This window comes from Aspergillus ambiguus (assembly GCF_047715705.1).
Source record: "Aspergillus ambiguus strain CBS 117.58 unplaced genomic scaffold BDV59scaffold_5, whole genome shotgun sequence".
Taxonomy (NCBI): Eukaryota; Fungi; Ascomycota; class Eurotiomycetes; order Eurotiales; family Aspergillaceae; genus Aspergillus; species Aspergillus ambiguus.
In genome coordinates, this window is record NW_027395518.1 from 1 (window position 1) to 992,034 (window position 992,034).

At 53.1% G+C, this 992,034-nt stretch overlaps 380 protein-coding genes and 4 non-coding genes across 384 annotated transcripts; 185 read left to right on the plus strand and 199 right to left on the minus strand.

Annotated features, from left to right (window-relative positions):
* The first annotated feature begins 1,281 nt into the window (after window positions 1–1,281).
* BDV59DRAFT_171731 (fanconi-associated nuclease 1) lies at window positions 1,282–3,967 on the plus strand. The gene is made up of 3 exons (XM_073688600.1): window positions 1,282–1,846; window positions 1,893–3,345; window positions 3,400–3,967. Exons 1-3 carry the CDS (start codon window positions 1,407–1,409, stop codon window positions 3,907–3,909), a joined length of 2,403 nt encoding a protein of 800 aa, XP_073550720.1. The 5' UTR covers window positions 1,282–1,406; the 3' UTR covers window positions 3,910–3,967.
* Window positions 3,968–5,032, minus strand: BDV59DRAFT_171734 (40S ribosomal protein uS15). Its single transcript, XM_073688601.1, has 4 exons — window positions 4,829–5,032; window positions 4,684–4,754; window positions 4,594–4,626; window positions 3,968–4,326 (listed from the first exon to the last, which is right to left on the minus strand). The coding sequence occupies exons 1-4, from the start codon at window positions 4,957–4,959 to the stop codon at window positions 4,106–4,108; spliced, it is 456 nt and encodes a 151-aa protein (XP_073550721.1). The 5' UTR covers window positions 4,960–5,032; the 3' UTR covers window positions 3,968–4,105.
* A 4,215-nt stretch (window positions 5,033–9,247) lies between these two features.
* gprM lies at window positions 9,248–11,817 on the plus strand. The gene is made up of 4 exons (XM_073688602.1): window positions 9,248–9,737; window positions 9,787–9,941; window positions 9,994–10,132; window positions 10,182–11,817. The coding sequence occupies exons 1-4, from the start codon at window positions 9,566–9,568 to the stop codon at window positions 11,225–11,227; spliced, it is 1,512 nt and encodes a 503-aa protein (XP_073550722.1). The 5' UTR covers window positions 9,248–9,565; the 3' UTR covers window positions 11,228–11,817.
* An 858-nt stretch (window positions 11,818–12,675) lies between these two features.
* On the minus strand, window positions 12,676–13,007 carry BDV59DRAFT_199186 (uncharacterized protein; the record flags this gene model as incomplete). The annotated part of the gene is made up of 2 exons (XM_073693315.1): window positions 12,676–12,842; window positions 12,893–13,007. The coding sequence occupies 2 exons, from the start codon at window positions 13,005–13,007 to the stop codon at window positions 12,676–12,678; spliced, it is 282 nt and encodes a 93-aa protein (XP_073550723.1).
* Window positions 13,008–17,250: 4,243 nt separating this feature from the next.
* On the plus strand, window positions 17,251–19,002 carry BDV59DRAFT_191255 (sugar transporter family protein; the record flags this gene model as incomplete). Its single annotated transcript, XM_073691869.1, has 4 exons — window positions 17,251–17,331; window positions 17,385–17,558; window positions 17,613–17,805; window positions 17,885–19,002. 4 exons carry the CDS (start codon window positions 17,251–17,253, stop codon window positions 19,000–19,002), a joined length of 1,566 nt encoding a protein of 521 aa, XP_073550724.1.
* A 2,076-nt stretch (window positions 19,003–21,078) lies between these two features.
* On the minus strand, window positions 21,079–25,099 carry BDV59DRAFT_171743 (Ran GTPase-binding protein LOS1). The gene is made up of 5 exons (XM_073688603.1): window positions 24,837–25,099; window positions 23,093–24,665; window positions 22,021–23,040; window positions 21,520–21,974; window positions 21,079–21,464 (listed from the first exon to the last, which is right to left on the minus strand). The coding sequence occupies exons 1-5, from the start codon at window positions 24,846–24,848 to the stop codon at window positions 21,438–21,440; spliced, it is 3,087 nt and encodes a 1,028-aa protein (XP_073550725.1). The 5' UTR covers window positions 24,849–25,099; the 3' UTR covers window positions 21,079–21,437.
* A 111-nt stretch (window positions 25,100–25,210) lies between these two features.
* On the minus strand, window positions 25,211–27,314 carry BDV59DRAFT_125120 (xylulokinase). Its single transcript, XM_073686881.1, has 2 exons — window positions 26,577–27,314; window positions 25,211–26,509 (listed from the first exon to the last, which is right to left on the minus strand). Exons 1-2 carry the CDS (start codon window positions 27,084–27,086, stop codon window positions 25,298–25,300), a joined length of 1,722 nt encoding a protein of 573 aa, XP_073550726.1. The 5' UTR covers window positions 27,087–27,314; the 3' UTR covers window positions 25,211–25,297.
* Window positions 27,315–27,465: 151 nt separating this feature from the next.
* BDV59DRAFT_171745 (cation diffusion facilitator family transporter) lies at window positions 27,466–29,589 on the minus strand. The gene is made up of 2 exons (XM_073688604.1): window positions 28,424–29,589; window positions 27,466–28,358 (listed from the first exon to the last, which is right to left on the minus strand). Exons 1-2 carry the CDS (start codon window positions 29,259–29,261, stop codon window positions 27,751–27,753), a joined length of 1,446 nt encoding a protein of 481 aa, XP_073550727.1. The 5' UTR covers window positions 29,262–29,589; the 3' UTR covers window positions 27,466–27,750.
* A 239-nt stretch (window positions 29,590–29,828) lies between these two features.
* BDV59DRAFT_210681 (cytochrome P450) lies at window positions 29,829–31,557 on the plus strand (the record flags this gene model as incomplete). The annotated part of the gene is made up of 1 exon (XM_073695652.1): window positions 29,829–31,557. The coding sequence occupies exon 1, from the start codon at window positions 30,034–30,036 to the stop codon at window positions 31,555–31,557; it is 1,524 nt and encodes a 507-aa protein (XP_073550728.1). The 5' UTR covers window positions 29,829–30,033.
* Window positions 31,558–31,986: 429 nt separating this feature from the next.
* On the minus strand, window positions 31,987–32,057 carry BDV59DRAFT_t55. The gene has a single exon. It is a non-coding gene; the product is annotated as a tRNA-His (tRNA).
* A 214-nt stretch (window positions 32,058–32,271) lies between these two features.
* On the minus strand, window positions 32,272–33,613 carry BDV59DRAFT_171751 (transaldolase family protein). The gene is made up of 6 exons (XM_073688605.1): window positions 33,507–33,613; window positions 33,261–33,439; window positions 33,100–33,208; window positions 32,818–33,049; window positions 32,428–32,758; window positions 32,272–32,377 (listed from the first exon to the last, which is right to left on the minus strand). Exons 1-6 carry the CDS (start codon window positions 33,577–33,579, stop codon window positions 32,309–32,311), a joined length of 993 nt encoding a protein of 330 aa, XP_073550729.1. The 5' UTR covers window positions 33,580–33,613; the 3' UTR covers window positions 32,272–32,308.
* Window positions 33,614–34,324: 711 nt separating this feature from the next.
* BDV59DRAFT_171754 (succinate dehydrogenase cytochrome b560 subunit) lies at window positions 34,325–35,450 on the plus strand. Its single transcript, XM_073688606.1, has 3 exons — window positions 34,325–34,448; window positions 34,511–34,601; window positions 34,790–35,450. The coding sequence occupies exons 1-3, from the start codon at window positions 34,409–34,411 to the stop codon at window positions 35,223–35,225; spliced, it is 567 nt and encodes a 188-aa protein (XP_073550730.1). The 5' UTR covers window positions 34,325–34,408; the 3' UTR covers window positions 35,226–35,450.
* BDV59DRAFT_171757 (uncharacterized protein) lies at window positions 35,436–36,711 on the plus strand. Its single transcript, XM_073688607.1, has 3 exons — window positions 35,436–35,743; window positions 35,798–36,446; window positions 36,495–36,711. Exons 2-3 carry the CDS (start codon window positions 36,071–36,073, stop codon window positions 36,569–36,571), a joined length of 453 nt encoding a protein of 150 aa, XP_073550731.1. The 5' UTR covers window positions 35,436–35,743; window positions 35,798–36,070; the 3' UTR covers window positions 36,572–36,711.
* A 1,112-nt stretch (window positions 36,712–37,823) lies between these two features.
* On the plus strand, window positions 37,824–39,023 carry BDV59DRAFT_125200 (mitochondrial 54S ribosomal protein mL57). Its single transcript, XM_073686883.1, has 3 exons — window positions 37,824–38,325; window positions 38,401–38,630; window positions 38,705–39,023. The coding sequence occupies exons 1-3, from the start codon at window positions 37,917–37,919 to the stop codon at window positions 38,858–38,860; spliced, it is 795 nt and encodes a 264-aa protein (XP_073550732.1). The 5' UTR covers window positions 37,824–37,916; the 3' UTR covers window positions 38,861–39,023.
* A 479-nt stretch (window positions 39,024–39,502) lies between these two features.
* On the plus strand, window positions 39,503–41,038 carry BDV59DRAFT_199195 (Zn(II)2Cys6 transcription factor; the record flags this gene model as incomplete). Its single annotated transcript, XM_073693316.1, has 2 exons — window positions 39,503–40,269; window positions 40,333–41,038. The coding sequence occupies 2 exons, from the start codon at window positions 39,503–39,505 to the stop codon at window positions 41,036–41,038; spliced, it is 1,473 nt and encodes a 490-aa protein (XP_073550733.1).
* A 1,444-nt stretch (window positions 41,039–42,482) lies between these two features.
* BDV59DRAFT_191265 (major facilitator superfamily domain-containing protein) lies at window positions 42,483–43,907 on the minus strand (the record flags this gene model as incomplete). Its single annotated transcript, XM_073691870.1, has 1 exon — window positions 42,483–43,907. The coding sequence occupies one exon, from the start codon at window positions 43,905–43,907 to the stop codon at window positions 42,483–42,485; it is 1,425 nt and encodes a 474-aa protein (XP_073550734.1).
* Window positions 43,908–45,017: 1,110 nt separating this feature from the next.
* BDV59DRAFT_t54 lies at window positions 45,018–45,106 on the minus strand. Its single transcript has one exon. It is a non-coding gene; the product is annotated as a tRNA-Val (tRNA).
* A 66-nt stretch (window positions 45,107–45,172) lies between these two features.
* BDV59DRAFT_t53 lies at window positions 45,173–45,260 on the minus strand. The gene has a single exon. It is a non-coding gene; the product is annotated as a tRNA-Val (tRNA).
* Window positions 45,261–45,928: 668 nt separating this feature from the next.
* Window positions 45,929–47,958, plus strand: BDV59DRAFT_125310 (AP-1 complex subunit mu). Its single transcript, XM_073686884.1, has 5 exons — window positions 45,929–46,093; window positions 46,148–46,276; window positions 46,417–46,646; window positions 46,715–47,636; window positions 47,686–47,958. Exons 1-5 carry the CDS (start codon window positions 46,055–46,057, stop codon window positions 47,764–47,766), a joined length of 1,401 nt encoding a protein of 466 aa, XP_073550735.1. The 5' UTR covers window positions 45,929–46,054; the 3' UTR covers window positions 47,767–47,958.
* A 261-nt stretch (window positions 47,959–48,219) lies between these two features.
* On the minus strand, window positions 48,220–49,305 carry BDV59DRAFT_191267 (Rag GTPase GTR1; the record flags this gene model as incomplete). Its single annotated transcript, XM_073691871.1, has 2 exons — window positions 48,220–49,039; window positions 49,112–49,305. 2 exons carry the CDS (start codon window positions 49,303–49,305, stop codon window positions 48,220–48,222), a joined length of 1,014 nt encoding a protein of 337 aa, XP_073550736.1.
* Window positions 49,306–52,335: 3,030 nt separating this feature from the next.
* BDV59DRAFT_199199 (uncharacterized protein) lies at window positions 52,336–53,031 on the plus strand (the record flags this gene model as incomplete). Its single annotated transcript, XM_073693317.1, has 1 exon — window positions 52,336–53,031. The coding sequence occupies one exon, from the start codon at window positions 52,336–52,338 to the stop codon at window positions 53,029–53,031; it is 696 nt and encodes a 231-aa protein (XP_073550737.1).
* A 3,411-nt stretch (window positions 53,032–56,442) lies between these two features.
* On the minus strand, window positions 56,443–58,560 carry BDV59DRAFT_171775 (URC4/urg3 family protein). Its single transcript, XM_073688609.1, has 4 exons — window positions 58,126–58,560; window positions 57,576–58,065; window positions 56,923–57,515; window positions 56,443–56,868 (listed from the first exon to the last, which is right to left on the minus strand). Exons 1-4 carry the CDS (start codon window positions 58,462–58,464, stop codon window positions 56,785–56,787), a joined length of 1,506 nt encoding a protein of 501 aa, XP_073550738.1. The 5' UTR covers window positions 58,465–58,560; the 3' UTR covers window positions 56,443–56,784.
* A 1,507-nt stretch (window positions 58,561–60,067) lies between these two features.
* Window positions 60,068–63,160, plus strand: BDV59DRAFT_171777 (UBA/TS-N domain protein). The gene is made up of 3 exons (XM_073688610.1): window positions 60,068–60,276; window positions 60,331–62,944; window positions 62,991–63,160. The coding sequence occupies exons 2-3, from the start codon at window positions 60,365–60,367 to the stop codon at window positions 63,090–63,092; spliced, it is 2,682 nt and encodes an 893-aa protein (XP_073550739.1). The 5' UTR covers window positions 60,068–60,276; window positions 60,331–60,364; the 3' UTR covers window positions 63,093–63,160.
* On the minus strand, window positions 63,095–64,625 carry trm61 (tRNA 1-methyladenosine methyltransferase subunit GCD14). The gene has a single exon (XM_073695653.1). The coding sequence runs from the start codon at window positions 64,600–64,602 to the stop codon at window positions 63,202–63,204; it is 1,401 nt and encodes a 466-aa protein (XP_073550740.1). The 5' UTR covers window positions 64,603–64,625; the 3' UTR covers window positions 63,095–63,201.
* Window positions 64,626–65,143: 518 nt separating this feature from the next.
* Window positions 65,144–66,395, plus strand: BDV59DRAFT_171780 (NAD(P)H-dependent flavin oxidoreductase). The gene is made up of 4 exons (XM_073688611.1): window positions 65,144–65,220; window positions 65,266–65,348; window positions 65,399–66,127; window positions 66,185–66,395. The coding sequence occupies exons 1-4, from the start codon at window positions 65,178–65,180 to the stop codon at window positions 66,317–66,319; spliced, it is 990 nt and encodes a 329-aa protein (XP_073550741.1). The 5' UTR covers window positions 65,144–65,177; the 3' UTR covers window positions 66,320–66,395.
* A 624-nt stretch (window positions 66,396–67,019) lies between these two features.
* On the plus strand, window positions 67,020–67,904 carry BDV59DRAFT_199205 (uncharacterized protein; the record flags this gene model as incomplete). Its single annotated transcript, XM_073693318.1, has 1 exon — window positions 67,020–67,904. One exon carries the CDS (start codon window positions 67,020–67,022, stop codon window positions 67,902–67,904), a length of 885 nt encoding a protein of 294 aa, XP_073550742.1.
* A 483-nt stretch (window positions 67,905–68,387) lies between these two features.
* Window positions 68,388–68,968, minus strand: BDV59DRAFT_191272 (hydrophobin family protein; the record flags this gene model as incomplete). The annotated part of the gene is made up of 2 exons (XM_073691872.1): window positions 68,388–68,512; window positions 68,563–68,968. The coding sequence occupies 2 exons, from the start codon at window positions 68,966–68,968 to the stop codon at window positions 68,388–68,390; spliced, it is 531 nt and encodes a 176-aa protein (XP_073550743.1).
* Window positions 68,969–72,647: 3,679 nt separating this feature from the next.
* Window positions 72,648–74,570, minus strand: BDV59DRAFT_210689 (cytochrome P450; the record flags this gene model as incomplete). Its single annotated transcript, XM_073695654.1, has 4 exons — window positions 73,975–74,570; window positions 73,393–73,913; window positions 73,042–73,330; window positions 72,648–72,965 (listed from the first exon to the last, which is right to left on the minus strand). Exons 1-4 carry the CDS (start codon window positions 74,365–74,367, stop codon window positions 72,648–72,650), a joined length of 1,521 nt encoding a protein of 506 aa, XP_073550744.1. The 5' UTR covers window positions 74,368–74,570.
* On the minus strand, window positions 74,571–77,652 carry BDV59DRAFT_125402 (transcription factor domain-containing protein). Its single transcript, XM_073686886.1, has 5 exons — window positions 76,883–77,652; window positions 76,773–76,827; window positions 75,659–76,724; window positions 75,207–75,606; window positions 74,571–75,151 (listed from the first exon to the last, which is right to left on the minus strand). Exons 1-5 carry the CDS (start codon window positions 76,989–76,991, stop codon window positions 74,775–74,777), a joined length of 2,007 nt encoding a protein of 668 aa, XP_073550745.1. The 5' UTR covers window positions 76,992–77,652; the 3' UTR covers window positions 74,571–74,774.
* A 1-nt stretch (window position 77,653) lies between these two features.
* On the plus strand, window positions 77,654–78,871 carry BDV59DRAFT_125426 (uncharacterized protein). Its single transcript, XM_073686887.1, has 3 exons — window positions 77,654–77,876; window positions 77,935–78,420; window positions 78,475–78,871. Exons 1-3 carry the CDS (start codon window positions 77,765–77,767, stop codon window positions 78,795–78,797), a joined length of 921 nt encoding a protein of 306 aa, XP_073550746.1. The 5' UTR covers window positions 77,654–77,764; the 3' UTR covers window positions 78,798–78,871.
* Window positions 78,872–78,922: 51 nt separating this feature from the next.
* On the plus strand, window positions 78,923–80,201 carry BDV59DRAFT_171783 (WW domain-containing protein). The gene has a single exon (XM_073688612.1). The coding sequence runs from the start codon at window positions 79,058–79,060 to the stop codon at window positions 79,913–79,915; it is 858 nt and encodes a 285-aa protein (XP_073550747.1). The 5' UTR covers window positions 78,923–79,057; the 3' UTR covers window positions 79,916–80,201.
* Window positions 80,202–80,228: 27 nt separating this feature from the next.
* Window positions 80,229–81,399, plus strand: BDV59DRAFT_171784 (ankyrin repeat domain-containing protein). The gene is made up of 3 exons (XM_073688613.1): window positions 80,229–80,263; window positions 80,543–80,833; window positions 80,889–81,399. The coding sequence occupies exons 2-3, from the start codon at window positions 80,611–80,613 to the stop codon at window positions 81,305–81,307; spliced, it is 642 nt and encodes a 213-aa protein (XP_073550748.1). The 5' UTR covers window positions 80,229–80,263; window positions 80,543–80,610; the 3' UTR covers window positions 81,308–81,399.
* BDV59DRAFT_125440 (putative ceramide glucosyltransferase) lies at window positions 81,264–83,518 on the minus strand. The gene is made up of 2 exons (XM_073686888.1): window positions 83,123–83,518; window positions 81,264–83,058 (listed from the first exon to the last, which is right to left on the minus strand). The coding sequence occupies exons 1-2, from the start codon at window positions 83,269–83,271 to the stop codon at window positions 81,492–81,494; spliced, it is 1,716 nt and encodes a 571-aa protein (XP_073550749.1). The 5' UTR covers window positions 83,272–83,518; the 3' UTR covers window positions 81,264–81,491.
* A 96-nt stretch (window positions 83,519–83,614) lies between these two features.
* On the minus strand, window positions 83,615–86,721 carry BDV59DRAFT_191280 (H3 histone acetyltransferase RTT109; the record flags this gene model as incomplete). Its single annotated transcript, XM_073691873.1, has 7 exons — window positions 83,615–84,081; window positions 84,223–85,249; window positions 85,682–86,015; window positions 86,064–86,188; window positions 86,235–86,296; window positions 86,344–86,379; window positions 86,559–86,721. 7 exons carry the CDS (start codon window positions 86,719–86,721, stop codon window positions 83,615–83,617), a joined length of 2,214 nt encoding a protein of 737 aa, XP_073550750.1.
* Window positions 86,722–87,009: 288 nt separating this feature from the next.
* Window positions 87,010–90,455, minus strand: BDV59DRAFT_171791 (Hid1 family protein). The gene is made up of 8 exons (XM_073688614.1): window positions 90,188–90,455; window positions 89,504–90,122; window positions 89,358–89,455; window positions 89,059–89,301; window positions 88,652–89,005; window positions 88,357–88,600; window positions 87,789–88,300; window positions 87,010–87,733 (listed from the first exon to the last, which is right to left on the minus strand). The coding sequence occupies exons 1-8, from the start codon at window positions 90,281–90,283 to the stop codon at window positions 87,221–87,223; spliced, it is 2,679 nt and encodes an 892-aa protein (XP_073550751.1). The 5' UTR covers window positions 90,284–90,455; the 3' UTR covers window positions 87,010–87,220.
* A 144-nt stretch (window positions 90,456–90,599) lies between these two features.
* Window positions 90,600–91,883, minus strand: BDV59DRAFT_171793 (nuclear pore complex component-domain-containing protein). Its single transcript, XM_073688615.1, has 3 exons — window positions 91,711–91,883; window positions 91,348–91,645; window positions 90,600–91,282 (listed from the first exon to the last, which is right to left on the minus strand). Exons 2-3 carry the CDS (start codon window positions 91,566–91,568, stop codon window positions 90,709–90,711), a joined length of 795 nt encoding a protein of 264 aa, XP_073550752.1. The 5' UTR covers window positions 91,569–91,645; window positions 91,711–91,883; the 3' UTR covers window positions 90,600–90,708.
* A 322-nt stretch (window positions 91,884–92,205) lies between these two features.
* Window positions 92,206–94,050, plus strand: BDV59DRAFT_191282 (uncharacterized protein; the record flags this gene model as incomplete). Its single annotated transcript, XM_073691874.1, has 4 exons — window positions 92,206–92,746; window positions 92,802–93,190; window positions 93,239–93,904; window positions 93,958–94,050. The coding sequence occupies 4 exons, from the start codon at window positions 92,206–92,208 to the stop codon at window positions 94,048–94,050; spliced, it is 1,689 nt and encodes a 562-aa protein (XP_073550753.1).
* A 133-nt stretch (window positions 94,051–94,183) lies between these two features.
* On the minus strand, window positions 94,184–95,588 carry BDV59DRAFT_125496 (uncharacterized protein). The gene is made up of 2 exons (XM_073686889.1): window positions 95,357–95,588; window positions 94,184–95,292 (listed from the first exon to the last, which is right to left on the minus strand). The coding sequence occupies exons 1-2, from the start codon at window positions 95,454–95,456 to the stop codon at window positions 94,310–94,312; spliced, it is 1,083 nt and encodes a 360-aa protein (XP_073550754.1). The 5' UTR covers window positions 95,457–95,588; the 3' UTR covers window positions 94,184–94,309.
* A 121-nt stretch (window positions 95,589–95,709) lies between these two features.
* BDV59DRAFT_171795 (mitochondrial 54S ribosomal protein bL19m) lies at window positions 95,710–96,739 on the plus strand. Its single transcript, XM_073688616.1, has 3 exons — window positions 95,710–95,954; window positions 96,039–96,420; window positions 96,513–96,739. Exons 1-3 carry the CDS (start codon window positions 95,765–95,767, stop codon window positions 96,616–96,618), a joined length of 678 nt encoding a protein of 225 aa, XP_073550755.1. The 5' UTR covers window positions 95,710–95,764; the 3' UTR covers window positions 96,619–96,739.
* On the plus strand, window positions 96,740–97,201 carry BDV59DRAFT_171797 (uncharacterized protein). Its single transcript, XM_073688617.1, has one exon. It carries the CDS (start codon window positions 96,876–96,878, stop codon window positions 97,149–97,151), a length of 276 nt encoding a protein of 91 aa, XP_073550756.1. The 5' UTR covers window positions 96,740–96,875; the 3' UTR covers window positions 97,152–97,201.
* A 236-nt stretch (window positions 97,202–97,437) lies between these two features.
* BDV59DRAFT_199218 (putative ABC transporter) lies at window positions 97,438–102,379 on the plus strand (the record flags this gene model as incomplete). Its single annotated transcript, XM_073693319.1, has 3 exons — window positions 97,438–97,565; window positions 97,623–98,109; window positions 98,159–102,379. 3 exons carry the CDS (start codon window positions 97,438–97,440, stop codon window positions 102,377–102,379), a joined length of 4,836 nt encoding a protein of 1,611 aa, XP_073550757.1.
* A 334-nt stretch (window positions 102,380–102,713) lies between these two features.
* Window positions 102,714–104,778, minus strand: BDV59DRAFT_210697 (putative MFS allantoate transporter; the record flags this gene model as incomplete). Its single annotated transcript, XM_073695655.1, has 10 exons — window positions 102,714–102,732; window positions 102,781–102,966; window positions 103,030–103,123; window positions 103,178–103,507; window positions 103,566–103,783; window positions 103,842–104,108; window positions 104,161–104,191; window positions 104,248–104,293; window positions 104,345–104,446; window positions 104,503–104,778. 10 exons carry the CDS (start codon window positions 104,776–104,778, stop codon window positions 102,714–102,716), a joined length of 1,569 nt encoding a protein of 522 aa, XP_073550758.1.
* An 865-nt stretch (window positions 104,779–105,643) lies between these two features.
* On the minus strand, window positions 105,644–110,181 carry BDV59DRAFT_191286 (putative ABC transporter; the record flags this gene model as incomplete). Its single annotated transcript, XM_073691875.1, has 3 exons — window positions 105,644–105,673; window positions 105,736–109,760; window positions 109,815–110,181. 3 exons carry the CDS (start codon window positions 110,179–110,181, stop codon window positions 105,644–105,646), a joined length of 4,422 nt encoding a protein of 1,473 aa, XP_073550759.1.
* Window positions 110,182–112,433: 2,252 nt separating this feature from the next.
* On the minus strand, window positions 112,434–113,336 carry BDV59DRAFT_126151 (uncharacterized protein). The gene is made up of 2 exons (XM_073686891.1): window positions 112,586–113,336; window positions 112,434–112,453 (listed from the first exon to the last, which is right to left on the minus strand). The coding sequence occupies exon 1, from the start codon at window positions 113,137–113,139 to the stop codon at window positions 112,654–112,656; it is 486 nt and encodes a 161-aa protein (XP_073550760.1). The 5' UTR covers window positions 113,140–113,336; the 3' UTR covers window positions 112,434–112,453; window positions 112,586–112,653.
* A 497-nt stretch (window positions 113,337–113,833) lies between these two features.
* On the plus strand, window positions 113,834–115,114 carry BDV59DRAFT_199221 (aromatic alcohol reductase; the record flags this gene model as incomplete). Its single annotated transcript, XM_073693320.1, has 4 exons — window positions 113,834–113,920; window positions 113,986–114,270; window positions 114,339–114,665; window positions 114,734–115,114. The coding sequence occupies 4 exons, from the start codon at window positions 113,834–113,836 to the stop codon at window positions 115,112–115,114; spliced, it is 1,080 nt and encodes a 359-aa protein (XP_073550761.1).
* Window positions 115,115–115,510: 396 nt separating this feature from the next.
* Window positions 115,511–117,686, plus strand: BDV59DRAFT_125551 (putative amino acid permease). The gene is made up of 5 exons (XM_073686890.1): window positions 115,511–115,646; window positions 115,703–115,753; window positions 115,799–115,805; window positions 115,854–116,014; window positions 116,063–117,686. The coding sequence occupies exons 2-5, from the start codon at window positions 115,725–115,727 to the stop codon at window positions 117,378–117,380; spliced, it is 1,515 nt and encodes a 504-aa protein (XP_073550762.1). The 5' UTR covers window positions 115,511–115,646; window positions 115,703–115,724; the 3' UTR covers window positions 117,381–117,686.
* A 399-nt stretch (window positions 117,687–118,085) lies between these two features.
* On the plus strand, window positions 118,086–121,002 carry BDV59DRAFT_199223 (RNA dependent RNA polymerase; the record flags this gene model as incomplete). Its single annotated transcript, XM_073693321.1, has 2 exons — window positions 118,086–118,774; window positions 118,842–121,002. 2 exons carry the CDS (start codon window positions 118,086–118,088, stop codon window positions 121,000–121,002), a joined length of 2,850 nt encoding a protein of 949 aa, XP_073550763.1.
* A 611-nt stretch (window positions 121,003–121,613) lies between these two features.
* BDV59DRAFT_171820 (putative clock controled protein (Ccg-8)) lies at window positions 121,614–123,746 on the plus strand. The gene is made up of 2 exons (XM_073688618.1): window positions 121,614–122,101; window positions 122,171–123,746. Exons 1-2 carry the CDS (start codon window positions 121,777–121,779, stop codon window positions 123,373–123,375), a joined length of 1,530 nt encoding a protein of 509 aa, XP_073550764.1. The 5' UTR covers window positions 121,614–121,776; the 3' UTR covers window positions 123,376–123,746.
* BDV59DRAFT_199225 (uncharacterized protein) lies at window positions 123,725–124,564 on the minus strand (the record flags this gene model as incomplete). The annotated part of the gene is made up of 2 exons (XM_073693322.1): window positions 123,725–124,486; window positions 124,535–124,564. The coding sequence occupies 2 exons, from the start codon at window positions 124,562–124,564 to the stop codon at window positions 123,725–123,727; spliced, it is 792 nt and encodes a 263-aa protein (XP_073550765.1).
* Window positions 124,565–125,130: 566 nt separating this feature from the next.
* BDV59DRAFT_171823 (putative carbonyl reductase) lies at window positions 125,131–126,816 on the minus strand. Its single transcript, XM_073688619.1, has 3 exons — window positions 126,229–126,816; window positions 125,792–126,175; window positions 125,131–125,696 (listed from the first exon to the last, which is right to left on the minus strand). The coding sequence occupies exons 1-3, from the start codon at window positions 126,479–126,481 to the stop codon at window positions 125,449–125,451; spliced, it is 885 nt and encodes a 294-aa protein (XP_073550766.1). The 5' UTR covers window positions 126,482–126,816; the 3' UTR covers window positions 125,131–125,448.
* Window positions 126,817–128,453: 1,637 nt separating this feature from the next.
* BDV59DRAFT_199228 (uncharacterized protein) lies at window positions 128,454–128,780 on the plus strand (the record flags this gene model as incomplete). Its single annotated transcript, XM_073693323.1, has 3 exons — window positions 128,454–128,588; window positions 128,650–128,670; window positions 128,751–128,780. 3 exons carry the CDS (start codon window positions 128,454–128,456, stop codon window positions 128,778–128,780), a joined length of 186 nt encoding a protein of 61 aa, XP_073550767.1.
* A 2,258-nt stretch (window positions 128,781–131,038) lies between these two features.
* BDV59DRAFT_171824 (uncharacterized protein) lies at window positions 131,039–132,029 on the plus strand. The gene has a single exon (XM_073688620.1). The coding sequence runs from the start codon at window positions 131,360–131,362 to the stop codon at window positions 131,666–131,668; it is 309 nt and encodes a 102-aa protein (XP_073550768.1). The 5' UTR covers window positions 131,039–131,359; the 3' UTR covers window positions 131,669–132,029.
* BDV59DRAFT_199229 (uncharacterized protein) lies at window positions 131,697–134,306 on the plus strand (the record flags this gene model as incomplete). Its single annotated transcript, XM_073693324.1, has 1 exon — window positions 131,697–134,306. The coding sequence occupies one exon, from the start codon at window positions 131,697–131,699 to the stop codon at window positions 134,304–134,306; it is 2,610 nt and encodes an 869-aa protein (XP_073550769.1).
* A 154-nt stretch (window positions 134,307–134,460) lies between these two features.
* Window positions 134,461–135,688, minus strand: BDV59DRAFT_126255 (Voldacs domain-containing protein). The gene is made up of 2 exons (XM_073686893.1): window positions 135,328–135,688; window positions 134,461–135,244 (listed from the first exon to the last, which is right to left on the minus strand). Exons 1-2 carry the CDS (start codon window positions 135,609–135,611, stop codon window positions 134,623–134,625), a joined length of 906 nt encoding a protein of 301 aa, XP_073550770.1. The 5' UTR covers window positions 135,612–135,688; the 3' UTR covers window positions 134,461–134,622.
* Window positions 135,689–135,782: 94 nt separating this feature from the next.
* BDV59DRAFT_126264 (uncharacterized protein) lies at window positions 135,783–136,680 on the minus strand. The gene is made up of 2 exons (XM_073686894.1): window positions 136,614–136,680; window positions 135,783–136,565 (listed from the first exon to the last, which is right to left on the minus strand). The coding sequence occupies exons 1-2, from the start codon at window positions 136,627–136,629 to the stop codon at window positions 136,051–136,053; spliced, it is 531 nt and encodes a 176-aa protein (XP_073550771.1). The 5' UTR covers window positions 136,630–136,680; the 3' UTR covers window positions 135,783–136,050.
* Window positions 136,681–136,777: 97 nt separating this feature from the next.
* On the plus strand, window positions 136,778–139,148 carry BDV59DRAFT_171829 (serine/threonine-protein phosphatase 2B catalytic subunit). Its single transcript, XM_073688621.1, has 5 exons — window positions 136,778–137,187; window positions 137,241–137,572; window positions 137,619–137,876; window positions 137,928–138,832; window positions 138,883–139,148. Exons 1-5 carry the CDS (start codon window positions 137,070–137,072, stop codon window positions 138,944–138,946), a joined length of 1,677 nt encoding a protein of 558 aa, XP_073550772.1. The 5' UTR covers window positions 136,778–137,069; the 3' UTR covers window positions 138,947–139,148.
* Window positions 139,149–139,283: 135 nt separating this feature from the next.
* BDV59DRAFT_171831 (uncharacterized protein) lies at window positions 139,284–141,261 on the plus strand. Its single transcript, XM_073688623.1, has 3 exons — window positions 139,284–139,651; window positions 139,708–139,843; window positions 139,900–141,261. Exons 1-3 carry the CDS (start codon window positions 139,303–139,305, stop codon window positions 141,239–141,241), a joined length of 1,827 nt encoding a protein of 608 aa, XP_073550773.1. The 5' UTR covers window positions 139,284–139,302; the 3' UTR covers window positions 141,242–141,261.
* A 19-nt stretch (window positions 141,262–141,280) lies between these two features.
* Window positions 141,281–142,261, minus strand: BDV59DRAFT_171832 (Alpha/Beta hydrolase protein). Its single transcript, XM_073688624.1, has one exon. It carries the CDS (start codon window positions 142,072–142,074, stop codon window positions 141,307–141,309), a length of 768 nt encoding a protein of 255 aa, XP_073550774.1. The 5' UTR covers window positions 142,075–142,261; the 3' UTR covers window positions 141,281–141,306.
* Window positions 142,262–143,526: 1,265 nt separating this feature from the next.
* BDV59DRAFT_199235 (DUF3759 domain-containing protein) lies at window positions 143,527–144,103 on the plus strand (the record flags this gene model as incomplete). Its single annotated transcript, XM_073693325.1, has 3 exons — window positions 143,527–143,542; window positions 143,677–143,808; window positions 143,871–144,103. The coding sequence occupies 3 exons, from the start codon at window positions 143,527–143,529 to the stop codon at window positions 144,101–144,103; spliced, it is 381 nt and encodes a 126-aa protein (XP_073550775.1).
* An 872-nt stretch (window positions 144,104–144,975) lies between these two features.
* On the plus strand, window positions 144,976–148,241 carry BDV59DRAFT_191297 (EXS family-domain-containing protein; the record flags this gene model as incomplete). The annotated part of the gene is made up of 7 exons (XM_073691877.1): window positions 144,976–144,989; window positions 145,062–145,116; window positions 145,172–146,659; window positions 146,824–146,844; window positions 146,902–147,075; window positions 147,123–147,212; window positions 147,261–148,241. The coding sequence occupies 7 exons, from the start codon at window positions 144,976–144,978 to the stop codon at window positions 148,239–148,241; spliced, it is 2,823 nt and encodes a 940-aa protein (XP_073550776.1).
* Window positions 148,242–148,484: 243 nt separating this feature from the next.
* Window positions 148,485–149,713, plus strand: BDV59DRAFT_171837 (Bax inhibitor-1 family protein). Its single transcript, XM_073688625.1, has one exon. It carries the CDS (start codon window positions 148,563–148,565, stop codon window positions 149,376–149,378), a length of 816 nt encoding a protein of 271 aa, XP_073550777.1. The 5' UTR covers window positions 148,485–148,562; the 3' UTR covers window positions 149,379–149,713.
* A 68-nt stretch (window positions 149,714–149,781) lies between these two features.
* On the minus strand, window positions 149,782–151,993 carry BDV59DRAFT_210712 (uncharacterized protein; the record flags this gene model as incomplete). Its single annotated transcript, XM_073695656.1, has 3 exons — window positions 149,782–151,244; window positions 151,304–151,391; window positions 151,446–151,993. 3 exons carry the CDS (start codon window positions 151,991–151,993, stop codon window positions 150,459–150,461), a joined length of 1,422 nt encoding a protein of 473 aa, XP_073550778.1. The 3' UTR covers window positions 149,782–150,458.
* Window positions 151,994–153,135: 1,142 nt separating this feature from the next.
* Window positions 153,136–154,164, minus strand: BDV59DRAFT_199239 (Carboxylesterase; the record flags this gene model as incomplete). The annotated part of the gene is made up of 1 exon (XM_073693326.1): window positions 153,136–154,164. One exon carries the CDS (start codon window positions 154,162–154,164, stop codon window positions 153,136–153,138), a length of 1,029 nt encoding a protein of 342 aa, XP_073550779.1.
* Window positions 154,165–155,093: 929 nt separating this feature from the next.
* On the minus strand, window positions 155,094–156,193 carry BDV59DRAFT_210716 (prenyltransferase-like protein). Its single transcript, XM_073695657.1, has one exon. It carries the CDS (start codon window positions 156,171–156,173, stop codon window positions 155,259–155,261), a length of 915 nt encoding a protein of 304 aa, XP_073550780.1. The 5' UTR covers window positions 156,174–156,193; the 3' UTR covers window positions 155,094–155,258.
* Window positions 156,194–158,981: 2,788 nt separating this feature from the next.
* On the minus strand, window positions 158,982–162,340 carry BDV59DRAFT_191301 (transmembrane amino acid transporter protein-domain-containing protein; the record flags this gene model as incomplete). The annotated part of the gene is made up of 8 exons (XM_073691878.1): window positions 158,982–159,770; window positions 159,821–160,049; window positions 160,118–160,472; window positions 160,548–160,630; window positions 160,730–160,810; window positions 161,280–161,935; window positions 161,985–162,229; window positions 162,289–162,340. The coding sequence occupies 8 exons, from the start codon at window positions 162,338–162,340 to the stop codon at window positions 158,982–158,984; spliced, it is 2,490 nt and encodes an 829-aa protein (XP_073550781.1).
* An 832-nt stretch (window positions 162,341–163,172) lies between these two features.
* On the plus strand, window positions 163,173–163,417 carry BDV59DRAFT_171847 (uncharacterized protein). Its single transcript, XM_073688626.1, has one exon. The coding sequence runs from the start codon at window positions 163,206–163,208 to the stop codon at window positions 163,377–163,379; it is 174 nt and encodes a 57-aa protein (XP_073550782.1). The 5' UTR covers window positions 163,173–163,205; the 3' UTR covers window positions 163,380–163,417.
* Window positions 163,418–163,450: 33 nt separating this feature from the next.
* BDV59DRAFT_191302 (uncharacterized protein) lies at window positions 163,451–168,177 on the plus strand (the record flags this gene model as incomplete). The annotated part of the gene is made up of 5 exons (XM_073691879.1): window positions 163,451–163,711; window positions 163,765–164,895; window positions 165,232–165,773; window positions 165,842–168,083; window positions 168,136–168,177. 5 exons carry the CDS (start codon window positions 163,451–163,453, stop codon window positions 168,175–168,177), a joined length of 4,218 nt encoding a protein of 1,405 aa, XP_073550783.1.
* Window positions 168,178–169,865: 1,688 nt separating this feature from the next.
* On the plus strand, window positions 169,866–172,066 carry BDV59DRAFT_210720 (putative phenol 2-monooxygenase; the record flags this gene model as incomplete). The annotated part of the gene is made up of 6 exons (XM_073695658.1): window positions 169,866–169,897; window positions 169,948–170,161; window positions 170,222–170,691; window positions 170,752–170,786; window positions 170,837–171,066; window positions 171,131–172,066. 6 exons carry the CDS (start codon window positions 169,866–169,868, stop codon window positions 172,064–172,066), a joined length of 1,917 nt encoding a protein of 638 aa, XP_073550784.1.
* Window positions 172,067–172,460: 394 nt separating this feature from the next.
* BDV59DRAFT_191304 (glycosyl hydrolase) lies at window positions 172,461–174,224 on the plus strand (the record flags this gene model as incomplete). Its single annotated transcript, XM_073691880.1, has 2 exons — window positions 172,461–174,057; window positions 174,109–174,224. The coding sequence occupies 2 exons, from the start codon at window positions 172,461–172,463 to the stop codon at window positions 174,222–174,224; spliced, it is 1,713 nt and encodes a 570-aa protein (XP_073550785.1).
* Window positions 174,225–174,501: 277 nt separating this feature from the next.
* Window positions 174,502–176,499, minus strand: BDV59DRAFT_171852 (SEC14 family lipid-binding protein). The gene is made up of 3 exons (XM_073688627.1): window positions 176,016–176,499; window positions 175,429–175,951; window positions 174,502–175,367 (listed from the first exon to the last, which is right to left on the minus strand). Exons 1-3 carry the CDS (start codon window positions 176,273–176,275, stop codon window positions 174,864–174,866), a joined length of 1,287 nt encoding a protein of 428 aa, XP_073550786.1. The 5' UTR covers window positions 176,276–176,499; the 3' UTR covers window positions 174,502–174,863.
* Window positions 176,500–176,659: 160 nt separating this feature from the next.
* Window positions 176,660–179,802, minus strand: BDV59DRAFT_171853 (putative transcription factor (Snd1/p100)). The gene is made up of 2 exons (XM_073688628.1): window positions 179,505–179,802; window positions 176,660–179,290 (listed from the first exon to the last, which is right to left on the minus strand). Exons 1-2 carry the CDS (start codon window positions 179,640–179,642, stop codon window positions 176,774–176,776), a joined length of 2,655 nt encoding a protein of 884 aa, XP_073550787.1. The 5' UTR covers window positions 179,643–179,802; the 3' UTR covers window positions 176,660–176,773.
* Window positions 179,803–179,807: 5 nt separating this feature from the next.
* On the minus strand, window positions 179,808–181,222 carry sod1 (superoxide dismutase SOD1). The gene is made up of 5 exons (XM_073688629.1): window positions 181,119–181,222; window positions 180,545–180,724; window positions 180,342–180,493; window positions 180,190–180,286; window positions 179,808–180,133 (listed from the first exon to the last, which is right to left on the minus strand). The coding sequence occupies exons 1-5, from the start codon at window positions 181,129–181,131 to the stop codon at window positions 180,111–180,113; spliced, it is 465 nt and encodes a 154-aa protein (XP_073550788.1). The 5' UTR covers window positions 181,132–181,222; the 3' UTR covers window positions 179,808–180,110.
* A 208-nt stretch (window positions 181,223–181,430) lies between these two features.
* Window positions 181,431–183,294, minus strand: BDV59DRAFT_171858 (sedoheptulose-7-phosphate:D-glyceraldehyde-3-phosphate transaldolase TAL1). The gene is made up of 6 exons (XM_073688630.1): window positions 183,063–183,294; window positions 182,989–183,007; window positions 182,908–182,919; window positions 182,724–182,842; window positions 182,499–182,663; window positions 181,431–182,443 (listed from the first exon to the last, which is right to left on the minus strand). Exons 1-6 carry the CDS (start codon window positions 183,099–183,101, stop codon window positions 181,823–181,825), a joined length of 975 nt encoding a protein of 324 aa, XP_073550789.1. The 5' UTR covers window positions 183,102–183,294; the 3' UTR covers window positions 181,431–181,822.
* Window positions 183,160–184,066, minus strand: BDV59DRAFT_126484 (uncharacterized protein). Its single transcript, XM_073686897.1, has 2 exons — window positions 184,063–184,066; window positions 183,160–184,001 (listed from the first exon to the last, which is right to left on the minus strand). Exon 2 carries the CDS (start codon window positions 183,791–183,793, stop codon window positions 183,332–183,334), a length of 462 nt encoding a protein of 153 aa, XP_073550790.1. The 5' UTR covers window positions 183,794–184,001; window positions 184,063–184,066; the 3' UTR covers window positions 183,160–183,331.
* On the minus strand, window positions 183,883–192,055 carry BDV59DRAFT_126373 (Beige/BEACH domain protein). Its single transcript, XM_073686895.1, has 8 exons — window positions 189,391–192,055; window positions 188,968–189,326; window positions 185,130–188,919; window positions 184,911–185,065; window positions 184,554–184,859; window positions 184,282–184,494; window positions 184,063–184,227; window positions 183,883–184,001 (listed from the first exon to the last, which is right to left on the minus strand). The coding sequence occupies exons 1-8, from the start codon at window positions 191,939–191,941 to the stop codon at window positions 183,972–183,974; spliced, it is 7,569 nt and encodes a 2,522-aa protein (XP_073550791.1). The 5' UTR covers window positions 191,942–192,055; the 3' UTR covers window positions 183,883–183,971.
* A 1,008-nt stretch (window positions 192,056–193,063) lies between these two features.
* Window positions 193,064–195,138, plus strand: BDV59DRAFT_171862 (S8 family peptidase). The gene is made up of 3 exons (XM_073688631.1): window positions 193,064–193,605; window positions 193,679–194,614; window positions 194,677–195,138. The coding sequence occupies exons 1-3, from the start codon at window positions 193,237–193,239 to the stop codon at window positions 194,851–194,853; spliced, it is 1,482 nt and encodes a 493-aa protein (XP_073550792.1). The 5' UTR covers window positions 193,064–193,236; the 3' UTR covers window positions 194,854–195,138.
* Window positions 195,139–195,255: 117 nt separating this feature from the next.
* Window positions 195,256–196,758, minus strand: BDV59DRAFT_171864 (putative ubiquitin conjugating enzyme (UbcC)). Its single transcript, XM_073688632.1, has 3 exons — window positions 196,454–196,758; window positions 196,220–196,346; window positions 195,256–196,149 (listed from the first exon to the last, which is right to left on the minus strand). Exons 1-3 carry the CDS (start codon window positions 196,517–196,519, stop codon window positions 195,662–195,664), a joined length of 681 nt encoding a protein of 226 aa, XP_073550793.1. The 5' UTR covers window positions 196,520–196,758; the 3' UTR covers window positions 195,256–195,661.
* A 1,392-nt stretch (window positions 196,759–198,150) lies between these two features.
* BDV59DRAFT_126519 (putative ABC bile acid transporter) lies at window positions 198,151–203,518 on the plus strand. The gene is made up of 2 exons (XM_073686899.1): window positions 198,151–198,302; window positions 198,359–203,518. Exons 1-2 carry the CDS (start codon window positions 198,238–198,240, stop codon window positions 203,286–203,288), a joined length of 4,995 nt encoding a protein of 1,664 aa, XP_073550794.1. The 5' UTR covers window positions 198,151–198,237; the 3' UTR covers window positions 203,289–203,518.
* A 584-nt stretch (window positions 203,519–204,102) lies between these two features.
* Window positions 204,103–205,163, plus strand: BDV59DRAFT_126521 (uncharacterized protein). Its single transcript, XM_073686900.1, has one exon. It carries the CDS (start codon window positions 204,268–204,270, stop codon window positions 205,006–205,008), a length of 741 nt encoding a protein of 246 aa, XP_073550795.1. The 5' UTR covers window positions 204,103–204,267; the 3' UTR covers window positions 205,009–205,163.
* A 401-nt stretch (window positions 205,164–205,564) lies between these two features.
* Window positions 205,565–208,425, minus strand: BDV59DRAFT_171870 (C2H2 type zinc finger domain protein; the record flags this gene model as incomplete). Its single annotated transcript, XM_073688633.1, has 5 exons — window positions 208,186–208,425; window positions 207,693–208,109; window positions 207,351–207,638; window positions 206,284–207,298; window positions 205,565–206,230 (listed from the first exon to the last, which is right to left on the minus strand). Coding segments are annotated over exons 1-5 (2,489 nt in total), but the record flags the coding sequence as incomplete, so codon positions are not given.
* Window positions 208,426–208,977: 552 nt separating this feature from the next.
* Window positions 208,978–209,599, plus strand: BDV59DRAFT_171871 (SDR family NAD(P)-dependent oxidoreductase). The gene is made up of 2 exons (XM_073688634.1): window positions 208,978–209,194; window positions 209,256–209,599. The coding sequence occupies exons 1-2, from the start codon at window positions 209,086–209,088 to the stop codon at window positions 209,549–209,551; spliced, it is 405 nt and encodes a 134-aa protein (XP_073550797.1). The 5' UTR covers window positions 208,978–209,085; the 3' UTR covers window positions 209,552–209,599.
* A 966-nt stretch (window positions 209,600–210,565) lies between these two features.
* BDV59DRAFT_t52 lies at window positions 210,566–210,637 on the minus strand. The gene has a single exon. It is a non-coding gene; the product is annotated as a tRNA-Arg (tRNA).
* Window positions 210,638–211,364: 727 nt separating this feature from the next.
* On the plus strand, window positions 211,365–212,901 carry BDV59DRAFT_191311 (putative neutral amino acid permease; the record flags this gene model as incomplete). Its single annotated transcript, XM_073691881.1, has 3 exons — window positions 211,365–211,557; window positions 211,614–212,043; window positions 212,106–212,901. 3 exons carry the CDS (start codon window positions 211,365–211,367, stop codon window positions 212,899–212,901), a joined length of 1,419 nt encoding a protein of 472 aa, XP_073550798.1.
* Window positions 212,902–213,114: 213 nt separating this feature from the next.
* On the minus strand, window positions 213,115–213,793 carry BDV59DRAFT_126573 (uncharacterized protein). Its single transcript, XM_073686902.1, has one exon. The coding sequence runs from the start codon at window positions 213,597–213,599 to the stop codon at window positions 213,216–213,218; it is 384 nt and encodes a 127-aa protein (XP_073550799.1). The 5' UTR covers window positions 213,600–213,793; the 3' UTR covers window positions 213,115–213,215.
* Window positions 213,756–215,703, minus strand: mpkC (mitogen-activated protein kinase mpkC). The gene is made up of 9 exons (XM_073686901.1): window positions 215,553–215,703; window positions 215,451–215,498; window positions 215,259–215,388; window positions 215,164–215,207; window positions 215,012–215,111; window positions 214,608–214,964; window positions 214,476–214,554; window positions 214,236–214,419; window positions 213,756–214,182 (listed from the first exon to the last, which is right to left on the minus strand). The coding sequence occupies exons 1-9, from the start codon at window positions 215,603–215,605 to the stop codon at window positions 214,062–214,064; spliced, it is 1,116 nt and encodes a 371-aa protein (XP_073550800.1). The 5' UTR covers window positions 215,606–215,703; the 3' UTR covers window positions 213,756–214,061.
* Window positions 215,704–215,999: 296 nt separating this feature from the next.
* Window positions 216,000–216,711, minus strand: BDV59DRAFT_171881 (uncharacterized protein). The gene is made up of 2 exons (XM_073688635.1): window positions 216,315–216,711; window positions 216,000–216,246 (listed from the first exon to the last, which is right to left on the minus strand). The coding sequence occupies exon 1, from the start codon at window positions 216,630–216,632 to the stop codon at window positions 216,408–216,410; it is 225 nt and encodes a 74-aa protein (XP_073550801.1). The 5' UTR covers window positions 216,633–216,711; the 3' UTR covers window positions 216,000–216,246; window positions 216,315–216,407.
* A 42-nt stretch (window positions 216,712–216,753) lies between these two features.
* On the minus strand, window positions 216,754–219,605 carry BDV59DRAFT_191313 (P-loop containing nucleoside triphosphate hydrolase protein; the record flags this gene model as incomplete). Its single annotated transcript, XM_073691882.1, has 4 exons — window positions 216,754–216,901; window positions 217,027–218,733; window positions 218,802–219,160; window positions 219,213–219,605. 4 exons carry the CDS (start codon window positions 219,603–219,605, stop codon window positions 216,754–216,756), a joined length of 2,607 nt encoding a protein of 868 aa, XP_073550802.1.
* A 1,384-nt stretch (window positions 219,606–220,989) lies between these two features.
* On the plus strand, window positions 220,990–223,406 carry BDV59DRAFT_210737 (trichothecene efflux pump; the record flags this gene model as incomplete). Its single annotated transcript, XM_073695659.1, has 7 exons — window positions 220,990–221,166; window positions 221,225–221,370; window positions 221,424–221,565; window positions 221,626–221,781; window positions 221,829–222,580; window positions 222,645–222,949; window positions 223,008–223,406. The coding sequence occupies 7 exons, from the start codon at window positions 220,990–220,992 to the stop codon at window positions 223,103–223,105; spliced, it is 1,776 nt and encodes a 591-aa protein (XP_073550803.1). The 3' UTR covers window positions 223,106–223,406.
* Window positions 223,407–224,309: 903 nt separating this feature from the next.
* BDV59DRAFT_171885 (uncharacterized protein) lies at window positions 224,310–225,798 on the minus strand. Its single transcript, XM_073688636.1, has one exon. The coding sequence runs from the start codon at window positions 225,586–225,588 to the stop codon at window positions 224,542–224,544; it is 1,047 nt and encodes a 348-aa protein (XP_073550804.1). The 5' UTR covers window positions 225,589–225,798; the 3' UTR covers window positions 224,310–224,541.
* Window positions 225,799–225,929: 131 nt separating this feature from the next.
* On the plus strand, window positions 225,930–227,076 carry BDV59DRAFT_171886 (PRP38 family protein). The gene has a single exon (XM_073688637.1). It carries the CDS (start codon window positions 225,965–225,967, stop codon window positions 226,709–226,711), a length of 747 nt encoding a protein of 248 aa, XP_073550805.1. The 5' UTR covers window positions 225,930–225,964; the 3' UTR covers window positions 226,712–227,076.
* A 44-nt stretch (window positions 227,077–227,120) lies between these two features.
* BDV59DRAFT_191317 (heme-dependent oxidative N-demethylase family protein) lies at window positions 227,121–228,677 on the minus strand (the record flags this gene model as incomplete). The annotated part of the gene is made up of 3 exons (XM_073691883.1): window positions 227,121–227,601; window positions 227,659–228,124; window positions 228,203–228,677. The coding sequence occupies 3 exons, from the start codon at window positions 228,675–228,677 to the stop codon at window positions 227,121–227,123; spliced, it is 1,422 nt and encodes a 473-aa protein (XP_073550806.1).
* Window positions 228,678–230,171: 1,494 nt separating this feature from the next.
* Window positions 230,172–231,446, minus strand: BDV59DRAFT_126600 (uncharacterized protein). Its single transcript, XM_073686903.1, has 4 exons — window positions 231,222–231,446; window positions 230,896–231,173; window positions 230,329–230,841; window positions 230,172–230,272 (listed from the first exon to the last, which is right to left on the minus strand). The coding sequence occupies exons 1-4, from the start codon at window positions 231,331–231,333 to the stop codon at window positions 230,255–230,257; spliced, it is 921 nt and encodes a 306-aa protein (XP_073550807.1). The 5' UTR covers window positions 231,334–231,446; the 3' UTR covers window positions 230,172–230,254.
* A 3,391-nt stretch (window positions 231,447–234,837) lies between these two features.
* On the minus strand, window positions 234,838–237,650 carry BDV59DRAFT_171898 (uncharacterized protein). The gene is made up of 4 exons (XM_073688638.1): window positions 236,267–237,650; window positions 236,140–236,212; window positions 235,512–236,082; window positions 234,838–235,460 (listed from the first exon to the last, which is right to left on the minus strand). Exons 1-4 carry the CDS (start codon window positions 237,174–237,176, stop codon window positions 235,239–235,241), a joined length of 1,776 nt encoding a protein of 591 aa, XP_073550808.1. The 5' UTR covers window positions 237,177–237,650; the 3' UTR covers window positions 234,838–235,238.
* Window positions 237,651–238,004: 354 nt separating this feature from the next.
* On the plus strand, window positions 238,005–238,526 carry BDV59DRAFT_199268 (uncharacterized protein; the record flags this gene model as incomplete). Its single annotated transcript, XM_073693327.1, has 1 exon — window positions 238,005–238,526. The coding sequence occupies one exon, from the start codon at window positions 238,005–238,007 to the stop codon at window positions 238,524–238,526; it is 522 nt and encodes a 173-aa protein (XP_073550809.1).
* BDV59DRAFT_126862 (DNA-directed DNA polymerase eta) lies at window positions 238,527–241,072 on the minus strand. The gene is made up of 2 exons (XM_073686907.1): window positions 240,952–241,072; window positions 238,527–240,828 (listed from the first exon to the last, which is right to left on the minus strand). Exon 2 carries the CDS (start codon window positions 240,647–240,649, stop codon window positions 238,655–238,657), a length of 1,995 nt encoding a protein of 664 aa, XP_073550810.1. The 5' UTR covers window positions 240,650–240,828; window positions 240,952–241,072; the 3' UTR covers window positions 238,527–238,654.
* Window positions 241,073–242,253: 1,181 nt separating this feature from the next.
* Window positions 242,254–243,294, plus strand: BDV59DRAFT_126800 (uncharacterized protein). The gene is made up of 2 exons (XM_073686906.1): window positions 242,254–242,318; window positions 242,373–243,294. The coding sequence occupies exon 2, from the start codon at window positions 242,543–242,545 to the stop codon at window positions 243,077–243,079; it is 537 nt and encodes a 178-aa protein (XP_073550811.1). The 5' UTR covers window positions 242,254–242,318; window positions 242,373–242,542; the 3' UTR covers window positions 243,080–243,294.
* A 758-nt stretch (window positions 243,295–244,052) lies between these two features.
* Window positions 244,053–245,608, plus strand: BDV59DRAFT_126878 (putative transcription factor RfeG). The gene is made up of 4 exons (XM_073686908.1): window positions 244,053–244,508; window positions 244,606–244,650; window positions 244,740–244,821; window positions 244,873–245,608. The coding sequence occupies exons 1-4, from the start codon at window positions 244,374–244,376 to the stop codon at window positions 245,403–245,405; spliced, it is 795 nt and encodes a 264-aa protein (XP_073550812.1). The 5' UTR covers window positions 244,053–244,373; the 3' UTR covers window positions 245,406–245,608.
* Window positions 245,609–246,410: 802 nt separating this feature from the next.
* On the plus strand, window positions 246,411–248,747 carry BDV59DRAFT_191319 (putative mitochondria protein Fmp29; the record flags this gene model as incomplete). The annotated part of the gene is made up of 8 exons (XM_073691884.1): window positions 246,411–246,475; window positions 247,001–247,090; window positions 247,141–247,420; window positions 247,466–247,739; window positions 247,825–247,835; window positions 247,885–247,961; window positions 248,019–248,302; window positions 248,377–248,747. The coding sequence occupies 8 exons, from the start codon at window positions 246,411–246,413 to the stop codon at window positions 248,745–248,747; spliced, it is 1,452 nt and encodes a 483-aa protein (XP_073550813.1).
* A 536-nt stretch (window positions 248,748–249,283) lies between these two features.
* Window positions 249,284–250,087, minus strand: BDV59DRAFT_171917 (NADH:ubiquinone oxidoreductase subunit NDUFA3). The gene is made up of 2 exons (XM_073688640.1): window positions 249,716–250,087; window positions 249,284–249,630 (listed from the first exon to the last, which is right to left on the minus strand). The coding sequence occupies exons 1-2, from the start codon at window positions 249,897–249,899 to the stop codon at window positions 249,584–249,586; spliced, it is 231 nt and encodes a 76-aa protein (XP_073550814.1). The 5' UTR covers window positions 249,900–250,087; the 3' UTR covers window positions 249,284–249,583.
* A 78-nt stretch (window positions 250,088–250,165) lies between these two features.
* BDV59DRAFT_171918 (dolichyl-diphosphooligosaccharide-protein glycotransferase) lies at window positions 250,166–251,920 on the plus strand. Its single transcript, XM_073688641.1, has 4 exons — window positions 250,166–250,461; window positions 250,509–250,619; window positions 250,684–251,390; window positions 251,449–251,920. Exons 1-4 carry the CDS (start codon window positions 250,320–250,322, stop codon window positions 251,875–251,877), a joined length of 1,389 nt encoding a protein of 462 aa, XP_073550815.1. The 5' UTR covers window positions 250,166–250,319; the 3' UTR covers window positions 251,878–251,920.
* Window positions 251,921–251,933: 13 nt separating this feature from the next.
* BDV59DRAFT_127177 (PET191 family protein) lies at window positions 251,934–252,685 on the minus strand. Its single transcript, XM_073686913.1, has 3 exons — window positions 252,606–252,685; window positions 252,343–252,484; window positions 251,934–252,279 (listed from the first exon to the last, which is right to left on the minus strand). The coding sequence occupies exons 1-3, from the start codon at window positions 252,628–252,630 to the stop codon at window positions 252,096–252,098; spliced, it is 351 nt and encodes a 116-aa protein (XP_073550816.1). The 5' UTR covers window positions 252,631–252,685; the 3' UTR covers window positions 251,934–252,095.
* Window positions 252,686–252,794: 109 nt separating this feature from the next.
* Window positions 252,795–254,446, plus strand: BDV59DRAFT_127019 (sterol esterase). The gene is made up of 2 exons (XM_073686911.1): window positions 252,795–253,028; window positions 253,086–254,446. The coding sequence occupies exons 1-2, from the start codon at window positions 252,914–252,916 to the stop codon at window positions 254,369–254,371; spliced, it is 1,401 nt and encodes a 466-aa protein (XP_073550817.1). The 5' UTR covers window positions 252,795–252,913; the 3' UTR covers window positions 254,372–254,446.
* Window positions 254,447–255,413: 967 nt separating this feature from the next.
* Window positions 255,414–256,739, plus strand: BDV59DRAFT_127011 (putative RAS small monomeric GTPase (Rsr1)). The gene is made up of 8 exons (XM_073686909.1): window positions 255,414–255,563; window positions 255,633–255,664; window positions 255,739–255,765; window positions 255,830–255,909; window positions 255,964–255,986; window positions 256,042–256,070; window positions 256,126–256,135; window positions 256,193–256,739. Exons 1-8 carry the CDS (start codon window positions 255,553–255,555, stop codon window positions 256,608–256,610), a joined length of 630 nt encoding a protein of 209 aa, XP_073550818.1. The 5' UTR covers window positions 255,414–255,552; the 3' UTR covers window positions 256,611–256,739.
* A 181-nt stretch (window positions 256,740–256,920) lies between these two features.
* On the minus strand, window positions 256,921–259,079 carry BDV59DRAFT_127171 (putative 3-methylcrotonyl-CoA carboxylase, beta subunit (MccB)). Its single transcript, XM_073686912.1, has 2 exons — window positions 257,472–259,079; window positions 256,921–257,414 (listed from the first exon to the last, which is right to left on the minus strand). The coding sequence occupies exons 1-2, from the start codon at window positions 258,914–258,916 to the stop codon at window positions 257,123–257,125; spliced, it is 1,737 nt and encodes a 578-aa protein (XP_073550819.1). The 5' UTR covers window positions 258,917–259,079; the 3' UTR covers window positions 256,921–257,122.
* Window position 259,080: 1 nt separating this feature from the next.
* On the plus strand, window positions 259,081–260,959 carry BDV59DRAFT_127014 (isovaleryl-CoA dehydrogenase). Its single transcript, XM_073686910.1, has 6 exons — window positions 259,081–259,430; window positions 259,495–259,582; window positions 259,631–259,725; window positions 259,786–260,021; window positions 260,073–260,350; window positions 260,400–260,959. Exons 1-6 carry the CDS (start codon window positions 259,244–259,246, stop codon window positions 260,806–260,808), a joined length of 1,293 nt encoding a protein of 430 aa, XP_073550820.1. The 5' UTR covers window positions 259,081–259,243; the 3' UTR covers window positions 260,809–260,959.
* Window positions 260,960–261,926: 967 nt separating this feature from the next.
* BDV59DRAFT_199278 (uncharacterized protein) lies at window positions 261,927–263,013 on the minus strand (the record flags this gene model as incomplete). The annotated part of the gene is made up of 2 exons (XM_073693328.1): window positions 261,927–262,883; window positions 262,939–263,013. 2 exons carry the CDS (start codon window positions 263,011–263,013, stop codon window positions 261,927–261,929), a joined length of 1,032 nt encoding a protein of 343 aa, XP_073550821.1.
* A 3,650-nt stretch (window positions 263,014–266,663) lies between these two features.
* On the plus strand, window positions 266,664–267,930 carry BDV59DRAFT_171950 (uncharacterized protein). The gene is made up of 3 exons (XM_073688642.1): window positions 266,664–266,772; window positions 266,826–267,669; window positions 267,732–267,930. The coding sequence occupies exons 2-3, from the start codon at window positions 267,390–267,392 to the stop codon at window positions 267,791–267,793; spliced, it is 342 nt and encodes a 113-aa protein (XP_073550822.1). The 5' UTR covers window positions 266,664–266,772; window positions 266,826–267,389; the 3' UTR covers window positions 267,794–267,930.
* Window positions 267,931–269,827: 1,897 nt separating this feature from the next.
* BDV59DRAFT_171955 (FAD-dependent oxidoreductase) lies at window positions 269,828–271,463 on the minus strand. Its single transcript, XM_073688643.1, has 4 exons — window positions 271,105–271,463; window positions 270,792–271,057; window positions 270,372–270,742; window positions 269,828–270,309 (listed from the first exon to the last, which is right to left on the minus strand). Exons 1-4 carry the CDS (start codon window positions 271,431–271,433, stop codon window positions 269,869–269,871), a joined length of 1,407 nt encoding a protein of 468 aa, XP_073550823.1. The 5' UTR covers window positions 271,434–271,463; the 3' UTR covers window positions 269,828–269,868.
* Window positions 271,464–272,348: 885 nt separating this feature from the next.
* Window positions 272,349–274,103, plus strand: BDV59DRAFT_210748 (Zn(II)2Cys6 transcription factor; the record flags this gene model as incomplete). The annotated part of the gene is made up of 2 exons (XM_073695660.1): window positions 272,349–272,422; window positions 272,481–274,103. 2 exons carry the CDS (start codon window positions 272,349–272,351, stop codon window positions 274,093–274,095), a joined length of 1,689 nt encoding a protein of 562 aa, XP_073550824.1. The 3' UTR covers window positions 274,096–274,103.
* Window positions 274,104–274,438: 335 nt separating this feature from the next.
* Window positions 274,439–276,218, minus strand: BDV59DRAFT_191327 (cytochrome P450; the record flags this gene model as incomplete). The annotated part of the gene is made up of 5 exons (XM_073691886.1): window positions 274,439–275,067; window positions 275,122–275,365; window positions 275,422–275,909; window positions 275,972–276,122; window positions 276,171–276,218. The coding sequence occupies 5 exons, from the start codon at window positions 276,216–276,218 to the stop codon at window positions 274,439–274,441; spliced, it is 1,560 nt and encodes a 519-aa protein (XP_073550825.1).
* A 1,739-nt stretch (window positions 276,219–277,957) lies between these two features.
* Window positions 277,958–279,459, plus strand: BDV59DRAFT_191328 (toxin biosynthesis protein; the record flags this gene model as incomplete). The annotated part of the gene is made up of 4 exons (XM_073691887.1): window positions 277,958–278,149; window positions 278,219–278,357; window positions 278,413–278,521; window positions 278,577–279,459. The coding sequence occupies 4 exons, from the start codon at window positions 277,958–277,960 to the stop codon at window positions 279,457–279,459; spliced, it is 1,323 nt and encodes a 440-aa protein (XP_073550826.1).
* A 688-nt stretch (window positions 279,460–280,147) lies between these two features.
* On the plus strand, window positions 280,148–281,821 carry BDV59DRAFT_191329 (MFS transporter; the record flags this gene model as incomplete). The annotated part of the gene is made up of 1 exon (XM_073691888.1): window positions 280,148–281,821. One exon carries the CDS (start codon window positions 280,148–280,150, stop codon window positions 281,819–281,821), a length of 1,674 nt encoding a protein of 557 aa, XP_073550827.1.
* A 1,091-nt stretch (window positions 281,822–282,912) lies between these two features.
* BDV59DRAFT_171962 (acetyl/propionyl/methylcrotonyl-CoA carboxylase subunit alpha) lies at window positions 282,913–286,073 on the plus strand. The gene is made up of 4 exons (XM_073688644.1): window positions 282,913–283,183; window positions 283,263–283,461; window positions 283,520–283,617; window positions 283,671–286,073. Exons 1-4 carry the CDS (start codon window positions 283,029–283,031, stop codon window positions 285,346–285,348), a joined length of 2,130 nt encoding a protein of 709 aa, XP_073550828.1. The 5' UTR covers window positions 282,913–283,028; the 3' UTR covers window positions 285,349–286,073.
* Window positions 285,454–286,324, minus strand: BDV59DRAFT_127358 (uncharacterized protein). The gene has a single exon (XM_073686915.1). The coding sequence runs from the start codon at window positions 286,092–286,094 to the stop codon at window positions 285,558–285,560; it is 537 nt and encodes a 178-aa protein (XP_073550829.1). The 5' UTR covers window positions 286,095–286,324; the 3' UTR covers window positions 285,454–285,557.
* On the plus strand, window positions 286,325–287,807 carry BDV59DRAFT_127359 (putative D-arabinitol dehydrogenase ArbD). Its single transcript, XM_073686916.1, has 3 exons — window positions 286,325–286,998; window positions 287,054–287,123; window positions 287,193–287,807. The coding sequence occupies exons 1-3, from the start codon at window positions 286,554–286,556 to the stop codon at window positions 287,797–287,799; spliced, it is 1,122 nt and encodes a 373-aa protein (XP_073550830.1). The 5' UTR covers window positions 286,325–286,553; the 3' UTR covers window positions 287,800–287,807.
* Window positions 287,808–288,445: 638 nt separating this feature from the next.
* BDV59DRAFT_127347 (GATA-like domain-containing protein) lies at window positions 288,446–290,367 on the plus strand. Its single transcript, XM_073686914.1, has 4 exons — window positions 288,446–288,809; window positions 288,858–289,042; window positions 289,091–289,550; window positions 289,600–290,367. Exons 1-4 carry the CDS (start codon window positions 288,704–288,706, stop codon window positions 290,307–290,309), a joined length of 1,461 nt encoding a protein of 486 aa, XP_073550831.1. The 5' UTR covers window positions 288,446–288,703; the 3' UTR covers window positions 290,310–290,367.
* BDV59DRAFT_171965 (uncharacterized protein) lies at window positions 290,035–291,250 on the minus strand. The gene has a single exon (XM_073688645.1). The coding sequence runs from the start codon at window positions 291,121–291,123 to the stop codon at window positions 290,425–290,427; it is 699 nt and encodes a 232-aa protein (XP_073550832.1). The 5' UTR covers window positions 291,124–291,250; the 3' UTR covers window positions 290,035–290,424.
* Window positions 291,251–291,467: 217 nt separating this feature from the next.
* Window positions 291,468–291,952, minus strand: BDV59DRAFT_171967 (uncharacterized protein). Its single transcript, XM_073688646.1, has one exon. The coding sequence runs from the start codon at window positions 291,822–291,824 to the stop codon at window positions 291,606–291,608; it is 219 nt and encodes a 72-aa protein (XP_073550833.1). The 5' UTR covers window positions 291,825–291,952; the 3' UTR covers window positions 291,468–291,605.
* Window positions 291,739–293,945, minus strand: BDV59DRAFT_127419 (uncharacterized protein). Its single transcript, XM_073686917.1, has 3 exons — window positions 293,744–293,945; window positions 292,859–293,620; window positions 291,739–292,804 (listed from the first exon to the last, which is right to left on the minus strand). Exons 1-3 carry the CDS (start codon window positions 293,757–293,759, stop codon window positions 291,858–291,860), a joined length of 1,725 nt encoding a protein of 574 aa, XP_073550834.1. The 5' UTR covers window positions 293,760–293,945; the 3' UTR covers window positions 291,739–291,857.
* A 1,479-nt stretch (window positions 293,946–295,424) lies between these two features.
* On the minus strand, window positions 295,425–295,945 carry BDV59DRAFT_127447 (uncharacterized protein). Its single transcript, XM_073686918.1, has one exon. It carries the CDS (start codon window positions 295,790–295,792, stop codon window positions 295,520–295,522), a length of 273 nt encoding a protein of 90 aa, XP_073550835.1. The 5' UTR covers window positions 295,793–295,945; the 3' UTR covers window positions 295,425–295,519.
* BDV59DRAFT_171976 (putative transcriptional regulator (Cti6)) lies at window positions 295,444–298,860 on the plus strand. Its single transcript, XM_073688647.1, has 4 exons — window positions 295,444–296,709; window positions 296,909–297,187; window positions 297,264–297,517; window positions 297,572–298,860. The coding sequence occupies exons 1-4, from the start codon at window positions 296,099–296,101 to the stop codon at window positions 298,276–298,278; spliced, it is 1,851 nt and encodes a 616-aa protein (XP_073550836.1). The 5' UTR covers window positions 295,444–296,098; the 3' UTR covers window positions 298,279–298,860.
* Window positions 298,861–299,165: 305 nt separating this feature from the next.
* On the minus strand, window positions 299,166–302,340 carry hexA (putative Woronin body protein HexA; the record flags this gene model as incomplete). Its single annotated transcript, XM_073693329.1, has 3 exons — window positions 299,166–300,210; window positions 300,586–300,947; window positions 302,227–302,340. The coding sequence occupies 3 exons, from the start codon at window positions 302,338–302,340 to the stop codon at window positions 299,166–299,168; spliced, it is 1,521 nt and encodes a 506-aa protein (XP_073550837.1).
* A 192-nt stretch (window positions 302,341–302,532) lies between these two features.
* BDV59DRAFT_127459 (ribokinase) lies at window positions 302,533–304,080 on the plus strand. The gene has a single exon (XM_073686919.1). It carries the CDS (start codon window positions 302,971–302,973, stop codon window positions 304,057–304,059), a length of 1,089 nt encoding a protein of 362 aa, XP_073550838.1. The 5' UTR covers window positions 302,533–302,970; the 3' UTR covers window positions 304,060–304,080.
* A 21-nt stretch (window positions 304,081–304,101) lies between these two features.
* Window positions 304,102–305,958, minus strand: BDV59DRAFT_191336 (uncharacterized protein; the record flags this gene model as incomplete). Its single annotated transcript, XM_073691889.1, has 4 exons — window positions 304,102–304,892; window positions 304,953–305,631; window positions 305,692–305,825; window positions 305,880–305,958. 4 exons carry the CDS (start codon window positions 305,956–305,958, stop codon window positions 304,102–304,104), a joined length of 1,683 nt encoding a protein of 560 aa, XP_073550839.1.
* Window positions 305,959–307,047: 1,089 nt separating this feature from the next.
* On the minus strand, window positions 307,048–309,079 carry BDV59DRAFT_210757 (sugar porter family MFS transporter; the record flags this gene model as incomplete). Its single annotated transcript, XM_073695661.1, has 5 exons — window positions 308,858–309,079; window positions 307,925–308,790; window positions 307,756–307,871; window positions 307,551–307,695; window positions 307,048–307,487 (listed from the first exon to the last, which is right to left on the minus strand). Exons 1-5 carry the CDS (start codon window positions 308,959–308,961, stop codon window positions 307,048–307,050), a joined length of 1,671 nt encoding a protein of 556 aa, XP_073550840.1. The 5' UTR covers window positions 308,962–309,079.
* A 249-nt stretch (window positions 309,080–309,328) lies between these two features.
* BDV59DRAFT_171982 (Inosine/uridine-preferring nucleoside hydrolase domain-containing protein) lies at window positions 309,329–311,177 on the plus strand. The gene is made up of 4 exons (XM_073688648.1): window positions 309,329–309,899; window positions 309,953–310,461; window positions 310,519–310,765; window positions 310,841–311,177. Exons 1-4 carry the CDS (start codon window positions 309,710–309,712, stop codon window positions 311,023–311,025), a joined length of 1,131 nt encoding a protein of 376 aa, XP_073550841.1. The 5' UTR covers window positions 309,329–309,709; the 3' UTR covers window positions 311,026–311,177.
* Window positions 311,178–311,242: 65 nt separating this feature from the next.
* Window positions 311,243–312,859, minus strand: BDV59DRAFT_191339 (putative C6 transcription factor; the record flags this gene model as incomplete). The annotated part of the gene is made up of 2 exons (XM_073691890.1): window positions 311,243–312,630; window positions 312,799–312,859. The coding sequence occupies 2 exons, from the start codon at window positions 312,857–312,859 to the stop codon at window positions 311,243–311,245; spliced, it is 1,449 nt and encodes a 482-aa protein (XP_073550842.1).
* A 415-nt stretch (window positions 312,860–313,274) lies between these two features.
* On the plus strand, window positions 313,275–314,159 carry BDV59DRAFT_127559 (interferon alpha-inducible IFI6/IFI27 family protein). Its single transcript, XM_073686921.1, has 2 exons — window positions 313,275–313,945; window positions 314,006–314,159. The coding sequence occupies exon 1, from the start codon at window positions 313,448–313,450 to the stop codon at window positions 313,940–313,942; it is 495 nt and encodes a 164-aa protein (XP_073550843.1). The 5' UTR covers window positions 313,275–313,447; the 3' UTR covers window positions 313,943–313,945; window positions 314,006–314,159.
* A 157-nt stretch (window positions 314,160–314,316) lies between these two features.
* BDV59DRAFT_199296 (uncharacterized protein) lies at window positions 314,317–318,266 on the minus strand (the record flags this gene model as incomplete). The annotated part of the gene is made up of 2 exons (XM_073693330.1): window positions 314,317–318,150; window positions 318,231–318,266. 2 exons carry the CDS (start codon window positions 318,264–318,266, stop codon window positions 314,317–314,319), a joined length of 3,870 nt encoding a protein of 1,289 aa, XP_073550844.1.
* Window positions 318,267–318,567: 301 nt separating this feature from the next.
* BDV59DRAFT_210761 (alpha/beta fold hydrolase) lies at window positions 318,568–319,909 on the plus strand (the record flags this gene model as incomplete). Its single annotated transcript, XM_073695662.1, has 2 exons — window positions 318,568–319,782; window positions 319,854–319,909. Exons 1-2 carry the CDS (start codon window positions 318,606–318,608, stop codon window positions 319,907–319,909), a joined length of 1,233 nt encoding a protein of 410 aa, XP_073550845.1. The 5' UTR covers window positions 318,568–318,605.
* BDV59DRAFT_171987 (copper acquisition factor BIM1-like domain-containing protein) lies at window positions 319,832–320,977 on the minus strand. Its single transcript, XM_073688649.1, has 3 exons — window positions 320,607–320,977; window positions 320,237–320,550; window positions 319,832–320,182 (listed from the first exon to the last, which is right to left on the minus strand). The coding sequence occupies exons 1-3, from the start codon at window positions 320,818–320,820 to the stop codon at window positions 319,973–319,975; spliced, it is 738 nt and encodes a 245-aa protein (XP_073550846.1). The 5' UTR covers window positions 320,821–320,977; the 3' UTR covers window positions 319,832–319,972.
* Window positions 320,978–321,761: 784 nt separating this feature from the next.
* On the minus strand, window positions 321,762–322,601 carry BDV59DRAFT_171989 (uncharacterized protein). Its single transcript, XM_073688650.1, has one exon. It carries the CDS (start codon window positions 322,394–322,396, stop codon window positions 321,776–321,778), a length of 621 nt encoding a protein of 206 aa, XP_073550847.1. The 5' UTR covers window positions 322,397–322,601; the 3' UTR covers window positions 321,762–321,775.
* A 419-nt stretch (window positions 322,602–323,020) lies between these two features.
* BDV59DRAFT_199300 (SRR1 family protein) lies at window positions 323,021–323,880 on the plus strand (the record flags this gene model as incomplete). The annotated part of the gene is made up of 2 exons (XM_073693331.1): window positions 323,021–323,435; window positions 323,513–323,880. The coding sequence occupies 2 exons, from the start codon at window positions 323,021–323,023 to the stop codon at window positions 323,878–323,880; spliced, it is 783 nt and encodes a 260-aa protein (XP_073550848.1).
* A 420-nt stretch (window positions 323,881–324,300) lies between these two features.
* Window positions 324,301–326,235, minus strand: bgt3 (putative cell wall glucanase; the record flags this gene model as incomplete). Its single annotated transcript, XM_073693332.1, has 2 exons — window positions 324,301–324,445; window positions 324,494–326,235. The coding sequence occupies 2 exons, from the start codon at window positions 326,233–326,235 to the stop codon at window positions 324,301–324,303; spliced, it is 1,887 nt and encodes a 628-aa protein (XP_073550849.1).
* BDV59DRAFT_171994 (uncharacterized protein) lies at window positions 325,868–326,725 on the minus strand. Its single transcript, XM_073688651.1, has one exon. The coding sequence runs from the start codon at window positions 326,704–326,706 to the stop codon at window positions 326,437–326,439; it is 270 nt and encodes an 89-aa protein (XP_073550850.1). The 5' UTR covers window positions 326,707–326,725; the 3' UTR covers window positions 325,868–326,436.
* A 267-nt stretch (window positions 326,726–326,992) lies between these two features.
* Window positions 326,993–330,469, minus strand: BDV59DRAFT_171995 (uncharacterized protein). Its single transcript, XM_073688652.1, has 3 exons — window positions 329,122–330,469; window positions 328,020–328,760; window positions 326,993–327,794 (listed from the first exon to the last, which is right to left on the minus strand). Exons 1-3 carry the CDS (start codon window positions 330,155–330,157, stop codon window positions 327,610–327,612), a joined length of 1,962 nt encoding a protein of 653 aa, XP_073550851.1. The 5' UTR covers window positions 330,158–330,469; the 3' UTR covers window positions 326,993–327,609.
* Window positions 330,470–339,575: 9,106 nt separating this feature from the next.
* Window positions 339,576–341,640, minus strand: BDV59DRAFT_127698 (uncharacterized protein). The gene has a single exon (XM_073686922.1). It carries the CDS (start codon window positions 341,496–341,498, stop codon window positions 339,738–339,740), a length of 1,761 nt encoding a protein of 586 aa, XP_073550852.1. The 5' UTR covers window positions 341,499–341,640; the 3' UTR covers window positions 339,576–339,737.
* A 1,320-nt stretch (window positions 341,641–342,960) lies between these two features.
* On the plus strand, window positions 342,961–343,787 carry BDV59DRAFT_128035 (uncharacterized protein). Its single transcript, XM_073686924.1, has one exon. It carries the CDS (start codon window positions 343,197–343,199, stop codon window positions 343,635–343,637), a length of 441 nt encoding a protein of 146 aa, XP_073550853.1. The 5' UTR covers window positions 342,961–343,196; the 3' UTR covers window positions 343,638–343,787.
* Window positions 343,788–344,300: 513 nt separating this feature from the next.
* Window positions 344,301–346,148, minus strand: BDV59DRAFT_128043 (DHHC family palmitoyltransferase). The gene is made up of 4 exons (XM_073686925.1): window positions 345,840–346,148; window positions 345,249–345,777; window positions 345,065–345,188; window positions 344,301–345,014 (listed from the first exon to the last, which is right to left on the minus strand). The coding sequence occupies exons 1-4, from the start codon at window positions 345,946–345,948 to the stop codon at window positions 344,406–344,408; spliced, it is 1,371 nt and encodes a 456-aa protein (XP_073550854.1). The 5' UTR covers window positions 345,949–346,148; the 3' UTR covers window positions 344,301–344,405.
* A 1,454-nt stretch (window positions 346,149–347,602) lies between these two features.
* On the plus strand, window positions 347,603–347,908 carry BDV59DRAFT_199305 (uncharacterized protein; the record flags this gene model as incomplete). The annotated part of the gene is made up of 1 exon (XM_073693333.1): window positions 347,603–347,908. The coding sequence occupies one exon, from the start codon at window positions 347,603–347,605 to the stop codon at window positions 347,906–347,908; it is 306 nt and encodes a 101-aa protein (XP_073550855.1).
* Window positions 347,909–350,240: 2,332 nt separating this feature from the next.
* BDV59DRAFT_172063 (uncharacterized protein) lies at window positions 350,241–355,035 on the minus strand. The gene is made up of 6 exons (XM_073688654.1): window positions 354,148–355,035; window positions 352,251–354,098; window positions 351,389–352,140; window positions 351,097–351,337; window positions 350,335–350,876; window positions 350,241–350,286 (listed from the first exon to the last, which is right to left on the minus strand). The coding sequence occupies exons 1-5, from the start codon at window positions 354,788–354,790 to the stop codon at window positions 350,677–350,679; spliced, it is 3,684 nt and encodes a 1,227-aa protein (XP_073550856.1). The 5' UTR covers window positions 354,791–355,035; the 3' UTR covers window positions 350,241–350,286; window positions 350,335–350,676.
* Window positions 355,036–363,615: 8,580 nt separating this feature from the next.
* Window positions 363,616–364,769, minus strand: BDV59DRAFT_128089 (uncharacterized protein). Its single transcript, XM_073686926.1, has 2 exons — window positions 364,332–364,769; window positions 363,616–364,258 (listed from the first exon to the last, which is right to left on the minus strand). The coding sequence occupies exons 1-2, from the start codon at window positions 364,621–364,623 to the stop codon at window positions 363,723–363,725; spliced, it is 828 nt and encodes a 275-aa protein (XP_073550857.1). The 5' UTR covers window positions 364,624–364,769; the 3' UTR covers window positions 363,616–363,722.
* Window positions 364,770–366,859: 2,090 nt separating this feature from the next.
* Window positions 366,860–368,394, minus strand: BDV59DRAFT_128097 (Rieske [2Fe-2S] domain protein). Its single transcript, XM_073686927.1, has one exon. The coding sequence runs from the start codon at window positions 368,332–368,334 to the stop codon at window positions 366,970–366,972; it is 1,365 nt and encodes a 454-aa protein (XP_073550858.1). The 5' UTR covers window positions 368,335–368,394; the 3' UTR covers window positions 366,860–366,969.
* Window positions 368,395–368,496: 102 nt separating this feature from the next.
* On the plus strand, window positions 368,497–370,774 carry BDV59DRAFT_172070 (FKBP-type peptidyl-prolyl cis-trans isomerase). The gene is made up of 4 exons (XM_073688655.1): window positions 368,497–368,759; window positions 368,814–369,245; window positions 369,311–369,953; window positions 370,020–370,774. The coding sequence occupies exons 1-4, from the start codon at window positions 368,670–368,672 to the stop codon at window positions 370,223–370,225; spliced, it is 1,371 nt and encodes a 456-aa protein (XP_073550859.1). The 5' UTR covers window positions 368,497–368,669; the 3' UTR covers window positions 370,226–370,774.
* On the plus strand, window positions 370,730–373,603 carry BDV59DRAFT_199310 (serine/threonine-protein kinase; the record flags this gene model as incomplete). Its single annotated transcript, XM_073693335.1, has 4 exons — window positions 370,730–370,856; window positions 370,914–372,712; window positions 372,770–372,832; window positions 372,890–373,603. The coding sequence occupies 4 exons, from the start codon at window positions 370,730–370,732 to the stop codon at window positions 373,601–373,603; spliced, it is 2,703 nt and encodes a 900-aa protein (XP_073550860.1).
* Window positions 373,604–373,893: 290 nt separating this feature from the next.
* Window positions 373,894–374,678, minus strand: BDV59DRAFT_172073 (uncharacterized protein). Its single transcript, XM_073688656.1, has 2 exons — window positions 374,656–374,678; window positions 373,894–374,348 (listed from the first exon to the last, which is right to left on the minus strand). Exon 2 carries the CDS (start codon window positions 374,209–374,211, stop codon window positions 373,975–373,977), a length of 237 nt encoding a protein of 78 aa, XP_073550861.1. The 5' UTR covers window positions 374,212–374,348; window positions 374,656–374,678; the 3' UTR covers window positions 373,894–373,974.
* BDV59DRAFT_172075 (DUF3591 domain-containing protein) lies at window positions 373,894–378,336 on the minus strand. The gene is made up of 4 exons (XM_073688657.1): window positions 375,039–378,336; window positions 374,929–374,985; window positions 374,657–374,851; window positions 373,894–374,348 (listed from the first exon to the last, which is right to left on the minus strand). The coding sequence occupies exons 1-4, from the start codon at window positions 378,059–378,061 to the stop codon at window positions 374,261–374,263; spliced, it is 3,363 nt and encodes a 1,120-aa protein (XP_073550862.1). The 5' UTR covers window positions 378,062–378,336; the 3' UTR covers window positions 373,894–374,260.
* Window positions 378,337–378,450: 114 nt separating this feature from the next.
* Window positions 378,451–379,509, minus strand: BDV59DRAFT_172076 (RNA methyltransferase). The gene is made up of 4 exons (XM_073688658.1): window positions 379,346–379,509; window positions 379,197–379,295; window positions 378,849–379,141; window positions 378,451–378,770 (listed from the first exon to the last, which is right to left on the minus strand). The coding sequence occupies exons 1-4, from the start codon at window positions 379,429–379,431 to the stop codon at window positions 378,526–378,528; spliced, it is 723 nt and encodes a 240-aa protein (XP_073550863.1). The 5' UTR covers window positions 379,432–379,509; the 3' UTR covers window positions 378,451–378,525.
* A 138-nt stretch (window positions 379,510–379,647) lies between these two features.
* BDV59DRAFT_172077 (putative Golgi reassembly stacking protein) lies at window positions 379,648–380,984 on the plus strand. The gene is made up of 3 exons (XM_073688659.1): window positions 379,648–379,872; window positions 379,934–380,017; window positions 380,078–380,984. Exons 1-3 carry the CDS (start codon window positions 379,699–379,701, stop codon window positions 380,870–380,872), a joined length of 1,053 nt encoding a protein of 350 aa, XP_073550864.1. The 5' UTR covers window positions 379,648–379,698; the 3' UTR covers window positions 380,873–380,984.
* Window positions 380,985–381,003: 19 nt separating this feature from the next.
* BDV59DRAFT_172079 (MICOS complex subunit MIC26/MIC27) lies at window positions 381,004–382,103 on the minus strand. Its single transcript, XM_073688660.1, has 3 exons — window positions 382,014–382,103; window positions 381,867–381,959; window positions 381,004–381,787 (listed from the first exon to the last, which is right to left on the minus strand). The coding sequence occupies exons 1-3, from the start codon at window positions 382,038–382,040 to the stop codon at window positions 381,167–381,169; spliced, it is 741 nt and encodes a 246-aa protein (XP_073550865.1). The 5' UTR covers window positions 382,041–382,103; the 3' UTR covers window positions 381,004–381,166.
* A 134-nt stretch (window positions 382,104–382,237) lies between these two features.
* BDV59DRAFT_172081 (mitochondrial intermediate peptidase) lies at window positions 382,238–384,882 on the plus strand. Its single transcript, XM_073688661.1, has one exon. It carries the CDS (start codon window positions 382,276–382,278, stop codon window positions 384,679–384,681), a length of 2,406 nt encoding a protein of 801 aa, XP_073550866.1. The 5' UTR covers window positions 382,238–382,275; the 3' UTR covers window positions 384,682–384,882.
* On the minus strand, window positions 384,883–385,172 carry BDV59DRAFT_172082 (uncharacterized protein). Its single transcript, XM_073688662.1, has 2 exons — window positions 385,004–385,172; window positions 384,883–384,938 (listed from the first exon to the last, which is right to left on the minus strand). The coding sequence occupies exons 1-2, from the start codon at window positions 385,136–385,138 to the stop codon at window positions 384,897–384,899; spliced, it is 177 nt and encodes a 58-aa protein (XP_073550867.1). The 5' UTR covers window positions 385,139–385,172; the 3' UTR covers window positions 384,883–384,896.
* Window positions 385,173–385,247: 75 nt separating this feature from the next.
* Window positions 385,248–386,120, plus strand: BDV59DRAFT_199316 (uncharacterized protein; the record flags this gene model as incomplete). The annotated part of the gene is made up of 1 exon (XM_073693336.1): window positions 385,248–386,120. One exon carries the CDS (start codon window positions 385,248–385,250, stop codon window positions 386,118–386,120), a length of 873 nt encoding a protein of 290 aa, XP_073550868.1.
* A 421-nt stretch (window positions 386,121–386,541) lies between these two features.
* Window positions 386,542–390,298, minus strand: BDV59DRAFT_199317 (M protein repeat protein; the record flags this gene model as incomplete). The annotated part of the gene is made up of 3 exons (XM_073693337.1): window positions 386,542–386,662; window positions 386,719–386,789; window positions 386,903–390,298. The coding sequence occupies 3 exons, from the start codon at window positions 390,296–390,298 to the stop codon at window positions 386,542–386,544; spliced, it is 3,588 nt and encodes a 1,195-aa protein (XP_073550869.1).
* A 720-nt stretch (window positions 390,299–391,018) lies between these two features.
* BDV59DRAFT_172095 (alpha/beta hydrolase) lies at window positions 391,019–393,100 on the plus strand. Its single transcript, XM_073688663.1, has one exon. The coding sequence runs from the start codon at window positions 391,323–391,325 to the stop codon at window positions 393,033–393,035; it is 1,713 nt and encodes a 570-aa protein (XP_073550870.1). The 5' UTR covers window positions 391,019–391,322; the 3' UTR covers window positions 393,036–393,100.
* On the minus strand, window positions 393,084–394,793 carry BDV59DRAFT_210772 (uncharacterized protein; the record flags this gene model as incomplete). The annotated part of the gene is made up of 1 exon (XM_073695663.1): window positions 393,084–394,793. One exon carries the CDS (start codon window positions 394,791–394,793, stop codon window positions 393,084–393,086), a length of 1,710 nt encoding a protein of 569 aa, XP_073550871.1.
* Window positions 394,794–395,290: 497 nt separating this feature from the next.
* BDV59DRAFT_191355 (uncharacterized protein) lies at window positions 395,291–397,035 on the plus strand (the record flags this gene model as incomplete). The annotated part of the gene is made up of 4 exons (XM_073691891.1): window positions 395,291–395,660; window positions 395,790–395,920; window positions 396,138–396,361; window positions 396,417–397,035. 4 exons carry the CDS (start codon window positions 395,291–395,293, stop codon window positions 397,033–397,035), a joined length of 1,344 nt encoding a protein of 447 aa, XP_073550872.1.
* Window positions 397,036–397,928: 893 nt separating this feature from the next.
* On the plus strand, window positions 397,929–398,547 carry BDV59DRAFT_199320 (DUF4863 family protein; the record flags this gene model as incomplete). Its single annotated transcript, XM_073693338.1, has 2 exons — window positions 397,929–398,020; window positions 398,079–398,547. 2 exons carry the CDS (start codon window positions 397,929–397,931, stop codon window positions 398,545–398,547), a joined length of 561 nt encoding a protein of 186 aa, XP_073550873.1.
* Window positions 398,548–398,679: 132 nt separating this feature from the next.
* BDV59DRAFT_128217 (uncharacterized protein) lies at window positions 398,680–401,009 on the minus strand. Its single transcript, XM_073686928.1, has 2 exons — window positions 399,026–401,009; window positions 398,680–398,966 (listed from the first exon to the last, which is right to left on the minus strand). The coding sequence occupies exons 1-2, from the start codon at window positions 400,875–400,877 to the stop codon at window positions 398,782–398,784; spliced, it is 2,037 nt and encodes a 678-aa protein (XP_073550874.1). The 5' UTR covers window positions 400,878–401,009; the 3' UTR covers window positions 398,680–398,781.
* A 92-nt stretch (window positions 401,010–401,101) lies between these two features.
* Window positions 401,102–402,816, plus strand: BDV59DRAFT_128238 (Phosphotyrosyl phosphate activator protein-domain-containing protein). Its single transcript, XM_073686929.1, has 3 exons — window positions 401,102–401,833; window positions 401,891–402,242; window positions 402,296–402,816. Exons 1-3 carry the CDS (start codon window positions 401,208–401,210, stop codon window positions 402,689–402,691), a joined length of 1,374 nt encoding a protein of 457 aa, XP_073550875.1. The 5' UTR covers window positions 401,102–401,207; the 3' UTR covers window positions 402,692–402,816.
* Window positions 402,817–404,420: 1,604 nt separating this feature from the next.
* On the minus strand, window positions 404,421–405,644 carry BDV59DRAFT_199323 (Saf4/Yju2 family protein; the record flags this gene model as incomplete). The annotated part of the gene is made up of 3 exons (XM_073693339.1): window positions 404,421–405,510; window positions 405,572–405,581; window positions 405,632–405,644. The coding sequence occupies 3 exons, from the start codon at window positions 405,642–405,644 to the stop codon at window positions 404,421–404,423; spliced, it is 1,113 nt and encodes a 370-aa protein (XP_073550876.1).
* Window positions 405,645–406,086: 442 nt separating this feature from the next.
* BDV59DRAFT_172099 (beta-glucosidase) lies at window positions 406,087–409,534 on the minus strand. The gene is made up of 3 exons (XM_073688664.1): window positions 408,106–409,534; window positions 407,792–408,043; window positions 406,087–407,740 (listed from the first exon to the last, which is right to left on the minus strand). Exons 1-3 carry the CDS (start codon window positions 408,871–408,873, stop codon window positions 406,157–406,159), a joined length of 2,604 nt encoding a protein of 867 aa, XP_073550877.1. The 5' UTR covers window positions 408,874–409,534; the 3' UTR covers window positions 406,087–406,156.
* Window positions 409,535–409,789: 255 nt separating this feature from the next.
* Window positions 409,790–410,972, minus strand: BDV59DRAFT_199325 (uncharacterized protein; the record flags this gene model as incomplete). Its single annotated transcript, XM_073693340.1, has 4 exons — window positions 409,790–410,169; window positions 410,238–410,273; window positions 410,348–410,785; window positions 410,849–410,972. 4 exons carry the CDS (start codon window positions 410,970–410,972, stop codon window positions 409,790–409,792), a joined length of 978 nt encoding a protein of 325 aa, XP_073550878.1.
* A 423-nt stretch (window positions 410,973–411,395) lies between these two features.
* On the minus strand, window positions 411,396–414,373 carry BDV59DRAFT_191359 (6-phosphogluconate dehydrogenase, decarboxylating; the record flags this gene model as incomplete). The annotated part of the gene is made up of 4 exons (XM_073691892.1): window positions 411,396–411,793; window positions 411,850–412,359; window position 412,785; window positions 412,865–414,373. 4 exons carry the CDS (start codon window positions 414,371–414,373, stop codon window positions 411,396–411,398), a joined length of 2,418 nt encoding a protein of 805 aa, XP_073550879.1.
* A 267-nt stretch (window positions 414,374–414,640) lies between these two features.
* BDV59DRAFT_128278 (sugar phosphate isomerase/epimerase family protein) lies at window positions 414,641–415,889 on the plus strand. Its single transcript, XM_073686931.1, has 2 exons — window positions 414,641–415,183; window positions 415,233–415,889. The coding sequence occupies exons 1-2, from the start codon at window positions 414,794–414,796 to the stop codon at window positions 415,881–415,883; spliced, it is 1,041 nt and encodes a 346-aa protein (XP_073550880.1). The 5' UTR covers window positions 414,641–414,793; the 3' UTR covers window positions 415,884–415,889.
* A 278-nt stretch (window positions 415,890–416,167) lies between these two features.
* Window positions 416,168–417,027, minus strand: BDV59DRAFT_128273 (2OG-Fe(II) oxygenase family oxidoreductase). Its single transcript, XM_073686930.1, has one exon. The coding sequence runs from the start codon at window positions 416,975–416,977 to the stop codon at window positions 416,285–416,287; it is 693 nt and encodes a 230-aa protein (XP_073550881.1). The 5' UTR covers window positions 416,978–417,027; the 3' UTR covers window positions 416,168–416,284.
* Window positions 417,028–419,134: 2,107 nt separating this feature from the next.
* BDV59DRAFT_199330 (Dabb family protein) lies at window positions 419,135–419,598 on the plus strand (the record flags this gene model as incomplete). Its single annotated transcript, XM_073693341.1, has 3 exons — window positions 419,135–419,153; window positions 419,208–419,436; window positions 419,493–419,598. The coding sequence occupies 3 exons, from the start codon at window positions 419,135–419,137 to the stop codon at window positions 419,596–419,598; spliced, it is 354 nt and encodes a 117-aa protein (XP_073550882.1).
* Window positions 419,599–419,751: 153 nt separating this feature from the next.
* Window positions 419,752–422,147, plus strand: BDV59DRAFT_128292 (putative Zn(II)2Cys6 transcription factor). Its single transcript, XM_073686932.1, has 4 exons — window positions 419,752–419,869; window positions 419,922–420,007; window positions 420,062–421,085; window positions 421,134–422,147. The coding sequence occupies exons 1-4, from the start codon at window positions 419,804–419,806 to the stop codon at window positions 422,064–422,066; spliced, it is 2,109 nt and encodes a 702-aa protein (XP_073550883.1). The 5' UTR covers window positions 419,752–419,803; the 3' UTR covers window positions 422,067–422,147.
* Window positions 422,148–422,228: 81 nt separating this feature from the next.
* On the plus strand, window positions 422,229–423,293 carry BDV59DRAFT_199332 (Ldh family oxidoreductase; the record flags this gene model as incomplete). Its single annotated transcript, XM_073693342.1, has 1 exon — window positions 422,229–423,293. The coding sequence occupies one exon, from the start codon at window positions 422,229–422,231 to the stop codon at window positions 423,291–423,293; it is 1,065 nt and encodes a 354-aa protein (XP_073550884.1).
* Window positions 423,294–423,691: 398 nt separating this feature from the next.
* On the minus strand, window positions 423,692–425,457 carry prnC (delta-1-pyrroline-5-carboxylate dehydrogenase prnC; the record flags this gene model as incomplete). The annotated part of the gene is made up of 2 exons (XM_073693343.1): window positions 423,692–425,281; window positions 425,344–425,457. 2 exons carry the CDS (start codon window positions 425,455–425,457, stop codon window positions 423,692–423,694), a joined length of 1,704 nt encoding a protein of 567 aa, XP_073550885.1.
* Window positions 425,458–426,115: 658 nt separating this feature from the next.
* On the plus strand, window positions 426,116–428,966 carry BDV59DRAFT_191364 (FAD-linked oxidoreductase-like protein; the record flags this gene model as incomplete). The annotated part of the gene is made up of 2 exons (XM_073691893.1): window positions 426,116–427,501; window positions 427,854–428,966. 2 exons carry the CDS (start codon window positions 426,116–426,118, stop codon window positions 428,964–428,966), a joined length of 2,499 nt encoding a protein of 832 aa, XP_073550886.1.
* An 86-nt stretch (window positions 428,967–429,052) lies between these two features.
* Window positions 429,053–431,023, minus strand: BDV59DRAFT_199336 (alpha/beta hydrolase; the record flags this gene model as incomplete). The annotated part of the gene is made up of 1 exon (XM_073693344.1): window positions 429,053–431,023. One exon carries the CDS (start codon window positions 431,021–431,023, stop codon window positions 429,053–429,055), a length of 1,971 nt encoding a protein of 656 aa, XP_073550887.1.
* A 622-nt stretch (window positions 431,024–431,645) lies between these two features.
* On the plus strand, window positions 431,646–434,757 carry BDV59DRAFT_128314 (Zn(II)2Cys6 transcription factor). Its single transcript, XM_073686933.1, has 7 exons — window positions 431,646–432,023; window positions 432,082–432,216; window positions 432,265–432,533; window positions 432,594–432,679; window positions 432,725–433,359; window positions 433,408–433,578; window positions 433,626–434,757. Exons 1-7 carry the CDS (start codon window positions 431,926–431,928, stop codon window positions 434,635–434,637), a joined length of 2,406 nt encoding a protein of 801 aa, XP_073550888.1. The 5' UTR covers window positions 431,646–431,925; the 3' UTR covers window positions 434,638–434,757.
* On the minus strand, window positions 434,753–436,255 carry BDV59DRAFT_128317 (BUD22 family protein). Its single transcript, XM_073686934.1, has 2 exons — window positions 435,980–436,255; window positions 434,753–435,908 (listed from the first exon to the last, which is right to left on the minus strand). Exons 1-2 carry the CDS (start codon window positions 436,208–436,210, stop codon window positions 434,877–434,879), a joined length of 1,263 nt encoding a protein of 420 aa, XP_073550889.1. The 5' UTR covers window positions 436,211–436,255; the 3' UTR covers window positions 434,753–434,876.
* A 47-nt stretch (window positions 436,256–436,302) lies between these two features.
* On the minus strand, window positions 436,303–437,493 carry BDV59DRAFT_172120 (complex I 30 kDa subunit family protein). The gene is made up of 3 exons (XM_073688666.1): window positions 437,263–437,493; window positions 436,533–437,182; window positions 436,303–436,481 (listed from the first exon to the last, which is right to left on the minus strand). Exons 1-3 carry the CDS (start codon window positions 437,417–437,419, stop codon window positions 436,431–436,433), a joined length of 858 nt encoding a protein of 285 aa, XP_073550890.1. The 5' UTR covers window positions 437,420–437,493; the 3' UTR covers window positions 436,303–436,430.
* Window positions 437,494–437,665: 172 nt separating this feature from the next.
* Window positions 437,666–443,881, plus strand: BDV59DRAFT_172126 (CCR4-NOT core ubiquitin-protein ligase subunit MOT2). The gene is made up of 7 exons (XM_073688667.1): window positions 437,666–437,954; window positions 438,018–438,084; window positions 438,170–438,285; window positions 438,367–438,735; window positions 438,788–440,289; window positions 440,476–440,571; window positions 441,529–443,881. The coding sequence occupies exons 1-7, from the start codon at window positions 437,902–437,904 to the stop codon at window positions 443,742–443,744; spliced, it is 4,419 nt and encodes a 1,472-aa protein (XP_073550891.1). The 5' UTR covers window positions 437,666–437,901; the 3' UTR covers window positions 443,745–443,881.
* A 178-nt stretch (window positions 443,882–444,059) lies between these two features.
* BDV59DRAFT_210779 (thiamine pyrophosphate-binding protein) lies at window positions 444,060–446,171 on the plus strand (the record flags this gene model as incomplete). The annotated part of the gene is made up of 4 exons (XM_073695664.1): window positions 444,060–444,469; window positions 444,519–444,751; window positions 444,810–444,940; window positions 445,071–446,171. Exons 1-4 carry the CDS (start codon window positions 444,162–444,164, stop codon window positions 446,169–446,171), a joined length of 1,773 nt encoding a protein of 590 aa, XP_073550892.1. The 5' UTR covers window positions 444,060–444,161.
* A 73-nt stretch (window positions 446,172–446,244) lies between these two features.
* BDV59DRAFT_210781 (2,3-butanediol dehydrogenase) lies at window positions 446,245–447,468 on the minus strand (the record flags this gene model as incomplete). The annotated part of the gene is made up of 4 exons (XM_073695665.1): window positions 446,245–446,375; window positions 446,425–446,530; window positions 446,582–447,279; window positions 447,330–447,468. 4 exons carry the CDS (start codon window positions 447,466–447,468, stop codon window positions 446,245–446,247), a joined length of 1,074 nt encoding a protein of 357 aa, XP_073550893.1.
* A 3,070-nt stretch (window positions 447,469–450,538) lies between these two features.
* On the minus strand, window positions 450,539–452,214 carry BDV59DRAFT_172130 (thiamine pyrophosphate-dependent dehydrogenase E1 component subunit alpha). Its single transcript, XM_073688668.1, has 5 exons — window positions 452,072–452,214; window positions 451,832–452,019; window positions 451,722–451,783; window positions 451,459–451,668; window positions 450,539–451,407 (listed from the first exon to the last, which is right to left on the minus strand). The coding sequence occupies exons 1-5, from the start codon at window positions 452,173–452,175 to the stop codon at window positions 450,640–450,642; spliced, it is 1,332 nt and encodes a 443-aa protein (XP_073550894.1). The 5' UTR covers window positions 452,176–452,214; the 3' UTR covers window positions 450,539–450,639.
* Window positions 452,215–452,912: 698 nt separating this feature from the next.
* On the plus strand, window positions 452,913–456,011 carry BDV59DRAFT_210782 (beta-mannosidase mndA; the record flags this gene model as incomplete). Its single annotated transcript, XM_073695666.1, has 4 exons — window positions 452,913–453,191; window positions 453,306–453,386; window positions 453,432–453,658; window positions 453,712–456,011. The coding sequence occupies exons 1-4, from the start codon at window positions 453,001–453,003 to the stop codon at window positions 456,009–456,011; spliced, it is 2,799 nt and encodes a 932-aa protein (XP_073550895.1). The 5' UTR covers window positions 452,913–453,000.
* A 76-nt stretch (window positions 456,012–456,087) lies between these two features.
* On the minus strand, window positions 456,088–458,265 carry BDV59DRAFT_172131 (sodium:neurotransmitter symporter family protein; the record flags this gene model as incomplete). Its single annotated transcript, XM_073688669.1, has 2 exons — window positions 456,507–458,265; window positions 456,088–456,452 (listed from the first exon to the last, which is right to left on the minus strand). Coding segments are annotated over exons 1-2 (1,942 nt in total), but the record flags the coding sequence as incomplete, so codon positions are not given.
* Window positions 458,266–458,782: 517 nt separating this feature from the next.
* Window positions 458,783–460,635, minus strand: BDV59DRAFT_210784 (cytochrome P450; the record flags this gene model as incomplete). Its single annotated transcript, XM_073695667.1, has 5 exons — window positions 458,783–459,063; window positions 459,134–459,300; window positions 459,355–459,669; window positions 459,722–460,507; window positions 460,588–460,635. 5 exons carry the CDS (start codon window positions 460,633–460,635, stop codon window positions 458,877–458,879), a joined length of 1,503 nt encoding a protein of 500 aa, XP_073550897.1. The 3' UTR covers window positions 458,783–458,876.
* Window positions 460,636–461,722: 1,087 nt separating this feature from the next.
* BDV59DRAFT_210786 (MFS transporter) lies at window positions 461,723–463,238 on the plus strand (the record flags this gene model as incomplete). Its single annotated transcript, XM_073695668.1, has 4 exons — window positions 461,723–461,787; window positions 461,843–462,236; window positions 462,287–462,349; window positions 462,405–463,238. The coding sequence occupies 4 exons, from the start codon at window positions 461,723–461,725 to the stop codon at window positions 463,236–463,238; spliced, it is 1,356 nt and encodes a 451-aa protein (XP_073550898.1).
* An 8,428-nt stretch (window positions 463,239–471,666) lies between these two features.
* On the plus strand, window positions 471,667–472,135 carry BDV59DRAFT_172135 (uncharacterized protein). The gene has a single exon (XM_073688670.1). The coding sequence runs from the start codon at window positions 471,757–471,759 to the stop codon at window positions 472,048–472,050; it is 294 nt and encodes a 97-aa protein (XP_073550899.1). The 5' UTR covers window positions 471,667–471,756; the 3' UTR covers window positions 472,051–472,135.
* BDV59DRAFT_128400 (Zn(II)2Cys6 transcription factor) lies at window positions 472,136–473,960 on the minus strand. Its single transcript, XM_073686936.1, has 2 exons — window positions 473,667–473,960; window positions 472,136–473,609 (listed from the first exon to the last, which is right to left on the minus strand). The coding sequence occupies exons 1-2, from the start codon at window positions 473,766–473,768 to the stop codon at window positions 472,446–472,448; spliced, it is 1,266 nt and encodes a 421-aa protein (XP_073550900.1). The 5' UTR covers window positions 473,769–473,960; the 3' UTR covers window positions 472,136–472,445.
* Window positions 473,961–474,098: 138 nt separating this feature from the next.
* BDV59DRAFT_199349 (class I SAM-dependent methyltransferase) lies at window positions 474,099–475,101 on the plus strand (the record flags this gene model as incomplete). The annotated part of the gene is made up of 2 exons (XM_073693345.1): window positions 474,099–474,285; window positions 474,347–475,101. 2 exons carry the CDS (start codon window positions 474,099–474,101, stop codon window positions 475,099–475,101), a joined length of 942 nt encoding a protein of 313 aa, XP_073550901.1.
* A 232-nt stretch (window positions 475,102–475,333) lies between these two features.
* On the plus strand, window positions 475,334–477,108 carry BDV59DRAFT_128403 (uncharacterized protein). The gene is made up of 2 exons (XM_073686937.1): window positions 475,334–476,033; window positions 476,090–477,108. Exons 1-2 carry the CDS (start codon window positions 475,566–475,568, stop codon window positions 476,966–476,968), a joined length of 1,347 nt encoding a protein of 448 aa, XP_073550902.1. The 5' UTR covers window positions 475,334–475,565; the 3' UTR covers window positions 476,969–477,108.
* A 572-nt stretch (window positions 477,109–477,680) lies between these two features.
* On the minus strand, window positions 477,681–478,959 carry BDV59DRAFT_128407 (nicotinamide/nicotinic acid mononucleotide adenylyltransferase). The gene is made up of 3 exons (XM_073686938.1): window positions 478,561–478,959; window positions 478,227–478,500; window positions 477,681–478,164 (listed from the first exon to the last, which is right to left on the minus strand). The coding sequence occupies exons 1-3, from the start codon at window positions 478,866–478,868 to the stop codon at window positions 477,883–477,885; spliced, it is 864 nt and encodes a 287-aa protein (XP_073550903.1). The 5' UTR covers window positions 478,869–478,959; the 3' UTR covers window positions 477,681–477,882.
* Window positions 478,960–479,221: 262 nt separating this feature from the next.
* Window positions 479,222–480,762, minus strand: BDV59DRAFT_210787 (putative xylosidase/glycosyl hydrolase; the record flags this gene model as incomplete). Its single annotated transcript, XM_073695669.1, has 2 exons — window positions 479,222–480,365; window positions 480,497–480,762. The coding sequence occupies 2 exons, from the start codon at window positions 480,760–480,762 to the stop codon at window positions 479,222–479,224; spliced, it is 1,410 nt and encodes a 469-aa protein (XP_073550904.1).
* Window positions 480,763–481,703: 941 nt separating this feature from the next.
* BDV59DRAFT_172140 (alpha/beta hydrolase family esterase) lies at window positions 481,704–483,185 on the plus strand. Its single transcript, XM_073688671.1, has one exon. It carries the CDS (start codon window positions 482,030–482,032, stop codon window positions 482,852–482,854), a length of 825 nt encoding a protein of 274 aa, XP_073550905.1. The 5' UTR covers window positions 481,704–482,029; the 3' UTR covers window positions 482,855–483,185.
* Window positions 483,186–484,038: 853 nt separating this feature from the next.
* BDV59DRAFT_172143 (HECT-type E3 ubiquitin transferase UFD4) lies at window positions 484,039–490,952 on the plus strand. Its single transcript, XM_073688672.1, has 8 exons — window positions 484,039–484,492; window positions 484,841–485,113; window positions 485,172–485,269; window positions 485,346–490,064; window positions 490,116–490,265; window positions 490,316–490,775; window positions 490,836–490,849; window positions 490,908–490,952. Exons 1-6 carry the CDS (start codon window positions 484,398–484,400, stop codon window positions 490,510–490,512), a joined length of 5,532 nt encoding a protein of 1,843 aa, XP_073550906.1. The 5' UTR covers window positions 484,039–484,397; the 3' UTR covers window positions 490,513–490,775; window positions 490,836–490,849; window positions 490,908–490,952.
* On the minus strand, window positions 490,877–491,726 carry BDV59DRAFT_199356 (PaaI family thioesterase; the record flags this gene model as incomplete). Its single annotated transcript, XM_073693346.1, has 2 exons — window positions 490,877–490,903; window positions 490,959–491,726. The coding sequence occupies 2 exons, from the start codon at window positions 491,724–491,726 to the stop codon at window positions 490,877–490,879; spliced, it is 795 nt and encodes a 264-aa protein (XP_073550907.1).
* An 824-nt stretch (window positions 491,727–492,550) lies between these two features.
* On the plus strand, window positions 492,551–493,341 carry BDV59DRAFT_199357 (uncharacterized protein; the record flags this gene model as incomplete). The annotated part of the gene is made up of 2 exons (XM_073693347.1): window positions 492,551–493,143; window positions 493,236–493,341. The coding sequence occupies 2 exons, from the start codon at window positions 492,551–492,553 to the stop codon at window positions 493,339–493,341; spliced, it is 699 nt and encodes a 232-aa protein (XP_073550908.1).
* A 146-nt stretch (window positions 493,342–493,487) lies between these two features.
* mak5 (ATP-dependent RNA helicase MAK5) lies at window positions 493,488–496,251 on the minus strand. Its single transcript, XM_073688673.1, has 3 exons — window positions 495,880–496,251; window positions 494,618–495,823; window positions 493,488–494,565 (listed from the first exon to the last, which is right to left on the minus strand). Exons 1-3 carry the CDS (start codon window positions 496,129–496,131, stop codon window positions 493,711–493,713), a joined length of 2,313 nt encoding a protein of 770 aa, XP_073550909.1. The 5' UTR covers window positions 496,132–496,251; the 3' UTR covers window positions 493,488–493,710.
* Window positions 496,251–497,816, plus strand: BDV59DRAFT_172149 (tRNA methyltransferase TRM7). Its single transcript, XM_073688674.1, has one exon. The coding sequence runs from the start codon at window positions 496,365–496,367 to the stop codon at window positions 497,661–497,663; it is 1,299 nt and encodes a 432-aa protein (XP_073550910.1). The 5' UTR covers window positions 496,251–496,364; the 3' UTR covers window positions 497,664–497,816.
* Window positions 497,817–499,196: 1,380 nt separating this feature from the next.
* Window positions 499,197–502,542, minus strand: BDV59DRAFT_172150 (sulfite reductase subunit alpha). Its single transcript, XM_073688675.1, has one exon. The coding sequence runs from the start codon at window positions 502,476–502,478 to the stop codon at window positions 499,356–499,358; it is 3,123 nt and encodes a 1,040-aa protein (XP_073550911.1). The 5' UTR covers window positions 502,479–502,542; the 3' UTR covers window positions 499,197–499,355.
* A 215-nt stretch (window positions 502,543–502,757) lies between these two features.
* On the plus strand, window positions 502,758–503,801 carry BDV59DRAFT_128515 (uncharacterized protein). Its single transcript, XM_073686939.1, has 2 exons — window positions 502,758–502,928; window positions 503,021–503,801. Exons 1-2 carry the CDS (start codon window positions 502,890–502,892, stop codon window positions 503,687–503,689), a joined length of 708 nt encoding a protein of 235 aa, XP_073550912.1. The 5' UTR covers window positions 502,758–502,889; the 3' UTR covers window positions 503,690–503,801.
* Window positions 503,802–503,913: 112 nt separating this feature from the next.
* Window positions 503,914–504,378, minus strand: BDV59DRAFT_199362 (uncharacterized protein; the record flags this gene model as incomplete). Its single annotated transcript, XM_073693348.1, has 1 exon — window positions 503,914–504,378. One exon carries the CDS (start codon window positions 504,376–504,378, stop codon window positions 503,914–503,916), a length of 465 nt encoding a protein of 154 aa, XP_073550913.1.
* A 5,094-nt stretch (window positions 504,379–509,472) lies between these two features.
* On the minus strand, window positions 509,473–510,440 carry pre9 (proteasome core particle subunit alpha 3; the record flags this gene model as incomplete). The annotated part of the gene is made up of 4 exons (XM_073691894.1): window positions 509,473–509,612; window positions 509,675–510,093; window positions 510,166–510,350; window positions 510,417–510,440. 4 exons carry the CDS (start codon window positions 510,438–510,440, stop codon window positions 509,473–509,475), a joined length of 768 nt encoding a protein of 255 aa, XP_073550914.1.
* A 208-nt stretch (window positions 510,441–510,648) lies between these two features.
* Window positions 510,649–512,603, plus strand: BDV59DRAFT_128688 (FF domain protein). Its single transcript, XM_073686942.1, has 2 exons — window positions 510,649–510,853; window positions 510,907–512,603. The coding sequence occupies exons 1-2, from the start codon at window positions 510,784–510,786 to the stop codon at window positions 512,523–512,525; spliced, it is 1,689 nt and encodes a 562-aa protein (XP_073550915.1). The 5' UTR covers window positions 510,649–510,783; the 3' UTR covers window positions 512,526–512,603.
* Window positions 512,604–512,931: 328 nt separating this feature from the next.
* BDV59DRAFT_172176 (uncharacterized protein) lies at window positions 512,932–514,131 on the minus strand (the record flags this gene model as incomplete). Its single annotated transcript, XM_073688676.1, has 1 exon — window positions 512,932–514,131. A coding segment is annotated over exon 1 (758 nt), but the record flags the coding sequence as incomplete, so codon positions are not given.
* A 156-nt stretch (window positions 514,132–514,287) lies between these two features.
* Window positions 514,288–517,840, plus strand: BDV59DRAFT_172177 (putative PHD finger domain protein). Its single transcript, XM_073688677.1, has 3 exons — window positions 514,288–514,784; window positions 514,910–515,571; window positions 515,632–517,840. Exons 1-3 carry the CDS (start codon window positions 514,778–514,780, stop codon window positions 517,555–517,557), a joined length of 2,595 nt encoding a protein of 864 aa, XP_073550917.1. The 5' UTR covers window positions 514,288–514,777; the 3' UTR covers window positions 517,558–517,840.
* Window positions 517,841–517,908: 68 nt separating this feature from the next.
* Window positions 517,909–519,060, minus strand: BDV59DRAFT_172178 (LUC7 domain-containing protein). Its single transcript, XM_073688678.1, has 3 exons — window positions 518,957–519,060; window positions 518,554–518,885; window positions 517,909–518,478 (listed from the first exon to the last, which is right to left on the minus strand). Exons 1-3 carry the CDS (start codon window positions 518,997–518,999, stop codon window positions 518,026–518,028), a joined length of 828 nt encoding a protein of 275 aa, XP_073550918.1. The 5' UTR covers window positions 519,000–519,060; the 3' UTR covers window positions 517,909–518,025.
* On the plus strand, window positions 518,995–522,025 carry gpi16 (GPI-anchor transamidase subunit GPI16). The gene is made up of 5 exons (XM_073688679.1): window positions 518,995–519,024; window positions 519,136–519,780; window positions 519,847–520,241; window positions 520,299–521,517; window positions 521,569–522,025. The coding sequence occupies exons 2-4, from the start codon at window positions 519,428–519,430 to the stop codon at window positions 521,327–521,329; spliced, it is 1,779 nt and encodes a 592-aa protein (XP_073550919.1). The 5' UTR covers window positions 518,995–519,024; window positions 519,136–519,427; the 3' UTR covers window positions 521,330–521,517; window positions 521,569–522,025.
* On the minus strand, window positions 521,510–521,993 carry BDV59DRAFT_199369 (uncharacterized protein; the record flags this gene model as incomplete). The annotated part of the gene is made up of 3 exons (XM_073693349.1): window positions 521,510–521,519; window positions 521,571–521,773; window positions 521,832–521,993. 3 exons carry the CDS (start codon window positions 521,991–521,993, stop codon window positions 521,510–521,512), a joined length of 375 nt encoding a protein of 124 aa, XP_073550920.1.
* Window positions 522,026–522,217: 192 nt separating the features above from the next.
* BDV59DRAFT_128705 (uncharacterized protein) lies at window positions 522,218–523,885 on the minus strand. The gene is made up of 2 exons (XM_073686943.1): window positions 523,255–523,885; window positions 522,218–523,201 (listed from the first exon to the last, which is right to left on the minus strand). Exons 1-2 carry the CDS (start codon window positions 523,711–523,713, stop codon window positions 522,545–522,547), a joined length of 1,116 nt encoding a protein of 371 aa, XP_073550921.1. The 5' UTR covers window positions 523,714–523,885; the 3' UTR covers window positions 522,218–522,544.
* A 1,427-nt stretch (window positions 523,886–525,312) lies between these two features.
* Window positions 525,313–526,549, plus strand: BDV59DRAFT_191388 (putative oxidoreductase, 2OG-Fe(II) oxygenase family; the record flags this gene model as incomplete). The annotated part of the gene is made up of 3 exons (XM_073691895.1): window positions 525,313–525,394; window positions 525,441–525,542; window positions 525,624–526,549. The coding sequence occupies 3 exons, from the start codon at window positions 525,313–525,315 to the stop codon at window positions 526,547–526,549; spliced, it is 1,110 nt and encodes a 369-aa protein (XP_073550922.1).
* Window positions 526,550–526,554: 5 nt separating this feature from the next.
* faeB-2 (putative feruloyl esterase) lies at window positions 526,555–528,369 on the minus strand. The gene is made up of 2 exons (XM_073688680.1): window positions 527,985–528,369; window positions 526,555–527,926 (listed from the first exon to the last, which is right to left on the minus strand). The coding sequence occupies exons 1-2, from the start codon at window positions 528,322–528,324 to the stop codon at window positions 526,686–526,688; spliced, it is 1,581 nt and encodes a 526-aa protein (XP_073550923.1). The 5' UTR covers window positions 528,325–528,369; the 3' UTR covers window positions 526,555–526,685.
* A 1,359-nt stretch (window positions 528,370–529,728) lies between these two features.
* BDV59DRAFT_172184 (uncharacterized protein) lies at window positions 529,729–530,233 on the plus strand. Its single transcript, XM_073688681.1, has 3 exons — window positions 529,729–530,026; window positions 530,074–530,130; window positions 530,178–530,233. Exon 1 carries the CDS (start codon window positions 529,737–529,739, stop codon window positions 529,953–529,955), a length of 219 nt encoding a protein of 72 aa, XP_073550924.1. The 5' UTR covers window positions 529,729–529,736; the 3' UTR covers window positions 529,956–530,026; window positions 530,074–530,130; window positions 530,178–530,233.
* A 1,676-nt stretch (window positions 530,234–531,909) lies between these two features.
* Window positions 531,910–532,794, plus strand: BDV59DRAFT_199373 (mitochondrial 54S ribosomal protein uL6m; the record flags this gene model as incomplete). The annotated part of the gene is made up of 3 exons (XM_073693350.1): window positions 531,910–532,183; window positions 532,247–532,360; window positions 532,421–532,794. The coding sequence occupies 3 exons, from the start codon at window positions 531,910–531,912 to the stop codon at window positions 532,792–532,794; spliced, it is 762 nt and encodes a 253-aa protein (XP_073550925.1).
* On the minus strand, window positions 532,673–534,321 carry BDV59DRAFT_128763 (3'(2'),5'-bisphosphate nucleotidase). The gene has a single exon (XM_073686944.1). It carries the CDS (start codon window positions 534,209–534,211, stop codon window positions 532,964–532,966), a length of 1,248 nt encoding a protein of 415 aa, XP_073550926.1. The 5' UTR covers window positions 534,212–534,321; the 3' UTR covers window positions 532,673–532,963.
* A 186-nt stretch (window positions 534,322–534,507) lies between these two features.
* On the plus strand, window positions 534,508–536,675 carry BDV59DRAFT_172189 (LSB5 family protein). The gene is made up of 5 exons (XM_073688682.1): window positions 534,508–534,638; window positions 534,866–534,934; window positions 535,038–535,189; window positions 535,255–536,280; window positions 536,330–536,675. Exons 2-5 carry the CDS (start codon window positions 534,920–534,922, stop codon window positions 536,340–536,342), a joined length of 1,206 nt encoding a protein of 401 aa, XP_073550927.1. The 5' UTR covers window positions 534,508–534,638; window positions 534,866–534,919; the 3' UTR covers window positions 536,343–536,675.
* A 253-nt stretch (window positions 536,676–536,928) lies between these two features.
* Window positions 536,929–537,236, minus strand: BDV59DRAFT_199376 (uncharacterized protein; the record flags this gene model as incomplete). The annotated part of the gene is made up of 3 exons (XM_073693351.1): window positions 536,929–536,952; window positions 537,024–537,044; window positions 537,102–537,236. 3 exons carry the CDS (start codon window positions 537,234–537,236, stop codon window positions 536,929–536,931), a joined length of 180 nt encoding a protein of 59 aa, XP_073550928.1.
* Window positions 537,237–538,961: 1,725 nt separating this feature from the next.
* BDV59DRAFT_191391 (MFS general substrate transporter) lies at window positions 538,962–543,280 on the minus strand (the record flags this gene model as incomplete). The annotated part of the gene is made up of 4 exons (XM_073691896.1): window positions 538,962–540,706; window positions 541,541–541,544; window positions 541,666–543,050; window positions 543,100–543,280. The coding sequence occupies 4 exons, from the start codon at window positions 543,278–543,280 to the stop codon at window positions 538,962–538,964; spliced, it is 3,315 nt and encodes a 1,104-aa protein (XP_073550929.1).
* A 998-nt stretch (window positions 543,281–544,278) lies between these two features.
* BDV59DRAFT_199379 (uncharacterized protein) lies at window positions 544,279–545,039 on the plus strand (the record flags this gene model as incomplete). The annotated part of the gene is made up of 4 exons (XM_073693352.1): window positions 544,279–544,291; window positions 544,350–544,541; window positions 544,609–544,971; window positions 545,023–545,039. 4 exons carry the CDS (start codon window positions 544,279–544,281, stop codon window positions 545,037–545,039), a joined length of 585 nt encoding a protein of 194 aa, XP_073550930.1.
* A 141-nt stretch (window positions 545,040–545,180) lies between these two features.
* On the minus strand, window positions 545,181–546,700 carry BDV59DRAFT_128806 (DUF2011 domain-containing protein). Its single transcript, XM_073686945.1, has 3 exons — window positions 546,469–546,700; window positions 545,806–546,385; window positions 545,181–545,744 (listed from the first exon to the last, which is right to left on the minus strand). The coding sequence occupies exons 1-3, from the start codon at window positions 546,492–546,494 to the stop codon at window positions 545,382–545,384; spliced, it is 969 nt and encodes a 322-aa protein (XP_073550931.1). The 5' UTR covers window positions 546,495–546,700; the 3' UTR covers window positions 545,181–545,381.
* Window positions 546,701–547,006: 306 nt separating this feature from the next.
* BDV59DRAFT_199381 (oxidoreductase, short-chain dehydrogenase/reductase family) lies at window positions 547,007–547,876 on the minus strand (the record flags this gene model as incomplete). The annotated part of the gene is made up of 3 exons (XM_073693353.1): window positions 547,007–547,030; window positions 547,089–547,248; window positions 547,308–547,876. 3 exons carry the CDS (start codon window positions 547,874–547,876, stop codon window positions 547,007–547,009), a joined length of 753 nt encoding a protein of 250 aa, XP_073550932.1.
* Window positions 547,877–550,386: 2,510 nt separating this feature from the next.
* BDV59DRAFT_199382 (LAMTOR1/MEH1 family protein) lies at window positions 550,387–551,075 on the plus strand (the record flags this gene model as incomplete). Its single annotated transcript, XM_073693354.1, has 3 exons — window positions 550,387–550,437; window positions 550,519–550,670; window positions 550,763–551,075. The coding sequence occupies 3 exons, from the start codon at window positions 550,387–550,389 to the stop codon at window positions 551,073–551,075; spliced, it is 516 nt and encodes a 171-aa protein (XP_073550933.1).
* Window positions 551,076–551,920: 845 nt separating this feature from the next.
* Window positions 551,921–552,997, minus strand: BDV59DRAFT_191393 (E2 ubiquitin-conjugating protein UBC8; the record flags this gene model as incomplete). Its single annotated transcript, XM_073691897.1, has 6 exons — window positions 551,921–552,057; window positions 552,116–552,297; window positions 552,353–552,467; window positions 552,519–552,581; window positions 552,673–552,713; window positions 552,948–552,997. The coding sequence occupies 6 exons, from the start codon at window positions 552,995–552,997 to the stop codon at window positions 551,921–551,923; spliced, it is 588 nt and encodes a 195-aa protein (XP_073550934.1).
* An 882-nt stretch (window positions 552,998–553,879) lies between these two features.
* Window positions 553,880–554,511, plus strand: BDV59DRAFT_199384 (ubiquitin-like protein ATG12; the record flags this gene model as incomplete). The annotated part of the gene is made up of 3 exons (XM_073693355.1): window positions 553,880–554,150; window positions 554,202–554,401; window positions 554,452–554,511. The coding sequence occupies 3 exons, from the start codon at window positions 553,880–553,882 to the stop codon at window positions 554,509–554,511; spliced, it is 531 nt and encodes a 176-aa protein (XP_073550935.1).
* Window positions 554,512–554,812: 301 nt separating this feature from the next.
* Window positions 554,813–555,750, minus strand: BDV59DRAFT_199385 (3-methyl-2-oxobutanoate hydroxymethyltransferase ECM31; the record flags this gene model as incomplete). The annotated part of the gene is made up of 2 exons (XM_073693356.1): window positions 554,813–555,430; window positions 555,523–555,750. The coding sequence occupies 2 exons, from the start codon at window positions 555,748–555,750 to the stop codon at window positions 554,813–554,815; spliced, it is 846 nt and encodes a 281-aa protein (XP_073550936.1).
* Window positions 555,751–557,301: 1,551 nt separating this feature from the next.
* On the minus strand, window positions 557,302–559,449 carry BDV59DRAFT_199386 (protein serine/threonine kinase activating protein nimO; the record flags this gene model as incomplete). Its single annotated transcript, XM_073693357.1, has 3 exons — window positions 557,302–557,421; window positions 557,472–558,845; window positions 558,982–559,449. The coding sequence occupies 3 exons, from the start codon at window positions 559,447–559,449 to the stop codon at window positions 557,302–557,304; spliced, it is 1,962 nt and encodes a 653-aa protein (XP_073550937.1).
* A 562-nt stretch (window positions 559,450–560,011) lies between these two features.
* BDV59DRAFT_199387 (uncharacterized protein) lies at window positions 560,012–561,502 on the plus strand (the record flags this gene model as incomplete). Its single annotated transcript, XM_073693358.1, has 2 exons — window positions 560,012–560,032; window positions 560,759–561,502. 2 exons carry the CDS (start codon window positions 560,012–560,014, stop codon window positions 561,500–561,502), a joined length of 765 nt encoding a protein of 254 aa, XP_073550938.1.
* Window positions 561,503–562,251: 749 nt separating this feature from the next.
* BDV59DRAFT_172224 (aminopeptidase P family protein) lies at window positions 562,252–564,414 on the minus strand. The gene is made up of 9 exons (XM_073688683.1): window positions 564,151–564,414; window positions 563,919–564,083; window positions 563,818–563,850; window positions 563,248–563,768; window positions 563,157–563,200; window positions 563,071–563,104; window positions 562,764–562,985; window positions 562,457–562,702; window positions 562,252–562,401 (listed from the first exon to the last, which is right to left on the minus strand). The coding sequence occupies exons 1-9, from the start codon at window positions 564,350–564,352 to the stop codon at window positions 562,372–562,374; spliced, it is 1,497 nt and encodes a 498-aa protein (XP_073550939.1). The 5' UTR covers window positions 564,353–564,414; the 3' UTR covers window positions 562,252–562,371.
* A 171-nt stretch (window positions 564,415–564,585) lies between these two features.
* BDV59DRAFT_172230 (pyridoxamine 5'-phosphate oxidase family protein) lies at window positions 564,586–565,890 on the plus strand. The gene is made up of 2 exons (XM_073688684.1): window positions 564,586–564,850; window positions 564,900–565,890. The coding sequence occupies exons 1-2, from the start codon at window positions 564,787–564,789 to the stop codon at window positions 565,634–565,636; spliced, it is 801 nt and encodes a 266-aa protein (XP_073550940.1). The 5' UTR covers window positions 564,586–564,786; the 3' UTR covers window positions 565,637–565,890.
* Window positions 565,891–566,016: 126 nt separating this feature from the next.
* BDV59DRAFT_129548 (SIR2 family NAD-dependent protein deacylase) lies at window positions 566,017–567,276 on the plus strand. The gene is made up of 2 exons (XM_073686946.1): window positions 566,017–566,496; window positions 566,573–567,276. Exons 1-2 carry the CDS (start codon window positions 566,166–566,168, stop codon window positions 567,202–567,204), a joined length of 963 nt encoding a protein of 320 aa, XP_073550941.1. The 5' UTR covers window positions 566,017–566,165; the 3' UTR covers window positions 567,205–567,276.
* Window positions 567,277–568,141: 865 nt separating this feature from the next.
* On the plus strand, window positions 568,142–569,237 carry BDV59DRAFT_129576 (SDR family oxidoreductase). The gene is made up of 3 exons (XM_073686947.1): window positions 568,142–568,545; window positions 568,592–568,747; window positions 568,795–569,237. The coding sequence occupies exons 1-3, from the start codon at window positions 568,471–568,473 to the stop codon at window positions 569,176–569,178; spliced, it is 615 nt and encodes a 204-aa protein (XP_073550942.1). The 5' UTR covers window positions 568,142–568,470; the 3' UTR covers window positions 569,179–569,237.
* Window positions 569,238–570,640: 1,403 nt separating this feature from the next.
* On the plus strand, window positions 570,641–572,574 carry BDV59DRAFT_199391 (sugar porter family MFS transporter; the record flags this gene model as incomplete). The annotated part of the gene is made up of 7 exons (XM_073693359.1): window positions 570,641–570,703; window positions 570,755–570,806; window positions 570,861–571,116; window positions 571,179–571,669; window positions 571,731–572,118; window positions 572,185–572,315; window positions 572,375–572,574. 7 exons carry the CDS (start codon window positions 570,641–570,643, stop codon window positions 572,572–572,574), a joined length of 1,581 nt encoding a protein of 526 aa, XP_073550943.1.
* A 3,139-nt stretch (window positions 572,575–575,713) lies between these two features.
* Window positions 575,714–578,197, plus strand: BDV59DRAFT_129647 (serine/threonine-protein kinase). Its single transcript, XM_073686948.1, has 8 exons — window positions 575,714–575,993; window positions 576,053–576,175; window positions 576,248–576,359; window positions 576,423–576,627; window positions 576,700–576,855; window positions 576,912–577,366; window positions 577,423–577,452; window positions 577,509–578,197. The coding sequence occupies exons 1-8, from the start codon at window positions 575,951–575,953 to the stop codon at window positions 578,068–578,070; spliced, it is 1,686 nt and encodes a 561-aa protein (XP_073550944.1). The 5' UTR covers window positions 575,714–575,950; the 3' UTR covers window positions 578,071–578,197.
* An 886-nt stretch (window positions 578,198–579,083) lies between these two features.
* exg2 (putative exo-beta-1,3-glucanase) lies at window positions 579,084–582,269 on the plus strand. The gene is made up of 3 exons (XM_073688685.1): window positions 579,084–580,607; window positions 580,662–581,674; window positions 581,731–582,269. Exons 1-3 carry the CDS (start codon window positions 579,516–579,518, stop codon window positions 582,143–582,145), a joined length of 2,520 nt encoding a protein of 839 aa, XP_073550945.1. The 5' UTR covers window positions 579,084–579,515; the 3' UTR covers window positions 582,146–582,269.
* A 95-nt stretch (window positions 582,270–582,364) lies between these two features.
* Window positions 582,365–583,160, minus strand: BDV59DRAFT_129672 (uncharacterized protein). The gene is made up of 2 exons (XM_073686949.1): window positions 582,857–583,160; window positions 582,365–582,806 (listed from the first exon to the last, which is right to left on the minus strand). The coding sequence occupies exons 1-2, from the start codon at window positions 583,050–583,052 to the stop codon at window positions 582,520–582,522; spliced, it is 483 nt and encodes a 160-aa protein (XP_073550946.1). The 5' UTR covers window positions 583,053–583,160; the 3' UTR covers window positions 582,365–582,519.
* Window positions 583,161–583,670: 510 nt separating this feature from the next.
* BDV59DRAFT_172250 (uncharacterized protein) lies at window positions 583,671–583,977 on the plus strand. Its single transcript, XM_073688686.1, has one exon. It carries the CDS (start codon window positions 583,698–583,700, stop codon window positions 583,965–583,967), a length of 270 nt encoding a protein of 89 aa, XP_073550947.1. The 5' UTR covers window positions 583,671–583,697; the 3' UTR covers window positions 583,968–583,977.
* Window positions 583,978–584,025: 48 nt separating this feature from the next.
* Window positions 584,026–588,374, plus strand: BDV59DRAFT_210793 (uncharacterized protein; the record flags this gene model as incomplete). Its single annotated transcript, XM_073695670.1, has 8 exons — window positions 584,026–584,077; window positions 584,111–584,200; window positions 584,237–584,339; window positions 584,496–584,631; window positions 584,758–585,791; window positions 585,851–586,568; window positions 586,620–586,670; window positions 586,719–588,374. 8 exons carry the CDS (start codon window positions 584,026–584,028, stop codon window positions 588,240–588,242), a joined length of 3,708 nt encoding a protein of 1,235 aa, XP_073550948.1. The 3' UTR covers window positions 588,243–588,374.
* Window positions 588,375–588,447: 73 nt separating this feature from the next.
* Window positions 588,448–589,131, minus strand: BDV59DRAFT_172258 (bL33 family ribosomal protein). The gene is made up of 2 exons (XM_073688687.1): window positions 589,071–589,131; window positions 588,448–588,967 (listed from the first exon to the last, which is right to left on the minus strand). The coding sequence occupies exons 1-2, from the start codon at window positions 589,081–589,083 to the stop codon at window positions 588,798–588,800; spliced, it is 183 nt and encodes a 60-aa protein (XP_073550949.1). The 5' UTR covers window positions 589,084–589,131; the 3' UTR covers window positions 588,448–588,797.
* Window positions 589,132–591,025: 1,894 nt separating this feature from the next.
* On the minus strand, window positions 591,026–591,816 carry BDV59DRAFT_199396 (uncharacterized protein; the record flags this gene model as incomplete). Its single annotated transcript, XM_073693360.1, has 2 exons — window positions 591,026–591,170; window positions 591,239–591,816. The coding sequence occupies 2 exons, from the start codon at window positions 591,814–591,816 to the stop codon at window positions 591,026–591,028; spliced, it is 723 nt and encodes a 240-aa protein (XP_073550950.1).
* Window positions 591,817–592,389: 573 nt separating this feature from the next.
* Window positions 592,390–593,798, minus strand: BDV59DRAFT_172260 (uncharacterized protein). Its single transcript, XM_073688688.1, has one exon. The coding sequence runs from the start codon at window positions 593,591–593,593 to the stop codon at window positions 592,985–592,987; it is 609 nt and encodes a 202-aa protein (XP_073550951.1). The 5' UTR covers window positions 593,594–593,798; the 3' UTR covers window positions 592,390–592,984.
* Window positions 593,799–595,014: 1,216 nt separating this feature from the next.
* On the plus strand, window positions 595,015–595,466 carry BDV59DRAFT_129705 (uncharacterized protein). The gene has a single exon (XM_073686950.1). The coding sequence runs from the start codon at window positions 595,111–595,113 to the stop codon at window positions 595,387–595,389; it is 279 nt and encodes a 92-aa protein (XP_073550952.1). The 5' UTR covers window positions 595,015–595,110; the 3' UTR covers window positions 595,390–595,466.
* A 2,053-nt stretch (window positions 595,467–597,519) lies between these two features.
* Window positions 597,520–599,045, plus strand: BDV59DRAFT_172266 (putative zinc metallopeptidase). The gene is made up of 2 exons (XM_073688689.1): window positions 597,520–597,641; window positions 597,705–599,045. Exons 1-2 carry the CDS (start codon window positions 597,629–597,631, stop codon window positions 598,961–598,963), a joined length of 1,272 nt encoding a protein of 423 aa, XP_073550953.1. The 5' UTR covers window positions 597,520–597,628; the 3' UTR covers window positions 598,964–599,045.
* Window position 599,046: 1 nt separating this feature from the next.
* Window positions 599,047–600,423, minus strand: BDV59DRAFT_172267 (NAD(P)-dependent alcohol dehydrogenase). Its single transcript, XM_073688690.1, has one exon. The coding sequence runs from the start codon at window positions 600,208–600,210 to the stop codon at window positions 599,161–599,163; it is 1,050 nt and encodes a 349-aa protein (XP_073550954.1). The 5' UTR covers window positions 600,211–600,423; the 3' UTR covers window positions 599,047–599,160.
* Window positions 600,424–600,683: 260 nt separating this feature from the next.
* BDV59DRAFT_172270 (lipase/esterase family protein) lies at window positions 600,684–604,268 on the plus strand. Its single transcript, XM_073688691.1, has 4 exons — window positions 600,684–601,107; window positions 601,200–601,680; window positions 601,793–601,934; window positions 601,982–604,268. Exons 1-4 carry the CDS (start codon window positions 601,039–601,041, stop codon window positions 604,011–604,013), a joined length of 2,724 nt encoding a protein of 907 aa, XP_073550955.1. The 5' UTR covers window positions 600,684–601,038; the 3' UTR covers window positions 604,014–604,268.
* BDV59DRAFT_172272 (Mrp/NBP35 family ATP-binding protein) lies at window positions 604,268–605,457 on the minus strand. The gene is made up of 3 exons (XM_073688692.1): window positions 605,380–605,457; window positions 605,073–605,328; window positions 604,268–604,986 (listed from the first exon to the last, which is right to left on the minus strand). Exons 1-3 carry the CDS (start codon window positions 605,434–605,436, stop codon window positions 604,328–604,330), a joined length of 972 nt encoding a protein of 323 aa, XP_073550956.1. The 5' UTR covers window positions 605,437–605,457; the 3' UTR covers window positions 604,268–604,327.
* A 187-nt stretch (window positions 605,458–605,644) lies between these two features.
* On the plus strand, window positions 605,645–607,628 carry BDV59DRAFT_129764 (AATF family protein). Its single transcript, XM_073686952.1, has 3 exons — window positions 605,645–605,741; window positions 605,796–605,898; window positions 605,950–607,628. The coding sequence occupies exons 1-3, from the start codon at window positions 605,687–605,689 to the stop codon at window positions 607,466–607,468; spliced, it is 1,677 nt and encodes a 558-aa protein (XP_073550957.1). The 5' UTR covers window positions 605,645–605,686; the 3' UTR covers window positions 607,469–607,628.
* Window positions 607,629–607,744: 116 nt separating this feature from the next.
* On the minus strand, window positions 607,745–608,113 carry BDV59DRAFT_199403 (uncharacterized protein; the record flags this gene model as incomplete). The annotated part of the gene is made up of 2 exons (XM_073693361.1): window positions 607,745–608,001; window positions 608,041–608,113. The coding sequence occupies 2 exons, from the start codon at window positions 608,111–608,113 to the stop codon at window positions 607,745–607,747; spliced, it is 330 nt and encodes a 109-aa protein (XP_073550958.1).
* A 1,935-nt stretch (window positions 608,114–610,048) lies between these two features.
* Window positions 610,049–611,353, minus strand: BDV59DRAFT_172279 (uncharacterized protein). Its single transcript, XM_073688693.1, has one exon. The coding sequence runs from the start codon at window positions 611,017–611,019 to the stop codon at window positions 610,174–610,176; it is 846 nt and encodes a 281-aa protein (XP_073550959.1). The 5' UTR covers window positions 611,020–611,353; the 3' UTR covers window positions 610,049–610,173.
* Window positions 611,354–612,915: 1,562 nt separating this feature from the next.
* Window positions 612,916–614,673, minus strand: BDV59DRAFT_172284 (NAD(P)H-dependent flavin oxidoreductase). Its single transcript, XM_073688694.1, has 11 exons — window positions 614,492–614,673; window positions 614,413–614,436; window positions 614,312–614,355; window positions 614,220–614,260; window positions 614,117–614,150; window positions 613,838–614,064; window positions 613,771–613,779; window positions 613,695–613,714; window positions 613,518–613,641; window positions 613,330–613,468; window positions 612,916–613,282 (listed from the first exon to the last, which is right to left on the minus strand). The coding sequence occupies exons 1-11, from the start codon at window positions 614,550–614,552 to the stop codon at window positions 613,016–613,018; spliced, it is 990 nt and encodes a 329-aa protein (XP_073550960.1). The 5' UTR covers window positions 614,553–614,673; the 3' UTR covers window positions 612,916–613,015.
* Window positions 614,674–615,946: 1,273 nt separating this feature from the next.
* On the plus strand, window positions 615,947–617,083 carry BDV59DRAFT_129816 (uncharacterized protein). Its single transcript, XM_073686953.1, has 2 exons — window positions 615,947–616,407; window positions 616,464–617,083. The coding sequence occupies exons 1-2, from the start codon at window positions 616,029–616,031 to the stop codon at window positions 616,868–616,870; spliced, it is 786 nt and encodes a 261-aa protein (XP_073550961.1). The 5' UTR covers window positions 615,947–616,028; the 3' UTR covers window positions 616,871–617,083.
* A 3,079-nt stretch (window positions 617,084–620,162) lies between these two features.
* On the minus strand, window positions 620,163–622,558 carry BDV59DRAFT_129828 (uncharacterized protein). Its single transcript, XM_073686954.1, has 9 exons — window positions 622,318–622,558; window positions 622,237–622,250; window positions 622,167–622,181; window positions 621,962–622,117; window positions 621,519–621,907; window positions 621,196–621,457; window positions 620,715–621,140; window positions 620,391–620,664; window positions 620,163–620,270 (listed from the first exon to the last, which is right to left on the minus strand). The coding sequence occupies exons 1-8, from the start codon at window positions 622,359–622,361 to the stop codon at window positions 620,507–620,509; spliced, it is 1,464 nt and encodes a 487-aa protein (XP_073550962.1). The 5' UTR covers window positions 622,362–622,558; the 3' UTR covers window positions 620,163–620,270; window positions 620,391–620,506.
* A 453-nt stretch (window positions 622,559–623,011) lies between these two features.
* BDV59DRAFT_210797 (putative NAD binding Rossmann fold oxidoreductase) lies at window positions 623,012–624,142 on the plus strand (the record flags this gene model as incomplete). The annotated part of the gene is made up of 2 exons (XM_073695671.1): window positions 623,012–623,338; window positions 623,402–624,142. The coding sequence occupies 2 exons, from the start codon at window positions 623,012–623,014 to the stop codon at window positions 624,140–624,142; spliced, it is 1,068 nt and encodes a 355-aa protein (XP_073550963.1).
* A 91-nt stretch (window positions 624,143–624,233) lies between these two features.
* Window positions 624,234–625,963, minus strand: BDV59DRAFT_210798 (putative salicylate hydroxylase; the record flags this gene model as incomplete). The annotated part of the gene is made up of 7 exons (XM_073695672.1): window positions 624,234–624,592; window positions 624,651–624,790; window positions 624,847–625,002; window positions 625,062–625,218; window positions 625,270–625,624; window positions 625,686–625,883; window positions 625,937–625,963. The coding sequence occupies 7 exons, from the start codon at window positions 625,961–625,963 to the stop codon at window positions 624,234–624,236; spliced, it is 1,392 nt and encodes a 463-aa protein (XP_073550964.1).
* Window positions 625,964–626,693: 730 nt separating this feature from the next.
* BDV59DRAFT_199409 (RmlC-like cupin domain-containing protein) lies at window positions 626,694–627,395 on the plus strand (the record flags this gene model as incomplete). The annotated part of the gene is made up of 2 exons (XM_073693362.1): window positions 626,694–627,036; window positions 627,091–627,395. The coding sequence occupies 2 exons, from the start codon at window positions 626,694–626,696 to the stop codon at window positions 627,393–627,395; spliced, it is 648 nt and encodes a 215-aa protein (XP_073550965.1).
* A 209-nt stretch (window positions 627,396–627,604) lies between these two features.
* Window positions 627,605–630,368, plus strand: BDV59DRAFT_210801 (transcription factor domain-containing protein). The gene is made up of 9 exons (XM_073695673.1): window positions 627,605–627,788; window positions 627,847–627,947; window positions 628,010–628,245; window positions 628,293–628,796; window positions 628,855–629,047; window positions 629,101–629,250; window positions 629,299–629,786; window positions 629,843–630,052; window positions 630,115–630,368. Exons 1-9 carry the CDS (start codon window positions 627,681–627,683, stop codon window positions 630,315–630,317), a joined length of 2,193 nt encoding a protein of 730 aa, XP_073550966.1. The 5' UTR covers window positions 627,605–627,680; the 3' UTR covers window positions 630,318–630,368.
* A 227-nt stretch (window positions 630,369–630,595) lies between these two features.
* Window positions 630,596–632,237, plus strand: BDV59DRAFT_210803 (fumarylacetoacetate hydrolase family protein; the record flags this gene model as incomplete). The annotated part of the gene is made up of 4 exons (XM_073695674.1): window positions 630,596–630,869; window positions 630,929–631,065; window positions 631,121–631,490; window positions 631,545–632,237. The coding sequence occupies 4 exons, from the start codon at window positions 630,596–630,598 to the stop codon at window positions 631,649–631,651; spliced, it is 888 nt and encodes a 295-aa protein (XP_073550967.1). The 3' UTR covers window positions 631,652–632,237.
* Window positions 632,238–632,363: 126 nt separating this feature from the next.
* On the plus strand, window positions 632,364–637,467 carry BDV59DRAFT_191412 (uncharacterized protein; the record flags this gene model as incomplete). Its single annotated transcript, XM_073691898.1, has 6 exons — window positions 632,364–632,796; window positions 632,850–634,551; window positions 634,748–634,757; window positions 635,231–635,381; window positions 635,453–635,564; window positions 635,649–637,467. 6 exons carry the CDS (start codon window positions 632,364–632,366, stop codon window positions 637,465–637,467), a joined length of 4,227 nt encoding a protein of 1,408 aa, XP_073550968.1.
* Window positions 637,468–638,207: 740 nt separating this feature from the next.
* yap1 (putative bZIP transcription factor AP-1/Yap1) lies at window positions 638,208–641,492 on the minus strand. Its single transcript, XM_073688695.1, has 3 exons — window positions 640,263–641,492; window positions 639,024–640,204; window positions 638,208–638,970 (listed from the first exon to the last, which is right to left on the minus strand). The coding sequence occupies exons 1-3, from the start codon at window positions 640,740–640,742 to the stop codon at window positions 638,817–638,819; spliced, it is 1,815 nt and encodes a 604-aa protein (XP_073550969.1). The 5' UTR covers window positions 640,743–641,492; the 3' UTR covers window positions 638,208–638,816.
* Window positions 641,493–641,556: 64 nt separating this feature from the next.
* BDV59DRAFT_172295 (tudor domain-containing protein) lies at window positions 641,557–643,429 on the plus strand. Its single transcript, XM_073688696.1, has 4 exons — window positions 641,557–641,851; window positions 641,918–642,656; window positions 642,707–643,195; window positions 643,275–643,429. Exons 1-3 carry the CDS (start codon window positions 641,801–641,803, stop codon window positions 642,793–642,795), a joined length of 879 nt encoding a protein of 292 aa, XP_073550970.1. The 5' UTR covers window positions 641,557–641,800; the 3' UTR covers window positions 642,796–643,195; window positions 643,275–643,429.
* On the plus strand, window positions 643,276–644,328 carry BDV59DRAFT_199416 (oxidoreductase, short chain dehydrogenase/reductase family; the record flags this gene model as incomplete). The annotated part of the gene is made up of 4 exons (XM_073693363.1): window positions 643,276–643,429; window positions 643,481–643,844; window positions 643,898–644,259; window positions 644,309–644,328. The coding sequence occupies 4 exons, from the start codon at window positions 643,276–643,278 to the stop codon at window positions 644,326–644,328; spliced, it is 900 nt and encodes a 299-aa protein (XP_073550971.1).
* A 68-nt stretch (window positions 644,329–644,396) lies between these two features.
* BDV59DRAFT_199417 (putative 3-hydroxyacyl-CoA dehydrogenase) lies at window positions 644,397–646,253 on the minus strand (the record flags this gene model as incomplete). The annotated part of the gene is made up of 1 exon (XM_073693364.1): window positions 644,397–646,253. The coding sequence occupies one exon, from the start codon at window positions 646,251–646,253 to the stop codon at window positions 644,397–644,399; it is 1,857 nt and encodes a 618-aa protein (XP_073550972.1).
* A 517-nt stretch (window positions 646,254–646,770) lies between these two features.
* On the minus strand, window positions 646,771–648,614 carry BDV59DRAFT_129996 (putative cytochrome b5 reductase). The gene is made up of 3 exons (XM_073686956.1): window positions 648,260–648,614; window positions 648,045–648,205; window positions 646,771–647,999 (listed from the first exon to the last, which is right to left on the minus strand). Exons 1-3 carry the CDS (start codon window positions 648,333–648,335, stop codon window positions 646,803–646,805), a joined length of 1,434 nt encoding a protein of 477 aa, XP_073550973.1. The 5' UTR covers window positions 648,336–648,614; the 3' UTR covers window positions 646,771–646,802.
* Window positions 648,615–648,655: 41 nt separating this feature from the next.
* Window positions 648,656–650,375, plus strand: BDV59DRAFT_130027 (cytochrome P450). Its single transcript, XM_073686957.1, has one exon. The coding sequence runs from the start codon at window positions 648,676–648,678 to the stop codon at window positions 650,338–650,340; it is 1,665 nt and encodes a 554-aa protein (XP_073550974.1). The 5' UTR covers window positions 648,656–648,675; the 3' UTR covers window positions 650,341–650,375.
* On the minus strand, window positions 650,376–652,575 carry BDV59DRAFT_210807 (Zn(II)2Cys6 transcription factor; the record flags this gene model as incomplete). Its single annotated transcript, XM_073695675.1, has 6 exons — window positions 650,376–651,126; window positions 651,177–651,267; window positions 651,326–651,460; window positions 651,519–651,748; window positions 651,804–652,313; window positions 652,364–652,575. 6 exons carry the CDS (start codon window positions 652,573–652,575, stop codon window positions 650,412–650,414), a joined length of 1,893 nt encoding a protein of 630 aa, XP_073550975.1. The 3' UTR covers window positions 650,376–650,411.
* A 266-nt stretch (window positions 652,576–652,841) lies between these two features.
* On the minus strand, window positions 652,842–655,339 carry BDV59DRAFT_172311 (putative C6 transcription factor). Its single transcript, XM_073688697.1, has 2 exons — window positions 654,748–655,339; window positions 652,842–654,693 (listed from the first exon to the last, which is right to left on the minus strand). The coding sequence occupies exons 1-2, from the start codon at window positions 655,329–655,331 to the stop codon at window positions 653,145–653,147; spliced, it is 2,133 nt and encodes a 710-aa protein (XP_073550976.1). The 5' UTR covers window positions 655,332–655,339; the 3' UTR covers window positions 652,842–653,144.
* A 3,713-nt stretch (window positions 655,340–659,052) lies between these two features.
* On the minus strand, window positions 659,053–660,117 carry BDV59DRAFT_130124 (uncharacterized protein). The gene is made up of 3 exons (XM_073686960.1): window positions 660,097–660,117; window positions 659,144–659,979; window positions 659,053–659,061 (listed from the first exon to the last, which is right to left on the minus strand). Exon 2 carries the CDS (start codon window positions 659,712–659,714, stop codon window positions 659,265–659,267), a length of 450 nt encoding a protein of 149 aa, XP_073550977.1. The 5' UTR covers window positions 659,715–659,979; window positions 660,097–660,117; the 3' UTR covers window positions 659,053–659,061; window positions 659,144–659,264.
* A 250-nt stretch (window positions 660,118–660,367) lies between these two features.
* On the minus strand, window positions 660,368–663,122 carry BDV59DRAFT_130045 (sodium/calcium transporter). The gene is made up of 12 exons (XM_073686958.1): window positions 662,879–663,122; window positions 662,263–662,811; window positions 662,152–662,215; window positions 662,055–662,102; window positions 661,963–662,004; window positions 661,671–661,918; window positions 661,591–661,623; window positions 661,225–661,532; window positions 660,936–661,169; window positions 660,826–660,879; window positions 660,680–660,768; window positions 660,368–660,618 (listed from the first exon to the last, which is right to left on the minus strand). Exons 1-12 carry the CDS (start codon window positions 662,880–662,882, stop codon window positions 660,585–660,587), a joined length of 1,707 nt encoding a protein of 568 aa, XP_073550978.1. The 5' UTR covers window positions 662,883–663,122; the 3' UTR covers window positions 660,368–660,584.
* On the minus strand, window positions 663,119–664,040 carry BDV59DRAFT_130053 (uncharacterized protein). The gene has a single exon (XM_073686959.1). The coding sequence runs from the start codon at window positions 663,885–663,887 to the stop codon at window positions 663,363–663,365; it is 525 nt and encodes a 174-aa protein (XP_073550979.1). The 5' UTR covers window positions 663,888–664,040; the 3' UTR covers window positions 663,119–663,362.
* Window positions 664,041–664,458: 418 nt separating this feature from the next.
* On the plus strand, window positions 664,459–667,031 carry BDV59DRAFT_130161 (glycoside hydrolase family 72 protein). Its single transcript, XM_073686961.1, has 3 exons — window positions 664,459–665,006; window positions 665,061–665,086; window positions 665,152–667,031. The coding sequence occupies exons 1-3, from the start codon at window positions 664,891–664,893 to the stop codon at window positions 666,603–666,605; spliced, it is 1,596 nt and encodes a 531-aa protein (XP_073550980.1). The 5' UTR covers window positions 664,459–664,890; the 3' UTR covers window positions 666,606–667,031.
* A 233-nt stretch (window positions 667,032–667,264) lies between these two features.
* BDV59DRAFT_199425 (putative MFS transporter) lies at window positions 667,265–668,920 on the plus strand (the record flags this gene model as incomplete). Its single annotated transcript, XM_073693365.1, has 4 exons — window positions 667,265–667,786; window positions 667,844–668,137; window positions 668,206–668,602; window positions 668,673–668,920. The coding sequence occupies 4 exons, from the start codon at window positions 667,265–667,267 to the stop codon at window positions 668,918–668,920; spliced, it is 1,461 nt and encodes a 486-aa protein (XP_073550981.1).
* On the minus strand, window positions 668,669–671,664 carry BDV59DRAFT_130542 (transcription factor domain-containing protein). The gene is made up of 4 exons (XM_073686963.1): window positions 671,303–671,664; window positions 671,119–671,247; window positions 670,369–671,029; window positions 668,669–670,312 (listed from the first exon to the last, which is right to left on the minus strand). The coding sequence occupies exons 1-4, from the start codon at window positions 671,368–671,370 to the stop codon at window positions 669,020–669,022; spliced, it is 2,151 nt and encodes a 716-aa protein (XP_073550982.1). The 5' UTR covers window positions 671,371–671,664; the 3' UTR covers window positions 668,669–669,019.
* A 3,746-nt stretch (window positions 671,665–675,410) lies between these two features.
* BDV59DRAFT_172327 (putative C6 transcription factor) lies at window positions 675,411–678,878 on the plus strand. Its single transcript, XM_073688698.1, has 5 exons — window positions 675,411–676,280; window positions 676,342–676,453; window positions 676,562–677,262; window positions 677,312–678,702; window positions 678,783–678,878. The coding sequence occupies exons 1-4, from the start codon at window positions 675,622–675,624 to the stop codon at window positions 678,393–678,395; spliced, it is 2,556 nt and encodes an 851-aa protein (XP_073550983.1). The 5' UTR covers window positions 675,411–675,621; the 3' UTR covers window positions 678,396–678,702; window positions 678,783–678,878.
* A 2,510-nt stretch (window positions 678,879–681,388) lies between these two features.
* Window positions 681,389–687,033, plus strand: iml1 (GTPase-activating protein IML1). The gene has a single exon (XM_073688699.1). The coding sequence runs from the start codon at window positions 681,473–681,475 to the stop codon at window positions 686,978–686,980; it is 5,508 nt and encodes a 1,835-aa protein (XP_073550984.1). The 5' UTR covers window positions 681,389–681,472; the 3' UTR covers window positions 686,981–687,033.
* Window positions 687,034–687,519: 486 nt separating this feature from the next.
* BDV59DRAFT_210817 (putative sugar hydrolase) lies at window positions 687,520–690,184 on the plus strand. Its single transcript, XM_073695676.1, has 6 exons — window positions 687,520–687,633; window positions 687,686–687,800; window positions 687,853–687,916; window positions 687,974–688,623; window positions 688,687–688,964; window positions 689,018–690,184. Exons 1-6 carry the CDS (start codon window positions 687,601–687,603, stop codon window positions 690,152–690,154), a joined length of 2,277 nt encoding a protein of 758 aa, XP_073550985.1. The 5' UTR covers window positions 687,520–687,600; the 3' UTR covers window positions 690,155–690,184.
* Window positions 690,185–691,267: 1,083 nt separating this feature from the next.
* BDV59DRAFT_172336 (uncharacterized protein) lies at window positions 691,268–695,499 on the minus strand. Its single transcript, XM_073688700.1, has one exon. It carries the CDS (start codon window positions 695,122–695,124, stop codon window positions 691,510–691,512), a length of 3,615 nt encoding a protein of 1,204 aa, XP_073550986.1. The 5' UTR covers window positions 695,125–695,499; the 3' UTR covers window positions 691,268–691,509.
* Window positions 695,500–695,700: 201 nt separating this feature from the next.
* On the minus strand, window positions 695,701–700,285 carry BDV59DRAFT_210840 (uridine kinase family-domain-containing protein; the record flags this gene model as incomplete). The annotated part of the gene is made up of 10 exons (XM_073695677.1): window positions 699,894–700,285; window positions 699,676–699,803; window positions 699,455–699,599; window positions 699,356–699,398; window positions 699,182–699,295; window positions 699,091–699,132; window positions 698,806–699,037; window positions 698,416–698,731; window positions 698,110–698,113; window positions 695,701–697,793 (listed from the first exon to the last, which is right to left on the minus strand). Exons 1-10 carry the CDS (start codon window positions 700,068–700,070, stop codon window positions 695,701–695,703), a joined length of 3,294 nt encoding a protein of 1,097 aa, XP_073550987.1. The 5' UTR covers window positions 700,071–700,285.
* A 136-nt stretch (window positions 700,286–700,421) lies between these two features.
* On the plus strand, window positions 700,422–701,977 carry BDV59DRAFT_130729 (uncharacterized protein). Its single transcript, XM_073686965.1, has 4 exons — window positions 700,422–700,554; window positions 700,610–700,689; window positions 700,876–701,071; window positions 701,280–701,977. The coding sequence occupies exons 1-4, from the start codon at window positions 700,537–700,539 to the stop codon at window positions 701,784–701,786; spliced, it is 801 nt and encodes a 266-aa protein (XP_073550988.1). The 5' UTR covers window positions 700,422–700,536; the 3' UTR covers window positions 701,787–701,977.
* A 220-nt stretch (window positions 701,978–702,197) lies between these two features.
* BDV59DRAFT_199433 (putative NADH-ubiquinone oxidoreductase 64 kDa subunit) lies at window positions 702,198–704,480 on the minus strand (the record flags this gene model as incomplete). Its single annotated transcript, XM_073693366.1, has 5 exons — window positions 702,198–702,214; window positions 702,276–703,007; window positions 703,063–703,213; window positions 703,265–703,605; window positions 703,664–704,480. The coding sequence occupies 5 exons, from the start codon at window positions 704,478–704,480 to the stop codon at window positions 702,198–702,200; spliced, it is 2,058 nt and encodes a 685-aa protein (XP_073550989.1).
* Window positions 704,481–704,920: 440 nt separating this feature from the next.
* Window positions 704,921–710,848, minus strand: BDV59DRAFT_172350 (putative sister chromatid cohesion protein Mis4). Its single transcript, XM_073688701.1, has 5 exons — window positions 710,518–710,848; window positions 710,267–710,453; window positions 710,081–710,214; window positions 708,050–710,024; window positions 704,921–708,002 (listed from the first exon to the last, which is right to left on the minus strand). Exons 1-5 carry the CDS (start codon window positions 710,684–710,686, stop codon window positions 705,188–705,190), a joined length of 5,280 nt encoding a protein of 1,759 aa, XP_073550990.1. The 5' UTR covers window positions 710,687–710,848; the 3' UTR covers window positions 704,921–705,187.
* A 129-nt stretch (window positions 710,849–710,977) lies between these two features.
* BDV59DRAFT_172353 (deoxyhypusine monooxygenase) lies at window positions 710,978–712,873 on the minus strand. The gene is made up of 4 exons (XM_073688702.1): window positions 712,283–712,873; window positions 711,524–712,206; window positions 711,237–711,468; window positions 710,978–711,184 (listed from the first exon to the last, which is right to left on the minus strand). Exons 1-2 carry the CDS (start codon window positions 712,769–712,771, stop codon window positions 711,676–711,678), a joined length of 1,020 nt encoding a protein of 339 aa, XP_073550991.1. The 5' UTR covers window positions 712,772–712,873; the 3' UTR covers window positions 710,978–711,184; window positions 711,237–711,468; window positions 711,524–711,675.
* BDV59DRAFT_199435 (DNA-directed RNA polymerase I core subunit RPA12) lies at window positions 711,070–711,542 on the plus strand (the record flags this gene model as incomplete). The annotated part of the gene is made up of 3 exons (XM_073693367.1): window positions 711,070–711,184; window positions 711,237–711,468; window positions 711,524–711,542. 3 exons carry the CDS (start codon window positions 711,070–711,072, stop codon window positions 711,540–711,542), a joined length of 366 nt encoding a protein of 121 aa, XP_073550992.1.
* Window positions 712,874–713,639: 766 nt separating the features above from the next.
* BDV59DRAFT_172354 (ETC complex I subunit) lies at window positions 713,640–714,551 on the minus strand. Its single transcript, XM_073688703.1, has 3 exons — window positions 714,269–714,551; window positions 714,106–714,216; window positions 713,640–714,047 (listed from the first exon to the last, which is right to left on the minus strand). The coding sequence occupies exons 1-3, from the start codon at window positions 714,505–714,507 to the stop codon at window positions 713,738–713,740; spliced, it is 660 nt and encodes a 219-aa protein (XP_073550993.1). The 5' UTR covers window positions 714,508–714,551; the 3' UTR covers window positions 713,640–713,737.
* Window positions 714,552–714,689: 138 nt separating this feature from the next.
* On the plus strand, window positions 714,690–715,554 carry BDV59DRAFT_172358 (F1F0 ATP synthase subunit f). Its single transcript, XM_073688704.1, has 6 exons — window positions 714,690–714,740; window positions 714,821–714,878; window positions 714,954–714,968; window positions 715,112–715,262; window positions 715,329–715,394; window positions 715,445–715,554. Exons 2-6 carry the CDS (start codon window positions 714,831–714,833, stop codon window positions 715,468–715,470), a joined length of 306 nt encoding a protein of 101 aa, XP_073550994.1. The 5' UTR covers window positions 714,690–714,740; window positions 714,821–714,830; the 3' UTR covers window positions 715,471–715,554.
* A 766-nt stretch (window positions 715,555–716,320) lies between these two features.
* Window positions 716,321–720,469, plus strand: BDV59DRAFT_191434 (uncharacterized protein; the record flags this gene model as incomplete). The annotated part of the gene is made up of 5 exons (XM_073691899.1): window positions 716,321–716,617; window positions 716,671–716,926; window positions 717,041–717,145; window positions 717,198–720,161; window positions 720,198–720,469. 5 exons carry the CDS (start codon window positions 716,321–716,323, stop codon window positions 720,467–720,469), a joined length of 3,894 nt encoding a protein of 1,297 aa, XP_073550995.1.
* A 52-nt stretch (window positions 720,470–720,521) lies between these two features.
* BDV59DRAFT_172361 (uncharacterized protein) lies at window positions 720,522–721,279 on the plus strand. Its single transcript, XM_073688706.1, has one exon. It carries the CDS (start codon window positions 720,746–720,748, stop codon window positions 721,241–721,243), a length of 498 nt encoding a protein of 165 aa, XP_073550996.1. The 5' UTR covers window positions 720,522–720,745; the 3' UTR covers window positions 721,244–721,279.
* Window positions 721,280–721,326: 47 nt separating this feature from the next.
* On the minus strand, window positions 721,327–723,552 carry BDV59DRAFT_172364 (NuA4 histone acetyltransferase complex catalytic subunit ESA1). The gene is made up of 6 exons (XM_073688707.1): window positions 723,380–723,552; window positions 723,263–723,290; window positions 723,110–723,174; window positions 723,009–723,043; window positions 721,793–722,931; window positions 721,327–721,729 (listed from the first exon to the last, which is right to left on the minus strand). Exons 1-6 carry the CDS (start codon window positions 723,460–723,462, stop codon window positions 721,571–721,573), a joined length of 1,509 nt encoding a protein of 502 aa, XP_073550997.1. The 5' UTR covers window positions 723,463–723,552; the 3' UTR covers window positions 721,327–721,570.
* Window positions 723,553–723,702: 150 nt separating this feature from the next.
* On the minus strand, window positions 723,703–726,503 carry cef1 (putative cell division control protein (Cdc5)). The gene is made up of 4 exons (XM_073688708.1): window positions 726,339–726,503; window positions 726,251–726,284; window positions 725,810–726,153; window positions 723,703–725,746 (listed from the first exon to the last, which is right to left on the minus strand). Exons 1-4 carry the CDS (start codon window positions 726,362–726,364, stop codon window positions 723,772–723,774), a joined length of 2,379 nt encoding a protein of 792 aa, XP_073550998.1. The 5' UTR covers window positions 726,365–726,503; the 3' UTR covers window positions 723,703–723,771.
* Window positions 726,504–726,718: 215 nt separating this feature from the next.
* BDV59DRAFT_191437 (Nop53-domain-containing protein) lies at window positions 726,719–729,445 on the plus strand (the record flags this gene model as incomplete). The annotated part of the gene is made up of 6 exons (XM_073691900.1): window positions 726,719–726,852; window positions 726,919–727,860; window positions 727,917–728,132; window positions 728,170–728,204; window positions 728,425–728,776; window positions 728,842–729,445. The coding sequence occupies 6 exons, from the start codon at window positions 726,719–726,721 to the stop codon at window positions 729,443–729,445; spliced, it is 2,283 nt and encodes a 760-aa protein (XP_073550999.1).
* A 292-nt stretch (window positions 729,446–729,737) lies between these two features.
* On the plus strand, window positions 729,738–730,819 carry BDV59DRAFT_172371 (ribonuclease H2 subunit C). Its single transcript, XM_073688709.1, has 4 exons — window positions 729,738–729,972; window positions 730,025–730,102; window positions 730,154–730,353; window positions 730,404–730,819. Exons 1-4 carry the CDS (start codon window positions 729,840–729,842, stop codon window positions 730,443–730,445), a joined length of 453 nt encoding a protein of 150 aa, XP_073551000.1. The 5' UTR covers window positions 729,738–729,839; the 3' UTR covers window positions 730,446–730,819.
* A 1,918-nt stretch (window positions 730,820–732,737) lies between these two features.
* BDV59DRAFT_130878 (putative mRNA decapping hydrolase) lies at window positions 732,738–733,963 on the plus strand. The gene is made up of 3 exons (XM_073686966.1): window positions 732,738–732,860; window positions 732,956–733,612; window positions 733,687–733,963. Exons 1-3 carry the CDS (start codon window positions 732,782–732,784, stop codon window positions 733,920–733,922), a joined length of 972 nt encoding a protein of 323 aa, XP_073551001.1. The 5' UTR covers window positions 732,738–732,781; the 3' UTR covers window positions 733,923–733,963.
* Window positions 733,964–734,077: 114 nt separating this feature from the next.
* On the plus strand, window positions 734,078–735,077 carry BDV59DRAFT_130881 (ubiquitin carboxyl-terminal hydrolase). The gene is made up of 2 exons (XM_073686967.1): window positions 734,078–734,195; window positions 734,255–735,077. The coding sequence occupies exons 1-2, from the start codon at window positions 734,144–734,146 to the stop codon at window positions 734,953–734,955; spliced, it is 753 nt and encodes a 250-aa protein (XP_073551002.1). The 5' UTR covers window positions 734,078–734,143; the 3' UTR covers window positions 734,956–735,077.
* A 338-nt stretch (window positions 735,078–735,415) lies between these two features.
* On the minus strand, window positions 735,416–736,699 carry BDV59DRAFT_199447 (MT-A70 family; the record flags this gene model as incomplete). Its single annotated transcript, XM_073693368.1, has 1 exon — window positions 735,416–736,699. One exon carries the CDS (start codon window positions 736,697–736,699, stop codon window positions 735,416–735,418), a length of 1,284 nt encoding a protein of 427 aa, XP_073551003.1.
* A 451-nt stretch (window positions 736,700–737,150) lies between these two features.
* Window positions 737,151–741,021, minus strand: BDV59DRAFT_130901 (putative RNA binding protein Jsn1). The gene is made up of 3 exons (XM_073686968.1): window positions 740,677–741,021; window positions 737,304–740,616; window positions 737,151–737,250 (listed from the first exon to the last, which is right to left on the minus strand). Exons 1-3 carry the CDS (start codon window positions 740,916–740,918, stop codon window positions 737,245–737,247), a joined length of 3,561 nt encoding a protein of 1,186 aa, XP_073551004.1. The 5' UTR covers window positions 740,919–741,021; the 3' UTR covers window positions 737,151–737,244.
* Window positions 741,022–742,668: 1,647 nt separating this feature from the next.
* BDV59DRAFT_199449 (putative signal transducer) lies at window positions 742,669–745,081 on the plus strand (the record flags this gene model as incomplete). Its single annotated transcript, XM_073693369.1, has 2 exons — window positions 742,669–744,559; window positions 744,615–745,081. 2 exons carry the CDS (start codon window positions 742,669–742,671, stop codon window positions 745,079–745,081), a joined length of 2,358 nt encoding a protein of 785 aa, XP_073551005.1.
* A 173-nt stretch (window positions 745,082–745,254) lies between these two features.
* BDV59DRAFT_130916 (uncharacterized protein) lies at window positions 745,255–747,357 on the plus strand. The gene is made up of 3 exons (XM_073686969.1): window positions 745,255–745,671; window positions 745,734–746,059; window positions 746,127–747,357. The coding sequence occupies exons 1-3, from the start codon at window positions 745,428–745,430 to the stop codon at window positions 746,880–746,882; spliced, it is 1,326 nt and encodes a 441-aa protein (XP_073551006.1). The 5' UTR covers window positions 745,255–745,427; the 3' UTR covers window positions 746,883–747,357.
* Window positions 747,358–748,499: 1,142 nt separating this feature from the next.
* On the plus strand, window positions 748,500–750,652 carry BDV59DRAFT_172383 (uncharacterized protein). Its single transcript, XM_073688710.1, has 4 exons — window positions 748,500–748,871; window positions 748,949–749,412; window positions 749,518–749,577; window positions 749,705–750,652. The coding sequence occupies exons 2-4, from the start codon at window positions 749,207–749,209 to the stop codon at window positions 750,417–750,419; spliced, it is 981 nt and encodes a 326-aa protein (XP_073551007.1). The 5' UTR covers window positions 748,500–748,871; window positions 748,949–749,206; the 3' UTR covers window positions 750,420–750,652.
* A 316-nt stretch (window positions 750,653–750,968) lies between these two features.
* Window positions 750,969–751,306, minus strand: BDV59DRAFT_199452 (uncharacterized protein; the record flags this gene model as incomplete). Its single annotated transcript, XM_073693370.1, has 2 exons — window positions 750,969–751,076; window positions 751,145–751,306. The coding sequence occupies 2 exons, from the start codon at window positions 751,304–751,306 to the stop codon at window positions 750,969–750,971; spliced, it is 270 nt and encodes an 89-aa protein (XP_073551008.1).
* A 1,139-nt stretch (window positions 751,307–752,445) lies between these two features.
* On the minus strand, window positions 752,446–753,437 carry BDV59DRAFT_131495 (uncharacterized protein). The gene is made up of 3 exons (XM_073686971.1): window positions 753,079–753,437; window positions 752,954–753,015; window positions 752,446–752,881 (listed from the first exon to the last, which is right to left on the minus strand). Exons 1-3 carry the CDS (start codon window positions 753,179–753,181, stop codon window positions 752,573–752,575), a joined length of 474 nt encoding a protein of 157 aa, XP_073551009.1. The 5' UTR covers window positions 753,182–753,437; the 3' UTR covers window positions 752,446–752,572.
* A 1,207-nt stretch (window positions 753,438–754,644) lies between these two features.
* Window positions 754,645–755,558, minus strand: BDV59DRAFT_131175 (uncharacterized protein). The gene is made up of 3 exons (XM_073686970.1): window positions 755,398–755,558; window positions 754,765–755,110; window positions 754,645–754,664 (listed from the first exon to the last, which is right to left on the minus strand). Exons 1-2 carry the CDS (start codon window positions 755,450–755,452, stop codon window positions 754,890–754,892), a joined length of 276 nt encoding a protein of 91 aa, XP_073551010.1. The 5' UTR covers window positions 755,453–755,558; the 3' UTR covers window positions 754,645–754,664; window positions 754,765–754,889.
* Window positions 755,559–758,994: 3,436 nt separating this feature from the next.
* Window positions 758,995–761,089, minus strand: BDV59DRAFT_172439 (asparagine--tRNA ligase DED81). The gene is made up of 2 exons (XM_073688711.1): window positions 759,252–761,089; window positions 758,995–759,191 (listed from the first exon to the last, which is right to left on the minus strand). The coding sequence occupies exons 1-2, from the start codon at window positions 760,847–760,849 to the stop codon at window positions 759,065–759,067; spliced, it is 1,725 nt and encodes a 574-aa protein (XP_073551011.1). The 5' UTR covers window positions 760,850–761,089; the 3' UTR covers window positions 758,995–759,064.
* A 1,110-nt stretch (window positions 761,090–762,199) lies between these two features.
* Window positions 762,200–765,193, plus strand: BDV59DRAFT_131665 (putative differentiation regulator (Nrd1)). Its single transcript, XM_073686974.1, has 2 exons — window positions 762,200–762,397; window positions 762,527–765,193. Exon 2 carries the CDS (start codon window positions 762,563–762,565, stop codon window positions 765,065–765,067), a length of 2,505 nt encoding a protein of 834 aa, XP_073551012.1. The 5' UTR covers window positions 762,200–762,397; window positions 762,527–762,562; the 3' UTR covers window positions 765,068–765,193.
* A 562-nt stretch (window positions 765,194–765,755) lies between these two features.
* BDV59DRAFT_131673 (Iwr1 domain-containing protein) lies at window positions 765,756–767,244 on the plus strand. The gene is made up of 2 exons (XM_073686975.1): window positions 765,756–765,862; window positions 765,920–767,244. Exons 1-2 carry the CDS (start codon window positions 765,796–765,798, stop codon window positions 767,149–767,151), a joined length of 1,299 nt encoding a protein of 432 aa, XP_073551013.1. The 5' UTR covers window positions 765,756–765,795; the 3' UTR covers window positions 767,152–767,244.
* Window positions 767,245–768,207: 963 nt separating this feature from the next.
* BDV59DRAFT_199456 (uncharacterized protein) lies at window positions 768,208–768,966 on the minus strand (the record flags this gene model as incomplete). Its single annotated transcript, XM_073693371.1, has 1 exon — window positions 768,208–768,966. One exon carries the CDS (start codon window positions 768,964–768,966, stop codon window positions 768,208–768,210), a length of 759 nt encoding a protein of 252 aa, XP_073551014.1.
* A 3,227-nt stretch (window positions 768,967–772,193) lies between these two features.
* Window positions 772,194–772,575, minus strand: BDV59DRAFT_131725 (uncharacterized protein). The gene has a single exon (XM_073686976.1). The coding sequence runs from the start codon at window positions 772,442–772,444 to the stop codon at window positions 772,241–772,243; it is 204 nt and encodes a 67-aa protein (XP_073551015.1). The 5' UTR covers window positions 772,445–772,575; the 3' UTR covers window positions 772,194–772,240.
* A 2,578-nt stretch (window positions 772,576–775,153) lies between these two features.
* BDV59DRAFT_131800 (uncharacterized protein) lies at window positions 775,154–775,885 on the minus strand. The gene is made up of 2 exons (XM_073686977.1): window positions 775,637–775,885; window positions 775,154–775,532 (listed from the first exon to the last, which is right to left on the minus strand). The coding sequence occupies exons 1-2, from the start codon at window positions 775,776–775,778 to the stop codon at window positions 775,234–775,236; spliced, it is 441 nt and encodes a 146-aa protein (XP_073551016.1). The 5' UTR covers window positions 775,779–775,885; the 3' UTR covers window positions 775,154–775,233.
* Window positions 775,886–776,081: 196 nt separating this feature from the next.
* Window positions 776,082–777,555, plus strand: BDV59DRAFT_172456 (uncharacterized protein). The gene is made up of 2 exons (XM_073688712.1): window positions 776,082–776,204; window positions 776,296–777,555. Exon 2 carries the CDS (start codon window positions 776,508–776,510, stop codon window positions 776,964–776,966), a length of 459 nt encoding a protein of 152 aa, XP_073551017.1. The 5' UTR covers window positions 776,082–776,204; window positions 776,296–776,507; the 3' UTR covers window positions 776,967–777,555.
* A 136-nt stretch (window positions 777,556–777,691) lies between these two features.
* On the minus strand, window positions 777,692–779,649 carry BDV59DRAFT_172460 (uncharacterized protein). Its single transcript, XM_073688713.1, has 6 exons — window positions 779,425–779,649; window positions 778,978–779,374; window positions 778,657–778,926; window positions 778,195–778,601; window positions 778,026–778,138; window positions 777,692–777,974 (listed from the first exon to the last, which is right to left on the minus strand). Exons 1-6 carry the CDS (start codon window positions 779,536–779,538, stop codon window positions 777,941–777,943), a joined length of 1,335 nt encoding a protein of 444 aa, XP_073551018.1. The 5' UTR covers window positions 779,539–779,649; the 3' UTR covers window positions 777,692–777,940.
* Window positions 779,650–779,652: 3 nt separating this feature from the next.
* BDV59DRAFT_172463 (glycosyltransferase family 69 protein) lies at window positions 779,653–781,634 on the minus strand. The gene has a single exon (XM_073688714.1). It carries the CDS (start codon window positions 781,350–781,352, stop codon window positions 779,784–779,786), a length of 1,569 nt encoding a protein of 522 aa, XP_073551019.1. The 5' UTR covers window positions 781,353–781,634; the 3' UTR covers window positions 779,653–779,783.
* On the plus strand, window positions 781,572–783,193 carry BDV59DRAFT_172464 (uncharacterized protein). The gene has a single exon (XM_073688715.1). The coding sequence runs from the start codon at window positions 781,954–781,956 to the stop codon at window positions 782,539–782,541; it is 588 nt and encodes a 195-aa protein (XP_073551020.1). The 5' UTR covers window positions 781,572–781,953; the 3' UTR covers window positions 782,542–783,193.
* A 739-nt stretch (window positions 783,194–783,932) lies between these two features.
* mirC (siderochrome-iron transporter MirC) lies at window positions 783,933–786,451 on the plus strand. Its single transcript, XM_073686978.1, has 4 exons — window positions 783,933–784,359; window positions 784,413–784,543; window positions 784,595–785,329; window positions 785,384–786,451. Exons 1-4 carry the CDS (start codon window positions 784,145–784,147, stop codon window positions 786,157–786,159), a joined length of 1,857 nt encoding a protein of 618 aa, XP_073551021.1. The 5' UTR covers window positions 783,933–784,144; the 3' UTR covers window positions 786,160–786,451.
* Window positions 786,452–786,535: 84 nt separating this feature from the next.
* cdc42 (Rho family GTPase CDC42) lies at window positions 786,536–788,116 on the plus strand. Its single transcript, XM_073686979.1, has 4 exons — window positions 786,536–786,925; window positions 787,099–787,218; window positions 787,298–787,676; window positions 787,725–788,116. Exons 1-4 carry the CDS (start codon window positions 786,906–786,908, stop codon window positions 787,782–787,784), a joined length of 579 nt encoding a protein of 192 aa, XP_073551022.1. The 5' UTR covers window positions 786,536–786,905; the 3' UTR covers window positions 787,785–788,116.
* Window positions 788,117–788,421: 305 nt separating this feature from the next.
* Window positions 788,422–789,714, minus strand: BDV59DRAFT_199462 (agmatinase; the record flags this gene model as incomplete). The annotated part of the gene is made up of 2 exons (XM_073693372.1): window positions 788,422–789,537; window positions 789,595–789,714. The coding sequence occupies 2 exons, from the start codon at window positions 789,712–789,714 to the stop codon at window positions 788,422–788,424; spliced, it is 1,236 nt and encodes a 411-aa protein (XP_073551023.1).
* A 219-nt stretch (window positions 789,715–789,933) lies between these two features.
* Window positions 789,934–791,814, plus strand: BDV59DRAFT_172471 (putative beta-ketoacyl synthase (Cem1)). The gene is made up of 8 exons (XM_073688716.1): window positions 789,934–790,049; window positions 790,205–790,371; window positions 790,428–790,535; window positions 790,585–790,656; window positions 790,706–790,792; window positions 790,846–791,112; window positions 791,178–791,546; window positions 791,600–791,814. Exons 1-8 carry the CDS (start codon window positions 789,998–790,000, stop codon window positions 791,765–791,767), a joined length of 1,290 nt encoding a protein of 429 aa, XP_073551024.1. The 5' UTR covers window positions 789,934–789,997; the 3' UTR covers window positions 791,768–791,814.
* A 279-nt stretch (window positions 791,815–792,093) lies between these two features.
* On the plus strand, window positions 792,094–795,195 carry BDV59DRAFT_191448 (mRNA guanylyltransferase; the record flags this gene model as incomplete). Its single annotated transcript, XM_073691901.1, has 6 exons — window positions 792,094–792,121; window positions 792,178–792,291; window positions 792,368–793,036; window positions 793,113–793,511; window positions 793,703–793,707; window positions 793,987–795,195. 6 exons carry the CDS (start codon window positions 792,094–792,096, stop codon window positions 795,193–795,195), a joined length of 2,424 nt encoding a protein of 807 aa, XP_073551025.1.
* Window positions 795,196–795,472: 277 nt separating this feature from the next.
* BDV59DRAFT_191450 (dolichyl-diphosphooligosaccharide--protein glycotransferase subunit OST1) lies at window positions 795,473–797,080 on the minus strand (the record flags this gene model as incomplete). Its single annotated transcript, XM_073691902.1, has 3 exons — window positions 795,473–795,598; window positions 795,652–796,681; window positions 796,758–797,080. The coding sequence occupies 3 exons, from the start codon at window positions 797,078–797,080 to the stop codon at window positions 795,473–795,475; spliced, it is 1,479 nt and encodes a 492-aa protein (XP_073551026.1).
* A 315-nt stretch (window positions 797,081–797,395) lies between these two features.
* On the plus strand, window positions 797,396–800,074 carry BDV59DRAFT_199467 (pseudouridine-5'-phosphate glycosidase/carbohydrate kinase family protein; the record flags this gene model as incomplete). The annotated part of the gene is made up of 7 exons (XM_073693373.1): window positions 797,396–797,579; window positions 797,628–797,836; window positions 797,885–797,984; window positions 798,032–798,073; window positions 798,122–798,352; window positions 798,402–798,702; window positions 798,760–800,074. 7 exons carry the CDS (start codon window positions 797,396–797,398, stop codon window positions 800,072–800,074), a joined length of 2,382 nt encoding a protein of 793 aa, XP_073551027.1.
* Window positions 799,944–801,696, minus strand: BDV59DRAFT_172487 (dienelactone hydrolase). The gene is made up of 2 exons (XM_073688717.1): window positions 800,667–801,696; window positions 799,944–800,588 (listed from the first exon to the last, which is right to left on the minus strand). Exons 1-2 carry the CDS (start codon window positions 801,646–801,648, stop codon window positions 800,176–800,178), a joined length of 1,395 nt encoding a protein of 464 aa, XP_073551028.1. The 5' UTR covers window positions 801,649–801,696; the 3' UTR covers window positions 799,944–800,175.
* Window positions 801,697–801,922: 226 nt separating this feature from the next.
* Window positions 801,923–802,863, minus strand: fmn1 (riboflavin kinase). The gene is made up of 3 exons (XM_073688718.1): window positions 802,706–802,863; window positions 802,374–802,565; window positions 801,923–802,304 (listed from the first exon to the last, which is right to left on the minus strand). The coding sequence occupies exons 1-3, from the start codon at window positions 802,820–802,822 to the stop codon at window positions 802,005–802,007; spliced, it is 609 nt and encodes a 202-aa protein (XP_073551029.1). The 5' UTR covers window positions 802,823–802,863; the 3' UTR covers window positions 801,923–802,004.
* A 433-nt stretch (window positions 802,864–803,296) lies between these two features.
* BDV59DRAFT_132032 (Zn(II)2Cys6 transcription factor domain-containing protein) lies at window positions 803,297–805,635 on the minus strand. Its single transcript, XM_073686980.1, has 3 exons — window positions 805,292–805,635; window positions 803,402–805,209; window positions 803,297–803,341 (listed from the first exon to the last, which is right to left on the minus strand). The coding sequence occupies exons 1-3, from the start codon at window positions 805,533–805,535 to the stop codon at window positions 803,324–803,326; spliced, it is 2,070 nt and encodes a 689-aa protein (XP_073551030.1). The 5' UTR covers window positions 805,536–805,635; the 3' UTR covers window positions 803,297–803,323.
* Window positions 805,636–806,445: 810 nt separating this feature from the next.
* BDV59DRAFT_172497 (MFS transporter) lies at window positions 806,446–809,736 on the minus strand. Its single transcript, XM_073688719.1, has 10 exons — window positions 809,498–809,736; window positions 808,961–809,437; window positions 808,783–808,892; window positions 808,446–808,725; window positions 808,269–808,388; window positions 807,797–808,206; window positions 807,585–807,696; window positions 807,390–807,523; window positions 807,265–807,337; window positions 806,446–807,110 (listed from the first exon to the last, which is right to left on the minus strand). Exons 2-10 carry the CDS (start codon window positions 809,359–809,361, stop codon window positions 807,050–807,052), a joined length of 1,701 nt encoding a protein of 566 aa, XP_073551031.1. The 5' UTR covers window positions 809,362–809,437; window positions 809,498–809,736; the 3' UTR covers window positions 806,446–807,049.
* A 14-nt stretch (window positions 809,737–809,750) lies between these two features.
* Window positions 809,751–812,264, minus strand: BDV59DRAFT_132091 (kleisin alpha). The gene is made up of 2 exons (XM_073686981.1): window positions 811,642–812,264; window positions 809,751–811,585 (listed from the first exon to the last, which is right to left on the minus strand). The coding sequence occupies exons 1-2, from the start codon at window positions 811,903–811,905 to the stop codon at window positions 810,047–810,049; spliced, it is 1,803 nt and encodes a 600-aa protein (XP_073551032.1). The 5' UTR covers window positions 811,906–812,264; the 3' UTR covers window positions 809,751–810,046.
* A 287-nt stretch (window positions 812,265–812,551) lies between these two features.
* Window positions 812,552–816,416, plus strand: pmr1 (Ca(2+)/Mn(2+)-transporting P-type ATPase PMR1). The gene is made up of 3 exons (XM_073688720.1): window positions 812,552–812,941; window positions 813,016–815,506; window positions 815,561–816,416. The coding sequence occupies exons 1-3, from the start codon at window positions 812,840–812,842 to the stop codon at window positions 816,136–816,138; spliced, it is 3,171 nt and encodes a 1,056-aa protein (XP_073551033.1). The 5' UTR covers window positions 812,552–812,839; the 3' UTR covers window positions 816,139–816,416.
* Window positions 816,417–817,682: 1,266 nt separating this feature from the next.
* Window positions 817,683–819,947, plus strand: BDV59DRAFT_132105 (ammonium transporter). Its single transcript, XM_073686983.1, has 3 exons — window positions 817,683–818,128; window positions 818,188–818,519; window positions 818,568–819,947. The coding sequence occupies exons 1-3, from the start codon at window positions 818,020–818,022 to the stop codon at window positions 819,804–819,806; spliced, it is 1,680 nt and encodes a 559-aa protein (XP_073551034.1). The 5' UTR covers window positions 817,683–818,019; the 3' UTR covers window positions 819,807–819,947.
* Window positions 819,948–822,618, minus strand: BDV59DRAFT_132099 (Golgi transport complex subunit COG4). Its single transcript, XM_073686982.1, has one exon. The coding sequence runs from the start codon at window positions 822,602–822,604 to the stop codon at window positions 820,088–820,090; it is 2,517 nt and encodes an 838-aa protein (XP_073551035.1). The 5' UTR covers window positions 822,605–822,618; the 3' UTR covers window positions 819,948–820,087.
* A 64-nt stretch (window positions 822,619–822,682) lies between these two features.
* BDV59DRAFT_172514 (SIR2 family NAD-dependent protein deacylase) lies at window positions 822,683–824,544 on the plus strand. The gene is made up of 2 exons (XM_073688721.1): window positions 822,683–823,154; window positions 823,218–824,544. The coding sequence occupies exons 1-2, from the start codon at window positions 823,032–823,034 to the stop codon at window positions 824,208–824,210; spliced, it is 1,116 nt and encodes a 371-aa protein (XP_073551036.1). The 5' UTR covers window positions 822,683–823,031; the 3' UTR covers window positions 824,211–824,544.
* BDV59DRAFT_132164 (putative hexokinase Kxk) lies at window positions 824,485–826,497 on the plus strand. The gene is made up of 5 exons (XM_073686985.1): window positions 824,485–824,797; window positions 824,887–825,009; window positions 825,067–825,092; window positions 825,144–825,551; window positions 825,602–826,497. The coding sequence occupies exons 1-5, from the start codon at window positions 824,758–824,760 to the stop codon at window positions 826,475–826,477; spliced, it is 1,473 nt and encodes a 490-aa protein (XP_073551037.1). The 5' UTR covers window positions 824,485–824,757; the 3' UTR covers window positions 826,478–826,497.
* Window positions 826,498–827,276: 779 nt separating this feature from the next.
* On the plus strand, window positions 827,277–827,839 carry BDV59DRAFT_199478 (uncharacterized protein; the record flags this gene model as incomplete). The annotated part of the gene is made up of 5 exons (XM_073693374.1): window positions 827,277–827,513; window positions 827,567–827,596; window positions 827,677–827,691; window positions 827,751–827,756; window positions 827,816–827,839. 5 exons carry the CDS (start codon window positions 827,277–827,279, stop codon window positions 827,837–827,839), a joined length of 312 nt encoding a protein of 103 aa, XP_073551038.1.
* On the minus strand, window positions 827,597–830,103 carry BDV59DRAFT_210860 (WD40 repeat domain-containing protein). The gene is made up of 4 exons (XM_073695678.1): window positions 829,677–830,103; window positions 829,105–829,602; window positions 828,187–829,036; window positions 827,597–828,125 (listed from the first exon to the last, which is right to left on the minus strand). Exons 1-4 carry the CDS (start codon window positions 829,995–829,997, stop codon window positions 827,974–827,976), a joined length of 1,821 nt encoding a protein of 606 aa, XP_073551039.1. The 5' UTR covers window positions 829,998–830,103; the 3' UTR covers window positions 827,597–827,973.
* A 270-nt stretch (window positions 830,104–830,373) lies between these two features.
* Window positions 830,374–832,116, minus strand: BDV59DRAFT_172521 (STIMATE family protein). The gene is made up of 2 exons (XM_073688722.1): window positions 831,306–832,116; window positions 830,374–831,246 (listed from the first exon to the last, which is right to left on the minus strand). The coding sequence occupies exons 1-2, from the start codon at window positions 831,756–831,758 to the stop codon at window positions 830,608–830,610; spliced, it is 1,092 nt and encodes a 363-aa protein (XP_073551040.1). The 5' UTR covers window positions 831,759–832,116; the 3' UTR covers window positions 830,374–830,607.
* Window positions 832,117–832,442: 326 nt separating this feature from the next.
* On the minus strand, window positions 832,443–833,149 carry BDV59DRAFT_132229 (50S ribosomal protein L30e-like protein). The gene is made up of 3 exons (XM_073686986.1): window positions 833,041–833,149; window positions 832,771–832,978; window positions 832,443–832,707 (listed from the first exon to the last, which is right to left on the minus strand). Exons 1-3 carry the CDS (start codon window positions 833,060–833,062, stop codon window positions 832,557–832,559), a joined length of 381 nt encoding a protein of 126 aa, XP_073551041.1. The 5' UTR covers window positions 833,063–833,149; the 3' UTR covers window positions 832,443–832,556.
* Window positions 833,150–833,977: 828 nt separating this feature from the next.
* BDV59DRAFT_132238 (putative pre-mRNA branch site protein p14) lies at window positions 833,978–834,966 on the minus strand. The gene is made up of 5 exons (XM_073686987.1): window positions 834,817–834,966; window positions 834,654–834,677; window positions 834,457–834,513; window positions 834,268–834,395; window positions 833,978–834,193 (listed from the first exon to the last, which is right to left on the minus strand). Exons 1-5 carry the CDS (start codon window positions 834,846–834,848, stop codon window positions 834,093–834,095), a joined length of 342 nt encoding a protein of 113 aa, XP_073551042.1. The 5' UTR covers window positions 834,849–834,966; the 3' UTR covers window positions 833,978–834,092.
* A 242-nt stretch (window positions 834,967–835,208) lies between these two features.
* jhd1 ([Histone H3]-lysine-36 demethylase) lies at window positions 835,209–840,658 on the plus strand. The gene is made up of 2 exons (XM_073688723.1): window positions 835,209–839,115; window positions 839,168–840,658. The coding sequence occupies exons 1-2, from the start codon at window positions 835,780–835,782 to the stop codon at window positions 840,011–840,013; spliced, it is 4,182 nt and encodes a 1,393-aa protein (XP_073551043.1). The 5' UTR covers window positions 835,209–835,779; the 3' UTR covers window positions 840,014–840,658.
* A 504-nt stretch (window positions 840,659–841,162) lies between these two features.
* BDV59DRAFT_191466 (uncharacterized protein) lies at window positions 841,163–843,099 on the minus strand (the record flags this gene model as incomplete). The annotated part of the gene is made up of 2 exons (XM_073691903.1): window positions 841,163–841,609; window positions 841,672–843,099. 2 exons carry the CDS (start codon window positions 843,097–843,099, stop codon window positions 841,163–841,165), a joined length of 1,875 nt encoding a protein of 624 aa, XP_073551044.1.
* A 361-nt stretch (window positions 843,100–843,460) lies between these two features.
* Window positions 843,461–844,541, plus strand: BDV59DRAFT_132314 (TFIIIC subunit 6 family protein). Its single transcript, XM_073686988.1, has one exon. The coding sequence runs from the start codon at window positions 843,521–843,523 to the stop codon at window positions 844,433–844,435; it is 915 nt and encodes a 304-aa protein (XP_073551045.1). The 5' UTR covers window positions 843,461–843,520; the 3' UTR covers window positions 844,436–844,541.
* Window positions 844,542–844,922: 381 nt separating this feature from the next.
* On the minus strand, window positions 844,923–846,054 carry BDV59DRAFT_172533 (uncharacterized protein). Its single transcript, XM_073688724.1, has 2 exons — window positions 845,630–846,054; window positions 844,923–845,468 (listed from the first exon to the last, which is right to left on the minus strand). Exon 2 carries the CDS (start codon window positions 845,350–845,352, stop codon window positions 845,116–845,118), a length of 237 nt encoding a protein of 78 aa, XP_073551046.1. The 5' UTR covers window positions 845,353–845,468; window positions 845,630–846,054; the 3' UTR covers window positions 844,923–845,115.
* Window positions 846,055–849,580: 3,526 nt separating this feature from the next.
* BDV59DRAFT_172538 (glutamate dehydrogenase (NAD(+))) lies at window positions 849,581–853,850 on the plus strand. The gene is made up of 4 exons (XM_073688725.1): window positions 849,581–850,358; window positions 850,415–853,248; window positions 853,297–853,397; window positions 853,450–853,850. Exons 1-4 carry the CDS (start codon window positions 850,043–850,045, stop codon window positions 853,481–853,483), a joined length of 3,285 nt encoding a protein of 1,094 aa, XP_073551047.1. The 5' UTR covers window positions 849,581–850,042; the 3' UTR covers window positions 853,484–853,850.
* A 27-nt stretch (window positions 853,851–853,877) lies between these two features.
* BDV59DRAFT_199487 (sulfotransferase family protein) lies at window positions 853,878–854,711 on the minus strand (the record flags this gene model as incomplete). The annotated part of the gene is made up of 1 exon (XM_073693375.1): window positions 853,878–854,711. The coding sequence occupies one exon, from the start codon at window positions 854,709–854,711 to the stop codon at window positions 853,878–853,880; it is 834 nt and encodes a 277-aa protein (XP_073551048.1).
* Window positions 854,712–855,659: 948 nt separating this feature from the next.
* BDV59DRAFT_199488 (uncharacterized protein) lies at window positions 855,660–856,207 on the minus strand (the record flags this gene model as incomplete). The annotated part of the gene is made up of 4 exons (XM_073693376.1): window positions 855,660–855,785; window positions 855,835–855,909; window positions 855,969–855,998; window positions 856,061–856,207. 4 exons carry the CDS (start codon window positions 856,205–856,207, stop codon window positions 855,660–855,662), a joined length of 378 nt encoding a protein of 125 aa, XP_073551049.1.
* Window positions 856,208–857,996: 1,789 nt separating this feature from the next.
* BDV59DRAFT_172545 (putative mitochondrial respiratory complex I chaperone (Cia84)) lies at window positions 857,997–860,667 on the minus strand. The gene is made up of 2 exons (XM_073688726.1): window positions 858,359–860,667; window positions 857,997–858,304 (listed from the first exon to the last, which is right to left on the minus strand). Exons 1-2 carry the CDS (start codon window positions 860,566–860,568, stop codon window positions 858,136–858,138), a joined length of 2,379 nt encoding a protein of 792 aa, XP_073551050.1. The 5' UTR covers window positions 860,569–860,667; the 3' UTR covers window positions 857,997–858,135.
* A 96-nt stretch (window positions 860,668–860,763) lies between these two features.
* On the plus strand, window positions 860,764–861,806 carry BDV59DRAFT_132366 (mitochondrial 37S ribosomal protein bS18m). The gene is made up of 3 exons (XM_073686989.1): window positions 860,764–860,971; window positions 861,073–861,308; window positions 861,372–861,806. The coding sequence occupies exons 1-3, from the start codon at window positions 860,818–860,820 to the stop codon at window positions 861,579–861,581; spliced, it is 600 nt and encodes a 199-aa protein (XP_073551051.1). The 5' UTR covers window positions 860,764–860,817; the 3' UTR covers window positions 861,582–861,806.
* Window positions 861,807–862,010: 204 nt separating this feature from the next.
* Window positions 862,011–869,530, plus strand: BDV59DRAFT_191469 (WD40 repeat-like protein; the record flags this gene model as incomplete). The annotated part of the gene is made up of 11 exons (XM_073691904.1): window positions 862,011–862,026; window positions 862,056–862,165; window positions 862,236–863,942; window positions 864,343–865,701; window positions 865,752–866,148; window positions 866,205–867,278; window positions 867,341–867,502; window positions 868,041–868,286; window positions 868,354–868,628; window positions 868,689–868,797; window positions 868,866–869,530. 11 exons carry the CDS (start codon window positions 862,011–862,013, stop codon window positions 869,528–869,530), a joined length of 6,120 nt encoding a protein of 2,039 aa, XP_073551052.1.
* A 266-nt stretch (window positions 869,531–869,796) lies between these two features.
* BDV59DRAFT_172556 (U4/U6-U5 snRNP complex subunit PRP6) lies at window positions 869,797–873,452 on the minus strand. The gene is made up of 3 exons (XM_073688727.1): window positions 873,012–873,452; window positions 870,646–872,926; window positions 869,797–870,577 (listed from the first exon to the last, which is right to left on the minus strand). Exons 1-3 carry the CDS (start codon window positions 873,389–873,391, stop codon window positions 870,434–870,436), a joined length of 2,805 nt encoding a protein of 934 aa, XP_073551053.1. The 5' UTR covers window positions 873,392–873,452; the 3' UTR covers window positions 869,797–870,433.
* A 214-nt stretch (window positions 873,453–873,666) lies between these two features.
* On the plus strand, window positions 873,667–874,996 carry BDV59DRAFT_199495 (dimethyladenosine transferase; the record flags this gene model as incomplete). The annotated part of the gene is made up of 4 exons (XM_073693377.1): window positions 873,667–873,816; window positions 873,875–873,910; window positions 873,976–874,197; window positions 874,262–874,996. The coding sequence occupies 4 exons, from the start codon at window positions 873,667–873,669 to the stop codon at window positions 874,994–874,996; spliced, it is 1,143 nt and encodes a 380-aa protein (XP_073551054.1).
* Window positions 874,997–875,038: 42 nt separating this feature from the next.
* Window positions 875,039–877,441, minus strand: BDV59DRAFT_132433 (GTPase-activating protein GYP1). Its single transcript, XM_073686991.1, has 8 exons — window positions 877,300–877,441; window positions 877,219–877,234; window positions 877,130–877,139; window positions 876,924–877,040; window positions 876,371–876,852; window positions 875,442–876,319; window positions 875,299–875,391; window positions 875,039–875,242 (listed from the first exon to the last, which is right to left on the minus strand). The coding sequence occupies exons 1-8, from the start codon at window positions 877,324–877,326 to the stop codon at window positions 875,081–875,083; spliced, it is 1,785 nt and encodes a 594-aa protein (XP_073551055.1). The 5' UTR covers window positions 877,327–877,441; the 3' UTR covers window positions 875,039–875,080.
* A 1,500-nt stretch (window positions 877,442–878,941) lies between these two features.
* On the plus strand, window positions 878,942–881,175 carry BDV59DRAFT_132439 (heterogeneous nuclear ribonucleoprotein HRP1). The gene is made up of 4 exons (XM_073686992.1): window positions 878,942–879,553; window positions 879,616–879,779; window positions 879,832–880,834; window positions 880,903–881,175. The coding sequence occupies exons 1-4, from the start codon at window positions 879,517–879,519 to the stop codon at window positions 881,034–881,036; spliced, it is 1,338 nt and encodes a 445-aa protein (XP_073551056.1). The 5' UTR covers window positions 878,942–879,516; the 3' UTR covers window positions 881,037–881,175.
* Window positions 881,176–881,695: 520 nt separating this feature from the next.
* Window positions 881,696–884,224, minus strand: BDV59DRAFT_132419 (transient receptor potential ion channel family protein). Its single transcript, XM_073686990.1, has 2 exons — window positions 883,832–884,224; window positions 881,696–883,767 (listed from the first exon to the last, which is right to left on the minus strand). The coding sequence occupies exons 1-2, from the start codon at window positions 884,139–884,141 to the stop codon at window positions 881,834–881,836; spliced, it is 2,244 nt and encodes a 747-aa protein (XP_073551057.1). The 5' UTR covers window positions 884,142–884,224; the 3' UTR covers window positions 881,696–881,833.
* A 3,362-nt stretch (window positions 884,225–887,586) lies between these two features.
* BDV59DRAFT_172565 (uncharacterized protein) lies at window positions 887,587–888,469 on the plus strand. The gene is made up of 3 exons (XM_073688728.1): window positions 887,587–887,914; window positions 887,984–888,109; window positions 888,165–888,469. Exons 1-3 carry the CDS (start codon window positions 887,693–887,695, stop codon window positions 888,306–888,308), a joined length of 492 nt encoding a protein of 163 aa, XP_073551058.1. The 5' UTR covers window positions 887,587–887,692; the 3' UTR covers window positions 888,309–888,469.
* A 404-nt stretch (window positions 888,470–888,873) lies between these two features.
* On the minus strand, window positions 888,874–889,941 carry BDV59DRAFT_172567 (uncharacterized protein). Its single transcript, XM_073688729.1, has one exon. The coding sequence runs from the start codon at window positions 889,358–889,360 to the stop codon at window positions 889,178–889,180; it is 183 nt and encodes a 60-aa protein (XP_073551059.1). The 5' UTR covers window positions 889,361–889,941; the 3' UTR covers window positions 888,874–889,177.
* Window positions 889,942–890,501: 560 nt separating this feature from the next.
* On the plus strand, window positions 890,502–891,244 carry BDV59DRAFT_132505 (uncharacterized protein). The gene is made up of 2 exons (XM_073686993.1): window positions 890,502–890,797; window positions 890,885–891,244. Exons 1-2 carry the CDS (start codon window positions 890,635–890,637, stop codon window positions 891,211–891,213), a joined length of 492 nt encoding a protein of 163 aa, XP_073551060.1. The 5' UTR covers window positions 890,502–890,634; the 3' UTR covers window positions 891,214–891,244.
* An 863-nt stretch (window positions 891,245–892,107) lies between these two features.
* On the minus strand, window positions 892,108–893,856 carry BDV59DRAFT_172572 (bZIP transcription factor). The gene is made up of 3 exons (XM_073688730.1): window positions 893,264–893,856; window positions 892,628–893,202; window positions 892,108–892,548 (listed from the first exon to the last, which is right to left on the minus strand). The coding sequence occupies exons 1-3, from the start codon at window positions 893,430–893,432 to the stop codon at window positions 892,426–892,428; spliced, it is 867 nt and encodes a 288-aa protein (XP_073551061.1). The 5' UTR covers window positions 893,433–893,856; the 3' UTR covers window positions 892,108–892,425.
* Window positions 893,857–894,809: 953 nt separating this feature from the next.
* BDV59DRAFT_172575 (uncharacterized protein) lies at window positions 894,810–895,680 on the minus strand. Its single transcript, XM_073688731.1, has 2 exons — window positions 895,225–895,680; window positions 894,810–895,080 (listed from the first exon to the last, which is right to left on the minus strand). Exon 1 carries the CDS (start codon window positions 895,505–895,507, stop codon window positions 895,304–895,306), a length of 204 nt encoding a protein of 67 aa, XP_073551062.1. The 5' UTR covers window positions 895,508–895,680; the 3' UTR covers window positions 894,810–895,080; window positions 895,225–895,303.
* Window positions 895,681–899,633: 3,953 nt separating this feature from the next.
* Window positions 899,634–901,298, minus strand: BDV59DRAFT_132533 (branched-chain amino acid aminotransferase, cytosolic). Its single transcript, XM_073686995.1, has 4 exons — window positions 900,985–901,298; window positions 900,622–900,919; window positions 899,861–900,559; window positions 899,634–899,807 (listed from the first exon to the last, which is right to left on the minus strand). The coding sequence occupies exons 1-4, from the start codon at window positions 901,214–901,216 to the stop codon at window positions 899,795–899,797; spliced, it is 1,242 nt and encodes a 413-aa protein (XP_073551063.1). The 5' UTR covers window positions 901,217–901,298; the 3' UTR covers window positions 899,634–899,794.
* A 59-nt stretch (window positions 901,299–901,357) lies between these two features.
* BDV59DRAFT_172583 (putative protein kinase Scy1) lies at window positions 901,358–905,121 on the plus strand. Its single transcript, XM_073688732.1, has 3 exons — window positions 901,358–901,637; window positions 901,713–903,545; window positions 903,603–905,121. Exons 2-3 carry the CDS (start codon window positions 902,108–902,110, stop codon window positions 904,862–904,864), a joined length of 2,700 nt encoding a protein of 899 aa, XP_073551064.1. The 5' UTR covers window positions 901,358–901,637; window positions 901,713–902,107; the 3' UTR covers window positions 904,865–905,121.
* A 4,175-nt stretch (window positions 905,122–909,296) lies between these two features.
* BDV59DRAFT_210862 (dipeptidyl peptidase 3) lies at window positions 909,297–914,535 on the plus strand (the record flags this gene model as incomplete). Its single annotated transcript, XM_073695679.1, has 9 exons — window positions 909,297–909,424; window positions 909,489–910,368; window positions 910,424–911,426; window positions 912,818–913,396; window positions 913,470–913,506; window positions 913,554–913,689; window positions 913,745–914,097; window positions 914,149–914,413; window positions 914,469–914,535. The coding sequence occupies 9 exons, from the start codon at window positions 909,297–909,299 to the stop codon at window positions 914,487–914,489; spliced, it is 3,402 nt and encodes a 1,133-aa protein (XP_073551065.1). The 3' UTR covers window positions 914,490–914,535.
* Window positions 914,536–914,985: 450 nt separating this feature from the next.
* Window positions 914,986–917,633, plus strand: BDV59DRAFT_172591 (putative RSC complex subunit Sfh1). The gene is made up of 4 exons (XM_073688733.1): window positions 914,986–915,620; window positions 915,682–916,854; window positions 916,919–917,003; window positions 917,063–917,633. Exons 1-4 carry the CDS (start codon window positions 915,277–915,279, stop codon window positions 917,159–917,161), a joined length of 1,701 nt encoding a protein of 566 aa, XP_073551066.1. The 5' UTR covers window positions 914,986–915,276; the 3' UTR covers window positions 917,162–917,633.
* A 296-nt stretch (window positions 917,634–917,929) lies between these two features.
* On the minus strand, window positions 917,930–918,586 carry BDV59DRAFT_199505 (uncharacterized protein; the record flags this gene model as incomplete). Its single annotated transcript, XM_073693378.1, has 1 exon — window positions 917,930–918,586. The coding sequence occupies one exon, from the start codon at window positions 918,584–918,586 to the stop codon at window positions 917,930–917,932; it is 657 nt and encodes a 218-aa protein (XP_073551067.1).
* Window positions 918,587–918,751: 165 nt separating this feature from the next.
* Window positions 918,752–920,894, minus strand: pex20. Its single transcript, XM_073688734.1, has 4 exons — window positions 920,598–920,894; window positions 919,733–920,539; window positions 919,533–919,626; window positions 918,752–919,452 (listed from the first exon to the last, which is right to left on the minus strand). The coding sequence occupies exons 1-4, from the start codon at window positions 920,709–920,711 to the stop codon at window positions 919,325–919,327; spliced, it is 1,143 nt and encodes a 380-aa protein (XP_073551068.1). The 5' UTR covers window positions 920,712–920,894; the 3' UTR covers window positions 918,752–919,324.
* Window positions 920,895–921,058: 164 nt separating this feature from the next.
* On the plus strand, window positions 921,059–922,632 carry sec13 (GTPase-activating protein SEC13). Its single transcript, XM_073688735.1, has 6 exons — window positions 921,059–921,211; window positions 921,273–921,317; window positions 921,389–921,504; window positions 921,568–921,598; window positions 921,689–922,098; window positions 922,156–922,632. Exons 1-6 carry the CDS (start codon window positions 921,209–921,211, stop codon window positions 922,478–922,480), a joined length of 930 nt encoding a protein of 309 aa, XP_073551069.1. The 5' UTR covers window positions 921,059–921,208; the 3' UTR covers window positions 922,481–922,632.
* Window positions 922,633–925,090: 2,458 nt separating this feature from the next.
* BDV59DRAFT_132716 (NAD(P)-binding protein) lies at window positions 925,091–926,376 on the plus strand. The gene is made up of 3 exons (XM_073686998.1): window positions 925,091–925,348; window positions 925,411–925,872; window positions 925,941–926,376. The coding sequence occupies exons 1-3, from the start codon at window positions 925,306–925,308 to the stop codon at window positions 926,300–926,302; spliced, it is 867 nt and encodes a 288-aa protein (XP_073551070.1). The 5' UTR covers window positions 925,091–925,305; the 3' UTR covers window positions 926,303–926,376.
* Window positions 926,377–926,450: 74 nt separating this feature from the next.
* BDV59DRAFT_199509 (putative MFS myo-inositol transporter) lies at window positions 926,451–928,320 on the minus strand (the record flags this gene model as incomplete). The annotated part of the gene is made up of 4 exons (XM_073693379.1): window positions 926,451–927,099; window positions 927,148–927,648; window positions 927,709–928,005; window positions 928,079–928,320. The coding sequence occupies 4 exons, from the start codon at window positions 928,318–928,320 to the stop codon at window positions 926,451–926,453; spliced, it is 1,689 nt and encodes a 562-aa protein (XP_073551071.1).
* A 134-nt stretch (window positions 928,321–928,454) lies between these two features.
* BDV59DRAFT_172600 (putative AAA family ATPase GCN20) lies at window positions 928,455–931,350 on the minus strand. Its single transcript, XM_073688736.1, has 8 exons — window positions 931,124–931,350; window positions 930,336–931,061; window positions 930,198–930,278; window positions 929,841–930,144; window positions 929,613–929,786; window positions 929,479–929,565; window positions 928,954–929,422; window positions 928,455–928,898 (listed from the first exon to the last, which is right to left on the minus strand). The coding sequence occupies exons 1-8, from the start codon at window positions 931,184–931,186 to the stop codon at window positions 928,547–928,549; spliced, it is 2,256 nt and encodes a 751-aa protein (XP_073551072.1). The 5' UTR covers window positions 931,187–931,350; the 3' UTR covers window positions 928,455–928,546.
* Window positions 931,351–932,272: 922 nt separating this feature from the next.
* BDV59DRAFT_172603 (uncharacterized protein) lies at window positions 932,273–932,713 on the plus strand. Its single transcript, XM_073688737.1, has one exon. It carries the CDS (start codon window positions 932,542–932,544, stop codon window positions 932,707–932,709), a length of 168 nt encoding a protein of 55 aa, XP_073551073.1. The 5' UTR covers window positions 932,273–932,541; the 3' UTR covers window positions 932,710–932,713.
* Window positions 932,714–934,765: 2,052 nt separating this feature from the next.
* On the plus strand, window positions 934,766–938,333 carry BDV59DRAFT_132748 (uncharacterized protein). Its single transcript, XM_073686999.1, has 2 exons — window positions 934,766–934,937; window positions 935,108–938,333. Exons 1-2 carry the CDS (start codon window positions 934,920–934,922, stop codon window positions 938,180–938,182), a joined length of 3,093 nt encoding a protein of 1,030 aa, XP_073551074.1. The 5' UTR covers window positions 934,766–934,919; the 3' UTR covers window positions 938,183–938,333.
* Window positions 938,334–938,790: 457 nt separating this feature from the next.
* Window positions 938,791–941,110, minus strand: BDV59DRAFT_132753 (MFS transporter). Its single transcript, XM_073687000.1, has 4 exons — window positions 940,422–941,110; window positions 939,249–940,367; window positions 939,110–939,188; window positions 938,791–939,045 (listed from the first exon to the last, which is right to left on the minus strand). Exons 1-4 carry the CDS (start codon window positions 940,832–940,834, stop codon window positions 938,875–938,877), a joined length of 1,782 nt encoding a protein of 593 aa, XP_073551075.1. The 5' UTR covers window positions 940,835–941,110; the 3' UTR covers window positions 938,791–938,874.
* A 1,423-nt stretch (window positions 941,111–942,533) lies between these two features.
* BDV59DRAFT_132768 (uncharacterized protein) lies at window positions 942,534–945,431 on the plus strand. The gene is made up of 2 exons (XM_073687001.1): window positions 942,534–944,588; window positions 944,648–945,431. Exons 1-2 carry the CDS (start codon window positions 942,736–942,738, stop codon window positions 944,889–944,891), a joined length of 2,097 nt encoding a protein of 698 aa, XP_073551076.1. The 5' UTR covers window positions 942,534–942,735; the 3' UTR covers window positions 944,892–945,431.
* Window positions 945,432–946,732: 1,301 nt separating this feature from the next.
* BDV59DRAFT_132789 (uncharacterized protein) lies at window positions 946,733–948,286 on the plus strand. Its single transcript, XM_073687002.1, has 2 exons — window positions 946,733–946,822; window positions 946,880–948,286. Exons 1-2 carry the CDS (start codon window positions 946,813–946,815, stop codon window positions 948,115–948,117), a joined length of 1,248 nt encoding a protein of 415 aa, XP_073551077.1. The 5' UTR covers window positions 946,733–946,812; the 3' UTR covers window positions 948,118–948,286.
* A 1,107-nt stretch (window positions 948,287–949,393) lies between these two features.
* On the plus strand, window positions 949,394–953,431 carry phoC (putative cyclin dependent kinase inhibitor Pho81). The gene is made up of 10 exons (XM_073687004.1): window positions 949,394–949,641; window positions 949,731–949,815; window positions 949,875–949,997; window positions 950,053–950,103; window positions 950,155–950,295; window positions 950,354–950,401; window positions 950,455–950,472; window positions 950,525–952,772; window positions 952,830–952,999; window positions 953,054–953,431. Coding segments are annotated over exons 1-10 (3,102 nt in total). The 5' UTR covers window positions 949,394–949,639; the 3' UTR covers window positions 953,270–953,431.
* A 161-nt stretch (window positions 953,432–953,592) lies between these two features.
* On the minus strand, window positions 953,593–954,378 carry BDV59DRAFT_199515 (uncharacterized protein; the record flags this gene model as incomplete). The annotated part of the gene is made up of 2 exons (XM_073693380.1): window positions 953,593–953,744; window positions 953,799–954,378. 2 exons carry the CDS (start codon window positions 954,376–954,378, stop codon window positions 953,593–953,595), a joined length of 732 nt encoding a protein of 243 aa, XP_073551079.1.
* Window positions 954,379–954,752: 374 nt separating this feature from the next.
* BDV59DRAFT_199516 (mitochondrial 54S ribosomal protein uL3m) lies at window positions 954,753–955,725 on the plus strand (the record flags this gene model as incomplete). Its single annotated transcript, XM_073693381.1, has 2 exons — window positions 954,753–955,545; window positions 955,628–955,725. The coding sequence occupies 2 exons, from the start codon at window positions 954,753–954,755 to the stop codon at window positions 955,723–955,725; spliced, it is 891 nt and encodes a 296-aa protein (XP_073551080.1).
* On the minus strand, window positions 955,525–956,722 carry BDV59DRAFT_172615 (cytochrome c oxidase assembly factor 1 family protein). Its single transcript, XM_073688738.1, has 2 exons — window positions 956,136–956,722; window positions 955,525–956,054 (listed from the first exon to the last, which is right to left on the minus strand). Exons 1-2 carry the CDS (start codon window positions 956,595–956,597, stop codon window positions 955,962–955,964), a joined length of 555 nt encoding a protein of 184 aa, XP_073551081.1. The 5' UTR covers window positions 956,598–956,722; the 3' UTR covers window positions 955,525–955,961.
* A 134-nt stretch (window positions 956,723–956,856) lies between these two features.
* Window positions 956,857–957,599, plus strand: BDV59DRAFT_199518 (uncharacterized protein; the record flags this gene model as incomplete). The annotated part of the gene is made up of 4 exons (XM_073693382.1): window positions 956,857–956,944; window positions 956,995–957,056; window positions 957,109–957,430; window positions 957,505–957,599. 4 exons carry the CDS (start codon window positions 956,857–956,859, stop codon window positions 957,597–957,599), a joined length of 567 nt encoding a protein of 188 aa, XP_073551082.1.
* Window positions 957,600–957,814: 215 nt separating this feature from the next.
* BDV59DRAFT_191487 (putative JmjC domain protein) lies at window positions 957,815–960,175 on the minus strand (the record flags this gene model as incomplete). Its single annotated transcript, XM_073691905.1, has 2 exons — window positions 957,815–959,850; window positions 959,908–960,175. 2 exons carry the CDS (start codon window positions 960,173–960,175, stop codon window positions 957,815–957,817), a joined length of 2,304 nt encoding a protein of 767 aa, XP_073551083.1.
* An 875-nt stretch (window positions 960,176–961,050) lies between these two features.
* On the plus strand, window positions 961,051–963,191 carry BDV59DRAFT_191488 (putative para-hydroxybenzoate-polyprenyltransferase Coq2; the record flags this gene model as incomplete). Its single annotated transcript, XM_073691906.1, has 4 exons — window positions 961,051–962,209; window positions 962,416–962,420; window positions 962,678–962,957; window positions 963,040–963,191. The coding sequence occupies 4 exons, from the start codon at window positions 961,051–961,053 to the stop codon at window positions 963,189–963,191; spliced, it is 1,596 nt and encodes a 531-aa protein (XP_073551084.1).
* Window positions 963,192–963,419: 228 nt separating this feature from the next.
* Window positions 963,420–965,245, minus strand: BDV59DRAFT_132872 (ethanolamine-phosphate cytidylyltransferase). The gene is made up of 4 exons (XM_073687005.1): window positions 964,950–965,245; window positions 964,772–964,889; window positions 963,929–964,703; window positions 963,420–963,872 (listed from the first exon to the last, which is right to left on the minus strand). The coding sequence occupies exons 1-4, from the start codon at window positions 965,071–965,073 to the stop codon at window positions 963,558–963,560; spliced, it is 1,332 nt and encodes a 443-aa protein (XP_073551085.1). The 5' UTR covers window positions 965,074–965,245; the 3' UTR covers window positions 963,420–963,557.
* A 434-nt stretch (window positions 965,246–965,679) lies between these two features.
* Window positions 965,680–966,953, plus strand: BDV59DRAFT_172625 (uncharacterized protein). The gene is made up of 2 exons (XM_073688739.1): window positions 965,680–965,986; window positions 966,047–966,953. The coding sequence occupies exons 1-2, from the start codon at window positions 965,781–965,783 to the stop codon at window positions 966,795–966,797; spliced, it is 957 nt and encodes a 318-aa protein (XP_073551086.1). The 5' UTR covers window positions 965,680–965,780; the 3' UTR covers window positions 966,798–966,953.
* Window positions 966,954–966,966: 13 nt separating this feature from the next.
* Window positions 966,967–968,315, minus strand: BDV59DRAFT_172626 (putative mitochondrial protein sorting (Msf1)). Its single transcript, XM_073688740.1, has 2 exons — window positions 967,850–968,315; window positions 966,967–967,787 (listed from the first exon to the last, which is right to left on the minus strand). Exons 1-2 carry the CDS (start codon window positions 968,000–968,002, stop codon window positions 967,374–967,376), a joined length of 567 nt encoding a protein of 188 aa, XP_073551087.1. The 5' UTR covers window positions 968,003–968,315; the 3' UTR covers window positions 966,967–967,373.
* A 634-nt stretch (window positions 968,316–968,949) lies between these two features.
* BDV59DRAFT_172628 (thioredoxin peroxidase DOT5) lies at window positions 968,950–970,058 on the plus strand. The gene is made up of 2 exons (XM_073688741.1): window positions 968,950–969,403; window positions 969,500–970,058. The coding sequence occupies exons 1-2, from the start codon at window positions 969,118–969,120 to the stop codon at window positions 969,889–969,891; spliced, it is 678 nt and encodes a 225-aa protein (XP_073551088.1). The 5' UTR covers window positions 968,950–969,117; the 3' UTR covers window positions 969,892–970,058.
* A 113-nt stretch (window positions 970,059–970,171) lies between these two features.
* On the plus strand, window positions 970,172–971,124 carry BDV59DRAFT_172631 (putative NADH-ubiquinone oxidoreductase 21 kDa subunit). The gene is made up of 3 exons (XM_073688742.1): window positions 970,172–970,389; window positions 970,473–970,969; window positions 971,025–971,124. The coding sequence occupies exons 1-3, from the start codon at window positions 970,330–970,332 to the stop codon at window positions 971,047–971,049; spliced, it is 582 nt and encodes a 193-aa protein (XP_073551089.1). The 5' UTR covers window positions 970,172–970,329; the 3' UTR covers window positions 971,050–971,124.
* A 293-nt stretch (window positions 971,125–971,417) lies between these two features.
* BDV59DRAFT_172632 (DUF1761 domain-containing protein) lies at window positions 971,418–972,561 on the minus strand. Its single transcript, XM_073688743.1, has 3 exons — window positions 972,149–972,561; window positions 971,780–972,084; window positions 971,418–971,731 (listed from the first exon to the last, which is right to left on the minus strand). The coding sequence occupies exons 1-3, from the start codon at window positions 972,162–972,164 to the stop codon at window positions 971,597–971,599; spliced, it is 456 nt and encodes a 151-aa protein (XP_073551090.1). The 5' UTR covers window positions 972,165–972,561; the 3' UTR covers window positions 971,418–971,596.
* Window positions 972,562–973,217: 656 nt separating this feature from the next.
* On the plus strand, window positions 973,218–974,386 carry BDV59DRAFT_172635 (putative methyltransferase-domain-containing protein). Its single transcript, XM_073688744.1, has 2 exons — window positions 973,218–973,738; window positions 973,824–974,386. The coding sequence occupies exons 1-2, from the start codon at window positions 973,479–973,481 to the stop codon at window positions 974,344–974,346; spliced, it is 783 nt and encodes a 260-aa protein (XP_073551091.1). The 5' UTR covers window positions 973,218–973,478; the 3' UTR covers window positions 974,347–974,386.
* On the minus strand, window positions 974,387–976,677 carry BDV59DRAFT_172636 (rRNA-processing protein MPP10). Its single transcript, XM_073688745.1, has one exon. It carries the CDS (start codon window positions 976,552–976,554, stop codon window positions 974,434–974,436), a length of 2,121 nt encoding a protein of 706 aa, XP_073551092.1. The 5' UTR covers window positions 976,555–976,677; the 3' UTR covers window positions 974,387–974,433.
* A 560-nt stretch (window positions 976,678–977,237) lies between these two features.
* BDV59DRAFT_172637 (NuoB/complex I 20 kDa subunit family protein) lies at window positions 977,238–978,467 on the minus strand. Its single transcript, XM_073688746.1, has 3 exons — window positions 978,056–978,467; window positions 977,637–977,992; window positions 977,238–977,563 (listed from the first exon to the last, which is right to left on the minus strand). Exons 1-3 carry the CDS (start codon window positions 978,331–978,333, stop codon window positions 977,469–977,471), a joined length of 729 nt encoding a protein of 242 aa, XP_073551093.1. The 5' UTR covers window positions 978,334–978,467; the 3' UTR covers window positions 977,238–977,468.
* A 471-nt stretch (window positions 978,468–978,938) lies between these two features.
* Window positions 978,939–979,772, plus strand: BDV59DRAFT_132935 (uncharacterized protein). Its single transcript, XM_073687006.1, has 3 exons — window positions 978,939–979,066; window positions 979,122–979,418; window positions 979,513–979,772. The coding sequence occupies exons 1-3, from the start codon at window positions 979,022–979,024 to the stop codon at window positions 979,699–979,701; spliced, it is 531 nt and encodes a 176-aa protein (XP_073551094.1). The 5' UTR covers window positions 978,939–979,021; the 3' UTR covers window positions 979,702–979,772.
* Window positions 979,773–979,872: 100 nt separating this feature from the next.
* Window positions 979,873–981,510, minus strand: BDV59DRAFT_132939 (ACP S-malonyltransferase). Its single transcript, XM_073687007.1, has 2 exons — window positions 981,205–981,510; window positions 979,873–981,149 (listed from the first exon to the last, which is right to left on the minus strand). The coding sequence occupies exons 1-2, from the start codon at window positions 981,353–981,355 to the stop codon at window positions 980,101–980,103; spliced, it is 1,200 nt and encodes a 399-aa protein (XP_073551095.1). The 5' UTR covers window positions 981,356–981,510; the 3' UTR covers window positions 979,873–980,100.
* Window positions 981,511–981,620: 110 nt separating this feature from the next.
* On the plus strand, window positions 981,621–986,162 carry BDV59DRAFT_132981 (putative nuclear pore complex subunit Nup133). The gene is made up of 4 exons (XM_073687008.1): window positions 981,621–982,132; window positions 982,191–982,260; window positions 982,309–985,605; window positions 985,660–986,162. The coding sequence occupies exons 1-4, from the start codon at window positions 981,821–981,823 to the stop codon at window positions 985,986–985,988; spliced, it is 4,008 nt and encodes a 1,335-aa protein (XP_073551096.1). The 5' UTR covers window positions 981,621–981,820; the 3' UTR covers window positions 985,989–986,162.
* BDV59DRAFT_133016 (uncharacterized protein) lies at window positions 986,132–986,885 on the minus strand. Its single transcript, XM_073687009.1, has 3 exons — window positions 986,780–986,885; window positions 986,579–986,720; window positions 986,132–986,521 (listed from the first exon to the last, which is right to left on the minus strand). Coding segments are annotated over exons 1-3 (390 nt in total). The 5' UTR covers window positions 986,781–986,885; the 3' UTR covers window positions 986,132–986,274.
* Window positions 986,886–987,696: 811 nt separating this feature from the next.
* BDV59DRAFT_133034 (porphobilinogen synthase HEM2) lies at window positions 987,697–989,399 on the plus strand. The gene is made up of 3 exons (XM_073687010.1): window positions 987,697–987,726; window positions 987,803–988,179; window positions 988,252–989,399. Exons 2-3 carry the CDS (start codon window positions 987,961–987,963, stop codon window positions 989,155–989,157), a joined length of 1,125 nt encoding a protein of 374 aa, XP_073551098.1. The 5' UTR covers window positions 987,697–987,726; window positions 987,803–987,960; the 3' UTR covers window positions 989,158–989,399.
* A 241-nt stretch (window positions 989,400–989,640) lies between these two features.
* Window positions 989,641–991,787, minus strand: BDV59DRAFT_199534 (uncharacterized protein; the record flags this gene model as incomplete). The annotated part of the gene is made up of 2 exons (XM_073693383.1): window positions 989,641–990,866; window positions 990,938–991,787. 2 exons carry the CDS (start codon window positions 991,785–991,787, stop codon window positions 989,641–989,643), a joined length of 2,076 nt encoding a protein of 691 aa, XP_073551099.1.
* Window positions 991,788–992,034: the final 247 nt, after the last annotated feature.

A 992,034-nucleotide genomic window follows, 5' to 3' on the forward strand; every position in this document is an offset into this window, starting at 1 on the left:
GGGGCGAGGAACTAAGTAGTGGTGGAGGAGATGGAGTTGTATAGATCTGAAGCTCTGGAGTAGGACTTTTAGCCCTCCGTAAAGGCCCCATAACCTCTTCAGGATTGAACGGATACAGGCCTCGCTTTCTAAAGGCATCCCGGATTATACGTGGCTTAAAGGCTTTATCACGTATACCAGGGATCTCCTTTAAAAAGATAGCTTTATCGTCGGTTTCCACACCAAGTCTAGCGAGATAGTTATTGCGATCCCGGTAGTAGTGTTTATACACCTGGAATGGCTGGCCATCAAGCAGTTGAATGAGATGTGTTGTATGAGGAAGAAAACAGTATAGAATGATGTAGTTCTGACCGCAGAACTGAAGAAATTCGTACGTTAGATAGGATCCATGACCATCAAAAAGCAGTAATCGAGGCTCATTTTTCCGCGTTAAACGACCTCTAGTATGGCGATCAAAATGATGAATCCAGTCAAGACCAATTAGATCAGTAGAATAGCCTTTAGGTGACAAGGCTATACGGTATTCGCCAGGAATATCTGAATCGTACCATCGCTCCATATGGACAGCGCCTTTAAAGATAAAATAAGGCGGTAGAATAGAGCCGTCTACAGCAATACATTCTATCGCAGAGACTAGCTCTCCTATCTCTTTTAATAGCCTGCCTCTTAAAGCCTGATTAGGCCTCCTTGTGACCACTTTTTGGGCTTTACCTTGACCTAGTTAGAGACCAGTTTCATCAAAATTATAGATATTCCGGGGTGGAATCTGCGAGATAAATGGCTCTAAAACGTCGTACCAATGCTGAATTAGACCAAGATCCTCTGCATTTAAACAGTTTTTCTCCTTTGGTTTCTGATTTATAAACTGGAACTCGTTTGGTAGGCGTTTAATAAAACGATAGACCCATACGTTGCCAACTATACGCGTCTCGTTTTCCACATTCCGCTGAAGAATCTAATTTGCAGCACGCTCAATCATTACAGGAGTAGGCGAAGAATATAGAGAATCTAACTGATCAATCCAACGAATTAGTGCTCCTTCCTATGCCTTATCAAGCGCTTTGGTTGGAGTAGGATGTGAAGATCGAGTTGCTCGTCCTTGAAGCCGTGCCCACAGTCACTGGTAAGGAACGTCAATTTGACGCGACAACGCTGAGATATTTGGATTTTTAACGCGTTTGGCTATTTTGCAGGCTTCAGAGATGCGGATCTCAATGTCAGAATAAGAATTCATGATTGTGGTGGTGTTTAGGAGGTCAAAATAGCTTCAAATTTATCGTTGGGATGAAAATTATCGTTGGGATGAAGCAGACCAACACCCGAAGGGGGGTGGGGCTGCTGACCTAAAGAGACGGCTATATCTCACCCCACCGCGTGTATATCACTTACCTACCTACGTGCCCACTATGTCCTTGCTGGACTATTGGGACACACAGCGGCCCATCGCAAAGCGCAGGAAAACAACCTCTGATACAGACACGCCGGATGCATCAGAGCTGGTGGTGTCGGATTCGCCCAGCACAGTACAGAATGAGGTCCTCCCGTCAGACGCGGGACCACCCAACAGCCAGACAGAGCTGGAGACCTCCCTTCCAGAGATCCTCACCGATAAGCAGGCCATTGACGAGTATGAGAATTTACGTGTATCCGAGACAGAGGAGTCCGCGCCCGGATTGCATGACCGCCTGCGCGATGGAAGGTGGCGAAAGGGAAAAAGTTCCATCTATGTAGACGCGTTCAACCTCGCGCTGGAGACGGTGCTGGAGGAGGAAGCGCATCTTTTCAGCGAGGCAGAGATGGAGGTCTTCCGGCAATGGAGGGGTCTATCTTACGAGTCGCAGTACCTGTAAGCCCTTGTTTACCCTGTTTCTGGCCCGCGCTGACCGACATAGATACGTACGGCTGTTCCTCCGCAAGACGTCTGCGTGGCACCGCATCCCGCGGCTGGGTTACTATTCCGACATCTCTGATATGTACTCCGTAGTCAAAGATCTCCAGTGCACCCGGAGCCTGCCTCCGCCCCCAGGGCCTTCCGACGAGGACCCGACGGGCCTGGAATCGCCCGAAGAGCTCGTTCTTGGGAACAGCTTTAAGTTCGCGGACAACACCGAGGACATCACCACATTAGAGGAAGCTTCTTCTCTTCTGCTACTCGAGGAACTGAAATCGCTTGCGAAAGAGGCCAAGGTCCAGGGTAAAAGCAAGAAAGAGCTTCTCGTCGCTTTACGTCGGACCAGTCAGTCGCAGACAGGTCTAGACTGGAAAACTTCCACAACCGGTGCTGCTCAACCAACGAACCGAGATGGTCACTTTGTACAGAAAATCCTTGACTATACAGGCGATTGTATCCGCCTCGCGGCTGGACCGCGGGCACTCTTTGAGCGCGTCCATCTAGTTTTCTACCGATCCACCGAATGGACCGAGAAATCCCTCACCACCATCATCCTGGCGAAAATCTCGCGTCGGAATTTTCCCGAGTATGTTGTCTGCCGCTCCACATCGATCTTCCCATCAAGGCAGTTCCTCGTAGAGTTTGAGTCCGCGCTGCGGGCTCAGTTTCAGATTGACAGCCTCCTCGAGTTTAACGGGACGCCCACGACAGAGCTTCTCCAGCAGGTTCGAGACATCGCCGATAAGGTGTATCCACGGTGGAAGGCGCTTCTCGAACAGGAACAGACGAAGGAAGAAACGGTTTATGAATATGGCGAAGGCGCCTACCTGCGTCGCTTTTCCCCCGCATGGGTTTATACAAGGATCATCCACAAAGGTCTCCAGCCGCTGGGTCGGTTCAAGGAACACAAGAAAGAGCACTGTATTCTTTCGGCGTTGCTGGCCCAGCGGTTGTTTCACGCGGCTCGACGGGGGGCTTGGTATCAACGAAAAGCCTTGTTGGAGGAACACTACATGTGGGCGCTGACGCCATTTGAAGGACGCAACGAGGAAAACCAGAAGAAACGCTGGAAGCGTATAGCGCTGCGGACCTGCGAGGAGGGCTTGGAGGATCCCTACTGCCACCTCACCTATCATTACGACCTTCAGAAACGGATCACGAAAATCGAAAAAGCGCTCAAGGTAGTGAAACGGGAGCAGCATGATTTCGGGCATGTCATGCTTGTCAAGCCCGTAGAACGGACAGTCGAGGGTATCCGGATTGAGCGGGAGGATACACCCCGCCGCAATGGATCTACCCAGGATGATTATCTGGCCAAGCAAGGACGTCCGACGGTATGGGTGGACGAAAGAGAGGGCGGAGGCGAGTGTAGAGTTGAGAGCATGTGTCTCAGCTGGTACCGAGACCAAGGGTGGAAGGGCTATCACTCAGAAGGGGGCATCGTTCGAACTTTGGTAGGTCGTTCCGGGTTTCTTCATTGTGAGACCATCGCTGACCGGAGCGTATAGTTTGGATACCTGTTCTATGACATTCTTTTCACATATGTACCAAACGTCTTTCAGACACCGTTCCAAACATGCCCATTGGATCTCCACACTGACGCCTTCTACCCTTCCCGCGCCTCAGAGATCAACCACCGTCTCGTTGAGATTACGAATGGTGAAGCGGAGCGCCTCATCCGCGCCGTACATGCCCAGGAGTCCTCGAAGCAAACATGCGCCATTGGGATCGACTGGTCCTTTGAACTCGAGGATTTGGTCGAAATCGCCCAGTGCTTCCGTGGTGAGGCCCTGGCAACGATCTGTAAAGTTCTGACACAGGAGTACCAGCAGCGCGGTAGTGGTATTCCGGATCTCTTTCTGTGGCGGCTCGACACTAAAGAAGTCATGTTCGCTGAGGTCAAGTCAGAGAATGACCGACTCAGTGATACGCAGCGGTTGTGGATCCACGTTCTCGTTGGGGCTGGGGTGCGAGTTGAGCTCTGCAATGCCGTTGCGAAAGAGGTTAGGAAAGAGTAGTTGTATATATTGTAGATACTATACACCTAGACGCATATACCCAATCTACAATGCATGAAGAAGCGCATGATTCTTGTCATAAATTTTTTTATTGACTATCGCGGCTAAATACTACAAACCCATTTCAGGGATTGCAATATACACATTAACCGACGGACATCAAGCCAAACCAAAACCGTCAAGACATAGGAGCAGTTTAGGCGACCATGGTGCTGGCGGTGGCGGACTCGTACTTCCAGGTGGGGGGAAGGACACCGACGGACTTGTAGTAGCGGGACAGACGGTGGACACGAGACTCGATGAGGATGAGGCGGAACTTGCTGTCCTTGTCCTTGCGGTTACGCTCGAGGTGCTTGCGGACGGCAACAGCCTTCTTGATGAGGTGGTACAGATCCTCAGGAAGCTCGGGGGCGAGGCCTGAATACGAAACATCACTCTGTCAGCCATTTGTTTGACCAAGCAGAGGCATAGCGGGCTTGTCTCCAATGCGGTGCGCATATGGAGAAGATTTGTATTTCTACGAAATCCATGTGCCCTGGTATAAGAGATTCGGGGTTCCGGAAGGTCGGAGAGGAACGTTCCTGCGCATCTCCAGCCGGTCGACTTGCAGGATCGGCCCTTCTTATCGTCCGTTTCCATCTTCCCTCATCTTGTTGGGGGTGTTCGGGGGAAGGGGGATCGTACCGTTGGACTTCAGGATACGGAGGATCTTGTTACCTATTGCCAATTGTTAGCGCTTTGTCGTGCGTACATGCAGACTGGGGATTGACATACCGGTGACAGTGCGGACCTGGGCAACACCGTGGCTGTCACGGAGGACAACACCGATCTGAGAGGGGGTAGCACTGTTCCGAAATCATCAGCATTCCATCCTCTTGTTCGACGCGCACCGGCGATAAATTTTCAACGACCGACATACCCCTTTCTGGCGAGCTTGCAGATCTGGTCAACAACCTGTTCGGGGGTGGTTTTCACCCAGGGAGCAGGAGTGCGAGAGTAGGGGATGGCAGAGGAGGCGATACCCTTGCCCTTGGAGTGAAGACGACCCATTTTGAAAGATTGAGGTGGTTGTTGGACGGGGAAGTTGTCGACGGTGGTTGAGCTGCGCGGAATGAAAGAGAAGTAACGGCCTCGAAGATAAGAAGTTTTTTTTTGGTGATGGTTCGGCTGTGGTGTGGGTCACGTGTGGTCACGTGGTGTTCTTCGCTTAACTTTAAGGTCTTTCTTCTCTTCCTTCTTTTTCTTTCGCCGAGTTATTCTTTTCCCTCAACCACCATCTCTGGAGGCAACAAGATGAGCTGATGTCGCTCACGGTGTTTGTCAATGGGTTCGCAATCTACTACGGTTTACTGACAGATTTGTCACTGCCACTAAGGCACATCCAGGTTAGTATTGATCCCCTTCTAGCCTCTCTGCTTCAATGATGAAACATCACCTTTTATTTTATTTTCTGGTACCTCTTATGTCAGAAGTTGGCCCTCGTGGTCTTCTTCGATGATCTAAATGGACTTCTGATCGCCTTTTCTCGCTATGTTTTTCACCGGAGACATTGCGACGCAGTAGCTGACTCTGATCCTATTCTAGGTTTAGTCTCGCGATCAATGACAGATTCGTACGCTCTGGTAGCCAATACAAGTCCATTTACAATGCTCGCTGGATTCCTGGACGATAAACGCAGACGTGTAGGATGTAGGATGACCGTTGGGGTATGCACGGCTGGACGATCCATGCTAGCACCAAATCTGAGACGTCTTGCGCATGGGAGATCCCGCCAAAGCGTCATATACGTCTGAAGTCTATCGAGGCGTACGGCGTAAATCCATGGTACGAAGGCAGACTCATCGGCCTCGAATTCAGATATCCGCTGCGATCTGTAGTATCTATTCAACATCTATCACACCGCTAGTAACCTCACGGTGCTCCCGACAGATGAACCCGGCCAAAGCCGTCTACCCCCGTACATGTAGCAGGAAACCGGCTGGGTCCGCGCCTGTATCACCACCAACAATGGAAGGTCTTCCTACATCAGGCTTTCCACTGCGGCCGATGGTCTGCATCTTGCGCCATAGTTCCCGTTCAGTTCACAATCCCATCGCTGCGGGTATGTCTGGGTTGGATGCAGCTGTCGTGTCCGTGAGCTGCGGGTTCTTCATGGTGGGCGGATGCCTACTTCCGGCTGCAGCAAACTCATTCGCGGAATGAGGACATCTCCCGGGCAGACCCAGACGGTCGTACAGTCATCGGGGATTCGGGTTCCTAGTGAGCACAAAAGATGGTGGCGGACCTGGCCGGGTCAAAATAGACCAGTTGTATTTCGGGGGTCGTCCGGGGAAGACCATAGCTTCTCCATTCGATGGGAGAGAAAAGGAAAATGGAAAGCTCCTATGGCAATGTCACAAGCCACGGCTGAGCTGCAAGACTCCTCACGGCCGATACGAGTGCACGGAATATGTATACGATCGTCCTGAGCTCTCATCCTGTCCAGGATATCTGCACAACGTTGATGGAGACGATAGATTGGACCGTGACGCACACGCGGTACAAAAGTACATTCCCCATCAGAGATGGTGATTTGGTCCTTAAGTCGGTCAGATCTATCGCGGCAGAGATGTGCAAGGGTCGTCCTTTGCCGCCATTGAACAGCCGTTGTGATCAATCGAGGTGGTGATGGGCCTATGATCGCCAACGGCTGGAGGGCTGACAGCCATGATCACCCTCAGCCCTGACAAGTGGCTTTCATTGGGCGACAGAGGAAGGAAATGGCCAACTCTCGCGCCTATCACTTTCTTGATGTATGGTACAGTTGGATGCTTGATACTTTTCAGCTCACCACGATAGCCGTGAAGCTCTGTTCTCCGCACACTAGCGACCGTCAATCCTCGTGCAATCAGTCCATCCGAGCCCAAAGGACGGACCCATTTAATCTATCTATCCGAGCAGGAGAGACAGACAGCTTTGTCGATCGCAAAGAGCAATTCCGACCGATCAAATCGCGGTACTTGATCCAGTCAGACGCAGGGCCCATTTATATGACATCTAGACCAGAGAGCAATCCCAGCAAGCCAAGATTTCTAGTCGAGCGCAGGAGTGATAACTCGTGCATGAGACCGTTATTCAGCACGAGCGCCCGTCAAGCAACCAGTGTAGTTTAGATTCCATGTTGGCATTTGCGTCCCCGATTCCCCGATGCTGGCTGAGCTGGGACTCCACCTCGTCCTGTCCACGCACTCCCATGGCGATTCATCTTCAGAATCTCCGTACTCCGGATCCCATCCTCCAGCGAACGGAACATCAGCTCGCTTAGACCCTGGTAAGGGGCCTGGGCCTGATGGCAAATGCCAATGGCTGACACCCTGTGTCATCACAACCAGATACGGAGGGCGCGGTCCGTCTTCTTGGTGCCGTGCCACGGGACGGCACCCCCATTAGGCGAGTTTTTAAGCCAGCACTCCCTTGGTTCATGATCGATCGGCACTGAACCTACCGTCCCCGGGGGTGAATTGAGGTTGTACCGACCCTGGGGCCGACTAATCGGATGCTGATCCTCAGGAAATGGGAGATGGCAATAATATCTGTCATACCGTGAGGCCATCCCGTCAGTGTGTAGGGGGTGTGACGGAACGTCTCCGTTCATCCATCCCGGCAACGTGGCTGGAGACATGCAGGCATTTTCTTGAGTCAGGGCCCAGAAAATTTGACAGAATAATAAACATCTATCTCAGGAATAGTGCAGAGAAATCTCTCCCTAGAAAATTCTACGGGCTATAGTTCAAACTCTGTGTTTAGGCTATTTTTGAGGCATTGGCTGCTCCCAACATACTCCGTATGGGGAAGAAGGACAATTAGGTTCGGATATTCACCGGACCAGGCCCAGGAGAAACTCAATTGCCACCTACCGAATTTGAGGCAGAGCGGACAAGCGGAATTCGTCTGAAGTCGTTCCCCTGGTGGGATCAATCCATGGCGTCCATCCCAAACAGGCGTCCTCCGCGCCATATATAGAAAGGCCCCACGTGCTGCTGACATGAAACGCGCAGCGTGTTCCTCTTTACGGAGTAGAAGTATCTATTTTTGCATATTGAAAGAGCATGAGATGATTTGGAATCGCATCAAGGAGCCACTCCAGAAAGCGAATTATCTGATCGTCGCGATTGACACAACAAGCCTTGTGGACTTGTCAGGATGCCAATCAATACTGGATCGCGAAAGAGCTCGACAGTCTCCGAGGTTCCTGGGCGGATGGGTCTCCGGTGCCCAACAACCAGCAATGGTGGATGTCGATCGATATCTGCCGTGGTGGTAACTAGATGTGGAAACACGACAGTAGCCCTAAGCGGGTCTCAGAGCCGCATCACCACCACGATGGGCGCAGAATCATCCGCTATCGTAGGAGTCCGCGGTGGTCAATGCCACCATCGTTCGCCGAAATGGGAGGAGGATCCTCGATGTTCGTGGACGGATCGATCTGGAATCCGAGATGGTCAACTACGATAGTCCCCGAGGTGATACACCCGATTTTGTCCGTCACACAATGCCAATGTCTTCATGTATGGAACGTTCAACGGAAATTCGAAATTCCCTTGTCAGAACAATCCAACAGCAACAAGGGAATTATGGCCAGCCTGCAGCACACCGTCAAACTCAAACCCCTCCTTACCAACGAGCGGATGATACCTGGAAGCATCCGCCCCGCCGGAGGGGGGCCTTGTTAGTGCCTGGGATGGGTGCTGATCGGGGTTTAGTGCCATACAGCGTACTGCGAATCCCGGTCCATCTAGCGGCGGATTGATGCAGCAGTGGCAGTCACTTTCACCATCTGGGTATCTTCTCCGGAAGCCTTATGCCGGCAAGATGTTTACTATGCCATGCCGCGGGGGCTAGTCAGTATCTGGCTAGAGATGTAGAACGTTGGAACAGTCATTTCGCTCTCGCGATTCCAGCTCCAATGAGGGATGCTTCCAAGAGCCCAAGGGCATTGGCAAAGCGACGGCCATGGATAAGGTGGACGAAAGGGGAGATTTGAGAGTAAGCGAACGGTAAGGTATACCATACGATGGGGCAGTCGGCACTTCTCCTGCCAATGGCCTTGCCGTCCGGCAGTAATGATACGGTTCAGCAACGCCTGGAACCCCCCGCTTTGCATACCCCTTTCGGTATAGGAGCACACTGAGAGGTCTATCACCATCACCATCGCCATCGCCAGACGCAGCACAATTCGTCGGCTCCACCTCTCTCACTGCATCGTGTGCCCCTGGTGCCAAGCTTGGCCTCGAGTTCCAATCAGCAACATGCGACGTGAACGGACCTTCACCCAGTCAGTCCACTGGGTCGATTTTCCCCATCGATTGGGACGATTCCCATGGGTGTCATCGCGTCGCCATGTATATCTGACATCCCTCCCCCCCTGGGTTTCTCCTCTCGTCCCTTTTCCCCTCCCCCTTCCTTCGTTTGGCACTCTATGAGTAGACTTCGGCGTTTTTCTTGATTAATCGCTCTGATTGCGCGGTGGTGAGCCTCGGAGCGGGGTGTCACTCGGCGACATTCTTTCTTTTCTACATTCTTGTTGCCGGTTGGGCCATCATCAACTACACCATTTCTATACCGCAACCACCCTGTCGCATTGCAAGTTAAGGAGTCTCAAGGCTTGAATCGCAACATGGCGAATGCCTCGTTACACGGACTTTGTCCGGAGCCTTTCTATCAGGAGTCTCTCTTTCCGTCATCGGGGGGTTTCATTGAGGGCCGGTATTGCGAAACTATTCCCATGGAACATGGCCATCTATCATGCTGTCTACCTTGTCCTCTGGCGGAATGGACTTATGACGATAGTGAGTCTTTACACACCCATCTCCCAGGATCCTCATTCACATCGCGCAGAATTGCTTTCGCAGACCAAAGTCGCCAGCTGGCTCGGTGTCGCCGTCCTTCCTCTCTGTATCTTCCTTCTTGTATCATATGCTGTTCTTCCCGTAAAATACACGCATCGGCATTATCTCAGTATATGCTTTACTCTGGGAATCTGCTTTATGGAGGTGAGAAAAGACTTCTCGCGCCGCCGGACGCCTTCTCGCTGACGTTCTCCAGGTCGCTTTCATCATTCCGCTAGGGATCAAACCGGAACAGTGCCACAATGCGATCACGCCCAATGACATGTACACTGACGTTTCGTGCGCCTTTACAGGTGCCTTGCTTCTCTTTGGAGGCTGGGTGGTGGTCGTGTGGAGTATGTGCATTCCCGATAGAATCCCGAGTCACCGTACTGACCAGGACAGGTTTCATCCGCACCGTCGCCTTCCACCTACAAGTGTGCTGGGAAGTCATAATTGGGAAGAAATTCATGTGGGGGGCCTTTGTGTGCGGCTGGGGCATTCCCATTCTCTGCTTGACTTTGATGCTCATCTACACGGGCGTCTCGTATCGCTTCGGCACCGTTTGTCACATCAATATCAAGCACAGCACCCAAGACTACTGGGCGCCCATTATGGCGTTCGCCGCTGCAGCGCTTGTCCTCCAGCTTGCCACCATAGGATACTGCATACATGTCTATATCCGATCTCTGTTCGACAGCAGCGATTCGACTACAAACAGCTCGGGACTGCCCTCCTACACTTCCAGCGTTCGCACCATGACCGCCCGTCAGGCATACCGACGAATCCGCCGGGTTCTGCAACTGCAATGGCGTGGCATTGGCCTGGTACTGATCATCATCGCCAATGTGATCTTCTTCGCCGTCGTCTTCATCGACATGAACAACGAGCTAGAGCTCACCCCCGCAAACATGAAGAAAGCAATCCCCTGGCTAGCTTGTCTCATTGAAGCGAAGGGCGACAAGAACCTCTGTCTCGACAAGGCCGACGCCATTCGACCGAACAAGGCCACGCTCCTGGCGGTGCTGATCCTCCTCTCGCTTGTTGGTTTCTGGAACTTCATCCTCTTCGCACGCCCGTCCATGTTCGCCGGGTGGATCGACCTCTTCAAGAACGGCTTCGGCGGCCGCGGCAACAACATCCGACGACACGAGTTTGTCTCTGCCGACGCGCGCAATCGTCTACCTGACACGCGCACATACGAAATGCTCACCAGTTCGGGCATCTCGAAGACGCCTGAACCGGTCGTGCGATCGCCCAGTCCAGCGCGCACAGCGGGTACCCTCAGCCCCGTGGGAGGGCGGCACTACGGCCGGGAAGCACGGTACGTGCGCCCGTCGATGAGTTTCTCGGGGCCACGACCGCCCGGTTCGTCGCAGGGCCAGGGGCGGGAGTGGGATCCCCAGGCCACCTTTGCGCGGGGACAGTCCCCAGAGTACCACTACCGGTAACCTCTTTTAAAAAAAAAAAAAGACTTAAAAAGTGTTGTATATCTATGAAGCATGATTGTATACCCTGTGTTTTGCGTTCCTTATCATTGTTTCTTACTATAATCTCCTCACCATGCAAACCGCATGACGAATTGTACGAGTGATAAATACTACCTACCTATCTACCCATTTTGCTTACACATTTCGGTTTTTTTTTTTCTTTCCCACCATTTCATTGTCTTCTCACATCTATTCGTCTGTTTTAGCCATGGGAAGGATGATGTGGACCCACGGTACGCATTGGGGCGGAAGTGCACCCCGCATTCGTGGGCGTATGGAGTATGGGGCCAAATTCTGAGGTTGCATGGAGTTCCAGGGGCTAGACGGGTCAGCCAGGGGCAGGATATAGTTACAGGTGTTATCGGCAGATCAAGCACGAAGAGCCTTCGGTAGTTCAACCGCGGTTTCAACATGTGTTCGTGACAGGACATAGAGGCATGCCTAGGCCAGGTTCGTTGATGCGAATTGATTTAATGCAGGTGGAGCTCGAACGGCATTGGTCAAGTACGGGAGCACTGAAGAAAATACAACTAGAAAATCAATAATGCTGATCAGAAGGCTCGAACTAGTAAGACTAGAGAGGGAGCACATGTGAATCCCTCGGCCCCTCTCCAGCCCAGACAACACGTCAACCTAGCCCTAACTAATGCTAAAATAGTTTACCGTTGGAGTCATTGTTCCATTCTAATCGTTCGATAGTCGGCGATCATCTACGGAATGAGCCTTCCACAAGCGATTATCAAAAACTATGTAGTTAGTACGGAGGACCTGACTGCGGAGACAGTACGAAGAATGGATTGCAGCATCCTTACGGAGCTAGTGCTTACAGCCTACCTAATAGTTCCTGTCGCTTTTTGGGTTGTATGTCGATGAGTTTATTGCACTAGGATCCTTCCACGCCCGACGAACCCGATATTTGCCCGCAAACCCGGGGGATCTGCGCGTGGTTTTCGTGCCAGGGATATAGACCCGTTCGATTCGTATCCTTGTTTATTGGCTTCAGACTACGATGTTAGTTTGGTACATGGGAGGGGCAGATCCTTCTCGTTTTTGTGTCGTTGAATGACGGTTGCGTTGACAAATGATAGGATACATGAGATACTTTCATGATGGTTCTCGCATATCTAGAATTCCAAGTGCCTTATGATCGTAGAGTCAGAAATTCTGACGTACATACATATTGTGGCGTGACCAAGAATAGGGAAGGGGGTCATGAAACCAGCGTCAAGTTCATCCTACATCTGTGGGGGTGAAACAATGAAACAGTATGTGGTATGACCAAATGTTCTATGTGTGATCCGTAAACTCATACACAGGACCAACCACGATGCCATAAGAGCATCAATTGGTACATGTACTTCCTAGTCTACCTAGGTAGGATTCGACCATTCAGTGGCTGCATAGCCAATTTAGCAACCATGACTCCCCTCCTCTCCCGAGCTCTTGCAACCAGACTTGCACACTTTAGGGTGGCCGACAATTCCGGGGTTCTTGCAATGAAAGAGAACATTGTTGATGTCCTCCTTCGCGAGGTCTGTTCCTTTCAGGACATCCTTAAGGTCATCTTCCGTGAAACCTAATTTCATTAGCATAGGTTCCTCAAGGCCGTCATGTGAATAACTATACCTTTCGACTTCGTAAGGTCGCTAGCGCAATAGTCAAAACTGGGCGTACACGTTTTCTTTGCCAAGCCAGATGAAGCTAGGGCAAAGACAGCGAGGAGAATGGTTGAAGGTTTCATTTTGGGGATCTGATCTTCCGGTGGTATGAGTAGCCAAGAGTACTGCAGGAAGTAGGGAATGCAATGATGGCGAAGGATGCGAGATCTTTAAATCCGCTTTGCAGGCCGAGGTATTTGTCTGGCATTTGCGTCGATTCATGCAACAAACAGTTTACATTCCAGAGCTGGAATGACGGGGTTAATCCCTCAGGAACTCCTGTGCTATGTGACAGTGTAGTTGGCGTCGTCATTGGTATGGTGATCTTCATCCCTGTTCTTGTGAGTCTTCATATTCAACCTCATATGAAACCGATGTGAATTTCTGAATTTGGGATTATTTATATGGTATCTAATGCGGAGTTCTCGAAATGTATAGCTTCATGAAGTTTGAGTTGGTATTCGGTGTGATTTGCTTGCTCCTCTCTTCTCGTCGTTAACCAAACGACTTTACCCGCATTCCTTGACCTACTTGTGCCACACCGGTGACGTATGTACACCGATACTAATTGTCTGGACTCTTTCCATAGATAGGGCAGTTACTATGGGATACAAGCTCCACAGACCCAGACACGAGTCGAGTATGCTGAAGCCAATATTGCCCTTCATGCATCTAAACTATGCTAGTACGAGCTTTCCCTCTTCAACACACAAATGATCCGGTTATATTGTATACTGGGTTGATGTATCCTTTCTGTATATTTATTCTTTCTGGTGTGGTTCAAGTAAATGAGTTCGCAATTCCAATCGTCCACACTCAAGCAGCTGGGTCAATTCGAACACTCCTGACGCTCATAGAACATATCAAAAATTGGCAGGTCTTCCCTCGCGATTCGCAAAGGAAGGCTCTTCTTTATATTAGTAACGAAGAGCAACTGGACAAGTTCCACATTTCTAGTTAGGGATGCGAAATATGGAGCCTCTCCAGTATTTGGATCGGCTTCATCCTCCAAAAGATATCGGGCCATCTGTTTATGTCCTTGCAAACAGGCAAGCCGTAGAGTGTCTCCATGGTTTTACATCAGCCCCACGGCCCAGGAGACATCTAGCTAAACCCAGAAGTTCTCGCTCAGACGCATAACATAGCGGAGACTCGGCTACCGGAACACTCGCATTGCGCCGTTCGCGGGCGTTTCGATCGAGGCTTAGACGTTGTGGGTCGAGAAATCGGTCGCAGTTCACTTTCACAGTGAAATGCGATAGTCGCTGATTCATTCTGGTATTCTTCCCATGGATCCGTCACTGACACGGCAACTGCAAGTCCTCCACAGTATCGTACCACCTCTTGTGGACCTGGCATGTGGTCTTCTGGTCTGGAGCGGGTTTTTGACTGCATTCTCACTGCTACAATGTCAATGACCTCGTTGATGGTCAAAGGTCGACTCGAGAACATCAAAGTGTGGAGGATTCATATGGTTTTCGCTTTTTTTATTCCTGAGGGAGGCCACGCAATATATGATCATACTTTTCGTTCAGAGTCGCCGGCAATGTGTCGAGTGAGGCCTCACACGACATTGAATAATCCAAGCATCTTGCTAGAGGGTCCAGTGGACAAGCCACCCATCGAAACCTAGTGTTAATTTAGCATGTGCATCTCTAGGCACGGGAATGTGGGAATTTGGGAGTCAGTCATACATCCCATCTGCTCTCTTTACGAGGCTTTTTTGATCTCACCCTGCACATCCGGCCGCGATTTCCATATCCGAAGCCCTTCATCTGCTCTCACTCGTGTATGTAGGTTTCGATATCATCCTCGTTGTCAAGAGGGATGATAGGTGACTCGAGGCCCCAACTATTTATCTCTGACTGTATATCATCTTCTAGCCTACTTGTACCAAGGTGTATATTACTCCCTTGGCCCTCCAAAAGAGTCTGTAGCTATGGAATCGATTCATACCTTGTGTTATATTCCTTAAGTGCATCCAATGTTACCCATACCTCCCCTATCTGTTCGACCATCTTCGTGAGGCTTTCACAGAGGGTTTTACTATGTGGCTAGCAGTTACCGTTCCAATATGAGCTGAATACAGAGTCCAGGATTTTTCGGCAAGTCTCTTGCTTCCTATAGAGCTGCTTCGTAATAGAACGAATCATCCCATCGAATGTCTGCTTTCGGAAGTCATTGAAGTCGAAATAGAAGTAGATAATGCGGGAAGTATCGTGGGTTTTGCTAAGCTCGTCAATGAGAGTAGACGCAAGTATGGTTTTACCGCATCCAGGGATCCCACAGAGCCATATGAACGAATTTTGTTTGGCCCTTTAAATTTCAGAATTTGTGTGGAATGCAAGAACCACCGACCCGTTTCAGGATGTCTCTGACCCAAGGCATTGACGTGGTTAATCGAAGGATCCTGAGGTTGGAGCCAGAGCCTTATCTTGTCCTGCATGCGCCCAAAGCTCAAATCTTGAACTGCAGCTGCTGCGGCCTTGGTACGTTCACCTATATCGTCGATTTCATTTGCCACTTTACTATTGTTAGCACGCCTGGCGGATGGCTGGTGTTCCAGGATAGACATACTTCAGGACACTATATCAGACTACCAAACTTAAGAGTTATGGTATAGGTGTATCAGGCCTTATTTTTACCGTAGCGTTGCTCTACCGTATAATGTTTTTGATGCTGCCGCGAGTATGGTAGTTGTCCCCAACGCCCCTTCCTCGCGACACGATCCAGGATTCGCTAAGCGAAGCACGATGTCCAACTCCCTCGCTCCCTCGCTCTCTCCTCTCTCCCATCATCGTTCCCACCATCCATTGACCCCGCCATCATCAAGCCTTGCTACGGCATCATGGAGCCTTTCAATAGCTCCGATCCGATTTCTAAATCGGACATCATACCCCTAGCTCGCCCAAACCGCGAAAAGATCGCTGAGGCACATTACAAGAGGCTGGTTAAACGTCAAGAGGAGGTCTGAAAGCAAAGCACACACGATCTACGCAACCTGTCTGTGGCGGACGGAGCCCCCCGTCAATATTCTACGCTATACATGGAGAGGTTATGGGATACTTTTCTGTCGCTACTACTTGAACGAACTCTCCAGTAAAATTGCCTTCGCTGTCGTAAAAGGGTGTTCACGTTGTGACATGGCATACTTGAATACTAATTGTAATATAGGCATGGGCAATTTATTGGTATAGATAACCGAGGTTCAATTATAATATAATGAGATAAGAAAGCGTGCGAAACGGCTAGCTCACCTTGTATAATGTGATTGTAATCAAAGAACCTACAGTATTTACTTTCCGCCAACTTTTTCTGAGGTAGTTCCTCAGTTCCAACATTGAGACATAATTCCGTTCACCCAACCTGGCGACGGACAGCTCCTACGTACTATTAGACTTAGTATCCAGAACGAATTGCCCAATCATATCATCATTTTCACTGAGTCACTCTATGCTCAGTTACATACTCCTTACATAGTGTGGCTGTCCACTGATGCGTATGGCAGCTCGTAACTATACCCAGTGTTGGGACTAGAACCGTCCTCGGCATAATAAACACAACGAACGAAGTATGCCTTTGGCCTTCCAGCGAAAGTGAATGCGCTCGCTTGCTTTTAGACCTATATTAATATTGTTTCTGCATCGGTATATGTATGCATCTCTCACGCGCTTTACTGGAAATTAAGCATGTCAGTATCTACACCCCACGCTATCCCAAGCTTTGGCCGCCATGTGCTCCAGCCACGAGGCCAAAGTCTCCGGGATTCAAACTCAAACTAGCACAAGCACCAAGCAATTAACGAGGCAGCAGCTTCCCGTCTCCGTCATGTTATTCTTTAAGTCGTGCGGGGCTGCGGCCAATAGAGGCCCGGATGTCTCTTCCCATATTTCCCCGTGATCGCCGATTAGGGGTCCTTCGCATTTCATTCCATGCTTGCATGTCTACGGAGTACTAGTATCCTAAATGGGCTGGTATAATAGGAGACTCTTTCTGCAATGTCAAATCAGACATCTGCTTTCGAGGGAATCTTCCACTACAGGCAGGGATCTACTAAACCGGTACTTCATCCGCACCATAAGACGGCACATACGATACCAAGAAAAAACTACGTTGGACTCTAAGTGCTTAGAATTATCCCCAGATCTTGGCACGGGGGTCGTTACTTCTGGGCTTGTTGTTTAGTGGTCTCCCCGCACCGTGAGCATAACCGCGGGAGAAGGGCATATATAAGGGTTGTTCCTGTCTCCGCGCCAGATACAATTTCTCATGTCCCTTGTTGTTTCTTAATATAAGTGAGCAAACTCTGACAAAATGAGAAACCACATGGCCTTGGGGTGGTTCTACTCCCCCCGTCAGATAGGCCGGTATATCATCACTCGTGTTACAAGTCTGAAGCCCCCTAGGGTATGTTTTGCAATTTATCTGTCGTCTTATGTGATGCTAAGTGTGATTGGAAGAATAAAATTCGAAATCCTGTTGCGGTCCTAAGAGAACTCTCAGCCCATCAATGGCTCATGTTTGTGGCAGGTTTCTTGGGTTGGACATGGGATTCGTTCGATTTTTTTACGGTATCTATGACTGTTACCGAAATTGCTGCCGAATTCGATGAGTCTGTGACCAATATCACCTGGGTATATTAGGAGTCCGTATCCCCTTCCTGATTAAGTAGCTCATATGAGGCCCAGGGTATCACTATCACGCTCATGCTCCGATCTGTTGGCGCACTGGTCTCTGGTTTATTCGCTGACCAGTATGGGCGCAAATGGCCTATGATTGTCTGCCTTGGATTATTCATTGTTTTAGAACTGGCCTCCGGGTTTTGCAATACTTTGCCTCAATTCCTAGGCGTTCGTGCTTTATATGGTATTGCGATGGGAGGTAAGTTTTCCACGTTGTAGTATATCTGCTCCATACAATTGAGAGACAGATACTAATGAAGGCATTTATTTCTGTCCAGGTCTGTTTGGTCCTGCAGCCGCCACAGCTCTCGAAGACCTTCCACATGACGCCCGCGGTCTTCTATCCGGCTGCTTCGAGATGGGCTATGCGGTTGGCTATCTCCTGGCCGCAGCCTTCTATCGGGCCCTCGTCCCAACCACCCCCCACGGCTGGCGCAGTCTATTCTGGTTTGGTGCGGCACCTCCGGTACTTCTTATTGCTTTTCGGTGGTGGCTCCCTGAAACAAACTACTTCCGTGTGATGCTTGCTGAGCGCCAGGCAAGAGCCCGGGACGATCCCTCGTCCACTTCGACACCTAGCGGCTTTGCGACGTTCAAAACCTGGCTCCGCGAATGTGGCTCCGCTCTGAAAGAGAATTGGTTCCTATTCATCTACCTTATTGTCCTTATGACTGGATTCAATTCTTGCTCGCACGGCTCGCAGGATCTCTACCCGACATTCCTGAAAGACCAGGTCGGCCTCAACGCTTCAGATACCACAATTGTAACAGTGGTGGGCCAGATAGGGGCCTTCATAGGTGCCAACTTTTTTGGCTATATCTCAACTTTCTTCGGCAGGAGGCTCACCATGATGGTGACTTGCTTGATTGGAGGTGCTCTCGTCCCAGCATATATCTTCCCTAGGGATCTGCGGCTTATCGCTACTGTATTCTGGCAACAATTCTGCGTTGGTGGAGTCTGGGGTCCCATACCGATCCATCTCATGGAAGTCAACCCTCCTGTTATGAGGGCTTTGCTAGTGGGCTTGACCTATCAACTGGGAAATCTGGGTAGCTCGGCTTCAGCAACTATCGAGAGTATCATCGGCGAACGGTTTCCGTTACCGCCTAGTGCAGACGGAAAGAAAAGATACGATTATGGTAAGGTGATCGGTATATTCCTGGGCAGCGTGTGGGCGTTCATTCTGTTTTTCCTGTTCTGGGGCCCCGAGATGTCAGCTGAGGAGAGAGCTGCGGAGGCCGAAGAGGCAGCCCGGTTGGAGGCCTTGAGGTTGCAGGGGGCTGATATGGGGGATATCGGCAAGGAAAAGGTCCTGAAGGAGGACGTGGCGGCTACGAGAGTTGATTATCCTGAGGCTGAGGATGTAGAGAAGGCAAGCGCAAAGCATTTTGGTTGAGTGGCAGTAGTGGATCGGGGAGTAGGGCAGATCAGCTAGCGGGTACCAAGAATGAGAGTATTCGAGACAGTGGGCATCCTATCTTTCTAGGCTTCTAGAATACCAATTCCAGTGCTTTATCCGAACTTATGGTTCTTAAAATATTTAAAAGTTGCCTGGACGGGAGCCACGACGCTATAGCAAAACTCCCTCCTGAAAGAGCTAAATATGAATTTTTCGTTACTCGCGTCCAGGAAACTCGAATCTCAAACATCGCTTCACAGCAAAGCCATATTTATTGGAGCCGTTTATTGAGCTGAGATATTAGGTATCTGATGAGCTGCGGTGGAGTCGTGTGGTCTCCATACGTACATGGCACTCATGCTCCGTGACCGTGACCGTGGCTGGCTGGCTGAAGGATCTTCGCGATCACAACAGCAGTGGGAGATTGTTGCTTGAGTTGCGTCATGTTCCTCTCCCATTACATTTTGAGGGGTCAATTGCTTTTAGTCGGCAATGATCAGTCGAGCGTAACTTTTCAATTGTCGATATGAAAGCTTTGGATACAACCCAATACAGTAGATGAGAAAGAGCTTAGAGAGGTTTTCGCATATAATGTTGAATCTCTAGCTAATCTATGGTTTTCTACGGCAAGACCGTAGTAAAGTAGCGAAATACGTCTCCGGTAGTTGTGATCGACGAAAGCAGATCCGTGCCTATATCAATAAGTCGTAATCATCGACTACTGCAGCTCCGTCACTGATGGCATTTCCTTGACTCTCTTTTCGGAGTTCCTCGAACATTTCATTGAATCCTAGCTCGAGGAGGAAGGTAAACTCCTGTCTCGGATCCCTTTGTAATTTATGAGGGCCTTTAGGGACTGCGAATTTGTGATTCCGTATCTTGCATTCTGTTTTGGTTTCGTCCATAAAATACAGATAGTATGCATGGTGTCGAGTTTGAATGCGGCGTGGCTGGTATTCTCCAGGAAAAGATCGAACCCCTTCCTCTTCCCAAGTCTCTGTTAACAATTCTCATTTGCTTAGATACAAAACACCCCATGTTATAGCCGTTACTATGCAAAGGCGTTGACTCAATGACAGCTTGAATCGGTCCAGAATTGAACATAGGGAGGCTATTTCAGGAGATGGTATGAGAGGCCTGTGTGTAGATGAGAAAAATAGCTTTTACTCGTCATATTTGTTGTCTGTGGTGGGTATGTATCCCTCAAATGGATAGTAGTGCTTTTTCGACTGAATGGCCTGGCAAATATCCATTATGCAGATGTTACACCACTTCTGCACGGCACCTGGTTTGCCTTATTTCTCAGCTTTCAAAACAGTATTCCATAATACTCTCATCCAGAAAAGTAAAATGAATCCAGGTTCCTCACTTTTTATGCCTTGGATGTGACACTTGTTTGGACGTAAGGTTTTTGCGGCTGATTTTGGCATTTGTCTTCGGGCCATCGACGAAACTAGCACGACCGGTTGAGGATAGGGCATTACTTCCCTACTTGGATGACATCTTTTCCGCAATAGCTCGCATATTGGCGGTATGCCAGTAAATGTGGCGAGTTGAGCCACTGCTGTGGGCAGATTTCGGCAGATAGGACAAGGCAACCTTGAACAGGTCGTCTTCCCGCATAGTATCACTGCAATGCCACATAATATCGATCGTAGCTTGGAGATGAACTGCACAATTACACTTCCACCTGCGTTCTAATGTTTGGTGAAGAAAGGAGATTTGCTCCCTTGTCTTGTTGCAGAATTCCGGATTGAAGCTCTTGTGTATGGGTTGCCGCAGTAGATGAGCCCTGGAACGAAGGTTCAGGTCTTTCGAAGTAGTATTTGAGGGCTTGCTTAATTCAACTCTCTCATTCTCTTGGCCAACTGACTGGGTAGGGTACAAATACTGTTCGAAGCAGGATGATACTGGGATTTGATCAGCCCAGATATACAAAATATAAGCCACACCTTAGCGTCAACCATATAAGTTTTACCACTAAACCAAAAAACCACGGCTTAGTGACTAGGACAATGGTCAGAAACAATCATATATGGCCATAGCTCTGATGCATTTACCGAGCGAACATCGTTCTCAAGTGCCTGCATTCTTTCTATATCAGACCTACTACCTAAATCATCACATCACCTGCGCCTCGATCAAGATCTCTTTTCATATCTGGGAACAAAGCGGAGTGAAATGCGTCTTCGCTTTTCGTAAGGCAATCAATCAATGCGAACGCCTGATCATGCAAATGCCTCACAAACTATATACTTTTTTTTCCATCTTTTTTCTTGTGGCTCTTTATTTTCTTTCCTTCATCAGTGCAGGATGAGATGGGATCACATGAGAACGTCAGTCAGTCATTAATCAAACCGTGGGGGAATCTAAGTGAAAACAGCGAGAATGATCGAGGAACACAGGGGAACTAGGGGAGAAGGAATTATGAATCATGCGCTCAATCGCTGGATAAAGGACTGTCCTCTCTGTTAGCAGACGGTCAACCGAAGACACCAGACAACGAAAACGTACCGGGAAGAATTGCCGGAACCCTCTCAGATCCAGCCGGCTTAAAGCACCCACGAACTCTTCCACCAGCTCTGCGCCCATGCCCATGCTGGGCAATTCCCGGTCCCGCAGATACTCGATATACTCCATCCCGGTCTTGCCGTAGATCGTGCGCTGCAGCCCACCCGCTTCCGCGAGCACCTGCTTGGCCTGCGCGTCCTTCGAGTTGAAAGTAGGGGTAGCCGGGAGCGCCCAGCACAGCGGCGACATGCGCGTGATCATGAACTGTCCAAAGCCAGGAAGCGCCACTTGTTGAGTTGTCGTCCCGTTGGTGGCATCAGGAGTGACGTCTGGGCCGCCCCAGGAGCTGCCCATCTTCGAAAGAAGGGAGAAGGCCATCTTTGCCGTTGTGAAGTCCTCCACGTCCTTGGCAAAGTGTTCAATAGTAGTGATCACCGTGTCGAACATCGGTTGGTTTCCTGGGTGTGTTAGTTTGGCTCATAGAAGGGACTGTGACAGACATACTCTCACTGATAATCACCGCTCCCAAGTCATTGTTCAGCACCGCAAGCAGGAAGTTGATGTACTCCCGCTTCAGCTCTGCCAGGTGGATTTCGTCATCCGTACCAGACGTTGGGTCGGCGATACCGGAGAACACCCGCTGCAGGAAAGGGGTCAAGAGGGCATCAAGAATGCCGTAGATCTCGCCCTTGAAGCCGAAGATGACTTGATCCAACAGGCGGAGGAAGAGGGCCATTTCGTCCCGAGACGAAGTCTGGGTCATCAGGCCATCGATCCACCGGGGCAGCTGAGGGAGAATGCGAGATCCCAAGACACCGATGAGTCTCGAGAAGGCAAACCGAGCTGCTGTTCTAACGCCGAATGACGCCTTCAGGGACTCTAGGGCGACAAGGGTAGCTTCGGACGCTTGCAGAAAGACCTCGGACACTTCAGCCGCAGGAAGGGAAGCAGGGGAATTAGTTCCCGGCACCCAGTCGGAGAATCCCTTGGCCAAAGTGCCCAGGGCCATGATATCGTGATGGATCTGCTGCAGAGCGCGCTCGTCGTTGGCCTTCGCCGGTGCAAGGTTCTTCTCCATGTCACCGAAGACGGGGCTCAAAACGGACTGAGCGTACAAGGCCTGCTTGTCGGTGGGCACAGTGGGCGTCGAGCTAATGATGCCAACGGCCTCGAAGAGGTAGAGCTGGCTGGTAAAGACAGCATCAACGGATCCTTCATGGTCGTCCGAGTCATCGCCGTCCGAACCCTCAGACGCCAGCTCCGCGTGAATCACCAACAAATCGCCCAAGGCACCCACGACATTCTCTGCGACATTGCCGATGTGTGCACGGAGCTGCTTCACAAGACGCTGGAACAGGTACCACGATCTTGTCTTCACCTTCTTGATCGGGTGGTGGATCAGTTGAAGGAAGCTCTCAAGAACGCCGGGGATGAGATGGGTGTGGTTGAGGAAGAACGAGCTGTAGCGCACACAGATCTCCATATATCCCAACTGCGTTGCCGGGTGCGTAAACGACCTGATATCTTCACGGTGTTAGGCTTTGGCTAAGAATGCTTTCTGATGTAAGGTACCTACCGGACTCGACCAGGCGCATCATCATCTCGACCAGGCGCTCTGCAGCGGCATTGTTAGGGCTACCCTTGGTGTAAAGACTACCCGCCTTGACAGCAATATCTCCAAATAGGAACATCTCGTGCAAAGCAAGGTCCAAATCACGCCAATCGAGCTGAGCACCAGACTGGCGGAGGTTCTCAAACGTCGTTCCGACGACTTCGGAAACGGCATCGATGTAGAGGGGTTCATTGACAGCAGCGATAGTCTGCTGGAGCACTCCCAGTCGCTTACGGAGCTCCTGGAACTCGGCCTCATCGGCTTGGTCATCCTCATCACCCCAAGAAGACGTCTCATCGTAGCGCATCTTAGCAATGATCGCCTTCAGGACAGGGAGAAGGGTGGAGGAGTGCTGGGCGGCGAGTGCAGGGTTCGACTTGGCGATCTTACGCAGGTACTGTAGTAGATCACTGACACAGGGGATGACGGTTGAACAGACTTCGTCGTATTCATCGGAGAAGTATCTCAGGATGTGGGGGAGGAAGACCTGCAACAGGCCACCGGCCTTCTCTTTGCTCTCGGAGGTGGTGGACTCGTTCTCGAGGGCGCGGACAATATCGCAGACGGTGATGTTTACCAGCTTGGCGACGGTCTCGGCCAGATCGGTGTCGTACTTGAAGGTGAAGCGATTCTCATAGAGCGGGGGACTGTTGGAGAGTTGGGTAACGATAGTGTCGAGGTTCAAGAAGATGATCATATCCACCTTGTCCTCGGGCTTCATTTTCTTACCGACAATCTCAGTGAAGACGTCCACAGCCGCATCACGGACCTTGTCCTCGCCGGCGCGGAGGTCCGCCTTTTGCGCGCGGGCCAGCTGCTGAAACAGAAGGTCCAGCATGGTCTGGTTGACGACGAGTCCGATGTCAATCCAACTCACCCAGCTGCCCACCGCCTTCAGGGCCATCTCGACGATGAGGTCGTTTCCATCCCGCCAATCGGAGAGGATCTCCTGCCACGAGCTCGTGATCTTCTGCATATCCCTCATGCGGATCAGGTCCTTAAGCGAGTTCGCCTTGTCTTGTTCGGCGCGGGAGCGGGACACGAGGACGTCTCCGATTTCGTCGTGGATGGAGTTGATCACGCGGAGGTAGAAGACGATGCCGGGAGCGTTGTCGCGGCAAGAGCTCGAGGGGTTCTTGTAGGTGAGACTGAGGATATCATCAAAGAAGGAGTCCCAGCCATTTCCATACAGCGCGGAGAAGAGGAAAGTGATGGTCTGGGCGATCTTGTTCTGGATGCTGGGCGAGTCGGGGGCACCGGACTCCTGGGCGTACACCTGACGGAGATAGGTCATCAAGCCATCGCGGACATATCCCAAGGCCTGGGGGTCGATGAGACCAGCCTGAGCGGCACTATTGACAATCTCCAATGCCACATGACGCACGACTTCGGAGTGTTGGGGGGTCTTGGTGAAGAGAGCGAGGCAGATATGCCATCCCGAGGGATCGGAGCGGAGTTGATTGACGTAGTCGAAGGCCTGGGCCTTGAGGGCTTGGTCTGAGGAAGGATTCGAGGCGATCTGAATAGCATTCACGACCTGGGTGGGAACGAGACCGGGTTAGGAACGGCGTGGATTGGGAGAATGGGATTGTCCTGATGCAGCGGAGGGGCACGAGGGGAATGGTGGGGTGTTTTTTTTTTTATTTCTTTTTCTTGCAGTTTGTCCTGGGACCGTGGCGACGAAGTAGAACAGGCAATGGAGACTTACCTGATCTTCCATCTTCGACCAGCCAGACTGCCTTCGGAGTCAGACGGACTCAGAAAGCAAGCAGTCGTGGTGAGGGGTTTGGGGAGGGTCGATCGAGTTGACGGGGATAAAAATCAAAGGCGGCGGAGACTCCTGGGTATCATGACGAGACGAGGACCCGCTCGGGTAATAAAAGGTGAGTGGGCCACAGACTCGATTGGGACAACCGAGAAGAATGAGACGCGCGGAGAGGAGAGGAAGGCGATGAACTTGGAGTAGCCGAGCTGAAGGCGAGAGAGAAGAAGTTGAAGTTGAAGTCGAAGAAGACGAAAAGAGTTTGATGTTGTGTGTGGCCGAAAAGGGAAAGGCCTGACGTGCCGAATTTCTGCCGCGAGATTCAGGCACCACTTATACTTCCGATATCCAGTCTATTATTCTATCGTACTAAAGAGCTATCGTTCCATCATTACATATCGTCACGCTTATCTCCTCTCCTGCCGCAGCACCTGCTGCTCCATCTTCTCGAAGCCTTCGACCGCCTTTCCATACTGCTCAAACACTCCCGCCTGGTACCCATCCGCGATCTTTTCGATGAAGTCCTCCTCCTTCCACCGCTGGCCGATCAGATCCTCAAAGGTCTGGCCGTTGGAGCGCTCCAATGCCCAGACCGCCTTGTACGCCGCACCCAGTGCACACGCATTATCGCCAATTTCCAGCTTGTACACGCCCTCGCTCCCGCCGAGAATCTCGCCGGCGATCTTGGCGATGGCCTTGTTCTTCGAACCACCGCCGACGAGATACACGCGGCGCGGCTGGGCGGGCATACCGTCACCGGGACTCGTCGTCAGACCGCGCGAGCGCAGTCGCAGCGACAGCATCTGACTCTCGACGATGGCGCGCGCCTCATCCAGCGGCTTGTCCCAGCTGCCGTCCGTCTCATGCAGCGATCCGTCCGCCAGGCGGTAGTCGAAGCGCCACTGGCCGGCCCGCAGATTCGGCACGATCTCCGGTCGCGGGAAGAACAGGCCCATCTTCATCGGGTCGGACTCGGTCTTCTGGCCCATCGGCGGGGTCTGGAGAGCGGTGCGATCGAAGTTCGCCCACACGTCGTCAGAAGCCCCAAGCTTGTCGTTGACAGCGTCGCGAATCTGCTCGCGGGCCAGTCCGCCATTCTTGTAGCACAGCATGAACATATACAGGCCCGCGGTGGTGGGGTGGTTGAAGAAATGGGTGGCGGGGTCGGGCTTGTAACTCGGGGTGGACATGAGGAAGGTGGTGGAAGTGCCGAGCGAGACCATGGCGTCGGAGGGTCGCAAGGGCAAGGCGAGGATAGTGGCAGGGTTGTCGCCGGTGGCCGGGATGATGGTGCAGTCGGGATTGAAGCCGTAACGGTCGACGTAGTAGCGGTGGATGGAGCCAAGGTTGAGGCCACCATCCTCGTAGACGGGGCCCAGCTTACGCTTGAGGTCATCCACGCCGAACGAGCCGGCGCATAGCTGCAGGAGCTTCTCATCGTACGCTCCCTGCTTGATGTTCCACAAGTTCATGCCGCAGACGTCGGAAATATCAAAGGGAGCGACGTGGCCCAGGAAGAGCGACGCCAGGAACGAGGAGACCAGCGAGATGCGCTGGGTGTGCTGATACACATCGGGGTACTTCCGCTGGAAGCGCAGGATCTGGGGACCGGTGAAACGCTGGATCGGGGTCAGTTGAGTGTCGTATGCGAAGTAGGAAGGAGAAAGTAGGAAGGAGAACACATACGTGGTGCGCCTTACTCCCCGTGGCCTGCGCCAATGCCTCCTGACTCCCGAGATAGGAATCGAACTCGTCACATTCTTGCTGGGTGCTGGAATCCTGCCAATTGGGGCTGTAAGGGTGCGAGAAGGCGTCACTGAGTTGGTCCTCCAGAGACTTGGAGGGATCCAGGTTCTGGAGTAACGCCTCAGCGCGGTCGCCCCAGTAGACACTTCCATGCTGCTGTCCAGCACCACTGATGCCCTTCACGCGGGCGAAATCGAGACCCTGCTGGCGCAGACCGTCGAGGACGGAGTCGAGGGCCTGTAGCCACATGGCGACGGGCGCGTAGACTTCATGTTCGGCTTCATTGGTGAGGACACCCTTCTTGATGGGAAAGCCGCGAGAGTCGGCGTCGAAGTCAAACTTGGAGATATAGACGACCTTGAGGTCAGAATTGACGACCAGGCCCTTGAGCTGCTGGGTGGAGAGGTCGAAACCAATGTAGAGGGGGTTTTGGTCGGGACCGACTGCCATTGCAGAGAATTGATGACTGAAAGGGATCAACGAGAGACGAGATTGAAGAGAGAATGAAGGAGGAAGATGGAGGCGTGGGTGGCGGAGAGGCGGAGTATATATGGGGAAGAGCTACACCGATGGGCCTGCCTGACGGATCAGGCCAGCATTCTCCCGGAGTAGGAAATGCATCGAACAGACCTCAATTACCCGAACGGGCCAGAGGCAAAAGGCAAAAGGCAAAAAGCGACGACGTTGACCGGCCAGTGATGTCAATTGACGCGATGAATCCCCATAAAAAAAAATTATGGGCGGATCCCCACCGGGATATTACCGGTTAAATCATTTATCCAGAAGTAGTACATAGTCCTCTGCGTACGGAGGATGCTGATAGTCATCATGATGATAGAGGATAATGATAATGATAGTAATATAGAGTATAGATTCATACGAGGTCTAGATCCCTGTCTTCTTGGCCCTGGCCACATGATCACCACTTCATCTACTTCGACGCCTCGTCTTCCTCTCTTCATTTCCGCCAATTGTTCTCTCCAAGAAAACCTTCCTCCCCTCCTTCGCTTCAAATCCCGGCTTTTTGCACATAGGGTATCACATGATCTGCAGAATAACAAACACGTCGAGTGGCGGAAAGCACAAACATGCATACGACATGATGACTGGACTCTCAACGCCTCTTGCGTGTCGTATTAGTATCTTCATCCCCGTTCTCCGTCTCCGGCTCGGGGTTCGCGCGCGACGTCACCTCCGGGGGGATGAACTCCTCCGAAAAGGTCAACTCCTCGTGCTCCAACGGGATAAATCGCACCTTCACCCGCTTCACCCCACGAACCTTGCCCCCAATGGCCGCCCGGACCGTCTCCTCGATCTCGCGGGAGCGACGGACGGACCAGGCCCCCGGTACCGCCAGCTCCAGGTCCATGAGGTAGTTCTGTCCCGACTTCATCCCCTGGATGTCGCGGATATGGATGGAGCCGCCGTCCGACAGCGCCGCGATCGCCTTCGCCGCCGCCTTCTCGACCGATTCCTTGATCTCGTCGTCCACCGTGGTGTCCGCCAGTTCCAGCAGCGACGTTGCCGTGTTGCCCCAGCCCGCCTTGATCACCATCAACGAGATGAGTAGTCCACCCACGGGATCCAGCCAGGAGGCGTCGCGGAAGAGGTACGTCCCACCGATGGTAAACAACGCGACAATACTGGTGAGCGAGTCGATGCGGTGGTGGACGGCGTTGGAAGCCAGGACGGAGGACTTGCGCTCGTTGGCTACTTTCATCGCTGCACGGGCCTGTTAGCATTCCATACTGACCATATGGGATGGCACGAAGGATTGGGTCACTCACTGGCATGGTACAGCCATTCCTTCACGACAATCGATCCAGCCGCAAGCCAGGCGGCGTGGATGCTAGGGCCGAGGATCTCCACTCCATGACTATGGGAATGGCCGTGTCCCAACGCAGCCACGTGGGATAGCGTGTCGGCAGCCTCGGGGTAGAACTGATCCAACAGGACTTGGCCGGAATTGAGACCCATGAAGACCCCTCCGCACAGTAAGAGACTGCTCACCCCCAGCGCCCCGATACTCTCGATCTTCCCGTATCCGTTGGGGAAGCGTTCGGTCGGGGGTTTCAAAGACCAGGCCACGGTGCCCAGGGTGAGGAAGTCGGACACGAGATCGGTGAGAGCGTGGTAGGCGTCCGCAATCAAGGCCTGGGAATGAAAGACGTAGCCTCCGATAAACTTGCCAATGGCCATGGCGAGATTGGCGACCAGGCCAATCCGCGTAATGCGAACCCCGGCATCGTCTTTGTTGGTCGAGGTGAGGTAGACGTTTCCGTGGTGGTGGTGATGGTGACCGGGACCGTGGCCGTGACTGTGGCCAGCGTGTCCTCTAGATTGCGTGGTCATTTGCGGTACAGTCGTTTTACAATGAGTGTTGGTAACAGGGATGACGGCGGTAGTGGCAGTGATGGTTAGGAGAGACGGGGGGAGGGCGGTGGAACGGGCATTGGCAGACCGAGAGGTGGAGGACAGAGGATTCTTATAACGGAGGGAGGGGAGTGAGGCGGAAGTGCGCAGGACACGCAGAGGAGGACGCGACAGCCGGAGAAAGACTCTCGAGGGTGAAGACGACGGTGGTGATGGACGGACCCTGCACCGCAGGGGCTGCGTCAGCGGCATCAGGCCGAGTACGTAAGGCTGTCTCTCTCGCTAGTTTCGTGGTCAAAGAAAGGACACAGTGTTCTTCTCGGGCATCCAACCCATGACTTGTCTGTGTGACGGGATGGAAGCGAGTTCTCTCAATTGTCGAGCATGGTAGAGAGAAACCATCCATCTCAGTCGGCAGTCAGAGTCCCGACATGCGCTGACCGTCTTCTTTCGGCTGCGGACGGATTTGCGGATTTCGCCCCGATGTTGATCCACCGATGCCTACCTATGACGCGGTGGTGATTACGACGGAGTGTTAATTCGGTGGATTTGATTGCTAGTTGACGCCGTAGAATTCGCCTGTCCCCTTTAAGTTTTAATTCTCTATCGACCTAAGGTAAATAGGTTGAGACCGCCTTGGGTAGCTGGTGTCATCAGCTACGGAGCCATTCCGCAGATTGATAATCTTATCACACATAGAAATGCTTCTACTGCGAATCCCACCTCAGTGCCCTAATTCACCAAGCAAGAATATCTCCGATCAAAGCTCTATTAGTATGGAACTTGTCGTGACTAGCCGGAATTACCGTCACATCTATAGATGCTCCATGATGCCTCCCGCTTAAAAACTACGCACACGGTATATACCTGGAATTCTCCAATATCGCCCTGAGACACTATAAATGCTTCAAACTATCCACTATCTCAGCCTTGATACTTCCTTATCAATCAATCCACAGTTTGACCTGACCACCCCATTCAAGACTGGCCGTCACCCATCCAACTTACCCCACTCGCCCTCCCGATGGTGTTCAACCATCCAGTTCCCCTCGCCCTTCTCGTCCTTGTTGTCGTCTTCCTTCCTCTTAGCATTCTCTTCAAGTCCCTACCTCGCAAGCAATACCTCCCTCTTCCTCCCGGTCCACCCCACATCCCAGTCCTAGGTAATCTTCATCAGCAGTCCTGGTCCCAGCCCTGGAAGACCTACCAAGAATGGCATCAACAGTATGGCCCCATCGTCTACTTCAAGATCGGTCCCTATCAGACAATCTCCTTGGGTAATCATCATGTCGCAAAGGACCTGCTGGAGAAGCGAGGTGCCATCTACAGCTCCCGCCCCAAGTCCCTCTGGAGCGAATGCATGACCAAAGGTCTGCAGCCCGTCTTCCAGTCCTATGCCTCCTCGTCCTGGAAACTGATTCAGAAACTGCAGGTTCCTCTCTTGACTAACACGGCCATCCGCGCCTATCTCCCTCTGCTTGACCTCGAGACCAGAAAACTCCTAATTGATCTCTTACTGCCTCAGTTCGTCTCTGTCCCCGCCACCCGCTTTGCGTTTAGTATGGCTTCCAATCTCTTAACCGGTGAGCGAGTCCCTTCGGGCATTGAGGCCTCGATCCATGACTTCAGACACGTCATTGATGGTTTCTTCAGGGACATTCATTGGACCTACTTCCTATTGGATCTCGTCCCCGGCATGAAGTACATGCCCAGCTGGATGATCAAGTTCAAGCAAGTGAGTCATGCGTTCTACAGCAGCACCACAAAGATTTTCGACGAGACCTTCGGCCGTGCCGTCAACAGCACGAGATGGACCTTCACCCGTGCTTTCATGTACCACCGTGAATCTCTCAAGGTCACCTGGGAGCAGATCTGTTTTGCCCTGGGAGAGCTGTGGACAGCCATGTCGGTAACTACCCCCGCCACGCTGCTGGTGTTCACTCGTTTGAGCATCCTGAACCCCGAGAAATTCCAGAAGCTCCAGCAGGAAATCGACTCAATCGTAGGCCCAGACCGACTCCCCTCTCCGGAAGATGTAGACCGCGTAGTTTACCTCAAGGCCTTTGTAATGGAGGTGCTGCGTCTGGACACCCTCATCCCTCTCGGCTTTCTACGGTCCGTCGGCAAGGACAACGAATACATGGGCTATCGCATCCCCGCGAACATCATCATCGTCCCTAACACATGGTGTCTCGACCACGACGAGTCGATCTACCAGCAACCGTACAAGTTCCTCCCCGAGCGGTGGCTGGATGACCCTAACCTCCCTCTAGGTGCCTTTGGTTTCGGCCGTCGCAAGTGTCCCGGCCGTCATCTAGCGCTTCGATCGTTGCATTTGGCGATCGCCCGTATAGCCTGGGCATTCGATGTTTATTGGCCTGAGGACCCGGTGCCGACTACTCCTAAATATCGGGGCTTTATCTTGGTCCCCCGTGATTTTCTCGGTGTCTTCCGCCCTCGTAGTCTACGGCATAAGCAGGTCATTAATGAGGAATGGGATAACGGCATGCATCTCGCTGATGCCTTCACCGGTCTTGATTTACCCTGATAGGACGTGAAAGGGTGTGGTCAGTGTGGTAGATTCTAGATTGTGACTGAAGATTTTCCTTTCGTTGTTGGTGTATCTTACAATAAATCCACTCATACTGCATCGTTGATATTCGTAGTTGTGGACCTAATAGTGATCCAGAGTATGTCGTCTGAGCACACTCGGTTTACTCCTCACTCTCAGCCCCCCAGTCAATTGCTGTGTAGGCATGTAGAAAATATGTACCGTCAGTTAAAAATATATCTTTACATAGATCAAAATTACAAACTAAAGCTGCACTTATGACAGGACACAATAATAACTTACCTAACAGTAGTTAGAACCGTTTGTATTAAAAAAGAAAAATAATTTTTTTAAAGAAAAGAAAGAAAGAAAGGAATTTCCGGAAGGAGAACTCAGAAACCGGCGTAACAAAAGCAAAAAGCAACTTGGCGCTGGCCGGAATCGAACCGGCGCTGGCACGGCCACAACGTGACGTCCTACCACTAGACCACAGCACCTGTTGTTGTGATAATCGGTCAGTTATAGAATATAGGAGACAATAGTCTGGACTCTGCCCACCAGTGCTATTGGTGCCTGCTGCCTCTGGAGGTCAGAGAAAACTGCCATCGGCTTTTTGATGATTTACCAATTAAGAATTCCCCAGTCCACATTCGGCCTCTACTGATAGGTTGTGTTCGCTTTATGTGGTCTGGGAGGGATACGAATAATGACTGCTAAGACATTCCTCGCTTGCATATTACTCATTCAACTAATTGGTAGTACTCGACTTGACAAGCTGGATCAGTTTGTCCTGCATATCACAGAATATATTAACCGCCTGTATCGACATTAGTATTGATGATCCGTTCCACAAGATAAACGACGCACCTGAGTCAATTTCTCCTCGCTTGCCCCGTGCATATCCCTGGAAAATGAGAGCCTATATGCGGACTCATCATTCACATATGATAAGGGCTCAGAAGGGAGCGCTGGCGGAACGTCTAGATCAAACAATGATCGCATCTCCGGCGCCGAATCCGGTTGCGAGAGCTGTTCCAGTAATCCTGGGGCGATTGTGATATGGTGCACACCAGCGAGGGCAAAGATCTCACTTGTGGATGTCAAACTCGCTGGGAGTACCTGCGTCCTTGCTCTCGCTGATTCGTAGTATTTCTGGATAAGGACACAGAGGGGGAGGAGCTTGTTCGGGTCAGAGAAGCTGTCTTGGTCAGTCATTCTGGCCCTGTTGCATCCTAGAATTATCAGGAGAGGTCATACCCGGGTTCGAAATGTACTTTGAGCTGATTCACATATGGTGCAATGTATGCACAGCCGACTTCAGCGGCCAGGACTGCTTGGGCAAGAGAGAAGAGCGTGGTGGCAAGGGTATGAATGCCGGCTTGTTCAAGCGCACGACAGGCCATCATGCCCTCCCAGGTGCTTGGGATTTTGATGCAGATGCGGGATTGGTCAAAACCAGGATGTAAATGTTGGAAGAGCTGGACAATTCCTGGTTGTATGTGAGAATGAACGCATCATGAGTAGCAGGATCTCTCTTACTTAAGGCGTTGACAACGGTCTGCTCTGTAGAATAAGAATAGTAGGGATTTGTTTGTATGTGGACGTGACCGGATATATGTGGTGCGATTTTGAGGGCCAGTTTCACCGTCTTAAGGGGGTCGTTAGTGTATATAAACTTCAGCATGGGCAGCTACAAATACCGCGATCTCAACAGCCAACTCTGCTTCAGTGATAGAAGTGAATCGTCCCGAAGTCAGGAGTTTCCTAGCCTCAGAGACGGAGGCTGAGAGGATTCCTGTATTCTCTGGTTTTGAGAGCTCGCCGTACGCAATGGCCTGGTTGGAAGTACAGTCATGGAAAGGACCCATGTTCTTAACGACTGAGGTAGAGTCAGCCAGAAAACCACACCAGGGACGTTCTATGATGATGTCTACGATTGACAGTACCTTGTTCGTTCAGCGTATCGCAGTCCACGATCGTCCTGGCGCGGAGAAGATCCAAACCCGATTGAGAAGCCATGTTTAGAGTCTGGATATTCGCTCGATGGGGTACGCGGGCAGTGTAGGTTGATGCAGAAGAGATCAGATCAGATAAGCTGAACCCCTCATCTTCCCATTCGGCCTGATACGTTCCGAACCAGACATACGGAACATCCCACTCCGAGTGTGCTGTGCCATACGCCGTTCGCTGAATAGTCATCTAGGTAGACCGACAGCTCTCGGCCCGATGCTCAAGTTGGTCAAGTTGGGAATGATGTCGGTAGACTGCATTGGGGCCATCCACTACAGAAATTGACACCCCAAGAGGTACCAACATCTCGAGACCACTCTACAAGGCTCGAACAGATATACAAGAGAATATACGATATGTAACCCTGATATGAAACCCTTCCCTTTCATGGACAGAAAGAAATGGGCGATTAACGACGGGCGAACTCCTTCTCGGGGGTCTCATAAAAACCTCGGCGGTCGCGACAGAATGCCGAAACCAGTGAGGTGAAGCTAAGCACGTCGACATCATAAGAAGTTGGTGGAGGACGTGAGCGCGAGTCCCTGGAGAGAAAGAGAAGGAAGAGAAGAAGCGGGAAAAAACAGAAGAAAAGGGCCGGAAAGGGAAGCGGCGGTGGAATGGAAGATGAATCTTCCGGCTGGTAATTGGCTCGCGCTGATTGGCCAGTACGCCTTCTGGACGGCCAGATCCCGTGACCAGACCCTCACCCGAGGTTGTCCGTCCCGTGATTCCGAAGCGTTACGAGGCTTCGGGAGTTGAGTGGACTTTCGATCCTCTGAATATCTTCATTGTCGACCCTCTCCTCTCTACCCTTCCTCCTCCCGTCAACACAGTCATCATGATCTCCCAGAAGGTTGCCCAGCAGTCGCTGCGACGGCGTACGTCTCTCACTCCATGTCCGTCCGGTTGGCTTCATGCATCACCCGCTAATCTCCTGCAGTCGCCGTCCAGCAGCCCTATGCCATGCGGTGGTCGATGATGAACGCCGCCTCCCCCGCCGCCATTGCTCTCGGTCGTAACGTTCAGCGGAGGTTAGTGAATTCCCAGGCATCCGTATTTGGTGGTCTTTGCGACAGCCTCCCTTCAGACGCAACTTGCGACAGCAATTGCTACGTCATGGAGAGTCTTCAACAAGAATCTACAAAGCACTACGACAGCCAAACGATTCCTCCATGTTCCATCTCCAGAGCTTCCTATACTAACGTGGGATTCCTTCTAGACAAGCCGCGACCTCCGCCAACACCGAAGATCCCACCAAGATCCTTGCGAAGCAGCGTCTCAACCGCCCCGTCTCTCCCCACTTGACCATCTACCGTCCCCAGATCACCTGGTACGCCTCGGCGTTCAACCGTATCACCGGTGTTGCCCTCTCCGGTGGCATGTACCTCTTCGCTACTGCCTACCTTGCTGCTCCTCTGTTCGGCTGGCACCTCGAGTCCGCCTCCCTGGCCGCTGCTTTCGCTACTCTCCCCATCGCCGCTAAGGTCCTCCTCAAGGGAACCGTCGCTTTCCCCTTTGCTTTCCACTGCCTGAACGGCGTCCGTCATTTGGTCTGGGATATGGGCCGTGGAATCACCAACCAGCAGGTCATCAAGTCCGGCTGGACCGTTGTGGGTCTGAGTACTCTCAGCGCTATTGTCCTTGCTCTTCTGTAATTTTCCTGTGTCATACCTTTTGAATTTTGTGGTTTAAAAACGGATTACTGTTGAATATATTTATATCCTAGACTCCTGCGTGGCTCTGAAATTGTCCTGGCTCTAAGAGGCCGTCGATCACGGTCTACTTGTAGAATTGGTTGCACGGGGTAGGAGAGGATGGGGTCCTGGAGCCCTATCGCAAAGTATACAGTACGTTATTCACTATCCATACTACTATTAACCAGGCACCCTCCGCCTCGTCTTTCTCGGGAGTAAAGATTCAGTGTGTTAACTCTGGCGGGTGACTTCATGCATGAAATAGAAAATAGATATCTGAAAGTTCTAGGAAATATGAAACTGATGTTATACAGTCTGTCCACCGACTCTTTCCATCACATTCCTTGCGAACATTCTATAATTGCCTATAATCTAACCCTGGGATGTCATCCATTCTTTCACAGCTCCCATCAGATATACACATTTTCTGTCGGTCATTGATGTCGTGTACAGGAGACCTTCGAATTGTCCTGAATAAACTGTATACCAGTCAATAGGTATCCGCCTCATCAGATGTGGGATTGGAGCTTTACGTGTCCGATCAAGCTTCCATGGGCCAGGAACCAGTCTAGGCAGGACTCGGAGGAGGATTGGGAGGGAATGGTCCCGGCGAGGGAGGATCTTGGACGGAGGAATCGCTTGAAGGGGCCTCGCCTTTTCCAAAACTTCCCGAGAACGGACAGTACGCGATGCTGATGTTCATTTGGCTAGAAGTCCACGACATATTTTCCAAGGTATCAGAAAAAGGCCCGGTATTTAGTTGACCAGGCGTGGGTGAAGACGTTGCTGGGCGTGGATGACAACAAATGTTGATAGAGGGATGGAGGTTTTGTTGGAATAGGAGCCTTTTGTCTGTCGTCACCAAATTGAGGAGCAAGAAACACTGCTATCAAACGGACGGACAACGTCGCTCTTTAATAGACCCCATCCCTCCAGCATGGCACAACTCCTTGACACGCTTTGGTCCACCATGTCGCACATCGTCGCACATTGCCGTCGCGGTTAACGTCCATCACGGAAAGCATCCGCGTGGATACGGCTTTTCCGGCCCTCCAGTAGCGAGTCCCAGGATCTGCGTCAACGACATTAAGAAGCTCTCGGACTGTTCTGCAACGGTCCGACCGACGGATGGTAGGGTCTATCGCATGTCGGACAGCGGGACGTGCGGCCCATCACGGCAACCTGTGGCAGTCACTGCAGGTTTGTTGGGAGCCCAGATGAGTAACTCACTGTTTTATTTAGGGTACCTAGTAGTGATGAACGGACAGATCTCGATAGGCTCTAACGCCCTTGCATTTTCTGGGTAAATGGATTCTTCAGCCGGCCAGCTATTCGAGATGATCGACCCCATCGTCGGTGACACCCGCGGACTTTAGAAGGCAGAAGCTCCGGTTTCTTGCAGCAAACTTAATCGACAAAGTTTGACCGTCGAATCGGATGGCCCGGGGGGGGGGGGGGGGGGGGGGGGGGGGGGGGGGGGTCGAAGCCGTGGGTGTTTTTCTTGCTAGGGGAAGTGCTAGGCCCGAACCACCTGTGTATACCGTCTTTTGCGGCCCAACGGAATGGAGCAGGCCAAGGTCCGTGCAACGCCATTGAAGCAAACGGCGAAGGGCCAGAATCCCCAAAACGGCGGACAAGGATGCTCTTCCACTGGCCCCAGACGGGAAAGTCATGCCTCGAATCATCGGCCAATTGCGCCATCCCGTTTCTGCATTTATCCATGAGGATATTCTATACAAGAACCTGCTTGGAACGGTGGAGGTCCTTCCGACATACCCTGGTAACAGGTCGACTGCTTCTAGAACATGCGGTCTACAACAGCAAACATACGAGATGGAGAGGTGTGGACGGCCTCGCACATTCAACTCTTTTGGGTGAAGGCGATAGCTATTCAACAAATATCGACACGTGGATTGCTGCATAGACATCGTCACACAGGATCCTGAGAAGAATACCCTACCTCTCCGAATGAGCTTCCACAATCGAAGATTCCCGGGACTCTGTCTGCAAAACAAAACATGCCCACGGACATGCACTAGCACACCGGCTTTTTGATACTCAAATAACTGCCGACAAGCGAATAGGGCGTCGAGGTCCAGAGGCTAGATGTCTGATCGATTTTAGCGACATGGGAGCTGTTTTCTAACATGAGAAGCCCTTGCTTTGGTTGGCACTCTTCATAAAGGACGGAACGGAGATGGTTTCTCCCAACTTTTTGTTCCTCTTCTTCAGGAACTCGCATTCCCCGAAGCCCCAGAGAAAGAGTGCGGATGTACAAGGAAGTAATCTCCCGGCCGGGGAATCCCTTGGCTCTGCTTCATCTACTTCACCTGGTTCACTGACTTGTGTCACCAGGCCGGATAGTGAGTGGATAAACGCTTACCGCCAGTTTCATCGACACAAACACCGTAGACCGTGGGCTTCCACCGGCAAGCAGTCATTAGGGTCGTTCTGCTGAGGATGATGGGTATGTGGTCACAATAAATGGGACTGAAGTAGAAGCAATCGCAATCCTGAGGCATCAACTGGCATGATTAGTCAAACCACCCGATACGGCCTAGCGCAAATTGCGGAAATTCTTCGCCAGTCCGAACAGCCAAAAGAACCGACGAGAACGAACTCCCGAACCTCCAACGACCCTCGCACACAACAATGGCCTCAATGCTGTCGACTCGGACGCTCCGGAGTACCATCTCCTGCTCTGCCTGCCGCTCCTTCGCCGCTCCCTCCGCAGTGGTGTCCTCGTCCCCCGCCCTGTTGCTTCCCCGACGAGCCCTGTCAACATCCACCGAACAGACGCAGACCCCGGCCGACTACGCAGACAAGCCGCGATGGTCGTACACTCCGCCGCGCGCGAAGGCGCCCTTCAGTCTCCGATTCAACTCCAAGAGACGCGAGTACCCCGTTAACTCGGACCCGAAGGTCCTCGATCAATTCTTCATTCGCATGCTCGGTAACGACGGCGACAAGGTGCTGTCGGATGAAATCAAATGGCTGGCTGTGACGCACAAGAGTTTCGACCAGGGTCGGAGAGGATTTAATGACCGCCTGGCGCTTCTAGGTATGTACTTTCCCGCGCAACTGGATTGAGGCGGGCAGCCTGGGCTGCGGAAACTAATCCGACTGGGAATATCAGGTAAAAGAATCGTTCAGCTTCAAGCCTCGCTGGCCTTGGTGCAGAGCCCCGGAGGCGATGCCCCCCGCAGTTCCGATGCCTTTGGCCGCCAACCCTTCGTCCACCCGGCACTTGACGGCTTGCCCAACCTATCGGCGAACACGAAGGATTTGCTTACGAGCAAGACGAAACTGGCGGAGTTAGCGCAGAAATATGAGCTCCAGAAGGTGTTGCGATGGAGTCCTCGGAAGGTGAGAATGCTGCGGTTTTCTTTCTCGTCTCCCCCTCTCGTTCGTGGCCGCTAACCTATGGATCTACACTATAGCCCCAGAATCTTGCCAGCTCGGGATTTGAACTTGTCCTTGCTCACACCATGTACGCTGTCATTGGGGCCGTTTCTTTGGAGAAGGGGGGACTCGTTGCGAACCAGGTGGCTCGGGAGCGGATATTGGCTCCGTTGGGATTTAAGATCACGGCCTGATTGCGTGCATTGTCTTTGCGTGTGTGGATTCTGGGGCGTTCCATATTTCTTCTCTTCCGTTCTTGCATGTTCTCCGTATTCTATATATTTTTATATATGTATTTTTACCTGGCGGTCTAGAATTTTGTGTGATATCCTGGAGGGGATACCCAGTGAGAACAAGAGATTTCTCCAGTTTTTTTTTTTTTCCCCGTAGAATTTGATAGACCATGCATAGATGATCCTTAGCCGGCACTGGGCAACCTCCGGCATATCTAAAGGTACCTAGTGAGCATTCATGTGGCCACATGGCGTGGACCATTCCTTTTATAGAAAAGCCGACGCTATCTGCTTCTCCGTAAAGCTTGGCTGATCAACGTCTCCTCCCAGATACCGGGGGGTTCGCCTCTCCTTGCGTAAACCCGAACGGAATGTGGGCTCGAGGGACGATTCCAGGCCAATGAACAAGAATTTACTTTCTCGAAAACTAATTCATGCCTCCATCTAGAGATTATGACCCGACAAACAACAGGAAGCCAAGCCACAGGTCCGTCGGATATTCGCCAACTACGCTTCCAGTCTTCGAAGCAATCTTCCAAGTATGAAACCACTACTGTTTCTCCCCCGCGGTCTCTCGGCTCAAGTCATGACCTCCGGACAACAATGCCCGAGAAGAAAGCATGTCATACTTGTCGCCGTCGGCGTGTCAAGTGCGACCGCGGAGTGCCGCATTGCAATCGATGTCGAGGGGCCGGCCTCGAGTGCCTGGGGTACGGCAAGCTCATTCTGTGGAATCAGGGCGTGGCGAGCCGAGGGAAGATGATGGGAAAGACCTTCGAGCTGCCGAAAGCCGACAGCCTGTCCTCTCCTCGCCCGGGCTCTCCCCATTGCTCCGAGGGGCGGACGGTCTCTGCCACGCCGGCGTCGCCTATGGTCGACCCCCTGTTCCAGGACTTCAGTCCGACAATCCGGCGCTATCTGACCCATTTCGGACGGACTTTCAGCACAGATCTGGTCATCTATGATGTACCGGATCAGAATCCGGTCCGCCAGCTGCTTCGGTACGCGCGGGACCACCCCGTCCTGCGTCATATCATCGTGGCGACTTCGGCCCATCATCTATACAATCTCTCCGCGCCGGAGGACGCCAGTCGGAATTCCATCCACAACGACGCCTTGATGTCCAAGAACACGGCGATTCGGCTCCTCAACGACGAGCTAGCACACCTGGACCGCTTTGACGCGAACATCACGCTCGCGGCGGTGATGCTTTTCATTTACCTGGATTTCCTCGAACTAGGTGAACGCACATGGCGGGTCCATCTGGAGGGCGCAAAGTCTTTGATTCGTTATGTGAAGGGCAAGAACCGGGCAGGAGGCTGCGTGGAGGATCTTTCTGTCCACCGCTGGTTAGTCTCGGAGATCTTCATGTAAGTCGGCGCAATCCCTCCCAGCTGGTGGGCCGTCGGGGTTACTTACTTGGTTCCATATAGTCTGGACATCATCGGGTCAACGCTCGGGTTTGCGTGGTCACTTGAACCTTCTATTTACGGATTGGAGGAGCACGAAGGCATCGAATCGATCCTGACAATGGCAGAAGTCAACAACTTCGTCTCCTGCCCCGCGCAACTTCTGAAACAGCTGCTGGCGCTCATGCAATCGTCGCAGAGCTCATCACAGCCACACGATCCGGCGAGGGACCACCAGGCTGCGGCAGTCTTGTGCCAGGTGCAGGAGTTCAACCCGTTCGGCTGGGCTTTCTCAATCCAGTCTCTCTCACCCTGTAAGGATTTCAACCAGCGGGTGCAGATCGCCTCCGCATACAAGGCGGCCATCTGTCTGTATGTGTCACGGCTGCTCCCGCCGGGACATCCGAGTAACTATACCCGGGACGATAGACAGGACCTCGTATCCGGGGTGATTGGACATCTCTCACAGCTTCGTCCCGACAATGGCCTGTTCAAGTCCACCATGTGGCCCTGCTTTATTGCCGGCGCGGAAGCGGATTGCCCAGACCAGCGCTCCTGGGTGAGGACACATATGGGGACGATTTACAAGGTCTTCCCGTACCGGTCGTACAAGAGTACCATGGAGACGCTGGAACTCATGTGGCGGCAGGACAAACAGGGTGTTTCAGGTAGTCCTGAGAACTGGCTTCACAAGCTGAGGAGATTGAATGTCGATCTCTGGGTCGCTTAGAGGTCGTATATGAGCCATTTTAGCATGAGATAGCGCTGGGCCGTGTCTGTGCGTTGCAGAGCATCCGGCTGCATTTCATCGAGGCAGACCCAAGGATGGTAGAAGAAAGAAAGCTCTCAACCGTGTGGGTTGCGTGGAACGGGCCGTCATTCCTCGCCGTGAGGCATGCGCGCAGCAAATAGAGACTACCCCCTGGGGATGTGTGTGCGCTTTCGATTGCCCTGGGGGGCAACAACATTGAGAAGCTGATAACGACCTCAACGCCGTCCTCGTCAAGGGGTCTAGTAAGGGAGAGTGCATCGGACAGATCAGTGTGAGCCAGCTCCTCGACAACTGGATATTTTTCGAATTTTGGAGCCTTCAGGATGGGGTCGCTTGTTGCAGGACTGCTGGTAAGTACCAGCGTGGTAACCTGAACTAAGTCCACAATGAGCCCGAAAGGCTCGGACAGACTTCTCGAGGCCTGTCGAAGGACCACGGACCCGGACAAAACGGCACTGAATGCCTCTCTGCCGGGGCTGGAGCAGTATCTAGTTGATATATTGGCAATTCGGAGGGTGAGAGGGTCCATGTTCGTTAGCTGGGTCTTGGGTGGGTTGTCTGGTGTGGTCTTATGGGAGAGACTGGACAAGGTCGGGCTGTTTAAGTAAATGAGTAAATACAATAGAGAGCAAAATACCACGAGACGGGTGGTGCATGTATTCGACGTGAGCAATAACGACTTATACCCTTTTCTCTGCGTCCCTCTCGGGCTTTGATGGGGCTTGAATTACTCCGTAGGTACGGTAGTTATCGACCTTCCTGATTAGGAAGCCAAGAATCAGCAGGACGCAGTCGAGTATCAAATCACGTAATTCGACTGACACGAATCTAGGACTCTAGGTACCGACGGCCTTGGACAACAGCATTTGAACACGTAAGGCGAGGCTCAAATTCACCCACAGGAGCAAAATCCCTATTGGGATGTGTCGGGGTTATTCATTTAGAGCGGGTATGTCTCTATTCGTTTGCCGGTGTCAGCATCCGAGAAGTACCTGTAAGACACGAGTACGCCAACACAGGGTGATACTGTAATAGTTGCTTGCCCTGGTCAACTTCTACTAGAACTGGGATACAATTCATTGGTGTATTTTATTTCATGATTGGCATAAGCTTGTTGGAAGTCCCACGAATCATACTGACCAAGGCACCCCTGTTGGTCGGCAACCCTGGACACCTGCGAGCATGCAGGTGATATGCGATTAGACTTCAGGGGTAAAGAAGGCAACCAGGCATGGTTTGATTTATCTAGTAGAATATGCATACTCAGTGACCGCTCGCACTTACTAAATCATCAATTTATAAGCTGTGTCCCAGAATTTAGGGTTCCGTAGCGTTGCTCCCTTATGTAGACTCTTTGCGTAATCATGCATTTCTGCGCAATAAAACCGACCCAAGCATAGATTTAATCGTGTGCTTTGATCCCCTGGGTATTGGGAACTTCTGTAGACTGACTGTCCACTCCCTCGCTCTCAGTCTCCGCAGACTCGTCATTGTCGATTTCATCCTGTTCAATTCTATAAACCTTGACACCATTTATAACCCCCACTCTAAACACAATAAACGCAGAAGGAATAATACAGGCAGCGAAGAATGACAGGTTGACGGCCACCGCTCCGGACAGTGGGAATCGAGATTGCTCAATCGAGTTGATCCCGTAGGATATGGCCTGCCCGGCACTCTCGACGCCGCGAACAACGGCGCTGAGACGGACGATGTCGCCGCTGGTGCGATTGACCGTCCCGATGAGCCAGTAGAGATAATCGTACATGAGGTTAAACCCGACGAGCATGAGGATATACACGCAAACGCCGCGGCCGAATCCTGGATCCGCCCAATCAAGCACAGGAGGCTCACTCCGAGCCTCGTACTCTTTATTGACCACCATGGCGTAGATGTACAGGCATAGTTCAAAGGCATAGATAAAGACGAAGGACACAATCGCCCGCGTGTTGAGGGTGGGCTTGCGCCAGTCGAGAAAGAACCCGAGCGCAAAGTTCGAGATGATTACCCCAGTACTGGCAACGAGCGATGCCAGCGCTCGGGAGCGGACGGTGAAATACGTTGCGTTGTACGTCGAAAAGAAGGCCTCCGAGAAGACACTCTGGAAGATCATCGGTAGTAAGAGGAGGATCTCTCTCCGACAAACAAGCTGCCACATGGCGTACAGCTCAGTCTTTAGCCCTTTCGGTAGGTTTACCTTGACGGTAGTCCGGTCTGATCGCTGGACCTTTTCTGGCGGTGACAGAAGGGCGGCGATAAACGGGCCTAGGGCCTGGATTGAGATGAACACTAGGTAAGTCTGTACGCTAATGTGTCCATGCTCTCTGTTTCCAGCATTGACACCAAGCGTGACAGCACCTCCGATCATCTGTCCAACAATTCTGCTAGCCAGCCAGTACGCGATATATTTTCCTCTGCGAGATTTTTCTGGGTAGGAAAGCACGATTGCCCCCTCGGTAAGCCAGAAAATCCCGGACGAGACGCCGTTGATAACGCACGCCAGCATGATGTACCAGGTATTGTTGTCCTTGATATTACAGTAGACACTTGAAGCATAGATAGGAAATCCAACCATGCCCAGGACAAATGCCCATTTCAGACCGATATTCGCAATAAGGACGCTGCCAAAAATGCAAACCAGCACCTGCAAACAGAAGATCACTGAATTAGCGGCGTTGACATAATGAGGATCTGCTGCGCCTGCACCGCCCAGCCCGTTCATTGCTGCCCATAGACCCGGCGCAATGAACGCACATGCGGAGACGATTGAGATGTTGAACAGGGTGGTGTGATACCAGTCCCTTCTGGTGGCTTCAGGTGTATCCATATTGGCTGGATAGGCTCGTTCCAAGGATGTCACTCTGAGTGACTTGCTCGATGCTTAGTTTCTGAAGGTCCACTCGAAAGTTTCTCCAGTTTGTTTCTCCCCAAGCAACGCGGGAATCGTCCATATATGAGACGATGTCGAGAAAAAGCTTCCCCACGGGGTTCAACCGTGGGGTATAAGATTGACATGGAGAATGCCTGAACAGGAATAACAGCATTCCTCGAAACCGGCCGTGTCAATCCCATAGGGTGAGCAGCAGGTCATCGGATCTAACTCTGGACGTACACATTTGTCGGGTATAGTGGCTGTTCCAAGTTGGTCCCTTTCTCCAAAGACTGTATCAAGTGCTAGGATGTTCTATAAGGCTTTTCTACAATGTCTAGTCATGAAAGTCTCTATAAAATAAGGAACTAACTATAATATAGGTGTATTAATACAAAGGGGGCTCGTACCCTAGATGAGGCGGCAATACGAACAAGGCCGGCTCTAAAGCCGAACCCTGAAACCCCGCAATTTCTTTCCCCGCAAAGACAGAATGATCCAACATTCCTCTCTGATCTATGTGACTGGTGCAGGATTGCTTGGCCTATGTAATAACTTAGATCTTGGTCAGATTAGTTTGCGCGAGTAAATCAGATAGACACCAGGGCTGATGCAACATGGTAAACCAAAGTGACTGGACCGTGGATCTTATCAATGACGATAATAAGGATTGAACCACTGATCACTAGACAACTTTAGTTCCCATCATCAAGATAGTATCATCTGACTTGTGCATTACATAAAGTCGTCAACGCTCAAGGCTAGTTTATATCTATGAACTCTGCCCAGTCTTGAATTCTCATTTGATTGAAATGTTTTAGCTGTAAGTGTTCTTTACAGATTATATAGTGTATAATATATTAAGCTAGGATAGGACCGAGCGAAGCTCTTTATATCTAAGTGTGCTGTTGTGGTTAATGACGGCCTATCAGCGTCCCTGGCCACTTGGACTGTGTAGGATTATTTCGTCGTTTAACAGCCAGCATCCCACACCAGCTGAATGCGAGTTGAAAACATGCTATCTTAAAAATAAGATAGATACAGCCCTATGGAGGGTAAAAATAATTATAGTCGCGCCCGGGATCGAACCGGGAACCTTCTGAGGATCTTTTAGATTCATTGTGAATCAGACGTCATGACCATTAGACCACGCAACTTGATTGGCTGAAATATTTGTGATTTCTGAAGATATTTCAGTAGCCAAGTTGGCTTGACAACAAAAATAGTCGCGCCCGGGATCGAACCGGGAACCTTCTGAGGATCTTTTAGATTCATGTGAATCAGACGTCATGACCATTAGACCACGCAACTTTAGATGAAGTGTTTTCTTATATTTTAAGTACATAAGCAAAAAAGAGGTATCTACCTTGTTATACAGTCCCGTGACCATGGAGGCGTCCGTATGGGAATGCAGTACAGTTTCTTTCATCTGAATTATGAATGATATACGTCCACGTCTGTTCAGTGATCTGGACAGATACACGTTCGAGCTTTTATCCCTACACATGTATGCAGACTACGATGATTGGAAATTGCGAGACTCAGGGATGCGCCTCATTCTCAGGCTTAATTGCTGCATAAGAACATAGTGAAAGTGATGTACGGTTCCTCTGACACCGCCCGAGCAACAGTGTACAATGCCCGGCCAGCTCTTATGGAACCCTCTTAACGATGCCTAGTCTGCGCCCCTCTTTATCGCAAATCAGTAATTCAAACAACTGGACTCCAGCGGACAGAAAGTCCGATAGACCCAGCAACCACGAGGAATGGTTTATACTGCATTGCACTGTCTGTTGGGAGCGGAAATAAAAGAAATTCTGAAGAGGGAAAAGAAAAGAGAAGAGAGAGAAAGCGAGAGGGACGAAATTAAATAAGAAATTGACGGGTGCTGCGCTAGCCGGATCTGGCATGGCCGCGTTTCGGGTGTTGCAGCCTCAGGCCAGCGCGAGCTCGAGTAGGAAAGTTGGCCAGAGCCTCTCCTGACGACATTCCATATACAATCCACGACTCTATCAACTGTCCAGCCTCATCTCCCCCTTTCCCTCCCCTCTCTCCTTCCTCTCTCCTCCCCTTTTCCTCTTCCTTCTTTCGGTCCTCCCCTGATCATGGCTTCGGCCGTGTTCTTCCTCGATTTGAAGGGCAAGGTGCGTCTGTCGGTGGCTAGCGCATGCATCCCTTGGTACTCACAGTTTCTCTAGACCCTCCTGGCCCGAAACTACCGCGGAGATATCCCTATGTCCGCTGTTGAGAAATTCCCTATCCTTCTCAGCGATGCCGAAGAAGAGAGCTCCGCTGTCCCTCCTTGTTTCTCCCACGAAGGAATCAACGTATGTTCCCCCACCGCGTTCCCCGCAACCCTGATTTTTCCCCTATCTCACTAGCACCCGACCCTGTCTGGAGACCACAATGGCGATTGGAATGCGTAAAATGGGAAAACATCGATTAATGTGTACTCCTTCTGCCATAGTACCTCTACATCCGTCACAGTAACCTCTACATCCTCGCCCTGACGAAAAAGAACACCAATGCCACCGAAATCCTCCTTTTCCTCCATAAGATCGTCGAGGTCTTCACCGAATATTTCAAGGTGCTTGAGGAAGAGAGTATCCGTGACAACTTCGTGATCATCTACGAATTGCTCGACGAAATGATGGACTTTGGATACCCGCAAACAACAGAAAGCAAGATCCTGCAGGAGTACGACCTCCCTCGTTCTACATTCAGGCGCCCACTTCCACAGTGCTAACACGCTTATCTCCCGTTAGATACATTACGCAGGAATCACACAAACTCGAAATCCAAGCCCGACCCCCCATCGCCGTCACCAACGCTGTCTCGTGGCGAAGCGAGGGAATCCGCTATCGCAAGAACGAAGTCTTCCTGGATGTGGTCGAATCTCTGAATCTCCTTGTCTCGGCATCTGGAAATGTCCTGCGCTCGGAGATTCTTGGTGCGATCAAGATGAAGTGCTACCTGAGCGGAATGCCCGAGCTGCGACTCGGCCTGAACGACAAGGTTATGTTTGAGACGACGGGCCGCGCCACGCGCGGAAAGGCCGTCGAGATGGAGGATGTCAAATTCCATCAATGCGTGCGCCTTTCGCGCTTTGAAAACGACCGCACCATCAGCTTTATACCCCCGGACGGCGAGTTCGAGCTTATGAGCTACCGTCTCAACACACAGGTGAAGCCTCTAATTTGGGTCGAGTGTCTGGTGGAATCCCATTCCGGTTCCCGGATAGAGTACATGTTGAAGGTATGTCTCTTCTACCATCTCTGCTTATCGTCCGTGAATGTGGTGGTTAACAACCAACAGGCCAAGGCACAATTCAAACGTCGCAGTACCGCCAACAACGTGGAGATCCTTGTTCCCGTGCCAGAAGATGCAGACTCCCCGCGATTTCGGACTAACATTGGAACCGTCCACTACGCACCGGAGAAGTCGGCCATCATCTGGAAGATCAAGCAGTTCGGCGGTGGCAAGGAGTTCCTCATGCGCGCCGAGCTCGGTCTCCCCTCCGTCAAGGGTGACGACGAGCACGGTGGTGGTATGACTGGCGGATTTGGTGGCAGTATGGGCGGCGCCGGCCAAGGAAAGGCCAAGCGGCCAATTAATGTCAAATTCGAGATCCCCTACTTCACCACAAGTGGTATTCAGGTCAGGTATTTGAAGATCACTGAACCCAAAGTACGTGTTAGCCCACCCCAACTCGTAACGAGTATGCTAACGTCGACAGCTTCAATACCCCTCACTTCCATGGGTTCGATACATCACTCAATCAGGTGACATTGCCGTCCGCATGCCAGATGTACAATGACGTAAAGCGGTTTATAGTTCAATAGATTTCGATGGTCTCGCTGATTTTCCGTCATCTGCATGGGCTCATATCGCCTGGCTTCGTTCGTATATATATTTAATTCAAGATGAGAGATTCCAAATGAGTAATGTTGAGCTCCACGCTACGATGGAGAATCCGGCGGGGCAGGCTATATGCAAGAACAGTATATGCATTCATATCTACCGCTATGTTTGGGTTGCATTCCTATTGTGCTTCGTTTCAAGGCTGAAATTCCGAGTATAATGACAGCTGACATAGGCAATGCTAGGGTATCTCACAAATAAGGATGGGTAGAGCGGGAAAGAAGTCGCATTTTTAGACCGGAACGCCGTCATCGCACGCATATCCATAGACAGACACATACAGGTAGCCAACTGGGCTCGATGGATCAAGGCCAGGTCTTCCGCAAAAGCAAAAGGGACCAGGCCCCGATCAGAAACGTGAACCACTGTTCGCCGTCTCGCCATCCGGACTGTCCAAGGCGGGGAGTGGGAACCCGTCGCCGTACCCCGTCGCCGCGGCTTTGGCGAAGCCCTCCCGCGCCAGCATGGTGTTTAATACGGCGCAGTTGTACGCGGCCTCGCCGGGCGGCACGACGAGAAAGATATACGTGTTATCGGTGAAGCGGCCGAGGAAGACGTTGAACTGTGGAGTCTTGGTGTGCATGACGACGAACCCGGCGGACGCCGGGGTGGTGTGGGTGTTGCGGGCGGCGCAGTGCTTGAAGGCCTTCATGATGTTGGACAGGCGCTCGTGCCGGTCGTAGATGGGGTTCATGTCACCGATCTCGGACGCGACCGAGGTGACGGTCAGGAAGGTGGAGCGCTCGAAGAGGATGACCTCTTCCGCGTCGATGCGTTTGGCAAAGGCCTGCAGGAAGCGTTCGATGATGGTCAGATTGGGGATCAGACGATGCACGATGCCGGCCCAGGCCTTGTACAGCGACTGGTCCCAAATGCTGCTGCCGAAGGTGTCGATGGCGAATTGGTCGGACCGGCTGCGGATCAACGCGGAGCGTTCCTCGTAGATGCGTTGGCGGTGCTCGGCCTGGATGAGGTCCAGCTTGTGGACGAGACAGAAGACATACGCGTTGGGACTGTACTCCTTCAGGGCGCCGATGATGGCGTTGTACGTGTCCAGGTCGCGCTCGACTTCGCGGGACTCGATGTCGAAGACGTAGATCAGGACGGCGACATCGGAGAAGATGTTGCCTCGTTGCGAGGCGAGGTAGGTCTCCATGAAGGCATCTTGTCTGCGGATAGGCGTCCCAGTCAGCGCTGTTGTATCCCCTTCGTCTGGTGCTCGAGAGGAAAGGATGGCTCACCCTCCACAGTCCCACAGGTTCAACGTCAGGTTCCCCATGAACTTGACATGGCTGTGCTCCACATCAATGGTCGCACCCAGTCGGCGGACATCTTTGGCGACGTAGTTGCTGAAGATGATCGAGCGCATGGAAGACTTCCCCGAGCCACTCTTCCCCATCAAGAGGACCTTTCTCTTCTTCTTCCGGACGTCCATGGTGATCGATGTGTTTGTTACGTGGGTTGGTGGCAGCCGGGACAAACGTACCCCGCAAATGCGGGCATTCAGAGGATTAAAGGCGAACAGCGATACAGCAAGGAGGTCACCATCGGTAGTGGACCCTTGCTCCCATTGATGACGGATCTCTGCAAGTAGAGCGGAGAAGCAGCCAGAGTCGTGAGCAATGAGGGAGTTTGGATTGAGTTGCAGAGACATCTGGAGCACCAGCCTCGTCATTCCGTCAGGGTCAACGATCTTCCGGGTCACGTGGACATTCCGATATCAGTTGTATATTGGAGTATTCCTCTTACAATCCTCAGACTCTAGAAGCAGCAAATAATCTGGACTAGGTTGTTAGTGTATTGCTGACAGTTGGAAAATACTGACAATGCATTGTCCTGTGCAAGGCATCTGGAAGGTATGTGAGTCATCTCGGATATGCCACTGGAGGGTACAAGATCAATAATAGTGATTAAGCAAAAGCCTTGTTCTTCTTCAAGACAGTTCTTCTTATGGTGTTGTGTTTTTAATAAACAGTACTGCAGAGTCAATTTCTCCTCGACCCGATGAGAGGTAGTCGTGAAGCCGTATCTGGGTTAATCGATGATAGATCCATACCCATATTGTAGGTTTCAGTCCGCCGTACGGAATAGGACTCTCAACATGCGAAAGAACTTGTCAATCGTAACAAATTAAGCGTTCCAAGCTAGATATGATCTATGTACAAGAGACCTGTGAATACGAGATCGTACGTGGAACGGCTGGCGTTTATCCGCTGATCCTGCGCTCTCTTGGATCGTCATGCTCATCCTAAGAGCCATCCATTACGAATCATGATCTTCAAGGATTACGATCCTGCACGGCTCATCACCGGAAATCCTCCGTTCTAGCCGTCGGAAAACCTTTTACTGCACCCTCAGTAGGGTGCATGCCCTCCTGCGTACGGAGTACTGTGTACATGTAAACAGCGCCTGGCTGGTGGAGCTCTTCATCAGCTGAGACTAATCACACACGTCTTTGCCACTGACGTTTGGATATCCGACCTCCTGTTATTCTGCGATCTGAGAAAGACCGCGAGAACGGATACTTTAATACGAGACCGTGCAAAGAGAGAGGACAGAATATGCATCCACTATCATATATTTGCGCCTCGTGGATCTCCCACGGTCTGGCACAATGTCCGGTATATTGATCCCGTGGCCACTGTTTTCCATAATACGCTACCCTTACCTCAATAGTATTGGCGAACTGGGACACTGAGAAGAGATTTTCTTCGTTCTCGATCTATCGACACTAGTAGTGCCTTTGGGCTTCCTATGCCCTACGAATGACCGATTAGATCCATCGATCCATCGGAGCACGAAAATCTTACAAAATCAGTCGATTCCCTGGATCCCAAAGTCAAATATGAAGCCCAAGACACTAGGGTAACTTAGACTGTCGGTATTTCCAGAAAAGAGGCGTCGTGAAGTGCCGAAGTACCCTGAGCCAGGATCCACAGCTAATTTAATTAGAGTTCTCAGGCAATGCTGATCTTTCAGATCGATCTAGTAGATCCGCAGCCCCGGAGGATCCAGGCGGAGGATATTAACCAGGTGACTAATTCATTTGTCATACTCCGTAGTGAAGGAAAAATAGAGTGATGAAGGATAACGGGGAGTTGTGAAAGGTGGAGCTTAGTCCGTTGAGCGCAAGACGGAGTACGCCTTACCCAGTAAATAAAAGAAGCGCCCTCACGCCATATTCTCCTTAAGATTTGCAAATCATAATTCGCGCAAAACAGCCTCGGAAAGGATTCCCTATGGGCAGTCAGGATATCTCCTCCGTGAGGTGGACCAAGGGTAAGATCACGATCGGCAGGAGAAATATTGGGTGAACTCATAGCTAGGATCCCGTTCCATAGTTGATAATTGGCCTCAAAAGCTGCACTAGTATATGATTAAGTGCAAATTTAAAGTTTTGCCAAAGTATTAGAGCAGGCTTCTCTATCGACCATCCAGCTGGACTCTATCCAAGTGAACCTATCCCGGTAGTTGAGAAGATGAGGTCGGGTGGGACCGAAGGATCAACTCACGCTAGTGTTCGGACATTGCCCCGTCCCTGAAGAAGTCCACGTTACTGGCTGTGATGCCCCGGAAAAAGAGTATATGGGTATTACTGCGGAGACAGCGACAAGACAGGGAAGGCAAGCTTGACGATCTTACTATGGGTTTTTGAGAGAAACTATAACTAGTGGGATAGGGGACTCAGGAAGCATCCGCTAGCTGATTTTATTCTGTAAACACATTCGGAAAGGAACTAGAATCCAAGAATCCCAGCGGAAATAGCGGACATGGTACTCCGTACGCCGTAGAAGAACCAGAAGAATCGAAAGCAACTTCCACTCCACGTGTCTCGGTGGGGACCTTAGCACGCAAGAGCGGAAAACATAGGGCCCTGACAGTAAGACATGACTGTACAGAGTAAGATTGAAGGGACGATCTTTTTGTATTAATGTCATAGAGGTCATTGGCGTTGGGTCTGGTGGAGATCTCGTTGCCTGCTGCATCAACGGCTGTTCTCGTTGCTTTCCTTGACTTCCAGCGTGCTTTACCGGCGTACATCCCGGATGAGTCCATTGTCAATTCTCCGGATGACGTGAAGGTGTGCACTCCCGGAAGCAACGGCATGTCCATGTGCTCCAGTCCAGCCCCTACGTTCACTCATCATCTTGTCTTATGATATGGATCAAACCCGTAGTGGTCGACCCCCACCATGTATGGGGCTACTATTGCTATACGACCCATATCTAGCTCCTGTACCTGCGGTGTGAAACTTTCCATACATACGAAATAGGGTCTGATAGGGTCCAATCCCCTGTAACCTGCCTGAAGGATGGTTGCCCCGTCCGGAGATGTATAAAAGCCTTCTCTCGGCCACCCAGATTGCTGCTCTTTTCCTCATCATCAGTCATTCATTCTCTCCCAGACTCTTTCTCACCATCAGTCATTCTTTCGGAGTCATCCAATCTCTTCACACGATTTCAAAATGAAGTTCTCTTACGCCCTTGCCGCTCTGGCTTCCACTGCCGTTGCCGCCCCTCTCAACCTGCCCGTTGTGAACAACCTTCCTGTCCTCTCCAACCTGGATGAGCTCCTCGGCAGCAAGCTCCCTGTTGTCTCCAACCTTGGTGACCTCAACGGTGTCCTCGGTGGTCTTCTGGGCAACCTTGGAGGTGACAGCAAGCTGCCTCTGGGTGACGTGCTCTCCGGTCTGACCGGTATCCTTGGTAACCTGGGCGGCAACCTGCCCACCGGCACCTCTAGCATTGTGCCCACCCCCTCTGCCGCCGCTGCCCCTACTCCTGCTGTCGGCGGTAGCTCTGGCAAGCTCCTCCAGGACCTCGCTCCTAAGGTCAACGACGTCCTCACCGTCACTGGCCCTAACGCCAAGACCCTTCTCCTCAAGCTTTCTCCTGAGGTCGCTTCTCTTGTTTCCGGCCTCGGCCTTCCCCAGCTTGGTGTTCCTCTCGGTGGTGTCGTTGCCTCTGCCTCTTCCGTCGGTGACCTCGTGACTTCTCTTGGCCCTCAGGTTGATGGCCTCGTCACCGTTGTTGCCCAGGGTGTTGGTGCTCTTGCCATCAAGCTCTCCCCTGAGGTTGCTGGTCTCGTCTCCGGCCTCGGTCTTCCTGGCGTTGGTACCTCCGTTGGTACCATCCTTGCCACCGTTGGCAACAGCCTGTAAATGTAAGTCTCTTTCCATCAGGTCCATACAGAAACGATGCTAACAGTCTCCAGATATTCTTACGACTGATACCTTCTAAGTTGTTCCGGCTCGATGGACAAGATGCTGTATTACGATGGCGCTCATGGAGTCATTGGAAGGAAATCGAGATGGGACCAACTTTTGTAATTAGAGTCTAGAGCTTCTACTTCACATGTTGGCATTGCCTGTCTACATAATACCAATCCTACGTTTACCTCAGCTAAGTGCATATGTAAATTTAAGAACCTGTTTGCAACAGAACCATCCTAGTTTCGAAGTCAACCTGGCAATTGTGAGAAAATCTGCCCACTGTTGCTGCGGCAATCCTAGATAAATTTGATCTATGTGGGTTCCTTACGGTCGACGAAGATGGTCGGGCTCTAGAATCAGACGTGAGAATCCCTACAGCATCCTTAGATTACCAGACAAATTCTTTTGAAGAGTCCGGCTAGGAACCCAAAAAGACAGACCAGATATCCCAACCGGAATCTCACAAGGAGCTGGTTGAAGAGCCGACAGTGTCGTCCATCGCCCGAATAGCGATCAACAAGGATCCTATCAGAAAGTATCTAGACGTTCATCATAGAAACGGCTTCGACTATGATCAAACATCAACTATCCGAGTCTGATAATAATCAAAACGGGTACAAGTTTCGGAATAACCGTACCCGCATGAACCCTATCCAATATACTTCCAAAGGCTATTTAACACCACGGCTCCGATACCTCCACATTAGCCAAGCCCATAGAACAGGACGATTTACTACATCGATCACACTCGTCATCCCCCGACTTCTTAGTCCGTTTATCGCAACCGATAGAGGACCAGAGGCGTGCTATCCAAGCGTCCCTGCGGGATATATCTATCTTACTGGTACCTAAGGCATCAATTATACGAGTTGAAAAGGCCCACCCAATGGCTTGCAGACTCACTTACGCAAATAGACCGAAATACTGCTACACGTCCCTACTACGGCCCAGCTAACCGTACCGATCCGAAAGACCACGTCGCCCCCCCACAAAGATGATTCCTGGAAGTCAAGCGCTGAATAGGGACAAATGCAACTACAAAAGGTATATCATAGAGAAAGCCCCTTGGAGTATACCAGACTTCCGTATCAGACAGACACTTGCAAATGTACATGGACTCTTTAACCTGTCTGCGTACTACGCTGAGAAAGCCCGCCAACTGCTCATTGACATTTAGAATTGGTTTTTCAACGTACTAAATCGTCGCCTCGATCGTACACTCGCGGGTTCCAATGCTTGAAATAGCGACGATGAAGATAGCGAGCTCGAAGAGGGTGGAATCGTCGAGTCTCCGGAGGCCGAGGGAGACGACATTATCGAGACCGCTTCGGGTGTTGGGAATGTCTTCAGTGACCTGGGTAGTTTCACTCCAATTAACCAGCAGTCCTAGGGGAAGATTGGCAGTAAGGAAGGTGAAAATGCTGAGGCTGATCAGTGTTAGTTCATTTGGTTTCTTTTGTTCTCATGTATTCAATTTCTCAGTGGTGGCTGCTTTGGTGGTGTACTGCTTTTGATGTTTTACTGGCTCTACGCCTTTTCCTAGTCTTTTCTACATTTCCTCAACTTCATGGGATTCAGGCGTTTGGATATTAGATTCCTGCTTCATTTTGTGAAACGCCTGCATAGCTAGTCGCTCATTAGACGGGCTCCAAACGGTTAATAGAATCTTGTAATAGGAAAGACGGTCTGGAAATCGTTGATATCCTAAAAACGGAAAAGCAGGATACTGAGGGAATTGACGAAAGGACATTTCATCACCGTTCCTACTACACGCAGTGAACTCCCAGAGGTAATTGGCTTTGCAGGTACCAGGCTCCAGCGCTTACTTGGGAATGATCGAGTTGGGCTTACATGCATAAAGTACGTGGCCCTGCCCCGGCACGTTATGGAGAATTTGGAGTACAACGACTGAGGACCACTATGTTCTGCGCTCCTTCGTGCTCTCTACGCGGCGCTCCCTCTAAGTGCCACCTAAGCTGAGGAGACGGACATGTTCTTTAGGTTATCTTCGGGGTGTTATTACTCGTGTTTCAATGAAAAGAAAAACACTAACACTTTGAGACCTGAATGGCATACGAGTACATCGTTGAGCATTACACAAAGAGTGACAGGGTAATAATTCCCGAATCTCAGGCGTTCGACCACTTGGGTATATGTTCTGTGTGCCTAGCTTTTGCCAATCCAGTTCTCCCCCGTCGATCAAGGTACGGTGAATGTTTTTGGTAATCGGATAAGACGTGGCTGTCATTTTCTCCTGGGGCCCTTTCGCAGCACTCGATATTCCACGGTGGATTCTCTCTCTCAGGAAACTCGTGGTTATTGCAGTTGTTTTTCAACATTTCCTTGATGCCCCCAAGCTGTCGCCTGGCAAAGGCTGGAACCACATGCCAGGGGCAGGACAGCCAAGTTCGGATTTGTTGAATTTTGGTGCTGAACGCAGCACACAAGGCAAATGTTCTGGTATATCAGCTACGCCTTACCACCTGGCGGCGAAATACTGACAAATATTTCGGCCCCCCTTCACAGCTGATCCAATGTCACGATAGATCCATGATATACGATGTCACGTACACACTTACTGGATAATTCAGATACGACTAACTCGAGGGCGATTGCGGATCGCATGTAAAATAGCCCGGATTTTCAGTAATGGATCCAGCTCTTGATGGTCTGAACGATTCAGCTGATCTCCGTCAATGTACATCCTAGTCTTCTGTCCTGCTGTGTGCGTGAGAGGTGAGAGACCTTAAGGTGTGGATACATACAGCCCCCAACGTTTTATGACAATCACCAGCTCGATCATAAAGGTGAGCCCTATATCTGCTTCTAGGCATTCCATCATCCACTGGAGGGCAAGAAATGGTCATTCTTTAAACAGATTGTACATGATGTAGAAGCCGGTCTGAAAGAGGATCGTGCTAGGGAAATGGTTCTTTTGTCTATGCGTGTCAGAAGCTCAAAAGGTTGTGACCACTGCGTACCTCGGGCTCGATTCGAGCTCCTTTGACCCCGCGTCAAGCCTCACCTATTTTTGGGCTAGTAGACATGCGACTTTCCGAATCGACCACGCCAAATTTGAACATATCTGGTAGGTGGTACAGAGGGGGTTGTTGGGTTGGGCACTACGGGGACTGCTCTCTTGATGGATGCAAAGTACTTGGTTCCTATTCTTCGTTCAACACTCCGGAGGCTTCTAGGGAGATAACACGCTTTACAATTCCGAATCACCGTTGGCAAAGTGGAGGATGCTCACTCGAACCTATTGGTACTCGCCCACTAGGACAGCCGGTCGAGTCGAGCATAAGGCAGGACATGTATTGAGGTACAAGTATTATATTAAGTGGTATCATCGTCTTCGTACTTTTGATTCCATTAATCGAGAGAAAGCTCCAAACCAACCACCAAGCATCAATACTTTTAGCCCCGATCCGCGAACAGTAAATAAAGAGTATACAAGAATAAAACGGATCATTCATCACATCACTCCATAGACAGCGTGGAAGACAGCTCTACATCAAACTAAAAGGTATATCTTTCCAAAAAACGTGTAGCCGACGCGAATAGAAAGAAAAGACATGGTTATAAAACGTAATGTCTGGTCATGAGAAGTCGTAAGGACTGCGTCGCTGGTGTGCATTGCGGACCAGGACCAGTCAGGTATCCAAAAACGAAACAAAGAGGAAGGTATGTGCGAGGAAGACATTAGAAGACGGTGCCATCGGATCGTATCATAATGGGAGGTTCTTTTGTATTGGGCCGGGACACCTCGGCAATTTCACGGCCACCCTGGGAATATTTTAGCGACGCCCGACGATTTGATGAATAACAATGGGGAATTACCTTCCATGAGCCCGCTTCCAGCATCTGTGCGAGCGTCAGCTCCTCCTCACCCCGCAGGCCCAGCTGGGAATTGACCTCATCCAGCAGGTCATCCAGGAAGCCCACGGTGACGGCGCGCCATTCCACGACGACATCGTCATCAGCCGAGAAGAGGGGCACCACCTCCATGTTCGGTTGGCCTTTGATCTGGGCGTTCTCCTTGTACGCGGCAATACCACGCTGGAGGTCGTCATCCTTGAGTGTTAGCAGTCCCATGTCGATAAGGAGACCGCCGTTCCGGTACTCGGGCAGACCCGTCAGCAATTCGCTCCCGGCGAAGTGGATCTTCATCAGTCGCGACATGGGCACCATTATCGAATAGCACAACCACTGGGTGAGCTTGTGGAACGGCACGATGGACTCCCACGGCTGCGCGGGGGGCGATTGCGGCATGTCAGAACAGGGCCAAGCGTCGCCAATGGAGAGCCCGTCGATTTGGGTCCGGGAAGGGGGCCAGATGGTGGACAGGCCGTCCATGAGGACGGTCCAGAGCGTGGTGATGGGGACGATGGGAACGGAGGAAGCGAGGGTGGAGGGATGCGACAGGAGGTAGTCTTTTTCAGGTATCACGTTAGCCGACATAGTTCGTTCTGGACCGTTGAATGGAGACCTACCGAGCAAGTTTCCAGGGCGCGCGTCCACGCCGAAGAAATCCTGGTTGTTGAGGGCCTCGGAAAGGCGCATGAGCAGTCCCGCACGGCCTTCAATGCCGGCCAGCTGATTGGTTTCGGAATGCTGCATACCCTTGGCCAGCACGTCGACGGTGATCTTCTTGAGACCGGCACCATCCACCTGACAGGGCTCGGTCGGGTCACTGCTGAAAAGACCGGTCTTGAACATCTCCAGTGTGGCGACGGCCAGACCCTCACTGCGCGAGAAGACCTTTCCGGATTCCTTGGATTTATAAGACCATGTGGTGCCGGCACCGGCGTCGAGGAGGACGGAAATGACGAAGAGATCGATCAGGCGACGGGTGCGTTCTTGCGCATCGATGGTGCTGGGCCAGGACTGCAGGAGTTGGTTGATGCGGGGACGACCGCCGATATCGAAGTGTTGCCAGCGACCATGCGGCGGGATGGATTCATAGTCGGGGGCATAGTCCCGCTAAGGAGGAACGAGGGTCAGCGCATTCGGGGATGCGATCATTGGACGAGATGAGCTCACCTTGACCATGGAGACAATGTAGGAGGCGGTAGCGGGGAACTTGGACAGGTCGACCTCGAAATGATTGAGCTGGTTACGTTTGGCCTTCTCGTAGACGAGGGTGCAGCGATCGCGAATGGCGTGGATACTGCGGAGGTAGGCGGCGGGATCCAAAGCGGGATCGGGAGGTTTTGCGATGGAGATCTCGGGGATGGAGGCCGGTAGGCCGGTACCTTTGTAACCGGGAGACTTCAAGGAGGCACTAGAGGTGCGAGCACTGTTGGCGGAGGCGAAAGAGTCCTGTTCATCGCGGTCACTCTGGATGGAGTTTTTGGAGTCTTTGCGCTTGAAGAGGCCCATTGTGGGTGGAGAAGACAGGGGGAGACCAGGAGAAGGAAGAGGGAGAAGAGGAGAGGAGTAGAAGAGATTGAGGGAGAGGAAGAGAGAGGAGGGATGAAGAAGCGAAGAAGAGAAGAGGAAGAAGAAGAGAAGAAGAGGAGAAGGAGTTTAGCCCGATTGAGTTGATGATGATCAGCGCCGAGTCTGAAGGCCCGTGACTGGTCGCCGCCCTTTTGGGAAGTTTCCAACTTCTCCCAGACCACCGCCTGATCCGCTCAGGAATGACTGGCTGGACTACTCTATACGACGTGTCTCAGGTCTTCTTCGCACCTGCAGGATGGACATGTATTCTGCATGCAGGTCTATCAACAGTGCAGAGCCGTCAACGCCCAGAATGCACGGACAAGAAGGAGAACCGCGCTTTCGTCTCCAAAACAACGGATCCAGTCGACCCAGAGAGAGCCATGATCCGGTTCCAAGATTTCAGAGATAGTACTCCGTACTCTACCACTCTTACGGCGTCATTCCTTGCCATGAGAGGAAGCTTTCTGTGAAAAAGGCAATCCCAACCTAGGTTACCTGGGTCAAATTCTGCCGTCATCCAGTATCCAACATCCATCCCATACCTAGAAATTAGCCGACGACAACCCCTCTTCAAAACGGCCTTCCACCGGCCGGTGCCACACTGCTGGGTCGTCCTTCTCCCCCTAGTCTCAGGGGCCGTCTCTCACTGGTACGTCGTCGTGAGTTGTCCTGTGCTTTCCCCTACCGCGCGGCTCGCTTTCCCCGAAGCTCCGCCCGCCCCTCTCGGCAGACGCTCCGTGCCCTTTCATCGATGGAACTTCACCGGGACCCATTTGGAAATTGGGTTGGGGGTCTCTGATTGATCCGTCCGGAGGTCCATCGAGAGATTCCAGGGATGGTTCGTGGAAATGCCTGAAAGGCACAACAAGACCGTGGGAAATCTCCGATGTTTCCTCGAGATTCCCGCACGACGGAGAGAAACCCTGTCGGAACCCTGTCATTAACACATGTCATCCACTGCTGCCCCTGTCCCTTGCGACTAGTGCGGACGGGAGAATGATTCCTATGACATTATCCTTTCGGGGGTTGACCTCCTGATTGGCGCAAGATGCTGGTCGTCTGCAAAACGCGTCGACTCTCATCCAGAGGGCGGTCCGGAGCGGACCTTTGGCTTTCGGCCCTGAGCCCAGGATGATAATTTACGAGTGCCGTTCCTTACCTACTCCGTAAAATGTATATCGGTCCAGACTGCCCTAAGCGAAGCCACCATCCTGCCAGGTCTCGAATCCACCCGAGGGCGAAGAGAGTCAATGAAGCTACAGGGCTAAACGTTTTAGCAGAGTTTGCTGCCAGGCAATCTAACTTTGAGGTCCACTAAAAGCACTCTGTTAGTCAGAGTATCTGGATTCTTCGTCCATCTGGGTGATTTCATCTTCCGTCCATTGAAGAGGCTGTAAGGGGAAATTGGAGCCGGATTACTCAGCCGACAGTCACCTGATGACACGTGAGTCCTCTAATTTCACGTGATATGAACTCATGTGCGCCGCGCACCGCCGCGCACCGCCACATGCCACATGACGGGAGCGGCGTCAACAGCCAACAGGGGAAGTTCACCTTCTACTCTTCATCTACTCTTCTCTCTCTTGTGCTTCTTCAGCCTTCAATCCTGTGCGTCCTTAGAGTTCTTTCAGTAACCATGTTCCTTCTTTGATCTTGACGCCCTGTTTCCTCCAATTCCTGCATTCCCTGCATGCTCCTCGTCTCCCACTACCCCACAACGTTCAACGCATGCCCCGGTGGCCGTTAATGGTGAGACCACTTCATGACATTCCCAATCCGTCTCATCCTAACTGCTGCTCCCAGACACTCTTCTTCTATCACTCTCGTTACAATCGCAATGGACGACCTCAGCGGTCTGAGTTGGTCCTCCAACTCCGCCAATGAGCCCCGGAAACCCCCGCCCATGAGCTCCGGCCTCCTCTATCCTACCGTGACGCGCGCTGAAACCTCCGGTCGATCTACGCCTCTTTCTGGCTCGTCCGGTGTTTCTAATCCTCCCTCGAAATCTGCCACCCCAGACAAGGACAGCTTCGCCAACCTCGTCTCCTTCGGTTCCAGCAATTCCAACAAGAACCTCTCGCTACTGGAACAGCAGAAGCGCCTCCAGGAAGAGCGAGCCCGGAAGGAGGCGGAGAATCGATCCCGATATGAGACGCAGTATGGTGGACAAAACTCCCAGTTCTGGGATAGCCTGGAGAAAGGCGGGCCCTCCAGCGGCGCTTCCCGGAATGCGCACCCCCCCAATGACGAGGATGATATTCTGGCTGCTTTTAGCGCCTCGGCCCCGGTAGACGCCTCAACTCATTTCCCAGTCCCCAGTCCTTCTCCGTCGCCGCAAATCGAGATCACAGCATCGCAGACAGCGTCCAATGGCAATGCCTCCGCACCGCAAGACCCTATGACATTCCCCGACGACGATGATCCGTTCGGGTTGAACCAGTTGAAGCCGAAACAGCCGCCTTCCCCGCAGCCTGCGCAGCCTGATGACGATGACTTCCTCGGCTTACTGGGTAAGCCTGTCTCAGAGATCCCGCGCCCGGAACCCCCGACGCGATCACCGATACCCTCCGAACCTGAACGCCGTGCTCCGCCACCGAAACCGTCCAACGGAATTGATCGGGCCGTTGCTGAGCTCGTGGATATGGGATTCCCGGCGGATAAGGCTGCCCAAGCGTTGAAGATGACTACAACGGGCACTGACGTCCAGGCGGCGGTCGGGTTGCTCCTCACGCAGGCGCATGAAGAATCCCGACAGAAGTCCCGCAGCCGGCCATCCACCGAGGATCGCTATTCTAGCCCGTCCGCCCGCAGTCGGGATCGAAATGGCACCCTGGACGCTGACGCTCCTTCGTGGATGAAAGAAACCTCGAGGAGCCGTAGCAATAATCGTTCCCCGGCATCGGCAGAAAAGGATCCGTCCCAAGTGGCAGCGGCTTTCGGCAACAATCTGCTAAAAACGGCAAACTCTCTATGGAAGACCGGAAGTAAGAAGATGCAGCAGGTTGTCCATGACTTCAATGCGGACCAGGACCCGAGCCAACCGCGCTGGCTAAAGGAAGCCGCTCTGCGCGAGCAAGCTGCCAAGGGTCGCAGTGAGACCTCCGGCGATGTCCACGAACAAGCAGCATCTTTCACCAACGAAGCTCTCCTTCTTGAACCAGGCGCAGACCCCCGTCCGTCTCACAGACCTGCGCGGCCCCATGATACTCTCCCTCCTCGGCCAAGCAGCAATAACAGCCTCCGCAACCAGCCCTCGCCTGTTGACCCCCGTATGCAGACGCCCGCATTCATGCGGCAACAGCCGCCCAGCCAGAGGGACCCCAGGTCCCGCTTGGCCAGGGGCGCAGCAGAGGAGCAATCGGCGCAAGCATATGTGAGCCCAGCACGGAGGAAACGACCCACACCGACACCGACACCTGCGCCGGCGCAGAACGTTGATCTCTTCGAGACCCCCGCACCTGCCGCCGCCGAAGGGCGTGCGAAGAAGCCCTCTCCGCCGCCCGCTCAACCCCCACGATCAGCTCCCGCGTCGAAACCTTTGCCGTCGCGGCCCAAGGCTCCTCCACGAGTGGTACCGCAGATATCACCTCAGGATCTGGCATCGACCCATCGCCATCGCGAAAAGGCCGCTGAGGCCTACAAACGAGGCGATTATGGCGCCGCCCACGAGGGCTTCACGTCGGCCCTCAACATGCTCCCCGACAAGCATCCCATTACGATCATTATTCGCAGCAACCGCGCGATGACAGCTCTGAAGATTGGTGAACCAAAAGTGGCCATCAGCGATGCTGACACCCTGCTGGATTTGATTGGGCCCTCCAAGGGTGACGGCGAGACTATTGACCTTGGCAACGGCGAGCCGAGTAAACCCATGAAAGATTTCTTCGGCAAGGGATTGATGCGCAAGGCCGAGGCTCTCGAACAATTAGAACGTTGGGCGGAGGCTGCACAGGCGTGGAAACTGGCCGTCGAGAATGGTCACGGTGGCAGCACAAGTATCCAAGGTAGGGATCGATGCGAGAAGGCCGCAGGGATCAGCAAGCCGACTCCCAAGCCGTCAACACCTGCTCGACGGCCACCCGCACCAGCACCGAAGAAGGCGTCCGCTCTGTCAGACCTACAGGGCCACTCCTCCGCGCCTGCAGATTCGTCTGAAGCCGTCACGCGGCTCCGCGCCGCCAACCAGGCTGCCGAGCGCGCTGATGAGGAAAAGTTTGCGCTCACGGAGAGCGTCGATGCACGGCTGGCGGCGTGGAAAGGCGGGAAACAAGATAACCTGCGGGCGTTGCTTGCCAGTTTGGATACAGTCCTGTGGCCGGAAGCCGGGTGGAAGAAGATCAACATGTCGGAGCTGATCCTGCCCAACAAAGTCAAGGTGCAGTACATGAAGGGGATTGCAAAAGTGCACCCGGACAAGGTATGTCACTCGATCCTACCGGTAAGACGCCTGCTGACTTGAGAAGATCTCGACTACAGCCACAACGGAACAGCGGATGATTGCCGGCGCGGTGTTTGGCGCATTGAACGACGCATGGGACAAGTTCAAGAAGGAGAATAATCTATGATGCATAGCTCGTGTTTTCCACATACTACATTAGATCACCATATACCATACATATTATTACAATTCGGAACATTTCTCGCCGTATGTCTGTCTCATAATCGTAATCAGATTCAGGCCCCCTGGCCCTCCCGGTCTTCTTCCTCGCGACGCTCCTTTTCCTCGCGCTTGCGCTGCTTCCTGTTCTTCGGGGTCGGCAGCTCGGCCACACGGTTAGACGGCCACTTCTCGCGACACCGGCGCTCGTCCTCCTCGGTCCACTCACGCGGTAGCACCGCAAACACCAGATACGACGTGTGCGTCTTCAAGTCCATCTCGGAGCGGTGCAGCAGCCGACCCTGCTCATACGACGGCAGAGCAGCCTCGCTCGACTTCACCCTGGCGATGGCCTCTTCCTCCTCCACCGTCGGCGCGACCGGGCCCTCCCCAGCATCCTGCATCTTCATATTCTCGCGGAAGCGCTTCGTGCGCTCTTCCAGCACGCGCATCCTCCCGACGGCATCGTCCACCGTCCGCGGGAACACCACGGCGCCCCGCACGCCCTCATACTCGAGACCGAGACGCTCCCGGCGCACATCCAGACGGCGATGGTCCACCTCGACCATCTCGATGCCCAACCAGCCCATCTGGCGCAGCGTGCTGATGGTGCGCTGCGCCTGCTCCAGACATGGCGAGAATGTGCAGATGTACACGGGCGCCGTCGGGTCCAGCGGCGAGGTCTCGCCGCCCCGCACGAGATGCTTCAGCGCCAGCCACGGCGCCGGCAGATCCAAAAACACGGCGTTGGCGCGCGGCGACGTTGCCGCTTCGCCATCGCCCAGCCCAAACCCGTCCTCGTACACGTCCCGGTGCGTCACCTCCACCAGCCCGGCCAGCCCGTGTGCCTGCACCTCCTCAGCGATGCGGGCCGCCCGCTGCGCGTGGAACTCGAAGCTGCACACCTTGCCCAGACGGCGCCGCTTGCCTGCCGCGCCGTTGCCGGTAGCGGCGTCCGTCGGGTAGCCGTTGAAGACGGCGCGCGCGGCGGCGTGGGTGAAGGAGCCGCTGCCGGCGCCCGCCTCGATGAGCGTGGACCCCGGGCGCGCGCGCAGCCGGTGCAGGATGTAGCTGTAGTCCGGGGTGTAGACGACCTGGGTGCGGTGAGGGAGGGAGGCGGTCCAGAGCTCCGGGGTGGGATAGAGCAGGTGGAGGAAGCCAGAGGCGGCGGTGACGGGGGTGGTGGCGGTCTCATCGGGAGTGTCGGCGGCGGGGGCTTTGCGCTTGCTGTTGGTGCGTCCGCGCGAGCCGGTGTCAACCTTGGAGGCGGCAATCTGGGACCCCCATGGCTGGTGGAGGAGCGTGCTGTGTGGGAAGGAGCCGAAACGGGTGTTGGTGACTTTGCCTTCGCGGTAGCCGGTTTGCGTTGGGTCGGTGGATTCGAGGATGGCGGGGATGGTCTGGTCGCGACGGAGATGGAGGAGGGCGAGGGTGTCAAGCTCGGGGTGGGAGCCGGGATGGAGGAAGGGAGAGGGCATGGTGGCGGTGGTGGTTGAGAAGATGAAGTTGACGAAGTAAATTTGTATAGAAATTTTGGAAGTGAAAGTTGGGCGCTAGCCGTTTTGGGAGTGCTGCCTTGGCAGTCAGGCAGAAACATACCGTTAACGGGGGAATAGCATAGATTGGGATACTTTGGAAATTGTATAGCAAGATGGAGGCAGATGTATAGAGTGTGTATCGGATTGTCTAATGCTGGCTAGAAGTGTCTCCGTGTAGGTGGTTGTATACTGCTGCGACAATCACATGCATCACCTGATCTGTATAGATGCATCAGACGTATAGGTTTGATGGAGCATGACACCCACAAGATCGCGCAAGATCATCATATCCAGCTCCTCACATCAATCACGGAATATCTTGCTATATCTCCCCGACCTTCATGACCTGATCAATAATCATCTCGATCATCCCGAGCCTCGCCCGGCGTGAACCTCGGCAACTCCAACTCCCCCACAGCAGAGGTCCGCGGTAAGCTGCTGCTGCTTATATACATCCTTCTCCTCATTCTCCTCCGTCTCCTGCACTTCTACATCTGTCACGAACATCACCGATCATGCCTTTCAACACTGCCTTGACGAGAAAGCTGGGCATCTCCGGTATGTCTACCCTCTTCTTCGCCGTCCTCTGCTGACTCGCTCCAGTCCCTGTCGTTCAGGGAGGAATGCAATGGGTTGGATACGCCGAGCTGGCCTCCGCTGTGAGCAACGCCGGTGGACTCGGAATCGTACGTGAGACCTTCCAAGCATTCTTCGTCCCTCCGGCTAATAGACCAAGCTCACGGCCCTCACCCAACCCTCCCCTGAAGACCTGCGCAAAGAAATTCGCCGGTGCCGCAAGATGACGAGCAAGCCCTTCGGCGTGAACCTGACCCTCCTTCCGGCCATGGTCCCCCCCGACTACGGCGCATACGCCCAGGTCATCATCGATGAGGGCATCAAGATCGTGGAGACCGCCGGGAACAACCCGGGTCCTGTGATCAACCAGCTCAAGAAGGCCGGCACCATCATCCTGCACAAGTGCACCACCATCCGCCACGCCAAATCCGCCGCCAAGCTGGGCGTCGACTTCCTCTCTATCGACGGCTTCGAGTGCGCCGGTCACGTCGGCGAGCACGATATCACCAACTTCATCCTGCTCAGCCGCGCCCGCCAGGAACTCAAGATCCCCTTCATCGCCTCCGGTGGCTTCGCCGACGGCCAGGGTCTGGCCGCCGCTCTCGCCCTCGGCGCCGAGGGTATCAACATGGGTACCCGTTTCATGTGCACCGTCGAGGCCCCCATCCACACCAAGGTCAAGGAGGCCATCGTCAACGCCGAGGAGACCGATACCGCTCTTGTGCTGCGCCGCTGGAAGAACACCTCGCGTCTGTTCGCCAACGCTGTCACCAAGGAGGCTCTCAAGGTCGAAAAGGAGAGCACCACCGGCGAGTTTGCCGAGGTCGCCCCCTTCGTCAGCGGTAAGCGTGGCCGCGAGGTGTTCATCAACGGTGACATCAACTATGGTGTACGTTCCCTTCCTCTTCTTTCGTTCTTGTCGTCGACGTCATGTTAATTGGACTAGGTCTGGACCGCCGGTCAGGTTATCGGCTTGATCCACGATATCCCCACCTGCGCGCAGCTGCTCACGCGCATCGAGAAGGAGGCCATCCAGGCCACTGAGCGGTCTCGGTCGCTGTACACGCAGAGCAAGCTGTGAGATAGACGGTCGTTCATCTGTGTTCCGCTGCGTAGAATTGATTCTGTTCGGCTCCCGATGTTGATACACGTAAGGTAGAGTCGTTTCCTGAGCAATGGGAGTCGCATTCGCATGGCTGCCTTAGCGGGTACTAGTGTGGTTCCTTGCGGATGCAAGGGCAGTCACTCCATATAGACTAGCAGCAATCCGAGTGGACAATAGAGCGCATGCGTCGAAATCCCACGGACGCTTCCACGTTTGGGCGTGCCCGTGGGGCGGAGTGATATGTATAGTGCTGACCCGAGGACCTGTATAACCTCATCCGAACCAGATCCCACATCCCCGAACTCGAACACCCCAAGACTCTACAGTTCAGCACACAGTCGTCCTTAGCTTAATCACCGCTGTAACCAAGCCCTTCCAGCACCAACCGTAACCTTGAAACGTACCTTGCAGACCCCTTACATACCTGCAGAAGCCGTGAAGCCTCACCACACACCCACACAGCCATATACACATCCACCATCGCAACCACACAAAATACACTCATTTCCACCAGTCGCCGCTCCACCTGTGCCCTGACAATCTCCATCCAACATGGGGCGGACTATCGAATTCGCGCAGCGTAATCAAACCGCCAAATAAACCGAGCTTGCAGCTCACAACGCATATAAACAAGCCCCCGCACACTTTCCAGCAGCAGAACGTGCCATTCCACATCATGGAATGCGTCAAGAATCTCTTCGGCGGATGCATCCAGGCCCGCAAACGACGTAAGCCCCAGCCCAAATACCACGATGAATGGCCGCCGACGCACGCGCCCTGCACACATCACCACAGCCCCGCGGCGTCGTCGCCACAGTCCACCTCCACAGAGCTAGAGGTGCTCCCCACAGAGCCGAAGCGCGTCACCAAGACCTCATCCATCCGCATTGTCGAATCCGAGCATGACGAGGAGAATACCGACGGGCCCGAACGAAGGCTACGCCTGAGCCGGTTCTCCGATGACTCGACGGCCGTCGGAGACGACAGCTTCCACTCGCTCAGTGAGGACCTAGACGCCGGCGTGTACCCAACGCATACACGGTCGAGTCACGCGCTGACGGCCGAGATGCGGCCACGCATAATCGAGGATATCCCTGAAGAGGACGAGGATGGCAACGTGGGCGACCAAGACGCACCGCAGGACGGACAGATGCGCGACGCAGCGATGGCCGAAGGCGAAGACGAGGAAGTCACTCAGAAAACACGCGAGAAGACAGCGCGCCGCAAATCTCTGGTCGAAGTGTTCCATATGCTGCAGTCTGCCGGCACAGCGTCGAAACTCTCTAACATCAAGCTGCCCGGCCCCGTCATCCCGGGAAAGTCACCCCTGCGCACCCGTCCCGCGAGCACATCCCTTCCCTCCCTGGCATCGTCCGTAAGCACAGCAGCTACTCCTGAGGACACGGACAGTGACGATGAGGTGAAGAAGCAGCGCCGGGTGGGCGCCATCGTCTTCCCTGCGGCAATGCGGCTGCGAGGAAGTGACAACAGGCGGAAGAAACGGCCGGAAACAATGACCGACGATCTGACGACAGGTAAGGAGAAGACTCTTTTTCGCTAGGAATGGTGTTCTGGGTACCGGGGTGGTGTTTCTTTGGTGCACTTGGTCTATTTCTAGCGGGGTTTGGCGTGTGATTAAGACGGCCTGGGGATAATTTCACACCACTATACTGCCCCTTTCCTTTTCATATACCAGTATATATTTCTGAGACATATGCATTCCTAATAACAATACCAGTGCTTGAACCCTACAGAACTTTTCTGAGCCAAAGTCATTGTTGAAGTGTACGGACCATGCGAGCAGTACGAACGAATTCTAATGCATTAAAGATATATGCTCAGCACAACGCCTAGGCATCGCACCACGCAGAACACAAATCAAATAACAGTCTTCTCTCTCCGAGGTGCCACGCCACAAAGTAGTAATGTTACATGGAAAACAGACAGGAACATATTGTGTTTCGCAGAAAACAGGACACTTTCTTTCCCACCAATTCTGGACGTCTTCGCACCTTGACAATCGCCAACAAGCCCACCACAGCACTTAGATGAGAGAGGTGAGAGCAATGCAGGGCAGGTTGAGGCCGATGAGACTGCCGTCGGAGCTGGAGCCGCTGTCCTGGCAGCAAGCAGCCTTGGCGTCGCAGTGCTTGTTGATGAGGTCGCCGACTGCAATCGGTTAGATCTTGCTTTGATTCCGCTTTTATTTGGAAACTTACTGATGGGGATGACATCGAGCTTGCCGCACTGCTCGAGAAGGCCGAGACCCTCGGATCCAGAGCCCTTGCCACCGAGGACACCGCTGATGGCGTTGGCGAGAGGGCCGTCGGGGATATCAGTGGAGTCACCAGCGGCGACCTCCTTGTTACAGCAGGACAGCTGCATGTTGTCACCGCACTTCTTGCTGGCCTGCTGGACAGTCATGTCGTCGGGAGCAGCATACTTGGCCTGGCTGTTGCCCTGGTTGCCGAGACCGTTTCCAGCACCGTTGCCAGCGGCACCGTTGGCGTTGGCATAGCCATCACCGTGAGGGGAGGCACCATCAACGCTGTCACCGCCAGGAACGATCTGGGGCATAGCAACGGCCGAAGCGGCGAGGGCAAGGACGGGCAGAGTGAACTTCATTGTGACTGTGGGTTTGGGTATGAACGAGAGTAGACTCGGAGTATGTATATAAAGTCTGCTTGGAGAAGACTGTACTTGGAATGAGAGACCAGTGAAGGAGAGTCGATTGGGATGATGATGAGAAACCAACCGGGGCATGATCAAGCCCTCCTTATATAGACGTCGGTGGAGGCACGTCTCTGTGCCCTGGGGCTGCGTTTTGCTGGTTACCGAAAGCATGAGCCATTGTCGGGCTCCGCTGGAATGCTATGCGCAAGGACTCATCATCCCGGGGCCTTTTCCTTGGGACTCCTGGATATCACACTGAGGCTAGAAGCCTCCTTTGGCCGGCCGTGGTATGGATCTGCCGTCGGGAAAATGCTGACTGCCTCAGAGTTGACCAAACACACTTTCACAGGCATACCATGCCTCGTCCCTAGGTCATGCCCACCCTGTCGCAAGAACATTTCCTGTTCCATTCAGCCCTTCCCCCTTCCGGGCATGCCCTTCTCTTCTGCGGTGGATCTCCCCATGTAGCTTTGTCGAGAGATTTTGCACCTCCTTGATTCGCCGCTCCAATTTGGTGGACAGCACGGTGTTTTTCCTCTAACCGACTTCATCAGCATCTTTTACACACGCTCTGGGTAGGACACTCTCTACAAAATCTGTCTGCATTCACGGTTTGCGCAGCGTCATGCGGTAGCCCTTGATTCTTCCGAGATTCTTCACGCGGTATGCAGGTGTCAACACGGGATGCATTTCTCTGCATGGGACAACCCTTTCAGGGTTGCATCTGTCGAACATACTTTGATCTACAGAGATTCCTGAACTCCTGTTCGTTCCTCTGCGCCCCCTCCACATCTAAGGTTCATCCCCCATCCATGTGTCCAAGGGATACCAAACAGCGGAACAAGGGGCAGGGGCACCCTCTCCTCGCCTTTTTCCGAAAACAGGGTCACTCAGCGCAGCATAACGGGTTGCCCACTACATTCAGGACTGTTTGGTCTTCCAAACAAAGTTCTTTTTAGCTAAACAGGGCAGGGTACATCGCTGATCACTCCTTTCCGTTTTCGCCTGCTTGGGGTCAAAGCTTGACTACAGATTTGCCCTTATGGTCTCAAGGTTAAGCGCGTATGCGCCGTTACTTGGCATGTATAATTGGTTCCTGAATTGGAGGGTTTATTCAAGTATCCCGGTGGCGAGTAGAGCATTAGGTTTGTATCTGGTTGTTACGCCAACTTGTATGGCAAAACACAGCTGGTCTGCCTTTCAACTTGGAGCTATGTAGGTCCCGTGACATGAGATAATCCCCTGTTTCGTACTGTAGACTATTCAGCCTGTCCTCTGGATGGGTCGTGTGGAGGGTTGTATTCATGTAGTTTCCTATGGCAATCATATTAGCAATGCTACCTAGTACACTTCAGCCGGTGGATGATTATTTATGGGGTTTAGATTATATATGTTATTAGATCCATGGTAGAATAGTTGCTCGTTATTTCTTAGCTGTGGCAATTTTGACATCAAGGTTGTGTACACATGCAAATATATATTCACCAACATCCACAACACCTGGTCCTCCCCTCTGACAATAGACTCTGATCCTACACGCTGTTTCCTTCCCACCTGCCTATATAGAATTAAGTATATGCATTTCTGCACTACAGTTTCTCATACATTAGGAAAAATTAGACTACTCGGTGTGGCGGTCCACAACCGTCATTGGCGTCGATACCCTAACTTTCAGCTAACACCGGAAAAGGTACATCGTACGCCTCTTACGCACTACCCTACTGCTACAATAATCCATCACGCATTTACTCTTAACACTCCAGAGTGTTACATTTCCCAAACTACGGGACTTCCTGCTTCGGAAGTCAAAAGAAAACTTGTACGACTTTTGATAATGGCATGTAGAACAACTGGATAATTCTGTGCATAGCATAAGACTGAATACAGCAAGCTAAGTAATCAACGTTCCTGAATATTTTACTCCGCGGATCTTGGCGGCCCTGCTCCCATGGAAGGAGAGGTGTGTTTTGTCTCACATCCCTTCAACGGCATGGTATACAGGACCAAATTCTCCTTAGAAGCATACCGCGCATGATGGGCTTTTTTTTTTCTTCTCATATATCACAATTTCACGCACTTATTCGCTCCTTTTACAGGGATGAGGGGGGTTAATTTCCCGTCCGGTGAAGAGTCACTAAGATTGGCATACCTATCCGGTTCAGTTGTTTGTTTTAGCTTCTACATATCTACATGCCTGCACGCGTTGGAAGGGAATGAGGGGACTATGAGAAACCGATAGTAGCAGGAATGCCAGGTAGTCTTCCATGATAGATACTTGAGCGCTTGCTGGGATCCCACATGAATGCGCTGTATGGGTTTGTTTTGTTCCATGGTCGGTTTCGCTTGGGCCTGCAGACTCAGGGTTCTGCTGATGCCCGCCTTGAGACGGAAATTTGGTATCTATGCAGGAGTTAGGATTTTTCTAGGGGTTGGTTGATTGTTGTGTCTAGGTGTGATCAGATACGGAGGCATAATCAAACAAATACTGCGTAGAAAGATGCTGGGAATCACTGCAGGTAGTGGCTAGATAGACATGCGTCTCGGTCTGTAAGGAAGAACCTGTAAGTCACGACAAGCTGTCCCACGCAAACACAAATAATATAATATATTATACTCAGTAGATAGTTTTAGTAGTTTATATCCGTGCTACTCATGTATTGTCAGCACGCAGGCACCTGTAGGAGGCACCTGTAGGTTAGACCGAGAAATTTCCACTATGGGTTTAGACTAGAAGGCCGTATAATATTCGATCGTACACGATGCGTGCTATTACATTCGCACCCGCATCCATAGCATTTCCAGGTAGAAATCATATTTCCTCTGTCATGGTGCAACTAAGTGTCGAAATACTCTATTATATATCTTAGGAACTATATATCCGCCCTGCAGCAATACTAATCAGACTAAGTACCAATAATCTGAGGTTAACACCTACATAGAGCCAATTTTTAGATGTTTTTATCCAGTACTATCGTTTGATATCTATGTAACACATAATGGGAGTGCAGATTTTACATAATACTGATACTCTATATGTTGGTTCGACCAGAACTTGTTACCTTTGAAGAATGGTGGGAGATGGCACAACTTATAGAATAGCTTACTTCGAAGGCAATACAAACTGTTCTTTATTAATACTAGTATTTAAGAGAAGTTATATATGAAAATGAGCGGATTGTCTTGTCTCAAATGTCTTCCGTAGTGCTGTCTAAGAGATGCACGGGCCTGACTCTCAAACTACCAGTAATCAATCAATCAAGTGACTACCAACTATTTAGTAGTTTTTGTCTCGACTAAGTAACTTTTTGTTTCCCTCTGAGTGACAAACAGTGCCGTTGTTAACAGACCACAAGCGCCACTAATCGCCGGCTGCCTTGCGTACCCTTCGCCTCCTCTTCGCAACAGCCTCCAGGCTTTCCAAACATTTGTCTAGCAACACACCTTATTTCGAAAAATAACCAATCGTAAGCCTAGAGAGACAGGAAAAATATAGTCCTGGAGTCTGTCACACACTCGGGGCGTGCTTAAAGACCGGGTCGTGTTGTTCAGAAGCTAGGCCATAGAACATACACTACAATATGGCGGCTTTCGTGCGATGAACAACAGCTTTCGTTCGAATATCTTTGAGACTCTATTTCCGCAGCGACACCCTGCATAGAAAAGTACCCTCCATCTCTCCGATCCCCGAGCTCTTTAACCGCACCTTTTTCTCCGTAGATACCGGCTCCAGCTCAAACACACCCAGCAATGTCGTGACCGTCTTCAGGACATTGGTCATGCCCATGTTCCGGCCAATGCACATGCGATGTCCGATACTAAATGGGATGAGAAACCGCGCCTTGCTTTCCTCGGTCATCCGCAGCCACCGATCAGGAATAAAGTCCTCATGATCAGGACCCCAAATATCCGGGTTGTGATGAAGGACATAATTGGAGATGCAAATGTCGGTCTTTTCGTATCAAAAGTCAAGTTGTTAGTTTGCCATTGCTTTTCCCTCATGTGAAGCCGGGGACGCGTGGACTTACACCGTGCGGAATGTGAAACCTCCCTATTTGAAGCCCTGCAGGGCTATGAACGCGTCGCCACAGGGGCATCGTGAACACGGGGTTCATGCGGAAGTTCTCACGGACGGAAGCCATCGTATACGGCAAGGACGCTTCCAAGCCTTGGACCTGGTACGCGATTTTATCATCCGGTATTGGACCCAGCACGTTAAGAATTTCCTCCCGTACTGCATCCTTGATCGGTTTGTTGTGAAGGATGTGCCAGAGCAGCAGCGTGAGTGTGCCGGATGTTGAGTGCGAGCCTGCGACGCTGATATATGATCCAGTCGTTAGCGAATGCCCCATAGGCGTCTTACATGATAGATTCCTTACAGCATAGCAAACGCCTCCGAATTAATCTCTTGCTCTGTTAAGCTGGCACCCGTCTCCGGGTCCTTGGCCTCGACCAGGCACTGGAGCAAGTCTCGCCGCTCGGCCGGATGCGCAATCTTGTACTTGACGCAGTCGGCGCAAATTTTCTTCAGATTGTTTCTGCTATGGACTAGCCGTCGCATCCAGGGAACGGGCGACCATCGCGCCAGGGTCTTCAGGAGATTCTGGCAGGGAAGCTCTCCTATCACACAGGACAGGAGAAGGTGGTCGTTGATGGCGGGGATCTGCTCCGCTTCACCAGTGAGTTGGGCCCCAAATGAACGACTGAACGCTAGGTCTCCGAGGATATCTAGCACATACAGGGAGATGGTCTCCTTAAGATCGAAGACCTCACCTGTCTCTGCGTACCCGCGGAGTTTCTGGATCAAGATCCCCATTTGACCGTCAATCAGTGGCTGGAGCTTCTCGATCGATGCTTGGGAAAAGCCGTGCGACAGCTGTCTGCGGCGGAGGGCGTGGATCTGTCTGGTCAGGATGGAGTTCCTTGGATCGGAGGAGTGCGGGAGCACCTATGCTGCTTACATTCTCGTCCCTTCCGCCGAAGAGATTCGGATTGAAGGCCGTGAAGGCGTCATAGAACTCTGTCTTGCCCATCATGCGGCCACCCTTGTAGATCGGACTGATGGCATCGCCGCTCCAAATGTGGAGGTGATTAGGCCCGACACGCACCACCGGTCCATATTGCATGTGCAACTGCACCAGACGTTCATGTATAATGCCCTTATAGACCCAATATGCCTTCCAGACATTTGTTAATGATGCCTTTATTGGCCCTGGGTACTTGGCAAGGGGGTGCATGCATCGCATGTAAACCACATAGACAAGGACGAGACCCGAGCAGATAACCGCTACCACTGAACCCGGAGTAGATAATGGTACACGGACAAGATACGTTTCGACGAAGCCGTCTTGCATGTTGGAATCTGATTTCGAGCTGAAGTGGGGTGTCGTGGATAGAGTCCCCAGGTTCTATTTTATAGGCGTGCGGAGGATTGCGGTATTCACCCACTTGCACAGCCGATCGGCTTGTTCGGACAGCACGAGCGCTTCATATTGTATAACCTGCAAGCATAAACCAATAAGGCACCGGGAATCTGCAACGTCCGGCAGTATGACGATGATCACTTGTCCGAGTCTAGGAGGTTGTGGAGAGAGCTGCGGCTTTCACCCTCCCGTGTTCACTCTCCGCGGGATTCCCCCACAGAGATACCCGGGGTAAAGCCAAACCCCCGACTTGTGCAGGAAGCGCCTCAAGGGTTAGGTAGCTGTTCTAAGTAAATCCAGTGTGAATATAGTATCTAAGCAGTGTGTCTTGATGATAATCAAATATTCGCTAGATCTAGAAGCTCCACCGCCGTGATCAAATTTGCAACTTGGTCCATGTTGGTCTGATCAAATGTTGCCATTCCGTCAGGTGCATTCTGTGCTAGAACAGGGAGCTGCTTCGTCAGCTCATCCCACTTCTCCTGTGATGTATTGGCGCATTCTAAATGGATCTGCGCCAGTGCTGCGAAATCATCCGCATGCCCGATGAAGCCGTCCTCTTTCCATAGCGGCAAAGAAGGATCTGATGGGCCTAGATGTTGGAGGCTCTGCTGCCAGGCCGTTATCCATCGGTTCAAGGCTTTACTCAACAACGTCTTGGCGTATGGAAGCGGCGTATATGACATCTTTTGGTGGAATATAAGACCGTGGATCCCTGAGGAATCTTAGTAGCGACCTAGCGAAGAAACGAGTGCCTGGTGCTAGCTCACCTGTAGCGATGGTGAAGAGACCGAGCTTGCTCGCATTACTAAGGTAGGCAACTATATCGGTATCCGGAGCGTCGGTGCAGAGTTGACGCACGCAGTCGCTGAGTAGCGTTGGAGATTGTGTCATCCCGGGGTATGACCGGAATAAGGAGATGAACTCTTCAGACGAAGATGCTTGGAACCATTCTTCAGGACAGGGTATATCGATCGTCATCTCCTGTAGTACCATCCGTGGGACAGAATTATGAAAAATAACAAAGGCAGAATCGAGCAAAAATGCAAAGTTAAAAGTCCTGATCATCTCCTCTTTACGGACGTATGTACGCCAGCTGCTGTGCGCAAATCCCTCCTCAAAGTTTACTTTGCCATGTGTCCCTCGAGATAGCCCTAGAGATCGGATAGCCTGGGTATCATTAGCATACGACCGTTTTCACTTGTTAAGTGGTGCAGCATACCGCGACGAAAGTAGTAAAACGGGAGCGTTGAATTCGTCGTTTCGCGGCATCGTTCCCTTCCCATTTTTGCAGAATACACATGAAGTAAGTGGCTTGCAAGATTCTGACTTCCACGTGGTTGGTCCCACGCTCTCGCGCGCTTCCAATCTCATCCGAAAAGCTAGGATGCGAAAAAAGGACACTTTCGGCCGTGTCCAGAAGTGACTGGGCGGCCTCTCTGTCCGATGCGGAAAAGGACGTACAAGCACCAATGAGACTCATCGTCATCAAAAGTAGGGACGGGCAGCTTTGAAGCTCGAACGTCGCACGATGAATGATCGGACAATGTGGGTACCATCTATCCCAGAACAGATCCAAGTAGCGAAGAGTATTTTGGGGAGTAAAGAATTCAACAGCCCTAGGAGTTAGATCGCTGTCTTGCTTGTTTAGACGAGACAGAAATAAATTGAGCACTTCATTCAGCCCCTCAGATAAAGAAGCGTTGAGTTGGGAGTTATCTGAAATGCCGAATATCTCAGATTCAAGTCCATCCAAAAGATAGCTCCATTGATTAGCTGCTAGAATTTCGTCTGCAGATTGACCAGACATGGGAGGAATGTCCGAATTCTTCCCATCGGGGAAGTCGGACATAAAGGCCCGCTTATAGTTGTATGCTTGATTGATGCCTTTCGCACGTGTAAAATTGCGCAGGTAATCCAAACGATCGTGGCTCGGAAACCTTCTGGCAATAGACTCTGTTAACTGCGCGGATTCTTGACCATGATCACGTTCTAAAAGACCGTTAGTCGGGAAAGACGCCACTTCCTTCCCTTTTGGATACAATTCCTTCGTGTCCCCACGCATGGATGGAGGGCTCTTAGAAAATGCATAGCCCACTCGATGATAAGTGCATTCTGAGCCTCGTGTCTGGCATTCAGAACAAGGTTTACCTAGATCACAAGCACGTTTGCGTTCTGCGCAGCAGTCACAAGATTGTTTTCTTTTTCCAGACAAGCTGCGTTGCGGAACCGCATTTCCAGACGCTAGACGAGCCGTACATGTTTTCCAGTGCCGTCGTAGGGCATCGCTAGAGGCATAAGCATACTGGACTACCATGTTCGTCAGCATTACTCACCTGCGTTTGAATTGGGAGTTGCAAAACGAACATACATGTGGTCTGGTGTCGACATCTGTTTTGGTTTGAAGAGTTAGATATAGATAAGATCTGAGCAATACTTGGCGTACGGGTAGAGAGATGTCGTCGGAGATGCTCCACTCGACGAAAGACCTGCTGGCATGCGGTACACTTGAATTCAACTGGAGGTTTTGCGCGACTGAAACTCCGGTCCATCATGCAAGATTCGTAGACATTATTCGTTGGGAAGCGTTGTCGGTGTCGTGAGAGTGAGAATAACTCGCATCCTAACTAGTAACTGGATAGGTTTCGGGTGTAGTGAGGAGCGGCAATTAGACGCGGGTAGCGCAATCCTGACTGAGGAGGGCAGATCAGGACAGAAGCACTCCCAAGGGCCAAGCTGTTCATTTAGAGATATCAACACAGAGTCTCTCCAGAAGTATATGAGAAGTTTAGCTCATCTTTTGCCAGACATAGTGAGTTGACATTGGAGGCATAGCATCATTCCGTCGCCAGACAAATACCGATTGTGAACCCGTTGAGAACGAAGATCACCCCACATAGGGAGTGTGGGGTTGATTTCTAGAGTTTCTCATCCATCGATTTATTGCTATTTGTTCAAACAGCTCCTAAGCATGCTGGGAGACTGTTCTGTTGTCGAAGCAGACTCAGGAGAAACATTGGACACATGGAAGTGGCAATAATGTCTTGTTCTTTCATATGGCTGCATACTAGCACAATGAGGTCAACTCTCCCTAGTCCGGAGAACCCCCGGGCATCACAACCTCCCCGTTTGATATTCATTGGAAGACGAGAACAACGCGGGGTCTGTCAGAAGAGATGGCCGAATGGGGTAACAATATGTGTACCCCAAGCATACCTTTGGACTGGGACGTAAAATAAATAGCCCCAGAACTCTAGTCTGATCCTGAGTTTCGCATTCCCGCATCATCAGAGAACTCCGGTCGACAGGTCACCACAAAATTTTCACAATGACGCACGTACAAGCCCATCCTTCTCTTCTTAATACTTTGCAAGACAAAGTAGTCGTCCTTACAGGCGGGTCCACCGGCATCGGGCGCTGCGCCGTTGAGCAATTCCATCGTCCGTCAAACCGTTGCCCCTGCAATATTTCCAGGCCCTAACCGACAGGAAAACACAGAGCATGGAGCTAAAGTTGTCTTCGGCGATGTGGCGCTCGACGCAGGTCGTGAGCTCGCATCTCAGCTTGGATCGGGTGTACGGTTTCTGCGCTGCGACTCCTCATCGTATGCAGACCAACTGGCGCTTTTCCACGAGGCGGAACAAGTCTTCGGCGGGGTTGATGTCGTGGTAGCGAATTCGGGGATCGCAAACCATAGAGATATTTTCGACCCTTCGTGCGATATCAACGTGGAGCCGTCCATGAAAGAGATCGACGTCAACTTGAAGGGAGCGTTGTATACCACCCGGATAGGCCTGCACTATCTCCGACAACGGGGTGGTGGCGATGTGGTGCTTGTGAGCAGCATCTCTGGATTCAAAGAGTGCATCGGATTGGGAACGTACACGGCGAGTAAGCATGGTGTGGTTGGCGTTGTGAGAGGATTACACCTGCAATCGATTCCTGAGAATATCAGGATCAATGTCATTTGTCCCTGGATGACCAGTGAGCATTTCTAACCCGTTAATGGTCGTCCATATCTGACACTGGGATCTTTAGAAACTCGCATGGTGATGGGAATAGAGAAAGGCTGGTATGAACGACAGCTTCCGACCAACGACCCGAGTGATGTTGCAGAAACGATTCTCCTCTGCGCAACAGCCAACCGTGGCCAGAATGGCGAAACACACGAGGGTGCAGTGCTTCCCTTCGCTGGCAAGATCCTGTATGTGTCTGGTGGAAAGAGTTATGAGATTGAGGACAAGATCCAGCAACTTGAGCCGGTCTGGTTGGGAGAGGAGAATAGCCGGGTTCTGCAGGCGGGTCAGGAATATCTGGCATCAGCTGGGACGAGCTGGGACGCAACCAAGGGATCTTCCTGAATGTGATTCCCGCCAGCGACAGGAAGATGCTGGTCCATCGATGGATGCTTTGTATACGAATCATGTGTAGCGACTATTCCCTTTTGGGATGCGGAGAGGCTAGTCCCAACGCGGCTAGCTCCAGCACCGTCCGTTCTGGTATCGATAGAGAAATTCATTTACTTCGCTCTTCCTCCTTCTTTCACATCTGCAACTAACTCCGAACGCCAAAAGCTTTACACGACCAGGAATCACAACCAGCGCTGTTTCTATACTAGAAGATGTCTACAGCTCCTCCCATAGACGCCCCCGACAGCCCTTCCACAGCTCCCGCCCCGGACGAACGCGAGGGATCCCGCCCCCCCGTGAAGACCGAAGGACCTGGTGAAGACGACCGGCAAGCAAACAAAGAAGAGGAGGAAAACGCACCCACTCCCGGCGATGTGCGGGTCGGCAGAGCCGGCGCCCACGACGAGGGCTCGGAAGAAGGGGAGGCGGACGAATCCGCAGCACCACCGCTCCCCGACGAAGTCCCTCCCCCGCTGCCGAACGAGGCGCCTCCCGGCGAGGACGACGGCTGGGAGCCCGTTTGGGATCCAAATGCTCAGGCGTACTATTTCTACAACCGCTTCACGGGGGTCTCGCAGTGGGAGAATCCGCGCGTGCCAGACGCGCCGGTGGCGGCGGGTGATAGTGCTCCGGGCGTAGAGGCGGAGGCGGAAGCGGCAGATGCGCCATCACAGAAGGCTTCGCCTTCCGTTGGAGGCTACAATCCGGCTATCCATGGTGACTACGATCCCACGGCGCCGTACGCTCAGCAGTACGAGCAGACGCCCGTGGAGGGCGGGCCTGCCGGGGTAGACCCGACTGGGGCGTACACGGCGGTGGGCGCGTTCAACCGGTTCACAGGGCGGTGGCAGTCGGGTTCACAGAACCCGGAATACCACGACGATGCGCATAAGTCGTATCGGCAGATGAATGCGTATTTCGATGTGGATGCGGCTGCCAACAGCCACGACGGCCGGAGTCTGCGGGCGGAGCGCAGTGCCAAAAAGCTTAGTCGGAAGGAGGTGAAGATGTTCAAGGAGAAGCGGCGAGAGAAGAAGGAGGAGAAACGACGGGCTTGGTTGCGGGATTGAGGGTCATGTGTTCCTGATTGACTGCACTGATCGACTCTCCGCTTTCTTTTCTTTTTGTTTTTCGTGATACCTCTTGAGTTACATATGAACAGGGAAGGGGCGTTTTGTAATTGCTTACGGGATGCATATGATAGAGCGGGTTTGAAGACTATTTGAATATACCTGTTGCCTCTGAAGCATGAAGCTATTCGGCGATATACATCCAGGCCTGACTAATATGTGAACGGCTGTTGATTGGATCCACCGGGTCACCTGACCGCTGCGGCATCAAAGTTTCTCGGCCAACCATCGTCGTCGCTGCATCCAGATCAATCACGGAACACCGCGCCCTCGGTTGCTGAAAAATATGTAAGTCTGTTCTTGTTGTCTGTGTGAGGATTATTGGGGTGCACCGCTTCATGGAGTGTCATCAGCTGTAGGTGGGGTGGATGTCCATCTGGATATCACATGAGGGGGCAAGAGAAAAGACGAACGAAATGAGAAATCAAGTATTGGGAGACTGTCAAAGTATCTCTCATACTGATATTGTCTTTTTCAGTTGCTTGAACCTACCAAAAGCCCCTGTAGACTCATCTGGCTACATGATATCGCATACGCTCTGGTATGGACGGAAACTGACTTTCTCAGATACTATACCCCAACCTCAACATCAAAACCATATATCATTGCAAATAAGACCAAGAAAGGACCAAAACATGTCTTTCCCTATCCAACTCACCGCGGATGCGGTTGACGACTTGATCTATGACGCCCGTGCTGGCGACCTGGACGCCCTCAAATCCGACCTGGCGAGTCTAAGCACCCAGCACAGCTGCACGGAGGCCTGGATCGTGGCCTCCGCCATCGATGCAGAACCCGAGGCCGAGGGTGGCACGGGCTCGTGTCTTCTGCATTTTCCAGCGGCCAATGGAAACCTAGGTATGCTGTTCGCCTCGTTACCGCAAAAACCCAAGTCAGGACTAACGGATGTCAGAAATTGTCTCTCATCTTCTCTCCATCTTGAAGGATGCTTCTGCCAAACTTTCCCAGGACCAGATCACGGCCGTAGTGAACCACCGGAACCATTCCGGAAACACACCGCTGCACTGGGCGGCGCTGAACACGCATCTGGAGTGCGTTAAGGCGCTTGTCGAGGCAGGGGCCGATATCTCGATCAAGAATGATGCCGGCCTCGATGCAGTGTTCTTGGCTGAGCGCGCGGACTGGTCCGCGGAGGAGGTGAAGGAAGGACAGGAAGAGGCCGAGGCCGAAGCCGAGGCATCTACGGAGGGCCCTGTGCCCATGACAAAGGGCCGTCAGGTGGTGGAGTGGTTGCTGGGGTCGGAAAAGGGTGGTGAGCTGGAGAGTGGTGTGAGCGAGAACCCGGAGGGCGAGTCGGCCGGTGGAAAATGATTAACCGGGGGTTTTGGCTTATGATTTATGGGTTTCATGGTTTATACTAATAGAGGCTGTGATGTGTTCTATGTCTATATTTTGCATGATGGTATCTAGACAAAAGTTTCTCGCTTCTTGTATGTTCTGAAATGCAATGCGTACGGCGTACGGTGTATGTACCTTTATGTGCTCATTAAATGTATCAGTCCCGGCGGACCTTGTTCCGATCCTCTTGTCTGCTTCCGCTCGCAATATGAGATAGCCCTCTCGAGTAAGAGCCCTCCGACTGGATCGCCTTGTCGCAGTCGATCTCCCGCACTTTCATATTGAGTCCAACGCGGAACCGCCGATCTCGCCAGGTAACCGTGACGCCTCCGTAGAAGGCCCACGCCCAGATGGGAAACGCAAGCATTTCCCGTCCTAGCCACGCCACAAACCACTGCCAGAACGTGCGACAGGTGGTCGAGCTCCGACGCGGGGGCTGCGCAAACACCGGAGTGTTCTCATCCAGCTCGACCGTCTTCGCCGAATGTAGCTTGATATACAGCGTCCAGTCGACCAAGATCCAGGTCACCATGCTCAAAATGAAGAAGGCAAAGAAAGCTAACCACGACGTCATGTGGTCTGCGACTCCGCATCCTCTTCCCTGGAGATACTGCGCCAGCGACGTGGTGAAGCCATATGCCCCATACAGTGAACACACGATGGATTCCGTGCCGGGTTCGACCAGCGTTGCCAGGAGTACGGTAAACTTGCGGACCCGCAGCCACCGCACCCGGCGCGCCGTGTACGCCTGTACGCTCATGTTCGCAACGGGCTGGAACGCCAGGTCCCCGAAGACCATGGCGTGCTTGCCCAGCCGTTCACCGAGCTCTTTCTCCTCGCGGACCTGGTTCTTCCACAGGAGATCGCCGATGAGATGATCCTCGCATATGTTGTCGGAGAAGTAGTCGATTCCAGGGTTGTAGCGATGGGGATTCTGCGGCGACGGGGTGGTGAGATAATCGAGATGAGAGCGGCGGAACATATTAGATTTGCCGACGATGCACGGGGCGATCAGCACCGTGTTGATGGCCGTGTACATCTTCGCGTGCGAGGACGACAAGAACAGCTCCTCTAGACGGCCTCCGCCCGTCGCCAGCGGGCTCTCGTGCTGCTCTTTGATCAGCTCGGCGGCCTCGTCTCGCGCGGCTGTCGCGTCCGCGGTCGAGCTTGTGTACGCGTCCAGCAGAGCCTCCCGTTCCTCCTTCAGACTGGCGGCCCCCGTCACGTCCACGGCGACCGGGAGGTGGTGGACAAACTTGTATTTCCTGCCTGAGCTATCACCCAAACCGCACAGCCTGTCTACCATGCGTCCGCAGACCCCCTTTCCGATCCAGACATTGCAGTCCATGATCCAGATGATGTCGCCTTGTGCTTCGCGGTAGGCGCGGCTCATGTTCCGGATTTTAGGATTGGGTCCCATGTGTTTTGCGAATTCGTTGCTACGCCGGAGCAAGGGGTCGTCCTCCTCGATGTAGAGACGAGCATTGGCATGGGGAAAGTCGGAGAGGAGCTTCTGCAGGGTCGGATATCCGGGGTCGTTGCGGGAGGCCACGCAGAAATGGACAGTGAGTTTATCGTGGGGATAATCCTGGAAGAAGGTCGATGCGAGACAGTCGTAGAGATTCGGCTCCAAGCCTTTGACTGGACGAATCACGGTGACATGAGGAGGGTCCGAGGATGAGGACGAAATTGATTTGCGAGGTCTTTGCAGGAAATACCGCCATCTGGACAAGGACGGCGGGTTAATTGAGCTGAACGCGCCGCGACAGTCAACAGGGCGTCACGTACATCTGGAAATATCCCACAATACACACAGCCACGACGGTGGTATACCAGATCAAGCAGATCCAACCCACCACGACAGACCACTGGAATCCGCCATGGCTAGTGGCCGGTCCAAGATCGAGGAGATTCGAACGCGCCTGGAGCTCTAGCATAGGCGGTCACGGCGGGGGACAAACGGACGAACAAGGACAGAGACGAGGCCCGAGGACATTCTATGGCGGAGAGAAAGCGAAGCCTCATATATTTTGTGATTTCCAGGCCGACCAGTTTTTCTGGGCCGCCACGCAACGGAGGGAGAGAGAAGCCGTGGTTGAGTCCATTCGGATGGGACGGATTAATGTTAGTGGAGGAAGTGGAGGAGCCGCACAGCCACGGGACCACATGCTTGCTACCATGTATAGAATCGGACGAGTATATGGAAAAAAACTCCAAATAGATGCGTCGCTAATGCAAAAATCCTTAACTCCTGTATACATACCATACCACCCATGCTCGTCATGTCTTTTTCTTCTTCCGAATCAGATTCGCCTGGAGAACATTAACCCCCGATTGCTCAGCCGACGAAGCCTCCGGCTCTACTGTCTGTGCGTCTGTCCCAGGGTGGCTCCCTGCCCCTTTGTCGCCCTCACCAGACCCTTTCTTCCTCTTCCGAATGAGCCCACTGTCCATGAGGTTCGTGGTCGTCCCCGGTTGATGTGCAGACTCGGGGCTAGCGTTGCTTCCTACCACCTGTTGACCGACCCAGAGCTGGTCAGCCAGCGAGGCAATCTTCTCAGCCCATGCCTTGGTACTGGACGTAGCTGATTCCTGGTTGTCGAAATCCTGTTCGAGGAGGAAATTAATGGCTGTTTTGTAGTCTTCCCCGCTGAGAACCGCATGGCCGCGGCCGGCGTCAGGCCAGAAGAAAGCTTTGGAATCTGTAGCTTTTTGGGACGCGGAAGGGGCTTCTGAAGGGACACCCTCTGGTCGGTGTGTTAGAGTAGATGCATGATTGGATTCGGTGGTCGTATCCGGGTTAACACCACCTACGACAGCGGGAGGCTCTGTTTTTTCGGACACGGAAACTGGAGGCTTCTCCGCTACCACTTCTTTCACTACCTGACCTGGGACGGGCCTGGAGCTCGTCATCTGTACCGAGTTCACCAATCCCGGAGGGTTGATAACAAGCCACAAGAACCCAACCAGCCGACCTGCCGAGCACTCTTGCCGGAAGGACATCATTTCCCAGAACTGCTCCAAAGACTTCACGCTGCGCCACTGGCCCGCGTTCTCGGTCGAGACACCCGACTCTGTCTGCTCGGGAAGCTCATCGTCTAGGTCGATCAGAAAACGAGTCTTAGGGTCGTCGGGGAAGCGGGGGATCAAGCAACGCGGCGGCGCGTTCGGATTGTCGCACAGCTGACGGACAGGATAGCTATTCAGCCACCGCGGACGCTCTTTATTATCCGATTTCGCGGTAACCGGGAAGAAGCCGCGCGTCTCGAACTGGTCGCACCCCGGCACGATGAGAAACGCGGTGGCGGAACTCTTCGCGGACTCAGCTGCCTGGTCGGCAGCGCCCTTCTCCTGCGAACCCGACTCCGGCTCGTACTCCCGGAGAATGGGATCGAGCGTGCGACACCACCATTTGATCAGGCCGCGGTCGTCCAGAACATGTTTGTCCGGGTTCTCGATACTCCCCGGGAAGAGATACTGGTTCTGGGCGCGCGCAAAGAGCGACACGACAAGGCGGACTCCCGGCCGCTGGCGCGTTTGCACGAGATACGAGAGGAATGCGCTGGAGATGCGGCGCAGGAGAGAGGCCCTCGGGGGCAGCTTCAGTAGATGCAGGTAGCCGGTGGAGTCGGCCTTGGAGACAAAGATCGTCGTCAGGTGCGTGGTGCTGTACACCGGCACTTCCATGCCAAAAACGATGATTTCGGATCCATTGGGCTCGTCGGGCGCCACTGACACGGAGAGGAAGTGGTCCTCGCAGAAGGTGGACTCGGCCTGCTCGCCCGGCGGAGCTGCGAAGAGCGCTCCGCATGGAGTCGGAGCTGACGAGACATGGCGAATGGTAACCTTGGCCTCGGTGGGGAGCACCCGGGCCAGGAGATCTCCCAGGTCGACGTCTGCCTTCGACATTGCGATCTCTCTGGTGATTGGGATAGTAAGTCCAAGTGAGATAGGAATTGAAAGTGTCGTGAACGGTTTCGCCTTCCTGGGACGCGACCTATTTCGGTAGTCACGTGATAATAACGAATATAGTGACAGTCATCGATGGCTATATCTAAGGCGATGGAATTGATGTTCTATTTCTAGTCTCGACTGTAATTGCACATAGTTCTGCGAACAGACCAGTTCTTAGAAGTAGCCCGCCACCGCCTCGAGATCGTCAGCATTCAACAGTTTCACTCCTTCTCGAAGCAGAGTCCTCCAGACAGCATTTCGGGTTCTGATCGGGTAGAACGGTGTCTCCCAGTATCTTGCCCCAATGCCCCTCTCTTTTGCAGTTTTTATCTGGGCACGAAGGGCGCCCAATTGCTGGTCAGTTAGGACCGCGTCCTCTTCGCCCAAAGTCACTGCGCCAATGGCGCTTGAGAAGCTCGTAGACGCAATAGGAGAGATGAGCGACGTGATCCCAGAATTCTCAGAGTCATCTAGAGTATCCAGATGGGCGTCAAAGAAGTAGTCCCGGTCCGCGACCGACGCAACCATGTCAAGCGGCGTGTTCCCGGTTCCGATCACAGTCACCGCTCCGTAGTTGACTGTTCGGTTGTCTTTCACAGTAGTGAGATAGCCCTGCTCGCGGAGCGGCTGCAGAGCAGAAATGACAGCTTCAAATGTCTCTCGTCCGGAAGTCTTCGCGTCGATGAAGAAGTACAGCGTTTGAGAAGGGTCAGTGTCAAACACCCCGCTGGCCAAGGTCAGTACAGAAGAGATGTAGGGTGCGCATGTACCCTACTTTTTTGTAGGTGTTGTGACGAAAGGCGTCTGCGGGTTCTGGCGCTTGAGAACATCCAGCATGGGGTTGATATAGAGAGACTCCAGCGTGCGCTCTTCCGTTAGGGACGACTCATCATGCCCGACCTATTACAATGAGCGCAGGCTATGGGAAATTATTCGTATCACCCACGTATAGAGTCCCATCATATAGCCAGACGTCGGCTTCTGTCGAAATGCAACCTTTGGAGAGACCTTTCGGTAATCAGCAACGTCCATGGGGGCCTAGACGCATGCCATACCGGTATAAAAGGGGATGTCTCGCCAGTAATCACTATCTTTCGGTCAGCAGACTATTTTCTACCTAAATAATGAATCAAGTGCATTGAGCTAGGTGAGTTACTTGTGAGAATGCACTGGTATCTAACAGGGTCAGTTCACTGTAATAGGAAGAATTGCATTCCGAAGATGACATTGCATTGCACCATGCCAAAATATTGTGCGAGGAGTGAGTAACTCACTGGCATGATTCCCCGGGTGAAATCTGTGGGGTATTGGTACTCGTCACCCCGGTGCGTGTTCTTCAAAACGCTCTGCAGCTCGGATGACATTCCGACGGTCAACCCCGGCAAAACCAGGGATGCGGCGGATGCCAGCATAAGGAGCGATTGTACGCTCATGATAATCGGAGCAATGACCTGAGGAGCTGGTATTTAATCAACGGGATATATGTAAGAGAGCACTTGACGTGAAGGTGTGAAAACGCGCAGAGTGAAACAGTCTGTAGTGGTGATGTTTCCATGCCGAGAAATGAAGTTCACCCAATAATCGCCTCACGTGGTAAGCATACACACCTGACACTTCAACCAAGATAAACATAATGCATAATTATTCTTCTCAGTTGTTATCTATCAATACATTCTTGATGCTTTCCAGGATGCAGCTATGTAGAATTCAGCTACTTCTACCTCGATAATCGATACTATGATATATACAGTCGAAGCGACCCTACGCGGCCAAATCAAATACATGAACATAATTGTAAACCTAGATAACGATCGACCTATTGAGGGGTATCAAGCCTGGGCCTTCAGCTAATTGAAGAGAAAAATAGTAAACACATAGCTAGTACGACCGCAACCGTAGGGGTGCAAACGACCCTGGGACGACAGACAGACGCTAGACCTCCCGGATAGACGCTGGACGAGAATTGCCTTGGGAATCTTGCGTACTGGTCCGTCGCAGACTCAAATTCCCAATCCGCTGCACAAGATTGCTCCCCACCGCATCCACAGCTCCCTTGGGCGCAAGTAACGTTGGCCCTTGAGCTGCAGCTTCTTGCACCTTGAACAACTTGACCACAGTTCCATTCCAGACCCCAACTGTGCCAGGAGTTGCTCCAGAAGCAGACCCTACAACCATCTCACTCGAAAAAATAAATCCCCAAAGCAAGGACTCATACCATCCCATCGAAAGAGCCGACCACTCGAAGGAGTGCACTCGGGGAGGAGACGGGTCGGAGATTATGTTCTGTATCGACGGATCTTCAGTGAAGGTCGGAAGGTTGGCAATCAGAGTGCGCGCTTCGGGGGAAGAAGCGCTCTGGAAGGCGGATTCAGGAACATGAGGGATTATAGCCGAAATGATTGTAAGGGTGGTATGTAACGGCAGCTCTGGAAGCCATGATTCAAGCTAGGCACCTGATTAGTAAACTATCAACTCCACTGAAATCGATCCAGGAACTCACCCAGGCAACAGTCGGCGTGAAACCAGTGGGAGACGTCAAAAGAGCGGCAGACATGCTGCTTTGGCTGGTCATACTGTTCTGCCTCGAGAACGAAGGTTGGCCAGCAGGCATCTTGCCTCGCGCTTTCTCAGACATTCCTCGTAACTGAAGGGGAACGCTCTCATCGACGGTAGATGATATGGAGGGCCTTCGCGAGCTCTGAACGGATTGAGACGCTTGTGATGGTGCTTTCGGCTCCTCCCTTTCCTCGTCAGAATCGTCGCCGCCAATGGAAAACGGACTGTTCTCTTCCGGAATGCGTCCCAGCGGCGAACGCGCCCCAGAGGAAACGTGGGAGTCTTCTTCGGATGGCGAGAGGATAGGGCTGGAGGTAAGCTCCTGAGAGCTACCATCAGCCTTTCGCCTTTCGTTCTGACGCTCGATTTCCTGCTGTCCGCTCTCGAGGGTAAACTCCCGGACCGCTTCGAAGCGCTTGTGATACTTTAAGATCGCGTATACAAGGAACGGATTTTCTGTTCATCGTTAGCAACGGAATCGTAGGCAATGTGGCCACGTATTGCTAACGTACTTGTGAACTGATGTTCCAGGATAGAGTTAATAGTGTCAAGCACAGAGGCAAGTAGTAAATGGTTAGACTCGTTGGCCAGGAGGAAACTGGGCGCCGACATGGACGAGAACAGCTGTAGAATCTTTGAACAGGCAGCCGGGGAGAGATGGTCGACATAGGCTGCTATATTGTTGATTATGGCTAGCAGAGCCGGGTATACAGCGGTGAGTTTGCCTTTGCTTGAAGCGATCAATGTATGGATGGACTAACGATGCAAGTCAGCGAAGCGGCAATATGAGCTAGGCCGACAACTTACTATGATGAGATAATCTGCATAGGAACCCTTGAAACCGGGAATGCGTATTGTCTGCGGTAAAGTCTCCTGTGCTTCAAATTTCATGTTCAGGCTCTTTCCGAAGTTGGCCTCCACGCTCATGGTCTGCAAGATAAAGATGCACATCCTCACGAGGCCGTGCTTAGACGGGTCGGACTTGTATTCGATGGCGTAGAAGATGCAGAGAATAACAAAGTCATGGGAGCGGTTCGAGTCAATGATAAATGACCGGAATCGTTTGTTGCATTGCAATGCTTCCCAATAGAGGATGAGCATCTCGGGGGCCCATTTGACTGTCTTTTGGCTTCCCGGAAGATATGAATTCGTCGCTTGCATCTGATAGTAAAGCTTAGCATTCGTACTACGAGAGAATAGACAAGAGAGCATACCGGCTGATTCAAGATTCTCGTCATACCGTCAACCAGGAACTGAAAGTCTTGCGGGCGATGTAGTCGACCGAAGTAATGGCGGTAGTAGTTCTTTGGTGGGCTTCCTCGACCGTCTTCCGGGACGGGGTAGAGAAGGAGGACGAGGAGAAACTGTAGGCAGTAGATGACCAATATTTGCTTGGGATCTTTCCACACAACGTGATCGTATGGAACCCTCCAAGAAGCCGGATTGTATTTCACAGCCTGTGGGACGAGGTAAGTATCACTAGACCCCGGAAACTTCATTCTCGAAAACATACGGTGTTTAGTAAAGAGCACAGCAAGGTTAGAACGGCTTGCTTGTCTGGACATGTCGCAATGTACGTGATAGCCTTGACGCCTTGCACGGGCAACAGACCTGATCATGTCAGCAGCGTCGGATCAATTCACACATTACCGGACTTACTCAACGGCGTATACATCGCCCTTCCCGTCAAAGTCAGCAACAGCCGAAGAATCTCACAACGGTTGTTCTCCAGCTCCTTATTCGAACCCATGGATGTGTTGCAGCCAACACCACTCTGCCATATAGAGTAGGAGACCTTGCTCTTCGCGGTCGAAAGCTGGGGAATGGTAAAGTCGGTGAAGAAGAGCAGGTCGAGCAATGTATCAATCAATTCCTCTGCTAAAGGCTTCACATCTTCGTAGTCGCTGGCTCGGGGGGAGGCGCGGTCCCGGCCATCCGGCTGGGCTTCATCGAACAAGACCTCCGCGGCGACCTGCGCTTCTCTTGTCTTTCGCTTCCGACGAGTCCAAAAGAATTTCTCCTCCCATTCGTCCAGGTGTTCGGCTTCGTACACGAAAGGGAGGACGCGGGTGAGAATGCGGATGCAGTTGAGCGCATCTCGGTCGGGGGCCAATTCGGGATCGGGAAAGGATGGATGATTCTTCAAGACGGTCAGGCGAGATGTGACCGAGAGTAATAAGGTTTCGAAATTCGATAATGCATGATCGCGAGTTCGCCGTATATCCGCGGGGGTGAACAAGCTGAAGACATCTTCTGTTGTCTCGGGGAGCTCCCAGAACTAATCCATATCAGTCAGCCAGGTTCCATCAGTCGCACGGCAGATATCGAAAGGGGGCGACGAACTCTCGTCCAGTAAGGGTCATCTGCAGGAATGTCCTTCTCCTCTGAAAGACGGAATATTCCTTGCTTGAAGACCAACTTTGACTCGGAAGCTCCCATCGTGAGGCCACTGACGGTGCGGACGGGACACCCAGTCTCATGCAAGTTAGAAGGTGATTCAAGCAAAGCCCCCGAGGGAGTAATCCGGCCGTTCCAGGAGGGTTGTAGGAGTACGGGAGGAGGAGATGCGGTGGAGTGGGAGAACTTGTGGTATGTTGGCGTTTCTTGGGGGGCCTGCTTGAACGATAGCGGGAACTGACTGGGCCCGCGGAGAGTCGGGGGTGCGAACCAGAACCCGGGGACTTGGCGGCACACGGAGAAATCAAGAACTACAGGGTTTCATAGGGATTTTGTGGATACTTTAGACTCATACGAAGTACTGATTTGCAAAAAAACCGGCTAAAACCACAGATAACAGAAAAGACACCATTTATAAATCGTCTCATGGCCAATGCAACCGAACACCATGAATAAAAAGAAAAATCTCAGAGACTACCATTGCTCGCCGAAAGCCGTCGACTTCGTTCGTATAACCACTTGTTGCTCAGACCTAGGCTGACACGCTTTCCTCCCATGGGGGACGGAGTGGCAGGTCCCATACTCGACTCTCCAAAGGAGGAGCTCCGACCAAGTGGGGATGATGACCCAAAGCTGGGTCTCCGACCAGTGTCTCTTCCTCCGTTGGCAACAGCTTTGTGAAACAACGGGCTACTCGAAGGGGAGAAGGGCCCGCCTGACGATAACCGGTGTCCGGACGCGCTGGCGCTTCTCGACAGAGGGGAACCGGTGTGGCTAGCGCTCGCAGTGCGAGACGCAGAGAGCCGATACTTCGGTGGGGTGACATATGTTGTTCCCGGTGTGACCGGAGGGGTGACAGAGGGATCCAGCCCAAGAAGTGAACGTTGTGTAGGCGTTAGAGGGATATCCGAGAGATCGTCTTTGGGTCGGAAGAGAGGATACAGCGCAATAGCGATGTTCATAACGAAGATGAGTTGTAGAATGAGGAGGGTCAAGTCGGGGTAGGTCGCAATCTTGCTGCTGCTCTGAAGTCGAAGGGAACTGGTAAAGTAGAGCCCGCTAGTTAGAATTGCATTTTCCTCAGACGGCTCCTGCGCGACACTCACTATGACTTGAGGGAGTTTCCAAAAACCCAAGTAGCAAACAAGGCACCGCCATTCCACACCAGTTTTCTAATATTACGGTCGCCAAACGTCCCCGCATTTTGTCGCCGAACGATTTCATCCATCTGAGGATGACGCCACTTCCCCGGAGTTCGAGATTCATCGGGTTTGGAGGCGGGCGCAGAAGCTGCCTTAGGGGTCGAAGGAAGTGATTGGGAAGCCATTTAAGAGGACAACGACGAGGGAAAAAAAAAAAAACCGCAGGACAATGCAGATCAAGGAACCAATTCGATAATTGACGCTGTCGAGAAGTCAGACGATGATCGAGCTTCGGATACCCATCGGGGTGGTGGGAGGTGGACTTACCTAGCTGGACAAGAGAGAACTCTGAGACTTACCTTGAAAGAGTCGAGAAGCTGTTGGGAAGCTGGCCGAAGTCACCGGGACATATAGACGAGAGGATGCACGTTGGTCTACAACAGACTCCCAGACGAAACCATGTCTAGTGGGAGGAGTTGATTGTTTTGGTCGGTGCGCCGGCGAGGGTGTTCACAGCAACCACCACGAGACCGCGGCTGTTGGCGCTTGTTGGCGCGAAGTTTTCCCGCTTAGGCGGAAGCTTTCCCAATGGGGGTTCGGTTCGGTGGGGAAGGCGCGGCCCCCTCACGTCACTCATCCCCGACTGCAAGTTGGTTGTTGTCGTTTGCCCACCACGGTGTATATATTCCGATCGGATCGGTCACCACGAGATCGATCCCTGAGATATCTCTCTTTATCATTTGTTGATTTATTTGCTTCCTTTCTAGATATATGATCAGAAAATAGCTGGGAATCACCGTCAAAACACAGCGGGTACTCACCATGGCTTCCGAATCGTCGGTATTGGCGCAAATCGACGCCATGATCGCTGATGTTCTGGCCGACTGGGATATATATACGACTCTTATTGCGGGTGCCCTCGTTGCATTTGTCATATTCTCTTTCGTCACTTCCAAAGATCCCGATATTCACCCCTTCTTGTTGGCTCGCCAATCCACTGCCTTTCCCGTCCGTCAGCCGGGAGAAACGGCCGCATATCGCAGTCTTGAGACCCCTCACGGATTTCCGCTCCGTTCTGGATTGAATGTGAAGGATGCTGGTGCTCCCAAATGGACTAGCGGCCGGAGAGGTGATCTACGTGATATCTGGAAAGCTGCGGTGCGCGGTCCAATCGGGGAGGACGGTCAGTCTTCGGGTCCAGCTGGCAAGATCTACACAGTTCTTGGTAGAAAGGCTATCGAGCACTCGTTGGACCAAGTTACCCAAGAAATTAATGTTATCGGACATCATCTGCAAGATGCGAAGGCCAAGACTGTCGCAGTCTGCCTGACGGACTCGGTTGAGCATTTGGCGTCTATCTTCGGTAGGGCTCGGTTGATTTCCCCCTGCACTATTTTCTTCTAACATACTCGGTGTAGCTGGTGCTTTCTACGGCTTCCGGACCATTATCGTCCCCCACAATCTGGAGCCGAAGGTGCTGTCATCCCTCCTGTCCAATGCCCAGGCCGATACCCTGATCGCCGAGGCCGGTGCCCTCGACCTGTCTTTTGTGGCCAAGAACAACAAACAACTCTCCCAGGTTGTCTGGGTGGCTAAGCTTGGAAGTCGTCACATGGACTGGAATGACGTGCCCGAGGATGTCCACGGAAGTCTGAGAGTGTCCGTCTGGCACGAGTTGGTTGATGAAAAGAAGGACCTTGCCGGACTAGACGTACCTAGTTGGGACCCGGCCTCGAAGACGCCATCTGTGAGCACCGTATGGTTGTCTGCAACCGGCGAGGGTGAACTGGTCGAGTACCAACCGGAGGTATATGACCTTCCTTGCGACTACGATTTAAGCTAACCATTAGAGCAGAACTTAGTTTCAGGCATTGCAGGCTTGATGTATTCCCTTCCTCGGAACCAACGATTTGGCCCCCGTGATCTGGTCCTATCGATTGATTCCCTTTCTCGGTCATACCCGCTGTGTCAGGTCATGGCCGCGCTTTACTCTAGCGCGTCCGTCGCTTTAAATTCTGTTGCAGGAGAAGGCGTTGATTTTGCACTGGCTACCGTCGGAGTGTCTCCAACCGTTATCGTCTCCTCTTCTAGCACTATGGCCAACTACCATGACAAGTTCATGGCACCTCACTCCGGACTTCTTTCGTCTCTCGCTCGTTGGGTCCATGCCAGGAAATTGGACGCTGGATGCATGCCTTCTCACGGTCTTTGGAGTCAGATCGCCAGTATCGGTCCAACTGCTGAGTTGTCCCTTGATAAACTCCGCCTGCTATGCATCTCACACCGTGTCGATGCTGACCGGGAGGCCTGTCTGACTTCTGAGCAGCTGACAGACCTGAGAATCTTTACTGGAGCTCGAGTAGTCTACGCCTTGACTGGTCCTGGTGTCGCTGGTGCTATCTCACAAACCAACGTATTTGACTATCGGCGCACCAATGGACAGAGCCACTTTGGCGCTCCCTTGAGCAGCGTCGAGCTTGTCTTGACAGATGTGTCCGATGCCAATGAATTGGAAGGAAAGGTATGTCAGGTACCGTATCTTTTGTCTCGATTAGCGTCTAACGAATCATGCAGATCACAGTGTCCGGCCCGTCTGTTATCTCGGGCAAGACAACCGTCCCAGTGCGGGCTCGCATCACCGATGACAGCACGCTTGCATTGTGTTAGGCCGTAATAAAACATGTTCGAGCGTTGTTAGCATTTGTTTCGGGTATCATCCTTGTATTTATCCTAGAGATGGAACGCCTGCATTTTGCCGGCACTAGCGCTAGGATTGCTTCATTGGATATCTTGGTTGATCTTATACGGTCATGCAGCTATCGAATGAAGATAGTGTTCATTCTTCAGAACGCGAATAAGATACAGCTTCAAGAATTCTAAATGGTAATATACAATTCATAGACAAGAGGGGCAACTAGTCAACAGTTTAACCCTGATGGAAAAGCTGGCTTTGCTCCAAGCCCAATGTTGGCTTTTCCTGCGCCTTTGCCGGCGCGGCCTTCTTCTGGTTTGCGATTAACATGCCCAGTTCGTTGACGCGGGTCTTCAAGCCTGGCGCAATCGACTTGTCGTTAGAGATTCCATTCACTTGCAGGGCAAGTCTCATGCCATTGTAGATAGGCACGTTCTCCTGCAACATGCGGTCGATGCTGGCCCACTCCTTGGCCTCGCGGTCAAAAGTGCCCAGCTCCCAGCTGCCGAGCAGGCGGCGAGCGAAGAGGCTGACCTCCCCAGTCTCGTCCTTCCCTGCAAACACATTAAGCGCACGCGCGGCACTGAGCTCAAGCAATGTACCGATGACAAACGGCTTCCGCTTGGGGTCTTGTCCCACATTATGTTCGACGTGTTCGGGGGTCTCCATGAGGGTGACAGCCTGCTGGCCGAGGGACAGCGCCTTGGAGACGGCTGGGTCCTGGAAGTCCTCCCGCTGCGCCTTGCGGTGGAGTTCAAAAAAGTAACGCTGCACAATATCGACGTCGTTCAGTCGCAGACCCGTCCGCTCGGCTTGCTTCGCGCACTCGAGGACCACGCCCAGAGCGTCTGACTGGCCAGCCCGCCGTATCAGCCACTGCCACCGGTCCGACTTGAGGATGCGATGCGACATGCGCAGCCCCGTAAGAAACGGGATGAGGTTCTGCCAGTCTTTTGTCGTCTTCATGAGGGCGATTAGATCCACGGCTTCTTTCTTCGTCGGTCTCGATTGCGGGTCCATGGGGCGGAGGAGGAACGGCTCATCCTCGCCGATGGTCACACTGACGGGCTCTTCGTCCAGTCGGTCGGCGTACTTTTGTCGGAACATCAGCTTTCGTTGCGGCGTACTCAGTCCGAACGGTATGAAGAGTTCTTCGCGGAAACGGTTGAGGGCCTGGTCCAGCTCGGAGGAGGAGGTCGGGGAGAAGCTTGGGATGGCTGTGCGGCGTCAGTCAACTGGTCAATAAAACCCAAAACACAGCTTTTGACAGTATAGACGTACCATTTTTCGAATAGCTGCGCTTCTGTGTGAGAGAACCAATGGATTGAAGGGTATAGGAGCCCTGGCGGCGGAAGAGCCTGCCGACGGCGTTCTGCGCCATTCTCGCGGGAGAGAAAGTAGAGGGCGGGAAGGGAGATGAAGGACAATGAGGACAAAGATGGAGAGAATGACAATGGAGGCGATTTCTCCTGATCCCCGTTCCGAGCACGCCAGGGTACAGACTATCGCCGGGTTGATGAAGCGCGAAAGCAGAAAAGTTGCGGATGCTGGAAACTCGTCCCGATTGGGTTAGTCCGGAGATTCTGCCGGTCCGAATCTCTCTCCGCCAAATTTCCCAAGTTTGTTACCACCCGTTCAGCCTTCGATTGTCTCCAGGTGCACGCTCGCGATCCTTCCCTCCCGCCCCCTATGGCGACCGTCTCTCCGATAATGCGGCAGCTGGGCTGCTTCAGGTCGCTGATGAAGCCCCAGCCCTGGATGCAACCTCACCGCTCCATCTCAACCTCATACACCCCGAAGCCAGAGCCCGCACCTCTTCCGTCCAAATTGCCGCAGTCGTTCCTGTCGCAACTGCCGTCGCGGTTGCAGCCGAGCCAGGGTATGTTCGAATGCGTCTGATAACGTCTTGTGTTCTTGGATTGTGGAAGGTTTGGGATAGATGGTCTGACATAATGCTGTGCAGGTCGCAAGAAGCTCAAAGTCTACCCTCCGCCACCTACAGTCCGTTCTAAGTGCAAAGACCCCGTGGGAGCTGTGACGGAATCTCAATTAGCGACTCTCGACCCCACCGGCGAACGTAAGGCGCTATTCGACTACCGACGAAACCCTCGCAGTGTCAAGGTTGGCGATATCCTGCGCGTGACCTTCAAGAACGGAGATCCATTCTCCGGCGTATGTCTAAGCATCCGGCTGCGTGGTGTTGATACGGCATTCCTGATGCGAAACGAGCTCACGCGAGTCGGTGTTGAGATGTGGGTGAAGGTTTTCAGTCCTAACGTTGAGAGCGTGGAGATCGTGCAGAGAACGGAGAAGAGGAAGAGAAGAGCCAGATTGTATTACATGAGGTGCGTATCGACGTCTTCTCGGGGGTGTCCAACTCCTATCGACTGGTCATTGTGTACAAACACGGAACTAATGTTGCTCCTCCGCCGTTCAGGAAGCCCAAGCACGACATGGGTAGCGTTGAGAACATCGTGTCCAACTACCTCCGACAGAAGTCTGCGCTCACTGGTCAGAGCAGACCAGGACAGAAGAGACGGTAAACCGGCATTGGTGCAACGGCATTTGATATTTATCTTGGGCGAATGTATTATTATCATAACATGTATATGCGACTTGACGTCTATTTATTCTCTGTATCCCCGAATAGAAACCGACTGGGTCATTTTCGTGACATCAACCATTGTCTTTGTTCCCATGCCTACCAACTTGTACCCCCTTCACCCTGGCACTTCTCTTGACAGGGCACTTCTCTGCTTGGAAGGATACCGACTGATATCGAGGTCCAAGCTACAAGCACATGGCCAGGATGTGCAGACCGGGGCCCGAACCTCCGAACCTCGCCTCGCATCCTGGTCTGTTGTGCTTTAATTTATGTTGGTATGCGCCAACAACCCGAGCAGTCAATATGACGCGTTGGCCGATGGCTTCCCTTCGATCCACGAGTGATTGTTTGCGCTCATCAGCCTTCGAGAAACGAAGCGGGGGCGTTTCGAAGCGATGGTGTCTAGGCGCCAATCCCGTTATTCTTGGTCTGCCTCGGTCAGCCGAAAATCCTTATGCGATGAGGCAGTGATTGGCCGCTTGTTGATTACTTGTCACGCTAAATCAATTGATTCCTTGGAGGAATGAACTGAACCCGCCCAGGAGGCCGGCTACTTATTCTATCTACGCCCTTCTGGGCACGATGATGCCGTCTGCCACACTCTCTGTATTTGCATCCGTACGCATTGGAGACGCATTAGCTCTACCCTGATGCCTTACCGCACCAAAGGTTGACCCACGGTTTTGTCTGTCGTGGCTCTCTGGGCTGAGATCAAGCCTCCTGTATCGCCCACCAAGCGGGTCAGGTACCGACAGCGATGACAATGCTTTTCCTGAGACAAGTGTGGACATTAACTGTCAAGAACCTCTTACTGGTTCTGGTGCGACCATTTGCCACAACGTTCCTAAGGGCTCTTCTTCTGCCAGTGGTGTTTGTGGCATTCATGTGAGCTTCTTTTCAGCGTAAAGTCTCTTCAGTGATGAGGTATTAATATAAATACAGCTCTTATGCGCGGAATCTGTTCATTGAGCCTGCAACATACGGAATAGGCGATGCAACTCCTCTGCGATCGTTCTCAGATGCACTGGGCCTGATGCATGGCACAAGAGAGAATGTTGTCTTCGTCCATAATGGAATGGTTGGCGGCGCTATCGAACAAGTGATAAACCAGGTGGCTGAACCGGTCAGGGCTAGCCAGAAACAGGTCCACGTATTGTCATCAGAGAGCGAACTACGAGATATGTGCCGGTCAACCCTCCTTGGAGTATCATCTTGCATAGCTGGTGCCGTCTTTCATTCTTCGCCGATGGAGGGGCCGTACGGGCTATGGAACTATTCGATACGGACAGACTTGGCGTTGGCATCGGGAATACATGTCGACAGGGATGACAACACACAGGAAGTCTATCTCCTTCCTTTCCAGCATTCGATAGACTGGGCAATAGCGAGAACTAATGCGTCGTTTGACGACCCCTACCTTCCTACCGAGGTATGCGTGTCAGATCCTGAAAAATGTTGAAGATGCTAACGCCATATAGATCCTGGAGTACCCATTCACATCCCTGACTCAGGAAGGCCGCCAGGACCAAATTAGGACCCGTTACATGGGGGCCATCATCGACATCATTGCTGTTGCCATCTTCATTGGAATGGTGGGAGTGACTTATCATCTAACCGGCCTCATTGCAATGGAACGGGAGCTGGGTATGAGCCAGCTCATCGATTGTATGATGCCAAATACTTCTCAGTGGCAGTCTCAAGCAGCTCGTTTTATATCTGCCCATTTGGCCTTGGATATTGTCTACGGCGTAGGGTGGATTATATCTGGCGCCATCCTGAAATACGGGGTGTACAGTAAAACATCCGCAGGGATAACTGTCGTCTATCATATCCTAGCAGGGCTCGCGCTTTCATCCTTCTCCATATTTGGGGCTTCGTTCTTCAAAAAGGCACAGCTGAGTGGGATTTCGGTAGTGATTGCTTGTCTGCTTCTGGGCGTCATCGCGCAAATGGCACCCGCAACCTCTAATGGCGCTGTTGTCATTCTTGGGCTTCTGTTCCCGTCGATGAATTACGTTTATTTCTCCATATTCATGGCACGATGGGAGAGGCAGAACCTACCGGCAGATTTAACAAAGGCAGCACCTAGCAATCCATGGAGTCTCCCTGGAATTATCTTGTGGATCCTGCTTATCGTTCAAATTATTGCGTACCCTATCCTTGCCGCTCTTGTCGAGCGCTTTCTCTACGGCACGAGATCAAGGAGTCGACAAACTTCGAACTCGGATTCTGCCACTGCACTCAGCATAAAGCAGTTTACTAAGTTGTACCGGCCTGGATGGTTCTACAGAAATGTGGCTGCACGGCTTGGAAGTAACCGACGGAGCGTCCTGGCGGTTGATAAGCTCACCATGGATGTCACTAAAGGCCAGATAGTGGTCCTTCTTGGTGCGAATGGATCAGGCAAGTCAACGACTTTGGATGCCATCGCCGGATTGACAAAGATATCATCTGGGGAAATCAACATCAGCTACGGTGAGAGAGATGGAAAGTTTGGTCTGTGCCCTCAGAAAAATGTCCTTTGGCCTACACTCACGGTCAAGGAACATGTAAAAATCTTCAATAGGCTCAAATGCACGGGGAGTACCGACACCAATGACGAAATTACGAAGCTGCTTTATGACTGTGACTTGATTAAAAAGTTCAATGCGCCTTCAAGAACTCTTTCTGGGGGGCAGAAACGCAAAGTTCAACTAGCGATGATGTTTACTGGGGGGTCATCGGTCTGCTGTGTTGATGAAGTCTCCTCTGGCCTTGATCCCATCTCGCGCAGAAAGATATGGGATATTCTTTTGGCCGAACGTGGTTCCAGGACTATCCTTCTCACAACTCATTTCTTGGATGAAGCTGACCTCCTTGCGGATCATATTGCCATTTTATCCAAGGGTGTCCTCAAAGCCCAGGGCTCTAGCGTCGCACTGAAGCATCGACTTGGCTCAGGATACCGTATCCATGTTCTGAATATCCCTGGCTCGGAAACAAAGCTCAGCTCCCGGCTTGATGGTGTTCCATGCGAAGTGCATTTTGATGAAACGGTATATACTGTTCAAGATTCTTCTGAAGCTGCACATTTTGTCTCCCTTCTTGACCGAGAGGGAGTAACTGAATACCGCATCAGTGGACCAACAATCGAGGATGTCTTTCTCAAAGTGGCTGAAGAAATAGAATTCAACGCATCCCAAGACAGTGCAATGGAAGATCGAATCAGGACACCGCCGAAGGAAGTCAAAGAATCGGACGAGAGTGGAGACAACAACTCAGTACAGCTCCTGACTGGTAAACGGATTGGCTTTGCTCTCCAGGCATGGTACCTATTCCGCAAGAGGATGACCATCTTACGGCGCAACCCACTTCCGTACGTTGCGGCCTTCATAATTCCTGTTATTGCTGCTGGACTTGTCACTCTCTTCTTGCAGGATATCACTAAGGCCGGCTGCTCTAACGAGAGTACATCCAAGACACCCAAATCGGATTTCCTCGATGCTTTGGATGATTTCCAAATTGTACTTGGCCCGTCAGAAATGATCCCCCCTTCTGCACTCGAGAGTTTTGCGAACGCTATAGTTGGTCAAAGTCATTCCAACGACAGCAGCTCTGTCAACATTGATAGCCAGTTTCATACAGTGGACAGCCTGTCGCAGTTCGACCAATACATACAAACCAATTTCGCCAATGTTACCCCCGGTGGCTTCTATATTGGAGATTCATCTTCTCCCACCAAATTAGCCTGGATAGGCGACAATGGAGACTTCCCCTTTTCAGCCGTCATACAAAACGCGCTTAATCGCGTTCTGATTGGTATGCCGATTACCATGCAATTCGCGTACTTTGACATCCCGATGCAACCAGATGCGGGCAAGTCTCTCCAGCTCATTGTTTACTTCGGCTTGGCTATGTCAATATACCCTGCGATGTTCGCTTTATACCCCACGGTTGAGCGGCTTCGAAATGTCCGCGCCTTGCATTTTAGCAATGGCGTACGGGGCATATCGCTCTGGCTGGCGTACCTGGGATTCGATTTCTGCATTGTTGTAGCTACCAGTGTCCTCGCCATTGTCATATTCAGAGCCGTGTCCGATATATGGTACCATGCAGAGTATCTTTTCGTGGTGTTTTTCACATACGGGCTGTGCGCAACCTTGCTATCCTACCTAGTCTCCTTATTCTCCAAGTCCCAGCTTGCGGCCTTTGCATTCGCAGCCGGTGGCCAATGCGTGTTATTCCTCATTTACTTCATTGCATACATGTGTGTATTGACCTACGCGCCAACCGACAAGATGGACGCTTATGTCAATATCACGCATTTCACCATCGGGATAATTGCACCTTCCGGCAACCTCCTTCGCGCTCTTTTCGCCTCTTTGAATGTGTTTTCTATTCTATGTCGCGGCAGAGACATCGCCTCATATCCTGGCGAAATAACACTCTATGGAGGTCCGATTGTCTATCTCGTCGTCCAGTCCTTTGTATTATTTGGGCTTATTCTCTGGTTTGATGGCGGTCCAGTTTTCACTTTCTTACGCAGGAAGTCCAAACCATCCGATATGGAGAAGTACCCCATCGATAGAGACATCGCTACGGAAATTGCCCGTGCAACTAATTCGGCCGATGGACTTCGTGCAATCCATCTCACCAAAATGTTCAAGAAATTCACAGCGGTTGAAGACGTCACATTTTGTGTTGGAAAAGGCGAAGTCTTTGCCCTTCTGGGTCCCAACGGCGCGGGAAAAACAACTACTATCTCGTTGATCCGCGGTGATATTCAACCTTCGCAGAATGGAGGCGACATCTTTGTCGACGGCATATCTGTGTTGAAGCATCGTGCTTTAGCAAGGTCCCGCCTCGGCGTTTGCCCACAATTTGATGCAATGGACCAAATGACCGTGATCGAGCATCTTACCTTCTATGCTCGTATCCGGGGTGTCCCTGATGTGCCTCACAATGTCAACGAGGTCATGCGTGCCGTGGGGCTCATCCCATTCAAACATCGCATGGCCGCCAAGCTCTCCGGTGGTAACAAGCGCAAGCTTTCTCTCGGAATTGCCCTGATGGGTAACCCAACTGTCTTGCTTCTCGACGAGCCATCCTCTGGCATGGATGCAGCGTCCAAGCGAGTTATGTGGAGGACCCTTGCGGCCGTCGTGTCAGGCCGCTCTATCGTTCTCACAACCCATTCAATGGAAGAAGCCGACGCCCTCGCACACCGCGCAGGTATTATGGCCAAACGGATGCTTGCCCTCGGTACCACCGACTTTCTCCGTGCGAAGTATGGGAATGTGTATCATGTCCATCTGGTCCATGCACAGGCACCTCATACCAGCGAGACAGATATGGAGCGTATTCGCGGTTGGGTCGGAGAAACCTTCCCCAGTGCTATCATCGAGCAGAAGACATATCATGGCCAACTGCGGTTCAACGTACCCGCTGGGTTTTCGACTCCCGCGAGCGATGACTGGTCATCAACCACCGACGATAACGAAATCAAGACACAAACTGCCGTTGAATATGCGAATTCCCTGTCTCCGAGGAGGGCGCGTAACACTGCTGCAATTGGAAGCGTGAGCAGGCTATTCTCGAAATTAGAGCAGGATAAACACACCCTGGGCGTGCAGTATTATTCTGTCAGCCAGACGACCTTAGATCAGGTGTTCCTCACTATTGTTGGACAGCATAATATTGAGGAGGAAAATTCCGGATAGGTGTCTTTCGAGGGGATTGCTGTAAATCTCTAGACTACCTTACAACATACACTAGTTAGTTATAACGCGTTTGAAAAATCAAATCCCATTCAAGATTCCCTGGTCTTGTCTGAGCGCCACGAGCAACACCCCATACACAATGGACGCACTGACATCTGGTGCATGCCTTAAGACGGACAGATTTACTCAGTTTCGCGGAACAGCCTATCCAGCACTTCGCAAATTCCTTCGTTTTGCTCATAAGTAATTACATTATGCGAAAAAGCCGAATCCGAGTCAGCTTATGTTGCAGGAAATAGGGAACACGCTTAACATTACGAGTTAGTACTTGTCGTTAATAGATATACCGGAAACTGTCCCGTGGTCAGCGATGATCACTTAAAGCAAGTAGCAGAACATACTTCAGATTCTCCCTGTCGGTCAAGTCCAGGAAAGCTGTCGCTCCTAGGTCTCTTCCCTCGAGCCCACCTTCCATCTGGGACTGGATGCGGTCCCGTTTCTTGTTCTCCCACCGGAGCAGCAAGCCAAGGGCAATGATGAGCACGACTTCAATTAAGTGCGAGACGATCATAGACCAGATACCGAGGCTGTACGTTGGTCTTTATTTTGTTAGGCAGAGCTAGATAAAACCCGAATACGTAAGAACTCACTTTTGGTCGTCCTTGTAGAAGAAAGGGCCTGCAATATTCCCGGTGCAATACCCGAGGAACAAGACGGCGTTTGTAACGACCTTTTTTGTGTGTCCTACAGACTTCAGTTTCGAGCCCCAATAAAAGTATCAAAGTGAGAGCAACGTACCGGCCGTATTGGCTACCTGCATGCTCAGGATTAAGACGAAAGCCGCGTTATACGGTCCAGTAAGATAGTAGCAGATCAAACGCCCGACCTTCTGATCTAGCGGAACGAATCGCAGACCAAACGCCCCAGCTATATTAGGAACGAGGAAGATCAAGATAAAGATGCACCGTCTGTTCTGGAACCGGTCATTGAGGTACACGCAAATCAGAATAGATATGGCGATCAAGACTCCGTAGGGGATCTGCATCAAGGTAGTGACCAGCGTCGAGAACCCGAAGCCCTGGATGATGATCGTTCCAAAGTTGGAGATGCCTCCGTTCGGAATATTGCCTATACATTGTCGCGATCAGCCTCGATCTCGTTCCTGCCGCATCCACGCGCAACTTACAGACAATGCCAAGCACGAAGAAAAAGTACATCTTGTAGTCACAGAAAGCCTCCAGAATCTGCGCCGGCTTCAGGTGCTTGTTCTCCACACCGGTTTGGTTCTCACGGAGTCTCTCAACCGCAATACGGCGCTCTCTCTTCGTCAAGCCAGGCGCCGTGACGGGCGAATCTGGAAGGAAGATAAACATGACAATACCCCAGGCGGAGCAGAGGGCGCCACTGCGGCCGCATTAATAACTCAACAGATGCATCTGTACTATGCCTGACAGCTACTCACATCACAATAAATTCGTACTTCCACGAAGGAAGGGCACCTCTGATGTGACCGATTCCGTATCCCAACAGACCGCCAAGGGCAATCCCAAACCCATTCGCTGTATACCACAGCCCCATACGCACCGGCTGCTCTCGCCGAGTATACCACATACTGGTGATGAGCATGAAAGACGGGTCTGCGCAAGCCTCTGCGGCTCCACCCAACGCGCGGAGAACAGCAAGAGTAGCGAAATTATGACAGGCAGCTTGGATCATGAGGAAGACGCCCCTTATATCGGATTAGTTGGTCACTCCATGACACGTTGTTAATAGTTACACACCACATGAAAATATTAGCCCCCAGATATTTCCCTGTTACTAATTAGATTATATTCTGGCATGATAGATAGAATCGAGGGGCAAAGCACCAATTGGAAAGCGCTGCATCATGAAATTGGTCGGAAACGCCCATGCCTGACATCCGTTAGTATAAACCTAGACACAAGAGCACTGTCGAGAGCTTACGAGAAAACCAAAGTAGAAGATGCTACTCAGCCAACTGTACTGCGTTCCATGAAGCTCGAGGTCCTCCACGATGCCAAAAATAGCCGCATAACTGAGCGTTGTCTGCGAAGAGGTCAGCCCACACCAGCAACATCTATCCACGTAAGAGCAATCCTCACCTTATCGATGTAAAAGAACGCATAGCAAACGGCCAAATACGGGAGAATCATGAAATCAATCTTCCAGAGGATGCGTCGCGCCTCGGCGGGGTCCACCTCCTCATGAAGCTCGTCCGGGTCATTGAAGAGCGCCATGGCGGTATCGCCATCCTTTGACTTTGCAGCCTTCCATGCCGGATCGATGGTGTTGTTCTCCGTATGCGACGCCGTAGGTGCCTCGGTGACATCGTCATCTTTAGAGGCGCCAAAAGCCCCCAATCGAGCGCCAAGCCCCATAATCGTTGACTGACTGTGTCGTTTCCTCGTCGGCTCGCGGGGGAAGTACTCTCCTGGATTTTGAACGGCGATCCTGGCCCGAGGAGAGCGTGTTGTCCTCTTATAAAGAACACACAAGGGACTTACTAGTACGGATCAGGTGATGGACACGAAGGGCCAGCCACTGCGGTGATGAAGGCACGGTCCAGAAGCACGCTCTCCTCTTGAAGGAATCCGCAGGAGAGCATTCAATCGCACGCATGCCCGGCCAGCTAGTATGATACGGGAGCAGCGTAGAGATCCACCAACCCCACGCGCAAAGAGGAGCATCAGACGGTTGGCCCACCACCCCCGGACTGTGGGCGCTTGGTCTGGAGAAACTGCGGAGAAAAACCTTCGCGGCGTGGGGGTGGCCAAGGTCATGGCTGCACAAGCTCTTCTGAAGCCTCGAGTCGGACTTATACCGGATGACTCCCTGCGAGAGGACTATCACAGTTGGTCTGGTCGAACCTTGTCCAGTTTCACGGGGGCGTATTGGCCAACGGCAAGACATGTCATCGGAAGAAGACCGAGTAGGGTGCCACGGTGTTTGTCGTCTGCATACCTCGGATGTCCATGTAGAGAATGCGGGGAAAGCAGACCAGACGGGACAACCGGTGCCGATCTATACGATCTGCTCCACGGCTGGAGCACTCTTGGAAATATGGCTTATAGCTGTGAAATCCATGTTCGAATTATTACTAGCATTAAACATGACATCATAAACAGGAGGCGCATTCTACATCTTCGACTTTTGATCCTGCCATCTATACGCCCAGCACTACGCTCCTCTTTACCGACCGCATCAGGTCACGTACTAATAAACAGGCCACTGATCGTCCACCTTCTATCGTCTATTGAAGACCAGGTAGCGGGCCTATCCCATCAATAATTAGCATCTTACTGACCAACGCCATACCCACCCAAGAGATAACTTACCGCCAGCAGAATAATGATCAGATTCGACCCGATAAAGGCACAGTAGATGCCCAGGTCCCGCCACCGGTTATCAAACTTCATCTCGAATGACCGATAGAACTCATCACCGACTTTGTACGCACAGTACTCACACGCCTGCGTGGCATTGTCGAGGAGATAGCCTATGCCCCCGTTCTCGAAATACGGCTGCATGTATTCGCCGCAAGTCTGGTTAGCCGGGGCGTCAAAGCGGTTGTACTCGCTCGGGCGACAGGTGACTGGCAGATCGTGGAGTTCCGTCGTCACCATTCCGCTGACAATGCGCGTGAAAGGGTCCAGCTGGTAAAGCCATGCCCGCCAGAAGCCTGGGATCTGCGGCTTTGGGACCATGACGCCGCAAAACAAGGAGAACAGAATGGAGATTGGCGGGTTGATCTGAGACGCGATGTAGCTGCTTGGCGTCAGCGCCTGGATAAGCTGTCCCAAAGTCACGGCGAAGATCTCAGTGATCATGACCATGAAAAACTGGTATCCGGCTCTAGGCGTGGCCATCTGGAATCCTGGGATATAGTACAGTGGAAGGAAGAATATCACGGCGCAAAGGATACAGTACGGGACCTCAGCTAGTACCATTGTCATCGCGAACGCGAACTCCTTATACGTCTTTGACGTGGACTCCCGATAAAATACCCGTCGAGACATCTCATACCGAGGCTCCACCTGTTGGATGATGATAATCGGAATAACGGTGACGTTAAAGATCACGAAAACGCGGTACTGTAGTGAGGCTCGAGAATCGTCTAACTGCCAAAACGCGAGACCAGTAATGAAGGCAATGGCAAAATGCGTGAAGCACCGCGTGAACCCGTATCTCCGAGAACGCCAAAAAACAGTGTTGGTCCGCTTGAAGACCGTCTTGACCTGATGCCACAAAGGCGTGGCGTATTCCTTCTGGACTGTTTGCTGTGAACTTGTCTCCCGGACCGCCTGGACTCGACCAGATTTCAACTCGACAATCTCCTTCTTGACTTGCTCCAGTTCTGGAGACGAGCTCCAGATCTCGCCCCAGTCACGATCGCCAATCTGTCGAGTCTGGCCAGCACCGATGGCGTCGAGCATCCACTCTGCTGGGTTAGCGTCTGGGGGGCAATCGGCACCGTTGCGACGGAAGTAGTCCAGCAAGACACTAGAATCAGGCCCAATGTCCCCAAAGTAGACACATTCTCCGCCCCTCTGAAGAAGGAGTAGACGATCGAAGTTTTCAAACAGAGCGGAGTTCGGCTGGTGAATAGTGCAAAGGATAGCCTGACCGGCAGCTGCCAGTTTTCGTAAGAACCGCACAATGTTGAAAGCAGACTGACTGTCAAGACCGGAGGTTGGCTCATCCAGGAAGAGCAGAAGTTCAGGCTTTGCGGCCAGTTCAACACCAATCGTTACGCGCTTGCGTTCTTCGACTGACAGGCCCGTGTCTTGATCACCGATGATGGCATCTGAGAGGTTCTCGAGTTCAAGGAGCGAGATGATCTCCTCCACGTACGCATATTTCTCCTTCTGAGGAGTCTCATAAGGCTGACGAAGATCTGCAGAGAACCGCAGAGCTTCTCGAACGGTTTGCATCTCCTCATGGACATCCAACTGTTCGGCATACGACGTGCCACGCTGAAAGGCCATACCGGGAGGGGCCCCATCTACCAGGATGTCGCCAGTGACCACGCCAATATTCTTCCTCTTTGCAAGGACATCCAGCAGTGTCGTTTTACCTGCACCAGAAGCACCCATTAGGGCCGTCAATTTCCCAGGTTGTACGTAACCATAAACCGACTTGAGAAGTCGACGAGTCCCCGATGGTACAGGTACGTCATAGCAAACATCTTCCCAGGTGAGAACGGATCGTGACGAGATGTTGATATCCGATCCCGGTGTGTCTTCCTTCTTCAATCGTCGAGCTTCAAGTTTCCCCATAAGATTCTCGTTCAGTTTTTTCCGCTCCGCATTCTCCTTCTGGTAGAAGGTCACCGTCTTTCCTCCGGCGTCAAACCGGATCAGCTCACCGAACAAGATGTTCAGCCCTAGTAGCCCGACGATAAGCCCGACCATAATCCCAAAGTTTCTCCAGAGATCCCCAGTATAGTAACTAAACGTGGTGGCTAGGTAATTAACACCCGGAACAATGGCTGATCCAGGTTCGCCTCCTGCGAGGGTACACGCCTGATGCGCAATGTCTTGATAACCCGGACCACTGGGAACCAGGGATTCCTGAGTGCAGGTCAGCTGCAAATTTCGGAATTCGTTGACCATCAAGCTGGAGAAGCCGAGTCCAAATGGGTTGACATAATAGATCCATCGCAGCCAAACCTGTCCATCTGCCCACTGGACAAGGTATCCCGATGTTATGACGAACAGAGTGATAAGCACAGCGACAAAGTTCATAGCGTGGTCAAATCCGGGACACAGACAGCCGACTGTGCGGAAGAACACGGTCATGTCGAGATAGCACAGGAAGAGGAACAGGACATAGAGGAAGAAGGCTCCAGGGTCCAAAACCAGACCACACATGAAATACACAATAGCGGCAAACACCACGATCCGCGCTATGGCAAATGTGGCATCAACCAATAATTGGGCAACAAATAGTGCGCTAGGGCGATAGAAGGTAAATGAACGATGCTTATTGACGATCGATCTTCCCATCATGGTTGACGCGAGTTCTGCGAATGCTTGGAATCCGTTAAATAGAACACTAACAAACAAGAGACCGCCTCGAGTAAAAGCTCCCGCGGAAGTCTCAGGCGATTTGAGCCACACAGTTCCTAGGATAATGGCAATGCCAGTAGAGGTGACCCAAGAGACTGTCAGAGCAAACTTGTCCTGCCACTGGATCAAGAACCGGCGCTGCATCAACGCCCATACCTGCAGGTAGAAAGGGACCGAATAGACCGATGTCTTAGGTGTAAATTTTCGTTTCGCCTCCCGGTTCGCGATTTCGAACTCATCGTGAATGTGCTTTTCATCTTGGATTTTCTCGCGGTACTCCTGCATTTCCCGCGTCAGTCTCTCATTGTAGACAGACTTCTCGTACGCTTCAACAAGCGCCTCGGTGGTCGATGGAACATCGTTAGCACTTCTGCCGTCTTTAAAGTCCCTCTCAAACGGATCGGTGCAACCGGTCAGATAATCGGGGGTGGTCTGTCGAGGCTTTTCTTTGAACCCGAGATCCTCGAAGTAGGCCCTTGCTTCCGATGTGGGTCCAAAGAACACCTGACGACCTCCATCGATGACTAGAACTTTGTCAAACTGTTTGTAAATATTTTCGGAAGCTTGGTATAGTGAAACAAATGTCGTCGTCTTGTAGATGTTGGTCATGATTCGCAGGGATTTGGCAAAGTCGAGGGCCGTTGAAGCGTCCAGTCCACGGGTACTGTTATCCCAGGCGAGGACGGTGGCAGATGTAATCATCATCTCCGCGATACTGACACGTCGCTTTTCGCCACCAGAGACACCCCTGATAAATTGATTCCCGACAACAGTGTTGGCGGTGTGCTCAATATTGAACATCTTGAGTAGAAGGTTGATCACACGCTCTTTGAATTCCGATTTAGAGACACCATGGGGCCGCTTTCCGGGTGTCTTGGTGTCTAGGGCAAAGCCCAGTGTCTGCTTGACGGTGAGAGTAGGCTCGTGAATGTCATCTTCTTGGTTATACACGGCCTCCCCGCGATATCGTTTCGCAAAGGTTTTCGCATCAAACGGACCGTAGAGGACCTCACCGTCCACGCCAGTGTAGCCAAACCGTTGATTGGTGATGGCCTTGAGGAACGTGGTGCAGCCGGAGCCCGGACGGCCGAGGACAAGCACCATCTCACCGGGCCGGAGAACGCCTTTGAATCCCTTGAGGATTTCAGTCTCCTTGCCCTTTCTTCCGTAACCAGCCCATTCCATGAGAAGACCAGGAACGTTGAGAAAGTCGATAATGGCATCCGGGAACGTTTTGATGTAAGTGCGGACACCACCCATACCGCGAACCGTAAGACCATCCCAATATACACCTAGATAGCTTATTTAGAATACATCATAGAAGAATGGAAGTTGAAGGGGCTTACCGATCTGCTTATTCCTTATCCCAGCGTCTCTTTCCGCTGCCCGGTTACCGCGGAGCGCCGCCTCGAGATCCCACGGCTCTTCAGAGTCAGTAGACGTACCGGAATTCTCCAGGTCAGCCGACTTTGATGCCCGCGACGCATGCTTGGATAATCGTTGAGCTTGCTGCGAGATGCTGGAGAACTGACGATTTAGCTCCTCGAAGTCGTGTTCGGCCTTTTCCACATCTACGCCGGTTTCATGGGACGTCACTCCCTGAGGGTTAGCACCTCGTAGCAATTCCCGGCCCCGCTCGTAGTTGTCTATGGTGAAGGAGGTGTCCGCGTCGGAGCTGCTGGGAGAATCGGGGGTAGGTAGCTTGTCATCCATGACTGCGGAATAACTACCGCTAGTGGTACGACCTCGTTCGTCTGTTGTTGGGCCGAGGCAAGAGGGTAGTAACACCAGATATTGCTAAGATGAAATGCAGACGGTCGAGAGCAAACCACAGTCTTGTCTGTGTCACGGTCAGCTAGGACATGGTCCAACACGGCAAGGCACAAGAAGAAGAGAGGAAGAAATTCAAGTTTAGGGCTTGACATGGTCGAGACGGGGTCAGCAAAAAACATTTAAGGCTCGGCGATCGGGGAGGGGAACCTTTTCCCGGTTAGCCCAAGAATCTAGACGACGCGATCTCCAGTCGAATCATCCCTGTTCCGGTAGTATGTTAGTGAGGGACAAGGAAACTATTTAGCAAGGGCCAGATCCCAGCAAAGCCTCTCGCGGTGGTGGACAACGGCGAGAGAAAGCCATTGGCGGAAATGGTTCTTTATTGACATGATACATCATAGATCCCAAGTGATAACGGCTCCGTTCATAGGATAGAAAAGCAAGGAGCCAGGACATTTATTCTCAGCCGGGTCGGGCACCCAATTTGGTTAAAAAAAGAGCAGACAGGTCGGAAGGACACGGTGTGATTCGCCTCTCATCGCTCCAGAGCCTTTGTAAGTCGCATCTGACATTCTAGCTCCCTTCGAAATGGTGTATCGGGTAACAGAGAAGATGTCAGCCACCGGTGGTTCGGTTGGATCCGCCCATATGAGCGGCCGGTTGTCGAATAGAATCACGAGGAGAGACGCCAAGGGCTAGTAGGATGAAAGATGGCGATATTTCAGCAATCAACCCGTCGGTTAGCCTCGTTGCGACTAGCACCACTGCGGAAAGGCTCGACCGACATCCCTGCACGGGTTTAAATCCGCTTCCGCTTAGAAATCAAGATCGTGTTGAGGGATTCTTCCAGGGGTGGTAGGGGGTAAAGTGTGTTTTCTGAAAAGATGTTAAGTTGAGTGAGTCTGGAGATAGTTGAGATGATATTCCCCGCAATGGCAAGCATATGGGGTTCCGTGGGCCCATATTACTCTATCTCGGGGGACCCATTAGATCTCATGCCGTTTATGTCTTCGTCGTCAACTTAAAGGAGACATGGAAATAGTCTCGACGGACTTTCTTGCAGTCTGATTTGGAGATGACATGTCGCATCTACATCCACTCTACTCCGGTCTCTGCGTGAAATGATTGCATGGATAGAATACTGTTCACGCGGCTGAATAAGGTCGCTGCTGATGCTAGATGTGATTGCGATGGTTCAATGCAGCAGTTCTTTCACGGTTGGATCAAGGATGTCTCCTGGAAATTCTCTACCCGAAGAGTATAGTCGTGGTGAAGTTGCCTACTGGTCAAGTTGAGACGGTCGCAGACGTATATACCGCGTAACGACATCATACGGTGGACTTGCCGGGCTGTCTATGGAGCTGAGTGTACGGGGTGTACTGTTCCCCTGCGACGATGTTGTACGACAGCAGACTTCGTGCACAGCTTGCATGAGAATGTACAGAAAACGCTGACACCACGTGGCGGTGTTGTAATACAACCGACACCCCTCGGTCCGGACATTATCACTGGCAGATGTCGGGTGTCGTGCTCACAGATTGAATTAGAGAATGAGGTTGGGAGTCAGTCGGTGATCGGATCCGAAATCACGTGATTGATTTCGTTCTTGGGAGGTTCCCACCAGAGCATCAACAAGGGGATTGCTCTGGAAAGAACTGAATGGAGATTGTACGGAGTTAATGCATGCATCTTACAGGCCAATGATTGAACATCTGCTTCAGAAATGGTGAGTGTACAAGAGGACATGAGGATCGGTCCTACCCCGAAAAAGGGCATCATGCGTTCCTGGTTTACCCGAGGGATGAAACCAGACCGACTGGGAATGAGCATCTATCGGCCGTCGCGTGCATCGGGTGTGGCAACGCAGTTGGACGCCATTGGTGGTGCAAACCCCGTGGGTCTGCAGATCAGATTCCAAAATGAGGGGGCCAAAAGGGTACTGCGTACATTACTTTCTCACATGTGAGGCGAGGCGCGAGAACGCATTCTTGGTCTGCTGTATCGCCCAATTCGGAGAACCTGCCTTTCGGAAGGATCTCCTCCGCCGTTTCGGTTGGAGAATCACAATATGCCTGGTGTTTTTCTCCCCATTCCCGCGCGGCATTCTCGCTTCCACAGGGTTTAAACAGAAGGCTTAGTTCAAAGTAAGAGGGGTATGGTCGTGCGTTACTGAGGGCAAGGTTTCTTGGGTCCAAGATGATCATTGGTCTCGCTTGGATCAGTCATGATCTTAGGTTATCTAGAGACTCGGATCGATAGCTCAGTGGTCGGTGAAGGATGCCAGGAACAACAAGACTTGACTTGGTCGTTGATGATTCCAAGGCCCTGAGCCAGGAAAACCTACCGGAAAAGTTGGACATGTTTCATCATTCCCAAAATTGGGATGCCACCCGATGACAGCAGAATGCTTACCTAACGGGTGCGGGTGCGGGTGCGGGTACGGGTGATGATGTCAAGGTTTCGGAACCGGTCGACCGTAGGCGAGGGAGTGTGGAAGTGAAGAATTGATCGTTCGTGTCGGGTGATTAACATCATAGAGGGTAATGTATGAACGGAGTTTCCGCCGGTGTCTACCCCGTACGGCGTATCCTCAATCACTTGCCTTGCAATGGCAGGATGATTAAAGGCACCAATGCACCGCAACCATGGACCAGTCGGGCCACACACTATCGAGGGAGACTCCATCCGACTCCATTCTCGAGGCACGCTCAACCAATGACGCCGAAGCCCTTGCAGTGTTGAAGGCGCCGATGGCGTCACTGCAAGCGACAAGGCCCCTACGCCATGCCGTACAAGGCGACCTGGGCTCTTCACACCCGCCACGCCGATCAGAAGATCTGTGACGTGGGGGGAAAAGGAAAGTGATGGACGATGCAGGTATGCAGTAAGAGGAGTCATTGGCGATGTTATTGGATTGGTTCTGGGGGGAGATGCTGGGTACCGAAGGAGGGTGTCATTTGAGGGAAGATCGCTGCAGGTGTAGTGTGGAGGGAGGCGGAATGACTCGTGATGTTCCCGCCGACAATGAGTGATTGTATCATGATCATGAGCGCCGTTTGTATGTTGTAGCTGTGGAAGTTTGGTGGTGATTGTGATTGTTGTACTGTTGACTGTGCAGCGGGAAGCAGTGGCAGAATGACGTAAGGCGTCCCAAGAGGGAAACGCATCGATTTCCCGAATCGACCGGCCCGTCAAGAGTTTCTTCACAAATCCGATAGAGGAAGAGAAGAAGACGACGACGACAACGACAACGATGAGGATCTCAAGAATCTCAATGAATCACCCCTCACCCTCACAATCTCCCAACTGACCCCGGAGACCGCCCATCCTCGATCCACCACCTGACCCACCATGCCTGTGTGAGAAGTGGGTAGGGCAAAAGTTCGCCATCCTTGGGTGGGACGACCACTACGCCGTATATAACGTCGACGCTGCCCCGGACGTCACCGATCTTCCCTCTGTCCCCATACCTCTTCTCTCTCTTCTTCCTTCTCTCTCTCCCTCTTCCAATCTCACCTATTTCCCCCCCTCTTACTTTCATCCTACCTCCCTCTTCCCTTCTCCTTTCCGAACTACTTCCGGCCCTTCCATCATGTCCAAGACCAAGGTTCTGCTGGTCGGAGCGGGTGGTGAGACTGGTGGTTCCATCGCAAACGGACTCCTCGAGAATCCACTCTTCGTATGATCTCCCCTCCTCCTCCCATCACTGACCGAGATCATCCAACTAACCGCATGCCTTCACAGGAGGTCCACGCTCTCGTCCGGTTGCGGTCCGTCCAAAAACCCTCCATTGTCGCTTTGCAGGAACGAGGCGTCCAAATCATCCGATGCGATCTGAAAGCCCCCGAGGAGACTCTCGCCGAGGCTTTGACTGGAATTGATATTGTCATCAGCTGTGTGGGACCGGCGGAGCAACAGGACCAAATCCCTCTCGCCAAAGCCGCCAAACGGGCGGGTGTTCAACGATTCGTGCCGTGTGCTTTCATTACGATCGCACCCCCTGGAGGCATCATGTGGCTGAGAGATGAGGTATGATTTTGCCTGAAAGAGGAAGAAGAGATCGAGGGGCCGTCGCTAACAACCATCCCAACGTTCAGAAGGAAACCGTTTACAACCACATCAAGCAACTGCGACTTCCCTACACCATCATCGACGTCGGTTGGTGGTATCAGCTCTCCTACCCCCGTCTGGAATCGGGACGAGCCGACTACGCTATGACCTCGGCCAACAACGAAATCGTCGGTGACGGCAACACACCAATGGCTCTGACCGACCTCCGAGACATCGGCCGCTACGTGGCCCGCATCGTTCTCGATGACCGCACCCTGAACAAGATGGTGTTCGCCTACAACACCGTGGTGACCCAGAACCAGATCTACGACCTGTTGGAGGAAATCAGTGAGGAGAAAATTGCCCGGAACTATGTACGTTCAACGCATCACTTGGCCCCGGCGTCGCATTGGCTAATCATCTCCTTTTCCGTACGGTGCAGATCCCAGAGGAAACCGTTTATACCCGAGTCCTTGCAGCAAGGCAGTCCAGTGAAACCTACCCCTTCGATCCCGTGAAGTTTATTCCGCGCTACCTGGCCGAGTACCAATTGTCATGGGGCATCCGTGGCGATAACAATCCCGAGTACGCCAAATACCTGGGTTACATCAGCTCCAAGGACTTGTACCCCGATTTCGAGCCCATCGATTTCCGAACCTACCTCGAGTCTGTGGTCAAGGGCACCGCCAAGGGTGTCTACACCGATCGCATGGTCTCCCGAGCATACCAGCGGACTTTCCCTCGGTCCGACTCCAGCGACTCCCTGTACACTCGGATATTCCCCCGAACGGAATCGAGCGACTCTCTATACATGTCGCGGTGAGGCAGCTTTCTGACATCTCCATTTCTTTATGAGCTTTCTTGTGTGGGATATATACTAGACGTTGGCGTTCCGTGTGCGTTTGTTTTTGGCTTATTCGAGGGGATGGGCCCTGATAGAAAGGCGATCGAACCAAAGCTGCCACCATTCTGTCTTCTACCTCTTCTCTGCTCTTCTCCATGGAAGATTATACCCATCGTTGTTTCATGCAATTCGAATTCCGTCGATGACTCCACCGTAGTCCCTCGAAAGGCAACCGCCATGAGGTGGCCTTCACTGGCAGCGCTTTCCTAAGGTTCCCTCTAGTAGAGCACCGAATATGCCTTCTGCTCTCCATCCCGAAGTCTCCGACCTGCATCATCGACGCTTTAGACCGTCCACGCAACAGATATGTCGCAGGTCCACCACAGTGCTGATTCGTCTCCACTTCCTACGGCCCAGAATTCACCTACAGCAGCATCCAGTACCTCCTGTCCGAGTGAAAACCTTCTTGGCTCTTATGGGGTCATAAACAGCCACAAGCTTGCCTTGATCGGTCGGTCGTCTGGCTCTTCATCCATATCCAATGACCCTAACCTTCATAGCAATTAGAGGAGCCATCAGCACCGGTCTGATGATTGGGGCTGGCAATGCCCTGGCCAAGTAAGTCTTTTCCTTTTTTCTATATGCATTACTGATGAGTGCCAGAGCTGGAGTAAGAGCCGCAGTTCCAGGCACAGAGCTAGGAAATTGACATCTCCAGCCAGCATCCATCCTGATCACGTACACTGTTGTCGGTATCTTGGTATACCAGGTCTTATGTGCCCTTGGAGAAGTAGCCTCATCCCTCCCAGAACCGTGTTGCGCGGCAGGTCACGCTACTCGGTATTATGATCCCGCGCTGGGCTTCACGTTGGGATGGATGTAAGTCTTCCGCTTCAACCCTCTAATGGTATACTGATGTGGCCTCAGATACTGGCTCAAATATCTCGTAGTAGTTCCCAGTCAACTAACGGCGGGCACTCTGGTGATCGCATACTGGCTGGAAGCCAGTCCAGCCACGACAATGATTTTGATGACCGTCTTCCTCCTCGTGATTACTGCGGCCAACTACTGGGCCAGTCGTTTTCTCGGTGGTTATGAATTCTTTCTCTCCACCTTCAAGATCCTAGTGGTCCTAGGGCTCATCATCTTATCCCTGGTCCTCGCCCTCGGAGGAGGTCCCGACCGTGACGTGAAAGGCTTCAAGTATTGGATTGATCCCGGTGCCTTTGCCGGCGATACCACAGCTTTTGGCCGTCTCCGTGCTATCTGCAGAACGATCCCCTCCGCCATGTTCGCCTACCTGGGGAGCGAACTCATTGGCATTAACATCCTGCACACCAGGAACCCCCGCAGGGCTGCCGTCCACGCAATAAAGCTAACATTCTACCGAATCCTAGCTTTCAATATCGCCGCGGTCACACTGCTGGGAATGCTCGTCCCTTTTGACACGATCTCCATCGATATCCCCGGTAACGACCCCAATCGCGTCCCTGCATCAGCATTCGTCCTCGCAATCCAAATAGCCAAGCTACCCGTACTCCCGCATCTACTGAACGCCTGCCTCCTTCTGTTCGTGATATCCTCGGCCAATTTTGCCCTCTGCATGGCGTCGCGAACCCTCTACCGACTCGCCTTGGAAAAGAACGCGCCCTCATTCCTCTCCACTACAGACAAGAGGGGCGTCCCAACCCACGCGCTGGGTCTTTGCGCAGTCCTCGCATCCTGGGGATATCTCAGCGTGTCCAGCGACTCCAAAGTACTATTCGACTATTTTGTTAACCTGGTGACCATGTTCGGCTTGCTAACGTGGATGTCAATCCTCATCATCCACGTCGCCTTTGTGCGCGCACGCCGCGTTCAAAAGATTCCAGATAGGGCCGTTGTCTTCCGCTCGCCCTTCGGCCCCTTCGGCTCGTGGGTCGCGCTGGCGTTCTGCGTCATCATCGCCGTCGTTCGCACATTCGACATCGTCGATCAGGATGGCTACCCGGGCCGCTTCAACCATTGGGCCTTTATCACCTCGTACCTGGGCATCCCGCTCTACCTGGCCATCATCCTTGGGTACAAGGTTGCGACTCGGTGCAAGCACATCCGCCCGGATGAGGTCGATCTGCAGAATCTGAAGGGGGGAGACGAGCGCTCGCGGGACAGAGAGGAAGAGCACCCAACACTTCGTACTGAGCAGGCAAAGACTTGGAGGAGCCGGATTCGGGCATGGTTATCAGCAGATGATGCGAAGTGCTGACCTCTCGTAAAGGAATGTGTCCAACACTTCTTATACAAAGGGCATGATACTCGAATTACCAACTGGGATAGTGAATGCACCTAGAAGCTCATGTGCGTTGCAGCCTGTTGCAAGTTTTCATCAAGCTGGTCGAAGGTTGACTCGAATGAATGGAATTTTAGTTTCGTGCGCTAGTCTGAGCGATATGCAATATCCCCATGGATGAGCATGACGGCCCAACTCATCCCTGCAGATCGAGGCCTAAGAGTTCGTGGCCGTCTACTTCGATAGCTGGAGCTGTATATCATCTGAAACATAAGTAACTTGCGCTATCCGGTCAGCGGGCCACAACAGCGGCATAATCAGAAACGCTACTGCCACCAAAAATACAATAACAGTAACATATTTACCGCTCCCCCTGATAAAGGGAAAGAAAAGAAGAAAGGGAAAAAAAGGTGCTAAGCAGTTGGCGCTGTTTGCTAGGTGATAGGACGAAGACGTGCAGTAGTAGGGCGCTTGCATCTGGTTGCCACGGCTCTAAATAAAATAAATATCCATGTTGTTGTTTCTCTCCTCCTGGCGTCCATCCTCCCCCACCAGATGATATCGCAGTGAATACCAAGTAAACTACATCATACACATCTACCTACATTCATATGCCCGCATATCATCCAGGACAGCCATCTCCGACCAACTGCGCGCCGCCCCAGCAGGGGGTCAAATAACATGACCTCCCCCCGCACTCCTTCGGCTAGGAACGGGAAGGAATTCGAGCTCTTCGTCGACAGTCTAAATGACCAATTCTCCCTGGACATCCCCAACCCAGGGATCTTCTCGCCGTCGGTGGTAAGTCGCACGGGGAAGTCGCCATGGTGGGGTATCTATCATAGCCTGCGGCCGCTGTTCTATAGGAAGAACGTCGATCTAGGGAGGATCATTAACGACTTCGAGGAATGGGTGCTGTCACGGGCGACTGCGCCGTCCAGTGCTGCCCCTGTCCCTGCTTCTGCCAGCCGCGTGGGTAGCCCTCGAAGAGCTGCCCTCCTGGATGAAGCCGGCCATGCGGTGTCTGTGGCCGAGAAGGACGAACGGCTGCGCTATTTGAGAAAGCTACTGGAGGACGAGTTGTACATCTCCAACGTCTCTGTCAGCATGGCAATGAATGCCGGTGACATCACCTTCTTTGATCCGTCGGCGCCTTCTCGGCCCCTAAAGCGGCCGTACGCGGATGAGGAGGAGGACGATGGCTTCCATACTGCACCTACGTCGCCGGTGAAGGAACCCTGCGCGGAGGCGCCTCCTTCGCCGGCTAAACGATCAAATAGAGGCTCTGGGCCACTTGGCAGGACACCGACGCTGTGTGCAGATCAAGCATGTGCAGGACCCGTGAAAGCGCCGTCCAAATTCGTCGAGAGGTTGACAGCCCCCAGAACCGTTCCGCGCTATAATGTTGTAACGCCTGCGTCAAATAATGCCTTGCAGGCTCTTCCAGCGCCTATCCCTAGGGCTGTCCAAAACATTCGCCACGGTTCGCTTGAAACCGCACCAGATATTACGCCTAAAAGATGAGCCCAACCGGCCCGTGATGAACGACGGTTGCGCTCTGATGTCGAGTGCATTAGCCAAACTAATCTGTGATGATTTGGGAATCACGGGAAGTATTCCTAGTGCCTTCCAAGGAAGGATTGCAGGGGCAAAGGGACTCTGGATGGTTGACAAGCATGATTCAGAGGTTTCCGAGAAAGAGGTATGGCTCCAGATCTCCGATTCGCAGCTGAAGATCAAACCGCATCCCGCCGATTGGGAGAGACTTGACGATCCGGAGAAACTTACCTTCGAAGTGGTCAAGTGGTCCAAGCCTCTCCATCCTGTGAGATTGAATATTCAGCTCCTTGCTATCCTGGAGCACGGAGGGAAAGTCAAAGAACGGATTGCCGAGCTCACTAGATCCGGAATCCGGTCCATAGTGGAGGACTTTGCTGAGGTCCTCGATCAAGACTGCCCTGTTCTGTGCCGTAATCTTATCCAGAAAATAAGGCCACCAGGAGAGGTTCCGTACAAAGCCAGGCGGATGGAAGAGTGGATGGCTGACAATGAGGAGTGCGTAATCCGATTGACTGAAGCAGGTTTCAAACCCCGAAGTTTTAGGCATTTGCGTGGTCGCCTTGGCAAATGCCTTTCTCAATTATTGGATCGATACGAGGGTGAATTGCACATTGAGGTTCCGTTGTCTGCATACGCTTTCTGTATTGCTGATCCATACGGAGTGTTGAAACCAGATGAAGTTCATTTCGGGTTCTCCAGCAATTGGTGCGATCCGCAGGGTCAGTTCGAGGACAATCTACTAGATGGAAAGGATGTCCTTGTAGCTCGCGTGCCCGCGCATGTTCCCTCGGACATTCAACGGGTTCGCGCGGTCTGGAAATCCAAGCTCCGCCATTTCAAGGATGTGATTGTTTTCCCCACTACGGGCGATGTGCCTCTGGCGCATAAGCTCTCGGGCGGTGACTATGACGGCGATACTCCATGGATCTGCTGGGATCAAGAGATTGTGCAGAATTTCAGGAACTCTAGCCTGGCACCGGAATATCCACCGGAGCATTTCGGTCTTACGAATCACTCGGTGCCCATGCGCGATATCCAATCGGTGGACGAATTCTTGCAAAGCTCGTTTACGTTCAATTTGACCCTTTCGAGTCTGGGAAAGTGCACGGTGGAGCACGAAAATCTGGTCTATGACGAATCACTCGGCTCACCCAAGGCCATGGAGTTTGCTAGTCTGTTAAGTCATCTCGTGGATGCTCGAAAGGCCGGCCTCAACCTGTCTGAGGAGACGTGGAAAGGGTATCGCAGGAGGATCAGTCCCCGGGAGCGGAAACCACCTGCTTATAAGGACCCTAAACGAATACCCAAGGAAAGTAACATTGTGGACTATTTAATGTTTGAGGTGGTGGCGAAGGAGAAACATGCCCTTCTCACCGAGCTGGAGAGGAGATTTCCCACCTTCCAACAAAGCAGTAGGCACGATGAAGATCTATGTCAGCCGTGGATCGAGGCACAGGAGGAAGCCAACCGTGATAAGCATGTGGGTGGGAAGCTCCAAGGTATGCTGGAAGATGTCGCACATGCCGTCCACGAGATCTACGCCGAATGGTGCCGCCAATGCTTTGAAGGACACTCCAAAGAGGGCTCGACTCTCTCCCCTGCGGACCTGAAAGCGGTCCTGGAGACCGCTGAGCGAGCCAGAGCGATCCCACCACCGACGGGAGATCATCCGTTGATCCATGTGTGGCGACTGCGGCCAGCGATCTGGTTAGAGCTACTGGCATCCTATACGTACCAGAAGTACCCATTTGCCACGTTCACCATGCATGCTTATGGTGAGGAGCTGTGTCAAATCAAAGCCGGGACAATGCCGTCCCGAATGGTGAGTCACGACATCCTGGCGTGTTACCGGATGAATCCGAAAATTGTGGCCCGGCTGATGGCAAGGGAGGGCGTCGCGGAGGAAACCCCGGGAAGTGAAGGAGAAGGCGAGGAGTACGAAGGACAGGAAGCGATCGAAGCGATAATGCTGGACGGATCGCAGGAGATGGTTGAAAGAGGAGAGGATCTCGCTCCGAGTGATGAGTGGAGCAGATGACACATGTTGATAGCTCAAGGAGGAAGTTGTTGAAGATGCAGGTTGGCCGTTCATAGTTGGATGGCCGAAAGGGAAGGCGGTGACGCGGCATCAACACGTGCGTCACATGTCAGGCGGCCTGATTAAGTTTAGCGCACCATGGAACGCACTAACCCAAAGCGGATCTCGTGATGGATTTCATCATCGTTTTATACCCAGAGATGGAAGATGAGGGTGTGGCAGAATTCAAGAAATCAAGAATTCAGGACAGATACTGCGTAGTAATCTGGTAATAACCCATAATACTAGCAACTTTTCGGGTGACTCCAGGGCAAATAGGGCAGATTCATCGGATCCTCATCCGGGAGATGAAGGCTGTGAAGTTACCGAAGACATGTGAAGAACCTCGTCTGATCAATAACAATCCTCCTGGGAGATTGGATGCATTCAGGCTATTTCGATTACATCAAATTAGACGAAGTGATTCGTCCCCGGAGGAGATTCGCGTTGAACTAGGTACGGGGTCGTTCCATCCAGCATCCCAAATGGGAACGACTTTCACGTGCAACCATCTCCATCGTCTTTTCCCTCCCACGCTTTTCCTTCTCTCCCTCCTCCTCCTCCTCCCTCTCCCTCCTTTCATTTGCCCATCCCTCCTGATCGTCGGTCCTCAGATCAGTCCTCCTCCACTCTAGTCTCCCTTTAACAGTTTCCTCTTTCTGAATTAGGTTGTTGGACTAGTCGCCCTCCCTCTCATTCTTGTCCACTCGGCATTCGTCGTTCGGGCAGAAAGCCATGGACCCTCGTCCAGGCGCCGTCTCTGCTGCCCCAACGTCTGCCTCGTTCCCTCAGCATGATCTCTCTGACCGAGACGCCACTCCGACGGCGTCAACCTCCACCTCCAATCCGCCCATCTCCGCCTCCACTACTTCAGCAACCCTTTCCGCTGCGCCCTCTCCCTCGCATCTCCCTCCCGGTTATCCCTCCGGCCAGCATGTTTCCGCCTCTATGATGGAGGTAGATGGTAATTCCACCGCTGAGGATCGATCACGTCGAGCAACCAGTGTTCTCTCTATGGACGACATTGAGGCCGCCCAGGCTTTGGAGGGCCTGCGTTCCGGTATGCTCCTCGTCACCCTCTCCCTCTTCAGACCGCCGTAGACTAATGAAAGGTGCTTTTCTCGCTCAGAATACGGACACTCCCCTCGCAACTCCTCCCAACGAACCTCCACTTCGACGAATCCCGCCGACGCCAAACCTCAACCAGAACCCCTCCTCTCCCTTCTAACCTCTACCCACCCCCTCATTTCGTCCGCCATCCAGGGCTCCGTCTCCGCCTACACCACCTCCAAATCATATTCCCCGCGCTTCAAGTCCGGCGCCGAGTTCATCGAACGGAACATTGGCTCCCCCGTGGCCAACACCGTTGGCACCGTTGGACGCAAGACCGGCGTGGAAAGCGGAATTCGATGGGCCCTGCAGAGGCGCGCCTCCAATTCCGACCCGAAGCGTTCGAAACGACGGAAAGTCAGCGGGCAGACGAGTCCGGTCAACACGGACCTCGAGAAAGGCGTCGACGAACCGGAGATGCCTCATCGAGCCCGCAGCACCTCCGACCTGTCCATGACGGAGCCCTTGCCGCCCTACGACGAGTACAAATCCCCCAAGTACGAAGAAATTGGCCGCGATGGGTCCTCCCGTGCGAACGCCGGCTGGCAGAGTCGACTGGTGATCTCCACATCCGGGCTAGGTGTTGCGATGAGCGACGAATCGCTCCGTAGCTTGCAGTACTGCCTGACCTGGCTGCGATGGGCCAATGGACGTCTGGGAAAGGCAATTGTCGCCCTGCAGCGGGCTCTGCAGGAGTGGGACCATGCGAAGCAGCAGAATAGCGAGGAAGCCGGCACCAACGGCCAGGATACCTCGTTGCTGTTCCAGCGCATCCAGGCCGTCAAGGAGGACGTCCTCTCCACCCTGAAACAGGTGGTGGACGTAGTCTCCAAGTACGCGGGCGGTGCGCTTCCCGACAACGCACGCAACCTGGTCCGCCGACATCTGACCTCCCTCCCGCACCGCTTCCAGGTGGCTTCGACCTCGAATCCGCCGCCCGACTCCCCCGCGGCGTCGTCGGACGCCACAATCGGGGCGCATCGCATCCTGGTGCTGGCGCGCGAGGGCTTGGACATGATGGCGCAGGTCAGCGGCGTCGTCAACGACACCCTCGTCAGTGCGGAACACTGGTGTGAGCGGCTGGGCCGGAAGCGACCCGAAAAGCGCAACCCCAGTGACAGCCAGCAGCCGGAGGCGCCCAACGAGCCCTACCCGACCGACATCAAGGAACCGATCCGAGAACCATCCCAAGATGTTGCCATGACTGGTACCGAAAAGGTCTGAGGGGCGTCGGCGGGGGGTACATGAGTGCGATGCTCAGCAGGTCCTGAGATGGCTGTCTGTTTGGAGTCGAGTTTGGTCTACCCACGTTGATTGTGTCGTTGCGGGACAGATGATGCGCCATTCGTTGAACATTTTCTTGTGCTTACATTTACTGTTTTGTCATTTCATAGCCTTTTGACTACTTGATATCCGCATTGTTTCACCTAGGGAATGAGGCGGCGTTGGTTGTGTTTTGTGTGGATTGCACGGAAACTTTCAAATTAGCTAACTCTCCGATGTTGTCTATATCCTTGCTTTACCCTGCTCCTAGTCGACCCTCCAATCATCTGTCCATTGTCAGTGATACCGCTCATAATGAAAAGTTCTCCTCGTAACATTCTTGTCTCGGTCCGTCATTTGCTGTCGCTGGCTTAGTGCGCTCCTTTTCCCAGGCCGCCGCCCTCCAGACATCCCGTCTGCGCTGTCGCCGGCGCCGGTCCACCAGACGCGACCATTTCGCCCTCATCCGGACGACCTTCTCCCGCCGCACACGCCACCCGCGTCTCCACAGAGGCATCTGGTACAGACTGAAGAGGCCGGCGTCGTAGGGCCATCCCCACCGGCGGGGACGCAGATGGGTGTCGGACGAGGAGGACGAAGAAGAAGTACCATCCCCCGAGCCACGGCGCATCTTCCACTTCCACTCGCGGAAGGCGTGCAGCTCGTACGTGTTCCTACACAGGGTTAGCATGCCGCGTCGATGCAGATAGTGCAGGTGGATGTGGTAGTCGACACGGTAGCGGGCGACGTGCACATCGTTCTTGGGGTCGTGGGCCTGGTACGCCGAGATGAGGGCGTGGTAGAGGCTGCGTTGGGAGGGGCACATGGTGGATTGGTAGGAGGGTGTCTGGGGAGTAGGAGAAGCAGCAGGAGAGCTTGGGGGGAGAACGGTGCGCGGCGAGACAGGCTCGTCCTCGGAAGGGATGGGATATTCGGGATTATTGGAGACGGTGAAGGGCGGGTCGTTGCGAGGGTGGTATAGCCCCGTTCGCAGGTGTTTCTGGAAGGTGAAGCGCGTGAGGTCAGTCAGGATGCAGCTGGTGCAGCTGAGGGCTTCCTCGATGGCGTCCTTCTGGATGTTGTCAGCTTCGTCTTCAGAGTGAGAGGGCTGTATACGCACCAGGTCTTGGGTTGGGCTGGGGACAGCCATGATGGGCGTGTTTTGGGTGTGGTGGTCTTCATGTTGCTGTTGTAGAGTCTTTTATACATCTTGAAGCCTTTGTCTGCCCCTATGACAATGGATTGAGGAGACGTCCTTGACCACCACAAAGCACAATGTTCGCTTCTTTATGCGTCGTTGTATCTGGCTTGACCACGAATCCATGTCTGTCAGTCCCTCCTGACCATGTCGCCGACAATTCTCGTCTCTCTGATCCCGACAATCGCCTTTCTCTTCTCGGCGTCTCTGCTGTTGTATCTCTACCGGGAGAAGTTTCGCTGTCTCTGCACAGCTTCCTACACAGCGCTCTCTTCCGATGAAGACACCGAGTCCGCTCCATCGTACGTCCAACTCCGCTCTACGCAGGACAGTTTGTATCTCCATGATATGCATCTGACTCGGATAGAACCCCCACGCCAAACCCCGACTCCACATCAGCCGGGGAGCAAAACGCCCATCGATCCTGGACCGACGCACTAGTCGACCGCGCCGTGCGTCAGGTCTGGACAGGTTTCGACCTAGACGTCCTCTTCGACCAGCCTTCTCCCATCCCTGCCCGGACTGCTGTTCATGGCGATCCCGACGACACGAACGGGCGGTGTGGAAACGCTAGTCGTCTGGACATCCGGGGGAATCCGCATGAGGGGTCTCAATGACAGGTCACAATCCCATTGTCGGGCCGCAGGCCAAGGGATCCCTCCTTATTTCGTCGTTCGTTATCTGATGTGTCCTCGGGGTGGAGGAAACTACGGTGAGGAAAGATTGAAGGAGCACGATTCGTTCATTCGTCTATCGGGTGCATGTCTGTAGAGGACCATCCCGTATCCGCCTGTATCAACGAAAACCAGCACGAAACCAAAAAAAAAAGACAATTTTCAAGGAGCGCAGTATCCGCCGTCCACCACCAAGTCCGCCCCTGTCGTGTAACTGGACGCATCCGAGGCGAGATAGAGATACGCGCCCTTGAGCTCCTCGGCGCAACCCTCGCGACCCATAGGTATCTTGTCCCGCCAGATGTTCTTGGTCGCCTCGGGCACAAAGTTGGAGATCTCCGTGGCAATATAGCCGGGGGAAACGGTGTTGGCGCGGGCAAACCGCACCCACTCCACTGCGAGGGATTTACCTATCGGTCGATCGTTAGCGGGCGGGTCCAAGCCCCTCGTACGGCGTATGGAGATAGTATGGGGAGACGCAATGCAGGGGGAGAGAATCACGCACAGAGATGGATGACGCCCGACTTGGCCGCGTTGTAGGCAGCCTGCATCTGGGGGAAGTTGACGATATGACCGCTCATGGAGGCGGTGGCCACGAAGCTGCCGTAGGTGAAGTTGGCGAGCGGCTGGCCGTTGAGATCGGTTCCCTGCTCCTTTTGTCGACGCCAGTGGGCGGCGGCTGCCTGCGCGCAGTAGAAGGTGCCGTTCAGGTCGATGTCCACCACGTTGGAGTAGTGCGCGAGGGGGCCGTCCACCATGGGGCCCTCGGTCCAGGGAACGCCGGCGTTGGCAATGAAGACGTCTAGCCGGCCATTGAAGTCCTTGACGGCCTGGTCGACGGCTTTCTGGACGGATTCGGCGCTGGTGATATTGACCTGGTATGCCTTGGCTGGGGAGTTGTTAATACGTCACATTGGGACGTGTCGAAACGTGGGGACTCACTCTGAACGCCATACTTGGAGGCAATCTCGGCCGCCCGCTCGGTACACTTCGCGTTGGAGTTATACCACATGGCCACGTTGGCTCCGGCCTCTGCGAGTCCATTGGCGACGGCCAAACCGATACCGGCGCCGGCGCCGGTGACAATGGCGGTCTTGCCCTTGAGGGAGAACATCCCCATCAGACTGGGATGGGGCGGCGGGGTAGTGTTTCCATGGACGAAGTGTCCACTCTCGTTGACGGGGTTGGCGGCCATTGTTTTGGTAGGGATAAGAGGGCTATTACTAAAAGCAATGGCGATAAGATGATGGGGATAGGGGACGAAAAAGTCGAAAGTCAAGAGGGGATTGCAGGCAGGTAGCTGTCTTATATATCGACAGAGTTAGTCAATCTGATGTTGGCCAGACCCACCAGGCACCACCACTGACGGGATCGAAAGGTACATGGCGGGGTTTATCCATGGTCCGGCATACTTCCATGTCTGAGCAATTCAGCGTTCGTGGAGGGAGGAGAAATCACGCTATGGGCCAGTGCTGCCGCCGCCGCGGATCATGATGTAAGAAACTTGGTAGTCTCATATATGGAACAGGATAGAATAATATCTATAATATATATTACTGAACTTATCAGCCTCTCGGCGTTTGAGGGCTGAACTATAATTGCCTCGGCGTCTTCAGATACCTTTGAGCTATTTGGGGACACTGATGGTAAACACACACCTAGTATGGACACTTGAGTCATTCTACAAATATGTAGTTGCGAGCAAGTTTACAGGCCCGTTGGGCCCATCATTGTATAGTGCTACTGTGAAGCGATTTTTCTACTTGGTTATATATTCTTTCGATATTCTACAAGGCGACCAATATATGGAGAGCTAATCACTTAAGAATAGGAGAGTTAACCAAATAAAAATGAAGAGTATCTACCAAGATAGCTAATCTTGGGCAATTGCGTTCCCTTCGTTTGAGCTGGGGTTGTCCCGTCACTGGTAGCCGCAGATCATCATAACTGGGGCATACTCAGGTGAGCCAATGATTCCGAAGAAACATATAGACCGAGATATGCCTCCGCCTAGTTGGAAAGGAGAGAATCGAGGGCCTTTGATCTGCTGTCAAACCTGGAAGGGTCGTAGCCTAAGTATTCGAGCCCTACGCGCAGTGAAACGGCGACGATCATGTAGATCGTGATTGTACGGCTCTATCATGACAATTCAGATGGCAAATCGACCTGCGCTTAACTACACGCCAGGGGACCACTACTGACTCTAATGACCTTCATAGGAGGCCACTCACATGCTGAGGTCTCCATGCAACCAAGGAATATATTCAACCCCAAAATAGAAAAAGCTGTTCTTTCTGGGTGTGCTTTGTATTCAGGGTTGTACTACCCATACATGCTTGGAGCAGCAAGGGAAGAAGTTCGGGATTTCCACATTAAGCCCCCTCGATAGAGTAAGTAATTGATTGACGTTGAGCGGGCATCCATCCTCCGCATTTGTCTCAGAAGATGCTATCCACGTGTTGAATTGTCTCCCAACGTCACCAGCCGACCAAGACATAAGAGTACAGCGGTAACTCTGGACATTCCAATACCTAGATTATTTGCGAACTATCGGCTATAGGATAGGAATACTACCATAAGAAGGATTTTCAGCTGTCTAGAAAACCATAGGCATTATTTTTTACTGGCTCCTTGCAGTGTTGTCCAACCCTTTTCTCCACTCCCCACTAGATACAAAGCGGGTGGCCCCGTTCGTTTTCTGTAGCCAGGCGTCATTTCTTCCTAGCCCCTTGTTCAAGTTGAATAAGCGAGCGCGAAGCATGCTACCACCCTATGGGCATAGATTTTCTGAATTTCCAGCAAAGAGAACAGATTTTATACCAGCGAAAATATCATATAATGCAGATAGCATGACGATACTCCTATAATCGGGATATGTGGAAGCTCTATCAAGCCCCAATAGAATGTGGCAACCCGTCTTCGCTACGGGGGTGGAGTAGGACAGAGCGGAGAATTAAGTATCGAAAAATAGGAAAAAAGAATGTTGATCATTATCGTTGTCTCACTTGGTCTTCTAATCAAGTGCTGACCGTAGAATCTCGGTCAGCTTTAGGAGTTGACTTGGAATGTATAAATAGAGCTCAGAGTCTCCAGAGTCAGTTCACGGTCAGATCGAATATCAAACCCATCTCTTATCATTCCTCATAAACCCATTCCCAAAACTCAAAATGCGTATTTTCAACATCATCGCTACTACCCTCCTTGCCCTCGCACCCGCTGCCATGGCCCAACAAAACCCCCAAAACTGTCTTGATAAGTGCTATGTCTATAGCCGGGACGCCAAGTGCCCTACTGACCACCCGGTAAGTGTCTAGCTCAGTCATCTCAGGAGCGAACATATTAACTGATATGATGATTGGATAGGCTGTTGGTCGCATCGGACCTGTATGTTTTGCGTCTCCTCTCTATGCCCCCAAGACCGGGCTTCGGATAAGGCAATTTACTAACATAAATGATTTCTCTAGGGCTGCTTCAAGTGCTGCGAGTCTGTCTAAACAAGGTCCAAGCTTCGCACACGATGACCCATTATTAGTATGCAAAGGTCTAGCCAGACTCAAGCATTGTCCGTTCCTTTGGTTGATGTTGTTGAGGAGGATAACTTGATCATATAAATAGTTGCCACTTAGCTAGCTATTTCAACCATGATTATGTATCTCCTCAGCACTACTTCAGATCACTATATGTATTCATATAGTGCTAAAAAGCTATCTGCTTTATTACTTCAAGTGCTTCTAGGACTATAATTCTTCCGCTAGATATGCTTCACTAGGGGATCTGTTTATAGTGTTTTCTTTGTTAATGCTACCTTCACTGTTCACAACATGCCATACTTTTCATATCTTCTTGTTCACTCATCAGCCCTGGTGAACTTCACTTTATTTCTTCTATCCTTATCAACCCATTCTCCCCATTCTATCTTTTCTTCTTCTTCTTCTTCTTCTTCTTCTTCTCTCTACGTGACATTGTGAACGTGGCCAAGCCTGTCCCAAAGAAACTGGAGATGATCTCCGAAGGAGTCGAACGTAGCCCAACGGAGGACTTGCAAGTTGCTTGTCATTCATGATATCTCAGCAAGCCAAACCTCATCGTCCCAAGAAGGTTTCGATAAAGTGCTGTAAGCAGGGTCACGGAGCTTTCTCTTCGTGCCGCGTAGTTCTAGATTTACGGGGCCATGCCCATAGGCAACGTGCGTGTGGCAATTGCTTATGGAATGGATATGGCCAATCTTGCGCACTTCGAGTCGAATTCGAAAGGAACGGGGGAGAAGCCTTTTCAGATGGCCTCTGCCGGTATATTCCTTGTCATCCGAGGAACGTGCTCCAGGAAATCATACTCCAATGGGAGTACCTATGACCGGATGGTCTTATTCTCTCGTGACGCATGACGCATCCCAATGGCAAATGCAGTCTGGTGGTAAGGCATAGTTGGTGATTATCGCCAAGATAGATGAAGACAAGCGACAGCTCTTCAGAGAGGAAGGGTTTACACTTACCCACTATTATTGAACTGCTAGGTACGGAGGCGAGATATTTAAAGAGATCCATGGCGTCGAAAGCATTGCGGATGGGACACATCTTCGTTGCCCCATCCGTACGACGTTACCAGATCCAATAGCGCTATCTTTATGGTGTTGGTCCGACATCTACATGCAAGGAGGATGTGAGAGGAGTACCACGCATCCGTGTTTATTACACGCGGGACTTCCGAGTATCTTCTTGCCGATTTCGTTCGTATGGTCGATGGCCACAACCTTTAGAGCCAAATGGATAAAGAACGATCAATCTGGAAGAATGCGCGAACTATTACTAAATGAGCCTGGGGCTCCCGGAAGGTCGTGAGCGAAGATGCGGAAGAACTGATGGAGCATTTTGATCAGCAGAAGGTAGATCACCTGTTGTAGGGCAGCAGCAGTTCCACTTATGCCAGAAATCTGGTCAACATTGCAAAAGGATTGGAAGGACAGCAAATAAGGACAAAACTGCTCAGGTCTTTAGCATGTGCTTCCAACACCAACGAACCTGCAAAGCCTATCCACCAAAGTCACCGATCTGGCTTCGAAGGACGCTGAACGATGTTTCCAGATTTCGATGCGCCGAGGACCCTAACTCAATGGATGGCTTGCAGGATACATCATTCGTGACGAGGATGGGCACAGCGCTCAAGAGAGTCACAGACATTATTCTGCCACTAGATAAAAACTTCGATCGTGATTAACTACTACCAAGTCTTGAGCGCGAGACACGGCCCATCCGCAGCGAAAGCGTGGTGTGATAAAAAGAAGGTCGAGTTCACCATGAAAACTCCTGGGATGCGTAGTACCTTGAAGGCAACTAACTTTGCTTTCGATGAGAGGCAGTTGTTTTGCTGTATACCTGGGGACTTCGCAGGAAAAATGGAGGACTGGTTTATTTCAAGAGGCACAGTTGAGAAGCATAGTTAACTGTTATGCTACCTGTAGGATGGGTGGGACGGTATAGTCCAACCTATGCGCTTCGGTGTTCGATAAGGGTATTGACTTAGACAGCTTAGCATGAAAAATTGTCCTTCTTTGGTCTTATATATATCTGTCTTGCAAGGAAAAGCGCCTCTTCGCTCTGATGCAGCCAAGCAGGTATAAGTATCCAGTCAGGGGGAGGGAGTGGTAGAGAATGCCAGGCGTTGTACATTAAGGGAAAGGATCGGTCACGGGTCACCCCAACCCTAATTCTCCCGCCAGACGATCCTCTCTGGATGGCATCAACCCCAACAATCCCCTCCATCTGCTGTCATCTGACGCTTCCAATGACCGCCATGGCATCATCCCTTCTGCTCTTGATGTCTTTCATGGCCATCTCCATCGGTCATCATCCAGTTTTTTAGTGACCCACAAGGGGAGGACATCATGAAGATCCCGAGCATGGGCGGCACCTAGCATCACCAGCATCACAACAGTCAGCTCGAACTCCAAGGCTTTGGGACCAGTCTCCCACCAATTCAAATCTCAGAGGAGTGACTCCTCCATAATTTCCATCCCAGACCATCATTCGCTCCCAAAGGAGATTATCACTCTGGCATTCCTCGCGTAATCACCGCAATGTGCACCCACATTCCAGCGCTGCCTCAAACGTCCATTCTCATAACAACAATCTTTCGCCCTTCTTTTCCAAATGGCGTCCCTCCTCTCTCCTCATTCCTTGCTCTTGTCTCCCTTATCGTGTCTCTCACAGGGTATCACAAACGTTGGTTGAGGTTGTGTACGTTCTTGGAGGAGGTTATATCCTTCCCTCGACGTGAGCTGTCAACGGTTCTCACAACCACACCGACTCGAAAGGCCGTAAACAACGCTTCTTTGCATGGGTACAACGCGTCGACCCTCAACTGCATCCGGGTCGAAAGGGGGTAAAGGACCTAATCGACTGTCTGTCTGAACAATGGTGGCCCTCAGCACCGTCGTTGCCGTTGCAGTGGTTTCTGCGGTGGTCGTCATCGTGGGGACCGTCGTCGGCACTGTCATCTATGTGAAGAAGCGTCAGGACCGACTCTCGCTGGCTGTCGCCACCGCCGGGCAGGGCAGCTATGCCCATGGGCTTCAGAACTTCCCCACGGGCACAATCACCTCGCTCACGCGCGAAGAAGGCTCCCGTCTACGACAGCACGGCCAACTCCCCTATGGCCGAAATCCGGGCGAATGGGGCTTGTTGACCTCCCACGAGACGCTCCCCTCCCCCATCGAACCAGAGCCATTTTCGGAGAAACGCGCTCTCCGGCGTTCGTTTTCGTGGTCTCGGTCGAAACGACAGCCAAAGCGCCTGCTCCGAGGCAACTCCCTTACTCCCTTGACCGAATCGAACAAGGAGCTTCTCGCACCCTACGCCGCGGTACGCGGTCCCAAGGATGAGGTGTCTCTCTCAGCCGTCGAGGGGGCGCTGGAGTTGCCTACGGAGACCACCCCGCGACATACGCCGGAGCGAGACGACGACAGACCGGGCCCTACGATAGACACTACCCTCCGTCCCATCTCTGCCGACAGCCAAATGCATCACAAGCGAGAACGCTCCGGCAGTCTTTTCCCCGTCTTCGAGGATAGTCCTGAAGGATACGGCTCCCGGCCTCGTGGAGGGAGTATCACCATGCAGACGCCCGGTGCGGCGCCAGAGCAGCCCGCTCCGCCCCCTCCTGTGGCCTATCCTCCGAACCGGTTCCGTCTGTCCAAGAATGACTCTGCGAGGTTCTCCACGCTAAGTCTGGAGACTGCGGATAGCTCCATCCTCGACGACAGCAGACGCACTTCCGCAGGCATCGAGAGTGACTTCGCCTCACCGGCATTGCCGCCTTGTCCCACGTTCACCCCATACAGCGCCAACGACGTGGGCCGCATCGAATACGACGGACGAAGCTTTGCGCCTACCGCACCAGCATTCCCTGCGCCGTTCACGTTCCCTCCATCCCCGTCCAGGGACTCGCAGCAACGACCGGACGGGGATCGTGCGGGCTCCCCGCGTCGCAGCCAGACGGCACGCAGTCCGTCGCACTCAATCGAACGAGCCAGCCCGCCACGACGCAGCGAATCGTTCTCCGCAAGCAACTCCCCACGGTACAACAGGTCCAGCGCACAATACTCGCCTCCTATTCATGTTGCCCCGTTGAACGTGCCCAGTCGCAACTCGAGCCTACTGCGACAGCTCAACCAAACACAGCGGCACTCCGTGCACTCCAACCACCGCCGAGACAGTAGCAACGGGGACCCCTTCTACTCCGGTGGTACGTTCGTCCACCCGCAGGCCTCTGCCCGGCGGTCCAACGGTTTCTTCGTGCCGGATGGCTTGCCGAAGGCGCCGCTGCCTTCGGCGCTCAAGAACGGCAGTGGTCCGCGCAAGGGTCACAGACGCCAAAACTGTGTCCGCATCTCCATCCACCCACCCATCACCTTCGGAGGGCCATCCTTCTCGCCGATGGTCGAGGAGCCTGAAGAGCTGGAGGAGTTCGCCACTACTAACCGGGGCACGTTGGTACGCCGGTCTGACCTGACGCCCGTTTCGCCCCTCAACTCCAGCGCCTCGTCCTTATCCATGGGCCGCAACAGCTACCAGGAGTTCAGCCAGCACCGCCGCTCCAACTACAGCTCCAACCTTCCCCCGTACACCCAGCACCACCGAAGCTCGGTGGCCCCCTCACGGCCGGCATCATCCTACCAAGATCCCTCGGCACGACGACGTCGCCATCGCCGCACCAAGTCCGCCGACGCCATGTCCACAACCAACGGCCCCAACAGGCACCACCGTAGCAGCATGAACACGCGTCCACCCAGCACCACGATTAAATCCCTCCCGGATCTCCTGACCAACATTCCCCCGGTCCCCGGGGCCGAGCCCAACCTGTCCAGCACGCCGTCCCCGGAAAAGAAACCGCCCATCTGGATGGCACCGCCCCCGCCGCTGCCCAACAACCCCTTCGCAGGCTCACCAACCACCTACGAGAACTCCAGTCCAGGCAGTCCGCGTCGCTCGGCCGTTAAGGGCCCGCGCAGTCAACCAGGCAAGCCCGCCGCCGCCGCCGCCCGAAGCAGCGTGCGTTCGCTGCCCCCCGACGACAGCGTCAAGGCATCATCGGCGCCGACGGACGGCGCCTGGGGCGCGGTTGCCCGCCCGCATAGCATGGTCCGGGCCTCGACATGCATGTCCACGGACTCTCTGCACCGCGCGAAGTCAGTTGGCGCCCCGGTTCTGCGTCCATCGGAGCAGCTCTCGGGGCAGCAGTCAGAGCAACAGCAGCAGCCGGCCGACCAGCGCGGCTCCCAGAACCAGCAGATCGTGCCTATCTGGGAAGACCCCAAGCTGGAGCGTCATCCTACGACAAAGTCGACGGTCTCGGTTGTATCGCAGGCGGACGGCCCCGCCGAGCTGCAGGGGGATATGCAGCAGAACCGGGCCCAGGCGCGGAAGTCGCGACAGTTTGCGACGCCGAAGAAGGCCATCGGGCTGGGGATTGGGGCCGTCACGCCGGGGAGTTTGTATGATATGGATGGGTTTTTGAAGGAGTAGGGGGTGTCCTGTCTGCTCTGTGAGTAGGTGTGTATGATGTACGAGCCGGGTGTTGTTATCCATTCGTTTCAGAGTCTAATCTCTTTTCTCGACTGTTTTCTATACGGACTCTTCTTTTGTCTTCCCCTACTCTCTCTCCTTCTTTTCTTTTGTCAGTTGTTTTCTCCAGCGCATGGCTTCCGTTGCATACAGGCTATAGCTTGATATCCATGACCAATCGTAATCCGGAGTGAAATGAAGTGAATCGAATGAATCATTGCATCCTCGTAAGACATAACCAGCCAGGCCCTCTATTCCAAAGACACTGACGGAGCACTTAATCCGTCCGCCGCCACTTGGCCTCCTCATCCTCCGGCGCATCGTCCGTCTCCCCTTCGCGAGCCCGCACCGTACCCGCCCCAGGCCCAAGGGGCAAACTCGGCTCCTCGCCGCCACCAATCCAGTTACCCTCCTCGTCAAAGAACTCGTGCATATTCTCCGCCGTGATCCACCCGGAGCTGCCGTCCACCGGCGGCGGGAGGGCCCCGTCGGCGCCGGTCGCGACCACCCCAGCCGGGAGGAGGGCGTCGTCACCGCCATCATTTTCCTCGTCGTCTTCGTCCATCGGGTCCGGGTGCAGGTTCGCGCAGGCCGACACGGCGGCGTAGAGCTTCTGCGTCGGGGTTTCTTTGTCGGCGTCGGCGTCGGCGTCAGCATCAGTGTCGGTCTCGGTCTCGGCGACGGGAGTGGTTGGTGCCGGCACAACAGTCAGCGTCATGCAGGTTTCCTCGTCGTCGGCGGCGGTGGGCGCGGACGGCGTCGCGATCTGCATGTAGAGACCCTGGAGTTCGGCGTCCGGGTTGTCGGGGAGGCGGAGTCGCTGGATGGCATGCAAGGAGATGGAGGGGTAGGGAATGGAGACGCCGGTGCTGAGGGCCGGGTTGTACAGGAGAAATTTACTGTCTCTGCTGGTTAGATGGGAGTTGCTGGAGGTGATAGAGGTGTGTTGCTGCTGTTGTGCAGGGGTGTGCTGGGGACTCACTCGGACGTCACCCACACGTCGACGCCGTCCACTACCAGCTCTGTCGGGGCCTCGTCGTCATCGCCGGACCCATTGACGGCGCGGGAGGGCGCGGACGAATCGGACGGACGAAGAGCGCTCAGCGGCGACGCGGTCAGGTCGGATTCGAGGACGGAGAGCTTGCACTGCTTGCTGTGGTAGTGGAGCACGGCGGGGCCGTCGTGGAAGGATGTGGGCGTGCGCGACTGATGGTCGGCGAGAAGGACGAAAGCGGAGGTTTCGGGGGCGGTATGGAGGGGTTCCATGGTGGATAAGGTGGTTGTAGGTGGATAGTTGGAGGGGAGTTGGAGAGAAGTTGGTGGTGGTGATGCGGTGTCGAGGGATTTTCTTCGGGGCTGCGGCGAAGCTCTCCCGATGCCGGACGATTACATGGAATGTAGTAAAGATATCAATGCTTACTGCGCATAGGATTTATATGGCTCTTAAAAGCTTGGACGGGCTTTATTGTATTGAGCTGGGCTCTGCTATTTCTAGTCTTCGGCGTGATTGTCTACATTTGACCGACGGTGGTGGTACTAGAGCTGGATATGCAGCTCTCACTGCGCCATGAGGGACCTCATTGGACCTGACGTATCTTTCATGGTCATGCGACGCGAACCCCCATACCAAGGGGATCGTCCGTGTTTGCGACTGCTGTTGCGACTGTCTACACAGCCTCCGGGACACACTAACCAACGCGATCGCTCATTTCACATCAAGGCCACCGAACGCTCGATCCAGCTCCTCCCCCTCGTCGTGTGGTTTCATCGACGGTAAACTGGACGCTCCGGGGTCGACAGCGGAACTGTCCAGGAGACTGGTCGGTTCGTTGGACGCGGCCGTGGTGGCTCGACTCGGCTGCAGGAGCTTCTCGTCTCGGTCTAACCATCCCGGCGCAACCCGGCGCTTCTCGGCGAGATCTCTCTGGGCGATGGACTCCTCCCAGTCCTGGATGGCTTTGAGGGAGTCATTGCGGGCTTTGGTGAGATGGTCCTCGAGAGACCGGCACGAGGCGAGGATCTCCTCTGGGGAGGCGGCGTGCTCGCCACTGGCGGAGATAACGTAGCGAGCTTTCACGCTGGGGTTACTGGGATCGACGGTGACCGACTGGGGTAAGCTGGTTGGAACGGATTTGTAGGTGTAGGGCAGAGTAACGGAGGTGGGGAGGTTGATGAAGGGGGAGACGGTTAGAGGGACTTGGGCGAGGAGGGGATGGGGACCTGGAGAGTTAGAGAGGCAACTTGGCTGCAACTTTGGGGGAGACGTACGATAAGATTCATACATGGTGTAGTTGTAGAAAAGAGAGAGGAGAGAGGGAGAGTGAGAGGGAAGTAGTTAGTTAACTTGTTAACTTATAGAGGATGCTGATCTAATCGACCTCGTTGTTATTGGGCGTGTTTTCAGCCGCATCGCATCGTCTGCCTCAACCAGAATCGCTTTGTTCGCCCACTACGAATTGCCCCGCGAGAATTCCCTCGACGACGATCTCAGGACCTCGAATTATACCCGGAAGCCCCCAATATCCCAATATATCCCCGATAAGGCTACCGTCAAGGGGCTCTACTCGCTCGTCTCCCGCGTGAAACCCCACCAACAACCCGGGCATCTTTCTTCCTTCTCCTCTTCTTCCTCCCACCAACTCCCCTCCCTCTCCCTCCCCCATTCTCCTCTCTTCTCCCCATCCACTGGGCTCCTGATACGCCCCTCGTCTCCTTCTGCCCACGATGGATCGGACAATAGCCCTGGCTGTGACCGATAAGAAGCCGGTCCCGGAGATCGACTTCACGTTACATACCATGGAGGATGGCTCCCAGGTGTCCACGATGGAACGAGTGATCAAGGGTACGTTCCGTCAGCTCTCCCATGGAGCTCACTCTAACACTATCGCTCTCTAGAGGTGCAAGCGCCGGCGTTAAACACCCCGTCGGATGATCAGTTCTGGTCCCCTGAAGACCCTACCAAGCCCAATCTCCAGTTTCTCAAAAACCACTTCTACCGCGAAGGTCGTCTGACCGAAGACCAAGCTCTATGGATCATACACGCCGGTACCGAGATCCTCAAGTCCGAACCCAACCTCCTGGAGATGGATGCTCCTATCACCGTCTGCGGTGATGTACATGGCCAGTATTATGATTTGATGAAGCTCTTCGAGGTCGGGGGTGACCCCGCCGAGACTCGGTATCTGTTTCTGGGCGACTACGTGGATCGCGGTTATTTCAGCATTGAGGTACGTCGTCGACTGAAGGGACATTCACGGATTCTGACCCTCCCAGTGTGTTCTCTACCTCTGGTCCCTGAAGATCTGGTACCCCAACACCCTCTGGTTGCTGCGGGGCAACCACGAGTGCCGACACCTGACGGACTACTTCACCTTCAAGCTGGAGTGCAAGCACAAGTACAGCGAGCGCATCTACGAGGCTTGCATCGAGTCGTTTTGCGCGTTGCCGCTGGCCGCGGTGATGAACAAGCAGTTCTTGTGTATCCACGGTGGTCTGAGTCCGGAATTGCACACCCTGGAGGATATCAAGGCGGTGGGTGTCGAACGGCCGCTTGGATGTGCGTGATTGCTGACCCCAGACTAGATCGATCGCTTTCGTGAACCCCCCACCCACGGTCTCATGTGCGACATTCTCTGGGCCGATCCGTTGGAGGAGTTCGGGCAGGAGAAAACCGGTGACTACTTCGTCCACAACAGCGTGCGTGGATGCTCGTACTTCTTTTCGTATCCGGCGGCCTGCGCCTTTCTCGAGAAGAACAACCTACTCTCCATCATCCGTGCCCACGAGGCCCAGGACGCGGGATACCGCATGTATCGCAAGACGCGAACGACCGGTTTCCCCAGTGTGATGACCATCTTCAGTGCGCCGAACTATCTTGACGTGTACAACAACAAGGCCGCCGTGCTGAAATACGAAAACAACGTCATGAATATCCGACAGTTCAATTGCACCCCGCACCCGTACTGGCTGCCGAACTTTATGGACGTCTTCACCTGGTCACTGCCCTTCGTCGGTGAGAAGATCACCGATATGCTCATTTCCATCCTCAACACCTGCTCCAAGGAGGAGCTGGATGATGACGTGCCCAGCTCCGTGTCCCCCACCGGACCCTCACCCACGACCCCCGCGGACATGGAGAGCACTGAATTCAAGCGCCGCGCCATCAAGAACAAGATTCTGGCCATTGGACGCATCTCTCGGGTGTTCCAGGTCCTGCGTGAAGAGTCGGAACGCGTCACAGAACTCAAGACTGCCGCTGGAGGTCGTCTTCCTGCGGGTACGCTTATGCTCGGCGCGGAGGGCATCAAGCAGGCCATCACGAACTTCGAGGATGCGCGCAAGGTCGACCTGCAGAACGAACGTCTACCTCCCAGCCAGGAGGAGGTCTACCGACGGAGCGAAGAGGAGAGACAGGTGGCTCTGGAACGTGCCCACCGGGAGGCTGAAAATGACACGGGCTTGGCTACAGTGGCTCGACGCATTAGCATGTAAGTTATATCCTCAGAGATCGAGGTGGGCGTTGTGCTAACGACAACAGGTCGGCGGGCTCTGGTAGGTCTCGCGGACAGCGGGACGCGGCCCGTAGAAGTCGGGAGGCATAGACAATCCAACAATTTCAGAATCCCGCGCGAACGAGCCAACTCGGACGAGTCCATGGGGTTGGCCCGGGAAGAGCGCTATTACTGTATTGAATAATGGAGATGCAATCCGGGAGGCTTATTGTAATTCCTGCACAGGAAGCGAGACGTCCGTGACGTCTTGCTCTCTACATGAATTGATGAATCGATACACCATGATTACGGCGTTGTGTAGTCCTTATACCTGCAGCCATATAGAACTTCGTAGTCCACGGTGATGTGCTTTGTTGACCGCCTGCCGAATCAATCCACGGCCGCCCTTCACCTCCAAAACGTCCCGAACATCCTGACCGTCTACACCTCCTTAGCCATCCTCATCCATGCCTCCCAAACTACGCGGCGGCTCGCTCTCCAGGAGCCTGTCGCGTGCTCGGGACAGCAGCGGTGCAGTGTTCTATTGTCCGTCTTGCGCAATCTGGCGACGAACCCTCACCACGCGTCAGAGCCGCATCCCCTCGGACGGAACCCGTCTTTCGTCCTGGACATCCAATCGCTCCCTTGCGACCTCATCTGTGGTCCATGGATCACGCCATGTGCCGCCTCGTTTGCGGGAACTGTACGATGCCTTGAGCCAGGTGAAGGATGTGGCGACGGAGCAGGTCAATCTCAGCCGACTGCAACTTGCCCTGCGGGGGTTGGAGTCGGAGACTCCTCTCATCCGTGTTGCGGGTACGACTCATTCCCCTTACGTTTCCGACATGTCTAATTGGAATAATATTGTCTAGTCCTCGGACTCAACGACGCCACGGCTGCCCGCAGACTCGTGCACCTACTTCTCGCTGATCCATTAACGCCCCGCGAGCCCTGGGAAGATGCACTCGAAGCCTACGACGCGGATACCTCTCGTGGACTGCTGATCCGGTACAGCCCGCGATTCTCCCAGGCCCAAAAGCCATGACTAACGGCTCCCCACGCAGATACGGCGAGACCTCCGAGTCCGTTCCAAACGACCTCCTCCCGACCATCTCCGTCCCCTCCCAGATCCTCAAGCACGGCAACCTGGAGATCCTCGTGTCCAGCCTGGGCGCCGAGTCCGCCCAGTCCACCTCCACATTCACAGCCGAGACCTTTCTCGTGCCGACAGTAACCATCCAGACCTCCTACACGGGCCGCCACAATGTCGTCCGTTACCCCGTGCACAAGACGATCGTCTGCGGCCGCGGCGTGGACGACCTCCTCACGTACAGTCGTCTCCTGGCGCGGACGGACCTGCGCAATGAGACGGAGTCGGTCTACGGCGCGATCGAGTTGGGCCAGGCTGCGTCAGAGCCGCACTTGCGCAGTGACCGCGTCGCTTTTGTCGACGTCGCCCGCGCCGAGGACGCCCTAGCCAAGTTCCGCGAGTCCGTGCAGAACGCGTCGTTGTACGAGCGCGGCTGGAACAGCAGCGGCGTGCAGCCCATCGTGGACTGGGTGATGTCGCTACGCGCGAGTGATGGCGTTCTGGATCCATCGCTGCGGAGCCTGGTCGCTTCGCTGATCGACGCGGCCGAGATGGGTGTTGTTGCTGAAGAGGCGAGGAAGTCGCAGGAGCGACGAGAGGCGTCTGTGCCGGACCGCGTCCGAGATTCGCTGGATCGCATGGCGGGCGAGTGGGCGGAGAGAGGCCACACGGAGCTGCGCGGTGCGCTTGAAGAAGGTTTTGCGAGTAAGCGGTGGCGGGGCCTTGCGTGGTGGAAGCTGTTCTGGCGGGTGGATGATGTCGGCATGATCACGTCGGAGATCCTGGAGAGGAAGTATCTCCGCCGGGCGGAGAAGGAGGTTGTCTGGACGGCGGGCCGGTTCCAGCAGGCCGGCTTGCTGGAAGACGTTACAGAGACGGCAGAGAAGCCTGCTGAATCGGCCCCCTGGCCGACACAGATCTCCACCAGCCGCACCCGGCTCCTTCAGACGACGGTGCCCTCTCTACAGGCTCTGGCCCAGCGCCTCGTCCTCTTCAGCATGTCGACGACGACGCTGACCTCCGCCCTGTCGGCGTTAACCTACGTCTCTATCCCGTCTGCCTCCCTGTACGAGACGTGCTCCGTTGCCGCAGTCGGCTTGATCTACTCGCTGCGCCGCCAACAGCGGAAGTGGGAGACAGCGCGCAACTTCTGGGAAGATGAGGTGCGCGAAGACGGCCGCATGGCGCTGCTGGAGACCGAGTCGTACCTGCGCAAGGTGGCGCGAGAGGGCGGCCGCCACGACACGGAGGATCCGGACGCTGAGGCGCGACAGACGGTCCAGCGCGCGAGACAGGCGCTGCAGGATGTGAAATAGCTTATTTACATAGACGCATGTACATTATTTCCTTTTTACCTTTTTCTTTCTTTCAGTCCTCCAACCTAGGTAATCTCTACACTTCCCTCAGGCACCCCCTGCCAGCTGCGCAGCCTGCGCGCAAAGAACTGCATGACGGGGAACATCTCGTCGCGATTCTGCGGCATGCCGTCGCCGCGCCGCGCATACCGATGCAGCTCGACAAACTCAAACACCTCCTTGGTGCGACGCACTGCGCCGTCCCCGACAGCGCGCGACTCCCGCCCCGCAACCAACAACACAGGCGAGCGGTTCTTCGCGCCCACCGTACTCCCCGAGAGCGGGTAGGGCGCCCCGATCGAGACCACCCCAGCCAATGCGCCGCCGTCAGACGTAGAATGCGGGGAGCGGCCCAGCTCCCTTGCAGCTACTAACGCAGCCATGCCGCCCTGCCCGGAGCCCAGGACGAGGATGTCGCGTAGGGCGTAGCCGCATTTCCGCACGAGGACGCCATGCACAACGTCGTCGACGAGCACGCGCGTGGCGCGCGCGAACCCGGCGTCCATGTCTAGACCGCCTGTCGTCGAGTCGAAGCTGACGTCGTCGCCCCAGTGGAAGCCTGGGAGATCGAAGGGTAGCGGCGTTGGGGCCTGAAGCGTGAGGATGGTGGTCTCAGGGAGGTTGAGGGCGCGGGCGAGGGAGGTGAAGCTGGCGCTGGTGTCGCCCAGGCCGTGGAGGAGGAGGAGCAGGTTGCGGGGGGTTCGCGATGTTTGTTGCGGGGGGGTTGGGGCCGGGGTGATGGAGAGGGTGAGGGAGGAGGGAAAATCGGAGACCGTGGGGAGTTTGGTCGGCATGTTGGGTGTGTGTTACGGCATCGGGTATCCGTAGGAGCGAGTGTTGTGGATTTGAAGCTTTTCATGAAGTTGGAGATTTGCATGATGCCGGCGACGGTGGATTAGGTAATCTATGGGTATTGTCAGTACGCAGGGTATTGGTGCCTTAGATACCAGGCTGCCAGTATCTGAGGCATGAATGACATAATCGGCAGAATACGGTTGCCTACACAAGGGATGAGGGGTTTATTTCTAATATTAATGGAATATCACTCTAGAATGTCGCTGGTGGAGCCCCAAACAAATCAGAAACCTCCACCTGAACCAAAATTTGGCCCGATGCCGGATTCATATTGGGTAAACAGAATGAGACCAGTCCCTCTTGTACCAGATCTCGTCTATCTGGTCAGGGGATCAGTGTTTCGAGTGACTGCAGTCGGACCTATGCAGTACAATCCAGTGTTGAGGGAAATACTGCGTACGTTATCTCCTCGGACACCCATCTCTGTGTAGATCGCCGTAGGGCGTAGGGCAGAGGACAAGCCTTGACAAGAGAAGCTTGGCGAGCGCTGGCCTCGGTTGCGTCGGCCTGTTGTGCCACCACGACTCACGCTGAATGGCTGAGCCACGCTGGACCAGTAAGGCTGAGGAACACAGACCCATCTACTATTTGCGGACCCGGCCGATCAGCATATGGAGGCATCGGACTTACGACACGTAGGGTGTCCGATGGTCCTGCAGCGGACTGCGCACGGCGTACGGCCGTACGTCCATGTAGTCAATCCCTTGAAGTTTGAAGTATGACAGTGCCATACGTGTAGCTGAAGGATCTGGAGGCATTTGCCCCCGAGGGGAGTGCGTCAACCAGCCCTGTCAAGGATGACGGCTGAGGGAACTCCTATCTGGCAACTCCGGCTGAAGTCTGTCCTCGTGCATCATCAACATCCTTCGGCTCCAGCTATCCCCGAGTCAATCTCGGTTGGGTCGTGGCGGTGAAACGCGTACCCCCTCCAAAGCTAATTCCCGTGGATGCTCCTTCAGCCATGGCTGAATTGGAGACCGGCGGGGAGTTGGAGGACCTCATAGGTGATCAGCCCATGCGCCGTGTTTCACACGATGCCCTCTACGGATAACGTGGCGGTAGTCCTCTTCAGCCACGGGATGGGATCTCCCAGCCGGCCCACCCCTGGAGGTGGATAGGTCCATCTTGACCGCCATGGACCTGGTCCAGGGAGAATTGGACGAGGGGAGACGGTGGGGCAAGGGACGGTGGTGCTGGGGGTTGGAGGGGCTCAGTAGGTGAAGAGGGGATGAGAGACGTTGAGGATGGGCCAGAGGGGATGTAGCAGAGCGGCTATAATAAGCCGGTCGTGTCCCCTGAGTTGCATTGTCTTTCTCCTCACTCAACACATACTTACTATCTCTCTCTCTTGTTTTTCCCATATTACCTCTTCACATCACATATCATCAACCATGGCTTGGGGCTGGGGTATGTATTCCCTTTGTGCATATACTGCCCAAGTCCCGCATTATGCGGGATGAAGGGATCCCCTGTCTTCTACTTGCTGCGTCAGCTGCAGCCAAGGTGCAGAAGCGAACCCGAGTGGCTGACAATTCCGGCAGGCGAATCTGAGAACGCTCACCGTGAGGTCTACGGTCAGGAGAAGCACGAGAGCAGCCTCTCCCACGAGCTGATCGCCGGTGCTGCTTCCTTTGCGGGCATGAAGGCCTGGGAGGACCACCAGCGCAAGGAGGGTACGTATCTGGATTGGATCAACGACCAAGGAACGGGCACTGACCATGGTTTACCACGACAGGCAAGCCCGTCAGCCACGCGTTCGCCAAGGAAGCCCTTGCTGGCATTGTCGGCGCTGAGGTGGACAAGCTCGCCGAGACCAAGGGTCTGGACGAGGTTGACAAGATCCGCGCTCACGAGCACGCCAAGAAGAACGCACACCAGATGTACGAGGAGCACTATGTCGGTCGCCATGGTGCTGAGGAGTATGACCCCAACCGGTATGAGCGCCACGAGAGCTTCAGCCGCTGGTAGAGGTCAGTTTCAGATAAGACGGTGTATGGATGATACGGGCATGACTGTACTGGAAACGATATGCAATGAAATCCTGATTGATTGATTGAACGATTGTTTGATGTGGGATGGACAGGACTGTCCTTCCGGATATAGACATGGCGGATGTGATATCTCTTATGGGGGTGAGAGGGCATACGAGCTGCAGCCCGGATCAAAATAAACAACCCGAGGGGTGACCTCATTGCATGGGGACGGTAGGGCTATCGGAGGATTCTGCATGGTATCTGAAGTAGGGGGCCAGTAATGCACAGAGGAGGATTCCGAGCCGGCCTTGTAAGGAAATCTCCGGATTATCGCTGCAGCTCAGACGGTATGTTGCGTACATTGAACGGCATAATATATGATCGAAATAGTACGAGATCTATACCTATCTGTATCGATATCTATAGCTATATCTATATCTATATACATACCTGTATTGATATGTATACTATACGGAAATGATGCCATGGCAAATCATGATGCGGCAAATTCCTCCGCGCAGCCAACCAGTGAGCTCCTCCCGCGCCGCACGTGCATCCCGCAGCCTCGTTTGGCTGGACACTCAATTTCTCCTTCGGGAATGTGAATTCTTCCTCTGCTTCTTCGTCCTCATAAATCCGCCGAGTCTTCTTTCTTTCTCCCCTGCAGCTTCATGCAGGGCCAGCGGGGTTTGCTGACACCGCCCGTTATTCACCTCCATTGTATCTCCGATATACTCGTGACTCCGCAAGTCTACCCACGTTTTATCTATACCTCTTCCCCTCATGTCCTCGTTCCATTCCGCGTGGCCGCCACTGTGATCTCTCCTTCCCTCTGATCATGCCGGCTTACCTTCCCGCCGCTGCAGGATGAAATTCGCCAAGTGAGTCGTCTCCGATCAGTTCTTCTGCCGTCGCACGTGCTCCATACTGACCACGTCCTCCTCGCTCCACAGGGAATTGGAACACGACCTGGTTCCAGAATGGCGTGCAAAATACCTGGACTACAAGGTATTCTACCGCTCCTCTCTCCCCTTATCGGGGCCACATCGCTTACCTTTCGCAGCAAGGGAAGAAAAAACTCAAGGCCATTTCCCGGGCTCTTCAGAAATCCGCCCGAAGTCCAAGCCATATCTCTCTTCGCCGAGACCAGTCGTTTGGTCCTCCCCAGGTGTCTCCCTCGTCCTCACAACCGCTGGACAAACGTCTTGAAGCCACCGACCCGGCCTACAATGCATCCACTCCCGTCAGAAGCCGTACCGTGACCTCGCCTTCTCCGGGGCCCCGTAACGAACGCCAACCCTTACGAGTACCTGGTTCCCGCTTCTCTGCGAGTGACATTGGAACTTACGGGAGCATCGTCGCAACTCCCCCCGGTCAGCCCGCCTCCTCGGATGTCGCATCTCTCCAGCTCCCCGATCCTGCCCTCGACCCAAAGCAACCGAATCTCTCCCCTAGTCCCGATGCTCAACAGGCCCATGTCCCGCGAACCCCCTCCCCGGTCATGTCCCGACATGACAGCACGCGAACTGTGCCTCCGGGTACCCCATACCGGAGTCCCCCTTCTAAACACTTGGACCCCGACCAAAAATCCAAGCGGAACACCATCTCAGGGTCGTCAAATAGGAGGGCCTCGTTGCTAAAGCGAGTCTTCTCCTATGCAGACGGCGATTCACCGGAGAAGCGGGAGCAAGCCCAGCCGCGGTCCGAATTCGAGCGTCGACAGGACGAATTCTTCTCCTTTCTAGAAAACGAACTCACCAAGATCGAGTCCTTTTACCAGATGAAGGAAGAAGAGGCCACCGAGCGGTTGAAAATCCTGCGGCAACAACTACACATCATGCGTGACCAGCGAATTCAGGAAGTTCTGAGCCGCAAGAAGCCTCGTCCGCAGGACGGCAACATGCCACATGCTGAAGGCTTTGGCGGTCTTGCCGGAGCGCGTCTGAAGGAGACCTTTCTCGGTCGGCGGATTGGAAAGAACTCGCGGGCATTGACGCAGCTGGGAACACCCAACCCTTTGCAGGGAGACGACGCCAACGATATCGTGAATCGAAGGGACTTCAGCCGTCGACCGGACGAACCCATAAACTCGGACGTACCTTATCGCTCGGCTAAGAAGAAACTGAAGCATGCGCTACAGGAATTCTACCGAGGGCTGGAACTCCTCAAGGCCTATGCCTATCTGAATCGGACAGCATTCCGGAAAATTAACAAGAAGTACGATAAGGTGGTCAATGCTCGTCCTCCCATGCGGTTTATGTCGGACAAGGTCAACAAGGCCTGGTTCGTGCAAAGTGAAGTGACTGAGAACCTGATGTCGGCCGCGGAGGACTTGTATGCCCGGTATTTCGAGCGGGGGAATCGCAAGATTGCCATCTCGAAATTGCGCAATACCATTCACAAGTCCGGAGACTACTCTCAGAACACCTTTCGTGCCGGTCTCTTGCTGATGGCAGGCGCCCTTTTTGCCATTCAGGCATTAGTTTATGCTGCCCAGCATTTACATAGTTCGGACGGGACTGTTCGTCTCCATACTAGCTATTTACTTCAGGTCGGTCATCTCTCATTTTTCTTAGATTGCTTCGACTAACTAACACCTCAGATCTACGGTGGATATTTCTTGGTTGTATTCCATTTCCTTCTATTTTGCTTGGATTGTCTCGTTTGGGCGAAGACCAAGATAAACTATGTTTTTATTTTTGAATATGACACTAGACATGCCTTGGATGGTCGTCAGTTGACCGAGGTGAGTGCTCATTTGGCTTGCAGTTGTGCTCATTCTAACTCGAGCAGTTCCCTTGTTTTTTCTTGTTCATATTGGGTCTCTTCATGTGGCTTAACTTTTTGTCGGTCAACGCCATGTATGTTTACTGGCCCGTTGTCCTGGTGGGTTTGACTGTGATCATCTTGTTTCTTCCGGCTCGTGTTTTGTTCCACCGCAGCCGAAAGTGGTGGGCATATTCCAACGTTCGTGGACCTCCCATGTTATTGCAGGCACATACTCACATAACCAGTGGCGCCTCCTGCTGGCGGGACTATATCCTGTTGAATTTCGAGATTTCTTCCTCGGGGATATGTACTGTTCCCAGACGTACACGATGGGCGTAAGTCAAATCACCAAGGATGCGGATTCTCTAACTGACTCCGTCCAGAACATCGCGCTGTTCTTCTGTCTTTATTCCAAGCACTGGACGAATACCACCCAGTGTACCTCATCCCATTCGCGGCTTTTGGGATTTTTCACCACGCTCCCATCCATTTGGCGCGCGCTGCAGTGCGTTCGACGATATGTCGACACGAGGAATATTTTCCCTCATCTCTTGAACTTTGGCAAATACTTGTTCGGCGTACTGTACTACGCCACACTCAGCATGTACCGCATCGACCGAGTAACACGGTTTCAGGCCCCTTTCATCACCTTCGCCTTGTTAAACGCCGTGTATACCTCCGTTTGGGATCTGGCCATGGATTGGAGTTTGGGAAACCCCTATGCTAAACATCCACTTCTGCGTGATGCACTGGCCTTCCGAAAGGTCTGGGTCTACTACGCAGCGATGGTCGTCGATGTCATCGTGCGTTTCAACTGGATCTTTTATGCTATATTCGCCCATGACATGCAGCATTCAGCCGTGCTGAGCTTCGTGGTTTCCTTCTCCGAGATCTGTCGACGAGGAGTATGGACAATATTTCGTGTCGAGAACGAGCACTGCACGAACGTGCTTCTCTTCCGTGCGTCGAGAGATGTCCCTCTACCCTATGCCATCTCCGTGCCCCATACGGAACCTGAATATCCTGTTGCCGACGTACAACTCCAAGACCAGCAGGCCCCCGCTCCGCAGGCCACCGCAGTCGACATTGAACAAGGCACGCCCTCCACTCCGGGAGCATCCCTTCGGGCCCGCGGCCTGTCTCGTGTCGGAAACATCATGGCCACTGCGCATGCGCAGGACTTCCAGCGCAAGAAGCGTCCGGACCAGATCAGCGGATCTGTGGCTCCTATGCCGACAGACACCCCGGATGATTCAAGTGACGACGACGACGATGCTGGTGTCCCGAGGGGATACAGCAGCGATATGAATCATGTCATTGATGAAGAACTCCCGTATAGAGACTCGCATAGCATTTCTGATTAATTTTGATGGCATTTCTGGCTATATATTCCTTACAATTTTGCTATGTGGTATATAATGGACTAATCTAGAATATATGACTATATACTTCGTGACATGAGTGCCGGAATTAGAAATCAAGCGTAGGAATATAGTTCATGACCAAACGGGAACCAGCCCCACACGTGACTCCGCCGACGTCACGTTCCCCGGAGCCTTTTGAAGCCGCCGCCGCCGATCATCTCATCTCGTATCATCATCCCCTGACTGTGACTCTTCATCCTCCATCGTCGCCCATCCGCTACGACCCCTTCAGTTATCCTACCTTTGCCTCTTCAGTGCAAGATGGCTGCAAACACCAGATATCAGCCCGCGCCGCAGCGGGACTCTCTTGAGGAGCCCGGATACACCCAGCCCCCACCATCCTACCAAGCAACCGCCGAGTCCTCGCAGCAGCCTCGCAGCGAGGATGACAACGTCCCAGATGACTTCAAGTTCGGCGGCACCGTCGCAGAGGGCACTCTCCCTATCCGCATGCAGTTCATCCGAAAGGTCTACGCCATCCTCACAGCCCAACTCCTCCTCACAACGATCATGAGCTCGATCTCCTTCTTCAGCGAAAACTACCGCCACTGGATCCAGGGTAACTTCTGGTTGATGATGGTGTCTGTGTTTGGCGCGCTTGGGTTTATGCTCGTGACGTACTGGAAGCGCAAGAGCTACCCGGCCAACCTGCTCTTCTTGTCCGCATTCACCCTGTTAGAGGCGTACTCCATCAGCGTGGTGGTCTCTTTCTACGACGCCCGGATAGTCGTCCAGGCCCTTATCCTCACCCTCGGCATGTTCGTCGCCCTCACCCTCTTCGCCTGTCAGACCAAGTACGATTTCACCAACTGGTTGCCGTATCTGTTCGGCGCCCTGTGGTTCTTGATCCTGTTTGGCTTCGTCGCCGCCTTCGTTCCCCGAAACAGCACCGTCGAGCTCATCTACGGCGCCGTGGCCGCTTTGATCTTCTCCGGGTATATTCTCGTCGACACCCAGATGATTATGCGTCACTACCACGTCGAGGAGGAAATCGCGGCGTCGATCTCGCTTTACCTCGATATTCTGAATTTGTTCTTGGCCATTTTGCGCATTCTCAACAACCAGAACAACAACTAAAACAGCTTGTTCTGGGATGTCTGGGGAAAGCATGCGAAGGAAACAAGAAGATGCTTGAGTTCTAATTTAACGAGGTCTTATGACCCCCTCTACACTGTTCATGTCCTGCATTATCTAGTATGCCTAAAGATATGCCGTTGTCTTGTGGGGATTTTCTTTGCCTTTTTCTCCTGCTTGATGATTCCGAATTCAGATATTTTACTCTGTTCCTAGCATGTTGATACAATAAACAGTTTGAGTAGAAAAGTAGCGCTTTTCTGTGTTGGAGACCAGCTGCCTGAGTTAACTAGTATGAGATCATTTGGATGACCAATAAAGTGCATCAGAGGTTATGCATTCTGTAACTGTCATAAGTTTTGGCACCGCGCTAGAGGACCAGTTTCCTATGGCAATAACAACAACATTAAAACACCCGACCTTTACACCTCATAGATGCTAATCCTTCAACATCTCAACCACTTAATCTTAGAGCTATTTCCACCGCTACTTGCTGTATCTTGATAATATTAGAGCGTTTTCACACGCTATTTTCACGGAACCCCTCCTCTTCTGAGCCTCCAGCTACGATGCCTCGCGGTAGCTATCATTCGACGGAACTACGCGTTCAAGGCCTTACTTTATAGGCTGCTGGCCTCGAGACGAAGAGGATCGCGGAATTTCTAGATCTCAGCCTTCGCGCTGCAGATAATATCGTGAAGAATGGCAAGGAACGTGTTCATCGACCAGACGAGAGCCCTCGCATGGAGCGTGAATTTGTTGAAGATGGCAAACATTCAGGGCGACCTGCAGAGAACGGCGGAGCTATATAGAACTCTACAATTTCGTCAGTCACTGCAGATCGCGCGGGAGATGAGGAATCATCGGAGATCCTTGTACATACAAGCGATCACGAACAGTACAATAAGTGTTGCAATTACTACGCATATCAAGTGACCTGCTGACACTGAATAAGAATAAGGTACACAGACACTAAGCAATACTTGAGACAATACTTCGAGCGATTGACAAAATCAAAACATAAACAATGCAGCGGTACACGTCACTGATACCACAGTGTCTCGGGCTATTTCTACCGGTCAATCACTCCCCTGATGTTCTTTTCATTCCTAGGAGACGACCGTCGGCAAAGCCCCGGCTGAGGGATTTGATTAGCCGGGTCGAAGTCACACGTTCCTGTTTAGAGCTGGATTGTTCCTGTCGCATCTCGCGCTCTGCGGCCACCCATTGCGGGTGCATACTGCTGAGCTGCCAGATAGGAGTGTACAAGATCTTCTCGTTGCCATGTATCGAAGACATACGAGGGAATATGATCAGAAAGTTGTGTTGCTGGGCTTCGCTGCTGGATAAATTCTCCAGCGAGTCCATGTTAGGAAACTCAAAAGCAGCCCATTCGTCATTCTCAGGTTGCTCAAAGTCTGATTCGTACTTTTTCCTGGCATGCTGGATTGGGTTCCAGATATCCACGGCCTTATGGACAACGTTTTCAAGACTCCGGCATAATTGATCGTTCTGCTCGTCCGAGAGCAATGGGGAGAAGTATGCTGACACGTTTTGCACAATTTGCCGAATTCTCCTTTCGCAGCTCTTGCTCTGGGACTCAGAGTCAAGTGAAAACAAGATGGACCGGCAGAATGCCTCTTTTTCGCTATCGACTGCTGCCAGATTCCCCAGGGACTCCCGGATCTGACAGTCTTCACGTAAGACGTAAGTAGGCTGGAAGATATATTTGTCGATCTCCCTCGACAGTACGGCCAGAGCCAGTGCGAGGCGCGTGCATTTTGCAGCTGGCGAGTTTGAGCGCGGGATGGGGATGCGGTGCTGGATGACAAGCTCGCTATTCCTAATTTCTTCCCACGCTGAATTGTCCTGCGGTGGATATTAGAACTGGTGCAGTCATTTGCCTCTAGGGAATAAGTTGGACTCACCCGAAGCACTTCACTATCAAGATCGACCTTCATTTGGCGGTAGATCTCTTCACTGGCATATTCCCAGAGGAATGTATACCCGTCAATTCTAGCTGCTGTAAGAATATGGGCGATTTGGCTGCTTTGGTAAAACATCACTTACAGACGATCTTCTTCAATTTCGGAAAACCCAGTAGCAAAGCCTTCCAATTGTTGTAATCGCTTCCTGGTGTCTCCTAACAAGCCATTCATGGTTGAAATCTCTGCTTGTAGCTTTTCGATCAGACACGTTGCTGCAGCATGTTCTTTTTTCATCGCAGATATGGTGTTTTCCAGTTTGTTGATTTCAGACCTCTTGCCAGTGATGTCTCCTTGCAGGCTTTTGATATCTCTCTGAGCCTTGGCCACTTTTTCCGTCTCGTTGGTGTATTTGGTTTGTAAACTTCCGGCATGAGATGTGAGTTTTCTTGTCTCCTCCGCTTTCTCATAGAGGGCTTCGTTTTTTTCTGATATGGCCTTCTCAAGGGATTGAACTTGCTGTTTAGTGTACTTGTGCGCGCTAGTTTCCCTTGTTATTGTCTCTACCAATTTCTCGACATGTATCTGTCGCCTCTTCTCCTTTTCCAGCAGTTCTTTTTCCAAATCTGTTATTCGCTCCTTTATGGCTTCAGTTATCTCATAGCCAGGTTGGGAAAGTGTATCTGGGAGCATTTCCAAACCGTAATTATTGTAATCCCTACGGTCTTGCTCCGCTGGAGATGACGAAGATTGGATTGCAGGGACCATGGTAGGCAGAGTAAAGAACCAAAAAGAGGATTTAGTTAAGTCGGAGAGCAGGAAGATAGATTGCTAGAATAGACTGGAACATGGCGTACAACAATTGGGAATAAACGGCCTCATATATATCTTGCGGCCCTCACAAGTCTCCGACATTGACTCCTTCTTTTCCCTCTTCTCAGCCTTGTGAATTTGTATGCCCTCGCGCGTAAAGCGCCATTATCCTCTGTCCATTGCTCTATCGATAACGAGACCATGAGTTGGAATGGCATTATTGGCTACCCACCGTCCAATTCATGCCTCACGAGTCTTCGGCTCGACTGAAAAAACGTCGTTGAAAGTCGCAGATCCCTTCTCATTCCCTGACTCGAGAACCGAGACAATTCAGAGCTGCGAGCGATATTCCTCCATCAGGGATATTCTTTGGTACCGAAATAGAGGATTCAACGGAACGCGAGTTATGTGTGACGACTGCAATGAGTTGCATGAGGCTGGCGACGTGGCTCTGCTTTTCCAGCTTGCCTCGTTCCATTGAATGTCCAATGGCCAGAATGCTCTTTTGTATTGGCTTACAACCCCGCACGGGGAAGGGGAAAATGCACCTCGCTGCGACAACGCAGCCTCTGGTTATCTCAACGGCCCAACCAGGAGCGACAGCCTCATTACATTTAGTACCAGGCCAGACTGCAAGTCATGCATACGCCGCACACACCCGGTAATGAACATGTTCGCCCAAATATGTGTGGACGGAAGATGAACATGACATGCGTACTTTCGGCATGATTGACCGCAGACTCTGCCCGCGGCGAGGAGGGTTGAGCAGGTTTTCGTATGCCCTCTGTTCTAGAATCACAGTTGAGCATGGTCCAGAAAAATCTCGGTGTCCAGCTACATTCCTTGCGGTTCTCTATTTCGGTCCCATGGACAGGAAAGAGTCCCGCTAGGTACATTTAAGAGTATCAAGCAAGCCCAAAATAAATCTAGAATAACGATAATCTCGTCAATAAGTAATGATACATGTGAAAAGGTCTCGAGTCCGCAGGTAAGGGCCGGCAGAGGGACATATATCAATAAAATCACGCCCTCAGTGGCCCTAGGTAGGGATAATACAGTCGATCGTATAGCCGCATCTGCTCCATCTTCGCACAGACGTCCCAATGGACCCAACCACGCTTGACAACAGGCTTACTATCCCAATGAAAGACATTATGAGTGGCATCATTTCCTCGGCGTGGGTATACGACACCGTCTTCACCTATAACTTTGCCGTGCCGAACAAAGTCTGCGTACAAGTCAATAGTGGAGCGCACCTTCTCCCAGTATCCGACATCATTCAAGCCCTGTACAGAGTCATTATTATACCTCGCAGAGCCAAAAATTAATGGGAGCTCGGAGCCATGGCAAATTCGATCCGTTCCCGTGCCGCAGATGCGTCCAGGAATGAATTGGGGAACGTTCATTTCCCAAGTGATCTCCCATGTATCTCTGACGTGGCTCTGGATCCCCGCGGCGTAGATTTCGCTGTTGCAGCGGTACCAGTAATTGGTAGTGAAGCCAATAAACTGGTTGTCGATGTTAGTGAGATTCTCCAGGGATCTGTTGAAACCCAGGATAGGCGTATTGAGGACTTCTTGGGTTCGGTTCTCTCCCAGCAGGAAAGTTGTGAGGTACGCCTCCGAGGTTGAGAAGTTCGTAGGCGTACACTCGAAGGTCGAGTTCTCTTGGAGAAACAACCCATAGTCCTCGCGGTTGTAAGATATAACTGTTGGGACTTGGTTGAAGTGGTCAGAATTAAGGGCCGTGTCCCAATCTTCAGTCAAGAGATCACCATCGACGAAGGGGTGGAGAGGTTCGAGCGATGAGACTTTGCCTCGAGGGAATATCTCCTGGGCTTTCGCAAAAAGGCTGTCTTGGTATTTAACCATTTGCTTCTCTGTAAGGTTGAATTTGACACATTCGTAGTCAGGACAACCAGAGACGTTCAGAAACAGTGCCGAAAGTGCCTTCATAACGTGAGGTCGCTGCCATCCGGAAAGGGTGTTCCCGGATTTAACCATGGCGTGTCTGAAAAGACCGCTAGATGCAGAGCGCTGAATGTGCGACATGACAGAGCTACCGCCTGCAGAGTGCACAATGCGACACTCAATGTGACTCGAGCACTGCGCGCGGCAGGGCAGTCGATGAGACTAGAGCCTCGCCTGGTCATTATAAGTGCTTTAGGTATTGGCGAGAGCTATTAAGTATCACCTTATTTCGTCCGTTTCTTCATAAACTACAGTAATGTGAGCAAGACTTATGATTGTCACAACGCGGTTAGCAATGAGATTGAGACCAGCTATGGAGATAAAATCTCATGGACGCTTGCAATGGATGTAGGGCTTACCGGAGATGGTGTTACGCCTGCAGGGAGTTTCGAAAGCAATGAGACTGAGGCAGGCAGGCTCATTACACGTAGAGGATGTGCAAGATGGATGCTCGACGTGGCATCAGGAGAGATGGGTGAACGGTTCAGCAAAAGGTTCAGCAAAAAGAGACTCATTTTTGTCCAACTGATCAGGATTCGACTATATTGGTATAAGAACTATAATCTAAAAAGGCGAAGTCCTCTTGCTGCTATATTATCACACAACATTACATTCTGAGTAATCCTAAAATATCCCTATCCTAAAGAGACAACAGTCTTTTGCTTTTTTATCTTAAAATAATTTGGAAGCGGGCCATTGAATTTGCATGACAATCCAAGGAAGCCTAATCTACTAATCTCATAGGGAAATCCTACGTCAAGCCCAAGGTGTTATATGTGCTGAATCGGTTAGATATCCAACGGAGCTAGCGGACGCTAGTCCGCAGTGGATCATACTTGAATGACTGCAGCAGGCTGGATCCGCTCTCAATTCGCCATTTGCTGCGGTTTATGCTTCAGTAGCTGGTTTTCTCAAGTTTCTCAGTCGCTGCACGATCGGCAGGCATGCAAGTGCACGTTTTCCAGCAGAACGCGGAGCAGTTTATGGATATAGCAGTCTTTTCCCTACTGCTTCTTACTCTTTGCATCGTTGGAAGTCCTAGCACCTCAAAAACGAAGACCGCTGCCATCGAGTAGTTTCAAGCGGTCGAATCATCAACTACTACTAGGTGGCTGTATGATCATGCGCTGAATAACGAGGAGGCCGCCGAATCATGGATATTAACTGGCACGAGTCTATGAACTCATTGCGCTGTTCCATTGTCTCATCAACGGTACTAGCCCTCCACAGTAGCTCCTCTCTGCCTTGACATATCTGGCACCATGTTTGCCAAATGACCAAGCAACTGCGTTCATCTCTTCTTCATCATATGATGGTGACTGAGCAAAAAAAACCTTCAATTTCTCATCCATCGCTGGGTAAGTGCCTGGCGCCAACTTCAGAGCATATATTCCCACTCTTTTTATCTCACCCGTGATATAATCCATGGTCACAGCAAAGGTGAATCCCGTAGGATTTAGAAGTTGCCGCATCCCTTCTACCTCCTCACGCTCCAGAAGGTAGGCCGGATCGGCCAGACGTACTAAGCTTCTTGCTCGCTCCAGCGTCAACGCGCCGTGAGCGCGAAAGTAGATATTGACTGTGTTTGAGGTAAAATCGGCAGCGACGTGTCGGATGACATTTAGGCTAAGGTTATAGAAGGTCGTTGCGTGATTGCGCATAGACTTCGGCACATGGGGTGCGCCCAATATGTCGCCCAGAGGGCGCATATCCCCAAGATAAACCCATATTTTTGTCAAGCCTCGCTCAGCATCAAAATCGCAGGACTGTTGCGCGACTCCCGGGTATAAGGAACTCCAGGAGACTATCAGCTGAGACAAAGGCTGATTTGGCTGTAATAGTTTTCCTTTAACAGCGCAAGATACAGCGTCAATAGATACACGCTCGTAAAATCGATAATTGAGAGCATCTCCGGGGAGATCGGTGATTCTCCACAACACAGCCCCTCGAGCGAAACTGGCTTGGAACGTCTGCAGGACTTTCATGGTCTCCCCCTGTGAATATGGAGCACCGATTGCGCGGCATGTTTCCTCGATATCAACCAAGAACCGCTCCGGATCGAAAACAGCTCGCCGTACTTGTTGTATCATCGCCACGTCTGCACCACAACGGGGGCTATAAATATTCGAGGAGAAAGTATCCCGAATTGCACAGGGTGGTGCTTATCGCATCCCCTTTAAGTAGTGGAAGTCATCACATATTCGCTCAAGCAGTCGGTTATTATTGCCAACTACTGTGACGGCTAAACCTTGCTGTGTCCAGCCATGTATTGCACGGCTTGCAGATGACACATGGCAATAAGAGCTTGGACTAATGAGAGTAACACTGGAAATGTCATCAACACTAACTATTGAGGGGAAAGTCATGGGTCTACTCGGGCTATAAAGCCTACCATTTCATGGCTCTAGACTACCCAGTAGCATGACGATCCTGAAATTTTCAAAAGGAATCCGTCATCATGCCGACCAAACCAGCAAACGTTTATATTCTAGGATCAGAAATCGTTAAAGAAAAACCTAGGTATGACCTCGATACATTCGCGCAGTCAACCTGTGCCCTCATAGCCTAACAAACCCTAGGCTTAATGATGGTCAAGCATATTTTAACATACTGACCGATGGGCAACTACTTCCGTCATGTCTTTCGATTAGGAAGAGTGAGCCACTTCGCATTGCAGACGTGGCTACAGGAACTGGGTAGGCGATCGCTTGTGGATAGTCAGTCCTGAAATAGTGTAGTCTAACATATTCCCACAGACAATGGTTGCTTGATGTGTATCAGCAACTGCCAAAACACCAGTCCTCTCGTTTAATGGGCTTCGATGTATCCCCGGTGCTCTTTCCACCGTCTCAAGTTCTTCCTCCCCAGTTGACGCTTCACGAACATGACATACGGCGCGAATTTAGCGCTGAATTTATCGGCACCTTTGACGTCGTGCATGCAAAGTTTTTGAAGTATGCTTTCATCAAGACAGAGTGGGATCTCATCCTACAAAACATGATAGCTCTTCTTAGTATGTCATGGATCCCATGTTTTGGGAATAGTCACTTACTATCTGATATCAATAGAGCCAGGAGGCTACCTCCTTTGGGAGGATTCAGACTACAGCTTATACAGCTCTATTCCATCGTCGTTGGCGTTCACTGAGATGGTGAACTTTGATATCGACTTCGCACTGAAGTGTGGACGGGACATCAGGTGAGGCACTCCCCTTCATAATAACTAAGTATAAGGGCTACCGAGATTGGATTGATCTAAGCATAATAGGCACACCGAAACCGTCTTTGACCTATTTTTGGCAGCCGGGCTCGTCCATTGTGAGAAATCCACACTGCTTTCAACAGATAAATCAGAACTGAAGGCTCTGGCAAATGACCTTATGATACGACTCTTCTCGACCTCGTTGCAAGGAATAGTTCTACAAGGTGGTGTGAACGGATGCCGCACTACACAGGATGTGAAAACAATAATCGGTAGAGTTCAAGATGAGATCGACAACCAAGGTCTTCAGATTGTGCACGGAATAAGGCGGATCTGGGGCCAGAGGCCGATCGACAGTACTCGGAAGGACTACTAGCTTAGGTTGCTTTGATGCTGCTGGCCATCCTAGAAATTGTCACTATCATTTCCGTCAGTTGAGAGGACAGAGCAACATAGACATCATGGAGAACCAAGTTTTGAAGGCTGGGATCATATCCCTATTCAGAACAAGCAGTCAATCCCTTATTTATGGAATGATATGTCCTCGATAGATCTCCACGCAGTCCTTGCTTGACACCTCAGATGGCGCCATAGGCGATATCCCCATATGCTGGAATAGAATAGTTGCCATAGCAGCTCTCGTCAAAATTGGCCTTTAGAATGTTCTCCTTCAGGACACTGACAGATGTCTACAGTTCCCACCACCCATCACCTCGATCACCACTCCTTCTGACTCATTACGAGGGGAGCAATTCTTTTATTCATCAATATCTGGATGTAGGCCGTTTCCTATCCCGGTTTATAGGCTAACACATAAGTATTATATAGCTGTTTCGTGCGCACTAGCTAAGGTTAATATACTGCTTATCCTAGCCGAAGAGCTATTACATCTAGTAGCTCCGATAAGTATCTCTGAAATTATATCCTCTATCTAACGAAGCTCGAAGATCCATTCAGCTGGTTCTCTATTAAATATAATATATGCACTGAAGACGTTGTGCAAATGATTAGTAACTTGAACGCATTATATAGCCATCCGAACTAAGACTAGTTTAGTGTGCATACCGCTGTTCAAAACTATAACGACCCAAAGCTGTTACATACTCTTTTCCTAGTTCGTATAACTACCTACTAAGAAATGAGATCTTCTAATTGGTTCCGTTCTGCAGAAGCTCGGATATACAGTTCTATTGAACCATAATGAACAAGGGCATTGAAAGCAATGTAGCGGAATGCAAATGGAGTCAATAGAATTTGACCAACATGACTACAATATAGCAAGCCCACAGTATACACGATTGATTATCGAACGTGGATGGCCTGAACAGAACCGGGCGTGCACATCAAAGCCTATGCACCCAAGATGGATGAATCGTAACTTTAAATTCAAGTCGGTATAGTCACATATATATGCAAAGAAACATAACGAGTTTGGAGGGAATGGCTGTATCGCAGTCAAGCAAGAACCTATTAAAAAGCAAGCCATACAGATCCCCAACGCCTGTGCAATGGTATAATAAGGAAAGGTAACTGAAAGCCATCGTCGAGGCCGTGCTCTGCCCCCGTCTAATCAGGGGGAATGGAAAGGTAAGACGAATCAGTGAGCGACAATGTATGAAAGAGTCGAAATAGACCCTATATCTCACATGTCTAGTGTACGGCTGATCATGTGATGTAGATCTAGGGAAGAAGGATGTCTAATGGGATGCGATGAAAAGCGAATTCGTGACCAAACAGACGATCATAACGACAAATCCGTAGATCGAAAGAGCCAGGCTAAGTTTCCGCAGAAGGCCGCGGCGCCAGTGACGACTACTGCGCCGAAGGATCCCGCTTTCCGTCAAGGGCCGGGCCTGGGAAGTTTCGTTATCATCCTCGTCATCACTATCATCTCCGAGCATATCTTCGGCCACTTCATCATCTTCTTTCATGAGGCGCTGATGAGTGGGCGAATCCGGAGAGGAAATTTTGTAGTAGAAAAGGCCGGGGAGGATGAAACTGATGCTGGTACTTCCGGTGCTGCCGACATAGGCCAGAACTGCCTCCAGTGACGACACGGTCATGGCAACAATGTAGCTCAGCACAAGAATAGTTGTGGTGATTACGGAGAAACGGAGATCGCTCATCTCTGGAGCACGGCTGCCTCTCGGTCCTAGAAGAGGGTGTCGGTGGGGTGAATTATCGCTTCCGGAGGGAGATGGTCTGGGTCTCCAGCGCAGGACAGCATCCACGGAGGCGCGACAAGGATGGCACTGCAGAGGGTAGGAGAACATGACCAGGATAACGATCGCAGCGCGTCCAATCGTCGCCCAGAGCCCGGGAGGGTACATTCCCACGATGTTTCCGCCGACACTGTTACCGAAGGAAAGGTAGCCAGTGATGGCGACAAGGATGTAGGTAGCCGCAGCACTTCCGATACTGGAAAAGACAACGGCTGTCGTTCGGAAATGGCTGTTGTTTTCGATCTCATTCAAGATAGAAAACATCTATTTTACGAGTTAATGCCAGCCTGCAGGGAGGGGGAAGGAAGACGCACGTTCTGATGACAAGTAAAAGCAAAGACAATAACTGGAAGACTGCTGAGGGTAGGAACAGGACCTGCCCAGTGGATGACACGGATAGGGCCTCGATCGGCCATAGTATCGCCCTCCACGAAATGGTAAACCACTAGGACCACCAGGTATGCCATGGATATTAGCGCCGCGATACTCGTATACTTCAGGGAGTCCAAGCGACGGAGATAGGACAAGGGAATGACAATCAACCTGAGAAATAAATCGGCGTTAGTGCGGGCCAACATCAAATCCTTGTAGAGCGATAGCTGATAACTCACATGAACGCCGTCACCCAGAAATGCCTATCGACCAAGAAATCGTAGGCGGGCGAGCCACCCACGAAACCCTGCACCACCCCCGGCATCAAGTCTCCGATAATAATAAGATAGCTAACACCGACACCAAAACACTTGATCGCGATCGCGGCATCGAAGACGACGGCGGCATTAGGGTAGGTTAATTGCGAAAGAGCGAAGAAGGAGGCTGTACCGCGATCGAGGTATTGCGCGCAGAGAGACTGAAGATAAAGACCGAAACCTGCTGTCGTTCCAGACCATAGAATCACTAAGACTCCGAGGACGATCCCCATGTGTGAAATGGCCAAAGGCATGGCAAGGACTCCAGCGCCGATAACTAATGTAAGACAGTGGTGTCAGATAGGCGTCCAGAGAAAGGGAAATGGACACATCAACGACAGCAAGAACGTACTTGTATTCACCAAATTAATCACACAACTAACCCAACTGGCCTGGCCATGAAAGCCAGACTCTCGTTTCCCTCTCAATCCACGCCTGAAGCGGTCATCCGAAGTCAGCCAGAGCGTTACATTCGCGACAGCAGTATGTTGGCTCCGTAGAAAGCGTATGAGCCTTAGGAAAAGCAGGAATTACCTTCGCGACGCATTTTGGATCCCACCAGCGGGTCCGACCCCAATAGAGGCCTCATCGTCCAGCATTGTGCGAGGTTGTACGCTGGCCGGCGCAGTGGATCGATAGATAAGGACGTGGCCACACGACCTTCTAGACGGGAAAAAAAGGCGATGCTTTCAATCCGCAGTCGACGAGACAGTGACCAGCATAATAGCCACTCGGGCCAGCGAGATAGCCGGAGTAGGATAGCTGGGGAGAAAGCCGACGGCGAGGGAGGGAGGTGGGAGGAAAGGAAGAAGTTGATAAGGAAGATGGAGGAGAAGCAGAAGAGGAGGCGGAAATGGCGATAAATCGATGGCCGATGATGCCAGCCTCAGGCAGGAAGGGTTCGCCGGCCCTAGTCCGCTTCGGGTAACCCGACGAACGCCTGATGAAGTATGAGTTGGTCCATGTTGACTAACGACCAACTCCGCACTCTCCATCGTCCACATTGTCTCAGGGATCTTCATTCTCTTCATTCTGCTCATACGTTCATTATATCTGGCTCTATATTATCCATCTCGCCTCTCACAGCTTGGGCGCACCCCATCCCCTCTTCGACAGCAGATCAAACACCTCATCCTCCAGGACATTCATGTCCGACACCGTGTTGCCAGCCCGGTCCGACGGTCCTGGGTCGTTAAACGGACTGACTGAACGCACCGTCTTGGATACCTCCAGAACAGTCCCACCGCTGACCAGGAACTGCGGCCCCTTACCGGACTTGTCGCCAATGATTTCACTGACAGAGTCCTGCTGAATCAAGGCCAACATCACCTCGGCAACTTCTTCGGGTGTCACCCATGCATCCGCCTTGTCATCGACAATCTTGATTTTCTCGGGGTGTTCTGTCCACAGGGGCGTCTTGATCACGCCCGGTGCGACGGCAGTGACTCGGATGCCGAATTTGTTGTCGAGCTTAGCCATGGATCGGACCAGGCCGTTAATCCCGTGCTTCGTCGCCACATAGATAGGAGCCGCCAGAGCAGGGTTCTGTCCGGCGATACTGGAGATATGAATGATGTGTTTGCGACGTTGGGGGGCTCCACGGCTGCGGAAGTGAGAAAGTGCCAGCTGTGTAGTGCGGATCGGATGAGTCAGGTTGATATCCAGCAAGGCGTACCGGCCGCCATGCTGCGCGTCCCGGCTCTCGGGAGTACCAGGGGGACGCCAGAAATTGGTCCAATGCTGGTCCAAGTCAGAACAAAGAACAGTCAGTGAAATGGCTTGAACATACCGGTTCGTAAATACCGGCTCCTGGACACACAATATCAATCTCTCCGAATTCCTGTTCGGCCACCTCGAACATTTGCTCTAGCTGCTTCCAGTCGGTCACATCCGTCCTCTGGAAAACAGCACGAGGGCTCGATGCACCAGAGTGTTTATCAACGACCACTTGAGCCTCCGGACGCAGAGCTAGGTCTGCGATCAGAACGTTGCAACCGTTTTCCAGGAGCAGTTTGGCAAAGGCCAGGTTAATGCCTAAACCCGAAATATTTAGCTAACTTATACTGGCTGCCGCCTGATTAGTGCCGACGCACCTGATCCCGCTCCGGTCACGATAGCAGACCTTCCTTGGACAGAAAACGACATGGTTGTTGGTGGGGGCGTGTGAATTGATGCGGGAAGGGAGCTCTTCTCTCTCCCAGACACAGGATTCACGGTGGTTGAAATAGGACCGGGTTGCCCGGGGAGGACAATAGGTTCTCGGGTCACATTACTGCGCCATCAGTGGTTGGAATATCCGTATCGGGAAGTGATGAGGGGATTCGTGGGGCGGCATTGGACCGAGAAGAAGTGGTCCCTCTCGGACAGAATCCCGGGTTCTACAGTACTACGCTCAAGGAGCCTTCAGCCAGCAGTGTTACAGTCTCCCATAATGAGACCCCTCCTTAGTCTGGAAAAGCGACACCAAATTTCAGAATCTCCGCCAGTCCCAGGCTGTCTCTGTTTCCAGTTGCCCGAAGGATCGTGCATGGCGGTGGCGCATACCCCGTACGCCGTACAACGGGTCAATCCTAGCGGGGTAGACCAAGACAGTAATATCCCGAGAGGATCATTGGCAGCCGATGATATTCCGGAATCAGTCCCACTTTTGAACCCAGAGTAATGAGAATTATGCAATCCATTATGGACGAAGTACTCCATACTGGCCAGACGGGTCCATCAACTGGTTCGATGAGCTGCATCAAGTTTGATACCACATGAGAGCCTTTACCGCCCAACACCGCATGCGGGGTGACAAGGAACAGCAAATCATCGTGGGTCTACGCTACGATGATTGGTGAATAAGATCTAGCTGGAATTACGAAATGAGTTTGAAGTGTTATTGGTTGTAGATCGAATCCATACTGTTTGTATGATACGGAGTACTTATACCCCATACACCATAGTCGCAGCTTTTCCAAAATATATCACTGTCCGGCTTTCCGCAAAAGATCCAACAACCTACCGCAGAATGGTCATCGATCAAATGCCGCGTGGCCACCCGAATTTGCCTGACTTTTCTCGCCATGACTTCATGTGGCGGATGATTTCCATTTTAGGATGTCGTGCCGCATTCCGTTTTGGGGATCCCGCCGTGTCTCCGCATATCTATGGCACCCGGCTACGACGATCGCAGCGCATTTAAAGCCTGGAAAGGCCTTGTTTCTGCAGACGACAGTTGCTATAACCTTAAAACGAACTCACACACGATACGAAATGTCGATGTCGAGGTTTCTACCAAAGTCAGCCGTCCGGGCTGCTTCTACTGCTACCCAAACGACGAAAGCTGCAGGTGACATCTCAAGCGTTTTTCCTAGCTTGAGGCCTGACTACAAGCCAGAGCCTTTGCCGCCTCGCTTTAAGGATCTGAAACTGCAGTACTTCGAGAAAAATGAAAAGGCTCTGACGGACAGCTGGAACCGATTGCTTCCCAGTATGGAAGAGGAAGTTGAGAAGATCAAGACGAAAGGAAGTGAAGTAAGTTGCGCAAGCTCTCTTTGTGTATGATAATCAAGCCTAATAACTCGTAGATCATCCCATCTGTGGAATATTCCGATGTTGTTGCCGGCACTGTGCCCGACAAAGTTCTGGCGGAAGTACGCCATCGCGGATCCGTGGTGATCAGAAATGTGCTGCCTCGCAAAGAGGCCAGAGGGTACAAGGACCGCATTGAGGAGTACGTCGCAGCAAACCAGGAACGTGTGAAGGCGTTCCCTCCTGATGCACCTTCGGTTTATGAGCTCTACTGGACCCCGTCTCAGGCAGAAGCCCGGGCTCATCCCAATATGCTTGGTACCCAGCGCTTCCTGCAACGTCTGTGGCACTCCTCTGATCCTCGCACGGCAATTTCCACCCGCAACCCTCTTACTTATGGTGATCGTCTCCGCATCAGACAGCCTGGGGATGCAAAGTTCACTCTTGGCCCTCATATTGACGGTGGCTCTCTGGAGCGTTGGGAAGATCCCGAGTACTCCCGTGTGTATTCCAAGATTTTCGAGGGCAAGTGGGAGCAGTACGATCCTTGGGATGCGAAGCACCGTCTCACCGCCAATATGGATCTGTATAACGGTGCCGGTGCATGCTCCATGTTGAGATTCTTCCAGGGCTGGCTGTCGATGTCGCATACCGCCCCCGGCGAAGGTTCTCTGCACGTCTGTCCGATGCTGATTCATAGCACGGCCTACACCATCCTCCGCCCATTCTTCGATCCCAAGACTTCCAAACCCCTTCTGGACAACACATTCCCCGGAGCTGTCCCCGGTACGTGTCAAGAGTACAACCCTGTGACGCACCCTCACATGGACCTCGAAACCACCATGGTGTCGGTCCCTGAGGTTGAGCCTGGTGACTACGTCGCATGGCACTGCGACTCGCTCCACTCGGTGGACAAGGAGCATCATGGAAAGGGGGACTCTAGTGTGCTCTATATCCCCGCCACCCCATTGTGCGAGATGAATGTCGACTACTTGATGAAGCAGCGCAAGGCGGCCCTGGAGTATTCCCCACCGTGGGATTTCCCCGGTGCAGGTGGCCCCGGTGAATCTGGCTTCAAGGGCGCGCTGGACTGGAACTCAATCAACGCCGATGGACAACGCGCCATGGGCATGGGCAGCAAGCTTTGGGAAACCACCCCGGATATGAGCGAGGGTGAGAAGCGGGTTGTCGAGGCTGCCAACAAGACGTGCTTTGGTCAGGCTTGAGTGCATTTTTTGAGGGTTGACTTTGGCGATTGATTGTAAATTAGCTAAAACTGCATTGGGTGATTGCAAGCATATAATGACACACTTCTACCAGAAGTTCTCTGTGTTTTATGTAGTTGTAGATGTAGGAGAGTGTAGCTAGGCTTATGCGGAGGAATGTTGTGCCAAGTACTCATCACCGCCCGCAGCAACTACACTAAACCACCACCTCCGATCAACATCATCCACCTTCTCTCTCCTCCCCCTCTGCGCCTCCATGCCCGACCCTCGAACCGGTTCCTAAAAATGCGGCTACAGGCGACGCTTCTTCTGCTCGCCTCGTGCGTTCCCTCGGCTTTTGCCATCTACCCCGATGAGATCGGTCACGTCGATTTCCATCATGCCCTTGTCGGAGTCCCCTCGTCCCACTCCAGCTTCTTCCTTCGCCCATCCTCCTCGTCTCCAGCGTCCTTGCTCTACACCTTATCGGATAAATCCCTGCTTGGCGCCATCAATCCCCGAGATGGCTCCGTGGTTTGGCGACAGAACGTCTCCCGTTCTTCGGTCGACCAGACTCGCGGCCACCACGGCCTCCTCCGCGCATCCGACGAAACAAATGCTGTCGTCAGCGCCCTGGGTGACTACGTTTCTTCGTGGAGCGCGCTTGATGGCAAATTGATCTGGGAAAACTGGTTTCCGGACGGGTCGGTGGTCGACCTCGAGCTTCTGGAGCTCGAAGATGCCGCTACCCCGGCTTCGGCGGCTAAGGATGCCATTGCGCTGTTCGGAGGGCAAACTGGCGTTGTGCGCCGGCTGGACGGAGATTCTGGCGACGTGAAGTGGGAGCACAAGGATGATAGGTATGGGTTCTTCTCCGATGTCGACTCGATGGAACGTGTTCCCGTGGCTAATGAATGGGTACTTCTAGCAACGACCTCCCGTTCCAAGTATCCTCCTCTGCGACTGATGTCTTCTACATTTCGCTGCAACCCGCTCTGCTAAAGGGTCACAAGATTAAAGTCACGTCCTTAGACCCCGTCACCGGCCGACAGAATCAGCAATTGACGCTCAACTCTGAGAGCGACGTGTCCGGCCCCGAGTCTGTCCTTTTCGTCGGTGCCAATACCGCTGCCCCAGTCATCGTCTGGGCCGATAAACCAAACAAGATACTGAAGATCAATCTGATTGGGTGGAAACAAATCTTGACTGCCAATATTCTCAACCCCGGCACCGAAGAGATCCGCTCAATTACCGTTCACACCGCGAAAAAGCTCCACTCGTTGCCTCATATATTGGTTCATTATGAGACAGCATCCGGCTCCTGGGCTGAAGTGTACCATATCGACCTGAAGACAGGGACTGTCAAGAAGGCTTATGATCTGCCTTTTATCCAGGGCTGGTCTATCTTCGCGACTAGTACCAAGGACGCAAACGTGTATTTCACACGTATCACCGAATCCGAGATGACCGTTGTCTCATCTGCCTCGCATGGCATTCTTGGGAGATGGCCTCTCGTGTCGCCTCCGACGGAACGCGGTGTTCATGCTGTTTCCGAGGTCGTCACGAAGGGCGACTCCGTTGCTGTTCGATCGGCAGCTGTTCTGTCGTCGGGTGATTGGCAACTGATCCGCAATGGCCAGACTGAGTGGACCAGATATGAAGCCCTTTCCGATTCTTTGGCTGCGAGCTGGGTGGAAGATGACCACCAGGAAGATTTGGCGCATCAACTTGAGGTTGAAGGTCACGAGAGCCTTTTGAAAGCATACGTACATCGTGTCAAACGTCACATCAACGACCTCCAACATTTCTCCGAATGGCTCCGAAGCCTCCCAAAGCGCATCGCCACCAGTTTTCTGACCGATGAGGTCTCCAACCTTGACGGATTTGGTGTCTCCAGACCTGTTATTGTGGCCACCGCCAATGGACGGGTGTATGCACTGAATACGGGAAACCACGGCACTGTTGTCTGGAGTGTGAAGGCTGCTGAAACTGACTCATGGAACGTGAAGGCAATTATCCCCCAGCCTGGCACTGCGACGGTGTACGCCGACGACGGCAGTTCGGTCACCCTGAACACCACTTCGGGAGCAATCATTGAGCGCAGCCCAGCCACTACACAAATTCGTTCCATTGCAGTTCTCAACGATGGAGCTCCTACTACGGTTGGCATCAAGCCTAATGGGGCCCCTGTCGAGCCAGTCGACCGTCCTGGGATCTTCGTCACCATCAGTGACGACGGCCGTGTGCTCGGATGGAGCACCAAGGACTCCAAGAACCCAATGTGGGAGTTCCTCCCTGCTCCGGGCCAGAAGATCATTCAGGCGACGGCCCGACCCTCCCACGACCCCGTTGCATCCATCGGCAAGGTGCTCGGCAACCGCTCAGTGCTGTACAAATACCTGAACCCCAACCTCGCCCTGATCACCGCTGTTGGCGACAAGTCCGCCAGCTTCTATCTTATCGACGCTGTCTCGGGCAAGGTCCTCCATGAGAGCACACAGGCGAACGTCGACACAACACAGCCTATCGCATCCACCATCTCAGAAAATTGGTTCGCCTATTCTTTCTTCGGCGACACCATCGATCCCTCAGACGCAAAGGGCTATCAACTGGTAATCTCGGAGCTGTACGAGTCTCCCCTCCCTAACGACCGCGGCCCCCTCGACTCCGCATCCAATTACTCAAGCATCGACCCGTTGCCTCTCCCGCACGTTATCTCGCAATCCTTCATCATCCCTGAACCCATCTCCACTATGGCGGTCACCCAGACTCGCCAGGGAATCACCACTCGGCAGCTCCTCTGCACACTGCCGTCCTCGAACTCCCTCATTGGCATCCCCCGCCCCGTCCTGGACCCTCGCCGCCCGGTCGGCCGCGACGCGTCCGCTACTGAGGCCGAAGAGGGCCTCTTCAAGTACAACCCGTACCTCGAGTTCGACGGCAAGTGGTACCTCTCGCACGCGCGGGACGTTACAGGACTCCACACCGTGCTATCCGCGCCGACCCTGCTCGAGAGTACGAGTTTGGTTTTCGCGTTTGGCGTGGACATTTTCGCCACACGTGCTACTCCCAGCCAGGCTTTTGATATCCTCGGCAAGGGATTCTCCAAGTTGCAGCTGTTGCTCACGATTGTGGCGTTGGCAGTGGGTGTGGCTATCTTGTCGCCGATGGTACGTATTCCCCGTCTTTACCTTCGTTATGTAGCTACTAACCCAAACACAGGCCAAGAAAAAACGAGTCAACCAGTTGTGGAAGGCAACGTGAACGATTTAGGCGAAGTAATAATAGAAGAGAGATCTGGCTGTTGTATATCTATGTCTATTAGTTTAATTGGCTTCTTTCTAGGCATGCATTGCGTGAGACAAGGTTCATCGGATTCAAATTTCTCTGGCGTAGCGCTTCTAACTAATTTCTTAGTGATAATGTCAGAGGCTCAGAGCGTCCCACATATTGGCTCAAATTCATGCCCCAGTCCGACATGTTCAAATCCGACAGATTCAAGACTGCACTTAGGTTATACTCTAGTCCGAGGTGGCTCACTGCCTGACCTTCCATTTGTGTGGTCTTTGTTATTCAGAGCAATCCTGTTGGCTACAGCTACAGCCTTAGCTCCGTCTACGGGTTCCGATATTCCTACAATCTGGGTCTATAGATTATCAACATGAGCATCAGGGCCAGAAGTACAGATCACCCCAGCCTGGAAAGCCGACCGCAGACGTCTTTCACTATTTATGGAATGATCCCAAACCCCTTTTGTGTTTAAGCATATCATTCTTCCTGCCGACAATATACAGAACGCCATTTTGAGCCCTTCAGACAAGGTCCAGCTTACGAACCATCTTTCAAGCTCCTCCTCAGTAAAGGTGTTCGTCGTATGCCCAGAACTAAGATATTTGTCCACTAGCATGTGTGGAGACACCTAGAACGCACATCTCATGCTGTGAGGCGCTTCTGGTCTAATCAATGATAATAGGCGCCAAGGACTTCGTTGAGGTGAGGGTAAACTGGAGGAGAACAACAACGTGTGTGGTGAAAGTCAAGTACAAGTTCATAATATACATGTGAATAGGTATATATCCAACGTAGTTGGTTATCTATACAGACTGTAGGCTTCGACAGTCCGCAGCCCATATAGGAGAGGATACAAAATGTCGAGTTCTCTATGCACGGTGTTCAGTATCTTAACGAAGCTACTTCCCTGAATATTATTATTGACCTGCTAATTAATTCTATTTAACTACTCCCACCTCTCTATACCTAGTTAATAGCTTCGCACAGCCCCCTGTAACGACGATGTAACTGAATGCTAGCAAACAAAATCGTTCGTAGAACAGAGTTATCTGGTGTATCGAGTAATACCAAATCGATCCAGCGCCACAAACCACTGAGTATCCAATTCTGTTGGCCTCTATCTACAAGAATCAGTCGCGGTGCATGAAGAGAACCCCAAACCTCGTACAAGGCGTCGTCAGTGGCAGCAAAAAGAAATTTACCTAGTTCGAGTAGAATTTCGCCGAGGGCGTTCATCTTTGGATCAGCCTATTTCAGCCGTCCTTTTGGTCGCTAGACGTCTGTAACAAAGGATGGGAGTGATTAGCTGCATGTGCAGTCTGACATTGCATGATATCGTGTTGGTTTTGCCTACAACATTCACCAGAGCAAGTGGTAAGGCGGGGTTTGTGACGTTGGACAACATTCGTCCTACCCATCGTCTTCCGTCAATTGGTGGTCAGTACGAAGATTTAGATTTGAACGGAGGGATCTCTCGTACAACCGGTTGGAATCATGGCAAATAATCAGCAGCTTAGGAGACTATTATCAGGGTTACCGCTGTCAAAGCGAAGGTATATATAAAGACCCCTCGATGGAATATCCAAAGAGATCCCCGAAGAGATCGGCATACAGGTCCCTGAAATCAAAGAGATAGATCGATTCAAACAGTTGGCCGCAAAATGTCCCAGCAGCTCGAGTCCCATGTCGACGTGTATGATGTATTTATTTGGCTTTTTGACACATTTGCTAATTGTTTGACAGGCTCATTATCGGCGCAGGCCCAGCAGGGCTTGCGGCCGCGTACTGGATGGCTCAGTATGGAATCAAAGCTCGAATTATTGACAAGCGCGGGACAAAGGTCTTTTGGGGCCATGCAGATGGGCTTCGACCTAGTACACTTGAATTGTTTGACAGTATGGGGTTCCAGCACAGGATCGACGAAGAAGGAATCAACATCATGGAAATGGTATTCTGGGTAGGTGTTTCTGGTACCTAGAGCCCTGCGACCGTGGATTACAAGGCTGAGACGCCACAGGGCCCTGATGAAAGTGGGAAATTGAAACTTCAAGGGCGAGAATATGCTCGTACCATCTCAGCTTCGCCATTTCGTCATACCACTCTGGCGCAGGGACGTATTGAACGATGTCTTTTGGATGCTATCAGAGGGTCCTCTGGTATGGAAGTAGAGAGAGGTGTCATTCCCGAGCTATTTGAGTACGACGAGAGTTGCGAAAATGAACCCCAGGCTTTCCCCATTACTGTCAAACTCAGAACCCTTAGCGATGAAGAGGCTGACGCCTCCTTACCCTATGGGGGTTCGAAGGCCCCTCTGCGATGCAATCTACCACAGGACGAATGGAGTGATCTAGATCTAAACCCTAACAGACAGGCTGGAAGCGTCGAATATGTCAAGGCTAAATACCTGATCGGGTGCGATGGAGCTCACAGCTGGACAAGAAAAACACTTGGTATCTCGGTAGAAGAGGACGACACTGAGAACGTCTGGTAAGATCCCTTTCCTGCGTATCTCCATATTAGAAACACTGCGACTCACCCCTCTTTTAGGGGGGTAATAGATGTTGTTCCAATAACCAACTTCCGTGAGTTACCCACTGGAATTTGGTAAATCATTTGACTGAATCAAAATTAGCGGATTATCGCTGTGGAGGTACTGTGTCAAGCGAATTGGGTACCGTCTTAGTTGTTCCGCGTGAAAGGCAACTTGTGCGGTATTACATCCCACTCGAAGATATCAACAAGACAGGTGAAGCTTTTGACAGATCATCAATCACGTTGGCCATGCTCAAGCAGAAGTTGCAACGAATCTTAAGTCCTTATGAATTTGATTTTCAAATCTGTGAGTGGTGGACAATATACCGAGTAAGCTACAAGAACTAGACCGACGTTCTTTGATGAGACACAAGCTAATCTTGACAACGTCAAGGTGCGGCAGGGCATTGCATCTAAAAATGCTAAGGGTCGGGTTTTCCTGGCCGGGGACGCCGTCCATACTCACTCACCGAAGATGGGCTTGGGAATGAACATGAGCATACAAGATAGCTTTAATCTCGGGTGGAAGGTAGCTCTTGTCGCCAAAGGGCTGGCTCATCCCTCAATTCTTGATACCTACGAGACAGAACGCCGCCCATTAGCCGAGATGCTTATTGACTTCGACCGGAATTGGTATCCATTATTCCAAAAGCGGAAAACAAATGGGACTTCTGGTCCTAGTGATTACTTGGAGAAAGTGAGGGAAGTCCATGACAGGTTTAAGCTCTTCGTTGATGGCCAGGTTTCGTTATATGGACCCAGTTTACTGGTGGACAAGTGCATTAAAGGCTGCCCCGCGAAACACTTGACGCCGGGAGAAAGACTGCCACCTGCAAGAATTCGAAACCAAGCAAGTGGAAACCCTTCGTGGACAACACATATGATTCCAAGCGATGGACGATTCCGAATTCTGTTACTTGCGGGGGATATCCAAAAAGCAGAGCAAAACGACCGTGTTGTGGTGTTTTCCAAAGCTATAACAGCACTTTTGCGCCGGTTTACAGCAGATGGAGAACGATTAGATTCAATTATCGAAGTCAAGACCATTCACACTTCCCCGTGGGAAAACATAACAATATTCAACTTCCTGGAGATCTTGCGTCCACTTGACGAGGTCAGGGGATGGGACAGCGAGAAAATCTGGTGTGATGGTGAATGCCCCTGGGATAGTTCCTGTGGTGGTACAGCTTACGATCTTTGGGGCGTCGAGAGGGAGAAGGGTGCGCTCGTCGTGATGCGGCCCGACCAGCATGTTGGCTATATTGGGGAATTGGAGGACGTTCATGACGGGCTAACGCGGTATTTCGAGGGATTTCTTCGCAACTGTTGAGCGAAACTAAATTTAGGAGCATTATTTGGAGACTTTTTTTTTTTTTTTGAAATCGAATATTGTGGTCTCTTCCATTAAAGGAAGTATATTACTGCTTTCTTCCGTAATCTGGGAATCTGGGATACACCAGAGCGCAAGGCATATCTCCAAGGCCCACCGTTCCTCCACGACCTCAAGTGTTTTAATCCCGTCTAGATTCGTCCAAGACGGTTAAATGTGGTTGAATATAGCCTACACCAGAATTTCCACCAATGGTTGCCCCACGCTAGAGCTATAAAACACAGGATGGACCCTACGCTCCGCGTGTTCGAAGTGAGTGGGGAATATATACTACTAGAAGAATTGCTCCAACATGAAAACTTGGCAGGCATTCTCACTTGTAATCGCATTTGCAATGTGTTCATCCGCAAGAAGTGTACTGTCGACATCCACAAACTCGACATATACAAATCCCATCCTTCCCGGGTGGCACTCAGACCCGAGTTGTACGTTCGTCCCCGAAGAAGACAACACATTCTTCTGTACGGTATCCTCCTTCCTCAGCTTCCCTGGAATTCCGATCTACGCTAGTAAAGACCTCCTCCATTGGAAACTAGTCAGCAATGCTGTGACTCGCCCCGAGCAAGTGCCCGAAATAGCAAACAGTACCTCCCAAACCCAGCAAGACGGCCTCTGGGCGTCGACACTGCGATACCGCCAGGGGAGGTTCTACCTTCTCACTTCGTATGTCTCGATGTATCCCACCTTCCAGACAAACGGACTGCTTTTCACCACCACGGACATCTACTCCGACGATGCGTGGAGCGATCCAGTGCGGTTTCAAATCGGGGACATAGACCCGGATATCTTCTGGGACGATGACGGGACGGCGTACGTCTCGTACGCTGGGATCTCGCAGCAGACAATCAATCTGGAGACGGGTGCCACCGGCCCGGCAACTAAGATCTGGACAGGGACCGGGGGCGCGACGCCCGAGGGGCCCCATATCTACAAGAAGGACGGCTGGTACTATCTATGTATCGGTGAGGGAGGCACCGAGCTCGGTCATCGTCAGACCATCGCCCGGTCCAGGAACGTCTCTGGCCCCTATGACGGGTACGGCGGCAACCCGATTCTGACGAATCTCAACACGACGGAATATTTCCAGACCGTCGGCCATGCGGACCTCTTCCAGGACGCCGATGGCAACTGGTGGGGAACGGCGTTGGCGACTCGCTCTGGCCCCGCCTGGAGGGTGTACCCCATGGGGAGGGAGACTGTTCTCTTCCCTGTAACGTGGAACGAGGGGGAGTGGCCGATCCTGGAGCCGGTACGGGGACGCATGTCAGGATGGAGACTGCCACAGCCTCGCGACAGGATGATCCCCGGGAATGGAGGGTACGTTGACGCCTCGGATAATATCGACTTCGCTCCGGGGACGTCCATTCCTCGACACTTTCTCTTCTGGAGACTCCCTAAGACAGATGCTTTCGCCGTATCGCCGGTTGAGCGCCCGTATTCACTGCGTTTGTTGCCTTCCCAGCACAATCTGACCGGACCGGTGGTCCCTGGGGTAGGCGTCGAGCAAACAGCAATCACACTTGTTACACGTCGTCAGAGCCATACATATTTTACTTACAGTGTAGATGTGTCGTTCGCCCCGACGAAGGAAGGGGAGGAGACCGGCGTGACGATCTTTCTCACGCAGTATCAGCATATCGACCTGGGGGTCGTGCTGCTTCCGTCCGCTGGGAAACTAGTTCCACATTTGCGTTTTCAGATGACGTTACTAGATGATCTGAATACACCGGCAACACAGAATGTGACAGTCCCAGAGAGCGTCGTCAAGGCCTTGCCGTTATCGTCGAAGGAAGTCCGCGCTCGACTACAGATTCAAGCAGTTGATGACGCGCATTATATCCTGTCTGCTGCGCTCCCGGATTTGGACAAATTCAAATTCAGTCAGCACGTGGACGCTGTACTGGTTAGTGGGGGAACGGGGAGGTTTACTGGTAAGTGGACGTTCGTCAGGATGGAGAAATCTCCGGGCTGACAGTCTGTAGGGACTCTGCTTGGAGCATATGCCACGAGTAACGGCGGTACTGGCTCGACTCCGGCGTATATTAGTCGATGGAGATATGAAGGACAAGGTCAGAAAATCTCGGAAAACTCGTCTTAGCACGAATATATGGGGGGTAGTCGGATGATTAGAGAATCTGGATTGTCGCTAAGAAGCTAGAGCAGTGAGGGAAGATATATAAAGTAGGTTCAAGTTTTCAACTTGGTCGAAACATTGGGAGATATCCGACTGTAGACATCAGGACCACAATCCAGGCATACGAATGTTGTTATTCTTGGTTGGCACAAGATTTAGACCTAGGTATTAACAACAGGGTTTAAAGTCACGTTCGAAATATATCATAGCAGGTTGAATAAGTCTGCTAAATAGTGATATTCAGTGATATTCCAAGGTTAACTTAAACTACAACATAGGTATTGAATTGCATAAGCCAGGTTATTTATAAAATTAGTAAACCCGATAAAATAAAAATGTCAATGCAGAATTGCAATTAGTAGTATATCACCTACATGGCATGTAAGTTCGAAGTCAAGGTAAATGCAACAAGTCTAACGCAAAAGGACAAATCTGCAAGATGAGCGCAGGCAAAGAAAACGGGAGGGGAGAAAGGGAATAAGATCTGCCATTCCAACTATGGGCAATGGACCATGCGATGCGATCTAGTCTTAAGCAAACCAGGACGCCCTCGACAAACCAAAAGACAGGAGCTCAACAACCAACCTGCAAATGCAATATTATCTATGCAGACACCGTCTGCTGCTGCTCTGGCGCAGCGTCGCCGTTCGCGATCTTCTCTTCGGCGACCTTCTCGCTCTCGGCGGGGATGGTCCCCTCCGAGGACGAGGCTGTTTCCGCGGCGGGAGCGGCGGCAGAAGCGGGAGCAGGTACAGGGATGGACGTCTTCCTGCTTTCGCCGTTGACCTTGCCGATGATATCGATCTTATCGCCCTTGAACAGCACCGGGCCCTTGGTGAAGCCCGGACGGGTCTCGCCCTCCGCAGGCGCAGTCTCCAAACCGCCGACGAGCTGGCGCGCCTCATCGTCCAGGTTTGGCATGTCGCCCCATTGCCAGTCGAGGTCACCGCCGTACTGCTTGGGGATACTGGACGGGTCCATGAATGAGGTGAGGGTGGGCTTCACCTCGGCGGCAGAGAGGATGAAGATCTTGGACGTGGTGACCGGGTCGAACCAGCGCTTGATCCATCCCCACACCGTGGGGAAGAAGGCCGGGGCGCCGATAATCTTCATCGGTTAGTGAGCCATACAGTGCGAACTTGCAGGGAAAGAGGGTCGAGGAACATACGAAGATCCGATCCAGCGTCTCCGGGTAGTGCGCGGTAGCCAGCACGCTAGCGTCTTGCATGTGGCCTTTCAGGTTCCAGAACTGCTTCAGGCCGACGCCGCTGACATCGACGATGTTGGTAGAGGTGACGATAGGGGTCTCGGGGTTGGGCCGGGACAGACGGGAGCACAGGGGCATGACGAAGTTGAGGAGGTTCTCGTAGAGGGCGAACAGGCGGAGCAGACGCTGCGGGACCTTGGACGACTGGTGGGTTTCAGCGGTGGCGGCCGAATCGGTCATGGTGGAGTTGTACGCCGCCATGTTTTTGCTGTTCAGAGTCTTGATCTCGAACACGTAGACGGGGATGCCGCGGCGGTCTCGGCGGCCGGTCCATTGGGGGTACATCCGCCTGGCGGCCTCGTAGGACTCCACCTCGATATTCTCATACAGCTCCTCGATGGCGTTCTCCTTGCGCCAGTCCTCGGTGTCTTTAAACTGGCCCCATGCGCCGTCGATATCGAACTTGCGCGCGCGCAGGAAACGCCTGTACCACTCCCATCAGCCTCTGCCGGAAAGCAAGTGTCAGGGGGGGTAAAAAGTAAACATACAGCATTGTCGCATCATCATGAGACGGCTTCTGGCCCTCGCTCTCGGGATTGTAGTACCCATTCTCCGCGCAGAGCTTCTTAAACTCCTCCAGTTTCTTCTCCTGCTCCTCGGTGAGGTGGTTCAGGTGACCGGCCAGCCACGCAGTACCGGCGGCCTGGGAAGCGGACGCGACTGGGTCGTTCTTCGGGTCAGATTCAGCGACGGATTTGGCGTCACTTTCCGGCTGAGTAGGCTGAGGCTCTGACCGCCAGAAAGGCATGATGGATATGCGTGTTGGACTTTCTTGTCTGGTCTTTAAAGTTGAGAAAGAACGTGGGTTGCCGAAGCCGAAGTGTGGGGGATGAAGTTAGTCGTCGACGATCTCACTCCCGATGTGCGCTAGCTGTAGGGAGGGAACCGGGGGGAGTAAGATAGCCGAAGATCTATACTGGAGAGACAAAAAAAAAAAAGCGAAGGGAGCGAAACGAGGGGATAGGAACGAGGGAACGGAAATGAAGTTGAAACTGGATCGTAATCTCGATGAACCAGAACTCCGATTGTCTTATGTCATGCGGCACAATTTTTATGCTGGACTGCCGATCGAAATTTCCATCGGCTGACTCACCCGATCCCCATAACTATACATTCACAATCAATCAATCAATATTTATGCAATCTCGCTGTTTGTCTCATTACCACCCGTTGGGAATCAATAATGAAATAGAATAAACAAATATCTGTACAAACAAATTCCAATTTCTTTTCACTCCTATCCGATTCAATCCTCAGTCAGATCGCCGTATTCCCACATTCCCCGTCGCTCCTGCTTGGCCTCATCCTCCAGGCCACGCAGATGTGACAAGGTCTCAGACGCGGACCGCTCCCAGGCCTTCAGCTTGCGGGGCACCATTGCGAGTCCCTCGCGGATGATCTCGGCGTTGATGCTGTGATCCAGGTTCTTCGACTCTGACGGATCCAGGAGGGTGATGTGCATGGTGCCTTCGGGGGACACGTAGTCCACGTTGGCCACCAGCTCGCGGCCGTAGGTCTGCTCCTCGACGAATGCGACGGCATCCTGCAGGTAGTCCGGCGATACCGGGAACTGAATTAAAGACAGGACAGCATCGGTCGCCTGGGGGCGCAGCTTCTGCGTCGAGAACTGGGGTTGGGTCAAGGGCCGCAGGCGAGACCAGGGCAGAACTTCCGAGTTACCAAAGTCGATGTACGTCACCTCCGCCTGGCTGTTGTCGCGATCGTTGCGACGCACCTTGGCACGGTACCAGTCATTGTCCTCAGTGAACTTGGCGGCGACAAATTCTCCCACCTTAGGAGGACCTGGCAGGGGGGTGTCGTTGGCCTTGTTGAGGTGGAACGAGCGGAAGGCATTCATCAGCTCTGTCAGCGCAGAGGTGCCTGTACCGATCTGTTGGAACTTCACGCGACCCGTGCTGGGGTCCACGTAGGTGACCATCACATCGCGATAGTCCTTGCCCCGCTGAGCAGCTTCGCTTTCCGCACCGTTGTTTCCGTTGACAGCCTCGCTCTCCTCCTCCTGGACCTCCTTGCTGGGGTCCCAATCGTGCCAGAGTCCCTTGCGCGCTTCCTTGGCTCTCTGTTCGGCGGCGAAGTATTCCGTGGCGTGTCCCGACTGCTCAGCCGAGTAGGCATGGACTGTAGCCAAACCTTCCTCAAGGAGGACCTTGGTGAAATTCTCCTTGTTCACATAGAGCGTACCGATGAAACCGCCAACCTTGTCGATGGTCTCGACATCGATCTCGACATCACGCTGCATGCAGCGCCGGTTGGCGAGATCGTGGGCCTCCTGACCGAAAGGCTCGGACGCCTCGCCGGGGTTACGGGCAGAGCGCGGAGCACGGATACCAGACAAGACGAGGGTCAACTTTGCGTTCTCACGGGGCACGAGAACGGTGAAGCGAGAACCCGACTTGACAAAGTCCACTATGGCAGGGACGCGTTTCTGACGCTGAAGAATGGAGACCTCCATCTTGGCCTTCTGCACACTCTCAGAGTAATCCTGGTACTGCTTCTGCTTCGGTGGCTTGGGAGACCACATTCCCTTGCCGTCCTTCTGGGCGTCGGCCTCAGCGATCAGCAAACTGTCGTAGTCAGGAGAGCGGTCGTCGTCGTCCTGGCGGTGACGGATCACGGAGGCATAGCCGGCCTCCACCAAAGCAAGGGCAATGTTAGTGTTCCCGGACATGACTGTCGCAACATCTCTCTCCTCGTAACCCTCTGTGGCGGGCTTCTTCCCGTTGACGATGACCTTGACGTGCTTTCCAATGAGTCTCTTGCGGACAAACTCTCTGGCATCAGCAGCAAACGGAGCCTGCTTGGGGTCGGAAGGCTTGGGCTGACGAACGCTGCTCAGACTGATCTTCTTTTCCTGGCCGGCCTTGTTGCGCAAGAACAGCGTATCCGCATTCAGTACACGGCTGACGGTGTAGTCTTCGACGGCCCCGCCTGCAGGACCCTTGGGAGCTACCAGCCCCGTAAAGATGCCCTTCCGGGCATCTTTAGCAGCCTTCTCCGCGCGGCGGAAGGTCACCATGTTGGCGCCCAAAAGGGGAGTGTGGAGGTCGTGGCAACGGGCCAGACCGGCTTCGAGAAGGAACTTAGCAACATTGCCGTTGGGGTGAAGGACCGTGGCGATCAGCTGGCCCTGTGGCGTGACACCAAGCAGAGAGACTTGAACCTTGCGTTGCAGAATGCGGGATTCAACGAATTGCTGCGCCTCGTCGCCGTATGGCTCTGCAGGCTGTTCCTTGCCGTCGGCGTTCACCCGTTTGCTGGCAGGGGCTCGCACACCCGCAAGCGCGGCGACGACCTGGAGATGCTCGTGGGGCGTCAGCAGCAAACGCAGGACCAAACGGTCGCCGTTCAACACCCGCTCGACGATACCCTCGAGGTCCTTCGATTGATACTCATCTACCAGGGCCTTGGCGTCGGACAGCTCGTAGGTGGTCTCCGTCCGACCCTTCTCGGTTCCAGCCCAGACGCCTTTGCCCTCCGTTCTGGCATGGTCCTCCAACGCGCGGAGTCGTTCGAGATATGCGGCGGTCTCTTCGGATTCGTCGGCGCGCTTGCCAGCTTCCTCACGGACACGGGTCCAGCCCTCCTGGACGCTGATATCGGGCAATTGGACGTCGAAGGTAGGGAGCTTGATCGTACCGTAGTCACGTTTGGCGCCAGTGGGGATGGTGTAGAGGATGTTGAAGTTCACGACCTTTCCTACCAGGAGTTCACGGAGGAATTCGCGGGATTGGAAGGAGTAGGGCTGGGGAGGGTTAGTCAGGAGACGAACACAGAATAGAAGGATGGATTCAATTGGGGCACAGTTGAACAGGGGGTCATCGTAGACAAAAGGAGGGGTAAAGGTGAGGTATGAGTGACATAATTCGCAGGGGAATGGAGCTCTCGATAGAGGCCACCTATCCCGAGTGGGCGTCACATGTTGAAAGGGAAGAAGGCACAGGAAGGGGAAAACAGACCTCTTCCTCCTCCCGACGGAGACGGGGAGCAGAGACATAGGCCAGACTGAGGATGCGTTCCTGGGCTGGATTGGAGATGTGCGACAGGACGACAGTGTCGCCGGACAGGACAGATTTCACACGAGCTTCCAGAGGCATGCTGGGAAGCGGTCCAAGAAAAGGGGAGAGGGACAAACGATGGACGAATGGAGTGAACACCCAGTGCGAAGGGGATTGATGGAGAGAGGGTCCGGAACAAACAGGGAGAGTCAAACGGAAGAGCGAGCAGAGAGAAAGAGAGAGAGACTGGAGGTGAATGAGATGGAGAAGTTGGAATGTTCGATGGCGGCAGAAGAAACGTGGTACAACTCGGGCTGGTGTGGGGGAGCCAATCAGAGACGCATATTTCTCACCGCTCAGAGCTCCCCTTCACCACTACAGAACCAAACAGAACCAAACCCAACCGGTGTGTATCATCAACATGTTCATCATTCTTATACATTATCTAGATCAGAATCCACAGACAATTTTAGGGTACGGCTAGTCTTCCGCGAACTTTTCAAACCATTATGGCCCTGACCTAGCAATTTCCCTCCCGAAGCGGGATACAGGTATTAAAGAATGACCTTAAGCGGCAATACCGATGACACCTGGACATAATCAGTTCCACTCCGATGCATCTACTTAAAAAAACAACAGCACTTACCGCAGGCAGGGCGGGCACCAGCGTTGCCGGTCTTCTTGGACTCCTCGTTGCCACCACGGCCGAGGTCATCAGTACCGGCGTGGACGACGAGAGTGCGCTAGCGATTGTCAGCGGACTTTGCAGCTAAACAAAACAGATACAGCAGAACTTACGCCCAGGACGCTCTCGGCACCAATCAGCTTGACAAGCTTGTCCTGCTTGGAGCCAACGGCGTTGCCCTCAGCGTCGGTCTTGAAGTTACCGAGGTCACCGACGTGGCGCACTTCATCGTCGGGGGCACCGTGGGTCTTGGAGAAGGGGTTGACTGTACAGTCAGGGTGAGAAAGAATTCATTCGGCACCGATGGAGAGCTTACAGTGAGGGCCGGCGGAGGTGCAGCCGTTGGTGTTGTCACCGAACTGGTGAACGTGGAAACCACGCTCAGCGTTGGGGTCGTTGCCGGTGATGTTCCAGGAGACGGTGGTGAGAGCGTTGGCATCGGCCTGCTCGAAGGTGACAGTGCCGGTGACCTTGGAGTCACCACGGACGACAGCGACTGCGGGAATGGTCAGAACACGTCATGGAAGATCGATCGCGGAGAAGATTTCCAGAAGCTTGACGGCTGGAATAAGGTTCTGAAGGTGATAAGGTGATGGGACCACGACGAACCCAACCACCACCGCCACCAAGCTCAAAGAGGCAAAACCACAACAGCCCACGATGAGAGCTTTCCCCAGGGTTCTCGATCGGAGGGAGCTTCTCCAGTTGCAGGCTGGCACGGAACAGCGGTGATAGGTCAGACGCCCAGGGGGTGGGAGAGGGGTTGAATCACAAGGTGCTCAAATGTGCTCACTCAAGGTCCTCCGGCCACGGTCGATCGTGGACCCCTGGGGAGCAGAGCCAATAACACGAGAGGAAGGATATCAGATCTAGAGAGATGTCCTACTTACCAGCCTTGACCATTTTGAATGTAGATGAGGAGTTCTGGGGAAGAATAGGAAGATGGATTGACAGAGAGGAGATGAGGCAGAGGAGAGATTATGACGAAGGAGGGGGAAGAGGAGAGAACCCGAGAATATATTGGCGTTAGACGAGAGAACGAGGGGTTGTTACGCTGCCATACCATTGTTACCGCCTCCGGGGCTGGGGGAGAGACGACAGAAGTGTCATGACGGCGTATGCATCCCCCACTCTGGCGGGGCAGCCGGAATGACGTTTGTCGGGTGTTGGGCGTCGTGCTCCGGCGATTCCTACGCAATCATTACCAGAACTATTCCAGGCCGTCCGTTTTGAGTCTATCTGTCTGGACTCCTTAAAAGCACGTACAACATACACTGCACCTCGATGATAGACCTGAGATTAGGGAAATGCCATCGAAACTCCAAGCTCCAAGCTCCACCTCGGTTAGGAGCTCCCGAGCACAGTCCCGATGAAGTCATCCAATTCCCGTGATAGACTCCGATCTATCCCACCCTACCTACACCCTACCTATGTATGACAAATTACATGAACGGTCGTGCAAATTCAATCATGATTCGTATCTACCTAACCGATTTTTCATATCGCCAATCTTACATAGGAAAAGAACTAGAGGGAATTTTCATCATGAACCAAACGAATCAACCAAACACAACGGTGAGTCCCAGTCTCCCGTCTATGCCTGGATCTTCTGCTTGAGCAGGTCCTTGAGGGTGACCGCGTCAGCGGCGAACTTGGAGATACCCTCCCGGAGCTTCTCCACGGCCATGGCCTCCTCGTTGAAGTCAAAGCGGAACAGAGCCTCGTCATTGATGTAGCTGCGCTTGGCGATATCCTGAGAAGCGGCGGCCGAAGCATCGAGCTTCTTGGGCACAGCAGCGGTCGAGTTGTACAGGTCCTCGAGGAGGTTGGGGGAGATGGTCAGGTAGTCGCAGCCGGCCAGCTCGGTGATCTCGCCAGTGTTACGGAACGAGGCACCCATGACGATGGTCTTGTAGCCGTACTTCTTGTAGTAGTTGAAGATGGCCTGCACGGACTTGACACCGGGGTCCTCCTGGGCGGTGTAGTCGCGCTTGTGGGCGGCCTTGTACCAGTCCAGGATACGGCCGACGAAGGGCGAGATGAGGTAGGCACCGGCTTCAGCGGCGGCGATGGCCTGGACGCTCGAGAACATGAGGGTCAGGTTGCAGTTGACACCGTGCTTAGACTGGAGGACCTGGGCGGCCTTGATACCCTCCCAGGTGGAGGCGATCTTGATGAGGATGCGGTCCTTGGAGATACCGATCTCCTCGTAGAGCTATGATGGGGTCTGTTAGCCACATCCCGAATGGGAATCTCGTTTGCCACCATACCTTGATGATGTGAAGGGCCTTGTCGATGGAGGCCTGGGTGTCGAAAGAGAAGCGAGCATCCACCTCGGTGGAGACCTTTCCGGGGATGATCTTCAGGATCTCCTTGCCGAACTCAACAAGGAGACGGTCCAGGGTGGCATCGACCTGCTCATCGACAGTCTTGCCCTGTTGTCCGACAGTTGTCAATCATCACACTCCAAGTTTCCCGCGGGTAAGGGGACGTACGTTCTGCTTGCCGTAGGCGACGGCGGCATCGATGAGGGCGGCGTACTCGGGCTTCTTGGAAGCGGCCAGGATCAGGGAGGGGTTTGTGGTGGCATCCTGAGGCTTGTACTTGCCGATAGCTGGGATATGTTAGCGTCTGCTATTTTTTCGTGATACCTGCAAGGGAGGGGCGGGGCACACATACTGGCAAAGTCACCTTGACACGATCGACGGTCAGCCAGACGGGTCGTCTACAATGATTGCACGGTGGCAAACGTGGACTTACCAGAGTCACAGACGACAACCTAGAGCAAGTCAGTAAGGGTATCTTGGGATAAGTCTTGGGAACACGGGACTTACGGTGCCAGAGGCCTTGAGCTGCTCGAGAGAGGAAGACATGATGGATGATATGAGGGTATGAGAAGGGGAGGTTAGATCAAGGTAGGATATAGATAGACAGAAAGATGGATGATAGAAGGAAGAGAGAAGAATTGACGTCGGGGATGGAAAGGTAATTAAAAGGAGACGACGTGGCGATCGAAGCCGGAAGAAGCATTGAAGAGGAGGAATGAGGGGAGGTCGAGGTGGGATGGTGGGGCGAATGACGCTATGTCTTCTTCGGCGGCCTCTCAACCAGCAGCTACCTTAGTATCCTCCCGATAGTATTTCCCATACACCGTACGTCCATATACTCCTGCAGGCATCTTTCTATCTCCTTTCAGCTCGATTCCTGTATCTGCTATCTCTTCTCGTCCCTCGATCTTCTTCTCTCCCCCTTCCCCTGTTGTCTTCAGCTCCCTCTCGTTCCGTGGTTCCCCCGGTCCAGTGTGCTCCGGCAACCCCGAATCCACTTTTACCTGCATCGGACTAATCAGATCCGTATAATAACCGGTGTTTCTTCTTGTTCTCTCACCGGGCAACTCGCCTAGGATGCTGGACCTCGTAGCGAGGTACAAAATAGTATCAGACAATGCATAAACAAACACACCCTCAAGCCTACCTCTACGCCGACGATTGGGTCTATGGATAAAACCTATTTCTATATTCATGAACACGAGTCCCGCTAGACATTCCCTTTTTATCCTGCCCATACTCCCCAGGACATCAAATCAGGCAGGTTCGATCAAACCCCTCCGTCCCACCGGACTTGGTCCCCTTCCGATTTAGGACATCCTAACCGCCACGCTTTCCTCTCACGTCCTCTACTCCATACTATACTGCGGAGTACTCCATCGCTTTGGAAAGTAAGGCGTCCTCCGAAATCCATCATCATCGGCGCTGCACACAACTCCATTCGTACTACAGAACCCGTCAGCCTCGTCGCAAAAGCATTCCTCTCCCCAAAGCAAAAAATACTCACCACTCGGCCCGCTTCATCCCCCGTGTACACCACATGCGGAAGTGCCAGAATACAACTGATACCCGCGGAGATGTTTGCCCCGTTGTCCCGGCTATTGTCGATGTGATGGAGTTGGCGAATCAACTCCAGCTCAAACCGGCCGTGGCGTATGATCTTGCTCCAAATCTAGATATTCGTAAGCCTCATGATCAGTCCGTTCTGAGAACTCCGCGCACTCACGTTGACGACACCTCTCCGGTGGCCGGTGAAGAGCAGTTCACGCTCCTGCCACTCATTGTTCACCCCCTCGTAGAACACACACGAGATGATCTGATCGTCCGCAGAGTCGCACACGGCCTGGTCTAACAGGAGCGCTCCGTTCAGTGTAAACAGGCTGATGCGGTTGCCTCGGCAAACCATGACCTCGCCCGTCACATCGTTGATTCGAGCACACTAGACACATCAGTACAGAACGCGAAAAATTGTAAGGATCAAACATGGCTGTGGCTTACATCCACTGGTCCTTGTGACGAGAGTTCGCGGACGAAACATTGCCGGTTGAGATCCCACAGCAGGATCTGGCCATCCGTCGATGCCGATAGAAGAGCACTGAAAGACCGTGACACTGCCAATACGCTCACGGGAGATCGATGACCGAACAGGGATCCGGCCGGCTGTAAATCCACCGACTTGCTGGTGGAAGTAAAGAGCCATGTAGACACCGTACAGTCGGTCCCGGAAGTCACCAACGTCCGGGAATCGGCGAAAATTGCGCCTGATAATTGACCAATATGCAGATGCTCATAGTGACCCAAAAGCTGGGGGAGTAAGTACTTTGTCTCATCAAATCGGGGGCATACTAGCCGTACCTTTCGGTTATCCGCCGAGTAGAACCGGACGCTCCCATCAAAGAATCCCCATTCCATATACTTGTCGTATGTCGGTGGAATGTTCAGTCTGAGCGGGGCGGCACATAACAGGCGATCGTGCCTCATCGACAACGAAGTGACTTGTTCACCAATATCTACCATTATATTAGCTCAGATGCACATCTGAAGGCCGGTGTGAAAATGCAAGGTGCTCCTTACCCAGGAGCGAGAGAGGGAGCTGAGTGAGCGACTCAGCGAGTCGATCCAATCTCGGTACCCTGTACCGTATATCTTCCCTCTGCGGGTGAGGCCGGTTGAAGATCTGATGCGGCGTCTGTCCAAAGTTGTGTATAATACCGATCGTAGCTAAACGTTCCACGGGGTCATCGATGGTATCGACATCCTTGGCGCCTTGGTATGAGAGATGATGGAAGACATTAACTGCCTCAACAGCCGCCTCGCCTTTCTGCTTGCAACCAAACACAAGGTCAATCCAGTGGTGTAGATTCTGCGTCACGTACGGGCTTTCTAAGGCTTCGCGATGTTTGGCGATGAATACCTTCGGATCACCCTTGGCCCACGGTGGAAGCTCAACCGAATCAATTGCGGTAGTCATATTCTGAAGGAACCCAAAATCATATCGATTCGAGTTAACCAGGAACTCCGGCAGATAGAAGAATTCGGGAATCAATTCTCTGACATCCGACATGTTTCCGCGCGAGGCCGACTCCCATGCCTTTGCGATAGAATAGAAGAGACGATCTGCATGGTCAAAGGTGCCTCCCTGCAAAAGTAGATACGACTTGACGAACGGCTGGAGTCGGATCAGATAGGAGCTGACGATCATGGCAGATGAGTAGTGAGTGCCGTAGTGGAATGGAGGGGAGTCACCCGCTCCCATCTCTGCAAAGGCATTGTATCGTTCTCGAAGCTCGGCTTCCCGCTCGGGTGTCTGACAACCCATAGGTCGTGATAAGTCACGGAACGTTTTCGGGTTAGTCAGGTCCAATTCATCACTCGTGTAATCGGCAAGGACCCATGGAAAGACCGGATATTGCGTCAGATCATTGAATGTCCTACCTGCCAGCGTGTTTATCAACATCAGATAATGGAAATTGGAGATTTCGCCTTTGACCCATTTTCGTGTCGCAGGATGGGCTGGGGAATGTCCGAAGACACTGGCAAACTTGGATCCTAAGGACTGGGGAGCGTCTTCCGGACTACGTAGTGTCTCGAATCGCCAGACATCTTCGGGCCGCGAATGGCCGACACTCCCAGTGACCTGTGGTGCCTTGTTTGCAAGCTGACTCGACAAGTTGTCCCGGGCTCGCGAGGATATCAACGTTAGCAGATAGCTTGTCCCGTCGGTGAAGAAGATCTCCAGTGCCACGTCTCGGAACAAGAATCGCCTCTTAGAGACACTGATCAAGTCAGCCCACTTCCAACTCCTAGTCTCGTGCTCCTGTGTCCTGCGTTCATTGGACTCTCTGCCAGTAATCATGCGTACATATGGGTCTCGTTCCTCGGGGGGCGCTTGCCAAACATTGACAATTTCCCCGTCCGATCTCTGGAAGAAGTTATCCAGGATGTAGATGTTGTCTTTCCCAAGAATTAGGAGACCCTCCGTTGCCTCTAACCCAATGATCCGGGACATGTTGCATACACTGTCAACCTGGTCACCACGGTGCAGACTCCGCATGACCTTTCTGTTTTTGTCCTCGTAGTCTTCAAAGTCTACTTTGGGATCATCAATCATCTCGAAGCTCTCCTCAAGCATACTGCGACTGTCTGGGCGGATCTCCTGTGCATTGTCGGGAATGTCAGCGTTTGGCGCAGTAGGTGTCAGGCCAACAGGGTCACCCGCAGATGACGATGAAGCAAGTTGCGTATCGATCTTCATTGCCGGGGGTTCCGACGCTTTTCTTTTGGGCTGGTAGTCCTGTCGTTCACCGGAATCATCTGGAACGATGCGCAAACGCATGCGACTTCGGCCTTCAGTCTGGTCGAGAACCCATTTTTTCTCTTTGTTTTCCGCCAAAATACCACCGGAGCGACGGAGGTCCATGGTCAAATGGGACAGCGCTGTCCACATGAACGCGGAATTATCCTGTTGGTCTTGAAGGGCTCTTTGGAGCTTCAGAAACTCAGAGGCGGATATATTCGACACCCAGTGATGCCAAGTGGCTTCGTGTTTGCGCAACACTTCTTCGCCTAGTTCTTCGGTCTGTCTCCATTGCTTCAGCCTTTCCTTCCGCTTGGTGATCCGACTCCGAGAGTTAGTTTCAATATTCGTGTTTTCCTCTTGCACGAAACTCTCCCAGGTCTTGGACAGAATGCCGAAAAACAGGATATTCAGGTCCTCCGATTGCTGGTCCACCCATTGCAGGAATGCCTCATCTTCCATACTGACAAGGCTTTCAAACCCTCCCTGGAGGCGCTGCTGCAAGGGAACAGTAGCTTTCCCTAGAATTGAAGACATCTCAACAGGCTTCTGCACTAGAAGAACCCGGAAAAGGCTGGCGGCCGCAAGGCGGATATTTCCATCTTTGTCGATTAATTTCGTGTAGAGGAGGTAGCATAATAGTTGAAGGTAGTCGGGCTGAGCTTCATCGGGATTGAGGAGAACCACCTGCCAATAAGACAGACGACTCAAGAAAGCAATCGCCTCGCTGTCTTCGACTTCGGATAGTTGGAGCAGGACCATACGGAACACAACAGACCGAATTGTGGCAACCGTTTGACTGCAAAGCCTTATGCTCTTGAGACGCGATACCTCGGGCCTCTGAAGATATTCCAGGATGGTTCCGGTAAATTCGAGGCTCGCAGTAGCGCCATCAACGAACCAGCCTTCATACACAGCTTCTGCTAGGTGGGTGGTAAACCGCCCGAGGTTTGTGAGTACCCGCGGCTCTGACAGAAGTTCGATCTTTGAGAAGAGAACTTCTTTCAGTACGGAGAGCAGACTTCTAAGCACCCATGAATTAAAGTATGCCTGTTGTTCTGGGAAGCTCGGTGGCGTCCTTAGATAGATTCCCAGACCAGAGAAATCTTTCCGTTCGAGCAGCTGTTCGGAAAACACCAGGAGAACCAAATTCAAGATACTCGTGATGAGTGGATACTGGGTAGACCCAGGGTTTTCAATCTCGTTCGGATTGAACGCGTGGCGTATGCGCGCAGTGGATGGAGAATTACTGCCCCCGTCAGAGGAAACCAAGATGAATGAGGACCTTCGGCCAAGGGAATCCCCTCGGTCATCTTGAGGCCCCGGTTGTTCCACCATGGTGGTTCTTAGCTCTGTTGGTTTGCTTGACCGTGGGCGGATGACCAGGTGCTGATCATCAAACTCAAGGCCACGACGTGACTGGGAGTTGATTTCAATTTCAGTGCCAACGGAATCAGAGCCAACCACCACAGGAAACACTACTGTAAGCAACCCTTGTACGTAATCTGGGCGCATTGCAAATTCGCGGAAGCTCTGAGATTTCACTTGAGCTCTGGCCAAGAAATCAATAACGGCAGACAGGAGTGACACTCCTTCAGAAGCCGAGTTGACGGGCACTTGTGAAGACATGGAAGACTTCGGGAGCTGGTGTAAGTGGTCGCGAAGCGCATCGGGATTTTGGTTGTCGACATCCAATGATTCGTCCGACAACACTGCTTTCTTCAACGCACTCTGCAGCATCCCAGTGAGCACTGGGAGCATTTCGGGGTACAGAACTTCCACGTTGCCATCAGAACAAAAGAGATCCAAAAGACTCATCTCATCAAATCGCCTATCAAGGATCATCTTTGCAATATCGGTGCCAAAGAATATGGAAAAACAGATTGGCCACAACGCAGGCACATTCCACCACCTCTTGAGGTAATGTCGCATGATTGTGTAGCCCCCGGACTTGTCGCCGAGCTTCTTGCTGTAGCTGCTTCCATGAGTGAAAATCAAGCGAGACAGGATCTTGGTTGCGAGAGTAACAACCTCAGGTTCATCTTCGCACATGAGGTATAGAAGCCACTTTGATAGGTCAGCGCTGATATCACCAACTGTGAGCTTGGGACCAACCTTGTTTGTCACAGCTTTTGCAAATTTCTTGATAGGCCCGAGGTCATGAGGATTACAAAGCAATGAGCAGTACATTCGAAGCATCTCCGTGGCCAGAATGGTGCTGGACACGAACTTCTTACCCGTATAACTTTGTTGGTTGAGCATGCTTGTATTGAATCGGAGACTCTTCTTTTTTTGTAGTCTGCTGGGCTCTTTTGGCTTGTGAATGGCGTAAGTAATGAAAAGGGCCAACGATCGAAGTAAGTCCGCTGACATGCTGCTCTCCATTATTGACTTGAATGCGTTTGTGAAGAGTCGTAGCGCTTCTAGCGTAAAGTCTTCTACCTTGAGGGCCTCGAGCAGCTTCTTGTTCACACCTGTCGATGGTCAGCGAGGGACAAACTCCACACATAAGCTAAGGGGTAGCCAGAGAGATCATACGCATTCGAGCAAGACGCTTTCCATTGAATCGTCGATAATTGCTTTCACTGGCAAAGGTACAGAACTGGGAATAATATAGATCGATGAGAGGTTGATCTCCCGATCTCCATATCTCCAGATCCACGAGCAATACGCGATAGGCCAAGGGGTTCGTGATAATTGACCGGTTGGGCTGTTCAAAGTCATAGCCAACAAACCCTAGAGTTAATCGAAGAATGTCAAGAGCCAAGGCAGACCGCTCTTCATGGCTAGAGCAAACGCCCGACGTTTTCGAAGCCGCGATTGAGGAGCCAGACGGGAACCCGAGCTTTTCGCGCAATAAAGCAGCAAGGATCCCGTAGCCATTTTCTTTCTCCATTGCCTCGCTGTTTCGCCAGCTATCTTGAACGGCCTCGTAGAGCGCAACTACCGCAAGTCGCGTGGCCTCGGCTGTTGTGGATGCGTGGATCAAACTCAGGTGCACCGCTGCACAACCCCCAATCCTCCAGCTCACATCATCCAAAGAATGCGGTACCGCGACCACAGGGTCACCGGTAAGCACTCCGATGCCGTGGGCCTGTGTCAAGGCATCATTGATTGCGGGAGTGGCTCCGTTAACTGCAACCGCATTGCCTCCAGCCTTTGTCAACTGATGTAAGTTTCTAGCGGCTTGTTTGGAAAGGCACTTGATGAGCCGAGACTCATCGATATTGTTACTATCGTCATCATCTAGAACCGCCAGAGGAGACACATTAATCAATATAGAGCCTTCGCGGATTAAGAGACTAGCTTTCCGACGAACAGCGGTGACGATATCGGACTGTTCTTCTTTACCAGGGTGCAAGTGCTCATTACGTAGGTTCAAGGACGCAGATGCTTTGTAGGTCTGAAAAGAGCCTAAACAATCTTGGAAGTTACCATAGTATCGAGGTCCAAGATTATAGAATACCGAAATCATATCGTCACTCAGAGCATCTTCCAGCAAAAGTGCGTTTGCCAATGACCATCGGGACATGGACACGCCTTTCCCAAGTTTCATGGCCAAATCTTGGGGGGTGCCGAAAAAGGCCTGCACTCGTGGTGCGCGGTTCGGTGTGGTTGCAACAGGTACGCAAGGATATTCAATCCTGGTCTGTTCCACAAATTCGCCATCTATAAATAACGACGCACGTGCATATGAGGGTGGCTTTGGCTTTTTGTGAACCACGCAGATGTGATACCACCGATTGGGCTCAAAGGCTATAGACTTGAATCGAACACTGGGGCGAGGACCACGTATTGACGACTGCAAAATGAAATTGCGAGTATCTTTTTCAAGGTACGCTAAGAGAAAGCAAGTCTGACTGGAGTCGAAGGCGCCGAAAATCGTTGTGTGCGTGGTGGGATCGAATTTATCAAATCGCGCCCATACAGCGAGAGTGTATCCAGCAGTGGTAGTAGGTGGGAATGGACGACCCATAGTCGAGAATTCAAGCGAGCAGAAGCCGTGCGTTGACAAGTCAAACTGTATCGACGGAGGTTCCTTGGACCGCTTCAGAACACTGACAAGGAAATGCAAAATCTTTGGTGAATCATGCGCCTTCCGATAAAGAGTCACAGCATCATCTAGATGACTGATGCCGTGGGCACAGAGAAGCTGTGCCAATTCCTGATAGAACAATCTCTCCGGCTCGGAACGATCCTCGGCAAACAGGATGGGTAGGATGAGTGAGAGAACACCTGTACCATGCAAGGTAGTAACATTCCGCTGGGACTGTGAAGCGAGCTGGCAGAGGCATGCTGGAAGAGCTAGCCTTTGTATTCTATGATCAGCCGTGGAGGACGAGGATTGCATCAACCATGCCCGCACGAACGGTCCCAAAAGTTCCGGTACCTCGACGGTTTCGGACGTTCCTATACACCGATCTACTTCCGCTTTAACATCATCGGAAGACACGTCCTGTATAGACTCATACTTCGTACTTAAGATGGTGAATATATTCGCGATCGTCTCCTGGCATAGGGCTGCAGCCAGCATGCCCCCATAAAATAGTTCCGTGTCGGCCTGGATGGCATCGACTTTCTTGGCCAGAATCGAGAAAGCTTCTTCCAGCGCGGATTCACCTCCCCCTATGACCCGACTGGCAAAGTGCCGCTTGTTCCCAAAGTGATCCTTCAATCCCTCAGCCAGAACCGCCAGTGTATCTTTGTGGAGTGCCAGCAGATATCTCCGTTCGTCCCTTGATGAATCGTGCGGTTCATAGGTATCGGCTATCTTCCGCAGTAAAGCCAGCAGTATATGAAAGCCATTGAGGTGACGGAAGGCTTCCTTGGCCTCTCTCGGGGGGTCATTGTCAATGAATGTGTGACGAAGACGGAGCAAACATTCTGTGGCCGTGAGGGCGGTCTGGGAGTTGAGGGTGTCCTCTTCGCAGATGAATTTCAAATCATCAACAACTGGGGATAATTCCGTGGTCGACCATTGGGATGACGACGATGGGGAGGCGGGCAGGACAGAGGTGGCCCGGTTCATTGCGGCGCTGAAGTTTAACCCCGAATCCCTATCTGATGGCCAGGGACCACCAGACACCATGAGCCAGCTCTTAGCGTGATTGCGAAGGCGGTCTGCATTGGTCTGCGTGAAGTGCGATTAGCTGCGGACCTCAGGGCTCAACCACGCACGGCCGGGCATGGGAGGGGGAGGGCGGACGTGAGGGGAGAGACGGATTGTCGGTAGGTCCGAAGATCAGCGATTGTCTGAAGGTACGGATATGTTTGGATGGGAACGGGTGTGATCGAGGGGTGTTGAGCTCCACCGGGGGTTAGAATGAGAGGTTGGAGCGGGGAGGTTGATCCAATGCGCTCTGAAGGGTCGAGCTGAGGGACAGCAGGACTTGAAGCTGACCGACCAACGTCACTTGAGGCTGTGCGGGAAAGCGGGGACGGTCGGAGCGGATGACTGTCCGGGTGGTATCAGGTGACCCGGCGATCACTCATTGGGCCGAACGGAGGAGGGTGTATCGATAAGCCTTATCTGCCCTGTATTTTTGTACTGACATTACTTACCGGGTACCGTCATCACGTAATCGAGGCGTCAGCCGAACAGGTCCTCATGCGGGCACGCGACTCTGCCTGTCCAGGGTGCCTGATAGTTGCCCTGTGGCGGGTTACATGGAATCCAGGTACGGGGAGGAAGCGTCAGTCGTACCTAGGTACCTCAGCTACAGCATCGGTTGGTGTCTACCTCGGATGCTTGGTAAGGACCTAAGGACCATCTGGGCAATGATTTTGGGGGTTGACACACCTACTTTCGGAATCCAAGCGTCCTATCTTTCATGCTAGTTGAATGCATCGGTCTCCACCGGATTTGCCTCTGATAGTCTGGTATTTCGGGGCTACTGTCATAACCGTACTGCCTCCAGCCCTCTTGAACACTACCTAGGAGGGACTCAGCTCCTAGACAGAAAATAGCTAGATATCTATTCTCGATCTTGACCACTTTGTCCATTGCCATGGTGATCCATACCTCACCGCTGATACCCCAGGCTGCGCTAATCTCGATAGATCGACGGCCGTCCGTCCGCGTAACCGCCCGTATCAGGTATCGCCCCATACTGGGTCCGGTAGGTCACCTGCCGTACCGTACCGTATCCCGGTTGCATCATCCTCCACCTCTGTCTGCCCTTGCTGTTGCTCCTACTACTACTCCGTACCTCCTCCATCTCCTCATCCTCCTCTTCTTCAACTCCCCATCATCCCCTTCCATCCTTATCTCCCCCCATCTTTTGTCGTCTTCTTTCTCATCTTCTCATCCATCCTGTTCCTCCTCTTCAAGCTCCTCCCTCTGTCGGCTGTCGATTTCCCCTGTTTCGCCCCTACTTGCCCATCATGAAGGGCTTCCTCGGCCTGACCCTCTTGCCGCTGCTGACGGCTGCCAACCCCATCGGCGTTGGCTCCATTCACAACGAAGCTGCTCCTATTCTCTCTGCTGCGAACGCTAAAGAGGTTCCGGACTCCTATATTGTCGTTTTCAAGAAGCATGTCAACGATGACGCCGCCGCTGCTCATCACACGTGGGTGCAGGACATCCACGACTCTCAGTTCTCTCGCACAGAGCTGAAGAAGCGGTCGCTCTGGGATCTGGGTGATGAACTGTATCTCGGCCTCAAGAGTACCTTCAATATCGCTGGCTCGTTGATGGGTTACTCCGGTCACTTCCACGAAGACGTGATTGAGCAGGTCCGCAGACATCCTGACGTAAGTCATCTCGCCTCGCCACCAACCCCCCTCCCTACATGCTTGAACCCCAGTAACTCACCTCGTATCATAGGTCGAATACATTGAGAAGGACTCCGAAGTCCACACCATGGAAGAGGTTACTGAGAAGAACGCCCCCTGGGGTCTGGCTCGTATCTCCCACCGTGACAGCCTCTCCTTCGGCACCTTCAACAAGTACCTGTATGCCTCTGAGGGTGGTGAGGGTGTCGATGCCTACACTATTGACACCGGTATCAATGTCGACCACGTGGACTTTGAGGGTCGTGCCACCTGGGGCAAGACCATCCCTCAGAACGATGAGGATGCCGATGGCAATGGCCACGGTACTCACTGCTCCGGAACCATCGCTGGCAAGAAGTATGGTGTCGCTAAGAAGGCCAACCTCTTCGCCGTCAAGGTCCTCCGCTCCAGCGGCTCTGGCACCATGTCTGATGTCGTCCAGGGTGTTGAGTGGGCCGTCCAGTCCCACCTCAAGAGGGCCAAGGATGCGAAGGATGGCAAGATCAAGGGCTTCAAGGGCAGCGTTGCCAACATGAGTCTTGGCGGTGGCAAGTCTAAGACCCTCGAAGATGCTGTCAATGCGGGCGTTGAAGCCGGTCTTCACTTCGCTGTTGCGGCTGGAAATGATAACGCCGATGCGTGCGATTATTCTCCCGCCGCTGCCGAGAATGCCGTGACTGTTGGTGCCTCTACTCTGGCCGATGAGCGTGCTTACTTCTCCAACTATGGCAAGTGCACGGACATCTTTGCCCCTGGTCTCAACATCCAGTCTACTTGGATCGGCAGCAAGCACGCCGTCAACACCATCTCCGGAACTTCGATGGCGTCTCCTCACATTGCTGGCTTGTTGGCCTACTTCGTTTCTCTTCAGCCTTCGCCGGATTCGGCCTTCGCTGTCGCTGAGCTTACTCCTGCCAAGCTGAAGAAGAACATCATCTCCATTGCCACCGAGGGTGCTCTGTCTGACATCCCCTCCGATACTCCTAACGTAAGTTATCACATGCTTCTTCTTTCCAAATCGAAGTCGCGTATGCTAACGGATCATCCTAGCTTCTTGCCTGGAACGGTGGTGGCTCTGGCAACTACAGTGAGATCATCGCCGACGGTGGCTACAAGGCCGGCTCCATCAAGAACCGCTTCGACGGCATCGTCGATAAGGCCGAGAAGCTTCTTTCGGAGGAGCTCGGCGCTATCTACAGTGAGATTCAGGATGCTGTCGTTGTATAGATCAGGATTATCGTCACAGCACAGCTCGGGATTTGAGAGGATGGACATCGGCGCTGGTTTGATTTGCTTTTATTGATGCTTTGCACGTGCCAATCAATGCATTGACTGCATTGCATGTATCTTGTTAGTGCTTTCCTTGGTTTATTCATATCGTAGTATACATCCTCAACGACTGGTTGACTAGAAGCTCCTTTTGGTTGGTATCAGAATGGCAATATGATGCAATATAACTAGACACTTTGGTAAGATGAAACTACTGGGTAGCGGGCGTCATGATACGGTGAGAATGGGTCAAGTGAGCAATCACAAGGCTGCAGCCCCACCATGACTGTTTGACAAAGTCGCAGCCAGGGACTGTAGCGCATCATTTCTCTTTTAATCACATCATATGTACGGTGTAAAGGGGCACAAGACCCCTGGATACATTACCGTCAAGTCACAAATACCTCAACGCGTACTGTCAGATTCCACTCTCTAAAGCAGTCTCTCATTGGACTAGTAATGCTGCAACTTGTTCATACTAGGTACAGTATAGATCCATGTTCGTACGCAGTATTTACCAGATAACCAGTCCAAAGAGATAACGACGATACGGATAAAATGATCAAGAAGAATGCCAGAAATGCCATATGACTGCGGGTAGATCCTATGCATGAGTATGAAGAAAACTCAGCCGCCTTCCACCCCATGCGCCTGCGCTATGTATGCCATGTATGTAGACCGCTGAGCTCCTATGCGCCAAAAATCGTGATAAAGAAAAAAAAAATCCGTAAATCTCTCGTTGAAGAAGCACAAAAGCGGACCGGGATCAGGCCCGCTCGTCGTCATCTTCCTCCTCATCGCTGGCGCTCTCCTGGTCGTCGACGTCCAGATCCTCGTCAGAGTCGCTCCCACCAAACACATCGTCATCGATGTCGCTCTCGGCCCAGAAGTCGGAGTCGTCCTTTTCGACGGGCTTGACGGGCGTGGCGGTAGTCTGGTGGGTGGGCATGACGAAGTCCTCGGGGATGTCACGCTTCGACTCCTCGACGTTGTTCCGCACGATGGCCTTGTACCGGTCGGGTTCCTTGCGCAGCATCACGCCGGCGTCGACGTTGGCCGGGGACGACACCTCGGCGTCGTCGAGGAGGGACAGGATGGAGATGAGCACGGACTCGACGCGCTGGGCGGGCGACCACCGCTCCGAGGCGAGCTCACCGGACATCTCATCTTCGCCGGGAGCGTGCAGGATCGAAATGCAGAGCTTGCCGTCTTGGTAGATGTTGGGGTGGTAGAGGGGACGCAGGAACCGAAACTCTGCGGGTCGGGTCGGTTCGTTAGCCGGCGTGCCCTAAGGTTGTTCGGCACCTTGGTCGGTCGAACTTACCGGGTGGCGAGTAGGGGTAGTTCTTGGGGAATTTCATCGACGCTTTGAAGTAGCCGCCATAGTAGAGGGAGTCGGGGTTGAGGACTATCAGGCCGATGGTCCAATTGAAGATGTCTTCCTCGTTGAGCTGGTAGGGGGGAAGAGGATGTTAGCGGCGGGAGAATCGGGTGGGCTTTTTTTTTTTTTCGGATCTTTGGGTTTGACAGTAGATCGTCGGTAGGAAGCAGTTCGTACCTCGATGTTCACCCACGGCTCTTTGGCGAGGGTCTTATATTCGTTCATCAAAATCCTTTCGGCCATGGTGACCGATCGACAGATGGGAGAGAGATCGGGTACAGGTACCTCGCGAAGGGGCGTCCGGAGAGGGGAAGTCGACCAGGCTCAGCCTGCAGATACTGCGAGGGGGAAGGAGATGTGTTGGAGGAGTGAGGGGTAGAGAGGAACAGAAGTTGGTGAAGTCGATGTTCTCTGTCTGTCTTGGGCGATTGGATTCCGCCTTGGGGCCAGACTAGTGGCAATCCATAGCGGAAGGTTCCGGGGTGGCGCTTTGTATCCCAAACTGATCCATCACGGACCGCTGGGTTAAAGTTTTCCTCTGCCTACGTAGTACTACCCAAGTACTCATGCTTTTCATACTGAGAGCTTCTATCTGATTCCCTTCCCTCTCGGGGACAACGTGTAGGCGCTCCGTATCCCTGTCTAGGAGTACTCCATATATATCCACCCAACTTGGCGACGATCTGAATAGTTTCGCCCACTTGGAGACGCACCGGTGGGGACATTGCAAGTATCCAAGTGGGGATCTGCTTTCCAACGTCCTGATGACTTCTTATCGCGGAGAGCTCGCTTCAACGGTACTGTCGCATCCAGTTGATAACCCGTCTGACGCCTCCGACCGACATATTGAGTCAGAGCGCAAAGCACATCGCATGGTCACTAAAGCTGGGGCCGTGCTCGATACCTTGGCAAACATAATATCATAATAGACCTAACTATCGCCATCCGATCGTGACTAACCATGACTATCGCGGGATCCCTGCCCTGGGAATCGGTGTGACTGGGCTGCATGTTCGTCTGGTGACTCGGATATTTTTTTTTTCTTGTAGATGATTTCCTGCATCGGCACTCATTTCCTGAGCCGGTATGATGGATTCAGCCACACCAAATCGTCGGGCTGGAAACGGTATATCGATGGAGTCTCGCCGTGTGATAGACCCCATATTTCGTAGGTGTTGGATCGGAGGGGATTTATCCCTGATATAGGGATTGACTCCCGACCACCATAACTGTGTGGAGCAGTCAGACATGCATCTCCAGCGTGGAGGTCATGCAGCCATCTGATAAATGAAACCGATTCCTCACGTCCGTGTTGAAGGAATGCCAGCAATATCTCCTCATGTAACGTTTTCCCCTCGAACGACAGGGCGATCGCCAATGATGTGCTGTACTCACCTGAAAGACCGTCGAGCAAACATTTCGATCCTGATACCCTGATAATTAGTTCGGATATACCTCCGTAGGGCGTACGCCGTAAAACTGAAAGCTACGAAAGTTCATGTTCTGGAACGAGGCGGTGGGCGAACGGGCGGAGTCCCAAAAAGGGAACAAGGTAATCGGTAGTCGATGCAATCCTGCTCCGAGTCCCACTTCTTCTCCATCTTCTTCTCTTCTCTTCTTCCTCTCTCTCTCTCTCTCTCTCCCTCTCCTCTTCATGAACTCTTATTCACCATCCCTCCTGACTCCCTATCCGTTCTATCATTCCTGGCTCCCTTCTTTCCGCTATTCCCCATCCCCCGCCTCTTCCGTTCGCTCCCTCCGCTGTGCAATGGCAGGCTCGTCATAAACTCTCTCCTGCGCTGGACGACTTCCGGTAACGTCAAAGCAAATCTGTTGCTCTGGCCGCCCTCGCATTCGCCCTTATTTCGCCTCATTCAAAGCTTCCGGGCCATCAGAGAACGACGAATGCTTCCGCAGAGCTCTCAATCCAGCCGTTCTTATCTCAACTCCGTTTATCAGAAATGATACCGGAGTGCCATGGCCCGCTTTGGGCGATCGATGATGTCTCCCCGTGCTTCCAGCGCAAGTATGGATTTCCGCATTTCTTTCACAGCAGCCTCCACTGATATCGTTCAATTCTAGCTACCTTCAAACTATTTTCCCACTTACAGCATGTGCGCTCTCGTTGCTCTGGATCATCGCCCGGCTCGTCCACCGGTTTACCGTAGCGCGAAAACACTCCTCCTACCAGATTCTCGTCAACACCCCATCCGAAGATGACTCCAGAAATGCTATTTTCGTTGAGGAAGAACAGGGACAGGAAACCGACCCAATGCTGCTCAAGGCCACCCAAACCGAATCGCTCCGCTTCGAGATTGACCGTCCCCGAGGTGAAATTGTGACCGTGGAGTTGGAGGCCCTCGCACTCTCCGCTCAAGTCGGTATCTTCATCGCGATCCTCGTAACAAATGGCTGGGGTCACCGGGGAACGCTCCCCGCAGTAGCACGACTGATATCGTGGAGCTATATCCTCTTCCTGACCCTGATTCGACTGGTTCTTTCCATCCGAGGCTTGCATTCCTCGCCGAGACTCTGGGACCACACTGCCACTTTGTACGGCCTACAGTGGCTCTTCACTATCTTTGTGTTCAGGTCTGCCGTCATCCATCCGGTATCGAGGCGCGCCATGATCTTCAGTGCAACCGAATTTGCTCTGTCGTCGCTCCTTCTACTCATTGCTTTTACCACCCGGAGAGGCAACAAAGCAGTCTTGGTCCCACACGAGGATGGCCTGCAGCCTGCGAAGTACCCCACTGCCAGTATCCTCTCACTCCTCAGCTTTTCCTGGCTGGACCCGCTTATTCTCAAAGGCTATAGACAGCCGCTGGAGCTTGAGGATGTCTGGAATGTGACCTCATCGCAGAAGGCCGCCGCAGTTCTGGAAGACTTCCGTCGCCGACAGTACAAAGGTGGACTTATGTGGAGACTCGGACGCTACTTCTTACCTACGATCTTGCTGCAAGGCGCCTGGACCATATTCTCCAACCTCTTCACCTATCTCCCTACCATCCTTCTCTGGGCAATCCTGCAATATGTCGAAGACCCGAGATCCACTACTTCTAACGCCGCTTGGCTGTATGCTACGTTGCTTTTCTGCTCCGGAGCCATCCAGGGTGTTGCCGATGGACAAGCTCTTTGGATCGGTCGCAAAATGGGCGTGAAGCTTCGGGCTATTATCATCGGTGAAATCTACGCCAAGGCTCTGCGACGTAAGGCTGGTGCGGCGGTTGATTCTACCGCGAAGAAAGCAGATGGGGCGCCCGATTCTAAGAAAAAGAAATTATTCTCCTTTGGCCGCAAGAAAAGACACCAGAAACCGTCACCCGACCCAGAGTCTGCTCAGAATACCGCCAAGCCGGAGGAAGATCATGATCAGTTGGCAAACATTGGGACCATCATCAACCTCATGGCTATTGATTCTTTCAAAGTCAGCGAGGTCGGCGCTTACCTCCATTTCCTGTGGGCCAGTGTTCCGGTCCAGATAATCATCGCTGTCACCCTGCTCTACCGCTTGCTCGGATTCAGTTCTTTTGCGGGTATCGTCATCATGGTCCTCATGCTTCCGGTGAATCTTTTAATCGCCAAGCAATTCACCAGGGTCCAAAAGCAGATCCTCAAGGGAACGGATGCTCGAATCCACGCGACGAACGAAATCCTCCAGAACATCCGGATTATCAAGTACTTCGCCTGGGAACATCGCTTCCAAGATATCGTGAACGAAAAGCGGAAGGCTGAGCTGAAGGCCTTGCGCTTCCGCTACATCATCTGGTCCACCGCGGCGACAGTCTGGTACGGCACGCCAATCTTCATCACGTTCGCTTCCTTCTTCTTGTATACGGCAGTCGAAAAGAAGAAGTTGACCCCGTCGATTGCGTTCCCGGCCTTGTCGATGTTTTCGCTCCTTCGAGTTCCTTTGGACCAGCTGGCCGATATGGTCGCCCACGTTCAAGAATCGAAAGTTTCTCTGGACCGAGTGGACAAGTATTTGAATGAGGAAGAGACCGAAAAGTACAGCCAGTTGGATCCGGGCGATACCGATGGACAGCCACCCAGAATCGCTCTGGAGAAGGCAACCCTCGCCTGGGGAAGCCCCAAAGCCCGCTACCAGGATGATGTCACCAAGAACAATACTGACGCCTTCCGTCTTATCGACGTCGATGTTTCATTCCACATCGGGGCACTGAACATTATTACCGGAGCAACTGGTTCGGGAAAGACGTCGCTTTTGATGGCTCTCTTGGGTGAAATGAAGCTTCTAGAAGGGCGAGTTCATCTGCCTGGTGGTACAGTGAGCAGGACGGACCTTCCCGTAGACCCCCAGACGGGGCTTATAGAAAGCGTGGCGTACTGTGCCCAAGAGGCATGGCTTGTCAATGATACTGTCAAGGAAAACATCGTCTTTGCCTCTCCCTTTGATCAGCGTCGGTATGATGCTGTCATCAAAGCGTGTGCCCTGGAGCGAGACCTAGAAATTCTCGATGCAGGCGATCAGACACTTGTTGGAGAGAAGGGCATCAGTCTTTCTGGTGGGCAGAAGCAGCGCATTTCTTTGGCTCGTGCCATTTACAGCAGAGCCCGCCACCTCCTCCTGGACGATTGCTTGAGTGCTGTCGATTCTCACACCGCGAAACACATCTTCCGCGAGGCCCTCACAGGTCCCTTCATGATGAATCGGACCTGTATTTTGGTAACCCACAATATCGCTTTGACCGTTCCTCAGGCAAAGCATGTTGTCATTCTTGAGAACGGCAAGGTTGCTGCACAAGGCCATCCGACTGACACAGCTGTTACTGGTGTCCTTGGTGAGGAGCTGGTCAGGTCGGGACAAGTATCCCGCGCCAGCTCCCAGAGGCCGTCTCGCATGCCCTCTGACTTCGATGGCAGCACTCCCGAGCCAGAGGAGACACCAGAGAGTAATGGCGCGGCCAATGGTCCGACCTCGAAGGGAAAGAAAGAAGAGGAACGCACCAAACTGGTGGAGTCCAAGGCCGTCGGCAGTATTAAATGGTCGACTGTTATCATGTACCTCAAGTCCATGGGATCTTGGTACTACTGGATTGGTGCTCTACTCGTCTTCTGTCTGCAGCAATTGGGCTCTGTGTCGACCAATATCTGGATCAGACAGTGGGCAAACTCTTATCAGACCGAGAACGTCCACGCCAACGATGTTGGCAATTATGCTGCTATGACCAGCTTGAAATATCCCTCCTTCAATGCTGGCAGTGTTCCGCGTACCTCCCCTGTTGGCACTCCCCACTTGCATACTCAAGTGGGCGCCACAGCGGACGGCGACGTAAACGTGTCCTACTACCTCGGTGTTTATGCTCTTTTGGGTATCGCCTACATCCTGATATCTTTGACAAGGGAAGGTTTCCTTTTCTGGGGATCCCTGCACGCGTCGTTAAACATCCACAAACGTCTGCTGAATGCAGTGATGCATGCGAAGTTCCGATTCTTTGACTCTACGCCGCTCGGTCAACTCATGAATAGGTTCTCCAAGGACGTTGAAGCCGTCGATCAAGAGGTCGCCCCCGTGGCGATTGGCATGCTCCACTGCCTCGCATCTGTGGTGATGATTGTGGTACTAATCTCCGTGATCACCCCTGGGTTTTTGATTGCCGGTATCTTCATCACAATGGTGTACTTCGGCTTGGGTGCGGTGTACCTCAATTCTTCGCGTGACCTGAAGCGTCTAGAATCCGTGCAACGGAGTCCTCTGTACCAACAGTTTGGAGAGACTTTGAACGGCATCGTCACTATTCGAGCATATGGTGACGGGCCCAGGTTTATCGTGGACAACCACCGTCGCATCAACGACTATAATCGTCCGCACATCTATCTCTGGGCTAGTAATCGATGGTTAGCATTCCGGGTCGATGTCACGGGTGCCTTGGTCTCTTTCTTCACTGCTGTTTTTGTTCTCACCAACATCGGCCGAATCGATGCCGGTGCAGCCGGACTGTCACTGACCTACGCCGTCACGTTTACTGAGAATGTGTTGTGGTTAGTTCGCCTGTATTCGGAGGTCCAACAAAACATGAACTGTGTGGAACGCGTGAAGGAATATCTTGAAGTCGAGCAGGAAGCGGACGCGGTTATCCCTGGCTCCCGCCCCCCGGCGGATTGGCCGAGCGGCGGCACCGTAGAGTTCAATGACTATACCACGCGGTATAGGCCTGATCTCGACCCCGTTCTCCGCAACGTGTCTTTCTCGGTTCAGCCAGGTGAGAAGGTCGGCATTGTTGGCCGGACTGGTGCTGGAAAAAGTTCGCTCGCGCTCGCTCTCTTCCGAGGTTTGGAGGCAGAGAAGGGCCGCATCATTATTGACGGCGTGGATATCGGCTCTATTGGACTGCGTGACTTGCGAGAGGCCATCACGATAGTGCCCCAGGACCCCACGCTCTTCACGGGAACCATTCGAAGCAATCTTGACCCGTTCAATCTGTTCAGTGATCAGGAGATCTTCATGGCCCTCCGCCGAGTTCACTTGATCGGTTCGGAGGCCTCTGGTGCGGCGACCCCCATGACAAGCAGTACTTTCTCTGTTGCGGAGTCGGGGCCTACGCCCGATGGCGGGACTGTTTTGGATAACAAGAACATCTTCCTTAATTTGGATACGCCCATCTCTGAATCTGGATCCAATCTGTCGCAGGGACAGCGCCAACTCCTGTGTCTTGCACGCGCTCTCCTCAAGAACCCGAAGGTCCTGCTGATGGATGAAGCTACAGCCTCTATCGACTACAACACAGACGGCAAGATCCAGGAAACGCTTCGGGAGCTTCGCGAAAGCACGATCATCACCATTGCCCACCGCCTGCAAACCATTATCGACTATGACAAGGTGTTGGTGTTGGATCATGGCCGAGTGATTGAGTTCGACCACCCCTGGACGCTCATAAAACGCGAAGGCGGATTCTTCCAGAGTATGTGCGAGAACAGTGGGAACATGGACGCGCTTCTGGAGGGAGCCAAGAAGGCCTGGGAGCAGAAGCGTCTTGTGGATGACTCGTAAGATCTATACATACGATTGTGATTATATTTGTTATTAATCTATGGCCTTCTCTGTTACACTTTTCTTTTCTCTGCGTGTGGTGGAAAAAGTTGATTTCCTGTCGGCAGGCGCTGGAAGGCTTTTTGTTTGATTCTCTGCAGATACTGATAATACTACTAGTAGAATAAGATATCATGTGATGACCGGCAGGGCTTGCTGACTCACCCGCCAAGCTTCCTGCCGAGATCCGCCCATCTATTTTTATTTTCCTTCTCGATCTCATTTAAACTCCATGACATGACGATCATCCCCGTCCTCCCGCTCGGGCGAACTGGTGCGGGCCCTGGACAATCCCTCCCCTAGTACGAATCATGAACTGCTCAAGGCTCTGCCGTGGATGATGACTCGACCCTTATCCGCTCTACTCCTGCTCCATCCGGGCCGATCCAGCCTACGAATGGGAGCTATCATCATCGTCGCTTCATGATATCACCGTGGCCACCGGGCCCCCCAATCTATCGGCGTCATCCGCTTCATCTACCGACAAAGCCGTGCAAGTCCCCCCGGCTGTGGGTGGTGTCCTCATCCATGCGAAAAAGTTCATTGTGCAAAGTTTAATTCCCCGATCGGTGCCGGGGGTCGCCTTCTCAATAGGGTTTGTGAGCTCCATGTCATGATGCAAAGCAGTTGACGATAAGCTTTCCGCGCCTCTGATCTTGCAGACGAACCTGATTTCTCATGCCCTCCATCTTGGACACCCTTACACACCGTCCTCGATTTCATCATACGGTTGCACTAGTCCGGCGACCGTTCGTGCAATCTAGATCTGCGAGCTGCCTTGCCTGTCGGGTGCCCTGGGAAGCTATAAGAGTTGGCATCCGGATGCCGGCGACAATTTCTACTTTTCTCCCGAATCTACACTCAAATCTCTCCCCGCCGACCACCCTGTCAAAGCTACAGCCACAACTAGACCTTACTTTCACGTAATCACCTCCCCACCATGCGCATCTTCTCCGCCCTGAGCAGCTTCCTCCTCGTCGGCGCCGCCGCCGCGCAGAGCTGTTCGCCTAGCTCCAGTGACGTCCAAGTCGTCCAGTTCGGCTGGGCCCTCCAGTACCTCCTGGAGCGCTACTACTCGTCGCAGCCGCTGAACTCGACGTTCTTCACCAGCGCCCAGAACAGCAGCTCGGCCAACTACTTCACCAACTTCCAGGGCATCCAGCGGCAGAACCGGCTGGGCGTGCGCGCCGTGCAGCAGCTCGGCTCCCAGGTGCCCGGCTTCAGCGCGCCGCGCTGCAACTTCACCTTCCCCGAGGCCAAGGACGGCCAGACCTGGGTGGCCAACGCCCAGAAGCTCGAGCAGAGCGTCTTCGGCGCCTACATCGGCCTCGCCGCCTACACCCAGTCCCCCCAGGTGTCCTTCCTGATGGCCCGTCTCGCCGCCCAGCACTCCGGCCATGCCTACTACATCCTCAGCAACACCCAGGAGCCCGTCTTCCCCTCCAACAGCTCCTCCCTCGTGCCCGCCTACTCGCCAGACTTCGTCCTCCAGTCCGGTAACCAGCCCGGCAAGCTCGGCGACTTCCTCAACGGCTGCGTCTCCGCCCCGTCCCCGCCCTGCGGCCAGAAGCTCACCTTCGGCCCCCTCATCGCCTCCACCGGCGGCGGCGCCAACGCCTCCTCCAGCTCCGCGTCGCCTTCGGGCTCCGCCACTGCCTTCGCCAAGCGTCTCTTCTACTAAGCCGGGCCGTGCTGTGCTGTTCTGGTCTGACGCGCGTTGCGACGGTGCCTGTCAAGGTTGAGAGGACGTTGCGCTCCGTTCACTCGCAACGTGCGCGAACTCTGCTCGATAAAGGCGTTCTTTTTTTTTGGCTTTTTTTTTTTTACGCCCCTTCATGATGTGCAAAGATTGGCTCCTATAATCATTTAATCATGGCCGATTTACCCTAATAGTATAATTTGACTTGTACAAGTGTTATATCATGAATGTGAATCGGCCTCTACCAAGCCCAGTCGGGTGTACTCCTCTGTATGCCCTGCAGGGCGGATCCTCCCGGAGAACCCTGCAGGAACATGCAGGGACATCGTACGCCGTAGTGACACATAGACTTTTGGGATCTGCATGAAGGGGGGATGAAAAACTCAGCTCGGAAAACTTTGTTCCCAACGGCCATCCGCAGGTTCCGCTGGTTGCCTCCTTGTTGGGGTCGACTGGTTCATCTGGGAGTGTAGCATCCTCGACTATGGGGGCATTCACGTGGCAGGATGTTCATTCGTAGGATTAATGCATAAATATACTGCGAGTGTATGTACATCTACTCTAACTAGATCGGATTAACTCCAGGTATCGTTCCAAACTCTCTCCCATGACGTTTATGAACGGCCACTGCGTGTTCTTCTTGAATAGCCGGGCCCAGAGCTTGATCACGGCCACTCCAAGGCTTTCCGGATCTAGTCCGGAGGGACTTTCTCCCTCCTCCACGTCCATTGAGGAATATGCTTCCTCGACGATGCAGCGAGTCCAGTGCAAGATTCTGCTCTCGTTGTCACTGAGGGCTTGGTTATTTCCAGCCTCCGCAACTGACAGCAGCCATTTGCTCAGGAGTACGGCGCATTCCAGGCTTGCGATCGAATGACGCACACTCCAGAAGAACGCTTGGCTGCGCGCCACATGATCGATGCCCAGCCGGACGGGAATGCTCAGTGCGTGCGCTGAATAAATCAGCGCCGGGGTTAGCCGGTGACTCCTCCCCGGTCGGGGCGACTTCAGCAATGAACTGGCAGTACGATAAGGATCGCGTGTCTCCAGCTGACGGTATGGGCCCAGGTTCAGGGATAGGCGCACATAGGCGAGGCCTAGGAGCGAACTGGAAGTGAATGGGATCGGGCCGTTCTCATTATGAGGATCAAGACTGGACTCGGGAGCCTGTTGCCATACAGAAGTCCATGAACGAAGCGCCCTCCTTTCGCGTATGTTAGTACGCATGGTAACGATCAGATCTGGGCCATAACTTACTCGAGCTTGTTTAGCTCCTCCGTCGGAAGAGACAGCGACTGATCCCCATTTGGTATAGTTAGTTCACTCACTAAATGAATACGCTGGAGAAGGCCATGCAGGAGAATGTAATTCCCTAACGGTGCCGGGATTGGGTCAAGCGGGAGTGTGGTTCGAGAAGGCTGGAGCAGAAGCCTTAAAGCATCCTGGAAAAACAGCTGCTGAGAGCCAACCTCTCTCTGGGCGCTCTCCCACTCACTCGCCGTCGTTGCCTTCCATTCCTTTGTTGAACACGGGAGACGTAGATGAACCTCGCTGCTGCGAAGTACAGGATACACGTTGTATGCTATGCTGTGGACATGAACAAAGCAAAATGAGATGAACCTCGTTCGCCTTATGGATTCCTCTTCCGCCCATTCATGCCACTGCAAGGGAGTGTGTCTTGAGGCGACAGTGATGTTCTCGTTCAAGCCAAAGTCGCGCAAACATCGCACCAGAAGACTCTGTAGTCCAAAGGCCTCCTGGACTAGCTCTGCCCCCTCCCAGGTAGCATATCCCATCAACACTAGCAGGGTCCGGACATTTTCTATTTGCCGCCATGCGTTCATCCCTATGGCGTTCTCTGTTGGTGAAAGAGCGGCTGTCTGACTATCCATCGGTATCTGGATGATAGAATTATACGCCGTGATGGGAGGATATGTCTCCTTCGAGAGACGGTGAAGCACGATCGCTTTCGCCGCGTGAAATAGTCTTACAGCATTGCGATGCTCGAAGCGATACTGCGCCCCTATGGTCATGAAGGCCAGGATAAGCTCCGGTGCGCGCTCGTTGATCCGTAATGTTGGAACATGGATGAAAGGTAGGTGAGGATGGAACCCATCAAAGAATGAGGTCAGATACCTCGTTAAAGTGTGTCGAGAAGGTAGAGCAAAATCGGGGATGAGATGGCGGAATTCTTCCAGGGAAGACGCAAGCCGAAGACGTTGTTCTTCGCTGACTTTCAGCGGCGACGACTTCTTGGATATCTGAGGGGGTTCTAAAACAATATATCAGATGCGAAGTGACCAATATGCATAGCCATTGCATACCATAGTCAGAAACTGTTCCTAGGCTTTGATCGCCTGGAGGGACCGAGGGTAGCCACGATCGAAAGGGCGAGTCTGCACGAGAACCTTCCGGTTGGGACCGACGAGCTTGTCCTTGCTGCTCCCGACTATTTCTCCCAGACTCGGCCATATCGGCGGGGACCGCACTCTGAACCTGCGGAACCTCTCCCACGGCAGGAACCCATTCGGAGGGCAGACCAATGGAATCCAAAAAATGCGTGAACTCTTGGAAATGATTCAGTTCCTCGGACAGATATGGTACAGGTTGGGCTGGAGGGGATTAGCTGCAGGATTCCGTGTGGTGCAGAAGATCTAGGGCTGTACCTGGCGCTTGCGCATCCCGAAAATTACCGGGGAGGAGGAGCTGTGCGGCCTGAAGTATATCGGCATCATGCGTGACAGCTGGGTGGAGATTGGCGCTGTTATCCCCCGCGTTGAGTAGCGGTTGGGTCTGCTCAAGATAGGGAGCTGATTGCGTCCCCGTCCATTGATCCATGCCCGGCTGTACTGGTAGGGGAATTTCCGGCCGAGGCGCAGGCGGAACATTGTATCGTCGTTGAGGCGTGGACGCTGGATCTGACGTCCGTCGTGCCGCCGCCTGTTCGGCACCATCGCGGTCTGGCTGAGAATTCGGCGAGATCAAGCCATTATTCTCATGAGTGATACGGGTATGTCGTTTTAGCAGATCGCGCCGTGTAAAAGCAGCTCCGCAGAAGCAAATGTAGGGCTTCTCTTTGGTGTCTACAGACGATCAGTACTTGAACGCAACCATGATGTGCGCATGCGCATGAAGAACGCATTAAACCGAAAGACTCACGAGTACGGACATGGCGCTCCAAATGCTCGGTCCTCCGAAAGCTCCGACCACAATGTTCACAGACCCGAGCCTTTCCTCCAACGCCCGAGCCACGACTGCTCCGGGAAGGGTGTGACGATTGGGACAGCATCAAGGCATTTGGGGAAGGCCAACAGATGGAATAGTCGCAGCGACTGCACGGCAGTTTGGGACGCGGTCCACCTGGGGGGGTTGTGAGTTGGAGAAGCGAAGGTGTGGTGGATGCGGCGAAGAGCGGAGAAGAGAAAGAGGGGAAGGAGGAGAGAAAGCCGAAATGACCCCAACGCCACTTTGGGAATTCCCCACTGCCCCGATAAGGATAAGCTCCCAATCGGGTATAAGGCCATATCCTCCCAACTACTACTACTAGTACTACTTACTTACTTACTGTCTAGTATCTACAGTATCTCTCCCTTCTTTAACTTCACCATGACCCGTACGTATTCCTTTCCCGGCGTCGCTCTCGTTACCGGTGCTGGTGGCTCCGGTAGGTATGCCTCCCTTGTCTGTCCATACCCCTACTAAATACCTCCAGGCATCGGAGCCGCAGTCGCAAAAGCATTCGCCGCCGCTGGCTGCGAGAAAATAGCCATCACCGATATCAATCAGTCCTCGCTGGAGGGAACCAAGAGATCCATCCTGGAATCACACCCCGCCATCCGTCTGGTCGTCGAAGCCGGCAATATCGCGGATGAACGATTTGTTGAATCGCTTATGGACCATGTAGTCAACGATTTAGGACGCCTGGACTACGCCGTCAACTGTGCCGGAGTGCTCGGAGATGGTGTCCGATCCACCGAGACAACAACAGAGGCATTCGATCGGATAAATAACATCAACTATCGTGGATGTTGGCTATGTTCCAGGGCAGAGCTAAAGCACATGCTCCACCAAGACCCGTTACCCAGTCATGATCCAAACCGCTCGCCCCAGCGAGGCGCAATTGTCAATATAGCTAGTCAGCTAGGAATTGTTGGACGTCCTGCCGCCCGTACGTTTACCTCTTGAAACTCCCTTGCCATTGTAAAAAGACCTTCTAATCCCATCCATAGCTTCATATTGTGGTTCTAAAGCAGCAGTCATAGCTTTGACGCGGTCCGATGCCATAGATTACTCTGAAGATGGAATCAGAGTCAACTGCGTCTGTCCCGGGGTGATTGAAACACCTATGACGACATACAATGAAGAGGTTCGTGAAAGGTTACGGCCCGCCATCGACATTGCTCCAATGCGCAGAATGGGCAAGCCCGAGGAAGTGGCAGATACAGTGCTCTTTCTCTGTTCTACATTTGCATCTTTTGTACAGGGACACGCACTTGTGGTGGATGGAGGGTATATCATAAATTAAGAAACTGTCTGCAACATAACGACTCACGATGTTTAAATTGATATGGACACCAGGCCTTTTAGCATTTGCGCACTTACAATTATGTCTAATCGAATCCATGATGCACAAGAGGGTCATGAGAGAACTTTTTTACGAGATTCGGTTCGATCGTCTCTTTTCGCTTCATCCAACATCATTTACACATGACGCACTGTCAGGACTATACAGGCACCCTGTCACGAAAACCTGACACACAATGTGCATGGTCCATATAGAGCTCAATACCAGTATCCTCCAATTGATCGATCTCTATCTAATCTAATGATCTACGCCTTCTCCATCTTGCTGTCTGTTCTCCAACTGCCAAGACTAAGACCTTATCCATGGTGTTGGAGTAGACATGCGCAAACTCCACTCTGGAGACAATCGCATGATGGTCAATTAAATGGCATGGTTGGGTATATCTTACTGATATGAGCCTTTTTTTATATGGATTTATCTTTGTGGTTGGAGCGCCCGAGACTAGGACAACTCGGTGTTAATTCCGGGAATGGAGCAGACAGATTAATACAACATCCATTGCCCCTATAGTTCTTATTATGGTTATAGACATGCCATGTAGTAACTCGGAAGATGATGGAGACCACATTCCCTGAGCTAACTAAATATGGGATTCTGCTATGCGACAAATAATGGGTATCAAAGGTCTATCTCGAAATTGCAGCTACCACAATGTAAGTTTCTGTCCCAGATGCAGTTACATCAGTGACATACCCCGGTGCACATCGAAAATGTGCCTAATATCTGTGGTAAGTGAGTCCCATGTGCGTACATTATAGGGACGGTTTACATGAAAAGGATTATATCTAGCCCAATGGCCGATTGATAATCAACTATGGCAAGGAAGTCGATTTTGGAGCGCCTGATGAATCGCAGTCAAAAACTTTGTCTCAATAGGTCGACCTCCGCCGTTCTACCTAGCAACCATGCCCTATGCTTCGTATGCCTCGTAGGAGGAACGAGGAGGGCAAAAAATGACCTACGCAGGATTCGAACCTGCAATCTTCTGATCCGTAGTCAGACGCCTTACCATTGGGCCAGCAGGCCTGTTGTTGAAAGGTTGGGTCTCATTTTGCTAAATTTTCCTAGACTAAAAAATTCTGACCCACCGGCAACCGCGGATGACACTATTTCACCGAAACAGGATAGATTTGCATCAAGTACTTCGTACCCAGGTGAGGAATTGCGATATACGTCATTCAATGTGCATTGTAGTACCTGAATTGTGGGATATCTGTGATGGTTGAAGCAGGATGGTGGATGTCTACTTTGTGATATACTCCGTCTCGCGGTATATATATCCGCCCACTGCACATCAATGACGTCTTCGGGGAACCAGAAAAGCAAAACAGAACTACACGAACCACGGGAAGTTTAAGCATAGATAACCGTGCCAGAATATATAAGCCCTTCTACCACACTAGTGTGGGAATCAATTACCCCAAGTCTCCAACATAACGACAACAGCCCGTTTACTCCAACTTGCGGACCCTCCGATATGCATGATCTGTAACGACAAACTCAGTGTCAGCTTATCAGTGTGATCGACTCGAGGTGGATCTTTCCCAAGACCGTTATCAGACTTCTTTATCGCCCTATGGAAGTCCCTTTGGTCCCGTACATGCCGAAGTACGCAGTAGATCAGGGATACGCAAGGGATGGGCGTGCATAAAGAATAAAAAGGTTAATAAAGGCGATCACCCCAGCGTCTCGTGCGGGGGATCTTAGCCGCGAGGATTATTCCCTGTTCCCCTAAAATTGGGACGTCTTCAGTATGGCGTCGTATCCCAACGAGGCCAAAGACCTCAAAATCGCCAAGAGTGGCCCTCCCAGTGAGGACATCGGCATCGCACAATCGCAGGAGCTGAAAGCAGGCGATGACCGCTACGAGGTCTTCAAGAAATGCGATGGCCAGGTCGACTTTCGCACCGTGAGCTGGATCCGGGCATCAGCAATCTTCTTAAAGAGTTCGTTGCCCCATCCGACCGCTAATCCTGTAGACGTACCTTCTCACGACGGATAGTGCTGTTCGCTACCGGCATCCTCTCCATTCCATCAGTCATGTACGACCTGGGTGCTTTCCCAGGCGCCATAAACCTCATCGGCTGGAGCGCCATCAATGCGTACGGAGCCATCATCCTGGGGAACTTCCGCAATCGTCACCCCCAATGTCATTCCGTAGCGGACATGGCGCAGGTCGTCGGGGGATACATCTTCAAGGAGATCGTGGGACTCATGTTCATAGTCACCTACGTGATCACCGCGGCGTCCGGCGTCATTGGCGTATCCGCCGCATTCAATGCGCTGTCATTACACGCCATGTGCACCGTGTACTGGTCAGTCATCTCGACCGTCATTATCGCCCTGTTCGCCAGCGTCCGCAAATTCTCGCACATCGGCTGGTTAACCTGGGTGGGCTTCATCAGCGTCTTTGCAGCCGTCTTCATCATCGTGTACGTCCGCGCCTACACCCGCAATCTCTCGCCTTAATAGACACACGCTAACCTATGCCCAGCGTCGGAGTAACCGTCCGGGATCGACCCGCGGCGGCGCCTCAAACTGGCGACTTCGACTTCGGCTACCGAGTAATCGGGAACCCAACCTTCGCCGCAGGTATCACAGCCGTAGCCACCATCTTCGTCTCCAGCTCGGCCACATCCGCCTTCCTCCCCGTGATCTCGGAGATGCGCAACCCCAGGGACTACCCGAAGGCCGTGTACACGAGCATGGGGTTCGTGGCGGCTTCCTACCTCGCCTTCAGCCTGGTGATCTACCGCTGGTGCGGGAAATGGATTGCGTCGCCGGCCCTGGGGAGCGCAGGGGAAACGGTCAAGCGAGTGTCGTATGGCATTGCGTTGCCGGGGTTAATCATCAGCGGATCGCTGTACGTGCATGTCGCGGCGAAGTATCTCTTCGTGCGCATCCTGCGCAATTCAAAGCACCTGCAGGCCAACACGCTCGTCCACTGGGGCACGTGGCTGACATGCACCGTTGGGCTGTCGGCGATTTCGTTCGTGCTGGCCTCCGCTATCCCTATCTTCACCTATGTGTTGGCGCTTGTGGGCAGTCTTTGCTTTGCGCCGCTGGCGATTAGTCTCCCCGGGCTGCTGTGGGTGTTCAGCCACGGAGAGTACCGCCGGGCGGGCCTCTACCGGGCGGTTGTGTATGGCCTTCATGTTTTGTTGATCCTGTTGGGTCTTTTCATGATGGTTGGGGGTACATACGGTGTGATTGTGCAGATACTGAATGCGTATAAAAGCGGCAAGATCGACAAGGTGTTCTCTTGTGCTGATAATAGTGGCTCTGTCTGATTTGCCCGGTATATGGACTGGAGGTTATTATGGGCATATGGATTCTAATATCAGCAATAAAGAACGCCCGCCGGATCTGATAAATAACTGTCGCTTATTGCAGGACAAATAATGCATATACATGCTTTAATAGAGGTAGAATTTGCGGTGAGTATATGTTTGAACGCTATACTCCAAATTTGAGGATTTTCGGTCACCCGAGGTCGCCACCCATGATGCTAGACCATGGACGATGGAGTATATTCCTCACCACTAATCGTCTCAGCCACGACACCCTACGCAGGACCGAAGAGCGTATTCAATTCCAGGAAAGCCTAGCACTTCACCAAGAAACTGCGAATATCCTCCTCTCCCTTGGCCTTCACGGGAGTGCAAGTCGACGCAGCCTGTGCCCCGACCGTTCTTACCGTGTCGTTCTGTGCGCAGTGATCATCACCGAAGAAATGCACCTTGCAATTGGGATCTGTGATATTGTTGGGAATGTATGCCAAAGCTCCACCGTTGTAAATTGCGTCCTGACAGGTGGTACTGTTGGATCCCGAAAATAGGCTGACTTCTCCCGTGCAGTGGCTGTTTTGGTACAGCGAGAATTCCCAGGAAGCGTCAGGGTCGTGGTCTTGCTTTTGATAGGAGGAGCGAGCGTTGGCCACGCTGGTGAAAACGGCGATGATAGCCATGATATCCGGGACGGCTCGCATGTTTGCAGTCTCACGTACGGGGCTATGCGCGGGGTTCGGAGAACGATCACAATGAGACTATTACTGCGTTAGTACCAACTTTGTCCGCCGCAATATCTCACTAGAAACTCCCCACTATGGCCGTAGAGGGTGATGTGGTACCTGGCTTATCGGGCGGCGTAGCTGTTTCTCGAAATGCGACAGAACGGTAAAGCCGAACGACCTGTTGACGCGACAAAGTACGGAGAGAGGATGGGGAAGGAGATGAAATGACGTGGAAGCAAGCTCCTTGACACAAGTTTGTTTATTATTCGTGTTACTGAGCGGCAAGGGGTGTCATTAGACCTCAACATACAAGACATGATACCTACTCGCTGATTTGAGACGCTCACTGATTTCGGCATCCATGGCTGCAACCACAGTCCTCTCATCTAAGCGATCTTTGATCGTCACGTATATCGTAAGTGGCAGTCGCTGACCGTATCATGACATATCCGCGAATTGGTTCTGGTCCAGAAACTCCAGGACATTGGAAAAATCCTCCTGCACCATAGAATCCGACGGGTTGGCGTCCGTACTGTGAAAGTCCAAGACCTCGGAGTACCTACGGGGAATCACTCGTCAGCGTGTGGAAGTAGGAGGGGAGGAAAGGTATACATCATGAGTTTCCAAGTCTCCTTGGGAAGGTCGGCGTCGTTGAACGACCAGTCGAACTTTTCCTCCGCCACCGGTTCGTCGGCCGGGTCATGATATGGGAGAAGATAAGGATGTTGTAGAGAGTCGGCAGCGGAGATTCTTTTGGATTGGTCGAACAGTAGCATTCTTTCAAGAAGGTCCACAGCTGTCATCGAGTCAGCATATCTTGGCCCCGTCGAACTCCATGCAGAACATCCTCACCATCAGCCTCCCCTTCCGTGAATAGATTCCTGAGTTGTCGTGGCTCCTTATGCGGCAGCGATTCAACAATATGACGAGTCTGCGGGTCCTGTTAGGCACAGTGATTGGGAGCATGGAAGGTGTGGCACCCACATTCTTGCTAGTTATCTTCTCAATCACCTCCTCCGGCGGATTACCAATCATGTCAGTGATGAGATAAAATTGATTGATGTGATCCTTCCCAGGAAACAACGGTGCACCGCGTAGCATCTCAGCGAGGATGCACCCTGCACTCCAGATATCGACTTCGACGCCGTATCTCTGCCACGTCAACATAATCTCCGGGGCGCGATAGTATCTGGTCGACACGTATCCCGTCATTCGTGGCTCCTGTACGCGTGCGAGGCCGAAATCGCAGATCTTCAGGTCGCAGTTCTCGTTGATTAGTAGGTTGCTTGGCTTGAGATCCCGGTGGATGACTCCCGCGGAGTGGATGTATTTCAATCCCCGCTACGCAGATTAGAACAGCACGATATGAGGTGTGAGAGGTTGCGCACCATGAGCTGATACATAAAAAACTGGGCGAATTTGTTATCCAACGGTTTCGACCGCAGGAGACGACCGAGGTCCGTGCCTAACAGCTCGGTAACCAGGTATCTGGCAGTATCTGTTAGGGGGGTTGTTTCCTCCTTCCAGGAACTGGTCATACATGTCTTCCAGCGGAGAGATAAAGATGTCGCATAGTCCAATGAGCTACGGAAGGTTAGTAGCGAAGAAGACAGACACCAGGGACGAAACTCGCACATTCTCATGCCGAAGCTTTTTCAACAGCTTGACTTCTCGATAGGTACGTTTGGCGATGGACGATGATGCAAAGGGGCTCATCATCTTCTTGATAGCCACCGGCTGCTGGGTTATTTGATCGTATGCCGAGCTGAATGAGCGCGGACGGTCAGCTCGCGTCCCCCCAGGACAAACGGGGCGAGGAATGCATACCAAACAAGCCCGAAGGCCCCCAGACCAACAGGCCGTACGTTTGCATACCTGGACCAACGTTATCTCCTGGCGGGGACGGGCGTTGCTGAGAAGGACCAATACCTGATGGTCGTCTCGAACTTGGTGCCTAGAATATCGGAACGGACGAATTCCATGATGTCCAGAGGGCTAAAACGAGGAGAGTTTTACGAAAAAGATGGAAGACCGAGGGGAATGGAGTCAGAAGCGGCGCGGCGTATTTTGTGGCTTGTAAGGGGTCGGACAGTCTGATAGGCGGGATGGGGACGACAGGACGGATACGTAAGCGAGTAGTCTCCTTCACCAGCAAGCTGGTAGAGCACAGCGAGGCGAGTCAGTTGGTCTTGGAATGGGAGGAGGAAATCTGTGCCACGTTGGAAAAGATTGTAGATGTACGGGGGTGTGCGGCGTACCATAGATCCGCAATGCGACGCTCCCATTGGCGGGACGGGATCCCAGTGGTCGACCACCGAATCGGCCAGGAAAACAAGGCACAGATGGCTCCTATGGCTCAGGTATCCACTGCCCATCGCCAATTTTTTCCCGGCGAACGAGGCTTTCAAATCCCGCTCGGAAAAGTCTTCATCTGCTTCCTCGTTGGTTCGTCTCTTCCCACGAATCATACCCTAATCGCCCTTCTATGAAACGATCGACTGGATCCCCATACGATCCCCCCAGATGCCATGCTTCTCGCTTCCTAACGGCGAGGACTGCCCGGAGTCTTTCTCCAGCGTGCCTAAAGGGATTTGGTTTGCCAGAATCTTCCCCAGCTGCCGAGGTAAGTAGGAGATCCACTGATCCGTCAGCTTGGGCTCGTGCCAGAACCCTAACCTCGCTTGATGAAAGGGATCGGAGAAATCACTGCCATTAAAACATATAGATTGACCTAGAATCGTCTAATCTGACAAGTTCAGCCCTTTCAAAAGCCGTCTCCTGGATTCAGTAAAGTAACAATCTCTCAATTTCCACCGATTCGATCGCTTCCTCCCCGCCCGGGGAACAGGTGCAGCGGCACGCGTGGTGTTCTGAACATGGTCTGGGGCATACGTGGCCACAGGGCATCTGGCCATTGCAGTTTCGGTCGCACTTGACTAGGTTATGCGAGAAACGGTGACAGCGAAGAGGGCATTGGTGCCCACAGTTCAGGGTTTGGTCGCATGGCATGTTGCAGCCGCCGTTCGTGTACGCCCAATCCGAGGGTTCTTTGCCAGTATCAGCTAGGAAAGTCCCAGGCACGAGAGAAAAAGGAGACAACGAACCTTTTTGGAAGATAATAGTCCCATGATTACTGCATGTAACCGGCATTCGAGGCGCCAGCCGTTGAGATGAACCGTCCGCCATGATACCAAGAACCTCTCGCCATAAGGGATTCGCAGAGGTCAACGTTCTGTCGTTCCCAAAGATGAAGAAGCCACTCCGTGCACGGGATAGTGCTACGCAAACTCGATTCTCAACCGTGAGAAAGCCGATGCTATTGTTGCCGCTTCTGACTAGCGAAAGGATAATGATCTCGTTCTCTTCGCCTTGGTAGGAGTCAACGGTAGCCACTTTCATATACTCCCCCTGGAGATAAGAATTGCTCCGCAACATCTTCAGAAGCTTTTTTCTCTGGCCATTGTAGAATGTTAAGATCGTGATGTCCTGGACAGGGACACCACTGAGCACGAGATGGACATAGAAACCGACAATCATCTCGGCCTCCATCTCGTTTACCTTGGATGAAAGACTGTCACTGCTCTCTGGCCAGTCATGAGTAAAGAAATAGGACCGCACACTGCCCATACCAGGGATATCAGGCCGTTGATGCACAGATTCGTGGTCCTGGAGTTTTCCATAGATGGGATCTAAGAGTCGGCGGATCTCAGGAGCCATTCGTCTTTGCTTTCGCAGGGTAACATACTCAAGCCCATTGTTGACGAGGCGCTCAAACATTGACACGGCAAGGAAAAACGGCTCACCACCCAACTCCTCAACCGAACAGTGTCCTTTCAACTGTTGATGATCTCCCACCAAGATCATGTGTTGCACCGACTCGAGGCAAGAGACGGCAATGGGCGCTTCGATAACCTCTGCGGCTTCTTCAATAAGAACTATCTTTGGTTTGAGGCTTGCAATCAAGCCCCGGTACTTGCTGAGACCCGTCGCTGTCACTCCGATGACCTTTGCAGTCTGTAGGAAAATGCTATCTCTTTCCCATTTTCCAATCTGTATGTCTTTTGAGTTTCTTGTGTACTCAGCGACAAGCGGACGGAGATGGCTCAGAACCTTTTCTTTTGCCAGCATGCAGAGCACACCATAAACTGCACCACGCTCTTTGACCGGGATCCTCCACATGTCGGAATACTTGCGGTAATCGATAGCTCCCTTATCAGGCCTTCTCAGTCCTCGGAAACCTTCGCCGATATGGAGGTAGTCGCCTCTCAGAATATCGTAGTCATCTTCGTCCACACCGTGTTCGGCGTCTAGCTCTTTCAACTGCTCATACTCGAGGTCGACCTCATCTTCAGCAAACCCGAAATTGTCTGCAGCGTACTTGACCTTGAATCTCACCAACTGGTCTCCAAGCCAGGCAGAGATAGGATCGGCATCCTCACGATCACTGGGACGGATCCAGTCCTTGGCTCCTTTGGTCAGGGAATCGAATTGGGACTGGGTTAGTAACCCGTATTCGAAGAACAAAGAAGAAGGGAGAGGGGCTTCAATATATTCCAAATCGAAAGGCTTGAGGAGCCTTAAGATGCCTTGTTGGAGAGATCTTTGCTTCCCCCTTGCTGACCCTAGAATGCTGCCATGGAGGGAGACCGTAGGCTGCGTCTTCTTCACATTGAATAATGTGTGCTTTTTTACATCCAAGTCGCTACTCCGCGATCCCAATCTGATATAGTTTTGTTCGAAACGGGAGATATGAACCAAAAGCTGATCAAGCGCGTGATTAGTCTGCGAGGAAACGATAATAGGAGGGTCATCGGGCTTCATATTGGAGATAAGGACTTTCAGAGCCACGACTGAGACGAAGGTCTTTCCGGTCCCTGGGGGACCTTGGACAATGGCAAGTCGTTTTGTCAGTATCTGACGCAACGCTTCCCATTGAGTGTCGTCCAGATCACCTGTCGGGGCGCCTGGCCACCCGTTTAAAACATCCACTTTCCCTTCTCTCTGGGTCTCGTCAATAGCCGATTGTAACTTCACAATTGGGTTTTGCTGAACGTAAGCTGGTGGTTCGATATTTGGCTGGAGGAAGCAAATGTTTTCCGCCAGGGGAAAACTACTTAATTGGTCAGCCTTACGTTGGTGGAGCTAGAAACAGATCCAACTGTTATACACAACACTTACGTTTCTCGTCTCATCTTCTGGAGCGCTGTCATTGTGTGTCTTGACGCTTCATAATAGCCGGTTCTAGCCTCAACCATGATCCACTCCTTATGGGGATCGAAATCGACGTCCTCCGGCTGTGCAAAGTAGATGTCTATCTGGGGAGGTTGCAGCTGAACTTGTTCGAGTGGTCTAGCGGCCACTATGGCGATGACACATTCAGCTTGGAAAGCATCGTCGGCGGGAGATAGAGCAACGATAGTCCCACTGATCAGCCGCTTGGTGTACTCCCAGATGATGCGTTTTCGCGACCTCTGAGTGGAGAACTGGACACGGAACCCCAGTCCCTGTTGAGCAAAAGTGAGCCCTACGATATGGACCTTACAGATCTGATTAGTAGATTGTGACAATGAGAAGGGAGAGAAAAGAAACCTTGTCGTAGATAGAGACACTTTTCGAATCAGTCATGGTTGGGTTTGCTCTCACATATGCCACTGCATCCCGTAGAGGCGCGACGGAGTCCTCTCTCAGAAGATCATAGTGTGCTTGAAGGTAAGTCTCCCTGGATCCCCAAGGGCCTTTGATTTGGTTCGGCACAAGATCGATGACTGTATCGTCAGTTTCTGTACCAAGAATCTCTTCATGTGATGGTATCTCTGGCCTGAGAGACCATGGCTCTGCCTCTTCGAGGCTAGGCTGATTGTAATAATATCGAATGTCCTTGTTCGCCAGAGCAACTGGGTGGATTTTCATGGTAGGTCTCTTCTGGCGCATTTGAGAGGCCCCAGTATGGAACCAACCGCCTGGATTGAGGTGTTCGGACATGACTTCACTCTTAGAGAGATACAGCAGCTTCTGGCGATGATTTATGGAGGATGGTGGAGTCATAAGGATATTCCGATTCTGGGGATACGCAAGTCCAAGAACTGGTGGGGAGAAGAGAAGACAAGAGAGAAGATTTGGGTAGTGAGGATGGAAATAAAGGAAAAGACGGCGTTTGCAGGGAAAGAACTGAGGTAGAAGCAAAGAATGGAAACGGCAGGTTGAGAAATCTAAGTATCGCATCAGACAGGAAGGTGTTTAAACATGTGTTCCGCCAGTAACACTCTTCCCTCAGTGAATGTTGATGCATCGCTCGATGTGTTTGTATTTCACAATCCAACTCGAGGCCAATGTAACTTCACAAGCTTCTTACCTGCTATACAGTGAATGTGTTCATCGTACAATCTCGAGGTACCAAGCTGCTCCATCTACCAGTGATCCGACTGTGTCCATTGGTTATCATTTACACCATCGTGTATGCCTCGTTCGGTTGTCGCCGCTTGAGAGGGGATAGACAGAAGGTGTGGCTGTCAAAGGGAGGCCTATACCTATCTACTCCGGAGGATTCGCCGATAAAACAAGAGAAAATCCTGTTAAATATATTGTGTAAATTATACACAGGCTACCATCTTTTATTAGGGAAAGAGTGATAAACTATTATGATGGACGATATGTCATGTACTAGAGAGTTGCACCATCTTGCCTTATACTAATCAAGTTAACTCGACATGTCCTGTTTCAAACTAAACCAGTCTATTTCTTAGCTTCCATGAGAATTTTGAAGAATTTCTGATTTTGAAATAAATCAGTCATGATTAAATTCATTTAGCTCTTAAGTCTATCATACGGGATGATAATACAGGAGGCCGTTAGGACTCCCACAGCTGGTCACTAGTTTCGTTTAATTTTTTTGAGACCAGCGATCATCTTATAAGCATAACGGTCTTGGGACATCTCGCTTTGAGCTCTGAGTTGCATATGTAAACGGCCCCCGTCCACCGACGGCCCGAGGTGTACTTATGTCCATAATGTCCCGTTAGTTGGATATGTCCTGTCTCTCTACGGCGTAGATTCTACCCTCTTCCGGACTGGCAGGAAGGGCGCTAATGAATAGTCTCTAACGCCCACGTCGATCTCAATTTCATAAATACACAACAGCAGAACGATTAAGAATCTAGATGTTTTTCTCCACCCCAGACCCTATCTACGGGGAACCGGGGGGAAGGGGGGCGGGCCCAAGTCACAGTCCATGAGCTTGGCTGGAGTTTCTTAATCGTGAAGGATCATCATCGCTTACCAAGGAGGTCTGTCAGAGGATTAAATACCATGATCGATCCCCCGGCGCAATTCCAAACGTCTTTCGTAAAGCAACGTTGAAAGCGCAGCCATGTCCATAACGGAGAGGCTAACAGCAGAAAAGGACTCAAGCCGTTTAGACGCCATTGAGAAGTCTGAATCTGAGCGGTCACTCGAGAAAAATGATACTGTCTCCCAAGAAGCGACGTACATTCCCCAGAGCGACGAGGAGTACCATGTGACTTTCAAGACGTGGATCGTCGTCTGGGTAAGAAGCATCCAAGTCCTGACTACTGTTGCTTTAATTGGGCCTGATGAAACCACAGATTCTAGCCTGGTCGTATGGCATATCCTTTTGGATCGTTCCAACCTTCAGCGGTACAATGGCCGTCATTGCCACAGAACTCGGGGATGTCAACATGCAGGCGTGGTATGTGCCCGTCTACACTATGTGTGTCACAATGGCTTTCATGTAGGTATCTCTCCGGTTCCACATAGGGAATATGTCCTAATTGCCGTTCCTAGGGTTTGTGGTGCCAACTCGGACCTCTTCGGCCGTCGATGGTTCATTATTGGGGGAAATGTGCTGGAGTTCATCGGTTTCATTACTGCTGGCACGGCTACTAATAATACCTCACTCATCGTTGGCTGCGCCTTCATCGGTTTTGTAAGTGTGGATTCTGCTAGATCTTATGGGTTATGGACGCTAACACTGAATTGATCACAGGGGGGTGGAAATGCCCAATTGGCAGCCTTTGCTGTCCCCGAACTACTTCCCAGCAAGTGGCGCCACTGGGCTATTGTACTAGCAGACGTTGGGGTCCTATTCGCCGTTGTCGTCAGTCCTATCGCAGGCCGTTTTGCGATCCAACAAAAAGAAGCCGTATGTCCCGAGGCTCATGATTGTCCTTTCCATGAAGTGGCTAACAGCCAGATCAGTGGCGCTGGCTATTCTATGCTCCAGCAATCGCGGTCGTTCTCTCTGCCATCGGTCTAGGACTCTATTACTACCCTCCCAAGCACCCACGCGGTCTACCCACGAAGCAAGCTTTCCGTGAACTTGACTACGTTGGCTGTATTCTCTTTATCCTAGCCACGACCCTTATCCTTGTGGGTATTGTCTATACCACTACTATGACGTCCTCAAATCCACGCGTCATCGGTACCCTCTGCTCAGGATTTGGCTGCCTCGTTTTGTTTGCCTTATGGGAGACCTTTGCACCGCTTAAGCAACCGCTAACGCCCACGCGTATCTTCACACGCGATAATGGTCGTGAGCTAACGGCACCCTTTATCGCTGGATTCGTAGTGACTATGTTCTACTTTTCTCTGAACATCGTATACCCGACTATGATTAACGTTTTCTTTCTCAAAGATCCTAACGACTACCACCGCGCCGCTATTCTCACCCTACCTCAGAATCTAGGCCTTCTTCTCGGTGCTTTACTCTTGTCCTTTTTCGGCTCTAAAATCGGTCATTGGCGTTGGACTCTCACAGGCTCCGTGACTATCATGGTCGTATTCGGGGCGCTGCTGGCCCTTGCTACGCCAGATCGATTTGGCCTGGTGATGGCCTTTATCTTTCTATCTGAAGTTGGGTTCGGTTGGGCACAGTATCTTACCGTCGCATACATCCAATTCGGCACTGAGCAGACGGAACTGGGTGTCTCCGGAGGCCTAGCGTAAGCTGCACAATTCACCTAACTATTTGGCCCTTTTACGTCTCCGCATGCTGACCTACTGCAGAGGCGTTGCTCGCTTCGCCGGTGGTTCAATTGCCACCTCCATCTACACCACAATTCTTACCAACGTGCAGGGTAGTGCGGCAGTCAGACTCGTCCCGCCAGCTGCCGTCGCTGCGGGTCTACCAAAATCCTCCGTTGAAGCTCTTATGGCTGCCCTTCCTGTAGGAGCATCTGCCCTGGAAAAAGTCCCGCGGATCACGAACGACATTATCGTCGCTGCCAGTGCGGCCTTCCAGCAGAGCTACGTTATTGGTTTGCGCACCACCTGCCTGTCATCGTTATCTTTCGGTGTTGTTGGCATTATTGGTGAGCACAGCTTCCTAGTAGCAAAAGATCAAATCTGTGTAAGCTAACTAGCCTGCAGCGTGCCTGTTCTGCCAGGACATCGGGCGAAAGATGAATGACAAGATTGAGGTCTTCTTAGAAAATGACGAGCATGCGGACAAGAACAAGTTCCACTAGGCGCGTGCTCCAATTAATCAGACTGACTTCAGTAAGATGGGTTAATGTATGGACGGGATCTTACGAGACGGCGAGAGCATTGACCGATTTCTATTACTTGGTGCCTTCCCAAGATTCCGAGTGTGGGTTAGGTTCTGCTGGTCAGGCATACATAAAGGGTTGGGATGGAAGTAGGTAAAAAAAAAAGACACAGTCACATAGCTAATATATCACATAACCAGATGGATCGTCATTTAATATCGGGTCATAAATGTCGAAACTGAAGAGTTCAATAAATAGCACGTGTCAGGGTGCTTGCGGCCAACCCTAATCAAAAAAGGATTATATAAATTCCTGTCATATAGTTAATGCATGTGCCTATTGTAACACTCTGGGTTCGTTCCAATTTTAGTTAAGGAACGCAGGGTTCAGGGTTAAACAATGGCCCTGCAAACGTACCTATTCTTCCACAGGTATGGACTGCCAAAGCATGGCTACATACTTTTGTCGATCACCTTGTCTTACGCAGGAAGGATGGTCACTGGAAATGAATCTGCAAAAATGTGCTTAGTGGTGAAATAAGGATGATCAAGGAGAGAAGCTCGCAGTGTTCCTGGAATATACCTTCCCCTCCTGGCCTGCAAGAGGTATGATTCTCGAAGAAGAATACCTTGCTTTGTTTGCCAATAAGTCGATCATTGTTATAGCAATGTTTCACCGTAGCAATTCTCATTTGATCTGCATGGTTAAACAAGCCCTTTGGGGCGGTGGCTAGTTGGCTATCAAATACCTCTATTTCTCCCAGGTTTTGATCACTTGCCTCAATTTGAACCTTCAAGCAGAGACATTATGATGCGATCGTATCTTTTGATTTCATTCCTTGCTATTCTCTGCCACCCAGTTTACGGCGTGGTGTTTAAAGATAAACCAAGCAACATGGTGACTCACTTTATTTACTCCATAATGTTGAGGATCCAACAATTGTGAGATTTGGCGACGCGGCCAACTCTGAGAGTCAGGGCTGGAAATTTGACACTGAGGGCTTGGAGGATGATGAAGCTGTCATCACGCCTCCAGACTCCCATAAGACCCTCATATGGGAGGAGGGCTATAAGGACGGAACGAAACCACCCTATCGCGTCACCAGAGTCGATGAACTACTGGGAAGGCCGGACTCAATATGAAAAACTATTCTTGGCGGCGCCTCTTGATGCAATTGTACTTTCCGTGTCTCACATCGTTGATATATTTCTCAGCTGCCAAGACGATATTCAATTGACTAGGATGACCAGGGAGGAACATAATTTATAGAGGGTAATCATAAGTTCCTCCATGTTCTGTGACATGGTATAACAGAAGTAAAGCAGTAAACAGCCCCCCGCAAACAGCGCCATCAAACACCAGTAGAAACAAAATACCTAGGATGCCAGTTCAAACCAAACTAAGACCAAAGGCCGCTACAAGTCGTCATCATGCGTCACATCATCCAGGTCAAGGCCCTCGCACACATCGTACTGCTGGGCTCTCCAGGAGCCAAACAAAGGGTTCCTATCCCACCGGACGTGGCCATCATCGTCGTGCTCAAAATATACATACCCCGGCTCCTCATTGGACGTATATCCAGCTCCGCCAGACGAGCGAATCCCCCACGGACCGGTAACGAGGTCACCGAACCCCGGGAGAGTCACATTAGGCACGTGGCCGCGGGCTTCGATCTGGCCATGTTCCACATTGTTGACAGTGACCAGGTAGACCGGCGGGAGGTCTGAATCTCGATCGGGCCGCAGCGGCATAGGAATCCATGCCTCGTTGTTGAAAGACTCCGGTCTGTTTTTATCGTGTCTCCCGGGGAGCGGACGGGAGAGGAGCATGGCGTCCAGCTTCCCCGAATCCAGCAGCAGCCCGGGGGTGCGGACATACAGCACGCTGTCGTACTGCATGAACTGGATCTGCCCAAGACGGAGGAGCTTCGTATCGGTGGGCGTGTAGCCGGCGGATGTGGCCGCCGTCATGTCGATCGGCAGCAACCAGATGCTATACTTTAGGCTTGCGGCGCGGAGGTACGAGAGCGCTGTCGCAACGGGTTTCGAGAGCTTTTTTGGCGGCATCAAGTCCCATTCCTGCGGGTACATGAAGAGGCGGTCGTGGACGGCGGTGCCGTTGACGGCGAGCTGCTTGAAGAAGAGGATCGCCGAGCAGATGTCGGACGGGTCTGGCGTGGAGAGAAGCTGGAGGTATGCGTAGTTTCCCTCTGCCGAGACCTTAGGGGACTGCGTATCGGGGACTATATCGGATAGCAGACTTTGATCTCTTTTCTGGTATGACGATCGTGAAGATCCGAGCCCTGCAATGGGGTCGTGGGGTGGAGGTCGCAATGCATGCTGGATGTTTCGGACGGATTGTTGTTGGAGGACGTATCCTGATAGGAAGAGGACAATGGTGAATAGACAGACCACCCCTGTGGATGCGATAACAGAGACAGTGGAAGACGTGAGGAGGACCATGGCTCGGTCAGTGGAAGCTTTTCATCGGTATGTGGATGTGTATATAGTGCATGGTCCCTTGGCGTTGGGACGACAGAAACAGGCCACCACTCAATGCAGTGAGTTCTCTAACCAAACCGGCTGTCCACCAAGTAATATCGTGTTGATGAGCTGCTTCCACAGAAAACTAAACAGCAACTAACTGGAGAGCCTGGCACGAGATGATGTTTCAGCTGGGTTGGTTGACTGGGTTGGTTGACTGCGGGCGGTTGTCGGTGCGACTATCGATAAGGAAGTCTTGGCAGAACTCCCGCTTCATTTTGCTTTCTCGACCGCCCACAATTTCATCATCCGCTCCCTCCTCCACCACCACTTCTCCCACACCCTCCCCGACACCATGTCCTCCCATCGCGCCGACGCGAGCACGCTCCTCGACAACCGGGGCTATTCGGGTCCTCTAGTCCGCGGGGTCAACCCCGCCACTCTCTTCGAAAAGGCCGTTCGCGATCGCATCACAGATTCCTACTATTGGAAGGAACAATGCTTCGGATTGAACGCCGCGACGTTATGTGATCGAGCTGCTGAACTGACCTCGCTTGGAGGAACCTACGGGGTGGCCGAGAAGCCCACCCCGTTCCTGTGTCTCGCGTTCAAGCTCCTCCAGCTCAACCCGGAGCGGGACATCATCCTCGAATACCTCAATTTCACCGATCCCGGGAGCGACGAAGAAGGAGAGCAGACGGCGGAGGAGCAGGCTCAGAATGGCGTTGTCAAGCAGCGGGGTGACTTCAAGTACCTACGAGCGCTGGCGGCATTCTACGTTCGGCTGACCTTCGATGCGGTCGACGTGTACAAGACCCTGGAGCCGCTCCTCCTCGACTACCGGAAACTGAAGCGACGGGTCCGCGACTCCGTGGTGCTGACCTATATGGATCAGTTTGTCGATGACCTTCTCACGAAGGACCGTGTCTGCGGTACGAGTTTGTGGAAATTGCCCCCGCGGCAACAACTGGAGGATCTGGATCTGCTGGACGAGCGCGTGAGCCCGTTAGCAGAGGAGCTGGAAGAAATGGATAACGAGAGTGAGGGGAACGACGACGATCGAGCCAGCGAGGCTCGCTCAAGGAGTGCGGGTGAAGACTGAGCGCCCTGCGGCTGTCCTTGACCGTCTTTGGACAACTCACGGGTTTCCATCTGGCCGATTCCGCCAACGCGATCTGGGTCCAGATTCCATACAGCTGGTGCGGGCCATCCGCTTATCACCCCAGATCGGCACGTCGCTGTTATCGGTGCTATTCATCTTTGGAATGGACATTCCCGTCGCATCTCTTCCGACGATATCGTGCCGTCGCCACTTCCAATGCACGAGGTGCCGAGCGGGTCAACACCAACACTCAAATGACCATACTGTCATACTCCCGCCGCGGGGAACCCTTGCAAATAAATGAACATGTGGGATTATATACTATGTACATATCGATTGACATCATGAATGAGCACTACCAAGCCAATATACCCAAATAGCCTCCCGAATTCGTCCCGCCCCGACACCGTTAGAACCCCTGTTGCCGGTGCCATTTCTCCTCCCAGTTCGGATACCACGGCGAATCGTCCAAGGTGGCAACCTCCCAGCCGCGGGGCGCCAGCCCGCAGTCTTCCTGCTCCGCGGCCCATTTCTCCAGGTTCGGCAGAACGACATGCTCCACATGCCAGGTACTCTTGTACTCCATCAAGTTCTTCTTGCCCTCCTTCAGGACCTTTGCCAGCAACGCCGGGATGCACGGTTCGTCGCGGAACTCCGCCACGGGGGTGAAGAGCGCCTTGAAATTGAAGACGATGCCGGCGGAGAGCGGCAGCCGGCGAAGCGTCTGCCAGTCCACCCGCAGGTGGCAGTCGTCCAGCGTAAGCGCGGGGTCCTGCGAGAGCCGGAGCGCCTCATGGGGGTCGCCCTTGGGCATGTACAGGGGTTGCCCGACTTCGAGACCCCATGATCCGCGCTGGATGGGGCGGTCGCACGGCATCTTGGTGAAGAACCTACATGCAGTGAGTGGATGACTGTCTATAGACACATACAATCGGACGGGGACGAACCGGTCCATGGAGAACTGCATCTTCTCTTTGTAATCCGGGATGGGGGCGTGGATCTCGTGGAGCTGGAGGCCGATCTTCGTGCCGACGTTCCATCCCAGCGCGGAACAGATCACCCCCGCGCGGAGGAAGTAGAAGCCGGTTTTCTCATCGCGCATCATGATTGCAAAGTCCTCCGGCACGTTGTCCATGAGGATCTCGAGGGGTCTCTTGGACCGGACATCCTGCTCCGTTCCGAGGATCCGGTTGTGCAAGATGCGATTGTCCGTCAGGGAGAAGTAGTGCGGATAGCGTGCGCAAAGGAACTGCAGGACTATCTCCATGAGTTCCTTGCAGGCTAGCTCGGACCCGGGGAGGCTGGCAAGCACCGCACTCCCGTGCTGCGTATAGAGCGCCTTCCGCTGAGCGATGCGGTCCTTGTAGTTGTTCTCGAGCTCGATCCACCAGTCTGTCTCCAGCTTGGTCAGGGCTGCAGGACAGGTTGACGGTTAGTTTCCTCGAACTGGCATGATGATAATGATGATGGTGATGGCTCGCCGGGACCTACACATTGTCTGGTGATAGGACCATCTGAAGGGACGATACGGCCTCGGCAGCGCCTTCTCAATGTCGAATTCACGATACGCCCCAGGGAGCGGCACTCCGCTGAGCTCTGCATAGTCCGGGAAGTCGCCTAGATTTTTGATCTCTGCGACGGAGAACCCCGTTGGGGTGTATGTCTCGTCCGGACAAGTCCTGTAATCGGTTGTCATCGGGATGATATGCTCGCAGATATCGCGAGCGGTGATCTCGCTGCATGGCGCTTTTTGCAGGGTCGCAAGGGCCTGACGACGCTGCGGTGGTAGCGCATCCGCGTACTCGGCGTGTTTCTGACCCGGCGACACCGAATGCGGTGGCGTCACGCTGGCCGATGTCCTGCGACTACGGGAGGATATCTTTTGTAGAAGGGGTTCGGCGCATACGATGAAGAGGCCAGTCAGTCCGGCCGCGAGAAGGCCGACCAGCCAGGGATTAAACAACATATTCGACTCCATCTTAGACTAATCCATGTGATGGCGTTCATGGGCGGGGGGTCGTGTCTAGGAGACTCCGCCGGGGGACAGGCTTGAATATGTAGCCCTCAAGAGGACGATCCCCAGAACGGATACAAGACAGTCTCGCATTTGATGTCTTAACCCCGTTAAGATGGCTGACGGATTACCTAGGTCGATTCGAAAGCTTTTACTCAGTTCGGTGCAGATATGCAGGTGACGCCCAAGATAAGCGGTTCCCCGCATCTCCCATGTGTGTGGTATGGGCTTGATAAACCTTGGTTACCAGCCCTCTCAGCTTTGTACCGCAGGATTCTAGAGGTGGGCTGCGCCGAACATCTCCAGCTGGAGTAACGGGCCTATCACGGGGAGTCTGATGGCCGCTGTTGATATCGGCACGGGAGCTGATGTGACAGGCAGCTCTCTACCTGTGATGGAACCCGATCTCTACGACTCGGGATGCTAGGCTTATCAGAGTGTCCGTTGGATCTCGGAGCACTCACTGCCATCATCAGGTAACGACATGCAAATTCAGAGAGGAATAACCGAGCCAAAGATGAGTACTCGACCTTGGTATGGGGTTGGATTGACCGAACGGGCAAAACGAGGCAAAACAGATTACCGAAAAAGGGAAAATTATCCCTATAGGTACCTACGTTAAATACCGCCGTTCCCCATGTCTCCGGATCCATTTATCAGTGATCCAAGCTCTGGGCTTTAGCGAAATTTCCCATCCTCATTCACTAGGCTACCTCACAGCATGAGGTCGGCCATATCGAAATGTGAGAACCTTAGGAGTCGCCTTGAACTACACCCTCCATGTGAGTGCTGATGGAAGATTTCCCGAGTTCTACTTGCAAAGCGGATGTCTTTCAGGCACTTCACCGGAGATGGCATCAGATGCAGCCTGTAGGCGCGGCTATAACAAAGCCGAAGAGTAATTTCTGCCTAGAACGCTTTTAAGCTCATCGTACAGGAATAGACGGGTAAATCCTTCCTCCCCACGCCTCATTGGCATAAGCATTTGCTCATGCAGGAACCAGTGGATCTGATTACAAAGTATTATTTTTGTTCCTGCCACTAAGTTCACCATTATAAGATTAGATACTGTAGTTTCCCTGTGACAACACCCGTCGTCGATCCGTCCATGCTTTTCAATGCATCATGAGCCTCCATCAAGACAAACCAGACAAATGCAATCAAACAAGTTAATCGGCACATTAATCACATCCATATGTACTTGAGCTGCAGTACAGCCGCCTAGACGCCGGCGGACACAATTACGACGGGTAATAGCTGTCAGCAAGTGACTAGCAGGCTCTTGGTCCACGTCGCGTGGTGTCGTAGACGGCTCAGCGCCCCGCCATCCACTGCAGTTGATGTAGATCGTTGCGTGGATCATGTCGCAAGACTTTCTAGGCAATTCTCGTCCCTCGAAGCGCAAGGCGAAGAAAAAGAAATAGTATGTGACAAATGGAAATGGGTATCATAAGACCGCTAGAATCGCCAAACGCGCAAATCAAGAAGACATAGGAGATTTGAGACGAAAAGAGACGAGATGCGTGGACTTAGTCCGGGTTTGTAAGCTAGGTTGGATGTTAGTATGGGTAGAAGACCTGATCGACAGAAGACCGTGACTCACCCGTAGGACTGGTCTGGAGTAGTCTTCATTATCCTGGAGCGATACTTCGCTATTACGACGGCCATTAGGAAACAGCACGGTGTCCGTCTTCATGCGGTTATCAGTGAAGGTGGGGAGACGCCCCGGGGAGGTTGACGATCCTGCGGATAAGGTGTGGCTATGGTTGTCGGAGAAACCCCTCATAAAACTCATCTGAGAGCTCTTGCTGTTCCGCCCGTCGACTAGGATGTTTTGGACGCTTGGGTCGGGACTCGGAGACCGCTGTCGTCGTCTTGCAAGAATGACAAGGAAGATCACAGCTGCGATTGCTGCACAACCACCCAAGGAACCGACGACCACACCCGCAATGGCTCCTCCGCTTAGATTCGAGCCGTCATCACTGCTGGATGGTCCTGATGTCGATGTTGACGTGGGCTGAGAGTTTGGAACGGTGATGGTTTTCACCACGCCGCCCTGCGTTTCGACGGCCGTTTTACCCGTCGTTGTTGCATCCCCGGTAGGGCTGTCGGACTTCTAGAAAAAATCAGTGAGCCATACACAATGCCACCCTGGGGGTTGTGGAATTACCGATGAGGTCGAAGTGCTCGAGGAGCTGGGGGCAGTCGCAGTACCCGAAGGATTGTGACCGTCCATTGCAATATAGCCATAAAGGGCGTCAGAGGTGCTGCCGCAACTGTCGTCGGGATAGCCCGGGCATTCTTCGTCGCATTTGGAGACGTCGACGTTTGTGGCTTTGTTTGGGGCAATGTTGGAACACCAGCACTCGTTTCCCTGGACGATTCCAAAGGCGTAGTCACTGGAGCATTGGGTGGTGCAGAGACCGTTGGACTGGTAGATACTGCTGTCTAGGGTGGCTGTTAGCGCAATTGGGGTCGAAGGGGGGTGCGACATACTGCCAGCGTTGGAGGAGCCGGTATTCACGGACGAACAGTACTCCAGGGTTGAGACGACGGAGGTCGGGTAGGCCAGCAAGGCGAGAAAGGAGAAAACGAGGTCGAATTTCATGGTGACGACTGGGTTTATCGGGGTGTGACGGGTCGACAGAGAGGGGTGTGGATGAGACGATCGAGACGATCGAAGACGATCACACTGACCAAGGAAGATCCCGCGAATCCAGCGAGCACTACTAGTATCGACAGCCCATACAGTCGAGCCCAGGGTCCGGTCGGAAGTGGACAGGCTAGGGGAGGGTTAAGTGCACGAAGACGACCGCGAAGAGGGCAAGAAGCTCATGGGTGGGAAGATCGATACAGATGGGAAGCCCAGAAGAAACGGTCGAAGATCCGTCTGGACTGGAGTTAGTCGAATGCTGATGTCGATCAATGATGGACGGATGAGGAGGGCGAAGGATGGAAGAATGAGGTCTCACATACCAGGCGAGTGGCCAATTCGGACGAAGAAAATACCAGAGGGATAGGATTCCAGACTGGTACCAGCGATTCAAGACGATTCAGGACGAACCGGTCATTGGGATGGGAGAAGATTAGGTTAGGATGGCATCATCTGTTGGGGCTGGGGAGGCAGGGAGAGAAAGGTAAGGTGGTGGTGGTGGTGGTGGTGGGAAGGAGGAGCTGGAGGAGCTGGAGAGAGTTGAGATGGAGATTGAAGTTGAAGCTCCAGAGAAGAGAGAAGGGACAAGAGGGAGAGAGGGAGATATTGTATGATTGGGAAAGTGCGGGTGTGAGTCCCGACGACGTTCCACCCGCAGCCAGTAGCCGTTCTAGAAGTGAACACTGGCTACTGGAGTCCTGTAGGAGAGAGAGTCTCTAGGGAATCGTTACTAGTCGAGTTCTCGAATACGCTACAGGAAGAGCAAAACAAACGAAAACTGGTTACCGGCATACCCGAGTGGAGATGTTATTTACGGCCGACGGATGATAATAATGTACTCTACCTGAGGGAGCTATTTACGTCCACGGGTGTAGTAGGTCCCTAGGTACGACGAGTAGATACACCGACCTGAAGACCCTCAATATCTACACAGGTGCGGCAATAGTAGGAAGTGAATTCATACAATAGTCTTATTCTCCAATTCTTCCACAGTCCAGACCGCGTCACTCTGTCTAACACACCATCCGCACTTACGTATCCTTCCACCTCCCAAATGCCACTGCGCCCTCCCACGCCAATCACCGCCTGCCGCCCACCAAGAACGATCGACCCCTTCAGCCACTCGATACCCGAGCATTTCAGCGTTTTGAAACACTCCCACCAGTGCAGATCCTGCCCCCTTGATTGGTCTTGGCTAAGCCGCCCAGAGTACGCAGTAGTAAGTAATAACACTTTTTCATCCATCCTCTCTCAATTCCCGCACCTCTGTTGAGAGCACTCGCCACCGCACAGGACAGTCAGTGTCCTCTCCGTCCAGACTCTCGGTGGAGCTCACACCGGACGCCGTGTCTCCCGTCCGGTCTAGACGGTTATACCGGCCCTCCAGCGGTCGACCTATGTATGAGGTTGATTGTAATCACCGTCCGGGCTGATTCTTTTCGTCTGGTGTTGAGAATGGCCATTCTCAGAATGGTCGATGCATATCGTACCATCCACTCCCCACGGCGTACCCACGGAACAAGAATGTTTCCATCTTACCTCGTCGTACCTCCCATAACGTACACGGGTGGATCGGTGGTTTCAGCCCGGCTATCCCGTTGATTAGTCCAAGGATAAGGTACTCACCGGATCCACGGACAACGAAAAATCTAATCCCGTCAACGACAAATCACGCTCGTCGTTCGGGCATCCCCCGTCCTCGGGGTTATCTCGATGTCTATCGTACTGCGTACAAGCGTGCTGAAAGCAGCACTAGCATCGTGCTACCCATGTCACCTCTAGCATGTCGCACCGAGTACATCATCCTGACGTGAGCTCCATCGAGCGATCTCCACCCTGCTGATACCGAGGACGACAGCTTATTGATAATAATATCCGTAGATAGACGGTGAGAGGATCCCGTCCGATACAGATACATTACTGCGCTCTGTAGGACTCGTTTCCGATTAACGGAATAAGGAAAGGAGATCGACGATATCAGAGAGGAACCATGGGAGAGCCCTCTCGGGCATGGAAACACAATAAACCTTTCCATCCTCCCCTATCGATCCCACGCACACGACGTGCCAAACATTGGCCAGCCCCTTGCCCAGCCAACATGTTACCATCCCGCGAAGGGCCGAAGAATGCCTGCGATCAGCCAAGCAAGAGGTTTAGCAGCATACCAGACGGTCGCATTTGACTTTTGCCTGTATCTGGTCACTCATTCTCGGCACATGCCCATAGTACAAACAACGCCCCACCTGCCGGTGCCATACTCTGCATCCTCGATAACTTGGATAGGCAGAGAGACCATCAAAGCGAGAGACTAAGGCTGTAGTGATTACCGTTGCGAGTCACCCACGCCCGGCCCATAGGACCCGGTGAGGTTTCCCACCAATAGAGCGGCCTGGAAGGCCCCCCCGGCGCAGCCCCCGCTGGGAACTAAAAAGAACGGAGACTGGTGACGACAACGACATGTAAGACACGGGCTTGGTGTACGACGTGGACAGGCCAATTGACCCAAGAAGCAAAACCCCGCATTGTCGGTTGGTTCTTGAGACTCTCATGTCGGTCGGCCGGACAGTCGCTTCGACAATCGCATTGTTTTTTTTTTATTCGGTGCAGAGTATCAGGTAAAAGTTACTTTGGGTGCTGAACCAACCAACAGGCTCGTCTACATGTCCAATTGAGGCCGATCGGTACGTGGAAAGTCTCCGCAATCGTCCAGCCTCTGTTGAATACGAGGTCGAGAAAGGGATTGTGTGTTTCTTTGAGAGGGTTCACTGCGAGTCATTGCGGAATGCTGTGGCTGGCCAGGTGGCTTGCTCGAATACAGTAGGCTCTATCGCGATAGAGTGGAATTGAGGTGCTTCGATTACTCGCGTTTATCGTCAATTGACTGCCGAAGAACCGGATTAGACGATCTGGCATATTTCGGCACCGATCCCAGACTCAATGATGAGGTCATGACAGATTGGATCAACGTCGGCTTCTTGGAAGAAACGCGACCATCCACCTTACTATCGGACATCACTGACGAGCTACGGTTCATTGCTATGGTCGACAAAGTAAACATATTTGTAGATAACTTATGGTAACGACCTCGCAACAATCTCGCCCATCGAATCGGGATTCAACTGGCGGCTCCATAGCAGATTGCATCCACTATTAATATGCATCGCGCACATCCACGGGTGAATAATACGGCGTAGGACCGGGAATTGTACTTCTTGGTAAATCCACATCCTAACAAGTGGTCGCCTCGGAGATACAATTTCCCCCTTCCACAGGAGCTGTGGCTAAGCCCAGTAGAAAGTAAGGTACGAGAATCAGTCTGAGGCGAATGCCGACAGCCCCTTGCGCTGTGTCATTATTTTATCTCGTTCCTTACGCCGTAACCACCAAAAACATATCCTTGTAACGACCTCCCGGGCGTCGCTCTATAAAGTCTCGATTTCATGCGAGGAAAAAGAAATGGTGACGGTAGATATAAATAGCTATGGCAATCTATTTCCCGTGTGGGTGACCCATTGTTGTGGGAACTCAATTTGCAAATCCGCGTTTGTGGCGCACTTCAGCTGATTGATGACGCTGTAATTTTTCACTGTTACACTATTTAAACTGTTCCTATATTTGGTGCCGTTTATTTGCAGGTGGTGAAGGGGACAAAATAAGATACTCCTCTGAGGTAGATGGCTTGACGGAGACATGCGCCTCGAACTCTACCTATGTCTGTCCACTCACCTGGAGGTAACGTTTGACAAAGTATGTACCTGACCAATATCTATATCGTAGCATGTGCAATATCAATGTCCCAATTTCCAAAGAATCTCAAATACGACCTCGACAAACCAAGCTATGAGTCCGTAGAGATCGCCTTACCATCTTTCAGCCCGACGTCTCCCACGACTGTCTTCTCTGATCTCCCGGTCCTTGAGCTTTCTTCCATCCCGGTGTCGACGACGGGAAGAAGGTGATGCCTCATCTTCTAGTGCCATAGGAGACGACACCGAGGCTCTCCTGCGATCCAGTTCTTGGATCCGTCGGCGACGTGCAAGACGTATATCCTCCGACAGTTCAACCAACGCCGAAACATCCTCCTATGCGAATTGTCAGTCGTAAAATTCCTAGAGACGGAACATGCCACGCACATATTGGAGATACGAGAAAATGAAATAAGAAGTCACCGTCTCCTCGTATTCATATCCTGCCCTCTCGATCGCCTCCTTCACGACGAGATCTTTGGTGATTTCTGTCCACAGCCGATCCCTTTTCTCTTTGAGCCCGACATATCGGCGTGCTATTCGGGCTCGGCCATAGTCCGTATCATTATCCGAGTGCCTCTCATCGCTCGTGGTGAACTTAGTCTTCCGTTCGCGCGCGCGTGAGTGAGGGACTTCCTGACTGGTACTGCTATCCCTGGTGGAAGCTCGAGACTTCGGTGCCGAATTCACAATCGCCCAATGATCTGCTGCTCCTTTTACAGGAATATCCTCAAGGATCTCCTGCTCTCGCGGGGTGCGCTGGTCATCGTGCTGGAGTTCTCGGGCTATTTTCTCCAATTCGGGCTCAGGAGATCCTGCCCTCGAGCCGGGTACATAGATTCTCTCTTTCATCCGTCGGTTGGAAGCCTCAGGTGACGGGCCAGATGCTAGAGACGGTATATCGGTGGCATCCCGGGGTTTGTCCAGAACTTCTCTTTTACGACTTTCCCTCTCTTTCCTATATGCCTGTCAGAACACACTCTAGCAGAGCACAATGGCGCAGGGGTAATCCCACCGAAGTTGTAGCCTTGGGCCCTCGAAACTAACCTCAGGACTAGGGGCGCGAGGCCGCCGTGAGGCTGGGAAAGCTGACAATACATAAAATCAGCACCAGCTTACTGTGTTCGAATAGGTAGTCCTACCTTCCGGAACACGGAGATGCTGTGAAGCCCGACTCCGCGACGTTGGGGACACTGGATCGTCCGAGACCTCCGCAGAGTCTTCTGATTCAGGAGACGATAGCCCCTGTCGGTCTCCTAATTCGAAACTGGCCTTGTCTCTCTCAGGTGGTCGTCTCGACCTCCGAAAGATCGGTTCTGGCGTATGAATACTGTCAATGTCTCTATAATCTTCTGGCCCGAACCCGACTCTTTCCCTACCCAGCGCCCTTCTAGATGGTGAAGGCCCTGCTCCACGGCCGTCGTCATCTTCGAGGTCTGCATGATATCCCGGCATTGGACGCCGTCGAGGAATTGGAGGATACCGCAGGTCACTTCGAGCCCGTCTGTGCCCGTCGGGCGTCAACTCGTCGCCCCCAGAGTATACATCCTCTAGCTCGGGTTTTGGTCTTCGTTCCCGCTTGCGACGCGGTATAAGCCGATCGTAATCGTCGCGATGAGGATACACATCTCTGTCCGCCTCGTGATCTGTAAGTCCCCCATCTGAATCCTGTGGAGGAACCAAGTCCTCCTCCGGGACCATCACCCGCGGAGGACGTCTCCTGTGGCGTCTGCGGTCATAGTCTCTGGGACTCTCGAATTCGCTTAATGCTTCTTCAAGCGGAACATCGATGCCATCCGCTTCACTCTGCCCGGCTAATTCATCATCGGCGTCGTCTCGACTATACTCAGGTCGGGCGAGATCCCGAACACGGAGACGTTGCATCCGTTCCAACGGCGGCGGTATTGAATGCCGACGAGCATAGCCATGATCCTTTTCATAATAGCGATCACTGTCATGGTTGCGTCTGCGTCGATGGCGATATGAATCCCGCTCCATGTCGTACATGTCATCGTCGACGGCGTAATCACGCGCGCGAGCTCCTCGGGCCATATTACGCGTGTATCTCGAGGACTTGAGCGTGGAGACTAACACCACTGTTCGCGTATACTGTATCTTCCTATTTACGGTGTTGCAGGCAGAATTTACAGCGTCGTCGTTGACCCAGTTGTCTTATAAGCACTGCGGGGTCGCTTTCAGCCGGAGCAAAGGTGGTACAACTGTCGAAAGATTCGGCGAAATCAAGCGAAAGGGTATTGGAGGCCGATAGTCCTGTGAATATCTTGGATGATTTGGCCAACTGTAGGCATGACTGGGGACAGCCTGCGCTGGGGCAAAGGGGAGGTCGGAATGCGCCTTGCTCGTGTAGAGCGAAAAAAAACAACGAACTAACCCCGCGGCTGTGTTGGCTGATGTCACGCCGCATGTTGGGCCCTAAGTCTGGCTATGACATCTCCCTGTTTACTCTACAGTGGTATTCGCTCGAATTAGATGAGTTTATGCTTGGTTGTTTTTTTTTTTTTTTTTTGCTTGGTATGCAATGTGGGTTTTAGACATCATCGCAATTGCGGTGGTCAAAATCAACGTATGGGCATGGTCAGCTAGATATATATCACTTATCACATATCAAGTAATAGAATTAAGAAAGTAAAGAAAATAAAGCAAAACAAAACGATGCTTCTTCCATATGAACTGACAATCATACTAGCCAATGTGCCTGTTTGGGTTTCTCTCAACAGTCCTTACGCATAGGATGATGGATATGGCCACCTACCTATTTTCAAGGCAATTGAAAGGTCAGATATCAGTACATTTATTCACGTTTCTATGTTAAACTTGAATGCATACAGCTCCAATGGTCATATTCCCGACGTAACTGGCATGACTTCCGTCGAACCTCTGGTACTCTACCTGGCATTACACCGATACATCAATGGTGCTGACGCGGAGGCCCCATTCCCCGGGACCTTCAAGAACTTCATATATACGAACACCGACTCTTCCCAGGACCTGATCAGCAAGTCTGAGATCTACCTCTCGATAGTGAAGCCCGCTGAGGCGGATGGCAATGCCTTCAACATCGTGGACAGTTCTGATCCAGGGTCCTGGTCCCGTAAGTGGCCCATCCTGGCTGTGTACTTCGGGCTCAAGGATACAGACTCAGTGGAGGATGCATGGAGCGGTCTGGATGGATTGTTGGAAGAGTACAAAAAAATGTGGGGGAAGTATGGCCTCAATTTCCGTGCCATCTCCCCGGAAGCATGGATCTTCGTAAAGGAGGGCTTCACTCTTCTCGATCGTAATCGAGAGATGGGCCTGGATAAGATTCGCAATGTTGGGTTCAAAGAGGAACTGCCGGTTGGACAGGGTCATTGCAAGATTTTCGATCGCTTGTGGAGGTGAAGTTCATCCCATCGCAGGATGTGGTCGCATAATTGGACCCTACGCTGCTATGGACATGGAAGTCATCAAAGATAGAAGCCGATAGTATGAAGTAGCATCAAGTTATACTACCATCCAAACGGCAATCTTTATCCAAAAGGGAGCCGAGTTTGCCCTTTCTCTGGCTTAGCGCGGTTACCACGGCCCGATTTGCCCCGTGTACTAGAAGACCCTATGTTCTTGGACTGGCTCTCTACCTGACGAGAGCTTCTGGCAGCTTGCCTCTCCTGGATTTCCAGATCTTTTGCAAAGTGCCAGTCATTGTGTTCGTCTTTGTCGTACTCTGGGATTGACTTTCCACATTGATCACAGAAATAAGAACCCAACGGTTGAGTCTCCGAAAGAGGCTGTTCAGGCAGTTGTTCAGGGTCTGCGCTCTGGTCAATAACTTCTGCATTCGGCTCCACTCTTGTAACATCGTCAACCGGAGATTTCGTAAAGAACCGACGGATTCCATCATCGTTAATCTTTGGCCGCTTCTCGCAGGGCTGTTGCCTCTCCAGAGACATATCAGCTTCCAGATTCCGCTTAGTTCCAGGAATCTTGGCTTGCTCTCCTCGCAGCAAAAACGAGTCGATTGCTCGGTTTTTCCCGACCCCATCTTCAAATCCCCCAACACTCAGAGATAGATTTGCGCACGGCCAAGCAAGGCCATCGCCGACCACCTGGCGGAGTAACGTCCTTCCGAGCTCAAAAAGCATCGTCTCATCGATAGGCATTGAACCTGGAATAGGGCTTTGGCGGGAACGAACCTGCGCGTTCTGTCGGTGATGCAGGGCTATTGTTCTTGGACGGCGTCTATTCTCAAGTACGCCGTCTTCAACAAGTCGCCCATAGATATCAGCAGCAAAAATGTGCAGCCACTTCTCCGCCTGTTCGGACGAATTGATGCTCGGTCGAAATGACTTTGCTGAGAGCATAGATTTGATTTGTGTCCGGGGGTTAACCTCGCTCCTATCCTCCCCACGAATGATCCCATATAGCCAAAGGGCAGTGTCATCGTCCAGCTTGGCCCGAAATTGCTCAAGAGGCACTTTAAGGAGATCTGCCACTTGTTCGGTACCAAAAAGAGCAGTGACCTGATCGCCCAGCTTTCCCCCGAGCATCCTGATCTTGGTGAACTTGAACGCGCCGAGGAAATTCTGAACCGCACGGTTACGCACAATGGTCTGTTTGTTCGGTTTGTTGGTTGAGCTTCCCAGCTTCGCCATCATCTTGTTTTTCGCGACTCCCGCCGAACAGGTATACTGGAGCTTATCCCAAACAGCAGCCCGGAGTGACCGTACCACCTCGGACCCTATAAGCATGGCGACATCATCCCAATCCGGGTCATCCACCTCCGCCTCCGTCTTGTCCAGATCCACCAGACAGTCTTCGGCAGCCCACTCCAGAGCAGTGGTTGGCGGACGAGGCAGCGCCGCGAGCTTATCGTCGTCCTGCGCCGCGACACGCAACTCCGGGTACCGCTGGAGCAAGACCCCGTACACCAGCGGCGACAGATCAATGAAGACCTCATCGATGCTGGCCTTTTCCAGCCCGGCCTGCTCGACCTGGAACTGCGAGCCGACCCCGCGCCCATCGTCCTCCGCCACATCCGCATGCCACCTCGCCAGCTCCTCCTTCATCACCTGTAGAATCTTCCGCGACTCCGCCCGGTACGGGTCCAGACACACCTTATCGGAGCCGATATTCCGGAAGGCGTCCTCGCGATAGGCCCACTTGCCCCCCTCGCCTTCGCGGAAGGTGGCAACGTGCTGCAGCACGATCTCGGGACAGAGCTTCTTGGCCTCGGCCGCGGATATCATGCGCGTGATCCCGAACGCACGCGCCGGATAGTTGATCGCAATGAGGGAATCCCACTGTCGCACGGCGAGCGGCTGCTCCGGCGGCGTGCGCAGGCGCACCATCTCGCACTGCGCGTAGAAGGCATCGAGGTCGATATGGGCAATCACACGGAGCGGGGAGGCTGTGGACCCCGTGCGGAGGAGTTGGAATTGCCGGTTGGTGTAGCGGGAATGGTGTTGCCTCAGAGAATTACCGGGGGAGGAGGACGCGGCGAACGTTTCTGGGGACGAGCTCGGCATGTTGAGGCTGTCGGTGATATCGTCATGGCTGGTTTAAAACGTTGCGGCTGCCTGACACTGCTTCCCTTCTAGTCTTCGATTGCATGTGTTTGGGTTGCGTCATATCTTTCCTGCACTGCCATGAAGATGGGACGATGTGATGTTTGGGGGGAGGTTAACGTCACGTGACATACGGCATTCTGCGGGTGCCGGTATGGGTTAGCGTGTTCTGCTATGGCACCTCCTATTCGTTCCCGAGGTCTAAACACCTTGGCCGATACTCTCGCAGGTGACATATGGGCGAACAATACAAGTATACCTACCAGGTATGTGGGAAGCTGTCTAGCACTGGGCATCCAATGGGCCATACAGAACACAGGCTGCTTACTCTATGGAATGTAGTGGAACTTCTGTGATGGTGCACATTAGAGGGAAGATAAGATGATGATTGAATCTGAGCCGTAGGAAATTCACTCCAGTAACTAATTTGAAGCGTCGCTCCCAACTTGGGGTGTTGTTCAACTCACCTTGTTGTGGCCTCCAACATTCAACTGGATAGCGAAGCAAGCCACGTTAAACCCCACCAAGAACTACGCATTCCAAGATCCTGAATTGTCCAGATGACGGTCATCAGTTAGTTTCCCGGCCGCAGCTGCATAGGTCAAGGAGACGTTGCCTCCCGTTGCCTTCGCTCGAAACACGCGTCCTCGCAGGCCTCGTAGCATAGACTATGAAGCTTCAAGTTAGAGAGAAAGTCGCTCATAACAAACTGTCTGTAGGTTTGCGACTTCTCCTCATTTTGCCCATGGGGTGGTCCCACGTGTCCGCTATCTCTGCTTCAGCAGCCGTTGCAGCGAGTAACAACTTCGAATATATTGCAACACTGTCACGAGAACCACCCGGTGCGCTTGTGTCAGGTTGTGACAGGAGAATAATTGCGGCCCATAATTGCGAGGGCGAAGCGGTGCTTAGCTGCAGTGAAGTCTTGTTTGACACACGGCGTCATCATGCAATGACCGTAAGGGGTGGTTTGATTCTCGACGGTACGCCGTATGCTTACCAGGGATGGATGACCCGCACAATTCGTTCTCTTTCAGACCATGCGAGCACGAGTCACGCACGTTACTGTGCCATCCAGACTGCCAAATGTTTTGAATATATCAGGTAGAACGGTCAAGAGGCATCCTGGAAATGGCGCTTTGTTCGGACGAATGTAGTACACAAACATGGGCAATGCTGGGTTTGCGAGATGCAGTTTGAGTGCAGGGAGTCGACGACTCTGTGGAGCAAGACGGGAAGACGTCCGAGGAGCGGAACATTGCGTGAATTAGATGAATTAGAAGGGTTAACAATTTACTGTTATGGTGCTCAGCAGGGACGGGTATGTTAGATGCAGCTGCTAAGGGAGACGGTGCAGCGCCATCGAAGACACCTGTACAACTTTCATTCGAGTAGTCGATGGGGTCTCCGCCGGACGCGCCAAAAGGCCGGGGAGCTTGACCGCTCTTCGGACACTGGAAAGGAAAGGAAAGGACAGGAAATGCCCATGTTTGAGCTCGTAAGGAATGAGATCTGACAGCGAGACAAGGTGTTCGAGGAATGGTGGGATGATTGGGTGGTAAAGCAGTCATGCCTCGAGGGCATCTGAAACCCCACAAAGAGAATCCAGAGAACACGGTTTGGTGGGTGCATGTCCATTGAATGAATGATCGCCAGCCATACATATACATGCAGAGGTACATACTACGGGCGTATATCAGGACAACCATGGTTCGGACCACCAGGATAAGCTCCAGTCAGAGTCGGCGGTTCGGGACCGGGCGGACTGGAGCTCTGGAACCCAAAGATCATTGGAGTAGATAGAGCAGGTGATTTAGATTCTTCAGGGCGAAAGGGAAAAATCTTGATGGGAGGATGGAGGAGCCGACGAGAAGGAGGGTGCGAGCAAGAGTGTGTGGTGTCTGCCCAAATCGCCACGTAAGGTCGGGTATTCCTGCCCAACCTGCATCGTTCCCCCTCCGAGGATGCCCCGCAGTCTCCTTCAGGTACCAAACAACCACCACCACCTCCTTCTGCCAACGTACTTTGTCAACATTTGTTCCCTGCAAAGGGAGGGGTCGAGGCTGCAGATGCACAAGTCTACGCTGCATTCTTGTTGATTCGGTTTCATTCTTATCGATCGAGGTCCCAACATCACCATCGGGAGTGATTGGGTCAGGAAACTCATCGTCGTATTCTCCCCCATTTCGAGATACAAACACCATTCAACATCGAAGGTGTCCTGTCCTACGGATGACATGGTCACCTGCTGAGTCATTGCATTCAATGACATTTTTTTTTTACAGTCATGAAGAACCTTCTCGGGATAAGGCAGAAAGGCCATCAGCGTCAAGAGCTGGGTACAGTAGATCCATCCGCCACCAACTCCCCTCCCCCACCCATAGGATCTAGAAGACTGGAACTCAGACTGAAGTGTCGGAGTCCATCTCCGTCTAGAGACCTGCTAGGTGATTAGTACTGTAGCACTTTGGGTACCGAGAAGGAGCCGTTGAATCCACCACGTTGCATGTATACGTACGGCTATGTTGGTAGCTACACCTTGGATTTGATAAGCTTCCACGCTGGCCAGGAGAAATCTCCCAGAGTGTACTCCCAGAAGACTCCATCCTGCTTGGATGCGGCAACAGACAGCGACTAAACTGAGCTGGGAGGTGCATGCACCTGCTGGAGGTGCCTTTGGGGTCTAATCGCCGGCCTGGTGGAGTCGTCGACTGGTCGTGGCACCAGACAACAACTGCAGCCCAAAAGACCGGCCCAACCGCCCAACTGTCCACCGTCAATCAATCATGAGAATTCTTATTACTAGGGGTTATTATTGATTTATTTATTTCTTCCTTTTTTTTTTTCTCGCCCGTAATATCCTCCAGCCGTCCAGCGTTCTTCCCCCACCTTTATCTTCCCGCTCTCCTCGCCGGTCCTTATTTTTCCCCTACCTTTTCCCTTCTCTTCCTTTCCTCCTCCTCTTCCTCTCTTCTTCCCCTTCTCTCTTCCTGATTCAACGCTTCCTCTGGCATTCTCGCCAGCCTCCAAAGGAACAAACATCAACGTACGGGAATACAGGAACCTATCGACCCAGAGAGACCTCAACTCGGATCATCTGCAGACCCCCTCCTCCCCCGACATCTTCAAATCTTTTGTCGCCTTCTTCTCCCTCACCATCTCTATCTCTCTCGTTACCTCCTGTTGACCGGCATCGGGGCCTTCTGCTCTTGTCATCCTCCGATTTCCTGGTCCGTCACGTTGGATCCCTTCTGGATAACCTGTCCGTGTGGTGAGGAGCTCTAAAGTCGAAGCCTTCACAACTTCCCGGACAAGAACCTGCCTCTCCAGGATTTCGGATCTCCTTAATTGTCCACACTGGTGATAGCCAAGAGAGAATCCATTTTCAGCCCCACTGTTGGAATCGCCTTTCTTTTCCGCACCGGGTGCCGTGACTCAGTAAGCAGAAAAAGGTCGACCTTTTGCCGTCATCATCCTCATCCTGGATTTCTCCCCTCTGGATACAGTTTAATTTGACTGTACTTCTGTTGTTTCTACCCATCCGCTCTCCCAAAGAGTTCCACCGGGCTTGATCTTCCCCATATCTGGACCCTCGGCTACCCATACCTTGACCGGACTTTCCCTGGAGCCCACTTGGACCCGTTGGTGATACATACCTTAATACCGGACTTCTTGCCCTGGAAAAATGACTGGATATGCACGCCCGGAGCGGCAGAATGAATATTTTATTCCCGGTGATGGGATCAGCCGGGAAGTCATCCAAGCAGACATATGCCGTTACCTTGGAAATGATGCACTCGTAAGACCCGGAAACCATAATGTCCGTATCCCGATTTTTCTTAAAAAACCAGACAATGTCCAGCAATCTACTAGACAGGTCTTGCTGCGAGACGGTGTAACTGACTCTTAGCGAACAGGGCCGGCAGGGTTTCTTCATCCGGGCTTACCGCAACCTTACTACTGTAGGTTCTTGTTGACTGCTCTTCTCCTTACCTTTAGCGGACCTTCCGTCGATCTAGGAATGCGACGCTAACCTTCTAATGCGCTACAGGAAATGATTGCTGATCTCAAGGCCGACTCTGCTAGATGGGAACAAGATGTTTTACATCGGGCTAATCAGGGTTATCCACGAGGTAGCTACGTTCATGACTACTCAATGTCTCATGCACCTAACAGGCCGCCAGCCAGTTATGCTTCTTCCTCAATTCATGAAGGACGGCAACAAGGAGGCCCATCTCCCCCACAGATCTATTCGGCCCCTCCATCTCAGACATACGGGATAGATCCTTACGCACAGCCATACCCACAGACTCAAAGTCCCCCGTATCCAAACCCATCATCTTCTTACCCTCCTCCCAACCCTTCCAACCACTCGCCGTTTGCCGGCCAGAACCCCTACCCTGCCTCCCAGCAGATTCCCTACACCACCACAAGCCAGCCTCCCGTGTCGGCAGATATGCACCCCACCTATACATACACCTCTGCCGCTGGTGCCTATGGTTATGATGGAAGAAACACTGCCCCTAGATACGCTGGTGGCTATGAGCATGATCCCGATTATGCGCCGGTAACTACCGGGATGGCTTACCCTTCTACCACAGCCCCAGAACCGCGGATAGGATCAATGGAGGCAAGATATACCCCGGAGTCAGCGTACTCGGACCGGAGATCACAGCCAGCAAGGGAACGCGGCGATGTTCCGCGCCGGCCCCGGTAAAGGGGAGAATCGAAACCAAGAACAGGGCGAAAAAGAAATGCCGAAAAATGAGAAAAGCCTACTATCCATTCCCTTCCTGCATAGTGCCTGCAAGCTGATGAGCACATGCACCTCGGACATGCTCCCTCGAAAACCTGGATCCTGCTGCGTTCTACCACTTCTGCATTTATCACCCACGTCTACTCTAAACCCACGGGATTCCAGCGTCTCCACAAGCCCAAGGATACCCGGACTAAGACCTGGTCATGCCACAGATTTCACCCTGGGTTATGCCTCTGGAATCCTCGACCTGTAATGGTGCCGTCAAGCCCCATGCTTCCATGGATAAGACGTTACTTAGACTTAATGATGTTGAGGGGCTGACAATCTTGGCGCTTGTGTGATGGACTCTGCAAGGGTGGCTGCTTAGCTTTCTCTGTTTCTCTGTTCTTGTTGTAATACCGAGTCCTGGTTTTTGTTCCATTTGACCTCGTCTTCTTGCTCTGCCGGAAAAATTTGCCGTTTCGAACTTCTTCTTTTGTTGGTGTACTGGCTGCGGTATTCTGCTTCCGTTGCATTTGCCCGTTTCTCCAAGAGGTATTTTGGATCATTTCTCACAGTTTGCGGAGTCTGATGGGAGCATCCAACTGAGTTGGGAGCTGTCAGCTAGGAGCCTTGACGATACACAGTGATGCTGTTCATGACCTACATGTAGATATGAGCATATATGGCGTTGTATTTGGTTACTTCGACCCTGCGGGGTGCGGGTTGTTCTATTAATTGAATATCTTGATGTCTATCCCGCTCTTTAGTAATCACCCTACCTATCTCCAGTTACTATGCTGCATGTACATTCTAAACCAAGTTTTTCGTCAGCCAGAGCTTTTTACGGTCGAATCATATCACGATATGATCGACATAGACAAATCCCTGGTGCTGTTAGGCGTGACGATAGACTTGTTACCGTGGCACGGACTTTGAAAGAGCCCCCAGCTTCAGTGGTCTTCACACCGACTGTCATAATTGATGACAAGCCGTAAAGAGCCTAATCAGGCCTTCGAGCCCATTTATCATCCGGTCTTCCACACAAGGTAATCATAGAAACATCACCCACTTTCCATATCTTACCGGTGCTCGATATCCATTTCCCCTAAATCGGCTGTCCAGGTTCGTCAGTAAGAGGACGAGTTGGACCGGAACGACTTGTACCGATTTGGATAACACCATTTTGCCCCAGAAGGATATTGGAGCACGTTAACAATTGATGTTCAAAGCCCCTTTCCAGTAAATGTGATAGTCCATCAAGTACCTCTCTGAGTTAGTTAACCCTTCACCAGTAACTCAAACCGCTACTACTGGGCGATTCAGAAAATCACGGCTGGATATCTGGCGGTTCAATGACAAGGCAGACTCGATCTCGTTCCCGGCCGTCCAGTAGCTCCGCCTTCAGCTGTCAACTTGCAAGTGAACCCACCCCCGTCAACATCTTCGTGCGCTCAATGTTTTGCCTCTCTTGTTATTTTTGAACAATGGTGACGTTTCCTCAGAGACTCACCATTGTTAGAAGCGTATCACACATTCCCTGTTTCCGTAACCCATGGGTCTGTTCTGAGCAGCCTGCTATGTCTTTCATCCCGTCGTCACTTATCCACCAGCCCACCAGCACCCCACGAGGAATTCTTTCGAAATACATCACGACGATGGATGTAAGTTAAGCCTATGATGGCTCCGGTCTCAGTTACTGAATGTCAGCTAGATTCAACGAGACCGACCGTTTAAACGAACGATTCGTCAAGTTTCGACCAACAGAGCTCCAACGGATCGCCGGCGAAGCAGTACAACAAGACTATTGCCCTGATATTTCTAAGCTTCCAGAGGGAGGCTTCAACAAAGTCTTCGTTCTGCGAGCAAGGAATGGCCGTGAGGTGATTGGACGAATTCCCACTCCCATTGCCGGGCCTCCCCATTACACAACCGCCAGTGAGGTGGCGACGATGGACTTTTTGAGAGCTGTTCTCAACCTGCCAGTACCGAAGGTCTTGACATACTCAGCAACATCGGATAATCCTGTCGGAGCAGAGTATATTTTGATAGAGCGGGTGGAGGGGGAGAGTCTTTCCTCACGGTGGTTGTCTCTCTCAACCGACGAGGTAAAAGACGTCATGACACAAATCGCAGATATGGAGAGGAAAATTTTTGACTTCCATTTTCCTGCGTATGGAAGTTTATACTACAAGAAGGACCCTGACGGGGAAACCCAGATACCAACCGTAGAGAATTTTGTTATCGGCCCTGTGTCTGCCCGGCAGTTTTGGCATGGCGAACGAAGCAAAACGGAGATTGACCGTGGGCCGTGTAGGTTTTCCCCCTTCTCCCTTCCCATTTCGCTCTCGGTTGTCAGAAAAAGAGCCGACATGAACTGGGCTGACCATTGCCATAGGGCTTTCACCGGTGGAGTGATATACCGCCGCAGCTCGCCGAGAGATGGCTGTCATTTCAGCATCACGCCAAAGCTCAGCCTCGCCAGACATTCCTCCTACCAATTGACCATGACATTCATCCCTCCGAGCACAGCTCGTTACTTTCGCGATTCCTACAGTTGGCGCCTCATCTAATCCGGCCGGGTTCTTCCAGCGCTCCGACACTAAGAGACCCCGATCTGAGTCTGGGTAACGTTTTATTGGTACCTGGATCCACCAAAATTGTCAGTATCATTGATTGGCAGGACGCCGTGATATTCCCGCGCTTCATGCAAGCAGGTTATCCCGCGTTTTGTGAGCACGACTCCTCCCGGCCTCAAAGTCTGCAGACTCCATCTCTCCCTGATCATTTCGACGAGATGGATATCGACGACCAGAGACAATCCAAAGCCATTTTTCGCTTAGAAGAGGCCAACCTCTACTACACAGCTGCGACAGGTGTACACAATGACCAACACATGGATGTTTTGAAACTTCCTCATCTTGGAATGCTGCAGTATCTCCTTCGCCAGACAGGGTACCCTGGAACGCAGACGTAATTAACTTACGTGCTGCGTTAGTAGGCATCACGACTCCGTCGGTATGGAGCAAAATCTCCTCGGCAGCTTGTCCAGTTGTGTTCAGCGATGAAGAGCGAGAGGCTGCTATTGCGGAATCGCAGGAATGGAACGAGTCGGAACAGCTATTGTCCCAGGTTAGGGAACCCCTCAATATCGACCTGGAAGGCGGGACCGAGCCGGACAACTTTGAGAGGGCAGTGGAGGGTAATCGCCAGTTTCGAATGGAAATGGTTAGGCAAGCAGAGGCGGGCCAACAGGAGCTCTGTTGGCGTAATTGGCCTTATAAGGATAAAGAGGACAATAGCATGCCTCCTCAGGGATGACGGTGCGCTGTAACATCAGCTTCAATGCATTCTAGTGGTCATCTGAATATGCGAAGTGGTCCTAAAAGTGTGCCTTTTGGCTGTGGATCGTATTGCCTTCGTACCCGTATGCCTGCTTGATCTGAGTAGCTTTGTCTGTAGATGCGACGGCGTTAGTACAGCAGTTATCAGAGGGCCTGAGAATGAGATCAATGCTCGCTGGATATGGGCTTTTTATTAAGGCTTTGCCTTCCCTCGACGCATACTTCCATGGTACGCTGATAACAAAGCTGGAAGGACCCCGACAACTTCCGGGGCCTTTTATCTTCATGGTCAATGACTGCCGTGGGTGACAGTGCTGACCAGGCGGCGAACGACCCGCGGTAACGGCAGGAAAGACTGGATTGAGGGGCCCGCCGGATGCTTCTGTATCGTTCTGTTGCCAGTTTTTGCCGCCTCACTTGTCACTGCATGGTTGTCCGAGTGGTTGACGGGACATTCACAATCAGTGGTTCAGTGACGCATATTAGCAGTCGTTCTATAGATTCTCGCGTTGTCAGAAGATATGAAAGTTCACAATGCGTTATCTCCACTCTAGCCTTTATACAATACATTGTAGCATTCGCACCTTTGCCCTAAGGGCTTGCCACACCACCAGGGTATAGAAACACCTAGCTGGAAGAGACTGCGCCCACAGGGTTCGATCCTGCTCGCTCCATTCCTTCCAAATAGCGGATGACGCATCTGCCCGAAGAAAAAGGCGGGACTTTCCATTGTCTCAATCACTCCCAGCTAAATACACAAGACGAAATCAAATCTCAAAACGAAGCGGCGCCTTCCGATGTTCCACGGCGAGTTTACTCGTCATCGTAGCCTTGCGGAGTTACCCGGGGACCCGAGGGGACTGCCACCGAGGCTGTTAGTCCAGATCTTTGGCCAAGGAGGTCTGTACTCTCCGTCTAGGATAGCGCAACATTAGGGAGCCTTACTCGGATATGTCAAGGGAATGGGTTCGGGGTCGACGTCGCCGAGGGCCCGTCGGAGCGGAGGCAGAGACACCAGGGAGATAGGGCCCATGGAGCCAATGATGATGGAGTAGAAGATAGCGGGTTTCTCGTGGGAGGCCCAGCGCAGATAGCGCAGAGGCGTCGACCAGAACTGAGGAGTAGCCATTATGCGGGAGATTCACAGAAACTTTTCGCGGGAGATCCGATCGGAGGGGAGACCGGGAGGGGATCGAACGAGTCAATTGGACTATCCGGAAAGAATTCGACTGGGAAATTGACCGACTGGAGGGATCTGTAGACCGAGCGACAGACCGAGGGGGGTTCGCGATGGGGTGGAGGGAGTTCGGGATATGGAGAGGGGAGGAGGAGTCGAGGTTCAAGTGACGTTCCAACTCAAGGCGGCGAGCCGTTCTTGGCATTCGGTCCAAACACGTCGCCCGTTTATAGTCTCTCCAACAACACCCGGAAATCAACAACTCCTCATTCTTGTCTCTCTTTCAGTTCTCGGTGGGATTGGGCCATTGATTGACTTCCGCTGATTTTCCGCTCCGCTGTGCGGATTTCTGATACACACACACGAAGAACCATGCGGTGGTTGCTTTCCTTCTTGCTGTTCGGCTTCCTCGCCGCCGTACATGCGCTGAGTAGTTCAGGAACTCGTCTGTTGGTCGTTCTGGAGGACGGCTCGGAGAAGGACGAGTACTCGACTTTCTGGGGCGACTTGCAAGGTAGTTTCTCTGAGGAAGCTGATGAACATCATGCTGACGGTCCCCAGCGCGTGGCTATACTCTTGAGTTTCAGTCGCCGAAGAGTGACCAGCTCTCGCTGTTCGAGCTCGGAGAGCGAGCTTACGATCATCTCCTGATTCTTCCCCCTCGTTCGAAAGGTGTGCTTTGTTCCCGATGCGACATCATGTCTCCCGCTGTGCGTCAATTGACCGCAGACAACAGGTTTGGGACAGGCTCTCAGCCCCAAGAATATCATCGACTTCATCAACAAAGACGGCAATGTCATCCTCGCCCTCACTGGAAAATCCACGACCCCCAGCGCGATCAGCTCCCTTCTTCTCGAGCTCGACTTCCACCTTTCCTCGGACCGCTCTTCTGTCGCCATCGACCATTTCAACTACGATACCATCTCCGCGGCGGAGAAGCACGACGTTCTGCTCCTCCAACAACCCGGTCAGTTGAAGAAAGGTCTCAAGTCTTTCTTCAGCGGCGACGGCGTCCTGGCCTTCCCCAGAACCGAGCCTCACACCCTCGGCTATGACAGCCCCCTTCTCGCGCCCATCCTGCGTGCCCCCGAAACTGCATACAGCTATAACCCGAAGGAGGATGCCGGTTCCGTGGAGGAGGCTGCCGCGACTGGCTCCCAGCTGGCGCTGGTCTCCGCCATGCAGGCTCGGAACTCCGCCCGCTTTGTGCTCCTGGGTTCCGTGGAGAGCCTTCAGGACAAGTGGTTCTCCGCCAAGGTCAAGGCTCCCGATGGAAAGCAGACCACCACCGCCAATCGCGAGTTCGCCCAGCAGCTCACGTCGTGGGCTTTCAAGGAGACCGGAGTCCTCAAAGTCGGCAAGATCGAGCATCACCTGGCTCCCACGCCGGAGGCCCCTGATGTCGAGTTGAACCCTACGATCTACCGGATCAAGAACGAAACCGTATGTGGTACCTGTCGGTGGGGCTGATCGAACCCCAAAGCTAACGCTGGTCGCGCAGGTTTTCAGCATTGAGGTCTCAGAATACAGCCACGATCGGTTCATTCCGTTCGAGGTCCCCGCCGACGACGCTCTGCAGCTGGAGTTCACCATGCTCTCGCCGTTCCACCGGCTTGACCTGCAGCCTACCGGCCGCACCGAGAACAGTACCATCTACAGCGCCCAGTTCACGACGCCCGATCAACACGGCATCTTCTCCTTCCGGGTGAACTACAAGCGCCCCTTCCTCACCAACATCGAGGAGAAGCACGAGGTGACGGTCCGTCATTACGCCCACAACGAGTACCCGCGCAGCTGGAAGATCACCGGCGGATGGGTGTGGATCGCCGGTCTGTGGTCGGTGATCGGTGGCTTCCTCGCGTTCGTCATCATGTGGCTCTACTCGGCGCCCGCCCCGACGGCTGCAGCGACCAGCAAGAAGACGCAGTAAATAATGTATTTTCGATGATTCTGGAATGAAAATTATCTTTCGCAACTCGTGATGGTGGCCAGCACTGTAGCAATTGCATGTATTGAATAGCGATCAGCTCTATATGTACAACCGTAATGACCAGAAACCTCGAACAACTCCGACCCATGCCCAGAGGAGACAGACGAAACTCCAGCCTTGATGGCATCGCACCCCGACACCACCGGGTATATCTTCGCTTATAACCCCCGAGTCTTCTCCGGGTCCATCTTCACCTCGTCGCCGCTGATCTCCTTGACAGATTCGAAGGCAGGCTTTCCGGCGTAGAGTTGTTGCGGCTTGCTGTTCTTTCCGTCGAGTTCCTTGGTCATCTGCAGCGGTTGGTTGCCACGGAATCGTTTGCGCATATCGATCATTCCGCGTCTAGATGGGGGCGAGGTTAGATGACCTGTCTCGTGCGCATACATGGATGTGAGGTCGACTTACTTGCACTCGCTGAACCCTTTGCGGAGCTGCTGGCATCTCATGGGCAGCTCGTCTACGAGCGGCTCACTCAGACACTCCCGGGGCGTATGGCGCTGGACCATGATACAGTCGGATTCCTGGAGACATTGCGCCAGCGCATCTCCTGCAATGGTTGAGAAGGTTAGATCTCATCTATTTGGCCATCACCTCGCGAGAGGGTTGCCGGACGCTTCCGGTTCGGAACGGAGTTGGGCCTTGGTGGTGTTTCGAAGTCGAGCACTCACTGATATCATTGCACGAGCTGGGCATTTTGAATCCAGACGAGAACAGACTTGCTTCTTCGTCGCTGGCTGACGGAAAAGCGATCTGGTTCCTGCGGCAAAAATTAGGCTTCGAGAGTTCCCCGGATTAGATAAGCGTCAATCACATGAAGACGCTGGACGCATGACGTCTGAGGAATAGCTCGCCTACTGCTAAGGATTTAGGGCCTCTGGCTCTGCAATCATGACTGCCCGCTTGTCATCACTCCATCCCATTCATTCTCGCCCTCTATAGATCATTGGAGCGGCTGCAATTGCAGCGGAGTTTTATCATGGTGCGTGTGCCGGTCATCGGGAGACTCTTCTGGTTCGAGTACTTGGCTCTCTTCGCCTCGTTGATCCTGGTGCTGCTGGAGTGGGTGATCCATATCATCACCTTTTGTCTACGTGAGTCGACTTTCTTTGCCCCGGTTGACCGTGCAGGGAGGAACTGACTCGAGCCAGCCGAGACGATCATCAGGTTCTGCTACGACCGGTCGAAAACGCTGTTCAACCTTTTCACCTCGCCCGAGAACGCAGGCAAACGGAGCCCGGAGGAGCAGTTCGCGTCGTCGGTTGCACAGGCATCCGACTTTGTCGATATCTGCGCACTGTTTGGTTACGAGCCCGAAGAGCACATCGTGCAGACGGGCGATGGCTATCTACTGGGGCTCCATCGGCTAGCGTACCGCAAAGGGGAGGAGGGGACCCGGGTGAACCAGGGGAAAGGAGGCAGGCAAAAGAAGGTGGTCTACCTTCACCATGGGCTCCTGATGTGCAGCGAGGTGTGGGTGTGTCTGACGGAAGAGCAGCGGTGTCTCCCCTTTCGGTTGGTGGAACGAGGCTACGATGTGTGGCTAGGGAACAACCGCGGGAACAAGTACTCCAAGAAGTCGGTGCGTCACTCGCCGTCGTCCAATGAGTTCTGGGATTTTTCGATCGATCAGTTCGCCTTCCACGACATCCCGGACAGCATCAACTACATCCTGGAGGTGACGGGCCAGCCTTCCCTGTCGTACGTCGGGTTTTCGCAGGGGACGGCGCAGGCGTTCGCGACGCTCTCCATCCACCCGGTGCTGAACCAGAAGGTCGACGTCTTCGTGGCGCTGGCACCGGCGATGGCGCCGACGGGGCTGCCGAACCATTTTGTCGACTCGCTCATGAAGGCGTCGCCGAACTTCCTGTTCCTCCTGTTCGGACGACGCAGCATCCTGAGCTCGACCACGATGTGGCAGACGGTACTTTATCCGCCCATCTTTGTGCGCATCATCGACGACTCGCTCTCGCTCCTGTTCAACTGGAAGTGCGGCAACATCAGCCGCTGGCAGAAGCTGGCGGGCTACCTGCATCTCTTCTCGTTCACCAGCACCAAGTCAGTGGTGCACTGGTTTCAGATCATCCGCCACAAGAACTTTCAGTTCTATGACGACGAGGTGCACGCGCCGTTCAGCGTGGTGGCCAGCGAGCGGTTCTACAAGCCGGTCAAGTACCCGACGAAGAACATCAAGACGCCGATTGTGCTGCTGTACGGTGGCAGCGACAGTCTGGTCGACATCAACGTCATGCTGAAGGAGCTGCCGCGCGGGACCGTGGCCAAGAAGATCCCCAAGTATGAACATCTGGACTTTCTGTGGGCGAGCGACGTGGATCGGCTGGTGTTCGGCCATGTGTTTGATGCGCTTGAACGGTACGGGTCTGGAGACGCGACGGCGGCCAAGACGATGGTCAACCACGACGCAGTAGATGGTTGAACGCGGTCGATGCCCCGATTATAGTTGTTTGTTAATCTTACATCGTTGTGAATATGACTGGTTGGTGGAACGACATATAGTTCATCATGCACGGCCCAAGCAGGTACAGCGCTCCTCCAGGTGTAGATCCTCGGCATTACGATCTCTTGTCATCTCGCTATTCGTCCACCTTGCCCTGTAGGAGTCGTCACCGTCACATGGGGACGACTGGCCGGACGGACCAGGAGCAGACGATAACTCGACGGGACGGTTCCGAAACCAACCAAACCGGATGGTCTTCGACCCAAGCTGATTGCCCCGGGCGATCTGTAACGGCCAGAGGAGAATCTGGACCCGGAGCAGTTGATGTATCCAAAAGAGGATTGCATGACAGGCGAAAAGAGTTGGTAGACGGTGGATGTCCTGGCTGTCATCCGACCGGCACCAACTCTATCTATCAATCTGACAGCCAAGGGGGAATCTAATGAAGGAGGACGGAGAGTTGGAGGATGTTTCAGACTAACCATCATTACCCATGGAACCCGAGGCGGGGGCAAAAAGCTATATATGGACGAGTCGGACGGAGTAAATAGGATCTATACTATAAAAGCGAGTCGACGGAATTGAGTTCCTCTAAGGGCTGGAGTTGGCCGGCGGATCCAGACTAAGCTGAAGGCCGCACAACAATTCTCTTCACACCGCCGGGGGGTTAGAAGGCTCCAATAGCTTCACCTCCTTAGTCAGTCCACTTCCTCGACCTCACTTCCAATCTCTCCTCTTCTCTCTCCTCTTCCTCTCTTCCTCTCCCCCTCTCTCCCCAATATCTCCACCCTCGCGGCAATTGGCATCGTGACCGATGTAACGAACGCATCGCTCTGAACCCCTGCGCAACCTTCCCCGCCGCTTTCCTCCCGCAAACCCCATTGATTGCTCCGTGCGAATCCAACGAACGACCCTTACGCCCTGTACCTAGGGACTAGTACCGCAAGTATACCACGCCCGGTACCTTTCCTCTGCTCTGCGACAATCGTTTGGGCTCCCATTGGACCGGCGTTACCTCGGTCGAACTCATCTTCGCACCCGAGCCCCAGAGATCAGGAGATTGGTGATACCACCGCCCCTCCGCCCACAGAACACCTGAATCGCTGTCGCAACTGCGATCGCGACTGAGTCCCTGAAGAAGGCTGGAATCTGAAGCTCCAATGCGACCGCAGTAAGTCCTCTCGATCTCGATCCTCCATGCAGTCCGCTTGGACGGTAACTGACGACACTTGACCCCCAGACGAGAGTACCATATCGTCGTTTTAGGCGCCGGTAGGCATTCCTTTCCATGCGAATAGCTCCATCCAGCTTGTCCCGCTGACGTCGACTTCTTTGCCCGCCATTAGGTGGAGTGGGCAAGAGCTGTCTGACCGGTACGCCCTCCCGTCGCCATCACCCTTGGACCCCTCCCCCCTGTCAGTCACTTACACCCGACAGCTCAATTCGTGCAAAATGTCTGGATCGAGAGCTATGACCCGACCATCGAAGACTCGTACCGGAAACAAATCGAGGTGGATGTAAGTCAAGGAATCTGGTTCTCCGTTTGTGAAGCCCCCCGCTGACAACGCCAGGGCCGACAATGCATCCTAGAAATGTGTGTAGATCGTGACGTCTTCCGGTGACTGTCCACGCTGACTTGTCCTTCCCAGCCTTGATACTGCGGGAACAGAACAATTCAGTAAGTCTGCCCATCCTCGAGTCCCTTCTGTGCATGTTCGTTGACACCATTCTAGCCGCCATGAGGTACCCCTCCCGGCCATACTCCATACCACGAACCCCTAACACTGACGTCCCCCCCAGAGAACTATACATGAAACAGGGCCAAGGTTTCCTCCTCGTCTTCTCCATCACCAGCATGTCCTCGTTGAACGAGCTGTCCGAGCTGCGGGAGCAGATCATCCGCATCAAAGACGATGAGAAGGTCCCCATCGTCATTGTGGGGAACAAATCGGACCTCGAGGAGGACCGTGCTGTGCCCCGTGCTCGCGCCTTCGCCCTCTCCCAGACCTGGGGAAGCGCCCCGTACTATGAGACCTCGGCTCGTCGACGAGCCAACGTGAACGAGGTCTTCATCGATCTCTGTCGCCAGATCATCCGAAAGGACACGCAGGGTAGCGGAAAGGTCCCGGAGACCCAGACGCGCAAATGGGAAGGCCTCGATAGAAAGAAAGAGAAGCGGCGGCAAAACCGACGAAAGTCGCCGTGTGTGATCCTATAGCGCTTATGAATCCCGAATCGAGAAGAACAAACGACGAACAACGAACGAACGAACGAATGAAAGAAATATACCGACCACTCCTCTGGAACAGTACCCGATGTCGTCTGATTACACCTAGCTTCTCATTATGCCCCCTTCCGGCCTACAAACCCTTTATATAGCCTTCTGGATGGGCTGGTTCTCGGACTCTGGATAGGATCGGTTCTCCCCTGTGCACATACCCATCATCAACTAGATTAATCTCGCATCCGTCATACGATGTCAATGTCAGCATGCCTCAACGATAGATATACGTCGACTGATAACCACCCTTGTTTTTGGCTTAGTCCTGATTGTGATACGTTGGACCATATGTTATGTCATGGAACGGAAAAGTGTTATGTTATTCTTCGCTCTCCTTGTAGATGTCTCCTCGATGACTATGCCTGTAGGCTGAACATGGCTATCTCCTACCCATTTATACCCACCAAACGGGCTGCGGACTTTTTTTTTTAATCAAACACACCCAATGCTCACATCCGGAATACTCCAAATCGAGTCTGCACATCCTCTACCTTCCCACCCAATGCAGCCGCCAAACTCAGCCCGAGAACCCGTCTCGTCTGCGAAGGCGGGATGACCCCGTCATCCCACAAGCGAGCCGATGAGAAGACTGCCTCCGACTCGCGATCAATGCGAGCCTTCAGCTCCGGGTCGGCGGTGCGGCCCACGGCCTCCATCACGGCAGAGAGCTGTTCCGAGCCCATGACGCCGATTTTGGCATTGGGCCACATGAACAGCAGACGGGGGGAATACGCACGGCCACTGGGCCAGGGAGGTTAGCTCTGACGGTTTCAAGCGAGGGGCCCGTTCGTGACTTACCACATGCCATAGTTCCCGGCACCGGCGCTCGACCCAAACACGACGGTGAACTTGGGCACATCGGCACAGGCGACGGCTGTGACCAGCTTGGCGCCGTTCTTCGCGATGCCCCCCTTTTCGGCGTCGGCGCCGACCATGAACCCGGAGATGTTCTGCAGGAAGATGAGGGGGATGTTGCGCTGGGCGCACAGCTCGATGAAGTGCGCGCCCTTCAGCGACGACTCGGAGAAGAGAATGCCGTTGTTGGCGACGATGCCGACCTGGTGGCCGAAGATGCGCGCGAACCCGGTCACCAGCGTGCTGCCATAGTCGCGCTTGAACTCGGCGAACTCGCTGCCGTCGACGATGCGTGCGATCACCTCGTGCGCGGGGATCTGCCGCCGGAGGTTCGTCCCCACGATGCCGTTCAGCTCGGCTGGGTCGTAGAGCGGCTCGGCGATGGCGGAGGCGGAGGCGGCGAGGGCCCGCGGCTCGCTGGTCGATCGGGGGTAGTTGAGGTTGGCGACGGAGCGGCGCGCGAGCACGATGGCGTGGGCGTCGTCCACGGCCAGGTAGTCGGTCACGCCGGAGATGGAGCTGTGCAGGTGGCCGCCGCCCAGGGCCTCGGCGGAGACCTCCTCACCGGTGGCGGCCTTGACGAGCGGCGGACCGGCGAGGAAGATGGTGCCCTGGTTCTCGACGATGATGGACTCGTCACTCATGGCGGGCACATAGGCGCCGCCGGCGGTGCAGGGCCCCATGACGACGGAGATCTGCGGGATGCCGAGGGCGCTCATGCGGGCCTGGTTGAAGAAGATGCGGCCGAAGTGGTCGCGGTCCGGGAAGACGTCCGCCTGGTGGGGGAGGTTGGCGCCGCCCGAGTCGACGAGGTAGAGACAGGGGAGCCGGTTCTCCTGCGCGATCGCCTGCGCCCGGAGGTGCTTCTTCACCGTGATGGGGTAGTACGTGCCGCCCTTGACCGTGCTGTCGTTCGCCACGATCATGCACGTCACGCCTTCCACCGTCCCGATCCCTGTGATGATCCCGCCGGCGGGAACGTCCTCCCCGGGGTAGACGTCGTGGCCGGCGAGCGGGGACAGCTCGAGGAACGACGTGCCCGGGTCGATCAGCGCGGTGACGCGGTCGCGCGGGAGCATCTTCCCGCGAGCGAGGTGCTTGTCTTTGGCCTTTTGAGGGCCACCCTGCGCGATGGTCGTGTGTAGAGTGGTCATGCGGTCCACCAGTTGCTTCATCTGCTCGGCGTTCTCCTGGAAGTCAGCCGAGGTCGTGTCCACGGCAGTCGGGAGGACCGATATGGCAGAGGCATGGTGCGGGTGGGTGTAGCTGGCGATGGTCCGGGCATGAAACGAAGCAGGAATCTTTCGTGGGAGTCGAAATCGTGTGGCATAGCACAGCGTTGTGGGTTTGGAGCTCAAGCTCCGTAGTAGCGGAGACGGAGCACGCATTGCCGGGGGGGAAGTGAAGTCGAGGGTGTGATGGAGAGCGAGAAGCGTCTGCCCTAGTGTCTCATGATATTGGAGGAGAGGATTGTGGACGAAGAAATATGACGAGAAGACCGACGAGCGACGGGTGACGACGGTGGTGGTGCAGATGCGGGATCCCCAGAATGCGCCCTGCGGAGAAGCCGAGCGGCGATTGCCGCGTTTAACCGCTGGCCTCGGCGGTTGCTCCAGACTGCCTGACGGACTCCATCTCCCTGCATTTCTCCCGTCTTCTCTCTCCTCCCTCTTCACGACTCTCTTCAACTCCTCGAGTCTGTATAGCTGCTCATCATGGCTGCTACTGTCCCTCGACTAGCATCGCTCTTTCGCATTCCCTCTCGGGCCATCGGGCCAGTGAGGAAACCCCTCATTTGCACCCCCGCATTACGGACTTTGGCGACAAAACACCCCAAGGGCTTCGTTCCGCCCACGGAGGACGACCTTTTAGAGCTACGAGAGAGTGTCCAAGAGTTTACCAGTAAGTGCGGCGTAGGATCTCTGTGTTCTAGATTATCAATTGTGTTGACGCGTGCTCTGTCAAGGACGTGAGATCCCCGAAGAAGTCGCTGCTCGCACAGACACCCAGAATGAGTTCCCCGCCGAGATGTGGAAGAAATTGGGAGATGCAGGGTATTTACGACACTCATTCCGCTCCTAATGGCTCTAATGCGATGTTAGGTTCCTCGGTGTGACCGCGAATGAGGAGTATGGGGGTCTTGGAATGGGCTACCAGGCCCATTGTGTAGTCATGGAGGAGATTAGCCGCGCCTCAGGTATTCCCCTGTCAAAACCCACAACCCATGAGTACTGGCTTACTTTAATTACTCGTCCAGGAAGTATTGCCCTGTCGTACGCCGCTCACTCCCAGCTCTGCGTGAACCAGCTTTCTTTGAACGGTTCACCCGAACAAAAAGCTCGATTTCTCCCTGGTCTTCTCTCCGGTGATAAGATCGGTGCGCTCGCAATGTCAGAGCACTCGGCAGGTTCTGATGTAGTCAGCATGAAGACGAGCGCAAAGGCGGTTGACGGAGGTTATGTGTTGAACGGAACCAAGATGTGGATCACCAACGTACGTCCATCTGACTTGTCTTGGAGCGCCGTTCACGCTAACACATCACAGGGCCCTGATGCGGATTATATCGTGGTCTATGCGAAGACCGAACCGAAGCAAGGCTCAAAGGGGATCACCGCGTTCGTTGTCGAGAAGACGTTCAACGGGTTCTCCTGTGCCCGGAAATTGGACAAGCTGGGCATGCGCGGCTCGAATACAGGAGAGCTCATTTTCGACGATGTGTTTGTTCCTAAAGAAAACGTTCTCGGGGAGGTGAACCGGGGTGTTAAGGTCTTGATGGAGGGGCTTGATTTGGAACGCCTTGTTCTCAGTGCTGGTCCGCTGGGGTAAGCCCCATCCCTGCATAAGCACGGCGCGCTGGCTGACAGAACTTAGGATCATGCAGGCCGCCCTCGACCTGGTCCTCCCATATACCCATGTGCGCAAGCAGTTTGGAACTCCCATCGCCCACAACCAGTTGATTCAGGGTAAGCTGGCCGACATGTACACCAAGCTGGCAGCGTCCCGGGCCTACACCTACGCCACGGCGCGCCAAATCGATAACTCGGCCTCCTCCGGGGTCACCATACGCACCCAGGACTGTGCAGGAGCTATCCTGTACGCCGCCGAAAGGGCGACGGAATGCGCTCTGGATGCCATCCAACTGATGGGCGGAAATGGCTACATCAATGAGATCCCTGCGGGGAGACTCCTCCGGGACGCTAAGCTGTATGAGATCGGAGCTGGAACCAGCGAGATCCGACGGATGGTTATTGGACGTGCGTTCAATAAGGAATATGCGTAGAGTGAATCCTGCATGACGAACTGTACTGTATTGCAAACAGATCTTGAAGATGTTGACAATAATGGCGCACTGTGATAGGCGTAGGTCGTTTACAAAGAAAAGCGGGGCAGCTCTCCACTCTTACTGTAAGCGAGGCGGGTTTATATGGCCTGATCCCCCGATCAAACCTAGAATTTATTTTCCCCTTTCACCAACATGGTTGTGCTGCTTTATGCACTGTCACTGTATTCATGAGCTGAAAACGCAGATTTTATCACCCTCTCATTCTATCTTATCCCGTCAACTTTATCTACTGAAACCTTTTACATCTCCTCCCCTTGTATTTCTGTCAAAAAGCCTGAGAGGGCGAGCTGAATGTCTACGTCAGACTCGGCTTGGTGAAGAGCGGTAACAGTTATGGGAGCATACCTGGCTCCACTTCCTTCGCGGAGGCCCCAGGAGGTCTGGGTTCGAATCCCAGAACTGGTATTTTTTCTTTTGCGCTAATACATCGACCCTCCCCTTTTTCATCTTTTTATCATGGCCTACTCTCCTTTCGACATCGAAATATTGCCCTTGCATTCGTACAGATTGTATTCATGTCCATTTTCCTCGTAGAAAGAAGCAATTCTCCAGTCCAATCACTACGTTAGACTCAGGCTGGTGAATATCACCTAACAAAGCCGGTCTGGTGTAAAGGTTATGGTAACACACCTCGACAACTTCCCTTGTGGGGCCAGAGGAGAGTCTGGGTTCGAGTCCCAGGGCCGGGATCTTTTTAGTCGGATCGGTCAGCTAGCGGTCCACGTGACCCTGCTTGCCAAACTTTACTGTACGTGTGTGTACATTGTAGGTATGTTGTGCCAAGTATGGTCAAGTATCATGACCAAAATACTCAAACAGGCCATCCTGATGGCCGTGCTGTCGCCCTCTCTAAGAAATAACATGACCTGTCCATCAGCCTGTATACTGTATCTACAACATAGTGCCCTCTGAAAGCACACCGGAGTGGATGCTTAATATCAATAACTGAGTGACAAAACCTCTAAGCCTGTCTATAACTTTCGCATATTGGGTTCACAATTTACAATCAATCAACTCTAAATTCATACATGTTCCATAACTTCGTTAATGCTCATCTATGTACCGTTGCGATTTCTGGTTGACCGTCGAACAGCGGCAGGCGATCCAGTAGCCTCGGTCTTCTTCGAGCCGGTCTGCCTCGACCGCGATCCAGACGCAGGCTTGGAGTTGGTTTTGTTTAGCTTCGTTTCTGGTTGCTCTTCAGAAATAGACGCCTTGCGCTTACGCCCCCGCGCGGGAGACGCAGCAGCGGGACCATTTGCTCGTGTGCGTCGTCGCTTGGACGGCGACGCAGAAGATTGCTCCACAGGCGCCATCTGGTCATCATACGTCTCGCGACCCTCAATCGGATATTCATGCTCCGCCATCTGGGAGTTGACAGGTGGATCCGACGCCGCCTCGACCGCTCTGGCCCCTTGCACAGGTGCGACGACCTCCCCCGGCGCCTCACCCACCGCCGACGCTTCAGACGCGGCGTCCGACACCGGCTCCTCCTCGGCCTTGCGCTTCCGCCCCCGTCTCGCGCGGGGCGAACGCACAGCACCTCCCACATCGGCCTTGCTCGCGGCCCTCTTCCGCAAGCGCTGACGCTCCGTCGCGGGATGCGCAGACCGGAACACCTCGCGCCAGTTCTTCAGCAGGGCGACCTTCTCGCCGTCGCCCGGTTCGTGCAGGCGCGTCTTGACCTCGTCTGCATCGTCTTTCCAGACAACGCCCCGGAAGGACGACAGGTCCGTCCCCGGGTGGAACTTTGTGCAAATGGTGGCCGAGAGGACGCGGTTGTTTCGTTCGGCTTCCGCCTCGAGCTTTTCGGCGTCGGTGTCCACGGCGGCGGCGGCGGCGCGTCGCTTGTTCGGCCATTTGGCCATCACCCGTTGGCGCCGCGCGGCCGTCGAGTCCTCGTCGTAGTAGTCGTCGGACATTTCGTCCCAGTCGCTGTAGAAGTCCTCGACGTCGAGCGACGGGTCGTCGAAGAAGAGGGCGTCGTAGTTGGCGGTTAGAGCGAGGTCATCCTGTATCAGCGGGTGTTAGGCACTCCGGGGGAGGTTTTTTAGTTGGTGTACCCACGGCGATGGTCGGATCGGGCTCTTCGATCCAGAAATATTCCTCGTCATACTCGTCGTAGTATTCATCATCCGACATGGTGGAATAGGTAAGAGCGGAGAGAGAAAAAGAGGGAATGAACGCAGTTGGGCGCCGTGCCGAACGAGCGAGATAGGTGTCAAAAACAAAGAGGAAGCGAGCGATAAAGAGGACAAACCCGGTGAAACACAGAAGTCACCTTGCGAAACCAACCTTCCGATCGGGCAATGAATGGGGAGGTTTGAGAATCTGCTGCGCTTCGACTCTTTCAACACCGCGGCAAGATCACCGCTTACTAATCCAGCCTGTAGGCCTTCTCTTTATGAGCACGTGATTTATACTTCCTTTGCTGTCGCCTGTCACGGCGCCACAAGTGTATATCCCCCGGCTCGTTACCAGCATCATGATAACACTAAACAACATTATGCACATCGCCCACGTCCTACGATAATGTTTGCCTAGATAATCCTCCCGGATCCTTGCTATGGGGGTGGGACCTCTGCCAAACCTCTGCTGCCGTGTCCATTGCAATGGCTTCATGTTCTGATTCACCAGTGCAGTCACGAAGATCCCAAGGGAGATTGCCAAGAAAAAGGCAGACAAGGTCAAATGTCCTCTCATCACTCGACCGTAGGAATTGTGGTCTGCGTTTTGGATGATGTCGGTCACTAGCCGAATGATAAGGTTGGCCCTGAGCTAGGTGTTAATTTGCATGATCCCATGGAGAGTAGACAACCTACGTGGAATTCATGATCTCTTTGCAGGAAAGGGGTGTCCCAAAAATTGCCTCTTCCCATAAGGTCATTCGAACCCCGTCAACAGTACATGTCAGCGCCATGGTCCGGGCCACTTCGTAAGCCACATAAGATGCGGCCGTGCCTGGAATAGAGTCGGTAACGTTGAGTAAAAGCATGGTGGTGAACAGGAAGCTTGAATATAAACATTGCCGAATACATTATTCTGGCGGGTACACTTACTCGCGCTTGCTCGATGCCCAAACCTATCCAAAGTCATCCCAGAAGGGCAACAACGAACAGGCCTAGAGGACATCAGTGAGGTATAATTTCCTTAGGCGAGATGATTCTGAGTCTTACTGCCATTCTGAGCCACGGCTGCGTACCACCCAGCGGCAACAGAGTCAACCTGAAAACGCATCTCAACCATCCCAGTCGAATTCTGATCGAAGATGACCGAAGTAGGTGCTTCGAATAATGCGAAGCCCATTATCATCCAGTACATCCACGGTATGATCTTGACCCGTATGGACATAGAAACATCTTCCGCTCCAAGGTGTTACATACGACCATAGGGTGTGGAGAACAGGGCTTCCCGTCCGCTCAGCCGTACTTAAGCCACACGCCGGCCGGTTAGTAGTTGGGTGGGTGACCACCAGCGAATCCCGGCTGTTGTATGTTTTTCAATATTTTTTTTTACTCTTGTGTTTAGCGCCTGGCTCACCCCGGCTTCAGGCCCTTCACCTGAAGCTCACCTGAAGAACCTGAACAGCCTGAACCAATGAGCCGGAGGCTGGTTTCTTGGGGCACTCGTCAATGATAGGATCATCTTTGGGCTCACTGCCAACTGTCTTGGTGATATAGTACTCAGTGCACACGGTGATCTACTATTTTAGCATAAAAGTTGGAATCCAAGGGGGGCAATACATCCATACAAAGACTAGGTCAGAAGTTGTGGGGCGGAAATCAATGATTGTTTGAGAGAATTGATGGAGAGGTATATATCAATTTATAGATCCGACATGAGGCCCCACCGTTTGTTCCTATCTGATCAAAATATCCTGGAGCTTACACGACGCACTGGCCCGTCAACATATTTGTAATGAACCAATGATAAAATTCCCGCGCTCTTTTAACTAGCGTTACTGCATACAGTATTACTTAGCAATTAAGGAGGTCCCACATACTTTGCTCACCTGCATCGGCACATGCTTGGCTCCTTCACTGCTTGGAGAATCATCTGGGTAAATGCTTTCTTGGTTTAGAATTAGGGTTTCATGTGGGCTGTGCAAATTCAAGAGCAGGCCTTGGGGGCGAATAGTAGCTTCGGCCAGTTGTCTTTGGACTTAGTAGAGCTCATTTCGAATTGCCTTAAAAAGCCAAATGTGGTAATTTTCCATAGCTAGGAGAAAATGTGACTTGAGGCTGCTGATCTTCGTTCGGACTTTTCCAAGGTGGTCTTGAAAACTTGGGTGGTTGATATCTCTTCTATGGTGGAGCTTGGGCATGACTTGTTCTCGCCTTGTTCTGAAATGGTCAGCGTATGATCCTACTAGTACCATATGTAGTAGTCTTACTAGAATAGGGTCAGACTGTGATTATGAAAGTCCAGGAAGACTTTGAACTTCCAGTGCTCGGTCATGGTTGCTGCTCTTGAGACTCAGAATTGTCTAGTGGAATGACCATTTCGATATAAGCTAACAGGAAGATAGACTAGGAATATAAGATATTGGGAAGAAATTGTGGAGAGTCGAAATATGACAAGCGATGGAGAGATCGGAGATGAATCGATGGATTCTTCGTGGCTTCAGGAAGTTATGGAGGCTATGGCAAAGCTATCTCCTTTGGGTCGTGGCTGCCATACAAGCGAGGCAGACGGCTCAACAAAATATATAGGTAGGTTTGACTGAATAGAAGCTTGGGTGCCGTGTGCCCCAAGGTGGGCAGATACCTCCCCATATATATATATATATATATATATATATATACACGCCTTTGTTATTATGATAAAGGGGATTGCCGTTTCCTTTAGAATAGAACCCGGTATAGCCCTATTGACCCCATAGCCTCTGTATATTATTGGTACTTACACCGTTACCTTGTTGCCTGTCGCTGACCGTCTATCACATATTCATTCAATCATTACACTCATCCTGTCACCCGTGGCCTGCCATCTAGTTTCTCTCTCTCTGCTCTCTCCTCCCTTCCTCTCCTCTTCTCTCCCACCCACCATGGTGAACACTAACTTTGCCCCCTGCGCCTCGTGGCCCCATGTGGTTGCCAGCATCCACTACTGTTCTCAATGAGAGCAGATACCGTCTTCAGATGCGCCTGTTATCACCGTTTGTCTGCTGGCCACCAACGACGGTCCGTCTCCGCTGGTTGATAGCAACCTGAGTCTGGACGAGCGCTCGCTGGCTTGATAGCCGGATGCCGAGCCACCGCATTGTCCAGAACATGATCAGCCGCCCCCCAGCCGGACTGCCTACCAATCGTCTGTTTCTTCATTTCGAAGTTATCTACCGCTGCGGCGATTATTCCTTGGACGACCAGGATCTGACCTTTGTCATTCGCAACGAGGACCTGGAGGCTTGTGCTGTTTTGGCTACTATGTCTTTGCATGAAAAAGGATATCAATGTGGGGCCCCTACTTGATACCATGATGGATATTTGAACTGGTAAGAATTCTAGATTGACCAGGTTGACGTTATTCCTTTTCTCCTCTTTTACCAGTGGCGTGTACTTTGGAGAGCGAAGGAAATTGATAAATATTGGGTAAAACCCCACCGCATTTTCCAATCACAAGCAATACTAATCATACTTGGATTGGATCATCCATCGTCCCCCGTCTCAGCCACTCATGAATCGTGTCTCATCTTACCTAGGTGGTTAATGAACTCGGATTTCGGTTTATCCGGTTACCTGATAAAGCTGGTGGCTAGCTTCATTAGTCAGGACTGGAACCACACTCTTCTAGGGGTACGTAAAATTTCTTGGATATTTTCCGTCGACTGTTTACCTATGAAAGCATAATATCTGCTGTAGTCCCTATTGTTCACCAGTCACCAGGCAATCCAGAATCTAGGCAAGTATTGGAGATTCCGATGTTGATTTCCTCTGCTTATGTATTGAATTAAGCAATGCCAGTAGAGCCGGAATCAACATCACCTGCCACTGAACTACCTGGGCTCCGGCGCCCTCAAAAAACCGAAACTAATTTCCCGCTCAAGGGTGATGATATAAAAACTCTTGGAAGAAACCAGCTTACCCAAGCTTTGGACGCTGCTCCAACATTATGGGATAATGGAGGCGTCAGAATCGCGCGGGTTTCTGAGGGCGTTGTTGTCAAGTACGGCTCCGATGTCCACATATGGGAAGCCCGCAATATGAGGTTTGTCGCACGGCATACAAATGTTCGACTTCCCATGCTCTTCGATGCTTGGGAGATAAGCGGGGAAAGTGGCAACAGTGAAGATAATATATGCTACATCGCGATGAGTTACATACATGCCAACAGCTCGATGAAGTCTGGACTATACTGAGTGACGCTTCTTCTTACGACATACAACAACAGTTGCATCAATTCGTACAAGATCTTCGGTGTCTCAAGTCAGATAGACCAGGTCCGATTGGCGGTGGTGTCTCTAATGGTGCCTTCTTCACTGACTACGGTGCTGGCCCGTTTGCCTCACGAGAGAGGATATGGAACGGTGGTTTGATAGGCGTCTTGCAGTTTGCCAAGAGTTTGGCGTCGTGGACCATGCGCAGAAAGGCTTTCACGGCCTTTTTCAAGATCTGGTGATGTGTCACCTCGACCTTCACCCACGAAATATTATCTTGGATTGTCAAGGAAAGGTTTGGTTGATAGATTGGGCATTTTCCGGAATGTATCCCGCGTATTTTGAAACTGCTTCTATCCTAAGAAACGGTTCGGAGACCTATTTTGGAGATCTGCTGGGTCAGCTGGACCGTGCGCAGTTTGGTGAGGAGATCAATCGTCTCTTCTCCATTTCATTTGCATTGACAACTGGGGCGCTATGCCAGCCAACCAAAACAATTCATGCAACATGACCCAATCTCAATTATTTGAAATCGACTGGTTATAATTCACTTTTAACAGAGACAGATATTTCATCCTCTGTCTCCAACGTTACTGGGCGCGGGTTGTTAGGCTGCAATCATCTGTGGCGCTTAAATACTGGCCTCACTGGAGTACGTGGGTAAGTAGTCAAGAGAGCTACCCCTCATGTGTATCTAACCGCCCTTGTATATCAATGTGCGCAATTAATTGGATGCAAATGTTTCGCTGCAGCAGCTCAGTTGTCTTCTGTAGCCGCCGACCTCGTTTCATCTGTGTGGCTATATACTCGTGCAATGATAGGGTTTCCGCAACCAAGGGTTTTGGAAGACCAACAAAAAAGGCGCGTAGTTTTGCCACTATGATTGGTATGTATCTTTAGCAAATTGTCCAGGCGCTTGGAATGAATGACTGAACATTGAACCTCTTCTTGGTCTTTTTTGTTTTTCCAGCATAAAAAGCTCGTCATTTCTCTGGAAGACTCAATTGCCAACTCACATCCTGATTGCGTTTCTTTCCAATAGTATCAGGTACAAAGCAGACAAGACCGAATCTTCAAATTGCAAATCTACTTTCATACGAATCATGTCGACAATCCAATATATCCCTCCATCTCTCGCTAGTTCAGTTGCCAATTTACCCTTATAATCGATATATGCGTGTGCGCATCCTGCCAATCCAACTGGAGCATCAGGGACCTCCGCGAATAGCAAAATGACGAACCATTGGGTATTCCACTGTGTTACAAGCCAAGATGAGTCTTTAAGACTTGACCCAAGTCCTTCCAGCCCAAATTTTTCACTCGTTCTTATCGTTACGAGAAGACGAACACCTATTCCAACAATGCAGTCAAAACATTTCAATGCTCCACAAGTAGCTTGATTTTAAAAACACTGGTGGACCTTCTCTTGAACAAGAAATACGATAAAGATCGGTTCGCATCCGGAGGACAGGGCTGCCGGTTTTGGGTGCGTCAGTGTTATTGAGCTGCTTCATTCTAGTGGATATTTGCAAAGCACTGCAGAGCTACAAGCAGCCAAAATCGCCTTAGGAACGGCCTGGGGTCCGAACGGGCAACCACTTCCGGTCTCGGAACAGTCTTTGGTGATCCCTGGAATTTTTTTTGCCCTTCAGTGAAGCCAAAAGATAAAAAGCCAGACTGTTCTGATACTGTATCGACCTTGTGGACATCGGTGCGATGATAAGATTGACCGAGGGAAATAAAGGGCCTTTTCAGATGACAGTGATTCCCTGTTCATTCAGCACTGCCAAAAACCCAGCAGGGATCATGGTATGCTGAGTATTATTTTTTATCTCATCAGCTTTTAGCCTAATTAATAGGCGAATTTTGCCAAGTCATCTAATCCACTCTCCTTTCCAGGAAAGTGGGATGGAATTGTCTATGTAAATTCAACGTGCTTTGGTTCAATGTACTATGATGACTTCTATATCTTCCTCGCTGAAAGAAGGTGGGCCATCAGGGTTGTCCACGTTCACCCGAGCAAAAGGCTTTGTTCTGTCCATAATTGGGGTAATTTCGTCGATTTGAAATGACATGCTTTTGTTTGGACTATATAAACTGAATACTTAAAATTCGCTGCCCGAGAGATCGGAGATCACTGGTATCTCCCCGCTGTAAATTGGCAAACAAGATTAGTTTCTTTACGGGAGCAAAGCTGCAGCTAGGAGGCTTGTATGAATGATATGGTAAGAGGATCTGGAAAACTATTAGTTATAGGTTGACAACGAGAGCGGTCGGATGATCGATTCATGCAACCACTATGTTGTACCAATCATCAAAGCCCTCGTGTTAAAGGCTTGGCCACTAAATACGTACTTAGACTCTTCACAGATCCTTCAACGACCTCAAACCTGCTAGCTATGAGGTGACATTCCCTAGTGTATAAGTGTCTCGCTATCATTAATCACAACCAAGCTTCCTGTAGTTCCTACTGGCTGTGCTAACACCCATGCGGGCACCAAATAACCCTGGACCAGCACCGCAACTTGGTTGATACTACCAGAATCTAGGCGCGTTCTACTAATAACACAGAAATTCACAGTAATTCTAGTTTTCATGTATATGTTGCTGCGATAATCGTATCACAGGTGCTGTCCACCTATTCTCTTCAACCGCTCCGAATCGCTGAAGACCGCATTCTGAATCTGCTCCTTTTCATCGTCAAACTGACATTCTCTGGGCCTTGGAGGCACTGCAGGGTATCTGAGCGAAATTGCTGGTGCGAATTGCGCATCCCATCGATCTATAAGAATCCCAGGCATCATGGCGGAAAACTTGTGCAACATAAATTGCTCCAGTTCCGGTGTTTCCATCGCATCCATTTGCTGTCGCTGGCGTCCAAGAGCTACTATCTTCAGTGCCCTCTGGGCCCTAAGACCCTGGACTTCTTCAAACATGCTTCGAATCTCAGTAGGTGACATTCGACCAATGACGGGTTCTGAAAGGCTAGCCAGCAAGGCGTTCGTCATGGCGGCCACACTCTCCAAGGCCTGATTCCCGCCTTGGGCAATACTGGGAAGCATCTATTCAGAAGAACAAGAAATAAGTTAGGAAACCCAATAGACATTCAAGGGTGAGTTCGTACCGCGTGAGCCGCATCTCCAAGTACAATCAATCGGTCGAGCGACCATTTTTGATAAACCATCTCCCTGATGGGGTTGCAGACGAGATGCAGTCTAGCCGTATACAAATCTGACATCTTCAGGCCAGGCGTGATCTGATCATTCCAGTGCCGTTGTATCATCTGCTTTTTATCGTTTTCTGAAAAAGTAGGGATTTCCGCGCCATGGTATGTCTTTTCCATTTTCGACGCCAGGAACCAATATGTGCGGTCTTCAGGACCAGTGCCGACAACGTATGAGTAATCTTTCCCCAAAGTCCACCCTAGCAATCCATCCTCTAAGCCTGCAACGCCGGAAGATGTCCCAAAGATACAAGCATACGTTGATGAGACCTCTAAGAATTGTCAGTATCGACTCAAGTGTATGGATACACAGAAACCTGCCGTTATCTGAATAGTCGTGGCCAACACCCCGTTCATTGGCAAGCCGAACCATCTCCTGCCTCACCCGTGAATGTGTGCCATCAGTTCCGATCAGAATATCTCCAGCATAAGTTGACCCATCCGTCGTGATAACCTCAACAATATCCTCCTCAGATCGAACAGTCGCTACTCGCTTTCGCGCCAGGAGCTTTGACTTATCGGCAATATGATCATACAGTGTCTGAAGGAGTATTTTGCGATCACACCAGATCCCCGAATAACTCCACCTATAGTCATCAGTATATTCCTACTAGAGCCCCTACACAAAGCATACCGGTCAACCATTTGCTTATCCCAGCCACCCGAAAGGTGCAATTCTTGTCCACTTGGATCCCGAATATAGACTGTCTCAAACACCTGTTTTACCTGGTCACGCAGGTGTTCATAACAGCCGAGTTGATCGAGGATTCGGAGACCGTTCGGCATCAAGCAGATGCCGCCGCCAACTTGAGCGACTATCTCGGGATATGCTTCGAGCAAAATGAAATCAATGCCGTTCTTCTCAAGCGCAAGAGCGAGCGTTAGCCCAGCAACGCCTGCACCGGCGATAATGACCTTGCATGGCCGGAGGCTTGATTGAGCTGACATCTTGGTGAGTTGCATTCGTCCTGTTGCTTTGGTGTAGGCAGGGGAGCTCACTGACTTTATACCCATCAAAATATTCCCATAACAGCTGAGACCCGAGGACAGTTTATCGGAGAACAGTCACTTTGGCCCCATTCTCATGTGGGCCTCCAGAGTAGGTGTAAAACCATCCATTGGCCATTTCGCCTAAGAGTTGGATTGTGGCTGTTCAGGAATTCAGTGACGGAGTACGCCGTTCTAGTCCGTAGGTAGTTAAGCTCTCATGTGGGGCTGTCAGGTCTGAGGCGAACCACCCAATCAGCTGCAGGCTCACCTCAGACTTTAGCATGAGCTTGATTGTTTTGTATTGATTCGCATATTCTGATTGAAAGTACAGTGGGGCGAGGTAAACATCTAGAGCCCTTTTCATGCTATTTCCGCCGTTTTAATTTTGTTAGGCAAATTATCCCTATCCCGTCCCTGTCTTATAGATGGCTGTAAACCGCTGAATGCTGTTTATTTTATATAGATTTATGATTATAATATAATTTTTTTTATTTATCTAATCTAACTTAGTTCGAAAATATCTAATATTTATTAAAAATCGTTACGTCCAACTATTCTTCCACGTTAGCTTGAAATGAAGAGTAGTGAGATTATATTGTGTGAAAAAAAATCTTCCGCAAAGGGAGTGTCAAATAATCATACCCAATAGGCAGCATACACTAGATAAAACTGGGTAAACGCTTACTATAGGTACCACTACGGTAGGCTCGATGTGGGCCAGTTAGTGGCCTCCATATGTCGACCATTTAGTGGGCATTTGGGGGCCAAATTGACGAGTGCAGGGCTAAGCCTCGTCCTTGGGGAGCCTACACTGTACTTGGCCATCTCATCCTAATGGCTTTCGGAGTACCTATTATTCACCAGCCCAGCGCTGACTGATTGCCCCCCATGCCTCTGTCAACCGTGCCCACTATTCGTCGTGCAGGAACCAAGAGATCTCGAACAGGATGTCGTACTTGTCGGTAAATTTCCCGAACCCCCTGTAGCACCTCTAGTTGCGTATCTGACCTTCGCTTCAAGTGCTCGTCGGGTGAAGTGCGATGAGACTCCTGTAGCCTGCCGCAATTGTACATCAACTGGGCGGCAGTGCGATGGCTATGATCCTCATAGGCTTCCCATCCGGTGGAGAAGAGGCTCAAAGAAGAATAACGCGGTTACATATCTACAGCCAGCTAGGGACCCTGGTAAAACTGTTGCGTGGGCAATGACTTCGGACGAGCGCCAGTGTTTCGCATACTTCCATGGCCATACTGTTCCGACGCTCCTGCAGTTCTTCGACTCGGATCTATGGCAGAAGCTCGTCCCTCAGCTCACTCGCAACGAGCCGCCTGTCTATCATGCAGTGGTCGGCCTTAGCGCAATCCACTGGAGCTGTGAGAAGAGTGGAATGCGACTGGCCACTCCGGCTAGCATCCTGGTAGAAGATGCGTTAAACCATTTCGCCCAGGAACAGCTTGGACGATCAATTGCATCACTCAACCGGCGTTGTGCTTCGCAGGACCCTTATATCCGCCATGTGATTCTAGTCTGTTGCCTACTTTTTGTCATCGCAGATCTACTCCGCGGTCGATACGAAGAAGGGCTCAGCCACCTCCGTAGTGGCATTTCTATAATCAAGGAGCTACAGGGATACAATGTCTCGAGTCAAAGCTTGATTGAGCAACCCCTTATCTCGGCGTTTGCCCACCTTGACATCTTAGCTTCGCATTATAACAATACCTTTCCCATGTTCTCACCCGATAACTTACCGGGATCAACTCAGCCAATTTCATCCGTTATTCCCCACACTGGGGCCCATTTTCGGTCGTTACCAGAGGTACGCATCGCTTTTGACAACCTCCTACGATGCATCTACCGGTTCTGCTCTCGGTACTTTGGCGCACCAGAAAGTGAGATCGCACTCTATTACGAATCACTACAAGCAGAGCAAATACAAATCCTATCCTGGATGCTCCATTTCAAGCAATATTTCGAACCCTTTTATGTCAATTTCTACCCCAGCCTAACTGCAAAAGAGCAACTCGGCTTAGATATAATCAAGCTGCACCTACTCAGCTCTCCCATTGGACTTAAAAGCATGCTCCTGGGGAATAACAAAGCCCCGTTGGCCTATTACACCTCCGACCTAGCGACCGTCTGTTCCCTGGCAGAGCAAATCATGTCCAAAATCCCAGAGAGACCCTCTGTTACCATAGACAACGGCATTCTCCCACCCTTGTTCCATGCATGCACACTATGCTGCGACTACACCATCCGGTGGTGGGCCTTCGAGCTGCTACAATCTTGGCCTCACCGCGAGGGCCCCTTCGATTCAAATTGGATGGCCTATTTATGCGGAGAAATGCTGAAGCTCGACCTGGAGGTCCTTTGTGACGCAGACCCTGGCTTTCGTGACAGGTTATTTGTTCTTAGAGATGGGAAGGAACTCTCTGTTCACAAAATGCTCACGGAGATCACATTCAGCCAGCAGAAACAGCTTGATGGGCTAGGGGGCCGGAGGTTCGTTCAACACATACCTGACCACCCAGCTTCGGCCTTTTTGAACAACTTTGCAGAGCTAAAGGGGATGCGAGGTTGGTCGTGTGTACGGGCGTACACAGCCGCAACGTCGAGGAAGGCAAACTGCAGCGTCTAAGTGCCGACCAGCTGGACCCGATCTTCTCCCGGATAGACGCTAAATAATAAGCTGGAGTTAGAAAATAGGGACTGCTTTCCGAGAGAACCATAACTGCGGGGCTCAATTTCGGTTCCCGTTTTTGAATTTTTGATGTAGTGGCAAACAGTGACAGCTATTGCTACATTGTATAAGTAGTTACGGAGGGGTTTTTCAAAGATTGCTATCATTATTCATTTAATTTTATCTAAGCGCTGCGGAGTATAACTCAAATATTAGTGACCTAGCTGCATGGCTGCCTATTAAAACCAGTAGGGTGGGCGCTGGGGTGCTCCTAGATCTTTGCTTGGTGGTTATTCCGTATTCACATTCGAGGCCGGAACTGCACCCAAGGTCCATTCACCGCTGAGGTCACCCAACCTTTCAATCTGAATTCGCAATCGTCGCCTTTTCCACCGCAGCAGCGGGCGTCAGGTGCCAAGCGCATGTCATATCGAAAGAGTGTTCGGGCAATAGTCATGTTCAACTCGGCCCAGGCAAGTTTCCAACCTACACAAGATCGAGCACCATAACTGAATGGGATAAAAGCCTGCTTGGCAGTTTGAATGCTTTCTTCATCCACTCCTGTCTCCGAATTGATAATCCATCTATCAGGGTGATAAATATTGGGGTTTTTGAAGTAGGTCGGGTTGCGGTGAATGGAGTAAGTAGTTGTCCCGACCATAGTTCCCTCAGGGAGGAACTCCCCGTCGACTATGAGACCCCCTTGGAGCACGGTCCGTGGGATTGTAGTGGCAACAGATGGGGCCAGCCGCATTGTTTCGTTAATACATGCTTGCAAAAGATCGCATGAGTTGAGCTTCGGTCCCATGCAGATCTCTTCTTCAGCAGTGAATATGGTGCGAATCTCATGCACCAGACGGGCAAGTAAAACGGGCTTGTGAGCCAGATAAAAGAATGTACCGCTCATCGCGGTTGCAGTAGTATCTGCTCCTGTTTTCGAAGAGATCAGGCTAATGTTGCGCAGCGAACTTGTTCTTGTCTTACCAGCCGTCATCAAGAGCATCGATTCCACCCAGAGATCCTTTGGAGTGAAGTGATTCCCCGTTTTAGGGTCTGCCGTGTTCATCATATGATGGAATATATCTTTCTTCTGGATTTCATTTCCGAGGCGCGTCCGGGCCTCAGAGAGCTCCCGAACTCGAGTGCCCGCATTCACGATGTCTTTGAATTTAGAAGACATGAAGCATTGATCAATCTTCAGATCGCAAAACTTTGGTTGAACGAGTGTCTAAGAAAGAAAAATGTCAATAGAAAGTCGATGGGTTATACGCCCATGTTCCATACCGTCATACTACGCTGCGTGATTTTCAGTACCACTGATGGGAACCATCGCATGTCAGGGGAGTGTAACATATCAAAGTCCTTTCCGTAACAGAGATCAGAAATGACATCAAAAGTCACCCAATCGCACATTGGTGCCAAGTGCTTCGTGTCCGTCCAGTTATCATTGGACTTAGGATCGTACTCAGGCTTGACAATCCCAATCTCGTTTCCTGCATTCCCAAGTAGGTTGACGAAATCACGGACGTTTACTAGGAGACGTTCTTCAATCGCTTTGATTCCTTCGGTTGAAAATACCTGTGCTAAAATGCGGCGCTTAAAGCCGTGTGTTGCTTTATCAGTAGCAGTGAGAGTGTTAGGAGTACGTCGACTAGCGCTCAATGAGCTATAGCCTTCTGATTTGACTACATTGGCCCGGACACCGTAGATAGCTTCCATGCCGGTGTGAGTGTCAAATGTGAGGGCATTTGGGCCGAATCGGACAATGTCTCCTATTGAACCTCTTAGTGTCAGCAGTAATCTATAGATATTTGCATGCTATGGAAATCCGCACCGTAGCGATCGTGCCATTTCCGGCTATTGATATGAAGATCTCCCCGCCACGCATAGAACGCTGCGTACCAATGTGTTATGGCTCCTAGACGAGGACCTGGGTATTTTGCCAACGGATGGAAAAAAAGACGATAGATGACTAGTGCGGCAGCCTAGAGGCTTTAGTTATTGTCAATATGAGAGAACTCGACTTATCTAACATATAAAAGCAAACCAATAGCGGTGGCTGCAACGACTCTGAAGCTCATTTTGCTCCGGAATCAAGTATGGTGGAATCTTCACAGTGAGTAGTACACTATGAGACGGGAAAGATGCGGATCAGCCTTTTTTTATTGGATGTGAGGGACGTCTGGGCAACTGCTTGATTGTCTTTGTTGAATAAATATATATATATCCCCCCCATCTATTAGTGATTAGAACCGCATGTCGTTTCGTCATTGATATCGCCAAACTGCTAAACAATGACTGAAACCTTTCGGAAACCCTATATTAGGAGGCCCAGTCTGTTGTAATAAAAAAGTTGTGGGTGGCTCAGACATCTGGGAATGCAAAATGTGAATAACTGACACCAGAATATCATATGTATACGTGAATACCAGTCTACAATCATGCCCATACAGCCGCAGAAAACAAAGAGGCAGATATGTCACATTAAACGCAGATTCTGATCATCCGACCATTCTCACGTGCTGAGGTGGAAGGTCCTATATATTGGAGGGTGACGATTGTGTTGAAGTTTTCATGCCCCCAAGATCATCGTTCAATGACTGGCATGCAGCAATCTTGCGAGCTATGCGTGCAGAACACCTATATTGATTTCAGAATGGCTCAGATCACTCAACAGTTATCTGAGGTGTTTTATGAATTTCTGTAGTTCAGTTTCGTGAAATTATTTCGAAAAAATACTGAAATCTAATCCCACCCACTCGAGCAGATAGCCATGTCATATATTAAATCATCAGCTTCTAACCGTAGCTTGAGTAATTGTTCTACTTGGAAAACCGCTAAATTAACTTTTCCATGTGGTATCTCATCTTTCATCACGACTATGCAACTCAAGCCATTGTTAATGGCTACTATGCCTCGGCAATGAAGAGATCTACCATGAGCGCCCTATCTTGGAGAACGATAAGTGGAACCCCTGAAGCTTCTTCGTAATAGCCAGACAATTCGTCGTGGTTTTATCGCCATTACCACTCATTGGAGCTTCGAAATTGAGTTTCTGTTTTGAAAACACCCAGAAAGGCTTGCCATACTATATCAACGATGTTATTGAACGAACTGAGAATGTATATTCTCGCCCTATACATGGGTGACATGTCAGTTACTGATTGCAGCCAAACGTGGCCAGGGATATTTCAAGGTCGAAGGGAAGCATAAGCAGTAAATCATCGCTAGCGGAACACTAATTGATGATATCTATACACCAGCCCTATGGTACGAATTCATCAATCAGTTACATCACAATCTGCCATGTATGATGAAGCAGTGTCTCTCATGTTCATTAGTTACCAAAAATAGGTGGGCGATTTTGGTCTTGACTCAAGCACGCACTGTGTAACATGCATGACTCAAGAGACACCCGAGATCGTCCGAAGACAACCCACCCACCCCCCAAATGTTAATGAGGGATTTTGGAATTGTAACGTACATTCGGAACGGCACAAAATGACACTACAACATTCCCGTGGGAATGTCTACTTCGGTTCTGCCGATCAGAGCTTTGGTCAAGGCAACGAACGGACCATTATGCTGGAGGTGACTTAATGCTACACGGCATAAAAATTTAGCCAATGTAGGGCTATGGCAATCATAGGTATATTGTGGAGGGCTCTTCATTGCCTATAGCACCGCAGTTGACCTCTTTCAGCCTTCGCCTTTTCAGGATACTATATAAAATTTCATCAATTTCAATACTTCCCTGAGAGGAAGCAAGGTGGATGGCCAAAATTTTATCCTTATTTGGTGATACCTATCCTAAATCGCGATGGCATATTCTCCCTTCAGTATAACTGAACACATTGTTGACTGCCAATATGTTCGCGAATATCCTCGAGCTACATTCCCACAGGCTGCGCCTTTGAAGCTTCTTGTCAAAAAATATAGTCCCGTGGACAATCTAGAGCCCCATCCAGGTGACGTGACTTTTGTCGGCGTCCCTGGGACGGGATTTCCCAAGGTCAGTTACATACATTTATCGAGGCTTAATTTGTGAGAAAGAATTTTAATGAAAAACCCACTGTTATAGGAACTCTATGAACCATTGTGGGAAGAAATATATGCGAGGAGCCATAAAGAAGGCTTCCGCATCCGAGCTATCTGGATTGCTGACATTGCAAACCAAGGCGCAAGTGGTATTCACAACGAGAAGTACATCGGAAATGATCGTCAGTAGTTTCTCATATTTCCTAATGTCTGATAACAATTAACGAGGCCAAACAGCATCCTGGTTCGATCACACGCGTGATTTAGTACATATGATCAATCACTTCCGGGAAGAGATGCCCCAGCCGATTATGGGAATTGGACATAGCCTCGGCGGGGCACAGCTGTAAGCACATATTATGGTCCCTACTGTGGAGTCTATCACCGCGCAATACTGACAGACGCATTGTAACTAGACTTTTCCTTTCTCTGTACCATCCGCGGCTGCTGTCGTCGCTTATGCTTATCGAACCCTTTCTTCATGAAAAAGATAGACCAGGGCCGTGGGTCCTCGTCAGAGCAGTCCAAAGAGACGCTTGGCCTTCACGCTCAGAGGCTATTAAGGCATCTAAAAGGTACCTAAAGGGATGGGATGCTCGTGTTGTCGATCGTTGGTCTCAGTATGGATACCGGAATCTCTCCTCAGATGCGAATGTGCCGCAAGGGGCAGAGGCAGACGGCACTGTTGGGGTCGCATTGGCAACTCCGATTTCCCAAGAAGTTCTAATGTACGCCCGTCCAAACTCCCGGCGACACAAGCAGCTAGGTCTTCCAAGCGAGGAAGACGACAACGAAGGCGAGAGCTCCAGCCCGCCGCATGACCCCTTATCAGTACCGGATGTGCTTGGTCCACTCTACCGTCATCAGAGGTTCTACCGCCCCGAACCCATTCTTGCATACAAGCTTCTCCCGCATATTCGACCGCCGGTGTTATATGTTAGTGGAGACAAAAGCGAGTTGACGCAGTCAGGACGCCAGTCAGCAGCTGCTCAGAAAACCGGCATTGGGTTTGGAGGTAGTGGCGGCATGGAGCATAATAGGGTGAAGCATGTGATTATCCAAAAAAGTGGACATAGTGTCCCAATGGAAAAAGTCGGCGAGACAGCTGATGCACTTAGCAACTGGGTTTCACAGCAAGTGCAGAGATGGCGAGAGGACGAGCAGCGAATCCTGGCAGGCTGGGGTAACCAGTCCGCGAAGAAATCCGCGCTTCCATTGGAGTGGAAGGCCATGATGGAAATTTCTCTTCCAGAAAAGCTCCGTGCCAAGTCTGCAAAGCTTTGAATAGATAGCAATATAGAAATCTGCGTTGTTCAAGGTTTACTTCTCTTTGCTGTCTTGGAATATACTTAACCTTATTCTATATTCCTGAACCTAGGCTTGAACAAAGCGTTCAGTTCTTAAAAATACCACGTGCTTTATATTACCCGAGAAGCTGGATATATTGATCATGAGCAGGATAATGATAATGCGACCACCCCACCATCAGCTTCGGCTCACTACAGCGGTAAAGGATTCCTTGTCAAAACATCAAGGAGGATCGAAAAGAAGAAAGAATGCGGGAAGAGCCGCTCAAGTATTGCAGTACCGCCTCCATGGGATCATTGAATCTGTTCATGTTTCCGTTTTCGGAATAATAATGGTCCACAGGGATACAACACTGACTATTCTATCGTTTCAATGGCATCTGTACGGAGTAACCTAGTCTACTGATCCACAGAGTACTATGTATTTTTGTGAGAAGTGTCTTAGTGGTGTACCTTTGCAAGGACATTGATCATCACAACCTTGCTCTGGAACTTCCAACCTCTTTATACAATCATATCATTGAATCACTTGTTTCTGCCAAAAGTTTGTTCCCACCCCACACGTGAATTGATTTACAACTTTCGAAACTTGCAACTGCTGGGACCAATTGTCCCTGTATAAGCCAGTTGTTCCATTGGTATCCTCAGCCCCTTCTCACTTGCCCATGGAACCACCAAAGCCTGAGGAGGAGCCAATATCCTCTGGAAGAATCCCAACCTGGCGCCTTATTTTTGACCAGAGCTTTTTCACACAGCCGGTACTGGATCATAATTATGCGGGCTCCGGTACGGAGGAAGACCCCTACTTAATTTCTTGGATTCCCGATGATCCGCGCGATCCCTTGTCTTCATTGACTGAGACTTCAAAATGGGCCATAATTTTGCTCGTTTCGGTGTCTGCCCTGACGGTATCGCTGGTTTCTTCAGCCTATACCGGAGGACTGGTCGAAGTCACAGGATATTTTCAAATTAGTGAAGAAGTCGCATTCTTGGGGATCACTCTCTTTGTTATTGGGTTCGCGTTAGGTCCTCTTTTGTGGGCGCCACTCAGCGAGATTTATGGTCGCCGATATATTCTTATTATCACGTCAATGGGACTAACCGCATTTACTGCTGGGGCAGCAGGAGCAAATAATCTGCAGACCTTGCTGATCCTTCGCTTTTTGGGGGGCAGCTTTGGATCTGCACCATTGGCCGTCGCAGGGGGCGTCCTTGCAGACATCTTCCCGCCTATCAGTCGAGGTCTGGCGAGTGGCATCTTCGCCGCCGCACCGTTCCTCGGGCCAACCTTAGGTCCCATAGTTGGCGGCTTTTTGGCCGAGTCGGCTGGTTGGCGATGGGTTGAAGGGCTTTTGGCTGCTCTCTCAGGAACGGTCTGGATAGCTACATGTCTCCTTTTGCCGGAGACATATGGTCCACTTCTACTCGAAAAACGAGCAGCAAAGCTGTCTGCAGTTACAGGTCAAGTGTACCGCAGCTCGATAGAAGTCGGCCAGGCCCGACAAACGATAAGTACAAAATTGTGCTCAGCGCTGTCTCGACCCTGGGTCTTGCTCTTCCGCGAGTCAATCGTGTTCTTGCTGTCCTTATACATCGCTATTATTTATGGCATACTGTATATGTTTTTTGCAGCATTCCCCATTGTCTTCCAGAAGATTCGTGGCTGGAGCGAGGGTATTGGGGGCCTTGCGTTCCTAGGTATCTTACTGGGGATCCTACTTTCGATTGTCTACGTTTTCCCGACATATTTTGCATATAAGAAGAGAACTCTTCAACTACCTCCACGGTCTCGTCTTCCTCCCGAGGCTAGGCTGCCGGACAGCTTTCTGCCATCCATCTGTCTGCCAGTTAGCCTTTTCTGGTTTGCTTGGACAAATGATCCTTCTGTCCACTGGATGGCACCTATTGCTGCCGGGGTCCCCTTTGGGTTCGGGATGATCATGGTGTTTCTCCCCGTCCTGAACTACCTTGTGGATGCTTACACCATATACGCCGCGTCCGTGCTGGCCGCGAACTCTTTGCTCCGCAGTATTTTTGGTGCTGTGTTTCCTTTATTCACTTCTTATATGTATCAGGACCTTGGCATACATTGGGCATCCTCGATCCCCGCATTTCTGGCATTGGCCTGCGCTCCCATGCCTTTCCTATTCTATAAATTTGGTGCAACCATTCGTCGACGATGTCACTATGCGGCAGAAGCAGATGCTTTCATGCAACGCTTACTGGGAAGTCAGCCCTCTCGTACGCAGGAAATGCAGAAAAGTGATAGGACAGAAACAAACCGGCACCGAGCAGACTCTAAAACGTCTTCTCCCGACTCTGGTGTGAGGGTCAGTTAAACTAGATGGAAATACTACGATGCCAGGTCAGGGTTGTCCTAAAAAGAAGTATGAGAGCCCGTTCTCTGCAATAAGTATTGAAGGGTATGTCATCTATAGTAGTTTCTCCTATATATGTGTGTGTATTTGACTTGAAAAAACTAAAGGGCATAGAGACAATTTTTTTCGAGGTTCTACAAGATTCGAAACCATTGTTTGGACAGCTAATTGCTATACCGTGCATTTGTAGAATGTTAGATACAGTTTTCATCTCTTGTCTTTCAGGCTTCGGCTTTGATTGAGAAGACTCTAACTCTCCGCCCAACAACAGTATGGGGGGCCCTTCTTTCGTTGTCATTGTTTCCAATGTACTAACTCTACATTGCCGCAAGTTCCGCCGTCGGACTTCCCACTCAAGATCACTTGGTTTGGATTCTCTTTTTCCTTTTCCCTTTTTCCTTCGTCTCCCCCTTCGGAGATTATGTGTCTTGGGATCTGTATGGGGAGACTCTTGTTGACGACATCATGCAATAACTCCATTGAATTCTGCGCAGAATATATAGCGAGTTCACTTTCAGAGACGCTTGTATTTGAACCAATTGGCGCTATGTATTTTCTAAAGCCAATTGAATGTTAAGAATGCTAGTACTACACTATAGAAGAATAATAAGTTATCATGCATGCTTCTTATTATGGCTTACTGTCCTTGATAGCGTACAATTACAGTATCAGCGCTCCTTGTACATTCTTGGAGTTCAATGAATCTTGGAAAGCCCCCTACACCAGATAATCTTCACTTGAGCGAGACCACTCTCTGAACGTCAGTAGCCGCGTCCCGTGGTCCCATTGCATGGACATCATTCAGCAATGCTCATAATAAGAATTCTCATAATTCTCTATGCAATTGACTATTTTTATTCTTCTTCATATTCGTACGGAGTACTGTCGTCGTTCATCCTCGGTTACCGAAGGAAAAAACTCGCTTAGTAACGCCCCGGATCCCGTGAGCTGCGGATGACGGAAGGCACGTGCCCGGGGTTCCCCGCACCCTCGCTTTGCGTCGGTCCAAGGGGTGGAGCTCTAAAGCTGCTGAGCAGGCCGACTCTTCCCTCAGTTCTTTTGAGAGCACTCTGTCAACAGTCGACAGGACTATGCTACCTTCCTGCTGAGACCCATTTTCCGTGGTGTTGAGTCAACCTCGTGGCTATTCACACCGGCGTTCGTGACAATGCCTCTTTCATCGCTTCTCCGCACCTCCGCCCGCCTGGGGCCGACAGCCGCGCGCCGGGCGAGAAGGGCCGCGTCGACCGTCTCTGGGGATCACGCCCGGTCCGGCAAGTCATTAGATTCGATTCTAATTGCGAATCGGGGAGAGATTGCATTGTACGTGATAGACCACGGGAGCCCACCCGAGGGGCGCGGGAAGTCCTGCCTGATTGCTAATGTCGTCATCTACTTCCAGGCGGGTTGGACGCACTGCCGCTCAGCATGGCATCCGCGTCACTACACTCTACACGGACCCCGATAGTCGCGCGCAGCATGCTCTGAGCTCACCCTTTGCGTTCAACTTGGGGTCCGTTTCGGCGTATCTCGATGGAGACCGGATTATTGAGATCGCGCGGCGAGAGGGCTGCCAGGGGATTCACCCGGGCTATGGTTTTGTATGCAATTATCTATCTGTGGTTTTGTGGGGCTATGCTGATGTTGGTGGTGCTGTAGCTGAGTGAGAATTCCGCCTTTGCGCGGAAATGCACAGAGGCGGGGCTGGTCTTTATCGGGCCGCCCTGGAAGGCGATTGAGGACATGGGTGATAAGAGGTAGGCCGGTTGGTTAGTGTCTACAGTGATATACGGTTACTCATTCTGCACAGCCAGTCGAAACACATCATGACGGCCGCGGGCGTGCCCTGCGTCCCCGGGTACCATGGGCAGAACCAAGACCCCGACTTTCTCGAAGCGGAAGCCGACAAGATCAAGTACCCTGTGCTGATCAAAGCGATCAAAGGAGGAGGTGGCAAGGGAATGCGCATTGCCCAGACCAAGGAGGAGTTCCAGGCGCAGCTCCAGTCCGCGAAGTCGGAGGCGATGAACTCGTTCGGTGACGACCACGTGCTGGTCGAAAAGTACATTACTACCCCACGTCACATTGAAGTGCAGGTCTTCGCCGACCAGCATGGAAACTGCGTTGCCCTGGGTGAACGGGACTGCAGTATCCAGCGACGTCACCAGAAGATCCTGGAGGAATCGCCCGCTCCGCATCTGCCTGACGCAACCAGAAAAGATTTGTGGGCCAAGGCCCGGGCGGCTGCATTGGCAGTCGGGTATGAGGGAGCTGGGACGGTTGAGTTCATTTTCGACAACGACACCGGCGAGTTCTTCTTCATGGAGATGAACACCCGCCTCCAGGTGGAGCACCCGGTGACGGAGATGGTCACGGGTCAGGATCTGGTCTACTGGCAACTCAAGGTCGCCGAGGGCGCGAAGCTCCCGCTGACCCAAGACGAGGTGGAAGCCCACATGGCGGCGCGGGGCCATGCGATCGAGGCGCGGATCTATGCCGAGAACCCCAACCAAGGCTTCATCCCGGACTCCGGGGCTCTCCTGCATGTCCGCACGCCTGTGGCAACCGAGGACACCCGCATTGATGCGGGGTTTATCGAGGGCGATGAGGTCTCCGCGCACTACGACCCCATGATCGCAAAGCTCATCGTCCGAGGCGACACGCGCGCGGATGCGATCCGCAAGCTCGCCGCCGCTCTGGAGGAGTATGAAGTTGCCGGGCCGATCACTAACATTGAGTTCCTGAAGACCATCTGCAAGAGCGCCGACTTCATCGCGGGCGAGGTCGAGACCGGGTATATTGCGAAACACCATGATGCGCTCTTTGCACAGGAGGCGGTGCCCCCGGAACTACTCGCGCAGGTTGCATTGGCCTGTCTGCATTATGACACGCGGAACCCGGCTGGGGCTGAGGGGCCCGCAGTGGGTTTCGGCCCCAGCTATCAGGCGCGGCAGATGACACTGGCCGAGTCCACCCCTGGGGTCCAGGAGCCGGCGAAATTCGATGTGCGGGTCCAGCAGATTGGCGAGCATGTTTTCAACATCGAAGCGGGTGGGAAACAGTTTGAGCAAGTTGTCAGTCACGGCAACACGGAGTCGCACGTGGTCACCTCCTTTTTCCCCCATACGCGTCTCGACACGACGGTCATCCGCGACGCGGATTCGATCATGGCGTTCCAGCGAGGCAAACAATACCGGCTGACGACGGCGCGGGCGCCGTGGATGGAGAAAGCGCTGGGGTTGAAGGATGTGACCAACAGCGTGCTGGCCCCGATGCCGTGCAAGGTGCTCCGGGTGGAGGTGCAGGCGGGCGACGTGGTGGAAAAGGACCAGCCGCTGGTGGTGATCGAGAGCATGAAAATGGAGACGGTGATCCGCAGCCCGCAGGCAGGGACGATTGCCAAGGTGGTACATCAACAAGGAGTAAGTCATGTGGTCCCCTTTTCCCCCCCTGTTTGTTTCCCGATGGTCTGGGGCTATGGCGGCTAGGTTTATTATTATGATCCTTCGGCTGCGCCAAGTTGGTGGCTTCCCCCTGGGGCCGGTTTAAGGGGACCCCTCGCCTGGGGGCCGACAGCCCCGACAGTCGGTGTTCCATGCACGGACCGACGGGCGAGCTTCGACAGACATTCCATCTGAGCTTCCACTGCGAGCGCCAATCAGGAATGAGAGAGGGCTAACGTGTGTACCTTGCAGGATCAATGTAAAAGTGGCACGCCGCTGGTGGAATTTGCGGAAGATGGCGGTGAGCAGGAAAATTGAGGGACCGAAAGGAATGGCGAGGTTCTCTTCCATAGAGCAATGCATTGGATGGAATGGCTGTAGTACGTACCTGGGTCGCTATCATGTCCAATGGGATAGGTATTGCAGGTGAGCTCATGCAGATGGATCACCTGACGCCTACGTATACACACCGCTCTTGGGAATTTCATACCTAGGTATAATTGACCGGAGACAGATAGAGTCATCATGATGGATCCGGCCAGGATTAAGTTGCCCCACGCGGGATGACCGGATTGGGATCCGGGGTTAGTGAGGTGGCGAACTGGGTGGATCGACGATGGACAAAGTACGGGACATGGGAGAGAGCTGGTTGCGGAGGAATTGAATTTGGGGGCCCATGGATGCCGATGTCTCAGACGAATGACGATAAAATTGATGTTGATAGGAAGATCAAACATAAGAATCGTAAACAAATACCAGATCACGCGGAGGCAAAACCCAACGGGCTGCATGGCGGTTGGGGTCTGGCCCTTGACATCATCCGGATGAGGTACAAGAGTATCTACAGATGGAGGAAGATCGACCGACAGAGGGATAGAACGGTAGGGAGACGATGGCTTCGATGTCTCCTCTATAATAGCATGAGAGACCCGTCGATTCTACTACATAGTAGACATCCAGTGATGATTCCCGTGATCTAGAATCAAACCAAGTCACTTGTACATTCCTCTTACCCTTCCGTCGTACATTTCCTTTTCGGGACTCGAATTATTAAATCTTCCTGTTATTGGATTGTATTTTAATTTTATTATTCTTTTGCCGCCTGGGGACACTTCCCTTCCCTGTCTCTCTCTCTCCGCTCGCCTTTATCAGACGCCACCTTTCTTCTCCTCCTCTTCTTCTTCTTCTTTCTCCTCCTTACCCTTTCCTCTCCTCTCCCCATCCATCCAGACTCATCGAGTCAATTCATTATGTTCAGATCCCCCGTCGCTCATCACGCCCTCCGGGCCCTGTCCCGGACTCCTCGTTCCCCGGCATGGACGCCAACCGCCTCGCGCAACTCCCTTCGAGCTCTCTCCTCCACCGCTCCTCGCGCCAATGACGAGAACGACAAGGTCAAGGATGATCCCATCCTGGCCGCCACCGACAAAGCTCCCAAAGGCGCTCTCGGCGAACAGGAGGGCCGATTCGCTCGAACGGATGAGAGCCTTCAGATTGAATACCCCGATGATGAGCACATGCCTCGTACGCCGGTCGTCCAGGGCCGTGGTGGACTGCACTTCAAACGGACCCTCGCCCAGTTTTCTCTGGAAAACAAGGTCAGTTTGGTGACTGGAGGGGCCCGCGGTCTCGGGCTGGTCATGTCCCAGGCGCTGGTCGCGTCCGGCTCCGACCTGGCCATTGTCGATCTCAACAGTACGCACGTCGCTGCAGCGTAGTTCCCCCGTATCCCTTGGCTGATGAGATCCAGAGGAGGAGGCCGAAGAACAGGCCCAGAAGCTGGTGGAGCAGTTCCGGAAGGAGAACCCAGGCTTGGAAGAGTGAGTCTCCCCCCCACGGCCCGCATGCCGTCAACCGGACGCCGTACTCATTTGCGATGCCTCGCTTAGAATGCCCAATGTCACCGCCCACTACGCCGATGTCGCGAACCCGGATTCCGTCAATGCCGCCCTGGCCGATGTGATTGCGAAGCACAGTCGGATCGACAACCTGGTCACCTCCGCCGGCTTTACCGAGAACTTCGACGCCATCTCCTACCCCTATGACCGCATGCAGAAGCTCTGGGGGGTGAATGTGGACGGAACCTATCTCTTCGCGACCGGGGTTGCGAAGCACCTGATGGAGCGGAAGGTGCCGGGGAGCATTGTCATGATCGGGAGCATGTCCGGAGCCATTGTCAACGTGCCTCAGCCGCAGGCGCCCTACAACGCCGCCAAGGCCGCCGTTCGGCACCTGGCCGCGTCGCTCGCAGTCGAATGGGCCGGGCACGACATCCGGGTGAACTGCATCAGCCCGGGATATATGCTGACGGCCTTGACCCGCAAGATCTTGGATGAGAACCCGGAACTGCGGGATAAGTGGATCTCGCTCATCCCCGCGGGGAAGATGGGGACGCCGGAGGATCTCATGGGGGCCGTGACGTTCCTCCTCAGCGATGCGGCCAAGTATATCACCGGGGCCGAACTGCGGGTGGACGGTGGCTACACCGTGACCTAGACGAGCCCATCCTGGCTACGTGGCATGATGTACGGGATTTACGGATATAGAGCGGGGGATGTTTTGTAATTCTGGATGAGTTGATCTGGACATGATGCCGGGCTTCCCTACGGTTTCTGAGTGTTTCAAAAGCGGGCGATTGATTGTATTTTGTGACCAGAAAAGCATGGCCGTTGATTGCGATAGAGATGATCTTATTATTAATATTCTGACCGCCGACGCAGCCGATTCTTCCTCCTTTTCCTCTCCTTTCTTTTTGCCCTCTCTGGCTGCGTTGCGGGTGACGGGGCGGAGGTATCCCGGTAAGATTGCGCGGTATGCAAGTGATGCTGCACTGGGGGAAGATCGGTCTTTCTTCCATCTGCTCCAGCCTCTTCCTCCCCGCATCCGTCCTTTTTCCACACTCCTTTGCCAGTCCAGGCTCCGGCATGATGCTCAACCCAGACCCCTTGGATGGCGTCTGCTGTACCCCCGTGGGCTGTCCGGCGGACCAGTAGGAGTCGAGGGAACCTCCCTCCCCCGGTCTATTGCCCTTGCGGGATCTCACTGTCCGTGTGATGGAGGACGGTGCGATTATGCTTTTCTCGTCCATCGCCATACCTTTCCCCGGATCATCGCCAGCCCTCTCATTCCTCAGGGCCCACCGCCGGCTGAAGACCCCGTCTTGCTGTCTCGATTGTTTGTGCCTGTTTAGCCAATTACTGCATGGTCTCCCTCCGGTGCTGGAGGGCTGATGCTGTTCATTCACCGCCAGTCACTTTGTCAGGCCTGATTCCTTCATTCACTGCCTGTCCCCCTCGGCTTCTTCTGTCTCTCACCTCTTCTCACTCCCTCTTGTCTGTTTGACCATGTAGTGTGCACTGTCCGTCCCCTCTGACGCCCGTCTTCGCCTGCATCCCTCAGAATGGAAGATCTGCCCAAGGGTCTCTTATCCACCGCAGCTGAGGTGTCCTCCGAGCTAGATACCCTGGAGGCTATCGAGCTGGCCCAAATCATCCAACTATGGAAAAGTTCGTCATCTGTTTCCTCCTTCATCCGAGCCTTCTGACCTTCGGTAGTCTACAACGCCAACCCTTCGGTGCATGAAGGCGACATTGGCTACCGGCTTGAGAATCTCTTCTGGCGGACCTGGAGCAGTGAGCATCTGGGCGGTTCCATCGGGGGCAATAGGCTTGCCACCTTGTTCCTGCGCATCACAGAGCCCAGCCCGGTATCCCTTCGCACCACGCAACAGGTCAAAAAGGTAACATCGATCCTCATAACCCTCAGTTGGAAGACTGACCACTACTAGGCTCGGAAGAAGAAGCCCTCGCGGTCCAAAAAGACCCCGGATCCCAACCAGCAGCAGCAGCAGCAGCATCCTCCCCATTCCCCCACGGCCACTCGCGCGCCTCTCCCTCCCATCTTGAAGAAATCCAGCACCTCAGGCGAATCGCAGAAAACTACCCGCCTCCTGCTCACCGGCGAGGAGGGTCAGTGCATCACGCGCAAGCCAGACAACCCCCCAACCCCTGTGCCTCCACCGCTGGGCCCTGCGGCCAGCCACAGCCGTCCCGCCCACAAGAAGCCACATTATGTCGCCCCAAAGGCCAGGAATACCAAGCGTCGGCCGGTGCTGATGCGTCGCAAGTCATCGCAAACCTCTGGCGCGAGCACGCGCAACCACAGTCCGCAACCACTCTCCCCACGGACCGTGGAATCTCCCCCGCCCTTCCAGGGACAAACCAGTGTCTTTGAAGTACCTGGCGAAGGTGACATCACAAGCCTACACCCGCATACCAGCCACTAACACTCGCGTAGAACCCCCGGTTCCAACCCCCGCAGGTGAACCTCAGATCCCCGCATCCACCGCCACAGATGCAGCTGCAGCCGCAGAACTCAACCCGCGGGCCGAAGGCGACGACCTAGACAACAGGCCCGTGAAGCTCCCGCCGGCCTTCGTCTCCGAACTGAAGACCATCCTCCGCAACAAGTCCTCTCCCCAGAGCACCAAGTCCACACCCCCCAAATGGGGCTTCGTGACCACCGATGACTGGACGCACTACGACGTGCGCTACGTGTGTCCCGAGAACTACGAGCAGCCGTCGTCGCAGTCTCTCGTCGACAAGGGCTTCCGCGCGCGCTTCTCCGAGCGTCTCCATCAGGAGCAGGAGTTCTACTCCTCGTCGCTGGCCGCCGCCACCGCTGCTGGCATGGGACTCGCCGAGTACCTCGAGGCAACGTCCGCAGAGAGCAGTCGCAGTCGCAGTCGCAGTCACACCGACACGGCGCCGTCCCCGTCCAAGCCGGAGTCGTCCACCTTGAACTTTGCCCCCACGGAGGCCGACACCCTCGCGACAAGCGTCCCCATCATGACACCGTCGCGCGTCGACAGTTCGTCCCCGTTTTCACGGCGCGCCAGCGTCCTCCCGTTGACGCCGTTCTCGCTCCCGCGCGGACGCGGCCAGCTCAGTCTTCTCATCGAAGAGAGTCGGAAGAAGGAGGTAGATTCAGACACAAACACCAAGTAGATTAGCGCGGGTTAATACATCCAATCCCACCATTATCCTCCCATCCCAGCCCAAAAGTCCACCGCCCCCAGTGATCCCCCGATAAGGTATACAGTACATACACACACTACTCCAACTACACCTTCTCCATCTCCACGCCCTCCGCACGAACGGCCCTCCCATCCCTCCACCACCGCGCAGCCGTCCACCCGGCCGTCCCAACCCACAGCACCAAATCCGCCAAGTCCACCCAAACCGCCCTCCGCATCTTCGTCACATCCACCCCCTTCCGCTCCCCAAACACCCCGATGAACATCTCCCCAAAGATCCCAAACAGCACCAGCAGCAACACACACAGCACGCTCTCCCACGCCAGCAGCGGCAGCTGCAGCCGCGCCGCCCTCATCGTCCGCGCCGGCAGCCGCGCCCTCCGCACCGCCACCCCAACCACCCCCGCATGCACCAGCGCCGTGAACCCCGTCAGGAACCCGACAACCACCCCATACACCCATTTCGCCGGCGCCGCCTCCGTCTTCGCCCGCGCCGTGTTGACCGCCCCGCCGTAGAGCCCGATGATCGCCACCCCCAGCGCGAACTGCACCACCCGGAGGGCGAGCTGGAGGAGCGCCTGCAGCTTGGCTTGCTTGGTGGGCGCGGGTGCGTCTTCGGCCGGCATGGGGATGGGGGCTGCGGCCGCGGGTGCCGGGCCGGGGTAGGTGTTTGCGTAGGCGTCCGGGGGTGGTTGCTGGTAGTAGGCCTGGGGGGATTTGTTGGCTTTGTGCTTTTTGGCTTGTTTGGCGCCGGCGCGGAAGAGCTTGAAGAGGAGGAACCACATTGGAGGGGTGGTGGGTAGGTGGTGATGATGATGATGGTGGAAGTATAGTAGTTGTCTACTAGTAGTGTAAGGAACGGCGTTGGATGTATTGATGTGCGCCCGCGCAGCAAGAATGGTACGATAGAGAATGAATGAGTATAATGAGGAGGAAGAGAAGGAGGGCAGACCAGATACCAAGTGACTTTATATCCATCAATCTCTCTGCGCAAACTCCATTGTCGTTCTAAATAAAGAACCCCGTGGTATACTAGAACGACCGCCAATCATCCGTCCCGCATGGGCGACTATGAAACGCTCCGCGCGCGCGTATCCCTCAGCAGGCGCTGCAGCATCTATTTTAATCCGTCCAGGGTCCATTCGTTGGCTGTCGTTCGTCTTCATCTCATCTTCATTCAATCCTGTCAGATATCCTATACGTATACGTACACCTTTCACCGTGCTCTTTCACATGCAACCCAAATCATGCTAAACCCGTCCGATGCCTATGCAATCTCTGATACCATCCTAAACCAAGGAACAATGCGTGATGTGATGCAGACGTGATGCTCGTCAAACCGGAGTGGGGATTCACGGATGCAACCGGCGGAACAATGGCTAATTACAGACCATGCAACACCCGAACAGACAAACGACGCAGAAAAAAAAAATAAATAAGCAAAGGAAAGCGGACCTACTAGACAGACAGGGATGTTCCTACTCATCCTCCTGCTCTGCTGGCCTACCGTTGTCCACTCTCAGGGCGGCCGATTCGCACCCCGGTCTGTGGCTCCCTTGGCGCCGCCCGGATGCGCCGCCGCTGTTGGCTGGCTGCCCGGCGGCAAAGGGGGTTTGAAGGCTGCTGCTGCCGCCGCCGCGGGTGGGGCCGATGGAGGCGCCGAGTCGGGCTCGTCCTCGTCGTACTCGTGCGCGAGGTACTCGTCGTCATGCACGGCCGACGCCTGATCGTAGTCCCCGCGGTCGTACGGCGGGTGGGCGGCGGCGGCGGCGGAGGCGGTCTTGGACGCATTCTTGGTCGCTTTCTTGTTCTTGCGGCCCTTCATCTTCGCCTTCTCCAGCAGCCGTTTCTTCTCCGCAAGCCGCTTGCGCTCCTTGCGGTCCTTGATCTCGTACTGTCGGATGAGCGCCTCCGGCGGGTGCCCGAAGATGCTCTCGTATTCGCAAAACTCGCAGATCCAGATGTCTTCCATGCTCGGCGGGTGATGCAGGTTGGCGTACTGTTGCTGAATCTTGCGCTGCCGCGCCGCTAACGTGTAGATACTGCCCGGGGAGCGCTTCTTCTTGCGGCCCGCCGCGCTGGCCGCGTCCGTTCCCGTCGCCGCGGTGCCGGGCGCCGTCGCCATCGCGCTCGCCGTGCCTGCGGTGGTCATCGTGGCGGCCGCTCGGTTCTGCGACGGATGGCCCTGCGGGCTCACCGGGGATCCGGGGCTCATCTCCCTGGTGGCTTGGGACCCGTAGCGCCCGCGCGGGTGCGAGTACGCGGCTTGCGCCTGCAGCGCCATTCCCTTCGAGGAGTTTGATTCGCACGTGAACGTGAACTGTGTCTTGGTCGGGGTGGTGGGCTGTTGCTGGTCGAGCATGCTGAGGCTTCCGGAGCCAGGCGGGGGGGACGAGAAGGCGGACGCGGCGGCATTGGCGATGGCGGCGGAGATAATCCCCTGGTCGGACTTCCCAGGTGAATCCCCTGCGGTTGAATGTGAGTTGGCCTCCTCGAGAGATGTCACGGTGGTTCACATACCTGGTCCGGCGTCGCGGCGACCCACCGGCTGTCGGCCGTGAGGCCAGCTGAACTGCGTCTGGACCGACAGGGGCCCTCGCCCGGAGCTGTTGCGCGTTGTGTTGCGTCCTAGACGGCCTCTTCCGGCGCCGGACATGCCACTGGCCACCGGGGAGGCCGGGCTCCCCGTGCCGTAGAAGGTGCTTACATGGGTGCCGTCTCCCGCCGCGGCGGACGGGCTCTGGGCCGAGTTGGCCAGACCCATGGTGGAGAACTCGGGGGACAAGGTGGAATGGTGACCCCCCAGGTTGCCGGGCGTCGGGATCTTGCGCTTCTTCTTATTGTTAGTGTTCTCGAAGGCATCATACCCGTCGGGACCTGCCGCGGATGACTTGGCCGGAGGGGCGTCCCCGTGGCTCGGATGCGGTGCGGTGGAGGACGGGGACGAGGCCCGGAAGCCGGCACTACGTCGAACTACGACCGGACCATCCTCGTCGCCGCTCTCGAGGTCGACCCCGTTCTCATAATGCAGATGGTCGGCATCCACCGGCTGCTCCGACGCCTCACTCTGCTGCACATACACCTTGGACTCGTTCACCGCGTCCCCGGGATCGGCGCAGGATCCGTAGAAGAGCTGGGTGGCGGGGGGTGCGGGAGGGTAGAGGATGGTGTCTGCGGCGTCGGAGGACAGTCGTGAGCGAAGAGTACGTTTGGGCAGGGGACGAATCAGCCGATCCGGGTAGACAGGGGACGGAGTATCTGGGGCCGAATTATACATCCCATCTGCGGGGGGGAAGGACAGCATCAGCAACCGAGCAACCAGCAGATTCCTCTATCAGGAGAGGCTGCCATCCTCCGACCGGACCGCAGCCAGAGAGGAGGACCATCCTTGGTGAAAGGACATACTCAACGTAGCGGTCATTATGCAGAATTATCGGCACTCTCAACCTCCACGACCACAGCCGACCGGCTTTCCAGCGGTGGTGACCCAGTTCAGGCGCGATGGGGAACGGTCTCGGCTGGATGGATCAGGAAAAGAGGTGTCCTTCGAGATTGTGGGTGATTCTTGTTGGGTTTCAGGTCCGTCGTTTGATTTCAGTGGTGATATCGAGGTTCGGTCCGGAGAGGAAGACGGCGAGGGAGGAGGGAAGTGGTCGTGGTAAGGAAACACGGAATACGGGATGCTGGACCGCAATGTCGGTTAGTTGGTCTGTCATGTACCAACAGCAGCCATCGGGTCCTCACCGCACACACACACACCACAACAGCGAGGGGAAGGGAGGGGAGATCGAGTTCAGAAACGTCTCGAAACTACCTTTAGACCAAGTCCGACGGGAAGACAAGGCTCTCCCACCGACCAAATATGTGCCAGACCACAACGCAGACTTTTTGACCGACTAGGCCAGTGAGATGTCGGGAAGGGAACGGGCCCAGCCGAACCGGACTCGCACACAACGAACGAACAGGCGAGGGGAGGAGGGAGGACAAGGACGCAAAGGGATGAAGAAAGGAGGAGGAGAAGAAGACTCCAGGGAGAAAAACCAAGGGGATTGAGGCGTTGAAGGGGAGGAGGAAGAGGGTGCTACCGAGAGGGGGCGGTATAGGCCTATAGGGGAAAGGCGGAGGGGTCGGCTGAGTCAGCGTGTAGCCATTACTAACTAACGTATTCGGTAAGCGAACGTTCCATGCAGGCGAGCGTTCCACCTCCGGATTCCATACTAATCGACCACTTTTTAAGCTCTTTTATCTCAACCACAACTTACCTGCAGTGCTTTATATTCATAGGCTGGCATACTAAAGTAGGTGTAATGCCAGCATTCAAATTTTGTAAGATAACAGTCCATATATGGCGAGGTAATATATATTACACTGTATTTTTTAGTAATTTATCTAATACTAATATTATAAGTTATTACAGTAGATTATAGAGATATAATCTAGAAAGATATGTTCCAAAATTCTACATACAGCTTCTATATACATATTATCATAATATAGCTAATGATTTTTGGGATATGAGAGATCAAAAAGTGATTGATTAGTATGGAATACGGAGGTGGAACGCTCGCTTGCATGGAACGTTCGCTTACCGAATACGTTAGTTAACTATACTCTCTACACTCTGGAGATACCTAAGATCCCTACGCAGTACGCCGTGTACCTATGTACGGATGTCAGATAGAATCCCTCTACTGCCGTATCCTAATGAATGCGTCTCGGCAAGTCCATGCCTGCAAGTCCAGCAGCTCCCGGACCGCCTTGCGTAGATCGTCCCCCAATCTGCAGTAATCGAATTCCTACGCAGTATGTGAGCTCGAGGTAGCTACCTCTCCCGCACATGCACGACAGTCTCCCCAAAGCCGATGGCGTTCTGGATATTCTCGGTCGTAGGAGTTGAATGATCCTGTCAGCTCCCCGCTGGATCTGTCGCATCCACTGGATCGTTCACTCTATTGTCTCTCGCGACCAATCCTCCACCGCCATCGACTCGGTACCGTTCGTCCGGGGACACCGCGCAAGCAGTCGCGGTTTCTCCCACTGCGCATGAGAGACAAGGGAAGACCAAAGACGCAATGGCGGAGTTCGGAAGAGAACTACCGTATCAGCTGGAGCGGGACCGGTGGGAGGCGTGAGAGGACCAGGGTGTGGTAAGCGGGGTTTGCTGGAATCGGATCTCCTCCGTCATGGCCGGTTGACCTGGAGAGAAGCAGTCGAGGACATCAACAGAGATGGGGAGAGACCACCTCTCCAGAAAGTCATCCCAGCAAGACTCTGTACGCAGATACTGTCGGGTTGAAGCAGAGCGGGGAAGCGGACCAGCCAGTGGACGGAAGCCGCCCAAAGCAGTAACGGCCGGCACCTCCTCTCTGCTACTGCTGCTGCTGCTGCTGCCGCGCTTTTTCCCTCACTCGCTCCCTCTTTTCTCCCCACCCGCTTCTTTCTCCTCTCTCCCATCACCACCACCACCACAAGACTATGTAGTGTCCTCGGCTCTCCCTCGAGCTTACGGACGCCATCTTCGTTTCCTCTCTCTCTTTTCTCTCAATTGCCGTCTTCTCTTCCTCGCCCTGCATCCGCTTGCCGTCTCTTTTCCTCCTCGTCCACCCGCTACCTCTCCTCCAGCTTTTCTCTCCTTCGTCCGCCTGCGACAGCTCGCCAACGGGCCAGCGCTCGCTCAGCCTCGTCCCTCATTGACTCTCTAGCTCCTCTCCTCTCCTCCTCGCTCCCTCTCACTCGAGTCTCATCGCATCCTCCCTCGTCATGACGCCCCGTCGCTCCTCCCGCGCCCGCACTTCCCAGCCGTCACCGGCTCTCCTCCAACACTCCAACTCCTCGAGTTCCTCGAATTCAATGACGCGGGAGAGGAGTACTCGCTCGAACCACAAGGCCTCGTCGCCTCAGAGATCCTCCACCCATCGCTCCCAGTCCATCGACGACACCGACGCCGCCTCCAAGAACGACCTCCCACACACCCGCCAGCGCCAGCGCACTCGGGGGGACAATGATAATGACCGTCTGCCCGACGGAGAGGAGGATGATCCTGAAGACGATGACGACGACGAAGAGGAGGAGGTCACCCGGTGTCTCTGTGGCCAGCAGGACTACCCGGGTCTCCCCCCTTCTCGTCGAGAGGCCCTCGGTCGCAACGGGGTCCACCCCCGAATCAAGGATGAGTCTGCCATGAACACTTCGGGCGACTCGTCGGAACTGATGTCGGATGACATCGGCAGTATGTTCATCCAATGTGATAAGTGCAAAGTGTGGCAGCACGGTGGCTGTGTGGGCATCATGGATGAGGCCATGAGCCCTGACGAGTATTACTGTGAAGAGTGCCGCAAGGACCTTCACAGAATTCGAAACGAACCAAACGGGTACGTTTTCCTCATTTTTCCTATTGCTCTCCATATCATCTTCCGGTGCGCCGTGGCGTCTGTGCAGGGTTTTGCTCTAGCCAGTCGACTCCACGCTTTTTGCTGCGTCTGCGTCCATTGCATCGGATCACCTAGTCTTCTGCCCATCACCATTACTCTTCATACATCAATGCGAGGACCCACGCTTACGGTCTTCCAGACAACACTCCTCCCAGTACCTCCCCGTCGCACCTCCCTCCGCGGCCTCCTCCCGTGCATCCTCCCGAGACGACGCCAAGCGTGCGAAGGACCCAAAATCACGCCCCGTAGACTCCCTCTCCAACCCAAAGCGCCGGTCGACCATGAATAGCCGTGATGCCGCCTATGACGAAGAGGAACAGCTTCGTCGGGCCATCGAGGAGAGCAAGGAGGACACAAAACCTGCTGGCGAAGATAACGCGATGCGGAGAGGCAAGCGGAGTCGGAGCGACAGTGAAGCGTAAGTTGACTCTCTTGATCTGCGCCGGGTGCAGCGGCGGTACACGGGAATTTCCGACTGACAGATTCTGATCTAGTAACAGGCAAGCCCCGAAGCGACAACGCACCAGTTCCCCATCCCCCGGGGCCACTTCCAAACCGAGCAACCCTACATCCGCGCCAGCGTCCGAAGATGAAGGAAAGTCGAAAGCCGCTACGAACGGGGCACGGCGACAGCGGGCTGCATCGCGTAGCCAGCGTGACAAGGAAACGAAGGAGCCAGAAGAACCAGAAGGGGAACAATCCGAGGCCAGTCGTAAAAAAGCAAAGAACGACAAACGAAAAGGCGATGGTATGTCTTGACCCTCCTTTTGGATCTAGGTATTCGAGTGCTAATCATCAGCAGACCCTGAGTCCGGGAATGAAGCAGAGTCTCCAGCCAAGCCCGCCACAGCAGAACCCGAGCCCTCTCACCCGAGTCCCAACAGCCCTGCGCCTGTCCAGGAGGCTCCCACGTCTCGTCCATCCACGCGCAAATCCGGTCGACCCCCTGCACGGCGCGGGGGCCGCGTCGGGCGCAACCAATACACGCGGGATCGGGACTCCCACACGAACGGCGGCGACTCGAACATGACCAATTCCCCGCGGCGGGGACAGTCTCACGATGTCGGTGGGGACTCCCCACGGATCGGGGGCCCTAATGGTGCGCATGTCAACGGGGGCGATACCGGCAAACCGAGTCGACCACGTTATGTGAATCAACGAACCACAATGAATGAGATGAAGCGGCGGGTCGCGGGGATCCTGGAATTTATATCCCGGATGCAGGTCGAGATGGCCGTTGCGGGGGAGAGCTCGGCGAGTCCACCAAACGGTGACCAGCCAAACGGCTTTCCCATGAAGGCTGTGAACGAATTGCTCGAGAACACTGCGCCGTCCACGGCCAGTGAAGCAGAATCCGGGGCCACAGCCACCGATGGCGAGACGGGAACGGTTCAACCGCCCTCCGCCGAGAAGAACTTCAAGGACCTGAGCAGCGTTGAGATGATGGACGTGCTGACGCGCCATCTGCTGAAGTGGCAACAGGAGTACGGTAAATTCGGTGAAAGGTGACAGACAGGCAGACCATCTTTTGTTTTTCGGCATCTCTCGGTGCCGTGTCCGTTCGCGCCTTGCGATTTGTTCCATGCTTCGCTGGAGAGCCCGTTTGGGCCCGGAAGCTTTTACCTGCGCACGATACCCTGTTCGTCTCTTCTCAACATGTGAATATGTATAATATGGCTATGGCTACGGCCACGGGAGCTGCATTTGTGCTTGGTTTGGAAATCGGTTGCGGCGTTCCGGGAAACTGACGAGGCGATCATTACATACAGCCTTGCTCCTCTGTTGATTTAATATGACATGATCTTGGTGTTTGACACGGTGTTGATGCATTCTTTCTGTTGTCTAAGATGTCTGGAAGTAATGGTGTTCACTTGGACGGTGTATTTCATTTGTTGCTTGGGCTTCTTCGTACCCTATTTATTTTGCTCTGGCTCTGGTCTAGTTTCCTTTGTTTTCAGTCATGTATAGTCAGATTTAGCTTGGTGCAATCAATGTTCTCTACCACTTGTCGGGACAGTCGCGTAGCGTAGATATATACAACATTACTATCGCGTAGGGTCGGCGAGTCGTGGTAAGAATATATATCTACGAACGAAACAACAGACGTAACATATCTCATCAATTACGAGCTAAGTACAAGTGGTCCATCATACATATTGTAAACCAAAGCAATAAACAAAGACATTTTCCCAAGGAGTCGTTCCAATATCAATCCATCACATACACCTTCAGTAGAAGGCAGGCGGCGTGCGCGATGACGTCAGGCGTCCCTCGCCAGAGCGCGAACCACGGTTGAAGGAGCGAGGAACGGCAGCCGAAGAACGAAACTTAAATCGCGCAGCCACGCTACGCTTCTCCGCGTGATCCACCCTAAACCGAACACGGTATAGTGGTGTTTACAGACGGGAAGCGTGGATCACCTTGTAGTCAACGACGAGCTCGCGACCGCCGTCGTTGATGACGAGGGCGCGGACGCTGCCGCGACCGTCCTCGAAGGCGTCGCGGATGCGACGGAAGAGCTGGCCCTGAGGGACGACAGGGAGACCCTGCTTGACGTCGCCAGTCTCAGTCATGGCGACGATCTTACCGTCGCTGCGGAGGTCCAGGATGCGGTAGGTCTTGTAGACGGGACCGAGCATGGTCTGGACCACGACGGAGGGCGAGGGGTTGGAGACGAAGCTGGACTCCTCCTGCAGCTGGCGGGTGAAGAGGTCGACACCGAGGTAGCGGTGCTGGCCGGTCTGGGGGGACACGGAGATGCGGATGACCTGGCAGGGGCGGCCCTGGAGGATCAGGATGTCGCCGATGCGGACGAAGTGGCAGGGGATGGGGACGGTCTCGGCGGAGGCGCCGCCACGGGGCTCGACGATGCGGACATCCTCGCGGACGCCGTCCCGGTAACGAACTGGACCGCGATCGTCAGCGACGACAACATCTTCACGGTCCGAGTGGGAGTGGTGGCTGTGATGGTGGTGGTGGTGGTCGAAGGGGTGAAGGATGCGGTCGGCAGCGCGTTCCACGCCACGACGGAAGGAGTGGTAGTTACCGTCGTCGTCGTAGTAACCCATCTTGCGAGCGGGGGGTTGATCAACCACAGTAGAAGGCTTGAGGACCTTGACGTTGGAGGTGGCCGGGCTCACTGGCTCGACGTTGAGAGGACGGGGAGCGTCTCCGCGGTAGGCGTCGACGGGCTGAGGCTGGTAGGGGCGGTCGTAAGAGACGTCGACGTCGGCTTTGGCAGAACCGTAAACGTCGGTGGTGTACTGACGGGCGCTGGCGTACTCTACGGGAGCCTGGTAGGGGCGGTCGTAGGAGTTGACGTCGTAGGTGGGCTGGTTGACACGACGACGATATTCACGCTCAGTGACGTCAAGCTGGGACTCAAGAGCCTGGTCGTAGACTTGCTGACGGTCTTGGACACGGACAGAAGGCTCACGATAGCTGGGGAGAGATGTCAGTCAAGAGGAAGAGTAAAAGAAGGAAGTATATAAGAGGACGAGGTGATTGGATGGGGTATATTAAGTTGGGAGAGGAATGTGGGAAGAGGAAGAGGAAAGAAAAAAATTGGGGCCGATGGGATCGTGATGGACAGGCCGCCCCATCGAGGCCCCAACCTCCCCCGTGGGACGAGCGATTGTTGTTGTTGTTGTTGTTTTGTTTTGATTTGGTTTGTTTTGGTGCCACGTAATTTAGCGGAGGACTAGATCCCTCTAGTGTCGGAACGAGCTGAAGCCACCGAGTGACACCGCCAGTTCACGTCTCCACCGCATCAAAACAGACGGAGGAAAAGAAAATAAACAAGAAATCGGAACTTACCGCTCACGGGCGAGGTCTACTTCCGGGTAACGGGCAGACTGCACACGCTCCTGGGAGTAGGAAAACTGCTGGTCCTGGGGAACCGGACGGCGAGATTCACGCTCAACACGGAAATCGACTTCTTCCTTGCCGTAGACACGGGGATCCGGAAGACGAGCAGAGGTTCGAGTATCTTCCCGTTCGACGTGCGAAGTGCGATCGAGATTGACTTCTCCCTCTACTCTTTCAGTGGCAGCAAGAGTAGTCTCAGGAACAGCGTCACTCCGGTACGACGACGGGAAGACACTGAAGGGAATGGGGACGCGGGCGTCAAAGTCCAGATTGGCTGTCCTTTGGGCGTCTTTCCTCGAATGCCTTTCGAACTGTTCGAAACAACTCGAAAGGCTAGACAAGAAAAGACTTTTTCCGGGGGAAGTCTTTCTCGTAGAAGAGAGAAGGGTAGAGAGAAGAACTAGATGGGATCAAACACGAATTGATCTCCAGATCTAGGAATGTGGGGGATGGCAGAGGAATGCAAGCGATTATGCTTAAGGAGGATAAGAGAGAATGGAATGGAAGAAAAGAAAAGAAGAGAAGAGGAAGAGGGCGAAGGGATGAGGAGGATGAGGAGATACAAATAAGATGTTGGTTGTCACGGGGTTTGTTGTTTACGCCTTGCCTGTTTGGGTCCCAGCCATTCATTTCTGTTTCTCTGTCTTCTCCATCTACAGTCTCTACGCAGTGCTTGATTTCTACCATCCGAGGTTGCTCTTCTCTTCACAGTACAAGTACTCCCTATCGACGCGTTCAGACTACTCGCTATTTATGACGGCGTCTCTTGCACGGCGTACTCACACGCCTTCGTGCATCCACTTTACTGCGTACTTCCATGGCGTACAGTATCCATCAGACCGCCATATGATGCATCCACACATCTCCTTCACATGTGTCCTGCCACAAAACACCTGATTCAGAATGGAGCCCTGAAACCATGGATCCAATCCCGCGATCTTCAGCTCCCCCCAAAAACAAGTGGTTGGGGGCCAGTGCTCTCCCATCACCATAGCAACCCCGGGTCGAATCGGACATCTGGAGCTCGACGCGCTCAGTTCCAGGCCGATCGGCACGATGTATCGACGACTATCCTGTTCATCAGTGGCGTGCCTCTCCGCGGCACTCCGTCTGCCGTGCCGCACGCACGAAGAGGTCTGCGGGGTGCATCCTGATGACCAACAAGTCCTCTATTCTAAACTGCCAGCGTCAGATCAGACGCGTATTCTAGACTCCTGCAGCTCCGCCAGAGTCACAGCTAGGCAGCGGCGGCACCAATCGTCGTGGTGTTGCATTATTGGACCAGTGCCGGGTGTTTCCCACCCACTTCGTCTCACCCTCGGTTGTGAGAGCTCCACTTCCACTGCCTCCCAGCCCGTGCCAAACAGCCTATCTACCTATCGAATGATGGTGCCATGATTCTCGATGGTGATTGCTCCAGATTCACGGATTGTCGATCCGTGACCAGCCGCCTTCCTTTCGAGTTTGCCGCCAGTCCATTTGCGGATAAGCGAGTTCGGTCGGTTGCCATGACTGATATCACTTCCCAGCCTTTTCTTTATCAGCTGGTCGTTCTCCCCCAGAGTCATGAATTGAATAGGTCAGAAATACCTTGGCTGGGCCACGTTCCGCGTGGGGAGCACCACGGTCCTTGTTCCAGCGATCGGAGTGGAGAGCAACATCTCCAACCCGAGGTTGTTGCTGGTACCGTCGGGCGGTTTCCATGGATCATTGTTATTCTGGAAGAATTATGATCCTGCCGCCTTAAGATGATTCCACGTGATTACTCCGGCTGTCTTCAAACAACCCTCCACAAATGCATCGTGATCACTAGCGAGCTGTCAGAATACAGGTACGAAAGGCAATTGACTTCTGAGTGCCCAGGTATTTATGGCATGACTTATTTATTCTGCCCTCAGTTGTATCCTCGGAATATACCAACTAGAGGATGCTCTTACCCGTAACCTATGGTGTAAGACGCTGTGGTTCCCCAGAATTGGGACTCGTAGTTGTCGGCCACCAAAATGTCCAAGCCATATCTCATTATCCGTTTATTTGAACTTGGGCATTTGGAGCAGAAGAAACAATCAGACGAGGCACTAACCAGATACGACGATTAACCGTCACACCTAACCTAATTTGGATCCACAGAGGCTACGCTCTCCTGTTTCGGCAATACTACACCATAGGGCAGCAAGACATAGTGAACATATTGAACGCACTCCAATACATATATGGTCCCACGGACCTTGACTACTTCTCAATGCTACATACTTCTTTTTGAATTTACAAGTACATTCACAAATCTGCCCTCGCACGCGATACTCCTGAATTCCACTCAATCAGATTGCGAACATGGGCATCGAGCAGCACCATCCCCTTGCACACATTTGTGTAATAGGCTCTCTAAACATTGACTTTGTGACGTCAACTCCTCGATGCCCTGGACCCGGCGAAACACTGACCGCAACATCGCTCACCGTGACGGCTGGAGGCAAGGGTGGGAACCAAGCAACCGCCTGTGGCCGTGCCTCATTCATCACAAAAGAGGCCCAAAATGTCACAGTTAGCATGCTCGGAGCAGTCGGTGCGGGGGACCTCCACTACTCGACACTTCTCAAACCTGCACTAGAACAGTCCGGCGTGGACACGACACATATCGAACAGTACACCGGAATCCAGACAGGCTCCGCCAGTATCATTGTTGAAGACGCTGCTGGAGGCGAGAACCGCATTCTCTTCGTGCCGGGCGCCAATCACGCTGGCATGATGAATAGTGCTGCACAAATTATTTCCGCTGTCAAGCGGCAAGAAGCCAGCCCCAATGTCGTGGTGCTGCAGGGGGAACTTCCTCGGGAGACGACCCTTGAGTTATTGGAGTATTTCAATGGGGGCACGTCCTCGGCAGCGCATCAGGCACAGGTCGTTTTCAATCCAGCGCCGGTGTTTTCGGAGGGCATTTCTCTCTCATCGCTGAAAACCACCGCCGTTCTCATCATGAACGAGACTGAGGCCGTCCAGATGTCGAGATCTATTGCGGGCCTTCCCGTCTCGGATTTCAACCAGCTTACCCAGCTGAATGATTTGCAGCCGGAGAAACTGGCGTTACAATTCCATGACATGGCGCATGTCCAAATCGTCCTGATCACTCTTGGTGCGAGGGGTGTCTATTTCTCAACTCGCAGCGGCCGTCGCGGCTCTGTGAGAGGAGTATGTGTTACAAAGGTGGTTGACACCACGGCCGCTGGAGACACGTTTGTTGGTTACTTCTCGGCCACTTTATCGCGATTCCTTGCCAACGGGCATGCTCTGGAAAAATTTGATGACGAGCTTGAAAGGGCGGTTTCCAAGGCAAATGCCGCAGCGGCAATGTGCGTTCAGCGCAAAGGTGCAATGCAAAGTATCCCTTTTGCATATGACGTGGAGCAGAATATGGAGACATAGATGGAATACAGAAACATGACATACGGCACCGGCAATTGGCATTCATGATACAATGGCATCAAATTCATCCTGGTCTAACTCATCCAATTGAGCAATGCTCATCCTCCAAGCTGACTCGAGCGCCTCTGTTTCGTGCTTCAAGCTGATACCTGTTGTTGTGGTGATACTTCTCAACCGATCCAATAGAACGGCCTGCTGGGAGCGGTGCGTCAACCCCCGCGCTATCAGAAGAAGACTAGCGATAAAGATCGGGTCCCACTGTTCTGGGGAATCATTACTGGCGGCGATGCCCGCGATGCACTGCGCATGCCAGATATGCGAGGTGAAGCACCGAGGGCCCGGTAATGATTTCAGCAGCCGAGGCTTATGTGTAAGAAGAAGAAATGACGTAGCATGGTAGACTGCATTGGCGACCAGCGCCATCGGTGTCGTATAGATGAGAATGGGAAAGGAGGAGATGTGGTCTGGGTCAATTTGATCCGCTTCGCCACCGCGGACGTCGACAATCTGCTGTGCATCGACAGGACGCTCTCTGTACCATTTCTGGCAGTCTGTCCATATGAGGGTCCATCGTGAGAGGAAACGGGATTGTTGTAAGGATGGGAACCCGGCTAGTTCCAGCGATGCGGCCGCCTCTGGCGAAGAGTCGTTAGGGTCTCCGTACAGTAAGACCAGACAATGTCCCAGCTGACACAACGCATGCTTGTAGACTTGATTTGCGGAGAAGGCCTGAGACTGGACCCGTGGGGCGTGAATGGGCCGGCCGTCGCGTTGGAGAAAGGTGTGAAAGGGAGTTATGGGTTGTTCACTTGTTACAATCGAGGCTGCGAGATCTGAGAGGTAGATGTGAGCCATTCGAGGGCTGTATCAAACAGCTTCTAATAATGACGTACCGAATCTGAAATGGAACCAAAACAGCGCCTCGTATAATGGTTCGCTCAAAGCAGCTGATGATGCAAGACTCCCTACACGCTCAACATGAGGAGCCAAGAGGCTTCTCCACTGCCGCAGCCCCGAGGAGAGAAGGTCCCGAAGAAGAAGTAAAGCCTGTCCGGCATGGCATATTAGATCTGGTTGTAGGGCTAGAATGTCCCCTGCTTCCTGCCGATATCGCAGACTGTTATGAAAATCTTCGTTGTTGGGTGATTGGGTCAACAGTGCTCTCTGTTTCGAAGATAAAGCAAGAATGGCCGTTTGTAAAGGCCTATTTGTTCTGGAAAGGAGCAGGACTTTGACTCCAAGCGCACAATCGGGGTCTCCGATGTCTATCCAGGGTGCAACGTGGTACCGAAAATGCCGGAGTAACTCGATCTCACAGTTGCTAGCTGCAGGAGTTAGCCTTTCCCAGGTCGCTCGATCCTTTAACAAGGGATCTAGGTGTCCTTGAATGGGATGCTCTGGTGTCTGGTGATGTTGCAAAGCCAGAAAGTCTGGCTGATGGTCACTCGGCACTGAATCTATAACGTCAACCCCAACTGGGTGATTTCCTTGAGTGTCAGACGTGGAAATCTGTTGCGGGCACGATCTCTCTTTCACCGCAGCGGCGTGCGCAGCAGGAGAATCGTCGACAAACTATATCCCAGGATCAGTACAGTCTTCACTGCACTACTTATACAAATTGATGCCACTCACAGTAATGGTGCTATATCGTCGCCTCGTCCCACCTGCAGCTGCAGACCGGGGCGACACAAAGGATAGATCGGCCCCATACTTGCAAACGAAGCCCTTGGATTCGCAGTTGACGCATCGCGGCTTTTGCTCATCGCCTAGTAATGTCTTGAGTCAACGCTCGATGTATCCTTTCGCCTGATACTGCTTACATTTTCTTCGTCTTCTGCGACACGTTAGACAACCGGTTCGCACCCGTTGCTTGCCTGCAGGCGTGGCTCTTCGCGGCATGTTGGTGGATAGCGAGCATGACCCAGCTGGGGGCGTGGAGCAAGCCAAAAAGAGCGATGCAGAGGCTCCGTTAGGTGTTTCCGGAAGTCCCCGCCTAGTCAGCATGGTGGTGGGACTTCATGCGGTTAGGACCACATGTGCTCTTTTCTATTACGTTTCATGCTATTTATGCTACCATGGGTCTGTGGAGGCAATAACACTCGCTAGGGTAACTCCACGAAGACAAGGCAGATATGCCGACCGCGTGATTCACGTTGAATAATTACTACCCTGAAAGAATGAATCCCCGGGAGAGGGTCTCTCGCGTAGCTTAGATTATAACTAGGTTATCATGTACGCCACGCAACTCGCCTAGTTATCCAACCTCGTACACTTCCAACTACCGACCTGGACAGTCCAAGCGAGATCAGGGTCGCCGTTTTCGAGCGTGGCTGTTTCGTCACCGTCGCAGAAGACCTTTCTAGATGATCCCAAGGCAACTAGGAAGAGTATTCAATGTCAAAATAGGTCTTACATGTCGTTACGCCAGTTGCATACAATAAATGGAAGACTCGAAAGGCATTAGCTGATTGACAAATGTCCATGTCATTGCGTTACACATTGTCCAAGGGTATGAGCTTCCATTCTAATGCTGACTGGAAAAATTTACCATTTTGGAATTATTGAGATACGGTCGTCCTACTTTTGGTTTTCATGACATTTCCAGTATCCGGTTCACTAGTATCACATGTATACAATGTGTTTTACCTATATTCAATATGGGTATCATTAATTATAGTATCGTGGCGTTCTACTAGTATCTTCTCGTCCACTTGATGCATTCATCAGCTTTTAGTTCATATTGCACATCAGCTCCAGTCTCTCGGGGCTTTACTATGGTTCGTCACGATGAGACTTTTAAAGATTCAACGGAAGTCAGATTGAAATTAATTCGTCGTTGGTTAATGCAAGCTCCTGCAAGCTGAGATCTTGGAGATCTTCGGAGGCCCAAACGCACGCGCAGCTTGATAATAGTAATTTTATGAGGCAATACATTTCAAACATCTCCTTTGTTTTCCAAAACTAGTTGTATAAAACCTTAAAATCAATTCAGAGCGCCTCAATATGTTCCTCTCCCTCCTTTTTGTCCCAATCGCGCCCCGGGGCGCCGCCCATCCGCTCAATGAAAGATGTGAGGCCAACATCGCGCTGCGCCTCTTTAAGGAGCTCTGCGTCACGCTCACCAGTGTGGCTTCCAAACACACGGTCCATCTCCTCAAGAGTGGCACCCTTCGTCTCTGGTAGGAAAAACCAGACCCAGGCAATGCCTACAGCCAGAAAGACTGCGAAGAAGATGTAGGTCCCCCATTGCCAGGCCTGAAGCATGGGAGGCACGAAGAACGCAATGGCAAAATTGTTGATCCAGTTGCTTGATGCACCGATCGAAGCACCCTTGGCCCGGATCGACAAAGGGAATATCTCCGAAACGAGCGTCCACGAGCAGGGGCCCCAGGTAGCGCCGAAGCTTGCGATGTACAACCAGATGAGAGCTGCACAACTTTGTTAGACATGCTTCTCATCGCTCTAGGGAAAGGAGTCAAAAGGCAACTTACCAACTGCTGTCCAGCCAGCGGCAACGTGTGACGGCCAGTCGTGCTGGAATTTCGCCACGATGACTCCAACAATCACCATGCTAGAGAACATGACCACCGAGCCACCGAGGAGCATAGGTTTCCGCCCAAACTTGTCAATGACCAGCTGGAGAGAGTCGAATTAGATATTGCTATTCCTCCAAGGGTGTTCTGGCTCGTGACTTACCATTCCGGGAACGGTGCTGATTAGGAAAATGACACCGGTGACACCAGTTGCTAGGAGGGCGATGGTGCCGCTAGTCAGACCCAAACTCTTAAAAACATTGGATGCATAGTAGATGACTGTAATGAGTTAGAGACGACCTTCTGAAGCATTTTCTTATACGAGGACTCACTAGCATCAACACCACTCCATTGCTGGAAGAACATGACCAGCCAGGCAGTAGCCACGCGCTTCAAGTTGTCCATAGACCGCACACAGTTGGCGTATTGGGCGATCTGGTTCATGAAAACGTTCTGATGCTCTCGATCAGCTAGCTTAGGTGCCATTCTAGCAAATGCGCGCTCCTCAAAGACAGCCTCGGCCTTGATCTCAAGGTATTCGGCTTGGACAAGCTCGTGCTCGACAGGGACCTTGCGCATCCAAGCTAAAGTAGCCTGAGCCTCCTCGTCACGACCCTGCTTGACCAACCAGCGGGGAGAGAAAGGCATGAACCAGATACCGCAGGCAAGGCAGGCGGCAGGGATACCTTGGATGATGGAAGGGAGGCGCCATGCCATATCAGACTGAGAGTCGCCTGTACCACCAATATAGTTGCTCCCATAACCTACCCAGAAGGAGATCATGATTCCGAGGATAGTTGCAAACTGGTAGAAGGAGACCAGCAGGCCTCTCATCTCGGAAGCAGCCAGCTCGGCATTGTACAGAGGTCCAACTCCACTGAATAGGCCGACGCCCAGGCCAGTAAAGAAACGACCCGCATACAGGCAGGCTGGGTTCCCCGTGGTAGCTCCAATATAGAGATAGCTCCCAAGGATAACCCAGCAGCAAGCGAAGAACATAGTATATTTGCGAGAGAAGATCTCGCCCACCACACCAGCCGAAAGGGATCCAATGATACCTCCAACTTGGAGGATCGAGGTTAACCAGCCGGTTGCTGTCGAAGATGCCACCACTGTTGGGAAGTTCTGCGTAAAACGATACATGACCAAAGACTGGCCAAGAACCCCCTGCTGGTAGCCATATTCGAAGCCTCCGAGACTTGGTCCGAAAATCAGTATGTTCTGAAGAAATGTCTGTAATTTCCAAGAAATATATGATAACTTACGATGCAAAGAAAGCAATGAATAGCACCTTTGGATTCTCAAAGAGAGACTGCCACATAGACTTCTTCACCAGTTCGGCGCGCCGATCGGCTTCCATGTCAGCCATAGTGCAACAAAATTCGGACCGAAAGCAATGTCTTCAAGAAGCGTCTCGGCAGGCGTCTCTTTCATAGAGAATTTGAAATTCCGATAAAGCAGTTCTAATTGAGCTACGGAGATTCAAGGGAATGGGTCTATTATATCCTTCTTTCCCACCTCGACCCTCTTCTGTCAACCAAAAAGCACACACAAATAAAAAGCTTAAAAATGCCCTACCCCAGTATCAGTCCCTGCCCCAAGAAGTTCTTGTGGGCCCTGCGAAGCGAAGAACGTGGAGTCTAATAGCAAACGGAGGCCCGGCGCTAAGCCGGACAGGGACTTCTGTAGGCTACGTTGACTCCTTTCGGCGACGGTTGACGACGACCCGCTCATCCCCACAGACCCTGTCCAGCTAACCTCTGCAGATCGGGAAAATGTCTGGAGGCCCGGACTGTGGGCTCAGCTTGCGTTCTTCTTCGGGGAACCAGAGACTGCGTCTTACCCTTTTGGTTAGGTCGAGGCGGGGAGATCGTGGAGGCCCCTGGAGGTTGCGGAGGCCTACCAGGGGCATTTTTGATGTCTTAAAGTTCATGCCTCGGTGTGCAGTCGGCGATAACCGACAGGATGGTTGGCGGGCAACACATTTTATGGGAAATATAAGGTTCCAGTGTAAGAACTTGCGCCGGGGAGTTGACAAATTTACCGATAGAATCGTCGTTTGAGATCGAGTCTTTCACTTCATCACATAGACCAGCAAAGGAAAAGCGAACTACAGAATGTACTGGCATACTTCATTACCGCTGCTCTGCAGCTCGATTCTTCCACTTGTTACTGGGTCCCTTGGGGTTCCCCATCCGCGGGCAGATAGACACTATGCCATTATGGACAACGATTGGTATACAGCGGGTTTCGTGCCATATCTGATTGCCCTTGACGGTGATATTGATGTCCTTGGCCTTGTATCAGGTGAGAGACCTACTCTCTGCATCGGTCGGGCTAGCAATCTAACAAATGATAAGACACCGCCAACACCTGGCAGCCCCAAGTGGCACTACACGCCGTGGCCACACTTGAAGCGGGTAATCTGAGCTGCATCCCCGTCTATCCTGGTGCCACATGGCCTTTGATCAACACTCCTCAACGTTTCCAGGCATGGGAAACCATCCACGGCAAGCTCCCCTGGGAGGGTGCCTTTGCTCCCGAGAACAAGACAGCCGAAGCGGAGGGTAACGATCCTACTTCCGGAAACCCGGACCGGATTGTCAAGGCTGCTTTTAAGGAGGGATTCCCCAAGGGCAAGCCGAATAACTCAACCTCCGCAGCGAACTTCATGGTCGAGATGGTGCACAAGTATCCCGGCCAGGTGTCGATCTACTCAGCCGGCGCCCTGACTAACGTTGCCTTGGCTGTCCGCATGGATCCCGAGTTCGCCTCTCTTGCAAAGCAGCTTGTGATCATGGGAGGCTATGTCGATCTGAACATGCTAGAGGCCACCGGCAGCATTCTACAGGCGGACTATCAATCTGATGTAAGAATGGCCTGTCCCGATGCACCGCGGATTTCCCAGCTAATAGACATTCTTTAGATTAACCTCATGATCGACCCTGAGGCTTCCAAGATTGCTCTGACGGCAGACTTCCCCGAGATCACTATCGCCGGAAACGTTGCCAACCAGGTCTTCCCTAGCCAGGTGTTTGTGGACGAGGTCAAGACCGCGACGAACCCATACGCCGAGCTCTTTGGCAAGTACTACGACCTCTCGTTCCCATTTTGGGATGAGACTGCCGCTGCCCTAATGGTCGATCCATCTCTCGCCATCAATCAGACGTCCGGTACGAAATACCCTGCTATGTGTTGAACTCCCGACGATCGTGAGGTGCATGGTGACTAACGCTGTTCTCTTACAGTGTATCTCGATGTTGACACCTCTTATGGTAGCCCAAATTATGGCAACATCCACGTGTACCAAGAGGCCCTTGCACCTGCCGGCATCCGGCAAGTGAACTATGTCTTTGAAGTAGACGCGGACAGGTTGACCGAGCGTATCAAGCATTCCCTGGTGCATCCAAAGACCTGTGCCGACCTTGCTTAGGCTACAGATGTATCTGTTCTTTACAAAGGATTCCTGACTATCTGGTCCCGTTGTTTTGGGAAAACGTCACCGTACCAGTTAGATGTCCATTGATATAACAATGTAGCAATGGATCGCATGATCTGTTAAAACATTATTCACGAGCACTCACCGGGAAGAATAGTTTACATTGAAATACTATATATGCGTAGAGCGGGTATCTTTTACAGGCAGTGTCTCAAATCATCGATAATATCTCACCGGGCTCATACCCCCAAGCCCTCTCGAGGTCTTTTAGTCTCCATAATGCACCCCAGCCGGTAGTCTCCTCCACAATTTTGAACAGCCTTGCTACCTCAATATGTTCACTCCGATGACTGAGAAGCTTCCCCGCAAGGTACAGCGGCTGGATGGCGTTGATCAGATTCCCGCTGTGAGGGTTCGTAAGCGAAATGCCACACACGCGCCGCGCGTGCCACACGGCCGAAAAACGTGGAGTTTCCGGATACGTAGCTTTAGTCGACGGTTTCATGTCCAGCATCATGATGCACGCAGCATGGTACAGTTGATTCCCTGAGATAGCTGCCCAGTGCGCGAAGAGGATCTCGGGGAAGACACGGCCGTCGCTGACGCCGGTGGTTTTGATCGGGAGCATGGCCGACGGCCTCCGTTCAAGCCAATACTGTAATTCGTCCCATAGACTCGTCCAACGATCGGGGAAGGGGCGCGGATCCGCAACCATCTCGCCGAGTTCCAGGTGTCGGGTTCGGCCACAGGCGAGATCGCACGTCTTTGCGCACAGGTAGACCGCCCAGTTGGCATGCATATCCGGCGAAGTGGCGCCCTCCTGATAAAAAAGATCTCTTATGATTGTTTCTCGCTCCTCGGGCCCCGCAGCGTCGGGCATGGCGGGCACCCATTTCTCCAGAGGCAGCACGGTGCTCTCCGCGCCGTTGGAGATGATCGCCCCGCAAAGCTCCATACGTGCGTAGCACCAGAACACGGCCTGCAAATGGCCGCCAGACAAGCCGTTGACATCGAACGAGTCAAAGAGGGCGGCGCAGCCCTCGACGTGACGGCGCCAGTCGCGCGGACTGACCGACATGAGCTCCATCACGGCGAGAATGCACACCGTCACGAGGACATTCGGATCCTTGGCTTGGAGACACGGTGCCAGGAGCCGGATTGATTCTTGATACAGTTCTAAAGAATCGTGGGCGCTGTCCAGGCAGGCCTTCCGCTCCGTTTGGCGAGCGGAGAAAGCCAGGATCGCGTAGAACAAAGCGGGCGATCGCTGCGCAAGGATCGGGATGTGCACGCCGAAATGGCGCGCCTCGTCGAATTTATCGAGGTACGGGGCGCATTCCGTGATCCAGTTCTTGAGATAGTAAATGAGTCGGATTTTGGGGATAGAGACCGTTGCGAAGTCCAGATTCTGGCGTGACGCCCCTGACGACGGCCCTTCTGGTGCATCAGGAGGCGCCGGCGAAGTATATGAACGAGGCTCAAGACTAGCCACTGCTGAAAAGAGTACGCATCGCAGTTCCTCCTGTAGCTCTAGGAATCGTGGGTTGGCCGCGTACTCGTCGGCACTTGAGAATGTCCCCGGCGACAGAAACGCTTCCTCTTCCCCGAGCGGCGTGGACCCATTGAAGGAGTCGGGTACACCTCTATCTGGATATATGCGCACAGCAGGTCCTTCCATTTCCGCCATAGTGAAGTAGTGGATGTTCGTGAAATTAGAGAAAATTGACAGGAAATGCGGGCAAAGTTGACTAAAGTCGGTTCACCCACTCTTTTCCCCCAGCCGGTACCAATCGGCCTGGCACGTCTGGCACCCTGGGTCATTAACCATTATTTGGAGGGGAGCAGTCTGTTGGAGCAGGGGAGATGTGTTTGGGAATAAAACAACCTAGCGTCTGTGATCCTGGGGGGAGATTTAATTATACGTTTCTAAAATATATAATCAGATAGTTGAGTAAATTGAGGTTGCTTTGATTTTTCGATTCTAGATTTATGCAACATGCTACAGACGATATGAATATGAATCCCAATACCATTGGGATACTCTGGCTGTACATCAACTATCGACTATGGTATCAGGGCACAATCCCTACACTGCCTCGTATTCGCACATGCGGACTCGGCGTCTACAGGTTTCTGCATTATACTGCTAATTGGATTATCAAATGAACCCATCAAGCCACCTACGCAACCAATCCTCGAGCATATAACTTGGTTGGCCCAGAGAGCGCCAACAACCAACAGCAAATGCATCTGCGGATTTGGACAATCACCTGGAAGAAAAGGCTTAAGAGGCGTCTACTGCCCTCATGCACAGGCAACCTTTGAAATCTTTCTCAGCTTCACCACCAACCAACACCAAGCAGTCTAGTCCAGTCATCAAATACCTGCCTCGTCCCATTATATTATCCTCTCCAAGATGGGCAATACACTGGGCTGTATCGTCGGAGCCGACGATGGCATCCACGCAACCACCCCTCAAACCGAACAACAGCAAGCCTCCGACATTCTCTCCATCATCCTCTCCTCAGAGAGCATCGACGAAATCCACAAGTCCGTGAACGAAGTGATGCGCACTACGGGCTGGACAGAGAACATCGCAAAGGCGCTCCTCAGTGGCTTACAAGACGCAATCGACAAGGGAGCCCCGATGGCAAAAGCTGCCACGACGGCTCTAAAGCGAGTAAGAGAGGAAGCTTTCGAGTTCGCCAAGGACCATCCGGTGTACGCAACGATCCTGGCCATCGGAGTTCTGGCGCTGGTCATGCCGTGGGTGGTCGAGTCTTTGGGCTTTGGGGAATTAGGGCCGATTGAGGGATCTTTCGCAGCCTGGTGGCAGAGTCGATATGCGGGATATGTGCCGAAGGGATCTTTGTTCTCTTTTCTGCAGCGACTGGGGATGAAGTGGCACTGATATGTCAGTACCTGGCTGGCGAATGTTGGCAGTTAATGCATCATGACATCTAAGGCTCCTCAGGTTTCCGCAGAGCTACTTCAATAAGAATCATAACCAGGGTATCAATGTATATTCCTAGACCGCCTGTTGTGGTTCATTAGCCTTACCAACACAGATTGTATTCAAAACCCCATATCCAATCCCATCCATATAATGCAACCATTCTCATCTGCTGTCACGGACAGCAGTCGACCCGCGTTAATATTATGATTAATAGAGAAGAACAATGTCGTAATAACAATCACACATTACAACCAATAAACCGTGTATAAATCAACCAGATCACTCATGGCCAAATGAATCGAAAAAAATAGCTTACGTTAAATCGGCCCTCAATGCAGGCCAAACGCCTTTCGCAGCCGAGGAAAGCGTTTCTGACGAGGTGCGCCAAATCCCACGTCTAAAACGCCATACGAACGGTTGCTGGCAAGATGTCGTCCCTCGCCGGTGAGTCTCCCAGCAGCATCATGGTTGGCCTCCGCTGCTTGGGGGGCTGGCTCACTTGCTGTGGTTCCATTCTGTCCGGCACCGTTCAATGTTGGGGGATCGTGGGCAGATGATGTCTCTCGTGGCGCGCCGTTCGTCTGCGACTGCAGCGGCCAATCCTCGCCACCCGACTTGTCTGGGCGTTTCTTGTGCAGCTTCGGCGACGAGGACTCGGTTTTGTTCGCTGGGACCACAGTGCCGTTGCTCTCGTCCAGACGGGGAGCCTCATGGTCTACCGAGCCGTTTCTTGGAGGAGCAGCGCTGTCATTCAAAGTCCGCCCCGGCGGCGTCTTGTTTTTGCGGAGACTTAAACGTCTGAATAGGCTTGGGCGGCGGCCTGTGCTGGGCTGATGCATGAACTCATCTAGCTCGTCTTCCGTCATTCCACGAGATCTGGCCACGGCCGCAAACGCCGGGTTGCGCGCTCCGGCGGAGTCTGATTTGATGCTTCTGTGACCAATTCGGTTGTTTGAAGGCCGCTTACTTGGCCCTGCAGGGGCTGCACGGGTGTCATTATCCGAGCTATCTTCTAACTCCGTCGAGTCACCATCGTTCATGCCATGCCGGCGTGGGATGCCGCGAACGGGCCGAAGAGTCTGTACCATACCATGATCTTCATCGCTTGAATCCCCGTACCGACTCCTCCATCGCAAGGATGTGTGGCTGTCGCCAATCTCGTCGTCGGAGTCGGCGAATCGGGAGGTGAATGCTCTTCTAGTCCTAGCCTTCGGCACCTTGCCTGTGGAGAAGAATGCTGCTTTCTCGGGTCGTGGCTCGCTTGTGCGTAGGGTAGATCGCATCGGGCCTATGCCTCCAGAGGAGATGGGCCGGCCGGAGCCAGGTGCGGGCGTCCAGTTGCCCGCTTGTGCCGGGGCATTGGCTGGGGTAGCACGCAATGAACGACGCATGATATGCTGGGATTCTGCGCGGGGACGGAAAGAGCGCTTGAAGCTGCTCGAGGAGTCACTTCCATTGGAGGGTCGTCGTCGAAGGTGGGATGTCTTGTCGTTGGCGCTGCGCTCCGGGCTAGCCTTTCCACTTTTGAATAGAACAGGACCCCACGAAAGAGCTCGTTTTTTAGGATGCCCTTTATTCTGTTTCTGTCGGAAAAAGGACGCGCCGTGCGAGGCCTCGGGTTGCAACAAATCATTGGAAGCCAGGGAGGTTGCATTGACAGCTGCAGAACCACCAGAGATGTCCACGGAGACAGAGCGTCGGGCCAAATTCGTAACTGCAGCTGAACGGGGAAGTCGTCTTGTAGAGTTTGACCTGACCATGGGTCGGGTGTTGATAGGGGGTTGGTTGGACGCCGGAAACGGAAATGGTTGCGCTGGAGATTTGAGGTCCGCAACAACATTCTGGGAGGTGGATACGGGCAAAGCTACTTGACATGAGTCCGGGACCCCTGGAAATCCGAGATACTGATCACCGGCATGCCTACGACCGAAGGCACGTTCTTGCGCTGGGGCCTTAGGCGGTCCTGCCGCCGACTGACCATCGACAATGGCATTAATTGAGCCGAAACCAGGTCTGTCAAGGCCCTCTTCTGCATCACTATAGATACTCTCCCCAGACTCGTCGTCGGCTTCCGTGCCTTCAGCTTCACGTTTGGAGTCTTCATGAGTCGCTACACGGGATGGGTTATCATCCGACTGCTTATGAGGCGGACTGGGAAAGATTTCCGACGATGATCGTGGAAACCCGCCTGGAACAGTGTATTCGAGACTAGACCTGCTTAGGTTGATCTCAGGGGTGGCAGGCTGGACCTCAATCCCAGGCACCGTCAGTGTCGCAAGTTCGGTCTGTTTTGTTGGATGCACGTCTGATGGTCGCCCAGGTTCGGCTCGGATGTTTCGAGTGTCCGCATTGGCAGAAGTGGCAGCGTCCAACTGGGTTGGATGTGCTTTGGGCTCCGACACAGCCGCGGGAGGAGGTGAGACAATACTGCCATTGAGAGTAGTGTTCGCAGAGACTCTCGGGAGAGTGTTCACCAGTATACCGCCAACTGCATGATCGTTCGAGAATGACAAGGGGCTAGATTCGGATGAAGTCGTGGATTCGTTGTCGCTGAAGTCGTTCTGGATCAGTTCTGGTGGTCGGCCATTCCGGCCCCGAATACTGCCAAATGAAGGCAACACAGGACGGGGCGTAAGCAATTCGTCCAGTTCATCCGCTTTCAAGGATGGGGGCTTCCGCTTTGCAACACCAAACCACCCCGGCCTCGACCGGAACTGTCCAGGAGGCGAAGGCTCTGAGGCGATATCTTCTGGCGATGTCGGAGGACTGGCAGCGACCCCGACAACCTCTGCCTCATCATCAAAGCTGACCTTGGCAGGTCTGCGGCGGACAGTGCGGCCGCCGTCGTCTGAAGCCACGGAAGTCCCATCGGAAATCTCGCTCAGCGGTGGCCCTGGGCGCAGGCCGGTGGTGGGCACGGTCGTCTCATCGGGGGAAAGCGAACTCTTCCTCGAATTCTTCATGGCAGACTTGGCAGGAGATACAGATCGCGGGGGCGGTTGATGCAATTGCTCGGTTATCGCGACCTGGGCAGAGAAGCGAGCCGATCTGCCGGGGCTACTGCTCGGCTGACGTCGTGGCGAGGATCTGGTCTCCGGACTGGGATTTTTCGATTTCGGCGTGCTGACAATAGAGCTGGATGGGGTCCCTCGAGCACGGTCCGGCGTGGCTGTCGGTGTCGCCATCGGCGCTGCGTCGGGCGTCACTCTTCCCATCCGAACAGGCTCAGCCTCTTTCTCCTGCACACCAGATTCGGTCGGTCCCCCCACTGGCATATCCACTTCCACCGAACTAGGCGCGCCGTCGTGCTCCGGGGAAGCCCTGGAGGTCTTTGTACGACGGCCGCGTCCAGCGGAACGGGGAGACGAGGATGGGGATGACGCCACCGACTCCTCAGTCCGAGGCACAATAGCAGCCTGTGCTGCGGCCACCGCGGTGCCCACAGGCAGGATTGCACGCCCTGGGCTCCCCTGGTCGATGGCCGTCCTTGTCGTCTTACGCACGGAGGGATTCGCCGTCGTCTCGGAGGAAGCCAGCTGGCCGACCAGCGAGATACCCGTCGACGCATCGCGACGATCCGCGTCCCGGGTAGGCGAATTGGGACGCGAGTTCATCGGATAGGAGAAGTTGATAGAGCTCCGACTTCCCGGTCGCTGTAGCTCGGGCACCGCCGCCACGCGACTGTCCAGGTCGACACTCAACCCTCTTCCCGCCGACGACGCCGGTCGCTTTCCGGGCACAATGTGACGTGTGGATGACGGACCTACGCTGACGGACCGACGCGGCAGGTTATTCGGACGGTATACCGGCGGGATGGACGGGAGCGGCGGCCGGGTCACCGGGCCGCCGCTGGAGGGAGGACGACGGGGGGACTGCTCCCGAAAGGTACGGTTGCTCATGGAGCTGGAACTGCGAGCACGCCGGACGCCGTTCTGGCTGGTCGGACGCAGGGCGCTGGAAAGACTAGACTGCGAGGTGACCGAGGCCCGTCGCTGGACCATGCGCTTTGTCTGGACGTTCTCGATGGGCGTGGGCGTGGGCGTCAGACTGCGCAAGGCGGCAGCAGCGGCAGCGGAGGAGAGGCTCGACGAGGAGGGATGGGAATTGAGAAAGGCATGAGAGGCGGCCGATTGAGCGGATTGCGTGGCGGAGGAGGACAGGGGCTATTTGTAGCGATTGATAATAAGGATCCGTGTGATTGACACTGATTGATATGCGGTAGAGATGATGGATTAGCACTCACCTGATGATGCGACGCACTCCTACGTCGGCGGAACATGGCAGCCGGTCGCCGTCAGGGCGACGAGAGAAGAGGAGAGGCCACGATGAAGGGGCGAGGAAGGGATGGGAAGAGGGAGAAGAAGACGAAGGGAAGAGGAGGATGTTTTTGAAGAGAGAGAGAGACAGAGAGAGAGAGAAGAATGGAATGTGGAGAAGGAAAAGAGAGGGAGAGAGAGACAGTCCGAAAGAGGAAGTTTGCGTCATGTGGAGGCCTGGCCTAATCGGGTAAGAGAACTATACAGCCTGAACCTCCTCGGCTATTGCATCTTTCGACATCTACTCCTCTCTCGCGCTCTCTCTATACATCTTCACCATCTCCCTCATCAATATCTCCATCATGTACCGCTCCCGCTTCATTCCCACCAACACCCTCTCCTTCCACGTCCTCGAGGCCGGCTACACTCCCGACAACTCCCGTCCTCTCCTCCTCCTGCTGCACGGTTTCCCCGAGATCGCCTTCTCCTGGCGCAAAGTGATTCCCAAGCTCGCCGATGCAGGCTATTATGTTGTTGCCCCCGACCAGCGAGGCTTCGGCCAGACCACCGGATGGGACACTCGTCCGTTCGATGCGGTCGACCTGAGCAGCTTCTCGCTGACGACCTTCGTCCGGGACATGGTACTCCTCGTCCACGCCCTGGGTTATCGCTCCGTGCGGTGTGTCGTCGGTCATGACTGTGGCGCCGTGACCGCCGCCATGTGCGCGCTCGTACGCCCCGATCTCTTCCAGAGCCTCGTACTCCTCAGCCATCCCTTCAACGGGACCCCCGGAGTGCCCTTCAACACCGCAAACCGTCCCGCCCCAGAGAACGACGACGACGGCCACCACAATCACGTCACCGGCACCAACACCGGAGGCACCGAGTCCGCCGCAGGCGACCACGTCCACGCCGACCTGGCCGCCCGCGGCCGCAAGCACTACAAATGGTACTACTCGACGGCGCCCGCCGACGCAGACATGCACCTCCCCGCTGACCGCCTGCACGATTTCCTGCGTGGGTACTTCTACCTCAAGAGCGGGTCGTGGGCTGGCAACCAGCCACGACCGCTGGCCGCGTGGTCTGCCGCGGAGCTGGCCCAGCTCCCGTACTACTACGTGATGCCGGCGGGGGCGACCATGCCCGAGGCGGTCGCGGCGCACATGCGCGAGGAATCGCCGGACGCCGTGCGTTGCTCGCACGACTGGCTGTCGGACGAGGATCTTGCCGTCTCCGTGAGGGAGTATGGGCGCACTGGGTTCCAGGGCGGGCTGAACTGGTACCGGGTGCGCACGGCGGCGGGCGGCCAGTACACGGGGGATTTTGAGGCGTTTGCGGGGAAGAAGATCGAAGTGCCTTGTGCGTTTGTGTCGGGGAAGCTGGATTGGGGGATTTACCAGGAACCGGGTGCGCTGCAGAAGATGGCGGATGGGACGGTGTGTAGTGATTTCCGGGCGTTACGGTTGGTCGACGGCGTGGGACATTGGGCGCCGCAGGAGTGTCCGGATGAGGTGGTAGAGGTGATTTTGGACCTGGTGCGTGGGCTGTAGAGGTTCGCTGTGGGAGGTGATCTACGTTTGTAGAATGTACGTGAGTAGCAAATGGATTAGATTACGCGTCAGATGAAGCAGATTGCGCCGATGCCAAACAAATCAAGAAGGACTGATAGTCTGTCGTCCAGGGTATGTACGAATGCATGAGCAACGAAAGCAGGCGATAAGAAACACATCTACAGCATCAACCACACCATCACCACCGCCACCGCCGCTGGCAACAGAGTCGACATCATACGTCTGGGCGAATCCAACGCGGGTGCACCGGCCTCCTGCAATGAGGATGTTGCGAATAACGACTGGAAAGTGATGCTGCTGTCGTTGAAGCAATTGTCGCGAGTGACCTCGGCGACGTCCTGGGGGTCGGCGAACTCGATATCCACACACTATTCATCGTTCGCGCATTAGTGACAGTCATGCAGAGCTGGAGCCGGACATACGTTATACAAGGCAGCCCCGTGTTTCGCCGTCTCGACCACCTGAATCGTGGCATGGTCCCCCGGTTTGACGCTGATATTGGCCGGCAGGGGAACCTGCGGCAGACAGATCGTGCCGGGATAGGGGTTATTGGTGGGACCGCTGATCTGGAATGGGGAAATCATGGGATGGCTCATGTTCGGAGGCACGCTGCCCAGACCCAGGTTGATGTAGATGAACGCCGTCGAGTGACCCTGGAACCAGCCAGGTTGAAAAGAGACAGCGCCGCCGCCAACGGGCCACTTGGTGCGGTTTGTCGAGGTGGGCATACCGCCACCTGACTAGTTAGCTTGGAGCGACAGACAGAAGGAGGGTGTGTGAAGGGTAACATACATGGGTAGATCCATTGCATTCCATACGGATACACGTATGAGCCGTTGCTGTCCACCGCAGCACCCAGGCCGTCGGCGCCTTCGACCGTGCCGTTTGTATGAAGATTGTTTCCTCGATAGCCTGGATAGACGATGACGGTGTGCGCATGGACCAGACTCAGGCCCAGGAGGGCGAGAAAGGCCATGGTCCATTGTGGCAGGGAGGCCCGCATCATGATGATCGTTCACCGACGACGGACGGACTCAGCAAGAGAAAGAAAGAAACACGCCGCGCAAAAGATATACGCAAGTTTCCTTGCCTCTTGGTTTTCAAATCGCATCAAATGAATCAACAGAGATGGTGACAGGAACAATCGGCAGGATCATCCTGTCGAGACAAGCTTCGGTGATGCAGACGGGCGGACCAGACTTTTTGAGGGACGAGAGGGGAACGTCCGCATCCGCCAGCCGATGCCTGTCCGGTCCATCCTGAGCAGGGATCTCATGGGACTGATTGGATGTGACCGAAGCTGCAGGCTGGTACTGGGGGACTAAGCAGGGTGATTGGAGAGCAGCGGGCACCCGCTGCACGAGGCATCACAGCGACGCGGGTGATTTGCACGGTGATTTGTGGAGCGGGGTGACACTAAATTGGCTGGGCGCTTACAGGGAACTTGATCATCCTGGACTTGCTGGACTTGCTGATGGGGGTGCTTGGTGAGTATGAGGAGAGGAGAGGAGAAGAGAGAATGAGTCGAAAGCGATTCATTCGACTTATGTTGAGGTGTTGGCCCTGGAAGTCAGGCACCAACACACGTGACTGCATCTATTCAGGACGTTGAGAACCTTCTGTACAAGACACACCTTAATATCACAGACTATTGTCTGATTTGAGTCGTATCCTTCAAAGCATCAGTACACAATGCGTCTCCGATGCATTTCATAGCTGTTGGCGCAGATCTCGCGGATTAGAGAAGTCCATGGAGTATTTTCTGTTTTATACTCGATTTCCTACTGCGCACTGCCTATATATACACTTGTTGAAGATATCCCGCTGGTATTTGCTCTTGTGATGCACTCTGCTCAGTATATTTGAGCCTGATGCCATAATCGTGCATCAATCTCCTTCCGAAGGCCTTGCTTTCGTCAATCCCCTCGACCTAGTTTTTGATTTGCTCCATCATTTGGTCCTCATGGATGCAATGGGGCCTCTTTAAGCCCACATAGTCTGATATACTCGAGGATAGCAGCCAACTTGGGATTATCCTTCCCATAGCTATCTTGAAGGGCCTCGTGCTGGCTATCATCACAGAGGTGTGAGGTAGAGGTGCCAGTCTCAGCATGAGGGCTGGAAACACCCTGAACACCACTCCCCAGCAGACGGTGATTCCCACCCGTCAGCAAGACGTCTCGGGTTTGTTGGATATTCTTGGGCGTGTCAAGTCCCAGGTAGTGCAGTGCCAAGCAAACTGACAGATAGTAGCTGTCGCAGGCACTTCGATGTCTTACGATGAAGCCGTATTGATCTGAGCTCCATTCCCGGGGCTTCTGTTCTTTGGACGCAATTCTACCGGCTTCTTCTCCCATCTCAATGAGAAAGCTGATCTCGTGGAAGGTTTCCAGAAAGTTCAAGTAGGCCGGGTGCCCTCGAAAATGCTTCTTCAACAAAACGAACACCGCAGATTTCAGCGTCAAAGCATCATTGAGTGACAGCATCTCATTGCTCGGTTGGAGGCCTTCACCGTCCATGAGGCCGCCAGTGATGGAGTAGGAGGCTAGAAGGAACTCCACAAGCCAGCCGAGCGTGGCCATGTCGAGAAACTCTTGAGAGTTGAGAGGTCTCTCTAACAGGACGAGACCGCATTCTGGGATCGTCAATCCTTCATTGTGTCCTGAATTCCGGTTGCTCAGGTCCAGTGTCTGTACTGTCAGTCTTTTTCCGAGCTAGCTGTCCAGTCCTGGTTTACCTGGATGATATGTTCCATCACATTGGACGGTGCTCCTATGGAAGCGGAAGATTTCCTGACGTCCTCCAGGAGGCCAGGCAGCACGGCCTTGAAGGCGTCTGCGCTCGTCTCAAATTCCATTTTAAGCTGTTTCGCAGCCGGGAGCCGCGTGTCGAGGTGAGCGGCTTATATAAGGGATTGCGAGACAGTCGCTGTGGGAAACCACTCCTTGCATAAGGATGTTGGGAGGACTCAGGGCTCGCTGTGTAACCGCATAATCTCCGTAACACCAAGACAGCTGGATGTTGAGATTGCACTTTAGTGCTATTGATCTCCGATGAATTGCATAGAGGATCGGCTATAGATACAGATCAACCCTAACTGGCTGTATGGGGCAGCCCCACTACCCAAAACGGCAACCATCCTTTTCCTCCATCATTCGCATCTTCATTCTTCTTCTTCTGCTGCCACATCCTCTCCCACCACCAACATGCCGCACACTTCCCGGAAGAAACACACTCTCACCAACAAGCGCCTCCAAGTCACCGACGACTCCGGCTGGACGCACATCACAACAGGCGGGAACCGGACCCGCGCGCGCCGCGTTCCCCGCGACGGCGACGGCGACGACGACGCTGACCAGCTCCGCCCGGCGGAGGCGCCCTCATCGACGACCCTCGCCGACCTCCAGACCCAATTGACCACCTACCAGCGCAGCTGGGTTGCGTCTCCGACCTGCGCCGTCGTGCGCGACGCCGTGCACGAGATGGCCGCCAGCCCCATCACCAACGTGGTCTGCATCGGCCTCGGCAGTCCGAGCGGGTTCCTGCGCGGCGGCTGGGTCGACCGCCGGAGCGTGTCGATGTACCAGCTCGCGGCGCTGGTCAGCGTGATTGAGGAGTTGCGTATGCATCCTTCCCCCCACCCAACATCATTCCTTTGCCCGTCCCAACCCACACTAACGAAGCATTGATCGATGCAGACGCCTCGTCCGCCGACACCATCCCCGTCCCCGTTTACGCCCAAGACCCCGTCTTCAACGCGCTGGATGAATCGCTCCTTGCTGCGCTGCACATCTCCGTCGTGCAACATCCCGCCGCCTTCGACGAGATCTCCTCCCGCACGCTCCTTTTCTGTCCGGGTGCGGAGCGCGCGCACCTCGAGGAACTGCTCCGGCGACCCGAGGAGCGGCTACCGGCTGGGCTCATCGGTGGGCCGTTGGAGGATGCCGAGCCGGAGGCGATTAGTCGGTTCGCGCGGGCGCGGCGGTCGGTGCGGTTGCCGGTCTTCGAGGACCAGGAACATGCCTTCTGGAATATGCGAGTGTATCTTCCTGCGGAGGAGAGGTAGCCTCGCGCGGCTGCAGTTACGTCTACACGATTGATGATACCCATTGAATCGTATATTCCCGCGATCAAACGAACCCATATATACAATCCAAGGAACGCTCCACCATAAGAAACCAGATGAACAAGATGAATGTGCAATGACCAGGGAATGAGACGGGCGAAAAGGAACAGCCCATGCAAAACAGAACACGCAGGGAAACAAAGGTCCATTAAAATACAAATCCGAGCAGAAAAACCACGTCAAACACCGCATGCCAACCCTAAGATAAGCCATTCACATAGACGCGCTTCTTCGTCAAACAAACATGCCAGAGATCGGGACATCCGAATCGGGGGTCGTCACGGATGGAGAGAGGAGGGAGGGCGGGAACAAAGCGAGGGATCTGGAGGGGGAAATCATGAAAGCGAAAACAGGAATGAACTAGGTCGCCGTCTTTCCGCCGCAGTCGGGAATGGTGAGGCCTTTCTTGAGATTCCGCGCCGAGTCCATCAGACCCCATTTATCTTCCCAGTTCTCGTTTTTGGTGTTGTAGATGACCTTCCATGGCTCGTCGAACGCCTCGAACCTGCGTCGCATTAGCGTGTCATATATAAAGCACCATGAAGATACATACCAGAAATAGTCCGTGCCGTTCTCCAATGCCTGACATACCCAGTCCGACATGAACTGGTTCATCTCGTCAATGCCGGCGACGGAGCCCGCCGAATCGTTTGGACAGTTGCCACCATCTCCGCAGTCATTGCCTCCTGCGCTGGGCCAGCCGACCTCAGAGATGATCTGCTTCTTATCGGTGCCCTTGGTCAGCGCGAGGTCGTGGCTGTTCCAGAAGTCCCAGGTCCAGCTCGCAGCGATGTCGACACTGACTCCGGCAAAGAACGGATGCACGTTGGACATGACGGCATCCGAGGCCTTGACCAGTTGCGCGTTCCAGTTGTCACCGAGGTCGGAGGTTGCGATGGGCAGATTGATGTTGTTCTTCTTGAAATGGTTGCGCACGTCTGTCATGTAACTGATGAGAGTCTTTTCCGCTTCGGCGATGCTGCTCCCCGCGCGGTAGAGCGCCTCGTTACCGATGATGGCGCCCTTGAAGATGGAGTGGTCCTTGGTCTTGTCGAGCACATCGTACAGCTGGTTCAACTGTCGCTCGCAGGTCGTCTTGTTCGTGTCGATCCACACGCCCAGCCAGAGCTTCATATCCTTCAACTCCAGCCGATCCATGGCATGCATCACCATCTCGGTCTGGTTGCAGTCGGTGCCGTACAGCCGGACGGTGTTGGTCAATTGCGACAGGACCGCCATATCGCGGGTGACGTTGTTCTGGGACGGCGGGTACTTCAGACAGAGCGGGTATTGCGTACCCCAGGGGGTGTAGTCCATGCCGGGGAAAACCTTGTGTAGGTTGGGGTTGTTCATGAGCGACTTGATCTCGTCCGAGTCCTTACCCAGATCGCCGTTGGCTTTCTCATCGCCCGAAGCGGTCTCGGAAGAGGGAGGACCCTCCTTCTCGCGATTACCCAGCGTTCCGCCCACCGCGCCACCAACAATTGCTCCAACGATCACAATCCCCAGAATGATACCCACGATCCACCCGCGCTTCCGACTCCCACCGCCGGGCTTGGGCTTTGCCCACTGACCCTTCTCGGCAGCTTCGAGGCCGCCCCCGGCGCCAGGAACAGGACCGTACGACGGACCCCCCTCGGCGGCGTTTTTCGACTTGAAAAGCCCAAACATGCCGCCGGCCGCAGCACCGCCGGCCGCGGCGCCCGCCCCGGCAGCCGGGACTGCGCGCGACTTCGACCCGGCGGACTTGGAATTCGGCAGGGCGAAGCCGTCGTCACCGTCGTCGATGATCTCATCGGGGTTGATGACCAGCGGGTAGTCGCCGTTGTTGTAGACGGACTGGCGCTGGTAGGGACCGGCGTCGAGGGCACCAACGCCCTGGTAGGGGCTGTCGACGAGACTACGGCGCGAGGCGGCTGCCCCGGCGGGCACGGCGGCGGCGGCGGCGAGGGCGGCACTGGAGCCGTAGGCGCCGGAACGCGGCGGCAGGTGGTCGGAGCTATCGTAGGCGGCGACGGCGGGCGCGGGCGGCGGCGGCACGTACGGGTTGTCGGAGCCCGGGGCGTGATAGCCTCGTTCGGCGGGGAAATTGGACGTGGACGGTTCGCCGGCTGTATCCCTGAAAGCGTCAACTCCGCTCTGACGGTCATTCGAGTTGGCCACCCCAAGGGCGATCCCGCTGATGCCGCCGCCGACCGCGGCAGGGCCCAGGTTATCCATACCCGGGGTGGCGGTGGACTGCGTACGCATGGAGTGCGGATGGTCCCAGCCGCGATGGCTGTATGGATCGGCCATGGTTGTGTGTTGGTCGATGGGGAGAGGAGGGTCTAGATCATCGCCGTATGACCGGGGGTGATGGGACATGGAGATGTTGAGGGGGGGGGGATGATAGAGGGTGTTTTGATAGAGGAATAAGAGGTCAGATCAGGGAATCGAGAGGAGAGAAAGGGAGGAGGACGAGAGTCGAGCAAGGAGCGAGGCCAGCGGGCGAATTAATTAATGCGAGGGGAACGAGGACTGTTTCTGAAACGGAGAGGATAAATGACCGGGCTGGAACCACGGATCGCGGACGTCGACGACCCAGCGAGAAGGGCTAGAACCGCGGAAGCATTCAGGGACGAAGAGTATGTACGGACGGAGGACGAAGAGTATGTATAGGAAGTATGGAGAGGATGGGGGGAGGAGAAGAAAAGAAGAGACGAAGAGAAGAAGCAGACGCAGAGTCAAAAGAGCCGACGAGAGAAATAAGCGGGACGAATGATGCATCCGTATGAGGCTTGTCCGGGCAACAGCAGGCGCGATTGGACTGGTGGTTGGACCCTTTCGGTTAGGCGTGCCAAAAATATCCGCCCCTAACCATTTCGGGGTAGGGTCTCTGCCGGCGCACACCGCGATTGGCTCCCCCGCAAGACCCTGCCCCAATCAGGGTAGACCCTGGCCCGATCGGGCATTCCTGCCCATTTCTTCTTGCAACCTCCATCGCTGGATGCGGATGCTCTATAAAAGCCTCCTCGTCCCGCCGTCTGTCTGCCGCTCTCTGCTCTCGGCCTGGCATGCCCGCGCTCAGATCGTCCCCCCGTAGATCTTGCTCTTGCAGGAAGCCTACGTAAGTCTCACGCATCTCCGCCGATCACCCTCCGTCCGAGCTTCTTCTCCCCCAGCCGCTCTCGCGCGTTCGGAATCATCCTTCGGCGCCATCGTTCTGTCATCCATTCTGTCTTGAGGATAGTCATGTCTCACTTCTGCTGACTGCATCTGCTGGAAGCGATTGGCCCGCATGGGGTGTCATTTATGAATGCGCCACCGACATAGATACCCTTGTGCAGTTGCATTGGACCATTATCCGCACTAATTCGTACTGATTCATACTCCATAGATACATAGAACTCCATTAATCGTAAATCGTTCCTCATTCTGCCCATGTCCCGTAATCATAAACCATAACAGAATAAAAAGAAACCCATCCATCAGATAACCCTCCCAACACCGTCCCTCGAACCCAACCGCGTGTCCCGGCGTTTGGCTCTATGTACTTTACACTGCCGTTGTCGTCCACGTCTGTTGCGACCCGAGGGTGAAGATGTAAAGCAGAGATATGTTGAAGATAACAAGAAAAGAAAAGCGTAGAAGAACAGCAGAAAAGAAGAAGGAAGATAGGAGACCGTAGATCTACGCCTCCACCTCTTCGGCACTCCGCCGCGACGCGGACATCGGTGCTCGGCTCGGCCCTCCGCGTCGATGACGCTCGAGGAATTTCCGCTTGCCTGCGCGAGTCTCAAAATGAGCCGGGATAGACGCCGGTTCCTGGCCGGCCGCCAGCATCGTACTGCGCATTTTGTTCCGGTACGCATCCACTACAGCATCCGTGTTAGCAGTCAAGCCACTTCCCTTCTCGACAAACATTCCTGCCGCGGCCATGGCCGCGTGGATGGAGGCTTGATCGACGTTATCGATGCCTGGCATGTCCGATCCGCAGACGTCCCACGCAAGGGATGAAGAACGGCACCTCAAATCGGGCGTGCCACGACAGACCTCGAAATGGAAGGCGGAAAGGGGAAAATAAAATAAAATACACTTACACGAACGCTGCAGGAACACCATGCGGCCTGAAAAGATTCGGCTCTGGCTCCAGCTCATGCGATAGCCCAGGTCGTTCAGAAGGACGTCCTTCCGGCGGCGCGGTCGGGACAGCCGCGGAACTGGGACGACGGCGGCGTCGTTGTCGCCGTCCACCTGGGGGGCGGGCACAAGGACACGGCCGACCGTTGCGGCGCCGGCGTCATCGGAAGTCTCCGTGTCGTCGTGGATGTAGCGCCTGCCGGGGAGGACGCGGCCGGGCGGGTTCTTCATCTGCACGGGGAAGTAGGAGCGCGGGTACACAGCGTTGGTCTTGCGGTAGGAGTCCGGGATCTCGTTCATGTCGACCTGGTCGAGCATGACCTTGACGCGGACGCGACAGCTGCGCTGGGTGTCGTCGACGAGGATGAACTTGCGGCGCTTCCCTTCCGGGAAGGTGCCGAAGAGGTCGTCGGCGGATGGGTTGCGCTCGTCGTCGCCAACCTCGTCGATGTTTATCTCTTCCAGCTTGCTGCTGGCCGTCGCCACCGTTTGGTGTCGGCCCATGGCGGCGATGGCGCTGTCGCGCATGAGCGGAGGGATGGCCGGGCCGCGTGCGCTGCCCGCGGTGCTCGCCGGCGGAGGATAGGCAGGGTAGCCGTGGAACACCTGCGCGGAGCGAATATCGGTTGGTGACGGCGTCGGGGGATGGTGAGATTCTGACACAGGCGGGCGAGTGGTACCAGTCGCGAAGTCTGCAGTACCTATATTATGGACGGGAGGACAGTAATATAAATTAGCCTACACTGAACTGCACGTAGAGTAACCATTCCAGCAAGCGGGTATAACGTGGTCGAAGAAAGGCAGAGAACACATGAGGGTATGGGACATATCCAAGTGGAATCGGGCGAAAACATCATGAAATCAGAAAGACAAAAGTGGGAGGAAAAAGAAACCCGTCGTCAACCTCCAACGCAATAGAAATACATAAGTATACAATAGAAGCAGATATACCTCGCGCACCGGTGGGATCCATCCATGGAGGCATCACACAACATATAGGACAGGCCACACCACCTTGCTTGCAAACGACAGAAACAACACTTCATATGTGGTGGAACATACCGCTAACTTCCTCATTATTCGCGTTTCCTTCCGGCTGAGCGTGGTGGTGATGCAGTTGGGGCGGGCCCATACTCAGAGGGCCCAGTCCGGGACGCGGGCCTGGAGCGGCCATGCTTGCGCTCGGGATGCCTGGTGCGACAGGCGTTGCCGTAGACATATGCGCCGGGGGCTGTGCGGGCATGGTTTGCCGACGGTTGATCTTCGCCATGCGCCGGACACGTCTGCTGCGCAACCGGGGGTCTTGGTTGCTATTCCTCCAGCTGTCGACCGCACGCTGGATGAGACCGCGTTTCCCTCTCAAGGCCGGGTTCAGCTCTGCCAGAGCCCAGCCCACGGCATTGCACTCGGTCTCATAGACCAGGCGGTTACCCCGGTATTGGTCTTTACTGCAGCAGGCCCGAGGGTAAACACAGTTCTCCGTCTTGAACTCTTGGCTGAGGCTGTCCACGTTCACGGACTCGACGTCGCAACGGATGGTATACTCCATCTTCACGCGGTCTCGTGAATACTCGAACGCGATCCACTGGACCCCATTGCTATCCTGTCGCACGACAAGCGGGGTCGTGGCCGGGATCGGGCCGGGAGCAGCGCTCGAACTGCTCTGGTTCTGATGATGGACTCCCCCAGATGATAATGGAGCCCCAGTAGTGGCGGGAAGAGGCGGGTTCAAGACGGTCCTTTGCGGAGGGGTGGGCTGTTGCGGCGTCGCAGTGTTGGGGCTTGGGATAGTCGTCGATGCTTGCGAAGGTTGGTGCGGGAGTTGGGCCGTGCTTGTCTGGTGAGGCATCATCAAGGATTGAGTGGTGAGCGGATGCTGCGAAGGCGACGTTTGTGCAGCATAAGGGGACGGCTGCACCGGGGTGATTGATGGGTAGGGCTGGTACCCGTAGATTTGCGACGTCATCTGTGGAGATTGAGTGTAGATATTGCGGCTGTGCTGGTCATGACTTTGCGAGGCCACCGAAGCAGGAGAGTTGGACTGGGGAGTGCTGTAGATGGGAGGATACGGCCTCTGCATCTGTGTGGTAGCCATCATTTCTTGAGGGCCTGGAAAGGATTAGACGTGGTTTGAGCACAAAGATCTACCAACCTACCACTTGAAGGGTATTGAGTTGGCGTCGTAGCGGTGGTATACGAAGTGTGGGTGGTATAGTATGGCTGGTCTTGAGCAGTCTGGCCGTACGGATGTTGACTGTGCAGAATGCCGTTTCCTAACGCGTGGGGGGTATACGACGCAGTAGGTACGGTAGTGTTGGGTTGATGAGGGGATTCAGGTTGTTTCTGTTGAAGGAGAGTCCTGGGATGTTGAAGATGGGGAGGTTGATGAGTGGATATAGAGTGTCGGAGCTAAGACATCAACGCAGTCAGTATCCGACATGCTCATGCAACATGATATCTGAAATAGAAACGCAAAAACATGTCGAGTCGACACCCGGATGCATAACGGCGCATGGTTCCAACCATGCTATAAGCCCTGCGATTGGGATCGCAGGGCTTCTGAACATATCCAATCCGATAGAAGGCCAGTGCGGATAGAACAGCTACAGGAATGAGCTTTGGTTTGGCCGGCAATCTCAACAATGTTGAGACCATCCTCGAGCGCATTGAGGGCTGATGCGCAAGTGCGCAAGAGCCTGACCAAAGCAAAGGCTTGGGCTCCTGTTTAATTCTCTGCGGACATTTGGGCCGCCAGAGACCGGGTGCGACACAACACCGACAGGTATCTCCTGGTAGGAGACATACAGCCGGGTTGTCCTTGAAAGACACAATTCATGGAGACGAACAAACAAATAACAGGGACCGTACTCACCGGATCGTCAACGGGCTCGTCTTTGTATTTCGGCGCAGTTGGATGAGCAAGGTCAGTCTGAACCATGCCGGTCATGACTGACCTTCAGAGTCCGTGAGAGACTGCCGGCGGTTCCGTACAGCCCTGACGTTCCCCACTTACTGGTAAAGGTTAAGAGCGGTCCAATATGAACTGGGGAAGAAGAAAGGATAGGGCCTGAAGGGAGGGACGGTAGGCTGGGATGCGGGGGAAGGAAATATCGCGACTCGAGAGAAGGAAAAGGGCTGAAAGCTTAGAAACAGAGGCTGAAAGATAACGGTAGTGGCTCCTAGGACTGGGGCCCTAGACCAGGGGGGAGGGGAGATATTCTTGAAGATGGATGGGCCTTGTAAACGGGTGTGATGCGAGAGAACCGGTGTAATGTGGAGGGTCCAGGGTCGTTATTTAGCAACACGGGAGACCCATCCTTAGGGTAAGCCAGATGGAGGAGGGGGGAAAATAGGGAGGATAAAAATAAATGAATTTGTCAAAAGAAATGAAATTAAAATAAAAAAAAAAGGATTTTTAATTAGAAAAAGAAAAGAGAAAAGAAAAGCACAACGTCTCTCGGAATGGTGGGGATACCAGAAAGAGCTTGTAACTAGCGGGAAGGTGGTGTAATATTGACCAGGATGGGTGCAGGATGCAGGAGAAAAAGACGCGAATGTGACAGCAACGAGCGACTAGCCAGGACTCGAATGTGCGGATGATGATTTGCAGCATGCATCGCGTGGAAAGGAGAACAGCAAGGAAATCTCATACGAACCTCGGGGGCCTGGGGAGTGCAATTGAGGTTTCGTCGGAGGGCCTTCTTGGAGCAGGATTGAATCCGTGGATCCAAAAGAAAATCCCGGAGACTCACACAAGACAGGCTCGAGGGGACACAAAGACGAGGAGACAAAGAATCTGACGGACCAGTGACAGGCAGGGAGGGACGAGAAAGAAGAAAAGAGAGAGAAGAGGAGAGGAGGGAAGAGGAGAGATGTAGTCCAGAAGTATACGGAGTCGCCTTATAGATCCGACTCCCTCTCTATCTACCACCATGCACAGATGGTTTGTAGTTCGTACCTCTTTAGGCGTAGTCACCCGGAGGACCAATCAACCATGTCCTATTTGGACTCGAATTGTCCCTGTAAGATGAGCTCTGTCAGAGACTATGCAGCTAAGGACTGGCTAAACTGCCATCTCCTTCATCGGCTACACACCGTCGTGTTGGGCACAACCCTCCTATCGCTAAAACGCTTTCAGTCAATGCAAATAGGTCGATCTGGAAAATTCCCGCTGGTCAATTTACAACACATCCCCACCTCAATCTCCTTTAGGTTTGGAGGGGGACGACGGTTTGGATGGGCTGGAAGAATGAAGATTGGCGCCGGGAGCAATGCCTTAGCGTGTTCATCGTGGGACTGAGACGTTCCCTTCAGAATTTCGGACGTAACGCCCTTGGTCAGAACGGGTAATTGTGAACTAGGTAAAGTTTCCGTCGAGGGTTAATATCGGCTTGGATCTCGCAGTTGTCCCAAAGTCAGGTACCACAATTGTCCAGCCAACGCTTCCGGGCCCATGGCGGGGATCCACCCAGCCTTCTACGATGGAGGAACCATGAGGCACTTGGTTTACCTCGTCATGCTAATTTCAGAAACCAGATGACAATCATTTTCACGGAGGGGGGACACCCTCCACTTGGGGTGCATGGACCGGTCGTTAAAGATCGTCCCAGGCACTATCCTACCCGAGCATCACCATCGCTCCAACTTGTCACGGAGGAATTCCCTTTGATACGGAGGACATGCTGTCCTTTAGAGTCTCCCTGTGTCTGCCCCTTCGGCTGGCTCAGAGGTGATACACGACTCGATCTGGTTACACTCCGGTATGAAAAGAGCCGATCTGACTTGCTGCCGTCAGCCTTGTTCCCACCAGTCCACATCGCCCGAGGACGGTGGAAGAATACCAGTGAGACCAATGAGAACCAGGCGAGGATGATGACGATGTCGGGTATAATAATAACCCTCTTAATGATCTAATCCAAAGATGGGTTGGCATTTGTACACAATCATATCATGGCTGGCGATGCGCCTCCACCCCCTCCACCTCCCCTCCTCGGGCCGTGTGAATTAACTCGAAACAGACTAAACGCGGCCGGATGATTCTCCTCCATGCTGAGCATCAACCCAGAGTCATGGTGATGTCTATGATCAACCTCATTTCCCGGTGTAACCCTTGACCGTTGCGGTCAAGGCATTGATCAATGGGGCTAGTGCTGCTGGCGCCCGAGGGCAGGCGACGAAGAAAAGGTCGTCCATGGAAGGAATTTTTTTTAAAAAAAAAAAAGAAAGAAAGAAAAGAAAGAATCAGAAGAATGGATCAATGTAGAAGTCCCGGCCGACGATCGAGTCGACTCTGCTGGTCTCCTGTTGGCTGAGACTGCACCGCGAGACTAGCCTGCCAGAGTCCGCAGCCACCAGACGGCTAGTTAGGAAGTCGTTAGGAAATCGTTCTCTCCAACGACAGCCTGTCAGCGTCCAAAGCTCGTTCCACCGATGTTCTCGCATGCAATCAGACTTTTGGCCCCACCGGTTAGTGAGACTTGGCCTTTAGGACTCGATCAAAGCCCCCCGAGACAAGACTCGAAAGCTGATAAGGTGAATCAGCCACATTGTAACAGAGGCATTTAGTATCCTCCATTATGATTGTTGCTTGTGCATCATTTCCCATGTGAAACCTTCCAACATTGGTCGCTACGTAAGATCGCCGTCATGATTTCTCGTTCGTCGTTCGTGGTTTAGGGCTCCAGGAATTTCTCCGCTGTCCGTCCGGCCAACAGAGAATCGGTCTGCATCAGGAGATGCGATGCGCGGTGTGCAGCTCCTGGGGAAGGTCTTTGCGGGAGCCACAGGAACAACAACAACAACCCACCCCCCGGGAGAGGCCTGCATTCAAGCTGCATGCTCCTTCACAACTCCCACAATCGAGTCTTTCTCGTCAGTCATGCATGTCGCGACAATGAGGAGGCTGGAGCCTTGCCAAAGAAGGCTAGCGAAAGCGGTCGTCGTCATCGGAGCTCCCGTTTCAGCACATTTGCCCCGGTTAGTGACCTCGTAGTACCTGGATAGTCGCGGGAGTCTGACACCGCACCGGCCAGTCGCAACGAGGCCATGTGTGTGGTGTGGGTGTGTGGCATGCTCGCCACCCCAGCTGCCTGTTGCTCCGGGTCGGTGGAGACAGTTGCTTGGGCTGAACGCAAGCAACGGTTGTCACCCCTGCCTGCTCGCCTTTCCCTCCATGATCACGATTGGCACAGGCGGATTGTGATCTGATGCAGGGTGCTGCTCATCGCCCGCCGCTCACCGGGTCTTATTATTATTATTATTATTATTATTATTATTATTATTATTATTATTTTATTTTCCCCTTCTTCGCTGGGTTGACTTGGGGTTTTGGCATGAATCCTGCCGTTGCGTTCTCAACGGACGTTCCCTCCTGATTAGTCTAGAATTCTCCTTGCGGACGTCTCTACCGCCGTTCTAGAACTACCGGAGGCGTAATGTCCGCGAAGCTTCACGTCTTCCGTGGATTGCAGCGATAATACCCCGGCGGTGCCATGGATCCAGGTGCCTTTACACCGTTGGTATTGTCCCTGATAGGGGGCTCGTAAACCCTGAACCTATGGGGTACTGATCGACGGGCAGAGCGTCGGACATGGACGGTTCTATCTATGGCGTCGCAGGGGATGGATGTCTGTGGGCTCAAGATCTCTTCGGAAGGCCGTGCTCGGAAAGGATCATGCGTGTCGATAAAGTTGGGAATCACGATGGTTACTAGGAAGGGGAGGGAGCGTCGGCGGCTACAGCAGGTACACTCTAGATCAGTGGATATGTATGGGCCCTTCCCGTCTGTCCCTTACGCAGGATAGGTACTCCGGACTGTAGGTCCCTGAGTGCGTCGGGATGATAACGTTGTACAGAATGTGACAGACAGGAGAAGTTTATTGCATTGCATCCCCTCTTGCTATTACTCTTCTTTACGAAGGACGGTGGCATCGATTGCTTTTTTTTTTTTTTTTCTAAATTGGGTCCAAGACAAATAACGCTTTCGCCCCATCATCAACGGGGCGAGAGGAGATCGATAGGCCAGGGACTCCAAAGCGGAGCAACATCGCTAAACTCAACAAGCTAAGAGCCCACCACCATCAACGAACCAACGGGGGGCATTGTTCCCGACTCCGACGGGCGCCATCACTTCACCCCTGGGCGGATCTCGAGGACAGTCTGTTCGATGGTCCCCTCCTCGGATCGGACGGCGCGGTGGGGATGGCTGTCCAGACTAGGGCGCGATTATTGCTCTCCAGCGGAGACATCCTCTGATGGTCTCTACGCCGTATATTACTTTGATTGCTTTTTTCCGAAAATACTCCTAGTTCTTCCCGTCAGAGAACGGAGTGTTGACGGATACGCGGAGCACTTCGTCCGTAGATACGATTGATTCGTTCGGCAAGGACACTCGCATGATGCCAAATCCCCACGAACCAAGAAAAGCCTTCTTTGTCTGGCTGTTCGGTTCTGGTGAAACTAGCATGGATGAGGGGGGTGATCGGCAGCTGGGGAATGTCATGCACATCAAGCAGGTTGGACGGAGGGTTAGTGGACGGCTGGGAGGGAATCGATGACTTGGCTTCGGCCGTGGAATGATCAACCGGCACGTTCTGCTGGATACATAACATCGACGATGTCGATGAGGAGCATTTAGATATGATACAGCACGATCGAGTGGAACCAACCAACCGCCCCGTCGATGGCGCTACCTCGAGACTGTCGACGAGCTTGGAAACATCCCAGCCATCTTGATGTAATGAAGCTGTCATGAGCCCTTTCCTGAACGGCGTAGGCCTCCAACCTATGACCAGCAGTAACATCATCCCATCGTCTTCCTCTGCTAGCAAGCAATCGCAACACGACCTAGCTGAAGCGACGCCCCGCAGCCGACTCCACCGTCGCTCAACCGCCTTGGTCAGAATAACATCATCAGCGCAATGCACCGGGGGGGCCTAAGGGCCGGCTAGTTCGAAGACAACGCCCGGCGAGACTGGTCGAGAGCCACGCAGAGAGGAAGGGATTGGCGCTGGGGTCGAACGGGCGCAGTGGAAGAATTAATGCCACCACCTTTCGCTTTGCTTTTCCCCTCCCGCCGGTGGGTCTATCACATCGGCGGCGGGTTTTAGTGCACTTTACGCAGCACGGCGTACACACGACCATTATTCCCAGTGACCTTCCCCTCCCCTCCCCCAGCCCTGATCCCTCCAAGATTTGAAATCAAGTCCCACGGTAACTAGCCGTTGAAAACCGACCAGGCGAACGGACCAGCCGCCAGAGCATGGTTCTCCTGCCAAGACACGACCCGCCAAGCCGATCAAGATTTCTCCCTCTCGTCTACCTCCAGTTAGCTCGGAGCTTTTCCTACGGGCGTTATCCACTTCGCGCGGCGGTAGGCAACGCTCGACGGAGGCCCGAGAGGGGACGGGCGGTCTCGAACGGGGGGCATGTCGCTCTGGATGAGGAATTAGACTTTACGCGATGCACTCAATCTGGCCTTTGTTGTCGGTTCCAGAGAACCATACTACATATCGCGGAAAGTGCTTTAGACCCATCTGGCAACCACGGTCGACCTCTATCAGATCCATGGGCCTGAGTAACAAAGAGCGAGGGGTCTCCGCACCGGCAGATCACGGACCTGGCTGCTTACTGGGTTAGGGTTAGGCCGGGATATCCGGGCAAAACACCTAGCAGTAGGCAGTAGTAGACTGGCCTTGGGGCGGACGCCGGAAGGAAGGTTTCTAGGAGATGAGGGTTGGATTCCTTAGGGCTCTTGGCCGGTACGGAATTCTCCGAACTCATACACCGGACAATGGAAGCGGCTCCATCTGCCAATATCGTCTCTGGAGTGCGATGGCATACGTAACGTCCGTCTGAAGCACGAGCTAGTTAAAGTAAGATTATTATTACTCTTGCTCAATGCTCCGTCGCAAGAGAGAACACATGTGATGTCTAGGGCTAGGCCGACAGCACTAAATCCAACCGGCACCGCGGCCCCACCATCCGACGCCGAGATGGAGGAGAGGAGAACGAGACAAGCAGACTGTGGAAGGCCGTAGGAGGGCTCCGTTCAGTACCGAGAACATCTGGGCCTACGGAAGACCGATCAGAAACGAAACGACAGGATGATAATGCATTGTTGCAGATTCGACTCGACTCGACTCCTCCGACTGGTGCCGCAGCGACGTGCAGATATCACCGCACCGGAATGACCCAGAACATACATGGTGGCTGTCGGTCCTAATCAAACTGACTCGTCGTGGGTGTCTGCCACTGCAACACCGTTCGTCGACAGGAAACCGTGCACTTAGCACGGCTTATTATGCTGATTGCGCCAGAGAGGGAAGAGTAATGAACAATAATGACGATAATAATAATAATAATAATAATAAGTTTCGGAGAGATCTTTACCGGGGTCATCGATGGCGCCGTGAACTATGACGACCATCGCTTCAGACCTCGTCTCAGGCAGGCAGATGTGGACATCCGAGCCTCGCTTCTGAACAGTGTACGTCCTCCGGAAAAGATGAATTACCGTGCTGGAGACTGGACACCGGCAGATGTAGCACCTACGACTACCTCGCCTGAGGAACTTCCGAGGCTCCCTCCCATCTGCAGAGGGAAAAGCAACATGATCAGGATCAACCCATCAGAAAGTCTAATATTCACCGACTGGTCCGACAATGTGAGCAGTGGAAAGCTTGCCGGGCAGTTTTTTCCCCGTCTATCAAGATGCAGAAGCGTTAGCGGAATCTTCAGCGCCTCTTTTCTTTTTCCCACCTGGACTGTCTATAGCCGTGATGGCGGTTGAATTGGGTCTACGGCTACGAAGTAAATCCCTATGGCGATCTATACTATTCAACCGGGGGAATAGCCTACAGCTGCATCCGTACACCGTACAAGTTTTCATTAAATAAGATATGGAATGGAAAAAGAACAAGGGAAAAAAAAATCTCCAGCCGAAATCCCGAAGGATCACACCTACTCTTCCACCAAACCGATCCAACGGCCCCTCCATCGATGATTGGGGCACATCTCCCATCAGCCCGAGTCTAGCGGGTCTTGGAACGAGGTCGTCGGGAGGTTTTAACTTCAATGTCATCCGTTCTGGTGATGATAGACAGTGCGAGTTGCCCGTCTGGGGTTGTTCGGAGGGCGAGCAGGGCGCAACAATAGCACTCGGAATTATACTGTCATCATGACAATAACGGCGGGATTTGGGGCGGGAAGACACTGTCGGAATAGGCAGAATTCGCAATCGAATTAAAAAAAGAAAAAAGAAAAGAAAAGAAAAAACTTAAAAGGAGAATTAATTCTGCGACCACGGGAGGACTTTTGCCTTCTCCCGTCCGGCGTATACGAGCATGCAATCTATCTTGTATCCCTTCGTCATACGCTGATCATCCTTGCCGCACAGGTGGCCAGGGAAAAATAGAAAAGGAAAAAAGGTCATAACGGATGAAGGATCAAGGGACCCATGCCTTCCCGTCGATTCCCTGCTGGCTTGACAGACGTGCGCGAGATAGAAACATGTTCGTCTGTGGCGGGAGACTTGCGTCAGGATGGCGCCTTTGGAATCCCTGTCTGTGGGCACCAGTAGACAGATACCTTATGTATGTTTGTGCGCCGTGTTGATGGGCACACCAGGACAATACAGTCAATCGACTCGAAGCCACCGAGCCCATGCTGTATCACAGATAAACCTTCCTCACATGCCCCCATTCACAGACCAGGAACAACTCACATCCGGAAATTTGGCCTGCAGGTAAGTATACCCAATCCGGGCCAAAGTGGTACAGACATATGACAACCTCTGCCAGAACCCATTCGATCCCCCCAATCCTGCTGGCGCACTGCCTCGGCTGCAGGAATGAATCAATAGCCCAGCGTCGGCGCTGGTCCCTCGTATTTATCGCCGCCACGCTGCTGGCCCCAGATGTCGCACCGTGTAACCGCGGCCGCCCTGGTCGAAGTGTCAGGAGACTTTCCCGGTCGTTGCCTTGACGCGCTCGACAGGACAGCTTATCCTACACTGATTTGGCCCCGAGAGTGATCTGGTGGGCTGGAATGGCGTGCAGGACGGGTAGCTTGTCTGCTGGGCTGGAGGGTGTGTTTGTTCGTGCGTGGTCGGTCACCAGACTTATACTCGGGATGTTTGAGATTGGCTGCAAGATCGGTGGGTTGATCGACTCTGGGCATGCGATCTGCTTCTGGCATCTGGATGGTATCAAGCTGAGCATACATCCTAGATGTTGGTTTGTTGGATGGCAACCTTGCTGCTTATGCGTACACATCAGCTCGACTACCTCCACAGTGCTAGGAAAGAATTCCGTAGCATCGAGTAATTCACATCGTGCATTGCGCAATATATTCATCTAACATTGCCTGACATAAAGAAGTCCCTAACTGTAGTCCGCAGTATACACATCAGCTCATCCCTACACATACGGTGCCATAGACAGCTTCCAACTATGCAGACTTCCCATCTGTGATCTGGCGGGTCGTCGGATTGAACTTCATCTCCGAGCCGTCACTCGCCAAAGGGGAGTCATCGTCCTCGTCTTCACCATCGCTCGAGAAGTCCTGGCTCATGCGACCACGGCGACGGTCCTCCTCGCGACGCCGACGCCGCTCGCTGACGTACTCGTGGTATCGGGCATCTGCTTTCGTCAGTATATAGTGCACAAGACAACAATCAATCAACGGAAAGACGCAACGCTACCTCGAATCTCCTGCGTCTTCAGCGCATACGCCTGGATCTCCTCCTTGCTCAACACACGCAGCACAATCACACAATCCGGCCGTTCCTCGAACCGCTCCCGGCCCGCCTCAAGGGCCGCCGGATTGACCAGTCGCCGGTCAATCTTGGTCCATCTCGCGCCAGGCGGGATGCCTTTCTTATGCGCGTCCTTCAGCGGGGCGACGCCCTCCCGCACGGGATTCGGCTCCTCGGGGAACTTGTCGCGCGGCGGCTTCAGAATGCCCTTCGGGGGCGCGTCCGGCTCCTTCGGCGACGCCGAGTCGGGCTGCTTGACGCTGCCCTGGCGACTGGGGATGTCCTTCGGGGTGGTCCGTTTCCCCGGCGAGGTGTCGCGCGGACGCGTGCGTGGACGCGAGTGTGATCGCGATCGCTGCCGCGGCGGCCGCTCCACAGTCAGGTACGGCGAAGAGCGGTCGCTGCTGGTGGTCGACACGTCCGAGCCGACGGGGGGAGCGGTCGATCTGCGGCGGGCGGACGGCTCCCGGCGGTAGTTCTTCAGGTCCTCGTCGGAGGTGTATGCGTCCGAGTCGTCCTCCGCCAGTCGGCGGGAAGGGCGACGGCGGGAGCGACCGCTCCGGGCGGGCGGGCGGTCCTGCACCTCCAGCGCGCGGGACCGGCTGGGGACGTCGCTGTCGTGGTCGTCGGCGGCGCGGACGAGGGCGCCGGACGCCACGGGCGGAAGCTTGGTTGCTCCCCGGTCGTCATAGGAATGGCGACTCCGGTCGTCATCGGGGCGCTTGGGGCGGTGATGGCGACGGTGACGGCGGCGATGGGCGTCCTCGTAGTCGTCCCTGTAGGAGGAGTAGCCTTCGTCGGGGTCCTGGTGCAAGGCCACGGGGGCGCGGTGCCAGGATCGACGGGGGCCACTGGCGGCGCTGAAGTCACTGTCGGCGGAGCCGTGGGTGGAGCGACGGGGCAGCTTGTCGAAGCCGCGTTGGGACGGCGGGGGACCCAGCGATCGGGGATCCTTTTTGATCATCAATTGGGTATCGTCGATGCCGGTGAGGCTCAAGGGTCGGTCCCGGCGGTGGCGGGCCTGGTCGTAGCGCAGGCGTGCGACAGATTCTTTCTCGAAATGCTCGTTGGGGTTGGTGTAGGAGTAGACGTTGTAGTTGTCCAGGTCTTCGCCCTTTTGAAGGCCCTCGGCCGGGGGATAACGCCAGCGGCCAGCGTGCGGTTCGTACCGACGATAGGCACCGTAGGCCAAGTGGGCGCGTCGGGCGCGGTCCCGGGGATCCAGACGCCCCGTGTCACTGGCGTAGTCGGGGTAGGGATGGCGAGGCGAGACGGCGGGGAGCAGATACGGGTCGTGACCGGGGAGGGGACTGAAGGAGCGCTGATGGCCGGCGGTGATGATGGGGGCCGCCCTGGCCACGGGCTTGGGGGGTTGACCGGGCGTCTGGCGGTCGTCTGAGATGACGGACATGGTGCTACTGCGCGGTCTGGCGCGGATGGCGTACTCGGTTCTCAGTCTGGAGCCGTGACCGGGTCCGGAGTGGCGGTAGGTCTTGGAGGAGACGGGTTGAGCCTCGAGCCTGGAGTCGGCGAGGTAGCGGGGATCGTAGGAGATATAAGAGGCGTCGGAGGGGTAGACAGGGTATCGAGTGGCGGTCGAGGGGTCGTAGGAGGAGGGAGTGAGCTGCATTGTGCCGGTGGAGGCGCGCAGAGGGTCCATTGTGCGCGAGGCTGAAGGTGACATGAGACGGGAGGATACGGCGGGAAGACTGGAGGGGGTAGAGGAGTAATCTGTCGATAGAGAGGGATTGAAGGATTGAAGGATTCAAGGATTCAAGGATTGCGGGACTGAGAAGGGATTGAGTGATGTGAAGAGGATGATGGAGAGAGAGAGGGAGAGGGAGAAAGAAAGGAAAGAAAAGGATAAAGACGGAAAGACGGCACCAGGCCAGAAGAGGAAATGGGCAAAGGAGATGGTCGAGGAATTGGGAAGGAGAAGAGAGAGGGGGGGAGGGAGAGTTATATAATTAGAGTGGCGTGAAGGAGATGAAGTTGAAGCAGCAGCAGTTTGAAGGGAGGTGGATAGCATTATACATAAAACTGCATAAAATAGGGCGACCTTGCAATACCATACAATACACCAATAGGATCGGGGAGATATACATTATAAAATTATAATGATAAAATTATAGGATAACCATACAAGATCATCATATAGAATGTAGAATAGAACATATGTCATACCAGTATCGTCTGTCCCAAGGTTCCAGTCCATTCGGTTCCAGTGGATCGCCGTCTTCTAGAAAAACAACCTCTTCTTCTTGCCCGCATCCTGCATGCACCGTCGATCGATCTCTGTCTCTCTATCTCTTTCGTTCTTCTTTCTTCCTCCTTTCTCTCTCTCTCCCTCTCTCCACTCATCCATACTAATCCCGGCAACGTCTCGACACTGAGGGGCGTCAGTCCTTCCCCGCTGCCCATAATTACATCTTCCCACCAACGCCCTCAGCCAGATCCGCTGCCCGTCCATGAAACGCCCATTCCCATCGTCTATCCTCCTCGCTACAGGGCTACAGGGCTTCACCCTCTTGGCTGTCCAATCGTCGACCTCCCACTTCGCCTTCATCTGGCCCGGAGCTTCACCGGCCCATAATGCGGCATTTTCTCTTCGCCCGATTGCTTCACCCTTCACACAGCACGCAGATCCATCACCCTCTCTGCCCGACCTGGTCCACTCTTCCACTTCTCTCCTACGCTCCGGGACATGGGAGGGCTGTCCCCGGCTGTCGGGCAACGCGGGCTTGACGCAAGAGCATCCCCTCTGAAACACCCCAACGCATCCTCGAAATGATGCTGCAAAAGGCGCATTCTCGTCTGATGCATCGGATGCAACCTTTTTGTCTGGGCTGCCTTTGCCCTCTGCCTCACCCGAGCATCCAGTGCTGCGCCCCCTCCTCAGGCGAGAGCCCATTCATCCACCGTTTTACTCATGGCATCTCCGCGACTAATGCTTTGCTCTACTTTTACGGTCAATGTTGAAATCCTAGATGAGCCCTTGGTCCCCAACAACTCCATGCATTCCATTTCACCAACCCAGTACAAACACACCCGGACACAGACTCAGACCGAGGCACAATGGATCTCCTCCTCAGCCACAGTCGCCTGGGCACGTTACCCCTGGCTCAATCCTTCTGTCCCAGCGGTCTGATTCTCTCTTCCTGTTCGCGAGTCTGCTGGTATCCAGCGCCCCTTTGAGCTATGATCTTCACCAATCCGCCCTCCCGGTGCCGCCAGTCGCCAGCAGCGCTCGCCTCAGAGCTCGTGCCTGTGGCTTCTCCATCCCCGGAAGGTTTCCCACTGGCTACTGGGCGGGCTAAACCAGGCACCGGGTTCGACTGAGCCACTCCATTGTCCATGATCTCTCAATCTGCTTGCTTCACTCATGTCGATGGAATGGCGGTGGAGGAGTCCTCGCATTGCCCTTCGCCCTTTCGTTCTCACGAACGGGCTTAAAAGGACAACGGATGTCGAGAACACGACTGGAACCTTTCTCAATCGCAACATCCTTCGAGCATCTCCACTCCATATAGAACCTCTCTTCGAGACTCTCCAGACTCTCATCCTTTCTTCTTCTACCTCGAAAGCCACATCCACCGCGCATCCACGACCTCCTTCCAACGCAGCCATGTCTCCCAAAGCACCCGCCGGCCAGATTACCACGGTTTCTGCTCCCAGCGCTGGAGCGTATCCGACTGCCGGCTGGTGGGTGTGTTGCGGCTGTAGAAGCCCGGTGAACCCTGTCTTGAGCGGTGACCAATGCTCCGTCTGCAGCCATGTTCGGTGCTATAACTGCACCGACGCTTCCACTGTCTCCCTGTACTGAGGGAGGGTCCTCTGACCACCGATATGGATCGTCTTTGATCCTTCATGCTTGGACCTTGTCTGCTTGGGTATCTTTACTGTGCCTGGTGTTTATTTTGGTCATTGCGTTTTCCATTAGTATGGGTACGGGTTGGGTATTGCATGAGTATAGGTCGGTGTCGGGTTAGACAGGATGGGAATTAGTTCTTGGATCCGTGCATTATCAGGCAGTTCTCATGTCATTTATTCGGTGTCAAATCAACAATATTGTGAAACCCCGCTACGTACAGGCCGACAGCCAGCATTTTATATCCGCCCCTTCTTCAGCCGCATACCGCAGATTCGGCCCCAGTCAGCCTGAGGCTCCGCTTCCAGCCTTGTGCTAGTACGGAGCTGACGGTGCCGGGCGCTGCACGTACCCATTCCACAGCCTTTCTTACGCTAGACGCTAATTGTGCGACCCATTGTTGGAAGATGCGTATCTCCGCTACTTTTCTGGTGGCTACGGTGAGCTGATCTTCAATTCCTATGGCAAGTTCGTCCATCATGCCAACAACGCTCCCAGAATAGAACCCCGCTCGAGCCAACACCGCCGAGCCTTATCGGGCGCGGAGATGCGGACGGGGAAAACACCCACCGGCCTGTTAGATCCCGTGCAGCTTACAGTGGAGGGAGTATGAGAGTACTTGGTATCACATAGGATATTTAATATTAATCTTAAGCCTAGTCAACTCCGGAATGCATAATGTATCGGTCTAGCAAAACTCCAACACAATATGTAAGAATCAGGTCAGTCTTGGGGCCGTCTCCTTTTCCGTCTCCGCTTCCGCTTTGGCGGGTCCGCCGTGGGAGCCTCCTCGAGCCGGGCCTCCAGCCCAGCCTCCTGCTTCAAGCGCGACACCACAGGACCCAGGGCAAAGGCGCTTTCCATGCTGCTGTGGTCGGCGCAGGGGCTGTGCGTGAGAGGCAGAAGCCAGTCGAGAAGGGAATAGCCCATCACCTGTTGGAGGTTCTTCAGCGGGCTGCCTAGGTCGAAAGGGTTTTCGCCGGGCAGGGTCTGGAGGATGGCAAAGACGTGCTGCTCGCCTGCGGGCTGCGGTGGCGGTTGTTGGAGTCCAGCTTCGTCTGTCGCTGCGGGTTTCGGAGGCATGTTCGGGAGCGGGTAGGTGATCATGCGGAAGGTCGGCGCCCATTGGGAGTTGGGGGTGAGTTTGGCGAGAAGGGGACGCGGGACGCGGATGGCCAGAGACCATACCACTGAGCGACGGTTGAGGTTCTCGATCGTTGTGACATTGTACATGGCCAGTTGGACGGAGCTCAGGGTCATCCCAAAGGTGAATATTCCAAAAAGACCGCTTAAACCAATGCCAACGGCCCAGTGGACGTTGGCGGTCCCAGTCTGCGGCCTGAATTAGCTTGGGTTGATGGGGGAGATAGCGATGTTCGCACCTCTCGTTTCAGCTCGGCGGTAAATATCGCGCAGACAATGAGAGCGAACATGCAATATAACGTGGTGTAGAAAACAAACTGAATGAAGAATTTCAGGGACGTCTCCGAGACGACCCCTCCAACCCTGTACGCCGGCTAATATTAGCAATGTCTCTGCAAATCGGGAAAGTCCCAGTGGACGTACCAAGGACAGAAATGGTCCATCTTGCGAACGCACCGGTCCACCTCTCGACAATGGTGAGCGCGGTCGGTCTTGTACTGTCCGCAGGTGGAGCAGTACAGGGGTCTTCCATCCGGTTGGCAAACAAAGACATCCTTGGTGTAGAAACTCTCCAGTCCAGCTGCATCTAGTGGGAACGCGGCGCCCGCGGCGTGGCGATCATGCCCTCTTTCGAGGTCCACTTCCGGTTTGTTCTCTTGCTGTCTGTCGGGCTTCTCAACCGAGCGGCTCCTTCGACCGTTCTTCTTTCGGGTACGGTCTCGATGGTGATGGCGATGGCGATGGCGATCGGGGGGTTCGATCTCCTTTCCTGCGGAGAGCGCGTGGGGACCCCGGGGTAGAAAGCCGGGGTTCCAGACCACATTATAGAGTAACCGTACGTAGGTCACGAGAACGGGGATTAGTATGACATAGTATACGACGAGAATGGCTACGCCAGCGCCAACTCGCGGATGATGGGGATATTTGGGCAGCGGACGGAGGAGGTAATCGACTATACGGAACACGGCCGATTCGATTAGCCAGATCGCTCGGGACGATACGGAGGACACTCACTGCAGAGAGGCTTGGTGATGGCATAACAGGCGTAGACAACTATAGCTAGCAGAATAGGAGGGATCACCCGCGCGATGGCTATGTTGACACGACGGTCTGGACGAGCCATCGGAACGGGGGTGTGAGATGGCGCCGGGTGGCTTTGTGAAGAGAAGCAAGGATCAGGGGAAGATCAACGTAACGCCATCCATATCCACGAGACCAGACAGAGCGCGCGGAGATGACAGGATATAGGGCAGACGCCCTTTGGGGTTGAGAGCGAAACAATATGGACGGAGGAAAGTGGAAACAAAGACCGAACGGGAGAGTTTCCAGGGCATGACGTCGTCAGGTGTTCCGCACGTGATGAACCCGCGATCGACCGATATGATTAGATGCACCGAGTCGATCCATTCCATCTTCTTGCATACTACGTATCTTCTATAGGATAGACAACCGTGATTCCCCGAGGAGCTACGAGAAATACAGACCGTCGAGGCCAGACCTCCCCCAATGGAGCATCCTCCATCGACAAGTCCTCGGCCTCTCCGTAGACTAAAAGCACTATCTTCCTTCGTCTCCCACCGATGTCTGGTGACAACAGAGTCCAAACCACCCCATATCCATTCGAGGAATCAACTTTCCTGCCTGTGAACCTTGGGGGATCGGGGTCGCCGATATGGATTCGTATACGAAGGCCGATCGGGCCGTTGATGATGACACAAGCGGGGTGCACCAAGGGGGGATGATAGCCTCGCGACGACATGGGTATTGTTCAGGGCAACTCACATGATCTGGCATAGGAGGAGAACTGTCATGACGGAGTATGATGGACTGCCGAGCATCAGCCCCTGGCGCGGATCATGGCTGGTGACGATCGGGCAGCAGTTGGATTTGAGAAGGAAAAATAGATAGAATGGGCAGAATAATCAATAATGGCAATAAGAAAAAAAAAAAAAGAAAATATAGTAATAACGACAATGATAATATTTTCGTTCTTCTTAGCTTCTACATAATCCTCCGTGCAGCGGGTCATCTCAAGGCAGCCGGGGAGATGCCTGGTGGGACTCGAATGCTTGACCGACTCCTTGTGCTACTGAACCCTGTCGTTACTAGTGATTTTCCCCCGGAATGACGGTCTACAGATTCCTCCTCCTACACCAAGTAACCCCATTTCGGGACCGAACTGGCCAAAATGCATTAATGATTTCTCGTCTTGGTCGTGTAAAATGATTAAAAATATCACACCACATGGCGGAGACGCGAGGGCTTACAGGGCAAAACCAGGCCTCCAAGCCTTGCCCAGTCCGCCTTTTCGCCCATCCATTCCTCCAGATTGACTCAACGGCCATACATTTCTGGCGGTCTTTTGTCGACTCAGACATTCCATTATGATTCAGACTTCTGTTCTAGACACAACGTTTTCCTTCCTCCGTCCAAAAGCAATCACCCCCGCCAAGCCACGGTGATCTTCCCCCCATCTCCCACTAATCCCGCCCCGTTCATACTAATCAGAGATCACTTTCGTCGACTCCAGATAGGGCGAATCAGCCCCAGTATGGGGCACTCGCTGCCTAGGGGCGCTTTTGCCTGGTACAAGCCACCTTCAAATGGTGCCTTGACTATGGTGAATCATGGTCTCGACCGGTCGTGCTCTATATAACCTGAAGGATTCCTCAGGACTCTTCATCGACCCAGACAACATCAATCAATACATCGATCCTCTATTCTGCACACCCTACCAGGCTATACATACCTAACAGCGACTGCTTCTCCCCGCCATCATGCCTCTTCACGCTCGCATGCACGTCCACACCACTTACGAGCCCGCGTGCCGTCCATTGTCCCCAGTCACATCCACCATGGATGAGGAATCTGCCTACCACCGGCCCTCCATGCCGTACTCCACCGAGCCAGACCACTATTTCGGCGGCCGTTCCAGCCGGGACGTTCGAGTGAACAAGATATACACTCAAACATACATGTACATCTGCTGCCAGTGCCAGGACGGCCCGAAAGTCTACAACGTGCAGCCACAGTGTGTCAGCTGCAACCATGTCGTCTGCTCCAACTGCACGTATGTCAAGTAAGACAGAGATGATGTCTCTCGTGGAGGTTAGACTGCCTTTCCCTTCTGGTTCTGCTGTGCGGCTGGCTAACCCCGTCTAGACGTTGTTGAACCAACTTTACGACCTATAATCACGCTGTCCATTGTCCTTTTTGTCTTTCTAGAATCATTGAGCGATCTCATCTCATTGGCATAGCATGAAACATTATCATCATCACACGCATCGAGGGGGTTTCTGTTTTGGTTTTTGGTTTTGTTCTGTTTCATGCATGACGCGATAGACTCGACTGGATGTCAGACTGTTGGAATGTTCGCTTGTCTTGATTTTACTTTTTTCACCACTCTCCACGTGGACTGCAGATGAGTAGGAGCCGGCCTCTTGCTCATCTGCAGTCCCATCGTGATGAGAGAGCCTTGGAGCTGAGATCCGTGGGGGCATAATCAAGCCGTTTCTATTTTTGCCATACTGTCCTGTTCGGTTCTTTCTGGAATGATTTCCCGGCTTACTTGCAAGAGACTGTCAATTAATTTTTTTTTTCCTCTCAGTGGACTCTACCATCTAATTTACTGCGCTCTCGCCCATCGTGCCCAGTTTCTGCCCCCAAGACGCGATGATGTAGAGTCCGGCTCAAGGTTGACTCGCCTATACCCGGTTGGGAATGCGGGACCGCCCTAGAGAGACCAGGGCCCAAAATAAACCACCGTCAAAGCGTCCCAGACACGCCCCAGAGGGAGGGGGGGGTTTGGTAGGAGCGAGTAGGGCCACAGAGTCGATAATGTCGGAGTACTCCTAGTGCATATCAACTGGATACGAACGACAGGGCGAATGGACGTTCCTCATGCAGGATAGTGGGCCCCGGCTGAAGAGGCTCCCTCGTCCATCCACCGCCCTTTCCCCCGGCTTCTGTATGTCATGAACCCTACCCGCCTAGTCCAACTGGCGGTCTCTGCCATGAGTCCACCCCTGTCCGGCCTGATATTTGGGGGTGGTTCTCCGCCTTTTCCTTTTTCCCGTGCTGGTTGTCATCGTCCGAATACGATGCAGCAAGGGCTGTGTCTGTGTGACATGATCGTCTTCCCTCCGTCGATGATCTATCTGGTCGGGCGGGCTCGGTTCTACGGACGCGCCCAGTTGTTGTTCTGTTCCAGTCCAGCTCGAACTCCGAGTGCATACGGTCGTCATCATCAGACCACCAACATATAGAACATCCTGGATGTGCCGTGCCGCTCGCTTGGATCAGGGCGCTTGCTGACGGCGTCGGTTCCTGTCATCCCAATGGAACGGCTCCCGGTGATACCAGACGGAGGGACGAGAGATGAACAGCCACATGGCATAAGCATTATTCCACACTAGGCTTGTAACGTATGAAATTGGCCCAGGAACATCGTTCTTCCATACCTAGTTCCCCCTCGATTCTCGCGGGTTAGTCCACCTTGGCATTCGGGGTGGGACAGGAATGAAAAGTACGGACTCGCATGCAGTGATCAGCACGCAGAGCATTAGGTGTACTTCAGTCCATGTGGCCCAGTATAGCTTGTAGCTTTAGTCGTCTAGTTTGAATGTACTTTTCTACGCATTATTGTTGCAAATCAGGACAAATGTGGATTCAGTCTTGTCATATCTATCTAGATAATCTACTGATTGCAAAATATATATCAACACCACCACTCGTTATGATACACTGTTCCAAAGCCGAAGAACCTCTTTTACTCCAGATACAAGTGAAACAATCTGTAAATCAGCTTTGCAATAAACTCTCCCCACCTTTACCGGTAGCTCGCCTCAGCTGATGCCAATCGGAAGAATAAATAACGGCCCCAACCGCTTCGCCATATCATCTCGGATAATAGCAAAAATAAAACAAAAAAAGAAGACTGTCCGTAATCTCACCTCCTGTCAGCACATCCTAACAGCCTGAGCTGAAATACCCAGCCACATGCATCTTCCCGCCATGCATCAGTTAGCACTCCGTACTTTATTCGACAGGCACAACAAAGCCTGAGTCAGAAAGGTCACCGGAACGCGATGAGTCAGGAGTCCTCATTCAATGCATAGTAACCTGAGGATGACTCAGGCCAGAGTTGAATATTCGTGTACACTGCCCCATTGAATCAGGGATGGAGGGGTTGGGTAGAGCAACGCGGAAAACCTCCGCGAAGTCACCCTGTCAAATCTGCGGGTTCGGTCCGTGACTTAGGTCAAGGCTCGCTTATGACGTCGTCTGAGTGATTCTTACTAGGAGCTCCAGAAAGAAAGGTAGCACGTATGTTCACTATGGCTATGTATCCTATGATCCAACGTCCAGGTATCAAAACACCACAAAATCTATGCTGGGAAACCGCTAATGATGGGCAGAATAGATAGAAGCATTATCCCTGAGCTCCAAGGATGCTGCTAAGGTCGGTTCTGTTGTGAGGCAAGGGAAATCCGCTTACGCCAATCTTCAGAACATCGGGCGCGCCGAACTCCATCTAAACCAAGCAACGGTAACTCCAGATGCTAAAGGCTCTGGCCGAGTGAAATCGCAGAACCCAATGAATTGTTATTTTATTTTTCCAGAAAAATAAGAGGGAACTCTTTTGTCACCGTGCCAGTTGTGCGGAGCAAAAGCAGTAATAACTGCGCTCGCAGAACAGGACTAAGTCGGGGTATCAAGTGAATAGAGTGGAGGGTGCGTTTCCGCAAAACAAGGAGCACACTCGTGTATGTGCCCAAAACGGAGGATCCCTCAATGCCGGTTTGTATAACAGCTCACCTTCATAAAAGCCGACAGGCTGTCACTGAACTTGTTACAAGGGTAAGATTCGCGAAGGGTCCTGAAGATAGCGTCTACGGTATGCGGCAATCTCGGTGGCCACTGTGTTAAAGTCTTTCACCTTGTCGCGTCGTAAGTCGTTGACCATCTCCTTCAGTCCAGCAACGTAACTGTCTTTTTCTTCCGGCGTGTTCCCCTCTCGGAGGGACCCCATCTGGACGAGGATTTTGTCATCTGTCCATGTTAATATCCCTGTGTGTCAGCATCCGCACAATGCAAATACGACCACAGCGTAACGGGGAGGGTAGATAGATGAAGGGCAAGGAAGAAAGCAGTAAAGAAACAGGTGACAGGTCAATAGAGGCAAGGAAATTATCAAAGTAACATCCGAAACGGGTGTCGGGGTTTCATATGGTGAACGGAAAGGAGTTCTGACTTCATGTTGTCGACGCACCGCTAAGAGTCATGTCACGAAAATGTTGGAATTCGCAAGATTTGTCATTGCAGACACCCCCGGCCGATTCATACGGACAAAGGTATTTCATGGCATCGATATTATGGCTGTAGGTCAACGAACGGTAGCCATCCGTAGTCCCACTTGTATAATCCGGGTGGTAACGGTAGGCCCTGAAGTTCTTCAAAGGGCTAACGTAGGGCGAGAACTTGTGCTGCGAAGATTCTTGCACTGGCGGATTCTAAGGCTGCGTCAGCAGGGAGTCCTGGACGGGAGGCAAGGATGGTCGCACTTCCAGAAGACCACTCCGCGGATCATCTCTGGACTCCACTTCCTGAACCTTTCCTGTTAGCAGCTCACCAGCATTTTGTGACTGATCTATGGGAGATTGATTAATCTCTATGGCATCCACGGGGCCAGGAGACGGAGGATTGGAAGGGGGGGTATAGTCGGAATCAGGCGGACTCGCGGTTGCTTCTGGCTCAGGGGGTTCATATGCCTCGGAATCGGAAGACGCGTCAGAGGTCGCCTGGTTGTGCGTGTCTGCGACACCGCATTCACGAGTATTCGACACCACATCAGCCTCATTAATGATGTCTGTAAACGGTGGACGTTCCGGCAAGGGATGAGTGGGATGTTCTGCACTCGCTCCATCCGGCTTTTCTTGCGCATTTTCCTGGCTTTTAGGGACGCCTTCAGATGCTGCGGGTCTTGGAGATGATGTCCGTTCCTCAGATCCTTCCGAGTCGGAATCAGAGTCTCCGCTGCCGCTACTACTATCACTGTCGCTAGACTCGTCCATCGCCGACCCTTCCGATTCTGAGGAACTGGTCGACACATCACTCGACGAATCAGTGTTGTCATCCGAATCATTGTCGACGCTAGGTGATACTGCCGGAGCGGAAGCCGGCGCAGCAGGCGCTTTGACGCTAAGAGGGAGCTGTGTTTCGGCCGTTGCCTCTTTCTCCGCTTCATTATCGATTTCGGCTCTTTGTATTGTCGGGGCTTCCTGCGTATCTGATGCTTCTTCTTGACCGGTAGTATCTGACGAATAGCAATAGTGTAAGCCAAGGTCTTCAAAAAGATAGAGAAATCGTGTCCCACATCCGCCCCGTAGTCCGCCGGGGTAGACAAGCGGTCTATCGGAGACGTACCTTCACCTGTGACCTGAGACTGCCGCCCATGGGCCGTCACCTTCTGTAATTCTTCTTCTACCTCTTTCAAAGTCAGTCCCTTCAGCTCGAGATTGAGGTCGTTAAGTTCCCGTAAAAGCTGCCGCCGCCCTTCTTTCCCTTTGGAAATCTCGAGTAACACATGTCCTTCTTCGCCCTTCAGTTCGGTCAACTTCGACTCAAACGTCTGTATCTCGGCGTCCAACGCTGGAATTCCGGATTCTATCTCCTCTTTTCGCAGCAGCTTGACCTTGATATCCTCGAGTTCATCGGTCTTCAAGGACGATAAACGGTTAGACTGGTCGGAGGTAACTGTTTGAGCGGCTTTGGAAATTCCCAGATTATAGGACAACTCTGCATCAATGGTAGCCGTATTCAGAGGAGTTGACGCCGTCGAGTCTGACGCGCGGGGCGACTGGATGCGACTAGCCGCCATTTTTGCCTTTTTCTTTTGCTCAAGTTCCGCGATCCTGCGACGCATTGCTTGGATCTCCAGATCCTTTCTCCTAAGATCCTCTGGGTCATTATTCCGCGAGTATTGGGGCGTTGCGGATGAGGAATATAACGAAGTGGAAACTGTCATCGACCTCTGCGGTGGGTGTTGCGTAGGCACCAGCCTAAGCGAGCTCTCCGCAATTGACGCTGCAGCATCATCAGAGTTGCGTTCCGGTGAGTCGTCTATATCCATTGCGTCATCCTCGTCTTCATAGAGCTCGTCATCACTGAGGTCAATGATGAGCCTCTCTTCAGCGGGCGTGTAGTTTGCACCATTGCTTGATGGCCTTTTTGGTATCGGGATAGGCTCGTCAAAATCAGACGCCCGGGGACGCTTGCGCTGATGAGCCCTCGGCTGGGGCGTTGAGTCGGTCTCACGACGTTGGATAGGTGGGACGGACTCGTGAGATGGGGCTTGTCCTGACTCCATCATGAACAAACCAGGGATACGGGCTGAAGCTTGGCTTTCAGGCACCGGGGGGCGCTCCGGCAGTGGGTGATGAATGGGGACGACAGTGCTAGATACTGTTGGAGCCTCCGTCATCAAGACATTACTTGCTTGCTCTTGGGTAACGGTATCCGGTTGTGCCTTTTGTTGAGCCCTCATGAGGCCTTGCTTTTTGAGTTGCTCAATCCGTTGCCGAGCCAGCTCCGTTTGAGCTTTATTCTTTTCCCTGACACGAGTCTCCTTTTCCTTAGCACACTCCTCGCTGGGAGTAGTCGTTGTTTCTGTCTGTAGATCCGACTGTTCGGGTTTCGTAGCGGGTGTCTGAACCATACTTTCGGGCTGTGGAGACCCGGCAGCTTCGGTCGATTTCGCAGCCTTCGCCGCAAGCATACGGGCTATCACTTCTTTCCTCTCCATAGGTTTAGCAAGCTGAGGCTGGGCCGCCGGGGAATGAACTGGAGTAGACCCTTCCGTCGCGCTTTGTTGGGGGGCAACATCGCTCGTCCGTTTCGTTCCTTGGGCAACATTAAGGGAAACGGCAGAGCCCGACCTGGATTCTGCAGATGCATCCGGTTGCGGCGAGGCAATCTTGATGCCGACTTCTTCGTACAAGCGCTTAAGCACGGTTGGGTTTATGCCTTCTCCAACTAACTCGTGATAACGTATGTTGTGAGGCGCTAGGCTAAGGAGAGCGCCTTGTGCTTGGACCCGGAGTTGTGCAGGCGATTTCGTGCCGCCCAACACTCTTTGATCCGCCTTTGCCCCGGGTGCAGTGCCAAAACTATCAGATGCTTTATCGGAACTAGAACTTGATGAAGTCCTGGTCTCGGGATGCATTTCTTCAGGAATAATTGGAGCGGCGTCGATAGACAGTGGAGGATTGTACGCTGTTATAGGTCAGTGACTGGGTGGAAATTTTCGGAGCGGGGGTAATACGGGAGCCGCTTTCTCTGGACGAAGATCTTGACCTGACCTCAGCCTCTTGCAATTGGGAAGGTTTTCGGGCGGATCTCATAGGAAGTCCACTCGAGCGTGGAAAAGACCTGAGGGGATCACGATGATCCTCAGAGACCGGACCATGTTGCAGCATAGAACTCCCGACTTCCTGGTCAGTGAGCTCGCCTTCTTCCCGATCCATATCATTAACTGCGAGCGACGGTGGTCGAGGGTGGGGTTCCATGTTGGGAATACTCGAGTTGTTGCGCGCTTGAACCCCGTTCGCAGAGTGACTTGATAAAGTGGGAATGGGGGCCTGAGATAAAGACATTGATGGATAATGAGGCGGCAGCGCCGGGGCTCCGGGCAAGTGGACAGGGGGAAACTGCGCAGATGAGAAGAACGGAAAGGGCGGCGGTGGTAAAGATCCGGCCGATCCTAAGCCGGGAAGATGGGCATTCGCACTAAAGTTTGCCGCATTATTATTGTGATCAAAAACACTATTAGCACCACCTGGGGGCTGTTGATAATTTGGTGACGGATTTTGACGGAAAGGAGGATTATGAGATAGTCCAGAGGGAGGCCAATGGGCTGGGAGATTCGGATGGTGACTGAACGGAGGTGTTGGAGGAAACTGGGCCATGATGAGCAGAGGGCCTCCGGTCTTCTAACTTATCGATTTGACCGAATAAGAAGCGGAATGGTGTCAGCGCGTCGAGGCCGGTACTATGCGGTTATGCGACACACATCGTTCGAAGTCGAGAGACGTGTGGGTAAAAAGGAGAATGACCAAGTACGAGAGACAAGAGAAGCCAAGATGAAATGAACAAAGATGCCTTGAGCCCCGAGATGAGAGAGCGAAGCCTCACTGATGGAGAGGGGGAGAGGGCGCGTAGAGGAGGAAGAGGAAGAGGAAAAATGCGGCGGCCAACGACCAACAGCTGCAGGTTCGAGTTCGTCCGTGCGGCCGGGCCACGTGACGGGCGCGGGGCCAGATCGGGGTTAGCGTGATCGGCGGCCGCAGCCTGAGGAACGGCAGGATTGCGGGCAAAAGGTAAACAAACAGCGGATATACTCGACCGCATTCTTCCATGCATCTCCCCGTCGGCGTCAACTCCTGGCATCTGGCATATATCCCGCTTGATACCGTCTTTTCTCTGTCCTGATTCTCTCGCACGTTCATGTTCTCCACATTGATCCTTGACACTGGGCTCACCATCGTATGAGCTCTTCCTTATGACTGTGTCACTCTCCAGATACGCCCCTACGCTCGCTCTTGAATGAATGATGTCCCTTTGATTTCATTCCATTATGCTCCCCTCTCAGATCAATGGTTCGCCTAAGCGTGCCAATCCCTTCAGCCGGGCATCGCCTTCGCCCTCTCCTTCTCCCGGTCCTCAAACAAAAGGCCCTCGACCTAAGTCGGCGATTGTGACATCGTCCAGTAAGTTCGAGGAGGCCAAGGGTCACTTTCGAAACTCTTCCTTTATACCTCAGTCGCCACAGTCGCCCCTCTCCCGGAATGCACACCATCAACGGTCAAGCTCCCTGAGGAATGATGCCTCGTCTGGTACCTTTGCCCCCGAGTTTATCAAATCAGAAGAGCTTCGGAGAGGCGCCGATCAAATCCGTGGCTTGGAAGGAGATAATGACTTCTCGGGAAACAAATATGTCTGGCTACGTGATCCTGAGAAAGCCTTTATACGAGGTCTCGTCTTGGAGGAATGGGACAATGGTCGCCTATTAGTGCAGAGCGATGATGGCGAGCAACGCGAGGTGGATGCGGACCAGGTTGATAAGGTCAATCCAGCCAAGTTCGATAAGGCAGATGATATGGCCGAACTCACTCACTTGAACGAGGCCTCAGTGGTACATAACCTGCATACACGCTACCAGGCCGATTTGATTTATGTAAGACTCCGCCGAGATCCTGACGATACCTGTGTGCTGACGGTTCGATTCTAGACATATTCCGGACTGTTCCTTGTCACCGTGAATCCGTACTGCCCGCTCCCCATCTACTCCAATGAATACATCAAGACCTACAAAGGCCGCAGCAGAGATGAGACACGGCCGCACATCTTTGCCATGGCAGATGAGGCGTTCAGAAATTTGGTCGAGGAAGGCGAAAATCAGAGTATACTTGTCACGTATGTCTCCTTACCCACAAGCAATCGAAATGGCCGATATCCTGACAGTTGTGTAGCGGAGAGTCTGGTGCAGGAAAGACGGAGAACACGAAGAAAGTCATTCAGTACTTGGCAGCAGTCGCAACATCAGACACGCCATATGTACGCTCGGGGAACAAGCAGCTGTCGACGCTTTCTCAACAGATTCTGCGGGCAAATCCCATCCTGGAAGCATTCGGTAACGCCCAGACTGTGCGGAACAACAACTCGTCCCGTTTCGGAAAGTTTATTCGAATTGAATTTGCTCGCTCTGGTCAAATTTCCGGTGCATCAATCGACTGGTTTCTTTTCGAAAAGTCTCGAGTAGTGAAGCCCAACCAACAAGAGCGAAATTATCACATTTTTTACCAACTGTTACGCGGAGCCGAGCCCGAATTACGAAAGAAATTACTCTTGTCAGACCTTCAGATTGAAGACTTTGCCTACACCAAGGACGGTAATGAGACAATCGCGGGTGTCTCTGACGAGGACGAATGGGGCTCCTTGATGGAGGCGTTCCATGTGATGGACTTCTCTGAAAACGACCAGCTGTGCATTTTGTGCACGATAGCTGCTGTCCTCCACTTAGGGAATGTGACTATCGTGAAGGAGAGCCTGCGAGCTGACCAGGCTGCTTTGGGTCCGGACTCCCTTAATAGTGTCGATCGAGCATGTCAACTACTGGGCATTGCACCAGATGCTTTCGTGAAAGGGCTACTGCACCCACGCGTTAAGGCAGGCCGTGAGTGGGTTGAGAAGGTCCAAACTCCGGAGCAGGTTCGACTAGCTTTAGATGCCCTGGCGAAAGGTATCTATGAGCGTGCCTTTGGGAATCTTGTGGATCGCATCAACAAAAGATTAGATCGCAACACTGTGACTGGAGATGACAATTATTTTATCGGTGTCCTCGATATCGCAGGTTTCGAAATCTTCCAGAACAACAGTTTCGAGCAGCTATGCATCAACTACACCAACGAAAAACTCCAGCAATTTTTCAACCATCACATGTTCGTCCTTGAGCAGGAAGAGTATTCCCGGGAACAGATCGAATGGCAATTCATCGACTTTGGAAAGGACCTGCAACCGACAATCGATCTGATCGAGTTGACCAATCCCATTGGTATCTTTTCCTGCTTGGACGAGGACAGTGTTATGCCGAAAGCCACCGATAGATCCTTCACCGATAAGCTGCACTCTCTGTGGGATAAAAAAACTCCTAAATACCGTGCCTCTCGCCTCAGTCAAGGATTTGTTCTCACCCATTATGCCGCTGAGGTCGAGTATGGTACAGAGGGCTGGCTTGAGAAGAACAAAGACCCGCTCAATGACAACATAACTAGGCTGTTAGCTGCTTCCCGGGAAAAGCATGTCTCCAATCTCTTTTCTGACTGTGGAGGCCCTGATGATGAGGCAGACTATCCCAAGAGCCGCGTCAAGAAAGGCCTATTCCGGACAGTCGCCCAAAGGCATAAGGAGCAGCTTTCCAGCCTTATGACGCAGTTGCACTCGACGCACCCTCACTTCGTCCGCTGTATCCTGCCAAACCATAAGAAGCGGCCGAAGATGTTCAACGCCCCCCTTGTTCTGGACCAATTAAGGTGCAACGGTGTTCTGGAGGGTATCAGAATTGCGCGAACAGGCTTCCCTAATCGATTGCCTTTTGCTGAATTCCGCCAGCGATATGAGGTTCTCTGCCGCAATATTCCCAAGGGCTATATGGATGGACAGAATGCAGCCCATATGATGCTCCAGAACCTTGGTCTTGATGCTACCTGGTATCGTGTTGGTCGGACTAAGGTCTTCTTCAGGGCTGGCGTGCTGGCCGAGTTGGAAGAGAAGCGCGACGAACTGATCCGCTCTATCATGACACGATTCCAGTCCATTGCTAGAGGCTTCGTCCAACGGCGTATTTCAAACAAGCGATTGTACCGCGCGGAGGCGACCCGAATTATCCAGCATAATTTCAGCGCCTACCTGCGCCTCAAAGCGAGCCCATGGTGGTGCTTGTTCTCACGTATGAAGCCTCTTTTGGGCGAAACTAGAACAGCCACCGAGGTGAAGAGAAGAGACGAAAAGATCCAGCAAATGCAGATGAAGATCAAGCAGGATGTCGCAGAGCGGCAGAAGATTGAAGAGGAAAGGCGACGTACGGAGATTGAAATGCAAAAGATCCAGCAGACACTGGAGAGCGAGAGAGCGTTGGCCTTGGACAAAGAGGAGATATTCAAAAGACTCCAGCTTCGGGAGGTCGAGCTGACCGAAAAGCTGGCAGGTGCAATTGCAGACCAGGAGAGCCTTGAAGATCAGCTGGATGAACTCATAGCGGCTAAGAAACGAGTTGACGACGAGTTGAGCCACAGGATCACGCAACTTGAGCAAGCCGGAGAAATCATCCAACGCCTCGAAGCGGAGAAAAACGAAACCCAAGGGCGTCTTGCAGATATCGATCGTACCTTGCATGATGCGGAGGCATCTACTTCTGAAAAAGAGGCCAGGATCAAGGAGCTAGAACAAGAAGCTCGGATGCTCCAAAGCAACATGAGCTTGAAAGAGCGGAAGCTGCAAGATCTGGAGGCGAAGTTGCTGAAAACAGACCAGGATCTTGATATTAAACTAGCGAAGACCTCGAAGGAACTGGATCAGTCGAAGAAGCACGCCAAAGAGCTTCTTGATGAGAATCGTTCAGTCCGTCAACAAATTGCCGACCTCTCCTCAACGTCGACGAGCTATGAGGAGATGCTCCGACGGAAGGAAAGTGAGATCGCTGTTCTTCGGAAAGATTCGCGAAAGCACGAAGAGGATAAGCGACAACTTGAGAACGAGAAGAAGTCTCTTTCTACGCGCCATGACAACATGCAGAAGCGCCTGCGCGATCTGCAAGCAGAGGCTGATGCAATGAGATCAGAAAAGATCCAGTTAGAACGGGAGGTATCTGACGTTAAGAAACTGCTGGAAGAAAAGATATCCGAGGATGCACAGGCTGGCGAGGGTCGCAGATTGCTTGAACAACAAATTCATGATCTCAAGAACCAGTTGTTCCAGGCTCAAGCAGATCTCAGCCGCGAGCGGCAGTCCAGAGACGATGTACAAATGCTTGCCGAGCACAATCTTGCTGAGCTGCGGGACAAATATACCTCCCTGAACGAATCCAAGATTACTATCGAGAAGGAGATGTACATCCAGCAAGATTCCCTCCGTCGGGCAACCGAAGGTCGGCTCGCTGCCGAGCAGTCTCGGAAGGACCTTCAAGCAGAGCTGATCAGACTCCGAGACCGTTTCACTTCTGTTGAGAATGCTCGCTTGAATGCAGAAGCTGAAATTGAGAAGAATATGATGAAACAAGCCAACCAGCGCCTGAATAGTGTGCAGAAGGAGTTGAATGAAAAGGCCAAGCTGCTGGAGGATGTTGAAGTGGAAAGATCGCGTCTTTCAACCAGAGTGCAAGAGCTCACCAATGCTATTGCGGAGTCGGATAACTTCCGGATTCGCCATGACCAGCACAAGGAACGCCTGGAGCGGGAACTGGTGACTCTTAAGGGCAGACTCACTGCCTCAGAGAATGACAACCGAGCGCTCCTAACGAAGATTCAACAGAAGAATCTTGACATTGCTAGGTCTAATTCGAAGGCAAGCGACAACCAGCGCCATCGTATCACAACCCTCCAAAAAGAGAAAGCAAAGGTCGAAGAAGATAACAAGAAGCTTACCCGGCAGCTTGGTGATCTCCAACTCTCCATTACATCCCTAGAGAAGCAAAAGGAAAAGCTGTCATTGAGCGTGGAAGACATGAACCATGAAGTCACTAGGGAGCAGAAGGCTAGCCGCAATGCCGAGAAAGCAGCCTCTACCGCTGGGATCCAATTGGCGGAGGCCAACAGGAACCTGGAAACCGAAAGACAGCTGCGAACGCAGGCTCAGGCAAACACACGAAAACTACAAGGCTCCTTGGACACAGCGAACAAAGAAATCGAGGATCTCCATCGCCAACTCATTCTACTACACAAGGTTGTCGATCCTGCAGCTGACAAGCCGTCAGAGTCGTGGGAAGCCGTGCAACCGGACCTGTCCAAGAAGATTGATCTTGCACAAACGTTGGATACAATGCGCAGTAAATTGCAGGTGACAGAAGAGAAGTATAGCCGTGCCGAAAGCCAGCTTGAAGAAATGCGCCGTCGACATGGCGATGAGATGAAGGAGCTTGATTCACGCTACCAATCTTCTAAACGTGCATTGCTGGAGGAGATCGACCAGAACCAGGTTGCTGGCAACCGCACGCCAACGCACTTGAGAAAGAATTCTGAGAACAGCTTCGTTAAAAAATTCGGCACACCTACGACACCCAACCGCAGATTCAACGTTAACGACAATGCCAACTCTGCTCGTTCTGATCGCACTGTGGATACTGTCGGGTACCAAAGACGGATGGATTTCGCAACGGAGATTGAAGAGCTTCAGAACAAGCTCCAGATGAGTGAGATGCAGAATAAACATCTCCAGAGCCAGTTAGATCAGGCGAACCCTCTTCGAGACATGTGGCAAGACGAGAGCCCGTCACTTCGCCGCATGCAGTTACTGGAGCGTGAGAATGGTAGACTTCACGACCAGCTCGACGATTCCGCAAAGAAGGTATCTTCTCTCGAAAGAAGTATCCGGTCTGGGGAGTTATCACTGCGTGATGTTCAAGCTAAGTCGCACGAAGAATTGTACGACTTAATCAACTCTCAAGAGCAGTCTCGTCGGTCTTTGCTTAAAGTTCATAATGAGGCACTTGCCGACTTTAATGACGCTAAGTCGCATTTTGAGAAACTCAAGCGCGCCAAGGCCACCCTGGAGGTTGAACTTCGTGATGCTCGCTCTGAAGCAGAAGAACTGCAACTAGCTAAAGACCAGGACGCGGCAAGCCGGAACCAGCTTCTTCAGGAGTTTTCTGACTTGCAAATCCGCCTCGATGCAGAAACCTCAAAATCTGCCGATCTTGCCTCAAGCCTTAGCTTGTACAAAACCCGCGCTGATGAATATTTCAGCAAGCTCGAACAAGCAGAGATCTCGGTGCTAAAGGCTAGTCGTGCAGAGCAATTCGCGAAATCCCAGGCCAAGGAAGCAGAGGATTCTTGCGCACAGATCATGTCCGAGCGCAAGCAAATGGATGCTCTTGTGGATGATCTTCAGAGGCAAACGCAGTCCTTGGAGGCACGGATGGAGGATCAGGCAGCTGAGCTTCAGGCCGCTTTACAGGCCAAGCAGCGCCTTCACAACGAGCTTGAGGACTACAGGAACCAACGCGCCATCGACCTCGAAGACAAGGAGACCTCGATGGAGCAAACGAGGCAGAAGTATCAAAGGGAGTTCACCACCCTTAACAATGAGCTTGAGATGGAGCGCGAGAAAGTGCTCAATGTTCGTACCGAGAATTCCCGACTTCGTGAAGAGCTTGAGGACTTGCGTAGCAAGTGGGATAATGAAGTTCTGAACAGCTCCACCTGGGCCAAGGAGAAAGCCCGTATGGACATCATGCTGCAGGACGTCACAAACTCCCGTGATGAGGCCGTCAACGCGCATAATGATGCTCAAAGCAGAGTGGTCTCTCTCCTGTCTCAGGTCAGAAGCCTGCGGACCTCCGTGGACGATGTAGGCGCAGAGAGAGATATGCTGCTGAAGGAGAAGAAGATGCTCGAGGCTCGGCTGGCCGAAGCAGGGGAAAGATTAGAGGATCTTGCCAAGGGCGAGAGCCCATCCATGCGTAATGCAGCAAGCATGGATCGTGAGTTGCTGGAACTGAAATCGAAGCTCGCCCAGCAAGAAGACGTTTCTGCCGCTGCTGTTGGAAAGATGCGACGAGCCGAAGCCCTTGCTACCGAAATGCAGAAGGAGGTCACTGCGGAGAGGGAGACTAATGCTCAGCTTTTCAAGGACAAGGCTGGACTGGAGAAGCAATTGAAGGAAGCCCAGCTGCGTTGTGTTGACCTGGAGACTAAGAGCTACTCCTCTGGTAGCCAAGACGTCAAGTTCCTACACAAGAGAATCAAAGAGGTACGTTATCCCTGGAACAACATCTGATAGGGGCAGCTCTAACATGGCCTGAACAGCTGGAGGCCCATCTCGAAGAACAAGAGAACAAACATAGCTCCGAGCAACGATCGCTGCGCAATGTCGACCGAACTGTCAAAGACCTTCAGTCCCAAATAGAACGACGTGAGAAGATGAATTCTCAGCTTAATGATGATGTCAACAAGGCTCGCGACAAGATTGAGCGATTACTCAAGAATATTGAGGAACTCCAACACGCCGACTCCGAGACGCAGTTACAAGCTCGCCGCGCAGAGCGCGAGCTTAGGGAGGAGAGAGAGAAGTCGCTCCGCCTCGAACGTGAATTGGAAGGCTGGAAGAGTCTTCGGGTCGAAAGAGGAAGTGCTGTCGGACGGGGGCATATCACAGCTTATAGCGATATGGGGAGCCGAAAGGGCAGCGGCGCTTTCGGTTCCAGCGACTTGCAGAGAATGCCCAGCAACACCAAGGGTTTCTTATGAAGTATCCACGATCTGACGACGGAGCAGGTTGATCCTGCTCAGCATAATGAGCTTTAACCGTTCCAGCGTTTTAAGTGATGGATTATGACAAAGTCATGGCTACGATGGGGCTGCACGGATGGACTTTGCGGTCGAAGTCTGTCTTCCTGTTACACCAGTGTATACTTGAATTTTGTGTTGATGCTTTGCTTCCTTTTTTTGCCTGATCCCATTGTACTTGGACTCTGCGGCATGACCGGCGATGTATCCAGTATTAATAAATGTGATTGTTCTGAATATCATGCATGTTACAATGTAAATTCTTCCCTGAATATGAGGAGGCCGCTTGCAGTAGCCAGAGATCCTAGCGCCTGTACAGTATGTGGGTAGCCGACAGATATGCAACCCATTAATTTGCTGGAGCTCATGAGGACAAAACTGCACTTTGTGTGCTTGCACGCCTGGATGGCAAAGAACGTTGCCATGGATTCTGCCTCTGAGCCTTAGGCAGGGTGTCTGTCTATACTACCTACCTACCTCAGGGGGCGCGCCGGTCTTTGTAGTATTTTCTGTCAGGCGCTGTCTGGCTATTTGGGAAGGAAGAAAGTACATGTTTCCCTTAACTTGCATAACACAGGATCATGCAAAGTGCTAAGGTAGCGCCGAGGGATCCAAGCTGCTAGCATTACATAACGCTTCGATGTCAAGACAGCCGCCATTTACAAAGACCGAAAAAGGCATATTCTACTCAGAGTACATGAGACTAATCCTTAATCCTATATCCACCGAATATACATGCTTCATATCCGCCAACGCATTCTTCATAAGTTGATGTTGTGACAACACGGTAAAAGAAAAAAACCTCGCTATCATAAACTCCGGTTGGGAATTTGTAGTTTCATCACTTGCTATGGCCCGCAGGCGGCAACTCCGCAACACCATGCTCATGCCCATAACTGCCCATCTCGACGGGGGGTGGAGTCTGCATTTGCGGCACCGGGGCGTACTGATAATTTTGGGATATCGCAGCCCTCAACTGATCCATTTCCCTTCTGGCAGATGCTGTCTTCTTTCTCTCCCAGGCACCCCAAATCAACGCAGAGCCTGCAATGATACCCAACGGGAGACCAAGTCCCAAACCGATACCCAGCTTTGTTGACTGGGACGACTGGCTGTCAGATTTCTCCGGGCTCTTTGATGATGTGTCGTTACTATTGCCAGCGGGATGAGTGGCGCTACAGCTAGGAGCAGATGTCGAGGCCTGAGATGCCAATGCGGCGACACCTGGAATAACGGTGCCGGTTGGGACAGGGAACGGTCCGTCACCCGAGCATGTAATTCCGTCAGACGAAGAGCTTAGGACAGCGCCGCAGCAGAACTGATGGTTGGCGATATCGGCGTTGACAACGGGGTATCCGCCGGACGGATTGGCGCGGGCTATTTTCGATCATGAAATTTAGCATGTTGCGTCGTTTAGGATGAGGTTAGGTGAGAACAGGTTGGGGCGTACCACATGGTCTTGCAGCTACGCAATCATCACCCCAGCTTATATCGGTGCAGCTCCCTCGTGATAGAACCATATCGCCGGTACTTTGAGACCAACAGAGGCCGTTTGACATGCAGATGTCATTTTTGTTACAGCAGTGGGTGGTCTCTTTTGTGGTGCAGGGAACATCGTCGACGGCGACTGTCGTTTCATCGACCATGTAACATGTCCGGTTATCCACTGCTCGTGCGGTGCCTGATAATAGTGGCAAGAGGAAGATCAGGCGAGAGGCTCCAAGGAGCAAAGATGACCTCATTGTTCCTCAAATATTGTCTTTATTGATCGCAGGTAATTCAATGGGAAGGACCAAGGGGCCAACAGGATAAGTATGGAAAGGAAAATAGGGTCTTTCACGCCCAGGGTCCGCGAGATCTATTCGTCGGACCATGAGCAAGAAAGGTGGAGCAAAGCCTAAGGGGTTCGGTTCTCCTTTTCTTATTCTCCATCTGACATGACGGGAACTGGCAAATGATCGTACTGATGTTGCTCGCCAGGGAGCCGCAGGATGCGCTTTACAGTTCTTAGTTAGTCGCTCCACTTGCTAATTACATCTGGTCCATGAATGGGCAGTCCCAGCTTTAGTTCCCTATTATCCAAGGACAGTTTTGACAGCACAATGGATTGTGGCCGTGTGAAATTACCAGATAAATCGTATGCTCAGCCCCGGTTGGGGGCTGTTGCAGATTTCTTACCTGATTGGGGCCAAAACCGGGTGGACTAAAGAGTCTGTTGGTTATGTTGGCTGCCGATCGTGCGGCTGTGGCCGTGGACATGAAATCTTTGATTGGCATTGCAAGGCCCTGTCCAAGCCTCCAGATGGATATTGCGATCGGTGCGCTTAGGCCGTGTTAAAGTTTCGCGCGAAGAGTTGTCTCCTTCAGCGTTGATACCTGCATGCCCGCGCCGGAGTGGTAGTGGTTCAAATTTTTACTATGACCATTGTCGTGTTCGGGGGAAGGAAAAGGAGTCTGTGAACCTGTCATGGTCTGCCCTATGTAAAATAATCCCTGATAACGGGCTCAGACAAATGGATGGGATACGAATGGCTTGACAGCAGCCTCCGTGGAGAAGGAGTATGGGCTGACGCCAAACTATTAGAGACCATTCAATAGATGCATTGTGCAGAGCCTCATGAGCTACTTCGCAGACCACCTTGATGCGTCCCATGGTACTGGCATCGAGGTTGATCATCATGCCAAGGAGCCGTTTACGGTCTGAAACCATGGTACGGAGTGCTCCGACTGGCATTAGAAGCTAAAATAAGGATGCTCTTTATATACAATTCAGAATATGAAGCCTCTCTAGAAATACCAGACTAATATTTCACCAGCGAGCCATTGGTATGATAAAGATATTCCGTTCTTTATATCACCCGTGCCATCCGATGGAGAAAAGGGCAAAAAGATAAAAGGCCGACGTCGACCAGCAAGACCGAACATCTCCGCATCGGCAGTTTTTACCTAGTATTTACGAAAAGAAGGCCAGGGATATTTATCAAAAGGGACAGTATTCTTACATCAGGTATATCCATTATGCACCGAATATTCAACTGTAATTGCTTTGATAAGGGAGGAACCACGTGTTATGCGGCGTGAATTCTAAAGCATGGATTACTGCGCATACAGAGCAATATCTCATGTAGATCTTGCTAAATCAGGAAGCTTTTCCGATGTGACGGAGGACACGAAGCTCTAGTCAGCCAGTACTAGGGAGGTGGCAGAGATAGGGCCGAGCGCTATTCGACCGGTGGAGATACAAGGGACCGAACCTATGCAGGTTTTCCAGTTATATCCATTACCGGTTGGCTTGGTCGCTTTCAACGAACTATCATGACAGGGATATGAGGACACCCAAGTCCGGTCGTGATGAGGAGTATTTGAATACTGAACCAGTATCGAGTGGTGGCTACAAATTTTTTTTCCCTGTAGACCAGACCCCATGTTGCTCGGAAGTCCAAGTATCGCGTTGCTACTATAGCCTCCTAACTCTTCCTTACACACATGGCATTGGGTCGATTGGCTGCACGTCCGACCGGAAGTCCCTTACGCAAACACGCTCTCCCTCTTTAGATGGCGGCTCGCTTGAAACGTTAGCCGTAGTGTTTTCGGGAATCATCTACCAATCTGTCACTTTCCTATGCGCTGAAACTTCTGAAGACCGACAATCTGAACGGCAAATCTGTATATCTGTCCGCCAACAGGGCGCCAATAATACCAATGCTAAGATAGGTTCCAGAGAAAGGAAAAAAGCTGTAGTCAAGGATTTCCTACCCGAGACGAGAAGACCCACATTGCGGAATGTAGACCTCGAAATAGACTCAAGAACAAAGCCAGACTGCCATGGTCAATTGCATACTACGGCTCAAGGAAGCCGTCGTTGTTGAGTAAAGTGGTAGACTCCGATAGTCGGGATCTATCTGGCCTTGATTTCCCGTGCTGTTGGAGAAAGGGAATACAGCGCATCAATCCGTCGCGATTGGTTCAATCGTCCGGAGCCGGCCCGAGTTCACCGAAAGAACCTTCGCTGGCAGACAGGAAGAGACCCTTCGAAGATGTAGATATCGAGGGAATATATGTTCCAATATCTATGAACCGTATTGCACTTAGGCTACCCGAATGCCGCTTTGGTCCAAGTTCTCGTAATAACGTCGATCTAAGCCTGCCTGCATTCGAGCTTCTGCATTGAATGGCTCACGAAGAGGGCCTCGGAAGTGCTTCTGTACATTTCCCCGGAAAATTTGAACTGGGTCGGTTCCTTCTTCCTGGCATATCCATGTTAACCATCGATGGCCTGTGGTAACATGCGTAATCTCATCGTTGTGGATGATCTCAAGGGTCTGAACGCTCTCGGAGTCGCCGGCTTTGCGGAATTTATCAATGGTCATGGGGTTCACGTCAAGGCCTCGTGCCTCATGCACCAAACAAATGATACAGATACGCGCGCGGAGGTCGTCCGCCGTCTCAGTGGCCGAGTCCCAAAGGCTATGGTGTACCGGTAGTGCTCCGAAATAAGAGCCCATCTCCTCGAGTCGGGCCCGCAGCAAGGAGAAGTGCTTGGCTTCGTCGCTGGCCACTTTGAGCCAATCGTGGAAATATGCCCGCGGCAATTGCCGTGACGTGCTTTGTGTCTGGAACGCAACAAATCTCACGCAGATATCGATTGCGAGGTCGATTGCCCAGAGCTCAATGTTGGCCAGAGCATGTAGCATGGATATCCGGCTTTTCAAGGTGCCACCTTTTCCAGCCTTCGGCATGGCACCGGGCCTCACTTCCTCTAAGCCTTCCCGAGGTGGTTGCGCCGGAAGAGCAACTTTCCCGTCACCGAGGGGCATGGAAGAGCCCTTCTCGGCGAATAGGGCGAACAGATGGGCTGTGAGTTCAATCTTGTGCTCCGGGTTCGAGGTATTCAGAATATGGGCACACCAGTCGCAAAGCGTGGCATTGTCGTCCAGGTACTGGGGGGCTCCCGATTGGGTGTGCTGAGATGTTGTTTTGACGGATGATGGGGCGGGAACTTGGCGTGTCCCGCGGTCATTCTTCAACTTCATTTTCTCGCTGACGGGTTCAAGATGGTCCAGCATGATATTGGGACAGTTGTCATCGGCGTAATCCAGAGTGACAAATTCACCACGCACATTCACGGGGAACGTACAGGCCTTAATACCCACGCTCGACTCTCCGGTCTCTACATTGAAATCGTAGGCGTGCCAAGGGCATGACACTATATACGCAGAATCTTCGATGTCCACCTGGGAATCCTGCATGGGACCACCAGCATGGGGACACTCGGCCTCCATCGAGTAGTAAGACCAGCCGTCGTCACTCTCATTGCTGGCAACGTTACTTCGACCGGTGGGTGGCTCAATCGAAGGCAGGCGAAACAACACTAGACGCTTGCCGTTGGAGAGATGGAGCACATAACGGGCCTGAGTAAAGTCGGCCAGAGCTCCCAGACGGATCTTGGTCATACTGAAGGCGGATTGCACGTCAAGGGGGTTAAGAGGGAAGATGAGGGTGATGTTGCTGCCGCGATGAACATGATTTTTGATACTCACGTGATGTACACGTGATGATAGAGCGGCGATGATTTTTTTTTTTTTTTGGTCCTTGCGGATCCATAAAAAAAAAAGAGCTCAACCTCGTCTTCTTCTTCTCATCGTTTTTTCCTCGGTCTTCCATCTTCCTCTCTCTCTCTCTCTGTCTCTTTTCCCCTCCGCTTTTCACTCCCTCCTTTTCCAATTCTCGTATTCTCTGTTCTTTTCGCCTTTTCCTTCCTTAATTTACCTCCCTTTTCGTCGCGAAAATGTCCGGAGTTCAGCCCGTCGCAGTCTACGCGATCAAGGTGCCCGCTGGAGGTGTCTTGGTCCCTGCTCTCCCTGAGCCTGGTGCCATGGTGAGTGGTCCTCAGTTTTAGTTTCTATACTGTTTATTAATCATTCTTTCCTAGTTCCGCATCTCGATGGCCGCTATTGACCCCGACGAGGAGCCCGATTTCGACGGTATGGAGACCAGCAAGCGTCCTAGGGCTACCCTTAAGATTGTCCGTCCTCCTCCCGGTCTGGATCTGGACGAGTCGGATGACGAGGTCGAAGACGAAGAAGATTCCGACGACTCCGACGATGAGGAAGTCAACGGCGGTCCTAGCGACAAGGAAAAGGCCCGCAAGTTGAAGGAGGCTGCCGCTCTGAAGGAGATGGAGGAAGCCATGGAGGAAGACGATGATGAGGAAGAGGATGACGATGAGGAGTTCGACCTCCAGGCTGCGATCTCCAAGCTCGTCAAGGGCAAGGCTCCCGCTACCGATGACGACGAGGATGACGAGTCCGACGAGGGCATTGAGCTTGACGAGACCGTCGTTTGCACTCTTAATCCCGAGACCGTATGTCCTTCTTCCTTTTATAGTCTGGCATAGTTCACGCCGTACTGACCTCGTTCCGCCTGCAGCTCTGCCAGCAGCCTCTCGATATCACCGTCTCCGAGGATGAGCGCGTCTACTTCAAGGTCACCGGTACCCACACCATCTATGTGACTGGCAACTACGTAATGCCCCTTGACGAGGGTCGTCAGGGTTTCGATGAGGATGACGAGGATGAGGATGAGGAGGACTATGATCTCTCCCCCGATGAGGACGAGATTGACCTCGAGAACCTTCTGGCCGGAGAGGATGAGGATGACGAGCTCGATGACCTGGAGAACCCTAGAGTCACCGAGGTTGAGAGCGATGAGGAAGCTCCCAAGCTTGTGGAGGCGAAAGGAAAGAACAAGCGGGCCGCTGATGAGGAAAAGAAGGAGGAGGAGAGCAAGAAGCAGCAGAAGAAGGTGAAGAAGAACAACGGTGAGGCCGCGCCCGCTGAGCAGAAGAAGGAAGCCAAAAAGGTCCAGTTTGCGAAGAACCTTGAGCAGGGCCCCACCCCCTCCGCTCAGGACAAGAAGCCCACTGAGAAGACCACTGGTACTCTGGGTGTCAAGGAGGTTAAGGGTGTGAAGATCGACGACAAGAAGCTCGGAAAGGGCCCTGCGGCGAAGAGCGGTAACAGCGTTGCCATGAGATACATCGGAAAGCTTGAGGATGGCAAGGTATTTGATGGTAAGCTCTCCCCCTGACGTCCCAGCATCGATGAACATGTTCGCTGATATTCGATTTCCATAACAGCCAACAAGAAGGGCAAGCCTTTCACTTTCAAGCTTGGCAAGGGCGAAGTCATCAAGGGCTGGGACATTGGTGTTGCGGGTATGGCTGTCGGTGGTGAACGCCGCATCACCATCCCCCCCCAGCTTGCGTATGGCAAGAAGGCCCTCCCCGGTATCCCTGCCAACTCGAAGTTGATCTTCGACGTGAAGCTCCTTGAGATCAAATAGATGCGTTGTAGTCTGAGAGGAGCGTTGATGTTGGCCTCGCCTGCAAGAGTCAGCTGTCATTGCGCAGTGAAATCTTGCCTGTTTTTCTATGTCTCATTTATTCCAAAACCGGTGTTTCGGGGGTTTGCTTTTGGATTTTGTTATTTGGGGTGATATCCGACTTGTTTATTTCTTGCACAGTCTTTGATGCATACCGACAGCAGGGATGAGGATATCGCCAGGAAATCCAAGTCTCTTTCTACAATCAAAAGCACCGTTGCTCGTTCTATTGCCAAGTTGTGTGTCTGAGAGCTAAGTAGATAGACTCGGCCTGGGTGTATCAGACTCAAATTGTCCGCATAGTGCCTTCCTGCTAGATGATAGAGATATGTACTTTCCCTTCATCTTTGTCCGTCACCTTCTATACTCTTGTTCCTTTCTGTGTCTCGACGTCTTCTATCGTCCCATTCATTCCTGGACAAACCCAGGCTACTCGCTATCGTTACATCTATATCCACTCCAACAATGTCGGACAGTTCGACCTCAGCTACGTCCGCAACGCAGCACGCCTCGCGGGACCGGCTACGGGCACGACTCAGAGACCAACGTTCTCGCCTACTCTCATTACTCGGTCGACGGAATGTTGCCAGTGGTATGTCTATATGAACAACAGGCCTTCCACGGAGGAAAACTGACTGTCTCTTTACAGTGCCCAAATCTGTTCCTTTAGATTCACCGTCAGCTGAACACCTCGAGACGTGCCGGCGTTCTATCCATTCTTCGAGATCTGAAGCCATAACGACGAATGCTGATGTCTCACCATCTACTACCTTCGGGGATGAGGAAAATGAGCATACAGGCTCCTCCTCTCCTCCACCTTCACCTTGTCGCAATCAAAGTATCTTGCCAGAACTGGCCCGGCAGCTCCAAGCGCGTCTTCGAAAGAGCCGCTCCAAGACACAGACGCACCCGCAGTTCCGGGGTACGCAGGAGTCAGTGACCATGAATAATAATGCCATGACTGAGGGCGCCCGAACCCAATCTTCACCTGGTGGGATCAGCGAGGTTTTTACACGCAAACTGTCGGTGGCATTTGGGCCTCCCACTGTCATTCGTCGCACGCATTTGCGATCACGGCCTAGTATTCCTGCTGTTTCCTTCCAAGTCGCACCAGAGTCCTCTCTGAGTACACAGGGTGATAGCGCTAATGACAGCTCTGACCCTCCGTCATCGTCGCCTAAATGTAGTGGTTCTCCTGTCAGTACCTCAACTCATCCTACCTCTGTGACACCTTCTACCCCACCGTTGACGCTGGACATTCTGGGCAAGGAGTCAGGTGGGCAAAGATTACAGCACTTGTCTCCGTCCGGAGGCGAGAAGACTGAAAAGCGGTCGTGGGCTGTGGTGCCTACAATCCGCACAGTGGAGGCGACCGCCAATGCTAAAGTGTTTCTCGAAACATACTTCGACACAGTGTATTCTGGGGTTGACCTGCGCACTCAGCGTCAACGAGAGCTGGAACAATACCTCTATGCACTACCTCTAGCACCAGAGGAGAAATCGAGAGTGTGGGAGAGTTGGATTGTTCAGGAACATGAATACCTTCGTCAGTGTCGCGTGCTCAAGACGTGTTCTGTGGACTCTCATCAACAAAACACCAGCCTAGCAGGGTTCGAGGTCATCAAGACCCTAGGAAGGGGTAGCTTCGGGGTTGTTCGCTTGGTTCGGGAAAAGACATCGTGCAACACACCTGGTAGTCCCACGCGATCTCCCAGGGAATGGAGTATTGCAGGCCGCCGGAGAATCATGACGGGGGCAAAGAAAGAGGCCTTTGCCATGAAGGTAATTCGGAAGTCAGCGATGATACGGAATTGTCAGGAGAGCCATTTGCGAGCTGAGAGAGACTTTCTCGTGGCTTCTATGAAATCACAGTGGATCGTGCCATTGATTGCGAGTTTTCAGGATCACAACTTTCTCTACCTCATCATGGACTACATGATTGGCGGCGATTTTCTCGGGTTGTTGATGCGAAAGTGCATTCTGCCAGAACAGGCTGCACGATGGTATGTCGCAGAAATGATTCTGTGTATCGAGGAGGCCCATCGGCTTTGCTGGATCCACCGAGATGTCAAACCTGATAACTTCTTGATTTCCGCTTCCGGTCATCTGAAGATATCCGATTTTGGCTTAGCTTTTGATGGACACTGGGCTCATGACCAGGAGTACTACAACGATAACAGGTATTCCCTGGTTGAAAAGCTGGGACTCAAGATTGCAGGAGACACCAAGGATCGGAGAGAGGAAAAGGAAGCCAAGGAAGCAAGGAAGTCAGGCCCTTCCTATACACCTCCAACGACAGGCGTCCTGGAATGGCGGGACCAAAACCAAAGGCGGCGGTACGCCCAAAGCATTGTCGGGACCAGTCAGTACATGGCTCCTGAAGTCGTCCGGGGCCATCCATATGATGGCCGCTGCGACTGGTGGAGTGTTGGGATCATTCTCTATGAGGTAAGTCTGAAGTACGTCTGGCATTCCTGCACCAAGCAGCTCTAATCTACCGGACAGTGCCTGTATGGATGCACTCCGTTTGCCTCGAAGGATCGCCATGAAACGAAATGGAAAATCCATGTAGGCAGTGCGGCCCTCTAGTTTAAAGAATACTGGGCACTAACAGCTGTTATGAAGAACCACCTCAAGACTCTGGCTTTCCCGACACAGAAAACGTCGGAGAAGCTTGTCTCTTCCGAAGCAATCGACCTGATTAGCAATCTTTTGCATGAGAAGGAGTACCGTTTGTCCTGTGCGAAGTATAGGACTAACGACTACCGATCGGTACCTCGGCATCTCTTTTGCAATGTGGATATACCAAGCCAGAACCCAGAAGGCTTCTACGTGTATCCAGATGATGCAGTTGACATCAAAGCCCATCCATTTTTCCATGACACTAGATGGGAAGATCTTCACCGTACACCTCCACCTTTCATCCCCAGAGTCAAAGGCTGGGAGGATACCCGGTATTTTGATGATGCGAGTGTGTACGATGAAAACGACTCACTTCTCTCTTCTGAGGGTGGATGGAGCGACAGCACAGAGGAAAACGCGCCAGAAGTTGAGGCGCAGACGAAGCAGCTACCACAGACTGAGAACAGAGCAAAAACTACGAATGCCAAGCCAGCAGCGCCGAAGATGAATGCAAAGTATTTGAGAGAGAAGGGAGCAAACCGGCCTCGTGACAAGTTGCTACGGGACAAGGAAGTGGGCAAGACGGTCCTCGAAATGCGCAAAAAGGGTGCATTCGTGGGCTATACCTACCGGCGACCCAAGACAGTCGCGATGGCTTTTGCTCCTGACAGAGGCCGTTCATCTGTTTCCCAATATGAGCTTTTTGAGGCAGATTGATGACCGGAGGTATTCTTACTGCAACTCAGGCCGAGAGCCGTGCTCTCCTATATTGCCAAACCACTCGATGAGGTCACCAACGCATACTGGCTTACGAAGTTCGCCCGCACACTTGGTTATTTTTATTATGGGAAGTCACTCGGATATATGTATTTTTATCGTAGGATGGAATCGGGAGCGCGGCCGACGTTGGTTCATGTATATATCCTTTGTCATGCACAGATAGGCCTAGTCTACGAAGAATCCAGAACTTCTGTCCACTGGAAGATCGATTGGCACTCGGGTGTGGAATAAATTACAAAATGGAGTTTCTTCCAATAGTAAACATCGGCGTAGTATTGTGGTGGCGGAGAATTATGACCCTTAACACCTCACGCAAGAACAAGCACCAAGCGCCGTACAATTTCGTTCCAGCCGTCTAAGCGGCGAGAACCTAGGTGCGTAATAATACGCACCAAATCCAGTCTGCCGTTGGGGTTTGTCGCGTCGCAAAAATCGGCGGGAGTTTCATACCAACGCACAGCGCCAGAGGCAACAATGCAAATGCAGACAATAAAATTATTAAGCATGGGTATCACGGGAAAAGGGAATAAATCGGCAAACAGCATAGAAGTAGTTTGTCTTCCATCGGATATAATGTAACTCGAATCGAGGGCCCTAAATGGCCGGCGGAGCGCCCATTGCGAAGGCAGAGTCGCTCATACGGTCCTCGGGTTTCATCGTACCGTTGAGAAGGGGACAGAGTCTGCAGAATGGGACCAAAAGTGGCAAAGGTTAGCCTTATTTCTTCATTTTCCGGATGACTTCTTCGCTGGAGGTTCCTTGGGGGAAATTGAGGGCTTGGGGACCATGCTCGCAGCAGGGAAAGCCGCGGCGAGGGGAGAACGAGGAACGGAGGGACGGGCTCTCGAGGGCCTCGTATTCCGTTTCCGGATGGGGTTGATCTCGCCAGAGGCGTAGAAGGAGGAAGCGAAGAAAGGGGGAGGGTCTTCCGGAGAACGGAAGCCATGTAGAGGCGCCGGGGAGCTGTCTCCCCGACAGTGTTGCACGCACTTTTTGTTGGTCTTGATGTGACCGACCTGGCCACAGTTGGCGCATTTGCGTTGGGTGCCTGCGCCTTTGCCGCTGCCACCGGGGGCACCATCGGCCGGCGAATCCCCGGCCGATCCTCTGGCAGCCCCTTTTTGTTTCTCGCGGGCGAAACGGCGTTCTTTGTTTCGGTTGAGGCGACTGAGTTCGTTTTCGAGGCTATGGGTAGTGTGTGAGCCGGGGCTTTCTTTCCCATGGATGCAAGGGACACAGTTAGCCAGGTTGGATGTACGTACAGTTTCTTGTTGCGGGCGTCCACTTCCGGATCGCCCGTCGGTTGAAGTGATTCGAGTCTTGGTGGAGGTTAGCTGGCATGTGAGATTAGGTGGATCTGGAGGCTACTCACTTTGTGGTCAAGGCTTCCAATCGATGACGGTGCTGCATGTAGTGTCGAATAACTCGAGGGTCCCAAACAAGGGCTTCTTTCGTGTATATCTCGCCCTTGTCGTCTTTGTATCGTCGGACAATCCGGAGAACTTTACCTTTCTGGTCACCCATACTCATTTTACTGAATTGACTGGTGGCGTCGTCATGAGGAGCAGGAGTGGGGGCTTCTGATCGTGGGGTCGGTTTGCTGAATTCATCTTCATGATCGATATCGCTTTCTTCATCAGAGTGCTCCACGGTTGAAGACAAGCTAGCCTTCTGAGCATCCCAAATCCGTCGGATGGACGTTTCATAAGACTTTTGCTGCCTCGCGACGTTATAGCTGTGGCCGCCGAGTTCCTTGAGCCGTTGAGCATCGAGCTTATCCTCGACACTTTCACCGATTGCTTTGAATCCACCTTTCATCGAAGTCTTGATGAAGCTGAAACCCTCACCACGACGGGTCGGGTCCCCCTCTCCGTGGAGCTTGAGCATTGCCTTCCCCTGGGAGGCAAGAAGGAAGTTACGGGTGACCTTCCAAGGAGCCATTTGCTGCTCCAAGCTTTCACCTTCTGCATCTTCGTAGTCATCCTTACTCGTAGCTCCAGCGGTCCCAGGGGCGCCGGCGTTATCCCCCTCACCTCCATAACCTGTATCATTAAGGTGCTGTTGTCCAACTTGCATGGACTCAAGAAGGCAGACATCCTCAGGCTGCACCCAGGACCGGATAACGTCTTGTTCAGGCACGGGTTCAATAGGCACCCAATACTTCGAGTCCTTGTCATGCTGCAGGAAGTCCTTGACCTTCTGACGATTCTGCATGTCGGTAGTCCCAGGGATGTGGGCCGTAACTTCGCTGATCGAGAGCCTCAGTTCAGGGCTCTTTTTCAACAAACGGTAAACCAGCATTTTCATGCGATTCTTCGATACGGTTGTAACCTTGCGAGAATGAGGACCGGGAATGTCCACAGAGGGGAACTGTTGACCAGCAACGTATAAATTGTCGATGTTTCGAATAAAGTAGTCACTCCCACCAGACCCCGTGCTGCTGCGGACAACCAAGAAGTCGGTCGGCTTGGTCTCGTGCGCAAACAGGGGGGCACGATACATGGAGTTGGATATAGCGGGTGTGATCTCCCCAGGGTCGACATGACCAAAGATCGAGAAAGGACTCTTATCCTGTGGAAGTAAAACGGCCGTTTCACCGATTTCTGCCTTGGGACGTGTGGGGTCGTCCATGCTTTTCCGGCGGTAGTAGTTGATGAACCGATTGGACATTCCGAAATTAGAGAGGACGAGGGGCACCTCCTCCGAGTATTCGACCAGGAGAGAGTTTGAATTATCGGATAATGATAATGACTTGGTGGAATCGTAGAGATTCTTGATATCTTTGCCTTTTTGGTGCTTCCGTTTAAACACATTGATGTTTTTGAACCAGCAGGTCTGACCGGGGCGGAAAGACAAAGCAGGCCGATGGAATGATCTGGCTTCTGCCTTGGCGAGCTCCGTCTTGTAGTAGGGCCACTGTAAGCGCAGGGCCGGCATACTGTGCTCCAGCGTGACATTGCCCAGCGTGCTTCGGATCTTGTTTTGGTGATTCTGCTTGAGCATTTCGTACGCCTGGTCATTAGAGACGTTATATCGGGAAGCTAGACGACGAGAGACATTTGCATCCATCTCATCCCGGTTCATGGAGCGCAGGGCCTTTTGCTTCTGAGCAGCCAATTCAGGGCCACGCTGATCGAGGAGAAGATTGGGATCGTTCATGTCTATTGTGACCTTTTGGGCCAGCCGGGACGTGACTTGCTCCGGATCATCGATGATCGGTACTTCGATATGCGACAAAGAGATTAAATCAGCAGGATCTCTGCCAAGCTTGCGTTTTTTGGCCGGGCGATTAGTTTCAATAAGCCAGTCATCGTTGTCTTCGTCGTCGGCAGTACTTTGTACGGGTGGTTGGTCCACATCCATGGCGTCACCCTGAATTGTGTCATGAACATCCCAGTCGGTACAGACCACCCGAAGATCATGCAAAGTTATGCCTCCAGGTAGCACTTCATCATCGTCGGCGTCAAGGTCGAAATCTTCCTTTACGTCTTCCTCCTCTTCTTTGGAAGCCTCAGTAATGGTGACAAGACCCAGGTGGTCTAGCTCAAGGGAGCGCTTGTGCACCTGACTGCCTGACTTGAATGCTCTCTCCTGATCCTGGGCCAACTCGATATGGACCTTGCTGGGCAACACGGCTTTCGGGGGCTTCGGCGGCTGTTTGCCGAGGAAGAAGGCTTTCTTATGAGGGATGAGTTCGAGGAAACGCGGAAGAGCCTTGCGATCGAAATTAGGGAAGAGCGAGAGTAATAGCTCTTCTACGTTCTCCGGTGGAGCAGGAGGGTTGTCGGGGCCGACAGTAGACATAGCGAACAAGGCCTGTTGCAGTTTCCACGCGCGGAGAGACGCAGGGTCCATATCGCTGCCCGTCGGGCTCATCGCGCCTTCATCCAAGGGGGGTTCGTCATCTTCCATTGTCACGGGGGCAGATTCGGCGGGAGCCGGTCCGATGGGTTCGATGTGTTCGACGACAGGAGGCTGCTGTCCATCTTCCTCCTCGAATAGGTCTCGAGTATGGTCGACATGTTCCGCGCCAGGTGATGATGGGCCGCCGAAGAGGTCGTCAAGGTCATCGTCGCGTGCTGGTTGATGATCTTCATCGCGGCTCTCAAACAGGTCGTCTTCCTCCGCTTCAAATAGGCCCTTGTCTCCATCGTCCGCGGGAGCGACATTTTCAATGGACCTCTGGGCCGCCCTCTCTTCCTCCTCCGGTAGCTCATCGTCGTCGAAATCTTCGTAGTCCACAGCGTCGTCGGCCTTCTCCCCGGGTTCGAGTTCGCGTTCCATAAATTCGAAGGACATGCCCCCCTCGGCCGGGGTAGCATTAAGGTGGCGCATGACATTTTCGAAGTCGGCATCTTCGGGCTCCATGGCCCCGGGTCCTGTCGCATGAGGCATGTTGGGCGATGTACCGACTAGACAAAGATGCTAAGTCCGGAAAAGAAGTAGGAATGGCGGTGGATGGGTCGAAGATGAGGAGGAGCGCAAAGAACGACGACCGAATGAGCGCGCGCGCGCGTGTGGGTGGCCGGCTGTGTTACCGGGGAGTGGAAGGAAAACGCGTCATACGAGAGAGGAATGATGGAGAGTAATAGAGCAAAGCTAATAGAATAAGAGGGGGAAAGGGAGAGAGAGAGAAGTGAAGGGGAGAGAAGGTGAGGTGGAGGGTGAAGAGACGGAGTTGATGGACGGAAGAGGAACAGAAAGGAAGTTGAGGTCGCCGCGGGGCGCTAGTCCCGATCGGGCAACCAGCTGTCCGCGATGTATACAAGCATCCATCCGGACATCATCAATCATATCATAAGCGTCTATAGGTAAGAGTATTCACAAGAAGTAGACAGAGAAGCAGTCCAGTAATCCGTTCAACCCAAATTGAACCCGCCGTAAAAGATACACAACGCTTTGCTTGCGCCTTCCATACAGTAATGCATCACCGTCGCCTTATGTCCGTCCTTCACCACCCTTGCCAGCTGTCGAAGATCGGACGTTCGGGGTAAGAAGAGAACTATATGCTCGGAAAATGCAGAATATTCCTTGTAGAGAGTGGCCAAGGAGTATGGCTCCATCGTTCGCAGGTTGAATACCTTGTCCGAACGGTATCCGGGCCCTGACACGTGTCAGTGAGTCTGCGTAAGACAGGATAACGCAGTATCTGGACAACCAGACAGAAAAGGGGGGAACGTACCGCCCCAGGGAGGACTGGCGAATACCACACTGTACGGAGCCAGATCTTTCAGTTGGTTCTTCATAATTTCAAAACAATCGCCTTCGAACCACGTAATCTTGTCGGAAACGCCATATACATTGGCATTGTGCTTTGCGCAAAGGAGGACAGCGGGGTTCTTTTCAATGGCGTAGACACGTTTCCATTTGCCTGACAGTGCAAAAGCAATGGTATTCCCACCCGCTCCGGCGAATGCGTCGATTAGAATGCTCCGACCAGCTGGGGCTGACTTGGCCATGTGTTCTGCGATTTTACTACAGGGCATTGGTTAGTTCGCCATCGCGAACAAGGTCGAAGAGCTCCACTCACTTTGCAACCGGCTCCGGCGTTACGCCAAACCATGCATCATCTGTGAGCCAGACGCCTTCATCATATCGGTGGAAAATGTTATAACGCTGTCGCCAGTAGCTCCACGACAGTCAGCAAGGGCTGTTCCCGCGGCATGGGAAGGGTCGTACTTCTGAATATCCCATGGGACCTCGCCGACATGGTTATAATGATGCACCTCGGGGGGCGGCTGTTCGGCCGCAGGATCACTGGCCATAACGAGAGGAGAGAATGGATTGAACCGACTATTTCATAGGATCTGCGAGTCAAGACATGATTGTCCAGGGAAAACGACGGAGTGGCAGGAAAGTGAAGACCGGAAAATGCAATCGCGATAAACGAACTGATAGGCGTGTTTGCGCTGTTTGCACGCCCCCATATCTGGACAGCTCTCGTCGACCTCGTCTTTACTCTTTCTGCATCACTCGCTGAACGTCTCCCCTCGAAGCCTCCAACTTGTCCCTCTTTTTCGACTGGACCGACAATGTTCGGCGCTCTCAACCGGTTCATCGGTCGGTTGGACTCCGAGCCCATCCAGAATCCCCGGTCCCCTTCCGGCGGCGATGCCTTTGGCTTCCAAGTCCTCCGCAACAAGGAGGCTGAAATACCCCTAGAACCCTGGTTTGACTTTATCATTGGCATCAACGGACGTTTGATCGTGAGTGGATGATCTAACCCTTCACCACCTTCCATCCTGTTCTAAGTTTACACCCCCATAGGATGATCCCGACCCAAACCTCTTTGCTACCGAAGTGCGCAATTGCGCCGGGACCAGCGTGACCTTTGAGATCTGGAGCGCAAAGGTTAGCCCCCACCCACCACTCCGCACTACAATGACTGGTACTGATTGCACGTCGAAACAGGGTCAAAAGACGCACACCGTATCCATCCCCGTCTCACCAGCCAACCCCTCCCTCGGCCTAGCGCTGCAGCTGGCCCCTCTCTCGTCCACCCAGAACATCTGGCATGTGCTGAACATCCCCTCGCCTCTCAGCCCGGCCTATCGTGCCGGACTGCTCCCACATTCCGACTACATCATCGGGACGCCCAGTGGCACGTTACGGGGGGAGTCGGCGCTGGGCGAGCTGGTGGAGGATCATCTGAACCGGACGCTGGTGCTGTGGGTGTACAACAGCGAGTTCGACGTGGTACGCGAGGTGGAACTGGTGCCCACCCGCGGCTGGGGTGGCGAGGGTGCCCTGGGGGCCGAATTGGGCTTCGGGGCATTGCACAGACTACCCGTGGGGTTGGGCGAGGAGGTCGAAGGCCCGGGGGAGGTGGTCTTCGAGACGCGCGAGGACGGCACTTCGGCGCCCCTCGGGCAGCAGCCAGAGGCTCAAGCCGCCGCCGTGGGGGGCCATTTCCTCGTGCCCGCGGATATGGCCTCGCCTCCTCTTGCGTCCTCCCAGGCGCGCACCGCCTCCGAATCGCCTGTGAGCAACCCACCTCGTGGGACACGGCGTGCGGGCAGGACGCGTCATGCCGCGGTCTCGCCCAACCGTGCGTTTGATGATTACTTCGCCGAGGGTGAGCAGAAGAGTAAAGAGCAGGATTTTGCGCCGTCCCGCAAGGGGACTCCACTGCCTCCGCCGCCCAAAGCGGGTGTTAAGTCTCCCCCGCCCGCAGCGGATAGTCCGGCGGAGCCTCAGGAGGGTTAGACAGACAGAGAGGTCTGCGCCCCGTGCATTCTGGCGTTGTATAGTAGTTTATGAGTCTCCGGAGTTACGATGGTTTAGTGGACTATACCATATATTTCTTTTCATATTGCATACTGCACACCCTACGTAAATTTCTCAACAAAAGAAATTTTTCAGTTCTTGGAATCTAACTCTTAGAGTACACATATGCAAGGGAACCTATAAACCATCCCCGGGCACGGGCCCGAATCACATCCGCTACAAGAAAACAATCGAACAGAGCAAGAGCAAACGACGACCGGAAACCGGATCCGTCTAGAGACCCTTGCTTACGACCTCCTCCAGCTTCTTCCGGACATCCCCGATCTTCTCTTCCATCATGCCGCGGGCCATTCCGCTGTGAGCCACGCCGGTGGTCCAGATGTGCTCGGCCTTTTCGCGGAGCAGCAGATGGTTGTCGGCGAGGGCGGGGACCTTCTTCTCGTACTCCCAGGCGAGGTCGGAGACGTTGCGCATCGTCACGGGGAGTAGGGTCCAGGCGGCGACGGTGCCGAAAGCGAGGGGAGACAGGGTACGGAGGAAGATACCGCGGTTGCGCGCCACGATGGAACCGGCCATGGCGGAAACAATCACATAGACACCGTCGGGCATGAGACGCTCGCCGGACTCGGGGGACGGGGCGAGGGAGGCGATCGTGTTGGTGAAAGCGTTCTCGATGTGGAGGGCGCGGGAGAGCCAGTCATTGAAGCAGTTCTCGGCGGCCAGGGAGTGAGAGTAGAGGAAGAGACGGGCTTGTCGAACCTGGGCCGTCAGGATATCTGTAGGGGTGGGCGAGGAGGAGGACGAGGACGAAGAAGAAGCAGGCGCAGAGACCGGGGCGACGGGCTTGGAGGGTTCGGGGACGACAGTCGGGACGTCATCGTAGATGGGTTTCCGCTGGACGGGTCAGTTAGAGGGATGGACACGGGAGGAGCTGGAGTGAAGGTGTTCCGGATCTCCAGAACCAGCCACGTACCGCATCCTTGGGTTCTTCAGCGAACGCGGTGCGCCGGGGATAGAGAGCAACACCACCCGCCAAGAGAGAGGCAGCGAGGGGGGCCACAGCCCGCTGAGGAGAGGGTTAGAAGGCGAGACAGAGCGAGAAGAACAGAGAAGGACGGACCTGGGACAGCATTGGCCGGAAGGACATGGTGCAGCGAGGCCAATGGAGGAGTAGAAGAGCGAAAAGGGAAAAGATGAGGCTGGAACAGCGGGAGGGCAACGACGGGGATGGAGATTGTTGGAAGGAGCGACCCGGAAAGCGTGACCTGCGCCAAGCTTTTTTTCGCCGCATTTCGGCTGTTCGGGTTCGTCATTCACCTCCATCTTCTTTCTCTCTCTCTGTACATTCCATACTTCATGTCCTCTCTGGCTTCTCCTCTCCCATGGGTCCCCCCCTGTTAGTCCCGCTGCGTACGCGGCCCTGGACTTGTCGTGCCTGTCTGCAGCGTCTGCATGTCGCCCGTCGATCCCTCAAGACAGCTACCTCGCCGTCGCCGCAGTCGACGCCCTTCGAATACACCCCCTCCGCGCATACCACCCAGAAGAAGTCCGCCGATGACGACTCGCTGCGCCGAGTATTCGACTCGCCCTCATTTTGGAAGGAGTTTTCACAGCGGACTGGTCTACACACCAAGCCGACCGGATTAGTCCAAAACCAATATCTGACCAGCCCCGAAGGCTTTCGCACGTTCGCCAATGTCACCCTGCACAAATGTCAGGCTATCGTCCATAAGGTCTTGGCTGCCTCGACCTTGGAGGAATACCGGGATATGGCGCGGGACCTCGACCGACTGAGCGATCTCCTCTGTCGCGTCATTGACCTCTCGGATTTCATCAGGGTGATTCATCCTGATCCCCAGGTCCAGGAGGCCGCGACACAGGCATACGCGCTCATGTTCGACTACATGAATATCCTTAACACCACTACTGGCCTCAATGATCAGCTGAAGAAAGCCGCCGCCAACCCGGACGTCACGGCGCACTGGTCCGCCGAGGAGAAGATCGTCGCCCAGATCCTGATCAAGGATTTCTCCAACTCGGCCATCCACATGCCGCCAAACGACCGGCAGCGGTTTGTGAATCTATCGAACGAGATCAGTCAGCTGGGGTCCAACTTTGTCAACGCCGCTGAACCCGCCAAATCCCATGTGGTCGTCGCGGCGAACAGTCTACGCGGACTCGATCCAATTCTGATCCAGCAGATCAAGCGCTGGAATCGAACCGCCTCGGTTCCGACAATGGGCATCATCCCGCGCCTCGCGCTGCGGTCGGTTCACGACGAAGATGTTCGTAAGGACGTCTACCTCGCTACGAGGACCTCCAGCTCGCGTCAAATCCAGCGATTGGAACAGCTACTGGCCAAGCGAGCCGAGCTGGCCCAGTTGTCAGGATATGGCAGCTTCGGACATATGACTCTCAGTGACAAAATGGCCAAGAGCCCGGAAGCGGTGTCCAACTTCCTCACCTCGCTGGTGGGGAGCAACCGGCAGTACGTCCAGGAGGAGCTCTCCAAGTTACAGGGGATGAAGGGAGCCTCTCCTCTGCAGGCCTGGGATCACGCTTATTACGTGCACCAACGCGTGATGCAGTACTCCCAGTCCCGCCGGTCCCGCGAGCTGAGTATCGTGCCCGAGTTCTTCTCGCTCGGCACGGTGATGCAGGGGCTGTCCCGGCTGTTCGACCGCCTCTACGGCGTCCGTTTCGTGCCGCAGGAAACGGCCCCCGGGGAAACTTGGAATCCCGACGTGCGTCGGCTGGACGTGGTGGATGAAGCCGAGCGACACATCGCCGTCATCTATTGCGATCTCTTTTCGCGACCCAACAAGCATCCCAACCCAGCCCATTTCACCCTCCGATGCTCCCGGCAAATCTCGTCCCAGGAGATCGCGGAGTGCGCCACCATGGATGAGTCCGCACATCCCAACGACGGCATGGCGACGGCGGTCGACCCACAGTCCAAGACCCTCCGCCAACTGCCGACAATCGCCTTGGTCTGCGACTTCCCCGAGCCCCCTGCGACCAGCGCTGGCCGCCCGTCGCTACTGAGCGAGCATAGTGTGCGCACACTGTTCCACGAGATGGGCCACGCCCTCCACTCGATCCTGGGACAGACCCGTCTGCAGTCGATTTCGGGAACGCGCTGCGCCACCGACTTCGCGGAGCTGCCGTCGGTGTTGATGGAGCGCTTCGCAACCGCCCCGGAGGTTCTGTCGATGTACGCCCGCCACTGGCACACCGACCAGCCGCTCTCGGAGAGCATGATGCGGAGCATGGAGCAGGACCGCACGGCGCACGGGTCGATCTACGGCGCGGTCGAGAACGAGGCGCAGATCCTCATGGCGCTGGTCGACCAGGCCTACCACTCGGTCCCGGCCGAGGCGGCCGGCACGATCGACAGCACGGCAATTTACCACCAGGTGTCACAGGCGCACTCGAGCCTTCCCGAGCCGTCGGACACGCGGCCACCCACCTCCTGGCAGGGCTTCTTCGGCCACCTCTACGGCTACGGCGCCACGTACTACAGCTACATCTTCGACCGCGCCATTGCCAACAAGCTGTGGGAGGACGTCTTCCGGAGCGGGGAGGCCTCTGTCGACCGCATCGCTGGCGAACGCTACAAGAACGAGGTGCTCCGCTGGGGCGGCGGCCGCAACGGCTGGGACTGTGTCGCCGGGGTGCTGGGGAGCGGTAATCCGGCCAATGCAGACGGACGGTTAGTCGAGGGGGGCGACGAAGCGATGCGCGAGGTTGGCCGATGGGGACTTGGCCGGGATGGAGTGTCTGGTTAGGATCCTGTCGTGTATAGTTTGGTGGCTTGAGACATCGTCTGTGGGAGTAAGGGAGAGAGAGACTACTATATACCCCTGTCAACCCTTGTATGTATGTATGTATGTACTATTCAGTTCCCCATCCTAATCTATACATACACCCGTCAACGTCCCTCTGTCCTCCCTCCCATCATGCATCCACCGTCACACCAACCTCATCTGGGCCCGTTTGACGGTCATCCAGACTCCCATCCGCCGTCAACGCTGTACGACCCGAGCTGCACGCATTCCCTCATCCACATGTGTTAGTGCGACCTGGATCGACCACAGGTGAGACACGCACCACCGCATATAAAGAAGCCCAAAAAAGAAAGCCGGCATTATTGGATGACATGTATGCCTGAATTCGCCCAGGCCGCGCGGGCTGTTCTCTATCGGCGTGAGCGAGGGCACCTCCCGCCGGGTGATGCCGTTGCATCCATTCACTCCGGCCCTTTGAACTATATATGCGCACCTACCTCTCTCCACCCCCATCACCCCTCCCACACTCCCCCCGTCTTGCATCTACCACATACATAGTGAGAAGCATGCCCACCGTCAAGATCATTAACGACGACGACTCCATCGCGTCGACCCTGACCACCTCCACGACCAGCGATTCCCCCTGCAGAAGCAGACCTAGTCTCAGGAGACGGGACATCCACCTCCAATGCGCACCAGACCGCAGAGCGAGACGGCGAGGAGGCGCAGGTGATCTCCGCCGCCGGCGTACCATCGATGACATCTCTTCATGGGTGTCGCAGCGGCTGTCCGTGCGGCATCTGGCGGCCAGTCGAAAGGACCGAACTGCAGACTTGACCCAGCGAGGCACGGATGCTGATTCCTACTACACTCCTTCATGCACAGACTCCGATGACGAGGCGCTGACGGATTCCTACGCGGCGTTCTGTCGGGCCTTCACGGCCGGCCATCCCGAGTATAACGACTCCTACCGTCATGGGCACTACCAAGATCGCAGTCCATGGTACGGACGCCGGTACTATCATTTCGTGGATGTTGAGAAGACTGGAGAGGGTGGACATGTGCCGGAAGAGACGGATCCTCCTATCATGGAGACTATGGTGTGCTCTACGGTGGATGGAGCTTACCCCTGCGACAGGGCTGGGGGATCTGGTCAATCTTCCTTCATACTTTTGTCCCCTGGTGAAGACCATACAACTAGCTCAGAGTTCAGTCCGCAGAATGCACATGCACATGCGCCGCACGCTGCGCCGCCGCCCATCTCACCGCCACCTCGGATCCTTACTCCAGCGATATACGCAGAAACTCAGCGGGCAGCAGCGCGGCAATGGCGGGAACAGTCAAGTTCGCAAGATGGTCGTCGGAGTGCGAGAGAATCGCGATGGGTCCAGCGATGGAAGAGCTTCCAAAACTGGTGGAGACACATCGGGTGTTGGTGAAGAATGATTGAAACATGTCTCAGTCCACGACCGATCACGCGCACACACCGCACAAGACTGCAAATGTAATCGGAAATCAATAGATTCACATAAGACCAACCCTGATATGACAGGCAAACTTTCCAGTATTTAAACAACTATTCAATTCTGAATTCGTAGTCCAATGGGATCTCCAGGGCGGCGCCACGGCCACAATGACAATCGTGCATGGCTCAGTATCCATCACAATTCTCGTCACAAGAGAAGCTGAACAGGGGTATCCTGAACTCTGAAGATATTACATACAGCCTAACCAATATATCAAAATAATAGAATGGGAATCCAACCACAAGAACGGTACAAAGGAAAGACCGGAATGGGTCATCCAAGACAACCCTTCCACCACGCATCCACCTCGTTTCATTCATCAAGATGATTATGATTAGTCACTGGCACGATTCTCACCCAGACCGTCACTTGACCGCTCCGGCTGCGGCGTGGATGTGAGGCTCCGTGCATCGGGCGTCGCTCGTTGCGAGAGTTGGGCAAGCTCGCCAATTAGTCTGTAATCCGTCCATCAGCGGATGGTCCCAAATAGACCCGTCGAAGCGTCACTCACCGTCGATGTTCATCGTACCAGTCATCGTTAGCCGTGCGGATGTGCTTAAGCTGTTCCTGGATGCTGGCCATCTAGGAGGAAAACAAGTCAGCAACAATATCTCCTGAGGGAACGGACCAATTCATTGTCAGGTGAAAGGATGAAAATCAGGAAGTCCTGAAGACATTAGACGGGGAGGTCCCACCGTTCCCTCAATAGATGAACCAAGATCCTCACCTTCCCCTGCGACAGCACCAGCCTCTTCAGCATTCCTCTCCTCCTCTGTCGCCCACCGGCTACCTTCCAGGCCAACGGACTTCGAATCCTTCTCTGCCTTCAGCGCGGCTAGCTCGGCTTCAAGCTCGCGGACCCGCTTGCGGCTGGCCGAGATGGCCGAATCCACCTCCCCGAGCTGGTTAAGAAGAGACATGTTCTTGTCGATTTGGTCGTTCAGATCCTTCTCTCCCTGTGCCAGCTTTTCATCCATGGCTTTGTTCTGAGTCCTCAATTCCTCGAGGTCGCCGTTGACACCCTCGTACTTGGACTTCAGTTGCGCAAGATCTTCTTGCGATGCGGTAAGCTGCTTCATGACGGCTTCCAGTTCGGACTTGGAGCCCTCGGCCGCACCCATGGATTTCTCCAGTTCTTGGGCGTGGCTGATGGCTTCGCTGAGTTTGTGCTCTAGATCCTTCTTTTCCGATTCAGCCTTAGAGAGGTTAGCGACATGAGTTTCGGTGGAAGACCGGGACTCGGCAGCAGCCTTCTCGGCCTCGACAAGCTTCTGTTGTAATTCAGCAATAGTTGCCTGCAACTCATCGACGGCAGAGGTGTCCTGAGCAGCGGCATGAGCCTGCGCCAATTTTTCGTTTGCCTCCGCAAGCGTAGCCTCGTGAGCTTTCTGGAGCTCGTCGATCTTTGATTTATTAGCCGATTCAAGCTCATCGCGGACGTTGGACAGCTTCGCTTCATGAGCATTCAGAAGCTCTTCAATGGCCTTGCTGTGCTCTGCGTCGTTCTCTGTAGCCTGGGAGGTGCGCGCTTGCTCAAGCTCAGCCTCCAGCTTTGCCTTCGTCTCGTCCCACTCTTTCTGCAGCCCAGAAATTGTCCGCTCACGGAGTTCAGTCTGAGCAGAAATCTCAGCAGCATGCTTTTCCAGGACGGAGTTGAGCTCAGCCTCAAGTGACTGGACTTTCTGGGCATGAGCTGACTCAAGTTCGCGGTTGGCCGAGAGCAGTTCGTCATACTTGGACTGGAGCTCGCTGAGCGCCTGATTGTGCGAGCCAGACGCGTCGGAAACCGCCTTCTGCAGCGCATAAGCGTGCTCAGTCTTCAGGGCCTCCAAAGCATGGTTGTGTTGTTCAGTAACAGACGCAGCCTCCTGCTGGTGCTGCTGGAGGGCGCTCTCCGCAACGGTCGCCTTCGCTTCCAGATCCTTCAACAGGTTCTCCTGTTCGGCATCCTTCGCCTTGGTCTTGTTCTCGAAAGCAATCAAACTCTGCTGTAAAGCTTCTGCTTCCCGTTGTTTGCTCTTGATCGCTTCTTGCAGAGCCTGAATCTCGCTCTGTCCGGTCCCCAGTTGGGACTCCAAGGCGCCGACCTTTTCCTTGAGTTGCTCAATCTCCTGGATAGCGACCTCTTGGGCTGAGCTTGCGCCTTGCTCCAGAGCTTGTCTAGTTTCACCGAGAGATTGCTCAGAAGCGTCAAGCTTTTGCTGGAGAGAATGCAATTTCATTTCATGAGCGGCATTCAACTCAGCGATCGCGTCCTCCCGGCTCTTCTTCGCTGCAGCCTCGGCGGCCTCTAGGGCCTCCTTCAGCTCCATTAGTTGCTGGGTGTGAGTAGATCCGGCAGATTCTGCGGCGTCCTTCGCGACGCTTAGTTCCTGCGCATGGGTTGCGGCCGCAGAGGCGATGGCTTCGTCATGTTCGGCCTTCAATTTGGCAACTGCATCGGCATGCCTTGCCTCTACTTCCTTCAGCTTTGCATCCAAATCCTTAGACGCGGAGTCCCGGGCCTCTTGGAGCTCCGCCTGCAGCTTCTCAATGGATTGGTTGAGTTCTTCCACCTCCTTCCCCTTCTCTGCGAGGGCAGCGGTGGTCTCGTCGCTATTCGTGGATGCGGATGCAGCCTCCGCCAGTTTAGCTTCCAACGACGCAACCTTCTCCTCCAAGGCGGCTACCGACTGTCGGGAAGTTTCTTCCGCAACACGGACCTCTTCCTCCTTGGCCTGATGGAGCTTCTGCATCTCCATCTTCACCTCCTCGATCACTTGGTCACGACCCTTGAGCTCGCGCTGCAGGCTGTCCACAGCCAAGGCATTCTCCTCCTGCAGAGCCTTCTTGGCCTCTTCCAAGCCGCCCTTTTGCGTTTCGAGATCGGCCTTCAAGGACGCTATTTCGTCTTCATACTTGGCAGCTGCGGATTTCTGTTCGGCCAACAAATGCTCCATGGATTCTAACTGGGTCTTGTGGGATTTCAGTTCTTCGAGGGCTGCAATAGTTTGCTCGTCACCTGCCGATTCTGCAGACTTGGTTGCCTCCTCCAGGTCTTTGCGAGATTTCTCTTCGAGCTCCTTCCGCTGGGTCTCAGCTTCTTCCAACTGAGCGCGCAAGGTCTTGAGCTGTTCTTCATGCTCCGTTGCCATCCGGGTTACCTCCGCCGTATGCTGTTCCCGAAGCGTGTTCAGTTCTTCGGGGTCTTTGGCGTTGTCTCCTTCAGGGGACACTGACAACTGGGCTAATTTTTCATTCACCCCCTCCAACTCAGCCTTCAGGGAAGCCACCGTTGCCTCACTCTCGGAGAGTTTTGTTTGGAGCGATTGCAATTTCTCCGCCGATTCCTCAGGCTTCTTGGCGACCGTGCTCAGTCTCTTAGAGGCGGTGGTGGTGGTCGTCGGCCGAGTTGTAGTGGTGGTGGGTCTAGTGGTGGTTGTGCTGCTGCGCGCCGTGGTCGTTGAGGAAGCTGGGGTCCGAGAAGTCGAGGGTCTCGCCGTAACTGTGTTTGAGCGGGACATGAGAGAGCTCCTCTTCTCTGCGGTTGTAGAGCCGGCAATACTCGAGCGCCGATCCAGCGTGGAGGTTGTCGACTTCGCAGGGGCACGAGTGGAGGCAGTCCCGACCATGGACATCCGCTTGACCGTACCAGAAATTCCGCGCCTCTCATCCCCAGAGCTGGCCACAGACCGCGCCTTCTCGTCCGCGGAGCTGCTGACGGAAGCCCGCGAGCGGTGTGAGGCCGTGGTTGAGGTACTCAGGGGCTTACGGGCCGTCGTAGTGGTGGTCGGGCGCGTAGGAGGTTTGCCCAGGGTGCTTCCATTGGTAGAGGAGCGTGCGGTAGAGGTAGGCTTGGAAGCGGCGGAGATTGAGCTTGGCCGCTTCGTAGTGGTGGATGAGACTGGACGCTTTGCGGTTGCGGACGAGGTCGCTGTCTTCTTCTCCGGAGACGACTGCGTGTTTTCCTTGTCCTTAGAAGCGTCCGGGCTGGTCACCGGTTCCTCGCTGCCGGACAAGAGGGTGGAATCTACCGGGGTAGCGGGAGGCTGGTTTTCCGCGTCGCCTTCAACCGGGGCCGGAGCGGGGACGGGTTCTTCAATTGAAGCCATTGCGCGTGGGTGAAGGAGGAGGCGTGTTGTGACCGGGAAATAAACGGAGTCGCGAGGTAGGGAGAAGGTCTCAGCGGACAATTTCTAGCGAATGGATGAGGACCACGTTAGTGTCGGTTGGGCCAAAGCAAGAAGGAGGAAGTGGGAGGGCGCCCAACCGATACCCAAAGATGCTTGAGGTGGAAGCACGGTGGGAAAGGGGAAGTAAAAAGCGCAAATCAGAGGGTTTGGGGGAGGTGGTGGAGGGAAGAGAAACTACCACGGGGGGATGGAGACGCTTCTCCTTTTCGTGGTATTCCGAGGCCCACCGGATTGGAACGGCGGAAGGCAAAGAGTAGATCTCGAATGAAAGACGTACGGGTTTGCCAGCAATCTGTTGGAATGATGCAGCTCAACGGTCAAGCAGAATTGACTCGGTTGCGATTGCGATGGGCTCCTTTTTATTATGGTGGTTTGTTTGGTGGCGTCAGGACCGGAGCCGGTCACAGGTAAACAAACGCCAAGAAGGAAGAAAAAGTAAAGAAAAGCAGGGATTAGGGCGAAGGGACCAAAGCCACGGTACAAGAAGCTGATCGGAGAGGAGGACTGTACAGGAGAACGAAACGCAAGGGGACGAAGGGAAGAAGATGAAGAAGATGGAGTTGGATTGAGGTTGAGGTCGCAGAAAGAAGTTGAAGCCCAAGAGGGGAAGTACGGATGACTAAGAAATGTCACTGGACCACACCACCTATGGAGCAAGACAGCAAGTATATAACCTCTCCATTCGATGCCTCATATCTCTCTATGACCTGTCTCGAGCTCAATCCATAAATAAGAACAACTTGCCCCTGAATCCGTCCCGGTCCCGTGGGTTACCCGGTTCGCGTCTCAAAACATCCGTCCCATGGTTCTCCTACTGGTCCAGATCCATCCACCCCAGGCGGAGTAGACGAGACACCAGCTCTCTGGAAGAATCTCCATCGGCCAAGCAGCAAGAATACTCACATCATATACACCGTATAACTGCTTCACTACAGTCAGCAGCATGGACGACAAGTTATTGCTGGGAGACACCGTGGCCAAGCGGCCAAGGCATCCTTTACGCCGAAATTACTGGATCCTCGCTCCACTGATCATCCTCTGGTCTATGTTTATTATCAACAACCGGTCCCGATTCTCATCATCAAGATCGCCGACATTCCTCGAGTACAGTGGAGAACACATCCGATGGGAGCCGTGTGGAAATTCCAAGGCCGAGTCCCTCGAATGCAGCAGTATCGATGTCCCCATAGACCAATTCGATGCCCCAAACTCCAGAAATGAGGCCTTCACTATTCCTCTCATTCGCATGCGCGGCGCCAATGCAACCCGGAATATCCTTGTGAATCCTGGCGGTCCTGGAATAAGTGGCATCCAGTTCATGTCCGACTACGGTGAACAGCTGAAGGCTTTGGTCGGTGAAGGTTTTCATCTAGTCTCGTTTGACCCTCGTGGAGTCCACAACTCCACGCCAGCGGCTTCATGCTACCCTGATGACGACACCAGACACGAATTGTCCCGCGTCCGATATCACCGTCTCTTTGGTGATAGTCGGGAGGTTTATGCGTGGGCCCAGAACTTTGCCCGGGCATGTTCTGACACGATGGGGGACTATGCCCAGTATATCAACACTCCACAGACTGCCGCTGATATGAACAGTATTTTAGATGCACTCGGCCAGAAGGACATGGCCTATTGGGGCTTCAGCTACGGTTCCCTCCTAGGCCAAACATACGCGGGTCTCTTCCCAGATCGGTCGAAGCGCATCATCATTGATGGCGTGGTAGACCAGTACGAGTGGTATGAGGGGGTCTATGAAGCCGAGTCGCTTGAAGATACAGATAAGGTTCTCGACGGCTTTTTCGATGAATGCATCAAAGCAGGTGCTGAGCGTTGCGCCCTGGCGTCCCTCACGACGTCTCCAAAGGTGCTCCGCGACACAGTGCTGTCGTACATGGATAAGCTGCGAGAGCAACCCATTCCCGTTTACATCAATAACTCCATGCATGGCCTACTCGATAATACCACAGTCTGGTACAACGGCATCCTCTATGCCTTGTATAGCCCCGCTGCCGAATGGGCCTCCCTAGCGGACAATTTATACACACTTATACAAGGAAACGCGACCAATATGTTCCTAGCGTGTAACCACGGATCTCCTATACAGATATCCCGCGAGTCTAACGCCATTCTTACTCTCAACGATGGCCGCAACGGCTTGGACTATTGGCCCCAGAACCGGCAAGCATTGCTCGATAAAATTGTGCCATATTATAATAAGAGCCTGTTCGGGGCATATTGGATTAAAATGCTCTACATGAAACAACAATGGGCCATACCACGGACGCACAACTATGTGCCACGCAGGGTGAAAACAGCACATCCTATACTAATCGTCTCAACATCCTACGATCCTGTTTGCCCCCTCGTATCGGCCTTGTCTGCGTATAAATCATTTGAGAACTCGCAGGTTGTAGAAATCAAAGGCTATGGCCATACGTCAATCTCAACGCCTTCGATATGCGCCGTCAAATACATACGGGACTTTTTGTATCGAGGTGAGATGCCTCCATCGTACACACAGTGTGAGGTGGATGTGCCATACTTTTGGGAGGAGGGGCAGGATGACCAGGTACCTGGCCAGAAAATGTTTGATGATCCGGTGGATTCCTTCATCCACCGAGCCCAGCAAAATCTTGCGATGGCGTGGGCGAGGTAGATGCCCCGGATATATATAGTCAATGCGCATTGCGCTTCGGATAGCGAATTATATACATGCCTTCCATTCTTCAACAAGATCCCGATAGTCCTCTAACCGATATGGCTCAAATATCTCTCGAAAGAGAGATGGCTTCCTATGGGTCCTGAGATGGAGATCCTGCAGAAGCGTGTCGATGTAAGGAAGGCTGTCAAAGACGAGATCAGGATATTTCCTACCCGCTCCTCCAGTCAGTGTTGGCCGACGAATCTCTCCATACACATTATAAAATTTTGCATCGTATTCTATGCTCTCGAAGCGAATATTAGGGTCATTTAAGTGTCTGATATCTCCACGGAAAAGCGCTGTTATCCAAAGTGCTTGGACTTGAGCAACCATGGTGGCATGGATTGAAGAATGGGCCCCAATGAATGCGAGATTCCTGTGTTCTATAAACTGGCGCTCCGATGGGACCATGAAACGGTATAGTTCGTACTTATTTGATTGGTGTTCTCGAGATACGCAATGCCTATAGTTAACCACTTGAGGCGCATTTGACTCTCTCTTCGGAAGAGTCTGCAGATAGGGTAATTGGTGATATATTGACTCAGCTACCGCATCATCCATATTTAGTGTTGATTGACGTGACTCAGGGCGGAGCAGGAGATCCTCGCCTATGCTGTGCCGTTCGAGCCTAACCGCTGATTCAGCCTTCCACCCTGTGCAGCAGATAATGGTGTCTGCATCTAGGACCACCCCATTAGAGAGATGAACCTTGGACTGTGAAAGTAAGGCAATATCCGCAACGTGTACGCGGATACGACCTTTCCTCACCAGATCAAACCAACTGTCCTCGTAGTTGTGTATACTGAGCGAATTTCCAATCCAAAATGGGGTTGTCCAGGGCTTAAGCTTTGCCAACTGCGGATCGCTATCGTATTGATTCAGCCTTTTAACAAATGTGTCTAGACCTCTCCAAAAGGCCCACATGATAGCCTGGCCGATGCGAGTCTGATGAAGAAAACGTCGAAAAGGAGCAAGTGACCCAGTATCCTTGTAAAGATACGGGTCGAAACAAGTGAACAGCCGCGTCGAAGAGAGACGAGCAAGAGATGTTTTAAAGCCGAAAAGCCTAAAGGAAGCAGGCCAGACATAGCTAGGTCCTCCCCCAGTGGGTCGGATGACCATGTCAACCTGGGCACCAGACTTCGCAGCATTGTAACACGCATCCCAAGCAGACTTGTTTCCTCCTACGACGACCGTGCTTGTAGATGATGCGAGGTGACTCACTCGAGATCCCAGATCCTTTGAATGCAATATGAGGCCTTGATAATTACCTTGCCCTTGCAGGGTTGGGAGATGGGGGTTTGAGGTAAGGCCTGTTGCCATGACGAGCTTGCTTGCCACGAGACTGCGTGTCTTGGGGTGTTCTGAAGCGGATACTGACTCAGTCTGAATACATACCACCCAGTGTCCATATTCCATAAGTTTGGCCGAGATGACCTTTGTACGGAGTAGGAGGCGAGGGTAAAGGTCGAAGTGTTCCGCGAAGTCATGGAAATATTGATGAACAACTGTCCCCGGTATGTGCTGGCCAGACTTCAACCCATATTTTTCGGGAATCATAGGAAAGTCACTGAACTCGTACGAACCCACGAGGTTGTTCGTCTTGAGGCCAGGGTATAGTCGTTCTGACGCCCAAGTACCTCCCACCGACTGCGCTTGGTCTACAAGAAGTATGTTGGCATTTGGCGAAACTTCCAGATACGTTTTGGCCATTGCTAAGCCGTGAAGGCCTGATCGCGTTACCAGGTTAGAATGGGCTTGGATAGAGTAGGCGGTCCTCATACCAGCTCCTATAATCATGAGATCAACTTGATTCATGGCGTAGTTAGTCTTTAATGTGAGATTGCTGAGAACATCTGATACACAGTTCCAATATTATATAGAGCTAGATATATGCATAATAACCAGAGAAGCCCGCAAACTTGTCCGGATACTCCTCTCTCCATACCATATACTATGTTCAAGTTTCATTGTTACTGGCGCTCGCATGGTTGCCGTGACTGGAGCCGATGTGGGTACGTATCCGGTACGTATCCGAGGGATTCTGATAGGGTTCGGCCATAACATTGACAGGATGATGTGTTGGACTCAATGACAAGCGGGGTTCTCTATCAACCTGCTGCATCTTGTCAGATTCTACGACCACGCCTGTCTAATAGCATCCACGGTGTTCTAGCCTATGAGACTTTCTGCCCCTCATTTTATCCAACATGCCGCGGCCGAAGGTTGATGAGAGGTTCCGCAAGCGTATCAGCAAAGCATGTCTACATTGTCAAAAGACCAAACAGAAGTGCGATGGTTTAATGCCGTGTCGAAAATGTGTGAGGAGAAACCAGACTAGTAGCTGCGTGTATTCTACCCATGAGAGGTCTTATGGTCGCCGTCGAAATCGCCGGAACCGTATTGACTCTCGGGATGCGCAAAGGATAGAGCCGAACACATCCGCTTCACCACCCTCTTATCCGACAGAGCCTAATGGCCGTCCTACGAATGTATATGGAGCGAATGGAACTGTTAAGGAGCCGGAAGTGGCAGTGCCGGGATTGTCCCAGGTGCTTTACGACAATAAAGGGCGGATCGGTGTGTAGCCTTTAAACCTGGTATGGGTTGGGACGGCTGGAATTAACCGCTACCTGATAGTGTATCTAGGAAACTGCGCGGCCCTGGCTTTCCTCCAGAATATTCAACAGTTGATTGAAAATGAGACAGGGTACGCGGCCGATGTTTCGAACCTTTCAGTTGTTGAAGAGTTGCCGCCAATTCAGGATGGAAGTCTAGATCCCTACACAACCCGAAACATTGATGAGTTGAAGAACTTGATTGATGTCTTCTTTGTTTCTGTGAGTTCGTTGGCTCTAGAAAATATTCTGTTTACTAACTACTGGCCAGACGTGTGGCATAATTGACCTTTTCGACAGACGTCACGTTGAGACGTTATTAGTCTCCTGGACGAGTCAGGATACTCTCAAAAGCGGGTCAATTGCAGTTCTTTATCTTGTGATTGCATGCGCTGCGCAGATCCGTAGTGCAAGCCTCATCGACAAACTTCGTGCGCAGTCCTTCTACCAGCACGGACGACAGTTGGCCTTGCTTGAGCTTACAAATGACCCTACGATCGAAACTATTCAAGCGTTTACGTTGATCAGCATATACATGCTTGGTTGCTCATGGAGAAATGGTGCCTCTTTGAACTTGGGGATTGCTATTAGTGCGGCAAAGTCCCTCGGATATCATCAGGATGACACCAATTCAGTCTATGACAGGGAAGAGCGGCATAGACGGTGAGTGCCGTAAATAGATGTCTCATGGTCTAATAGGACTGATACTCCTTTACAGCGCCCAAGTTTGGAAGACATTGCACTACCACGACTTATTCTTCTCTGCAATGATGGGTCGTAGCTCTTCAACATCTAATTCTGACCTCAACATTGTCGACTATGAGCACTCTGCACAAGATGGCTTTGATGATGAGTTCGATAGAAGTCTGTCCATGTGTGAATCTCTGCGGGCGTTCTTAGTTATAGAACGTGCTGTTAACAAAGTGTATACCAAGAAAACTGTATCTCTGGGGATCCTGCAGTCTCTTACATGCGAGCTGCAAGTCAAAAGCATCAACCTGCCCCAATCCCTCAGGATGCCTGCTGCGAGTGACACCCTACATGGCTTCAGAAGAACACAAGAAGTAAATCTTCGGAACGCTCACGTTGCTTGCTCGTACTATTTCGCAATGATGCTTTTGACAAGACCTTTTCTGATTACGACCTTGCGAGCGAAGTCGTCTACGGCGCCCTCTCAATCTACCCAGGGGCTCAGTAACCAGGTGGATGGTAATATCTCCTCTGAAATAGCATCTGGTGCTAGGACGTGTATCGATTCAGCTACTTACACGGTCCAATTGCTTCATGAATTGCTTGACGCCAGTATGCTGTTCAAGAACATGCCATTCGTTGTGTAAGTGTTTCTTATTCTTTTGGACCTTCCGAGTATAGAACTAATATATGCGCAGAGCCTGGACATTTGTGTCTGTTCTTGTTTTGAATTCCGCATACTTCGGTCAATTAGATCTTCAAAGGCCCATTGCAAGGACTCTACGCCAAGCGGAAGACATACTCCAGTATTTTACAGTAGACAGTCCGCAGGCCAGGCGGTATCAGCTCATTTTAAAGAAGCTGTCAAGGGCAGCAGAAGATCATTGGAACCATGTTGAGCAGCGGACATTGCACTTTCGTAGTGCTTATATTCCACGCTTGTTCCAATTACACTCTGATAATCATGACCATACCTTCGTCCTCGACAGAAATTCTCATGACATTGCTCGAGATGAAGAGGCAAGCCAGGTTACACGAGGGACACAAAATATCTCTACCTGCTCTGCTATTCACGAGACTAATTGTCTTGAGTCTAGACCGTCACTGGCGCAACCAATGCCTGTAACAAGTGAACTGGTCAATCATGATCCTGTCCCGCAAAACTTCCCAATGTCTGACAGTGGTACAGCCCATCACAGGTCGGAGCTAATCCCGGATGAAGTACCAGCTTTTGGACCCTGGTTCCAGCTAGATGATTATTCTAGTATCTGGGATTTCTCTTGGGCGGGGTCTCTTTAAGCGAGATTACCATAAGACAGTAGATTATTGGCTCTTGGAATGCCGGAAGGCGAGTTTGAATACTAATACGGACCGAACTATGTACGTATCCGTATCCGTGTTTTGTTATCCTCAACGCATGACGTACCCCGCATTTTTAGCTCCTTAGACTATTCCCAGTTACTATCCGTTGTATGTATTAAAAGAGAACCGACCCTAATGCACTGTTGGAGGGAACAGCTAAGTCACCTGCTCAGTCAATATGCCGATATCCAGTGCAGAAGCTTCTCAACATCCTAACAAGCTTCGGCTCCTTGAGACCGCTTGCGAATTCTTTGCTGAAGTAGAGAACCTGTGAGACAAAGTGTCCTTCAGTTGATTTCACTGAGCCCAATTGACCTTGCTTCGTTAGTACGCCAGGGAGAGAACTCGAAAACCGACTGAACACGGATTACGGCCCCGGTAACAGATACTACGAGACCTTCTGCGCTCTTGTCCGCCAGGGCATCGAAAACAACGAAGACTGGGTAGCTGTGGACGAGCTTGATGGGCGGAAATACCGACGGAGCAGAATCATGTCCCCCTGCGAGGAGTCACGGTATTTCAGCATTACCAGCGTGTACATGGACAGTGTTGAGGAATACTCGGGACAGTATCATCAGCACCCGTACGGAGAAATTAACTGCGTTGTTCAGCTCACGCCGGGGGCTGAATTGAAGGGTATGTCCGGCTGGCAAGGTGCCGGATGGACGTCTCCGGGTCCAGGTACGCATCATTACCCTCAGGTCAGGGGAGGCGCGCTTGTTGCACTGTTCTTTTTGCCGGCCGGCAGAATCTCCTACGCCGCTACTCCTGATATGCCACAACCCATGTCTATATAAGCAGAGCGATTCTGAAGGACTCTTTGCCATACAAAAAGAAGCAGAGTCAATTGTATTTACGTGGGATGTTGTGCAGACGCCAGCCCTCAGTTGTGACGGAATTGGCCATGATCTTTTATGCCTATGCGTAAGATGCGGAGAGTGCTCACCCGTTGATCGTTGGATCTGCGACAAATATAAATAACGCTCGAAACAAAGGGGGGTATATGAAAATAGGAAAGCTACAAAATAAAATCAGTCGGTCGGCACGCTCAACAAGAAATCGTACAGTTCAAGCACGTCTGGCATATCGGAGTTTGCCTCAATGTCTGGCAGCAGTCGATCGTAGATCCGTCTTGCTTCAGCACGTAGCTCATCGGGAGTTCGTCCTATCAATTGGTCTCCATACATGTTTATGATGCGCCGGTACCGTTCTGGCCCTGATGGGAATACGTCAGCAACGCACAGTTCCATTTTTGACCAAGAACCTCATAATCACCTTTATATTTCCTAAGCCCGGTCATCAGCGCCTGAGATTCACTTTTTGTCCAACTCTTATCATAATTTTTGGAACCATTATAGTGATGTTGTTTCAGGCTCATCGGAAACAGATACCCCATGTTTAAGGCTCTGAGTAGCTGCTTGAGAGGGCGAAGCATAATTTTACTCCGATTCTTACACCAGACGTGGTAGTCGCGCGTCAGACAGGATACTCCTGCAACGAAGTGTACAAGGACGTTGATAATTTCCGCAAAATGGCTAGACAATTGTCCTGGGCTCTGATAGTAGATCTGGAAGCAAGGCAGTAGATTGAGTTTCACCATTCGCGCTATGACACGTCCTTCGAACTCAGTCAAGAGCCTTGTGTCCTCAAGCGAACCCTTTTGCGTCGCAGTGGCCCGGTCCCGGACTCGGGAAAACAGAATATCTCCTTGTCCCTTGATGTTTTCCAATGTTGCAATACATTGACGCGCCACCCTGTTTGGGATTCGGGAAAAGACATTGAGATTATTGAGAATTTCCTGGTACAAGGAATGTAATTGTGATATTTGCGCTTTGATATTTTTGAAGCAACTACTCGTGTGGGACGGCGTAGCCGCTCCCATTGCGCGTATATTGGACATCAAATTATGCCACGTTTGCTGTTGTCCACCGAGTTTGGCGGCTTTTGTAAACCAGAAATCATCTATAGGTCCATTCTCTGGCTCGTCTTCATGATGTGTATCTGTAAACGATGCGGAGACATTAGACTGTACTTCCTGGGTACCGAGATCTCCATCGGAGTTTGTGCTCTGAGGCCTGTTATCGCTAGTGCGGCGTTTTTTCCCGGAGATGGAAGGCGATCTGTCCCTCTCCAGCGAGGGCTGAGAAAACTCGGAATCAGATGAAGAGCTTTCTGAACGGTTCTCACTATTGGATCTTGCGACGAATTCTCCGTCTTCTGTATCAACTGCACGCTTCCTGGAGTGTGCAGAACTTGCCTGATCCGTGTTTGACATTTGGATCCCATGCTCGTGGTTTTCCGCTGTGATATCGGGGAAACGAACTTTTTTGGGGGACTGCACTGGAGGCTTGCTGTTTGAGACGGTATTTTCCTCAGAACCCGCCACAGGCGTACCAGCGATAAAGGTTGCAGTCGGCTCCGCATTATTCACCTGAAAATTCGGGGATTCTATGGCATGAGAGGAAGCAGGGCGAGTATCTTGTTGGGGTGTGCGGGACCGTAAGCCAGGGGTGCTGAGGCCTGCACTGTTATTCCCGTCGCCATCGGGGCGGACTGATTCATGGACATCCTTTTGTGATAACCGTAGCTCGGTGATGATCCTCGGAGTGTGCAATTGTCCAGTTTCTGACAGCATAGAGGGAACACTGTCATTCTCATCATAAAAATTTACCTGAGAGAAATTCTCAAGCCCCTCGTGGACGTGACCATCGTCGTCCTCGACATTCTCGACAACCTTGTCTTGGGAAACGGGCTCGTCCTGCTCAGATTCCAACCCTGATCCTTCCTCTGAAGAGTGTCTGCTCACATCTAGTTCATATCCTTTCGATGTCACGTCGTTTTGGAGTCGCAACGATCGTCTTGTTGGTGTGGATCTGGGGGGAGACGTTTTCTGGAAGCGCACAGATCGTCGAGGCGTGCGCGGTTCATTTTCGGGGACCTCTCCATGGCTGAATACATCATCACTTCGTGGCTGATCGACAGATACCGCGATTGCTCTGCGAGATGGAGCAGGGAGAGAATGTCGGACAGCTTTACTGTTGTTGTTGATGGTGTTCAGGTGGTGGAGAGAATCGTCCGTCGTAGCGATGCGTCTCGGGCGTGACCTGGCCTTGGATCGCGAGCTCATGGCTGGGCCACGCACTTCGACGAGAGGAGGAGCTTCAAGTGCAATTGACAAACAGATGAGGCAGTGAGCTGACTGACTGTTTTCCCCTTTCAACCCCGGCGTCTTTTTTGGGAACAGACTGGCAGTAGTTGCTGGGCGAGATTAAGACCCAAAGGTGAGTGGGGACGTTCCCGTGATCATCGGCGTCATTATCGATAGATCAAGCAAGTCACCTGCTCTTTCAACATCCCTCCAACAACCTCTTGCATAAAACAACACCGATATCATTCCATCTGTACCCCACTGGGGAATATCCGCACATACAGCTATCTCAGCTTCCTTACAACCGCCATGAACACCCCCGCTGTCCGCATTCTCCCTACTTTTAACCCCTCCGAGGGGCACAACTTCATCGAGCCGTCCAAGAGAATCAATGAAGGCGAAGATGTATCGGAATTCCTGTGTTCAAAAGCATACGTGGATATTATGACGTTTCTCCTACAGCTTAACCGATCTATGATTCCGTCGAAACTCCCCGACGGACGCGTCCAGACCTATCCTTTGAACTCCGATGCCGTCGAATACTCAGCCCCGGTTCGACAGCTACAACAGCTATTGTCCAAGCTTGAAGCGATCCTTTCAGAAGCTCCGCCAGATACGGGCCCACGGAGATTTGGGAATATAAGTTTTCGCAAATGGTACCACATTGTGGAAAGCCGCGCATCGGCCCTGTTGGAGGAATGTCTATCGCCGGAGCTTCTTCAGACTCCTTCCTCTGATCGGAATCACCCGACGGCGGAGGCCGAGTTGAAGGCGTACTTTTTGGGAAGCTGGGGGAGTGCCCAGCGGTTAGACTACGGTACAGGACATGAGCTGAGCTTCCTAGCATTCCTGGCAGGAATCTGGAAATTGAACGGCTTTCCCAAAAATAGTCCCGGGGTGGAGGAAAGAGCGATAGTTTTGGGGGTGATAGAACCGTTCGTGTTTTCCACCACCCCCATATGAAAGTAGCCCACTGCTAACACTGCATCTAGATACCTCGAGCTGATCCGCACAATCATCAAGACTTACACACTCGAGCCTGCGGGCTCCCATGGCGTGTGGGGCTTGGACGACCATTCTTTCATTCCCTATATATTTGGATCTGCACAGCTTTCACCAGCTATAGCCGAATCCGATCTTACTCCTGAGGAAGGCTCTCTACCTGAAGTCCCCGAACCGACAGGAGTTGCCAAAGCGAACATAGTGGACAGGGAGAGAAAAGTCAATATGTATTTCTCTGCCGTCGGCTTTATTTACGACGTCAAACGAGGCCCATTTTGGGAGCATAGTCCTATGTTATACGACATCTCCGGTATCAAAACTGGATGGGGCAAGATTAATAAGGTCAACACTGAGCTTCCCATCCAGCAATATTCCTCAAGGCTAATGCAAAGCAGGGAATGATTAAGATGTACAATGCTGAAGTCCTGTCGAAATTCCCCGTGGTTCAACATTTCCCGTTTGGATCTCTTTTCAGCTGGGACCGGGATCCCAATGTGATCCCACCACCTCCCACTCTCCATACATCGTCAGCCTCTCAAGCGAGAAGCAACAATACTACCTCCTCTGGAACTAAAGCTCCTTGGGCTACTCCATCACCGGCTGCACAGGGCGGAATCACGGGCACCGCGGCTCCATGGGCAGCTGCCAGAGGCCCTACAATACCTGAGGCTTTGCGCGAAACAGGCCCAACGGCCCCTACGCGGGCTCCTTGGGCTGGCCCACAGCCAGCAGGGCGACAACCCCCTGGTAACCCGGGAGAATTGACCACTAAGCCTCCTTGGGCAAAATGATAAAATAAAAGTCTATTTTCAATCATGTCTTCAACGCCTTCACTGGCAATGACCGACGAAAAGAAGCTGATAGCAACTGGCTTCATGTTCTCGCTCTATGCAGTCACACCTATTGAAAGAAGGGATCGGTTGAATTTCACTCTCAAACAATACCCCTGATTCCAGCGCAGGTTCCTCTCGTATATATTTCTTTTCTTAGGCATGAGATACCGTACAATGGCCGACTAGTCTTCTCAGAGCCTCTTCATCTATGCACACAGAAGGGAAGCATAAATGGAAAACGTTTAGCAATGTCGCTACCTACTGTCCAGTTATTCACCCTTCCAACGTGTGTTATAAACACGTGATTGAGAACGAGAAGTTGGCCATCCATCAGCTGGTGCAAGGACCGCGTCGGAATCAGAGTATGGCCAGTTAACGGACATGGTTTCCGCGGTTAGTGCTCTAAACGTATCGAAATGGCCCCAATCCATTTCACTGTTGATGATACGATCACGAATCTCCGGCCAGGGTAGAGTGTCGATCCATGCTGGGTGAGGCACAGCTCGCTGCAAGTGTGTTGCTCTGAGGATCACTAAGCCCAAGGCTGACAAGCCGGCCCGGTAGTGGCCGCAAGTCCACCGCCGACGCCAATGTCAGCCTGGTTCTTCAACGATACAGTGCAAAATACACCGGCGATAGCTTCCTGCACACCAACCGCGAGGAATCCGGATGTCAAAACACCAAGAACAGTTCCTAGGCTCTGTTCGTTCGCAACAGACGAAGCGGCGAGTAAAGTAGTCGCAACTTTGGTGCTAGCGAGAAGCAGAACGCGCTTATTCACCCAGTTCGCGATCAGAGACCCGACAATTTGGCCAAAGATGAGACCTCCCCCCGTCAAAACGGCCATGAGTCCTGCGCCTAACCGGACTTCTGTGGCACTTTCTGGCCACAAGGACACAATCATCTAGGGCCAGACCAGTGCCATTGCGTAGTACTGCATCGCACCAATCCCCAGGCATAGCATCATGGCAACCCAGCAGCCATTACGAAAAAACCTGGTGGGTATAAATGGAATGGGTAGGTCGGCTTTTAGCTCCCATACTGCTAGTGCTATCAGGAGTAGAATCCCAATGAGGAGTGGACAGAGAACGGCGGCGCTTCTCCATGGATATGCGTTGCCCCACGCTAGTCCATGAGAAAGAGGAAGATACCAGAAGCAAACATTCCCATACCAAGCCTGTCCAGCTCTTTGGGCGCTTCCCATCTCGTTTTCTTCTGTTCTAGGCTCCTGAAGGAGGGCGGGTGGTAGAAAAGAAAAGACAAAAACGTAGATATGGCGATCAGAATAGCGCAAAGCCAGAAACACCACCGCCATTTGAGCTCGGTATATGTTTGGAATGTCTGTAAAATAACCGGTCCAAATCCACCCTGTGCAGGTGTCACATACTGTGAGCTAAAACAACGGTTGGAGAACATTAAAGGTTTCTTACCAGTGGCATTGTCCAAGAAAAGACGGTCGACATGTCTCGACATGACGATAAATCGTTTAGTCTTCCACCATATGTGAGTAGCAGGAAGGTATTTACCGTGTTAATACGAAGCACGATTTCTTTGGCTAACAGCATATATACATTCTTTGCAATGACAACGAAACAATGTACAGTAAGGTATGTCGGAAACAAGATGCCCTGGGTATCATATAGCCCTAAACGCCGAAAATGAAATGTATCCAGCAACTTCAACAGGTTTAGCCAGAATCTGAGGCATAGTCAACGAGAATAGGCGTTGCTGGGGCACTTTTATTCCGGTTTGCCGTTTGTTCTGCAACTGCGGGAGCGCCATCGCTAGCTCCATGAGCATGATCCTTTGTATTAGCTACTTTGTTGGGGCCTGTTTTCCGCCTCTTGACGCCTGGTCGCCAAATATCACCTTCATGGTTTAGGAACGGATCAACGGTTGCTCGTGTGTTCCCAGCCAATTCGCTGCGGAGCGTTGCTTTTCTCTCTGCCATGAGATCTGCAGATTTGGGTTTCTTTCCGTTTTTGCCCTTTGAATGATTCCTGCTTGCGGGGACATTGCCCTTTGTGGACGAAGTGGAAGCCTTAGCCTCGAACATAGGACGCGTACGCGTAGCAGGAGTATCAACAGCGGGCCCAAAATCCACCATGCCTGCGCGTAATCTATCCTCTTCTACCTCATCCAGAAGGTCAATCCCCAGACTCATTTTATCCTTCAACGCCTCGCGCTGGGCCTCAGCACTCTCCAGGACCTTTCGCTCAGCGCGGAACGTGCGTCGCAGAAGGCGCGACTTTTCATATGGGTCCTCCCAGTCACGTTCCTGGCGTTTCTTTAATTCCAGTATGCGGCTCTGTTCCGTTTCGGTTCGCTTCTTATCCTCCACCTTTCCTTCCAGCCGTGCAAACGCATCTTTCGTGTCTGTCGCCTCCCCGGGAAGCTTAATCGCAATCTCGCCCACGCCTAGTTCTTTCTCTTCGCCAGTGTCTCGCTTGCGCCCACCCTCCGTGACAATATAAGCAGTATTCTGTGGATCTGTCCTAATTTCAATCCACCCGCCGCAGGGAGGATGACGCATGCGAAAGCTGTAAACCGGAGTGGAGTAGTAATTGCCAATCTTCTTCTTCTCCGCGTTGAACCGCACTCCCTGCCCGATGAGTGTTTCGTGTGGTTTGCAGGTGGTGCACCAGACGGCGAAGGGCATCTCGAAACGGACGATAAGGGCGCCGGTCGTGTGGAGGTGTCGCGCTCGCGCCCCAAGCGGGTGCTTGCCAGCGAGCTTGTTGCCGGATGTGAGACCTTCTTGGTCTGGTGGGACGTATCTATAGGATTCATTGCGTTAGTAACGAGGCGGCCCCGGAGGATCAAGAGGGAATAGCGTACCGTCCCATGTCTGCGAACGTTAGCACATGGCATGATGGGTGCAGGAGGACGGATACTCACTGAAGCCCTGCATCTTGACGGTTATGAGCTGGCTATACAGTAACAAGGGTTAAAAAAATAGGCCTTAGCCACCCCAGCTGGAGGTGAGTCGCAGAGAAGGTGAAGATGGAAGATGTTGGGGTGATGCAATTATGCAATTGCTCGGAGCTGCATATCGGCCCGAGGTAATGCAGCTGAGTCAGCTTATACTGTTATGTCCCTGCCCTCGGATATACTTCACATCAAACGTCTGTTTGTCTTGCACGCCACAACAACCGATGACATGAAGATGGGCTGCTGCAAGTGCTGTGTTGCAGAACTACCAAAGTACGCCATTTGTGACTCCCACCGTCGACCGATGTAACCCCCCTTCGTTATCTCACCTTGTGTTTCTCCCGTCGTCTCTACATAAGAGAGCCTACACCTCCGCGGACACCCTTAGAGGGAGAGTCCGCTGCTGCACTTTGAATACTAGCCTTTAACTCTTAACTATCAGAAGGAAGATATTCCAATACATATAGACAACATATTTATCACATTAGCTTATTACAGAGTAGCACAGCCCTTGCCAACAGTGCAAAGCACATGCATATCGGCGACACTCTCGCCAATCCACATCTTCACGCCCTCGCCATGCACTGGCGCTTTCCAGTCCTGCGTCACAACATCCCACACGCTGAGATCCTTGCGGGTGATATCCATCGTCAGCACCTGGCTCTCGCCAGGAGCCAGGATCTGCGTCTTCTCGAACTGCCGCAGCTGCCTCGATGGCGTGTCCAAGCCCAAGCTATCCGGAAGCTCGACATACAGCTGCGCAACGGCACGTCCCTTCCGAGAGCCAGTGTTTGTCACACGGACTTGCACGGAGTACGCGACATCGAAGAGGGCCGGGTTTCCGCCTTCTCCACCACCAGCACGTGGGCCAGGCTTCTGCGTCGTGCTGTAACCGTCGGGGTAGGGGTACTTTTGAGAGCTGTTTGCCCGAGCACCTTCAGGGTTGTCCAGGTAGGGATAGATATAGCGCCAGATGCGGTTAAAGTTCTCTGGCCAGGCGGCTTCGGCGGCTGGGGGAATGGCAGTAGAGTACTCCGGGGTGGAGCCCTTGGGGCGCCGTTGCGCCGGGTAAGCTGTGTCCAAGGGTGTTTTGGGAGAGATACTAGCGTGGGAGAAGTTGAACGTCGTGTACGACAAACCATAGCCAAAGGGGAAGCGCGGCGTGATGCCTGCCTTGAGGAAATGCCGATAGTCAATGTACAGGCCTTCGGTGTAGGTGTCCTGGATCCGACCAAAGGGCTGCTGAATGAGGCTAACGCTGTCCGGATAGTCAGATTCGCTGCGCGGGATGGTGTACGGGAGATGGCCACTGGGGCTGTAGTCGCCGAAGAGGACGTCGGTCAGCGACCATCCGGCCTCCTGGCCTGGTGGGTGCGCCACGAGCACGGCTTTGACTGGCTCTAGGTCGATCCATTCCTCCATCAAGACTGGACCGACAGTGTGGAAGACGACTACCACCTGTCTGAACTTTTCCGCCGCTGCCTTTACCAGGTCGTCGCCGTTATGCCAGGCGTACAATCCCGCGTTAGTGCGGTCACCCGGGTTGCCTTCGACCGTAATATAGTTCTCTCCCGAGTCGGCGTTGATAAATACAATTGCGATGTCGTTGGGACCGGCGGAGACATCTGACGGGAAGCTGTCTGTGATGTGGAATTCAGCGTGGGATGAGATGTTGGCGATAGCTTCTTGTGGAGGGATCAGGTAGGGCAACTTTGAGGAGCCACTTCCCCAGCCCATTGTCAAAACCCCTTTGTTGCAACCCTTGTCGCTGCACGAATTGATGCCGTCAGGATTAGTGCCTGCGTCAGTGCCGAAGACCTTGAGAGAGTCATTGCGGCGCAGAGGGAGGATATTGCCCTCATTCTTAAGCAGCGTGATAGCATCACGGGCGACCGCGCGTGCAGTTATATTGTGGTGGTCTTGCACATTGACGAACCTGTTCACCACTCCTGAGGGAGAGAACAGAGCCCCAGGATAAAGAGGGCCTTCTGCGTTCTCTGTGTTCCCTGAAAAGTTCGGCAGAGGGTAGCTTTCATCTTGGCCCATCTTGTACCAAGCGGCAAGAATGCGGGTGACCTAATACTTGTCAGGGTGGGCAGACAACAATGATAAATCGTCTTATCTTACCATATCATTAAGACGGTCAACCAGTACTGTGCCATTCAAGACGGAGCGAGAGAGCTCCGGGCCCCAGTAGCTATCCCCGAAGAGAGGGATAGCACCATCACCTGGCATGCTCACATCGAGACCAGCGAGGGTCGAGGCCACGCCAGTATAATGACCAAACCAATCCGACATCACAAACCCTTGGAAGCCCAACTCATCCTTCAGGAGGTCGTTTAGCAGTTTGCTGTTGGCGCTGGCCGCAGAATTGTTCACCTGTAAGATATTAGCAATTACATTGCAGTGTCCTGAGGTTTAGAGGGAACGAGCGAACATACGTCGTTGTAGGAAGCCATAAGAGAGCCTACACCGCCGCGGACACCCTCAGCAAAGGGCCACAGATAAAGCTCATGCAGGGTGCGGTCATCAACATTGGAGGAATATCCCTTCGTAACAACGCTGCTCATGCGGTGCATCTCCTGTTCGTTGGCGATGAAGTGTTTTATGCAGGCTATCAACCCTGTGCTCTGCATTCCCTCGACTGTCAGTCTGCCGGCAATGGCCTGGAGACTGGGGTCGGCCCCGAAAGTCTCCCAGTTGCGTCCTCCGCGAGGCTTGCGGCCGATGGGCCCAACAGCCGGGCCCAGGAGCACATTCACCCCTTTCCCTCGGCCTTCCTCTCCTAGCCCAACGCCGCGACTGCGCATCAAGTCCTTGTCGAAGGTGGCCCCGACAGTGATTCCGGGAGGAAACGCTGTGTTGTGGTCGGTGTTGCGAACGCCGAGCGGTCCATCATGCATACAAAGCTGGGGAACACCGAGACGCGGCACACTACCCGTCTGGCCGGCGCAAGGCCCCATGTACATGCCTGTGCCTGTGGTGAGGTTCACTTTTTCCGCCAGGGTCATGTTCCGGACCAGACGGGCGGCCTTCTCGTAGGCCTCCGCCCAATCTGCAATCCACCCTCCATGGGGGGTTGGGTAGTAGGGCGGCGAAAAGGCCTCCGCATCTGAAGCGCGCGGATTATGGACGCCATGAGATGCGGGGGACGCCAACGTCCCTGGCAAGACGCACAGGAGCACCCATTTCAGCGACAAAGGCGCCATATTGCTCCGCGGTTCGCGTTAGTTCTGCAGCCGTTGAGGGGCATGCAACGTGTCGGGCCAGGCTAGGGAATGGGGATGGTATATATGCCGGCAGGAGCCACATGCCCAGTTGGTCATGAGATTGTGATTAAGACTGGGCTAGTTAAAACCATCCATACCCTCCGAGGCAGCGGCGGAGGCCCCGCGATCTGTCTAGACATGGTGCCTTGCAGGGGCCACTGTTCCCGTGCCAAGTGTCTGGCATTCAACGCAAGCGAAGTTGATCATTGCTGGGAACCCCACAGTCGATGTCATCAGATGAAGATCGAGGGTGTTAGCGAGTGTTCATGGGGGAGCCACGCCACCCCATCCCATAACGGCAACGAAGCTTGTCGATCTGCAGGCTAAACATCGGCACTTTCGAGGCCAAGATCATTCTGAACGTGTTCTGTGTAGCATAGCCGGCGTGACCAGGAGATGACAGGTTCATATGAGCAGTCGAGGGCTACATTCCTTGCGTGTTTCGTCGGCAAGCTAAATCCCCAGTCCAATGGACCGGTTGGGGATAAAGATCCGTACGGGGCGTCGAAGGGTAGAAAAGCAACCCTCACAATATGGTTCCTGTCGATCCTTCGTTAGCGATGGAGACGAAGCTCGATCCGGTTAACTGCCCCGATTTCAGGGGAAACACAGTTCCAATCTTTCTTCGGATTGTTGCCATAAGTATCCCTATCCAGGGATAATCCTCGGGTAATGCGGAGCTGAAGGAAAAAGGGATTCAAAATTCAGTAAGGTCTCTCGTTTTCGTATTGACAGAAGGTGTAGAACACTTCTAGAACTGAACTAATCTAAACATAACTCCATTATGCATCAAACTGCTACCCTGATGATATGTCAAGAAACAATTCACGCAAAAACATGGGACAGGAATCAGAACTTAGGCTAGATCAGTCTTCCCACCATAAGCAAGCCCTGCAATGTCCAATCCTTGAACCTCCTCGCACAACTGCTCCAACTCCTGGATATCCGCTCCCACCATCCCGCCCGGGAGACTGCTGTCGTTGATCTCGTGAGTGATCGTCATGAATGACCGGTATTCGGGCTCGCCCAGACAACCCAAAGCTTCAAGGAGCATATTTACGCTAATTCCCCGGAACGGATACTCCGGTCGCGGGTAGAGACCGTGGTCCTCCAGTAGCTGAATCACCTTGTCTAGAATTAGCGCATCACATTTACCCTGGGTAGCTGCTTCAATGCGGTCATACAACCTGATCAGGATTGACCCGATGGATTCTTGGCGAATGGTCTCAATGGAATCTAATAAGGAAGCATGATGTTAGCTTGATAGTACATTTCGAATAGGGGACGCATGGTATTAATCTCACCAGGCAGCAACGGCAACTGCTCAAAGCCCAATGGCTCTACGGGACCGGTTCCGTCCCGAATTGCGACCCGCGTGGTCTCTGCGAAGAGCGCGCCATGCCGGAAAACATACGTTGCCCAAATCCACCCGGGCAAGTCCCGGCTGTAAATAGGGAGATGGCGGGACGAAGGTTCTCGATCCAGATATGGGCGAACGCCTGGACTGCATCCGCGCAGTCGAAATGCTGCACCAGAGCAGCAATGGAGAGTAGCATTGGAAAGTTGATGACAAGAGGGACCATGTTGGTCGTAGAGTGCAGGATGTCAAAAACGATTAGCAGTGCTTGTATGTCGTGGACAGGATCAGGGATTACCACGTTCTTGAGGGGTACATCTGCGTCAAAGCGAAGCTTCATAGCAAGGTACGGTGAGGCTAGGCACAAACGCTTTGATGAGACGAGAATACGACCATGCTCAAAATAGCGCGACTGGTCTTGATACTCGTCAGTGGCAGCACTATCCTTATCTGAGGATGAGGACTCATACATGAGGCATCCGGGAGACTGCTTTTCTATACGGTCAATCGTTAGTAAATGCTCTAAATGCCTGTTAGAGTGTGGAATTGATTGCGTACCTATCTTCACCAGGTCCAGGACTAGGTGATCCCTCTCAAAGGGAGCGTTGGTGGACTTCTTCGCGACCACAAGAAGGTCGCCCTCTGGATCGAGCATATGAAACTTTTCCATCTTCAGAGGCATCTATCGGTGATAGGAGATAGTGGGCGTGAGTACGTGAATTCAAATGTAGACATAGTAGTGGTGATGATGATGATGAAGTATACAGACGAAGGACGCTTCTTAAATAGATAAACTGTTGAAAGATGCCACAACTCACCTCACGGCATGTTTCCGATAAAAGCTTGAGATAAAACGGATGGATATTCTTGATAATAAAGAAACGCATCTTCCAACAAAGAATTTACGTATAAGCTCCTGTAATAGTCATTGTTTGCCACGATATAGAGAGAATTGCCCTGCTACAAACAATGCCTATTACAAGGAACACAAAACAGATTTAATACATTCTCATCGACGAAATCTTATATTCATAAGTTCATAATAAACTACTGATCTCTATCTGACAGTTCTAAAATATAGACTGGCAAGTCTGAGTGATCTAGCTCAGTTGAAGTACCCAGGGAAAAGCCAGTTCATCTTCTCCCGCGCCTCCGGGCTCCAGTATTGCTGAGGCGTGCTGATACCAAACTTAACAGAACCCTCCAGGTGCTTGCACTGGACCAGGTCGGAGTGGTTGTCAGCAGCGAGCTCATCCAGAACCGCGGTGACAAAATGCTTGGCGTTCTCCGCGTTCGCTTTCATGTTGCCCATGACCATCTCCACGGTGACATCCTCGGTGGTCGCGTGCCAGCAATCGTAGTCGGTGGACATGCAGATCATCTGGTACGCAATTTCCGCCTCACGAGCCAGCTTCGACTCGGGCAGGCAGGACATATTGATGACGCTGCCCCCCCAAGACCGGTAGAGGTTACTCTCGGCGCGAGTGGAGAACTGAGGTCCCTCTGCAGAAGGTCAGCGGCGGGAATCACGGGAGATGATGTCCGAGGAATTTACATACCCATGCACACCAGGGTGCCGCGGTCATGGAGAACCACACCCTCGCCCTCCAAGCTGTGTCCACAGGCTCTAACTACCTTAGCGACACCCTCATCGAACGGATCACCGAAAGGAACGTGAGCGACAACACCCCCCTCGAAGAAAGTGAAAGGTCTGATGCCCTTGGTGCGATCAATGACCTGGTCCGGGATCACAAAATCGCGAGGCTTGATCTGCTCCTGTAAGCTCCCGACGGCGGAGAAAGCAATGATAGTGCGAACGCCAATCGAGCGGAGAGCGGCGATGTTGGCGCGGGCGGGAACCTCATGCGGCGCAATCTGGTGATGCAGACCATGGCGACTGAGGAAGGCGACGGCAACAACCTTGTTGTTATGGCGACACTGGTGGTGCAGGATGGTAATCGGCGAGGAGGGCTGTCCCCAAGGGGTCGTGATGTTGAGAGATGCAACCTGAGTGAAACCAGGAAGCTCGCGGAGACCAGTCCCACCGATGACGGCAATACGGACGGGGTCTGAAGACACCACCATAGCCGTCAGAATTGGCCTATTTAACCCCTTCACGTCGATATGAACACTCACCAGCGTAGGTGTCGGGAAGAGCAGCCATTCTTCGAGCGAGCTGTTTGGGAGTTTCTATCCGGCGGAGGGGTCTAGAAAGAGTGGACAGGGAGCGAGAGACGAAGGGGAACAGGCGCATGCACCGACCAGGCGTGAGACTAGGGCTGCAGCGGGAATATGAGGTTATATGTTGGAGTATACTGAGAAGAGCGTCGACGATGGAAAAAATCGCGATGGCGGGGTCGCATTTCCCGATCGGGCAACTCTTATCACCCACGTGGGGCCGGCTCAGGCTGTCAGGCTGCAAGGCCCTCAGGCACCAATAAACGCTCTCGCATAGTATGATAGTACCTAGTAGTACACTCGCATCTCTGTACACTCTGGACTATTCAACGTGTTATGGGCCACAATCCCTCTTCATGCCGGTCGCCACTCATAATGATGAGCTCCCTTCTTGACCTGTCCCGGATCCTCTTCAGGCACCCCGGGTTTATCATACGCGTGGCCTCCAAAGAAGTCCATTTGGCCCTCCATGAATTGCGTTGGTAACATCGTGCCTCCTTCGTACTTCAAATACTCGAGGGTGGCCGAAATTGCAGGCACGTAATGATCTGCAAGGGTTGCCTTTAGCACAACCTCCTTCAAGGCGTTGAAATTCTTATGAAGCTCTTGGGCTAGCTCCGGGATGAACTTCATGTTGGTGTACCGCACATCAGCCGGCAGGGAAGGCTGCAGTAGGTCTGCGATTCCCTCGCATTTGATGATGCAGCCAGCACGCCATATCTGCAAGCATTGGCCGAGGTCAATGTCCCACCCTTCATCCTCCGAAGCCCGGGAGATCAATTCAAGTCCTTGACAAAATGAGGCCAGGAAAGAACAATACACGGCGCAACGCAAGTTTTCCAGAAAGGCTGCTCGATCTTTCACCTTCTCAAATGGCTTGGGACCTGGAATCTGCAAATTGTGGGCAGCCGACAGTCGTTCGGTGCGGTTGCCACTGGCCAGACGCAGGTAATATGCAGCAGCCAAAGTCGGTGCAGAGGTGTGGCGGGCGGCTGACTCCATAATACTCCACGTTGGTGTCCCTTCGCTCCCATCGTCATCCTGGACAACCTTGTCAAGGACATCGTCGAGGACGAACCCGTCCTTCTTGCTGGCCCCTTCGCCTCTCTGGTCTCCTTCGGGAGTTCGCTTGGTGTGTAACATGTCGGTCCCGATCTCCAGTAAATAGGTGTTGCGCAGTTCCCCGTGGGAGTTCCATTCCCCAAAAATATCTCCGATTTCATCGTAGTTCATCCCCAGTCCATGGTATAGCAGGGACCAGGCTTCTGCAACGGCGGATAACATGCCTACCTCGATTCCGTTGTGCACCATCTTCACGAAATGCCCCGAGCCACAGGGCCCTATAGGCGCCACGCAGGGAGTCCCCGTTTTGTCATCCTTTGCTGCATACCTCTCTAGCAATGGCATGACGAGCTTGAGAGCTTCCGTATCGCCACCAGGTGACAGACTAGGTCCATGGCGCGCTGACTGGTAGCCTCCAGAAACCCCCATACCGATCCAGTTTACCCCAATCTCGGCACATTCCTTCTGTCTTGCTTCTGTGCGACGGTAGTGTTCGTTCCCTCCGTCCAGGATAATGTCGCCACGGTTTAGGTTGCCCTTGATCATACCCAAAACGGAGTCTGCTGGATCCCCGTGGGTTATCGAGAAGAGGAATAGTTTGTGCTCCCCAACATGCTCTAAGCTGTGAGTAAAGTCGTTAATGTCGTAAAATCCTTCAACACTTCCTTTTGCATCGATTTTCTTTGACCACTCCATTAGCTGGTCGATATTTTCTCTCTTAATGTCCCATACCGAGACGTCCAGGCCGAGCTCAGAGAACGCCAAGGTCATCATGGAGCCCATGTTCCCGGCGCCGACGATGCCAATGCGCTTGAATGGTTGGCTTGATGCTTCGGAGGACATATTAACGAGGAAATAATCTTAATAGGATGTAGATACTAACGTTGCAACTCCAGTGCTGTCGCAACTACACGTGAGCCTACTTAAATGAGTGCAGATATTCAGCTACAGAAGTGGCCATCGCCTACGCCGAAATGACATCAAACCCATTACTTCAACTCGTGGAATTCCCTAGCGGTAGTTTTTCCTAAATAACTAGAGCAATAGTTTGAGTCGGTGGGACGATCAACCCCCGCCGAACTCTGGATCCACAGTCTCGGTCATCATTACATCAACGAGCAAGTCCGGTAGTAAGCAAGAGGAATATTCTGAGCTCTAGATTCTAATATCTGGCCATGTTTTATTTATTCTGTCAATCCTAATAGCAGGATATAAATTCCGCGATTAACAATGCTGTGGTCTGAATGCCCAGGGTAAAACACGATGTTCATCTCTAAAGAATCGCTCCAACAAATACCTGTTTCCTATGCGACCTGCTCGATTGGTTGTACGAACGAGCACACACTGCCTCGGAAGCTCGAAGCAATTAGCACGGCTGGCTTCACTGCGATCGAGCTCGCCTTCCCAGATATAGTCGACCATGCGTCTAGAAAACTGGGACATCCAATTGCAGCCGATAACTACCCCGAACTCACCGCCGTCTCAAAGGAAATTAAAGAGTTATGTCAGAAGAACAAACTCAAAATCATGATGCTCCAGCCATTTTCCAACTTTGAAGGCTGGCCACGTGGGTCAAAGGAGAGAGCCGATGCACTTGATCGGGCGCATGGCTGGATAAGCGTCATGCAAGCCCTTGGGACAGACATGTTGCAGGTACCATGTCCCTGGAGAATGTCAACAGACAGAAAATTGACAGCAGCAGGTGGGATCGACAGACACGGCATTGGACTCTCTTTCGGCCACACGCGAGAATATCATCGCCGACCTGCGCGAGCTAGCAGACAAGCTCGCCCAGCACAACATGCGTCTGGCTTACGAGAACTGGTGTTGGTCGACGCATGCGCCCACTTGGAAAGATGTCTGGTCCATCGTGGAGGCCGTTGATCGCCCAAATATTGGGCTATGTTTGGATACATTCCAGACCGCGGGGTCGGAATGGGGAGATCCGACCACAGCAACAGGGAGGGTCGGGGATCTCCCATTAGCAACGATAAATGCGCAGTTCTCGGACAGCATGGCTGCGCTCGCACGTACTATTCCGCCTGAGAAGATCTACCTGCTGCAGATTTCCGATGCATATCTGCCCTCGCCACGCATTGAAGCTCGCATTGTTGAAGGAATGTGGCCGCGCGCGCGGTGGAGCCATGATTTCCGGCCTATGCCAGGTGATGGGGGATATCTACCTATTGTTGAGGTTGGTCGTGCTGTATTCCAAACGGGATTTCGTGGCTGGTTTTCTATGGAGATATTCGATGGCGGGCCAGAGGGAAAAGGGAAGAAATATGATATGGGTGAATACGCAAAGGAAGCTATGGGGAGTATGCACGGATTCTTTGGTAGATGTGTTGAGTAGATGTGCTAATATTCAGATGTCCGACGCGCGTGTAGATGTCGGGTCGAAAGCTTTCACAATAGGTATCGTGTCAGAGTACTCGAATATGCCGCCGCAAGAGGCTAAGTCCCAAGACCGAGGGGTCTCGATGAACATACAACTGGGTATTTTCAGTAGTATCTGCCGCATACAGGATTTTCCAGTCCGAGGCACATCTTAAGCCTCTAAAATGGCCGACAAATATTTCTGACGGATAGCCTATCCAGATCCATATTTGACTCGACGGCATATGTGTGGAAGCCCAGAGGATTCCTCTGTGTGCGAATCAAGGACTCGCTTCACGCAAGGGATCTTCCGTTCCTGTCCTCTGATGTCTTGAAATCCATGCATATCCTAGGGTGCAGTGGAAAGTTCCAACTCATCTAAGCAGTAGCCTCTTCAACCATAGACTTTGCAGCTAACTCTTTCAAAGACCTGTTTTCCTTCTCGATGCCGTTGCGTCGTTGAGCTGTGTCACAAAGCTCAATATTTCCACATTCACACTCCCCTTGGCGAAGCCACCGATACGTGAGACTCCAACGGTCGGCGCGCGGCCTTACAGTCCCGTCAAGCAAGGTATCAGTCTTGCGCTTCTTAATACCGTGGGTCCAGTGCAGCCGGGCGTCGCCGGTAAACGCCATCATGCTGCGCGGGGTAAGATCAACGTCAACACGCCGCTCGCCATTGCGAAATTGCATCAGGACCGGGGCACCCAAGGATAATGCGTAGAGTTGGTCATAAGGGGCGTGCGCGTCTACATGAGGCGGAATACCGCTACCCGGTGGATAATACTGCAGACAGACCTGGTCGGGCGGTCGACATTCGGTAGTAGGAATGAGCGGCCGGAGCCAGTCCGGAAACTCCTTGTACGGGATGTCTGGGTCTATTCCAAAGGTCTTGTAATCGAACGTGTAGCCATAGTGTAGAGATACGCGCCCAGTCCGGTCAGGCCATTTTAATTCGGTGAGGAAGATGGAGAGAAGCCGTTGCTCGTGTTCGGGCGTGACGAAATCATCTTGCCAGATAATTCCCCGTGGCTCGATCGGCAGCTCCTGGAACTGACCCGAACCCGTCATGCCCGTGCCCCTGTCGAACGCCGATGCAAAGGTCGTGGGAGCGATCAAACCGTTGGTGAGGATTGTCGTCCACTTTTTTCTCCATATAAAAAAAAGATCACCTGACCTGATGATGCTCTTCCACTTACGGTTAAGTGCATTGCCCAAAGTAGTCTAGCGGCGTCAGAATATACAACATCTCTTGATAGACACAACGTATGGTGAAATATCTTCAGGCTTCGAACACGAGGGATGTTCCGCTGGTCTTGGAGAAGATCATACTGTGAATTCGACCTGCAACTGCATCCATCCGCCCTGCCATCCCAACAAGGCAATGGCCATAACAGGTGATATGGCCCTGTCTTGGCATCTGAATACGAGATGATTGTCATGAATCAATCTTGGCAACATCCACCTCGGCCCATAAAATTGGCGGTTAGACGAATAATAGCGTCGCCTATTGATCTTGTTACTCACAGGTCAACAGCACGTATATTTTTAGTGCTAGCCCTATAGCGGAGTTGATGCGCCTTGAGCTCTATAAGAACCGCGATCGCCAGCATGCCGGCGAAGTCCTTCGACAATCAACTTTCGAGACGAAATGGGGCCAAACATCCAACTTGCCATAGGCTTCCTGATAGTATCTTTCTGCTCGTCTCCGGCTTCTGCATATGTTGGTGACCTCCTGTCGGACACTACAGCAGCACCAGCGGGACCACTGACAACTCCTTTCGCGCCTCCGACATCATGTTTCGCTTTAACGCCGCACAACCCACATGGGTTTCCTACTATGGGGGTCGCTTGCGGGCGAGGGGCCAACAAAGATTGCTGTCCCGATAATTGGGGAGAGGCTGTCTACTATAGTCCTGGGATGTGCCCTTCTGGTTATCATGCATACCCCCTCCCAACTTCCACACAGCGGAAGGAAACGACAAATTATTGCTGCCCAACGTGAGTCCATGATGGGCGCTGTAAATCTAGTTGTTCCTGCGCCTTTGCCGTCTTCTTGTGATATAATCTAACTGCAGCTAAAGGGATTATCGGCTCATCGCCCAAACCTTTTGTCATTCTCAGCTCGAAACACCCGTAACCTTGTCATATAGCGATGAGACTTACTCGACCCATTACACGCAAGATTATGCCCGTGCGACGCCCATCCAAATTAGGTTCAAAGCTTCTGAATCTGACATCGTTCCGGTCCCGAGTGGTTCCTTAAGTTTACCTCGGAACTGGTTGCTTACACGGGAGAAGGTCGGGATTGCTATTGGGGTTGCTGCTGGTGTCGGGATAATGACAGGGGCAGTTTACTACTGCTTTGTTATTAAACGAAGGAGAAGAACGCCGCAAGCAGAGAGTCTGCGGCCACTCAATTCTACGGCTTTCCCGGACCGGAACTCTGATGATGCCCCGCCACCATACCCTGGTCGAGCTGATACGGATACAAAGCGTTAGTAGATACCGTCTGGAGATATTATGTTAATGAACTTATTCTATCATGGTTTGATCTTCGTCTATACTATTGAACATGCGGCAGATGCCTGTTACAATAATTTTTTGGGTACATTTCTGTAATTCGCATCCACAATACGGAAACGAAGCAGACTGACATGGACGTAGACAGACAATAATAATATTATGAGCCAGTCACGAAGCAAGCGGTCATGATCGGTAGACGGTATGGCCGATTCTCTGGAGTTTATTAGAGTATTTGAAGATAACTATCCTTCGGTCTCGTCGATATCACGATCCAATCCAAAACCACGTAAAAGGTGCCATAGCTTATTGATTACAAAACATAACATACTGCCTGAATCATGCCCGGTTCAAAGAATATGTAGACTAAAAGCAAGAATATATTGCAAGGAGGATGACTCATGGGAGAAAGTTAGGTCATTTCAGAAATAGCTTAAGGACTCGGTAGAAAATATCGACTCCTCCAGTCGACTTCCAGTTGTAAGGTAATTGATATGCAGATATGTCTCTCTCGTCCAGATCTTTGGCTTTGGGCGCGGAAGGACGGTGACACGGAGCGCATCCGCTTTCATCGGCATCCATCCGCTGTTTATACGGGAGCAATACTGAGATGATGTGATATTTATTCTCTGTGGGTGCCTCTGGATACAACTTATCCATCAAATTAGTCGAAAAGTGCAAGGATACCTCTCTATATTAAGCAGAATGACTCTTGTCCATATAGGTAACCCAATTACGCTAAAGTCAGATCCTACTTGTCCACTAATACCTCAAACAGTTCTTTTTAAATTCCGCTCCGATGTTAGCGAGGAGCATCGCACGACATTCATTACGGAACTGAAGAAACTAAAGAAACTCTCGTCCGTCAAAGCTGGGCGACTTTTAGTTGGAGGCCCCAGTGTCACCGACCCTATTGAACGGAGCAAGGGTTTTCAAATTGCCCTGGTGAGCTATCATGAAGACAAAGTGGCTCTGGCAGAATACCAAGCCAGTCAAGAGCATCACTGGTATGTTCAAGAAGTCAACAAACTTTCGACCCTATCCAATGACCACGTCAACACAGGGTGACCTCTACCTATATGTTTCCTTACAAAGAGGATCTGGTGCGATTCGACTTTGAGGTGGACGCCGAGGATGAATACATGTGCATGTTTCCATTGCTAGACTAAGTTTCTACGATTTAATTAGAATATTATTATCAATGCCGTCTATCACAGAGAGAAGAAACTTCTTGTGGGTTAACGTCGGGCAAATGCCGACGTAGCGGATCACTCCCGCGAACTTTTCCTCCATTCCTCTCTCCCCCTCTCATGCTGCCGCACACTGCCCAGAGTTCGAATGTTATTCCCACTTGTGTCATAATCCTGACTGAAAATGGATTCTCCCCGGAGGCTTCGTAATAGAGCCGCATGTAGACGCTGTCACAGACGGAAAATCCGGGTAGGTGACCTCAACATGACGACGGAACGCAGCCGAAGACTGACTCGGTCAGTGTGACGGAAATACACCTTCATGCACCGCATGCCAAAAAGCAGGTGCAGTATGTATCAATGATGGGACGCAAGAGGTCCACCGCTCGTTAGTCCCCCTGTCGTGCGTAGAGTTGGCCGTTGACATGCTAAAGGCCAGCAGCTACATCGCAAATATGGAAAATCGAATCAAATGGTTAGAATCTATCGTGAAGGACAAATGTTCCGATATAAATCTCAACCAAGGTCCTGAGGGCCAACTGGAATCAATACATGATGCAATGCAGCCTGGGATTTCCGCCGAGCCAGCCGATGATCATGACCACAGCAGCCAGCGTACAATGCAGGCTTCTACTAACGAAAGACAGGACATAAGCGACGAAGCACCCCCTTCTAGACATTCCACTTCGCATCTCTCCCAAGGGGTCCGGGATGAACCTCAACAGGCGCATGAGATCGGACTGGTGTCATTGTCCCCTGGAGGCGACCCTCGTTACATCGGCCCATCCAGCGGCTACTTTTTCGCAAAGCGTATATTCTCCAATACTGGCCGGACCGGGAGCCAGGCAGCTACAGCTAGGTCTGCCAGGGAGTTGTCGCATCTCCCGGTAGAATTGCTGAATGCCCCAGCGCCGCTTCCTCCACAAAAGCAAGTAGCCGTGGAACTATCGACCAAATATTTTCGATCTGTGCAATTTCTCTATCCACTCCTCCATGAGCCGTCCCATATGAAAGCAATTGACAGTGTATATGCATCCGAGGAGCAAAGTCCCGTGGATAGCTTTCAGGTCTACATGGTTCTGGCTATCGCCTCCTTGGATCTATCGCGTCAATGCAAGCTTCATCTCCCCGTGGAAGGTTATTACGCTTCCGCAATGAAGTATGCTGATTTTGTCTGTCAGCACGGCTCCCTTCCGGCGCTGCAGTGCTTGTTGCTGCTGATGGTGTACGCATTGTACAACCCCTCCTGCAACATCAATATTTGGAACCTGAACTACCAGTGTCTGGCGAGTGTGATCGATCTTGGTCTGCAGCGTGATGTTCGGGCGTCCTCGTCTATGCAGATATCCCTGTTTGACCAGGAAATGAGAACTCGCGTCTTTTGGGTGGCGTATACCTTCGATCGGACTGTTTGCACTATGATGGGGCGTCCAATTGGGATCAGGGACGAGGCTTGCGAGATAAGGGTACGTTAAGTCTTCCTGGTATATGGAGTCATATTAATGGAGATTTAGTTCCCGCTGGATATATCAGACACGGAACTTGCTAGCGATACCGCAGGCCAGACGATACGCAGCTCACCGTCCCATATGGCATATTCGATCCATTTATTCAGGCTCGCTCAACTGAACTCTGAGATTAAATATGTCATGCACAGTGTCCGACGTGATGCGCCCGCTTGGGCCCTGCCACCTGCCCGGGATATCGTAGGGTGGCAACAAGACATGATCGCAACCTTGCGGGACTGGGCATCGAATGTGCCACAGACTGCTGGAGCAAAGGATTACGGCCGTGAGCAGTATTGCAAGGTGAAATATCACGAGACCATGATCCTAGTCCTCCGACCGAGTCCGGGGATCCCGCATCCGACGGACGAGATGTTTGGGCAGTGTTTCCATCACGCCTTCATGCTCATTCAGGCATTCGGCGAGCTGTATAGGACCGGCAATCTTCCGTACAGCCGGCTGGTTGTCCATTCAGTTTTCCTTGGGACGCTGGTCATGCTGCATTGTATTTGGCGAATACCCGGCACGGCGGCAAAACTTCGAGTCGATGAGCTCATTTCCAAGTTCAACATCTCCCAAAACATCCTCAGCAGTATCGGAGAACACTGGGCGGAGGCTACCAAGGCACGGGACTGCATCGCTGGGCTGTCGGGTCTCACCGTCCAACGACTGCTGAATGGCAATTCCCTGTGCATTCCTGCACCCGCGACATCCCTGGGTGAACTGGGACGAGAGCACAGTCGGATGGGCACAGGCCAGATGTCAGAACGTGGGAGCCACGATGCAGAATCGAATTCCCTACCACAGCCAACCGCAGCAACAATCCCGGACTTGCCCAACCTGTTCGATGATCTCCTGCAGGGCGACTTCCAGTGGAGCGGAATGTCCGATATTGATGGCTTCATGTGGGAGATATTCAACAGCACACACAGCGAATTGTGAACGCTAGCAGATATTCCGGCGTGCTCGGGACCGCTCCGTCCAGCGGCCGGGAGCCGCTACGGATCTTCTCCGCAGCCAGCCCGCGGGGGGGCACATAAAGTCTCGACGAAGCGGAAACACCCGCCTATACTTCACGTTGTTCCTTGTCAGACTACCACCATCATGACAACCACGCAACAAATACATCACATCCCGCACCTCGAGCTCCAAGCCTTCGTGCACCGCATTCTCGTGGGCAACGGCGTATCGGAAGACGATGCAACCATCGTAGCGCGCTGCCTGATACAAGCGGACCTCCGCGGGGTGGACACGCACGGGGCGAACCGCATCCCCTCGTACATGAAGCGGATCCGGCAGAAGGTGCTCGACCCGCGGGCCACGCCGACGCTGCAGCAGATCACGCCGGTGGTGGCGGGCGTGGACGCGCACAACGCCTTCGGGTTCGTGGCCGCGCACCGGGGCATGCAGCGGGCGATCGAGATGGCGCGGGACTTCGGCATCGGGATGGTCTCGGTCAAGCACTCGAACCACTTTGGCATGTCGGCGTGGTTGGTGCAGCAGGCCATCGACGCGGGCATGATGTCGCTGGTGTTCACGAACTCGTCGCCCGCGCTGCCGGTCTGGGGCGGCCGGTCGCAGCTGATGGGGGTGTCGCCGATCGCGTGCGGCGCGCCCGCGGGGGCCCAGCGCCCGTTCATCCTCGACATGGCCCCGTCCGTGGCGGCGCGCGGCAAGATCTACCGGGCGCTGCGCCGCGGGGAGAAGATCCCCGCTGACTGGGCGCTGGACGGCGAGGGGAACCCCACGGATGATCCGGCCCGGGCGCTGGAGGGCGTCATGCTGCCCATGGGCGGGCCGAAGGGCTCGGCGCTCGCTGTCATGATGGACGTCTTCTCGGGCGTGCTGTCGGGGTCGGCGTTTGCGGGCCATGTTACAGGCCCGTATGACCCGTCCAAGCCGGCGGATGTGGGCCACTTCCTGGTGGCTATCAAGCCGGATCTGTTCATGGGATTGGACGAGTTCAAGTCCCGCATGGATTACCTGTACCAGCGGGTGGTGGGCAGCGACAAGATGGGCGGTGTCGATCGCATCTATTATCCGGGGGAGATTGAACAGATCACGCAGGAGGAGAGGATGGCCGGGGGGATTCCGTTTACTGAGGCGGAGATTGAGGGATTGAACCAGGAGGCGGAGCTGGTGGGTGTTGAGAAGTTGAGGTATCATTAATCGATCATTCATGCCATAAGATGCTATCTCATACTCCCGGATGTTCCGATGGATTGGATGGTGTATTGTTTCTTCTGACAGTGGATATTGCGGATAAGCCGATGCGGACAGGATCTGCCGGCTGCCATCCGTTATAAGATGGGTAGCAGATCCGCAGAGAAGGCGAAGATGGGGAGAGGGTAGTGGTTGCGACAAAATTGCATACGAAATACGTGCGATAATGTGCTTGGTGGACTCATATTGGACTATACAACCTGATGCCTGCGCATCAGGGATACTTCAGAGATGAACACAGATAAAAACATAAAAACGCCGACATGCCATGCAACCGAAAGCCAGACATTTTATAACCGTACCTGAAAAACAAACGATGGAAAGGAGGGGAATCATGGTCGTAATTAGGCATTGCTGGGATAGGCAACCTTGGTGGTGGGCACGAACTCCTCCTTGATGGAGCGCAGGCTGACGAACCGGGACAGGAGGTTGCCACTGCCGGCCTTGTCGTTGGTACCGCTGGCACGGGCACCGCCGAAGGGCTGCTGGCCGACGACGGCGCCGGTGCTCTTGCAGTTGATGTAGAAGTTCCCGGCGGCGTTCCGGAGGTGGTCGTTGGCGAGGTTGAGGGCCTCGCGGTCCTGGGAGAAGACGGAGCCAGTCAGACCGTAGGAGCCGGTGGTGTCGATCTTCTCGCAGATGTTGGCAAAGTCGGCCTCGGTGGCGTCGTCGTAGGGATGGAGGACGAGGACGGGGCCGAACAGCTCGCGCGACAGCAGCGGGTGGTTGGGGTTGTTGGTGCGGTAGATGGTGGGCTGGATGTACCAGCCCTTGGAGGAGTCGTAGGAGCCGCCGACGAGGAGCTCCAGCTCCGGGTCGTTCTTGGCCTCATCGATGACCTGGGCCAGCTTGCTGAAGGAGCCCTCGTGGATGACGGGGCCGCAGAAGTTGGAGAACTCGGTGGGCGGGCCGACGGCGAGCTGCTTGGTCTCGGCGACGATCTCCGAGATGAACTCGTCGGCGCGGGAGGCCGGGATGTAGGCGCGGGAGGTGGCGCTGCACTTCTGGCCCTGGAACTCGAAGGCGCCGCGCACGGTCTGCACGACCGCGTTGCGCAGATCGGCCGACTTGTGGACGAGGTGGAAGTTCTTGCCGCCGGTCTCGCCGACGATGCGGGGGTAGCTGCGGTACTTGCCCTCGGCGACCCCGGAGGCGATCTGACCGTAAAGGCTCCGGAAGACGGCGGTGCTGCCGGTGAAGTGCAGAGCGGCGAAGTCGGGGTGGTTGAGCACGGTGCGGGTCACGTCCTCGGCGTCACCGGGCACGAACTGAATGACATCCTTGGGGAGGCCGGCCTCAAGCAGGATCTGGTGGACGAGCCAGTTGGAGGCGAGGGCCGAAGGCGAGGGCTTCCAGACGACGACATTACCCATCAGCGCGGGGGCGCCGGCCAAGTTTCCACCGATAGCGGTGAAGTTGAAGGGGGAGATGGCGTAGACGAAGCCCTCCAGGGGACGGTACTCAACGCGGTTCCAGACGCCGGGGGAGTTGTGGACGGGCTGCTGGGCGTACATGTCCTCGGCGTATTTGACGCCGAAGCGGAAGAAGTCACACAGTTCCGCGGCGGCGTCGATCTCGGCCTGCCAGGCGTTCTTACCCTGGCCATGCATGGTCAGGGCCATGATGTCGTAGCGGTACTTGGTGGAGATCAGATCGGCGGCCTTGAGGAAGACGGTGGCGCGGTCCGCGAAGGAGGTGTTGGCCCAGGACTTGCGGGCGGCCAGGGCGGCATCGATGGCGGATTGGACCTGGTCGGTGGTGGCATTGGAGTAGGTAGCCACGGTGGCGTGGGTGGAGGGATTGGCCTGGGTGAGAGACTGGGAGGACTTGATCTCCTGACCGGCAATGACCAGAGGGACATTGAGGGGAGCCTGTCGGCGGGCGAGAGCGTCCTCGAGCGCCTTACGGTCCGGGGAGCCAGGCGCGTAGTGTTTCTGAGCCTGATTAGTCTGGTCCATTGATTCGAGTGGAGTTGTAGGTCGCTGTGTGTACTCACGTTGGGCTCGTTGTCAATGCGAGGGACCTTGAAAGTGGCGTAAGTCCCCATGGAACGGGCCGAGACGCGGAAGTTCAGCGCGGGGAGGGCGCGAGAACGAAGGAGAGACTGCATGGTGGAGGGATAGTATTGCAGACGCAGATGGAGGAGGAGGAGCAGGAGGAAGAGGAGACGAGAATCCGGAGAGGGAGAGAAGTATGAAGGCATGCGGGGAGCTCATGTGACCTGATATATGTACGTAAGAGCCTGCAGTCGGTCCGGTTGAAGCAGCCGGTGGCGCTGTCCGGGCCGGTGATGTCATGCATACAGTGAAGAGTGTGGATACAGACGGAACGTTGGATGATCAACGTAGGAGGAGTATCAGTCCTCGTAGATGTCGTATAGAAGCAAGTATAGATATCGTACAGAGGGATGTATAGAGGGATGTATAGATGTCGCCTCGATGGATGTAGTATATCCCCCCCCTCCCATTGGCCAGCCCTAATCAGATCGCTGCCTGACTGCTCAGGCCACACTCACCCCGGCCCGGTCGATCAGGCAACCAGGCAGCCATCCACCGGCCCGTGACCCGGATCGCCATCTATACAACCAAACGGTCAATATCAACTTCATCTTCATCTTCATCTTCTCCCCCCACACACTCGCCTCCCGGCTCCGTACCGGCCTCATCCACTTCCCACCACCTTATTTATTCCTCCCTCACATCCTTCTCCCTGCACCACCTACTACTCCCTCCCCATCCATCGCTAGCTCTCTATATTCGCCTCTCACCATGCGGCCTGCTCGCCGTGCCGTCCTCTCGCCCCTCGCCGGCCCCAAGCCGCGCTTTGTCTCTCGGACGAGCCATGCAAAGTCTTCTCTCGCCACGACGTCGGCGGCCTCCAAGGATGTGTGGCGGCAACATCAGCCCGCTCCCAAGAAGGATGGCCTCTCTCCCTTGGCCAAGCTGCCTCTCTCCGCTGTGCTGCGGTCTCTGATGATCCTCTCCGTCTCCTCCTCGTCTCTCCTGCTCAAGCCCTGCATCTACACGCTCTCCCTCCTCGCCCATCCCAAAACCCCCCTCCTGGATGTCTCCAAGAACCCGCTGTTGAACCTGTTGGTCAAGCACAGCATCTACAAGCAATTCAACGCGGGGGAGAACAAACTCGAGGTCCAGCGCTCGATCCGGGACATCAAGCGCCTGGGCTACCGTGGGGTCCTGCTCGGGTACGCCAAGGAGGTCCTCGTCGGCGAGAGCAACGTCGACCCCACCGATGAACAGGCCGCGCAGCAGGAGATCCAGACGTGGCTGGATGGGACCCTCCAGACCGTCGACATGGCCCAGGAGGGCGATTTCGTCGCCTTGAAGTTCACCGGCATGGGCACCCAAGCCCTGCAACACCTCCAGCAGCAAGCGGCGCCCTCCGCCTTCATGGACCAGGCCATCCAGCAGGTCTGTGACCTGGCCGTCTCGCGGAACGTGCGCCTCCTCGTCGATGCCGAAGAGCAGGCCGTCCAGCCCGGCATCGAGGAGTGGGCCATGAAGTACCAGAAGTACTGCAACTCGCAGACCCCCGGCCGGGCCATCTTCTTCAACACCTACCAGGCCTATCTCTGTGGCACCCCGGCCACCCTGGCCCAGCATCTGGACCGCTCCCGCCGCGAGGGCTACACGCTGGGCGTGAAGCTCGTCCGTGGCGCCTACCTCAAGACGGAACCCCGTCATCTCATCTGGCCCACCAAGGAGGACACCGACAAGTGCTACGATGGCGTCGTCGAGGCCCTCCTCACCCGCCGCTACAACGCCATGCTGCAGTCCGCCACCGAGTCCGAACTGCCCCCCGTGAACGTGATCATCGCCACCCACAACCGGGACTCCGTCCGCAAGGCCCATGCCATCCGCATGGAGCAGGCCGTCCGCGCGGAGGACCGCGGCGTCGACCTCTCCTACGCCCAGCTGCAGGGCATGGCCGACGAGGTCAGCTGCGAGCTGCTGGAGGGCTTCCAGGATCACGGCGCCACCTCGTCCACTGAGTCGCCCAACGTGTACAAGCTGCTCACCTGGGGAACCGTCCAGGAGTGCATGGGCTTTTTGCTGCGTCGGGCGGTCGAAAACACCGAGGCCGTCGGCCGCACCAAGCAGTCGCAGGAGGCTATGCTGGGCGAGCTGAAGCGTCGGGTCCGTCGGACGTTTGGATTGGGAAATTAAGGGATTGGTTGGATGATGCTACGTTTCTCTGGTGTTTTGGCGGTGCATATAGACGGCGTTATGAAGTTTAGAGGTATTCTCAGAGCTTATGACTAGAATCTTATGATTGTTCATTGATTAATTGGTGCTCCACCATCATCTTCATCCTCCCCATCCCGGCTTGTACTCTCGCATCCTATATATACAATGGAACGAACTCCCGTCCGCCCAGGATCGTCTGCCCTCTAATCCAATTCCAATTAATTTAATACAAATGCAATTTCTGCGTAAAGATATAACTGCTTATTCAATATAATATTGGTCCTTAGTGCCTATCCCCTAGTGCATCCGCTACACACTTCTACTCCACACTCCGCACTTCATCCTCCACCCCCCAACAACCACCATGCATCTGCTCCCTGAACCCGCCGTCGCGCAGCTCCTGCGCCAACTCAACCAAGACGAATGTCTCGTCTTTCTCAAGGCGCTTGCCGACGCCGTTATGACGGTGTCGTCGCAAGACGCACACCCCGAGAGCGGCCGGCTGGTGCATCAACCCCTCCGCACCACCATCACCACCAAAGACCAGAACCTGTCGCTCTTCATGCCCGTCTCCAACACCGCCACCACCGGGATCAAGGTCGTCACCGCCTCGCAGGCGCACGGCATCATCGGCGTCATCAACATCTTCTCGCCCGAGGGCCAGCTGCTCGGCCTGCTCAGCGCCGCCGAGATCACCGCGTTCCGCACCGCCCTGGCCATCATGACCCTGTTCGTGCGCTGCACCCATCTCACCCGCCGCCACCTCGTCATCTTCGGCTCCGGCCGCCAGGCGGAATGGCACGCCCGCCTGGCCCTGCTGCTCACCGCGCCGCGCGAGGTCCACTCCATCACCTTGGTCAACCGCGGCCGGAAACGCCTTGACGAGCTGGCCGGCGTCTTCGCCGAGTTGCGCGCCGCCTACCCGCATCTTGAGCTCACTGCCCTCGCCAAGGAGGACACCCCGCGCTATGACGAGCGCCTGGCGGAGGCGCTGCGCCGCTGCGATGTCATCTTCAGCTGCACGCCGGCCACCGAGCCCAACTTTCCGCATCAGTACCTGCTGCCCGCCAAACCCCGGTTCATCTCCCTGATCGGCTCGTACAAGCCGCATATGCGGGAGATCGACACCGAGACGCTGCTGAGTGGCGGCGGCACCGTTTATGTCGACTCGAAGGAGGCCTGTCTGGAGGAGTCGGGCGAGCTGATCACCGCCGGTGTCAACGCCGACCAGCTCGTCGAGATCGGGGAGCTGTACGCCCGGCTCGGCGACGGCGCCCCCCTGCCGGTGCCGCCCGAGGGCCAGAACGTAGTGTTCAAATGCGTCGGAATGGGCATTATGGATTTGGTGGTGGGGAAGAAGCTGCTGGATGTGGGCAAGACGCGAGGACTCGGCGTGGAGATGGATGGGTTCTAAGCATGCACTACGACGCTACGATGATAGACAGGTAGAATAGGGTATATGTATATATATATATATCTATTCGCTCCCGAATGCTTTCTTCACAGATGCAGGAACGCTGCGTCCATCTGCAGCTTGAGCGGATCAGCTAGTGACACCAACGCCTCCCACAGCCGTCGGTCGTCGCCCTGGAACTGGCATTCCCCATGCTCCGCCTGGCTGCATCCGACAAACGGCCGCGCATCAGGCGCACACACCGTCCCCTCCGCGGGCATCGTCCCCGTGCGCATATACTCCCGGATGATGCGCGCCGTGCACAGCGACGGCATCGAATGCGAGCAGTGGCCCTCCGAGTCCTGCTGCACCACTACGCTGCCGGGGAACATGCTGGCCACGCGCCGGGCGTTGCGCAGTGGCGTCACCGTGTCGTGCGAGTTGCCCACGACCAGCAGCGGATGCGCCGGGGCGGCCCATTCCTGCGAGCGGAAGGTCAGCGCCGGCCGCCACGCCGCGGCCACCGGAAACCCGACACAGGCGATCTTGTTCCGCGCCCAGCTGGGGCTGATCCAGCGGCCCTGCGCCTGCAGCTCCGCCAGGTACGCGCGGAACCCGTCGCGCGTGAGCTCCCGTCCGCCCGCCGCCCCCAGGCTGTCCATGCAGGCGATCGCCTGCACCGCGCCCATGGCCGACACGTACGGCGGCGCTGCGTCGCCCGCCGCCGGCACCAGCGCGGCCTGCTTGCGCCCCGCGAGACGCACCACCTCCGCAGCGGATGCGTTGCGGCTCTCCAGCGCCGGCAGCAGCCGGAAGAGCGGCTCCGCCAGCGCATACGGGAAGTACATCCCCGACAGCAGCTGCAGATGCACGTCCTCGTAGGTGACCAGCGCCGGCCCCGCGACGCCGCTGTCCACCGCCAGCGGGGCGTCCTTCAACGCGCGCAGGATGGCCGTGAACCGCCGCTCCACGTCCGCGCCGGACGTCCCCGTATGCAGCGCGCAGCGCTGCGGCCCCGCCGCGAAGCAGTACTCGCTCAGCCGCGTCACGATCGCGTCCGAGTCCTGCAGCTGCGTGAGCCACCCGCCGGCGTAGTGGTCGGCCGGGTCGACCACCCCGTCCAGCACGATGCGCCCCACGCGCTCCGGGTGCATCGCCGCGAACGTCGTGCCGATGACCGTGCCGTAGCTGACGCCCCAGTACTGGAGCCGCTCGTGGCCCGGGCGGTAGGCGAGCGTCGCGGGGAGTTGGTCCTGGCGGAGGAGGCGCTGCGCCGCGAGCCCGCGCCATTCGCCCAGCTTCTCGACCAGGTGCAGCATGTCCTCGACCGTCTGCGCGGTGTTGACGTACTGCAGGATGCTGGGGTCATGGTCGTGGTCGCCGCGCGCGCAGCTCGCGCCCAGGGCCTCGGCGCGCGCCCATTCCAGCCCCACCACGCGCTCGCTGTCCCAGAGGAGCCCGTAGTCTAGCGACCCCAGGTACCAGACCTGTTGGGCAAAGGCGTCCGGGAAGCAGCGCAGCCGCGGCGTGGTGTTGTTGACGCCGCGCGGGTCGAACGAGACAATGTCGTAGAACCGCTCGGAGCTGGAGTTGGAGCTGGGGCTGTCGCTATCCAGCACGGTTTGCAGCGCGGCCCCGTCTGAGAGCACCTGGTACACGCCGGACTCGCCGGGCCCACCGGGGTTGAGGATCACGGCGCCGCCGTATCGCGGGTCCGTGATGGGGACTCTGGCCGGGCGTTTGATCACGGCGATCGCCACGGCATTTTGCTGCTGCTGCTGCTGCTCCTCGTGCTGGGTTGCATTCCAGTTGAGAGGCACGAGCAGCCGCGCGCATTGGAGCGACCCGAAGCATGGGGTGAATTCGAGGGAGGTGCTGGGTAGGATGTCGCTCCAGATGTCGGTGGTGGTGGGCCGCGGATTTAGACGCGGAGCGGCCAAGGGGAATGGGAAGTGCACCGTTGCGAGACAGAGCGCCGCAGCGATCACGCATGCCGTGTAGACATATCGAGGACGCTTTCGCGGCGTCTGGTCTATTGACGTCGGTGGGGGTCCTGGCGGTTTCTCCGTCTCGGGCATGGTTTGGCTGGCTCTTTACCCATACTGACTTTCACCCCTAGCGAGGGCAGGGCCAAGGCCCGGCTTAAAAGCCTGGAAGAAAAATGGATCCTCTGTTGATCTGAGCCCTTGCATTCTCCACCCGAAGGGAATGATAAGCCTGCCAGATCGAATCAGACTGCCGCGTATGCAGGGAGTTGGCGTGCGGCATGCGCGGGAGTTCGTGGTGTTTTCGGGTATGATTGGGTGGGGAGCAGGCTAGCGCAGTAGTCTGGCAGTGGTCACTAGTAGTTGGTCGGGTGTTTTATCTGGATTGAGGAGCTGCAGGAAGCTGGTCACCTGGTACATGATGAGTTGAGGTGGAATGTGTATTGCGTAGAGCGCTGCAAGTGCTGCACATCCACGGATGGAGAGGAGGGTAGGGCAGCGACTAAGTGTACTTCCTGGTATAGACGAGGTATGGGCCTGCATATCGAATCTAGTATTTATTCGCATCTGCTAGATGAGGTAGTGGTATCTGAGAAGTGTCGAAGTATACAAGTATCGATGCATGGTGGATGATGTATATAAAGCAGCAGGTGGCGCGGGCACGATATTATTATCGACACTATACCAACTACCCAGGTATACTCTACTATATTATACCATATCCAGTCCCTCCATCTGCAGTTCACTCATTTACTCTCATTTCCCTCTATCACTATCTCTATCGTCAGAATACTTGTATACTATACTCCTATACTCCTCATCCCACTCGATGTCATCGGCAGAATCCCACTCCGCCTTCCTTTTCCCCTCACATTCTTCCTCTTCTTTTCTCCTCTTCGTCTCTTTCGTCCGCAACTCCAACTCACCCCTCCCCTACAATGCTTCTCCCCTCTCGTCTTCCTCCTTGATCTTCTCTGTCGTACCTCCGTATCGCCATGGATGGAACGACTCCCCTGCCTTCGACGCCCTCTGGCGTGGGCCACCAGAAGCGACCCCGCGTTGCCGAAGAAAACCGCAAGCGTGCTGTTCGAGCGTACGTGACTACACTTATTTGCTGCATCGCCTAGTTATTAACAGTCGTTCCCCTTCAGATGCGATGGGTGTCGCCGAGTCAAGGAAAAATGTGAAGGCGGCGTGCCGTGTCGCCGCTGTCTGCGCTATCGTCGGCAATGCATCTTCACCCACCCGGACCATGCCGAGAAACTCGCTCGGTCTTCCTCGATCTCGTAAGGACCCCGGGTACGAACGTCTTGGACGGCCATTGACGTGTGTAGAGCGCTGGAACGGAACACCGGGCTCAGTCGCCACAACCTCGCCGAGGCGGAACGCATTCGCTACATGGAACGCATTTTGCACCATTTCGTCCCGAACCTCTCCCTCGATATCCAGTCGCTGCGCAAGACTGCCGAGGAGCTCAAGGATAAACATCGAAGCTCCGATTCCGATGCTGGCCCGTCCATCCGGCTGGAGAACGAGGATTTCGAGGATCTGGCCATCGACGATGAAGATTTCACAATCAAGGCGTTGCCGGATAACACTACCCGTTTGTTCTCCCCCTGCGGCATGTTTCGTTGGATAGTGGCTTATCGATTATGCGACACAGAGTATTCCGGCGAGTTCTCCTATCTGAACTTCTCCATGAAGATCCGCAAGAAGATTGATGAATGGATGAAGACCACGTCGCCAGAGGTATGGCTCCTGTTCTCCCATCCACGATCCACGCTCATTTCACAGACATCTACCGAATCCGAACCCTTCGAGGAGCGTTGGCGCACGACTCAACTGCAATCCGGTTCCTCTCAGGTCTCCGCCTCGATCACCTGCCTTCCCCCCCGTTTCGTCGCCGATTTCCTCGTCCAGATTTTCTTCAAATATGCGCAGACCAATAACTTCTACGTGGAAGAAGACTGGCTGCTCGACAAACTCAACGTCTGCTACACGAACCCCTCGAGTCTGTCCTGTAACGACGCTGGTTCCGTCTGCGCCATTCTCATGGTCCTCGCCGTCGGGACACAGTTTGCCCATATGGAGTCGGCCACCCCGGTCAACCGCCTATCCATGGACCCCGCGACATTGGAGGACCATCATTTCTCGGAAGATGAGGTGGGCTTGACGTTCTATCAGTTCGCCTCGAAGCTCGTGCCAGACATTATCGCCACTGCCTCAATCCGCAGTGTGCAGGCCTGTCTTCTAATTGGAACATATCTCCTCCCTCTCGACACCTCGGGTCTCTGCTATACATATTTCGGCCTCGCGCTGAAGATGGCCATCCAGAATGGCATGCACCGCAAATACCTCGGGGAAGGTCTCTCCCCGCGCATGGTTGAAGTTCGCAACCGTGTATTCTGGACGGCATACACTATTGAGAAGTGAGTCTCTTACTGCCTAACGTCAATCCCGTGCTAATCATCTGTCAGGCGCGTGAGCATTCTCCACGGAAGACCCGTCTCTCTCTCCGATGGCGACGTCGACGCCGCCCTACCTGTTGATTTCCCTGGTCTCATGCCCCATGGACAGATCTCCAACCACAGCAACATGATAGCCTTGATTACTCTGACACTGAAACTCGGCGAGGTTGCCAATGAAATGTATGTGTTTCCTCTCTGCTTTCTTCCGACCGCGCTGACAGCCCAAGATCGGTGCTCCGAAAATCGCGCAAAGGCCAGCAGCAAGACTGTCTCGAACGGTTGCTCAACCTACGTAAATCTCTTGTTGACTGGTGGGGAAGCCTGCCGGAGGAGACGGATTGTCGTGATCTGAACCCGACTGGCGCTCTCTTCCGCTCCAACGTTCACCTGAAGCTGGACTACTGCCTGACCCGTATCTTCCTCGGACGGCCGTTCTTGTTCAGCAGCATGAAGGCGATCAACTTGACCACGCTTCATAGTTCCCCGTTCAAAACTCCATCCGGCCTCGCCAAAAACCGCTCAACTCTTGTCACCGACTGCGTCGAAGCGGCCCTGGAGATCATCGATCTGTGCCGTCTTCTCCGGGATGAGGCCGGCCTCGCCCGCGCCTCCTTCACCGAATTCAGCTCGTGTCGTGCAGCGCTTCTCGTGATCCTCGCCCAGAGCTTGACGAAGCGCACCGAACGACTGCGAGAGGCGCTCGAAAAAGGCATGGGATTGATCAAGATCATGTCGATGGGTGTTGGTTCGGCACGGTCTGCCGTCAGCGTCATCGAAGCCCTCGAGCGGGCCATCCGCCGTCTGGAGGAGTGGAGCGAAACACAGGTTCCAGGATCCACCGGCATGATGGAATCCGCTTACGATCGGTTCAAAAACTGGGAGATGCTCTGGAAAACGGGCCCTATCTCTCCCGAGACGGTTCCTTTCCAGGAACCCTTCGGTGCCGGAAGACCAGGATTGCCGCATGTGCCCGTGACGCCCATGACTGGAACGTCCAATGGTCATGAACAGATGGAAGCGGATGTCGCGAGCACGGATATGGCTGCTTCGGATTTCTCCGCCTCTCATCCTACTTTATCGGATATCCCGCAATTCGCCTTGGATCACTTTGTCTCCAACCTCCCGCAAGAGCTCGGCGAATTCACTGCCATTCCTTGTTTCGAAGCAGATGCTCAGCAGGGTCTCTCCGGTGAGATGAAGGGCTCGGATTCTGGGTGGATGCAGTTCATGAGCGAATGAGCCGGGACTTCGCCATGCTCTCGACATGGGCGGTGCAATCATGATTCTCACGTCTGCCGTTTGTTTTCTAGCGTGTTGGGGTTTTGTGTTTGGGTTTCTGTGATATGCGATGTTCCTGGCCTTGGCCAGTCTGTTCATTGGAATGATACCTAGATTCTACAGGAGAACGCTTATTTTGACACCGAATGCTCTAGCAACGCCCAAGGACAAATGACAACCCGTAGCTCCAGCTGTAGACCCTAATCGAACACAACCTTCTTTCCCTGGAACGAGGCCGCTGCCTTCTGCTCCTTGGCCCGCTTAGCAGCCTCCCAGGACGGATGCAACGGTTTGTTATCCTGAGGTTTCGTCGGCCTCGGTGCTGGACGGTCTCCATGATCATGGTCCCTTCGACCACCGCCTCGCCCTGCGCCCCATCTGCCTCTCTTGCCATCGGCTGGATCCACCGCGCCGCGCCGGGGATCCCAGCCACTACTGCGATCCCGCCTCTCCCGTTCCTTCTGCTTCTTGACATGGTTGGCGCCAGATCCGTACTTCTTCTCCCACAGCGCGCGTCGAGCCTGCTGGCCCATGCGGTTCTTGCGACGCGGCTGTTCCGTCTCCATGTCCTCCGGCTCCGACTCCGACCCGGAGAAGTACCCCCCCATTGCCAGCGACGGTAGGAAGGTCGTGCTGGTGACCGGCGCGGCGGACGCCTTGGCCTTTTGCTTCTTCTTCGGCGGCGGCGAACCCGGCGAGGGTGACCGCGAGACGGACACATCGGAGACGGCACTGGCAGCTAGGTCGACGCCGCCATCGGACGCATCCTCGCCGGCGGACGCGTCCTCCTCGTCGGAATCCGGCGCCAGTCGCCCGTCGAACTGCGCAAAGTCTACACTCTCCGCGTCGCTGCTGCCTTCAATCCCGCCCCATTCTTCCTCCGACTCGTCTCCCGAGACGGCCGGCTCCGGCGCACGCTTCGCCTTGGACGCAGCCGCAGCAGCTTCCTGGGACTTGGCCGCGCCGTCCTTCGTCGTCGCCTGGGGGGGCTTCGCATCGTCCACCTTCAACAGCTGCTTGATCCCAGCCATGATGTCGGGAAAGACGTTCTTGACCGGGGTGGATTTGTACAGCCGCGCCGTGACGTTGGCTTCGGCTGTCGACCGGGGCCCCTCGGGGGCGAGCTTCTTCTTTTCGCGGAACTGCACAAACACGGGCGACTCGGCGATGCGTTTCGTTTTGACGAGCTGTTTGAAGAGGTAGCGTTGGGCGGTGACGGCCGGGTCGAGGGACTGGGGAATTGCAAATTTCAATCAGTATCAGGTGGAGGACGAGCGAGCGAACAATCGACGGACGGACTCACCTTCAGCACCTGCACCTCCTCTGCCAGCCGCGATAGCGTGTCATGGCTCCCCTGCGACTTGGCGGTCTTTTCGCGCCGGCCGAGCTTCTGTCGCTCGAAGCCGCGGGCCGTTTTGAGGGCGCGGGCGAGGGTGGTGACGCCGTGCTCGAATTTGTGGGATAGACGGGTGAGCTGCAGATTTTGGCTGATGGAGCCGGGGGAGTCGAGGTCGGCGAGCTTGCGCTTGGGCATTTTGACGGGGTGGATGGGATGTGGATGTGGTAGTAATGGTGGTAGTGGTGGTGGTGATGATGATGGAAGAAAAAAGGTGGATGCGGCGGTGCCAAGAAATTCGAGCTTTTTCTCCGCGCGGCGGAATTTTTCTATCTACTCGAGGAGACGTAGAGGACGATAATAAAACACAAAATTCACTAGACGGTATTTACACAAACGGGATGAATCCTCCATTACTCTATTTCTTTTCCTCCTCCTTTTCCTCGGGCTTGGGGGTGGGCAGCTTGTACTGTATCCGCGTTAGCATCCATGCTTTTGTAACTGATCGATCCAAACGTACCGACTCCGGCTTCCGATCCTGGCCCGAGCCAACAGGCTCCCAGGCGGCCGTGCCGCCCTCGAAGTTCCGGAAGGCCTGCGTCAGCTCCAGGGGCTCGATGACGATGCGCTTCTTCTCCTCGTCGTAGCGCAGCTCGGTGTATCCAGTGAGGGGGAAGTCCTTGCGCAGCGGGTGGCCGTCGAAGCCGTAGTCGGTCATGATGCGGCGGAGGTCCGGGTGGCCGCTGAAGAAGACGCCGAACATGTCGTAGACCTCCCGCTCGTACCAGAGGGCGCCCTCGAACAGGCCGGTGACGCTGGGCACGGGGCGGGCCTCGTCGGCGTAGGTCTTGACGCGGATGCGCGAGTTGTAGCGCACGCTGAGTAGGTTGTAGACCACCTCGAAGCGCTGGTCGCGGGTGGGGAAGTCGACCGCCGTGATGTCGGAGATCTGCGTGTACTCGGCCGCGGTGTGGTACTTGAGGAAGCTCATCACGGGGATCACGCCCGACGGCGGCACGTAGATCACCAGCTCATCCTTCCACACCGAGAACTGCTGCACGTGCTTCGGCAGACAGGACATGATGTATTGGCCGTACGTGTGCAGGCTCTCGGCCTTGTCCGCGTGCTTGTCGGCTGGGTTAACGACGGGGGCACGCAGGGCGCCCTCGGCTAGAGTCCCGGGGTGTTATGTTAGTTCCATCATCCATTGGCGGCCGGAGAACAGCAAGAGAACGAGCATTGGAACGTACGAGGACGCTGGGCCTGGCGCATATTGGGGGGCTCGGGCATCTTCGCGGCCGACTGCAGAGGAGTGGACGAGAAGGCCCGGCTGGCGCGGGGGGTCCGGATGGCCACAGCCAGGGACCGACCGGAGCCCAGACGCATCAGAGGGCGAGCGGAGGCCATTGCGGGAGGCAGGCGGAACGCAATGGGAGCAATTGACGGGGAGAAGGTGGCGGTGGAGAAGGAGAGAGAAGAGACGAAGGGAGAGAGAGAGAGAGTTGATGTTGGCGGTTGCCGCTTTGGTGAGGACTGACGGCGTCCCGTGACCGGTGGTCAGGTGATGGGCTGAGTCAGCGGTGCAAACTAGGCAAACAGTTCCCTTCTGTTCTTCTTCTTCTTTCTTTCGCCTCGTCGACTCCTTCACCTTCACCTTCACCTTCGCCGTCTCCAGCTGTCCCTCCATCTCGACACCTCTCTCCCCCTCTCCTCTTCCCGTCTGGATTCCGTCTTCATCTCGACATCCCCCCTCTCTCATTCTCCCTTCCCCGTCTCGGGTTGCCGCAAATTTCCTCTCCACAACCCCCTTCCACCGTCGTGCTGGGAGTATCCTCTCCGCTGGCTCTTTTCCTTCTCCGCCTGTATCTATTACCTTTCTTCGCGTAATTATGTCCAGTCGCCAACAGATTGACTCCGTCATCGATGATGACGATGAGTTTTGGTGCGTCCGCCCTCCCCGGCCTTCTTTCGCTGCCTCCCGCTAACCTTCCTTTCTCCCTTCTAGCCCCCTGTGCATCGAGGAGTTCGATCTGTCCGATAAGAACTTCAAGCCTTGTCCCTGCGGATACCAGGTAGGTCCTTGCCACCGTTACCCCTTGCTCACATTCGCGATCTTGCATATGCGCCGGACACCGCGCGCTGACTCGCCCTCCACAGATCTGCCAGTTTTGCTTCAACAACATCAAAACCCACAGCGAGGAAGGCCGCTGCCCGAATTGTAGACGGGTCTACGATGAGAGCACCATCCAGTACAAGGTCCCGGATGCCGACGAGTAAGTCTTCCCTCCGAGGACAGCACATCAATCCCGATCCACCCAGTCTTGGCGCTAACGCATCGTCCGCACCCACGACAGATTTAAAGCCGATCTGGCCCTCAAACATCGAAAGGCTGCCGCCGCCAAGAAGAAGGAAGCCGAGAAACGCGAAATCGAGGCCTCCAGTCGCAAGAATCTCGCCGGCGTCCGTGTGGTGCAGAAGAACCTTGTCTACGTGATCGGCCTCAACCCCACAATACGGGACGAAAGCCAACTGCTGCAGACGCTACGTGGCAGGGATTACTTCGGCCAATATGGAGATATCGAGAAGATCGTCGTGAGCAAGGCCAAGCCGGGTGGTAACCCCCATCAGGGCATCGGTGTCTACGTTACCTATTCCCGCAAAGCAGACGCCGCGGCCTGTATTATGGCAGTGGATGGCTCCGTAAACGGTGACCGCGTGCTCAGGTATGTCTCTGCGGCCACTCCTCCCCAAGCCATTACGTACTGACACGTCCAGGGCGCAATACGGCACCACGAAGTACTGTTCATCCTTCCTGCGCAACGAACAGTGCCACAACCGAAACTGCACCTTCTTGCATGAGACCGGCGAGGACAGCGATAGCTACAGCCGTCAGGACCTGTCCTCTATCAACACTATCTCCACCCAACGTTCGAACACCGGCCCTGGTGGTCCTGGTCACTCGATCCCGCCCCACGTGGCTCGCTCCTCCGCCGTCCCCTTGTCCCAACCTATGCGTCGCCAGCCGAGTAAGGATGATGCTGCCGGCACCCGCCCGCCCGATGGTTCTGCTCTCCCTTCCTCCGCCAGCTGGGCCAATAAAGACACGGTTATCAGTCGGACAAGACGGACGAGTGTGTCGGGTAGTCAAGCATCCAACAGCCCCCGGCCCACCGCGGCGACCGTGGCGACCGGTAGTGACGAATCGAAGCGAAACGAGAAACCCTCCGCAGGCACGCAGGACCGTCGTCAGACGCCTCTCCCGGAAACTCGTCCTGGCTCTCCTCGCCCCGCCCAACCCCAGCCCATTACCGACCCCATGGCACCCTTGCTGGATAACCTCATCAAGGCGGTGAACTCCCCGGATTTCAAGTTCGTGTTTTCGGCGGCTGGCCTGCCGGCGGAAGAAGTATCGCGCATCGAGAACCACCCGTCCTTCATCGATCCGTACGGTGGCGTCAAGCGCCGAGCCATGCGGGAAAAAGCCGAACAAGAACGCCTCAAGAGGGAGCAGGAGCTCCTCCAGTCCGCCGCTGAGGAGGAGGAACGTCGTGAGAGTGGAAGCCTGCAACTGGGTGGTGAGCCTGATGATGCCAACCCCCCTCGAGGCCGGTCTGGTCGGGATTCCCATGGCGCGATCCAACCCCCGTCGCAACAGGGTACAACAACCAACTCGGCTGTGGGATCCCCCGTATCCGCCGCGAGCCATCAGTTCCAGGGCCTCAACCTCGGCGGGCGGAGCCTTACTCCTCTGCAACAACAGCAATTGATGCTTCTCAAGTCTGCCGGGGCCCAACAGGCCGGTCTGGTTGATCCCTTGCAGACTGCGGCCTTCGACCAAGCTGCGCAGGTTCGCCAGGGTCTGCTGCAAAGCCAGATGGCGCAATTCAATGCTCTACAGGCCCAGAGCCGACAGAATTCTCGTTTCTCCTTTGCCACAGAGGCCGCTGCCAAGAACCTTCCTAATGCCCGGATGTTGGGTCAGATGCAGTCCGGCACCCCCAATCCTCTCGCTGCCCCTAGTCCCCAACATGGGTTGGCCAGCAACTTTTACACCAGTGGCGTGCAGGGTCCCCCTCCCGGCTTGAAGACGGCCGGCACGCCCCCGATCAGCGGTGGAGGTATGTTCGCACAAGGTCACGGTTTTACCACGAATGCCAATCTCGGATTAGGAGGCAACCTCGGAAAGCAAGACGCCAACCCGGAATTGATGCGCGAGCTCCTGCGGGGCCGCGGCGCCACGAATGCTGGTGGATTACAGAGCCAGGATGCCACGAAGCGTGAGTTCATGTTTCCTTTCCTCCAACAGCACCAAACCCCCCCTCCCCTGACTCCCGCCAATGGCCTTCTCAGCTCTTTCTATGGTACCCAGGCGGGGAATCTCTCCGACGGGGGACCACAGAAGCAGAAGAAGAAGGGGAAGAAGCAGAGACACGCTAACACTTCCTCCGGTGGAGGCGGTGTAGTAGATCTTGCGGACCCGAGTATCTTGCAGGCGAGGATGCACCAGGTCGGTGCGAATGCTGCTGCTGGGCAAGCACTGTATGGGAGTCAGGGCCAAGGTGGGTACAATCACGCCATGATGTATGGAGCCGGTTTCAACCGCTGGTGATTGTTTCCCCCCGTTTCCTTTTGATCCCCTATTTTCACTCGGATTTGATAATACCTCCTATCTGTTTTATCCTTCCTTTCTTCGCCTGTTTTTATGAAGACTACACTTTTGCATCTGGTTCTATGCGATGTTTCTTCTTCTTTTTTTTTCTTTTTTTCTTTTATTTGCGGTCCATTTTGTTTCCCTTCACGACATGATATCATATCTTTTTTGTTCTTGTTAGATGGGTGCAGGATATGAATCCCCCTCAGTTCTGGTTCAAGGGTGGGGACTGCGACACCCATCCCTTCGACACGAAGCATTAAGAATTCGGCTTTGAAAAGCGAAGTCCTCGGGCTAGGCGTGCCTTCGGCGTTATGTTTATGGTCTCGTTTAGTTTCCAATGTGTCGTTTCTTCCTGGCTGCTGTTCTCTCTATTTTTGGGTCCCCCGTTCGCATGGGCTTGAGGCCTCGTCGCATCTTACACGGGCACTTCATGCTTCTGGGTCTACGGTGCTTGGGTGGCCCTTGTATGTGTTTTCTTTTGCATTCACGCTGGGTTGATCTACCAGCGTCTTGGTGCCGATTCGGCCTGGTCATCATTTTATGTACGTTAACCTCCCTGCCCTGCATTCCTCACCGGAGAAGGGCCCTTTTATCCGAAACAAACTTCTCACACTCGTCCATATAGAGTTCATGCCTTGCCTGTCTGACCAGCTTGGCTGGGTCTTTTTGTGTAAATATTCTTCTGCCTGTCCTTGGTGTATTCTTGAGCGATTCGACCATGTTTCTTTTTGCTAGATGCTCTATCATTCTCGCACCGTGTCGGTTTTGGATTTCACGTTTGCTTCGTCCACAGATTCACGCACTGTTTACATCCGTCTCGCACACATGAAATCAGGGGAAATGCTAACGTGAATTGGTCTAGTTGACGAAGAGTTTCCGCCCCTGGGAGCTCCTTCTAAAGAGAAACGCCCGGTCGACAGTTTCGGATTTCTTCGGTCTCATTTGTCTACAGATTCACAGAGTTCTGCTCGTTCTGGGACGCCAACCCTTCCACCTGGACTTCCTTTGCCGCACTCTCATCCTGCGTCTTCTTTGCTTCAGAGCCCTGTAAATCCATCTAGCCCGACCTCTTCTGTCTCCGGACCTCCCCCAGGACTGAGTGTTCCCTTCCACAGACTGGGTACACCGTCCCAAAGTTTTCAGGAAGCGATTTTCCGCCAACAGTCTCCTGATGTAAAAGAGTCCCAAGAGACTACCACCTCTTCATCCCGCATCAAGAATGTTTCAGAGATCTCACTGGGCTCTCCTGTTCCGAAGTCGGCGCACAAGGCTCGCTCCCAATCAAAGGATGAGTTGACGGTTGCCCTGGAAAAGGCCAGTGATACCACCGAGGACAAGGAGGCTATTGCTAGAGGCAAACCCATCAAACTGGACCTAAACACGTCTCAGGCGGCGGAGATGACGTACAAGGTTGAAGCGATGGCCCAGCTTCAGCACCATCAAGCTCCCTCCTCTGCTATCGGATCCCGGCCCAACACTCCGATGACTGCGGCATCTCGTGTTTCCGATTCATCGGCCCCGCGCCAACCGAGAGTTTTACGCGTCGTTGACACTCCCAAGGCTGAGACCCCGCCTCCTGCTTCCGCCACACACTCTGGCTCGTCTGCCCCTGCTGCCACCAAAGTACGCTCAAGACGGCCCAGTGTCTCGTCCTTAAGCCGGCCGGATACGCCTGGGGATTTGGGATCCGAAGCCGATCTTTACACATCTGCTTCGGTTTCTCGTGCCAATTCGCCTCCTGCATCCTCTAGGATCGGATCTGCCCCTGTTCGGTCTGTCACCAAGAGTCAGGCCAAGAAGGAACGCAGGCAGAAGGCCAAGGAAGCAGAGGCCAAGAAACAGGAGGCTGCGTCAGCGTTGGCAGACGAACCAGTACAGGCTCCTATCGTCGGACGGAAGAGAAAGACTAAAAAGGCCCCGACCCCGTCTGCCGAACAGCCGCATGTATCGGACAATAACGTGGAAACTACAAAGTCTACTCCTACAATTGATTCCAGTGACAAGGTGGATCAGCAGGTCGAGTCGAAAAAGACTAAAGCCAAGGTCAAACCTGCCAAGGACACAAAGCCCATGCCTATGGAAGTAAAAGAACCCGAGAAAAAGAAGCCACAGGAAGCGTGGCGGACAAAGAACACCGTCGAGCAAATGATCAAGGACTCCGAAGCGGCGGGAACATCCATCAAAGAGTTGTTTGCTGAGCGGACTACCTCACTCCAGGTCTTGCTTGCTCAATTGCACAAGTCGGGTCAACTGGATTTGAACAGCCACCCCTTGTTCAACCCTCCTAACCTCAGTCAACGTGTTGACATGAAGTGCACCTCGGATGATTATGAAATCCTGAAGCAGCCTATTGAGTTGACGGATGAGCACCGCAAATCTCTTCTTCGCGGAGAACCCGTTCACATTCACTCCGATTCTCCCTTCCTGAAAGACCGCTGTCTCATCAGCCCCCGCGGGTCCGTGCTCCACCATCTCTCCCCAGAGGAGGAGGAGCGCTATCTCAGACTGGAGAAGAATGTCGCATGGGCGATGGATTCGTTCCAGGAATATCCTGCTGCTCCGATCACAGAGCCAGACGTGACAAACCGTGCCGGCGGTCTTGACGCCCTCTTTGCCACTCCAGAGAATTTCAATGCATGCTGGGTGGACGAAGCAGCGGGATCTTTAGCCTGTGGAGCTTCTGCCAGCCTGACCGACACTCCGACTATGTCCGCCGTGGCCGGTGCGCCTCCCAATGTCCTCTCGGCTATGGAGGCAGACAGCACGCGCAGCCATAATTGGGCCATCGCCAACACTGCCGAGCTGGTCAACGCGACAGCCACCTCTGTTCGGTCCTTTGCTGCAGCCACGGCGAAGCACATGTTGGGCGCCGCTGGTGTGGTTGTCGGCAATCTTCCTGACTTGGACGATGTTGTGGGGATGACGGACGATGAGTTGCGTTCGTTTGCCGTCAAGTCCCAGAAGGAGCTGGAGGTGTCGCGCAAGGAGCTTGACTCTATTGATAAGAAGCTGAATGCCTTGGTCAAGCGCAACAAAAAGCTTGCTCAGCAGGCGTTGACCACTGCTGTTGAGGTTTGAACACTTACGCGGGGTGTCTGCCGTTTAGCCTGGATGTGTAAGATATGATTTCTGGCTGGTTTACCCATGGCGATGTGTGTGTATGTCATTTTATTTACTGCTTGTGCAAAGCTTTGGCGTTCGGTTACGGGTATCGGAATTAGATTTTTTCTGAGCTCATGCTCGTCCTTTCTGAGTAAGATCAATGAACAAGCTAAACTAGTGCTCTGTAGCGCGGCCAAGACTGATTCATCAGCCCTGACTCCTCCAAATCAGCTTCTCCTCATCTCTGCTAAGATCCCATACATGAAGTCGGATAACCCCGCACTGCCTCGACGAATATCATTCTCCCACTAGTCAAGAGCCTTCGGCTAGAACAAGGCTGAGACATCTCGTCCTCGGCAACGCGATGTTCAATCATTCTTATAGAACAGAGCAATGCCCGATGGGCGGTCATCTGCACAGCTATCGATACATCATCAAGCCATGGCTAGTTTTCCCCTTCAAGATCCTGTAACCCGTGAGTTGACCGGAGGTGACCTCCTGGCCCAGTCGCTCAAGGCAAGCGGGGTTGAGGTCGCCTTCGGGCTCCACGGAGGTCATTTGGATGCGTTCCTGATGGGATGCGAGAACATCGGTATTCGTCTGGTCGACACCCGGCATGAAACAGTCGCCGTTCAGGCGGCTGAGGCTTATACAAAACTGACTTCCAAGATCGGCGTCTGCTTTGTGACGGCCAACAGCGGGTAAGGACACAGAGACTTGACATTGGGTGCCTATACTGAGATTGAGAAGATTCTCCAATGGGCTGCCCGGGCTTGCAACAGCCCTAGCAGATAGGGATCCCATTCTCTGCATTACTTCTTCTCCTCCACTACGAGATGCAGAGAACAACTCTCTTCAAGGCATCATCGACCAGGTTGTGGCATCGCGTCCTTTGACGAAATTTGCCCATCGCATGACAAATCCCGAAGACACACCGAGAATTATCTCGCTGGCCATTCGGACCGCGTTGTCTGGTGCGCCAGGTAGGTCTCATCCTCTGGATACTCGCCGAGATATCTGGCTGATCTCTCATTGTAAAAGGCCCGGTCGTCGTCGACTTTCCGATTGACGTGCTGTTCTCTCCTGTGCACCGTCCTCTGATCTCCTGGGGCTCCATCACCTCGCCACTGGCCTATCTCCCTGGGCCTCACGCCGATGCTGTTGAGGCAGCGGTCAAATTGATAAGGTCTGCGGTGCGTCCAGCGCTCCTTATTGGGACGGGTGCAAAAGATGTAAGTATCGCATGTTGGCATGAAAAGTTGCGACTTGGACCGTCGGTGTTCTAATAGACCAACTTTGTAGGCAGGGAAACAATTTATCGAGTTTTCCACAAACACCGGAATCCCTATTTTCGACACACAGAAATGTGCAACTTCATCTGCTCTACTTCAATCTGCATTCTACGCGGGTGGGGCCGGCAAGCTTGGGGTCCTCCGTGCGGTGGGTAAGCAAGCCCCGGATCTCATCCTGCTCCTGGGTGCCAGGACAGGCATGTATTTGGCTGGTAGAAGTGGTGCGATCATCCCTCAGGATGGCTGCAAACTCGTCCATGTTGACCCAGATGGCGCGGAGATCGGCCGGACGTTACCTATTGACCTGGGGGTGATCTCTGATGTCAGCCAATTTGTCGCTGCTCTCAACCGCGAATTTAGCTCGGGGTTCAACGGTACTGTGGATGCAAATTGGGTCAAGGATGTGTTGAATCTACAGAATCTCCCGTCTCCGTTTGAGAAGGATCCTGAGACTCCATCTCCTGGGCGTTTGCACCCGTATCTGGCTCTGAAGCACGTGTTCGCTGCTATTGAACCGGGAAGTATCATCGTCACGGATGGTGGCGAGGCTGCTGCGTGGGCCGGTGATCTGGTGGACCTTTGCTCTCCGAGCGCGATTTTACGCTCTACAGGAAACCTAGGGTTCTTGGGCAATGGATTCGGGTATGCATTAGGGGCTGCAATCGCCGCTCCGGACCGGAAGGTGATAAATCTCCATGGAGATGGGTCGGCTGGGTTCCACTTCATGGAACTGGACACGTATAAGCGGTTCAATCTCAACATCATGACTATTGTTGTGAACAATTACTGCTGGGGAATGAGCTCCAATGGCCAAGAGCTGGTATACGGCACCAAGAACCCCGCTCGGCCGGTTAGTTCCTTGAGCCCAGTTGCTGAATACGAAACTGTCAGCAAGGGGCTTGGTAATGCCAGTGCGAGAATTGATACTATCTCCGCCATCGATGGTACAGTGAAGGATCTTCAGAAGGTGGACGGCCCTAGCTGCATCAATCTGATCGTTGACAGCAAGCCGATCCATCCAGTGACTACCCTAATGGTTGGGCAGACGGAAGATCCGGATATGGTTGTTGTGCCCTATTATGACAATGTTCCGCGGCCGTATTATAAGTAGTCTGATTCAGTCCTGGAATGTTATCATTATGTACCTGACAACTATAAGCCTAGAAGATAATGAGTAAACTGCTTTAGGCCACCTTGGGCGTCGCCAAGATCTTGATATGGTCATTCGGCCTGCTCAACTCCTCAAATCCTTTCTCCACGACCTCCTCGAGGGAGACTCGTCTGGTGATCATTCGTTCGACGCCCTGGAATCGACCTTTCCATGTATTAGCGTAGAGCTACTTGAATACTGGTCGATGGCTCACCTTCGACATAAGCCGCAACTACCTCTTTGAAATCAGTCTCATCATACGCCAGGGACGCCTTGAGCACGGCCTCCCTTCGCATTACCAGATACCAAGGGAGTGTGAGCTGCACATTTGTTAGATCGTTCATTCCAAACAGTCTTATGGTGTTCCTCACAGGTGCCTTTGGAGCTGCCAGGTTGATGTGCTGGCCTTGGAATCTGAGAGCGTCCAGCCCAGCTTGGAATCCTAGCTGCGATCCTGCACAGTCGAAGACAACACCAACGCCTTGGCCATTCGTCAACTCCCTGCACTTTGCCGCAACATCTGTCTTGGTAGGATCAAGCACGGCATGTGCGATATCGCTCAAAAAATGCCGGCGCTTCGCCGACGGTTCAGATACGAAAATCGCCTTTGCACCGTGCGCCCTTAAGACAAATACTACCGCAACCCCGACAGGACCAGCACCAACAACTAGCACGGGTGTGTCCTTGAAGTCCTGGATCCCCGACAATCTGACACCATGCCAGGCGACAGTGAGCGGTTCGATCAAAGCCGCGGCAGCCAGGTCTGTATCATTCGGGAGCGGATAGACCTTCTCTGGTGGTACGGACACAGTCTCAGACAGACCTCCTCCTCCCCCAGAAATTCCCATAAACCCTATAACATCGCAGCAATTCGTGGAACGTCTAGAGCACGGTATGCATGACGAACAGAAATACCGCGGGTCGACAACGACCGCCTGTCCCGGACTGAGGGACGATGACGCCGGTGCATGTACCACCCGGCCGGTGAATTCATGGCCCATCGTCACTGGCAGAACCTCCCCAGTTAGGGGATGGGGGCCTGTTTTCTCGTTTGGCACCGCCATAGGGCCTGCGTCTTATAAGCCACTACCATCCATAGAAAGGTAGATGTGAACTCGCCTCTGAGATACTCGTTGAGATCGCTGCCGCAGATCCCACACCACTCGACCGCGACAAGGACTGCCTGATCGCTCGGTGTTGGGGGATCTACAGTCTCGACCCGCATATTACGCCCTGCGTAAAATCTTGCTGCTCTCATTTTTACTGACGGTCGAGTGACACAGTGGAGCGTATTTTGGTGCGACGTCGCAGGTTCTCTACGTTACTATCCGCGAACGGGACTTTTCTATGGAAGGATTCCCCGCATTATGCTATAGTGGATGACAGCAGCCGAGAACCCGAGGCTTCTTCCTCTGGTTTTTAAGATAGCCAGACGTTTTCCGCAGGAGATCTGGTGAGAGAAGGTAAGTGGCGTAATATCGACTACAATCCATCCTGAACTACGCCACTCAACCCCACTTTCATGTAGAACTGTCGCCAGTCTGTTTCCTCACTCTCCCGTTTAATTTTAAAGGCGTAGTAAGGTGCGGGTAGGACGAGAGTCAGATATTGTTGAGGCAAGGTCTAACGGGCATGGCTAGAGTACCTGTGTCCAAATGACAGTCGTATCAATGAAAGAATCCTCAAAGCGTTGAAGTTCCGCAAAGGGCCGTTGTAACACTGCCATTGTTATGATAACACTGAGCTTATATCTGTCTCCAATTTCGGCTGAGAGTTTTACATATTTACTCGCGTGTCCCTGGAGAATTCTTCTACAGTTTGTAATCTCTAGGTATTTGCCTGAACTAAACAAGGTTGGTCATTACCTTCCCATGATAAGCGCACTCATTAACGGAACTCTTTTCTCGTCTTGCTAAAACGTAATAGGCTGCTATTGTTTGTCTCAAGACCCAAAATGAGAATCTATCAGGCCTATTTAGTCGCAATAGCCACGCTTCCTGTATGTTACAGCTGGGTCTTCGTCAAGATCCTTGGCGAAGAAGGGAGAGAATTTGAGAAATTTGAGAGCGACTTAACAGATGCTTGCATTACAAACTATACACTACGGAGTGAGGACAGAGTTCGGTGCAGTGGTATAAGTGGTCGACTCAGTATAATTATTTTCCAGGATCTCCAGTGTGAGGACTTTTCTAGGGAATTTACGCGAGATGGCGAGTTTTTTAGCAGATTTCCTGCAGCCAGTTTCAAAGTCGTACCCTCTTCGGGCTGATAAGAATAAGGAAGACAAGCGAGGCTAGTTTGCTATCAGTCAGTTTAGTAGGTCTTGAGTGAACTGTGATATCTCGTTTAGAGTAATATCTTCTGTATTGGCAATAATACCTGGAATATCTAAACGTCTGGATATTACATGCGGATGCTACACGATAGGATTGCTGTGTCTGCATTACCTCAGGTGGGATTGAGTATCTTGTCTCACAGTCGCAAGTAAATAAACCGGAGTGTACAATATAATTTTTAGGACCGTTCAACATCAACCTATAGATTCTGACTAGAAGCTATATGATGTAAAGCCCGCCAGTGCTTTCATCAGTACACTCTCAACACTTCATATTGTTACTACCAGAAAGAAGGTAATGCTGCTTACATTTAACTAGTATCTAAATACTTTGACTTCTCCTCGCGCTAATTGTCTTCAGGAAGCCTTCTAGCTTATCGGTCCTGATCATGAGGAACAGTTATATTATAGTTCTCTCTTTGCTTTCTCGTGGGCACTGCTGGATGATCGGTTTAGATCCTTGGCCTCGAACTTCATATTACAAAAGTGATAAACTGTACTCATGCATCTCGTCCTTTTCCATTGAAGAGGGAGCCTCGGTTTATATGTCGGACTTGGAGCCGAAGAAGTATCAGTTTAACTTCTACGAAAATGAGTTCTGCGACATATTCTCGTGGAGATACTACTGCAATGATACTGTCGATCCGGTCTGTGGAGGTGCGCAAGTTCCAGCCCCGTTTACGGTCCACAGTTTCCAGGTTGTAGAGTGTACTGGATGTGTTTAATGCTCTCCGGAAAAGATGGTTTAGGAGACAGAAGGGGGTTGTTAATATTATCTAAGAATATGAGACCTGCACAAGGTTGCGTATCAAATGCATCATTCACGTAGTATTTTTTTTATGTACCTTCCAGCATAGAGGATAACACTGTGGACCATTGTACGTCACATGAATCTTATACTGCTAAAGGAGATGATGAGATTACAAAATGGCTAGTATAGGTCGCCAGCTGACGCTTTCGATGTTGACATGTTGCAAACATCCGAACCTATTCTAGAAAGCTATTATAGATACTAGATAGCTCATTATCAGCAGACTTGCGTGCGCCGGCAGTTTTATCTGAATTGCCGAGAAGGGATCATGCTGTTAACTGCTCTCATATCTTGCCGGAGAAAACCAATACCCTGAGGCTAATTACAAATGATCGCTGGCTTTTAATGAATAGCTCAGCAGTAAAATAAACGAATCACTTTTTGCTCCAACATAGTGCCTAATCCCCCGAACTCTGGACGGTTACGCTGTCACTGGGGAAAAGAAGGCTGCTCTATGATTTGGATCGCCTCGTGTTGACGGTCACATGGTCCCTTGATATAATTCAATATAAGGGCACATGGATCCCAGGGAGTAGGAGTTTGAACGCCGATATCTGATAATGCACCGAAGGACGTGGATGTACGGCGACATATGGATATGATAGAGCAGACGGCGTCTTATATCTATTAAGCTCTTCCATCGGCTGAATAATGTATATAGACTACTTATTACTACTGACCGGATATTCCTGCAGGTTGAAGACTTCTCCAAGTACTCCGTGAGCACCCTCCGCGTCCCTATTCTGACATTTAATCCTTCCAATCTAATCGGGGAGTATGTTTGATCTGTACTGAAATAGTCCATTGCGAGAATGAAGTTCACTAGTCTTTCTATCCTTCTCGCAGCATGTCTTTCGGTAGCTCATGCGTGGAAAGTAGAGACTTTAGATGCGGGAGGGAACGTGACAGACACTTTTCAAGGGCATTCATCCTCCGCATGCTTCCCAAAAACTATCTATAAGGACACGAAAGTGAGAATTAGCAACCTGGATGGTACCTTCAGGGTGAACTTCTATACTGTTAGGAACTGCTTTTTACCGTCGGCGTGGTCTCGCGACGTAGATGGAACGTATGCTGCCGAGTCGACCACTCACAGGCTGCAGGTTCGAACGCGGTCCTTCCTGATGAAAGATGGAGAAGAGGCAAAGCATTAGATACCATCTCGACCGGCCAGAATTAAAGGGTTGGATGTCTATGAGACAATCTTGCATTGTTTTTATCTATCATACTGTGAGACTAATCGATGTCTCGATTTGACCATCCCAGTCTAAAATAATTCTGTGCTAAACGCCATTGATTCCATCCTCATATTGGCGTAGATCATATTCCTCCGGATATGTCTGGAGAATGCGCTTCAACTCCTTGATCTGCTCCCGTTGCTCCTCCGTAAGCTCCTCGTAGACCCCTCCAAATGCCTCCCGGATGGCTGGCTTTAACTCGCGCTCAGCCTCTCCGAATTGCTTTAAAATTTCCCGTCTGAGCGCTTCCCTAGTGTCTCTTTCCATGTCATCATCCCACAAGCCCTCGTTCTCGAGCCATTTCCTCAGCCGAATGATAGGATTGTCTCGGCGTTTCCAGTCCTCGACCTCCACACGGGCGCGATACGCAAAACTGTCATCACTCGTACTATGGTGAGATACGCGATAACTCATCGCTTCGATGAGAACAGGCTTTCCGCCGTCGGAAAGGGCGACACGTCGCGCCTCCTGCATGGCCTCGTACACGGCAAAAATATCGTTCCCATCCACTCGGATGGTGTCGATTCCGTATCCCACACCACGACTGGCAATCCCGTCTCCCCTGTATTGCTCAAGGGTAGGTGTCGAAATCGCGTACCCGTTATTCCGGCAAACAAACACCACGGGACATGAGCGTGTGGCAGCAATGTTCAACCCAGCATGGAAATCACCCTCGCTGGCGGCCCCCTCGCCAAAGTAGCAGGCAACGATACGAGGAGGAATGTCAGGGTTCTGCAGACTTTGCATCTTCAGTGCGTATGCTGCTCCAGAGGCATGGGGAATTTGGGTAGCTAAGGTGGATGAAATAGCGTGCTGGCTGGGTCAGTAATGCTCGTTAGTGGTGGGATAGTAAGTGATACTGACAATGCGCGGGTATTTGGATCCGTAGTGACAGGGCATATTTCGCCCCCGTCCGCTATCGTTCCGATTGGCAAACAACTGGCTCATGAAATCCTTCAGCGCGAAACCCCGTTGCTGGTAGACGCCGGTTTCTCGGTACTGAGCGAACACCACGTCGTCAGGAGTCAGAGCGGCGGCGGTCCCAACACCGATTCCTTCTTCCCCAGAAGATACCTGCAGAGGTATGAGCTATTGACAAACAAATGGCGGGTTACGGAAGATGATACCATGTAGAAGCTAATGCGACCCTGCCGCTGTGCTTCGAACATAATCACGTCCATGACGCTGACTGCAAAAGGTTAGTAAGATATAATATAAATTGGAGAGGCGTATTCACCCGTCAGCATGTTTTTGTACCATGTTACTATATCCTCTTTGGGCACATTTGGCGGACCTCGATCCTTGTCCAGAAGCACGCCGTCTGAATCCATAATGCGATAGGTGGGGATGCTTGGCATATCGGAGGGAGTGATGAATCGCATGTCGGTTGTGAATTTGCTGTTCACGGCGCCAGGGAAACGGACTCTATCCGCAATTGGTCAGGTCTCGACAATATTCTCAGTAACGATGCACGTACCGATCGGAGCCAGGCCGCTGGGAGATGGAACTGCTCCATCGATGTGGAATTCGCGTAGAAACACGTACACCGCGAGAAAGATGCCGAGATAGAACTTTCGACATGGCCGGTGTGGGCTTAGGGGGTGTAAGACTGAAGGAGTGTGTATGAAGGACAACACGCGGGGACGTTCGTCTCTAGATGATTATCTGGGGAATGCGGAGGACGCCCGGTTGGCCTCGGGCGCGACGTCACTTCCACCGCCAATAGCCGTGGTAGACCGAGAGGAGTTTGGCTGGTTTGTCTTAGGGCTGTAGAATCACATGATGATTCCCTTTTGGGACATATATACAATCATCCATTCCATCGCCTTTTTAACAGTGTCAAACAGATACAAAATATCTAAGTTTACCAGGGGATCTACCATAGAAAATATCCTTATATCTGGAAGGACAGTAGATGCTGTCATGGAGCACCTCCCGAATCTCCTGTAGTGGGAGAACCGCTCCGTTATATACCGAGTCTCTCTAGTCCTAAAGGCCAAGCCGATTGCTATGAAATTGCTGGTAAGTCTGAATTCTCGCCAAAATCAATGTCTCGTAATATGCGAAAGCATTATCTTTTGACGTACATCAACATGTTACTCGGAAGCAGATGCGTCAAAGTGGTTTGTCCCTTGCTCTAGCTGCCCCCATACCTAACCAGCACAAAAGTCATTTTAGGGTCAAATTCACTAGGAATAGACTAACAAAAGCTTCATGGGGCCTAAAAGGCTTAGTTCACGCCACGGGGCGGAAATCCCGATGTTGCATTGCTTTTCCGTCGGGGTTACCCCTCTAGTTACGGTTCTTACTCCGCAGTGCTACGTGCGATCCTCTTAAACAACAACTTCTGCCTTCCATGGGAAAGCCGTTTCTAGCACCCGCACGTCCCATTCAACGATAACCATCATGCGCGTCCCAGCTCAGGCTACCATGGCCGTCCTGGCACCAGGGGCGTCTTCTTCCTTCCAGGGGCCGCAGATCCATGACCTGAGCCAGCAAATGTGGACCCTCAGCAGTCCAGCGTTGAATACAACAATTCCGGGGCATCTTCCTTCTCAGGTGCACTTAGACCTCCTTCATGCGGGTATAATTGGTGTGTGTCACAGCACTCCTGCCGTGTGAAATCACTAACCAATCGACTAGATGATCCGTATGTTGCGTCAAACGGAAAAGGAATTGTCTTCTATGTCACTCTAACCGGCACTTTATAGCTACCATGGCCTAAACGATTTTAACCTCCGCTGGATCGCCGATGCAAATTGGACATATACCAGTGATCCTATCACGGGTTTGTGAGTGCTCAGATGTTATGCGCGATTCTCTCTTACGCACAGCAGGCAAAACAACTCCCACTCGACCTGGCTGGTATTCGATGGCCTCGACACATTCACAACAATTACATTCTGTGGCAGTCAGATTGCTTCAACCGATAACCAATTTCGCCAGTATGCATTCGACATCTCCGAGGTTGTCAGGAGCTGCAAAGCGGAGCCGATCTTAAGTCTGAATTTTGGAAGTGCACCTAATATTGTGAACGAGATCGCGGCAGACCCTACGTCACCTCGTACGGCTTTACCTTGTTGTTTTTCTCGAAACTTGCTAACTCTTCTTTCCTAGAGTGGCCCTGGGGAATCCAACAGATGTATGAGTACCCTAACCGTTGGTTTATGCGCAAAGAGCAATCCGATTTTGGCTGGGATTGGGGCCCAGCGTTTGCACCCGCTGGTCCTTGGAAGCCGGCGTATCTAGTGCAGCTCGACGGCTCACGAAGCATCTATGTTCTCAACACTGATCTGGATATATATCGCAAAGGACAGATAAATCACCTTCCTCCAGATCAGACCCAACCATGGGTGGTCAACGCAAGTATAGATTTTTTTGGTTCTCTACCCCCAAACACATCTGCATCGATTGCTATCAGCGAGGTGGATTCTGGTGAACCCCTTACAACCCAGACTCTCCAGAACATCACGATAACCAACGGCTCCATCACTGGTGTTGCAGTTCTCAATGGCATATCTCCAAAACTTTGGTGGCCCCACGGCCTGGGGAAGCAAAATCTGTACAGCGTGACCATAATAGTCGAGGACGGCGGAAAGAGGCCTTTAGCCCATGTAACCAGACGGACAGGATTCCGTACTATCTTTTTAAACCAGCGCAACATCACCGAATCTGAGATTGCGCAAGGAATTGCGCCTGGAACACACTGGAACTTTGAAGTAAATGGACACGAATTTTACGCAAAGGGCTCCAACCTTATCCCACCAGATGCTTTCTGGTCGCGGGTGACAACGGCAAAAATGACACGGATGTTTGATTCTGTCATTGCGGGAAACCAAAACATGCTGCGTGTGTGGTCGTCTGGCGCCTACCTCCCTGATTTCATGTACGACCTTGCCGACGAAAGGGGCGTTCTTTTGTGGAGCGAATTCCAGTTCAGCGACGCAATGTATCCCGTTACTAAAGACTTCCTCGAAAATGTCGCAGCGGAAGTCGTTTATAACGTGCGGCGGGTCAACCATCATCCATCGCTGGCTTTATGGGCAGGCGGAAATGAGATTGAATCGCTGAGCCTGCCAACTATCAAGGATGACTATCCGGACCAATACGCGAAGTACGTCGGGGACTACGAGACACTGCACATTAATCTCATCTTGCCCCTCGTCTATGAGAACACACGATCCATTACGTACAGCCCTAGTAGCACCACAGAAGGCTACCTCTACGTGGATCTATCCGCGAAAATAGTTATGGGGGAGCGATATCAAAACTTGACAGACGGCCACTACTACGGTGATACGGATTATTATAACTACGACACCGGCGTCGCTTTTAATTTTTCTCAGTATCCAGTGGGTCGCTTTGCGAACGAATTCGGGTTTCACAGTATGCCGAGTCTCCAGACGTGGCAGCAGGCCGTGGATCCAGAAGACCTGTATTTTAACAGCAGCGTTGTCATGCTGCGGAACCACCACTATCCTGCTGGAAATTTAAGCACGCACAACTTCCACAACACGTCGATGGGGATGGGGGAGATGACGATGGGCGTGATGAAATATTATCCAGTTCCCGATAAGACCGACCGGATTGCGAACTTCAGCGCCTGGTGTCACGCAACCCAGTTGTTTCAGGCAGATTTCTACAAGTCCCAGATTCAGTTCTATCGTCGTGGAAGCGGAATGCCTGAGCGCCAGCTCGGATCCCTCTACTGGCAGTTGGAGGATATATGGCAGGCACCGTCCTGGGCTGGAATCGAGTATGACGGCCGTTGGAAGGTCCTCCACTATGTCGCCAGGGACATCTATCAACCTATAATCGTCTCTCCTTTCTGGAACTATACCACGGACCATCTGGATGTGTACGTGACGTCTGATTTATGGGAGCCGGTGTCAGGCACAGTTGACCTGACCTGGATGAATTTGGCGGGCAAGCCCATAGCCAGGAACGCCGGCACTCCAACTTCAATCTCGTTTGCAGTAGGAGCCCTTAATACAACAAAGATATACTCAATGAGCATCGGAAATGCGACATTGGTGGACCCGAAGAATTCCATTTTGATCCTGTCGGTACGAGCCGAGGGACGTCTTCCAAACTCCAATGAAAAGCGTACACTCACCCATCAGAATTATTTCACACCTGCTTTCCCCAAAGATCTTACCCTGGTGGACCCACACCTTGTGCTTCATCATAATGCGAACGCTCAGACGTTTACAGTTGAGGCGAGGTCCGGGGTCTCGCTCTATACGTGGCTTGATTACCCAGCAGGCGTGCTAGGCTACTTCGAGGACAATGGATTCGTGTTGATACCCGGAAAAAAACGGGAGATTAGGTTCATAGTGCAGGAGGATAGGACAGGTGGAAAATGGGCGCAGGAAGTGACAGTGCAGAGCCTTTGGGATCAAACAACCCGGGTTTAGGCTATGCCTGACCCACTCTAACTGACGTTGTAGCTAAAGCAGACCCAATATTTCAAAGACGAAAGAATAATATTATCGTGCAACTCAAGCTATACTGGAAGTCATCTGCTCGGCTTGTACAGTAACTTCTACTTCCTTAGACTCATTGACAATGGTCTCCTCCGACCCCTCCGCCCGGCGATCAGGAGGAATAAACACATCATAATACCGTGGCATGACCAGACCAAGCAAGATAGCAAGGAGACACAGATGTGCGAGGATGAATCCCGTGATCATTAGTGGGTCATATCGCAGTGTGTGGAACTCGGGGTATGCAAAGGAAAAGATGATAGCTAGGATGGGCGCGCTGGCATAGCGCAAGAGGACAGGCCAGAAACGAGGGATCTTCCAGTTTTTGCCGCCACCCACGACGGCGTTAAGGTCTCGTCGCAACTGGTTTCCCTGTCACACGGTGTTAGTTCGACGGGGAAAGTTGTGCAGGGCTTTGAATCTTACCGAGTATAAAGCGAGGTACCAAAACCGGCTGAGGAGGACGCTTCGGTTCCAAATACTAGGAGCTTCGAAGCTCGGGTTTCTCGATAGAAAAACCGAGATTGCCGTGCAGACGATGTAGAGTCCAAAGCCAGCTCCTGCGCCGGCTGCGGGGTACTCAAGGCCGTGTGCTACGGCGACACCAGCAATCTGGCCGCCGAAATATCCAAAATTGTAGACAACGAAAGCCGGAATCCCTGTCTGGTCCACGGCGTCTTTCCAGCGGTAGACAGTCGTAGCGCCAACCACCTCAGACCACACAACGAAGATTAAGGCAATATTGTTGACCCATCGGTCGATTCCATCCAGGAGATAGAAACCGAATTCTGTGCAGTATGGCAGGCACATTAGAAACGAGAGCAGAGTGAGACCCGTAACAATGATAGGCCGCGAGACTTTGAGGCCGGAATCAACAATAAGTGTCGCAACAGCGTCGAGCATGACGAAGGCTGAGCTGAATCCGAGAACCACAAGAGTGAAGAACAAGATAAAAGCCCAAAAGTTTGCTCCTGGCATATGCAACACTGCTTCAGGGAGGGTCAGAAAACCCACAACAAATGCTCCCAGGCGCTCACCATCTTGTGGCCAGCGGCGAAGGTAGCCAACGACACCAAATACTGCGAACGCAGCAACATTCTCAAAAAGAACGTTGCTCCCGCAGATGAGAACTGCATCCATGACGGCGTTGGAGTGTTTAGCATTATAAGAAGCATAAGAGGTAAAGTATCCGAATCCAATACCCGTTGAGAAGAAGACTTGTCCAACTGCAGTTTGCCAGACCGTTCCTGAGGCTAGCTCTTCGCCCCTCCAGGTAGCCCAGAGGAGCCTAACACCTGCTCCGGCATTCTCAAGTGAGCAGGACCGCCCGACCAGGATGATGGTTGTCACGATTGGAAGGCCCATTGTCCAGTAGACCACACGCCCAGTAAGGCCAACACCACGGAAGATTGATAGCCAGATCAGGAACCAGATGAATGCACTCCAGCCGACGGTCTCGCCGATAACTGCCACGCCGGGATACTGAGTATAAGCCTCCACCCCACGATTTCCGTCGGTCAAATTGCCTGCAATGGGGTCCACATTGGCGACTACATCGCCCATATAGAACTCCTCAATCCGGTTTTCCCAGGGCAGTGGGCTGATAAAGGAATTGCGGAAATAGTTCATAATCCAGGCAAGGTTGACGGTAAAGTATTGGGTGACAATAAAGCTGACTATGATCGGGCCGAGACCAACGCCTTTTAGACGCCTATTGATGTTGTTGAAGGCGATAACAGTCCCCCCTCTATAGGCCTGGCCGATCGATATCTCGAGGACGAGGGCAGGAATGGCGACGACGAAAATTGCGATCAGATAGGGGATAAACCACTGGAGGCCGTAGTTATTGTAGACTACTGAAGGATAACGGATCAGGTTTCCTTGACCGGCGCAGCCCCCCATAGCTGCGAGGAGGAAGGCAGTCCGGGAAGGCCACTGATCACGGCCATCTTCCGACTTGGATGGCGGAGGGATGAGCCAGCTGAGGGCCTTCTTAATGTACGAGACCAGCACCATAGTTGGCGCGAGGAAAATAGGGAGGTTTTCGAGTCAACTTAACTTGCGCAGTTACATTCGCGTATGAATCTGATGGGTAGGGCACTGGAAAGGGAGAGCATGAAGAAGACAGGTGAGCCTCAGCTGAGGCTTGTTCACCGGTCCCGGATACATTTTCTCTGAATGCAGGCGTCCGCCAAGGGACTAGCAGGGAGATGCAATCTCTACCCTAGAGTTGTCGACCTGGGCGCTCTCTCCGCAGCTAGGGCTCCTTGGCAGCCCAGTCCTCGAATTCTCCGCCGAATGCCAAGCGAGTAGCCGGGCCCGACATGGGGCAAAAAGTATTCTCGGCGAGAGGGACTGCCAGTGAAGAGCGTCCGCTTTCGTCCGGCTGCTTGGCCTTGTAAGGCTCTACGCGGAGGTAGACATGTGGTGGGGATGGGCGTAACCCTACCATGGCTTTGGAGCACGCCATCCGACACATACTACGCCAACCTTTTTTTCCCTGATCCCACAATGATGACTTGGATGTCCGGTTGAGGTGTCTTAGGAATCTTGCACCCAACTCTTGCCGTAAAAATGGCGGCTATGCAGGCGTACTCTGTCCGGTTGGGTTGTATCGCGGGTATACTCAACAGTTCTTCGTAGTGCTTTTTCTGCCAGTTAGATGATTTAGTCTTTGGAAAACCGGAGTAATCTTAGTCATGCTCTGTTTAAATTCGAATTTGTTATTGAAGTTAGCAACAACCCAGCTTTGGTCGTAAAGCAGATGCGTTAGACGTCTACCACGCTTTCCTATGATCATTTGGATAGCCTAGTTTTGGTCTGACCTATCCGGACAACAGGGGTAAGATGCACATTCAACGGCCCTTTCTCCCACATGAGAAAATTCTTCTGAGTTATCCAATTACGAGAATCGTCGGCGATCTTCATATCGAAATTGAAGATGATTCGGGCCAAGATGAGACGCATCTCACTGTAGGCCAGGCTAGACGTAGGCATGATCAGTAAATTCTATCAGAGGAGCTAATGGCAGATCTTTGGAATAGCAGTCGTACTTTCTCCCAAGACAGTTTCGAGGACCAACATGGAATGGCTGCAATGCATCACGGCGGTCATTTGCAAACTTGCGATCCCCTAGGAATCTCTCGGGATAGTAGGTGTCCGGCTCGGTAAAATATTCTTCACGACGATAAAGTGCCCACTGATGGATGGACACGTACGTCTGTAACTACGTCAGATTATGCTCGTCGAGTGCGGCATCGAGGTGCGAACTTACATTCCCGGGAATATATTCACCTAGGACTTGTGCACCATCCTTCGGGGTCGTTCGAGGTAGACCGTTAGCAATAGGAGGGTACATCCGTAATGCTTCGTCCAGACATGCTAGCATATAGGAAAGCCTGTTGACGGAAACCAGGGTAATATCGTCCTCCGTCTCGAATGTCGAACGGACCTCAGTGACCAGCTTTCTATATGCATCCTCATTTTCAAGTAACAGGTACGTGACTCCGCTCAGTAGCGAGGCAGTCGTTTCGGACCCGCCAATAATGAGAATCTCAGCATTTGCCACTAACTGCTCAACACTTAAGTTCTAAACTCGCATTAGCCGTATGTATTGCTAGTAAAAGAGAAATAATTTTTACCAAGCCATCTTTCTGCCGAAGTAGCCCTTCGATAAGATCCGGTCGGCCCTCCGAGCTAGCCATGCGACGGAGCATTTTGGCCTCGGTCTCTTTCTTATGATGGTTGTGGGCTTCTATTGCTGCCTTTGGAGCCAGTGCAAATAGAGCTTCTTTCAATAAAGGGTAGAAGGAGAGCCCTTGCAGTATTGTGCCTAGGCGACCCGATTCGAAGATCCCTTTGATCCAACCGTCATAATTTGAGCCTTCTAAACAACCGAATGGTTCACCAAACGCAAGGTCTCCGATAATATCAAAGGTAGTGTAGTTGTACCAGTCAGATAGTGATACAGGATTTCCACCTACGCAGCGCTCGTGCAGTTGCTTGATGAGCAGATCAACGTATTGGCCGATCAGAGGCTCCTGATCTCGCATGCTTTTCTCGGAAAAGCCATGTGCTAGCTGCCGACGCAGATTGCTATGTTGTTCACGACTCTCGTTCACTATGTGAAGAGGCTCTGATTCAACAGGCAGATAGAACCAGCTCGGCTTTTTCATCTCGTCGCCCTTCCGATAGCCCATGATATCTTTCCATGCATCCGGATGAGAAAAGGCCAGCTCGTCCGGGGCAATGCGAACAATATTTCCATATTTTTTATGGAAATTCAACATGTCAAATGGAAGCGTTCCATTGGCTGAGCGATAGAAATATGGAATGCGAGAGACCGCATGCGCCCAGGGACCCGGAAAGCGGCTGAGCGGGTGGAAGAAGACATTGTATATAACTTTAGCGAGACAGTACACGAGGAACTAATTTTTTATTTCTCAGCTTTTTCAATTTGCCACTTTTAATAGATCCAATTAGGACAATATACCGCGGTAAAGCTCACTCCTAGCCCCAGTCTCCCTGCACTCAATAGGGGCTCTGCAGAGAGCATCTTCAACTGTATGTCGGCTGAATGCGACATAGATCATGGGCACTACACTCGAAGGTATCAAGGTGCACTGCAGAGCTTATATAGGCAACATTTCAACTTTGAAACGGATAAATGTCAGTTCTGGTAAACGATTTATTTATTACTATCGGTTTATGAGTGGTCGGCCAGAGGACAATCATTCCCTGTTTAGACATCCCGAACCCGAACCCGAATACGCCCTTAGGATGCGAATACGAGTACAATAACACCATCAACATGACCCTCTACGTTATTTTTGTGCATTCGAGGAGCTGCGGGGCAGTCTCCAATTACGGAGAATGCAAGGGCTAAGCCTTTGCTTATGTATAGTGTAAGAGAGATCTAACTTTATATTACATGAAGACCTATATTTCTCCCATCGACGCATTTCGCTATTTGCAGTTATAAGAAGTTTACACAAATGGTCATGTCGCATAATAGCGCACAATTCAGCCAGATTTGTATACCATGCAAAGAGATGGGCTGCCTCCAGCACAGAGAACCCTAGGCAGTGTTTTTTAAACGTACCTCGTAAAGGCCTCAGGATCGTATCCTGCATTATCCTTTTCTTCCCCGCACAATTTCCTGAGTAAAGCGGCGCACGGACGAAGAGACTAAAGGGTCTGTTTGCTGCACCGGAGTAAATTCCGCTTTATGAAGTGATGTATAATATGGGCTTCGGATAGAGGTGATTCCGGGGTAAAAAACCATCATGATCAACTTCTCTAATGCTCGCATGACCCCGTCCTACCTCAAAGCTACCTATACATCTGATTTCCCGTAATGCTTCTGATCTCTCAATTGCTAGAGAGTCGATTTACTGCCAATGACCGAGACGGAGAGCGATAGCAAGCAAGCCCCTCGCAACGAGTTGCGGAGTAGCGGTGTATCCAGCGCTTCGGGGCAAAGCGTTTTTCACAATGACCCCAGGCAAGAAAGAGTCGACTCTGTGGAGGGAAATCTGAAAGACGAGAAGGAACCAGCGGCTCAGAAAGATAATGGGGATACGGCAACATCTGAATATGACGTCTATTGGGATGAACCCGCTGAACAAGATCCCGAAAATCCGATGAATTGGAGCACGTCGCGAAAGTGGTCAACGATGGGAATGGTATCTTTCGTGACATTTCTGAGGTATGTAACAGTGCAGATGATATTGGAGAGTAAAAACTTACAGTACGTGCCGTAGTCCGCTAGCATCCTCGATGTTCGCTCCTGGTGTGCCAGGTCTTCTGAAAGATTTTCGTACCTCATCAGAAACTTTGGCCGCCTTCGTGGTCTCTGTATATGTTCTGGGATTCGCGTTCGGACCTCTCGTGATAGCTCCACTGAGTGAATATTACGGCCGTGTCATCGTCTATAATGTCTGTAACGTGCTATTCTTGATCTTCACCATTATCTGCGCCGTGGCCCAAAACATGGCCATGCTGGTGGTATTCCGATTTCTTGCTGGGTTCGCAGGCGTTGCATCCATAACGTGTGGCTCTGGCACCATTGCAGACGTGATGCCAAGGGAGAAACGTGGCGTGGCAATGTCTCTATGGTCACTGGGCCCGTTATTTGGGCCGATTGTTGGACCAATTGTACGTCTATCGCCGGTACTCTATCTTGCAGGACTGACAATATATTCCAGGCTGGAGGATTCCTGGCTGAAGCAACAGGATGGAGATGGGTATTTTGGGTATTGTCCATCGCGGTATGTAGACAGAAGACATTGGCCCAGAACAGAAGCACGTTAACATTCGTGACAGAGCGGCGTAACCACGGTCATCTTCTTTTTCGTTGTGAAAGAGACATACGCTCCAGTTATTCTCGAACGTAAAGCCGCCCGGTTACGGAAGGAGACAGGCAACCCGGCTTATCGCTCGCGCTTGGACTCTGGGGTCCCACCGAAGCAGCTATTCCTCCAGAGCGTCGTCCGTCCTACGAAGATGCTCTTTTTGTCCCCAATTATAGCTATGATGTGCGTGTACATCGCCATCTTGTATGGCCTCCTCTACATTCTTTTCACAACCTTTACCTTTGTGTACGAGGGGCAATATCATTTCTCAGCAGGAGCTGCTGGGCTTTCCTTTATCGGCAGCGGCGTCGGTATGCTGTGCGGCCTCTCTTGGGTGGCCTCCTTCAGCGACAGAGTTATACGAAAGAAAATGGACCAAAATATCGCCCCTAAACCGGAGGACCGTCTCGCAATGCATTTAGCTCTCCCGGGCGCGTTGTGCGTTCCTGCGGGTCTCTTCATCTATGGGTGGGCAACAGAGAAGCATGTGCATTGGATAGTCGCCGAGATCGGAAATGCTGTCACGGGCGCTGGCATGATTATCATCCTCATGTGTATCCAGACGTACCTGGTAGATGCGTTCACTGTGTATGCAGCTAGCGCTACAGCTGCCAATACGGTGTTGCGTTCACTACTTGGTGCCCTTCTGCCCCTCTGTGGACTGGATCTTTATAACGCTATCGGGTTGGGATGGGGTAATAGCTTGTTGGGCTTCATCGCGCTTGGTCTGGCGCCTATCCCAGTGTTATTCCATCTCTTCGGGGAACGGGTGCGGACTTCACCCAGGTTTAGAAGGCAATTTTAGATTTGGTATCGAGGAAGAGTGGTGACTGATGATGAATTTATCTGGCTGTCATATTAAAGGAAGACTGGCCATGCGTTTGCCACCATGCACCGAAAAAGATAACGTATGAGACGAAATATATGCATAGGGTCAGTGTACTGCTCAATGAAGAAGGCATCCAGATCTAGTCAAGTACGGTTACCCTTTGTGTAAAAAGCATCGTCTACTGAAATGGTGGTAGGACAGTATTTCAGTACTAAGATAGTAGCGCATATTGAACATCTGGGTCTATGCGAGATATGGCTCGAAGGGAAGCAACAAAAATGAAAAAGAATACTGTGGTAATTTAGGTGATTTGGAAGTGATGTGCCAAGAGGGAATTGCCGAAACCCAGTGTCGGCCCTAGCCATGTGATGGGATTTAGAAAACAACCTGCTAGGGAATCTTGTTTCAAATGACCATTATTCAGTATGTCCTGCGAAGTCCTATTTTGGTGAGGCTTGTTCTGTCCATATAAGCCCGAACTCGAACCCGAACCCGAGTTCTGTTCTAGCATGGAACGGTTCTACTCCGTAGTCTGCGGTGATTGTGAGATACAGGATCCGATATAGCGTTCGTAAGTGCGGAGAGCATCTCACTGCCGCTAGGCATCGTGGTGCGTGGTCTATAAAGATGACTGCCCGCCCGTTTCAGATTGGCTATCACTCAATGCTTTTTTTGGCGCCGTTTGGCAGCTTTACAACTATAACCAACTTAAAGTACCTATGTCATTGAGCTTCATCCCATGTCGATACTCGATAAAGCTAATGGTGGAGTAGTATCTTCGTCGTACCATTCAGGCTCTGGAGTTGGCTCTTTTCGCTAGCAAAGCGGTTCAATGACTTTCTCAGAGTTATAGAGATAGGGAGACCCGTAAATTAAAAGAATTAGTGGATTTTACGGCTTGTTAGGGCCTAATCACGCACTTTTGCAATAATCTGAAAGAAATCAGCCTTATCTGCAGTAGGATTTCCTGGTCATGATTACTCTGTATCCGCCTCACGAAAGTATGTTTTCAAACTTAGAAGAGAATGTTAATCAAGTGGCTGAGCCAAATAAGTCGTAATGATGTTAAAAAGAAAAGATTGGATATGATCTGTTTTTGATCGCAGAAATGTTGGAATTCATATGTTAGATGCGAACCATTACAATGAAGTAGTAAAACGCGCTTTTCTTCTTGAGATATCCGTTTCTTCGTATGCTGATGAAAATTATGAAGCCCGTCAAGAGTTAGTAAACTGTCTGTCCATTTAGTAGGTAGAGTAGCAATTTGGTAATCATCTGGGAGACCCGTATCTTTATACCATCGCTCAAGATGACACTCTTGCTTCACAGTGAAGTATAGAGGAAGAGCATCACCATTTGCTCCTGTTACCGACAGACCCATTAAGCCAACCCTTTGTTAAAATTAAAATTCCATACCCACTTGAACGACCGAAAGTAGCCCTATTGTCAGGCTAAAGCAGTTCAGGTAGCAAATCGAGGATGGACTCGATTATAAAGTTGGTGCTCTATGATCTTGTTCCCAGAAAGCCTTATCCAAGACAGAGGTGTCCTTCCTGTCCTGTCTGGAAGATTAGGATCAACGTCCGCGTGATCGATAAACAATTTAACCGTCTGGTGGTGTCCCTTCATCACTGCCCAAAATAGCGGTGTCCGACCTTGGTCATCTCGGGCGTTGAGATCTATGTTATTGTTTCCGTCTAACAACCGCTTGATCAAGTTTCGGCTTCCAGTCTCAGCTAGCCAGGATAAGAGTGCCCGCTCTCTGTTGTCTTTCGCGTTCAGGTTCACATTGCCTTTATTCAGCAACATCTCAATTACGATCTCGTTTTTTGCCTTGGCTGCCCACAAAAGCGGGGTTTTGCCAGTCTTGTCTGGGCAATCTTGATGGACGTCGCCTCTTTGTAGGAGCAATCGAACAACCTCCTGCTGATCGAATTCTGCTGCCCATGAAAGCAGTGTCCGACCGTCGTGATCTGCCATATTAGGATCGATCTTATTGTTCCCGAAAATATTCTTGATTAACTTGCAATCCCCTAAAAGAGCCAACCAGAAAACTAAGGTGTGCCCCCCGTTATCCTTGGCATTGATATCAATGCCACCATGCTCTATAAGTATGTTAATCAATGCATAATTTCCTGTTTGCGCTGCCCATAAAAATGGAGTTTTGCCATTATTGTCTGGAAAGTCGGCGTTAACATTTGCTTGGCTCAGTAGTAGTTGCACAACAGCCTGATGGCCATTGCTGACTGCTAATGAGAGAGGCGTTCGTCCATCGTCGTCCGGAAGGTCAGGTTCCATTATATTTTCGTTCAGCAGCACCTGGAGTAACGCTGCTTTTCCGGTCATTGCTAGCCAGGATATCAAATTGCGACCCTTATTGTCCGCGACACGCATGTTGGCGTGACGATTACACAAAAACTTAATTAAAGCTTCATGCTCGGTTTGAGATGCCAGCAGCAGTGCTGTTGCGCCGGTGCTATCCTGACTCTCGATATCGACCTTTACATGGTCTAAGAGCAGTTCCACAACGGATATATGTCCATTGTATACTGCCCATAGTAAGGGTGTTCGACCTTTGTCGTCTTTGCAGTCCACTGTGATCCCTTTCACGCTGATCAGTTTCTTTATGGAGTCGATTTGGCCATTTCCTGCTGCCCATGAAAGCGGAGTTCTACCGGAGTTATCCCGAGAATTTACGTCCGCATTTTGCTCTGAGACTAGCATGGTTATGACCTTGCTTTGGCCAGACCCAGCCGCCCACGACAATGGTGTGCGGCCAGTGACATCTTTTGCATTGATTTCACTGGCTCCCATAACCAGCAACATCGGCATAATATCGACCGCGCCCTCGCCAGCTGCCCACGACAATGGCGACCGACCAGAGTCCAGGTGAAGAGATACACAGCTGGGACAAAGATCGATAAGCACCCGCGCAGTGTCCGCATCTTGCATTTTAATCGCTAGGCTGAGAAGCGCACATGCCATTTTCTCTCGCGACTCGATGGGAAGTCTGTAAAATAAATCATTCAACAGTTCATGACATCCCAAAATGACAGAAGCGACCAGCATATTTGAGCTTTCATTTTTATCAACAACTGGATTCCAGGTCCTGTCGGCTAGGAGACTGTTCGCCCTTTTATACATAGAAAGAAATGACCCACGGTCACCTGAAACCCAGTCCTTGATTTCTGCAGCGAGATTGGGCCTTAACAATCCACGAAATGCATCAAATGAGTCAATATCGCCTGTGACAAGGAAGTATTGCAAAGCACGAAATGCCGCTTTCTGCATTTTGTCGTTGGCTGGCTGCTTCTGCAGCATCCAGTTAATTCCGTCACATCCGAATAGTTGCACAGACTTGTCGGGTTGTTTAATAGCTCTCCAGTAGAGGTCATCTAATGCTTGCGCAGCTATGTTCGCTCTCTGTGTTGAACCGGAATCTGACCTCTGGGCTGATTCAAAGTAAAGGTACCGTAATGAATCTTCTGCGTCTTCAAAGCCCGCGTCCTTGGCGTGATCCAAAATCGTATCAAATTTTCCGGAAACTGGCGGAACTCTCATTTTGGCGTGGAGTGCTGAAATGATACTGATATATCCTTCCTCCTGGGAGCCAATGCCAGATTCAGCAAAGATCTTGACGAGATTGTCCACATGGCCAGTAGAGAGGCAAATTCCGGCGTGGGGCTCATCAGCAGAACGGGGCTGGATAGGCCTAATAACGATATCGTCCATATCCCCAAGGACATCAGCAAGACTTGTCAGAAAAGACACAAACAAGTCCTGAGCAGCCAATGCAATCAGCGGACTTGTTGTGTCCTGATAGATGGAGCCAATATCCGGAGCTGCGAATTGGGCTGGCCGCAATTTTCCTGTGTTGAATAACTGATATATCGGAAGTGAAAGTGACCCCCACGAGCCTCCGTGCCCTAATACTGATGACAAATATCCCTTGAATAAACTGTCACCTTTCTCTGCTTCCCAAAATGCTCGTCTCATGGGTTTTGATCCTTGAGGTACCCAGAGTTTAAAGACTGCTTCTGATCTCTCTAACTCTTCCGGCGAGCCAACCGCGAAACTTTTTCGAAGGGGATGTGGAAGGTGAACGATATCCTTTCTCAGAGACCACGTCCAAAGGCCCAGCGCTGCTTCGAGTATACAGGATTCTATGTGCCATCGATCGGAGGAGCGATGCATAAGAAAGAAAATCGGATATATGTCCTCCTTTGGCTGTGCCGTACTGCACCCGAGCCTCCAGAAAAAGGCTGCGGGGGCCCTACAATTGCACATCTTCGATTCATGGGAGAAAATGTACTCTGCTGTGCCCTCGATAGCCTTTTGTAGTCTTCCAGCAAATTCTCTAACCTCTGTGTGCCAAACTTCCGTATTTGAACACAGCGAGTTCCCTGTCAAGGCGGCTAACCGTGATCTGAAATAAAGGACCCTAGCAGCAAAATGCGGGCGTTGCTGTTTTGCCTCGCATTCCAATTCTGAAATCCATTGAACAGCTATTTTGACGCAGGCCTGCTCCAAGAGGCTTCGATCGGAAAAAGTTGCAGTTGGCTTGTAGATGACCAAGAACAGATTGTCGTTAAAAGTACGATGAAATGTCGCTTGATGTTCGTATTCGTTAGGAGTAGAATCAATCGAGACATCTGTGGGGCAAACGTCTCTTGAAACAGGCCCAATGATATTCCATTGCCAGCTTTCTATCGATGTAAAATCGAGCTTTTCCTCACTCTTCTCAATCTCAAATGCCTGCCAGTCGAGCTCGTGGCCTTGGAAAACGTCAGCTCTGTCGCGTAGAAGATTGCTTTCCTGATCCATTCGGTCGCTCCTGAGAAAGGCCCTGATAAAGGACATTAAGAGTGTCGCTCCAAGCTGGTACAAGGCAACAGAGGCGTGAAGAGCTCTCGTCCCGACGAATTGAAGCACAAATCCAATTACAGCCAAGCCAACTGCAGAGCAAACAAGGAATAGATCTTTAACAGAACTTTTCCTTGAAGATCTCCATGAGGTCAAATGCCTATTTGGGCGGCTATGAAAGGCAAATGCATCGAATGTCTGATCGCCAACGCTCTGGTTCCCGGGCTGGAGCCAAAACATTCGAAAGTGGGTTGCATCATCATCATCATCATCGCTAGGGGGTTTTCTTTTGAAACACCTTTCTTTAGTGCTCCGATCTACCAGCCATGCGCACATGCCAACACCAATTGCAAGGAAACAGGTACCCATGGTTGCGAGTGGAAACCCCCAACCCTTCACTGCTTCGCCATCTTTGGAGTATCTCGCGATGTAGGTCACCCAATAGCTAAAAACAAGCACACTGGACTGCAAGAGGCACCCAAAGAGTGCAATCGCCCAGAGGAGGGCCGTGGGATGTCGTTTAATGCCAATGTTGAGAGATAAATTTGGTTTCGGTGCAAAATATCTTTCGTTGGCTTCAATTAAGGGAGCTGTTGCCTCATCTTCTGCCGCGCAGAGCCTCTGGTACTTGCTGACGCTTCCCTTTTCCTCCCATCGATTAGAGCGAGCTTTTTCTGTGCCAAAGTAGTGCTCAGGAAGGAATAGTCCAGCTGATGGCAAGGAATAGTCCGTGTTTGAGTTGGGACCATAACCCTCATAGAATTCGCACAAAGATTTATCATGAACGAATTCCAAAATTTTTGGATTCCCCAGAACCCGTGCAATTCCACCACGATTCCAGAGTTCACACACATCTGAACTAGTCGAAGAACATAGCTCGGCCTCTACATTCCCTCGACCTTCTTGCGCCCGTCCGACGAAAGCCCGCAAGGAAGTATTACCACATACTCGAATAGCGGATACGACAGCGGTTAATATTCCCAGCGGAGCTGCAGCGAAGATTATTGTGTCCAGGAATGTGGTAGATTCACTCAAAAATTGTTTGGTGACTTGTTCTCCAAAGAGTGCAATGAGTGGTGCCAGATCCGTCGCGAGATTGTTCGTGAAGTCATCCCAACTATCGGCTTTTGCCGAGACTGGAAGATATAGAATAAAAACAAAAGAAATTGTCGTGATCAATGACATTGCTTGCATCTTCTAAATAAGCGATACCATTTCTCTAGTGGCGTGTAAGTGGCTGTAGGAAATAAAATCACGTTATATGCGTCGTTCTAACGTCGAAAAAAAGTCATCGAAGCACAATAACTCGCAAAAGAGACCGATGGAGCCGTACTCTATATACGGTGACAAGTATCAAGGCAGATCACTACTTTGTGTGATTCTGGTTGCTTGGCAACATATTGGGTGACAAGTCATAAATCGGCAGCCCCGGAAGAGAATTAATATTCGCCAGTAAGCAACCTACGATCAAATACGACTTGCAGCTCCCGAGACGCGCTACGGGACTAGTAAAATGAATAGAGCATTCGGACTGCATACTCTGTCAAGTCCTGCATACGCTAGGGTAGGGGGCATCGTCCTTTGTTGATCGACTGCAATGGGTGTACATTTTTTCCAGTTGAATGCCCGACTGGGTACACACTGTAATTAGCTCGTGCGAGCAATTGCGCTGAGTTGAGCACTTGGAAGAAGCTCTCGCGTGGATTGCAATTTACAGTGATCGGCATCAATCCAGCTAGCGTTCTTGCTATTATTTCACACAATATGCACACTACTTTGTTGTTCCTCCTCAGTTCAGCCGCTCCAAGGATCCACCGATCATCAAATGGAGCCCCGATAAAACGAATGTTCTTAATCTGCCGTAGTCTTGAAAAGCACTTGTCTACGAGCTAGACAAAACCGCAGAATCTCGCACTCTACGGTTCTCCCTGGCTGTATGGCCCGCATTGAAGTGGTCGACTAATTTTCGCCCGGTAACGTATTCAACCCCCGAGCGGGCCACCTCCCGCAGATTCCTGCCCATGGGCTAAATACTATGGCGTTTTTCAACCACACAATTGCATCTCTATATAAAATCTGATTACTAGGCGGATTAGGACATCTAACTTTAGTATGTCGCCGACTATAATAATTAGAACACTAGGGTGGAGCTCGTACGAGTGGCCTAACAGCAGAAAGCGCTGGATCTATGGGGATAGTATCCTGAGATTTCTGGACCTCATTCTCGCGTTAGAATAGCTCCTAGCTCTCCTGAATAGTACAGCCATCTAGTATAGCAAGCTGCTTAGTAGATCGTTTCCGCTTTTAAACCTACTCCATATTAGAAGCGCTTAAAATACGTATTTCTTCACGCGCGAGAACAAGCTCATTAAAATATAATTTATAACCTTTTATAAGCTTATTTAATCGCGCTTCTAATGAAGGAATAGAGATTTGGGAACGCGTTTTAAGCAGACTTTTTACTGTAGATACCTGCTTTTCTAGCTGCCGAACGTTATATAGTGTTTTAGGCGCTGAATTGGTCGACTAACTATTTGGTAGTATAGGGATCTTTAGCCGAATATTTAGCTTACTAAATACTCTCTCTGGATTAAATAGAACTAAGCTAGCTGCTACGAAGCTACTCCGGATAGTTTATACTTTAAAAGTAGTATCGCGAGCTATAGGAAATACCCCCAAAAAGTCGAGTTTATCGAAATAATTAGTACCTATACGTATCTTTATTTCTACTGAGCCTCTGTACGCGTGCTTTAGAGGTGCAAAACAGCCTGTATCAAAATCCTATAGCTTATAGGAAGAATAAACGATATTGCGACCTATCCGGGTTACGGGTGTGTCTCTCCACCCGCTCAGTGCTGTTCAATTGACTCTCTGTCTGGTTACTGAACCAATTCATTTTACAGAGGATATAGCAACCCCTGCGTAACGTCGGTTCCTCTCCCATCCAGCTGCCTAGCAACCGCAGTGTCGACCACCAACTCTGACTGGACGTTTCCCACCTACACGACCAATGCCACCCAGCCGACCCCTTTACCACTGGCTCCGGGGACCTGGCCCAACTGCTCGGTTGAACTATTAGGAATTTTACCTAGGGCCATTATGGGTAATCATGAGTTCCCCTCAGACACTGAATATTAGCCAACTACCTTTCATGAAGTCTGATTCATGATGGACCAGGTCATCAGCTACGACGTTGTGCTAGGGAACGGGACTCAGGTAACTGCTAACGCAAGGACGCACCGAAACCTCTTCTGGGTACTGAAGGGTGGCGCAAATAATTTTCGGAATTGTGACCAAGTTGTCTTCAAGACGTATAGCATCCCGCAAGTGAGTAGCACGATTCAGATGTACGAAGAGGCGGAAATCCCGGCATTCATCCAAGCTGTCGCCAATTTCGCAGAAGTGGACGATCCGGCCTCCCCCATTGCGGCTGGTGGTGTCATCACAATCACATACAATACAACCACCAGGGCTGCAAGTGCATCGCTTCTAGGTCTTCAGGAAGGGGTGAGCGAGCCCCCCTCACAGTTGGGGAATTTCACGGCTATTCCAGGACCGGTCAAAATACACAACGTAACTACTGCAGCGCAATGGGCGTCAAGCCTTGACAGTCCGTTCCAGATGTTTCGGTATGCTTCAGAGTAGATTGCGGATGTGGGTACGAGCTGACTTAGACATGGTCATGTTCTCCCACCATACAATTAAGTCTCGTGCTGATGTTTTGCACGACATCTACAAATCATGGAAGTCGGCTGTTGAGACTATCGCAGGAATAGAGGGTCTTTATCCAAAGTTCGTCATGAATGTGTTGCCACGGGGTGCAGCTCGCATGGGCAAAACAAATGGAATCGGGAACGTATGGGGTCTCGACGATGACCAGTCTTGGATCAGTAAGTGGGATCAAATTGTACTGAATCCGAGCTGACTGGAGACTGTGGCAGATAAGCACGGGCTGGGCACTGGAACAAGATGACTTGCGAATGCAGGCCTGTCACGCGAGCTGATCACTGCTCTGCATGACAAATATAAACATCAGGGTATCACCTCGGAATTTTTATATATGGGCGATGCTGGTGAATGGCAGGATCCCTTTGCGGGATTCCCAGCTCGGAATGTTCAAAAAATGAAGAGAATCAGGGATCAGTATGACCCAGACGAGGTTTTTTCTAGATTAAACTGGGGAGGGTTCAAAATGGGTCCAACTGTCTAAGGGTGCTCCGACTTGGGTGGAGCGGAAGCATGGCATTGTGAAGCTTTTTGGTCGAAATAATTGTCGTACTGGACAAGCGTGACACTGCCCATCCGAAGAGCTAAGGCCTATCATTGTTCCGCAGCCTCAGAAAGGCTTTGATGTATCTGCTGTTGAGGCCATTGAAGCCATCCCGAATATTTTTCATCCAGCACGGAGCCCAGCTCAGACATGAGTCTCCCACTCAAACCCTCCATCCACCACATCCATTCAATCTGTCGCAGTGATACGCAAAAGTAGGCAAAAATTATAAGGGCGATGGGAGCTTCCTGTCGCAGGAGGTCTAGATATTCATCCGACACTTCCAGAAGCCAAGCGAACACATCCGCAGTGTCCAACCTGTGTTGCTCACCTGGTTTCATGACGATTGCTAAGGTCCGACTTAACTCGTCAAGAGTCTCCAGGTAGACAGAGAGCTGTGATGGGCCCAGAGCCGAATCGCAGATCATCCGTCTCAACTCCCAAACATATAGCCTACCTTGTTCCAATGCGTTAGCTCCGCGGCGAGATGCTGCGAGATAGCCTCCATTCACGAAAAGAGCCCTGAGAGCCCCAGTGCGCAGGTCATTCTCGACACAGCTAATGATAGCTTTATTGCCACGGAATAAACGAACCCAGTCAGATATACGGCCCCGTTCAAAGAGGACCAGGAAGTCGTCCTCGCCCTGTGGCTTTGAGCAAGAATATATGCATGTAAGAGAGGAGAAGAGAAAGAGGGCAACGTAATTGTCAGCTGCGAGAAAGGGCACCACGGGTGCTACAGTATGTACTGCTACCTCGTGATGCATTTGGGCCCGGGCCACACATTCTGCCTGTCGTGACGGATTCAACCGGGCTAAATGAAGAGCGGAAATGGCCAGTAAGGCATGGAGGACAAAAGGCATAGTGAAGCCTACACGAGGAGCTTCGTCACGCCAGATTGCCTGCACAGCGGGAGCCCGAGATAATGTGTAGCACGTTGATGTTGTATAGTGATGCAAAAGTTCAAAGTCAAAAATAGTCAGGTCCGAAGACGACCGTAGAGCCAGGATTGATGTATTGGTTGCCGGCGCAATTGTCTGGTTGGGCTGTTCACTTCCACGCTGGGATAAACCAACGGTGGCATGCCGCGGGGCCGGTCCGTTGGAGGGTGAACTCTTTTCACTGCCGGGTTGAACAGGCGGCGAAGAATCGACAAATGAGCAGTATACACCATGCACACTGCATTTGTTACATGTCGGCCTGCCTTCATCGCACTGAGAGGGTCATGAGGTTAACCGGTGCATCGGATGTTAGGCGAATAATTGGATTACCTTGACCTTCCGTCGCTTACACTGTAGACAGCCATTTCTGGACTTGCGATGAGAGCGGCGACCTGAAGAAACCTGCTCCATAGTTCCCTCCGTTTGGATCATTCACGCATTGTCAGAGGCAGCTAGTACTGTTGTGAAACAAGAACTCCCAGGGGCCAGATAACCACCCGTCAAGTTAGATGTAGGGTCGAGAATAACGACCTGATCAGGAATTGATCATGTCTTGTATGTAGCCGACGACCATCCCGTTTGAGGCCCGAATAATTAGTGTATTGGTTACTCCAAAGTATGAGGAACAGTGGGCATGGGGGAATAGACGAGAGGCTCGGAATCGGAGGCAGATGAGGCCGACACCGCCTTGGACTTTCTTTTCCGTCGCGTCACATTCGCACCTCCAACTTCTCTCCACGACGAATTCCCCTCACGTCCAACATGTTCTCTCGCTCAGTATGGAGGAACCTCCGGTCTACTACGACCAGGAGGGTTGGTGTTCCCGAAACTCCGTATCGGTGTTTTTCCTGCACGCAACGGGCTCTCACGGAGTCGACAAAACCTTCCGATGAACGAATGACCCATTTTGGATATCGCAATGTGCCCGAGGAGCAGAAGGAGTCTCTTGGTATGTGCTCATCTCGATGTGTTAATGGTGTGCAGTGCGTCTAACCTTCCAATTCCACCAGTCGGTGCGGTCTTTAGCTCCGTGGCCTCCTCGTACGATACGATGAACGATCTGATGTCTCTGGGGATCCACCGTCTGTGGAAAGACCATTTTGTACGCTCGCTCAATCCTGGATCGGCGTTGCCATCTCGTGAAAATGATACTACGGGGCGAGGCTGGAATATTCTCGATATCGCCGGCGGGACGGGCGACATCGCGTTTCGCATGCTGGACCACGCGACCAACATCAACCATGACCTGGAGACCCGAGTGACTATTTCGGACATCAACCCCGATATGCTCGCCGAGGGCAAAAAACGAAGCATCCAGACGCCGTACTACAACACCCCTCGACTGTCATTCTTGGAAGCCAATGCGCAGAATATGCCTTCGATCGCGGATAACTCCATCGACCTCTACACGGTAGTATTTGGAATCCGGAACTTTACAGACAAGCAGGCGGCATTGAACGAAGCCTTCCGGGTACTCAAGCCCGGCGGTGTGTTCGCGTGCATGGAGTTCAGCAAGGTGGATAACTCGCTCTTCGACGCGGTCTACAAGCAGTGGAGTTTCAGCGCCATCCCGCTCATCGGCCAATTGGTGGCCGGCGACCGTGATAGTTATCAGTATTTGGTGGAGAGCATCGACAAGTTCCCCAGCCAGGAGGAATTCCGCGCCATGATCCACAAGGCGGGGTTTATGATCCCAGGGCGTGGATTTGAAAACCTGACGGGAGGCATTGCAGCGATCCACAAGGGGATCAAACCCCTGCAGTGAGGTTGCTGGAGGGTACATGGATTGTATAATAGTTTGCAATTAGACGAACCGCTGTAAGATTAGGGAGATCATGCGAGATGTGTTGAATAGTCCGAACTTGGCCCGATTATCAATCAAGACGATCGGCAATGCGTCAAGAACGGCGCCGATGGTGTCATGCGGAAATCCACGTCTCCGGCCTGCAGAGAGCAACGATACTATACACCAAGCTAGATAATTTCCGAGAGTCTTCTCCATCCCCAGGTTGTGCCTGACATGCCTTCTTGTCCACGTCTGGCGTCTCCTGACTAACCCGAACTCCCCCGCCTCTTCTCCGACTCAATCTCCCCCGCCATCCAAATTTTCCCCCCATTCACCTTCGTTCTCAACGCAGGATCTCTGTCAGGGATTTCTTTTCCCAGGCTCCTCCTGGGAGAAGTCCCCATTGATCGTGAACTCTCACCCTGGAGAATGGTATCGGCATCATGGGTCACCTCCATCATCGACGCCAGCAGCAGCTTCCCGCCACGCCGCTGTCTGGCCTCATCCCGAGGTCGTTGAGCACGATAAAACAGGATCATACCCTCCCAGACGACTTCTGCTCGCTCCCTCTGACACCGCCGGATGCCACGGTCCCGCCCTCTTCATCCGTCCAGGACTCTGCCGGGGACGCAATAGCCACCGCCGTCCAGGTCATTTCGACCGAACGCGCTGCATTGGCGCACCTGGAGAATCTCTACGAGACAAACATATTGGCCCAGGAGAACCTCGCCCGGGCTGTAAACCAGATCGCCCGTAGCGTGCGCCATGGCGGGAAACTGGTTTGCTGTGGTGTCGGCAAGAGTGGGAAGATTGCGCAGAAGCTGGAGGCGACAATGAACAGTCTCGGTATCTACAGCGCTTTCCTTCATCCCACGGAGGCATTGCACGGCGACCTGGGCATGATACGTCCCGTGAGTCCTCATCTGGAGCGTGTGTTCGAACTACACCAGCTAACGATACCTGACAGCTCGATACCCTCCTGCTGATCTCCTTCTCCGGCCGCACGCCGGAGTTGCAGCTTCTTCTCCCTCATATCCCCTCGACAGTGCCTGTCATCGCCATCACAGCACACTTACATGCGTCTACATGCCCCTTGCTCATAATCCCTCCACCAGACATGTGCATCCTCCTCCCCGCTCCGATCCACGAGGACGAAGAATCCTCCTTCGGCGTGGCCGCCCCAACGTCATCAACAACGGTAGCTCTCGCCCTCGGCGACGCATTGGCCATCGCAACCGCCAGACGGCTACATACGTCTCCCGGCCGCGGCCCCGCGGAGGTCTTCAAAAGCTTCCATCCCGGGGGTGCCATCGGTGCTACCTCCTCCAGCGTCTTCACACCCATGAGCATGTCCACCGCGTCGTTCCCGTCTACCCATTCAGACGACTTTCCCACGCCGCAACGACCCTCGCCCGTAGTAGACGAACCCCAGCGTCTCGCGGACCTCATCGTCGCTATCGACCAGATCCCCACGGTGTCTGCGGCCGGCCCCGTCCGTCTCCTGGACATCCTTCTCTCTGCAATCCAGCACCCCGATGCCAAGTCATGGGTGTTCTTGTCATCTTCGGAGGTGGTCCCACCGCGCCGTTTGCGGTCCCTGGCCCAGACGAGCTACGTCGACATGGATGTTCCTTCCATTGTCGAACTCGGACATCACTGCTCTGTTCCCCGGGAGCATTGGGTGCGCATTCCTCGCTCCATGACTGTGGAGGAAGCGCGCCAGATAGTCTCGGACGGGAGCGCAGCCAGCGGGGAATCGGTGATCGTGATCGCAGTTACACGGGACAACAGCCTCGATGATTGCGTGGGATTATTGGAGTTTGAGGATTTATGGGATGAATCATAAAGTTGACTTTCCTTACGTTGTGCCCATTGCTTTGTCACGAATTTACTCTTGTAGATGTGGTCTACCTATCCTGCTGCATCTGTCCGTCCATGAAGTCTATGAACGAAACGCCCCTCGTGTTTGATGTGCCCTCCGCTCTGTTAATACCTAACTTCCTACTTATATGTATAGTCTGCCCTCTCGATTTGCTTCACTTGCTTTTATTCCCCTATCCTACGCTCAGATACACTGTATTACTTTGGAGGATTCCTCCTTTTTAGACTAGATGATGTCTCGTCGTTATCGAGATTTGCCTGTCGCTTTGGAAGCATTTCCCAGTCCATCCGTCTTGCATAGAAGCTCACAAATCTTTGGATATATTGCGCCTCCAGCCACATTAGGACAATGAACAATGAATAATATCAAGATGTGTCTACCATCTAGCGTAACAATACAGCTGTTGTGCCAGGGGTATAAATCATAACCAAAAATGCACGACGACAAACAACAGACGTAAAAGAAATTAGGCATCTCTATGGTATCTTCAACACATTACTCGTGGCACACAACGTAAAATAGAAACAAAAAGAGAAGTCAAATATAGGGCGGGAGTTGGAGGTGCAGGTCAGGTGGGACACAGCGGAACAAGACGGGACCCTCGAGGTTCTTTGGCATGATGATAACCGAGGGGATCACCCACTGCAATGTCTCTTGGCAACAAGCCCTGTATCGTGCAAATAGGGCGCACCGTCCCATCGACGCGAGACCGACGGAGATATGATGCCAGAGAGGCCTATTGCAGGGACCGTCGATATAATCTGGAAAGACGGTAAAGCGTGCCGACCATGTATCTCACCCCCAGAGGGGTTGACTGCACATGCTCAGAACTACCCAGCCCATGTACGGGGACAATCAAGACGGGACACCTAGTGGTGTCATCCTGACCGTCCAGGCTCCTGTCGGGATTTGCCCTTGTCGGGGCCAGAACCGGCGTTCGCACCGTCATCCTCGTAGAGATGATGCTGTTCGATGTAGTGGATGACTGGAACAGGAATTAAGTACCGGACGCTCATCTCGCGTCTTAGAAACAGGCGGATTTTTGTACTGCTCACATCGTTCTGAATGAGCTGCTGAATGACGTGGATGTTGTCCTTCCAGGGTTGTAGAGCGGCCAGCGCTTCGTCGATGTCTGTCCCACTCCGCTCCACGATGAACGACTGCAGGGGGCACGTTAGACAAGATAATAGTCAAAGGCAAGGAGGCCGGACGATGCACTTACACCGTATTTTCCAAGAATGTGGTCGAGATCCTTCTCGCTCCATACCCCGGGGGTAGACATAGTGTGGATCAGATCTGCTCCGGCGAGGAGAGCGATCCTTACGGGCTTGCGATTGCCATTCCCAACATCGACACCCTGCCGCACGGTGTTGATTTCGTAGTCGAAATGATCCAGGACCACGGCAGTGGGTTGATAGGCTTTCTGCATGGGCTCCCAGGTATCACACATGATCCAGTCGGAGGTTTGGTCAACAGCGAGCTGGCACATGGCCACACTAGACCGACAGATCGTCAGCATATGTCAAGTGGGAATAGTAGAAAAGGTCCAGGCTCACCGATGCTCTGCACTAGCCAGACCAGCCTTGCGGTAAGCATCCGACACCGGAGAAAGGTATCCGCCCATGATCTCAAAGTTGGTGCTGAATTTGACGTAGTCGGCGGCCATTTCGAACATGCGGAGGTGCAGATAGGTAATGGGCGAGAAAGACCCGCAGGCCACCAGCAACAGAGGCGTCTTCTCCGGGTCGTCCATCTTCCGCTTCAGGCGAAGTTCGGGGAAAGTATAATCATGCATGGGAACCGGGGGAAGACGATCACGGGGCTGGTGGACATCATCGCTCCGTCCTCCCATCATGTCCGCCATGGCTTGCAAATCAGAATTGTATTGCGCGAAGGAGGATTGGGGGAGAGCAACAGTGGAAGTGGATAGGTGATCGTGAATGGGGGAGAGGTTGAGAAGGAAGAGTTGGGAAGAAGTTGAATCTTTGGATTACTTAAGGGAAGTCAGTTAGTCACCCTCGCGCGGGGGTGTATTGGTATGTATCGACCTGTACCGGGCGGGGGAAATTGCCCCTCCTGCTGCGGGGGGATCCGATCACCTCATCGTATGGGTAATGTATGGTATTGTCACCGGAGCATGTCCGGCCTTCCTGCTGAGTCTTCTCACCGAAATCCTGTACCTATGTACCTACCTGTACTATATACACCATCCAAGCTCTAGGTTGACAGTTCGAACGAGTTCACCCTCACACTCCCTCCCAGCTCCTCGCTGGCAAAGTTGAATATCCCGAATCGATATCCCATAAAGAATTCCCAGCTGGTGTTCAGCGCATATGCATCTCCCAAGTTGCTAAACGTCGCTCCATCCAAACTATACGAGAATTGCCCCGTCGCCGCTGTAGGCTCGATATTCGCATCCACCCGCAGCCACACTTCATCGCCGGTCAGATCTGCAGTCGCGACCTCAGATCCGGTAGACACTGTGTTCCAGTCGGTACCCATGGACAGTTCAGTTGTAACGCCGATGTGAGAAGCCCCTCCATCGTTAACTACGCCAATCCAGGCGGAAGAGTCACGGAGCAATGCAAGACCTGCGCGGTCACCACTAGCCATGGAACTGATGTTCAAGTGGATTGTTCCGGAGGACTGGGGACCAAGGATGCGGTGTGAGAGCGTGTTCCTAGCAGCATATAAGTCATCCGTCACGGTCACCGTGTCAAGGATCAGCCCGTTATCGAGCGACCAATGATCGTTATCCGGGTTGTGATTCCACTCCCACTGCGGGCTTAGCGACGTGCCAGTAAAATTATCCGTCCCGGCCACAAATGACGAGATGGGAGTTTTGGACGGGGTGATGTTCGGTGTATCGTAAGTTGTGCTCCACGTTCCGTCTACCAGTTCAACCGTAGGCCATCCATCGTCTCCCCAGACCAAGGGAGCCAGCACCGGAATACGGCCACCAGGATAGGCGTCCACGAAGGCCATGTAGTACCAGTCTCCGTTCGGTGTGTCTACAATGCCCCCTTGGTGGGGATATCCGCAGTTAGGAACGGGGTTTCCTGCGCTGGTAATCAGCGGCTGGCGCGTGTATGGACCGAAGGGGCCGCTGGTGGACATGAGAACATGTTCCTCGTTGGCCGGATGCACGACAAAAATATAATAGGTGCCGTTGCGTTCGTAAAACCGAGAGCCCTCCAGATAGCCTGCATCATCCGTGGGGAAGATAACCTGAGTGCTAACCTGGCTCAAGCCGTCCTCGGACAGCTGAGCGACGGAAATTCCATCATTGCCGTAGGCCACATACATCGTGTCATCGCTACTTATGAGAAGCCCAACATCATAATAACAGGTGTCAATTATGCTTGCGTCCAGGGACCTTCCGCCGCACTTGCAGTATAGACATAGGTGGTCCCGTCAATACAACCGATCCAGTAGAAGGTATTGGTGCTTTTGCGATAGCCTATTGTCGATGCCCAAGTGCCCTGGACATACGCCTGGCCGCCTTCAAGATTGTAAGCTGACCCGAAGGCAAGCTCTGGGATGGAATGGCCGATAAACTCCCAGTTCAATAGGTCATAGGAGCGAAGAAGCGGGGCTCCAGGCGAATAGTGCATGTTTGATGCTGAATAGTAGAAGACATCGTCAACTCGAATAACGTCAAGGTCGGCAAAGTCCTCCCAGAAAACAGGGTTAGAGAACTCGGCCAGGGTAGGCAGAGCAAGGGACAATGACCCCAGGGCCAGGGTGGAGACCTTCATAATCGATATTGACAGAGATATTGTTGTTTGTAAAAGTAATAACTAAGGCGTTGAAGACAACTAGCTCGTAGCCAGCTGTATATTCATCTTCCAGGTTTATGAAGAACATGATACTTATATTCAGGCTATACAGGAGAATATGGCCTCAAATGGAGCCCCACCGGAGCATTGGGATATCCTTCATTTGGCATAATGGAATGGATGAATAATCCGGTCTGGAACAAGTATACGAGTATACGGAGAGTAGTGACATGACCGAAGGTCCATCCCATTAGTACTAACTCATACATTTCAGACCCTTACACCGTATGTCGTCGGCAATTGCCGGTACGTCCTCTAGCCGAGGATTAGTACTTCGATTGGAAATATCGTTGATGGCGAGGGGTGGCTTGTATCAGATGTTCTCTAGTGGATCTTGGCGAGCAGTCTTGAAGGCTTGAGCCCCGACACCAGAGACGCCATCGATGCAGGGGTTGGGTTGTAAACAGACGATCGTCGATCCGCCCATATCAGTGTCTCGGGGGAAATGTGGGGGTGGAGAGTTGCTAGTATACTTCGTTGTCCGTTAAGATCTGGGTCCCGTCTTTCCATATACTAGATGTTATAAATGCTATACTGATATGCCAGTTAGGTCCGACGTGCGGCCGTCGACCGAGTTTAAGAAATATGGCTGCTGACAGACAGTCCGTACTGGTATCCTATCTAGTATGGCCCCCACAGCTTTATTACCGATTCTTGCATCTATGTACTTGCATGCATTCTCGGCAATGAAGGAGTGAAATTATTACCGAGCGTCTCGATGTCCCTGCATTAGGCTCTTCAGTTCCTCATCAGCTACAGCCCTGAACGGTTCCCAAGACGCTGATCGTCCCTATACGTCCCATGCTACATGCCTTCCCTTTCGCCTTATTAATTCAGGCTGAATGAATGTTTCCACTTGTCTCTTTTCCTTGTTTGATAACAATTTGTATGGGTCTATACACAATTCGGTCACACCCTGTTGTTTGGAATAGATGACTCCGGCTCGATACTCGACAGCCTGAGGAGCCATATACCCGGGCTTGGCTCAAGGCTTCACTGTCAGACTCCCGCCTCTCTAATGGGTAGAGGTCACCCAAAATTCTATATAAACATCATCTTGTCTGTCTCCTCGCTTTCGATGTTTTTGAGGAAGCCATCGGCCCATCTCAGTCTTTCATATATCCCTAGGCTTCATTAGCAATTTACCTTCATCCAGAACTAAAAGTACCTAACGCTGCTGCCTAAAATGCGTTGCTCTACGGTGACTCTTACATTTGTCGCTGCTGAATTGGCTCTGCAAGTCGTGGCAGCCAGCTCTGGCTGCGGTACAACTCCCAACCTCAGCGCCGGGTTGAATTCCATGGACGTCAATGGACAAAACCGGGAATATATAATCCAGACACCAGAAAATTATGATCCAAGCACCCCTCACAAATTTGTCCTGGGGTACCATTGGCGTGATGGTACAATGGACGACGTTGTCAATGGTGGCTTTTACGGCCTGAGCTACCTTGCCGCAGATGTTCCAACCATCTTCGTTGCGCCTCAAGGGATCGACAATGGCTGGGCAAACACCAACGGAGATGATATAACTTTCACCGATCAGATTGTTGAAGCAATCGAGACCAACTTCTGCATCGACCAGGAGCGCCGCTTTGCCACTGGCTGGAGCTGGGGAGGTGGCATGAGCTATTCTGTCGCCTGCTCACGGGCAGACGTATTCCGCGCCGTTGCCGTGCTTTCAGGCGCGGAAATCAGTGGCTGCGATGGTGGCGATGTCCCCATCGCTTACTTCGGTCAGCACGGAGTCAGTGATAGTGTCCTCCCCATCGACCTCGGTCGTGGGTTGCGCGACCACTACGTCGAGGTCAATGGATGCGATCCTGCGGATCCGCCTGAACCCTCGGCTGGTAGTGGGACGCATACCGTCACGGACTATTCGAACTGCTCTGAAGGCCACCCTGTTCAATGGGTCGCTTTTGACGGTGACCATGAACCAACTCCATCTGACGCGGGGTCCCAAGATTCTTTCACTCCTGGTCTTATCTGGGAATTTTTCTCGCAGTTCTAGGACATTTGCCCTTTCTCCTTCGGCGATATTCCGTATATTATGGCAGGGACTTGTATAGTCATGCACAGAGCGGCTAGGAAACGGGACAAGAAACCAGCTGTTGAGATCATCCGTTATGTAAATTATGCCAAATCTTGAAAGTGTATGCGATTGTCTTGGTGCTATCATGTACGTGTATTGACAAGCTAGTCATGGAGGAATGCGCGTCGCGATTTTGTCAGGATTGATTGGCTCAACCACAATGTTCCGCATAAAACGATGGATATAACCATCTATAGCTGCACAGGGATCATGGTATCCGAAAAGCTAATAAGAACCATTTTACCAGTGGCATTTCACAGGCCCATCGATTATGGATCTTACCACCTTTACAAGAACAGGGGTTCAAGGTGCACGGTTAGCCACACGGTCTACAGAAACGACGTTGATCCAGAAGGACATTCTTCGACAATGCGGCCGGTGGGAAGGTTACTTGTCTGGGAATCGTCGGTGTGATGGGTATTGCAGGGTTTGAGTTTTCTGCTTCGGTCGGGTATAAGGGGATCATGGGAGACGACCACTTCGTTTCTCCTCCACCGTAGCATCTTGTTAAGATAAATCAAGTCAGTGTCCCACGTAGTCTATGTATTGATTCGAGCATAGAATGCTATCGCCTATCGCCAAGAGGGTGTGAAGTCATTGTTCTTTAGCGACCTGACTCTGGAACAAGCCGACATATAACGGGAGGATCTCTGAGTATCCCCGAGGATGTAGGGCCGTTGTGTGACGGGTTGCAGAATCGGGGTGGCATGTGATGTTGTACATAGCATTCCAGGTAGAGCCGACATGAGTGAATGTCGTCCTGACTGACATCAGCGTCTCTTATCGGTATCGCCGAGCCCGTCCCGAAGTACGGAGTTCATTCTCCACGCCGCGGGGTCGATAACCGTGGAGTACCAGGAGGTCAATGAAGGTCAAATGGCGAGAGACAAAACGATACGCTGAGCCATATCTCGACAGTCTGATGGTAGAACAGCCAGAGTGAAGGACGGGCGAGTACCGCGAGGATAATGGAGGAGGAAGTGCGCTTTGGGTGTGTGATGGTCTCCGCATCGGTTGCTTCCTGAGGCCGCCGGGCATCAACCACGTCAGTTTCCACTAATCCGGCTGGACTTCTCCTCTTCTTCTTCCTCCTCCTCCATCTTCTCTCCCCCTACCATTCCTCAACCTCTTTCCATCGCCACGGTCTATTCTGCGACCCTGCTACCACTATCTTGGAATTCATCTTACCTTTACAACCTTATCTTCTTCCTGCGTCATCTCGACGTCCACCCGCACCGCCCTAACCGCCGCTCTCCCACCCTCCTCCGTCCGCTCTCTCCATCTTTTCAACTTCGTCCCTCCGACGTTCCTTCGATCTCTTTCCCTGTCGACCCCAGCGGACTGAATATCGTCCGTCTGTCCTCTCTCGATTGTATCCTTCCAGAGTCACGGATGGCGGATTAAACGGTAGCGACTGACGACCGAGCCCCTCCCCCATCCAGCTCTCGTTAGCATTCAACATATGGCCAGACAAAGGCCCGACTTTCACCGCCAGGACCCGTTTGAGGATTCATCTGCTGTGCCTTCCTCCGCTGGAGCTTCCACCCCTGCCGCCAGGTACATACCCGAAGTTCACTTTCCCTGAAGCTTGTCTTTGGCCCCTTGACGCTCGTGACTTGACTCCTCTGCCCTTCCCTGTTCGTCTGGGCCACCCCGTACAAGCAATACCGTACATACCACGCCCGCCTAGTTTGGACCCATAGGTTGCGGAGGATAGTATCTGTTGACCGCTCCTTCGGGCCGGATCACATCCCTCTGTTCCCTGGATGAACGGCTCCGGGTCGGACATCTTACCTTTGCCACTTAGCAATTCTCACGTCTTTTGCGCCCTTGTCCCTTACCTCTCTTACATACACATCTGTCCAAATCGTCTCCAGCGCATACTCACACTCTCATGTCCCGCAGAGTCACTCGTTCGGCTGCGAGACTAGCTGCAGACCCCCCCTCCGCCAGCTCCGGCCCATCCGCCCCGACCCCTGCCGCTGGTTCGGCCTCCAATCGGAAACGCAAAGCCCCCGCACGAGCCGATCGGCCAGTTGACCCCCCAGGACGCCAGAACCCTCCCTCACCACCCCGGAGAGCAAAGAGACAGCGGCGTGCAGCGTCTCCCCAGCCGGCCGCCACCCCTGCTGCCGCTCGCCGCGGTACCCGAAACCGCACAGCTATGTCCCAACCAGGGTAAGTGCGCGTGGAACCACATGGAATTTCCATTTAGCTAACTGAATATGTCGACTAGTCCGTCTTCGCGCCCCACGGAGGAACCTTCAAGGAACCAGGCTGCGTCTCCTCCGGCATCTAGACGGAAGTCCAGCAGAAATGGAAAGGTATCTCAAGGTAAGATGGCACTCCCAGCCTTCGTTGGGGACTGAACCAATTCGCTTGGTAGTTTACTGATACGTTTCCCTCTCAGATCGCCTGACGACCCAGTCTCCACAAACCAGACAAAAGAAGCGCTCGAATCGCTCCAATGCCGACGTCATAATGAAAGAAGCGGAAGACGACCTAGAAGGACGAGAACTCAGTGAGGAACATGATTCATCGCCGCCCAGTGATAGTCACGATGGCATCAATCATTCGGGGGTTGATGAGGAAGACGATGACGATGATGGAGATCTGTTTCACAACAGCCTTTTCGGCTCACGCAGCCCACTGGGGCTTCAGAGTACCCTTCGTGCTTTGAGTGGCATGATGTCCGGCATGTCTTCTCGCCTGCGGGAAATTCTGTCCAATTTGAGAATGAAGGAGGATCCATCCATTCAGCTGATCGCCTTACAAGAGCTTTCAGATCTTTTGCTCGTATCAAATGAGGATAATCTTTCCGGGCAATTCTCACCTGACCCATACGTAAAGGAATTGGTTACCTTGATGCAGCCAAATGACTTCGGCGAAGAAAATCCCGAAATTATGCTTCTCGCATGCCGATGCTTGGCTAACCTGATGGAGGCCCTGCGTGGGTCGGTGGCCAACGTTGTGTACGGAGGAGCTGTGCCGATTCTGTGCCAAAAGCTCTTGGATATCCAGTTCATTGATTTGGCCGAGCAGGCTCTCAGCACCCTGGCCAAAATATCAGTTGATTTCCCAGCGGCGATTGTGCGAGAAGGTGGCTTGACTGCTTGCTTGACTTATCTTGACTTCTTTCCGACCAGTACCCAACGTACTGCAGTGACCACCGCCGCAAACTGTTGCAGAAATCTCTCACATGATTCATTCCCAGTCGTGCGAGATGTCATGCCCACACTTCTCAACGTGCTCTCTAGCAATGACCCGAAAGTTGTGGAGCAAGGCTGTCTCTGCGTCTCTCGGATTGTCGAAAGCTTCAAGCATAAGCCGGATAAGTTAGAGGAACTCATTGAGCCGGCAATGCTCAAAGCTGTGCTTCGTCTCCTGTTACCCGGTACTACCAACTTAATTGGACCTCACATCCATACTCAATTTCTCCGTGTCTTGGCTATCACGTCCAAGGCCAGCCCGCGGCTATCTGTTGAGCTTCTCAAGATGCATGTCGTCGATACTCTCTATCAGATTCTTACCGGTGTCTCGCCGCCAGAAAACCTGGAAGACACCACTGTCAAAATGGACAGTGTTCTCGTGATGCAAGCATTGATCCACCGCCCAAGAGAGCAGGTTTTTGAAACTCTCAATGTCATCGGCGAGCTTTTACCTGGTGTTCCCGGGCGTCAGGCGCCTCATTCACATGGCTGGCTACCTTCACCTCTTGACAACGATCCGGCTCTTGCCTTGAGGTCCCCTAAGGCGAGGGAATCGGCGGACAAGCGACGCTCGTTGTTGATGCAATGCAAAACAGAACTGAAACGTTTCGCAATGATATTATTGCCTACATTGACTGATGCCTACTCAAGCACGGTTAACTTGGAAGTTCGTCAAAAGGTTCTCATTGCCCAACTGAAGATGCTGCACAATCTGGATGCCGGTCTGATTGAGGAGGCATTACGTACGGTACCCTATGCCTCCTTCTTAGCTGCCATTCTTTCCCAGAAGGACCACCCTGGGCTTGTGTCCTCAGCTCTTAGGTGCGCTGAGCTCCTTTTCCAACGTCTGGAACATGTGTATCAGTACCAGTTCCACCGTGAAGGAGTCGTCTCTGAGATCTTCAAACTGGCCGAAGCTCCCCTCTCCACTGATAAACAACAAAAGCCTTCTAGGGATTCACCTGCAATGGATGCTTCGAGCGATTCATACCACACAGCTCAGGCCACTGCCGCACCCGACTCATCAGAGCGGAATGCTGCTCTTGACGACCAGGAGGCTATGGAGGACGATTTTAACGGGGATGATTACGAGGAGCAAGAGGATGAGGACAACGATGACATTTCGGAGTCTGAGAGCTCATCTTCCTTTTCTGGGAACATGGTTCTGGCTCGAATGGACAGCGCCATGAAAGATCTCGTGACTCGTGATGCCCGTGCCTTTGTTGAGGCCTACCAATCCAGTCAAGGTAGGGACATGCGGGGCAAAGCGATGGAGATTCTCACCGAATTGCAAGACCTTGCGGCAGAGATTGAATCCTGTTACCTCAGCGATGGAATCGGTGACGGCCTTGCCCTCTTCAGAAAGTTGGCTAGCTATTTCGATGGGGATGCGCTAGAAAGCATCACTAGCTCCGAACTGCTCAACTCTGGAGTCATTAAGGTACTCCTGGACGTCTTTCGTGATTTCTCATCACCACGCATGCGCGAAGCTCGTTCCGCCTTCCTTGAGGCGTTCATGGGCTCTACGATTTCTGCGAAAGCCCAAAGCCAAAGCACCGCTACCACACCCTTCAGCGTCCTAATCCAGAAGCTGCAAGATCTGCTCAGCCGGACTGAGCATTTTGAAGTTATCACTGTTAGCCACAATTCCCTGGAGAACACGCGAAGCAATGCCACGTACATGCTTGGGAAGCAGCTAAGACTTAAGCTTGTTGCGGATGAGGAATCCGATATTCCACGGTCCTATCGTAATATCATGGTCTCAATCCACGCGATTGCTACTTTTAAGGCGTTGGAGGATTTCCTTCACCCCCGCATCAGCTTGTCTGACCGACCTCGGCCATCCCGCAACAGAGACACCATCCTTTCTCAGCTTGCTAATGCAGCACGGCTCCGAGACCAGTTAACGGGGAATGCCGACTTTATGGGCAGCGATTCTCCCCCAGTACCTCGGGGGTCGACTAGTGCAGAGCGCACTGCGCGCCGGGAGGAATCGCGACACGATGCCAAAGACTCTTCGGCTGAAGGTCGTGAACATGGGTCTCGTTCTAGACGGTCAGGCCGCCATCATCAGACTTCGGAAGACGATAACCAGGCCGAGGAACCTCTGGAGTGCGCGGATGAACGACAGCTCAGTGACGAGGATGAAGAGGACGATGGTGACGATGAAGAGTTGAACGCTATCGTGGATGATTTAGACGATGATATGTCCGAAGACAATGTCCATGATCCCACGGCAGTTAATATGGAAGTCGCTTCCACTGGTAAAGTCACGGCGCGGAAAGAAGATGGAACACGCGTCGCAACTCCGTCTCAGACCACGTCAGCTTCAAAGTCATCAACGTCCGGTTCTGGACTCAACCCTATGGGAAGTGGATCTTTAGCCATGGCCGGTCGCCCATTCTCCTCGTACGCTGCCGCCATGGCTTCTGTGCCTTCGGATTGGCATATTGAGTTCAGTGTGGATGGCAAACCCATCTCAAATGAGACAACCATCTACCGCGCCGTTCATCACAATAGAGAACAGACAGACCCTGCTGCAAGAAATGTGTGGGCAGCTGTTCATACTGTTAAATTTAAGCGAGTTCCTGGGCCGCCGCCCCCTGAACCGTCTGGCCTCACCCCCGGCAGGACTGAGTCGGCCGCAGAAAGTGATGGTGATATGCCAGCATCTCTCAATCAGGATCCTGTGACGGGATCAATTTTGCAGCTTCTCCGCGTCCTCCATGAGATGAATGCTACTCTGGACGATATTATCGCGGAGAGTAAAGACCTTGTCGCCTTGAAACCTGAAACGCTGGCTCAGTTCATTAACACCAAGCTGACTGCCAAGCTCAACCGACAACTAGAGGAGCCACTAATTGTGGCAAGCAGCTGTCTCCCTAGCTGGAGTGAGGATCTCGCACGACTCTTCCCTTTCCTCTTCCCATTCGAAACGCGTCACCTCTTCCTCCAGTCAACTGCTTTCGGCTACTCCCGGGCTATGATGCGGTGGCACAATTCTCAGAATGGTGATGACAATCGTAATGACCATCGTCGCGACGATAGGCCGTTCTTAGGACGACTCCAGCGTCAAAAGGTACGGATTTCTCGGAGTCGTATCTTGGAATCCGCTATGAAGGTCATGGAGCTGTACGGATCGTCCCCTAGCGTCCTCGAAGTGGAGTATTTCGAAGAAGTTGGCACTGGACTTGGCCCAACTCTTGAGTTCTACTCTACGGTCTCCAAGGAGCTGTCCAAAAAGAAGCTTAAGCTCTGGCGCGAAAATGACTGCATCAATGACGAGGAGTACGCCTTTGGAAAACGTGGGTTGTTCCCCGCTCCCATGAGCCAGGCCCAGGCTTCCTCCGAAGCAGGGAAGAAGCAACTTCAATTGTTCAAGATTCTTGGCAAATTTGTCGCCCGATCGATGCTGGACTCCCGAATTATTGATATTTCCTTCAACCCCGCCTTCTTCCGGATCGCCCACAGCTCCTCCTCTGTGGCTCCATCTCTCGGTACGGTGAAGGCGGTTGATCAGGATCTGGCTAACTCGCTCCTTCTGTTGAAGCGATTTGCCATGTCTAAGAAAACGATTGATGACAATCGGACGCTCTCGGATGCGCAAAAGAAACAGATGCTTCAGGATGTGCACGTGGACGGTGTCAGTATCGAAGACCTCAGTCTCGACTTCACACTCCCGGGTTATCCTGCTATTGAGCTTGTGAAAGATGGCTCCAATATCCCCGTGACAATGGACAACGTTGACCTGTATGTTGATCAAGTTGTGGATATGACTCTCGGCAGTGGCGTCGAAAAACAAATGGAGGCATTCCGAACGGGATTCTCCCAAGTGTTCCCATACTCTGCCTTGCGGACGTTCACGCCCAGTGAGCTAGTTATGCTATTCGGACGTTCCGAGGAAGACTGGAGTATCGAAAGTAAGTTTTCATGTTCTACTGTGACGTGAGTGTAGTCTAACCTGGATACAGCACTCATGGATTCCATCAAAGCCGACCACGGTTTTAACATGGACAGTCGTAGCGTCCGCAACCTCCTTCAAACTATGAGCGAATTGAACACTCAGCAGCGGAGAGACTTCCTGCAATTTGTGACCGGAAGTCCAAAGCTTCCCATTGGAGGTAAGATGTTACGTAACCTTCAAGGGTTTCAGAAGCTAACTTCACCTTAGGCTTTAAGAGTCTCACGCCTATCTTTACTGTTGTTTGCCGTCCCAGTGAACCTCCATACACTGCCGATGACTACCTTCCCAGTGTCATGACATGTGTGAACTATTTGAAATTGCCAGACTACAGTAGCCTTGATGTTCTCCGAGAGCGACTGACGGTTGCCATCAAGGAGGGCCAGGGTGCTTTCCACTTGTCTTGATCGGCAGGACAACTCAGAAAAAGAAAAATGAGCAACGGATTTGGTTTTCGGCATATACGTCAGCATTAAATATGGGGCATTGTCATGACGGCACGAACGGGTTTGTATTTCATCAGCTGGTTTACTGCATTCGGGCTTTAATCCGTGTTAATACTCATTCTATTACTCGCTGTACTGCGTGACTGGTGGGAAAGGCGTCATGGGTGTCTACAATCCTCTAGATAGAAATGAATCCTCGAATTTAAATTGTCTATTGTCTATGTGTATGTCTATATGTCTATGTCTGTGTCTATTATTGTATTAACGGCGGATTGCAACATCAGGACTCGTTATTCAGGTTAGTCATCCAGCTTTAGCGTCGGTGTCACTGACGATATAGCGGTACCATGGACTAGACCACCGTCAGCACGATAACCAGGGACACAAAGCAGAATAGGGACACGTACCTTGGCAAACTTCGGCTCCACAAACAACGCCCTTGCCTCGGCGACAACAACTGAATCGACGCCCTTCTCGTCGCGCCGCGGCAAGGAGGTCAATGAGCCCTCAACCCACGCCTTGCGGCCCTCGACTTTAACCGTCTCGGCTTGCAGCACATACAACCGATCCGGGAGGGCTGGTTTGCGGAAATCCACGTTCAAGTTCGCCGTCATGCCCGAACCACTCGGGAACGACGTGGAGACACACCGCGCAAATGACTCGTCAAACATGACCGTCAGCAGGCCGCCATGCACAAAGCCCGGGTGGCCGCACAGCTGCGCACCGATATGGAACACCGAGACGACTTGGCTGTGGTGCCGGCCCGACGGAGCGTGCCGCTGCGTCGCGCACCACATGAACGGCGGCACGGTGATCTTGTTCGGACCAGAGAGGGTCCCAGCCACGAAGTGTGCTGGCCGGTGTGTCGGGTTCATGGCTAGATGTGGTCGTGACTCGGTGTAGGTGGGGTCCTGGCGGAGGGACTGCACGAGCGGCAGTTCGGCGATGAGGCTGTCAATGGTTTCGGGGCGGGACGGTTGGGGTCCGGTCGTCTTTGACGTGGTCGTTGTCGGCGTCCCTGGCGGCGGCGAGGCAGTGTTGTTCGTCGTATGGGGGTCTTGAGCGACTGCGGAGACGCCCTGGATGCTGCGGGTGGTGAAGGAGTGGAAGACAGGTCTGGTTGTCCGGAGAGAGCTGCGCGTGCAGCGGAGGAGGGAACTGGCGAGATGAGACATGCTGGGCAGTTGATGGGGGAGTGTATCTATCTCGAGGGAGTATGTACGAAGCAGAAGAAGAAGAAACGAAAAAGAACTGCCGGAAAATAGAATTAGAGGAAAATCCCCACCACGTGGATATTGTTCCACGAGGCCAATCACAGCTCGATCCAGCCGTCCGGGGCGATCTTGGCCAATGATGGTCGTCGGAGGTCATCTCACGCTGGTTGAATGGCCATGGAGTAAGCAAGCGTAAGCAAGTATCATATAGTCAGTGGGTGGTTTCAATGCAACCCTGGTAGTTTCGCTGTGTTGTAGGGGTAGAATGATGGAGACAAAACGTAGATCGTCTGCGATGTACGCCAGACGGTGCAAATTCGACGATCCCGAGATCGGCATGCCGAGAGTGGGTCTGGCGCATCCCGCGTTCTCAGATGCCGGGTTTTGGTCTTACAGCTGCCGCAGTCACTTATCACGGTTGACTCCTATTGTACATGATATGATTGGCATTGGTATCTGGCGGGGGGACCATCTGTATAGGTCAAGATACAGTTACTTTGGTCGTATTAGAGCAATGTAACTCTCCTCCCCTGGCATAATAGTGGTTCCGCGTCAGAACCGGAGGCGCAGGTCCTGTAGAACTTTCCCTATGTGAGCCCATATTGAACGCCTCCACAGTCACAGCTGCATCATCCGGACTGTGAATTGGCCAATAATGCTCTTGTCATATACCTTATGATGATTGAACCCCTGTTGTTCCCCGCTCTCAGTCCGTATAAAATGCGCTCACATGTCTCAGTGCCCCTCTGGACTTCGCCCATGCCAACCACGAAGATCCCCCCAGTATGGGTTGCTCACTGTCCGGTCAGAAGAAACTGGTTATCCGCACTAAAGCTGGACTCAGGAACCTCCAGCGATGTGACTCCTGTGGGAAGAACGCGGCCAAAGTGGCCGAGTTGTCCTGTAAGCATCATCACTGTCAGCACTGCCTAACCCGCGAGTTCGGCACCGCAGCTAAGAAGATGTATTACACCGCGCCCCAGTGCTGTGGTATGGACATCTCGACCGGTTTGGCCGCCCCGTTCCTGAAGAAGTCTCTCGTTGCCCGCCTCGAGGACAAAACGGCCGAGATGCGTGATTCCAATAAAACTTACTGTTCGAACAGGAGCTGTGGAATGTATCTCCCTCCGGGTACCTTCGAAGGCGAGGTCCAAGAGCACACCTGCGATATCTGCGTGCACACGACTTGCCTGAAATGCAAGGGCTCGAGCCATAGTGGCTCTTGCGAGATATGTTGCCGCTGCTTGGGCCCTGCGCATCCGTTCACATGCGATGATGGGACCGATGACCTCCTCGAACTGGCCGACGATAAGAACTGGATGCAATGCCCAGGGTGCAAGATCATGGTTGAACTAGTGGGAGACGAGTATAACATGAAGTAAGATATCTTTTTCTTTCCTTTTTATATTCATTACTATATATAGCACCATATGGAATGTCCACGGTATCGATGGAACTGACTCGCGGAAGGTGTCCCTGCGGTACCAAGTTCTGCTACGACTGCGGCCAAATCCGGAACACGTATCACGTCCACACTAAAGCCTGGGGGGACGTGGAGAAGGAAAAGCTATGGTGAACAGTCACCGCGGCTGCTGCCCCGTTCAAATTCCATGGAATGGGCCGTCATGTGAGGGTGAGAATCCTGTAGGGCGCGGTGGATTTTCCCGTCCATGTGAGGCCCCTTCGCGAGTCGAGTTGTTCGGGAATGCAGCTCTAAATGGGGGTTAATTTTCATTTAATTTTGTCCACAGGAGTTCGGAAGTTGGATTGTTGGCCACATTAGGCCGCTTAATATATAATTCGTCGCCAGAGATTCTCATACCCAAATTGTCACTTTTCCTTCGCGTTCAAGTTGGACTATTGATACTTAGAGGAAATTAGGGAAGTATTCACGTCGGGTCCCGCCTCGAGTCTATGTATACATACACATCCACTGTGGCGGAAGTTAGAATCCCAGCGGATCGACCTGGCCCAGGAAAGAAGTATTGCCTTCGCCGCGCAACAGTGCCTCAATATCGACCCGTCCTGATGTCAAATACCGTTCACTGACACCCACATTGACCCTCTGCGAAAGCAACTGTCTCAACTCTGCCCGCATACCAGCCATCTCGGCCTTACTCGTACTGCCGATGTCTCGTTCACGCTGCTGACGCCCACGGCCTCGGCCGCGGCCACGGCCCTTACTCTCGTCGAACTCTTCGCTATCGTAGTCAACGCCCAGATCCTCTGCCGCATTTCTAAGCCAGTTGTCTTCGGCATTGATTTTTTCTTTAGCCATGTTGGCATCGCAAAGACGAGCGGCCAAAGTCACCCGCTGCCGAACACGAGCCACCACTCGGCGGTCAAGTTCGAGGGACTCCAGCGGAAGACGTTTGCCGTTGGCCATGTTTGCGTGCACCTTTGCGGCAAGACGCACAACACCGACCATCTCTTCAGGGGCGCAGATGATGACGCTCTTTCCTGATGCACCAGCACGGGCTGTACGTCCGGATCGGTGGACGTATGTATCTGCCGTGCGGGGTGCGTGGTAATGGATGACGAAATCGATACCCTTGATATCTAGACCACGAGCTGCGACATCCGTAGCAACAAGGATCGTGCTAGGATCGGAAGAAGGTGATGAGAAACGCTCCACAGAGCGCAACCGTGCCTTTTGGGCCATCGATGAGTGCAAGGCAAGGGCTGGGAGTTGGAGCGTCTGCAGGAACTGGGTGAGGCGGCGAACGGCGGAGATCGAGTTTGTAAAAAGCAGCGTGCGGTGCTTGGGATGGTAGAGAAGTAACGTGTATAGATAAAGGTCCTGCGAGAACCGTTAATATGAGATCTAGTAGCTTGCTTCGCATCAACTGTACCTTTTCCATAGCGGCACACTCGACAATTCCCTCCTTCAAACCTTCGGCCATCTGCGAAACAGGGTTCACGTCGATAAACTTCGGCTTCTCCTCTCTAAAGTTCAACTTCTGGAGAAGATACTCCATGGATTCCTTCTTGTCCATCAGGTCACCTCCTCTCCACTTCCCCTTGCCTGCCAATTTCTGTTGCAAGTCACGATGAAATGTAGCTGAAAACACCAAAGTCTGTCTCTGCGACTTGGCATCATCCTCGTCCGACTCGTCATTCTCCGCCTCAGGGAAGTCCCCATCTTCCACACGGTCAAGGGCCGCCAGAATCTCGTGGGCTTCTTTAAAATGCCCTTCACTTAGGAGCCGATCGGCTTCATCAACAACGAGGTACTTGATACCTTGCATTTTGCGAATCAAGCCTTGTCCTCCGCTGAGGACTTCCCAAACTCGACCGGGGGTACCGATCACGATGTCAGCTCCGCTCAACAATCGCTGCTGTTTTTGCACGGACAATCCACCTGTCAAGAGGGCGATTCGGGTGTTGACACCAGGGGCATGCGTGATGAGTTCTCCGATGTGCTTCACCAATTGGTGCGCGAGTTCTCGAGTGGGGGATAGAATCAGAGCAATTGGCGACGTCTCTTTCTTCTCGCTGTCCTTGCTTCCCGTTTCCTGCCGCCTCTTTTCAAGGTAGTATTCGAGAATCGGGATACCAAATGCTAGAGTCTTTCCAGAACCCGTCGAAGCCTTGCCGACAACGTCATGGCCGTTGAGAATAGGAGGAATACAAGTCTTCTGGACAGATGTCGGGGTAGAGAACTTGAGTTTCGAGAGACTGTTCAGAATTTCTGGAGAGAGTCCGAGAGACTCCCAGGCAGAGACATCTACACCGTCGTCTTCCTGCTCGTCTTGAAGTGCCGCAAAAGACAGCCCGGTCTTAATGCCCGTATCTTTCTGTGCCGGCAGGTCCTTCTTCTTCAGCTCTTTCTTAGTATTTTTCCCGTCCTTCTTAGTCTCCTTTTTCTTCTGATCCTTGTTCCGCTTCACTTTGGTGACTTCGTCGGTAGTTTCGGTGGGTTTTTCCTCTGTCTCCGTCTTCGTTTCTGGGGCTGCCTCGTCGTCGCTAAACCCGGCCCACTCGTCATCAAAAGTCTTCTCCTCCTGTGGGATGGTCTTGTTCTTCAAAATTGACTTCTTCGGCTTTCCGGCTTTAGCCTGCAAGGTGTTAGTTGAATCCCAAGCGCAATGCGCAACCAGGCCGCATCACATACCTTAAACCGGATCTCTCCATTCCCCTGAGGACGTACGACGTCGACACCCTCAATTTCTTCCAAGCCAAAAAATCCTCCAGCATCTTCGAGACGATCCGGAAGAGCGACTTCCTTCCAATTCAGATCTTCCACGCCGACAATGCCGTCCCAACCATCGTCCTTGTCACCCGCATTGCTAGAGTTAGCACCGCGCTTCCGCTTTTTGGACTGAAATCCTGGACCTTTCTGGTCGCGCTGGCGTTTCTGGCCCATAACTATTATGCACGAGCAAGACGACACCCACAGGCGTTGTTGATGTAGAACTGGGGGCTGGAGGAAGGTGGATGCTGCGGAGCGTTTGGAGGCGCAGAAAAAACGGCGGCAGAAAAAAACCCTCTCCGCCTTTGGCTTTGTCCTAATCTTATCTCAACCCCACCGCCGAAGAAATTCCACCTTGTTCACGCACCCATTGACCCTCGTATTCCCGTTGCAAACACCCAGAAACCATGGGGAAGTCGTCGAAGGATAAGCGCGATGCCTACTATCGTCTGGCAAAGGAGCAGAACTGGCGAGCTCGGTCCGCCTTCAAGCTGATCCAGATCGACGAACAGTTCGATCTATTCGAGCACGAGAACCCAGAGAAAGTAACCCGCGTTGTGGATCTCTGCGCAGCGCCAGGCAGCTGGAGTCAGGTTCTCAGTCGGGTCCTGATCAAGGGTGAGAGTTTCGGCCGCAGGGCGTGGGTGGAGAAGAAACGCCGCGAACAAGAGGCGCTCGCGAAGGCGGATAACCGGGAAGATGATGGCGCCGAGAGTGATATTGAGATGGCCGAGGCACATGCAGAGACGGCGGTGCTGAAGCCACGCAAGAATGTCAAGATCGTTTCAATCGACCTGCAGCCCATGGCGCCCCTCGACGGCATCACCACTCTCAAGGCCGACATCACCCACCCATCCACTATCCCCCTTCTCCTCCGGGCCTTGGACCCGGACGCCTACGACTCCTCATCAGCTTCCCCTTCCGCTCTCCGACCCCCACACCCGGTCGACCTTGTGATCTCGGACGGTGCGCCGGACGTGACCGGCCTCCACGACCTCGACATCTACATCCAGTCGCAACTGCTCTACGCCGCACTGAATCTCGCCCTGGGCGTGCTACGGCCCGGCGGCAAGTTCGTCGCGAAGATCTTCCGCGGCCGCGACGTCGACATCATCTACGCCCAGCTCCGCACCGTCTTCGAGAAAGTAAGCGTCGCGAAGCCGCGGAGTAGTCGCGCCAGCAGTCTGGAGTCGTTCGTGGTCTGCGAAGGATTCATCCCGCCGGCGATCCACGACGGCGTCGTCGGCATGGAGGCGCTGAAGAACCCTGTATTCGGCGGCGCGGCTGTACCGCGTCCGGTCTCCGCCGACGGCGACCTCGGTGTCGAAGTGAGGGACGAGGACCCGGGAGAAGCCAGTCAGACGGTGACGAGGTCGACGGCCGCTTCAGCCGCTGACTCGTCAACCACCCGGGAATCACGCATGCTGCACGAGGACTCCCATACCTCGTCGGTTCCCGAGCCCCTTGCCTATAAACCTGTGTCGGAAAAGTTCGCCGTCGAGAACCGATGGATCCCTTCTTTTATTGCCTGTGGCGATCTGTCTTCCTGGGATTCGGATGCAAGCTACACCCTCCCCCCTGGCCATGTCAGTTTGGACCCAGTCCAACCACCTACGGCGCCGCCATATCGCCGGGCGTTGGAGATGAGAAAGACTATGGGAGGCGCGTACGGAAAGACCAAGTTGGGGACTGTTGGCCGCGCATGATAGTGCTGGAGTGTGGTTCTTGGGCAGATATGTCATGTATTGATTATGATTATCATGAAGGGAACGGCTTAGACTGGTTTGCATGGAATGGTTGTGGACTGGCTAGATCTGTATAGGAAATATATTGCAAATACCCATCTACGTAGACGTATGGCTGTTCAATACTTGCAGAATACTCTCCTCCATGGCGATAGTGCCTATACCTAATCCAGAGTAAGGGACGAAATTTTGGACGCAAGCTCTACTCAAGATCCTCTGCAACGCAGGTCCTTTGGAACCGGTTCCATTGACTACTAACTCATGGGTAAACTACCTAAGCAGCCATCCAGCTTTCCGTCAGTAGCAAGAAAGGCCCACCAACCGCAAGAACCGGGGGAAGCCGTCCTCAGCCATTCTAGTTCTGAATGACAGCCTGGGGAGATTCTTCCGCATCAGCCTTGCCAACTTCCGGTCCATCAATGGCGGGGGAGGTCTCATTTTCCGGTGATTCTGCGGGACTCCAAGTGAACCAGTATTCGCACTGGTTTGCAAAGCATCTTCCTATTCCGCAGCGGTTTATCAGTCGAGCGTATAACGGACGTTGGCATTGATAGATGGCGTTAATGGCCACGACGCGGAAACCTTGAACGGTTGTTAATATAGAAGGGCGGCCTCCATCTAGCTGCCAGTGCCAACTCACGATGATGGTAAGCCAGAGTGGCGCCAGTATAGAAATGCCCAGGCACGCAGGGAACGCTCCTCCATTGGGCCGATGCCACAGTTGCCAGTGCAAGAACCACGGTTGGAAGAATCTGCATGATGCAAAGTTGAGGGTACTATCACTAAAAGAGCTAGATGGTGGTGATGGTATAGTCCACTTCGTCAGAGGGAAGTGATGATCTTTTATAGTATGGAGTACTGCATGTTGGGGCAATTCACATGCTCTCTGTGACAATGAATTTAATGATAAAATGTAGTACAGGAGAAGGATACGTCGGATACTGGCTGGTACAGAGACAACCATACGTCCGGCTTATTTCCATAGGACAATAGCAGGCGGATGTAGTGTCTTGTATCACATCATGGGAGAACAGTCTAGTGATCCAGCGACGCCGTAGAAAACCATGGCACGAGCTTTCCGTGACGCTGGAGCCCTGCATTCGAACATGAAGAGGTTAATGGGCTAGAAAGCAAATGTATGAATGCACCGGTGTTACCTTCCTCTTCGTACTGAGGAGGAATTGACTTTTGCATTCCCCATATTTCTTGTTTGCTGCGGAGTAGAAAAGGCTCGCATCAAGGAATGCTTGTTAGAAGGTGGTTGCATCAAAACACCATTGTGCAGGTCGGGTTCCTGTCAAACACTTTTGATATCGACCCTTTTTCTGAACCCCGGGAAGATCTGAAATGCTTGTATGTGGAAAGAAGTGAGAAATGAGCCGTGGTCGAGAAATTATCTGGACTGTCAACGCGGGGGATATCGACCAAATGCGCTGGAAATGCGATTTCAATGTGGTGGCAGCATACTTACGAACGTCTTTCAGGTTATAACTTGTTCGATCATAATAAAGTTGCTATTCACAAGCCAATGTCTATCATGTAATGTTCATCTAAGAGCAAGATACAGGGGGTAATCATCAAGTCATGCTCGCAAATCCAAAGCTTTAGAACAAGAACAAAACCTTGCACATCTGAACCCACATCATCTCACATCTAGTACACCTCAAGAACGTATCTCTCCTCATCCTTGAGCTTCTCAATCTCCTTGCGAGTCTCCACCTTCTTGCCATTGTTCTTGGCTTCGGTAGCAATGGCCTCTTCCAAAACGGCAGTGACATCGGGAACGGGCCAAGTGGGACCGCACAGATAGAAAGCACCCTCCTCACGGATGTAGGCCTGGATGATTTCAGGCAAGGTCTGACGCATACGGTCCTGGATATAGATCTTCTCCGGTTGATCACGAGAGAAAGCACGGCCTAGGACGGTGATGACACCAGCCTCCTGGTAGGCTTCCCATTCCTCACCATAACAGTATTCCTCCCGCTGGTGACGGGAGCCCATGTAGAGAAGAACGGAGCCAATCTCCTTACCCTGAGCTTTCTCGAGGGCACGGTGCTGGACGAAGGCACGGAAGGGTGCGAGGCCAGTTCCAAGACCAGCCATGATAAGAGGCTGGGTGGACTTGGGGGGCAGCTTCATGACGCTGGACTTCACACTGACGGTGATAGGAGTTCCAGGCTGCAAGCGACTCAGGTAGCGGGTGGCCAGACCATACCGCTCACGGCCCTTGGGATCAGTCCAGTTGACAGCAACGATCATGAGAGCCACCGAGTTAGGAGTGACCTTCTGGCAAGAAGCGATCGAGTATTCACGGCGCTTCAAGGGTCCAACAATCCGGATGAGATCGTGGAAGTCAGGGCGAGCCGAGGGGAACTCAAGCAGGAGGTCCGCAAAGTTAATGGTGTCGACCTCCGAGCGACGCTTGAACTCGACAGCACCGTCAGCGCTGCCCAGAGTGAGCAGCAGTTTCTTCTCCTGTTCATCAGTGGCAAACTCGGCAAGAGATTCGTAGAACCGCTTGGGAGGGCGACCGAAGATGTCAATGTTCTGGACAAGAGCCTGGTGAACAGTGCGGTTCTCGAGAACAGCAGGATCCTCACGGCTAGGGACCTCCACGATATCATCAGGGTTGAGGCCGTAGAACTTGATGAACTCGGCAACATCATGAGGGTCGTTCTCAGCATGGACACCCAGGGCCTCACCGATATCGTACTTGAGGCCGGAGTCACCGAGATCGAATTCAATGTGGAAGATGTTACGGTCGTAGGTAACGGGAGTCAACCGGCGGTTCTCGCGAACGTGCACAGTGAATGTCTTCGCGGCAGTGTCTGGGCGCAGGGCGTTCTTGGTGCCATAGGCCTCCTTGAAAGCTAAGCCCTTAGCCGCAACCTGCCAATCCTTGAGAAGAGGGGCGGGTTCGGCCACATCCTTATCGAAAGGCACGAAACTGTTAGGTGAGATATCCTTGGGGAGCTCAGGGGCCTCAAAGCCTTCCTCAGGCGTCTTCCATGTTTCGGGTACCTCGATCTGACGAAGCATCTTGTCAAGATCGCCGCTGACCTTCTGCAGAGTCTCGGTTTTTCCGTTGATAGAGCCGAGCTTGTTGATGCCCACGGTCTCTTGGGATGGCAGAGCAACGCGGAGGAAAGCAGTCTGCAAGATAACAGAGGAAAGAGCAGAGTCCTCGGCAACCGATGGGTCCACAATGTAGAGAGAAACGCCGGTCTGAGCAACAGCCTGCTTGAAAGCTGCGGGCAGCTTCTTCTCCAACTCATCGTCCTTCACGCCGGGAACGTTGACAATCATCTTGCCATCCTCCTTGACGGAAGCAAGGATGTCGACCTCCGAAAGCAGCTTAATGTCTCCAACGTAAACGGTGTCGGCGGCGGTCACAGCGTAAGGAGCGTCGGCGATCTTAGAGCTCTTGCGGATATCGATGCGCACTGCACCACCCTGGACAAGGTTATCATGGACCTTGCTGGTGGTAACATTGCTGGCGGAGTCAGCAGCAAGAGCCTGTGAGAGCTCCGTGGCAGCACCGTTGCAAACGGAGCTGTCAACATCCCAGAAAGAATACTCCTGGACGGAAGCAGGATCCAGCAATTGGAGAGTACCTGCTTGACCATTGGCGGAGACAATCGGCTTCTCGGAGATGAGCTGGAATGCAGCGGCGGTGTTAATCAGATCCCAGCGTTGGGAGCGGGGATACTTGATATCAATGCAAGAAGGCGTATGTTCACGGCCATTGGCAAAGGTCAGAGCTGCAAGAACATCCTCGTAGAGGGCGGAACGAATGCCTTGCTCCTGAACAGACTGCTCGTTGGCCACCTGACCGAGAACACCCACAACCTTGGCGGATTGGGGCAGAACGCGGAGGAACTCCTCCTCCACGAAGGGGCGATACACACGCACGTTGATAACACCGACACGGGTGCCATCCTTAGCCAAGGAGCGAGCGATTTGCGCCGTAAGAGAAGCCTCAACGGTACCGAATGCGACGAGGACAGCAACGGGCTCGGCGTGGCCATGGTACTCAAAGAGACCATAATCGGTGCCGAGCTCACCATTCAGAGACTGGAGGAGTTCCAAAAGCTTCCCTTGGGCGTCCAAGTGGCGGCTACGCGTATCCTCCAGCGTCTTACGGACGGTCTCGTAGGTGCGAGAGAGACCTGTCTGGTCCAAAACATCAATGACGCGGGTGTGCTCCCGGCCCACACGAACACCATCGTAGATATGGACGGAAGGAAGGACGGAGGCCAGGAGAGTAGTGAGGAGAGCCATGTGCTGCGACTCATGGACGGAGGCACTCGAGACCAGACCAAGACCCAACTCTTCGGCGAGAGAGAGAGCAGAGGCGTAATCAGAAACAAGGCCCTCCTCGGCATAGTCGACGGCGGCAACGTGGGCGGCGACGGGGCTAGCGACGGAGTACAGCAGCGAAAGCTGTTCCAGAGCGGCGCGCATGTAAGGGAGAGTGGCCGAGGAGGCGACGATTCCCTGAGGAACATGACGCTTCTTCAGGTCAAAGTCCTGGGAGAAGAGGTAGCCGAGAGCGATACTACCAGCGCCCTGACGGGTCTCCATCGCCTTCACAGCGGGAGAGTCGCCATTGGCGTTTGTCTCCTTGCGAGCAGCCCATTCACGAAGGGCCGCATCCAAGTCAAAAGACTCGGGGGAGTAAGAGAAGATCTTGTCACTCAGGGCATACGCCACCTGCTGGACGAGAGTCTGCGCGGTGACATAAGTCGGGCCACTGAGGGAGGACAGGGAGGCCATCCTGAAGAAGAACCCTTGTATGAGGGAATTGGGCAAGGGGGAGATCAGCGATGGAGAGATAGAGAGGAGGAGAGGGAGAATGGGGAAATTCCCCTCCACCTGGAGTTGTATAGAAAATCCCCCCAGGTCCCGTTCCCCGATCCGGCTAGTGGCAATCACGCAATTGCAATTTCTTATCGATAACGGCTTTTTTTCGTCCGCCACGGCAGGCGGTGTATCGAGGCAGAAAGCCCCTCTTTCGGCCGGGTTCGCTGCATTAGTCATTGTATCGATGCCTGACATCCTCAGGCATGATAATCAACTCCAACGTCATCGCTTTCTCCTATCCCGACCCAGTCTGTATATACTCCAGAACAGCCAGACCATCATCCCCGCAAGTCCTCCCCCGTTCTGCTTCACAACTCAAGCACGATGGCAAGTGTCGCTCTGATCGGATGCACTGGCATGGTGGTAAGTATCACCACCCCTCTCCCCCTCCCCACCAATACGGCGTACAACTCCGTTATCACTCCCCTTCATATGCGCTAATCAAGGATATCCAGGGAAGTCACATTCTCACCAGCCTCTTAGCCAACCCCTCGGTCGCTCGTGTGGACACAATCTCCCGTCGGACGCCCAATGCGGCCAGCGCCGCTCAAGCCAAGCTGACCACCTTCGTTTCGGATGATACGTCCAAGTGGGCCAGCCAGCTCTCTTCACTCACGCCCACCCCGTCGATTTTCTTCTCGTCCTTCGGGACTACACGCGCCGCAGCTGGGGGCTTTGAGAACCAGTACAAAATCGAACATGGCTTGAACATCGAGATGGCGCGCGCCGCGCGGGACGCCGGCACCAAAGTCTACGTGCTTATCTCCTCCAGTGGCGCCAACAAGGCGTCGTCGATTCCCTATGTGCGCATGAAGGGTGAAATTGAAGAAGAAGTGAAGGAGATGGGCTTTGAGCGTACCGTCATCTTGCGCCCCGGTCTGATTTCTGGTACCCGCGAAGAGAGCCGGCCCATGGAGGCGGCCGCTCGCTTCATCGCCGGCTTTGCCGGGAAAGTCCACTCGGGCTTGAAGGATGGCTGGGCGCAAGATGCTGATGTTATCGCGAGCGCGGCGGTCAACGCAGGACTCCAGGCTTTGGAGGGCGATGTCCCCGCGGGCAGTGAGAAGGTCTGGGTGCTGGGTGGCAATGATATCATCAGGGTGGGAAAGGGGCAGAGCTCCTGAGTTAACGAATTCTATGATTTGCAGGTCACGCTTATTTTCCATGTTTTATATGTTTCTTTTGTCGAGATTTAATGACATACACATAGCTGTTCCATAATTGAAGCGCGATTCCCCATTAATCTTTTTCAACGCAGTCGTCGTGGAACCCATTATGGACAATCGTCTGTGCCGCGACTCTTGCGACTGGTATGTATATGACATATACAGCACTTCCCATGTACCCTCTATTTCTTCCCGGTATTAACCTCCCGATGCTTTCTCGTCCACCCCCTCCCACTCGGCCCGGACTTCTCGACATTATGATCCGGGCCGCCCTCCTGCGGATCCCGCGCATGGCTAACATCCTTATTTGCTGGGCTCACGTTCAATGGATTGCTGACCTTCCCTTCCTGCTTGCTCTCTTCCTCGACACCCTCGAGCGAGCTTTCCGGTGACGGTTTATCGGGGTCGTAGGCCGACGAATGGCCCGCAACTTCGTTGTCCGTGCCGGTCTTTGACACCTCCGATCGTTGCGGGTCCAGGATATTCCGGTCATGGAACCGGTCCTCCTCCTGTGCTTGCTGCTTGGTCTTGTAGAGGCTGGGAATCGACCGGAAGGTCCGCCTCTGGGTGACGAGAGCCGGCACGACAGGTTGGCCCAGGGCCTGCGTCGGAACCGCCTGGGTGCCTCTGATAATTGGCCTTGCCATTGATGCAATTTCGGTCCACATGCTCTCGGTCTCCTTAGCCTGTAGTGATATATGTACTCTGCGGCTAGGGTATGGTATAGTGAGCTAAATGAACGGGACGGACTTGACTGCAGACGGAAATAGCTATACTCACTTTCTGGTACTGTCTAATAATGTCGTTAGGATATGAATAACTGAAAGAAGATGGACTCTGACTGAATTGAAAGCAGGAACTGTCCATTTATTGACGTATCATGTTGACGTCATGGTTCTATGTAGGGCCCCATGTTACCACGTGACTGGGCATACTTCCTCTCAAATACTCCTGACCAGGGTGGGCATTTAGTAAATACAATTAAGAAACAACAACAAGGCTAGCAGTGTTACGGTAGTGAAGTGTTTTACGTAACCAGAAAGTCTCGCGAAAAGTCGCCCGTGAACAGGTAGCCATGATTAGAACGGCTACCCTCAAGCATCACTGCTTTTAGCATCTGAAAGGAGTGGGAATTCGCACAGATATCCAGAAAACACGACCACGTCAATCAGAACGACAGAGATGTAGACGCCAAATTGTGATAGCACAGTTCTCGTGCAGGTCGGTACCACGCTTTGCCTTCGTCTGGTGCTGTCCACGGACTAATAATCAAACCCTAGCGTTAGCTTTCAACACTTGGGTAGATTAGCTGCTCTTTAGTCAATCCAGTAATAGCGTTAGCAAGTCCGACAGTTGCAGAAGGAATCCTGATGGGTTGGACTATACACCCGAAGACGGGGAGCATACACTTCAGTAGCATGACCACATGCGTGAAGAGCGACGGCCCAATGAAGTCGAATACTTAAAATTGTCGGAGATAGCGTGCAGAAGGAATCAAACCGTCCGTCTTCAATACCCCTGTAACTTGCGAGGCTGGAAAGAATTCAGTCGAAACGGAAGCGATAACATGAAGTGACGATCACTCTCCGATTCTGTAGGTCATGTCTAGCCCCTGGTAGACTAAAGATGCAAGGACAGGGTTCCTCTTTAGTTGCATACAAGTCTTGGCCTGTCGAGGGGCTTCATTGGACCTGAATCACCGGCGCTGTTTAGCGTGCGTTTGTCGACGAGCCAATTGAGACGCACAAACAAAGCATAACAGCCACCATCCTCTTACCTTAAAATTTCAACCGACGGACGGTCAACGTCCATTTGTCGCCTGCAAAATACATATGCGTAGAACTCGAAGAAACCGCTGGTCAGTCTGAAGTCACGGGATCTAAACAACCCAACACAATGGGCCGTACATGTGGGTCATAAATTCAATTCCAACGTCCTGCAAGATGCAAACGCAGTCGAATGCCTAAATTATGGAGGCAAATCTGATAGTCTCCTCTGGCACCAACGCTGTCGGGCAGTATGCTTTGATGGAATCGGCATCTTCATCCTTTCGTTCTTAACCCGCGGTAACCGTAAGTCCAAAGAGGCTAGAAAAGTCCGAAGTGAGACAGTTCCCAGAAGAGGTGCAAGGGTGGCAAATCGTATTGTGACATCAAACCAACTCAGTTTGAGGGATTGTAGTTGGTGCGCATTGTCGTTATACCACCGAGGCAGTAAGTTTTTCACGGGAGAGCGCTGAGTTGGCCGCCAGCCCTTTCCATGGATCCGCTGTTCGACTTGAAATTATTGGAGCAGCCAAGTCGGATAGTCCGGCACTCCTGTGCCGCAGTCATCGACAGGAAGATTATCGAAATCAATGGAGCCAGACCCTTGAAGGCTCGGAGATGCGGATGCCGCTGAAAGAGAAGGCAATCGATTCGTCATTCTGGGGAAGTACGCCGGATCCTCATCTCCGTATTATTCACATTGATCAATGATTGACCAATTTCCTCGTCCGGATTTCGCCCATAAGCCTGAGAAACCAAAAAACCGACGCCCTGGGCCAGACGAAGAGCGCCACGTCAGAGTCTCCGAGCTTTAGTGCAGATGCATGGGTTCGACAGTGAGAGTGCCGTACCACGGCCTCTATCTACCATGACCGATGGTTAGAAGCGGTGTCCTATCATGTTTACAGATGCAAACATGGGAATCAAATAGAACCCTGCTCACGAGCGGGGACACATGCGGGATTATTCGTCTGCAGGCGTGAGAGATCAGCTGAAAGTGATCGTCTGCGAATGGTCTCCTAGGTTCACCATGCCACATCGATAGCTGCGGTTGTGAAAAAAGCATAATCACAGATGCAACCATCGCCAATCGATAGCTTCCTGTGACGCATACCCCGACGCTAATGGCAAGGACCATACAGTCACGGCAACGAGACGGGAACATACGGCAAACAGGGAGCGGGCCATTGACACACAAATGGGCGAGAATGAGCTCCACAGGAGAAGGAGGGTGGAAGCAAGGATAATTTGCAGTAGGATGCCTTCATGAAATCCGAATTGCCCAGGTAATCCAACGATGTAATTGGAGATGGGACACATGCTTCCCTGTACGAGCTTTCTCAATTGAAACGGCTGTCTATCGGGCAGAAACCTGTTTAGACCTCAGTAGGATGGGGAGACAACAGTGGCAAAACTAATTGGTCGTTAGCGAATAGATTTCTAGGATGTAGAGAAGATCTGTGACGTGCTAACCTGAGCTATCAAGGCAACCATAGCAGGGTGGCGGGCCTCAGCTCGCAACTTGGTGTCCCATGTTTCATTCTCATCTGGCTAGACTTCTCGCAAGTGAGAGCCTCGCGATGGAGTGTAAGACGGCATGACAGCTGGCAGAGAGGTGATGGATCATGCAGGAGCTTTGATCCAGGAGGCCCAAAGTTTGGTTCATAGAGCAAGGATGGGTCAATGAAGCGGGGATATCAATCAGGGAATCAAGGCAGCCATGAAGCCCAAACCCAGCCGAGACAACCAGGCATTTAGCTTGTGGTGAGGGGTTTTAGTGTATTCAGCTTGCACTTGGATGGATGACGATGCCACGACAGCAGGATGCATGCATTTGTGAAGCACCCGGTGACCACGGTGGTCCCGCAGGAAAGGTGCTGTGGGCATCTCGTGTCTCCACTGCTGGGCGAACTCCTCGTAGCCAACCGCAAGCGGCCGGGGAGGTGTGATGTGAATCTGATGGCACAATACTGTAGGCGATAAGCCATCAAGCGTTGGCGAAAGGTTGATCGACACCAGATTGATGTAGTAGCAAGAATGGCTGAATCGTAACACTAGCTCTTGGAACGAAACATAAATAGGCCACCGAATCCCTCAGCTAGATAGAGTGTGAATCAACGTCAGTTTCAGTCAGAATATTCCCAAATATTATCATAAGTGGTTGACCCTCGCTTTTGGCTTTGATCTGTTTCAACTTGAGAGGGTTCCGTTGAGGTTCGACAGCATTGTTCACGCTCAGCCTATCAAACGTCCGCAAACCGGAAGGTTCCTCGACTCGAGCCAATAGAGTACAACACACAAGGTGAAACGACAATACTCTGCCTAAAGCAAGTCAGTTTTATCATTATCCCAGACGGAACTTTTCTGACGATCCTGATAGGCATGTGTTTCTACAATCAAAAGAGATTTGCGTGTGGAGACTGGAGCTGGACCAACTTTGCTCACCGATGCAATTACGAATACCGTACTGGCGAAACATGCGGTATGAGACTCGTCAACATGACCGAGTTTGAGACAGCGAAGTGCCGTCTTTGCGAGAAGATTGAAACCAAGTTTCGGCGGCGAAGCGCCGAGATGGAACGGCTCAACCGATGGAAGCGGGAAGGGGCCACGCTTGTGGCGTCCATGGATAAATCGCAAAGCCTCATAATGGAGTTGGAAAAAGAAATTTACCAGCTTCAGAGAGAGCGCGAGGACCGACGAAAAGCATTGTCTTGAGATGCTGAGAGGGAGGCTGATTATACTGGGCGAAGTCGTTCATTCCTTTGTTTCCTTTTCCCTTCCGGGTTGTCTCACGCTTCGCAATTTTTTTTTCTCCACGTACTTCATGCGAATACCATGTAATTCCAATAGTGACGCTTGTTTTTTTGTGTTTCAAACTGGGTGAACATTGGCTCCTTTGGTTCGTCGGGTCATCAATATCAGGCTGCGATTCTCATGATGGTATCACACTGGTAGTTTGATTGGAGAAAAAGCTTTGAATTTGTGTAAAGTGATGTTGCTGAGATCTTGAGTCCAATGAAAGTCCTTCATTCTAGCAAATCGTGCATGTGTGTTTTGGATGTTGATGGGGTTGTTCCATCGATTGGCGCCTATTCAGCGGTTCGAGGCCTGATATGAGACGTCCCTGACCAGAGGGGAATCCGTCGCGAGTCCGTCATGTGAATAGAGCCCCCCACCTGTTTGAAAGGGTGTCGATTATGGAGCCTCCTGAGTCGAAAGGGAGGAATGGTTTTGTCTTGCGTATTTGTTTGGGAAGAGTGTCGTTGAGGTGGTCAATACCCCGCGGGCATCGGTACACGTGATGACGCCAGTGCTTCAACGGTCGTCGCCCAATCAGGCATTCTTCAGGCATCTCTCTGCATGAACGCATCGCCGATAGTCTGACTTGGACGCCTCTTCCCTTGCTACATATGGACAGATATGCGTAAGGGGGCAAGCAAGACCAAAACCTTGGTTATGTATATGCCGTCGTAGGACCAGATCGCAGATATAGTACAAGAGTGAAAAGTTATATATCATCATTATCGAAAGACTCAATCGGACCAGAGCAGGTCTTATATATACGGCCTACACACCCTCGGCGTTAAATCCCGCAGATATCATGCACCCCTAACTGGAGTCTTTAGACTACGTGGTCCATTTATCGTCCAAGTTCTGAGACCGGCATAATCAAATTGGGACGAAGAATGGGAGAGCAAACACAACAATCGATTTGTCCATGGTCGTTGGTGACGTGGCAGGCGATATCATCGATGACCGATGTCAGTTGAACTCTACATGCAGAGTTCATTCCCGTGCTGCGTGTACATCGCTTCTCGAAACGGGGACTGTCATACAATAGTGGAGGCTACACGTCCTGGGACAGGCCTGGAACGGCTGTTCTTTGAGCATAGAGGAAAGGTAAACGGAGAAACATGGATGCAATTATCTGAGTGAAATAGTCGAAGGGGAGGATTCTCTTATTACGGTCTTTTATTTTATGTCACCAGCCTCGGGCTCATCGTCAACCTTCGCCAGCCCGTGCTCCCTCAAGAGGGCGTTGATCTCATCAGCATTCCACAGATGGTGGTAAACCTTTCCCTCTGAGGTCTTTCCCACGGTTGCAAACTCAACTAAAGAACAGCTGGTCAGTATGACAGGGCTGTGGCTTTCAACGGGGAAGTGGACGCCTTACTCTTCTCGCTGCTGAGCTTTGTTGAGTCCATGGTCTTGCTCAGGACCTTGACGGCCATAGCACACGCCTCCTTCAAATCACAATCCTCCTTGTAGTCTTGCTTGAGCAAGCTCTGGGCACTAGCGTTGTTCGCGCCCACGCTAGTAGCCTTCCATCCACCGTAGTTACCACTCGGGTTGCTCTGGTACAACTGGAACTCTCGAAGAGGGTCGTAACCAGCGTAGATGAACGACACACCGAATGGACGGAGACCACCATGCTGGGTATAACCTTGTTTGAGATCGCACAGTCGACGGACAAGTTGCTCGCACGGGATTTCTTCGTTGTATGTAAGGAGATACCGTTGAGCTGCCTGGCGGGCGTAGTTGATGAGGATATTGGCGTCAGCGGTCATACCAGCCACAGCGCAAATCATGTTGCTGAGAACGATGTTAGCAAGCGTGTCTGGGGAGCGACATGAGAAGCCCAGGAGATGAGTGTGAGGAGCATACTCGTTCAGTGTGTAGAGCTTCTCCGCCGACGTGTCCTGCTCTAGGAGCTTGCTGGTCACCTTTTTCTCTGCGGCGAGAACGATTCCATCTTTCGCTAGGATTCCTATCGCAGTACCGGCGTGCGAGATGGCTTCTAGCGCATATTCGACCTGGTAGAGACGACCCTCGGGGGAGAAGATGGTGGTCTGGGAACGGCATCAACCGGTTAGCTGGAGCTTGCGGAGTGACGGGATTAGAGATGACCGGCGTACCCTGGAATCGTATCTCCGTGACATGATGAAGAAGAGGAGGGGAAGGTATTACGGGTCTGATTGATAGCCGAAGGAAGAAAGGTGGAAGAAGAACGGCAGAAGGGGGATGGAGAATGGGGGGTTGAATGGAGGAGGATGATGATGGTTGAGGTCCGGCTGAGCTCCCGTACCGGTAGGCAACTCGCCCTGCCAAGCTCGGACCACTACCAGTTCGCGCTCTCGCAGACCGTCGCAAATTCCGCCGTCTCCTCCATGTTGTCTACGCGCCACTCCTCAGATCACCAGCTTGATTAGCTGACTGATTTTTTATGATATAATATCTGTTAATTCAATTATCCTCTCTTGCGACCCCCTTTCTGCGGCTATAATGCTGAAATCGACCTACGCCCCGCCACCTCCGCTGCCCCCAGGGTGGACCGAGCATAGAGCTCCTTCAGGTTGGTTAATCCGGTGGTGGAGGCTGATGATGGCCATTCTGACAGATACACAGGCCATCTGTATTACTACAATGCGCAAACGAAACAATCCACCTACACCAGACCGCAAGCACCACCAGAGCCCCAGCCAACCCCCGAAGTTTCGCATCATACTCCAGACACCCTACCGCCATTCTCTTCCACCCCCTACGCCCCTCTTGGCTTTGGTATTGGCGCTTCTCAGTACGGAACGCCGCATCATGGGCAATCTCGAGGGGGTTTCCGTGGTGGAAAAGGGTATCACGATCGTCGAAGCCGGGGCTCGGAAGATCGGCCAAAATCTAAGCATTTGATTCCCGGATGCTCGCCATGGGTCCTCGTGAAAACCAGACTTGGCCGGAGATTCGTCCACAATCCGGAGACGAACGACAGCTTTTGGAAGTTCCCTCCAGAGGTAATGAAAGGCGTCGTGGAGTATGACCGTTTAGAACGAGAAGCAAAGGAAAGGAAGGAGCGTGGCGAAGAGAGCGAAGCTCACGAGACACCAGCACCACAGCCGAAAACAGGTGGATCCGATCAGGAGGAGCGTCGACCCGACGAGAAAGTTGGTGCGGAGGAAGAGAGCGACGAATATGAAGAGGTGGAGGTGACCGACAGCGAGGACGAGGATCACCTGTCTAAACGACTGAAAACCGACGGTGATGATCAAGAACAGCCGGTCGAGTTCACCGAAGAAGATATCGAATATCAACTTGCCGCAATGGGAGAGGAATACGGGCTTGACCCCGGCGAGTATGGGGAGCCAGGCGAGGAAGGGTGGGAGGAGGGCGCAGAAGGGCTGCCGCTCACGGACGAGGATGCGTCAGCACTCTTTCGCGATCTCCTGGATGATCATCATATCAACCCATTCTCTCCTTGGGAGAATATAATCGAGGAAGGCCGTATCATAGAGGATTCTCGATACACGGCGCTCCCGAATATGAAATCGCGGCGTGAAGTCTGGTCCCAGTGGAGCCGTGATCGTATACAGCAACTCAAGGAACGCAAGGAAAAGCAGGAGAAACAGGATCCACGGATCAAATATCTGGCCTTTCTGCAAGAACGTGCGACGCCAAAGCTGTATTGGCCCGAGTTCAAGCGCAAGTATCGAAAAGAGCCGGAGATGAGAGATTCGCAGCTGTCCGACAAAGACCGCGAGAAGTACTACCGTGATCTGGTTTCCCGGTTGAAGACGTCTGAAAGCGCGCGCAAGTCGGATCTGTCGGCTTTGCTGAAATCCATGCCATTGCATGACTTGAATCGCTCGTCCAACCTGGAGGCGCTCCCGCCGAGTCTGATTACCGATCTTCGATACATCTCTCTTACACCAAAGGTCCGGGACCCACTGATCGAAACATACATCTCCACCCTACCCCCGGCACCTGATGAGGAGAACATGACCCCGGAGCAGCGGGAGGAAATGGAACGCAAGAGAGTGGAACGGGAGAAACGGGAGAAGGCATTGGCTGAACGCGAGAAGCAAGTGGAGGAGAACAAGCGAAAACAACGGGGAGATCTCCTCCGGGGCAAGAATCTCTTGAAAGAAGGGGAGGCGGAGATCGAGGAAGCTCTAAAAGTTGGAAAGGCTGGACTCCGGAGTTATATCGAAGCTGAGGGACAAGCCCAAAAAGAGGGCGAGAACCCAGGCATGTAGACACTTGCAATCACATAATAGTACTGCTAAAGATCCTCTGCGGATGCCGAAGCTTTAATGAGGGTATTCAGAGAGCTGTATAGTGAGTTTCAGTAGGGGTCAATAAGCCAGGAATGGTGGATTTTATGTATAAAAAAAGCATAGCACATGATCACCAGACCAAAAAGCCTCGGCTTAGTTCACTAGGGAAATGGTTGGCCTTGTACATCCCCATGAAGCAGAAGCTCCCTTAATCTTCTGGTTGTTGTTCTAGAGAACTGTTTCATACGGGCTGGTCAGTAACTCCGATGCTGACCAAGACAAACATGAAGTAGGGCGAACGCCCTCATTCTAACATCGCATAGCCTCAGTCTGAACCCGATATAGGTTGCAGTCTACTAATGTTGTACTATCTCCGTCGTAAAACATCCATTCTATCAGTGACCCCCAAAGCGAGGGCTGTCTTCCTAAGACTACTCACCCTTCTGCTCCAGGGTGCTTTGTGCCTCGTAGGAAACTGTATAATGTATAAAGTACTCTTGTATCCCACAGGGCGAAACACATTGCCACACAATATGAACGGCGTGCAACGAGACAATTATATAAAGACACATGCAAAGGTACCAACTTTCATGTCCCAATAGATATCCTGATTCATTAGAGTAATTAAGAACAGTTTGTGTGATATCATGGCTCGTAGGGGTATCAACCGTAATTATGAAAAGCCGGAGACCTAACCTCCCATGTATGAAATGACGCCTTTCCAATTTCCATCCGCTCCGGGACTCGAGGGTACCCGCCTACCTAAATCTCCAGTTGTCCCAGTCGTCGTCACCGTCATCGTCATCGTCGTCATCCTCTTCGCCTTCCTTGTTGGCCTTGGCTCGATCATCTTGATCGTTGACGGGCCCAGTTTCGGCGTCTTCTAGAGCACGTTTTGTTCGCAGTTCCTCCCGCTTTTGCTTCAGCCGGCGGACACGTTCTTCCAGCTGTTCCATTTCGTCAAACTCATCCTCAAGAAATCGTGCTGCATCTTCTCGTTCGCCTTCGGCCTCGGCTTCCCGCGCTCGAACCATCGACTGGTTATCTTTCTCCTGCTGCGCCGCGATTTCTTCTGCGGTCATCGGGGCTGCCGATATGGTCGCGGCGGCGGCAACCGCTTGTGGTACCCGGGTGGGAGCCACGACATCCCGCTCGAACGCCGCCCATTCATCCTCGTCGATAGCTTGGGTTGCCTGAGGAACCGGGGGCTCGCCACCCGCACTGACATTCTCTTGGAGATTTACCGATTCGGACGGAGCCTCCTGTGGTGTGGACTCAACCTCTAGCTCTTGATCGCCTTCCTCGTCGAGGGCTTGTGCACTCGGCGGCTGAATCGCCGGGGAGCTTGATAGCTGCTGGTCGGCAGCGGCCATAACATGCCGCACCTTCTTGCGCGTCAAGTCATCCCCATTATCTACCTTCCGTTTCTTCGTGACGCGGTTCGGAGCTGATCGCGTCGACGAAGATGAGCCCTTGCGGGAGGCGAGTTCACTGCGGAGTAAGGATCGCACGTCTGACATTGTAATAGAGGGAGGATATGGGAGGAGTGGTAGTTTGTGGATAAAACAATGAATGTCGAGAGAAGGGATGGATGACGACAGCAGCTGGAGATACGACGGAGATTGCAGGGAAGCTGCGCAGCCAAGCCTTTCCCGTTCGAGCCGCATTACGCACGTGACTTTGCTGAGTCAGGGCCGCCTTTCTTTCTCTCTCTTCTCTGTCTTTCTCTTCCAGAACCATCCAATCTTTCTCTCCTCCACACTCGTCTTCCCCCCCCCTCTTCACATCATCCTTCCATCACCACCACCCCTCGCTGGTCCGCGGTCTTCTCCGACAATCACCAACCTCTGCGCGTTGACGCGACTCAGTCTCTTCCATCAGCACACCGTTCTTCGCCATATCATCCTTCTCAAGGGGTCTCGTCACGCGACCCCGCTCACGCCAAGCATTCACGCTCCGCGCGACACCCGCAACAAAGCAACAACACCTATTCTTCTTAATAAACCTCTGGCGGAAAAGCGTCGACAAGATAAAGTAATACCGGTGTGGACCTGAGTAACAGTGCTACTGTCCACTGTCTTCCCCTCTGTGTATTACTTTAGTCCTCTGATCCCCGTAGAAAGAGACCACGGTGGCGTGGGTTGCGCAACTGGGTCGCGATTCGCTTTCACCCTCCTTTGCGCTGTAGTCAATTTGAACTTTCCTCTTTATTTCTCTCTACATACCCCATCATGGCCGGTAAGCAATAGTGTACCAACCCTTCGCGACCAGTCGTCAAAGCACAGCCGCTGTGGCGACAACTGGGGGTTGGGAGGAATCCCCATGCGATGGCATTACCAGCAGGATGCTAACGAAGACTCCAGATGAACCGCGTCGGTCAGGCCGCTCCACCAAGGGCCAACACAAGAACCTCGACCTCGTCCCGGAGACCCCTGCGAAGAAGTCCAAGGCCAAGTCCCAAAGCAAGGATAAACATGCGAAGACCTCCGCCGAACCTACCCCTGCTCCCAGTGAGGAGGAGGAAATCATCCGATGCATCTGCGGCGAATACGAGGAGGAGGAAGATGTGGAACGCGACATGATCTGCTGCGACCAGTGCTCGGCCTGGCAACACAACGACTGCATGGGGCTGAAGTTCGCCAAGGGCGAGGAACCTGACCAGTATTTCTGCGAACAGTGCAGACCGGAGAACCACAAAGAGCTCCTCAATAAGATGGCGCGTGGGGAGAAGCCCTGGGAAGAAGCCGCCGAAAGGAGACGCCAGGAAGCCGAAGAGAAAAAATCTCGCCGCAAGAAGGGCAAACGGGGCGGAAGGAAAGGCCGGCCGAGCGAACCCAGAACGGAGGCCAGTACTCCAGGTCGAACCGCTGCATCGACCACGCCCGCGCCGGTACCTCCCTCCCAGTCCGAAGCAACGGCAGCGACCCCTGTCTCTGAGAAGCATGATGACGCCGCTGACGCCCAGTCCACGAGTACGCAAAAGCGCAAGTTCGAGGAGCATCAAGATGTCCCAACACCGGAACCAGTAAGTGGTCGACTGCGATTATCATCCCCTTACACTATCACTAATGTGTTACTATTGCAGGGCCCGAAAGCGAAGCAGCAAAAGACTTCACCGGTCAGGGAGAGCACGACGGACGCGCAGTCGGTCCCAGTGAAAGAAGAAGTCACCGACCAAGCCTCCCAACCCGGGTTTGTTATGGAACAGGCGGCGACTGGCGGCGTGACATCCATAGATGAGATCTCCAACCCTGCTCGGAGGAGTGCAGCTACTGCGCTGTCCAAATTATTTGTAGAGCAAATAACGGAGGCTCAGAAGCGTGGATCCTTTAACTTACCCGAAGGGAAGACAAAGGAGGGATTCGGTCAGCAGCTCGCCCTCGCAATCGAGTATGCAATGTATCAGAATATCGGCGGGCGGTCAGGGGAGCCGACAGAGGCCTATAAATTACAACTGCGGACGATTTTGTTCAACGTAAAGAAGAACTCTTCTCTACGAGATCGTCTGCTCGTAGGTAGTTTGTCCCCAGACGCCCTGTCTAAAATGAGCTCCCAAGACATGGCCAGTGAGGAGCTGCAGCAGAAGGACGCCGAGATCAAGCGAGAGGCCGAGAGGCAGCACATCATTGTCCAGGACCAGGGGCCCCGGATTAGACGAACGCATAAGGGAGAGGAATTTATCGAGGACGACAACCAGAACGTCTCCAGCGAGCCCGTCTTCTCAAACGCACCAGCCCGACGAAGCCTGGCTGAGGCTGAGGCTAGCCCTTCTGGCAGTCCAGGCGCCCAACAGCGTGCTGAAGCCGACGGCACCCGGAGGAGTTCCAAGTCACAAGCGGCCGACACGAAATCTTCGCCTCACGACGAGCACTTCCCCGTTCGAGGTCACTCTCCTGGCGGTACCAGCCACGACCAAGTTTTCCCGGAGGTGGCAACCCATATTCGTGAGCCAGTACCGACTGGCAGGGTCCAAGCCGACGCCGAGATAGATCAATTGTTGAAAGACGACGAGCCAGAGTCCCCTCCTTACTCACCCAAGGACTATTCCGACGAGGGGATCATTTGGCATGGAAAGGTTGTCATGAACTCTATTGCCGATTTCTCCTCGTCTGCAAAGCATGTTGGGGGTGCTGATCTCAGTGGACGCATTCCCTGGGAACGGCTGGCACCGTCGACCTTGCTTGTGGACGGAAGAATTGACATCCAGCTTGCCAGCAACTATCTCTGTGGACTGCGCTTTAGCAGTTCTACCGATGTCTCGGTCATCTCCATCAGCAGACCCGACTTCCCAAAAGAGCAGGCCGCCTTCGACAATCTTTTCAACTATTTCCAAGATCGCAATCGGTATGGTGTGGTCGGAAAGCATCCTCTGCCGGCAGTGAAGGATACTTATATCGTTCCTATTGAGGCGGGTTCCTCCAAGAAGCCGGAGTTCATCGAGCTTCTGGAAAACAATTCCCTTGAAGAACCCACCCCAGCGCGCATACTACTTGTTGTGTTCGTCGTCAAAACAAGCGACTCCAACCCTTCATCTGTGCAACCCCCATCGCACCAGCCTAGCCAGGAGCCCGGTGCTTCTGCAACAGCAAGCCCAATGACCGCTGGTGCTGCGACGCCTCAACAAGCACAAGTCATGACTCCTGGGCCGCGCGCTACATCTCAGGTCACACCAACTCCTTCCTCTCTGAGTGGGACTCCCCTGGGACATGCTCCGTATAGTCAGCCACCAGCTCAGCCAGTACCGACTGGACAGCAATATGTCTCATACCCGCCTGCATCATCTCAACAGGCTCCTCTCACGGGGATTGCCGCTGCAGTGCAAGTCTTGGGCCAGCAAGTGAACTCCCCTGCCATCCAACAACTCATGCAACGCGCCCCGAACGCGGATGCCTCCCAGCTCGCGGTTATCAGGGATATCCTATTTCGCCGGCCAGAGACTGCCTCGAACTATGACATCCTAATGCAAGAGCTGACACAGGCCACGACAAATGGACATGGTCCCCAGCAGTAGTTAGTAGCAATACAGTTGTACAATAATCACCCTCTGGTCTTTACGATTTGGACATGTTGTTTTTAGTCATTACTGTTCTGCTGGAATCAGGAAATAAGTTCTTAAAATGGGCTTTCCGGTACCTGTCTGCTTGATATTATTTAGTGATAATTTGTTTCGTTCTTGTAGCATGCTCTGCATGCACCCACCGTCCGTTCCCCAAATGCGAGTCAATTCCTTTAATTTCGTAATAGTCGAAGAAAAATCAATAGAATTAGCAGTTACGTATTCATTTACCCTTTATACCAACGAGACATCCATGCCCAAGTCCACCGTGTAGGCCCAGACGCCGAATCAAAGTGTCCAATGAAGCCTGTGACTCAAACTGGTTCTATTATAGATATGGGATTCATAACATCCTAGATATCAGAAGGATAACGCCTGCGCTATGCAAATACAGAGAAAAGAAGACATCCAAAGGAGATACCATCACCAGCGTCCGCCTCGTTTCTTATATCCCCCATACCGAGGTCCTCTTCCACCACCCGAACGTCCACCCCAGCCACCATCGTCGTCATCATGATGACGTACAGGAGGTGCCCTCCCCTTGAGTTCCTCGCTCAGCTTCTTGTACGTCTTGCGCATATCCGAATAGCCCATATGCATCTTTCCAAAGAAATGGTCCGCCAATCGACGGTCGTTGTCCAGACGACTCAGATACGCACCGCAGACGTCGCACACTTGTAGCTTCTGGTGTCCGGACGGACCAGACGTATCCTGGAGGTTCTTCAGTTCCCGTTCGCAAGCCTCCTTCTGGTGCTTCGCGGTACGGATCTTGTGCAGCTCGTTGAGGGCTTGCGCGACGGAGCCGGTTTCACCCATGACAGAGGTTTCGAGAAGACCGCCGTTGATGGTTTTGGTGAGGTCGGAGATTTGTTTCAGCTGTGAACAAGCACAAGGGCCTTGTGTCAGTATGATCAAATTGGCTGGTGGTTCATGAGGGCAAAGGCAGCGTACAAGGTTATTGGTCTGGCGAATCTCATCTGGGGTCTTCTCCAGGCGTCGCTGGGCGGAGTCAATCCGCCGGTCACAGTCGTCAATGTACTTCTGCATGTCTCGCATGTAGTCGAAGTCGAATCCCCATTTGGCTTTCTCCGCCGCAGACGCGGTCTCGTATTCGGTCTTCAGTCCCTCACTGTGCACCTTGGGACAAGGGCCCAGATCTTGCTTGGTGTTGGTGAAGAGATCATGAGGGCAGGTTCCCACAAGATATGAGCGACAGACCTTGGGATCTGTGATGGAGAGCTGGGCGTTGCGAGATGGGGCGCCGAATCCAACGAGCTGGTCGGCTGGTAGAAGATTTTGTGTTAGTAGGACTGCATCAGAGATAGCTGTTTCTTTATAGGGAAGGGTCGCTCACCGCCCATGAGCTGCTCGAGCAGCTTTCTCTGTTCGGCCGCCATGATGCAATGGAGCTAGAGTCGAAGGCTGGGGGCTCGAGGGATCAGCGAAGATGGTTTGAAGGTGGCTCGCAGCAACCTGATGGACCGCGACAAACGATGATTCGGGGGCGGTCGCGCTAAACGCGGTTGCGCTTACCAAAGCCGGGGCGCCCCTTTTGGGAAAGGGACCGACGACGGGACTATGAGCCATCTGTCCCGATATCAAGCGATGGGTTTTCGCCGCCGTTCGACGTTCTCCTAACCCTCTGGCCTGTAACTGACTTGTTGCGTTCTTGTATTGTCGCCTGCGGTCTGTTCCCAGTCGCTAATCTCCCCGTCTCTTCCTTTCCGCAGCATCCACCACCGCTGGATGGAGAGCTAGCAAGTCCTGTGGGAACCCCGTGTCGCAGAACAGTCTCATATAAACCTCGAACGGCAAGTATGACGTGATGCTTGTCCTCTTTCTCGCTCCCTTGTTTTGCCTCGTCGCGTTGACTTCGGCCGCGACGTCGGACTACCATGAGAGCCTCCTTCTGCAGCCACTTCCGCAGTCGTCGCTGCTAGCCTCATTCAATTTCCAGAGCAATTCCTCTCAAGAAGCCTTCAACAAGCGGAATTTCCGATATTTTCCTCGCGCTTTAGGTCAGCTCCTGCAACACGCCCACACAAAAGAGCTACATCTCCGGTTTACCACAGGACGGTGGGATGACGAAAGTTGGGGCTCGAGACCTTGGAATGGAACAAAGGAGGGTGCTACGGGGGTGGAACTATGGGCATGGATAGATGCCTCAGATGATGAAGAGTATGTGTCTGTCAGTTGGGGACAGAGGTTCGATTCCGTCAAAATATGGGACTGACTTGTGCGCAGGGCTTTTGCCAGATGGATCACTCTAACGCAGTCCCTTTCGGGCCTTTTCTGTGCGTCATTGAACTTCATCGATTCAACTCGAACCACCCGACCGGTTGCGTCGTTCCAGCCCACGGGGGACCATGCCTCCCCCAGCAATCTGCATCTTCTGCACGGCACACTTCCCGGCGAAGTTGTGTGTACGGAAAACCTCACGCCATTCCTGAAACTCCTCCCGTGCAAAGGAAAGGCCGGCGTGTCCAGCCTGTTCGACGGTCACAAGTTATTTGATGCGTCTTGGCAGAGTATGTCCGTGGATGTACGGCCCATCTGTCCGCTGCCAGACGATTGTCTTGTGCAAATTGAGCAGACGGTAGATATCATACTGGATATCGACCGGTCTACGCGACCCCGAGGTGAGATTATAGGTTCTAACAGTGCTTGTGCTTTTTTGTAGCTAACGGACGTTTCAGACAACCCTATCCCTAGGCCGATTCCCGCTGATCAGCTTGTCTGCGACAGTTCCAAATCCTATCATTCAGATGACACTTGCTACCCCTTGGAAAAGACTTCTGAGAAGGGCTGGAGCTTGTCTGAGGTTTTTGGACGCAGTGTCAGTGGCGCTTGTCCCCTCGCAGAGGGCTCTGATACTAGCGAAGAGACCATTTGTTTGCGCGTTCCTCATGAACGCGAGGTGTCTGCATCACCTAATGCTATTGAGGTCAAGAAGACGGATGGCTTCTCCCGTTGCTATACCTTACGACCATCTTCTCCCTTCGACCTTCTTCTCACGGAGCAGGAAGTCACCACGCAGATACCCATGAATGAGCCTGTCCTGCGTGCTGAGAGAACCATTGTTGGCCATGGTCAAGAGCGAGGAGGCATGCGCATTATCTTTGAAAACCCATCAGATAGTGAGGCTGCGGATTTCATCTATTTCGAGAGTCTCCCATGGTTTTTGCGTCCATTTGTCCACACTCTCCAGGCAACAATAATTGGGAAGGACGGCGTCCATCAGCAGGTTCCCGCCGCCCAGTTCATAAAGGAGACATTCTATCGGCCTGCGGTGGATCGGGAACGTGGTACTCAACTGGAACTCGCCTTGTCTATCCCCGCTGCTTCGACGGTGACCCTTACGTATGACTTTGAGAAGGCGGTCCTGCGGTACACCGAATACCCCCCGGACGCCAACAGAGGTTTTAATGTTGCTCCTGCGGTGATAAAGATCCGTGGTGATAACCAGGATACTCCTGTTTACATCCGGACGACCAGCCTTCTTCTTCCGTTACCGACCCCTGACTTCAGCATGCCATACAATGTGATCATTCTCACTAGCACCGTTATTGCGCTTGCTTTTGGAAGCATCTTCAATCTTCTCGTCCGTCGCTTTGTCACTGTTGAAGAAGCAGAGGCAGTTGCCGCACAGACAGTCAAAGGCCGTCTACTGGGTAAGATCGTGGCATTGCGGGATCGGATTAAAGGGAAGGGGTCTAAGAAGGATTAGATGGTGCAAGGGAGCGTACCATGCACTGGACTCGGAACGCTTTCATCAACTTACGGCTAATACAATGTCGTTTTGTGAAAGTAGACAGCATTGAAAGAGACCCAAATACAAGAAGTAATAGCTATACAGGCATTTCTCATCGTCATTCATCCGTAACTTTTGTCCATTTATCCATGATATCTAACTGAACCTGCTAGAGTATTAGCAAAAGGCATAAGCGTGACCAAAGCAAGCGACATACATATTACCAACAGCATCCTTCGCCTTGGACCATCCAGGCAATGTCCCTGACCCTCCAGGTCTTTGCTGCGCAAAGCTGTGATCTTCCGTAGCACACGTAGGCTTCCTCTGCTCGCTCATCCGGTCCATGAAATGCGACTCCGCATTGGCCTTCTGCTCTTTCAGGCTGTTGAACTCGCCTTCCGTCGCGGCCGGTCTATCGGTCTATAAACCCGTCACGCATCAGTCCCGTTCCGTGACAAAATCAAGATATGGTACTTACAGCAACATGGCCGAGACCTTCTGTTCCGCCGCCACCCTTAGGGAATCCCTTATCGCCTAGACCGCTGCCACCATCGACGTTGTTGGCCGGGGTGGGAATAAAGCCCGCGCCACCCCGAGTGGACGTTCCGTGGCTATTTTGGGAAGAGTACTCGCCAGACATGTTTAATGGTGGGATTTAGATAAGTGCGAATGAACAATTTGAAATATATGTGGTGGATATCCTGGAGTAGATGTATATATACTGTTGCCGTCTGGAATGACATCATCATGATCTAGTGCGTACCGACAGCAGAATCCAGGATTAACATCTAGTTTCATCCAGTGGTGCATGACGTACTATCTTATATCGCCTATATTTAACAGTGCACTAACCGAAATTGACTTCGGCGCACAGCAAATCCAAACAAAACTACAAAAGACGGGGTGAGGGCATCTTTCAGAGCAAGTATTTAACCAGCACATGTTGTAGGAGTAAAAGCGTCACGTATAGAACATCTAGCAAAGTGATTAATTATGTACATCATTTTGTGGTATCGGCAGCTGTGGTGAGTGATGTTAGAGTCAGTACAAGGATATATAAGGATAGGGCGAAATCTGCAATGGAGTATGCAAAGTCAAAGGCAGAAGGGGAGGATAAAAACAGTTCGAGGAATAAACACGCATGGAAAAGAGAGAATAAAAAGCGGTGAGAGCCTGTAGTTCTCTTCTAGTTTAGCCGCTCTCAACCTGATCAGCCCATGTGGCTCCTGTAGCGGATACTGGCGATAAAGATGCCTCCGCTTTGCGGACATCGGGGTCAGATGGAGCTTCTATCGCGCCGCTCTGCTTCTGACCACCAGGAAGAGCAGGGAAGTCGGCCTCGTTGTCAATCACGGGAGTTGGAGTGGCCTTGGCTTCAGGTTGTTCATCAGTTGCTGCCACATCCCGCTGACCACGGGCCCCTCCACGGCCACGTCCACCACGACCGCGCCCTCTTCCTCGGGGACTGCCATGGTGAGAGTAACTGTTGGACACCTCTTCGTGGCCTGGTGAGTCTCCAAAATCTCGCCGAGTATATCCGGAGACACCACCATGCATACCTCGGCGGAACTGTCTGCCGCCGCGTCCACTAAATGTCTCTTCCTGCTTCTCGGCATCCCATTCTCTCCCTGTTTGAGCCTGGAGCTTTCGTTGCCGGTTGCGCTCTCTCTCCGAATCCATGACGCGGCGGTGCTGAAGTTCTTCGCGTCGCTTCGCTTCTGCAACTTTCTCCCGTTCAAGGAAGGAGGCCTGGTCTGCTGCCGCGCGTGCATGCGCAGCGGCTACCTTTGCAGCATTCTCTTTGGCTGCCGCAATGCGCCGAGAAAGCTCCTCCTCCGTAAGTTTTGGCTGGGAAAATGATTAGCGTCGAAGCTTCTGTCGTCAAGAACCAGTAGATATACCTTCTTGATCCCACCGGTGGCGCTACGATCCCCGCGTACAGCCGGTACTCGCTGACCTTCACCTCCCGCAGCAGACTTCGAGTCCGCAGTGACCTCCGGTTTATTTCCCTGCTCAGTCGTATCGGGTGTATCGCGCGCCGATTCATCCGCGTTTTCGCTTTCATGCTGGGAGGTGCTGTCGACCGACTTCATAGCCGCGGTCGCGTCGTTACGCTTTTGGCTGGGGTTCTGGGATCCTCCTCGTCCGCCACGTCCTCTGCCTCGACCGCGTCCTCGCCGTTCGCCACCGCGGGACCGCGACGGGGTGTCAACCCGAGGTGGTGGTGGTGTATCGATCTCTGTTGTCGCGACAGGTTCTTCCTCCACTTGCGGCTCGGGCTGAGATTGTTCCTCGGAGACAGGAACAATCTCGTCGTCGAACAAGTCGTCCGCCCCTCTAGTTTGCGCGAATTCATCCATGATGCGAACAGCACGATAGGGTCTCAAAATGCGTGTGTATTCGGGGTTCTCTGTGACCAAGGATTCGAAGCCACAAGACGCGTCTTCTCCGTGACAGGTATAGGGCCAATGAAAGCGCTCCGCGACGGCTCGGGGGGTAGAGAGGGATCAGCAGCGATCAGCACTAGTGGGGGAAGACAGTCAGTTTATCGCCAAGTGAAGTTGTGTTGACTCTCGCAGGCTGTAGGTAGATGTGATTGTCCCCAGTGGCGTTGCGCATCAAGAACCAGCTAGGTTATGCAGATAAAATGCCAGCCACGATACTTTTGGCCTCTGGGAGCTCAACTATGCATTAATTGACAGCCGATGCGGGCAGCTCCAGGGCGGTCTGTCTTGTGGAGCGGCCATTCTGCGGAGGTTGGGATGCAGAGGCTGGGAAATCGTAACAAGCATGCAAGGGGGATATCAGAGAATATCACGTACCGGTGCACCAGTTGTACAGCTCGGGGAAGATTAAGGATACTGTTGTTTGGACATCAGATGAGAAGTAGTACTAGATTGTCCGCACTCTAAAGATGCAGGCTCCACTCCGATGGATGACTGGTTTTCTGCCGCCCACCGCCGCCATATCAGAGTCCGACTGACCATCCAAGCGGTAAGTTCTCCATCTACATGAGGTCGAAAGCCTTCGCGGTGAGCAGTGAGAGGTAGGTTCGGTTTTGGTCGGGATATATATAACCTTTTTTATCTGTAACACAAATCGCCTGCTTATACATAGCATTCCCCCAAGCAGTGCCACTATGTATGGGTTGTACCGTTGAATCTGAGAGTCGAGATCAGCGATTGTAGCACTATTAGTAGTAGAAGTGCTTTACGTTCCAAGTTAGGAGCTTCCTTTTACTTTAGTCATAGTGTAAAAAGCAAAGGGGTCTGTTTGATCTGCAGTATCGAATAGTGGCAGTCACCATGTGACTGTTCCAGTCATCCGTCTGGCTAGGACTACGGTACTATTATTACTAGTATGTGCTCAACCCAGGAAACCACATAACTGCACTCAATGAGTCGGTTGGGCCTTTCACATCGGAGTTCATTCCGGTAGCCCTTCATGCCTGATTTTGTGTTTCATGGCAGAGATACTATGCAAGCACGCCATAGGCGGCTCAGCAGCTCATCATCCTTCCATTTGACGTGATCATCCTATTCCCGAGCCACGAAATTATAGAGAGTTACAGAACAAGCAATAATATTTGGGAGTTTGGATACAATTTGTGTTTTGGAAGGCGCACGTTCCGTTATACATGAATAATTTCCATGTGTATCTATGTCTTGCAGCCACGGAAAGATCGTGATATCAGAACGGTTGATCTATTGGGAACAGTATATTGACCCCAAAGACATCTAATGCGGGGTAATACCGGTCCATTGATCTAAGATTATATGACGGGGAGTTTTGGAGCGTTCTACTATGTCATAAGAAGGGGAGGCAATCCCCCAGAATCCTGCTAAGCTCTTTTGATTTGCAACATATTTCCTTGGGAACGTAACTTGACCCGGAGTTCCTGTTTCGCTCTAAACTTTTCCAATATTCAAATCTAACAGTTACTTCAAGTGCTATCAGTTATGGCTACTCAAACGGTCACTGAGGCTTATCTCACTTACGACTTGGACAAATACATCCACCCTCCTGAGTCCAAGGAACAACGTACGTGCTCCCTACAAGAAAATCAAGATGCTCCTAACAAGTTCAGTTGACTATGTGGAACTTACCACCATTGATCTATCTTTGTATGATATTCCTGGCGGGAAGGAAAAACTAGCAGCACAGTTGAAGACTGCTGCGCATGAAGTTGGTAGGATTTGATCCCCTATCCGTCACATACACCTTGAAAGAGAAGGATAATACATAGAGATGTATCTCTAATCTTTCTTAGGATTTTTCTATGTGACGAACTTCGGGCTCACCCAAGAACAAATCGACAGACAGTATGCCATCGGCAAGGAGTTCTATCGCCTCCCTGAAGCAGAGAGACTGAAATTTCGCGCCGCCCTTGAAGAAGGTAACTACAACGGTTATAGACCGTTGGGAGCAGTCGAGCTGGCTCCAGGCCAGCGAGACAACGTGGAGATGTATAATCTCTTTAAGTTCATCCCGCAGACCCAGCGTCCACAGCCCGAATTGCTCAGAAAACACTGGGCTGAAATTGAACACATTCATCGTCATATCCACGAGAAAATCGCTCACAAACTTCTTCGCCTGCTTGCCATCGTGCTGGAGCTCGATGACGAAGATGCTCTAGTCAAGGGACACCGCTACGAAGCAAACTGCGACAGTGCCCTCCGCTACATGATGTCGCGGGCCCGTACCCCCGAGGAAAATGCGAAGTGCAACAATATCTACACCCGTGGCCACACTGACTTCGGTACTCTCACTTTTGTCTTCCAGCAGCCCGTTGCGGCCCTCCAGGTCAAGCCGTCTAAGGATGCGCCATGGCAGTGGTTGCGCATCCCGGAGGGTCATATCGCGGTTAATATCGCTGACATGGTCGAGTTCATGTCGAATGGCTATCTGAAGAGTGGCGTTCACCGCGTTATTTCTCCGCCTGAGGATCAGAGATATAACGACCGACTGGGACTGTTGTACTTTGTTAGACCCAGTGATGAGTTGAACTTGAGCGTGTTGGATAGTCCCTTGTTACGCAGACTGGGATACTACAAAGATGATAAAAAAGACATGAGAGAAGCGAACATCCCAGCAACCGAGTGGGTAAGGGCAAGAGTGAAGAAAAACTGGACCATGTCGGACACGAAGGAAGTCCTATCTATGGGAAAGTTTCAGACCCAGGTCGTGTACGACTAATTTTCCTCATACTATACTTTATTACTCCAAAGAGGCCTAAAGCGATACCAAGGACAGTGTAATCTTTGGAACTGACTTGGGTCAGTAATGCATTGACATATGAAGCCCATAAAGATGCATCTTTGGCTGGCACCACCTAGACACACTGCCACGCATTCTCGTCGGTGTAGTTGCCATGACCCTTGTAGACATTTCTGCGAGGATACCGACAGTGCTTCCGACTGTACTCCACGGATGAACCAGCTCCGTTGGAAAACTTAGCACCGCGGATAGTCTCCGGGGGAATGCCCTTCTCTACCCACCGCACCATAGCCATAAGCACATTGTTCTCCGGGTTCCTTCCGTTGTAGGTGTCCAGGCCGTTTCCAATCCCGTATGCACCATCACCATCACCACAGTGTGCCATTCCACTGATCTGGAAGAAACGATAGAACTCATCCAAGTCATCCGGGGGCAAGCCCATAGTCTCCGCCACCCGCGCATAGTACAGCTTCGAATTCTCCGAGCTGATGAGCTGGTCCTGAAGGCCGTGGTAAGTGAGGACCTTGCCGCCTGCCTTGCGGAAAGGGGAGAGGTCAGCATCCCAGGTCTGGATATTGTATGGGTTCTGCTGCAATGCGACAGCAGTATCCTGCACGTCAAAGGTAGTCGCATCCCAGTTGGGGTTATTGTAGACCACGTAGCGGTACCAATCTCGGCTGTAAGCGAACGGCTCCCCATTATACATGATTGGAGCTGCAAGCACCTCCGAGCCAGGCTGCATGCGGGGGTAAAGCAGAGTTCCATTCTCTCCATACAAGGGTGAGAGTATCTCGCGCACCGTCTTAGCCTGGGCCGCGGATAGACACCTTGTCGAAGAAGAGCCTGGCTTGCAGATGACTGTTTCCATGACGGGGTTACAAAGACTGGGGTCTTCAATGATACCATCTTTTGCCCCGTCAATTTCATCGCATTGGCGCAGGATCTCATCGTGTGCTACCTTCCACAGAGCAGGGGTCAGATAGCTGTCCGAGGTCGTTGATCCTGTGATCGGGTAGAAATGTGCACTCCAGGAGAGTAAATTGATGAAATTGAACGCTGGAGCTCCAGCCACAACTCCGTCAAAATCATTAGGGTACTTTTGGACGGACTTAAAACCTTGTCGTCCTCCGGTCGAACAACCCAGATAGTACGACTTGTCGAAGCCCTCCTCGTAGAAAAGTTTGGTAAGCTTCTTACCCACGACTACTCCAGTGTGGATTGACCGGTAGGCGAAGTCCTCAATAACCTCTGGATGTTTATAGAACGGTTCTCCAGACGTTCCATTGTGACCATTATTAGCGCCGACAGTCGCAAACCCGAGGCCGGACGTGTATGCGAGATCATAGTACTGGATGCCTGTAATAATCAATAACTGTTTCTTGTCTTCGAGATCAGCAGAATTTGGGACACTTACAGCCAGACAAGCCTCCATTTCCGGTGCTCAGAAACCGGCCAGTGTAGTCGCGGGGGAACCAGGCTTCCAGCGTGATTTGGCTGCTGTTGGACGTCGCAACAGCCATTGCAATCCGGCAAACATCAGCAGAGACTGATTGAGATGCTGCGCCGCAGCTCGGCGGGTTGTCCGCTAAGGAGAGGTTCGTGCCACCAGGAACATAAGTGGCAAAGTTCACGTGTACGTTTGGGATGTTTATCTTATCCGCAAAGCTTGAACATTTGGCTTGAAATGCATCTTGATGCGCAAAAGCTGCCGATCCCAACGTGACAATGGGGAGCAGGAGATGAATAGGGGCCATTCTGAGTGAGACAGATAGGAACACTCGTGGTGCTCTTGATTCCACGCTGCCAGACAGAGGCTGCGGGAAATTATCCGATATAAATGTATCATTTAGGCTTTAATTACTGATTTATGGTCTGTTTCTCTGATCCACAAATCGTCAGTGTGGAGAATAGCCAAGGATGATGAGAAGATGTTCTCCGAAGTTGTACCGGAGGCTGTGGGATGAACCAATACGACCGACAAAAGGAGTGCCAGAACTTGACCCATTCTCCAACGGGAATAGCCATTGGGGGTCTAAACCCGATGATAATTACCACAAACGTGGAAAATCCGAAATGAGACGCGGAAGTTCCAGCCTGACCAAATGGGCGCCGGAAGCCCTCCGCAGGGGAAGTCTGGGGATCGTCAGCCAGAATCTCCACAACTGCGGAGAAATATCCAAGCCACCCCATGAGATTGATTAAAACCATCGGTGGCTCTGAGAATCGGCAATTCAGACAAGTCAAGCTCCTGAACTGGCTGCCTAGTCACATATCTCGGCTTCTACCGATGCCGACGAGCGTCACTGCCTAGGTATGATGAGGACCATACAGTCGTTTTTTGACACCCGTCTACACATTCCGAGGAATATTGTTGCTGATTTGTCCCCAATAGAATTAGCAACCAGCGTCTTTCATCCGGAGAAGAGCCGTGGACTTGGGTCTGGGCCTTCCTGGGCCTTCCTGGTCGTAAGCAAAATGCTTACCTCGTGGGTCTTTAAATCCGTGGCTTGTTGTATCCCAGCGATGTCCATCGCACTTATTCAACCTCACGCGGTTTAACAGGGCCGGGAAAGACACTTGTGTCAATTCATAATTCTGAAACGAGAGGTGCCGGTTCTTAATCGGCGAAGTCGCTTTTGTCGAACTAAACTTGGTCTTACCACTTAGCAGACTTCAGGCAGGTCGGACTATGTCGGTTGATTTCTACCCCTTTAAGAAGAACATACTCGTCCTTTCTTGAGCAATGTAGTCCGGACACTCATCTTATGAAGGACTGCATACCTAAATAACATAGGAAGTCCATAATGAACTAGATCTGTTGCTTTTATGAACTGTGATAGTAGATATCTGGAGAGTAACTTCCATCCAGCATTCAGTAATAAAATTGTCAGTATATTTCATGCGATACGAAAGTCGTTAACGCCATGGCCACTGTAAAAAGAAAACAGGAGATAGAGGCGCGAACAGACGGGTATAGCTATAAAAAAAGTAAAAGATGAAAAGGAGAGTAGTCTTTCGTCATGAAGGCACATATTAGTAAAACTTCGTCACTAGCAAGTGAACTACCATTGACCGTCAGTATGTTGCTCAGTAGGTTTAAGGAAAACACTCACCAGCCCCAATGGCCAAGAACACAGTCATACATCTTGAATTCTGGGCTCCAGTAATGCCTATAAGAAAGGCGCACACTGTCCATGGCGAGAGTGTATTAAATAGTCCACCGAGAACGGGAATCCGTTTATATTTATTTGTCGTCTCGTCCAAGACGGTTTGGATGTTTGCCGTTGTCGCAACAACTTTGTCTAGAATAGCCTGTGTGATTCGCAGATTGTCGCTCAAAGTTTGCTGTAACTTTGTTTGCTCTTTGAATGTCTTAACTTGCTGAAGCTGGGTGCTCTGTAAAATGCGAGCTGTCTGTCTGGACTTTTCAAGTGACGTCTCAAAATCTCGCAGGCGCTGAAATAGTTAGGATAGTTCAGAACATCGAGATAACCGGCACAGACCTCGGCAATTATCAGTTCTTGTTGTAATAGTGACACAAATCTTTCATAGAGCCATTCCTGGCAAGGTCAGTACATGAAACTATTTACCCAGAAACTGTACCTACTATGGATGTATCAAAGCGTTCTATTCCACGGGACAGTTCAGGAATCTTGTTTCGTGATAACAACCCCAATTGATCATTGAGAGAAGACGCAAGGTCAGTGTGCGCGAGGGAGGCCTGCTTTTGAGCGACCGCCAGTTCTTCATGTCTTGCAAGCGCATCCGCATGTGCACTCTTAAGCGTCTGTTGCAGGCGATGAGTCTCACTAGAAATATCCTGGATGTTCTTTTAACCGTTAAATGGGCAAGATAAAGGGGGCAATGGTTATACCTTTTCCACGGTAGTCACCTCAGCCTGAAGATTTCCGAATGCTGACTTGACAGCAACAAAGATAGAATGGACACCGCCTTCGACGTCCAATATAAGATTCTGGAAAGTCTCACTAAAGCGAAACCGCGTTTCCTCTAGATCCTGCAGCACCCGAAGCCTCATCCCCTCTGTGGCGTGGAGGAAGGCTTTATATTGCGCAGAGTCCTCTGCCGCTGCACGCAGCGCCTCTTGCAGACCTTGGTTGAGCCTTGCGGAGCTTTCAACTATAGACCTGTGGATCTCCAAAAGCTCTTCCCTCTCGTTTTCAATTCTAGCCGCCTGGCAGATCACGACTGCGTTTTGTCTGTTGTTACTATATGACGTCCACCACTGAGGTCGGGACTCAAGTGATCGGAGGCAGGGCTCCAGAGCCTCAATATAAAGGCTATCGGCTGAATTTGACTGGTATCTATGGCGTGAAAAGCTGAACATTCCTTTCCTCGCTGGGACAAACATGGTTACTGGAAGACAAGGAGGTGGTGTGGATGCTCCCGCCCCGTTGATCTCGCAGATAGCGAGCCTTGCCGCATATAACGAGCGAATACGCTCCAAGGTCACGTACATATCGGTGTCGACGGTATCGGACTTCCCCCCGATGGATCTACAGGAGGTGACTAGCCGGGAGGCAGCGAGGCGGTTGCATGAGGGCGATGATTTCATAGAATCTAGCAGGTGGACTGCTTCTGCGAAGATAGCATCTTGGTTTTGAGTTCTCGAGCTGAAGAAGGATACCAGGTCAATGTCTTCGGCGGATGAGTTGCTCTGTGAGAGACCTAGCTGCTTGTGAGTCTTCTTGCGACGGACATGTGTCGGTTTTGCATACCGCCGGTTGGGGATCTAGCACAAGTCGGACTCACAAAAAGAAGGACTTGTATTAGAAGCGTGTAGGCTGTAAGGGTGATAACAGCGAGTGGTCTTGCCATTTTGAGGGCTAATGTGTGAGGATTCAGGTCATACAAGAGAGAAGGATAGAGAGAAGGATATCGAGGGAAAGGAATTTGACTGTGGAAGTTTTGCGTTGATGTAGCTGGGCAATACTGCAGGATAAATTCTCGGAATGGTATAGACAAGCGACAAGAGGTGTCTGTGTCTGAAGTCAAAGATTACTTGACATTGTATAGTTGGGATAGAGTGATGGGGAGAAAGAACTGGGATCCTTCAGTTCGACGGTGAGATGAAGCGATCCAACAAGAACGAGAAAGTCACACGACAATAATACAGCTGGAAATCTCACATCATGGTAAGTCTCACTTCTGCGAAGCTTTTGGAGGACATCGCAAACTGGTCGTGGAGGGATATACCACAACAATCACGTGATGAAAGCGAGCCTAACCCCATCGGGAAGGCAGGGTCTCCGGACAAAATCAATCGGCGTCGGAGATTCAAACCAACTCGCTCCCAACAATACATCACAACTACCGTCCCCATGCCGTGTCCACTCACTCAGAGCTGCTTTAGACAGCTCGCGCGGTCTCCTCTGAGACAAGGTCCTCTGCCTGTCTTCCTCGCCCCCGCGTTCTCTCCCTTCTCCAAGGCTCAGTCCTTCTCGACCACTTCTCCGACGCAATCACGGGTTGGCGGTGCCGCCATTTCGATACCCCCCGAAGTCTCCTTGAAATTCGTCGATCTGCCGCAGACGCAAGTGAGAACCAGGTCGAAGGAGATTCCCAAGACTGCAATTGAGGTCAAGGGTCCTCTGGGTAGGTTCATGGGCTGGAGTTCTACGGTCGGAGAAGCGCCGCTAACCCAGCACTCGGGAACAGGTGAACTGACATTGAACCTCCCTCCCTTCGTGAATGTGACGCACGATGAAGCCCTCCGGAAAGCCAGCTTGTCGGTCGAAGACTCATCCATCGCGCATCAGCGTGCTATGTGGGGTATGTTGTGCCGTCTATGAGGATCGTTTGGGGTGCATTCTAACCGCCGTGTTCTCCTAGGAACCACTCGCGCGCATCTCCAGAACTACGTGTTGGGAGTTTCGGAAGGTCACATCTGCATTCTGAGTCTAGTCGGTGTCGGTTACAGGGCTACTGTCGAGTCTACAGCGACCACGGTCGAGCCCGAGTATCCTGGCCAGCAGTTTGTTTCCCTGAAGGTTGGATATTCGCACCCCATTGAACTGGGTGTTCCTCAAGGTGTCAAAGCGAGCACACCACAGCCGACGCGTATTCTCCTGGAAGGCGTGAATAAGAACGTGGTGACGAAGTTTGCGGCGGAGATCCGGGAGTGGCGCAAGCCGGAGCCGTACAAGGGCAAGGGTATCTTCATCAACGGGGAGACAATCAGACTGAAGGCCAAAAAGATCCGGTAAACCGGTGGCACGGTTGGATTTTCTTGTTTTTCTGTATATGTATATCCAAGTAGGGCTTTCTTTTGCGATTGGTATCTATCCTATGTACTTTTAGACGCATCGAGCGTGCACAATTCGACATGACTCATCGCAAGATATGTAAACCTCATAGATCAATAAGTTTTATTGCTCACAGCTTCAGGACGGTCTTGACGGCACCAATGACCTGGTCCTGAATGGCCTTGGGAGCGGCGACAACACCCTTGTTGGCAGCCAGAGTCCTGCCCTTGCTGAAATCCAAACCGTGGCCGTAGATATCTGTCACCTGACCACCAGCCTCGCGAACAATCAGATCACCGGCAGCGTGATCCCAGATCTTTTCTTGGTAGTCCTTCTTGACGGGGAGACGCAGGTAGATGTCGCCCGCTCCGCGGGCAATCGAGCAGTACTTGGCTTGAGAGTCCAGACGAACACTGGGGGAGGAGATACCGAGGAGTTGGGCAACGGCAGCGTTGTCGCCTTGGGCGGAGTGAGCGGCCTCGACACCTTCGCAGAAGACAGCCTGTGCGATGTCGGGAACGGGGCGCATGGAAATGGGCTTGCTCTCGGCGAGAGCGGCGTTGGTCAGAGGGCGGCTCTGAGAACCGGCACCCTTGATGGCAGAGAAGAGGACGCCGCTGCCAGAACCGCTGGACTGGTCAACACCAATGGAAGCGGTCATGGTAGCGGAGTCGTCCACGGGGAGGTTGGGGCATCCAATGGCGCCGGCCTTGACGTCGCCGTCCTCAATTAGGCCGAGACAGACAGCATACTGGCCACCACGGAGGAATCCCTTGGTGCCGTCGATGGGATCAAGGGCCCAAATGCGACCCTTGGGACCACCGGCACTCTTGCCCTGATCAATAATATCCAGCATTGCCTCCTCGCTCGGCAGTGGGCCGCCCAGGAGGTTGTCGCTCTCAGCGTCTTCCAGCTTGACGTCCTTGACCAATCTCCAGATCTCGGCGCTCAACGCCTTATCCTGACGGAGGGAGCTGGCCTCTTCTTCTGCGACGATCTCATCATTGGGGAAGTTCTTGCGGATAGCCTGAATGATCAGGGCCTGGGCGCCGAAATCGCCAATGGTAACGGGCGACTTGTCATCTTTGGATACCGTACCCTTGGCCTTTTCGTTGAAGACCTTCTGGGTAAGAAGGGTGGCCCGCTGGACGGCCAGCTCGGCGATGAAGCGTTCCTGGGTGTACGACATATTGGCGAATTGGGTATAGGAGAGGGAGGGCGTGAACAGGGGAGGAAGAGGGAAGAGATGGTGGCGGGGTTTTAAGATAATGCTGACCCCCAGGAGCAGAGTGGAGCAGATGATTAGACGGGAGAATGTTTTGAGCGCCGGTTGGCGAATTGAGAAACGATCAGCCGCGATCGTAGGACCAGGACCCATGGACGGAGCCGGCCCAAGGGTGTAGGTCGTCTGAATGCGTCGTTGACGGTGTATAGGACAGACGTTGACCGCGTGAAGACAGCAGGATTAACAGCAGTCGGTCGTTGGTGTAGAGGGAGGAGACGTTGACAGCCTGATGCGTGAGGTGCTAAGGCACCCAGGCATTCAGCGGGGATCCCCGCGCTAGACCGTTTTGGGACCACCGCGAGGGGCAGTCACGTGTCTACTTCTTTTGTATGCGCTATCAACATCCCATGACGTGAGAGGCACTCCTCTTCTTCTTCTCCACGCTGCCTCCCTTGCATTCATCCCACTCCAGATCTCGCTCGAGGGCTCGGGTCCCGCTTTCTACGGTGTTCCTCTTCGGTCCATTGCGTCTGTCCTCGATTTCTACCCAATCTTCCTCGTGAGGTTGCACTCCGCCGAGGTAAATCAACGTCCGCCCGGGTCTAACACGTCACCGTTCAGCTGCCTTCGCTGATTTCTTCAATCCCCACGAGTATCCGGAGCGGGGTCTGTTGGTGAAGAAAATTTGTTTCCCTGTCGGGCCCGCGCGTGACTCGGATTCCATATTCTTTTCAATCGTGGCTCTCTTGTGCCTGGCTCGTATACCAGTCCCATCTGCGGGCGGTGGTTGACTGTGGATTGGCACAGGCAGATCGAACTTATATCGCGCTTTGTTATACTGAGCTCCTACAAGCAGTCAGAATGTTCCACTCCTCGGTAAGTGTCATTGTTTCTGTCAGCTGCAATTCAGCCTTCCCACCTTGAAGTATGCCCAACGTCGTCGCATCCAACTGTTCGTACTAACCTGGTTCGCGTGCAGAAGCCATATTCCTCTGTGACTGTGCAGATCGAAGTCCTCACCAGTGAACAATATGAGATAGAAGACTCTAGTGGGATTGTCGACCTCATCGAGGCTATCACCATACAAAGCAGTGGCCCCACCGAGGCGAGTCGTGCATTGCGCAAGAAGCTGTTCGTTTCTCTGCCTTCTCAAAACTGCACTTCCAGGTCCATTCCACTAACAGATGATTATTCAGGAAGTATGGAAATCTCCATCGGCAACTGAGGGCCCTTACAATCTTGGACTTTCTAATCCAAAATGCCGGAGATCGCTTCCTACGCGAATTCGCCGATGAACCGCTCCTTGAACGCCTACGCATTGCCGCCACAGATTCTCTATCCGATCCGTTAGTGAAACAAAAATGCAAACAGCTCTTCGGCCAATGGGCTGCCAGCTATAAAAGCACTCCGGGGATGGAGCGCGTGACAGCTCTCTATCGACAACTTCCGAAGCGCAAGCAGCCTACGACTCAGGCTAAGGCCAAGGTCCTTCGTGACTCCGGCAATTCCTCCGACCCTCCACTAGGGCATACCGTTTCGATCTCTGCAGGCAACGGACCGGCCACGCTCCTCAGCGATCCCAAGCACAAGCGCAACGCAAGCAAGTCACTAAAGAAAGAGAAGAAGGAGAAGAAACATTTCAGTCGATCATTTAACTTCGAAAAGGAGAAACCAGAGATGCTCCAAACTCTAGCTTCCTCTTCTGTTGCGAGCACAAATCTCCTGAACGCATTGAAGCTCGTCAACCGAGAGACGCATCGTGTGAGCGAAGATGCCGAAGTACTCAATCGCTTCGAAACCTGCAAGCAACTTCGACGTCAGATCCTTCGATACATCCAACACGTGGAGAGCGAGGAATATCTGGGAAGTTTGATTCATGCGAATGAGGAGCTGGTTAACGCGCTCATGACGTTCGAAGTGCTGGATAAGAGCGTGGATTATGACAGCGACAGTGACCAGGATGTCTTGGAGTCAGGATGGACACCAGATCGTGATGAGCAGGACATCAATGATTCCTTCGCTGGTCTGGTCGTAAATCCTCCTAAACCCCCACGCCCTCCTCGGCCTTTGAGCGTCACCGTTCCACCTATGCCCTCTTCTTCCCGGCACACCTATAGCGAGAGTGAGTCAGAAACCGAAGAGGACGACGATGATGAGGACAACCCCTTTGGTGACCGCAATGCCATCCGCACGCCGGGTGTCGAAACCTTTGAGCGATCCTGGTATGGTTTCGTGGACTCTCCAATAATTCCACTAGCTAACTCGCCCTAGGAGAGAGGTTTGAATACTAACTTATTGATCTGTTTTACACGTCCTATATGGTTTATTTAAACAACCTGATGCAGTGCGCTATCAATGCGCTTCGCTGTATGATCCAGGACATGGGAGACGTGCAACATAAGAAATTGCGCATTTATGTAGGAGACTTTCTAGACGAAGCATATTGACTACTAGCCCCCGTTGCATGAAATCCATGTATGATTATAGCAAGCTCGATACCAAGCAGAGTCGATTCGTTTAACAGGGGGTACAACCGATGTCAGATAGGCACATTAAGTCATCAATTACACGCGTAGAGGCTTCTACTGAACACTTCTAAACCAGAGATAATAAACAGAGGATGTCCATGGAAAACAGCCTTGAGATGCTTAAGCACCCCACATTGAGTCTAACCACGGCGTCTAATAGTCAAGGTCGAACTATTTACCGATAAGTGAACGGTATTAATAGGCATACTGAGGTAGGTAGTAGTCATAAAGACATTGTACTCCGTACATTAAGAAACATTGTAACGGAACAGAGACCGTACCGATCCTCCTTCTTCAACATCGGCACTGATTGTGATCACATGGGCCACCTTTATCCGATGTCTATTTGCAGCACTTGAAGCAGCCCTGCAAATTGATTAGCACACTCAGCTCGAACTAAGCAGACTCTCGTGTAAGTAGGAAATCATGAAACATACAACAGACTCGCGGACAAGATTCTACAATCCATCACGTTAGTTCTAACTCCTCAAGGCTACAAAGACACAAACACTTACGGGATGGGCAGCAGGGCAGTTCACACCCGTGCTGTGCACATGGCACTTAGCCAGACAGTTCTGAGCGTTCTGCTCGGCCATGACAGCAGGGGTCGCGGCGAGGAGGGCAGTGGCAATGATGCTGAAAAAACGCATATTGATCGATTGGTATCGAGGAGGAGTTAATGAATATGTTGTAGATAGAACGGAATGGATTGATCTGAAAACATTATCTTTTCCTGGGTCATAGTCCCTATTTATGTCCCTCTTCTTGCCACTGGGCCTACCCTGAGGATATAGACCGCTCGATGGCTGGCTGAGTTCTTTCGACGAATATGCCGTGATGGATAGCGCTTGAGTGAAACAATCTGCTGATCAGCAATCCTGTTTACTATCTTCAGTTCTCGCCCCCAATTTCGTCTCGTAGCGAAGCCGATGGTCCCTTTAGAGGATCTTGTCAACCGTTCTTGTCTGATCCTTCGTCATGAGAGCTACAACACGGGATCCCACATGAGGTTGAATTTATTGCTCCTGCATTCACGGTGTCCACTAATACATTCAAATAGATTCGGTTTCTTTGGACCCTAGCACCGCTGTTTGGATCTCGCCGTTAGGGTTCCCGGTATTCATATCGTCGGTTGGAAGATCTCGGATACCGGGCCAGGTTGACGTCCGCCTGCTGCAGAAATTTGGTGGACTGGGGGTGTGCCTATTACATATTTGGGCATGATAATCGCTGTTCCCCATACCAAGCATCCCGAAGACTACCGCTTCCCCCCCCCCCCCCCCCCCCCCCCCCCCCCCCGGGGCTAATTGAAATCCATATTATAGGGCATATCATATGGTACGCTAAACACTAGCAGTGGAGTAAACAGCGTAGATCACAGCCTATGCGAGGTGAATGTCGATCCCTTCTCGATGATCATCCTATGCGTACAGAGTAAGGGTCTGTTACTTCTTGAGAGACGCGAATACGCCGTACATTTGCCATGGTGAATACTCCAAGAATGTACTCCGTACTTGGAGATTGTTACCAGAACAGGTATAAACTGTATTTAGATCGACGTTTGGCCCCCTTCTATCATCGCTTGTCCCAAGATCACCTGGCGAAGGGGATGTTCAGCGCATTTATGTGGACATTTTGTCATGAAGCACTGCAAAAAAAGTATGCCGGGCCCGTCTCTCTGGCTGACAAGCTGCACCTTTCTCCATGTAGTTCACATGCGGGAATTGTACTTGGCATGCACTCCACATGTACATGTACAAAGTTATCCTATATGCCACATGGAGTTATGTTATCAACAGAAGCAGACGTGTTTGTCTCCCGGAATACCCAGATAGAATGGTGCACACACAAGTCGTAAGTCCTCTCTTGTCAGCTTGGCCAACTAATTGTCCAATTAGTCTCTATACGCCCACTCTAGATCAATTACGCAGACAACCATAGTCAAGTTTGCGAGACCCAGGTTATCGTAGGTTTCAATAGGCACTGTCGTGATATTTGTCCACGATCTTTATGGAGTCTTTAACAGCCGTACGAGCTGATAGTCGGTAATTAGCTGCTTGCGAAAGGTCTTTCAGGCCACGCTAATAGTAGACAAGATTCCGCTACGGGGTCCGAACACGTAAATACTGACACCGAAATGAGCATTGAGCAATATCTACTCCGTGCTAGGTAGTCAGCCTCCAACAGGCGAGAAACAGACAATCACAGCAGTCAAATTCCCCAACCTCTAAAAATATAAACCTATATAGCAAAGGAACAGCCGTTTTTACACCGAGAAGCCAAATGGGTATTGTCAACACCCCAGCCATGCAATATATCCCGCGAAAAACAGACAGAGAGCAGCGTATCATCATTATCATTCCAAGCATGAAAAATCACAGCACCTTCGTTTTCATCCACTCGCTTGTGCCAACGCCAAGATTCAGTCCGTTCTGAGCCCACCATCGCCGTACACGCTCCTCAGCCCCGGAAACCGGGTCTGCGTCCTCCAGCGCCTCCTCGATATCACAGGTCTTGAACTCGACGCGAAGACCACTGCGACGCCACCATTCAAGCACGTTATCGTGCCCGTTCTTGGTCGGTCCGACGAGCACTTGGCAGTCGAAGATCATTTTCGCGCCTTTCAGTCGGTACCAGAAATCGAGAACGTGGACATGGCCGTGGGTACTGGCAATGCGGGCGACGGATTCAGCGTGGCTGTATGGGATACCAGAGGCATCCCACCAGGCCAGGGACGCGGCGCGACCGGACTGCGCAGCGAGGAGAACGGACTTGCCGACCTTCAGAGGGATCGGTTTCGAGACAGGCGCACTGGCCGATGCCTTCTTCCACCAGTCGAGGACGGCGACGCGGCCTTCCGCACTAGCCGCCTCGAGGGCCCTCTCCGTATATCGAAGTTCGAGGCCGGACGTGCGCCACCATTCGAGGACGTTGATGTACCCCGCGCGGGAAGCGCCGTCCATTGCGTCAGCGATGTACTCTTTGTTGGGGAGCGAGGGAGCATCACGCCACCAGGTGAGGATGGTGGGGTTGCCGTAGATGGCAGACGCGCGGTATGGGAGGTTGGTGAGACGGGAAGTAGTCCAGAGATCAAGGTGGTTCTCCGTCAGATAGGACAGGATATCGGTACGGGAGAACTTGAAGATGAGGTGGCAGGCGAGGTCGGAGAGCGGCTTCCAACGGGGAAGACTGTCGATGCGCTTTTTGATTGCGGCGAAAGAGCCTCGGAGGATGGTGTATTCCAGAGAGGCGGGAGTGGACATTTTTAGGAGATGGCTTTGCCATTCCTTCGGGACGGGTAGGTTTGTCGGCATGCCGACCGCTTTGGCGATCTCCCAGTCGTGCAGTTGATCCTCAAAGATATTCAGCCATAGTTCGACCGGGAGAGTGCGGGCGCCTTTCTCCATCTTTCCCATCCAGTATGGGATATTCCGAGACATAGCTGCAGCCACAGTGTCGGCCGGTTTCTTGTCTGCAGAGATAGATGGCTGGTAAGAACTTTCGCTCGGCGCACTTGGCCGATTCAGGTTCCGTGAGAAAGACAGACCTAAGGTCCGTTCGATAGTCTCATGAAGCTCACAGAGCCCGTTCCACGGTAACTGAACCAGCTCCTCCGGGTTGTTGGATCTCATCAAGACCGGCGTAACGACACTAACCCAAGGCCACAGCTCGTCAACCTCTCGGAGTTGTCGGCTGGTCAGTGGGTGCCCCCATTCGGATACCGTCATCCCTGGGATCAAAACAACTGGTTTCGTCGAGATCCAGCCACGAAGGAGCGCCAGCGTCAGGGTGTTTGTCATACCGGACAGCATGGAGCCCAATGTACCAGCATCCATGGGGGCCACCAGCAGCATATCCGCCCACTCACACAGCTCTGCAGCTTTCGCCTTCAGCCACCGTCGCGCTCCAGTCTTTTTCTCGAATGTCTGGCTGTCGACCGTATCCATGTAGTGGGGAACTTTGTTCGAACCGGAGAGGAGGGCCGAGGGCTCGTCTGTGATGAGGCGGAGTTCGACACTGGGGTTTTCCACCAGCGATGAAAGGACATTCTCGACGAAGGCGCTTTCGGTGGAGAGAAGTAAGCGTTTCCGTCGACGAGCGGGCGAGACCGTTCCAGGAACTGGTCTTTCTATATTCCCGATCGATTTTCCGTCGGTATCTTCATCGACCTCCATCTCCATCGGCGCGACTGTCTCAAGAAGATTAAGTACCACTGTGGTTTGGAATCCGATTTGTAGGCAGTATATCGAGGTCGGGAAAGGGTGTTTTAAAGCGGGGGGCGATAAAGTAAAGTAGACCGGCCCGGCGTCATCGGGTCGCGATATGAGAGAAATGGTGAGGTGACAAAAAACAACACGGCACGGGAAGAGGTGACCCGATACTAAAGTTGCCACTGATGTGTTGAAGCCAATGAAGCAAAGAAAAAGTCGGCGAGACTTAATGGACCAACCAACGTTGCAGTTGCGCTGCTGTCGGGGAACCAGTTCAATCACACCCGGGGCGTTTGCAGATGGCCACGGATGCCCAGTCGATGTACGGGATTCACGCAGCACAGGAACACGTGTGGCAGGATTGGTGGACTGATTCAGGGCTGCAGGAAGCGGTGAGCTGTTCGGATGGAGCTTAGGCGTGAATCTCGAACGGAGACGTTCCTCTCCTGATGCGCTCCGCTTCGCCGACGGGGAACAACGCCACACCGAGTTGGTGGAACGGAGCGAGGTATCAGTGTCGGCGCTCGACCAAAGCCACGTCAACGATGGAGGTGAATGGCCTTGAAGGGTGAGAGAAATCGTTTGTCAGGCGAAGAGGAGGGTCGAGAGGATGTCGAGAAAGACGTCGAAGTGACATTGAGACATGGTCGACTTCGGCGGCTACCACCCTGATTGGTCGGGCGGCCGAGCCATGCTGCCTGAGGCCGCTCATAAACTATATCCATTACGTACATACAAACGACCTTCCTGGCATAAATCATTGGAGTAAAGGATGATCTACTCTAGTCTATCAGATATTATAGACTCTCTACTGCTCGCGACGCGCGAGGTTTGTGTGCAACACATGCTCGCGCATGCCCAAGCTTACCAGCGTTCCAAGAACGCTCAATCCCAAGAGCGTAAGAAATACAGCACGCAAGGAATCCATGTAGGCGTTCAAGACGCTGTCCTTCAGGCCCATCGGGAGCTTCCCGATCTCATCTAGGCTGTCGCGAAGTCGGGAGATGATCTCCGCCGCATCTTTCCGGTCGCCAAGCCGAGACCAGAGGCCGGACTTCAGGACGTTTTGAAACACGGCCGAGGCGATGGTGATACCAATGGTGCTTCCAGTGCTGCGGAAGGCGTAGGATGCGGAGGTGATAACGGCGTGGTTTCCATGGTCGACCGCAGAGATGAGGGCCACCAGGGTGATGGTGAGCATACTGCCATAGGCGACTCCCATCAAAAAGAAGTAGATGAACGGGAGCCAGGGCGGCGTTGTAAGAGTCAGAGTGGAGATCAGCACGCTACTAATCACCATTATCGACACAGCGATGTAGTTGAAGATTTTATAGCGGCCCGTAGCTCGCATGAGTATCCCCGATCCCAAAGACCCGAGAGACGTACCAATCGCTTGGGGAATCAGACGGACCCCTGCAGCGGTGGCGGACAATCCTTGGACTTGGAAAAACAGCGGCAGGTAGAATAGAAGTCCGAATACGGCCATGGTGGAGAACCAGTTTGTGAGGCAGGATGAGGCAACAGTGCGGTCGAGCAGGAGACGGACGGGGATGACGGGCTCCGATGCGATCTTGGCTTCCACATAGACAAAGAGACCCAGAAACACTGCAGAAAGAGGCAGCGTGGTCAGGACCAAGGGGTGCGTCCATGGCACCAGGTTGCCTCCCGTGTTCAATCCGAGGAGCAACAAGACCAGCGTGATGACCAACGTGCTGGCACCAAGGAAGTCCACCCGCTTCAGCGCCGATTTCTCCGTCACCTTCACGGGAATCTTTACCGTGAAGATTACAAGGATCCCGGACACGACAACAAACGGAATCTGGATCAAGAATGCCCATCGCCATCCCAAAGTGTCGTTGATCCAACCTCCAAAGACCCCACCCAGTCCACTGCCAGCTCCATAGCAAATGTTTCCGATTCCCTGCCACACCCCGCGCTTGCGGAGAGGAACCAGATCCGATGTGATGAAGGTCGAGATAGCCGTCAGACCGCCACCGCCAATTCCAGCAACCACCCGGCCCAGGATAATCGTCCCCTCAGTCTGCGCAAGACCGCATATCAAGTTTCCTGCTGCGAAAAAGATGTTGGAGAAGACGAGACCGGCGCGTCGAGAAAATATGTCAGTCAATCGGCCGCTAAGAGGCTGACAGGCCGCATTTGAGATCAGGTAGGACGTTGCAAGCCAAGAGAGGAGCGATAGGGAATGGAAGGAAGATGAAATTGGAGCCGTTAGCGTGGCAACAATTGTCGTGTCTATTCTTGTCAGCTCATGAGGCCATACAGCAGGACGAATACTTCATACCTAGAGCAGCCAAGAAGACCCCGACCCATATGCTTCCCAGAACTAAGATGAGTTCTTTCGTGGTAGGTTCCTGCGCCAGCGGCACGGCAGGCTCCTCCGTCGGGCGCGAGGACACAGGTTGGTCCCCCAAGAGAGGGGTCTGCTCCGACGGGAGGTTGGCTCTATTGAGCTGAGAAGACATCAATAATTGTCTGTTCGAGAGAGCTACCGGGCCGTCTAGGATGTACGGTGTAGAGAGACGTAAAGACAGGGAGGGGAGCGGCGGTTCAAGATGGTTCCTGAAACCCCGCAGAGAATTGGCGACGGCACTACCCGATCCGAGGAATGTAAGCTTGTTGGGATCCTTTCCAGCGGACCTTGCTGTCTGGTGCTTGAAACGACATCAATCTCCAGCTGTATACACGGTCTTCTGCAGTCGTTGGGGACGTGGAGCCTCCGCAGTCCCCCAATTCTCAAGGTTCAAGCCATTGTCGACTCAAATGGCCGTAATCTCCCCCGTTGTTTATGCGAGACCCCAGTTGGGATAAGCGCCCCGATAGAGCCATTAGCCTGTCAGCCAAGATGAGGTCGGTGGAGCCGCCGATGGATATGGCTGGGGCTTCACATCGCGAGGAGAGTATCCTCCCCAGGAGTGATTAGTATGGCGTACTGCGTACACTTCGGGCGGCTTTTCCTCCTCCCACCGTCTGTCCAGTCTGCAGCGTGCGGGGATGATAACGATCCCTCGAGGACAGTGCTCAATGTTCGAAGGAACAAGCGGAGACGAGTTGACACAGCCACCACTGTGATCCTCAATAGGGGGAGGGTCAAGCTGTGATCGACAGACAGAACGGCGCCAGTGGAATGACCAGGACCAACAGTTGCTGCAGGACTTTTCTCCACGTGAGGGGACGTCAAGCGGTCGGAGAATATCTCTGGTAGATCAGAATCCCCCATGCCATCATGTTACCAGTTGATAAGGAAGAGCGGGAAAAGGAGACGCCCAGGAAACCCTTTTAATCTTACTCCGTTGAGGTACTGCTGCTTCTAGTATAGGACGCGTCACGTGGCGCTCAGTTATTCCTTCTTCCCCTCGAACTGCTTTTGCCTCTTCTTTCCTCCCCACGACCCTCCCTCGATTCTCTCCTCGTCACACCCTCCCCGTATATATCCCGTTCCACTCTCGTTCCCGCCGTCACCATGCCTGGTGTTCGTGAGTACATCGTGTGTCATACCCCTGAGCTCCCTTGGCTCTAACCGCCCATCCACAGCTCCCAATGCGCTCCATCAGTTGAAGAAGGGGCTCAAGGCCATGTTCCGCAGGAAGGCGAAGAAGCCTACGGAGACTGCCCCTGCGGCGGCTGTAGCTGCTGCCGAACAGCCTGCGCAAGAACCTGGTGCTCAGGCCCCTGCTGCTGAAACGACTCCCGAAGCGCCAGCTCCAACCACGGAACCCAAGCCTGGTATGTGGTGACATGCTCCATACTAGACGCAGGTACTTGGGTCGCTGCAGAGCTGACAATACCACAGAAGCTGCGGCTGCTGATAAGCCGGCGGAGCCCACTCCAGCAAGTAACGCTGCCGCGCCGCAGGCTGAGAGCGCCGGTACTGCCCCAGCTGCCGCCCCAGAAACACAGACGGAACCTGCCGCCGAAACGAAGACGGAGGCACCTGCGCCTGAACCCAAAGCCGAAGCCGCGTCACCCGAGACCAAGACCGATGCCCCTGCGCCTGAGGCGAAAACCGACGCTCCCGCTGCGGAGACGAAGACTGACACGCCAGCGGAAGAGACCAAGGCGGAACCGGCTGCCCCTGCTACCGACAACACGCCAACTCCGGCTGCAGCACCCGCCGCTGAGGAAAAGCCCACCGAAACTGCGCAGCCCTCAAAGAGTGAGTAATGCTTCTGATCTCTTTCGCAGGGCTTGTTCTGACCATAAAAAGCCGAGGAGGCTAAATAAACACCCAACTGCTTCGCATTGTCATGACCTGCGATATTTACAGGCCTTCTTGCTCTTCTTCGATCCCGCCGCACTCTTAGCCCTCAAAGGCTTCTCTTTTCTTTTCGGCCTGCATTTCATACCCCTGTGTCGGCTGCCTGTTGACTTTTGAAGTTGTGATTATGTTCTACCGTCCATGTTGTGTCCGGATATAACCAATACCCCGCGCCATAGAGGCCGTTTCGGTTGATATAGCCAATATATGCATTAGCTCCTGTAATTTGCGACGGCATCCCCATACAAGAGAGCTTGCACAGTATGGACGAGGCAGGAATAAGCTAATGAGTGTACGAGGGCGTCAAATCAGTCTCCCTCATCCTGGGAGGAAGAGTCTTCGTCCATCTCAACAGCGGGAGCATCCTGACCCTGAGCGGCGGCCGCTGCTGCTTTCATCTCCCTGGCCTTTTGTCTGCGCTTGATCTTTCTCTCGCGGTTCTTGCGATTCCGTTTCTCTGCCTCCGCCTTTTTAGCCTCTTCTGCTGCCGTCAAGCGCTTCCGCAGCTGTAAACGGCGTTTCTTGCCCGGCTTCTTGCGAGACTTGGGGATCCTATCCGCTGGCTCCACGACGTAGATAGCACTAGCTGAAGCCTCAGTTCCCGAAGATCGAGGCAACTTCGTCTGGTGTCGCTTGAGATTAATCACCCGCCACGGCAGACTGCAACCAGGCTATGGAAAGCACGCAGTCAGCACTCAATGATTGCAATCTTACATCAAGCGACCAACTCACCCAAGGAACCTGAGCCCAACCTATCATCTGATCTCCAGTCACAGCGGCCTCCTCATATTGCTTCCTTTTCAGCGCCGCGGTAGCTGTCTGAACCTCGTCTCCGACTCCATTACCGGGGAGCAATGCCGGGGTGGTGAAATAATACTCCCAGCCGCGAGATGGGTTCACAAAACGCCCGTCCTCCAACCCCACCTCTCCCGGTGATGGAGAACGCAGTCGAATACGTAGCTTCTGTGTTCCGCCACGCTGTGTATCGGCCTGTGCTTTTGCCTGAGTAGCCTCGCTCGCGGCGCCCGTACTCGCCGGGACCGCCCCCGTAGTGTCTAACTTGCGGGGTGCAGGCGCACTGAACAGACGAAATTCGAACTCCTGCTCTTCCGCTTCTTCGGCAGCTTCGTCTGTCTGAGATTGGGTTGCTTCCTTTTGCGTGTTCGTTGATTTCGCGGTTGCAGGCGCGAGATACTCGTCGAGATTCAACAGCTCGCCGAGGAGCCGGTGTGCATCGGGTGCGGCAGATTCGGACGCGGGAGATGGAGACCGGGAGGAAGAGGCGCGGGAGAGAATTTCGTTCCGACGGACGCTGTAGATTTTGGTTGTCAGAAGGGTCCGATCATGGGGATGTAGTGAGGGCATGGGGGGCTGTTGTTGTTGCACTGAACGTACCGTTTGGCGCCGGGGGGTTCAAACATGGTGTCTCCGGCGGGAACTGGGATTGAGCTGTGCAGGGAGTGTTTGGATGATGCCCATTCAGGTGGGTGTGAGATTCCAGAGCTTAGAGTCTCCTGCGGGTGGAGGTGTCGGGGGTGGATGTGCTGTTTGACATGTGCTTCGACGGAGCCGAAAATCGGCGGCGAGATTTTTGCATAGCCGGATGTATTGCCACTCACTTTTGGATGCAGCCACACTCTCCAAGGACTATATGTCTGCTAGAGTATACAACCATGTGGGATGGTCGATATTTTACAAGGTGCAAATAGAATATAATTTAGAATTGTTTCTTATAAACAGAGGGAGCTTTTTCTGTCACGAGGAGAGGTTTCACAGCGTTCAATCCATGGCAATTTCAGATCCTACTACCGTTATTGCCTACTAACATACAGTCTCCGAAGAATCCAACTCCGCTTGGTGATGTAAATTGTTGTCATTTGTCGCTCCAACTTAAAAAGGTTCTCGGACTCCGGTATGATTTGTTATTCTGATCTTAGACGCAACGACCACCATCAACCTGGAGACAATGTCAGCGGTAGGTCCAGTGAGAAGGAAACAAATCTGGCTCTTCTTACCTCCAGGTTAACGCCAGTGATGAATCCCGCCTCATCGCTGGCCAGATAACAGCAGGCATTTGCAACATCGGCGGGAGTGCTAGGGCGTCCCAGCGGCACCGTTGAGACGAACCCAGCCCGGTTCTCCTCCGTGTCTGGCTTCCCAAGGAACAGGTGAGTCCTATAGTAGAGTCTGTGGTCAGCTTGTCCAACAATAATCAACGCCTTGAGCTCACTTACAAGCCAGTGCTCCCCACAACCGGACAAACACAGTTGAACCGGATCTGCTTGGGCCCATACTCCACCGCCATAGTCTTGCTGGCAATGCCGACGGCCCCCTTGGAAGCATTGTACCAAGTCAATCCTGGACGAGGGCGGATACCAGCCGTCGAGGAGATCTGAATAAAGGATCCAGGCCGGTTGTTCTGCTCGAAGTAAGGCACAATGACATTGGCGGACAGATAGATCGACTTGACGTTGACATTGAAGCAGAGGTCAAAGTCGGCATCGGTGACTTCGCCAGTGGGCTTGTTGCGGTAGGTTGCCCCAGCATTGTTCACGACAATATCCAGCTGGCCGTATGTTTCCAGGGTTGCTTGGAGTAGAAGTTGCCAGGACTCTCTGCTGGTCACGTCGGCGAAGACATACTTCGCACTTAGTTCTGAAGCGGCCTTCGCGCCGTTCTCTTTCGAGAGGTCTGCGATCACGATTTTGGCTCCTTCGGCGGCAAACTTCTTTGCGATGCCGTAGCCGAATCCTGAACCTCCGCCGGTCACGATGGCGACTTTCCCTTCTAGGCGGCCAGGCATGTTGCTGACGGTCATAATATAGAGGAACGAAATGTGGAAAGACGGCGATAGCTGTAAGAGAGAACAGGGACTATTATCGCAGGGAATGCGGAAAGGAAACGCAATCTCCCAGGGGAAGAGAGTGTGACGGTCTTTAAACCCCCTCCGTGAGTCGCCTTCTTGATGCGGGGTCTCAACATCTGGGCGGGGAGAAGTCCGGGGCAGTCCCTGTTGGAGGACGGCCTCTCTCTCGCCGAAATTGGGGTGGATCTTTCTGGGATGTCTGTTATCTCCACCCCGTTGGTGATATTGCACTTGACATTGGTGCTATACTGTTGCCACGAGGGTACTTTTGACCATGCACGCATCGGAATGCCTCCGCATGTCCATTGTAAGAATCTTGAGGGGAGACAGTCATAGACCTCTGGATCAATCCAACCAGTGAAGAGAGCCCGAATCCTTTGATCGACCTCAACTAATTGCCCTCTCTTCTAGCGCGTTCGTCGGGGGTCGTCAAAGCACCCGTGTCGAAAGGCGGAATTAAAGATGGCAATTTCGTACCCACCAAGCCTAGATGACATTTCTGACTTATCAGCCTTGTATCCTATGGACGCTTCAGGAACACATGGAAAATACTGACAAAATAACACTCCCTTATTTCGCTGTTCCAGTGTAAAATGGCCTCAGATATTAGGGTATACGACCAGGCCCAACACTGTCTTGTGGAACGCTCTACCTGGGTGGATGATGACTGAGTAGAAGGCGGATACACTCATATCGAAATATGTGAAAAGACAAGCAGTCCGACGGGAGAGGATGGAAGCGCTGAGAAGCAGGAGCAAGTGGCAGTACGTCAATCTGAAAGATCCCTTGCCAAGGGAGTAAGCAACGAACATGGAGAGAATGAGAACGACAAGGAGCAGCATGTACCATGCGACGCATCTAATTATCTTTACATGGAGCCTGGGGCACTTCATGCCATTCGAAAATATGAGATCAAACGGGCTAGATCTCGGGGGTATCTATGCTGCACTATTCTCAAACTTGGACTTATCGAATTCTTCTCTCTTTGGAAGACAGTCTCGGAAAAGGCGAACCATGGGGAGGTCGACGCTGTTGTTTTTGCGCTGACCATGTCAGCCTTGCAGATGTCTGCGACGGGGTTGACAGAGGACGAAAAGTGCATGCTGGACTTCTACACCTAGAAGGTGCGTCCGGCTGTTCTTTGGCATTGAGACAATTCTCTGAGCATTGCTCACAAGACAAAGGAAATTCATCACATTGGGAGCGGTTCGGTCCTTGTCGGCACCTAATGGACTATAATAGTATCTCGCAGCAGTTTTGTCTTGCTGAAGAATGGTTGGAAGAATGCGAAAAGAGGCAACCTATATGCAAAGTCAATGCTCTGCCCTCTCTCCTTCGTTAGGTCCTCAAGATGAGGCTGTAACAAACAGCCAAGATATGATAATGTACGAACCCATGCCGAATGAGAAAGCTCGGTACGCTTGCCTGAGTTACTGTTGGGGAGACTTGCAGCCCTTGTAGCTGTTGCAATCGAACATCGCTACCATGAAGACTGGTATCGCGTGGGAACTACCAAAAGCATATCAAGATGCAACCCATGCCACTAGATTGTCAGGGATTGACTTTCCATGGATTGATTCGCTATATGTCATGCAGAATCTGAAGGCAGACTGGCATGGGAAGGCAAATGCAATGGCTGATATATACGGAAAGCCCACAGTCACCCTCACCGCAACGAATGCCCCTAATTTTGGCACAGGATCTCTCCACAATGGCGACAGGAAGTTTCTTAGGATTTGACTTGATACTAGGCGCCAGTCCGGAGAAACAGTATGGAGCAATATATTTATGCGCCCATCGCACGATCATAACCAATTCAATTTCGGCAAGCCCGTGGAAAACGACGCGGTACCAGTGAGACAATGGGCATTTCAGGAGTATCTATTGGACATCTTCCGGATTGTATGATGCCCCCATGCTTGCAGGTGACCTATTCTGCGCGCCGTCATCACATCGCCATATGCAGGTCTGAGATTTGGGGTAAATAGACTGTTTGGCATAATATTTCCGGTATATAGCTCCTAAATATGTTGTTTCGTCAATATAGTCCAGTTATTGCCTTGTCTTTAGACCCATGGAGGTTGTCAAGAATGTTGTGGCTGTTGTATACTTCGGCCAGCACAGACCATCTGCTGACATAATCTCAATATTTCCGTCGTCACCATCACATTCGTTCATCCATTCATGCCTGAATCTCGTTGCTATCCAACATCAAACAAACGCAGAAATCCCGCAGCCTGCATCACTGGTTGGTGCATTGCTGGTGTTGTTTTCGATCCCTCGTTTTACTATCTACCATATTCCCTCGAAATCCTCTACAGTCGAGTTCAGATACTTTCCTCCCCGCAACTGCGTCATCCAAATCACCCTTCCGGGTATCTCGGTATTTGAATGCCTCGTGCCTTGTCATTCCGGTGATAAAAGCCCGACAAACCACAACATTATAAATGGGTGTCTGTGCCTCTTGTCTGGGCCAAAGCCGCCACGAAAGCCCCGAGGTACGAGTCCCCTCGAAGTTGGAAGTGGCTGGAAGCCGCGCATCAAGGCTGCCCCTTTGCTAACGAATCGCTCTTTCACAGCCCGAGTCCTCTCGTCTGCTTGAAGAGGATCCCTACCAGGCTGGTTACGGGTATGGGGCACTCAACCATGCCAATCAGGTGAACCAACCCGACTCGGGGTACATACGGCGCGAACGAGAAGCCCTCGAAGCGATCTGCCAGAGGACGTCGGAGTGAGTGATAAAAACCCGCGAGATTTTGGTCTTTCTGGAGACAGCAGGAAGACTTGGGATGACGTGTGCTGATCTTTTTTTGTTTGGTTAAGATCCGTTATCGATATCTGGTCCCTCCAGCCGCAACCTCACCTACAACCCCAGGCAACCCTGCGCGGTCCCGTATCTCCGTCCACGTCTCGACCGGAAAGCCACGATGGAACCTCAGTCAGAGTGGCCACCACGACAACCACTTCCGACGTAGCTGAGCCCACGCGCCAGTCTACTGGAGGAACAGGCGGTGCGGTGCCGAAACACTGGGGCGAAGTGGTGATCAACCCGCGCAAGGGCAAGAAAGCTGGTGCCCAAGAGACCAATGCTGGCGAGAATGGTCGAGATTTCTTCGGCGTTTTGCAGTTGACATGACCCTGACGGGAAGAAGATGACTTCGCGTTGTCGTTTTCTCCTTTTCCCTGACTTCCTTTCTCTCCTTTCGTTTGTTTTGCCCTCATAACTCGCCGGTCGACATAGGTTGTGTGTTTTCTGCATCTCTCACCACACTTCCCCCACCCTCCTTTTTGATTCGCCTGATACTCCGGTTTCGACACGATTCCGTATAATACCCCTGTTGCATTCCCCTGTACAGAAGCTTCGTGTGCTTGTAAGGTCTCCTTTGTATTGTTTGTTGATTTCTATTTTCTGTCACACCTCCGTTCGGTCCGCATACCTTTGATGGAATGTTCTCTATAGAGATGTGATACATAGCGTTGTTTCAGCTGGTTGTAGTGATTACGAAACAATTCACGGTCTTCTACAAAGACTTGCAACCATACTTAAATTGGTAAGATATCTTATATAGCGTTATACCAGCGAAAGGGGAGATGGAAAACAGAACAGTCCAGGATGCAATATCAATGGCATTGAAATGCCCATAATGTGCTCTGAAGAGATATGCACAATCTGAATGCCATAATGTGATAAACAAAAAGCCAGCAACAATGACAAATGTTATGGGGAATGATTAGACAGCAGATGGTTCGCCAACTCCCCGAGTGAACACTCGCTCATTAGCCGCCCCAATCCTTGACTCCGTGGCGACCGTCGTAGTCAGTTGCACCATAAACGTCGAACTCCTCCATAAAAACGCCTACCATCCAAACCCAAGAACAAGAAAGAACAAGCAAGGTCGTAGTATAGATGCAATATAGTCATGTTCGCAATGATCAATCCGATAGAAGCCCGAAGATGCACGAGAAGGAGCCGTTGACAGTCTAGACATCGTCCATTGTGCCTGCGGGCTCTTCCCCGCCTGACTCGTAGCTACCGGCGGAGCTCAGTTCATCCTCAGATTCAGTATCTTCGCCAGCTTCGTCAACTGCTTCTTTACTGGCGTACTTTGCCACGTATTCTGCAAGTTATGCGTGAGTTGGGCTGCGGTTATCACTCAAGACCCATTGGGAACACACCTTTCACTTTAGCCTCGTAGTTCTTGGGTTCCCTCATCAGCATCGCCGCCGCCTCGCCATTTAACGGATCCGAGGGGTTGGGATAGCGTAAAAGTTGAGGAAGGAAGACCTCGAAAATGTTGATCATATCATACATCGGAGACCATGTTTGGTTGATAACATCCAGGCAGACGGATCCGGAACTGTTGTGGAAATGCAAGTCAGAAGGTGGGAGTTTGGATGCGGGTCCCGCCTTACAGCTCATCGATGTTGGGATGGAATATGCGATTGACAAATCCGATGCTAGGACTCTTGTAAGGGTACTGGTCTGGGAGTTCGACGTGAATCTTCCAGTGGCCACCCGCAAATGGCGCTGCAGCTAAGTCAGCACGGAATTATGGACAGGGTATGACACAGAACTGACTTTCTTCGGGGCCCTTGAAGCGCACGTAGAACTCTTGCCTGCCGTGGGTACTGGGCGTTAATGCTGTGTCGTAGGTGGCGGTTGAGGATAGAGCGCAGAACATACACTAACGGGTATCAGTATAGAACTCGGGAACTAACGGATATGGACTCACTATTATCATTAACCAGTGTGACTTCATAATCACTCATGAGCCTATATGCACATCAGTCATGATCCCTACTATCCCAAATGTGGTCCATTTTGTTCGGTGGCGCTTTGTTCGGGTTCAAAGAAGTGGGAGGTGGAGGGACCGCGGGGGTAAAGCATACATCCTGCAGCAGGTTAGTACGAAGTTGACAAGTCAGCACCATTATCTGGCGGGACATACTTCATGACCTGTGAAATGGAGACATATTAGCGCTCTATATTCTTCATTTCGTTGGGCACAAGTCATGGTGGCTTACATCGGTCTCGATTCTCCGCTTCGGACTGCTCATCTTGGCGAGACTTTGGGTTCCCTTATAGAAAACTCAAATACTAACTGTGAGGACAGCCCCAGGGAATATTCCTTGCTTGAATTGCGCAAGTGAGGAGAGTCCAGGATAGTCTCCAAGGTCGAAGCGGGGAAACAATGAGCGAGCGGGGCGGTAGATAGAAGAGTTGAAATGGACGGTAGGCGGTGGCAGGAAAGGAGGCCGAGAGTGAAACCAAAGTAGATGGGAGTGAAATGACAGAGAAAAAGAATGAGGAGGGAGGTGAGGTAGCAATCGGGCAGTACGGTGAGAGAGGGAGAGAAGAGGGAGCGAGCGATGGACAATGATGGCACGACTGAGGGTCAGGTGACGTGTGACTCAGCCGATTCCCGTCGTCACATTATTGATAGATCGTCGATCTTTGCTCAAGTGCGTCAGTCATTTGGTCCCAACCATCTTATCACGGGCGAAATTCGGTGATTACGTATATTGCAGCAATAGCAATTTTCATGACACTCTTTAAAAGCAGAAACATCGTTGACGGCGTCCAGGCATGCAGGATATTGGCTAGTAGTCGGGTCATGCAGGAACTATATCACCACTTGACCAGGGATCCAAAAATCTCCCCGATAACACCCCGTAATCGCTTGCGCCATATCGTTTCTATCTTTGTAATTTCCAAGGCTCCAATCGAAAGCCTAGATATTTAGTCGAGAAGCAAAGAAGCAAAGTTGAAGAAATGCTGTGTGACCTCTGTTCATGCCTAAGGCACCAGCGCTCTTCCTCCGACTTGTTGACTTGTTCCCCCCTCACCTTCCTCCAAGAAAGACCGTCTCGATCCTCGCTACACTCACTGTGTCAACATAATACCCATACTGGTGCAGACTTCAACCCTTGCGACACATGATGGATTCCTCAAGCTCCCAAGACCCTTCCGCCCAGAACTCACCGAACCCAGAGCAACCAACACGGAAGACCAGCCTGAGCCATCGGCCAGCCGCAGGTCGCCCCAATGTCACCGAATCGACCCCAACTGAGCCCAAAAATGCCCCGATTCCGGACGATGAACATGGGGCCGACCTGCCGATGACCATGTCCGCTTCCGTCTTGCTCACCAGTCTGCCACGTGACGCGCATCAGGCATTGGCGGATGCTGAAGCCATCGACACCGGCAAAGGTATGCCCCTATGCAGGTAAACACCTCGTCCCTTATAATAACGCTGGACAGTCACCGTGCGGTTCCAGCCGCTCCCATCGGCGCCGATACTGAAGAATCGAGTCTTCAAGATCAGCGCGTCACAAAAGTTTGAAACGGTTGTCAAGTTTCTGCGGAAGAAGCTCGACTGTAAAGAGACCGATTCGGTCTTCTGTTACGTGAATAGTGTCTTCGCGCCGGGACTGGATGAAGGTGTCGGTGGGTTGTGGAGAGTATGTCCTTCTTCTGCCATACCTCCAGTTCATATTGACATAGAATTCAGTGTTTCAAAACAGACGAGCAACTCATTGTCGCCTACTCCATGACTCCCGCCTTTGGATGAGTACGACTTGCATGGAGCAAGTTAATTTATTTTTCCCTTTACCAGGTGCAGTATATACAGTCAACAACCAGGGTCGTCCATCTAAATGGTGTCAGGCGTTCACGGACATGCAAGTGCGAGTGGAGAACGGCCAGCTGGCATCTAACTATTAATCATGGCGAAACGACAAGGTATCATAAACCCGAGACAATCAGCTGCGACAGAAAACATAATGCTAAAAAATAAGCCAAGGCCAAGTCATGTGAAGCCACCCACATCGAACAATGCAAAGAAAAGGACCACTGAACGAGACAAACAATCCTTACGGATGGATCTGATCAACCATTCTCTCAAACTCCTCCAGCTCCTCCTTAGGAATAGGATACGTATACTCCTCCGACGGATAGGCCCGGTTCTTCACTTCCTGCCGATACTGCTCGATGCCCTTAATCGACTCTCCCCAGACATCCGCATACTTCTTCACGAACTTGGGGAGGAAACGTCCAGGGGGGAAATTCCCTGTCATGTCAATCTGTACGAGAACCTGTCCGGAGCACCCATTGCCTGCGCCAATGCCAATCGTCGGCACACGAAGCTTCTTTGTGATGAGCGCCGCGACTTCCGCGGGAACCGCCTCGACGACCATCATGAACGCACCGGCTTCCTGCACGGCCAACGCATCCTTAAGTACCCGCAGAGCCCCCGCGGTCGATTTCCCCTGTACGCGGAACCCACCCAGTGCGTTCTGGCGCTGCGGCGTCAACCCGACATGGCCCACGACGGGAATTCCGGCCTGGGTGACGCGCTTAATTGTGGGCGCCATCTCCGCGCCGCCTTCTAGCTTCACACCCTGGACACGGCCCTCCTTGACGATGCGGATGGCGGACTGCACCGCCTGCTCCGGCGACACTTCGTATGACCCCATGGGAAGATCCGCGACCTAGCCGTCATTGTCAGTTAGCTCTATGCTTTCCGGTTCATTCAGTGCAAACACCCAGAATAGACGATTCCAGGGGTTGGTGAGCAACGTACCGTGAAGGAACTCTTCGCCGCGCGCGCCACACTTCGACAATGCAGGAGCATCTCCTCCATCACCACCTCGCTCGTGTCCTCCATGCCCAATGCCACCATGGCTAGACTATCGCCCACGAGGATCATCTCCATGCCTGCGACGTCAGCGACGTGGCCGCTCGGGAAATCGTGGGCCGTGAGCATGGTGATCGGCTCGCCCTTCTTGTATAAGTTCCGTAGGGTCTGCATGGTGACTTTCTTCCTGGGATTGGGAGATGCCGCTCCCATTGGCGAGTGGGAGCTATGTCGGACGATAGAGAGACGTGGGACGGGACCGGGTTGGGAAAACGCAGGGAAATGGCCACTTGCAAGAAGCCCCGGACATGTTACAGCCCGAGTCCATACAGGGTATCTGGCCGCAGCCCGCAACGGCCGGGCAAATTGGGCTACTACCGTCCTGGAAGCAGCCATGATATGTGGATATGCGCAACGTTGGATGGACGACTGTGATGTGCGAGGAACCAGGATGAGGATAAGACGAGAGTCTGCAGGTGAGGCGAAAATGGCGTCACTATTCGGAAAGGCGACGAGCAGAGGGGAATTTTATCAATCAGTCAGTCAATCGGATGAAGTTGACCTAAGCTCCACACGACCCGTGTACCAGAACCAGTATGATGTATGTACCCCTCCTGGGATGTTTACACAGGCAAGGACAAATGGGAGGGAGGGTGTCGCTCGGCGATATTGGAGGTAAAATGCATAAACCACATAATAGGCGGTTACTTCATCCACCGAGGCCCGAAGTCTTAAATATCATGGAACGTGCTGGTATATGCGGCGTAGCCCCGAGCATCCCCAGAACCGTCTGGTCCGCCATTCTGCCGGATATTCAGGGCTCGGTGAGTCGGGAGTCCCTGTGATTGGCCCCCCCAAGCCTGCCCTTCTCCGCCGGGCTTTCCACTTCTTCCGAACCGAGGTTGTTCGTTTAAAACACCTACAATACCTGCTATACAACCTGGAGCTCATGAGAATCAAATGCGTATTCCATTCCATTGTGAAAACCTCCTCCCTACATATGCACATCCGACCGCAAGAATTCGATAGGGGTAAAGTACTAGAATGGCTTGGATCAAGCCATAAATAATCAATCACCAGAGAAGTCAAAAACACCACCGTGAAAAGGGCATGCTCATGAACGGCCCTTTCGATGCAACAACCCCGAAGACATCCGCCCACCCTATATCGCCCAAAATGATGATGAAGTAAAAGAGAAGACCGACGAAGACGAAAGAAAGAAAGAGACAAAAGAATGGAGGAAGAGAAAGAGAAGATCAAGAATTAATCGGCCGCCCATACCAACAGAATATCCTCCGCCCGTTCGGTATACAGCTGACCAAATCATCAACGTAGTCAGTACATGTACTGCATGGATACGGTAAGCTCCATGCCACCCTCGGTCGGTTATTTCCACCCCTCCTCTCTTGAGGGGTTCCCCGCGTTCTCGATAGCGCTGTTATTATGTCCAAACAGTCGCGACAAAGCAGTCAGTCGGGTACTTTCCCTTCATCATGTCCGCGGGGAACAATGACAACACAAATTGAATCCAAGGACGCCGGCTATATGATAATGCAATCAACATCAAGTACAGTAGAATGCAGTCACTGAAAACAATATGCATGGTGTCTCGTGTGCATGTTGGGAGACGAATGAATGATGCGGAAACACTTTCAAAGCCCTTGAATTGGGGGCATAGAACAGAGGGAGCTACCAACAAAGCAGCGTTCTTCCCTCGACCACTCACTAGACATCGTACTCATACTCGTCCTTTACAGGTCGTTGGATCTGGAAGAGCAAAGCATCTAATTCGGCCCAATTTGAGTTGTTCGTAGCAAATTTGCGGTGCTTTCTGGTCAATACGTGCTGGTCGTGCTGTCAGTCTCCGTGTTACACGTTGCAATCTATTGACTCACCTCTTCAAAGTCGTCAAATTTATCCCTGCAATTCTCACAGTATCCCGGCTTAGGATCTCGACGTTTCTCTCGCTTCTTCTGAGTAGCAACCTTGGTGTTGCTTGGCCGGCGTTTCGAGGTCTCATTGCCCTCCGACTGGGTGGTATCTTCCTCAATCACATTGCCCAGTTTTTCGGTGGGGTTCACCTTGCCCGGATAGTTGCCTTGGGCTTTGTTCGCCCTCAGGGCCGAGACATCTGCAGCGCGGTAGGACGAGGGTACCGCACCGGCGGAAACAACACCGTTACTCTTCTCCAAAACCTTTCTCTTGAGCTCATGAACTTCCTTGCTCACGCCAGCTTTTGCACCTGGGCCTGCAGCAGTGGAAGATACCATCTGAGAACGAATGGCGGAAGTGATATTAGACGGCTGTACACCGGACGCAGCAGGCTCACGGCCAGTACAGAAAGGTCCATTTCGGTTCAATTGGGGAGGAGGGATGAAGCTTTCAGAGCTCTTGCGGGGAGATAATGGCTTGGTTATTTGCGGGTTCTGCCTCTCTGACTGGTTGGGATCAGGACCGGCCTCTTCTTGGGCCTCCGTGGGGCTCGTCCGTTTGTTAGCATCGCCATCACCTCGCGCTTTCGCGGCCTGGTCTAGAGCATTGTTCTTGACGGCTCGTGCTTGTTGGGACGGTGCTGTCTTGGACACGGCCTTTCTTTCCTTCTCTTGCTGCCGAGCACGATGCCGCTCTATATCTTTCTTCGATGGGGGTTCGTCGATAAAGGGGCATTTTCCCAATGGCGCACTTCGGAACTGCGGCCAGATGCCATCCTGTCGCCGTGCCACCTTGGGGTACTCTCGGACCATCACGGGCCGAGTCTTCTCGTCCATATCATGAATATAGATAAAAGGCCCCTTGAACATGACAAGATCCTTCAATACCGACATGGGATTGCGCTCGGATGGGCCATGCAACTCATTCTGGAGAACCTGCGAGAGGTCAGTGTCGCCCCGCGCCCGAGAGTGACCACCGCCAGCGGTGTGCCGCGTGGAGTGGCCACCATGACCCGCGATCTCCCCATCGTTAATAGTCGCAATCATCCGCTGGAGCTTCTCTATCGCCCAGATCTTCATTCCCATCTGGCGAGCTCTATGTAACACATCCATACTGGTTTGTTCCCGACGCGTATCGTTCTTCGCGGACATATGTAGATGCGTGTCAGCATGCTTCTCTAGTAAGGATGGATTGACGGTTTGCAGGGAGCCGTCTACAGTTGTTTGATCCACCGATTCCGCATTGAACTCTGTTGGGCTTGTAGTGTCATTTTCTGGAGGGATGGGGCGCGACGTCACGACGTGGGTAACTAAACGCGAGAAAAACTTCTCTTCCCGCTGCAGAAGAATGTCAGTGTGGGCAGAAGAATATTAAGCCTGGATTATAAGGCATAAAGGCATGGTGTGTACGACAGGCCGTAGGCAATCTGTCTCCTGCCCTGCAGCAATATCCAGGAAAGGGGTGGTCACTTACAGCTCCCAATTCTCTGACCTGTCTTGAGCACTTGCTGCGCAGGTCTTCTGGAATACTGTCAAAGTAGAAGACAAACTGCGGAAAGGCCTTCCGATAATGTCTCTGCCATTGTCGTATAGAATCGAGGGTCTCCGCCGAGGGTTTCTCATGTCGTGCGGTACGAAGCTGACGCTGTCTATCATTGTCCCTAGCTGCCACCAACTTCTTCTCAAAAGCGCTAAGCTGGCCATTGGTCGTCCGTCGGGCAAAGAGTTTGGATTCGGCATTCTGCGTAGCCGTGGATCGGGACCGGGTGGGGGAGCGAGATTCGGGATCAGCATCCTCTACGACCTGCTTCTTGGGAGGAGGCTGGCCGTAGGGAATATCGAACAAAGCATTCGTCCGGGGGCGTTTGGCAGGCACAAGACCTGGCCTGTGAGGAGAATTGGTGGCATTGGGCACGTTGGCAAGTGGCCGGCGAGTCGACATGTTCACGGTTTGGGGCGAGGGAGGTACATAAACCGCTGCCATCTGGTAAGAATAGACCAGCCTCGGAGGAATAAGAGGTCTGAGATAAAACTCCGGTAGCGAGGGGTAGTTCACGGTCGAGCACGCGATGGGTTACACGTCTCGAGGGGTACGAGGCAGTTAGAAAGAAGGCATGATTCGACGCGATTAAGATGGAGATACCGAAGGGAAAGGAATAAGAGAAGGGCAAAGGAAGGGAGCAGGCCAGTCTTCTGCAGCCAAGCAGGGAGGAAAGGTGGTCGAAGCGGACGTGAAGCGGTGGTGGTGACGTGCAGAGGAGGAAGGGTTGGTTGTTGGGATGGAGAACTGCAAACAAAAGAATCGCACTAACCCGTCGTGTCAGGTGTGGAGACGGACGGGTTTTTGTTTTGGCTCCAGCAGAACAACAACAACAACAACATCCGCAAGGCATTTGCTACGGAGTACATTCTTTTCTTCGATCTACTTTTATTTCCTCTTATTTATATGTGCTATTTACTGGTTTATGAATTCGTCTATTCAAAATGGAGTACTTGTCTATCTCATGGCTATTCCCTGGTCGAAGGTACGCCTGGCTGCCTTTCGGAGGCTGGGACACCTACCGTCGATAGTCAATACTACTCCCCAAATGGTATGGGGTATGGAAGTTCCTCCGAGGGATTCTCGTTCCTGAATAGGCTATTCCGTCTGATCGTCAGTAATCATACTCCGTACTATACCTTGGGAATGTCCCCTCCGTACGGAGTAAATCCGTGCAAATCCCCGGATACCACGCACTCTCGATGATTATTAGTCCAGATCACCATACCAAAGCAGAAGACGAGAGGGAACTTGTCTACCTAGGCCCTGATAAAGCTTACACAGTAATGAGTGAATGAACATTTGGTAGGTATATATCTCGATTTCCATGTAACTTTCGTGAACCACTGTTATCAACCGCCAATCCGGCCAATATCGTCCACGGGTGTGTCCATAGATCTGCCATTCAGCATAACAACCTGACTTTCATACAAAAAGGCATTCAGTCTGAATCCTTTTCCCGCTAGCCGGTGAAATAAGCTCCGACTCTCCGACCGGGGGGCCGCTATCTAACTGTTTTCTGAGTAAGATCATAGTACGTAGCTAACTATAAATTCAGCGGCAACCTCACAACAATACATATAAACACAATTTGTCTTTTCTAGTGTTGTACACAAGCTCACAGATCAGCATTTGCCATCACGCCCGTTGTTTTGATTATCGGCGGTGGCCTGGGTGGACTCTGTCTAGCCCACGCTCTCAAAAGGAACAGATCCCATACAAACTCTTCGAGAAGGACAAAAAACAAGATTTTCGCGCACAGGGCTACCGTCTGCGCATAATTTTCTCAGGAACAGCTGCATTGGAATACTCCCTCACACCGGAAATATGGGAGCTGTTCAAGGAAACCTGCGCACGTTTTGATATATCCTCTCCGGCGGCACGAGTAGATTCTGCTACCGCATCCCCATTAGATGCACCGGGGGTAGCCAGCAGAACCCCATCTAATTGGGATACCTCAAGTAGTCTACCGTATACTGTTGATTGCGCTGTCTTTCGGAAAGTTCTTCTAGCTGGGCTGCAAGGCGACGTCTTATTTGGCAAACGGTTTACCCATTATGAGATCCAAAATACGCAGGTGAAGGCGTTCTTCACTGACGGCACTGTGGGGACAGGCGCTTTGCTTGTCGGTGCGTATGGTGTGAGATCGCGCGTGTGGAAGCAGCTGCTTCCCCAGTATCCTTTTATCGATACTGGTGTGCGCATCATCTACGGCAAGACGCCCTTCTCCGGCACCCTCGAACAGCAAATCACACCAAACGTGGTACGGGGGATGTCCCTTGCACCTGATAGTGACAAGTCTGCACCGAAGACGCTGCTGCTGGAAACTATTCGTTTTTCCAGGCGATCAGAGGTCACTGAACTTCCTCTACCTCCTGACTATATCTACTGGGTGCTCGTGGTTCATCGCGATTTCCTCCCGCTTGCAGATGAAGAGACTGAGGCCGGACCATGAACAGTCGGCACAGCTTTCCCTCAAATTAACGGAAAAATGGCATCCCTCTTTGCGTGTCCTTTTCGAGTCGCAGGATGTCACACAAGCTTCGACATTGCGCATCACATCTGTTCTACCCGATCTGCCCGACTGGGAACCGTCTCTGTTGGTGACATTGCTGGGCGATGCTATTCATACTATGCCTCCGACTGGAGGTATGGGAGTCAATACTGCGCTGCGTGGTGCAGAGGATCTGTCACGCCGATTGAGCGAGGCAGGAATTGGGAAAGCATATGAAGGTGTCGTGGCAGAATATGAGAGATCGTTACGTGAATTTGCGCGCAAAGCTCTGGATGGGAGCTGAAGGGGAGGTCTCAAGGCGTTCGGCTTGCGGCCTAATGAAGAGTGCGACGAAATTAATTTGTAGGAATCTGCTGAGACCTCGTTGCATACCGATTATTCTTGAGATGCCAGTTTGTAGCCTACCCTGGCCGCAGTATAACCATACTCCCCCCTGTATAGTTTACTGTTGCACATCGACCCCTTCACTCTTAACAATGACAGGGCCCAGTGTTGGGTTCCCTTCTGGTCATCAAGGGGCAGGATCATGGAAGCAGAACCTCGGCGTCGAAGTCTGCCGGAATCGAGAAATAGGGCGCGGTTTGGCCGGGAAAGCGAGCAGCAGCGAAGAAATTATATACGGGGAGGCTGGCTAGTCGACTACTCTAATGACGTGCGTGATATTAGGACCAGACCGATATCAATGTAGTATTGACATAAATTTATTTGTTCAAAACCAGGAGGAGTCTGGTTCCCGGGAATCAGTGATTATCTATAGTACATACAGCTGCAAAGGGTATCTATCTACTAATACAATCCACCTGTCCCCTTTAATCCCGGAGGGCTTCAATGTCATCAACCTAGAGCATGCCCGTCAGTAGGCTATTTATGCTAAGTGCAAATACCAGAGCTTACCTCTTTCACTGCCTCGGTCGTTAGTACAATAGGGCCATCATCTGCAACACACACACTATCCTCAATACGAATACCGATGCCGCGAAACTTTTCAGGCCACCGGTCATCGTCTGGAACGTATACGCCCGGCTCAATAGTGATACATTGGCCTGCCTTGAGATTGTATCCTCGAGAGTATCCAGGACAGTCGTGGACATCAAGCCCTATGTAATGACCAAGGTGATGAGGGAAAAGTATTCCCATTGCCTAACGGGGTTAATAGGTTAATACAAGAGCACAGCAGCGACACGACTGGAATATGACTTACATTCCCGGAAAGATCAAAACCCAGCTGCTTTAGCTGATCTTTCAGACCATTCTCAGCAATGCTGTGTAGCTTATCCAAGGAGAGACCGGCAGTCTCTCTACAGAGGGAAACACAGCTACGATGTACATTCAAGACGGCGTTGTACAGATCGCGCTGCGGATCAGAGAACTTGCCATTGATCGGCCAAGTCCTGGTGATGTCAGAGATATACGTGCCCATCTCCTACACATTTGTAAGTAACCAGTCGGTGCCCTGGTGGGGAGAGGGGGGGGGGGGGGGGGGGGGGGGGGGGTGTTTGTTGACATACGCCACCACCATCGACCAAAACCATGTCTCCGTCTCTAAAAAATAGTTAGACTGGTGCCAAATTAGAACTTATTTCACATAAATTACCTTAATACATCGTCATTCCTGGTGTAATGGATGCTCAACGCATTCTGACACAGTTAGTCGAATCTGGGACGCGGAGTGGTGGTGTACATACAGAACCACCTGCAACAACAGGAACAAAGGCACTCCCGTCGCACCCATTCACTTTAAAATTGTACTCCAAGAATGACGTAAGATCCTTTTCCTTGGTGAATGTCTGTCTCATGGACTCTGTAAAGGCTCGCCCGGAAGCCTGGCCGACACGTCGCAGCTGAAGCACTTCATCTTCGCTTTTGAAGGCCCTCATTTCATTGAGGATTGGCCGCAAAGGCTTGACTTTTCGGTAATCAACAATTTTCTTGAGCTTCTCTGACGCTCCGGAAGGGCCATATAAGTATCGGTGCAAGGACGACCTGCCAGGGTTGAATGCGGGGATATCGGTGTAGATCTCGGTGGCATCTGAAACAATCTTGGGGAGGATGTCCGCGATGCGGTCTATGTCACCTGTCTCGTCTGCATTGAACACGTCTATGGCAGCGCGCGTGCCGGATCGAGCGCCGTCCCAGAGCTCGGCCTTAGGGTCTTTTTCCCGGACGTAGAGATGGAAGAGGTGGTTGTTGCCAGACCCATCATTTGCTACTGCGTATGAGATGCGATTTCCGTTAAGATGGTCATATTTACTCACCGACAATAGCTAGAGCATTCGGTTCGTTGAATCCTGTACGAGTCCGAGCGTATCCGTCAGTGGTTGTCCCATCTACCAGGAGAGCATTGCCGAGCACCAACCTGTAAGATAGAAGAAGTTGGAGTCCTGCCGGTATTCGTTGAAAATGCCTGCAGCCCGATAGGTGACCTCCGAAGCAGCAATCACAGCGATCGCGTGTTTAGGAAGTTTGTTCGCAAGTCGGGAACGGCGCTGGGCGTACTCGAGCGCGGTGATTCCCGGTGTCACTTTGAGGTGGGAATTAAATCAGCTCCCATTCAGTCCGTGGTTCCAGACTCTGCGAGGAATACCCACATTCTCCAGGTTCCAGTATATGGGGATGTGTTTCGTGTAGCGGCTGGCCGAATTTAAGCTCCGCGGCGGAGATCGAAGCGTATGCGCGGCGAAGAGCTGGACGCCTCTCAAGAACAGGGCAAACAAACGGACGAGCGACACATGGGACCGGGCGGCGGAGATAACGAGGCGCTTGGCGAGCGATAGATTTGCATGTCGACATCCTGGTAATGCAGTATTGGCCCGCAGGAACCAGCAATAGCACTATGTGGTCGACGAGAGATGATTCCGGATTGGTTTGGTAGCAGCAGTTGGGAAGGTCCCGAGGTAGGCGGCCTTAGAGCCTCAGGCAGCACCGGGGGTGTTCCTCATCGGCCCCGCCAACCAATCACGGAGACACTGTTTACCATCACACAATCCATTGCCGCAAGGACTTCCCCGTATTGGAAATGCATTGCGATGATGACGATGCAGCTTATCTCGGGCTCAAAGGGCGTACCAGAGTTCTCCTCTTTATGATCGGAACGTTATAAGTAATGGGACCAGTGACTCACATCACTCGTGGCTTGCTATAAAAGGCTCCTCTGCACGGTGTCAGGAGTGAACACTACTACGTACTAAGCACTATCTCACTGACACACATTACCACGAAACGAAATGGGGCGGACACTAACTTATCCCAAGCGGTCGTCGAATACAGTTAACCGCTACAAACACCGGGGTAACTTCCGACAAACTGACATTGGAAGGGTGGCTAACATAGATCACAGCAACGTATGACCTTGGCGCTATTCATTCCATCATCAATTCATCCCAGGTACTGCATGTTTCCTTCAGTCCTGGGCCATCGGACCCCTTCCCAGCCATTTTGCCCATGATCGGGCAGATGGGGTCGTTCGACTACCCTTCTGCGAGTATCGATGAGCCACTAGAGTGCTATCTTCACGGTTATGTCAGTTCAAGGATTATGAACCTTGCTCGAGACACCGAAGGAGAAGGCTTGCCTGTCTGCATTGCAGCTAGCAAAGTCGATGGCCTGATTTTGTCCTTAACACCTAACTCCCACAGCTACAACTATCGTTCCGCGATCCTCCATGGCTATGCTAAACTGGTAACGGATGAAGCTGAGAAACTCTACGCCATGGAATTGATTACCAACTCGGTGCTACCCGATCGTTGGAAACACTCGCGCGTGCCTCCAGACCGCGCGGAGATGTCTTCAACTGTCATCCTCAGAGTTAAGGTTGTTGATGGAAGCGGTAAGATTCGGGATGGAGGCGTTTCCGATGAAAAGAAGGACACTACGAATGATGAGGTTACGAACAAAGTCTGGACCGGCGTTGTCCCTGTTTGGGAGACATTCGGGGAGCCGATTCCAAGTCCCCAGAACAAGGTGACTGAAGTGCCGGAGTATATTTCTTCTTTTATTTCCAACGCGAATGCCCAGAATCAGACTTATTCCAATGCGGCTGTTCAGGTTACACTCCCTCCGGAGGAACAGCATTGACATTGACTTTATCTGATGCAATGAATTCTTGATCTATGTCATGGACCATCCACTGTTGTTTGCTCCCAGTGCCACGGATTTCATCATATTCCTCTTGTAATTCACGTGGTTGGGACGTACCTGGTAGTAGTTTTCTCGGCAGTATATATTGCTCTCGGCAGTCTATTCCGCGCCCGTAATTAAGAGTGATAGAAACGCGTTTAATGTCTGTTGATATAGCTATATTCCAATAAGATAGAAATTTTCGAGCTGTTACTGACAACCGTAAGCTGTCTTGGAAGATATTTGCCTGCACGGCGGAACTGACCGCACCCCGCGTTCGCAGCGCGCCTTATCCGCAACCCCACGTCATACCTCTAACGCGCTTCGGCCCCGCGTATCTTTTCCTCAGTTCAACTATCTCCAGGTATTACCTATTCGCCGTCTTCAGCCCTTAGTCGGAAATACTTGACGGCATAAACCGAACATATTCTCTCAGTATATCTTATATATTCCACGAAATAGAAATTTTCAGCGCCACGACCCCTCCATGGCTTCCTCAGCCATCCCCGCAGCTGATCTCCGGTCATTTACGGACTATCTAAAAAAATCTAGACGTATAATTGCGCTCCTAGGCGCCGGTATATCTGCATCTTCCGGGCTTCCTACGTTCCGCGGAGCTGGAGGACTCTGGCGTTCCTATGATGCCACCGATTTGGCCACCCCCGAAGCCTTCGAAGCGAACCCCGATCTGGTGTGGCAGTTCTACAGTTATCGAAGGCATATGGCTCTAAAAGCTCAGCCGAACCGTGCACATTATGCTTTGGCTGAACTTGCGCGAAGGAATAGAGATTTCATAACATTAACTCAGAACGTTGATGGTGCGACATATGTCTTCCTACCCCTACTTTCGTGTTTCTGAATACCGTAGCACTGACCGTCTGTACTGGGTACCAGGTCTTTCTCAGAGAGCGCAGCATCCTTTAAGACAGCTCCACCTTCTCCATGGATCGCTCTTCACCGTGAAATGCACCTCGTTCTACTGCAACTACTCCCAAGTTAACGAGTTCACCGATCCCATTGTCCCCGCCCTTGCCATTCCAAAGAACCTCCCCGAACCAAAACCATCAGCGAGTGACAAAACAGGCGAGGAGGCCTCTCGGAGTTTGTATACCGCCTTAGGGGTAAGAGAAGGCGAAGAGGTTGACATATCGGATGATCGGGTTCCGCTCCCGGCGTTGAGCACAGACGATCTACCACACTGCCCTGAATGTAAAGAAGGACTTCTTCGGCCCGGAGTTGTCTGGTTTGGCGAGAGTTTGCCCACGCATACGCTGGATATGGTAGACACTTGGATGAGGTCTGGACCCGTGGACCTCATCCTTGTAATCGGGACAAGTTCCCGGGTGTATCCAGCCGCGGGGTATGTTGATAAAGCTCGAGCGAAGGGGGCTAGAGTTGCCGTTGTGAATATGGATCGAAATGATGTTGGCTCATCCGGGTTGAAGGCTGGGGATTGGTTTTTCCAGGGAGATGCAGGCGTCATTGTCCCAGAAATTCTGAAAGGGGTCATAGGGGAGATACCGTAAGCGAGTGGGGATTAATACACTAAGACATGCTATAATAAAGAGATATTTTTTGGGAATAGTTTATGTTCTGGGTTATAATAGACCATTCACAGTGAGTTATGTGAGAACTCCATCTACCGGAGGCGGTGGTAGATTTAGCGTTTCCCACTGGTGGTTATAGATTTATGAAGTCTCGAGACATATCACATGCGTGACCAGCGCATGGCCAGAATTTGGTTGGATTTGGGGGTTTGTAATCTCTGAGAGCCTAGATGCATGACATGATAATGTTGGCTTTCTCAAAATATCGTTTGTCGCTGGGTTGTTTGGCGCAAAACTTTTGGTGCGAATGTATTTTGCAACACGTTTAATTCGAACAGATCTGATGGCGAAGGTAATCCTAACCAGCATTTCGGTCAATGGACGAGTTACTCCGCTACAAGCGACGACAGTCGATGAGATCTCGAGGACTACACAAGGTGTTCCAGTGTTGATCCATTTCCACAGCATGCTGAATTACATAGAGGGATAAGTGTCCTCTGCAGGACAGATGATATAGTAACTGATACGTGACTTCTCATGTCTGAGAACACTCCTGCAAAATGAGTTTAAGTCAATTCCGAGACTCCTTCAGACCACCTACACCAGAAATTGTAAAGATTAGCAAGCAGGTCCATCATAAGTAGCATCTCTCCTGAGTCAAGACGTTGCGCTGCTAGTGCTGATTCGCTAATGTTGGTTTATTCATTGCGGTATGGTTGTGAAAACAACTAGGATAGCGGCATGGGATGGATGTCCTTCATGGGTTCACATGTTTTCCAAAGTAAACCTATCTTTAAGAAGTGAGTCCATACCAGCTCTTCCATTCAGCTGACTAACCAAGCCTTTCGGTATGATAAGTGCGCGCGGTGTCTTCCCTCTTGTGTCATGAGATGGCTGCTTATAAATACTTCGGGCCCCCACGCCAATACTGCAGTGGCCAGAACCAATCGTAGAAGCTAGAGAGAGTATAGACTCCTCTTCGCTGAACATATAAACCGACCCTCAATCCGAACACTGCAACTATATCGCAAAACAATATCGAAATCTCACGCGGCGTTCTTCCCCAAGTGCCTATCAAACTAACGTTGCCTGACATCTGACCTTGCAGCTGACTTCGACAAGCCAAACAGCCTTAAAAGTTGGCAAAATGGCATTAAGAGGCCTGAACGTATTAATTGTGAGAATGGTCCCTCGTTATTCAACTACTACTTTCTAGTTCTGACTGAACCCCAGACCGGTGCGTCCATGGGAATCGGCCAGGCAATTGCAACAGAAGTAGCAGCTGAGGGATCAAATCTGATACTGCTCGCTCGATCCGAGGTACATGGCGCAGCTCGTGTGCATTTATTCTGCTAACAATTCAAAGGAAAACCTGAAAACCATTGCCAGCCAACTTCAAACGAGGTACCCGATGTCAAAATTTGCATACCGTTCTGTGGACCTGCAAAGCTACGAAGCGGTGGAGTCTGCTGTGAACGAAAGTGTCAAAGATTTTGGACATATCGACATTCTAATCAACAATGTAAAGAACCCCCTAGTCTCTCAAGTAATAGATGCTGACGGTTGAAGGCTGGGCTGGCACTGGGGGCACCCGCCGCGTTCCCCGACCTCAAAGTCTCGGACATCGTCACCATGAATGGGACTAACATTAATGGACTTATGTTTGTCACATACGCTGTCCTTAATTCGTCTATGATGGAGCGTAAGACGGGTACTATCCTTAATGTTACGTCAGTCACAGGACTCGAAGTACCCCCTTTCCCTGGGGAAGCCGTCTACCATTCGAACAAAGCAGCCCAGGAGGCATTCACAAATGCTCTACGGAACGAGCTTAGTGGGACGAATATTCGAGTTCTTGCCTTACGACCCGGTTGCGTTGCCACGAACTTCCATTCCGTCCGGGTTGGCCACGACAAGGGAAAATATGACCTTTTCTTCGAAGGATACACGTGAGTATCGATCATCTATGAAGAATACCTGTCTTGTGCTTGTATGTTCCCATATTCACATTGTACAGACCTCTCGAGTCGGCCGATATCGCCCAGGCGGCTGTATACATGCTCCGGCAGCCATTGAACGTATCTGTGAAAGCGCTGGACGTGGTGCCCTCCGGTACGTCTCATTGAGAATACTCGATACACCCACGACTATGAACTAATTCTACGCCAGCCCAACGGTCTCTGAATGTGTTTGACCGAGCGTGGAATGCGAGAAATTCTTGATGAAGCTTTCCGCGGACAGCATGGTAAAGAGGCATAGGAAGGTGCAATAATGTCGATCCCTGATGGAATATGAATTGATTTGTATCCTACTAGGGAAAGGGTGTGCTAGAGCTTTTCAACTTCCCGATGATATGAGAGCAGATATTTATTTCCTGACATGGCTGACAATATCGCCTGTTAACTCGACAAGCGTTTTTATTGTGTCTGTACCATTTTCGGGCGCTTCAAGCCAATCACGGAGCGTTTGCCGAGAGCCGTAAGGATGGTACGCCACTGCGGGCCTGCTCCATTGATCTAGCAGGGGTTAGCTAGACTTGGCGAGAAAGCGCCCATCTAGTGATGTGTGGTATCTCGATCTTTCTACAACCCAGGTCCTTCGGAACTTGCTGTCCCCCATGGGCCGAGTTAGGATCTGCCCATCCGGTGCTAGTAGTAGCTTACCACACCAATCAATCAATGATGAATCATACAGGGATAAAGTCCACGGACGTGAGGTTGTCCGTTCAACCGGAGATATCCCCGACAGCGATACGTCTGCTTTAACCGCCCACCACTGCGGAACGAGGAGTACTTTGTACGAAAAAGTGGTAATATTGTCGAGAGAGTCCCGGTACTTTGCCCAAGGCACGAGAATAGTACTTCACTTGACTTTAGCGCATGAAGGCTTCAACATCCCGGCTCCATCATTTCTAGTTATTGGTCCCTACGGCGACTTCTCCGAGGCTGTGGCAACTAAGTCCATTTCAGACAACAACCAACGACGGGGCTCGTCCCGAAGGACTCACACATCTGGCGCAGAGGTTCTGATTGCCGAATGCTGTCTTGCCGCATGACCGTGGTCTGCAAGGGTGAAAATTTCAAAGCTTCCAGGCAATATGTCTGTACCATCAGGGGTTGGGTTTCGTCCCCTGGACAAATTGACTTTCGGGTGACCCCCGTCTGTGTACGACTTGGCTGCAAAACACGACATTTCCCCGGATCCAGCAGATGGGGTGTCAAGAGCGGAGTCCGATGCGGGGAACAGGAGCTCCAGATTCCTCCACCTCCAAGGGGGATTGAGGGGAGACAAGTTTCTGCATCCATGGAGCCATAGTTCTTCGAGGGGAGCAGGACTATATAACGGCCCGTTTGTCCGCGGGGTTCTCATGTTTCTTCGACATGTCAATGAACTTACTCATAGAACGACGGCCGCCATGGCATCTGCTAAAGCCCCCTACTTCGGCCTCACTGGAGGATGGCTTACCTTTTGGGTCACGGTACATTGGCTCCTTCAGGGCTCTTCTGAGTTAAGCTGACGGGGTTTGCAGGTTGCGTGTTCGATCGACATGATGTTGTTCGGATATGACCAAGGCGTCTTCAGTAGGTTTCATCCAAGTCTCGCTGTGAGGTGATAGCAATAACCCTTTGTGCTAGGTGGCGTGGTCGTAACACCCGACTTCCTTGAATTGCATGACTTGGTTGGTCCCACCAGAACCAAAATACTCTCGACAGTAACGGCCATCTACGATGTTGGCTGCTTTTTGGGTGCCATTTTCGCCTTCACTCTGGGTGAGCGACTGGGCCGCAAGAAGAGCATTCTCCTGGGGACCACAATCATGGCAGTCGGGACCATTCTCCAAGCTTCCTCCTTCAGTCTACCCCAGATGTTCGTTGGCAGGATCGTCTTAGGGTAAGAGAATTCAATTTACTTTTTCATTACCGCCCGTGTGGGACTGATCGCCTTGTCTGTAGGGTTGGAAACGGGATCAATACTGCCACCGCACCAGTCTGGCAAACCGAAACGGCACAGATGAAATGGAGAGGCAAACTGGTGATACTAGAACTAGGATTGAACGTTGGTGGGTATTGCATTGTCAACTGGATTAATTATGGCCTCTCTTTCCGTGGGGGCTCCGTTGCATGGAGGTTGCCAATTGCCTTGCAGCTGTTCTTCATCTGTGCATTGTTTGCCACAGTTCCATGGCTCCCTGAGTCTCCCAGGTGGCTCCTTGCACACGGCCGCAAGGAGGAGGGGGTCAAGGTTCTCTCCTGCATTGAAGCCAAGCCCGTTGATGACGCCTATATTGCGACTCAACATGACGAGATCCAATACAGCATTCAGTATGAGCGTGATAACGCCATACGCTGGCGCGACCTCCTGCGGGGGGGAAAATCAGAGGGCACCAAAACCCTGCGCCGGCTCCTGCTGGGTGCCGGGACCCAGGCCATCCAGCAGTTTCAAGGTTCGCTTGCACGTATCCCGTTAGTGAACTCACAGTCGGGATTAACATGGATGGTTGATAGGTATCAATGTCATGAGCTATTACCTCCCACTGGTGCTTATCAATTCGGTTGGACTCTCCAACTCCATGGCTCGACTCCTGACAGCCTGCAATGCAATATCATATTTTATCTGCTCCTGCGTGATTGCCACGGTGGTAGAAAGATTAGGACGCCGAGGGCTGATGCTACTGTCTGGTTTCGGCCAGTTCCTTTCCTTCCTGGTCATCACCATTCTTCTTCGTTTCGCTGGGAAAGATAAGGTATACGGCACTGCATCTGTGGCCTTCTTTTTCTTATATCATATTGCATTCGGGGTTGGCATGCTGGGAGTGCCATGGCTGTATCCCACGGAGATAAACTCGTTACCAATGAGAACAAAAGGAGCGGCCGTTGCCACTGCGACGAACTGGTGAGCTTACAACCTTGGCCAGAACATAAGGATCGAAGGCGAATGATGTTGATGGACTCTTTACAGGATTACCAATTTTGCCATTGTCGAGATCACTCCCATTGGGATTCAGAATCTCGGCTGGAAGTTCTGGATCGTATGGACCGTCCTCAATGCAGTGTTTTTACCTGTGATTTACTTTTTATACCCAGAGACCGGTAAGTCCGTTTCCAACGAAACCTCTCAGCCTCCCGCTAAACATGGTCAATTCCTGCAGCAAACCGCACGCTGGAAGATGTAGATGCCTATTACCGGACCAACCCGCCGCTCATCGTCATTTTTGATCCGGATGCTATCTCTACCAAGCGCCCGCTCAGATTTACCCAACATGAAGACGAGGAGCTTCAGCGGAAGGCTAATAAAACACATATTGAAATCTCCAAGGATGACTTGGCTGATGTGGAGCATGCTGAATGAGGTTTGGTTATTGCCCGTAAGATGCTTGAGTATAACTGAGTCAACATCCGGGTGTATACATCTATGAGGCGATAGAAATACGGATGGTCGATTTAAACTCAGTTCCATTTGGTGTATGATGACAGCAACACACCGCTCCCATAAAGCACCCTATACATCCTGCAGATGTCTATGTTGTTTAACACGGAGGTTTTTTCTTTTGGGGGGGGGGGGGGGGGGGGTGATGTTGTTTAGATATCTTGGTAAGAGGTGTTCATGGCGTCGTCTCTTCTAGAAGCACATGGACTTTTCAAAAGTCCGGCATAGAATAATAGTTTCTCCAATCTTCCTTATCATCTCCCGCACAATTCTATAGCCCACAGGGGCATGGCTGCGGGAGCATTCTGGAGATACTTCCGCGAGCCGATGAAGGCGACTGCTGACGTGTGATACTTCAACCTTCGGCGAAGAAAAGTTTGCTCGCAGAAAAGGCAGCTGAAAAATTTGTATGACCGGGTCTGACCCTTTTCGCTTTCGAGTGGGCTTGGATTAGAAAGACTTCAAATTGCGACTTAAAAATGAGGGATAAGACCCCAAAAATATACATGACATGCCTTCCAGTTTTGTTCTAGATGGCCTGCAGTCATCCTTCTCAAAGGGATCACAGCGATCACAGCTCAAGATACACTTGGAGGGTGTGAGCGGGGGTAGATTGAGGTGCATGGGGTTTTGGCGGAAGCCTGGTGCCAGGGATTCTTGGTGGACACAAGCGATATCCTTCTCTGTCTGGTGATAATGATTATGAGACGGAAGGTAATACTGCGTACACTGACCCTTACTCAAGTAATGCCCAAACATTCCTCGACAGCGGCGAGACCAAGGTAACATACGCCAACTGTGATACTCATCTCATCGGCTCAAGCGATACCTGGACAATGTTACCCCTTGCTCCAGAGTCGATGCATCGAAACCTATTCTAGAAGGTCTAAAAGGGCCAGAATAAAAAGTAGGCATTTGACACATCATGCAAGGGTCAGACAAAAGAAGCAAACTTGAGTGAAAATGGGAAAAGCGGTGACAGGTTCGGCTAGTCTTGGCTGTTCACATTTGTATTTCTTTGGTTTTTCTTTTTCCCTTCACGCTTCATCATTCCGGTCTATTTTCGATAAGTTCATCGCCCCTTGTTGGTGAAGCGATATGAGGATGTGACGCGGAGATCATCGTTACGAACATCTGGACTCTGGCCATAAAGGCCTAACCAGAGACGCCTAGGAAGCCAAGCATCCTGTCGGAGGAGCAAGCCTTATTCGTCTTGCTGGAGCCTGGTCGGAATCTTTTGTGAAAAAAGAAATGAGATCAACGCCGTTGGCGCGCAGGTACTGGTCACGACGAGAGATGGATCCACTTCACCTATCGCCCTAGAGTGCCGGGTGGAGGCACACTCCACGCCTAAAATGGACGATCCCGGTCAGGGGGGTCCATAAGCGATTGTGAAGGTCATCACTCCTGACTGAAAAGAGTTATAATGGACTATTCCTGGCATGTGAGTGGCACGATACCCGTTCCAGCTAGGCCACAGTAATGAAGAGGAGTGGGTATACGGGGTAGACGGCGGCCAAAGCCCATAACGGCTTTCCTAGGGGAATTGTCGAAAAATAGATCGGTGGATCGGGGTCTTTGCCTCCGATTTCGTGTGCTTCCGCTAGTACTTGTATCAAGCACTCTGTTGGTACGCAGTACGTAGTATGTAGGAGGAGGACTAACGTGGTAGTCCATTGCTCTGCGACCAATCCTGTCCGGTGGCGGACAAAGACCGGATCGAACAAGGAACGACGTGAAACGTGAAACTGTAAAGGTTCAGGCTGACAGGGATACCATCTGGTGTGGCATGCAGCTAATGGAAGAAATAAATGGATGATCTGCACGGTGGTAATGGCGCCTGAGTTACTCCATTCACTCCCTGGATATCAGTTGACGGTCGAAAGGTCGTGCCCAATTCCCACATTCTTCTTCTCCCTAGATTCATCCCCTGTTCGGGATTCCGCGCCTCAGGGACTGACACATGGAGCGACACACCGACAGGATGCACAGCCATCTGCGGTTGGTCAAAAACGTGGCGGCCACGAGATAAGAAGCCGTGCCGAACTTTCCAGCCGAGTGATTCATACTCCGAAAAGACTTGTCAACCGCTATGTTCCGGAGTATATTCTCGGACGGACGATGTTCTCTGTCAAATCTTGGATCGTCCGTAATGGGTAATATGGATCCGTCTAATGCTTGGTAGTTCGTCTCTCATCTCCACCGCATATCGCATCGTCTCCTTCGCTTCTCAGTTCCCACTTGGTAGTTGGCGCGTTTCCTCGTGGGCCCAAGCGGATATTTTATTTCTCCTGCAGACTCATTCTCTATAGGCTCCAGTAGTTTGATTGATCAGTTTGTACGCCGTACGCAGGATGTCCTCTAGTATGCACCTGTTTGATCGAGGAATCCCAATCTTCTTTGATCCGCGGCGGCTGACACGAGAGTACGTAGTTTAATCCTAGTCGTTTAATGGTTCGTATCGGTTTGGAGACGTCGAATTTTCTTTTCTTTTCCTTCTCGCAGTGGTATCGAGATCGTTCTAATATGACGACGACGACATTTGTCCAAAATTGGTGTCTGGTGAAGGCAGCCCGGATGGGCCATCGGTAGATGAAACACACCAGGAGAAGCCCGAAAGAAATACCGTAGGTATTTCGTTCAGACAGAGGAAGTACGACGAGGTAAATCTGCTTTGCGTGGACGACAAGAGTAAAGGGGCGGCAGCTCTTCCAGGACGGAACCACCAACCAGACCACCCCAAACCAAACCAAACCCAATCCAAACCAAACCTCCTCTCCTCCTCCTCTCCGTCTTCTCTTCAACTCCCTCCCTCCTTCTCATCTTCTCTTCCACCTCCCGTCTCCATCGGTCTTACCAGTACAGGCGCATGTTGGCCTTCTCTCGGATCCCCCTGTCTTTCTCGCCATTGCTCCGGTTGCGGGTACGTTTCACCCCAAGACATTTCTTTCCTGGCTTGACGTAGCTGTCGGGATTCTCAACCCCTCCGCCCACCTTTTTACTCCCGAGCGCTGATGGGTCACGACAGTTTCACCCCTTCCCGACACAGCAATTCTTTGTTTGCAGACTAACCCGGCTTTCTCGCGTTTGCAGTTGGTATCATCCGAACCCTCGCGTCTCTATAAACCCTCCCGCGTCGCCGGCTCCATCTCCTACCCTCCTGTCGGTCGTCTCGGTTCGCCGCCTTTCATCTTCGGTTTTCGTCGGTCTTTTGTGTTCTCCCTCGTGACCTTCACTGGGATGCAGACAAGAGTTGCGCCATAGAAGAGTCCCGAATTTCGTTACATACCTTTGCAGAATGGGAAACTCCCAGGGGAAACCCATCGCTGAGGGTGATGAGGGTGCGTGTCGTCCCTATTCCACGCCCCGCGGGTGATACCTTTTCTGACTATCGATTCAGTCAACTTGAACCAATTCCGTCTCCTACGAGTGGTAGGCAAGGGTGCGTTTGGAAAGGTGCGCATCGTGGAGAAGAAAGACACTGGCTTGACGTTCGCTCTGAAATACATTCGGAAAGAAGAAGGTGAGTCTTCGACCGGTTCCTCTTTTCCCCTCGTATGTCCGTCGACTGATGACCCTTTCCCCTCGCTTTTAGTGGTTCGATCGGAAAGCGTACGGAATATTATTCGCGAACGCCGCATGCTGGAGCACTTGAACCACCCCTTCCTATGTAACTTGAGATACAGCTTTCAGGATATAGAGTATATGTATGTTGGGGACGGACTTTCGTCTATTAGCGAGAATCCCCTGGTTGCTAACACCTAATCCAGTTACATTGTGGTCGACCTGATGAACGGCGGTGATTTGCGTTTCCACATCTCCCGGAAGTGCTTCACTGAGGAAGCGGTTCGATTTTGGGTAGCCGAGCTAGGTTGTGCCTTGCGATATATCCATTCCCAAGGCATTATCCATCGCGATGTGAAGCCTGACAACGTGCTGCTGGACTCTGAGGGACACGTCCATCTTGCAGATTTTGTATGTGCTCTCCATGAGTGCCCTTACACTCTATGTCGTGACTGCTGACCGGTTTCCCGTTTGCCTTGATAGAACGTGGCCTCGGACTTCCGACCTGGCAAACCTCTCACAAGCAAATCCGGAACGTTGGCATATTTGGCCCCCGAGGTGTACGAAGGGGGCGGTTACTATTGCGAGGTTGATTGGTGGTCTTTGGGCGTCACCTTCTATGAGTGCATCTATAACAAGGTTCGTCAGCCGTCGGTTTACCTTGCCCGCCTGTCGTATGCTAATCTGGCGGATAGCGACCGTTCGAAGGCCGCAGTCAGGATACGTTAAGCGAAAACATCAAGAAGGCCCAGCCAAAGTACTACGTCACGAACCCAGCAGTTTCCGTTCCCTGTCTGCGTGCAATGGCCGCCTTGATGGAAAGAGACCGAAGCAGGCGCATCGGCGCTGTCAGTTTCGAAAGTTTCATTTCGCATCAGTTCTTCGCCAATATTGATTTTGTGGCGCTGGAGCGGAAGGAGGTGCTGCCTGTATTCCGCCCGTCCAGCGACAAGACCAACTTTGATGCCACCTATGATCTGGAGGAGTTGCTGTTGGAAGAGGCGCCGCTGGAGGCTCGTGCCCGCAGGCAGAAACCGAGAGCGGAGCTGAGGGAGGATGCAACCGCGAAAGAGATTAGGGAAGACGAACTTCACCGTCTGATAGAGACCATGTTTGAGCCGTTTGATTATACAAAGGTGACATATCGAGGGTACGTCAAACCGCCATAACTGCTGCAATATGGTGGATATCGCTGACCACATGCAGAAATGCCGCCGAGGCAATCGCAGCCTCCAGGTAAGTTGAACTCTTGTGCAACAAAGCTCGTGCACCTTGCTAACGTGTACTTTCAGGAACCCCGAAGACTGCCTCCCTCCAGCCACTTTGACCCATTCCCGTCAATATTCCCAGCCCGATTCCTCCCGGAACTCGCCTCCCCCCCGCAACGATGGATCAGTCAGTCGCTTGACTCAACCGGACAATTCTCCCGTCGCTGCCTCCCCGATTGGCGACAATTCCGAACCCCAGAATTATGCGCCCAACAACTTCCAGAGCAATATGTCTGCCTCTCCATCCTCCCATTCGCAACTACCTCCGCCCCCACCTCCGCCGCCCGCTCCTTCTTTCAGCCGGCCCTTGCCCCCTCCGCCGGGACGCCCTCGCGGAGCTACCCGCAAGACCAGTAAAGGCGGTGGTGTGCAGATGGTCTTGGAGGAGGCTGGCAGCTGGACGGAGCTCGCCGACCACAGCACGACTCTCCCTGCCGAGGGGTATGAGGCAGGTTCGAATAAGGGAAAACCCTCAAACACCGGCATGCTCTCGTTCCTAAGTAGGAAGAAGGGTCGTGATCGGAGCCCCAAACCGCAGGAACCTGGTGTACTTGGCAAAGAAGGCGCCCGACAGATTATCAGCTGAAAAGAGCCGGTAACTCTCCGCGAACAGGGACAAGCTGAGCTTGACTCCTTCGCCCCTGCATGACTCAATTAATTCTGCTCGTACGAGATGATCATTGGTGGCCAAAAGAACGTTGCGCAACAATAGTCAAACATTACAATGATGGCTGGTCCGTCCTGACATTGGCCGCACCCGGGAGTCAGCAGTCCTAGCACCGTTAACAATATGACCGGCGGCCTCATCCAAAGTACATGAACCCCCAGGGATTCGATCACTCAGCATGGAAAAACCCGGGCTTTCATGCGAGGCCTGAAAAAAACAAAACAAACACAAAAAGTCGAACGTACGGAAGGCGACACCATCTGAACTGCCTTCTTGGCTTGCGATATGTGTGATCCCCCAGGGGGCGGGCTGCTGGTGTCGCACTTCGGCATTTCAACCCGAGTCGATTTCTGTTCGTTGGCGGCAATTGCTCTACCTCATGATACCGTTTTAATCTCTCTTCATTCTCATTTGGTCCTCTAGTTGGATGCAGATATCCGATACACGTACACAATCTTTGATTCTCATCTTTCGCTATGTTCTCTCTTTCTCTTTGTCTTGACCTCTATACCGGATTGGCCGTGGAGTTGTACAGATGGGAGTGGCACATATGGCATGTCTAACATAATACTTAGTTGCGTGGCGATTCTCTTTGTTTCTGCATATCTGTGTTCCTCATGGGCGTGTATTTTATTTCGGTCGAGTTGCTTTCTGCGGCGTTTCCACACATACCCCTCGTGCTAAGGCATTGTGCAAGGCATATCGGAGAGCAGGGGCAGGATAGATTCCTTCGTTTGGTTCATATTTATGACATGGCCGGGCTGTTGTGTCTGACCGAGTAGTGCTATTCTTGTGATTGTCGTCCTTGGTAGATAGAAGAACGCATGCATTTTGTTTAAGCTGAGAAGATAGTGACCGTGATTCACCGCCTTTGGTTGCTCCGCAACTGGAGTTTTCTCGGTGATCCACACACTCTCCACCATCGCCAGGGGCCCGTGAGATCATCACGTCCGATCGGAGAATGGGTTCATATCGAATATGAACAGGGTGCGTTCTCGGATCGAACTCTCCTCAAGCATTTACTGTTTCTGTGTCAGGGAGATCAGAGCCCTCTGATATCGCGTGTGTTTCACTCTGCGGCAGCCCATTCCACCTGGGCAGTGAAGTTTGTTTACAAGGTCAGAAGTAGTCGATCTTGGCGGGGACGTACCTCGCTCTTGGAGGATCGCCCTTCAGTAGTTCCATGGACGACTAGGCAACTTCTTCTCGTCTCCCTCGTTTTACAATCTCAACAATGTCCCCCTATCAATCGACATAGATTCTGAGTGGATTGATCGCTCGGCCTTACAACATTCCAAGCTGCAATCTCCACATTCTCGAGCCAACAGCCCTCCTCCTGCCCATTCCAGACAATCGCACATTTTATGCCGAGCCACTCGCGCAGTCGAGACCGCTATCGCGGCCGCGGTGACAGCGAGCCCGAGCCCGACCGCAAGCAATACTCGCGACGAAAGTACCGGGATACAGACTACGAAGACGACGAGGATCTCGACGACGCCGACTATGACAACCGCAGACGGTACCGCCGCGAGCACGCTTATCGACGATCGCGCGGCCACTCACGCGGTTACGAATCCCACCACGATTCCTACGACGATGCAAACGAGTACGATCTCGCCGGCGAGGATCCCGCAGTACCGCTGAGACGGTCACGAGGCGCAGAGCGTGCGCATGCCGACGACTCACCGCGGAAACGAGACCGAGAACGACGTCGCGATGGCGACAGGCGGCGGCGACAGCGCGCATACGAGGTGGAGGGCAGTCCATCGCGCGACACTCGAGATCACCAGCGACCACACCGCTCCAGAGACGACCGTCGCGAGCGGGAGCCTGACCCCGAGAGAGACGCACGACGACAACACCGGCGGAAAGAACGTGGGCGGGAGACTGTCGCGGCCAAGCATCAGAGCAGTGATTCGACCAACAGCGCGTCTCATCTGTTGAGTGCGGATGCGCTGGCGCGGCTGAGCTCGCAGTATGAGAAAGAAGATAGGTCGCGCGCGAAGGCGGATGTCAAGGCTGAGAAGAAACACCGCCGCAAACGCGCGGTTGTCGCAGATCAGCCGCGCATGCTGGATCCCTTCCCTGAGGAGACGCCTCGTGGTCAGTCGAAGGGGAGGATTGTGTCGGGGGCGTATTTGGAGGAGGGCCGAAGTCCGGATATGAAGGTTCGACACCGAGGTGGTGGCGGGGCTGGCGGTGCGGGATCGAAATGGGAGAATGAGGGCGCGTGGTCTCCGAGCATGGAGGGAGAGGAGGGTGGAGAGCCGTTCTGGAAGAAGAAGAAGTGGATGTGGGTTGGTGTTGGGGTGTTGATCGTGCTGCTGGCGATTGTCATTCCCGTGGCCGTGGTCGTGTCGAAGAAGGATAATGAGAAGAATTCCGATTCGACGACGTCGGACGATGGCACGCCGTCTAATTCGAACCTGGACGGTATCAGTCGTGACAGCATCCCGGTAGGTCTATTCCCGCGTGTCAGGGGATTAGAGAATGGACTGACGGGTAGGTAGGACTACGCGAAGGGGACCGTGCTTGATCCGTGGACCTGGTATGACACGATGGGCTTTAATGTGACTTTCACGAATGAGACGGTGGGTGGTCTGTCTATCATGGGGCTGAATTCAACCTGGGACGATTCAGCCCGGCCGAACGATAATGTTCCCCCGTTGAATGAACCCTTTCCGTATGGATCGCAGCCCATCCGCGGTGTGAACCTCGGTGGCTGGCTGTCCATCGAGCCGTTTATCGTCCCCTCGCTCTTTGAAAGCTACTCCAGCATTGACGGGGTGGTTGACGAGTGGACCTTGTGCCAGAAGCTCGGAGACTCCGCAGCCTCCCGGATCGAAAGACACTATGCTACTTTTATTACTGAGCAGGACTTTGCGGACATAAGGGACGCCGGGCTTGACCACGTCCGAATCCAGTTCTCATACTGGGCCGTAACGACGTACGACGGGGATCAGTACGTCCCGAAGATCTCATGGCGATATCTCCTCCGAGCCATCGAGTACTGCCGCAAGTACGGACTCCGAGTGAAACTCGATCCGCACGGTATTGCGGGGAGCCAGAATGGGTGGAATCATAGCGGCCGCGAGGGCCCTATAGAATGGCTGAACGGGACGAATGGAGATCTGAACCGCAAGCGTTCGCTCGAAATGCATGACCAGCTATCCCAGTTCTTCGCACAAGACCGATACAAGAACATCGTCACGATCTACGGCCTCGTCAATGAACCCATGATGCTCTCTCTCCCTGTAGAGGATGTTCTGGACTGGTCAACCGAAGCAACCAAGCTAATCCAAAAGAACGGAGTTACTGCCTATGTCACTATCCACGACGGCTTCTTGAACCTGAGCAAGTGGAAGAAAATGCTGAAGACCCGGCCAGATCGTATGTTTTTAGATACACATCAGTACACCATCTTCAACACCGCCCAGATCGTTATGAAACATACGGATAAGATCAAGCTTGTTTGCAACGATTGGCACAGTATGATCCAGGAAATCAACACTACCAGCGCAGGGTAAGTCTAAGGTCATGTCTTACTCCAAAATGTCGATATTTGATTAACTCCTGCAGCTGGGGCCCAACGATATGTGGCGAATGGTCACAAGCCGACACTGATTGCACCAAATATCTCAACAACGTCGGCCGTGGCACGCGCTGGGAAGGCACTTTCTCGCTGACCGACTCAACCGCCTACTGTCCCACCGCCGACAGCGGCCAAACCTGCAGTTGCAGCTCCGCCAATGCCGATCCCTCTGAGTATTCCGACCAATACAAGAAGTTCTTACAGACATATGCTGAAGCCCAAATGTCCGCGTTTGAAACAGCCCAGGGCTGGTTCTATTGGACTTGGCATACGGAGTCGGCACCTCAGTGGAGCTATAAGACTGCTTGGAAGAACGGCTTCATGCCCCAGAAGGCGTATGCTCCCGCATTCAAATGCGGCGACGATGTTCCAGACTTCGACAATCTGCCGGAATACTATTGATTGGAACTGAGTCCGGGACCGGTGTGGTTTCATATGGGTAGTGTATGGTGCTTAGTTGGGCCTGGTATGTCGTTGTACAGTCTTCGTTTCATGTTCTTTTTCACACTTGTCGATCTGTTTGAGTATATTCTGGCATGTTTATGGGAGTTTATATGTACATAACTATGGTATATTTGCATTATCTGCGATATAAAGATTTGCATTCAAGCAGTTTACAAAATAGAGATATGAGCCAACCGCTTCACTATGCATGACCCAAGTGAAGAGGAGAAAGAACAACCAACATCAGACAGAATCAATAAATATGCAAGCGCCAGGAAATCACCATCTTCGATCCTCTGAGCCAGTCAGAGAGAAATGCAAAACTGGTAGACCTATGCACGATTGAAGTGAAAGTAAGACCCCCAGCTTCTGGGCTTGCTCTCTTCCCTCGATTCTTTTTCTGTCACCAGGGAGTTCTTTTCTAGGTCCATCAATTTGTGCGCTTTATGTTCCTCCCTAGACACCCCTCTCTCTCGCTTTGGTGCCACCTGTGACCGAGGAAAACGAGGAGTCAACGGTGTCTTGATGGCCTGAGTGACATGGCGAGCCGAACGGCGGATGGCCTCACGCATCTCCCATTGACGCTTCTTGGCGACGACGAAGAGGACCGCTGAGGAGACTAGAGATGGATCAGGACAGAAAAGCGAACTGTTCCGGGGCCGAACTCACTTCCGACAACCACAACTACTCCAACTATTGTGCATAAAACGATCATTCCGGTGGAGGTCATGCCAACGCCTTCTGACGACGGCCCTGCTGCGCCGGCTTCATTTTGCTCTTGGACCGTTTCCGGGTAGTCCTGTCCCATTGATTGTGCAACCAAGGCACAAATAGCTAGAGAGGTGTGCAAAGGTTGTGGAAACATTGTTTTCGTAATCGTGTCGGAGTAGCGTGTTATGGTATTTTCACCGGTCTAGAAACGGCTTGCACAGCACGAGAGATAAAACAACATAGGAAAAGGGGAAATGGTGAGTACGGCGGGTATTCGCGATGATAAACCGCCATAGCACAGCCCATCACTCATACCTGTGCAGAAATACCAGTTGCCTAGTGACCGGGGTATGATAGGTTAGGGAAGGGCATCAAACCCCAGAACACGAGCTCGGCATGCTCTGCAGAGTGGATTGGTCTTCGTGGCAATGTGAAAGGAGTGAAGGTATATTACCCCGACGAATCAATCCGCAGACCTGCCGGTGACGATGTGATGTAGGCGCTGGGATCTGTGATAACCGCCTTGGCTTCTGAGTAGCCGAGAGGCGGCAACCAATGAAAGGTACGCGCTGGTAGCCAGCCGGAAGTAAGCCCCATTGTATCGAGACGTTTGACTTTGAGTGCAGCGGCGCGTAATGGGCTGTCGCATGGTTTTGGTGCATCATCATCGGGTGGTGCGAAGGGAATTAGTAGCCTCGTGGTGGCTTAGCCATCATCTAGATATTGAACTCGTTTGTCCCAGCATATGCTATGCCGTGTAACCATGCACGTGTTTGTATTGTATCCGAAGGTGGAAATCATGGAAGCGATGAGGTTATGGGGTTGGCGTTTCCCAAAATGGAAGCTACCGGCCCTCCATCAAGAAGGCGTACCTTGTCCGCTTTCTTCTCTCCAGAGGTCAATTACAATCTTCTCCCTCGTCTCTCCTCTTCATCCGTCTTCTTGTGCACCTCCGTTCGGGTCATCTTCAGAGGAAACGTTCTCTGTGGTCATAAAGCTTCATCAGAACAGGCAACCAAAACTCTTGCGAGCATATCCACCATATCAATCAGTTGTGATACACTCCTGATAACCACTCCCACAGTGACCACTCCACAAGCAGCAACACTATTAGTGCTGTTAGTGAAATGGCGGGAATAATCGATATCCCTGGATCACCAGGCCTAGGAGCTCTGTTGGGTAGATTGGCAAATGCAAACTCGACTACAACAGAACAAGGACCATCACCGATCCTCATGCAACGTCCACAGAGCTCTGGGATAGACCTTACAGCCTTTTCGTTTGCAAAGCCCCTTCCATCAGGTAAGGCTTTCGCTCTGCAGTGCACAGCCCGACCAGGCCTAGGTAGTCGTTTGTCCCGTGAGTCCAATAAGAAAGACGCTTGGAGTGCAAATGAACCTGCCGAAATGTACACCCTCTTGCCTCAGGAAGCTCAACTTGGGTAAGGAAGATGCTATACCCGTTTGATCTGTATTGAGTCATTTACAGGCACTCTAACAACCCCGCGCTCAACTTCGATGATCCTCCATCTAATAGCTCTGAGACGCTCCATTCATCAGCAGTCCACACCAGGGAGGCAAAGGTGGTGAGAAACGAGGAAAACAGGATCCCAATGGCCGGATCCACGCCTCAAACAGAATTCAAACACCACAATGAAGTCCCCAAAACAGGAACCACCCAGGAACAATATGTCCCAAACCCTCAGCTCTTATCTCCAGAAAATGAGGACTCCGGTAGGCAGTCTCAAGCTATACCTCTCCCTCTACTGATAATGCTATAGTAAAATGCAATGAATCTGTCAGTCAACGAAGAGAGATTTTCACAGACTTCATTGTATTGATCACGGCTGACACTAACAGACGCAGGGCGCGCCGCAGGAATTACCGAGACATAAGGACCATAGAACGAAGAGAAAGCTCTGTGATGGAGACGAGAGGCGTATAGACGAATCCACAGCCGAGGTATCTAAAACCAGCCTAGAATCGGAGGTTCTTGAGATGAATGGTCCCAGAGAGGCCAAGAAGCGTCGCCACGCGAACGGAAAAAGGACATCCTCCAACGCATTAATACCTCCTGATAATAGTAACAATCAGTTGACGGAAGAAGCTTTGTTCCAAATCTTGATAACCCGAATGAAAGAACGCGAAGAGAAGGAGGCTGCCGCTATTGACGTTAGGGGCCAATTGGAGGACAAACTCTCAACGTTGGTGGAGGAAAACAAGGCACTACAACATCAAGTGAGTGTCCTAGTTACCCAGCTGCAGAAAAAGGCCATTGAGACGAAGGCCTATCGATTTCAAATAGACGGTTGGAGAACACGGCTTGCGAATTTCAAACACTTCCTCAACGAGTTGGGTTCTGATTACCAGGCCCTCCACAGAGAGGTAGAGCGCTTCAGAGCTTCGAAGGGATCGCTCGTCGAAGAAAGTACGGGTATAACTCAAGAAACCACAGATATGAAAAGGGAAATTTCTAATGCTAGCAACATAATGGATGGGTTGCGAAGTGGGATCATAATATCCCAAGATTCGATCAACTCTCTGAAACAGGCCTTAAGGAGCGAGGAAGAAAAGTGTGCTTCCATTCGGACCCAACTATGCCATGAAAAGAAGAGGTCACTTGCTCTAGAAGCCTATGTTCGAGAGACTTCCCATGCCCAGGCGAATACGTTAAAATCCCTAAGGGCAGATCAACTCAGCATGGCGAAAAATCTTGATTCCGCATTCGAGTTTATAGACAAAAAATTGGATGCCTCGCATAACGACACTCAATGTGCCTTGGATGATGCATTCAGAGGCATACTCAACTCTCTCAACCAGATGAATGAGGAATATTTAGGGAGTAAAATCGACATGCAGAAATGCAAGGAGATATTCCAAGAAGCTGCGGCTCAGTAAGTCGAGCCCAATTTTATTTGACTGCGAATATAAATTATTGATACTATGTTTCCAGTATGAAGCAGGACACTCTAGGTCTCATCACGGAGTTTCAAAACAGTTCGGCAACCAACAGGAGTCTGGCGACTGAATTAAAAAGCCAACTGCAACATGTTGAAATCGAATTGGACTCAGAGTCAATTCTGATGGAGCAATTGACTGCAAATCAAACAAATTGCCACTCTTTTCAAGATAGCATAAGCATGTTCATGCCATGCATTGAGAAGCTTGATAAAACAGTCAAAGGTCTACATGATCGAGAATGCGATCTCTTTGAGCAGATGAACAATCTCCATGCGAAGCTTGCTGAGATGAACACTCCCTCAGATATCGGGGCAGAAGTAAAAAGTTCTATAGCTCCCACGGAGCGAACTGAGCTTGAAGATAAGATGAAACAGTTGTCGTCCGACCTTGCAGCCATGATCAATAATCTTAATGTCAGAGAAGAAGAAGTCGCACAGTTGAAACTCACTCTAGCTGAAAGCTCCAAAGAACGACACGAAGCAGAGGCTCGGGCAAGGTTTTCGAATAATAAGGTTACTGAACTCCAGGATAGAGTCAAAGTGGTCGAGGTTGAGATCCGTGAAGAACTAAACAGAGCGAGTGTCATCACGCGGGACCAAAGTAAGGAAAAGTACGAACAGCAGTTGCACGGTCTTCTCAGAGAGAAGGCTGAGACAAAAAATGCCGTAGAGGCTATTACCAGCAAGATGCAAGACACCCAGAAAGCCCTCGTGAGCCTACAATCTCTACTACAGCCCAGGATCTTTGCTGGGGTAGTGCAGGTGGAAAGAGAAGCGACATGGGAAGAGGCACAAAAGGATTTACAAGGCCTTGTAGGTACGCCACACAAGAGGTTAATCACAAATAATGACAGCTTCTAGATTTCCGAAAGAGAAATTCAGATTCAGGCACTGGAATCGCAGTGCAGGGAGAAGGATGGAAAGCTTTCCGAGAGGGACGTGGAGATCAAAATGCTGCAAGATGCTGTATCTTCGCATTCAACTGGGCAAGAATCTCTGCGACAACAACTCAGCCTTGCCAACGAAAAAGTCAGCGAACTCGATAGCAAGCTATCCGCATTGAGTGCGGAAACCAGCATGTTCAAAGAAGATTCTCAGCGTAAGCTTGTCACCCTTCAATCCGACATCTCAAGAAGGGAAGAGGAATGCAGCAACATTCGCAAAGAACTTTCGATGGCAAACTTAGAACGCTCAAACTTGGAGTGTGGGAAGTCAAAAGCTAAATCCGAGATACATTCACTCCTTCGAAGAGTACAAGACTCTGAAAGCTGGCTCAAGAAAGTCAAGGAATCTCTATGTCAGAGTGGCATTATGTCACCAGAAGAACCATTCTCGGACGTGTGGAGCAAGCTAGAAATTGTTCTAAAAGCAACTTCTAAAGCTCAGCTGACGAGCCCCAGGCATGGAACTATACCCGCTCTCCAAGATGCTGGTGGCCCATTGAACTCCCAGGCCCCCTCAACGTCCCAACATATAATCAGGACTCCAGGAAGGGAGATCTTCCAGACAACAGAAGCGATATACAGGAGTCAAAGCATACAGAGCTCCCAAGGAATATGTCATGAAAGTGTCAATGGCGAGATTGATCAGGCTCCAGCATCCCAGCAATCAATGAGCATTTTACCCTTTTCAAGCATTCGACATCAGCTGTCGCTTGAGCCTTGTTCGAGCCCTCAACACATCCACAGTGATCTTACTGAGATGCTTCTTTTAACACCAGAAGAGAAAGATGCGAGCAGAACCGCATCAACACAAGGCAAGGGAGAATCAGGGGAGCGTCCCGCGATTCCGTCCGCCAAAGAATCCTTCTACATCGTGCCATCTACACAGATGACAGAAGAGCCAAAAGGCAGTGTACAAACAATCCAAAACGTCCGACAGGAGTCCGGTTGCATTGACAAAAGCGACGTGCCTCCATGCAGGCCCAAAGCTGTGGCATTTGAAACGGGAGACCCAAATGTAGCGGCAGCGAGATGCAGAGATCAAGAACTCGAGCATCGAGAAGTCGGCAATAAAAGTTTTCAGAAGGCGGCGGTAGTAATAAAAGCCACTCGCACAAATAAAAGGACTTATAGTAAGGTTGGTCACTCCTCTAGAGCACTTGCGCCCAAGAACACCGTGCAGCCGAATGAAGTGCAACCCGGCGAAGCCGTGAAGGAGCAGATAGATGTTCCATCGAACAGAGGCAAAACCGCAAAAGTTTCTGCTGATTCTTCTATTCAGAATTCCAAAGCCGCAAACTCTGAACACATTGGACGCAAAGCGAGTCCAACAAGATTGGCGTCTGGAGGCAGCAAGCATCCGCCTGGGAATGACAACAAACCAAGCAACCCCGTGCCAAATCGGGGTACGAAAGCCACAAGACGTAGAAGCCGGAGTATGTAACGGTAGCTTCTCCGGAACTTCTTGGAGCTGACTGATGTAGGCGACAAGTACAATGCTCGATTTAACAGATGTGCCTGAAGGAGGATTCATACATAACCTATGAATCCTAGCGACATTTGCGACATACCTTAGACGATTTCTCAAGCATGACTTATTCTGATCCTACGAAATACATATGGCGCCATTGCCAAAAAAAAAAAAAAACCTTCAATAAAGCAAACATGAAAAAGAAGAATGGTGTATTCTGATATGTGATGTGAAAAGCATATTTATCAGCCCGTATTGTACTTAACGCCCAAATGCAAACCCTGAAAAAAAATACACAGATCAGAGAAGTTGACTGATAGAAAACGTCCAACTATCCCCAGCTGTCCTTCTAATATACATAATCATTCATAGGAGAAGTAGACTCGGTAACAATTGCGCTCGAGGAATAGCGATGCCGCGATAACTCGTTCATCCTCGTTTCCGGAAATGCACCACAAAGTATGGACTGAGCCGCGCGTTCGGATACGGATATATCGCAAAGATAGGTGGTATAACGCCGATGGAAGTTTACTTCGCGCGTCCACCCTTGGTGGCTTCCAGGAAGAGCACCTTCTTCTTCACGACCGGGTCGTATTTAAGCATGCTCAGCGGACGGTGGGTACGGGGCCTAATCATCGTCCGGAAGTAGCCGGTCATGGCCATGGAGATGAGACGAACAGCGACGGTGCGCGACTTGGCTGTGAAGGGTCTTGTCAGTGGGATTGTTGCGGGGGCATGTTTTCAAAGCCCATCTATGGGGATATCCCACAGAGACGAGCCCGTCTCGGTGGGTATACGCACCTTTCTTAGCCATGGCGGCGGTTTCGATGGGACAATCGTGGAAGTGGTAATGAGAGTGTGGTCGATCGGGAGACGTGAATGTTCGGAGATGCGGCGGAGAACTTTTGACTATCACGTGACTGGTCCCTAGTGACCACGTGATCTATACTTCAACAAGTAGCGTTTCTGTCTCCAGTTCTTTGTTCGTCGAAAATCCATGTTCTGATAACTGGGCAGCTTTCAAGAGCAGAGATTCTGTAAGATGGCAAGGAGTTGATATCTTATCAGGATGAATCGCCTTGTCGCTGTGGTCTATCCTTCACAGACCCGATGCAGCTGCAGCTCGCACTCGAGGAACTCTGATACAGTAGGGCAGTGTAAAGCCCCAGATTCACAATGGAAGATGTTTCATGTGATAAAATTGTTTGAAACAAGATACTACTAATGTGCTGTATGTCATCAATTTTATGGATGGATCTATAGGCTCTCGGCAATATGCGTCTATCCATCGGATCGGTCACAGGATGTCAAGAGTCCATGCCTACTGGGGGCATCGATCAAGATATGGTGGCCCCCATATTGGCCATCGAGATCATGGAAGAATATTCAGAGCTGAGCATGGGGTAGCCAAGGAACCATCCATGCACAAGAACGACTCATAGTCAAGCAGACAGCAAAGATGGTGTTTACCCTATACAGAGATTTTCGCATCCCAACCGGTGTTTAGGCGGGATGTGCAACCGCCAAAGCTTCTCCCATCCAGCTGACTTCGGCAGATGGCCATGTCGCGCTGGGACGGGCAGATCGTGCATAACCGGGCGGACCGATGGTCGAGGAGGGTTACGCATAATTTGCACTCTACGAGGGAGAGATCCGGACGATGTTTCGCTTTCTTCTTGCCACGCAGATGATGTCTATCGCTTTGGTCTGATGGTCAAGGGCAAAGCATAGCGCATGTCCCATGCGCTAACGTATCTGGGAGAGGTGCGCCGCCAACCTCAATCAGATATATTGGATATCGGACACATTGAGAATAAGGGATCAGCACTTCAACGGGCTCAGAAATAGTCGCATGATCACCCTGTGGTCAGTGCTAGAGGGAGCGATGCAGATCCTGCGCAGTGCTTTAGTGCCGGCCTCAGCCGTCGCGGGAGGCACGGTATATCTTCCGTGCGGCCGACTGGATGGAGGGTTTGTGCAGGGTCGACATGCAGGCTCCCGCATCGTCGTGAAGGAGGGGAGATTTCTCCCTCCCGCTGCGCCACATCGTGCACCCTCTTCATCCCGACCCATCTAGCGCAGCTCATACGGATATCATGGGATGGCGACGCGGCTGGATGATGTCCCGGTATATGGCGTTTGCCGCGAGGTAATTGGTGGCAGCGCAAGGCGCACTCCCGAATCTAGACACAGATGTACTCCCTAGGGCGCGTTAAAAGTTTGCTTTACACTATCAGTGCGGGGTTGAGGAAGAATCTGCCCTGGTGGTGGTTACGTAGGTTTGCGATGGTGAGTCAGGCGACCGGTTCTTGCTATTCTAGAGCTGATGCCTGGTCTTGGGGAGATGGTCTATCTGGTCTCACCAGCCATGCCACGAATCTATCCACACAGCCGGCGGCTTATTGCCACTGGGTTGTTGTTCTGACTCAGGCTATCCGTGCGTGAATGCATGGATCGACGGTTTACTGTGGAGTATAACTGAGTTACGCTTGTGATTTTACAAGGTATTTACTTGGAATGATAAATTTCAAGGTGTTAGACCCTTGTATTTTGTTACCAATAGAGAGTACCTTAGAAGCACCGCATAGGGACATGGTATTATCTCCTTCGCCAACGTAGGTCTAACAACGCCAGAATCCCATGGACATTCTGTGTAAATGCCAAACAAATCGATAAAAAAACAAGATTCACCCATACGCCATCCTTTATTATGAAAATCACAGTTGATGTTACGAAACGCCCACCATGCATGGTACCTACACCTTGTAGTAGTTGGGAGAGAGCCGACCCCGGATGCGTTCACTGCGACGACGCTTGAAGAGCACTGGACCAGTCGCAGTCTCAGACGAGTGGACGTAGTCAGAAGCAGGGTCAAAGTTGATAGAACCATTGGGCAAGACACTGGAATGGCACTGAATTAGCTGATGACGCAACGGTTAGAGGTACACCCGGCCACACAGGAATCATACCGATGATCATCCTCAGAACCAGTATCGGATGTCGCGCGCTCAGTGGCCATCCCAAAGTTGCTGGTACTCTGCGCATAGGGACGCAGCTCAACCATGGACGACTCAGAGGTGATCCCCTCGGTGGACGCGCTCATGGCCGTGGCATGTCGGACCCAGGAGGCGACGGACGCGTAGGTATCGGTTTGCGCAGGCACAGTCCTGGAAATGCCGTCATCTGGATGCGAGGACTCTTCGACGAGGAGATTGGACTGCTCATTGTGGTTGTTGTTTTTGTCGTTGATGGCGTCGTGGGTGCCAGCGTACTGCTCGACTGAGTGGGTATCTTCGTCCATTGCGGCCGCGCCCTCAGTCACGTCGACACTGGGTGCGCGAACACAATTGCTGCTGGCAGCTCTGAAGAAGGGAGTCGCATTGAGGGGGGTATCTTTGGCGAGCTCGTCGCGGAGAACAGCTTGGGAGTGGAGTCTGGGATCAAAGGGAGGGTAAACTTGGCTGAATCGGGCCTCGAGATACTCGTCGACGCTGGATTGCGTGAGACCGCTAAGAGCGGCGTAGAGTTCTTCGCTGCTAAAGGACATGGCTGGGTGGATTTGATAGTGAGAAGTTGTTCGTATGGAGAAGGTGATGTGAGTGACGAAAAGGAAAGTTGAATGGCAGTGACAGATCAAGGTCTTTTATAGAGGAGACATGGCCGGCAAGTTCCTTTGGAGCGCCACTCTTCATTTCTAGAATGATGGACATTATCATGTTTTGTATAACGGCTCTGGAACAGACTCTTTGTGAGGCTGAATGGCTTTACTCTGAAGAAGTATATAGAGCTATTTTCCCTGTTGACACTGGATCTCTCTACGATACTAGCCTGAGCCCGGACCAAGTCCTTTATTGAACATGGTAGCGCAAGCCCTGGGGGCTGGAAGTTCCCGGCTACTCTGTAGTATAATGAACGGCGAACTCCTATGATAAGCTGACAAACTCCATATTCACATATTCCATAACTGATAGTAAGGAAGTATACAATACTGCAGGTGTGATAACTTTACTGTGCAATAACAGTTCCGTACCAGTACGACATCACACTAATGCATGTCTATACAAACATCTCCAATCATCATGCTCGATCCCCATGAGTCATTCATGTTACGGCCAATGAACATCTGCATAGCGCAACATTGTTGCCATTTATTGGATCGCAGTTAAATACATAACACATAACATAGGAAATGCACAGTCAACTGCCACTCAATCATCATAATTCATTCTTAGCGGCATCCGCCCTGAGCACTGCTGCATCTGCAGTTCGTGACTCATAGATTAACCTGCATGCATTCTCTCAAGATCAAACCAAGCCAATCAAGACAGTCCAACGCGCAAACCATTTTTTGTGCTTTCTGTTTTTTAGGATCAAAATCACCAGCACTAGCTCTGCGACGCAACAGTGGAATAAAATCCAGGTATTGCAGTGGTACGTATCAAAGTCAAACCACGAGCAAATCTCAACCCAGTGAGAAATCCCAAACTCCAGCCTGAGGAATAGGGAACACGGCTCGTGCAGTGGACACAGGGAGTTGTATCTCCTCTAATATCCAATGCTTGGAATGGAGGTTCCTACCGACACGACGGGGGTTCCGTGCGGCCCTGCGCTGAGGTGAAAAGCGTTATACCCACGCTCATATAGACCGGGGCTTCAAAGACATAGCGGTATCATTTGGCAAAAAAGAGAGAGAGAGAGAGATTTTTCAGGGTCGTTCAACGGTGGTACTCCTTCCGACGGTAGACACGGGAGGATTCCTTGTAGCGCTCCATACGTTCGGCCTCGTCCTCGTCGTAGAGGGAACCCCGGCTGGGAGAGCTCCGTGGGGACGGGTAGATGATGACACGGCGAGGTTTGAGGGAGCGAGGCTCCCGCTCGATGATCTCATTGCAAACAATGGACTGTTGGCTGGCGGGACGGCGAGGAGCGACAGGATAGGTACGGTCGTAGCTGATGATGGGGGGCTGCACCGCGGGGGCCTTGTCGGTACGGTGCATGTGTATGCCATCCTCGATGGCCAGGAGGAGACCCCGGACGGCCTTGCAGCTGCGGGGGACCTTGACCAAGGTGGGCTGGTGGGCGTCCCGGTCAACGACGGAGTAGGCCTTTCCGTTCTTGCTGTAAATGTATCCGGCGACATCGAGGGCATACTGGTGGCCGCGCTCGCAGAGGGAACGATCCTCCCTGTGGACCAGCTCGGGGTCGGCGCACTTGTCACAGTGGCTGGCATGACGCTCAAAGGCCTGAATCACGTATTCCTCGTCGGCCTCAAGGTCGCGCACGGGCACGACGGGCTCGACGATTGTCTCGATGGGAGCGGGCATGGTGGAAGCGCGACGAACGGAGTATGTCCTGCGGAAAGGTGGTGAGGACGGGAAGAAGAGATCCCGTAGGGACGAAGATGGGTGAGGTCGGGAGCGAAAGGGAGACACGGTGGCTGTAGGAGTAGAGAGGGTTCACGGAAGGATGGCAGCTATAGACTGGTAGGGAGAAGAGTATAGAGAGAAGAAGGTATGGAGGGAGGATGTTGCAGGAGGAAGAGGGAGACGGAGAGGGTGTATAAGTACTGGGAGTTATAAAGAAATCTAATGACGGCATTGGTCACAAGCAAAGACTACATGACAGACAACACCATACGCAATCGGGACTAGCCCCAGGCGTCAACGAGGCACACTGGGTGGAGGTGGTGGCTGTGGGGTCTCGCCGGTTGGAGGGGGTATGGCCCCGCTGATTGGTGGCCGCCTACTGAAATGGCGGTCATCTCTCTCCAGAGTCGCTCCTCGAGGAGTCATCTGTGGCTGGTGCTGCTTTACGCCGACACCCATGCGCTCCAAATGCCACAGGACCCCTCGTCCATTTCCCCTTTCTTCTGGATATAACCGCCGTCCCAGGACCCCCAGCGCAACTTGAGACGTTCTCCTGTCTCAACCGTCCTCTCGGTATCCTATCTCCTCTGTTAGCCATGTCTCTCTCCTCGTTTCTAAGAATAAACCAAACCCCTCGTGTCGCCGTTCCTTGTGATCGTCCCCGTCGATAAGGGGTCAGGATCGTCGGAGCGCCAAATCAGCCTCATCCCGGTTTCCCCTCGTAATGTCCGCTCAGCCTCAGCCACTCCTGGACTGGCTGTCAATGTTGCTCGTGTGTCTGGTCTAGCGCCGCAGCCACAGTTTCTCCTGTTCCTTTTGCGCCGTCGACGTCAATCCAGGCCCCATCCACCCATCGTTCCCCCCGTGCCATCATGATCCCCACGGATGGATGAGGCTCAGTTGACTGACCCCTTAATGTGAGTTAACGCGCGCAAGACTTTCTGCATCATTCAATGCATGACATCCTATCGATATGCGGACGGACCTATGGAGCCGCAGGTTCACCATCCATTGATCGTTGTTGCCTTGACGCTGGGAAAAGGACAGATAGTCTACATTCCCTCTCGGTCAAGGCGTCTTTTACTAGACCACGCTACCATTCTTACAATTCTGGACGAAGCCTACGGCATACGCACATGCCTTCGGCCGCCCAGTCTGGACCAATTTTGGCCCCCAATTGCTTGTTAATTCAACTTTGCTGCCTATCATGTGTCGCAATGACCTCCAACCAGAGACGGGAGGACTACAACACTGGCAAGAAACACCAACACCTACAGTCCTGAGGAACACCCGTTGGTTAACTGCCTAACACTTTGCCAGCTGACCAAGCTACGACAATCAAGCCTACCAGGAGTCATCACTCTCCCACAGCTCTAATCCGTTCATACCCTTGTCAGCCTACCACCCTCCACTGCTCCCTTTGCGATCCCGTTCTCCCCAAGCCCTAGTCATGCCCACCGTCTCATCCGAACATAATGCAAACCTCAAATCCCACATCAACAAGCGCGGCCGGGCTAGCTCAATCGGCAGAGCGTGAGACTCTTAATCTCAAGGTTGCGGGTTCGACCCCCGCGTTCGGCTTAACTTTTTGCAAATTGTACGGATCTCATGGAGATTTGACTGTGTGGTTCAAAAATTTCTTTTTGGGAGGTGGGAAGGGTCCCCGAAGGTGTGATTGGCGGTGCGGTACTCCACCGGGCTCCACCCGTGATGGTTCATCTCGGAGGAACTTGATCAACATCAGCTATATATAGCCTCGAGTATAAATAGTAGGTAGCTTGTGCGGCATTTGGGGTGTTGGATTCAGTTGCTAGGAGTTGGTATTACGTTTGAGTCAGTTCTATAGATCATTTTCATTATCGCAGGAAGCAATGGTGGTGCGAAAACGTTTTGCCTGGCTGGCCTCTTTATATATTTTGCGACCCGATACCTTTGTCCATGCTACTTATAAGTTGTACTGACTGCAGATTATACTTGGATATAATGATCAAAATTGACGACAGGTACACAGATCAGTAGATAGTTCTTGTAGTCAAGCTCTCTACACTTGGCTTGAATGTCATCGTTGCTTTGGGGCACTAAGTACCACATCCGCATACAGACAGTGCTGACCGATACACCCCTCCTACGAGATTTCAATAAGCCAATGTACTTGTTTGACGATGTACCTAGGTAGTGACTGGCAACTGAACGTTCACCATAGTCAAGACAGTCATACCGGCCCAGAACGGATGGTCTCATAATTTGTTCCCCAATCCAATAAGCCAAGTAGAACTGGAATCAAAGGAAGACATCGTAATCCGTTAAACGGCCTGTTTCATCTCATTAGTTTGGAATCATCACCAGAATCCAACTGGTTTGACTAACAATTCCTCAGCTTGCTTGCTTGCTCCAAGAGTAGCTCGCTCGACAGAAGTCTGGGGACCCCAATCCTGCAAGGATATTAGCAGTTTTTCCATTACATATCGGACTGGCTGGTAGGCATACACTTGCAGACAAAATTCTGGCAGCTGTTGCAGTGACCACGGCAGTCATTGTGCCCAGTACACATCTGACCACAATTGTCCTTGTTGTAATGGTGCTTATTGGGGCCTGGAGAGGCGACGGCCAGGGTAACGAGGAAAGCGACAGACAAGAAACTGAGGAGCTTCATGGTAGCTGTGGCTGTTGGGTTCGGATGAGGGGTTTGGAGTGGTATGGAGATCTTCGAGAACTAGGTGGATGATGGTAGCGGACTATGAAAAGAGGAAGAGCGGAGTGGGACTGCATTGTTTTATAGGTTTAAAGTGAATGTTTCTGAGAATGATATGAGTGAATGAGTGCAGACCGTGACTGAAAGGGGCCCTGGCTGTTGAGGTTACGCAGACCGGTGAAGTTGAAAGAATCCCGCTGTACGGCGGGTGCCCGACAAAGAATATGCTTGATCGAGTTCATTGTAGTGCTTCACGTAGCGCCAATACATACTTGGTGCCAGTGTCCTTTCTTTGAGTTGAAATACGTATATTGGTGATACATCTGTATACCTTATGGTTGTCGGAGGGACCGCCCTTCCGTGATTCACTTCTACTCCAAGGGGCCGGTCAACTTTCCAATGAAGTCACCCACTGCATTTTTTGGATTATTCTATCTTCCATCACAGCCGCTAATGCTAGGCTTCTCTGCTGCTACCCGCTCAACGGAAGTGCCGCGAATTGTTGGGGAAAGTAAATTCTGAGACAAAGCAAGAGTCAAGGTTATCCTGGTGAGGCATTATGCAGGGAGAAGGCATATAATACCACCACCCCAAATGAACGCGGGAAGATGTTCTTTCTTGGAAAGGAACCCCTGGGCGAATGTCAATTGTAACCGGGCATTTCTTGCTTTCCATACTATCGTTGTAGAATGCGGCTATTGTGTTGGCAAGTATCCACGAGATCGCTCTGCTAGGGTTGATAGACTACTTAGAGAGCACTGAAGTTGTTAGATGTTTGTGGAGACTGTGGCAATTGGGTTCAGACGTACTGATGGGATGGATACCTCCAAACAGGCGAGGTTTGGTTCTAGGTTATAGCTGACCTTTGGAGAATGGTAGGTGGAGTTCGACACTAGTCGTGATACCTCCGCCATCCCCATCAACGTAGGGCAGAAGACCCTGCAGCGGTTATTCCAAGACTCCGCCGAATGCTCGGAAACCGTCGCATATAAACCAATCGAGACCTGAAGTGATTTCTTGTTGCCGAGCTCGTCGGCGTTGAAATCCACTGGCGCAGTTAGCCGACCGACCAGGAAAAGACGGCCAATCGGAGCACTGTGAGCTTATCGATGGGGACGTATCAGCGCCCACCGATCGCCCCCCGCTTTTTGGCGGTCGGCAATGCGGATTCCATTATTATGTACGGATTGCTGCGCGGGGAAGTGCCAGGCACAACTCCTTCGCTTCTTAAATACCCCTCATCCTTCGTCTCTCGTGCCAGGAGCCTGTATCCCTCCCTTCACTCCCAATCGCGCCCCAACATGCAGATCCCAGGTAGGTGAATACAATGCCTTGAACAAGGTCGACGCCTCGCCGGTATTAACACGCCCCCCGTAGCATCAGAATCGAGTCTCCAGGCTCTCCTGGACCAGCATCGACCGGACTTGAAACCATACGAAGACCTCTACCGTCACCTCCACTCGCACCCGGAATTATCAGGCCAGGAAGAAGAAACGTCAGCTACTGTCGCACAACACCTCCAGGGCCTTGGGTTTGAAGTCCACACGCACATTGGAGGCTATGGTGTGGCCGGTGTTCTGCGGAATGGCGATGGGCCGACGGTTCTCTTGCGAGCAGATATGGATGCCCTGCCTGTTGAAGAGAAGACCGGGCTCCCTTACGCTAGCAAAAAGACGGTGAAGAACAAGGATGGCGCCCCCGTTCCCGTCATGCATGCATGCGGCCACGACACGCACGTCGTCAGTCTTATGGCCTGCTCTGAATTTCTGAATTCTACCCGCGAGCAGTGGGCGGGTACTCTCATCTGTATTTTCCAGCCGGCGGAGGAGCACTTAAGCGGGGCTAGAGCTATGATTGAGGACGGTTTGTACGAAAAGGTCCCCAAGCCTGACGTGGTGCTGGCCCAGCACGTCATGCGCATGAAGACGGGAACGATCAGTATCCGCTCGGGGCGTCTGCTCACCGCCGGGGATGCGTTCGACGTCCGTGTCTACGGCCAGGGAGGACACGGTTCGGCTCCGCAGACCACCGTCGATCCGATTGTACTTGGTGCGTCAATCGTGATGCGCCTCCAAGGTATCGTCAGTCGAGAGGTCATGCCGGGAGAGATGGCAGTTATCAGCTGTGGCAGTATTCACGCCGGTCATGCGCCAAATATCATCCCCGACTATCTGGATTTGCAGCTTACTGTGCGGACGTACGACGCGAGCACCCGTGAGCGGGTGGTGGCGTCTATCAAACGGATTATCGAGGCTGAATGCCATGCCTCGGAATCTCCCCGGAAGCCGGATGTCAAACATGTGCTTTCCGCCCCCGCCACCATCAACGATGACGCGACCGTCAAGGCGCTGAAGAACACGTTTGGCTCCTACTTCAAGGACAACCTCGTTGATAGCGAGCCCGCATCGGCCAGTGAGGACTTCAGTCTTCTCGCAACGGCAGTCGGAGCCCCGTATGTGATGTGGACTTATGGTGGCGTTGATCCTAAGACCTGGGATGATGCTGTTGCGAAGAACACGGTCAACCAGCTCCCCAACAACCACTCGCCATTCTTCGCTCCGGTCATGCAGCCGACGTTGCTGACGGCTGTGGATGCGATGTCGGTCGGTGCGCTTACCTTCCTCAAGCGGAAGTAAACTCCACGATCTGCACCAAATAATGATTGCATATATGGATGAAACCAATAGCATGATATCTTGGGATACAAGCATTTATCAGATTCATTGAACTAACCTCATCGTAAAAAATCGACTCATAAAACATCAGTAACATTATGTAGTCAGATCGTCACAATCTGGGATACCACATCCCCAAGAACAAACCATTGTGGTGCTCATTTCTTGTCAGACACATGGACGATAATCTTCCCTCTTGACCGCTGGGAGCGCAGCTTTTCGAACGCCTGGACCGCATCCTCAAATGCAAAGGTACTATCGACCACGACTGTGATCTTCCCCTGTTGGATCCACTCCCCGATCTGCACCAGCTCTTCCTTCCTGTTCTTAAACATCAAGATATCGTATTTCCTCTTACCCCCACCGAGGAAGCCGGGTCTTACCAGACGGTCGGCGAACGACAAGATCGACGAGCTCAGCAGCGATGTCGAACCGACCTGGACAAACGCTTTCCCAGGGAGCAGGAAAGCATCGCATTCCCTATACAACGAATCCGGCGTCCCAACATGGTCCACCACTAAACTAAACACTTGTCCTTTGGCCTTCAACGCGTCCAGCACATCCTCCACTGAGTAATCAATCACCTCGTCAGCGCCTAGCTCCCGACAGAATTCCACGTTCCGCGTGGAGCACGTCGTGGTGACATGGCACCCCAGCAGCTTGGCGATCTGGATGGCAAACATGCCACAGCCGCCGGAACCTCCGTTGATAAACACCTTGTCGCCCGACGAGACATACGGCTGCAGCGACTGGAGCGCCGTCTGGCCCGCGATCCCGATCGACGCCGCATCGTCCGGGTCCAGGCCATCCGGGAGCGGAGCGGTCGTGCGCGCGCTGCAGACAATGTACTCACCTAGTGAGCCGAACTGCGATGGCATCCCGAGGCTGCCGTACACCAGCTGGCCCCGTTTGAGGTCCTTGACCGCCGAGGCGGCGATGATCACCTGTCCGCAGAAGTCCATTCCCGGGGTTGCGGGCTTCGGGATCATAAGGTGCGTCAGGGAAGTCAACTCTGGGACTTTGTAGTCGGCTGGGTTGATGGCCGCGGAGATGACCTTTACTAGGATCTGGTCGTCGCGGAGGGCGCCTGGCATGCGGGCTTCGGAGTCTAGGTGGAGGTTCTTTTCGAGTCCGTCGGTGGTGCGGGAGTAGAGCCATGCCTTCATGGTTCGAGGGGGGGAAGTTGGCTTATCTGCGTTTGAGTCCATTATAGTATTTTGCCGATCGTGGTTGTGCTGAAGATGTTGTTGCACAGCTGATGGTTGATGATGGATTGGAGTTGACGGGGTAAGCTTGAAGTGGGGAAAGAAGGGGGATGGGCCAATCAAGTCATCTCTAGTATAAATCAGTTGTGGGCATTTTTTTATGTGATGGGTCAAGGGAGGGTTGTTGTGGAGATACCGAGGTGTCTGTGACGCATGAGAGGACTATTGAATTGTATGGACAAGTCTATTGTCGACGATGGCTCTTGGAAGTGTCGTGTACAAGGGTCACAGCGGAAATGACATCATCGCCTTAGAAGAGCTCCCTCCCACCGTCACAGATTAGTGAGACATATTTATTTATTTTGTATTAAGATCTGCATACAGGGTCTCCATTAGGTAGTACATACTGCATCCCAGATTACCTGCCTTTGAATGAATGAGGTGAAATTGTAGTATTTCAATCCTGCCTGAGGGGTAAGGCATCATGGATGACTAACCACAACGTCATCGTGCCTGCAAGTACAATATACTGCGTCTTCTGCCCCGTCGCGATCCCTTCTCTCTTCACCAACCCTCGTCGTCATTGATCAATTCGATTGGCGCTGATCGACTCTCGTTTCATTTGTTCCCAGATTATATTCCGATTTCTACTCTTTCATTCATTTCTCTCTCTCCTTCTCTTCCTCCACTCTCCACTCCCTTACCTCCCTCCAGTCTGCTGAACCCGGCTTTCCCCCGTCCGTTCATTCTTCCCACCTTATCCATTACTTCTATCTATTATATACTCCCCCATGCGATGATATTACGCTGCAATTCCTCCTCCAACCCAGAATGCCGCTGAATACTGTCGCCTTGGGTGTCGCCCTCACTCCAACTGTCATCTCAACGCTGTTCTCCCATGTGGGTCGCCCGTTGCCGTCACCCAGCCTCGGCTGGTTCTCCCTGGTCCTGTTTACCCATGGTTCCTCCACGCTGACATATGGACTATCTAGTACTTGCATCCAAAATTGCATCACCATAAACCAAGCACCCATATCACCTACGATGAAGGAATCCAGATCTTCCGCGAATTCCTTGGTTACGCTGCAAAGCACACCGTCGAGGACCTGCAGGCTTTCACATGCCAGAAGGTCCCCAGTCCGCACTGGGTGCGGACGGAGATGGTCACTGTCCCCACCCAATATCTAACGTCGGCTGCGGAGGCCATCCTGGCCCAGTTAGGGCCTTCCGGCGTTGAAAAGGTCGGCGGAAAAGAATGGTGGCAGTGGCGTGGCCCCGCCGAGGATCTCAAGAGCGAGTGGATCGAAATGCGCAAGGACTACAACGAACGGAAGCAGACTGTCGGCGTGCATCCGAGTCAGAAACGCATCATGTTGTACATCCACGGTGGCGCTTATTACTTTGGCAGTCTGGAGACCCATCGCTACCAGATGCAGCGCCATGCGCGGAAATTGAAGGGTCGGGTATTTGCACGGTAAGAGGGTCCCTGTTGAACTAGCGCTCTGCGCGATTCTATTGGGCTAACTGAGTGCAGTGAGTGATGCTGATGGGCTATTGAACGTCATGGACTAATATACTCTTGCAGCTCAATATCGCCTCGCTCCGCAGTATCCGTTTCCGTGCGGCTTGCAAGATTGCCTCGCGGCTTATCTGTTTCTCTTGACTCAGTATAAACCCAACGAGATTATCTTCGCCGGAGACTCTGCGGGTGGTGGAATGGCCCTCTCGTAGGTGACATCTCAACGTTGGATACCTTATTGCTGATGTGTTACAGATTGATGGTCATTCTCCGTGATCAAGGCATCCCCTTACCTGCCGGAGCGATCTTAATTTCTCCGTGGGTAGATCTTACCCATTCCTTCCCCAGCATTGTCGCCGACAACCCGGGAGACTACATCCCTCCTTGCGGTTTCCGGCATAAGCCCTCCGCCGCCTGGCCTCCCCCTAATTCGGACGAGCTTAAGTCTATGAAGAAGAATCTTGGCAAAAAGGCTGCGCGGCGAAGTGAGGCGGAGAAACTCGTTCCGAATCGACACAGCCAAGACAAGGATGCTGCGCGCAAAGGGTATTCCATCGACTCTCATGATGACCCTAACGTAGGGAGCGACGCAAAGACCAATTCTGCCGAAGAGCGTGAACAGAACGACATCATCGTTCCCATCGACGGTAGCACAGTCCATGTAAAGGATCAAATCCACATGTATACCACTAACCAACTCCTCTCGCATCCTCTTGTTTCGCCTGCTTTACAACCGTCTCTTGGGGGTCTACCCCCTCTTCAAATCTTGGTCGGCGGAGGCGAGATGCTACGAGACGAGCAATTCTACGTGGCTCATAAAGCAGCTGATCCTACCGCATACCCGCCCAGCGACGCCTATCTCGACGAGTATGACCCAACCCGTGAAATTCTGAACAAGTATCCCGGCACATATGTGCAACTGCAAGTCTGGGAAGGACTTTGCCACGTTGCCCCCACCCTAAGCTTCACACCTCCGGCGAAGTACATGTATCGGTCGATTGCGCAGTTTGGAGCCTGGGCGCTTGCTTGTGCTCAAGAGTCAGAGATCGACATTATCGATGACGATGAAGTGTCGCCGATTTCTTCTGATGACTCTGAAAGTCCAGTTACACCCGTGGATGGAAGGAAAAATGAGAATGCGACCCCCAAACCGTCCCATGTTGGGATCGCTGGCGACCCGCTTCCGGCATTTAAAAACAGGATGATACGACAGAGGATCGGAAAGGCCGGTCACATCTATCCGATCGATCCTCCTTCTTCTTGTCCTGTGCTTCAGATTCCTCCATCTCAGGTCGGGACCTTCAATCCCGTGCTTGTCAAGAAGTGGTTGGCGGCCAAAGACGAATGGGACACGAAGTTTGCCCACAAAAAGCTGCGAGTCCAGACGCAGTTGATCAAAGAATTGGCATATAGCTTCCAGCAGGATTTCCCCGGGGAATTGCCCCCGGCATGTTCCCTGGCGGCCCGAAAATCCGCCCCGGGTGTCTTGCCTTCGCGGACAACTCGGAAGAACCATCCTATGACTTGGTGGAGTAACTGGGCTAGCAAGCATGATGAGAGAACCATCGAAAGAGAAAAGGAGAAAGAGAAAGGTGGGCTTTCTAGGAGAACCAGTGTGGAGGCTGGTCGAGCAGGTGCCTCCATCAAGGGGCTCAACATGCACGACCACGAGAAGTCGTTGAACTCGTTCCCTGTCCAAGAGTCTGCCTCCGCATCTGATCTGGAAAAACAGCAGGGTGCCAACCAGAGGCCTGCTAATGTCAACGTCGACAAGGCAAATCAAAATGGATCCGCTACAGCCCGCTCGGACAGTTCCCGGGTGAAGGCAGGGTCTGAGGATAAGCCATTGAGTCCGCTAATAGTCTTACCTCCATACGACGAAAAGAAATTTACGGAAGACAACGCGAGCACCCAGTCGCTGTTCCACGCGCCCGGTATCATTCCTGCGACATCTGATCTATCTATGTCCCGTCTGAAACAGCGTCCATCATCTCAGGCCGGCTCTGCGACCATCCGGAGCGGTGTCACTTCTGAAATTGCAGACGATACGAGCACCATTGGTGACAAGTCACTTGCTGTTACTAACGCTGGCGTTGATGCTGCTAGCACACGTGCTGTTCTCAATGCGAGGGGTGTTGTCGGACTAGTAAACGATGCCGATTCTACCCGTCGCTCAACGGATGCACTGTCCATGTCGCGCAAGTCCGCTGATATGGAGACCTTGTCAACTGGTCTGGGAGTAGACGGCGCAAGCACTAAAACAGGTGCTGACGCTGTTCCTGCTTGACATGTTACAATATACGGCACATTCGAGATGTGCTGTCACTCATTTAATGTTTCAACGTGCGATTTATAATATCTACCCCGATACCTACACTGACTTTGGATTTCATTTGTGATATTACTTGATATACTGTCCGAGATTACCTGTTATACCCCGTGTATCTACTGCATTTGTATTCGTCATACATCTAGTTCATTGCGTGTTCGACTACATCAATATACACAAGCGCTACCATCATTGCCAAAGAAGACTTGGAACACAAACATAGGGTATATTTTCTAACTAGTATACATATTAAACAAAGTGGCAAATTGAGCTCACCACTCCACTCCCACCTTCTTAGCCACCTTTCCGGCAACATCCATAAACGCCTCGCGTCGTACGCTTCGCTCTTGCGACTCTTCAGCAACCACTGTTGGCACCCCACGATCCGCATCCTCGCAGACCCTCGCATCGAGGGGAATATCGCCGAGGAACTCCACCCCAAGCCGGCGACACTCGGCAACGACGCCCCAATCCTCCGCGCCGTCATTGCCATGGGCATGGTCGCCATGCGAGAAGATCCGCGTCTGATGCCCACACTGGGGACAAGCGAAGAAGGCCATGTTCCGCACCATACCGAGCACAGGCACGTCCATGCGCTGGAACATGCCGAAGCCGCGCACGGCATCGCGCAGCGCTATATCCTGCGGCGTCGTCACAATCACCGCCCCGTCCACCACCACCTCCTGGTTGATCGTCAGCTGCACGTCGCCGGTGCCCGGGGGCAGATCGAGGAAGAGCACGTCCAGCGGGCCCCACGACACCGAGTGCAGCAGCTGGTGCATGGCCTTCGTGACCATCAGCCCGCGCCAGGAGATCGGCGTCGTATCCATGGGGAGATTGGTCGAGTTCGCGGGCGGGTCGGGCTGCGGGAGGAGGTAGCCCATCGACATGGACTTGAGGCCGTAGTTGGTCAGCGGGAGGAGGCAATTTTCTGCAGCGGTCGTTCGTCAACTTATTTTCGTTTCTTTTGCTTTGGTCTCTCGCAGGGGCAGGGAAGGAGAAGGGGACGGAGCGTACTGTCGTCGAGACGCGGTTCGCCGGAGAGATTGAGAAGCGTGGGGATGGAGGGCCCGAAGATGTCGGTGTCGAGGATGCCGGTGCGGATGCCGCGGCGGGCGAATGCAAGCGCTAGGTTCACGGCTATTGTGGATTTTCCGACGCCGCCCTTTGCGGACGACACGGCGATGACTTTCTTCACGTCGCGGATCTTGCGCTTCTCGGGGAGACCGCGGCGGCGCGGGAACGACGGAGGGGTGCCGGAGCGAGGGAGGCCCTGGGCTGGTTAGGTCGCTGAAGAAGCGAGACGTGGGGGAGGGTAGCAAACAAGAGGATTGTCATGTTGGAGGATGCGACACGAAGAAAAGAGTCTTCGTTGGAGCATGTTGGCGATGTTGGTGGAGAGGGAGAAGTTGTTGCTGTCGCTGTTGATGTCAGCAGGAAATTGACAATATTGCCGGGAATAATCCTCACCGCCGGCAGAACTTACTCTTTTCTATTGTTCCGGTGGCCTATGAGTGAAACCTATGCCGACACCGCCTGCGGACTTTTCGACGGCAGAAAATAAAGTAAAAAAAAAAAAGTTGAAATTTCCGGACAACACAAGACGCCTGGTAGATTAACTCCCATGCGCCATGGCTAAGTCGCTGGCGGAACAGATTGCTGAGCTAGAGGACCCGACTCCTAAAGGTGGCATCCAACCATCCGGTTCCTTATCGGTGATGTGGCTAACGTGTTGTCTAGATTTTGACCCCGAAGATTTGGAGCGCGGTGCCCCGGACAGCGACGATGACGGAGTCAAAGTGGCGGATGAGAATGCGGGACGGGAGCATTATCAGGCCGTAGGGTGAGTATAGGATGACTTTTGTGAATTGGCTTTGTGTGCTCATTATTGCAGGAAAGCGAAGCTCCGCAAGCAGGATCCCGTCGAGCTGGGCAAGCAGTACGCCGGATCCCGGGTTAGTAGAGACGCACTCGAGGCGGAGAGCGATGATGACCCGTTTAAACTGCGCTCGGACGATGGTGATAGCGAAGAGGAAGAGGAGGAGGAGGAGGAGGAGGAGGAGGAGGAAGAGGAGGACAGCGACGACGAGGAGGGCCTGCAGTTGGAGGACGATGACGATGACGAGGACATGTCGGAGGAGAGCGAAGAGGAGCCACCTCGACAGCAAAAATCCAAATCTTCTGGGAAGGCGAAGAAACAACTGGCGCCTGATGATATGGAGACCGACGGGTCGGAAGAGGAAAGTGACGATTTGGCTGAAGGATCCGACGATGAGGAGGATGAAGAGGACGACGAGTCTGAAGACGAGGAAGATGAGGACGATGAAGAGGAGGAAGACTCTGGTCGTCGCATGAAGCCTGCAAAGTCTGACGACCGGGACGAACTCCGTCGACTCATGGCCACTGACCAGAAAACGATCGCAGCGACCATATCCAACGCGGCCAAGGCCGATGCAGTCAAAGGAAAAGCCGTCAAGCAACAGCGGGCCACATTCGATGCGCTCTTGAACACCCGTATCAAACTTCAAAAGGGCCTGACTGCTATGAACCAGATCGGCATCGTCTCCAAGGACGCTGACAGTGTTGACAAAGAGGCCGTCAAATCTGCCGAGTCAGCTGCTCTCGCTCTCTGGTCTACGCTTGAAGACCTCCGACTTGCGCTTGCCGATGCTCAGTCTCCCGATGGCTCCAAGAAACGGAAGCGACCTGAAGCGGTGACGCCCAATACGTCGTCGGCCTCTCTATGGAAACGCATGACGGACCTGGAGTCAGACGCCCTTGCGCACCGCCGAACCATTTTGGACAAGTGGTCGTCAAAGGTCCGTGGCTCTGCCGCCACGATACCCAACGCCCGGGGTAAACTCCTGGGCTCGGCCGCTGGCGGCCAGCAGACCATCACCGCCGTTCTCGATGTGCAGATTGCGTCGGAGACCGGTGACCGTGCTGTTAAACGGGCCCGCAAAGCCGGCAACGGCTCGGGCGACGACGGAGACTACGAACCTGTCTACGACGACACTATCTTCTACCAGACATTGCTTCGGGAGCTTGTCGAGCAGCGCATGTCCTCTTCGGATGCCATCACGAACGGCGTTGACACGCTGCATATTCAGCTCCCTTCTCGCCTTTCTGTTCACCCGGTGACTGGTATGCGCAAAGACAAGGTGAAAAGGGACGTCGACACCCGCGCGTCCAAGGGCCGCAAGATGAACTACGATGTGCATGAGAAGCTGCAGAACTTCATGGCGCCGGAGGACCGGGGTACATGGACCATTCATGCCAGAGAAGAATTCTTTGCCTCTCTCCTTGGAAAGTCTGCCAGTGGATTGCTGCGCGAGGGAGATGACGATGATGTCAGTGCAGCGGAGAGCGATGAGGATGTTGAAGAAGGTGGGCTGAGGTTGTTCCGATCCTAAGGTTGATTTTGATACCGATACATTTGATTGAAAACACGTTCTCGGTGAACTGGGTGTTCTAGAGCGAGCCCTTTGGACTTCATGTATTTAGGTCAAAAGAAATCATTTGCATTATCTGTATAAACAAAGGCATTATGTGACCAAGTAATTATCATGCCTTCCATTGCCATGCATATCATTACTCCAAACGAGAAACCACCGGCTGACGTTGTGTCAAAAGCAAATCCCATGCTACCCCTTCTGTCCATAACTCAAAGTACTCTATTTCATACAGGCTCACAGTAGAATAGCTCCCGCCAACCCAGCGAACGCGCCGCCGATGGGGATCAGGATGGCAGCCGCCCCACCAGTCGAGGATGGCGCGGATGCGGACGCCGTAGATGAGGCCGTAGATATCGTTGGGGTATTCGAAGAAGCGGAAGATGAGGTGACGGTAGCGGATGGTTTGACTGCTGTGGAGGAGCTGCCAGACTCGTCGCCCTTGTGAGGTTTGGAGGCTTTGGGGGCCGGCTTGTGTGCAGGACGTGGCTCGGCTTGAGGTTCAGGACGGGGCCGTCATGGAATGACAATACCCTCCTGGACGGCAGGTTGGCCGTTCACAAAGGCCGCAGTGGCCAGGAGGCCGATAGGGAGGAAGTAATGCATGATGGTAGTTTATGTTCGATTGTAATGGGCCGGTTCAAAAAGAGGATATCGCAATTGCTGTCACAGCAGTAGATTAGAGATGATGAGATGGCCGTCTCAAACAAAGAGGAAGAAGAACACAGCTTAAGTAAATTTAGCATCTCCTGTACCGTGACTTGAGCCCCCAATGCCAAATATACGGCGGTGTCCATAGAAGCAAAATCCATTCGGCAAGGCACACTGCCTCGCTGATGAGCCGGGAATAGAGCCACGCATATCCAGATTAACCTACCCTTGAAAGCCTCATACTAGACCCTTGAGAGGTTTGTCCTTGAGGATATGGAGAATTTAGCGTCCTAACGAGGTGTCTCAGCGTCAGGCTGAGTCGGACAGACACCTTCATAGAATTACGAGCCAACCAATAAGGTGAAATGGAGACTAACTGTAACGTCTTCTGTGGACCCATCTTTGCAACAGACATCGTCGAGCTTCTCCGTTGACAGGAGCCAGGGCCTTGGTGATCTGCAGGGGCTGCAGGCCAGAGCATGAGGGTGGATGGTGAGGATAGAGATCGGCACTGCTCAGCCTCTTCTCTTTCACTCCTATGGCTAACCTGATACTCCGTATTCTGCGGTGACGGCGAATTACTGCATCCGGTATAGCGTGCCTGATCGGGGAAAGCGCGTCGCTGCCGCTTAGCATCAAGGTGCGTGGTCTATATAGATGGCCTCCGCGCCCGCCTGCCTCTCCTCGTTGCTTTCCCATGCTTTGACGCCGTGCCGACTCAGAGCAACTTGAGCCATTTTTACCATTGGGCCGGTCTCTCCGTATTCTGCACTTCGCCACCCCCTTTTACTGCAGTAAGTCAGAATCATTTCCCATCGTTCCTTGAGCCGTCCTCTGATTGATCTTTTCTCCTCTCAGTTGAATAAAGAACGGAGCAGAATTCGACACAATCGCGAAATCGCACAGGCGGCTTACTCTAAGAATTCATACCACAGTAATGATGAGCGACACTTACGGGACAAGATTGAAAAAGGGCGATATATGGCACGGATTATATAGATAGATCGCGCGGGTTTAGCTCGTGACATAAGGTTGGCGGGCTGAAATCGCGATAAGCGGTACGATGGCAGACTCTTAGGACCCAAGTCGGCTGTGCCGACGGTCTTCGAGCCACTGACCGGGCTAAGCAGTTCTTAGAGATTGTTCCTGTATCCTTAAAATATCTTTATAACATCGAAGAAACTCTTTCAATAACCGCCACAAGAGATTTTCCAACAAAAGACGAATATACTGAGACTGGAAAATATATCTACTCTACTTCTTACGTTTATATGGATTCTCGTAGTATAGATCTGCTTGTTCTTTATATATTTATTACTCTATTTCATTTTCTATCCACCCGTCCTGGAACGCCGACGCCACCCACATAAGGAATAATGGCGCAAGATGTGTAGTGACACTACAGGTAAAATATCTCTCGATCAGCATCCTTTCGCTTACGCTCAGAGAGCCCAATGGGAAGGTAAGGCGAGGAGGCTCGGTATATGTCTGAAAGGGAGGTATCCGCGGGGGCCATGTAAAGGACAGGAATTCCAGAAATGGATCCAATGCAATTCGGACATGGCCATTTTGCGCGCGGAGAGGCTCATCGATCTTCTAGGCGATTAGCTGTCGATGGTTCTTCGAAGCAGACGGTTAGATGAGGATGGCCTTCTGATATGGCTGGTCAGCCCCTATTCAGGATTTCTAGCTAAATTTAGGGAGACACAGTCTATATTAGGGCATGCTGAACCCTGTGATTCGGAGATCTGCAGTCCAGTGTCTGAATGTTCACTGTAGTACTCGGCGCTGCTCTCTGAGAACTCAGGTCAAGTGCGTGTGACAACAATCAGCGGTTTAAAGTATTGATGCGCCTTATGGTGGAAGCAATGTAATTTTTGGACAAAATATCTCCATAAGTTATTTGAACTCATAGCCGCTGCAATGATTCTTCAAACCTTTCCAGTTACATAAACATAGGGATAACTTTTGGTACACTGCAAGCTTTTGGTAATGGCAGAACAAATCCTAACTTCTCAGTTGTTTGCATCATAGTCCTTAATCAACAACATCGACTTTTGCGGAGTTTTGGTGTGTGCTTCTTTCCATCCAAGAGCTGTTCCGGGAAATTTGTAGAATGCTTTCACATTCTCCACGTCAGAAGGTTGTATCTGAGGCGGGAACTCATACCCCATCACCGAGAGCGGGTTACGTGGACCAATTTGCACGGTGTAGTTGTGTGCTTTATCCTCCAGCTCTGGTGCAAACTCATGACGGAGACCCAAGACGTGACCAAGCTCGTGCAAGAAAATATTTTTCAGGTACTGCACAGTGCCTGGTTGGAATGCTGCATTGTATACGTTAAGCACGTTCAGGTCCTCCTCATTCGGGAAAAACGCCTCGGCGAGGACTCCATCTTGATTGCCCGCGAAGGAGAGGACAAATGCAGCATCCTCAATTTTAGCTACCCATTTGAGTTGCACGCCTAGTTCAAGTTTGTTCCATTCGTCAGCTGCTTGCTTTAACGCTTGGGCAGCGGTAAGTGCCAACTCTGGCTTCGGGTACCCGTTTGCAAAGGCCGCAAAATTGACGGATTTATCGGGGCCAGTCTTCCAGCGAGGAATAATCTTCCCAAGCCCAACCTGAAGTGCCGCTGTGTGGGCACTCCCTTGGAAAGTTGTTGGCATGGGTTTCTGCGTCGCACATGTGTATTTTGCCGGCACTGTGGTAGAAGTGCCGGGTGCTGGCTTCAAATTTTCGAGCTGAGAAGCGCCAACGGTCGACGGGTCAAGGGTCTGTAGTGCCTCGGCGCCGACAGCTCCTCTTAGTTCCTGGTAGAAATTGGCCCTGGTAGGGTCAATAGTAGGTTGTTGGTGGGGCATAATGAATGGTTTGGGTGGGCCAACTGCCGTTCCGCACCAGTATTTCTCAATGTATTCCAGTTCGATAAGACAATAGTCAATCGTGGTTAACTTGTCTTGTTTAGATCAAAGACTGTTGGATTGAATTGGCCCCTGAATATATACTCAACAACGCATCAAGTCGCCACCTGCGACAAAGATGCTTCCGTCATGGTGATGCCCCCAGAGACTCACCATACACTCCAGACCCAATCCGGGTATCTGAGAAGGTCGCACAACGAGTTGTCAGCTGAATGTAGAGTATGACTTGGCGGCGAGGAGGAACCACGGATAACCGAACAACAGATGAAGCTGGTTACCGAGTTGCAGTCGGATGACCGACGTGCGTCATCTGGCGTACAAGAAATTGACGGCTGTCACCCACTTTCGGGCGCTAATTTCAAATTAAGCTGAAGGGAAGAGGCTGAATGCTCGGTGCCTCTGTGTTAATAGATTCGTAGTTTCAGGTGCCCACCGCAACTGGATACCTAGGGTGGTGTGGCCGCTGTTTGAGGATTCATAAGGAGCCTAGAGGCATCGCTATTGTCTAAGGCTGTACTATGTTGGACTCGCACAAACTGTGTGGGGCTGAATTGCTCTGCCCTGGAGGGTTCGATACCAACCGCGCGGACAACATTTGATTCATCTTTGGCGGAAGCGCATTCCTAGTCCGTGCGCATTGTATGCCATCTTATTTGCGGGCTGAACTCACGGCCAAATAGTGAACTACCAAACCACGGTTCCGGCCCGTTATATGGTGCTACTGTCAGCCCTAGTTTTTTTTTATTCTACCGAAGAACCAGGCGAAGCGTCCCAGAGTCTCCGTGGGGAAGCACATAACGGCACATCCAGTACCTAGATTAACGCGGCCGCATGCGGCATGATCTGATACCCAGACAATGCTTTAATTGGTGGTATGTTACATCATTATAGTAAGATTTCCACTAGTCCATCTAAACCATAATTCTCCTGTTATATGTTGAGATTGATCATGAGGCTACATTGCCGGTGCCGAATTGGTCTTGCGAATAGGAGGTAAGCTAGTCCCAGCAATGTCCTATGCGGGAACCATTCGGACCCTTAAAAAGTATGGTGAGTATGTTCGACTTGCACTTGGATTTTCCATGGACAGCCTAACTAAGCATCCCTGTAACGAATGCGTTCTAGCCCGTTCCACATCAATACAAGCACGTTACGCTGCATATAACAAGTCCACATTGGGGAGCGAAGGAGCCTAGAACCTCAGCTACACACCACCTTGGCATAGATCATCATATGTTCTCTGAACCAGTCAATTGAAAAATATAGAAATGGGGATTCAAAGCATATTTTGAATTTTAGAACACTGGCCTTCAGTCGGAAGATGTTATCCAGACGCGTATTTAAACCTTATTAAACTTAAATATCTACTTTGACGGGGCCATCAAATCATACTATTATCTTTCAGTATACGACGCCTTGAATTGTTAACACTCAGTTAAAACTCAAGACGTTTCTTTATCATCTTCTTTTAAGATATCAGACCTGGAAATAATCGGTGGTATCTCTGCTATTATATCTATAATCGACACCTCAGTTAAGATCTATAACAGTACTCGGAAGGATATTAAGCTATATAAGATATTTAATACCGTTAGAAGGAAACTACCTCTTATCCTCAATACACTCAAGACATATAAGAGCAATCTAGAACCGAGCAAAGGTACTATATCCGAGGATACCTACAAAGCCTTAGAAAAGACTATCGACGTCTATAGAGAAAAAGCCGAAAAACTAAGAGAAATATTTAAGAAGACTATATCTGATAAAAAAGATACGTAGGAGAAACGATACTTTAAGATTATTCAGAGACTTAGTAAAGGAAATAAGGTCGAAGATCTCATAGTAGCTATTACTAAAGATGTCTAACTTATTATTAACGAACATGTAGTAAATTCCGCTATACCAGAGTAAAAAGCTATTCTTCCAAGAGATCGTCTTACAGATTTGCCCGGGTCAGCATCAAGCCATTTGTCTGAGCAATGGCACTCTCTGCTTCTCTCTCTATTCGATTCGCCAGCTCAGCACAAGTAGGGATGTCCTTGATCACTCCCATCGCAAGACCTGCGGACCACACTCCCGCATGAACGTCCCCAGTCTTGTACACATTCTGGCCACGTGCTCCTGCCATGAGATGGGCCACGTCACTGAATTCGTAGTCGAGCTTGGTCTTTTCAATCCGAGACACTTCAAGAGAGACTTCGTTCTATACGATATGAGCTAAAGTCTTACCGTCAGGGGCTCTTTCCTTACTTTCGCCAGTCTAGTGGTGTTACGAAGTCTGCCGAGCACAAGAACCGTGTCGTTTTCGTCCGATTGCACGATGTGCCGCTTTACGTTCTCATGGATAGGGGCTTCCACGGTACACATCCATCGGGTGCCCATGTTGATTCTGACGGTGGTTTAGTAAATGGCTCCCCTGTAGGTAAACGTTGTCTTACCCGCATGCGCCCATGAGAAGAGCTGCCGAAAGACCCTTCCCATTTGCGAACCCCCCTGATGCGATGAATGGAATCTTAAGTTCCTGTGCACATCGAGAAAGGAGAATCAGTGAGGAGAAACCGTCTGCTCGGATTAGTATCGACAGATATATTCCATCGCCTGTTCGAGAAACATACATTCGCCGCCATGTCCAGCACTGGCCAGCCATTAGTACCAGGTTTATGTACCTTCACTGGATTCAAAAGTACATACCATTCAATTCTGGACGAATTAGCTAAATTTTCGTCAAATACATACCACGGACTTCTATCGCACTTACCCATCAATCGAGATACAATCCACCCCACGGTCCTGAGCCTTAATGGCATGCTGCAGCGTCACACACTTGTGGATGACAATAACCCCATTATCCTTGAGATATTTCAAAATCGGGGCTGGGTTTCCTGCCGTTTCCACTACACGAATGCCTTCTTCCACAGCGACCTTTGCAAAACCGAGGTAGTCTGGGCTTTTGGCGGTGGGAAGCATGGTGATGTTGACACCAAACTGACATAACACGTTAATAAGCAGCCAGATCTCCAAGACGTTATGTACTTACAGGTTTAGAAGTCATTTGGCGACACCGACGGATTCTACGGTGAAATCGATGAGTGAGCAGGTGCTTGTTAATGGCAGTTTGTGCTTTGGACAAGGTTGCTCACTCCTTTCTCAGCCCTTCCGGGTCTGGATGAATCAAAGCAGTCTGTATACGTGTTAGAATATCACAGACCATATAGAAGGACCATGACAGTACCAGGAATCCAAACCCGCCGGCATTCGCGACCGCGCTCGTCATTTCTGAGCCCTCCGATGGTTACCAAAAGTTTGAACGGGACTCCTTCGCTGCGTACTAACCTGCATATCCCACCCACATCATGCCTACAGTACAGTTAGCTCTTGTTGGCGTGCCTGGATCTCTGTGATGGAGCCTGACCTCCTTGGACGATAGGGACCCGAACCCCGAGATTCTCTGTCAACCAAGTCTTGAACGGCATCTTATCGGTCTTTGTTTCGCAGTAATCGGTCTGCAGGCAAAAGGACAAGAAAACAAGTACGATTTGTTTTCAAATTCTGCCAGATTGCTATTTAAGATATTGTCTATCTTCAACTCTCGGCCGGCCTCTGGACCGAGGGGTAAGTTCCATACGAACGGCCCATAGCCGGGCCGAGGTCCCGTACGCCCACGACTTCCGAGTCATGGATCTAAACATGTAAGGAGTATATCTACCATTTAATCGGGTTGACCATGCATGGCAAAGGATGAAAAGAATCCAAAAGACAATAGAACAACTATGCGCTGTTGAGTAGTGATGATTCATGTTGAATTCGATGTATTTATTATGCATGGTTCCTATCGATTTTCGATAACGTGCTATTTAACTGACGCTCTTCATCGCGCTATGTAACAAGTTGTATAAAGCAACAACTCATGAACGACGTCTGCAACGTACTTGGAGTAATTCAATGGAAAGGGACGATAGCTTACCGTGTTCTCTCTTTCTTTTTGTGGTCGAAAGATATCGAGTCCTTGAAAGTCTGTCTGGCTGGACCGATGATATACGCCTCTCCAGTTTCTGGTTTGAACAAGACATTCTGGAACTCCTTTCGGCCAATGGTGATGCCATGAGTGTCAAGCACCAGCCCCAAGCCATGATCGAAGAGCGATCAGGACATCTTGGATGACGGCTCCACCGACCCACGCTATCGAACTGACCGCACAGCTCGGCCATCCACCGCCGAAGCTACTAAATTAGACAGGCTTAGACCCTTCCATGGGGCTGAGAAAAGTCTTGGCGACAACGGAATAAAGACACCCGGTCGCAATATTCAGGTCAGAATTGGGAAATTCCGGCCAGGTCCAAGGCGATGAGCCCCCAGCCAGGAGCAATTATGCAAGAGAGTGAGAATGCGTCGACATCCCGGGGCTCTCGTGGCTGATGAAGGAACGTGCGATGGATAGACGGAGAATTCAAATGAGACATCTTCTGCTTCGTTCCTACTCCGTAGGAGCTCCGCTGTTTAATTTAAGGCATGCATCATCCCATGGCGGAAATTCCCTGCAAACTGTCGCCTAGGATTCCGGTCAGTTGTGGCTTATTCCAAAATCAATAGAAGGCAGGGTTTATGTGCTTACCGGCGTCAGACTCATTCCTTCTGTTTTGGCCCCCAACGTCAGGGACTAATGTGATTTGTTATGTGAGCGAAGATCAGCGTCTACACTATGGCCAGTTGGGCGTTGGAGTGGACCCGAGTGTTGAATATCTTATACCTGCTAAGTATGCTCACGGGTCCTCTTTCCAATCATAGTAAGGTAGCATTGGGAAAGAGATTAGGGACCAAAATTCCCTTATGATCCCCTTCTTCCCCCATTCAAGCCATTTCGATATTTTGATACCCCAGAACGTTCGTTCGTTGATCTTGGTAACCATCCAAACATCCACATAAATATATTCCTCCTCCTAATTGAAGCAATGTCTATCGATTACGGTCCGCCCTATGGGTTCGCCCTCCGCCGCATGGGCGGCTGTCTCGACAGCGAATCGAAATGTTATGCAACTTGGGGTGGATATTGGGGATGCTGTCCTGGGGACGCTGTGTGCCCCGGAGCTGAGAAATACATACCGAATAACATTTGTTGTCCTAGTAGCGCCAACTGCACTAACCAGCTACTGGAACAACCGCACTGTGCAAACACAACATGGAACATGTTTTATTTCCAGGCGTATTTTTGCTGTGAACCGGGACAGTACGGCTTCTGGACCAGCGAGGACATCAACTGGGGAAACTTTGGCTGTTCAGACTCGCTCCCCAACAATCCAAACTACACCACATTAAATCCGACTAAGCAAGGTCAGTCATCAACACCAGATGATGCACATTACTTGAAGCTGACAAAATACATCCAGGCTCGGAATCCGGCTCTGCTATCGCAAGTACCATACCCGCTACGTCTACAGCATCTTCCGCGACATCAACAGGCGGCCCTACGTCGACCAGCACATCCAACAACGATTCGTCCGAGGGCTCTACCAATACGGGGGCAATTGCAGGAGGGGTCGTAGGTGGCGTGGCAGGTGCTGCTTTGATCATTGCAGCTCTCTGGTTCTTCCTCCGTCGCCAACGATCAAAGGCCACAGCTGCCCCAGCCATGGCATCTGGACCTTTCCATCCGACTGGCTCCGTGCCATCGCAGAGTGTCTCGGACTCAACCGGATACAGTGGCGTCAAGGTTGGGGAACTGGAGGTGGGGCATAGACCATCAGAACTAGTCGGTTCGGACCCAAAATCGGCCTCTCACGAATTGCCGTCATAGTACTGCAGTGCATGTTGCTCTTCTGGGAAAGCCACTGTTGTCTATGAAGGATAACGACTTGAGACTGTATATTTGCTCTTCTGCGGGATTTCTGTGAGGAACAGTTGAACTTCATATCCGGATTCCCTTCTGCTTTGTATATATTTCACTTTATTTTTATACACCTCATAGTATTGGCTGAGACACCCTCGCAATGACACACTTATAATGAAGCAGATTCTTGGGTCCTTAGACGGAAACAAATGTACAAATATTGCGTATCACCGGACATGATGGGAGTTACTAAAAGCCAACATGCTTATTCTGGATTCTTGGGATGTGCAATGCTGCATTGCGATTAGTTTCTCAAGATCAAGTTGAACACAGCCACCAAGTGGAAGGGGCTGAAAGAGATTTGCGACCACCATAAGGGCCCAATAATTTCGATCAATTCAGGCGGCTTAAACAAACGATTGCTCACTAAGAGGCGCCTGATGATAAATGCTTAACTTCATGATCAACGCTGTCTCCCTTGCGAATCATATCTCAGGTAATCAATTATCGCAACGTTGCATGCCCTACCGCAGCATTTAAGGAAATAGGTATAGTGCCTCGTGCTTTACCGGGGAATAAGGCGAGTAAGTTCGGAAAGGTTCTCGCAGTCGATTTATCTGTGATCATGTAATATATTCCCCGACGGCTATACAACCTCCATGCACAACCAATCCATCAAATCTCCCCAAAGGACAAGGACTGGATGATGAAAATTCGTTGAACCACTCCTTCTGAGTATGTGCAGTTGACTAGCGTTCTTGGTGTGAAGGCACGCGAGTTCAACAAGAATTACTTCGAGCCCCTCGGTTGTAGTCTTTCCCTCGGAATCCTGTTGGAAGCTCCAGAAATGATGTGGCGTGCCTCTGGTTAGGAAATGGCTCTGGGATCACTATTTATAAAACTCCACAGGACATTCACCGGCATGCACGATTGGAACAATTTTTGTAGTTTGTACGCAAACTCGAGGTAGATGTCGGATGATTCTAGCGAATGCTTTCACTTCACATGGAGGTGAGTTCGACTCGTAGGTTAGATCAGATTTTGCTACCCGGCTGAACTTAATTATTTATAGGACAGTTTCGGTTGTGAACTCGTGTGCTAGCGTCGAAGGTCTATGATTTCCATGGCTCGGAGGTGGATGTCCATATATCTCTAGCCCTAGGACCAAATCATGCATGACCATCAACGAAGGCCAGACCTCCTGTACGTATCCAAGAATAAGTATAATATATGTATATATTGATAGCTTAAATCAATTGGCAGTCCTTTACACATAGTTTTCACATTCAAATGACATTATCTAGTCTTTAGGGTATGACGTCGAAAACTCCGTACTAATGAATGATAAACCGAAATGAAATAAGCATGATGCTTCCATTAATCCTGTCTTAAATCATAAATCGTTGCTCATGTATCATTCTGGGTATCACATCTCAGGTCCTGCTGGGAAGTCGCTGCGTAACTGGTTGGTTGTCGAAGTCTTGATCAACAGGGTAACTGACGATCACGACCGTCAGAAGGGAAGAAGTTCTAGACAATATAGTAACCGGAAAACTCACAAGAGGTTAATCTATCGCTGTTGAGAATCCCACGAAAGCCGTTCTTCTGGCGGAGTGTAACGCGGCAGCATGGCTCCGTGACATGGCTGTTCCCATTCAAACTCGGTTTGCCTCGTTAGCCCCAGCATCTTTTCCTGGACAGCGCGCTGCAGTCTGGAGCTTCTCTCAAGCTCTTCCCGCGGAGAAAGGAAATGGGGAAGGCCGTTCCAATCGACAACAACGGCACCGCTGACATCGTTGTAGCCCGGAAGCGCGCTCACTTCGCTCGTTGAGTCAAGCATTTTTTCGTTGCTTACTGGTACGACCAGAGTTTCTTGATGCGGGAGTTTATAGCCTATATCTCGAAAGGTGTCCGTGGGAGGATCGATATCTTTCCAAGTGAACGCCGGCTCTTGGGAGAAATCGCTGGGATCAGGCTCAATTTGTGCCTGGGGTTCTGCTTGGGCAGTAGCGTTGCGTATGTTCTGTCGCAGCGGAATGCGGGTGGACCGGGTTTCCTGATACTTTTGAAGAGACTTAATCCTGGCCGCAGCAAGGTTCCTTTTTGCTTGTGATGATGCAGAGCGACGCGGTCTTCGGATACAGAGGAACGACATTCTGCGGGAAAGCAGGGCGGTCCGCCGAGCAAAGGCTTATATATATGGGATATTTTGTACGACAGAGGTTAAAAATAGATACTTGAAATGACTCAAAACACGGACAAGAGAGAAAGACTTCCTTTTTATCATAATTTGTCGGGCGGCGCCGTCCTCTTGTCAGGATCGACGGCTCCATTCGTGGACTTTATCCCAGATATGCTTCACTCCCTGTCGAATCTAATCGTCGATCCACGACGCCAAGAATGTGAGAGAGCACATTGGGCGGTAAGAGGTGCCGTGGGACGTTTCAAGTGTAAAGCTTGACATTTTCGGTAGTTACACGTGGACAAGTAACGCTAGTTGGCCATACCGATGTGAGGGCGACTCGATTTGCTGCCCAGGCAACCTGGGAGATCCCTGAGTGCCTAACCAAGTATCCTAGATGTACTAATCTGTAGACGCAGTCCACTTCCCCATGGAAGTCAGGCGATCGGATGTTGCATCGTGCACGGTTCACCGATTGGTATGATAGGTCAGCTGCTAACGGTGCTGCATCAAGGCCTGCAGAATTCTGTCATTGTACATTCGGAAATCTAACACCCGTTGAGCGAGAGTCTCTCACCGCTCATACGAGCGCAGCGATGGACATGAGTCATCTTACCCATCTGAGTAAGACTATACTGCGTAGGTGCTGTGGCGATCGGAAATTCAGGATCTATCAGTATTTCCCATCCAGGGCCCCATCTGGTTCGAGACCCAGAATCCAGTAATCCGTTGAGTTATGAACGAAAAAGAAAGCAGGATACGCTGCAAAGAGAGCCGGTGTGTAGGAGATCCTACTGGGGATCCTGTTAGCTGTACATTGGGCTAATCCCGCATCTCGGAGAAAGTAAACTTGTAACACTTACCAAATGGCCTTTACATATTTCAACAAATTGTAAGGGCATTCGAAATATTGACACGCTCAATGACACAATAGATTATCTTCTAACGTCTAGGGTTGTGTAAGTTGAAACTGTGCCAGGTAGTCAACGGCTGCTAGGGGCACCAAACCTATAGCAGGACAAAGATCCTTGCATCGTTAAGGCTAACTGTCAGAATTTTCTTCATTCCAGAGTTCTTTTAATGATTGGATAGATTGAGACACATCCCAACCTGTCTTTGTCTCCATATCTCGCAGCAGAGTTACTGCAGCGCTTTGATCTAGCTTGTGGCGAAGAACCCAGCCCCCTGAATAAATGTTAGCTAGATAGGAAGACATTAAATAGGGACGACATCAGCCCAACTGATAACGCAAGATGCGCCTCTGAGCGGCCAAGGAAGGGTGGCGAAGGAGTTGGCATGACTTACAAGCTACTAGACTGTGACGTGCAGTGAACAACGTATTTTCGGCCTTTGGATTTGACTTTGCCAGACCAAGTACAGCAAGTAAGTGTTTGTGCACAATTTTCTGTCAATCAAGCCAGTCATATTAGAATATTCCTTGCTTCAAAGTATACCTGCCTTTTTTGTGTTACCTCAATGTTTCTCGAGTTCCTAAAAGTTGCATATGTAAGTGAGGGGGTCGGAGACTGAGTAAAGGCGAGAACGATTTTTGCTATATGGTAATATTGGATACCGACCACTGAGCTTGTAAGTAAATACCGACGTGAGAGCTTGGAGGTGAGAACAAACCATGAACCGGCAGTAACATCCATATTTCCGGAAACCTTTGGCGTAACTCCTTGCCTCGTGGCACAAACCGGATTGGATTGAATCCATTCGGCTTCATAATATTCCAATGTTCAATCTCCTCGTCTACATTGCGCAACACAACAGTTTGCATCCTTTCGTCATATTTGAATGCAAATTTGAGAACTTTGGCCAATAGGAACACCATTCTGTTAGCCCAGGCATAGTCATCTGTTCTGTTAAAGACATCTGAAGCGCTGAAACTCTGGAGGTCGGTCCGCAAGGGCTTTTGTGAAGTGAGGGATATCTGAATATCTTCGCGAAGGCACAGCCACGCAGCTGCCTCTCCTAAGCCTCCTGAAGACCCAACGTGGGACATGGTATTCAGAATGCGAGTTGTTCCTGTAAGATGGAATTGATTATCTTCCCCTATGACGTGTTAGTTGGACGAAGTTTGTCATACAGATGTTTCGGAAAAGCATACAATCCATTTCCTCCAACTGCCGAAGTATGGCGACAGCAGCCAGCACAACATCGTTGATCCTATCTTCGGACCCAGAAAGAACCGGGATAAGTAGTTGAAGACAGCGGTTATGATAGTGCAGTGCTTCTGCCGCGTTCGTATTTATTTGTCGATCAAGGTGTCTCGAAGAAAAAGCGAATATCGCAAACCGTAATACCGGCTCTGACATAGCTCTTGATGGGACGTAGACCCCGAAATGCTGATGAGGGTCCGTTGCATCGGCCTTAAGATGTTGTTAGGCCTTTATTACTGTGACTGACTGAGTTTTATGAGTGTCGACCTACCCACAAGGCCATATTTTCCACAAAATTGCGCATGAGAATAGCCTCTCTTTCGCTCAATTGAGACTCTAATCGGGAGCTGTGTGCAGATTCTGTACATCCAGATGCGAACGGGATCTCCTCTGTAGTGCCGCTAATATCTGAACTAAAATAAGATGGCAGATTTTGGGGGTACTGCACATCTGGCCTTGCTCCATTAGTCTGTTCCTGGGCCGGGAGAAGTCGTGGTAGGTTGGTTAAAGGAACGTCTGTATTTCCAATGCCGTGACAATCATTCGGTGTACGAATTCCAACTCTGAGATGATTTAGAGTGCCATTCCCTCCAGTCTGGTCCTTCGCACTGATATTATTGTACAGACGTTCAATCTCGTGGGTTTCGTCGTGGATTTGGACAGTGTAATACGTGAGCTTGGTCCTCAATAATGCTCAGAGAGACGGGTACTCACTTGGCCCTACTATTAGCTGTGATTTACCCACCTGGGAAAATGTCTTGATCTCTTCATCATCCCACTCCATCACACTGCGGAACCTGACATTAAAGCTCCTGTGACAATGCTCCCCTGCTAGTTTACAAGCAGCACATGATGGGCGAGACAGGTCACCTAAGTTACCTATAAGCAGTATAAACTTATATTGCCCCAGAATACATACACTTCAGGTGACGGGCTATTGCTCATCTCTGATCAGCTTTCTTGTGCACTCTGAAGGGTGTTACACTCACCCCTACATCTCTGGCTGTGATGGTGGTTAGTGATATGACGAAGGTTCTCCGAAATTACTAGTGATACGGGGAGCAACTTACCATCCAGTGGCAATGCGACTTCGTCTTTTCCCGATTGTAGTCATGAAGTTGCAGGCCTCCAAAGTCGAGGCAACTTTGGAAGGTCGGAAAGAGTTGCCGCGGATCGTGGGGCGATTAAGAGGGAACCCCACAAGGCCTACCCCGCTCGCATAGGAGGAAGGAGTGTGTTGTGATAGAATACTTGCTAAAGGATCCAATGAAATATAATAAAAAGCAGTTCTAGATGAGCAACATGAGAGGGACCTCGTGGGGGTTGCAGTTTTGATGTCGACAGCGGGAGTGTCAACCCCACACCGGCCTGGGTTGTCTACTCTTTCCCAATCCAGCGAATGGCCCCGTCCCATCCAATGAACGTGTTCCGCTGCAAATCGAGGCAACTCTTTCCACTGCGGGGTTCATCCTGTGTGTCAACTGTCAGCAACTCTATCCGTCTTTTATACTTCAACACCCACATAGAGATACGACTACAGGCGAGGAGAATTGCCCTGCATTGCCTCCTTCAGATTGACAGAGGGGATTTTTGCGCTCTTGAAATCGGTGGAATGGATCCAAAACATATAAACCCCTCTGGTAACCCAGGATTCGACATATTCAGCCAGACTGCTCACTGTTTATTCCTGATCAAATCCAGTATTAATTCTTGAAGTCTTTATTCTGTCTGAGTTGTTCTTTATTTAAAACGCCATTCTTCAAAATGTCCGTGCAAAAGCTCAAGGTCGGCATGGCCGGCTTAGGTCGCGTTGGGAAAATTCATGCCAACAATTTCCTGCATCAGACCCCCCGTGCTGAGCTGGTGGCTGCCTTCAGCCCTGACCCAAAAGAAATTGTCTGGGGCAGACAGTATTTGGAACCGTACGGTGTAACTCTGTATGACGACTACGAGAAGATGTTGAATCATCCTGGCCTCCAAGCTGTCGCTATCGGCACAGCAACATCTGTGCACGCTGAAGAGACTATGAAGGCCATTGATCGTGACCTTCATGTCCTATGCGAGAAACCGTTATCTACAAATGTGGAAGTTGTATGGCCATTTCCTCCCTAACTGTATAAATTATTCGCCGTTCAATTGCTAAACTTTTGCCAGTGCAAAGCTGTCGTTCAGAAGGCAAAGGCTAAGCCCCATCTGAAAGTTATGTGTGGCTTTTCTAGAAGATTTGACGACTCATACCGTGATGTCTATGACAAGATCAATCAAGGGCTGATCGGTCGGCCGTCCATTGTCAGAAGTCAGACGTGTGACAAGTTGGACCCCTCGGGATTCTATGTTGCCTACGCTGCATGGTCAGGTGGTGTCTTCGTTGATATGTCAGTTCACGATATCGATCTTACTCTCTGGTTTTTTGGTGATGATGCAATCCCCAAGAGTATTTCGGCCCATGGGATCACTGCGGTACAGCCGGAGTTGAAGAAGTACAAAGATTACGACAATGCCGTTGGTATTGTGGAGTTCCACAACGGAAAGATTGCCTACTATTATTGCTCTCGCATGATGCCACATGGCCAGGAAGATACTACTGAGGTCATTGGTACGGAAGGCAAATTGTCGGTCAACATCAATCCCCAACACAACTTTGTCAACTTCTACCACCCCGGCGGTATCACTCGAGAAGTTCCAGGCAATTTTATCGGCCGCTTTGGAGCTGCATTTGTCAAAGAAGCCAATGAGTTTACTGCTTCTTGCCTAGACAATACGCCTCTTCCCATTAAGTTGGCAAACGCAGCCAAAGCTGTCGAAATCGGTTCCTACCTCCAGGAGGCCTTGGTGACCGGGAAGCAAATCCATTTCGACGAGGTGGGTCGGAGAATTGAGAAGGCTAGCCTATAGAGCAATTCTTGTCTGTTGTAGAAACAATGCATTTGTTTTATAACTCTTATTTTAGTAAGTATATTTTCTCTTTCTCACGTAGATATGCAGTCTATAGCAACCCCTTTTGAGGGAAGCGTCCCCGCTGGCTAAACGCTTTATCAATTTCCCCCTCTGTATCATATCCATAGCACCACATCTGCGTTGCTGGATCGCTCCACTGGTTCGGACTATGAGAGAAAGGAATACCTTTAGTCTCCGGCAGCATCGCCTGGTCACGGGCCTGCTGTAATGGACCATCAGGAAAATGCCAGAGCTGTCCATTGAGCAGACTAGCCTCCTGCATTTGGCAAGCACGCTGGATCCGAACCTTCTCATAAACAAGAAGGGAATTGGCAATATCTGATGGAGCTTGTATCTTTGCTAGAGCTCTGGCCAGCGCGACTCCATCCTCAACCGCCATTGCAGCGCCTATTGCCATTATCAGCTTTATACTAAAGTAGACTATTTCCTCAGCACTAATCGTTACCTTGTGACATATACGGAAGCATGCTATGAGCAGCGTCCCCAATGATTATGATCTTTCCAGAAGCCCACCGAGACAATGGTGCACCACTAAGAAGAGGCCATTTTATGGTACTTTGGATGAGCCCGATGATCTTTGTGAGTCTAAAGACTGTCAGCCATGCATGTAGAAAGTATCCGAATTTGGATAGTTAGCTAACCTGGGATCCCACCCCTCAAACTCGACCCTCATGTCACGTAGGGCGGTTGATTGGTTCCACGTAGCTGGGTCTGTGTCATCGGGATGAGACAGGACCATATTGAAGGATTTCCCAGCGCCGATAGTGTATGTCATAACATGACGTTTCTCTCCAATCCTGTGTGGGTTTCTATGGTTGATATCCGTTGAAGCATAGTAATGATGAATGAAACTTACCAGATATTCAACGATGGCTTTTCGAGAAGCCAGGACATATCGGGATCAGACTTCATTTTTTCCACATCTACCGTGGCTCTGTAGGCTGCAAACCCTGGTCTCTCGAGTGGTTTCTCAATTCCACGGTGAAGCTTAGCCCTAGCAATTGACTTGATACCTGTTGTACCAAGTTAATACCTCCGTGTGTAATATACGCCCTTTGGCCTACCATCTGCGGCAACAATTAGGTCCGCTTTGTAGATTGACCCATCAGCAAGTTTGATGCTGGGCGTTCGGGGATTGTAGTCGACAACTCTAGAGGCCAATTTGACTTTAACACCAGCATCAATCGCTCGTTTATGCATGGCAGAATGAAAGTGTGCTCGGTGGACGACATAGTACGGGGCATCAAATGTCTTGCGAAATTCAGGGATCAACTTGGTATAACCAATAGTCTCGCCAGTTGCCCATCTCCTGAAAGAAATAGACCCAGGCTCCGTCACATATGGTTGCAGATATGGTCCAAGACCAAGTTTCAACAGAAGCCTGGCTGAATTTGGTGGAATCTGAATGCCTGCGCCAACCTGCGTGGGGATAATCAGCGTAACGTCCACTACACTAAATTATGTTGAACAGCAACCATACCTCGCCTAATTGATCAGTTTGCTCAAAAATGGTCACATTGTGCCCGCTCTGCTGTAGGGCAACAGCTGTTGCCAATCCTCCTAGCCCTGCTCCCACCACTATTATATCTAGTTTGATCTTTGTTGCGGTAGGTTGGGAGACACTATTTCCCCTGAGTGCCTTTAGAAATTCCAAGCAATTGCTTGGATATGTAGGGCTCTATCAAAATAGTAAGTTATGTACTTTCATACGAAGCCAAAGTAGTAGCAAACCTTCGGGGTATCTGCAGCCTCACACATGGTCACGCTCCAGTTTGGGTTTCCAGCTTGATCGGCAATTTTTTTGCTGTTGAAAGATAATATACACAAGAGAATATCAACCCATAACTTTCTTGGTACCGCAGGAGGCGAAATGGCGTATAAATGTGACGTTTTCATCGGAATATCCTTGCCGCGATGCATACTGTTGTGTATCCGACCTCTCCCCGGTGTCTCGGCTATTTCGGGACGAGGCATACTCTACAGCATATATTATGGCTGGTTTTATTTGGAACAAACTACTCTACGAGAAATCATCATTTGACCTGCCTAAGGATTTAGCACTTACATTATGACAGTCAACATAACCGATACTCATGACACCGCGGAGAAGTTGCTTGTCGATGTTGAGAAGAGCAACACTTTGCCTCTGTGGATGCAAATGGCGCGCTTGAATCCCCCAGAGCCAAACCCCGCTTGTATTCCATTCCTTTGGAAATATAAAGCCATACGACCCAACTTGTTGCGAGCTGGAAATCTCATAACAGAGAAACAAGCTGAGCGCCGCGTGCTTATGTTGATCAACCCTGCACGAGGTATGTGATTTCCCTTCTATTCTTCTTCTTCTTCTTCTCCTTCTTCTCCAGAAAACCATATAGCATCACTGCTTATTCAAGTAGATGCACCTTATACAACAGACACTCTCTATGCAGGCCTCCAACTGGTTATGCCCAATGAGACGGCCCCAGCTCACCGCCACACTGCCTTCGCTATGCGCTTTATCATCGAGGGGAACGGTGGCTTCACAGCTGTCCACGGAAAACGAATCCAGATGCAGCAAGGAGACGTTATACTCACTCCCACCTGGAACTATCATGACCATGGAAAGGACGGGTCTGGGCCGATGATTTGGCTGGACGGATTGGATCTTCCAAACTTCCGCCACTTCCCGGTGCACTTCGTTGAGCATTTTAAAGACCCCCGCTATCCTGCAGAAGATATTGATACAAGCATTTCCCCTATTGTCTTCCCCTGGAAGGTGATGAAGGAAAAGCTGGATAGTGCAGTTGGGAAGTGGGCTACCCAACGTTATCTGAGGGCCGATGGTGGCGAAGGTAGGTTATCCTGTCTTTTACAGGAAATCCTTGATATTAATACATGGATCATAGTGAGTCGGGTCCTGGGAGGATGTGCAGAACGGTTGGACGGAGATAGTTCTTCGCCGGTTCGCCGCGAGACAACATCGGCCGTCTACCATGTGATTGCCGGTAGTGGTTACTCAATTATCGGAGATCATAAGCTCACATGGGAGAAGGGAGACACGTTCTGCGTCCCATCCTGGTACAAGTACGAGCATCATGCTGAGAGTGGAGAGACGGTTTACTTGTATCGCTTTGATGACAAGCCCATGATTGAGGCGCTCGGGTTCTATCGGACTCAAGAAATGGATGTGGAGAACTTAGTAGCTGATTAGACCAGTTACTTCAAATTTGGACTACTCTATTGAGCATTGGAATGATGTTCGTTGTGGTATCTGTCAGAAAAAGCCGAGGCGTATGGATGTAGTATGATACAGAACCCTAGACTGATGCCTGAATAAAGGGGCAAAAATCATTTCCGGTCTTTCCCCGGACTTCCCGACAACACCCCGGATTTCTCCCTCCTCCCAACTCTTCCCCGGCCCAACGACACACCCAGCTGAGGCCAGGCTGGACAGAGTACAGTAATACCTTCTTCGGTATCCTTGCGTTAAACACGTATGATGGACGACCAGCCCACCAGCACCCGTTCTCCCCGAGACGCGCCCGTTGTGAAACGTCGGCGTGTGGCTTTAGCTTGTGATTCATGCAGAGCCCGTAAATCAAGGGTAATTCAATAGCCTCATGACCAAATTTCAATATACAGTATAATGCTGAGTTAGCTAGTGTGACGGTGCCCGCCCAAAATGCTCATTATGCGGTGATCTGGGGTTCGAGTGCGTCTATACTCCTCCTAGTACATCTACAAACATCATCGTCCAGAAAGAGTAGGTCTTCTCCATTTGCGCCACTCCATTGCTAATTGGACGATACTGATGACAATTCTCAGCTATCTACAAGATCTTGAAGGTAGGGTCAAAAGTCTGGAGAACTCCTTATCTACTGTCAGAGACAACCTCAGCGGTCTGTCTTCCCGAGTCGAACAGGGCTATGAGCCCAAAAATATTACGGCAAGGGTGGAAGCCCCAAGGCCTGAATCCATACCCGACCTTGCAGGAACGGAAGACTCTGTGGATGGCATGGGAACAGTCAGACTAGCCGAGGAAGAGGATTCTGGGTTTTTCGGTATACCCATTTTCTTTTTTTGCTGCACGCGTTGCTAACAACAGTAGGGCCTTCGTCAAATGTGGCATTTCTACGCCACTTGACACGAGGAATTATCAACTCTGGAAAGGTTCATGGTACCCTATCTGCTTCTGTGTCAGATACTGGAGCCTGTGAGGGCGGCTTCGTAAATGCTTCGCGCCCTCCGAGTCCGCCAGCAAGGCATGAGAACCGGCAGTTCAAACGCAACAGGGAGAGCATATTCACGCTTCCTCCGCACAAGGAAATGCTGGATCTCATCAACACTTTTTTCTCAGATACGGGACTTCTTTTTCCCTATATACACCCGTCAACATTTCTCGAGAATTACCATCAGATGGTGCGAGAAAACTTCAAAAGAGTTCGACGGACGTGGCTTGGGCTCTTGAACATGATACTGGCAATGTCAACAATTACTAGAGCTCCAGGACGCACTGATGCTGGTACTCGCATTTCTGAGTCAGATGTCTTCTACCAGCGTGGGCTCGGGCTATGTGGAAGTGAGATTTTGCGAGGAACAACTCTTGAAGTTGGTAGGTCTTCTTTTCTCGCCTTGAATATGTTTATCTACCTCTCTGATGTGACTTGCAGTTCAGTACCTCCTTTTGATGGGACAATATCTTCAGGGTACTCAAAAATCCGTGCAGGCGTGGACAGTTCACGGGTTAGCCGTGAAAGCTGCTCTACAGTTGGGCCTCCACTCCCGTGCAGCATCTAAAGCTTTCTCTTCTCTAGAGCAAGAAATCAGGAAGCGTACTTGGTATGGCTGTGTCGTTTTAGACAGGTACTTGCTTCTTGGGCGTGTAGTGTGGTTAATCAGCACTGACATAGCAGTAGGACATTGAGCATGACCTTTGGCCGACCGAGTGCAATTCCGGATAACTATGTGAAGCTGGACCTGCCAGCTATGAATGGCTCCATGGACACATCTTCTATGCGGGATAATGATACTTCATCACTTTCCATCGCTTTTTTCAACTCTACAATGTAAGCTCGTCGCGAAATCTCAGATAATGCTATTAGCTCACCAAGCAGAACACTATATAAGCAAATGTGGAATATCATAGATATTCTATACGGGCAGAACCTTGGATGTGATGCTCTATTGTCAGTAAGCGAGATTGTCGCCCATGTGTTCTCCGTGGAACAGCATCTATTCTCTTGGGAAAAGTGCCTTCCCGATTCCTTGCGTCTAGTCAGCCCCGCAAGCATTAGAGAGGTCATTCAAGAACCCACAAACGACTTCCAGTCTTTATCCTGGAAGTTCCGGGTTATACTAACACTTCGCTATTTGAATCTCCGCGTGCTACTGCACCGCCCCGTTCTTGTAAGATTCATTGACGCTTGTGGCGGTTTTCAACCTGATCCACAGGAACTCAAGTTGCTTCAACAAATCGGCCTGAACAGCATGCAAATATGCGCAGACTCTGCAATGGAAATTATCGATATTGTTTATGAGGTAGTCCAAGAGTCAGAACGGGGCCAGAACCTGCTTGGGGCCTGGTGGTTCTCGCTTTATTACAGTATGTCATCAGCAAACATCGTATGTATTGGAGGAACGCTAACTTGTACACTGCAGCGTTCAATTCCGCTCTGGTGATACTCAGTACACTCTGGGTCAGCCGTGAGGAGAATATTACAGGGAAACCTATGGACTCTCTAGTGAACAAATCCAGACCATACCCATGTCGTGCGATTACCGCTCTGCTCAAGCTTGACAGTGGGAACCGCATGATCGACCGATGCCGTGTTTACCTTGAACAGTTCACCAACACGTTGAATATCCAAGGTTTGTATCTTCATTCCTCATTAATGGACAGTCATAGTACTAATTAGCTTGCCATATTTTAGGCGAAGGATATATGGATGCAAATTCTATGTCTGCACAGCAATTTGGATACCCGTGTGACGGAACTGTAGCACAACCTACCGACTTTGACTTTTCTCCTCTTGGAATGGAGTTTGGCGAATTTATGGTGGACGGTGACCTCCTGGCTTTAGTAAATCGACCGGAACCCTTGGGCACGACTGGGTTCACCTCCAACCTGACATAGGATGTTCTTGTGCCGACAGACAAATGTGATACTTCTTTCAATAATGCACTGTACAATCTTGCCAGTCCATATGAACGGCAAATGGTTGTCCCACTATGTTTCCACTGAAAAAATCCTACATGTAGATCTGTAAAGCGCAGAATATGTGTGCGAGTGGTGCATTGCCTGCCGCGGAACCCATCCGATCTTTCCCCGAAGGGATCCCTCATAAACCACCGGCGGCGGCGACAATCACCTTCTACTACATTTTCCCCATTATTGAAGCATTAATAACCAAGATGAGTCTGCCTTGGAAACGTTTAATCCGCTTTCAAGCCACGGATGGTCGAATCCTCCGTGGTGAGCCCATAGTCTCCGGCGACGCCGATTTGGGCTTCATCACCGAATCCGATCAGATCCAGGCGCGGGTTATCTCCGGAGAGGACATTTACGATACCACGGGAAAGACCAAATTGACTGATGAAGTAGCCACGGTTAAGATGCTCCTTGGCCCTCTGGCGCGGGAAGAGATTCCCATTCTTCGCTGTGTGGGTTTGAATTATGCGAAGCACAGTGAGTCCTCGGTGCTCTCTATATGATACAGTGGCTGATGCAACGAAAAACGAAAACAGTCCGCGAAGCTGGCCGCAGCCCTCCGCCTTTCCCCTTCATCTTCTTCAAGCCCAACACCACAGTCCACGACCATGGGGCTCCCGTGGAGATACCTAAGATCGCACAGGATGATCAGGCGGACTATGAAGGCGAACTGGTGAGCTTCAAACCCACAAGTCGTTGGACGTCCGTCACGTTGACCCCATACCTAGTGTATTGTTATTGGAAAAGACGCCAAAAATGTGCCTGTCGAAAAGGCCCTCGACTACGTGGCTGCGTATACGGTTGGCAATGACATTTCCTCCCGCAAGCTCCAGAGAGATCCTGCCTTTGCCGGACGGGTACCGCAATGGGGATTCTCCAAGGGGTTTGATACATATGCTCCTTTAGGTCCTTGCCTTATTGCTGGTTCGGAAATTCCTGATCCAACCCAGCTGCATCTGCGTACCACGGTGGACGGAGAAGTCCGACAGGACGAGAGTGTTTCGGACCTGCTCTTCGACTGCAAATATCTCATCTCCTATCTGTCGCAGGGAACGACGTTGCAAAAAGGGAGTGTCATCATGACAGGAACCCCTGGAGGTAAAATAACTTGCCTGATGCTCCATGCAGACACCGCTGCTGACTTCGATTTAGGCGTGGGAGCTGGTTTGACGCCGCCCAAGTACCTTGTTCCTGGTACCCAGATGGATGTTCACATCACGAAGATTGGGACGCTCAGGAACAACGTTGTGTTTGCTTGATCCGCCAAAGCTAGATGTATATTCACGCAATAGAGTGAGCTTGTGGCGGGTAAGAAGGGTATGATGCTCCTTTGGGCGACCGTAAACACAGGGGTGAAGTGCTGTAGAGCGATGCCGTAGGACTCTGGTGTACCAAAACTTCCATCATGATACTCTCACCCCAGCATCCAGGCAAGCTGAAAATGAACAAGCAATACATTCTCACGCTGTTGTGGCAGCAAGTTGGGTTACTATTAGCACTGCCCCGACCGACGATGAACAGAACCCCGCATTCTCGTTCACTTGGCAACTCCTTGATTGATGGGACTGCCGCAAGCAACAGCTGCATCGATGACCACGATAAAAAGGCTGAATAGTCCATAATGGATCTAGGCAGTCTCCACAGCGTCGTCAGAAGATTCTCATCGCCTTTTAGCCTGTCAGTCCGCGTAAGTTCCGCGCGGTCCCTGAAACATCTCATTCGACATCCATGACGACATGCGATCGACGTCTCCAGCAGGGGTTTCTCCACGTCTGCAAGTTCTCGCCCCGTCGTGTGGCTTGCCCCCGGAAATTATGAAAGGACCTGTGCTGATCTGATTCGCCTCCTGCGAGGCGTCCTTATAACAATCGTCCCGCTCCTGGTGGGATCACTATCTTCCTCCTAATGTGGCCCGCAAGTGGATAGTATATAGACCCTCCGGGATATCCATTTTGCCCGGGATTTTCCAATATGTACCTCGATTTTCAAGGCCGGCTAGGGATCGGCTCACTCGCCACGATGGTACTGTCCTTTTTTGTCCGTGAGCGCGAGCTTGTCACGCATAAGCCAACACTACCGCCGTCCTATCCGTTGGCAGTTCGCAATCCATATCTCTCAACATGGATGCCATCCGACCGGGTGCAGACTCTGCCGTATGCAGAGCCCCAATTCTGGGCTGGGCAGGATCTCACTTGGTCTGTGATGGCTCGGGTGGACGGCCAGGCTTATAGTCTGATGAGTGTAAAGAGCCCAGGAGACAATATCCGCCCGGCCATCGTTCGCAGCGCCGAGTACACCGCGACACATTCTGTATTCACGCTCTCTGCTGGGCAGGTCATTTTCACCCTCGATTTCTTCTCGCCAATATCGCCCTCCAATTATCTTCGCCAGTCTCTTCCGTTCAGTAAGATGCTCGCTTATTTCCCTAACCGATAGCTCTCGTTTTAACGATCGCAGGTTACTTGACCGTCTCGGTGTCTGGGGCATCGGGGAATGACATTCAGATATACTCCAGCATCGATGGACGGTGGACCGGACGGCCACAAAACACAGCGCGTAGCTTCCAACAGGCCGAGACTACCGCCATCTACTCACTTAGAGTAAAGAACGCGGCTGACTATTCTGAGGAAAGCGATATGGCTACTTGGGGCGACGCAGTTTTTGCGGCACGACCAACGTTCCAATCCAAGCTTTCCTTCGGCTCCGGAAAACGTGGTGAGGTGCGTTCGCAATTTGTTCAGTCGGGAAAGCTCGCAGGCAACGATCCCTGGGCTCCTGGGGGTATTGTCGCGCTGTCTCATGACCTTGGTGCTGTTGCTGGTACCCAGGCAGTGAACTTTGCAGTCGGATACGTGCGCGAAAAGGCGATAAACTATCTTGGGAAGCCTTACACTGGTTATTACCGGGCACAATATCCAAGCACATCGGAAGCAGTCCGCTACTTTTTGGATGACTACCCCCAGGCCCTCGCCGAATCGCTGATTCTGGACGCGGAAATGTCTACAGCAGCGAAGGCAGCCGCAGGCCAGAAATACGCCGATATCGTGACTCTGTCGGCACGCCAGGCGTATGGAGGAATCGATTTGACCATCCCCAACGACTCTCTGGACACGAACGATGTGCTGGCTTTCATCAAAGAGCTTTCCAGTAACGGGAATCTCAACACAGTAGATGTGATCATGCCAGCATTCCCGGTCTACTACATCATGGACCCGAACTACATACGGCTCCTACTGGAGCCCATGATGCGATACCTTCGCGCAGGGCGCTGGCGAAAGCCGTTTGTGATTCACGACATGGGGTCCCACTACCCGAATGCCATCGGACATGACAACCAGAAGGCCGAGCCGATGCCGATCGAAGAATGCGGGAACCTGATGGTCCTCGCATTAGCCTACGTACGGGCTACCGGGGACACCGACTGGATTACCGAATATATCGACGTCATCCGTCCGTATGCAGACTACCTTGTTAACAACAGCATCGACATTGCGAAGCAGCTGTCTTCGAACGATGCGGCCGGCGCGCTAGCCAACGAAACCAACTTGGCTATTAAGGCCGCTGTAGGACTGGCAGCTTTTAGCGAACTGTCAGGCCAGGCCAAGTATTTTGACATCGCCAGAGATCATGCCGATATACTTTATGCCCGTGGTCTCGGGACCGATGGAAAGAAATCGCATTTCGTGCTGCAGTACCCGGACAAACCAGACTCGTGGAAGATTCCGTACAATCTGTTTCCGGACGTGCTGTTCAACCTGAATACTTTCCCCAAATCAGCGCACCAAATGGGAGATACGTTCTTCAAGCGCGCGCGTGCAGAGTATGGCGTCGCGCTAGACAACCGACAAGATTGGGCCAAGTCCGACTGGAATATGTGGCTCGCGGGAACTTTCAGTGACATCAGCACGCGGGATGAGTTCGTCGATGACCTCTGGGCCTTCATGAGTAACGGAAAGCATAATTGGCCGTTCTCGGACCGATATATTGCGACCTCCGCGAAGGGACGCAGTCCTGGGGTTCCGGTTCTTTGTCGTTGTCGGCCCACAGTGGGAGGACATTTTGCACTGATGGCATTGCAAGGGCCTCAGTCTCTACAGAGCGCTGTTGCGCGCGCAATGGCAGCGGGTGGTGGATTAACGGAGCAACGGGGGGAGGAGCTGTGATGCCATACGGCGTAGTGGAATGTATGATTGAGATCGTGACGATATAGTCAATGGTATATTACGGTGAATATATAGTAAATGCAAACAAGAGAGAAAGCGAAGACGGTCCTTGGGCATGACAATAGAGATCGTTGTTTGCCTCTGAGCTTGAGCTGAAGCTGTATAGTTACTAGTATAGTCCCTTGCTGGCAGTGACCCCTGGGTGCTGACATAATCGGTACGTCGTGTTTCTCTCAACTCAGTCCTTCTCCCTCCGACTTGCTCTCTCCTCCTCCTCTCCTCTCGCCTTCGCCGCATCTCAAAAGTGTTTTCGCTTTTGCTCCGTCGTTCTTCCTATTCCTTTTCTTCTTCTCCGTTAATCTTGCTCGCGTGTCTTCTTCTCCCTCCGCCCCCCCGGATCCACCTCTCTCGCTCTGAACTTTCCATCATCAGCGAGACAAGCCCCCCCCCGGACTATCATACCTTGATTTACCTCTCCCCGAATTTCTAATAGACCTCACTCATGGCTTCTGTAAGTCCTCTCTCTCTCTTGGTCTTACCTTCATCTCCTCGTTCCATTCAACGGGATGGCTCCTCGGCCGGCTGCTGTCGACTACGCGTCCTATTCCTCCGTCTACGCGCCCAAATCCATTCCATTGCCTCCCTTATGCTAACGTTGTCCTGCTCATCTGTTAGCCTCGTCCCCCACACAACTTCGGTCCTCAAGGCTATTCCCTTCCGAACGGAGCCTCCGGTCCGGTCCCAGGCGCCGCGCCTCTCCTTCCAAACAACGGTCGAATCATTCAGAATGGCCCCACCAGAGTCCTGTGCATCGCCGATGTTCGAGGTAAGCGCCTGGATACATGCCAGATGGCGCAGTTGGTGCAGCGGGAATAGCCCTGACTGATGGTTACACAGGGAATCTGAAGTCTCTGAATGAGTTGGCCAAACAGGCCCGTGCGGACCACATCATTCACACCGGTGACTTTGGATTTTACGATGATACCTCGCTGGAGCGGATCGCGGACAAGTAAGTGGTTCCTAGGCGCCAGCCGGAGCTCAGCTTTATCTCGCCGCCCCAACATCTACTAACACCCTCACTATCGTATTATAGAACCCTGAAACACGTGGCGCAGTATTCCCCGTTGCTTCCTGAAAATGTGAAGCGCACCATTTCCCAAACCCCCCCTCAGCAATCCATCAAGCAACGCTTCACCCCAGACCAGCTACCCCTTTCCGAACTTCCCATGCTACTTGATAAGCGGCTGACTCTGGACGTTCCTGTGTACACGGTCTGGGGTGCCTGCGAGGATGTACGGGTGTTGGAGAAGTTCCGGTCGGGCGAGTACAAGGTGGATAAGCTGCACATTATCGACGAAGCGAACTCGAGACTGCTGGATATCGGTGGCGTGAAACTACGTCTGCTAGGACTGGGAGGTGCAGTTGTGATGCACAAGCTGTTTGACAATGGTGAGGGTAAGACCACCATTGCCGGCGGCCAGGGCACCATGTGGACGACCCTCCTGCAGATGGGCGAGCTTATCGATACTGCAAACCGCGTCTATGACCCGTCCGAGACACGTATCTTTGTTACTCACGCATCACCCGCTCGCGAGGGAATGCTGAACCAGTTGTCTGTCACCCTAAAGGCTGACTTCTCCATTTCGGCCGGTCTACACTTCCGTTACGGGTCTTCTTACAACGAGTTTTCGGTCAACCCCTCCCTGGATCACTACCGCGGCAAGTTGGCCGCTTCCAAGGCTTCCTTCAACGACGTGTGGGAGACCGTTCGGGGTGAGGTTGAGACCGCCATCTCCTCCAATGAAGCCCAGAAGACTCTCCTGGACAACGCTCTCAACGTGGTCAACCAGATGCCTAGCATTGCCAACGGTGGAAACCCGTTCGGTGGCCCGAGTGCACCTGGTAATGCTGCTGGCCAGGTCGACGAGAGTGCGTTCAAGAACATGTGGAACTTCAACCTTGCGGATGCTGCCTTTGGTTTCCTGGTCCTTGAGATCGAGGCCGGGCGCATTGCTACGGAGATGCGCGCCCAAGGCTTCAACTTCGCTCACCGCAGTGGAAAGCCTGCCGGCGTCCCTGGTGGCCAGCCTGTTGCCCCTCCTGTGGCTGGTGGCCCCTCTTCTGGTGTGGCCTCTCCGGCTGCTCGGGCTCCTCCTCAGTTCGGCTCAGTCCAGCCCACCACTGCTCGTACTAGTGGTCCTCAGCAGCAGCCGGTTTCTAAGAGAGAGTCCACTGCCTCGCCAGCTCCCGTCATTCCGAAGCCTGCAACCCCGCAACCTCCGGCCACCGCTTCATCTCAACCTACTCCGGCGTCGCCCGAGAAAGCTCCTAGCACTGATGCTAACGGGTCAGCCCAACCTGACAAGTCTGCCGATGCTGCACCCAAGGGTGAGAAGAAGCAGACCAACGCACTCTTCGTCTCTTACGTGGACAACGAGCAGGCCGTCCGCGACCTGTTCTCCGACGAGGACAAAGAGAAGATTCAGAAGGTGGATAAATGGGGCAAGTTCAACCATGTTGTGACATTCTCGACCCCGGAAGAGGCTAAAGCCGTTCTTGATCGTCTGCCTGTGGAGCACAAGAAGCCTTCCCCTCACAACCAGCCTCGCAAGCCCAATGTCAAGTTCTTCGAAGATCGTGGTAGCCACCGTGGCAATGCCGGTACGTGGCAAGGCAGCAACCGTGGAGGCAACACCCAGCGTGGCTACCAGAGCGGCGGCGCCAGCGACAGTGAAGGCGGCCGGGGCCGAGGTGGATTTGGTGGACGTGGTCGTGGACGCGGCGATCGTGGCGGTCGTGGTGGACGCAGTGGCCGCGGTGGCTTCAACAAGGGCGCGGCGCCGACTGCAGACTCCCCAGCTCCTTCAACGCCCTCGGGTGACAAACCTGCCCCGTCTGGCGGTGATGCCTAAAGGGGTTGAATGCCTGTTCTGCCTGCCTAGCGTCGTTTAATCATCTTCATTATCTTTTTTTTTTCCTTGTCTTTGTTCGCTCTCTTTCTCGGCTATGTTCTTTCTCCCCCTGATCTTGCGGCTCCGGATCTGCCAGCCATGGGGATGTCTTTGGACGCATGGATACTTCTCCTGATATTTTAATTTCTATTCTTGTTATATTGGCTGCTCCGGTTTCTCTCTCGTCTTTCTTTTCTCTCCATCCGTTTCCTTCCGTCTCCCCCATTTTTCTGAACTCGCGTCGAATACTACACTTCATGTCCATATTCCCAACAGACGCTCGCAGAGCGACATCTGTGAGGACTTTTCGGGGCAGCTGTTGGTGCGATGCAGCGAGGAGGAAGAATACGAGGAGAGATTCCTGATGCAAGGCTGGGTGCAGTTTTCTAAAGACGGAATTCGGTGGATGGCAATGGGTGGGTAGATGGAAGTTTATGCTTGAGGATGGAAGGTGATTTGGGCGACTTTCAATGGAAAAGGGACGGCAGTGAACCTTTCTACAGGAGGGATTTAAAGGGAAAAACAGAAACAAAAAAAAAATCAGAAACCAAAAAAGGCAAAAAAAGGAGACACCCAGCATCTGACAAGTGGAAGAAGCCTTTTGTGTATTTTATCATCATCGTTTCCTTGCGCGTCTCCCGGGACACACCAATATCGATACCCTTGTAGTTTCATTACTCTTTCCAAAATATAGGAAGTAGACAGGTACCTAGATAGAAAGCGGCATTTGAGAAGGAAGTTCATTGTGCTGAATCAAAACAAGCACAGAATACTGAATCATAATTACACCCAGATATGTATAACATTCAACCCGATCCATATAAGCCAAAGCTCAACCAAGCATCCAAAATTCACAATGAACGTAATGATCCAGAGACACCAGCTCCAAATCCAAGGCCGTAGATCGAATAGGTTATTATCGTTCTCGATTTCCTTGGTGCGAATGTCAGAAGGAATGAGCCGTCCGTGTGTAGCTTTCGTTCGTTCCCAGTGTGCAAACCCATTCGCCTGGCGATGACAGTCGGAAAGATGAAGACCACAAGAGAAACGAAGTAACAGATCACCACCGCGCGCCTTTCCTCGCTATGTATGTGTGTTGACGGGACCGATTCTGGCACTTATCCACTGTACGATGACTCCAAACTCGAAACCCAAAGTACTTCCGTTGTTTTTTTAATATATAATCCCAATATTTTAGCTGTTTCTCCATATTTTCGCGTGATGACGTCAGTTGCAATATCGTATATGATCGTACGGGGTATAGGTCCATGATTAGATTGATAATCGGCTGAAACGATGAACGAGGGAATTTAGTGCGTCACACGGCCCATGATGTCGTCCACATCCCTCTGGTTTACGACGACACCACCCTCAGAGCAACGGGCCTTGGTGCGGAGCTCAGAACAGAGGTTGTCGACATCAATTTCGCCGTTGCGGAACTTCTCCATGGATTGCAGACGATCCCTGTGAAGAAGTCAGACAATTGTCCAAACGGAGGTAAAGGGCGAAGAACATACCATATCTTTGTACAGCTGAGCATCTGGGATTTATCCTCACCAGGGACCACTTCCTCGTCATCCAGCTTGCTATCAATCTGGGAAATGAGGTCTTTCTTAGCTGGCGGTTGCTGTTGCTGCTGTGCCACCTCACTGAAGTTGTGCAGAGGACTGCCAAGATCTGGCAGAGGGAAAGCATCATCAAAGAATGTGCCAAAGTCTTGGGACAGGATGGCGTCCTGGGGCTCCCGCCAGTCACCAAATAAGACCGGATCGAACTGACCTCCGTTCTGCTGGGCCAGAGAATCGAGTCCGGGAACTTGTTCAGTGTTTCCAGCCTGGCCAGGGGTGTTCGATACACTTGGACTTTTGGTTCTCACAGCTGGGATAGGGTTCTTGATGTTGCCGCACGCTAGGCCAAGTTGCGCGCAAAAGGACTCCTCACCATCAATGGTGTGATACGTGCAATTATGGTGATGTTGATTTTCCTGGGGCTTGTTGGCCGGAGAGTTGGACGTCGGCTCTGGTGATGTACCACTCGAAGAGAGCAGCTGACTCTGATGCGAATCGGACGAAGATGACGGCGAGTCCGAATTTGAATGATCATTTGTCGATGTCGCCGATTTCTGGTAGGGAGCCTTGGGTGCAGTCGGACTCTTGGTCGTTCCCTGGGAAACGGTCGGGGTGCCCTTGGCTGATGGGACCGAAGTAGCTGGGGAATTCGTTTTCAGTGGAGACAAGCCATTGTTTCTTGAACTATTGAAGGAATCCCGGCTCAAAACACCCGGTACGTTGGAGTCGGCTCTCCGGGAGGACGGGGACTGGCTTTCGTTTGACTTATTCTGATCGGCCTTGGGTAGTTGACTGTTGTTAAAGATGTGGGAACCGGGGAGATCGCCGAACTTCGGGAAGTCAAACATGAAGTCATTGTTGTTCAAACCGTACATTTCTCGCGAATAGGCCCCGGGGATGGCGTTCATAGCGGACAGGCCGTTCCCACTCGTCACCCAGGAGAGACGCTTGCGGTATTCCCGGAGTTCCACTTGCAAGCGCTCCACTTGGGCGCGCAACAGGCCGTTCTCCTGATTGGCGTTGTCGGATGCTTTCTGTAGTTCATCAACCTTGGTCTCCAGGTCTTTCAGATGCTTCTCCTTGCGCTCACGGAAAGCGCGTTGGGCGGCACGGTTCTGCGCCTTACGCTTCTACAGAGTAGATTAGACAGAGGCTACCAAGCAGGTTCGCAGCACGAATTGGGCATACCGAAGTTGGCTCCGAAGTCAGCGGCTTGCGCCCCGGCTTCTTGGCTGTTTTGTCGTCACTCTCCCTGCGCTTCTTTCCAGATTCTTCATTCTCGTTGTCGGAGCGTCCTTCGAGATCCTTCCTCTTTTCACCCGGTTCATGGTCGTCCGGAAGAGCACCGGGGAGGTCGCCAATGAGGTTTTCATTGCCTTGGAAGTCGAAATCGAGTTCGGGATTGAAATCGAGGTAAGGGCTTTCATCATCGGCAAATCCGAGGCCTCCGGAGTGGCTCCGGGAGTGGTCAAATCCCGGCGACATGGTGAAGCTGCCAGAGGAAGGCTGAACGGGAGTGGAGTCAGGTTCCTGCTTGGGCTGGGGGTTCTTGGCCTGATTCTGCTGCTTCTGAGTAGGGTTGTTGGAGGATAGAGCGGCGAGTAAGAGGCTTTGTTGATCGGGGGACAAGTAGAGACCTTGCTGGTAGAGGGAGTTATAGTCGGTCATTTCGTTACCCGCGAGGAGACTGTGAGACGGTGGGTAGGGTTGTAGTGAGAGTATTGACGTAGATAGCCTGGTACACTAGGCCTGATGGTCCTCTGAGATGGTAGGGCCGGGCTTCCCGCCCGTTGGTCGTATCGTGATCACTTGGAGGGAGAATGGTAGGATGGGGGCTGAGAGGCGCGACAGAGTCGAACCAGTGGACGGGATGGTCTCAGACGGAAGTTGAGTGGTGTAATTGCAGAGATTAAGGCGAGGCTAGGGCAGGAACATTCACTAGAGTAGTGAACAGGGGAGGTCGAAGGAGTGACGACAGTGAGGCAAAAATGTCGGTGGGGAAGATCGGAGGGAGATCGGAGAGAGAGATCGGGAGATGGGATAGAAACAGGGGGAAAGATTGAATGATCTCACAAGAGGATAGAGGAAAGGAGAGAGAAGAGGAGAAGGGAGACTGACGGAAAGGTGGTAGGTGATATGATGCAGAGAAAGGGTGAGGGTGGTGTCAGCTCGTGTTGGGGAGGGGTCGGCGTAGGGGAAAGGTAGGGGAAAGAGGCGAAGGGAGGGAAGAAGGAGAGTAGCGATTGGGACGATGGGTAGGCAGCGATTCTGACGGTGCCTTGACTAGCGGGATGTGCGATGACGACGGAGGAGCGAGGAGGAGAAGGAGAAGATGGAGGTGGTGGTGGAGAGAAGTTGAGATGAGGCAAAGAGGGGAATGCCGATTCCGGTATGGCGTGGATTGCTTAGAAATCAGGCCAGACCATCGAAGATTCTGACTCATTCTACTTAGCTGGAGTTTACTGGGGACAGTCATATGCCTAGGGACTATATAATTTGTTCTGATACGATACTATCGTATTGATAGTATAATGTTGATCTTGATAATAAATATCATATGAGTGTCCATATGCAAGGTCGATGCGCAAACACTTAGCTGGATCAAACGATCCTTGATGAAGTCATAGTCATGTGACCGCTTATCAAGATTGATCGCCGCAGTTCATCCCAATCACTTCCAACCACCATCGTCCACCACCACCACATCAAGACTGCCCTCCATCACCATGGCGGACGTCGCGTCCCTCGAAGCCGAGGTCAAGGAATTCAAGCTTCAGGTTTGTCTCATCTCCTTTCCTTTTCCATCTCAGTCCCCCCACCCATCCCGTGCTAAATCCTTCCAGCTGGAAACCGTCCAATCCAGTTTGCAGGTAGACCCAGACAATACGGAACTACAGAGCCTCAAAGCTGAGCTGGAAGAACTGATATCTCTCACCGAAACCTCCATTGCCGAATTAAAACCCCCAGCTCCCGCCCCCGCGGCCTCCAAACCCTCACCCCCCGTGAGAGAGCCCTCTCAAGACTCCTACCGCAAATTTACCAGAGAGAACGATCTACCTCCTCCGCCACCACCATCTCAACCTCCTCCTCCCGCCTCGTTCTCTGTCAACGAGAATGTCCTTGCGCGCTGGGTCTCCGGTGACAACGCCTTCTATCCCGCGCGCATCACCTCCATCACCGGCTCCTCCAGCAACCCCGTCTACATCGTCTCCTTCAAGTCCTACGGCACAGTGGAATCACTAACCGCAAAGGATCTCAGACCCATCTCCGGCAGTGACTCCCGTAAGCGCAAGGCTGATGCAAGCTCAGGCAGTTCCGCTTCCCAATCCCCTACCCCTCAACCCCCTCATGCGAGCGTCATTTCTGCCGCTGCAGATATCAATCCCACGCTGGCGAACCAGGCCCGTCGGGAACCCAGCAAGGTCAGCGATGGGCCCGCCCGCCCCGCCAAGGCCCCGCGCAAGGTCAAGGCCAACCGCGAGCTGGAAGAGGGTAAGATGAAGTGGAAGGATTTTGCCAGCAAGGGAAAGCTGGGTCGGAAGCAGAGTATGTTCCGCACCGGGGAGGGCGTAAATGCTCGAGGTATGAGGATCGCATCCGTGGTTGGGGAACGCAAACTAATCTTCGGACAGTGGGCTTCACCGGATCGGGTCAGCAGATGCGCAAGGACCCCGCGCGAACTCGACATGTCTACCAGCAAGCTGATGAGGACGGTTACTGAAATTTCTCCCGTGGAGGAAACCGGAGACCGGTCCGGGCTACGATTGCGGCTTGCGTTCTTCTCCTTATCTGTTCATGTTCACTTTTATACCAAATTCACGGTGTTAGTTGATATGCTAACGGACTATCGATGGCAGATCAGTCATCTCTGAAGGTCTTGTCGTACATAGATCTGACTGGAAATATGGATCGGAATTGATGGTCTGGCTCGCGGTCCTGCTGCTCCGCTCGTGCATGCGACGGAGATGATCAATCTAAGGATATTTAGTCCACGGTAGCGCCATCCTCTGCGGTAGTTTATTTGTAGCTCAGGCGTGGGGGGACTCCACTCCAGTCCAAGATGTCATCAATCCATACATAGCATGGACCCAAGCCCTGGAGGCGTGCGTGACGGATGAGGGGTAAGCCCTTACTCCGCATAGTCCTCCATATCTCACCCACATTGCTCCGTACTTTCCCACCACCAACCAACATCGCCAGGATGAGCTCATCCCCGAATGCCTCCATGCCCTGGATTCGTCTGGGTGAGGTCGATGCCGCTGCGTCGCTGACGCCGCCTCCAGCCCAGTTCCCGGAGACCAGCACTGCCGAACAGCGGGCGTCCATGCGCTTCGCCGTCAGTGGAAACGCAGTGTGTATGCGCTCCCATCCTTGACCGACGCAGCAGAAGACGCTAAGAGGGACAGTCACTGGCGGCGCGGGCATGTTAGCCCTCGCCTCTGCTCGCGCGCTGTTGGAGCATGGCCTCACAGGACTCGCTCTCCTCGACCTCCCAGCAGCCCTAGAGAAGGGCCAGCCGGCCATCACCATACTCCGCCAGGACTTTCCTGCGGCGAAGATCGTCACACACCCGTGCGACGTCACCGATGCGCAGGGATTGACCAACATCGCGCGGCAGGTGCGAGACCAGCTCGGAGGTGTAAACATCCTCTGCTGCTTCGCGGGGATGGTTAACTGTGTCGCCGCTGAGGACATCGCCATTGAACAGTGGCGGCGGGTGATCGATGTCAACACGACTGGGTCGTGGATCGCCGCGCAGGCGTTTGGACGGTATGTCTTGCTGCACTCCCCGGTCACGCCTAGTTACATCCTCACGAGTACAGGGAGATGATCTCTGGCGGCCGCGGGGGCAAGATTATCCTCATCTCCTCTATCAGCGGCCACCGCGTGAACTTCCCCCAGCCGCAGATCGCGTACAACGTCTCCAAGGCGGCGGTGCTACACATGCGCCGCAGTCTTGCGGCCGAGTGGACTCGCTACGGTATCCGGGTGAATAGCATCTCGCCGGGATACATGGACACGGTGCTCAACGAGGGGGACGACCTGGAGCCGTGGCGACAGATCTGGTCGGAGCGCAATCCCATGCGCCGGATGGGGTCGACGCAGGAGCTGACGGGGCCGGTGGTCTTTCTCTGTAGTGATATCGGGGGAAGTTACGTGAACGGAGCCGATATCGTCGTTGATGGTGAGTTCGCCGTCCTGGTATAACATACATTCCTGCTGACCGTATCTAGGTGGTGGCCTGGTATTTTGACCAGCATAGATCTGAACTCAGCACTCTACAAGGCTTCTTACCTACTATACAGAAACATAATGCATGCATCACTGACAGACAGAAACCCCCGTATAACACCCGTCATCACTCCACACCACCGTCTTCACCCCATCCTTGACGCAGTACACCCTGCCGCCCAGATCCGCAACATACACCTGCTTGCTCGCATCCAGCTTCAACCCAATCGGCTCATTGAAGTGACGGGCCAGGATCTCCTTCGCCCCCTTCAACGCCGCCCGATCCACCAACCCATCGCCGACGACAACACGATTCAGCGAACACCCCGTGGGATGCTCCCCGCGATCCGTCCAATACAGCGTGCGCTCTTCCTCGTCAAACTCGAGATCAATCGGCTCCGGCAGCCCCTCCAGCAAGAGCTCGACGTCATCGCGGCTCTCCGCCGTCTGCCCGGCCGGCACCTGCATGCCCGCGCGGAAAATCCGGCCCCGGCCAGCTTTACTCGGGCCCTTCTGCGTCCAATACACATGGCCGCCGCGCCGGTCCAGCGTAATGCCCACACACCACCGCGTCATATCCGCGCGCTCGCCCGCATCGTCCAGCGACCCCGTCCGCACCAACACCTCGTGGCCCGTGCCGTCGAACCGCACCCGGTGCACGCCCATCCCCTCGCGGTCACAGAAATACACGCAACCCGTCGCGTCATCGACCACCAACTGCTTGGGCGTGTGCACCGTCCCGGCTGGCAGCAGCGTGCGCACGTCCTCCCCGTCCAGCGTCGCCGAATGCACGGACCCATCGTACGTCGACGTCGCCCTCCCCATGTTCGTCCAGAAGATGCGCCCCGTCGTCCGCGACACGTCAATCCCATCCGGGAGCGACTGGCCCGTCACGATTGGCGTCGTCGCGCCGGTTGTCGGCCTCAGCCGCAGGATTTTGCCCGCTGTGGGGATCTTGCTGATGTCGGCGTTGTTGGAGCCCAGCCCCACGTCGAGGATATAAATCTCGCGATCTTTTGCGCTTCTGCATCCGTTTGTGGTGCCGTTGACGACGACTCCGTTCGTCGTCAACGTCGCTGCAGTCGTCCCGTACAGGCCGCCCTTCTCGCTCTTCAGCCCCAACCGCCCCGCATCGAGATACTTCTCGCGCAGCCAGTCGACCGTCATGCGGCCGTCCAGCCCCCGCTCCTGGACGTAGTTATCCTCGATGAAGGCGACGGTGTCGAGGCCGATCTGGTCCATGAGCCGACACGGCGGCAGACTAGTGGGTAGCTGGAACATGTTCTGCCAGAGGAGGTCGATCTCGTGGGGGGAACTGACGTCTTCAGCGAGGATGAAGAGGATCTCACGCTTGATGGCGGCCCAGAGCCGGTTGAAGATGAAGCCGGTGGACTCGCGGCGGGCGGTGACGGGCACGGTGCCGCACTCGGCCAGCACAGCGCTCAGCATGGGGAACAGCGCCGGGTCGGTCTCGCCGTCCGTCATGAGCTCGACGGTGCGGATCGCCGGCGGCATCGTGAAGTGCATGTTGAGGACGCACGCGCGCCGCGCCGCGCTCACCTCCGTGATCATCAGCCGCGACTTGAACGAGCTGCTGTTCGATGCAATGACGCAGTCTGCCGGCGCGTGCGCGTCCACCTCTGCGAACGTGCGCACCTTCAGCTCGAGCTTCTCCGGCACCGCCTCCACTACGAGCCAGGCGTCGGCTACTGCCGCCGGGATCTCAGTGAAGGTCGCCACGCTCCCTGGGGTGGGCTGCGATGGCGTGTGTGCGGTAAAGTCGCCGATGTGTGCGGCGATGTAGGCGCTTGCGTCTGAGAGCGCCTGTGCGGATGGGTCGCGGATGTGGACTTTGTAGCCGCCGGCGGCAAAGACGGCGGCAATACGTCGTCCGAGGACGCCGGCGCCGAGGACCACGACGGGTCTGGTCTTCGAGGGTGTGGTCATGCTTTTGTTTCGTAGATCGGTGTAGTGTATAGAGGTGTAGGGGCGTGGGTATTGGGGGGGGGGCATAGGGATATGGTGTCTACTCAGCGGTCCACGGTCTTATATACCCATCGTCCCTGAGGTTCTGGCATCCTCCCACGTCATCCAGAAGGAATCTCGATGCCGGGAAGCCGTTCGATGTCGGACGGAGGCTCTCGGAGGGCCTCGGAGTCGGGACGGAGATGGTTCGGAGAGGTTGATCTACGTGGATGCAAGCCAGATGCTTGCTCCACACGCCGCCAGGGCACCGATAACCAGGCACGAGCCGGATGTCGGCACCCTTGTGCCTATGAGGTGATGTGGATATGCGACAGGTGCAGGATTTTCTTATGCTTGGCTGGTTGGTGGGTTCCCGGATTTCCGGGCAAAAACTTGCTTGTTCAGACGAAACGGGAAGTATACAGGAAATATACTTCCATTCCTCAGCGACTAAGTGTAGCATACATTACAGCTGAAGCGTAGTAGATATCGTACATTTGTCTATTCTCTATACTCGCGTGTCTATCCTTATTAAAACAAAAACACCTGGTCTCCAGCCTTGGCGACCGCCCCCGGCATCGTCCACCCCATGGGCTGCAGCGCCTTCTTCATAGCATTCACCATCGGCGGCGGACCGCACAGCAGCACCTTATTCTCCGGCGCAGCGGGCGCCAAATGTTTCTCGATGAGCTCCGCGCTCACAAACCCGCGGTAGCCCGTCCATGTGTTGCCGGGCTGGCTCAGCACGTAGCGCACGGAGAACCTATCCGGGTGGTCGCGGGCGAAGGCGTCAAGCTCGGCGCGGAGCAGGATATCGTCTTCGGTGTTGTTGGCGTACAGGAGCGAGATGCGCGTGTCGGTGTCGGCGGGGTCTTCGCAGATGGCGCGGATGAGCTGGTACATGGGGGTGATGCCAGTACCGCCGGCAATCATGCCGATGTGTTTAGCGTAGGTCGTGGAGTACTGCATGGCGCCCTTGGGGCCTCGGATCTCGATCGAGTCGCCGACCTTCATCCGCGCCAAGTGCTGCGTCATCGCGCCCTGTGGGTACACCTTCACCAGCAGCTCGATGCGGCCCAGGTCGCTGTTGTTCGAGACAGGGGTGTAGGAGCGGGCCACGCTGGCGCCATTGACGGTGGCGCGCAGCGCGATGTGCTGCCCCGTCGGGAGGCCCAGGACGTCGTCCGGATTCGGCAGCGCAAAGATGAGATGGTAGACGTGCGGGGCGATCTCCGTCTTGCCGGTCATCACGAAGGGCCGCCATTGGCGCGGGTCGAGCGTTTTCGGCTTCGGCATCGACAGTGTGTAGGTCTTGGGGAGGCGCATCAGACGCGCGGGCTTAGCTGGTCGTCGCGGCGCGTAGTGCGTGAACTCCTGTTGCACGTCGAGCTTCGTCGACACCCACATGCCGAGACCAAGTGTCATGGAAAATTGCGCGATGCTGGCAATGCCCACACCCGACCAGAAATGGCTGGCGCTGTCGGTGCCGCTGCCCCGGGGTAGTTGGATGGAGGAGAGCGTCGAGCGCAGGATCTGTAGGGCTTGCGGTGGCGTCAGGCCTCGGCGGTAGGCGCTTACGATGGCTGTGCCGACGAGCCCGCCCAGGCCGAGCTTGACTACCGTGCGGATGATGGATTTCCACGGAGAGGCCTTGTTCACATTGACGACAGCGGACTGCGACACTTGTTCGAAGTTCGGGCGGTAGACCTCGACGGACTCGGCGTGTTCCTGGGAAGTCAGTATGCGTAGGACTTCTTGGGGCCTTGGACATACCTCAGACGGCAGGTCGCCGACGTAGTAGGGTTCCAGCTGTTCGCGGGCCTCGTCCGAGTGCCCGACTTCCTCGAAGGCTTCGGTGGCATCCGTGCCAGCAACTTCGACGAGGACTTCTTTTCCGCCCGGATGGTCATCCAAGTACTTGGTTACATCGTAGACTGTTATAGTCAGCGCATTAGTCGTGTGCGGAGAAATACAAAGACCAAACCAACCTTTGTTGTGGAGGACGATCCAAAGGTCGTCGGCGGTGTTGTGCTTCTGCACTTGTTCCAGGGTGAAGGTCGCCATGCTGCCTGATGAGGTGTGGGAGGACTGGCACAAGCCCACCCGCTGACGGGGGCGTAATAATTATTATTTATATCGTGGCTGCAACAAGCATTCGACGACCGTTGCCGTCTTATCCTGGAGTCTCCGCTGATCTTCGGCATCCCGATATAGCGGGCGAGCTTCGTGCGAACTTCGGCCGGCGTTCCCCCCAGCCCGAAGACGACCAGTAATCGGACGGGTATTCGGAATGCACACGTCTTGTTTTCACGATGAAGATCCAGATATAAAGTTGGGCTGTCGCCAGGTGAGTCTGTCTGCCTATCCCAGACGCTCCCGACTCACTCACGTCCTTCCCCTCGCCATGCAGTGTCACTTCTATCTCGTGGGCGACGACGTCGAGACGGCGCGATCCCTCGAAGTCGACGCCCGCTGGAAGTTCGAGGACCTCCAGCGCGCTGTCGGCGGCGTGTTCCACGTCGTACAGCCAACCGGCATCTCCTTTCACACGGTGTCCCACAATGCCCTCACGACTGTCTCGGACGTCATCGCAACGGCGGCCACGCCGACAACGCCCGTCGGGCTGCGCATCGATGGCAACGCGGTGCAGTCACCGCAGGGCCCTCCGGGTCTCCCGCTCGTTGGGAGCTTCTACGAGATCTTCCCGGACCACCTGGGCAACCACTACCGGTTGTTCCGCAAGTACGGGCCCGTGATCAAGACGACCAACATGGGCAAGACGATCTACCTGACGGACGACCCGCAGGTAGCCGCGGTGTGCTTCGCCGAGTCGGCGTACATGACCAAGAAGATCAACTCGGACCACCCGCTCTGGGGCGTCAAGGACAACACGGCGATCTTCATTGGCGACACAGAAACGGAGAACTGGCGGCTCGCGCACAAGTACCTGCCGCCGTCGATGGGGCCCAAGGCGGTGCGCCATTACACGGGACTAATGCAGGCGTGCGCGCGCAAGGCGCTCCCGGTCTTCGACGAGCTGGACGCCCGCGACGAGTCGTGGAACGTCTACCAGTACATGGTGAAGCTGGCGTCACAGACCATCGGCAGCTTCTCACTCGGCAAGGACTTTGGCCACTTCGACTCCATCGACAGCCCGCTGCACCCCATCGTCACCAATATCGCCAGTCTGCTCTCGCTCAACAAGAAGATCACCGCCCGCGGCGAGTGGTACCGCCACCTGCCCTTCGGCGACCCGGCGCGTCTGCGTCAAGTCCAGCACACCATCTACTCGCTGCTGCAGGAGCAGATCGACGCTGTCGCCGCCGAGTCACACAGCACTGACGCCCCCATGGCCGACGCCGCACTGTCCGCTACCTGCGTCGTCGACTACCTGCTGCACGCCGTCGACGAAAAAGGCGAGCACTTCCCACCGGGCCTGATCCTGGCCAACATGCTGATCGTGACGGGCGCCGGCTTCACCACGACGTCGGCGCTGCTGTCGTGGCTGATCTACTGCCTCGTCACGTACGAAGGTACCCAGGACCGGCTGTACGCGGAGCTGGTCGAGTACGGCATCGTGGGTGGCGATGGCACCCGCAACGAGACCACGTGGACGCCAGACCTCGCCCACAGCCTGCCGTACATGGACAAGTTCGTCAAGGAGACGCAGCGGCTGCACAATGCGTCGTTCCAGCCCGGCCGCACCAGCAAGACCGACGTCGTCCTCCCCGGCGGCTACCGTCTCCCGCCCGACAGTGTCATCGTGCCCGCGCTGTACGCGATCCACACGAACCCCAAGACGTGGCGCGATCCGTTCCGCTTCGACCCGGACCGCTGGGACACAGACGAGGTCAAAGGGCGGCATCGCTGCGCGTATGTGCCGTTCGCGACGGGGCCGCGTGGCTGCATCGGCTTCAACTTCGCTCTGCTGGAGGTGAAGATCCTGCTCGGCGAGCTGGTAAGTCGGTACGAGTTCGTGCGCGAGGGCCAGGAGGCCATCGACTACGACCCGGAGTTCCAGCTCATCCGGCCGTTGAACTTTTACGTGCGCGCCAAGCGCCGCGTATGATCCGTATATAGAACATATAGTGTATATTAGACGTGTTCAAGAGCATTGCTTCGTTGGTGTGTTCGTCGTAGTCAGCCAGAACGGCGGGATATCTCGTGGAGGGCTTTGAGAGCCCGAGAATACGGCCCGAAGTAGCGCACGTTGGTGTCCGCGTCGCACCACTCAGAGTCTCTTTCCTCTTTCTCGAGAACGGCGGTCAGCCGCTGCACGAGCAGATCGGGCTTGCGCTGGTCGTCGACGGGGACGTGGCTGAGGCTTTTGAGCGTGATGGCGCAGGTGACGGCGTTATGGACAAAGGCCCAGGAGCGACACACGACAGCCGAGAAGCGGTGCATATCCAGAAAGCTTTCGACGACGTGCATAGCGCGCTGCACGCAGTCGACAGCTACGTCGGTCGGGTACGGCGCGTCGGCGTCCGCGCCGTCGAGGTAGACACGGTCGAGGCGGCAGATGGCGTACCCGAGGTGGACGCCCAGGGCAAGTCGCTCGAGATGGTCCTGCAGCGAGATGCAGCGGTGTTTGTCCGAGAGGAAAGGGGCGGCGGCGTTGCGAATGCCGTCGAGCTGGCGTTTGTACTCGCGGATACCCTCGAAGGGATCCTGCATGTTCCCGGCGGTCTCCTGCCGCGCTTTGTCGAGGATCACATGGCAGATGGTGAAGACGCATTCTTGGAAGGTGAGGCCGTCCGGTTGGGACTGGTACGGGATTGGGCAGTCCATGGTGATTGTGCTCAGGGGGCGGTCGTAGGTAAACGATAGAAACGTATCCTGCCAGATGAGCGTCCACCTAGGCGCAGATTAGACCAGCCAACATAACAAACTCGACGAATAGAATACCATAACCTGTTTCTCTGGAACTGCTCCGCCGTCGGCAACGACGGAGAGGGCTCATGAAGCCCAATACTCTGTGCCAGCCGGATAGTTGCGCCTGCGGCCCCAGTCAGTCCACCACTGAAACCAAGCCCACCAGAACGGAACCCACTCACCCATGAGAATCCATGCGCTGTTCGTATCGAGGTTATTGCGCAAGCAATGCCCGATCAGGGCCATCGCCTGAATCTGGTCCAGATTGGTCTGGTTAAAGAAGTTGGACATGCGCAAGCACTGAAACGACGAGCAAACTGCCACACGACACCGTCAGCGCAATCCATCCATCTCATCCTTCACACCGCAACCTACCCAGCACTTTTGACCGCAGATCCCGTTCCTTGATCGGGTCATCTGAGAACTGCACCCCACACGCCAACACGGCAAACAGCAATGGCAGCCACGACGAGTCCGGCTCCATCATCGCCTCGCGCGCCAGCGCCCGCTGGTCCAGGAACGCAAATAGCGCCCGCGCAAACGTATCGATCGCCGTCAGCGCCGGGTAGAACGGATACGCCGCGGCCTGGTACGCCTGCCAGTACCTGCATCAGTCAGCACATGGGCCCATCCAGGAGAAGGCGACGACGTCGAACACACCGGATGATGTCCGAGTCGTCGGGTAGCGTCTCGCACACATCGTGCACAGTCGTGTCCGGCCCCCAGAGGTTCGTGAAGGGATACGCGCGCGGCACGCACTGGTCGATCAGCGCATCGTGCAGGGAGAGATCACCCGCCGTCGCCGCCGGCGTCTGTCGACAGCCCAGCGCCAGCGGCGCATCCGAGTGTCGTCCGAGGTAGATCGTCGCGCCGGTGGCGTCCTCGACCACGTAGCGGCCGGGGGATTTGCTCGCGGGCCGGACGCGCATGCCCGGCGGCTGGACGTCGCCGACAGACAGCGGGCTGGCCTGCGAGGAGGTTGGCGTGGATGTCCCCGCTGTAGCCGCCGTGGCCCGGAGGTCGGCCTTCAGCGAGGAGATTTGCGCCTCAATGGTTTCCAGGCGAGCGATCAGCGCTTCTGTCGCGTCGCCGGTGACGGTCGCGGAGGACCCATTCTTTGGGGCGCTGGTCTGGGTGTTAGAGAACATGACTGAGAAGAGGGTTGGGGGCCTCACGTTGAATTGAGGGCCGGAGTTGGTCGTTGGCCGGCCGAGGCGGACGCATGGTCCTCGTTCCTGACGCCGGATGTCGTCGGGACACGGCACAGTTCGGGATGGTTGCGTTTGACGCAGCTCGAACAGGGGACATGGCCGTCGCAACGAACCTTCCGGTGTCGACAGGGGAAACACGATGTGATTCCGCGCGCCTTTCGCTTGTGCTTGAGCAGTTCCCGGACCAGACTGGTGTCGTATGGATAAGCGCTGTCAGCCATGGTGGTAGAATCCTGCGATTATCTCATGTCCTAGGTACAGAATCGGGTGAGATTGGTTCTAGGTGGACGGAGGTACATTGAGTCCTGGGGAGGTGACAGCACTGGATGGAAGTTGTCGGATGTGAAGTTGATATTGGTCACGTGATATGTCCAACGCCGTTGGTCCGCCAGGTGTAGAAGCGAGTGTAAACGCAAGTCAGGGAACTACAGGGCTCAAGTGGCCAGAGCATTTGCAAAGTCGCTGAAGACGAAATGCTGATTCGTAACTACTCATCAACAATCATGCAATCAACCAGACGCCGCGCTCAAAAAGACCCAAACCATCCATCCATCCATCCGTCAACGCTTGCGCCCAAAAGCAGTCAGAAAGCAGACCCATCCCTCGTGGCTTTTTGAGGACCTGTAGGAACAACCTCATTCCCAACCTCGCGTGATCGTCATCAGGCCGTCGGTGTCGCGGCATACATACTCATACAGTACATGATATTGATACAGGCAAACATAGACAGAAAATGGGGAAAAGAACATACGGACAGATCAACCAGAATAGGCAATGAAATCAGTTCAAATCACCGAGTAAATTCAGTCCAGACGGTGCTGAGCCATCCAGCAGGAGCACCCATCTCGAGAGACATCGTGGCCGGCAGCTGTTCATACTCGCATCCCTCCAGGAAGGCGAGAACGTCGTCGCCACCCAGACTCGTCGACCAGAGGCTATGGGCGGCCATGTGATCCATTCCATCCACCGTCATCGGTGGAGAGGCCCCTGGGTGGCCAACGGAGCCCGGGAGCGGGAGCAGGGGTAGACCGTGGGAGGCCGTCGCGTTGATGGGTGGCAGAGATTGGGAGTATGGGGGAGGGGGAGGCTGTTGTCGGCTGTTCAACCACGAGTTCAGGGGCTGGAGTCGGTTGGACTGCGGCGGCATGCCGCTATACGAGGAGGTTGGACCCGCTGAGGTAGTCGGAGGCGGTCCATATGAGCTGGAGGGCGCAATCGAAGGAAGAGTCGGGGAGGAGTTGTTATATATGCCCCCTTCGGGGTGGTGCTGCAGCGATGGGAGAGAGAAGGGCGACTGGGACTGCAACGATCGGCTCGGAGGCAAGGGCAGACTGGGCCTACGCTCACCGTCCGGTCCGGGGAGGGGCATGCCGGGGCTGTTCACGGGGACCCAGGACTCACGGCGTCCACCGGCTCCATCCAAGGGAGGTTCCCCCCCTTCCCCGGTTTCGCTTCGGACCGCATTGCTGCCAGCGTCGCTGAGGTTGGTCGCCCGGTCACTCGTCGCCGCGATCGCGTCCTCTTCGGGGCCGTTCTCCGGTAGCTGATCTTCGACGGAGCCAAAGTCCAGGAACAACTTCTCAATCAGCTTGAATTCGTCCAAACCACCGCCAACGCCACCCTCGCGGATGGGTCGGGTGCCATTCGTACGGGCGTCCGCTCCGTCCGCTCCGTCCGACTTGCGGGAGTGACGGCGGAAATCCCGCTTCACCTTGGAGAAATAGCTGTGGACACGGTTCAGCGTGCGGAACCATCCCCGTGCCATCTTCAACCGCGCGCGCATCTCCCGTAGGATATCAAGGCCCTTTCGGGTTTGAAGCTGACCCGGATGGTTACGATCTCCGGTGGTCTTTGAGGCTAGGGTGCCATCGATGTCCATGTGGGGGAAGTGGGAGGCATAGATACCGATGAAGGCGGCGTTGTAAATCGCAAAACCGACCAGGGGGGTTTCCACAAGCACGCCCCGGTCCTGACAGGTGACCGCTAGGTCCATCATTTGGCGAGCAGCGCTCAAGAGCTCCCGAGCACTCTCACGCCAGAACGTCTCGGGGGCTCCCATCTTCTCGGCGGGGAAGAGGGGTTCGTCGAGGGGGCCGACCGGCTCGGCACAGCGAACGGGTAAGAAGGGGATGTAGGCGCGATGGAGGACGATCACCGACAAGAAATAAACCACGTGCATGACCGTGTAGGGGGCCAGGGTGTTCTTGTACATGATATGGGTGTCGGTGTTGCGCGCGGAGTACTGCAAGTTGCGAGACAGACCATCCTGGAACTCTCCCAGCATCATGCGAAGCCTCGCGAAACGCGAATCCGGATGCCACGGAGGCAGCTGGTCGGTTCTGGGAAGAGTTAGTGGATATGCAATCACTACGAGAGGGACCATGGGATCATACCTTCTGCCACCCGCGCAGGACCACTTGGCGATACTCCCCCAGATGCGGATAATGCGAATGACACGGCTCAGGACCGACTCTTCGGCACCGACCTCCCAACGGTCGATTTCATCCTCGCTGGAGTCCTTTCTCCGCGAGACGGGGGACCACGATTTCGGGTCCTGCGGAGCACTGGTCGGGAGTTTGTCGTCCCCGAATCCGCCGAGACTCTGGCGGATACTGGGGATCTGCACTCCCTGCGCGCCGAAGCTCTGTGGCCGGCGCACGACGGGCTCACCGAGTTGCGACGTCCGCACGCGCTCTCCAAATGCAAAGGCGTTGTCACTGGGGAGCTGGATGGCCAGCTCTTTCACGCGGATCATGCGAGGCCGGTACTTGCCACTGCTCAGGCAACGATCCAGGAGGAAGCAGGCCCAAAAGGTGCGACGCTTGGTCTCCTGGGCGATAACATCGTCGGAGGTCTGGTCTTTGGGTTCGACAGCTCGTCGGGAGAGGCCGAACACGTCGGCTTCGGCCTTGATGGCCGGCGAATGGGGCATCTCCCGGGCGAGGAGCTCATTTTCCAGTTCGAACGGGAGACCCATGGCCTGCGACATCCGAATGGCCATGCCCACGTACAGCCAGGCACTCTTGCCGCGACACATGCCCCACTCGTGCAGGGCGAGCATCAGCAGGGCCTGGATGCGGGTGAGATCGGGCACAGCGAGGTTGGAGCCGTCGGCGCCGGCCAGCCGGCTGCGCAAGGCCGTGGCGTAGAACTCGGAGGCGACCAGCGGGTTGGACGGGTGGCCCGGCGACGAGGGGGAATGGTAGGCGGCCAGTTGGGGATGGAAGCGAGCGGTGAGGGCGAGAACGCCGAGCGGGAGAAGGGGGTTCGGGGTGGCTTTGGGCGCTGGGGGAGTCTGCGCTGGGTCGCGCGACGTCTCAGGCTGCGCGGCGGGAGCCACGGGGGCCGGATTGACGGTGGTGGTGGTGGTGGTGGAGGCCGAGGCGGCCGAGTGAGCACCCGGCAGCTGCCGAATCTGACCCATGAAGGAGGCGGGATGGAGGAAGGGCAAGAAGGTGGCGTAGTGGGATTGGAAGAGGTCGAAAACGGTCTCCCAGACCTTGAGGGTCAGGATGGACGAGTCCAGCACGTCCAGCGAGGCCTTGGCGGCATCTTTGGCGGCGGCCGAGAGGCCGACAGCCTTCCGCGAACGCTGTCGTTTCGGGCTGTCCCAGTCTCCATTGCGATCCTCTCCATCGGCCATGGCGGCAATATCCCGTTTGGCGGCACCGCCGCCCACCCCGATGGCGGGAGTAGGATAGACGCACTCCCGGCCGGAGGATTCGCAGGCGCGACAGGTGGTGTCAATACCGGCGTTGACGCATTTGATCTTGCTGCGACGGCAGCGAGCACAGGCGATACTCGAGCGCATGGTGAAGGAAGTGTGAGGGCGAGAGACGGAATGCCCGCCTCTCTGGGATCGGATACAGCGGAGAGATGGAAGAAGAGGAGAGAGGACGACGCAGGGGGGATTGGAAGGAGGAGAGGAGAAGAGAGAGAGAGGACCAAGCGGCCCACGACAGAGGAGGAACACGTGTGAGAGAGATGGTGGTGAGTTTGCTTCGGATCCCGCGGTATTTCTCCGGTAATATTTCCCCGGGAGCCCGGACGATAATAAAGGGGGGGGGTAGAAAGAGCCGAGAAGCGGCGACTGGAGGAGGTAGATCGGTGTTAGATAGAGGGCATGGAGGGGGAGTCGAGAGAGAGAGAGAGAGAGAGAGAGAGAGAGAGAGAGAGAGAGAGAGAGAGAGACTAACCGGGATATAGAAATCCGGGGATCTGGGGGATTTGCAGGGGGGGAAGAGAGGGAAGGGGAGAAGAAGAGGAGAGGAGGAGGAGGGAAGAGAAGAGGATCTGGAGGACCGGGGAAGCTAGAGAATAAGAATGTGTGCGACGTGTGGGTATGAAAACGTCCGAGACGGGGAGAGAAGGGAAAAGAGGTTCCCCGTGGACCCAGAAAATGGAAATGAGAAAAGGAAATGGGAAAAAATAAAAAAAATAAAAATGGAAAAAATGGAAAAATGGAAAAGACGCGGAGTGTGGGGGAGAGTTTGCAGGCCGGAGATGGGGAATTTAGTCGGGATACTGCGCTGTGGGGAATCATCGAGGGATTCTTCCTGGACTTCGTGATGATCTCGTTATCTACATAGGAGTGATCTTGTTTCTGTTCTTCTCCTCGATAGTCTCCTCTCTACGCTATCATCTACCTCTGTCCTCTTCCCTACGTTTCTACCAGCACCGCAAGAGACTCTCGACGCAGTCCATCCCCAGCCGGTTAGTCACGCCGGCCGGAGTGGGGAGTCCGAGTGCCGAGAATGTGATTGAGCTCGGACGGAGATTCGATGATGATGATGATGATGATTATGATTACGATTACTTTATGATTGTGTCGGGGTATTATTCTGGTTTCTGGTCTAATTCTCCCGATGGCCATCATGGCTCTATCCCTCTTGATCATGGAATCATGGAGGGAATCGATCGGCTAAATGCAGGTAGAATCCACGGTCCTCGGGAACGGTCGAGGCGGTCCAGAGCCGACCCGATCTATGATCCTCCTTCAGCGGATAATATGGAATATAGGTATTCTCATCATGATACAATCAGTATATCATTCTCCTAGGATCGAGCTCTCTACTCAGAAGACATTCCTCTTCAGTCCGCCATCCGTCCATTCGAAGTGAGTCGACCCGATGATGCCGGTTACCAGCATCCGTGTGGAACATCAATTCCCATTACCTAAGGATTCTCCGACGAATTGTCGTCGGAACATCAACCTCCATCCATCCTCCCTCCCGGACGACGGACGGTCTCTACCTATCCGCCGTAGGGACGCAGGACGGTCTCCTCATATGCGGAATATCCCCGTCTGATCATCTGGGGTGCAGCCGGTTTCGACATTCCACGGTACCGACCTTTATAACCTTCCGCCGGAGAATGAGGGGAAACCCCGGCAAATCATCCCATTCCTGGGGGAGGCTGGCGGTGTCATGACCCCTGCATGAACCTCGGGTATTGACCACCACCACACCTCTTCATTTTCGTTGGCAACAGCAAGGGCTTCTCGGACCTCCCCGCGGGGAGTCACTCGATCCTGGTCGTGTTCGCCGATTGGGTGGTCACCACCAGGATGCTATCCCGATCGACACGGCGTCAGGAGGGACATTTGGTTGTCCATGCACCCAACCTCTTGTCCCTGTCCTACTCGGCAACACACAGCGACTCCGCAGGCCGCAGGTGTGTCCCCTCCCTCTCGTCCTGGCCCAGGCCAGTCCAGTCCAGTCCCCTCAGGCGACTCTCCGACCGACTGATCGGAACTGGAGCCACAACCCGGTCAGTCCCCGCGCATTTAACCGGTTGTCCCGTGGCCGCTACTCGGTCCCGGCCGGAGCCTGTGATTGGGCGTGTGCCCCCATCCGAGGCCCCCAACTGGAAGCGAACCGACCCCGCAAATTCCTCTGGGACGACGTCGGACATCCCCGGAGCCTCTCTACTCTACCCTGCTCTTTTCGGTAAATCCACGCGCCGCCATCGTCAGTCTCTGAAGGCCTGTCCAGCCCTGGTGCACCAGGGCTAGGTCCTCCCAATCGTCACAATCTCAAGCAGTACCGCCCCTGTTCAACCTTGTTCAACCCACCCTATCACACCCAATCCCCCCCTGCTCCGTAACCTAGGTACGACTTCGGCACGGCAACACTGCGGTTGATCCGTCCACGACAAGGGCAATCCGTCCCGAGAACGGTCGAATGAATTCATATCGATTCCACCCACGCGGGTGACTCCACCCTCCTCCTCGTCCAATCCACCACTCACCATCCCGCTGACACCTCCCTCGTCCCGTATCCACCGCCCTCTCATTTGTCCTCCACGCCACGCTCCTCTCCTCCGCCTTCCCTCTCTTCCTGCCCTCCGGTCCCCCCGTCGGTCACAGGCGAAGTGCCACTCGGAGCATCTCCTAGCGCTCTTCTCCTCCGGCCCTGGCTCAACTCACTTCCGCAGTCTGGGGAAAGCCGGAGAATCTCGTTCTGTTCTAATCCTTTGAGCCGAGTCTCCTCGCTGACTTCCGAGGCTGGTCGGGATGTGCCTGGCTTGCATTTGATCCTCTGTCGTCGGTCTCTTATGAAATACGACATCACGCAGAAGTATGCAGTCCCTTGGATTGGTCGTCCTCGTAGTTCCCTTAACTTTACTTTAGAGATTCACGTGATGACTCCGGCCTTTCGGAACATCAAGCTACGCAGTACTGCAACAATGTTCAGCAGGGCTGATATCTAAGCGGTCTCAGTATGCAATCAGGCACAAAGTATACTCGCCCATCTGTCCAACTCTAATAGTATCGAAAAATCCACCTACCTTGGACAAAACCACGCAGCACCGACTAATACCCCATGTTAGCCATCTTCTCCGCTGAAGGAATCGGCTCAGGCATCTCTACACGCAGTCCCCCTTCTTATCTGCAACCCGTTCAAAATAATCACAGCTCGCCATCTGGCACCTCCTGAACAAGCTCTACCGGATCTTGCTGTCCTTGCCGCTCATCTGGGTCCGCGTCAAAAACCCGCAAAGACACACGGGATTGTCCGCATGAATGCCACGGTCGTCCGCGAAGATGAGAAAGCCGCCGCATCGCACACGGGAGTAATATCGACGGCCTTCGTTGCCGTTCGATGGGTCGCAAGTGCGAAGTAAGTACGCCGAATTCCTCGCACTCCCGGCTTCTGGCAGGCGGTCTCTCGAGTGAACGGTGTCCGACCCGTCGCGGGACCGGCTGTCCCGGTAGATGCATTGTCTGCCGCAGGAGTGGTGGTGGTACCCCCCTGTTTGACGCCCAATAGCCGGATGTAGGCTTTGAAGCTTTCGTGGCCTTCGTATTTCTCGAACTCGTCGTAGTTTTCGTAGTTTTCGTTGCCAGGGGTTTCTTCATCGCTCGATTCCTCTTTCATCACTGGTTCGGGGGGCTCGACGGTGTAGACTCTGAGACTTCTATTAGGTTTCTCGAGGGAGACATTGGAAGTGTAGAGGTGGGTGGTTTTCTCGATCTCTTCCTTTCAGGGGCTCGTCGGTAACCACGCAGATGGTGGCTTGTGGCCGATCAGACGGTTGACTGTGCGGAGAAAGGGTACTCTCTAAGTATGGAGTACATGGATGAAGTGCTATTTCGAGAACGTAGGAGAGGATATAGCAAGTGACTGGAGTAAATTGCTAGTTGTCAGGTGAGAAAGTCGGGTTGATGGGACTTCGACGATGAAGATATATTCCCAACCCACTGTGCTGACCACTCGATGCTGCCAAAAACGTAGACATACTGCGTAGTCTGTTGTCCATAGATGATGATCTGTTTAACGTATTGTCGGAACCCATTTCTTCTCTATATAGACTAGTCAACGAGGTTTTCTACTGTGCCGGCGTGTGGTAGCCACAGCTCCGCAGCCAGCGCAGCTCGGGCTAAATCTGACCGAACTACGCAGTACAGACCATCTCGACCCAAGCCGACATCTTCATCTCCGTCAGGGTCCAGAATATTTACCCGATCAGGTTGGCGCGGGATGGGCCGGGGGATACCGATCTTGGAGATGCTCGGCGTTTCCTCCGAACAGTGCTCTCCCAGCTGGCCGCCCAGCTGCTACTCCAACGGGATGCTCTACCGGGAGGACTCCGAGTATTCCGTATCGCATCGATATCTTGATTGGATCGCAAATTGGGAACAAGTATATAGACATAGAAGAAGACAGGGCCACATGTTCACGGCCCGAATGAGATTACAACGTATAAAGCTGATGCTGAATCGTACGTATTAAGCGCCCCGGTTCTCACTGGTCGGGTAGAACCTGGCCGGGTGTTAGCTGTCTCATGTTTGTCTTAGGGGGTGCAGGGAGAGAGGAGACGAACCAGGCAGCCACCGCGATAATAATGTACATCATCATTAGCAGAACGCCCTCAAGCCAGTGGGACTTGCCATCGGCAATGAGATAGTTCACCTGCGGCACTTCGTTAGAACGATCGAGTAGATTCCCACGGACGCAAACGTGTCATACCAATAGGACCGAAACGAAGAGCAGAATTACTTGGAAACCGTCGAAATAGAGCGTCTACCAGCTCTGTGTCAGCACTGCCACGATCAATGGCCAGAAAACATCCTACTCACCATATCGTCATTACCCAGAATCCACCCCAGGATCACAATCAGCGGCAGCACCAGCAGCGCAATCTGCATGCTAGACCCCACCGCCACACCGATCGACAAGTCCATCTTATCCTTGCAGGCCACCGTCACAGCAGTGGCATGCTCAGCCGCATTACCCACGATAGGCAGCAAGATCAGTCCGACAAAGGTCTCCGAGACCCCGCCAGTCGCCGTAATCGCATCGATGGAATCCACCTGTTCCTGCAGTCAGCCACTTCTGTCGGATAGGTATTCAAGGAGCACGACGCACCATGAACTCGGCGCACAGCGCCACCAGCGCTGTCGAAATGGCCAATGTCAGCACGGCAACCCAGATGTGCAATTGCGGCTCCTCGGGCTCGTCGCCCGGGTCTTTAATCTCCATATGCTGCGCGTTGTGGCCCGCCAGGGTGGCGGACATTTTGCCGATCTGCGCAATGCCACGACTGGCGTCGCCTTCGGCGATGCGCTGGCGGCGCTTCTCGACCTTTGGACTCGGGCTGTTGTAGATGTCCGTGTGCGACTTCAGCTGGAAGAAGAGGTAGCAGCCGTAGACGACAAGGAGGATCACGCTTGTGCCTGGTCCGGATGGTTAGCTTGTTGCAGGGAGAACACGCACGGGAAGCCGGAGACGTACCACGGGAGAGAGGCGCCACGCCAGTGTTGCCAGCTGTGACTGTTAGCTATGCGTTGCGGGAAGAACTCGCACTCACTCACCATTAGACCAGTTGTGGAAGGCAGTGGGAATGATCAGGGCGCCCACGGCGAGCGCCAACAGACTCGCAGCAGTCTGCGCGACGACGACGTTGAAATGCTGCTCGAGACGGTTGATACCGCCGAAGAAGAAACACATTCCCATGACCAGGAGCAGATTAGAGAGCATACTTCCAATCAGTGACTCCTGGACGATGCCAACTTTGCCGTCGACCAGAGCAATGATGGCGACGATCAATTCGACCGCATTCCTAGACAGGTTGGCTTCATTCAGAGACAGCGGTGAGGGACATACCCGAAACTGGCGTTGAGCAGACCGCCGATTGTTTCTCCGGTGCTGCTGGGGTTAGTCGGGGGGGCTTTTCTCCCGCTAGATTGAGAACGTACCGCAGGGCGATTTCCTCCGTCGCGTAACTCAGCATGGCAGCCAGCGGGCTATCGATGGGTCAGTTGTGTCGGGGTCGTGGGGCGGAAAGCATCATACATAATGGCGATGAAATTCACCACAAAGACCGCTACCGGGTTGACATCGACATAGTTCAAGGCGACTGCACACGGGTTAGTCGAATTCCTTCCGACGCTCTGCAACACTCACTTCCAACCGGCGCAGCCAGGATCAGAACATTGATCCACGAGTTGAAGATGGTGGCCTTGATCTGGTTGCCGACGGTGAACTTGGGCTGGGTGTCCAAATCCTTGTCGTCACTGGCGCCGTTCACGCTATAGTCATCCTCGGACGGGCCATCCAGCTTCGTGGTCTTCCGCTTCCGCGGCACACCGGGCAGGTCCTCGGTGGCCGCGTCGGGGGCCGAGACATTGATGGGGTCGGTGCTGTGCATGGACGGGTCAGGGCCTCCACGGTCGATGCTCTCCAGTCGCGAGACCTGGTCGGTACCAGACGACTCGGGCGGGAAGGAGAAAGAATGCTCGGGGCCTGAGAGACCATCGGTCATGTCCCTGCGGCGACGCCGCTCCTCGGAGGAGCGAACGTCGCCGGCGGTGCGCACGGGGGCCAGGCGACTCTCGAGCTGGATGGAGTCGGAGCGGCGAGGGCGCGCGCGAAACTTCTTGAATGGGTTGTGCGACGACGGCTCGCCTTCCTCGTCGTACCAGGCGAGGTTCCTGGCGTGGCGGCGATAGATGTCTGAAGACCGCGGCGCGGACAGGGGTTAGGGGACGGTTGGCCAAGGGGATGGGGCCGAGCGACTTACGCATGGTGACGAGTAAATTGCTTGTTTTTGGGCGATCAACGAGGCTGCAGATGGTATATGAAAGTCGGTATGAGGAGGAAGGCTACTGAGTCTCGTGGAATAGGGTGTGTGGGATGTGGTGGGCTGGTGGTGCCAACGCAGCAGGATGCGTGTTCGAGCGGATTGACGAGTTACGAGCGGCCCAAGCCCGATGGAGGGCGAGCAGGTAGGCACAGGTGAGGTCCTAGATACTCCGTATACGCGGTAGGCAGGTAGATCTGGCGCTGTGTTGTGGCTGAAATGCGAAGACGCAGCCTCAGATCTTGATGGCAACAAGCCTCAGCTGACGGTGGGGAGGGAGATCCAGGAGGGAAAGCGAGAGAAGATGAGTAATAGTAATGATAATAATAATAAAATTAGAAGAAAAAGAGGTTAATTAAACCAAGAGGTCCAAGAGCAGGGGACCAGGAGGGCAGGACGGCAAGATGCGAAAGAATGACAACCGTCAACAAGGGAGACGAGGGGGAAAAAAAGAAAAAAAAAAGAAAAAGGAAAAAAAGTCAAAAGAGTGCCGAATAGACTTTTCTGATCGACAACTGATCCAGGAGAAGCCTAAAGAGCAAAGGTGAGGTGGTGAATTGCAGGAGGGCGCAGTAGACGCTGTGAAGAAAGGAGATTGTGGCTGTGTTGGTCTAGCGCAAGCAGATCGGAGCCAGAATGGCCGGTTGTGGTATGTGGTGGCCACCCGTGGCATCAGCGGTCTGGGATGTCTTGATTGATTGATGACTTGGAATGACATGGTCGCGCAGGGAGGCGCAGTCTCGAATTTCATGTATGGACTTTCACGTACTCGCACGCGCGGTGAGGCGTGGCCATCTGAAGATTCCTTGCTTGATGCTTCAATTGAAGCTGAGACGCCAAGGTGGATGTGCGAGTGGAGGCGGACCAAGCATCCGGCGAAGCTTTCTTGTCCTTCTTGTCCTTCTTGTCGTTGTGCCACACGTTGGCAGGTTGATATTTGGTGTTTCATAGTTCCATGGATGGATCCGAGGGTTCAGGTGGCCAACCGTGCTGGATGAAGTATGTGGAGGGTTGGGAGGGGCGACAGGAAGAGACAGGGGATGGCGTAGAATAGATTGTATGACATCATGACGAATGAAAACGGGGTGAGGGGGGGGGGGTGTTCAAGGTCGATGTATGGTGTACTGCGTAGGAGGTAAGAATAGAAAAGCACGAGATTCGAAGATATCAGGATAAGAAGTATGAAGGAGGATGTTTCAGAGGAAGAGGATCCATGGATAAAGGAGAGGGAAGCGAAAGGACCTGAGGCAGCCATGTTACCGTACCATACCAGGTAATTTACAGCCAAAACAGGGTCCTCCAGTCAGGGTCTCGAATTGGACCCTTTCCCCTCCTTTCTGGGAAGGGTCTGTTGATCAATACATTTTGATACCCTTCTTACACTGGTACGAGGTACTACTGTACCTACTACCAGGTACATCAGGTACAGGACATCTTGATCAACAATTTCTTCTCTATCGTATAAGTATATCGAAGGAGACGTATAATAGATAGATATCTCGCAGATACTTCCATCCATACCCAGATACATCACATAGAACTACCACCTTCATGTCTTCACCTCATACTTCAGCTTGCGCAATCACTCGGAATAGAAACTTACCCACCAGCCCACACCCTCTCCACCACTCACCACTCGCTCCCCCTTTCCCTCGTCCTCTTCTTCCTCTTCCTTTTCTCCCTCTTCTCTCCCTCTTCCTCTCTTCCTCTCTTCCTCCTTCTCCTCCTTCATCACATCCCTTCTTCTTCTTCTTCCTTCGTTTATCCTCCTTATATCCACGGCCCAGTGTGTCTGCCGTCGTCACTCGTTGTCCTCAATTCCTCCTATCTCATCTTCAACTTGGCTTCACTTGGCGGATCGACTGGTTCACCCGCTTGTCGTTTCTTGTCTGTAGATCATCCATCTCCATATTGTCTCGGCGTGCATTCGTTAGACTCGCCTTTTCTCCATCATGAAGCTCTCGTTCGCCCTCGCTGGTGCCTCCCTCGTGGGAAGTGCCTTGGCCACCTTGCCCGCCATCGAGTCCAAGGGCAACAAGTTCTTCTACTCCAACAACGGCACTGAATTGTAAGTCTCTCCATGGAGATCCCTTCATTGCCATTCAGAACTGACCCCCTCCAGCTTCATCCGTGGTGTCGCCTATCAACGTATGCCTCCCAACACATTCCCATCCCGTGTCATTCCAACCATCCCCCGTACTAACCCCCCACAGAGGAGTACTCGACCAACGGTACCTCCGAGTCCAACGGCGACTATGTCGATCCCTTGGCCGACAACTCTCAGTGCGAGCGTGACATCCCGTACCTCAAACAGCTCCGCACCAATGTCATTCGTACCTACGCGGTCGACCCCACCGCCAACCATGACCGTTGCATGAAGCTCCTGGACGATGCCGGCATCTACCTGATCACCGATCTGTCGGCTCCTTCCGAATCCATCAACCGCGGCGATCCCCAGTGGAACACCGACCTCTATGAGCGCTACACCGCCGTCGTCGATGCCTTCGCCAACTACTCCAACGTCATCGGTTTCTTCGCTGGTAATGAGGTCGCCAACGACAACAACAACACCAACTCCATTGCCTACGTCAAGGCCGCCGTGCGTGACATGAAGGCCTACATCAAGGCCAAGAACTACCGTACCTCTCTGGCCATCGGTTACGCCACCGATGACGATGCCAGCATCCGTGCCGACCTCAAGGACTACCTTGTCTGTGGTGACACCGACGCCCGCATCGACATGTTTGGCTACAACATCTACGAGTGGTGCGGTGACTCCTCCTTCAAGACCTCCGGCTACCAGGCCCGTACCCAGGAGTTCAAGGACTTCCCCGTCCCCGCCTTCTTCTCCGAGTACGGCTGCAACGACCCGGAGCCCCGTCGCTTCACCGATGTCCCCGTCCTCTTCGGCCCCCAGATGAACGACGTCTGGAGCGGTGGTATCGTCTACATGTACTTCCAGGAGGCCAACAACTACGGTCTGGTCGACGTCGATGGCGACAAGGTCTCCACCCGCGACGACTTCTCCTACCTGTCGTCCCAGATGGAGAAGGCCACCGCCACTGGCGTGAACAGCGCCAGCTACACTGCGTCCGCCGCCGTGACCCCCTCCTGCCCCGCCGTCGGCTCCAAATGGGGCGCCTCGGATGAACTCCCGCCTTCCCCGAACCCCGACCTCTGCTCCTGCATGGTCAAGTCCCTTTCCTGCGTGGTGAAGGACTCGGTCAAGGAGAAGCAGTACGGTGACCTGTTCGACTACATCTGTGCCAAGGGTGACTGTGCCGGTATCGCCTCCAACTCCACCAAGGGTGACTACGGCGCCTACAGTGTCTGCTCGTCCAAGGACCAGCTCTCCTTCGTCATGGACCGCTACTACAAGGCCCAGAACAAGGCCTCGGATGCCTGTGACTTCAACGGTTCCGGCCAGACCCAGAAGGCCTCCAGCGCCGACAGCTGCTCTTCTCTTCTGAAGCAGGCGGGCAGTGCCGGTACCGGCACTGTGACTGCTTCTCCCACCTCCGGTGGCACCGGCAGCATGGCCAGCTCGACCTCCGAGGCTGCTGCTGGCGTTGCGGCCAGCCCCATGGCTGTCAAGGTTGGCAACTGGCAGATGGGAGCCTATCTGATGACCGCTCTGGTCGCGGGCGCGGGCATGATCCTGCTGTAAGCGAGGGCGTAACTCATGCCATGTATCTGGTGCAATCAATGTATATGGGACTCCGTACGGAGGTGGATTGGCTAGTGTATTCTTTTGTGAATTTTGATTTCTTGTCGCGTAAATAATTAGCAAGTATGTGTTGTTTTACGAGCTGCTAATCTTCTTGATTTCCATACATCTAACCAAGATGTTGTTAGGCTTTATACATGATTCTCTGTACACCACGTTTCCCCTGAGAAGGCAGCCTTCCCGAGACATGGTATGTGGTTTAGACAGCGGTTGATTACAGCTCGGTCTCAGTATCCTGGTTCACTTCCGCAGATGGCGAAAGGTCCAGACAGCAACCGTATGACATCTTTTTCATTCTCTCACTCGTTCATCTTATATTAAATCCAAAATGTATCAAGTACCGAGTCCCTCAGTGCCCAAGTGACCTATATCAATCGTAGTCCCGTCTCTGCTGGCATGCTCTATCTAGATTTGCTCGATATCGGCTGTTGTCGCCGACTCGGTGGTCACGACCGAGCCGGCTGTGGATACTTCGGCCACACAAACGGCATGCCGACTGCGCGGAAACTTCTCCGTGAACTAGAGAGATTATTTATATTCGCATGGGCCATGGAGAGATTGATCGCTGCATCTTTGAGTCTACTACCTCATGGCCGGCCATGGGACATACTCCGGACTTGGTATCGCGCCCAGCCTCGGCGTCTTCTTCCTCCACCTCCGCGCGAGACGAGGAAGCTGGTAATGTCCCCGGCTCAGATCTCGAGCCCCAAAAGTCCAACCCGCTGGGGAAGGGGTATGATCTGCCCACCTGGCGAAAATGCATCATCTTGTTTGTCGTCAGCTGGATGACTCTGGCCGTCACCTTCTCCAGCACGTCTCTCTTGCCCGCAACGCCGGAGATCGCCGCCGAGTTCAACACCACCGCCGAGACGCTCAATATCACCAATGCGGGCGTGCTCCTGGCCATGGGCTTCTCCTCGCTGATCTGGGGCCCCATGAATAACCTCATCGGCCGTCGCCATTCCTACAACTTGGCCATCTTGATCCTCTGCGCCTGCTCCGCCGGCACCGCCGCCAGCATCAACCTGCATATGTTTACGGCCATGCGCGTCTTGAGCGGTTTGACGGGCACATCTTTCATGGTTTCCGGCCAGACCATCCTGGCCGACATCTTTGAGCCGGTAGGCCCCCTCCCCTACTCCGGCTCTCCCTGACGAGCAGTGGCTGACTGTTGGCAGGTCGTTCGAGGCACCGCCGTGGGCTTTTTCATGACGGGCACCGTCTGCGGTCCAGCCATCGGCCCCTGCATCGGAGGCATCATCGTCACCTTTGCCAGCTGGCGCATCATCTATTGGCTACAGCTGGGCATGACCGGGCTCGGCCTCGCGCTCTCCGTCCTCTTCGTCCCGAGCATCCAACAGGAGGGCAAGACCGACGAGAAGAAGCCGCACCGCTCCGTCGTCGAGCTTCTCTTGCTCTTCAACCCTGTCCGCATCCTCCGCCAATACGTCTACCCCAACATCTTCCTTTGCGTGCGCTGTCCCATCCCTCCCCCCGGGGGGCAAACAGATCCGAACTCCCCGTCACTAACCCCGGCCAGGACCTCACCTGCGGCCTCCTCTCGACCTTCATGTACGCGGTGCTCACCTCCGCCCGCTCCATCTTCAACCCGCGCTTCCACCTCACCACCGCCCTCGTCAGCGGCCTCTTCTACCTCGCCCCCGGTGGCGGCTTCCTGATCGGCAGCATCGTCGGCGGCCGTCTCTCCGACCGCACCGTACGCCGCTACATCGCCCGCCGCGACGGCCTGCGTCTCCCCCAGGATCGCCTCAACAGCGGCCTGGCTACGCTCTTCGGCGTGCTGCCAATCGCGGCGCTCATCTACGGCTGGACCCTGCAGGAAGAAAAGGGCGGCATGGTCGTGCCGATCATCAGCGCGTTCTTCGGTGGGTGGGGATTGATGGGCTCGTTTAATAGCTTGAATACATATGCTGCTGGTGGGTTTCCCCCTTTAAATCCCTTGTAAATATCCTATGGGTCAAATGAGCTGACGCTGATGGGCCGCAGAGGCGCTGCCGCATAAGCGCGGCGAGGTCATCGCCGGGAAGTACATCATCCAGTATATCTTCTCGGCGGGGAGTAGTGCGCTCGTGCTCCCGATCATCAATCGCATTGGTGTCGGGTGGACGTTTACGATCTGCGTGTTCTTTTCGCTGCTTGGGGGTGCGCTCGTGCTGGTTATTACGAGGTGGGGGGTGGATATGCAGCGTTGGGCGGAGCGGAGGTGGAATATTGCTGCGAAGCCGGAGTTCTAGCGGACGCATATAGAGTAATGTAATAGATAGACTAGATTTCGGTATGATCTATGCGGTTACGCTTACGAGGTGATGAGTAGACTGTTGCTGCGGTATTCACTACAATCCATGACACGTATACAGACTCTCGTCGTTCATGAATGTGTCCACCGGATGCAGCAGCCCCAGGTCGAAATCCGACTGCGCCAGAAAGTCCTGCATCGTCGGCTCCAGGAACGTCATCGCTGTCGGGAACCCCAGCCCCGTGGTAGCCGGCAGTCCGGGCTGGCTGTATCCTGGCGGATGCAGGGGCAAGGAAGCAGGGGCAGCGTCGGCATCCGGAGCGGCCATCACCGGCGCCTCTGTCAGTGCGGCTGCATTGGTGCTTGCGGGGGCTGGCTGCATCGCCGCGGAGGTTGCTGCCGGGATGGTCGTCGCATGGGGGAGGGTGGTGGGCGCCGCCGCCGCCGCCGCCGCCGTCGCAGCAGAGCTCGACACAGCCCCCGAGACGGCGGCCCCGTACCGGTCGAGACAAGCCTTCACCTGCTCGAGGTTCCCGTGGAACTCGGCGGCGGCGAGATTGCCGTTCTCGCTCATGGAGCGCAGCACCTCGAGGCCTGTTTCGAAGGCGCCGAGGTCAGACGGGCGGCCGATGGGGAGGAAGCTCGACATGGCGAGGATGAGCGCGGACGAGAAGAGGTAGTGCGCGTGGAAGTAGCCGAAGACCGGGAGGGAGCCGTGGATCCATTTGGTGAGGATGAGGGAGTGGGAGTGGCGGGCGGCGTGGATGCAGGCTTCGGCGAGGGTGAGGACGGGCTGGGCCGGGGAGGAGGAGGAGGACTCGTTGAGCCTGATGAGGAGGTGGAGGAGGGTGGGGCGGGTGGTGAGGATGACGCACTGGTTGAAGGCGAGATGCAGCGAGGAGACGTGTTTGTGGTTCAGCTCGGGGTCGTCCTCGTTCAGGCGGAGGTGCGCGGGGAGGGACTCGACCCAGGTCTTGAGTGCCTTGAGCAGCTTCTGCACCCGCTGGAGGAAGGTCTCGTTGTACTTGCGGCGGCTGTAGAGCTTGGCGATAGTCTCGCCGACGATACGCGCGAGCTGGATGTTGGCGGCCATGTGGTCCGTGTCGGAGAACTGCTCGTCGTGGCGCTGCGGCGGGCTGATGCTGGCCGGCATGTCGACGTGGATGTCGTCGTCGAGGATCTGCGACGTCTGGCCCATCTTCGATCCCCACATGCGGTCGAACGTGTAGATCGTCCACCAGATGCGGACGCGGTGTTGTCGCTCCACCGGGTCGATAAGCTGCGACTCCGGGATGTTGTGGTTGAGGCCAATGGAGAGGCCCAGCCGCATGGCCGTGCCGACCAGCACGAGGGCCGAGTTGCGGCGGTTCAGGTAGTAGGAGAAAAGGGACTGCCGTTGTCAGTTAGATACCAATAATGTAGGAGAATCGGGGAGGGGGCTCCAACGAGTAACAGGAGGCTCTCGAGGTGAGTGATGCTCGTGCGCTCCGGGAGCATCTGCACCATGCTCAAGGCCCGTGCGAAATACGGGGTGCCGGGGACACGCGAGCCCGAGGACGGTTCGGCCCGCTTGGAGTAGGCCTCGCCGAAGGCGAAGAGCGCGAAGAACTTGCACTGGTTGATCGTGCAGGCGAAGTCGGCGGTCCGGTAGATCTCCTCGAGTTTGTCGAGGGTGGCCTTGCGCAGAAACAGGTGGTAGATGACGCCCACCTGGCGCAGGGCGATCTTCACCAGCAGCCGGGCCTGCTGCAGACTGGGCCAGTCCGGGTCGGTGGCATTGGCTGCCGCCAGATTCTCCTCCGTGACATACTGCGTGCGGGGGATATGCGGCAGGGCGTTGTTGCCGGTCAGAAAGCGGCGAAACCGTGTGGCGAACGCGGTGCAGGCGGCCTCGCCGATGAAGATGGGCGGCGCCGACGGATCATACCGGTGAAACCAGGCCCGGTCCCCAATGAGCGGGTTGCGCACGCTTGTGTTGCTCTCGTCGGGCACCCCTGCAGGACGAGACGGGCCTGAGTCGGCATCTGGCTCTACTTCGGCAGCGATGGCCGAGGGTGCCGACTGCTCTTTGAGCCGGCGGTTTTCCGAGACCAGTAGATTCAGGTAGCTGATCAGACGTTAGCGGGATCGGTGGGTAGTCAAAAGTATAGATGTACGGGAGGAAATAAGCATGGAGTCAGGAATGGTACTTCGTACCTTTCACTGACTTTGATCTGACGGTCCCGAGCAGCATATGCACATTCGTCCGCACAGCCGACTTGCCGGCATTTGATGCAAGGGAGGTCTCCCGAGCATTTGATTTTATGAGCATGGCATCGTTGACAACTGGATTTTGGGTCAGTCCGGATTCACAGTAGTCATTCACAGATGGCGATCGTACGCAACGAATTTTCTCCGTTTCGAGGGCTCTCCAGAGTCAGCGGGTCTGCTGGGTCTTTTGCGGTTCATGACTGGCCCAGCATCTTTTTGAGATGCAACGAGCTGCTCCCGGGATCAAAGTCGTCCACCGTACTTGCTACACGAGGTGTGTGTTGGCAGACTCGGCGGATGAGGGAGATTGCCGGATGTTGTCGTTCAAGGTTGACGGGCCAAGCCGGCTATCGGCTAATGTCGCCGAACTCCACGCCAGACGTATTTTTAGTCCAATCTCTATGGATTGGAGCTGTGGATACCTACGTTCCAAAGGATAAGACGAATCATATGGGGTGAAAGATAATCAACAACGTTCTGGCGTGGTTTATGCCATACTAGACTGTACGTAGATATGCGACGAATGTTCCACCGGGGATTTTTCGAGCTATCAATCCTCCATAATGGAGTTCGTTAACCTAATCTCCCTATTTGTGTCGCTGAAGAATAAAGAGTTCCCAGGATCCGGGACTAGATGTGGCAACTATGCGTAGACAATGCTAGAATCAATTAGTAAAGTGGCATCGACGGCACTCACGAACTGTGAAAGGTAGTAGATTCGTGCGATGATGGCAAGACAGGCACAGACACTATACTTCTGATTGCAGCCGAGCTCGTATTTCTATCTTACAGGCAGTCCGCAGCCAAAATACCACAGATCCCAGGGTTTAGGCTTTGTCGACATCTTACCACCGGGCCAAAGCCTGCTAAATGACTCCAGCAATGCTCAGATCTAATATTCCACGGATCACTTGCGCTTATCCATCGGTAGTTTGACGATCCGCGTAAAGGGAATAACAGGACAGGACCGTGAAATTGTTGAGCATGTCGATTATGCCCGTGGTGGGTAGATATACATAATGAGTTATTCATCTAGACCGGATTGTGTTGGTCCTGCAGTAGCTCTTTGCGGCGCAGTGCGATGGTACTGTGACCGACATCCTCGGTTGCTTTGACACCTGCCGTTAGTTGATGTTGACGATGGATGTAATATGCCACGCTAGATAGACTTTGGACTGATTCAAGTTGTCCAGACAGAGGATCCAAAGTCATATGGTCTGGAAGTGCCATATCGACACAGTCTATAGCCGGACAAGCCGGCTAGTTACAGGGAGGCAGTAACCGCTCCTGGACTTATTAAGTCTAAAGCCGTTGGACAGACCGTTCCTGGTTGCTTGTGAAAAAAAAAAAAAAAAGGTAGAAGCGCGCAGGATGGATTGATTCCATCATGCAGCCTTCCCTAGAGCAAGTTCATAAGGGAGTCAGCCCAATGGTTGACAGACCGATAGGGCCTTGACCTTCGAAGCCCAAACCCCGTAAGACCATCCCTTCTATCTTGCCCATATCTGTGGCATTCACCCGTGGTATACTGTATGCCTGACAGGATATATCACCGAAGTCTGGTGACTTGTAAAAAATGCAATAATGCAACCCGGAGGGAATCCAACCCATCGACAACCTTCTGTCGAGGGCGTCGTGGAAGCAAAACACTCCAACCCTCCTTCGGGCTTATTATTCCATATCGATTCAAGACCTTTGACGAAACCAAATTCGGAGAATCAAAACAATGTGTGGCTACCAGAGAAGGGAGTTGTGAGAAGCGCCGCAGATGTCCCAGGGACGGAATGGTGCGCTCGCAGTCATCAATATCGTCGATATTAGCGTAGAACGTGGGTTCTCCGAGATCGATTGGAGTGTATGGGATAGAGAATCGTTGCCTGGTGGTTCCCGGGCAGCTCTCAGCCTCTGTCAGAAACTTCATGGCGGCGAATTATGAACCGAGAAGGTGGTAGAGGCGGAGGGTCGAGGGAAATCTCGGAGCATGCTACCCAGGATTGCCCGGCGGATGGCCGTAAGCATTCTCTTAAGCATCTGCGAGGGCACATGGGGTCGAAACGACAGGGTTCGAGGGGGGCGCGTCCGAGATGTCGGCTGTTGATGGGCCAGGGCGTTGATGTTGTCATTCTTCGAGCGCAGTTCGGGTAGCTGCTGGGGCTGCAGGGCCCAGAAAAAGCGAGAATTGATCGTGATTACGTATCCCCGGCTGGGCAGTGTGGAAGAAATGCGAAATGGATGGAGTATGGGGAATTGATGGGAGACGGAACCTTTCTCCTAACCAATGAAGACACCCAGCGACTACCACCAACCCCCCAAAGCTCTAGCAAAACGGACTGACTTCTTGCGTCCCCTCATTTTCTCTTCTTCCCAAACCATCGCCCCTCGACCATGGATGTGGTCTCCCATCGTCATTTTTGGAGTCTGTTCTCTCCTCATCTCTGCTGACCTATCCTCGTCCGTTTCACTTCCCATCCTACCTTACAACCCCTGTTTGGTGGCGCACGACGCCCCTGCCCCAACGAACTGACGGGTTATCACCATCGATGGGAAAGCGGAGTATAGTACGTTGCTACTGTATCTGCACGCGAATGGGGAACCCGTGTTCATTTGATTGATAAACTGGGAGGAGGACACGCGGCAGATCGCTCGCGAGGCTGCTGTTCCACAAGGGGCTCCTCGACCGAGAGGAAAACTCTGCCAACGTCACTGGGTAAGCGGTGTTGGTGGTAGAAGGGCTGTATTGTGGTGGCTAAATTTTTGTCTGTCATAGACCACGATCAGTATCCGGCGTCGTATAAAGCGTCGACAATAAACGCCCAATCGATGGCGTGATGACCGGAACGAGACGCGAGTCCAGTCGATCCGAACCCTTCCATTCAAACACGCCATCCTGCCTGTTCGACGTGAATTGGGGATGGGCATAACTACTGGAAGGGAAAGATGCTAGAACCCTTTTCTTGATGTGTGGTTTATGAGTTGTGGCGAAGAGACTCAGATGCGCCTTGTCATTGATAACCCAACGGATGGACGCATTAGACACCCAATCATACAACCATTTGTTTGCCAGCCCAATATTGGTCGCATATTGGGCTGGTGAGTTCCGCTGCCGGACCATTGCTCGGATTGCAACGTGGTTTCCACGTTTCCAATCCCCGAGCACGCCAATTCACGAGGCATGACTGATGGACCTGACTGATGGACATGAACAACTCTCATGATCCATTTAACTTGTCAAGCGCATGGCCTTCGACGAGTGTCATCGTTCCACCATCCCAATAATGAAGCCTCGGTAATTTGCTCATAGGGGAGAACGTCCCTGGTGTCTTGTTATTAGACACGAAGAACTATGTTCCGAAAGGATGTCTCTTGATTGGTCACGCCTTGGGGCATCATCCACCAATCCCGCTGGTAAGCGTACGATAAGATGCCGTCGTCAATGTGCAGGGTCGTTGTATGGTCCGATATTGGAACCTTTGTCTCTGTCACCACATGGCTTTCAGTGCCGCAACGGATGAATCTGCGCAATGTCGAATTTTTGGGAAACAGTGGTTTTCCTCAAAGCTGGCTGCGCGTGGTTAGATGGTTCATTTATCCCTCTACGACCCTCAACGGCAAGACAGATAGCCCGTGAAATGACAAAGCAGATCAACATCGATCAAGCCCATATCCCGAGCGGACTTGGGATCGCTTTGGTGAAACAATGGGTCTTGTGAAGAAGACCTCGAGTATCGGTCAAGGGTCTGGGCCTGATACGCCGGTGTCCCCGGCGTTTTTCCTGGGACGAAAGTTTGACGTATGCACGGGGCTGCGGTTGACGTCTCGTCTTGCCATTTCGCGGTGACCTTTCTGGAACTTTTGATGAGATCAGCGCCTCAACTCTCCAGAAAAGCCGATTGATCTTCGGCAAATTCGACGGGAGAGGATGTTCATTCAGCACTGGTCAGCGTTTTAACATGCCATTGAACCACCTACTGAGCCCTGGAACGAAGCCTCATACCCGAGTCACGCTCCTAGCTGGCGTGTTGGCGTGGACGCCCGGGCAGAGCCAAGAGGCAACGCAAGAAACCCCAGCAAATGTGCGAAGGGGAAAGCAGATCAGAGCTGCATGACTGCTCACTTCCAAGTTGCAGCCCTGGGCTTAGGCACTGCTCTGGCCTCTTTTTATTTTATTTCCGCCCAGAATTTCCCTTGTATTCCCTGTGGCCGGGTTAAAGAAAGTTTAAAATTCTTCTTTGTTTGTACTGGTTTATTTTACCTTATCACTTTTTTTTTATTTTGTTTATTTTTATTTTTATTTTTATTTTTTTATCATTATTTTCACCCTGCGAATTTCCATGGCCGTCTGGTGGATGGTCCCATGCCTATCATCCCAGACAACGAACGCCTTGTACTTTGATTACCCTCGTTTCTTACCACGTCGGAACCACAGCCGATGCCTGCCGGCCAGTCACAATGCGGCTATGTCTTCCAGCCTATCACCGCCCCCGATCCCCACGCCATTTTGGCTCTGCTTTCCACCAGGATTTATTATTGTTTTGTTCAGTAAGGGCACTTCCATGGTGGTCGGAGTTTGTGGCTGCTTCTGTCCTCAGCACCTGCTTCCAACCCAGGCAGTCTTTCATTTTCCTGGCCGTTCGCCCTACCGAAATCCCCAAGAGGGCTGGCGCAGAGCAGGCCGGTCGAGTGTCCTCATCCTTGACAATAATAATGAGTGATCCCAACCGCCCTCCTCCTTTTCAATATTCGTCTTACCTAGGCCCGCTTGACCTGGTAGAACATGACGTCTCTCTTAGCGACGGGGCTGGCTCCCACTACTCCCAACCGTTTGTCGGGCCGCAAGTCAGCTTTGAGACGGTCGCTGGTTTTGCTGAAAACCCCGCCGGGACTTCTCGGGTCAACAACGCCAGTGAATGGTCTATGAACTCCAAAGTGCCCATTCCCAGATCTGCCCAGCCAAGCAGCTGGACCAGTAGTGGTCGTGTCAGCCGTGCTTGCGAGAACTGTCGCGAGCAAAAAGCCAAATGTAGCGGCCATCGCCCAACTTGTCAACGATGCCAGGAGGCAGGCATCCGCTGCTCATATGGAGACAGGAAGCGCGAGAAGGTGGCCAAGTGTGTGATGATCAAACTTGCAACCATATCCGGATCACTGAGTTCTAACGAGAGACAATAGGCAACTCAGCGATCTCACGAGCCAGGTACAGATGTACGAGTCACTCTTGCGAGAAATTAGCCCAAAACTGGATCCCCAATCTGCACAGTACGTCGAGCAGGTCGTGAATGAAGTAAGCACCATTGGGAGCACCGTCCTGCGCATTTCTCTCCCCCCACCCCCGTGAACTATTTTGAGCTTTCATGTTTATACGGACTTCCTCCTAATACTCCCTTACCAGAAGCTCGACATCGACCAGGCGGCTAACCGAAAGCCTTCGATCTCTCTGGCAACCCTTAGAAATGAGCCGGTTGAGCCTGCTGTTGCCTCGGGCTCTGATGTGGATTCATCACTTGTGGCCTTGGATTACACTAATGAGGATTTTAACCGCGACGAGAAGATACAAGCTATGGGCTTCGTAGGCCAACATTCCGAAATCGCATGGTTCTACAGACTAAAACGCATGCTTGGACGGTCTATTTTAAAAGGCGCCTCCGATCGACTCTCAGTTTCTTCGGTGAATTTCTTCCTAGATGACTCGGATATCCCTGTTAGGGCAGATGTTGATCTAGGTCAGCGACCTCCGCAGGCAGTCGCTGATCAGCTCGTGGACAATTACTTCCAAGCAGTGCATCCGTCTTTCCCGGTCATTGGGAAGGTGATATTTTTGCGGCAATATAAATCTTTCTCTTCTACGCCTTTCGTCCGACCTGGAAAGAGGTGGCTAGCGATCCTCAACTTGGTGTACGCTATCGCTACCCGGTATTTACGACAGATGGAAGTGGAATCAACTATCGCCCCAGATGATGACATTGTCTATTTCTCAAGAGCATGGAAACTAAGCATGAGCGATGATGCATTGTTAGATCATCCCAACCTACAGCAGGTCCAGGTGGAAGCCCTCACTTCTTTCTATCTGGCGTCTGTTGCACAGGTGAACCGGTACGTTGCCTAAGGCTCTGCATTGAACCTGGTCTAATCCCGCTTACAGTTCATGGAGAATTTGCGGTATTTGCGTACGGTCTGCTGTCGCTATGGGGCTAAACCTTCGGAATGAGAGCAGCACCGTTGTGCATACGTCAAAAGAAACTCGCTACCGTGTTTGGTGGTCAATCTACCTGCTAGATGTCTCACTTTCTGTTATGACAGGCCGTCCCCCCAACGTTGCCAGTGCCTTTTGCACTACCCCTCTTCCAGTGCCCTTCAGAGAAGAAGATTTCCTAGATGAGAATGTCGCCCAGTTGATTTCCGACCATGAGGCTCGAAGCATGTTCATGGAAAGCTTGAGCTTAAAGGGGCCAGCCACCCCAACAACGGAGATATCAACTCCGCCTGAGACAGGCTCTGTCCTTAACATGGGAAAACCTTGTGAACAGGTTGCCTCCAGTGCGGTCAAGTCCCTGATACCGAATATCTCGCTCTACTTTCTTCATAGTGTAGCACTGGGCCTGATTATGAGGGAGTCTATTGATAAACTATATGCTCCAGGTGCTGCCCAGAAGCTCTGGCATGAGATAGAGGCACAAATCTCCGAACTGAATGGAAAGGCTGACGCTTGGCTCGCAAGACTTCCTGCCGCTTTTCACTTCACCCAAGGCACTCGATCCTTCGAGAGGCAACGTGTAAGCCTGGCGTTCCTCTTCTACAGCGCTAAGATCCTCATCACTCAGCCATGCCTCAGTCGCCTTGCCCGATATGGGTCCAATGATGACACGCAAGGGAGCTTTTGTGACATAATGGCTGCCATGTGCGTCGACCTGGCTGCCCAGGTGTTAGATCTGTTACCTGACTCTCCCGACCCTACGTGGGCGTATCATGTTTCACCTTGGTGGTCCATCTTGCACTACCTCATGCAATCTGCTGCCGTGCTTCTAACCGAGCTTCTCTTCCTCGCGAAACGAGGGTCTGTTAAACAGAAGATGTTGCTCGAGAGATTATGCAGGACAGGTTATTGGCTAACAGAATTGTCACGAAGAGACACATCGTTTCATAGAGCTCTTGAAGTGTGCCGGGGCATTGTCGCTCAGAAAACTGAGGAGTCAGATGCCGAGATTCGTGCTATTTTTGAGAGCTGATCTGCCCGAAAGACCTTAGGTCTTTGGTTCACTCGACGTCGTTTGGGTCAGTTTAGGTCGAGGCTTATGTTATTTTCTCCACGTACTGGGTCGCCGACCTTCTGATGAGAAACCCCAGTCAGCCTTTCCAATCACGTGAGGCAAGTTGGGGAACCCTCCGGATAGTCCATTTTGGTTCAGGACAATAACTGATAGGATCGGCATATTCGACGGTGACCCCTCAATGGGATGTCTTAAAGCCGGAAAGATCTTCACCGGTATTGCAGATGTGCATGTTTCCGCCTCAGCACGTCTCTTAGACCTTTCGGTAGGACTTCAAGTCCCGGATGGCTATGCTACTATTGAAGAGGCTCCTGTGGTTGACTGGTCTTCACCCTTTTCATGCAGTCCAATTTCCCAATCCATTATTCCATCGAAGCATCAGATCAAAGTAATTTTACCTATGATCTAGAATATAACCCACTTAAGCTATGCCTTCCTGGCCCCAGAGGACAAGTTCAAACTGTACTGCGTACTGTGTACTGGATAGGCCAAGCTTACAAGCTCCCTATCATTCGCACAGGTCTTTGCCCAAGTGGGGATGTAGCGATTGCTCTGCGCCAACTGGTACAAGGATAGATCATTGGACCCGACCACCGGACCCCGTTGGGCCTGATTCGCACGCAATACTAGTTCAGTGTCAACACGGATAGTTTCTGCGGAACGACACTTCCAAGGTGATGATGACCTCGGAGCAATCATCATCTCTGGTCATGTCCAGTCGGTTCCTTCCGTTCCTCGTTGTGGGTCATTACCCACCTAGAACGCATCAATCATTTGCTGGCAGTCGACTCCGTCACAGCGGCAAGTTCATCCTTGGGTATGAGTCTATTGGTACTGCTGGGCTAGACATGCCTAACCCTTGCATACGCAGTTAGTCTCTATCCCTAACTGGGGCTTTCTCCCTTCCCATGCGATCCAAGTCATCTGGAGTTCATGGCGCCAGATCATTAAATTGAAACATCGACACGGACAACTCCAATAAAATGCGTTGGAACAGATATTCCCCCCTACGCCCGTTGGGTTTTACTAAATAGTATGTACGCTTATTATTGCTTCAGTGATACGGCCCAGTCAAAATCAAGGCAGCCGTAGGCCTGATATCCGGCTCGCCGTAGTGGGTGCGGTACCCGATCTATTATTACCTGCGTACGGATGGACAGAGCTTCTGACGGGGAAATATCGGAGACCAACCGGAATGTTCTTGGTACCAAGAGACAGGTACAGTTAATGTGCTGACAATCTGCCTTGCCCCCGGAGACTAAATAAAAAGGACGGTGGTCAGCAAACAAGCGTGTCTCGTATTGATCATCTATCAAGCCCTGTCCACGCGGCTTGGATGTGACACCAAGGCTAATCACGTCGGGCTGGGAGAGACGAAAAGGCTAGTTTGGACTAAAAACCCCCTCCTCACTTGCCCATTGAGGAAATTGCATACGATAAAGCATTACGAGGCCGAGTAATTGAGATACCGAACAGAGATCAAGACGAGAAGGGGGACGGAGAAGCGGGAGTTCTCCATTATTTGGAAGAGAGTACTCCGTAGCTTCCTATAGACTAAGAAATTGTGGAGAGGGTTGCCGAATCAAATTGTCACCTTAAGCCGCTCTCACCTCTCCCGGTATCTTCCCGTCCAGACGCTGCTTGGAAACGTCGCCAGCGCCGTGGGTACTGATATCTTGCAAACGTGACCCACTCTAAGATGTGGAATCCCTGCTGGGGACGTAATTGTTGGTATTGGACTATCCCAGCCGACACTGGCGTGGATACGAAGTACTCGAATACCTATTGAAGCTGGAATAATGTAAAACCGAATCTTACCATTACGACATTAAGAGCCAATCTGCATGAATCGTGTCTGATGGTGATGTGCCCTCGCTGTATGCCAATAGGAATGACAGTTTGACAACTGCCGAGTGTCAGTGCTGCCATTCTTCACGTTGTTGGCCAGGGAGCAGATGTCAGGATGGACCGGTGCATCGGTAGTGCTACCATATGGACGATCCTCGAATTAAACAGGGTTTTAGCCTCCAATCCCCGATCAACCCAAATCCCGAAAGTCCGTGGGTTCGATTGCTCCACACTCGAATGAGAGTTCAATAATCGCAGAATAGCGAGAAAAGAGAGTTCGGGGGGGAATCTTTATTATCAACGTTAATCGCTAGACCGTAGTTGATCACGAACCCGGCTGTGCTTATTGCAATTCATTGTTCGGTGGCTAGCGAAAAGATACTGAACACCCAAGACAGGCGACTGTTCATTGAATGCAGATTTACAAGGGGGTGTGCCCTGAACCCTGTTCTGACGGACGTCAGCTCGATACTAATGCATCTCGGTTAGCGTCTTCGTTGTTCCGGAACTTCGTATGCCGGCCAGGACAGAAGACAATTCACCACTCGTTCCTCTGATATGCTGACTTGATTCCCCTTCTTGGCAATGACCATGGTAGCACCAACGGGGGTGTTCAATTTCGGCCCCAATTCCGTTCTTCGTCCGGTGAGATGTCCATGCATTTCTGCATTAGTACGGAGGACTCAGTTAGGTGTCAAGATCGGCATCTGCACGTCTTTCCATAAAGGACGCAGATCTGCTCTTCCGACCCGACAAGAGCATTTCTCATATCCTTTCGGATAGGTTGTGACAGGCCCCGCTAGGGGGGTCAACCTCTGTACTGCGTAACGACGTACACAGTACTTCGTATGCATCGACAGTTGTTTCGGTCAGTCACTTTCTAGAATTGCCGCTAATCTAAGTAAAATCGCGAAAAGAAGACTGTTATCGTATGATTCAGCCGGCGAGGTCCGATCAGGCGGTCAGGTCCCTGATAGTAATGCCTCAGGCAGAAAATTGATATTAGATCACGTGTATGATTTAGACCGCCTTCTTGATTGGGATATCCTGGGGTCCACCACCCGCTTCCATATCGGAAAAGGGTGTTGATTGATACCTCGCGACTCACGTCATCAATTATCCCATTGTCCGCTGCGGAGAAGCAAACTACTCCCTGCTGTCATAAGATGCATCCCTGATTGTAGAGGATGTCATTGCGGGGCCCCATGAAACGCTCCCACCTCAGACAGGTCAGCGCAGCAAGCCTCGACACCCTCTCCACTTCCCGCTCACTGGAGGCCTCCAACCATGATATCCCCAGTGACCAGCCGTCCACCCCGGAGGAAAGGACCGTCCGGCTGTCATTTTCCGGTCTCGAACGACGACAATGTACCATTTGGGTCCACGACGAGACCTTTTCCCGGGAGGAGATCTTGTTCAATCAGACTGCGTTCAGCGATGCGGAAGTGAAAGCTGGGGATGTCGTTGAGATCCTGCACGCTCGCCATTCAGGCGACAGCTCCCTTTCGCTCAAGTCCGACCTCGGGGGAAAGCCATTACGCGATAGCCATGCGGATTCAAGTTCTACGCTTCATTCAGACTCCCTGTCCAAATTTAAGACCCCGCTGCAAAGTCGGTGTCTCTTTGTCGTCAAGCCACTGCCCCAGGATATCAAAACGCGCCATCCCAAGCTGGAAATATCAGTGACTACCAGCATTGCTAACATCTTTGGTTTCAAAAATCGCGACACTGTTTACATCTCCGTTGTGGACCACACGCAATGTGCCGCGTCCCATGTAGACATCGCCTTCCGCGACCAGTATGTGGTTCGCTCGGACATGTGGAGACTGGTCATGTCTGAATTGGCGGACAAGATAGTCTACAAGGGTCAGAAGATTGTCTTCATGGGCAGTATCAAGGCCACTGTGAAGAATATCTTCACCCGAGGAGAGAAGGTTCTTTCTGGCTATTTCTCGCCACAGACCATACCTGTTTTCCGCAGCGAGTCCGCAAAATATGTCCTGTTCATACAGATGTCCAGAGAAATGTGGGACTTCGATTCGGAAGGTACCGGTGATATTCTCTTCAGCAGAGTCATCAATGGCTTTTTGCCAGAGCTCTTTAAGCGGTGGGCGAATTCCGACGCGAGACATCTGGTCACAATCGTCCTATTTACACGAGTTGAGTACGATGCGTCCGCCATTGGCATGTCGTCTACGCTTAGCTCGGAAAGTCTGAAAAATACATTCAGTTCGAACCATGCTCCAACAAGGGACTTCTATCGCGTCGTGGTCAATGACATGGCTAGTGGACATTGGACCACTATCCTGGACGAGTTGAAGAAAGACTTTAGAACATTCCTCAGAGATGTATCGACCCTGAAAGTAGATGACCCCGTTACGCCCAGCGTCGATGGCTCAAAGTCCTCTCCCCCTTCTCAGCCTGCGGTCATTGCTGGGCGCCCCAGTACTGCACTTCGCGGAAATATTCTGGAAGCAATTCACCTGGCTTCTTCGCACCTTGCATACGATCATATCGACCGTGACATGGTCCATACAGGCACTTCGATTATCGTCATTACCCCAGGAAGTGGGGTGTTCGAGGCATCTTACGAGTCTTTGGCTTCTACCACAGAGGCTCTCACGAACCGCGGAATCGCAATCGACCTTGTCTGTTTGAGTCCCATGCCTCTTCACTCAGTACCGCTGTTTAAATATCGTGAACCACCGAGAAGACCCTCCACTTCTTCTTTCGGTGATATTCAGAATGGTGGCTATTCGCCAGAAATGCGTCATTCCTTTGCGAGCTTGGCCAACCGAACTCCGCATCTCTCTCCGAAGTCTGCTATCCACGACTCCTTCCCGGGAATAGGCCTTAGAGAACCGTGGTCGACGCGCTCACAGGAATGGAACTACGGAATTCCTCACTGGCTCGACATATCCTATTGGAATCCTGATACGTATAGGGAAGCTCGACGGATTTTAAAGAAAGATCCGAATGCGCCAATCCCGTTCACGGTCACCAAACGGTCCAAAATCTTCGTGCCACGGGTACGAATGTACGAGATCCAAATGATGGGGGTGATGGAAAGCGAACAGTCTAACATTTCAATCCCGTACCTTCTGGAGGGGCAAGGGCTCACAAGAGGGCCAAGTCCAGGGCTTAGTTTGAGCCCTGCCAGTTTGGCTGTTTCTGGAAGAGCTCCATCAAGGCGGAGCTCTAACTTCAAACATCAGCTGAGTGACAGCCTGCGTCCGGAACCGTTCCTCCAGAACATGGAGAACCCCAAGGATGTCGTTCTTGCAAAGTCAAAGAAGACACCCAATTCTGTCCTGTCGTGGATGGACAAATATGATGAAAAAGTGTTCCAGCCTTTTCCCAAGCATCGCCGGCGTCGCAAGCCATCGAAGCAGAAACGGCCAAGTGAACCTAACGTTCAGGTCTCTGGAGCCCATGAACGCATCTCTGCGCGGTCTATATCTCATCTGAGGCAGCACGAGACAACCGGCCCTCGGCCTGCGGTAAAGAAGGTCGATGCATCCTTTCCGCTTCCGAAGAGTCCTAACTCTACCAAGAGCACATCCCCCAAGAAGCCAGCCTTGAAGGCTAAGTCGACTACCAGGGGACCGCGGATATCCCGGACTATCAGTTTTGCTCTGCGCGGATTAAGCTCTACCCCGCCTCGCGCACAGGCAAGTACGGAAGTCAACGTGGAGCACGCTACGGCCATGTCGAGCAAGAAAAAGTCCACAGAAACATTGCCAGACTCGAAAAGTGTCGAGTCGTTGAGCGCGTCAGACAGTGCTTCGACAAAAACAGTAATTGATATGTCAAATGTGCCAACCACTCCTAGCAAATCAGCGGAGAGCTCTGCGATCACACCGTCGAGACCAATTTACATAAAGGCGCCCCCCAAAGCGCCCGAGGAACCAGAGCAGCAGGATCGGTCTGATATCACAGCATCCTTTTCAACAACTGCCACAGAGATTCCATTGGCAGACGACGCTCGGTCAGCAGCCCAGTTGAGAAGGAGAGGACCAAAGTTTGAGGTAACAATAGATACGGGCTCACGCGATGGATCGTCCAAGAGCCCTCAGAGTAAGGCTTTAGCCCCTTGGGTCCGCTCAATCAACCCATGTAACACCCCAAGAGAAGTTCTTCGGGATACCACATGGTTTGGGCGTTGGCAGCACGCTTATCCAAGGCCACCCCATGTTGCTGTAGTGAAGTGGAAGAGTCTAAAGTCTCCCGCTATCCTGCCTTTGACGACCGAAGAGTTTCCAACTGCAAATGAGCTGGCCTCGCAGTACCTACAGACACCATACCGTGTCTTCCCGAATGACGATACTGAAGGAGTTGAAGCGCCAAAGACGAGGGCTGTCTTGCTTCGAGAAATGATCTCGCTTCGCCTTTCACACGGTTTCCAAATTGTCGTCGGCAAGAACGTCGTGGAAGTTTCTGGCCAATACTCCCTCCAGTCACCGAATGTCTTTGATACGAACGGTCTCGAGCGAGATGGGGCCACTGTCTTCCTCTCCAAAGGCAAGTCAATACACCGACTTATCTGTGTCGATGGTGCGGAAATCGAAGTCACTCGGTTTACCCATCGGAGCTCGTCGGCTTTGTCACCTGAAAGAACGAATGACTTCACCGTCTATACCGCAGCAATGCGGACCATTTTGAACCCTGTGTACGAGGTTAAAGGCATAAAACTTGACTCAACAGCGGAGGAGTACAACTGGAACTATGCTGACAACTATGTTGCCGGGCATCGCGACTATCTCTACAACCCAGCACACCAGCTCCAGTTCTGGCGCGTCCGTTACGTCTTGATCCCGATGCATTTAAGACGCAATATACAGTCTATCAACGAAGACAACGAGGAAGAAGTTCATCTACTTGGAATCAATCATCTCACCCATATATGGCAAAGACACAAATACGTACCGCCGGAAGAAAAACGATTTGAGAGTTCCAACAAGAAAAGAGAACAGAATCCTCTCAACATCATGTATCAGACGCGAAACCCGTCCGAAGTTGTTGCTGCGGAACTTGACCGGATCATATTAACAGACCCGGGGCTCGATAACTCTCCTGCTCAGCTGTTACCTGAGTCAGAACTTCTCGAACGCTCCAGTATCAGCTTATCCTCCCTAGCACATGTCATTCAAGGCGATAATGGCGTGCGCATGATGGATCGAAGATGGCATTGGCGATTGCACTACAACTGTTTCATTGGCTTTGAACTGACAACATGGCTTCTGCAAAACTTCCGTGACATTGATACCCGTGAGGAAGCGGTCGAGTTTGGCGACCAACTGATGAAGCACGGTCTATTTCAGCATGTGGAAAAACGACATAATTTCCGGGACGGAAACTACTTCTATCAGATCTGCAGTGAATATCGTGTCTCGCGTCCAGAATCTCGAAACAGCTGGTTTCCTCAGATTCGGGCAGAAAAGTCCATTCCATCCACACCGGCAGGAGACAATAACAAAGATTCGCCGATGGGAGGACATGCGCGGTCCGATAGCGTCGATGACACTCCTCTTCAGACCCCGAACACGCCGTCCAAATCGAAGAACAAAGCAGCTATCATGTTGTCGAAGAGCATGAAATACGATGTAGACCCTCGAAAAAGGTCGAACCGACCTGAGGTGGTCGATCTCCACTATGACCGGTTGCATAATCCTGACAACTGCTTCCACCTTGAGCTTAGCTGGATGAATACCACTGCGAAGCTGATTGAAGACACAGTGCTATCATGGGCTTCGACAGCAGAAAAGTTTGGGCTCAAACTCGTCCAAGTTCCCATTGCTGAGGCATGTGCTATCGACCAGACACAGCCATTCCGCAAGCCATACCGAGTCCAGCTCAAAGTTCCGCCTCCCAAAGCACCTGTGCCCACATTTTTCCATCCTACCTCATTTTCGCATCAAGGCACGCCGGACCAGCACTATTTTCAAAAAGCACTCCTGCGGAAGTTTGATTTTGTCCTGGACTTTGAGGCTAGATCTGCATTTCCTGCGGATGTGGAAGTGTCATATTCGTGGGGAATTCCGGACTACCGGTATTCACAATACATTCATCGCTCAGGTAGTCTGCTCGCTCAGATCACTGATGAAGGTGATATTCTGCTTCTTGCTAATCGGCTTGTAAGCACGCGAGGTGTTGCGAGTCGTGATAATCCAAGGCATGATCGACTGGATCGACCGGAGCAGTATCGGGCACGGGCGGCTACCTACGACCCAGGCGATCGAATGTCGCCACGTCTTTCTCCAGTTGCTCGCCCTGTGCACGATACGACCAGCCCTCTGAGCCCGCAAGGGCATCCCAGTCTCGACTCGGCAAACCTATATCGTGCCCCAGAGCATATATTGGCTGGTATTGCAGATTTTTGCAACGATGTTGAGAAGCTGGAGCAGTTTTATAATGAGTCGTTTGCGCGTCCCGCATCTACTAAGGTCGGCCCTGCACCCGCAACGTTGATGGACTCATCCATCCCATCTCTGGAACTGCCTGCGAGTGTGGTCAGCCACCATATTTCTCCTCCTCCGATCCTCCCGTCCCGGGCACCACAGAGCACCCCAGCGCCTCCCTCAATTGATTCAAGATCCCAGGGACGAGATGATAGCAGTCTACCGAAAGGCAGCCCCCGACCTGGTCCAAAAGCAAGCCCTAGAAACAGCGGTTTACGGCCACTTCGCTTGGGTTGAAGTGCAATCTGGATACCCGATAGTGTATATTAATGAATGATATTTGTTACGACATATGATTGATGATTCTGGCGTGTTTGCCCTTCATGACCCATACATAATACCCCTGTCATATTCCGTATTCGATAACGGACGACTATTCCCCCCGCGCCAGGAGACTGATTGATACATTTGCATTTAGCCGTTCATCCCGAATATCCGTTAGCTCGCACCTTGGCATCCCACGCGTCCTGTTCCATTGGTGGAAAGACTCGACTGGCGTCCGTCCTGTCACGACGATGTCGTCTCTAGCCAGCAACCCCACGCATTGCCCCGCCCCCGCTGCTCCGAGCGTCCTTATCATAGGGAGGACATAGGGTAGCTCTATTTACTACAGACCACGGAGTTTGGTCCTTTGCTAATGCGGGATCGAGGGACACTAGACATTGATGGCATAGTTGAACATGGCGCGACCTAGCTTGTTTTACCTCTAGCAGTTTTGAACTCTGCATTGCAACGATTTCCATTCTTCAGTAGACAGATATCTCTTGGACAGAGGTCTTACAGAGATTCACATCACGCTCTCTCGAATTCATTATCAGGTGTATATTGAGCTTCCGTCGAGGTATCGACTTTCTAAGATGAAGTTTACTGAAGGAATGTGGCGCCTAAGGGTGAGGTGAGCCTAAGTCTTCGAGCTGGCGGCAGCTCTCTGACAGCTTGTAGGAGGGTATCCGGGTGGATTGGATGAGCAATGTGGAGAGGTTGAGCATCAAGGATGAGACGGTTGATATCCTACTAAACAAGTTCCAGCGCCATCGCGGCGATACACTCAACTCAGGTAAGACGTTGATGGTTGGCAGACTTTCCGGGATTTATCTGACTATGGCTAGCGACTGTTTCTGCCCATGTTTCTTCGCCGTTGGAAGGAATTATCGGAGTTAAATTGGTACATTGGTAGGTCGCCATCAACATCAGGATGTTCGTGCAGGCTGACCAATATTCGCACTTTAGGGCAGGACAGGTGGACAACGGCCCCCACTACAAGCTCTCGAACTCAATAGGTCATACAGAAATCAACCACAAAAGGAACGAAAAGTTGAGCTACGGCAGCGGTGCTTTGGGCTTGACCGTCAACACCGCCCCGAATGAAATGGACTTTGTCTTCTCAGATGGGAGAGGAAAGCTCACAGGCCATTCCTGGCGCTCTATCGGATACGTCGGTGACCAAACTACGGAGAAATCCCGATGGGATGATGGCATTTTCTTCGAACGACAAGGGTACATGCTCGCTGCTCTGGACATCGGCGTTGGCGAGAAGCTCTACGGTCTAGGCGAGCGATTTGGTCCGTTCGTCAAGAACGGACAGACTGTTGATATCTGGAACGAGGACGGCGGCACATCGTCTGAGCTGGCGTACAAGAATATCCCGTTTTATGTCAGCTCAAAAGGATACGGCGTGTTCGTCAACAACCCGGGCAAGGTCAGCCTTGAGCTTCAGTCGGAGCGGACCACTCGGGTGAATATTTCAATTGCGGGCGAGGAGTTGGAGTACTTTGTCGTCTACGGGAAGACGCCCAAGGAGATCTTGCGCAGGTACACGGCTTTGACTGGACAGCCTAGTCTGGTCCCTGCGTGGAGTTACAACCTTTGGCTTACGACGAGTTTGTGCCCTGGTAGTAGTTAGTCTTATTATGTTGATTGCTGACTTCTCCGATGCCCTTCAGGTTTTACGACGAATTATGATGAACAGACGGTTACTGGTTTCCTTGATGGTTTCCGGGATCGTGACCTTCCTCTGGGTGTCTTCCACTTTGATTGCTTCTGGATGAAGTCATATCAGTGGTGCGATTTCGAGTTTGATTCGGAGATGTTCCCAGATGCTAGTGGGTATATGAAGCGTATTAAGGAGCGCGGGCTTAAGATTAGTGTGTGGATTAACCCGTACGTCGGCCAGGCCTCTCCGTTATTTGAGGAGGGTAAAAAGAAAGGCTATTTTATCAAGGTACGCCGCCTCGCTCCCCGTCTAGTACATCTGGAAACACTCACGCTGGAAAGCGCACCGATGGCTCTGTCTGGCAATGGGACTACTGGCAGGCCGGCATGGCCGTTATCGATTTTACCAATCCCGAAGCGTGTTCCTGGTACTCAACGCACCTTCGTCGTCTCATGGACATGGGCGTCGACACGTTCAAGACAGACTTCGCCGAGCGCATCCCGTATAGGAACGTGCAGTACCACGACGGGTCTGACCCAACCCGGATGCACAACTACTACGCCCTCCTCTACAACAAAATTGTCTATGAAACCATGATCGAGCGATACGGAGAGTCACAAAGCCTTCTCTTCGCCCGCAGCACCGCTCCCGGCGGACAAGCCTTCCCCGTTCACTGGGGAGGTGACTGCGAGAGCACCTACGAAGCCATGGCCGAGTCGCTGCGCGGAGGGCTCAGCCTGATGCTTTCCGGGTACATTTTCTGGGCCTCCGACATTGGCGGCTTCGAAGGCACTCCGCCGCCCGCGGTGTACAAGCGCTGGGTGCAGTTCGGCCTGCTTTCTTCACACTCCCGTTTGCACGGGTCCTCTTCGTTCCGAGTGCCCTGGATCTATGGCGAGGACTGCTGTGACGTTCTTCGCGACTGTGTGAAGCGCAAGATCCTCCTCACCCCGTATCTCCTGCAGGAGGCGCTGGTCGGGCACCGCGAGGGCACCCCGCTCATGAGACCGATGTTCCTCGAGTTCCCAGATGACCTGAGCACCTACCCACTCGACACGCAGTACATGTTTGGCAGCAATCTACTGGTGGCACCGGTGTTTTCGGAAGAAGGAACGGTCACTTTCTATGTACCGCGGACCCCAGAAGATGGTAACGGAAAATGGATTTCTTGGTTCGATCATAGCAAGACCTACGAGTCTGGTCAATGGTACACTGAAACTCATGGGTTCGATACTCTACCTATCTTGGTTCGACCGGGGTCGGTCACGCTGCTCAATCCGAAATTGAAGGCACCCCAGGATGATGCGCTCGACGGTCTTGAGGTACTCGTTAACGGGACATTGAACTCGGAGGTTTCTGTTGAGGTTGTGGACCCGAACAAGACGAGTGACGTTTTGAAAGTAGTCCGGATTGGACCGGATGGTGAAAATGTGACCGCTAGTGATGAAACAGTCAAGGTAGTTTGGGTTGGACATTAGAGGCTGGGAGTACAGTTAGCGATATATGGCATATTGACTTTCACTTCTGCATTTACAGGAAAGATGCACAGAAGCTGGGATAAGATGAATTGCCTAGGATGTTTCAATCGTCCCGTAGACTGGGCTGCTCGCCATCACCAGGCGAACACCCTAATCCTACACACTATGAATGGCCAGGCAACTTTCAAGAACAATAAGGAATAAGGGTGTTTTAGATGACCACTTCATTGGAACTGTATATATTGCCATGAATATCTCATGATGATGATGCACGTCGGCTGGGTATCGCATATATCTTCACTGGAGGTCCAAATAGAAACTGTATCTTCCAGTGAATGGGTTTCCAAGTGGATTATTCATCCAATTTATATATTGTGACTCCTAATTCTCTTTCGGCTTCGTATAACCACCTCTGTCAATCTTATCAAGTCAGCTTTGTCAGCGGTGCGCACTGCAGGTCAATTGCAAACGGCAATATGCTCTGCGAACGACTACAGCAGGCTTCAGTGATGCAGCGCGTAATCAAATGTTCAAAAGCTTCCTAGCCAGAGCAAATCGCACGTATACGCCCGAAAGAGGAGATATTGATAACGAGCTCCATCCGCAAAGACTCAGGCGGCAATAATGATGATAGTGAAACAAATTACAGAGAAAGTGAGCATTTCAGAGCATGTCAGGCCTAAACACAGAGAAGCAGACTCCACCACAAGAAAGTGGCTTAGAGACTTTCCTGAATGGAAGAATTACCAACACGGCATTTAATACGTCCTAATCTCGCGAATAGAACAAATACTAATGTCTTTAGCTACGGCGATGACACATCCACTGCTATGAGAGCTCCTCGGCCCTCAACCATCGCTGGAATACGGCCCGCATGATCTGCCGATCGTTAACAGATATCCTTACAAGGATCATACTCAAGGGTGTCGTTTATGAAAGCTAATGGTTGGTGGAGGGATTATCTCGACGCTCGAGCTGGCTTCTACTCATCGCCCGTGATCATGCAGCTCATCGTGGTGCGTAAAATGGCAAGAAAAAACCGGCGGAGAGGAGGACCAGCGCTACCTGGATTGGGGACACCTTCCCTGCCGCGAGAGCAGGACAGGACCATAGTGCGACATATAGACTAGATGTGATTAGATATCTGCATAAAATGATGGCTATGTCATCTATGCTCAATAACAAGTTAAAACATAAACATGTGGGTATCATGATGATCTCGCAGAAAACAAAAGCCGACGCTAGCCACCAGAATGTGTGCAAGGATGCAAGGCGGTCTTGTTTCGGGCACAAAGAAACGGGGGAAAAGAATAGTACGTAAAAAAAGAACATGTAGACTTGAACGATTTGGAGAATCACCAAGCCTCTTCAACGTCAAGAAGCCATTTGCGAACTCCCTCTCGTAGGGTATTATCAGGCCCAGCCAACGTACGCTTGCGTTCTCTATCAGCGAGGCCAAGCTCCCCATCAACATCGTCACGACAATGTTCCGCGGTTACACTCCGGACAACCTCCTCCAACGCTCCTAGTACCAATTTTCGACACTCAGTGCGTGGGACTTCAAGGGAAGGGATTTCATCGCGGACCACGGCGTCCGGCGCCGGCTTGTCGTCACCTTTACGGGAGCGCGAGGGAGAGGGAGCTCGAGTAGGAGCCAATGACGAAGGCCCGCTCTGAGCAAGGACGCGCTCCAGAGCGTCCACCAGCGTCCCGTCCAGGTCCATCACAGGCTCTTCCACAAACCGCTCCTCAACTTCCTCCGGGTCATAATATTCGTCTGGAGGGGCAATAGGCGACATCTTACCAGGCGCCCCAGCGGGAGAAAAGAAGTTGGTCATGTGAGACGTTGAGGTCGAACTAACTGAGACATGACGCGGTGTTCCCGCCTGCGAACCTATGGACGGTGATGCCGGTCCTTTCCAACCGGCAGCTTTACGCCGCAGTCGCAGTCGTTTCACGGTACAGGTCCTAGCATCGGCAATCAAAGTTGTTGCCACGTCCACCCACCTCTCTGAGCCGTCCGCTTCAGGGAAAAAAAGGTGGCTAGGGGTGGGCTCCGCCTGCATTGCGCGCTTGATATCAGCCTCTAATGAGGGGTATGGCCGTACGGCTTGAAGCAGGAAGTCTTCATGGAAGTATCTTAGCCACCCTGCAACATTGATATTTGGGCCTTCGTTCTCCTTTGGGGCATGATGAAAACCAGATCCGCTACTGTGAGTCGACGCCAGAGCATCAACGCTAGTAACAGAAGTTCGGGTCTTTTTGGGAGACGCCATAGTGGATTCAGTCGAAGAAGAAAGTGAAACAAACCCAGGCAACGGAAGGTCAACATCGACGATCCCGTCATCCCCACGCACGGATAGTTTCAGGGAAGATTCCCTAGTATGGCAGGTTGGGAGAGAGAGATCCTGCGCATCTTCATCATGTGGCGGATTCGCGGCATTGGGGATAGATATGTTTCCACTCGTGGTAGTTTTAGGACCATCTTCTATTTCTGAAGAAACCTCTTTCACCATCTGGCTCAGTGTAGGGGGACCGCGTTTGGGGGAATTGGGGAATACAGAAACAGAGCGTCTCCGGGCTTCTGCCGGAGAGACGGCGTCGCTGGCCGTGGAGGAGGTCTCTTGACGAGAGCTCCAAAGGCCAGAGAAGAGGCTACCCCATCGGCCACCACCGGAAGGAACACTGCTATTCCCACTTAGCATGGAACTCTCACTCCTTTGCAAGTTTTTGAGCAGAGTCTCAGATGCCAGGCTGTCGTTGCCCTCGGGAACCGACTGATCTGACCCTTCCCTTTCTAGCCGACGCTGTGAGGCAAAATGAGGGACCGGCACAGTACTACCAGGGGTGGCTGTCGATGTCGTTGCCATGCTGGTGTTCTTATTGCGAACATCCTTCGCGTTTATTGGAATTCCCAAGGTTCTGATTGAACGAGCATCCGATCCTCTCCTATTTATGGCATATTCCGATGCGAGAGCGTCAACATCATCTGTCGAGCGATGTGCAGTCTCGCTGGAGGAAACGCTCACGGATCGTTGGTGCTGATCTCTGTCTGCGAGGGTCAAGCGTTGTGCGCGGGACCGTCGTTCAATAGCTCTGCGTAGTGATTCCTGCCGCAGAACAGGTACATTGGGTGGGCTTTGTGACACGGCGCGTGTAGACGTCGAGGTTCCCGGGCGAAGAGGCGAGGGAAGCGGCTCGAAACGTTGCTTGGGTGGAAGAAACGCAGATAGCAAAAAGATAAGTCGTCGGGCAGTCATCTTATCAGGCGAGATGATTACGGTGCGGTGTGCAAGCAAGGGGTCAGAGTCCTGTTGCTGCGCCTTTTGTTGCAGGTAATGACGCCGGCGATACCACTCTGGGCCCAGTGCATTGAGCCATTCTGTATGGTTGCCCAGAAACGCAGTGATCAAAACTAGGAAGAAGAAGCTATGCTCCTTATCACCAATGTTGCGAACAATGGATCGACCTTCCTCCCGCCAGACACCCCAACGGCTCTGGCCCGTGACCACATATGGGGTTTGAAGGGCCGTGCTGATACGGCGGGTGCTGCGAACAGCCTCGTCCTTCAGTTTAGAATTCACGGAAAGTATGTTTGCCGGAAGATGGATGATGGTCTGGTTCGTTCGCTGCATGTTCGGTGGTTTCGCAGGCTTCGGGTGCATACCGGATGAATCGACTTTTTTTAGGAGGAAAAGGATTTCCTTTCGAGACTGTCTTTCCAGATGGGACAAGGTACGGTTGATCACATCCCAGTGATCGACCAACAAATCGATACGCTCATCCAAGCTAGCTGGTGGGGACGCAAGGGACAAACTGTCATCCAGGAGGCTAGCGCGCCATCGGTAGTCGGAATCGAGTGAGCAAGAGATACCCGGTCTAGGCGAATCCGGGCCTTGGGTGCTGAATCGAGAGACAGGCCGCCCAGAATTACGTCCAAGCAATGGTATTTGGATTGTGATTGCCACTGCATACATCGGAGTTTTCTTTTCTTTAATTTTCTTCCGTTTTGTGACGTCAGGAAACGGGAACCCGGATTCAGGAAGGGATTCTTGATAGATCGACGTAGCATCATGTCTGTCTGGAGAGGTTTCACCCGCCTCTGGAAGATTGACACTAAACATCCTTGTCAAAAGTACAGTGACTTTCGAGGGTGGCTTGGGATCTGGACCACGATTGGCAGGAAGGTAGGCCGACGAACTCCCAGTGGTATAGGCCCGTGAAAGGGACTGGCGTGTAGCTGGAGATGTGCCTGTCCTGCTGGGATCATCATCGGCAGAGATTATGTGCATTTTCGTCGAAGAGCCTCGATAGCTGAAAGCACTGCTTCCGAATATACAGTTCAGCAATCCAGAATCGTTGGAGTCTGCTGTATGACGGGTTGGGCCGCCGTCGTGGAAACCACCCATGGGAGCGAAGGTAGAGCTGCGACCACGGGCCCGGACAAATGCACCTGAGGATATCGGGGGTGATCTGCGTGCATCCACAGCGAACGAGAGAGGACTCGGCTCGGCGGCTGAGGACTGGGACAGATACCCGCGTCGTGGTCCTCGGGTAAGGGTAGAGACAGTTCGGGCATGTCTTGTACCAGAATTCTCAAACAATTGCGGTTCCAAGCCAAGCCCATGGGGAGATGAGTCTGGGGATGAGGCCCTTGTATCGAGCAAGATACAAGCATCCCGATCTCCAAGGGCATTCTGCGCAATTATCACTCTGAAATCTTTGGTCGGATCGAGTTCCACGCCCCCTCGGTCATCGTATGCACCGGCCGTTGAGGCGTTAGGAGAATTGAATGTTGAATGCAGTGGATAGGCATGGGTATTCGAGCGACGAAGGAGGCTGGCATCGGGAAACAGCAGACCGGAAGTATGTTCTTCTTCAGTAACGGACTCTAACTGGTGAGCAGGTTTACCAGAATATGCCGCTGGGTTTAAGGTCGATGCAGCTGTGCTCAACAAACGTCCCAACATTGTGAGAAGGGAAGAGGGGCCGTGTTCACGGAAAGGAGATCTGAACACGAGGATGGCAAAGGGTAGGAAAACAGAAAATCAACAGTCCGACAGACGTCTTAGAGCGAGCTGGAATTCCCCATTATTCAAACCCTGATCGGTACAACCATGATCGAACGGACGATGGCGAGATTCACCGGTTCAGAAGTTGTGAGTCTGATTCAAGCACACCGGGGAACCAAGGCGATGGAGGGGTCGACAGGCAATTGAGGGGCACAGAGGCCTGGATGGGACTGGCAGAAAGTAAGTTGAAGAAGAGTCTCCACCGACAGAGAGAGTCCCACCAGGGAGAATGCACAAGGCAGAGTGTGGAGGAGAGGGAGAGAGAAGCAAAGTGGAAGCATCACCACGAGGGAGAAAGCCGGAGCCGGCCATCAAAAGGGCGGTGAGCGAGAGAGCACATGACCTCAGTCTCATTGGGGAAATCGCCGCCGATCAGGTGTCACAAACACCTCATCGCGCATATCCCGGATTGATAGATCGTATACAGTATGCCAGAACACTTTCATTACTACATCAACGGAGGTCAATGGTATCCTAATTCGCCTGCGTCTTCCGCTTCACTTGATCCACCAACTTCTTCAACTCCTCCGACCCCCCTGCTTCCTTCTTCTGCTTCTTTGGCTTTTTCTTCCGATCTGCACTGTTCGTTTCGGCCTCATCATCCCGTTCGGTCCGGTCCCGACGGCGTTTACGGCCCTCCTCCAGCAGAGCCTTCATACCACTCGTCGCCTTGAACCGAGGATTGGTCGGGTCGATGGCAAACTCGTGGCTCTCGAACAGCCGACTAAATCGAGGATCGCTGACATTCATCTGGAAGTCATCCTGGACTTCCGGGACCTGTTTGCCCTTGCCCTTGCCCTTCTTCTTCTTGCGGGCTTGTTTTTCCGCCTTCTCGATCTCAGTCATGTTGAAGTGCTTCATGCCTGACTGGTCCTCGTCTACCATCAAAAGCTCGAGCTCGGCCCGTTTGGATGCTTCAGCGGCCTCCTCCGCTGCGCGCTCTGCACGCTTCTTCCGCTTTTCCTCCTTGCGGCGAGCCGCAGCAGATTCCTTGCCGCTTGGGTCGTCGAAGAAAGGATCGTCGAAGCCTAAGTCCTCTTCAGGGGCCGGCTTATCATCTCCAGACTCCGCGTTCTTTTCCTCATCCTCAGTCACAGGCCCGTCCTGTTTGGCGGCCTTCAGCTTCTCCTTTCTGCGCTTCTTCCGCTCACGTTCCTTACGGATGTACCTCTCGATCGTTGTCTCTTCGATCTGGGGTTCGTTCTCGAAGATGCTGTCGCGCTGAGGGCCTCCCGCAAGACCAGACGTAAACGTAACCTCCATTTCGCCGACAGGCGCGTCAGACTTGGACGAGTGTGATGGCTCCCCACTCAACCCGAGAAGAGCACGCATGCGCTGCCTTTCCTCCTCCTTCTTGGAGATCTTTGAACTAGATCCGTCCCCCTTCGTAGTATCCACCACTTCCACGGCTCCCTCGTCCTCGTCCTCTTCCTCACCGGAGCTGTCGCTCGCAAGGTAAGCCTTCAAGTCATTCTCATCAATCTCTTTCCGACTGCCGCGGAAAGCCCGCGCCTGGGCCTCCTTGCGTGACTTGTCCTCCATATCCCAGGTCAACTTGACCTTACTATGTTGCAGCGCATCGGTCACGAAGTCGTTGGGCTGGTAGCCGGCTGGAATCCGCGAACATTCGTCGCGGGGTTTGTCTTCCGAGAAATCCGTCTCGTCGGGCACAAACCGAAGGTCGAAGAAGTTCGCACTCGTCAGATACTCCGCTCCGTCGACAAGGTCGTAGACATGTTTGGCAACATCCTTAGACGAGAACGTGAGGATGGCGTAGAAGTAACGTAGGCGTTCCAACTGATACTTTCGTAGTTGCGTCGAGTTGAATTCTTCGCCTTTGTCCTCCTGCACGATAGACTGCTTGATCTTCTCCTCCTCCTCGTCGGAATCCAACCCCTCATCATCGTCACCACTAGACTCATCATCGTCCTTGGCAGATGCGAAAATCTCCTTCGGAGGTCCTTCGACCTCCTCCCTCTCCATGCGCTCCTTGCCAAACTCACTCGGGTACACCGACACCTGCAGTATTTTCCCACCCGCTGGGACAAAACTCGAAAACACGGCAAACAGATCCTCTGCGCGGATGTTATCCCAGTCAAGGTTGACGACGGCGATTCGCTTGGTCACGTCCCCGGTCGGCACATCCATCTGCTGTTTATCGGGGAACTGGAGCTCCTCGCCCGACCCAACCATCTCATCTTCGTCTCCATCATCGTCCTCGTCTGAGCTTTCCTCCTCCGATGAAGATGATGAGAACCCGCCGTCCCGCGCAGGGTCGTAGGACTTGGCGTCAGCGCGTTTCAGCTCCTTTAGGACTTCGTCGTCGTCGATATCGACATCGATCTCAGGATCTTCCTCGTCTTCCTCTAATTGGTAGAACCGCTCCAGCTGCTTTTTCGTGTCGTCGCGGGCCAGCTTGCGTCCGTAGCGGTCCACCGGGGCATTGCGGGAGAAATCCTTGTCGTTCAAGACATGGGCAAATCGCTTGTCTAGTTTCACATGGGTGTGGCGTTTGCTGGGAAGACGATAGCGAGGGTCGTTCTGGATGTTGGCGAATCGAGGATCGGCTGGGATATGTCTGTTAGCGATGGCGGTTCCTCAGAAGAGAGCGAAATTGGGAGCAGTACTGATGACCGGGCCAGCGCCCTTCTTGGAGCTGCCGCTCTTTTTGCCTTTCTTATGGTCCGGCATTGTGGTGAGTCCACAAGCACAGAAATAGTATGAAGAATGTGCAAGATGACAATCCGAAAGTGGTTGAGAGGAGGATCGAAGACGCAGGGAACGGATTAAAACTTTTTTGGGGACAGTTACTGATTGCAATCGCGATAAGGGAATTTTCTCGGCGGAGCCAAAAGTTCCTGCGCGGATGGCCCGTGCGCATACCATACTACATACTACTACGGCCTGTCTATCAGTCTACTCGTTCCCTGCGAATATCAAAGTGTATGTAAGCATGCGTATATACTTGGTCTTGCTCCCAATTCCAGGAAGAAACAGCCTCACGCCCAATTATATGCATCATCAGCAGCCAAAATACCGCCTCTCCATCCACCGCGGCTCCCGCTCTTCTTCAATCCGTCCCACAATCACCGTGAGTTCGGGATACACGGTGGTCAACCGTTTCAGCCCTATCTTTCCAGCGGCGCAGGTAACAAATACGATTCGATTCTCTTCCACGCCGTGATCGACTAATACTCGGACTGCCATCAAGGCAGCACCTCCACTGGACATCTGGGGATCCAGGAGCATCACCATGCTATGCTCTTCAATACCTCCAGGCAACTTCAGGTAATGCAATTCGGGCTCTTCATTCCGCTCATTCGTCTGGATAAGCATACGACCCGTGATGCAATCAGGGATGGTCCGCTTAAGGGCCGTTTCGAGGCAGGAGCCGCCTCGCAAGATTGCCACCGCAGACATGGTCCCCGCGGGGTGCAGCCCATCGAAGGAGGTCCCTTGGGGGGTTTCTACCATCGCAGGGATATACTTGGTCCTATCTAAGGCGCTATTCCGCGAGAACGCCCGGTCAGCAAAGAAGCCACCCCAGAGCAGGAGAGGACGCCTTCTGGGTCAACACACCTTTCGATCAGCATAGAAGCAAGTCGGTCGAAATAGAAAACAAAGTCTACTTGTTCGGTCTCAGGGTCCTGGAGGATTGTGTTGATACCAACAAACTGCGGCGTCTGAGCCAGCATGATGACATTGGACGACAACTGCAGTTCCGAAGCGAGCAATTTAAGCTTGCGCAGGTCCTCGCTATGCTTCGCCGACTTTTCGTCCAACTTGCCTTGGATGTGTTTCACGACCATGTCTATAAAGTCAGTTAGCGACTTACTTAAACCATTGTCTGGTCGAATCTCCTACCAATAGCCGTCTTATTTTCAATTCCGCGAGGGATGATAATATCTGATGTAGGCGTAAGAATGGAAGAAACAAATGCAGATAGTCAGCTTACCAGAGCCAGCTCGCTGAGGTTCCACAAATTTTCTGTATGATGGTTTGACATATGCAAACCATTGTTTAATGATGCCTTCAATGTCCCTTTCTCTCTCACGGACATCGCGCAGGACTAGTATGAATCATGTTAGAAAAACAGTTCGCATTCCAACTAGGATGCTTGGCCACTCACTTCTACGCCCGAGGCAAACATCCATGTCGGCTTCAACAAAGATCTGGAATATATTAGAGCAAGGTGGTTAATACTTAATAAAATGAAGGATGGTCATACCTTGACATCCAGGAGGTCCACCACTCGCGGGTCATGTAAAGCCAGAATACCTTCCAGGATTAGGACTCGCGGTGAGTAAAGGGTAGTTGTCTGAGGTTGACGTTGGTGATGGGCAAAAGAGTACACCGGGATATTTGCCTTCTTTCTTTCGCATGCAAAAATATTAGGTTCGCATGAATGTTCTGGAATTGCGTATGAAGGGATCGGAGCATCTCGCTTACCCTTGCTTGAGATCTCTCAGAGTCTGCACCAGGGCATCAAAGTCCAAGGCGTCCGGACAGTCAAAGTCAAACTCATTTCGGTGCGCCCTGGCATGCTCTTCCGGTGATAAGCTTTTGTAGAACGAGTCCTGGTTACGCCGGGTCAGGAAAGGCGAACACGTTTCATGCTGTGCATATCACGCTCACGAGGGGTGCTGGGTAGGTTGAAGAATAAATACCATTACAAGGATTACCACCCACGGCAGATTTAACGACTTCACGATCTCCATCGCCACCGACGTCTTTCCGGAGCCGGAGCTTCCAGCGATACCGATGATACTCAGATCAGCCCATGGCGGGGAATAGCTCTTCTCCGCGGCAGTTGGCGCTGAGTATACGGGGGACATCGACTCCATGGTGTTGAAACCTCACCGAAGGGTTGACCAGTCAAGAAGAATCGGGGCGAGATCAATCATAGCACACCAGGAGTGAAGATGCACCCACGATAAGGGATTGCAGCCGGTCGAAGGGAGCTTGGTCTCGTTCGCTCAGAGCTTCCAATTCCAAACTGCCACCCAATGGTCCACACTGCAAGCTCACGTGCTTATCGCAGCGACAGCTCCAGCCGGTGCCTAATCGGGATTAGTCTGTGTCCGTGACTTTTCGCTTGCGGCTCACACTACTGCCGTTTCGGGACTAGAGCCACAGTAGTCATCAAAACCCGCCGCTTTTCCTTTCGTCTTCCTTTCTCTCCTCTCTTTCTCTGCAGCATCCCCATGGCTCCCGTCGGCGAAGCTCTCCATCTTCCCAGACGGCCACCACATCATTTCCAGGGAACGTAACCATCAAGGACGTCTTCCCAGTCCCAGTCACCTCCATACTATGGCTTCGACTAATTACGTATGCCTCCCGACGTGCCACGCGCGCATGGTTGCTTGGTTTTAACGGGAAACAGATGTCTCCCACTTCTTCCACAACAACGCCAACATGGCATCAGTTCGAGCGCAAGGTCGACGAGGTGAAGCCGTCCAAGACGTGAGTGTCTCCCCACTTTCTCCCCCGTCCCCGTGTCCAATGATGTATCTTGATAATCAAGTTGGGAATCTCTCTGAAACCACTTGAAGAGAACACATTAACTTGTCTTTCTGATCACTTAACTTGCCTCGGTTTTGAAGTTTATTCCGTCATATTCCCAGTTACAGATGCTAACTTCGTCTCAAGAGATATAAACTATTTAGTTATGGACTACCTTGTCACCAACGGTTATCCCGCGGCTGCGAATAAATTCGCAGTGGAGGCCAATATCCAGCCCAAGGCAGATATCGAGTCCATCCAGGAAAGGGTAGAGATTCGGACCGCCATTCACTCGGGTGATATCCAGACAGCAATTGAGAAAATCAACGAGCTCAACCCACAGGTAAGAAAATCTCGTCCACACTCCACGCTCCCTCCTCCCTCTTTGCTAGGATTAGACAAAGTTTCATGCACCACTCCTAAACTCTTCGGAGTACTTGAGGAAAAACAAACATCACCATTTTCCAGTATGATCAGCAGAAAGAAAAACTTTGAATTCTTCATCACACACGTCGTTCCTGAACCACATGCTGACTGTCCACCCGGTCTAGATCTTGGATGAAAATCCTGCCTTGCACTTCGCACTCTTGCGCCTCCAACTGGTGGAGTTGATTCGTTCATGCTCTAGTAGCCCCGATGGAGACATCAGCCCGGCCCTCGAGTTCGCAACCTCGCAACTCGCCCCTCGGGCCCCTACCAACCCCCAGTTCCTCGAAGATCTCGAGCGCACCCTCGCGCTCCTCATCTTCCCGACTGAAAACCTCACCCCATCCCTAGCCCCCCTTCTACACCCCGACCTGCGTAAAGACATAGCCACCAAGGTTAACGAGGCCATCCTGCAAAGCCAAGGCGCCCGTAAAGAGGCCCGGCTACGGAATCTAGTGAAGCTCCGCACCTGGGCCGAGCAAAAGGCTCGGGAAGCTAAGAAGGATATCCCGGACAAGCTGGATCTTGGCCTTTCCGATGGTAACTCCAATAGCAAGGACGCCAGCAACAGCCAAAATGGCTCAAACGACACTGTAATGATGAATAATGACGTGGATCCGATGATTTCGTGATGCAGCCTATCTGATGTCTGATATCGCCATCCGCACATAATTTCCTCAGACTTTCTTCGACTCTAGCGTGGTGTTTTGGCGCGTTCTAGCTTGCCTCGCGTGGCGGCAGCTTGTATTGTGGTTGGGAGCTATCAGTGATTGTTATTGCGATCATTTCTGGAAACCGGTTATGTCAGTGGAATATATGCACTGGTCCAGCAATATGTATGCTGTTTCTATCATATAATCCATATTTTGTGTGCCCGTCACTTGACGATATCCAACAATGTCTCCACGTACTGGGTCAGAACGCTTGATCACCGCACTGATATAAATTCATGCTAAATAAACATACTATGTATAGAGATGAAAGACACGAACATGGGCACCATTAGAAAAAGAGCTAGATCCTGCAGGCTGCACGACGCAACACTAGAAGCTCATAAGATCTAAACACCAATGTCAGTTTACATGCACAACGCGGAACACATCGGGTTGGAAACGTCTTACCTCTTCCAAACAGGGCTCTCTTAGCCCAGTCCATAGCGAGCATACACCGGGTGCGCAGGCTAACACTCTCAGTGAAGTACACACTTCGCCAGAGGTACATAGCGAGCAGGCCACCGCTGAAGTTGAGACCGCCAAAGTCAAAGACCGCGGCATTGCTGATGTAGGCGAGACTGCCAAGGTGCTTGTACTTGAAGGCCTTGTAAACAGCCTCGTCGAGATCGCCGTGGTCGACCTCGTTGGCTCGCAGACCCGGAAGCGCCGCGGCGATCTTCGTCAGCTTGCGGCCGAGGTACTCTCCCTGCTGGTTAGCCCGCTGGGCGGTAGCAGGCAACGATGTGAGTTTCGTGTCGATCTGATGGAGCAGCTCGGAGAGCTCCCCGAAGTCGAGGGTGCCGGAGTGGTCCTTGTCGTACTGCTCGAAGAGCTTGTCTAGGCGGCGCAGGTGGTTAGACGCCTGGGGGAAGCGCTTCTTCACCCGGGTCGCGACGTCTCTCCATTCGCGGAATGTGAGATGAAGCTTCTCAGGGTCCTTGCCTCTCTCCCATGCGATTGTGCGCAGGAAAGACACAATGTGGTCGGCCACGTTGTTCTGAACGGTTGAGCAGTCGCCAATGGCGTAGACGTCACCAAGCGGGGCGCCAATCACACGGAGGTGGGAGTCGGTCTCGAGGGCGTGCTTATTGTTTTGGGAGTCGAGCTTGTCGGAGAGTCGCTTGCAAAGTTCGGCGCGTGCTGTCCCAACGGTCAGTAATCTGCGTTGGCGTGAGGGAGCAGGGAAATGACTTACCGACACCGGTCGACCAGAGGCAGAAGCCCATCGGGATCTCCTTCACCACGGTCTTGCCATCCTCCTTTTGGGTGAAGATGACCTTGTCATCGCGGACTTCTTTCACACGTGCATTTGTCAAGACATCGACGTGGTCCCGAGCAAAGCGAGCCTGTAATTGTTAGTGCGAACGAGGAATCAAGAGCATATTGGAGCATCATACCTCTGCGTATTTCGAGAGAGCCTCGTCGTATGTGTTAAGGATATGCGTTCGACTCTGGATGATGTGAACGGAGATCTCATTCCGCAAGATCCTCGGGAATGAATGTAGCAGATCTTCGTTGAGCAGGTCGAACAGCTCGGCCGCAAACTCAACACCAGTAGGGCCACCACCGCAGACAACAAATGAAAGCAAGCGTCGTCGTTCCTCGTCGGTAGTAGTTGGCAGACACGCCATCTCCATGTTCTCCAGGACCTGGTTCTTGATCTGGCGCGCATCATCGATCGTCTTCAGGAAATGGCAATATTCCAAGCCCTTCACGCCGTGGGGGTTTGTTACACAGCCTAGACAATGGCATTGTCAGTGAAGGTCCACGATCATGGAGCTTGACATGTTACATACCGACACCAATGACCAATTTATCGTACGGGAGATAGAAATGCTGCGGCTTGCCATTTACGTCCACTCCCGCAATCTCCACTAGTTTCTCGGAGAATTCCACATCCATAGCCTCGCCCTTCAGGAAGTGACCGTGGACGCGCTGGACGATCCGTCGCACCGGCTCAACGAGAGAACGCAGTCCGAGCGTCCCGACAGTTGCGGAGGGAAGCATTGGGGTGAACAGGAAGTAGTTTGTTGGTGAGACGACCGTGACATGGTAGTCGCCAGGGTTGAGATTTTTGAGAAGCGCAATGCTTCCCCAGCCAGTACCCAGGACCACCAGCCGTGGCTTGTCCTTCTGCTCTTCCATTGTCTCCGAGTCATTATCCCCCACTAAAACCTCCGCGATCGGGAGGTTCTTGGGTCCTCCCCGTCTGGGGTTCAAAGCCAATTCCGACACGGGGATATCTTCCGCACTAGAGTGTTCGTTGTATGTGGTTGCATCGTAGATGAAAAAGGCCACCACCGCGGCACCGCTCATGACAATGAAGAAACCGCATGCCGCAAACGATTTTAGCAAGAAGTTAAGGACTTTGGAATTTTCCTTCGGTGCGGAAGGTTCGGCTGCGGTCGAGTTGTGTCGAATCGACATCCGGCTGGTGAAGAAGGCAGGAGACGAGAGGCATTGGGGGCTAGGGCTTCGACGAGTGGGCCCGGACAGATGACGAGAGCCAGCAAGTCGAATGGATGAATTTGAGAGCGACAGCCGGCATGGCAACAGTCCGATTCTTCTCAACCCCGGCGTGCCCGGTCGACTCCGGAGTAGGACTGCGCTCATCGCGTGCAGCTGGACGATCGCGGAGAAAGGAGTTCAGCTCAGGCTGTATGGAACGACTGAAGGAGACAGAAGGGAGCGACTAGGAAAGACCGACACAGGCCGGACAGAACAACAGAGAGGGGGTAAATGGCAGAAGAGAGTGAACGTGGTGAGGCTCGGAGGAGAAAGAGAGGAAGAAGAGCTGCGCTTTCACCGGAGTCGGGTTGCTACGTCATGCCTCAGTCAAGCCTTCTCGGGGGGTCCACTCGGCCTCCATGCCGGCTTGGCATTATGTACAAATCCCTGCCTGCGAAGGACAATCGGCGCTCCCCCTGATACTTACTCTATAATTAGAGAGGCAATATATACATATTGCAGGGTCTAATTTACGAGGATATGTTGTGTAGTTGAGGTATAAGAGTTCGATAGACTTCAATTATATTAGAAGATAATTCGTGTCTCTGCTACAAAACCTAAGGCTTTTTATATCAATAGAGGAGCGCAGTACATTCTAGACTATTTATCAGAATTGAAGTATTATAATACGGGGTAGAGAAGGTTGGAAACTTCTTGGCTTGAATCCGTTAAATACATTATAAGACAGTAAATGGAAGACGCCATGTCTCTTCCCGAACGCCAGTCCTGATCCATATGCGACATCATCTATGTATGAGGAAAAGAAAGAAGCAGTCGAAATACAGTGGGTTGACCATAAATAGGCCGGTCTATCATAAGAAGTCAGTCTCATCATCGGGTTCGGTACTGGCTCTCTTTTTCCCAGATCCAGGCTTTCTGCCTCGCTTCTTGGGAGGATGCTGCCCGGAAAGAGAATTCTTCCGCTTCACTGGTCGTCCCGGTCCGCCTATCAGCCCGGAATCATCCATATCGGTCACTGCATCAAAGCTGTCCCCCTCTGCATCTTCATCTTCACCGACCTTGAATTCATCATCAATAGCCAGTAAGGTGGCGAAATCCCGGCATTTGACCAGCATGTTCTCTTCGCTGTCCAAGGACGCCATATTGCGTGATATGGCCTCCCAGAATCTATCGCCTGTAATCCCATGGACTTTCGTTGCGGACTTGTTTAACTCCTTAGCAGCTGCGGCCTTGCCTTCCTTTCTAGCATGCGCGGTGACTCCGTACAGCCGGCGGAGGTGTGTCCGGGCCTCCCATAGCATCGAAAGCGCGGCCGCGGCCGTTGCCAGATGTCGCAAGGTTCCAGAGTTGACCTGGGGTCGGGGAGGTGGCATTTCAGCAACCCCCATAGAGGGAAAGGGCATGCCTTCTATTTGAGGGGGCAGCGTTGCCTGAGGAGGGAAAATCTCGGTCTCAATCGAATGGGCAACAACCGTCCCCGTGGCAGAGACAATGCGCTCCATACACCCGATCGTCGGTACTAGCTCAGCAAACTGGGCATAGTCGAAGAAGGCGAGGTTTTGCGAGACGAAGCGTGCAAGCAGAAGGTGCTCTGGGGGGCTACCAGACGCATCCAGGTCTTTCAGTTCAAAATTGATTTTGGCGCAGAGATTTGCGAGGAACTTTTTCTGGTAGCGGCTGTTGCTGATTTTGACGATGTCGAACAGCGGCGCTAATTTGGCCACGTAAGGCCGACTCGTGGCACCAGTGGAATCTCCAACCACGTCGCGCTGATAGTAGAACGCTTCCTGTACCGCGCGCATATATTCCCTTTCAAACATCGATTCGTACTGTTGGTGGAGCATCTTGTGTGTGTCAAATGCAACCTTGGCAATTGCAGGAACCGTTGATGTCTCCAGTGAAACTAGCACGCCGGCACACTCCTTAGGATGCACTAAACCTTGACGGTTGATGCTTGCGATCAACTCAATCGCCGTAAGTGCATAAGAATCCTGGCGTGACTGGGCGACACGGAGCATGCTTTTCAGGAAATGTTGGGCAATCAATGCTGCGGCGCCGTCGTTGTCACTAGCCTTCAATGATCCTCCTAATCTTGTCGTATTCTCCTGTTCTTTGATTTCAGCGGAGGGAAGGACAGACTTTTCGGCCTTGCCTTCGTGCATAGCAAAGAAATCCGCAAATGCTTTCAGAACTATGTTCTGAAGACTTGGGTTATCCTCCTGAAACACCATCGACAGGATTTGTCTCGGAGGTTCGCGACTGAACTGGCCCGGCCAAGCTTGACAGATAGAACCCAGGCTTTCCAGAGACATAACTCGGACCTCGAGAGGTTGCTTTGGAATGGTGAAGGGGATAATAGAATCAACCATCAAACCAGCAACGGACCCACCGCCCCAAGACGGGAAAGCATTTCTGAAGTGCGGTTCGTACTTTTCGAGATCACAATGCCGGCCGACACAACCTGCAATTCGAATGTAGCTTTTGGCTCGTGCTAAAACAGCCGCATTGGTGTCGTCCGATAAGTCAACATTTTTATAGTGTTGTATTGGCTTTAGTACTGAGATCGTGAGCTTGACGAGCCGGTCGGTATTGTGTAGAACACCGTTGATTGTCCACAAGCAGGCCATCACTTCATTCAACTCCGAGCGAGCGAGTTTAGCAACGCTCTTGAAAAGGTCATTCTGCACGTCCTTCAATAAGGTATTATGAGCAGATGATAGGAAAGGGAGGACGCATCGGTAGATTACTACCACAGACCGGAACAAAAAGAGGTCTTCTGCGGTGGCTAGATGCCCGATGTAAGGGTGCAAAGTTTCCAACTGATCGGGGCGGAAAAGCTTCGCATTTGCCTTGGCAAACACAGTGATTGTCTGCAGAAGCGCTTGCTGGAATTCTTTGCTTGAAGAATCGCTGTCCTCTACCAATTTTTCGAACATCGTGGAGACCATGGCCTTGCACACTTTGAAATTTGACGACGAGGTCTTCAAGTTTTCTGCAAGAAGCTTCTTGAGGCTTTCCCCAAGAGTATCGAGGGCGGTTTCACTACGCTGCACCAAGTTCACCATCAAAGTTACTTGCTCTGCCAAGCCGACTTTCAACTTGGGTCCGTCCTGGGTAGAGTCAATCAGCTCGTAGAAAGGAACGAGCCAGATTTCTTCGATGGTTTGACGTGCCAGCGAGGATACACTCTCTTCGAGATCACCAGACCGTTGGAGGAAGCTATCCAGAATTGCAAGCTTTAACTCGGTGCGCGAGGTCTTGAGATAGATGTCTTTGAGTAAGCCAATGCATCGTTTCCGTACACCAGCAGTAGGGTCGGCAGCACACGTAAGTATACTGCGACAACCATCCTCTTCCAGTTTAGGCTTCAAGGCGATGCATTTTGCGATCAGAGACAAAGCTGAGTCGCGTACCATGGGCGAGGCATCTGTGGCACACCGAAGAATGACCCGCATGACCGATGCATCTCGGTCAAGAAGGCTAGGGTCCTTTTCAAGCATATAAATCACACTCTTCAGACTGCGACTGCGTACTTTTGCTTGATCACTGGCAATTGAGTTGAGCAGAACTTTCAGAATTGTGTCGAAGGCCTTGCAGAAGCTTGAGTTCAAAACGGTCAGGATATACGCAAAACGTCCATGCGCGTTCGATATTTTGTCAAAATGCCTAAGCATATTAGATATGCCCATAGGGATATGCAAATGGTTTCTCACCTGTGAGTTTCCAACCATGTTGAATCAGAGAACAGCTTCGCAAGAATATCGACTAAATTTTCTGCCACATGATCGTAGGCTACTTCTTCCTTGTCCTCCTGGTTATAGTATATGGAGCAAAAAGTTTTCGCCCATTGAGCCAGGTAATAACCTCGGGCACTGCTGAGTTGCCAATTATCCATGCTGCGATCCTGGAGAAAGTACTCTAGAGTCATGCGATAGGGCCCTTCTGGCGCGACTAGATCTTGCGGATGCAGAGCACGGCTCGAATAGTCATCGAATAGTTGCCTCAAATGATCTGTGGGATCGCTGTCAGACTCTTCCATTGCTGGAAGCAAATGCTGGGCGGTCACAATAAGATCAGAGATAGCAGATCCCATCCAGCCCAAGAGCTCAAGTGCCATACTTTTCGCCGTGGCAGCGCTTTTATCTAGGTCCGCGATACCAACCATATGAGAAGCCATTATACGAAGGAGTAACTCTGCTGCTGGCCAGTCTGTGGATCCCAGTACACTGATCAAGTCTTCAGTGAAAAGGTCAAGAATATTGCGATAAGGTTGGTCGCCGGTCTTGGTAGATGTCATCGCACGTTGGACGATGAACTTCACGATATACTGGGCACTGCGTACTGCGTTGTCATAAAGACGGTTCACTTTCGACGCCAGCTGCTCCAGGGACATCTCGTCTTCATCTTCATCGACGTCTTCTTTATTTCCAAGGGATTCACTGTCCTCATCACCTGTGGGCAGCTTGCGTTTTGTCCGCGATGATCTGGAAGCAGGAACGTCCAATGCAGTCGTTTGCACAAGTTGTATCACCAATGCCGTTAGAAGCTGTATATTCTTGCCATCAGCAAGTTTGAACTGTCTGGCACTTTGCCGAGTAGACGGAAGCTTTTCTAACGAGACCAAAATTTCGTCGAGGATGAAAGGCCGCTGGTCAGGGTATTTGGAGAAAATTTTTGCAAGAACATCCATCGCACCCCGTCGGACGGACTCATATTTCTGGAATCCTACGGCAGAATCCTTTTCTGTGTGAGAGTTCTCCACAAATATGAGTTTGGCAGCGAAAAATTCGGTGGCTGTCACTGTTCCTTCCGACACATCAATCCGAGCGAGGAAAGCGGCGAAGAGGGCGAGGACCTTTTTACTTTGCTGTATCAACCCGCCAACAACGCGCCTTTGGTCGGAGAAGAACTCGAAGTACTTGCCATCCTTGCCACCAGGACGAGCCTCGACTGCTGGGATAATGCAGTTATCAAATACTTGATTCAGAACTGTGGGGATGGCCTCGATCAGATCTTCTGGGCAAAGGTCGCGCTCCGTCTGGGAACCAGACATTGTCTGTAGCAATGTCCCAACAGCTAGAAGGGCATTATGCACATCGTCCAACTTTTTCAGCCAATCCAGGGACTCGGTCTCGTTAGATGGGTCATCTAACCTCAAATCAGGAGACTGCGCAGCGATGATAGCTTTCTCGCAAAGCTTTTGGGTCCTATTTAGATAGTCGGAGGGGATGTCTTGAAGCCTGTTGAAGCCCACGACCTTCTTTATTGCCTTTTGGAGACGACTATGAGCATCGGAAGACAATAATAACCCGGTGATCTCCAAGGCTTGAGCAGCAGAGAAAATTCCATTTGACCGTTCAGCAGCAGCAGTCGACGGCATGTCTGGTTCGAGTTGGTCTTCGGCTTCGAAAACCTCGTGGAGCAAGTCCTGTAGCTTCACTAAAGCGGCGTCTGCTTCCTCCTTCTGATCCTTCAGACGGATTGAAGTGAGATTATCGTCTCCGTCTGCATTAAGCTTCCTCCTTTTTGCTCCACCACGATCGTCCGGAATCGGCTCCGACGGAATGACAACGGACAGATGGCTTGACGGGGGGAATTGTTGACGGTAGGAAGCGGAGGTAGACTTGTTCATGGAGTGCGCTTTCTGGTTCCAGACATCAGGCTTCTGCAACGGCGGCTGAGTGGGATCTGCAGGACGTCCGTTAGTTCTTTCCAGGATAACTGACCCTCGAATTAAAACCTACATCGAAATGCTATATCCGTGGAATCTAGCATTATTCTGGAGAACCCCCCAAGACTGTTGCGGCTGGACACTTGGTTGACGGGCCCAGCTGCGCGAGACTGGGTATTGCTCGAGGCCACCGGAAGTTTAAACTTGCTAGATGGATGGATCAGTACGTGTCGTAATTGTGAAGCATGAACTTGCTTACAATTCCGTCAGCTGATCACCGTCCAACAATTGCTGTAAGTATTCCCGGGAGGTCTCTAGACGACTGGTTTCATCGCGGCCGTGGACGTCGCCGTTGAGCTCGTTCAAGGTTATGCGGCCAGATTGAAGGATATGGTTGATGGAGGTCGTGGTTGGAGGTCTGCCGACATCAGGACGTAGAATACAATCTAGAAGACATGATGCGTCAGTAGCGGTTCACCAATCTCTCACTTCCGGGGGGCGGTCCCTGACCTAAACCAAATACCGGGGCACTGGACATAGGGGAGTACTGCAGCGCTTCCTCCACAAACAATGGCCTTTCCCGACGCTGTGGCCGTGCAGGCGAATGCTGGTTATGGGCAACCGCCTGGGGGCCATTGTTGATGACGACCTGGAGGGCCGGACGCCAGTTCTGGTCCATGGTTGGCGTCTGGTCACCACTCCTAGGAGAACAGGAAAGCTGGGATGGAAAGGAATCTGGTATCGAAAGCAGAACATGCTCCGCTCGGAGACATGGCTAGACGGTGATATCACGCAAGAGGCTGTAAACCCATTCCCAACTCCGATCTGCAGCCTCAAAGACAGAACGATGTAATGATAATTCATGCCAGGCACGGGTCTCTTGCCGCCTCTGACCGCCCGGCACTAATGTACTGCGGCGGATGGCCCGTGCGCTCTTCCATAAAAAAAAGTCTCAACTACTCCAGACCTCAAGAGATTCAACCACGGCAGTACGGACTATTCTTTTTGTTCTTTGTCGTCCGTCGGCTTATTATTTTTTGCTTGCCTGCGCAAGATCCCACAATGTCGGCCATTGGGTCCCTTATCTTTTGCAACGACTGCGGAAACCTGTTGGACGAGTCCTCCGGTGACCCGACAAAAATTATCGTCTGCAGTATCTGCGGTGCTAGAAATAAAGGTAACAAGCGACGACACCCACCTGTCCAGATAGACGCTGATCCTGTTCCTAGATGCCATCCCCAAGACTATCGTGTCTGAATCCAAGCCCAGCTCTTTCCCTTCCGCACTCCGAGCAAAGCGATCTGCAGTCCAGACCTTGACGACGGCAGACCGACGGACAGAGGCCCTCATGCGACATACTTGTGCGAAATGTGGACGGAAGGAGATGTTCTACACTGCAGTGCAGATGCGCAGTGCTGACGAGGGAAGCACGATTTTCTACACCTGCGTTTGCGGTTACAAGTATGCATCCTTCCATCTCGTGTGTCGATCAGTGCTAATCGACGTTTGACCACAGAGAAACTCAGAACAATTAATACCCCCCGTCGGAAGGAGTTTGGTCTATTTTGCATTCGAATTGTATATCTATGAAGCGAACATTAATGAAATCAACGACAATTGTAAGAAAGAAGAAATAAGGTTCTCTTTTTGTCTTGAGATAGAAAGCAATCAAGCCGCCGACACAGCCGCAGGAGCTCCCGAATCCGGCACCAACGCATACTCCATCTCTCCGTTCTTCTCATACTCCGCCATGTCCAATGCGACGATGATACTGTCTCTCACCACCTTCTCCGGGTCGTTCAGGAACTTCTTGAGCGTGTCTTCCACGCCCTCGACATCACCCAGACTGCCAAGCGCCTCCGCGGCCTCGTGGCGCACCATACCCGCTTCCTCCTGGTTGCTGAGGGTCTCCGTAAGACTAGGGACCGAGGCGGGGTGACAGAGTTGACCGAAGACGAATGCGATTTCGTGGCGAAAGAGCGCAGACGGATCTTTCAGTCCCTTGGCCAACGCCTCGACCGCCGTCGCAGCCGTGGGAAGATCCGGTGGCGACGCAAGATCGCGCAGCGCAAACATGGCCCGGTATCTTTGGAACAGAGGGAGTGTCGTGTCGAGCAGGGTCTTTTCCATCTCTGCAATCGACGGTTGGCTGGATTCGAGGGGAAGCGGTGGGGCAGGATCGATCGAGGTGAAGTCACTTCATGGATTAAAATCAATATGGTTAGCTTGGGTTCTTTCCGGATAGTCTCCAAGTAGAATGGGAGGGAAATCACCTAGGCTTCAGCTTCTCGGCCTTTCTCTCCTCCGAGTTCTCCCAGACGATCCTGTCAACCGCGATGTCGCAAGTCTCTCTGATGACGTCGCTTTCCTTCTCATTATCGCGGAGGGACTTCAGGATCTCCAGACTGCTCTCATAACCCAGAGCTCCCAGAGCTTCGGCAGCTTCATGACGACACATCATATCTTCCTCAGCGTCCTTCACGACGTCGTGGAGGAACGCAAGGGAGTCCGGGTTGCGGGTCTGGCCCAGGCAGTATGCGAGTTCGTGCTTCAACAGAGCGGAAGAGGAGGAAAAGGCGGCCGCGATCGCCTGGATAGCTGGGAGGGTTCTTTCGGTGGGAGGCTGCTGACAAGCCAGGTACTTCAGGGAGAAAAGGGCACGGAATCGACGGGCAAGAGGTTCCGATTCATTCGTGAGGACTTTGCGCAGGCTGAGGATGGTCTCGTCCACGCCCTCCAGGTTGTCTGTTCCAGAGGGAGCCATTTTTTTTTTTCAATTAGAGAGAGATCCTTTGAAGAAATAAAACCAATAGAGATGAATAAGGTCACTGCAGATAGAGAAATTTTTGGATCTTATCATAACCAGATAATAAATTTTAGGTGGGGTGGCGGGGTAGGCGGCCGCGGCTAGGCCTACTTTGCTTGAAAATATTTACTGCGCTTGCAGCTTAGATGAGCACCTGTAAGATCTTTCTTACGTGTACCTCTTTCCAAAAACCCCTCTGGTATGAAGAAGTTCTCGAGTAATGCTTCGAGCTACGATACGTACTCTGTATAAGTCGTGGTCCATGGCCTGGTGGAAAACTATACCGGCACGGGTGAAGCTGACGTCCACTATATATTTTCATACATCTCTAAATGGTATAAAATTCTAGTTAGTAGTATTTATGCGGCACTAATTATAAACTGAAACACAGGCTAACGTTTTGGTGGCTGTTATTCAGGCAAGCCAATCTTCCATGTGCAGGAATATAGTGATGCTAGACACCGTTCTGCTGATTGCAACACCAACTATATTTAGATACTAAAACAATATCATGAAAACCTCCCTCAGTGTAGTAGTTAGCCGATGTGAAGATAAGACAGCTAACTACCTAGGTAGGTCGAGGCAGATATAGAACTTTAGCAATGGATGGTACCGGTGGACCATGGCGGAATCTGGACAGCAGGCCATAGGAGGTATAGGAGGCTATAGCGATGGATCTCGAAGTACAGGCACAGGCAAATAACCGCACGCCCTCGAAGCTGCAGGCATAGGCCCTCGCACGGACATTCGCCGTATCTTCCACCATAATACGTGTGACAAATTTACGGCACCGAAGCCTTGAAGCGGTGCAGAATATCCAACCAAATCGCAGAACTAAGCACCTTATTGGAATCCCTAAACACTTGAATAATCTGAACGACAGCAAAAGTCTGGTTATATACACAATACACTTGACAGAATTGATTATTTGGTCTTGATGTGCTTGAGCTTCTTCGGTTCGTGGACGAAGTTGTTGGCATAAGCCTTGGGGACGAACCGGCGCTCGTTCGGCTCCTGAACGAAATATTCATATCCTTGCTTCTGCGCAAACATGATGGCATCCTCCTTCGACTTGAAGTTCACATGGGTACCCTGCATGCAGTCGGCCGACGATTGCCAGCCCATCAGGGGGTTCTCCCAGCGGTGTCCTCTGCCAAGGACATCCCAGTCCATTCTCCAGTGATGGCTGTGCCAGGTACCGGACTGCGTTGCGGGCTTCGCGGGACGGTAGATCCTATGGGAGAATCAGCGGTTGGCAGCAGAAGGATACTGCGGAAGTGAAGAAACTGTACCGGACAGTGCGAGCCTGAAGGTCAGTCGGGGCACCGGAGAGAACGGCGGCGGGAACAGTCTCGCCGGGTTCGCTACCGTCCATGACACGCTTGGGCACGGGAGAGAATTGCCTGGACAGTCGTCAGTCATGTCGGTCGTAGGGGGGCAACGGGATAGCCATACGAGGTGCCGTGGTCGATGGTGGCCTCGTAATCAGGCTGGTGACGAGCCATTGCCTCGGCCGGGGTCTCTTTGTTGATCAATGAGCTGCCCTGGGAGGGCGTGGTCGGGGCGTCGGAAGGGCTGGTTTTGACGGGAGGGTTGCCCTGGTTGACGTTGGTGGAAAGGAATCGAGCACCGACGGGGGCGGTAAAACGGCCTGCCCGCAGGCAAGCGAAGGTTCCAGCTCTCATGAGCGACATGATGGTGGGTGTGGGAGGGCGTGGAGGACGAGAAAGACGAGGGAGCGACGGGAGTGCGATAGCAAGATGAGGTATGGGCAAGTGGCCGGTCGTGCAGACGAGGCCTAAAGCGGTTAGCGCGAGGTGAGGCTCCCTGCGTTAGGAACCGCCGCTCTTCCGACAACCCGCTTTCTCGCCGGAATCTCCCTCTTTCTCCTCCCATCACCCACTTGGTTCAACTTGCTCGTATCAAGGTACGTGCCTCAATCGGGCGGTCTGTCCTGGTCGCCTTGACTGTGATTTTTTGCGGCGGGATTTTCTGACGTGAGCGCAGTTTGCACAAGATGAGCTACATCACTCGCCGAGGTCTCTCGACCTTGATCCCTCCCAAGGTAGGATACCCCATAGCACCTCCCCTCACCGAAAACATGATCCCACGAGTTGTGCAAAGGCTAATCATTCTTTAGATCGCTTCTCCCAACGTGAGTTTCTCCCCAGCTGCAACTCGCTGGCCGTCCCTTGAGTTCTCCTGTCCTCGGAACAATCTCTTCTCACGTTGCGACTTCGGCTTCAAACCGATATTTTGCCCTCTATATAAATTGGAAAATCACTGACAGTCGAAAAGGCCATCGGTGCCGCCAAGGATGCCGCCCGTATGGATCGCGTGGTGAACTTTTACGCCCGTCTCCCCCGCGGTGCTGCCCCTGAGGTTAAGCCCACCGGCCTGATCGGTCGCTACCAGGCTCGCTACTTCGGCAAGAACCCGTCTGCTGCGCGTAAGTACCAACGGCTTCAAGGGATGATTTGGAAGGAACAATACTGATGTTGTGCTGCTTGAATAGCCCTTGCTCACGCCATCGGTGGTATCCTCCTTCTGGGATACAGCATGGAATACTACTTCCACCTGCGTAAGTGATCTTGGCTTCTGTGAGACTGTGCAGGACTAATCGGAGAATAGGTCACCACAAGAACCACCCTCACTAAATTGTTTCCTGGATTTGCTGGGTGTGGAGGATGTGTATATACCGCATACCCATTGAAGACCATGTAGAAGAATACTGATATTTTCCTTTTTGTTTCGGGGAATGTAGACTGAGTAGAGGCAGTGTTTACAGCGTACGGCGTAGGTATCTATCTAGGTACTCCGTAGGTAGATGGGAATATGATACATCGTGATGGAATATCAGGCGACACCCGGCAGAACCACCAGGAGAAGGAGAACGGTGGGATAGAATATTGGCAGTCCTTCAGTATCTGGACCAACCCTTCCAAATCCCCTTCCATATACTTCGTCCACCTACTTGTACTTTGGTGATTCTGTTGGCCGTTCTCGTGACGGTCTGGCTGTCTCTCCGTCCTCAGACACCTCCCACGCTAACCGAAAACAGCCACCTCAACTCTCAACCTGAACCGTCAGCCATCCATGACCGCAGCCCATCACCCGACCGAACTCCCCCCCGAACCATCTTCTTGAAGAAGACCCATTCTCCTATCGCGAATCTCCCTTCTGGGAACCTTCCTGGGCTTCAGTCGGCTGTCATTTTCCTGTCCACTTGGCGTTTGTTCGCCGACCGCGTTTCTCAGCCACGGACCATCTGTCTGCCGCTCGCTGCTGGCCCTTCTCCGCCGCCCGTTCTCTTGGTCAGTAGGAGCTTTTTACCGCTCACAACCCGTTGAGCTCAAGCTGTTCAACCGTGGCGATTCTTGATACCTGACAAGAGGTATTTACCTGACCGTCCCTGCATGGCTTTTCTTTAAGATTTCCGCGGATTCCAGTCGCCACTGCCCTTTTCCCTATCCCATCACACTTTCAAGAGAACTCTTGGTCTAACAGATGTCGCACCCTCTCGGCGTTACAGACTCGAGAATTGTTATGGCAGAGCAGAGCAGCCACGATGTGGTAAATCAAACCCTGTCGGGCGGCGAGCCTTCGCCTTCCGACGTTCCTGCGAGCACCAACGACAAGACTACTGCTGGAGGGGACGTGGGGGAGATCAAAGATACCGCTACCGCTACTGCAACACAATCCGAACCGAAAGCCAACGGAATACAAGGGGAACAGAGGGTAGGCTCTTCCGAGTCGCCGCTACAGAGGAATGAGCCGGAGAGGGACCCTACACAACCGTCGACCGTGAGTCTTGATCAGCCGGGAAATCACGGACGATCTAACTGAACCGGACACAGGATACTTCGAAGCTGGGTCCTGGGCCTGTGGAATCCAGAGCACTAGAAATGAATGGGTTAGGTTCTGGCTCCGATGCTGGGGAGGATACTGCCTCTCTCGGTGGTTCGGAGTCGGATGCAAGTCGCACGGAGAGCAGAGCGCACTCACGTTCCACGTCGACAAAAAGACCTACATCCTTCAAGCCAGTTAGCTTTGCCAAATTCTCGGTTCCCAAGGCCCCGGGCACGTCTCCCACCATGAAGCCGGCCGAAAAAGGTACCTATACTTCCCTCGCTGTCGACTGGATGCACATCTAATGTACCACAGCGCCCTCTTCATCTTCTGGGACCCCGTTGGGTACCCCGGTTCAGAGCTCGCGACCACGATTAGTCGCTAAGACAACTAGCAGTTTGCGTGACTCTTTGTCGAAGACTGGACCTGGTGCTCGATCAGGAAGTGGACCGGACCCGAGCCAGGTTTGGAATAAGAATCGACGTAAGCTCCCAACATGACCTACTCATGGAGTATCATACTGACCACCCCCAAGCGGTTCAACAGACGCCTCCGAAACACTTGACCGACGAAGAACTGAAACAACAATACGGCATCCACATGACATCCCGAATCCAGGAAGACGGCGGTGGGACGGAAGCAAAGTGGGCTGATATCGACGATGATGAGGACGACTGGGCCCCAGAGACAATTGAATGGACTGATGGGACGAAAACGAACCTGACCCAGATGGAACCTCCGGCAATAACAAGTCAAGATATCAAGCCGCCCGAGCCCAAAGATGACATCCCTCCTCCACGTGCCGAACCAACATCTGTCCCGAGAGAGCCTCCAACATTTGCTCCCAAACCCACGACCTCAGTTGGACCGAACCCCACCGTTTTACGCCTCGGCGCAAATGCGGAAAGGCAGGCGAGGGGCGCAAGCATGATGTCCAAGGGGTCAAATGAGGTGTCACCTTCGTTGTCCGCCAGCCCAGCTCCAGTGAAGTCACCATGGGCCCCTCTACCGCCCGTGGAGAAGATCTCACCTGTAATGCCCCCTGTGCAGTTGCAGCAGACCCTGCGCAACAATGCAAGAGAACAACCCCATGCGCATGATGGTTACACAGGCCCTGCGCTTCCGAAAGAGATCGCCGCAGATGACTTCAACAGATCGTGGAGAGAGATGCAGACGGGTACGCGTGAACTCTACAACTCTAGATCTGGCCGCTATGAGCCCGTTGCAGAGACAAGGAAGGGATCCTGGCGCACTGAGCAGAGCTTCCGTGGCCCATCTCTGTTGCAACGGCCAACCCATGGCGAGCTCGCTGGACCTGCAGAGCCTTCCCCGGCCTTCGAAACACACCGCTCGAGCGGACATGATGCCGGGCACTGGCCGCGTCGTCGAACTTCTTCCAACGTTAGTGGAGGCAGCGGTAGTTTTGGACGTCGGATGTCTATTGGCCGTCCTGACATCTCTCAGAGATCATTTGAAACCAGACGGGGCTCCCAGGTTAACGGAATGCTAGAGCCGCCAATGCTTGGTAGGGACCAAGCAATTCCAAAAGAGCCTCCAGTCCGAGGATCGTCGCCCTCCCGGCGAGGCTCGAACGTCTCATTTGTCCAACGAGGCGCTACAAACGTACCCGACACGGCCCCCGCTGCTCCTCCCGACCAATCCGGAACAGCGCAGGCGCCCCAAGAAGACCCTGTAGCAATGCAGGAGCGTATCATGAAGGAGAAACGGATGGAGGCTCGACAGCGAAGACTAGAGCAGGAGGAGAAAGAAGAAGCAGCGAAGCGTGAAAGAATACGCCAGAAGCTCGAAGCTCTTGGCCCACCTCCGGAGAAGCCGAAGCCGAAACGCAAGGAATCCTTGGATACTACCAAGCATGAAAATAACGTTCCATCAACTACTGCCCATCCATCTCAGTCACCTCCAAAGCCTCCGGTGCCGGAGCCAAGCGGAGAACCAAAGCAATATGGGATGATGAAGGTTCACCATCCAGACACGGTGAAGAAACTTGTTGAGCGAGAGAGAGCAGCAGAAAAGTCTTCGATGGGACATCCTCGACGTGCGCCTTCTCCTGTCCGTGAGCCCGGAGCCGGCACTACTCCTACGGCGAATGGGCTCTCCCAGCACGAGTCTCATGCGACTAATGTCGATAAACTCACCGAACGGAAGATAGAAGAACAGAGCCCTCAACTGAGAGGACCTGGTCTCAACGTGTCCGGCCCTTATTCTCCTTGGTCCTCCAACTCCAAGCTTGGAGCTTCTCCCGCCATGTCGAATCCCTGGAAGCCCCTCAATATCGACAAGCCTTTGGGTAACGGTATTTTCGAACAGGGCCTTGGTGGTTTTCAAACTCGCGATATCTCTCTCCGCAACCTTGGCTTGGATCAGTCGTCTGTTGCTCCAGGTCCTCAACCGTTCTCAGCCCCTCCGCGATCACCACAGGAGAGTGCGTCGATATCTCCTTTGCCATCACCGGAGGTCAGACATACAACTTATGATGCCTTGAACCCCATCTCTCGCCCAGCCCCAATAGGCCCACCAAGCTCTCAGTCTGCCCATTGGCGGCATGACAATCGTGTTGCTGGCACAGCGGCCTGGCACAATTTTCACACTGTTGCCGCGAAGCGTGAGGCGGAGGAAAACGATAAACTTCGCAATGACATGAATGCACTGCGCGAGGGGCCGTCTTCCCTGCAAGTCAATTTCAACGAAACGTGGCGGCAGGTGCGTACTGGAGAGCAGGTTGGCCAACGGCAAATCGTTGGGATCTCTCAGTCTGCTGACAGCAGTGGACCGATGACAAACCCTCTCCCTGGCTTTGATCACCCTGTGGGCTCTCTTCCTTTTGAGAGCTCCACGCGTCCTCTTGCAAGTGTCCCTGTTCGCAGTTCGCGATTTTTCCCTCAGGCAACAGAGCTTCAAAAGAAGCCAGCCGTTGAGGATGACGAGTTCGCGCGCAGCCCTTCTCCCCCTCCGCCTGAAGAGATGTCTAGCCATCCGGTGTATACTGGAAATTCAACCCGGCCACTGGTTCACCTTCCGGCACCGAAGCCCATCGTCAAACTTCCCCCCAAAGCCATCTCTCCACCTCAGCCGCCTCCCACGTTTGCCTCCATGGCTGCCGCTCCTCCTCGCGTGGCACCGATCTCTACTGCAACTTCCTGGCAGGAGAAGATAAACACTCTCTTTGGCAAAAAGACTTTGGCACCGGAGAAGAAGAATGCTTTGGCAGTCACATCCGCGTCTAAGGAGCCGCTTGACGTTCAGTTGCACATTGCTGCAGTATCTGTCTCGCTACCGCAGTATGACGAGCTTCCTATTGGTGACGGTGACACCTCAGCGAAACAAGTCCAGGAGGCCGAGGAAATCTTCGAAGACCGTGAAGCGGGCTCACTTCCCGTTGTACAGGTGCCTATCAGTGCACCACCACTGGCCTGGCACCCCGCTCAACCGCCTACTCAGTCTCGACGATCTAAGAGTCTCAAACCGATGCAGGTCCTAAGTGTTGAGCCTTACGTTGTAGGCCTACATGATAAAGACAACGCAGGAAACATCCGCGTCTTGGTCCGTTTCCCAGGCGCAATCATTGCCAAAACGCTGCTTCTTCCCCGGAAGGCCGGAAGCCACCCTCGTCAACGTGGGCCTTCCAGCTATAATAAACCCCGAAAGAACGCCAAGTCTCGTGACGGACCCGGAAGCTCGAATTCGAAGAAGCCGGCTTCTTCTCAAAAGACGAACGGCAACGGTTCCCCACGCCAACAGTCGCGAAACAGCTCCTGGGGTCCTCGCACATTTAGCGGATCTCGTTAAACACCCTGACCACACGGGGTCAAACATGATCGGGGTCGCAACTGGCTGCTTTGAGTTGCCTGTGGCCGGTTTTTTCCGATATTCCTTGAGCGTCTTCTTTCGGTATTATGAGCAACGCCTGCGGGGGAAGGATGAATGGGTCTGGTTTTCGAGATTTTGTCTTTCTTAGTATCCTCCTATTAATGTTCTTTCCTCTTCTTCATCGACCTGCATACATTATTCCCCTGTCTATCTGCTGCCTTTTCTGGCCAACATGGGCTGGAGGAACAACATTGCATGTACCACCAGGGGATAGGATGGATGCAAATTATATCGCCAGCAGTTACATCTGCGGGGGCTATTGTTCATTATCCTTGTCCATCTGAAAGAACCACATACCGAAGCAGGAGCGCAGAACACCTGTCTGTGTCTTTCCCTTGCTTCAGGTTCCTTGGACCATCCTCTCTATTCTGCTTCCTCATCCAATCGTGCTTTCAGATCAATCAGACCAGCTTAGTTTGTTTGATGTGTACCAACTCCCGTGTTCTTTTGATTCTCCATATCGTTCAATCTAGCTTGACCATTGGGTCGCCGTTCTTCATTCTCCCTTGTTTCGCATCTGTCTCTTTTCTTTCAGACTGGGGTCATGGCCTAAACCGGGCTACCGTTTGTACTATGGTCTACCTTTCGGGATTTGGAGCAAGGGCTGCGTGGCTGGAAAGCCTGGAAAGAATGAAGTACATTTCACTGGGGCTGTCGTGTATCTATGTATTCATCTTCGTGCCAGGCGTGTAGTTCAGTCAAGTCCTGCCGAGTGTAATTGTAACGTGGACGGATCTATGTACTACGTCCATTGGCATTTTGCAATTCATGAAGCTGTTGTGTTCTATTATGCTATTGATCCAGCGTAAAACGGATATAATTTGACATGATATTTGAAACGTCAAGGCGCAGTCAATATCTAAAGCTGCGGATACCATCCCTAGTCCAGCGCGCCCAATGCGCAACACATAAACTGCTATTGTACACGATATAACAAAAACCAGACTCCATTTTCGGGTATCAGAACGCCTATAACCACCTTTTAATTCCTCTTTCCCAGCAAGTGAGACCCCGCACTCATTACCAGTTCCAGGTACGGCTGGATGCAGTGAAGACAGGCGGCTTCCACTGCAACCGAGCAGGGTCGATCTTGCGGGAGCCCTTGACTTTCTCTTTCTCCAGGCGTTTATTGTGTTGCTCGACGACCTGGTCAGTGAGCACAATTACCCAGTTTCCTTTCTATCGGCGAGTTAGCGAGATATTGTGAGTGGAGGAGATAGAGCGCAATGAAGGATAGCGTACGTGGTATCGGAGCATGTTACAGACGACGAGCGTCTCGTGGACATCCTTCTCAGTCATGGAGGTTAGAACGGCAAGTTCGTTCTCGCTGATCGACTCGCGACCAGGCTCTACGAGAAGCTCTACCAGCGTCTCGCGCCAGTATTGTCGGTAACCCAACAGACCCAGATCACTAAGAGGTTTCTCGGGAGAGCCGAGCTTTCCTTCTCGCTTGCTCAGCTCGTAGCTGAAGGAGATGAGGAGTCGGCCGAACCCGCGGCGCTGGTACTGCGGTAGGGTCAAGATACAGGCAAGGTTGTAGCCTTCGGCCGAGTCCTTTTCCTTGGAAAAGTACCCGACCAGGTGACAGCCGGTCTCGTCACGCGTACACATGCAATAGAACAGAAACGGGTCGACATCGTAGTAGAGGGTCTTGTGGTCCAGGAAGAGTTTGCTCAGCAGGCATAGGTTGCGGCACCACGTCCGCTGGCGACGGCCGTCTACCTCGAAGAAGGAGATGTAGTCGTCACGGTAGATCTCATTGCCAGGCGGATGGACCAGCGTGCATTTGGCGCGGTGACGCTCGAATGCGCGTTGGTTGTCGAAATAGCTGAGGCAGAATTCATCAATGTAGATCATGTCGACATCCGAGAACGACGCCGGGTAGGGCGAAAAGTACCACGGCTCGATATCGTACTTGCCCATTTGGAGCCGGTTCAAGTTCCGCACGCGATGGATTTCCGTGGGGTTTTGGGTCATACTGCCGCTTGTCCGCAGTCGTTCCAGTTCCTCTTCGCGGGACATTTTGCCCTGTTCGTTGTCGTCCTTGAAGGTGACATCGAGCATGTCGACATCTTCCGATTCTGGTTTGGGTGTCACGTCTGCGGAGACAGCCTCGGAACTCAGGATCGACAGGTTGACCGGGGTCTCATCGTCACGGTTTTCTTTCCCGCCGGCCTTTGACGGACGCTGGACCTTGCCAACGTTGGCATTCTTTCCGGTCAGGAGATCCGGTGTACCGGAGACTTCGCGGCTTCCGGCTCTGGCACGCTTGTTCTTACTTGGGGCCTTGTTACCGGGGCCCGACTTCTTTTTCTCCGGTTTCTCAGGCTGGGGCCATTCGACCTCTTGCGACAGGTCCAGTCGACTGGAGTCCACCCATTCTGGGAGTGTTGTAAGTACGCGCACATACGGATCTCTGTCGCCTGATGGCCATGAGGAGGCTCGAGGAGGAGCTTACCATCAAGACGCTTGTTGAAATCCACATAATGAACACTGTGGTATGCATGTTAGCACCGCTGTTCGGGCCGGGGGGGTTACTGGTGACGAAGGGAGACTCACTAGAAGGAAGGCCCATCCTTGCGCTGCCGAATCGACAGGATCTCAGCCTTTCTCAGCTCGCCATCCTACATGGGGAGAGTCAGCACACTGTGTCCAGTCATATCACGTGACGAGATGTCCCAAGAGGCGGCGGCGGCGCGAGGGGAAACTGACCTTTTGCACCATGGCTTTCACGCCGATCCTATCGCCATAATTAGCACCGGCGACCGTTAAAAGCGAGGCCAAGGAATAGAGGACAAATATAATCACCGGTAAAAATGCGCGACTTACCGGACGGTAGCCAAGGTGGCGAAGCCCTTTTCGACGGGGTCGGGGGTCCCCGTGCCCTCGCCGTGAGAATCTCGGACGCCCATGGTGGTGTACGGGGAAGACGGGCAAGCTCTCGAGGGGATCTCTGATGTAGGTGATGGTGGTGGTTGTTCGGCGACGATGGAGGGAGCGAGAGAGGGAGTTTGGGGGGAAGACGGAGGGAAACGGCGGGTGCGCGAAAGGTCAATCCGGCAGGGGCAGCAGCGGCAACTGCTTTCGTCATCCTACTATACTATAGTTACTACCACCTCTACTACTACTTATCTTATACTACTTCATGGTATGCCGTATACTCGTTACAACATAAACATGCATATGATTACATTCTGCCTCGGAATTTACCTACTCCCTCCTTAATGCCATCCGTTCACCATCCCTCCACTCCCAGCAACCAGTTCGTCCAACTCCTCCTTTCGGGTCCGGTACAGCTCCTGCGCCTCGCGCTCTCGTCGCATAATGAAAGTCACATCGTCCCGGAGCTTCTCCAGTCGCCGCGAGAGCGCGGATTCCTCCGAGATCTGAAGGTTGCGGAACGCATCCAGTTCGTCCTTGGACTTCTCCAGCGCCGAATTGGCCTCGACGATCTTGTTCCGGAGGGTCTTGGCCCGGTTCTGATATCCGCCGTAATGGAGAGCCAGCTTCTTCTCCAGCTTGTTTCCTCGCTCTGCCGTAGCAATCAGAGACGCTTGTACGTTGTCGAAGGCCCCGATCATGCGTTGTTCCTGTTGGTACACATCTTCCTCCTCGTCGTCCGCGTAGTTGGAAAGCCCAGGGAGGGATTTCGAGTGACTGGAGGACCACTGCGCTTCAAACCCCTCCTGCCACTCGGGCAGCTGGGTCGAAGAGGCAGCCTCCGCAGCAATGGCCGCCCGTGCGGATGCGATCAACCCATCGTCGAGTCGCTCCAGTTTGCGCGCCTTTCCTTCAACCTTCGCATTGGGAAGGGGGAACTTGCGCGCATCGTAAGCGATTAGAAGGGCGGCCTCCCGAGTGATCAGGCTGGCGATCGGATCCGTGACGTGAGATGCGCGTTCCATCAGAGCATCAATATCAAGCACGCTCGGCCGTGGGAGCGACCGCTGGTACACCTGCGACTGTCGTTTCAATTCAGCTTGAGCGGCCCTCTCGCGCGCGTCCTTTTCCTTCCGGTCACGCTCCGCCGCATCCTCCTCCGCGTATTCCTCCGCGGCAGAAGGCTCTGCAGATTCCGACGGGAGTTCTTCCAGCTCCCACTCGGTCTCTTTTGGCTTAGGAAGTGCAGCGAGCTTGCTGCGGATGCCTTGACGTGTGAGGTTCTCGTGCATTTTGATGTCTCTTGGGGTAGCACCAATAAGCTGGCCCCCTTCCATCCGGTTCAGAGAGAAGTGATCACGGGGAGTGCGCAAAGGTGTCGCTCCAGGGCCCACACCACCATGTATCGGGGTGGCCCCGACGCCGTTGGCTTGTCGGAAGGGCGTGGCCATAGGGTTCGGGGTAACGATCTGCTGACGACGCGGAGCAATTCCTTCGAAGCCGGTGGAAGATCCGCCCTCATGTAACGGCGTGTTCTCTCCGCCCAGCAAGGACGACTGGGTCTCAGTCAACGCCCTGATATTCTTGATCTCATTGGCGATATGATCCTCCTCCGGAGGAGCGCGGGGCGTCCGAATCGGTGTGCCTCCAACCATAGCTGAGTAATTGCCCAGGAGGCCTCGAGTTGCCTCCTCGTCTCCCGCCATCTTGCTGGCCCTATCTCCAGCCATGCCCATCTTGATAATGTCCTCCATTTCACCCTCGCTGACTTGCGGCGCAGGGAGCACAAGAGCTCTGCGCTTACTGCTTTGTTCGGCCTCCCGGATCTTCTGCATCTGACCAGCACGGGCCGCAGCAGCGAATGCCGCCGAATTGCTATTCTTGTCGTTCTTCCTCTTCTTCCGCTCAGCATCGTCGTCTTGATCGCCCTTCCGCTTGTTCGCAAGCTGTTGCTTCCGCGGATCAAACATCTCTCGTTGACGCTCGTTGCGAGATTGCTCTTCCATCGTGTCGTAGAAACCCGGCGCAGCTGGTTTTTCGAAGGGGATATCGGCGTTGTAATCCATTTCACCCTTCTTGCGGGTGACAACCTTGACATTGATTCCGGCATTCTTAAGCTCCCGACGCTTCTGCAACACCGCCAGTCTGCGGGACTCCTCCAGCTGGCGCTCTCGTGCCTTGCGCTTCGCCTTTTTACCCTGAGTATTGGCGAGACGAGCACGTGCCTCACTGAGCATTTCTTTCTCATCTTCGTCAAGGTCGATTGTATCCGGACGAGCGGGCTTCGACTCCGGATCGGGATCAAGTTCGCCAGGCCTAAAACTCAGTGTCAGCACAAAACCTCACCGCTGTCCTCTACGGAAAATAGGAAAATCATACCGTAACCGTCTGACATCGTCAGCACTGGGAGCCGAGGCTTCAGCGCCAGCAGGACCGCCCAGTCCCAACTCGTCATTCTCGCGAGCTTCCGCCTCATCCAGCAATTTCTGATAGCGCTCCAAGCACTGCGTTGCAGTACGACCCACGATCGGCGCGATCGTACGCCACTGCGTAGGCATCAATTTGGCCAGATGCAGCAGCTTCTCATCCTCCTCGCGCGACCACTCAACCTTCCGGATACCGGGATCCAGCCATTCAACCCATCGCGCCTTGCATTGTTTCGGGGTTTTCCGCGCCAGCAGCGACGATACTCGCGCCCACTGATTGAGACCGTACTTGGACACCTGTGGTCGGATAGAATAGTCAGTATCGCATAAAATTGTGTCCGCCCCATGCTCAATTCTTGTTCTGTCATCGACTACATCCCGGCTATATACGTACCGCTGCCCGAAGCACTTCATCTTCGATATTTGTCCTAAGTCTCAGTCAGCAGGTGGTTCCTTCGCAAGACAAAACTTAGAGCACCTACCAGACACCTCCTTTGACAACCGGCATGGCTGCGAAATTCAGCAGGACAAACCGCCCCAACCAGTTCGATAAGACACAGCGACCGCAGAATATACCGGGAATCAACGGCACACTATTCTTGTCGGGGAACAACAGGTCCGCAGATGCCAGAGTCGACGACGGGCTGACGCGGGTGAAAGTTCGAGCAGGAGCAGGCGGCGTTGCTTCTAGCCGCGACCACACGGTTAGCGCGGTAGCCGCAGGCGGTCGCCCCGCGGGATTATATAAGCGGGCCCAGATTTTTGATCCGAAAATATTCAGATCAACGCTTATCGGCGACGGAAAAAAAAAAGGTTCCTCTGGATTGACCCCGTCGTGGATTTTTGCACTCGGGTCGCCGTCATGTCTACGTCTGTGGATGCCCCGAAACAATATAGCCAGCCTTCTCGTAAGGGCAAGAAGGCGTGGCGTAAGAACGTTGATGTGACGGATGTGCAAGAGGGTCTCCGTTTACTGAAAGATGAAGAGATCAAAGGGTACGCCGGATTCTCTCCTTGAATAGCCCCATGGGCACGGCATGCATTTTACTGATCTCTCTACAGAGGCGTTCTGGCGGAGAAGCCTTCCGAAGAGCTCTTCACCTTCGATTCCTTCGGTTCAGCAGAAATCCGCAAAACCCAGCATAAGCAGCGCAAACCCCTCAAGGCCGACGAAATCCTGGCGCAACGGTCCGCCATCCCTGCTGTTGACACCCGCAAGCGCTTGAACTCGAAGGTGACGGACGGTGTCGTTGAGCCGAACACCAAACGACAGAAGAAAGACTGGGTCAGCCGGAAGGAATGGCTGCGCTTGAAGCAGGTCGCGAGGGAGAACAACCCCGGAAAGAAGGTTGAGGGAGGAGATCTCTACGACCCTTGGGCTGACGAGGGAGACAGCACGCCGGCCATGGAAGATCCGCGGTTTGACTATCTGGAGAAGCCAAAGCCGAAGGTGGCGCCAGATACGTTGAAGCAAGCCCCGATTTCGCTCGCTGCAAATGGGAAGGCTGTTCCTGCGGTGCGCGTTCCGGATGCGGGAACCAGTTACAACCCGTCGTTTGAAGAATGGGATCGTCTGCTTCAGGAACAGGGGCAGAAGGAGGTGGAGGCTGAAAAGAAGAGACTGGAGGAGGAGCGTAAAGAGCAAGAGAGACAACGGTTGATCGCTGAAGCCAAGGATGACGATGGCATGGTGAAGTCCGATGACGAGAGTGCCTGGGAAGGGTTCGAGAGCGAGTATGAAAAGCCGGACTGGCTGAACAAGAAACGACCCGAACGGAAGACGAAGGCGCAGAGGAACAAGATTAAGAGGCGCAAGGAAGCGGAACGGCAGGCCAAGTGGGAGGAAAGAATGAAGCAGAAGGAAGAGCAACTTGCGCGCGCCAAGGCCATTGCTGAAGAAGTCGGGAAGCGAGACCTCCAGGTCGCCAATGACTCGGATGGTGATGACTCTTCAGAGGGAGATGATACCACTCTCCGGCGCCGGCCTCTGGGTGGCAAGAATAAGTAAGTCTTGGATTATCCCTCATGCCATGTTGGGATCATTACTGACTTCATGACAGGGCTCCTGAAAAACCTCTGGAGGTGGTGCTGCCGGACGAGCTGCAAGACTCTTTGCGGTTGCTCAAGCCGGAAGGCAATCTTCTCGACGACCGATTCCGAACTCTGATCGTCCAGGGCAAACTGGAGTCTCGAAAGCCTGTGGTACAGGCCAGAAAGGCCAAGAGAGAGGTGACGGAGAAGTGGACGTACAAGGACTTCAAGGTGCCTGGGGCGGAGTAGATCTATTGATTCTGTTCGATTTTCCCTATATAGATGTGTCTGTAATATTGTGAGCGCTGAATATAAAAGTTTCTTTACCACGGTTGTCACGACTTCAGTCGAGTCCTGTGCATGGGATCTGTATGTAAAGATATAGTAGCATGGAGTATGTGGTATATACCTAATCGGTCCAGACTGCGGGTGGGCCGGCCGAAATTTTTATCTCCGGTCGACTTGCGAATCTCCGCTTCGATTTCTTCCCTTTCCCCCATCTCGATCCCCTCCCAACCCTTTCCACCATGCAATAAGTTCTGCTCCTTGTTGGAATGGACTTGCAAAACCTCTCCAGTAATTGGAAGAAACTCCAGGAGACGTTAAAAAAAGAGAACGTCCCTGCCTCGACAAAGCGCAAGACAGCGGATCGCGAACCGCAAAATGGTGCTGTGAAGAAACGCAGAACCGAGGCCTCCCAAGGGAAAAGCAAATTTGAACAAACACGTGTGATCAAGAAGAGGAAGAGGATGTCCGCAAATCCCCAGGATAATGCGAACGGCGGCCATGAGACCGAAGAGAAGACTATCTCCCGGAAAACTTCCTCCGCCAGCATTGCGGTTCGCGCAGAACCCAAGACAGCAAAGGCCAACGAGGGACGCTCTAAAACGTGAGTGTCTTCTTCGATCCTACCGAGTACCAAATCCTAGAGACAGGTTCTAATGTTTCTTATAGCGTTGAACTAGGAAAATATGTTGCGATGGACTGCGAGATGGTGGGAGTCGGTCCCAATCCCGATCACGACTCGGCTCTCGCTCGCGTCAGTATTGTCAATTTCAACGGAGAACAAGTTTACGACTCGTTTGTGAGGCCTAAGGAAATGGTGACCGACTGGCGGACACATGTGAGCGGTATTCTCCCGAGACATATGGCGGAAGCGCGAACCCTCGAGCAAGTCCAGAAAGAAGTCGCAGAGATTATAGACGGACGAATACTGGTGGGACATGCTCTTAGGAATGATTTGGACGCGCTGCTCCTGAGCCACCCCAAGCGCGACATCAGAGATACCAGCAAGTATCCGCCATATCGCAAGGTCGCCGGCGGTGGCTCGCCCCGTTTGAAAGTTCTTGCTTCTGAATTCCTAGGATTGGACATCCAGGGCGGTGCCCACTCTAGTGTTGAAGATGCGAAGGCGACGATGCTTTTGTACCGGCGGGACAAGGACGGATTCGAAAAGGAACATGTGAAGAAATGGCCCGTCCGTGTGGTAGTGGAGAGAGAAAAGGGGGATGACGAAAAGAAGAAGAAAAAGAAGAAGAAGAAGACTCGGAAGAGGTGATTATCTTGAGCATTTTTATACCCATAGCATAGATACTGTATGATTGCATTGATATGGACCGGATAGCATAAGGTCTACCCACATGACAGTTATTTTATGAAGTGTTTAGTGTTTAGAGTATGTCGGCTATAATACCCTCGCAATAGAATCATAATCTTTTCTATGTATAATTAATGTCCATTATCTGGTTGTGGTGTAGCCATCGCATGTACGCAGAACTACCCCGACCCCGAAGGGTTTGACCGCTTTTGGCTCTTCCACTTTACGCGCATTCCGCGTCGCGTTTCCCCATCTCAACCAACAACTATTCAACCCTCACTCTCACAACCCTATTCCGACAGAAAAGACGAAGCCAGTGTGTACGTTGGGCATCTTTGTATAACTTTGACCAATCATGTTCGCCCTACAACGCTCTCCCCAGTCGACTTCTGACAAATGCACGCCCAATATCCTCCCTTGCCGAGTCCATCACGATGGTCCCATCAAGTCAGTGGAGCGATTCTGGACTCCTTTCCCTGACGAAAAAGGTGAGTTGAACATGGCGATTTACGATTGCCGGTGAAATGCTCATAGTTGAAGATCAACCCGTTCAGACTGCCCACTTTCGTGGCCGCAAGTTGCGCGGTCGACGCGTTGCCGTCCCGGAAGGCTACGAAGGTCAGTTGTCCCATATGATTTGGTATTTACATACGCTTACCTGCTCTCAAGGGGTTGTTGCCATACCTACAGAACGCGTGATTCCGTCAAAGGGGGCAGACAACGATGATTCTGCGCCGGAGGAACCAATTAAGGTACTAGAGCAACAGTCAACCTTTGTAGAAGTTATGGTATGGGGCCATGAAATCACGCCAGCACCGGATGACCCTTTCGTCAAGGGGGTCGAAGAATGGATCAAGCTGGCCGAAGCGGTAGGCCTGTTGCTGAATCTTCGGATTGACTGGATGCTGATACAAGTTAGATGCATACTCAGCCTAGCGACCAAAAGCAACAGTCCACATGAATTATAGAGCATGCTGGAGCAGCCTAATCCCTGCATTTCAGCGCAGCAATGCGTGATTCTCTACAAGCTACTTGCCATGGGTGTCGGCACATCTCCATGGACGATATCAGGAATATCAGTCACGCCGAGCTCGCCCTGCTAGAAGTACATATACTCTCTTTGATAGAACTTAGAGGAGTGTACTCCGCTCGCTCGGGCCGTACAATGTCGCTATTTCCAGGCCCACGTCTGCGTGGTTACTGAACGTTACTCTGTTGTTCTTATTCCGGGCTTCGAAGCATGTTCAAATGTCTATAGGGTGGCGTCACAAGAGAAACATTAGGTAGCGTCCACGCTCTAGATTGAATTTATATCGCAGCGTACACACGTACTAGGGTATCGACAACTTTCGTGCGTTTCGTCTTAGCGCCCATCATTCGACGTATTTTACTGAGATGACTATGTACAATGCGCAACCTACAAAGAACGTCTATGTCCTTGCGATCGGAGGGTCGAGATGGTGCTAGATACCCGATCTAGCAGGTCACCACTGATGTTATCTCGTCGACGTTAGATGACGGACGATCCTTCAACTGAAAGGCTTCTCCATTTTGCTACGGTTAAAGGGAATAGGCTGGTTGGACAGATGATATAATCTAGATTACACCTGTGACTTTTCTCCAGAAATGGTCCGCAGAGACGAGAATACGAGCCTTGGCAAGCCTGCGCCAACTGACTCTGTATTAGCCCAATCCTTCCAGGATAAGCGCTTGAAGAAAAGCTTGTGATGGCTTAACAGCATTGGCAAGCTGGGGGGAGATCTTTAAAATGCCGGTGTGGTCTCAAGTGATTCTATTTGCCACTTGTCTACCGTCTCCACGATGAGCAAGAAGCTGTGCCAGTCATTGCTACTGGTACTTCTGTTCACTGCAGGTACTAATGCGCGGAGAGGAGGCAGCAGCGATGGGTCAAGTAGCGATGGAGGAGATGACTCTTCCTCTAGCTCAGGCGGCTCGGGGGGTTCAGCTGTGTGCATTGAGACTCACGAGCTGACCACCAACGATGCCGTTCCACTTTATGAACTTGGGGTAGAAGTGAACGGGGTACCATCGGAAACCGGTGCCTATTACTACGGAGAAGCAACTCTTCAATATACATTGTTGACAGGCGGCGTTTCCAATGACTGCCAGGGTGAATCACGTTCCGTTCGCATGCTCGGGCTAGCCTTTGTATCCTCGGACGTGGCCACCAACTCCAGTAACCCTTTCACGCTCGGGCTCAAGTTGTGGGAAAGCAGTCAGCCGGTATCCAATATTACATGGTCATACAGTCAATGCTCTCCAGTGGACAAATTGCATCTTATCACAACTGATGTAGACTGGTACGGTGTCTATATCTACCGGCAAATTCTGGACTGGTGGAAGGTGACAGTCACACCGGACTTGGAAAACCCAGGCGCTGTCGCTTTTGAGGGAGCCATGACAGCGTATGGAGTGAATGCTACTGATGATGAGATGGACACGTCGGAGATCAGCAACTGGATGTTACTGCCTGGCGTTATGTGCGATGACGAAGCGTCTCAGCAGCAGCTAGGATATGGCAATTCCACGTCTTTGGCAGGAACTCTGACCAACGACACGCTAGCATTGACTCTCACAAGCGACAGAAGCTCAAGGACATTTCAGAGAGCGGACTACAAGTACACCAGCCTCACCTACTCATATAGCCTGACTTTCTCCGGAATCTTCGATCCTGTGAATTCGACAAGAATATTGACTGTATCCCAGAACAAGACGAATACACCCCTCATGTCTTGGAGCAAGAACGCCGGGATGAGAGTCCACACGACTATCTTTAAACCACCATGGATTTGGTTACTCTGCAGCGTCCTCTTGTGGGCAGCCTGGTCTTAGGCCGTCCAGAAAGCTCTATTGTCCTTTTGCATGTTTGCATGCTCTATGCTGACTCCTGGTCTCTATTGCATATATATTGAATGGTTTCTGTCACGATCTAGTTGAATATAATCCAATTATTGAATTGATAATCTTTCTATATGAGTAAAGTCCGTGAGACTCCTTGAAGTATGAGAAAGATGGATCATGATCATGTCCACGGCCCGCCGTTTGTTCCGGCTCTCTAGCTAGCCATGATCTAAAACCCTCCTCTTCTTCATTATAGTAGTGTACGAAGTGTAGACGTAAGTATAGGAGCGTTCCTCGGACAACATCTACATGCAAAGTATGCCTGACCGCCCAGGATTCTGCCAGGTACCAGGATCTGGGGTAAAATCATCCATCCCCCGTGTGTTTACCTCATAATATCTACCTGTCCCATTCTACGAGTCTAGGATCGCCCCTATGGAGGTCAACAGCAGCGGCAGGCCCGTACCTGAGACATTGATCTCAAAGTTTGAGATCACTAAGCTCCTTAAACAAGGTCAACCATCCCTCGCGACACCCCTCACCACCCCAATTTGTTCACTTCATTCCAGCATACTAGTATAAGGGAAACCGTTACTAACCTACCGTTAGATCAGAATGGCCGCCGCATTGCCATGCTTGGGACAATCGACGGTACCCAAGGGATCCTAATCGCTGAACGTGCCGCCTTTGCGGCAGAAACCCTCGAAGTCCTCCGCGCATTCCATACAGCCATCACGCGCGTCAACAATCTCGGCGACAATGACATCTACCGGTGGTACATGGCATCGTCTGGTTCAGACGCAGAGAGCGAGTCCTCCGCCGATCTCAAATTGAATCTGATTTGGCCGTGCACGGAACAACACATTAAGAAATACTCAGACCAGGTGCTCCGCATGGTCACGGAAACCCCGGAAATCTACCGCGACTATATCCGGCCATACATGAGCGCCAAGCGAGAGGAAGGCCGCTTGAACTGGGTGTTTAATATCCTGGAGGGTCGGACGGAGCAGGAGGATGTGATCCTGCGGGATGCCGGGCATGGACCCGAGGATGGCTTCCTGATGCTGCCGGATCTGAACTGGGATCGAAAGACGATGGGCTCACTGCATCTTCTCGCTCTTGTCCAGCGCCGAGATATCTGGAGTCTGCGAGATCTGAAGAAGAAGCATATCCCCTGGTTGCGGTATTTGCGACAGCGACTGCTTGAGGGAACTGTCCATATGTATCCGGACTTGGAGCAGGATCAGCTCAAACTCTACGTCCATTGTAAGCCCCTTGACTCTATCTTCATCCGTGTTCTCATAGGTGAAACTTTCTTTGGATGATACTTACGATCACAGACCAACCGACATACTACCACTTCCACATCCATGTGGTCAATGTCATGCTGGAAGCCGGCAGCACACAGGCCACTGGCAAGGCCTTTGGACTGGAGAATATCATTTCACAGTTGGAGACTCTCTCGGGCGACGAGAACGCGAGCATGGCGGATGTCAGTTTGACATACTTCCTGGGGGAGGCGAGTGAACTATGGACGAACGTCTACGAGCCGCTGAAACGGGGCGTGAAGCCTTGAAGCTAGACATAGATCTATACGAGACGTACGACTGAACGAGAATTCATATGATTTTATATTCAAACTGTAGTGCAGGCGTGGACTGCCACCTTCTAGCACGCGGATAAACCGACCCCGCAATACCGATTTTCAACCCCTCACCACCTCCATTCCCTAACCGTTCCTCTACAACCATCCATCTACATCCCTTCTCAACTCCCATCCCTCTCGACATCTACAAAATGGCCGAGAACCCAGACGTTCCAAACACGCACAAGGCCTTCGTGCCGCTTGGTACGTCACCCTCCGCCCCCATCCTCAACAAACGCCGCCTCTGACTGACCCCACCCCAGAAAACAACCCCGAAGTCATGTCCCACCTGGTGCACCAACTCGGCCTCCCACCCACCCTCGGCTTCACAGACGTATTCTCAATCGACGAGCCAGATCTCCTCGCCTTCGTACCGCGCCCATCACACGCCCTCCTCCTCGTCTTCCCCGTCTCGAAGGCCTACGAAGCCTCGCGTCTCGCCGAGGATAGCCAACTCCCCGAATACGCCGGCCGCGGGCCGACCGAGCCCGTCTTTTGGTTCAAGCAAACGATCCGCAACGCCTGCGGGCTCATCGGACTCCTCCACGCCGTCTCCAACGGCGAGCCCCGCAAGCACGTCATCCCCGGGTCGGATCTGGACGGCCTGCTGCGCGAGGCGGAGCCGCTGGAGCCTGTGGCGCGCGCGGACCTGCTGTATGAGAGTAAGGCGTTGGAGAGTGCACATGCGGATGCGGCAAAGCGCGGCGACACTGCTGCGCCGCAGGCGGACGACGATGTCGACTTGCACTTTGTGGCGTTTGTCAAGGGCACCGATGGCCGGTTGTGGGAGCTGGATGGCCGGCGAAGGGGGCCGTTGGCGCGCGGCGAGCTCGCGGCAGATGAGGATGCCTTGAGTGAGAAGGCGCTGGAGCTGGGCGTGCGGCGGTTCCTGAAGACGGAGGCTGCGGCCGGGAATCCGGATTTGAGGTTTAGCTTGGTCAGTTTGGGGGCGGTCTTCGATTAGTCGGACTGTGTTTCGTGTGTACTTTTCTAGCCGGGCCGTAGGGTTCCTTGTCAGCATGTCGCCGTAAAACTGCCTACACAGTATGGGAACCAGGAGTCGAGGGGACTTGGGTTTTGTTTTGAGCCAGGTAAAATGAAAGTTAGGGCAATGGTAGATAGATCTTAAGGGCTGAACAAGTCCACCCTTTTCTTCAGCTTGAGTCTCCAACAGAGATATGTATTCATCATGACGAAAACGATATGAAATGTGCAACGAGGCAGCGAGGAATATCCAAAAACATGCCCGGTATAAGCAGAATCATGTTGCCTCTCCAGGCCCGCTTTCAGGAACTGCTGTCGCGCACATTTGGACCATGCTCGTAGGAAACCAAGTACACTCGGCATATGTATATGCAATGATGTAGGAATCTGAAGTCTGGCTCGTTCGCAGATAGACACTTGCGAGTACCACACATCTTGCCTCAACTCATGCACATCCACCACGTATCCTGGTTAAACTTCAACACCTCATCACCACAAGCCCACCATCCCGCCGTTAAATTCCGCGCAAACACCTCCAGCGCCGAAGACCCAGGCCCCCAAGACGCCGCAAACACCGTCTCAACGATTTCCCTCAAGTTCGGCTTTCTCGAATGCACATCCGGTACCGCAGCAATCACCCTCCTCGTGACGCTCGCCGGATCCCCCGCCGCACGCCGTCGCCCAACAACCAGAACCTCATACGGCTTGCGCCAGATCCCCTCCACCGGCACCATCGGCTCCCCCTCGACCGTCGTCTTCACCCACACCCACTCCTCGCACACGAACAGCCCAGCCGCCCGCAGCGCCTCGTCCACCACCGCGCGCGCCCGCTGGGAGTTCGTAATCCACATCGCTGCCAGCGACCCCTCCGCCGGCCGCAGATGCGCGCGGAGAACGGCCCCCATGCTCTGCGCGAGTGTGTCCCCCGCGCGGTAGGACTGCGTGCGGTAGTGCCGACTGCGCCGCACGGACCGGTTGTGCCATGGCGGATCGAGGAGGATGAGATCGAACTGTCTCGTGGCCGGGAGGCCCGGGACCGGGGGCCCTCGACCCTCCCGCGAGAGCGGGATCCTGCCTAGCACGAAGCTGGATTGAGGCGGGATGGTAAAGGTCGCGGAGGTGTCATCTTGGGCGGACACACGGGCGATGTGTAAGGTCGCCGGCTCGGGCGAGGGGTTCCTCGTCGGAGCATGGCACACGTCTGACGACGAGGCGAAGAGATTGGCGTGCGCGCCCGGGGCAAGGATCACCGGGGTTGGGTCGCCGGGGGCAGGTTCGTCGAGAAGGAGCGGGAAATCCCCGGGTAGACAGGAAGGCCGGTAGGCCGTGTCTCGGGGCTCGTCGGGGACGGGTTCAACCGTCAGGCGCGGAAGACACCAGGTGCTTTGAATGTGTGGGTGGTTGGCGCGAATGTCACACAGTGCGTCGCGCACCAGCGGCGCGATGATATCCGCGTGGTAGAGGCGCTCCGCGGGCGGGATCCTCTCGAGGAGTCTTGCGCGGGCGATGTCCGTTTTGGGCTCTGAGGACACGGGGTATGGTTTGTTTAGTGGCGCGGATGAGAGGAGAGGTGCTCGCTGCTTTGCGCTTCCATGTTGATTTCCTGGAGTGGTGACCCCCGCCTGTATTGGCGACAGGTCCTGCGCGAGGGCGATGGATGTAGGGATGTCAATTAGAAAAACGGTGTTGTCGGCATTCTTGTAGAGAATGGCAGAGTCTGGCATGGTTTTGTGCCATGGTGTGCATAGGTGGAGTGGTTCGGGTGAAGTTGAGTTGCGGCTCTGCTCATCCTACGTCGGTCTCGATATATAATGGAGGAGGAGGCTCGATTAAAATACCAAAACATAAACATCAGGCTTACACCAACAGACTCAAGGAAATTCGTCAGTCTTAAACCACCGATCTAGATCACGAGTACATGATGTCAGACAATACATAAGGTAAGTCAACAGAAATCGTAATTGATGATAGTAGTAGTAGCTCGTCTTGAATCCAACACAACTCAAACAACTCGACAAAACACCGCCATGCTCGGACCACAGAGTCAAGTAAAACACAAATATCACTTTTCCTTCGTCCATTTCTTCTTCCCCTTTTCCAAGACGATCCAGCGTCGCTCTAGATGTAATCAGGGTCGTTCCGCCATACTACTCTGTATCCTGGAAAAATAAGGATAAACAAGAGGAAAACGTAAATCAAAAGGGGAGATAGAATGTAAACCTTTATACATATAATTGAAGTCAAGACGGATTAAATGCCATACATGAGATCACCGCTAGTACAACCGTGTTAGCATCTGAACGGGCCGTCCGCACCGGGCTGACTTACACGTCCACGCCGTCCCCCAGCCGGCTGTCCCGGGACAGCCGGCTGAGCTGGATAATTATATTGGGGAGGGTACTGATACATCTGAGCCGTGCTCATGACAGGACTGAATTGCTGAGGCGCAAAGCCGGGCTGATTCAGCATGGAGTTTGGGCTCATTTGAGGAGCTCCGGTCATAGGAGCGGCCTGCGACGGCATACGGAGGTTCTCCATGGATGGCGTACCGCCCGGATACCCAAAGCTCGAGCCGCCAAGGCTAGGGTAGAGGCTGCCGGGGGACACTCCCCGAGACTGCGCCGCGAGATAAGCCTGGTACTGCTGCGTCATCAGAGCCTCCTGGCCGAATCCAGGGCCACCGATTCCATTCAGCGAGTTCATGGCGCCCGTTGAACCCAGACCATTCACTCCATTAACGACATAAGGATCGAATTGCGTCGTGCTTGGCTGCTGCTCAGCACCGACGGGGCGTCCACTGTCCAAGTTCGGAGGAAGCATGCTAGGGGGGAATTGTCCATTGTACGGCCGGTCCATGGAGGGTTGCTGTGGGGGATAGTTGGAAGTCGCCGGCCGGGAGGTGGGACGATGTTGTCTCTCGGTACCAGAAGCATGGTCCCGTCCATGGCTCTCTCGGGGTCCCCCGCGAGATGACAGACCAACCTCATCCATCAGGCGCTTGTAGCCCTGGCTTGGGGAGACCTTCAACTTAATGAGGACCCGCGAGACATTGTCCACCGCTTCTGCACGCATGGAATCGTCAATGAAGGGGATGGTGAGGGCCTTGAATGTCAGAGTGGCTCCGGAAGTTTGATCGGCCAGGATCTTTTCTAAGACTTCATCTCCGGGACTGAAGAACAGAGCCTTCAACACGATATCACGAGCATCGGGCTCATTGCGCTGGTTGATAACCTTAAGAACGGTCAGGTAAGCCACCTTGTGCGTGCACAAAGGCACCAGATGAGGCACCAGTCTGGGAGCGAGGACCGTGCGGCGCCGGGGGAAATTGCATGTATCCAAGAACCAAGTGAGCAGGAGGGCCCCGTTTGCATTAGTCGCCAGCGGCACACTATGGAGTGCGATCGCCGCTGCGAGCATGCGCTGCTGATCCTTCGTAGCATGGTGACTTTCGAGACAAGCTCTCATGGCGCGAGCACCAAAGCGACCCTGGGCCACCTCCCACAAACGACTGAGCATGGTTTCGAAGATGAAGTCATTGTGCGCGGGACCATATCGCAGGCAACACTGGAGAACGTAGTTTCCGTACTGGTCCAAGAAAAGAGGTACAGTGTACGGCCGGAGAGCGTCCACGATCATCTTCATCTGGGTAGGAGTCTGAGCAACATCGATAATCTTTTGTGCCGCCCAGGTACCATTTTTGTGCACACCAATCTCAGCCAGGTGAGGGGCGATCTGCACAAGCATTTGCTCCTTCACCGGCTCCGAGCAATGTTCGAAAAGCTTCTGAACGACAGTGTTGCCCAAATAGTCCGACGAGAGCTCTGCGATTTCCGGAAGCATCGCGATGGCGGTCTCCTCGATCTCCTGGGACGAGCAGACATTGTTGTCGATTCTCTTACGGATATCCCGGAGACGGGGCGCATCGAACATTCTCGTTTGCGTGGGCTCGGCAATGGGAGGGATCTCGTCTTCGAACGATTGGTAGGCAATCGCGCGTTGGATGCTAGCAGTGATATTCTGCAATTCATCGTCTTTGGCGCCCAGGGACTGCACGATCTCTACCATCTCTGGCTGCAGGTCAACGAGAGCTGGGATTTCGGGAACCGCAGCTGCGTCAGGGCCCTCAACACCTTCGGCCGAATTCGCCTTGGCGTTTGAGTCCGGAGTCGGAGATGACTGGAGGCCATTCACCCCAGGCGTTCCAGACGCGGAGGTGCCGGGGACTTTCGCATATCCAATGCGAACCGGACCAGCGCCCGGGAAAATTTCCGTGCCGTTGAGCATCGACCGCGCCTGAACAGCGCTTTCAACACGTTCGAAGTTGACGAAACCACAGTTTTTGTGGGTCAAGACACGAGTCGATTCAATCTTGCCGTATCGGCTGAAAATGGCAGCCAGAGAAGTGATCGTGGTGGAGACGGGAATACTGCCGATCCATAGGGCCCGGGTCGGGCCATCCTGGCTGCCATCATCCGCCATGTCAGTCGGTCGCATGCCCATATTGGGAACACCACTTCCGGTCAAGTGCATCATCTGAACGGCCTCCGATAGCTCGTCATATTCACCATTTTCGGACAAGCTGAGATCGGCCGCGCTGAAGCTGTTGTCGAGACGCGAGGGAGTGGCGAGATAGTTGCGGATCGACGCGCGTTGCGGAGGGGCTTCGAGAATGCCTGCCGTCCGGGCTCGGGGACGACTGACCGACGCATGGTTCGCGAAAGCTTGCACGGCGAGATTGTGTTGATGGATCTGGGCCTGGGTGGCAGCCAGTTGGGCAGCGGTTGCGGCGGCAGACGGAGTGACCGTGCCCGAGGGAAGCTGCGAATAACGGCTTTCATACTCGAGATCCTCATCATCGGCATACTTCTCCTTCGCATTGACCGAGTATGACCGGATGCGATTGTTGTTTTTCATCATAGCCAGCTCAGCGAGCAAGGGAGGTAGAGAGGACGTTTGTTGTTGCTGCTGTTGTTGTTGCTGCTGCTGTTGCTGGAGAAGAACATCGACCGAAGGTCGTACAAGGTTGGCCCGTGCTTGTTGCGGGGTTTCGGCGAGTCCCAAATAGTCAAGCGTTTTCACGTCGCCATCAGTGAGTCCATCTCTCGAAAAGGAAGATTGGCTAGGAGAGGTGGGACCCTCAGACGACCGGATGCTTGTCAGAGTCGTTGCGCGATCACGTCCGGAGGCCCAGCTGGTCGAGAACAAGGAGGGACCGAATGGGCTGGAAGATCCTAGGAAACCCGTGCGCTGCGGCATGGAGCCGGCTCGGAGGCGCGAAAGAGAGCCGGAGCTCCTGCCAGCAGCGGTGGTTGCGCTTGTCGGGGCGGTGTCAATACCGGGTACGCCGGAAGGACGGAAGGGGCTTGTCGACGGGGTAGTACGCGTGGTTTGCGGCATGAGAGGTTGCTGCAGGTTCACTTCGTTGAGTGCGCCCACGGGCGAGAACCTCGAGGGAACGGTGCCGGCCCGGGCTCTACGGGACGGACCATTCATGCCGGCACTGGAGGTGGGAATCAGGTCAGGGAAACCCTCCTGACTGGGCGACTCGGGAATATTTTCACGCAGTGGAGTGGAATGGCCACTGGTCGGGGGACCCCAGATGCTGGGAGACACGCCTTCTTCGGCTTGAATCTCTCTCGCGCTGATGATCAAGGTCAGTTTGGAAACCGTTCGCGTCGATGGGGAACCACGAAGCACGCACCGTTTCGAGTACAAGCGAGCGCCGAGGTCATGAGAAGGGGAACCAGCCCCGAGCCTCGCGCTTCCAATTGAGCCGGCGGCACCATTCAGACCAGTCGAAGAGCCAAACGGGGATTTGACAGCGGCCGAGGAGGAGGACAAGTCACTCGGAGAGCTGCGACCCGTTGAGGAGCCGGACATTGGCTGAGTGGTGGGAATGTAATTGAGGTTCATATGACCCTCGGGTCGTGAAACGGGAAGCATTATAGATTAGAATCCTCTGCCCGGAGGAGGCAGGCGCCTTGTTACCCAACGTATTGATTGTGAACCTGAACAATGACGGAAGTCGGAACGGATGGGGTTGAGAGTGGGTAAATATACGGATCAGTCGGGAGATGCAGATTAGACCGAAAGAACCATATGGGCCACACCCGATCGTTCAGCTAAAATTGGGAAGCTCGAGGGAGAAAGATGCGTGGAAACGGGATTGAGGCGTGGTTGGATGGTGAAGTCGAGGCGCCGGTCGAGTATCAGCAAACGATGTGTGCGTTCCACCGCAGAGGACGAGAATTGTCCAAGGCGTTCGCAGGCGGGGTCGAACGGGACGGAGGAAAGGAATACGTAAGCTGAACGGGAGCGAGGAAGATGGACGGAAGGCAGAGAACCAGGTCGATCAATGCTGGAGAGGAAAGCTGTCAGAGGAAGGTGGGAGGCTGGGAGGTGGAAGAGACGAAGGAGAGATGGGATGGAAGGATGGGAGAGAGAGAGAAAGGATGGATGATGATCCGGGCGAGTGTTCAGATCCGACTGCCACGACCCACACGCAAACATCCGTCACGATCTCGGTAGTGGACTGACCTTCTTGTTTAGCCGCAGTGACCCGCCCGGAAAGACCGTGAAGACAGCAGTGAAGGTGTCCGAACGGAGGAACCAGGGGGAAGAATTGTCGGGGAGACAGGAGGGAGGCAAAGACGGCGACAGTGAAGATCCCGGTGGCTGGTAACAGGATCGATCGACTCGGCGTAGGACTGGGGGGAAAAAGCGACGGATTCTAATTGCGAAACACGACAAAACGAAAAAGAAAGAGAATGAGGAGGGAAGAAATAAAGAAGAAGAAGAAGAGAAGAGAGAGAGAACAGATGGAGATGGAGAGGGTGAAAAGGGAGAGAGAGGAGGAGGAAAGATGGAAGTCGAGTGTTAGTCAGGTGTCTGTCCATCCTACTGAGAGATACTACTACTATCCGTAGGTACCTAGTACCTCTAGGTCTCTTGTCTCCTCCGTAACTACCCAAGTACCTAGTACCTCGAGTCCTACTGACAGCTCTCCTTCATTTCTTTGAAACATATCCCGACGAACATCTTTCCCATCCTGAAACGGGCTGAAGTGGTTCTGATTATCCCATTCACCCCGCATTCCACCAGGCCATTAGAGCTGGGTTCACTATGCCGAGTTGACCCATATCGACGGTCATCCTCCTTGCTTTTCCGTACGAGTTCATTACCATCGATAATACATCAGCGGTGTCGACAAAGAATCCCCAAAAAACAAACCCTCCAATCCTGCCCTCAATGGATCCTGTCGGAGATATTCTGTCCACCCTACTGCAAGGGACGCGGTGTATTACACTTTGCTGCAAGGGATAAACTCTCTTCCCCATGAAACCTGTCTTCAGCATGTCCATCTTCAAGCCACAGGGATGTCTGGATCCCGTACCTGATCCGACTTTTGCCAGTAGCACCCGTCAAACTTGTGCCGTTCCCAATCAGATGGATCCATCCTCAGGGCTTAATCACAGTTATCATCACAACCTCATCTCCGTCAATCCTTCATTGGCCGTACAGAAAAGCATCAGACCCGTACGACGTACGCCGTAGACCGTCCACAGCCCAAGCCTATGTTCCTGCCTGAGGCACTAACTCAGGTCATTGCCGGGATTCTGCCACCGCCTTCCTAACTTCTCCATCAACGCCCCCGACAAACGCTGGCAACCCAAGTCAAACAATCACCCCCAGAATGGCAGACGACCACGAAGCTCCGTCGTCAACCGAAGATGAAGCTCCCATTGAGTCCCTCATCCAGGGACGCGCCAAACGCGCCACCGCCGGCCGACACATGTCCGCCCTGCTGGACGCTGAGGCCGACGACGACCTAGCCCTTCTGTTCGAGGAAGTCGACGACGACAATGAATTCGCTATGGATGCTGCGGAAGACGGCGGCGAGGAAGACGACATGGGAATGGACTCGTCGTCTGATGACGATGACGACCAGGGCCCCAACGCTCGCCCTGACGACTACGAGGGTGAGAAGCAGATCCAGAAAGAAGAGCGGGCTGAGCGTAAGAAACGCCGCGCCCAGCAGGATCTCCGCTTCAAGATCGCCAGCAAGAAAGTCAAGATTGATCCCACCGCCGTGTCTGCCCCGTCGGAAGTTCCGTCCGCCGCCACCCGACCGAAGAAGAAATCCGAGCGGATCTCGTGGATTCCAACCCCGGAAGAAGGCCCGACACGGTCGTCGTCTCGTCGCCAGACCATGCAGAACAAGGAAATGACACATGCGCGCCTGAAGGATAGCGAGGAGAAGCGGATCCGGCTGATCGCCACCATGGAGGAAGCTGCGAAGCGGAAGGCCCAGTTCAAACCCAAGGAGATGACGCAGGCAGAACGGCTTGCGGAGGCGGAGCGGGTTGAAAGGCTCAACAGCAAGAGTCTAAATCGGTGGGAGGAGATGGAGAAGCGGAAGGCCGAAGAGAGAAAGGCCAAGATCGAAGCGTTGCAGAATCGCCGTCTGGAGGGCCCGGTCATGTCTTATTGGAGTGGGATTGCCACTTGGACGAACGGTCGCTTGACCCGTATTGGGAAGGTCAATGTCACGCCAAAGCCGGAGAAAGACGAGACGGCACGAAAGAAGAGCAAAAAGGAACAGAAGCCCGCACAGGACGCAGCTACCGCAGCGACGCCTACGCAATCTACACCTCAGATCTCTCAAAGTCGTACCGATCCAGTATTGTCTGCAGATGTCTCGAAACAAAACAATGATCAAAACCAGCAGAGTACAGTACCTGCTAGAGAAACTGGGTCGAAACCTCAAGATACAACTAATGGACCTGTCCCAGCAGCAACTACCGCAACTCCAGACCCAGCCCAATCATCCACGCCGGCACCTGACGAAGCAGTACGCAAAGATGCTACGCCGAAAGCAGACTCTCAGAAATCTGGAGAACAAACAGGGGGGGAAGCTGCACCGACACCTACTACTGAACCCCCGAAAGAGGAGAACCCGCCTTCGACGGCTGCAGAGGACGTGTCGGCAGAGGCACGGAAGGAGTCAGCTCCTGTCAGTCAAGGCGAGGCACCAAAGAACGAGACTACATCGTCAAGCTCTGAACAACCTGGTGTAGAAAAACCAGCAACAAAGGATGTCAAACAGTCGGCGGCCGAATCATCCTCATCTGCTCCAGAGACAGGGGCTCCGGAGGAAACTGCCGAAAAGCCCGATGGTGCGACTAAAGGCGCAGCATCGGACGTGTTGACAGTGCCACCGTCTCAGCAGGATACGGGGCAAAGAGAAAGCGCCGACAAGGGAGCAAAGGAGCCATCGCCAAAATCACCAACAACTGTTCCATCTGCTCCAGAAGGAACAGCTGTTGCCCCCATAACTCCTATTGCACCCGAAGCACCTACCCAAGCGACTCATTCAGGGGAGCCGTTGGCACCGACTCAGCAAGCGACAGACCAGCAGGTCGTTCCGAAGGAAGAAGAACCCCAACCACAGATTCCTCAGCCTCCTCCGGTTATCGAACAAACGGGCCGAAACCTCACTGTTCTGGAGAATTTCGACGACAAAACCGCTCAAAGCCGCGAGTTCAGCATATATTTCAATGCTAAGAAACCACCTCGTCTAACAAGTAAGCCGGAAAGCAATCACCACAGGGGAATGATGTATCGCTAACAAGCTGACAGAAATCTCATCGTCGCTGTGTGTCATAACGTCTCTCCCGTCGCGCTACCGCGACCCGGAAACTTCCCTTCCTTTCGCAAACGCCTACGCGTATCACCAAATCCGAGAGGCCGTCGCCCAAAAGTATACCTGGAGTGGTATGCTCGGCTGCTATGTTGCCCCAGCTGGAGTTGCCGCCCGGGGCGTGCCGGCGAGGTTTCTCGATCCCAACGCACCCCCAGAGCCCAAGGAGGCCGAAAAGAAGGACGCCCCTGGCACGGGGCCTACGATTGAGAAAGACAAACAGGACGGTGAGCCGAAAGCCACCACGTCTGTACCTGCGCCGACGCCAACACCATCCTCTAACCCTGCACCTGGCGGCACCTCCAGCACCCCTGCGACTGCACCTGCACCTGCACCTCCAGATACGCCTACGCCTACGCCTGTGGCAGCGGGAGCAAGCGATCCAATGGATGTCGACAAGGCATAGCGGCGGAGACTATTAGACATTCTGTACTTTATTTATGATACCCAAACGAAATGTTTCCACCTGGCCAATATCACATGCGCAGTCTATATAACCGTCTACAACGCGGTCATCATAGTCACAACTAGCTCATAGTCGACGCCGAGCGGTCACTCCAGAGTTCATACAACTATTCCTTTGTTACGCAGGATAGAGGCCCATCTGACGTATTCCGGACAGTTTCCCCTCCGTCGGGTTCTTCTCATCCTGTCATCACATCCGGTCACTGCCACTTAGCATAAGCACCCTTCCCTCTTCCATATTCTAGAGAATATCCAACTACCTTGAGCACGACCGTAAACCTACCGCCATGCAGCCCTCAGTAGTTAACGAAGTCGTCACGGAAGAATGCGGTGAGAGGAACCGTGAAAAGCTCCTCACCGAACTCCGCGACCTACTGGAACTCCCGAAGGTGAAACCGGTGGCATGGCTGTGTCTGTGGTTTTCGGAAATCGGCCGACTGCAGGACCTGGTGAAGACGGCGCGGAAGCCGTCAGGCCGGGCGGCCCTGTGCATCGTGTTGAAGTCGCTGGATACTGGCTTCCTGAGGGATTGTAAGTGGAGCTGGCTGCTGCTTTTACGTGTGCGAGTGAGCTTGGTGCTGAGGGCGAGTTAGGGCTGGATCAGACAGTCCCGCAGTGTCGGTCAGTGTCGGTGATGTCCGAGAAGCTGGAGTTTGGGGTCGATTTGTCTGCGATCGACGATGACACGGAGACGGAGGGAGATGTGGAGGATGGGAAAAATAAGGGGTCAGGGGAGAAGCGAAAGTACGATGACGCGTTTAATGGCAAGAAAGACGAAGGCGAAGGCGAAAGTGAGGATGAGGGTGAGGGTGAGGCCGAAAAAGGTGAAGACGATCAAGAGTATGGGGATGAAGAAGAGTATGAGGACGAGGAGAACGACGAAGATTACGTGTATGCATTCCGGAATGAAGAAAGAGAGGCAAGTCTACCCTTTGAATCCTGCTCGTTCCATTCTACGCCGAGTGCGAATGCTCACAGCGCTGCAGTGCCTCGAACGAGACAAGAGGACTTGTGTGGTGACGAAAGCCACCGGGCCCATGGAAGTCGCCTACGTGATTCCCAGTATCGGTGGCGCGCCCAGCGTGACCAGAGACGACTTCTGGGACATGCTGTCGCTCTTCTGGGACGAGTTCAAGGTGCGAGACTGGGCGCGGGCCGTGAACGGCCAAAGGGACTGTTCCAACATGATGTGCATGTCACCACATGTCCGCGACGTGTGGAAACAGGCACGGTTTGCGCTTAAGCCGACTTGGTTCTCTGTAGGTTCATCTGCGTCTTTTGAGTTCTACTGGCTGAACTGCCCGACACCGCCGCCAGTGGTCGATCTACTGCAACGGCCGGCGCTGAACGGTGACTCGGTGGATGGAGACATCAATGGCGTAAAACTATGGGATAACGTGGCGGAAGAGAAGATCTGCTCAGGAAAGAGCTTTAAACTGGAAACGTCTGATCCAGTGCATTTTCCAGTCCCTTCGTGGGGGTTGTTGGAGATGCAATGGTTTCTACAGCGGATCGTGGCGTTCTCTGGATTGGTGGATTCTATGGCGGATAATGGGAGTGATCGTGACGATGATACGGATACTCTGGAGTATGAAGAGACAGATAATGAGGTAAGCACTGAAGAATTGGATGGTTTGTTGGAGGACTTGGGAGAGCCAATTGAAGATATCGAGGAAGATGAGACTTGGGAAAGAATGTCGAGGATGTCGAGGAAACTGAGGAATGAGTTGCTGCGTAGTTGACCCCTGGGGTCATAAGGGATAGATGCGTAATAGAATGAACGATTTTAGCTAGTTTACAGTCAATAAATCGTTGATGAATCTGCAGTCAGACATGCATGATATTTCCATATGTATACAAAATAGAGAGATACGGGTTTAGGGTTAAGCCGATATGCATAGACACATAGGACGGGGCCCTATTGTGTAAGTGCTACGGGTATATGCAAATGACAGCCAACAATTGCAACAATGCACGCCGTATAGTTCTATTATCTCGTCAACAGTCCTTTACGTAAACGTCGCATCCGAACAAGGTTTAACCTGTCTGCACAGCTTTCCTGGGCCCAACCGCGGAAGCCGCCGGGAAGCCTGGAAGCTCATTGTGTGACCCTGCTGAGAGTGTAAGGTCAAAGTTTTCAGACTTGTTTCACATTCAGGGCGAGTTGCGTGCGTTCGAAGATATATGTCGCGAGGATTGATTGGGCGATTGGCAGGATGCTACTACCGCGCCCAAAGGGAATCCATCTTTGAGAGAGTAACGAGGCGATGGTATGACCGCCTCAGCGAGAACAGGGTACCTGCGATTGCTGCAACCTGCTCCGACGCGTGATTACACGGCGTCAGGCAGAGGGACGTGGATCTGCAGAGCCAGTCCCGATCAAAATGAAGTCGGAGCAACAGACGAAAGTGAGGCTTTCAGCCGAGGGAGTGACATTATCGTCATTCTAGATCCTATGGACCATTTAGGTGCAAGTGCAACGGCCAGAGAACTAATGCGGAATTGTTTACTCAAATGATCCACTGTGGAAAAAACACACGACTACTGTGGCGGGGGTCCGGACGATCCGTGGCACGGGGTCGAGGGAATTGTGATCCGCCGTTGAGTCAACTCTTCAATACTCCACATTCTGGGTCGTAGTTGTCGTGATTGTTGTTTTCCATTAGGTATTGGTGTACGTTTGACCGCATCATGGCCCGCAACCCGTCAACCCGGTTGAATTCCCTTGGTCATCATAATAGAATCATCAATAGAACCGACGTACTATTCTTGGATGGTTCAACAGTCTCATTGTTGCTCTGCCGGGTATCCAATCGGACTCGACATTGTCGACCTCTGTTGTTTCGAGGGATTTATGGCGTCATGTACGAACAGGCGATGGAAACACCCGCAATGATCGAACCCGCCGTGTTCTACTCCGTACGGTCAACGCACTAACCCCTCTCTTTCTTCAGCATCGAATTTGACCAGGGTTGGTCCCTGATGGCTGATCCGATCCAAGTTGCTAAGGGGCGGGCAAATGCGGCGGGACTCTCTCATTGGATCTGGACAGATGTCGATCGGACCGCACAGATTCTCTCATGACTGCAGACTCGGAAGCCTAGACGGACACACAGACATTTTGTCTAGACTCTGGGAGGTGGAGGAGTGGAGCTGACGGGTATGGATGCCCGAAGAGAGGGAGAGAAAGCCCCGCGTGGCAGCCAAGACACGAGTGCATCCGATAAGCGTGGCTCGGTCGGTTACGGAAAAAAAGGTCGAGATGATAGGAGATGTCGTTATCAGGAGAGTTCATGGGGTTGGGAATGTATGATATAAGAGAGTGAAGAATCTGAAGACTTTGTCATTGTTTTTGGTTGGGTCAACGAAACTAAATATAGGACTGCGACGTCAAGTGGTGAGGTAAGCCGCTGCCTCAGGCTCGCTGTGTAGTCTAGACCGTTCTTGCCTGACGTGCTCCGATTACGTTTCTTTTTATATTCCAACATCGTCTTCTTCGTCTTCCTCTTCTGCTCCTCTCTTTTTCTGCATGCACTCTTCTCTCGTTGTCTGACTTGCTCTGCTTCTCCATCTTCTTCTTCTGGTCTTCATATACATCCCTCGTCGACCAGACAGAAATCCCGCATACATCCCGTCTGTCTCCCTGCATATACCTCCTTTCATTCGTTTCACCAAACGCTCTTGTGAGGCTTTTCTGCCTCTCTCGGGGGGCCTTTCGTCATTTTCTATAGGTTCGTCTATCCCTCATTGCGGACGGTCTGCCTATCTCCCCACTGCGGGTAACATGGCTGACTCCGTCCCACAACAGATAACACAACGCTTATCATTCTCCTGTGCCTCCCAGCCCAACGTTACTGAGACAATTACTTCGGTGTCCCTCCTGCAAATCCCTCATACCTTGGGGATCGACCGCGTACTCCACACTGCGTCTTTTTCTCGAAGAGACGCAAGGTACCGGTGCTGCGCCATTTCTGATAGGATCGATCGGGGACGCCCCATTTTCCATATCTTCAGCGATTAGACTATCGATTACATATATCTACTACCCCGGTCCTCACCGCCATCCATGACTCAAAGCCATTTCTCTCATCACCGGCGCTCTGCCTCGGGCTCCAACGCAACCAAGGCCAGACCTGCACGTCCTGCCCTACATCGGAAAGGCACTTCCTTTGTGAACCATTCCATCTCTAAGTTAGGCTCTGGCCTCGTCCGCAATTGTCCTCCAGACGACGACTGCCCCTCCGAGATGGCCTCTAGCTTCCTCAATTTTTGGTACGTCTGTTCTTATCATGCTCAGTGCACTCAACTCTTGCTTTCACCCTTGCCTCTTGGTCATGTTCTCTTATCAGGAATGGTGCCGCTAACTTTGTTGTGTAGTGCCATGTGCGAGAGACAAATCACCGCTCCCGATAACTCTCGCCTCTACTGCAGTGAAAGGTAAGATGATTTGTTCCCCTTATCTCATCCACGAACGCCACTTCGTTTAGTTTATTTATATCCCAAACCCTTCCCTTCTCTTGGGTGCATTCCCCGTATCATCTGACTGACTCCATTCCACCCGTAGCTGCCGTCGCAGAGACTCTCATAAACCCCTCGCCGCCTCTTTCTCCCCCAGCTCGATGTCTTCCTCCTCCTCCTCCTCCACCACTCCTCCTGCTTCTCCTCCTATGTCTCCACGAACGATTGTCGCCCCCATGACTCCCACAAAATTCCCGGTCCAGCAGACCCCGGCCGTCCGGATACCCTCCGAATCAAACGACTCCAAGACGGATCAGGACCCCACCGAATGGAAGCCCGTAATACCCGTGGGCTCAGGTACGAGTCCGCTGGCGTCATCCGAGGCCTGGCAATATCTCTCTCAATTCCATGGCAGCCAAGTGCCTCTACCGGTGCGTCGGTCTCGGTCGGACCGCAGTTGTGCTAGCTTATCGACGCTCATGAGCGCCCCGGCCACGATGCCGTCGCTCATCCACACCCCCTCGACCATGGCATCGTCATTTAGCAGCAACACTTCGGAGTCCATGAGCTACTCTCATGACCCTGCGCATCGGCCGCTGCCCCCTCGTCATAACCCCAACTTCTCCAGCAGTGCCAACGGCGCCAAAGGTCTGGACTTAGTCGTGCCTCACATGAAAGTCCGTGTCGAGGAAGGCTCTCCCATCAACTCGACTCGCGGTTCAATCTTCCCGGCCGATAGCTCTCTCTGGAACGACAGTTCCAGCGAGAAGACCCTCACAGCCGATGCCATGGAAATGTCCCCTCGTCAGGTGTCTGCGTGAAGTATGTATCACTCATCTGACGAGATACATCGTGTGGTGGGAAATTGTTGAAGGGTAAAAAATGTTGGATTACCCGAAGGCGTATGTTGTTATGGATGATGGAGCACTTGGCCTACCTTTCTTTTGAGCCTTAGATTCAGCGGTCTTAGATAGATTTTAATTCACGGATTCAGACATCTCTAGTCTTCGGAGGACGTTGCCGGTTCCTCACCGTTCAGTCGTCCACACCAATGGCCGTTCGTAGTGTAAAATACTAAAGCGGAATGACCCCAATGCAACCTACCTGCACCGGTCTGTGCCGGGCCGAACCGATGTAGAGTACTCCAGTCGACATGAGGCTAAAAGAGCATGACTGGGGTATGGAGTAGACCGAAGCCTGACACGGGTAGTATGACGCTTATAATCATATATATATATATATATTTGCGAGCAGGAGAACATCCCAAATAAATCAAATCTGATTGGAACCCTCCATCCCTGAATCCAGCTGACTCCCGACTCCAGGAAATGTATAACAAAAAAAGGAGAGAGAAAGACACTTCGTTACAACTAGTTCCCATCCCTGTCACCGTACAGCTTCATCTTGTCGGCGAACTTATCAGTTTTATCGGAAACATCCTCGTTCATACAGCACCGGTACCCCTTGCCCTCGGCATACTGTTACCGCAGCATCGTTAGCACAGCTCTCCTTCCCTCTTCTAAAGATCTAGGCCTGGAATCCCTACCATGGGCGTGGCGAGCTCTCCGCATGACAGCTCAGCCGCACTCGCTGCGCGGGCGCCGTAGCAGAAGCTGTTTCCGGTGTCGACGGGGTTGTTCCCGGCCATTTGCTGGCCGTAGATGCCCGTGGCGAACAGGCACAGGATGGAGACGAAGTGTGGACGCATTTTGGGGAGGTTGTTTTTTTTTTTTGTTCAAATGAAGCAAGGGAAGTCGGAGTTCAAGTTCGTATTTGACGGGAGTCTACCTACAGTACGAATGAGTCTACGCGTGGGATGGCCCTGTACTTATACCGTGTGTACTCTACCGGGTACGTGGGCAGGTATGCAGGGGAAGCAGGCCATCGACGTGTTCGTCGAATGTAACACAATCCGCGTGCAATCCACATCGGGCAGACCAGCCGCAAGGGACAAGGCGGATGAAACTTTGACGGGCCTCTCGTTTGGGATTGATAGCCAGTTTGTTTTGCGACTTGTATCCTGAGGAGGGAGAGAATGCAGAACGCAAGACCCCCTTGGAATCTTCTTCGGAATGGTATGTATGGATGAACTCCAGGAGACAAGCTGTCGGCTCCGGGAGATTCTGCAGCATAGGGAGATCTGCAAGTGAAAGTAACCTGTAAGACGTTACTATTATTCTGCTGCATCCATTCTGCTCTGGTTTGCCTGGTGTGTGGATTGAGATATAGTGCTGATGATTGAAGGCTATCTAGGGATGACCAGGGATGTGTTAAGCGCTGCACTCAGAAAGCTACGCAGGAGCTCTCCTCTATCTGTGGAATGTCTCGAATGAACTTTCCTGCGGGAATGCGCTCTGTGTCTCCTGCGGTCTGCCCAAATGTATGATTTGCAGCCTGAGGAATCACAGAGCGTTCGATATAACTATGCATGTGTAAATTATGTAATATCGATATCATTATGCGCACAACCGCAGTGTACAAAGCCCTCAGGATAGCAAGACAGCGTCCTGCCATGGGCAAGCCTTGGCTTTGCACAACTGTTCTCTGGCAGTTTGATTGTAATTAGCCTGAAAATTGGAAATCTGCTCGCTTTGTCGTCATCAGCCAGAACAGTATCTCGTCAGCAGGTGTAATGCTGTAGTTAGTGCCTGGTTCATCTAGATACTGTCTATGATATTGAGCAAAATAAACCGAACTATAAACAGTTCGTAGCAGCCGCATCCCTGCTAGACACAGCCTTAAGGCTGTCTAGTGTGCCGCGTCTCGCCATGAAATTGTGACAGACTTCGAACGTGTTCGATTTGAGCGGCTAGCGCTAAACGCGATGGACGGGCCCCAGGGGCACGGAAATTATTTCCAGGCGAACAAATCAAGACACATGGCGGGTAAGGACGTAACATAACGCCATACTCCGTATTTGAAGCACATCGACGAGGCCTTGGATGCAACAAGCCCATCGACATGCGAACGGCCTCTAACCAGCCAAGCTTTTCAACCTAACTGATATCACTTGTGGAAAGATTAGTCCCATCGCGTTAGGCTGGTGATCGTGATCCGAGAAGAGCTTGCGAGAGTTCTGGTAAGCACCCCATATGCGTCCTTCACGGACAGGTAACAACCGTGTCAGGCAGCGAAGCACAAGGATTCCATATCTGTTGGGCGATCCGCACCGTGAAGACCGCCATAAAATCGAAATAGAACTTGCTCGCACGCTCGAGCTGCTAAGCCCTACTTTGTGTCGCAAAGAAGCACCTGCATCTGCATACCGTAACTCATCTGGCACCTGTCATCGTGGTTGACAACTTAGTACAAACATCACGATAACTCTGAGGAGATTGTGAGACCTTGTACCTACGGAGTATGTCGTGTTGTGCAGGTCTCGAAGGTTTCTCTGCTCGAACGGGAAAATGGTGGAGCCCAATGAAGTCGTTCAGGATGTATTTTCCTTCACTAATGAGGAATCCGATTGGCACCGCTTACCACCAGGTTTTGACACACTACTCGGTACGCCGTTCCTCTCTGGTCTCCCCCTTCTCTCTAAGGATAGAGAAAGACTCAGGCCTCTGCGGATCAGGCACATCATTCGGTCACTAGCCCAGTCCGCACATGACAGATGTCTCCTGCATGGAGGGAACAGGAATCCATTATGATTTTAGGAGGACGGCTTTCTCTCCAATGCCCCCTGGCATCACCGGTGTCAGACATTCTAACACTTTCTGGGATGTGGATTCATCACCTCCACCACTCCATCAGAACACCCACTCTCATCCGAACCCCTGAGGCAGATAGTTGATGTGGATGATATGTAGGGTCGCCCACACTAGTGCTTCTTCAGATCCAGGCTCGCTTACGGCTGGCTTCAGCGGTGTCCTTAGGGCGTCCTCAGTCTCACCCAAGGAGTCCTATCCCAGCGGTCCTGGCATGCAAACGCCACCCAGGAAGGGCGAGGTCGCTATCTGGAAGAAAGGGACGAGGAGGACGTTGATTCGGACCACCTGGTAAGTTGTCCCCTATCGGGGGGAAGACAACTCCGGCTGAGCCTGCTAACTGTGTAAATCTAAGTCCCCGATTTCTGTCAAATGGTTCAACCTACAAAGCTGTCACGCCCCCGACGATGCCGAACGTAGTTATAACACCTCCCGGCGATCAATGGCCAAACGACCTCAGCCACAACGTCCTGGACTTCTGAACCTCCCGGGACAAATCCCCAATTCGGACGACACTCAAGCAGACCCCGATGTTAACAACTCCGTGGATGCCCTAGGCCTTTGGTTAAGGGAGCCCGAAGACACTTACCCGAGAGCACCAGTGCTTGTCTCGCTGTGCATCGTTGTTGGACACACAGTGCTTTTCGTTGTCTTGTAAGGGGTCCCCGATAGCTTGGGCCTAAAACAGTTGGTAGAGTCAAATCAAGGCTCCCGACACTCGCAGAAATTGTCGCAGAGACTACGATGATCGCCCTCACTCGAGATATCTGAACCGCAATGGCCAACGACGCAGACTCCGTCACGATCAGTTATCTTAGGATGACAGGACAGAATCGACGTGACCGTATATCTCTACATCCCGCAACGGGCTATTAGCCTGTGTCCCTAAAAGGACAGGGTCACTCGGGAGATCCTAGTGTGCGAGAACGCGACTTCTTGATCACCAAGGTCTGTTTCAACACTGCCATCGGAGATGATGGAGAGTTGTTGCCGCTCGTCTAGTGGTTGTTCTGCAGAACAACCAAACCGATGGTGTGCAAGCATGTTCCTGGCTTGTCTTCGCGGACGGACAGGATAGGTATTGCATGGACAGAACCGATCATACCAAAATCGGCCGAGAAAAGACTCTGTCTGGCCGATCTGGGGTGGAGGAGTGTTTTCTCCAGGTGGCCCAGCCCAACTCTGCGCGTCTAAGGAAGCGTCGGTGATCGGAGGCTAAGGGAGGGTTCGAGGGATCTGAAGGCTGGTGTGGTTCGCTCGAATTCGTGCAGGAGGCATTCGAAAAGCACCGGGGACTACCCAAGACCAGAAGGCTGGGTATTATTGCGGAGAGGAGATCGCCAGGGGTTGTGCCTGTTACTACACGCTGGCCAAAACCATATCCTTGTCAGAAAACCTTCTTGAACTTTGCTTCTGGCCTGAAATCTGGCTCTGATGGGGCTGACTGTTTTATACAAACCTTCACCAACTCGTCAAGGAACTGAACAGAACCCGCGGCTATTCGTGAATCCTTTCTCCCGAGGGTTGGGGTTTCTTTTTCACCCCAGCACCTGGGATTCTCCTGGCAAACGGGTGGGATGCAAGCTAAGCACCAGGCAACTCAACCTCACACATCATGTCATTCTTCGGGTCTCCATCTCGCCCTATCCAATGGTGTGAATGAGGCAACGGGTTAGAAGACGTGATGGGATTGCTGATAGCTAAAGGGGAGGCCGAGACTTGGAGCGAACCGGGCAGGCAAGGAGCGATCTTGTGAGTGGATATGAGCGAACACGGCGAAGAATACGTGCCACTATGACATGTACCTGAGACGTCAGCCGGCTTTTCCTAGAAAGTGACCTGAATCCTTGGTTATGCTGTCGGGACGCATCTCTGCGAGATACTTGCTGGTCACGGATCAACCCCTTGAGGGCCTGTTCCCTTGATCGAATAAGACCGAAGAAAATAGAGACCAATACCTTACCTACTAAGAATTCCAGAAGTCCAACAACCAAGGTTAAGGGTCATCCATGCACCGGCCCTGGCGAGTAAGTCGATATGGGCAGGGCATTCAAATACTGGGCGGAGAACGCGCCCCATTGGCTTGATTGGCCGGCTGACAATTCCGGGCCCATCAACAACCATATGGGCAGATCTGGCATGGCCATGACTGGATGCCCCTTTGCGACCGTTCCGTGGTGAATCCCTTTCTTGGATAGTGGTTTTCACCACGTTCCACATTCTGCGAGAAAAGGTATTGGGGAGGCGTGGATCGCCATTCTGGATGGGTTTGGCTACCAACAGGCGATCGACTGGAGAGCCCATAAGTGAAGCACCCGCGCCTAGTCTGTCATAGTTCAACCGCTGGTAATAGCGGGCCTCATCCACCCAGAACGAGCTTGCCTCCCAAGCGGGTGGCTGTCTTTGCCGGGCATGGCTCCGAGCTTCCTTTGGGCGTCACCTCCGCAAGTACTCCATAACATTTAGAGGGAGAACCACCCCCACAGCGACAGATCATCGCAGCCTGGTTAACTTCAGCTCCGATTCTCATTTTCTCTTTTCATCCGATCTCTCCCATGTTTTAGCTGTCTTCGGACAAATCGACACCATCGCTCTTGGGTGCAACCCACGCAAGCATCTCCGGTGCGTGGTAGAGTTCTCGCCAGCATGGCATTTGCTCGCTTCGCATCCTGCGGTGACTGACGTTGCCACAGTCAAATTTCTTTCAAACCATCGCTCTTTCAACTACGACGGGGCTCTTTTTGAGACCAAGGGCCGATTCAATTGTCAAGTCTCCGTAACGCCCTATCGGGCGCATAATCCCGCCCTTTCTTTGCCGAAGAAACGAACGATACATTTGTCGTCGGAATCGATCGAATCGTCTCCACTCCTCTGTGAACCGACATCAAGGACACTGTCCCACTACCAGAGGTCGAGATGGAACAGCGGAATCAACCCTCGGATCCAAGGTAGCTCAATAATGCACTGCTGGGCCCCCTATCGGAAAGCTGGCGTGATTAACATGGCCATAGAAACGGAACGGGTAGCCGAGATGAAACGACGAACCAACCTGCTGACGGACACGCAAATACGGAATACTACAAAAGCTTCCTGGAACGACTCCTGGACGTAGTCTGCAACGAAGGAGAGGAGACTGTTTCTGAAGTCATCTCTGTCATCCGCTCTGGTGCCTCGCATGAGGAAATCCTGGCTGCGATGTCCCAGTCCGGCGGATCAGGTGGCCAGGAGAGGGGAGCTGAATCCCGCAGTCAAACTCAGTAGCCACAGGGGATGCATTCAGCAACTGCCTCGCGTACTGCATATTTTTTTTTTCCCGACCTGTAGCACATGTTTGTGTTCATGGAGTCCTGCTACTGGTCGCATATATACCGTGTCTGGTTTTGATCATCATTTCAGCAGATCCTGATGATATAATTCATTTGCTGATGACGAGACGCCTTTGGTCACTGATTGAACTCCCCATCGGTGCCTGGAATCTCATTAGTTGCTTTTTAGAAAGAGGACGATTGAGTCGAACTTCCATACCTGCCACGTTCACCTTTGTAGGATACCTGGGATAGCCCGTGTTCGTCGCGTTCGTCACACCCTGCTGCGTGGCGATCCATCTCCCTGGCGAGCCCATCAAACAACCCTAGGATTACTTTAGCTGAAGATCTCGCAGACTCTACGCAGAACAGTGTCCAGGGAGAAGAGGAATGTATTTTTGCCTCATGACAATAGAGGATCTTTAACAAGCTTGGAATGAGACCTTGGGACTCCCAACGTGAAGGATGTAGCGTAAGAAGGAGTCTTTAATATGACGGTTGGCCGGGAATTGTAAACCGACTGGATGTTGTGAGCGAGAAGGTCACGTTCGGCTCATATTCCCTTATACAGCAACCAAGCGGGCTAAAGACATGATGTGGATGGGCGGTACGAAGATGGTGAGAGTTGGGTTGAAGTCGTAAGAAGCGCCTCTAGGAAGTCACCTGCTTAATACCACCTCTATCCACCCATCCCATACTTCGTCTACCTCTCTACCATTCTTCCTTCGAGTCATCTGAAGATTCACAGTCTAGTTTTGCCAGTCCATACCGTCAGTGACCACCAGCTATACTCTCAAGAACCCCAATGTCGTCATCAATTTCCTGCCGCAGCGTATACACAGACACCACCAAGCCCAACACACCACGTATCAGCCCAAACATATGACCGGGTTTCAGAGACCGAAACGGAACCTAGGGTCGTCGTATTTCAGGTTATTGCGGACCTTTTCGTCCGACTGAAGGCGACCTTTCCTCTTCTCTTGGTGGCACTTTCTATTCTCCGTCACCAATCCAGCTGTAAAGACAGTGCTCATAAGACTGCAGACTACCATCATGGCAAGGGAACCACTGTATCTAGGTAGCCGATTGTGTATCGTGTCGCTGCATGGGTTGAAGATATTACTCGCGAAAATGCCACCCATATTCGTAAATTCAACCTGAATTACGAGGCGAATGGCACGCTTATAATATCCACTGATGTTGTCTGCCATCCACACCATTGCCACTGCCTGGACGATGTAGCACCCAGTGGTCACAAAGAACACTGCCATATAGCGGACGTGTGCATTGAGATCTCCCGGGAGAGTGCCCTAACAGAGCAGAATGATGTACCCAATACTGGCCGAGACCACGCCAAACAAGATGAAAGCGTACTATCTATCCTGCGCAACCGATCTGTCACATAGGGGACAAGGACCGTGACCGCCGTTGCTACGGCCCAAATGGGAATACCATGCACCTGACTGTCGACCCCCGAGTGTCCAAGGGAGTTCACAATAGAGGGGGATGAAGAGGGCCGTCGGGTATCCTGAAACCCCCCTCGCAGAGAGCCAGGATGGATCGGCACGCAATAAGGCCCGAGCCGCTTTTCACAAGTCCCTGACATATGCACGCGATGCCTATTAGCTTGTTGTTAGTGATTATCTTGCGAACGAACCTGCAGCGCATACCCCCGAAGAACGACAAAACGCTAGTTCACGTTGAGGGAGAGAACCGCCGGAGGATGATGTTGCTGGATACGTCTGTCAAGATATACGGAACAAAGAATGTCTGCATTGCTGTGGTCATCTAAGTGCTAGTCATCTAGAGTTCAGGGATGATCCCTAAGACGCTGACACATGCCGAGATTGATTTGGGCCAAAAAGTCCAAAGATAAGAATGACCCAGAGAGGTACCATCAGGTGGAGACCAATCCTACGGAGTGCATTCTCCCGCTTTTTGTCGATATGATGATCACTCTTCTCTCCTCCTGCTTCAATCTTGTAGATTGCTTGTGCTGGCTGTTTCGCCATCCTGTGATGCGAACCTGTGATAAGGGCCATAAGACTCGACCAGGATAACTATCTGTGTAATGCGACTGCAGTCAGCTGATTTAAGTAAGACGATGCTTTCATAATAATCTCCTCTCCGCGTCGTCGTCGCAACGCGCATCAGGCCATGCCTTGTTACCGCTGAACGTATTTTGTTGTCTTTACTTCCTATCACAAGAGACATTAACAATACTCTTCTTTCGACCCCCTTGTAGACTGGTTTTTGGCTTCCGGACGTCGGTGGCGATGATTTGATGTGGGTGGAGGGAAACGTTCAAATGCGGCCGTCGGAGTTCATCTAGACCGAGCTAGCTTGTGTACGAACTAATTAATGTCATGGATGGATCAACGGGATGCAATCAACGCATCTACGGTAATATTTTGAATAAACCAGTGTATTCTCTAAGCTCTTTCGTATCGACATCTAAGGCGTGCAACGACCCGTGAAACGGGGGTACAGGGAGCATTCTCTCACGGTGTAGCGAGCGCACAACCAGGCCAGGAAGCGTTCCAGACCCAGACCGTATCCACCATGAGGCGAGGTACCGTACCTGGGAAATTAGCGAATTAGCTCGGCTAAAGATGGGTAGACAGGGGTTGGGGGCACTTACTTGCGTTGGTCGGTGTACCAGTAGTAGGGAGAAGGGTCCATGCCCTCGTGCTTGTAGGCGGCCATCAGCTCGTCCCAGTCGTCCATTCTCATGCTGCCGCCGACGATCTCGCCGACGCCGGGCATGAGGACGTCGACACTCTCGGTGACGCGACGGTCGTCGACGTCCTTCTTCATATAGAAGGCCTTGATCTCGGCGGGGAAGTGGGTGAGGAAGATGGGCTGGTTGATCATGTCGGTCATCTTGCGCTCGGCGGCCTCAGCGATGTCGTCGCCGAACTGGTGGGGCTGGCCCTCCTCGTTGGGGATGTCATGCTCGCGCAGCCACTCAATGGCGTCGGCATACTTCATGCGGCGGAAGGGGCGGCTGGGGGGTTTGAAGTCCGGGTTGAGCTGCTTGAGGAGGGCGGCGGTGGACGGGTCGGCGAGGGTGAGGTCGATGACGCGGCAGATGACGGCTTCGAGGTGGTCGAGGAGGTCGGCGAAGGAGATGAAGTCCAGCTCGGCTTCGATGTGGGTGTACTCGGAGAGGTGGCGGCGGGTGAGGGACTTCTCGGCGCGGAAGGAGGGGCAGACGCAGAAGACGTCGCCCATGGAGGGGAGGCAGGTTTCGAGGTAGAGCTGGGACGACTGGGTCAGGTAGGCGTTCTCGCCGTAGTAGTCGAACTTGAAGAGGGTGCTGCCGCCCTCGACCTGGGTCTGGACCATGGCGGGCGGGGTGACCTCAAGCATCCGGTGCTCGTCGAAGGTCTGGCGGAAGGCGCGCAGGGTGGCGGCGCGCACCTTCATGACAGCGGAGGCGGTCTCGCCGCGGAGGACGAGATGACGGTTGTCGTAGAGGGTCTGGGGGTCGGCGTCGTGGGCGACGCGGTTGGTGATGGCCTCCTTGTCACCGGCGGCGCGGCCGATGACGGTGAAAAAGTCGGCGTGCAGCTCACGGTTGTTGGGGGCGTGCTGGCCCGGCGGGACGGCGCGCATCTCGCCGTGAATGGCCAAGGAGGAGGCGATGGTGAGGGTCATGGCATCGTAGGTCTTGGCGAGCGTGCCAGTCAGGATGCACTGCATGTAGCCATAGCCGTCGGCGAGGGTGATGAAAATGACGTCCTTCTGGGCGCGCAGACGGTGGATACGGCCGAGCACGCGCACGCGGGTGCCGGGGGTCTCGGACTGGGGGGAGCCCAAGTGGATGACGGCCGGGTCGGTCTCATCCAGACGGATCTTGACGGGCTTGGGGAGGGAAGGATCCTCGTGGATGACGACCTTCTTGGCCTCCTCCAGCACCTGTTGGCGCTTCTCAGCCTCTTGCTTCTCCCGGATGGCGAGTTCCTGTTCCTTAGCGGCCTTCTTCTTCCGTTGCTCGTAGAGGTTGGTGGCCTTCTTCAGGGCGGACTTGGTGGCGGGCTTCCATTCCAATTTGGCAGCGGGATCGACGTTGTCGCCGGCGGGGTCGGTCTGAGACTTGCGGGTGAGATATTGCACGCCCTCGGTGGGGGGATGCTGCAGGAAGGCATGGACGAGGGTCTTATAGGGAGCGGATTCGACGCCGGTGGCGGAGGCGTCGTCTCTTCCGACGTCCTCATCGATGTAGATGGACGTCATTTTCTGGGGAAGTTCAGCCAACGATACGATGGAATGGTGGTAGGTGGAATTGTAGATGTAGGGGGTGAAGGGGATAAGTAGTCGGAGCGGGATGAGTCACATCGCCAACAACTAGGACCCTGATAGTGGAGGAAGGGATGGAATGGACTGACAAGGGTTTAGAGCATCCAGATACGTACCGGATTGAAAGACTCAGACCGACCAGACGAGGCGAACGAAGGAATAACGAGGAGGACGACGAGAGGAAGTTGACTGGAGGGGTAAAATGGGAAATTTTGGGATTTTGCGGATTTCCCCACATTGCGGCCTGAGCGATCAGGCAACGAGAGACGAGAAGGCGGTGGTCGCGTGGGTCAATAATAGATGTGAGATGTCCGATGCAAGGAGGAGGGAGGTTACTGCGGATGCGCCTTACTTCGATATAGGAGATAACTAATCTAGATAGACATACGGCATACTCCGTTCCAAGATCTTCTGGATCGTGTGGTGGACGCAGCAAGATGTATAAGTCAGGTGACCGGAGCGGATCAACATCGACCGACAGACTGAATGCATCATCCATGGAAGTTGAGAACCCCACCGTTCTTCACCTCATTCTGAACTTCATACGTTGGATCTGGTGCAGGGCAGGATGCAGGATGGAGGTCTGCTCGGGAAGAACGATCGATGACCCTGGGGGGGCTCGGAATACTCATCAGCAATATCCAGTGTCCGTCCATCCGGCGTATCCTCGTCCGTCGGCAAGAATGCACCAAGAACGAGAGTCAAGAGATGGAGGAGAACATACGGCGGACGGACAGTCCGTACGGGAGGAGAGCAGAGCAGACAAAGACGAGTGAAGGATGATCACCCGGATTTATCAATCAGACAAGAAGCGCCTTGTATACAATCCATACCCGAACCCCTTTTCCTCCTGCTTTTCCTCATTCGGCCTTTCTCCACGTTCTCCGATCCAAACTATTGGCAATTGTTTTCTTCCCCTTTCCTGGGAGATGATACATGGGTTATATGCTAGTCTTCTAATTCGATTCGACTTTTCTACTGACTCTCGACGGATTGATTTTCTCCAGTTCTCTTCCATCTGCTGTTCCCTGTGATCCACTCCGCTGATACATACATCCTTGGATGGACACTCCTCACCTCTTCAACAACCCCTTTTTCTCCCTCTCCATCTCTTCTCCCTAATCCTTCCCCTCCCTCTACCCTCCTTCTCTCCCTCCCTATTCTTCGTTTTCTTCTTCTCTTCTCTTCTCTCTCTCTTCTTCTTCTCCTCTCCCCGGGTTCTGCTCTCTTTCTCCCTCTTTTGTCCTTCCCAGACCCGATTCCTCTCTCTTCTTCCACCAACCCAGGAGGTTTCTCTTTGTTTGGGTTCCTTCATTCTCTTCTCTCTTCCCTTCTTTTTCCCTTCTCTTCCCTCCCTTCTCTTCTCTCTTCGCTTTCTTTGCCTTCTGTTCGTTCTCTTCTGATTCCCATCCTGTTGGATCCTCTCGATCCTGTTCTCTTCGTATCCCGGCTCCCTGTCAATTGCCGTGGAAAAGACACGACCAGGTGTGTCCCTCTGCACATTCCATTCCATTCTTCTCGACACGTCTCCTGTATTCATGCTCGTCTCGATTCCTTCTCTATCCTCTCTCTCTCTTCCACTATCCCCTTCCACTTGTTAATCGTCTTCCACAGGCCCTCGTGTCATTCCTTCTCTCTCCCCTCCTCGCCATGCAAACCTCCGATGCCGCAAGCATCCCGAGTCGTTTGATCCCTTCCAAGTTCTCCCACCTCAACGCCGACAACACCGGCTTCTCTCACGGCGCCTACAACTCCAATCCCCTCCCCCTGCAGGGCCTGTCGGACCGAAACTCGCGCCGCGCCAACATTCCCGCCATCAACACCTCCCCGGGCCAAGACAACATGGCCTCCTCCGGTACCGCGTTCGACATGAACTTCACCCCTCTCCTCCCTTCCCAGCTTCTCCTCGGCAGTCCCTTCCAACCGGGCACCCCCTCCGCCTTCACCTCCCCCCAATTCACCAACTTCGGTGGTTTCCCCCAGGCCAATCCCTCCGCCCATGCACAATCCCACCAGAACCAGCTGGGAAGTCCTACCCAGGGTTCCCAGGGCCACGGTCTCTATCCCGGCATGATGCCCGCCGACCCAATGGCTAACTCCCAGCTTTTGGGCGGTCCCCAATCCCCCGTTGGCGGCATGGGCGGACTGGGAAACGCCGCCTTCGGTAGTCCGGCCGCCTCGGTGACACCAGGCTTACTCTCGGGGACGAGCCGAACCGTGTATCTGGGCAACATTCCCGCAGAAACATCCGCGGAAGAAATCTTAAACCATGTGCGCAGCGGTCAGATCGAATCGGTACGCTTGCTCCCTGACAAGAACTGCGCCTTCATTTCCTTCCTGGACAGCAACTCCGCCACACATTTCCATTCCGATGCCATCCTCAAGAAGCTCGCCATAAAGGGTAACGATATCAAGGTGGGTTGGGGAAAGCCCTCCCAGGTCCCCACGTCCGTCGCCCTGGCTGTGCAGCAGTCGGGTGCTTCCCGCAACGTGTACCTGGGAAACCTCCCTGAGGAGATGACCGAGGACGAGCTGCGCGAGGAACTAGGCAAGTTCGGCCCCATCGACACCGTCAAGATCGTCAAGGAGAAAGCCATTGGATTCGTGCACTACCTGTCCATCAGCAACGCCATGAAGGCCGTCTCCCAACTGCCCCAGGAGGCTCGGTGGCAGGCCCCAAGACGCGTCTTCTACGGTAAGGATCGGTGCGCGTACGTCTCCAAAACTCAGCAGCAGAATGCCGCCCAATTCCTGGGGATTGCGCCGGGGTATGCGCACATCCTCAACTCCGCCGACCGCGACCTGATCACCAATGCCCTCGCTCAGCAGTCGGTCGCCGCCGCCGCCGTCGCAACCACTGCTGGCGGCGTGAACAACTTGGGCAACCGGACCATTTACCTCGGCAACATCCACCCGGAGACTACCATCGAAGAGATCTGCAATGTCGTTCGCGGTGGTCTTCTGCACCACATTCGTTACATCCCTGACAAGCATATCTGCTTTGTCACGTTCATTGACCCGACATCCGCCGCCTCCTTCTACGCCCTGAGTAACCTCCAGGGATTGATGATCCACAATCGTCGTCTGAAGATCGGCTGGGGTAAGCACTCTGGCCCGCTTCCTCCCGCCATCGCTCTGGCCGTGAGCGGGGGTGCCTCCCGGAATGTATACGTGGGTAACCTGGATGAATCCTGGGCGGAGGAGCGCCTTCGCCAGGACTTCTCCGAGTACGGCGAGATCGAATTGGTGAACACCCTGCGAGAGAAGAGCTGCGCATTTGTCAACTTCACCAACATCGCCAACGCCATCAAGGCCATTGAAGGCATGCGCAACCGGGACGAGTACAAGCGCTTTAAGATCAACTTCGGAAAGGACCGCTGCGGCAACCCGCCGCGGCAGACTGGAAACGGGCAGCAGGGTCGTAACGGATCCGGACTGGAAGGGCCTCAGTCGCCTTCCCCCGCCATGAATGGTTTCCAGCAAAACCTCAGCCAGTCTGGCTCTCAGTCGAGCCCGACCCGGCCTGCCCTCTCTCCCGCCCCCGGCTCGACGGGCTCGCAGAACGGCCAACAGGGCCGACACCCCCTGCAGACGGTGTCTTCTCCATCAGGCGTGTTGAACGTGGGCGGGAACAACCCGCTAACCATGTACTTGAACCAGATGTCTGCTCAGCAAGCTCATGAACAGGAGAACCGGCTGAGCGATCCGATGGCCTTGGCCTCGCTGCAGTCCCAGCCTCAGAACGGACCCCCACAACAGCCTCTCTACAACGGCACCAGTACTGGCGAGCTGACCAACGGCAACATCGACGCTCCGCTGCACCAGCACAAGCCCTCCAGTAACGGCTTCCTCAACGTCACTACTGGCTCCACCGGCCCGAGTCACCACGCCACGGCGAGTACAAGCAGTTTGAACGTGCCCCGGGCGCAACACTCCCGCGCGGTCAGCCTGCCCTCGTTCTCGCAGGAGCCATTTGGGCCGATCTCCTCCAGCCAGCCCGGCCATCCGCGGTCGGGCGTCGCGCACCAACCTCAGAGCAGCTTCTCCAGCTTTACATCGGCGCTGGGCGGTCTGAACCACGCCGGGTTTGGTCTGGCGATCCAGAACGAGAGTTCGTTGCCCGGCTGGGCCGAGGAAGAGATTGGAGCGAAATAATCCATTCTAATATGAGGCGCACGGGTGGATGTCTCCTCGCACCTCTGATCTTAATTAGGGCTCTTTTCTACCTTTTTTTCAATATTACCACATCTTGCTTCCTTTCTGTGTATTGGTTTGATCAACGCTTTCCCCCTCTTCTTCTGATTTGTCTGTGCAAATTTCGTTCTCCGCCAGCCCACATTATACAACTTTTTAATAATCTTCTTATACCAACTTGTATTGCTAGCTGGGTATGACTGTTCTATCTGTTATTTGTTCTCATCTTTCTTCTCGTTTAGTGTTATTTCCGGTGAAGACGGTGGGGTAGTGGCTATACCATAGCTTGGTTTGGCCCTGATCTCTTCATTCATGTTCATTTTGTCCCTTGCATATTGCGATGTTGTGACGGAAGGAATACGGGGCCGTGGGCTCCGTTGCATTTTGGGTACAAGGATTATATAGTTGGGCGCCCGGGTGGATGGGCGTGGCGACAGCAAAAGAATCAGACAGCTATGTCAAACTATCCAAAGTACGGAGCATCTCGCAGGGGATACGATGGCACCTGTAGCCCTGGAGGTATATGCTGGCCTAATCAGGCAAAACATCAACAACCGGACCCTTGGTAATGCCACGTGATGCACTAGCCTGTTTGGGCCGGAAGCAAGAACGCCGCCGACCACCACCGTCATCACCACCTCTCTCCTCTCCTCCATCATCCGCAATTCAACAAACTTCCAGATCGCACCATGCCTTTGCCCCCGGAACAGATCAGTATTAAACGTCGTCGGGAAGAAGAACCCCCGGAGACCCTCTGTAAGCCGTTATCTCGAACCTATCGGTCCTCCAGCATTCCCAACTAACACCACCCAGTCATCCAATCCGACCTCCACCAGTCCAAACGCCGCTTCACGGACTTCGTCTTCCAGCGCGTACAGGTGCCGCTTTCCCGCGACAATGGCACAGCGGTCGTCTCGAGCCCCTCCCCAACTCCACGCACCATCCGCAGCCCACGCGCCGTAAGCACCAGCTTCACCGTTCCTCGCACGCGCCCGCAACCGCCGCCGCCATCGTCATCCACAGGTGTCCCGCTGGTTCGTGCCACCTCGCCAGGTGCAGAAGTCCGTGAGGCGAAGCGACTCGCCGCCGCGCGGAAGGAAGCCGACGCGAGGATCCAGCGCGCGCTACACTCCTCTCCCACCCCCAATACTGCTGCTACTCCTCCTCCTCCTGCTCCTACCACTGCTACGGATACGGATACGGCTACGACGACTACTCCCGGAGATGCGTCCACCCCCGCTCTCCGTCGGTTCCAGATCTCTCGCGCCTCCACTCCGAGTCTCCTCCGGGGTACGGTGGGCGGTGGCGTACAGAAGCGTCGGGAGGGCGGCGTTGCGGTGCTCGTAGAGAAGCTGAAACGCACGCCCCATTCGCGGCAGGCGTCGGTAGTGGCGGATGCTGCGGCGGCGGCGGCGGCAGCCGAGACAGCGGCGGTAACTACGCCGGTGCGACCGCGCAAACGGCCTGTTGTGAATCAGGCCGAGAAGAGATGGCGCGAGGAGCGGAAGACAGCGATTTCCGCGGCAAAGGATCATCTATCTGCGGTGTTGGAGAAGACACAGACACCGGGGGAGGAGGGCCAGGACGAGGAGGAGCGGCTGGCGAGGGAGTTTGAGATGATTGCGCTGGAGATGGAAGGGGGGAACGGGCTTGAGGAGGAACGGGAGAGGAGTATCCCTCAAGTGGGGAGAGAGGCCGGCGACCAGGTGGTCATGTCGAAGCCGCCGCTGAAGTACCAGCCGCGCTCGCCGAACAAGCCCCGGGTGAGGGCGGCTGCCGAGGACGGTGGGATGCCCGTGGAGCGGGAGGGCAATGAAAGCGACGACGGGGAGTATGTCTACGAGATGTATGTGCGGTGTCCTGTGGATGAGCACGGGGCGGCCGGGGTCGACACGACACGGCAGGACATCGGGGTCATTGTCATCACTCAGGAGGACGAGGAGTACTGGGAGCACTTTGTGGTGGAGGATGAAGATGACGAGGACCGGTGGGATAGCGAGGATGGGGATTCGAACGGTGAGTTTCTTTTTGCGGTGATGCACTAAGATGGCATGGTTTCTGATGTTGACTCGACTAGCCGAGAATAATCCCGCCAATGACTACCCCGATGAGGAGCTTTCGTGGGACGACGAGGAGGACGACGCGATGGCTGTCTACCGCAAATATCGACAGGGCATGTCCGACGACGAGGAGTTCGATCTGGAGGATTCGGCCAGCGAACGGTTCTATGGCTATGGGCAGCGGGCCGTGGAGTCCGATGCTGAGAGCTGGTAGACGTAGATACTTTTTCCTTGGACGAAGCCAGACGGCCTCTGCACGATCTCAGACTGCTCAGCTGCATGTATGTATGTATGTATGTATGTATATGTATCTGATGTACCTAAGAGTCTCGTCTCACCGCAAGACAAACGGGACCTAACCCGGGCCGCGCATGCAGAATATGTTTCAAGTTGTAAGTCGACGTCAGATGCTCCATGGATTGTATGGATGTGCGCACATACAGAAGGAGGCACGTACATACATAACGCTCAAAGGAGTATATACACCTTAGTGACTTGCTGATACGGGAAACTCATACCTGAGCCGAGTCTTATGCAGCGCTGGCAATAAAAGGGATATTAAGCAGTGTCGGGACAGGGTTCCGATCCTTCATACGATTTGCAGAATGTTGACGTGAGGGGGTGCACGATTCGAGGGAGACGATAAGCTGAGTCAAGGAGACATGTTGTCTGAATCCAAATGCAGGGCCATGAATCAGTTGCAGACAGAATTGGCTGTTACTTGATCGGGAGGTATTCTGTACCGTCATAGACTGTACCATACATGCATTACATGGAGTATACCTAAAGCTGAAGTACAAGACAGGCAACAAACCCCGAGTATATTCAAACAATCTCCCCCAATGCAGGTTAGGCTAAAGCAGAGGACCTCCCAGGTAGTAAAAAAAAAAGACTGAAATCCAGACGAATAAAACATAGAACGTAGAGGTATCTTAATGGCCGTAAAGTGAAGCTCAGAGCCCTTGGCCCCGAGACAAGTCAACATCATCGAAAGAAATGGAACAGCAGAAAACCCCGTCACGCACAAACCCAATCCAACAATCAGGCCGATATCCGGCGGGCCAGCACCTGGTCCTTATTCTCGCGCATCCACGGATACCACACCCCAGCCCACTCGACGACGCCGAAGCGCGGCGCGGCCGAGTCGACCAGGCCGGCGCCCTCCCGCAGGAACTCGCCGTCGCGCATGCGGCGCTGCTCGCGCAACGTCGGACACTTCTTCTCCTTGATGAAGCGGTAGAACTTGCACTGGATGCCCTGGAAGCCGCGGCGCTGGCGGCTAGGGAACTGGCGGTTGAAGCACTCGCGTACCTCCTTCCACTCCTGGCACAGGTCGACGCGGTGGTACCAGATGAAGTACATCTCCTCTTCCTCGTACTTGGGGCGGGGCGGACGGCGCCGCTCGCCCGCCGCTGCGTTGCTGGAGCTGCTGCTGACCGAGTCGTAGCGGTCGCGCGAGTACGCCCCCGGCGAGGACTCAGCGGAGCGCGGCCGGTACGAGAGGAAGGATGACTGCTGGTAGTGGGGTTGGTGATGGTGGTGGTGGTGGTGATGCGTGTGCGTGATGGCGCTGCTGGTGTCGGAGTAGGGCGAGTAGAAGTAGTGCTGGTGGCTGGGGCTGGGTGGGTAGAGAGGCGAGTATTGCGGTGTTGGAGCGGCGTATTGCAGCCGTGGCGAGGGCCGGTCTGTCTTGATCATCATGGGGCTGGGGGGTTTGGTGTTGTGCTCTGGAGGGTTGAGCAGGGAGTCGATGGCCATGCGACTTTGTCGCGAGGAGGGTAGATCTTGGAGGGTCTCCATAGTGAAATTAGGTCCTCGATGAGGCGATTAAGGATTAGTTTGGTAGTGGTGGCCGTGGTTGATATAAGACCTTTTTTCCTTAGGCCAATGCAGACAAGGCACCTTTTGTAACCGCGCACAAGAAGACCGTTGGCAAGGTAGACAGCATCAAAAGCGGAAAATCCGGCAATAGTAAATCCAATAAAAGTCGAAAGAGGATAAAGAAGACTCGTTGGACCCTGTTGCCAGCGGAAGGATTGACGCTGCCTCAGCCACTGTATAACAAGCGCTTGACAAAAAGAATGGGAGGAGGAAAATGGGGAGTTGTCGAAATTTCAAATCAATCAGCACTCCTTTTCGCGCATTCCCAACAATGCACGAGACAGTCTGGTTGGACTTTTTGACCCATGCAGCGTACCGAATCCTTGGATCGCGCCGGCCTGTCAGACAGCTCGCAAGACGGAGACTGCGCCCCCCGGTCCGGTGGTGAGAGAAATGGTTGCTTCTACGGCGGGTACACAATGGCTTCTAGGGTGTGATGTGTAGCGCCGGCAGCCAGGGAGAGACAGACCGAGTCAGAGGGATGTTGGCAGTATGTACGGAGTATGTGGATGGTAGAGGGGGACAAATGCAAGTCAGTGCTGTCTGTGCTGATATCATTCAAAGTCGCCGTCTGATGGGAAGAAGGGGATGGATATATGCAAGGATGAGTGAGTGCGAGATACACCGAACAAGAAAAAGAAAAGGAAAGAAGAAAAATATTGCCACAGTGTCCACGAGAGAAGAATGGATTCAGATGTTCGCCAACATTCGAGACGTGCAGCAACAGCAGTGGAGATCTCAAGGGTCACGTTGGTCCGACACCCTGCAGTCTCCGTTAGATCGTAATTTATAGTTTCTGGCGAGTATTTAGTTTTGGTTTTTTTGATTTTTCTTTTCTGTTGATTTATGAATTTTTTTTTTGCCCCCGCGGATCCACGGCAAGAGGAATGAAAGCAACGGAGAGGGGAATGATCTAGTTCAAGTCGTGATATATCGCGGACACTTCCTTCGGTGGAAAGTCTGGGTGAGATGGGGAAAATATGGAACCGGAGTGACTTCCACGGAGATAACAGCTTCTCCAGACGATGGACAGAATGCGGTTCCAGGGAAAGGTCTCAGGCCAGTCGGTATTCTCCGGTCAACCAGACTTGGGGCCACGCGAGACGTCGAAGGGAAGGGGAGTGGAATTTCGAGAAGATTGCCTGACAGAAAGTCTAATCCCTTTTTCTAATAAAGAAGAATCCTCCGGAATGACAAATCCTCCCAGGAGAAATGTATCAGACATAGGTCATAATCCGCCATAATACGGGATGGCGGATGATGAGCAACATCTACCGTACGATAGAGGACGGATCGACCTGCCACTCGAATCGGGATTCTGAGAGACGAGGGGGCTACCGTGATATGATCCAATATCAAATTAATTACGATGTTAGCATCATCTAGTTCGAAGTGCGGCCGCAACTCCACTGGTCTCTGGACTGGCCTTCCCACAGCCCTGCAGAACCACCGATACGCAGATATCGTAACACTGGGTAATGTGCTTTCTTTACCCCAGTGAAGCCAACCTGGGAAGGAGACATACGATGGTGGAGCACCGGGGGAGGTTAGTAGGCTTAGTCTCTCTTCGCGTCGAGACATAGATTAAAAATCATCACCCTCCATGCAGTCTGGACCTCGAGATGGAAGGGAATCGAGGGACGAGCTGGGGAGGGTTCGCTCGGTAAATTTAGTTAACTTTATCCATGGACAGCGGTCCGGCTGTAATATCCAGACGAAACAGGAGAGAAGAGACTTCTTCAGAGGAGATCTAAGTTGGGGGCAGAACGGGCCCATGAAGAATCCATCGTGCACTGGAGTACGCCGTGTCTGTACGCAGTATGTGGTGGAAGTACTCCGTACACCGGCCGAAACTTTTTTTTCTCCTTTATCTTTGTGAATTAAATAATGATCAATGAAGATTGGATGTTCAATCAAACTCCATACCCATACTCCATGAGTCCCGTACTCTGTCCGAAGGGTAGAAAAGGGAAAGGGAAAAGGAAATAATAATAATAATAATAATAATAATAATAATCATCAAAAAACCAACAGCTCCCCCAATCCTGATTGGACGCGGAAAAAGCTAGCCTGCAGTGGCTTGGGGGGTGAACCGTGGTACTGGGACGGGTTCGCGAATGGGAGTGAGGCTCTATCCAGCGTCGTTTTGACAGCCAAGTGGGAGACACGATGCCAGCGGGTCCATCGAGGTTCGTTTTCTCATTGGCCCCCCCGCCGTTGGATTTCCCCTTCGGAATTTTCTGATTCGCTGTTTTTTACTTCACCCTCTTTGGATTCTCTTGGACCTCCCAATTCCTTTTTCGGGTAGGAGTCGTCCAATAACGCTCCCCGTCTCGGTTGGTTTTTCAACTTCTCAACTGAACCGCAGTAGTCCAGCTGTTAATCTGCACCCTCTGCCAACACATCTCTGCATCCTTGAGACATTTTTATCGTTCTCTCTATCACCGTTGCAACTCGAGCCTGTTTTTCGACAGGGGGACCTGGCTAGGTTAGGTGGTCTAATCCTCCACGCCGGCCGACATCCTCGTACTCTCATTCTGTGGGCATGCTCCCGTCCCCACATGTCAGCTACCTAGTGCTGAGGGGAAATGCGATAGTGGATAGCCACTACCTGTCAAACTTCGCAGGGGCCATCACCATAATGCAATTGGATGCACCCACCAAGGCTAGCATCATCCTGAAATTGGCAGCAGAAGCATCGGGTCTCGGCAGATGACAATCCGGGATATGCCTCAGACAAGTGAGACCGACTACAGCACGAGTCAAATCGAGAGGGGGAGGCGTTTATGGGGGAAGGCGTCTGGAAAAGAGAGCATGTCTCAATATTCGATTCGGCCTTCAACTTTGTCGAAGGGGGGAGGGGGGTGTGATGTCTCGTATATGTGTTCTGCAAGGAATGCTCCACCCACAGCCAACAGCCTCCTTTCCTCAGGGATTCCTTCCACCCCACATCAGGTCAAGCAAGTAGCGTATTCTTCACGAGAAGTCTCATGGAGAATAATCTTTCAAAAAAGTCCAGTGCAGGGCCCCAATAGGCAAATAATCCCCCTCCGCCCCCACATCGATGTCTGTTTGTCACACCGATTCCTCCCGTCTTGACGAAAACAAGCACTAATCAGACTTCCCTGCCTATCGTGTTTCTTCATGCCCGGCGGTTGGCACTAACCTCGAATTGGGGGGGTGATGGAGGAGCTTAGCGCGTAGTGATTGGATTATGTGTGTCAGCTGTTTGGGTTCTGGCAAAGTCACCTGCTTCGATATGTACGCTGTAGGGGCTTCGAGCGACTAAGGAAGTAATACCCCGATACGACTTAGGAAATACAAAAAGAAAAGAAAGAAAGGCAAAAGAAAAAAAAAAAAAAGAAGAAAGAAAATCAGAAATACCATCGTACATCATGATGGAATGCCATCAGTAAGAAATCTGGTAATCTGCCACCCCTTGGACGATACGCCCCTTCGGTGCTGACTTTCCCCACGATCAACCCCGAATTGCGGCGCAGAACAATTGCGCAAGCGGCAAGACTGTCCACCAACCAGGCAGACCATCGTTGCTTTCTTCGGCAGGAGTCTCATCTGACGACTATGCCACTTTAACGTGCCGTCTTCTTTTCCTTTCTTATGATTTAAGTTTCTCCCGCTAGCTGCCTCCCCTGCCTTGCATGATATACGTACATTCCTGCAAGATGCCATCCCGAGGGGTTTGTCAAATCCCGGGAGAAACATTCAATTCCTCCGTGCCTCGTCTGACGGGCTGGCCAGTTCGACTGGTGAACCCAGGAAAGCTGAAGGATGGGGAAGCGCTGGATGATCGTCCGCTATTCATGCGCCTTGTCGAGCGTAGATCTCGTGTCTATCCGGACCAGAGGGCCTTGCTGGTCATTCTTGTTCTTCCACTGCCTTTTTCTGACATCCTGCGTACGCCGCAGAGCATATCTCCAAATGCTTTAAGTTTTCCTCTGCCTTGCAAGTATGGCATGCGTTTGCCTCGTGAGTATCGACAATTCTATCTACAGAGTCCCTGCCCGAACCGTAGTCGACCAACGCGGACCGAACGCCACCTTCAGACAAAGAAGCGATCCGGCCCTTCATCCTTCCGCCCAGTCCAACGTGCCAGAAGCTCAACCCCCCTGTAGTGGCTGATTCTTTCCATGGATGGCCTTCTCATCGCACGCGTACCCGCAGGCGCTATCGGTCACGTGAAGCTCTAACACTGTGACTAGAGCGTTGGCCTCGACTCGGTTCCAGCAGGGCAAGTCTGAGTGGCCAAGCGGGTGGATACAAAGAAGGGAAGACGACGGCAGGGATCGATCGCAATCACTTTCAATATTTACCAAGGGGAGTAGTCACTGGTAGTCGCTGGTAGTCGCCCAGTAGCTCCCGAGAGTTACACGGTTAGGGCCCTTTGGGGGGCCTTCTGGGGGCCCTTTCGGCGGTGTTCGGCAGTGTTCTGATAACACGATGATTCTCTGGGTCCGGTCGGTCCCCCCTCCCCAATTTCATTTAGGAGCGGTGAGCCCAATCCAGGCTTTGACTTTTTGACTCTGGGGCGAATCCGTGAGATCTGCTCGCCTCGGGAGAATCTAGGAACGAGAAGAAAGACAGGCAGGAAACCCGGCCTTGGTCTGATATCCACTGCGTAAGCCCGCTTTGCGGCTCAAGCAGCAGACAGACAACTGACGATTGGTCTGCTGCGGAACTGCTCGATATTGCCGCATCGCCGCGGGGTGGTGGCTCCATCAACGCTGCGTTAGTGACCGACTATTGACCGATCTGGTTACGCCGGTACTTTTCTTTGCTCAAAGGGAAAATTACGTCCAGAGTGATAGGGTCCCTCCTAAATTACGCAATACTGCCTCTGTACAGGACCAATTCTAGAGCGCCGGCCTGCAAGCGAGCGCAACGAGTTGGTCCTGCTAACCAGTTCGATCTAGTTCGCCGAGTCAACGGTCATGGACAGTCTTCGTCCCAGGCAGCTCTTATGTCCGAGCTCCGGATTCCAGAGGCGATGGTGGCGGAAGCCACCATCTTGCTTTAATCTATTTGCGCTCCGAAGCGATGACGAGAGAGGAAGGATTCCATCCAAGGTCGTTTAGGCGAAAAGGGGGACCAGTAGCATCACGACGTTATCCAGAGTAGAAGTCTCTCTCGGCGTGCTCTTCCGAAGTCATTAACGCGTTAATGAAGATGACAACAATCATCATACTACTCCGTAGGTCGCCTCGGGACGGACGGGATCGCCCCGTCCGTTCACTATGCGAAATAGTCCGTTCTAATAATAATGATCGCTACAACTGTCAATAGTCCATGACGGTGGTGATTTCCCGCGAAGGTCTAGGCGGGATGGATCGTCTCATCAATTTCCAACGCCTGCGGACAGGCGCATGGGCGATCCGACAGTCTAGGGCCTGCTGTCATCCTGCGCTGTACTGCGTAAGGGGAATATGACAGTTCTTCTTCGCCCCCACCTCTCTCTGCATGCCATCAAATCCCGGTGATGTCGGTGAGAACAGTGAAGGGGTTTCATTGTGTTTTATTTTTCCTTCATGACCAATGGGCTTGGTTCCAGACGGAAGAAATCGACTGCTCTCTTCGTTGTCCATTCTTCACCGTCCTGGGGCTATCAATCTCTCTGGTCAGGTTCGGGTCCAATTTGTCATGCGTAATTCTTTGTGCGCTGGAGCGACCTTGCCTTAGTCCCGGCAGGCATACGTACATCCAAGATGATAGCCCTCTGTCGTCATTCTTCCGTAGTGGGATGGCTGTTTTAGCTGGTCCTTGGCTCTGCGATACCGGCAGTGGCCAGTCACCATCTCGCCGCCATGGTCTAGATGAAGCAGTTCAGCGACACGCCGAACAAGGCTAGTTGAACACAGCGCGTTTTGTCCTGACTCGGTCCCACGAAGATGAACCGGTCCTCTTGCAGAACCACTCCCCATTCTCCACGGAACCCCACATCGACCGAGGCTGAAGAGCTTCGGTCGGAATGGAAACATGGTTCGAAGGATGGGGATCGACCGTGAACCCATTAACGTTCTTCGTATCAATAATGCAGCATCTGGACTACGCTGACAGCACTAGACGGGGGCTAGTTGTTTTTTGGCCCCCGGCCGAACCATGAGATTGAATGATTGATTTCAAATTAGAGCTGCATATCACACACTGTTGGTGGCCTTGATCGGCACTTTCCTAAAAGAATAAGGAGATGCCATGGTGGTTTGTTTGCTGAACAAGCGATCTACCGGCTGTTCGGTATGGAAGACTTGGTAGGATATGGAAACTCATGCGAATCGATTCCCTCCGGATTGGGGAGATCCTCACATCACGAATTGGATGAATCACACACGCCTTGGGACTTGCTTGACTTTCTTTGTATACACTTCCTCCTGCTGTATTCGTTCCCCCCCTGCGCCCAACACGTGGGGCAAATCTCATACTTCCTCGGGAATAGACTGACCACAAGGTTAGCAGACAGTCATGATTACAACCTAAACAACGAGACTCGGTCAGACCAGGCGCGCAGGAGACAACGTGCTCTGCTGGAGCGATGCAACGCTGCACAACATGTCCCAATGAAAGGCCCCGAACCCACCAACAATGATATTCAACGCCCCAAGCATCAGCAGCATCAGCAGGATCCCACCCACATCAGATGTCGAACCACACCTGCTCCCCCCCTCCGCCATTGATGGGGTGGTAGCCATCGATAGGGGTGGTGGCGCTCGCCAATGCATCCAATAACCCACCCGGTCCCTGGACCGACTGGCCGATGGACATGGAGATATACCCCGTTGGGGTTGCGGCACAGTCAAGGTACAGATGGTCGGCGCGGCGCCTGGACCTATATTCGGTGTACCCACCTTTTTCTTTCATCACGAGTTGCCTCTCAGAGACTTTCGGCGGTGTCTGGCCCTGCAGGGAAATTGAATAACCTCATCCACCGGCGCTAATGTATCAGTCCTCTGACCCCCTTCCCGACATGTCGGTGGAGAGTCCTCCGTACGGAGAAAAACCCCCCGTCCATCACCGGCCAATAGATTCAAGGGGGTGCAGTTGGTTCTGGGTATTTTTAGTTAGTGCGATACGTCGGTCTCGTCAGACGCACACACCAAGGCCGCGTGTGTCTTCAGACCGTTCGATCGACAGATAGATTACCTCCCCTAATGTGAGATTCGATTCTGCTGGTCAGCCAGTCTAAGAAGGGGGGAAGTTTATGCTGCTTTTTTCGGGGGGAAGTGGGCGTTTTCCTACCCTCCTCATTCGCGCACCGCCGCTGACATAAACCGTTTTCTTCTGCACTCGAACAAAACTTGTTTCAACCTCATCTCATCCCAGAAGGGTTGTCTCCCTGGACTCTGTGAACGAAGAATGACGGACTTTTCATGTTTGGACCGGCCTGCATGCTGGAAATGACGAGTCCACCCCCTCTCAGCTGACGGCCGGCGCTGAAGGTTTGCCGACTAATGCCCAACTATCACACCTTCCCAGACTGTCGGGTCCGTGGTGGTATTTTCCCTGCACGTCCGTATCGGCGGCAGACTATGTCCGCCCTACCCTTACCCCCCCCCCCAATCCCTTTCTCCGTGGGCAGGGAGGCAGTCATTGATTCATCCATGCATTCGATTCGATTCCATTCGGACTGGCTGGCTGGCTGGCCTTGCTTGCTAATCGGGTGGGCCGTTCTCCGAGAGTTATCTCCTGGGAGTAATAATGCATGCATGATGCCGGCTCACGGCCTACTAGTGCGATATCGATATTGCCTGAAGATTTCCCTGCCAGTTTTCCTCCAGGGCATGAAAGGCTGGGACATGGGACGTGGTCCGGCCGAAATGGAAGCATCTGTCTATCTGTTTCCTTTTTTTTTTTTTCCCGCTGAGCTCGCTCTTTGTCTGAGTGGCCGGCGATCTCCGTATCAGCCTTAGTTGATTCAACCATAGATGCTATGCTCCGTACGCAAAATGGTAACTATGGGTCGCTTGTCGGCTCGCGCCCCAGAAGCCGCGGGTCGTCTGTCTGTCTGCTAGAGAAACTTCCGGGCTGGGTGGAGAAAAAGCAAATCGCATGACTCGTGCGGTACCATGGAAAGGCGAGCCCTTGTTTCAGCGGGCAAGACACGCTCACACGATCTCGCTCCCGCCGGTCGATTCCATGGATTATGCGGTGGATGTAAGAGCCGGCGACAGACAAATGGAGTTTTGGTCCCTTAGTGTCATGCTGGGTTCCTGACCGGTTGGGGGCGGGGAATTTGCCCTCGGGGTTTGGGCTTGGATGGTCTGCTGTCGACTTGGACGGTCGACGTAAGATGATGATAGGAGCTGGCTGGTGGGGATGAGACTCTGTTTGTTCGTGGTTTGAGGATCATCAATCATAATGATATCATTTGGCCGGTGGGTGTTCGTATAGGTATCTGGATGTACCTAGGTATGTATGGTATTGTATGGTACGTAGTACATACCCCGATAGCTCAGGCAAGAGACATCATGTCGATCCATCCGTCATCGCAGCAGGACGCCGCTTATGGAAAAGCCATGATGCAAGGAATCCTGTTGCGAAGAAACCTGTCGCCGGCTGTTTTGGCCATCCATTGCTGCCTGTGTCTTGGATGTTGGACGCTGGTGTTTGCTGGGTCGGTCGTATTCGGGTTTATCATGATTAGTCCAGTAGGTTGGGAGGTCTTTCTTCCAAGTTGGTCTACGGTGGTAGAGGGTGTGTATCAAAGATATACATGCTATGTAAGGCACGCCGCTACGGTCCATGAAGCAACGAATGCATTGTATTCATACTCTCGCGAGAACACACGCATCTCCCACTGGATTTTAGATATCACATCTCAGCATAGCCCCAACGCCATGCCTATGTCAACAAACAATCAACAAACAATCCCCATCGAGCACGTTCAATCGGCGTGACCGCCAGTAGCCATCTCACAACTACCCCCGTAAGCAACCAACCACTGTACGCAGTCCAGGAAGGAAACTCACGGATCCGCCGCATACTGCACGTTGCACTGCTCCCACATCTCGTCGCGAATGATCGTACTGCGGAAGCGGACCGCATCGTCGATGCTACAGAACCGAAAGACGACATGGCGCGCCTGTCTCCAGAGTTAGCAGTGCCCTCGCCACACAAAGACATAGGGATGTCACGGACATCGCCAGGAATGTAGTGATCGAGGATCTTCTCGACCTTGCGATTCTGCGCGGACGCCAGCTGCATCAGATTCACCATGGACAGGCCCATGTCAGCGCCGACAGCGCGCACGACACGGGTGGCCCCGACGGACAGATGGAAGGAGAGCTGCGAGCTGACGACGTCGACGTCGTCGCCGATATCCACGAACACGGTCATCTTGCGGTCTTTGTCCAGGTCGATGCCGTTCGGGTACTTATCGTAGAAGGCTTTGCAGGCATCGGCGTCGCAGAAGACCACGTGTGCGCTACCGGCTCCGCGCAGCGACACCATCTCGATCAGCCCGCCGTGCACGAGGCTGAGGACCTTGGCCGGGGTGGTCCAGCTGGAGGGCAGGCCTTTGAGGATGACCCGTCTCACTCTGGCAGCTGCGGTCGTTTCTTGTTAGTTACTCGTGGGGGCAAGAGACGACTGTGTACGTACCGGACTTGTCACGGACTTCAGGGACGCCCCAGGTCTTGAACGTGGTCAGATGCTCGCGGTCTTCGAGGGGTTCCTTCTCGTCGGTGGCTGCGACGGAACCGACCTCACCGGCGAGCGAGACGGTGGTCTGGAACTCGGTGGGACCGTTGATGCCGTTAAAATGGTGGACAGAGGCTGCCGGATGCTGGTTCTCGATGGAGGGGACATGCTCGACGTCACTTTCGCCAATCACGCCCCAAGTGTCATTGTCGATGTTGTTGTTGTTGTTGGCTGGGGGGTTAACGTTGGCCGGACGTGTGAGAAAGAGGTCACTTCACTTACTGGAGACGTTGTGGTCATGCTCGTTGGATGAGGACTGGAAGGCGTCGACAGCGTCGTGCTCGTGCTCGTGCTTGGTCCCGGGCTCGCACCGGTTTTCGTTCTCGTTCTCGTTCTGGTCTTCGTTGGAGGAGGGGTCACCAGGAGAAGTCACGCTACTCATGTAGCCCTTCTCGGTTTCGGGGAACTTCAAGGCCCTCGCGGCAGCCATGAAGCCCTCCACGTCGTCGATGTTGGCGACGGGAGCCATGCTGGAGGGTTCGGGGGAAACAGGAGCAAGATCTGAGATGGAGGAGGGAGGATTGCAGGAGGGGACGAGGGTGGGGGAAGAAGAGGAGAAAGAGGAGTGAGAGGAAGGGCGAGGGCGAGCAGCAGAAGAGGGAGAAGAACGATGGGAAGGCTGTTGTGTTGTTGTTAGACAGAAACCAACAGAAGTGAAGAGAGACACACTTTGGGAGTCGCCCGGGGAGCGTGGCTGCTCTCCTCCAGCGAGTAGGCGCTTTTCTCCAGGATACTGTCGAACGCGGCCTGTACTATATTGACCACTCTCATGGACCATTCCATGGTGAGGAGAGTGGTTGCGGCGTGAGTCGGTGATGGTTATCGGGTGTGAGGAGCAGCAGAGGGAGTGGAAGGGAGAGGATAGAAACACTGTTCGCAGAGCGGTGAAGTTACAGTCGGATATAAAGGCTGGGGTAGTTCTGTACTTCCAGAAGGTCTTCACTCAATCAAAACCATTGTTCGTTTATGCAAGCAGACGATCAAACAGGAACTAGTCTGTACATACACACGTCCCCATATAAAGACAACTATCGTGTCGGCAGAGGAACCGTCTCCCAGCCCTCCTCGCCCTCTTTGCGATGTTCCACGATCACCTGGAGTCCATCGCGGCCGCAGAATCCATCATTGCCCGTGGTTCGCTCCACCGTCTGCACCGTTCCACTGCCATCCCCCGATGCATCCGGAACCCAGACAAGCTCCTCTCCGCGTTGCCCAGGGACCTCCGTGCGCCGGGGATTGAACCACGGCAACCCGGCCAGATGGTTCCCAATCGTGTGGATGAAGCTGTACAGTTTCTCGACCCGACGGGTCGTCCCAAGCCAAGACAACGTGCGGGCGTCATACGCCACCCGCACATACGGGTTCACGTAGATCCCCGTGTCGGTGATCTCGTCCACGTTGGACGGCCGGTCCTGGATATCCGCGTGGATGAGGCAGCATTCAGACGCCTCCCAGAACAACTCTGGCGATGCGCGAAACCGCGCGGGCGACCCCTGGGGCGAAGCGTCCCGCTGGAAATACTGCGCGTCAAAGGCCACCATTCCTCCCCAACAGCTGCGAACCCGCACAGCGTCCTTCCCGGCCAGCACATCGTGGCGACTCTGCGCGTCGCCGGCCGTCGAGAACCAGGGGAAAAAAGGGAGCCCCATGCGGTAGCCCTGCAGATCCCGCGTGGCATAGGTGTCGTAGAATTTAAAGGGGTTGGCGAAGTCCACGGCGCAGGCGGCGCGGTACTGCGCCACGCCGTGGTCGTCGGCGTTGGTCGAGAACAGCAGCTGGACGGCGTCGACCGGGTCAAATACGACGTCGTTCAGGAAGAGCAGTTTGTCAAAGCGCAGGTCGGACTGATCCAACGGTCGTAAGGCTCGGTTCCGGACCTCAGCCAGGTATTGGACACGTTTGATCCGTTCCGACCCTCCTGGAATCGTCACCCGGGGCAGACGCCCCAGATCGAATTGCTCCTCGAAAACGATGGAGCTATTGCAGGGGATTCGATCTTCCAGGCCGCGCAGGGCGCTCTCCCCCGCCGCCCCGCTGTCGTTCTCGTAAATGCTCAGAAACACGTTCTCCTCGCCCAGCAAATCAATCAGCTGCAGAACCCCCGCGCCCCACGCACCCCCGGCCAAATCCCCATCTCGGTCGTATAAGCTCGCGGCGATGAAGACCCTCTCGCTGCGGGGGTTGCCTCGGCCGCTGGGCAGTTGCGATTGTGACACGGCATTCCGCAAAGTCTCATAATGCGGGGGCGGTCGGGTATATGATGGACGGAATATCGACGTCAGGACCAGAAGGGCGAGGATGATACCCACGAAGACATGAAGGTAGAAACAGGATCGGCGCAGGAGGAGGCGGCGATAGCAACTGGGTCTTCTGGAAGTGGAGAGCAGGCGCGAGGGTTTGAGACGGCGATATCCCGAATAGGTCGACGAGAACAGGCGTGACACGAAGGGAATCCGATTCGCTAAGAAGCGTGGTCGCGACCTGGGGGGAATTTGGGATTCAAAATCGGCCTCATCGAGGTCAAACGACCCCTGAGAATCCACGGAGGACCGAGCATCGAGCTCATACTCATCAGGGTGAAGGAGGCGAGTAGACATGACGGTCAATCGTCACGGGAGATGCTGACACAGGTGGCCCAGCCCATGCCTGGAGAAACCGACCTGAGAGAATGAACGACGAGATAGGACGGGCGGGACAACTCAGGCAGACATCATCTTGTCGTGACAATTACAAGCTGGAGGGAAAGTTTGGAGCCACAACACGATTTGCCTCAGCGAGGCCGCTTATGTCAGCCCCACCCCGGCCACTCTCTTGACACACACACACACACACACACACACACACACACACACACACACACACACACACACACACACACAGAGTCGTGAAGAAGTCCGATTTAACTACCAGGAATACGTCTACGCTCGCTGGTCTTCCGAAAACTCCGGGCGACCCCGCTTCACGGCCAATTGTGGCGGTCATAGGCTTCGAATCCATGTCTCTCTGGTTCTTTGGCTCCAATGCGGGCGGTGGAGTCGTCCTTCCCAGGTGACGTATGTGCATGGAAGAGCTCTGTCTGTCAGCAGTCAACTCACCTCATCCAGGTCTCTCCTATCTGACATCGTCTCTGGGACTTTGTCTGTGTCACCTTCTATCGATATAGATATCTTCTCTTGGGCCTGATCATCCCTCGTCATCATGTCAAAGTTTGCGTTTGCCAACTCATCCGAGAAAGTCCCTGGGGATGGAATCCTCCCCGCCGAGTTCACAATAAAGACCTCACCGTCGACGGATGTGTGGTCGAAACCTCCGTCCATCGAACGCTTCAACGCCCCGATCCTCTACCGGTCCGTCCCCCTGAAGTCGTTCAAGCGGGTGCGCATCGCGTTCAACGCCCTGTGGAAGAACCAGTACGACCAAGGCGGCATCATTCTCGTGCTGAACGCGGCCGATGGCACCCGGAAGTGGGTGAAAACGGGCATCGAGCTCACCCATGGCAAGCCCCATCTCAGCACGGTGGTGAAGGACCGGTTTGCCGATTGGAGTCTGCAGCCGGTGCCGTCCGGGGGCGGCGCCGCCACCTTGGAGGTGGTCCGCGAGTCGGACAATAGCCTGTGGATCTATCTGGTGGAGGGGGTGTCGAAGAATCCTCTCCGCGAGGTGACCTGGATTTTTGAGGAAACGGATGTGCAGGATTGCTGGGTGGGATTGTATGCAGCGAAGCCTTCGAAGGAGGGAGAGGATCTGGTGGTGAACTTTGGTCATCTGGTTCTCGACCTGGTTTAAGGGTCTCGTGCATCATGCAGCGGTGAATATCCATGGATGTCTTGAATCCGTACTGCGTCGGTAGTAAGATATCAAACTAGCAATACATACGTTCTCCGGTATTGGAGACGATTTATTTCCTGGGTGTCCTGCGTCTGGCGTAAAGGCAGCTCCAAGGACCTCAATATTAGGTTCAGCCATTCTGAATCTGACCAGATCGTGCATCGCTCGTGGAGGAGCTGATGAGACCGATGTGTTCATGCGGGTTTGTCCAGGTACAGTCGAACTACTGCGCACCAACGCACTAGGAGGATGTCCCGGTGGGGCAGTTGAGCATTCCTCCAGGGCTTTTGGCGGCACTCGCGGAAAACGGCTGAAATGGGCAGGATGGGTCTTCTGGTCGAAATAACTCTTGGTGGATTCCAACTCTCCAGATGCTTCGTCTGTCTGCTGCGTAATGAGAATCCAAGAGGGGCGGTTCAACCCGTCAGCGGCTATTCCTTTCCCCGATGTCCGACATTCTGATGCCTATTGGGGAGTCATGGGAGCTGCAAGGGGATTGTCCGGTGATCGAGGGAGTCTCATTTCTTTCAATCCATAGAAGATGAAAATAATACTCCTAATAGAAGAATAAAATCATAAATTATCGACTCGAAGACAATACTTATAGAATAATAAGAAGAAGAAGAATGATAATAATAATACGCGGGAATACATAGGACATCCGATCTTATCATATCTGATGTCTCGCCACTTCTTCCCCCACCAACTTCTCATCCTTCCGATCTTCGCTCTTCGCTCTTCCTCCTCCTCCTCTCATCCTTCATTCCTCTCCCCCCCTCCCTGATCTCATCCCCCCCTTCCTCCTCGGCACCTTTCATCAGGGACTCCATCTCGTCTCGCCTCTTCATGCACCCCATGCGTGTGGTGCGAGGTCGACTCGTGCAGGTTCTCCTCAACGCCTCTTCCACCATCTGAACAATCCCCATTCTTCTCCTCACCACTGCCCCGGAGTTCTTCTGCTTCGGTCCTGGGGTGCCACACTGCCATTTTGGGCTTCGGGCATTCAGCCCATCGTCCACTAACCGGGTGGTCCCTCGTGGCCGTGCATCAGTGCCCGTCAACTCATTGGCCTGCCTCTTCGCCCCGGGGTTGCGTCTACTGCCGCTGTACGCCGTACGACCGATCGATCGTATCATCCCGGTTCCTTGTGGCTCTGGGTCATCCTGGCGGGTCTGAATCTGATCCGACTGACTATATGAATTCCGGTGCCCGACTCCTACCGTCCCACCGGCCTCTCTTCACCTGTCGCATTGCTTTTTCGCGTCGCTGATCACTCACCTCTGTTTCCTTTCCTTTCCTTTTCTTTTTCTTCGGACGAGATACCCCTTTTCTTCTCTTCGTTTCCTGCCCTCTTCCTCGGATTCTTCCCGATCTGGCCGGTCCAGGTTGTATATACCCGTCGTCAACCGTATATCTCCTGCGTTTTCGCTCACGTCAACCCGCCTCGACTGTATCTGCGCCTTCCCTACGATTTCACATCTTAAATGGACGCTCTGGTTAAAAAGCCGCCCCCCTCGACAGTTCTCGACAGAGCCTTATCAACGTGTCCGGCTGAGCCGCAATGCCCCTGCGTGATTACTTCTCCGGACCCTCTTATGGCACAATCACCCACATGGAGGAACAAACAGAAGGAGACCGTCTCCTTCATGCCGGCTACGAGAGTGAAGGCCATGGCAGTGAAACGACATCGGACGATTCCGTCCAGGAAGGCGTGAGGAAGATCGAAGCAATCAGTTTGACGTGGACAACCCGGTCGCTGGTGGTGGCCTACTTGAGGTGTGTCTCGACCCTCGGTGCAATCTGGTAGTCGGCTTACTGACCGTCTTCAGTATTTTCCTCATGGCCTTCTGCACCTCCTTGGAGGGCCAGACGACCATGTCCCTCTCCGCCTACGCCACTAGTGCTTTCAGTAAGCATTCGTTGATCTCCACCGTCCTTGTGGTCCAGAACGTGGTGAATGGTGAGAACCGTCCCTCTGCCTTCTTTTTCAATCCGCTGACCGTCGCCGCAGCCGTGATCAAACCGCCGATGGCCAAGGTGGCCGACGTCTTCGGTCGCTTCGAAGCCTTCTGCGTCTGTATCCTCATCTACATCCTGGGTTATATTCAGATGGCGGCCTCGACCAATGTCCAGACCTACGCCTCGGCCCAGATCTTCTATTCTGCCGGCTCGACCGGTTTGCAGATCCTCCAACAGGTCTTCATCGCGGATAGCAGTAGCTTGTTGAACAGGGCTTTCCTGGCGCTCTTGCCGGAATTTCCCTTCCTTGTGACGGTCTGGATCGGACCCACGATTGCCGATGCCGTGCTCCGCCACCTATCCTGGCGCTGGGGCTACGGGATGTGGTCCGTCCTCCTGCCGGCTTCGTTCCTGCCCCTAGCGCTGTCCTTGCTTCTCAACCAACGAAGAGCCCGGAGGTTGAATCTGATCAAGGCTCGATCGCCACGGCGCCGGGGCTTGGTCGAGACCGCCCGTCGCACGTGGTATGACCTCGACATGTTTGGTCTGATTCTCCTGTCGGCCGCTGTGACGCTGATTCTGGTCCCTTTGACTCTGGCCGCCAATGCCAAAAATGGATGGAAGAACAATAGTATCATGGTGATGATTGGGGTCGGGGTCGTTTGTCTCTTGGCTTTGCCGTTATGGGAGACTTCCAAACGTCTCGCACCGAAGCCTCTCTTGTCTTTACACCTCCTGAAACAGCGGACGGCCCTCGCGGGCTGCTTTCTCGCCTTCTGGTATTTCAGTAGGTCCCCCTCCCGTGCATCCTCTGCCCTCTGCCCGGTCTAACCGCATCCAGTGGCGTTCTACTTTTCCGTTCAGCCGTATCTTTACTCTTATCTTCAAGTTGTTCAGGGTTACGAAGTTGCCACGGCCGGCCGTGTCACGCAGACCTTTGCGTTTACTTCGACGATTGCTGCCTTTTTTGTGTCCATTTTGATCAAGTATACCCGGCGATATCGCATTTATGTCACCGCAGGATGCGTGATTTACATCTGCGGGTTGTTCCTGATGTTGCTGTACCGCAAGGAGGGCAGCTCCCCGGCGCAGATTCTGGGGACGCAGATCGTGGTCGGATTAGGGGGTGGATTGTTGAACGTGCCGGTGCAGCTGGGGGTGCAAGCGTCGGCGAGCCATCAGGAAGTCGCGGCGGCGACGGCCATGTTCCTCACGGCGATGGAGATGGGCGGAGCCGTCGGGGCGGCCGTCTCCGGGGCGATCTGGACGCACAGCATCCCCCGCAAGCTGCTGGAATACCTGCCGGAGGAGAACAAGGCGGATGCCAAGGAGATTTTTGGGAAGCTGACCAAGGCGCTCTCCTTTCCGATGGGGTCGCCGGCGCGCATCGCCATCAACCGGGCGTACCAGGAGACAATGAACAAGCTGTTGGTGCTGGCGCTGATTGTGACGATCCCGTTGATCCCGTTGAGCCTCCTGATGGTGAATTACAAGTTGGATGAGGTGAAGACTCACGGGAAGCGGCACCAGTCGGAGGATGAGGAGTTGGAGGTGGATCCTGGGCTCCTGGCGCCGGAGAGCGAGTCGGAGGGGGACGACCATGCGAAGCAAACCTGAAGGGATTCGGGAAAGGGACGACTGGAATGTACATTGCCTGAAGGGGGGTTGGGAAGAGAATATAGAGTGATGTTGACGACGAAACAATTGGAATGAATAGATGAAATTGATGTGACGAGGGTTTGGTACTCGTACGGAGTCTAGGCCATTGGGGGGCACGCGAGTGATTGGCCCGTTAGCGACATAGTCGAAGGCTGGGAGAAGGACGGTAGAAGTATTCTCGTGGAGGATCATAAGAACACATCCTCTAGTATATGATACAGAGTATTTCGGGAATAGAAAATATGCAAATAGTATCGTTGTATCTATACTCCGGAGGGCGTAAATCCTCAATTTACCACAAGGCCAGAAACGGTGTGTCTCCATCTGTCGGGGTCTTTTAGTCAGTCCCGTCCCAATAATCGGCCACTCCACCACCCGCTCCCTCTCTCTCTTCCTCCCCTCCTCTTCCTCCTCCTCTGCCTTCTCTGCCTCTGCTCCTCAACCTTCCTTTCTTCTCCCCGTCCAAACTCCCTCTCGTCACCATCATCTCTACCTCTCCTCATCCAGCTTGATTTCTCCCATCACTCACACTCTCTTCTTCCCCCCCCTCTCTCCCTTCTCTCTCTTCTCTCCCCTATCCTCTCCTCGCCTGTCTCTCTCACCGCATCTTGTTGAACTTGCTTCGCGTCTAGACACCATCCATCTCCCTTCATCTCCCTCTCCCTCGCCTCTCCCCTTCGTCGCTTCTTCCTCGCTCCTTCACCATGGTCGTCGCCACAATCAAGTATGTTGTCTTCCGATCCGCTCTCGTCCCGTCCCGCTGCCTCAATTCCCTCTTCCCCCCCCCCCCCCTCCCCCTTTCCCACTGCCTCTACCTCCCCCTCTCCCTTTTATTTCTGACCTCGGATACTTCTCCTCAGCTGCAAGGACCCGTGTCGCTAATCTTTCTCCTTTCAGGTGTGTCGTCGTTGGAGACGGTGCCGTCGGAAAGACTTGTCTCCTCATCTCCTACACAACAAACAAATTCCCGTCCGAATATGTCCCTACCGTCTTCGACAACTATGCCGTCACCGTCATGTAAGTCGACGACCCGATCTGCGCCTCCGCTTATCCTTCCTCTCGCGCGTCGTCCCATGGACCCCGCTGACTCGATCAGGATCGGTGATGAACCCTACACGTTGGGCCTGTTTGATACCGCCGGTCAGGAGGATTACGATCGTCTGCGTCCCCTCTCCTACCCTCAAACCGACGTCTTCCTGGTGTGCTTCTCCGTCACCTCCCCCGCTTCCTTCGAGAACGTGCGCGAGAAATGGTTCCCCGAGGTCCACCACCACTGCCCCGGCGTTCCCTGCCTCATCGTGGGCACCCAGACCGATCTGCGCGATGACCCCGCCGTCCGCGAGAAGCTGGCCCGTCAGAAGATGCAGCCCATCCGCAAGGAGGACGGTGATCGCATGGCCAAGGAGCTGGGCGCCGTGAAATATGTCGAGTGCTCCGCCCTGACTCAATATAAGCTGAAGGATGTTTTCGACGAGGTGAGTGCCATCTCTCCCAGGAGGGGGCGTCGACTAACCGTCCCACAGGCCATCGTGGCCGCCTTGGAGCCGGCGCCGAAAAAGAAGTCCAAGTGTGTCTTGCTGTAATGGGTCGCGTCGCCCTCCCCGTCGCATGTGGTCCGATTGAAAGATGTGAAGCGTACGAAATCCTGTCTTGGGATCTCTGAATAATTGTGATTTTCCATGGGCCCGTCTCCGTCACCGTTTCGTATGGCGCCCCTTCTGACTCTCCTTACCCTGATACCCTGAGATTCCGACCCGGTCGCAGACGCGTGATGACGACTCATCCTCTTTCAGCCGGTTTTCTTCCCACCCCCCTTTTTTCTTTCTCCTCGCGCCCGTTGTCACCTTTTCTCTGCCCTCCCCTCCCGACTTTTCCCTTCCACTGTCTATTTTCGATTCATTTTACCTCTCATCGTCTCTACCGGCGTTGGAAGTCGAGGCGTCTTCTCTTTTTGGCTGGCTGATGGTTTGATCTGCTTCTTCCATATTCTCGATTCCTGTCTCGTCTGCGCTGCGCCCATTCCTTTTTGCTGTGCCGTTTGTTTTACCCTACTCCGGGGCTAGATAGCGCAGATCCAACAGTGATGACCATATTCGAGCACCATGTCTGTAGCTGTATCATCATTCGTCTGTTCGACGCAAGGGTCGAGACCAATTCATCAATTCATCTATCTACATCCCGCATCCACTGTACAGGTCTCTTCGTGTCGTCATATCACATTTACAGTTCGTCCTTGGCCTCCTTCGCCGCGACCGGCTCCTCCACGCTCTCCTTGCGGCCGTACCAGCCGCCGAGGTCCTGGCCGGTGCCGGCCTTGACCATGCTGGTGATGATCTCGAAGGCGACCTGGGCGGCGGCCAGGGCGGTCGTCTCTCCCTTGTTGTCGTAGCTGGGCGACACCTCCACAATATCCGCCCCCACCACGTTCAGCTTCTCGATGCCCCGCAGGATGCGGATAAACTCGCGGGTGGTCCATCCACCGGGCTCGGGGGTGCCCGTGCCCGGGGCGGTGGCCGGATCCAGCACGTCAATATCCACGGACAGATACACGGGCTGGTCGGGGTCGAGGCCGACGCGCTCGATGATCTTCTCGACGATGCCGACGGGACCCCCCAGCTCGTCGATGTCATCGGCGTGGATCCGCATAAAGCCCTGCTCGGGCCCGGGGTTGGTGTAGTCGCCGTCGTCGACGCCCGTGAGGCGCGTGCGCAGACCGGCATGCGCGGACGTCGCGTTGCAGATGAGTCCCTCGCGGCTGGCCTTGTGGAAGAAGCTGCCGTGGTTGAACTGCGTCTGCTCCGACTGCCAGTACGCCGAGTAGCGCACGGGGTTCCAGGTGTCCAAGTGCGCGTCAAAGTGCAGCACCGTGATCGGCTTCCCGTACAGCTGGTACAGGGCGCGCAGCGCCGGCAGCGCCACGCTGTGGTCGCCGCCCAGCGTCACGAGCTTTGCGCGCCCCGCGCTGATCCCCTTCGTGCCCAGCGGCGAGTCGGCCGCCGTCACCGGCCCCCGCGACCCCAGCTCCAGGAACGCTTCGTACATCTGTCGCTCCGCCAGCCCGTTGTCGAACGGTGTGATCGGGATGTCCCCGCAGTCCTTCACCGTCGCCCACGAGCTGTACGGGTTGATCCCGGCCCGCGTGTTGTACGCCGTGCCGGCCATCTGGCGGGCGCTGGCCGCGCGAATGGCCCGCGGTCCGAACCGCGCGCCAGGTCTGTAGCTGACGGCGGTGTCGAACGGCGCGCCGATCACGGCGATGTCATAGTGCTCGTCCGGCTCGACGAGACACTTGACGGGCTTGAGATGCGCGAAGCTGGCGATTCCGGAGAAGGTGAACTTTGGGGGGGAGTGTCAGTGGCGGTGTGGTTGGGGAGGAGGAAGGATATTTCATACCTCTTGGTCCCATTTCTTCAGTAGTTCCGCGCGGAGATGCTCGGGGACGACCTCTTCGTTGTCGTGGTGGGCGTGGGCGAGTGCCGTGCCGGCGAGAGCCAGCAAGCCGAGCCACTTCATGTTGGATTTTGTGTACGGTAGAGAGGGGTTTGAGAGGAGAAGAGGAGAAGAGGAAGAGAGAGAGAGAGAGAGAGTAGAAGTACTTGTGTATCTTTATTTGAGAAGAAAAAGTGGGCCGCTCTGACGTCGTCGTGCAGACCTTCCCTTTCGGGCAACCAGCACTGACTAAGCCGGCCCTACCACTCACCACTGTTTCTTCCCTCTACCACGGTCTACTGCGTCTCTATCTACTTCCACCGCTGTCCTTCTACACACCTCTATTATTTCCCCCACTCGCAATGCCATGCGTCGTGTCGTCGTGACCGGTCTCGGTGCAGTCTCTCCCTTGGGAGTCGGTACGTTCTTCTCTCGGCCCCGTTCTCCGTGCTTTGTTCTCTGCACTATATGCATATCACCTCTCCTGCCAACTTCCTTTTGGAGACTTCCCCGTGGTCTCCACATGCCCGGGAAAGGCAGTTGGACACGATCCTCACCCCGCTCACGCCTACAGGCTTCCGTCGCACCTGGAACCGTCTCCTCGACGGTCACTGCGGAATTGTGAATGTCCGCCATCGTGATGTCCGCTTCGCCGATTTGCCCTGTCAGATCGCCGCCGTCGTTCCGTCCGGTGCGCGTCGCGATGGTGGATGGACGGCGTCCGAGTGGCTGAGTAGAGATGTATTTTGTCTCGTCAAGTTCCCTGCGTAACCCATCTAACCATGGCTGTCATGTAGGAGGAGCGCAAAACGGCCCGCTTCGCCCAGTACGCTCTGGCAGCGTCGGAAGAGGCCCTGCAAGATGCAGGTTGGATGCCGACGACGGTCGAGCAGAAGGAGTCGACGGTGCGTGGTGATCTTGCCGTCCACCTCACGCAACGCTAATGCGGGTCAGGGGATCTGTCTGGGCTCGGGGATAGGCAATTTCGATGAGGTGTACGATACCGTCGTCGCCTACGACAAGGGGGTCTGTCGCCTTCCTCCGTCACGCCATGACCGCCATTGACATCTCCTAGGGATATCGAAAGGTCTCGCCGTTGTTTGTCCCCAAGCTGCTCATCAACCTCGGGGCCGGCCACATCTCCATGAAATATGGCTTCATGGTGTGTACCATGCGGATCATCCTCTGGTCTCTTCGCGTGTTCTGACTCCGCAGGGCCCCAACCATGCCGCCACGACGGCCTGCACCACCGGCGCGCATTCCATCGGAGACGCCGCTCGCTTCATCGCTTGCGGCGACGCGGACGTCATGCTCGCCGGCGGCGCCGAGTCGTGCATCCACCCCCTGGCCATCGGCGGGTTCGCGCGAGCCCGCAGTCTCGCAACGAGCTACAACGACTGCCCCGAGAAGGCGTCGCGGCCGTTCGACGCCGACCGCGAGGGCTTTGTGGTGGGCGAAGGCGCCGCCATGGTGATCTTAGAGGTGCGGTTGTCGTGAAGCGGTGGTGGGTGACTGGTGACATGGTACGCTGACGGGCTCGACTGCAGGAACTGGAGCATGCCAAGGCGAGAGGCGCCCATATCTACGCCGAGTTGAAGGGCTACGGCTGCTCCGGCGATGCGCACCACATGACAGCGCCCAAGGAGAACGGAGAGGGCGCCCTCCTCGCTATGAAGAAGGCGTTGAAGAACGCCCAGCTCCCGCCCGCCGCCGTCGACTACGTCAACGCCCATGCGACGTCCACGGTCGTCGGCGACGCCGCCGAGAACGCCGCCATCAAGGCCCTCCTGCTCTCGCCCGGCGGGAAGCAGAAGCCGGCGGATGTCAACATCAGCAGCACCAAGGGCGCCGTGGGCCATTTACTCGGCGGGGCGGGCGCCATCGAAGCGCTCTTTACGATTCTGGCGGTCCACGAGGTATGCACCTGTGTTTGGTGAACTTGCGAGGCGCTGTGCCTAACGATAGGTAGAATGTGATGCCTCCGACGGTGAACCTCGAGCGGCTGGCGGAGGGATTCGACTGCAACTATGCGCCGCGGGAGGCGCAGGAGCGCCGGATTGATGTGGCGCTGACCAACAGTTTCGGATTCGGGGGAACGAACAGTAGTCTGTGCTTTGCGAGCGCTGACCCCGTGTAGATATATAGCACATAGCGTTCTACATAGTGTATTATATTATATTCCCTTCGTGACGACTTGTGCCTACCTGGCACTAGCAGGGACGCTGGGTGATGGATGACCAACCGCCCACGTGACCACACCCGATGCGGAGCCCCGAACGATCGAATTACGGGGATCCAGAACACCCCATCGCATCGGCAACTGCTCATACCTCACCATCACTTCATCTCTGGACCCGCCTGGCTGCTGGTTCAGATCCCTCTCTCGACCTGTTCCTGTGATCATTGGTCCTGGTTCTTTGGACGGCCCGCATCCTGGGCTGATTGGACGCCGCGTGGTCCGATATGGCTGCCAACGGCGACAGCGGTAGAGGTGCGTCTATCGTTGTTTTCTTTCCTAGGAAAAGGAGAAGCTGACGGTCAGCGCAGGCGCAGGCAGTCTGGTTAATGCGTCGGGGTACAAGTATTCAGAGAAGGACACGAAACCGGGGAAGATCAAGCTGAAGAAGGCGGCGAAGCTGGGGGGGAAGAAGAAGAACGACGGTATATCTCCGACCTTCCGATCCGGTTCCCGCGGTATTCCCCGGGAGCGAAAATGAACAGCCGCTGACTGAAGAAGACCCAACGCCCGACTCGCCCGGCTCCTCGCCTATCCTCCCCGACCTCGACGAGAAGACGCTAGCTGCGTTCCCGACGGGCAAACCGCGCGAGGAGGACCACCTCGAGACGGTCGTGTGCAAGACGTGCAAGCGGCCCGTGCTGAAGGTCACGGCGGCGGAGCACATCCGCGGCTGCATCAAGGCGAAGCAGGAGAAGGCGCGGCGGAAGAAGGAGGCGCGCGACGCGGCCAACCGGGCCAAGGAGAAGAGCGAGGGCAAGGACGGCGACGAGGACGCCGACGGGGGCGGCGAGGATGCGATGAAGGGGCAGAAGAGCGCCAAGAAGAGCGCCGTCAAGGGCATGGCGGACGACGGCACGAAGAAGGGCAAGAAGCGCAAGGCGACGGGCGACGGCGCCGGCGGCGCCGGTGGCGACGACGACAAGGACGCCAAGGAGCCCAAGAAGAAGAAGAAAAAGGAGGAGCCCAAGCCCAAGGCGCCCAAGCCCAAAGGCCCCGTCGATGTCGAGAAGCAGTGCGGTGTGACCTTGCCGAATGGCGCCCAGTGCGCGCGCTCGTTGACCTGTAAGAGTCATTCGATGGGTGCGAAGCGCGCGGTGCCTGGCCGGTCGTTGCCGTATGATATGTTGCTGCAGGCGTATCAGAAGAAAAACCAGGCGAGGCAGCAGAGTGCGTTTTCTTCCTTCCTTTCTTTTTTCCCTTTTACGTCCTTGGTTTGTTTGGATAGACTGCTAATGTCGAGCAGAAGCCGCGATCGATGCCAACGCTCCGCTCCAGGATGACCTGGATAATAACGGTCCCGTCGACTCGGACGAGGAGAAGGATGCCGTCATGGCCGCTATTACGCGGTCCCACCCCCAGCCGCTGGCCACCCATACTCTCATCTCTTCCAAGAAGAAGTACCAATATGTTCGCATCAAGGAGATGCTCTCGCATGCCCTGGGCGGGGCCCGCGGTGGGGGTCTCTTCTCGACCGGCGACATGTCCCCGCCCATGGATGGGAATCTGTTCCAGCCCGCGGAAGACATCAACCTGTCCCCTTCGCTTCCTACGAACAACGGTGTCCCCGCGGACAGTGGCTCGGGCGATGGGACGACCCAGACCCCGGCATCAGCCGCGAGAAATCTCCCGCTTACGACGGGGAGTTCTTGATGTGAGGGCTTACGGGACGAGACGAGTCATGACGGTTGTATACTTTCTGTTCTGGGTCTGGGTGGACGTGCATTTGGTTGTTTCGGTTGTGTGATACCCCGGAGTTACTGTAGTGTTGGCGTGATGTATATTCGGATGAATGGAGTGTTTATAGATGTCGAGATATACACTGCGTAGTTGTAGTTGTAGTTGGTGGATGCGGAATGCTGCCTCAGGCACCACACCTCCTGCCGCTTTGTCTCATCCTCGTGATCCGCCATCCTCCCTCCTCTCACCTCTCCCTCTCGCCTCATCTCCACCGTCACTGCGGATCTACAGCTCTTGCGCCTACGGGCGAGAGCTCCTGAACTATACGAACCCCTCCAGCCCGACATAGCGCCCTTCGCGAAATCTCCACCATCCCCCCGATCACCTACCCAACCACCATGAGCAACTCCGTCCCCGATCTCGATGCCGTCGGCATCAAGGCCGAACCGGACCTGGCCGACCAGTTCCGTCGCGAAGTCGCCGCTCTGCTCGGCCGCAATAATCTCAACTTCCCCGGAGCCCAGCCTGTCAGCTTCTCCAAGCGCCACCTCCACGAGCTGCAGCGCGAAGATTACTACGTCTGCGAGAAAACCGACGGCATCCGCTGTCTCCTCTACTTTGCGCGGGGCGACCCAGACTCGGACATGCAGGAGATCCACTATCTCATCGACCGCAAGAACGACTACCGCTACGTGCCGGGGCTGCACTTCCCGCTGCCGGACGACGACACCTTCCAGTCGTTCCACGTCGACACGCTCGTGGACGGCGAGCTGGTCAACGACACGTACGAGGACGGCACGCAGCAGCTGAAATACCTCGTCTTCGACTGCCTAGTGCTGGACGGACAGAGCCTGATGCATCGTACGCTCGACAAGCGGCTGGCCTACTTCCAGGAGAAGGTGCTGAAGCCGTACAACGCGCTGTACCAGCGGTTCCCGGAGGAGAAGCCGCACCGGGTGTTCGCGGTCGAGGACAAGTCCACGCAGGTCAGCTACGGCATCGAGATGATGTTCCGCGACATCATCCCGACGGTCAAGAAGATCCACGGCAACGACGGGCTCATCTTCACCTGCCGCAGCACCCCCTACCGGATCGGCACCGACGAGCACATCCTCAAGTGGAAGCCCCCCAGCGAGAACACCATCGACTTCCGCATGCGCCTCGAGTTCCCCCTGCTCGAGCCGGACTCGGACGACGAGGCCGACGGCCTCACCGACCCCTACCCGGACTACGACGCCCTCCCCATCGCCCACCTCTTTGTCGGCCTCAACGCCAACGAGTACCGCCACTTCGGCGAGATGTACCTCACCCCGGCCGACTGGGACGACCTTAAGGCCCTCAACCTGCCCCTCGACGACTCCATCGTCGAGTGCTACAAGGACGAGCACGGCCGCTGGCGCTTCCACCGGCTCCGCGACGACAAGGCCGATGCCAACCATATCTCCACTGTCGAGAAGGTCCTGCAGAGCATCGAGGACCGCGTCACCGAGGATGATCTCATCCGCGCCGCGCCCGCCATCAAGGCCGCCTGGAAGAAGCGCCAGGCCCAGATGGCCTCCGAGGACGACGAACGGAAACGGCGCGTCCGCCAGGGCCCACCGGCGCCGGCTAATGGGAGTGGCGTCAAGCGGAAATTTGAAGAGTCGTAGTTCTTTTTCAGTGGGGTTGTTTCTGGGCCAAATTCTTCTTGGTTATGCGAGGCGCTGGGCGTTTTGTCTTATACATGGGTGCTGGGGCTGGGGCTGCTCAAAACGGTTTGTCTACTGTATCTAGTCCGAGGGATTTCTCCCTCGTTACTTTTTTTTTTTTTTCTCCCTTTGTTTTATTGCCATTCCGGCTGGTCATGACACATCCTTCGGAAGAGATCCAACATGATACATTGAATGGGTAACTGCACTAGAAAAGACACAAATCATACATGCACGCTTATCGTTTCTTGATGCTCACGTCGATGTTGCCGATCGCCCACGCCGCCACGAACACCGTCAGGAGTCCCGCTGTGATGGTCATGGGCTTGCGCATGCCGTCCCAGAAGGAGTAATCGTACGTCACCTGCCCGCATTAGTACAGTAGTCTTGAGGAGTGAGGGGCAGGGGGGCCCTTACCAGGAGCTGTGCGTCGCGGGCCTCGTCGGACAGATTGTCGACGGTCAACGTGAGGGCGGTCCGTCCCAGGGTATCCATGAAGGTCTTATGAGGGGAGAGGGAGGCCTTGATGTTAGCGGGGTTGGGCAGGCCGTTCGAGGTGTTCTTGTCGACGAGCTCGTAGCGCACATTACGCGCCCCCTCCGGCAGGATGACGCGCACGACGACGGTCTCATACTGGACGCCCTCGGACACCTTGGGGCCCTCGAGGAAGGGCACCTTGAGGACGTAGGCGGAGTCGGAGACGGCGCGCAGGAACGAGGCGAGCTGGTCGTTCCAGCCGATGCGGAAGCTGTAGTTCCAGCCGCCGAAGACGGGATAGCGCGGCTTGAGCTCAAGGGAAGCGTCACGGCTGGGCAGCCGGCCGGGGCGGAAGCGGCTGGTGGAGACGTTGCCGATGTCGTCGATGAAGTAGGGGTCGACGGCGCCGGGCTTGAGCGGGAAGCGCAGCTCGCGGATGGCCGACGACGGCATCTGCTGGAAGTTGGCGATGGTCCACTCGACGCGCGAGAATTGCGTGGCCAGCGCCGACCCGTTATTGCGCAGCCAGTAGCGCTCCTCCGTCGCCAGGTTGCCGCCCCAGTGCGACACCTCCACGTCGCGCTCCACCCGCGATGCCGTGATCACCGGCTTCGTGAACTCGTACCGCACCGTCACCGGGTACGTGGCGCCGGCGGCTACGCCCTCGTACGGCCCGTACGTGTACGACGTGCCCTGGCGCTCCGGGTCGGCGCCGGACTTCAGCCCGGACGTAGCGGTGTAATCGGGGACGTTGGTGCTGGGCAGCTTGAGCTTGGTCTTCTGCGTGGTCGTCTGGTAGGCGGACGGCGTGTACGCCGAGAAGGAGTAGCTGAGGTACTGCTTGTCGGACTGCTGGATGGCGGCAGGCCGGGGGCTGAGGGTGTTGAGGATGTAGTAGGAGATGCCGAGGGTGAGCTGTGACTTGGGAGCGAGCGGTTCGGGGAAGTCGATCACGAAGTATTGGACGTCGCTGGGCGTTTACCGGGTTAGTATCGAGTCGAAGCAACCGTCGCGCCGTCATCAATTGACGCCATCGACAGACTCACCTTGGAGCCTCAACCAGCATTGAGTCCACCTCAAAGCGTCCCTTCTCTGGGGCCTTCTTGTCGCGCACCTCGAGGCCACCGACCTTGTCGAAGACCTCCGAGGGCATGGCCAGGTAGTAGGAGCTGCGTGGCTCGGTATCGACATTCTCGACGACGACATTGATAGTCTCGCGGACGTAACCCTTCTCGAGATTGGTGTTCCGCACCAGATTGACGTTTTTGAAGGCCGGCGGGGGCGTGAAATCCGCCGGCGTCGACTCAGCAGCGCATGCAAGACTGGTAAACAGTCCGCAGACGGCGGCAATGGCAGTAAACGGCCTCATTGTGGGGGGAGGAAGGAGTGGTCTATTGCCGTAGACCGCACCGAGGGCTTCTCACCAGGAGAAGATATGTCAATGGGGAGGACAAGGCGGATGGAGACAACGATGGAGGGAGGGAGGGAGAAGAGAGCGAGGTTGTATAGAGATGTCGGCGTGATGCTGAGGTGGCCTGCCGCCGGCTTAGTCAGCGCCCATACTTCCGCCCGATTTCTCCGCATCTTATCAGCTCTCCGTCTCTTCGCTTCCCTTCTCCCCGAGCTTTGGGTTCGTTCTCGTTGCGGTTCAGCTGGTAGCTCTATCAGAGGCGACCCTGCCATCATGCTCTGCTCACGGGCTGCGGCTCGACTCCCCCGAGTCTGGGCAAAGCGTCCTATCGCTCTCCCCGCACGCCGCTATCACAGCCTCGATCAGAACAGGTTCCTCAAGGTCTCCGAGGAAGTTCGCGATGCCGTCGCTACAGGAAAGCCGGTCGTCGCTCTGGAGTCGACCATCTACACTCACGGTACGTCTGTTGCCTGGAGATAGGGTGAACCGCACTGATCGACGATAGGATTCCCATATCCCGAGAGCGTCGCTCTGGCCTCGCTCCTCGAATCCGTCGTCCGAGTCAATGGCGGCGTTCCCGCAACGATTGGCATTCTCAATGGCGTAGCACGCGTTGGGCTGAATGCAGAGGAGATCATCGAGCTTGCGTCAACCGCCGAGAAGAAGACCGCGTTGAAGGTATCCCGGCGGGACTTGGGGTACATCTGTGGCTTGGTACTTGTTCGTCTACAATCTCCCAACGGTGGGTGCTAACATCGCTAGGGGCTGGCTGGGAAGCATCTTCATGGCGGCACCACCGTCTCAGGGACGATGATCTTGGCTCATATGGCTGGAATCCGTGTTTTTGGCACAGGGGGTCTTGGTGAGTATCTCCAATCCGTATATAGAAAGACTACTAAACCTGTCTAGGTGGTGTCCACCGCGGTGGAGAGAACTCTATGGATATATCTGGTGCGCATATTGGCCATGATCGAATGGATATAAACTGACCGGAACTAGCCGACCTGACGGAGCTCGGACGCACCCCCGTTGCGGTCATCAGCTCCGGGTGCAAGAGCTTCCTCGACATCCCCCGGACTCTCGAGTACCTCGAAACCGAAGGCGTATGTGTCGGCACATTCGCTGACGGTCGTTCAGGTTCCGTGGACTTCCCAGCGTTCTTCACGCGTGACAGTGGCGTCAAGAGCCCCAAGGTCATCCGGGATGAAGCAGAGGCTGCCGCTATAATCTGTATGCCTTGTATTTTCTATACCACTCTCGGCCCTACTAACGCCTCCAGATGCCCAATCCAAGCTCCCCCTCTCATCAGGAATGCATTTTGCCAATCCAGTCCCGCTGGAGCAATCCATCCCCCAGCAGGAAATGGATGCCATTATCGAAGAAGCCATTCGCCTCGCAGAGACAGAAGGCCACAGTGGCAGTGACAACACGCCATTTATCCTGGGCAAGATCAAGGAGCTCAGCGGCGGAAAGAGTGTCGTCGCCAACCGCGCCCTGGTCGAGGCGAACGTCAAACGAGCCACCACCGTCGCCGTGGAGCTATCCAAGCTCGAACGGTCCCTGGGCCAGCACAAGGCGCAGTAAGTTAGTTCCCCTTCGCTAACTCGGCATGACCCTAATTTCGAGAATGGTCCCAGACACATGCCCGCAATATCCGAGACCATGAGAGCTGACCGCACGACTGAGGCAGAGCCGCCGCTCCCCGCAACCACTAACGGCCCTGCCGCCGAAGCCGCCCAGGACGAGGGCAAAGCGGGCATCCTCGTTGCCGGGTCTCTAGCCATCGACCTCTCCTGCGACTACGTCCCTCCGGCGGGCGACCGACACGCCGCGCCGCTCCCGTCGACGTCCAACCCAGCCGCCATCGGACAGAGCGTCGGCGGCGTGGGCCAGAACGTCGCCCTCGCCGCACACTACCTCGGTGGCTCCGTCCACTTCTGCAGCGTCGTCGGCGACGACCTCAGCGGCCGCACCGCCCTCGCCACTCTCCGGGACGCAGACCTCCCCACCAGCGGCATCCAGATACTCCGCAGCGCCCGCACAGCGCAGTACGTCGCCGTCAACGACGCCAAGAAAGACCTAGTGCTTGCCATGGCCGACATGGGGATCATGGAGGCGCCGGAGCAGACGCTGCCCTTCGCCGACGTCTGGGAGCCGCTGGTTGCGCGCACCCAGCCACAATGGGTTGTCGTCGACGCCAACTGGACGCCCGGCGTGATCGCGCGGTGGATGGCCGTCGCGCGACGGCACGGCGCACGCGTCGCCTTCGAGCCCGTCTCCACGGCCAAAAGTCGCCGGCTCTTCGGCCGCGGCCACTCCGACGCCCCCATCGGCCCGGCCGACTGCGTCCCGCACCACGCCGTCAGCCTCGCGGCGCCGAACCGCTTCGAGCTGGCAGAGATGTACACGGCCGCGCGCGAGGGCGCGCTCTTCGAGTCCGACGGCTGGTGGCGCGTCATCGACGCCATGGGCATGTCAGCCGCGGGCTCGCGCGACCGCCTCGTCGCCATGACCTCCGCCGAGCTGGTCGACCGCGGCGTCCCGCAGCAGACCATCCAGCTGCTGCCGTACATCCCGTGCCTGCTCACCAAGCTGGGCGCGCAGGGCGTGCTCGTCACGCAGCTGCTGCGGCCCGGCGACCCGCGGCTGACGGCGCCCGAATCGGCCCCATATATCCTCTCCCGGGGCACGGCGGACGCCGCCGTCGTCGGCGGCGTGTACATGCGGCTGTTCCCGCCGGCGGCAGTGCTGACGGGGGAGGAGATTGTCAGCGTCAACGGGGCGGGCGATACGCTCCTGGGTGCGGTGGTGGCGGGGCTGGTGCGGGGGGCGTCAACGGTCGAGGAGGTGATTCCGCTGGCGCAGATGGCCAGCGTGCAGACGTTGAAAAGCGCGGGGGGCGTGAGTCGGGAGATAACGAGCTTGGCCTCGAGAGGCCGCCAGCGAGCATGACAGGAGGCATGGCATGTACATATACATTATGATTTCTAAGTAAGGGTTTATTTATAGGTACGTACGTGACGAACAACGGGTATCAGGGAAAAGAAATGCAGTCACGAGAGAACCCGGTCCACCCCCTCGGCCCCCACAACCGGCAGCCGTTGCACCTCGTCACTCCCCGCGCGGTTCGGCCCCGTGGGCGTGAACCCGGCCGGCACGAGCCGCGGATCCAGCAGGCCGATCTGCACCAGCACGCTGGCCTGGTCCCAGTAGATGTTGTGGCGGGCCAGCTTCCCCGCGACAAAGCTGGCCATCATGACCAGCGGGACGCGCACGTCCTTGTTCGTCGGCGGTACGCCGGGCAGCAGCCACGGGATCTCCTCAGAGTGGGTGAAGGCGAGGAGCAGCTCGTCGACGATGCGGTCGGTGCCGAGGGTGCGCGACAGCAGGCGGATGGACTGGGAGGGCGGGCCGGCGGGGAAGAACTGCGTGGTATAGAACGAGGCGATCTCTCGCGGGGAGGAGCCTGCAAGCGAATGAGCACATGGACATCTACATATATATGTATTTGGGGGGGATTGTGGGGAGAAGAATGGCAACATACCCCCTTCCATGGTGGGAACGCAATTCACCGACGGCGTTTCCTGTAACCCTACAGAGCGATCCTCCTCGTCTGCATCGCCCAGGCTCCATCCCCTGCCGCTCCCGACCATCATGTGCACGGCATCGGCGGCGCGGTCCTCGTCAGCGTCGGCATTGGGGGTCGTGGTGGAAGCCTGACGGGCGACCAGGTTCCGCCAGTAGCCCTCCCAGAGGGTCTCGACCTCGGGGATCTTCCAGTTCCCACCAGGCCAGCCGAATCCCCGCTTGAGACAGTCGAGAGAACGGCTGAGGGCCAGGCGGGCGCTGATGCGGTCGTAGGCGGCGGCGGAGGGCTCGGCGAAGCCCGGGGCGGACTCCGGGTAGAAGAAGAAGTGGCAACTATGGCGCTTCTTGCTGGGGTGGCTGCCGTAGTCGTCCCAGAGAGTTGGGGCTTGGTGACCTGGCAGGTGGATTTGAATGGGCAGCAGCGAGAGGGAGGTGTAGTCGGAGGCGGTGGACGAGGAGGTCATGGACGGGGGGATCTGGCAGCGGGTGAAGGGGCTGGAGCAGGCGCTGGCGCTGGTGTGTGGGTAATAGGTGACCAGGGCGCAGAGACGGGGGAAGGGGTTGGTTGAGCTGGTGGATTGGTGGTGCAAGGCGAGGAGGAGCTGGGCGGGCTTGTTGTAGGCGAGGATGGCATACCGCTCGCCGGGCTCGAGGTCATCTTCACGCTCGTGGATGAGCTTCTCCAGATCCTTGCGATCGCGGTCCGAGTCATCGTTGCTCCCCGGGAAGGGCAGATACTCGACGGTGAAGCCTTCGGCCTCGAACCGACGCAGGATGAGGGGGTCACAGCTGGGGCTGCTGGAGGTGATGTAGAGCCGTCGCAGGGCCGAGTCGGAGTCCTTCTTCGCGCTGAGCAAGGGGGATTTGGGCGGCTGCAGCGGAGTCGCGCTGGAGGAGCTGCTGCGTCGCCGGTGGAAGTGCTGGCGAAGACGATCCATGATGGTTGCTGCCGGGTATGACGTACTCTATAATTGAATGGACGTCGGGCGTGGATGAGGGCAACAATGTAGCAGCAGGGGACGAATATTTATATCCCCCCGATGAAAACTCGTCCGACTCCCCGGTCGAATAACAGCTGATCGGTCCCTTGCTGGCGCTGGGCTGACGTCGACGAGTTGTTGGCATTTCTTGTCTGTGGAGCCCTCCGATGGCATCCGTAGGGCTGAATCAGGCATGTCGCCGGGGGGGAAAGCCAAAAAACCAAGACTGAATTCCGGTCTCTATGGATATCTCTATCACGCTAGACGCTCGGCAGACAAAAAAAGAACGCGCAATCAATCAATCAATCAATCAATCAGAAGGTCGTCAGCCACCGATGCTGCTCCTGGACCTCGGCTGGACTCGCTTCACTCTCCGCCAGATACCGCACATATGCCGGGCGCTGGAGACTCTGCCGCGCAACCTCACAGTCGACCCGGATATCCTCGATCAGCGCCTCAGCCGACACGTAGTCGAATTCGGGACGAATGTATCCCAGGATCAGCAGCTTGAGTGACGTGCCGTAGAAGTCGGGGAGCTTGTGGAAGGTAACTTGGCCGGGCTGGCCGGTCGCGGTGGGCGAGGGGGCGGAGAGGGGAGGCATAACGTGGATTTCCTGCCGACGGTTCATTAGTTTTAGCCGATGTGTGTTGTCTTGTCGACATGTTGCTTTCTCTCCACGTACGATCGATCGTGTCGTGTTCTTGTAGAACGGATTGTAGCCGATGCTCAGCACGGCGGGAAGGACCTGCGCGCTCGTCGAGGGCACCTCGCTCTGGGCTGGGTTCAGGGCGACCACGCCGTAATACACGCCCACCTGGAGGCCTGGGTACGCGGAGAGACCGTCGGCGGGGATGTTGGCGGTGGGGATTCCGAGCTGCGAAATCAGCCTTCTTGTTCCATCCGGCGTCTTCTTCTTTCGATGCAGCGCACCGACGGCCAGGTTGGATGTATCATCCCTCCGTCTGTATGAGAAGGGGACGTGTAGATCGGAGCGGAGTGGCATGGCGGGCGTACCTCTTTGCTACCCCGCCCAAAGCCCTTGATGACAGGGCCGGCCAGGCGAATGGGAAAGGGAGACTCGGGGCCGGAGTCTGGGCCGGCGATCGGCTCACGAGGAGTATCTGGACGCATTGCTGATATGTTCTGGGCGGTTCTGGGGGAGCTGGGAGAGGTTGTCGGAGAAGTCGGAGGGTCGCGATGAGAGAAGCGGGAGATAACGGGAGTGGTGCCTGAGGCAGAACGGATATACATCAATACCTCGGAGTGCAGCCTGGCATCTCGTTCCGGTGTTCCAGACATTCGGTTTACAGATGGTGTCCTCAATGGCACCCAGAAAATAACCAGTGAACAAGTCACTTGATCCCAAAACCAATGGATATATACAAGAACCCAGATGAACGTGCAAACCAGTCCAGTTACACAACAGGAAGCTCTATAGACAGCTCCAGGGAATCATACAAGAAGAACATATGTACCAAAATGCAAGAAGCCAACGCATACCAACAAAAGCAACCAAGAGCCCATTTTTTTAATCCTCCCGGGTATGAAGATAAAAGCCAGAGAATGACAACCGATTAACCGAGGAAGTATGTGCAGCCGTGACCCATAATACAATGAGAAACCGGAATCAACTCAAATGCATGGTAGAAACTATAGGTCGTCAGCAGGTGTACCGCAGCCGCGAACGCCGCACCAGGGGAGAACACTCACATTCATCACAATCAGCATGGGAATGTCAAACACATCTCGCTTCACTGTCCAGCAGTATGCGCACTCCACCTTGCCGTCCTTGAACCCCAGCTGGTTCATCCCGGCTTCGCTGGCAATGCCGCCCTTGCGCAGGTGGCTGTTCCATTGCTGGTTGTCGTCCGACGGCGCAATCTCCATATCCTCCTTCGTCTTGTACTTCAGCAACTTGCAGGTCGTCATGACGCTGCCGCGGGAGTCCCCAAACGCCAGCCGGGCAAAGTCCTCGTAGAACTCCACCACGCTGTCGTCGTCCAGCAGCTCGGCCAGGAACACCGGCTGCGGACGGCCCGGCGCGAGGCTCTCCGTGACCGACGACCCCCGGGGGGTAAAACTGCGCGAGGAGGCGCCGGACCCGGGAACGGACGAGCCGCCCGTGTTGACGTTCAGGTTCGGCTCCTTGCCCAGCAGCACGTCCTTCTTCCACCCGGTCAGGATGCTGAATTCCTTGCCCACGGCGGCGATCTCCCCGGTGCGTCGACAGACGATCGTTGGGGTGCCACACGCGTTGATGAAGTCCTCATACTCCCAGAGCGTCCGCTGGAAACACTTCTCCATGAAGATCAGGTCGTCTCGGTTCAGGGTCTTGGTGGTCGCGATGAAGGACGGACGAATGGACGCCAAGGCTTTGGCGATCTGGAGAGTCTTCTGCGGGGAAAAGCGCCGCTGGATGCAGGCCGTGAGATTGTGGAAGCGATTCGTGTAGGCGTACGGCTCCTTGACGCTCTCGTAGATGGACGACGGGTTCCGCGGGCGTCTCTTGGCCCCGATCTGGAGGCTTTGATGTTTCAAGCTCGGGGTCGAGATCGTCGGCCGCTGGCCGTTGGCCAGACCATTCGACTTGGTCATCGCGTTGTTGAGCGCCTGGTCCTCAAACCCGCTGGTCATCTGCGGGCTGGTCGTGGCGCTGGGACTCGCGAAATTCGGACCACTTTCGATGGTGAACGCGTGCGGCGCATCGGCCTTGGACAGATGCCCTGGGATGACGCTGCCGGACGGCGGGTAGACGCCGCCCACATTCACATGCGCTTGGCCCGCGGCTTGTCCGGCGGGCCATTCGTTCAACAGCGGGTCGCCGTACATGAAGGGTTGCTGGCCACTCGGGCTTTCGCCAAAGCCCGGCGCGCCCGTGATAGGGGTATTGGAGAACTGGGCCGAGCCGCTTCTCCCCATGGACCCGCGCTGCGTGGCCGAGTCACTGGGGGAGTCGCCGGCGCCCGTCGCCATGTGCCCCAGCATGCCGAATTCCAGGGCGCCGTATCGATTCTCGAAATTCATGCTGGACAGGTCGAAGTTGAACAGGGCGGGGTCGCTCGGGTCAAAGAGGGCCCCCGCGAAGGGGTTCTGCGGGTTCGGGCCGGAGGAGACGCCCGTGGTGTTGTTGGGCGGCTGTTGGCCCACGGAGGGCAGACTGTTGTTGCGCGCGGCCGGGTTGGTCTTCAGGCTGAAGGTGGGCGACACGGGAGACTGGGAGGGGAAGGCATTCTGGTTGATGGGGTTTTCCTGGAAGACATTGTAGGAGGTCGACTGGGGGGTGGGATAGAAGTTCGCTCCGGCGTTTTGGGGGGGATTGGCGTTCACCGCATTCGCGCCATTGCGCGACAGAGGCAGGTTGTTGCGCATGCTGTTGCCGTTGTAGAAATTTCCGCCGACGCCGGGCATCAGCGCCCCATCCGGCGCATCATGAAGATACTTGGCCTTCTTTCGCACGCCGTCAGTGCAAGCGTCTTGCAGACCGCGTTTGATGCAGCGCTGACATGGTCTCTCATCCCCTGCGCGAGCACGAATGGTCAGTATGGCAGGGATGCGATCGGGGCGGCCAACCGAGCCGGGGGAAACGGAAGTTTAGCATACCGCACGTCAGATGCGCCCGCTGACAAGCGAAGCAAGCCCTGCGAGCTTTCTTCCTCCGCGGACGAGAGGGATCCTTGGCGTTGGAGGCGGGTTTCTGGCCATTCTCGACGGGCGCATTCTTGCTCCCGCTGTCGGTCTTCTTGGACAGGTCGGGCTGTTCAGCAGCAGGGCCGGCATCGTTCCCGGCCCCACTGCGATCTGCCGGGGCAGCGGATGGCTGATTCTCCTGGGATTCCACCTTCATGTCGACATGAAACGGGGAACGCGAGGGATGGGAAAGGGGGAGGAAAGAGATCGAGAGAGGACTGATGACGGTAGCGGAGAAGAAGGTTGCAGCAGTCAGTGATGAGAGAGGCGCCGTTGCCACCTGATTCGTCGGAAGAGGACAAAACCGCCGTGTCGCGACCGCGAACCAGCGCACCGCTTGGGATCCAGATTGGCAATTCACCACCACTGAGACGGGAAGATTATCGTCCGGGGGTTGTCGAGAAGCGGATTTTTGGCGAGAGACCGCATAGAATGAGATGGATGGGTGAGGGTGAGGGTGAGTGGGAGGGACCTTGCTGACCGAGTGGGAAGGGAGTCGTAGGTGACGGACCGAATCGGTCTGCGGTCTTGTTTCTTCTTTCGTTTTCTTCCTTTTGTTCTCCTGAGGATCTTGGAGTGTCTTGGAGTACCTTCGAGGGAAACAGCAGCCGATGGATCACGCAGGGCGGATTGACAACAGAGGAAGCGTGAGTGGAGCGAAAGGCTTTTTGACGGGAACTGCGGGGAAGAAAGCGGCGAAGGGGAGAAACGAGAGAATTGGCAGAGACCGGGTAAGAACATCCACTGAGGAGAGACTGATGAGGAGGAGGAGGAGGCGGAGGAGGAAGAGGGGGAGGGGAAGAGGGGAGATGGAGATGGAGAGAGAAGAAGAGGAAGAGAAGAAGAAGAAGAACTGGTGGAACGCGGGGGAAGAGGTAGACACGCGACTGACCTCTGAGTTTGTATACTTGACTAAGAATATAGTCCTAATAATATTGTTTATTATCTTATAGTAATATAATAGGAAATATAGGAATCCGTCATCGTCTACTCGGGCATGTGAGCCAACACTGACAATATAACGCGACCACTACCACGACCACTACCTACAACACCTGTACAGACAGACAGTATTTCCACGTGCAAATATCCGAATCTCCTCCAATCACTGGCCGCTTCCCCCCAAATGAGCCATTTTCCAGACCTCGGGTCTTTTCGGATTTTCTCTCGCGCACCATCCGTCTTCCCCCGGCATCTGCTTCTCCTGCCTCGGCTGAACAACTACGCGGTATACCTTCATGACTTCCATGGCTATTACAAGGTATATATCCCCTCGTATCGCATACGGCGTTCAGTCCTCTGCATTCTGATCTGGACCAGCTCGTGTCCTTCCGCCCCCTTCATTTCGAGTCTATGCGCACCGCCTCGGTACCTAGGTATCAACCAATACCTGAACTGACGAACGCACATGCATGTGCGGCTGGTTCCCCCGGGGTTGATGTAGGGTAGCTCAATTCAGAGTAGATTGACAGGAGACTGCCTTCCCCATATGCCCCCTGTACCCCATACTGAAGAGCCCTGCGGCAACCCGTAGTCCGCTCTCGGCAATCCGATCTCCCCCCGTCCTACGTCGGCATACCTAAATAGTACCGTACTCGATTCATTCTATACCGTACCCCAGACACTGGGATCCATGTACCCTGTAATATGTACGATAGTCTATGCAATCAATCACGCCGCCGCGTACCGACTCTTCTTTCGAATCCGTCCGCCGTACCGGAAAAATATATACCTATCAATCATCTCGTTAGTCCCGACGCCAGCCAAAAAGCAAAGCACGGCGCATGTCAGCCAGCGCGCACCACATGGCCATGCAAGGGGGTCCCCTCCACCCACGCAGGCACCCAACTATACACCACCGAGAACGGACCGAAGGGAGAACTTACGGGAATGGGAGCATGACCAGCGTGAGGAACGCCAGCAGCGTCGTCGCCCAGTGGTAGCCCAAGTTGTTGTACACTGCAGGGCCCATTAGCACCGGACCGAAACCACCCACCATCATCTCACTCACTTTGAATGCCAAACAGCGGGAACACCCCGCCAAACGTGGAGCGAGTAAACGAATTCGCCGCCAGCGCACTGGCGGCGTACGTGGGATACGCATCCACCAAGAAGGTGAAGATACCCGAGTAGACAAGGATCGTCCTGGAGGACGAGCAGGGATGTCAGCTTGCATCGCTCGCCACGAACAGATGGGTACACGCACCCCGCCCCGAAGAACGCGCTGCCGATAATAGGCACAATCCAATGAACATGCGGGTAGATGGTCCACGCAAAGATGAACAGCCCAATGGTGACCAGCGGGCCTCCGAGAATCGCTACGCAAGACAACTCGTTAGCGGACCGGACCCCATTAGAGAACGGCGGGCGTTGGTTGTACAGCGTCCGCCCCCGGGGGGGGGGAGGGCGCAAACATACCAGGGGGAAGGCGCCACTCCGGCTGCGGGTCGTCCATCCTCCCGCTGACCGTCTCGTGTTTCCGCTCCAGCTTGGCGTAGATGCGACGCCAGACCGGGTCGGACAGAATCGCAAACAGCATGCCAACCGAGAGCCCGATGAACACCAGCCCGCGCTGCCACAGGTCCATGCCGTACACGTTCTGGAACACCAGCTGGAAGGCCCCGAAGAACAGGTACAGGATGCCCAGGAGGATGGCGGAGAAGATACAGAGGTTCAGGCACATCGGCTCCAGCGTCAGAAGCAGGACAGGCCGGTAGATGGAGCGCAGGACGGTCTGGGCGACGGACCGGTCGAGCTTCTCAATCGGCGCCTGCCATCGCTCCTCGCCCGTCTCCTTGCGGAGTTTCTGAGCCTTGCGACGGAGCAGCCTGGGGAGGGATCAGCACAGGAGACCACATTGGCACAGCTCCGTCCGGGTCGCCGGACTTACACGGGATGATAGGTCTCCGGGACGAAGACGACGATCGACACCAGGATCACTCCCGACCAGATCAGAAGAACGTAGAACGTCCAGCGCCAGGTCGTAAACGAGTTGATGAATCCACCCACCCTGCAGGCTGTCAGCGAGACCAAGACCACTTTCATCCCATGCCGTCGACTCCCTTACACAGGTCCCACCACGGGGCCCAGAAACGGACTCGCCGTGTAGATCATCATCGGCGCACTGAGCTCGTTGCGATTGAAGAGGTCACCGACAGTGCCGCCGGCGACACTCAAGAAGGCGGAGCCCGACAGGCCATTAAAGAACCGACAGACGATCATAGTCTGGATGTTCTGCGCGACGGCACACGGGATGAGCCAGATGAGAAACAGCGTGAAGGAGATGATGTAGATATATCTCCGGCCGTAGAATTCCGATAACGGCGACAGGAACAGTGGGCCAACACCTGAGAGAAGCGTCAGGAAAACGGAGCCAACCAACAGGGAACATCTCCAGATCCTACCCAGACCCCAGATGAAGAACGACAGGCCCAGCGTCGCCACGATCCGCGAGCAATCGAACGCCTGCGTCAACTGATCATAGGTGACCGTATACATGGACGAAGTGCACGTGCTAGAACAGAACCGTGATCAGCGATCAGCGTCCAACCCCCATCCACCACAGCGTCCTATACTACTCACACACAGAGCGATCCCGTTGAGCAGATCACCACAATCAACCACCGGCGCAGCGTGTGGAAATTCCGCGGACACAGCGGGTCCTTCTCCTCCCAACCGACCAGGAACTGATCCTCCGCCGTTCGCCCCGCACCAGAGACCGTCTCCGCGGCCTCCTCGTCCACCGTGTGACAGCTATACCCATCATTCAGTGACCAACTGCGCTCGACGGGCCGGGACGACGTCGTGTGAAGTTTGTGCATGCGCTCATCATCGCCGTCGGCTGCGGGGGTGCTGATGGGCGCAAAGACGCCGTCGATCTCATCGTCGGACTTTTCCTGCTCGGGCACTGCTCTGTCACTCATCGGTTCGCTGGAGGTCGAGTGCGCACTGCTGCGCCGCTGTTCTGGATCTCTTGTCGCCATGAGACACGTTCCTGGAGGTAAACCACGGGGCGGTTAATACTGCATGAACGGTATCGGGAATGGGACTCGTCTAGGACTGTGCTCGAAGCGCGAGGTTAGGGCACAACGTCACCGAACTAATGCCAGAAGAACGCACAAGAATGTGCTCCCGATGCTTGCAGGGTTCGTCAAGCTCAGAGGGGAAAAGTGAACAGGGGAAGAGGGGGGAAACTGGAAAAATTCCGGCTGGTGATGACCTAAAGGCTTAGCTGCTGGAGCAGGTCTCCACCGCCAGAGTCAAGCAACGGAGATAAGCCAGAGGCCAAAAGGCGAAGCGAGACTGCTGGAAGAGAATGCTGATTAACAATATCGGCATCTCCGAAGCCGAGCATGACGAACGTGGTGGAGCCACCAGAACAAGCTTAATTCTCGGGAAAATTCTTTATGCATATACTCCAGACTGCACCACGGCCCGACTCGAATCTGGTCACATTCGCTTCTATAAAAACTAAGGTACCTAAAGCTATCATCGGTAACAGGGAATAAAATCTCCTAAAGCCAACAGAAAATCCGGGAGAATACAAAACCGCCTTTTCAATCCCAAGTCAAACACCAGACTCCTACAGATCATTAAAACAGCCGAAGCTTAGAATCAACACAGGAAGAAGAACGTAAGCTGTACATGGACGCCCGAGACTATAGGCCCTTACGCAGCCACCGGCATTGACTGGCTGGCCGCCTCGCCGTTGTTGGCACTCCCTTCGGCCCACGAGCCCCAGAGAGCACGCTTGCCACGGATTTTGAGAGGTCCACCCACAGTATCAGCTCGCTGTTCGACCTGTACGGCATCCTTGGTCGCCAACACGAGGACCTCGAAGAACATCTTGGTCGCATCCGCCTTGGACGCCTGCTTCTCTGGGAGCAGATCCTGGAATTTCACCGTCTTCTTCTGGTCCGCCCCAGACTCCCCCAAGCAGTCCCGAAGGATGTGGACAGCATGTTTCGTCCCAACCGACACCGGGCCGCTGTCTGCCGGCTGCACAATTTCATCGAGATCCTGCAAGGACGGAGGCGCTCCCTCATCATCACTCAGGTGCAGATCGCGGTCCCCTTCGTCACCGGGGAATTCAATCTCGGATGACGCGTGGGCGGTCGCGTCAAGGCCAACGCCTTCATCCAGAGGAACAATGGCTTCCTCTTCGCCCAGTTCCAAGGCCGGAGCCGTGGCTTCTTCGATATCCATGTCCGCGATTCCGCTATCACGCTTGCGCTTCAGCTCGCCTGATTTCTTGATGGAGTCTAGCGACAGCAAATCACGGATTTCCGGAGCCCATCCACGACCACGGCTCATGCCTAGAGCGTTCGACACGAAGTCACCGTTCTGTTGCATGTTCATGAGAGTCAGGAGGACGGGGTCGCGAGGCAAAAAGGACGCAGACTTCATGATCTCGTAGCGACGGGTCGCCGGTGGCTTGGACACGTGCTCCTGGAGTTCGGCTCCCTCGAGATCCAGTTCCATCGGGACGACAACCTTGCGTCGCTTGGCGCGTTGCGCGTGCTTAACAGTTACTTCCTCTTCATCCCCTCCTTCTCCGTCCTCTTCTCCGTCGCCTTCTTCAACGGCCGGAGCGGCTGCTTCCACGCGATCGGGGTCAAGTCTTTCAAGTTCCGCGTCAGCATATTCACTGAGAACTTCATCATCACTATTGTCATCTTCGAACACGGGCTCTTCTGTCTGAGGTGCTGGTTCATCACCTCCAAGGTCCATGGCATCGCCCAACAAGGAATCCTGGGGTCCGTTGTTGTCGAGATCCATCTTCAGAGGAGCACCGTCCTCACCGAGATCGAGGTCAAGGTCGACATCATTGAACTTGCCGCCATCACTGAACATATCCTCCTCCATCGGGCGCGGCGCAGGCGCATCTCGTCCCACTTCCATGCTGAGGTCATGACCCAAGGGCGTTTCATCCTCTCCCAGATCCAGATCAACCAAGGTGTGGTCCTCAAGGTGGGCGGGCTCCTGGGAGACAGAGCGACGGAAACTGCTGTCGGGGAGGAGCTGGCTGCCAAAATCCAGAGCCCCAGGCCGTTTGCCTTCCGACTCCAAGTTGAGGGATTGGGGCATAAGCAGGGATGAGTCCAAGTTCAAGAAAAGGTCGGACTCTGTCAGAACATCAGGCAGAGTGATACCACCGGGGGCGACAACGGTGGTCGTCAAGTCGTTATTATTTGTGAGACGGAAAGCCTAGACGTTACGAAACTTAGCAGTGGTCAACAAGAAGGCGATTCCCCGTGACATACCATCTTAATCTTCATCAGAGCCTCGTTGCAATCGTCGAGTAGATAGCGGGCCTTTCGGCTGTAAATACGGACGACACCCAGCAACAACTGACCGCTTAAACGCAGGGCCATGGGAGCTTGTCCTTGATCAACAATTGCGCTGACACTGCTTTCAATATCCGACTGCAAGATGTGCGATTTCGAGAGTTTGCGCTCCAAGTTGGCGGACAACCAAACGCGAGCCAACGGCCCGGTTTTGGAGAGAAGGGTTTCGGAATAGAACATGGTGAGGGATCAGGGGTAGAACACGTTCGTCCCAAGGCGAAATGATTTAATCCAAGAAGCGGTTATGATTCCAAAACAACCCGCCCAATGCGGGGGTAGTTGGTAGTGGGAATCACCGGACGTGTGCCCGTGCGATGACGCGCCGTGTATCCAGAAAACAACGGGATCAGCGACGAACGGCTGCGGCCCCTGAGGATGGGAGTCCGGTAGCAATCGAGAAAATCCTCCAAGGTCGGTTAAGAAGAGAGATCGCACGGGAAACGAAACCGAGGGCGGGGGGTGCAGGACGGAAGGGGTTATGAGGCTGGATATGCGATGGGGGGGGAAGAAGAGGGAAACAGGTTGAGGAAGAGGAGAGGCGGCGGCGCGTCGGGCAGGTGGGAATGCCTGAGGATTCGGGGTTGATTACTACAGGAACCAGCCCCCGGGCGACTGATTGGCCAGTTTGCGGGTGGCTGGGGTCACGTGGAATGGGATAGTTACGTAAGGGTATGTGCATCACCTGACTTGTGCATGCCGCGTTCGGGAGGGTCCCGGAAGAATGGATCTTCCGGGGTCGGATTTCCGCCCGATCGGGTAAAGCGTCAGCAGCTGCCAACCTCTCGCCGTTGCTTATTGGAACCATCGCGATCATAAAAAAACATCTCGACTGCTAGAGTTGCTCGTCGCTATCCGATCCATTGACGTTAGCCTCCCCGGTCTCTCCTCGATTTGCAACCTCGTGGGGAGTGAGGGTCTCTCCAACGCTGATCCCTGTACTCCGTTAGTGTCCACGCTAGTCTCTTTCTCCTCCCTCTGATTGATGCAGCTCCGGCCAGATCGCGCCTGAGAACGTGGCTTTTCTCGTCGACTTTGATTCTCCCCCTGGTTCCGACGGGATGATAACAAGTGCGAAGCTGATCTAACCGGATCGAATTTGACAAAAGCATGAGAGATGTCAAGGTCCTCGACACCTGCGCTTCCTCTCCATAATGCCCAGGTCCCTGTGTCCAGGCCTCGGTCGACTACCCCGGCCATCGTCAGTAGTTCGCCGTCGGTATGTGAACATCTGTCGCTCCTCTCAAAAGAACATCCATCGGGAACATCCCCTGACTGATGACACCATGCTAGACGTCCACGTCGACGTATTCCCTTCTAGATCCACAACAGACCGCAGCGCGTCTCCAGACCTCTCTCACCAATGGCCTCACCCCCGCGGAGGCGGAGGCCCGCTTGATACGCGATGGACCGAACGAACTCCCCCACGATGAGCCAGAGCCTCTGTGGCTTCGGTTCCTCAAACAGTTTCGGGAGACCCTGATTCTTCTCTTGCTCGGATCCGCCGCTATTTCGTTCGTCATGGGAAATTACGACGATGCCGTCAGCATCACCTTGGCCGTGACGATCGTGGTGACCGTTGGATTTGTGCAAGAATACCGTTCGGAGAAGTCCTTGGAGGCTTTGAGTCGTCTGGTGCCTCATCATGCGCATCTGATCCGCGATGTTCCCCTTTCACATCCGCCACCCATAGCCGGAGCTGTCCCAGCGGCCACCACTGAGGAACTGGAACTCCAGGACCTGAGAAGCAAGAGCCCGAGCTCGGCAGTGAAGGCCTCCTCGACAGTTCCGGCAAATGAACTCGTGCCAGGTGACTTGGTGTTGTTCACCGTGGGTGATCGTATTCCAGCCGATATCCGAATCACTGCCGCTACCGACCTCTCGATCGACGAGTCCAACTTGACAGGTGAAAATGAACCCGTCGCGAAGTATTCCGATGCAATCCGCAGCCCAAAGCATGCGGCCTCGCTCTCCCCAAAGATTGTCAGTCCCCCGCGGTCACCTTTCTACGACGCCCCGGCCAGTGGGGCGGTGGGAGCCGATATTCGCTTGAACGAACAGCACAACATCGCCTTTATGGGAACGTTGGTTCGATCGGGCTATGGACAAGGCATTGTTATCGGAACGGGTGCGAAGACAGAATTCGGCAGTATCTCCGCCTCATTGCAGGAGATTGAAAGTCCCAGAACGCCGCTACAGTTGTCCATGGATCGTCTAGGTCAGGAACTGAGCTACATATCCTTCGGGGTCATTGCACTTATTGTTGTTATTGGCTTAATCCAAGGCCGCAAACTACTTGAAATGTTCACCATTGGCGTTTCCCTCGCCGTCGCTGCCATTCCAGAGGGCCTTCCTATCATTGTTACTGTCACCCTAGCCCTTGGAGTCTTGCGCATGGCCAAACGGGGCGCCATCATGCGACGGCTCCCAAGTGTGGAGACTCTGGGTTCCGTGAACGTTGTCTGCAGTGACAAGACCGGGACCTTGACGCTCAACCACATGACCGTTACGAAGATGTGGCATTTTGACTGCGCTGACCCCTTCGAGGTCCACAACGACATCACCTCATTGACGCCGGGCCCGGCCGCCCGAACTGTCCTTCGCATCGGTAACATCGCCAATAATGGCCGGCTATCGCGCGTGCACGCCAATTCGCCGGCAAGCGCCTCATCTGCGGCCGTGCTGTCCTCGACCGATGACCGTGCGTCCGGTTCGATCCGGAGTAGATGGGTCGGCCAGCCCACCGATGTGGCCATTCTGGACCTGTTGGATATCTTTGGTGAGGACGATGTCCGTGACCGCCTCAGCGCCCGTGTCGCGGAAACTCCGTTCAGCTCGGAGCGGAAGTGGATGGGCGTCATCATCGGCAGCACGAATCCTAGCGAATCAAACGACATGGCCTACATCAAAGGAGCACTGGAACAGGTCCTCACGCGATGCGACACATATCTCACCAAGGATGGCCGCGAGGTCATTCTGGATGAAACGCGGCGTCGCGAAGTCAGGCAAGCTGCCGAGCAGATGGCCTCGGAAGGGCTGAGAGTTCTGGCTTTCGCTAGTGGCGTTGTCCGCGATACGTCAAGAGGACGACCCATGGGCAGCCGATCCGGCACACCGGTGTCACGGTCGTCCGCGCAGGCTGACGATGACGAACGGTATAACGGGTTGGTGTTTGCCGGGTTGGTCGGGATGAACGATCCGCCGCGGAAGGATGTGCATAAATCGATCCGGCGACTCATGGCGGGCGGTGTACACATCATCATGATCACGGGCGACGCCGAGACGACCGCCGTTGCCATTGCGCGGAAGCTCGGCATGCCGATCAGCGATGTTCCCGGGTCGCGACCCGTGCTGAACGGAGAGGATATCGACCGCATGAGCATGGGGGAGCTGTCGGAGGCGATATCGTCGACCTCTATTTTCGCGCGCACCAGTCCGGACCATAAGATGAAGATCGTGCGCGCGCTGCAGGCGCGCGGCGACGTGGTCGCGATGACTGGGGATGGAGTCAACGACGCGCCAGCCTTGAAGAAGGCGGACATTGGCATTTCGATGGGCAAGCTGGGAACGGATGTGGCCAAGGAGGCCGCGGACATGATCCTGACGGACGACGACTTTTCGACGATCCTGCGAGCGATCGAACAGGGCAAAGGGATCTTCTACAATATCCAGAACTTCATTACGTTCCAGCTCAGCACCAGCGTTGCCGCGTTGAGTCTGGTATTGTTGAGTACGACGCTCGGGTTCAAGAACCCGCTGAATGCCATGCAGATCCTATGGATTAGTGAGTCTGGAGCGGCCCCCGCGGATTGGACGATCGGATGCTAACCCTGGCTAGACATTCTCATGGATGGGCCCCCGGCGCAATCGCTCGGGGTCGAACCGGTTGACCCCTCGATCATGAACCGGCCGCCTCGACCGCGCACGGCGCGGGTGCTCACGAAGCCGCTGATCCAGCGAGTGCTCACGTCGGCGTTTATGATCATGGTGGGGACGCTGGCGATCTACGTGTACGAGATGGGGGACGCGGACGACGGGGCAACGCCGGCGGGGCAGCGGTCCCGGGTGGTGACGGCGCACGACACGACGATGACGTTCACGTGCTTCGTGCTGTTCGACATGTTCAACGCGCTGACGTGCCGCAGCGAGGGCAAGTCGGTGCTCCGGGGCGAGCTGCCGCTGTTTGGGAACAAGATGTTCAACTACGCAGTGCTGGGGTCGCTGGCGGGACAGGCGTGCGTGATCTACCTCCCGTTCCTGCAGCGGGTGTTCCAGACGGAGCCGCTGAACGTGGCGCATCTGTTCAAGCTGGTGTGTATTTCGAGTAGCGTGTTTTGGGTGGATGAGGGGCGGAAATACTATCGAGCGCTGCAACGGCGGCGGGCGGTGGGGGTTGGATACAGTGTGAATGTGTAGATGTATAGAGGCTAGTGTATATCATCCTGCTATTGATTAATGACTACGATTGAGGACTTGGCTTGCATGTCAGCGTAGATGGGGTGGTAACTGGTCGGGGCTCTGTGTGCTCCGGACGAGGTCACGCGAGACGGATCCTCCCCAACACGAGGCAGGCAACCAGGCATCGGACAGGGAGGTGGTAATTAAGTCGTGACCCACCGTTCTTAGACCCGGCAGTTAAGGGGTATTATGGAGAAGATGACCTATGCAGGAGGATACTAGGGACAGAGTAGTTGATGTTTAGTTGATGTTGAGCTGAGGTTCGGGGAGCGACAGCGGTTGAGGATGATAAAGCTAGGCTGAAAGTGGAACGGAGGGGCTCCACCGACCCAGCGTGCCGGAAAGAGTTTATTCAATCGATGATGGGGAGATAACAGGTCTACAGGGTGCCCTATCTGCGCGTACACCGATATACAGCCTTCCAAATGGACAATAGAAAGATACAGCCTCCCTGGCCATATGCTAGACATCTTTTCAACCACTCTCCGATCCCAGCTTCTGCAGAAACGCCGCCAAGCAGCCGAAAAAAGACATCCCGAAGCCGACCGAACGCGATTCCTGAAACTCCCGAGGCGGACGGCCATTGGCTGATCGGGACGTTATCAGCGGCCAATCCGTGGAGATCGGGCGGTGGCCCCACTTGGCGTGTGGTGGCGGTTGGTTACTCTTATCGGGGCTTCTCAGCCAATCGATGTGGGCAATCGATGAGCTGAGAGAAACGTGCTGATAACAGGGACCGGATGTCTGACGGTTGGATACCTGGAGATGAGGGGAGAGATAGGGCGCGGGGTCGGTATTGGATAATGGTAAGCTCAGTTATCTCTCCGGCGGGATCAGATGCAGCACAGTTGGTGAGGGAGAGGGAAGGAGAGGATGGATTGCGACATGGGAAGATAGAGGGAAGCGATCTATATAATGGGGCTGTCCACGTCTCTTCTCTGGTCTGCAGGACCACCCAGGCAGGGTGCACTCTCCTGAAGACTCTGCGCCGTACGCAGTGCTGCGTACAGCTATGCTCCTTCCGTCCCCATCCTTCTCCTCGTCGAGACCCATCGGAAGAACAACTAGCTCGCCTGGGTTAGTCGGGACAGCCAAAAGCAAAGATCTATCTCGTTCCCGACCAGTGATGATGACAATGATATCGGACGGATCGATCTGATTCATGGAAACACGGACTGGGTCGCCACGAGGTTGGTCCTAGGGGCTTGGCGAGGTCTTCATCTACTACCGATATAGGGATAATAGGGATTATAGGGATTGTATAGGGATTGATCAAGGGACTGCTGACTAACGAGACTTTATCCTCATTCTTCTCTTGTGTTATTCTTCATTCTTCATTTATATATTTATTCTATTGATATTATTATTTATTTGCTCATTCTATTCGATTCAACTGATGATTTTATTCGATTATTCTCTGTTTTGTTATTATCCCCGTGCAATCGAAACCCAATCGAAACTCAAAAAAAATAAAATAAAAAAGAGATAACATCCCATCACTAATTCGATTACATTTCCTTATCGTCGCGGCTCCACTCCGCCGATCCAGTCTAGAGACTGCTGCAGGGCCCACTCCGCCTTCCAGAATCAACCAACTTTTTGCTCGTTTTTATATCCCGGCTTTTCCCTCTGCTGCTGCTTTTCTCCCCACATTCATCCTTCTCCAGTTCTCTCTTCTTCTCTTCTTCTCTCTCACTCTCTCACCCTCCTATCTCCATCTCTCCAACTCTCCATCTCCTCCCGTATCCTGCTCATCCCTCCTCTCCCGGGAGGCTCTGAGACCAGGTCCTCCTACTACCACTCGCCGTTTTCGTCCCTCCTCTCGAATCCCTCCCCATCATGGCCTCCGGCGCGGCCGATTATCTCCCCCAGTATGCCTCCTACAACTGGACCGGCGCTCCCTCCAACGCCGATCAACTCATGACCAATGAACTCGGCGGAGACTCCCGTACGTCGCACCCGGTGACTCCTCAATGCCCTCGACCATCCCCTCTGACCGTTCTGCAGGAGTCGAGAACTTGAACAAATGGTTCCAATCCGGTGACCAGGCCTACATCATCGTCTCCTCCGCCATGGTCATGGTCATGATTCCCGGTCTCGGTTTCCTCTACTCCGGTCTCGCCCGCCGCAAGTCCGCCCTCAGTATGATTTGGGCCTGTATGGCCTCCTGGTCCGTCGTCACGTTCCAATGGTACTTCTGGGGTTACTCCCTGGCTTTCTCTCCCTCTGCCACCAACGGCTTTATCGGCAACCTGCGAAACTTTGGTTTGATGAAGACCCTGGGTGAACCCAGCCCCGGTTCCCCGCTAATCCCTCATCTTCTCTTTGCTTTCTACGAAGTAAGTTTCGGAGCCTCTCCGTCATCTCCTCCCTCACTAACCCCTCAGATGCAATTCTGTGGTGTCACCGCCGCCATCGTCATGGGTTCTGTCGCTGAACGTGGCCGCCTCCTTCCCGCCATGGTCTTCACCTTCATCTGGGCCACTATCGTCTACTGTCCCCTCGCCTGCTGGACCTGGAACAGCAATGGCTGGGCCTACAAGTACGGGGTTCTCGATTACGCCGGCGGTGGTCCCGTCGAGATCGGTTCCGGTTTGACCGCCCTCGCCTACTCACTCGTCCTCGGTCGTCGCCAGGAACGCATGATGCTCAACTTCCGCCCCCACAACGTCTCGCTCATCCTGCTCGGTACCGTCTTCCTCTGGTTCGGATGGCTGGGTTTCAACGGCGGTTCCTCGTTTGGCGCCAACATCCGTGCCACCATGGCCTGCTGGAACACCAACCTGACCGCCTCCTTCGCCGCCATGACCTGGGTGCTGCTCGACTGGCGCCTCGCTCGCAAGTGGTCCATGGTCGGCTGGTGCTCCGGCACCATCTCCGGCCTCGTCGCCGCCACTCCCGCCTCCGGATTCCTGCCTCTCTGGGCCAGCGTCATTCTCGGCATCGTCACCGGCATTGTGTGTAACTACGCCACCAAGGTGAAGTACTGGATCCGCATCGACGACTCCATGGATGTGTTCGCGGAGCACGGTGTCGCTGGAATTGTCGGGCTCATCTTCAACGCGCTGTTCGCCGACGACGCCGTCGTCGGCCTGGATGGCGTCAACACTGGCTCCGGCATGGGCGGTTGGGTCATCCACAACTACAAGCAGCTGTACATCCAGATCGCCTTCATCGTTGCCTGCAGTGCCTACACGTTCGTCGTTTCCGCCATCATCGCCTACGCCGTCAACGCCATCCCGGGTCTCAAGCTGCGTGCGTCCGAGGAGGCCGAGCTCCTCGGTATGGACGACGACCAGCTCGGCGAATTCGCCTACGACTACGTCGAGGTCCGCCGTGACTACCTCGCCTGGACCCCACAGAAGCACGACCAACTCGAGGACGGTCACCAGGTGCCGGCCGCCGCCCGGTACGGCATCGGTGAGCACAGCGACATGATGCTCGACGGCCACCCGCCCGCCGGCATCGACAGCCGCGGCGGCAGCGAGCCCGACTCCACCATGCACGACGTCAAGCTGGCCCCGACGCCGGAGGCCGCCCCGGTCCCGCCGCCGGCGCCGCGCCAAGTCGCCGAGCAACATCGGCCCGACGAGGGCACGCCGATCGAGAACGAGAAGCCCGAATAAGCTGTCATCTAATACCCTTATGTTTAATTTTCTGGTCATTTACCTGTTCGAGATATCCACCTTTGTTTTCTTCTTTCCTGTCTAGCTTGGCTGAGCCACTACACATGTTTTTTTTTTTTGTCTTATACCGACGGCTTGGGCGGCGTTCGGGATTGTATATAGAAGCTGGGATCAACCATGTCATAGATCTATGGACTCGTTTCGCACGATCAACGTCTTCTCCATCCGTACTATGTACAGTGACATAGATAAACCACATCGTAACATATACACCCCACTGCCTAGTACATATTCCGACGCACCATCCCCCGCACGCGGATCCGATCCTCCCGACTCAACCGATCCAACACATCCGCCGTTTCCCCCCCGCGCAGCACATCCTCCCACTCGTCCTCGTCCATGCCCATCACCAGCACCATCTGCGTGCAGCGCGCAAACGCCTCGCGGTGCCGATACCGCGCGGTGGCGCCGTGCTGCGACGACCCGCCCACGTCCACCGCCGCGCCCACCAACCCGGCCACGTCGCGCTCCAGCCGCGCCGCCCCCAGCGCATTGATCCGCCCCTGGTACGACCACAGCCGCTTCTCCAGCAGCCGCGCCAGGTACGCCAGCGTCACCGTCAGCAGCCGGTCGAAGGCCGTCGCCGTCAGAATGCGCCACAGCGGCAGCAGCAGCTCCGTCCAGCTGCGCGCGAACCGCGGCCGCACCAGCTCCTTCGCCCCGCCCTCGCCGTCGTCGCCGTCCTCCCCGTCGGGGGACTCGTCGTCGTCAGCGCCGGGCTGGTACTCGATGTCGCGGAAGGCGTCGGCGAGGATGGGCCGCAGGCGGTGCTTGACGACGTTGTTGAAGACGACCTGGATGCCGTCGGAGAGTAGGTCGGCGACCTTGGACTCGAAGGAGGAGGCCAGGCTGTGGAGGGTCTGCGCGGCGAGGGCCGCGTCCGCGGCGGCGGGGAAGAGCGAGCGGAGGTGGTCGGAGCCGGATCCGTCGTCGGCGCTGGCGGGGCCGGTGTTGTTCTGCACGATGCGGCGCACGTAGTCGACGGCCACGTCGAGGTTGTTGATCAGCACGAGGAAGGCGAGGACGAGCGGTTCAGGCGGCGTGCCGCCCTGGACGGCGGCGCGCGGGTAGCATTCGTCCCGCATCTTGCGTTGGGTCATGCCGATGAAGTCGGAGCCGAGCACGCGCGAGAGCGTCGGCACGACGTTGGTGACGACGCTAATCTGGGAGGTTGCCAGCGACTGCTGCAGCACTTTGTTGACGATGTACATGATGTCGTCGACGGCGGAGGTGATGTGGGGGGGGTCGGCTTTGAGCGGCCGCTGCGGGTTGAGGGTGAGTCCCGATGGTGGCTCGTCGAGCTGGAAGGCCTTCTCGACGGACCGTCGGAAGAAGAACGTCGTCATTGTGTTGAAGGGGGACACGAGTCGGTCGTTGATCTTCTTGGTGAGGCTGGAGTCTTGGAGGAAACGCGGTGCGGTGAGGGTGGGAGTGGTTTCGTCCGGGGGCTGATATGGTTGGGTTAGTGGGTGGTGTTTGAGATGGTTGGGAAGGGGGGCGAAGGAGAGAAATACGTTGCAGGTCTCGGTGAGGAACCGACAGTAGAGGGACCAGCGGCCGAGCATGACGGTCATCTCATTGAGAAGCCCGTCGATCTCTTTCATGTCGACACCCTCGTCGTCAGCGGCCGCAGCGTCGCGCATGGCCGGGGAGTTTGATCGGGGCGTGCCGCTGCGCTGCGGGAGGAAGCTCTGCACGAGGAAGGTGAAGGCGTAGGATTTGATGTCGGTGAGACGGCGGTCGACATGGCGCTCGTCGCTCCAGGTGTCGAGGATGATGCCGCCTTGGACGTCGGCCTCGAGCTGCAGCCGCTCGATGACGCGGTTCATCTTGCGCGGGCCGTAGTGGCGCTCGACGAGGCCGCCGTGGCCGTCGATGATCTGCGCGATGTGCTCGAAGAGCTTGGTGAGCGCGGTGGCGTAGAAGAAACCGTCCTTGGTCTGCTGGGCGCCGCTGCCCGCGTGGAGGTTGGACCGCGCGCGCGCTGCGATGCCCTGACAGACGTAGCGGCCGTACACGTCCAGGCCGACCTCCGCGCGGCCGATCAACGGGAACAGCTTGAAGAAGCGGGTGATCTTGGCGCCGTTGGACTCCTTGACGGCCTTGTCGAACTCGCGCAGGAAGAGCCCGCACAACGACTCGGCCGCATTGTCCAAGGTGACGTTGGGCGGGTCCGGCACCTCCGCCGTGGGCACCATCTCCGCGGCGAAGGGCCCGTGGACGACCTCGGCGGGGATCTTGGACGCGCGGTTGAGATAGCTGGCGGCCGTCTCCCAGTCCTGCGGCGCGCCCATGGACCCGGCGACGCCCAGCACGCAGGCCTTGAGCTCGGCCACCTGCTCGACCATCTCGAGCGTGGCCTTCACGCGCGATTGTTCCAGGTCCAGCCGACGCACGGCGCTGGAGATGCGGTCTGCCGTGGCGGCCGCGTCGGAGAGCATGCCATGGCTGATGCCACGAGTGGTGGTGGTCTGGGAGCCGAGATGGGCCCGGAGCAGATCTAGACGGCCAAATTCACGCGAGAAGTCCTTCTGGGAGGCGACGAGGGCGTCTAAACGAGCCGTGACGGAGGCCTCCTGCTCGTGCAGGTGCGACAACGTGGCCTTGATCTCGGCGACGGAGCTGGCATTGAAGATGTCTGGGGAGGAGGAGGATTCCGAGTGAGGCGGCGGGGGGTCTGAGGGGGAGAGAGGAGCAACGGCATGGCCATTGACGGCCAAGGGGGATGATTTGGACATGGTCCGGAGAGACGAGAGGATGTTGGAGGGTTTGATTGATGGTGGGGAAGTTGATCAGGAGAGGAGGTCGGCAGAATCGGGCGGTGAGTGTGTCGCAGAGCACTTATAGATCCTCTAACTTATAGAATTAAAATACATATCTCTCTATATCTCTGTCACTATCTCTCTATATATATCTTTATATATCACTGTTTAATTAAGCAGATCTCAGCATCATCTCGTCTATCCCATTTGGTCTATCCATCTGGTGTAGCAGGCACATCACGTCATCGGCATTATTTTCACGGTGATCCTCTCGTCGTGCGCACCGTCACTTCTCCAACTCTTCGCCCACACCACGCTCTCCAGCCTCTCCCTCACATCCTCAGACACCATCGGCCGCCGTCGCAGACTCCGTCACCAACACGGTCGTTTCCGCCCTCGCACCATGGGTAACGAACCGTCGACCGTCGTGGATGAGAACACCCCTCCCTCCGTGCTGGAATCGCGGTCCATCGAGGCGGTGGCAAAGTACATCCGGGAGAAGAATGTGCGCAAGATCGTGGTCATGGTATGCTCCCCATGTGATCCGTTACCTCGTTCGCCGAGAGAGAGAGTCGACTGACTCGTGTAGGTGGGAGCGGGCATCAGCACGTCAGCAGGCATCCCGGATTTCCGTTCTCCAGATACCGGTATCTACGCCAATCTCGCCCATCTGGATCTCCCCGACCCCGAAGCCGTGTTCGACATCAGCTTCTTCCGTGGCAACCCGCGGCCATTCTACGCGCTGGCACGGGAGCTGGCTCCCGGGCGATATCGCCCCACCATTGCGCATGCTTTCGTCAAGCTTCTCTACGATAAGGGTCTCCTCCTCAAGCATTTCTCACAGAACATCGACTGCCTGGAGCGACTGGCCGGCGTGCCCGGCGAGATGATCGTCGAGGCGCACGGGAGCTTCGCCAACCAACACTGCATCGACTGCAAGGCCGAGTACCCGGAGACGCAGATGAAGGAAGCGATCGCCACGGGGGAGGTGCCGCGGTGCGCGCACTGCCAGGGCATCGTCAAGCCGGACATTGTCTTCTTCGGCGAGGCGCTCCCGGAGGACTTCTTCGAGAACCGCACCCTTCCCGAACAGGCCGACCTGTGCATCATCATGGGCACGAGTCTCTCCGTGCAGCCGTTTGCCAGTCTCCCCGCGTTCTGTCGCGACGGCGTCCCGCGCGTGCTGGTCAATATGGAGCGGGTGGGCGGACTGGGGTCGCGCCCGGACGATGTGCTATTGTTGGGCGATTGCGATGCCGGTGTGCGCCGGTTCGCGCGCGCGCTGGGTTGGGAGCAGGACCTCGAGGAGCTCTGGGAACGCACCAATCCCGATCCGGCAAGTCGCCAGGCCGAAGAGGCGCCACCGAAGACTCGTGATGAGCGACTCCGCGACGAGATCGCCCGGTTGACGGAGGAGGTGGACCGGACGTTGGACCTCTCCGATGTGTACCAGCAGCGCGTGCGACAGCAGATCGACCACACGCAGACGACGGCCTCCGAGGAGAAGACCCTGCGAGAGAGGGACGACGGCCGACGAGATATGGGGACGTTGGGACATGTGTTTCCGCATTTAGCGCGATAAACGGGATTAGATTTGGACTGTTCTATACGGAGTACGTCGGTTGTTAGACATACATAAAGGATTACGGTTATGATTATTGACTGGGAAATGAGGATGAAGAGGTCTAGAAGGAGGATTCCAAGATTTTCCTGTCATCTGATCTTCGCCTGCAGAAGGAATGGCGCTGTGGCTGCAAATTATCGGCGGGCGGAGGGCAACTATATATTCGCTACTGGACTCGTCACATGCACAGGCCTCCCACGGGGATGGCAATGCTCATAGAAATATGAGAAAAATGTAAAAAATGTCAATAAAATAGAATTCCTTAGCAAATACAATATTAGTCAACTCCCAGCCCGATTAATCCCAATCCAGCTGCGGTGTGTGTGGGATTTTCTAGTGCTGTTGCTGCTGCCCCACGACTGCCCCCCCCGCTGATATCATCACCGCGGACTACATTCGTCCTTCGTCGTCATCTTTTCTTCCTCTTCTCCTCTCCTCCCATTCCTCCCGCCCTCCCCCTTCATCCCTTCGTCTATATACATCATCGCTGGAACATATTGTCACCATGGTTGGAATTGGCCCCAAACGTCCTCCGTCCCGCAAGGGTTCGTCCTTTCTCCCCCCTCCAACTCCACTGCGTTTCCACGGTTCCTCCCGCCGTCTACAACCAGCGTACTCACTCAATGCCTCACAGGTTCCCGCCATGAGCTTCCCCAGAATCTCCTGGAGCAGATCAAGGAGTTCGAGGACCAGTTCACTGTCAATGCCGCAACCCTCAAGAAGGTCGTCGCTCACTTCGTCAAGGAGCTGGAGAAGGGTGCGTGAATCCAGACAAACCCGGGCGAACAACAGCTAACCCAGATCCATTGCGTAGGCCTGACTGTCGAGGGTGGTAACATTGTAAGCCCTCCCATCGCTTGCTTGTCCTGAAGCCCGGACTAATCTCCCCAGCCCATGAACGTCACCTGGGTCATGGGCTTCCCCGATGGAGACGAACAGGGAACCTTCCTCGCCCTCGACATGGGTGGTACCAACCTGCGGGTTTGCGAGATCACCCTTACAGAAGAGAAGGGTGCCTTTGATATCACCCAGTCCAAGTATCGGATGCCTGAGGAGCTCAGAACTGGCACCGCCGAGGAGCTCTGGGAGTACATCGCCGACTGTCTCGAGCAGTTCATCCACGCTCACCACGAGAACGAGAACCTGTCTAAGCTGCCATTGGGTTTCACCTTCTCCTACCCGGCCACCCAGGAATACATTGACCACGGTGTCCTTCAGCGTTGGACCAAGGGCTTCGACATTGACGGGGTCGAGGGCCATGACGTCGTGCCGCCCTTGGAGGAGATCCTCAAGAAGCGAGTACGTGATGTCGTTGAATCCCCTCCGGCACAATGCTAATCCCGCCACAGGGCCTCCCCATCAAGGTCGCCGCCTTGATCAATGACACCACCGGGACCTTGATCGCTTCTTCCTACACCGACCCGGCCATGAAGATCGGCTGCATCTTCGGCACCGGTGTCAACGCGGCTTACATGGAGGATTGTGGTTCCGTCCCCAAGCTCGCCCACATGAACCTCCCTCCGGACATGCCCGTGGCCATCAACTGCGAGTACGGCGCTTTCGACAACGAGCACATCGTTCTGCCCCTCACCAAGTACGACCACATCATCGACCGCGACTCCCCGCGTCCCGGCCAGCAGGCCTTCGAGAAGATGACCGCCGGTCTCTACCTGGGCGAAATCTTCCGGCTGGCGCTCCTGGATCTTCTCGAGAGCCGCCCGGGCCTCATCTTCATCGACCAGGACACCTCGCTCCTGCGCAAGCCCTACCTGCTTGACTCGTCCTTCCTGGCCGCCATCGAGGAGGACCCCTACGAGAACCTGCAGGAGACGGCCGAACTGCTGGAGCGCAAGCTCAACATCAAGGCCACCGAGGCCGAGCTGGAGATGATCCGCCGGTTGGCCGAGCTGATCGGAACCCGCGCCGCGCGTCTCTCGGCGTGCGGTGTGGCCGCCATCTGCACGAAGAAGAACATCAAGTCCTGCCACGTCGGCGCCGACGGCTCCGTCTTCACCAAGTACCCGCATTTCAAGGCCCGCGGAGCCCAAGCGCTGCGCGAGATCCTGGACTGGGCGCCCAACGAGCCGGATCGCGTCGAGATCCTGGCCGCCGAGGACGGATCGGGTGTGGGAGCCGCACTCATTGCGGCCCTGACCCTGAAGCGCGTCAAGGCCGGCAACCTGGCTGGTATCCGCAGCCTGGATGAGATGAAGAGTTTGACTTGATGATGGACACGGCTTGGCGTTGTGAAGGGGTATACTGATATTACAATTGGAGGTTAAATAATTTACGATAGGACGGACTCATAGAGGCATCAATGAATCTGCTTTTTCCACTTCCAACACTTGCATCCAACGTTCCCCCCACGCGAGTGACAACAACACGGGCCAACAAGAGACAAAGCTTCTTGAGAAACAAAAACGCTGATGGCATCCCTTTGTCTCGGAAAACACATCTGACCGCACCAGGGATAACTCGGCTGCGTACACAAACTGCTAAAATAGTTCCCAGGCGCAACGGAATGCAAACCAGGAATTAAAGCATGGACACGAAACGAACAAGATCGGCAGCGAGGTATGAAGGGTTGGCTTCCTGCCATCCCTCTCGCGGTTACCTCCCCTGATATCCCCTCGGCGCCGTTGAGTATGCATGAGACTGACTCGATCTCTAGCTAGTAACCTAGAGTCCTATCGAGAGATGGAATTGGCTCTATACAAAGTCCGGGTCTCCTGTCAGCTCCGGAGATATGCAGCTGGAATGCCGAATCAGGACCACGATCCTGATCCGGTCTCGACTCGAAGCCTCCCTTGATTTCTCCTTCGCCCACATACCACCCTTCACCCGCCATGGTAGGCCGTTGTTGGGCACGGAATGAACTCCACGGGGGCGGTGGAAGAGCAAGGGAGCATATATAGACGGTGCCCCAAGAATCGCGCGTGTTTGCCCCCGTCCAACCCCATCCATCTGTATATCTAGACATTCCACTTCCCTCCACACCTCTCCCAACAACAACGCCACCACAAGATGAAGTTCTCCCTCCTCGTCCTGTCCACGCTCGCCGTCGGCGCCTTCGCCGTGCCCCCCGGTGGCGGCAGAGACGAAAACGACAATGTGAGCAAGGACATTCCTCTCACCCCCGACGAGGGTGGCAAGCCGGACGAACCTTCAAAGTCCCCAACACCGACGCCGTCGCCGAGCCCGACGCCGTCCTCAACGGACAAGCCCTCCGCCTCGTCGACGGACGAGCCGGCTCCGAAAAAGGTGGGCATGCGCGTTCCTTGTAGATGGCGGACAGTTCGCTGACACTCACGCAGGATGATGACAAAGCAGGCTTCTTGGATGGTGTAAGTAGATACCCCGAGAGGAAGCCAGCGTATGGCGCTTGTGTGGCTAGCGGACTAACCGGTTGCGTTTCGGCGTTTAGCTTAAAGACTTGCCCGTAAGTCGCATCTCTGTTTTGTTTCTCTGCAGTAATGGGCTAACATGGTTCTCGCACAGGGTATTGTATGTGTCTCCCCCTCCGGGTGCATTTGATCCGGAGACAATGCTAACTGCTGGTGTAGGGCGGCCTTTTGGGGGGTATCTAGATGTGTCTCTTTTGGTGGTTTAGCTTCTGTGTACTCAGCCTGTCTCCATGTTAATTGCTCTTCGAGTAAATGCAATCCAATTATATCCATTGATCTATTTCCTAGCTCTAAACCCAACATGAAAGAAGAAACTTTTACCCCCGGATCTCCCACAGACGGATGCGACCCTGCTCGTTGGCCACGGCCAGCTGCTCCGAGTTGGGCGAGATAGCCACCGATGAGATGCGACCCAGCGGCGTGTTTGACGTCGGCCAGTTGCGGTACACTGTGCACGACGGCAGATGGACTAATCCACGTTAGCTGTCTGGACCCGGCCACCGCTCGCATGGCGGAGGAGGAGGACTCACCGATTCTCAACGCATCCCGCTTCCACCGACTCGCCATGACGAAGAACTGCCCGTCCGGCGCAAACTCCACATGGCTGATCGGCGTGGTCAGCTGGTCGAGGGCGCGCACCGGCTCCGGGTTGCGCGGGATAGCCGCCACCGAGCCATCCTTGGGCGCCGCCGCATACGCGGCCGCCCACTCGCGGCGGTCGTAGACGTTGACGACGCCGCTGGAGCTGCCGATGGCGACCCAGCGATCGCCGCCGAGCTGCGAGCGGCCGCTCCGCCCGCCCAGCCGGAGCACGGTGGTGCCCACGGCGCCGGCGTCCATCCAGCGGGCCACGACGCGGTTCAAGCGGCCATCCCATTCGGAGACCTCGCCGCTCTTGCTGGCGACCGTCAGGCCCTCGCCGTCGCTCCACCACGCGAAGTCGGCCACGCCGCCGCGCCCGTCCACGCGCACCTGCGCCACCCACTGCGCCGTCGTCGAGTCCAGCACGTTGACCAGCCCGCCACCCTTGCGCGACGATCCGACCAGACCCACCCACCGTCCGCACGGCGACACTTTCAGCCGCTCCATCGACTTCTGCTCCTCCTTGCGGTCGGCCGTGCCGTTCACCTTGTCCACCTTGCCCGTGTCCAGGTCCCAGATGTGGAAGAAGCGGCGTCGCCCGGACGCGTAGATCCGGTTCCCGCTCGGCAGTGCGAACGCCGACGTGTGCAGCGGCGTGCGCCGGATGTGCAGCGACGTGAGGAGCGGGTTCGGCGCCGGCGCGGACGGCGCGATGTGGTGGAGGAAGAGCGTCGCCGCGGGGCCGGACGACAGGAGCAGCGGGTAGTGCGGGTGGAACATGAGCGAGTCGACCGATGACTGCGTGCGAGGTGTGGTTAGGCAGGGGTGTTCTTCTTTCTATGAACGTAGGGTGCATATAGACTCACCGGCTGGTCTCGTCCGACGTCCTTCAGTCTTTGGATATCCAGCATCTCCGGCCGCAGCTTCCGCTTGCCGCCGCGTGTGTCCTCGAGCTTGGTCAGATCCGTCGCGCCCTGCAGCAGCTTCGCCAGCGGCTGCATGGCCGGGATCTCCTCGTCGTCGGTGTCCATGTCGTCGGCGTCAACGTCGGAGTCGGAGTCGCCGCCGCGGTGCTGCTCGGCCGCCTGGCTCACCCAGTCGGGCACCGGGTGCAGCTGCTGGAACTGCCGGCGCAGCCGCCGGACGTATTCCTTCCCGCTGATGATGTCCTCGGATTCGGCGACGCGGAGCTTGCGCAGGCGCGTGTGGCTGGCCAGCGAGATGGTCATGCGCTCGTCGTCGCTGTCGTGCCAGAGGGCGGCGTCGTCATCGTCGTTGTCGTCGCTCTCATTGTCGGAGGATGATGGCGTGGAGTCGGCGACGTCAGTCGAGACGGGGCCGGCGCCCGAGTCGAGGAAGAAAAGCTGCGGCCGTCAGTTCACGAGTCCGACGCTGTCATGGGGCGCCTATGGGCCTGCATCCATATGAATCCACATACATCGGCATCAGCCACTTCGTCCATATCCTTCTCTTCGCCATCGGCCTCCTCCGCCTCGCTGTCCTTGTCGTCGTCGCTGTCGTCGCTCTCCCGTCCGAGAAGAGCGACCAGTCCGCGCTCGTTCTGGTGCTTCAGTGACCCCGTGAACCCGTCGTCATCGCCAAAAAGCAGTCGCTCTAGTTTCTCCTCGGCCTCGTCCTTCTCCGGGACGTCGTCGACTGTGTTGGACATGTCGACGTCGTGGTCTGGGCGCACCAGCCCGGCCTTTTGGAATGGCGTGGGCTTCTGGCGGGATTTTTGCTTGACGGCGGTCTTGGGCATGGTGGTGACCGCTTCTTCTCAGGTAGTCGGATGGACTGGGGTCTAGACGACAACTGATCTGAGAGAAGGAGAGGTGAGAAATGCGCCACGAAGAACAGCTGGCGAGCTGAACGGTCGACATGGACAATCGACCATAATTTTTCTTCGCAGGCGGCAGATGCGGGCGGTGAGATCTGCGGTGGAGAGCGCTGCCTTGGTGCCTGATCTAGATGACCAACTTGAAGGGAGGTACATGTGCTGTTGCTTTTTAACCTGTCTCTTTATCAAGCAAGTAGATAGAACTTGTGGTCTCGATATTCACGTAATGCAAAACCGTGTAATCTCTATGGGAGTGTACATGAGATTGTAGTGATAATTACAACTGAGACGCAGGACATCTGCTGATAATGATTTCATCGATTATAAGGTATTACGACAGATGAATCTATCGATCACCAATGTTATTGAAATGCCAGTGTATGTGCCACGTCCACGCTGGTCCCTTGTTCGGTAAATGAAGCATATGAACACACTATGTAACACCAAACGCGCCCGTATAGACTTTACTCCCATGCCAACGCCAAATAAACGCCATTCAACACTAGATCGTTGCTCAAACTCATAAAAATCCTTAACTGCTGTCGGAGCTAGACGATGATACCGATGCTGACACAGACCCCGACGATTCCGGATTGGACGACTCGGGACTGGACCCCAGCGCGGGCTCGGTGGTATACCGCGGCAGAGTCTCCCTCGACTGCGGACTGCCAAACACCGCGCCGGCGCCCTTCCCCACCGAGTCATCCTCCGATTCGATCGAGTCGTCCTCCGGACCGAGCAGGGCGTGGCGATGATCCTGATCGCGGCTGCGGGCATCGATGTCGTTTTCAACCTCCTCCTCGAGCAGCTCGCGCGACGGCTTCTTGATGAAGGTGTCGATGATGTAGTACTGGATCGCGTTCATGATGACCGGGAAGAGCAGCATCACGAAGATGATCTGCACGGCGGTGTTGCCCTCGGTCCAGCGGAGGGCCCAGTCGCCCACCTTGACGATGAAGGGGAGCAGCTGGATGAGGAAGAAGACGCAGATCTTCATGCCCAGCAGGCCGATAAAGTAGATGATGGACTGTTTGAACCACCAGAGCGCTCGCGGGGGGCGGCCGTAGTTTCCGGATTTGATCGACTCGGGAGGGTTGGCGAGGGGCGTGTACAGCGCGATGCGATTGAGGATGTGGAGGATGAAGATGAGGATGGGGATGCCGAGGGTGGTCTATTGGGGCGCGTGAGTGGCATTGCTTTCGGATGGCAAAGGGCGTGGGGAGGACTTACATCGATGCCCAGATTCAGCAGGTAGAAGGAGCACGGGTTCGGTTTGTATTTGCTCGTGATTTCGAGCTGGCCGGCTGAGAACATGGACATGAGGAGATTGGCGAGATGCAGCATCGCGGACCCGAATACTTGCTTGGACACGTCAAAGGCCCAGACTTTGAGCGGTCGTTGGGGTCGCTCCCTCCATCGTTTGTACACCAGCGAGAGCAGCGCCAACGCCCCGAGGGCGGCCTGCACGAGCAGTGAGAATGGCCCGAGAAGCCGGCATTCTCCGGTGTCGTCTTCGTCGCCCGTGGGCTCTGGGCCTGCCAGAGGGTAATGGATGGTCTGCGCGGATGGGGACGCCGTGGGTGCGGTCAGGGTCTCGGTGGTCGTGGTGGTCAAGAGTCCGGCGGAAACGAAACTGATCAGGGTTGCAACGAGGATGAGCGAGAACGATGGGACGGCGGACATGATGGGATGGGCTTCCACCAGGCTGAGGTGTGAAGGAGGAGAATGAGAGAGGAGAGGATGACAAGGAAGAAACCAGGCACGGACAGACACGGAGATGACTCCGATGGTTAAGGGTCTGGTCTAATAGTGCAGTCCGGCAAATCGTGGCGATGAGCGAGCACGAGTCATCAGTCATGTAACGTAAGCCGAGCCTGAAGTATACCCCAACACGAGCGGATCGGGGAGATGCACGAGGCAGACGTTCGTGAGGGGATAGTGGCACTCTCCTTTGCCAGCAAGGAGCCTGAACCAGCCAGGAGGAGAGGATGAGAGCGATGGGGGGAGGGTGGAATGGGAAGAAGAGGAGGAGGTGGTGAAGAGTCTAAAGCGAGACAGTCAGTCATCCGGTTGGTTCCCCGCAGGCGACCGGGTCGGCCATCAGTGGAGATCAGTCAGCCTCGTACTCTCCATCCTTCATCTTCTCCCTCCGTATGTATGTACTATGAATCTACAGAATTCATGATTATTGACTCTCAGTCATACAGTCATACGGTCAGGTCCCTTTTCATGCACCGGATTCCGATTCCCTAGCTAAATTCCAACCATGCCAAGCATTTCTGGATCGCTGGTTTCCAAGACATCGGTTTCATCTAGTGATACAGGTGGGTAGTAGCAATTTCCGAATGGCGATATTAATCCTCCATTCGCGCCGCCTCTCCAGTCGCTTCATTTATTCATCTCCAGCCGTGAAGAATAAAACACCTGGTGGGGCCGAACTTCCACGCACCCAACCCATCTCCGAATCAACCATCCCACCGCTTAGATCATGAGTCTCTCCACCTTGTCGCGGACGGCACGGATCTGGCCGGTCAGGTCGCTGGCCTCGTTGGACGTGATGCTGGCAGCAATCACGGGGCGAGAGACACCGGTGGCACGACCGAGGGCGAGCTTGCTGGGGACGTAAACGTAACTAACACGCATCCATTAGTTCGGTCTCCTTCGTTTTCCACATTCGAGACAACGCTGCACTTACGGGACGTTCTTGTCTTCGGCGAGAAGAGGCAGGTGGAGGACGATAGCCAGAGGGCTGGTGTCGGCAGCCAGAATGACCAGCTCAGAAGTACCACGGTTAAGGGTCTTGGTGGCCTCGTTGGCGCCCTTTTTGAGCTGGCGGTAGTGCGAGGCTTGCTGCACGAGGTCCAGCAGGTTCTGGGTGAGGGCCTCATCGGCCACAGGCCAGGCTATCGTGGAAGGAAAAATTAGGGTCTCTTCGCACCGCGCCGGTTGCGAGGGGGGAACTTACCAGCAGTGGGTTCACCAGACATGGTTAGGAATTGATATTAGATTGTCGGGGTTGAGAAGGCTCACGCGAAGGATCACTGCCGCGGTGCAGAGGTGCTTCAAAGGATGATGGTGAGTGGGTGAGTGAGTGGTCTGGTTCATCGACGGCAAAACGAAGAAAAATCTCGAGATTTGTGAAGGCGGTGGGGCATACCGATCTAACCGTTTCGGGTAAGAGGATCTTCGTCGATGCCTTGTAGATGCCTGTAAAACAAGGCCACGACATACTGCCTAGGAACATTCGCCGTATCCTTCGGAGGGCTCGGATTTCTCCCATCTGTGTCGATGGTTTGCCAGGGATCATAGGAGACCGTAAGACACTGCTGTCTACCTAGCAGGAAGCCATCGGGCTTTTTCCGCCGACGGTGAGGCGGTGCCTGGCAGCAATACGTCGGCATGGGTGTCCCTGACCATGACATAATTGGCGCTTTATTGCCTCGACTAATGAAGCCCTACGACCTTGCAGCGGCTAGTGAGAACAAGCTCCGGTAGATCATCCAGGGATTGTCAGATCCCAGGGGCAAGTCGTCTGCGAGGCGGACGGTGAAGAGATGACCGGATCAACTCGTATGCCAACCACAGGCGTGATTATCCGTCTGCTAAGATACGTAGTCAGACATCGTACTGGACGTTACATATTAGAGGTTACCCCTGCAACCTTCCTAAAGCCTGATCATGCTCAACCGCATTCAATGGTTGATCGCGACAGCCGACAATGGCGAGCGATCGAGAGGATTAGATTGATCGTAGCGACTAACCGGGTAACAAAGTCGATCCCGGTATGAAAGGAAAGATCCCAATCTGTACCACGTCCCTGGCTAACAGCCCGAGGGTATCATTCCATATCATCCCACCCGCCAGTCACCCTCACCTCCATGAAGAATAGTCACGAACCCATCCGAGTAGAAAACGAAGACGAACGCCAGAAACCCCACAACCAGCCCATGATAACACACAGCCATATGCCTGCAGAAGGGGTATGCAGGAGAAAAGCGACAAAAGAGAATCATAACGTCATTCTATACCGTGCTGCTGTTTGAGACGTTCCAGATTCTCTTGCCTTTCCGCCAGGTCCTCTTTCGACCTAAGCATTTTTTCCGGCTGGTGATATAGAACTGGAACAGGAGGAGTTAGCGGCTGGTCCAGTCTCTAACCCAGTCTATCGGGGCCTGTCTGGGGATAGACATACCAACGAGGTATCTGTTCTGGAAGTTGAATCCATTGAGCTTATCGCATGCCTGTTTGGCGTCGTGAACGTCTTCGTATACCACAAATGCAGTGCCTTTCGAGTTGTTTGCGATTCCCTGACGTATTTGACTGGAGGGGGTTAGTGGCAGGGAAGGACAGGAGAGCAACAGGTATCTCAGAGACTGCTTACCGGATAGGGCCAAACTTGCCGAAGAGGTCAAACAGCTGCTCCGCAGTTACGTTGTAGCTACACCGAGAGTTAGTTTTGCTGGTCTGCTTGTCTCTTCACTCGGAGGTGGATTCTGATCGGTTGAATGCGAAAGACGTGAAGGGGCGGGGTGCGATAATCGGCATCAAAACCCGAGGGTCGGGATTGGGGACACGTACTTGAGGTTCTTGACAAAGAGAATCCTACCGGGGCGTTAGTATCTCAATCGAGGAAGTGGGACGAGGCGGAGTGCGCAGCGACTTCATCAAGTGCGCCATCGGTTGGGAACAGGACGAACGAGGGGATTCGCAGGAGGGGCAAGATTTCTTCGAGACGACTTACCGATTGGCTTCGGGGGCGAGCTTCCGGCTCATTCTTAGGCGGGAGAGTCGAGGAACTGAAAGAGGAGAATCGCGAGGGACTGATAAAAGATATCTCGAGATACCCAAGAGGAATGGGGATCGGGGATGGGGGAAGAGGAAGAGGAGGGAGAGGAGGAGGAAGAGACGATGAGAATCCGCGATGAGTTCGGGACGGGTGCTGCCTTTCCCGAAGGGGACTAGCCTCAGCACTCACGCAGTAAAGAGACTACCTAGGTACGGAGCAGAGTATACGATAGAATCTAGTATGGTATAGAAAAGAGAATAGAATATATGGCATAGAAGGAAATATAGAAAGAATATATAGAATATAATAGAGCATATAGGTATAGAAGAATCGAGACTCCTCGACGACTCGCCGCAAACAACCATAGTTCTGCCTCAGGCACCACATCGCCCGCTTTGCCTTCAACTTCGACTTCTCCCTCTCGCGCTCTCTCTCTCTCTCCCACTCACCCTTCCTCCTCCTCCGTCTCCATCTCGTCGCTCTCCCTCCCTCTCGCTCGTCTCATCCTCTCATCGCTTCTACCCCCTTGGCTGCATCCTACGTCTCCTCCATCTGGCCGCACCTGCGGTGCGTCCTCCGCTCTCGACGACTGACCGTCGGCAAGCTGACCTTCGCACCCCTCAACCTCCTCCCAAGCGTTCCGCCGTGCGACTCTCCCTCGCGCCGTTCCTCCCATCTCGCCTCTCATCCGTTCGCCTCTCATCGCTGATTCTCCTTTCATCTCATTGTCGATCCTGCGGCGCTCGGTTGGCCAGGAATGACTCGTCCTGTGCTGTCGCTGGCCTGTCTCTAGCCCGTGTGGTCGAAACATCTCCCCCCCCCTCCCCGCTCCTGCAACCCGCCAGCCGCAACACCCTCCTGTCTCTTCCTCCGGGCCTTTGACCTTCTCTCTATCGCTTCCTATCTCTTTCGCGCAATATGATCAGTGCCACGTCCTTTGTGAATTTCCCAGAGGGCCGACCGCCGCGCTATCGCACTCCTTCCCCGCCGCGACGCGCTGTCGAGCCCATCTCGCCATGTGCCACCGCAGACCCCCGTTCCGCGGCAGCGATCGATCGCACCGAAATACCCAAACCAACAACTGCCCTCCCCGAAAATGTAGCATCTCGCTCGAGCCGTCCGCCGGTCGCGGATGCCGCCTCTCATTCCAATCACGATCACCGGCCGGGTCATGGTCGGTCGAGTTCCACCATCGACACGCTTGCGACGATTGCTCTCGCGACGAGTCCCACCTTCGCGCCTCTCTCATATCGCCCTCCATCTCGAAATTCTACCCCCGCTATGTCGCTGTTTCCCTCCGAGCCCGCCGAACACGCCGAACGTCCGGCCAAGCGCCCGCGGTCGGAAAAGGATCCTTCCCCCTTCCATCACCCTCGGACAGGTTCCGTGTCCGACGTGAAGCCTCCTCCCTCCGCCTTTGATAGCATGAAAACCGACGCGGAACTGTTGCTGAACTTTGCGAGACCGTCGAATTTCCCTCCGCCTGCCCGTCCCGCGAAACGAGTGAGCATCGATGAGTCGTACCATCAGATCGCGAATGATGTCAAACGACCAGGTAAACCGGGCTTCGGTATCGCATATCAAGGATCGACCGATGACCGATACGCTTATGGAAACAACGGCATACCTCCGTCGCGCATGCGGTCTCAGTCGGATGGCTCCGCCGCCGTCTCGCGTCCCGTCATCCACGGCCTACGACCCAACACCAGTTCGTCTACCCTGCAGCCTATCATCTGGCAAGATGAGCGGGATGGGATGGAGAACAACTGGTCCGCGGCCGCGAGGATACCGATGAATGAGACGCATTACAACGTGCAGGGCTATGGAGCGATGGCCCCCAGCTTCCCTCACGGAGCGTTCCATCTGTCCTCCAAGGTGGAGGATGACACGCAATCTGAAGAATCCGGCCAAGCGAGCTGTGCGGCCTGCCATCTGGTGCGAATGCCCATTGATACCGGTGATTACGGCGACGTTACCTGGATCAGCTGCGATGGCTGCAAACGCTGGTTTCATATCGTGTGTGCCGGGTTTAAAAACGACCGCGAAATCCGGACGGTGGACAAGTTCATCTGCCGCGGCTGCCGGCCAATCCATGGCCAAACGACCTTTGTTCGAAAGTCGTCTCGGGCGCGTACCGCCATCGACTATGCCGGTCTTAACCAAGGCCTCGTCAAGGCCGCTACGGATTCCTTGGAACATCATTATATCGAACCGATCCGGGAAGGTCGCATTCACTTCAATCCCGAGAGCTTCCCTCGTATGCATCCAGAGTTGGTCACTGCCGAGTATTTTGAACGAGGGAGTGGTATGACTGAACCGATCGTCATTCCTGCCCATATGAATACCCACGATTCTATTCCTGTTACCGGTCCTGACTTTGATGCTCTGGTCGAGGCTGCCTCCACGCAGGAGATGTTCGATGAGCTCTTGGAACATGCCACCGAAGAAGAGCAAGGTTTAGAACAAGTGATTGATTGTGGCCAGGATCAACTGGACATGGTGATCCCTCAAGGTCTCACCGTGCCAACAGTCGCTGAGCTCTATGGGCCTGAAGAAAGGGTGGAGGTCATCGACGTCAAATCTCAACAGGGCGAGGACAAAAGGTGGACCATGCAAAAATGGGCCGACTACTACGAGAGCACCGGCCCTAAGGTTGTCCGGAACGTCATCAGCTTGGAAGTCTCACAGAGTAAGCTGGGCAAGCTCATCCGTCGACCCAAGGTTGTTCGGGATCTCGACCTGCAGGATGCTGTCTGGCCTCAAGAACTCAAGGCCGTCGGTGATTATCCGAAAGTCCAGTTTTACGTTCTGATGTCTGTCGCCGATTGCTATACGGACTTCCATATCGACTTCGGTGGATCTTCGGTCTACTACCACATCCTGAAAGGCAAGAAGACTTTCTTCTTCATCCCTCCCAAGGACAAACACCTCAAGAAATACGAAGAATGGTGCAATTCACCCGCGCAAGACTCGACTTTCCTTGGTGACCAAACGAAGGAATGCTACCGCGTAGATCTCTCCGAGGGGGATACGATGTTGATTCCATCTGGCTGGATCCACGCCGTGTGGACTCCCGAGAACAGTTTGGTGATCGGCGGGAACTTCCTGACCCGACTGAACTATGGGATGCAGATCAAGATTGCCAAAATCGAGAAGGATACAAAGGTCCCCCGGAAGTTTAGGTATCCTTTCTTCCAGAAAATTCAGTGGTATACGGCGTTGAAGTATCTGGAAGATGACCCGGTTCCTCAGAGTGTGCTGGATGCGTTTGCGCGAGACGAGAACTATCGCTTTCACCGAGACTACCCAGTATATTATGAATTCGGAGAACTCGCCAATACCTCGCCATCTGGTTCCCCTTACCATAACTCGCGCTTCTACTCTCAAGCCGAAGTGGAGGGCCTTCCCGATCTTGCCAAATACCTACTGCGAACTGCGCTCATCGCGAACTCATACATCGTCGAAGGGGTGACAGCGGACGCGAGGAACGCAATCAAACGTTCGATCCCAAAGACTGCCGGTGACCCACTCGATACCATTCGGATGTTTGGAATCTGGGTTGCCTGGAAGCGAGGAAACGAGCCGGCTCCGATCTGGGTTCGCCCTGGAGTAATCGAAAGCAATCCCAAATTTACCCTTACAGAAAAGAAACCAGCCGGGCGACCAAGCCGCCGTTCGGAGCGCAATGCGGACAGTCAGCGCATGTACGCTGAGAGACAAGCCGTTCAACGACTTCCAGAGCAACCCGCAGAACCTCCCAACGGATTCACCATGGATGGGCCTGCTATGCCTTTCAACGGCGGTGTTCCCGTGGCGGCCACTATTTCGGGTGTGAATACAGTCAAGGAGGAGTCCGCTCCCAAACCCCGGAGTACGCCCAGAGGATCTGGATTGGGTCCGAAGCGCGTTGCATGCGATGCTTGCCGCAAACGAAGGATTCGGTGCCATCACAAGGATGAGCACACGGATGCTACGGCGAAACACATGGCGCTGGGTGGTTTTGGACCAGCTAGCCAATCGTCCCTGGCACACGATGCCGCGTCAGCGTTGAGTTCCCTGGCGGCAATTGCATCTGAAGCTGGTCTTCAGGACAGTAATGGCCGGGGATTCGATAGGTTTGAGATTGGAAACTATAGCACTGCGGCGTTGAACACTCCACACACGGCTTCTCGACTGAATGACATTAGTCCTGATGGTGTCAATCAAGGCAAAAAGGGACGAAGCAAAGCCTGTGATGATTGTCGGAAGAGCAAGGTTCGTAAGCGCCTTCCCTTGAGAACTACAATTGCTGACTTTTCGTCTACAGCGCCGGTGTATTCACGACGAATTTGGTCGGATCGACCCTATAAAGGCCCAAGAACGATCCAAACCGCGCGCTGCCTCGTCTACGAAACGGCCACGACCGAACGATGACCATCCTGGCCCATCGAACAAGAAACCAAAACAAGAAAGCACCTCGCCCGTTTCACGACCAACGCAACTCTATCGACCAGGCGAGGTCTCCGATACACAAGCGATGCATGGCCATGCGCACGAAATGGATGTGACAAGTGTAAACACGGTTCCTCCGCAACAGACGATGGTGTTCCATGCAGAAAAGGAAGTACCCGTAGGACAGACATCATATGCGTCCCCCCCGGCTTTCCAGTCTGACACCCTTGTCACAAAGGATGTGAACCCGGCCTCTTTGCCTAAACCCACGGATTCATTGGTGTCGCCGCCGACGTCTCTTGCAGACGAGACCGATGTCTTGCATGACCAAGCGGATGGGGACGGAGCGCTGCACACGCCTACGTCTAGCTCTCGTCACTCCTCCCGCCAGCCCCGCCATGTCGAGCGCTACATGCCGGAGGCTCATGCGAAGACGATCAAATCGACCCATACCCCCTCCGCGCGTCGTGCATCTTTCGGTGCATCGAGCAGCGGGATACGCAAGACTACTCCAGGCCCTAGAAAAGCTTCGTCGCGCCCGACGTCTTCGCACGGCAAGGGACCCACGATGGACAAGAAAGCTTCCACGTCTCCCAATCAGCCTGGCAAGGTGGCCAAGCGCGATCGGGCCGAAGACGAGCCCGATGCCGAAAGCTTGCGTCTGATCCGGCAGCTCCAGGAGCAGGAATTCGGGCTGCGGAAGCGGTCTACACGCGTATGAGTCGAGAACACCGTTCGCCGGGATTGCACTTCTTGTTTATTTTCTTCTAGACCGGGTCCATCGGGCAACCGAGACCTTTGCCATACATGAGAATGGGAGATGCTTGCTGGGAATTTTGGGCAGGGGAGTTTGAAGAGGATGGAGGAGTCTGGGATCTGGATTTTCTTTTGCTTTCGAGTTTCTAATTACCTCTATTGAGCTTGCTTTGAGTTGGCGTTGTCGCTAGGCCGGAATACCTCCATTGGGTGTTGATTCCCTTGTTTTTGCATCGAATTGCTTCTCTTTCTTCTGTCATTCCCTGGTTCGCCTGTCTGGTTTGGCGTTTTGACGTGCAATTGGGATGGAATTTCTGACCAGGATCCATGGCTGTCTCTTTGATCTTGATTTCTTTATGAACCCGAGGCCATTCCTTTATTTTTCTGGAGATATCAACAGCTGCTGCGCGGATTTCTTTTCCTCTCTTTCCATGGAGTTAGTTTCTACGCGCAGGTCTCTTGCGTCTTGTCTGATTGTCGTATCTCTATATCCTTTCCCTTTCTGTTTCGCTTTTCACCGGGGTCGATTGAGTATGTAATAGCAGCGCAGGGGATGTTGTGTTGTGTTACTTGTTGTGTAGGTACTGTAGTCAATTGATGGCCATTTGCTTCCATGTGTTTTGGTTGTAGAGCACGATGTATTCGGATTGAACGGAGAGTCATAGTCTATGGAAACAGCATGGTATATGTAAGGAACGGTGACAAAGGAGAAGGGATATAGGGTAGAAAATCAAAGCAAAGGAAAGTCACGTCAAAGGAGAGTGAGTCTCAACCGAACGAACCCGCAAACTCCGTCCCTGCTACTCCAGCCCATCTTGTAGCATCGGCATGTATCGTCTTGGAAATCATAAGTCTCATCAGCTATCCCGTCATCCGCGGGAAGCCTCCGGTCTATCGTGAACCGGCCGTGTCAATGGAAATAGAAACAGCCAATCGACGAAACAAAGGGGGTATATCCAACGATATAGCACCAAAAAAACAAAGCAGAGCAGAACGGAATGGAAGGAAAGAATACCCAACGCCTGGTATCATCGCTCTTCATAGATACTCGTCTTTTTTTCTTTTTCTTTTTTCTTTTTCTTTTCTGCCGGGGAAATGACTTGAGGCACGCAGACTAGACGTGGACATCGCCAGGCCCGTTGTTGACCCACCGTTTGGCCCGCTTCTTCTCCCAGATGTAGTTCTTGATGATGCAGGGCGCGTCGTCGGGCCCCTGGCAGACCTTCCGGCGGTTGAGGTGCTTGAAGCGCGGCCCCAGCGGGCCGTTCACGTAGTGGTACTGGCCGGCGAAGCGGTACTGTCGGTGGTCGCCGAGCGGGTAGAATTTGTCGCCCCAATGGCCGTTGAAGTAGAACCACTCGGTAGGGGAGTTGGGACTGACGGATGAGGCGCGCAGCGTGTCGTTGTCGAAGTCGTAGGTGTAGGAGTGGGTGTTTAGCAGCGGGTCCCAGAGGGGCCCGCGGTCGGTCTGGTCGTGGAGGAGACCCCATGGGAGGATGTAGTCGTGGACGCCGGGGGTGGCGTACATGGCGTGGGTGCCCATGGCGGAGTAGATGACGGGCTGGGAGGGTACCGTTAGCTGTGGGTGGGTAGAAGGGAAGGGGGGGGAAGGGAAGGACTCACGCGTTTTCCGATCTTCTCGACGGCATCATAGCTGTAGGCCTCGCCGGCGGAATGGGCGCTGAAGAAGAGCGCCTTGGGCTTCCCGTGGTGGAATCGCACGAGACAGTGTTCCCAGTCGCCGATGTGGTTCCCGAAGCGGACGTTCAGCACGACGTTCCCGAGGTTGAAGCTGTAGAAGTAGAACCAGAAGGCGTCCACGATGCCGTTTCCCTTGTCCATCACTAGCAGCACGGCCGGCGCATCGCTGCGGCCCCCGATCTTGTCTCCTGCCCCCACGGGCGAATGGCCCTCGTAGCGTTTCCGCAGCTCCCAATGGACTCGCTCGGCGTCTCGATCGCCGGGACGGAGGTAGCCGAGTGCCTCGGGAGTGAGGCCTTCGGCGGCGGATGGGTCGTGGTCGCTGTCGTTGTCGTTGTCGTCCGGCGGGGCATGCGCCGAGTCGTACCAGCGCACGCGTTCTTCGGGCGGATCATCCGGGTGATCGCCGTCCACCCGGCCCTGACGATAGTTCAGCTCGTCGGAGGCCGGGGCAGTCGGCACGTTTTTCTCGCCTTCCATCCATGGGGGGCGATCCTCGACATTGTCATTGCTGGTGAGGAAGACGAAGCGACCGTTTTGCCACTGGTTGAGGAGGTCTAGATCCTGCAGAGTGGGATGTTGCCACTGCGACTGGATCGGGGTGTAGTTTAGCGTGGGGGTGGTGTGGTAGAGATGTTCGGCGATGTCGCCGGGCCAGAACTGCTCGCCGGAGAAGAGATGGACGAGGGGGGCGTAGTGAAAGACGTAGTCAGGGATGCGGTTGGAGTCATTGCCGGTAGGATCGGAGGACGACCAGAAGGCCTGCCAGGCGGAGTTGTTGGCGGGCGGGTTGGAAGGGTCTTCGGGGGCGGCAGAGGGCCGGCGGTGCCCAAAGCGGGGGCGGACGGGTCGGAAATGGGCGGTCCCGCAGAGCCCTAACCACCGACAGGCCTTCCGATCGAGCCATGACCGCGACGAGTCGATCCAGGCGGGTTCGTCACGATCTTCGTCGTACCACACAAAGGCGGACGGGTTGGCCGACCGCACCAGGCTGTTCACCGAGACATAGGCGATCAGCGAGGTCAGGATGACAACGGCGGCACCGGCTTTCTGGATCATCTGCTGACCGAAACCGGGCTGGAGGTCAGATGAATTGGCGGGGGACAGGCCACCAGCGACGGGTTGGAGAGCGGCGGCGGGGGATAGACTAGCGAAGGCGTCTAGAGGGGAGGGAGTCGGAGACGGATGGGATTCATAGGATTCATAGGATTCATAGGATTCATAGGCCTCATGGGATGGGGATGGGGATGGGGATCCGGGAGCAGCGGCAGTGAGGCAGAAGGCCAGCGAGCAAGCGCACAGGAACGGGAGAAGCCGACGAGCGGTTCGAACGGACGGAGGGGAGAGCATGGTTATAAGCGGATCTCACGGCGGCAAAAAGGGTCAGCAACGGTCGAGAACAGCAGTGGAGAATGCGAGCATAACTGAGAAAGCCGGCAGTCCGGGTCAGAAGGAAGAGAAGAAACAAACAAGACGGCAGCAATTGTCCAGTGAGAATGAGAGACCGGGAGCGACGGAAGGGGATTAGATAATGGAGATGACGGATGCATGCGAATCGGGGACGAGAACGGTAACGGAATGATAGAATGGGATTATGAAGCAATCGGAGAGAATAGAATGGATTATGAAGAAACCAGAGAAGAGAATTATGAAGAAATCATCGAGAATAAATAGAATGTAGAAGAGAAGGATCATGGTGATATGATCGCCGTCGATCATTCATCTATCCGTCCCACTCTCCGCCTCTTACTTCAACTTCGCTTCATCCATCATGCAGCCAATGCTCGCCGTCGATCCCGCCATGCTCCCCCCCTCCGCCTCCCCATACGACTCCGACTCTGACTACGAGTATGAATACGATCTCCAGCACTCTGACTCCTTCTATCTCAACCTCGACCTGACCTCCCACCACGGTCCCATCCGTCCTGCACGTCGGCGCACCGATCCGTCCACCACCACCACAAACGACGACAACGAGCCCACGTTGACCACCACTACTACTACTGCCACCACCACCACCACCACCACCATCACCGCAGAATCCGATCATCCCCCCGTCGATCCCCTCCAAATCCTCGGTCTACATACCCCCAACCCCATCGTCTCCTACCAGAACCAAATCTTCAGTTGCACTTGGGCCGACCAACTGGGCACCGAGCTGTTCTTCGCCCATCCTGATCCGGACTCCGAACCGGTCTCCTCCACCTCCACTGTCCCACCCACCACTACTACTACCCCTTTAAAACGTGGTCCGGACTTTGATCTCATCGCCGCCAACAGCGTCAAACTCCTTGGCCGCAAAGCCAATCTGCTGTCCAGCGCAGGAGCCGCCGCGCAAGACTCCCACCCATCCACCACCGCTGCCACCACCGGACCACCACCCCCTCATCTCTCCCGTCAGACCAACCAGACGCGTTTTCTCCAGCAGCTCAAGGAGATCAAACAGGCCCGCGGCGAATCCGACCCCGTCCGCACCGTCTTCAGTACCGCGAAACGCCCCCAGAACCTGGAGGATCGACTGCGCGGCTGGGCCCGCACCGATGAACAACTCGCCGAAATCAAGCGGTTGAACGACGCCGCCGCGCAGGGCGACCCGGACGCCATCGCCGGATTGGAGGAGCTCTACGCGCAGCTCGGCAGCCAGACTCAGCAGGACATGGACTCGTCCAACCCCCAGCACCGCTGACCGGGCCCCGTGCCTACGGCCTGCGCTTTTCTACATAGTCATCATGCAGGATGGTCATCGGGCCCTCCCCAGCCATCCTGTGTTCCCTCCTCTCTTCCCCTCCCTTCACCGCCTCCCCGAGGAATCTCCCAGCGCCGGTTGCGTTCCGCACATGGGATCACGTGACCACTCCTGCCGAGCAACCAACACGCCCGGAAAGTTGGTTCGCGATCTACCGGAACACCTCGGCTGCGTTGACGTCCAGAGCTCCCAGGATGTGCGCGCGTTGACCCACCCTGCGAACCGGTCTGGACGGCCTCCCAGGGCGAGTGGCGTCATCACCATGTGATGATGGCCCGGCCGAAAGCCGGAAAGATCCTCTTGATCGATGATTCATCCGGAACTATATCTTGGTTGATTGATTGTTGCTACGGTGAATGGGATTGATGGAAGCAAGGTGGTAGATTCTGATATTGTGATGAATGTATCCGCTATCCTATAGGAGTATTAAATCATGAAAGATGCTTTTCCCGTCCGATATGTTGGCCAACAAAGCAATGAGAAATCCCAGAACCAGAAGAAGCGGCCCGCTAAAGAACAAAACGCAATGTCAAATGATCCGATCGACGCAGATGCCCGGTAACAGAGTCGAATAAACAGTTGAAGACAAGACACCCATCATCCAATGTAGGCAGCAGTGCTTAGGCCCGGTTCCCATCTATCGATCCCCATAGGGTATGCGGGCTTCTCGATTCCACGGGCGACGGCGGCGGTGGTGGTGGCGGGAACTGCAGGCCCAGGTGCGGATGCGGCTCAACGTCGATTGATTTGGGCATTTGGGAGGAGGCGAGGATGGCCCGCGAGATGTCTTGGGTGAAGGTCGAGGGGGTGAGGAGTGTTGGCCGGGTGGGCGGATGGGAGGAGATGGGGGTGGACATTGTGAGTGAGGGTGGTGTCCTGTTCTGGCGGAGAGAAGGCCCCTTGCTGGCAGTTTCTTGCACTTTCTTGAAATTGGAAGTAGACGCCGCGGCGGAGACTGGGTTTGAGGCGTGTTCTTATTGCTGTTAGCTGATAAGCATACATCGGCTTTGGAGTTGTCGGAAAGAAGGAGACGTGGAACTGTTGCGGGAATCCCCGGGAGATAGAAGCCCAGTGACTCCGTACATGTGAAGGGATTTTCTGATCTGAAGTGGAAAAGAGTGAAGATGGACTAACCTCGGTGGTGATGTAATCCACGGAAGGACGAACAAGAACCGGTTAGGAGTAGTAAGGTAGACAGGGAGAATCTATTCGGACGGACGGTGAGGAGTCCCAGGGAACCAAGAAGGAGAACAGGTAGGGAAAAAAGTCGACCAGGACGGGGCTGACCGATAGAGAGGGTTGGGGCTCTATATACCGGGGATCTAGGGGTTATTAAAGACGATTAGGTGTCCCAGCAAACACGCATCATCCCTTTCGGTCCGGATCCCAGGCAGGAAGGAATCGTTAGTCGACTTGTTTGTTGATCGGCCCCCAGTCCAGCTCGCCCTGCCCTTTTTTTTGTTTTCCCTCGGTCAGTCCCTCATTCGGGTATCTGAGGCTGCATGCTTGCCACGACCGACGGAACGGAAGGGCGGAAACTGGGGAACCTGCAAGCCGGGGAAGTTTGGGAGTTAGGGGTGTGGGGATTATTTTTTCCCACCATTTTATTTGGTTATTCTTCTTCTTCTTCCTCTTCTCATTCTTCTCGTTCTTCTCAATCTTTTTGTTTTTGATTCTGATTTTTATTCTATTGTCGTTGTTTTTATTCTATTCTCTTCTCTGATGTAGAATTGATTGTTAAGAATGTCTATGGCAAGACTCCTACGCGGTACTCCGTCGATCTCGTCCAGATGAATCTGCAGGGGATTTCCCGGATTTCCGGGGCCAAAGTCTTTTCCATTCCTCCTTCGAACCGGGGCGATCTTCTGGGGCTGACCACACTGTCGGAGTATCAGCTCGTTTGTTTCCTTCATTTCATTTACTTTTCTTTTCGGGCGTCTTTGTTGCCCCTTCCAAAGCAACGGCCAACTCACCACCTCCTTTCCAGGCACACAGTGCAGTCATGCCCGAATCAGGGCCTGCTATCATTCCCCAAAAGGGCCGTACTTTTGTCCCCAACGACTCCGTATCCAGGGGCTAGGCACTTAGCTAGCTTCCTAGTCGGTCTCTGGGGTTATCACACGGAACAGGTTCATTCCATTTCCTCCGTGTCAGATGGATCATCGAATCACTAGGCAGTGCAGACCGGTTACACCCGTCCACCTGTCCTAACGTTTCCTTCTTGTCACTCTCCTCCGTACGCGGGACTCTCCTAGTACACCTTCTCGTCCAGGTTATCCGTCCGTTATGCTTGTCCTACCTCTGCCACTGGCACATCCGGAACGGAATCCGGTCCTGGGAGGAAGGAGAAATCGTGCAAGACAAAAGAGTGCTTCCCCCTTGTTGATCCATTGCGCACCACATCATCCTCTAGTCGTTTCATCCGCTCCTCCAGGGTGGATTCGACCCATCGATTCCACTCCCGGAACACCTTTCACCGCTAGTTGCGGACAGCTCATCTGTATCCGTTGGCTGCCAAGCCTCCCTTTATCCTCCAATTTCCCCTGGAACTTCTAGAACGCCGGTATCTTATCGCTTTCTTTTCTTTTTTCCCCGGTCGCCTCCATTTCTCTGCTAGGGCATCAACCCGCCCTAGACAAACATCATGCGTGTGCCCTAAACAGCACAGCATGAGGCTTAAGCTGGAGCTGGGAGCTGACAGTTTTACCTGCAGCTGCCAACTCATGATCCTATAAAGATCATTGTAAGTCAAGGCTGTGGATGTCGGATCGTTCAGGCATGCCACGCAGCAAGCAGAGCTGTCCGACTGCGGGCTGAATGAACATCCGGCGTACATGTGTAGATAGTAGGCTCATATCCATTCCCAATTCACAAACCCCTATTCTTTATCATAACTATATCCACTGGCAGGATAGATTTAATCTGGTTATCCTAAGCATACCAATAGCGGCGGCAATAAGCCGCTCATCGACTTGGCATCTGCCGCGCCAATCTCTATATATACATGGGCCAGGACCAAGCTAAATACCCCGACCTCGTCCCCGATGGTAGTTTTGTCAACCGTTATCTAGATGGACATTCCATTCAGTCTATTTCTTCCTATTACTCTGATAGGCCCCGGCAGTAGTCACACCCCTAGCCTGACTCCTAAGGAGTCCGTCACGAAGAAATCCGTGCTCACCAGCATAGTTGGCTTACTTGCTCCACGGGTCCTTGGGTTACATAAACACCCTCTACTAGAAATCTACTCCCTACTCCAATCGGTCCAACAAAGGACAGATAGGATGTAGGCGTAGGATCATGTCAATCACTCCACTGACCAGAAAGATATTCCGATGAGGTGATTTGACTAGGTCTAACCTTGATACACCGACACTGAGATCAGATACCAACCAGACAACACAGGGCTGAACAATCTTTGCGACGAATACGAAGGGCAGCCAATTCCGCAAATACCTGCCAGCTGAGGCCGCCTGCGCCCCGTCACAGGATAGATTCTGACCCGTGTTGCCTGTGCCTGCCTGGCCTTGTCCAGCTGTCATGAAGTCTGGACCTGTTGTTCGGGCTGGAGATCCCGACATACGTCATTGCATAACCGAATGGGGTGACGATATTGCGATATTCTCGGAACCACCTTACCCATTCGGATGCACAGTGTCGACAGGTGGATATCACGATGCCCCTTGGGGATGGGATTACCTCATACAGGCCCATCGAGACAGGGAAAAGACATGTGGATGTTCGACGGTGGAGTCCACATGGGAGCCGCTGGTTGGGTCGTGGGGGGGAAAAAGTTTGAACGCCGAAGGCACCACGGGAGATGCTGCCGAAGGACAATGCACCCCCGCCTGAAGATTTGTCGGGTGGATATCCGTGTCGGCGAGCTTGTCCCATGGGGAGAGAGGATTGGGGTTGCGAGTGCGTGATTTTTTACTTTCCTGCTGTCTTTGCGTGATGGGAAGGCTAGGATGGCGGGGGACTAGGGCGGGTATCACCCCGCAAGTCACTAAGAGGTAGGGGCTGATCCAGGTACGGATCGTGGTGTTGGGATTGACTAACCCCGCAGTATGAAATTTCTGCTAGGAACCTTCGCGATGGTTCTGTGCTGTATTCTGGATATCGATGCTACCCCGGAGACGAGAGCATACGCAGTATAGAGTCTGAGAGGGACTGCAGTCTCCGGAGTACATATACTATGGCATCGACACCACCTGAGAATCATCTCCGGCAGGGGTGATCTGTTGGTCCGCTGCATACTCCGACTGTCAACGCCGGTACCCGTTACGAAATTTGAGGCATTTTCTAATCCCTCATTACGCAGGAGAAACCTGCGGTCTCTCATGGCATGCGGGCTCTGGCGGCGATGATTTGCAGGTCACTAGCCACGATGACACACCAAAATGCGCATTCGAAACCTACAGCCCTACTAAGTGGAGTCGGGGGATGGCTGTGTCAGCTGACTCATTGACACCTGATCGGTCTATTCTTACTTGTTTGCCATCAGCTGAGCGACCTGGTCGGTAGTTGTATATATAATATTTATAGTATCAATACCCAGGTATAGTAAGGTATGTCTAGTCGTAATGCTGGTCGAGATATTGGCAAGATTCTCCCTCTGGAGGCAGTTTTTTCCTGAAGAAAAAGACATTTTCAGTTCCAAAATTAGCGCTGGCCAATCACGGTGGTTCCCTGCGGTATTTTTTCCCTTTTTGCCTCAGGGCACTAACCGGATTGGGCAGCCCATCCCTCCCGGATTTACTACGCAGTACATCGAAGATGGACAGATCGAGTAGAAGGAGAGGTACGGAGTAGATAGAAAAGTAAAAAGAATCTATAACATTGTCTTCTCACAGCCAAACGTGCACACGTACAATAGTCCTGCGTAGGAGGAGTCGGTTTCTTTAATAAAGAATCCTGATCCACCGTGACCGGGATGGCGGTGGATCAGCGCAGTCTCGAATCGTTGCTGCCCCGGACCGGTGCCCGTTCCTGGCCGATCGCATAGCACCGGCTGCTTGGGGTTGGTGATGTAAAACTATATAAAGCCCTGTCTGGGAATGTGTCATTGCTGTTACTCGATTTTATTATTCGATTATTCACGATTCTTCGGAGTATTCGATTCCTCTTTACTGTTCTCCTACCGGTGTCGGTGCATGGCCGTGACTAAGCGACCTTCCTCTGGCTGTCGTCATTGCAGTATCAAGTTTAGATAACAGTGCATGAGCGGTAAGCTCTCTCTCTCTCTCTACACTTCTCCTCCCCTCTCCTCTCCTCTCCTCTAGACTTCTCCCCTCTCTCATGCGCCACCACCCTCGACTCTCTTTATCTTATCTCCCCCTTGTTCGCCTGTCCTGATTGCCCCCAAAACTCAATCCCCGTCCTATCTTTGGGTCCAACGCCACATGCTTCCCGCAGAACCGCTCGTCCTTCGCTAATGACTGACGCCTCTGCTATAAAAGACTTCTCTCTCTTTCTCCGTCTCTACCTCTCTCGGTCTTTACCCCTCTGAATCCGCCTCCGCTTTCCTTCTCCCCCCACCTCCACATCATGGTGTCCCCCGCCTCTTCATCCCCACGACCGGACGGTCAGGTCAATGGCAACAATGTCTTGCCTGTCCGTCCAGGCCCCAAGTTGTTTGGGAGCAATGAGGGCGCCTCCTCCGGGACAGGCACCCCCATCGGCTTCCAGAGACACCCTCACAACAAACATTTCGACAATGTAACCGGCCCCAACGTGCGTCAGCCGTCCCCCCAGCCCACTCACCTGGGCATCCCCGGTGGCGGTCAGCATCGCATCCTGTCTGAAGAAGATCCCGGCTATGTGGCCGCCAAGTTTGAGGGCAAAGAAAAGCAGATGGAACAAGGTAGGACAGCCCGCTACGTCTATGCATTGATTCCTTCACCTACTGACCACTCCCAGTCATGGACCAGCTGGAGACCAAGGGTTTCCTCCCCAGTGAATTCGTCGTCGGGGAGACCGAGTGGTTCTACAACCAGCTCGGCATCGACGATACCTACTTCCAGACCGAATCGGTTGACGCCATTGTCACTCAGATCCTGTCCCTCTACGCCGCCAAGGTTGCGGCTTATGCTCGGGATGACAAGAAGCTCGAGATTCGTCTGGACAAGGAAGCTGAGGACCACGCCGTCTACATTGATACCAGCAAGCCCGGTGTCGCCTCGGTGGACGGTCCCCGCTACGAGCAGCGAATTGACCGGAAGTACATCAACAACTCCACTCCCCAGAACAGCTATCGCGTGGAGACCTTCCGTTCTCCCACCTCGATTCCTGGTGATGATGGTCAGCAGCTGCGCTGTTACTTCGTCTACAAGTGCCAGTTTGCCAATCCCAACCCTGGTCCTAACGAGACCAACATTGACATCATCGGTGAGAAGCGTTTCCTGCAAAAGGCGACGGCCAACACCAAGGCAGTCTACCAGGAGATCATCACCAATGCCGTCAACCGTTCCGGCCCTGTCATCGAGATGTTCGAGATTGAGAAGAGCCGTGAAAAGAGACTCGTTATCGCTTACCGCCAGGGATCCGCCATGGGTCTTTTCAGCGCTCTCTCCGATCTGTACCACTACTATCGCTTGACCAGCTCGCGGAAGTACCTGGAGAACTTCTCCAACGGCATCACCGTTATCTCGCTCTACCTGCGTCCTCTGGCTGATGCCGAGATTGCTTCCAAGTATCCGCCCATCGAGGCGGCGATCCACCAGATCATCAAGGAGGTCTCGTTGCTGTACTGTATCCCCCAGAACCGGTTCCAGCACCACTTTGCCAGTGGTCGTCTCAGCTTGCAGGAAACGATCTATGCCCACTGTGCTTGGGTGTTCGTTCAGCAGTTCCTCAACCGCCTGGGCTCGGAGTACACCTCCTTGACGGACCTTCTGGATTCCAACAACAGCGTCCACGCTGAATTGCTGGCGAAGATCAAGAAGCGTCTGCGCACTGAAACCTTCACTTCCGACTACATCTCTGAGATCGTCAACAAGTACCCGGAGCTGATCCACAAGCTCTACCTGGACTTCGCCAACACCCACTATGTGCAGACTGCCGGTCCGGCCGAGGATGACTTCCTGCCCACGTTGAGTTACCTTCGTCTGCAGGTGGATGAGGTCTTGGATGGACACCGCTTGAAGCAGCTCATCTCGAGCACCACTGCCAATGAGCATGACGAGATGGTCATGAGCGCCTTCCGCGTGTTCAACGCCTCGATCCTGAAGACCAACTTCTTCACCCCAACCAAGGTGGGTCTCAGTTTCCGGCTCAACCCTGAGTTCCTCCCGGAACATGAGTACCCTCAGCGGCTCTATGGAATGTTCCTCGTTATTAGCTCGGAGTTCCGTGGATTCCACCTCCGCTTCCGCGACATCGCCCGTGGCGGTATCCGAATCGTGAAGAGCAGAAACAAGGAAGCGTACAGCATCAACGCGCGGTCCTTGTTCGATGAGAACTACAACCTTGCGAACACGCAGCAGCGCAAGAACAAGGATATCCCCGAAGGTGGTGCCAAGGGTGTGATCTTGCTTGACGTGGACCACCAGGACAAGGCTCGTGTCGCCTTTGAGAAGTACATCGACAGTATCCTTGACCTCTTGCTTCCCCCGGCTAGTCCGGGTATCAAGGATCCCATTGTCGATCTGCACGGCAAGGATGAGATCCTGTTCATGGGACCTGATGAGAACACCGCTGAACTGGTTGACTGGGCGACGGAGCATGCTCGCAACAGAGGTGCGCCTTGGTGGAAGTCCTTCTTCACCGGCAAGAGCCCCAAGCTGGGCGGTATCCCTCACGATACGTACGGCATGACCACCTTGTCGGTTCGTCAGTACGTGCTCGGTATCTACCGCAAGCTGAAACTCGATCCCTCCACCATCCGCAAGCTGCAGACGGGCGGGCCGGATGGTGATCTGGGATCTAACGAGATCCTTCTCGCCAATGAAAAATACACGGCTATCGTGGACGGGTCTGGTGTCATTGTCGACCCTCAGGGACTCAACCACGAGGAACTCGTTCGGCTTGCCAAGAAGCGGGTGACCATCTCCGAATTCAACCTGTCCAAGCTTTCCCCGCAGGGGTACCGTGTCCTGGTGGACGAGAGCAATGTCAAGCTGCCAAATGGCGAGCTGGTTCACAACGGGATGATCTTCCGCAATACTTTCCATCTCCGCCGGGACCAGTCGTATGACACGTTCGTTCCTTGTGGTGGACGACCGGAATCGATCGATCTCTCCACTGTCGGCAAGCTGATCAAGGATGGCAAATCCATCATCCCATACATCGTCGAGGGTGCCAACCTGTTCATCACCCAAGATAGCAAGCTCCGTCTTGAGCGGGCGGGGTGTATCTTATTCAAGGATGCTTCGGCCAACAAGGGTGGTGTGACCTCGTCTTCCTTGGAAGTGTTGGCGTCGCTCTCCTTCGACGACAAGGAGTTCGTGGAGAACATGTGCATCCGGGAGGACGGCAGTGCGCCGGAGTTCTACAACGAGTATGTTAAGCAGGTACAGGAGGTCATCAAACAGAACGCGACTCTCGAGTTCGAGGCCATCTGGCGGGAACACGAGCAGACCGGTGTGCTCCGCAGCGTGCTGAGTGACCGTCTCAGCGTGGCCATCACCAAGCTCGACGAAGAGCTTCAAGAGACGGAGCTGTGGGATAACCGCGAATTGCGCCGGTCCGTCCTCAATGATGCTCTTCCCAAGCTTCTGTTGGACAAGATTGGCCTCGACACGATTCTCCAGCGGGTAAGTAGGAACGCCACGATCCATCAATACTTCGCTAACGGTGCATAGGTTCCCGAGAACTATCTACGGGCAATCTTTGGCAGCTACCTGGCCAGTCGGTTTGTGTACGAGTATGGTAGCAGCCCTAGCCAGTTCTCTTTCTTTGACTTGTGAGTAGCCTTCTACTTTGGGGTGCGATTCAGTTGCTGACTGTGACTACAGTATGACCAAGCGTCTTTCTCAATCGAAGGCATGAACGACCTAGATAGATGTGGTGATGTTTACTGCTATAGGCAGTGTTACGACTATTAATGAGGGATGTCCATAGGCATGGGATACAGAAAAGTCACGAGTAATTAGCATAATAAATTGTTTGGCTTTTTGCGCTAGTTGCATAGAACATGTGCAGTTCATAAGAGGCAATGAAGGAAGAAGCCTACGAGCGACAAGTCCCCTGGCGAAACCAATTCATCCTTCCGCATGGTTGTGGGATTATGTAGTTGTGGGAGGTGCTGGAGGGTTGAGCTTCTATATAGGGTTCCCGTCCTATATACTTCGTATCGTGCGTGCCTCTTAGTAGCGTGCGTCCACTTACAGTCTCACACGACTGACTGATGCCATATTGTATTTTCCCATCCATTACATGCAAATCATATCGACCCTCTCATGCGCATCACCCACAAACCAAGGATGGCCACACTGACCACCCCGACAACCGGGACCAGAAGCTTCAACAGGCCCGCCTTGAGGGTATACCGATGAAAATTGCGGAACCAAGCCTGAAACACACGGGACTCATTCAGCCGCGGAAACGGCACATCCGGCACCTCCTTCCCCAGAAACTCGCACAGCGGCTCCCACCGCAGGTCCTTTAGATCGATCTCCAGCAACCGCTCCGGCGGCACCAAGCGCCGCACCGCATCGTAATGGCGGCGGTAGGCCGCACGCAGGACGGCCCGGTCACGGGCCAAGCGCAGGTCACACACCCCCAGCAGGCCCATATGCAGGTTCCAGTTGATCTGGCTGACGCGCAGGCCCAGCAGCGGCTCGAGCAGCGTCCCGGACAGCCAGGCCAGGAAGCCGCCGGACGACGGGTGCAGGAGGGTCTCCTCAAAGCTCTTGACCCAGGCGTCGAAGTCGCGGTGCACGAGGATCACCCGCGCCTCGGGGTACTCGCGCAGCAGCGGCTCCATCAGCTGCGGGATGTCGGTGATGGCCTCGCAGGCGCCGAAGTAGGTGTCTAGTTCGCGCCGTGTCCAGGTGCGCCCTGTGTAGGACGGGATACAGGCGATATTATCGTTAACGGCAGCGTCGAGCCCCGCCCATTTGTCGAGCGAGTCGGCCATGTCCATCACGTGGAAGACGTTCTGGTATCCCAGGGTTGTGAGGGCCGTCTTCAGCGAGAGGGACCCCGTGCGGTAGAAGCTGAGCGAGATCACCTTCTTCGGGCGTGGCGCGCCCGGCGCGAATGGGACGTAGGCCATGGGGTCAGTGGTGGTGTCGTTCTGGCGGGAGAACACGGGGGATTATGCATGAGTGATTGGATTGCGAGAGACTGTTGCGGTGGTGCTGCGGACGTTGAGCTCTTATGTGACATTTCCGGAAACGTGACGTCAACATGTTCGGTGTGTATGCCACCCTTGAGATTCATCTGTGTTTTGCCCTGGCTTGTGGATCATGCTTCTGGCTGAAGATCCTTCCTGGTAGATGGGTGGATTTATGGGATGATATGCGATGGTGGTCTCTAACTGACGATGGCGGTGTACCAGGTACCGGCCAGGTACTAGTTTGATAGTACTGTAGATGCGATGTGGATAATGGTCTGAGCGTAAGTTCACTTAGTCAGTGAAAGATCTATTTCTCGGCCTTTGATGGCGATCTTCTATAATTTTACTCGGGTTGTGGTGTTATGCCCCTTGAAGTCGTCATGTTGCATTATATGTTTGCGGATATGGATCCCAGTGCAGCTGTTCCTGGGTGTCACATCCGGTTTCATGCACGACAGACAGGCAGACCGGAACGTTTTACGTTTTATATCATTGATCTCCTACCAATGCCAACTGTAAAAATGTCGGTGTGTCTCCTATCATAGATCGCGGGTAATTATGGTGGAAGTATGCATGCAGGGTCAGACTGTAGAACGCAAATGCGCAGAGATCGACACTTCCACTATCAAATATTGCCGACAGAAATATTCAGAGATACTGTTGAGCCCTCGAATCATCTTACGAAATTAAACAGAGAGTGTCAAGTCACTATCTGTCTACTATAGCACCCTATCAAGACGGACAGTAGCCCAGAGTGTGCCCGACGAACTATTACAGTGGGATAACGGAGTTATGCATGGAGGATCAGTTACGTGTCCTGCATATAGAACCAAGCTTAAAGAAAGTCCAGAACGCAGCATGCATATCTGTAACCACTCGGCTGCTTCACTCAACGCACCGGAACTTCGCTTCATCCGTCCAGCTGTCCAGGATCTCCAACTCGCCTCGCTTGTTGACGGCCAGGAACCGATTGCTATACTCCTGTCCGGGCGGTATGACCACCAGCCCATACTATGTTCCCGGTCAGCCGTAACGGTCCTTGTTGAGGGGCGCTTCTTACCTCGTTACTGCCGTCGCTGAATCCGCGTGTCTCGACCCAAATATGATACTCTTCCCCCTGGCTACGCAGTCTCACCTGAAGAGATCCAGTCGTCAGAGGAGTTTAAAGGGAGGGGATGCAAATGTCCCACGGACCTTGGATGGGTCGCCGAACTTGCCTGCTGACTGGTGCCACGTGAAGCTTCGTTAGTCTGAACGTGTGGGTTGCTGTCTGCATCGTCACTTACTCCATCGCCGCGACAGAGCCAAAACTCGGCGTCGGTGCGTAGACTGGCAGGCTCGTGGCCGCTAGGGAGGACTATCAGCTCGTCTTGGTCATTGATGCCTAGGACTTGGCCGGAGGAGGAGGTGTAGATTCCGGAGAGGGTTGGCATGGCAGGATCGAAATAGGTGCGAAGCTCCTTGGGTCGTGATAGAGGATGGGATTAAGGTGAGGCAGAAGAGGATACGGGTTATTGAGAGAATGATGTAGGAATGTTGAAGGTTATGTATCAGTGGTGGGCAAATAGGCCTTTTTATTGGCGAGGCATGTTTGCTACTATGAACCACAACAGCTGAGAAATGGGAGGATTATGAAATGTCACACAGATAGCCACATAGTCTATGGTTGCTTTTTGAGAGCAGAACTTACCTTCTACCTGCTGTGTCTGCGCATGGAGAACTGTCAAACTTGATCAGCAGATGAAAATAGACTTAATAATATCTTATCCAGAGATATGCCTTACACTAATTCAGCCTTGTATATCCGAGCACCAGGTGAACATGACGCTAGCTAAACGCCATCATGACAATGCCTACAATTCCCAAGACTAACGAATTGACCCACTCATCTGTATCGTATCCCAACAATACAGCCACTATGGGTTTAACAAGTATATGGACAATGCTGCTTCTAACTTCGGCGTTTGCGTCGGCCTGAATAGGCCGAGCCACTCCAGGTTTGCTACGATGTATACCCAACAGCCTGGAAACCCCTAACATCAGATATAGACCATAGTACTTGGAGTGAACTTCACAGATCCGCACTGCTCGCATCTGCAGCCTATGCTGGCTGTTCCGATAGAGGGTTCGATGTTACCATAACTAAGCCCGTTAGTTCTTCCGTATCCGACACCCAAGACTTTGTGGGGTCCTCGAGTAAACAGAAGACTATAGCGATGACCATGCGAGGATCAATCAGCCGTTAATTTTTAGAGGAAACTAAATGTTCCTCAAACTAAGTCGATATATCAGCCCAGAACCTCCTCGCCCGATGTCGATACCAAGCCGGAACTCCCAATCTATCCGCGGTGAACTTTCCTCCAAATGCAATCACCATGAACGGCATATATAAGTCCTGGTCTTCTGTGCACGATGATGTCCTCACAGAAGTTCGATGCTTGAATCGACAGGTCATTCCCTCGGAGGATCTCTCACCTATCTTTCATATATTGTGCTGGCGCCGAATTTCCCAGGAAAGAAGATAAAAAAGTACTGCGCTTGCTGTGTTTCCAATCGGCAATGAAGCATTTGCTGCATTTGGAGCCCGGCAGAATGGGACGATGTTAAGGGGGAATAGTGCCGGGGATGGCGTGCCTGTTCGTCTTATTCTCCTACCCAACTCTTGAAGCATGCTGCTTACTATTGACCGTTGGTATAGAACATGTACGTCGCACCCCCAAATGACTTTAAGCATTACGGTATAGTGCGTTTCCCGCTTCTTGTCTGGCAGAGCTTTTTATAATGGTAATAGGAATATTATAACTCAGGGAATAGCACAGTCAGGTGTGAAGGAGAGCGCGACTTGCACTGCTCCGCTGGCAATGTGTTAGTGACGGTAGGACTGGGCCACTTCAGCAGTTTTGGGGTGTCAATGGGCGCTGGCCACATGGCGGTCTATGCCACAGAGTTGCGATATGGCCTTCGCCCTAGAGGTCTTTGAGAATATGGACGAATGCGTCATAGGAAGGTGTGTCATTATAACAAAACCAGCCGGTTCATTATATACAGCAGCGTGCAATATATGAGTCTGTAAATCTAACCACCAAGGAAGCCAACATGGAAGTAATAAGCATGCGTACACTAATCACCGGCAATCTTATCCTACACATGGAATACGTGGGCCACCGAGCGCCACCACTATGTGATGTTTGAAGATCCCGCAGGACGCTTTAAGACATTGAAGTCGATTTTCAGCTTCACTGACTCCCAAAAGGTCGTATAAAGCAAGGGCGAGGATACTTTTGAGTAAGGGAACGGTCATTTTGGTCAACAGAAGGACACGAAATGGTACAGGAATATGTTATATACAAAGTTGAGAGAATTAAATAGTAATTTCCGGCACGTTCAGATTGAACTTTTGGCCTTCTTCGTGTTCGGTGCGTTCGATCTCTTCCAGTTGAACCCACAGTTCCGGATAATTGGCCTTTGCCCATTTTTCGACTTCATCCTTCCAGTATTGATAGGGAATGGCGTTGTATAGAAGGCCAATCCTACACTTGATTAGCAAACATAGGGGAGAAGGTGCTCAGACGAAGGGAACTTACGAGTTCCGATTTGGCATGAGTCCGATCTCGCTGTGCATCTGATCCAGGGCTTCAGTAGCAAGATCGAATTCGCACTGCGCAGCAAGCGCCTCCACATACGCCATGTACAGGCGGCGGTCAACAGTGATTTCCAAAAGCTTGACCTTGCTCATCATCTTCATTGCCTCCTGGACGCCGTTGTGGTGCTTCTCGCAGAGCTTGAAGAAGATCGAGATCGTCTTGTGCGACGGGCCTTCCTCAGACTGGAGAATGTCGCGGAAGACCTCCATGCTCTTCTCGGGCATGTCACAGACCGCGTAGGCCAGCATGAGCCCGTTCAGCAGCCGCGTGTTGAGGTCCACTTCGACGTCTAGCTTGAGCATGTTGTGGACCGTTTCGACATTTTGCGCGTCCTGTGTGCGGGCAAGGCCTTGGAAACAACGGGCGTAGGTATCCGGCTTCGGCCGTCGGGCGAAGTCTTCGGCCTGACGCATGTGTCCGAACACCAGGAACGCCAGGTCACTTCTATCCCGCTTGAAGAACGAAGTCATGATCTCCGTTCGCATGCTCACGCCAGTCTCCGGGAAGGCTAGTTGCAAAAGCCCGTAAGCTTCCCAGGCATCTCCGCTGTCCTGGGTGTTGTCGGTGATGAACCCTGTGAGCGCATCCCGGATTTTAGTCCGCTCTTCATCATCATACGAAGCAAGCCGCGGGCGAAGAAGCTCGGAGGCGCCTTCCCAGTCGTGTCGGTAGAGAAGCATGTGCGTCAGGGCCGCAAGGGTTTCGGCTTCGAGACGCACGTTATTCTCAAATACTGGATCGAGAAAAGAGGAGACGCGGTCGAAAATGGCATCGTCCTGTCCTGACAGAGCGAGCATCTTGATAAGCTTGTTCATCAATGGCAGATTTTCGAAGGTCATGATGTTGACATCGTAGAGCTCTTCCACACATCGGAGCGTCTGGTCAATATCTCCCGCTTGTATGTACGAATCGAGCCGTAGCTGGTGAGTTTGCATATCGGGCTCGAGACCCCACTCGGTGGCCAGCGCCGAGGAATCAGCTGCAAGTTGAGGGTTTTTGATGCAGTTGGCGTATTCGATGAGGTTGTTTACACATGCGATGCTGAGAGACTCGTTAAGTTCGGGAGTCTCAGCAATGAGCCCTTGGAGCTTTTCGGACAACGCGGATGCGTTTGCTCCATGGGCAGCGTGCCAGAGCAGTACAGTCTCCAAAGTCTCTGTGATGGACGCCTGCGCGAGAGACTGGAAGATAGGTTCGGCCCAAGCCGTTTCAGACTTTAGAATTGCGTACTTGATGGCAGCTTCCTTCGTAGCCAGGGTCGGCTGTTGGCCTTTGGACAACGGGCATTCGTAGATTGACTGGAACGCCTGCAGCAGATCCTGGCTGATCAGAATATTGACCAACTGTCCGTGGGAAGTCGAGTCAAACTGGATACCGTGGTCTTCCAGCCTCTCAGCGGTCCGGCGTAGCTGGCGTCGGTCATTGTTCAGAGCGAATCCCTTCATGACGGTGAGCCAAGGGGAGGGGCTAGTCTTGTGCAATCTATTCCAAAATTTCTCGACGACATGTCGAGCCTCCTCGGGATTGCCCTGAAGAGCTTGGATGTTAATATAGGCCAAGAGGGCCTGGCGGCCAATATGGTTTGGGCCAAATCCATGATCCGCACAGAGCTCCAAGAACGCGAACCGGGCGACTTTCTGGACCACTTCGCGTGACTCCGGCAAACACTTGGCTTCCGACAGGACGTATAACACGTTCTCCAAGTTCTCCGTTGAGAAAACCCGTTGCCAATCCTCGGGTTCTAGCTCCTCCTCCTGAGCCCGCAAATGCTTCCAGGTCACGACCAGCATACGGGCCTGGAAGCCCGTGATGACGCCGGGAGTATCCGCTCGAGCGACAAAAAAATCCTGGAAGGCTTTGGCCAGCACGCCATGGGCGGGTCCCCTGCTTTTGTACTTCAAGGCCCTCATCAAATCCCGCATGGGCTTCAATCCGATTTCCGACTGTATCGTTGGCGCTGGGGGTGCGGAGGGAGGGGCCATGGTGAATGCAAAAAAGCTGCGCCGCTGGGCATGGTAGGCACCGGGGAGGATCAGATTCCGAGTTCGATGAGTCCGGAGCGTATGCAGCAAACGACTGCGACAATGGGAGGAGAGCGGTTCGTTGTTGAGGATGGCCCGGAAGACCCTCCTGGTGAGATGGGACTGCATGGGGGCAGACAGACGATATGGCCGTCTGAAAGGGAAAATAGTATGGGGAGGCGTGCCAATGACTAGGGAGACATGAGGCAGCAGTCGGAGGGAGAGAAGGGAAGAAGTTGGCGGCGGGAGAGATGCGGCTCTTGGCGCGCCGAAGAAATCCATCGCGAATGCGCTCCACTCCCGCTCGCTCTCTTTCCTCTCCAGCTGCTCTTCGCCAACCTTCGCCCCAGCCCCGAGCGAAGCCGGATCTCTCTCACCATGGCGCTTCACCTCTTATCTTGGTCTCCTCTGCGGAGCTTCGGCTCGCCCACGATCATGGGATCGCTGGCCGCCTGTCGGTGGAATTCCACCTCTGCTCCGGCTCCGGCTCCCAAGCCTTTCGTCGTCCCTCGCAATGCCGCACATAACCGGGGTATGTAACACTCCTTTTGTCTGTGGGGATAGAACTCGACAAGGATTGTGTCGAAGTGGAAACATTGGTCGGAGAGGCGCTGACTGTCGCAAACGAAACAGTCCCCAAAACGTTCGGCCGCCGTCGGATACAGAACCGCCAAAAATTCCTCCAGGATCAGAAGGCTCAGGGGGAAAGCCGTGTTCTCGAAAAGTTCCAGACTCGTGACTGGAAGGCGGGTGATATCTACGCTCCGCATGATCTGAGTCCGGCCGAAATGAAGAAGTGGAGGAAGCGGTACAGTCCGTCGACGGACGCTTTCGATTCCTTGAACATGAACCCGCTGGACTTGTACAAGGTATGGACAAGTGGGAGAACCTTGGGCGGCCGATCACCCTACTAACCATGCCGTCTGTCGCAGAATTTCTCGATCATGTCCGAATACATCACCCCCATGGGCCGTATCAAGCATAGAAGCGCCACTGGCCTGCGACCTGTCAACCAACGGAAAATCGCAAAGGCTATCCGACGGGCTATCGGTTTGGGTCTTATGCCCAGTGTCCACAAGCACCCGGAGATTCTGGCCGCCGAGATGAAGGCGCGCGCGGATGGAGGCAGCCACTTTTTCTAGACTCCACGGGACGAGATTCACTCGATATCAAGTTGATCATGCAGGCAGGACCGGACTCGACGCTCTTGTTTCTTTTTGTTCTTTCTTCTAAGCCTGTTCCTGAAGTTTGCAGGAGGCATCTATGGGGTTATGTACTATTATCGTGAACCACCTTTGGGAGGACGGGGAATTGGACATGTAATTTATTGAGCGCAATTCAGATAGAATCGACCACTTTCTTGGGTACTCCATACTCTATCATGTGCTGTCCGTCTCGATGCTGGATATTTATAGATCAGGGCCAAAGACAGAGCGACTCCCGCTGTCCCCACCGATACGTCAATCCCTCCGCTGTTAAATAAACACCACACCCTCCCGCTTCTTCCTCTTCCTCCCGCCTCCCCTGTTTCAGCTCTTTCCTCCCTGCTGATTGTGTCTGCTGGTTCAGTCATGTCAATTGTCAACGGTAACCTCCTCCTCTCCCCCTGACGAAAGGCATCCGGCTAAACGGGGTAGATTCCATTTGGGCCGCCAGCCCCTCCACCACGAGGGGTCAGCCTACCCAGCTGTCTTCCGACTCCAAGGGTGAACGGCTGGCCTATGCGGTATGCTCTAGGCTTTTCCTGGGTTAAAGTTGGTAGAAATGTCGATTTGTCTTCCGCTAACGTCAACCAGACCAACAAATCCATCTTCATCCGTTCCATCGATGACCCCGCAGTCGCTAGACAGTACATCGAACACAAGGCGCAAACCACCGTCGCCCGCTTCTCTCCCTCTGGATTCTACGTCGCGAGCGGTGACGTTACCGGTCTAGTCCGTGTCTGGGACTGCGTCGGTGAAGGAATCACAAAGGGCGAGTATAGCATCATCAACGGCAGGATCAACGACCTGGCGTGGGATGGGGACTCGCAGCGCATCATCGCTGTCGGAAACGGAAAGCAACGCTACGGCCATTGCATCACGTGGGACAGTGGAAACACGGTTGGAGAAATCTACGGTCACACACAGCAGATCAACACCGTGTCCATCAGGCAGCAGCGCCCCCTGCGCGCTGCCGCTGCCGGCGACGACAAGAACATCGTCTTCTACCATGGCGCACCCTTCAAGTTCAACACGGGTATCCGCGACAAGCATACCAACTACATCTATGGGGTTGCGTTCAGTCCGGACGGGTCGACGTTGGCCAGTGTGGGTGCGGACCGCAAGATCTGGCTCTACGACGGCAAGACGGGAGAGACCAAGGGCCAGATCGGGGAGGGCGAGCACAAGGGCAGCATTTTCGCGGTTTCGTGGGCGAAGGATTCGCGGAAGTTCGTCACTGCCAGCGCGGACCGGACGGTCAAGATCTGGGATGTCGAAGCCGGCAAGGCGTCGCAGACCTGGCACATCGGCGGAGAGGGCAGCACGAATGTCCGCGATCAGCAGGTTGGAGTGGTCTGGCCTCCTGCAAGAAGCGACAACCTCCTTATCAGTTTGTCACTCAGCGGTGACCTCAACTACCTTGTCGAAGGCACCCCCGAGCCTCGTCAGGTGGTGCAGGGCCACCAGAACAACATCACATCTCTGGCACGGCACAGCTCTGGCAGCGGAGAGGAGACTTTGTGGACGGGTAGCTTCGATGGCAGAGTGTGCAGCTGGGACGTTCCCACGGGAGCGGCGGAGGAGATAGACGGGGACAGTCATTCGGCATACATTGCCGGCTTGACGCCCACCAAGGAAGGAAACGGCAGAATCTACAGTGTCGCCTGGGACGACACCATTCGAGCCGTGGACATCGGAGCCAAGACGTACGCGGGGACCTCCTCCAAGCTGTCTGGACAGCCTAAGGGCGTTGCTGCTGGAGACGCCACCGTGGTGGTGGGCACCACCGAGAGCGTTGAGGTCTACAAGGACGGACAGAAAGCTGGCGAGTTCAAGCCGAAGTTCCCTGTCACCGCGGTGGCCGCCCACGGCGGACTCGCCGCCATCGGAGGCGAGGACTCGACTGTCCAGATCTGCGATATTACCGGGACCAGCCTGTCGCCGAAGGTGGACTTTATGCCATCGAGCAACCCGGTGTCCGCCCTTTCTTTCTCACCGGATGGTTCCATGCTCGCTGTTGGTGACTCCCGTGGCCGCGTGCTGATCCACAAGGTCGCGGATGGCAGCGTGGTCACGGATCGGTGGACGGCGCATTCGGCCCGGATTACTTCCATTGCCTGGAACGAGGACAACGTCCACATTGCCAGTGGAGCGTTGGATACCAACGTCTTTGTGTGGAGCTTGACGAACCAGGGAGATTGGCTCAAGGTGTCGAATGCTCACAAGGAGGGCGTGAATGGCGTGGCGTGGATTGCAGGCGGCACGAAGATTGCCTCTGCGGGAGCGGATGCAGCGGTGAAGGTGTGGAAGGTGGAGGGACTGAAATAGAGCGCAATCCCGAGTCAATGCATATCGTGATGGTTGTAGTTGCTACGGAGTATAGACGCATAGAACCGACGCTGGATGGCGCGTGGTGACAAGCCCTCTCGCGCGTGGCAGTAAACATCCCGGCGCCTCCACTCACGTCAGGCGGTCGAACCGCCGCCAACACACGCTGCGCGACCGCGATGCAGTTGACCAAATCATGGAGTCTTCAACTCGCCCGGGGGTAGATCTAAAGCTATGAGCTGAGAATATGTCTCTATCGGGGGACTCATCGACCAGTTCTCGCCGCTTTTTGCGTCCCAAGAAGGTATCTTCCCTCTTCCCTCGATTTCCTCGTGCGCATTTTGTCCGGCTAATTCGAAATCTCCCCGTGTAGCTGCGACAGGCGACTTTTGTTCTCCCAACAACCGGTCAGCGCCTGAAAGGACTGGTCAGCCTACGAAATCCATATTCCGCCTCAAATGGCCACGATCAGGAAGAGCGCCGCGGGCTCCTCTCGGGGGAGATTCCTGCCCATCGCGACAGTCTCCCGCGCCGGGTGCGCCAAAAAGCCGTTGACATAGGGCTCTGGACACGCGAGTTCGTCACGTCGGAGCAAGGCATCGGAGTTTTGAAATGCAGCCTGGCGTATCTGCTTGGGTCTATGGGGACGTTCGCGCCGCCTCTCGCGGCGTTCCTGGGCAATCAGGATGGCAAGCACATCATGGCTACCGTCACGGTGTATTTCCACCCGGCGAGATCGCAGGGAAGCATGTACAAGGCCTCGATCTGTGCCTGTCTGGCCTTTCTTTACGCAGCCTTCATCTCCGTCACCAGCATGTGTGTCTCCATGTTCTTCCAGGATACGCTTCACCTGCTTCCGCTCGGCCATGCGGTCGTCTTGATTGTCTTCTGTGGAGGGGGTCTGGGATTCATCGGATGGACGAAACAGCGACTCGGTGACCCGCTTGTGAATGTTGCCTGCTCCCTCGCCTCGCTTTCGACCATCACCGTCCTGACGAAAGAGGGTAAAGTGCAGGTCGGCGACTTATCTTTTGCTAAAATCTCCCAAGTCTTGAAAATGGTCGTGCTGGGGGTCGCGGTCGCCATGGCGGTATCTTTTTCCATCTTCCCGATCTCTGCGCGGAAGAAGCTTCGCGCCAATCTCACAACGGTGACCGATAGCCTGGCGGTCATGCTGGCGTTAATCACGGAGAGCTTCCTGAGCGGCTCGGAGGAGGAGCTGCAGGCGCAGGAGTACATCGTCGCCGCCGCACGCCACAAGAAGGCGTATGGGTTGCTGGACAACCTCGTCAAGGAGGCGAAGCTAGAACACTTCGTCGTCGGTACCGAGAGGGAGTACCGGCTAGAGAAGACGCTCGTGCGCTGGGTACAGGACATCACGCATAACATGGGAGGCTTGCGCAGTGCAGCCCTGCTCCAATTTCAGCTTCTAAAGCAGACCAATCCCGCAAGCCCCGCCCAGTCCATCGGCCCCGGGGACGGGGTCAATGGGAGCAGTCCTGAGCCCATGGGCAGCCCGTGGTCCGTACACGAAGAACGGGCCTTCCTGGAGCCGATTGACGAATGTCCCGAGGAAGAGGCGGAGGAAGAGGAGGTCTCTGTTTCCGCTGCTGATAGGGAACGGCCCAGTTCTGGTCCTGCGCCAGATACTACGGAGTTTGACCCAGACCATGTTCTTCTTCTTCCGGCTGATATTTTTGCGCTGTTCATTAGCCATCTAGGACCGTCCATGGTGAGATTGCCGATTTCGTTTGTGCCAACCCGTTGATTGACTGTCTGTAGCGATCGCTCGCCTTCACCTTGAAGGAGATTTTCAAGGAGGTCCCTTTCAAACCAGGCCCTGATTACAAAGTGGCCGTTAATAGTCGGTTCCGGGCCAGCCTGGACCGGGCTCTTGACCTCTATCGCGAATCCCGCGAGGAGGCGCTGAAGACGATCTACCGACAGAAAGAAGTCATGAAGGTGCAAACGATGGAGGTTGAAGCGGATCTGGAAGAAGTGTCGGCCAGCTGCGGTCATTTCAGTTTCTCACTGCTCGAGTTTGGGGAGCAGCTGAAACAGCTGCTTGCAATTCTCGATGAACTGCAGCTTGAGTCAGAAGAGCGTCCCAACGGGAGATCGTGGGAATGGCTGAAGATCTGGCGCTTGGGAAAGTCCCCCCCGGTGGATGATGGCACTGGTACGTAGACGAGACGGCTTAATGTGGCGTAATAACTGACGCTCACTGATATACAGAAGCGCCGTTGGCTGAACAGGATCCTGTGCCAGGCAATCTCAACCCGCAGCTGGCCATATCCAGCCCCCCTGGACCAAAGGATGTGTCTCCACCTTCGACTCCTCTGAACAACCCTCCCAAAGGGAAACTTACGTATCGGCTCTGGAAGTCTCTGGAAGTGTTCCGGCGGGAGGACACCAAATTCGCCATCAAAGTCGGTACGGGGGCCGCCTTGTTTGCGCTGCCATCGTTTCTTACGTCGACGAGGCCATTTTACTCGCACTGGAGGGGTGAATGGGGCTTGTTGTCCTATATGCTTGTGTGTTCGATGACGATCGGGGCCTCCAATACTACTGGTTATGCGCGATTCCTCGGTACCTGTTTAGGGGCTGTGTGCGCTATAATCTCGTGGTATGTGACGGATGGAAACGTGTTTGCCCTGGCCTTCCTGGGGTGGGTCATGGCAACGTGGACGTCGTATATCATCATCGTGAGACGGCAAGGCCCCATGGGGCGCTTCATTATGCTCACGTACAACCTTTCCGTGCTATACGCCTACTCGCTTACGCAGAAGGAGGGACACCATGATGAGGATGAGGGAGGAGAGCATCCCATTATTACTGAGATCGCCCTCCACCGTGTGGCGGCTGTCCTGGCGGGCTGTATCTGGGGCATTATCATCACCCGCCTGATCTGGCCGATCAGTGCGCGCAAGAGGCTCAAAGACGGCCTGAGTCTGTTGTGGCTCCGGATGAGCGTGACCTGGAAAGGGGGTCCGTTGTCGACGATGGTGAACACGACCGAACCACCGGGATTCATGTCGCCGCGGGAGAAGCTGGAGATTGAGCGGTTCCTGTCGCGTCTGGAAGGACTGCAGGCATCGGCGCGGTCTGAGTTCGAGCTGACGGGCGCATTTGCCGATGCGGCGTATGGCAATATCCTTCGCCGCACACGGAGTATGGTGGACGCCTTTTTCGCGATCAACCTGGAGTTGGTCAAGAACATGACTGCCTCGGAAGGCGAGCTTGCTATCCTGCGGTATACGGTGCAGGAACGGCGGCAATTGTCTTCGCGGATCAGCCATCTGCTATCGGGTAAGTGGATCATGGGGTTGCATTTGGCCGGGAGAGACGGAGCTCGCTAACACCGCCTGCAGTCATGGCGTCGTCCATGAAGCTCGAATACCCCCTGATCGATGCGCTTCCGAGTATTGAGCATGCTCGCGATCGACTTCTGGCGCGACTGTTTCGGTATCGCAAGGACCTGGAGGCGTCGCGTCTGTCGACGGACGAGGACTATGCGTTGCTGTACGCGTACGGTAGGTGCTGGATGTGTCCACGGATCTTGGGGAAACTTGCAGCAGCTGACAGGCGGCAGTTCTTGTGACGGGGCAGTTGTCGAAGGAGATCGAGGAGATTATGGGGGAGATTGGGCGGTTGTTCGGGGTGTTGGACGAGGACGCCGTGAAGCTGGAGTACTAGAGAGAGCCGATAATAAATGATTAGATGCGTCTGCCTAGACGGGGTATTTTCTATTATTATATTATTATATTATTCCTTCCATGACATTGCAATAGAGGATGGGCGGTCGTTCGTAGTAGTAGAAGAGTATACGGGCATTAGTCAAGCGGGGAAGATCCCAATGCATCAGCCAAACCCCAGAATTTCACCTTCACCTTTTCCTCCCTTCGCTGCCTCCATCAACCACCGCCCTCCCCCTTCGCCATTCCATCAATCCGCGTATGCCATCGCGATCTACCCTTCCTCCGCCGCCTCTCGGTCCTTTTCTGGCATGTCCTCCGCCTCATTTCTCCACCTCATGAGCGCCTAGTTCTCCCCTCCCACGGCTTCGCGCAGCCCCCGTCGCGCCTCTGCGACTCTCGCACACCATGCAGATCGATCCCGCCGCCCTGAGTCGGACGGACTCGACTTCGACCGCTATCTCTGCAAAAGGCGCCGCTCCCGCGGCTCCCTCCCAAAAGTCCACCAAGGCGCTGATTTCTGTGCCGCGGCTGGATCTCGAGCCGATCTACACTGACCTGAAAGCCGCTATCGGCGACAACTGGGCCGAGTACAAGGAGGCCACCGCCCTCTTTCTCCTGGGTAAGCCCTCGTCCTCTCCTCGCTCGTGCAGGTCGTTGATATCTGACCCCTCACCGTCGCACCACAGGGCAATTGAACCAGAGCGAACTGTCGTCGCGCGTCGATCACATAATATGCGCCGACCAAAAGACTGAACATCTCCACAACAATTTCGTCTGCGCGATCATCGGAAACCTCACCAGAGACCTTCCGGACCATGGCGTGGCCAGTTGGGTGTCGGCAAACGACAAGCCGTCTGTGGTATCCAAGCCGACATCAGGCGATGCGGCCGAACAACGGCTCAAGACCGAGGTGATGCAACTGCCTCCCCGGGACCGACGTCGAATCAAGGCGATCCCCGAGGTATGTCATAATTTTTCGGATGATTCCAGCATGATCCTGGTACCTAACTGCCCTGCCTAGCGTGACCCCAACGAACTCACCCCCAACGAGTTGGAGGAATATCACCTGGCGAAACAGATCAAGCTGCCGAGCCAGGTCCCCGCCAGTGCAGGCGGTCTGAACAAAACAAGTAGGTCTCCGCGATGGACTGTCGCATTCTCTGGAGCGAATGGGGCTTACCGTGTCGGTTTACCACAGACTGGGAATTGGAGATTCGAAAACGATATGCCCAACCGCTGGGGTCGGAGACGGGCGAGTTCCCGGACGCAGAGTCAATCCACGCCCGTATGGTCCCCATATGCTACGAAGAATCGGTCGTCGGTGGTGCTGGTTTCCCCTGCGCCGAGTTCATGGCCATCGCCACGGAGACGTTCGTGAAGGAAGTCCTTTCGGTTGTGTTCTCCCGCACGAGGTCCAACGGTCCCTCCGGCACTATCAACGGGATGATGATGCGGAAATATCGGCAGCAGCTCGAACTTGAAGAACTCGCTTTCACCCGTGGGGAGATCGTCAAAGACAGCGCCACGGGCTTGCTTCCGGTTGAAGCGAAGGAGGCAAGCCTTCGGAAGCCCCTGGGTGTCCGGGACTTGCGGTTGTCATTAGAGCTAGGCGGAGGTGTCCTCAGTCATATGCCTCTGATCGTGGACCAGGTCATGGGCGGTTATCTGGAGGACGAATTGGAGACGGACAAGCAAGATCGGGTGCAAGAAGTGGTCGAGAGTCCGGACAAACTGCCGAAACCGAACCCGTTCCCTGAAGAGATGGACGTCGACGAGACGGATCTGGGCTGGGAAGGCGGCACCACACAAGATCGAGACCAGCTGGGCTCACTACTTGACGAGTGCTTGTCCATGGCCGCCTGAGCCGTCGAAGAGCGTATCGGTCCTCTACTTCAATCACCCCACAACCACAACCTACTCCGACAAACCCCCTTGTATCACACCGTCTTTTTTTATTCCCTTCAACTTGACACCAATATTTTGTCCGATGAGCCCAAGAAGCGGAGCATCGTGGGAGGCGCCTAGGAGTACAGGGAACTACTGGCACTGCCATGGGAATGGCACTGCCGATTTGCATTTGGCCTGGAGTTCAAGTGACTTTTCATATACTTTTCTCGATTCATATCCTCCCCCCCCCCCCCCTTTTCCTCACTCCGTTTCATTTGTCTCTTAATTCGTCCGCACCTCGGAGGTGCAGCAGCACACATGCCGATCCGAGTGTGTTCGACGTCAGCATCGATTGGTGCACCACGCTCGTCTCCGGGGCCTCTGCATCAGGATTCCTAAATCAGCACAGAAAATTAACACTCACACAGGGGGAGACTGTGGTAATATGCTGCGAACAGAGAGCTCGTTCGATACCCACTATTCGATTCAATTTGGTCTGCGATTTGCGATTTCGCGTTGCTTGAGACCAGAGAAGTTCTTATGTTCCGACTTGGAATTCTGGATTCAGAGACTCTGGTTTGGTCTGTTTATCTATATATGAGTTTTGACACACGGCCGAAAAGGTCTTGACGCTCATGCCTGGTCTCGGGAGGACGCTTTGGTTCTGTCTGCTTCTTGTTTGTACATTACAACCTTGGTTTCACCGTAGCTTATGACTTTGCTGGTTATAGACGAAGACAGTTCTACATAAACCCTTTCCAAACGTCTGTCCAATTCCATTGGAGTGTTCTCCGTGCTTTCATTGCTCATATAGGTGGCGCGGGCTATGGGATATAGAGATAAAAATACACATTAACCAGCCTTTGGGGTTCGCATTGTCTAAGAAATCTGGCCCGCAACCATCTTCAAAATCTCTTCTGTCGATTTGTGTGCGTTGGCTGGATCTTTGGCTACCGACTGCCAGACTTCGCCGTGTTTAGGCTCGGTAGCTACGCACTTGGAGATCACGTCCGCTCGTTTCTCCTGTAGTGAACAAAACGTATCAGTATCACACTCCGAGATAAGATAGACGGGTGGGATGGAAAACGAACCTCGGTGCCGTGCTGCAATAGGAATTTATAGTACCAAGCCCAACCATCGCCAAGATCACTATCGGAGACAATGGCCTTCTCAAACCAGGTCATTGCTTTCTCCAGTCGACGTTCACCCCAGAAGATCCGCGCCACCGTGATGAAGAGGACTGGATCGTTGTCCACTTTCTTGATAGCCTCCAAACTGCGAGCCTTGCGCTGTGCCCGCGGTTCGAGGTGCCAGATGCTCTCGCTCCACAACAAACCAGACGTAGGCACCTCCTGCAGCGCCTTTGCCATGAGAACCTTCGCCTGGCCGATATTGTTCGCCCGCCGTTCCACGCGGACACTCTCCGTCCACAGCTCGGGGCTCTTGGGAACCGCCAGGCGAGCCCGGTCGAGGACGGAACGAGCTTTCACGACGGCCCCAGCCTTTTCTTCCAACCTAGACGCCAGCAACCACAGCGGGACGGACTTGGGGCAAGCCCTTGTGCCGGTTCCGTAGGCCTCGCGAGCCTGTGGATACTTGTTCTGGGCTTCGTAGATCTGGCCTTTCATCATCCAAAGCTTGTCAGCTTTGGGATACGTTTGCAAACCCTGGTTTACCAGATCGAGCGCTTCGTCGACATTACCCAGCTGCCGCTCGAATGCAACACTCTTGATCCACACGCGGTCTGTTCCTGCTTCGCGACGGGCTGTCGCCAGCAGCTCCCTGGCTTGGTCTGTTTGTTGTGCGTCAGCCTCGAGCTTGACAGCCGCCAGCCAGATGTCCTCATTGTTAGGATTCTGGTTGAAGGCACGCCCAAGAACTCGCCGGGCCTCGTCAATATCTCCAGTCTGCCACTTCTCCTTGGCGAGAAGCAACCACAACTCTTCACTCTGCGGGCACGCCTCCACTGCTTTCTCCAGAACCTGCCACAACGCCTCCTTGGTGCCGTGGATTCGTTCCAGGTCGGCGGCGGCAAGCCAGATCGACCGGCGGTTGACGAATACACGCAAGGCATACGCGTATATCGCTCTCGCCGTCTCGTATTTGCCCCGGGCGATGCTGGATTTGGCGTCCTCCATCCAGATGTCTTTCCGGTCGTCGTCCTCGTCCAATCCCCAGCCTAGAGTTTCGCGGATGATAGCACCGCACGTCAGGATAGCCCCTTCGTCTTCACACCTTTCAGCTTCTGTAATCCACTCCTCTCGCTTCAGCATGGCGTTTTCCTTGGCGAGACTTTGCACAGCTCGCTTCATGACGTTTACTCGCTCGAAAGTGCCCATCTGCTCCTGCAACCGGGCGGCTGCAATCCAGACTTCATGGCTGGTTGGGACAGCTCTGCGGGCTTTGTTCAAGACCGCCTGAGCTTTCTCAGGGGTCTCGAGGCGTGCCAGTGCAAGCCACAACTCCACTGACAATGGGATCATCTCAACGGCCTTCGCTAACAGGAGGCGCGCATCGCTGGGATCTTCTTCGAGATTGACGGCTTCTTTCCAGATTGCAACCGACTGAGGGATGTGAAGGATAGCCTGTCGCAGAACGTTCTTTTTGGCACGAGGCTCAGTTTCCAGTTTCATGGCCTCAATCCACAGTCTCGTAGAGCGGTCGTTATTTTTAATGGCGTTAGCCGCGATAATCTTAGCGTTATGGCCCTCATTCAGCCGAATGTTCTCCAACCATGCATCCTCGCTCTTTGGACACAGTTCACACCCCTTGGCGATGACATTGCGAGCAGTCACAATCCGGCCTGCGAGTTCCTCCAGACGAGCGAGCGCAATCCATCCAGGAGCATGCTTCGGGTTCGTCTTCGTCACCGATTCAAGCAACGTACGGACTCGCTTGATGTCGCCAATCTCTACCTCACCGGCCTTCATCTCCGACTGCGTCAAACTCGTCAGATATCCCTTGGGGTCGATACTGGTTGCGCTCCCTGAGGCAGTGTCGGCCGACGATCCCATGGCTGCTTGGTCCAGTCGGACTTGGAGGACTTTGTCACGCGCGGCACTTATATCCGCAAAATTGGTTATCGTTCCGTCCGCGCTCTGCGCATCAGCGCCTCCATCGTCGGCAACTGTCGTTTCGTATTGTGCCGAGTCTCGGGCACCTGCAATGACACTATCCGGCACAGCATAAAACCGCTGGCGAAGGTTCTGCTTCGCTCGTCGGTTTTTTCCCGTCAGATCGCCGACTTCCGGAAGGTTGGCCCAGTTGTCCTCGGAGACGGAGGCCAGCGAACGTTTCAGGTCGGCAAACTGCTGTTGGATCTTCGGGTTCTTGCGTTCGTAGTCTTCGCGTTCTTGTTGTTCGCGGGCTTCCCTGTAGGCACAAATCCACGTTAGTCCCAAAGTCCGCGGTGACGGGGAAACCAAATCCTTAAAGACGTCCGATAGATGTAACTGACCTTCGAGCCTTGCGCCGCCGGTCCATCTTCTCGTCCACTTCCCGATAGATGCGGTCCGCCTCATCATCCTCCTGGTCGAACTGTCCATACGCGAACAGTCCAACTTCATTATCCGGGTCCTGGAACCGCTCGTCATCTTCTTCCTCTTCTTTCTCGTCTTTCCCGCCTTTCTCCCGTCCGGCTCCGTACGCCGTCGGGGGCGCCGCACCGAGAAGCTGGGCCCGTTTCGCGAGAGCAGCCTGGATCTGCTCCGGCGTAGGGCCCTCGCGCGCAGGGCCCAGATCCGAGCGAGTCGTGAAACCCGTCGCACCTCGACCCAGACCCGCGACGTAGTTTTCGGGAGCGGGCTGGCTCAGAAAGTCCTTACGCCCAGACGCCATCTTGAGCGAAGTACTCGGAGTCGCGGAATCGAAGGGTGGGAGTTGGGAGGGAGGGATAGATGCTGGGCAGTAAATTATTTGGGAGCTTCTTCCATCGTTGCGGCAAGAGAGCCCCCCGCAACAACTTTCTTCCGGTCGCCGCTAATCTTATCAAAAACTCTCCGCATTCTGGATATTTTTTTTTTCCTTCTTGCGCTATATGCCCCTCGTTCATTTCCGTTCCTTTCTTTTAGACTGCCGGGGGTCTTATTCACAGTCTCGCTACCGTCTCCATCATGCCTAAGGTGAACAGGAAGAAGCGCAACAGCGCTCCGCAGTCCAGTCCCTACGCGGAGGCTGCGGCGAAGACCAAGGCCGCGAGCAATATCTTCAAGATGAACAAGGACATTGGTCAACACGTTCTGCGTAATCCCGGTGTATCGGATGTGAGTTCTTCGGTTCGAGGACCAGAAAGTGGAAGCCGTTCTGATATTGTATGTCTAGGCTATCGTGGATAAGGCGGATCTGAAGCAAAGCGACGTGAGTTACACCCCACCACCCATTGTCGGGAATAACGGCATACTGATTGCATATTGAAACGACAGGTCGTCCTAGAAATTGGTCCTGGTACCGGTAACCTTACAGTCCGCATCCTCGAGAAAGCAAAGAAGGTCATCGCAGTCGAGTTGGATCCCCGAATGGCGGCGGAAGTCACCAAGCGTGTGCAGGGAACGCCGGCGCAGAAGCGACTAGATGTTATTCTGGGAGATTTCATGAAGACGGAGCTCCCGTATTTCGACGTCTGCATTAGCAACACTCCTTATCAGGTACGGTCTATGTCTCTACAACTCTTGTTCAAGGTTCCATTGCCTAACAGGACTGGACAACCAGATCTCCTCCCCCCTCACATTCAAGCTCCTGGCCACCACGCCAGCTCCCCGGGTCTGCATTCTCATGTTCCAGCGCGAATTTGCCCTGCGATTGTTCGCAAAGCCCGGCGATAAACTCTACAGTCGGTTGTCTGTGAACGCCCAGATGTGGGCCAAGATCGACCACATCATGAAGGTCGGCAAGAATAACTTCAAGCCTCCTCCGCTGGTCGACTCCAGCGTTATCCGCATGGTCCCCAAGAACCCGCGGCCACAGATCAATTACGAGGAGTGGGACGGTCTGTTGAGAATCTGCTTCGTGCGGAAGAACAAGACCATTCGCTCCAGCTTCCTCGGCAAGCACACGGTCATGGACCTGCTCGAGGCCAACTACCGTACGTGGTGCGCGCAGAACGACATTCCGGTGGAGGACGGGCCGGCCAACGACGACGACACCGAGATGGATACCGGTAACGCGCCGGACGACGAGATGGAGCCGGAGGAGGACATGGACATGGATGAAGATGACGTGCCGGATTTCTTCAAGGAGCAGGCCAACGCGCGGGTGGAAGAGGCGCTCAAGAGTCGTCCGGTCCGGAAGAAGAAAGGCAAGGTCGCGGAATTGGTACGGGAGAAGGTACGGCAGGTTCTGGAGGACGATACGGGGCTTGCCGAAAAGCGGGCAAGGATGTGCGATGAGAACGACTTCCTCAAGCTGCTATGGGCGTTCAACCAAAAGGGCTTCCATTTCAATTAAGATCGACCGCGGAAGATGATACCACCTTGTTCATTTCAAAGCCAAAATTAGAAACCACATGTTATTAATGAATAATGATTATCTTCATTGGAAGCCGTTTTCTGGAGACCGGTCGCCGGCCGGGCGGAGGTGTGCTCTCGAGTCTTGGAAGAGACTCTGCCAGATGAATGCTTCGCTCAGTAGGAGTTCGATGTCTTTCTCTGTCCAGTCCCTGGTTGGGAGGGCTTGTAGGAACATCATGATTTCCTGTGGTAATTGTTAGGATGGAATAAGAGCGTAGACGTTGATTTGCTGGAACTGACCTGAAAGTCCATTTTCACCAACTGGTCCGACCATTTGACAAGGAATGCTGCACATACATACAGATGGAATCGGGAGAAGCCCTGCTCCTCGGCCTGAAGTAGATGTCAGCAGCGCCTCGAGTAATCCATCTGGAGTGTCATACCATATATGTGTCCCACATCCGTATGGTGTTCCGGACGCTCATTTCCCGCATGAGCAAGCAGTTCATCCATCGGAAGCTAAATTGCATGAACTCAACCCCTTCGCTCTCCAGGTGTTTCGCAAGTGCAGAATCAATGCGCACCGTCAGGTCGCGAAGCGCCCGAACCTGCCGGTGAATGCCCGGCTGGGCATATATATAGTTGTCTTGGATGCCGTCTAGCAGTTTCGTGAGGCACCAAAACGAGTCCGCCTCCACGGCATCCAGTACGCTCCTCGGCAACTGGCCGGGGTCCATGCCCTCTTCAACATTCAAATCCGTCACATATACTCCCAGAAACACTTGCCAGAAAGGCGTGACAAGATCATTAATGCCTTGAACATATCCGCTCGCTGGATGGCGGATAGCCCAGACATATAAGATCCTTTCCAGAGAACGCTGTGTGGCTTCGTAGCTGTACAGCTGGATATGAGGACTTGTACGAGGAACATCTATACTGATCTGGTGCCAGATTGCTTCATCCAGACCACGACCGCGCCCGGTCACAGATGAAGGAGGGGTTGCCGAGGTTGAGCTGCGTTCGAACGCTTGTCGGACCCCGTCGAGATACTCCTTACGCTTTCTCTCCAGAGTCGAGATACGCCGCTCGCTGTTCGTAGGAAGATAGCCCAGAAGAAGCTGCCAAGTCATCGCACGTACTTCATCCGGCACACCTGACCACGCCAGATTTCTCAGCTCCGTTAGAGGAACCGTGCTGGTCTGCAACAGGCGCTTAAACTTGTTTATCCTTGAGATCCGGCTGGAATACGTGTCCATCTCCTTCGGTGTCGCATCCTTTGGGGGTGGGGCATGGTTGATGAGATTCAGAGCATTCGCAGGGTCTAGGGGAGAAATTAGCTGTGTCCGAATCCGCTTAACCGCGGAGGGCTCACCTCTCAGGATGTCCTTATATTGTGGCCGGAGAATTTTGCCTTCTCCCTTCCGGGCAGTTGGATACATGGAGGGACCGCGTTCCTCTGCAATATCGGAACTGTTGGCGCGCTGCCGATTGCTGGGCGTAGTTACCCCCAGCATTGAGGGATTGTTTCCGAAACCCCCGCCATGAGGGACAATTTTCGGCGGAGCTGCGTCAACCTTCTTTGTCTGCTTCTTCCGCAGGCTAGTAAGACTGGGTAGACCGAACTCGTCCTCGTCGTCGTCATAGACGATATCTGCTTCCTCTTCGTCATCATCGTCGTCGTCGACAGAGTCCCGACTCCAGGACTCCATCCCTTGGTTCATGATGTTGGAATATGTCGCGCGGGGAGAGGTCATCCATGGACTAGACCGATGTACGGATGGCGAGATATTGTGCGAATTGGTAGATGAGGGTCGCGGGGGTGTTTGCGGGCGTGGATGCTGTTGGGACATGCCTCTATGGGGATCACACGTGTCAGCCGGTTTGAACCCAACACGGAAGGATTGTCTAGGTGATTGGGAACATACTTTAAGATATCCGCGTGGGAGTAGGATGCGCCGACGACGGTGCCGTGTTCGTGAGATTTCGAGGATCCTTGGTGGTGTGGTATGGAGGTATTCTTCCAGAATGGTGAACCTGCCCGTCTTCTCGAGGATTAGATATGGAACCAGACATAAGAGACTTGGAGAAACTCCAGACACAACCGGAACAAGCAGTCGGGGACATCACGTACTCTGAAGCATCTATCAATTGCGTGTAACAAGCTGTGTTAGCGACTGGGAGGACGTAAATTCGGAAAATATGGGGTAACCAAGTACGAACCAACCTGAACCATCTCCTGGCGGACATGCGAGTCAGTAACCTAATTGAATAAACGCGAGTGACCGTCCAGAGAGAGCGTACCTGTTGCGGTGACTTCTTCGCCGTCATTGTCGGAGGAAGTGAACAGGGACGGAGAGAGACTGGAAGAGTGCGTCGGGTTGACTGCAGAGTGCGGGGGGCGCTGCAGCACTGGGATGCGATTTCATGCGGGTGTGACTATGCGAGGCGAGGGGGGGCTGGAAGGTCCATGATGCATGAGGAGAGATCATTAGAAGGCGATCATCATGGACGAAGAGGTCGGAGGAGCAGATACCAAAGTCGACGGGTGGTGGGAGGAAGATGTTGTTGACTCGGCACGGGGAAGAAAGACAGTTTGCGGTCGGCCGGCTGGACCTCCTCACACGCCGACGGACTCTTTCTCCTCCACTTCGCCGCCGCCTCCTCTTCCTCTCTCCCTCTCTCTTCCCCTTCAACCTTCGCACTCCCCCTTCATCATCATCCCGTCTTTTCTCGACCAACTCCTACGTCTCCCTCTATTGTTTCTTACCCTCCATTTTAATCTGACGTGGTTCTTGGCTCCATCTCCGCCACCGTCGTCACTGACTCCCCCAGTTTCATCTTTTCACCTACCCCCTCTGCACCATGGCTGAACCCGAAGACGTCGAAGAAGATCTCTTCGCCGACCTGTATGTCCCTCAATCCAGTCCCTACTTGCCTCTTCGCTAACTCTCGACCTCAGTTATGATGCAGATGAGTCCACCAACCAACCCACCTCCGCTGTTCAACCGCAGCCTGTCGAATCCGTACCTGCGGCTGCTTCGGCCCAGCCTTCAGTGCAGACGCACACCCCCCAGTTGGGATTCGATCATACGCAAGGCATCAGTCAACACGATGGCGGTTATCAAAACGGCATGACCGCCAATGCTGGTTCCGATTTCACCCACGCCACAACCGCTCCTGCCTCGGGGGAATCCGAACCCCAAGGGACCGGCATCAAAGAAGACGGGTAAGTCTGCTTCTCCTGTAAACCCAGTTCACGTTTTGTATTCTTTTGTTTTCCCTGGTGCATTGGAGTATCAATCCGAAATTTGAGCCACATATGGTGGTGGTGATTAATCATGACATGCATGATTCTATGCTGGTCCATGTCTCCTGCCCATCTTATCCGGCCCGTGGGGCCTTCGCGTCCATCAATTTCCTATGTGCCACATCTACATCACCTCCAAGTTTCGGACGGACACCATGAATCGGATGATGGTGGTTGTGCAATGACGGCTCAGTGGCCCAATTGATGGCGCGGGTTCGCGGGAGGGGAATCAATTAAATCATGACAGCGTGGTGCAATGGAGTGAATGATGAGGTGCTTTGGTTCCGATCGAGGTCCTCCCAGATAGACGAGACGAAGTCGCGGTCAGCCTTGGATGGAGATACTCTAGTCTCTCGTTACTCAGCTATATAAGGGACGTCCTGTGGTGGAGCCCAACTCCCTCTATCGTCCACTCCCATCTGTGGTACGGTACATATGAACGCGCCACCGTCGACAGAGCAGTTCACGAATGCTCGGTTCCCTGACTCCACGAACCTTTGTCACGAGCGACTATAGTACGGCCGATGCTATATAGCTTCTTGTCGATATTTCTTGATAGAGCAGAGCAGAGCAAGGAGTAGAAGCCTTGGCTGTGTGGTTGCGCGTTGTCGAACAGATTACCTACCTAGCTTCGGACTCTATTAGACAGACAGGCAAAGGTTCTTTGGTCAGAAAGAGAGACAGAAACAATTCACTTATTCCGCCTGACATGCTACTCCAACTCTGTGGTCTTCACGGCCACCACCACATGCCTTTCGGTCCCGGACAACCTTCCGTTATGTCCTGCGTGTCCACTGGGTTGCCTTGTAAACCAGTGGATATCCGACTAGAAAAGAGAGAAAAACCAATGATACCGTCAACCGCCGTCTGTCGACGTATATGTGCGTGATATCGGGATGCCCAGGGAAACCACAAGCGGCCTGCGATCTCCTCCGCCCGGAAGCCATCTCAATGCCTCGACTGCTCCATCGCAACTTAGAAGTACACGGGGAGGCATCGTTTGAGCCTTCGAGTCCCATCGGAGATACGACCAGCTCACCAGGATTGATCCCAACCACCATGAGCTACTGTTGCAAGAAAGCGTTCCAGGCTTCCGTTAGCCTCTTTTTGTGTTCTACAATGTCTTGCTTCTCCATTTATGCGCCGTCGTTTAGCGTCTTGATACATGTTCACGAGAGGTCACATATACTGATAATAAGTTTCACAGGAAAATGTTTATCGGTGGTCTGAACTGGGAAACGACGGATCGTATGTTTTCCCAAAGGCTCTGTCAAATACTTCATGTGAATTTTATCTAACAGTCCGACTAGAATCCCTTAAGGATTACTTCTCCCAGTTTGGAGAGGTCCAAGAGTGCACTGTGATGCGGGATAGCGCCACCGGTCGGTCTCGTGGTTTCGGGTTCTTGACCTTCAGAGACCCAAAAACTGTGAACACGGTTATGGTTAAGGAACATTACCTGGACGGGAAGATTGTAAGAGCTCCTCTTTCTTATAACTATGAGAACCCACCTAACCTCGTCGAAGATCGACCCCAAGCGCGCCATCCCCCGTGACGAACAAGAGAAGACGAGTAAGATCTTCGTCGGTGGTGTCAGCCAGGAAGCCAACGAGCAAGACTTCAAGAGCTTCTTCATGCAGTTCGGTCGCGTGGTTGACGCCACACTGATGATTGACAAAGACACCGGTCGTCCTCGCGGGTTCGGCTTCGTCACTTTCGACAGCGAAGCCGCCGTCGAAGCAGCCCTGTCCCGCCCTCTTGAGATCCTAGGCAAACCCATTGAGGTGAAGAAGGCCCAGCCCCGTGGTAACCTCCGCGACGAGGAAGAACGCCGCAACCGTCGGAGGGACGGATTCCGCGAAGGCAGCCAGGGTGGTGACGGGTCTCAGCAGCAAGGTGGCCAGGGGGCCGGCATGGCTGGCGGCATGACGCCGCAGATGATGGCGCAGTACTGGCAACGCATGCAGCAATATTTCGCCCTGATGCAGCAGCAGATGGCGGTCGCGGCGGCGCAGGGCCAAGGCATGGGCGGTATGGGTATGGGCGGCATGAACCCGGCCATGATGCAGCAAATGCAAATGAAGCAGATGCAACAGATTCAGATGGGCAATAATCAGCAGCAAGGCAGCATGAGCCCGCCGTCGCAGAGCTCCACCCCGCAGATGCAGAACATGATGAACCCGGCCATGATGCAGCAGATGCAACAGATGCAGCAAATGCAAAACCAGGGCCAGGGCGGCAACGGCGGCGCCATGGCCACCGGAGGCAACAGCCCCTCTGGAAACATGAATATGGGCGGGAACTACAGCGGCCAGCGCGGCGGACCGGGCTACAACGCCCACGAACAGATTGCCTTCGAGCAGCAGAAGTACGAGCAGCAACAGGCCCGGCGCGCCATGGAGAACCGTGCCTTCTCGCCGTATCAACAAGGCGGTCCGACCTCGTGGGAAGGCATGTATGATGAAGTGCCGCAGCCCAACATCCCTACGGGTCCTCAGGCGATGAACCGTGCCGGCAGCATGGGACGTGGTATGTCAAATCCAGGCGTCTCACTCTATTCTTTTCCGTTCTAAACTCAAGGCTAATCCAACTCCCAGGAGCAACACCTCAGCCCCAGAGCGCCGCCCCTGCCAACGCGCCGACCGGCCCCAAGAACGCCGGAAAGCCCGGTGCCAACTACCGTGGCGGTGGACGTGGCGGCCATCGGGGATTCCATCCTTATGCGCGGTGATGAACTTGAAGCTGTGAACTAGTGGTGTGGTCTGTTCTGTTTCTTGAATTTGTTCATTTTATTTATCCCGTTTTCCTTCCTCGCTTTCTTTGACTTCTCTATCTTGATTCTTTGGGACTGTCAATACGGCTGCCGATTTCTTTGCACTCATTTTCGTCCTCCCGAAAACGTGTTGTGGCCCAGTCTTTCGCTAGGGCTAGATGGCTGTGCAAAAACGATAAAAGAAACTGACGATATGCCTAATGTACGTTACAATGCAATTCCGTCTGCTTTATGGTTTACCTCGAGGGATCTCCATATGTATAGCTGAGCGCTGCGTATGATCCGTGGAATGGAGACAAAACAAAATAATGGATAATTGGTTCGGTTCTCTTCGGCATTGGCCTTCTTGTCCCGGAATCCTTATAGATTCTTGTACTAGGGAGACGAAACAGAATGCTCTCACTGCTGTGAACTCTGAAGTAGGGTATATTCTTCAAGGTGACTGGTAGACACATAATTTTATATCCAAAGTTATACATAGGGAGAGGGATATCAGGTCAATTTCAGAGAATGATCGAGTCGCTTGAAAACAAAAGTAAATCAGAGTCTCGCGCGGTAATGCGAGCAGTAGGTAGGTAAAGACGGTGTCAATAAGATACAACGAAGGGCAGACAACCAAGAACAATCCCGCTAATTTCGTCAAAAATGCTCACAAGAATGTGTCTATGCCGGAAAAGATCTGAAAGCATGTATAATATGTAATATAGAGGTATATAAAGAGTGAGACATCGTAGCGTCTCCCGCGAAGGGCCTACCTAATAGGCGAACCCGTAGCCCGGGGCGGTGGGGTGACGGCCATCGGGCGAGCCCCGACTATCCCGGCTTTGTCGACTCTCGTGGCTCAAGCTGCGACCATGTCGCCCGTCGAAACCGTATCCTGGCTCGACGAGGCGATCCGTACTTCCGGTGGGACTATGGCGAGACTTGGGATCATACGGGGACGCGTCGCGGTAGGGGCCCGCATATGGGCCGGTGTAGTTGAACTTGCTCATCTCAGAGAAGTCCTTCCGAGGAGCATGGTCCATGAGCAATGACTCGCGGGCATCCAAGGGAGTAAGGTCGTCACCCATTTTTTCTGGGAGGGGGTTAGTTGTTGGCCTTGCGTCGCGCGGACTGCTAGGGTGGGTGAGGGGGTGCTTACTGGCTTCTCTTCTGCGCCGGGAGTGAGGGTTCTCGCGGACACACAGGATGATGGCATTGGTGGCGATGAGGATGGCCAAGATGCCGGTCAAGGCGGATTGCACGGCGATCAGCACGATGCCAGTGACGGTCTTGGTGGTTTGCGACAGGCCGAGTTCCTCGACAAACACCAGCACACAGGCGACGGAGAGGACACGGACGACCTGAATACTGATGTTGATCCACTGGGTGGATTTGGCGACGAAAGGCCGGTTCCACAGCAACAGGGCCAGCATCAGAGCCTCGACGATGAGCTGGCCGACCGACTGGACCAGTCCGTGGCCGTTGCCTGCGGCGAGGATGCAGCCCTTGGCGAACATGTAGACGATTACGGGTACGAACAGCCACCAGTAATCCTTCTTATAATTGTCGTAGAAAAGACTGTACTTCCGCCAGGTCTCCTTGTTCTCGAACAAGCTCGAAGCGTCACCCTCGGCCTTCTTGTATTTCTTGGCCAGGTAAAAGATCCGCCAGCCAAAGAACAGCAGGATACCAGTGAAGAGCACGAGAGTTACAGCAGCGAGGACTTTGGCGGCCCATGAATCACCGCTAGCTAGCTGGTACACGCAGTACAAGACCCAGATACTGTAGAGGATCATGATCAAGTTGGTGATCGTCCGGGCCATGTAGCCCCAGTAGTCTTTGCGGAAGGTCTTCAGCTTATGGGGGAAAGTGCCGTAGAGAGCCCACAGCTCCAGGATAACCTTCAGCAGCAGGATGCCGACAACGATGGCGGCGACGACGATGGCGAAATACAACAGAACCGTCATGAAGGTGTTCGAGGCGGGGACCTTATATTGGGCCGCCCAGGCCTCGAGTCCCGTTAGTTCCTTTTTGATACCGCTTTCATCGTCACTGCCGGTACTGTTGGAAGAGCTTCCGTCCTGATTGAACGAAGTCGAGAGTTCTCGCGCGACCAAGTCCGCCGTGGAGACGATCATGTTGAAAGCGCGCTTCGTTACGGTTGTCTTGTTGGATCCGTCGCCGTAGGTAATCGTCGCGTTCTGGAGGAACTGGTAGCTGTTTTGGGTGATGTTGCCGCCGGTGGACGCTCTGAAGTGGTCGATGGTCTCTTGCATCTGTCCCCAGGGGATCATGCCGGTGCTGAAGCCGAAATTCTTCGTGAAACTGCGATATACCGTAGGGTAGCTGACGCTCAGCATGCCGTTGGTGGCCATGGTATGGAACCACCCCATAACCTCACCGAAGCCTGGGCTAGAGGACGCCGCCCCGGTCTGACCAGCAGTACCGAGGGCGGACAACCCACTGAGGGCCAAAGCGCCTGCAGCCACGCCGGCAGCGGCATAGGTGACACCGGGTATCTGCATAGATTTACCGTTGGATAATTCGGAGGTGATACAAGCAACCTCTTTGTCGCCGTCTTTAGATTTCAACTGCAGTTTTGCCTGCCCATCCAGATCGGGAACGGCAAAGGCGATTGAGGGGATTTGACTAGCGAACGATTCGGGAATCTGCTGAGATCCTTTGGCGGCGAAATTGCCGGAAGGGACTAGAGCGAGGAAGTAGACGTTAGCAACGCGGGGCTCGAGGATCGAATGGGGCTCGATCCGTACCGGGACACAGCTGTTCGATATAGTTATCGGTACTGCACGGGTCGAAGTCTTTGCTGTATACCTCGTTCCCGTAGGCTGTGACGGTGAGAGAGGCTGTGACATTCTGTTCCTTTTCATTGGTTCCGGCCACATCGAAATCGAGTGATCGTGATGAGCGTGAGTAGGTGATATTCAACTTTTGAACCTGGATGTCGGAGCCCGTTAAGCAGGTCGACACGCCGTTGGTGCTGAGGGTATCGGCAGCAAGGATTCGAGTGGGCATCAAGCCCAGAGCGAGAAGGGCCAGGTGCGTGATGGAAGGGGTATACATGTTGGTGATGATCGGTTTGAGTCAGAGACTGGACGACGGATACATCAATACCGATGATCACTCCGGAGGAAACTGTGCACTTTTTGCAATTAAACGACGTAGACGATAGAAAATCCGAAGATCGTTGTAGCGACTAGGCTGGTCGATGCGTCGGAGGCTTTGCAGGATCAACCTGCTTCGAAAGAAGAGAACGATGATCGATAGAAGAAGGTAGGTAGGAAATCCGAACGAAAGAATATGAGGCTGGTTTTCCCTGGTCTGAGTAAGGGAATGCTCCCTCGTTTTTCTTGTCTTCCTTTCTCTCGGACGGAGGAGAAAAGAGGCGAGGGACCGGACCAGGTAGAACCAAGGTAGGATTGTATAGAGGATGTATATACGGAGGAAGGGAGGAAGGGTCCTCGACGAGAGTTCGAACAGACCAGAGAGACAAAACGAAAGTACTGAGTTGAGACAGGAGAGAAGAAACACGAAACGAGAGAGAAAGAGAGAGAGAGAGAAAGATAGAGCAGAGGATTTCTTAATTTGGCCCTACAGCTGTACGGCGTACACATCAGTGGATCTTCATACGTCAAATGGTTCGAGACTCTGCCCCATTGGCCCCCTGAATGTCTCAAGTCCAGGCCGGTCGGGGGGCGCTGATTGGAGGCCACGGCGGCCCACTGCTGGCCAATGGCGCCGGTTGGATCCATCTAGACCATTTATTTGGCAAATTTATCTTTCTTCTTTTTTTACCTTTTCCTCCTGTAGTCTTCTGTATGTCGACTGATCTAGTGGTATACCTAGACTGGCAGTACGAATGACTTCAATTCTCTACCTATGTATTTGTCTATTACTCACTGGTATCATCTACTACCTAATAATGGATCCACGCCACAACGCCACACCACGTACTCTCTTCTAAACATCATCCGTCTCAGAATCAACACTATTGGCCACTAGGCCGTTGATAATCCCCATCCCCCTCAATAGAACATTCTCCTCCGGCAAAAGCTTGCTCCCAGATGCTCTGCACATCGATCATCATCTTCCTCATCCAGAGAAAATGCGTCCCATCCGTCCCGGAGGGGCGTCTCCCTCAAGGGGAGCCGATGTGGAGTCCTCGATTTCTGGTTCATGTCCCTGATATGAAATCCTCAATAATCCGCAACGGGATCTTCCTGGATCGCGAATCGTGACACGCACCACCATATCAAATAGTCCACGACGGCGTTTCCCTTCCCTCGGAATGCCCAACCCCACCGGTCTTCCCCCTTGATCCTTTAATCCGTCCTAACATGGTCCCGACCGCTCGACGTCCAGTCGTGGGGCAGCTCCCAGATTCCGCCATCTATACATGAGACGCCGAGCATCCGGATTCCAGGATTCGCTGCTATTCTTATGATGATTAATTAATCCATAATAACCAGTTGTCCCGTGTTCGCTTAACCCCGCTCGCTTTTGTGTGTGTCTTATTCTTATTCCTCTTTTTCTTCGTCTTCCTATCCTGCGTCGCTTGTCTGCCATAATTCATCCTCCGTGCCGTGTCTGATTCCTCAATTCTCCTTCCCGCAGATCGACCATGTTCGAGTCTGCACAGGACTTTAACAGATTCTATATATAGCACCTGGGTCGTGATCCGCTTGAATGTCTTTCCCGTCTGTCTCGCCGAGCACTGACGGCAGTTACCCAGCCATTGGTCATGATTCAAACAGACGGTTTCTTCTCCGGTCGCTTAACCCATCCCTCGCCACAGGTCTCTCTGATAATAGTAATTCATCTCGCCTCAGCCGTTGCCGAGCTTGTTTATTTTCAGTCTTCTGCCCCACTCCACATGATCTCAATCCTTCCCGCAAGGGTCTGCTCCTCGCACCGTGGCGGTGCATCCAGCCAGGTACATATCATACAGCGTAGGGTGTACAACCGGTTGCGAGATGGAGTGATCTCTCAAAGATTGATTCGAGGCATCCATCATTGTCTGTAAGAAGGTAAGACATTGAAGTGTGGGAGTGATCCCGAACCCGGTCCTTGCGTACACCGTGCTTCCTGTAGGAGTAAGCCTTCATATCGGATTCCGGCGCCTAAACCCCGAGTTTCGCGCATTATCAATGCTCATGCCTTACTGCGTATACTCCAGGCTATGTGCATACTGAAGGAGGCACGCTATGAATTTCTCTCTCTCTCTCTCTCTCTCTCTCTCTCTATATATATATATTCAAGATCTGGGTGTCATATCAATTACTGGGAGGCGAAGTTGCTGGACTCAATGTATGCTACATAAGGCAAACTGTCGTAAGAGTTTCATCAAAAGTTTATTGAACCACACTCCTGTATCGACAGGTTCGGCTATGTGATCTGTATATTTCCTTGCCTGTCACCTGTATTTCTATCCAAAACGACGACAATCACCTGTCTGTCATAGAGATTAAGTGCTATCGGGTTTTCAGTGTTACGCTACTTCGCTTTCTCCTTCGCGCAGTGCATCGCATGTGAATAAATCGGGAGTTTAGCAAATGAACTGCTATCTGAGAGGCTCCTGAAAAGGATGTTCGAGGAAAGCAGGCCTGGTTTGACCCTATCCAGCCTCCCTAGACACGCAGTGTGTTCTTCAAGTTCAGAACTCTTCGTAATTTATTAAGTATGACTATTGAAAGATATAGGAGCATCCCACTCATCAAGTCACCTACGTAATATAGCGCTTTCCCCTATCAATTATCCTGATCATCATCGAGTTGCCAAAAGCAAATCAAACAGTGGAAAGAAAATAGCAGACATGATCGATATCTAGGATCGAGATATCGAGGGGGCTCAGGAACAGAACGCGTTAAACCCAACCCAAAGGTCCCCCCGGGGGGGAGGGGGGATGTACGGCCCTCTTGGTTACAACAGCTGGCCCCTCGTGGTCGACGTTGAGGATCCTGTCGCTGAAGAGTAGTCGCCAGCCCCATATATTAAGATGAACGACTATTAGGTCTACATAGTCATGAAGTCCATGGAAATGAAGGAACGGTCCGATTCGTGAGCGTACGGCTTTAACCGAGAGGAGAAAGTACGCGTAAATTGAGTCCTAGTTTGCAGAATCTTTTAGGTTTGAGCGTATGGTTGACATTGGCTGCCAGTAGACAGGAGATGGTACATTCTCATATCCTCACAGGAGAGTCGGCTACCTAAATACCATAGCTAGATGTTGAAACATCAGAAAAGTCGACAAGTCCTACAACTCAACAGCATCTTATATGCCAGTTACCCTTGTTATTGCGCCTTTATAGATCCCAGAAGTTAGAAGAACGATTCGTAATCACTCCTCGCCAGTTAATCTTAGAAAGTGATAAAGATACGTGGATAGTAGTAGAAGGGTTCATATACCCGAAATAGCTGGCAAGGCGCCTGCTGTGCGGGCGTGCTCTACCACTCCTGTGAAGCTAAATATACACATACAAAAGAGAATCATCACTAGGCTGGCAGTCAGGTCCCCCAGTTCCCACTCTGCCACGCGCCTTATCACCACCAGCCTCTGTACAACGAAAAGCCACCGCCACCACACGCCTGCGGACGACATTGAAAAGCACCTCGAAATGCATAGCGTTCCGCTTCCTCCGCCAACACATCTCGTCTTCTACATTTATCTCACGTCCCATGAGGGCCTTCCTGGACCTTGGCCGTCTGCTTGCGAGGATATGTGGTTCGAACTCGAACATAGGAAAAATGATGTCGGATATTTGGGTCCTACATCGACAGGACGAAATTCTAGACCTCCTTACTGGAGAGAACATTACCAAACCTATCCACCTGAGGAAGTGAGAAACTGACTGAACTCTGTGGTCTTGACGACCCCGATTCAGCTTAACTGACGAACCGCCCGGCAGATCGATGTACTCGCTCGAAAGGCTCTCACCTGTTTCTCTAGGCATATCAGACACTACGGCAATGACGTGCTGCACTTCACTGGCCGTCTCGAGTGTCTGGTTAACGTGATATCGACAATGTCATTTCTGTGAAGTAAAGAGATTTTAGTATAGTGTGAGATAATAGTGTGTATATACTTACCGTCTTCCAACACGAAACCACATCCAAAGCGCTCCGTATATTATAAGGTCAGATGTACTGGTTTCGACTATACACGAGATTATCGTTTTCCGGTTAGAGCTCGTTTCTGACGAGGGTGTGTTTTTGATGAGGGTGTACTCGTAGGCGGTATTAACCTAGGTAAGTACCAATTTGAATGTCTTCATTTAACGCAATAGCGCTCTCCTGTACTAATTAAGCAGCGCTATGGAAGTAGATTGATGTGGTACAGCTCTGTTAGAATATCGAGACGCTAGTAGTCCCTTTTTTTTTTTTTTTCTGACCTTGTGAACAAGATCAAGTGATAATTCGTGGTGGAACTTGGTTGAGGTTTACCGACTGTGTCAGAGTTGCAGGGCAATGAGTGAGCCACTTGAAGTGCCCAGAGAGCGGTGAATAAGGTGGTGGAGTCATGGAAGTGACTGACTAATGAGTTTGGGAGAGATATTTCTAGTTAGTTTTTCTGTGTCTGGGTGAGTAATTCAGACAGGATAAGTCCTGCTATTCATGGAAAGCTCAATCCTGATGGTGCTGGCAATGCGTTTGATGCTACTAGGTTGCATCGGGATTGGATGCAGTCCTGTATACGTATGAAGCCGCTTACAGGTCTTGTACCTAAGTAATCATTGATTTTGTATTCCAATTTTAGGCGTAGGATAACGTAGGTTATATCTAATTCGTTAATGTGTAAGTGGGAGTGAGTTTATCATGTCGACAAAAGTTTCTAGAGGCAATTTCAAAATCTAGGCGTGACTTACGCAACTATAGCAAAAGTCCTTGACAATACAATAAACCTACCATTGTCCCATGAGGAATTGCTCAAACTCCACCGCAGTCGCTAAAAAGATCATGTTTCTCTGATACAAGATCCAGTCGCGCAATATCAGCAGGATATCGATTGATTCAACCGGTAGCTTCTCTTGCTCGTCTACATCACTGGAGGGCAGCCTGGGTGACTGAGCTGTCCATTGCCACATGAAAATCAAATATGACCACTATCGGGGTACCATTAAGTATGAGCCGATCCAAGAAATGCCAAATACCAAGTCCATGATACAGAAGCGACTGCTGCATATAAGGATCAGTGAAAGCGATCCGATCTGAGTAGCTGAGAACTTGAATGCGGTTTGGATGTCCATCTTCGACGAGATAATACCCCCAGAAGCTTTTTCATTCATTGGTAGTCAGAGATGGGGCCGAGGGCTGAGATAACGTCTAGACTTTTAGCAATGAACAGTGATGGATAGTCACCGCTTTCAAGGTATATCGTGAAAGTGGTATTAAGAAGGTATGAGCTCGTCAGTAAATCATGGCATGATGCATTTAGCATGTTTCACGGAACCAGTAAGTGCTAAAATTTGCCCGAGCTTGAGAATGTATGGTAGATCGTGGAGTAGATAACTGAATTGCAATGGTGTTTAAATATGTATCTAGGGTTCCTGTTTGTTCGATCGAATATCGCGTAGTTGCTGTGTAGCCCGACGTTTTCCATGCAAACAAACAAGCTAATGGTAATATCAGCTCGAGAAATTATAGGCACGTTCTATGCTTTGTAGCTTAATTTGCTGCTGTTGAGTCTATCGTAGTAGAAGGAAGGTGCCATATGGAACGCCAGACTTGATATGCTGCAGTGTCCAGAAGTAGTATCTAGGTAGATACGTATGTCCTAGTGAAATGAAAATTATGCCACAGATTCCGTAGTGACGACTTGAATCAAAACGTCCTCATGGATATGACAGTTCGATTGATGAGCAAAACTAGAAACAAATCTACAACTTCATAGAACCCTTTGGCAAAGTCCATCGAAAGCCACCGCGGCTGCACGTGCGGGCTCATAATCTTCAGGGCAATAAGACAGCCAACTATTACAGGGATGAAATCCTGTTTATTGTCATTGTCTTCAGCCGTTCAGGATAATGGACAGTTGGGCAGGGGTGGTTCGTATCCATGCGTATCCCATGTACAACAACAGCAAGATGCGAACCAACACCCGCCCGAAGAAGTATATCGCAGACACGAAGGAGCATTATTAATCATTTTTAATACGCCATCGAGCTATCCATGCAGTCGTGGGGAATCCGAGCAATGCGACCTAACCAGGGACAGAATGCAGGCCTCGGATTTCGCCGGTATCGATCTCATCGGGCACGGCGCACGACGCTGGTCTGATTGGGTGCCTTTTTGAGCCGCGTCGGTGACACAGCGTCTGCGAGTGCACAGCGGATACGAGCTCCTGCCGAGTCCGGATTATAATCTGATTAGAATTTCCCATGGTTGACACATAGCTCTCTCATACATACACATACGCAGTACACCCCCCATACATACAAGACCGGGACCCGCTCTCTTTTCAGCCGATGCATGTAACCCAGGAAATGCTGGGGGGAACTGACCAAGATAGGGGGAGGAGGGTCTCCGTACGGAGCAATGTGAGTCGAGAGTAAGTAGCCACATGGGACTAGGCGTCCAGCTAGTGCCGCAAAACGGCACGTCCACCAGACGCCCGGCGGGACGAGTTGCAAGAACCCAGCCCCAGCCTGACTGCAGCTTGTCAGCATTCAGATTTGCGATCCCCGTGTCTTATTGGTCCCCTCGTCTAGTTGAGCATGCCCCGGGTATGTGGTCGGCCGAGACTGCTGGAGATCATTCCACATAGCATAAGGCTGACCAGGTCGAATTGCGCGAGCGACCGACCGACCCAGGAGAAATCCGGCCTATCTATTTGTCATCTTTGTACAGAAAACCGCTGGAAAAGGGAACTGGTAGCGGGGCATCATGTGGACGGGCGCCTTGGGGGACAGAGTCGGGGTGTCGGATGAATAATGACGCCTACAGACAGACTACCATGGGAGGGAGGGAGACATGTGCATCGGGCCAAATCATGGGGTTATCGATTGAGTCATTTGAAGGAGGGAATGGTGGTCTCGTCAATACTGCCCGTTGCAGTCATACCCTTGCAAGGGGGGGCACCTCAAACGTGATTTGGGATGAGGGCACGTCGCCGACCGAAAACGTGACACAGGCTCAATAGTTGCACGCCTAAAACAGGTCCCCGTCCAGGACCTTCTGGGGGAATTCACGCATTCTGCCTGGTTAATGGTCCAGCGACAATGCAGTGTACCACGTCATGCTGGAGCGGTGGAGGCGCAGCAGGTTCGTCGTTTGGTCTCTGCGCAGAGCCCCACCGGTTATTATCATCGGCGCGATTAATATGATTATTGTCGTTGGGTTGTCGCCGTTGCTAGATGTACTGGAGCTCTTGTATGGCATATTGTTTTTCGGTCCAGGTCTCATTATTAATGGCCTGATTGGGGAAATGATGGTCTGGCTGGAGGTTGTAAAGCCGGCGGACCGTGGATCCTCTCGGATTGCGCCGGGCGGATCATGGAGGGAAACATGTTCCTAGCCTCAGCGTCCTCCCGTTACAGTGCTCGCCCCAACGCCCGGAATCTCGCTCCGACGATGGGATCCAAAGACATTAAGTTATCGCCCCACGCCCAAGGGCTCGCTCGCCTTTCTCCATCCAGAAAGACAGACAAGACTGTCGACCAGAGATCGGGTGGAGACCAGCTGGGAGAATGAATCCGGTTCCATTGTTGCTATCTCCGTACCAGACGGAATACGGATAGTCTTGCAATTGCAAAAGGAGACGCGAGCGGCCCAATGAGACCGGCAGGAGTTGCGGACGATCCCTGTCTAGCGCGACCAAATGCTGGTCAATCCAGACCCGCTGTGGTGTTTTTGGGGGCCAACCTAAGGGCTGCCAGATCGAATCATGGGGGACAAAGAGCGTCCAGACGGTACGCAGTATGGTAAGTATCGAACCAACAGCCAGCCGCCCCCGTCATTGGCCAAGCTGTGTCGCCGGTTTCACTTGAGAGACCGGCGACCATGGAAATGGCCAGAGTCTAGAGTCAAGAAGGGGAGTTCTAGGAATGAAGATGGTTTGGGGAGAGATAGGTAGATTCCATAGTCGTATACAGAAAGAATAGAAAACCCTAAGAATGGTGAGACTCCGAGACAGCCATGGGATGATCCCCAATGTCCCTGGTAGAGACTCCCTGCCCAACCCTAAAAAACGCCTCAGATAATGCATCTATCGGTCACATTCACATTAAAACACTGCCCCCGACACTCTCTCGGCATGAATCACAAAAAGAAAAGAGAGTCAACAACGCAGTAAGTCGTGGCAGTCGTTAGGATGTCGTCATTAATCACGGGTGCACCGTACGTTGCGATCCCATTATAAGAGAGGGTACGAGTGGGGAGAGCATGGGTCGGACTCCGGGGTCGGGGGGTATCCCATCAAAACCGGGTCCGGAGGAGTTGACGGGGAAGATTGGTCATCGCTGTACAGTGGTGGCATCTGAAGGGATGGGTTATTAGCATGGAGCGTTCGGGCGCTGTGGATAGACCGAGGGAAAGCAACGAGAAGGGGCGCGTACAGCAATACCGGAGTCTGCGAGCTGTTGCGGCGTCGGGGGACACAACTCGATGCCCGCCATCGAGGCATAGCTCATGTTGAACGGGCTCAAGATGTCCTCGTCGCCGTAGGGATGGTGCCGCTTGACAGGTCCTGTCGACGGCATGGCGACCGGCAAAACGGAGGGTACGGGGGATCCGTAGTCGCCCTGGAGAGAGATGTCGTTGTAGGGGCCTGAAACAGAGTGGTAGGCCGGTGGTGGTCCGTAGGCTGGTTGGCCGTACGGATCAAGATGCGAATACGAGGGATAGGACAAGACTGGAGGAGGGGACGCCGAGAGCTGCCGGGTATACTGGTACGAAAACATCTGGGCCCGGTCGTCCTGCGTCGAGTAACAGTCATAGTTTGAGGGACGTTCAGTGCCCGAGCGACTGTTCATGTCGGAGGTGGACTTGGAGGCCCGATGACCTTTGGGGCGAGACTTGGTGGAAGACATCATTTTCAGAGACTCTGCCCTTTCTGTTGGAATGTCCTCTGGAGATTCAGATGTGGCTGCTCTCTTCTCCAGATCCTCCAACCGACGCTTCAGCTTCTTTCCTACAAAGTCCGTCCAGTTAGAGCTGTCGCATCTGGTAGAACTGCGGGGGAAATTACTTACGGTAGTTTCGCTGAGCAATGCGATTCTGGATTCTGCGTCTCTCGGCCAGATCGGAGATCTTTGTCCAGTCTTCATTTGGATTCGCATTTGGGCTGAAGGCGCTACTCGTGCCATGCGCGGAGGAGCTCCTTGAGGAGGGTTGGTATCCATAGTTTGCGGAACGATGCATGGTAAAAGCAGACTGAAAGGCGATTGACAGAGGAAGTCAACGAAAGGATAGGACTAGACTAGAAGATATCCCAGCTAGAGAGGGGAGAAGGTCAAGGTAGATGAGGCAAGACTATATAAGTTCCCGAAGCTGCAATGCAGTCCGTCTGCATGAACAATAATGGTGATGATACAGAGTGGAGGTCGAACGGGAGCAAGAACGGACAGATCAGTCTGGTATTTAAAGAAAGAGCCTTGGATGATCAGCTGGAGAACGAGACCGTAGCTAAGCCCCGGTCTTTGCTCAATCCAAACCACGGCTGGCCTGACAGACGGGGTTGATTCGCACCGTTGCGATAACAGTCCGAGTCCGTGCTCCGAGGAGCTAGGGAAACTATTTTTTTTCTTTTTCAAAAAATCAATTATCAGAATAATAATAAAATAAAAATATTAATTCCTAGGCGGTTTTTTATTTTAGGATGTTTTGGGTAATACTGTTTCGCAAAGGCAGCCTAGGGGATGCATGCATGGCTCGACCATGTGTTGGTGAGGAACTTTCCCCGAATGGATGCCCCGACGTGCAGGGCTGCGTCACTAATACTACCCAGTTACCACTCTTCCGTACCACAATGACTCGGATGGGCAATGAGGCTGTTTCCTTAGCGGCCCCGAAGGCCGAGGGGGCCGAGAAACGACGAGATCAGGCAGTGCAAGGCCAACTGGAAGCCACCGGGGTTTGTCCACCAATGTTGGCCATGTGGTTCCAGATATGCACGCTACACCGTCCATTTAACATTCCACTAACCTGGGGGGGGCACTTCCCGAGAAGGGTATCTGCTGAACGAGCGGTGCATTGTTAGATACCGTTGATCCTGACGACCAGGAGAGTATCGTATCTCTAAGCCATTTACTTGGAGTTTCCCTCATTTCGTTCCCTCCGTAGAGACCAATGGCCTGATATCAAATCGATACCCATGAAGGAGGCCTAATCCAGGTGAGATCAGGGTAAATACGCAGCTCAAGGATACGCTTCATGCCTCAGCCAACATCATCTCCAAACAGGTGCAACAACGGGCAATTTCCTAACTCGTCCCGTAGCCCAGCCCAACCAACAAGAATGAGGAGCAGACAGGGACATGCATCGGGGGGTCTCCCCTTGGCTCGAGATGGCAGATGGTGTGGGGGTGTTGACTGGACCGTCCACCGTAATTAATTTCCAGATGATACCTACTTCCAAGGTTGGCGTGCACGCGGGTGAAGCACTCCCTTGCACATCGTAGTTAGCGAACCGCATTCCCAGAGTCGGGCGATTTGGAGCGAGGAGGACGTCCCCATGAGTGAAACAAGAAAATGGTGCGTGGCTTGACAGAATGTTGCAAGGAGGGGGCCGAATTTCTGGCAGTGGAGATCGGTACCCAGGTATTGAGACGGTATCAGCCTTGGAGAGTACCTCGCAGTTCGTTACCTCCTAAGTCCGGCGCAGTTAGTCAGGTGTCCTCCTTATTATTACTTATGATGATCATGACGAATATCATCATTAGGTATGGTGGTGCTAACGGAAGAATCAAAGTACGGTCGTTCATTCCCAACGATCGACATTCTCTGGTTTGTCCGCCCGAATTCTTTCAAATCCTTGTACTCGGCTTGACCGAATTCGAACCTGAGTTCAGGTATGTGTACCTGGTCGTATAGACAGGGGACTCTGGGAAACCAGAATGAAGGTATTAGTGCCATCATTGGTGGCTGTCTCCGCCTTATCCAGACTCAGAGTCAATCTTCCGTCAAGTCCGGCAATGACAAGAGCCTCATGCTAGATGGATTTACAACGAGAGATCCTCCTGACCTCGCTTGATAATTGCCCCCTAATTTTTACAAGACCAACCGCCAGTCTCCTTAACCGAACCTCTTCCTGATCGAGTTAGTACCTGTTGCACATCCAGTGTGTGCATCTTCCGGGGCAGTTCGGCGGAACATGTGCTTGGTGCGTTCGTACAGACTATGTGCAACACCAAGACAAAGACAGGGTACAAAGAAGCCAAAGATGTCGCAGACACTGTGACTTGGAAAAGAAAAGTTATTTCTCTTCCCCTCTACCATGTATGATGGTTAGCTATGGAATTAGGAGCAGGTCAATACTTTGGCTCAATATCCTTACGTGACAAATACCAAAGACCTTCGCAAGGATGGAATTCCTTGGTCCAATCATCCATGCTTCTCAGTTGCGCAGTGCAGGCCTAGATCCAGCACGATACGACTGCCCTTCGCTCATCTGCAGCCCCAAACTCAAAGACGATTGAAAATGGTCATTCTTGACGACCAAGCCCAATGCTCGGGTCGAGACTTAACCACGTTGTACCCCTTGACCTTGGCACAGCGCTAAGGATAAAGATCTCACTCTTCTCCGGGTGGATGGTAAGGGATCGTCTGTCAGTTACCTTATTTCCTTGCTTTTCTTGTAGTCCCGTACCTGGCTACTCTAGAGCCATTGAAAGACCGAATCCCACCATTTCCGACTCTTCCACTCCTTTTTTTATTTTTTATTTTCTCTACCAATATGGCAGTACGTAGCAGACTTGGCGCGATGAGAATCATGCAGATGGGGTGTGGATAGTTGATCATCTGACGTAGGTGATTTGGCATGCACAGCATGTACCACCCTCCATCGAGTGCAGCCTTGCTTTAATCCAACAAAACCATAACCCCTTGTTTCACAATTTATTTGTTTAACTAAAATGGAGTAATTATGCTTGCTAGCCGATGCATCCCCATTTACCTGAAGAGGTAGTGAGGAAGCGGAATGTTGTGCTCCAGTATGAAACCGCTATAACCCGTAAGACTTACTGCCGATGTGCCACCAACAGGTCCAGACAGCTCGAGCATCTAATTCGCATGGCTCTCGAAGTTTGTAGGGTCTGTCGCACCTTGGGGGCGAAATGTGCAAGTCTATACTACTTTGCTTTTCGGCTTCATATTGCTTTTTGTTCGGTCGCTGCACCCCCCTGGTGATACGCCGCACTGAATACTGTCAGAGTGTGTTATGATGAATCTGCAGGTATCTCATCCTCTCATAAGGCTGAAGTCAACAATTCATATGTTATGTCGTCTGGAATCTGGGATTATTTTTTGTCCTAAGAAATTAGGAGCATAATTATACATCCATACCCTTTCCATTATTGGAAACCGCTTTCTGGGACGTCATTGAGCCAGCCGAACGTTGCTCGACATTCCAGAAGCGCCGGGTGGCCTTACAGCGTGTAAGTAACCCATAGCATAAGGCCGATAGATGTTTGATTCTTAAGTCGATCTCCCTATGAGAACTTTATGCAGTGTACATCATTCATAGCATCGACACAAATCATACGATGGTTATTCTCCGATGGTTGATGAATGACTCGAAACTTCTGGTAAACATCTAGAAGCCAAGCCGAATGGCGGTACCACTACATCCAACTTGCAATACGGACTCCATCATAGGAATATTACCCCTCTTTTTACCACGAAAATCATGAGTTAGTTCATTTTAGGCAAAAGAAGTGTATTGCGCGGAAAAGAAGTTGTTGTCGCGGGGTGGCATAGCCACAACCCTCCCTGTCTTGGCCGCATACGGTGGACTTACGGGGAAATTGGTCAACTCGAACCTTAGGAGCCCTGCAGTGAGAAGATTACGCCGCTTCCAGAGCACGGTGTTGCACGTGGAGAGAGCATTTGAGTTACCCCGAACGCAGCCGAGGTGCGCCTGGGTTTGTTCAAATGCCCAACTGAGATAGTTAAAGATAGCAGATATTAGGTAAAGGTCTTTCGGCCTCGAATAATAGTGCTTTTACGACAGGTGTCTTACTACGACGTTTCACATGGCAATGTACCGGGGCAGCACAACAGAACTCTGCATTATCCGAAGCACCTTGCAGCTTGTACTTGATCATCTCCTGTGTTGTAGCTAGCGTGATTTGGTCAAGTGTACTTCAGGCATAACAATTCGCCTGCAAATGCATATGATTGGATGTAATAAGCGACTCCGTTGTTGGTTACACCTTGATTTGAAATCAACAGTTCTAGTTATATCTATCTCTCAGGGATGGGCGCTTTAAACCAGAGGAAACAGCGGCTTTAACTGTGCTATCCCCGAAGTCGCCGTCCAGGTGATTGATGGAGCCATGGTATTTTCAGAAGTACAAATCCAAAGACGTCATTAATACGACGACTGTAACCTGAGGTATAAGTGACAAGGCCCTTTCGTTTAACTTCAAGTCGATCAAGAGCTCGGGCGCACACTGACATACACAGCCACCGTTGCTTGGACAGCAATATGGTGAAGCTGCTAGGAGCACAGCTTCGGTCGCTGATCGACAAGGAGTCGAGTGGATATGCTATTTCTCTGTCACTTCTTCCATTGCCCGTCTAAAGCTCCCATTGGATCGAACCCCGGCGGCTAACAAGGAGATCGATTCGCGGAGCGGGCGGGATTGGTAGACAGGCTGAACACGTCGCTGCATCAACAGAGCCTCATAAGACATGGGGTTGGAGTCCGACTCGGGAAAGCCCGTTTGCTTCATGATACCGTTTCACCGACAGTACTTCATTGTAAACAATAGCGACTATCATATTTCCGTCGCAGCCGCGGCTGCATTAGCTCGATAGTCGCTGGTGGATAATTCTCCTTATCGGCAAATTCGGCCATTTAAATCCGAACTCCGCGAATTTCGCGTGACCCACTGCAAGTCGGGAGTGTCAAAGGGAGGCTTTGATAGGCAGGGCTGGGATGCGGCTCAAAAAGACGTGTAGGGGGGGAAGTTGACGCCATCCACCGACATCATCATCCTATGCTCATGGTGTGCGGCGGTACGCAGTAGAGTGTTTGTTTCACCTTTCGTATCCGGGCCCACTGAGAAATATTCACGGCTGCTCCCTTTCAACCTGCGGGGAATAACACAGCCTGTTATTCATCCATCCATTCCTGGTTGCCAACTTCGTTAGTCAGTGGTCGGTGTCCCGGGTGAAACTCCCTCCGACGGTGGGAAATTCACCCCTGATACTCCTCGATACTAGTTATTTTCTGGAAGATGACGGGACAAATCCTGCCGTTGTTTGGTCGGGACGAAGGAGCATGTGGATCATCGTAAGGTTGCCTAAAGTCTATCGAAGTAGTTGGATTGACAGCTGGTTGGGTCTGTTATGGACACGGGGTCTCTTGCATGCATGCACGGAATGCGAATGCGGTAATTTTCCTGAATTCAAGTTACTTGTAACCTGATACCCGGAGATAGCTCCAGGCTGTGACGTTCGTTTGGAGTTTGGGAAGTCCAGCCTCGAGTTACTACGAACTGCTCCGGGGGTTTTGATCGGTTATTCGGCAGCACCGCCCATCTGGATTCGAATACACTCCTGGCCCCAGTTAACTCCCTTCATCTGGACAACTTTGCCTTATTTGCCCTGCAGAGGTTGACAGACATATCTACATCAAGTGTTGGACACCCGTGCTGCAGGGCTGAGAGCAATGTCGTAGATCAGGCGTTCCGCCCGACTCGTACGGGGGTATCCAGATCCCAACTCAACTGGATTCCGTTACGCATTGAATGGGTAGTTGTTGTGCCCATCATGGTGATCAAGGATTCCGCAGCAGAACCGCTTCGTTTATGTACAGCGGCTGTGTGAAGTATGTTGGTTGGCTATGCGCCTGCTTGCGTGTTCCGTCCTGTTGCAACCCCTTATCCTTCTCCCCCCAGCGTCCTGAGGCTTCATACCCGTGGCTTTGTCCAGTACGAGACTGCCAAAGTATGAGCCCTCCGCATCTATAATTAGGCGACCAATGATGGCGGGCATTGATTCGAGTGTCAGAACCTTGGGGCGCGGCTGTGTCAATCTACCGGCCTGCCTATCACTCCTCCGTCTTCCAATTAACTCGTCCAGATCGTGGTCTAAGGTGACTGGACATCGGCATTGATTGGAATGTGGAGCTGCCTTTCCTCGAGCCTGGATACGAGTTACTAGGAAAGGCAATACAGATGCGGAGTGGACCCGAAACGAGAATATCATGCGCAAGTTGAATCTACCAACTCCCCACATCGTACCTCACAGCCCCTGCGCTGCGGCTCGCAGACCGCTACTATAGTTGTGAAGTTACTGCCGATTAGCGCGGTGATTCCCTTCGTTGCCGAAGGTATCTTCAGATATCTCATGAACCAAAGTAAGTGCAAAACCCGAAAACCAGACCTGTAATTGCTCTTGTGTAAAGCAGCGCTCATGCTAGTCAAAATTGTAGGTACAGCAACTGAACACGGCAAACCGAAAAAGATAACGAAAATGGAGGCCGTCTACGTTCGACCGAATCCCATGCAGTAACATAATCAATCAAATCAGTGATAAGTCTTCCCGATCAGTAAGTCATTACAGAACGTAACTGTAGACGCAGTTAGCCGGCGGTTTTCAGATCGAGGTTACTGCTTGACTTACCTCCAAGGATGCTCCTCGTCACCATACTGGATTCCCTCGATCCAGTTCTTCATCTGAGCAGCGATCTCTCCCGCCTCCTCGTTCTCCTTGAGGCCGCAATCCACCTGCTTGCCGCGGTAGCTGATAGACCTCACAGGGCTCACGATAGCGGCAGTACCAGAGCCAAACACCTCAATGAGCCTTCCCTCCTCGGAAGCCTCAGCGATTTCAGACATCCGAATCTTGCGCTCTGACACGGCCCAGCCCTGGGGCACCAATCTCTCGCGGGCCAAGCCAAGAACAGAGTCTCTGGTGACACCCTCCAGGATGGTGCCGTCCAGTGGAGCTGTCACTAGTTCCTTCTGACCAGTTTCCTTGTTCTTCAAGGCAGTGAAAAGGTTCATGGTTCCCACCTCAGTCACATACTCCTCCTCGCCGAACAGCCAGAGGTTCTGCTGGAATCCACGGGAGGCAGCCTTCAGCTGCGGCACGATGCAAGGAGCATAGTTGGCGCCAAGCTTCTTGTCGCCGACACCACCAGGCCAAGCACGAACAGCGTAATCGGTAGCCTCCAGTGAGATGGCCTTGAAACCGGTTGGGTAGTAAGGACCGACGGGGCTAGCAATGACAAAAAGTAGGGCGGATCCAGGAGGACCGACGCCGAGCGTGCTCTGAGTTCCGATCACGGTGGGTCGCAGGTACAGCGAATATCCACGGGCACTGGGACGGGTTAGACGTCGAATTGATATCGATAACAGGTGCGATGAAAAGGAGTCGCATACTCAGGAATGAACCGACTGTCCACCTTCACAAAGTCCCCGATAAGTTTCGTCAGGGCCTCGCCATCCACGGTAGGTAGCGCAATCCGGGATGTGGACTTGTTTAGTCGCTCCATGTTCTTATCCGGGCGGAATAGTCGGATTTGGCCCTTGCTGTCCTTGTAGGCCTTCATCCCCTCGAAACATTCAAAGGCATAGTGGAACACACAAGCGGACGGATCCAAACTGAGGTTCTGGTATGGGACGATGCGAGGAGCTTGCCAGCCGTCTGCAGCGGTCCACTCAATGGAGAGCATATGGTCTGTACAATGAGGGTATCGTTAGCGGGTAGCCTTATGCGGCCGGATTTGATGGCAATGCGCATACCGGTGAAGGTCTTTCCAAACACAAGGTCTTTCGCAGGGGTCAATTCCTTGGGCGTGGAGGTCTTGGTAATGGTGAGCTTGGAGGGCTCTAACCCAGCCGATTGAGAGGCCGCAGTGGCACTGAAGCATCGTTGCCATAGTCGGTTCGTCGCGGGGATCTGCGAGGGTCGCACACGAGGGGAGGCGAGGCTTGCGAGCGCCTTTCGGCGAGTCAATTGATGAAGCGACTTCATGGCTGTATTGCTTGAAGCGATAAGTAAAGGCCAATGGAGTCGGAGCTTGGAGATAGATATTAATAATGGAGAAAATTGAAAGGAGAGATGGCGCGGGCAGCTGCGGAGGTTAAAAGCGGATGGGCCACCGGACCGCAGAGACAACTCCGGGCGGTAGAGATGACTCAGTCCAGATTGAGTCCAGATCCAACTGTGGCCGGTTTGCTTCCTGCCATGGTTGAATGTCCGTGTCCGTGACTATTCTCCAAACCGCTAATTCGAACCGATCGCAATATCTCTCCCCGCACAGTTTGCTTTGACCGTCTCCGGGAAAAGACTGACTGTGTCGGCCATAAGGTCATGATATCTCCGATATCGCTGACGGCAGAGCTGCCGCAACTGCCTTTCCTATACGGGAAGTCGACCATAGATTTGCCGGGCGGTGAGTCACCTGACCATCCCAACTGGGGTATTTGTTGCGGTTTATGTAAGCCGACCCGCTAACTCGAACAGACAGCTCCCGCGCACGTGACGATATCGGACATCCAACCGTTTTTAACATCGCGAACCATTTCGCCGACAGCTCCCTTATTGCATGGCCGCATAGCCGTCGAATTTCAATCTGAGCTTACTGGGATATAGGGTTCAGCCGGGCCTTGCCCCCAATTTGCTATATCTCTGGATTCTAGGGAGCCCGCTTTTACTCCCTTATACGCAGTCTTTTTTTTTCTGCCCACCTGCGGGGCCGCCATTGATTATTGTTGCCCGTCAGCCACCCGACGGTCTGCGCGAATCGTTTGCTTGCCCATTGACATTGCACTGAATGCGGCCGAACCGCCTCGTTAATTCGTCGCTGCAGTCTCAAGGCATTCTCTGCAAGTGCGTCCGCCTCAAGCGATCAGACGGGACAACATGTTCTCCTCGGCCCTCAAATCCCTGAGTTCCAACATATCTGCCAACTATCAGATCTCCCCACATCCTACGGTAATCTCCGGCCCATGGAAAATCCACGACGGGAAGAAGAAGTCCACAGGGACCGCGGCGTCCATCTTCATCTTTGAGAAGAAGGTTCTGGAGCCCCGGTCAGGCGGACTGGGAGGTCGTTCGAGTTCCTCGGTGAAAAAGCTACAGGAGGATGTCGTCGAACGCCTTAAAAGAGAAGCGAGCAACCTCGCCCGTCTAAGGCATCCGTCCATCCTGCAGGTTCTGGAGCCAGTGGAAGAGACCCGCAATGGTGGGCTTATGTTCGCAACCGAGCAAATCACCGCTTCACTGTCCGGCCTCTTGCAGGAGAAAGATATGCAGGAGAACACCTCGAGAGTTGGCTCGCGGTCCAGTCGATATATGGTTGAGGAGGCTGATGGGACACGCAGGAGGAGGGATCTGGAGATCGACGAGCTCGAAATCCAGAAGGGACTTCTCCAAGTCGCAAAGGGTCTTGAGTTCCTTCATGAATCGGCAGGGCTTGTTCATGGGAACCTCAACCCCGAGGCTATCTATGTCAACGCAAAATCTGACTGGAAGATCTCTGGTCTTGGGTTTGCAGGTCCTCCTGATTCTACGGAATCCCGCTCCTCTCTCCCTCCACTTGCGCTGTCAGAAGTCCTGTATCAAGACCCACGTCTTCCAAAGTCAGTCCAGTTAGATCTGGACTATACATCACCAGATTTCGCGATGGACTCGAATGTGACGACCTCCGCAGATCTCTTCTCCCTCGGCCTCATCATCATCGCCCTCTACAATTCGCCACACACCTCTCCACTGCAATCCCATTCTAATTTAACCTCGTACAAGAAATTACTCAGCTCACCCTCAACTACTCCATCCCAAAGCAATAACTTTCTTTGCTCTGGCTCCATTCCCAAAGACCTTGTGGCTCATGTCCTGCCCCGGCTAATCACTAGACGCCCAGCCCAGCGTTTGAACGCCCGAGAATTTCAGCAGTCCCAGTATTTTGATAACATCCTGGTCTCTACGATCCGCTTCCTGGAGTCATTGCCGGCCAAGAACCCTAACGAAAAGTCTCAATTTATGCGCGGTCTGCAGCGCGTTCTCCCTGAGTTCCCTGTCTCTGTGCTGGAGCGAAAGGTTTTGGGGGCATTGTTAGAGGAGATGAAAGACCGTGAACTCTTGTCACTTATTCTACAGAACATATTCGCAATCTTGCGGCGCATTCCAAATGCGCGCCGAGTTCTTCCCGAGAAGATAGTCCCCCAGCTCAGAGAAGTTTTTCCAACTGGCAAGGGAGCTCTCCAGGATCGTGACTCCCGGAGAGATGCAGGTCTCATGGTAGTTCTTGAGAACATGAACCTTGTTGCTGAGAATTGCTCTGGAATGGAGTTCAAGGAGGGTAAGACCACATCCTAAATTTGTTTAAACAGTCCCTGACAGCCCTGACCGTCAATAGATATGCTACCTCTGATTCGATTGGGTCTGGATTCACCTACACACTCGCTAGTGGATGGTGCCATCAAATGCCTGCCTGTGATTCTCCCTGTTCTAGACTTCAGCACCGTGAAGAATGAAGTATTCCCCCCGATCGCCGCGACTTTCAGCAAGACCAACAGTCTTGGCATTAAAGTGCGGTGTTTGGAAGCATTCACTGTACTCTGTGGCGGATCGGCCGACAAGGAAGAGGCATTGGAAGATGAGCTATCTGGAGTTCCGCAAAAGAACAAATCCCAGTCCATAAAGTCGTCTATCCTGGATAAGTACACAATACAGGAGAAACTCGTGCCGTCTTTGAAAGCGATCAAAACCAAAGAGCCAGCCGTTATGATGGCTGCATTGAGTGTGTTCCAACAGATCGGCACTGTCGCGGATTCAGATTTTCTTGCTCTGGAAGTCCTCCCTATCCTGTGGAGCTTCAGTCTCGGTCCACTCCTTAACTTGCAGCAATTTGGACAATTCATGGCGTTGATCAAGAGTCTGTCTTCGAGAATTGAGCGTGAACAGACGAAGAAGCTTCAAGAACTCTCCTCGGGTGGAGATTCTAGCGGTTTCCAAAACGGCTCTAGAGGCTCTTTGAATGCTTCTAATAATTCAACACAGTCTGATATGGAGTCGACGAGGAATAACTTCGAGCGCCTCGTTTTGGGTCGGGACTCTGCGCAATCAAAGAGTCAGGAGCTGGACCCTTGGGGTAGTTTGATTTCTGAGAAACCAGCCATTCAAGCTTCCACGCAAAGGACGCCTTCTACGGCGTTTTCTTGGACAACCAATACAGCCGGGTCAGCAACCAGAGCAGACACCCCATCCAGGCAATCTACCCTCAGCGTGCGCTCTATCACCCCTGACTATAACTTAAACTCTTTCCCATCTCTCCAACCCGCGGCAACCCAAAAATCTCCGACGACACCAGCGTTTCCCGCGTTGCAGCCGTCGACTTCAACAGCTTCCTGGGGCATGCCGAGCGCGCCAAACCCCCAACAGCCATTCCAAGGAACCCCCATGGCTGCTCCCCCAGCCCCTAATTACTCTGCTTTCTCAATCCCGCCTCCTCCGGCCTCTCAGAGCTCAATGGAGGCATTTCCCGGCACTAGCGGGCTAACGAATCTCGCCAATCCTGCACCTTTCGGTGGGAATACTATGCAAAAGCCCGCCATTAACCAGCCCGCACAACCGCAAGGAGGCAAACAGGGGCTTGACAAGTACGAGAGCTTGTTGTAGATTGATACGATCACTTTTCTCTTCTAACTCATTCTTCGTCATTTTTTGTATACCTTTTCTTAATGACCAGTCTATGTATTCCTCCATTGGTTTTCCAAACACCCCTACGTTATGGATGTCATTTAGCATTATTCCCCCTGACATTTGAGCCAGAGAGTTTTTCGATGCCAAGGGCTACCTGTATATAGCATTCATTCAATTTAACAGACAGCATGGTCAGAGTGGTGATACGTGTGAATATGGAGCCAATCGTTTACCTGCAAACTTCATCTCCCTAAGTATATATTGCACTTTATGTTAATGCTTGACCGCTTAACGTAGTGCATGTGAGGAATATGGCACAATGTTGGCAATTGAGCTATACACAACCTTGCCTACTTCATCCCTGTTTGTGTTTTAACATTCGAGAATCCGAGACGCGAAGTATTGAGATATAGAACATAATCAAACTCTGGATTGCACCAGGTCCGAGCTACCCCTACTGATATTTTGTGAGATATCATGGTTAGAGAGCATGCTGTTCAGGTCCTGAGGGCAAATCCTCTGGCAAAGGGAGATCATATCTTGAAACACGCTTATTTGTCAGAGTCAGTTGCAGTTACTAAAACTGAGGAAGGTAAATCTCTCTTACACTGGCTTCTGTGTGGAATTTGGCACAAATAAGGCGTTGCATATATTCCATGGAAGCGAGTAAAGCAGATTTCTGCTATCCCAGTCCTTTGCTGGATTCGGAAACAGCATATTAGTATCCAACCATTTTCGTTTTCGCAAAGTATCGGCACCCACCTGGTTCAGAGATTGGGATCAATGCCTTGTAGGCGGACGTATACCTCGGGTGGCTCAAGGCGTGTCTTGGGGCCCTCCAATTTCCCAGCTCATACTCGTTATGTGCGTAAAAAGAAGTAGCATCAAAAAGGACCGCTCGACCCTCATCTGTCATTGCAGTATTCCCATCCCAGCAGTCTCCATGGACCAGACATGGTTTAATCGAGCGACCATCCATTTGTAGAGGGAAGAGAAGTGCAGGCACTACCCTGGAGAGGATGATTTCTCCCAACTGATCGAAGGTTGCCCATGAAAATTGTTTCCTGGCGTGGGACAGAATGCGTGATAGATGATTGCTGAATAGTTCACACCATGAATCCGTCCAGAAATCGACGGCTTGCAGATTCCGCGTATGACATGTGGCAAGTTGAAAGCCAAACTTCCCAGTTGGGGACTGAGACTTCATGTGGATTTCTGTCAGCGCCATGGCCAGGGGTTCTGGGTCTGCGGGCTAACGAAAAGCAAGCGTCAGTATTCGTTTGCACGTGGCACGAGGCATAAGGAAGCATCCAAAGAATTACCTGCTTCAGTATCGTCAAAAATTCAGTAAGGAGAAAGGCGTATACTTTGCCGTATTCCGTGTATACACCCCATGTATATGGTTCTGGTGTATGGTGGCAAACAGAGTAAATTGCTTTGAGAGATTCATGCTCACCGCGGCATGTAGCCAAACCGAGCTCACCTTCCATAATCTATTTCATATTGACTACTATATTAGTCCGCTGCCATGATGCATCAACTGCCGATGTCAGGTACTTTACCTTAAGAAAGTAGTTGACCAACGATCCTAAAGGGAGCTGGACAGTTAACCGTAGGGTGCGTCCATAATGAGACTGGCCGCATTGTGAAGTGTTTACTATTTTGCTGCCAGTTTTAGGAAGACCTAGTCAATTAGGTTATCTTGTGGAATTTCCTGAAGGTAATATTGTTGCCCACCTTTTAGTATGGCGGAGCTTGCGTCTTTAGATAATGTCATTTCTTGTTGATCCCTTTATCCTCTGAGAATATAAAAGGAAGAGACGTGGTTGAATGCACTTGAGTTAGCTGAGACGAAAACAGCTTCCCCTCATTTCCGATGGATTAATCATTTTAGTAACCTGATCTACATAATTGTCACGGGAGCAGGACCTCGCTCCATCGTCTGCTATACCTAGTTGAATTCGCTTGTCGAAGACATCTACTAAAAGCGGGGTACGACTTTCAAATGCCAGTTCCAATATACTACAACTTGCAAAGAGCTACGGGAGTAGCATTGTTACCTTTGTATTTGTGAAGTCAGAATCCCTGCTTTTCGGGATTGCAAGACACGCTCTTTTGTATGGCCAGTGTTCTATAGGATCTAATTGGACAACGCTACTGGTGTCACTGAGGCGTTTGCTCAAAGAGTGACTTACAGGAAAGTCGGGGTTAATAAACTACAGCTATATCTACTCTCATACTTGGACAAGAAAACATAGCAGCGTTTCCTTCCCTTCACTATTCAAAGTTACTACAGATTATTCACATATTCAATGTTGGTTTCTTCTCCATAACTCACTGTCCTCCCCTTGCTCTCTTACCCGGCTATAAATACCCCCACGCCGCGCGCCACATGCTCTCTTTGCATCTTCCAATCCAGACTTCCACCGTCTATCAATGGCAAATATTGCTATACAACGTCTTGACTTTATACAGCTGCTGCTTTCCATGCAATTTAGCCATAGCGGTTCTCACTTTATTGAATCCCAATCATAGCCAAAGGGCGAATCTGAGAAACCCCCGAGTGTAAATGCATCATGGACATAGTATTTGAAGGCTTGAACTCAATGAAAAGATGAATCCACTCAACTACTCAACTATAGGTCCAGGCATGTCTCATAACACTTTTCTTATCCTCAGAACATGCAGTGTGCTTCCTTTATATATACATAATGTGTGAAGAGAACCCTTGATTCACAACCTGTCGAAGAACGCTCCAAAATGGAGAGATGATGATCTAGCCCAAAATATCAAGAGTTTACCAGGGGTACAAAAGACACAGTTTTGAATGAATCGCCAACTGACAATTCCCAGTGACACCCGTGATACCTGTGATATCCGTGGTGTTCAACCCCCCGCCCAGACAGTGGGTGTTACAGTGATGAACACTGAATAAAGTTACCGATCCGATCCAAAGGACAAGCTTCAGACGACATATTTTCCCTTTTTCTGCTTAACGGATGGGGTTTCAAAAGCTCCCCGTCTATCTATCTTCGCAGTCGACACTATGGAAAGAAATCCAAGGGCTGTGTGAAGACCTCTGGTCGAAAGGACGCCCGATCGAGACCACCAAGTCTTACACGTTTATAGCAGGCCCACAACCTTAAGCTCAATGGCGGCGTCTACCAGAACACAATCCTGCGGGATCCGGGGGGTGCCTTACGACAAGAAGTGGCTAGAAGACTTTTAAGGGTCTGCCCCGAAATTGGCGGGCTTGCTGGAATTCGGAAATGTGACCCAGGTTTGGCTTCTATCCATTCCTAACTCTCCCTACGTACGGCAGTCCTTCCAACAGCTAACATACGTAGGGTATGGCTAATCAACCGCATAGATACTATCAATGCGCAGATGGGCAGATTCACGGAATATCATTAAATTATGGTTATCTTGGCTCGCCAAGCTACGACGATAGATTATGGGGAGAGATGTGGCTATGCGTCTAGGACTCCTACGTGAATCACTAGGCCTTGGTAAGACTATATGGAGGAAATGTGGGCAATTTCTGAAAGACAAACGTCCGTAATTACGACATCTTCTTTCTAATAGGGCTAGACCTATGGATGTACCTACTACCCACTATATTGTATATCCGAGCCTCCTACGTACTAGTACTATTGTTTCAGACAGCTTCACCTTTTTCAAAATTTAAAAAGAGTAACTAGAATATGGATTATAAGCTAAGAGGCTACTTAATACATCTTTCGAAACGGCAATTCTTTCTTCCTCTCATCTTCGAATATTTTAATAACCGAGTAACTTCATAGGTCTATAGATTTTAAATACCTAGAAACGAGTAGTGTAACTTCTCCTAGATATAATATTTAGCTCCGCCTTCAAATTGATACCCTAGCTCCCCAGCCTCATATACAGGACACATTACTATAGGTTGCCGGACTTCCAGGCCATAAGCTCTCGCCAATTTCTATGCGAGCTCATTCGGAAATTCCTAATCGAACTTGGACCTGCGGACATATAGTCCAGTTTTCGACGACCAGGTCGGGTGGTACTTCAATCTGGATGTATTCGTTAAATACTAAGTTGTGTAATCACTAGGTAGTACCTAATTAATAGACAGACTTACGGAGTAGTACTTCGTAACGGATCTGTGCGGCTACGGTGGAGCCTGCCGACGCGCTACATAATCACGGGCATCATTTCCAGCTTTTCCATCATACCCCGGAGTTAATCAATGTTGGTCACTCGTAGCGCCTTCAGGCGCTTGCCGTCGGAACATTGTTTTCTCAGCCTTCACCGCCCCTCCACATTTGGTCTACCCCTCAATCGCCTCCATCGTCCTCCCCACCCCGGTTTCTTCTCCCTTGCAAGGAACCTCGCCTCAAGCTCCAATTTCACTGCATCTTCCGCCACGATGGACGAGAAGACCAAACAGCATTACTTGGCCGACTCGCCGCCTACGGTTGTCCGTCTGGAGATCAAACCCCACTTTGATAATCTCAAGGACTCCAAGCTCCGCAAATATGCCCATTATATCAGCAGGTTTGCTTCACTGACGTATATACTCAAACATTGCACCATCTGACCTGCTGTGAACTTCTCCCAGAGCCGCTTTTGAAGGTACCCGCATCACCTTGCGTCAAGTCTCGCCCGAGTCCGAACCCATCTACGACCTCATTGTGTCCCTCTACCACGCCTGCAATGGAAACTGGAATGACCTTGCCCAGAAAACCAATGTCAGCGACGAACACCTTCGCTTTTTCCTAGAATATGCGGCCCAGTTCCTTGGTAACTGCGGCAACTACAAGGGATTTGGCGACTCGAAATTCATTCCTCGGTTGCCGGTGGAGTCATTCGAGGCTTTGTCTTCCATTACGCCCGAGACTAAAGCTGCCTTCCAAAAGGCAAACCAGACTGGTGGCGGTATCTATGAGACGACGGAACAATCACTCATGCATCTTGGCTATTCCGAAGGCGGTCATATGACTACTTACTACCCGGACTCCCCGTCAATCACTAAGGATGAAATTACCGCTATCGGTGACCTCATGGAGAAGAAGGGTCTGCCTTTGGAGAATACTCGGTTGAAGAAGACCCCTGCCGGCGACTTTGAGCTGCTCATCGCCTCGGGGATATCATCGCCTCCTTCTAGAGACAGGGACTTGGGGGACGTTGTTACATTCGAACTGGAAGGCAATCTGAAGGGGAAGAAGCTGCGTTTAGTCTTCGGTGACCATCTGGAGCAGATGGCGAAGGTGGCTCACAGCATCAAGCTGGCCGAGCTAAACGCAGAGAACGACACCCAAAAGCGCATGCTTGATGCTTACGCTAAGTCATTCGGTACTGGTTCTATTGAAGCATTCAAAGAGAGCCAACGCATCTGGGTAAAGGACCAGAAACCGGCTCTGGAAACCAACATCGGTTTCGTCGAGACTTACAGAGATCCTCATGGTGTCCGTGGCGAGTGGGAAGGATTCGTCGCACTTGTGAGTGATAACAATGGCAACGTGTCCCTATAGCCTTATCCTAACTATCCTATAGGTCAACCTAGAGCGCACCAGGGCGTTCGGGAAGCTGGTTGACAGTGCTGAGAGCATGATTCCCAAGCTTCCTTGGGGAGATGATTTTGAAAAAGACAAGTTCCTGAGCCCTGACTTTACCTCACTTGAGGTCTTGAGCTTCCAATCCTCAGGAATTCCCGCCGGTATTAATCTGCCTAACTATGATGATATTCGTCAGAATCTCGGCTTCAAGAACGTGTCTCTTGGAAATGTCCTCGGTGCGAAGGCTCCCAATGAGCCAGTGCCGTTCATCGCAGAGAAAGATCTGGAGGTGTACCGTCGGTGTCGCGATCCGGCATTTGAGGTCCAAGTTGGCATTCATGAGCTTCTGGGACACGGAACGGGTAAACTTCTCCAGGAGACTCGCCCTGGACAGTACAATTTCGACATCTCGAAACCCCCGGTCAGCCCAGTCACCAACAAGCCTGTGACCAGCTGGTACAAGCCGGGCCAGACCTGGAGCTCAGTCTTTGGGGCCATCGCTTCTTCCTATGAAGAGTGCCGCGCGGAATGCGTTGCCATGGTTCTCGGATGCGATTTCAGCATCTTGAAGATCTTCGGCTTCGGTGATGGAACAGTGGATCTAAACAACGAGGCGGGCGATGTTCTTTTCGCTGCATACTTGCAAATGGCCCGCGCCGGTCTTGTTGCGCTCGAGTTTTGGGACCCGAAGACCCAGAAATGGGGTCAGGCCCATATGCAAGCTCGGTACAGTATCTTGAGGACTTTCCTGGACGCGGGTGACGATTTTGTCAAGCTCGCGTATACAAAGGACGATCTGTCCGACTTGGAGATTCATCTGGACCGGTCTAAGATTCTGACCCATGGACGTCCCGCCGTGGAAAAGTATCTGCAGAAACTCCATGTTTATAAGAGCACGGCAGATGTTGAAGCGGGTAAGAAGCTCTACGACGACATCACGTCGGTCGACGAATGGTGGGGAACCAAAGTCCGCGATATTGTTTTGAAGAACAAGATCCCTCGTAAGGTGTTTGTCCAAGCGAATACAATTCTCGACGGCGACGAGGTGACCTTGAAGGAGTACGAGCCGACACTGGAGGGGATGATCCAGAGTTATGTTGAGCGCAATGTTTAGGAGATTAGACAGATATCTTCAATAATATGGAACGATGAGTTAGAACGTGTCCAATATTTTAGGTAGTCCGTACAGCGTAGCCTCCAACGGAGCAAAGATTCCATCCATGCGTGATGGACCACCGGCTCACTCCTTGAGTCTCGCTCCTTAGTTGTCAAGGCTTGTATCCTTGCACCCAAAGTGCCGTTACCGATCTCTTCTAGGCCATCTAAGCATTTAAAGGCTATGTGACGCTTACTTTATTGATTCTACCGTTTATCCTGTTAATGACAGACCTTAGACAACAACGACGAATACTCGTTCTCAGAAACACCGAGCAAAGATCGGTGTTCCTCGGCAGATAACACTCTTTTTGGCTTTTCAACAGGCTCTTCCTCAACGCAAAGCATAACAAGTCGTCTCGCGGCTTCAGGCAGGCCTGCGGCGCGTCGAACATATGCGACATCTCCTTTGGTCACAATCTCTTTAATGTCTCGAAAGACCATCAGGAACAGCACTCCTAGCTCTGTAATGAATTCTGGCTTGTCGAGGACGAATGCAAAGAATTTGTATGGCCTTGAACCAAGCCACCTGTCACTCTTGCCGAAAGGGAAGGAAGACTCGATCCCGCAGCGATCCGTGATCTAGACTGTGTGAGGCACCCACCGGGAAATCATTCGAGAGAGATACGCTCCAGATAGTTGGTGATCTACTAACAAAGAAACGGCAAGAAGTTCTATCAAAATTTGGACACCCTCATACTGGTGTACATTTCATGATTTGCGCCTGGATTGATCAGTTAACAAGTAATTGTACGCGCTTTGGTCTGCCCTCAAACCTTGAGATTTCGTAAAAGATATAGATTGTTGAAGCAAGTTCCCTGGAGACAAGCCTGTACCACCAATGTCGTCACAGAGACCTTTTCGGCTGTTGTCTAGGAAGCCGATTCACCAATAGCTCCGGGTGGTGATGAATCTGTGGTTGTTGAACTATGTGGCTAGTAAATTAGTTATTTATGAAGGCTGTTAGTCATCTATTCGGGTTATGTTCGGCGTGCCTCAGGTTCTATCCCAATCAGGTAAGCGCTGGCCTCCTCTCCGGCGACCGCAAGTACTCCTTTAAACGACCATTTCAACTGCCCCCTGTGCCTTACATCGCTCTAATCCTCTTCAACAACTCTCGGTACAATTACATCATTTGTTCCACGATCCCTCTATTTCCAATGTTCCTGCTGCTTTAGTGATACGATAGGCCCCTGATCGACCTGGGAACCTCGACTTGCGATCAACTCGGGACAAGACCCATCGGCCAGCGAGATCGCCGACAGCCAATTCGAATCCATCGCCATAAACCCCAACACCTTGTCGCGACACTCAAGTACCCCTGGCTCGCCTCCAAGGGCGCGGCCGCCTTGTCTAGCAGATTCCGTTGTGGAGGACGAAGACGACTATTATACCGCGCCGCCAGGAGATCCCTCCGATTTAGAGGCATCATCGTCCAGCTTCGCTTCGTCGCACCCTCCGCCCTTCTCGTCCCTAGTTTTTGGTCCTGTCGCCGACTCTGATCATACCAAAGTCGCTGACTCCCAACCTGGGCCCGCTTCTGTCCCGTCCTCTGTTCCTCCGCCCCCGGACGAGGAGCCGCTAGAGCCTGACCCTTCGCTGCCCATCGTCGCTGATACCAAAGCGTCTCTCACTCGTGACCCGAAGGGAGATTCTGCCGGAAAGTCAGCTGAAGACGGAGAACCGCCCCCTCCCTATACCGAAGGATCTAGCCCCATTGAATCATTTACCTACGTGATGGCTGCAGCCGGAGGCGCGTCGAGTCTTATCACGCAAGTGCAACAGACGGGAGGACCCCCGATAAACACCCTCGGAGGTACGTGTCTCATAAATTTGACAAATTTGGGAAGGGAACCCTTCAGCTAATTAGTTTACTCTACATGGTTTAGATATCGGTGGAGATGAACATATCACTCTGGATCTTCGGTATGGAAGATAATCTAGAGTGCTTGGTGATTTCTAACTTATTGCAGGGGAACTCACTTTACATTGTCTCGAGATGAGCTTCTGACCCTCCCGGAATTCGTCCTTCTATCGCTCTTTCCAAATGGCCTGCTTCCCGACGGCCATATGGGCACCTTCCATGAAGGCGATATCTATCCTGTCGATGTAAGTCATCTCCATTAATCAGGCACGGATTTCCTGGTTCTCACCATTTGCCTAGTATGATCCGGCGTCTCTCCAGTACATGCTTGACTTCTTTCGTTCGGTCGCCCAATCAATCCCATCGTCGTCACCGTCTGCGTCAACATCGCCTGATCTAGATATGTCATCTGATTCCATGCAAGGATCGGCCAGAGATATGCTTCATGATCGGGCTGGCATCATTGTATTACGTGAAGACCTTGACTTCTACGCGATTCCCCCGCGCCCAGATATCGACCATACAGAGATGATTGAGGTGAAGCGTGCGGCAGCAAAGGCTTTACTCAAACAGGATGGCATCTTTTCGGGTTTACGGAAGAGTGACGAAGCTGGTTCCACAGAACAGCATTTGATTGAGATGTTGACTGCAGGGTAAGTTTAAATCTCTCAAAACTGAGTTATCATCAATGACACATGCAATAGCGGTTTTGACCGTGATGACCGCTGGGGCCACCGGGCCCCAGAACCTAATAAGGCAGTAATCTGCAGCCTTGCCTTGGCCAAACTTCGTACGGATATCAGGGGTGACCTCTCCAATAACAATGCTGTTGGAATGGCGCAGAAGCTTCTCCTTTTCTGGAGGAAGCCCGCGAGAAGATGCTGGTGGGAGGGAATTGAGCTTGACAATATCGAAGGCGTTGAAGGCAAAGTGAAGATTTGGATCCGCAGAGTCTGGACTCTAGAAATGGTGAGGTCGCGGAATCCCTATATGCCAAAAGCAACTTGTGCTGACAGCTTTATAGAGCGTCATCGGGCTTCGATAGCCTAATCGACAATAATGCTCTTCATCCCTTTCCAAAAGACGGTGTCCTTGGAGCAGGAAAAGACGTCTTACAGCGTCACAATACCCCTTTCTTACTTATAATCTGAATTTCGACAGTAATGCAGTGTTTTGTTGGCGGGTAGTACATACATCATGTTTTGTTTTCCCATCGGTACCCCCGCCGGCCAAACGACCCGGTGTATGATTGATGGCCAGGCGGATGGACTGCTGAGCAGTCTACAGATCCTCCGGCATTGATTAGAAGCAGCCAATATACTTATCATTGTAAGGGTGACGTGGCAATTGATTGTTTTACATAGCTCCCTAGGTTTCTGAAAACTACCTATGTTTTCCAGACGGCAAAGAACTTGTAGACCGAGGAATACCTGTTTACTCTCTGTACTGAGTACATACCTGGCTAAGATAGTAGTCATGTGATTCACGTGATGCACTTACTGGAACGGGACTAGCGGACCTGTTTTGCTGCGAAAACGCGACGACGGCCGGAAGTTTGATCGCGATCACCGTTCACCACGCTTGGATTTCATCCTCCTATTCACCGGCTTAGAGTTGATTTTTCGCACAATAGGCGCAAGAATTGTTCCACTTATCTTGTTCACTGAGAATTCAACGTGACATTCCCATTGACGCGCCCTCTCTTTGCGCTCAATCGCCTACGATTCGCTCGCCCTTTCCTTAATCCATCGCAGAGACGGCCTGTTCGCGATCACTGAAAGCTCCATCCGCAGTCCCGAAAGGGACATGTTTATGTCCATCTGATAGCCAACATGCCCCCTCTTAGAGGTTACATCACGTCTTATCCTCCGCGAATCCGCCAATATGGAAACGCCCTACTCACCCCCGTCATTCCTCCAACTCAGATCGGTCCAACACCACGCACCACAAAACGAGGAACAGTTGCAATAAATTATGCAGAAGATGGGTTCGACGATGATGACTTTGATGATAGCGATGGCCCCCGGCGCCCCACCGGGTTGAGGAGCCTCCGGCGAGAGGAGTCCACTTTCGATAAGGTATCTTTGGCTGAAAAGCTGGGAAAGGAGGTACATGCACCTGTTGAAGTGCAAGGCGTGTTTCGCGACTGGATGATCAAGCGAATGTTGCGACCAGCGTATGTGCATTGCATATTTCCTTTACTAGATAACAGCCACTAACATGGAGTGACCATCCAGTTGTGCGGACCAACTGCAAATACAAGCGCAGCTCCCTCTGACCCTCATCCCGATTCGCATCGACTTGGAAGTCCCAGCACATCAACCGTTGGAGCCCTTCCCCCTCCCGCGGACGGTAATGGACCCCGCGATTAACCCGACCCTCCCGGGGTATCGAAGACCCGACCCATTGCCTGCTTATCGAATCAAAGACACGTTCCTGTGGAATCTGCACGAGGCACTCGCGACCCCCGAAGAATTTGCCGTTGGGTTTGTGCGCGACATGGACTTGCCCAACCCTCAAGCGATGACCATGGCTATCAGCAATCAGATCCGGCAGCAGCTGGAAGAGTACGCTGGTGTCGCGCTTCACCCGTTGTTCCAGAGCACGCCACCAAAGCCTACTCCTGCTCCGCAGAGTGGTGTGTCGCGAGATGTATCTGCGACCCCGGCGTCCACTCAAGCCCCGGCTACCCCCGATGCCAGGGTCAACGCGGTTGCGGTAACCAAGGAACCGTTGGTCAACGACAGCATCCTCAATCCGGACGATGCGTACCGTTGCATGATCAACTTAAACATCAATTTGCAGAATAAGCTATACACAGACAAGTTCGAGTGGTCCCTGCTCCACCCGCCCGGTATGGCTGAGGAATTCGCGCACATTACTTGTGCTGACTTGGGTTTGAACGGCGAGTGGGTCGGAGCTATCTCGCACGGGATCTACGAAGCTGTGTTGAAATTAAAGAAAGAGGTCTGCGAAAGCGGAAGTCTCATCGGCAGCATGGGCGTTTACGGAACTGAAATCGACAACCAAGCCGTCAACGGAGCCGAAGCTGGATGGCGATATGACCCAGAAGGGCTCGGTGATGAGTGGGAGCCGAAAGTCGAGACCTTGTCCAAGGAGGAAATCGAAAAACGAGAAGGGGATCGCGAACGACAGATTCGACGCCTTCGGCGCGAAACAGCGCGGTTCTCCTCCACAGCAGGCATCACCCCCGAAGTGTCACGGCAAGGCAGTGGCTACTTTGACGTGGATAGCGAGACTCCCCTTGGCAGGGGTGAACGCAGCAAGCGGAAGAAGCGATTCCGCAGCCTCAGTCCACTGGGAAGAGGAGGCACCCCTGGTGGACGAGGTACCCCGGATACTGGCTCTGGAGCTGGTTATGGTGGAGGCGGTGGTACATTGACAGAGTGGTTCGTTACCCGATATCCACAGGCTCTGCCGGTTGCGTATATGCTAACTCAGGCTGCTCTATAGGGAGCGACAGAATTGGAGATGCAGTAACTGCTTGGTTTGGGGTACCGCGGTTTGGGCGGTACGAGATGGCCCATTTGGCCCGAAGGTGAGAACCGTCGATATTGAAAGTTCCATGCTTTTCTTTACCTAACATTGTGTTTCTAGACACTCTGCCACAATTGCGGTCTACTCTATGAGCGCGATAAAGTTGTCCCTGAATGGTCAAGAGATCTGCACCGCCATGATATACCCATTGGACGGTGACTCGTGCAGTCGTGAATTAGGCTGCGAAACGGGTAAGGAAAAGAATACCAGAGGAAGAAGTACCGCCCCGCCTATTATTGCAGGTTCGCAAGGTTTTGCTCATCTCCAGCTTCTTAAACCTGTCTCTTCTGTTGGAACATAGCCCATGTACTTTATATTTGGCGACGATATCTCTAATGAATCTTTCCTAGTAGGGGTGACTTGGCGTACCGATATGTTTCTGATTTTACCACCCAAGGCTTTCCTTCCTTCGTTGGCTGGTTCCTTGTTGCTATTTGCTTTCCTCCAGTGTTGAACCCTAGTTTCCTTGTTCCTGTGTGGATATCTACCTTCATGATGGACGTTGGGGTTTGTGTTTTGTATGTATCCTCCAGTCATGTGGCATTCGGTGATAGGAGTGTGTTACAGGCTTGCGATGGAGCTATGGGGTAGATCAGGTCCAAATTTATCGGAATATTATGTTACAATAGGTTTCTTATGTGGTCTAATGTATCCTAGAGTAGGAGTACGCGGGTGGTCACGCATCATGCCTTTCCATTCGCAAAATCTATGGAGCGTGCCTTCATAGGAAAATATATGTGAGGGGCATGACATGCGGTCTGCCATCCACAAACATCAGCAATAGCAATTCTCCAATATATATATATGGCCAAGGCCTTCTTCTAACAGAGCTAAGTTAACAAGCTCTCTTTAGCGATCGCGACTTGAGCGGTTCCTGCACCAACAACCGATTAGCTTCAAACCTCCACAAGTAATACGTACTAACAATCAGAACAGGACACAACCTACCGAGAAAGCTCGCCGTTTCCTCCCTCTATCCCTCTGATCTCCATTCATCGCTTCGGATGAATCCTTCTTGCCAAATACACGCGGAAATGCCCCAATACAGACCGCATTCCGACTTCCCTCTACCCGGATGCCGGCATTGATCCTGACCTCTACCGGGGAAGGCGAGCGACGGCCGGTATCATCCTTCTCAAGCAGTAAACTCCGCCCAATCGCGTCGATCACGGTCATCGCAATGTCCGTTAGCTTTGTCTGCCGCTGTTTCTGTAGCGACTTGAGAGCTGTCGTACCACTGGGTTGACCCATGGCAGTGGGGTTTGGACATGGCGTGCTGGATGATGACGGCACGAGGATTGTGTTTGCATTCCCGACTATGCTAATCGAGGTGTCAATATGGATGGTGATTGGGGCTGGGGCACTGGCTTCTTCCGGGTGGATGTCATCGTCGTCGTAGTCGTCGTCATCCTCGTAGGACTCGATGTGGCCTGTTCCCCGTAGAGTATCCCCTATTCTTGGTGGGATGCGCAGGGTGGCGGTGTATGGGGTTGGGGGAGGGCAGTGTTCCTCGCGTTGGCGGCTTGATGCCGCTTCAAGGCGTTTGAGAGAGTGATGGCGGAGTGAGTCGGAGGGAGGGAGCATTGTTTTGTTTCAAATATGTAAGTACTTGAGTGCCTGATGATGGTGGAATGGAGCGAGGGCTTCTCTGGTATCTTCGAGCCTACAGGGAAGGAAAGAGGTCTAGCACGAGATCTATACAAGGCGAGATATTGTGCTTGTTAAAAACACCTGAAAAACCCATGCCTACGCTGACGCAATTCAGAACAATAGAATACAGACAGTCAATCAATCAATCAATAGCTATATGTGCAATGTGCCATCCTGATGTACAACTCTTGACGGAGAGCATCAATAGTAAACGCGCTAATGACGCACGGCAGTCTGCAGCCTCTGCCTGAGCCGGCATTCCGATGGATCAATCGGTCGCTCAATCACGCCGTCAATGGATGGGCAGCTGTAACAATGGGCCGGTCCCTTATTGACGACAGAGACTTCTCTATTGTTCTGGCCCATCAATAGGCGATCATTGTCACGTGGTCCGCATCTTGCCCCGTTGATCAATAGCTGCACGCTCGACATGAATGGCGGGAGGGATGGCTGCATTGGACTGAGACTGATGATTGACAGGTGACTGGAATTCATCATGCTGACAGAACCAAACGCCTCTATGGATGCAGCGTAACCAAAAATACAGAGTGCGCAGCCGCAAACCAGGAAGAAGCTTATGTTGGAACCAACTTTTTCCTTTCGGTGAGGCTGAGATATGTTCTTGACAAATAAATAAACAAGAAAGAAGGGGGTATAAAACTAGACAATAAACTAAGCCCAGCTATCACCATGATTCCAACTTGCGTAGAGGGAGTCATCGTCTCCGGGACCCGAAGCACCGATGGAGCCGGCAAACGGTGTCAAGTCCTTTTCATCCGGAACGGGGGCCTCTCCAAGGTCTGGGTGGCGAAGTCCGTAGGTCAGGTCATCGTGTCGCGAGTAGGTATGGTCGTAGGCGTATCGAGATCCTCAAACTTACTGTGCGGAGTCGTCATGCCGTTCCTTGGTTGTTCCTCTTGCTGTGCTCGCTCGCCCGGGTAATGCTTGCCTCCGGGATGTAGGGACTGTGAAGTCTGGTTTTTCATTAGCGGGAACAGAGGTCGGCATGAATAGACTCCAGTATACCAGCGTTCGTGCTACGCCAGCCAAACTCCACACAAATCACGAACTGGTACTGACTTCGCGAAATTCATCTCCTTCGACATGGACCTCCCTGTCTCGAATGCGACGCATTAAGGCGAGGAAATTGCTTTCTCGGAATTTCTGGCTCTGGTCGTGGCTAACGCTATCCAAAAGCTGTCCTGCCGTCCGAGCCAGCTCGTCCGCATCATTCAACTGTGATTGGGGATCCTCCTTGTTCGATTGGGGGATGGTGTCAGATCCGATTCTGACGGTCTCCTGGGGTTCTGAAGTGGGGGCCGTTTCCAGGTGCATAGCCTCTGCGGTCGTCTCCTCAACGTTCTGGGTGGCTTCAGCTGATGCCATGTCTGCTCGTGCCTGTTCGAACGCCGCTTCAAATGCAGATTCATCAAATGCTTCGGTTTGGGGATGCTGATTCGCTATCCCTTCTTGTGCCGTAGGGAAAGCGTTCATTGGTGCCGCATGCATTGGATAACTAGGGGCGAATGTGGACTGGAACCCGGGCGTATAAGACTGGTGATGGTGTTGTTGGACTTGCGGAGGACGGTGCTGTTGCTGTTGGTTCATAAATTCATTTTGCCAGCCCTGCCGAGCCACCATTGGCGCTGGGGAAATCGACAACCCTGGCTGTTGATGAATTGCATGGGAAGGTCCTGAGATCTGCATCCGTTCGAAATCCGCGGCCCAGCTCTGGTTTTCCGCGGGATTGGGCATGAACTGCGAACCCTGCGCGGCGAAAGGTGTGGCATGATGGAGATCGGGAAGGGGCGCGCCCGGTATGCCAGACTCAAAGGCGGCGAATTCTGGGTCTAATGCCCCTTCATGTGGATTCTGGGATCGAAAGCCCTGCCGCAGAGGGGTTAGTATATATGTCTATCTTTCGTGAGGTGGTAATAAAAGTTACCTGAGAAGGTGACTGCCGAGAGATGATGCGATCTTGTTGGAGGGTACGATCAACAGAGGCATGCTTCTGGAAATTCTGCAGAGCATTCGACGGACCGCAGAGAGCGTCACTCATGATGGCGGCGTGCCGGAAGAGGGGAGAGAAGGGCGCGGGGCGAACGGCGTAGAAAGGCGTATGTACGTTGGTCGAAGATTTCAGAAGAGAGCCATCCAAGAATACGGACACGGTGGAAGGGGGGCAAAAGAACAGGAAGGAGAAGGAACAAGACAGAAGACAGAAGAGAGAAGAGAAGAGAAGATGGGGAGAAAGAGGAACAGATGATGGCGTGGGGCAAAAGAGGCCGAGGAATACCGAGGCCCCGACTCACGTGTCTCCGGGGTGCTGACTCAGCGCCAACTTTCCCGATAAGATAACGCGCGCGCGAGAGGCTCAAAGCGGCCAAGCTGGCGATTGCTGTGCGTCGTTGCTGTCTCGACCTCCGCCGGCTTCCTTCATCACCGCCGCTTTCTCCCCTCGTCTCCTCCATTGAAGGTCTTCAGCCTATACCAATTCCTTTGTGTAGAGACTGGTTCTTTCCCTCCTACTTCCTCCGGAACAGCAGATCGCACAAAATGGTATGTTTTCCCCCTTAAACAGACCTTGTCTACTCGGTCTCTAACCACGCGGGGATCACAGGCGGCTGCTCAGGTTATCTCCAACTCTGGCCATGATGATATGATTGTGCGTATATATTACTGTCCGGTTATTTTGGACTACACTCCGACCTCTTCCTGACGCTAACCGACCCGCAGCACGATGCCGGCCTGGATTACTATGGCCGCAGGTTGGCGACATGCTCGTCCGACAAGACAATAAAGGTTTTTGAAATTGAAGGAGAGACGCATCGCCTAGTGGAGACCTTGAAGGGGTGAGAGATACCCGAAACTGGCATCATTGGTCCAGCCGCTGACCGTGGGGACGACAATTACAGGCATGAGGGTGCCGTCTGGTGCGTCGCATGGGTATGTCTTTTCCCCAACCAGTTCAGCTTGATACTACATTCAAGGCTCCGCATCGTGGTACCGACTAACATCATATATTTCCGCTTCTAGGCCCACCCCAAGTTCGGCACAATCCTCGCTTCTTCGTCGTACGATGGAAAGGTGTTGATCTGGCGCGAACAACACCAAAACACAACATCGCCTGCCGCAGGGAGCACTTGGACGAAGGTCTTTGATTTCTCCCTTCACACCGCCTCCGTGAACATGGTCTCGTGGGCGCCCCACGAGAGCGGATGTCTGCTTGCCTGCGCTTCTTCCGACGGCCATGTCAGTGTTCTCGAGTTCCGCGACAACAGCTGGACCCATCAGATTTTCCACGCTCACGGAATGGGTGTGAACTCCATTAGCTGGGCCCCCGCGGCGGCCCCTGGTAGCCTGATCAGCTCCAACCCTGGACCTGGCCAGCAGCGCCGGTTTGTTACTGGTGGTAGTGACAATCTGCTCAAGATCTGGGATTTCAAGTACGTTTGAGGATGAAGCTATATGGCCTAGTATCCCACTAACCCACTATTTCCCAGCCCCGAAAGCAAGACCTACAACATCTCTCAGACTCTCGAGGGCCACTCCGACTGGGTCCGTGACGTCGCTTGGTCGCCAAGTATCCTGTCGAAATCTTACATCGCCTCCGCCTCGCAAGATAAGACGGTTCGGATTTGGACCTCCGATGCGTCGAACCCGGGCCAATGGACCAGCCAGCAACTCGAATTTGACTCCGTCCTCTGGAGGGTCAGCTGGAGCCCTAGTGGAAACATCCTCGCTGTCAGTGGCGGTGACAACAAGGTGAGTCTGTGGAAGGAAAACCTAAAGGGACAGTGGGAGAAGGTAAAGGATATTGAGGAGTAGCGGTTTGGCTGTTGTTTGCGTCTATTTTCTCACCCCATTTGCTATTGTTTTTGCCCTAAACTCCATATTTTATCATAATGGATAAAATCCTCAAATATTGTTTGATTTAGAAGAGGACAGATGAAAAAGACCACAAAGCATATTGATCATCAGATATCCCAGAAGATGAAAGGTCCTCTTCCCGTCGTATTCAACATGTCCACCCATTGTCCCATAATGACTCTGCCACCAGGGAGCAGCCGACCATCATAACCGTGGATGCAAAAAAAATCAGATTCCAGGTCTACTGGAGGCCACACCTCCCGAGGGAGCCAGTCAATATCTCCATTGCTTGGTCCATCGTCATCCTCGAGGAAAGGAAGCTCATCCCGGTTCGCCTCATATATTGCAAAGCATATCCGTTGCCAAGCGGGGAAGCCACCGTCAGCGTCTTGGCTGGGCTCTATAAAACCCCGTAACAGGTTTGTTTCCTCATTGTCGGAATTATGATATCTTTGGACTCCGCGGAAGTATATGCGATCAGGTCCCTTCCCCAGGGAGATGAGCTGTTGGAACACGGACGGCCAATTGACTGGATTGTTATCGGTTTTGAGTATGAGGGACTGGATTGCCTGTAAGCGCTCTGAAAGACCGCTTGTCACCCGTCATACATACCATGCAGTCTACCTGGGTTAAGTGATCGTCTAGATCAGCACACGACTGGCGCTTGTGGAGAGCACTCCACGATTCCGGATAAGGATGGATGCATGCTTTGCTCAGTCAGTCATTGCAGTTCTGGGAGGCTGGTTTGTCACTGACAGTAATAACCCAGCCACTGTGTTCCCAGAGCAGTCTCAATTTTTGTGAGGTGTCCCTGGACTCCTGGCCTGTGATCTGGGGCCAACTTAGCATAGGATGCGTGGAAAGTCGCTTCTATCGGGTTCAGTATATGTCGAAGCCAGAAATTCCGGATATGCATGAGTTTCTGTAGGCTCATTTTTCCTAGGACGGACCGAGGGAGGTAGAGTAGGTTATCTTCGTCAAGTCTAGGTTCATAGGAGTAGATCCTCTCGATGTCGTAGTCAGTTCTCAGGCAACTAACAGATATATCCAGATTCAACGCCAGACCAGTCAGACTCTGCATTTTAAGACGGTTAGTAGTGAGACGTGGGATGTTATTATATTGTGATTGGGAGCGGGCTTGCCAGTTGAACAGCGCAGAAGAGATCCGACGGCTCAACATATTCTGTCAGGCCATAGCCAATAACAGGCCTATCTAGAAACTCTGAACCCCTGAGAGCTTCCCGAATGCGTTGTAAACTTCTGGAACTCCCGTCTTTATTCGGGTCAAGCAGATGGTAAGTCTCCAGGATCATGTCCCGGACGACCGTTAACCATAAATGTTCCCGCTCGTGTTCGCCTTCTTTGAAACTGATATTATGGCGGAGCACAACGAATCGGATCTGATATTCCACCTTGAGTTCAAAGGAGTTCCTCCCGAAAGGTAAGTCGTATGTGTCTTTGAACTTCTGTTTCCAGATGGAGGACTGCGCCGGAATGATCTTCACAGCTAACAATTTGCAAGTTGATGAGAGATGTGCAATGTCGGAATCCTTCGGTAGCAGGTAGGCGATATGCTGAATGATCTGTTGTTGAGAATTAGTAAGTAGATATTAAAAGAACTGGTAGTTAAAATGAGACAAGTGAATACCTCAGTTGGGAGTCTCAGAAAAGGATTCGTCGGCGGGAGATACATGGAGACACCAGGAGTTGGGGTCTGACGTGCCATAACTATGGCTGGATATGAGGCGATTCTATCTACACCCAATTCCAGGGTCCAGATATGAGAAAGAAACGATGGAAGGAGTTGACAAAAGTCAGGATTGTGACTGTCGGTCAGGATTAGTGAGAGCTCACTTTTGATAAGAAAGGGGCCGATGGGAGTATGAAGAAGGTGAAGTCGATATGTGTCGCCTATATAATCCACATTCAGAGAGGAAACGGGGAAAATCAGCTTGTTTTGATACCTTTGACTGTTAAGACTCATTACGTGGTTTATATTTTATACTATAGGAAGAGTACTCTATTTCACCATTGTTCATCCTTTTAAGGAGTTCTCGAATACTTCATACAGAAATTTACTACTACGAAACTTTATAAGCAGTCTGAAAGCTCGTCAGTAATCAATGGGGTATGCATGGTTCAGTATTAGGTAGTATACTACTAGGGAGCCTGTAGGTTATATTGAGCTGTTTCCCAGAACTTATGCGAAGAGTACTTTGATGTTTATAGAGTTCTCGTTCCTCGTCATCAACGTCATTACCTATGTCTAACTCATCGTCCTATGTAGAAAAAGTCTCTATAGTACCCAGCAATAAGGGATATGTTGGCTTGATGGTTCCAGGCACCAATCCAGATAACCAGCATCTACATCATTTGTTTTTTTTTTTCATCCACTTTGTATGTCAACGACTGCCACCATAATTCTCAGAGACACCAGTTGATCAAGCTACTCCCAAAACTATCGTCCTGCAAGACACAAATGCAGCCTGAACGATGCCCGAATCAGCGTGGGCCGCAGACTGCAGACAATCTTCACCGATTCTGGCTGCATCCCCACCGCCACATGCAGGCTGTGGATCGTCGTGCATAAGTACATGACGGCAGGACATCAAAACAGTCCTACTGCGTAGGTCCTTGGATACTTGCCGTTCGTCTCTTGACATACTCGGCCCCACCTTCATGTGCTGTGGACTCTCTTGGGTACATATAACGAAACACCGACGCCCCGCTCACATTCATGCAGAGACCCTTCTGCTACCTCGACAACAACGCAAGTCATAGTAATGACAAACGACACAACGAAAGTCGCCATTATCACTGGCGGGAGTAAGTAGAAGACGATCATAGGTTGCCTTAGAACCCCTCACTAACAACAATTAACCCCTCAGCCAGCGGTTGTGGTCTCGCAGTGGGTCGAGCATTGGCTGAACATCCCGAATGGAAAGTCTACCTGCTCGGCACAAATGAGCAAAAAGGCCAAGAGGCCGTCAAGGATATTCCCAGGGCATTCTTTTGCAAGGCAAATGTAACAAACTACGATGCGCTCGCCTCGACCTTCCACAAGGTCTTCGCTGAACAGGGCCGTCTGGACTTCGCTTTTGCCAACGCCGGGAAGTTCGGTATGGAAAACGACTTCTACAAGCAACCCCCGGCAGGTGAAATGCCGCCCAAGCCCGACTTGGGGCTCATTGACATCAATGTGACCAGCGTTATATGGACGACGTACCTGGCGCTCCATTACTTCCGCCAGTCTCCGAAGGACGGCACCAGCCAGCGTAACTTGATCATCACCGGGAGCGCCAACTCACTCTATCAATCAGAGCTTAATCCCGTCTATGCTGCTACGAAGCGTATGTTCTATCATGCGTAGCTCCTGTATGTTAGAATTGCTTTCGCTGATTCGTCTCCGTCTGGATAGACGCCTTGGTCGGCCTCACCCGCTCCATTGCCAAACCCTTCCACAACGAAGATATCCGGGTGAACATCCTCGCGCCTGGACTCATGAAAACCAGTATCTTAAGTGACGAGTTGTACAGCCTGCTCCCCGCTGATTTGCTCCTCCCTGTCGAGCACTTCGTCAATGTCACCCTCGATGTCTTGAGCGGCAATGATATGGTAGATACGAAAGGCACTCGAGTTTCTGGCTCGCAACTCTTCGGTCGAACGCTCGAAATCACTGACAATAAATACTATTTCCGAGAGCAAGAGGGATTTTCCGACGAATTCATGAAAAGATCCATTGGATTGACTGATTTGAGTCTTGGATTGCCTAGGTGTTAACTTCGCGGGGATGTGCTTCACTTAGTGAGATGAACCTTTAGACTCGGTCTGTATATAACGTTTGTCATTTATACAAAGGTTGTCTATACGTGGTCTATGCAAAATTCCTCAGGACACATGTTAGTATATACAGATAGAGGAAGGACGGTCACTCCGCTTGGACACCGCGACGCTCCCTGTTCAGGCTCTCTTTAACCCCCCAGCCATTCGCAAGGAGCCCCTTAACATCCTCCAGGCTGAGACCGCTCATTTCCGGATAGATAGCCCACACTCCAAACCAGCCAGCGAAGCAAACAACCGCATATGCAGTAAAGGTCCACCCAGGGGACAAGAACTCCATCATAGGTAAGAAAGTCAGTCCGACGACGAAGTTCGAGCCCCAGTTGGTGGCTGTAGCCAATGCGGACCCGATCGAACGCACATTCAGCGGGAACAGCTCCGACTGCTGCCACGGGACGTTCCCTAGTCCAAAGGCATAAGATGCCGTGTAAACTGTGAGACAGAGGAGAATGCCAATGGGGAGTAACGAGCTGTGAGTATCTTCGGCGTCTGCTCGGGCTTGCGGTCCAAAGGAAGATCTAGGTATTTCGAGAGAGGAGAAGATAATCGCACAAATGAGGAGGGATATCGTCATGACCGGTATCGAGTAAAGAAGGATGCGACGACGACCGATCCTATCAATAAAGGAGAATGCAAGCAGAGTGAAGATGAAGTTAGTCATGGCCACAGACAAGGAAGTGAGCGTTGGCGACGAGAAGGAAAGCATCGAGAATATGGTAGCACTGAAGTACATAAGGCTAGTCTATGTCAGTGGAGGTTGTAGTGCACGTTGGACAAAATAATACCTGTTGAACCCGCAGAGCTGCTGCAGACCTTGTAGCATCACGGCAATGGTTAAAGCCCGTCGATTTCCACCCACGAGAAAGAGGTCTCTGGAGGTTTGCAGGATGTTCTGCACCCACTGGGGCTTGCTTCCGGAAGGTTGGGAGTCATGACCAAGCTCCTCCTCCTCTTCAACCACCTCCTGCTGTATATCTCGGAGGATGTGCTTGGTAACCTGGACACAATCCGGGTGCTCCTGGTAGACCCTGGCTAGAACGTTCATAGCCCCGGCGTCAAATCCTGCTTGGACAAGCCAGCGAGGAGTCTCTGGGAGAAATATCACAATGGCAAACTGTGAAATTGCCGGGATAATGCCCAGGCCAACGATCCAGCGCCAGCCACCGGCAACCGAAGAGAACATCCAGCCAACAATGTAAGCGATGACTTGACCACCGGTAATGAACAGACAGAGTATTGTGACTAGTCGACCGCGTGCATGAGATGGCGCTAGCTCGGATATGTACCTGCAGAATCAATCCGTTAACCGCTCGTTTTTGCGAACTGTCCGAACGACAAAGACCTACAGCGGAGTCACTAAACTCGCACCACCCACTGCCAATCCAACTATGCTCCTACCGACTATCATTCCCCAGACATCGTTTGTAACAGCTTGAATCAAGGCCCCTAGGGCGAACAGCGTGTCGGCAACAAGAAGGACCTTTCGACGACCGAGTTTGTCGGCCAGGATCCCGGCGAGCGGGCTTGCTATCAGGGCGAACAGACTCGTACAAGAAGTTATAAGGCTCTTATCAAGTGTATTAAGCGGGCGATTCGAAAGGTCGCTTCCGATTGACACCAGCGTGGAGGAGATGACACCTGTGCTATAGGTTCAACTGTCAGCGCCGCAACTAGTTTTGTGATGAGCGAAGACCCGTGAAATAGACGACCACATACTCATAACCAAACAATAGTCCACTGATACCCGCAGAGAAAGTCAGAGCCCAGATAAACCATCCTCCTGAGAACTCCTGGGCCAGGGTGGAAGAGGACTGCCCGATGTCGCCATGAGCCGGGGAGCTCGGGCTGGTCACCCCATCTGATGGCAGTAGAGGAGCATTGGGGTCTGAACGATCATTCTCGTCTCCGCGATTCATTTCTCGCAGTTCTGTCTCTTGCGTGTAGTCATCCGGCGACATTCCACATGGGTGAGTGGTTAATTGCGGTCGACGTCTACTCCGGCATGTTCGCCGACGGATGTTCGAGCTCACGAGACCCACTTCCCCAGCCTTAGTAAGAAGCTACATCTGTATAGTTACTCCACAAGTCACAACTGCAAGATGCTGCTATTTTTCGCTTCTCCTAAGTCGATCTCAGTAACCATGTCATTCATTTTCAATTCTAATGGGTCACATAGTAACGTTCTTAATGCGCGATTGCAACTCCCGCCTCATTCGCCTGCGAACTGATCATCTTCTTGTAGGCGTTGACGGTGCCGTCAAACTTCTGCACAGTCCCTTTGTCGCACACCCAAAGGCTGGTACAGACATTCTGCAGCATGGTCACATCGTGGGATACCATGACTACACCTCCCTCGAACTTCTGCAACGCCTCAGAAAGCGCATCCATACCCTCAATATCCAGATGGTTAGACGGCTCGTCCAGAACCAGGATATGAGGGTTGGTCAGCGATAAACAGGCGAATGCAACACGAGATTTCTGTCCTCCAGACAAAAGCTCCATCCTCTGAAGACCAGTCATTCCAGTAATACCAAACCTGTTCAGGACTCATTAGCGAAACCTTCATCGGATGTCAAGGGATAGAAACGTACGCTCCAAGGTGTCTACGATATTCTTCATCGGACTTTCCAGGGTAGGTCCTGGACATGAAGCTCACTGCGCTCGTGGTAAGATCCAGGGCATCCACGTGGTGCTGTGCAAAGAAGCCGATCCGCAGCTTTCCGTGCTGCGAGATCAACCCGCTCGTCGGTTGGAGCTGGCCGGTCAACAGCTTCAACACGGTTGTCTTACCAGCGCCGTTGGGCCCGACGATACCAATACGAGAGTCGAGCTGGACATCCAAGTCGACATTTTTGAGCAGAGGCTTGTCTTTTGTGTATCCAAAGGCAACTTCGGACATCTGCACAATTGGCGGAGAAAGCTTTTCAACTTCGGGGAACTTGAAATGCACGACATAGTCGCTTTCTGGCGCTTCCAAGACGGGCATTCTTTCCAGTTTCTTAATTCGCGACTGAGCCTCGGACGACTTGGCTGCATTGTAACGGAATTTGTCGATGAAAGCTATCGTGCAGTTAGTATTAATTGGTGCGTAGATCTCCATGGTAAAGGCAACAAACCCTGGAGATGGGCCCGCTCTGCCATCTGCTTCTCGTATTCACGCTTAGCATTCTTCTTCCGCTCCTCCTTGGTCGCGTAGAAGGAATCTATCTTCGTTAGCCAATTTTCTTGGAGAATAAGTCTGAATACTAACCGAAGTTGGCTCCCTTGTAGTAGTCGAGCCGTTCCGAATGCTGATGAATTATATCTGTGGCAATTTCGTTCAAGAAAGCTCTGTCGTGGGAGACCACAAGAACGGTACTGGGGTATCCTTGGAGGTAGTTAGACAAGAAAGTGATGGACGGGACATCCAACATGTTGGACGGTTCTATATCAAATTAGCGTGAAGTCTCCCCTTTTTCAGGAAAATATGAGAGCTTACCGTCCAGCAGGAGCAAGTCCGGTTCGCAGAACAGAGCTCGCGCAAGAGCCAAACGCATACGCCAACCACCCGAGAAAGTCTTAGTAGCAAACTGCTGTCTTTCGGTCGAGAAACCCAGACCAGCCAAGATACTGGCTGCACGCGACTCTGCTTTGTCTGATTCCATCTCTGCAAGTTTGGCATAGATATCGTTCAGGGTGATATCAAGACCCTCCCGCTCATGATCGAGCCTGGCAGCATCTTTCGACGTATCCGCCATGGAAGATCGTTCGGCCTCGAGGTCCGTTAACCGTTTGGTAATTTTCTGCACGGAAGATCAGTATACGAGTTACGGGATGTCATCGGAGAAATGCTCACATCTTGATCCGCAAGAAGGCGCTTGCGCCATACGTCGGCATCCAGAACAGCCTGGAGCGCCGGGGTATCGTCACCCATAATCTGTGACAATCGTATTAGCGATGCAGACTAATATCAGCCTTCCGATAGATCACTCACCTCTTGTTCGACATGGAGAATGGAGATATGGCTGGGGATAGCCACTTCTCTGCGACTCAACGCACGGAGCAGCGTAGATTTTCCGATACCGTTCTGACCGACCAGACCATAGCGATGGCCGTAGGCCAGAGTAAGCGAGGCATCGGTCAGGATTCGATGACCACCCACGGAGATGTCGATGCTGTCGACCTTGACATCCTTGCTCTTCGACTGCGAATCCGAGCCCAGCTGGAGCGGATTGACGGCCATAAAGAACTCTTCATACGACATGGCCTCATCCGGCTGGTTCAGGAGACGGGAGGCCTCATACTCCACGGTCTTCATCTGCTTCTTCTCCTGCTTGGCGCGGATCTTCCGCTCCGCCTTCTCGAGTTTCTTCTTGTCGACGCGCGACTCGACCTTTCTGGCATTTGCCGACTCCAGATCGACGTTTCCTCCCGCCAGCCCCAGAGTCGAGGACATGTTCCGCTGCGAGCCGACGTTGATGGCCTGGTCCAGCTTCTTGGCCGTGAAGGGCATCTGCCGGCGTTCCGCGTCGACGCCCTCGGCGGCACTCAGGGACGAGATAAACTTTTCCACCAGGTTGCGGATGGCGGTTTGGTTCTCCTCCGAGAAGTTTCCAGACGCGGAGACCAGCAACTCCGTGACCATGTCGGCCGCTTCGGCCAACGGAGATGGCGCATTTGCGTCCTCGACGTAGGTCTTGGATGCATGGGTCAGGTAGCCCTGCTGTAGTTTAGCATCTGGTCGCTAACGGGTGCCGGGCTCAGGTGGAAGGAGCTGCATACGACTGAGTATTCGGAGATCACATGGTCGAGACCAGGAATCTGTGATTGGAGTTCCGCCTCCATTTTGATGGGGAGGAAATTCCCACCTAGTCTTGAAAGAAGGGAGAGGGAGAGTGAATCTTAAAAGTCCCAATATCCGCAAGTCGATTCGCGCAGGCTCGTTGGGTAAAGGGCTATAGATGGGGTCGACTGCGGTGACCACTTTTTTCGCCGGAGAGCTTGAAGTGGCGGCGGTTTGTGGAGTCGGAGACCGAAATGGGTGGTGGCCTCGGAGCGCATACTGGAGTGGAATTGGTGTTTCTACATGAATGTAACCAGTGTGACCATTTATTCCTTCATTTAACTACAGGTCACAATCTCTACACAATTCAATCTTCCTTTCAATTTCTATCGATACGAGAACCCACGATATTCTGTTCTTCTCAACGTTTACCTTATTCTGCCGTCCTCACCGCCTTATCACTATCTTACTAATCACCTCGAACGCAGCGAAAATGATGCATCATGGATAGCCCCGGATTGACATTCGCTTAGACGCCCGATGGCTATGACAGGCGGAGGACCCGGAGAAGATAATATCTATCATACGGCCATGGGCGAAACACGGCGGAGGGCACAGAAGCGGTGTATCCCGGCCTGTGACGAGGCGACTATCTGGTTGACAATCGTGGCTGGTGTAGAACCGATCTACGCACCTGTTTTTCAGGTCTCTCTGTTGGATAGGATTGGATTCGCCTGGGACACTCCACAATGCGATGCTTCCATCCAAAGTGCAGAATTCTGCGGCGGGAGATTACTGACAGTGTTACAGATGCAAGCATGAAAGGAAACACGACAGACAGCCCGGTCGGGCGTAGTTGATAGGATGTTGCAGGGATTGTGGAAATTGAGTTGCCCATGATCAACGCTTGAACAGTTGTCCATGGAACCGTGCAACCCTGGCTCGTCGACCCATCGACTCTAGTCTCGAGAAGGGAAGCGCTGCTGCCATCCCCTCTAACGGTGGAGCACATCCCTGCCGGTCGTCCCTGGAGACCTGCATCCCTCCCTCCCTGTCTGGGTTGACCGGGTGGACTGGACCGTTTGCAGGACAACCGCTGTCACGAAAGGACAAAAAAGCCCCAGGACCAAGGTTCTCCTTGGGATACCCCTTTGGTAGTGCTATTCGAGGGCCATCGAGGGTTGCTGCGCAGCAAGGGCGGCAAACAAGGGACCTACTTATTCTGAAACAAGGGGAGAGGCAGAGCTCTGACATGGGTCGATGGTTGCTCAAGATATCGCTTCGACTAACCACGTCGAGCTTAGGTCGATAGACATTAACTTTAAACCGGCCGGGATGTGTTGGGGCGGTTACGAGTGCCACGCATGACTTGGGGGAATTCCTATCAATATTGTTGACGTTTGAAGTGGTATTGGGGATGCCGAACTGCCCTAAGTGGATTGAGTCGATTCCAGATGGTTTCAGATTATGCCGTCCTGTCAGTGGTGTCTGCAAGGTGCCTAGGAGGGATGGAGTTTGTGTGGTGATTATTGGCAATATATTACTGCGCGCAAGACTCGATAGTCATTGTGCTGGTAGAAAGTAAGGACTTTGCACGGAGAGGACAGGAGTAGTGGATTGGATGTGGAAAGGCGAGTTCTGATATGAGGCCTTAACGGATGGAGTAAGCGTCGCCTCATCGGCCTAAGAATAAGATCTTTCAGCCTCCATCGCGGCTGAACAAGGTTAGGGTTCCCTGGCAACAGCAGATAGACCGCATTTCGTTGGCCGTACGGGGAAGCCCTCGCGAAGATTATCCTACTATTTGTCACGACACGGGCGCCTAACCCTCCCCAGCAAAATGGCCCCATCGGCGATTCCGGAGTCGACCGATGATCCATCCTCAGGTCGGAGATATTTCCCTTCGAGAACGTCGCATGGCCACGTTCCCGAGAGAAAAATTCGATCTATCAGGGCCGATCTGCCCTTTGGCCTCCTAAATAAGCTTACCATCCACCGTTGGCCTGGTATTTGACATTTGAAAGATACCGGGGCCGTTAGTGGGAGGGATATTGCTTTTTATGTCAGGTTACTGGTCCACCGTATTAGTTGGCCGTCGTCATGACGGTGTATGTTTACTCTGAACGAATTGGATGGGAAATTAGAAAATGGCGAACAGGCGATCTGGGTGGGTGATGCTGTGTCGTCATCTGCTGGAGAAGCGGGAAATGAACAGGGAACGTCCGAATCAACGGGGAAAGAGAATGGGGACGGGAGGGAAAAAGAAAGGTTGGGATAAAGGAGACGAACGTGATCTATCCCGCTTGTTCCCTTCAGAGCCGTACCTTGGAACCGAGTTGTGACAAACGGTGGAAATGGTTCGCTTCCATGGTTCGTACCGAGCTCAGTTCCGACGATCGACTTTGCGCGGATCGATGTATGCATCTCTGATCTGGAGTTCACGACGGAGACGAGTTCCTGGCTCTTGGCTCTTGGACCAGGAACAACACAGGCTGGTCCTCAGCCAGCCGAGGGGACACGGAGGGAGTGGGGATGCAGCGACTAGCCGCGGTACCACTTTGGATCCAGGAAGGATCGTCTAGGAAATCAAGCTGGGAGGTGCACTCGTACGTGTTATATTTACGGGCGGATGGAATCCAAGTGTGTGACGAGTTTTTTGACATAGGGTTATCGCTATCGAGTATGTATAGTTTCCAGGATGAAGGGTAAGATTCCCGGAATAATACAGTCATGGAAAACAGGAGCTGAAGATATCGAGATCCACTAGTTTTGGGCTGGGCCGATGGAGGAGGAGGCTGGTTGGTGAGTATTATTGGCAAGAGGAATAACCCCGTCAGAATCCCGATCCTTTATTATTATTGTTGTTGTTGTTGCGGTTATTATTATTATTATTATTATTATTATTGTGGTCGATTATTTTCCCCCTCACTGGTGGTTTAGACGAGGGGATCGTGCACCCTCGTCCCTCACCTGCAGCATCACTATGGGAATTGTTTGAGGATTGTTATGGTGCATTGATCCGTATTCCGATATTTACATCGGTCAGTACTAGGTAGGGAGGAGGACCTCGTAGGTATGGGATATAGACAAACTGTAGTACGTGTTTCCATCATATAGTCTACCTACCTCAGCTGTATTCTTCCAGATTGAGCTTCTCCGTAGATATTGCGTCTATTGATCTTCAGTCTTCCTCTTCATCGGTGGCTGCTGGGTGGACACTCCTAGCGTGTCCATCGATTGGGTTCTGATTTAGTTTGCCCGCGCGACTCGACCGTCGCAGGGGAAAAGGTGGCCGTGTGTCCCACTCTGGTGCTGGATCGATGATCTCTTCTTACTCCGTCGGGTGGTGGTGATTCTCTTCGCATACCAGCCTGTTCCTCTTCCTGTTCGCTTCTCTTTTCTTCTTCTCATCTTCATCTACTCCTCCTCTCCTCCACCCATACCCATACTCCCTCATACTCATTCATTCCTTACTCCATCCATTAATTACATTCCTTTTCTCCGATTCCGCCCCCATTCTTTTGCTCCCCTCGTCCCCTCGTCCCCTCACCTCCTCCCTCACCACCAAAACACCCCGTTTCTGCTCCCCTCCTTCATCCTCCCAGTCCGCCTTCTCTCTCATTTGAGTCCCTCCTCCATTGCGACCACCTTCTTCGTCTCCCTCTTCTCTCTCCAGATGTCTCGGTGATCTTTCATGCATGATAATGCAGACGGGTTGGCTTACATGTACACCCTCCTCGATGTCGCCAATCTGAGCTTCATCGTGTGCATGTCTGTCGCCTGCCCTCTCTCAGAATGGAGCATGTATCAACGGTGAGTTCTCTTGCCATCCTCACCCTTTTTCCTCTTCGTCTTTCCTTTGCTTTTTCTTTTCCTTGCTTTTCCTCCTCTTCCTCTGACGCGCCGTCCCTCTCATGCGGACTACCCCAACCACCCACTTCCAATCGTTGGAACTCCCTCATGCTGACCCCCGTGGCTTTCAGTTCTGTGCGCTCAGCACCGTCGGAATCGCCGCCTCCGGCTTTGCTCTCGGTCGCGTAGATCGAGATCCTCCCAAAACGGGTCGCTTCCGAAAAAAGACCTCCCCTCTGCATGATCAGTGCGCACGCGCGACAGACGGGCCCCTTTCGCCGCTATCCGATGCCCTCCCGCCACAACTCCCCCATTCCATCGCGTCCCCAGGAACCGGGACTGCACATCCGCCAAGTCGAACTCCTTCCTCCGCAAATCGAGATGGTCCTCTCCAGGAAAACGTTCCGGAGGCTCCCCCATCGCGCCGCAAATCCTCCTTCGCGGGGATAATTTTGCGTCGCCGTGGGCAGACCTTATCAATCCCGCCACCGCGAGCCTCAGAAGATGCGTCCACACCATCGCAGTCCCGCCGTCCATCCTCTTCCTGGGTCCGACGCCTCTCCTTTCAGCCTGAGAATCGTTGGTCCACCCAAAGCCCCGTATCGCCGTCGTTCAATGCCGAGGGTTCAATCATTCCCCGTCCCGCAAGCCAACGACGTCCACCCAACAAGCTGGTCAAACGGCCTCCCTCGCAGCCTGTGAACAGCCCCGTCTTCGGGTCGGCGCCTCCTTCACCTTCGGTGCCAGGACTCTTGCGGAGACCAGCCACCAGTTATCAGCGGTCTGAGACGCAAAAGCACAAAGCAACCCACAGCCTCACTTTCGAACCAAGCCTGGTAACCAACTCGCCCGTCACTGGGTCCCAATCCGAATATCCCCTCAACAATGACGTATGGCAGCCGTACTTGAAATCCAGCTTCGACGAGCTGTCCGACAGGCTGCTGCGTCGGTTTTCAACCGCAACAAGGCCCAAAGATGGAGGATTCCGAAGAATTATTCCGCATGTTGATTCCATTCCCGCTCTTGTTTTGTCCACATCCGTCTCGAACATGCGGCCTGTGACAGAGGCTAGCGTGGATGCATCAGTGCCAATTTCCCCTGTCCAGTTCCGTGACCCGTTCAAGCCCCCGGGCGCTTCATTTCATCCAGATAATATTCATCCCCCCCACCATGAAAACGAACCCCCAGTTCCTCCGCAGAGTGTCTCCCCGGAGGAGCCAGAGCCCAAGGCGCCAGTCGCGAACATAGTCCCCATCGATACAGAAACGATCGGCGACCCTTCCTTCTCTCGCCCGAAGAGAAGGGCGATTTCAACCCCCTTGCCGAACTGGCCAAAATCGGAAGGTCCCATCTTGGTCCCTTCCCGGCAACATGAACGGCGCAACATCACCGATCCAAATGTTTTCCGCCAGCCTTCGGCCTTGTCGCATTCTGAAGTGCCCGTGTCCCTCGTTCGTGGGAGGATGGCACCGCGACAACGACTGACGCCGTCGTACTCACGATTCGATAGGGAGACCTGGCCGCGACCCTTGAGTTCGGATACCGCCGCGATGTCCTCGTTCCACGGTTCGATCCGCCAGCGCCCTAAAAGACACTCGATTGCGGCGTCGGACCCCGCCTCGACGATCATTGGTTCCGATGATACTCGTATCTTCACATCGGGTGAAGAAGACGAGACCGACTTCTTGAGCGACACTGCTTTTGACTCCATTCGCACCCATTTTACGGCCAATAGCAGTGTGGGTCTGCGTACACCTCGGATCGAAACCATATTCGACAAGGGCTTTCCGCCAGGCTTTGGAGACGACAAACCACTCACCACCGGAGATCTATGTTCCTTCGAGTCCCGGCCGGATAGACATGACTTGTATTCCCGCTCGGGTTCGAACCCGATGTCAGTCTCGCTTGAGCCTCGCGAGGAATCGGCCCTGCACGAAGACGACAGCAGGATTTCGTTTCCCTCGGATCTCACCGATGAGGAAGACGCGCGCAGTCTGGTTGCAGCTTTACCTAGTGAAACAAATGTCTACTTTGGGAGTTGCGGCCGCTCAAACACATCACTACAGCCCCATGCCCCCGCGGAACGTGATCTTTTGTTCGCGTATAGAAGACCTGAGATTCCGTTAGATTTAAAGGATTCCGACTCGCGCAGTTTCGCCACCGAAGCGGGCGATTCGTGCCCTAAACTGAATATTTTTGACTGGTCCGAGCAGCCAAAGAATGACCGCGAGAACAACGGCCCAGATGGACGTCCTCGCACAGTTCATGGGAAGCATGGCCCGGAATCCCGCGGTAGCCGCCCACCAGGACGCAAAGCGCCGACAACGCTGCATCTCCGAAGCCAGAGTGTGCCTGTGTCGAGGGAGTCAACTGTCGCCAGCGAAACCCGCCAAGCGTCGGGCAAATTTGGCACCTGGGGCTTGGGTAGTAAGGGCGTGAGCGAAGACTGGGACAGCGACTTTGAGTTCGAGGATGCAGATGAGAGCGCCATCGGCGAAAACCTGAAGCCGAACAAATCGCTCCCCTCCCGTGGCATGATGGTCCCACAAGCGATCATGGAGAGGCAGGCCAGTCTCCACGGTCAGTTTGGGCAAGTGCAGGAGTTGACCTTACTCGTGGAGGAGCTGAAGCGCCTTCGTCACCAGGCCAGCTTTTTGGGCGTGGTTCGTGGACCGTCCAGTGAACTGTGGAAGGAAGCCGAAGGCATTGTCAATCTAGCGACGCTAGATGACGAAGACAATGACCACTCCCCTCCTGGCTCGCCGTCGTCGCTCACCTTCAGTTTTGATGACTCGGAAGGCGACTCATCGAACCTCAATGACCAACGGGCCAGCGGAGGATCATGGAATTCGGAGCAGTTCAACCCCAGTCCTACAACCCCGGGGCCAGATATCAAAGAAGACTCGTCCAAGCCACACTCGGTCTTAGATCTGATCTATCAACAACGCGCATCCCAGGACCCCGCCCTGATGAGTTCTCATCTTGCACGATCCAAGAAGCTCCCCTTTGACACCCAGTCCTTGCGTGACCTTGTCGTGCGAGCTGGCGTTGTGACTCGTGCGCTGAAAGAGGTGGTCCGCAAAGCGGAGGGGGTTTCTGACCCCGAGAAGAAGCCTCCTCCTTCCGAACCCCCGTTCAGTCGAATTTTTGATCAGCCCTCCTCATCGGATAATTTCCCTCCTATAGAAACTCGCTGCATTGCATGAGCGTCTCAAGAGTATTTTCTTTTTTTGTGACGGCAACTCTTCACGTCTATTCTTATTCCTCCAAAAGTTTGAACACGAATTCCAGCATGCGAGATGATACGACCCGACGATTCGTCCGTCCTTCCCGACCTGTCCGAGGCCTTCCACTATTGACCCAGGGTGATTGATGCCCCTGGAGCAACCTTTCTGTTTGAATAGGTCTCTCTTTTTGTACAAGTGAACTGTTGGTGTACATTCCCCTAGGGACTTTGTATGTTGTGTGTACTGTGGGTGGTCATTGTGATTTATGTTGGTATGGTTTCTCATTCTCTGGGCCATCTTGGTCTTCGCTTTTCTTTTTTCGCTCTTTTATGTTCCCACGGCCGGTGTACGGATATTTGGTTTGATCTGTGAAAGAAGAGGGATATATTATGGGATAATGGCGTGTATGGAACATCAGCATTCGTGGAACGAATCATGTCACTTCTAGACGGAGTCTCCGAGCCCGGAGTAGTAATAGCAAGACTTTCGAACATTATGTCCATGGTTGTATGTTCAGATGGAAACAGAAATAAGTATTAAGTACAGGCAGGTCAGTTATCTATTATCAAAACCGGGTATCCTCAGCAACTTTTTAAGGCATCGCGTAAGTAACTCATCAATCGTCAAGATTATTCATAGTAGGTAAGTAAGAGATGGGTATCACGCGCTGGTCAGTCAAAGTGGTCATCGTGAGCCTGGGCTGTGGCGCCGTACTCCGTTGTGAACTTGCTTTTTTCGCGGATCTTCGCGCCATACAGGTAGAAGAGCAGCGGCATGGGCATCAGGACGGCGGCCACGCAGCCTAGCAACGTCCCGGTCCAATTAACGCCTAGCCCGTCGAACTGCAGGAGTTAGCATTCGCTCGCATATCGATGAGCAGGGTTGTAAGCGAGGGAGGTGCCATACCATGTACGTTGCAAAGAGGGGAAAGCCAGCCCCAGCCAGGGAACGGAGGATGCTATTTGCCGCTAGGGCGGATGCAGCGCTGCGGAGACGTCAGTTTTTTGGCCGGGGCAGGTGGCCATCGTACAGCGGGGAAACGTACAAGAGCAGGTATGCGTCAACGATATAGTTGAGGCACTGGAGGAAGATGCAGAAGAGGCCAAAGCCGGTGAGGAGTCCCGACACGGTGGGCACGATCCAATGGATGTCAGCGGTGTATCCTGACCAGCCGAACCAGAAGAGACCGGCGGAGAAGGCGACGCCGCCCAGGATGGCCGGCGGCAGGCGCCACTCGGGGATGGGGATGCCGTGGTTAGCGGTCAGTTTCCGGTTGTAGGACGGCTGCTGGGCGACGATGAACAGGCCGCCAAGGAACTCGCCGATGATGAGGCCGAAGTAGGTCAGGCCGCTGAGGCCCTTGTTGAAGCCGTGGATGCGCTGGAAGACGATGGGGTAGGCGGTCATGAAGAGGTAGAGCAGGCCATGGAGGAAGGCCATGTAGATGCTCAGGAGGAGGAGGATGGGCTCGGTGGCGAGGATGCGGAGCGGCCGGCCGAAGTTCTTGCGGACGAGCTCGCCGAAGTCGACCTCGATCTCCTCCTGCTTGGCGTGGATGCCCCAGTTCTTGGTGCGGCGGCGGAGCTCGGCGGCCTTCTCGACGAGGATGACGGGCGGGTAGGACTCGCGCACGAAGAGGAGGTCCAGCGCGAAGGCGGACGCGCCCATGATGCCCGGGAGGTACTCGGTCCAGCGCCAGCCGAGGTAGCTCTCCACGAGGAAGCCGCCGATGAAGGGGGCGAAGAGCGGGCCCGTGAACACGGTCATGGTGAAAATGGTGATGGCGAGGCCGCGGTGGTAGTTGTCGTACATGTCTGAGAAGACGGCGGCGACGACCGCCATGGGGCAGGCGCCGAAGAAGCCCCCGAAGAAACGACAGATGATGATCGTCTGGAGGTTCTCGGCTGTCGCCACGGCGAACTGGAAGACGGTGAAGCCGAACACGCCGATGAGGATGGGCAGGCGCCGGCCCAGCAGCTCCGACAGAGGGGAGAACAGCGTCGGGCCACAGGCGAAGCCGAGTACGTAGAGCGAGAGGCCTAGCGTGCCGACTTCGGTCGAGACGTGATACTGCGAGGACACGGCAGAATTGGCCGCGGAGTAGATGCTGCTGGTGAAGGTCGAGTTGAACGTTGTCCAGGCTAGGAGCATTGACATGGCAATTCTATACGGACAGGGTCAGATGTGGAGAGTCTTTGGGAGATGAGGTCCGACTTACTTCTTCTTGGTCGGCCAGTTTTGGGGGTGGAGGGGATCGTCCGGCCCCGCGAATTCGACCACATATTCTTCCTTGTCCGGCAACAGAGGCGGATATGGCTTTCCTGCTCCAAACTCGGGCAATGGACGTCTGGATGGGCGCGGTTTCAGGGCGCCGACGGTGGCGCTGTGTTGGCTGCGGTGGGTTGCGATGCGACTGAGCGCCGTCGGGTGTCGTTCTAGACCCGCGCCGGGTTGCGTCTGCTCAGTCTGGGTGCGAGACATGTAATCGATCTCCTGGAACTGCGAAGACGCATTGGAGGAGATCTCCGAGAGGGAGGACGAATCCGACTGAGAGTCATGGCTGTTGTGGTGGGAAGTATAAGTGGTGGAATGCCTGGAGCCTTTCTCCAGATCCCGCGATGTTGAAGCCATGGAGGTTCTATACAGAAGAGCGGGGTCGAGAGGGAGGAGAGGGAGGGAAGGTTGTCAACCTATTATTCAGGCCTTATTCAAGAAAAATTTTCCAACTCCAAGTCTCCAACCGGTCGAGTCACCGCTGAGCATTGACACCTGAAGGAGCCAAGACCGTCGGCGGAGGCAATTTTCGATCCTGAAGCTTTTCCGGCGGATGTGCCCGAACCCTTTTTGCCACCGCTGGTAGCCAATTTTACCCCCTTTTACCCATGGCTCCGGTGTAGATACTCTGGAGTAAAAGCTCTGGAGATGTTTGGATCACCCTGGCTGTCGTCCATGGGAGCAATCCGCCACATACTTCGGCGACATAGTTCCGTCTTCGGACGATTCTATTCCCGGAACTGACCGCAGGTGGAGTTTTACTGCATCGGGGGAGACTTGGAGACTGTCGGATCCAATTGTCAGATCGGATTTCACAGTATGAACGTGGACATCTGGGATGCCTGGTGGTGGCGTGCAGTCGGACAATTCTCCGATGCGGTCGCTTAGAGGGGGAAAACGTCGGGTGACGTCATGCCGAGGGCTTCACTGAGGAGTTGGTGATCTGGTGTAGGATCATCGATGTTCCTGGCCATCTCCGTCTAAACAGACGATTTAATATACATATTGTAGTACTATCATCTCATATCTACTTGGTAACAGGCTTAAGCTTAGCGGTGGAATGTCTCAACTTTAACGCCGGTAAGAAGCCAAGATGCGGGAGGACTACGATTGGTGGTGCAAAGGCGTTAGGGTTAAGCCAGGAAGGGAGAAGTGTCAATCCCACTTTCGTTGTAACCCCGGCGTGATCCTTACTGATGGTCGCAGGAAGACTAGGGATTGAGGATCGGACGAGATGTTGATGTGATCTACCGCGTAGAGTACATGTAGTAGACAGTACCTGAGTTCTCCGTACATAGGTTGAGTACTGCGTAGGTACCTACATAACCAGGAAGATACCTGGGGAGAGTACCTACCTTACTACATACTGCGGACTGCGTACTGTATGGGAAAGAAGAATAATAATAGTGGAGCCAAATAAAGAAAGAACGGGCGATCCCTCTGCTGATTGGCCATGAACCCTGCCGGTTCCTGACACTAGCCGCTCTGGGCGCCCCACCTGCCGAACCTGAATTTTCAGGGGATTTTATTTTCTTCCAGTGAATTTCCAGGAGATCTCTATAGGTAGGGACCTAGCTCAGGATATCTACAACATGGATCTACGCAGTATATCTAGCTTAGGTAGAACGAGTGAAGCGACACCTGTCATAAAGGAATATCATACTGATAGTATGATCTGTGTGATAATAATAGAATCTCAGGACCCAACCGTTCATCTCCTCCGTAATAAAGATTGTCGCTCAGGGGGGAACCCATGCAGGAACCCCCAAGACCACGGCGAGATGACAGTACCGTACAGCATCCCCCCTCGCGAGAGAAGACTCCGTGCTCCCCACAGGAGTTTAGTGCCATGATAGGTGCTCGTCTAGACCACTCCCTCAACCAACCAAGAGACCCTCCAGGGACTCCCTCAGTTTCTTCTCCCCGTCTCTCTCTCTCTCTCCCTCTCTCTCATCCTGTCCATCTCTCCTTCCTTTCCTTTCCCATCCGTCGTCATTCGTTTCTTCCCCCCCAAGAGGACGCCTTCCTCGATACACTCCCTTCGTACTTCGCTTCATGGTCTAACCTTTTGTTGGCCTGCCACTCTTTAGGGGGATTCACTCCTTCATCCCCAAACTCACCTTCTCGCCTCGCCCATCACTTGTCCTCTCTTGGCTGCCCGTCGATCTACCTGACCCATCTATATTCCCTCTACTGGCTGGTCCTCCCTACGTCTCTTCATGCTCTACGAGTCTCCTTGAACCACCTCGAGGACGACCATGCTGCGTCACCGGCATCGTGCTCACCAGCACGCGCATCTGGTGGCCCGGTCGCCCCATGAGCACGACCAACCCGTCATCGCTGTTCCCGGCCTCCCCGATCTCGCGAAAAGAGCCCCAATGCCATCGTCAGACTCCGATAACACCTGCACCGGCGACTCTAACAAGTGTGAAAAACCAACGAGTACGACAAACACCACCACCTTACCCGTCGTTTTCGGTGCCGTAGTCCCCATCGTCTGTGCCATCGTCGTCCTGATCTACTTGCATCGGAGGAATGTGAACAGACTTCGGCGTGAAGATGCCAACGACAAACATAAATCGCTGGACTTCGGGTTGGACATGGCCCCGACCGCCGGAAGCAAGTCCATGCGGCAGATGGAGAAGCCCCCTGGTGCCTATGTCCACGGTAAAGGCATCTCGATGGACATCGGCCCCAGCCCGTACCTTCTTCCTCCCGGTTTTCATGGCTCGCATGACTCCCTGCATTCCCTGTCGAGATCGATGGTCGGCGATGACGACAAGTACCGGCCCGCTGCCTCATTCTTCGGGGACAATGCCTCCATTCGCTCTCACCCACGTGGCTTCCACGATGATGCATCGAGTATCACCGGCTCGACACGAAAGGCTGGCCTCGCCGATGACATGAATCAGGGCCTGCTCAGCAACGCTCAACGGATGTCGCGCTCCTCTCCGCCCTTGTACAAGAACAGCCCTCCCAATGAGACCCCTATGCAACTTCCCCAACCCCCGACAAATGCGGAGTTTCAGCTGGACTTGCCCCGGAGCCCTAGCCCGGCTCTGATCCCCGGAGCCCCTGTGATCATTGAGCCAACCTCAACGGATTCGCACGGTAGAAACGAGAGTGGACCGGTCCATGGACCTTCACCGTCCGTGGACAAGTCCTTTGACTCCAACACGCCCGCCGAACACCGCTTGGACTTTACCCTTCGCGATTCATTGCCCACTCAATTGGGCGAGGAACCAGCTCCCTCGCAAACGACCTCTGTTCCACCGCGAATTTCCCTCCCGCTCAGTGACGGCGGCAGTGATTACGGTGATAACCGGAAATCCCAATTCATCATCCCGGAGGTGAATGTGCATGGAACCGATAACTTCTTCGGGCATGACAACGGCTCGGCTCAGCCTGACATTCCTCCCACGCTCCCCGAAGAGCCTGCAAACACGAATCTGGCGGTCGACCCTCGCCGTAACACCCGCCGGTTGACTCTCGGACTCCGGCCCTTGCCCCCAGAGGACCCGTCGGACAACCCCGAACAGCGTGCCAACCGCATTCGGTCCTTCTACAAGGAATACTTCGACGAGAGCAAGGCCGGAAGAGAGACTACCTACTACGAGGACTACGGCCCGGAGTTCTATCCCGACGAGAGCTATGCCTACGACCCGGTCACTGGGGAATACTTCGATGCCGTACCGGCCCCATTCGCCGAGCCGATCAATCGACGTGCGATGACACCACCGCCCCGTGCACCTCCTCGGTTCGCAGGACCCAGTATGCACATGCCCAGTGGCTCGATGGGTGGCTTTAGCGATCGTTTCATGTCCCCGGGACCGCGAGCCTTCTCATCAGCTTCAGGGAGACTGCCCGGTGCTCGGGGGCCCCGGCGGCCTATGCCTCCCCCCGCGCCTCTGCAGATCCTTCCGACGCCTCATATGCTCAAGGACGACGCGATCATGTCGGCCATTGATTTCGCGCCCGTAGGCGGTTTCAAGGACCAACGGGAAGGACGGCCAGAGACGCCTCTGGGTGGCGTACGACCATTCAGTCCCGGCATGAGGGCACATACGCCTCTCGCCTCGGCGTTTGATGAGCTTTCCGCCATCCCAAGCCCGTAAGTTGATGACCTTCCTGAAAGACGGGAAAGACTCCGTCAAGCTGACCGAATTACAGGCATGCGCTGAGAAAATCTGGAACGTATGACAACCTCGAATTTGCTCCTCCCCCTCGTTTCAAGACAGGTGATACGGCGAGCGACGCGGGTAGCATCCGCAGCAACCGGACCGGAGTTTCGATGGCACATCTGTATAATATCCGCACTGGTGCGTACCGTGTCAGCCGCTTGCCGCCCGAAACGGTGGGTACGAAGCAGGACTTGATGTCTTCACTTCACCCGACGTGGGATATGCGGAAGTAGATCGCGACACGGTTGTTTGAACTGGCATGTTCTGTTTGGCGATGTCATGACACCCTGATTTTTATCCTCATCTTGTGGTGCTCACCCCCCACCACGTTACGATCTATCGCTTGTTTGTCCCTTCATCCATCGGTGCTACGTTTCTGGAATATGGGCCGATTTAGCAATCGTTTGATGTCAACGGCGTACACAACATACAAAGGCTCTTTTTGTTTATTTCTTGCCTTTTCACTGGTTGAATGCCCTTTTCCTTTTTTTTTTTTCCTCTCGACCCATCTGCAAATAGTGACAATTCTGGACAGATTGTCTGTCCAATGGGATGGTTCCAGCCTGCTAGAACTTGGGTGGATCCGGGCGTTTGGAGGGTTGTCTGTATTCTTGTGCACAATTGAGGAATTCCCAAGGACGAATGATCGTAGAGATGACCTTGTAGCAGATGACAAGAATGGGGTTCGGTGAGACGGATGACTTCACAATTACGAGAGAGGGCAGGCAGGCACGCGACCGAGATACAACATCGTCATTGTGCTCAGACCGAATGGAGCATGGTGGCGAAGTGCGAAACACATGATATTCTGCCTATAAATAATAAAGGTTGAGATGACCTAACTCGATCGGCTCATATGCCACTATCCATGGGACCGACGGCCGCGGATCCATCCGAGGAACAACTGCTGAATTGTTGCAGCCGAGAGGAAGATCCATGGTTCATCAGGGTTTACACGACCGGTATGTACAGATGTATGTATGTATACCGGAAAATTAGCCCCTCGTTGTGGACTGAAATGAGGATCGATGGTGATACGTCTGCTGCATGGTGAAGTGGATAAGATATAGGAGGCTGTATCGACGGGTCCTCCGTCTCCTGTTATGAAAGAATGCATCATACTCCAGCCGTAGTGTCGGCATTTTTGTCCTGTTCGGGGCCTGCACTCTTGTTACCGGTCTCTCTCCGAATTGGCGCCATCATGGATTCGTTCAGGATGTATCCCCGGTATCAGCAAACTCAAAACGAATCGCATTGGACTGAATTAGCCCATTCTGGACATTCACGGTGGACCGTTAGACCTCATTCTGAACGAGAAAGGAATGTTCGGGCTGACGGGATCGGACTTGGCCTAGACACGATCGTTAAGAATAGATAGAATTTTCGAGTGGAGGTCGATGGATGCCGATCGCAGCGACGGGTGTATTAGTAGTATTGGTTTTACGCACTCAGGAACGGAACGTCCACGGGCATTCTGGGAACATCTTCTACCTCCTCTTCGGACTGGGTACCTCCATCGATGGGACAATGTAGTCTGAAGACGTTCATCATCGAATAATAATAATCATAATAATTAAAATTCAATCGACAAAATAAATAAATAGAATAAATTAAAAAGTACGATACAACCGCCACTCCATCCAGTCCGGATGCAGTCAGAAATTGGCCGTTCTCTCTCCACTTTCTCCCTCCCCCATCGCTTTTCTCTCTTTCATCACTCCATCCACCCTCATCTCTCGCCTCTCGCCCTTACGTCGCATCCGGACTCGATGCCTGTCCACCGGGTTTAATTTCTCGCGACGAACCCATGCCATTCGGATCGTTTTGGGTATGCAAATCCTTCTTCCCCCTACTGTTTGGTCCCTCTGTCCCGGTTCTTTTCCCCTGACTGCCGGTTCCCAGGCCTCCCATCAGCAGATTCCTCGCCATTGTCTGCTGTTTTGATGCTCCCAATCTCCCGTCCTCCCTCTCCCTTCGGTGGAGCCTTCTTGTGATTCTTTCTCTGTCAACTACTGCCACTCCTTTCCCCGTTACCGTAGCGATAACTTCTCCCGTCGCGCATTGGTGTCTCACCCCCGATCCTCCAATCCCGACCCTCCAACAATCGCGTCCTCATAATCCGCGCGAGTCCCTCGGGGACAGTCTGCAATCAACATGGCTTCAGGTATGTCACATCTCCCGGCGAGTTCTCACTACATGTTCTAACGTCCTGGTGCCGCAGTCCTAGGAGCGGCAGCGGCAGCCGTAGCGGATGTGACGTCTCCAGGCGCCCCAGATGCCGCCGCCGCAACCACCACGGGTGCAGGACAGTCGGCGGCGACAACGACATCGGCCGCAACGACAGCCGATCCAGCCACCTCAGCGCAGCCGACAACTTCCTCCTCCTCCTCGACAACCTCGTCATCTTCGACAACAACGTCCGAACCGACCACCACCTCGCAGGTACCAACGACCTCCTCGGTTCCGACAACCTCGTCTCAACCCCCAACTTCCACCACCCCCGAGCCTACCACGACGCAGTCAGCTACCACCACCTCTGAAATCTCCACGGCCACTTCGTCCGGCCCCAGCGGTCCGGAAACGCTCACCATCACCTCCACCGACACATCGGTGCCGACGACCGCTGGCAACAGTGGTGCATCTACGACCACGGCCGGAGCGGCCTCTACCACCACCACTGCTGCCGCCGCTGGAGGGGGCGGTGATTCAGGGCTCTCTGCCGGTGGGACCATTGCCGTGGCCGTGGTGGTGCCGGTTGTCTCGGTGGCTATCATCATCCTGGCCGCGTTGTACTTCTGGCGCAAGTGGAAGGCCAAGAAGGCTGCGGAGGAAGAGCGGCGGAAGGAGGTGGAGGAGTATGGCTTCAACCCGAACAACGACCCTACCCTACCCCCGGTCATGGGCGGTGCTGCCTACGAGCCCAAGGACGATGTGTCGGGGTACCGCGGCTGGGGCACTACCTCGGCGGGTCGTAAGGCGTCCACCAACCTGTCGAGCGGCGCGGGCATGGGGCTGTCCATGTCGGAAGCGGGAAGCACGCCGGGCTACCAGCATGCGGCGACGCCCAGCGATGGTACCATCCAGTTCTCGGAGGGACAGTTGACCGCTGCGGAAACCGAACCTGTGGGAATTCTGGGCGCAGTACCGGTGTCCGCGAGCAACAACCGCGCGGGCGACATCCATCGCGGCCCGTCCAACGCGTCGTCCGCTTATTCGGCCGCCAATCGGTCGGATGTTTCCGAAGAAAGCCACATGTCTGCCAATCATCCCGCCGGGGGGTACTACGACGAGAATCCTTACTACAACGACATGCACCAGCAGTACGGCGCGTATGGTGACGGCCCGTACGTCCCCAACCAGCCTGTTATCCGTGACGTTCAAGCCCGGCGTAACACTCGTATTGAGAGTCCCGCGGTATTCCCCCGCTCTGGAAATGCTGGCATTGCGCAAAACTTTTGAGCGACGCGTTGGAGGCTTTTCTTTCTCTTGACCGTTCTTAATTGAGCATTGAGCGTCGACCCTTCTAGACTGGAGACGCCTGTCTCTTCTGGAGACGGTTCTTTGGGGGTTGATCAAAAGCGAACGCATAATTGCTTTCTTTCCCTCACGTCTGAGGCTGACTCGCCCGCCGTTCCTCACACGGCAAATGACCGCTTTCGCTTGACGTTTCTTTTGTGATAATCTCATACCCCGGGGATGAATTGCTTCATTCTATCGTGTGTAATTTCAGAAAGGATCATGAGTATCCCAATTCCTGATCCCACGGATCGTTTCATACGCTGTTTATTCCTTTCCGCTATCTGACTGTTCTATATATCCCGGATTTGCCATCGTTTCTCTTGTCCTTCTTTGGATTTTTTTTTTCCCTTCGTCTGGTTTGCATTTGTACAGCTGTATACGTTGCGATGCGAACATTGTGCTTGTCCATTCGTTTGGTTGTTGGGTCTGGATCCGTTGGTTGTCTGTTCTGGCATCTACCTGTTGATATCGAGATGCATTGCGAGTTAGTGAATCCATCACGTAAGATGCATTGGAGTTGGGAGTAGATCTATATAACTTAGTCATAGTCCCGATGGGATGGCCCAGCACCTGCCGTAATAAGCACGGGGCACGTTGAACGGGCGGCGATCGTGGTTGGCCAGGCGGAGGCAACGTGGGCAGACCCGATCCGATGATTGGCCCGGCCGCAGCTCTCCAACTTCTCCCAAAGCAACTGCGCCTCCAGCCAGCACCACCAACCATAAGGTACTGATACTGAACTGCTGCTGCTGCTACTGCTGCTGCTCCTCATTTCCCCTTCCTCACTGCCTGCCTGCCGGGCTTCCAGTGCCCCGCACGTCCGTCTGGCCCCTCCAGGTCCAGTGACTCGCTGTGTCTGTCGTCTTCGGGTCGTCCAGTAACCACCCGCCGCCCTGCGTCAATTGCTACCATTACCACCACCGCTCTGCTCTTTTCCCATTCTCTCCCTCTCCTCATCGACAGAGACATGCCCCTATAGACTTCTCGCTGCAGCTTATCCGATGTCCTGCATTCTTTCTCCCTCTTGATCCTCCGGTCATCTCCGCGACGAACCCCCCCACCTTCGTCTATACGTCCTACCAGCTAGCTGAGCTTAGGTACATCCGTTGCCCGCCGGGTTTCTACAAAACTTGAAGTTCACCCAGCGCATCCTCGTCTGGTCTTCTTGACTTGCTCCAGCCTTGTCGGGTCTGTCCGTCATATACACCGACGACATCCCGCATATCCCGCTCCTCCGGCTACCCGCATTGGGAGCTACACCCCTCCAAATTCTTTCCTCGCCGTTGCGTCCCTGTCGCACACACTCCTCCAGTCAAGCTCTACCTCCTCCGAACTCAGACCTCCTAACTACCTTCCTATTGGTAGTCTCTTCCGGAGGATACCACTTACCCGAAGTGGGGCCTACATTGCGACTGAGTGAGGGACAGCAAGTCTTGCGCTTGCTAAGGAAAAGCTTCTCAAGATGTGCGTATCACCTCAGACACGACCTTCTTGCGCCCCAAGACCATACCGGTTCTATGCGACGGCCTCTGAACGATACTAACCTGATGCAGGAAGTTCGGCAAGCAGATCCAGCGCAGACAGCTCGACCTCCCGGAATACGCGGCCAGTTTTGTAAACTACAAAGCTTTGAAGAAGGTCCCTCCCTCTGCTGAATCCCGCACGATGTGGCCTTTCAAACTGACCCGTGACCGTAGCTCATCAAACAACTGAGTGCGACCCCGAAGATACCCGCCCAGAGCGCCGCAGGCGAACCCCAAAATGTCCCGGAAGCCCAGGCCGCTCTTCGCGCGAACAAGGAGGTGTTCTTCTTCCGATTGGTATTGGTCCTTCCGTCTAAGCAGTGTGAACTGCCCCTGTTGACGGTCCGAATAGGAACGAGAGATAGAGAAAGTCAATGCGTTCTACCTGCAGAAAGAAGCCGAGGTTTGCTTCTCCGGGCTGCGCGCGCGCTCTTGCATGCTGATCTGATCGTAGTTCTCGCTGCGGCTGCGGACTCTGGTGGATAAGAAAAGAGTCATCCAGACAAGGGCTGTGACAAATTCCAAGGCCCCCGCGAATTTTGTGGCCCTGTTCGAAGGGTTCCAGCAATTTGATGGTGACTTGAATAAACTACAGGTGGGTGTCTTGCCGTCTGGTGTGGGTTCTGGGTCTGACCATTGCATCTCCGCTCTAGCAATTCGTTGAGATCAACGAGACGGCCATGTCGAAAATCCTAAAAAAGGTTCGTGATTAGAGGATTCCTCTCCTTTGTTTGACATAGCTGACCGGAAATAGTGGGATAAAACTTCAAAGGTGCGCTCCACCGCCGGGATCTCTGCGGATCGTGTATTGACGTCTCCCGTAGTCTCGTATGAAAGAACTCTATCTCCATCGCGCCGTCGAGGTACAGCCCTGTTTCAATCGTGATGTGCTGCGGGATTTGTCGGATCGAGCGACAACGGCGCGGTTGGAGCTCGAAGCGTGGGCGGAGGGTGAGAACATTCAATTTGATGCTGTTCGTCCAGCGGATCGCATGGTTGTTCAACCATTCGGCCCCGATGAAGACGATTTAGACCTCCAGATTCTACAGTCCGCCACGACAGGCAACCTCCAAACGCTGCGCGAGTGGACTGCCAAACTCCAGTCTACTCCGGACGCCCGCGATCGCGCCACTCGTACTTTCCTAGCCGCCATCAACGAGTTTTCGGACGATGTCCTGCAGGTCCTTCTGGAGAGCGGCCTGGTTGATGTTTATGCCGAGGATGATATCAACGAGCGCAATTGCCTACACGAGGCCGCAATCTCCGGTCGGGAATTTGTGTTCAAGGCTGGACTTGCTGCCGGCGTGGATATCTCCCGATCCGACGTGTATGGTAGAATTCCCCTACATTATGCTTGCATGCACGGCCGTGTGGACATGGTCCGCCAGCTGTTGGCTGCAGGGCCCGATACGGTCGATATGATGGATCACGACAATTTCACCCCTCTGATACACAGCATCGTGAAGAATCAGCTAGCCTGCGCGGAGCAGCTCCTTTGCAACAACGCCCGTATCGACCCGGCATCGGAATCCGATCACATCCCATTGAACTTGGCATGTCAGCATGGGTCGCTACCCATAGTGAAGATGCTACTCGAACGCCGGGCACAATTGCTTCCCGACGCGGAGGGCCTCTATCCTCAGCACATGGTGGCTCGCGCTTCGCAGTCTCCTCAGTTACTCCTGCTGCTTAAGCAGCATGGGGCTGACATGAATCAACGAGACAAGTTGTACCAGTGGACGCCCCTCTTCCATGCAGCCAGTGAAGGCTGCGTGGATTGTCTACGCACGCTTCTTGAACTCGGAGTCGACTCCGATGCTATCGATGAGAAGGGTCTCGCAGCGATGTATTATGCGGCATGGGAAGGCCACCTCGAGTGCATGCTCCTCCTCTGGGCTGAAAGGGCCAAGTCGAAACCCCCGCAGAGACCACTTGATATCATGAACGGGTTGAAACTCCAAGGGCCAGGTGCACCCCTCGACTCACAAATGACGGACTTTACCACGTCTGACAACATGGATACTGCGGATGGTATTCCGGACTTGGAATTGCCGCCGCCTATCATCCCGCTGCGGCGTTATGGGCACAACTTCCTGGATAAGAAGGTCTTCGTCCAGATTCTATTCGACCCGGGCAACTCTGGTTCGATATCTTTTGACCAGGCCGGTCGTCATCCGGCTGCTCGCCTAACCATCTCCTCCAAGCTCTCCGATCTGATCCCGCGCACCATCATGCTTCCCATCCAGGAAGACTCTCGGATAATATCATTCCAGGTGGATAACCTGGAGACGTTCGCCGTGGACTTTGAAATCTTCCCAACGTTTGGTTCCAAAGTCATCGCCAAGACAGTCGCTCTGCCGGTCGTTTTCAAGGCAGAGGAATCCAGTACTGGGTCTTGCTGTCTGCCGCTGTTCGATCCTCGGCTTCGTTCCATTGGCCAGCTGCGCTTCGGCTTCCAGGTTATCAAACCTTACCACGGAGATCCGCTCGAAATCACGCACTTTGCTACGTACTGGAAGGCAACAAGTGCCGTCGATTCGGAACACAACGGATTGGTCACTGGATCTAGTCTGACTGGCGATCATGTCCAACTGTTCGTGCAGCTCACTAGAGATGGGATCCCCATTCTCCACCCTCGATTTACCGTCGAGCACCACGGCATTGAAATCCCCATCTGCCATCTCACCTTGGCCCAATTCCGAGCCATCGGCGCGGAACGGGGCGTGGATCCAGCCGAGATGGTGCAATTCTTACAGACCCGCGCGGTTGATGATTTGGCCCAGGCACATCGCATCCTGGCAGCGTCGTTCCTTTCCCTGAAAGAAGTGTTCCAACATCTTCCTCTCGGCGTCAATGTCAACCTGTCGATCCTATACCCATCCGCCGTCGAGGAGCGGGCATTGAACATGACCTCATTGTTAGATGTCAATAGCTTCGCCGATGCCATCCTGACGGACGTTTTCGACCACGCCCGCGTTGCACGAGAGAACAACCCTGACTTCATGCGGTCTGTGGTATTTACTTCGTACAATCCGAACATTTGTATTGCCCTGAACTGGAAGCAACCTAATTGTGAGTTTGCGCTTTGACTGACGCCTCGACCACCGCATACTGACTGTCGCCTTCCAGATCCCATCCTGCTTTGCAATGACCTGGGCCAGATTCGAGACTTGGCCCGTGACGTTGGCTCGCTTCCGGATATTGATAGCAGCGGACGAGCGTCTATGTCTATCAAGGAATCGGCCCGGATAGCACAAAGTAACAACTTCATGGGCTTAATATGCCGATCGAGTCTCTTGGTATGTTTGCAACATGCCTCGTCCTATGAGGGCGTCTGCTAACGGTTATTATAGAACGTTGTGCCTGCTCTTGTCGAGACGATCAAGGAACTCGGCCTTGTCCTCGTGGCAGACACGTCGGACGAGGTTGAGTCGCCCGAGCAGAAAGAAGCCCTGACCGCTACGGACGCAATGGGCGTGGCTGAATGGGCGTACCGGATGCCTGATGGGGTGAACGGGGTGATGAAAGCAAACGGCATCCTCAGATTCAATGATACGATTGACATGTGATGGGGTTCCCACGGACCTTGCATTTCCGGCGCATAGTTACTACGGTTTGGTATATATCCGGGTTGAGAATGAGACTTGATTTGTGCTTTATTCATTGAACCATTTGTCTGGATTCCCTATGTTTGCTCACATCTATGTAAATGTCCTTTCGACTGGCTTCGTGCTTTGGGAGATGAATGGATGAATGGATGAGTGGGGAGACGCCGTGACGGGCATCTGTTGAATTGATATCTAAACACTAATGTACATCAAACCGTTATGCTTCTCTATAAGATTTCCAACATCGCTATGCTACAAGTTCTTTTCAGCCGGCCAGCGGGGGCTTACATGCCCCTCGGCTTGCCCTTCACGAGATCCCAACCCCAGTGTCTCAAAGTCTTGACGACCTTCGGAGTAATAGCTGCAGTCAGGGGCACCCGGAAGACGATCAGGCTCTTGTGGATCGCATAGGCGAGGACAAGCTGGGTCCACAAGCCTGGAAACGTTAGAACCCTACACCAGGGAAACAGGGGGACGACAAAGCACATACTCGCTTCTTCACCGGCCTTGTTCTTCTTCTTCTGTTGCTCCTCCGCCGCGGCCTCAGCAGCCTCCTGCACCTGTCCCGACGCCGCCGCGGCCTCTAGCGCCTGTTGCTCCTGCATACCAGGGAAGACGGTCCCGGCGGCAGCCTTGAACGAGTCCACGACGATCTGTTCGTAGTGACCGATGCGGTCCGCGCCGAGGAAATGCACCGCCGCGAAACAAAACGGGAAGTCCATCGCCGACAGGAGCAGGTACACGCCCAACGCAGACCAGCCGTACTCGCGCGACAGCATCTTCAGCCGCGCCGACAGCGACGTTGGCTGCGCGGCGGCGCGGCGAGGCCCCGACGTCTGGAAGAATCGTGTCTGGGCGCCCCGGAACGGGTTCTGTGCCGAGTGCAGTCGCCAGGGCTGCGCGGGGTGCGGATGGCTGGTGCTGGCGCGGGAGAAGGGTCGGCGGAGGATGAAGGAGTTGGAGGGCTGCGGGAGGCGCGTGGAGCGGAGCATTGGGGTCTGGAGGAGTTGCCGGGTTAGGCTGGTTGGGTGGGGGAACCCGCGGGTGAGCATTGAGGGTCGTAGCGACATCGTGGTGGTGTATAGAGGTGAGGATATTATTGCGCAGTGGGTGCGGCTTGCGTGGGATTGTATATATTATGCGGGAGGAGACGCGAAACGGCCAAACGGTATGCTATAAGACAGAGAAGTAGGATAGATGCGTAGCAAACGAGTGGTTGAGCAGGGAGAGGGAAGAGATGGAAGAGAGAAGATGCTCAGCCGCTCGGTGGTGACGTGCATTCGCGATGATGATGATTTTCTCGGCCCGGCGTGTCCGACTGCAATCGATCCTCAGGCACCCAGCCTCACCGCCTTCAGGCTCGCCGAATCCTCTCCGCAGCCTTTGATATCAAAAATCTCGACCGGCCGGACCAGACCAAATTCGCTATCCCACGCAACGCACCATGCCCCCCCGTCTGCCAGCCAGCCTGGCACGGCTCTCCCAGGCGCTCTGGGAGCAGCCCCAGCTGATCCGCAGTAATGCCCCCGTGCGGTCCTTCGGTATCCGCTCGTTAAACCCGCCCAAGACCTCCCGGTTCAACGTCGGCCGTGACCTCCCCGTGCTCAAGTCGACGCCCACCGCCGCCCTGGACCGCAAGGCCAACACGCTGCCCCTCCGCACCGGCGCCGTCGCCATCAAGAAGGGCATGACCGGCGTGTACGACGCCGACACCGGCAAGCGCGTCGCCTGCACCGTGCTGCAACTCGACCGCGTCGAGGTCGTCTCGCACAAGACCCGCCAACAGCACGGCTACTTCGCTGTCCAGGTCGGCGCCGGCTGGAAGCACCCCAGCAACGTTACCAAGTCGCTCCTCGGCCACTTCTCCACCCACGGCGTCTCGCCCAAGAGACACCTCTACGAGTTCCGCGTCAAGACCGAGGACGGCCTCCTACCCGTCGGCCAGACCATCCCCGCCAGCTGGTTCCGCGAGGGCCAGTACGTCGACGCCCGCTCCACGACGAAGGGTAAGGGCTTTGCCGGTGTGATGAAGCGGCACGGCTTCGGCGGTCAGGACCGCAGTCACGGTGTCAGTTTGACGCATCGGTCGCTCGGTTCCTCCGGCCCCGGCCAGGGCGGCGGTTCCCGTGTGTATCCCGGGAAGAAGATGGCCGGGAATATGGGCAATGAGCAGAATACCGTGCAGAATCTGAAGATCCTCAAGGTGGATGCGGACAATGGGATTGTCGTCGTTCAAGGTATGGTCCCGGCCCTGGCCTTGTGCCTGGCTGCACAATCGGGCTCTGAATATGGGATTAGATATGCTGACAGACGAATTAGGTGCGGTAAGCGGGCCCAAGGGCTGCGTCGTCAGGATCCAAGATGCCGTTAAGAAACCGTGGCCGGAGATGGCGCAACCGGCCGAACCCACGGCGTGATTGTTCTTTTCGGCGTGTTTGAAGATGTACTATTACACTACCTATCCTGTTTTCTAGAGCGGCGTCTGTATATGATACATAAATGATATCCTTTTCCCTTCACTGCCTTGACTACTCGCTCGCAGCCGTAGCAGCCGAGCCACCCGCTAAAAACGAACCCCGGAACGCCCGATATAATGCATGAGACGACATGTTCGTAGATGTACAGAAACGCAACGCACATGCGTGCGCGGAGCTCACTCGCTCTGGCGGAACGGGTCACTGCCCTGGTCCAGAAGTTGAACCACAGTTCCGTCCTCGGTCTCCAGACTCCATTCTTCGGTGCGGAACTGCAGAAAGCAAAAAAGCGTCAGTCAAACCGGCGACATGGGCAATCAAAAAGAAAAAGCAAAAAAAGCAGGACAACGAACATAGCTCATCCGGTCGGGTCGGATACTGCGAAATCTCATCTTCCCTTGGGCCTTGGTGCCCTTCACCCAAAACGAGATGTTGATGCGTCCATGCAGCTGGTTCATCTCCCCACTGATCCAGGGGATCTGCTGCGCGAAGTAGATCTCGTCGCCCAGGATGTCCCGCGCGCGCGGCGACGTCCGCAGCGCGTACAGCGTGCTGCTGACCACGCTCGACGACGATTTCTGGTAGTTGAAGATACCCAGCATGGCCGCGCCCACCGCCACCGCGAAAATGGGCAGCGTTCGCATCCATTTCCGGTCCGTTCCCACCGAGGGAAGCTCCCGGTCTGCCCGGCGCTCCATCAGGGGACCCGAGTTGGCGCGCGGAGCGGGGATCAGGCTCCGACGGGGGGCTAGGCGACTGCGGGAGACGGGCAGTCGTGGGACGCGGATGCGCCTTTGCGCGGCCTGTAGGGTCATTGTGGATGGTCGTTGGCGAGACGAGGGTGAGGATTCCGGGTGGGAGGTGGGTGGGTAATATGGTTGTGTTCGTTGCGAGAGGTGGTCGGAGTTGGGAGGAGTCGGTGGTTAAAGTTGGATTTTGCCAAACAAGACAAACTCCCAGCTTAGGTGGTTGTATCATAACCCCATCACGCGCTCGCCCACTTCCCTCGCTCGGTCTTGGTGCATCGATGCTTGGCTGCTCTTTTGCTACGGCTATTTAATCTAGCAACGATCCATGGCTACGGCGCGACTGCGGAAGGCCTTCCGTTACCCGGATGACTCGGAGGATGATGGCCAGGCCCGCGAAGAGCTGGACGAAGAGGGTTGGTCTGCCTAGTATATCCAGCTTCGGTGTCTTTCTGACTGTTTTCAGAGCAAGATCGGGTGATCCAACGTCTGCAGATGCAAAATGACAGGCGGAACTCGCAGTACAGTGTAATAGCGTCCCGGTGTGTTCAAGCGGCGTCTGGTCTGATCAGAGATATAGATTATATTCGCTATTCTCCCGCTCTTTTCGACCACGGTGTTTGTCCCGTCGCTCTTTTCCAGTGGATCTACCGTGCGCGAGTTGTTCATATCCTTCCTTAGCATCTTGTCTTTACTGGCAACGGCCTACGCTATGAAATATCTCCCGCTACGGCATCCGGATCCCAAGGGCAAGAGACCTGTACGCAATCCGGACTTCGCGCGGATTCAAGAGCTTGTTCTGCCTGCAAATGCGGCAGTATGCGGGCTGTTGACATTGATGTATCTTTTTTCGTCTGCAGAATTATCCAGTATACCGTCTTCTGCGCCCTTAATCCCTGCAGGTAGGTCCACCCTCTCCCAGATTCTATTTCTTTTCCTTTTCGATAGAGGCAGCCAGAAAGCTCATATCCTACAGCTATGCTGATAACCATCGTCATTGCCCGGCGGGTGATGATCTCGGTCGACCTGAGCCATCTTGAAAACCTTCGCTATGACTACAAAGGCGCTTAGATTCTGACCGGGTGGTCTTCCGTTCAAGCACGAAGCTTCTTATTTGTTATGGGCGCTATTGAATTACATGTCATTATCTCGTGTCGTTCACATAGACCTCGATTGTATCAAGGATACCCAGTCATAACTATCACTCCAAGCTTCACAACTTGATCCAACACAATCTGCTCATATGCTATGCTGAAATCGAAACTCGCCGGCGCTTCGTGGCGTAATTATTCTGGCTGATTGAGTGATAGCTGGGGAGTCAAAAAAGACTCATCCAAGCTCTGCAGAGCCGGGTCGACTGGGATGGTACTGACGTCTTCGGAGTAATCATACTGCGGCAGTACTTGCGGGAAATAGTTGTTCTCAGGGGTAGGGGGTATCTGAGTGAGCTCTTCCAGCTGAATATCGTGCTCGACCAGCGCCTGATTGCGTCTCTCGTCGGCCTCTCGCTGATGTTTCATCAATCGATTGATCTCATCGTCACCAGCTTTCTTTAGCCACCGAGCATTAGAATGCCGTTGATCCACAAGACTCTCAACACTGCGAGGATCAGCGATCTTTCTTGTATCATGGCCGAGGTGAGTGTTCTCCGGTTCGTATGGGGTCATCGTAGGGTCTCGACGGCATTGGTAACAGCTGCAGAACTTTTGACATTTGGGACAGATCCAATGGTAGAGCTCCAGCACGTCCTGGGGTTTGATGTTGAATGCCCGGAATAAACTACCGTAACAGTAGCTTAGGTGGCAATTGGAACACGAGGCAAGCTTCCAAGACGGATCAAGGTACTTGCAGATGTGACAGCGGCCGACTTTGTTGTTCTTATCACTCGGTCGTGTCTTTCGTCGTTTTCGAGCCGGCTTATCAGGGTCGCTGAGGCCTTCCTCTACCGGTTGAACAGCTGGCTTTGTAATGTCAACCCATGGGCGTCTTTTGAGCTGCTCCTGGCATATCTCAGCAAGGGTCTTTTTGCCAAGCTGACTTCTCTTGGCCGCGAGACACGGATATTTCTCCTCGGAGGCTCCGGTGAGCTTCATTAGAAGACGTCTCCAAGATTCATATTTTTTGGTGAGATCTTTCCACCGAAACTGTTCGGCCCATTTCAGGTTGGAAATACAAGCGCAGCTCCGACCCATGACATAGCATTCCATGCAAATATCATATGCGTTGTCTTCGTCGCTGGCACACCACGGACACGTCAGGAACCTATTGAAGATGTTCGCTCTGCAATATGAACAGGTGATATTGCTGTCGAATTTGATGTACTCCATATCTTTCTCTTTCGGAGAACCGAGAACGAAGTGTTCGGACAAGAGGATGCTGGTGTATAGATTGAAGAGCTGTTCAAAATCCTTTCGCAGCTGCTGGACCTTTGGATGGGCTTTTTGGGTCTCGTTTACCTGGGACAGGAGGGCCGAATAGTGCTCAAGCGAGTAAAACACAATGGCTTTGTTCTTGTACTGCTCATCTCGGCACACCATCCGGGCATGTGGGAGCGCTTCATTTAAGGCCAGCTTCAAAGTCTGTACAGTTGTCCGATTCCACGCTACCTTCATAGTCCTCGTACCTCGATTCCACACTTGGTGCGCCGCCAGCGGAGGGACCAGAATGAAATCTCCCACACGTTGTTCAACGATATAGGTTTTGAACGGGGCCGATTTCCAGGCGTTTATCTGAGCAAAATGGTCCTCGATGTCGATGTCGTGTCCAAGAACTGACATCCAGTACTCCGAAACGACGCCGCGGTCCTTGCTCTCGGTCATGAACCAAATGGAGGAACCGGGCTTAGTCGGCTCCCCATGTTCCACACTGCCATCTGACGCTTCGACCATTATGTTTTGCCCCAGACTAGCGCACATTTCTTGGTGGGCGGGAGTGTAGGTCCCTTCGTGTCCGATGTAGCACATCAGATTCTGTGCACGCATGGCATCCGGGAGACAACTCATTAGATCACCAGCTGGTGCTATAGATATTCCAGTAGCAGTTTTAGGCTCTGGTTTTTCGAACAATGGCACAGTATTGGAACCCGGTCCTTGAAACCGCTGCGGCGATTTGTTCAAGTAGAAGAGGGTTGGGGGTATCAATTCTTTCAATTTGGTATGCCATTCTTGAGGACAGTCGATGTCTTTCAGGTAGAGACGTTGCTTCTCGGGGCTCCGATAATTGTACGCATCCAACTTCTTCGTCAGCCTAGGCAAGTGGTTCAGGTAATGTCCGATGGTGAGCGGAATGTCCTTCTTTGCAGCAAGTTCTCGAGCAATTTCAGCTAGAGAATGAGGTACATTGTTAGCACCATCACACGATATGTTGGGAGCGCACTTACGCGTCTTTGAATGTCTAGCGCGTAGCCATCTCTCGGAAAAGACAGAGCTATCCAGTCTCTCATTAAACCCCCCAATGACCAGCGGTTTCCCACCCAATATCACATGGCCCAAAACAATCTTCTCGAATTTTTCCAGTCCGAAATCATCAATAGCATCGCAAGTGATGCGATCCGCATACTCGAAATTCGGGGTAGACTCGACAAGCGCCGGGATGTCTACGTCTGGGGCGATCGGCTCGAACGCCGCTCGAGATCGTTGAGATGGCATTTGGACGAGATTGGGTGGAAGGAGACAAGCGACGCAAGTATCGAGTGAATGGATAGGTCAAGGACAGCAGTTCGGATTTCTGTGAGGTTCAAAAGCCATTCCTTGGACGGCGAAAGGGAAGCATATTCGCGATCCGGGGGATCTGGATTCAGAGGGCTTCAAGAATGGCAGAAAGTGTGAGACGATATCTGGAAGGAGAAACACAAAGCGGGCGATAAGAGGTGTCCTTCGCTTGGTGCAGATCCCGGTTGAATATAGAGCTCTTATGCATCGGAAAGCGTTCAACAAGGGCGGGCTTCGATACGGAGTCAGAGGGAGGGACAGACAGGAATAAGATACCGCTTGGGACTCGGAGAGTCAGAATATGAGATGGTAGGATGTGGAGGCGCAGTGAGAAGTGGTAGGTGCATTATTGCCGGAGAAATGTGTTGAAGATGAAGATATATTGAAGCGGCTGTTGATCGAAGCTCTCGGGTTCCTGGCAACGTTCGGTCATGTGGGCGGCCTTGTTGCCTCGCCGGCTCCCCAACCATCTGTTCCTCTTTCCACCTCACTCTTGTGTTTGTCATTGTCCTCCAGCTTGTTTCAGGTACTCTTCCATAACTCTCCCTCCTCCAGATGCACTCGAACGAAGTACAACCACTAACCACAACCTCCATCAGCAAACGAGACAGTACCCTGCTCTCCGGGACCTCCGAGCTTTTCCCACTCTCCCGGTTTTCGAGCATCCCACGAACGCAACCCGATTATGCCAGATTCGATGTTCATACCTTTGTCCGGAGTACCTTGATGAATATGCATTCTAGTTGACTACGATTCTGCCGGCGTTCAGTCCTATCATATACCAAATCCTCCTCGTGCCCTGAGCTTTCACAATGCGTCCGACGACATATTTCGCCCTCGTGCGACGCGCTCAATCGCGTGGTTGTCTAGGAACAAAGCCATTGCCCACTATTAACGGATCTATGCGGATAAGGCCACGGTGCGGCCATTGGCCCCGTTTGTCCAACAACTACAGCATGCGCAGGCCTACGAACATCTCGAGCCTTTCCATCACTCCGCGAAAACCAGTCGCAATCGCAAAGTATACTTCCGCTGGCCCATCCTCGTCTTCCTCAATACACCAGTCACCGGCGACTGTGGTTTCAAACCCAGTAACTCACTACCGCCCTCCGCAAACGGGTCTAATTGCGTCCCTCCCTCAATCCTGGATACCATATGCCGAGCTTTTACGGCTCGACAAGCCCGCTGGCACATACTATCTCTTCTTTCCCTGCGCATTCTCGACGCTTCTTGCCGCTCCTATGGCCTCCGCTTCCCCTCTCGAAGTCGCCTGGACTACAGGATTGTTCCTCACCGGCGCTTTCATTATGCGAGGTGCGGGGTGTGCGATCAATGATTTATGGGACCGGAATCTTGACCCTCATGTGGAGCGCACGAAATTTCGACCAATTGCTAGAGGCGCCCTATCTCCACTGAATGCCTTGGTATTCACTGGGGTCAACCTTTTGGCGGGCTTGGGAGTTCTACTGCAGTTCCCCTACCAATGCCTGTGGTACGGGATTCCGAGTCTCCTTCTCGTAACGACGTATCCTCTGGCGAAACGTGTGACCTACTACCCACAGGCTGTTTTAGGGTTAACTTTTTCATGGGGCGCCATAATGGGATTTCCTGCCTTGGGGGTGGATCTTCTTTCCAACAACGACGCCCTGGGGGCCGCGACAGCCTTGTATTCCAGTTGTGTTGCCTGGACCGTGTTATACGACATGATCTATGCCCATATGGACATAAAAGACGACGTCGCAGCGGGGATCAAGTCAATCGCTCTCCGTCATGAACACAATACAAAAACTGTCCTCTCCGGTCTGGCAGCTGTTCAGGTGGGACTACTGGCTGCTGCAGGAGTTGCTGCAGGAGCGGGGCCTATCTTCTTCGTCGGCAGCTGTGGAAGCGCTGCCCTCACCCTCGGCGCCATGATTTGGAAGGTCCAGTTAAAGAATGTTCAAAACTGCTGGTGGTGGTTCAAGAACGGCTGTATCCTGACCGGGGGCGGTATCACCCTGGGAATGTTCTTGGAGTACATGGCGGAAACGCTCGGCATCTACGGGGAGAAAAAAGAATCCAAAGGCATCAATACAGCAGACAATTAGTTCTGCAATGTGTACAATACCTTAGCCATCTAAAATGTATTATACTGTGACTTAATGAACAGAACTATGTATATGGTAGGACAACCTCAGTATACGTCACATGATTTTCGGCATTGTTGCTTAGTGAGCATAATTTATCGGGTAAGTTATTGCTTGATAGCAATATCGTCATGCTCGCCCATCTCCAGAACCGTTATTAACTCCATCAGAACACCGCAACCATGTTTGCCAGAACAGCTTTCTCGTCGGTATGCCTAGGACCATTATTCTATTTGATACCCCCCGGAACCGAACTCTATAATTTGACCAAGTCCTTCCTGTGTGCTTCAAACTAACAGAGCCTTTCATGTAGGCCTTCCGGCCGCTTTCGCGCCCATCGTATATCTTGCCGTCTCGACCGACCGGTTTTCAGCTGCCTTCGATCCTCCACGCCCGTCTCCTCTCATCGGAAACGCGGACGGCCATTGACAAGGCGGTCGCCTCCGCCCCCGTTGTCCTCTTCATGAAGGGTACCCCGGAAACTCCGCAATGCGGTTTCTCTCGGGCAAGCATCCAGATCCTAGGATTGCAGGGAGTTGACCCAAAGAAGTTTGTGGCTTTCAACGTCTTGGAGGATCCTGAGCTACGTGAGGGTATGTTTTGCGCCTACGGAGCATGCGCCGGTCCAAAGGCACTACGAGCTTCATTTTCGACTAATGTTTTCACACCGTACAGGTATCAAAGAATACTCCGATTGGCCCACCATTCCGCAATTATATCTCGACAAGGAGTTCGTCGGTGGCTGCGATATTCTCATGTCCATGCACCAGAACGGGGACCTTGCGAAGATGCTCGAAGAGAAGGGAGTGTTGGTGGCTGCCGACTAAGACTGTAAAACGGCTTGAAGGTCTTTATGTCCAGTATATCTAATTCCCTCTCTATAGAGCGCTCCGAATGTAACAATACGCCACTCAATAATCACTTATATCCATCTATTCGCGCATTGCTTTGGGATTACGGATCGATTACTTCTGATTGGCTCCTGTTCCCACTTGGCATTTTCGCATAGTTCAGTATTAGTCCTAGGACTCAAGGACGTAGTGGGATAATTCACAACGCAGTAGAGTCACAGGATTGCCTAGGGAACTTTTTATATTGTGAAGTCAACGATAACTATGTACATCAGCTACGGAGCTAGGTGTGGCAGTATTTACACTTGATTCCAGACATTCGATATCCCATCTATATCCCATCTACTGAGAGGCTTCCTTCGACTTGGCTAAATCTTCGACAACGCCCTTCTGCAACTTCGCACGTTGTCGTTCCTCATAAGCTTCCCGGCTCTTCAAGATCCTCTCAACGATTTCGCCGGCGTTGACATGCTGGAAAGCGTGGGTGGCCGTTTCGCGGAAGATTCCCATCCGTTTCGGCGCGACATACGGGTCATATGTCAGTGGGATGAAAGTTGTAGGCCCATGATAAACGGCATCTGGCACACCGAGGGGCAGTGCCTTCAAGTACGGTTCAGTCGGAGAAAACGGGGCCGAGAACACGACGGCATGGACATACTGGACAATGTTAGTAAAAGACATGTAGCTATAGCTGTTAAAGCATGGTCACTTACGCGACATTGGAGGACACATAGGCCACGCTCGAAGATGTTCATGATGGGGTAGTTGAGGCCCTTCCAATGATTGATCACATCATCGTCATGGATGCCAGCAACAACATAGGCAGGCCCGTAGTCTTCCCCGTGCTCTTTCAATCTCTTTTCCTTCTGTTCCGGGCCGTACCAACCCCGCTGGCGACCTTCCGATTCTTCCTGTGCTAACACTTGTCGAAGGAATTCGATGTGTCCAGATGAGAAGAGGTCGAAACCGCCATCAACGTAGACAACGCGCTGTCCGGGTTTAACCGATTTCCCGCCAACAAGGGTTTCAAACGAGCCTGGCTCTTCCACTGTGTTGTCAAGCTTTGCAGAGCTGGAACCAGCCCAGATCCAAACCTGTGGACCAGGCTGCAGACCGCTTTCATCTGTTGCATAGTCGCGGATCCTCTGCATGAGGTTGTCGGCGGACTCCTTACGTTCTTGCTGGTTACCAGATCCCTCAACGCCTGAGAGACTGTCCTTGACATTTTTCACAAAATGCCCCTTCGTACACAACAGCATGCGGCCAACCAAGTCCGTCGTGGAGATTCCGGGGGTGCGTTTCACCACGCGGAAACGGCCCGCGGCTTTGACAAACCTATAGCAATCATCTCCATTGCTGTCTGAAGTGATGTCGTCTCCATGCACGACATACTTGCAGCCATAGTGCGATACCCACGGGAGGTACGTCACGTATGGAGCGTGGGGAACACAGCGTGTCACCCAGCGACATGCCTCCACGGCAGCCACACTGAATATCCAGCCCAGGTCAGCCAAAGAAACAGAGCTCCCGGGGCCGCGGGACAGGTAGATACTAACCGCTCGTCCAGAGTCATCACCGTTGGGCCCTTGTTTTCGAGGATGGCCTCATCGGAGTGCACACCAACATAGAGCTCGTTGCCCAGCTTACGAGCCTGGAGCATAGCACCGGCATGGCCTAGAAGATGCACGTCGGATTAGGAGTCTATTCTGATCACACCGGACACAGTCTCCTCACCATGATGACTAAAATCGAAGCAGCCATCAACCCAAATGCGGTCTTCGGAGATAGGTACATCCTCCTGGGGGTCAACCGGCCATTGTCCCGGAGAAGGAACGGCTTCCTCGGGTCCAGCACTCATTCTGGTCGGGATGAGGCAGTATACGACACGATTGTATAAAAGGAAGTTCGAATAGGCGCTATCGGCAGTCGCTTACTGAGGGGCTATTGCGTTATGTGGTACTCCGTACGATGGTGTTTGAACGGGAGTTCTCGAAGGAGGGGCAGGAGGGGTAGTTGGACACGGAGGGCGGTGGTTACTTAAGGCTGTGGGGAACATGGCGAAAAGGGGTCGGAAAGGGCAGAATACCTCATCTTACGGAGTACGTCTGTTTCTGGAGCTTTGCATGGGGCCTAATCTGGTGGGTTTTCGGTTGGACTGCGTGGATAGGTACTGTTTTGTTTGTTATACAAGCACAAGAGTGCAGTCTTGACCTGAAAGGGCCTGTACGCATACCCAAGTAGTGGATGAGATTCCTGGAATTGTTCAATGACCTTCAATAAAGACAACACGCCCATAATTAAAGTCGATTAATTTAAAGTACTCTGGGAATAATAAACAGATCGACAGTATACTATGCTGTACCTGTATGTAAGGTAGGGCTGTACCTCACGGTTAATCTCCAATATAGGTGCACCGTAGCCCCAAAGCCAATCAACCCCTTCCCGCAACGAACTTCCCACTTCACTCCAAGCAACTCCCCCGCATGCCCTCATTCTCGCTGAGATCCCCGTTCTCTGTCACCGAGGGCTGCCTCTGCGGATTCACTGCCATCTTCCAACGCAAACATGCTCCCGTCCTCGTTTGCGCCTACTCTGTCTCGGAGAGACACCGGGAAATCAAGCATAGGCCATGAGACCCCAGCCGCGCCCATCCCTCCCCCCTTAACCAGCGGAGGAGGCTCGTTCGGGCCTCAAAGCGCCACCGCTATCTACCAGCATATCCACGACATGGCTACGAAACGGATTTCGACCTTGGATTACTTGAGAAGAGCGTGAGTCGGCAGTCCCGCGCCCACAGCCCACCCTGGGCAATCGCTAATTCAACCATCCAGCCATGAGGGCCGGATATACTGGTTTAACACCGTGCATTTCTCCCGCGCCGACATCAATCGAATCCCTTACTTCGAATCCCGGAAACTATCCCGTCGCGCGATAAACTATCTCCTTCTCGGATTGTCCCTCCCGCCGATCTTGGACGTTAGCTCAACCCCCGGCGAGTACCTGCGAGCCCTGAACGCCTTGTTGATCGAGTTCGAGACCTTCCAGCAGGTCCACCCGCCGGACGGAAGCTCATCGTCGACGCTCGCGCGAGCGCGCATCCCGCAGATGTTCAAGAGAGCCGCGCACGCCGGTGCAAAGACGAGAAGGGCGAGTTCGGCCACGGAGATTGGCCTCCCCATGCAGTCCAGCGATCCGTCCGATCTGAAGGCCATGGCTGGAAATATCGCCTCCTCGACCGCCGCCGCCGTCTCCTTCCCCCACACGGAGGCGTCCGAACTCCTCCCCGGAGAGGAGTACTCCTATCTCCTCACGCCGTCGCTGCCGTTCGAGCCGGACTACTTTGAAACCTTCATCACTCTGTGCGACGTGCTGATAGACTGCTACACTCGGCTGGTCTCTCTGGTCTCCAGTCCTTCCATGTGCACCGTTGCCTTGGGGGAGATGTTCTCCAAGGCAGATACAAAGCTCCGGAAGATTATGGTCGCCGGCGTGGTCCGAGAATTCGAGGACGCGAGCCGAAACAATGCCAAAAACGAGGTTGCGGGTGTCAGTCGCGTTGTCCTTGGCGGACTGATGGGGTAGTAAATCCTTGGTGAAATGAGCCAGGGATGAGAAGCCATGCGGATACGATATACTTAATCTCGGGATATATGGAAATGGAGTCCGGGCTATTATGGGCGTAATGGAAGGCTTGCTTATATACATACATATGCGTATATTTCAGTGTCTATAACCTTGCATATTTCTGAAATTCAAGATGAGATGGGAAGTCCAAGTTGAATCTATAGGTATGTTCTATGGTAGCTAAACACATCTCCCCCGCGCAAACGGGATGATCACTGGAAACAACGGCTCGCTCAATGTACAAAATTCGAAGAAACTTTTTTGGAACCATATCATATGCCTCGTAAGAAGGGAAAGATGTGGCGGATGAGTCACAAGCCCGTGACGTCGGCCACGACCACATAAATCTCGAAGGACGCGGCGTATGCAACTGAGTGTAGAAAATCAAGGGAACGCCGTATCGCACCGTACGCTTGGAAATGAGGAGAAACCGATTGACGCCAACAGATGCAGTCGCTGAATGAGGTGATGCAGGGTAACGGATATCGTATACCGAGTCTCGCGGGAAAGCACTGAAAATGGGATCATGCGCGATCACAGTTTCCCACTTTCGCGTTCGCGTTGCTCGCCGAACACTCGTCGGCTCATTTCGAGGACGGCTTCAAACCCTTCCCTGCCCCGTTTGGCGTTCTGGCTGAACCTCTCCACGCTCGCCTCTTCGACCTTGTTCTTAATCTTCTGCCATCCACCGCAGAGCGCAGTGATCTTTGCCTCTTGTTGAAAGCTTGTTGATGACGTAGGCATCGAGGACGAGGGGCGGTACACGACCGTCTCTTGAACGCTCAAAACATTCGACCACGTGAGGTTCGAGGAGCACATCGTGACGGTCTTCGAGTTTGGATCGACGTAGGAGATCTCATAGACGTGGGAGGTAGCGTTGCCGCCGAAGAGAGAAAGTACCCATTGCGGCACCGACTGATTGCATGTGATAAGACGTTCTGTCCGCAGCTGCATATCATATTTGGTCAGCTTGGTCGATGGGAACACAACACCCTTTCAGAGGAACATACCACTCCAGTGTCCGAGTCCACCGTACGAGATAACGTGTCCACGGCAACAACATGCGGGGACTTGTCATTCCAGGGACAGTATTTGCGCCAGTTCGCCGTGGAGACCTCGTCCCATGAATAGTCGAAGGTGCATGTCGAGGAGAAGACCTTCATGATGACACGCGACACACCGAGGGCTGACCTGGAGGGAGCCGATAGGGGCGGACCTGGTTATCGGATAGAGGCAATTTCGAGAAAGAAAAAAACAGCTCGCAGGAGGAATCGGGGTGACAGAGGCGCGTGAAACCGAACGATGACTCTTAGTGAGGAGATCTTCCCGGCGTCAAGAACATGAAAGGCACAGGGACAGCAAGATCCAGGAGACAGGTAGAGATGAAATGAAGAAACTACAGAAGAGGAAGGGAGGCAAATATTAAAACTACACGGTGAATAATCAAACACCTGGAGAAGAAGATGGAGACAGACGGCGCGGGTGGCGATCAGAAGTTTTGACGGGACGGAAGGAGATTTTATTCTTTTTGGTCCCCTCTTTTCCTGACCAGCCACGGGTCGGGAATTCTCGGCAGAATCCTGGAACGTCAAAGTACTGCGGATGTCGGTACACCGGAACCTTGGTAAGGTAAGGTACATGGCCTCATAAGGTATCTAGGCACGCAGTCCACTCCAGATGGCTCATAAAGGTGTACGAAGTATGCTGATAATGCTGTGGTCTATCTAAAGATCCTCTACCGTGGCATAAGTAGGACAGACTGTTCTTGGGATAATCCAGCTTCAGTTACAAAACACTCTCGTCTAAGGAGCCAGTATGGTTAAACACAGAATAATCGCGTTACTCGGTAAGTTTCGACGCCACCTACGATCTATATCCATACACTAGGTTTGGTAGAGTTGGCAAAGAAGTCGTAGTGCTGAAGGTTCTGCTTGTAATGACCATCGTTGACATCATACCTAGTCCCTACTTACCATGTATGTATGTATTTTCGCTCTTCGGTGATCTATCCGATTCCCTCGTAATAATATTCTTTACATCCCTGACTAGTACCTACTGCGTATACCGTAGGGAGTATAGGTACGCGCCAACATTCTCCGCACGTGAGAGGACCAGCGTGAGCAAATTGGCGGAGAGCGACCTCTGTAATATCGTACCTAGTCGATAACAATCGCTCCCGAGCGGGCTTCTATCAACTAGCTGTACACCCCCGACATCATCCAAATCTTACATCCTCTACCACCGCCCCCACGTCAGTCAAGAACCGCCATAAGCAACAATGGTCGAACTTCGAAAGCGCAAAGCAGCCACTCAACCCCCTGTGACAGGGAAAAAGAACAAGAAAGCTGAAACACCCGCCTCAAACCGACCGAAAGAGGCGTCGCAACAAGAGAAACCAAGCACTTCGACTAACGTCCCCAAAGTTGGCGATACAATCTCCCTTGACGGCTTTGGTGGAGAAATTGAGACCAATGATGGCACCAAAACAACCCTGAAGACCTTGGTTGAGGAGAGCAAATCCGGTGTCGTGCTTTTCACGTATCCCAGAGCCTCAACCCCTGGCTGTAAGTTGGAGCCTCCGATCTTACCCACTCTACCCTAGCGGGGGACAAGGAGAAAACACCCAAGTCATTTCCTTCCAGCGACTCATGCGCTTCAAGGTACAAAGCAAGCCTGCATGTTCCGAGACAATCATGACCATTTGACCTCCACGGGGTTGTCGATTTTCGGCCTGTCATCGGATTCGCCCAAGGCAAATACCACATTTAAGACGAAACAGAATTTGCAGTATCCTCTGATCTGCGACCCTTCAGCTACGCTGATTGCCGCTTTGGGTCTCAAGAAGTCCCCTAAAGGCACGGTCCGTGGTGTCTTCGCGGTCGACAAGAAAGGCACTGTTCTACTTTTGCAGGCTGGCGGCCCGGACGCAACAGTGACTGCTGTCCAGGATCTAGTGAATACTACGACAGGCGATAAGGACTCCTCTTCCAAAGGCGAGGAGAAGGAGGCGGAAGTCAAGGATAATGGACAACAGGAAGATGCCAAGGACTGACTGGATGCGACGCCTCAAATTGTATCCTTGCGCAAGCATGCTGCTACTCTTTAGTTACGTCCTATACTCGTATGCTGTGTACTATGTGGGACATTGTAATGCGCATCCAATTTCGAAGCCATTTTTGTTACTCTACGTACATTTTCGGCCTCATCCAATAATACCTGACTTGATTGTAACTATTTACGCTTTGTGATTAGATAATGCATGCGCAAGTCCGGAAATATCATTGTTCCGTTAACTCCCGCCGGCTGGATGCTTCAACTTAGCGACCCTGATTCCTCGAAAGCCGAAGGGTTTCTGAGGACCAATCGTCGCTCTACCGTTCCAGACTCTCGTTCTTTCGTGAATTAAGAAAGGTATTGATGCAGTACCATCCATTTTGAGATATTTGCCCCTCAGCCTGGTGGAACTCGTTCTGATGTGGTACTGAACAGGATGTCTCGCGAGGTTCTGAAGGCGGCCAAGTCCGCTTCGAATGTGGTCGCTGTCCACAAGGTAAGCTCGTTCAAATGGACGGTACATTCGTGGAATTGTGCTTTGTCTTTCCAAGTGATCCGCGGGTATCTAATATCACGCAGAAATACACTGTTCAGTCCACGGGCGTGTGGGAACGCATTCGCCGCATTTTCGCCGTCGATCCCGAACGTTCGACCGGTGTCCCTCTGAACGCCCAGTTTCGCCTTCCGACCCCCGGCGCTCTCCCTCCGTTGTCTTACGATGACCCCGTCACCATCCCTGCTGGCGACATTGCCGATAACCCGTACTGGAAGCGCGATGTTCGGAGAAACTACCCCCGCTTCAGCACAGTGAACCAGGCGGACGCAGTCGGTCTCCTGACCGTGGGCAGCCAGGCCGCGCCCAAGGAAAACGTTCTGCAGGCCGGTGAAGCGGGTGAGAAGCAACTCGTTTCTGTCAAGCAAGAAGGAGAGGAGCGCGGGCTGGCCGCTTTCTTCGAGAAGGACAACACCGCAGTTAAGGGTGTTCTGGGCCCCAATGGAATGCCGCCATTTCCCTGCAGTGTGAACTCTTCGTCGTCTAAGTACCAGCTGGATGGCTCCCACGGCTACGGCGAGGCGTAAGTTGGACTCCATTCTGCTATCTCATTCCGATAAGACTAACAAACAGGTCAGGTATCCTTGTCGCACCTTTGTTTAATTATCTGATTAGCCTAGAAGTGAATATACAGTGTCTTTTTCCTTTATTATGCCTTGAACCGCTGCTGTGTCGACCACTCATATACCGCCCTTTGTAGGTTCGTCCCGTACTTTATAGGACTGCCTTCAACTTGCTCTTATTTTATGCGCAGAATGGCGGGTAATGGCGTATAACAGCTGAATATCCTATAGTAGCCGAGTGGTGATTTCCGTTGCTGGTGACGCCTTCAGGTAGTGCACCCTCGGACCAACGTACCTCGAAGTCCTTAAGGATATATTATAAAAATTGTCACTTTCCATCTACATCTACCTTTACGGGTAGAACTTCTGTCCATGGCTCCATACATAATTCAAGAATTGGACCAGTAGGCTGATATTTAATAACGTTGAAGCTTATCTACTTGACTGCCTTTGTTTCCATTTTCGTCCCAAATACAGCTGTGGAATATAAGAGTAAATCAGGACAGGGGCTCGTTTAAAACTCATATGAAACATTAAACAGCAACCTTCTTATCTCCTTCACGGCAGCTATACCAGTGGATCACAGCTTAGTCGAAAGGGTTGGTACGTGTACCCCACCAAGTAAGGAACAAGCTCAAACCAACTGTTTCGAAGACTCTGCTGACAGCACCAACGGCAACAGTATCAAGAGGCCGCTTCTCCGTCACGACCTGGCCGATGAACTATGAAGAGTTAGCATGTGAATTGGTGAAATCCTGGTCAGCACATACACTGGGAGCGGAGCTCGCGAAGAAGATCAAAGTTCCGAGGTAAGCGGCACCCTTGTAGCTTAATGTTCCAGTTGCATTAATCAAAGCCGCTACACCGTAGGTCTGCACGGCACTTCCAACCAGAGAGCTACCCCAGGCAGCGGCGGCTCCAGCGGCCTCCTTGGACTTAAGGAATTCTTCTTTGGAGTTGGCAGCCTGGGCGCGGTGATAGGTGTCACCAAAGACGGGAGCAAGGATACCCAGCGAAGCAGTGTGGGTGAAGAAGGTGCCCATCGCAATGGCGGAGGGCTTCACGGGAGGCAAGTCTTTTTTTTCCCCCCTTTGATCAGTGAAAGGGACTTGGATGACGGGAACACCAGAGGGACTCACAGTGAAGAGTCGTCATTTTGTCTGTCTCGACTGAGGGTTTCCGTTCAGATAATGCTATATAGATGGATCAATCAGAGTGGTTTATTGCGACGTGGTGAAATTGTTGGGACAGTTCGGATAGAATTCATCCTATGGAAGGACGAGATGGGACCCTTTTGAAGCGCGGTCCAAAAGGTCAGATGGCAGGTTTAGCAGCCATGATGTGACGTCGTCATGACCAAAAGACCAGTGTGCGTCAGGATCCCTTGGACGGTCGTGGGAGAGTCTGGAAGAACATCTGGCAACCAATGTGACGGGGTCTTCCATGGCCAATGATCTCATGCTACTAGACGCATCCAGATGTGGAGAGAGTATGACGTCATACATAGACACCAAGCGACTCTGCCATTACCACCCCTCGGACTCGACCTACACGTAGCAGATCCCCGTGGGGCTGGGAAGAAGATACTCGTGATAGATGCGATCGGAAAGTCCAATAGTGAGTAGTGAAGCACGGAATGGTGTCCCTGCGGGTATGTAGATACGGTGTACGTTCCTATCTCGATGTACTCCAAATCCGTGATAAACCTACATTACCATCTAGAAGAATCACTGGCAAACATAAAAGTAACTGCTTACTTTTTGTGCAAATAGTATCTTTGGATTGCTGTGAAGAGGCATTGACCAGGGTACCACAGTGCATTCGAATTTATCTTGTTCGGGAATATGTAGGTTACCTTACATATATTTATGCATATCTAGATAACCTAGTAAACCAGTAGAACCCCAGATAACTCTATTGATATAATACGTACTCCGTACTTGGGTGGAACATCTGATGCTGTTTGGTTGATTATATAATGGTTGCACACATGGCATTAAACTTGTCCAGATTTGCACGGTTCGATCCGCACAGGATTTATGCGCTGCAGATCCCCGAATATTCCGTTCCAGTAGGTGGAATATGTCAAACTTTTCATTTAGATGATAATCTATAATCCGAGTGAGTGTTAGAGTCAGAAACAGGGATACCATGATAAATACTGATTCTGTCAAGATATCAGCTGATCTTCGAAATTATCCCCGTCCTTATCGGCAGTTTAAGCAGTTTCTAGAACGCCGATCTGTAATCTATTTTTTTCATTTTAATGGATATATTTTTTTCTCCCTCGTCCACATTCTGCCCCTCTTCAAGCAACTCTCCGTTTCCTCTTCCTGTCCTCCTTGAAACCCTTCCATTTGTCTCCAATTGATAATCAATCACTTTCATTTTCTTTCTATCCCGACCTTCCTCTGCCGATCTATCCTTTATCACTCACGTCTGTCCCACAATCCTCGATAGAAGTCCTCGATGGCCACAATAACAGACCCCACCAATCCAGAGTTGATCGACTCCGATGCGGCCTTCGATATTAGCGAATCCTTGGTTCCCGTAAGGGATCGCAAGACTGCTGGACATAGCACAATCTCTTTCGGCGGCCTTCTCAAAGAACCCCTCCTACTGAAGGAGGACCTGAAAGAGGGTTGTGGAGGCCAGCTATGGCCCGCCGGCATGGTGCTAGCCAGATATCTTCTGCGACAACGCCGCTCTGACCTGGTGGACAAGCAAATGTCGGTTTCTTCCTCTTCGTGTCCTTATCTTCCTCGTCGTCACCCCTGTTAATGTGTTGGAACCGCCTTGTTGACACTTCTACAGAGTAGAGCTCGGTGCTGGCGGTGGGCTTGTCGGGCTGGCCGTGGCACTTGGCCAGAGGGACGCTGAATCCCACCCCAGGACTGACGAAACTAAGGATGCTGGCCCGTCGCCGATATACATTACCGATCAGTCCCCGATGTTACCCTTAATGGAAACCAATATCGAGCTAAATGGCCTCTCCTCATCTGTCAAGGCATCGGTGCTGGACTGGGGAGAGCCCTTACCGACCGCCATCCCAACGCACCCTTCCATAATACTTGCCGCCGACTGCGTCTATTTTGAACCCGCCTTTCCCTTGCTAATATCGACTTTGAAAGACCTCATGGGCCCAGAGTCCGTTTGTTATTTCTGCTACAAGAAGCGTAGGAGAGCAGATATCCGCTTCATGAAGTCCGCAAAGAAAATATTCGATATCGAAGAAATTCGCGATGACCCTGACGCTGAAACTTACAGCCGAGAGAACATCTTCCTGTATAGGTTCCGTTTGAAGCATCGCAAAACGGCGGGAAGTGGCAATGCATGAATATAGGTAGCTCGTGTTAGACTAGATTATAGAGCAGAATAATGATCTATGTTTCCAATATAAACTACTTTTGACAAATGCACCGTGCTAAAGCTTCAGCACATCACCTCCATCCCTCCCCTTCGTCCCAACCTTTTGACCATGGATGTCCGTGACCTCACCCTCTTTTCCGATCACCTTCACACCACCCTTCTTCAGATCCGATACGATCTGCTGCTTCTCAGCCGCACGGCCTGATGACGGCTTGGAATTTGCGGCGTTTGCTTTCTTTGCCTTCTTGCCCTGTCTCCTCAGCCTAGCCTTCTCGTCACGAGACATCTCCTCCTTCGAAACTGCGGCTCCAGTCTTCAGAATTACTTCGCCTGGCGCGTTGCCGTCATCGCCCGGCGTATAGACCTCCTGCGGCGCGAGGGTCGCGGCTCCGCCAACACTGTTACTTGTGGTCGGCTGCGCGTCTTCCATCATGATTGTCGCCACATCGGTGATCACATTGATGCTGGCCTGCGGAGCATTTGGCTTGTAGTGCCAGTTCGAGAGGGTGTCTAACTGTGAACTTATGTCCTTCCATAAGTTCGCGATCTCAGCATGTTCGCGCATCAATTTCTGGTTTTTAGGGTCCACATAGTTCGGATCCGTCTGGCGAAGATGCTCGTTTTCGTAGATCTCCGCAAGGCTTTGCTGCGCTTTCGTGTCTTCAAGTTCAAATGTTTCCCTCCTGGAGGCTTGCCCGTCAGCCACACCAGGCCGCCGGCGTATCACCTCATCGAACTCCTTCGCAAGGATACGGCGCTTGACAAGCTCCTCGATGCCCTCCGAAACCTCTGTCGTAACGACTGGAACTGGCTTTCCAATCCGCTCAAATTCTAAATCTTCCTCGATGAGAGAGTTTACCGGGCGTTCAATAGCCCTGGCTTCTCCAGAGAGCATCCATTCTTTCTTCGCGACGTTTGCAGCCTCTAGGCGCCGGATCTCATCAGCAATACGGGCGCGCTGTTGTTCGTGGGTTGAACGCTGGCCCTGAGGAACGTCTGTATCATCATTCGGTTCGTCGTTGTCCCCGTCTGACATCTCATCCTCGAACAAATCACGGCGGACATTGGCCATGGCGCGGTTCACGTCCTCCTCTGAGATAGCATGGTCCGGCTGTGTCTTCGGGAGTGGGCGAGATCTCTTAGTTGTGGCTTTCCGGGGAGGAGGTGCAAAGAAGTCGGCGTATTTGATGTCACTGGTGTCAAGCCATCCAGCCATGCCGACTGCAGCCCCATCAGCACCATCGTCTTCCTCGGAGTCTGAAGCCGCATCCAAGCCGACGCTGTCGAATGTTGGTCCCTCTTCATCGCTGTCGTCTTCGTCGTCACTGCCGTCATCTTTGGGCTTCGATGTACTGGTCAAAGTCGAAGCCGCATTTCCAGGTACGAGTGGATCAACGTGCCAGTCAATATCTTCCTCCTCACTGTCGGCGTCATCCGGTTCACCCCTGGCATCCTGATGCTCCAACAGTTCCGTTTGCTTGTTGAAGTCGTCGATAGAGAAGAACCCATCGTTCAAACCGAAGCGATCTTCCGTGTAAGTATCGCGAGCCTCTTCGTCTTCTTCAGCAGAATCCTCGTTCTCAAGATCATCATCCAACGCATCATCCATGCCATCTTCGAGGTCCAACTCCATGTCGTCTTGTGCCGGGCCGTTGAAATTCGACTCGTCGTGGGTATCATAATCCAGATTATCGTCCTGCTCATCACCATTTCCCGAGCCATCTGTATCACTCTCTGAAAGACCTTCGGATAACATCTCTTCATCACTTTCATCAAACGCGCCGTTCAAAGGGCCTTCAACGTCTCGAACATGCAGGGCGTGATCGTATTCGATTTCCTGTCCAGCGGATGTAAGGATCCTAGAGGCTTGCTCCCATATCTGGTCCGGAGTAAACCCATCCGCATATAACTGCTTCAGTTGGAGAACGTTTTCTGTCGACGGATCATCGAGTGCGGATCTCTTTCGCTTCCGGTTGATTCGCTGTCGAACGGTCTGAGAGTCACTGACGGAGGACGCAAGAGGATCTAAAAAGTGTTTCGCAGATTTCAAAATCGTGTCGTGCAGTTCGCTTGTTGGGCAGAGGAATGTCCATGGGGAGGACAGTACTCCTTCGAGAGACGAGTACTCGGGTCCATCGACCGCGCCGGAGCCTCGCGAGGCTCTCTTTCTCCCCATTGTGATATTGGGAAAGTCTTCGGGGTAGGGTATCCAGGTGAATGAAGGTAACTGATGAGGCCAATCCAGAGAATATCGTAAGTGAAGGAGTAAATGGAGCGCTAGTGATAAGCAGTCAAGATTTCAGAGGAGCGGGAAAAAAAAAGATTAAGCACTTACCTTCTTGGGAACTGGCATTCCATTCCGCCTAAGCGTCGTATGACGGATCTGATTCGTCGGAGGTTCTTGTGGGGCTCTAACTCCTCCATTCGGCAATTTCATTGCATGGGGTTGTTCCGCTAACTCCCATGAGATCTTTCTATACGGGATGTATACACAATATGTTTCTTTTATTGATGATGGATGTTTTGCTATTCAGGCATGAAAATATAGGCTTTACTCCACAATTTCGACCCGTTGAGCGTCAAATGGTCCACGTGGGTAAACTATCATATGCTCTTCCCCCCCCTATGATCTTACACTCTGGGCAGGATGATTAAGAGAACATCAGTCTCTTTAACTTTTCAAGAACATAACTGTCATGGTACGAGGATAAGATTGTCCCATTCAATACAACATGCGAAATTTCGAGGTCAGATTTAGAATTTGCAGGGTTAAGAGAAGTTGACGCATGAATGGCCATTAGACAAGTCTTGAGAATATATCGATCTCTACCAGGCCAAGTATCTCCGTGTTTTCTGTCACTACGGTTTAGTCTACTTTCTCGCACTTTTCATGATCTATAGAAAAGCAAAACTAGTCTTTCAGTATTTTGGTAAAAGACCACAGGTTCTGCCGCAGAAGGAAATATCACAAAGGAAACGTTACATATGACCTGGACAGTTATTCAATGAAACGAATCTAATCGGTAACTATAGAACACATATTCTCACAATCCATCCATCGCATTTCTTCCCCGAGCCCACAAGAGCCCATTAGCGTCGATACCACATGCGCGTGATTCTGGTATGTCTCATCTTCTTTTGGAGCTGGAAGATTCCGTACATCAGAGCCTCGGAAGTGGGCGGGCCTGCACAAATGAGGATCAGCAAATATCACAGAGTATGGGGCGAGACGCAGCGAGGATGTTGTGTTGGACTTACATCCAGGGACATAAACATCAACCGGCACGATTCTATCGCACCCACGAACGACCGAGTAACTATAGTGATAGTAACCACCACCGTTGGCACAGCTTCCCATGCTGACAACCCAACGGGGATCGGGCATCTGGTCGTAGACCTGCCGGAGAGCAGGAGCCATCTTGTTTGTCAACGTGCCTGCGACGATCATAACATCGGATTGACGGGGGGAGGCTCGGAAAATAATTCCCAGGCGATCTTGGTCATATCTCGGAGTGGACAAGTGCATCATTTCGATGGCGCAGCAGGCAAGACCGAAGGTCATGGGCCACAGCGAACTCTGGCGTGCCCAGTTGGCGACTTGATCAAGTGTGGTCCTGCAGAGTCAACTAGTCAGGAACGTTCAAACTGTAATACTCTGGGACTCCGGTGATACTAACAAGACATATTGCATAGCACCCTCTTTTTTCTCCTGACTTGCCAGAGGCACCTCTTTGCGGACCTTTCCGGACGCAGTCAGAGCCTGACCGGTTTGTCCCTGGCGCTCAAGCGCCGTCGCCGCTTTGTTCGAGGAAGTCGACAGCAATGCAATTGGCTGAGTCGGAGGGATACATGAAGCCAAGCGAGGCTGCACCGTCGGACGAGAGGTGGACAAAAGTCTGGTGACGTGCCCGGCCTCGAAAGCGCCAGGGCGGGCGCGCGTAATAATGGGAAGCATGGTCGATGAGCTGTAGGGCAGGGTGAGAAGAAAGAAGTAAACCCCCTCCCAGCAAAGGACTCAGGAGACAGCAGAAGAGGCAAAGAGCCGAGGATAAGGAGCTGGGAGCAACCACGTAGGTAATTCAAACTGCTGGTCCGGATAGGAAAGACAGTCGCCGCTCCGCACTGGAGGGTTAGGATTTTGCACGAATGGTGCTAGTGGTGTTCCGTAAAGTTTCTAATGTTGCGGACGATACGTGTCATTACACATAATATGCGGGAAATGCATTGTTTATACGACACAACTTTGTATTATACTGTAATTTGTGTGTCACTGTATCTTCGCCCCAAGGTAAGTTAAATTCTCGACCGCTTCATTGGTCCTTGGGAGCACTTACATAATTTCCTCCAACTAACTTCCCGAATAGATCTCCTATCGGAACCTCAACTTCAATCTAGGTACATGTCCCGTGGTGCTCAAAAGGCCTATACCTACTCTCATCCAAGTTACAGGATGATTAGACTCTACCGGATGAACTAACACCCCTTCCACCAGAGCGATCTAACGGTGTAATTGAGCGCTTCTGATATCAGTTTCCCTTGGCCTCAAACTCCGGTCAACCCCACGAAGATTCAATTACGGCGCATTAATCGTGCACGCTCTCTCTGGCCAGCAATATATCTTGTCTTTTGAGACACCGGTCAAGATGTCGGTCCCTAGGATTGCTTGCATAGGTGTCATTGGCAAAGCTGTATGATGCCAACCTTACTCTCAGGACAGGCGGACGCTAATACTGATGATTAAAGGATAACCCCCTGCATATCTCGTTGTTTCCTCCATACCAAAGTTCGACAATAGAATTTTCATTCCTATTGAATTCCTGTCTTGATATTTTTGATATTCGGCAAAAACAAACGTCCGTCGATCAAGACTTGGGTCTCTTACATGCTTTCGACGAACGGTTAGCAGCTTACGGCTGGCTCACGACCACTGGTGTGAAACTACTCGTCATAGTCGATTTCCTCGGCGAACCATTATCAACTGGAGACGAAGAAAACAGACTGTCTACGGGAAGTAGCCTAAAGGAGTCGGATCTCAAACCAGTACGTGTGCATGGCCCTTCTGCCTCCCATGTTTGAGCGCCAGAAGGGGTTGGTAAATTCAAATGACAGTATAATTAACAGTACAATGCCGCAGGTTTTTCGAGCCTTACAATCAGCGTATATTCAACTTCTGCAAAATCCCTTCTACGCTCCAGATGATCATACCCCCGCAGCTCAAACTGGAGCGTCGGTCCCATCATCTATGCGTCTTACAGACCAGAAGTTCATTTCCGAAGTGAAACGTATTGGCGAAACATGGGTTCCCGGGGTGTCTACGCTTTAGGTAATTCCACTAGAGTCCAGCTGGGACTGGATAACGTCTAGCAATAAATGCCAAATCCTACGTCAACCTTTCATGTGAGGCTGCTCATATACTGATAACCAAACATACTGTGTACACGAAATCCCTTAATCCAGTTAATCCCTCATTTGCGGCTCAATCGACTCTCGAAGCAGCCCGTACTCGGATTAGTTCGGGCGGCTGAGGTTAAATTTCGCCGGTTCAGAAGTATATATCGAAGACAGGTATGTACAATTGGCGAACTTGCCATGACTTTTGGAATATTGGGGTTCCATCCAATGGGACCGCATAAATTCAACGCTCAATAATAATTGCGATGATAGTTCCGTAAAGAATGCAAAGGCGTGTAAGAGGTCATGTTCCAGGTCCATGTGCGAAAACTCAATCACACGTCAGATCAGACTCTGTTTGTTCCAGCGCACGTATAGTCTCCTCGACCTCACGAGGATCACAAACTGCCCAAACGCCACCACCTTTGGCCGTGACTTTACCCACTTCTTTTCCAACCAAGTTCCTCCCCACTTTGCCAGGTCCAATACCGACCCATCGTTTGACACCTCGCTCTTGGTCTAGATATCGAATGCTTTCCCACCATCGAACCGTTTCGACACACTGTTGGGACAGTAACCATTTGAGTTCCTCTTTCGATCTGAACGGGAGACTTGTGACATTCGATATGCACGGCATATCAGCTGGAAAATTGACTCGAATATCGTCAAGAGCGCGTCTCATGTACTCTGCCGCGGGTGCCATTATAGGGCTGTGAAAGGGGCTCTCACTGTTTAACCTGACCGCACGAGGGTCATGGCCGCCAAATTGGCGTAGCTGGATAAGAAGAGTTCTTATCCTTTCCATACTGCCACTTAACACTATTTGGTTCTTAGAGTTGATATTGGCAACCATTACTTGCTCAATTGGTGGCGTGCCGCAAGTGGTGTCTTCCTTCAAGCCCGAGGGCGCAAGGCCCAGGAATTCATGGATTGTCTTGAGCAATCCTTCCAGGTGGTCAGACTCACAAACCAAAGCCACCATTCCATACTCTTCATTGGATTCTTCATGGGCACGCCGCGTGCATTGGGCCATTATCTCTGCCCGACGGCGGACTAACTTCAGCGCATCACTGAAATCGAGATAACCACCCGCAATCAATGCTGAAAACTCCCCCAAGCTATGTCCAAGAGTGACGTCCATACGGGACCTCGTCTCAAACCCAAAATGCTTTTCCAATATCCGAAGAATAAGCACTGACGTCGCCATTATCGCGGGTTGAGAGTTCTCCGTTTTGTTCAGTTCAGAATTCGGACCCTCGGAAATAATTCGAGACAGTCGAAAGCCCAAAATAGCATCCATGTCGTCTAGGAACTGTGCAGCGGTCGTGGGAAAACTGTTGACCCAAGAGGATACCATGCCCACGCGTTGTACCCCATGGCCTACCAATGATGTCAGTTCCAAAGCTACAAGCCAGCAAGAAGGGATAGATCAGACCAGGGAAGAAAAGCGCGGTGCGCAAAGGCCTGTTCGTGCAGACAGAATGCAATCGTCGCTTGGCTAATCGCGGACAATGGTGGGCATGGTACAATGCTGTTTTCATATGCGTTGCATAGTATGTAGGCTTCAGGAAGATCGGAGACGACATTGTCTCTAGAAATCATCCAAGGTAATAAGTGGCCCGTTGGGGATGTCTCTTAACATAGCCAGTAGAACATGCGAGCATTGTGTTCCAACATCTCGAAACAAGATATGCATGGATTAAATAAAAGGAAACCGATACACTGGCATTTTGTTCTGGTGGTGTCCTCACGATATGATCTCCCAAAGAGGGGAACTCGGATCTCATCACGTGATCCAAACGCGACTGACCGCCTTTGGTGCTTCTGGATTGTTTTCCCGCGCGAGCAGCAGAAGACCTCAAGGCAAGCACGCAGATGAAGCAGAGGAAAGTGTCTTACTCTGGTACGCTACTTCGATCAGTTTTGACACAATTCTGCGCATAAGGCTTCTGTCTCTCTTAGCCAACTGCAGCCTGTCAATATCCAATGGACTAAAGCAGACCCTTTTCTCTCAATCGCCCGACTGCAAACTACTCCTCCCAAGCTCAGCAATGTTTTTACCTAGGTCGGCCTCGTCCTCCCAGCGCAATCCTAGAAGGCGTCAACGTACTGGCTCAGATGATTCGGTCAAGCCGCCCAGGGCTAAAAGACAGCGCTCTACCCTCGGTCAGAAAACGTCAGATTCCTCCGAACGCCCGGGAGATCGCCCTCGCGACGATGCATTGGATCAAGCAGAACTGACTATCGACAATGGCGTTATATCTGCCTCGTCAGATAGCCCCGGCGTGCACAATCAACTCCCGATTAGATCTTTAAAGAAGGCAGGAAAGAAAGGAGATGAAATTGATGGAACTGCGTTACTTGTTCGTTCCTCTCAATCTTACCGTACAGCTGGACTTCATTTCTAACAGCAAACGACAGTCAGAAACAGATTTCTACACGGTAGCCCAACTGCCAGCATTGCCGGACCAAATTCGAAGCTCACAGTCAGGCAAGTAATATGGATCGTTCTATATTCCGTATGCTAATTCTACCGCAGGCGATTTAACATGTTTTTTCAGCACCGCCTGCGGCCACGCATTGGCATTGACACAGTCGCAAGCTATAATTTGGCCTTATTCGATCTCGGCTTCGTCACCTTCTCCTGCGGATACCTTTACACTTGCCATACCCGATACTTGCAGAGAACCCAACAACGCCCCGCCTCTTGGTGTTCTTCTATCCACAGTCACGGCTGGAGTCCCTGGCCTGATGGTTGTTATGCGTCGGACAGGAAAGATTGTGTATTGGGAGACAGTTTCAAGTGCCGCATCGTTAGGTTTGCCTAGGCAAAAGCAAACGGGCCTCCAGGGATGTGTGCCGAATTTGCTCTCTGGTGAAGTTGTCACGGACATTGCTAATGGCGAGCCTTCTGGCGTAATCCTCACACTCTCATCCGGACGCGTTGCCCATGTCAGTGTGAGAGATTCCCAGGGAAAGGCCAAGATAACTGTCCATTTCCTTTCGAATTCTTTCGGCAGCGGCAGAATGGGTTTATTCAGTGGACTGAAGAATGTTCTTGGTGGTAGCTTTGGAAGGAAAGACCTTGTGGCCGTTCGCGCCGGAGAATCGCATCAAAGAGGGCAGCGCGATGTGATCATTGCCAACTCTACCGGGCATTTCGAGATTTGGGACACACATTGGAACCATGGGAGCGTGCTCAAGAAACAATTGGATATAAAGCCCGACATATGCAACATTCTGGGACCCAATTTCGTTAATTCAACCGGCGATTACGAGCTGAGGGTCTTAGATTTCACAGTTACGCCCGGTGATCACACTGATAACTTGCCATCCGAGGGACAGCAATCGGTCTCTTTATCTGTCATTGTCGCTCCGGAAAGAACAGCCCCGAACGAGCTGTTTTTGGCCCAAATTGAAGTGTGCGAGGGAGTCAGTGTCTCCTCTATCAAATCTATTGATCTTCGCGGCATCCCCGCACCCACAGAATATCCAAAGCCGCAACTGATACTTCCAAGGCCCGGCGACACAGCATTTGTGCTAATTGGACAATCGATAATCCTGCTATCGCTGGCCCCTGTCACGGACTCGCCAAGTAGGCAGCTTCTACTTGATTCTGAGCGAGCACCTCAGACGTTTCATGACACAATCAATCTTCGGTCTGGAAAAAGCTATGAAGTACTGGGCAGCGGATTTGAGGACCAAAGTACGGAAAATCCGCACCCTGCATGTCTTCTCATGCTTCGTGACTTCGGCGTGGTTCGCATTTCAGCTTTGCCTCGCCAGAGATTGGATGCCGACGGGGAAGATTCTCAGATCACTGCCAAACACAAAATCGAACAGGCCATATTTTACGGCACAATATCAGGAAACCCTTTGAATCTAGACAGCAGGGCCAGCCTGGACTACCCAGCTAACGAGATTGAGCAAGCTGCCTTGGATATCTGTGGGGACCTATTGCGATCCACAACGAGGTTTATTCCAACAACCGCAATCTCCATCCACCAGAATCTGAGATCCAGAGCGAAAGCATTTGATGATCTTGCTTCGTTATTAATACAGCAAAACAAAGCGTTTGATCGCCAGACATGGTGGGAGCTGCTCTGGGGCGCAGAAAAAATCGCCGCCCAAAGAGCCATCTGGAAGATAGAAGAAGACGCCAGAAAGAACAAAGGCAAAACATTCCTAACTCATGTAATTGAGTCAATGAGTGAGAAGTTCAAAACAAAAGTCAGAGCTGAAGGTGACGACCCAGTACGCAACTGGTTCCTCTATGATACCTTCCGCATGGAACATATTGTACCCTGGATATTCAATGCTGTGAAACCACAGAAGGGGTACTCCACGAGGCAAGGAAGAAAAATATCCGAGAAGATATTGGAGGCCAGTGAACTCTCTCTTGCTGTCCTGGAGACCGCTTTTAGGTTCCGCGATGAACATGCTAGTCGATATGGACTTGGTGACGGATACTTGGAGGACGGTGTATTGGTGACCGGCTACAATGGCCTCCCGGAATTCTGGACGTCTCAAAGCATCAGTTACATGGAAACCGGTCACTTGTTGGATTTGGAACTCGACAGCTGCCGGGCTTGGATCCAACAAAGAAATTCAAACTCTGAAATGCCGGAGGATCAGATTGTGTCCAAGATTAGCAAGAATAGTAGCAGGCAACTGCGTGTTCTTGGCCAAATGCACACTGAGCGAGTTCGCTGGCTTTCCGCTCAGCAAGATTCGAAGCTCGCTGATGAAAGTGTTGCAGCTGAACAATCACACATCAAGCAACGCAAGTGGCAGCTGTTCAAACTAGCAGGCATCGGTCAGCTGGAAGAGGCTATCTCGCTGGCGGAGAAGTTCCGCGATATGGACGCTTTGGTGGAGCTGATAATCGAACTGCAAGACCAGCGAAAGACTGAGGACAATTCCGACCTTCTGGACGGGGGCGCTGATGCACTTGGTCGCGATCCGTACCAAATTGGCGAAAAAATCTCACTTTATTTTGAAAAGTTCGGCGAACCATGGGCAGACGCTTTCTTTACACGGCAAATATCAATGGGCCAGTCAGGAATCCTGTTTTCAATGAGGAAATTCCAACCCTTCATCACCCGGTTCTTGCGAAAGCATCCAGCGTACTCCCGGCTGGCCTGGATCAATGATGTTCTTGGCGAAAACAAATACAACGCTGCTGCAGACTCATTGCAGACCCTGGCCATGGATCACGAAACAGACCTGTGGACTCATCGGGTTGAACTCTCTATAGCAAAGCTTGCTAAATTGGCAACTTGGGAAGAGAGCATTGCCCCGGCTGATTCTCTTATCCACTCTGACATTCGTCGACTGGAGGACTTGACAGAGATCGACGCGGTTCAAGAAGTGATATATGCCTACATCTCTCCATTTTTGCAAGGCGCGATCGATCAGAAAGCAGAGCTTGACTTGGCAATTGACCATTTAGGGAAAACGATTGCCGGAGACCGACCATCCTTGCATGAGCTTCTCAGCGAAACACTCAGGATGGTGATCGCAAGACAAGTCATTGGCGCCGAGCGGTTAATCGACTTCTTAACGCTCATGAATCCCACTCAAGTTACGGAATACGATCAAAACGAACTTCTAGGCAAGGAGTTTTATTTGGCTCTGCGCGTTTCCCGGCTTGATACTTGTTCCCAACAAGACTCTCGTTATCATGCAGCCATGCAAAGGCTGATATGGCGGAGATGCATGATCAAAGACGATTGGGTGGAAACTGGGAAGGCAGCGGAAAGGTTGGGGAGCGAGTCTGAATCTTCTGCCTACGATACTTCGCTCTTCCGCACGTTGAGCCTCTGCCTTGGAGATCGTACGTATACCGCGCGACATGCGACCGCTTTGCAGCAGACTAATATCGCAGCAGGGCACAGCGAAGGCGGCGAGCCCTCGCTCTATATCCCAAACTCACCGGAAGAGGTTTTGCTGAACGAATCAGATGCAGAAGTACTTGCGTCGCGTTTCCGTGCGGAGCAACGTGGTCGGATCACGCAGGATTTCAAAAAGGAAAGTGATATTTTAAGCCGCTACATCGAACACGGAAAGCTTGGATTTTGGTTTACCAATCTCCTTGCGTCTGGGGAAGAGGCTGTCACTCATGCTACTGGGCTGGCCGGCCCTACAAAAGAGCCTGCGGCTCAATCTCCGGAGCCAACAGGAGGGTCGAGTGAGAAAGCACGTCTGAGTTGGCTTTGATTGCTACCATGTTTTAATCCTGTTGGACAGTGAATCCATATTTCTTTGGCGTCGCGAGGTCGAATCATAAAATTTTCACGGCCCAGGTACATGTCTTTTTCAAACAACAGCTTAGGGTAACAATTGTCATGTATTTTTATCTTTAATAGCCCGATTCAAAGATCAGAGCATACCGGATCAATGTAAGCAAGGCCTCGCTTCTTAGCCTTGGAGCAGGTTCCATTATCAACATGCCCATGACGGCTGACTGATGCACACCTGGAACTAAGATCTTAGCCGCTCGTCATCACACCTTGTTCATGTCGTTGGCTCTGCTGGAGCTGCTGCTAGTGCTGTCCACTTTAGTTACTATGTTGCCGTCGAGGGAATCCTCGTTCGAAGGACCGTGGAGGCGCTCTTCAAAGACGGGTTCGGTTTCGACAGCCTCGAACTTGGTTCTGAAATCTGCGATGCCTTGGGTACTGCTGTTAGAATAACGACGGGCGTTTGTGAAGGTATAGTCATAGTCCTGAACCTCATCGCCCGACCGGCCCCTACAACCATGGTTAGCACGCGCGAGGTGCTTCTGTATATGGGTATCGATCGCTCACCAGTTGCCCTTCCCGCCACCGTCCTTTTTGGTCTTGCGCGGGTCGGCGTCGACAGGCCCGGACTTTGCAAAATATCTGGGCAGGTCAGGGACAACCCGGTCATTCAGATGGTCGCGGTCATTGGCTTTATGGGAGCGAGTCACTATGGGAGTTAGTCATGTACTCCTGTTGCTCAAAGCGGAAGGGAAGGAAAACTCCTACTCACTTATGGCGGATGACAAACGATGGGAGGGTCACGATGTGATGTGATAGGCCTGGCACTCGATATTGGTGACTGATGGCCCTCCTTAATGGTTAGCGGGTGGCTGATGGATGTGAGACGAAACGTAGATGACAACCCAATACAGGAAACCTAAACATTATCCCAGTCTCGCCTCCGAAAGATTGGGGTCAGTGAGCTGAACCCCGATGCCTTAGAATGCAACAAGCAGGCCGAAGATACACTGAAGGGCAAAGATGACAATATGGGGTGGTGAATTGAGGGGCTGCGTACTGATAGTCAGTAAGTTGGGCTGGACTGTACTGCAATTGATGTGCAGCTTTCCCTGCAATGAGTATATTCGGCCAACGTAGTAGCTTCTCCTCGGAGCCAGTCTGGTTGAACTCGACGATTCACCGAAGGATGGTCGATAATGGTGACGGTATTGTCTGGAGATGTTCGATGTTCTGTATGGGGGAGCGGGCAAGGAGGAAGGAGATGGCTGCATTTGTACTCGTGATCTCATACCAAATCCAATTAATTGGCATGTCCAAAGCGGGGTCTCTGGTCAATCCAAACCACTGGTGGCTGACACATGATGTCACAAGCACCCAATCAAACAAGGGGTACACTCTTCTACCTGGTAGGATATTGAACAGGGGGCCTCTACGGCGGAGCTGATGGTGATACAGCTGGAGCAACGACGAAGGCTGGTACCGAAGCCGAAGTTCAGGTTGTCCATAAGACTCTCCGGAGGGTGACGGACAGTGGTCCGGTGAAACGCCATATAAGTCACCCTTGACAATCCCAACCACAGTGACTCCCCACAGAGCCCAATATCTCCTGAACGGTATATACAGTACCTCGATGTACATAGATATTGAGAGCTGGATCGGACAGGTGCCCCTCAGCCAATCATGTTTGAGCCCAGTCCGCTTATAAATCAACCGTGCGCTATTCCAAAAACGGGCGTATCATCCTCGGCTAACGGCAGTCAAATTGAATTTATCACTCCGTATTATCAGAACATCGCCCCCACCTGACTGATTGTCCATCATCGACTCCCCAGACCCAGTAAAGCACGCCTGTTCGGTTCTATAGTACAACCGCATGCGTCTTGTCTGTCCGACAGCCACCTAACCTCTCAGATTGGCGATTGTCAGCCTCCCCGCCGCAATTCAAAATGTCCTTCTCCAACCTCGTCTCTGATCTCGCATTCAGAGACGGTCACGATGACCGCAGCTCCCAAATATCCCACGTACAATCCCAAGCGACGGCTCGGTCCTGCACCAGCACGACTGCCACCAGTGTCAGCATATCAGGCGACATCTCCAGCCAGCTTCATTCGGGCTACAGCCACCCGCTGAGCAGATCATGGCAAGCGGAACGGCAATTGACCAAGGTGGGCAGTCCTCGTCAACACCACAGGGACCCATAGACGGACCAAAAGGCTGACCGCCGCCTCGACCAACAGGAAATGCTGATCTACCCCCTATTCATCACTGACAACCCCGACGAAGAGACCCCCATCCCCTCGTTACCGAACCAACACCGCCGCGGCCTGAATCGTCTGGTCCCCTTCCTCCGGCCCCTCGTCAAGAAAGGACTGCGTTCCGTGATCCTGTTTGGCGTTCCGCTACACCCGTCCGCGAAGGACGCGCTGGGCACCGCCGCCGACGACCCGTCCGGCCCCGTCGTCCAGGCGATCCGTCTCCTCCGGTCGAGATTCCCCCAGCTCTATATCGTGACGGACGTGTGTCTGTGCGAGTACACGTCGCATGGCCACTGCGGCATCCTCCGCGAAGACGGCACCCTCGACAACGCGCAGTCCGTGGATCGGATATCGGACGTGGCGATTGCCTACGCGGCGGCCGGGGCGCACTGTGTCGCGCCGTCCGATATGAACGACGGACGAGTCCGCGCCATCAAATTGAAGCTGATAGAAGCGGGCATGGCGCATCGCGTGCTCCTGATGTCCTACAGCGCCAAATTCAGTGGCTGTCTGTACGGTCCGTTCCGGGACGCCGCGGGCTCGGTGCCTTCGTTCGGCGATCGCAGGTGCTATCAACTGCCCCCCGGCGGTCGTGGGCTTGCCCGCCGCGCTATCAAGAGAGATATCGGCGAAGGCGCGGATATCATCATGGTGAAGCCCGCAAGTAGTTATCTGGATATCATCCGAGATGCCAAAGAGCTCGCGCAAGACCTCCCCATTGCCGCTTATCAGGTTAGTGGCGAGTATGCTATGATCCATGCTGGGGCCAAGGCCGGTGTCTTTGACTTGAAGGCCATGGCGTTCGAAAGCACTGAGGGAATTCTGAGGGCTGGAGCAGGGATTGTGGTGAGCTATTTTGTGCCTGAGTTCCTGGATTGGCTTGCCTAGGCCGTGTCTCTGTGCGTTATATGCATATCTCGTAGACGATTTATGTTGTACATAAAAAATTGATGATCATGTAAGCCGGCAGAGTTGGGCGCTTTCCTATGGATGCCATAGCCAAAAAGCACCTGACTTATCTACTAGTACCTTGAGTGCCACATACAATACCACGATAGGATGAAACGCAAAGACATATTATTCTTGGATACATAGTCAAACCTGAGTGCATTATTCACATGTTTGGACATTGAGGATAGACATTTATCTCCTGAACCTGTCAGGCATGTAAGCTAGAAAGATTGCGAAGGTATCTCATTTAATACATGTTGGGGCTCTGGGGAAATCGCTGTGGGGAAGAATACGTAGGATGAACAAAAGCTGATCACTGCACTAGGGGAATAAAACAAAAGACTGCAGAGGCGGGAATAGAATCAAAGCAGAAAGCTCTGCCAAGGCGGGCATGACAGAGTCAAGCATAGATATAGTTCATTACATGTAGCTCGGTTTGAGTCCTTGGAAGCCATAAGCCACAATGTCCGACTTCACCACCTCTCCGGGAGCTACATACGCTCCACGTCGAAGGCGAACGCCGGGGTATATTGTGCATCCGGCGCCCACATAGCAATCTTCTTCGATAGTGACGGGGCGGCCTTGGTGGCGGCTTTGGGACCCTTTCCGTTCTTGCATATTCGCATGGGCCATGGAACTGAGGATAGTGACCCTGGGGCCTATCCATGTATGCGCGCCAATCGTGATGGCACAGTCGTCAACGAAAAGGCAACTCTCAGAGACCATGACATCTTCACCGATGTGTACATTATAGCCGTAGTGACATTGGAAAGGCGATTCAACCACAGCGCCCTGGCCGATCGAACCCGTAGGGCGGGGCGGCGACGTTATACCGGACGGCGAACTGACGACGGTATTTGGGGGCACGAATATTTCCTTCAACAGGCGATTCTGTTCTTTGGCGCTGAGACCAGAGATCGGGTTGCATGCATTGTTGAATCGCCACAAAGCAGCTTTACACCGTTCCCTTTCTTCCACAAGGTGGATGTCAAAGGGTCGATATAGCTCACCGCGCATCATTTTCTCCTTCTCCGATTCTTCGCCGGAGACAGCACGGGCGGATAGTTGATGCTCGATGCTTAACGCCATCCGTGCCTGTGCCTGTGGAGTGTTGGTGTCCATGGCACTTGTGCTCGGGAGAGACGGTCGTTGATCGATGCCACTTTGGAAGAGAGGCATTCCTGGCTTTCCGTGCGTGCCATGTGAAAGTTCTCGAATTGGTGGGACTATCTGATAATCTGTCTTGGGATGGCCATCGCGGGGAAGTTCGTGGATGGAAGGAACCTCCCGATAGTCTGGTTTGGCGACATGGTCTGTGACGTACGGTGGATGGCCTGTGCTCGGCCATGTCCGTTTTGACCATGACCCACGATTTGAACCTACCCCTGTTGGGCTGGAGCTAAATTGCGCCGCCGCACGATCGGTGTCGTCCACAACGATTGGCCTCATCTTTCCTGCCTCAAGCTGATCTGATAGGCTTTGCTGTCGATCATGTTGATTGATTTCATGTACATATTGGCCGCTGATATCCGCATATCCTTCTTTGGATTGCAGAGGGACGGGAGCCTTTGAATTAGAGGGCTTTTGCCATGTTCCTCGGGAAGAATATCCCTCGCAGAGGAAGCCCCCTCTGATGCAGTTGTTGCCTGGGGCTGGGTTAGTTATTTGTCTCCACTGGGGGCGCAGGGTCAGAATAGAGGTCATGGGCAGAACTTACATGCAGGATGTTGCTCGTCGCACTTTTTCTTTCTCCTTCGACAAGTCATACATCCAGTTTTGGTTCTGTTGCTAAACACGCGCTTCCTTTTGGGTGCCACAGGCTGGGGTCGCTCTTGAGGCAATGTCGCCATGGGACTGGGCTGATCATTCGTTACAGACCCCTCGGGGCGTCCGGGTGTGGAAGAACTCCAGTTCTTCTGTACGGTATCATTACCCCCGGCCTCACGTAGTGCTTCGGCAAGTTGCGCATCTGACGCGTCGATTTGCTGTGCCCGTTGCGCTTGATTGACCAACTGGGAGTCGTAATCATTCCAGGAAGTATTGGTTGGGGAAGGGCGCGTCTCCTCGGTTTCCGACAATCTAAACTGCGCCGCAGAGCTGGGGGGTTTGGGGGTCTGCTCCAGATGGGTTGTTCCGACACCGTTGGAGGGTTGTTGCGGTTCGGTGACATCCTCTGCATGGGAAGGACTTCTGATGTCCTTGTTGGAGGCGCGCGGCCTGTCTTCCTGCTCGTAGGAATCTGACCGCTTCCGTTTGGTCCGGTTGGGGCCCCCCAGCGTCGAAGATTCCGAGCCATCTGGATTATTTCCCAAGCTGCCGTTTTCTCTGTTGCGATCCTCGGGCTGACAAGGAGTGTCCTCGTATGCGCTCTTTCCCCGGCCATCTGCGGAGTCCACGGGGGCGTCATTGTTCAATGAACTGCCCGGGGGTGCGGCATCGGCGGACGGCTCCGCTGCCAGAGAGTCTTTCCCGTTCACGGCGGTAAAGCGAGAGGGACTGTGATCCGCCTTGGGGTCCGTTGCGGGTTCGTGGTCGTTCCCAATTGTCGCGGGGTTGGGAGGCGTCATGATGTCGGTCGTTTTGGGAGGAGGGTAGATGAGGGGGTTGGAGGTAGGAGGATTTGTACGAAGGGCCGAGAGATCGTCGCTTGATGGATTTGCAGCAAAATTGGCGAGAAGAGGGAATCACCGCTTGCGATAGCAAATCGACACCAGTGGTCAGACGGGAGGCATGAGGGTAAATGATCGCGCCGCAGAATAAGCGCTCCCCGGAATCATATGAAGATCCCGCGCTGCTCTAACACGAACCCGTCGG

Bases quoted from the DNA above. Each gene is read 5' to 3' on its own strand.
- BDV59DRAFT_126255 (XM_073686893.1), bottom strand. From the start codon at position 135,611: ATGGAACCCCTCCATACCGCCCCCGAAACCTCCGCTTTCGTCCTTCTC. The intron at 135,245-135,327 runs GTGAGTCCCCAG...CAGCAGAGACAG, and splicing joins GACGTGTGGGTGACGTCCGA to TAAATTTCTCCTGTACAACC.
- BDV59DRAFT_126151 (XM_073686891.1), bottom strand. From the start codon at position 113,139: ATGACTCCTCTTACTGCATACCTGCATCGTCCATCACTTTCCTTTTCC.
- BDV59DRAFT_171976 (XM_073688647.1), top strand. From the start codon at position 296,099: ATGACGCCCCGTCGCTCCTCCCGCGCCCGCACTTCCCAGCCGTCACCG. The intron at 296,710-296,908 runs GTACGTTTTCCT...ACGGTCTTCCAG, and splicing joins ATTCGAAACGAACCAAACGG to ACAACACTCCTCCCAGTACC. The intron at 297,518-297,571 runs GTATGTCTTGAC...AATCATCAGCAG, and splicing joins CGACAAACGAAAAGGCGATG to ACCCTGAGTCCGGGAATGAA.
- BDV59DRAFT_172063 (XM_073688654.1), bottom strand. From the start codon at position 354,790: ATGGCCCAGTTTCCTCCAACACCTCCGTTCAGTCACCATCCGAATCTC. The intron at 354,099-354,147 runs GTATTACCCCCG...GACCTATAACAG, and splicing joins GTCCAGAGAAAGCGGCTCCC to CGTACAATCCTCCACTGTCT. The intron at 350,877-351,096 runs GTGCGTCGACAA...TAACATGGACAG, and splicing joins TCGTGACATGACTCTTAGCG to ATGACAAAATCCTCGTCCAG.
- gpi16 (XM_073688679.1), top strand. From the start codon at position 519,428: ATGCTTGTCCTCTTTCTCGCTCCCTTGTTTTGCCTCGTCGCGTTGACT. The intron at 519,781-519,846 runs GTATGTGTCTGT...ACTTGTGCGCAG, and splicing joins GATGCCTCAGATGATGAAGA to GGCTTTTGCCAGATGGATCA. The intron at 520,242-520,298 runs GTGAGATTATAG...CGGACGTTTCAG, and splicing joins CCGGTCTACGCGACCCCGAG to ACAACCCTATCCCTAGGCCG.
- BDV59DRAFT_132872 (XM_073687005.1), bottom strand. From the start codon at position 965,073: ATGAGTGCTGGACCCGAGGAAGCCGTTCCTTCTCCGGGACAATGGCCG. The intron at 964,890-964,949 runs GTGAGGAGACTG...TGCATCTTCTAG, and splicing joins CTTCGATTTTAGTCATCATG to GCCATGCCGGTGCTATGCTC. The intron at 963,873-963,928 runs GTAAGTGACCAT...AACATTGTCCAG, and splicing joins TATGTGTCCTCCAATGTCGC to TATGTCCATGCCGTCGTGTT.
- BDV59DRAFT_172487 (XM_073688717.1), bottom strand. From the start codon at position 801,648: ATGGATCGTCTTCGCCAGCACTTCCACCGGCGACGCAGCAGCTCCTCC. The intron at 800,589-800,666 runs GTATGTTGCCAT...ATTCGCTTGCAG, and splicing joins CGTTCCCACCATGGAAGGGG to GCTCCTCCCCGCGAGAGATC.
- BDV59DRAFT_172189 (XM_073688682.1), top strand. The intron at 535,190-535,254 runs GTTCGTTTCTCT...ATGATTATTCAG, and splicing joins CGTGCATTGCGCAAGAAGCT to GAAGTATGGAAATCTCCATC.
- BDV59DRAFT_172600 (XM_073688736.1), bottom strand. From the start codon at position 931,186: ATGGAGGCGGAACTCCAATCACAGATTCCTGGTCTCGACCATGTGATC. The intron at 930,279-930,335 runs GTGAGTGATCTA...CGATTGTCACAG, and splicing joins TTCTCCATGTCGAACAAGAG to ATTATGGGTGACGATACCCC. The intron at 930,145-930,197 runs GTGAGCATTTCT...TCTTCCGTGCAG, and splicing joins GCCTTCTTGCGGATCAAGAT to AAAATTACCAAACGGTTAAC.
- BDV59DRAFT_172460 (XM_073688713.1), bottom strand. From the start codon at position 779,538: ATGGAATGGTCCATGAGAGTGGTCAATATAGTACAGGCCGCGTTCGAC. The intron at 778,927-778,977 runs GTAAGTGAAGTG...TTAACCCCCCAG, and splicing joins GCATGACCACAACGTCTCCA to CCAACAACAACAACAACATC. The intron at 777,975-778,025 runs GTGAGTTTCCTT...TTACGGGGGTAG, and splicing joins GTGCAGTATGCGGCGGATCC to TTGTGAGATGGCTACTGGCG.
- BDV59DRAFT_171777 (XM_073688610.1), top strand. From the start codon at position 60,365: ATGGACGACCTCAGCGGTCTGAGTTGGTCCTCCAACTCCGCCAATGAG. The intron at 62,945-62,990 runs GTATGTCACTCG...TGACTTGAGAAG, and splicing joins CAAAAGTGCACCCGGACAAG to ATCTCGACTACAGCCACAAC.
- BDV59DRAFT_127559 (XM_073686921.1), top strand. From the start codon at position 313,448: ATGGGCAATACACTGGGCTGTATCGTCGGAGCCGACGATGGCATCCAC.
- BDV59DRAFT_172143 (XM_073688672.1), top strand. From the start codon at position 484,398: ATGGCCAGACAAAGGCCCGACTTTCACCGCCAGGACCCGTTTGAGGAT. The intron at 485,114-485,171 runs GTAAGTGCGCGT...TATGTCGACTAG, and splicing joins ACAGCTATGTCCCAACCAGG to TCCGTCTTCGCGCCCCACGG. The intron at 490,065-490,115 runs GTAAGTTTTCAT...ACCTGGATACAG, and splicing joins GGAAGACTGGAGTATCGAAA to CACTCATGGATTCCATCAAA.
- BDV59DRAFT_130878 (XM_073686966.1), top strand. From the start codon at position 732,782: ATGGAGGTCAACAGCAGCGGCAGGCCCGTACCTGAGACATTGATCTCA. The intron at 732,861-732,955 runs GTCAACCATCCC...ACCTACCGTTAG, and splicing joins CACTAAGCTCCTTAAACAAG to ATCAGAATGGCCGCCGCATT. The intron at 733,613-733,686 runs GTAAGCCCCTTG...TTACGATCACAG, and splicing joins GCTCAAACTCTACGTCCATT to ACCAACCGACATACTACCAC.
- BDV59DRAFT_128515 (XM_073686939.1), top strand. From the start codon at position 502,890: ATGGCAAGTGTCGCTCTGATCGGATGCACTGGCATGGTG. The intron at 502,929-503,020 runs GTAAGTATCACC...AAGGATATCCAG, and splicing joins TCGGATGCACTGGCATGGTG to GGAAGTCACATTCTCACCAG.
- BDV59DRAFT_172615 (XM_073688738.1), bottom strand. From the start codon at position 956,597: ATGACCCTACAGGCCGCGCAAAGGCGCATCCGCGTCCCACGACTGCCC. The intron at 956,055-956,135 runs GTTCGTTGTCCT...TGCTTTCTGCAG, and splicing joins GACCCGACCGGATGAGCTAT to TTCCGCACCGAAGAATGGAG.
- BDV59DRAFT_127011 (XM_073686909.1), top strand. The intron at 255,665-255,738 runs GTAGGCATTCCT...GCCCGCCATTAG, and splicing joins TATCGTCGTTTTAGGCGCCG to GTGGAGTGGGCAAGAGCTGT. The intron at 255,766-255,829 runs GTACGCCCTCCC...TACACCCGACAG, and splicing joins GGGCAAGAGCTGTCTGACCG to CTCAATTCGTGCAAAATGTC.
- BDV59DRAFT_130729 (XM_073686965.1), top strand. The intron at 700,690-700,875 runs GTGAGTGTCTCC...CTTCGTCTCAAG, and splicing joins GAGGTGAAGCCGTCCAAGAC to AGATATAAACTATTTAGTTA. The intron at 701,072-701,279 runs GTAAGAAAATCT...CACCCGGTCTAG, and splicing joins TCAACGAGCTCAACCCACAG to ATCTTGGATGAAAATCCTGC.
- BDV59DRAFT_131175 (XM_073686970.1), bottom strand. From the start codon at position 755,452: ATGGCCATGCCAGATCTGCCCATATGGTTGTTGATGGGCCCGGAATTG. The intron at 755,111-755,397 runs GCCAATCAAGCC...CTGACGTCTCAG, and splicing joins GGGCCCGGAATTGTCAGCCG to GTACATGTCATAGTGGCACG.
- BDV59DRAFT_172079 (XM_073688660.1), bottom strand. From the start codon at position 382,040: ATGTCCTTCCGGCCAATGCTGTCCCAG. The intron at 381,960-382,013 runs GTCCGTCCTTCT...CCCTCTCCTCAG, and splicing joins TCCGGCCAATGCTGTCCCAG to CGGGCTGTGGCCCCCCTCGC. The intron at 381,788-381,866 runs GTACGTGGCTGG...TGACCCGTCCAG, and splicing joins CTGAAGAACCCAAGGATGCG to CGGAAACCCATCTACGATGA.
- BDV59DRAFT_132433 (XM_073686991.1), bottom strand. From the start codon at position 877,326: ATGACGGCGAAGAAGTCACCGCAACAG. The intron at 876,853-876,923 runs GTATGTTCCCAA...TGATCCCCATAG, and splicing joins TCCCACGCGGATATCTTAAA to AGGCATGTCCCAACAGCATC. The intron at 875,392-875,441 runs GTATGACACTCC...CATCTACTTCAG, and splicing joins GGATGTGGGACACATATATG to GCCGAGGAGCAGGGCTTCTC.
- BDV59DRAFT_172625 (XM_073688739.1), top strand. From the start codon at position 965,781: ATGCTCCCGTCCTCGTTTGCGCCTACTCTGTCTCGGAGAGACACCGGG. The intron at 965,987-966,046 runs GTGAGTCGGCAG...TCAACCATCCAG, and splicing joins TTGGATTACTTGAGAAGAGC to CCATGAGGGCCGGATATACT.
- BDV59DRAFT_132314 (XM_073686988.1), top strand. From the start codon at position 843,521: ATGCAGCCAATGCTCGCCGTCGATCCCGCCATGCTCCCCCCCTCCGCC.
- BDV59DRAFT_126600 (XM_073686903.1), bottom strand. From the start codon at position 231,333: ATGAAATTCGACCTCGTTTTCTCCTTTCTCGCCTTGCTGGCCTACCCG. The intron at 231,174-231,221 runs GTATGTCGCACC...CAGCCACCCTAG, and splicing joins CGGCTCCTCCAACGCTGGCA to ACAGCAGTATCTACCAGTCC. The intron at 230,842-230,895 runs GTAATTCCACAA...GATTTTTTCTAG, and splicing joins CGAGCACTTCGACCTCATCG to AAGTCCGACAGCCCTACCGG.
- BDV59DRAFT_130053 (XM_073686959.1), bottom strand. From the start codon at position 663,887: ATGAAACACCAAATATCAACCTGCCAACGTGTGGCACAACGACAAGAA.
- BDV59DRAFT_172076 (XM_073688658.1), bottom strand. From the start codon at position 379,431: ATGGCCAGTGATCCTGCGGCCGAACAGCCGCCCCCCGAGGTGCATCAT. The intron at 379,296-379,345 runs GTACGACCCTTC...ACTGTCGTGGAG, and splicing joins GTCCCATGGGATATTCAGAA to CTACTGGCGACAGCGTTATA. The intron at 379,142-379,196 runs GTGAGTGGAGCT...AATGCCCTGTAG, and splicing joins ACGCCGGAGCCGGTTGCAAA to TAAAATCGCAGAACACATGG.
- BDV59DRAFT_127347 (XM_073686914.1), top strand. From the start codon at position 288,704: ATGGAAGATCTGCCCAAGGGTCTCTTATCCACCGCAGCTGAGGTGTCC. The intron at 289,043-289,090 runs GTAACATCGATC...GACCACTACTAG, and splicing joins CCACGCAACAGGTCAAAAAG to GCTCGGAAGAAGAAGCCCTC. The intron at 289,551-289,599 runs GTGACATCACAA...ACACTCGCGTAG, and splicing joins CTTTGAAGTACCTGGCGAAG to AACCCCCGGTTCCAACCCCC.
- BDV59DRAFT_172126 (XM_073688667.1), top strand. From the start codon at position 437,902: ATGTCCAGTCGCCAACAGATTGACTCCGTCATCGATGATGACGATGAG. The intron at 438,286-438,366 runs GTAAGTCTTCCC...CACCCACGACAG, and splicing joins AAGGTCCCGGATGCCGACGA to ATTTAAAGCCGATCTGGCCC. The intron at 440,572-441,528 runs GTGGGTACAATC...GAATTGGTCTAG, and splicing joins GTATGGGAGTCAGGGCCAAG to TTGACGAAGAGTTTCCGCCC.
- BDV59DRAFT_172177 (XM_073688677.1), top strand. The intron at 515,572-515,631 runs GTAAGTGGTCGA...TTACTATTGCAG, and splicing joins ATGTCCCAACACCGGAACCA to GGCCCGAAAGCGAAGCAGCA.
- sod1 (XM_073688629.1), bottom strand. The intron at 180,494-180,544 runs GTAAGCTCTCCA...CTGACTGTACAG, and splicing joins CACCTCCGCCGGCCCTCACT to TCAACCCCTTCTCCAAGACC. The intron at 180,134-180,189 runs GTAAGTGCTGTT...GATTATGTCCAG, and splicing joins TGGTGCCCGCCCTGCCTGCG to GTGTCATCGGTATTGCCGCT.
- BDV59DRAFT_129828 (XM_073686954.1), bottom strand. From the start codon at position 622,361: ATGACTACAATCGGGAAAAGACGAAGTCGCATTGCCACTGGATG. The intron at 621,908-621,961 runs GTGAGTACCCGT...CGTATTACACTG, and splicing joins ACAGCTAATAGTAGGGCCAA to TCCAAATCCACGACGAAACC. The intron at 621,458-621,518 runs GTAGGTCGACAC...CAACATCTTAAG, and splicing joins TGGAAAATATGGCCTTGTGG to GCCGATGCAACGGACCCTCA.
- BDV59DRAFT_171864 (XM_073688632.1), bottom strand. From the start codon at position 196,519: ATGGCCGAAAGGATTTTGATGAACGAATATAAGACCCTCGCCAAAGAG. The intron at 196,347-196,453 runs GTACGAACTGCT...CCCCCCTACCAG, and splicing joins AGCCGTGGGTGAACATCGAG to CTCAACGAGGAAGACATCTT. The intron at 196,150-196,219 runs GTAAGTTCGACC...CCCGACCCGCAG, and splicing joins CTACCCCTACTCGCCACCCG to AGTTTCGGTTCCTGCGTCCC.
- BDV59DRAFT_171837 (XM_073688625.1), top strand. From the start codon at position 148,563: ATGGCTGCAAACACCAGATATCAGCCCGCGCCGCAGCGGGACTCTCTT.
- BDV59DRAFT_172361 (XM_073688706.1), top strand. From the start codon at position 720,746: ATGTACCACCAGGGGATAGGATGGATGCAAATTATATCGCCAGCAGTT.
- BDV59DRAFT_171858 (XM_073688630.1), bottom strand. From the start codon at position 183,101: ATGTCTTCCTCTCTCGAGCAGCTCAAGGCCTCTGGCACC. The intron at 182,664-182,723 runs GTACGTCCCCTT...GTCGGACAACAG, and splicing joins TCGCCTACGGCAAGCAGAAC to GGCAAGACTGTCGATGAGCA. The intron at 182,444-182,498 runs GTATGGTGGCAA...ACCCCATCATAG, and splicing joins AGGCCCTTCACATCATCAAG to CTCTACGAGGAGATCGGTAT.
- BDV59DRAFT_128217 (XM_073686928.1), bottom strand. From the start codon at position 400,877: ATGAGCTCGCGATCCAAGGCCAGGTCACGCCCGAGACGCATCGCTACG. The intron at 398,967-399,025 runs GTGATTATGAGG...TATTCCCATCAG, and splicing joins CGGGCTTAGGAAATATAAAG to GGCCAGAACGGTACCGGCGC.
- BDV59DRAFT_128407 (XM_073686938.1), bottom strand. From the start codon at position 478,868: ATGGCGGACATGATGGGAGGACGGAGCGATGATGTCCACCAGCCCCGT. The intron at 478,501-478,560 runs GTGAGCCTGGAC...CTGTCGGTCTAG, and splicing joins CTGGCTAGTGCAGAGCATCG to TGTGGCCATGTGCCAGCTCG. The intron at 478,165-478,226 runs GTAAGTGCATCG...TGCCCCCTGCAG, and splicing joins ACATTCTTGGAAAATACGGT to TCGTTCATCGTGGAGCGGAG.
- trm61 (XM_073695653.1), bottom strand. From the start codon at position 64,602: ATGCCCTCTCCCTTCCTCCATCCCGGCTCCCACCCCGAGCTTGACACC.
- BDV59DRAFT_125551 (XM_073686890.1), top strand. From the start codon at position 115,725: ATGATTGGGGCTGGCAATGCCCTGGCCAA. The intron at 116,015-116,062 runs GTAAGTCTTCCG...ATGTGGCCTCAG, and splicing joins GGCTTCACGTTGGGATGGAT to ATACTGGCTCAAATATCTCG.
- BDV59DRAFT_172095 (XM_073688663.1), top strand. From the start codon at position 391,323: ATGGACGACAAGTTATTGCTGGGAGACACCGTGGCCAAGCGGCCAAGG.
- BDV59DRAFT_133016 (XM_073687009.1), bottom strand. The intron at 986,522-986,578 runs GTGAGCGATCGA...CCATGGTTGTAG, and splicing joins GGTGGCGGGAAGGGCAACTG to GGGCCGGTCGGGCGATGAGG.
- BDV59DRAFT_172350 (XM_073688701.1), bottom strand. From the start codon at position 710,686: ATGGACCAGAACTGGCGTCCGGCCCTCCAGGTCGTCATCAACAATGGC. The intron at 710,215-710,266 runs GTAAGCAAGTTC...CCATCCATCTAG, and splicing joins GGTGATCAGCTGACGGAATT to CAAGTTTAAACTTCCGGTGG. The intron at 708,003-708,049 runs GTGAGAAACCAT...TAATATGCTTAG, and splicing joins ACATGGTTGGAAACTCACAG to GCATTTTGACAAAATATCGA.
- BDV59DRAFT_129576 (XM_073686947.1), top strand. From the start codon at position 568,471: ATGGGAATCGGCCAGGCAATTGCAACAGAAGTAGCAGCTGAGGGATCA. The intron at 568,546-568,591 runs GTACATGGCGCA...AACAATTCAAAG, and splicing joins TACTGCTCGCTCGATCCGAG to GAAAACCTGAAAACCATTGC. The intron at 568,748-568,794 runs GTAAAGAACCCC...TGACGGTTGAAG, and splicing joins TCGACATTCTAATCAACAAT to GCTGGGCTGGCACTGGGGGC.
- BDV59DRAFT_129816 (XM_073686953.1), top strand. From the start codon at position 616,029: ATGTCTATCGATTACGGTCCGCCCTATGGGTTCGCCCTCCGCCGCATG. The intron at 616,408-616,463 runs GTCAGTCATCAA...AAATACATCCAG, and splicing joins ATTAAATCCGACTAAGCAAG to GCTCGGAATCCGGCTCTGCT.
- BDV59DRAFT_127177 (XM_073686913.1), bottom strand. From the start codon at position 252,630: ATGCCCAGCTCGTGCAATGATATCA. The intron at 252,485-252,605 runs GTGAGTGCTCGA...CAACCATTGCAG, and splicing joins CAGCTCGTGCAATGATATCA to GAGATGCGCTGGCGCAATGT. The intron at 252,280-252,342 runs GTAAGTCGACCT...GCCCCCATCTAG, and splicing joins AAAGGGTTCAGCGAGTGCAA to ACGCGGAATGATCGATATGC.
- BDV59DRAFT_172120 (XM_073688666.1), bottom strand. From the start codon at position 437,419: ATGGCCTCCGCTCGCCCTCTGATGCGTCTGGGCTCCGGTCGGTCCCTG. The intron at 437,183-437,262 runs GTACGTTCCAAT...CCGGGACTCTAG, and splicing joins GCGCCAGGCCCAGCGTCCTC to CCGAGGGCGCCCTGCGTGCC. The intron at 436,482-436,532 runs GTACGTTTGGAT...ACGCGGATACAG, and splicing joins AGGATCGGAAGCCGGAGTCG to TACAAGCTGCCCACCCCCAA.
- BDV59DRAFT_171751 (XM_073688605.1), bottom strand. From the start codon at position 33,579: ATGGCTTCTCAATCGGGTTTGGATCTTCTCCGCGCCAGGACGATCGTG. The intron at 33,209-33,260 runs GTATTTGTAGCT...GACCCCCTTAAG, and splicing joins AGTTGGCTGTTGAGATCGCG to ACGGTGAAACTGGCCCTCAA. The intron at 32,759-32,817 runs GTATGACCTCTC...TGACCAAGACAG, and splicing joins AAAGTACATTTCGAACCCGG to CTTCTCTGACCCGAACAAGC.
- BDV59DRAFT_172070 (XM_073688655.1), top strand. From the start codon at position 368,670: ATGTCCGGAGTTCAGCCCGTCGCAGTCTACGCGATCAAGGTGCCCGCT. The intron at 369,246-369,310 runs GTATGTCCTTCT...TTCCGCCTGCAG, and splicing joins GCACTCTTAATCCCGAGACC to CTCTGCCAGCAGCCTCTCGA. The intron at 369,954-370,019 runs GTAAGCTCTCCC...TTTCCATAACAG, and splicing joins GGATGGCAAGGTATTTGATG to CCAACAAGAAGGGCAAGCCT.
- BDV59DRAFT_172591 (XM_073688733.1), top strand. From the start codon at position 915,277: ATGCCCCCTCTTAGAGGTTACATCACGTCTTATCCTCCGCGAATCCGC. The intron at 916,855-916,918 runs GTTCGTTACCCG...GCTGCTCTATAG, and splicing joins GGTGGTACATTGACAGAGTG to GGAGCGACAGAATTGGAGAT. The intron at 917,004-917,062 runs GTGAGAACCGTC...TTGTGTTTCTAG, and splicing joins ATGGCCCATTTGGCCCGAAG to ACACTCTGCCACAATTGCGG.
- BDV59DRAFT_172260 (XM_073688688.1), bottom strand. From the start codon at position 593,593: ATGCCCGCTCCCATCGAGACAATCGTCGAGCCCGTCGTGCCCGTGCGC.
- BDV59DRAFT_172572 (XM_073688730.1), bottom strand. From the start codon at position 893,432: ATGCATCGTTCCGCAAACTATGGATACCAACCCTCCTCAAGGAGCTCC. The intron at 893,203-893,263 runs GTAAGTAATTTC...CGGACTTTGTAG, and splicing joins CATTGCTCAGCGAAACTACC to GAAAGAAGCTGAAGCGTCGG. The intron at 892,549-892,627 runs GTACGCGCCCCT...CCATCCCTTCAG, and splicing joins TCGCAGACTCCGGTATTGCT to ATGCCACCACTGTACAGCGA.
- BDV59DRAFT_132229 (XM_073686986.1), bottom strand. From the start codon at position 833,062: ATGTCTGGTGAACCCACTGCTG. The intron at 832,979-833,040 runs GTAAGTTCCCCC...CTTCCACGATAG, and splicing joins GTCTGGTGAACCCACTGCTG to CCTGGCCTGTGGCCGATGAG. The intron at 832,708-832,770 runs GTAAGTGCAGCG...GATGCGTGTTAG, and splicing joins GCCGAAGACAAGAACGTCCC to TTACGTTTACGTCCCCAGCA.
- BDV59DRAFT_128097 (XM_073686927.1), bottom strand. From the start codon at position 368,334: ATGACCAAGATCCGTCTGGGAGCTCTGGCCGACTTTACTCAGGCCCGT.
- BDV59DRAFT_172327 (XM_073688698.1), top strand. From the start codon at position 675,622: ATGCGGCTATGTCTTCCAGCCTATCACCGCCCCCGATCCCCACGCCAT. The intron at 676,454-676,561 runs GTAAGCACCATT...CTCCCTTACCAG, and splicing joins TCGAGCAGGTCGTGAATGAA to AAGCTCGACATCGACCAGGC. The intron at 677,263-677,311 runs GTACGTTGCCTA...TCCCGCTTACAG, and splicing joins TCTGTTGCACAGGTGAACCG to TTCATGGAGAATTTGCGGTA.
- BDV59DRAFT_172311 (XM_073688697.1), bottom strand. From the start codon at position 655,331: ATGGGTCTCCCGTTCGAACTGGAAAATGAGCTCCTCGCCCGGGAGATG. The intron at 654,694-654,747 runs GTATGATCCCAT...AACTCTTCCCAG, and splicing joins TCCTGCGCGGGTGGCAGAAG to AACCGACCAGCTGCCTCCGT.
- BDV59DRAFT_171820 (XM_073688618.1), top strand. From the start codon at position 121,777: ATGGACCCTCGTCCAGGCGCCGTCTCTGCTGCCCCAACGTCTGCCTCG. The intron at 122,102-122,170 runs GTATGCTCCTCG...TTTCTCGCTCAG, and splicing joins TTTGGAGGGCCTGCGTTCCG to AATACGGACACTCCCCTCGC.
- BDV59DRAFT_172497 (XM_073688719.1), bottom strand. From the start codon at position 809,361: ATGGCGACAAGAGATCCAGAACAGCGGCGCAGCAGTGCGCACTCGACC. The intron at 808,893-808,960 runs GTGAGTAGTATA...GTTCTGTTCTAG, and splicing joins TCAACGGGATCGCTCTGTGT to CACGTGCACTTCGTCCATGT. The intron at 807,524-807,584 runs GTGCGTGTACCC...CTCGTCCTCCAG, and splicing joins AGCGCGTTCTTCGGGGCGGG to GACGATCCTTGTCTACTCGG.
- BDV59DRAFT_125120 (XM_073686881.1), bottom strand. From the start codon at position 27,086: ATGGCAGTCGGTCCCGACCAAAACCCCCTCTACATTGGTTTCGACCTC. The intron at 26,510-26,576 runs GTATGTGTTCTC...ACCCCGATCCAG, and splicing joins CGGGGAGTAAGGCGCACCAC to CGTTTCACCGGTCCCCAGAT.
- BDV59DRAFT_171775 (XM_073688609.1), bottom strand. From the start codon at position 58,464: ATGGGCCTCTTCAAGCGCAAAGACTCCAAAAACTCCATCCAGAGTGAC. The intron at 58,066-58,125 runs GTGAGCTCATCT...GTTCCTCCTTAG, and splicing joins ACATTGTCTCCATGGTCAAG to CGGGACTATGCCCCCGACTA. The intron at 57,516-57,575 runs GTAGGTCTCCAT...TACCTGAAAAAG, and splicing joins GCGCCCTGGAAACTTGCTCG to ACTACCTCCTGTCGCATCCC.
- BDV59DRAFT_171898 (XM_073688638.1), bottom strand. From the start codon at position 237,176: ATGGCCCGAGGAGCTCGCGCGCGTGATTACGCCGTCGACGATGACATG. The intron at 236,213-236,266 runs GTAGGACTACCT...ATGTATTGTCAG, and splicing joins GCATCTCCGTGTTCCGGAAG to CTTTCCCAGCCTCACGGCGG. The intron at 236,083-236,139 runs GTGGGATTACCC...ACAGGCATATAG, and splicing joins GGCCCAAGGCTACAACTTCG to GAAAGAGAGGGAAAGTCGTA.
- BDV59DRAFT_132533 (XM_073686995.1), bottom strand. From the start codon at position 901,216: ATGAAGTCGCTTCATCAATTGACTCGCCGAAAGGCGCTCGCAAGCCTC. The intron at 900,920-900,984 runs GTATGCGCATTG...CTCATTGTACAG, and splicing joins GTTTGGAAAGACCTTCACCG to ACCATATGCTCTCCATTGAG. The intron at 900,560-900,621 runs GTATGCGACTCC...AACCCGTCCCAG, and splicing joins GACAGTCGGTTCATTCCTGA to TGCCCGTGGATATTCGCTGT.
- pmr1 (XM_073688720.1), top strand. From the start codon at position 812,840: ATGTCAAGGTCCTCGACACCTGCGCTTCCTCTCCATAATGCCCAGGTC. The intron at 812,942-813,015 runs GTATGTGAACAT...ACACCATGCTAG, and splicing joins TCGTCAGTAGTTCGCCGTCG to ACGTCCACGTCGACGTATTC. The intron at 815,507-815,560 runs GTGAGTCTGGAG...AACCCTGGCTAG, and splicing joins CATGCAGATCCTATGGATTA to ACATTCTCATGGATGGGCCC.
- BDV59DRAFT_171847 (XM_073688626.1), top strand. From the start codon at position 163,206: ATGGTCATCGATCAAATGCCGCGTGGCCACCCGAATTTGCCTGACTTT.
- BDV59DRAFT_171989 (XM_073688650.1), bottom strand. From the start codon at position 322,396: ATGGCCACGCTCGGCTGGCTTGTGGAGTTCCTTCTAGCCTCCTACTCC.
- faeB-2 (XM_073688680.1), bottom strand. From the start codon at position 528,324: ATGGCCCCTATTCATCTCCTGCTCCCCATTGTCACGTTGGGATCGGCA. The intron at 527,927-527,984 runs GTAAGTGTCCCA...TGATTATTACAG, and splicing joins AAATGGAGGCTTGTCTGGCT to GCATCCAGTACTATGATCTC.
- BDV59DRAFT_130027 (XM_073686957.1), top strand. From the start codon at position 648,676: ATGCAGTGTCACTTCTATCTCGTGGGCGACGACGTCGAGACGGCGCGA.
- BDV59DRAFT_171795 (XM_073688616.1), top strand. From the start codon at position 95,765: ATGGCGACCGTCTCTCCGATAATGCGGCAGCTGGGCTGCTTCAGGTCG. The intron at 95,955-96,038 runs GTATGTTCGAAT...AATGCTGTGCAG, and splicing joins GCGGTTGCAGCCGAGCCAGG to GTCGCAAGAAGCTCAAAGTC. The intron at 96,421-96,512 runs GTGCGTATCGAC...TCCGCCGTTCAG, and splicing joins GCCAGATTGTATTACATGAG to GAAGCCCAAGCACGACATGG.
- BDV59DRAFT_127359 (XM_073686916.1), top strand. From the start codon at position 286,554: ATGTTCAGATCCCCCGTCGCTCATCACGCCCTCCGGGCCCTGTCCCGG. The intron at 286,999-287,053 runs GTACGCACGTCG...GATGAGATCCAG, and splicing joins GGCCATTGTCGATCTCAACA to AGGAGGAGGCCGAAGAACAG. The intron at 287,124-287,192 runs GTGAGTCTCCCC...TGCCTCGCTTAG, and splicing joins GAGAACCCAGGCTTGGAAGA to AATGCCCAATGTCACCGCCC.
- BDV59DRAFT_172533 (XM_073688724.1), bottom strand. From the start codon at position 845,352: ATGTCCACCCCCATCTCCTCCCATCCGCCCACCCGGCCAACACTCCTC.
- BDV59DRAFT_172371 (XM_073688709.1), top strand. From the start codon at position 729,840: ATGTTCGCCCTACAACGCTCTCCCCAGTCGACTTCTGACAAATGCACG. The intron at 729,973-730,024 runs GTGAGTTGAACA...TCATAGTTGAAG, and splicing joins TCCTTTCCCTGACGAAAAAG to ATCAACCCGTTCAGACTGCC. The intron at 730,103-730,153 runs GTCAGTTGTCCC...CCTGCTCTCAAG, and splicing joins CGTCCCGGAAGGCTACGAAG to GGGTTGTTGCCATACCTACA.
- yap1 (XM_073688695.1), bottom strand. From the start codon at position 640,742: ATGACCGACTATAACTCCCTCTACCAGCAAGGTCTCTACTTGTCCCCC. The intron at 640,205-640,262 runs GTATGCCCAATT...TCTACTCTGTAG, and splicing joins TGACTTCGGAGCCAACTTCG to AAGCGTAAGGCGCAGAACCG. The intron at 638,971-639,023 runs GTATGTTCTTCG...ACTTCTTCACAG, and splicing joins CTCAGCTGTACAAAGATATG to GGATCGTCTGCAATCCATGG.
- BDV59DRAFT_171962 (XM_073688644.1), top strand. From the start codon at position 283,029: ATGCCTCTTTCATCGCTTCTCCGCACCTCCGCCCGCCTGGGGCCGACA. The intron at 283,184-283,262 runs GTACGTGATAGA...ATCTACTTCCAG, and splicing joins AATCGGGGAGAGATTGCATT to GCGGGTTGGACGCACTGCCG. The intron at 283,618-283,670 runs GTAGGCCGGTTG...CATTCTGCACAG, and splicing joins GAGGACATGGGTGATAAGAG to CCAGTCGAAACACATCATGA.
- BDV59DRAFT_128273 (XM_073686930.1), bottom strand. From the start codon at position 416,977: ATGACGGGTTCGGGTCAGTTCCAGGAGCTGCCGATCGAGCCACGGGGA.
- BDV59DRAFT_172456 (XM_073688712.1), top strand. From the start codon at position 776,508: ATGCCCAACTATCACACCTTCCCAGACTGTCGGGTCCGTGGTGGTATT.
- BDV59DRAFT_132419 (XM_073686990.1), bottom strand. From the start codon at position 884,141: ATGTATACCCCTTCCATCACGCACCTGGCCCTTCTCGCTCTGGGCTTG. The intron at 883,768-883,831 runs GTACGGATCGAG...TCCTCGCTCTAG, and splicing joins TATCGAACAGCTGTGTCCCG to TCCCTTCCGGCAATTTCGCC.
- BDV59DRAFT_172545 (XM_073688726.1), bottom strand. From the start codon at position 860,568: ATGCAGTCCCATCTCACCAGGAGGGTCTTCCGGGCCATCCTCAACAAC. The intron at 858,305-858,358 runs GTAAGTTCCCTT...AATCAAGTGTAG, and splicing joins CTCATGCCAAATCGGAACTC to GATTGGCCTTCTATACAACG.
- BDV59DRAFT_127459 (XM_073686919.1), top strand. From the start codon at position 302,971: ATGGGCATCGAGCAGCACCATCCCCTTGCACACATTTGTGTAATAGGC.
- BDV59DRAFT_171754 (XM_073688606.1), top strand. From the start codon at position 34,409: ATGATCTCCCAGAAGGTTGCCCAGCAGTCGCTGCGACGGC. The intron at 34,449-34,510 runs GTACGTCTCTCA...AATCTCCTGCAG, and splicing joins CCAGCAGTCGCTGCGACGGC to TCGCCGTCCAGCAGCCCTAT. The intron at 34,602-34,789 runs GTTAGTGAATTC...GATTCCTTCTAG, and splicing joins GGTCGTAACGTTCAGCGGAG to ACAAGCCGCGACCTCCGCCA.
- BDV59DRAFT_132716 (XM_073686998.1), top strand. From the start codon at position 925,306: ATGACAAACGACACAACGAAAGTCGCCATTATCACTGGCGGGA. The intron at 925,349-925,410 runs GTAAGTAGAAGA...TTAACCCCTCAG, and splicing joins CGCCATTATCACTGGCGGGA to CCAGCGGTTGTGGTCTCGCA. The intron at 925,873-925,940 runs GTATGTTCTATC...CCGTCTGGATAG, and splicing joins CGTCTATGCTGCTACGAAGC to ACGCCTTGGTCGGCCTCACC.
- BDV59DRAFT_172272 (XM_073688692.1), bottom strand. From the start codon at position 605,436: ATGCTCCAACGAAGACTCTTTTCTTCGTGTCGCATCCTCCAACATGAC. The intron at 605,329-605,379 runs GTTTGCTACCCT...TAACCAGCCCAG, and splicing joins TCCAACATGACAATCCTCTT to GGCCTCCCTCGCTCCGGCAC. The intron at 604,987-605,072 runs GTACGCTCCGTC...CGACCGCTGCAG, and splicing joins CGAACCGCGTCTCGACGACA to AAAATTGCCTCCTCCCGCTG.
- BDV59DRAFT_172224 (XM_073688683.1), bottom strand. From the start codon at position 564,352: ATGTCGACATGCAAATCTATCGCTCGCCAAGCGCCTCGTTATCTCCGC. The intron at 564,084-564,150 runs GTGGGTATTCCT...CCCACCTCAAAG, and splicing joins TATACTGGAACCTGGAGAAT to TGACACCGGGAATCACCGCG. The intron at 562,402-562,456 runs GTAAGCTCTGGT...GGCATGCTCTAG, and splicing joins CGACCGAGGCAGTGAAAGAG to GTTGATGACATTGAAGCCCT.
- BDV59DRAFT_127419 (XM_073686917.1), bottom strand. The intron at 292,805-292,858 runs GTATGTGAACCA...ATTCAACCGCAG, and splicing joins TCGCCGCGACGCCGGACCAG to GGGATTCACCTGGGAAGTCC.
- BDV59DRAFT_125200 (XM_073686883.1), top strand. From the start codon at position 37,917: ATGGCCTCAATGCTGTCGACTCGGACGCTCCGGAGTACCATCTCCTGC. The intron at 38,326-38,400 runs GTATGTACTTTC...TGGGAATATCAG, and splicing joins TGACCGCCTGGCGCTTCTAG to GTAAAAGAATCGTTCAGCTT. The intron at 38,631-38,704 runs GTGAGAATGCTG...TCTACACTATAG, and splicing joins TGCGATGGAGTCCTCGGAAG to CCCCAGAATCTTGCCAGCTC.
- BDV59DRAFT_171918 (XM_073688641.1), top strand. From the start codon at position 250,320: ATGCGGTGGTTGCTTTCCTTCTTGCTGTTCGGCTTCCTCGCCGCCGTA. The intron at 250,462-250,508 runs GTAGTTTCTCTG...GACGGTCCCCAG, and splicing joins TTTCTGGGGCGACTTGCAAG to CGCGTGGCTATACTCTTGAG. The intron at 251,391-251,448 runs GTATGTGGTACC...CTGGTCGCGCAG, and splicing joins ACCGGATCAAGAACGAAACC to GTTTTCAGCATTGAGGTCTC.
- BDV59DRAFT_171784 (XM_073688613.1), top strand. From the start codon at position 80,611: ATGTCTTTCCCTATCCAACTCACCGCGGATGCGGTTGACGACTTGATC. The intron at 80,834-80,888 runs GTATGCTGTTCG...AACGGATGTCAG, and splicing joins AGCGGCCAATGGAAACCTAG to AAATTGTCTCTCATCTTCTC.
- BDV59DRAFT_128043 (XM_073686925.1), bottom strand. From the start codon at position 345,948: ATGGCTCGTCCAGACCGTCGTGTCAACATAGCCATCGCGCGGGTGATC. The intron at 345,778-345,839 runs GTGAGTGTCCTC...TGTTCCGTATAG, and splicing joins CATCACCAAGCCTCTCTGCA to TCGATTACCTCCTCCGTCCG. The intron at 345,015-345,064 runs GTGCGAACATCG...TTCAGGCCGCAG, and splicing joins CCGCCGAGCTGAAACGAGAG to ACTGGGACCGCCAACGTCCA.
- BDV59DRAFT_132238 (XM_073686987.1), bottom strand. From the start codon at position 834,848: ATGAGCCGGAAGCTCGCCCCCGAAGCCAATCG. The intron at 834,514-834,653 runs GTACGTGTCCCC...CTCTCGGTGTAG, and splicing joins CTCTTTGTCAAGAACCTCAA to CTACAACGTAACTGCGGAGC. The intron at 834,194-834,267 runs GTATGTCTATCC...CTCCTGTTCCAG, and splicing joins CCAGAACAGATACCTCGTTG to TTCTATATCACCAGCCGGAA.
- BDV59DRAFT_171987 (XM_073688649.1), bottom strand. From the start codon at position 320,820: ATGATGCGGGCCTCCCTGCCACAATGGACCATGGCCTTTCTCGCCCTC. The intron at 320,551-320,606 runs GTATGTTACCCT...CTAACTAGTCAG, and splicing joins AATGCAATGGATCTACCCAT to GTGGCGGTATGCCCACCTCG. The intron at 320,183-320,236 runs GTATGTCCGGCT...AACGATGAATAG, and splicing joins ACGGGGCTGCCTTGTATAAC to TGTGTGGATATCGAGTTCGC.
- BDV59DRAFT_172626 (XM_073688740.1), bottom strand. From the start codon at position 968,002: ATGAAGGTCTTCTCCTCGACATGCACCTTCGACTATTCATGGGACGAG. The intron at 967,788-967,849 runs GTATGTTCCTCT...TATGATATGCAG, and splicing joins TGGACTCGGACACTGGAGTG to CTGCGGACAGAACGTCTTAT.
- BDV59DRAFT_171955 (XM_073688643.1), bottom strand. From the start codon at position 271,433: ATGCAACTCACCAAGATGTCAGCTCAATCAAGCCTCCGGCCATGCAAG. The intron at 271,058-271,104 runs GTATGCTTTGTG...TGATGACTATAG, and splicing joins GATAAGCAAATGGTTGACCG to GTGGAGTTATTCGGGGATCT. The intron at 270,743-270,791 runs GCAGGTTTCTGT...GACAATTCTTAG, and splicing joins CCACGACTATTCAGATAACG to AGGTCTCATCAACGTATGCT.
- BDV59DRAFT_172295 (XM_073688696.1), top strand. From the start codon at position 641,801: ATGGCGGACGTCGCGTCCCTCGAAGCCGAGGTCAAGGAATTCAAGCTT. The intron at 641,852-641,917 runs GTTTGTCTCATC...AAATCCTTCCAG, and splicing joins TCAAGGAATTCAAGCTTCAG to CTGGAAACCGTCCAATCCAG. The intron at 642,657-642,706 runs GTATGAGGATCG...ATCTTCGGACAG, and splicing joins GGAGGGCGTAAATGCTCGAG to TGGGCTTCACCGGATCGGGT.
- BDV59DRAFT_172603 (XM_073688737.1), top strand. From the start codon at position 932,542: ATGCCGAACTGCCCTAAGTGGATTGAGTCGATTCCAGATGGTTTCAGA.
- BDV59DRAFT_128317 (XM_073686934.1), bottom strand. From the start codon at position 436,210: ATGCCCAAGCGCAAGCTCGCCGACCTCGACTCCCCCGGCTCCATCAGC. The intron at 435,909-435,979 runs GTGAGTCCGTCC...GCAATTCCCCAG, and splicing joins AGGAGGTGCAGGTGCTGAAG to TCCCTCGACCCGGCCGTCAC.
- BDV59DRAFT_126573 (XM_073686902.1), bottom strand. From the start codon at position 213,599: ATGCGAGCCGTCCCGGATATCATGGCTATCATCGCCGTTTTCACCAGC.
- BDV59DRAFT_210817 (XM_073695676.1), top strand. From the start codon at position 687,601: ATGAAGTTTACTGAAGGAATGTGGCGCCTAAGG. The intron at 687,634-687,685 runs GTGAGGTGAGCC...GACAGCTTGTAG, and splicing joins AAGGAATGTGGCGCCTAAGG to GAGGGTATCCGGGTGGATTG. The intron at 687,917-687,973 runs GTAGGTCGCCAT...TTCGCACTTTAG, and splicing joins GGAGTTAAATTGGTACATTG to GGCAGGACAGGTGGACAACG.
- BDV59DRAFT_127171 (XM_073686912.1), bottom strand. From the start codon at position 258,916: ATGCGTGCTCCGTCTCCGCTACTACGGAGCTTGAGCTCCAAACCCACA. The intron at 257,415-257,471 runs GTAAGTCACGAA...TCCCTGGCCCAG, and splicing joins GCCGGGAACTATGGCATGTG to TGGCCGTGCGTATTCCCCCC.
- BDV59DRAFT_172178 (XM_073688678.1), bottom strand. From the start codon at position 518,999: ATGGCGGCCGAACAGAGAAAGCTGCTCGAGCAGCTCATGGGCG. The intron at 518,886-518,956 runs GTGAGCGACCCT...ATCTTCTACCAG, and splicing joins GCTCGAGCAGCTCATGGGCG to CCGACCAGCTCGTTGGATTC. The intron at 518,479-518,553 runs GTACGCTGCCTT...GCTTGTTCACAG, and splicing joins TTCGCCAGACCAATAACCTT to CTGAAACAAATCTCCGACCT.
- BDV59DRAFT_126519 (XM_073686899.1), top strand. From the start codon at position 198,238: ATGATACCGGAGTGCCATGGCCCGCTTTGGGCGATCGATGATGTCTCC. The intron at 198,303-198,358 runs GTATGGATTTCC...GTTCAATTCTAG, and splicing joins TCCCCGTGCTTCCAGCGCAA to CTACCTTCAAACTATTTTCC.
- BDV59DRAFT_133034 (XM_073687010.1), top strand. From the start codon at position 987,961: ATGTCCTTCTCCAACCTCGTCTCTGATCTCGCATTCAGAGACGGTCAC. The intron at 988,180-988,251 runs GTGGGCAGTCCT...CTCGACCAACAG, and splicing joins CGGAACGGCAATTGACCAAG to GAAATGCTGATCTACCCCCT.
- exg2 (XM_073688685.1), top strand. From the start codon at position 579,516: ATGCCGAGCCACTCGCGCAGTCGAGACCGCTATCGCGGCCGCGGTGAC. The intron at 580,608-580,661 runs GTAGGTCTATTC...ACGGGTAGGTAG, and splicing joins TCAGTCGTGACAGCATCCCG to GACTACGCGAAGGGGACCGT. The intron at 581,675-581,730 runs GTAAGTCTAAGG...TAACTCCTGCAG, and splicing joins ATCAACACTACCAGCGCAGG to CTGGGGCCCAACGATATGTG.
- BDV59DRAFT_129705 (XM_073686950.1), top strand. From the start codon at position 595,111: ATGCAAACCTCAAATCCCACATCAACAAGCGCGGCCGGGCTAGCTCAA.
- BDV59DRAFT_127698 (XM_073686922.1), bottom strand. From the start codon at position 341,498: ATGTCACCTTCAGCCTCGCGCACAATGGACCCTCTGCGCGCCTCCACC.
- BDV59DRAFT_171823 (XM_073688619.1), bottom strand. From the start codon at position 126,481: ATGGCCGCCAACCCCGTCAACGAGAGTGGACACTTCGTCCATGGAAAC. The intron at 126,176-126,228 runs GTGAGTCCCCAC...ACAACTCCCCAG, and splicing joins CTCCAAGTATGGCGTTCAGA to CCAAGGCATACCAGGTCAAT. The intron at 125,697-125,791 runs GTGCGTGATTCT...ATCGACCGATAG, and splicing joins GTCGGGCGTCATCCATCTCT to GTAAATCCCTCGCAGTGGAG.
- BDV59DRAFT_128238 (XM_073686929.1), top strand. From the start codon at position 401,208: ATGAACACCCCCGCTGTCCGCATTCTCCCTACTTTTAACCCCTCCGAG. The intron at 401,834-401,890 runs GTTCGTGTTTTC...CACTGCATCTAG, and splicing joins GTTTTGGGGGTGATAGAACC to ATACCTCGAGCTGATCCGCA. The intron at 402,243-402,295 runs GTCAACACTGAG...AATGCAAAGCAG, and splicing joins GATGGGGCAAGATTAATAAG to GGAATGATTAAGATGTACAA.
- BDV59DRAFT_172230 (XM_073688684.1), top strand. From the start codon at position 564,787: ATGGGGCGGACACTAACTTATCCCAAGCGGTCGTCGAATACAGTTAAC. The intron at 564,851-564,899 runs GTAACTTCCGAC...CATAGATCACAG, and splicing joins TAACCGCTACAAACACCGGG to CAACGTATGACCTTGGCGCT.
- BDV59DRAFT_172632 (XM_073688743.1), bottom strand. The intron at 971,732-971,779 runs GTATGTGCTGAC...AACTCTTCATAG, and splicing joins TCGCGAGCTCCGCTCCCAGT to TTCATCGGCCAGGTCGTGAC.
- BDV59DRAFT_125310 (XM_073686884.1), top strand. From the start codon at position 46,055: ATGGCTTCGGCCGTGTTCTTCCTCGATTTGAAGGGCAAG. The intron at 46,277-46,416 runs GTATGTTCCCCC...CTTCTGCCATAG, and splicing joins TCTCCCACGAAGGAATCAAC to TACCTCTACATCCGTCACAG. The intron at 46,647-46,714 runs GTACGACCTCCC...ATCTCCCGTTAG, and splicing joins GAAAGCAAGATCCTGCAGGA to ATACATTACGCAGGAATCAC.
- BDV59DRAFT_172383 (XM_073688710.1), top strand. From the start codon at position 749,207: ATGACTCAAAGCCATTTCTCTCATCACCGGCGCTCTGCCTCGGGCTCC. The intron at 749,413-749,517 runs GTACGTCTGTTC...TTTGTTGTGTAG, and splicing joins TCTAGCTTCCTCAATTTTTG to TGCCATGTGCGAGAGACAAA. The intron at 749,578-749,704 runs GTAAGATGATTT...TTCCACCCGTAG, and splicing joins CGCCTCTACTGCAGTGAAAG to CTGCCGTCGCAGAGACTCTC.
- BDV59DRAFT_128705 (XM_073686943.1), bottom strand. From the start codon at position 523,713: ATGGATGAATTCGCGCAAACTAGAGGGGCGGACGACTTGTTCGACGAC. The intron at 523,202-523,254 runs GTATATCTACTG...TCATTTTCCCAG, and splicing joins CCACCGGTGGGATCAAGAAG to CCAAAACTTACGGAGGAGGA.
- BDV59DRAFT_172565 (XM_073688728.1), top strand. From the start codon at position 887,693: ATGCATAGCGTTCCGCTTCCTCCGCCAACACATCTCGTCTTCTACATT. The intron at 887,915-887,983 runs GTGAGAAACTGA...ACCGCCCGGCAG, and splicing joins AAACCTATCCACCTGAGGAA to ATCGATGTACTCGCTCGAAA. The intron at 888,110-888,164 runs CTGTGAAGTAAA...GTATATACTTAC, and splicing joins TGATATCGACAATGTCATTT to CGTCTTCCAACACGAAACCA.
- BDV59DRAFT_128806 (XM_073686945.1), bottom strand. From the start codon at position 546,494: ATGTTTGAACCCCCCGGCGCCAAACG. The intron at 546,386-546,468 runs GTACGTTCAGTG...CAAAATCTACAG, and splicing joins GAACCCCCCGGCGCCAAACG to CGTCCGTCGGAACGAAATTC. The intron at 545,745-545,805 runs GTGAGTTGGTCG...TGCTTTCCATAG, and splicing joins GTTGGGCTCAGGTTCCTTGG to CCTGGTTGCAGTCTGCCGTG.
- BDV59DRAFT_171829 (XM_073688621.1), top strand. From the start codon at position 137,070: ATGGATCGGACAATAGCCCTGGCTGTGACCGATAAGAAGCCGGTCCCG. The intron at 137,573-137,618 runs GTACGTCGTCGA...TGACCCTCCCAG, and splicing joins GCGGTTATTTCAGCATTGAG to TGTGTTCTCTACCTCTGGTC. The intron at 138,833-138,882 runs GTAAGTTATATC...TAACGACAACAG, and splicing joins GTGGCTCGACGCATTAGCAT to GTCGGCGGGCTCTGGTAGGT.
- BDV59DRAFT_171797 (XM_073688617.1), top strand. From the start codon at position 96,876: ATGGCCAGGATGTGCAGACCGGGGCCCGAACCTCCGAACCTCGCCTCG.
- BDV59DRAFT_126484 (XM_073686897.1), bottom strand. From the start codon at position 183,793: ATGGGCAGGATAAAAAGGGAATGTCTAGCGGGACTCGTGTTCATGAAT.
- BDV59DRAFT_126800 (XM_073686906.1), top strand. From the start codon at position 242,543: ATGGAGGAGCCGACGAGAAGGAGGGTGCGAGCAAGAGTGTGTGGTGTC.
- BDV59DRAFT_171994 (XM_073688651.1), bottom strand. From the start codon at position 326,706: ATGCATCATTCGTCCCGCTTATTTCTCTCGTCGGCTCTTTTGACTCTG.
- BDV59DRAFT_172514 (XM_073688721.1), top strand. From the start codon at position 823,032: ATGGGTAACGAACCGTCGACCGTCGTGGATGAGAACACCCCTCCCTCC. The intron at 823,155-823,217 runs GTATGCTCCCCA...TGACTCGTGTAG, and splicing joins TGCGCAAGATCGTGGTCATG to GTGGGAGCGGGCATCAGCAC.
- BDV59DRAFT_171791 (XM_073688614.1), bottom strand. From the start codon at position 90,283: ATGGGAGCTTCCGAGTCAAAGTTGGTCTTCAAGCAAGGAATATTCCGT. The intron at 90,123-90,187 runs GTTCGTCGCCCC...GATATGGATTAG, and splicing joins ATGACCCTTACTGGACGAGA to TTCTGGGAGCTCCCCGAGAC. The intron at 87,734-87,788 runs GTGAGTTCCTGG...TCAGGTGCCTAG, and splicing joins TCACGCCGACTGTTGCCTGG to CTTGAATCATGGCTTCCAGA.
- BDV59DRAFT_127014 (XM_073686910.1), top strand. From the start codon at position 259,244: ATGGCTGCTACTGTCCCTCGACTAGCATCGCTCTTTCGCATTCCCTCT. The intron at 259,431-259,494 runs GTAAGTGCGGCG...TGCTCTGTCAAG, and splicing joins GAGTGTCCAAGAGTTTACCA to GACGTGAGATCCCCGAAGAA. The intron at 260,022-260,072 runs GTACGTCCATCT...AACACATCACAG, and splicing joins CCAAGATGTGGATCACCAAC to GGCCCTGATGCGGATTATAT.
- BDV59DRAFT_172284 (XM_073688694.1), bottom strand. From the start codon at position 614,552: ATGCCGTTCAAGACTTGGTTGACAGAGAATCTCGGGGTTCGGGTCCCT. The intron at 614,151-614,219 runs GTGAGCAACCTT...ATTTCACCGTAG, and splicing joins CCGGAAGGGCTGAGAAAGGA to AATCCGTCGGTGTCGCCAAA. The intron at 613,469-613,517 runs GTAAGACAACGT...AACCACCGTCAG, and splicing joins CTTCTCATGGGCGCATGCGG to AATCAACATGGGCACCCGAT.
- BDV59DRAFT_132091 (XM_073686981.1), bottom strand. From the start codon at position 811,905: ATGTTCTATTCCGAAACCCTTCTCTCCAAAACCGGGCCGTTGGCTCGC. The intron at 811,586-811,641 runs GTATGTCACGGG...CGTAACGTCTAG, and splicing joins CTCTGATGAAGATTAAGATG to GCTTTCCGTCTCACAAATAA.
- BDV59DRAFT_131725 (XM_073686976.1), bottom strand. From the start codon at position 772,444: ATGATGTACGATGGTATTTCTGATTTTCTTTCTTCTTTTTTTTTTTTT.
- BDV59DRAFT_130161 (XM_073686961.1), top strand. From the start codon at position 664,891: ATGAAGCTCTCGTTCGCCCTCGCTGGTGCCTCCCTCGTGGGAAGTGCC. The intron at 665,007-665,060 runs GTAAGTCTCTCC...GACCCCCTCCAG, and splicing joins TCCAACAACGGCACTGAATT to CTTCATCCGTGGTGTCGCCT. The intron at 665,087-665,151 runs GTATGCCTCCCA...AACCCCCCACAG, and splicing joins CCGTGGTGTCGCCTATCAAC to AGGAGTACTCGACCAACGGT.
- BDV59DRAFT_171745 (XM_073688604.1), bottom strand. From the start codon at position 29,261: ATGCCGCTGACGCAGCCCCTGCGGTGCAGGGTCCGTCCATCACCACCG. The intron at 28,359-28,423 runs GTGAGTGACCCA...AGGCCCGTGCAG, and splicing joins GGAATGGCTGTACCATGCCA to CGATGAAAGTAGCCAACGAG.
- BDV59DRAFT_128278 (XM_073686931.1), top strand. From the start codon at position 414,794: ATGTTCATCTCTAAAGAATCGCTCCAACAAATACCTGTTTCCTATGCG. The intron at 415,184-415,232 runs GTACCATGTCCC...TGACAGCAGCAG, and splicing joins TTGGGACAGACATGTTGCAG to GTGGGATCGACAGACACGGC.
- BDV59DRAFT_171886 (XM_073688637.1), top strand. From the start codon at position 225,965: ATGTCCTCCCATCGCGCCGACGCGAGCACGCTCCTCGACAACCGGGGC.
- BDV59DRAFT_171917 (XM_073688640.1), bottom strand. From the start codon at position 249,899: ATGGCTACTCCTCAGTTCTGGTCGACGCCTCTGCGCTATCTGCGCTGG. The intron at 249,631-249,715 runs GTAAGGCTCCCT...CCTCGGTGGCAG, and splicing joins CATTCCCTTGACATATCCGA to TCCCCTCGGGTCCCCGGGTA.
- BDV59DRAFT_132939 (XM_073687007.1), bottom strand. From the start codon at position 981,355: ATGTCGTCTCCGATCTTCCTGAAGCCTACATACTATGCAACGCATATG. The intron at 981,150-981,204 runs GTCTGATCTATC...CATCATTGGTAG, and splicing joins CACCGCGCTTTTCTTCCCTG to GCCATGGGGTACAACGCGTG.
- BDV59DRAFT_171853 (XM_073688628.1), bottom strand. From the start codon at position 179,642: ATGCCTCTGGAAGCTCGTGTGAAATCTGTCCTGTCCGGCGACACTGTC. The intron at 179,291-179,504 runs GTCTGTTTTCCC...AACCCTCCCCAG, and splicing joins TCCGTCGGGAGGAGGAAGAG to CCCTACTCCTTCCAATCCCG.
- BDV59DRAFT_172099 (XM_073688664.1), bottom strand. From the start codon at position 408,873: ATGGCGCCTTTGTCGCTGAAATGGGTGCTCCTGTGCGTCTTGCCAGGG. The intron at 408,044-408,105 runs GTATGTTCGCTC...AATATCTTACAG, and splicing joins TTATGGCTTCCTACAACGAC to GTGAACAATTCTGCGGCCAG. The intron at 407,741-407,791 runs GTAAGATAAGAC...GACAAGTATTAG, and splicing joins TTGACCGTCTTAATGATATG to GTCACCCGCATTCTTGCCGC.
- BDV59DRAFT_132099 (XM_073686982.1), bottom strand. From the start codon at position 822,604: ATGTCCAAATCATCCCCCTTGGCCGTCAATGGCCATGCCGTTGCTCCT.
- BDV59DRAFT_132032 (XM_073686980.1), bottom strand. From the start codon at position 805,535: ATGAAGGTGGAATCCCAGGAGAATCAGCCATCCGCTGCCCCGGCAGAT. The intron at 805,210-805,291 runs GTATGCTAAACT...GTGCTCGCGCAG, and splicing joins GCGGGCGCATCTGACGTGCG to GGGATGAGAGACCATGTCAG.
- BDV59DRAFT_172149 (XM_073688674.1), top strand. From the start codon at position 496,365: ATGGGGAAGTCGTCGAAGGATAAGCGCGATGCCTACTATCGTCTGGCA.
- BDV59DRAFT_171731 (XM_073688600.1), top strand. From the start codon at position 1,407: ATGTCCTTGCTGGACTATTGGGACACACAGCGGCCCATCGCAAAGCGC. The intron at 1,847-1,892 runs GTAAGCCCTTGT...TGACCGACATAG, and splicing joins TCTTACGAGTCGCAGTACCT to ATACGTACGGCTGTTCCTCC. The intron at 3,346-3,399 runs GTAGGTCGTTCC...CGGAGCGTATAG, and splicing joins GGGGCATCGTTCGAACTTTG to TTTGGATACCTGTTCTATGA.
- BDV59DRAFT_172250 (XM_073688686.1), top strand. From the start codon at position 583,698: ATGGAAGCGATGAGGTTATGGGGTTGGCGTTTCCCAAAATGGAAGCTA.
- BDV59DRAFT_172336 (XM_073688700.1), bottom strand. From the start codon at position 695,124: ATGTTGGGACGTTTGTTGAGCACAGCTGCATCGACCTTAAACCCAGCG.
- BDV59DRAFT_171950 (XM_073688642.1), top strand. From the start codon at position 267,390: ATGGAACGGTGGTTTGATAGGCGTCTTGCAGTTTGCCAAGAGTTTGGC. The intron at 267,670-267,731 runs GTGAGGAGATCA...GCGCTATGCCAG, and splicing joins GCTGGACCGTGCGCAGTTTG to CCAACCAAAACAATTCATGC.
- BDV59DRAFT_130916 (XM_073686969.1), top strand. From the start codon at position 745,428: ATGCAGCCCTCAGTAGTTAACGAAGTCGTCACGGAAGAATGCGGTGAG. The intron at 745,672-745,733 runs GTAAGTGGAGCT...AGGGCGAGTTAG, and splicing joins TACTGGCTTCCTGAGGGATT to GGCTGGATCAGACAGTCCCG. The intron at 746,060-746,126 runs GCAAGTCTACCC...ACAGCGCTGCAG, and splicing joins TCCGGAATGAAGAAAGAGAG to TGCCTCGAACGAGACAAGAG.
- BDV59DRAFT_172358 (XM_073688704.1), top strand. From the start codon at position 714,831: ATGAGCTACATCACTCGCCGAGGTCTCTCGACCTTGATCCCTCCCAAG. The intron at 715,263-715,328 runs GTAAGTACCAAC...CTGCTTGAATAG, and splicing joins CAAGAACCCGTCTGCTGCGC to CCCTTGCTCACGCCATCGGT. The intron at 715,395-715,444 runs GTAAGTGATCTT...ATCGGAGAATAG, and splicing joins GGAATACTACTTCCACCTGC to GTCACCACAAGAACCACCCT.
- BDV59DRAFT_172575 (XM_073688731.1), bottom strand. From the start codon at position 895,507: ATGGTAGAGGGGAAGAGAAATAACTTTTCTTTTCCAAGTCACAGTGTC.
- BDV59DRAFT_130881 (XM_073686967.1), top strand. From the start codon at position 734,144: ATGGCCGAGAACCCAGACGTTCCAAACACGCACAAGGCCTTCGTGCCG. The intron at 734,196-734,254 runs GTACGTCACCCT...ACCCCACCCCAG, and splicing joins CAAGGCCTTCGTGCCGCTTG to AAAACAACCCCGAAGTCATG.
- BDV59DRAFT_171780 (XM_073688611.1), top strand. From the start codon at position 65,178: ATGCCTTTCAACACTGCCTTGACGAGAAAGCTGGGCATCTCCG. The intron at 65,349-65,398 runs GTACGTGAGACC...TAATAGACCAAG, and splicing joins ACGCCGGTGGACTCGGAATC to CTCACGGCCCTCACCCAACC. The intron at 66,128-66,184 runs GTACGTTCCCTT...TAATTGGACTAG, and splicing joins ACGGTGACATCAACTATGGT to GTCTGGACCGCCGGTCAGGT.
- BDV59DRAFT_128292 (XM_073686932.1), top strand. From the start codon at position 419,804: ATGGATTCTCCCCGGAGGCTTCGTAATAGAGCCGCATGTAGACGCTGT. The intron at 419,870-419,921 runs GTAGGTGACCTC...TGACTCGGTCAG, and splicing joins GTCACAGACGGAAAATCCGG to TGTGACGGAAATACACCTTC. The intron at 420,008-420,061 runs GTTAGTCCCCCT...AAAGGCCAGCAG, and splicing joins ACGCAAGAGGTCCACCGCTC to CTACATCGCAAATATGGAAA.
- BDV59DRAFT_130045 (XM_073686958.1), bottom strand. The intron at 662,216-662,262 runs GTGAGTGTTGCA...ACCCGTGTGCAG, and splicing joins CCTGGCTGCGCCGGTTGGAA to TCGCCTTGAACTATGTCGAT. The intron at 661,170-661,224 runs GTGCGTCGTGCT...CTGCAGGAACAG, and splicing joins CGCTGTGCGCCGAGTTCATG to GTGGATTCCATCGATGCGAT.
- BDV59DRAFT_132164 (XM_073686985.1), top strand. From the start codon at position 824,758: ATGGTTGGAATTGGCCCCAAACGTCCTCCGTCCCGCAAGG. The intron at 825,010-825,066 runs GTGCGTGAATCC...TCCATTGCGTAG, and splicing joins CGTCAAGGAGCTGGAGAAGG to GCCTGACTGTCGAGGGTGGT. The intron at 825,552-825,601 runs GTACGTGATGTC...ATCCCGCCACAG, and splicing joins AGGAGATCCTCAAGAAGCGA to GGCCTCCCCATCAAGGTCGC.
- BDV59DRAFT_171757 (XM_073688607.1), top strand. From the start codon at position 36,071: ATGTTGATAGAGGGATGGAGGTTTTGTTGGAATAGGAGCCTTTTGTCT. The intron at 36,447-36,494 runs CTGTGGCAGTCA...TGAGTAACTCAC, and splicing joins GTGCGGCCCATCACGGCAAC to TGTTTTATTTAGGGTACCTA.
- BDV59DRAFT_127447 (XM_073686918.1), bottom strand. From the start codon at position 295,792: ATGGGAGAGAGGAGAAAGAAGCGGGTGGGGAGAAAAGAGGGAGCGAGT.
- BDV59DRAFT_130124 (XM_073686960.1), bottom strand. From the start codon at position 659,714: ATGAAGAAACCCCTGGCAACGAAAACTACGAAAACTACGACGAGTTCG.
- fmn1 (XM_073688718.1), bottom strand. From the start codon at position 802,822: ATGCGTCCAGATACTCCTCGTGAGCCGATCGCCGGCCCAGACTCCGGC. The intron at 802,566-802,705 runs GTACGCCCGCCA...CTGATTTCGCAG, and splicing joins TTGGGCGGGGTAGCAAAGAG to CTCGGAATCCCCACCGCCAA. The intron at 802,305-802,373 runs GTACGTGGAGAG...AACCGTCGGCAG, and splicing joins AGAACACGACACGATCGATC to GAAATCCACGTTATGCCTCC.
- BDV59DRAFT_172184 (XM_073688681.1), top strand. From the start codon at position 529,737: ATGCCTATAAGAAAGGCGCACACTGTCCATGGCGAGAGTGTATTAAAT.
- BDV59DRAFT_128403 (XM_073686937.1), top strand. From the start codon at position 475,566: ATGGGTCACCTCCATCATCGACGCCAGCAGCAGCTTCCCGCCACGCCG. The intron at 476,034-476,089 runs GTGAGTCCTCAT...GATACCTGACAG, and splicing joins ACCTGGGCATGATACGTCCC to CTCGATACCCTCCTGCTGAT.
- BDV59DRAFT_128035 (XM_073686924.1), top strand. From the start codon at position 343,197: ATGTCGATGGAATGGCGGTGGAGGAGTCCTCGCATTGCCCTTCGCCCT.
- BDV59DRAFT_172463 (XM_073688714.1), bottom strand. From the start codon at position 781,352: ATGTCTACTCGCCTCCTTCACCCTGATGAGTATGAGCTCGATGCTCGG.
- cdc42 (XM_073686979.1), top strand. From the start codon at position 786,906: ATGGTCGTCGCCACAATCAA. The intron at 787,219-787,297 runs GTAAGTCGACGA...TGACTCGATCAG, and splicing joins AACTATGCCGTCACCGTCAT to GATCGGTGATGAACCCTACA. The intron at 787,677-787,724 runs GTGAGTGCCATC...ACCGTCCCACAG, and splicing joins TGAAGGATGTTTTCGACGAG to GCCATCGTGGCCGCCTTGGA.
- BDV59DRAFT_126521 (XM_073686900.1), top strand. From the start codon at position 204,268: ATGCGCATCTTCTCCGCCCTGAGCAGCTTCCTCCTCGTCGGCGCCGCC.
- mak5 (XM_073688673.1), bottom strand. From the start codon at position 496,131: ATGGGCCAGAAACGCCAGCGCGACCAGAAAGGTCCAGGATTTCAGTCC. The intron at 495,824-495,879 runs GTATGTGATGCG...AACACCTTGCAG, and splicing joins ATGGAGAGATCCGGTTTAAG to GCTAAAGCCGGAAAGCCGAA. The intron at 494,566-494,617 runs GTACAGTTGATG...CGGTTCTCGCAG, and splicing joins AGTGTGCCGCTATGGAAAAG to GACCTTTATCTATACACGTT.
- BDV59DRAFT_172628 (XM_073688741.1), top strand. From the start codon at position 969,118: ATGGTCGAACTTCGAAAGCGCAAAGCAGCCACTCAACCCCCTGTGACA. The intron at 969,404-969,499 runs GTAAGTTGGAGC...ATGCGCTTCAAG, and splicing joins CAGAGCCTCAACCCCTGGCT to GTACAAAGCAAGCCTGCATG.
- BDV59DRAFT_126862 (XM_073686907.1), bottom strand. From the start codon at position 240,649: ATGCCGAGCTCGTCCCCAGAAACGTTCGCCGCGTCCTCCTCCCCCGGT.
- BDV59DRAFT_172081 (XM_073688661.1), top strand. From the start codon at position 382,276: ATGGGTCCCCCCCTGTTAGTCCCGCTGCGTACGCGGCCCTGGACTTGT.
- BDV59DRAFT_172631 (XM_073688742.1), top strand. From the start codon at position 970,330: ATGTCTCGCGAGGTTCTGAAGGCGGCCAAGTCCGCTTCGAATGTGGTC. The intron at 970,390-970,472 runs GTAAGCTCGTTC...AATATCACGCAG, and splicing joins ATGTGGTCGCTGTCCACAAG to AAATACACTGTTCAGTCCAC. The intron at 970,970-971,024 runs GTAAGTTGGACT...CAAACAGGTCAG, and splicing joins TCCCACGGCTACGGCGAGGC to GTATCCTTGTCGCACCTTTG.
- BDV59DRAFT_210801 (XM_073695673.1), top strand. From the start codon at position 627,681: ATGATGGACGACCAGCCCACCAGCACCCGTTCTCCCCGAGACGCGCCC. The intron at 629,787-629,842 runs GTATGTCATCAG...TGTACACTGCAG, and splicing joins GTGGTTCTCGCTTTATTACA to CGTTCAATTCCGCTCTGGTG. The intron at 630,053-630,114 runs GTTTGTATCTTC...GCCATATTTTAG, and splicing joins CAACACGTTGAATATCCAAG to GCGAAGGATATATGGATGCA.
- BDV59DRAFT_172538 (XM_073688725.1), top strand. From the start codon at position 850,043: ATGGTGTCCCCCGCCTCTTCATCCCCACGACCGGACGGTCAGGTCAAT. The intron at 853,249-853,296 runs GTAAGTAGGAAC...AACGGTGCATAG, and splicing joins TCGACACGATTCTCCAGCGG to GTTCCCGAGAACTATCTACG. The intron at 853,398-853,449 runs GTGAGTAGCCTT...CTGTGACTACAG, and splicing joins CAGTTCTCTTTCTTTGACTT to TATGACCAAGCGTCTTTCTC.
- BDV59DRAFT_171793 (XM_073688615.1), bottom strand. From the start codon at position 91,568: ATGGCTTCCCAATCACTTCCTTCGACCCCTAAGGCAGCTTCTGCGCCC. The intron at 91,283-91,347 runs GTGAGTGTCGCG...CTACTTTACCAG, and splicing joins GGAAACTCCCTCAAGTCATA to TTCCCTTCGACTTCAGAGCA.
- BDV59DRAFT_172279 (XM_073688693.1), bottom strand. From the start codon at position 611,019: ATGCCCCACCAACAACCTACTATTGACCCTACCAGGGCCAATTTCTAC.
- BDV59DRAFT_132768 (XM_073687001.1), top strand. From the start codon at position 942,736: ATGCTGCGTCACCGGCATCGTGCTCACCAGCACGCGCATCTGGTGGCC. The intron at 944,589-944,647 runs GTAAGTTGATGA...ACCGAATTACAG, and splicing joins CTTTCCGCCATCCCAAGCCC to GCATGCGCTGAGAAAATCTG.
- BDV59DRAFT_132753 (XM_073687000.1), bottom strand. From the start codon at position 940,834: ATGGCTTCAACATCGCGGGATCTGGAGAAAGGCTCCAGGCATTCCACC. The intron at 940,368-940,421 runs GTAAGTCGGACC...CTGTCCGTATAG, and splicing joins AACTGGCCGACCAAGAAGAA to AATTGCCATGTCAATGCTCC. The intron at 939,189-939,248 runs GTACGTTTCCCC...ACGTCTCCGCAG, and splicing joins GTTGACGCATACCTGCTCTT to CGCTGCATCCGCCCTAGCGG.
- phoC (XM_073687004.1), top strand. The intron at 950,296-950,353 runs GTGGGTGTCTTG...TCTCCGCTCTAG, and splicing joins GTGACTTGAATAAACTACAG to CAATTCGTTGAGATCAACGA. The intron at 953,000-953,053 runs GTATGTTTGCAA...CGGTTATTATAG, and splicing joins TATGCCGATCGAGTCTCTTG to AACGTTGTGCCTGCTCTTGT.
- BDV59DRAFT_171831 (XM_073688623.1), top strand. From the start codon at position 139,303: ATGCCTCCCAAACTACGCGGCGGCTCGCTCTCCAGGAGCCTGTCGCGT. The intron at 139,652-139,707 runs GTACGACTCATT...AATATTGTCTAG, and splicing joins TCCTCTCATCCGTGTTGCGG to TCCTCGGACTCAACGACGCC. The intron at 139,844-139,899 runs GTACAGCCCGCG...CTCCCCACGCAG, and splicing joins TCTCGTGGACTGCTGATCCG to ATACGGCGAGACCTCCGAGT.
- BDV59DRAFT_172073 (XM_073688656.1), bottom strand. From the start codon at position 374,211: ATGCTGTTTGCCGATTTATTCCCTTTTCCCGTGATACCCATGCTTAAT.
- jhd1 (XM_073688723.1), top strand. From the start codon at position 835,780: ATGATCAGTGCCACGTCCTTTGTGAATTTCCCAGAGGGCCGACCGCCG. The intron at 839,116-839,167 runs GTTCGTAAGCGC...TTTCGTCTACAG, and splicing joins ATGATTGTCGGAAGAGCAAG to CGCCGGTGTATTCACGACGA.
- BDV59DRAFT_171871 (XM_073688634.1), top strand. From the start codon at position 209,086: ATGCTCCACCAAGACCCGTTACCCAGTCATGATCCAAACCGCTCGCCC. The intron at 209,195-209,255 runs GTACGTTTACCT...TCCCATCCATAG, and splicing joins TGTTGGACGTCCTGCCGCCC to CTTCATATTGTGGTTCTAAA.
- BDV59DRAFT_172077 (XM_073688659.1), top strand. From the start codon at position 379,699: ATGTTCGGCGCTCTCAACCGGTTCATCGGTCGGTTGGACTCCGAGCCC. The intron at 379,873-379,933 runs GTGAGTGGATGA...ACACCCCCATAG, and splicing joins GCATCAACGGACGTTTGATC to GATGATCCCGACCCAAACCT. The intron at 380,018-380,077 runs GTTAGCCCCCAC...ACGTCGAAACAG, and splicing joins TTGAGATCTGGAGCGCAAAG to GGTCAAAAGACGCACACCGT.
- BDV59DRAFT_171832 (XM_073688624.1), bottom strand. From the start codon at position 142,074: ATGCCGACCAAACTCCCCACGGTCTCCGATTTTCCCTCCTCCCTCACC.
- BDV59DRAFT_128763 (XM_073686944.1), bottom strand. From the start codon at position 534,211: ATGGGTCCTGGTCCTACGATCGCGGCTGATCGTTTCTCAATTCGCCAA.
- BDV59DRAFT_126878 (XM_073686908.1), top strand. From the start codon at position 244,374: ATGACTGGATATGCACGCCCGGAGCGGCAGAATGAATATTTTATTCCC. The intron at 244,509-244,605 runs GTCCGTATCCCG...CTTAGCGAACAG, and splicing joins TAAGACCCGGAAACCATAAT to GGCCGGCAGGGTTTCTTCAT. The intron at 244,651-244,739 runs GTAGGTTCTTGT...AATGCGCTACAG, and splicing joins CTTACCGCAACCTTACTACT to GAAATGATTGCTGATCTCAA.
- BDV59DRAFT_129548 (XM_073686946.1), top strand. From the start codon at position 566,166: ATGGCTTCCTCAGCCATCCCCGCAGCTGATCTCCGGTCATTTACGGAC. The intron at 566,497-566,572 runs GTGCGACATATG...ACTGGGTACCAG, and splicing joins ATTAACTCAGAACGTTGATG to GTCTTTCTCAGAGAGCGCAG.
- gprM (XM_073688602.1), top strand. From the start codon at position 9,566: ATGGCGAATGCCTCGTTACACGGACTTTGTCCGGAGCCTTTCTATCAG. The intron at 9,942-9,993 runs GTGAGAAAAGAC...GACGTTCTCCAG, and splicing joins TGGGAATCTGCTTTATGGAG to GTCGCTTTCATCATTCCGCT. The intron at 10,133-10,181 runs GTATGTGCATTC...TGACCAGGACAG, and splicing joins CTGGGTGGTGGTCGTGTGGA to GTTTCATCCGCACCGTCGCC.
- BDV59DRAFT_171967 (XM_073688646.1), bottom strand. From the start codon at position 291,824: ATGAGTAGGAACATCCCTGTCTGTCTAGTAGGTCCGCTTTCCTTTGCT.
- BDV59DRAFT_131495 (XM_073686971.1), bottom strand. From the start codon at position 753,181: ATGATGTGCCTGATCCGCAGAGGCCTGAGTCTTTCTCTATCCTTAGAG. The intron at 753,016-753,078 runs GTAAGCGGTGCC...CGACTTCATTGG, and splicing joins TAGTGTGTCAAAACCTGGTG to GCTCCACCATTTTCCCGTTC. The intron at 752,882-752,953 runs GTAGGTACAAGG...CCACGATGACAG, and splicing joins TGCACAACACGACATACTCC to GTGCCAGATGAGTTACGGTA.
- mpkC (XM_073686901.1), bottom strand. From the start codon at position 215,605: ATGGAATTCGTCCGTTCCGATATTCTAGGCACCAAGTTCGAGACGACC. The intron at 214,965-215,011 runs GTGCGCAACCTC...TAATCTGCGTAG, and splicing joins TTTTTATGTATCAGCTCATG to CGGGGATTGAAATACATCCA. The intron at 214,555-214,607 runs GTGGGTGCCACA...CAGGACCCGCAG, and splicing joins AGAAGATAACTAGCAAGAAT to ACTCGTCATATTGTTGAATC.
- BDV59DRAFT_172521 (XM_073688722.1), bottom strand. From the start codon at position 831,758: ATGTCCGCCGTCCCATCGTTCTCGCTCATCCTCGTTGCAACCCTGATC. The intron at 831,247-831,305 runs GTAAGTCCTCCC...GCGCCCCAATAG, and splicing joins TGCTGAATCTGGGCATCGAT to ACCACCCTCGGCATCCCCAT.
- BDV59DRAFT_128400 (XM_073686936.1), bottom strand. From the start codon at position 473,768: ATGATCCAAACGGAGGGAACTATGGAGCAGGTTTCTTCAGGTCGCCGC. The intron at 473,610-473,666 runs GTAATCCAATTA...TGACCCTCTCAG, and splicing joins GTAAGCGACGGAAGGTCAAG to TGCGATGAAGGCAGGCCGAC.
- BDV59DRAFT_172636 (XM_073688745.1), bottom strand. From the start codon at position 976,554: ATGGGGAGAAAGAGAGCCTCGCGAGGCTCCGGCGCGGTCGATGGACCC.
- BDV59DRAFT_172135 (XM_073688670.1), top strand. From the start codon at position 471,757: ATGCTTCAGAGTAGATTGCGGATGTGGGTACGAGCTGACTTAGACATG.
- BDV59DRAFT_132935 (XM_073687006.1), top strand. From the start codon at position 979,022: ATGTCGGTCCCTAGGATTGCTTGCATAGGTGTCATTGGCAAAGCT. The intron at 979,067-979,121 runs GTATGATGCCAA...TGATGATTAAAG, and splicing joins TAGGTGTCATTGGCAAAGCT to GATAACCCCCTGCATATCTC. The intron at 979,419-979,512 runs GTACGTGTGCAT...ACAATGCCGCAG, and splicing joins AGGAGTCGGATCTCAAACCA to GTTTTTCGAGCCTTACAATC.
- BDV59DRAFT_171852 (XM_073688627.1), bottom strand. From the start codon at position 176,275: ATGCCTTTCTGGCGGTCAGAGCCTCAGCCTACTCAGCCGGAAAGTGAC. The intron at 175,952-176,015 runs GTATGTTTACTT...GGAGTGGTACAG, and splicing joins CATGATGATGCGACAATGCT to GCGTTTCCTGCGCGCGCGCA. The intron at 175,368-175,428 runs GTATGTTCCTCG...TAACCGATGAAG, and splicing joins AGACGCTGGATCGGATCTTC to ATTATCGGCGCCCCGGCCTT.
- BDV59DRAFT_172556 (XM_073688727.1), bottom strand. From the start codon at position 873,391: ATGGCGTCTGGGCGTAAGGACTTTCTGAGCCAGCCCGCTCCCGAAAAC. The intron at 872,927-873,011 runs GTCAGTTACATC...TTGTGCCTACAG, and splicing joins CGGCGGCGCAAGGCTCGAAG to GGAAGCCCGCGAACAACAAG. The intron at 870,578-870,645 runs GTTCGTTTTCCA...TGTTCACTACAG, and splicing joins TATTGCAGCACGGCACCGAG to GAGAAACGAGCGGACGTGAT.
- BDV59DRAFT_127358 (XM_073686915.1), bottom strand. From the start codon at position 286,094: ATGCAGCCCGTTGGGTTTTGCCTCCGCGTGATCTGGTATTTGTTTACG.
- BDV59DRAFT_129672 (XM_073686949.1), bottom strand. From the start codon at position 583,052: ATGTTTCCACAACCTTTGCACACCTCTCTAGCTATTTGTGCCTTGGTT. The intron at 582,807-582,856 runs GTGAGTTCGGCC...ATCCATCTCTAG, and splicing joins AGTAGTTGTGGTTGTCGGAA to TCTCCTCAGCGGTCCTCTTC.
- BDV59DRAFT_132439 (XM_073686992.1), top strand. From the start codon at position 879,517: ATGTTTATCGGTGGTCTGAACTGGGAAACGACGGATC. The intron at 879,554-879,615 runs GTATGTTTTCCC...CAGTCCGACTAG, and splicing joins GAACTGGGAAACGACGGATC to AATCCCTTAAGGATTACTTC. The intron at 880,835-880,902 runs GTATGTCAAATC...TCCAACTCCCAG, and splicing joins TGCCGGCAGCATGGGACGTG to GAGCAACACCTCAGCCCCAG.
- mirC (XM_073686978.1), top strand. From the start codon at position 784,145: ATGCCCCTGCGTGATTACTTCTCCGGACCCTCTTATGGCACAATCACC. The intron at 784,360-784,412 runs GTGTGTCTCGAC...GACCGTCTTCAG, and splicing joins CTGGTGGTGGCCTACTTGAG to TATTTTCCTCATGGCCTTCT. The intron at 785,330-785,383 runs GTAGGTCCCCCT...AACCGCATCCAG, and splicing joins TCTCGCCTTCTGGTATTTCA to TGGCGTTCTACTTTTCCGTT.
- BDV59DRAFT_129996 (XM_073686956.1), bottom strand. From the start codon at position 648,335: ATGGCGACCTTCACCCTGGAACAAGTGCAGAAGCACAACACCGCCGAC. The intron at 648,206-648,259 runs GTTGGTTTGGTC...TGACTATAACAG, and splicing joins GATCGTCCTCCACAACAAAG to TCTACGATGTAACCAAGTAC. The intron at 648,000-648,044 runs GTATGTCCAAGG...CTGACTTCCCAG, and splicing joins TCGGCGACCTGCCGTCTGAG to GAACACGCCGAGTCCGTCGA.
- BDV59DRAFT_125496 (XM_073686889.1), bottom strand. From the start codon at position 95,456: ATGGCGCAGAACGCCGTCGGCAGGCTCTTCCGCCGCCAGGGCTCCTAT. The intron at 95,293-95,356 runs GTACGTCTATAC...GACGCCGCACAG, and splicing joins GCGCAGCTATTCGAAAAATG to CCATCCCAAGCTTCTCCCCG.
- BDV59DRAFT_125440 (XM_073686888.1), bottom strand. From the start codon at position 83,271: ATGCTAGAGCTCCAGGCGCGTTCGAATCTCCTCGATCTTGGACCGGCC. The intron at 83,059-83,122 runs GTACGTGACGCC...GTCCTTGTCCAG, and splicing joins ATTGTGGGATATTTCCAGAT to ATGGCGGTATTTCCTGCAAA.
- BDV59DRAFT_171885 (XM_073688636.1), bottom strand. From the start codon at position 225,588: ATGGTCCTCCTCACGTCTTCCACTGTCTCTGTTATCGCATCCACAGGG.
- BDV59DRAFT_127019 (XM_073686911.1), top strand. From the start codon at position 252,914: ATGGTGCGTGTGCCGGTCATCGGGAGACTCTTCTGGTTCGAGTACTTG. The intron at 253,029-253,085 runs GTGAGTCGACTT...GACTCGAGCCAG, and splicing joins TATCATCACCTTTTGTCTAC to CCGAGACGATCATCAGGTTC.
- BDV59DRAFT_130901 (XM_073686968.1), bottom strand. From the start codon at position 740,918: ATGCTTCCCGTTTCACGACCCGAGGGTCATATGAACCTCAATTACATT. The intron at 740,617-740,676 runs GTGCGTGCTTCG...CTTGATCATCAG, and splicing joins GCTCGCTTGTACTCGAAACG to CGCGAGAGAGATTCAAGCCG.
- BDV59DRAFT_172267 (XM_073688690.1), bottom strand. From the start codon at position 600,210: ATGGACTCAAACGCAGATAAGCCAACTTCCCCCCCTCGAACCATGAAG.
- BDV59DRAFT_132366 (XM_073686989.1), top strand. From the start codon at position 860,818: ATGGCGCTTCACCTCTTATCTTGGTCTCCTCTGCGGAGCTTCGGCTCG. The intron at 860,972-861,072 runs GTATGTAACACT...CAAACGAAACAG, and splicing joins CAATGCCGCACATAACCGGG to TCCCCAAAACGTTCGGCCGC. The intron at 861,309-861,371 runs GTATGGACAAGT...CGTCTGTCGCAG, and splicing joins ACCCGCTGGACTTGTACAAG to AATTTCTCGATCATGTCCGA.
- BDV59DRAFT_172130 (XM_073688668.1), bottom strand. From the start codon at position 452,175: ATGTCGAAAGTTCTATCTCGGCATCTTTCTCGCGGTGTACGTGTTTCT. The intron at 451,784-451,831 runs GTGAATACGCCT...AACCTTTTGCAG, and splicing joins GTACAAAAACATGCTGACGG to TCAGCGTCATGGACGTGATT. The intron at 451,408-451,458 runs GTCAGTATCACT...TGACCCAGCCAG, and splicing joins GATCCAAATACCCGCGCATT to CACGCTATTTCATCCACCTT.
- BDV59DRAFT_172471 (XM_073688716.1), top strand. From the start codon at position 789,998: ATGCGTCGTGTCGTCGTGACCGGTCTCGGTGCAGTCTCTCCCTTGGGA. The intron at 790,372-790,427 runs GTATTTTGTCTC...GCTGTCATGTAG, and splicing joins CCGAGTGGCTGAGTAGAGAT to GAGGAGCGCAAAACGGCCCG. The intron at 790,536-790,584 runs GTGCGTGGTGAT...AATGCGGGTCAG, and splicing joins TCGAGCAGAAGGAGTCGACG to GGGATCTGTCTGGGCTCGGG.
- BDV59DRAFT_171783 (XM_073688612.1), top strand. From the start codon at position 79,058: ATGTCTACAGCTCCTCCCATAGACGCCCCCGACAGCCCTTCCACAGCT.
- BDV59DRAFT_128089 (XM_073686926.1), bottom strand. From the start codon at position 364,623: ATGAGGTCATCTTTGCTCCTTGGAGCCTCTCGCCTGATCTTCCTCTTG. The intron at 364,259-364,331 runs GTACGCCCCAAC...GATCGAAAATAG, and splicing joins CGTAGCTGCAAGACCATGTG to CCCGCGCCAATCCGTCCGGC.
- BDV59DRAFT_171881 (XM_073688635.1), bottom strand. From the start codon at position 216,632: ATGCCATGCGACCAAACCCTGAACTGTGGGCACCAATGCCCTCTTCGC.
- BDV59DRAFT_171965 (XM_073688645.1), bottom strand. From the start codon at position 291,123: ATGTGGTTCCTCCTCTTCAAGCTCTTCCGCGCCGGCGCCAAACAAGCC.
- BDV59DRAFT_172075 (XM_073688657.1), bottom strand. From the start codon at position 378,061: ATGCCTCATGCGACAGGACCCGGGGCCATGGAGCCCGAAGATGCCGAC. The intron at 374,986-375,038 runs GTGAGTAGCCTC...ACCTCCACCAAG, and splicing joins TTGGAAGCCTTGACCACAAA to ACTCGAATCACTTCAACCGA. The intron at 374,852-374,928 runs GTACGTACATCC...CACTACCCATAG, and splicing joins GACGCCCGCAACAAGAAACT to CCTCGAAAACGAACTCAGTC.
- BDV59DRAFT_172464 (XM_073688715.1), top strand. From the start codon at position 781,954: ATGTCAAAGTTTGCGTTTGCCAACTCATCCGAGAAAGTCCCTGGGGAT.
- BDV59DRAFT_131665 (XM_073686974.1), top strand. From the start codon at position 762,563: ATGCAAACCTCCGATGCCGCAAGCATCCCGAGTCGTTTGATCCCTTCC.
- BDV59DRAFT_171743 (XM_073688603.1), bottom strand. The intron at 23,041-23,092 runs GTAGGTACCTTA...AACACCGTGAAG, and splicing joins GATGCGCCTGGTCGAGTCCG to ATATCAGGTCGTTTACGCAC. The intron at 21,465-21,519 runs GTACGTTTTCGT...CAGAGAGGACAG, and splicing joins GGTTCCGGCAATTCTTCCCG to TCCTTTATCCAGCGATTGAG.
- sec13 (XM_073688735.1), top strand. The intron at 921,318-921,388 runs GTGCGTATATAT...ACCGACCCGCAG, and splicing joins CTGGCCATGATGATATGATT to CACGATGCCGGCCTGGATTA. The intron at 921,599-921,688 runs GTATGTCTTTTC...TTCCGCTTCTAG, and splicing joins CCGTCTGGTGCGTCGCATGG to GCCCACCCCAAGTTCGGCAC.
- BDV59DRAFT_172082 (XM_073688662.1), bottom strand. From the start codon at position 385,138: ATGCAACGGCATCACCCGGCGGGAGGTGCCCTCGCTCACGCCGATAGA. The intron at 384,939-385,003 runs GTGCGTGTCTCA...GAATGCGTGCAG, and splicing joins GGGCTTCTTTATATGCGGTG to CTCGGGTCGTACAGCGTTGA.
- BDV59DRAFT_131673 (XM_073686975.1), top strand. From the start codon at position 765,796: ATGCCTTTGCCCCCGGAACAGATCAGTATTAAACGTCGTCGGGAAGAA. The intron at 765,863-765,919 runs GTAAGCCGTTAT...AACACCACCCAG, and splicing joins AGAACCCCCGGAGACCCTCT to TCATCCAATCCGACCTCCAC.
- cef1 (XM_073688708.1), bottom strand. From the start codon at position 726,364: ATGCCGGTTGTCAAAGGAGGTGTCTG. The intron at 726,285-726,338 runs GTAGGTGCTCTA...ACTGAGACTTAG, and splicing joins GTTGTCAAAGGAGGTGTCTG to GACAAATATCGAAGATGAAG. The intron at 725,747-725,809 runs GTATGATTTTCC...ACTGAGTTTTAG, and splicing joins GACGATGTCAGACGGTTACG to GCCTGGCGAACTTGATCCCG.
- BDV59DRAFT_132981 (XM_073687008.1), top strand. From the start codon at position 981,821: ATGTTTTTACCTAGGTCGGCCTCGTCCTCCCAGCGCAATCCTAGAAGG. The intron at 982,133-982,190 runs GTTCGTTCCTCT...AGCAAACGACAG, and splicing joins TTGATGGAACTGCGTTACTT to TCAGAAACAGATTTCTACAC. The intron at 982,261-982,308 runs GCAAGTAATATG...ATTCTACCGCAG, and splicing joins AATTCGAAGCTCACAGTCAG to GCGATTTAACATGTTTTTTC.
- BDV59DRAFT_172439 (XM_073688711.1), bottom strand. From the start codon at position 760,849: ATGACGTCCATCTACATCGATGAGGACGTCGGAAGAGACGACGCCTCC. The intron at 759,192-759,251 runs GTAAGTGCCCCC...CTAATTTCCCAG, and splicing joins TGGTACACCGACCAACGCAA to GTACGGTACCTCGCCTCATG.
- BDV59DRAFT_172567 (XM_073688729.1), bottom strand. From the start codon at position 889,360: ATGAATGAAAAAGCTTCTGGGGGTATTATCTCGTCGAAGATGGACATC.
- BDV59DRAFT_210860 (XM_073695678.1), bottom strand. From the start codon at position 829,997: ATGCCCAAGACCGCCGTCAAGCAAAAATCCCGCCAGAAGCCCACGCCA. The intron at 829,603-829,676 runs GTATGTGGATTC...TGACGGCCGCAG, and splicing joins ACGAAGTGGCTGATGCCGAT to CTTTTCTTCCTCGACTCGGG. The intron at 829,037-829,104 runs GTGAGTCTATAT...CCTCGCACGCAG, and splicing joins ACGTCGGACGAGACCAGCCG to TCATCGGTCGACTCGCTCAT.
- BDV59DRAFT_125402 (XM_073686886.1), bottom strand. From the start codon at position 76,991: ATGATGGACCGGAGTTTCAGTCGCGCAAAACCTCCAGTTGAATTCAAG. The intron at 75,607-75,658 runs GTATGCTGCACC...AATGATACCCAG, and splicing joins GTTTTACTACTTTCGTCGCG to GCTATCCGATCTCTAGGGCT. The intron at 75,152-75,206 runs GTGAGCTAGCAC...AAGATTCCTCAG, and splicing joins TCTCTTCACCATCGCTACAG to GGATCCACGGTCTTATATTC.
- BDV59DRAFT_172140 (XM_073688671.1), top strand. From the start codon at position 482,030: ATGCGTTGCTCTACGGTGACTCTTACATTTGTCGCTGCTGAATTGGCT.
- BDV59DRAFT_131800 (XM_073686977.1), bottom strand. From the start codon at position 775,778: ATGCATTGGCGAGCGCCACCACCCCTATCGATGGCTACCACCCCATCA. The intron at 775,533-775,636 runs GTGGGTTCGGGG...CTCGTTGTTTAG, and splicing joins GGCGTTGAATATCATTGTTG to GTTGTAATCATGACTGTCTG.
- BDV59DRAFT_129764 (XM_073686952.1), top strand. From the start codon at position 605,687: ATGGCTAAGTCGCTGGCGGAACAGATTGCTGAGCTAGAGGACCCGACT. The intron at 605,742-605,795 runs GTGGCATCCAAC...CGTGTTGTCTAG, and splicing joins AGAGGACCCGACTCCTAAAG to ATTTTGACCCCGAAGATTTG. The intron at 605,899-605,949 runs GTGAGTATAGGA...TCATTATTGCAG, and splicing joins GAGCATTATCAGGCCGTAGG to GAAAGCGAAGCTCCGCAAGC.
- iml1 (XM_073688699.1), top strand. From the start codon at position 681,473: ATGTCATTGCGGGGCCCCATGAAACGCTCCCACCTCAGACAGGTCAGC.
- BDV59DRAFT_172353 (XM_073688702.1), bottom strand. From the start codon at position 712,771: ATGGCTCCCTCTGGAACAGACAACCTGGAGGGCGTGGACGAGACCATC. The intron at 712,207-712,282 runs AGGTGATTTCCC...TTTAATCCATGA, and splicing joins AGGCCGAGAAGCTGAAGCCT to AGTGACTTCACCTCGATCGA.
- BDV59DRAFT_172364 (XM_073688707.1), bottom strand. From the start codon at position 723,462: ATGGGCGTCCGAGATTCTCACGGCGAGGGCACGGGGACCCCCGACCCC. The intron at 723,175-723,262 runs GTCAGTTTCCCC...CTCCCCATGTAG, and splicing joins TGAAAGCCATGGTGCAAAAG to GATGGCGAGCTGAGAAAGGC. The intron at 723,044-723,109 runs GTGAGTCTCCCT...TGCATACCACAG, and splicing joins AAGGATGGGCCTTCCTTCTA to TGTTCATTATGTGGATTTCA.
- BDV59DRAFT_171824 (XM_073688620.1), top strand. From the start codon at position 131,360: ATGTGCACCCACATTCCAGCGCTGCCTCAAACGTCCATTCTCATAACA.
- BDV59DRAFT_171995 (XM_073688652.1), bottom strand. From the start codon at position 330,157: ATGATGGCTACCACACAGATGCAGAGGCCGTATCCTCCCATCTACAGC. The intron at 328,761-329,121 runs GTATGTTCCACC...TCCATAATATAG, and splicing joins GAATAATGAGGAAGTTAGCG to GTACTGCAGACTTCGCGACT. The intron at 327,795-328,019 runs GTAAGTGTATTT...CGGATGCTGTAG, and splicing joins GGTGTTCCTGCAGCGTTCGT to TGGATGCGTACCGGAACAAA.
- BDV59DRAFT_125426 (XM_073686887.1), top strand. From the start codon at position 77,765: ATGACGCACGTACAAGCCCATCCTTCTCTTCTTAATACTTTGCAAGAC. The intron at 77,877-77,934 runs GTCCGTCAAACC...AGGAAAACACAG, and splicing joins CGCCGTTGAGCAATTCCATC to AGCATGGAGCTAAAGTTGTC. The intron at 78,421-78,474 runs GTGAGCATTTCT...TGGGATCTTTAG, and splicing joins CATTTGTCCCTGGATGACCA to AAACTCGCATGGTGATGGGA.
- BDV59DRAFT_132505 (XM_073686993.1), top strand. From the start codon at position 890,635: ATGGGACTAGGCGTCCAGCTAGTGCCGCAAAACGGCACGTCCACCAGA. The intron at 890,798-890,884 runs GTATGTGGTCGG...CGACCGACCCAG, and splicing joins TCTAGTTGAGCATGCCCCGG to GAGAAATCCGGCCTATCTAT.
- BDV59DRAFT_130542 (XM_073686963.1), bottom strand. From the start codon at position 671,370: ATGAACCGCAAAAGACCCAGCAGACCCGCTGACTCTGGAGAGCCCTCG. The intron at 671,030-671,118 runs GTACGAAGTACC...ACGTCTGATCAG, and splicing joins CAGATCAAAGTCAGTGAAAG to CTACCTGAATCTACTGGTCT. The intron at 670,313-670,368 runs GTTGGAGCCCCC...TGACAACGGCAG, and splicing joins TCGAGAGCCTCCTGTTACTC to TCCCTTTTCTCCTACTACCT.
- BDV59DRAFT_171734 (XM_073688601.1), bottom strand. From the start codon at position 4,959: ATGGGTCGTCTTCACTCCAAGGGCAAGGGTATCGCCTCCTCTGCCATC. The intron at 4,627-4,683 runs GTATGTCAATCC...AATTGGCAATAG, and splicing joins CCAGGTCCGCACTGTCACCG to GTAACAAGATCCTCCGTATC. The intron at 4,327-4,593 runs GTACGATCCCCC...TTTCGTATTCAG, and splicing joins CCGTATCCTGAAGTCCAACG to GCCTCGCCCCCGAGCTTCCT.
- BDV59DRAFT_172637 (XM_073688746.1), bottom strand. From the start codon at position 978,333: ATGCTTCCCATTATTACGCGCGCCCGCCCTGGCGCTTTCGAGGCCGGG. The intron at 977,993-978,055 runs GTTAGTATCACC...TTGACTCTGCAG, and splicing joins GGTGCTATGCAATATGTCTT to GACCACACTTGATCAAGTCG. The intron at 977,564-977,636 runs GTAAGTCCAACA...TCATTTGTGCAG, and splicing joins TGATGTTTATGTCCCTGGAT to GCCCGCCCACTTCCGAGGCT.
- BDV59DRAFT_210716 (XM_073695657.1), bottom strand. From the start codon at position 156,173: ATGATACAACAAGTACGGCGAGCTGTTTTCGATCCGGAGCGGTTCTTG.
- BDV59DRAFT_128314 (XM_073686933.1), top strand. From the start codon at position 431,926: ATGGATGGAACGACTCCCCTGCCTTCGACGCCCTCTGGCGTGGGCCAC. The intron at 432,680-432,724 runs GTATGGCTCCTG...CTCATTTCACAG, and splicing joins TGAAGACCACGTCGCCAGAG to ACATCTACCGAATCCGAACC. The intron at 433,360-433,407 runs GTGAGTCTCTTA...ATCATCTGTCAG, and splicing joins ACGGCATACACTATTGAGAA to GCGCGTGAGCATTCTCCACG.
- BDV59DRAFT_172583 (XM_073688732.1), top strand. From the start codon at position 902,108: ATGTTCTCCTCGGCCCTCAAATCCCTGAGTTCCAACATATCTGCCAAC. The intron at 903,546-903,602 runs GTAAGACCACAT...GACCGTCAATAG, and splicing joins TGGAATGGAGTTCAAGGAGG to ATATGCTACCTCTGATTCGA.
- BDV59DRAFT_171862 (XM_073688631.1), top strand. From the start codon at position 193,237: ATGAAGGGCTTCCTCGGCCTGACCCTCTTGCCGCTGCTGACGGCTGCC. The intron at 193,606-193,678 runs GTAAGTCATCTC...CTCGTATCATAG, and splicing joins AGGTCCGCAGACATCCTGAC to GTCGAATACATTGAGAAGGA. The intron at 194,615-194,676 runs GTAAGTTATCAC...GGATCATCCTAG, and splicing joins TCCCCTCCGATACTCCTAAC to CTTCTTGCCTGGAACGGTGG.
- BDV59DRAFT_171982 (XM_073688648.1), top strand. From the start codon at position 309,710: ATGTACTGGCATACTTCATTACCGCTGCTCTGCAGCTCGATTCTTCCA. The intron at 309,900-309,952 runs GTGAGAGACCTA...ACAAATGATAAG, and splicing joins TGTCCTTGGCCTTGTATCAG to ACACCGCCAACACCTGGCAG. The intron at 310,766-310,840 runs GTACGAAATACC...GTTCTCTTACAG, and splicing joins CGCCATCAATCAGACGTCCG to TGTATCTCGATGTTGACACC.
- BDV59DRAFT_172354 (XM_073688703.1), bottom strand. From the start codon at position 714,507: ATGTCGCTCATGAGAGCTGGAACCTTCGCTTGCCTGCGGGCAGGCCGT. The intron at 714,217-714,268 runs GTATGGCTATCC...ACGACTGTCCAG, and splicing joins ACCATCGACCACGGCACCTC to GCAATTCTCTCCCGTGCCCA. The intron at 714,048-714,105 runs GTACAGTTTCTT...ATTCTCCCATAG, and splicing joins CTTCAGGCTCGCACTGTCCG to GATCTACCGTCCCGCGAAGC.
- BDV59DRAFT_172150 (XM_073688675.1), bottom strand. From the start codon at position 502,478: ATGGCCTCCCTGTCCTCCCTCAGTGGCCCGACTTATGTCACCGCGCAG.
- BDV59DRAFT_129647 (XM_073686948.1), top strand. From the start codon at position 575,951: ATGGGAAACTCCCAGGGGAAACCCATCGCTGAGGGTGATGAGG. The intron at 576,176-576,247 runs GTGAGTCTTCGA...CCTCGCTTTTAG, and splicing joins ATACATTCGGAAAGAAGAAG to TGGTTCGATCGGAAAGCGTA. The intron at 576,856-576,911 runs GTTCGTCAGCCG...TCTGGCGGATAG, and splicing joins ATGAGTGCATCTATAACAAG to CGACCGTTCGAAGGCCGCAG.
- BDV59DRAFT_172270 (XM_073688691.1), top strand. From the start codon at position 601,039: ATGCCGCTGAATACTGTCGCCTTGGGTGTCGCCCTCACTCCAACTGTC. The intron at 601,108-601,199 runs GTGGGTCGCCCG...TGGACTATCTAG, and splicing joins TCTCAACGCTGTTCTCCCAT to TACTTGCATCCAAAATTGCA. The intron at 601,681-601,792 runs GGTAAGAGGGTC...ATACTCTTGCAG, and splicing joins GAAGGGTCGGGTATTTGCAC to CTCAATATCGCCTCGCTCCG.
- BDV59DRAFT_128688 (XM_073686942.1), top strand. From the start codon at position 510,784: ATGCTGAAATCGACCTACGCCCCGCCACCTCCGCTGCCCCCAGGGTGG. The intron at 510,854-510,906 runs GTTGGTTAATCC...ACAGATACACAG, and splicing joins CGAGCATAGAGCTCCTTCAG to GCCATCTGTATTACTACAAT.
- pex20 (XM_073688734.1), bottom strand. From the start codon at position 920,711: ATGAGTGACGCTCTCTGCGGTCCGTCGAATGCTCTGCAGAATTTCCAG. The intron at 920,540-920,597 runs GTAACTTTTATT...CCTCTGCGGCAG, and splicing joins CTCGGCAGTCACCTTCTCAG to GGCTTTCGATCCCAGAATCC. The intron at 919,453-919,532 runs GTAAGTTTGAGG...TTCGCCACCCAG, and splicing joins CGGCATGACGACTCCGCACA to ACCTTGGAGAGGCCCCCGTT.
- BDV59DRAFT_132105 (XM_073686983.1), top strand. From the start codon at position 818,020: ATGGCCTCCGGCGCGGCCGATTATCTCCCCCAGTATGCCTCCTACAAC. The intron at 818,129-818,187 runs GTACGTCGCACC...ACCGTTCTGCAG, and splicing joins TGAACTCGGCGGAGACTCCC to GAGTCGAGAACTTGAACAAA. The intron at 818,520-818,567 runs GTAAGTTTCGGA...CTAACCCCTCAG, and splicing joins TTCTCTTTGCTTTCTACGAA to ATGCAATTCTGTGGTGTCAC.
- BDV59DRAFT_126373 (XM_073686895.1), bottom strand. From the start codon at position 191,941: ATGGTGTCTGGTGGTCCCTGGCCATCAGATAGGGATTCGGGGTTAAAC. The intron at 189,327-189,390 runs GTATGATCTCTC...GACCATCGACAG, and splicing joins AAAGCGTCTTGCTCGAATGC to GTGTGAACAAGAAGCTGCTC. The intron at 184,495-184,553 runs GTAAGCCACAGC...TGATGTGTCTAG, and splicing joins CGTCACAAGGACCAGTGGAT to TGTGCTCGAATCAACGATGT.
- BDV59DRAFT_172635 (XM_073688744.1), top strand. From the start codon at position 973,479: ATGGCCACAATAACAGACCCCACCAATCCAGAGTTGATCGACTCCGAT. The intron at 973,739-973,823 runs GTCGGTTTCTTC...ACACTTCTACAG, and splicing joins GACCTGGTGGACAAGCAAAT to AGTAGAGCTCGGTGCTGGCG.